Consider the following 1,153,433-nt stretch of genomic DNA (forward strand, 5'->3'; position numbering starts at 1 on the left):
AAAACTTGTAGTCATTGGATTTAGTGACTGTCAAATATATTCCATAACATTTTATAAAAATCAGGGAATAAAAGCAGGCATGCAAATAGAGCATGTCACAGCTGGCAAAGGCAGCACTAGGTCATTCCCTTGCCCAGTTGTACCTGTGTTGTGTCAAGTTTTCTAATGCAAAGAAACTCTGATGGCTTGACTGGTTAAATTGGCTTAGTTAGGCCAGTTAATGTTCAGCCACCCAGAAAAATGTAACCTTCTCCACAGGACAGTGACCCACACTGATTCTTTTCACCCTTTGTTCTTCATGGCATAAATGAGCCATAAAGAATAGAAGTGCATTAACTGGAGCCCAACAATACATAGCTGCTATTCTTGGTAAAGACGCACTGATGATAGGAATAAAGACAGTAATATGAAGATTAATCTGGTAGCTTTATTTAATATTTACCATCCAGCAGCAACCAATATGAACATCTGAGCTAAGGGAATCTCTTGAAATGTTCTGCTATATAGCTGCTTTAGAAATACACGCACATGATAAATTCAACTGTTCACTGCCAAAAATTTTTTTTTCTTAAAAAAAGTGGCTTCAAGAGCAAATAACACTGATTTATTCTGTGCCCAAGCACTAGTCAAGAAATCTATCAAATTACACAGGAAAAGGAAATCAAAGAAGCTTTGTTATCTTATGCATGTCATCTTATTTAAGTGGAAGGTTTTACTTCTTAAAGCAATAGAAATATGGAGCTTCCTACATTTATATATATGTATGTATATATATATACACACACACACACATATATATAAATATATGGATATGATTACAAACACAAAGTGTTATCATCAAAAGCGAAAGCTAGTTCAAGAAATTTCCAACTGCAAAACTTGCAAGATACAAAGCTAAAATTGTTCCTTTCCTCAATTATGAATACTTTCACTAAACATAAATATTTTAACATATATTAATTTTTCTGACATTCAAAATTGTAAAGTCAATATGGCAGAATTATTGTTAAAAGCACATATGTACAAATATTCTTTTTCCATACATAAAGTATTTGGCATAATTATAACAATCATACTGTATCCACAACTGTTTGCTTTTATTTTTACCTTTTTTTTACACATAATGGTATCTCTTATTAAAATTAACCAGTTATGTACAAAAATACTTGAACATTTATTATAGAAAACCTCTATAACCAGCCTCAACAGCATATACCTGCTGAATGGTTTCATTAAGAGAATATAAAAAAGTGGTCACTGCCTTCCAGGTAAGCTATCAACAAAAACAAATAGGGTTAAACTAAAATGAGCTTCCCAACAAAAGAGGGAAAATATTTAACAGTATGATTTAAAATACAGTTTATATCTATTGTCAATTGAGTGTTATAAACAGTCAGTAAAAGAAAAAAAACAAAGATACAAAATACATTACTACATACAAGGTGCATTTTCCACACTCCTACAACAGCGGCATCAGCTTATCTATCTAGATCTAAGATGCTATGTTGCAATATTCAAGCTAGAACATTCTATAATCATCCTCCTCTAACAAAAGGACCACAGGATCAGCTTAGAAGACAAGCTTCACTGGTATGAAGAGAGAGTTGTGAGGAATTTTTAATTTTATGCAGGACTGAAAGTTAATGCCCTTGCCTTTTGAAAGTCCTTTTGCCATTTAATCATGCTCATATATTTTCACAAAGGTGTTTTTCTTCATTTACGCTATTGATTTAATACTGTCCTATATTGATTCCTGAATTCTTGTTAATGGGACACAGTAATTTGTGCCTATTAATACTTGAACACTTGCTCTTCTGCAATGAAACATTTTAAATGGGATACTCTCAAGTAAGGAAGCACAAAATTCAAGTAAACACTTCTCTTGGGGTCTTTTGCTTAATCTAGCTGATTGGTACTCTGAAAGCAAATTGCACCTTGAAAAGAAATACAGTAGATAACATGGTGTCAGGATACTAAAGGATTTAGCAATTGATTCACAAGGTGGAGTTTTAAGAATGCAGACAGCTGTCAAACATCAAAAACAACCTTAAAGAAACATTTTGTTTCAAGAACAAAATGACTTCTAGTCCCAATCCTTGCAACCCCTTAATATATTGTCTAACTAGCTTTAACCTTTCAATTCAAGGGTGTGCACTGAACATTCTGCTCATGGAAAGAGCCAGAAACCTCACCTTATTTACAGAAGTCTTCTAAAGTAAGGACCATTGTGTGAGGATGTGCATTGACGGTAATAAGCTTTCTCGGAGTATCAAGTATTCAGTAAAAAGTATACAACATTATCACACATTGTACTGTTTGACAATATTGTATTGGTTTTAAGATTAAACTATATATATATATATATATAAAAAAAAGCGAACATAAAAAGATACAAAAAGAGTCTTTATCACTATTTACCACTAGGAGAAACGTTCCAGAGAGATTCAGCCATTACTTCATGTAACATCTGGGCTTTAGATCAGTAACTTTTAATATTGTGCAACATTATATTAATAAGCAAGTTTTAATTCCACTCATGTAAAGAAAGATCTGAGTAAGTTATTAAAGTGCCTACACTAAATGTCTTCTCATCATACGTCTTATTTTGTAAACGGCCAGGTATTCATCGCAGGTACATGGAAAAGTGACTTAGAGCTGAGAAACCTTCCGGGGCAGGGGCCTGGGCCTCGGGCCGGGCTCAGTCCTCCTGGTCCCGTTCTCCAGGTGGCTGGTGCGCGCTGTCAGCGGCTTGGGGGGCAAGGCCGGTGGCTCAGAAGTGACGGGAATGGAGAGGCTGTGAGGTAGCGGGACCGGGCGCCGCAGAGTCCGCTCGTACACGCTGTACGGGGGTGGGGTTTTGCTCTCTTTGCGCACCGGCTCCTCGGGTCCAGGCCCCGCGTAGCTGGACACCGACACTGGGGCCGCCTGTTCGTTCACCTGATTTTCAAAGCCTGAGGTTTCCGACGTGCTACACCGGCTGAGAGAGGAGATCCCGCTGCTGTAGCTGCCCGACAAGACCGGGGAGTTGGAGATCAGTCCTGGGGAGTGGTACTCCACCGGAGATGGGGTGAAAGACTGCACAGAGCCCTGCTCCCAAGGCAAGGAGAGGGGGAGATGGAAAAGAAAGAGGGGAGACGGCAGAGTCAGGGACACTGGTGGGTTGAACATCCCACCACCCACATACAAGTCCACGCTCGGAAGCCCTGGCTTCCAGAACCGCATCAGGTGGCTGTATTTGCAGCCAACTTCAAGGAAGGGACCAAGTTAAACCCACCCTGATGCAATCTGACTACTTTCTGTTATAAAAAGAGGAATTTCGGTATCAAAGAGCAATGCTGGTATTCAGAAAAAAAAAAGATTATATGAAGATGTTAAGAGCCAGCTGCCCATCTCAAGCCAGAGTTCTTAGGAGAAATCAAGACTTTTAAGACCTTAATCTTGGGCTTCTAGCTATCAGAACTGTTCTGCCGTTTAAGCCCCACACTATAGTGTTTTGTTATGAGAACCCAAGCTGACTAATGCAAATACCCAGACTCAAACATGAGCGGTGGTCAAGCACATCTGACACTTATCTGCCAGCCTCTCATGCATCCAGTTCACCTCAATGCCGGCTTGACTTCTTATCATTTTCAAACAGAGGATGAAAGATACCAGCCAGGGAATTTGTTGGCAAACCACTGTCCTATATCCAGCTTGAAAGAAAGGCAACTGGTGAAAGCAGCCTTGGGGACTCCATTTTGCTTTTCTAGCTCAGCAGGCCAGCAGTTCACAACTGCAGGACACAGGGGCAGCTTGAGGACATGTAGGTAGGGCACTTCCCACTAGTCAAGAGGCCTTGCACTTGATTCTTCTGACTTTGCTCAGACTCCTGAGATGAAGCTGTAAACTGAGCCCTCAGATTCCAGCCTAAGCTGTGAGCAGTTCCATCCGCTACTTTTTTTTTTAAAACAAATTTAATTTTTAATGTTAAATTTTTAATTTTAAATTATTAGTTTCTAATTTACTAATTTTTTAAAATAGGAAAATTTCACACAAAATCCTAGGTTTCTGATATTATATTAAAAAACTGGAAGTTCTGCAACAATGGCATGAATGCTTCAATTCACCACAATCCCCACTCCTCCACATGGCTTTCTACACAGCCTTCTTAACTCATTTATGTCAGCAGTCTGGTCAATTTGGCATCTGAATCTGTTGCTCCCCCAGGTGGTAATCTAAGGACAGCAAATCCTAAAATATATTCCAAGAAGGGTTCCACTGGGAAATGTTCCTATGTACCTTGAAATCATATTAACATGCAAAGTCTTATAATAGAGAGACCTGAATAACTCTGTTTAGCCCAGTGTTTTCTAATTTTATTTGACCATAGAACAATTTTCCACTAATAACACAGGTCCAATATTCTATGGAACATACTTTGAGAAATGCTACAGTGGCCCAACTTTACCTTGGTCTCTCTTTTTCAACAAAATAATGCTGGTAAACACCAATCATTTCCTTTGATAGACAGTAAAATAAAGCATAGCTAATTAAATCCACATTCACTGCTGTCTTTGTCAAAAATTAGATTTCAAATTCAAAAGAAGGCAGGTAAGTTAAGTCTCCTCTAAAAGCTTAACTCCATTGTTTAACTGTTGAAAAAAAAATTGAATTCTACCACTTAGGACAGCACAATGCATTCTAATCATATTAAATTTAACAACTTGGTAGCAGTGTGCCCTCTAATGTAATCCAGGTGTTACAACACAAACGTTCAATCTATTTTCTCCTCTTTCAAGCCCCATTTACAAAGGCATGGCTTCAAGATTATCCATGGCCAGTAAAAATATATGCAGGTCTGTAGAGAACATATATCAGTTTGCTAACTAGAACTGTTTGATAGCTACTTGAACATTTTCAGGCCTTGGATTCTTCTTATTTTTTAGGAATTAATTCCTTAGACTACTTATTATCTTATTACTACTCTGCAAAATCAAGTTGAAAAACACATATGATAATTTCACAGCAACATGTGGAGCTCTTTGCCAGTAAGTACATGTAAAAATGTGGAAAAGCATGTTGCTTTCCTTTCCTCACATCAGGATGACAGGCAATGGCTTCCAAAGCAAATGCTGTCTGTGTACTCTATGATAACACTGCATTGCAGAAAGACAACAAAACTAGCAAATAATTTCCACTGATAAGCAAATTTATGTGTCAGAAATTCTGGGCAACACAAATGAAATCACACTTCTTTGTGATTTTTCTCCTTTTCTTTTTGTTTTGATTTCCAGAATCTCCATTTCTATATCAGCAACTCTCCTTGGCAGCACAGATGCCTGGGATCACAACATGCCCCTATGTGTTTATAGAGGCTAATTTGTCTTTTTCACATTAGCTAGAACCATCTCATCAACAAGAAGGACATGGAGCGTGTAAATCCTAAGTCGCTCAGGTACAAAATCGTCCTTTCAACACTTACTTCAACCTTTTATTTGCTTCTGGTGCTGCAGCTCTGAACACCAACCTCTCATATGTACTAACAAGACTTGCAGCCAGTCTGATTCAATTTGGATAGAGACTAAATATTATTCTTTATCTTCATGAGGGATTTGTATGTTTAGAGATGTTCAGCAGCCTGTATCTACACACCAATTTAAAACTCTGACCTTTAAACCTTTCTCAGTTTGTTTCCAGAAATTTTTTTATCCACTTTACCATTTTGTTTTTCATGACTAAATATGTAATTCTAATGTGAATGACAATCTTGGTATAAAATATTAAAAAGAGAGTTGAACTTCACTTTGTCAAAACAGGTGAGGCTGATGATAAAGGCAAAACACCCACAGTAGAATATTTAGGAGATCTTTGTTACTGATGTTTTTCAAGCGTGGTGTGTGTGTGTGTGTGTGTGTGTGTGTGTGTGTATTGTGCAAAGTACCTTAAAGCAACAGAATAGGCTGAAAATGTTCCTAAAAATTCATTGGGACCATATTTCTTTCCTAATTCCTTATACATACTGACTATAGTTTTTAAGTTCTCATTGCTACTATTTGGGGAGTGAGGCTAATAATCCAAAAACAAATAGCTGCATTCATGGAGAAGGCTCCCCAAGGGGAAAATCCAGAGTTTTTCTTACCCATCCTTCCCCTACCTCTTATTTGTATATCCTTGTCTGGGCAAATGAAAACACCTTTCAATTGTCTGGGATGAGTCTTACAGCATAAAGGAACCTGGGCTAGTCTCTAGTCTCAGTCTAAAGAAGGGTCTGTACCTTCAATGGAGACCGCCCAGCAGGTGAGGGGGATACTGATGTTGTGTGTCTTGCTGGTGAAGCTGTGAATGGAGAGAGATAACATTTTAATTAAGAAAAATCAGACATCTGACCATATGCAAATACCCTCTGTGTTCAAGCCCTATAGATGATCCAGTGTATAAGGCCCTCCTAAGCAAGGCAGGGTAGGGACAGGGGAGAAGCGAAACGAGGCCCATCAAATTCTTCACAAAGGATAGCATTACTAAGACCTGAGCCAATTAGCGAAAAGTTGCCAGTGCACACATGATGCTTTGACCAAAGTGACAGGGCCCCAAATTGGTCCAAGGCCCTTTCTATTTCTCTAATGTCCAGATGCTTCTCCACTGTTTGATCCCTCTACCTGGTAAGGTGCTTTTAGGTGTGAGGTGCCAGGGAGCAGTCCTTGGGAGACAGCTGTGGGCTTTGGCCTGGGCTGCAATGGGAAGACCAAGGCCATCCAGGCAGCTTAGAATAGGTCCATGGGAATATATTTAATCAAACTCCTTTTACACAGCCCAACCCAATACTCCCCAAACAGACAAAAAGCCTTGGTCATTTCTTCCCCCAACACTGTTCACGGGTCTTCCCTTTGTCCCATGGGTGGTGGTATTCAATGGATTTTGTCATCATGGCCAGAAAAGTGATCTCCTTGCTCTTTAACTAGATTTTTAAGTCTTATACTTGGGACATAGCATGCATGGTGGCACTGCCCCCTCTGTGTGTGCCTGTGGATCATATCCAGTTCTCTAGATCGTGACTATGCTGGGTGAAAGCTGCATATGACACAGTCACCAGGGGGAGGGCAAGCCACACTTCCCAATTCCACACAGAGAAGTTGAAGTGAATTCAGGATATGTTGCTTTGTGATTAGCTGCCACTCTCCCAGTTGTCACAGTAAGGTTTGTAACTCCTAAGAAAACCACAGAAAAGCTGAAAGGAAGAAAGACAGACAGTTACAGAGGCCTACAACAGTGACCACGGATGATGACATCAGGACAGACCATGAGGGCAATCAGTGCAGAAGGGATGGCCGCCCTGCCAAGTTACCTGGGGAGAAGGAAGGTCACTCTCCTAAGGGAACAGGAAGAGTGATCTATTGTCACATGGTGGGTGTAGCCTTCACTTGGCTGTGGCATGCTGTCAGACATGTCACCTTCTAACACAAGGGCTACTTCTCGTGGCTCATCAACTGTGGGTACTGATTATGGAAGAAATCATGCATATACAGAGAAGCCAATCCTGATTGGGAGCTATATTTATGTCATGCCTGTGGCAGAAGTCAAGGTTTCCTGTTCTTCTTGACTCAGGCAGGTGGTGACATCTCCATGGTGGCCTTGGCACTCAGTGCAGGTTCACAGATCCTTCTCTGGAAAAGCATTTTCCCACAAAGGCTAAAAATGGTTCCATTAATATCCTTGTCTTCAGGTTGAAACTGGCCTAGGAACCTAACTACCATCAATATAATGATGATGATGATGATAATAATTATTATTAACATTATTGCTAATATTATTAACATTGTTTTTCCTTTAAAAAATGCCTTTAAAGTTCCTAACTGTAGGGACACAATCAGGTTTGAACTGGAGACAGCCTGAATCTATGTGAATCACAAATGAAATACAAAAAAAATTGGCTGATGTGTCTTAATCTCCTGTCATCACATTGACACAGTGATGCAGATGATCAATAAGCTTAAAGTAATTTCTTGTTTTGTTTAAAGGTCTCATGTGCCTTTCAAAAATTATAGGTAACTTGACTTTCAGCTTTGACAATTTTAGAACAAACTGGGTAGCATGTAGATTATTTTTAAAAGGTAAAGTCAACTTTCTTAGTAAAAAAGAAACAGAACAAGATGCTAGAATACAGCAAATGAAATATGAAAGATCAGTGAAGAAAAATCTATGGAAAAAACAGTGTCATATTTTCTCTTATTTTTAGGGCAACTATATTTGTAAAGTTCAAGTCACCTTTTGACATAGGTAAGTGCTGAGAAGACCCCCAAAGCCAGAATAAGCAGAGTCAGTAATGTAGGACAGGACACTTTTAAAAACAGCTCCAGCCCAGTGTGGTGGTGCAATGCCTATAATCCCAGAAGCTCAGGAGGCTGAAGCAGGAGGATCATGAGTTCAAAGACAGCCTCAGCAACTTAGTGAGGCCCTAAGCAACTCAGCCTCTCAATTGAAAAAAAAAATTATATATATATATATATATATATATAAAGAGCTGGGGATAGGGCTCAGTGGCTAAGCACCCCTGGGTTCAATCCCCAGTACCAAAAAACAAAAACAAAAACAAATAACAACCACCCAAACAAAAAAAACCCAAAACAACATCAAAACTCCACATTCAAGTCTCCATTCAGGAGGAAAGTGGCCTCTTATTGCTGTACACGCATGAAAGAAATTTCTTTTCTTTTCTTTTTGGTGATGAGGTTTGAATCCAGAGCCTTGCATGTACTAAACATAACACCTACCACTGAACTACCCCATCCCAGAAGTTTCTCAGAAACCACTACCAGAGGTTCTCAGAATCTAGTAAGCATGAGAATCACTTGAAAGGTGTGGTAAAAATACAGACACAAGGTTCTTTTCTCAGAAATCCTAAAATTCTAATTCAGTATGGCTGAGGTTAGGTCTCAGAATCTGCTTTGTGAGCTAGGATCCTAGGGAATGCAGTGCCTTGCATCGACCTTTGAAAAACACTCCCCTTGCATCCAGACTTAGAAAGCAGCAGGTAATTATGAATGCCAGAAGCCCATCGAAATTGCTGTTAGTTAATTCCTATTTAGGGGCAATTGAAACCTTGGCATGAGTCCTGAATGACACTGAGGAGAGTGCCTGGGTTAGCAGAGGGTGATAGGAACCAGGTGGCTCAAGCAAAGGCTGGAGGAAACGTGAGTGGCCCAGCAGGGTTAGAGGGTTGAAGATGGTGACTGGGGAGCACTGACAAAATCTGCCTAAGGGCTTCATTAGAAATGGACCATGTTGGACATGTAACAGAAGCTGGGGAAAGGGGAGAACTATGCAGCTACCAAGGCTTTCACCTCAGAAACAAACGCCCACCTTTCTTTGAGGAGTTGAGGAGAAGTTGGAGTAGTGAGTAAAAGTTAGTTTACAAAACTAATTGTTCAAATGCTTCAAATACCCACCAGTCTGTGTGGGTCTTGGAGGGACAGGGGGAGAGATAAGTTTCCCACTATCCGACATGTTCTTGGCTTCTTTCCCACTGTCCAGGCTCCAGCTGCTAGGGGTAGGATTCACAGCTGGAAGGGAATAACACAGCTAAAAACACATGGTCCAGCTTTGCTTTTCCAACACTTGAGATATTAGAATAAAGTCAGAATTATCCAGAATGCAAAAATCCAGAATTATTCAGAATGAAAAACCAAAAAAAAAAAAACAAAAACAAAAAAACAAAAAAACAAAAAACAAAGAGGAAAACCTCCTGAATACCCAAACTCTGTTTAATTGGCTACCTGACAGAGTTGACATTTAATTGTAGGCTAGCATGTCTCTTTAATTCCCTAAACTGTAAAACAGGACTACAAATCTCTATGCCAGAGTATAGAAACTTGTTGAGAATTACAAATGTGTTTAGATGCTGGGAGACAGATGGAAGATATAGTCACTGGTCTATTTTAAAACTTGTTTTTTAGTGGAAATTTATGGACATGTGGCACCCAAAAAGGGAGAAGGCAATGACATCCTAATATTTCAACAGTTTGTTTGGCAGAACTACTGGGAAAGCATGGCTGTACCACGCCACCTCATTGACCAATTCTTTGAAGAAAGAAGTCTTGTTCCCGAAATCAGTGGATTGCAGTGAAGTATGTCCTAAGGAAACCATTTGGAATACTGAGTGCCATTCTTATTTTGTGATCTATCTGCTCCATGCTTCACTGAGATGCAGGAATATAGAACAATCCTGCCAGGAACCAGGGCAGGACTGACAAGGTTGGTGACAGTCACTATGCAATGAAGTCTGCCTGGAGTTCCAGGAGCTCACTCCCTGTATAGATACTGCCATCTCCTGGACATGTTGAAAATGTCCACATTTTCCCACTGAATTACCACTTTCATTTAACGGAGTGGAATGACTCTTAAGATATTTTTTCCTCTATTCCTTTTAAATTTGCTTTGTGGTTCTCTTTTGATAGAAGAGATGAGAAAAACAGCACACCACCCAAGTTCTAGTGGCAAAGATCAATGCTTGACTCAAAACATTAAAGTTAAATTAGCATTTTAAAATTATTTTGGCTAAGGCCTCACTAATTTCCATCTTCTTTTGGAAAGTTTTAATGTTAATGTGTCAGTACCCAAATGACAATACAGTCTAGTTTTTAATGAGGGCAATTAAAGTGTACTTTACCAGGACGTTTCATTAGGGACTCTTGATTCATTGGCCTGTGGGACTACTCCTATTTTTGAGGCCTGACCCTGAAGCGGCAAATTGGTGACTTGCTGCAAACCCCCACCCCCCACAGTTGAAGAAGTGACATTTAATCTGCTCTTCATCTTCTGCCCATGTTGCAAAACTAATGCTAATTGGCTGCTTATTCAGATGCATGATTTGGTTCTCATTTGTGTGTGTCTGCACGTGTGTGTGACCTTGAGCAGGGCACACTCCGTTATGCACTGGATTGCAATTTTTAATAATATTTAATTGTACAAGACCCATATCTGAGTCACCACAAACAACAGATGAGCTGGCTGAATGGGCTTTGTAAGGGAGACAAAGGATAGGGACCGCAGAATCAATCTGCCAAGTTGCTATTTTCATTGTGCTGAACAAGTAACCTAATTGGCAACTTTGTTTCAGGAAGAACAGGCTTTACTTGGGGACTCAATGAAAGACAACAAAAGTCATTCAACAGAGGCATTTCTAAGTTGCTCAGATTCTGCCCTTAAATCTCAGTTAATGAAGAATGGATCCATTCCATGAATACTGTCTTTCATTAGTTCCCTAAAGAGTATACTAGTCCTGATCATTAAGGACCTAGAGCCCTGCCTTCCACAGGACACACGGAAGACTAGAGAAAATGAGGACAAAACAAACCCTTGTACATCCCAGGACTGAGGAGGGGGCTGGTAGATACCCACCTTTCTCAGGGGCAGAAAGATTTGGGTCACTTCGCGGCAAGGCCCCATCTCCAATGTGATTAAACAGCATTCTCTGGAAAGGGTTAAGAGTCTGTTTTTATGATGCAACATACCGACAAGTGAGACCTTTTAGAAAATGACATGAATATCTCCTTATTGAAACTTTTTGTTCAAAGTATTTTTTTATATGGTATGATGAGCCTAGGAACAAAGAATTCAATTATACTTAAGGGTAAAAGAGCCTTAGGTTTTGAGAAAAAGAACAGTGTTTTAGAAGTTTGTATTTCATTTTAAATATCAATGGTAAATAAATATTTATCAAAAAATATAGAAAAAAATATTAAATAGTGGTTGAGCTATAGTGTTCTTTATAAATACAAATGCTAGACTGGCAATATGAAATTAAGGTAAATTTAAAGGAGAAACTGTAGCTCAAAAAATTCTCTAATGAATGGACGTTTTAACCCCTTCACATTTTAAATCCAAATTAAGTTTAAAAACATATGAAATGGTTAATATTCTATATTTTTTAACCTATAAAATGCCAGTTTTACATGGTTACCTATTAAAAAAAAGTTCCAAGTCCTTAACTAGATGCACTATGGCAATATTATTATTGTAATATTGGCAATATACACACTGCTTTGAATTTTACCCAAAGTAGAAAACTCAGGAGAGTAATCAGGGAAGGCTTTCAGAGTTTCCCATGCTGCCAACATACTTTCCTAGAGCAGATGGAACACACTGTGAAATCCCCTTGCAACATCAAGTGACAAAGGGAAATAAAACTGGTTAGCTGGTTCAGCCAAACGCACTCAGATATAATTTCTGCAAGACATCAGTGCTGCGCAGAGGAGGTATCCTGGGACTTTCGGGAAGATCACACAATCAGCAAAGATAAACCAATCAAGCCAAATCCCACTCGCTCTCATCCACTTCCAGATGCAGCTACAGACTTCTGCCAGGATGGTGTAGAAAAACAGAGAAATTAGCTGGAGTAGAAATAACTATTTTTCTCCGCTTCTAAATTACTCCCAAATAGTCTATAAAAATTCAGGGCTACATACAAATCTTCAACTTTGAAATCATTCTTTGATGTTCTAGAAGCGCCCAAAGGGCTGAACCCATGACCTCAACCTGCAGATTAAGAGAATCACTTTGAAGCCAAGTTTGGGGGAGGAGGGTTCAAGCCACATTCCCTTGTCCCTGTGAGGGGTACTGGGAAAGCCAGAGGATGCAGCCACTTTGCCCTCAATGCCTTAAAGAAGAATGGCAAAGGCAAACAGATTGCTCCTGCACTCTTGGGGATTTCAGAATGGAATGGATTGCAGCTCTCATACATAGGTAAGAGAAAAAAGAAAGAGTGAGGGACAATTCACAATAGCCAAATTATGGAATCAGCCGAGATGCCCGTCAATAGATGAATGGATTAAGAAAATGTGGTATATAACACAATGGAGTTTTACTCAGCCATAAAGAAGAATGAAATTATGGCATTTAACAGTAAACAGATGGAACTAGAGAACATGCTAAGTGGAACAAGCCAGACTCAGAAAACCAAGGGTTGACGTTTTCCTCTCATTTGTCAAAATTAGAACAAAATAAGGAAAAAAAAAGCATGGGGGGGGATCTGATATCATAAAGATATAGGGAAGATCAGCGGAGTAGAAGAAGGAGATTGTGAGGGAGGAAGAAGGGGCAGAAAAAGGGAGGAAATGAGCAATGAATTTGACAAAATCATGTTATGTGCATATATAAATACACCACAGGGAATTTCAACTATATGTGTATGTGGAAAGCACCAACCCAGGATGGATAAATGGAAGAGCAAGGGGAGGGTCAGTGGAGTAAAAATAGAGGCAGGGGTCGTGGGGAGAGGGGGAGAATTGGAGACCGAAATGGAGTGGGTCAGATTCCGTGCATATATGATTTTGTCAGGATGAACCTAGCTACCAGGAATAACTATGCTCTAATAAAAAATTAAAAAAAAAAAAGAAGAGTGCCAGGTAGCAGTATACTTTTTCTTGAGAGTCATCTGCTAACCTAAAAGGCTCCCCCAGATTTCTGTTACATACACATGCAAACACACACACAGGCGATCCATTCACCCACTCCCCCTTGGAATGTTTAATAAAGAAACAAAATGTTGGTTAAAGAGGAAAAAGGATTTCCTATTTTCCTTTTCAGCTGTACTGCTTGCTATACAACCCATATAGCACTACCAGAAATACAAGGCTCATACAGAGTTCCTTACAAAGGGCATAAAACAAAGGGGGACTCTTCACCCAGCTGGCCTGTGGACTGACAATGCCCATTTGGTTGCTTTTAGAAGCTATGGTGTGCTTCTGCAGAGGTATGTAAGCAATTCCAGACTTTTCCCTATATTCTGGTTTCCTCACCCACAAAGAATACCTGAGATGGCTCCACAGGTGTTGGATAAATGGCACTGCAGGGTCTTTCTCTTGGGGACAGGCAAGAGTTTTCTCTGGAATGTTTGTGTTTGTCAGATAGCAAAGGAGAAGCTGGGAAGAGAAGGGAAGAATCATGTGTGGTGCCATGTTGGACCTGTTTAGAGGCAAGAGCTGAGCTTCGGTGGCAGTAGGCCACAGGTTTCTTTGGACACCCTAAGTCTCCCCCACATTCTGGCACTGACCTCTGGCACTCGATGGAGCAGAACTTGTCACATTAGGTGAAGCAGAGTGAGTAGAACTCAGGCTTGAGGTAGATGGACTTGGCTGGAAATACATGGGGAGCTGTTACATACTGTTTAGAGGCTTCAAATGACATGGATACATTAGAAACAAAACCATCAACATTTTTTTTTTCAAATTAGCAAAAAAAAAAAAAACCATCAAAAGGCCATTTAAAAATATACAAAAATCTTACAAACTCAGACTGATAAGTCCTGTCTGAATTAATCAAGAATCTGAGATTTTCACTGACACCAAAGGAATACCTGTGTACTCATATCTGCTACTGTCTGTGACTGCATACCTATCAGCAGCACACACCCAAAGAGTCAGTAGAGTGACTTCCAGCCCAGGGCATGTACCTGGGTGAAGGTCTCTAAAAGGCACAGGGACTGCCTTCTCATTCTTTTAAAAAATGAATTCAAAGCATGAATTTGGAAATACATGTTGTATTCCTTTTCCAAAGAAGGTGGGGGGAACAATTCAGCTCGGTCCTACTAAACTATCCTAAATGCCATATTAGTGATGTCTAAATAAAATGTTTCATTGCAAGACTTACGGTGGCTCTAAAATATTTAAAAACTATATTTTTTCTCTTATAAAAACTTTATTATAGCTGGGTGTGGTGGTACATGCCTGTAAAGGCTTGGGAGGCTGAGGCAGGAAGATGGTGAATTCAAAGCCAGCCTTAGCAAAAATGAGGCGCTAAGCAACTCAGTGAGACCTTGTCTTTAAATAAAATACAAAATAGGGCTGGAGATGTGGCTCAGTGGTCGAGTGCCACTAAGTTCAATCCCCGGTCCCCCTCCCAAAAAGAAACTTTATTATAGAAAATTTATGATAATGTATATAAGTAGAAAAAAAAATTTTAATGAACCCTGAAACCAGGTCTTTCTTAAAGAGCCACCTGGACATGCTGAGGGGCAGCTAGTGTGGCAACACACTTCAAGAAATTCAGGACGGGGGGATGGTAGGTCTCAAAGCTAACCCTGGGTGGCTTGCCTGGGCTTTTCCATTGTTGTTCATGTCTTCTTAAAGTGATGGTAGTTTGGAAACATCTTTGCAGGCTCCAAAGACCAACAAAGCAATAAGAGCGTTTAAAGGTTTGTCCTTAAGTCAAGTTCTTGCTTGAAGGTCTGTTCATGAGCACAGCAGAATGAACAGATACTCTCACGATTGAGACAGAAAAGGAATAAACACGACCAGACAAAAAGCTAATAAAGTACCTGCATGTTAAAGACTTCATCAGAGCTTTCTGATTGCCCTGTAATATTGCTTACTTCAGCAGAAGCTTGTGAGGACAGTGAGGAGGAAGAATACCGGTTGACAGCTGGGTAACTTAATGGGCTGTTTCAGGGAAAAAAAAAAAAAAATGGTCGTTAACTTGGTTTCCAAATTGCACTTTATCACATGCTGGCAAGGTATAAAACCAAAAGGGGGGGAAGAGTAGACATCCCATTTTGTTGTCTCCCGTTTGCCTCAATATAATCAAATGTTTGAGTTTGTTTATTTCTCATGCTGTTGCTGTTTTACCAGTGGCAGATGTCTGCAGCTGCCTTGCGGGTTAATTATTTCATTAAGAAAAAGCCCATTTGACAAATTATGCCATAGAGAGTGAGAGAACCATTCCAGATCATCTTGTGGGGATGCCAAATTGTAAGGTAATTCAAAATATGACTTACCTGCGCCTAGGAATTACCCTGGTACCATCTGGGCTCATGGAAGCTGGTGCTGAGTTCCTACACACCCGAGGACTTCCATTAGGAAAATGAACAGGACTGGCTTGGATACAAGCAGAGAACTCCTAAAGATGTGGTAAAGGAAATATTTTATTACAGTGATGATATGGGCAAACTAACTGTCACGATATTTTAATGTACTAGATACATGTCCTAAATGCCATGAAATCTTTACATAGGAAACCATTAAGGTAAATTCCAGAATTACTAAACCTTCCCTCACATTGTTGTTTACATGATACATAAACATGGCAAATAGCAGACAATGCATTTTAAATATTTAAAGGCTCCCCGGTTGGTGCTGCAGTTTGGCAGAAAAACCAAAAGATGTCACTGTTGGATGCTTCATTGTTTGTCTCTTCAAAAAGAAAAAGGAAAAGCAAAGTGCAGTAGTCAGATTACTCCACTATGAACACTGAGCATACATACCTGTATCCCTAAGCTTGACTTCATCACAAAGAACTGATCAACCAGCTTTTTGTGAAGGGGTCTCATATCTTGGGGTACAAACTTCTCATGCACAGCCAAACCAAATTCCAGAATCTGGGCCTTGATAATAACATAAGGAAAAACCCACATCAATGACCATCTCTCACAGTGTATGCTATGGACCAAACACTGTATGCATGCATTATTGCTAATCTTCTGGATCCCATAAGAGAGGAACAATTGTTACTTTATGAGAGAGAAAACAAGATCAGAAAAGTCTTGCACGTAGTCAAAGACAAATGGGGATTTGAACTTGGGTCTGTCTGATTCCAAAAACTTGTTTTTTCGTAATTTTTTTTCTGTGTATTTTAGATCTTGAAATATAAATCTCCTAACAGTTAGTTTGACCCTTTCCTGCCCTTCCCAGCATAAGATAAGAGCTGCTCCCTTGTTAGGAGGGTCAACCGGGTCTCCTCCAGGAATCTCTTCTCTGGATGGCAGTCTCTCTTTCCTGTTATCCTCTTTTCTTCCATTAGGTTCTTCTGTGACCACCCCCAAATCCCTCCCACATTTTCAAACCCCATCAAGAAGGAAAAAAACAAGCAGAAATTCTGCAACTGTTGATATGCTTCTTCTCCTTCTCCTTCTTTAAATTTGAACCAAGGATGCTTAACCACTGAGCCACATCCCCAGCCCTTTTTGTTTTTTTATTTTGAGACAGACTCTGCTTACAGCCTTGCTAAGTTGCTGAGGCTGGCTTTGAACCTTTGATCCTCCTACCTCAGCCTTCCAAACCACTGGGATTATAGGCATGAGCTACCAGCCCAGGGATTCTTGTTTTTAAGATATTATTCTTGTTTGCTAATTACAATGCAACAAAGGAACAGGTCGTTCTTAAAAAGTTTTCCTGCTGTGAGGACCCAAAAGGAAATGGACATAAACATGTTTATCTCCTTTGTTCAGCTAGAAAAGGGAATAGTGTATGATTCCTTTGATTTGAGTACCAGCTATCTTGGAAATTTAAAAATGCTACAGTGATCAGTACCACCAACTCCTGAGACTGGGAGGAAAACAAATGATACTATACCACAAGGTTTTGTATCTTTCCAGCTCCTGAAGATTTTAGGTTGGAAGTTCAGAGCCAAACAAAACTGACCCTAATGAATAAGAGAATCTAGCAGCTTCCCTAAGCAACAATGAATGACGACGCCTACTCTGGATGCCCACCCTATCCAACACATTTGTAAAAGGGGAAAAACACCTTGAAATAAATATGAAGGACACCTTTGAAAGAAAGAGCTAGAGTGGGATAAAGGTGCAGTTGACCTCTGTCCTGAGGGGATGGGAAGGATGAAGGAGATTAGTCTAGTTAGAGGAGCTGCCAGTCTTCTCCATTTTAAATGCTAGCTGTTGAGCCACCTCCCTTTTCGTCAGACAACATTGCAAGTTGGGTCATTCAGGAAGTAGACTCTGGCTTGGATATTAGGATGTTCGCTGGGGAGAATCTGTTGGTGGATCAGAAGCAGAACTTGTCGAAAAAAGAAATTAGGCTGCATGGCAAGCTGGCCAGCTACTGCCTAAGCCCTGTGGAGCTTTACTGTGTCCTCCCATGTTGCCCCAATTGGCCAGGCTTATATTTTCCCCTTAATCTTGGAGGTGCACCATTTGGAAGATAGTGCTGTGGGCCAGGTGGCTCTCTGAAGCTGAGGTAATCCTCAAAGGACCTGACAGCTGGATGTGTCTGTCAAGGGCCATGCTCCAGGAAGGAGCACAGGGCAGTGCCTCTATATGGCAACAGATAGCTTATCTGAGCTACCTGGGAAGGATGGCACATTCTCTAGCTCAGGCCCCTAATCAATGGTCCCATAAACAGGGGATCACATGACAAGTCATTTGTACCTCTTATCCATACAAGAGATCTTGTTTCCTAGGCTACAGTCTTCCCCAAAGGTCCTGGTACATAATTAGGCATGATGTGGTGTAAATAAATGCTCCCTGGTTATTTTTCCTGGGAAGCTTCTTGGCCCTGAGCTACTACTTTAACTCTGGGGAAACAAATTTAGTCAGGCTGAATACAGCAGACACAGCCTGAAGCAAAGCATTCACATGAGATCATGCTCAGGTAAAATGTAGATTAAAAAAAAAATCAACCAAGGTTAAAGCCATCCCATACTCCTAGGAATTAGATGACCTAACCTGTTTAATTCTAATAGCTACATCCCACCCGGGGTCACACTGAGAACTTGATTTATTCTCTATTTCACTGCAGATCAATGACAAGTAATTCCTCTTTCTTTTCCAGAAGCTGTACAAGTATCTTCATCCATGGTAAGTTTTGTGGACTGAGCCCAGTGAGCATAAAATATGGACTAAAATCAGATACAACTTCATCACTTTCTAATCTAAAAGAACACGCTTTGTTTATCACTTTGGTGTTATCAAGTGGGGAGAGATGCTTTTCCCCATTTTATCATACATGCTCCACTTTTCCTGGGAATAAAATGCCTTTATTTCCCATTTCACTTAGATTTCTAATCATGTCTCTCCTACCTCTGAGGTATTCAAACCATTTTTAGGCCAAAAGCTATAATCCTGGAAGAGCTTAATCTTGGAAGTACACAGCAGTCAACAGATTAGTCACTCCAGTTCTTTTAACTGATGGTACCAAATAAGTAAATATAAACAATGTTTTTTTTGGAGTAGAAAATGATGAGTTCTAGCTGGGTGTGGTGGTGCATCCCTATAATCCCAGATGCTTGGGAGAATCTGGAGTTCAAAGCCAGCCTCAGTAACTGTAAGGTGTTAAGCAACTCAGAGAGACCCTGTCTCTAAATAAAATACAAAAATAGGGCTGAGGATGTGGCTGTCACAGTTCATTCATTGTTAAAGTTTTTTTTTGTTTGTTTGTTTTCAGTGGTTGAGTGCCCCTGAGTTCAATCCCTGGTACCAAAAAAAAAAAAAAAGGGGGGGGGGCGGGGAGAGTTCTATTTAATTTTGAACATTCTATATCATCTATAGGCATAGTCTGTAAAGCACAATATTTGTTATAAAGAAAATTCTATTGATTGTCCACTTCCTAATTATAACATTTGCATAATAATCTCATTCATTCATGCACTCATTCATTTACTTTCAGGTAGCCTGAACTTATTTACGCACAAATTTTTGAGTGAGAAGTCAGCAATAAGCCTACAGAAAGTCTTTTGGGGAAAGAACATTCAAAGAGACTATATGAAGTGCTTGCTATTATGGGCTGCCATAGTTCATTCATTGTTAAATTTGTTTTTGAATTCAAGTGGGAAGAAAGAGTAGAAATTAGTTAGTTGGGATGCAGTACAGGTGTGCCTGTTAACTCCCGATCACCACTTTAGTAGACCACTGATTCAGAGAACAATGTAGGCGGGCCTCTGGTAAGTAAGCACGTACCAGGCAAGATGGAGAGAAGGTGATTGGCTTCTGTCTCACTTACCTGCTCAAGCATCAGCTCTCTTAATCGTGCAATTTTCTCCCCATCTTCAGGATGACTTAAAATATATTCTTTGACAAAGAATGCCTAGGAGGAGAAGGGACAGTCTACTTCAGGACAGTTACCAAGGAAGTAAAAGACACAGTTGTTGTTTTTAAAGACCTGGCATCTTAAGAGAAATGACATGATTATAAACCACTTGGGGACAGATGGAATGATTCCTAGTGTGGGTGGCTGGTCAGAAGGGAACATAAGGAAAAGATTGTTAAAAGAAGATCAGAGATTGTACAGTAAGTACCTTTGGTAAAATAAACAAAAAGCAAACCCATGTCAATAAGATATAGGGCATTCTAGCCTAAAATAAATTGTTGCATGATTCAGGATGACCAAGATGGTGGCCTCATCCTTCAGGTGACTACGTACTTCTGTTTAAAACTAAAAGGGCAGAGGAAAAGTCCATTTAAAGGATTGTCTAAACAAGATCAGACTTTTCTACACCCAGGAACCTCTTTGCTCATACAAATTATTTTAGACAAACATTCATTAAGCAATCCTGATATCTTTACTACTTTTATTCATATAAACACATCCTCAAAACATTACATGTTGGGGAAATGGAGTAAGTGGACATCACAAATGGCTATACATTTATGCTATTTCACAAAGGACTATATATGTGTCAATTGTAGCCATTTGTATGTATGGTGATATGAACACATATTTTGAAAAGATTCATGACACCCTAAGAAATCAAAACTGAAAACTTTCTCTCAAACAACAATCCCTAATTCTCACCTCTTGGTACCTTGAAACCCCACCGTTAACTGCAGCATCTATGACTCCATTCAGGCACATGGTCAGGGGGTTAATATTTTGCATCTGTCTTGTTTGACATTGACTAATCAGTGTCTTCAGCTGCTGGTTCTTATTTTCCAAAACTTCAATTGCATTTTCCAGAGGACTCATTTCAACCTGATAAGCAAATGAGCATGAAAAAAAAAAAATATATATATATATATATATATATATATATATATATATATATATATAATATTGACTTTTGAAACACTCAAGAAGTAAGGAGGAGAAAGGAAAGAAAAAGAAAGAAAAAGAAGAGAAAGAAGAAGGAGGAGGAAGAAAAAAGTAGATGATCTATGTTCTGAATTACCAATACTTCTACCAGGAGCCATGCAGTAAAATAGAAAAGGACGTGAAAGTCAAGTTAACTGTTCATCAGTAAGGTCTGAAAAGGGCAGGTAATTATATTCATTGATTAGAATGTGGTTTGGATAATCATCATTCATTCATTCTAATTAGTACTGTAACAATGAATTCACTCCTTAAAATCCAAGCATCCCATGGTTCTCTTTTCTTCTGAAGGACTAAATATTGAGAGACCCCAAATATTACTATTATCTTTCTAGATGCTTATTTGATACAAAGCACCATGGGAGACAATAAAGATCATTTGTAGATCCTCTGGTGTCAAAGGAGCTTTCAGCTCAGCTGGTGTTTTAGTCAGCTGAAACATTGCTGTGACCAAAAGACCCAACAAGAACAACTCAGAGGAGCAAGTTTGTTTTAGCTCACGGTTTCAAAGGTTCAGTCCATGATCAGCAGACTCCATAGCTCTGGGCCCAAGGTGAGGCAGAACTTCAGGGTAGAAGGGTGTGGCCAAGGAAAGCAGCTCAGGACATGAGAGCCAGGAGAAGAGTGAGCTCTTCTCAAGAGGAACAAAATATACACCCAAATGCATACCCCGAATGACCTACTTCTTCCAGCCACACCCTGCCTGCCTATAGTTGCTGCCCAGTTAATCCCTAGCAGTGGACTGATCCACAGATTAGGTTGAGGCTGTCACAACCTCATCATTTCACCTCTGAGCATTCTTGCATTCCCTCACACAGCTTTCGGGGGATACCTCATATCTAAACCACAATAGCTGAGAAGAGGGGACACAAGCCCAGACAGACTGGACTTCGTATGCACAGCACAAGACGGCATACAGTTGGGAGTTAAGAAAATGAGATGATCATCTACACTCAGCATTCATTTGTCGAGAGAGCCAAGTCGAATCAAATGACAAAGTGCTCTTCAAATGAACTACAGATTTAAAGGCATTAGTGTTTTCACAAAATCTTATAAGCTATCTGGATGTATGATTTAAAAAATAAAGATCTATAACTTCATATGAAACCTTTAATGCCACGTTTCTGAATTTATAGTTTTTCAGATTTTCTCTTTTCTTTTCAGCAGTGCAAGAGATCAAACCCAGGGTCTTGCACATTAGGCAAATGCTCTACCATTAAGTTATAGCCCCAGCTCCTTGAACTTTCAGATTTTAGAAAGGTAATATAGGGTATATAATTCAATAATCCCCATCAGGTTCTGGGCAGTTTCCTTTAATCAACTGAATAAATATTTCTGCAGTGAAGCTTATAAGCATTCACTTAGTAAGTTAATAAATGGCCTTACATTGAAGAGCTTAGATATATAAGCAAATGACTTTTAAGTCAAACCAATGTAAACATCTTTGGTTCTCAGATTTGGGCATTGCAGACAAGGAATCTCAATTCATTTTGGCATATATTTATTGCAGACCTACTTCAACATATCTGTGTTCCTGATGGCCTTATATAATAGGAATTAAACCAGCAAGTCAGTAACTTTAATAGATGGTGGAACATTCCAGGCAGCAGGAACAAGAGAACAACACAAAGGCTCCTAAGAGTGGGCTGTGCTCAGGGAACAAGTAGCCGAGTTTGATTTGTTCTGACAGAACATAAGATTACATATTCTAATAAAGTAGGCAGCTGATGTTTGAAAGGCTGTGTTTAGTAAGCTCTTTTTATCATTACCAGCATGCTGTGTGTTTGTGTATGTGTGTGTTTCAAGAGCTAGGACCACTGGTAAGACCTCACTGGATTTAATGCTCTGGGTTTGATGGATCTAACAGGGCTTTCTGAATCATTATCGCAGCATGGATGACCAAGAGCCCTTCTGTGGGTTGGTCCATGCCATTCAGTAGGAAACATAATAATAAGACTTTCTGACCACTAGGTTTGGCAGTCTCCTCTTTTCCATGGAGGACACCGGGCCGTACCAGCTTTGGGGGATCCTTGATTCACACTAAACAAGAATACAACTGCAATGATGCAATCTGCTAAATTGAGTTCAATTAGTTTAGGGAGCTGTATTAATTTTTTTGTCACTGCAAAATGAAAATCCCATTAAATCCTTAGCTTAATTGAACATAATAAGCTGAGTTTGAATGCTGAGCGATTTGGGGTAGGACTAGCCATTCTGGAAAGACAATTTGGGCAGGGGCTGCTGTTATTCATTGACAGAGTGGCCCTGTTATCTAAATAAAGTATGGGTTAAATTATACTTTCACAGTTGGCACACTTTCTTTCAGATAGAGGACCAGATCCAGCCATAACAGATACGCTAAGAGCAGGAGGGATGCTGGGAGAGTCAGGGCTGTGGCTGACTTCAGATGCTGTTAGCCTGAAGAGCAGTGGAGATGGCAGTATGCTGGGTATCATCCTCAATGTGGCTGCCTCCAGCTACTATCTCCTTGTTATTCACTTCTGGGGAGTGGAACCAAAGGTGTGTTTGACAATCAGCTTAGTGCTGTGTCTACCAGGTTCTATAATGGCATCTACTGATCTCTATCTGGTACTCCATGCAGGACAGCTCAGTTACTAATATCACACCATCCCCTCTACTGGAGACTGCCATAGTATAGACTTATGTGTGTCATACATGGTGCTGGGACTTTATATTAGCTTCATTTTGCCTATAAGGAAACCAAGGCTAGGAGAGATGAACACCACTGGCTTTGGAATCAGAAAAATCTGAGTTTGAGACTGTCCTGTTTTCAACATTTTATTATGTAACTTCTGGCAAAAGCTTTTAGTCTCTTGTTAAAAATTGTGAAACTTGGGAAAAGAATACATTACTCTGATATAAGAATGCATAGCTTGAATATGATGATCCAGTAAGACATGGTAGGCAGCCTTCTTGACACTGGTCTGCCACCTACACACTGAAGGTTACTTAGCTATCTAGAGCAATTAGGAGAGCTGAATTTCACTTCTTCTCATTCAAGGGTCCAAGTAGTTTTTTATAGGCTGCAGTCACAGCTGTTTTCAAGGAATTTGTCTGGCTGGATGGACTAGGACAAAGTTAATGTTCACCATCACAGCCTTAGTAACAGCAGTCAGTATCATAAATATTCACTAACTTACTATGAGTGAATCCAGGGACTTGGAGTCAAAAACAGAAGCAATTAATATCCAGCATGATTCCAGGTGAGCTACTGTGATGAGAAAGTACTTGAGAATAAGCTCGGGTCCTTACCACTTCACGCTTCTCCACTTCAAACCAGCGGGAGATGCCGGGTAAACTCTGCACCAAGTATAATGATGTTCTCTCCACCCAGAGGCTCTACAAAACAGAAAACAAATGAAGTCCCCCGTTGCCCTTCTTTCTAGGCACTGAGCTATGACTAATGCGATCAGGTTTTGCTTATTTGTCACCTTTTCTTTAGTCTTCGCTTGAGCACTCAAGAAACTTATCACAGTAAGATGCTGCTGAAGCTTATGCTAATAAATCCATTGTATGGTGCCTGAAACTTTTTTCTATGTAGAATAAATGAGCTCGTGCTTCAGAAAGCAAGCTTTAAAATATAAAAATAGGCCATCATGTTACATTCTTTGCTATTTCTCTAACGTGTGAATTCAAACTCTTTGTCCCTCAAGGTTTAGTCGTTTTCACTGGAAAGAAGGAACTGAAGGAGCTAGTCAACGCAAGACTACAATAACCGGTATCCTAAAGAAAAAAAAAGAGCTTTAGGGATTATGCAGCTTGATCTTTCCATTTTAAAAGTGAAGACACTTTAAACCTTAAGAGACAATGGACCTGCTGAAAAGCAGCGCACTATTCACCTGCAGAGCCGCACTGACCCCACCCCTAGAACCTGTCGCCACCTCTGCCAACTCCTCCTCCTCCGCTGGGTCCACCCAAAACATTGTAATTTAGACTGACCTTTGAGTTGGCCCAGGGCTCCCTTTGACCAGGACTAGCACCCTCAGGACACAGCTGCCTTTGGCACAAGCTGCTGTTGTGACAATTTTCTCTTTCATCAACCCATTTTCTACCTATGCCTCATTTTTCTTATTTAAACCAAGAGGATATGAAATGCCTGAAATTGTGCCATTTATTCAACAACAACAACAACAAAAAGGAAGGATTTGTTTATGCCCATTGCGAATTATCGAAAGGAACACGGCAGTGTCACTGTGACAAGATTTCACAGCATTCGGGTGGTGACAGGGAGGTGAGCAGATAAATAAGATCTTGGAAGGAAGAGAAGGAACATGCAAGTTGCAGCGAGGGATGCAGGTGTTCATGCCATGCTGAGGAGGGGGATGGCAGCCCTCAGAGGAGGTGACACGTGAGCTGAATTTTGAAGAGTGAGTAGGAGTTTGCCAGGAGGAGAGTGGGGGTAGCTGCACAGGCAGGAGGAAGCAGCCCGCACAGAGCCGAGTGGCTTGTGAAAGGGCACCGTGACAGAGAAGGAGAGAAGCTGGGTGTTGCTGGAACTGAGGGAGAGGGTGGGTGAGTGGGTTGTGGTAGATACAGGCTTGGGGGTGCTGTTTGGAGCCAATTCTGAGGGCTGAAAGCACAAAAATGAGGAGCCAGATTTACTGTCCCCCGCCCCAGAGGGTTGCTGTATCAATGATAAATATATAAAGCGAGGGCCACGAGGAAATGTGGTGCAGTGGAGATAGTGATGGAGAGGGTGTTAGAAGATGTGGGTTCCAGTGCTGTGCCCAAAGGTAATTAGCATGGGACTTGGAGCAAGTCAGCTGTTTGGCTCCAGTGCATCTCTGACTTGTTATCACTGGAAGCAACTGCAAAGAGAACTACATCATAAACTAATTAGATCTTCAGTGGATTTTAGAGGCAAAAAGAGAAACAGAAGTATCTAGAAAGGACTAGAAAACGATCATGGATCTTCTCAGTAATATCACAGTGATGTTTTCCAGTGGTCTCCCTGCTTGCTACATAACCCACCAAACCTTCCTGCACAAAGAACTGTCCTTTATTCAGCTCTAATGGAACTCTGCAAAATAATCACAGTTTTCTTTTCTGATTTCTTAAAGGTGAATAATCCCTGGAGTGACTGTTGGGAGGACTGGGAACCAACATTTAGGTAGGGCTGACAGGTGAGACAACATTAGGTAGACAGGTAAGTAGGTTTGCATGTACGTATGTACATATGTACTTAGTGGTACTGGGGATTGATCCCACTGCCTTGCATACACTAGGCAAGTGCTCTAAGTTACATCTCCAGCCATTTTTATTTTACTTTGAGGCAAGGTCTTGCTATCAGGCTGTCCTTGAACTTGTGATCCTCCTGCCTTAGCCTCTCAAGTTGCTGGGATTACAAGTATACACCTCTGTGTCTGGCTAACATTAGGTAATTCTGACTGAAAAGTATTAGGAGAATGCTTCCTAGCTCAAACAGAGAATATCTGTAATGAAAGATGCTAAGCCAATGAACTCCAATAATAAATTCACCTTGAATTTTTTGATTAAGTGCAAAAACTGACTAACTGGGGATTTATCTGGTCTCACTGTGTCTCTGTTTTCAAAGAAAGGGAAGATTTTAATTTATGTGCCAAACAATCTGGACCCTTCTCCCCATGGGGTTGCAGAACTCTTACCCTTTTTGGCTGGGAGCAAGCTGAACTAGGAAGGCATATTGGAGCTACTGAGCAGACAACACAACACATGCCTTTACTTTGGGTTCTCTCAGAAATCCTAATTACACACCGTTCTAATGAGGAAAAACAACAAAGATGGCACAGAATTCACCCACTGTACTAGCAGTTTATCCGCCTGTTCTCTGTCTCAGGATCGCCTGTTTTCTGTCTCAACATCCCCCGTTCCTGAAATATTCTTTACTAATTTCATTCTTGTATCTGAGGATATCCTGAGGTTCCCTCAATGGGTTCAACATGAATAGGCAAGAGGACTGAGTTCAACCATGAGTTTTCAAAGACAGGTCTAAGGACCACTGGCATTAGAACTCTAAGAAGAAAGTTGATTTCAGAACCTCTTCCCACAGCCAAGACAGAATTCCTGGGCTTGGGGGTCAAAATTCTTCTTGTAGGAAACAATCCCCATTAATCTGATACGTGGAAGGGTTGAAGAACCACTATACTAAGGGATTTCTAGAGCCCCTTATGGCTCTGTCACTATTCTGAGCATTTACCAGAAGAATCTTGCCCCAAGGAACTCATAGTCTAGAAGAGAGTATGAGGAGAAAAATGCAATAAGAACTGCATGGTACCTTGAATTCATTCTCCTTATCTTTCGTGCCTTTGTGAAATGGTCTATCATAGCGGAATTTCCAGATATGATTCACTTTATAGAAACTTTTGATGTTGTCCGGAACACCCTCTCTCTGCAGGACCTCCTGGCTCTCTGGAATAGGGGTTACAGCATATATCTGCAAATCTAGGATTAAAGAGTCAAGGAGAGAACCTGAACTTGGCAAACTTAAAAGAAGTCTGGCTCGAGCTGAGCTGTGTGGAGAGAAGAGGATTGTTAACAATCTGGTGTTTCCATTTAGGTTGAAGTCATTTATAAAATTGCCAAAAAGATGTTAGAAACACACTTGAAATCATATCTCAAACTATAGGCCTTGAACTAGTTCTAGGTAGGTGATTCTGACAAAGGGTCAGGTTTAAATTCCCATGGCCTATGAATTGGTCTTACCAAGCTTATTACTGATTTGTGTGTGTGTGTGTGTGTGTGTGTGTGTGTGTATGTGTGTGTAGGGGGGATAGTTTGGATATTAGTTACTCAGATCACTCCTAATCCTTGTATGTGAGACACTATTTTTTGTGTGTGAATATGTGTGGGGATCAAATCTACTTGTATATGATAGGCAAATGCTCTAAAACTGAGCTATAGCCTCAGCCTTCGTTTTTAAAAAAATTACATTTTCAGGGCTGGGGCTATAGCTCAGTGGCAGAGTGCTTGCTTAACATGTGTGAGGCATTGGGTTCAATCCTTAGCACCACATAAAAATAAATAAATAGATAGACAAATGAAATAATTATATTAAAAAAGAACTGTAAACCTTAAAAAGAAAATTGAATTTTGAGTCAGGGTCTTACCAAGCTTCCCAGGCTGGCTCACTTGAGAGCCTCCTGCTTCAGCCTCCCAAGTAGATGGGATTATAGGTGTATGCCACCAGGCCTGGTGAAGCACTTTTATCTTAGTTTGTACATGGCCCTTTAGAACTTATTGTTTGTTTATAGTATTAAGTAAACCCTTATGTTGCCATGACCAAATACAGAAACCAGAACACTGACAATGACTTACATTTCCATGTGTGATGCTGTGACCATAATTGTATTTTTCCATTCTCCTAAACCAGGTATTTAGATGTTTAGGTATAATTGACATTTAAAAAAACTCCATTAAAGGGCTCCCATATTTACTTGTATGTTTACTAACTCTTCTAATTCTAATAAAGCAAATTTTTTTTCATGTACTTTCTTCCTTCTCTTGCATTTTGGCTTCTGCTTTGAGATGGTATCCATAATTGTCACTTGGAGTTTTATATGTTCTTTAAGACCATCAGTTTCAGGCAAAGGCAGAGGAATTCAGGAAGAAGTATGGTGATGAACTGCCTTTGCCTATAACATCTGTGTGATTTAAGCTGACTTGCTTGTGTTTAGATGATGGATGTGTGAACTGCATGGTAACTACTAAAGGTGTCCCAGATGTCATAGCTAAGTCTCCAGAAGATGCTGAAGAGATCTCTTTTTCTTCCCTCCTTCATTCCAGAATAAGGAGTGAATGATTTGCATCTGCACCCCTGAACATACTGCTATCATCCTGAGCTGAAGTAGCTTCCACAAGATAAGTCAGAGGAAAATTATTCTAAGGGCAATCACTAAAAAGAGCTTTAAAAGCAAGGTTGAGATACAGAGGAGTTTTAATTAAAAGGGAAAAAGTTCTTCAGCAGAATCCGTAAGGGATTTCTTTTCATCTGACACTATGATAATAAATAGAACAATTCCTGTTCAGAAGGATCTGGGCTAAAATTAAGAAGATGAGGAAGAATAAGAACGTGGCTACTGAGAAGGGCCCAGGGGCTAAACGCCCAGTGTGCAAATGCTCTGCTGTTAGCAGCCAGTGTGACCTGACTGGAGTGAGCCTTCCAGGTGTGGATACACTGAGCTTCTGCCTGGAAGATGGTCTCATCAGGCTGGTTGGCGTGCTGCATGGCGATGGCATGGGGGAACTCGTTCAGCATTCTCTGTTGGAAGGCTTCCAGCCTCTCGTAGTCATGCCCTCGACACACAAACTCCTTATTCTAGGGGGTGAAACCAAAAACAAAATTAGGACTATATAGGTGATGGCATTTATTACAGAGATAATATTAAAAATGCAGGGCAAAGATCATGCATTTCACTCTCTATTGCTCTTATGGGGACCCAATAGAATACCTCACTCTTCCCAGTTCACTTGTAGGAAGTGCAACGATGTGTCTGATTCTCAGAGTACCAAAGAACAAAATGAAGCAATCGTGTTCCATCTAAAGGCTAATGTACACATGTGATGATTCTTATAAACCGGATGTCAAACTTATGCACATAAATTCACAATTTGGAGGGAAAAAAAAGCAAATACAACAACTAAAAATGCATTCTTTTTAAAAGGCTTCTAAGGTCAGCCTTAACACTTCCACTGAACACAGCCTTCCGGAGGAAGGAAAATTGAGCCCATCTGTATTCCAGCTTTCAAAAGGGCTGGCAAAGAAACTTCCCTGTCATAACCAGCTCAGCTCAGATGCCTGTAGCCAGGAATCGTCTTAACTGCCTGAAACTAGGATTTTGGAGTTTCAGGATCCTGCTAAATGTTAAACATATTTCTGATGGATTTTTAAAAAATATATAATATGTCTTCTGTGGGTCAGAACTCTGTCTCATTTGGGTGGGGATATTGAAGGTTATTCTTGAGGTCAGCCAGAGAGGTGGGAAGATAGGCAGGTTTTTGAAAGGTATCTTAATGGGCTGGTTAGATACGAGGGAACCCTTTCTGACTGTTTCATGATCATGAAATTAAAATGTTGAGTATAGTTATTGACCAGGCACACCACACTTATTTACTCTGTACAAGCTTGAGAGGTAGTCACCCACCCCTACTCCATTCTATAATCTGGGAACAGACTCAAAGGCTTTAAGCACTTTGTCCATGTGCATAGTACTTAGACTCAGGTCTGAGTCCAAGGACTGAGCTCTGCAAACTCCAAACATGGTCTGATATGCTCAGGAAAACCTCCCAGGAGCTACCAGTGAGAGCCCAGATCCTAAAGAAGAAAAGAGCAGTTTGAGCCTGGGAGCTAAGGTCCCAGGTTTTTAGTGCTTTTCAGCTCCCTGAAGTTCCTATTATTATATAAAATGCCCAAAGAAGACTTCCAGGTCACAGTGAGAGAGTCAGAAACTTGCTGTAGAGAGCTGTGGCACAGGTTCTGAGAACCTACCTCAGTTTCCTACAAATCTCTAAATTAATAGTGATCCTTTGAAAAAACACAAGTTAAGGCAAACCATCTAGAAATTAGGACCCTAAATGATCCTAAATTTAAAACTTTCTAGATACAAATTATACCTTTTGATGCAAATGAAAGTTGTACCTTCAGATGCTGTATTTTAACAATTTTACTAAAAGATAATACATTTTCTTGATAAAGTAGGAGATAACACAACCCCTTCCTAAAGGAGTGCCAAAATAAACATCTGAATACTTCCAAACTTAAATAGTTTAAAAACAATGCTTATATATAATAACACTTTGTAAAATCAGAGCAGTTACTCTAAGTGCATAATCTTTCAGTAGTGTTAGGAAGCTATTTTGAAAGAAAAACTTTGGCTCTGATATTTGAAATGAAATAAAAAGAAATTAAGCATTTTCCTTCAATAATATTCTGTTTTTAAAAGTCATAGCTTTATTAAGATATAATTCACATACTACTATAAAATTCAACATTTTAAAACATGCAATTCAGTGGATTTTTTAAGTTTTTCATAGAATTGCACAACCATCAGAATAATTTAATATCAGAATATTTTCCATCATCCCCCCAAAAAACCCCATGCCCAATCTCACACATGTCCTTTTAGTCACTTACTTTCCTCCAGCCCTGGAAACCCCAAACTACTTTCTGTTTCTAGGGATTTATCTATTATGGAATTACACAATGTGGCCTTTTGTGACTGGCTTCTTTCATTTCACAGAATATTTTCAAACTTCTCCATCATCATGGCATGGAATTGTACTTCATTCCTTTTTTTTTTTTTTTTTTTTTTTTGGTGGTGGTGCTGGGGATTGAACCCAGGGCTTTGTGCATGCGAGGTACTACCAACTGAGCTATGTCCCCAGCCCTTACAATTCATTGCTATTTGTTGCTGGTTTACTTTACCATTTATCAATTAAGAGACATTTGAGCTGATTCTACTTTTTTGCTATTATGAATAATACTGCCATAAACACCCAGGTACAGATCTTTGTGTTTTCAGTTTTCCTTAGTAAATACCTACAAGCAGATCTGCTGGGTCATGTTGGTCAAGAACGAACTTTGCATGAGGAGAAGAAAACCTACTTAGATCATAAAATTGTATAAAGGTATTTATGGAATTTTAAAAAATTATCTTGAAATTGATTAAATAATGAAAGAAAAAATTTAAAGCTGATGTTTATTTTTAAATAGAAAAAAAAGATTAGAATCTGAGCTCTCTCTCTTTCTCTCTCATACACACATACACACACACACACACACACAAAGTGAGGCCCTGCAGTGCCCTTTAGAAACCAATAGAGGGTAACCCTTCTCTTTCATTTTGAAGGAAATCCCAATTATGTCCAGAAAAGCTGTTTTCAGAAGACTGATGATATAGAGATTGATTTATTGTAACTGACTTTTACGCAAGATTTACTGCATCAGCCAGTGAAGTTTTCCAATTTCCTAAACTCTTTTTATAATTATGGCTTCTCAACTACTTTTAAAAGGTCTACACTTTTACAATAATTGCACAAAATATATAGCTGTATGGGTACCTCACTGTGCACTTGCTAGCAAAACTCAGAGTTTGATCAGGGCTTCATTATGACTTTAGGGGGCCTTAGGTACTTTGCCTTCACAGGCTTCTTGCTTCATAAAAAATATTCAAAATTATATTATGACTGGTTTGGTAAAGAGACACTAACATTATCTAATGCATAATATATAATATATAGTATATTACAAAATTTTCTTCAACTTAAATGTCCATTTTCCCCCTTCTGATATTTAAAAGAATTAAAAGTTGTATGGATAGCAGGGTGTAGTGGCACATGCCTCTACTCTGAGCTACTCAGGCTAAGACAGGAGGATCACAAATTCAAGGCCAGCATAGGCAATTTAGTGACACCCTGTCTCAAAATCAAGGGCTGGAGATATATTTCAGTGTCAAAGTGACTCTGGGTTCAACCCCCAGTACCACACACACATACCTCCAGAACCTTGTGGAGAGTGTATGTTTCCAGAACCTACCTTTCACAGTTGATGTAAAACTGACGTACACAGCCTGTAGCACCCAACCCCGTGTGGTGTTCCATTTCCCCACCTCCACCTGTTTTTCTCTAATGCCAACTGTAAGAAAATTACAAACTGGGAGTCTGTGAATATCACAGGAGGGAAACTAAATTACCAAAGACTCCTTGTAAGATAAACCTAGAGATAAATTGTTGATTCTTGGGAAATTATTCAAAACAAGGCATTCTAGCTTAAATATGGTGTCTGCAAACTAAAAAATTAAAAAAAAAAACTCATGATGTCATTATCAGTCATAAAAAGTCATTAACATTTTAGTTTTCCTGATTGAAGTTATCTGTATGAGTAGGATGAAAGCTAATTAAACAGTTTATTACTTACTCTCAAGAAAAATGGAAATTTTTTCCCATAAAACCCGACTCTGAAGAATTCTGGTTCCAGACGCTGCTGGTCCATAATTTTGTCATATAGAGAGGCTTCCATCATCTAGGAAGATATCAGAGAGGTTATAAGTATTCTAACCCATCTTTCAGCCCTACCAGTTAATAGAAGAGAATATTTCTTCTGTGTAAAGGAAAATTTCATTTTAATTCAGTTGAAGAAAAGAAGATTGACTCCTTTTTTTATGCTTTAAGGCAAGGATCAGCAAACAATCTAGAAGCATGCAGAGAGCAAATATTTTAGGCTTTGCAGGCCATGTGGTCTCTGTCACAACTAATCAACCCTGCTAGGCCCACAGGCTATAGTTTGGTGACCCTTGTTTAAAGGACCAGGTATATTATTACATGTTATCAACAGAGCAAATTATCTCTATGCATGTAGTCTATTGAGGGGATATTTTCTTCAAAATTAAATTACATAAAAAATTAGAAGCAAAACCCTTCTGGAGCATTCTCATGCCAGATATACTCACCTGTGGATTTGTCTCCACCTTGTACCTGGTAATGCATTTGGAAGGTGCAAACTTGCACAGGTTGGGACAGGGGTAAACCAACCAACCAAACCAAAGGAGACCCACAGTGCAAAGTGCCGTCTGGACTGAAAGCTCTTAAGTACGCGTCTTTGAAAATGTGCAAACTATGGAGCATATAAAGCTTATAGTTTCCCTTTTAAGGTATGATTATCATCTCCAGGGTTTCTGGAGAAAGACTAATACTGCACTTGAAGACTTCCCCCCACCCTCAGTAACAACACCCCAAAGAGCAGTTGGTATGAAGTGTAATGCTTTGGGTTTATAAAAATCTTAATGTCTATGGCACCCAAGGGCTCTCACGGGTAAACATTGTAACCTCGCTTCTGTTACAGGGACAGGATGCCAAGAGAAGAACAGAAACGTTTTTTATATAAAACTGCAGTGCCTGCCAGAGTCAGCACGATGAACTGATGTTAAAATAAGAATTTTTTTTTTTTCATGCTAGGAGAAATATCAATGAACTGCTGACATGAAATACTATGCCAAGAGTATGGACCTAGTTCCTTCCAGGTGAAAAAGTAACTTATGGTATAAGGAATTTTGAAAGCTATTAAAGGTATATGTTATCACCTCTTAAATGGTTACCTAAGATTAAAAGGTGATATCATGGTCTTTTTTTTAATATATAAAAGCTGATGATCCTATTTTAGAAATCCAAAAAAAAAACTTTAGCACTCATTAAATATTACAAAGTGACACAAAATGTTCATGATGCCCAAGAATAAGGACTTGGAGGACAAGAAGTACTTGTATGAACCTAAAACCAAAGGTGATACAAAACAACTGGCTCAGAACAAAGACATTAAAGTCTTTTGGGGGTACTAAAACCTGATTTAAGTTCAGTGAAACTGTATTTTCTGAAACTAAAGAGAGGTGACACACAATGTGGCCCTAAATTTATTTTAAAATGGGCTAGCTAGTCATTTCTACTATTTTGCTTTGCAGATTATGAAACTAAGAATGGCATATAGTTAGAGATATGTGTACAACTGGAAAGTTCTTCAAACAGTGTGGAGATTTTCCACAATAAACTTAAAATATTAATCCTAGATTAAATTGTGTATTTCCGATGCATTTTAGAAACAGATGAAGGAGTCACTTTTGGTATATTAACAAAAGCATTACACAGATCAATTTGCTATTTCTCTGCATTACACAGATGAGTACGCTTCAGAGAAAACACTTATAAAAGGTTCCTACAAGGTATATCAAGATGATCACAAAGCTGATTTCATAGAACTACAGTGGAAAGTTAATCAAAAAGGGTGCATCTTGATTAGGACGCACCCAGGTAGCTTACCCTCATCTTGCTCAGATTTCTGTAATCATAGTAACTCTCATACTGTTCTGCGATCTTCCGGCACAAGATGATGCCATTCTCCCAGCACTGTGGATAAATGAATGATGTAACTGTAACCCAAACGTATTATATAACTTTGCATCCAAAGGTCAGGATATGACTGCGTTCATATCATGAAGTCTTACTCCTTAATCTTTATAACATAACTTGAATAGTATCTCTGAAATTTTAAATATGAAAACACTATGTAATTAACATACAGATTACTTAAAAGCTTTAGAGAAAGTTGGAAATGATACCACACCACTACAGTCATTAACATATGGTGCAGGAACAATATTTTCTGGTGTTGTTCAGAATCATCATCTTGAAATGACTGCAGTTCCACAATGGCCAAGTAGATGGATACGCACAGGCCCTCAGTGCTGGGGAGGGAAGGATTACTGACCCTAAGGTCCAGTTATCTGGGCTGGTACCTCCATTCCTTGCTGGGCTAACTTGCATTTGCAAATTGTACGGGTCCAACCCAGCTGGGTATTCTCAATAGAAATGCAAAAAGTCATTGTTTTAACATAGGCAACATACTTTCTGCAAAGAGCCAGGCAGTCAATATTTTTGGCTTTGAGGACCATATAGTCTTTGCCACAGCCATTTATCCGTTATAGCATGAAAACCTCCATAGACATGAATGAGTATGGCTGTGTTCTAATAAGAATTAGAACACAAAAGTAAATTTCACCTATTTTTCACATGCTATGAAATATTCATTTTCAATTTCTTTCAAGAACTTAAAAATGTGAAAGCTATTTGTAACTTGTAGGCTGTATAGAAATAGGAGGTAAGCCATTTGACCTGAGGGTCACAGTTTGCAAACTCTGGTCTGGCACAAACTCCTGGAAATGGTCCAATATAGGAAGCCAAGAAATGTTATAACAGTTTATCATATAGGTAAAAAATTTATAACAGGAGGGTACAAAGCCATTTCTTTTGCTACTAACATAATGCTATGACAGCGTAGTCATATAAATAATAGAGGAGGATATGAAAGAAGCAATTTCCTTGCATCTCATTTTTAGGCATACCCAAATTTGTTCTGTACAAGAATGACAGCCACTAGTTGTGTTTTAATTTTTTCGGTTTAATTTTTGCAATTTGGAAGAGATATTTAAATCCAAGATATACCACTAAAACATCCAATGGTTCTGATCAAATAAACAGTGGTGGTCAGATTCACAATTGTTTAAAAAAGAGAACTGTGAGCCCTGGTGGTCAGATTCACAATTGTTTAAAAAAGAGAACTGTGAGCCCTTAAAGAAGGAGAGGAAGTGATGTGGGGCAAAGTACTTAATTGTAGTAAGTGTTTTCAAAACCCCAGGCATCTCTAAATATGAGGGATGCCATAAACTTCTTTAGCAAATCTAGTTTTCTATATTTTAAACAAAAAAGTGGAATGGGGCAGAATATATGCCAATATGGACAGCACATGAAGGTTGATAATGGTTTTTCAGAAAATAAAATAGCTAAGTGTTACGGTCTGAATGTTTGTGTTTCCTCCTAATTCACATGTTGAAATCTTACCTTCCAAGGTGATGATATTAGGAGGAGGGTCCTTTGGGAGGTGAATATGTCACCAAGGTGGAACTCTCATGAATGGCATCAGTGCCCTTAAAAAGGGGCTCCAGAGAGCTGGCTTGAATTTCTTCTGTTCATTAGCCATCCAGTCTATGAACTATGACTGGGTATCGAAACCTCAAGATGAGTTTATCAAAGTGTAATGCAAAGTTTGTACACATGGGAAACTTCTGGAGTCCTCCTTAAAAAAAAACACAGATTCTGCAGCCCCATGCTACTTAATCAGAAAGTCTAGGGCAGAGCCTGGGGATCTGCATTTTAACAAGTTCTAATGCACATTAAAGTGTGAGGATTCCTGATCAAGGAGGTAAGCATCCGTACACTAGAAATCAAAGGAAAAGGGACGCCAATAGTCACCTCAGGCGAGACCATGGGTCAGGCAGGGCTACTTACTTTGCCTCTGTCAAAGTTCTGAATGATGGTGAGGTGCAGGTGCTCCTTGCGCTGCCATTCTGTTTGCATGGGGTAGGTCAGGAACTCTCTGAGGGGCCGATCCGACCACTCCAGCAGCTCATCATACAACAGGAGAGTGTAGGCAGCCTCTGCAAGTCAAGTGGGGAGGCAGGAACTTAGCTGTGACCCCAAATCACCCCCCTCCAAATGGGGTCAGGAAAAACTGTTCTTTAAATTTTGTGAGATAGTAGAAAAGTGTCCAGAATATATGCAACAGCAGTTTAATGAATGGTGAGTTCCCTTGGATAACGGAATTATCAGGACTTGTTCAGTGGCTAGTGTTCTCCATTTCTCTTTTTGTCCCCCTGCCCACAACCATATGCTAGGGTCATAATACACACGCTCAAAGATTTCTTGTCATAGTTGGTTCCAAGACATAGCAGGGTGGGGGACATGCTTTTGTTTGCTAGGACAGTTCATGGGGATCATTGAGACCTTTGAAAGGGTGTGCTTAAGAAACAACAAAAACCAACAAAGAGAAAGACATCTGGAATTTTCTGGTTAACAAAGAGTTGAAAAATAGAAACTGCTTTCAGGGGAGGAGACATTCAGGGTGTAGCCAGAATTTAGAAGGGCAAAGAAGCCAGTGAGAAGCTTAGTGAAGTAAAAAGACAAAACAAAAAAACAAACCTAACAACAGAAAAGGAAGAATTGGAGAAAGTGGAAGAGTTGAATGAGGTGTGTGTGTGTGTGTGTGTGTAAGAGAGAGTGCGTGAGCAAGCATAATGTCTTGGTCTGTGTGATAAGACCCCAATAGTTGGCCCCACAAATTTCAGTAAAAGGCTACTGAAATCATTACATGCTTGGTATGGTTGAATTTCAAGTAGGGAAAACAATAACAACAACAATAACAAAAGGGGTGTTTTTTCTATACACACATAAACAGATTCTCAGCATGGTTAATGGATAGGTCATGTGTTTTATAGAATACTTGCCATATTGCAGATCTCTTCTTTTCCTGAACCACAAATAGGGTCAAAAAGATCAAGAATAGGAACCAGAATTCACTGTCATTAATGAAATATTATAATAGTTTTTCCTTTAATATTATAATAGGCAACTTATTTTTTAAATTGAATAAAATGGACAAACCCTATGTTACTAATACATTTAAACACTACTCCATCTGTCTCTCAAAAGTGTTAATATTAGCTTCTAACACAATATCAACACATGACAAACTGTTTCTTAATTTATTTATCTTAAGGCAACTATACATAAAGTTCTGAAGTAACATTTTAAGTTCTGGAGTCCTCCTTAAAAATTTTTAAAGAGGCCATCTCCATGTTAAAAAAAACAAAAAAACAGTGTAATTTGAAAGGCCTGCAGCCCTATCATTTACTCTTGTCTCTTCAGTACAGAAATCCCAGGAGATATAAGCTCTGGCCTTTTTTTTTTTTCCCCTCTTCAATTACCCTTAGGTGAGCTCAAACAATCTCCTGGCTTCATTTTATTATTATTATTATTAATTTTTTTTGGCAACAATGTTTAGAACTCTTTAGCAGTCTCCTATCTTTTCCCTTCAGTTTGTGTACTTTTAACAATACAATCTTCCTTCATTGCAAATAGTCATGTTGCTTCCCTGATTAAAAGCAGTCCATGACTCTCACTAGCTAAAATAATAAATAAATTTAGGCTTCTTAAGGGAGAAGACTGCTCAAGATCTGGCTGCAGCCAATCTCTCTGCTCCATCATTGCTCCAGAGTTTCTTCAAGCCTCTCCCCCTTAGCTGGCAGAACAACTCCTAATTTATTTTAACGTTGGACCTTAGGACTTATTTTTGCTTCTTTCAAATTTCTTTGGTGACACCCACTGCACCATAGTACTCAGAATAGCCTTCCCACAGCTGTTCACAGAGAGTGACTTAAAGGACCATGAAGGTCGAATTCATAAGACAAAATAGATTGTTGGATGCCAAGGGCAGGAAGAGTGGAGAAATAGTGTTTAATGGGTACAGAGTTTCATTTAGGAAGATGAAAAAGTTCTGGAGAGAGATGGTGGTGATGATTGCATGACATTGCTGCTGAACCACACATTTAAAAATGGTTAAGATGGCATATTTTATGTTGTACATGTTTCACCACAATTAAAAAACAAAGAAAGAGCAATAAATATCTTCAGCCCCTATAATTGCTTTCCCAATATTGCTTGTCTTTGGAAGGTCCAGGAATACTTGGAGTGTCAGGTGTGGGTGAGTTGCCCCTGGAAAAGTCTGGAAAAACAAGGAGGCATGTGCAAGTTGCCAGGAGAAGCTGACATATGACTGAACAGGGGCATGAGAAAGGTGTGAAGACAAACGACAAGTCCTTCAGAACCTGATTTGGGGAAATGATGATACATAGCTAAGAGAAATGGTGTGTGGAGAGTAAGCTGTAGAAAATTTCTTATTAAACAGAAGCATATGTACTTTGAGGTGCAAACAACATGATCAAACCATGAAGCTGTTTTTGAAGAAGCTGATAAACTGTGAATGTTTTCATGCATTGTTATATGTTTATTCTGCATACTTATTTATTTATTTAGTTGTGGGTGGACATAATGCCTTTATTTTATTTATTTACAGGTGGTGCTGAGGATTGAACCCAGGACCTCACACATGCTAGGCAAACACTCTACCGCTGAGCCACAACCCCAGCCCTATTCTGCATCTTTAGACATGTGTTGAAGAGGAATGAATTTCCAGCAGATGATCTTTTAAAAAGTGTTCACAATTTTAAACAAAATCTATCACTACACAATTAAATGTGGGTTATTCCATTATTCTGAGAAGTGTACAGTGAGGACACAAATATGCAAAAATAAGCAACACAGAAGAGTACAGATGCATAACGAACAGGAAGCAGCATCGTGAAAGTTTCGAAAAGGGCTAAACCAGAAATGCCTTTGATTTACTTAAACAGAAAGAAAAGCTTTCCCATCAATTTCACTTTTTCCAAGGACACACAAAAACGAGCACATAAGAAAGAAGAACAAAATGTTACACAGGAAAAGTACTTATTACTTATGACTTTGGGGAACATACAACTGCAAGTTCAGTAAATAAGGAAAAAAGACCTATTCTGAAATATCCGATAAATTTGGACTTTATTTCAGAGAACCAAAATATATCCATTTCATATCAAAATAGCTTGTCCTTAGTTCCCTCTCTCATTTCTTATTTTATGGATTTGAAAATAAAATTGGTTTCTATATTGTTTCCTTAGTGATTCAAGACCTATCAATACTGAAGGAAAATCTTCCTACCAGGGGTTAAAATTTAATTAATGGTTCGTTAGTGATACCCTTATTTAAATCTTACATTGCTACTATTTTAAAAAGTTAGAAGACTAAGGAGAAGAACACATCGTCTCTGTCCTCAGAGAACTCACCCCTTATCTGGGTATTACCTGTCTGTATACCCACACACATACATATATATTTTAAATGTAATATATAATTGATAAGAAAAACAATGTGACAAGGGTGCCCATGGAAATCTGAAAAAAATACAATGTGGGGAAAAAAAATAGAAATGGAAACATCAGCTTGTCCTATGGGTGAAAGCTGGCGGACTGGATTCACTGAGCGAAAGAGAAAGAAGAGAAATCCAGTGAGGATGGGAGGGGTGTGGGGGGATGGAGTTACTTCAAGGAGGGGATACAGGAGCTGGGGCCATTGGATGAAAGGAAGGTATGTACAAGGGGAAAGATGAGGCTGAACAGACAAAGGGTAGTTCCATTATGGTAGACCTTGAATGAAGGACTTGAACTTTACTTTGTAGAATAATAAACTGACAGCAGACTCACATCTAGAGAAGGGGTTAGGAATTTTTTTCTTAAAAGGCCAGACAGAAAATACTTAGGCTTGTGGGGCAGGAGGTCTTCAACTCAACCACTGGAGTCTGCCACTGTAGCACAAAAGCAGCCATAGACAATACAACAATAAGTGGGCATGGCTGAGTTCTAATTAAACTTTCTTTAAAGAAACAGGTGTTTGGTTTCCAAGTTGTAGTGTGCTGTTCCTGGCTCTCAAGCATAACATTGGTAACTGTTGAGGGGGTAGGGGCAAGAACGATGAGGTCTAATAGAGGCAGTGAAAGTGGAAACAATGAAGAAAGTGGGAGCAATGAGAAATTTTGAGGAAATAGAATCCATAGAATCTTATGAAAGACTACTTTGAGGGAGGTTAAGAAAATCAGAGTCAAGGATAACATCAAGGTTCACAGATTGAGTAAAGAGTGATGCTATCAATTGAAGCAGGGGAACCACAGCTAGAGGCAGGTTAAAATTCTGGGGACCATTACAGAAAAAAAATTCCTTTATTCATTTAAGGCTGGGTGGGGGCATGATTCAAGAGTCCTTTGGAAGAAAAGTGCAGCAAAAAGTCAAGATTCGTAGTCCTGACTCCAACAAAAAGGTCTGGTTAAGACACAGTGAGCATATTCCACTGTCTCTTTTTCAGGGATTACAATTAAATGTTCCTGACAGAATATATAATACAACCATTGGAGGATTCTGAAATCCAAACTAAGAGCAGGTAGACTGAGGAGGAAAACCAAAACTCCAAGAATGACCACGATGAGTTGAATTCAGTTTTTATCTTTAGACTCCCATGTCTGACTTACATTTCCTTCTTTCCTGGCACAGCAAATGGGAAGAAAGAGAGAGCTCCCTTCTAGTCAGAGAACTAGGAAGGGGACACCTTGTGAGCCTGCAGACTCTTCTGGTCTCCCTCTAAGAAAGACTTAGGAACAAAGCTGCAAACCGTGGTGGTGGCAGCAGCAGCAGTGGGAGCGATGGCAATGGCAGCATTATCTTCCACAGGCTTTTTAAAAATTTTAAATGTTTTTCTACTGGTTCTTTTTAGTTATACATCACAACAGAATGTAATATGGCATAATGATAAAAGCGTGGAATATTATTTGTTCTGATTCAGTCCCCAGTACTTCCAGCTTTTCCCTCCCTTCCTCCCAACCTCTTGTTTTCCCTGTACTTTATTGATCTTTCAGCTATTTAATTTTTTGTTTGTTTTTAATTAGTTCCTTGTGGATATACATGATGATGAGATTCATGGTGTATATTCATATGTGTACATAGGAAAGTGAGATTATGGCTTTTTTTTTTTTTTAAATCTCACTGCTTGGGCCCCAGCAGATGAACTGTAGGGAGGACATCAAAGTATGAAGAGGATCTAACCCTGGCTCTTATAATCACAATCTTAGGAAAGGGAGTTCCTGGGAGTTGGGAAGAATGGGAAGGATACAGAGATGGAGAACTTGAGAAAGAGATATTCTAGTTTCTGTTGGAAGTCTTGGGCTCAAGTCCAAGGTGCACATTTGTAGAATGGGTCAGATAGACATAACTAAGACTTTGAGACATGAACAATGGTGTGGATCATTGCTTAGGTTCCAGAATTCCTTGTTGGGAGGTACCCATGAAGGAAAACCCAGAATGGTAATGCAAGAATTTTGAAAACAAAACTTAACACTAGAATCACAAGTTTCAAAAGGGGGTTCAGTACTTGAGGTTTGAACCTAACTGGATTGATTGTTAAAATAAAAAAAAATGTCAGAATTCTCCAGAAGATTTTAAGAGAACCCAGAGTTTCAAAACATAATATTCAAAAGGTCCAGGATATAATCCAAAATTACTTGACATTCAAAAAACCAGGAAACTAAACAACTCTCAAAGGGAAAAGGCAATTAACAGATGCCAACCCCAAGATGACTCACATATTGGAACCATAGGCAAAGCCTATGAAGCAGCTATTATAACCACACTCCATGTAGTAAATAGGAACACTTCTGAATAACTGAAAGGAAATTGAAAGCTATGAAACACAAATAATCAAATGGAAATTTTAGAATGGAATAATACAATAACACAAACAAAAAGTTCACTGGAAAGGCTCAACCATTGAATGGAGATGACAGGAGAGAATCAGGGGACTTGAAACTGAATCAACAGAAATCATCCAATCTGAAACTAAAGTTGGGGAAAGAAATGGACAGAGACCTAAGAACTTATCAGAAAAAAGGCCTAATATTCATGCCATTGGAATCCCAAAAGAGAAATGAAGGATTGGTATAGCAATGCATTTGGGAAAATAATGCCGGAAAATTTCCCAAATTTGGTGATGGAAATAAGGTATGGATCCAAAAAGCTCAGCAAACTCAAATAAGTTCATATATAACATAATTAAGCCACTGAAAACTGCAGAGAAATGTTTAGAAGCAACCACAAAACAGGTATGCATTAGAATAGGTGAATCATTTGAATGACTACATATTTATCATCAGAAACCATGGAAGTCAGAAGACAATGGAGCAGTATTTTTAAAGTACTGGCACAAAAGAATTATTCACTTAGCATTTTACACTAGCGAACATATATTTCAGTGAAAAAGGTGTGCTATACTTTGAATGTGGAATGTCCCCCAAAGGTCTATGTGTTAAAGACGTGGTCCCCAGCTTACTGCCATTGGGAAGAGGTGGAAACTTTAAGAGGTGAGGCCTACTGGGAGGTTTTAGGTCATTGGGAGTGTGTCCTTGAAAAGGATAGTGGGAATACTTCCTTCTTCTCTCACATTCTGGCCATGAGATGCATGGTTTGTTTTGTCACATGCTTCCCACCATCATGTGCTGCCTTGCCACAGGTCTAAAAGCAATAGGGCCAACCAACCACGGCTTGAAACCTCCCTAAGTGTGAGCCCCAACCTTTCCTCTTTATAAGATGACTACTGCAGGTATGTTGTTACAGTAAGGGAAAGCTGACTAACACAAGGTACAATGAAGACATTCCCAAATGAAGGAAAATGAAGAGAATTCTTCATCATTAGATCAACCTTAAAAGAAAAATCAAACTATTCAGGTTTAATGGAAATAATAACAGGGAAACCAAGAACTTCATAAATGGGGAAAGAGTTACAGAAAAGGCCAATATCTGAGCAAATATAAAACATCATTTTAAAATTCTTTTGAGATAGGTATGAATGTTGAAGGCAACACCAATGCATTATTTGCTACAGTTTTGAATGAAGGTAGATATAATACATATGACAAGTATAACACCAAATGGGGAGAATATTGGGATCTCTATGGTTATAAAGTTCCCATATTTAGCTTGAAGTGGCAAAACACTGTTAGTAGATTGTAAAATGTTAGGTATGTATTTTGTAATCCTAAGATCAACCTCTAAAAAGTTATACAGAGAGAAATAGTCAAAAAATAGAGTACTTAGAAACATACACCTAATTAAAATATATTTTAAATTTAAAGTAGAAATACCTGAGTCCTCAGCTCTAATTACAAAAAGCAGAGGAGTTATCATGTTTAATACATTAGTATCTAGCCCACTTCCCCAAATCTGAGCCAAAGACAGAATTACCTGTAAAGTTCTGTGCTTTGAGATGCAGATCATAAAGTTTGTGGATATAGCGTATATACATCTCTTCCTTGTTCAGTTCAGTCTTATAGAAGTTCTGTAAAAAAGAGAGTACAGGCATAGATAGTTCTTCAACAGTTATACCTATAATTATTTTCCATTTTGTTCTGTAAAAAAGAGAGTACAGGCATAGATAGTTCTTCAACAGTTATACCTATAATTATTTTCCATTTTCTTTGTGAAATCAAGAGAGTTTGTCTTGTGGAAGAGAACTGATGCATTTTTCCAGGTAAATATCTTTTTAAAAATGAAATAAGGAGCTCAGTGATAGATTTTTAATTAAACATGACCCATGTTAAACATTATCAATTGCTGGATAAGCTGTCAGTAACTCTTAGGTTATAACCATTCATTCACATTTCTTTTGTTACTTGTTATTATTTTTTTTGTTAGTTTAACAGTCATCTAGACGATCATCTATTTATCTAAATATATTAAAAATATAAAATAGATTAACATGCTTATTCACTTCGCTGGTTGATATTCAAAGGACAGTTCTTTAATTTCAAAAATACATTTTTCTCTAAAAGTCTCTGAGACATATAGGTAAGGATTAGTAGAAACCGTGGAGAAGCATCCTCCTACCCCAAGAATTATGTAAAAAGAGGGTAAATAAAAATGTTCTTTGTTGTTAAGGTATTATTCTGCATTTCTTACCTGTGTTCTTACTTATTTTCAATAAGTATGCTATTATGGGGCATACTTATTGAAAATATTCTATTCATTTATATTAAAACATCTGGGTGTTACTAAACTGCTCTAAAATGTTGTAACAATTGTTACCAAAAACTCATTTTAAAAGATTTTTTTTTTTTTGCTGTTATAGATGGACAGCATGCCTTTATTTGTTTTTTATGTGGTGCTATGGATTGAACCCAGTGTCTCACACATGCTAGGCAAGCACTCTACCACTGAGCTACGGCCCCAGCTCACCAAAAACTCATTTTTTTTTTTTTTTACTTAGCTAGACACATATGCTGGTATTTTAAAGGTATATTTATAAGCATCCACATCTACTTCCTTACCACACTAGAAAATGCATTAGTCCTCAATGAACTTAGTAATCACAAGAACGAATGTATACGAATTTGGATTCTAGGAAACACATTATATTTGAGTCTCCAAATGAGGTTCTTTCCTTGAGTAGATCGGTGTATATCATGAAATTTCTTTTTAAGATGCTCAAAACTGCTGGTGTTACTTATTGTTGCTGCTTTGACTAATGCTACTTGGTACAGAGTTGAGGGAAAATAAGCAGTGACAGGAGGAGAAATCTGTCGACACTGAGTAGCAACAAGTTTTTCAGGGGGGAAAGGGCCAGGAATTCTGACCATTTCTGAAGCCGATTAGCTAGACAGGGCTTTGCTGATGGACTTTTAAACTAGCCAATGTGACTGCTTAAATTGGACTTGAAATCTGATGGCCCTCTATCGGATATACCTTCTGCCCACTATCTTACTGGTGTCCATTCTCCAAGATGAGGACTCTTCTCACTGGAGACACTGACATTAAGTTCAAGACTTCAACAAAAAGCATTGTTTTCTTTTTTCCAATTCATACCATTATCCTCCTTCTTTCCTTTTGTTTCCTGTAGACTCCTGGCATTCTTTGAAAAGCTAAGTAAATAATACTATTCAAATCTCTCTCATTATAACCAAAATCATTTTAATTAGCAAGAATTGTTGTACCATAAACACAGCCTAACAACCCCACAGCAGGTTTCTACATTATTAAAGGCTGATTTGCTCTAATAGCTTTCTGGTAAGAAGCTGTTTTCTTTGAGAACAAAAATAAGTGATAACTCTATAAATGAATAGTTCTGAAGAAAAAAAAAAAGATCTCTCCAGTCAGCAGATGAGAATATTTCACATATGTCTGGCAAAACTTGTGACACAGGAACAAAACAATAATTACATTTCCTAGAATTAGTCATGTCAAATATTATGCATTTTTGCCGATTTCACAGTAGAGTTTAACTCTTGATCTTATAAGGGAAGCCAGAGCTCTCCTGAAGGGGATTTGGATCTGATCGTTCCAAAGACTTAAGAAAAATCTCTCAAAGGAAGTAAGTGGTTGAAGAGAACCATATTGCTGCAAGAAAACATCAAGAACTTTCCATATGGAGAAGAAGCTAAAAAGATTAGCTTCAAAGTGATATATCTGGTCCTGTAATAAGCGTTCTTGTCCTGGACTGAAATTGCAATAGCTCTTAAAATGTTGACATTTTCTCTAAGGACTATTCTTGATTATGGAAAGCTATCAGTATAAACTCTTGTCTCATGTGATTAGTGATGGGGCCTCTGGTTTTATTAAATCTCTGGTTTATTCCTACTGGAAGACTAGAGTAAGCACAATTAGGACAAAGTACTAATCTCTGGCCCAAGGAAATGATCTCTTCTTTTTTATACCAGTTGAGGATGAAGAACCAAGGGACAGCATTAATTTGGCCACTTCCAACTGGAAGGCACCTGTGAAAGGGGATGAAGACAATGGAAGAGGATTCCTTTGGGAAAGGTGAAGGCTTTGTTTTGAGGTTTCTGAGGAGACTTTGTGCCTGAAGTTGCCCTATAATCAGGGTTAGGGAGACAGACTGAAGTTTACTGAGCTCTTGGCTGTTCTCCCCAAACACTGACATACAAGCAGGACATGAGAAAAACAGGCTGAGGTTTTCAACCTGATGAAAGACTGACAAAAGCTGGCAGGAAAGTAGGGAGATATGATGGTGGACTTAACAGGAATAACTGTTCAAGATTGGAAGTGACAGCAAGGGCTGACACCGTGAGTCTGGGCTGATGATCTGGAGGTCACTGTTGGGTCTGATGACAAAAATTATGGGAGAAAGTGTACAACACATGGATCAGATGTAGCCTGATAGAGGATGCTCAGGTCTCGCTATTTTTAGGAGCTGATATTGGAGGTGGAGACGTAGCAATTAAATTTAAAATGAGAAGGAAGAGGTGGATGTGGTAAAAGAGGACAAAGCCATCAACTCAGAGATGAAGAACAGTGTAGCAAAATATTAGGGAAGTATAGAAAGACAGTCACAAGAAAGTGAAGCTTCTGAGCTTTGAAGAGGGACTATGACAGAAACAAAACAAAATTTAAAAGACTGAAACCAATGAACTAAGATCCAATCAAAGAGGGGATAAAAGAAAACTTGAAGGCAAACAGAGAACAGCACAGTTTTTTTAAGGGGTCCAGAGGATTAGAGGAAGAGTGAGAATGGCTGTATAAGTACTTAGAAGAGATGTTTCATCTATTTTGCAAAATGTAAGAAAAACAATCCATGAAATTCACAAATTTGGAAGTGGAAGCAGTCATTCTTCTTATATTTCACATCAGATTGAGGGAAATTATCAAAATCATTAATTTACCCTGTATTAAAATATGAAAAATAAACATCTAAATGTGTGGTCATTTTTGTGCTCCGTGGTGAGAATCATTTGGTGGGTAACAGTTTATGTCAATTTTGGTTTGCTCAGGAAAATTGGTTTAGACAGTTATCCTTACATCATATTTAATTTCACTTTCAAAAATGTCCTGCCTGGGTGATACACTATATGGTCCTATGGTTAGGATGCAAATCTTAACAATAGTGCTATCATCAATTGAATTTGCAAAGATGCTAGTGGTTGAAAATCAGTGGGTGAAAAAGAAAATTGTCACTAGTTCACAAAAGAAGAGATCAGTAATGTTTATTAAAATATAGAATGATTATAACTCTGGTGAAAGGAAAAAGGACACAGAAGCAAAAGGACCTCAATCTGGGGATACTGTGCCTTTTCCCAGGAGGGCAGGACGAGACTGGAGGAGGGCGAACAACGCAATAGGGGCTGTGTTCTCTGAGATCTCATGAGGTCTGCACTAGGGCTGAGGGCATGCACCTGGCACATTCTGCAATGTTCAGAGCTGAAGATTTTCTGAGCTTTCATGCAATCTGCAACTTGCCATGAAGCTGAGAAACATTTCTAAACTCTTCTCAGAAACATCCAAGGGAAAAAAAAAATTTACACTGCAGATTAAGAACAAACAAACAAAAAAACCCAGTATTTCCATAAAGAAAACAAATGTTAGGATAAGAGGAGGAAAAGGAGAATGTGTTACTAACCAGAAGGCTAACTGTACAGCCGATCTTTTTGCCATCTACCTCTCCCATTTTCATGCAGTCCCTAAAAACAAAAAGCAACAGTCAGAACTTCCTTCTTAGGAGGACATACGTGAAACCTCTATCATCTGACTACTTGCTATTTTTCTATAAATCTAAAATTATGCAAACAACAACAACAAAAATCCCAACTTACTTCTTAGGGGCAAAAAATGGTTGGTTACTTTATCCCCCACCCTCAGACCCCCTCCAAAATGTACTGTCAGAAACCAGAGGCAATTGTGTGAGCTCAGAGAAAGGCTCCGGGGACTAAGGGTCTCTGGTGAAGCTGGGAAGCCAGAGACTCCTGAGCAACAGTTTCTGCTGAGAGTTCACTTCAGCATCAGGGTCTTGCTCCCTCTCCATGGAAAGGGGCTCAGGAAACAAGTGTGAAGTTACTTTGAACACCTTCTAAAGTGGGAGGAGAAGCAGCTGGCAAGCCTGGCCATGGGCAAGAGAGTGAGGGTTTTGTTCTTATTTGAAAACAAGATCACTGTGCATGTAAATGAGATGAACTCCTTTGCAAGTCTAGATAATACAAAAATCAAGGAATTCAAGCTAGGAAAGGTAACAGTGGAGTTTTACCCTTGCCAGCCCCACCACTTTAAAAAGAGAGAGCCTTATGGTACATAATACCCTCTTCCCTCTAAAAAGGAAAGAGTCCTCTTCACCCTAAAGCAAAGGAACCACAGAGGATTTTCTAGTGGTTGAGCTGAAATTTTCTACTGGTTGAGACAAAAAAAATTACTTTTTATTATTGTTATTATTATTTTGAGAACTGTCAGGGATGACTTTGAGAGCCCTTTCAACTCTCCAAGACTTTGAAAGATCAAAAACCAAAAACAAACCCCAAAGTGCCCAGATTAAATACTCTGAACTACCTGGTTACGAGTCCAAGGTGTGATTATCAGTTCCTTGAGTGATGAACTCAAGTGGAACCCTGACTGTATTCTGGCTATTTGCTATTCTGGCATGCAGCATTTCTGGAGAACGTGGGATGTGGCTTACCTGTAATCTAGCAACCTCTCCATTAGACGAGTTACAGTGGCAATTAATGAAACGCCACTTTCCCTCCATGTTTCCCGCTCTATTTTCTTTAGTAGACTGGAAAAGAAAGAACCCGGGGCATTTTCAACATTTATTTTTATCAGTCACCATGACAACCATTTTACTTTCATCAGTACCTTAAATGCCTTAGCAACCACTGCAACATTTCACAAGTAGCACAATTTGCAAACAATGTCTTACCTAGGATAGGGACCAAATAGTGGAATTCTAATCCAGGAAGCATTGACAAAGCAAATTGATTTTCAGATTATCCAAGTTATAAAATATGAACACATGCACATAATCAGATTTTCAAGAATATACAAAGCATCTCATATCTCAAAGACATTTTTTTCCTAGCTTCTCTCTTATACTAACAGAGGCTTGTGCCTCACTACATCAAATAACACTGCAAGAGGTGAAAACAGGAGTACCTCCAAGTTTACTTTTAAGTAAGAGCTTGCTTTATTCACATAAAAATGTTTTCCTACCTCTCAGTGGAATGCATCCTCATCCAAGCAATTCTACCGCAACGCAACTGCTACAGGAAAATCCTTGTACAGGCGGGATGACGTTTTGCGTTTTTTCCTTTCACTTAACATTTGCCCACTCAATACATATTGTACTATCTGTGCACTCACTCAACAGTTTCATTCATTTTGTCATTAATCACAGAGGATTTTCTAAGTGGTTGTTACAGCAGATTGATGACAAATACTGAACCACGTCTCTCCTCCTACATCTCCCCTCGTCCTAAACACCTTGGAGCACAGGCACTATGTAAACACAAAATAATAACAATCATAATAATGAGGATCTGTTTTACTTTCACTCCGCCTCTTGGCAAATTAACATTGGGCTTTGCAAGGGCGTAGTGACTGAACTTACCCCCAAAGACAAAAAAAGCAAAAAACAAAAAACAATCAAAACCCATGAGCACAGCAGTATGAGGATACCTCCCCTAGCCCTCAGAATTTAATGATCATAATTTCTTGTCTAAAATCTTGTTTCCTTTCCCTTTCATCATGGTTTTAGGAATAAGACTGAAAGAAAATATTTCTTTCAATACAATACTTTCAGTACAATCTAAGCATACCATGTATGCACTTAGTGGAAAAATAAATACTAAGGAAAAAAGCTATCTCATCAAGGCTTTCTTTGCAGCTATGTTCTCCTCAGTTTTCTTTTTCTTGCTATTTCTGTCTTAGGGCCCAGTTTTCTGTCTTGTTTCCTCATCTGTTACCTCTATACTCCCAATAATTTGCCTTCCTAATTTTTTAAAATATATTTTTTTTAGTTGTTGTTGGACACATGCCTTTATTTTATTTATTTTTATGTAGTGCTGAGGATTGAACCCAGTGCCTCGCATGTGCTAGGTGAGCGCTCTACTCCTGAGCCCCAACTCCGGCCCCTGCCTTCCTAATTTATTCTAAACTATTTTATAGATTAAAGGTGGGTGGGATAGAGATTGCATATGGAAGAGATGAAGCTCATTCTGGCAAATCTTCCAGGGGGAAGGTCCCTTAATTTGTTTAAATGCTTTTTTTTTTTAAAAAAAACCTCTGAACAGCACCTGTTTCAAACTTAAATGGCAAGCTGGTATTGAACCAAGTCCTGAAATGAAAACCTGCCTACCAAAGCAACACAGGATGATGTAAAAATTCCTCCAAGTGACAGCCTACACCTCATATACTTCAGAGGCTAAAAAACAAAGAACTCAAGTTAAGTAATAATTCTAAAAATACATGGAGACTGCTCTCATGAGTTTCATTAATTTGCACAGCCTACTGAGACAGTAAGGAGTCAGAGCCACATAATCCTCTTATAAGAAGAGGCAAAGCTGTACACAGTCTGTTTTCTTGACTGACTCAAGACCAAAATGTTAGGACTGGGTCTGGAACCCAATCCACCTGTGTTTTCACCCAGGCTTGTTCCTTTTGTTGAGAAGCTTGCCAGTTCCCAGTATACCTGACAGGAACTGATAAGGAGAAGCCATCAGCAGCAAGAGAAGAATCTTTCTAGATAACTTATGCCAGACTGGGTGTCTTCATTTGGTCTATAATCATGCTCATGTGCTCAAACTGAGTACATAGGGACCCCATCTGATCACAGAGAGAGGCAATTCTCATTGCTAATTGATAAGGCTGCTTATAATCAATGTCACTCTATGACATTGGGGATCTGGATAAAACACTGGTATTACCATATGACACTGCTCACCAGGCTCTGGGGGTAAAGAGGTGGTGGAATCTGATTCTCAATCTGCCTCCCTCTGTATCATAACAGGATCGTGCTGAGACTATCACTCTGAATTATATACTAGTATCTGTGCATACTCTTCTTAAACGACCCAAAGAGAAGAGTTAAAGATCTAAGGTATGATGTTACACAGTTAATCTTCTGTCTCCAAACAGCAATTAAATAGGTGATCATAAAATAAGGATCTTTGAAATAATTTGAAGTCTTATTGAATTAGAGCAGAAGAAAGAACTGAGATGGATGTTACTTGTTTGGGGGAAGCCCTTTAATTTTCCCCAAGTAAATTAGGCCTACTGTATGCTCTGATAGCACAGTCACTGCTGCATTCCAGCTCTACACAAATAAAGCCCAATAAGTGAATCAGGTGGATCCAGAGAAAGCAGAATTTGGTTCTGATATTCTCTTTTAGATATTTAACATTGCAGTGTCTGCTTCACAATTTCAGTGCTAACAAAAATTATAAACCCCACTAACTTCAAAAAGTTGTAGTATGAGTACATGGAGATAATGTTGAGAGGCCAGGAAAGATGAAATGAGTTCTAAGGTACTATGCAAATTTAAAGTTCTACTCTGCAGGGACTACTTTGGCAGGTATTACACTTTAGGAAATAATGAGCTACTTTCCACCTTTTCAGCTTCCGAACAAAATTTAAGATATTTTGGATATAAATTACAGAGAACTGAGAATCTGTACCATAATGGCGTGTGTTCCTAATTCATAATGTGTGCAGTGACTCACTGTGATCACGCTAACTCACTGTGATTTCTATCACCAAAACCACATTTTATTGTTTCTTGAAACATAGTTGAGATTTTCACTTTCTTATCTGAGTCCAGGCAGTAATGATATTTAATTATCACTTCAGATTTGATTTATTTTCAATATGCTGATCACAAAAGCATGAAAGAAAAATATTTATAGCAGCCTTTCTAGTAATATCCTAAAAATCAACAAAAGAATAAAAATCTCCATTGAATGAATCAGGATTCTTAAAATAGTCCTAATTACAGAGGCTTAATATTTTAATTATTGGTTTGCTTCTAATGTCAAAGTACATCTTCTATTTCAAAGTCATATTTATACACAAGCAATCCAAACTGCATGCTATCAGGTCTTTATTAAAGTAGGATAAGAGGCAATATAGAACTATGCATGTATTTATTAATCTTGTGAGCTTATTATAAATAATTAATCACAAATCTCAAGAGATTCATTTTACTGAGTGCTTTTTTATTTTAGTTCTTTGTTCAAACCAAAGACTAGTAACTGAAATGAGAGCAGTTTTCAAAAGCAATTTATTATATTGGATGAGGTTTTAATCAGAATTCTTACTAAACTCCAGCTGTCATGAAAGACAGACGCTTTGTACACAAGAATGAACAAGGGATTGGTGAATAATTATTAAAAGTTCTGGTTTAATTACAGTATCAGAAGAAAATGGTGTTCAGGGCTCAGTACAAAGAATGCATTTTATCACCCACCACCACCACATGAAATCTCTATACCCTTTCTTGGCTTTTCCATTCAATATAATTTTCCTGAAAGCTTCAAGAATGATTTTGAATCAGGCAAGCTGAAATCTACCCTATCAGTCACTTATAATATTTTTCAAACCTATATATTAGTATTTCCACCATTGTAACGTAATAATCCTAAAGTGAATTACAGAATCTTATATTTGGTCATCAATACCAAAATACTATTCTTGAATTTTAGCTGACAGTTGGCTTAAGGACAATTAAAAGTATATTTCATAACTGAAAATCTAATGCTGAACTATTTTGACACTTCTCTGAAAGGACTGAAAAATTTTTGCAAGATCAATGAGCTAATCCTTTCTTCAAAAAAGAAAGATCTTGTAAGTATACCAGGTTCGAAAATGACTAAGATCCACAGAAAGCCATACAGAGAACAGGTACCAGAAGAGAAAACCCAAAGCCCCGAATCATTCTCACGTGTCCTCTCTAGCCAGTTCAACACAGTGGATGAACACTCCATACAAGCAATTCATTCCTGTGACTGTTACCAGGTAATACTGGTAGGGACAACCACAAAGTCTCTTTATAGCACTCCATTATTTCTCTATCCTCCATACAAATCCTAAACACATAATTTATTAAAAATGATTTGCTTCTGTAATATTGTGATAAGAAACACCAAGGAAGCACTAAATAATCATGAGTGAATAATCGGTATAAATGGATTAAACGAGGTTCTAAAGAACAAATGCAAAATAGGTTATTTTTCCAACAGCAAATCAGCCAAGGATATCAGGCTTTGGAAATCACTGAACAGACGTGTTACAATCATACCCCTTTGTCCCTCTCCCACTCATAGACCCACTTAAAATCATTATCTTGAAGCAATGTTTTTTCTTCTTTTTTTTAAAATTATTAGGCATGAAAAGAGTGAGATTTGTTATGTAACACATACGACCTGTCCTAATCAGAGATTAAAATAAGGAGACATGTCTAATCATCAACATAATAAGATCCATTTTCCAGAGTTAGGCAATTATCCTTTATTTCACACTTCACAAAGACAAAGCAGTCCTATGAGACCCAAGCTGTCTTTGCAACTCTCAGCTACACCAGTGTGGAGCAGCTCAGGACTGACACCAAATCCCCCGAATAGAATCGACTTGAGATAAAACATTACTCACATACTGTTGAAGAGCTCCCGGTACGTTTCATCACCTTTGCCTTCTGACATCAGGCTATCCAGTTTGTCAATTAGCTTTGCTTCCACCTGAAACATACTCAAATATTACTCTTCTTTCTTCCTGTTCACAAGCATTTCTAGGCAAATTAAAGCATACTTATTTATCCCAGGGAAAAAGCCATACTGTATTTTGTGAAAGTGACATTATCAGCCATGGTTAATAGCAGACATCCCCTTGGAATTCTATGGGCCTAATTTGGATGGAATTAACTTCAAACTCCCTGCTGGATGGCTCTGCCTACTGCCAAAGACATCTATCTATCTGTGATTCAAACACGAATGCTTGCAGCCCAATTTAAATGTTTGAATTCTTTTTTAGGGACTGTGAAAACTGGCAGTCCTATTTCTTTTCTCTTTACATCACTATATATAAGGGCATCAGCAAACTAACATGCCCACATACATGAATTTAAATCTTTGATGTGTTTTATATCTATTTTCTTTCCTAAAACAGTTGAGGTTGCACTAAATCTTTGCTGAAGTTGAGAACTTGTCCTATCCATGTACAGATGGTAGACCCATGGAAATATTCTAAGTCAGCAATAAGCAGCAGGGGAGAGAAAGGACTGTAGTCAAAACATTTATATTTTCAAGGATGTAAATTCTTTGTAACTTGAATATCAGGAAGAAAAAAAAAAACCTTTGATCTATCTGAGGCAGGAGAAGAGATAGAAAATGAAAAACCTCTCTATGGCCAGAGAGAACTGAAACAATTAGGGATTGTGAGGGCTATTTGACTTGGTAAGTGTGCTGAGCCCAATTATTTCTTTAAACCAAATTTCAAGAAATAAATACAAGGGGGAAGGCAAGTGGTTACCCCCCCCCCCACACACACACACACCAAGCATGACTTCTTCTTCTGTGTGTGATACTGGGATTGAACCCAGGTTCATTCTACCACTGAGCTACATTCCCAGTCTTAAAAAAAAAAAAAAAAAGATAGGTTCTTGCTAAATTGCCAAGACTGGCCTTAAACTTGTGATCCTCCTTCCTCGACCTCCTGAGTAGCTGGGATTACAGGTGTGCATCATCATACCTGGCAAACACAACTTTTCAAAATCCTTTCACTTTCCAAACTTTATTGAAAATAAATGTATATAACAATACACATGAAATACCCAAGCTTTTGCTAATTGAATCACTTTTTGCAATTGCCTTTTGCAATCAGACAGCTCATACAGTTGATAATGACACCTAAGATTTGAGGAAGATTTCATTTAGAAAAGATTTCATTTAGAACAAGGGTCACATCCTATGAGCAAACAGGGTAGTGCATTGATTGTGTGAACAGACAGTAGACTCACTGTCTCCAGCTTAAGGGACTTGGCATGGCAAAAGCAGCTGATCCCTTATAAGATCTGGTGTTCAAATCAGAATGTCTGTCTTCCCCAAGCTAGAGAACACTATTAGAACCTATGTCAATGAGAAATGATAGGTTCATCCCCTTGGGATTTCCTTTGCAAGAATTCCCCCTGCTTTTTTTTTCTTTAAATTAATTCTCAATGTTTCAAGCTAAGAGCAATAAAACATACTGTGAATCCAATGCTCAAAGCTAAGCCATTCACCAAATACAATGTGCAGACCACTGAGCTCAATGACTTTAAGAATCATTAACTCTCTGATTCCTCTATTCTGTGTCCAACTGGGAGCAGATAAAGTCTCTGTAAGTTCTTAAATATAGAACTGGGAAATCAAAGACTTTTTAACTGAAAGGGCTTCCCTAGAGGCTCAGAGGAACACAAGACCAAAGAGAAGTGTCCAGGCCATGTGGTATGGGAGAGGACAGACCAGCCAAATGAAGGTGTGCTGGCCCCAGCCTTCATTTCCCAGCTCAGGGTTGAATCTGGAATCAGAGATGCTAGAGGGGAAGTGAAATTGTTTCAAGGAACACTTCTGCCTACCTGCTTAAAGTTGCCACTCCGCCTCTGCTCCCAGTCCATCATATCATGAAAAATAGGAATCATGACATTTCGGAGATCTGGCTGGGGTATCAAGGTCACTTCTAGGAAGGGGCCAATCAGGGCAGGGATGAAGTGCAGTTTGTGTTCTCCTAAATTGAATACAATATATAAGTTTTAGCATATTTAGTCTTCATAATGTATCAGAAAATTAATATTATAAAATGTGGTTTAAAACTATCGCTATAAGAATTTTCAATTATATATTATAGTTATCTCCAAGAAAAAATCCCATCATAAGATACAATTAAAATTATACAAATCATGAGGAATTGACTACATATGTTGTTATACATTCATACATTAAAATTTTGATGCAGTTATTAAAAATGAGCCTGAAGAAGGATAACCCAGGTGAAGTTTTTCAATATAATTAAGTCACGAAACAAGATACAATGTGATAGGTATGGGAACATCTTTCACTTAGAAAAATGTAAGTCTAGAAAATTATACCCTCCTATGGTTAACAATAGTCATTATCTCTGGGTTGTGAGACTCTAAGTGGGTTTAATATACAAAAAAAAGGTAATTCTTAGTATTATAAAATTTCCTTGTTTTTTTTTACATAATAAATACACAGCCTCAATAAAAGTCTAAATGGTAGCCCCCCACACACAGTATAACTATTTTCTGAAAAGAATAAAATGTAACAATAATTAACTCAAAATTGTGTATTATCAAATCTTAAAATGTGTGGTACTGATAAATCAGAGGAAAAGAAGGCAGGAGATGGCATGGACACAGATGATTTCAAAGCAAGTGGGTGTGAAATCCATGACTCTAATCTTCTATGTTAAAAGTCACAGAGAAGTTTCTAGTTTTATAATCCAAACGCTGCATACCATGATAAATACACTCTTTCTCAAGAACTAACTTTGAGCAGCATAGTCAAAAGCATACAATACTGAGTATCCTGTTAGAATCCTTAGAACAACTTAGGAGATTGAGCCTAAGATGGGTGGCTTCAAGAAAGAAGGTAATTTCTTCTTTAGGGGAAAATCAGGAAACCTTTTCTGATTAATTTTCCCTATGGCATACATTCTTTCTTTCTCTCTAACTCTGTCTTTTTTTTTGGTGGGGGGGCTATGCCAGGAATTGAACTCAGGGGTACTCAACCACTGGGCCACATCTCCAGCCCTATTTTGTATTCTATTTAGAGATAGAGTCTCACTGAGTTGCTTAGCACCTCGATGTTGCTGAGGCTGGCTTTGAACTCATGATCCTCTTGCCTCAGCCTCCTGAGAGACTGGATGACAGGTGTGTGCCACTGGCACCTGGTTATCCATTTTTTCTTATATCCTCAGACTATAGGTACTCTATCATGATGAAACTTTCCTTCAGGGACATCATTGCATAAAAGAAACACCACTGCATGTAGGTGAATATTTTAGAAGACAGGAGGAACCATGTTATAACATCACACATGCTACTGACATGAGAGATGAGATTTAGAGAAAGTTCTCTATAATCTGTGACCCAAAGAGGTCATGGAATCCCCACCCCTCCCTACATTTTAACTAACCTGGACAATGCATTAAATCAATCAAAGCCAAGATCTGAATTTTTACTGATTTAAATTATTATAAACAAAAGGGGAGAGAGAGTTGTAATGGGTTCCTCTTTCCTGTGCATTGTTTTATAAGTGAAACATTGGTTTAATAATTTGCAAAGAGTTTGAAAAGAGCTTGGAAAACTTGGGGAATGTCAAGATCTTAAACATGTACTTTCCTTAACATTATGTGTGTGTTAGGTTCTTCCATTTCATTGATCTATTCTTTCATTAATCTGTTTCATTCAGTGGCTCAAGAAATAGGAATGTCTAAGTGTAATTTGAGTACACTATTACATGCAGATATGTGAAACACAAAGAAATTTTGGGCTGTCATAGAGATAGAAATCTAATATCAAGAAAGGGGTGTAGGGCTGGGGTTGTGGCTCAGTGGTAGAGCCCTTGCCTAGCATATGTGAGGCACTGGGTTTTAACCATATGGGATTGGAAAAAAAAAAAAAAAGAAAGAAACTAGAACTCAGGTTCCAAGATGGTGGATTAGAGGCATCTAACACTTGCCTGCTTCTCAAAACAAGGGAGTATAGCCTTGTTGAGCAAACTGACGATGGGGGAGTGCTGGAATGCAACAGTAGAGAAAGAGAGAGAGACAGAGAGACTTGGATAGCAGCAGAGTGGGAGAAACAGAGCACTCCAGCACTGATGGCAGCATGTCAGGGCAGGACGAGTACCCCTTGGCAGGGATAGAGGTAAAAGAGGGAGAGCTCCAGTTAGCTCCACTGGTGCAGGATCCAGCACCCTCCTGGCATGTAATCTAAGCAGACAAGAGCTTTGGACTCTGCATTGGGAACAGGCCCTGGAAAACTGTCTGTACTTCCCAGAATATTTTCATAGTGTCGTCTTGAGAAGGGTCCTATTTTCTAAGTTTATACTGCTGTGGGAGTCAAAGGCCCCTTCATTTTTCTATTTCCTGGATCCTGAGGCAATACCACAGCACTGACTTAGCAGGCAGCCACCTCAAATGTCAGTTTGGTCCAGGGGAGAGATGGATACAAACCAGCTGAGAATTCTGTGTGGTAGGAAAATGGTCTCTGATGCAGAGGGGAATGGAAGGAACTTCCTTTTAAATTGGTAGTTTGGGAATCCAATCATCACAGCCCAGGGGAGTGAATCATGTGTCATTTCACGAGGGGGTCAAGAATGGTAGCACCAGAATCATGGGTGGTGGGCGGATTGCCCCATTTCCTCCCCTCCTAGCAGTGCGCCTTTGTGACCCCCTTGCATCTCTCTGCCCTCTGGGCCATCAAGGATCTGCAGTAGAGCTGGCGTTAGTCTCGCTCCAGAGAGGATCTTTGGGGGCGTCCACACTAGGCTAGCTTGTTGGTCAGCTGCAGTGCCAGTGTTAGTCCAGCCCTTGAAGTATATAGTTCAAATAGAATCTCTCTCAGGCGAGTTATATGCCCTATCCTAGCCCATCGACCTGATGTAGCACTGGTATTTTCTGTGCCCTTGAAATGTGCAGTCCAAAAATCTCCAGTGAGAATCTATACCTGGGAGGTCTGCTTTCAGCACTAACTCCTTACAGCCAGCAGAGGGGCTGAGAGGAATTCCAACTAGCTTCAGCTACAAACCACTCCTGCTACTTGTCAGGCAAAAATCAAAACAAAAAGACGAGGTGGGTGACTAACACACCGTTTCTGCTTTCTCTGAGGGGTGCACAGCCTAAGAAGACTCAGAGAAGCTTCTCCCCTCTTTTTATTTTTTCTCCCGCCCCCCGCCTTTACCTGTTTTCCTTGTCTCCTCTTTTTAACATTTACTTTTTAAAAAAATATTTATTATTTTTTTAACTACTTACTTATCTATTGTGGTGCTGAGGATTGTACCCAGGGCCTCACAGTAGGCAAGTACTCTACCATTGAGTTATACCCTCAGCCCTAATATTTTTAAATTTTTATTTCATTCCATATTACTTTTCCCTTATCAGTACATAGTAAATGTTGGGGTTGTTGTTAATTTAATTTAATTTTTTTGTTTGCCCCGTTTCCCCCCAACCCGTCCCTGTGCTAGGGATTGAGACCAGGACTTTAAGCATGTTGGATAGGTGCTCGCTGCTGAACAATATTTCTAAGGCTAGCTGACTGAAACTGTACCTAGCTCCAGCCATGATCTAGTCCTGCTCAGACCCTGGGGCAAAAATTCCCTAGTCAGTAATCCCTCCCAAGTGGGCATGGTAAGGAGGAATCTGACTGCACTCACTCCCACAGCAACAAAAGAAAGAAAAAAATAAAACTTGTGGCTATGATATCTATACAGTGCTCAGCATTGGTTGCTTCCACATTCTATTAGATTTCACATTGATAACAAGATTGAAGGTGTCACAAAGTGGGAGATACAACTCTCATCCCTGAATCTCACCATGAAATACCAGGATAAAAGTGTCAGGTCCTTTACCATGATGAGAATACCTAGTACCAGGAGTCTTTTCAAGCAACAGAACCAATATCAACAGTACCTGAGGAAACCTCTATCACCTAATAGGGGTTTCCACTCCTATTGTAGGAGTAACCCTAATAGATGCACCCCACTTACTCTCTTGTCTATGTCATACCTACCTGAACTACTGAGGGGACCCCCTACTCTTGTGAGACTTCTAGAGAAAGAAGTTCCTTCAGCCTCTGACACAGTAGGTATTATGTGAAAAACCACTAATCACAGCCGTAGAAATGACAAGGAGATTGTATTATTCAGTCCAATTAAAATTAAACTTGATATTGAACAACAAACTGACACCCCAAGACATAGTGTCAGAAGAAGACAGCTTATTAAGAAGGCTTCACCTAAAAAGAGAAGAAATATGGATCTCAACAGATGTACAGCTCTCAACATAAAAGCATATGAAATATGAAAAAACAAGGCAAACAATACTTCCTAAAGTTCATAACTTCATAGTAACTTGTTACAGAGATATCAAAGTAGATGAAATTACAAAGAATTCAAAAGAAAGATTTTTTAAATGCTGAATGAAATAAGGAAAACAATGCAATATATAAGTGAACAATTGAAAGAGAACCAAAGAGAAATCTTGAGAATAAAAAGCTCACAAGTTAGATAAAAACCTCATTTGAAAGCCTGAGCAACAGACTAGATAGAGCAGACAGAAAAAAAAATGACACAAAAGCTTGAAGGCTACTCTGCCAAAATATTATATTCAGACAACAATTAAAAAAGAATGAAAGGAATAAAAAAAAAGAAGAGAGGGAAAAATCTAAGATCTCTGGGATACCATTAAAAGATCAAGTATTTACATAAATGGCATATAGGAAGGAGAAGAGCTATATACTGAAGAAACAGATAAATTATTCCGTGAAATAATAGAAGAAAATTTCCCAAGTCTTGGAAAAGACATGAACATGTAGGTTTAGGAGACATTTAGAACCCTAAACAGACATGGCCTGAAAAAACCTCTCCATGTCAGATTATAGTTAAATTGCCAAAATTACAGGACAAAGAAAGAATATTAAAAGTTGCAAGAGAGAGGCACCAAATCATATTTAAAGGCAAACCCATCAGAATAAGCAGATTTGTCAGCAGAAAGTCTAAAGGATAGAAGGGCATGGAATTATGTATTTCAAGCCCTGGAAGAAAATAAATGCCAACCAAAATTACTATAGCCAGCAAGGTTATCTTTCAGAATTGAGGAAGAAATAAAGACCTCTGAAGAAAAGCACAAACTTAGGCAGTTCATGACCATCAGACCCACATTACAGAAGATACTTAGTGGAATCCTACATTCACAAGTGTATTCAGAAGAGAAAGAAAAATACAATCATGAGAGCACAGGAAAGAATAAATCTCACTTCAAGAATGGACAAACAAGTAGAAAGGAATTAAATATTATCAATATAGTAAAGTATAAGATGAATAAGAGGAAGAAATAGACATAAAATATTCAAAACAACATGAAGAAAATCAACCCAAAGAAAGGAACAACTATATACCTTTCAATAATACCCCTGAATGTAAATGGTTTCCATTCACCAAAAGAAAGATGCAGACTGGTTGAATGGATTAAAAAAGAAGAGTCAACAATATGCTGCCTACAAGAAATTAAAAAAAAAAGGATGGAAAATTATATTTCAAGCAAATGAAATCTGAAAGCAAGCAAGAGTAACTACACTTACATCTGATAAAACTGACTTTCAAAATCAGAAGAGACAAAGAAGGTTACCACAAATTTTGAACAAGGAAACAATCAAGAAGATAAAATAATTATAAACACATATGGAGCAACTGTCAGAGCGATTGAGCACTACCTCACATAAAGGAAAAGATAGCCATATTACAATATGATTATACTAGTTGACTTCAGTACCCTGCTATTACCAATAGCTACATCATCCAGACCTCCCCCACACAAAATCAACTAGTAAACATCCGAATTAAATTACACTTAGACCAAATGGACTTAATCTACATAATATTCTATCCAGCAGCTGCAGAATAAACATTTTTTCATTAACACATGGAATTTTTACCAAAATTCAAAAAAAAAAACCACCTCTGAAATAATTTCTTGGTATTACTAGATCACAATGGAATGAAACTAAAAATCAGTAAGAGACACCACTGAAATTAAAAAACACGTAGAGATTGAATGATACCCTTTTTAATGTTCTTTCAAGACAAGAGGGGATTTTTTTTAAGAAATTGGAGAAATTTAAAAATTCCTACAATCAAATCAAAATGCAAATACAACAAAGAGACCCTGAATAGGCAAGTCAATTCTGAGCAAAATTAATGAGGCTTGAAGGCCTCATGATTTCTGATTTCAAAATGTACTATGGAGCAGTATTAATAAAAACAGCATGGTATTTGGTATAAAAAGACATGAGGACCAATAGAACATAATACAGGATACAGAAACAAACTTGACACAGGTGCCAAAAACATACATTGGAGAATAAAAAACAGCCTCTTCCACAAACAGTGCTGGGAAAACCATATATTCATACATTAAAGATTGAAACTAGACCCCTATCTCTTGTCCCGTACAAAAGTAAACTTAAAATGGATCAAAGACCTTAATGTAAAATCTGAAATTTTGTAACTGCTAGAAGAAAACACAAAAGAAACACTCTAAGATATTGGGACAGGCAACAATTTCCCAATCAGGTCTCCAATAGCTCAGGAAACAAAAGTCAACAATTGAAAAATGTGATTACATCAAATCAAAAAGCTTTTGCATAACAAAGAAAATAATCAACAGAGTGAAGAGAGAACCTACAGAGTGGGAGAAAATCTGTTATCTATTCATGTGACAGAGGATTAATATCCAGAATATATGAAGAACAAAAAAACCCAAACAAAACAAAAAACATAAAAAAAGCAAGTAATCCAATCAAAAATAGTCAAATGATCTGAACTGACACTTGGAAAAAATATATGAAAATGGTCAATAAATATATGCAAAATGCTCAATATCTTTAGTCAATAGAGAAATGCAGATCAAAACTACATTGAGCTTTCATCTCACCCAAGTCAGATCAGCTATTATCAAAAACAAAAAACAAAAACATGCTGGTGAGGATGTGGAGAAAAAGGAATCCTTACATACTTTGGAGAGGATGTAAATTAGTATAACCACTATAGAAAATATGGAAGTACCTCCCAAAACAACAAAAAACAAAACTAAACTAAAAATAGCAAAAGATGGAACTACCATATGTATAGATATATTTAAAGGAAATGAAGTTAAGATGCAGAAGAGATATCTGTATACCTATGCTTATTGTGGCAGTATTCATAATAGTTAAGATGCAACCAGCTTAGGTGTCTGCCAACAGGTGAACAGATAAAGAAAAGGTGGTATCTTTCTTTCTATCTATCTTCTATCTATCTATCTATCTATCTATCTATCTATCTATCTATCATCTATCATCTATCTATCTATCTATATCTACCTACCTATGTGTGTATTATTCAGCCATAAAAAAAGAATGAAATCATGACATTTGCAGGAAAATGGATGGAACTAGAGAATATTATCTTAAGTGAAAGAAGCCACACGTAGAAAGATAACCATTGCGTATCTTCCCTTAAATGTGAAAACTTAAAAAAGAAGGAAGAAAAGGATGGTGTGAAAGTAAAATAGGCACTATTAGGCAATGGGAAAGGGCCTGGAGGGAGGAAGTAGAAGGGAGAGAGGACATGATCAAGGCATGGTATATGCATATATGGAAATATTCCAGTGAAACCTATTAAGTTGTATAATTAATATATGTTAATAATTTTTTTAAAATAATAAAGAGAGAGAGAGAGAGAGACAGACAGACAGACAGACAGACAAAGGATAGAAGAGGAGGGGAAAAGATGGCACAATTCATCTTATCTGGGAAAATTGAAGAAGGCTGCTTAGAGGAAGTTGAGCACACCAGGGCCAGGACAAGAGGAGTTGCCAACAAGAGAGACGGGGCAGAGGCAGGCAGGGGAACATGGGAAAGTGGTGATGTGGACTGCAAAAGCATTAGAGGTGGCGACTTATTTCTAATAGCTGCTGACACTGGAAAGCACTTACATGTGGCGGGCAGGGCTCGGGCTGCTTTGCATGTACAATTTCATTTATTCCCCATAACAACTCCAGGCAGTAGGAACTACCACCTCCCACTTACAGAGAAGGAAACTCTAAAATCTGGGAAGTTAAACCACTTGCCCAAAGTTCCTCAGCTAGTGATCAGGGTGGCCAGCATCTGAACCTAAGCAGGCTGGCTCTAGTTTGAATTAGTAACCACTATCTTGTGGATTCAACACAGGCCTTTAGTTTTGGCAGAAGAATAATGTGAAGGAAAATGTGACCGTGAATTAAAGAGTAAAAAGAAACAGAAAAGGTGAGCTGGTAGGAATTGCCTATTTTTCCTCATAAAGTTGTCTGAAGGCAAAGGCAAGAAAGAAACTAAGCCAGAATCTTGGTGGGAGGGAAGAGGTAGTCAGACATGCCAATTGGCCAGCATCCTGCCCTTTGGGGAAATGGTTCATCTGTCATTCTATGGGCTGGGAATATGGAGTAGGGAGTACTCACTCTGCCATCCTGGTCTCAGAAAGGCATATAACCTGGGTCTTGTCCAAAGTCACAGGTTAATTCCTGGACCTAGGGATTTGTTCATGAAGGACACATCACCCAGTAGGGCAAATTTGTGACCCTGAAAGACTTCTCTATGGGGCTTTTAGGAAATAGAAAATTGTTTTAAAAAGCCAACAAAAGCCACTTTCCCACTGAATGGAGCCAGCCTGCTTGAGAATTAACACAGTGCATGGAACAAAGGACAGTTAGGAAATGGTGAGCCCCAGTGTTCTCTCTAGAAAACTATCTTGCCTGAAGCCAGATCTACCTGTAGGCTTTCCAGATATACGGTACCATGCATTTCTTCAACACAAGTTTAACTGGGGGCATTTGGGGCTTTGTCTTTGTCAAATGCAATCAGAAGAGCTCTGACACACCAGCACAATGTCATCACCCAATCCTTTTGTCAAAACCCTTCTGAGCAGCATCTTGTCCACTTGTAGGGATCAATATGGCAACAGGAAAAAATGGGAGGCTCTATGCCTTTCTGAGTTTGAATTCCCTCTGAAAGGGTGCCCTTGACAGAGGCCACAGGTCTGAACTACCTCTTATCTTGCAGATACCTAGAGGGCTTTGTATCAGCTTCCTAATGATAGTTACTGATGCTGTCTCAGGACTCTCAGACACCTGCCTTGACTCAGGGAAGGATATCCTCACCCCTGCTCCACATCCTGAGTGTCCTATGGGCCAAGACCTTGTGATCTGTACTAGCAACTGCCCTCTTATTTAGTTATTATAGACATAGCATCCTGGGGCATCTGTTATATCCCCCATTATTGGGATTGGGTACTCCACAGAGATTTCAGGGAGTTGTTTCTCTATCACAATTGGGAAGTTTATGGATTTTACCTTGGGTTTAGTTTCAGAGTGAATTAAAGACAAGAGGCTTTGGACAGCTCACAGGCCTCTGCCCATCTGAAAGTCCCTTTACTTTTATATCACCGAAGTCACACAGTCCCTTCCTCATTCGAGGTTTCATCAAAAGTAATTTCATTGTACTTCACCCTCTATAAATTATTTATCCATACCAATTATATGTGAGGAAGAAACCTGGCTGGTTATTCCTTGTGTGTTCCTACTTTGAATTTTGACTCAGGCAATCTCTTGTCTTTCTCAAAAGACTGCTTTATTTTCCTCATCAAAGCAAGAACACCTCGAAATCAACTTCCTTATTAATGTAACTTTGTATACTTTCCTCCAAAAAAAGAAAAAAAAAGTTGAATCCTTTCAAGATCAACCTACTCAATGAAATAGCAATTCATCATTCTCCCTATTTATACCCCGCTCTTCAAACATACATTTCAAGCCGGCAACTAGCAGCTAGCATTTGCAAATTCTTTCTTCAGTTATTTTGTCACGGCAGAAAGCAGAAGTGCCCTTAACTCAATCACTCTCATTGCCATTTGCAAAAGCTTAAACTCACTGTTTATTCAAGATGTCCTATTAAGTGGAAAAGAAAAAAGAAAAAAAGAGGGAAGGATATTCCTGTCAGGGCAAAGGCTGGTAAATCCTGAAATTATAGGTCTTACCTCTGGCCCACTATTGTGCCCCAGGAAATGGCTGCAGGGTCTTGAAGTCTAGCCACAAAGAGTCATCACACTGAAGGAACCAAGTGCATCAGGACAAAGGCCACTGTTATGGCGTGGATGTGAGGTATCCCCCCAAAGCCCATGTGTAAAACAATACAGAAGCATTCAGAGGTGAAATGATTGGGTTACGAGAGCCTTCACCCAATCAGTGAATTATTCCCCTGATAGGAATTAACCAAGAGGTAACTGAAGGTGGGTGGGGTGTGGTTGGATGAGGTGGGTCATTGGGAGCGTGCCTTTGTGGTATACATTTGGTGAGCTGAGCTTAGCCTCTGTGCTTCCTGATCTTTGCTTCCCTCCTTCACATTCATCTGCCATGATATTCTGCCTCATCTTGAGCCCCGAGGAATGGAGCCAGTATGGACTGAGACCTCTGAAACCCAAATAATCTTTTCCTCCCCTAAAATTGTTCTGATTACTCGTTTAGTCACAGCAGTGACAAATCTGACTAAAACAGACATCTTAGCATTTGACCAGTTATCCCAGAAGACCTCTCTGCTGCTTTAACATTAGATAAGACACTAAAGCTCTGCATAGTTTTTGGGTGTGTGTGTGTGGAAAGGAGAATGAAAAAGAGAAGAAATACAAAATAAATTGAAATTCCTGCCAGTCCAGTTAGTTCTCCCAGGCCTGAGTGGGCAGAATGCGATTCAAAGCTACTACGTTAGTTTTAAATCTTTCTCAAGTCTGGTGTTCTTTGCCCTCTCTAATGAAGATCATAATTAGTAGGCCATGAACTTTATTTACCACTGTTTGCTTGAGTATTTTTTAATCTCTTCTTTAAAAAAACGTTCTTATGTTTATAGACATTTTACAACCCAATTTTCTTCTTTTCAAAAATATCAATGTTGGGGCTCAGTGGCAGAGCACTTGCCTAGCATATGTGAGGCACTGGGTTCAATCCTAAGTACCACATAAAAAATAAACACACAAAAAAAATAAAGCCATGCTGTCCATCTACAACTACAAAAAAATAATTAAAAACAAATATCGATGTACACTAAATTACAGAGAATAGAAAGACAAATCCCCATAAACCCATCAATTGGCTTCAATATCAAGATTTTTGTTAGTTTTATTTCATTTAACATCCCACATAATTTTTTTCCTAGAGCATTTTAAAGCAAGTCTGAGAGATCACTCTACTTGTGTTATATCAATAAATATTGTTAACTGGACATTTTAAGATTGCAGAATCACAGTGTCTCTATCATGCCTAACAAAACAAACAACATTTGTTAATTTAAAACCCAGTCTATGTTAAAATTTGCCTGATCATCATAAAAGACATCATCTATAATGATTTTATTTCAAACACAATCCAAACAAGGCCCATACAATACATTCTGTAGTCTTATATGAGAATAAGGTCATGGAACAGTCACACCTACATTTAAATTATTGTGCAGAAATGCACAAGAATAGTCTTATTTGCTGAAAACACACTTTGGGAACACAGAATCTGTGCAAACCTGAACATGCACCACAACCATTGAAAATTTAATTCCTCCTGAAACAGCAAAGCAAAAATTTGAGCTTTGTATAGCAATAGCAAACTAAATTTCCTTCAAATGATTTCTTTTTAAACTACAGATTTAGTCTATTTCCCCATCTCAAGTTGTCAGCCACATGGTCTTGTTTTGAAGTATTTAGGGCACCTGCTTCTTGGGCTGTTGGAGTTTTATATTTATGCACACAGAACAGCCTGCTAGGGAAGTATTGATTTTTCTACAGCAGTTACAAGATGCTGTGTTTGCAAATGTGGAACAAAGAGCTCACTTTATATTTAGTAGGAATATGAGTTCATTTAAAAATAGAGAAAAAACTTAACCTTGCAGTAAGATGAGGGCCAAAGGTGGGACACAGTAGTGAAGTCTAACCTCTCTGCAGACTATTCATACCAATACAAATACCAACAGATAAAATTGGGGGGGGGAAATCTGTATTTTCCCCTTCTCTTGACAGAGTATTTATAATCCTTCAAGTTAGAAAAATGAAAATGCTGAGAAACAGCATAGTCAAGAAAAGGTGTTCACTTATCACTAGTTGGTCTTTATTCTTTAAAAATAAGTTATTATACCCAAACAAATATTTTGATATCACCTCATACCCATGAGGATGTTGACTATGAACAACAACAACCTTAGAAAGCAGCCAAGTGTTGGTGAGGATGGAACCCTTATGCTCTTTTGGTGGGAATGTAAAATGCTGCAGCAGTTATGGAAAATGATATGGTAGATGGTTGAGTTAAAAATAGAATGATGATCACATGATCCAGCAATTCTACTTCTGGGCATATGCCTGAAACAATTGAAAGCAGGGTCTCAAGGAGATACCTGTAGACCCATGTTCATAGCAGCCTTATTCACTATGGCCAAAAGGTTGAAGCAATCATGTATCCAAAGATGGATGAATGAATAAAGAGAATGCAGCACATTCATACAATAGAATAGTACTCAACCTTAAAAGGGAAGGAAATTCGGACACACATTACAGCATGAAAGAAACTTGAGGGATTCTGCTAAGTGAAACAAAAGTCACAAAAAGACAAATACTGTATTATTCCACTTAAAGTACTAAGAATAGTCAAATTCAGAGCTAGAAAGTAAAATGGGCTGGGGAGGAAGGGGACCCAAGAGTCATTGTTTAATGTGTATAGAGTTTCAGTTTAGCCAAGCAAAAAGAATTCTGTAAATGGGTGGTGGTTGGAGGTGATTGTGTTATAATGGGAATGTCCTTAATACCATGGAATGAACTAGGAAATGGTTAAGATGGCAAATTTTATGTGTAATTTACTACAATTAAAAATACTTAAAAAATTATTTCAATCATGTGATAGGATGATGTTGTTGTGTCGAGTGCTCCAGATGCAATGGAGACAAGGAGCATAATTCAAAGTTTCAATGAAGAGCAAAAGCCTTTCTGTCCCCAAGAACCACTGCTGTCTCCTAAGGGGGAAAAAAAAATTCCTGCCTTGTTTACCTGTGGGGTACCACTGGTTGTCTATACACAAGAAACCTTCTGGTTTTCTTCCTATGTCCCCAACCAGGCCTCATATTCTTGGGCTGAAGTATAAAAAAACAGAACCTTTTGATTCACCCCCATAAAGTCGAAAATGGGCACTTTTGACCCTGACTGCTCAAAAGCTCCAAGACTGAGATGAAAGAGGAAGAGAAGGTGCAGCCTGTGTCGCCTGCTTTTGTTGGCTTAATAAATAATTAAAGGGTCCAAATATTCAGGAAGAAATTTAAACTTTCTGTATGTAAATAGTCATAAAAACATTTAATACTACAGATAACTTGTTATACAAGTTTAGAACTACAAAATATTTCAAGCACACCCAACTGAGTTTGTCTACTAGTTTGGTGGCTACGGTTAAAAACAACAACTGGAAATTTTAAGTAGTTCCAGGTCTCACAGGTTGAAAAGTTGCTCACAGGTTATTTTCTAGGGGATATAATGACCAGATTTGAACATCCTTCAGCTTTCTATTTATGTCTGCCAGTACTGGGGACTGATTCAAGTGGCACTTTATCACTGAGTCACATCCCCAGTCTTTTTTATTTTTAATTTTGAGAAAGGGTCTCACTAAGTTTTCCAGGTTCATCTTGAATTTGCAATCTCCTGCCTCAGTTTCCTGAGTTGCTGGGAACATAGGTGTGTGCCACCACATCTGCTCCACTTTATATTTATGAGCACTTTAGGGAAAAAGCCAAGTCATTGCCAGCATATATAAGAATTCAACACATCTGAGCTAAACCCCAAAGACAAAAATCTGATTTTAAAATATTGCTCAGTAAAATTGTATTTCCAAATTAGATCAACCAGCAAAAGCCTTTCAGGTGGTAAAAAGTGTATTTCGTCAGACCAGACATTTCCTGTGCTCAACTTATTTTCTAAAAGTAAATGTTCTTTGTATCTATTAAAAAGTACTGAGGCTGTTAATTTATTAACTCATACAAACTTACTAGCTTTTGTTTTTGTTTTTTTTAATATTCATTTTTTAGTTGTATTTGGACACAATACCTTTATTTCACTTATTTATTTTTATGTAGTGCTGAGGATCGAACCCAGGGTCTTGCACGTGGTAGGTGAGTGCTCTACTGCTGAGCCACAACCCTAGCCCCCGAACTTACTAGCTTTACTAAAAGACAGTAACTTTATCAGGATTTCTTCTGGTTCCACATATAACGGAAAAAAGTTTAAAATGCAAGTTTTTAACAGTTGTAGACCCCTCTTTCCTGTTTCCCAAATAACTTGCACATAGTCAATACTTTATGAGTTACTGGTCTGTAAAATTAAAACATGAAAATGTATAAATTCTTTCGCATTCAAATATTAAATATGACATTCTTATAGGCATATAAATTATATCTCATATATTTTTGTTATAACTAACATACCATAACTAGTTTATTTTGATATTCCTAAGTAATATAAGCCAATATGAAGCTTATAAAATTGTCTAAATAGTTCACTGAATATTTAATTTTTCTTATCATTTTGCAAAAATGTATGCTGGAGAAGGGGTTTTAATATTTTTGAACACATTCAAATTCTATCTGTTATATACTAGCAACTTTAAAATTCACTTCATGTTTTGGAAGCTTCAGAAAAGTTAGGACACAACTTGGGAAATAATACAGAAACCAAGGAATGAAATGAAAATATATACTCACCCTACTCTTGAACTATATCATGCTGGGGACTCAAAGGTGTATATAATGAACCTTCTCTAAGAGAGTTCTAGACTATGAGAGAGCTAGTCGTTAGAGCTCTAACAACAGAGAAAGGGGGTAATTGTGTATAAAGCAGGGTGGTTCTAGTCAAGTGTGTAAGAGATACTTGGAAAACTTGCTAAAACTAAGATTTCTGGGTGGTCTCCCAAAGATTCTATCTCAGTAGGTCTGTGGTGGAACCAGACAATTTGTATTTCTTATAAGCTTTCAGGTGAGACTGATGCTGCTGGTCCACTTTTGAGTAGCAATGTTCTAAAGATACTGCATGATGAACTCTATGTGCTTAAGAGACTTTCTACCATCTCTAGATTTCTCAGAAAAACAGAGAATAATTTAACATAAAAAATGGAGGCAGAAATATTTTTGTTTTGGAACAAAGACAAAACAGAGAAAAAAAATTTGTATGCCTGCTTAATTTTGCAGACCAAGGGACATAAGCCTCAGTGCATAGCTATCCTGGCCCAGACAAAAGATTTATGTGGAAATCATTACACACAGTAATGCTCAGATTTATCCAAAAGAGAAAGCCTTCCATGTTTCCTAATATTTTAGTAACAAACCAAATATGTCTTATATCTTATAATTGGCTAGGAAAAGAGCTAAATAATCATGACTCTCTTTAAACACCTCAGTGCAAAATACTTTGGAAATTAGCTTGCTTAATTAATGCTAATTGTAATATAGATTTATAAGGTCCATGATCTGCTTTTGAAAAAACAAGGACACAATCAACCAAATATGAAGACTAAGAGGAGCATTCTTCAAGTAACACAAACATTTAATGCTAATTTTGAAGTGAATCTAAAGACAGATCATGATTTATTCTGGCTGGCCTTTCATAGTTGGAGGTTATTTTGAAGATGATAACTTCCTTTTTTGTATTATTTATCTGTTCGTTCGTTCGTTCGTTCGTTCGTTTGTTCATTCATTCATTCATTCATTCATTCATTCATTCATTCATTTTACTGAAATCACCACCAAGCACTGAACACAGGGCTCAATTATATATAATGAGGCACCCTCAAACTGTTATGTGTATTTGAGGGACAAACATATTCTAGTCAAAAATCACTCTGTAATAATTCAAGCAAAATGATGATGGTTCTATTTTCACTTTCAGAAAGCAAATTCTGCCATTTCCAAATTGTTATTGGATGAGCCCAAGAAAGAAGGTATGCTCAGATCATTATATATTCAATTTAAATAGGTCAATCATTTTAATAAATCACAAGGAGGAATTAAAATGCAATAACTGTTAATGAATACTAGAAACTTATATAGTTAACATACCAAATTAAATGTTACAAATCTGTAGAATGATGTCAATGACTTTTAAATCAATTTGTTTCCAAAATATTACTCTTTTTTGTGCAACCAGATCTATGCCATCAATTTGCTGGAATAATATGCTCTATCTGCTGTGGCAGATTTAACAAAATTGGATCTAACAGTCTCTTAGCAACCACAGCTGCTTTTAAAGTCCTTTGGCTATACTCTTTATGACACAGGTCAATGGTCTGAAGGGTTTTAGAGTGATGATGTTTAAGTCAATGTTTCATGAAATTTAATCTAAATTTATGATGATTCATAGCCTCAATTTAGACTTCTAGACATTTTGAGTAGTTATAGTCTCCAATTACCCTCTAGCTCATTGCTAGAAATAATGGGTATGTAATGCTGGAGTAATGCTAGATTCTAAAATTTACCATTAATTAATAATGAAACACATAAAGGAAAGGTGATTTTTCAGACACCAATTTAAAGAATTAGTTGTAACTTTACTCACTGTCAAAATGCCAATGACTTCCCATAGATATTCTTATTGATTTCAACACTTGATTTCAAATGCTGTCATTGGTAAATTTCCTTCTTCCTTTGTATGCTTGAAAGTACAATGATAAGCTGTGCAATGGTAGAGGTTTCTCTTTTCATCACTTACCTAGGTTCTGCCACATGCTGAAAATCTCACAACCCATTGTCACCCGCATGTCACCGTACCTGAAATAGAAAAAAGCAATCCTGACACAGAACCTCCAGAACAAAGTATTTGTGTTTCTGTAGAATACAATCTCTCATTCTCAATTAAAAGGCAAGACGTTTTTAATTAAACATGTCTAATGTACATGTCTTTATGTCTCTAAATCAATTCTTTACACAAATATTTCAATAAAATGAATCTGTTTCATATTTTTTGATGCTATAATAATTTTGAATCCTGAAAGACTTGGGATAAAAATGTATAAATAAGTTCAAAATATTGAAATTTCCCTAAGAAATTGCTTATTGCCCTTTTGGTTACTGCTATCCCACTTGTGATTTCTAGTTATGGACCTTTTGGTTCGTGAGCCATTTGGAACAAGCACCTTCTAGAAGTTAACATTCCCACCTGAACACATAGTGGTACTTACTTTTCTAACACCTTTTTCTTTTTGGAAGGTGCAAACATCTCCAACTGCAGACACAACTGGTTTATAAAAATGACTGCAAGGTAAAAGTAGGAATCCCAGATCTAAAATAAGAGCAAGATATTTAAATACTATTGTTACAAAAATCTTTGTAGGTGAAGTGACACAATATCTTGGATTTACTTCAGAAGTGGCAAATGGTTGGGGGTAGAGTTGAAATAAGATTCAACTTGATAACAGTTAAGGGTGGAAATGAATACATGGAGGCTTATGATACTATTTTCTATTCTTTATAAATCTATGCTTTAAATTTTCTATAAAAAGAAGTAAACACATAAATAATGTCTACTTAGATATTGCTTCAAAGCTATATCCCAAGTTCCATAAGCTCTTGAGTAGGTGCTAAATGAAAGATGTTTTGTTTCTCTTATTTCTGTATCTCCTGTGAGGCAGAGATATAAGATGGGTTACTTTATTCCTATATGAATTCAGTCTTGGAACTACTTTTAATGTAGAACTTTAAAAAATGCATATGCTTCTTTGGATATGCTAATTGCTTTCAATTCAGGCAATACTTAAAAATTCCCTGCCCAGAAAATCTTTTGAGTCCATATTTTCTTATACCAAATACAGAATAAGAAATAGATCAGAGTATAATTTCCTGAAATAAACATTAAAAATGTGTAGAACTTCTAATGAAAAAAACTATGTCTTAATTGATGCCATGTAAAATTATAGACAATGAGCTATAAGAAATATGGGAAAGACTATCTGTAATATGTAAAGAGTTCTGACAAATAAAAAAGAATATGATAAAGCCCCAAGCTGAGCACAATAATACACATCTGCAATTCCAGATACTTTGGGAGTCTGAGGTGGGAGGATCATAAATATGATCCCAGCTTGGGAAATACAGTGAAACCCCATCTCCAAACAAACCAACGCAGGGAAAACCATAAACAAAAGTCAAGAACAGAAAATTCACAAAATATGAACTTCAATCAATAACTAGTAACTAGTGAATAACTAATAACTAGTAAGAAATTGCAAATTAAAGCAAAAAAGATGGTCCCCTTATCTAACTGTTGGAAAAAGCTGCCTCTTCTAGTGTTGGGTAGACTTAGGAAAATAGGTAATCAAATACAACTGGCTCAACCTTTAACTCAACAATTCCACTAATAAGTATTTATCCAAAGAAACAATTAAGAACATATGCCAAATTTGGAATGCATCCAAAAAGGGTAGTTGTAAGAATGAAATAGAAGATAAAAATATAGAAAACTAGAACTCTGATTTTGAAATTCTGACATACTATTATGAGAAATGATTTAAAGAAATATGCAATTATTCAAATCCCATTGGTTTTTATTGTATTTGTGCTTTTTTGATAGTTTTTAATTATCCATTAAGGGACATTTTATTAAATGCTTATTTATGAAAAATGCTATTCAAAAAGGATAAGACACAGAGATGCTTAAACAGAACCACACTGAGAAGAGAATCCACCATCGAAAATTCCTATCTTTGTTTGCCATTTGAAAAAAATAGGAATCAAGAATTTTTAGGCACCTAGGTCTATCACTTCATATTATAGTATACAGAGAGTTCTGCCTGAAAAACAGTTTTTAGAAATATTTCTTATTTTTTCATTGATTAATTCTAAAACATAGGAAGCTAGAGGAGTAAGGAAATCAAGCATTTACTTCGTAATTTTTTTCCTCATATAAACTACTTTTAAAAAAATTCTTGAAAACATTATGTTCTAATTCTTCTTTGTTATACAACTAAATCATACAGAAAAGAGCAAGAATTATTACGTATACCAACAATAAAGATCTATCTTCTTTTAAGTACTATTGATCTCCATCAAGCTGATAAGCATTATTATAGCTCTGCTTGTGTGCAAATAAAATGAAAGTGTTCTAATACTATTCACAGTTAAAATTAATATAGGGCAAGGAAATATATTAGTTAATCTACTAAAATGCAATACAAATCTTTTAGCCCAAGTGAGACAGTCATCTAAATGGATACTTACTTTATAATCAAAGTTTTCATTTAAGAAGTTCTTGCGAAGTGCATCTGAGAGGTATAGAACTGTTGTAATAATCACACTAGTGAGAAAAAGAATAAATTATAAGTTGAAAACTTCATTTTAGTAAAAATCAATTAGACGTAAGAATAAAAAGTAACTAAGATAAAAGAAAAGCTCCTTCAGTAAACATGTGGGTGTCAGATAATTCACAAAAGAGACATCAGGCAGAAGGAAAAAATCTATCACTGAAGTTAGTTTCCTTGTAAAGCAATACACAAGAAGATTCAGGAATTCCAAACAGAAACACATTAATATCACAATGTCTTATAATATTTTTGTTAATTTTTGAACAAGGCAAAATGACTTAATGGAAACCTAACATTCCTTTTGATTATCATGAAAGAAATGGAACCTAAAAATGAAATGATAAAATATATGATGAATTTATTAGATGACTTTTTTTTTTTTTTTTTTTTTTTTTTTTGCTGTGCCCCATTTAAAGTGTTAGAGGTTATACAAGAACTATAAAAGGCAGTTTCACTCTCAGGGCAATAAGACTTCCAATAATTATAAAATTGTCTGTAATCCAGGACTAAACTGTGTAAAGCTGATAATATTAGAGCTACTCAGAGAAAGGAGTATTTCTAATACAGGAGAAATCGAAGAAAGCCTAACCTAGGGGTCATATACAGCATATGTATCTTGCTGGGAGATTAATAAAGGATTTGGTGAACTGTCTTGCCTAGTTCTAAAGTTCCATAATTTGTTCAAAATCTGCACATTTTTATAGCCAAAAAAGTATTTATTCAAAATTGAATTGTGTTTTCAACAGGTTAATTAAATGTTAGATACAGCATTATACTGAAATAATATAAATTAAGGAAAAACACAGAAATGGTGGATATTTAAAACTTCTTTGGCTTCTTCTGAGATGCATACACAACACAGTATTATGATGTGATAAGGCCCAAATTCTCATTATAGCATTTAGAATCAAAGGAGATGGCTACAAGACCCTAGGTAGAATGAAACAAAATGGCACCCCATCAAGTTTACACCTTGGTACTCATATAGATTAGAAGAATATTTACTAATAACATTTATAGTCTTTGAAAGACATGAATGTTCATTATTATCTGCTAGAAAATTTATTATTTGATCTTTTTCTTTTTTGTACCTAGGATTAAACTAAAGGGCATTTAACCACTGAGTCACATCCCCAGCCCCTTTTTATGTTTTATTTAGAGACAGGGTCTTGATAAGTTGCTTAAGCCCTTGCTAAGTTGCTGAGGCTGGCTTTGAACTTACTATCTTCCTGCCTCAGCCTCCTGAGCTTCTGGGATTGCAGGTATGCCACCAAGCCTGGCTCACTATTAGATCTTTCTTGTGGGGTACGGAAACATTATAATAAGCTAAGGGGTTGGATGGTTGAATGTGGAAGTTCAATTTAAAGAAAGGGAAAGAGGAGGAAATCACCATTTCTCAGGCATATGCTCAACCATGAACAGACACTGTCTTACCTAGTTGTCATTTATACCTCTGAATGAATCTTGGTATGAGAGATAATAAAGAAAAATCTATGATAAGACTAAGAAACCATTTCTGTGGTTTCTTCAGCCCCCAAAGTGGCAGCTATCACCAGTAAATTTCATATTAAAGAGACAAATTGCCTGCAAATTTGTGAAATTTGTGAAAGTGACAATTTTCCATAGACACTGGCAACACCAATAATGAAACTGAAGAAATCACTGAGGTTCCCAAAGTATTTTACTCAAATTTTACTTTATGAAACTAAATTTTAATAACCAGAAAACAACAATGCTATCAGGTAAGGAAGTGGCTCTTTGCCTATTATGTGGCAGAAGTGTGGATTCTAAGTTTAAAGAAGAAAATTTGTGGGTACTTAGAGTATAGCTTAGTGATAAAGCATGTGCTTAGGATGCACAAGGCCCTGGGTTCCATGATTTGCATGAAAGAAAGAAACAAAGAAAGAGAAACTGAAATTTTGTATCCTTAACATGGCTATAAGTAGAAACTTTCTGCTTTGAAGTTCAGTAGAGAAATACATATAGTTCTACTACAAGAGTCTGACATAGCAAATTGTCTTCTGGTCCAAAAATTCAATCTTGGATTATTGTTCAGAAATAATATCCTCGAGTATTAGTGAAACATGACATATCTGGGATTTAGCCAATTAGGCCTAACGTCCTGGAAATAAGTTTACAAACTCAACCAAGAGATCTTATTCCATGCAAGTGTTACCAAATTGTTATGTATATGCTGGGTCCCAAATAAACAATGTCCATGGCTTCCTGAACTGTAGCACTTACTGGTAAACAACATGGAAACTCTTTGGTATTGCTATGATACAGTGTGTCTCAATCTGGACTGTGAATTGGAATCACCTGAGCTTCAAAATACAGATGTCTGGGCTGGGGTTGTGGCTCAGTGGTGGAGTGCTTGCCTCACATATGTGAGGTACTGGGGTCAATCCTCAGCATCAAATAAAATAAATAAAGGTATGGCATTTATCTACAACTGAAAAAAAAATACAGATGTCTGGATAATACCTTTAGCCAGAGATTCTAAAATGATTTGTCTGGGGTACAAAGGTTTGCCAGATAATTCCTTTGTGAATCCAGAGCTGACAACCACTGTTTTAGACTAGAGCAGCATTTCTCAAACTTTAGTGGGTGCCTGATGTCCTAGTTAAGATGCAGATTATGAGTCACCCATCCTGGAGTGGGACTTGTGATTCTGTGTCTCTAACAAGCTCCAGGTAATGCTGATGCTGTTGGTCCCTAACTCAGCCTTTGAAGAACAAGGCTCTAGAGAGGCCTGAATCAGAAAAATATTCCAAAAAATTCTGCTTCAGCATTCTCCTGACTTCTAGAATTTTAGCAGATTCTTATGGCTCTTTAATGCAGCATGCAGTCCTTATTTCTAGACTCTTATTGGGGCATCTTTATCATTGAGCACAAAGGGGCTTAGGCTTATAAGATTTTCATGAGTTTTGGAAAATATTGAGACCTGAAAAATGTTATGGAACCAAATTGTGAAATAAAAACTAAAAAAGGGGGGTTTAATTACATGTCCATAGACTATATTGATGAGTTTCATTAATTTAATATTTATGCAATTTTTACTATTTTAAAAATTACAGGTCACCTTTTAACATTTCATAAGAATCCTCAAATTTGCATAAGTGCTAAGAAATCATAGCCAATCAAAATTAAGTGATTGCCTCCTAGGCCAAAATTTAAGAGATAAATGTAAAAAGTGATTTTAATATTTTTCTTCAGCAAAAATATCTACTGTGGCATGTAGTTTAATAGGCATCCAAAAGTAAGACTTCTCAGGGCTAGAAAGATCTTAAAATGACTCTACTTCAAAAGATTCTCATTTATGCCTATAAATTTCAGCCCAAGTTCCATAGGTAGCTTCCAGAGCTTTCCATGGTAACTCAGTATGGAAATACAGCTTCCTAGCAGCCAGGTCTCTAAGCCAGTTGCAAGTATTCATACAGCTTTCCTCCTTCATTGTGCTGAGTAACTGTGGAGTCAGGTGAGGGAAGTTATTTTTTTAATTGACTTTTTCTAATAAATCTAGAACCATGTGGCTCCTCTGGTTTTATTTATTTTTTTACTCATGACTCAGTTTCTGAATATGGGATTATTTCAAATCTTGGTGGTCCAACTCAATAGCCAAGAATAGTTTGCAATCTGCTCCCACAAATGATCAAATGACTGATTTCTTCCACAGAAACACAGGCACAAGAATCACTTCTGAGAACCACAATTTGTGGATGCAGAATGATAAAATCTATACAGGAAAGAGGAATTGATACACAGGAAATAAGTTACTGCTTCAAGATTTTCCAGTTGTCATCTCATTCTGTGATTTAGGAATTATCTTCAACCACCCACTCCCACCTTCCCTAGAGAAAACTAATCTCCTATAATTTATCCTTTTGAAAGCTATTGCATCCTGGTAATCTCCTCAAGCCCAAGCCCATTGCCAAAAATCATATATGGACTTAGAGAAACACCTTATGGATGAAGTGCGTATTAGCAATGTTGATGCTTACACAGTAAAAACCTAAGAAAACCTAAATCTAGAATATGGCTTCATTACAATCTGGCACCTTAATTGAGGGCAGCAGCAATCAACACAGACACTGAGGGCAGAGGAAAATCTTGGACAGTCACCAAGGGAATTCATGGGAGACAGCAGTTCTCAAACTGCGGCATACATGAGAAAGTTGCAAAGAAACTTCAGGGTCTCACACCACCTCTGAGCAGTGGGTTTACGATGGGGCCTGGCCAGGTGATTCTGATGCCTGTGGTCATCCTTTCCCATTTAGAGGAATGCTATACAGACAGAAGATACAGAAGGATCAGAATGTAGAGAACAAAGACATCTGGGGAATTTGGCCTTGTTTCCCACTGAATTGCCATGGGCCTAGGCTAATAATTGTTGGTTGAATGACTGAAGCCTCCTCACTACATTTGAATCTATGGTTTATTATACTGATTTACCAGATTAGGTAATCTTAAAATGTGAACTCTGTAAAATGTTTGATATATCAGATATTTTAAAGGACACACTGAAATTAGGCAAAGCTCATGAGAGGAGGGCACAGCCTCAGGCAAAGCTGGGAAGGGAGAAACTAGTGACTTTGTTTCCAATCCATGAAGCCAATCCATGAAGCATGCAGTGTGGAAGAGGCAAAGAGAATTAGGAAAGACTGTAGTGATCTGCAAACTCCACTAGGATGCACTGGTAGAAAATCAGTCACGTGGCAACAGTCTTTATTTGGACATACTAGGCCAAAGCCTTAAGAAAGCCTTTCCTTTAGGTTTCCATTCTCTCTACTTCACTGGGAGATTCGATGTGCATGGAATTCATGCCAAAGTGTTTGTAATAACTATTTATGTTAGATATAATTCTCACTGTATTACATAGTTTTGATAAAGATCAATATCTTATTCTTCCCTCTCTCACTTATAAGGTTTATTACACTTAAAGAATAACTATCCTTAGGAAAAACAAAAATGAGGCAACATCCAGTGTCAGTGGATGGCCAATGAATTATCTATTCCACCGTTCAACTTTTCAGGGTCCCTATCACATCCTTTGCCTTCCACCCTATAACTATGGACAATGCTCCTTGTTTGAGCACAGCTTTCGTTGTGTGTACCAGGTAAGTTTTCTTTGTGTGCTACTCTAAGTGTGGAAAGCTTCCTTCAATGAGAAAGTCTTACTGAAGGAAGCAATGTCAGCTGAACTTGACTGCGTGCTTGCACAGTGGATTTATTTTTAGGTATGAGAACACTGTGGACAGAGACACACAGCAATACTACTGTACTCCCCTCATTAACCCAAAGGTGTTTCTGTATTAACTGGGCTATTCCTATTAGTAAATCTAAATGCTACAATATCCCCTATTTTAAAAAAGAATTCTGATCCTCATGTATCCTTCCAGATATAGCTTCATTTATTCCTTTTTATAGCAAAGTTCTTCTAAAGAGCTGCCTATAATTACTGCTATCAGCCTCTCAACTCTTGAATTCACTCTAATCAGGCTTTCATCTCCACCATGCCACTGAAATAGCACTTGTCAAGGTCACCAGTATTTATTTACATTGCCAAATCCCAAGGTTAGCTGTTGGTCCACATCACCCCCAACCTCCCAACAGCTCTAGATGTTGGTACTCTCCAGGGCTCACGCCTAAGTCATTTCCTTTTCTGTCTACACTTTCCTCCTGTGTGCTCTCATTCAGTTCCATGGCTTCAAATCCTAGCCATATGCTGATGACCCTCAAAGTACATCTTCAGCTGCAATCTCTCCCCTGAGCTCCACCCAAGCACACGTTAGCTTTCTCTTCTACATCTCTACCTGGATATCTAACAACATCTTGAACTTAGGTTCAATGTAGAATTCTTCACCTCATTCATCACCTTACCTACTCCTCTTTCATATTTTTCACCTAAGAGAATGGCACCACAATTTTTCCTTTTGCTCTGGCCAAAAAATTCCAAGGACATGTTTTCTTTCTCCCATGCACATCAATTCATCTGCAAGTTCCACCATCCTTATGGTTGAAATCAACCTTCTCACTACAGTCCTTGCTAATCACATGGCCTGCTGAGAGCCATAGCCAAGTAGGAATGACGCATGGCAATTTCTTTGTCAGCCTACCCAATGTTGCTTAGAGGGAAGACTCTCCATTGTGGAAATGGGCTTGCCTTGGACCCAGGTCATTTGCAGTGATATTGCATGAATGTTTGAGAAAGGTGACCCTGCTCAAGGACCAGGGTGGATCCGGGTTTAAGGAGGATCCTGCTGGATTAGGGCGGTTCCAGGTTTAAGGTGGATCCTGCTGGGAATAGCGCGTATCCTGCTGCCTCAAGCGCCCACTCCTTGAGTTCCCCTTGAGTTCTCGCGGGATTCAGAGGGTATTTGGGATGCAGAGCCTGGTGGAGGTGTGGATTTTCCCCAGAACGTGCATGTAGAGTGCCGGTGAGAGTTCGGGAATAAAGAATTGCTGTTTGAATCTACAAGGCTGTGAGTGGCTCATGATTTTGTGCCCAGCCAGACTGCGGCAATGGCCAAACCACCATTTTTTCTTAACTGGATGGCTGCAGCAAACTCATATCTGTTGCTTCCTGGTTTCTCCTGTGCTGACAGTTCTCTGTATCTACTAATATCTGGGCCCTGTCTTCTCCTTTCAATTGGAGTGGATACCTCCCCATACTAACAGTCTTTCAGTTCTTGGAGTGAGCCTTGTTCCCTCTGACCACGGGGTCTTTTCTACGTACAATTCCTACACATTCTTCCTTCACTGTTTGCCTGCTACCTCTTCCTTTAGCTTTCAGCTCAAGTTTCACTTCTTCATGAATGTCCCTTCCCTTCCAGTCCAGAACAAAGTTCCTTTCATAAACACACTCAGAGACATATGCTTTTTAGCTTTACAGTGTTTATTTTACACATTGGGCACTGGGGCAGGGGAACCTGCTGCATAGATAGGTCAGTGAATGAATGGATGACCTCTGCTAAGAATCCATGATTTAACAAATTATTTATTTGCTAGATACACCTGTTGGAAACCCAAATTGGTTCATGTAAGACATGTTTGAGGCCAACCTGCATATAAGACAAACAAAGTGAGGATCTGAAATTGGATGCGAAGGGTGAGAAAGTTTTTACTGTCCTTAGCAGGCAAGTGTGTTGCAAGATTTATCTCCTTGAAAATATGCATGAAGCTGTGACTTTATTTTTGTACTTCATTTCACAATGTGGACGGGAAGGGGGTGGAGAGACACAGCTCTCAAAGTGTCCTGTATTTTTGGTATTCATGTTCCTTATGTTCCTTCTTTTTCAGATTGAGTGGTTATCCTCAACCAAAACATCTACTAAGAATTTAACAGTGGGCACAAAGTAGCTTTGCAGCATGCAAGAAAGAGGAAATGTCTTGTCCTTATGGAATTTAGACTGGACACACTTCCTGTGCTACACAATTTTAGATATTTAGGTGGAAATAAACAAAAACCATAGAAATCACCAGGTGTTTGGTCTCAGGACTTCACATAAAGCAGGAAACCTATAAGATTTGGGACAACACAGCTGTGGATGAAAATTAAAGGCATTTACTTGAAAACATGGGGAAATGGGGCCAACACCTGAGGGATGAGTCATTCAGATGAGTTTAAGGAAAGGGCAACTGACTTCCCAGCTAGCTGCTATCAGTTGGCCACATTCTAAGCACACAAATGGGTTAATAAAATCGGAAGTTTGCATTTGAATGTCTCTCTCAGAAGCCCTGATCCAATGTTTGTCTAAGAAAGTTAATACTGTGGGAAAAAAGGTAGTCAGCTTCAGAGATGTAGATCTAGTTCCTGCAATTTGCTTCTACTCAGTTTAGCAAAGAGGAATTTATTTCCTTTCCAGCATATGCTCTTTAACATATTTAAAATATTTTAGCATATTTCAGAAATATGTATTTTCTATCAATATTATGTATAGGTTAATAGTTTTCACAAAAAAGACATATAATTGAGGGCTTATTTCTGCACTATATTGCATTTACAGAGCAAGGCTAAGTCTTACATAGTTTCATAATTTGAATGGGGAATGGTTTGTACAGTTAAATGAGGACAGCAGAGCCTGGTAGAAGAGTACATGGTTTGTTCTACCTTGGCAGGTGCCTAATTCATGGAGTCCTTTCATGGCCAGCAATCTGCCCTCAGCATTCACTTAATGGCAACATAATGGAACTGTTGCACTGAGCAAAGGCTTTTTGTCTTTTTTTTTTTTTTTTTTTTAGCAAAAGCAAAAGACTTTTGGGTTTTTATATGGGGAAAGTTCTTGTTTAAATATATGACAACACAGAGCTCACCTCTTAAAAAAATCATGTTCCTATGTGGTTAACACTGTAGATGAGTAATATACTTCTTAGTCTGTTAACCACCCATGTGACCATGCACATCTTTATAAACTGAGTAGGGATTTTTAGGTGGGGCAGACAGAGACAGTATTTAATATCAAAAAGTCATATTCTTGTCATGATTTTCAGCAAGCTCAAGCAAAGCCTGTGTACCTAAGGAAGAAAATGTTAAATGTACTTTCACTTTGAATTTCTGCTACTGGAAATTCTAATTTAAACCAAAACGTTATTTGGCACATGGGGTAGAACAACCAAATGCTGATTTTATGTGATGGTGACACTGGCTACCTGAATCACTTCCCATCTGCTTCCCTGGATCACTTCATAGTCCTCTACAAGTACCAGAATGTTTGATCTTTATTAGCAAGTCCAGATGTATGAGCAAAAGCTCCAACTTCAATCTGTAGCATCCAGACATTCAGAGGAACTGATATTGATTCTACTCACAGATATCAAAACTAAAATAAATGCTAAATTCTGAGGAGAGCTGTTTCACTACTCTCAATTAGTCTTCAAAATGGAAAAGCTGCTTTACTTATGTAAAATATAATATGCCATATTATACTATTTGTTACTTCACAAAGTTTTTAACACATCATGTTAACACCTCCAAGTCTATAAATGTGTACTGCAGCAGAAGCCATATGAAGCATATCTAATCAAAACTGAATCCTGTGTTCTGGGGCTCTCAGCACCATTGTACCTGGGCATCTGGGGAAGACATATGGTGACCTTGGCCTATGGATAGATGTGTTGAGAATCCAACCTTCATCCTGAGGATGAGGGAGTTGGCATTTGGAGAAGAGGGAAAAGGAGAAGCAGGCAAGCCTGGGCTTAGAAAGTAGGAATGTTAATGAAATAGAGTAAATAATGAGTTTGGAAGTGAAGACCAGGTTAGTTTCCTAAAGAACTTATGTTCATTCTTTCTCCTGAGACTAGGAAGACAGGAAGCTGAGATAGCATATGAACTCATGACACTGTGTTCTATGGAAACGGTGCCTAACATTTTCTCACTGTACCCTAATCTCCTGTTCTAGCTCCTATTCCTTCAAATAATGACCTCAGATCATTTTATTTTTTGATGGATATGTCTTGTATCAGGTAATTTTATCAACTCTTAGGGACTCAAATATTAACTTTACATTAATAATTTCCCAAATGTCTGTAACTAGTTCTGAACTTTCCTCAGAGCACTATTTTCAGTTCCTTAATGGCCACGTTGCTTGGATAAACAAAATGAATTCCAATCTTCATATGTCTAAAGCAAGGATCATGTCTCATTTCTGGAGATCAGCAGATAGTAGATGCTTAATGTATTTTGTTGGGGGTAAAAAGAACTAAGAAGGATGAGAAATGACTCAAATGTCCAGCAATAGGGAACTAGCTAAATAAACTATGGTATATCCATTCAATTGGATATTATTCAGTCAGAAATGAAAAAAAAAACATAAAAGAATGAGAGGCTTTTTTTTATCTCCTGCGATTTATAAGTGTAAGAGCAAGTCCAGAGCAATATAATGCTGTCTGCTTGACTATGTATAAAGGAACTGTGGCAAAACTGTAAGAAACAGATAAGAATGCTTGCTACAGACAGGCTGTTCTAGGGGGTAGAAAAGATCCAGTAGGTAGGGAATGGGATTTCTCAATGCATACTCTATAATATTATTTGATTTTTTAATGATATTAATACATTCAAAACAAAATAATAACTCAAGACAAATTGTAATAATAATAAAAAAGAACCCTAGGATTTAGAGAATTAAAACTGGAAATAAAATAAAAAGGCCATTCTTTACTCTCCTTTGCCTCTATACATTGAGCCACAATTATCATGAACTAAAATGTCTTACTTGTTAGCAACCAAGCGCATGACAGTCCAGTCCTTTGGAAACATCTCTGGGCGTATCAATATTCGGAACACAGTAAATATCTGCAGCAGGAAATCCTTGGATAAGGAGAAAATACAACATTTTACTGATTGAGCATAACTGTCAATACACACAAAGAGACAGACAGTACTGCTGTTATCATTTCTAAAGCAATGACAGAGAAGAAGGGCACCTTTCTTTCATAATATACTCAGGAGCAGGAATATCACTTTCCCACTTTCAGCACGCAAAGCCATGGGCCTGCCGCTCTGCCCAAACACTGTCTTCTGTTTTTCTGCTTGGGCACAGTAGAAATGACTTTTCATTTGTCTTTGCAAGCTCTAAAACTCTAGGTTCTAGAAACAACTTGGAAGATTAGCAAGCAAATATATTCTGTTTCTTCTATTATAGCATCTTAAACATCAGAACTTTTCAACCCAAGGAACAGTAAGCTGTACCGGTTCAGTTAAGTAAGCATTGAAATTTAAAGTTATGTTCATCAAAAAGCCTCTTATACAAAAACCTATTTTTTTTAGAGAGTGTTCTCAAGATGCAGTTTTAAGAGAATGTGTGCAGGTTATAGAATCTGAGTGAATTTTCCTGAGTGTGCTATGCAGATTAAATTCAAATAAAACATGTGCTAAGTTGAGCCCAGTGACTGGCTGAATTTCGACATTGTCCTCATAGAGACCCCAAGCCATAGAGTAGTGGCATTACTGGCATCTTACTCTGAAACTGATCACCTGACACTGACCCTCCCCATTTCTTCTTTCTCTTTTTATTTATTTAAAATTTTTCTGTTTTAAATTGACAGACAATATTGTATATTTTCATCATGTACATGATGCAGATGATTAAATCTAGCTAATTAAAAATGGATGACCTCAGGTAGTATCATTTTTGTGGTGAGAACATATAACACTCTTGACAAGAAGCTGTCCTTAGACGTGGACACGTCACTCCTTTAAACACTGCAAGAGGGGGCCCCAAATGCTTCAGCACATGATACTTCCAAGGGGAACAGGGAAGTAATGTGTGCGGTGTAGGGAGTGAGCTGGCTCAGCTAGCCTTGATTTAGATTTGTTAACCAGAAAACATAAAGATTTTTTTCATAACCTTAAGTGATTTTAGGAAAATATATTCCTCTAACAATCTAATTGAAGGCAACAGCATGGTGTTGCTTACCAAACAAAAAGTGACTCAAAACAGAAGATTTTTATTTATCAAACCAACAACACATTATGTTAAATATGTAAGCTGCTTAGATATAAGATTACAATTGTCACTCATATCAACAGAAGATAGAAAGAATCTAAAAACTGAGAACCATGTGTTAGCTTTTCTTTTTTTTCCTTCACATTCTAACAGCTTCGATCAAGCCCATAAATATTGTGACAAGAATTTATTTTAGCTTCTTTGGCATCTACACACATATGTTGATATGTAGTATGCGCCATGTGGAAGCATTCCCACTAGGTCATCTGCTTTTAAATGGCCACAGGGATCCTGCCCATGTCTCAAAAATGAATGGAAGCAGTGCTTTCAAAACATGTTTCACTGCAGATCAGATAATTTTGTGGGCTGGGGGTAAATGTTAGTGGGTGAGTGAGTGCTTAGCATACACAAGACCTAGGTTCCATACTTAGTGTCCCCCCCAGATTTTTTGGAGGGGAAACACTTCACATTCTAGCCCTCCCTTGAGATAGTAGATTATTAGCATAATATAATTATGAACAATCCTTCTAAAAGCATTTCTCAAAGTTGTTCTAATGGTTTTTCAGTTGCTTCTTTTTGAGTTTCTCAGACATCAATACATATAATCACTGCAAAAAGTGAGTTTGCATTTGTCTTTCAAAGGTTTCCTATTTTGTTGTTTGTTTAAACAGATATGAAAGAAGAGTGAATGCAGGGAGTCATTTGTTTTTCCTAGTCTACAATTAGGAGTTCAAATAAATTCTAAAATATGGAAGTTTCATCTCACCTCACGACTTAACAGCACTGGACTCTGGCAGCACCCTTGGTTGTGATGGTTGTATGTATGTGTGTGTGTGGTTGTGTGTGTGTGTGTGTGTGTGTGTGTGTGCATGCGCTACTGCCGTGTCAGTAGCAAAGTCGGGTATAAGGGTTGGCTAAAGGAGATAAGACACTTATCCTACGGGCTATCAACCTCAGTTGTTCTTGCGTAGGGCTGGGGACAAAGGAAAGGCTATTCCTGACATAGGAGATGGGAACAGACAACTTGTTTCCGTGCCATCCCATTTTACTATTCCCATTTATCTCTCAGAATAAAAGGCTGTGGCAGCATGTGACATCATACCCATGCCTATATATTGACATAAATCTTTATTTCTCCTAAGAAAACTTTTCAGTCTCTTGAGTAGCTTTCTAAGGTACTCACTTAAGTGTTATTTACATTTATGGAACCAAAAACAACCATTGGAAGAAGAAGGGGCGAGAAAACATTAAACTGAGAATCACAAAAATCTAGATTTGAATTCTAGCTCAACTCCTGTGGCAATTTTTTTTTTTTTTTTTATAACTGAGCTTTCATTCTTGGAAAATGTGAGGGCTTTAGGGTTAGTATGATCAGCTATCTATTCCTACCTATTCATACAGTACCGTCCAATTTTTCTTATTTCTCAACTGTAGGCTAATGTTTTATCTGACCTCACTGAGATGACACAAACACCGCCCACTGTGGTACTCACATACAATTCAGTCCAGAGAGGGTTTGTCAACTCCCAAGCAACAGATTTCATTTCATAATAAGTTCCAAAATTCTAAAGCACTGAGACCTGAATGAGACAGCACCTCCTTCTTCCTGTCCCCAGTACAGTGCTATTTCCTTTCTGTCCTCTTAAGTACTTTCCAGCTCCAGTCATTTCACTAAATATGTGGTTTTGCATAGACAGACACAATTATTTTGTTCATATGACTAAGCTACAGATTCTTTTTATAGATTAATAAAAAGAACACTCCCATGTCTATAATATTCCAATTTGGACAGCACACAGAAATGTGTCTCATATGTCACCATTTAAAAATTGGCAGATCTGGAGCAGCTTCTTTATTCCTGCTTATTTATTTTACATAGCACAACTTGGCAATTTAATTATATTATTTTCATTCTTCAAGTCAGGGTTCAAAAGGAAAAAAGAAAAACTTTGGAGAATTACTTTTTTGGTAACAGAAGAGATTCAAAGAAGACAGTTTATATTAAAATATTCCCAAACAACACAAAGGTCTGTGTTGAAACAAAAAAGAAAGCAGTAGTTGTTGCTATGATTTTAGGAATGATCACTGACATTTATTCATTTATAAATCCTGGGTGCTTTATTATGTGCCTGGCACCATGTTAGATGCTGGGGACACTTGGTTAGAGTGTGATATAGTATTTTATTTATTCATACATCAAGTATTTATGGAGTGCCTGTGACATGCCACACCACAGCAACTAAATGCTTTCTTTATTTTGTGGCGTTCACATTTGGTGGGAGAGATGAATGTTAATCTAATAAACACACAGATGTGTGCATGCTCCATGAAAGAGGGTACATCCGAGGGCCAGATATTCCATGCAATAGGAGAATGCAAGAGAAGGGATAGTAAATGGGGTTGAAGCCGGGTGCAGTAGCATATACCTGTAATCCCAGTGGCTCAGGAACCTGAGGCAGGAGGATCATGAGTTCAAAGCCAGGACAGACCTTTAGCACCGTTCCTTCACTTATGATTTGGACCATCATTAGGTATTATTTTTAAAATTCATCATAAATTTACAATGTGTAATATCCTCGATATGGGGTTTGAATTCAATTAAAGGGTGCTAATAATCCTTATCACATTAAAATTTACATCCTTAAAGTGGAATCTTTAAGTATATTATGCAAAATAACTCCCAAAATGTCTTTAATCTTTGAGAAGGACAGAACTATTTCTCTGTAATCAATATATTCAAATAAAGACAATAAGTCAAAATAATTACATGGAAAAAGATGGCTTATCAAAGCAGACAGAAATCTATTCAGAGGGCTCATTCATTCAACAAAGATTTAAAGTTCCAGACTCTGTGCTTAAGACACAAAAACATGGCCCCTTCTCTTAAGGAACCCATAGTCACTGAAAACAAAATAAATGGCAAATAATCAGGATGCTGTTAAGTGTTAAGAGAGGGGTGGACCACCGTCTTTGGAGGTTTCATCATGAAAGTAAAATCTGAACTGGATTTTGTAGCATGAGTGGAAATCAGGGAAGAGATGGATAGGATATACATTTCATAAACGGAGTAGTAGCGAAATAGGCATTTCAAATGTAAAGAACAAAAGGGATCAGAGGAATCGGGAATTATAAACATGCTTTGTTAGGAAAATATAAGTAGTTTTAAGTGGCTGGAGTAGAAGTTCTTTGAAAGGAAATAGAGGATAATATGTTGGAAGGTAGATTGAAGATAGGGACAATGTGACAAGGAGACTGGTCTTTGTTCTCTAGGTAACAGGAAATGCTCAGTTTTAAGGCTGGATCAAAGTTTGATCAGATACATTTTTTTTTTTTTAAAGCTAGTGGGCCAGCGAGCTTTAGGATGGCAAAGGAATGTTATAATAGTGCTGTACTTTTTATAATCTCATGCTTACACCAAGATTCCCATGGTTCTACATGAAAAGTCATAATCAACAAAAGAAGAGGAGTGAAACTGCTGTATATACATGAAATACCAAAAATTTGGACAAAACTTTAGTCCTCAGCATGAGGGGGGTGAATAATAAGATATTACTGACTACAGGAAGAGGAAAAAAAAATACTTAATTACTAACCCAGTCTTTGCTTTTTGTTCGTGTTAGAATTATGTAACGTACAGAAGGAAAAAAATTAAACAATTCAGAGTGCCAGCCCTCAGGTCTTCTCCCACGCACCTGCATTCTAGCTCCGTGACTCACACCACTCACGCACAGGTACCTGAGGGCCAAGAAGAAGCAGTGGCCTATGCCAAAACCCAGAAATCACGTAAATAGTAACCCTATGGGCTTCCAGGTTCCTTAAGCATGAATGGAGTTAAAGTACTATTAGTCTTAGTAGATACTAGAGAACTACACACTTTCAAAATTCATTGATTTAGAGAATCTTTGGGAAATGCTAAGACAAATCTTTCTTTGAAATGATAAGAAAAAAGTAAAAAAGCAGTGATGCTAGGAATAAAACCCAAAAATAGTCATTTGAAAATTTTAATATGTAATTTGTAAGAATCAATTAAAATTTAAAATATGTATATACTATGACCCAATAATTCTACTTCCAGGAATTAATACTATAGTAATAACGATATAGGTCCATAGAGATGTGTGTATATACGTGTGTGTGTGAGTGTGTGTGTGTGTGTGTGTGTGTGTGTGTGTGTGTATTTACTGCAAGATCCTCTCTGGTTGCAAATATCAGAAACATTTTAAATGTTCATCACAAGAATGATTAAGTTGTGGGCTGGGTTGTGTCTCAGTGGTAGAGCACTTGCCTAGGGTTCAATCCTTGGCACCACATAAAAATAAATTTAAAAAAAAGTTATTCTGTACATCTATAACTGGAAAAAATGGCTAAATTGTGTAGAATCTAAATAATGAGGTTCAGAAGAATGATATACTGGGATACATACTATGCATGAGATAATTCTGTGCCAAAAAAAAAAAGGACAGCACAAGAAGAATGAAATGATCTCACTTTTTAAAAACGTATGGACACAGCATAGAATGTAGTCTAGGAGGATACACATCATCTATGGCTAGCTCTGGAAATTAGGGAACATTTTGCAGGAAGAAAGAGGACAAGGTGTGGTTTGAGTATGTCCCCCAGAAGTTCATTTGTTGGAACCTTAATTCCTAGTGGGAGGTGTATGGGTCAGAGGCAGGGCCCTCGTGAATGGATGAATGCCTTTCTCTCATGACTGAGTTCTTGCTCATGCATGACTGGCTGAATTCTAAGAGCAAGTTGTTATAAGTCAAGTCCATCCCTTGTGTTCTTTCTTCTTTGCAAATATTCACTTGCCTGTCTACTTTCCACCATGAGTTGAGGTAGAATGAGACCCTTGAGAGAAGCCAAGCAAATGCCGGCGCCATACCCTTGGACTTTCCAGCCCTAAGAACTGTGAATGTAAGACACATGTCTTTTCTCTAAAAATTCTCCAGGGTCAGGCATTCTATTATAGCAATAGAAAATGAACTAGGACAGGACATATACTGTGATTTTCACTTTTTGAAACAGTATAGAGTTATGTGGGATTTTTAGTGTCTAATCCCAATATCAGTTACACTTTTCACTAACTAGTACTTTATTAATTCGTATCTTAACTTATTGATAGTTTCTTTATTCATTTAATTTCTAACCTATATGTAGACACAAACTTGCCTCCACCCCCCAAAAAAACCCTCCCCCTCTCATTTGGTATTTTTACTTCCACTCTATGACTAGAAATACCTTATTAATCTTAAAAAAAATTGACAAATAAAATTTTGTGCATTTTGATAGCAAAGATTTTGGTTTAGAAAAGTGCAGTAAAGCTCAGGGAAGAGCTGAGTTCAGCTGCCTAAGCAAAGAGGTTGTAAGTTACTAGAATTCCCATCTCTCTCAATAACTTGGGAATAAGAATAACTGCATCAGTCAGAGAAATGCAAATCAAAACTACCCTAAGATACCATCTCACTCCAGTAAGACTGGCAGCCATTAGGAAGTCAAACAACAATAAGTGCTGGAGAGGATGTGGGGAAAAGGGCACTCTTGTTCATTGCTGGTGGGACTGCAAATTGGTGCAGCCAATTTGGAAAGCAGTATGGAGATTTCTCGGAAAGCTGGGAATGGAACCACCATTCGACCCAGCTATTCCCCTTCTGGGTCTATTCCCTAAAGCCCTAACAAGAGCATGCTACAGGGAAACTGCTACATTGATGTTCATAGCAGCTCAATTCACGATAGCAAGACTGTGGAACCAGCCTAGATGCCCTTCAATAGATGAATGGATAAAAAAAATGTGGCATTTATATACTATGGAGTATTATTCTGCATTAAAAAATGACAAAATCATAGAATTTGGAGGGAAATGGATGGCATTAGAGCAGATTATGCTAAGTGAAGCTAGTCAATCTTTAAAAAACAAATACCAAATGACTCCTTTGATATAAGGGGAGTAAACAAGGACAGGGTAGGGACGAAGAGCTTGAGAAGAAGATTTACATTAAACAGGGATGAGAGGTGGGAGGGAAAGGGAGTGAGAAGGGAAATTGCATGGAAATGGAAGGCGATCCTCAGGGTTATACAAAATGTCATATAAGAGGAAAGGAGGGGCAAGACAAGATAATACAAATGGAAGAAATGATTTACAGTAGAAGGGGTAGAGAAAGAAAAGGGGAGGGGAGGGGAGGGGAGGGGAGGGGAGGGGAGGGGGGATAGTAGAGAATAGGACAGACAGCAGAATACATCAGACACTAGAAAGGCAATATGTCAAGCAATGGAAGGGAAACTGATATGATACAGCAATTTGTATATGGGGTAAAAGGGGGAGTTCATAATCCACGTGAATCAAACTGTGTAATATGATGTATTAAGAACTATGTAATGTTATGAATGACCAATAAAAAAAAAAAAGAATAACTGCATCAATCCATCTTCCAATGCGGGGGAACGAAATGTGATACTACAAGAGACTTGCAGACAGTGTTTAGCAGCATGTCTGGCTTATGACTGTGGGGGTGGGGTGGAGAGGTGTTCTTTAACTGTTAGTCATTATTCTTGTTGTTTAAACATAGCACGTTCGTTTGTATTGATTTAGATAACCTTTATAGCAGATTGCTTAATTAGCCTTAATATTACTTATGTGTAACCAACAATACTCAAGAAATGTTTGCTGAATCAAGTAACTGGCATCTGTAATACAGTAAGGGGGACTGGCCAGGGACGCAGTGATGCACACCTGCAATCCCAACTATTCGAGAGGCTGAGGCAGGCAGATTGAAGTTCAAGGTCAGCCTGGGCAAATTAGTGAGATCCTGTTTCAAAATAAATAAAAAGGTCTGAGGATGTAACTCAGTGGTATAGTGTTCCTGGGTTCAGTACCCAGTACCATAAAAAGAGCAACATCAACAAAGTTAGGGGCTCCCTCATGGGGTTCCTTTGAGAAGTAAATGAGTTAATATTAATCAACTGCTTAGAACAGTGCCTGGTATATATTAAATTCTATACAAAATGTTACTATTCCTTAGTTCCTCTACTGTAATATAAAAATTTAAAAAAGAGTATAAATTTTTTTGGTTTTCAGGAGACTGGGGTTGGGGTTCAGTAGTAGAGTGCTTGTTGGCATGTGTGAGTCCCTAGGTTCGATACTCAGTACCACATATAAAGAAACAGAGTAAAAAATCCATTGGCAACTAAAAAATATTTAAAATTTTTTTTTGGTTTTCTAAACCATTCAGCTATATAATCTGACCTGAACTATTTGTAATCTTTATTTATTCTTCCTCTTGAGTGAACATTTTGTTATTGAAGATCCTGATGGAGGTGTTATACTATAAAATACAATAAATGCATTATCTTATCTTTCTGAAGTTGCAAAAATTCTGGTTTCCAAAATGCATTTGGTACTAAACTTTAGGTAGGGGATTATGGATTAATGTTATTATCTTTAAAACAATGTAATATAGCTTTGAGAAATATAATAGCCAAGGCTATTCAGCTATTCAGAAAACTGAGAACAGAAAAAACTTATTAAAAGGTGGTGTCTTTTAATATGTGGATTAAAATCTGATGACTCATTAGCCTTTAGCAAAGTAAATAAATTACCTCGAGCTGGCATTTACTCCAGTTATCGCCTTTCTAGTCCCATACAGGTAAAGGGCTAATTCTTTCCCCTCCTGCTGCCTTGTCAGGGACCTCCCCTTTGTGAGAGGTGTGGCAGCCCTCTCTCCTTTAGTTTAGCTTCTCCCTCTCCATTGGCTCTAATCATTGATATTTAATCATGTTTAAGTCTCCTCCACTATACATACTGCTCTAACACCCAAATTTATACATAAAGAGTTCCTTTAACTTATTCTTCTTGGAATATTACAGCCTTCTGTTCCTTTATATCTTTTTTTTTTATTCCTCAATTGCATGGTAGCATGGCTTTCACCTTCACCACTGAAATTGCTCATCGGCTTTCCCAATAATATTAATAATGTTACTTAACCTCTTTGAAGGAACAGGTACTAGTCACCACTCCCTTCTCTTTAATGCCTAAGATTCCACGTAAGTCCTTTTGAGTCTAGTTTCCTGGGATGTCTCATGATGTCAATTACTATTCACAGGCTGACAGTTGCCCAATCTGCCTCTGCAGCCCACCTCTCTCCTGAACCTCAGACACTGTCTACTAAACACCTCCAGCTGGATGTCCCTCAGGTGACCAAACTCAGACAACTCAGAATTTACCTTTGCTCCCAAACCTCAACATCTACTCTTTCTATGTCCCCCAATCAATGAATGGACCAACATTTAGACTATTGTTAAAGAGTCTTGGAGTTATCTTCAGCTCCTTCATTTCTTTCACCTTTTAAAATATAGTTAGTTATCAAGTCCTGCCAATTCAACTTCCTAAATGTCTCCAGAATTTACTACCATGAGGTTCTCTATTTCAGGCCACAGTCTCTTCTAGCTTAAATTACTACACCAAATTACTAGCTTAGATTACTACATCTTTATAGGGTTCCGCCTCCTATTTTCATCTTAGTTAATCCACTTCTAGACAGATGTGGTTCTACTAGACAAATGTGGTCATGTATTTCCCTTCTTAAAACCCTCAAAAGCTACCAAATATCCTCAAAATAAAGTCTACATCCATTAACAAAGACTTATGTCTTAACAATTCTCTTTCTCAAACTCTGTATTCTATTGAACAATCAATAAGCCAATTTCCCTCCTTCCCTTCCTCACTGTCTCCCTCACTCCCTCCAAGGATTGAAGGAAAGGCCACATGTGTGCTAGGCAAGTGCTTTAAAACTGAGATACATCCCTGGTCCTTTTTAAACTTTATGATTTCGACACAGGTTTTCACTAAGGTGGCCAGGTTGACCTAAAATTTGAGATTCTCCTGCATCAGCCTCCTGAGTAGCTGGGATTACAGGCATATGTCACCATACCTGGCTTCAACAAATATTTCTTCAATATTTATATGTGTTAGGGATGTTCTGGAATCTGACAAGAGAGGAATGAACCAAAGCTTCAGATATAAGCTTCTTATAACCTAGTAGCTGGGTGGGTTGGAAAAATACATAAAATCATAAACAAAAATATTCAAGATTATAAGAAGTGTCAGAGCACTGAGGTGACATTTTATTTATTTATTTATTTTGCAGTGTTGGAGATCCTACTCAGGGCCTTGTGTATGCTAGGCAAACACTCTACCACTGAACTATATCTCTAGCCCAAGGTGATAATTGATAGCACACGCCTACTAATCTCTAGGTTCTCAATTGAGACATTCCTTGGGAAATTTTCCTGCTTCTTCGAGTCTATTGGCAGCAACTCCCAGATGCTCCAGAACACCATGTCCTTGCCTGATCCATCACCTGTAGGGTATCCATGTCCACTATTATCTGATTCTCCCAACTGGAAGATATCTTGTGCTGGATTACAACCCCAGTGCCTGCTCAGTGCTTGCCATACCTAGGATTCTCAGCCTGTATTTCCTGAATGACAGACTAAGTATTTAGTATCATTAAATATCTCTGTTGTCTGAAGGCCAGCTAATTTTGAAGAGGGAAATATATGTCTTTTGAAAAAGTATGCTGGCCGACTGAAATAAAGCCCACATATAACACTTCACTGATTATTTCCATTTGCTTTATTATCAGTGAGAACACTACAGCATAAAACTCAATACCTTGATTAAATTAATCATATCTTTCAATCCATGCTTCTTGGCTATTTTTAATTCCCAGGCTCTTTAAAAATATGTAGTCTTTTTATGAGAAATTTTGAAATATGAAGTCACAGGCATCTTACGTAAAATCTAATTATTCTTCAACTATATTAAATAGTCTCTGATGAAAGTTAATTTCATGATTACCTTCCTTCCGATGTACCTACAGTGGTGTAAGTTCTAAGGCCTTTTATCTATTTTTAATTCTAAACTCAAGACTGAGTGAAAAAACGAAAAACACCATGGCATATGACAATCAGGTGATGCTGTGTAGACTGTATCTGCAAAAAACAATTGTTTTGCATGACTTGGCTTATGAACTATCAATTGCTCCAAGGTAAGAGAAAGAGTCTTCTGACATCATGTAGTATCTTCCAGGCACTTAAAAGTTAATAAGTAGAAAGGGAAAGTACTAGGGAATGATATGGATTAAAGTATGTTATGTGTGTGTACAAATATGGCATGATGAATTCCACGCTTATGTATAAATATAATTCACTAATAAAAAAGTCAGTAAGTGACCCCTTTACACTATCCAAATAACTACCAATATTTCTTTAAGGCACTGTGATAGACCTCCCATCAATCAAACATTATAGTGGAATTGCATTGACCTATAATTCTCCATCAACCAGCATTTAGGCAATTCTCCCAGTATGATAACTTACATATGCAGGTATCTGGAAAACTAAAGAGATGAAAGAGAAATAAAAGCAAATAAGGGCAGATGAGAGGTCATTCCTCTGACTACAATCAACTTCTAAGCTTTTAGTGATATCATAAAGGAAGCATTATTGTTCCTCCAATACTAGATGTTTTTTGGCATACATTAGATTTTTATAACTTGGCATTGCTACTTTCTATTTAATGTCAGCCTGTCAGACTAGCATAGCATTTTGATTAGATTAAAGCTGATAAAGAATATCAAATAGAACTCTGCTTCTCTAGTCAGAAAGTTGCAACTAAAACTTCTCAATATAGTTCTACAGGGATGAAATCAGTCGCTGTGTTTATATAATCTCCCTTATTTTCTATTTATTTATTTATTCATTTATATATATATTTTATTCTAATTTGTTATATATGACAGCAGAATGCATTATAATTTATATTACACATATAGAGCACAATTTTTCATCTCTGGTTGTATACAAAGCATATTTACACCATTTGTGGCTTCATACATGTACTGAGGATAATGATGTCCATCTCATTACACAATCTTTTTTACCCCCACGTCCCCTCCCTTCCCTTCCTATCTCTTTGCCCTTTCTAGAGTTGGATAAAGAAAATGTGGTATACATACACAATGGAATATTACTCAGTTATAAAAGAGAATAAAATCATGGCATTTACAGGTAAATGGATAGAGTTGGAGAATATAATGCTAAGTGAAGTTAGCGAATCCCCAAAAAACAAATGCTGAATGTTTTCTCTGATTTAAGGAGGCTGATTCATAGTGGGATTGGAAGGGGAAGCATGGGAGGATTAGATGATATTCCCTATTTTCTACAAAGGTGATATTTTAGGTACACTTAACTAGAGTTAGTCTATTTGCTTTGTCTTCTTAGATCTGTTATTTTATTTCTAGTTTACTGAACTTGGAAGAAAGGTGTTTCAAATACTATGTCCTCCAAAAATCAGGGTTCATTACTTTGCTTGAGTAATACAAATCTTACAGTGCCAGTGTAGCCAAGTGGATTTGTGAACAAGGCCAAGAAAAAAAAATAGTTTAGAATTTAATGGAAAGAGGTAAAGCAATTGTCAAGAAGCTATCTGAAGAGTGATAAGAACATGAAAAACTAAAAATATACATAAAAGAAAAAATTTAAAATCACTTACCCTTAATTCTTCTTTTGTATTGAAACTATCAAGAAGTTGTTGATAATGTCTGTCAGTCATTTGTCGTAATAGGGACAGGAGACAGGCAACAAATTCCCCCTATTAAAAAAAAAAAGAGGTATTTTTAAGGAAGGACATAAAAGAACACCAGTGATTTACTCTGAACTTCCCTCAAGGAGAATATTTTTAAAAAATTCATTATAATCCATATTCACTATATGAACTCTTCTTAATGTAAATTTGTACATTGCCTGTAATACCACAGCCAAAATCTCCCCCTGAGGTAATTACCATTTACTTCATACTATGATTGTTTTTTTTTTTTTTTTAACCTGGGCAAAAGTTTTTCACTTCAGGACTAATTCCATACACTTGAGGGAAAGTTATAAGGCCCATGATGATTTACTGAGCACTTAAAATACCTCCATTCATTATATTATTTGAGACTTACATCAACTGGGGTATAATATTATTTAAAGAAGGCAAACTGCAGATTCAAATGGACTAAAAGACTTGCTCCAAATCACAAAGCTAGAAAGTGGCCAAGTTGGAGTTATCCGCAGATTGTTTTACTCCAAAGCTCTTTAACTAACTTCATGCTCTATTTTTGAATTCACATGACCTCCTCCAACTCATCAGAGTTGGCTTACTGACTGACAGGGTGCAGAGTAAGAAATGCATTGCATAATGATGATTTCAATCTCCATTTGAAAACAGTTCTAATAGCCATTCTTTATGCTTGGGTTCCATGTGATCTTACAAAGTCCAATTCTCAAAAATTAAAAATAAAAATGTATGCAGAGAATCCTTAGATTAGAAGACCTATATAAAGTTGCTATCACTTGCATTTTTAAATGCATTTCTAATTTAAAATTCTTTTGTTTTCAGTACAAACATTTTTGCTTAGCAAATCATTCATCTATTTTTAAATAGAGTAATACCATTTAAAACAATATGAACACAGCAGGAAAAGCAATCTGTGGCAGCTAACTGAATATTTACAGAAGTATTGTTTAGTTGGAATTTGTATCTTTGAATTTACAGGGAAAAGGACTAAAGGCTCACATGTAAAATTGGAGACTAAACGCCCTGAGAAGTAGGATTTTCCAACAGAGTCAGCTGAGCTAGCACAGTCAAATGAATCTTTACCAGCTGCCATTGGAAGCCTGAGGATACAACTTCATGGCCATGGGAAGGCAACCCAGAACTCAAGTTGGTTCTTTGCATGTGGACAGCCATTTGCAATATACAGATATGAAAAATGGTTTCGCTTGTACATTAGTTAGGGTAAATATTCAAGAAACTAATTTGTATGGCCCAATAGAAATATCCTACAAACTCAACATATTATCTTGTTAATAAACCAAGGAACCTTTGATATTTCACATGAGATGGACAAGTTGAAGAAACAACTTTTGATAATTTAGTGCTTGTGTATGAAGAAACAACCCAAGGCTAGAAAAATAACACTTAGGAAAGAACTGAGTGAACAATACCAAGAGTTCACATAGGACTCAAAATAGAACTAATGGACTGCAAATTGTGAGATGAAACTTCATTGAATGGACAGTGCAAAAGAAAAGATCATTAAACTTACACATAAGGTCACAGAAATTCTCCAAAGTAAAGCATATACAGAAAAAAAAAAAAAACAACTGAAGAAGCAAAACAAATAAAAAGAAAAAAATCCCAGTGAATTATAGAAACAACTTCAAGTAGCAGAATCTATCTATCTATCTATCTATCTATCTATCTATCTATCTATCTATCTATCTATCTATCTATGCAATTTGTGGCCCCAAAGAGGAATAGGGCAGAAAAAACAATTAAAGATGTAAGGGGAAAAAATCCTTTATATTCTTGAAAAACCAGAAACTATGTATTAAAAAATTTTCTACTAACTTCAAGCAAAAGAAATATCAAGGAAATTACACTGAAGTATATCATAATTTAATTGCTTATAGTCAGTGATAAGGAGAAAATTTTAACACTGGTCAGAGAAAAAAGATAAATTTTATACAGAGAAACAAAGATGAGAGAAGATTTCTCTTGGGAACAATACAAGCTAAAATACAGTACAGCAACATTTTTAGAGTAATCAATGAGAGAATAACAGCTATCAACCAAGATTTATTATCCATTTCAAAAATGAAGAAAAAAATACTTTTCAAACCTACCAAAGCTTATTCATGGTTTCTATTCAGGTTCTAGGTAGTATAATAAATCAAGAAAAAGAAATCAAAGAATACAGGTTTTAAAGGAATTTTTTAAAAACCTGTCTCAATTTACAGACAATATACTTGTATACATAGAAAATGCTATGGAATCTACAAAAAGCTGCTAGAATTTGTTGAGGTTGATGAGGTAGCTGAGTGGTAGAACACTTGCCTAGCATACCTGAGATCACAGGTTCAATCAATAGCAACCCTCCCCCCCAAAAAAAAGAAAAAGAAGAAGAAAGAAGTTTTTAATGTCCCAGGATATAAGTGTGAAATTATCAACTTCACTTCTATATACTAGAAATGAGGAATATAAAATTAAAATTTAAAATAACATCCTTTATAATACCTTTAAAAATATGAAATTAATTAGTGGTCTATATAACACAAGAAGTATAAGCTTTGCATACCGAAGGCTATAAAACCCTGATGCAAGAAATTAAAGAACACCTAAATAAAAAGGAGAGATATCTTATATTCATGGATTGAGAGGGATTCAGTATTGTTAAGATATTAATACTTCCCACATTGACATGGGAACAATATAAGCAATTGTATTGTTCAATGCAATTCCAATCAATATTTCAGCAGATTTTACTGAGAATAGAAATTGACAAGCTAATTTAAATAGATATATGGAAACGCAAAGGATCTAGAATAATCAAAACAGCTTTGAAATAGAAGAGCGAAGTTGTAGGGTTTATACTACCTGATTTTAAGACTTATTTTAAAGCATGGTAATCAAGAGAATATATTACAGGTGCTAAATAAATAAATAAATGGAACAATAGTCAAACCTATGAATAACCCAAATGTCTACCAACAAGCAAATAAACAAACACACTGTAGTCTATTCATACAATGGAATACTACTCATCAATAATAAGTAATGACTACTGACACACAAAGCAACAGAGATAAAACTCAAATAATGTCACTGTATGAAATAGGCTAAAACAACACCTTTACCTCCTGTCAAGAAAAAACAACCCCCTGAAACCAACAATAACTATATGTCATATGATTCTAGTTATATTAAAATTCTGGAGAATGGAAACATATGTATAGTGCCAGATAATTTAATATAAAACTCGGGCAAATAGTTGCTGGGGGATGGAACAGGATGGAGGATCGAGGCAGAACAAATAGAGAGGGCAAAAGGAAACTTGTGAGCAACGGTCCCATTCATTATCGTGACAACCGTGATGTGATGGACCATGGGTATACACATGTCAAAACACACCAAACTGTATATTTTAAACATGTGCAACTTATTATATGACAATTATTAACTCAATAAAAACTTCACTATGATTTATACGGTATAGAAGTTACTATGCTTTGATTGCATTGTTGAGTTTATTCCTTATTAATCTTGTTGGGTGGACAACTTCACTTTGAAGATACAATAAGTATTTGTTCAGGTTCTAAAGTTTACTCCAGCTTTCACAGCAAGCTGGCCTAGCCAAGATGTGAACCAACTATCTGTGGCTCTAGAAGTCAGCCCTCCGTGGCTTTCCTTCCAAATTCCCAGACTAATCTGATTTTATAGAGAAAATTTTATAGTGATTTTATAGAGAGCTTGGGGATTTAAATAGAACTAAGTACAACAATCTGTCTGTTGATAACTAATATTGACACTTTTCAATTTATTATATCTCAATTTAAAAATGCAAATCTAATTGGTAGAAACCTAGTTTTTCATCGTTTCTCTCTATCCTCAACAAACTATCCTTAATACATCTACTACATCCATATTCTTTTTTACTTTAACACAACATTCTGTGAACATTGAAATAATCCAAAGCTTGAAAAACTACATATTATTTGTAATAATATCAGTAATAATGAGGAAAAAATTCAAGAGTGAATAGACTTTCATTAGGTATTTATAGATAAACATACATAGATGTACATAGATAAACACCTCTTTGAATTCAGGTTATTAACTATGTATTTGTTATATCTGGCTGAGGCCCACTGAAAATAACTTACCATTCTGAAATATAATCCCTGGCACACTTACGGCACATTATCAACCCCAACATCTATTTATATTTATTCACTTAATCAATTTAAGAACTTGAAGCACATTCAACCCTGGTGAGAGGATTAAATGTTTAATATTTTACTGATGTATCTTTGGACTACAATGTAATTTTTTTATTTTTAAGATATTTTAAGAGTGTGTCTATATGAAAACCTTAATTCACAATTTGTTTTTAAAAATATGTAAAAAGCAAAAACAAACAAACAAACAAAAAACACGAGTCAAAATTCACTTAGTTTAGTGTGGGGAATTTCTTAACAAATTGCCTTTAAAACTCCGTCGTCTTCAGTGGCTTGTGCCAATTTTATGTACACATGGCGCATAATGGGCATTTCTATAAAAAGCTTCAAGAGTATTGAATGTGTCAAGAAACCTTCCATTAAATATATGCATACTTTTTTCCAGATATTTTAATAGAATTCTCTTGTACCCCTTTCCTTTTGTAATCATAAGCATGAAAACTTTAGATAAGCATACAGAGGACCTGTCTGAGATGTGGTCTATGCTGAGCTGAGTCACCCGCACTTGGAAGTGGTACTTAACAGAATTATGTGCAAAGAAGCATTTATAAATTGTAAGGAACTCTGGAGTCCAATTAGTTGAGGGTGTGAGGCAAATGGCCGTTATGCTGCTTTATAAAATCTGCTTCTATGTACAATTAGAGTTTTGAAAGGAACCGATTATAATGTGCTTTTTTTTCTTTCTCTAGCCAGAGAGAACATTTTAAAGTTTAAAGAACAGTTGGTAGAAGAACAAAAAGTACAATCCTTTTAAATGGTAAAAATAAGACTACTGTTATTGGGAATTATGATACAACAGAAGCCTGTCCTCATGCTGGGGTTGCTGGGAGGCAGGGTCACAACCATGGTACTTAACAGAGCATGGAGAAACTCATCATGACATGCTTTTGGGAACTGCTTTTGCCTACAGTGTATCCACCCAGCATGGGTAAAACATGCTCAAAAGACTGAAAGGTGCTCAATATGGAGCTGCCACATAAAGACTCCCAGTTTAGAAAGCCTATTCCCTTGCAGGAAAATGATAAGGAACTTAGATCTTCTGTGCCCAGAGTGAACTGACTTTGTGAATGAGCAGAGCACATATCTCACCACAGAATTAGTTATAACCACAACAGATTATAGTCTGCATCAATGATAACATTAGTGTGACTCCTAGTGTTTCCACAGTAACTAATGTTTAAAGTTTATTCTGAGACCAGATACCGCTTAAACATGTTTACAGACTTGATGAAATCCTGTCATTAACTTTGGGATGAAGAAAATTATTTTCTCTGTTTTAAAGACAAACAGAGGCTTAGAGACATTCTTCGTAACTCAACCCACTCAGTGAAACAGTAAATCAAACTGGGTCTGCCTGAGTCCTCCAAAAAAAATGTCTTAAAGCATAAAACCAGAGTCATGAATGGCAAAGTTGCCAAATAATTTGGATTGTTTCCTAGAAAATTTCATCCCACATTTCTTCAAGAGTTAAGCTTTTCACACAGCAAAGAGCACCCCAGAGTTGTGTGGGAACGACTCTCTTTATGTGATTTTCCTAAAATTGAGTACACAGGATGGTCACTCTGTCTGCTCCACCCCCTACATCACCCGCAAGGCTGACTCACTGCTCTCTTCCAGTCTGTGGCTTCTCACTGGTTACTGCACTGTGATGGTCTAAAGATCAAGAATACCCTGTAGAGATGAGGTGAGCACTGTAGCTTGTGACCACAGGAACGACTTAACCCTGTAGTGCATGTGCTATACAATTCTCTTTGCTGTGCAATGATAATTTCATGTAAGAGCTTTATTTCCAGGAAGTAGTTACATTATTACCATTAAAACCATAATGAACACTTCCCTTCTTCTGAGGTAAAAGGGTGGTAGGTATACTTCTCGCTACTGTTCCTGCTAAACACACTTAAAAACCTGGATAGTATAATATATAAAACAAACCGAAGAAGATCCACAAGCTGGAGAAAGAAGACAGTCTAGCCAGGAAACTTGGGACCCAAGGAAGGTCACGGTGCTCTATTCTTTTGGCCTTGTTCACCCCAGACTTGATTACAGAAGCAGGCCTTCCTGAAACACCAACAGTTGAGTGATGGCGGCGGGGGCGGGGGGGGGGTACCCTAAGAGAAGCCTGCTCTGTAACAAAAGGACCAGAAGAGGGGGACCCTGACAAGATAATAGTTTAAGTAATAACCACTCTATTCCAGCAGAACACCACAAAAATTGTTGGCTTTACCCACATTTACACCTTGAAGGCCAGGTGGGGGCCTAGACTCTTACTCTCACGAGTAATAAGAAGCCCCAATATTTCTCCCAGAGCTGTGGCAGAGAAAGCCCAACTGGGGGCAGGTACTTTCATCCCCAGTGGGAAGTGTCAGTGGAGGTGGGGAGTCTGGACGTCCATCACTGCCTCCCAGGAACAATCCCACTTTTCTCTCCCCATTGGGTGGTGCCAGAGGAAGCCTCCTGGAGAGTGAGGACATTCACCCCTGCCCAGGAATAACAGGGGCACTCTCACAAGGGTGTCAGTCGACGTGGGAGACCAACCTTACACGTGACTGAGTCACACTCCCCCGGTGGGGTGTGGAGGCGCTCAGTCACAGAAATGTGGCAGAGCTTTCCCCACCCTTCTTGGGTTCAAGGGTCAGTGTCTCAGTGCCTGGGTGTGTCTTCCTACAGCCCCATGGGTGGAGCTACGCTCACCTGTTCCTTTGTAATATAACCCCTTGCCCTATTTAGGATAGAATCTTCCATGGAAGTGCCCTGTGTGTGTCCCCTCCTCTTACTGTGCCCTTGGGTGTGGCCTACCCAGGTGTCAGTCAACCTGCTGACAGTGGACATCATGAAGATAGACTCAGCCCCCTGAAACCTGACCCCTTGCCTCATTTGAATAGCTTCTCCTCAATAAAAGGGGTCAGCACGTGCTCTCACTCTCTCTCTCTTTCTGCGGACCCTTAAGGTCAGAGGAGCCGTCACAGCGACCCCTAAGGAAAAGGTATTTGTGTCTCTTGTGTGGTTATTTTGCGCAGCCCAGTTAGTCAGTTCAACTGGAGTGACCCCTGAGCCTATTAGTCTCGAGAACAGAAACCCGGCAAGTAGAGATTATGGGTAGGGCCAGAACTTTCCATCGCTATCCAACAGTAACAACATCCCTCTTCCCTCAGGTGTCAGTGGAGGCCAAGTGGGAGATCTGGGCTTCTATCTCCATCTGGCCATAATAAGTTGGCATCCTCTTCTTTCCCAGCTGAGTGATACTGCATAAATCTAGCAAAAACAGAAGGCTTACATAAGATCCAGAACATTATAACACAGAAATGTTCGGATTTCAAATGAAAATCATTATACCAAGAGTCAAGAAGAATTCAAACTGAATGAAAAAAAGACTGTCAACAGATGTCAACATTGAGATGATGGTGGTGTTAAAATGGTTCAACACAATTTGCACAAAAATTAACTTAAAATGGTTCATGGCATTAGATGCTAATTATAAAATCATAAAATTTTTAGGAAAAAACTAGGTGGTAAACTTCAGGATACAGAACTAGACTTCTTAGACTTGACACCAAATGCAGGACCCATAAAAGGAAAAATTAATAAACTACACTTCACTAAAACTAAACATATTTGCTTTTGCAAACCCTGATAAGAGAATGAAAAAAAAAATAACTACAGAGTGGGAGAAAACATCTACAAATTATGTACTGAAAAATGAACTACATAATATATAGAGTATATAAAGAACTATCAAAAACTCAACAGTAAAAAGCAATTCCATAAGAAAATGGGAAAATATGAAGAAATATTTTACTGAAGTGGATATATAGATGGCAAATAAGCATATGAAAAGAATATTTGGGTTGTTATTAGAGAAATGCAAATGAAAACCACAATATCACTCTACATCTATCAGAAAGTACTCCTGCTCCTGAAAACAAAAATTAAGTGACAATACCAAATGCTAATGAGGGTGTTAAGAACCTATTCATAAATGGGAATATAAAATGGCATAGCAACTGTGGAAAAAAGTTTGGCAGTTTCTTAAAAAAAAAAAAAGAAAAAACTAAACACCCAGCTACCATATGGGTTAGCAGTTACACACCCCTGGGAATTTATACTACAGAAAATAAGACCTATGTTCACATAAAACTTATACAATGCATATAACAGCTTTATGGTAATAGCCAAAATCTGGAAACAACCCTGGTGACCTTTAGTGGGTGAATGGTTAAGCACCATGTTCTATTATACCATGGAATGACACTCAGCAATTAAAAAGCAATTAGTGAGGTTTGGGAATGTAGCTCAATGGCAGAGTGCTTATCTAGCACATGCAAGGTACTGGGTTTGATCCTCAGCACCACATAAAAATAAATAAAATAAGGGTATGCTGTCCATCTACAACTACCAAAAAAAAAAAAAACCCCACAAAACACAAAAAACAAACAAACAAAGAAACCAGCGACTAGTGATACAGCTACCTGGATGACTCTTCAGAGAATTATGTTGAGTTAAAAAAAAAAGTCACAAAGGTTAACATGCTGTATGTCTCTATTTATATAACATTCTTGAAATGACAAAATTACAGAAATAGAGAACAGAGTTGTGTTGCCAGGGGTTAAGGAAGAGGTGGAGGTGAAAAGGAAGTGGGTTTAGCTATAAAATGTCAACACAAGAAATACTCAGGGTGATGGAAATAGTCTGCATCTCAATTGTATTAATTTCAATAGTTTGGTTGTGATGTTATTCTAGATTTCTGCAAGAGGTTACCATTGAGAAAACTAAGTAAAAGCCACATGGGATAGCTTTATATTATTTCTCTTAACTGCATGTGATTGTATACTTATTTAAAAAAGTTTGATCTATAAAAGATGAAAGAAACCCCAAATTGAGAATAAAACCCCCAAACCTTTAAACTCATAATTTAAAACAAAACCCCCAAATCTTTAAACTCCATTGTCAGTAAGCAACAGTAACACGCTGTGAGCATTTATTGTGCACCAGGTAATATGGTAAGTATATGCAATAAACTCTAGAAGTCAGGCCCCATTTTACAGGTAAAATGCCTCAGGCCAATGAGAAACTGTTATTTTATTCTTCTTTTAAAGAAGCAGTGTGGTGAGTATACTAATTAGAAAGTTTTTCATACTACTTCCAACTCTACTTATTAATAGAAAGAATTTAACTTTACTTCCTCAAAATGGAATTTAGTTTATTCAGGTAAATCTTATGATGGAAGCAAGAAGAAAGCAACACAAGATAGCCATCATGAAACAGCCAACCTTTATGGGAAAACTGCTACAGAATTCTTATTATTTTAAGTAAAAATAAAAATTGTTTGCACCAGGACCTAGGCAAACATTTTTAAGACAGCAGTTCCAAAACACATTATAGGTAAAACTGATGGAAAAGGTTGACACTGTTGTAAATAATTTATACATGAAAACTACAGCATCTAATGCCATTTCTGCAAATGATACCATTTGCTTGAGAGAATATTCTTTTTTTCCCCCTGACACATCTTATTTTATTCAGATAGCAATCTGATCATATATGGTCCAAGAAAACTCAAACAATAAATCAAATATAATCAGATGTTAAAGATTGGTCTTCAAATGTTGTAGCCAACTATGCCACGCTTGCCTATGATCTCTCTTATATAAAATAGTATTCACACTTCAGTGGCCACCAAACCATTAAGCACAGCTTCCTTAACTGTGAACTGTTTGAAGCTACCAGTTTGAGCACTCTTGACTATTTTTTTCAGGCTCTGAATAGCTGTAGGGATCTCATCAGGGGTTGGAGGAACAAGCTCAACCTTGGAGGGATGCCAAAATGTGCCCAGTTGCGTCTTTGAGTAAGCCACAGCAGCATTCACCAGCTCTGGGGCCATTTTCGCGAGGTTACACACAAACTAGGCCAGGGTAGAAGGTGTGTTGCCTGGAAAGGCTGGCTGAATGTCTGAGAATATTCTTAATAAAGACTAAAGATAGTTTTTAGTAGTTGAATGTGAATTTTAAATAGAAATATGTGTGTGCAAGGGCTAAGGATAGCTTAGTGGTACAGAGCTTGTCTGGTATGCATAAGGCTCCTAGCACTGCTGAAAGAGAAAAAAAGTATGTGTATACACACATTTAAATATATGTATATGTGTGTGCGCTGGTGTGTGTGTGTGTGTGTATGTGTATATAAACTATCAGTTATATTATTTCTTAATAGTTTATATGAATTGCATTATTTACATTAGACTCATAAGATAGTGGAGCTTGAAGGCCCCTTAGAATTTACCAAGTCATATCTTATCATACCATAGCTGAGAGGAACTGAAGTCTAGCAGAGTAAAGACCCTGGCTAGACACAGTGAAAAATCCAGAATTTGAATCCAAGGACCCTGACTTTCATGGCCTTATTTCACTATTTTGGGTTCCTCAGGTAATCTGATAGATGAAAAGAGAATGAAAAGTTACCAAGTTAACTGGGGATATAAAACTGTAGATTAAATTGGGCAAAATGAAAACTAATATCAAAGTTGACTTTCTGAAATTAGAAACTGCTTGTTGTAAGATCTTTTAACCACAAGATTCATACGACAGTTTTCTTATTAAATGAAGGAGAACTCACATACATTTGAAATGCTCACACATACTCTTGCAAGGTTGGATTTTCTGGATTCTTAGAGCAACCCACCCTCAAAATGACTGAAGCTTTAAGAAGTCAAATTAGGCCCTGTTCCAAGTGCCATTTGCTTTAATCTTACAGTCACATCCTGGAACTGGAGCCGCATTGTGGAGCCGGATGGCTGGGGTCGGCTGGTGATCTCCAGGATGGTCCTCAGCAGGATGTCCAGCAGGCTGGCCACTATCACATCTATTTCCTCCAACACAGATTTTTCCTAAGGAGAAAAAAATCTTCAGGAAATTGTGGCTTAATAGGTATATTATTCTCTCTTTAATTGCAAAGGGGAAAAAGGTCCATTTCCAAATACAGAATTGGAGACTCAGAGAACTCAAGAGCATGAGAGATCCGGACCTCACATAAGTGAATGACCTTACAGAAAACCAAGGCCCAGAGAAGTTACAGCTTACTCAAGGGTACACCACCTGGCCATGCAACGGATACCTGAGATACGAATGAAAAGTTGGGGTGAGGCCATAGGAAGCACAGTAGGCTAATTGAGACTGTCAGCTATGCCCTAACAGGCATGTACCTCAAGCAAATCAGACTGCCTCTCTGGGCCTGCTTCCTCACTGAAAGTCCCCTCTGGTTCTTAGAGTCTATAATTCCGTGATTCCCAATTGTGCTTACATTTACTCTTCTCAGCACTGGAGCCATACAGGTAATTCTCCAAAACTCTGGTTGATATGCAAATGACTATTCCTATAAAACATGATTTTTAAAAATCCTACATGTAAATATTAGGAAACGGTGATCAGTCTAGACAAACATCCTTAGCTACTGTGGAGCTAGGGTCAGCTGTGGCAAGAACTGCTTTCCTGAAGCACAGTTAATACTACCCAAGCCCCCAGGATTTGAGAGACAAATTCAAATTGCTCTGCACTGACTGTACATAGCAGATTTAGGTTCTTATTATACTTGCACAAGACAGAACTCTGTGTACAAGGGCTCCTTACCAAGGAGCTCACTCTATAAAGAATACTATTAGGAAGTGTGAGTTCTAACGAGCCTTTTGGCTATGATTTTTATGATGAACTTTCCTACACCTGCAATAAAGCTACCAAGGTTTCCCTCCAGTGAGTAGGTTTCTGCTCTGAAATCCTTATCAGCTAGGTCCAAAACCTGACTTTAACTTCCAAGTCGAAATAAAGAAGGAGAAATAACCTCCACTACTGCTGATATTTATTTTTGGTTTTGTGTAGTGAAAAATCTGGCTTACTTTTTAACTGCAGGAATTATAATTTGGAAAAACATTCCAACTATGTATTATACAGAAGGAATTTTTTTCTTCTTTTTTGGGTGGTGCTGGGGATTGAACCCAGGGCCTTGTGCATGCAAGGCAAGCACTCTACCAACTAAGCTATATCCCAGCCCCAGAGGGAACTTTAAATCAGAATGTATGGCTTTTCCTTGTTGCCACTGTTCTACCCAGTTTCAGATCACCTCTGGGGCCTGGATCACTGAGGTGGGTGAAAGTGAACTGTTCCTTTCCATGCATGGCCCTCTTCTCACAGTTTTACATGCAGGGTTTCTAGCCTTTTACTCTCAAATACCAACTCTGTTCCTACATGACTGGGGCCCTCGCTCCACTGCTCCCCTAGGGACCCATCCCAGTTCTTCAGAGCTGATCATAACAGTGACAAAAATGGGAAAACTGTAGCATAGAGGTTAATAGGCAGGCAGAGAAACAGGCATCTCAGCACTGGCTGCCAAAATTCTGCTTTGTACAACCTGTTACCAATGAGAACAATGCTTAATTAACAGTTGCAGAGTGACAGAACTGGAACAGGACATCCTTCCTATGTGTATTTCACACCAGATCCCTGAGCCATTAACAGAAATACTCTGGGTTTGTCTGATTTATAAGCAAGCATGCTGTTTTTCTTATTTTGTACCACATTCTCTAACCCAATGCACTGTGTCAAGAGTCAAGCACCGTGACAAGAATCCCCAAAGCCATAACAATTTAGATTACTATTGTTGGGGGCAAAGAATTGCAAGTTACCCCTAGTCTCCTGGGGTTGTCCTTTGCTTCCACAATTTCCATGGGACCAGACCTAAGAGCCAAAGCCAAGCCCTGAGCATCACGATGTGGCCTTTCACAGAATGGACCCCAACAACTCCTTTGCAAGTAGTAATTTATTCTTGCCACAGAGTGTTCATCACATCAAGATTAAAGACACATGTGGGAGGCTTTGAACTTTCTAATTTTTCTCACTTGGTATTCAGTTCTTTCTTGAAACCCAAGTTTAAGAACCCAGGTTAGCTGGGGTTACAGCAATCCCACAAGGGTAAAAAAAATTCCTTCCGAGAAAAACCAACAACAACAACAACAACAACAACAAACCCAACAACAACCCAGTCCAGCTGCAAATGAAAGTGAGTCTCAGAGGGTTCCTCTGTAGCATGGTTTCTTTGAAGATATTTAAAATTTTATTTCCAGAAGCTCTTTGATGGGAACTACGTACTATGACCTGTATTTACTTACTGAGCTGTTTTTCTTGATGAGGCAAAATACGTTGCTAAGGATACGCGCACACATGATCAAGTCCTTCTGTTCTTGCAAGTGAATGTGGAGGTGATGTAACACGACAGGCAGGAGAATGTATCGGGAATCTGGGGAGAGCAGAATCATTAGTGTCACATCTGTTAAAGTCCCACGCAAAACGCAATGAATCCTTATCTACTTTTTAATTCCGTTTTAATTGTTAAATTATTATCACTTGTAGTTATAAGGGCACCAGCTCTACATGATTCACATTGAAAAACAGTAGCTTTATTTCCCCAATACAATTCTGGCACTCAAGAGACCTCTGCCTCTTAGTTGAGACAGGTTTTCTTTTTTTCCACATGTTCGTTTTACCCCCAAAATCTCTAAATTGAATGCTTCTCTTGCTCTTTCCTGAAATTTCAGTGAGATGGACAGTCCACTGACTTCTTACTATGGTAGATGATGATTCAGCCTTTTTACTCCCTTCCCTTCTCCACAGCCTTTCAAAATACTAGTTATATCACAATTTCTGGTTAAGTGAACATTATGGTTTTGCTCCCATTCTGATTTCCAATCCTTTATATGTGATTGGATTATTTTGTTTCTATCCATCTTTGAAAGCTTCTGGAAAAATATCTTTATTCATGAAAATACAACATTTCATAGTGTCTTACCTTGGCCCTTTCAATTTATAAACTCATATCCTTCAGTTTGGAAACTTGTCTTATATTATTTCTAGAATTATTTTCTTCACTCTATATTTTCTATACTCTGAGACTCCAAATTTATATTTTGAATCTCTATTCTATCTTCTACTTTCCTTGAATATTCTTCCATCTTTTTGTTCAATTTCTTGGGAAATTTCCTTATTTTATATTCCAACTCTTCGTTTTTCTTATTTATACTATTGTATATTTCATTTCCAAGAGCTTTCTTCTTCCCTGGTCCAGTGTAATGGGTTTGTGTGGTCACAGAGGTCCCTGGGCTGGGAAGGGTCCCATATTTGATTTCATGCTAATGCTGGGTTGCTTCCATCTTGAAATTTTTCATAATTTGAAAACCATAGGTTTTGCATTTTCATTATGCAACCATTACTGTTTACTTCCCTGACTCTTCTCTTTATCAGGTTCCTGTTCATGTTTCATGTATGTGCAGTTCTTCTGGGATATACAATTCCCTTTGGGAATGTCAGAGATAATTTTGGAGTGTTTTGGAGGTCTCCCTGAATTATCTTTTTTCTTTCAAGTTATTGTTTTCTACTTTTTAATTTGTAACCTCTGCCTTCAAATTAAGAGTTTTTTTTTTTACCAATATCTGGAAATCTTTCATTGTTCATTTATGTTTACAAGTGAAAAACTAAAAGGCTAACAAAACAAACAGCAAACAAACAAAATTATTTCTTGAGTGCCGAGTTAAGTTTATGGACTGGTGAAGTTTTACTGCTGGATTGAAGTCCTCCAGATGTTGTTCATCTGGGAAATCCCCAAAATTCAGTATCTGAATGTTAGGCCAGTCAGTTGCTTTAGAGAGAAATTGGCAGTTCCCTCTCTGGGGAGCAGGAACCTATCTTAAAGTTAATTTAAAACCCAGAAAGGAAGTAGAGGGTAGAGGTCTCTCTGTTTAAATATAAATCTCTGATTATTTCAAAATTTAGCTGTGCCTGAGGCTCCTAAATCCAGGCCATATCTCATTCACTTTATTTAGAGTGTAAATTTTCAATTTTTTAAATAAAATAATGGTAGTGATTGGTGCAGGAAAAGGTAAAATGGTACCTATTCCTTAAAAAGATTTTTAAACCAAGTTTCATATGTATAGTACTCTTAATCTTCAAAGGTTCCTAACAGTCGCAATTCTTGGTCCTTCCTAAAGCCTGCCTGAATCAGATGTTAAGTGACTTTGAGGGAGGCTACCCCCACTGATAGGTGTCTAAACCAGGATTCAAACTCTGTCAACTAGCCCCTAGCCCCAAAGCTGGAGTTTCTAGCATTGTACTGCCCTGTCTCCTCCCATCTCCATTCTCTCTTCATCTGTGTATGGGAATGGAAATGAAAACAGAGCCTTGTCCCCCCCCCCCTTTTATTTTTAACCTGCTGCTGAGATTGTGGGCATTGGTGACTCAACTTTTTTTTTCACCTGTGTTTTTCTGTGTATGATCACAAAAGTGCCATAAGTACTGATTTTGAGGTTGCAAACACATTTTATTGGGCAGGTGAATCCGTAATTATGGGTTCTCCTGCTCTGGTTTTCTAAAAGATGTCATCTGTATGACAATTCAGATGGACTGCCCTTGGTTTATAAAAATCCATGTGGGTCTTTCAAATCATTGCATAAATTATAATTTCACTGACTCACTCAAGAATGAATGGGGAGTCTAAGTGACTCCACATTTATTTATTAAACAAATTGCATATGTAGTTAAAAACCTTCCTACAAGGAAAATTCCAAGTCCAGATGGCTTCATTGGTAAATTTTATGAAACATTTATGGAAGAAGTCATACCAAATCTATGCAAATTTTCCCATAAAACAGAATGCAGACTATAATTCATTTTACTAGGCTAGCACTACCCTGATGCCCAAATCAGCCAAAACCATTAAAAAATAAGAAAACTACAGACTGACAATCTTCATGGACATGGATTTAAAAATTCTTACAAAATCTGAGCAAAACAAATATAGTAAATACACTCTACTAGAATATATTATCAAGAAAGTGCAAAGTTCTTTTAATACTTGAAAATCAATCAATGTGCTTCACCATATTGGTGATAAATAAAGAAAAAACTTTTGACAAAATTCAGTAACAGTCATGACAAAAATCTTCAGGAGGCTAGGAACAGAAGGTTATTTCCTCAAATCGATAAAGGGCACTAATGAAATGTCCACCTTTAGCTATCACAATACTTAGTAGTGAAAAATTGTATAATTTCTCCCTAACAACAAAAAACAAGGGAAGGATAACCAATTTTACCAGTTCACTTCAGCACTGTATGTCAAAGTCTGGCCAATGTCACAAGCTAATTTTAAAAATAGAAAAGAAAGGAAGAAAAATACTTACAGATTAAAAGGAAAAGTAAATTCTCTTTAATCATAAAATACATAATTATCAATATGGTAAAATGCTATGGAATCTAAAAAAAGTTACTGAATTCTTAAGCAAATTTAGTGATGACTCAAAATACAAGTTTAATGTGTATATATCAATTATATTTCCATATAATGGTAATAATAAGAAATTAAAATTAAATAGCAATATGATATATTTTTGGTACTGGGGATTGAATCCAGGGTGCTTAAACATAGAGCTATATCCCCAGTCCTTTTTATTTTATTTTTTCAATTTGAGAAAGGGTCTACCTAAGATGCTGAGGTTGGCCTGGAACTTGTAATCCTCCTGACTCAGTCTCCAAATTGCTGGGATTACAGGTGTGTACCACCATGCCCAGCTAGCAATGCAATTTTTAACAGCATATATGAACTACAAAGAAATAAATTCATCAAAATACATCAGTGTCACTGAACACTTTTTTCTTTAAGAAGTGTCAGGCAAGTCAATGGAGAAATGGTAAGTTTTCAACAAATGGTACTGGCACAACTGAATACCCAGTTAAAAAGCTGAACCTCTATCCTTCCCTCATACTGAATATAAAAATTAAATTGGGATGTATCATGGACCTAAATGTACAGCTAAAAGTATAAATCCCCTGGAACAAAACACAGGATCTATCCTAGTGTCTCTAAGCTAGACATAGATTTCTTAAACAGGTATAGAAAGCTACAAACTATCAAAAAAGGTAAATGATGACTGGAATTCAACAAAATTTAAAATTCTACTTTACTTGCACCATGGACTCTGTTCAAGGTTCCTATCTGATGCCTTCTTTCTATTCATGGACCCTAGAATCAGAATGAGATTTTAATTCTAGCTGTGACAAATATTAATTGTGTGATCTTGGGCCATTCCCTTGACTTCTCTGTGCCTCAATCTTTTCATCTGTAAAATGGGGATAACAATGGTACCTTCTCTTGGGATTGTAAAAGATGATATGAGCTAACGGTACTTGGAACATAGTGAGTACTATATAGGTGGTAATTAAGACACACGGACAAACCCACACAAAAACAGTCATCTGATCCATGTTTTTTAGCCCCCCTCAAAAAAAATTAGAGAAAAGACAGTGTCTTTAACAATAATGGTGCTGGGAAAATTGGATATCAATATGTAGGAGAACAAAACTAGATCCCTATCTCTCACCCTGCACAAAATTCAACTCTAAGTGGATCAAAGACCTACAAATCAAAGACCAGAAACTTTGCAACTGCCAGAAGAAAACACAAGGTCAATCCTTCAACATATTGGCATAGGCAACAACTTCTTCAATGAGCCCTTATGCTCAGTAAATAATACCAAGAATTAATAAATGAGATGGCATCAAATTCAAAAGCTTCTTCACAACACAGGAAACAACCAACATCTATAAGAGACTACTTATAGATAGGAGAACATCTTTGCCAGCTATTCTTCTGATAGAGGATTAATATTCAGAGTATATAAAAAACTCAAAAAACTTAGCATTAAAAATGCAATAACACAATCAATAAAGAGGCAAATGAGCTAATCAGAGATTTCTCAAAAGAAGAAACAAAAATGGTCAACAAATAAACAAAAAAATGTTCAACAACTTTAGCAATCAGGAAAAGGCAAATAAAAAATCACACTGAGATTTCTTCTCATTTAGAATGACAGTCATTAGGAATACAAATAATAACAAATGCTAGCAAGAATGCAGGGAAAAAGGAACCCTTATATACTGTTGATGTGGTTGTAAATTAGTTCAACCCCTATGGTAATCAATACTGAAGGTCCTCAAAAGACTAGGCATGGAACCACCATATGACCCAGCTATGCAACTCTTTGGTGTTTACCCAAAAGAATTAAAGTCATCATACCAGGCTTCTAGAGTGACAAATGCATACCCATGTTTATAACAGCAAAACTCACAATAGCAAAGTTATAGAACCAGCCTAAAAAATATGGTAGATATACACAATGGAGTTCTATTCGGCTTTTAAATAAGAATAAAATTATATCATTTTCAGGAAAATACATGGAACTGGTAGGCATTATGTTACGCAAAATAAATCAGATTCAGAAAGTCAAGGGCCGTACATTATTTTTCCTCACATGGAGAAGCTAGAGAAAAAAGGGGGAAAAAAGGATTTCCTGAAAATAGAAGGGAGACCAGTATAGTAGAGGAAGGGGGTCAAAGGGAAAGAGGAGGAAAGAGAAAAGAGAGGTAATGAGGAATGAAATTTACCGATTATGTTACATCCGTGGGTAAAAGAATATGCGATTCTATATACTAATTAAAATCATAAGGACTACAAATAAGGTATAAACAACTGGGAAAGTGCCTTTATCAGTTTTTGACTGATTTATTACTGATTTATTATCTTTTTTGGTTCATTTTAGGAGTTAGGTTTGGAGTCTCATATTTCTTTTTATGCTGAAAGTAGGCTATTCAAAAAAGGACATTTGGAATTAGATTTACCACAAAAACCCAGTGACATAAGGGCCAAGCATTCATACTTTTATTAAAATCCAAACTTGTAAAATCATTCATTGAAGCCTCCTTTAAACAGTGACTCTCATCAGTAACTTCACTTATTTACAAAGCAATTGCTGGACAAAAAGAACCAGAAAAAAAGAGATTGAAAGCTGCAGAGCCAGGAATTACTGTCTGGTGATGTTTAATTAGAAAGGAAGCTAACGCTTATTTGATCTGTTCCTGCAGCTAGTTGAATTTGATTTCTAAAAATTCAATTGGCAGCCAACTGTTAAGAAAATATCTTCTGCAAGAACACAAATAATTTGTATATAGTGTATTAAGAAAGAAATATGTGAATATCTAGTCTGCAGGTTTGCTTTTTCTTCATTACTAGGGTAATGTCAGTTGGCAAATAATAGAATCAGCAGGTAAATGCCAAATAAGCTGACTGGCTGAAATGCTAATTCTTACCTTTAAAAGTTAACATTTGGACCCATCAAGTAGGATCCTCTCAAATAACTAAAAAAAAAAAAAAAAAAAAAAAAAAAGAAAGAAAAATCCCCTGTAGTTGAACATACACTAATCTTCCACACATTTATCAAAACAATCTGTCATGCAGATTCTGCCCTTTAAAGTGTCACTACATTCATTCCATGTCCCAGGTAAAGATCACTATATTGTCTCCCCAGAATGGATAAGGGAATGTCTCATTTACTTTTTGCTTTGCCTGTAGTACATAAAGCCAGCTCCCCACTGTAACTCCCCAAGGGCATGGGATTAGTAGGTAGAGAAATATTGATGGGAGTTTTCCTTTAGTTTCATTGTGAGGAAGTGTACCTTTGCCTCCTCTATCAACAAGCTTTGTTGCCTGAGAGTCCCATGTGGAACAGAGAGTTACCTATCCCTTTGCACAAACTGGGCCCTAGGTAGGGGCTGGGTGTCAGCAGGACACCAAGGCAGCTGCTGCCTCAGGAGGGAGGGTAAGGGAGCATTCAATACCATACAACTTTGCAAATAGCAGAGCTGCCAACTACAGAGAAGCACTAGAGCAACAAAAGCCTGAACTCAGATCAAAGCCACTGGGACATAAACTGCCAAAGTCAGAGATAGTGCAAACCTGAGAAAAGACCTCCCTATGGCTAGAGTACAGACAGCACACACTCAGAATGTGAAGCACTGCAGATTTAGGCTATGTTGGGATAAAAAGGAAAACAATAGTGCAGCTCTAAGGATGATCTGTGTCTCTAGCTTATAGATCTCACCCACTGGCTTCAATTGAACCGTGAATGCAAAATTGATGCTATGTGCACTATTACTTATGTCAACTGTGCCCTCTACTGGCTTGGAACTCCTACCTCTACCCCCACTATTCTCAAGCTCATTCCTAGCTCAGAAGTTGCTTTTCCAATAAGATTTCCTTTTTCTTCTCCATCTAATATGCATCATTTCTTCAGTATTTTTAACTGTTGTATCCTAATCCTAACTCCATGACCCAGTACAGAGTATATACTCTGCCAAGCTGCTAGTCACCTGTCACTGTTGTGGAAGTGGGAAACACAATTGTTATCTGGGTAAATAAATCACCTGTTCTCTGGTGCTTCCCTTCTGGTGTGGGGGAGGGAGATGGACATTCAATAACTGAATATACAATTCTTCATTTAGTTAAGAGTTGTATTGGTGGGCTGGGGTTGTGGCTCAGTGGTAGAGCACTTGCCTAGCATGTGTAAGGCACTGGGTTTGATTCTCAGCACTGCATATGAATAAATGAATAAAATAAAGGTCCATCAACAACTTAAAAAATAAATAATAAAAAAGAATTGTATTGGGCAATCTAGAAGCAAAACACAGTATGCTGAGAGTGCTAATGGGGTGGACAGTGCAGAAAGGAGATCTCTTGAGAAAAGGAAAGTTTAACTGAGCCCTGAAGGGTAGTTGGAGATAAACAAGGGTCAGAAGGAGCTGGAAAAAGTGGATTCCAGATAAAGCAAGGAGACAAGGACATAAGTAGAGGTATGTGCCGGGGCCAGATCATAAGCCTAGAAATCAGTTCTGAAGCATGCCCCCCAAACGGAAAAAAACAAGTGGGTTGAGAGTGAGGAGCTGGGTCTGGTGATTTTTCCAACGGCCACATTGGCTACATAGTAGATAGGAAGAAGGAGCTATGGGAAGTGAGTGTAGAAGGATGGAGGCAGTTCAAGCCAGGGAGAGTCTGGACTAGAGATGGGCAAGCAGGGTAGGAAGAAGGGACCTGATGTGAGAGATGCTATGGAGGCACCCAGAAGCCTAGGGTTTGGGTGCAGATAAAGGGAAAATGGGACAAGGAAGTTTCATGAATGACTCTGAGGTTTCTAGGTGGATGGTGTTGCCATCTACAGAGACATAGTGACATAAGCTTAGAAAGAAAAATCCTGAGGCTTCCATTTTAGACACACCAAGTTTGAAAAGCCTATGGAGACATCCATATGGAGACATCCATATGGAGACATCCATATGGAGACGCTGAGAGGACAGCCGGATATTTAGGTTTGGAGCTCAGAGGTGAGATCTGGCCTAGAAGTACAAATCTGAGAACTCTGTCAGCCCATGGTTTTAAACAAATGGCATTTTCAGTTGCAAAAGACATCTAATCATTTGCAGCGCAATAAAGCCAACACTAAACTGCACATGAACTACAGTTCTAAGAAATGCAAGTTACTAATGGATGGGAGACCATCAATGGCAGCATATTATTTTTGAAGTTATCAAATTAAAAGATAAACCTAATCAAACATCCCTTAAACATGCTTTAAAAATAGTCTTGTACTCTACTTTATCCCCTCTCACCCTTTCCTTATCTTCTGTTGCAGCCTTGTTTCAAATCTATAAAATTGGGCATGGTGACTGGGGGGAATTTCTAGCAGAAAGCAAAACCCACACACACACACACACAAATATATTTCATCACTTTGTCAACAAAATCCCTACCATAAAACATTCGATTTTTTAGTCTCTAGACAAAAGTAAGAAGCCCCAGCATACTTCTCACCAATGGCACATGCTACATGCATTAGGTTTTTATATTTATTTCTATTTTCTGCACTGGGTTTTGCTTAACAAGTTGCTCAATAATGCCCAATCAGAAGTATATATGAGTTTTTCTTAGCAAGAAAAAGCTCAGCAGTGACTGCAGATCTCTGATAAAAAAAAATCATTATGTACCAAGTAATGGGGACAAATGCAAAGTGAATGTCAAACCCACAGCTCTAGCAGAATCTGACCTTGCAGAGCCTAGATTTTGTCCCTGACCTGTGACTACTATGCCCTAAAATACCTGTTTCTTCTCCCAGCATCCACACTTCCTTCTTCCTTCCAATCTCTATGCATCAAATATACTCATCAGACCCTTTTATTCCTGGCCTTCAAGAAACAAAAAGATTAAAATGTGGGCAAAAAAGAGGAAAATGAGTCACCAATTTTTAATGCCTGAAATAAAATTGCCTGGACCCCAGGTGATTTAGATACTGAATACCAACTACTCAGATTCCAAATGTTAGCTATGTCCTTCAGTTTGGGTCAGATGCCCTAGGGGTCTAACCTTGGTACTGCTGCTGAGGGATGATTCAGTCTTCCTGACTGCTTTGCCCAACCATGAAGTTGCTCAATGACCCTTAACTCCATCTGGCTTGTATCTTCCCATGACAATATTTCATTTTCTATTTTTGGTGTTAACTTTACTATGTGTCCTTCTTTCATCTTTCCTTTGTGTTAATTTATAATCTAAACTCAACTGGGAATATTCTCTAGTCATGCAGAAGGGATGCCCATATATTTGGTTAAACACTATTTGGGGTGTGTCTGTTAGGGTGTTTCTGGAGGAGACCTATATTGGAATTGGTAGGTTGGGTAAAGCAGAGTTGTCCTCTTCAATGGAATTGAGCCCCATCCAATCTGCTGAAGGCCTGCAGAACAAAAGGCTGAGGAAGGGAACATTAGCTTTCTCTGCCTGGCTGAATTTGAGCTGAGGCATTGATTTTCTCCTGCCTTCGGACTTGGACTCAGACTAGAACTTACACTATTGATTTTCTGGTTTCTCAGACCTTTGGTCTTGGACTGGAGCAATATCATTAGTTTCCTGTTTACCAAGATTTTGGAATTCCTCAGCTTCCATAATCATGTGAACCAGTTTATTATAATAGATCACTTTCTATTTGTACACATATCAGAGTGGTTCTGGTTCTCTGAAGAAGCATGCCTAATATTGGATTCCATACAAAATTAACTTTTAGAACTTCTTAGATCTCTCTTGGTGGGCTTGTACATCAAAGGTCATTTTCTTCAAAATGTATTAAAATTTATTTTCTTAAAACGTAGGCTAATTGTGCTCTCTACTACTTTCTCTGGATAATATAAGCCCATAAGAAAATGAGGTCACTTTCTCAGATTCTTATTTTTAGCTGTATATGGATTCAGTTGATTCCTTATAATGTCTTTATCCCTATTTTATCTTACCCCTCATTTCTGATTTATAAATTTAATCATGAAATCATCATTTGTAATGTATATCTGATCAGGATGTGTATACTCACACAACTATAGCCCTTCTGTGTTTCATTTCTTTTGTTTTCAATAAAGAAACATGATCTTATATTTCTGGTTTTTACCTTCTTATACGGAGCTTAGCCATCACACTGCTTTTTGTTTGTTTTTAGTTTGAATTCCATTTTTTCTACTTTTTAAAATATTTTTATTTGTTCTAATTAGTTATACATGACAGTAGAATGCATTTTGACACATTATACATAAATGGATTATAACTTCTCAGTCTCCTGGTTGTGATGTAGAGTTACACAGGTCATGTAACCATATACGCATATAGGGTCATAATGTCCAATTCATTCTATTATCCTTTCTCTCCCCATACCCCCTCACCTCCTTTCACTCCCTTCTGTCTAATCCAAAGTACTTCTATTCTTTCTTACTCCCCCATACCCTTATCGTGAAATAGCATCTGATTATCAGAGAAAACATTGAGCCTTTGGTTCTTTAGGATTGGCTTATTTTGCTTAGCATGATATTTTCTAGCTCCATCCATTTACCAGCAAATGCCATAATTTCATTCTTTAAGGCTGAGTAATATTCCATTGTGTATATATTCCAAATTTTCTTTATTAATTCATCTGTTGAAGGGCATCTAGTTTGGTTTCATAGTTTAGTCATTATGAATTGAGCTGCTATACATTGATGCATCACACTGCTTTTTGAATCTGTCTCTTCTACACATGTGTGGTAAGCAGAATGCAACCCCCTAAATGTGTCCATATCCCAATTTTCTGGACCCTATGAACTGTGTAATGATTGAAGAAACTTTGCAGATACAATTGAATTAAGGACATTGAGATGAGGAATTATCCTGGACATACATAAGGGCCAATGCAAACTCAGGGATCATCATACATGAAAGAGGCAAAAGAGCCAGAGTTAGAGACCTGGAGACGCTGTGCAGTTGACCTTGAAGAGGAAAGAAGTGGACCATGAGCCAAGTAATATGCAAGTGGTCCTTAAAACTATAAGAAAAGAAAATGAATGGTTCCTTAGATCCTCCCAAAAGAATTACTGTCTGGCAATCCTGAGTTTTGCCCAATGAGAACCACACTTCTATTCTACGTTAATAAGAAGATAAGAAAATTTTGTTGCTCAAAGCCACTAAGTTTGTGGTTGCTGTTATAGTGTGTTATAGCTCAAATGTGAAGTGTCCCCATAAAGCTCACGTGTGAGACAATGAAAAAGGTTTAGAGGAAAAATGACGGGGTCATGATAATCTTAACCCCACTAAAATCCAATCAATGAATTAATCCCTTGATGGGATTAATTGGATGGTGGCTGAAGGCAGGTGAGGTGTGGCTGGAGAAGGTGGGAACGGAGGTGTGGCTTTGGGTATATATTTTGTATCTGGTTAGCGAAGCCTCTCTCTCTGCCTTCTGATCAACATGAGAGCTGCTTCCCCCTGTAAACTCTTCTGCCATGTTGTTCTGCCACACCTCAAACCCCAAGGAATGGAACTAGCTGTCCATGGATTGAGACCTCTGAAACCATGAACCTGCAAATAAACGTTTCCTTCTCTACAGTTGTTCTGGCCAGGTCTTTTAGTCACAGCAGTGAAAAGGCGGACTAAAACACAGTGGCAATAGGAAACTATCTTAGCACAACTACCTCCAAAACATGAGTCTTTCTATACCTGTTTATCTCTTTAGAGTAAAAGAAAAAAAATGTACCTATTTCTCGTTATTTGGATATAGTCCCTTTGGGGAAACTAGGGCAGCTAATCCCAAATTCTTTCTAAAAATATGTTTCCTCTATACTAGGAATGTGTTGTACTCTGCTTTAGAAGTCAAAAGTGTTAGGCTTTATCTTTTACCCATTATTTGGAGTGGGCTTACCCCGGGAGTTCTTGCACTATGGTTCTTTGCATCCCCACCATGCCCTAATTACTCAGTTTTATATTGCCCCTCTTCTTCCACCTCCACTTGAATAGTCTTCTAACCACCATCCAAGACAACACATCCTTTTTCTTCACAACATTTGTAGGGTCAGCTTTTTTCAATGCACATTTTATTTTCCTTATAAAAATCTCCTCTTTCAACTGGAAAAAAGAAAAATATGCTCATCTATCCCTTAGATTCAAGGTTACTGACATAGAAACCCTTTCCAGGATAGACCCACGTGATTTAAACAAGGGAGTTTGAGCCCTGGAAGGCCTTCAGGTCACTTGCTATTTTTCTCCATGAAGACAGGCTTCCTTCTGATGTGCTGTGCCCTTCTAGTTATACATGGCAGTCTCTGTTTCTTCAGCGATGAGTTAGTGAACATCAAGTCAAGGCCTGCCCTGCAGGGGCAAATGAAAGCTTTTCCTCTCATGTTGACTGTGAGCTGCTTTTGCTTCTCCGTCATCATCCTCCAAGGGGAACATCCTATACATTCCCTGCCCCCTTGTCCTTTTTCATGCCACCATATCACAATCACTGACCTCACAACCTTGACCCAGAGCCTCTCCTTCAGGGCTCGGCTCAGACCTTGCAGAATCTACATATCCTGCATCATAAGTCCTTTTGCCCTTCACTGGGCAATAAATAAATACTCTCGTCAACTTCCACAAAGATTCAGTATTTTTATTCCTGGAAGGTAGCAGTTTCTTGTCTTAACAATCTATCTAGTCTTGCTTTCTATACTGCCTTCAGCGTATAGAAACAGGAAACAGGGCCATAAACAGAGCAAATCTCACAGAAACATAAATGAGCAAAATTCCCCCAAATAAGTTCCTTACACTTTAAAACTGTCTTGATTACCTGAATGACTCTTTATGAGAGTTTAACCTAACAAAAACTTATCTGGTCAGTTTGGGAGAAATATGGCAGAAATCAACCCAGCCCCTCACATGTGCTAGGCAAGTGCTCTATCACTGAGCCATAACCCCAGCCTCTGATAAGTTTCTTGATAAAAGTCCTAAATCAGATATCTGACGTTAAGATATTTTATGATTTATTCATATTGTGCTCTATTCTTGTTTGTCAGTTCATTACATTTTATGATAAAATAATGTAAAAAAGTTTCTTTGTTTAGTATATTGGAAATCCTATTTCAAAAGAATTATGTATGCATACATATATGTATTCATAAGGAGAAATGATTCTTAGAATCTATAAAAAGATTTTTTACTTAATGAAACTGATGAAAACTTCTTTAAGTAAAGTAACACGAAGTGGGAATTTACTCTTATTTACTTTAGGAAAAAATAAGAAGAAAACAAGAAGCAATGGGATTATGTAACAGAAATTATGACAAAACAATTTAGTAACATTAGTTGCTATTGAGATAAAATAAAAAATGACAGCACATAAAACTTCCATATAGTTTTAGTCAGGACAAAAATCAATTGAAAACTATGAAAAACAAGAGATAAAACAAGGATCACATGGGTGCTTATGAGAACCTCTGAAGGAAATGTTACATTTTTATTGACATTAAAAACAATCTAGAAAAAAAATGTTCCAAAAAAATCACGTTACATTACAAGTAGTTATGATTAGAACAAAACATTTAACCATTAGTTTTCATTCTTTCTTCCCTTTTTTTTTTTTTTTTTTTGAGACAGGATCTTGCTGTTGTTGCCAAGGCTGGTCTCAACTCTGGGGCTTAGGTGATCCTCTACTCACAACCTCCTGAGTATCTGGGACTATAGGCATACACCACTGTGTCTCGTTCATTCTTTCTAGAAATAATCTTTTATAAGTCATGCTTTTATATTTGACCACTAAATAAATTTGCCATACAAATTACAATGTTTTGAGAAAGTGATTTTTAATTTTTTAAAAAACATTTTCTGCTGACCACAAACTAGGTATATAATGGTCTTCTGGAGACATAATTTTATCTGGAACTCAGCCTACCTGGATTGGTATAAAGCTGGCTTTCCACAGTTTTGCCAATGCACTGCAGCTTAATGGCCTGCAGGGAATCATCCACGTGCATGATGGTGGGCAGGCTACCCAGGGTGTCCTGCACCAAGTTGGCCACTTCCCGAACATCGAAGAGCTTCAGCAGCTCTGAGTACACTGCCGGGAAGGAACTCAGAAACACAGCCTTGAAGAGAAGAGAAATTTAAATCAATTTCCTGATAAATCATGAGAATTGTGACAGTATTTTAAAATGGAAGAAACGTGAATACAAAATATTTCTGTTACCAAAACTAAAAAGGCAAAAATCTGAAAAGATCTGTGACAGAAGAAAGTTTTCAGGAATATGCAAAGAAACAACATAATAAAAACTAAGAGAATCTAAAAATCACATTAGCAAAATGATTGGCAACCCCCCCCGCCCCGAATCAGTAAAAGAGAATCAGAAGAGAATGAATGCATTACTAAGACCTGGATTGCAGTCACTTGGATTTCATTCTGTTTTGGCAAAGCTTTCTGAAATGGTCATTTTAATCTCATTTATCTCCAAGAGGCTGAACATATCGATTCCCTAAAACATTCAATTTATGATTTAAGAGAAAACACAGGGCAGGGCAGAAAGATCAGGTTAAAAAAGTACTAACTTGTTTTCTAATCAACACTGTGACTTTGGAAAGTCATTTTAGTTTTACCACTTTTAAAACAAAAAAGATCATTGAACAATATCTTGCATCACTTCATGATCTATTATAAACCAAAAAGTGTATGTAAAGACTAAGAACAATTATTTTTTTGGTCAATAAAGGAAGCTTATGATCATTTTATATGGGAAAAAATGGATGCCAATGTCAACTCCTGAGAGACATAACTTAAAAAATCGGGCTATAACTGAACATCAAAACAAACTCAGCTCTTATAAATTCCATAAACAGAGGGCAATGGAAGGAGCTGTCAATCAGCCTCAATTGCAGTCACTGAGGGAAGCGGGTACAGGTTTCCACTATGTTGAGCCTACAGAGCTCACTGGCTGCCCAGCCAGGGAAAGTCAACGCCATGACGCCATGGAAACTGAGTGCTGTCTACATGTGCTGATGATTCAAATTCAAAGAGCTAATGATTATGCTCTTGACTCTTAAAAATTATAATTTACTTCTTACTTAAAGTCAATAACTTGGTAATCTCTGTTAAAGACTATATTTATATAACTTTCAATGTACTCTGCAAAGAGCTGAGTCATATGAATGAAGTAAAAATACAAGTGAAATGAAATAAAATGAGCCTAGTTTTTGGATTACTAAAACGTCAAATAAGTTGATTTTCTTCATGTACCCTTTAATGTATCCCTTAATTCTTTATTTACATCTTTTTTACTTTAAAAAAGTACCTGATACATATGTAATAAGACTATTAAAAAGAATAAAGAAACAAAGATTGTATGACAAGGACAGAAAGAAGTACTAGGGCAAGCTAAGAGTTTTTACTGAAAATAAAAATAAAAGTACAATTTAGTTTTGATCTTCCTGGTGGCCAAGACAAATAGGGAAAAATAATCAGCAGGAATTTACAGCAATATCTTGGGCCTTTAAACCTTCTGTCATTCCTTTTCTTTTCCAGGGGATCCTGGAGCAGGGGTCTGTCTGTGGAATGGGAAACCAAAAACCATTGCTATTCCAGTGAACTGGCCCTTAGTACTGCCCAAGGCAGAGGTACCCAGGAAAGTGCCATTGCAGAGCTGGGCTGTGGCCATGACATTAAATGAACTTCCTTACTAGGACCATAACAGACAGATGTGGGGCTGCTGTCCACTGATCCAATCTGAGAGATTGCTGGGATGGCTCCTCTGTCTCAAAGGAGTAGGCTTTCCCCTGAGTTGTAGCCATGGAAGAAATGCAAAACTGATCAAGAAATCTGGATTTCTCCCTTCAAGGCAGCCTGATAGAAAAGCCAAGGCCACGAATATCCTTGGTTCTGGATGTAGTAGAGAGAATTCAAAGAAGACCCCCAATGACCTTTGTTCCCACTGTTCTTACAATTATATTATGCTATAAGGCAAATGGGATTTTGCAGATGTAATGAAGGTTACTAATCAGTTGGCCTTAAAATATCGATTATATACATGTACCTCTCCTAATCACAAACCTTTAAAACAGAGTTTACTCTGGCTGGTAGCAGAAGCAATCAGACAGATTCAAAGCATGAGAAGGATTCAGCATATGTTTGCTGGCTTTGAAGATGGAGAAGGCACATGCTGAAGAATGCCAGTGGTTCTAGAAGCCAAGAGTATCTCCCATGCCCCAGCTCACAGCCATCAAGGGAAGCAGACCTCAATCTTGCAAACACAAGGAAAGACTTCTGCCAAAAGCCTAAAAAAATCCTGAGAGCATATTCTTTTCCTAAGCTGCCAGATAAGACATCAAAGCCAATTCCTTGATTTTAGCTTTGGGAGACCTTCAGCAAAGAATTCAATGAACTCTGCGCAGACATCCAATCTTCAAAATTGTGACCCCATAAAAGAGCATTAATTAAAGTCATTAAGCTGTGGTCATTTGTTATTCAACAACAGAAAAGGGTCACACTGAATCAATCAGATGAGTGACACCCTGCTTTTGTGAAGAAAGGTGTGAGATCACAAGGAAACCTGATATAGAAAGAAGTATGGCCTTCCCCTTCCTCCCAAAATATAGAGGGCCATGCACTCATTAAAAAACTCACCACTCTAGGGTGTTGGGGTGGTGGCTCAGTGGTAGAGTGCTGGCCTAGCATGTGTGAGGTACTGGATTAGATTCTCAGCACCACATATGAATAAATAAAATAAAGGTCCATTGACAACTAAAAAATATTTTTAAAAAACCCCTCACCAATCTATCATTTTATATGAGCTTTTTCTTAGCATCAAACTAAAAAGAAAATTATTACATCAAAATTTAGGGGTAAAGGATACTGTACAAAACAATAAAGAATGACTTCAGAAAAATTGATAAAGATATTCAGAAGCCTTGCACATATTTTGTATATTATCTCTTGATTAGGAAAAAAATCAAATAGGATTATGTTTTGGGAGTTGGCTTTATGTCTTATCAGGCAGTTAAGGGAAAAAATCAAATATGATTATATATTTATTTATTTATTTGGTAACAGGGATTGAACCCAGGGCACTTAACTACTGAGCCACATCCTCAGCCCTTTTAAAAATATATTATTAGAGGTAGTGTCTCACTAAGCTGCTGAGGCTGGCTTTGAACTCGTGAGCCTCCTGCTTCAACCTCCTGAGTTGCTGGGATTACAGGCATGTATCATCGAGCACAGTTCAAATACGATTATTGAAAGGTGCCAAAGTTGTTTCTCAAACTTGGTCGTGGATAGAATGTCAATAACCAAGAGCAATAGAAGTCAGTGTGTTACAAAAATAAAAGCAGAACTACTCTCCCTGCAGTACCATAGTGGCCGGAGTCACCTTATGGGGATGGTTAGGGTTCAATAGAAATACAACTAAGGTAAAGAAATATTTCTATAGCTTTAAAGAGGGTTAGAAATCTCTAGAATGTCTAGGAAGTGAGAACCCATGAATTAAGGTTACTCTTAAGAGTAAGAAAATATTTTTCAGGTTCAAATTAGGCAAACTTTGTCTCTGAAACCAGTAAAGAGAAATCTTAGGATGAAAACTCAAGTTACGAATAGCTTTTGTAGAAACGGAAACATGATGGGAACATGTGGTTAGCCTGCTGGATTATGCTTCTCAAATATCGACTACTTCAAGTAGGGTTTGGCTACTGGACATTTGATATTGAGGTCTCTGGCAAGTTCCTGAAGTGCAGTGATTGTGCTGTTGACTAGAGAGGCCAAGATGACATTTAAAAAAGCCTGTGTTGTATCCTTGCCCAGATGGAAGATGAGTCCATCACTGTACAGAAGAGAATGTGACAAGAATAGCAATAAACAGTCAGAAAAAGCACAGCTCTATTATCACAGGACTGGTACACTTCTGCTGTTTTTGCTATCATATACTATGCCTTCCAAATGCCCCATGTCACCAAATTGTGTCAAAACCATTAAGGATCTAGTTTGATCTCATCTCCCTTGATATGTGCTCAAGGATTAAAAGTCTCTGGTCTCAAGAGTATGAACAGAGCCTGCTTCTTCTGACAGATTTGAAACCAAGTCATTAGAATTAGAAGTACATAAGAAGGATTGAGAAAGAATAGAGAAAGATATTCAGAATTATCTCTTGAAACACGTACAAGGCCATGCTATTTGGAAAGTAGTTGGATCCTGTTCTAAAACAAAAAACAAAAAGCAATATGTTAGGCTACACCTGGTAAGAGAACCTGGCAGCATGAACTCAGCTCTGGTCTTACACGATCAGTCCCAGGATGATTACAGTCAAGTTAAATAAAACAAAACAAAACAACATGCAGTTTAGTGAAGTCTAATGATTCTCAATAGATGAAAATGCAGTACCAGGCTTGGGGGAAAGAACTGCACTAGATTGGCTCTCTTACAATTCCTCCCCTGAGGCTGATGATGATGTGCCTGACCAGCAGGATGCATCCTGGTAACTGAAACAAGGAGCAGGCAACCAACAGCCCCTCTAAGCAGAGGGAAGGGCTGGGAAAGGCAATCTAGGGAAAGCTGGTGCTCAGAGCTGGGGATGCTTAAGTCTATTCACAATGATGATCAGACTACAAATATGAAGTGTGGAGCTGTGGATTTCTGGTGGGGAATTTCAGTTATGCTGCTGTGTAAAACAACAACAACGACAAAACAAAAAAAAAAGAAAACCCAGATCACATTCACAGTTTTCCTCCATTCAGCAGAGATGGAAACAAATTACCTGTGACTGAGATAATGCTCCAGATCCTTTGCTCTCTTGTGAAAGAAAGAAACGGACGGACATAAGGAGCTCCTGAATGCAGCAGCGGAATTCCTCTTCATTTTGCCCACCAGTGGCAAGGGAAAAGAGCCTTCGGGATTGAACTATGTATTTAAAAATGTATTCTTGTGCCTGAAAAGGAAAAGTTTAAAAAGTTAGCTTCAAAGGAGAGCAAGAGTATTTATGTAACCATGACACAGCATAAAAAGCATGGTACAGTATTAGACTTTTCAACTACTGATTTAAACACCAAGGTCCTGTGAGATTTTTAAATGTATTTACTTGAAGGGGTAAGAGCCATTTTTTCCTAATGCCTAATAAATGTACAGAAAATTTAAAATGTTTTGTAATTCTGAACGAATGCTGAATTCATGAATGCTGAATATTTTTGATCCTCAGATGGCTTTTTAGATTTGGTCCATGAAGAGATACCTGATTTTCAAAAGTGATTTTGGAACTTAGTGAGGCCCTAAGCAACTTAGACCCTGTCTCAAAATAAAAATAAAAAGGGCTGGGGATGTGGTTCAGGGGTAAAGCAGCCCTGGGTTCAATTCCTGATAACAAAAAAAAGTGATTTTGCTTTGGTAGGTACTCTTGTCACTTGGCATTTTACCTTCAAGCAGACCAAAATGAAAAATTCATAATGATTACAATGCTTGTTTCAAAAAATGAATACTTTACCTGTAATACATAAGATGATACTCAACAGAAGACTACCAGGGCGGGGCCTAGACCACTGAGAATTTGTATTGTCCTTGATCATGAATCAGATATTAGTATCTCCAAATACAAAGGAACATATAAGGCCCAGAGACAGGAACAGCATCAAACATGAGACCCAGTAAAGCCTCGGGTTCCTTATTGTGATCCTTCCTCAACAACCCTATTCTCTCTTAAAATTTAAGATGCATGATTCTCAGATGGTCTCTGTCAGGTAGATAGAAACAAGAGCCAGGAACTTCTAAGCTTAACTGCTCATGTGCAGTCTTCTTTCATAGGCCCTTTCCCCCTGACACTCAGGAATTTGACTTCAAGTTTCCAGGAGGCCAGAGAGGCAAGGATTCAATCCTGAGCAGGTTCCAGTGGACAAGCCTGGCAAAGTCCCTTTTGAATTTCATCAGCTCTGGAGCAGCATAAGCTGATTAAGATCCTTGAATTGGAATGTCAGTAGCATATCATCACCAATTACTGTCTGTGTAGAGGAGACCAATTAGTTTAAGCATCACAGTGCCACAGCTTTGTTAGAATATGTTATCTGTTTTCAACAGCATGCTATTACCTTCAGCACCTCCTGGATATGCTCTTGCCGCTCTGCTTCTGTTATCCTGTCCACATACCACTTGAGAACTTTGATGAGATCTCTAAAATACAGGGAGAAATGTGCACAAAGTAGAGTTGGTTGAACTTTCAATGAAATGCCAATAAACCTGATATGTGCATCATGAGGAATCTTCTTTCCCTGTGAGGTTCATAGTTTTCTGTCAATTTGCTATATAATATTTTACTAAGCCTGTAGATCAATGTCACTACCCCTTTTTGAAGCTAAAGAGAGAAAATGTGCTGTCGCCCCTTGAAATTCCCCTTAATCTGAACATATTCCATTGCCCACCCTATTTCTGGCAATGCTCTCTCAAAGGAGTGAACACAAATACTGGAGAAAAGGATTCTGGCCAAGCAAGTGGCTGGAAGTAGGGATCTTGTAGTCAACCCTGAACAACTGCTAGCTGGGATTTCTTCCCCACTGATCACATGAGCAGATAGATGCATTACCTTTCAGCTGCAGGCAAAAGGGAGTAAAAGCAATACCTGAAACTCTAAGCTACACCCCCATGGATTTCTCATGTCATGAAAAAAATAATAAGTCTTATTGCCAAAGTGCATCTTAGAAAACGTTTCTAGAGGAGCAAAGTAGATTTAGCTTTAAGAAACAAAAAATTTCTTATTCCCACATCCCCTGCCTTCCCCTCCTTTCACTTCCCTCTACCTAATCTAAGGTAACGCTATTTTTTTTTTTGTATTACAATTCTTTTTTTTTTTTTAAAGAGAGAGAGAGAGAATTTTTTAATATTTATTTTATTTTTTTTTTAGTTTTCGGCAGACACAACATCTTTGTTTGTATGTGGTGCTGAGGATCGAACCCGGGCCGCACGCATGCCAGGCGAACGCACTACCGCTTGAGCCACATCCCCAGCCCATATTACAATTCTTAATACACATATATAACATAATTTTTGTATCTCTGTTTGTATATAAAGTATGTTGATAAGAAAGATAGTAGAATGAAACAGACATTATTACTTTATGTATGTATGTGACTGTATGACCAAGTGATTCTACCATATGTATAATCAGAAAAATGAGAAATTATAACCCTTCTATGTATGATATATGAAAGTATATAAGTGCATTCTACTGTCATGTATAACTAATTAAAACAAATAAATTTTTTTTTAAAAAAAGAAACAAAAAATTTAAAAAGGAAATCAACAACCTAGGACACTTAAGATTACATTCTTGCCACATTCAACTTTGGTCAGTTCTTAATTTCTTGAAACAATTCACACAACCATTTTTTTATGATAAAAAAAATGTATACTAAGAGTTTGCTAGCTGGATTCGTTTAGATAATCCTAATTTTGCTGGAAATATTCAAAGCATCGTAATCAAGAGCCTCTTGAAAATATGCCTTTTTTCTGAACTCCATTAGGACTGATGGGATATTGACCTTGATCACATTAATGCCAGAGAGCCACTTCACAATCAGTTGGTGCTTTTCAGCCTTGACTTCCATAATGAACACAGGTATGTGTCTTGTATCTTCCTCATAGCCAACTCAGTGGTCAGGGAGAACTCCATGATGCCAGCATGGTCAAGCATGTTTCTTTTGGGGACACTCTTTTGAAGGTACGTGGGCTGCCTCTGGAGCTACAGTGTCTTGGGCTGTAGGAGGTGGGTAATGTGTGGGTCTTTTCTTTTATTGTGGCTGTGGATGCCTTTTAGCACTACCTTCTTGGCCTTCAAAGCCTTTCTTTTGGCTTTGTTCTGGGAGGGGCAACAGCTTCCTTTTTAACCTTTGTTGCAATTTTAGAGAAAAGATCACACAGGAATTTTTGTATTGGTCAGAAAAGAATATCCGGACATGCTAGGAGGGAGATGCTGCAGGAAGTTCTATTTTAAAGATGTCAGCAAATTCCCAACCACCTACAGCTTGAGAAGATTGCACAGGCCTTCTCTGTCTCGTTAGGACTGGTTATCTTGCTTTTCTGGCCAACTTGAAATATTAGAAATTATACTCTTGTCTTCTATCTTCCAATGACAATTTCAGTGAGAAGCACTGACCTCCTCATACTGGGATCCAAATTGTTAGGTTGAGCAGGCCAACATTTCAAAACTGTTCCTGTTGTTACATTTCACCTTAGTAGTAAATCACCCTGATAGAGGGTAAAGTCTTACAAAAATATCTTAGTTTACTAAAATTTTGGAGACCTACTTTAAGTAAAATATGTCATTGTCAGAAATACTCAAGCTGATCAAATACTTATGTGATTACTTACTACCTTTATATGTCACTTAGATTGGGAGGCAGGTAAAAATCTGCTCCCAGGATCTTTGAGCTCACCTCTGGGAACTGGTGAATTGTGTATGTACGTGCCCACAGGTGCTGAAGGTTTAAGGTAGAAATGTGGACAGCAAAGCAATGACAGCACTGGAGTGAGGAAACAGAACTTCAGGATTATATTTAAACAGGGCCCAAAACTAGAAAGGTGTTATTTATAGGATTGAAAGAGAGAAGAGTTGCCTTCTGGCAATTGTCAACTAAGCTGCCTGGGAGAAGGCACCAGCTAAGCACTATTCATTCACTCTAAGCCTTACTTGCATCATCCAAGTTGGTGGGAAATGAGGAACAGTTAAAATGGCAGCAGCCATCAAAGGGTAGATTCCAGAAACTAAATGACTTGAGGCCAGAGACCAAGTCTTCACATTATCAGAACAAAATAAAAGCTCTAGTATGAAGTAGGTGCTCAGTAGATATTAACAACTGAATGAATGAATGCTTTCAAGCAGGTACCAAGGCAAAGATTGTTTTCCTCTCCGTATCTCTTTCTTCAAGATAATCTTCAGGGGCAGTGATGCATACCTGTAATCCCAGCAACTCAGGAGGCTGAGGCAGGAAGATCACAAGTTCAATACCAACTTCACCAAACTAGCAAGGCCCTGGATTTAGGGACACCCTGTCTCTAAATAAAAAATAAAAAGGGCTGGGTATGTGTCTCAAGGGTTAAGTGACCCTGGATTCAATCCTAGTACCAAAAAAAAAAAAAAAAAGATATACATAATCATCAGGGAATACGGTAATTAAATGAAGCCTTGAAATGAAATAACCAGACATTTTTGACTAAAGAACATCAAGTTAAACAGAGACAAGAAGAAAATACTTTATATTTTAGGTCTCAGAGATAGAATTCAGGAAGTTGTTGTTGTTGTTTTTTTTTTTTCCTGTTTTCAACCAAAATCAGTCCTAGCCATGTGTGAGGAAGAAAGATATTGTCTCAAGAGGCATTTCAGATGCTGTGCTTCATTTCTTCCTGCACCCCCTTTAAATGTTCCTATACAGCTGCTTCTGCTTAGACAAGCTCAAAAGGAACTGCTTCTAAACGAATTACAAGATAAATGGCTTTACCTGTACGCAAGGGCCCCAGCAAAATGACTCTCAATGTAAGTGTCCATTACAGGCTTAAAGTGGTGAAATTTGCTATCTTGCAGCAAATTTATTATGTGAACCTAAAAAAAAAAAAAATTGAGCTTTTTAAAACCAAATGCAGATTGAGATTTTTTTTTGTTCCGTTAAAAATAAACACATTATCAACTGCATATCTCTAAAACAGCCTCATGAAAGTCAAGATTGAGAGAGATAATCATTACAACATAATTGAGTGAATCTGAACTTACCAAAGAATCAAACACTTTAGACCCATATTTCTGGGAATTTTCATCTAAAATTCCAAATAGGGTATCCAGTGTATCTTGCAGAAACTGTTGGATAAAGAAGTAGTAAATGAATGAATAAAATACTATTTGTGCTTCCCCTCCAAATGTTCTTTATTCTGTAAGTTTCCAAGATGGGTAATGAAATAACATGTACCTTTACTATCTCTGAGCCATCGATTTCTTTTAATTTGGAGAGACAGCCTGTGATCTTGTCTGGATGGGTTCTCCATTTCAAAAGATCAAGCATATCACCTTTTCAAATACAAAAGGAAGATTAATTGCCTTTATAGAGAATAGTGATAAAAGTTGAGTTCTTAAACACAAGAACTCCTGCCATTTAAGTTAAATGCCCCTCCTGGCCATTTAAATGCCCCTCCTGGCCATTTAAGTTGCAGGCATCTCCAGGATAGCATTTATTTCAGTGTATTCTAATTATTCCTCCCTGCTCCTACTTAACCCTTTAGTTTTCAGGTTGGATGCTGCTTCATCCAAGAATCCTTTTCTGGGATCCCTAGCTAATCATCTCTTCTATGTGCTCCACCTAACAGTAACTCCTGTCTTACCATCACAGTTGTTTGTTAATGCCCCAAACTGACCATAAACATCAATATAAAATAGAGCTAAGCTTGGCCCTATGGTACTCCCAATAGCAAGAAGAGAGTAGGTATCTGACTGACAAATGTTTGTTGAATAATTTGTGCCTCTTCCTAGTAAGATGAGAATTTCTTGGGGGCTGAGAACCTCCTTTATTTACCTTTGTACCTCCAAACATGAATACTCCGCTTAGCACCCAACTTTGCCTAGATCAAAGGTCTTCTTGATGGACAAAGTGACCCAAACCCTGCAGGACTTAAAGGTCACTGCACAATAATGACAAGCCCAGTGTTCTCAGACATGAGAGTGCCAGTTCCTAGATTTCAGAGGCTATCTTCTGCCCTGGATTCTGGGTAAGCACAGTGCCCTCCTCTACAACTGCCTTCCCTTCTGAAACTACCTGTGGGCCCTGAGCCCTGCAAGCCCAGCAGGGATGGCTTCCAGGCTCAGCAGGGTAGAGAGAGAAGCCTGGAGGGATTTTCCAGGTGGAACAGTGAGAAATTCACTTCAAAGCACTTGTTTCAGAAGAAACCCAAATGGGACTTGCTGAGAGACAAAAAGACTAATAACGAATCAAAACATCCTAAACCTCACAAAAATCAAGAAAGTCGTTGAGAAGGAAAATACAGATTGAACAGAAATGTGAAAAAGCACAAGAATCTTAACAGGAAAGGGAAGCAATTTCACCAAAGACAGATGAGAGATAATCTTCATAAAAGATTTTAGTAAGAAGTTTACTACAAGTGGAGCATCTCTAATCTGAAAATTCAAAATCCCAAAATACTACAAAATTCAAAACTTTTTTAGCACCAACATGATGCCATAAGTGGAAATCCACTTAAGTTGTGGGTCAGTTAAGTTGTGACTTCCTGTGATAGATCATAGCCAAAATGCTGGACCATTAAAAATATTGTCTATAATTAGCATTAGCTTATGTATATAAGGTGTATATGAAACTTAAATAAATTCTATGTTTGGACTTGGGTCTCATCCCCAAGATATCTTATGCATATGTAAATATTTTATAATATAAAAAAATCCTAATATCTGAAATAATTCTAGTCCCAAGCATATCAGACAAGGAATACTCAACCTGTACTAAATAGGAATGTGTATCTACAACTGTGAAAAGGAGAAGAATGATTTAAAATAGGAAAAAGAAGAAATATTTGAAATACCAATTTTGAAATAGATTTATGATGTCTTCTAACCAAAAAAATCATGGAAATGTTAAATATTACTTTCTAACTCAGATATCCTGAGGATATTATTGAAACCTTTTAAAAATGGATTGGCTTTATTTAGAATATCAGATAGTTCCACAGTGAGACCCACAATGAATTACAGAGACAGGGCTCTATTATTCTCCTAGTTTGCTTCTTTCTTCTTCCTCCTTTCTTCTTCTCCCATTTAATTTCAGGATGCCTCCCATTCCTAATATCTTCTTTTTAAAAACTCCTATTACATTTCCCCAGCCATTCACTCCTTACTTCCCACCCCATCCCATCCCACTCTCACTCCTTCCCCTGGCTCTCTTTCCCTTCCCCTTCAAGTGAAGCAGTTGCTGTGTAGTTCAGGGCTCTGTCCAATGCAAGGAGGTGGCTCTGCTGGTCATACAGTGGCATCCCCAGAGGCAGTAAAACTGAGGTTTATTTAATGCCTTCTAATCACTGAGGATCAGGAGCCTCATGAACAGAGCTTGACAACCAACTATAGTGGTTCAGACAATCCCATTGGGACTGCTCTTAAAGGAGCACATGAAAGCACACAGCAGTTATATCTACATGAACACAATTGTGTATTCAAGTACTCAAAGTTGAGGCAAACTGTCACCTCCTAGGTCTGTTTTAATCATATGAAGATAAGTTAGCTACACATGAGAAACAATGATCTGAAAATATGGATTTCATATATTCCATTTAAGAAGCATTTACTAAGTATACTATAAGAGCTATAAAATATGAGGATGACATGACCCCACTCCTGCTTAAAATCTCTACTTCTGGCAATCACTGATTTCCAGCACAATGTCCTGGCCTTGGCACATTATCCATGCACAATACTGGGTAATACACAGAGAGTGCAGATAGACCTTAATGAATTCTGAAATGCAAATCTGCTCTAAGAAAATGCTTCTAGGGACTGAATCACTTGTTAAATGTCCAACTGTAGTAGAAATGTGATGTGTATATTTTTTTGAGTGAAGCAAAATGAATACGTATCAATTTAATTCCAATTTGGAACTGGATTACTTCTACACAGAGATGTGTGTCCAGCATGTAAATTTTAGAAAGATCAACTGACTTCCTTCTCCCTTCTCATCTCTTAAAGCATGCTATTCATTTCCTGGCTCATTTTGAGCTGTCTTACATTGACAAGGTTAATCAAAGTCAAAATGATAATCAGCCTCCAAAAATGAGCCAGACATTGCATGGAATTCTGATCCAGCTTCTGTATAGTGAGCTGTTTAATAGAATGGTTTCATGAATAGTTTATTTTCTAAATTTACCTGGAAATGTTTTCTTCTTTTGTAAAGGAGCAACTTCTAATTTTTAGCACTTGGTTCTCCCTTTCTTATGTTCATAATTCTGCCTAACATCCTAAATCCTTGAACTAGAACAAATTCAGGATGCAAGGCCAAATATTTTGATGTCAGTGACTCTACTGTTAGGTTTATCTGTATGGAGGGCAGAATAATGCTCCCCCCCAAAGATATCCATATCCGAATTCCTAGAAATTTGACTGTTTACCTTACAGAGCAAGAGAGACTTTACAGATGTGATTAAAAGTCTTATAATAGGGAAATTATATTGGATTTTCTGGTCAAATGTAATCACCAGGGTCCTATAAACATGGAAGAGGGTAAGAGAGAAATTTGAAGATGCCACTACTGGCTTTAGAAGATGGGGGAAGGCCCAAGAGCTAATAAATGCAGGCAGCCTCTGGAAGCTAGAAAAGGTAAGAAAAAGTATTCTCCTCTATGGTGTCCAAATTTTAGCTTAGTAAAACTGATTTTAGATACCTGATCTCTAAAACTGTAGGGTGATATATTTGTGTTGTTCTAAGCCAACAGGTTTGTGGCAATTGTTATAGCAGCAATGGAAAGGTTAACTAACGTGGTCCTAAAATGTTTTACTAGGGATGTTTAGTTATATGTGAATATGAGCTCTACAACATGTAGGATAAATACAATTTTTTTTTATTCATTAGGATGAATTTTTTTATATTCATCCTAATCCATGTAGGATGAACATAAATTTTGTCTAAGAGAGAAAGCAACAGGTTGATTTTGTCATCTATATAACCTCCACAGGAGTAGATTGGTCCCATAACAAATACCTGAGGTTTACTTAATGCCTTTTAATCGCTGAGTTTTGTCAATGGATGTTTATTTATTTACTTTAATTGGGGGATATGACAGCAGGATTTGCATTTTGTATCATTGTGCACAACTGCAGCACAATTTTACATTTCTATGGTTGTACACATTGTAGCATCATACCATATGTACAGTCCTACATGTACCTAGGGTAATGATGTCCATCTCATTCCACCGTCTTTCCTGCCCCCATACCCACTTCCTGTTCTCCCTCCCCTTTTCCCAAAGTTCCTCCATTTTTCACATGCCTACCCTGTTCCTCAATGGAGGTTTTATTTAAGTAAACATCATTTACCACTAAATACTGATGAAGTCTAGGACAACTTAACTTGATGTCTTATCAAAATGCATGCTGAAATTGAGTGGCATTTTAAAAAGTGGTCAATATACTACTATATTTTGCTTCTTTCCTGATACTATGTTCTAAGAGAAGAACTATGCTTCCTTCTACAAAGGATGATCCATGACACCACAGACAGAAGTAATAACACCTAACAAATGTTCAGGCACAGTGGTGTTCTATGAGACACAATACCTTATTATGAAGTGATTCTCCTCAGTATAATGAATCTAACTTATTAATATAGCATTCAGGGTACGAGCTAAGAGCCTTATATGGCAACCATGAAAAACTGAAAAAAAAATGTTTAATTTACTTCTTTCATTATAGACGATGTTTTCATAACAATTTGCCAAGGAGAAAAGCTTGCTTTATTAATCATAACTTGCTAAACAATCACTGACATAAAAAGTAATGCCAGAGCAGAAAAGCAATATCCATCTAATTAAACAAAAAACAGGCTTTATTCTAAAGCCTACAATTAGCACTCTTCATGGAGCTATAAAACAAGACATTAAGGTGGTGGTATTTTTTTTGGTCTCTTTTAAAAATGCAGCTCGGTTTTAATGATTTGTTTGAGGAGTTGTGTACTTGATTTTCAACACCGAGATAATTTTGAAATCCTTAAATGTCACGTATTCAACAGATCATTGGGTCACCCCTGTATCCATTTTATTGGAAATTCTAAACAGATCAACAATTTTTCTAGTGCAAAGTTCTTAAATGTAACTGTAGTACATGCTGAATATTCTTACCAAAATTCATACATGCACTTAGGTACAAAGGCTTTCAAATAACACTGTATCATACATTACCATTTTGTGTGAGTTTTGTGGAACAGAGAAAAGATGTTATCCAAAAAGACTCTTTTGTTGCCTTCATGGCTTGATTATTATTCCCAAGGAAAATGCCCTTGGAAAACGGAAGCTTGAGGTAGCGGGTAGTATCCTGAAGGTTTGTGTTTTCTTCACACTGTTAAAATATTTAAACAAAAAAAAAGAGAGAGAGAGAGAGAGAGAGAGAGAGAGAGAGAGAGAGAGAGAGAGGAAAGAGACTTCATTAAGAATTATTGAGCAAAATTTCCATTCCTACCCATTTATGAACAATGAAATATTCCAAAAAACATTATAAGCAGAATTTGGCTTTTAAGTAAAATGCAACAAAAATGTGTAAAAAGAATTAAGTACAAATTATGGACTCAGATCCATCTGAATTTAAATCCTAGTGCTGTCATTTCCAATGTGAGAGACCTTATCAAGTTACTTAACTGCTCAAGAGTTTCTGTTGTCTTTCTCTAAAACCTCATTATCTTGTCAGAAGAATTAGATTACATAAAGCCTTTAACACAGTCCCTGATACACTGGAAATGCTCAAGAAATCATATTTGCAGTGACCAGAGGATTTTTAAAAAGAATGCTTAAATTTTTCCAACATCTCAGCTGAGTCAGCTGTTAAAGCTGTACTTTGAAAACCTGCAATTAAAGAAAAGGTATTTCAGATAATCTAATAGTCCCACTATGCAAAGGAAATCTCTTCTTCACAAAAAATGTTGGCTAACAAATGTAAAAGAAATTACAGATTCAGAAAATATAATATCATATCCCTACTGTAATTATTTCTTCAGTTAAGGACTGCTGTTTACTGCTAAAATCAGCAGGAGAATCGTTGATGAGGACCTGAATGCTCATGTGATGCCAACACATAGATTACTTCCTATTAGCAAGAGGACAAACACAACTGCATGTGGGGGATCAGGCTGTGATCACACCAAGGCAGGCAACACAGGGACACACATCATCTACAATGCATTGTCACCAAAGATGTTTAACCTGGCATCAGAGGAAATACAGGAATGGAGCGACATGCTGAACAACGCTATAGAAAAGCATCAAGACAAACCCCAAGAGTGGTGCCTTTTGCAATAGGCATGGCCCATCTCTTCAAGTCAGTGTTGTCAACAAAGGGATTGTTCTAGATTAATCAACACTTCAGAGACAGCCTGATATAACAGATGGTCCTGAATTTGAACAAGCATGCTGAATTGCCCAAATATTTTTGTGGGTATTTGAAAGTTAAGTTCTAAGTGAGATAAGAATTTAGTGACTGAAAAAACCATTAATTGTTTTAAAAAAGTACATTAAAATAAATATATATGCTCTGTTATCATTTAATTTAAAAGTCTATATAGCTAGAAGGATACACACTAAGGGGTTAACAGTTAACATAATCTTAATAATGAGAGTATGGTGTTTTTATCGAATTTTGGTTTATATGTATGCTGCTTTTTAAAAGACAAATTAAAATTTTGAGAAAAAAAAAATGTTGTAGCCGGGTACTGTGGTGCACGCCTGTAATACCAGTGGCTGGGGAGGCTGAGATATGCTGAGATAGTGCAAGTTTAAAGCCAGCCTCAGCAATAGCAAGGTGCTAAGCAACTCAGTGGGACCCTGTCTCTAATAAAAATACAAAATTTGGCTAGGGATATGGCTCAGTGGTTGAGTGCCCCTGAGTTCAATCCCTGGTACCCACCAAAAAAAAAAAAAAAAAAAAAAGTTTTAACAGACATATACCTGCTTAAGCTTAGTCTCTTTGGGGCATAAATTTCTCCCTCCCTCCCTCCCTCCCTCCCTCCCTCCCTCCCTCCCTCCCTCCCTTCCTTCCTTCCTTCCTTCCTTCCTTCCTTCCTTCCTTCCTTCCTTTTTCCCCCTTCCCTTCCCTTCCTTTTTTTTTTAAATATCTATTTTCCAGTTGTAGTTGGACATAATACCTTTATTTTATTTATTTATTTTTATGTGATGCTGAGGATCGAACTCAGGGCCTTGCACGTGTGGGGTATAAATTTCAAAACTCATGTGAACTCTATTTATTTAAATTGCTTCAAGTATTTTCCTGGCAACAGGCAGGAGTTTAATCACAGAAACCCTTGTGCTTGAGACTTTTGTATGATTCACAAAGTGTATTTTTAAAAAATTCTTATTTTCAATAAGTCTTTAGGAAGAATTTACAGAAACAAAATTAGAATATTATGAGATATTCTTACTAGCAGATCTGCCTCATAACAGGAGTATCAATACAAACATAATAAACAACGTCCATAATTCTCTTCTAATGTTACAACTCCAAATACTTCCTTTTATTACTGTGGGTTACTTAGCATAGACAGATAACTGCATAAAATGCACACATATATTTTAAAGGATAATTAGAAGGTGAACACTTCAAATGCTTTCTTCAGAAAAAGTGCTTGGGGCAAACCAAAGCAAAGTTCTGGAATCCTGGATCACTGCCCCCCACCACCTACTCTTGTTCCTGGTGTCAGGGCCATCATAGCAAGTCATAGCACCCTAAATTTACTCTATTCCCCAACTGGATCTGGTCTATAGAGTTAGAAGCATGCTCTTGTTTCCCATCCTCAGCCTGATTTGTCTTCCATAGATCTAATCACCACTTCTTATGGTGACTAAAGTCTAATGACAAACTGAACTCAGATAGGCTGCCCAGCAATTTCCAGGCTACCTCCCTAGGAACTGCAGCCTGCCCTAGTCTGATATGCTCCATCTGTCCACAGAAATTCTGACCCTACACGTATTTCTTATTCTCCCCACTCCCTCATCTAATCTTTTTACTTCCCTCCTCCTTCTTCCTGGGGAACTAAGCATCTGAGCTAGGACATGACATCTTGACAGCTTCTTGCAGCTAAACTCTATCACCCTCACTCAAGTACAAAACATAATAATAAGTATGGTCAACACAAAAGAAATTTTAAGACCTTCCACCAAAACCACTGGGGTGTGTGTGTATGTGTGTGTGTGTGTGTGTGTGTGTGTGTGTATGACCATGCAGAGAGATGGGGGAGGGTAAATAGAGAATTTTACCTATCAACTCAATAAAGAAAAACATATAGCCACTCTTTGGACAGGTTTTAATCAATTTCTGAAATGTTTAAGACATTATACAGAAAATTCTTTTTTTTTTTTAAAGAGAGAGAGAGAGAGAGAGAGAGAGAGAGAGAGAGAGAATTTTTTTAATATTTATTTTTTAGTTATCAGCGGACACAACATCTTTTGTTTTATATGTGGTGTTGAGGATCGAACCCGGGCCGCACGCATGCCAGGCGAGTGCGCTACCACTTGAGCCATATCCCCAGCCCCCAGAAATTTCTATAGCATATCTTATTTTTCTTTGAGGTTTACAGCATCCATGCTTAACACATAATACAAGCACTAGACTTAACAACTCAGAGAGCTACAGTTTATGAGAACACATTGTATGTCAGGCACTGCTAAGCACTTGTGTCTCTTTTATTCTCATAACAACCTTATGAAACAGGATATTACAAACCTGAGGAGCTTATGTGTTTTACCTAATGTCACAAGAGTAGTCCTTGTCAGATTCAGGTTTTGTATTCACAACTACTATAAAATATTGCCTCTTTCTAAGGTTGTTTTAAACGCATTTTGAATTCAAATATAATGCATTTAAAATTTATTGATTTGTAAATAAAATGTGAAACATTTTGTATGTTTTTTAACTTTTTTTAAGAAAGTTTAAAACACATTCACTTACCAAAAAAAGGAATATATGTGAGAGACACCTGGGAAAGAGCTCTGAGTTGTAATGTAGAAGTGAAATGATTTCAAAAGAGAAAAGGCCATGAGTCTTTCGGGGAAATGGCTGGTCTACATGCTGAAACCATTCAGAGAAAAAAAAAAGGAATCATGTGACTTGGATGGAATAGGTAAGAGGGGCAGATAGGAGATAAGACATGACACTGGTGCATGAGATTACAAAGAATGAACAAGAGGTCAGTCCTTTGAGGGCCAGGACTCTAGAAAGGAAATAGGGTTCGAGAACAGTAAAGAATAGAAACAGGGTTCCACAAGGGAGGCCTATAGGGCAGGGGCAGGTGATAGCAAGGGTTTCAGCCAAAAAGGTTACCTAGACTCCTAACAGGAAGTGCACAGTTTACTAGCAGAAGCCAGCGAATGAAAAGAGTCAGTGGTGAATGCCCCAGACATGGTTCATCTAGGTGGGAGAAGGAGGAAACAAATGGGAATGAACAATCTCCCAGTTAGGTGAAAGACTGAGTCAATAAAGCCACAGAAATGACTCTGAAAGTGTGGTTAGCACTGCTGGTTCTTTATTTGAAAATATTCAACCCTGAAAATAGGATCAGTACTGGGGAGGCTGCACCAAACTGTAGCTCTGAGATTGTTCTACGTCACACAAGTGAGAGATGATTTTGTCATCATGGTAAAATCCAGTTATACTCCCAAACTGGATGAGTGGTAAAATATGGATCATCTGTATTCTGGGGAACACCTGTATATGGACTGTTTTGGCTTTGGCAAAGGGATTTTTTCCCATCAAACCCAGGTTTCTCTTACAGGAGAAAAAACACAGCTAAAGTGTTGCTAGGTTGTGGTAGCTCTGTGATGGTAGTTGGTTGAGGGAAGAATGAATCAAGAAGTTCTTTTCAGGCAAAACAAGGCCTTCTGAGGTTGCTATCGGATTGGGTGAACAAAACTATGTCACTGTCAGAGTACTAGATAGTTCTCTCTGTTTGCTTTGATAATCTGGAATCTGTGCAGTCATCTTAAAATGGCTAGCAGTTGATTTATTACAAAGAAGAGGAAGGAGACGAGAACCAGCTATTTTACCATACATGGTTCTGAAATCAGATCTGACCAGAAGGACAGGCTCCTTCAGAATCTTACAGAAGTATCAAAATGCAGGCTCTGTAGTAGCAGAGGTAGCTTCAATCAAGGGATTACATATCTTGTTCACAGATACTTTTTTATTTTTCATAATAGAAATCAGTACAAATAGCAGTGAATGGTACATCATATGCTAGGCTACTTGGGACTCCTGTCTTAGGCACATGAGAGACACCATAGTGGTCAGTCCATGAATAGTGTTCCGGAACACGATATGTGCCATTTTGTAAGATATGTGATTTAATAAATTCCTACTATTAGCCAGTCCTTCAAGTCAGCATTACTAATGTAACAAGGAAATGGACACGGCCCCTGTCCTTGAGGGCATTATTACCTATCTAACCTTGGTGCTTGTTTGTTAGAACTGATTTCAGAACTCTGAAGACCACTGGATAGTAACTCTTCTGGGGAAGGGAAAGAAGTATTTCTAGGAAGGACCACCTGACTTCAGTCCTAGAGAATAAGAGGGTCACCCCACAGGCAAGGGAGAAAAGACAAGGGAGGAAAGAAGCAATGCAAGGAAAGGCTCTGGGGAATAAACTACATGTATGAGGTCATGGGTACATGACAGTTAAATGGAATGTAAGATCCTGGGACACAAAAATGACATTAGTGACTGGTACAATGGCGTACACCTATAATCCCAGCAGCTTGGGAGGCTGAGGCAGGAGAATCATGAGCAAACCTCAGCAAAAGCAAGGTGCCAAGCCAACCTCAGCAAAAGCAAGGTGCTAAGCAACTCAGTGAGACCCTGTCTCTAAATAAGAAAATACAAAATAGAGCTGGAATGTGGCTCAGTGGTTGAGTGCCTCTGAGTTCAATCCCTGATACCCACCCCCAAAATAAATTACATTAGTGGAAAAATTGTGAAATCCAAGTAAATCTTGTGTTAAGAGTGTCTTAGCAAGATTAATTTAGTTTTTTTTTAAAGAGAGAGAGAGATAATTTTTTAATATTTATTTTTTAGTTTTCGGTGGACACAGCATCTTTATTTTACCTTTATGTGGTGCTGAGGATCGAACCCAGTGCCCCGTGCAATGCCAGGAGAATGTGCTACTGCTTGAGCCACATCCCCAGCCCCAAGATTAATTTAGTTTTGATTGATACGTTACAGTTTATATAGGAGGTTAACATAAGGATACTTGGGTGACAGCTACATGGGAATATTTGCAACTCCTCTGTAAGCCTAAATGAATCTTAAAAATAACTGTTAAAAATGCACAGGCATAGCTGGACAAATTTATGCAGTATAGTATGGCTAGAACATAAAATTGTTCAAACATAGAAAAGCCTTGGGACTATCCAAGACCTCTTAAATAAGAAAACCCCAGGTAATTCTGATAGTCACCTCTGGTTAAAATTCCCTGAATTGAAGCAATACCATTCAACTGGCTGTTTAGTTATGGAGGATGAGCGTGACAAGATAAGAAAATTTTGCAGGTTTCTATTCATGGCAGGAGTGGATGAAGGTGAGATTAAAAGCTCAGTTTTGGACATGCTGAATTTGAGGTATCTTTGGAAAAAACCAACTAAAGATGTTCAGTAGGCTGATAAAAGTTATGGACCAGAAAATCAGATTTGGCTCTCATCAGCATAGAAATGTAGTAAGTTAATCCATGGAAGTGGATGAGGAGATCCAAGACAGAAGGCAGTGGAAGGTTAATCCATGACAACAACATTTTAGGTGTAAAGAGAGAAATCCTCAAAGAGGAAGAAGGATGGAACTCAGAAAAGCAATGCCAGACAGATGACAGAATGTGGGATTTTCAAGAAGTATAGTCAACATTGTCACATGCTACTACAGGGAAGTCAAGTAAAGGAAAAAAACATTTTTAATTCTTTTGGTATAGTGACTTTAGCTCCTGGGTGGACATTCATGACCGGGAGGTGAAAAACTTTACTTGAATGGTGGAAACACTGAATGTGATTAACTGGGACAAAGGAAGTAGAGAAAGGGAGAGAAGACTGGTTTCTAATGTAGGCTGCATGTCATGATGGAAAGGGAAGAAGGAGTGTGGTAGTTATTTTTTTTTTTTAATGTTCTTTAAAGAAAAATGCTGAAGCATGTTTCTGCTCTGAGTGAAGAGTGCCAAATAGAGGAAATAGTTTTGGATGCAGGAGGAAGAGGGAGGCCATTGGGAGGGTCAGCATCCTAGAAAATATAGGAGGGAGGAAAATACTGAGGGCAGAAAGTAGAAGAATTGGCCTTGCAGAGAAGTAGCCTTGCCTCATCCCTTGAGACAGGAAGCAGGAAGAAAAGGAAGGATGCAGATAAGTTTGCAGGTGGCACGGGGAAGAGCACAGGAAGTTAAGGAAGTTCCTGTCTGGTGGCTTCTGTTTTCTCTATTAAGTAGACAGGAAGTAGTAGGGTAGGGAAATTGTAAAATCTTGCCAGTAGTTCTGCGGGGATTGAGAGGGAGGTAATTAGTCTGCCTGAATGTTGGTGGTCCTGATCTACACTGGTCAGGCTGATGCTAACCTATAACCACTATAATTTCCTCTAATAATACCCAACTTTGCCTGGAGCAGGGTAAAGGAGGGGGCAAGGAGAAGGCAAAGTTGAAAGACTGACACAGGACAGGTCTTTATTTCCCATGTGGGCACAGCAGAACTAAGGAAGAAGAAATACCCCAAATAAGAAAAGAAAGTAAGTAAAGGCAGGAGCGATCTATTGGAGGAGACTAAGACTGGAAAATAGAAGTAGAAAAGGGGGAGTTTGAAAGGTTATGGTTAGGATATTGTGAGTTTAGAAGTTTTGATATGGGATGATTCTGGATCATTTATTTTATCCATCCCCCATCCTCCCACCTACCTACCTACTTATTTATCTATCGTCCTATAAATTACCAAGTATTTATTTAGCACTCATGTGGCATATCCTGCTGGGTGGGAATGAAGGGACCAAAGAATAACCACACTGAAGTTAAATGCAAATGAAGGTCCAGCAGGATAGGTAGAAAGTCACAGTGCTATATGGAAGGAGCCTTACAGAGGGTAGGCAAGTTCTTCACCAGAAGTGAAAAGCCAGTCAGTATTTCTGAAAGGGGTGAGGAGACAGCTGATCTCCAGGCACTGGACACAAGGCTTCAGAGACGAGCTTTTCACCCCAACAGGTACCTGGGAAGCCCTCTCAGCAGACATGAGCCAGGTTACATTAAAGGGAGATTATTTTTGGAAGAGAGAAGTAGTAGTAGTTAGCATGAAAGGAGTTTTCAGGATACGTTTCATATAATTACAGCCCTAAGTGCTAGGACCTATTAAGGTATCTTGGCCTTTCAAATTTTTTCCCCTTAGCTTCTGTGTTCAGTTAGATACACTTTTATAATAAACTTACTGGGTTATTTACTTAAAAAAATTTGCAGGTGTTTTAAAATTTATCTCACTGTGTATAGTGAAACAAGAGTTCAGTGATCAATTCTACCCTCAAGCTTAGGGTGAATACATAGCTTTCTGGCTGATCTAAGATTGACTGATCATTGTTCCAAGACAATCTCTCAGAATTGTTTGAGCAGCATGTGGAATAAGTGAGGTAACAAATCCTTCAGTCTACCTAAAATTCCAGACTCCCTTCATCTTCTAATTTTATTTATGAATGCAAATACACTGATGTTCAGGATAAATAAGGAGCACCAGTTTCCAAATGCATTAGAGAAGTTCATCTCAAAGATAATGACCAGTGGAAAGAGGTGGTGTTGGAATACTTGGACCAGCTGGGAAATACAATATGGCATAAGAAACTAAAAATGTGTAGGAACAAATATATGGACTTAAGGATTTATGGACACATTTTAGGTAGCAAAGGTGAAATAAATTAACCTGCAAAGGACTTGTATAATCTATATCATCACATTAAACTAATCCTCTCCCCACAGGAAATAGTATTATCCCCTATTTGGGACTTCTCACCTGACCCTTTTCCTATTCAGATGTCTTGGATTAGAAAGCCACAATAAATCCTGCTAGAGGAATCAGATTCTCTACTAAGCAAAACCCTAGCTTTGTTGAGTTGGGCCATGTTAACGAAGATGATGTCAGATAATCAGCAATATGAATTTATTAAACCCCAATTTCTTAAAGGCAGGTAATGTAATTAATTTTAATTATTTAGTTTTAATGGTCTTGAGGGTGTTTTAGAATTTACTTCAGTTACTAAGAACCCTCCAACAGAATCAGGCAGAATGAGGACTCCAGTGTGCAGCTTCTGTCTTCCTGTCGTCCTCCTAGATCCTCACATCATTATCCTTAAGAGACATAAGTTTTGGAAAATACAATTTCCCATCCTCATTACTTTGGTCTCTTTTCTTGTTTTCCAGCAGTAGCTGGACAGAGGAAGCCAAAAATATCCCCATAAACTTGAGGGAGACAACAATCCTGACAAAATGCAGTGAGATGAAAAAACTTATGAAGATTAAATGCTATAATTAGCAAATTAGTAACTCCAGAGGGGAGTTTTGGACCTACCCATCAACCACTGGGAATATTGCTGATGTTCTGAGGGCTGCAAAGAGAACTCTGGAAGGACTAAATCTCTCATGATGACTGATAAGAGTTATTTTTCTGATTGTTCTGGAGCTACACCATTTAAATGTTTATAGATTTTACAGTTTATTTGCACTGGAAATCATTGCAAACATGTAATCATTTAGGTTAAGATGAAAGGGAGAAAGGTGTCCCTATCATAGTCATCTCAACATCACTTATTAAGTGAGTTACTTTTCCAGCCGTTGATTTGAAATCCACTCCCCCCACCCCCTACTCCATGTCACTTTCTTTTTAAGTAATACATTTAAGGTTGCAATTATCAGCAGACTGGGAGCCTTCCTGCCATGGCAGGATAAGAATTATGCTGCTAATATGGTTTTATAATCACAAACTACAAATGGCCTTAAGCTGAAACTGAACTTGTTGGCTCAGTTATATGAGAAAGAAAACCACAGCATCAACCTGGCTGGAAACAGAAGTTGTTATACTTGGCAAGAATTTCACAAATCTTTGAATAAGCAATACTTAAATAACCCTGTTCATAAGCAAACTCTGAAACTTGGGGGTTTGATTGTAAAGCTAATGCTTCGGGATGGGTCTATACAATGAAGGTCTGCCCCAAATTGACATATCATCATCCTGAGCTTACCCTCTGGTTGAGGATAATCACTGGGAATACCTGCATGGTAAATTGTTCAAGCTCAAGTAAAATCGCCTCTATGGATCAGAATTCTGAGTACTTAGTCAAAATTTATGCAAGGGCCTGAGCTCATTCAAAGCTGTTTAGAGGAAAGTTTTAGCCCCATGGAAAAGACACCAGAGAGGCCTCTGATAAAGGAGTCGACTGGGCCTGTGGGAGTCAACGTCAGTTGGACTCATAACTGCTCACATGGAGAAGTGAGCTCTGCTACCTGTCCTCTGGCATCTTACGTACTGGGTGTCTCTAGGCAGTAACTGAGAGTCTGGGTATTTTTCACACTCATTTACAGAAATCAATTAGGACTCGAATGCAAAACTAGCATGTGTCAAAGAAGCATGCTCCAACCCACAGGTGACTGTCCATACATGATATATGATACAGAAGCGATGCACTCTTCTATTACCCCAGTTTTAATTATCTCAGTCCTGACTATTCTGAGTCAAGACTTAAGGTTAAGATAGCTTTGCTATTTACATCTTTCAGAAAAGAGTGGATGAAGACTCTGCCTGTCATACTACTATCTCTTATAAGGGAGTTTCTGGCCTACAGGTGAGATAAATAGATGGTTCCAGGTATCTAGTACATTCTTCTGTTTGCCTTACTGGTTACTCTACAATATGTTTTATTTATATTTAAACATTGTTAGCTCCTTTTCTATTTATTTATTTGTTTATTTATTGGTTCTTTTTATATATGACAGTAGAATACATTTTGATATAATGATACAAACATGGATTATATCTTATTCTAGTTAGGACCCCATTCTTGTGCATATACATGAATGGATTCACTGTGATGTCTTCATATATGTGCATAGGAAAATTATATCTGATTCATTCTACTGTCTTTCCTTTTCCTATCTCCCTCCCTTCACTCCATTTCCCACTGTCTACTCTACTGAACTCTTCCCCTCTTTTGTGCTTTAGCTTCCACATATTAGAGGAAGCATTTGACTTTTGGGATTGGCTTATTTCACTTAGCATAATAGGTTTCCATTTACTGGCAAATGTCATAAAGTCATTCTTGTTCATGTGCTAGTTTCTTTAGATAACTTTATGAAATAAAGAGAATGTAAGCACCAGAAATGGATGGATTTGATTGTCATGTTATATTCTCTGTACCTGTCTTGATTATATTCTGGCTGGAATTTTTCCTCAATGAACATGTTGAACAAATAGCAAGGAAGCGAATTATTAAAGAAACAGACACACATATTTACATGCACATAATAGGAATGACCAGATGTGCTGTTCATCACTACTTATTTTATTAGCAGTTATCTAAAGGTAAAGTAAATTTTTGTTTGTGATCATATTATTCATTCAACAAATCTTCACTGCACATCTGCTGCATGGCAGAATCCTCTGGCATAGCTGCTGCTTTAGAGAGGCTCAAAAACTTACTGATCATCAGATAAATGTGGGGCAATGTGCTGAGTAAAATGGTAAGAGATGCATGCAGAAACTTAGGGAGGTCAAGGGAGGGTGCTTGATCAGCCGGAAACATGGGGAGTACAGCCAGGAAGCTGGTAACAGTTCCTGAAGAAGAGTGTGGGTAAGGTGAGCACCTGAGGATGCACAAGAGAAAATCAGGGAGAGAGGCATGACTCCAGGAGTCCTTAAAGGAAGAGCAGACAGATCTGGCAGGGAGGGTATGAGGATATAAGGAACTAGAAAGGGCTGAATGTAGCTGCAGCATGAAGGGACAAGAAGTAGTGAGGGGTGAAGCAGTGGAGGTAGAGGCCTGGCACACCCTGAGAAGCCCAGGATTTATTCTTGTAGCAATGAGATTTTGCATGACTCCTAGATTAAGAGGCATGACTTTGCTGGATCTGTATTTTAGATAGGTCACCTTTAATATCCGGATAGAACCTGGAGTAGGGGGAGATAAAACCCAGATCAGCAGGACCAGATAGCACAGGTGAGAACTGATGAGAGCCTAGACTATCACAGGGTTATAAAAATGGAAGGATGTCAATGAGAAAATTGCCTGTATATTTTAAAAATACATTTTTATTTTATATTTCCTTATTGCAAGTATTCTTATCATTTCTTTGGGTTCCTCACTTTCTGAATTTTCTTTTGGAGGCCTACAATAGCCCACTTTGTTTGAAACATTTTTACAGTAATTCTGGATTTAAGATGAAAATTGCAACAGCTTGATAGCAAAGTGCAGACAAAAAGAAAAGAAAAAGAAGTGTAATTCTGACTATGCTAAATTCACCTCTGGCAACATACAGATACATAAAAAATGTATTTAAAATTTTAAAAAAGTATTTAAAATTTTATTTGTGAGGTTTACTTAATCTTATCAAAGCAATAAAAAGACGTTAAGATCAGCATTCAGATTTACTCAAATACCTATCTCTAAATTAAGATAAAAATAAATGATCTTTAAACTATGTTTTAGAATATGACATAGTATATAGAAAAATACCTTCAAATAATACTTTCAAAGGCATTCTCCCTGCCAGCAATCTTACACAATAACATTCTTTTCAGTGAATTTTTTTCTCTTTTTTAAACTGGCAAGAGAGTGAGTTAATAACTGCCCCATTTTCCACAGCCATGACCAATAAGTGATGAACGGTACCTTGTGCACAATGAGCTCATGGGTGCCATCCGGAAGGGTCCTGCCATCTTCCTGCATCAGGGGCACAAAGGAGAAACCAAACAACTTCTTCTCCCCTTTCTCCTTTGCTAGAAAGAAAAAAGAAAGAATCACTTGCTTATTCAAGTGCATGTTTACACATGTGTGTTTAAGAAGTAAGAACATTAAGAGATGTAACTGTCCCCACTCTTACCCCTCAACACACAGAGAACTGCATTTATGGTAGGAAATATACCTAAAGTATCCATCCTCTAACCCCATATTCCTGTTCCCAAATATCCAAGTTTCATTCCTTGTCTAAATTTCTTCATAGGACTCACTATCTGAAATCATACTTTAAATTCTGTAGATTGCTTGTTTCTTCTCACATCATCCCTAAGCACCACCGAAGGCAGGTGTTATGGTTTAGATGTGGTGTCCCCCAAAAGCTATGTGTAAGACAATGCAAGGTTTGGAGGAGAAATGATTGAGTTATAGCTTTAACCTAATCGGTGGATTAATCCCTGATGGATTAATTGAGTGGTAACTAGAGACAGGCTGGGTGTGGCTGGAGGAAGTGATTCACTGGGGGTGTGGCTACGGGGTATATATTTGTATCTGGAGAGTGGAGTCTCTCTTGGCTTTATGATCATGATATGAGCTGCTTCCCTCTGCTACATTCTTCCACCATGATGTTCTGCCTCACCTCAAGCCCCAAGGAATGGAGCCAGCCTTCTATGGACTAAGACCTCTGAAACTGTGAGCCCCCAAATAAACCTTTTCTCCTCTACAATTGTGCTGGTGGGGTCCTTTATTCACAGCAGTAAAAATGCCAACTAAAACAGGAGAATTCTTATCTGTTTTATTTTATATTCTCAGAGTGCCAAGAACATAGTAGGCTCTCAATAAATAAATGTTTAATTAAAAAATGAATGAATATGGAATTAAAGATTTTGCTTACTACCCATGGAAAGGAAACTTCCCATCTCTGCCTTGCTCCATGATAGACCTTTCTTCCCTGTATCCATACATGTGAGGATGGTGTGATGCAGGTGAAAACTACTTCCTTGGAATAGGGATGATCCACTGAAAGGCAATATGAATTGCAAGCTATAATTTAATACGGGCTTATTGTAGTATTATTCAGGAAGTTGGAAATGAGGCAATGAGATTTTCTGATACCTAATTAAGAAGTACAATGGCTAGAAATTCTGAGGCTCCTTAGCTACTATTTATAGATAAGGAAATTGAGATCCCAGATGTTAGGTAACTTGCTCTAGATCTTTTAAGTACCATTCCAGTTCTTCCATCTTGCTTTTTTCTCCAAAAAGGGAGAAACTGTTAACAGAACCTTGCTTGTTTAACTTGACTCTCCTTGTACTTAGCCAGTGCAGGGAAGAGCTCTCCAGGGCTTGTGACCTGTTTGGGGGTGGATGGTTATTGTTTCCCATACAAGTGTAGCAGCAGAGTGTTACATTTTAATAGGAAAGTTCTGCCCTGAAAGATCATAAGATCTGGACTAGAAGAGTTAGATATGGTGATCCTGAAGATTACACAAGAGGGTTGGCAACAGCTTCCCTTTCAACTGCTTCTGGCATTCAACCTCAGGGAGTGGACCTCATGCAGAGAGGCACTGGCCCTGAACATGAAGACATTCCTGAAAGTGTGGTTTCTTTTAGGTGGGTCCTTTTGAAAAAAAAAAAGAGGGGGGGAGGGTTCTTAAATCCTTAAAATTATTAATTTCAACTCTAGAGAGAAACTGGGAAAACAAAGTTAAATAAAATTTGAGCAAAGACCTTTGGGATGCAGAGGAGAAGACCTTTATGATTCAGAGGAGAAGACTTATTTAGAAAAATTTCCTAATTTATTTTTTGGTACGGTTTGTGTTAGTTAGAAGCAATTTCCTAATTTTATTTTTTTCTATAGTTTTGGTAAGGTTTATGGTATTCAACTCAGAAAAATAAAGTAACTAAAGATTCCATAATAAATAAAATTAGCAAAAATAAGAAGCAATACAATCGCTTTCCCAAATTTGCCCTCCATTATAAAATAAAATAGATATTAAACAAAGTTTAATGTACATGACAATTTTTCCTGAGCCATTAGATCAGGATTAATAACTTAATGGAATGCTACATACAGTCTGCATAGTATCACCCCCTTTTACTAATAAAATACACTAAATTTGTGCATTCTACCTCTAAACTTCCAATTTATTCTTTCTAGTACCATACTCCAATAGTTCTGCCTCCTGGAACCTTCAATTCACAAAGCTTGCTCTCAGTCCCCTCCTGTCTCAGTCTCCATTTTAATGGTCCAACATTCCAGTTACCTCCTTCCATATATCCTTGGCTTTCTTATTCCTCCACATTTCCATGGTAACGCTCAAGCTGGTTAAATCCAACCTTGAGTTTCTTCTATGCCAAACTAACCTAATTTCACTTTAATGAATGCACACTAACCACAAAGGGGTCCTTCGCTGGGTAAGCCTCCACTCACCTAATCCACTTCCTAGACAACTGTCTTACCTCCAACACCTTGGCTACCCTCCTCACTGTCACCTAATGTGGAGAGAGCTCCCATATACTACAGAACCTATTAACCCACTGCCTCTGTGCTCCCCTGTAATACTGTCAAGTATCCACACTCCTGCTCCTTGAACACTGAACCCTACTCTCCTTATCCCAAGGGCACTGTTGTACCTTCTGTCTTCAGTATCACCTTTCTTCCTTTTGACTGAATTATTTACACCAAATAAACAGGCATTAAAAACTTCATCTTAAAAAATACCCTCCCATGACCAACTATCTCATTATAGTTCCTAACCCATGTCTCTGATCTATTTTCTTTTCCCTTTCTCTTTCCTCTTCCCTTTTTTTCTATAAAATTTTTTTTTTTAGTTGTAGATGAACACAATACCTTTATTTTATTTGTTTATGTTTATGTGGTGCCAGGATTGAACCCAGTGCCTCATGCATACTAGGCAAGCCTCTACCACTGAGCCACAACCCCAAACCCCTCTTCTTTCTTTTCTCCATTTCCTTTCTTTCATAACCTTTATTTATTTATTTTTTATTTTTTTTTTTTGGGGGGGTACCAGGGTTTGAATGCAGGGGCACTTAACCACTGAGCAACATCCCAAACCCTTTTTTGTATATATATATATATATATATATATTTTTTTTTTTTTATTTTGAGACAGGTTATTGCTAAGTTGATTAGGAGCTTGCTAAACTGTTGAGGCTGGCTTTGAACTTGGAAGCCTCCAGCCTCAGCCTCTGGAGCCACTGGGATTATAGCACGTGCTACTGTACCTGGCAGCCTTTATTTTTTAAAAAGCAGTTTCAGGTTTACAGCAACACTGAGAGGAAAATATAAAGGTGTCCCACGTACCTACCCTACCCCGACTCCTGCATCGCCTTCAGTGGTACCAACATCCCCTGTCAGAGTGGTACAACTTCTTCAGCTGATGACTTGACATTGACACATCTCTATTACCCAAAGCCCAGTGTGCACATTAGGGTTCACTTGTGGTGTCATACATTCTATGGGCTTGTACAAATGTACAATGACATGCATCTGTTGTTATAATTTCATCCAGAAATTTCACCACCCCCAAATGCCCTGTGTTCTGCTTACTCATCCCTCCCTCCCCTAGCCCTTGGCAACCACTGAGCTGTATATTCTCTCCATAGCTTTGCCTTTCCCAGACTGTCATGTGGTTGAAATTATACGGTATGTAACCTTTTCAGATTGGTTTCTTTCACTTTGTAATAGGCATTTAAGTTTCCTCCATGTCTTTTCACGGCTTGATAATCTATTTCTTTCTAAGTGGACCTAGATTCCATTGTCTGTATGTACCACCGTTTATCCATTTACCTACTGAAGAACAGCTGGGCTCTTTCCAAGTTTGGGCAATTATGATAAAGCTGCTATAAATGTCTGTGTGGGTTTTTGTGCAGGCATAAGTTTTCAGCTCCTTTAGGTAAATACCAAAGGAGCATGTGATTGTTGAATTTGTATGATATGAATATGTTTAATTTAGTAAGAAACTACCAAACTGTCTTTCAAAATGACTGGTATCATTTTGTATTCCCGTCACCAGTGAATGAGAGTTTCTGTTGTTCCAGACACCTGCCAGCATTTGGTCTTGTCTGTGTTCTGGATTTTAGCTATTCTAAAGGGGTGTGATGATATATAACTGTTGTTCAAATTTGTATTTTTCTGATATATGTATGATATGTGATGTGATGCATGCTTTCATATGCTTATTTGTCATCTGTATACTTTCTCTGGTGGGGTGTTTGTTAATGTTTTTATGCCCAAATTTTAACTGGCTATATGTTTTCTTATTATTGCATTTTAGGAGTTCTTTGTATATTTTTAATATAGTCCTTTATCAAATGTCTTTTGCAAAAATTGTCTACCAATATGTGCTTGTCTTTTATTTCTATTCACAGTGTCTTTCATAGATCAGAAAAATTTTAATTTTAATGAAGTCCAGCTTATCAATTCTTTCTTTTATATATCATGACTTTGGTATTAAATGTAAAAAGTCATTGTCAAATCCAAGATCATCTAGATTTTCTGTTATCTGCCAGAAGTTTTATAGTTTTATGTTTTACATTTATATCTATGATCCATTTTGATTTAATTTTTGTAAAGGATGGAAGGTCTGTCTCTAGATTTCTTTCTTGAAATTGGACAAATATATACTTGTCCCAGAACCATTTGTTGAAAAGACTATCTTCTTATTATATTACCTCTGATTCTTCATCAAAGATCAGTTAACTTATGTGAGACTAATTCTGGGCTCTTTCTTCTGTTCCTTTGGTCTATCAATTTATTCCTTCACAATATCATACTGTCTTGATTACGTGGTTTTACAGTAATTCTTAAACTCGGGCAATGTCAATCCACTAACTTTGTTCTTCTCTAATACTGTGTTGGCTATTTAGGTCTCTTGCTTTTCCTTTTCCATATAAATTTTAGGATCTCTCTCTCTCTCTCTCTCTCTCTCTCTCTCTCTCTCTCTCGCTCTCGCTCTTGCTCTCTCTCACCATGACAACATTCAGTTAGGAAGAACTGACATCTTCACAATATTGAGTTTTCCTAACCATGAACATGTCTCTTGGATTCTTTACAGCAAAACTTTTCAAAAGACTTGTCTATATTTATAGCTTTCTCTTCCTTTTCTCTATCTCACTCTTGAACTCACATCCATCACCACAAATACACTAAAATCACCTGCCAAATTCAATGTCAAATCAAATGATAATTTCTCTGTCTTTACCTTATTTATTACTGTCTCCTGACATATCTGATCAATTCTCTCTTGAAAAACTAGCTTCATTTAGCCTTCTGGATGCTATTTATCCTTGATTATCCTTCAACCTCCTGGCTCTTCTTATTGTGACTTAATGGCTCCTTCCCTTTCTCCCAGCTATAAATGTGGGTGAGTGCTCTAGAGAGCCATCCATGGACTTCTCTCTGCTATCTAAACATATTACTCAGGAATCTCATTTGGACTCATGGCTTTTAAAAAAATGTCAAAATTAATGATGTGCTGGAGCTGGATTGTACTAAATCATAAGAGCTGAGAATAGGCATCTCTCTCCAACTCCACATTTGATGAAATCATTTTGGTAGCTTAAAATTGGCCATGGTTGGAGCACTTATGTCATGGAAATCAACAAATGTTACAAATCAAGGCTATTCATGCCCTGAGTTGTGGTCTTTAAATAGTTATAGCAGAATACTGAACTATATGTTCTCATTCCCAAGTTTCCAACCTGGATCTCATTCAATTTCCTGACATTTTGAATATTTAATAAATATCAAACGTCTAAAATGAAATGTTTGATTTTTGTTCCCCAAACAGTTTCCTCCTGTTGACTTCCCCATGTCATTAAATGAATAATTCATTCTCAGGTTAAAATCCTCAGATCATTTTTGACTTTTCTCATTCTTTCACATCTAATTCGTCAATAATCTCTAGAAAAAGAACCAAACCAGTACCATAATGTGACTAATTTAATCTCTTAGTTAAAAAACTATGAAAGCCTCCCAAATGGTCTTCCTGTTCTCAACTGGCCTGTCTACAATCTATCATCCATACAGAAGCCAAACCCTCTAATGGCTCTCCTTCTCATTCCAATAAAATCCACGGAGTCTTTGTGATGATGTAAGAGACAATAGTAGATCTGGTTTCCTTGCTTTTTCCTCCCTGTTCTCTTGCTGTTCCTTAAAAATATTAAGCATGCTAGGTGTGGTGGTACACACCTGTAATCCCAGCGGCATGGGAGGCTGAGGCAGGAGGATTGCGAGTTCAAAGCCAGCCTTAGCAAATGTGAGGTGCTAAGCAACTCAGTGAGACCCTGTTTCTAAATAAAATACAAAAAGGGCAAGGGATGGGGCTCAGTGGTTGAGTGTCCCTGAATTCAATCCCCAGTACCTGACCCTCCCCAACAAAAAAGAAAATGCCAAGTGTGTTTCAAGCTTCTGTCTTTTGTATTTACCATTCTCTCTCTCTGGAATATTCTTTCCCCAGATACTTCAATAGCTCAAGCCTTTACTACTTCTACCTTGTTGTTGACACACCTCATTATAAGAGAGGTATTCCCTTGACCACTTTATGTAAAGTAGCAACATAGTACTATCACTTTCTAGCCCCCAAACTCAATTTAGCCTTTCTTTACTACACTCACCACTCAGTATCCATATATCATGTTTATTTCTATACATATAGATCTATGATAAAGTTTAGTTTTTAAATTAGATACAGCAAGATTTAGAAAAATAACTTACCATAGATTTTAGCAAACTTAGAATATGATTTTTCCCTCCTGAGAACTTTTAACTTTTCACTTAAGGGAAGCAATTTATATCTTCTGCTTGGCATATCTAAAATGCCAGCATCAGTATTCTTGAATTCTGGGGCCATTTATGTAAACTAAAGGTGACTGAACACAAGCACTGTGACCAAAACAGTCAATATGATAATTGAGACAGCCATTAAGTGACTTAATAGGTGGGTATTATATACCATATGGATAGACTGGACAAAAGGATGATTCACAACTCAGGTGGGATAAGATGGGATGGTGCCAGGTATTATCCTGCTACTTAGAATGGCAAGCAATTTAAGACTTATGAATCATTTATGGAATTTTCGATTTCACATTTTTGAACTGAGGTTGACTCTGGATAACTGAAATCAAGAACCACTAAAACTGTGGTTATGGGGAGACTAATGTATCATGAATTTATTTCCTCATCTACCCTCTCTGGAATAAAAGCTCTATGAGAGGGAAATCTTGTATTCATAAATACATCTCCAACACCCAGTCAAGTGCTCAGGTACACTGTAGGTATTCAATAAATATTCATTTCATGAATAAATGATATTTTGAACAAGCAAAAATATTGATGTCCATGTGATAAAATAATTTCAGTGAATATGTGTAGTTTATGGGATTATGGGAATTTTTTCTTCTTTATGCTTTGCTATTTCTTTTGAATTTTAATAATGAACATTAAAACATCTCAAATGTGTGAGCAATGTTTAAAGTACAGGATGAGAGGGCAGAGATTTAACAGATTTTACTGAAAACAGCCTTTGTTCTGCTTTCCAAGTCATGAATTACAATAATTTTCTCCAAATGCTCTCCCCGCTTCCCTGCTTTTTCACCTTTATTTTCCTCTACCCTTTTCTTGCTTTAAAGCTCAAAGCTCATATTAGGTCCAAGTGAGAATTGATAACAAAGACTGGTGGAAAGAACAGTTTTCTATCACTCTAAGTCCTTTATGTTTTCCCATTTCAAGTCCAGAAAGACCAGTGAGACTCTGCTAGCCATCTTCCTGTATTCTAAAACAAAATTTAATTTATAGAGCTTTCTGCACCAATTATGAAATATGCCATAGTCATGGCCACAGATGTAGTCCTCTCCTGAAGAAGAGAACTGGTTGAATTATAGTATCCCTCAGGGGAAGTCGCCATGTATCTCTTGATGGTGCCCTGAGACTGCAGAGGCACAGAATGGAGAGGAGCCTGCCACTTTTCTAATACTGTGATTCTCCTATACTTCTCACCTGCTATATGCCTCTCAAAGCAAGATTTACCAGAATCTTCTCCTGTCACAATGTATATTCTAGGGGTGTCTACAATACATTTCAGGGACACAGGGAATATCAGAAGATTACTGGTCAGAGCTCAGTGGGGGTATGGAGGATGTTTGAGAGCGTGGTAATGAATATAAGAGAATTAAAATAGAGATACCAGGAAATGACAACTTCATGGACAGTAATGTCCACATGAATAAATCTGGTAACATTTCTGTCTTGAGTTGTTCAAATCTGTAAATAAGGCTATTACTTTGTATTATCTGAAAGACCTTTTCCGGCTGACATTATTTGATCCTCATTTCAACATCATCTGACACTGAACAGGGATGCAGATATACACAAATGAGACATCAATTCAAGTCTAACAGGCTTACCAGTGGATGAACATGCACACAAGATTCTGAGTAAGCTCTGCCATTCTGACCAGGAGCTGGATCAGTTCTTGGTGCTACCAGTCTGGTCAGGGCTGCTGAAGACCAGAACCTACCCAAGTTTTAATGCTGTCTCCCTTTCTATCTAATCTTTCTAGACCATGGTGAGCTTTTTATAAAAGCAATCAATTTAAAGAGAATCTGCAGATTTCCTGCAGTTTTTCCCCCCTCTTCTCTCATTTCTTCTCTGTTTCCATAAAGGTTTTTGGCTTTGCAAATAGTGAGCCCAATTCCCTCTCAGGGTTCCCACTCACCTTCTTTCCTCCCTCCAGAAATCTCATTTGTCAGTCTTTCTGCAGATCAGCCTCCTATCATCACTACAGCTAAATGAATATACTATACACATATCAACACAATACAGCCACAGAACCAACCCCAACAAACACTTACTGGAACAATGCCGAAACTCAAAGCGGATGTGTGCGCCCCTGAACTTATCCACAGGAATAGGCAGTTTCAGCAGTTCGGACCACCTGGGACTGTTGTTATGATAAAGCACAAAGGAGTGGTATTCACTAGCTGGAGGCTCTCCAGAGCCAAAGGAGATAAAATCCTAACAAAGGAAACATGCAGGTTAAAGACAGCTTCATCCAAAGGAGTCTCTTCAAAGTGGCACCACAATCAGTGCTCTTTCTGCCTGGGCTCCCCAAACAACACCCCATGTGAAATCACCTCCCCATTCTTTGCCACGTCATTTCTGTACTTGCTGCTGCCCAGTAAGGTTTGTCTGTTTAATTTGATGCTGGTCTTCCAGGGCATGCTGTGCCCAGGTGATGTATGGGAGATGGACAACTGCAGGACCCACTGGAAGTACAAATATGAGGCAAAGTCCCCAGACTGCTGAAGCCAAAAGCCCATTCATGGTCCCAGCAGGTATTCACTGGGCCCAGCAGCAAACACTAAAAGCAACAGGGCAATATACTTCCTCAAAAAGAAGAGCCTCAGGAAAAATGCTTCTTCCATGAAGGAGCCTATTATTATCACCCCAAATGGCAAATAGTACCCCAGTCTTCATGTCCAATTATGGTAAAAAAAAAATTGTAAGATTAAATATGACTCCCCCCAACTTTTTTTTTAGCCAATTGCCAAAGAACAAGTGTTTATACAAAACCATGGCAGATGAAAGGGGGAATAATTAAATAGCATAAATAAATATTACACTTAAGGAATAACTGTTATGAAGAAAATATTTGACACAATAAAATAAAAGCCTTTTTGCTTTTCTATTTCATTTTTGAGAGGCATCCTAATGAGTTTTTAAAAAGAAAACTTGGGCTGGGGTTGTGGCTCAACAGTAGACAGCTTGCCTAGCATGTGTGAGATCCTCAGCACCACAAAAAATGAACAAAATGAAGATATTGTGCCCACGTATAAAACACACACACACACACACACACACACACACACACACACACATATATATAAAAGAAAACTATACAGGGTAGAGAAGACAATACTGCAAATCAGAAATTAACTGATCACATTAAAGATGAAGCCAAAGCAATTATGTAGAATAATTTTACCAAAAAAATATCCAGTATTAACGTACCTTTAAGGTCTGGCCACTACTATCTACAATGAACATCGTAACTTCCACATTTCTGGCCACACTCTTCCCTCCTTTCTCAAATTCTCCCCTTTCTACGGTGATATATAAATCATTCCTCATTTCACCTATTAGGAAATGAAAAATAAAATCACGTTTTATATATATATTTGGAAGTGTAATAGTGTTTTATCAGGAAAAACTTTAGTTTATAAAATTTACTGTCATACATATAAAGGTACAAATGTACTTTAAAAGAAGGGTCCCACCCTCACTGCCAGTGCTGAAGAAGAATAAAAGCCAACTTCTGCTAGTCTGAACTCACAATACTACAAATGTGCATTTAAGAGATGAATACCAGGACTGAGAAGGAAGGTGGTGTCCAGTCTCACCATTTGTCAATATTTCCCTCATTTCATTTACGAGGTGTGATTACAAAATGACAGCCTAGCAGAGGTGGCTCACAGAAACCAGTATTATTACTTTTTAGTAACGGCACTTTAGAGTAGAAGAATTACCTAAATGGAATAAAATGATAGGACTGCAAAGAGTATAGTTACAATTTAAATCTTTTCCAAAATTCACAGACAAAATGATCTCACTGCTCGAAGAATCCAGATTAGCACTTTATGAGCACAGATGTAGAATAATTCACTCACACAAATTCAATTTAATATTTCATACCATCAAGCTATAAAACAAATGAGTAAGGCCCTAGATTCAAACCGACATTTTCTAGGCACACATGAACCATCTATATTTTCTCCATTTGTGATTTATAGAACTTGAATGCCTTTTAACCCCACTCTTTTCTTATGATTATAAGAAAAAAAAAACATTGTGCCAACTAGCAAACTTATGCAAATGGTCTAAAAGTATGCTTTTTTTTTTAACTTCTCCTGTAAGAATTAAGTGGCATGGGTGGATAGAAATAAGAAATACATAAATGAAACACTATACTTGAAAATTTTTGAAGATCAATGTTGGTGAGATGGCAAGGCCGAACTTATTTATTATAACTTTCCAATGTTTGAAAGATTAAAAGTAATACTCTTTGAGAAAAACCTTCCATTAGGAGGCAAATCACCAGAAAGAAAAATAACCACATAAATGTCTGCAACTGTGAGAGTTATAAAAGTTTCTGATCAAAGTGTGTTTAACAAAGTACCCCAGCTCTCCAATCCCAGTGTCCTAGTCACCATCTTCCACGAAAACCAGCTTTTATGATAGCATCATTCCCAAATGACCTGGGCTGACTAGGAAACAGATGGGCATAAAACAAACAAATTGAGTAAGTTCCAATAAGTATTAAATCTAAACCACCCTCTGCAAAGAGTATATAAAATGCACGCTAGTGGAAACAATTGATACAGAAATCTCTGGCTTATGAATTTCCGTATTCTTATACAGCTTATAAAACCAACTTGGGAAAGTGATAAATTTATAAGTCCAGGACAAAACCAACACATTTCATGAGTCAGACATCATTAGGTACATGTATGGCTGCACATACAGTGCAACGTACATCATGTACAACCAGAAAAATGTAAAGTTGTGCTGCAATTATGTACAGTGAAACAAAAGGCATTCTGCTATCATACATACCTATTTAAAATAAATAAATTAATAAAAAATATTATATATGCTTTGAAAGTTTTGTTTTAACTTTTTCCATGTTTTTAATGTTTTAATGAATGGTCCAGTCACTTTTGAAAGTTTCCTAGATTTTTTTTTATAACCCATTTCATTTTATTACTATTGAGATGTTCCTCGGTATTCATGAGAGATTGTTTAACGGTCCTCTGGTCCACACCAAAATTCATGGATGCTCAAGTTCCTTCTATAAAATGGTGCAGTATTTGCATATATCCTACACACATCTTTCCAGGTACTTTAAATCATGTCTATATTACTTATGAAATCTAATACAATGTAAATGCTATGTAAACAGTTGTTGTATTATTTAAGGAGTCATGATAAGAAAAATTCTATGTGTTCAATACAGACACAATTATTTTTCTGAATGTTTCTGATTCGTCGCTGGTTGAATCTGTGAATGTGGAATCTGTGGATACAAGGGCCTCTGTGTGTGTGTGTGTGTGTGTGTGTGTGTGTGTGTGTATTTAAAAAACATACACAAACACACCCTTAAGGTTATTTTTTAAAAATTCTACTAGAGAACGAAGAGCAAACTTGCAAATTTTGTCATCCAAATCAAGCTACTTAGGCCAATAAAAAAGAACTTTGGTGTGCTAACTGTCTACACACATACCAGTCAGTAAGGAGCTTGGAAGGACATTCTTGACATCAGTTTCCCATTAACAGATGTGGCAGGTAAAAAAAACCAATAAAATTATTTTGGTCCTTGAAGTAGGTGATGCATCTCACAAGCAAAGTATAAACCAGACGCTGATTAATGGGAAGCATAGCTATAGGGAATTTTACCTAAGGAATTTCTCATAATGAATAATTAGCTTGTCTAACTACACAGGGATTAGTTGTCCTGCAAAAGAAGGACTAGGGTTTTCTTGGGAGAGTGTTTTCCTCACTCCTCTGCTAGAAGGCCACATCCACTTTGACTTCAGCAAAGGCAAGAGGGATGAGGGAGGTCTGCAAGGTACCCTGTTTTCTCACGTCTGTAGGCTAGACCCAAAGGAGGGAAGGCAGGGAGATGACTGCCAGTGTCCCACAATTTTTCTTCCATGTATTCATTCAACAACTATTTCTCGAGCACCTCCTATGTGCCAGATGTACTATTCTAAGCAGTGAATAAAGCAATCATTGCAGATTCTAGTAAAGGTAGGTCTTTAATAAACTAGTAAAATATACAACACACTGAACAATGTAGCTAAATTTAAGTGAGAGAAGGGGTAGGGGATGTCGAATAGGGGCAGAGAAGGAGTTATAATTCACCATGCTAATGAGAAGGATCTTCATGGAACATCAGAGACCAAAGTAAGCCATGCCATGGTCTAACACAGGAGCAAGGTGATAAATGACACTAGAATCTCATGCCAATCCACAAAGTCTATTTAGCTTCTAACTTAGCTGAATTCTCCTGTGTCTTCATTACAAAGGAGATTCTGAACTCAAGCATGCCTAAAGGCTGTAGGGTCACAGGATAATCAGAATAAGGAGATTTAAGTTCTACTCTCTTTGCTACTACTATATTGTGACATTAGTCTACACAGGACAATACAAAGCTCTGGAAATCAGGTCTTTCCATTGTCAAAATGAGAGTGAACTAATAGCAAAGGTACAGACAAGACAGTGGAGGGACACCTGTCCTTGGAAAGGACAAGGTGACTTTCTTATGCTATTCTCTGACTTACAGAAGAGCTTCCAGAATAGAAGACATCCATAGATTAGAATACCTTGTACAGATGCTTTAATATTCTACTCCTCAAATGTCACCATTCCTGTAAGCCCTCTTATCTTCTGTAAATCCTTTAGACTGAACCAAGATTTCTTTGAAAATAAAGCACATGACAAAAAGAATATTTCTCCTGGGAGACATTCTATATATGCTTCTCTCCAGGAATTCTGCGGCTTGCTATGTTCCAATACTGCAAGGTGCCACATTCTGCCAAAATATGCAAAAGGATAAAGCTGAAACAAGTGCTAATTAAAACTGATGCACTTGAGGAGCTCTGGAGTAAACTAATAAGCCCAAGTGGTGTTAGGAAAGCATCTTGGGTAATTAGGAGAGAAACCATAAAGTGAGTATAAAATGGAGTCATGGCACCAGTGTGAAAAGCTATTTTCCCGACAATGTTTATTAACACCTCACACCTCTCAAATTTATTACTCTGTAAATTTGATGTGCATGACACTCTCCTCTCATTAGCAGGCCCACTAGTTGGGAAACCTGTATACAAGTGAAGGTTTCTCAAAATATTGCAGACAAGATAAAGATAAGGCCACAGCAATGGGAACAAAGTCGAAAGACTTCAGTGACTTCAGTCCAAAGGGTTGATTAATAGCTTGACCTAAGCAGGCACAAGGTTTCCACTAATAGAAGCAAATCCTGAGAGTTGAACATCAAGGTTCACATTTGATTTTGGATTTTTAAATTAGGGTACATGACTGGTAAAGTTTATGCAAATATTCCAAAATAAAAAACAAGAACAAGAACAAAAAACACCTCTGCAATCTGAAACACTTCTGGTACTAATCACTTCAGACGAGTTAGCAACTCATCCAGTAGTGGGAGTCCTGCTAGTAAGAGCAGCAGCAGCAGCATACTTCAGGGAGGACCAGATGTGGGTCAGGTATTTTGTGAAGCACTAGAAGTAGAACCTCTCCTTAAATGCTCACATCCACTTTATAAAAAGGCACTATTATTTCCATTTTAGAGATGAGAAAACTGAAGCAAAGACGTAAAGAAATGTGTCCAAAGTATTATTAGAACCCCACTTTATCCAGGAAAAAAAATGCAATTCACCAGAGTGAGAATAGCTATCAGGTAAGATGAAACAATCTGCCTTGTCTCTCACTACAAGTGACTTCAGCAAGGAAGGTGTAAGCCCTATATTATTGTGCATTGATCAAAAAAGTCATGAAATACTGATTTCAGTTCTAGGAACCCTCTTTATAGAACAGAAACGGCAAATGATAACATACAGGCTACAGACAATATGAAGAAAGGACTTAAAGTTCTAAGCAAAAAACCTCAAACCAGTGGATAGAAGAGGGAGGGAGAATGGTCCAATGTGAAAAAGGTCATTTTGAGAGGAGATCTGATAATGTGTTCTTTTTTATTTTTTCTTCATTTTTTTACCTTTATTTATTTTTATGTGGTGCTGAGGATCGAAACCAGTGTTTCACATATGCCAGGCAAGCACTCTGCCACTGAGATACAACCCCAGCTTCTGAGGATGTGTTCTTGGTCATCATAAATTTTCAATGAACTGGGCTGGGGACATAGCTCAAGCGGTAGCGTGCTCGCCTGGCATGCTCGGGGCACTGGGTTCGATCCTCAGCACCACATACAAATAAAGATGTTGTGTCCACCGAAAACTAAAAAAAAAAAAAAAAAAAAAAAATTAAAAAATTCTCTCTCTCTCTCTCTCAAAAAAAAAATACTAAAAAAAAAAAAATTTCAATATACCAGAAAACCACTCTCAGGAACCCTGAAGAGAAAATTCCGCATCAAATACATTGGCTGTAGGGTCCTTCACGTGTGTGGCAGGTACATAAATGTTCCAAGGATTCGGAACTTATGGACATGTTACCTTATGTAACCTAATTTAAGTAAAGTAAATCCTTGAAATCTATGAATATGTTAATTTACAAATAAGGGACTTTACATACATGATTAAATTAAGGATCTTGAGGATACGGAGATTTTCTTGGATTGCTGGGGTGGGTCCAATATAATCACAAAGGTCCTTAAAAGATGCAGGCAGAAGAATCGGTTAGAGAAAGGGTTGTGATGAGGAAACAGAAGTTGAAATGATGATGTGCAGATAGACTCCAGAAGCTGGAAATGGCAAGGAAGGAGATTCTCCCCAAAGCCATCAGAAGAAATGCAGCTAACACCTTGATTTTTCCCCCATGAGACTAGAATGAACTCTGACCTCCAGAATGGTAATAAACATTAGTGTTGTTTTAAGCCAACTCATTTGTGGTGATGGTTTCTTATAGGAAACTAATATAATGTGCCCTCTAGAGCTAAGCTTGTGTCACTTCATGACACCTTCAAGGAGGAGGAAGGAGGAGGATTCACAGGTAACTGGAGACTAAAGCAGACCACACACAAGAAAAATGTCAGGATGGGGTGGAAAATTAACTAATGTGAAGCATAGCTTAACATTTCTCACCGATTCAGTTCAGTAAAACCTATCGAAGTTATTTTTCTACTTTCTGTCTGTTGTTCTCCTTTTTGTTTTGCTATGCTTCCAGGAAAGTTGTAGGGGGTAGTGGTCTTTTTTGGAGGGGGTATCTTCAAATTTTTGCTTATGAATATCCAATATACAAGGGTAACTCACAGAACAGCACCTGTGCCAGGTGTTTTAGAACAGTTCTACAGAGAGGCAGGTGCAGGGACAGGTGATCATTCCCCCATGGCCTATCTCACTCTGGGACAATGCATGAAGAGCTTGAAGGACCATTGTGGGAAAGCTCTACATCCTTGGGTGATGAAGCTCTGGGCTTCTTAATTTGAGAGGTGCCATCCCCTCCCCTAGTCTGATCCGAAGCTGAGAGACAAACTCAGGGTGATGTGGTAGAAGCTCCATCTCTCTCTGGTCATTGTGGCATTCACTGCTTGCAAGGCCACCATTTCTTTGCATGATTAGGGGTTCATGTCTGAGCTATATGTTTATACACACACACACACACACACACACACACACATACCCTATATGATATAGAGGCTCACTGAGTTGGGCTGGGAGGGTGATGAACTTTGGTTAGATTTAGGATATACTTTTAAGGAAAATTAAATCATACCATAATAGTTCCAATCTACTTTCTCCATAGAAGGGTCACCTCTGGATTAATTCCATCTGCTGATGTGCATTTCTCTATCAGTAAGCAGTAAATAATAATATTTATATTAAAAAAAGCACAGTAGCTTGCTTTCTTAACCATGAGGCAGGCACATTTATAACACTCTTGATTGGAGCCCTGTAAATCATTATCTAGTCAAATTACTTACAAAACAAATTTAAATAAATCTTGAGATCAATATCCACTTCCCTTATCACTCCACCATTTTACTTTTTAAAAAAAAAACAATGAATTAGAAGCTTCAAAGACCAACTAAGAGCACCAGAAGGAATTTATCACAGGTTCCCTAACAATGAGTGACAGTTTAACAAACTCCTGTGTGGAGCAAGTCTCCAGGGAAATGGGGTGCAGGCAGGGAAGATGAAGTAGTGAGATCATGATGGTGAAATCATAAACTTAAGAGTAAAAATGGGTGTTTAAGGTGGAAGAAAGGCAGTTAGATCTTCCATGACCTTCCAGACACATCTGTTATATTTGCTCCAAAATGTCTGGTGAATGGAAACTCAGACCTTCCTGATACTCAGGAATGGCCCAGGCCTGATCTGCATAGTCTGTTAAGACATTTAATGGCCAGGCTGTCCAATACAATAAATGCTGCCACATGTGTGGCAACTAACACTTAAAATGTGACTTGGCTGCAAGGAGATTTTTTAACAGCAGCAAGACTGAGGTTCAAAAACATTCAAAATATTTTATATGGATTACCTATTGAGATGATAATATTTTGAGTGTAAAGGTTTAAATAACATGTACTGTTAAAATTAATTTCACCTCTTCTTTCCTGGGTTTTTAAAGTAGCTGCTAGCAAATTTTAAATTATATTTGTGGTTTGCTTTTTTATTTCTATAGGAGAGCATGATTTTAAATATTTTTGCTGCTCTCCCTCTCTTAGGCTTAGAGACCAAAGCACAAAACTCCCCTCAGAATAATCATCTGGATTATTGGTAATAGTGATAAAGCTTCTCTGAAAATACCTTCTCTTAATTGGAAATAATATCCTAAGAAATAAAGTATGGAGTAACTGACCCTTAACTCAGAGAATGATCATTGTCTTGATGGTTCCAAAAGCACAAAGGCAGGCAGTTTCTTCACACCAGATGATATCTTAGAGATCCACCTGTACAAAAGCAAGGTCAAGGGGAGAGTTTCTGTCTTCATGTTTTCTCATTTCAAAAAGAGCTGGGCACTGATTGTGTTGTGCTATCCTTCAAACAGTTCTCTGTGTGTTCCTGTCTACTTCAAGAGCACAGATCATTCTGTTCAGCAGAGAGGCAGTGGCTGTGTTGATGAAGTTGGTCCTTTTGGAATGAGCGTGTGCTTCACCTGTCTTGACCCCTATCAGACCACTACAGATGCAAATTAACTCTGAAAGCAAGTCTAGAAAATGGAAAAAGAAAATCATGCTTTCAGACTATCCATGTCACACTGTGATCAGAAATGTTGTTCACAAACAATTTCGAAGCACTCAGCTCAAGTTTTCACTAAGCCACTGGTGAGAATTAATTGACCATTCTGAAAATAACCACAGAAGACAGAACTACATGTTTCCCAATGTTAAAAAAAAAAAAAAAAAAGTCACTTTTAGAGCTCCTTTCAGCTGTTTGAATAAATAACTACATCTCTCCTTTCTTCATCTAATTTGGAAAGATTAAGAAGTCAACAATAAAAAGGAGAAAAGAAAGAGAAGGAAGTGTTTCAAATTATCTTCTAGTCCCACAGTGCAGACCTGTGTCTGGGAAGGGCTGTTCTTCTGGACAATGTGAACCTTCCACTACAAGACAGAGCCAGAAAGGGACAGAAGCATGCCTTATACCCCCAGAAAGACCATTTCCATCACTAAAGCCAGACAAAAGCTGCATGAGCATAGCACCTCCCAGACAATTCAGCCAGTGAAGTGTCATCTTGCTTCATATTTTTCCATTTCTCAATGATACTGCCCAGAGACCAAGATGAGGAATTCAGCTGGCTGTATTCTGCTCTGAAATATGTTTTTTATATTAGATTTGCCCATCAATTTGCTTCCCAGTGGGATGAATTTTTTTTTGCTTTTTTGTTGAAGAGGAAATACCAGTTATTTATAGCAACTGAAGGAAATAATGAACGGTTGCAAGAGCCACTGAATAGCATGCCACCAAGTAAACAGATCTATAAACAGTCATTTTCAACAACAGTAGGATGAGATGCTCAGGCAGAATAGGTCTCTAAGCTAGGTCAGGTCATTTCAGGAAGACTTCCAAACTGTTCTCTCAGCTCTCTCTGCATGAACGAATTTCTATCAAGAGATCACAAAATGGTGCAATGGGCAAGGCTGGTCATTTGGGGTTTTTATTCACAACAATCACAAGACATTTAAATCATAGTCCAGAGGATCTAATTTTTAAAAAGGTTGTCCACAGCTTTATATTGTTCCATTTGGTCTATATTTTTTTCCCTTTTCTTGGTTGTGGAGGGTGGGGTAGGAAGCAATGAGAAATACTAATACTCAATATGCTATCTTTCATCCCCTAACTTGCAGGTGAAAGGGCAGAAGATTTTTGTTTCTATGAAAGACCAAACACAAGGTAGAGCCTTCCCATCATAAAATTTGGAGGCTGATGAAAATTCATTTTTTGGTTTGTAAAACAAGGATGTGACATGTTAAATATTTTTTAATTAAAGTAAGCCATAGTAACCTGCATAGCTTACTCCCATTCTAAGGTAAAATTCAGAGACCTTAGAGATGGATGCTAAAGAAGAAGATGACAAAGACAAAAAGGAAAAGAGAAAGAAAGTGAGAGGGCTAGACACACGAAGGGACAGATAAACCAAAGCTCAGTGAGGATAATTCCACCTGTTCAGTCTTCTATTCCTAGGGACAATGAGAAATTTCTAGAATTTTAGCATCTTGGATTCACAACTAAATGGCATTTCAACGTTTCTGGTTTGTTCTAAGCTTTTACATTTCAAAGGATTTTAACAGGCTATTCTCTCATGAAATCCAGATCTTCACAGAACTTGAAAAATTAAAGTTTGGGCTGGGGTTGCAGCTCAGTGGTAGAGCGCTTGCTTTTCATGCTTGAGGCACTGGGTTTGATCCTCAGCACCACATGAATAATAAATAAATAAACAAACAAGTAAATAAATACAGATATTATGTCCATCTACAACTAAAAATAAATATATTAAAAAAATTAAAAAGTTTTTCGAGTTTAGGTTTTCTTTTAACATTAGAGGTGGAGCATTGCTATCCACACCTGCACAGGCTCAGTACCAGAGCTGGGTTTGCTGCTAGCACAGAGGCAAACAATGGGAGATGTGGCCTGGAGTCATTGGCTTGAAAATCCTGCTTAGATGTTACCTCTCTATGAAATCTTCCATAAGGTTCCTTCAACAGGAGGAAGGTTCTATGCCTCCTCTGTGCTCCTTCTAACCCCTTCCAGATCTCCCTGTGTCTTCTGCCTGGGCATGAGCAGGTCACCCCTGAGGGCCTGAGCAGGTCTCAAGCTCCCTAGCTATCCCTTCTCCAAGCTATGATCACACTCTCTTGGATAATCTCCAACAGCCTCCACATTGATCTCCCTGTTTCTTTCCTGCCCTCCCACTTTCCTTCCAGGTACAATCTTCACGTAGAGACTATAATAATCTGGTCAGAATGTATACCAGTTAGGCACACACCTGCTCAAAATCTTCCAGTTGTTCCATTCATCATTCTGAAAAACAGTCAAAGTGTTTAGTGTGATCTCCAAGACCCCACATGATTTTCTGTCCTTACTCTGTCTCCCATCACCATGACTCCCTTCTGGCCACGGTGGTTTTCTTGCAGTTCTTCAGATATGCCAGGCATTCTCCTGCCTCAGGGCTTTTGCGTTTGTTTCCTCTGCCTGGAATGCTTCTCTCTGCATGGCATCCTCATTTCTTTCAGTTCTTTACTCTTTGTGTCATCACATAAATTCTTACCTATCTAAAGTTTCCATCTCTCAGCCCAGCCTGACTATCATTTCAGATATTCCTAAGCCCTTTACTTACCTGAGTTTGTACCTTAGTATTTAGTATCTTTAAACACATATATTTTACTTACACATTAATTATGATTTTTTATTAGAAAATAAGTTCCATGAGAAAAGGGATTTCTTTTTATGTTTGTTCATTATTGTATTTCCAATAGCTGGAAGAATACCTCGGCCCATAGAAGGTACCCAAAACAAAACAAAACAAAAAAAACTGTAGAATGAATGAATTCATCCTTTAATTTGGGGATCCTGGCATAAAACTGATCCTCAATCAATGCTAAATACAACAGCTTTTCTCATCAGCAGGTATACTATTCTTGCCCATCTCATCAGTTTGTATGTAAAATACTCAGAGAACTGTAAGTTGCCATAAGATTACGAAGGGGCATGCTTTCCAAAACTTATTTTGGTTGAGAGATACAGACCAACTTACTGCAAAATTCCATCAGTTTCAATGAACTTTGCATTGATTTCACAATGTGAACCCTTTTAACCTCTGCCTTTTCATTTAGAAAACAAACACTTGTGGAGTCTTTTTTGGGTCCAAGAAAGACATGAATCATATACACAAACTGACCTAGAAAACGTAAAAAAGACATATGGTATTTGTACATGGATGCTTATTTACATATATAGATATGTATTTACAATGGAAAAAAATCCTGCAAGAGAGGACAACTGCTGCCCAGTAACAGTTCTTATCAAAACCTATACGGACATTAGATTGGGTAGAGAGAGGTGATGGGAGGGAAGGGGGGGGGTATAGGAAGGGCAGCAGAATAAAATAGACACTAGTATTGCTGTATGTATATACGTGGCGGTATAACCAATGTGATTCTGCAACCTGTACATTTGGAAAAATGAGAATTCATACCCCATTTGATTCACATGTATGATATGTCAAGATCATGGTATTGTCATGAGCAACTAATAAAAAAATAAAAATAAAAATAAAAAATAAAATAAAATATATCAACCGACAGAACAATTTTGGCTTTTGGAATGATACTAAGAAACATGATATACGAGTCATAGAGGTACATTTTAAGGCGTCTCAGCAGGGGGATTATGGAACAAGAAAAACAATGGAATTACAGCTTCAGATGTATGTCAGATGTTTTAAATATATAAAATCTGTGTCTTTTCCTTTTTCTCAAAAAAAAAAAAAAAAAACAACCTATACAGAGTCAGGCACTGTGGCACATGCCTGTAATCCCAGAGGCTTGGGAGGCTGAAACAAGAGGATCACACGTTCAAAGCCAGCCTCAGCAATGGCAGAGTACTAAGCAACTCAGTGAGACCTTGTGTCTAAATAAAATACAAAATAGGGCTGGGGCTGTGGCTCCAGTGGTCAAGTGCCTCTGAGTTCAATCCCTGGTATCAAAAAAAGGAAAAACAAAACAAAACAAAAAACCTATAAGGATATCCTCCCAGCATATTCACTGACATTTTCCACTAAGGGGTAAAATATTTTCTGGATACTATCCCCATTTTTATCATTATCATGGTCATAATGAAATGTAGCCATGGCCAACACTAGTTACCCACCTTAAGATAATCAGGATGTACAAATACTTTGAAAAAAAAGCTTATTATCACACACTTCATTTTATTCTTCAGCATGGCCCACATGAACGCCTCAAAATTGACAATTTGAAAAATTTCTCAAATGTCAAAAAAAGACAACATGCCCATGCGTGATCATTTTGATGTACCCTACCCACATAACCTACCAGGCATGATAATATTAGAAAAACCCAACTTCCTTGTTATGGATACTCCATGAGAAAAGACGGATGAGTACTCTCTTCTGATTTGTTCAATGTCTCCGTGCAATAGTTGGAGGGAAACGGCTAACCCTGAAACAAATGAGAGATATCAAGTTAGAACCAGAATAGAAATAGCATAAATAGAAGCCCATATACTTCAATAGGCCCATTTTATGGCAGCACAGTTTTAAACTATGGGTTAATATTCACACAGATCAACAGAAACTAGATAACACTTCTCCATCATCAAACTCTGAGTTTTCTCACCTATAAGGAGGCTCACAGGAAGCCTGGTTCCAGCCCCCACACCCTCTCCCTAGCCCCACCTAAGGAAACACATCTTTGCACCAACAATCATCCTAGCAATATGGTGGCCACCTGACCCCAGAAGACAGCATGTCAATAGTAGAGTTTTCGCTTTTTTTTGCTCAACTCTATAAGGCCTATGAATAATGACTTATCAAATATTAGAAGCATGAACAATAAATCATAAGGCATTAATTCAGGGATTTAAAGGATATTGATGACGATTTTTCTTGAAACTTAAGAAACAAAGATAATTATAACAAAACTAAGGTTACATTCTTGTCATTATTCACAGTAGAAACTCGGGATGGCACTTATTTTCTCCTGAGGAGAATTGGCAAGATGTAGGACACCTTGACAAACAAAGGAAATTTAGTCTCTAAAGTAGAAAAATTATCTGTTTTTTTTTAACCCCAATTACAGTGACATTATCACAGTAGGATATACAGAAGATGAGTGACACTTTCTTCATACATAATTTCCCCAATTCTCTGGCAAGAAGTACAAAAAAGAAATTAATGTCATGTCTTTGTGAATGTATGTATTTCAAAGACAGGTAGTGTCTTTCAGCTTTCTCAGTCCCCTTTCCTTTGTCCATAATTATTTTAAAACAAGAAAGACAGAAAGTTTCCTCACCTACATTAGTAATAGAATATGAAACTTGTCAAAGGTAACTCACTTTTAAAAACTTTGTCATGGTTAACCTGAATGTAATTTAAAAATGAAGTTGGGTGATGGATTCGAGAAAATGGTAAATTTGTTCCCTTGAGATCTTCAATCTATACTGTTATTTATCACTGCTTTTCCCCTTGATAATGCCCATACTATGTCAGGTTCCACTCTGACCCATAACTAACAGCACGAGAATGCTCTCTAGAGCCAAAGGCATAAGAAGGACCACAAGTATACCGCAATGACAAGGAAATGCTAAACTTATTTGCCATGCATCTAGATTAGGATCTTTTTTTTTTAACTCTAATAATACCAGCAAATAAGAATGGCAAAAGCGGTGTTTTGTTGGTTGATTTGCTTGCTTTTCAAGAGGGGCAAAAGAAAAAGGAAAGAGGGACTGGGGCACCACCACAATGTTGTCTTCGCCCTTTCCCACAGGCATCTAACAGAGTATTGTTTCAGGGGGGTGCTATGAGAATTAAATTAAATCTGGCAGGTATTCACAACTTTAAATCTGCACCCATTTTGACCAAACTATCCCTGTCTACCCCTCCATTCACTTGAGTTGGGCAACTAAGGCAACTGAACCCTTCAAGGAGAGTCTGTCCTTCCACAGCCAGGTGGAATGAAGTGGGTCTAGATGATCTGGTGGATGCAATTCTCTGTACAGCTTAGGGATACTTTATGTGGCCCCACTGGTTCCATTTACAACCTAGAGGCAGGAGAATGAAGACATAATAACTTGGGTTCCCGCCTAGCTGTCATAGCAGCTACTTCTTTCTGACTCACACCCTCTACTATCCTACTCGTTGAGTGGCTCCTCTGTTTTCCTCCCACTTCCATCCTTTTGCCTGCAAATACTCACCCCCACCATCACCATCATCACTATCATCATCAGAAGCTGGTATCTGATAAACACCAGTGTATGACACACATGGTAAATAATAATAGTTCTTCTTGCCAGGGAAAGAACTGTTCAAAAGTCATGGTTTACTATCTATGTGATGCTTTCAAGTGCAGAATAAGATGAATTTAACTCAATTTTTTAGATCCTGTGATTTTTTTTTTTTTGTAAGTGAAGATCATTTTACTGGGCTTTCTCATGGAAGTATTGGCTCATTAATACTTGTAACACTCTGAGGTATGTAGAAGGAAAGAAAGAAAGAAGAAGAAGAAGAAATACTCAATAGAAGTGAGAAAGCAAAGACATTACGCTCTTCAGTTCAGGAAAGCTGATAAGCATTCTTGTTTGGCTCCATAAGAGCCAGCATTCATTCAACCTGTAGTGACTTCTTTTACAAAACTCTTTTTCCGGAGGAGTTAAGACAATGACAAAAGAAAAACATTTAGGGGTTCGGGGATGTAGCTCAGTGGTACAGTGTTTGCCTCGCATGTACAAGGTCCTGGGTTTGAGGACCAGCATGAAAACACACACACACACACACACACACACACACACACACACACACACACACACACAAGCATTTAGTTAGAGACAACAGGAATTCTGAAGAAAATTAAAGAAGATACAAAAAGAGAAAACAAAAATGAATGCTTTAGGAAAAGACCTGGATGGACAGAGAGCAATAAAGGACAGAGAAATATATCAATACTCCCTAGACATCAAAAACCATAGAGAGGGGCTGGGCTTGTGGCTCAGTGGTAGAGTGCTTGGATGGCATGTGTGAAGCCCTGGGTTTGATCCTCAGCATGACAAAAAAAAATAATAATAATAAAATAAATAAATAAATATCCGTTGACAACTAAAAAATATTTTTTAAAAAAGCCATAGAGAGGGGAGAGTACAAAAAACAGTGAAGACCCACTGAGGAGGAAGTGGATAGAGGGTAGTGGATAAAGGGAAGGGAATGTCAAAGTGTTGAGAAAATATTCAAAATACTGTGGAACAAAGAAAACTAGAAACTTAAGAGTTTGATGTATCCTATAAAATGTTCAACCCGAATATTTAGAAAAATCTAGATATTGATTGTAATTATTTCTCTTGTCTACCTCAGAAATAAAAATTGTGGTGGTAGTGGTGGTGGTGGTGGTGTGTGTGTGTGGGGGTGCCATTTGGAGTTCCAGAATGAAAAACTTACAGTCAAGGATTGGAAAGGTCAACTGGATGGAGGGATTGACCACAATATACTTGCTCTGCCCAAATCATCTTCTCTTTCCATAAAGAAACTATAATACTTAACTAAAAAACGTGAAGAAAGCCTGTACTTTCAATAAGAGAAAAAAAAACAAACAAAAACAAAGCCATGGTACTGGTGGTGAGTCCACAGGATCTGCCCACAATGAGCCATTGCTTTCTATTTATTTTTCAATCAGGGAAATTCCTGATCCTATTTTTACAGTGGTCCTTAATTATCATGACCACAATCAAGAGGTTGGATAAATGAGTCACCACAACAAGAAGAAATAACATATTAAACCTAAGAAACTACTCATCCTTGCAAAGAAGGGAGCAAATATTTAGACATTCTTTCTAACAAAGTTGAACTCATATATAGAAGACAGAAATCAGGGAAAAGAATAATGGTTGCCAGGGGCTAGGCAGAGTGGGGTAGGGAGAATGAGGTAGATGGGAAGATCTGGTCACAGGGTACAAAATTTCAGTTAGAGGCAGTAAGTTCTGGGGACCTACAGCATGGTCACTAGAGTTAATAATGTATTCTGTATTTGAAAATTGCTAACGGAGATTTTAAATGTTGTCTCCACATACACACCTAGATACATGTTGATTATATTCATTTAAACATTTCACAAATGTATATGTAAGTTAAAAGATCACATTGTATATCATAAACACATAATTTTCATGTGTCAATTATACCTTAATAAAGTCAGAAGGAAAAAAAAGACCTATATTTGTATATTTCAATTCCCTGAAGATTAGTCCTATCCTTTTGGGTCTAGTTATTTATGACACAGGGCATGTTCATAAAAGAGTATCTTTCTTTCCATTTTCTTCCTCGTCATCCTACTTCACTGGCTTGGAGATTCCTGCTATCTCTGGGGGTGGTGCAACTTTCAAAATTTTATTCATACACTTTACCTCATTCCTGCCATAATTTAAAACACTATGACCAACAGTAATGTGATTTGAGAGGAAATAGAAGGTGCTATGTAAGGATATACACCATAGGGTTCTTGCTCCTAAGGAACTGACAATCTAATAATGAAAGTAAGACACACACACCACACACAAAAAAAATAGAGCATAAGGCAAAAAAGGCTTAAGTGTATAAAAGGAATATAAAAATAAGGTAAAAATTTGTTACTGAAAGAATTTGAAAGTTGAGGGCACAATTTTTATAGAGATTTTTAATAACCTGTAAAACAAGCTAAGGAACCAGGTTAATTCTTTAATTTTTAAACTATGTAAGAAATGTTTGCATCACTTTTTCTGACACTTGATTTTAGTACTCAAAATGAACTTGGTATGGGAGAAATGTTCCCCTTATTAGAAGAAATGTAATCATTAAACTGAACTTTCACACCAATCTAGATGTTTAAGTCTCAATTATAAAATTTGATAGCTAATTTTAAACAAAAGCATAGTCATTAATTTATCTGTTGTCTGCCACAAAACAGCAAATTATTCAAGATTAAGTTCAACATATAGAGCAGTTGTGAAGTATAAAAAAAAAAAAAAAAAAAGGTTTGGTACCTGTTTCACCGAATGTGGTTGATAGTTTGGTAGCTCTAGTTTTATAAGAATTAAAACTAACTCTCCAAGATGGTTCCTTTTAAATTCATAAAATTCTTTATTTTTGTATAAAAAATGGCAAACACAGCAGGATTTGTAAGTAGCAGCCAAGATTAATTTTAGACTACATCAGCCATTTTGCCACTAATGAACCAAATAACATGTAGCTCTGATGTATAGCAATGCAAAAATGGAAAGCCAGGACAAATATATGATATTATTAATTGATGCAGTTTCAAAAGTACATCACACGTGGCAAGAGCCTGTCTCGATGTTAACTTCTCTGAGCTTTAGTTCCCATGTCTGTAGAGTGAAGACAACAATAACACCAATTCCATAAAACACCTGGGCTATGCCTGGCACAAAGGAAGTACTCAAGGAAGTTAGATGCAGTTGCTGCAAGAACCCACTGCCACTGCTATTGTCAAATTGCACCAATTGTTCTCTTCTTATCCCTCCCTACCTTGATTATCAATAAATTAGCTTCTATAAAAATGGCAAAAGTTCCCTAAGTTCCATACATCAAAAAATCAACAACATTCTTTTCAATAGACTTGCTCTCTTACCACTAGATAAAGTCAACTATTACAATCTAGTTCTGTCTATCAAGATGGATGCTATGGCATGAAAGGTTTGACAAAGCTGTAACTGACCAATACAGGTAGGCAGTGTACAAAAAAATAGACAGGTATTGTGCTCAGGTATTAAAAAGTCAAAGCTCCAAAGAAGTAGTAAATTCAGAATCCTTGAGTAGGAGAGATTATCTTACTAACTTAATTTCTGTTATTCAATTCTTAGGATTTTTCTTTGTTTCATTCCCCCTGACCCCACTTCAGTTCTATCCTCTAAACGGACTGGGTTTTCTAGGTTTTAGTACAAACAGCTGACATAAAGACTCTATTTAATCAACAGCATGATTCTCTTCTTGAACAAGTCTGGAGAACTTGGATCTTTGCAACTCCAATGATGAGATATTTTTAAATGGTTTCTGTTTACCAACAATGTGTAAATAGATTGATCATCACATTTACCATTCTCTTTGCACACTCTTACTTCTTATCTTTCTGTCCTTCTAGGTTCAGTTCTTTTTCCTGATGGTCATTTCTGACCAGTCTTCTCAGTGAGTGTGGGTAGTAAATTCTCTAGGTCTTTATCCACAATTGTGTTTCATTCTGAGTTTTGTTTTTATTATTATTATTATTTTACAGTGCTGGGGATGGAACCCAATGCCTAGCACATGCTAGCCAAGTGCTCTATCACTGAGCTCCATCCCCAGTGCCCCCAGTTCCTCATTCTCAGTTTTAAATATTAGTTTGGCTTGTATACAACTCAAAGTTGGCCATTTGTCCCCGGCAATTTTAAGAGAGAATTCCAAGGCATTCTGACCTCTGTAAGTGATGCTGAGACTACGACTTCTGTGTAGGTAATCAGTATTTTCTCTCTGGGTTCTAGTTTTGATTTTGCTGTTTGATTGTTCTACAGTTTATCTAGGAATGACTTCAATTGCATTCATCCTGTTTTGTGGCTTTTTCTCCATCTCTTCCTCCTCCATTTTTTTGGGGGGGAGGGGGATCTGGGGATTGAACCCACGGGCAGTTAACCATTGAGCAACATCCCCATTTTTTACATCTTATTTAGAGACTGGGTCTTGCCAAAATATTTAGGGCCTTGCCAAATTGTTGAGGCTGGCTTTGAATTTGCGATCCTCCTGCCTCAGCCTCTGGAGTCACTGGGATTACAGGTGTGTGCTACCACACCCAGCTATGACTTTTGCTTCTTAATGAGCATGTGCATTTTCTGCAAAATCAAATTCTGCAAACTTTTCAAATATCTCAGCTTTCACGTGTACTCTGTTTGCTCTTTCTGGAATTCATATTAGATGCATTTTAATCTTTTCATTCAATTCTTCATATCTCTTACAGGTGTATTCAGGTTTTTTGATTATCCCCCCTTTGTGTAGCTCTCTGGCTAATATATTAAGCTATAATTTCAGCTTATTGATTTATTTTTCAACAGTGTTAATTTCTTACATAAGCAGTTCTTTCATTAAAAAAAAATGTAATGACAAAAGAGATGTCTGAAGCCCTCTTTAATTCTTTAGGACCAACAGAATTTAAGTGCCAAGAGGACAGGGATTATAATTTTCTTTGATACACACCTGTGCCTGGAGCGATGCCAGGCAAATATGCTCAACTGACATCTTTGGTGCACTGATTTTAAAATCAATCTCTCTCTCTCTCTCTCTCTCTCTCTCTCTCTCTCTCTCTCTCTCTGTTATGAATCTCTTTTGCTACCTTAGTCTTTACTTGAAAGCTATTACGTCAAATTCTAGGAAGTCATGATCACTCTTCTTCTCTGCCTCACAGCTGATGATTTCAGGGTTGATTATCATTACTAGTATGGTTTATTATGACTCATCTTTACTGGGTGTCATTTTTTCACTCGAATCCCATGTACCACAAGTGTGGAAGTGACAATCAATTTTCTATTTCTTATCACATTTTGTTTGTAATTTAAATAGTATTCTCATCTGTTTGTAGTAAAAGGGGAAGTTACAACAGTCAGATCCACCTGTTTTGAAAAACTGATTTATTTTGATATCCTTGAAATCCCTATTGTTTTCTAATAACACAAGGGTTCATGAAGGAAGAATAATAGTATGCCTTTAGTGGACAACTGAATGGTAATTGTAACTGGTAAATTAATTAACTAACCAAGAAATTACTCTAATTATGTAGGTATTTAAAAACCACCAAGGTTACCAAAATTTAATTGAAAAACTTTGCTCCAAAATCTTTATAAATGTACTAAATTAAGGCATAGAATAAAATTATAATAATGACTAAAATATTGAATTGAGAAATGTAAAAATGTATGTAATACTGTAAAATTGTTTTTTTCTTTTCATTTTCCTGAGTTACCACACAAGTGTGATAAATAAATCTTCAGTTAAATAAGGATTAATATTTATTATCAATCCTTTATTTCCTCAATTAGAAGTGTCAAGATGTTTGATGAGTAACTGAAATGATTCTCTTTCATTTAAAACATTTAGAAAAATATGCTATGCTAAGAAAAAGCCAAAAAAATTGCTTCATATTACTTTTTCTCAAAATAAATACAGTTAAATGAAGAGCACTGAATTAGGCTATTCATTCCAACTCAGCCAAGATACTCGAAAGCTTTAAAAAAACTCTTTTCAAAAAATAGGCCTAGCTGAACGATTTTGGTAGTGACACAGAAAAAGAGGTGGCAGAATACTTATTACAGATAATTTTAATAGTCAAGATGAAAAATAATAAGGGATTAAACTTAATATCATAAAGTATTACAGAAGACAGAACTAATCTCAGAAGGTTACCTTGAACCCACAGAGATCACAGAAATGAACCAATTTATAAAACAAGAATTGTCCCCCTCCCTTAATTCTCCCTTTCCTACTTGTAAGTCTATAATTCTGAATCTTCAGGCCCCTTATCTTCTAAATTCCTTTTGATATTCTCTGTTCTAGGTTGCGTTATTTTTCTTCAAAAATGAACATCCAAGCCTTCTTTTATTTTGGTACCTTACAGAAACAGTCATAAAAAAAGTTCATATGCTCCCTTCATAATCCTACTTCTAAGGCATTATTTTAAAGATATATTCCAAAATACAAGAGTCATTCCTCACATTATTACTTAGCAAATGCGAAAAACTTCAAAGTACTCACGAGTCTAACAATAAGGATTAGACAAGTGCATTAGGGCCTTAGACCTCAAAGCCAGGAAAATTTATTAGGATTTCAAATCCTTAGGATTTGAAAATTTATTTTCATTCTTCCATTTTACTCTTTGATTTGGCATTCATAAACAACAGAAACAAACTTGAGAAATATATCTCATATCTGAGGGTATACATATTATTGTTGTTATTTATTCACCAAACAAGATAATTATCAAGTGTCCTAGTCATTAATCATTGAACATTTAAAAATTTAACTAGATAAAATAATTTTAAAGTAGAGCAAGTATATGTTAAATAGTTCAAATTGTACAAAAAGTCCTGTTATTGAAGGAAACATACTCCAGAATTAATCAATATACACAACTTCTTGTGTACCCTGCCAGAATTTTCTTCCTTTATATGGTAACTGTTGTTAAAAAAAAAATAAGGGGGTTTATTTGGAAGATCTATCCATTGGTGAAAAAAGTGTGTTAAAGTCACCCAGAGTTATTGCGTTGTGGTCTATTTGACTCTTGAACTTGAGAAGAGTCTTATTGATGAATGTAGATGCTCCATTGTTAGGGATATATATATTTATAACTGTTATGTCTTGTTGATGTATGGTTCCCTTAAGCAGTATGAAATGTCAATCTTTACCCATTTTGATTAACTTTGGCTTAAAGTCTACTTTATTTGATATGAGGATGGAAAACCCTGCTTACTTACATAGACCATGTGAATGGTATATTTTAGCCCAACCTTTCACCTTCAGTCTGTGGATATCTTTTCCTATGAAATGGGTCTCCTGAACGCAGCATATTGTTGGGTCTTTTTTTTAAAATCCAAACTACCAGTCTGTCTTTTGATTGGTGAGTTTAGGCCATTAGCATTTAGAGTAATTATTGAGACATGATTTGTGTTACTGGTCATTTTTGTTTATTTTTTGTATTTAGCTTGACTTGGTTTCTCCTTTGGTTGGCTTTTTCTTTATTGTAGTTCTTCCCATTGCAGATTTTCATTGTTGTTTTTCATTTCCTCCTCGTGGAGTATTTTGCCAAGAATGTTCTATAATACAGGCTTTCTTGCTGTAAATTCTTTTAGCTTTTGTTTATTTTTATTTCATTGTCAAATTTGAAGCTTAATTTTGCCTGATACAGAAATCAATAATACAATCAATAACTTAGACTTAACTGACATATATAGAGTACATTATCCATCAATGAGCCAATACACTTTCTTCTCTGCAGCACATGGATACTTCTCAAAAATAGACCATATATTATGATACAAAGCAAACTGTAGCAAATATAAAAAAGCAAAATACTACCCTGCATTCTATCAGATCACAATGAAATAAAAACAGAAATCAATGATAAAATAAAGGTACTCCAACATCTGGAGACTAAATAATATGCTACTGAATGAACAATGTGTTGCAAAAGATATCAAAGAGGAGCTTAAAAAATTCTTAGAAGTGAATGAGAACACAGATACAACATATCAAAATCTCTGAGACAATATGAAGGTAGTTCTAAGTGGAAAGTTCATTTCATGGAGTTCATTCCTTCAAAGAAGAAAAAGTCAACAAATAAATGACCTAACATTACATCTCAAATCCCTAGAAAGAGAAGAATAAATCAACCCCAAAAGCAGTAGGAGACAGGAAATAAATAAAATCAGAGCTGAGATCAACGAAATTGAAACAAAATAAATAACTGAAAAAATTGACAAAACAAAAAGTTGGTTCTTTGAAATAGTAAATAAAATTGATAACCAATAACCATGCTAATGAAGAGAAAGAGAGAGGAAACTAAAATTACTGACATCCGTGATGAAAAAAGGAAATATTACTATAGACACTACAGAAATACACAAGATACTTAGAAATCATTTTGAAAATTTGTACTCTAATAAAATAAAAAATTTTGAAGGTATCAAAAAATTTCTAGAGGCATATGATATTCCCAAACTAAATCAGGATGATATACACAATTTAAACAGATAAATTTCAAGCAAGGAAATAGACGACACCATCAGAAGCCCACCAACCAAGAAAAAAGCCCAGTACCAGATGGATACACAACTGAGTTCTACAAGACCTTTAAAGAAGGTCTAACACCAATATTTCTCAAACTATTTCATGATATAGAAAAAGAGGGAACACTTCCAAACATATTCTATGAGGCCAATATCACCAAAGACACATCAAAGAAAGAAAACTTCAGACCAATATAAATGCAAAAATTCTCAAAAAATCTTGGCAAATCAAATAAAAAAAACATATCAAAAAGATAGTGCACCATGATCAAGTAGAGTTCATCCCAGGGATACAAGGTTGGTTCAACATACAGAAATCAATAAGTGAAATTCATCACATCAATAGACTCAAAGATAAAAATCATATGATCATCTCAACAGATGCTGAGAAATCATTTGATAAATTACAGCATCCCTTCATATTCAAAACGCTAGAAAAATTAGGGATAACAGGAACATACCTCAACATTGTAAGGGCCATCTATGTTAAGCCCCAGGCCAACATCATTCTAAATAGAGAAAAACTGAAAGCATTCCCTCTAAAAACTGGAATACGACAGGGATGCCCTCTTTCACCAATTCTATTTAACATAATTCTTGAAACATTGGCCAGAGCAATCAGACAGTGAAAGAAATGAAAGGAATATGGATAGAAAAAGAAGAACTCAAATTATCACGAATTGTAGACAATATGATTCTATAGCTAGGAGACTCAAAACATTCCACCAGAAATCTCCTAGAATAAATGAATTTAGCAAAGTAGCTGAATATAAAATCAACACCCATAAATCAAAGGCATTTCTGTACATTAGTGACAAATCTGCTGAAAGAGAAACTATGAAAACCACCCCATTTACAATAGTCTCAAAAAAAAATTTAACTAAAGAAGTGAAAGACCTCTACAATGAAAATTACAACATCCTAAAGAAAGAAATTAAAGAAGACCTTAGAAGATGGAAAGATCTACCTTGTTCTTGGATAGGCAGAATTAATATTGTCAAAATGACCACACTACCAAAAGCACTATACGGATTCACTGCAATCCCAATCAAAATCCCAATGACATCCCTTATAAGAAATAGAAAAAGCAACCTTTATACTCAGAAAAATGAGATATTATATCCTGTTTGATTCAAATGTATGATATGTCAAGGTCATTGTACTATCATGTGTAACTAATTAAAACAAATAAAAAAAATAAAAATAAAGCAATCATGAAACTCATCTGGAAAAATAAGAGACCAAGAATAATCAAAGTAATCCTTATCAAGAAGAGTGAAAATTGTGGCATAACTATACTATACCTTAAACTATAGTACAGAACAACAGTAACAAAAACAGCATGGTATTGGCACCAAAATAGACTGGTAGACCATTGGTACAGATTAGAGGACACAGAGTCTAAACCACATAAGTACAGTTATCTTATATTACACAAAGGTGCCAAAAACATACATTGGAGAAAAGATAGCCTCTTCAACAAATGGTGTTCGTAAAACTAGAAATCCACATGCAACAAAATGAAATTAAACCTCTATCTCTCACCATGCACAAAACTCAACACAAAGTAGATCAAGTACCTAGGAATTAAACCGGAGACCTTGCGCTTAATAGAAGAAAAAGTAGGCCCAAATCTCCATCATGTTGGGTTAGGCCCCAACTTTCTTAATAAGACTCCTATAGCACAAGAATTAAAAACAAGAATCAATAAATGGGATGGATTCAAACTAAGAAAAAAAAAAGCTTCTTCTCAGCAAAAGAAACAATCAGTGAGGTGAATAGAGAGCCTACAAAATGGGAGCAAATCTTTACCACAAGCACATCAGATGGAGCACTAATCTGTAAGATATATAAAGCACTCAAAAATCTTAACACCAAAAAAACAAATAGTCTAATCAATAAATGGGCCAAGGACCTGAACAGACACTTCTCAGAAGAGGAAATACAATCAATCAACAAACATATGAAAAAAATTTCAGCATCTCTAGCAATTAGAGAAATGCAAATCAAAACTACTTTAAGATTTCATCTCACTCCAGTCACAATGGCAGCTATCAAGAATGCAAACAACAATAAGTGCTGGTGAGGATGTGGGGGAAAAGGCACACTCATACATTGCTGGTGGACCTGAAAATTGGTATAGCCAATATGAAAAGCAGTATGGAGATTCCTTGGAAAACTTGTAATGGAACCACCATTATACCCAGCTATCCCACTCCTCAGTTTATACCCAAAGGACTTAAATACAGCATACCTCAGGGACACAGCCATATCAATGTTTATAGTGGCATAGTTCACGATAGCTAAATTGTGGAACCAACACAGATGCCCTTCAGTCAATGAATGGATAGGGAAACTTTGATACACACACACACACACACACAATGGAACATTACTCAGCATTAAAAGAGAATAAAATCATGGCATCTGCAGGTAAATGAATGGAGTTGGAGAATATAATGCTAGAGAATAAAATCATGGCATCTGCAGGTAAATGAATGGAGTTGGAGAATATAATGCTAAGTGAAGTAAGCCAATCCCCAAACAAAAGGTTGAATGTTTTCTTTGATATGAGGATGCTGACTCATAATGGTGAGGGTGGGGGAAGCATTGGAGGAAAGGAGAAACTTTAGATAGGGCAAAGGGGAAGACAGGGGAAAGGAGGGGGCAAGGGAGTAGGAATGATTTTGGAATGAGTTAGACATCATTACCCTAAGTACATGTATGAAGATACGAATGGTGTGAAAATACTTTATGTACAATCAGTGACTTGAAAAATTGTGCTCTATATGTGTAATATGAAATAAACTGCATTCTGCCATCATGTATAACAAATTAGAATAAATAAATAATTTTTAAAAAGAAAGAAAACAGGGGCTGGGGCTGTAGCTCAGTGCCAGAGTGCTTCCTAGCATGTGTGAGGCACTGGTTTGATCCTCAGCACCACATAAAAAGTAAATTAATATTGGGCTGGGGATGTGGCCCAAGTGGTAGCGTGCTCACCTGGCCTGCACGGGGCGCTGGGTTCAATCCTCAGCATCACATAAAAATGAAATAAAGATGTTGTGTCCACCGAAAACTAAAAAATAAATATTAAAAAATTCTCTCTCTCTTAAAAAATGTAAATTAATAAACATAGATATTGTGTGTCCCTCTACAACTAAAATAAAATAAAATAAAGCAGAGACAGATGTAAAAATAATAAAAGATAATTGGCTATGGAAGGCATTTCTAAAAAAATAATATTTAAGATTTGAAAGAGAAAAGAAGGTAAAGTGAAAAATGGAGAGAGAGTGCTCCTTGTAGAGGGATGATCACACATAAAAGTCCCACAATAAGAAAGAGCATAGGATTATGAAGAAACAAGAAGCCCAGTGTATCTGAAGCCAGTACAGTCAGGGATAGCCAGAGGTGAGACAGAATAGACAGGCAGCAGTTATGAAGGCTGTGATAAAGTACACTTATGCTTTAGAAACATATGTAATGAGAACCTGGTGTGGAATTCTTAATAAAGAGAACATGAAAAAATTGCCATTTTAGAAAAGTAGACTTGATCTTGCCTGAAAAATGGTACTGGGAAGAAAAAGAGCAGAACTGATGAGCCCAGCTAATGGCTACTGCAGCTGTGAAAGCAAGAAATAACAGAGGCTAATGCTAACATGGTTGCAATAGAGATGGGGAAAAGTAGGAAACAAGCAAAAAACACTATATCTTGAAGTATAAGAAGTAATAAGTTACGATATTATGTTAGATGTAGGGGGATAAGGAAAATGAGGATGATGGACAGCTTCTGATTGTCTGATCTCAGAGACTACAGAAGATGGGGCTCTGTACTGAGATCAATTAAAAAGAGAAGGGAAGAAGAAATAGCCACTGATAACTGTCTTTTATACAATCCATGAACAGCTTTAATGCTACTCTTTGTTTTTCATAAAGATTTGGCTTATTTTCTGGTAATAAATACTTGCTTTCAGTCTGGAAGAACTTCTTTTAATATTTCTTATGAGAAAGGTATGCTAGCAACAAATTCTTTTGTCTGGAAATGTCTTTACTGTGCTTTTGAATGTTAAAATAAAATTTAAGATTCTTGGTTAGCAGTTTTTACTTTTTTCTTTCAGACTTTTAATCTGTCCTCCCACTACCTTCTCACCTCTACTGTTTCATATGAGAAGTCAAGAGACAATCTTACTGTGCTTCCCTCAGACATAAGGAATTGTTTTTCTCTTGCTGCTTTCAACGAGATTTTGTTTTTTCTTTCATCATTTTCACAAAGATGTGCCTGGGTGTGTGTCTCTTTCTGTTCCTCATGTCAGAGTTGTTGAGCTTCTTGGATTTGTGATGTTTTTATCAAATCTGGAAAGTTATGTATCTATTTTTATGTATCTATATTTATGTATGTATGTTATATATCTATATTTATTCCTATATAAAAATACATATAATATATATAAATACATATTTATATAAGTAGATATAAACATATAAATATAATACACATTAAATACAAATATTAAATATTATATAAAGATATATATAAAGATAAAGATATATATAGATATATAATATATAAAATATATATTATATATATATATGTAATTGTGACTTTCTATCTCTACTCTTCCAGAACTACTATTGTGCATATGTTGTTTTTTTTTTTGCTCTATTTTTTAAATTTTATTTTTAGTTATAGATGGACATGATACCTTTATTTTATTTATTTATTTTTATGTGGTGCTTAGAATCAAACCCAGAGCCTCACACATGCCAGGTGAGTGCTCTACCACTGAGTCACAACCCCAGACCATATGTTTGTTCTTAATGGTATTCCTGAGGTTCTGTTCATTTTTCTTTGTTCTTTCTCCACAAGTCTCCATATTTTCCAAGACCTTCCTTCAGTGTGAATTTCTACATGCTGTTTCAAATTAGATTAGTTCCTTTCAGGAGAATTTCAGTTTAACTCTATAGGGACTGCCTCTCTGTGGGCAAATCTCTGAGCCACCATTCCAGAGCTGGAGCATCTATAAAAGACTACTTCTGTGGAGTGACATCACTGATTTATAAATAAGGCGCTGGGTTAGAGCAGTGTCTGAGTTCTGGTTGCTATAATGTAGTACCATACAGACTAGATAACTTACAAACAACATAAATATATTTCTCACAGTTTTGAAGAGTGGAAGTCTGAGGCCAAGTGTTGACATGGTTGGGTTCTGGGGAGGATCCAGGTAGTAGTCTACCTGTCTTCTGACAATATCCTCGTATGGTGGGAAGAGGGCAAAAGAGCTCCCTGGGATGTCTTTTACAAGGATATTAATGATAGTCATGAGAGCTCCTTACTGATGGTTTAATTACCTCCCAGAGGTTCTAACTCCTATTTCCATGATATTGGGAGTTAAAATGTTAACACATGAATTTTGAGGAGGGATGCAAACATTTAATCCACTATAGGTAGTAACCTCTGGAACTGTCGCTTGCTTCTCCCAAATAAAAGTCTCTACCCTATTAGCAAACCAGCGTAACAGCAATCAGTGCCCCAATATTCTTAGCCTTCTGCATCTGAGGCAGACCCTCTGCACTATGAGTGGGAATTGGATAGAAGAAGGGAGTCTCCAACCTCTCAGCCACACTTGCAGGAATTCAGTCTGCATCTCCAAGTTGGGGGGATGAGAGAGGGTAGTGGCCTGTCCTTTCCTGGTAAGTTATTATATTCCTTGACTGGGAGCTAAGAGAAAGGGGAACCCCATCTCTTTGGCTTGGATTGGAACTTCCATCATGCTGAGCTCAAGCAGGCAAAAAGGAGGAAGTGGGTTGTGGTATAGCTGCACTTATAGAATGTAGTCATCATTCTTGAATGCAGGTTTCTTCATTGGCTCTAAGCTCTTAGGAAAATCTCTAGATGCTAATCCCCCTTTAAATATAATTTTCATCAGTTATTGTTGTTTCAACTAGGAGCAGGTTGCTGTAGCTTCTCACATCACCATTCTGTAGCAAACTCTCCAAATACGGACAGTACTTCCACACTTTGTATGTGTTTGGACGGTAAGGACTAAGAGCAAAATTTAATTGGTAGGTTTTTAAAGCTTGTCCTACAAAATCACCAATATCCTGAGCTCAGCAAAACTTCTTAAAGATGGTGTTATTAGATTATTTCAGAAAACCACCTTCAATAAAATCTATTCATTTCCGAAATACCTACAACTTCAATATTATTAAAGCAAGAATTTTTTACGTCTATTCACGCCTAAGTACTTGACTTAGAAAATTAATCATTTAAATTTTTGCTACAGACACTGGAATGCTATAAGTTAAAACTGTAATTTAAGGTAATGGACTTTTTAAATAAATACACTAGCAGCTACATATCTTTTTTGAGTTCAACTCTGAGCCAGAGAAAACTTTCAAAGATACACCCTGCAGTAAAATTCTGGATGGATCTGGCAAGGTGTTTACAGTGGGAAGTCAGAGCCCTGGGTCTCTGGAGCATAGAAACAAAAGGAGGGCAAATGTTTAAAGGCATGATGTGAAATGAAACAATACTGTCAGAAATGAGTCAATGAGCAAACTTCAGAGCATCTGGAAGAAACTAGAGTGAAGAAATGAGCCAGGTTAGGTAATAAAATCAAGATGGCAACATGGGAACAGTGAGCAATAATATGCTGATCATGGGAAAAAGGAAGCCTACTTGCTCAGTCTTGATCCAGCAGGACCAGATGACCAAATTTACAGCTGTACCCTTTAATACTGTCATCTTGCAGATCCAGACATCTATGTTATAAATATTGCTCCTGTCCAAATACGGAGATGCAATTCCTCTTTCACATGTACTTTACAAGTCATTTTAAAACGAAAATAAAGAATAAGAGAGAAGAAAGAGAGCAACTGAAAAGTGAAGAGGAAAAGAATATTCTTCCATTCTTCTTTCTCAATAGGTCCATCTTAATTTCTGACTTTCAGCCTATATTACTAAATTTGTGAGTATGGCTATTTCTCCCTTAAAGTAAATAAACTCTTAAAAATACAATTTTGATATTATTGAGGATGATTCAAAGGGTCTGACAATAGGATCACCTTCTGATCATTACCTCCCTGACATCTTTCATCTTTGAATTGGATAACTCTGTTGGGATGCCTTACCTCTTGGTATGTAAAAAAAAAAAATAGCATGAACAAATAATCTTGTGATTATAATTACCAGTCCACAGATCTCCTAGTTCCAAATTTCACAGTTTTGGGAAGGCTTTCATGTTTTTGTCAAAGAAGTGGTTAGACCACAACTAAGAGTCATAAAGAAAATAAGACCAGAGAAATACATGAATCATTGAGTGTAAAATTAAGGGATGTTAAGAGACATATGAAATTTATTCATTTTCACTGAGTTCTACTTAGAAAAGAGTTGAGAGCTAGAGAGAAGCCCATCCACGTTTGGTGGCAGCTGTAATTTCAGGGGTACATGAGACCATTCAGAGGCTTTTTAACATTTCCCTTTTGATTAATGGAGATTTTTCACCTTATACTTTTATCTTCATTCTTATTTAGGATCTCAACATTTCAAGGGTATATAATGGGATTATGTCAAGGTTAAAAAAGTTTTGTGTATTTGTTCATTTTTACTGTAAATATTAATTATCTACATGTATTTCTTTTTTCATGACCTCAAGTACCTAGGAATCCACTGGTGGAAAGCCATTTCATAAGTATGTGTGCGCATGTGCATGCGAGAGAGTGTGTGTGTGTATATGTGTGTGTGTGTGTGTGTACAGCATAGTGATGGGACTTAGAACATGTTACCCTAAAATATGGCACACTCTTTTTAGGAACATCATATATGCAGGAAAGTTACTCTTACCTTCCCTGCTCTTCTCCCCTAAAATAGGTCATCAAAATTTTATGTTAGAGGTGCTCTCCTTATACCCATAGGAAAACAGTATCTTTGTCTCAGAAAATGAAGTCTGGCAGAGAAGAACCTGAATAAACAGGGCTTACTACATTTCCTCCAATTTATTACCATAATAAAATATTCCCATCATATATTATATGGAATTATATTATAAAATATAATTTTATCATATTTCTCCATGACTTCCCATTGTATGACAAATTAGTATTGAAAAACAGTAAAGTCTAACTGTTTCTTCTAAGGAAAGCTTCCTTGTCATGCAAAACTTACATTAAATACGTCTGTATGCTCTTCTCTTACTAATTTGTCTTTTGTGATAGGGAAGTCAGTCATGAACTCAGGATGGGTGAGGAGATGATATATTCCCTGTATTAGAAAAGCATATATGGCTCTAATCACTAATTTAAAAAGAACTTATTGGAATACTTCCATATTCACATATATATTATCTTGTTGAAATACTTCTATGTGTGTGTGTGTGTGTGTATGTATATATAATATATATATATATATAAAACCTTCTAAAGAGTATTCCTACTGATTATATAAAAATCAGAAAAATGTAATTTAAAAAATACCATTAAGCTCTAAACATTTCTTCTATTTGTTAACAATGAGGTCATTTTTTGTTTTTAAGATTACTGGTGGCTTTAAAGAATAGATAAGAGTCTAATTTAGTATCATATTTTGAACTATATTTTTTTTCAGTCAAGAGAAATGGTTTAGAAAAAAAGAATTAAACAGATATGACAACCACATGCAATATAGCCCGGGTTTTCTTTTATTATTAAAATTGTCAAAATTTTAATAAGGTCTGTACAACATTATATCAATGTTAACTTCTGGATTTTGATCATCATACTATAGCTATGTTACCATGTTCTGAAATAAAAGAGGCAATTTGTAAGAGAGGAAATTTGTTCTCAAGCAGTTCAGAAAAATAAATGCAAATATACAAGTAGAATATGTATGTGAACATGTTTATATATATATATATATATATATAAACATATATATAAACACACGGATATATATATATATATATATATATATATATATATATATATATACAAATCAGTAGTACTGATGTAATCTTTAAGAATTATACCAACTCAATAATATTAATTTAAGTGTGTTTATGGTGGGGGTATATTTGGAGATAAAGGAAAAGTAATAAAATATTAACCTTTAGGAAATTAGTAATTTTTTGCATTATTCTTGCTACTTTTATATAATTAGAATAAGTTGACTATTTTAAAAACTTGAGAAGAATTAAAAATTAATGATTAGGAAAATCCAAAAATCAGTAAAACAATAACATACTATAAATCTAACCAATAGGTGGTGCCAATAAGTACTACTTTTATTTTAATGCTATTAGAAAGCAAAATTTCTAAAGGCAATGTTAAAAAAATTAGGGGCAATGATAAAATCTTTAAGAGTAATATCATTTTTGTAACACTGAATTAAGTGATTACACTGATGTGTAGACAGGTTGCATTTGAACAACCTAACACTCCAAAAATCATCAGCCAAATAAATAATAACATGCACTTTCTGCAGAGCTAAAGTGTTCTCCCTATGTACAGTACAATTGTCAGGAAGATAAGTATGTACACCCAGTTCATGAAAGCAAAAAGAAGGTTCTGTAAGTTTATCTGATTAGCAAATATGATTTCTTTTAGTTGAAACTGCATGTATATTCAGATCCTTGGCCCATTTGTTGATTGAGTTATTTGTTTTTTTGGTGCTTAGCTTTTTGAGTTCTTTATATACCCCAGAGATTAGTGCTCTATCTGATGTGTGAGGGGTAAAGACACTTCTAAGAAGAGGATATACAATCAATCAACAAAAATATGAAAAAATGCTCATCATCTCTAGCAATAAGAGAAATGCAAATCAAAACTACTCTTAAGATTTCATCTCACTCCAGTCAGAATGGCAGCTATTATGAAAACAAACAATAAGTGTTGGCGAGGATGTGGGGAAAAAGGTACACTCATATATTGCTGGTGGGACTGCAAATTGGTACAGCCAATATGAAAAGCAGTATGGAGATTCCTTGGAAACCTGGGAATGGAACCACCATTTGACCCAGCTATCCCTCTCCTTGGACTATACCCAAAGGATTTAAAAACAGCATAGTACAGGGACACGGACACAGACACATCAATGTTTATAGCAACATAATTCACAATAGCTAAACTGTGGAGCCAACCTAGATGCCCTACAGTGGAGGAATGTATAAAAAAATGTGGCATATATACACAATGGAATTTTACTCAGCAATAAAAGATAATAAAATCATGGCATTTGCAGGTCAATGGGTGGCATTGGAGATGATAATGCTAAGTGATTAGCTAATCCCCAGAAAACAAATGCCAAATTTTTTCTCTGATATAAGGAGACTGAGTCATAAAGGGGGTAAGGAGGGGGAATATGGGACCAATAGATGAATTCTAGATGGGGAAGAGAGGAGAAAGGGAAAGGGAGGAGGCAGGGGATTAGCAAAGATTGTGAAATGTGATGGTTATTATTATCCAAAGTGCATGTATGAAGACAAGAATTGGGTGTCAACCTACTTTATAAACAGAGATATGAGAAATTGTGGTATATGTGTGTAATAAGAATTGTAATGCAAAAAGTACACGTATAAAGACATGAATTGGCATGAACATACTTTATACAAAGATATGAAAAATTGTGCTCTATATGTATAATAAGAATTGTAATACATTCTGCTGTCGTGTATTTAAAAAAATAAATAAAAATGAAACTGCATGTATAAACTCTAAAACAATAATTCATGAAGACATGATAAAAATATTTTAAAGTTTCTCTTGGGATATGAACAACTGCTAATGAGTTTTATATACTTTGTCTCAAGTCTAAGAACTGAATTTGCCCCAGTTAATTATATTGGCTTAGTCACATTCCTAGAATTTAATCACTATCAGAGGTGACACTGTAATAAACATTTGTTCTATAAACCTAAACCAGGCTCATTTTAACAAATACTTCTAGAATTTCAAATTCTCAAAATATTGCTGTTGGATTTTCAAATTCCCACATAGCAGACCTGTGAAATTTCAAATAACTCAGCCTAACTGAATCAAACTGAAGAGATATATTAATTATTTTTTACCTTTAAAAATTCCCTGGATCACTTGCAATTTCATCCCTATATCTAAACTCAACAAAAAGAGTGGTTAATGTACCTTTACAACATAAGTCTTAGGTTAGAGGGAAAAACCCCAGTTTAATCGATGAATCCTTTCATCTATTAAACAGACAAGATTACAACTCTAATAAGAGATATGGAGGATACCAATGAAGCATAAAGGGCCTGGAAATTAGCTGGCAGAATTTGTTTCAAAGTAATTTCAAAGTTCTTCTTTTCTTCTTTTTTTAGTACCAAATCAAAGAATAGCAGAGGAAAAGCAGGAAAAAAACCAGCACTTTTTGAGTGAACTCAATTCTCTTGAAAATGTTTGTACTGCTTCCATTTAATCAATTCTTTGTTCCAAGAAGAAAAAAGTGGGAAGTCAACAATATCCAGCCACTGTGATAACCAAACATTAGGCGCCCCAAGTTCCCACTTCAATTTCTTGTACTCTTGCTTCCTCTCCTATTTTAAAGGAAGTCATTAGAGTGCCTCCCTTTCGATAATGAAGCAATATGGATCCAGAACACCCACCTGGGCTTGTAACTCCCTTTCCCCAAGGAGGAAACAGATAAAGGTGACAAGAACGATGACCCACCAAGAATGAAGAACAGGAATTCTGGTAGGAAGAATACAAGCCTTTTTTAAAGGTTCATTTTGAGCTTTCTTTCTCTGGAGCAGTATTATAGAATGAGAAGGTTTAGGGCGAGGTGTGCCTAAGCTTAGGGCTTCAAAGAGTGAGAAGGGATCAGGTAGAGACCAGAGGAGTTTGTGTAGGGCTGGCTGGGACTCAGGCTTGACTGGAGAAGGATGGAGAAGGGCTGAGGTCATAAGAACAGGAGAGGAGGGCTCTGTAGCAGAAGCAAGGTAAAATGAACACATATTTGATTGCCAAGGACTCTAATTATCATGGCAGACAGCAAAAAAATCATCATCACCACACCAAAAGGAGGGGAAAGTATTCTATGAGGCCATTATATGCTACGATGATGATTTTTTTTTACTACTTTTCCCAAAGACAGCAACACAGTTTTCATTATAGTATAATGTTTAACAGAAAAATGAAGAATCAGGGAATAAAGTGGTTGGAGTCTCAGTTCCTGGTAAAGTCAATATTGCTGACAAAGCACATGGAACATGGGGAGTACTTTCCAAGGAGAAATGGCCCCAAGGAAGTAGAATATGCTGCTCATCCCTCCTGGAGTAATTTATGTAATCGGACAATAAACAATGAAAGGATCCCAGAAGGAGATATTAGCAATCAAATCTGTAGAGAGGAGATGGAAGAAACAAAGTGTAGGAGGAGTTGGTTTAATAATCAAACTTATCAAAAATCCAACTAATATTCTAAAAGCTTTCCTTAAGGAGATGAAATTGCTTCAATTTCTTATATTCCTGCATCTTCTACTATTTCCTATCCATTTTTTAAAAAACAATGAAACAAGGTAACTTAAGAGGAAAGGGTAAAATATTCCAGATGATAGCTCAAAGTGAGATAAATAATGACAGCTAGAAGTGAATACATACACTTGCTATGTATAAAGTTCTATGGTAAGTACTTTGCATACATTTTTCTTTTTTAATCCTTCTATAATCTCTAGAAGATGATATTCTTATTATTCCAGTGAAACTGATTCATACCTTCGATATCTTGCTTGCATTGGCAAAATATTAAAAAAAAAAACCACACTATACTCTCAAAGAGATGATTCCTGTCTTTAAGCAGAGAGAATCTGTAGTTTGGTTTAATTGGAACCCTGACCCCTAAGAGAAGCCTTACAGGATACAGTATCAGTGGCCTTAGGAATCTGTCTGGGATTCAATTAAAGCTCATCATCAAGATCTTCACTATGATCCAGGAGGCAACTGGGAATCACCTCAGAGTTTGGACAATGACCTATTCAGACAACCCAACAACAGATGAGTCTTGTTCTGTGTGGGGCATATTCAAAAAGGGTAACGCTTGGGGGACAAAGAAGAAGTTAAGAAAGAAATGTACTGCAGTTGTCCTGGTTAGTGAAGAGGACATCTTTTCTGGACACAGTGGTACACCCCTGTAATCCTAGTGGCTCAGGAAGCTGAGGCAGGAGGATTGTGAGTTCGAAGCCAGCCTCAGCAAAAGCAAAGCGCTAAGCAACTCAGTAAGACCCTGTCTCTGAATAAAATACAAAATAGGACTGGGGATGTGGCTCAGTGGTAGAGTGCCCCTGAGTTCAGTCACAAGTACCCCACTTCCTCACAAAAAGAGGACATCTATGATGGCAGGGAACAGGAAAGTCAGGAAACACAGGGGAAAATTCAGAAGGTGACAGTTAGTTTTGTAATTATTTATTCACATAGAAGGCAAGTGCAAGCAAATAGAGAGTAATAGGACTTATGGGGGGGGGAGAGAATTAGCTCCCCAAAAGCTACAGTCCCCCATCTACAGTCAGTAGACAGAAAGAAAGGAGCAAGAAATAATGAACTTATTTGTGAGGCATGAGATAAATTAGAGGAAAACGTTATCATGTAAACCAGGCCTGGGACAATACTGTCCCATAAAAATATCATGAGTTATGGGTGAAATTTAAAACTTTGTACTTACCACATTAAAAAATGTAAAAAGAAACATAATTTTAATAGTATGTTTCATTTAGCCCAATATATATAACATTTTAACAAGTTATCAATATAAAAACAATACTAACAGGATACTGTACATTCTATTAATAATATGAAGTCTTCAAAGTCTGACATCTAGCTTCTAATACTCCTCCTGGCACTGCATTCAGCTAGTATTAATACTGCCTGGTAGCCACATGTGAGTGGTGGCTAGTGCCCACTGAACTGGAAGCACAGGTTTGTTCAATATTTAATGATAAAATAGTGGTCAGAGGTATCAAGAAACACTGAAAGGTTCAGAGCAGAATGATTGGATTTGGTGGAAGTCCACAGATTTGGTAAGGTAAGGTTTAAAATAGTAGCACATTTCCTACCTTATGGAGGATGCACTGAAGTGAAACCATTTGGTCCACACACAGCACTCCCATAATTCTTTATTGGGGAGAAGAGAAGACAAGTGTGGGGAGCAGATTCTAAAATAAACTTATTACTCATGGAAGACACTTCTACTGTCTCCTCTTAGTCTTTTAGAGGCTTGCCCTCAGTATCCAGAAGCTCTAAGCCTCTTGTTTTTTTAGTGGTAGATATTGGGCTTGGCCAAAGCAAATGACCATCTATATCAAATATAACCCATTACCTCCCCAACTCTTGGGAGAAGGAGGCCAACTCTTCATCTGACCTCACCATTCCTTTCAGCCTGAAATGCTGCCACATGTGTGAGCTGTGGATCCTTATGGTTCTCAAGAAATTGAACCACAAAGGCTTCTGGCTGCAGTTACTTTCTCTTTGTGGGATACATTGGCCTAGAGAGATGTGCATGAGTCTGAAAAGAAAAGCTGGTCTGAATTTAAACTGGTTCTCCTAATTACTAGTAAAGTTGGACTATCACACAAATATCTATTTATATTCAAGAGCTTTAAAAATTACTTCTAAAAACAATGCATTCCATTTAAATAATGGCTTGTTTAATTTGAGGTTTCTTTATATCATCTGAAACACACAAATGCATATTATTTTGCTTCAATGTCTGACTGAAGGGTGAATAGGCACAAACAATATTCACTAATAATCACATGTAAAGGAGTCACTATATATGCTATACAATCTACTTACACCATATAATGTCACATAGTCTATGATGTATAACTACTGTAATACAAGTCTGCATGCCATATATTACATATAATTTAGAGTGGCATATAGAACATGAGTTGCTGTCTGAATAAGCATACGTACATTTTATCTATGTGACATCACAGTCATCATCACTTCCTCAGCCCACTTCAATATGTGAACCTGTATGGTGGTTACCCAGTACAATAATGCTGCTTACAGCAGATTACAGCAATGAGGCATCCTGTAATTGGAACTTCCTGTCAGACTTCTGTTTATCAAACCTACAGTCATGAACCCAGACATACTATCATTTAGGTTTTAGTAGTAAGTAAAAATTTATAGGTCTCAAGACTTGGCAGCATTGAACACATTCAGATCCGTAACTTTGTTTTGAGCCAGAATGAAATACATTTTTTTTTCTGAAAATTTATACTTATAGGACTATCACACACAGTGCAGGGAGATGTACTACAGTGCTTACTGAGCATTTTTAAAATTAGGAAGACAAAGAGAAAAAAACCAAGGGGTTGACCGTTTCCTTTTGACCTAAACAAAAGGCCTAAATAAAAAGTGTAGGACCAAGTTAGCCAGTTCCATGTACTCACCTGCATTGGAGCCAGTCAAATTATAGCGTGCATTCAGCTTCTTGATGATGTTCTCATGGATTTGGTACCACTCACTCTCTGTATTACACCTATGAAAATAATCACTTGGTTAAACTTTACTGAAACATGGATTAAGCAATGATCTTGAATGCACACCTGCTCTTGAATGCACACCTGCTCAAGGTACTTCCCTAAATCTCCTTAGAATTCCTCAAAATTTGCTGTAAACAACTGATGGTTTTAGCACGGCTATGCTAAGATGAGAAGTAATGCCCACGCCTGGTGAGGCATGGCCACCTACCTCATCAAAGCAACAGCTGGGATGAACTCACAGATTAAAAGTGGCCCCCAAAGAAAAAAAATGCTGGAGAACAATGTATACAGTGGAAGATAGAAGAAGCCATCCCACCTATCCAATTGTGAAACATCAATTGCCACTTAGTACATTGGCTTCCACTTTCCTTATTTCAACCCAGTGGAAAAGGAAGAAAGAAGGGTTACTATCCTATTAGATAGTTAAGTGACTCTAGAGCATATGCTCTTTAACAATAACACCAAAAAAAAAACTCCATATAAAATCAAAGGGCCCCTTCTAGTCTCAGACAAGGTATCTGTTACCGTTCTTAAGAGTGCCAGATAGACATGGGGCTTGGTCACCTTCACATTTAGAAATTTCTTACAAATTGTTTCTAACAAGCACTTCCTGGAGTGTTTTACTAAATTCCCGGTTCTTCTCTATTGTGCAGTGACTGTTTTGACTGGTTAGTATTCTCTTGAAATGGCCTCATGATTTGCTGAATTGTCATTTTTAAGGGATTTCTCTTCTAGGAAGAATTACCCAAAGCCTTATTTGATGCTTAAGGAAAAAAAAATCAGAAAATAAAATACCACGAAGACCAGCACAATTTATTTTCATGAGAGTGAATGTCTGCCATAGGCAGAGCCGGGATTCATGGGTCTCCTTCATCTGGCTGCATAATCAAGGGTGATGCATGTAACTGTCAGCCCCTCAGTGTTCCCTGTGGCATGATAAACATGGCCCTTGCAACCCACACCTGGAAAGACTATTCTAAGAAGAGACTGTGTTTGCAAAGAATTTCAATTTTCATAAAAAGCAACAGCACATACCACCATCATCATATTACTATATAGTAGTATGAAGTAACATTTGGAAGAACACAACCTAATACCCTGAGAGCTCTAGTCCTGGAATTGGACAATCTTGATTTCAAATCTGGTTCTCCGATGTGATTCTGCAATCTGCATTTGGGGTAAAAATTGGGAGTTCATAACCCACTTCAATATAATGTATGAAATATGATATGTAAAGAGCTTTGTAATGTTGTGAACAACCAATAAAAAAAATCTGGTTCTCATTCTTATTAGAGGCATGATATTGAGCAAGTCATTTAACTGTCCCCTTATGAGTAAAACTGAGATTACAGCATCTGCTTCACGGTTTGTTTTGAGGATAAAAGGACACAATAGGCTTAACATGCTAACCAGAGTCCCTGGTATATAGTAAGCACACAGTAAAGGTTGGCCTTTATTGATCATTTTTATTTCAAATAAATGATGTCTTAAGATTCACAGCAGAATCTGTAAGTATTACTTATGAATTTCTTCATCTTTATTTGTTATTTTTAGTTATACATGACAACAGAATTTATTTGGACATAATTATAAAAGCATGGAATATAATTTGTTCTAATTCATTCCCTAGTACTTCGCCTTTCCCTTTCTTCCTCCTATCCCCATCCCCATTCCCTGACCTCTACTCTACTAATCCTTTTTTAAAACCATCTTCTGGATGTATATGACAATGAGATTCACTGTGGTATATTCATGTATGCACATAGGAGACATAGGTCAGATTCATTTCACTGTCTTTCCCTATCCCATCCCTTCTCCCTCTCCCTTCAATCCCCTTTGTCTACTCCATTGATTTTTCTTCTAATCTTTTTTTTTCTTATTTTGGATTAGCTTCCACATATCAGAGAAAACATTGAACCTTTGACTTTTGGGGACTGGTTTATTTCACTTAAGTATGAGAATCTCCAATTCCATCCATTTACTAGCAAATGCCATAAAGTCATACTTCTTAATGGCTGAACAATACTCTATTGTGTATATATACCACTAGAGATTTAAGTCGAGCCATTAAAAATGAGGGTTGACTTGTGACAAAGAGAGTAACAAGTTATGCTACCCACTAGTTTAAAAAGTTTTCAAGTTTAAAATCAAGGTCACAGGTTTTATCCCTCTTAAGAAGGGATAAAGAGAATTTCCAGTCCCAAACCACAGGATGTAGATAAATCTTTGTCAATTACTTAACTTGCTACAGAGGTCACCACTTGGTGGAGAGTAGATAAATCCATGAAACACTGCTGTAGTGGGTAAAAAATAAGCAATTGAAGTATGTGTCTCATAGTGGGTAGGCTGGTTATGACTACCATATATGAAAAAACTGTTGGCATATGTTAGATCTAGCAACACAAACTCTGGAATAAAAGACAAAAGCAAGGTTACTTGTGGAGGTAGCCAGGATTTGGCCCTCAAAACAGGAATGCAGATACCCCAGGGGGCTGGCTCCGACCATGTTTTTCTACTTCAGCTCTCAATTCTTAGATGTGTGGGGAGGTAAACAGGGTAGGCTGACTCAAACCATGTGCATTTAAGAAATCATTTATCTTAGAATTCAGATTATGTCAAGTGATTTTCTTAGAAGAGCATTATGGGTTATACTGTGTCCCCCTCCAAAAAGATAATGTTGATATCCTAACTTCAAGTGCCTCAGAATGTGACCTTATTTGGAAAGAGGATCTTTACAGAAGTTATCAGGTGATAATGAGGTCACTGGTGTGAGCCTCAATCCAGTACAATTGTCTTTATAAAAGGAAAAAAATTAGACACAGAGACAGCCACGCACATAGGGAGAATGCTGTGTAAAGATGAAGGGAGAGCTCAGGATGACAATAACTACAAGCCATGGAACATCAAAGGTCACTAACAACCAACCAGAAGCTAGGAAAGAGGCATGGAAATGATTTTCCCTCACGGCCCCCAGAAGGAACCAACTCTGCCAACATGTTATCTCAGACTACTAGCCTCCAGGACTAGGAGACAATAAATTTTTGTTGTTTAAGACACACTTTCGTAGTACTTTACTACCGCAGGCCAGTTTAATATATGGAGTAGGAGGGTAATCACCTGAGCTTCCCTGTCTTAGTTCTCATTCATTTTTATTACAAAGTGCAGTATTTCCACTTTCCAAGAATGAATTAATGAATTATGAAAGATATACCAGGTATGCAAATTCAGTGGAAGTATGCTACACAGTACATGGCCTACCCAATCAATAAACCATCTGTATTCATTGGTTTTTGATTTCATATTTCTTCTGACTAAGAGTGACTTGTGGGCTAATTTGCAGCAAGTCAACAGATTGCTGGGAGTTTGAAAAATGACTCAAGCTTAACCCATGTGGTGTTCTGCACTTCCACACATAAAGTATTATCCAGGTAAGATCCAGATGCACCCCTGTGCCCACCCAGGCTCCACCGTGTTCAGGCTTCTTACATGTACACTTTCAGGACAAGGTCATCCTTTGTCTCTCCTGTTAGCAGATCTGCGATGCTAAGAACCGCACAACCAAAGGGTCGCCGGTACTGGACGCTGCAGGCATTCTTTTTTTCTCCTGCTCCCATTCGACCTATCCAATTAAAGAGCAAACATGACTCATGGAAATATTTGATTAGATGCATCCAAATCAGAGACACACAGAACCACCAAGCAGGTCATACAAAACATAATTGGGTGATGGAAAGGGCACAGGATGGGAGCAAAAGAAGATTTCACTTTGCTTCAGGATCGCCTGCTCCAGTCACCTTCCTCTGTGACCTTGGGCAAGCAGCATGAACTCTGAGCTTCAGCTGCCATCCATAAAACTATGAAAATTAGAGCTGATCCCATGTCTGGGAACCACTTTCCTTCTCTTATGATTCATGAAGAGATCCCAGAAGGCCCACTTTATTAAAGGCAATCATGGTGCCTATGACATTTTCCATTTTCTAAAAAATTCCTTATTCACAAAACCATTTCAAAAAATTCACATCTGAAAAAAAGCAGTTGGAGAGACTTTGAATATAACAAGTAAGCACAGGTGACCAAATGAGCATGCTTCTGCCTCACTATGCAGGCTGTAGATAACTTGGTCCATTACTGACATACCCTGGGACTGTGTTGACCATTACATGCCTGAAAATTGTCATTTATTTGAAAATATGTTATCATTATTTTAATTTATTATTCATATTTAATTCCCATGATTATTTTAAAGACCCAAAGCATAAGGTATATTGAAGCTGAAATATAAGAAGTTATTATGGGGCAAAAAAAAAAGAAAAAATGCAAATTTGTCTCTAGATGCTGGTCAGCAGATCCATAAGTAGTTTCTATCTGAGCAAAATTCTATAGCATATCAAGATGTCTCTAGCATTTCCAAAATCCAATGTTTGTTTTATATATATATATAAAACCCAAAAGGATGGTAGTATCCAATTGGGTTTTTACTCATCACTACTAAAGAAAAATGGAAAACTATATGTGCAATATGTCACTTTCAGGGAAATGCTTACAAATAAAATCCTGAAAACCTCTTATTTTATGGTTAGAATCAAAACTTAAAAAATGGACAACAGAAATCAATCACTTTTTAGATATGCAAAATGTAAGACTTTTAAATGTCATGTTTTCATGACCTTAAGCTATAATCTGAAGCTAAATTTAAATATACACAATTTTAATATAATTTCTGCCTACAAGTCAAACATCTTGTAATGTCATATTTAAATTGGTTGATTTAATTCTAAAGCATTTGTGCTTTGAAATAGTGCAATCTTGATCAATATCATGATTTAAAATACAAATTTTATTTCACTTACTCATTCCTTCGTACATGCAAGATGACAAAGTAATTAGGAGATTTCTGAGAGAAGTGCTTCAAAGTTATTTAATATTAGAAAAGAAACTCATTAATAAAAAAATAGAAACTGAACATGAATATTCCTAAGGAATCTTCTAGCTCTGGCTTCCTACAATTTATACAAGGGCATAGCACACCTACCAGTCCTTTTTAAAACATCCCCTTCCTCTAGTACTGTGCTAAAGAAAAAACTATGGAGGAGGATTGAGAAATAAGGGGGGTGGGAGAAGGTCTGTTCTCAGAACTACTTGAGAAGGTGCTCTAGGGAGGCTTGCAAGCTCTGCCACAGTGAAGTTTTGCTCCCTCCAAAGCTGCTTCTTCTCAAGTCCTTGACATGTAGTATTCTGTGTCCTTTCAGGACACTGTGGCACTACAGCTTTGCACACTGAGGCTTTGGTCTAACTATTACACCAATGAGATGATACAGTGTCAGCCCTGGGGTTCCCAACTCCAGGATTAATAAGAATTCACAAGAAGGAAGATAGGAGGAATTGGGGAAGATAAAATATTAAGAGTCCAGCCAAAAGCCAAAAGGGGAAACAGAGAGGTTCAAAGAACTTCACTTAGGATGGGCAGGGGGATATAAAACTATTAATTGCTCTTTTTTCCTTCCTCTTCTTTCCAAATCAAAGGCTGGGCATAATTTTCCAGCATTGAGGTGTTATTGTTCCAACTTTCCAATGAGGGACAGCATGTCCTTTTCCCAATAAAGCAGGTACAAGGGACATTCTATAAAAAGAAGTATCTGTCCCTGAAAGATAACAATCTTCCACTCCTCAATTTTACTAAATCGAAGGAGGATGGCAGACAAAGTCATAACCTTTCTTAGAGCATTTTACCCTAACTTCATTCCTCCTCAGTTTCAAGCAGTAAAAATTTCTTGCAAGTTTCTTTCAACAATTCCAGAGATTTATCTTTAGCAAACCTAGAGGCAGGCAGGTAGGTAATTTCTGGATCAACATTCATTTTGAATGGTGTAATGACCATAAAATCTTAGTAAAAAATGCAAGCACTAATCAAACACCAGGTATTTAAAAGGCAGCCCTATGACAGGCAACACTTTTGAGGTGGTTGCCTCAGCAATGAAGCTGTAAGAGGGGGACCATGGGCTTGAAGGGCACACACTCAGCAGCATGTTTTTATTTTTTCACCCAAATCGTGTAGATATTGTCTAGAAAGTTCCAAAAGCAAAAGTGGTTTACTTTTACTCTCAGTGCTTCAGATTATATTCAAGTTTTAGCAGTTTTACATAAAGATATCCCAAACTACATTTAACAACTGGCATTACAAATTTGAAAAAAAAAAAAAAAATATATATATATATATATATATATATATATATATAAATTATACAAGAAACTGTATCATATCATTCTCCAACAGACAGAGGTTTTAATCTCAAAAGTACATAGCAACATAGATTGCAACTTTTCCAAAATTTTAGAAGGTACTTTACAATTTTTTCTCACATACTCATTTATTAAAGGAAAAATTAAAATGCAACATAGTTTAGTTTTTTAAATCATTTCTACTATCTTTCAAATACAAAAAATAATTTAAAATGAAAACAAATATTCGGAACACATTTTTACAAGACATATAGAGAAATCTATGTTGGAATGAAAGGTTTTTTTATAGTCTCTCTCAATGCACAATGTGGTTGTTGCATGCGTAAACTAAAAGACTATAAAATTAAAGGTCATTTAGCATGTCTGTATGGCAAGCTATTACTGCACTGCAGTAGTATTTCCCTGCAAGTAACGGAGCACAGTTAGTTAAGAATCGGGAATACATTTCCAGCATCGGCTGGTCAGCCTTATTAGAAACACTGCAGAAGCTGCACCATTCCTTATTTCACCCAGCTGCTCTGACCCAAAAGGTGAAAATATGTGGGAAAATAGAATACCAATGTGTGTTCTGCAAGATATTAATAAATGCTACATTATATCCATGCTTTCACAGTCAAATCAGATTTGGGGGAAGCTGGGTCAACAAAGTTAGAGAACCATATTAATTTCTCCCTGTAGGACTTCTCAGACCCATTAATGAGCTATGACATTATAGCAGTTCAAATAATACAGTATTCAGCATCTCTTAAACCTCTTTTTGTAGAATCTTCTGTAATAATGCTTTAAAACATTCTGCATTTAGGAAAGTGATAGCTGGTATGAAGCTTTCCTCAACTTGTAGGAAACTCAGGTCCTAAAAGTTTATTTCATGCTACAAGAAATTAAAATTTTAAAGGGAAAATACAGAATATTTGAATCAGATGTGTTTAGGAGATTCAAGAAAACAAGAGGAAATACAACAAATTCCTTAACAACTTACATAGAAAAAGATTAATATCTATTCATGGTAGGTGAGAAGGTTGTAATATGAGGTTGGGGAGGCCAGAGAACAAATCCTGATTTCTGTGCTTCTGGATTTCACATTTCATTCCGGAGAGCAAAACAAACACACAAACTCACAAACACACAAGCACATGGAGACCTCTCAGCTATTTGCCTGTAAAACAGTGACAAGTGCAGTACCTACCAATTCGGATGATGTGCACGGTGATATAGATGTCCTTTCTTAGCTCGCTGCTACCCAAATCCTACCAAAAAATAAAGTTGGGTTATTTTAGAATTCATAATCTGCACCAGCACTTAAAGATTATAGTACAGTATTTTCACAGGAGCAGAAAGACAAAGATCAACATAAATATTCTTAATGGAATGTTTAGAGCAGAAGCACATGATTCAAATTCTGACATGATTCAAATTCTGTTCTAAAAATATCACTACAATCAACTTTGAGTCAACTGCTGTTAAGAGATGTTTAAAAGGAAATACCATTGTTCATTCAGGCTCTCTCTCACATTTATGAAGCACATATTAAACACCAGGTGCCATGCTCAGCCCTATTGCTACTGAACTTTGGCAATCATATCAGAGCACCAAAACACACCAACAGAAAAATTAAAGGAGTCAATAATACCCTAAGGGAAGTACAGTAATTGTGAATGACAGTATTCACAATTTTGGCCATTAATGCAAGGTATGTGTTACTTACAAAGTTTAAATCAATTCACTATGTTCTTTCACAATCTTTTATTTCTCCTAAATAATATGAAGCACAGCTGGAAGAAGATATCTCATCAACAGAAGAAGATTCACTTACCACAAAGAGAGAGCAATGTCGTTCTGGTTTATCTGGGGCTTTGGGAAGCCCATTTCTATTCAGTCTCAAGAAAAATCTCTCACTATAAGGGAAAAAAAGGAATGCTTTGAAAATTATTTAATATTTATTCCTTTTCCAATTGCTATGCATTCTAAGAGTTAAGCTCAACATTTGTTAAGTTATTCATGTAATGTCAAAATTACCTATATAAATTCGGAAAGTACTGAAGACTAAATATTTCCTTCACTTCTTATAAAATGGCAAAGTAGTAATTGCAAAAGAAAACATAAACAGGCAAAACAACTTTTAAAGCTGTAAGATAGGTTTCCCTATCAATGATACCATTGTTAGTATTCCAAAAAGTAGAAATAAATGCACAAAACCAAAAAATATAGCCTGATAGTTCATGTGTTTGTACCTATCAAGATCATCTTCATGTTTTACATCATATTACTTCACTAAAATTAAGGGCAAGTAGCTTTATATTTTATGGTCTTCTAAGTCTATATAACTCAAAACACAAACAGAACTCCCCAAAACTGAAACTTGAATTTTCTTTGATCTTTAAACAAAAGGATCTCAAACTTCATTGAACATGCATTTGAAAATACAGTTCCACCCAGATTTAATGCAAATACAAACAATGTTGTTGATCAGCCACTAATTCTAGGCAATGAACACTTGTAGACACCATTTAGATTCAAGATCATGTATGACACTATTTATTTATGTTCAAAAAATAAAATGATTATCAACCCAAGGAAAATTAATCTACCAGCTACCATAAGCTTCAAATTCTAACTGAATTTCAATATCCTGGTGCCTATGACAGAATCAAAATGCTGGCTGCCTCAGGCAGAGAACACAAAGCCAATACCCATGGAATGTGTAATTATCACATGGTGGTACAGCCTTGGGCAGTGCAGCTTCTGCCTAGGGAGCAAGCAGGGAAATGGAGTGCTGGACATCAGTTAAAGTTCCAGAACCTACCAAGTCTCTGTTATTCATCACTAGATCCTTGGCTTAAACAATGTCTGTGCCATCCAAATACACAGAAGGAGAAAAAAAATGATAACCATAAACGGATCTCTAAGGAAGCATATAGATTTTAATTTATGGCCGCTATGGAAAACTTATTCTCTTTTGTGATCTAAATTCACAGAGATATATTTAACAGATACAACTGCCTGGCTAACCTCATCTTTCTTCTTATATTATGCCTATTTCTGACCTCTCATATAAAAAAGGGCAACCAATACACACTTCTATGGGGCCATTTCCATTTCTATTACCTAAGCTTTTTTCCACAGAGCAGGTAGCTGATAAGGCATAAATGGAGAGAATACAAATTACCATGAGGAGCCTCAACTAAAGTCAAAGTTCCTATATAATATTATTTTGAAATGGACACTGGGAATGACAGATACAATTGAGGGTGTGGAGTTGAATTAGTCTTATCCAACTGTCATTTACTATAATTAAAAAAAAAAGACTTCATCCTCTCTTCATAGTAGAAGAAAATTCAGTATTATTTCAAATTTAATATAAAAGAAAATATGCAAACATGTATCTTAAGATAAAGGAATTATATTTCAAACAGTCTAAAGTCATATTATTAGGTAATACTTCTGAGAATTCACCACTTGACACGCACTCTGCTAAGGACTTCACATCAATTAACTCCTTTTATATTTACTTCATTCTTAGGAAGCAGATACTATTATGATAACCATTTTAAAGAAAGGAAAAACTAAGATAATAAATAGCTTTGCCCAAGATCACAGAGCTGGTGTGTGACTGAGTAGAGATTCTATTTCATGTGTAAAGTGAAAACCCTCACACTTCATCTGAATGTCATAGGTAAATTATATCTCTGCTCTACACAACCATTGAGCTCATATTTCCAGAATACTGAGATAAAAGCATTGTCATTTATTTACCTGGGATACCCACATGATTTAGTCAAGCCTGGTCTTAAAAGTTCAGGAAATTTCCCCATGACCTGGACTAAATGGAAAGGAAGAAGTATCGATACTGACTGAGTAGGCTTCAAAGCAGTCTTTGGTAAGTTTTTTTTATTTTTATTTTTTTTGTTGTTGTTGTTGAAAGATCCTGTTTTGATCATTTATTTATATGTGGTGCTGAGAATCTAACCCAGTACCTCACACATGTGAGGCAAGCTCTCTACCCCTGAGCCACAACTCCAGCCCAGTAGGTATTGTTTGTTTTGAGACAGGGACTCACTAAGTTGCTTAGGGCCTTAGTAAGTTGCTGAGGTTGGCCTTGAACTTGTGATCCTATCTCAGCCTCCGAAGTTATGAAGCATGTAGCAGCACACTTGACTTTGGTAGTTTTTTTTTTTTTCAATGAAAAAATGACTTGATAAATAAATTATTCTACTAAACAAAGGTCAAACTTCAAAAAGAGTTTAAGAATTTGATTTTACTTTTAGTCAAAACTGCTAAAGTTTAAAGCTGGCATTTGTATTTACTAATTATAAAACACAAGCAATGTGAGCATTTCCCCCTCTTCTGTATCATGAACAGTATGTCCTAACTATACATTTTTTTTTGAGTTGTGTTTCTGAATGATACATTTAAACACTTATTTCCATTGAAACACTGGAAACAAATACCACATTACCTTCTGATAGGTCAATCCACAATGATGAATGCCAAGAAGATTAATATATAAAAATCTATCAGGCATTTTAGACATTAAGTTTCAACTAAATATAAAATTTAATACTACTAAATGTAAAATATATACATATTCCATATACGTGAGCTTTATCAATATTATGGTAAAAATGTTTTCTAATGTATTCTATTTCAGAAAGAGATCCTTTTTGCTCTATCACAATTTTAATTTCACTTGTCTAGATAGAATCCTAATTATGAAAGTATTCTACTATATCATATCTTATTTCATAAAGAATATCAATATGTACTAATCTAATGATGTATGCCTTAGCTTAAACATGCCTTAAGAGGGAGATAAAAAATAGACTGAAGATGAGTGCAGTGGAGGTAGTTATGTGCAAACTGTTAAAAAACAGTCTTATTTATAAAGAATATCTCTGTGGTCAATTTTTTAAAAAATTTATTTGGTGACATGATGCTGTTATACAAACTCAGTTTCTTTCACCTTTATTGATATAGCAGGTAATCAATCAGCAAATGATTTTGGAGAGGGGGGGAAAGCCTACAGTAAGGAATTTTAGAATCTCTGGGTTATAATCACCTTCTATCATTCATATATTTGAGAAATACCAGGATGTCTGTCTTCAAGGCCAAGATAAAAATTGAACAAAGTTAATGATATTTTATTCAGACACATCTTCTAAAATTCTCTCAACTATGTCACATGAAGTTTTGTGGCTACACATAAATGTACTTTCAATGCTCTATCTTAAGTCTGCTTATTAAGTTGTTTTTAAAAAATTAACAAATCTACTTTTCCTAAACTTAAAAAGTGTCCTATTATAAGATAAATATACCTGAATTGCATTGTTCATGCTTCTTTCCTAACTTTTAAGAGATTTGGGTGTTTCTTTCCTAGTCATTGACCATCTTCAGTTTCTACCCAATGATTTGGTATTCCTTGATAAGACTAAACAAATATACAATTTTAGGGATAAAACATAACATCGTCAAAATAACGGAAAAGCTTTAACTCTCCCAAATGTTCCTTCTCTTTTTCATAATATCCTTTTCTTTAATGTTAAGGAAATCTCCAAAATTTCCCCCAAAGACATTTCAACCAATGCTGTCCCACCACCAGATGTGAGATTCACCATATCAGTTTCATGGCACTTCTAATGTTTAGATCATGCCATTTAATCCTGTCCCAATGTAGATTTTATATCTTCATTATATTAAACATATAATAATAAATAAATCTGCAGTGACTAAGGTTTTCTAATGCCTCCCTCTTCTTAAAGATTAAGGAAATTGAATACTTACAGAAAACCTGAGAAAAGAGAATTGATATTATCAGTACAGAAAAGATCATTATTGGCCTCATATACTGCCTCATGTTCTTCTAGAGTAAATTTCACTACAGGAAGCAATTTAGTGTCCACCTGTGTTTCATTATACATCATGATACTATAAATCAACAATAAATAATTCTTTCTCTGGAAATAAAGACTAACAAATCATAATTATTATTTATAACCTACCTTCTTCTGACAAGGTTTTGAGAAAACCAAGATAATGTAATAAGAACAGAAATAAGTGTCCCCAGCATAGCTCCTAGAGAAAAATAATAAAAGCAAATATGTACCTTCTGGTGCCAGACCCTATAACTTTGGCTTTATGTGGATCTTCTCATTTAATTCTCACAACTACCCTAATGGGGTAGAACCTATCATGCTGCTTGCCTGACAATTGAGAAAGCTGGGTTTGAGATAACAGGTAAGTTGGCCAAAGTTGTATGACCAGGCAAGGACGGAGGCAGGATACTAATATCTAGAGTCCAGCTCGAGTGTCTTGGCTCTGAACAACATGCAACCCTGTCTTTGAAAGAACAGCACTTCAGAAACAGAAAAAGAGCAATACTAACTATGTCACATAAAATATTCTCCATAAAAATTAAAAAATAATTACAAATGCATGAAGCCAAAAGAAAAAAATAAGCCACAACATGTGTGTGTTTATGAAGTTTATGCCTTCACAGCCAAACCACTGAAATTCTGATGTCCTGAAAAAGACCTCTAATAATGAAGAGTATGTTTCAAATAGCACAATTTGGTAGAAATGGTTTTAACCACGTTACATGTACTATAGGAAGCAGGGTGAGGATCTGAGGACTCCAATGGCTTCTCCTCTGTTTCTCAGCACATCTCAACCCCTCAGAAGCAGGCAACCTTCTGTTGCAAAAGTTTTACCTAGAGTCCTAAAGGACCCCAGGCCAGACAGATCTGGGAAGGTTCTTGTAACCTTCTGCATAATAACATCAAGTGGCTCCCCGATGGGGTGTCTGTTGCCTTCAGAAGGTAATGCAACTAAAAGACACTAGTGGCCAATATCAGAGATTTTGATATTTCAATCGAAATGTATTTATATATTCTAAAGGTTTTTAAATTTTATATTTCATATAAAAATTTTTGTATCTCTCTGTATGGATTCATGTTTATTTCTACAACTCACCTAAGAAACAAAACTGTCTAGTGATTTAATGCATGTAAAAGTTACACAACATGTACTTTATCCAAAATATACGACTAGGTAATAACGTGGGTTGAACCATGTGGTATGAAAGATATAAAGCTATAAAAACGACAAAGACAGTTTCTAAAATAATTTTTAAAAGTTAAATCATTGGAGGGGCTGGGGCTGTAGCTCAGTGGTAGAGCGCCCGCCTCGCAAGTGTGAGGCACTGGGTTCAATCCTCAGCACCACATAAAAATAAATAAAGATATTATGTCCAACTACAACTAAAAAAATATTTTTTAAAAAATTAAATCATTGGAATAGATTTATGATCTCCAAAAGCAATTAAAAAGGGAGAAAACATTAAAATGGTCAATTGGAGGAAAACCTAACTGTCATGGTATTTTTTACTCATACAAATCAATTTTGCAACAAAATATCCATGTAGTAACTTCGAAAAAACAAAGCCAATATCTTAAATTAATTATGCTGTATGTGAGAATAACAACCAATACCTCTTCTATACCGAGAAAGTGAGAGAGAAGACACACTAGAAACCAGGGAGGAAACAATGAGAGCAATAAGATGGACAATAAGATGGGAAGAGGTAAGAAGATGGCTGGACAGTGTGAATTCTAGAGTTTATCTAGAAGGCAACAGAGTATGCATGAACTCAATGGCTTCTATTTCCTGGCTCTCCTACATTTTCTCAGATGCTTTCTGATTGACTAACAGAGCAAGATGCTCCCAACAATCTGTTGTAAGAGACCAAAATATGCTACCCCAAAATATGTCTCCCTGGCATAAGGATTGTTGAGCAATTAAGAAGAAGCAGATTTGGGAAATCTCTCTGCTCTCCCTCTATTTGCCTAGAAGGAGACAGATGTATGCAATATCCAGCCTCCCACTTCTACCAGGAGGAACCATGTTCACCAATGAAGACAATTTTAGACCCTTACGGGCCTGGAGACGGCACAATGGGTATCTACATTAACAACTTTTGCTAACTATTCTTTGCATTTATTTGCCTTCCCACAAGCTGCTGCACTTAGAAACTTTATCTTTTCTTTTTAAATTTGTTCTAATGAGTTATACATTACAGCAGAATGTACTTTGGTTCATTGTATACAAATGGAACACAACTTTTCATTTCTCTGGTTGTACGTGATGTAGAGTCACACCATTTCTGCAGTCATACATGTACCTAAGGTAAGAGACTTTATCTTGTCCTTTCTATATCAGTATACTGATCTTTATTGAAGATGCTGTTAGCTGAAATTCACAGCCACCTATTTCAGAATTACTCATTCCCTGGGTGTCTTCCATGTATACACAAAATGCACATGCCAATAAACTCTGGTTTTCTTTGTGAATCTTTATTTTTTGTTACAGGGGTTAGTTCCAACTAAGAAGATATATAGGTTGTAAAAAAAAAAAAATTACCTTTCCTCCCCAACAGTGTGAAGAGAGCTGTAATTGTGTTCTTTCCTAGCACAAGTGGCAAAAGACAACTTGAAATAGAAAAATATAAGCTACACTATGAACTGTTGAAGTAACATCCCCAGAAACTGATGCTACTTAGATCAGGCAGGACACCATGAGAAGTGGGTGGAGGGTGGGCTGGCAGCCCTGGGTGGCCACATGGGCTTTAGTGCTCACTATGGATGAAGGATAAAAGGATGTTATATGCAAAGAGAATTATCAGTAGCAAACTGGACTGGTGTCCTTATCCAAGGACTCCTAACCCAGTTATCAGAACATTCTCCTGAGAAGCTGTACAAAGCTGAGGCACTACCAGGTGATCCTGATTTATCAGGTCCAGGTACATTAAAGGACCCTGTTCAAGCTTAAAAACTAAGGTCCTAACCAGTCAGAATCGTTGATTTTCTTTTAAGACAGTCATATATTATCAGAAAACAGGCAACAAAACCCAGGTACCTTAGGGTCAAAGACTTTTCCCCGTCTTTCTCCCAATCACATGACCAACATAAATGACAGAGTTTTTCCTTGGCAATAAATGAAAGCAACATCTCAAGCAAGTCTTTCTAGAGGCTATTAATATGCTTTCTAATTTTAAAACTAAAGCAACATTAGGGCCATGAGCTCTTTGACTAAAGGGAAATGGAAAGAGGAAGACCCTGAATGCCAATGTTTCCATAGTCGTTTATTTAAGGAGGAAAGAGATGTGCTTTCTGTTTTAAAGATCAACATCCAAGCACAGCTTCACTTTACAAATGCATGAGTGTGGAAGAACTAAGCACCTAATGATGGGATAGCTTTGTTGGAACAGCAAAGAACTTGACTTCTGCTGAGTGACACAAGAGGAGATAAATGTCTAAGCTACAGTCAAGTTCATTGCCAATTTTCAATATCAAGTCCTTTTCTTTCTTACTACTCAGGGTGATTATTAACCACTTTGTGCTATTTTTCATTTCAGATGATAAAGACATTCAAGTAATTTTGTGTTTAGGAAGGTAAGACTCAATGATACAAGGCATGCAAAACTCCATAAAATTATAAATAAATGATTTTCACATCTGCTGCTTCACGTTACAAACAGTTTCCAGACTTATTGATTGAAACATAAAACAAATAATCTTGATTAGATGTTGATTTAGGAAAGGCAACAATGAATCTAAATTCAAAAGACATGGGACCCTAGAAATCTCAAAGTTCACTTTGAGTAAAATCCTTAGAAAGAAGAATATTTTATGACTAAATGACTTAGGAAAATATTTGCTTGCATTTCTCTCCAGAAAAGTTTAACTGGAAAACAAGTTTCTCAGAGAAGGAACCAGAAGTAGGGGTGATAGTATCTAGGTCAACAGAAACAGAGACTGTGAAATAAGAAGGGGTAGGCAGAAAGTCTCATATTTATTCTTCTGGGAATTTACATAATTTGATCACTGTAAACATTGTATCTCTGACACTTTATGAGGAAGGAATCACTCTGATATATATTCAGCAATTATTCTGACTTTTCTAACAATGCCTCTTTTTTAGGAAAGCATGTGTAATAAAGAATGTTGAAAGTAAAGTAAACCCAAGCTCTTCATAATTTCTTTGGGTTGAAGTATGCAATTTTTTTAAGGCAAAGAAGCCTTCATGAAAACAGAATAGGCAATAAAAATCCATGCAATTCAAGTCCTACAAAAACAATAAGTGTAATAAATCTTCCATGCATTTATTATCTCAAAAAGATGTTCTTTTTTTAATAAAAATAAGTCAGAATCAAATTTCCCTTTCAGCAGCTTACCTGTAAGATTCTTCATTTTCACTACAATTTTTTAAAATGAAACTAAATCATCATTAAATGGCATTTATTAATTAGATGGCACATGTCATAGGCTTTTTTGAAAGTCAGAAGCTTTCTTAATCAGAAAGCTACAAAGCCTGTGTACTGATAGACAAATGTTAATATGCATAAGAACAGGTACACTAATATCTGCTGAGGTCTGCAATTTACATAAGTTTAAAAAGGAACCTTATACTGAACTTAACCTAGCCACTGAAAAGGTTAATCATTGTTTTAGACATTGGAATTACTTTTATAAAATAAAATTTGTATGTTGGATACTTTAGAAAAGAAAGTTATAGAAATTCTGGCCTTAAAAATGTTTCTCAACATTTGAACATAAGTAGAATATAAGATTTGTGAGGCAGGACTAACTTTTCTCATTTTATTCAATGATGAGCACCCCAAATGAGTGGCCTGGAAGAGGAGAGAAACAATTATTTGCTAAATAAATGAATGAATGAACTGACCTCAATAATTCCACAGGAATACTGTGAATTTATGTTTAACTGGAGAAGGAGAAGGAGAAGGAGAAGGAGAAGGAGAAGGAGAAGGAGAAGAAGAAGAACAAGAACAAGAACAAGAAGCTGTAGCCTCTGTTCAACTTGTAGTCTAAAATTTCTAAATGGAAATGAGATGGAAAAGATGCTATGCATTTATCTGACAATTTTTATGTACTTTTTAGCATGACAGTGTTTGTAAATGATGGTTCCCTAGAGACAGGTCTGAGAGCAGAGTTCTGATTAACATAGTGTAACATGAAACAACTCTATAATGTTTCTGATGCACTCAACACCTTGAATTCTCTCGCTTATTAAGAAGCACATCCCCCCTGGAGTGGAAGGATGATAGCGAAGATTAAGACGCTAATGGCATCAACTCTTAATGCTTCCACTCAACAGCAACGCAAGACTTGAAAGCTTCCTTTAACTGCATCAACCCCATGTGTCAGCCACTCTGCAAGGTGCTGAGAATACAAAGATGATGAGAAGATACAGCCGCATCATTAATAATTTCTTTGTTGATGTTGAATCATCCTGCAACATAAATGGCACGGAATACCAAAGAAGTCCTTTCCAGGTGGTTTCTTTGTGTAATGACAGTTTATCCCTCAGGGAACTTGGGAAAACTTAATATACTGAATTCCCTCTAAGCAATAATCACAGGGTAGAGGAAGAAACAGAATTCTAGCAAAAAGAACACTAATCAGGCCATATTTTAAAACACACAGATAGGAATAAAATGCCCTTCCCGTAACCTTCTAAAATACTTCCATGTTAAGGTAAAAAAGGGACAAGTCACCCAAATAATTGCCTAGAACTCAAGAGAAAGAGAAGGCCAGTTTGTAAGGCTTTTTGGTTTTCTGCAATTTTGAATTTCTAGCCACCTATTATAATAATGTGATTCACAATTTCAAAAATAATTGGAATTGTATGGCTCTTAAAACGCAACATAAAAAAATAAACGAGTTCTACCCTGAGTGTTCTCAGTACGAAAAAAAGTGTTTCTTGGCTATTTTGTTTTCATTTAGATTCACCTCCTGGCTGATTTCTTTAAAATCTCTCCCATTAAGGACATCACTAAGTCTCTAAAGCAATTACTTGTTTGTTTGTTTGTTTTTATGAGACACAGAAGTGTGACCAAAGGGGGAGTAAAGCACAAATGTGATTAACTCTGAAGTGACAACAATCCCAATTTTCATGCACCTGCCAGAACAATCAAATGATGGAGAAGAGGGAGGGTGGGGAGCAGCAGTGCCTTTCAACAAGAGGCCCAAGGGAAGGGTGCCTTGGGTCGCTGACAGGCAGACACCCCCAGTGAGATCTGTGCCAGCATGTCTAGACACAGCAGGAAACACTCTGGGCAGTATGGGTGGCTGATACTGCCAGGATTCACGGAGGTCTCTGAATGCCTTCTCCATCTATTTTTGCTCTTGGGGCTGTGCTCCTTGAATGTCTGGCCAGTTGAACTTTTCCCCTACATTGTTGCTTTGCTTTGGACAGCTTACAATTTTAGTTTTATAAAATGAAACTAGAAAAAGGGAACCATGCATACAATTTTTCAATGTTCAAAATAATATATGTTCCTAATTTATATAAAAATATAGATGCCAAACTTGTATGATCATGCCATGGTGAGCTGTAAATGATGTATGAACCAAGAAACACAAGTGCAGCGCACAGAGAATTAAAAAATCTTATCTGCTCTCTTGACCTCTTATGTACTAACATGTAAACACAAAAATATTAGCCTTTTTTTTTTTTCCTACTCTCGGCCAAATAACTAGTTTCCTTAACAGCTCCCTTCTGTATGCTCTTGAAAAATTTCCCCAGGAACTGAGTCTTTTCAAAAGTATAGTTCTTTCATTTTCTTTTAAAAATGAAAAGGCTCTTAGATGTTGTCAGCCCCCAAAGAGAACTACTAGAAGCTACAAATGTAATTTCTTAGATTCTCTTCAACATATCACGGGATTCCCAGTTTTCTCATTCTTTTGGACACGTGGTGTTTCAATCATCAGCCCTACCTCCTACTTCTGATCTGCACTGCCTGAACACTCCTAGCAAAGCTAACTTGGAAGCCAGGTTCCCTACAGATTTCAGAGATCTCTTAATGGTGCTCACTCAATGCACCCGGGGATTCTGTTACTCATCACAAACTCACTATCACATTCTTTCTTCCTTTTTTTTTTTTTTTTTTTTTACATTGGAGTATTATTTTTTAACATTTTATTTATTTATTTTGAATTGACAAAAATTGTAGCTGGGCATGGTGGTACACTCCTACTCTGGAGGAGGATTACAAATTTGAGGCTAGCCTCAGCAATTTAGCAAGATCTTATCTCAAAATTAAAAAATAAAATAAAATAAAAAGGTCTGGGAATGTAGCTCAGCGGGAAAGAACCCCTGGGTTTAATTCCTAATACAAAAGAACAAATTGTATGTATTTATATTATACAACATGATATTTTAAAATATGTACATATTATGGAATGCCTAAATCAAGCTAATTAACATATGCATTACCTCAAATACTTTCCCACCCCATGGTAAGAACACTTAAAACCTACACTCTCAGCAGTTTTCAAGAATACATTGCTATTAATTATAGTCACCTTATTATACAATAGATCTCTTGAACTTATTTCTCCTATCTAACAAGTTCTATGTCCTTTAACCAACATCTCCCCAAGCCCCCACCAATTCTATGGTAATAACTATTCTACTCTCTATATTTTATAGTTTGACTCTTTTATACTCCACATATAAGTCAGATAATTTGATATTTTTCTTTCTGTGTTTGGCTTATTTACTGATACTGTCCTTTAGGTTCATCCATATTGGGCCAAAGACATGATTTCCTTCTTAAGGCTGAATAAGCACTCCACTGTATATGTATATATCACCTTTTCTTTATTCACTTATTGGTTGACCCTTAGGTAGTTTTCACCTCTTGGTTATTTTGATAGTGTTGCAATGAACACGCCAGAGCAGAGGAGGTCTCTTTGACTGATTTCTTTTCCTTTGAGTCCACACCCGGTAGTGGGTGGATCCCTATCACACCCTTGCTCTCAGTCTGCCTACCTTCCTCCTGTAACTCACTTCCAGTCCTTTGCTGTCAGATGGCAGCCAATCTTGTTTAGAATTTTACTCACAAAAGAGTAAGGCAACAAACACAAAACACCTCTATTCCACCTCAACATTTTATGCCTATTTCACTGACCCACCTCCCACATTAATCAAAGAAGCATCCTTCATCTTTTTTAAAGTAGATTCCTGGCACTTGCTCTGAGAGTCACCTTTGGATCTCCAGCTGGGCCTTGCACTGTGAGCACAGGACAGTTACTCCTACGCACTTGTGTAATGAGTGAATAAACAAATGAACGGGAAGAGGTAACAACATTCTTCTAACTGTAATTTTCTCACCTTTGGAGGATGAACTTATACTGATTTAGAGCTCTGATTTTGCTCTCATCTGTAAGTTAAAGTTTATGCTTTAAAGGCAATACTGACCTTCCTATATCAGTAAGAAAGAGGCATTTTACCATGGAGCTACATCTCCAGCCTATTTTGTTTGTTTTTGTTTTCATTTTCTATTTTGAGACAGGGTCTTGCTAAATTGTTTAGGTGGATTTTGAACTTGCAGTCCTTTTGCCTCAGCCTCCTGAGTTACTGGGATTACAGGTGTGCGCCTCTGCGCCTAGGTAGAAAAACACTCCTTTTAAGTTCTGTCAAATATATTATCAAAGGTAATCATTGTGGGTTCACTTGGATGCAGGTATGTTTTCTAGACAGAATGGTATTGGGATCATCTATGGGACTAGACTACATCAATAAAGTAATCTTCCACCTAATATTCCATTTTACTAGTTTACTAGGAGGGCTCTCTAAATTTTACATTTTACTGTAATATCTTACATAAAAAAATCAACAATTCCTTGAAGACATGATTTCTTTAAGAATTCAAGGGCAACCATCACATATTTCTAGTTATGTTAAAGTATACCTCCTGTTCTGGTTTTTTAAAATCTTCATCATTATAGCTAAGATTTACTAACTAATTACCAGGTGTGCAAGCATCACACTCAGAGTTTAGTACTAAAGTAATTCTAGGGGGAATGCACTACTATTATCCTCACTTAGCAGATGAGTTAATAGCCACAATATACATGAGTTAACTTGCCCAAGATGATATAGTTACTAAATGGCACAGCCAGGATTTCAACCCAAGTGATATAATCAGAGGGTGGCCACGTACATACTGTAAAATGGTTTCAAGATGCAGGAAGATAAGTATCTTCCAGATGGAGAGAAATTCACATATGAGTCCATATAAAAAATCTGTATTCTCACCAAATGTATCACTGCTTATCTTTTCTTTAAATAATAGAATTGTTATGATATACTGAATAAAATATAATTGTAGGCATATAAATTTATATAGAAATGTATTTCCAGGAAAATGAGAATTTAACTGAATAATGATAGAAAATATACCTAACTGCAGGAAAGTATGTTAATAAGGTATCAACAGAAATTTAACTTCATCTATAATTAATTACAAGGATAAGGCTTTTTCCAGAAGTACTATCTTGCTCCTAATTTCTCAAATAAAAGGCCATGCCAGCAGCTCACATGCATGAGTAGCCCTATAGTAAGGTGAATGCCAATTGGTGGCACTCAGGTCCTATTAAATATGGTCTCAGATGAGAAGGAAATAAAATAATGAATTAGTTCCCAAGACAAATGTACAATTTTAATTAATGAAGCCTTAGAATACATCGATAAATAAAGTAATGAACGTTCTAGGGGAGTTAGTCAACCACTGAACTATGTCATTTTCACCGGCCCATATAATTTACAGTCAGTTGTCTATTAATTGCCATGTCAAAGAAAGATAAGCATTAATATACAGATCCATAGCTCCATAATCTATGCACAGCATAAACACTATGGCAATTTCTATTGCCATGCATTCTAAGAGCCAATTTTAAATACAACCTAAAGGAGATACTGTAAAATATAATACCAAGTTGTTCACTTTCTCTGTATAATGAAAAAATGCATGTTCCCAGTCCAAGAGCTCAGTTAAGACACAGCACACCTTTCCCTTTCTTCCTTTCTCTGGTCCATGGATAATCCTCCCATCTGCAAATTCAAGTCTGTTTCCTGAAGCCCCTCTCCTAAGGGAGCTTGACCATCCCTGATTTCACCTCTTCCGGAATGTGATCTCTTCCTCATCACTGGATTCTTTCTGTCAATTCTTAAAGAGTTCAAGTTCAACTACTCTAGTTTCTTAAAAGACAAAACAACAAACTCTCCACAAATCTCTTACTACACAATGGTGAGTAAAAATTGGCTAAGCAAAAACAAATTACAATTTTATAATTTGTAGCATATTCTAAATATTATGGATAATGAGATGAGTGAAGAGATTAAGAATACTTATTCCTGCACAGACTTCCCTGTTAAAATATCAGCTCCACCACATGCCAACTGTAGGACTTTTAGCAAGGTATTAATCTTTGTGCCTCAGTCTTCCCAGCTATAAAATTTGATATATTTGTAGTACCTGCCTACCTTATAAGGTATTTTACACCAACTAAAAAATTAATATTTTTAAAAGAGCTTAGAACAGTGCCTGGCACATAAGAAACATTATACAAAGGCTATAAAATGTCTAAAATAAAATTACAGAGAACTGGTTCCCTGCCTTTCCTGGCTATACCCTTGCAGACTGGTAAAATCAAATTTTGACCAGATAAATATTCACTAGAAACATTTCACTCATGTGAAACTTCATTCTGGAAAACTAATTTTTTTTTTTTTTTTTTTTTTTTTTTTTTTTTTTTTTGGTGGTGCTGGGGTTTGAACCCCGGGCTTTACACATGCAAGGCAAGCACTCTACCAACTGAGCTATATCCTCAGCCCCAGAAGTGTGTTATTTTTAATGATCATCGAATAGCTGGCCTACTCTGGCCCATGGCTAATCTCTGTCTCCAAACTCTATAGTCTATTTCCTAAAGCCCCTATCTTATGGGACCTTCATCCTGGGCCTTCTGAGCTGGTGATGCTACACAAACAGCTGGGGGAAGGAAAGTGGAAAAGAGGTCTGCAGCAGGCAAGCGCCAGCAGGATGCTGTGAGACTACACCTGACTTTACTCATACTTCATACAAGAGGTATCCATACCACGCAGCAGCGGCCTAACAATCTAGGCCAACTTCAGGCGGAGCCAGTAACTGTTGGAAGATAAAAAATTAGCACCAATTTTCCAAATATGGCCTGGCTTTGATGATGATTTAAGGGTTGTTATTTATTTAATTTTATCTATCTATCTATCTATTCCATTTTCCTGGTACCTGAGGAGATATTATATGCTTCACAATTTTGTGGTTTTTACACATTGCTCCTTTTGTATGTTTGATACTTGAAAGAATGGAATCTAAGATTTTGATCACAGTCGGGTAGCAAGAGCTGATGCTACTTTTCTTTCTTGTTTGTTTGTTTATTATCTGTGGTATTGAGGATCCAACCTAGGGCCTTAAGCATGCCAGACAAGTACTATATGACCGAGCTACACCTCCAGCCCTACTTTGCTTTTCTTGAAATATTTTGAGGACTCAATTTTAAGAACCAATTTCTAGAGCATGGACTATTCCTAAGGGCTTATATTGATTCCAGTATTGCCATTATCATTAGTTTATAATAATTTCTTATTAAGACTATGACTCTCATTCTGGTCAATAAAATCCTGTCCAACTATGGAAAATTTCAGACAAACACTAAAGCATTTAAGGAATAATTCTGAAGAGGCCTACAATGTACAGGTTAAGATGACAGGGCTCTGGGACCAGACTACAAGATTTGTGGCTCTGTTTTACCTCTTGCCACTTACAGAACATTAGGCACATTACCTAATCACTCTGTGCATTAGTTGCCTCACCTTTAAAACTGATGCTTATAACAGTATATTTAGAGCACTTAAAACAAAGTTGGACAGATGGCTGTTTGCTTCTTAAAGGAGGGAGGTTTAAAAAACCAAAGTCTTAACTAGTTGTCTGCCTCATAAGAGAAATAAACATCCTCCTTTCCTTCTCTCTCCTTTACAGGTCTTGCAAATGTTGGCCCCTCCATCTGTACTTAGATGAGGTAACTTCCTGTGATTAATGGTCAGGGCAATGCTATAAAGATCTCACTTAGATTGCATTTTATTTTTGTAAACTGAAACAATAATGACGCTATATAACAACAGAAGCATTCATTTAACTATACCATTTTTTTTTTGTCCACGGTTTCATTGTTTGGAATTAGATTCTGAACTATCAGAAAACAAGAAATCAAATGACTCCCATTTCTTCAAAAAATAAAATACAAGGAATTTATGAGGGAGTGGGAGAGGGAAGCAATAGGGAAAATGTGACTTATAAGATTTAATCAACCAGTTGCAATGTATGGATCTGATTTAGTTCTTGATTTGAATAATTTGTGAACAATATTTATGAGTCAACAGGGGAAATATAAATACTGACAGGAATCAGATATTTGATGATATCAAGATAAATATTGAGTTTTTAGGTGGCAATTTCTTTCAGAGTTCCCTTTTTTAGAGATATACCCTGAAATACTTATATTTAAAAATAGTTAGAGGGTTACGAATTTGACTCAAAATCATCTGGGGGCAAAGAGGAGGCTTGGACAGGGATATAATTAAGAACAGCCCTGAGCTGATAACTGTTGAAGCTGGTGGTGGGTATATCAGCATGCCTCATACTGTCCTACCTTTTTAATGTGTAATTCTAAAATAAAAAGTTGAAAAGAGAAAGACATAATGATTTAAAAATACCCACATAAGAAGAAATCTAATAGTACCCTAAAATCACATCTTACATGTATAACACTTTCTTCTGAGATGATGCAGACATTTTAGATTCATTATCTCTGCGGGGCACACTGAAGGAAGCAAGGATCCTTATCAGTTCTAGGATGGAGGGAAAGGTAGGGGTGCATAAAGAGGTCAGGACTATGGAGGTGCCATCAACTCCAGGGACAGGAATCAAGCCCTGTCTTGAGACTGTGCACCCTGTACCTCTTCACAAAGGGACTGTGCCCTGGTGTGGTTGGCAGCTGGAATCAAACTTACTCCTGACAAGATTTGGAACTCAGCCTGAGAGATAACAATCAGTGACTGTCAGAGGCCTTAGAAATGTGGATAAGCTAAACTGGAGATGGTTTCCAATACAGAGTAAGCTTATGTTTTGATTCTGATTCATTCTTTTGCCAAACACCTGTACAGTGATTGTGAGAGCCACAGGTGAACCAACTCCGTGAGCAGAGGCAAAGAGGACTTCAGGCTTCATTTCTCCTGGGTCTTCACAGGTCAGGTGGGATATTAGAGACAGGGGAAGAGAGGAAGGAGGCAGGGGAGCACCAAAGACCAAGCACATTACAGACCAGGAAAAGGGGCCCACTCCTGGTCTGAACTTGGGGACCACAAAGACAATATTTTGGGAGTTATTTTCTTACTTTCACCAAGTAAAAAGGAGAGCTCTGGAAATCAATGACTATATAGAATGTTTTAGAAAACTTGAAAATGTCTATAACCAGACAAAACTCAGGAAGAAGTTAATCGTAACCCTAAATTAATATAATCTGACATCAATGCAATTAGAACATTAGTGGCAAAAGAGAATTTATGTTTCTTAAAGACTTCAGCTTCAAGGAATGAATGAGCAAGAGTGCCATCGTTGTTCCTTTTAAGTTTGTACAGTTTGTTAAATATATTAAAGAAACCATATTACATGCAAACAATGTTACAAAGATTTTGTCAAACTCTACCCATAAACCATATATACTTCAGCAGAGATGATTTATCTTCAAATAATCTGTCACATGTTTTTTTTAAAAAGTGCTAAACTATAACTTGGATCAGTCTTTCAAACCCTTAACTTCCCTTTTTAATGTGCTGATTTGTGAAGGGAGAAAGGTCTTCTAACACTCTGATTCATTTCCTCCAGCAGTGTATAAGGTAGATTTTCAAGTGGTATTGCCATTGTTATTTCCACACCTCATAAATTCTGTCCTTATGGAACCAAAACACTACCTTCTAAATTCTACGGACACTATCCACTGTCATGAAATAAAATGTACACTTACCAGTAAAAAATGACTAACAGAAATTAACTCACCAAAGATTTTATGAGTATAAATGTATTTTAAAAACCCTGATATATACTTCCTAGAAAAAGAAATCAATTTTATGAGAAAAGAAATATTCCACAATTATTTTATGTTTATGAAACAATGTGTGGGGCTCAGAATTCTTTAAAATTGCTAGTACTATTTTCATAAGTAATTTTTAAAGCATGGTACAATGAAGATAACTCTGTGTGATTTGAGTGACTTAATTTTAATTCTTGATTTAAATGTAAAAATTTTAACTTAAAAGATGGTTTGCTATATGCTTCACTATGATTTTTTTTTTCTAAAAATTAAAAACTTGCATTGGTGATGTACCTTAGTGGTTGAAAATTTGTCTAGTATGCACAAAGCCTTGGGTTCAATCTCTAACACCGAAAAAAAAAAAAAAGTTAAAATTAACATTTTCCAAAGGACAACAGGTAAGACTCATATAACTGAGAAAAAAGTGTGAAAACTCATCATCATTTTATAATTCTGAAACTTTACAGAAAAGATTTATGAATATTTAACTATCTCTTGATATCAACTGATCCAAACAGGATAAGAATAATATAATTGTTTACAGAAAACTGAAAGAAAAAAAATGTGCTGACCTTGATAAGCAAACCAATTTCAGACTGTAAAGAAACTTCCTTCCTTGTATTTCCAATGCAAAACAAACAAAACAAATAACAGACTTGAAACCAAAGCCATGCTTCCATTTGATGTCAATTATTACAATTCTATAGGCTGTATAGAGTTCTACAGATGAGAAAATTGAGACTGACAGAGTAAAATTGTACAAAAGTCACAGAACTTAAAATGTGCTGTATCACAAATTTCTACCATCCTAACATTATTTCCATAGGTAGTATCTCCATATGTAGTTACCTGATTGGTCGATTCTCTTTACTGTCAAAGAGGGAGAAGATGACCTCCAGCTCCTCTCCCAGGTTGGAACACATAAGGCTCTTCATCTGGACAAAGAGATGGTGACTGCTGGCCTGCACTGGGGTGTCCTTCTTCCGATGTCGATGTTCCATCTGAATGACAACACCCCACAACCCCAGCAAAAAACATGATTAGAATGGACCAAAGAAAATAGTGGCACTCAACAAATTAATTAATTAATGGTAGTGATGTCTCAGGCTAAATTTTCTTTTTTTTTTAATTTTAGGATTCAGTTCTAATTTAAATTTAAAATTTCTGCCAATTTCTAAAATGAGAAACTATGAAGTGTATATTATAGCTCATGAAGGCAATTTTGCTTTAAGACTTAAAATTACCAATGTTAAAATCACATCAACTCATAGAGGAGATTCAGAAGGAAGTTCAAAGGATTCTGCAGCTCCCCTATCAACTCCCAGGGTGAGAATAAACTATCATTCATCTTTTAAAAAACATATTATATTATATTTCACTAACCATTGCACACTGATGGTAGCTGAGCAAACGTAGCTATGACTTCTCATTTCTCAAAACTAAAAGTCCTTCTGTAAATTACACTAAATTGCAAAACTGTAGTTTTGTGAGACAGTGTATGCAATGATATTCTATCACTAAAGCAAGAACATGTTTCTAACTTGCTGAGAACCTACAGGGAAACAGATTTAGGAAAGCCAGCAAGGTATCTAAAGGAAAGAATTGGTATCTTTGTCACAGCTGGAGGCAGGACCAGAACTGAGAGCTCTGGGATTAAGGGAAGAGAGGATCCAAGGGTAAGAAGAACATGGGAAGATCACTCATTCAACATATATCCGTTAAGTCTCTGATATGTGCCAAGCAACGGGAATGCAATGGTGAGTAAAAAAAGAAACGATCTATGCCTTCATAGAGATATCCAGTGGGGGAAACAGACATTAGCACAACTGTGTACCCCGACCCTCTGTAAAACTGAAATTGAATGAGTGAAGGGCAAGGCCTATATTACCAGGAAAGGTGGGGAGGTGGGGTGAACTTAGTCTGAGCAGTCAAAGAAGGCTTTCTGGAAAAGTGACACTGAGGCTGAGAGCTAAAGATGGAGCAGAAATAATAAACTCTCTAGGACAGGACTCCACATGCTGCTTATAACAAGGAACCAAGTTGCTTCTCCTCTTGATATTTTGGAGGCTGATACTTCAACTTTTATAAAATACAGTAAAAGTACCATGGCAATGTCAAAATGGTGAAAAAAAATTTCTAATTATTTGCTTGCCAGTCTTATACTTGGCCCAATTTTCAACAGTTCAGAGTCCAGCTGGCTCTCGAACGGCACTTTGAGGGACAATGATTTAGGAGAAAACCACAGGAAAAACACATGGAGGGGCATGTGTAGTAACAGAACAGGTGCTAAAAAAGTGGAGGTTTATCACTTTCATATCACACACTACTAATGAATTCATCTCTTCTGAATTGCTTGACAATGAAAAAAAAAAGCCTCAGAGATTTTTAACTCCATGGTAACTAAGCCACAGCCTTTGTTGGAGGTTAAAGAATATAACCCCATTTTTACCTTAGCCATCTTTTTAAAGCTTCTAAGTAGAGTTCAGTAATTAATGAACAACACACCAATTTTCAAGCCAAAATGCCATCTTTATAATTTCCACCTGTAAATCACATAGTGGCATAAATTACCAGATTTTTTTTTCATGTTCTGAACTTTTATTTTCAACCACTTGAAAAGCAAAGGTTAAAATAAAAATGAGATCAACTAAATGCACCTGTAATCACTTTCCACTCAAGAGATACACTGGGCACCTCTTGGTAACAATGCAGAGCGAAGAGTAAATACATTTTTTTTAAGTGGGCCTCAGCATTGTGGTATGTGTTGACCATAATTATTAGAAAAAAAAGCTATTTGGAAAAGAGTATTCTAACTTTAGAGGGGAAAAAACATAATTCTGTCTTGTTTTCTATGAATTTTCTCTACTTTGTGCTTTTAAAATTCTTTTTACTATGGCAAAAGAAGCATCATATATTCATAAAACTATATCTCTTTAACTCACAAAGACTGTTTTCCCTTAAATTGCTAACTGACTTGCTAAGTTACTTAAAAAGCTCAACATACATAGACTTCAAAGGGAAACATAGCACAGGCTGCTCTGATTAAATGTCTACGATATGGCAGAGCTAGAGAACCAGATGTAAAAAACTTGCAAGAAAAGCACTGACCTCAAGGAGGTGTCTGCTTTTGACTACAAAAAGCACAGTTTCTAGCATCCATCACAACCTTCACTAAGAACCAATGGGAAAATAAGCTCCCTTACTCATGCAAGGAATCCAATATATCTAGATCAGTGGTTCTCAACCTTGGCTGCACTTTAAAGTCACCAAGAGAGTTATTAAAAAGTACTTATACGGAGGTCCTATCCCAGAACAATTAAATTAGAATTTCTAGGGGATGGGGGTCCAGAGAGTGGTAGTTTTAAAAGCTCCCCAGGTGACTCTAATGGGCAATGAGGGTTGAGAATCACTGATCAGGATCATATGCAAAGAGATGCAAATCAGAGCAGACTGACAAATGTCACATCCTCTGAACAACAACTGCCTTGGTTTTTGCATACATGCTAGTCTGATTCCACCCTTTGCACATGTGGCACAACCCTCCAGTCTGGCACACCCTGGCATTGAAAGCTCTCCTCTCCCTCCCTTCAACCTTCAACCTGGAACTCCCTCCTAGGACTAGGATGAATTTGGGCTTAAGTAGGTTATGATTACCTGCTTATCTCTTGATAATTCACTGCTTTGGGGAAGTGCTAAAAATATCTTTGTGAAAATATTATTGCAATAACAAAATTTACAAGGCATATTCACATTTCAAAAGTAGTTACTAAAAAGTAGTAGTGATAATATAAAGAGTAGTAATTGTGTAGCTATAACACACAAAAAAAATCCATCTTGAAATAATTTATGGTTAAAATGTACGTGCCAGTTACTCTACATGTGATTACAGTTTATCTAGACCTTGGATTAAGAGAAAAATATATTCATCCCAAAGATTTACAAACTGACTGAACTTTTTAATCTTCATATAATACATTAATCATCAGATGAATTGTCCATATCAGGATTTCTTAACCTCAGTGCTAATAACAATTTTGGCTAAATATCTCTTTATTTCCATATTTTTATTGGTGCATTATAGTTGTACATAATGATGGGATCTGTTGTTACATATTTGAATATACACACAACAATATAATTTAGGCAATAGCATTCCCCATGATTTCTTATTACCCTCCCCTACTCCTTGCCCCCTTTCCTCTATTCTACTGATCTCCCTTCAATTTTCATGAGACCCCCTAGTCCCCCCTTCTTTTCTCTTTTCCTTTCTAGCTTCCATGAGTGAAAACACACAATTCTTAACCTTATGAGTTTAGTTTGGCTGAATATGTATTGTGGGGGCTATCCTAGGTTTTGTGGAATGTTTCATGATTTTTTCCTGGACTCTGGCCTCTCTTCACCTCCACTTCTGTGTGATAACCCCCAAATGCCTTCAGACAATGTCAAGTGTACTGGGAGGTGGGGTGTAAATCTCCCTCTGAGAACCATAATTTTCCATTTGTAAAGCTCTGGTCTAACCCACTAAGGATTAAGCAAGAAGATAACATGATCCTATAAAACCATAAAAGGTTCCTATGAAGATACTCTGCAGGCCAAAAGAAACAGACAATCAGCTAATTAGCTTCTCTATTTATAGCAGGATTGAGATCTGGCCTCTGGCACTAGACAAGACTTTCTGAGTGGACATATGTTAACACTGTGAGGCTTAGCACTTTTACTGCTTAGATGAGCACAATTAGGTGAGAAAGATCTGCTAACAGGCTAGCAAAAACCTAAAGCAAGACAATTTTTCCTCCTGATGCAATATGAATTTAGTGACATGAAAAAAAAAAACTGTCTTATAAATATGACCCTAAAGAAAACATCTTCTGTTGGACATTTTACCTCCATGTCGTGGTACTTGGTCCAAGTAACAGCAAGCAACAGCAACAGCAAGGACTGTGCCTCCCAATTCTCCTTGGTGAGTCAACAGACATTTTCATATTGTGCAGAAAAACGACCAGGACTGCAGAGACTGATTATTGCTAAGTCAATGTACACCTTAAAGAAGACAGCATGTTCTCCTAAAGTTTATAATCACTGGGTTTTTCTCAGGCTATAGGTCTTTGCTTTAGAAATAGTAAAATGCAATGCTACATTTTTAAAGAAACAGTAAAATGTTATGGAGGAGAAATTAAGGTTTCAAGTGAAATTATAATGTTTTATTCTCCTCATCTGTACAACAAAGACTTTGGGCTAGAATCTATGATATAAAATACTAAAATATCCCCTCTTTTCTTTCTCACCAATGGCAGATGTGGCTAATCAATCAAAGCCTAGATGAGATCTCAGAATTTTATCACCACTACACTCCAGGCAGCCACCACCAGTAAACTGCAATGTTAACAGAGGTGAAATCAATTTGTCACCCACGTATAAGGTTAAGTCAAAAGAACTGAGGCAAAATTGCATATACAGAAAATAAAACTAGGTGGAGAAAGTGTTTGTGTCAGACATTATTGTTGCTTGTCAAGTATCTGACATCCTCAGCTAAAGCTGGGGGTGTGATTATGCTCTGCCAGTGAGATGTAAAGGTCAGTGCGGAACGGAACTTTCAGGAAGGCTCATGAACATAACTGAATCAATGGAGAGGAAACTTTGTCCTCTGAATGCCTGGAGTTCAGATGTAATGGCTATGACTCTTGCAGCTCTACTGTGCTTTGAAGAGTCCTTGGGAAGCCATCTATGCTATGACATCTACTGAATCTCTTTTCATATCATGAAGCTGCAAACCAATTCAGAATTTCCTGTTTATAGATTTGCACATTTTGAGAATTAAATTTCTGTTGTGTCTAAGCTTCTATTATTTACTTCATTCCAAAGAGCCAACTCTAATCTAATATTGAGTACAGATTATATCACTTATTCTTACCATGCTGCTTCCCTAATGCAGATGAGATAAAAGAATAAAAACCAATTACCTATAGAGGTAATTTTGCAAATATAAGGAAAGCCATTTTACATGTTTTTTTTAAATTAAGTAATGAACAAGAAAAGAATTATTTTCCCACTTAGTACATGAAGAAACTAAGGCTCAGAGACGAAATAACAAGTCCAAGACCAGAGAGCTCATAAAGACTGCAAATCTAGATATTTGAAGCCACAATCCATAGTCTGTTCATCATATCATAATGATCTCCAAAACAATGACTGAGTGCTTATTAAGTACAAATCACTGGACAAAATTAACTTGAGCATAATACCAGGGACAGAAGACACTGTGTACAACCTAAAGCAACTTAAAATTGAAAGAAAGATTATTTTTAAAAGTGAGAAAATACATAGCGCAATGGCTTAACTAACTAATCAGATGTCACATCAGAAGATGTGACTGACAAGTGAAATACAGAAATTATATTTGCTATATAGGCTAAGAAGTAGTGATAACTTTAATTTGAGTTAAACTACTACTATCTTCTTGCCATGCACCATACATTCTGCTCAGCACAGATGCTGTAAAGGCCTATAGCATGCAACAGTGCTCACAAGAAGTTCACCACACAGTAAAGGGATCCTCTATAAAACCAGAATGTATTCCAACAACAACCCAAAGAATAGATAATCTAAACATATGGGTGATGAAGAAAAACACTTAAACGGATAAAACTATGTCTGACTTCACAAGTCAGATTCAAACTCTGATGGACTTACTGATGATTTTTGACACATTTTTCATATATTGATAACCATCCAGTTTTAGACTATCCCACTATTTTCAGAAAAAGACTGTAAGCTTGAAAAGCTACCTCCAAAGAAGCAGGATCTTCCTAAATGGAGGGAGGACAGGCAATCCTCCTAGAAATATTATGGTAATGATATTACAGTAAAAGGTAATGGCCCACAAAATCTCTTCCCAACCACCTCCTACTCTGATTCGGGGTTTTAAAAAGAGCTTAATTAATATCAATAAATTAGGTAAATTCTATACAAGTATTTACGAATATAAGGCTAAATTCAAGGCTGATTAGATCAGATTTGGAAAACCTAGGTTTTGGCACCTAGGCTTACGGTCTGGGGATGGGTTTAAGATCAGCAGGTGAAGACCAAGGAGGACACGCTTTCTGTAATCAATGTGTATCACAACAACAGGGACAGGAAGGCAGGTTAATATACTGATGGACAATGAATGGTTGGATACCATTAGTTGGGACACTGGAAACACAACAGGTATGAATGTGTGACTTGTTACCATTTCACTACAGTAGGCAAAAAGTATAAAGATTTGCAAAAGGATGTAAAACCTTGCATTTACTTTCTAGTGCTTGGGAGTTGGGGGCTCAGTGGAAAACATCACATCACTCTGAGAAAGGGAAAATGTCTTAGTACTATCCTCAGGGCAGGGTCACCTTAGCCCTCCATTCTTTTATTCTCTTCAAATTAAACCTGAACATCCTGTTCTTACAAAATCAAGTAGGTTTAAAAAGAGTCATGGAAACCACAAAATCAGCCCCAGTGTGGTGTGAGTCAACATTTCTTATACCTACCAATCGGTAGAGCTCAGTAATACTGATGTCCTCTGGATCCACCATTGCATACTCTTTCCGAGGCACCAGGTCCAGTCCTAGTTGTCTAGAAAAAAAAAAATTGCAAAACATTTGGAGAAAGGTCACTTCTATGCAATATATTTAATTACTTTTACTACATCACCTTAAAATTTAGATGTATCACCTACTATCCTTTTCTCACTCATAGCTATACCCTGTATGACTTATTACTACAACTGGGGTAGACAAGTTGCAAGGCGGGAAACTGAGCTTAACCTGAGAAGAAGTGGATAACAAAGATAGGCAAATCAAGGAGGCAAGGGTTGGCATTTAGTAGAATGTTCCTGCCACTCAGGGCTTTCAACACCTATAAACTATCACCAGAAAAGCCCTTCTATACTGGAGTAGGGTGGAAACTAGAGCTAGGAATAATTTGGTTCTGGAAATTGGACTTGAGGAGAGGGAAAGTTGGTGTTTAGGATTTGGCGTAGTACCAAGTATAGAGTTAACACATTTCTAAGGTGAGTCAGGTCACTTGTGCCTGGAATTAATTCAGAGCAAGTTCTGGAGTAAGACATTTTGAAGAAACTCAGTAAACGAAGGAAACAGAAATTGAGGCAGCACCGTTCTACACCTAGAGTGGTGGAATGGTTTGTTTAAACTTCAGGGTCAGGTGTCATTGTGACCGACATGTGGTTTGTGATGCTAGAAGTATTCTAAGGTTATATCCAGTCTCAGAGGGACCATGCATGGTAATTGATTTGGGCTGTCTTAGCCTGAACAGAGGAATGCGAGTACAAGCCTGTTCAAGCCAGTTTCCCTCCAGTGACCTTGTAACACCCTGCTCCCCAGAGCACCTACTGCACAACACTGATGCCAAAGTCACATTGTTCCATTCATCGCCTTAACCATCCATTACCATCCTACTGGCTTCAACATGCCTTTGCAATACCCTATAGATCAAGAACAAGAAGCCCTCTGTCCACCAGACTCCTCTCAATTACCACACTCCAGGTCTCATGCTTATTGGAAGATAATTTATTTGGCATCCCTTTTACAATATCACTCTTTCCACTACGGGAGCTTTGTAACATTGCACCTCCAATTACAGAACACAGCTTTCTTACTTTTGTATACTAAAAAAAAAAAAAAAAAAAAATCCATGCCCTTCTCAAAATTTCATTAAAGCTTCATAAGCAAAATTTATTAATTTACCACCTGCTGCAGACCAAATACTGCCCAGCTACCCAGAGAGATATTTGTCCTTAAAACTAGAACAGTATCCCTTCCTTGAGAGCAGAAAGCTACCTTTCAAACTCTAAAAACATTTTCTAAATTTCCCTTATTTGAGTTATTCCTTAAGAAACTCAAATGACACACTCATTCTTCTGGTTGAACTTTCAAATCACAAGCACAGTGATTTATTTTCAACATATCCTCCTATGCCATATCTCACCAGGGATTTTCAAAGGGTCCATTCCCCAATCCCTCCAAAGAGAGACTCACTATATATTATATATACTAAAGTAAGACAGGATTTGATATCAGGAATACATTGCTGATGAAAGATTATCCAGCAAAGAGAAGAGAGCATACAACCACATAAGAACCATGGTGAGAGAAGCTTTGCTGCCCACCTTCTCTCCAGGAAGAGGAAGGAACATAAGGCAGTTATCTGAACATTTCCCCTTCTAATACATACTTGACTGGTCTGCAGGCAGACACCTGATCTAAGAACAAAGAATCCATGGGCTGGCCAGCAGCTTCTGAGAGGCTTGTATAAAGTACCCAGTCCAAATAGAAGGATTAGCTGTCAATGGTATTCCTTCTTTGTGAATTTGAACTTGGAAATTCAGATAGAATTAGCCATTTAATGTGAGGGAGAAAAGATATGTGAAGGGCATCTGATTATCACTGCAGAATGAGTAAAGATCAGCTCCAGATGCGGGCTCCAGAACTTCCTGAACTTTCAGGCCTGGAATCATTATTCTATAAGCTCTTTTCTCCCATAAAACTTGATTTTTCAATTTTTCTTGGCTAACTGGAGTCCCAGCTGTGTGAAAAAAAAAAAAGAATCTTGTTTGTTTTTATTTGGTTTTATCAACTTCTAGGTTATCTCCTTAGGATAATCCAGGCACTGTTTGAGGTTTCTTAGCTCACAAAATAGACTCTGGGCAGTGTTCTACAAGGCACACAGAGAAATCAGGCAAGGTAGGGGGAGACAACATGGAGACAGACCCCACAGGATACAGGAAGCCAGAATCTAAGCATGGAGAAATGGTCAGACTTAATGTTAATGCAGCCACTATCCTACTCTGTGTTATATGAAGAAAGGAGGAACTAATTCTCCCTCCCATATAATCTTAGAGATATCAGATCTCAAAGGACATCAAAGCCCTCTATAGGAGACAGAAACATGTACCACTATTTTGCTGACCCCACTAGGAGCCAGATGGATTATGATCTCCTCCACCCAGGCTCCCCATTCCATAGGGCTTCGCTTCAACAGTTTGATAGGCAACTTGAGATTGGACATATTCTTTATTTATGTTCATACAGAGATTTAAGTATTGACAGATAATTTCCAGGACAATCTGATATAGTTTAATAGGCAAAAAAAATTATCCTCGTTTGCTTTCCACAATGCACTTCAATAGGAAAACAAGTTTATTCTTAAAGTAACAAGGAAAATGCATAATATGTGTGCTACAAATTATTTTTAATAAGTGGACAATGAAATTCAAAGAAAACAGAATAAGAGCTCAGAAAATTCATGAATTTAAAGATGATCTTAATAAATGTATCATTCATTTTCATGCAACAGGGTTTTACCAATTTACCATAAATTAGCCCAACAAATGTTCAAACCACCAGCTAGAACTCATGTAAGTCAAAAACTAAGTCATGATTCAGTCACTCCACGCCTGTACCTGCTTTATTTCTCAGAGAAATGAATGTTCTAGAGATAAATAGATAAGGCTATGCTAGTCACTGAGTGGCACAGCACATTCAAAAAGATGTCATACATGCTCTGGGTGAGTGGCACGATTCAAATCTGTCATTCCTGTAGTATTTAACATCTTGGTGGGAATCACACTTGGCTTCTGATAAAGTGACTTCCTAAGGGTAGGGGAAACATTCTACTTTCCAATTTTCTTTTTGTTGCTGTCGTTTGCATTTTGTCCACTGTTCAAAATGTCCTGACATTTTCTCTCTCTTTTTTTATTCTTTCTTTTTTTATTCTGTTGCCCTAAGATCCTGTGAAGGTCCAAACAGTAAATGAGAGCTTGCGGAAAGGAAATAAAGGTAGGCTATGGCCTTGTAGGATATTATGAAACCATTTTGGTGCCTTAAACCTAGGCCCTATGCAATCCTAGATTGGCTTGTTTGCATTTCTAATTCTTATACTGCCAGTCATACTTAGTGCTATATCAGTTTTGGTCAGAGCTTTTAGTGATTAGACTTACTATTTAAGTGCTTGATTGATATTTTAAGGTAGTTCCCCACATTTTTCTTTAAAGGTAAATCTCCATCAAAAACAGCTTTTTACTCTTCTCCCAAGCAGCTCCTCCCGAGTAGCTGACATGTATGCACAGGAACCATCACAACAGTAATGAAAGGTCCCCGGGGTGCACCTGGCCTAAGCCTTTCAGAAGGAGCTGCTAACATCACTGTCTCCCTTCAGATTACACTGGCAACCCACACCATGATATGGAGAGGTGCACAATAAGAACCAGTACACATGCCAAACCTAAAGCCTACTGGAAGATAAGGTCCATTTTAGTCAGAGGCAATATTTAATTAACCCATATGAACATTTCATTTTATATGAATACATGCACACTATCACACCACACAAGACACTAGAGAGCAAACAATGCCTTGGTGTGACACCAGACCTAAAGAATGTGGCTCTTGGCTCCATCAATGACAGTCCTCATAAAGCCGGTGAAAAGGTCAAAGCCGATGTGATTTCTTCCCACACCTACGTTACTTCCTTTGTGTTCACCCACTAGAGAGTACCCTCCCACAGTCAGTACTCACTCATTGCCCCAGTCAAGGCGGGCAGTAATGTGTCGCTTCACATCCTTCATCCTGTCATGGGTAAGATGGCCAACCAGCACCTGGCGCCGCAGATCCAGGATTTCATTCATGATGTGCCACAGCCGGTGGAAGAGATCACCTTCATTTCTCTAAGAAATATGCAAAGAAGAGAACTGGTAGTCAGTCCCATGCTGAGTTGTAACCAAATAGGAAGGGGCAGGGGGTGAGTCTTGGTTACACTCTATATGCTTCCTGAATCCTGAACAGATTCACCATCAACACACTCATTTCCCGCGTTGTTCTCAAGTGCAAGTATGACTCTACCTGCTTTCATCCAAGTTTCAACAATGCTGCTCTCCTGTCCAAGAATACAACATTCTCCTATTCCTCAACACAACCACAGTGCTCCTGTTTCCAGTATGCCTCCACACCTTCATGTGCTCCTGTCTTTACCTCTGTCCAAACTCACTACTATCCTTCAAGGCTCAGCACGACATCCACTTTTGTGAGGCAGTCTTTCCTGATAACTCTTGCTCACATTCTTTTCTCTCCCCTCAGTGTTATGGCTGCATACAACTAAAGTCGATGAAATAGAAAACATCGTAATCCAATTATATCTTATATAATTGTTATACCTTAACAATTCATTAGATCTTCCCCCACCCTTTTTTTTGTACTAGGGATTTAACTCAGGAGTGCTTTATCACTGATCTACATCCCCAGCACTTTTTTGTTTTAAGATAGGGTCTTACTAAATTGCTTAGGGCCTTAGTAAGTTGCTGAGGCTGGCCTTGAACTTGTGATCCTCCTGCCTCAGCCTCCCAAGTCACTGGGATTATAGGTAAGTGACATCACACCCAGCTAGATCTTACTTTAGAAATTAGGTGCACAGAGGACTCTCAAGCTCATTCATGATAATTCACTGATAAATTTTCACAGTCATTATCTGCTCAGTATTTACTACTTTTAAAAAGTGGTGCTTTTAAATTATTTATACAATCACATAGAATCATGATAACCTCCTATGAAAATCATTAAGCTCTGTGGCTTAGTGAAAAAAGATGGGTTAAACTCCTGACTTCAAATCCTGGTCTTGCCACTTACTAGTTTCATAAACTTTGAGTATGGAGTTTTGTCATCTTTAAAATAGGGAAGTACTATCTTTATACAAGATTGTTTTATAGATTACAGGTAACATACATGAAGATAGCAGCATAGCCATGTTAAAGAGCACCAATTTAGAGCCCAATGACCTTCTAATTTTAGCATTTATTGGCTTAAAAAACCCTCAGTGATTCATTAACTTCTTTGTGTTGTTTTCTCATCTATTAACAGGTATCATACTACCCACCTAAAAGGTTGTTGTCAGGATTAACGAGTTAGTATATTAAAACTCTGAAAACAATGCCTGGCCCCAAATAAATACCATTTCAGTAATTATCCATTACTAATACAGCTACTAGGCTCTCTACAAATACTGTTTCTTTAACAAAACCAAAATATAGATCTCTTGTCTCACAGATATCAGAATAAATTTTTTTTGGGGGGAGATGGAGTACTGGAGATTCAACTCAGGGCACTTGACTACTGAGCCACATTCCCAGCCCTATTTTGTATTTTATTTAGAGACAGGATTTCACTGAATTGCTTAGTGCTTCATTTTTGCTAAGGCTGGCTTTGAACTTATGATTCTCCTGCCTCAGCCTCTTGAGCTACTGGGACTACAGGTGTGCACCACTGTACCCAGCCCAGAGTAAATCTATGTAAGGATTCACTTCTTACCTTCCTTAACGAGAAGCTGTATTTTAATTTTCACAAAAATCATTAGAAGGTCACACAAAAAGTGGCGGTTATCAATTACCTGAAGTCCTCTCACGCCACAAGCTGTAGGAGATGTCAGGTTCCCGTGATGGGTAAAGACACTGAGTGATAACACATTTTTTTTAATTTTAAAAAGTAGTGAAGTGTTTTATACCTTATTGATACTTGGTGTCTTGAGGAGTTTTCATGTGCTGTGCAGGTCAGACAAATGTGCAGAGGACAGAAAACATTCTCTAGGATGCATCCCTGATCCTCTGGGAAATAAATAATCTTGCTCTCAACTCCTAAAGCACTCTATCGAGCCTGTCTTCTATTACTTTTTGCTCATGTGATACACTCCCATACAAGCAAGAGTACTATGACACAATACTCTTATAATTAGCAACCCAGGGTCTGTGTCCTCCACGTGGCTTTTAGAGCCCAACCACAGGGGCTGTGCCTGTCTTTTGTAACCCCTGCAGGAGAATGAATGGGGACTTTGATTTAAAGGTATTATTATTTTTTTTTTTTGTGGACCTCAAGAGACAGATTCTGTTTAGGTCTTACAAAAGAATAAGCTGGGAATATCAAACATTTGATGAAATCAGTAGTGGGAAGGAAAAGTCCACTGAGTAAAACAATTCCATGAGGAAGTATAAAAAGAAATCAAATCTCATGCAGCAAAGGAGAGAGCCAGCACCCTCTTGAACTGACTGTCACACTGAAAGGCCACATGCCTGCACTTGGAGATGAGATCTGCAATCGTTCTATAAGATGGACTTGTTTTTCTGTGATGTTACCTCCTGTACTTCAATTTAAGATAATGTAAAGATGAGAAGAAAGCGGTATCCTTTGTAAACATTAAAGCCAGCTGGTCAGCTTTCCCTTTAAGGGGTGGAACAGACATTGTCATGCTACAGGCTTGGCCACCTGATTTCACCACCACTGTAAAAATAAGTGTTTTTACACAGATTACGAGATTGCACATCTCGTCAAAAAAATGATAGTTCATAAAAATTGGATGTGTGAAATTGGATAATTATGAAGACTATTCAGAAATAAAAATGCTTTGATTCAGTGTTAAATGAAAAAGTATGGTAACATATCAAACATTTGGAATAAAACAGTATCTAAAAATTCCTGCAATATTTCAGAAATGTAGCAAACAGGTTTTTACAGCAGCAGACCTAGATTTAGATTCAGGCTTTACCACTCAATGTGGGACTCTGGATAAATCATCTTTGATAAGATTTGAGAATAAAAGTTACCTGGCAGAGCCCCAGGGAAGATAAATGTAAAATAGCTCAGGGCTGAACCAAAGTACTCAGTAGAGGATGAGCACTGTATTTCTCCTAAACTTTCTGTGGTTACATTACTAATATTTTGTTAAGTGTTATTTTAAAAGACATAATTCAGGCCTTTACCAATATTATTTAGAAGAGCAACAAGCACTGCTCAAACATTTACCATGTGCTTTTATTCTAAGCATTTGGCATACATTATATAATATTTACAATTTACAAAAAAATACTGCCCTCATCAAACACCTTTCAGTGAAGAAGCAGGTACTTTGAAATCACTGGAAGAGAAAATGGACAGTATCCAAAATACTCTCAAGCATAATGAAACCTGAACCAAACCCTAGGCACAGAACATTTACATCAGAAAGAGAGAACCAAAAGGTCCAAAGTGGCCAAGTTAGCCTCATTCTCAGTGCCAAAACTGATATCTCAGGATTGAAATTTACATTTGTTCCTCATATAATCCACTACCATTTTAGTAGCCAGGGAATCTGTTAGATAATTATCTCTCTTTCCCATTACTCAGGACACCAGAAGAAGAGATTACTTCCAGAGTTTACAACACATAGATTTTTCAAACCTACCAAGTCTGTCCCCAAAATAGATGCCTCCAACCTCAAAAGCAGGTAAAAATAGCTAGATAAGACAGAATCAAAAGGAAATTCAACTTTGTTCCCTACTAGAAGCTACATAAAAGGAAAAGTCTGGGTGTTGCAGCTCAACTAATGGACAACACTTACACTGTCATTATTTTTATAACTTTCTTAAGTTGGGTATTTGGGATGCAGTGGTTCAAACTTTTCAAACAATGTGTCACACAAAATGCTAATTCAAATGAAATAATGCCTGGATTTAATATTGTTCCCAGCATAAATTTTTAAAAATTAATAAAAGAAAGATTTGCATTTCATTAGCACTATCTTGGTACACAGCCCTCCCTGTGCATCAGCTATCTTGACTTCATGTTTACAAGGACCACACTCTGGCAGTTCATCTAAGATGTAAGCTTTGTCATGTGGATTTTCCCAGTGAGTTCTAAAGCCACCAGCTCCAGAATGGTGTGGCCAGAAAACTCCAGGACCAAAGGATTTTGGTTAGTGACTTTTCAAGATATTCTTCTCTCAATGAAACACCCTATTCATTTTAGATGTAATAGACAATATAAACTATCTTTCTGTGCTTATGCCCCTTACTAATTTGGATTTTTCTCTCAGGCGACTTAAAATAATTTTGTCAGAATAAGCACACCTTTGGATTTTGAACACATTCCTTCAAATGATTAAATTGTTCTAGAAATTTTTTTTTGAAAATACAAGGAGAAATCTCATTACTCTTCCTCAAAACTTCATCACCCTCTGACTTCAGCATACATAGTAGTTTGCATACATAGTACCAGGTTCACATCAAAACTCTAGCTCAGCTACTTTCCAATGAGAGTAGTTCCCTTTATCTGCAGTTTCAATTCCCAGAGTTTCATTTATCCACAAGTGACTGAGTTCTCAAAATATTAAATGCAAAATTCTACAAACAAACAATTCATAAATTTTAAAGAACTTTTATTATAGTATGTTATAGCTGTTCAATTTTATTTATTATTGTTGTTATTCTCTTACTGTGCCTAATTTGTAAAATTAAACTTTATCACCGATATTTATCATAGATAAATATTATAGATATTTATTTTGGAAAAAAATATAGCATAGTATATATTTGGGGTTCTGTATTATACAGTTTGAAGCTCCACAGGGGTCTGGGATTATATCCCTGGCAGATAAGAAAGGGACTACTGAATATGGAGTACTTCACTCTCTGGGCTTCATTTTTCCCTTTCATAAGCTAGAGATGATCACAGTTATTATTTCCTTGATTAACCATAAGGAATACATGAAATACTGTACATGGAGTAGTTCCAGAGGGATCTGTTGTATAACAAGCACTCAATAATGTAATCATATATACCTTAAAACACCGATTTTTTTTTTGTTGTTATTGTTGTTGTTGTTCAAGAAACATTCCCTTCCTTAGTATATTTAGAATATTCTCACTGACTCTGGATAAGAAGTTGTCATTTATAGTACACTTGAATTATAGAATTAAAATATGATAAACTACCGCTCCCACTAAAACTGTATTAAAAATAAACTTATTTGTCCTTGAGAATTCAAAATATTCAGGAAGTCTAATAGTAGATCCATGTAAACCATCCTATTTGGTTAGATGTCAGAAAAGTCACCTTTTTTTATCCTGCGATATTGAAAAATAACGTATGAGACCCATGCTCAGTGCACACAGAGATTACGAGGCTATGTCTTATAAGATCTATATCCTGGTTTCCTGAGAAGTCCTAGAGACTTACAGCAGGTGCTCAAATGTCAGTCAATGTTTATTTGTGTTCAGATACTGCTTAAGAAAACTCTCTGCCCGAAAAGCCGCTACACTAAAAAAAAAGAACTTACCACGTAGAGTTGTTTCCACATGGTTCCCCAGTCTCTTAATGTTGATGTCATTTCTGTGATAACGGAGTCTTCAGTAGGAATAACCATTTCAAATTGTCTGTGAAATTAGAAAAGAAAAGGCCTATATGGAAAGACCATGGGCAACAATTTGGTTTTAAGTACTCTAAAACATAAACTAGGAAGGAGAGCCATCAACTTATTTGGGGTCCTGAAGACAGTAACTGGGACTTGATTATGAGTTTGTGTGAGGACAGTCACGGGGCAATGCAATACCCAAGGGAATCAGCCAGTTCATCCAGATTAAGTGTGATCCCTGCAGTAGAGAAGGAACCACATAAGAGTTCTACTCTGGTGACAGGGTGACCAATAGACCAATAGACTCTTTTAACCTCTCCTAGCCCCAAATCCACATGAGGTCACCAGACGTTACATAGTCTGAGGTGAACTTTGCCTTCCAAGTGCTATGACTCCATGAGATACCAAGAGAGTAAAAGAAACGCTACTGAGCCATCAGGATGGGAACACTCAAATGAACATCCTTATAAACCGGACACTGGGACCCTGAGTGAACACACAATGGAGGTTATTAACCCTTCATTTTTATTATATGTGAACCAGACCACGAAAAATCATTAGCACTATTAGTAATGTTATCATGCAGCATTAAATTTAAAGGCTTTTAACACTTCCTAGATATTTAAAAATTCATCCAAAATGTTAATCTCTATAATTAGGGTAATGCAGTCTTTCCATTTCTTCTCTAAAAGTCAGAAACTATAAAAATATTCATACCAACATTTAATAGATATGTGTCTTTGTCCTGAAGTTAAGAAATGTAAGGAGATAAGAAAAAAAAAAAAGGGAAGATTTAATTTGTCTTTTTTATTCTGTCTTTGTCATGTAATGATCTCCTTTTCTGCATCTCTAGCTTCTTTTTTCCAATCCTTTCAATGCTGGTTAAAATGGTTACGTGGTTATTACCACTGCATCTCAAAGAACACCATGGGCTATGTTGATGGAGACTGTTTTCTTTATTTCATTACATTTTCTCAAGGACAACATCTAATATGTAAAAGGTAACAGCTTCTTAGACACTGAACCAGGTCATCTCCATGATCAAGGGAAAATTACTTCTTAGTATGAGGCTCATAACTGCTCTGTCGTTCCTTTTTGATGGTATGTCCAAAGTGTGTATAACTGTCTTTTATAAAATCTTCTTAATGGAAGTATAGGAACTAAAAGTTTGCCTTGATTCCTTCACCAGAGCTCCATCTCCTCATTTCATATGGCTGCTAATACCTACCCTGTGAATATTTTCCTTCATTCTAGAGCTTCACATAGCTCAAAATGCAAAACTGGAATTTAAAATTAGAATTAAAAGCAAATATTGATATATGACTTGTGACAAATATAGAACCTTTTATTAAGTCTATATATGACATTTTCCAGGGGTGGTACATCATTTATTTTGCTTTTGAAGCAGATGTTGCAATTTAAATGATGACTATTTGGAGATAGAGAGATTATAAAATGATCTTACACAAGGTCAGGGAGGGAACAACGAATTTCCAAGAAAACCTGACATCCTGCTCAACATTTTAAAAGTGACATGACCTCAGCAAGAACAAACCAGAAGTGGCCTCACACACAAACTATCACCTAAAGGTCCCCATCAGTCCTCCATTGCTCTGAAAACTCAGAAAAGACTATAAAGACAATTCAATATGTGGGAAGTTGATGAGAGAGCTGTCCAAACAAAATGCAAGTTTTTAAGCACAAAACTGCCATTTGGGCAAGGCAGTTTTTTCCTATTAAATACACAAAAACCAAAACTAAAATTCAAATAGTCTATCATAAGCAGTTGCTTTGAAATTATATATTTTTTTCATTTATTCTGAAATGTACTTTGCAGCAACTTCATCCCAGTGGAACATCAGGTTGAAAATCTGCTTCCAACAAGATAGGTACCTTCAAATTCCCACAGAGATTCTTCTCTGGGTAACTAATCATCTGGCAATACATGTTCTCAAATGTTTTCAGACCAATGTTTTTCTTCCAATAACAGTCCCAGAACCATGGGTCTGACCAACTCCAATAATTCTTTTTTAGAAAATGAAGTCTGTTCTATTCATAAGTTCTTCTGCTGCCCCATGCCTATCATGCCTGGTGTCAGGTAGATACCTCATAGGCAAGTCTTAAACTTGCACAACCAAATTTTGAGATAACTTTACCAGCATTTAAGCTTTCTTGAGGCATATGGAAGGGGGCAAGATATACAACATTGCAAAAAAAAAAAAAAAAAAAGTAAGTCCTTACTTTAAAACTATGTCCCACTCCAATGCCCTTTGAGGGGTGGATGCTGACTAAGTGGAGTAATGCCTGATATCCCTTTTATCCCCTGCTCTATTTTTCTCTTCCTTGATCAGTGTCTGATGGAGGCTGGGTGGGTCTTGGGGCCAATGCAGCAAGAAAGAACTCAGAGGAAAGAACTGCAGGGTCTTGTCCAGATAAGCACTTTAAGGGCTAGGATAGACCCCAGAGTTTCAACAATGCCCATTCCAGATAACTAGGGCAGAGAGATCAGGACAAAGAAGCAGTATGCGGCTGAAAAGCTTTCTGTCCTGAGCTCTGGTTTACTTGAACAGGGCTGGACAGTTTCAAGCCAGGGGTGGTAGACTTCAAAAGGACTGGTAACTTTGCTTGATAATTGTGGGGGGTATAGCTACACATTTCTGAAGGATATGTATTTATTAAAAGATTTCTATCAGCAGTGGTAAGTATTTGTATTAGAATTATAGTTTCAATCTACTATTTTTGAAAAGTTACTATTTCCTACTAATAATACTTGGTTAAAGTAGCTGACATATATAAGCTATATGGGGTAATAGTCTCCTAGATGAACTTTTATCCATATAGGAAATATTTATACCGTAGAATCTCTTTCACTGAACAAAAATTTAATACTGTACCTTTACAGAGGGTGAACATAAAAATCACCATTTGAATAACATACTTGGAACTTTTCTGGTAAAACTAAAATTTGAAGATATTATTTACTCTGGTTTAAGAGTTCAAATACCAGATTGCTATTATAACTATTTGAGGAAGAATGTAATTTCTATGGCTGAATCTGTACTCTGGTTATAAAATTAAAATTATACAATGACCCAATAAAGATTCCCTATGATAATGGCTCTAAATGTTTTATGTCCAAATCCATCTTACAATGAGTCTGTTCATTAACTTTATTTATTTATATATTTTAGTTGTAGTTGCACACAATACCTTTATTTTACTTACTTATTTTTATGAGGTGCTGAAGATTGAACCCACTATTTTTTATTTTGAGATAACTTTACTCTTGCTTGAGTGGTATTATTCTGACAGACGCTACCAATCATTTTAGGAACTGATTGAAAAAATGTTAAATATATAAGAAATCGTATATAATCAGTGAGCTCAATCAAACTGAGTGTCATATAAATAATATTCTCTAAAGGAGAACAATGGCTTTGTGGAATGCTAACACTAAGACTATGGTATTATGCTCATTTAGAGAAAGATAGACTTGGCTTCTTAAAATCGGTGGTAAATTGAGGAAATTCTTGGGTTTTGAGAAGACATGACTTAACATTTTGTAGATCTAACTGCCATGCTTCCTTAAATAACAGGAAACCAAAATAACCAACTCCTCTGCTTAAGATTGAGCTGGTTCCATGATATGCCAACAACGAGAGACCTCAGTCTCTTAGATCCCATCATTGTCCTGAAGGAGCAGATGGGTTCTCTAATTCCCTCCACCAATGGCCTTAGTCAGCGTCTCTTCATCAAACAGCACCAACAATATCATGACCTTGTACAGCTCATTTTTCAAGCTTGCATGAATTATAAAATTCCAAAATAGGTAATAGCTTTGTGAAAATCCTCCAACTACTAAAACAAACAAACAAACAAAACAAAAAACCCTTATTTCTTACCCTTTGTTCTTTACACAGGCATTTTTCAAGTGAACATAGCTGGAAGGAAATATACCCTGGAAGAGAAAACACGAAGGTTAGGGTGCTCACTGACTCTTACGGCAGGGTGGGCTCAGAATACAAATGTAAAAGGCACAGTCACACAGTAGGACAATATTAGGAGTTAAGAAAAAACATCTCTCCCACATGCCACAGGCTGAAATCCCTTGTGGCACAGGCCCACTCCTTTAACTCTCTATTACCAGCTCCTTAAAAACCTCAAATATTCTCTAAAATCGGAAAAAAAAATCAAATGTCACATGACAAATGTAATAATGTACTCAAATGTGAAATAGAAAGCGAAACAATTTCGGGAATACTAAAATAAAAACCATGCTATAGTGAATAGATGTTTAAAAATATTCCATGCATGAGTGATTATGTCAAAAGGAACCCCATTATTATGTTTAGCTATAATGTACTAATAAAAACATAAAAGTAAAATATAATAAATAAAATACAACATGGTTTTAATAGATGTTTGTTTGTTTTAGTTGTTCTTTTCTTTACCCCCAAACGCTCATGGTTTTATTTAACCATATACACTAAAAAGAAAAAAAAAAACACTGTGAATTTGGAGACTATCTGTACTGTGTGTTATGGAAGATCTTTGATGGCAGCACAGCAGCAATTAATCACTATGCTGCCATTCTGATGGCACAAAAATTAAACAAAAGAAGCCATGCTCACATAAAGCTTTTTATTATAGAGAAATGATAGGGCAAGGAAATTGTTCCTCTGTTCTAAATGGGAAATCGAAAGAAACAACAACAAAATGAGCATCAATTTTATTTTCTGTTAAGTGACAATGTCCTCTGAAGAATTTATCATGTATAATCAAATGACAAACTCAATTAAATATTTATGAAAACAAATGTCATTTGAATATGTTATCACTCCTGTGCACCCAAATATAAAATAAAACTTAATAAGCAAACTCTATATATTCAACTGTAGTAAATATGGATATAGATTTTTTAAATTATTTTTTTCTGCAAAACTTAAATTTACTTCAATATGATACGATTAACAAATGGAGTAAATGTAATTAATAAGGAAAAGTTAGAATTGAGGTTTGTTAGATATGACTAAAGTAACTCAGAAGTCATAATAAATTTTTCCCAAACATGCTCTAGATGAATAATTAAATACTGAGGCTATATTTTCATGTGCCTTGCAAATGTCCAAAAAGTACTTTAAATGAGGGCTAAAGTATTAAAAAATTAATTTGTATACTCTTTTGTCCTTAGGCTCTCCTTTTAGACTAATCTAAAATAATAAAATGAAGTAATTAAACACAGTTGGAAAAGCCACATTTGAGCAAAAAGACAAGAGAGTATAGTTATCTTATGCTGTGTTTTGAGAATGAGAAATGAAACACTTTCTCATTAACAACTTTAGTATAGCTAGAATTAAACCAAAAAATGAATATGACATATAAGAAATATTAGAGACTGTGGGAAGTATGAGTGAAAGCTGGGGAGATTGAAATAAGGTAGAAAAATGTAGATATTAGTAAGGCTTAGTGTCAAAATCACAAAGTATCCCAGTGAAAGATAAAACAAAAATCACATACTTCCTACTATAATTCCCGAGGATTTATATAAGTATATAAAGGATAATGAATCTTAGTTTCTTTCTGGAATAGTAAGAAAGGTGGACATTTTTATAATATGATTTTCCAGGTTTCAGTTCCCTAAGCCAAGGAGACTCTTAATGTGCCACTACAATGAATCTGTTTCTCCACACCAGTGTTTACAAATGATACCACAAAAGACTTAAAATTAAATGCCTTTATTCCATATTTCTTTTGGAACTATATCCCCCTTGCCTGAATTTTAATTTAGTTCTTTGAGAAACTAACACTTCAAAAAGATTTTGTTTATATATAATGAGCTTATTAAGGTCTGCTCAGTACAATTTTCAAGAGCTATATAGGATTATCATTTGAGTAGCATATCTTAACTGTAATCCAAGTTCAAAGGAATTTCAAGAATTATAAAAATCTGTATTACCATTTTGCATTTTAACTAAGAATACAAACTATAATTTCAATTGTATAGGAAGATAATTTAAATAGTTGTCTTTTTGTAAAATCCTATAATTACGGTTAGAAATTACAGTTTTTACCTTGATATTTGGGTTTTTTAAGGCAAATCCTCTGTACCAGCCTGTGGAGAAATAATCATAGTCATATTTTGATGGACCATTATAATATTTTAAAGATAAAAAATAATTACAAATTAATCTATTCTTTGCTGATGAAATTTTACCCTACATGTAAATACTTTATAAATAAACATGGTGGCAGTCAGAATTAGGTTAGATAATAGCTCAAGTGACCCGCACTTTAAGTGTTTTAATAACAAACTGTTAAAAATTATACCACAACTTTAAGTAACAAACAGAAACATGCATAATGGAAACAAACTCTTTGGAATCAGTACTGGGTTTAAATTCTCACTTTACAAATTACTAGCTTTTTAATCTTGGGCAAGTTACTTGATGTACCTGAGTACCAATTCTCCCCATTTTATAAAATGTCACCCTATGTATAAGGGAACTTCAAGAACATGCACATGACATAATACATTTCTAAATTTTTCTTGCCTATCTAAAAAGCACAGACTCTACCACCAAATAATAGTGCCAGACTAGCAGTCATGCAGTGAATTTGCATACCCTTAAACTCCGTGTCTTGGATTAGGATTAGTTTCATAGCAGAAGAGGAAAACCAGGTCTCACCACTCCCAGAATGAACTAGCATACTTTAGCAACACCATGTCTGTTCAATGAGCTCACTGTGATTTTTATTCTGTAGTTTGCTTATTATTTAAGCTCCAAGCAATTCTGAATCAATTTTACAGTACTACAAGAGGAACATACCTTTTTGTAATTGAAAACAAATGTAGAGTATATGTATGAATATATGTGATTAACATATAACCCAATTTAAAAGTATTATTTTCAGACTGCATCACTTTCAAGTGCAAAAATTATCTGCCCTCTTTGTAAGAAATTATTTTGCTATGCATTGGTTGATTAATTGAATTTCTAAAAGCAAATATTTGAGATTTGTATTTAAATATTTTGTTCCTCATAATGCATTTTCTAAAAGGACATGCAGTATTATAAAATATCATTTTTAAAAACAGTCTGAAGAAAGCACAATGAATTGAAATAGTAAATACCTCAGGATTTACAAGATTCTCATAAGGACAGATTAAAAAATATATATCAATCAGTAAATAATTATCCTAACAGAAACCAAAACTTTTTGAGAATTGCAAACATGTCATAGAGAGTTCTCTGTCCAATTATACCACAGAGAAATCTTTTCATGCACCAGTTCAAAATAAATTTTGTCTTCACCTGTATACAAAATAAAAATGGACAACATGCATCTAGTAATGACATAGAAAACTTTATCAATTACAGTGAACAGAACAAACACCTATGTATCATCACCATTTAATGTCAGGCTCTACCTAAATTCAGGCTCTACCTAAATTTGTTAGTGGGAATATAATTTAAACCATGAACAAAATTGATGAGATAAAATAGTATCATACTATAAATTCCTAGTAAGGAAAGCATCTACGGAAAAAAAAATGGTTATTTTTGGTTATTCTGATGATGGTCTAAAATATATAGTAATTTTGTTAACAAGGCAAAAAGAAGAGGTAGTCATTTCATCTGGGATCTCGTGAGTACTGGAGTTCAGGGATGTTTCATAGAAAAGAAATGGAAACATGTGAGAATATATTAGGTACCTTTAATATAAAGGTACATAAATTAATAATAATAATACAAGATCATATAGTCTACTAACATTTCAATGTATTGAATAATTTTACTCCCAATTTCGGAAGAGGAAAGATTGACAAATTAGAGCTGACTTGGCCTGGACAGGAGTCTTCCTGAGGGATCTGGTTAACCAGCCTCAGGTAAGCCATTTCCGGGCTGGACTTCTGTTTCTTTCTTTTGCAAAGGCAGGAGGGGATGTGCTAGACTCTTGAGATTCTGAGAAAAGCCTCCTTGTTTGGCACTGAGTCATGAACTCCCACAAACAGAGTAGCTTCAATTGCTTTCTATTTTGCCATATATTGACTACAAGGAAATAATACTAGGAAAAAACATAATCACCTTTAAAAATACCAAATGTTGCTATTCCATAAGCCAAATATTCAATGCACAAGAAACAAGTTTTGCCAAAAACAGTAGTCTGTTAACTACTGGAAAATTTCCAGAAATTAACAGAGGAAAAAACGAATTTGTAAACTTCATAGAACCCTGGGTTGAGGAGATCGCTCATGTGACCTCAAACAATCATCATCAGCCACTCACCATCACACTTCTCCAGGATCTGAACTGTGTCCCCAATTTCCAATGACAGGCCATATGGGACAGTTCCTCGAAAACTGGCAATAACTGTAAGAGATGACATAGAATATATGAAGGCAATCATGTCACTTACAGCCAGTTACACTGCTTACAATTAAATGTTATTGACTAGAAAAAATGAATGTGAACAGGAAGTCACTTTAATAACTAGAAGCTGCTGTCATTTTACTTTTATATAATTTTACAGAAAATCATTGCTTATATAGTTTGCCAACTTCTTAGTGAAATAAACATTATAAACATGCATTTCAAAGTAGAATTTACTATTAGTATACAAAACATCAAGTCTATTGCCCAATTACGTATAAGCAAAGGTATTTCTTAAAGAGGTCTGTGAGGGCTTGTGTCTCTAGGGCACTGCTATATTCCCTGGTCAATCCAGGTACCTGACATTTTAGTTGAAAATACATGTTCAGTAATAAATAAATACATTTTTTTTTACTCATCATTAAGCTTGGTTTTCCTTTCTTCTATACTTTTTGAAGCAGATGTCCTTTCCCTAGACTATAAACCCTTCAAGAGACAGGACTGCATCTATTTGCTACCATGTCCCCAAGGACCTTGTCAAGGTTGCGGCTTAAAAGCAGTCTTCCTGTGGTAGCAATCAATGGGGACATTTTATTTAATAATGACTGAGCCCTCCCCTAGGACTAAAGACACAGCCACCACAATTCCCACATGCCTTAGCTCTCATATCATTTGGAATGGGAGGTCACTATTAGTTATAGATTAATGGTTTAGATTGTTCTCAGGAAAAATATGCGGGGGGGAGGGGTGGTACTAGGATATGCTACCTACAGACAGGATATGCATGGATTAGTCATCCCCAGACAACAACTTCAGGAATTATAGAAAGAATGATGTTCAGTGATTCTCTCTTGGACAGTAAAAGCTCAAGTCATAAAGATGGATGGAGAAATAAAGAAAATATATCTCAGCACACAAATAGAGACAGGACATCTACTATGAAACACTATGGACACTGAAATCAACTTGTATAATTCACAGCAGACAAAAAGGATTTTTTTAAAGACAAAAAAAATTTAAGTAATTTTTAGAATTTTGTTTTGGGTAGTGGGGTTTAGATAAAAACCCCAGTCCTCAAAGCAAGTTTCTGTTACTGTTGGGAATGTATTTGAAAAGCCTGAAGGAACACCTGAATCTGTCAAAAATCAAAACATACCAATAAGTAATGGGCTTTTAGAGAAGTCTCAAGCCCTTTCATGATCTCAAAACAAAATTAACAGTGGAGATCAAAACACGGGACAGAAAAACGCAACCCAAAGTACCATAAGATAGATGAAAATAACCATGTAGGAACCAATTTAGAACATTTCAGACAAGCACTAATTTATGATGTCATTTTCTAACTATAACCATAAATACCACATTGCCTCATATCAGTGTGCAAGATGTTTGCTTGAAAAATAATCAAAAGAGTCTATGCATCTTACTCAATGTAACTTTCAGAAAACTTCTTATATAAGAGATCACCAACTGGACAGTAGATTGATCAGTTTAAAAGACTTCAAAATAAACTTGTACCCAGAATTGTCTTTCTAAACTCATAGAAACTTTCTATGTCTTTCTCAACCAGCTGGTTCAACATGGGGCAAGGTGAATGCTGCTCTGAGACATCTAGTGCCTGGACTTCCCAACCCAGTTTTAAATGCAGCTTTTACCACACATAGAATCCCTTGTACACCCAAGGAATACCTCTCCTCCTGCTGGTTGCCCTGCCCCTCCCCGCTCACCACCTTGAACTTGTGAATTTCATTTCTTCACCTTCCCATCATGCCTCAACCTACTGGGTCCAGACTACATTATGTTATGAAACTGCTGTGAAGTATCCAGACCCCTCACAGTGGTCACATTCACATTGCCTTTCAGTGTACTGTGTTCCATAAGTCGTCTACTGCTTGTCCCACATCCTCTAGACTTCTCTAGACCACCTTTTAAATGCTGGTGTTATCCATGGTTCTCTCCTCAAGGTGCTACAGTAGAAAGGATGGGATAGAGGAAAACAGCATTGAGAGTGGCATTATGACACGTGGGTTCAAGCCCCAATTTCACCTCTTATTAGTTATGTGACCTTGGTCAAGGTACCAACCTTTCCGAATCTCCATAGGGTTATTGGGCAAATTCAGGCAATAATGAAGGTACTGTTAAAAGGTAGTAGGGAATTACATAAGACATCTATCTGAAATAATTTACTATATTACCTTGTATAATTCAGTTTAAAAACACCTCAGTTGTTAATAGTTTTTCCCTTTATCCATATACATTCTCCCTAGATGGAAAGAGTTCCAAGACTTTCAACATTCTCTCGAGTTTGATATATTTCCAACTTTCTAGTCTGAGCTGTGCCCCAAGCTATTGACAAACTTCAATGAGTGCATCTCTATTCAGATGTTTAAATATCTAAACTTAAAACATAGTGTGCCTCCAACTGAATTCATTGTCTCCAATATTCCAGCAACCAAATCTGAGCTATTTCTCTCTCCAAGCATCCACTTTAAAATATTAATCTACAAAGCCATAAATGAGAATGACTTTATGACATTTGCTGGAAAATGGACAGATCTAGAAACTATCATGCCAAGTGAAATTAGCCAATTTCCCCAAAATCAATATTCTCTCTGATATGTGGATGTTAACACACAACAAGGGCGGGGAGGGGAAGAATACAAGTCCAATGGATTAGACAAAGGGGAATGAAGGCAAGAGAGGGGTGGAGAATAGGAAAGACAGTGGAATGAATCAGACTTAACTTCCCTACATTCAGATGCCTTCAAACCAAAGTTATCTTCCACTGTTCTCTTTTCGGTTGAATGATGGCACCAACCACTGATTACAAATCAGAAACCCATGGGCCATCCACATACACCCTGATCCACATCCCCCACCCATTACCATGTCACAATGATCTTGTCTTCTAAATATCTCTGGAAATCACCTTTGTCAAATACTTTGTCTCTACTCCCACCCACACCCAGGCCTTGTTATCACCTCCTTCCTGGTCCTCTCCAGCAATCTCCTAATGAGTCTATGCCCACTTCCTCTCCAACTCATCTATCACACAAGATTCCAGAGGTATTTTCGAAAATGTACATTGGATGATGTCATCCTCCACCTAAATTTATCAGAGCTCTAAGAATAATATAAAAATTACTACCTTAGCCTTGTAAGGCCCTGCCCTTCCCTTAGGTCTCATCCTGTACGTCTCAACCCTGATTCTATAGTCCAGTCACAGTGACCTTCTGTAAATATCTTCTTGCTATATTCACTCTGAAAGGACTTTGTGCATGACACTCCTCTTACAAGGAATATTATTCTCTTACCTCCTTACCAATGAACCCACATTCATCCTTCAGATACCAGCTCAGTGATCTCTTTCTCAGGGAATCTTTCCTTGATGCACAGCCTTTCACCCCAACTTACATGTACTCACAGCACCACATTCTATTTAATCAGACCTTTTATTTGTGCAAGTTTTGGAATGATGGCTTTTACAATAGACTGTCAGCTCCATGGATGAAGGATTGTGTTGACTTCAACTTGTAATTGTATACCCAGTTCAGCAGAGAGTATGACACATAGACTGAGCTCAGCAAATAATTGCCAAGTAAATGAAAGAGAGTGTGACCATTACTTTTAAATATTTTCTCTGAAGCAGTCAAATTCCTACGTTACAGGGAACACTATTTTAAGAGGGTGCTTCAAATTCTGAGAACCAAACCATATTACCTATGAAAACTCATTCTGTCACAAGAGCTATTTAAAGGTAGAATGAGAGTTTTTCTCAGTTATAACCATGTATTAATTCATTTTTAATCCAAGCAGTCTAAAAGAGTGAATTATGATTTTATTCATCAGTTTTTATTATTTAATTACTATTAAAGATAAGCTAATAAGTTCTTTAACCTCATTAGCCTTCAGATGCTTCCTTTATAAAATAAAGGAGCAAGACCAAAGGCACTGAAAGACCCTTTCAACCCATGAGATTCTGAGTCTGGAAGAAGCCTTAAGATATGTTTATGGCATAAGATGTATTTAAGAACTCTGTCCTAACCCAGCCTGTTTTGTCACTGTGATCAAATGGACATCTGTTCCAATCTGCAACAGCCGTCTGAGAAAGCCAAAGGAACAGACATCTCTCAGCATTTCATTGAAGAGCCTACCAAGTGCTCTCCTTCTGCCTTTCCAGGTTCACTTCTGCCCTACCCCTCTGCACACTGCCCTATGCCCCAATTCTCATCAAGCTCTTACCTGGAGCCCCAGTGCCTTTATACATATTATTCCTTCTTGGGGGCTTGCCTTCCCCAACCTTTCTATACTAGGCACTGAAAAGTAGCCTCAATTTAAGGCTTAGCTCCAATGTTAGGCCTTTAGAAGATTTCCTGAAGGAAATCTTGGATCCCATGGAATCAATTACTCTTTCAGGTATGCTCCCAAGGCACACTGACCACACCCCAAGTGTGAATGTTTGAGTACACAAATGCAGTCAAGCACCCACAAGGAAAGGAATAAACGGATGGATGACACCACAGAAAAATGGTACCCAAGTTTTAATGGATTCAGACAACCTCACAGACATCTAATATCTAAGTAGTAAATACTAAACCACAGATCATATTGGAGAACTCTTTCAGGGTATAGTTCAAGGTATGACTTTGATTTTACTTCTGAAATGGCAAGCCACTCTGAGTCTTTGAGTTAGTAACTCCAGCTTTCTATGCACTAACGAATGCTACACCAGCAAAGATATTTAGGCTTGAGATTATAAAAGGGAAAACTGAAAGAAGAAAGAAGTTCAGGGCCAAAAAAGAATAAGGATTTGAAAACATGGCTGGTTCATGTTTGTTACTGGTAGCATGTACTGTATCACAAACTAAACATAATTTAGTTTAGCAAAGACTCAAAGACAACATATGCCTTGATAGTCTCAATTGGCATTTCCATCAAATGCACTTAAAACATATGTTATTTTTAGATTTAATTTTGGAAACAACTTTCCAACCAAACCTCATTAACTTTTTCCAAATGTTTTTGTATAAAATGAAAGTCTATAGTTGAAAATTCTTTTTTGCTGCCAGCTACTCTCCTCATACTTGTCTACACATTGCACACTTCCTAGGGCAGGTTTTTCCCCAATAATATTGGGGTTACTAAACTTAACTCATCGTGTTGGTCCCTTGATTTCACTTTTTTTGTTTAATTTCTTAGAAGTGGAACAGTTTCTTATAAATTGAACTTTACAGGCTATAAGAAAAGATCACAGAAAATGAACCTTGTCAGAGCTGGAAATACAAAGACCCAGGAGTGTTGTTTTAGTCAAAAGGTCCCTGAGAGAACAATTTTAAACAACACATAAAAAACTACTGTGCAATGTTATAGTCATCTCTCCCCATTTACTACTATGTATAATTTATTTGGATTAAAATAAAGTATACATAGTAGTATACTATACTACTGTTTATATGCTTATACTATGTTCAAGCTTATGTTTAAGTCCTTAAAAAGCCTATGCACAGAGAAAGCATGAAATTATAGCATAACCGTGCTGCCTACTCTCACAATGTCATTCTTTCAATAACATTATCAGTTCAGTCCCTACTGACAGTTTATTAAAACTTTTAAAGCTTTAATACCTGTGAGAAACATTCTCAAATACAACTACTCAATATTTTCTATGAGGAGGGTACAAGGAAAGTGAAAGGCCGTTATGGAACAGGGGCTCATTTCTTAGTGTTAATGGTGTTGTTTGTTTATGTTAAGAACAGACACAAGTTTTCAAAGCCTTTGAACTTAATAGGAGGCATTTAATCACAGAGTTCCAAGACTTTTAAAAATTGAAAATTAAGAAAATTAAAGACTTTTCGAAAGTCAACCATGTAGCTCTAAATTGCAGGCAATAACACATTCTTCATCATCAGTGTCAAAATAATATTTAGAATGATTCTCCTTGACACAATTCAATTCAAGCCCAGCAAATGCTGCCCTTGGCCTTTACAGGTTGACAATCTAAGATGAATGGAACAAAGAACAGGAAAAAAAAAAAATAACGAAAAAAGCTTTGTCCCTGGTGGCCCAAAGTAAGGAAACTCATCTCACTATGACAGAATTTTGGCTTTATCTTTCTGGTAAGAGGATCTCCAACTCATGAACAAGTTGTGGCCTACAAGGTCACCTAGCAGTGCTAATACGACACAGGATGCGATGTTGCTATCCTCAAGTTCTGAGGTTACCCTACAGAACCCAATATAGGACTAAGGGAAACTACTGGTGTTGTTTACAACAAAAACAAACTATGACTGCACCAGAAATTAGATATAAAACTTTACATCAGATAACTGTAAGAACTTTAAACTCTTTAAGGCTGGTGTTCAAAATATAGTGCTGACATTGCAGACGACTCACAGGAATTCTGAAGCACTTCAGAGGACACTTCAAAATGGTTCTTTTTCTACATCCATGTTTGTTTCACATGCTCCATTTGGCTCTTGATTGTCAGGACTAGAACTATGTTTAGGTTAATTTGCTCTTGTGGGATCACTTGGGGGACTTACTAAGGAAGAAAGAGGTAGAATTCCTGAAGAAACTGGATAAGAGCTGGAGGAAATAGAGAAAAGGGAAAGGGATTAAGAGCTAAATTCTTTCCTGAAGTGGTCAACTGTGAAGACAAGGGAAAGGGGCCAACTCTTCAGCTCATGCACAAAACCCCTGTAAAGAAAGGTAAAACGATGTCGGGGAAGCCAAAGTGATGATCTATCATAGGCACTCCTGTTTTTTTTTTATAGTTGCCTGGGCCAGGGCTTGAGGGAAGATAGGTTGGAACTCATCTGGAGATGTCTACTAGTAACATCACTTTTGAAATACAGGGTAGCACTTTCTCCCTTATCCTTTCCTATCTTTCTGCTTCAAAAGATGACATTAGGTGCAAGGTCAATGCCAACCACTGGGGAATCCTAGCTGGCTAGTAGCGTGACAGCATGACTGTGGATGGGGGCTGATGGTCCGGAAAGAATGGGGAAAAAAAATCAAAGGAAATGTGGGAAGAAGAGATGGAAGAATACTGATGCTTAAAATGAACCCCAGAGGGGAGCAGGGGACAGAGAAATGCAGCCTGTACTCCATCTTTTATTCTTCAAACCTGCCATGTATTTGGATCTGCAGTGGACTGTGTCCACACAGCTCATGCAACTTGCAGGCATGTCTGAGAGGCACAGATGTATGCACACTGACAAAGAGGAGTCCATTCTTATGCCACAGTTCCCATGGTTAGCCTTTGAGACATGAGACTCAACTCCTGGCTGGTCTTTGTGACCTTGAAAAATCAGAAGCAGATTGAGAGCTTGTGTGGAGGTTCCAGCAGGGGAGCGCAGCTACTGGTATACCCTTGACCAAAGAACTGTCCTCCTCTATCGGGGAAGGTCATCCTCTTTGACCGAGGAGTTTCAGGAGGGACACACATAGAGCAGTGAGGGAGGTAGGGGATACCCACCTAGTCAGCCAGATCAGCGGAATCAATCCTGGTGATCAATGATTTCGCAGCCAGATAGCCCTCATATCCCAGAAGCATACTGAAAAAACTTATGCTAATATGTTACAAGTATCACCTAAAGACCTATTGTTATCCTAGATAATTAACAGGTTTTAATACCATGGGTTGCAGAATTCCATCTTATTGGAACCACTGCCATTTGGACTCAAGGCAAAGCATGGCTTGGGTGCTGTGATGTACCACCCAGATGCCTCTCTAGAAATGCATGGCTTAACACCATTGGGAATGCTGAGTAGGCCATTCTCACTGCCATTCCTATTCTAGAAAGGCCTCAGCTGAAGAGTGCTGCTTTGTCCAAGGTCCAGACCCCTTTCCAAGACAGCTGCATCTAATGAAGATCAAACCCTCACACTATAACTTGCTGCAACTCTGAAGAGTCCTTCTAATTTAGGTGACATGGGGATAGGTCAACTTCTTACTTTGCCTACTCCTGTTTCCTTCCTCTCTCCCTTCCATGGACTGAGCCCCAAGAACACTTCCTGAAATACCCTACATCCTACTCTCCAGGTCAGGGTTTGCTTTCTAGGGGGTTCAACCTGATACAAGCTTTAAAGCTCTTCCAACTCAGAATTTACTTTTTTTGAATTTTCAAGTCATATTTTTTTAAGAGAGAAGAAAAAGGGAATTTGTCCTAAGGATTTGCTTTTTTTTTTTTTTTTTTTCTTCTTCTGATGGTACCAGGGATTGTACCCGGGGACACTTAACTGTGGAGCCACATCACCAGCTCTTTTTATTTTTTATTATGAAACAGGGTCCTACTAAGTTGCTTAGGGCCTTGCAAAGTTGCTGAGGCTGGCTTTGAACTTGAGATTCTCCTGCCTCTGCCTCCTGAGTCACTAGGATTACAGATGTGCATCAATGTGCTCAGCTAGGTTTTGCTAAATTCACTATGTGTTAGTTACAATCTCCTATGATATAAGCATTTCAGTTCCTATTTTAGAGGCAGAGAAAAAAACAAAAACAACACAAAGAGTCAAATAAGGGAAATAATTGAACAATATCAGAAGGGAATTATACCAAATGAAGATCTCTTCCATGACATTGTCACTGTGGCAATAAATGAAGCAGTTTCATTCCCCCACAGTCATAAGCACATTCTTCACCTTGGTTTTTGTATCACAAATGCAAAGGCACTTTCCTAAGTGGTTATGAGAACTGAAGGTCAAAAAATAAAACTTTAATTATTCCATCTACCTATCAGTACTTTTAGAAACAACTTAAAATGACAGAAAAGGTCATAGTTTTGGCCAACTTCCAGCCACGTGGAGCATCTTGGAAGAGAAAGCTCAGACAATTATCTCAAAAGCATCCTAGCACATAGGAAAGGGGCACAGTGTTAAGCAGAGAGATGAAGCCCTAGCATTTAGCCCAACTATTTATGAACCCTGTGGTCCTTGGTTCCACCATTTGCTATTCCAGGATGCCACCAGCTGCCTGACCTAACTCCCAGAATGTCACGAGAATCAAATGAATGTACGAGGACATGATTTGTAAATCTATAAATGTAAGTAAATGTGGGATATTATTTTTTCATCTTTGCTAAATGAAAATTTGGAGGCTGGATCTGAATCTGCCATGTATTCAAAAGCCAAAATGAGGCCTCCAATTATAAAAGTACTTTAAAGACTTTCTCTCTTTTGTTATTATACCTTCCTGGAGATCATCATTAATGAGTTAAAGTTAGATTAAGGCTTAAGGTTCTCAAAAGAGAAAAAGCTGATATGATTGCTCTTTCTGATAAAAAAAAAGGAAAGAAAGAAAAAAAAGTGGAGAACAAAAAAGCCAAAAGTGTTCATTAATGATAAGTAATGAGTTTAGAAGGAGTTTCCCAAAATGCTAGAGTAGAGATAGGAGGGGAAGAAATTCAGTTTTTCATATCACCTTTCTGAAAAAATATGTTATTTATTTTAGGGACAACAGACAACACCAGGACGGAAAAGATCACAGTACCGTTTTCATGTCACAAAGCAGGTTGAAGTTATAGAAAACATTATTTCCTTTCCCCCAAATCCAAGTGAAAACTTATCAAATAATAAGCAAAATACCATTTCCCAATCAAATGTATCAAATCTACCACTGAATACTTGGTCATACACACACATTCCATCTAAGGAGATCATATTTTAGGTTTTTACTAAGCCAATTACCAATTTGGAATAAGCACTAAACTAATTTTCAGCCACTGACAACGAGTCACAAAAAAATTCTCAAGGAAATTGGGGAGCCAGTCAACAGTTTAATGGAGACATAGAGGAACAAAATCCAAAAATCCTTCAAAATCCAGCTCCAATACACTCTTCTAATCTCATCTTTACCAACATTTTCATTGGTCACATGGAAACCCTTCCATGTGTCTTTCTGCAAGTGATATAAAGGTTTCTCTTTCCTTTTAGGATTCAAGCCTCCTGCTGCCCCATAAAACAACTCAGTATCCTGCTTAGGGAAGGCTTACTCTGTCCCCCACTCCACCACACCTCTCCTACTTACATCCCTGAACGTTTACTACACTTACCACCTCTGGTTTTGAACTCTTTATGTCCCAGCACCTAACACAGTGCATGATACCTAGTGAATACTCAGGAAAATCAATGAAAGATACAATGAAATAAAATCACCACTGTGTGGTTTACTCATGTATTCAACTGGATTTCTGTATCTTCTGATTCCTACAAACTATAATTCAAAGTATGCAAATAGGCTACTCTTCTGCTTCTTGGATTCTGTCACTTAATCATTCAATTTAGCACTTCCTTTGCATGCATTTACTAATTTTTATCCATTGAATCCTTTCTACTATCTGTTGAAATCTTGTTATTCAATGCATCTTCAGAGTAGAGACTAGTACTCTGGCAGAGATCCTAGAAATGAGGAACTACTGATTGTTCAGCAAATACCATTAAAATGAATCAGAAGACAGGGACCCAGCTCACATAAACACTACCTTGAGATGGTATTATGCCCTTTCCCACCAAAAAGCATCCCCAAACCAGATTTCCCACATGTGCTGAAATCCATGATTTCTAAATTTCATTACTGGTGTCACCAACCTTGAATCTCCATTAAGCTGGTATTTGTTGGGTTTCTCCATGGTAAAGTGACTAGTTATTCCTTTGTAATTAATAAAAAGGGAGATACTCTGAGACTGTGAAAATATACTTAGCATACTTCATAGCATCCAGTGAGGATTTTTATATGATCCTTACCTGTAATCTTATCCATTTCTAACTTTGTTGTTTTTGCACAAAGCTCTTCAAACACAATTGCATCATTTCAATTGCATTCAAAACAATGGGGGTCCTTTGTTTTGGGTGGATCCTTTCTGAAGTAGGCATGATATACTGACTTAAGTCTGATTTCTTAAATATAAAGCATAAAATAATTAAAAATTAAAGCATAAAATATAAAGCAAGGTATTTTTGCAATAACCTACTCGATATATTATATAAAATTTCATTTGTTTCCAAAAATTAAAAAATAATATTTTTTCCCAATTCATATTCTCTCTCTCTCTCTCTCTCTCTCTCTCTCTCTCTCTCTCTCTCTCTTTGTTGTTCCTGAAAATTAAACTGGGGGCACTGTGCCACTGAACTACAAACCCCACCCTTTCTATTTAATGTTTCATTTTAAGACAGTGTCTCACTAAGTGGCTGAAGTTGGCCTCTAACTCACAATCCTTCTGCCTCAACCTCTTAAGTCACAAGATTACACGAATGCACCACCATGCCTGCCCCCAATTTTCTAACCCTTTAGATACTACTTCCTTAACTAATTAAGCTGTATATGTGTCTTTGAAAGTTAGCTTTTAAACTGCTTCAGTCAACAACATTAAGGAAAATTTATGGGTCTTGTCATTAACTATGGTTATGGTGTAGATATGAGGTGGTCCCCAAAAGCTCATGGGTGAGAGAATGCAAGAAAGTTTAGAGGTGAAATGATTGTGTTACGAGAGCCTTAACCTAATCAGTGCACAAATTCACTTACAGGGATTAACTGAGTGGTAATTGTAGGCATGTAGGGTGTGGCTGGAAGCAAGTCTCTGGGGGTGTGCCTTTGGGGCTTATCCTTTATCCTTGTGGAGAGGAGCTAGCTCTCTGCTCCCTGATTGCTATGTACTGAGCTGCTTTCCTCCACCACATCTTTCTGCCATGGTGTTCTGCCTTATCTCAGGCTAAGAGCAACAAAGTCAGCCATCCATGGACTGAGACCTCTGAAATTGTGAGCAACAAGTGAACTTTTCTTCCTTTATCATTGTTCTTGTCAGGTCTTTCAGTCATAGCGATGAAGAAGTTGACTAAAACAACTATAATCATTTACAGGTTTGAATTAAACCTTTCTATCTTCACTACAATTCATGAATTATAAGGGAATCTTGGCATAGATGTTCATTTCTTCTATTTCATGGCAGGCCTCTACCCTTCCAAATAATTCCAAACAATAGTACTTGATTTTAATGAAGATCTTACACCTTTCTGATGTTCACAGCAGCTACCAAAAATTAATTCTTTTGCATATTATATTAGAACTCGTTGTTAAAATCTTATATTGAGAACAAACTACAGTGAGTCTCAATCTTACAAAAGATTTGCATTTCAGAGATTTCATGAAGTTGGCTATTTAGAATCAATTACTGAATTCTCAAGCTACCTAAAAGATTACTTAATTGCTACAGCAGGTGAAACAAGAAGTCCACTTGCAGTGGGAATTACGGAATGGGAGGAAGGGAAGTTGTAGTACGTGGGGTACAGCACTGGAGAGTTCTTGTCAAATGTGATGAGAGAATGGGCTGAGCTAACTCCTCCCCACTACCACATTGCTCATTCTGGTCTGATCCCAGAAGAAGCCACCACACTAATTTTGACAAAAGCTGGTGATCCACCCATACTGCCCAGATTATGAAATCACTCTGTCCTATCACTCTGTCCTTCTTCCATCACTTCCCTTTCCCCATAGGTACACAGTCACACTAGGAACACCAGTCTCTTTCAACTACACTTTTTTTGTACCCCATATCCAGTGCACACACGGGAGTCATCTGAGCAAAGGGAGCTCAGTTAGGTCTCTGGGAATTTGAGGGGAGCCCAGGCCAACTATTCCTTACCTTGGCAAATTAGTGGAACTTGTAAGGCCTTACAGGAATAATTGCATCACTGTATATACGGTAACTTGTGAACCTCGTTTTCATGTGGCTTAATATTATCCAGGAAATTAATAGACCCTTGCAATTTCCACTTTATAAATTCTCTATGAAACCTTTTTGCTTCCTGTCAATGACTACTTTTAAAGTGAAAAGATATTAAGGGGAAAAAGTGCTGCTAGTTTGTTTTGGAAATTTTAATGAGAAGTTGAGGCAAAACTCATGAAACTATAATAACCAAATCAGGGAACTAGGATAAAAATGAACATTACCAACTCAGCATTTATCAATTATAAATGAACTTTTAAATCTTTCCTCAGGGCTTTTATAGGGCACCAAGTTCCCCTGAGAACCATGCCCTCTGTTCTCCTCCTCTTCCAATTTTATAAACTAATGAAGCAGTTGCTTCCCATGACTTTCTTCTCACTGTAAATTTGAACTAACTATTGATCCCAGATGTTGTCTACAATAATTGAAATGTGGATGGCCTTTGTTTGCAACAAAGCCACATTATTTAAAAGAAACTTTTACAAATTAACTCTTCTCTCCATTTTCCTCACAGAAATGAACATTTTTGTGCTTGGCTGGGGTTAAAATCTTTATAAATGCTTATCCTTTCCCCCTCTATTATGAAACTCATCAAACAAATTAGATAACTGTTCCAAAATATCTTCAAAAACAAACAACACGTCTGGTGTTAAGGCCAAAAACAGTCACTTATTTCACAATCCATCTACTGCAGTTCTCTGGTTCTGATGATAATTCGTGTTTGTTTTTATTTTTCTGACCAACAGAGTGGAGTGGCTTGCTCCATCCATTAATTAAATTTGACAATGTGATGCCCCTGGGGCTCAGGTACAAAGTGAGCACCTAAGTACTCCAACAAATGTAGAGAGAAACAAATGCCTGTCTAGACATGACAAGAGTTGTAAAAACTAAACAGAAAATTTTACTACTTGAAAGAATCTCAAACTTCCAAAAATATATTCAACATACAAAAATTAAATTGAGAGTGGGGTGTATTCTTCCATAGGTGTGTGGGAATTTACTGATAATTCCTATTAATAAAGGAAGAACTGGGACATCACCTTCTTAAGCATGCCTGGAAGGTGTATTTATATAAGAGTATAGATTAAAGTATATTTAAGATATGGCTTTTTCTCCTTTAAGTAGTGACTGTCACTAAAAGTCTCTTGTTTTATACCCTCAGGTAACAGTTATATGTTAGTTATGCCTTATAAGCATTGACAACTTACTACAAGTTTCACTATAAATAATAAAGGTTAATGCAGTGAATTCTTAAAATTGAACAGCAATCTATATAAATATTTAACCATGTCTAAATATATATTAATCAAAATACTGACTATAAGCTATCAAACCACAAAATAATATGCTTTAAAATTCTGAGTTTATCATCTACTTGTAAAATGTATAAATACCTTTGTTGTCTTTCTCAACTCTAGTCCCTACAGCTGAGTGAAATATTAGTAAATGAAAGTACTTCTTGAACATTTTTAATCACTGAGTTTTAAAATCATTTTAGTATGCTAATATTTGCTCATTTTTAATGGTTCTTATGAATCCAAAATAGCACATTTGCCTGCTAGAGTCTACAATTTTAAATAATTCTGCATTTCACTGTGAGTTCTTCCTAAAAAGTCATATGATGCAGGAAATTCCAATATATAATTGAGGCTGCAGAAAAAAAAATAACAATTATTTTTTGGGAAAAGTTTGCTGTGCTGTTTTTGAAGTTCTATGATAGTTATATAAAAGCATTAAAGTGTTTTAAGTCATCTCCCCACACCCAGCCTAGTTCTGACAAACACAGTAAGCAAACAGTACAGAGTTGCCAAGATCTCATCAGAATAGATGAGTTAAAAGCTATTACTTTCCTTTTTTTGCACAAGATTGAACCTTTCTTTACTTCCTGATGCAAGTGTAGAAATAATAGATCATTCTGTCAACTTCCCAAAGACTACCTGGGTCCTGCTACTCAGAGTGTATAAATCTTGAACCCTCAAGGTGAACAAAACCAGCTTCATATATTCTCTAGCTATGTCAGGTCCATTTGTTTCTTCAAACAGAATAATACAAACATCTCAGTAGGCACCCCTGGTACCCTTCATTCAGTCAGCAGCTCAAATCTATACTGGCCTTGTAAAAAAAATAATTTCTGAATTTACGTCTGATTTTGGAAAAATTTTAAACATCAATTATTTCTTGAAGAGCAGTCTTTGGCATATGAAGATGTCATGCCAGACCCCCAAACCTGGGAGTGGTGTAGGAGCCCATGGCACAGAACACAGGCTAAAAATAATTTTGCTTTCTATTCCAAAGAGTCACTTGTACTCCACAAGTAAAAGATTTCTAAAGAAATTTAACAAGTGAACAAAATCTGGATAATGGAGTGATGAGGCTAGAATATAACAGGGTGTGCTTGACGCTAAACCCAGTGGCCTGACTTTGAACTTTCCAGGTCCTATCACCATCAAAGCCCTGTTAAAAACATGATCTAATCCTAAATATGACTTGGGGTTTCTCAAAATAACTCCTAAAATTTCCTCTATAATTATCCAAGTATTTGTATTGTGTTGCCCAAGGAGAAATGGAAAAGTCGTAAGAATGACATGACCTCCAGAGATAAGGTCTTTACGACTTCACAATCTACAGGTATGGTTTTTAAAAGGTAGACTGGCTCACATGATCAAGAAGAAAATCACTCCCTCCAGTTTTCTCTCCATTCCACACTTGTGCTGTTCCATAGGAAACTGCTGAACTTAATCAAGTTCAACATTAGGAAATGGGGAGGGTGGTGTTAAATTTACTACTCCACATTTGATTCTGTAGCTGGACAATATGTTTCACTGTTATCATTTGTATTTTTCATTCCCAGTAATTTCTTATGCTTCTCACTGAGGCAACGGCATTGTTTCAGGGGGACAGCAAAACAAAGCAGACAATGCAGTCTTATATCCCAAACAGGCTTGCTCAGTTCCTAGTCATTAGCTGTGCAAGTCAAGGCGTCCAGTTGCCAAGGCTTTCATTAGCAAGGGTATGGCAGTGCTGGGAGGTGGTTTTCTAAATTCCTAAAGCTTCCCTTTGAATATCAAGAATTAGAAGCCATTGAGAATTTTTTTTAAAAAAATGATATCCTCATAGGAAGGAGAAAAACTCTCCCAGACTAGAAATGGAGAAGAAGAGGGAGAACGAATAAGAGGGTGAAAAGAGAACAGAAGAATAAAAAGGTGAGCATAGAGGTGTATACAAACATGGGGCTTGTTCAGTATCATACTGGGTTCAAGACCCAAGAATAGAGACGGAGGTTCAACAGACATTTCCAGATGGGTCTGGCAGTTTTAAAGAAAAGGGTTCTGTGCTCCTTGCTCTGGAGTACGTTGGAAGGGACGGCAAGGACAAGGGTGGCGAAAGTGGGGTGGAAATGGCCACCTGGTACAGTTAGTAAGTTGAGTCTGAGTTAGGTAATCTCTCTCCCCAAAGACACACTCTTCCCCTTGAGAGGACAGTAGAAGGCAGTAGAGCTGCAGAGTCTGTGGAGTCCACAGCCCGGGCTGGACAGAGACTGCAGCTGAGCTCTGAAGGGTCAGTAACCCCAGCTAGAGGTAAGATGAAGGTCAAATGAGGATGGGAGATGCCCTCCCATGTTTTATCCATGCCAGGAACCAAACACCAGAGGGCACACTGGAGGACAAAGGTTGATCCCCACAGCCATTATAATTCTTCTAAATTATTTTGGTCCAGAAATCAGCCCTTTAGATTTAAGCATAAAAAAACAATTACTAAACTGCCACTAATGAGTATCATGAGCTTTAGCACACAGATATTGCCAACTCTGTTTTGTTTGTTCGGACATTTCCTTGTAAGTTCTTGGTCATGTTCTATGTGAGTGAAGTGAATCCTAGAGATATGAAATTGTATGTGCACACGCATGTGTTTGAGGGCAGGTACCTATTCTCAAAGGGCCTATTCCTAGGTGAAGGAAAGCACAGGACCCCCCCTCCAAAAAAAAAAAAAAAAGAAAGTAAAATCAGTATCTTTTTATCCTTTGAACAGCCTGTAAAAGAAAGAAGTAGTGCATGCATCTCACACACAGCTCTCATACATGAGTGGAATAAATACTCCCAGGGCTATGTGATGTACAGGAGAAAGTATAATATCTTCCAGCAGGAAAATTAGGGCAATCCACCCTGTGAGTCCAAGTGCCAGCTTAAGCATTTTATATCATCCACAGAGGAGCCCATCATTTCTATAAATTCTCCCATGTCTACTCTGTAAGCTAATTTCTCCCATCTTTCAATAGCTTTTTTAACATCTACATCTTTTAATTTACTTACTGCATTGAAAGTTCTAGTGTAATATTTCCTCAAAAGGCTTTTAAATCATTCCCATCTATAAAACATAACTATACAAAAAAAGGATCAAGGTTCTGTCTATGAATGTCCCCCAGAACCCTGCTCCTGCTTCCCCAGATTAAATAAGCCACCTGATCCCCACCACCAACAGCAACAGCACAATATCATGTTAAAGACATACTAAATCTACTTTTTTATAAAATATATATTTGATTATTTATCCTTATAATTAATATCAAAGTTGTAAGCTGAGAAAGATCACTAGCCTTTAGCTGGCATATACACATTTCCTCCATACCTGCCCAGGTCCCCACAAGAGATGCAGTAGTCTGTACTTAGCACCATATTTAATCACTCACTCTTCTTTTCCCTTTATTTTCTTCAATATTGAGTATGAGATCCAGGCTTCATACATGCTAGGAAAGTGCTACACTGCTGAACTACATGCTCAAACCTTTGAAAAATTTTTTATGTGACAGGGTCTCATGAGGTAGCCCTGGTGTCCTTAAATTTGCAATCCTTTGCCTCAGCCTTCTGAGTAACTGGGATTATAGGCACGTGTCACCATGCCCACCTATGATCACTTAATAAATGTTTATTAAACATGTATCATAGACAGACTATTTCTTTGTGTGTGTGTGTGTGTGTGTGTGTGTGTGTGTGTGTGTATATGCTGTAGGTGGACACATATCTTTATTTTATTTTTATGTGGTGCTGAGGATCAAACCCAGTGCCTTACACATGCCAGGCACTATCACTGAGCCACAAACCCACCCCCAACAGAATATTTCTTTATGTGCTGATTCAGGAGTATTATCTACAATTATTTCTCACAGCAATCACTGCAGTAGGAATTATCTTTATTTTACTGATGAGGAAGCTGGACTCAAAGTAATTTACCTAAGGTCACAAAGATTAAAAGTGACCCACAGAGAGTTCAAACCCCAGTTAGTTGACAGATACTGCTCCTTGAGATGGGAGAAGGCACCCGAATAGACAGGAAAAGCATGGCACAGACTTGCCTGTTCTTCATTAAACACATGATCCTGGGCAAGCTAGTTGCTTTGCTGTGCTTCACCATTCACCAACTATAGAACTGGAGTAAGAGGATGTGGTAATAGAATGTGCCTTGTTGAGTTACTGGGGATAGAAGGAGACCCATGGAGGAGATGGAAGGTGTTCAATATAGTAACTGGAACATCTGGACAGCAAACATACATGAGCTGTCATCTTTGCGCCAAAATAACTAGAAAAGAGGTATTTGAAGGTTCCCAACACAAAGAAAAGTTATTGCTCTGATCTGACCATTAAACATTGTACACATATATCTAACTATCACACTGTACCAATAAATATATAGTTATTATGTGTCAATTATAAAGAAAGGTTTCCCTGATGAAATGCTTATTTCCTCAATTTTTATCCTTAATGATGGATTGGCTGTAATTTCTCACTAAGCCACAGGCTAGACAAATGCTTTGCTACTACACTATACTCACAGCCCTTTTAAAAATTATTTTGATTCAGGATCTCACTAAGTTGGCCATACTGGCCTTAAACTTGTCATCCTCCTGTCTGAGACTCCCAAGTTGCTAGTATTATATGCATGTACCACTAAGACTAAGCCTGGCTTAGTCTTTTAAATACCTGGAATTACAGGTGTACACCACCCTACCAGCAGTATATTCAATTTTTTATTTAATATCTCTACTAAACTGAACTCCTAAGACCTCCCTTTTCCATCCTACTACAATCTTCAGACCCAAATTTGTTCCACAATCAGGCAGGCTTCCACCCCAGTAAGTGGGCACTGGATCCTTTCACTCGCTCAGGCCACAAACCTAGAAAATAATCCCTTCCTCCTTTCTCTTACATCCTTTAACCAACCCACCAACAATTTCTGTCCTCTGCTTCGTAAGTATATCTAGAGTCATGTCATTTCTGACCCCTAAACCAATGCCAACATGGCCAAACCACCAGCCTCGCTAACAAAGATTACAATGCTGTCTCCTGAAGCTCTTCCTGCTTCAGAAACCTTGACCTTCAATTCTCCATGTAGCAGTCAGAGTAATTTCTTCTAAACTCAATAAAGATACAGGAATATCTTTGCTCAAAATAGCCCAATTCCTTACTCCCCTGTACATTGTCAAACATTGATTATTTTCATGTTTGAGCTCTCATTAATGTTACTTCTGAGACCTACAATTCTTAGTCATGTCTAATGTATAATTATCAAAATAATACAAAACCTTTCTGAACTAAATGCTTTACCTTTTTATTAGCAGCTACAAAACTTTGCAGGAAAAAACAACTCCTTCCTTATTACTATGCTTACTGAATATGCTCACAAAATAACTAAATTTCCAAGTTGAGAAACTTGGTTTGCATAACACAGCTGGTCACTGAGAAAGCACTAATCAACAGAGATGCTGGAGATCAACCTAAAGTATTTAGTGATGTTGATGACAGTACAGATGTCTTCTAAATGCTGACAAGCCAGATCAGCAGAATTCTCCACCATATGGGCAGCACCATACTGGGTGCTAGGTTCCAGTGATGTTCTGTTTGTTAAGTTCACCATTTCTACCTTATAGTCACCGAGTCCTCTAAGCTCACATGGAGCTTCCAGTCAAACTCCATGCATATGAAGTCACTGCAAGCTCAGAGACACCTTGGATAAGGACAAGGAATAAAATAGAACCAGTTTCTAATCTATACTGTGGAGAGTAGCTACATAATGGTCGCCTGGGCTACTTTGGCAGAGAGACCTATGAAATTTCTTTGACTTATAGTCTTAATCAAAGTGCTCAGTTATCAGAGTGGCCAAGGAGAAGCTAGGCTGCTCCATCAATACAATGCACCCCTTTGTTGGCCACCCTAAGGATGGCCTTTGACTCAACCCTTCTGATCCTCCTTCCTGCACCAGCATGATCAGGTCCAAACCAATTCAGTCACATCTTCCCATATAAAACCCTTCAATAATTTCTCAAGACTGTCAAGATGAAGTCCTCATCCTCTGTGGCCTGGCCCAGCTGCTTGCTTTGCTTTAGGCCTCCTCTCTTAACATCCTTTACTTTTTAATGGCAAAACCTCATCCTTGTAGTTTCTTTCTAATTAGGATATTGTTTCTCAACTGCTAGTTGCTCACATGGAGCTTTCAGCTAGGAACAGTCTTTGGACCCACTCACTATTTCATCCTAGATTCAACTAAGGAGGTGTCACCTCTGCCAGGAAAGCTTCCCTGCCTACTCTTACGTGGACATACTATTATCGTACTAAACTCAAGGCTCAGTTATGTGCCCTGCTTTAATACTCCCAGAATACGCAATGCAAACCCCTCCCACTGCACTCATGTCTGTATTTGTATTTGTGCACACATCAGTCTCAACACTGAACTTTAACACACAGTGTATAATCTAACACATAAGAGGTGGTAAGGGCCCACATAATAAAGACACAGTTACTGCTTCTATACTGGCATCCTTCAAACAAGGAACAAAGTTCAGCAAACAAGGACCCATCAGCTACATACAACCTGCCACCTGGTTTTGTAATGCTTTGAGCCAAGAACATTTTTTTTTGGGGGGGGGGGGTACCAGGGATTGAACACATGGGCACTTGGCCACTAAGCCACTTCCCTAGCCCTATTTTGTATTTTATTTAGAGACAGGGTCTCACTGAGTTGCTTAGGGCCTCACTAAATTTCTTAGGCTGGCTTTGAACTCATAGTCCTCCTGTCTCAGTCTCCAGAGCTGCTGGGATTACAGACGTGCGCCACTACATCTGGCTCCCAAGAATTTTTTTTTTTTTTTATATTTGTAAATGCTTAAACAAAAGTCAAAAGAAGAGAAATATTGCATAGTATATGAAAATTACAAGAAATTCAAATTTCAGTGTCCATAAACAAAGTTTTATCAAACAATAATTACATTCTTTGCTTTATATGTGGACTATGCCCACTTTAACACTATAATGACTAAATAGATGAAACAAAGATCACATGGCTCCCAAAGCCTAAAACATTTACTATCCAGTCAGTTACGAGAAAAGCTTTCCACTCCTTCTCTAGACTTTATTTGTTTGCCTACCACTATCCTAGTCATCTCCATTCCAGAGCACTTTGAATTTGTATGAGATACAACAGAAGTTCCAACTAAGTGAGTCCACAAACACACAGCGTCTGGGAACCAGACATCAGTGTTGAGCTGGAAGAGAGATACTGCTCAGAGACTACTCACTGGCACTTTATAATCTGAGGCAACTATTAACTATATTAAAAAGCAGTTTGCAACAAATTGCTAGGCAAGTGATAGAAACTGACTCAGTTCATGTGAATCTTGCTTGCTATTATGGTCAAAGAAGATGATCAAATATACTTAAAATAAGCTAGGAATTTGGGCTAGGCCAATGAGCTTGTATTGTAGGGGGCCATAAAATATATGATACTCAAGACATCAGTGGAAAAAAAATTGTCCCAATTCCTATCAACAATTATTTCGTAATCACTGATCTGAGTACCAGGCAGAGATACTGAGACAAAGTGGGCAAATCATAGTTCTTTCTCTCTGAATCCACAGCCTCCAATAGTCACAATTCAGATTGACAGAGGAAAATAAAGGTGGTTACAGAGTAGTGCAGAAAGTGGGATAACCGACAGATCTTAGAGAGGAGCGCAGAGCCTCCACAATGAAGACAACACTGGACTTGAGTTTCTAGTGACAAGAAGGATGGCAAAAGAAAAGGCAATAAAATAAAATAAATAAAATAAAATAAAATAAAATAATAAGCCATTTAGGGAGCCACAGGCAGCTGAGTATCATTAGAGCATGAATTGCAGGTCCCATAGGAATGAGAGGGCAATGCAAGTGGCAAATTGACTCTTAAAGATATACTTGAGAATAAGAACATCTTTAATAAGTTCAAAGCTTATTCCTTTGATGGCTGAGACCCCAACAGGTAACAGCAACCATAGAAAGGAGTTCCAGCCAGGCGTGGAGGTGCATGTCTATAACCCCATCGGCTCAGGAGGCTAAGGCAGGAGAATGGTGAGTTCAATGCCAGCCCCAGGGGCTGGAGTCCTGGCTCAGTGGTAGAGTGTCTACCTAGTGCATGTGAAGCACTGGGTTCGATGTATCATAATATCATAAACAAATAAATAAAATGAAGGTACTGTGGCCATCTACAACTAAAAAAAAAAAAAAAAAAAAAAAAAAGGAAAAAGAAACAGAAAAAGCCAGCCTCAGCAAAAGTGAGGTGCTAGGCAACTCAGTAAGACTATGTCTCTAAATAAAATACAAAATAGGGCTGGGGATGTGGCTCAGTGGTCAAGTGCCCCTGAGCTCAATCTGTAGTACTCCTCCCCCAGAAAAAAGGGGTTCCAATATTGTCCTAAAACTTTATGAAAACATGTTTCCTTTCCAAAAGTGGAGGCCACAGATTGTACCAAATCATATCTGTTTGAAAACCACTACACCAGTGTTCCTAACAGAACTTTGTTGTCTCCTTAGCCTGAGCTCAGCACTTAAGGTTACCTAGCACAAGTGATGGGCTGGATTGTAACTGACTGATAATACCTTAAAATGATCTGACTAATCTCTTCAAAAATCATTACAGGGCTTAAATCACGTGGGAGAAATGTCAACCCAAAGGAAATCTTTTGGGAAGAACCTGGATCAAGTGAAATGGAAACTCCAAGAAGAATGAGAACACCTCCAGAGAACAGCAGCACTCTGTTTTCTGGCACAGTCAGCTGCACTGAGCCCCACACAGGTTGCTGATGTCTCAGTTGAGCTACAAAAAACACTCTAATTGCCTCCCTGGGTTCCCTTTGTCCATTTCTTTCTCAGCACTGGATGTCACACATTTTACACTGAACCCTCCAATAGCTCAATCCTGCTTATGTGATTGTGATTTATTTTGAGAGCTCTAATTGTTTAAACATAATAATGCTGGGCTAGTATTTTCCTACTGAGTACCTGAAATGTAAATCAGATATCAAGCAAGGCTGGCCCTGCAGTATTAGGTTGCAAGGAAGGTACATTCTGCTTTTTCCCTCTTCTGTCTCAACACTAGGCTCCTTCCAGCTGCCCTTGGAGAACCTCTCACTGTGTTGGCAGCACACAGCTATGAAATGTGCCCACTCATCCCTTCATTCAGTGTCCCATCACTGGGATGCACTGAATCCAAAACATGCCTGAGAAATGAATCACTGTGAATGTATAATACAAAAAGGCCAAATGGCCACCCCCAAGTAACATAATAATTTCTACTACAACTTCTGTGTAAAGGATGCATATCTCCCCTGCACTCTAGCCCATCTGATTCTCTTGGTGACCGGAGGAAGACTCAACCTCCTGAGTAGTTGGAACTATAGGCATGGATCACTGCACCTGGCTAGGAAGAGCATTTTGAACTTCTTATATAGCATAGAATGGCTTCTTTCATGGGTAGGTCCTAGACATGAAGCTGTTTTGTAAAAATGAAAATCCTAAGTAGATTCAAGGGATAAAAAAGAATGGGAGAAAACAATTCATCAAATATCACCACTGATTTTTCATCCCAAGATGGTGGTGTTTGCAACATTTTTTTTTTCAAAGTCAAAATGACAAGAGGATGATGACGGTTATTAACCATTCAACTTCCATGCTAATTTGAATGACAGAACTTGTCACTTTAGTTAGATAATCTGAAATGTCAGCCAGCAGTCACTCTTGAACTTACATGAAAATTCATTAGTTTCACCAGACAGCTGTGTTAATGGAGATGGTAATTGCACTCACTGGGTGGTTTGCTTGTGTTAACAGAAAGAGATACTAATATGAACCAATCTGATCCCACTTAATCCTTGGGAGTATAAGAATAAACTACTGATGTATCATAAAAATTATTTGTGAGAAACATGGCTGAAATGAAACAGTATCATTATTCATTCTTTTTCTAAATATTCAGGACAATTAAACAGCTATAATACTTCAGAAAAGATATAAAGGTCTAAGTTATAGCAAACCTAATTTTCTGGTTCAGGATTTGAAGAATTTGCTTTCTTAACAGAAGCAAAACAGTTTTAGAAGTAACCATTAAATCTGCAAGAAAAACTTCACTACAGTCAATCAAGAACTGGGCTACTAGCAAGTCATATCTCTAATTCAAATGCTGACTTCAGATTTGAACTGTACAACACAAGGAACCAGATTCTTGATTTGTAGAAAGCAGAAAAAAATGACTGTTAAGCCTAATCTGGGGTTTGGGAGTACAATAGCAAGCTTTCCGAGAACCTGCTTTTTAAGAAGAACACACATCAAGAATGAGAAGAGGACCAGACAGGAATTCACGTTCAGTTTGAACAATGAATGCTCAAACCCCAGACATGATCAAATGCATAAATAAAATCACTGTCCTAGGTCTAGCACAAAGGACCCACCTATTTTTATGCTGCCTCAATTAATGAAGCTAAATAATGGATCAATATTTTCCAAGGGTACAAACATTGTCAAACAGGAACAAGGTACTGTAGCTACTGGTGCAATTTACTGTTATTTTTTCTAATCATTATACTCATTGCCAAGAGTTTGAGGGGGCACACCCCACACACATTTTATCTCCTCTGCATTTGGACGTATTAGACAACTCCAGCAGAGCTGGTGAGAAAAAGATCTTTCATCTTTGGGAACTTTGAGTTCTCAGATGCATGAAAAGCTAGAGTCACCCAGACAGAGATTGCAAGGGATAAAGAAAACTCTGAAGATACAAAGAACTCCTGAATCCAACAGCTGAGGCAGCAAGAACCAGCTCCTTGGATTTCCAACTTATGAATTTTTCTTTCTTTTACTAGTTTGAATCTGTGGGGGATTGCCATTTGTAACTAAAAGTATTGACCATATTCTATGAAAAACGGGTTGGGGTCCAAGGGAGAACAAGAGATGAAGTCTTTTAAGACAGAAGTCACTCATCTTCATTCTCCTATGACTTATAGTTCATCATGGTGAACCCACACCCATCTATCCTCTTCATTTAGTGCCATCAAACTAGAATAGAGCAGAGGGCATTTTACAACCAGTAGGAGTGATACACAGCCATGGCCTTTACCTGCCAAAGGCCAAAGGATCAGAAACACCAGCAACCAGGAAGAAAAAGCAGGGATGACACTGGACTTCAGGATGCTGGAAGAGGGAATGGTTCCAATCTCCAGCAAATAAAGGTGGCTTCCCCCGCCCCCATGATTCATTGCTGACCCACCTGAGACATCCTTCATGTAGCTGTTCCACTCCCCTTCTTATTTACAGGGCTTCTGAGCACCACTCTCTTATTAACATTTTTAAGGTAACACAACACAGGGTTGTTGTTGTGTTGTTTTGTTTTGTTTTCTTTAGGAAATTTAATTCTACCCTCTTACTCTTTTTTCTTCCCTCCCTCCCTCATTCTTTCTGTCCCGCCTCATAAAAGCTTTATATTGTTAAACATCAGTCACATCTTCCTCACAAACTTCTCAGAAAGCAAGCCAGGCCCCCCTTGCTGCAGGCAGGTTCCTAACCTTTAAACAGGTACCCCCTACCACACTCTCTCTTGAGATACAATTTATGAACTGACTTCTTTCCAAAGACAATTTGCTATGTGTTTTTCATCACTTCAAGTCTCTTCAAATTAATCTCATTGCTACAGGATGATTGCTTGCTCCACTCCAGAACACTCGTAAAACTATTAAATTAACCCCTGAAAAACAGAGAGTTCTAAGTGAAATGCTGACCAACCAAAATTAATGTGAGGTGAACATGTCATTAAAACATCTGACAAAATACCAAAAGATACACATGGTACATTACAAAGTCGAATCAGTCAAATCAAAGGAGATTGCTCTCTGAGAGTCAAATTAAAAAGCCTGTCTACCAAAAAAAGCAGCCAGTGGGTTTGCATGACAAGGCTGGCCATTATCTCCATAGGAACAAGCTGGAAAAACACAAGCACAAAATGCTGTAGCCACTGCAGTCGACTACACAAAATTCACCCAAATATTTAATCTTCTCATGAGACCCTTAAAGTAGGTCATAGCAAGCTCAGAAAATGTTGACAGCAAGAAAAGTATGATGGGTGACAAAATGAACATCATCTTGGAGGAAAAGTCAGTATTTTGGTATTCTGAGCAAACATCAGCTGCATTAAAATTATGAAGTAGTTAGGAACAGAGGGCACAGAAACACCTGCTCACACACAGCCACGAAAAGAAGTCCTGCACCATCCTCCATCAAATGCTGATGAATAATTAGGCTTAAGGTGCTGCTGCTTTTCTTAAGTTAGAAATCCCAAGAAGATCGATCTATACCCTACATATAATTAAGAAGTTACTTATGCAAATAAGCAAGGAAATTTTTTTAACAATCTTTCACACATACCACAGGGATGTCTCACGTGAACCCTGTCCTTCACTACCATTTCGAGAACTGCTTGCTTTATTTTTCAAAGGAGCCTGCGGCATTTTGGTATTCATTGGAAGGCATCAAAGAAGGACATGTCTTATTGTGCATTCCTCTCTTTACCACATCGTGCTGCAGTCAGATTCTTGGACATGATGTGAACACCATATAAACCAGAAAGCAAGGGTATTGCTGAGGGTAGACCAGATGTCATTTCCAGCCACGCCACTGTCATCCTACATTGCTCATTTTATTGTCTGCCTCCCCCAACACTCCACACAGCCTCAAAAAAAGGGGCTGAGAGAGAAATGAAAACAAGTGCATTGCCTCTTGTTCACAGCTGCAAATTAACTTTTAAGTATTAGTTGCATAATTTTCACTAATATATTTTGCTTTCCATGGAGAGAAAAAAAATATGCTCTAAGGGGGAATAAAAACATATTTTTAAAAAAATATATTCCCAAGGGAGAGGAAAATGGAGGTATAAAAGGACTCCTTTAGGTAGCTCACAAATGTGAATAAAATTATATGTTACTTCTGACTTCATTCATCAAATACATCTGGTTATTTTACCAGCAATATATCTGAGTAAGCAAACAATCCAATAAGATAAATTTTTACTTTTTCACCAATTTTTATATTGCATGTTTCTGAAAAGCTCAACATAAAGCAAATTATTCCAAATGAAATATAATATACTGTCAGACAGATACACATAATTCAAAACTAGGCCAAACCTCTTCATCATTCTAGACTAGGAAAAATGGAATAACAAGAGCAAATATAAAAATGATAATCTTTCTCTATTCCTATTAGTAACAGATGAGACATCTTTGCCAACACTTTGTTAGTCTTAATTTCAGACATAATAGAGTGTGTGTGTGTGTGTGTGTGTGTGTGTGTGTGTAGTATCTCACTGTGATTTCAATTTAAATTTGTTTAACAGCTAATTATGTTGAGGATCATCCCTTTTGCTTATTTGGAATCTATAGATTTTTAATAAGTGTCTTTCAAATAAAGAATGATTTCTGTTATTATTACCTACTTCTTTAGACATGAAGAAGAGAAAGGATGAAAAGCATAAAACTTGAACTTGTAAGGGGATTTTTGAGTACACCTAATTCTACACTGCAAAACAAAATAACCAAAAATATCCAACAAACAACAACAAAAAAACCCTGAACCTCTTCAGAAAGGATTAAAGTCCATTATTCTAATGGTACATGCTACATCTGCACTAAAGGATCCACCAATACTTTTCAACAAATGCCTTACATTTCTTTCTGAAGTCAATTTGCAATGGTTTTTCACCTTCATTCAAAGCTCAAATTAGTAAGGCTGCAGTTATCTTTTTTTTTTTTAAATCTGTACTGGGAACCAAACCCAGGGGCTTGCACATGTCAGGCAAGCACTCTATCTCTAAGCCACATCCCTAGAGCCGAGCTTATCTTCCTTGGTAAGTCAAGTTATGACTGTGTGATCAGCTTTCACAGTCACAGAACTATGAAAACGGTTCTGCTAAGGACAGGAATGGGGAAAGCCAGCAAGCCAGCACTAATTTTCCAATCTGCATACTCTTGTCCCAAGTAACACAGTCCTTGGAAATCTGAACTACCACTTCCCTGTTGAGGAATCATAATCTTCTTTATGCTTTAAAAAAATGTCTTAAGAGAACTAGGAAGCTCGATGTAAAACCTATATCAGCATCAATGTTTCCATGTTAAATATAGCGCTCAGTCTGAAGCAATACCTAGGAATAGTAAGTGTCAAATGACAGCATCTTAACTTACAAATCCTGCAAGAAAGGAGAGCATTTTCAATGGGCTCATCTATTGTACTTTTGATTGGGTTTTGGCTGTCAGCTCCCTCTCAAATCTTCATTTTAATTTAAAGGGCCAAATATTTTCACTTGCATATACATATGGGAAAGAGAGATTGTGTGTGTGTGTGTGTGTGTGTGTGTGCGCGTGCGCACATGTATCTATGTGTGTTGGGGAACAGAATAGCAGAAAATATAGAAAATAGACCACTTGACCAGCCAAGGTAAGAGAAGCTTTATAATGGACTGGGTCACAATAATGGATTCAAGCAGAATTCACTTCTTCAAATGGCTAATGAAAAATTTTAAGTGTCATTCTAAGGGAAATAAATGAGGAAAAGAAACTAAATGCCATATTTTGAAAAGTGGCAGATGGAAGAAAGGAATAAAATTGTAGCATGTCTCTGAATCCTGCCCTGAACTCTGCCTAACACGTGGAAATAAGGAAATGAGTGAGCTAATTAAACTCTGCACATTCTCATTTAAATTAACTGAGCTGGAGAGAAAGTGAACTGGAATAGAAAGTTCCAAAGAAGAAAAAAGATCTTTGAGGCTAGAATCTGTATTTACCAAGGTATCCTGGCCATATTATAAGATACTAAAGTTGGGTCAAGCAAAATCACCCATGGCTGCATGCAGTGGGCAGGGTCCTAGGGTATTTTTAAAAATTTTAGAAGAGAAAGCAGATCCAGATGGCATAACCAGCCATTCCAGTGTGCCCTGGACTAAGTAAGGGGGATTTCTACGATGTGAAGCTTTCAAGATTAAATCAGGAAAGGTCCCAGAAATACCAAGATGATATGTCACCTAGATCCAGGTCCCCCAGCAAAGACTACTCAGTTTTAGCTGAGTTATCCCATCTCACAACCTTGGATTAAGAGTACTGCACTGAAGCAACAGCTGCCCTCAATGTGCAGGTGGGGATTAGAGACAAATCAGTCCCCCCAAAGGCAGAAACAGCACCAAGTTAATTCACTTCTACTTGATCAGAGCAAAAATACAATGTGGCGCATGAGTGAGATAAAATGAGGATGATTGTAAAAACATACTAAAACAAAGCAGAAAATTTAAAACCTAGCATGCAAAAGACAAATGTGGAACTACAACTGGAAGAAACATTGCCCAGGAAATAGAATATGACTTTTAATGAGTGTGTCACAGTCTATCAAATGTCATAGGACAAAAAAACTCCCCCAAACTGAATGGCAAGATAAGACCAAAATAAAAAAGGAACTGTAGAAATCAGGAAATGCCACACACACAAAAAGCAAACATATTACACAGTTAATAAATGAACTGGAAATAGCAAGGGGCAGGGGAGATGAAAATCTCATCAATGGCACAGAGATATAATCATACTCAGTGCCAGGGGAAAAGACAAGGAAATTAAGTGAGGTAGTGAGAAGGTGGAGAAATCCTGGAAATCAAATGTTAAGATGCTTGCTGTTCCTGAACCAGCATGTGTGCACATGTGTACACACACCCACAAAAATGAGAAAAGTGTTCACTGTCAAAAAATACACCCACTTTTAAAAATCACTGACACTTATTTTAAAAGCTCTCCAAAATATAAGAAGTGAATCTGTGGATCAAAGGGCAACTCCTATGCCAGGGAAAAACTGATATACAATTAAACTGAAATAAAGCTATAGCACTGTTACGTGACTGAACATAAGAACAAAAAGTTTTTCAGGAATTAAGCATACAAAGCAAGTCATCTATTAGAAGGAGAAAGGAAAAACAATTGGGCTGACTAGAGAATTCTTCACAATACCATTCAATGCCAGAAGACAGTGGGGTCATGTTTTAAAAGAGGAAACAAGTGTGACCCAAGAATATTAAACCCAGCTAAATTACAGTTCCAGTATAAAAGCAAACAGCCAGCACTTGAAAATGTTTAAAACCTCAGGAAACAGAATCCATGAGTCTTCTCCAAGAGTAAACAAACCAAAAAAAGTACTTGACAATAAAATATGCATAAACAACAGAAGAATCAAATAACTCAGACATGGAAAAGCTGTGGCAAAATGATCCATGGTGAGCAGAGAATCTATTTAAATACAGGACTAAGACTAAACAACTGGGGGATTGTGATTGCAGATCAGAGAATGAATGTTGTGAAACCTGAAAGAAAGAAAAAAATAATACAATTAATGTAAGGGTAGATGGGCGGAAGCACAACTGTGCTAATCTTCTCTTGTTTCATAATGGGGAAAATATCTAATACCTAAATGTTTGTTTTTACATTTTTAAGTTGAAATACACAGACCATAAGTACATATAGTTTAATAGTTCTCTGACAAATATATATACACACTCATTTAAACACCCCGATTAGGATCCAGAATATTACTGCCATCATCCCAGAGAGCTCCCTTTTACCCCTTCCAGTCAGTCTTCTTCCTATTCATCTTAGAAGCAATCAATGTTCTGATATCTATTGCCACCTTGAGTTTTGCTTGTTCTTGAACATCATGTGAATGGATTGATACAATATAGACAATCATTCCTGGGTATCTGTGGTACCAAAATATGATGATGCTCAAGTTCCTTATATAAAATGGCCCAGTATTTACATATAAATTATGCATATCCTGTAGTAAACTTTAAATCATTGCTATGTTACTTATAAGATATAATGTAATATAAATGCTATGTTATATTATTTAGGAAATAACAGCAAAAAAAATGTCTGAATGCATTCAATACCAATGCAATTTTTTTTCTTTGTTTAGTATTTTCCATCCATAGGGGTTGAATTCACAGATGCCAAAGCCACAGATACAAAGAGCTAACTCTATTCTCTTGCTTTTCTTCTGCTGCTCAATATAATGATGTGAAACTCATTCATATCATTGTATATATTAAAGTTTCCTTTTTATTGCTATTTTTTTGGCTAAGATACTATTCCATTGTAGAAATATACAAATTTGTGTAAAAATTATTTATACATGTTCATGATTACAATATATCTGAAGAAAACACTACTGCACAAATATATTTTGTGGGCACAGATTTTCATTTCTTTTGGGTAAATGCCAATAGAACTATTGAGTCATGAGATAAGGGTGCATTTAATTTTGTAAGAAAGTGTTCCCATGGGGTCCATATCATTTTTACATTCTTACCAAGAATATAGAGAAGCTCCAATTGTTCCACATTCTCATATAAACTGCATATTTTTATTATTTTCAATTTCAGTCATTCTAAAGTGTGTAAAGGTAATACATAATGGCACCAATTGCCTATGAGTTCCTCTGAACTCTTCTCTTTGCATTTGAGACATTTTAGAAACTAATGGTTTCATGATGACATTTTATCAGAAGTTCAAAACTTTCTTCAGTTTCCTTTTAAATGTAATGCTTTAAATTTTAAAACAGCATGCATACCATGTTCCTGGTCTTACACAATTATTCATGCTAGCCTACCTATATATTCATTCATTCTTCTATTTTTATATATGAAGAGACTGATATTCCTCAAATAATAACATTTTATTCTTGTCAGGCAAGATTTGAAGGTGATTTGTAACTATCTTCTTTGTATTTTTCCTTGGATTTTATAAAATAAGCATGTCTCATATTTAAGAAAAATAGTAAGGTCTCTTGTAGTTCAGTAGGGGTGAGAATCCGAAGTAGCCATATGAATGTACACAGAGAAAAGAAAATGGAGATGACCTCAGGGTTCTTTTAAAAAAAAATAATTATGAGGCATATTGATGGGGTTATTTATTTATCCACCTATCTATCTATAATTTATTTATTTTTCGGTACCAGGGATTGAACTCAGTGCCACATGCATGCTAGACAAGTGCTCTACCACTGAACTAATTCAGCACTTCATAGGTCATTTCTATTCTGTGAACTTTGAGTCCAAAAAAACTTTGTAGGATTGTAAAAGGAAAGACAGTGGAATGAATCTGATATAACTTTCCTATGTACATATAAAAAACATCCAGTGAATCCCACCATTAAGTACATCCACAAGAATAGAGTCCTAAATAGAATAAGATATATCCCATGCTTGTATAATTATATCAAAATGGATTCTACTGTCATGTATAACTAAAAAGATCCAATAAAAAAAAGAAATAAGATAAAAAACTTTGTAGGAAGGAGTAATGGAAGAGGCTGAAAAGTAACAACTCTGCCACATAATTAGAAAAGAAACAAAAAACAATATAAGTCCAAATAGAAGTTAAATAATCCTCAGAGAAGTCGATCTCTGTTTGGTTCAAGCAAAAGATAACCTTTGACACCAGCTACAGCTAACTGCAATCCCTGCTCTTAGTCACCAATCCCATGTTTTGTAGTTGTTCTGAGGATGTTCACCAAAGGCTGCTCCTTTTGCTTTTGAAAGGTGTTCTAGTCCCTTCAGAGCACAAAGAGTAACAGGAAAGGGACTTTCAAGAGGCAGGCAGAGCAGAGAAACCATGTTAACATTCCTATACCATGATATATCATTTCACATTGGGTGACTTTCTAAGGTTCCCCAGAATCATCATCCATATTTAAATATACACTTCAGATGCATTCCCTGCTTGAGTATAAGTAGTGTCAACACTGTCTCCAATCTTACATTATTATTTCAATTGAAAGGTCTACTGATTACCTATACTGGAAGGAACTCTGCAAAATTACTACTATAAAGTTGAATTATCAAACACTTACTATGCAATACAGAAAATGCATAAGTCTAGTTACAAACTGTTATTCTTTCCCCTTTCCCCCGCTTAAATAATTGCCTGCTTGAATTCTTCTGGTTTTCTATCCTTGAAGTAATGCTGAAAAGTTGCATGTAGGAAAAGCCTTCTCTTTCTGAAGGATTTCCAGAATCCCCAATTGCCCTGGAGCCATGTCAATCCAGGCCTGTGGGATAGATTAGATCCACAGACATCTTTTTGGCCTGTACTGTGTTTTAAAACAATTACAATTATTGGTAACATTTGAGAATAAGGAGTTTTTCACAAATTTAATTTTCAGCTCCCTCCCCCGCCAAAAAAAAAAAAAAAAAACCAGAAAATCTTATTACTTCAGGTCCTTATTTCCCATGTTAATAGCTTGGTTGGAATTAAATAACAGCTGATCCCTTTAGATAAGGACTATAGTCTCCAGGGCTGGGAATTTTAGCTCAGCTGTAAAGAGCTTGCCTAGCATGCCCCAGGAACTGTAGGGAAGATACACACACACAGAGTTTTATGTGTGTGTGTGTGTGTGTGTGTGTGTGTGTATGGGGGTGGAGAGATGGGTGTGTTGGGAGAGATTGAGACTGACTCCAATTATCTCTGTTACTTACAGTCAGTCCTATCTACTTGTGCTTGGTCCCAGTTAGCATATGACCTTCAGCCCCTACCATATATCATATATATTCTACTGTAATTACCTTATTCATACTGATGTCTTCATTAATAAAATGTGAGTGATTTAGAGCACAGACTTATGACTTATCTTGCATGTAACCTATTATAAATATATACCAACCTAATTTTAAGTGAGATATAAAATCAATGTTAAATAACAAAAAGTAATTGAATGGAAATTCTCCAATAGGATTCTCAGGTAATATAAATTCAATCTTCCATTTTTATACTATTAAATTTTATCTTCTAATGATTAGAATTCTAAATGGAAAGGTCAAGGGATACAAACAGGAGAAATTATACAACACACACTCTGTACTTTTGTATTAAACTGTCCAGGAAGTGATAAATTAAGTAAATTTTGCTCCATACAAAGGAAATATATTAGGTGACATTAAGAAAGTGTTGTAGAAGAAAACTGAACCATATGAAAAACTAATCAAGGAGCTTCATTAAATGAAAGGAGTGCATGCAATATTACTCCTTTAAAAATATGTACACAATTATACATGCATGCATTAAATATGTACACATGTGTATCGTGTAGTCTAGAAATATGTATTTAGACATTACCTATACTTTGCTTTTTAAAGTAGTTATTTCTAAGAGGTGGACTTAGAAATGTGAAAAGAAAAGTAATAACTGCTTCTAACAATGATCAAAAAAATTTTGATAGAACAATGATAACATATCAGCTCAGGCTGAGATGCAGCCTCAAGTTGAAACTGTAACTTGAGACGTATTAACTTTATTCCTTGGGTTTAACAGGGAAATACTGATGAAAACTTCTGATAAAAATCCATCTAGAATCTCAAGTACCCATCTATTGTGACAGGAAGGTCACAGAATGCCCAATTATTATAATTCTTTTTAGGAGAGGTGAGACCCTGAGGTGTTGCTGTCAGAGTTCATAAGAATATAAAATTATAGATGTTAAAAATATATATTTCTTCTGACCTCAAGGACAAATTTTATATAAAGGCAAGGTCTTTGACAAGTTCACCATACCATGGATAAAGAAAAATTTCAAAAATGATGCAAGTTAATTATTACAAATCATGCAACTACTATGTAACAATAAACCTGGGCATAAAATCCACATCATCTACCTTATCACTTTGCTTCTTGTTCCATTTCACCATGGGGAAACACAGAACTAGAAAGACATTTTAGTTATGTTTCTATTCTGCTATTAACTTTCAGTTTGACAAAGACCCTTCCCATTTCCTGAAGTTTCCTTTCCTTAGCAACAAAATGAAGTTCCAGACCTACAGGATTTCCATGACCCTCCTAGACTTTATACTCTGATCCAAAGGCAAAGAGAAGGCATTGGCCTAGGCCCCATGCTGCCCTGTGTACACCTCACCACCCTCTTCAGGAGAACAGATCCACACCCCTATGGGCTCACAGGGAGACAGTGGCCATTGACACCCCAGTCCTCGAATGGAATGAAAAAAGCAGCCAGGTGCAAAGTGATAAAGAGTTATGATCTCTGAGGATATTTATCCACTTATTAGATCACTGGAGCCCAGAGAAATCAGTGCTCAGGAAATGAAGACGCTATGCTCCAAACCCATGTCTGATTTGTCTTGGGTCAGGAGACCATGTCAAAAGTGTAAAAGAGGATATTGGACCACAGACAGGTCAAGAACCCACCAATCAGTATTGGCCAAGTCTCACAAGATAGAGTCACAACTTGTAATATATAGTTATAAGTAACTATTGGGGAAACTGGAAAACCATTATGTGCTGAGTAGAAATTCCAAAATACCACAGGACAAAAATTAAAGCAAATACAGCAGTGGAAAAGTGGTATATAGTTGGCAAAGCACAACCCATACAAAATTAAACCCTTGCTATCTTGCTATCTGACAGCTACCTGCCTGACCATCATCTTTGGATAATAACACCCCTGTTAACTCACTCTACATACCTCAGGATTGACACTAAGCACCTTAAGCACAAAGAGGGAAATAACAGACAATGTTACCCAACAATGGTTTAGAGAGAATTTCAGTTGTCTTGACTAAAACTATGTCAATAAATGTCTACTAAATGTTTTACTAAAATAAAGTAAAATCGAGTTATCACTTGGTTTTTCCTCCGTGGAAGGAACTACCATCTACCCTTGTGAGTATGTGTCCTTCCAGAAGGAAATAAAATCATTAATATGTGTTTATGCAGAAAAATAAATAATAAAAATTAAATGTCCATTTTCTAAAAATATCAAATCAATAGTCTAATCATTTCCTCTGGAAGTTACAAACTTCATTTATAAAGCATGATATTCAATACTTCTACTCTCAAGAAACTGCCACAAATGAATTCTTACCCACACAGATGGATCCTTAAAAAGAGGAACTTACTTGTCTTTAGTATGCAATGATGCACCAATAACATAAAAACTTATCAATATTATAATGTAGATAACAAAGACATTGCCTAAAATGTTAAAGACAAGCCTAACATTTCTATTAACAAGGCACCCATGAAGCCCTGAATGGAGAGAATGAGATGTCACAAAATCATGAATGTTTAATGAAAAGGCAGATAAGGCATTCTCACAGAACTTAGTGAAGTGAAAGAAGAAAATAATCAAAAGAGCAGAGTTTATTTCCAATTATAAGAATCAGTAGATTCAAACATCAGGAATAAAAAAAGGCAACCCCCCACCTTTTTTTTTAAGAGTAGGAAAAAGGATAGAGGTGGATTTGAGAATATTTGACATCAGTTTGGCTTACCCACGGTATTCGAATGTCCCCACATATCAAGCTAATTCTGAGCTCCCAGAAGTTGTAATGAAGGCTCTTAGCTTCCATTCTAAAGTCAGAATCTTAGGGAACACTAAGGAGACAACATTATTTTGCATTTGAGTCACGGATATTCAGTTTTAAAAAAGAAAAAAGAAAAAGACTTTCTGAACATCTCTCAACTGCTTAACTAGAATAATAATGACTAATAAGAATAATACATTGTAGCTGGACCAAGTAGCATACACCTCTAATCCCAGCAATTCAGGAGGCTCAGGTAGGAAGATTGAAAGTTTGAGACCAGCCTAAGCAGTTTAGTGGGATGTTCAGAAACTTAGTAAGATCCTGTCTCATAATAAAAAATAAAAAGGACTGGATACAAAGGGCAGTGGTAAATCACCCTGAGTTCAGTTCCCAGGACCCTTCCCCTCCCCAAAATAAACTGTAGTTGCAGCTACACTTAGAAAGCACAAGTATTGTCTGAAATACCTTCCATATGTCCTGTCAGTTCATCTTCCCAATGAAGCTGTTGTACTATTATCAATCTCATTTTGCAGATAAGGAAACTAAAGCACAAAGAAGCTAGATCCTTTCACCAAGATCATACAGTAGGTAAGTGGGAAAACCAGGATTAGAATCCAGGAAGTTTGCTCCAGAGTTTGTACTCTTAAATATTGCCTTACACCCCTGCTTCCCATGCCGGTGAGGCTCCCATGGGCCTTATTTTAGTAGCATGGGTGAAGACTGAATGTTGAGCTACAAACAGCAGTAGCTGAAGAGTCAGAGGACATGAATTCCACCAAAAGTATGCATGTCCTCAAGCACCTCTTTCTACGTCCTTGTGCTTTAGAATCATCATTGCATCAAAAGTGGTCTGTACTGAACAATCTTAAATATTTTTACATAATGCTCATCAAGATGAATGAGTTTGTTTTTCTTCTTAGTTATGTCCTAATGATTTTTTATTTTTTATTTTTTATCTAGGCCAAACGTCTCCACCTACTGTAAACTCATAAATACAAGTATGTACTTATCATCTCCATTTGACATCTAACACGTACCTGAATCCGAACCCCACCACTGTCTTTCCTACCCCAATAAACAGCACTCTCGTCTACCAGCTGTTTGGATCTAAGATCTTGTTTTCTTTTATCTACCCTATATCTGATCCTTCAGCAAAACCACTGGATAAGTGCTTCAGAAGAAAAACTCCTATCCTTTCCAAACCTCCTAAGGCCCCAGGAGAGCTGGTTCCCAGTTCCTCCCCACCCTACCCTGCTGAGGTCTCTTCCAACCATTTTCCCTCCTTCATTGCATAGGCCACTCTGGCCTCTTTGTGGTTCTTGCATCACAGCAAACACATATTCACTTTTTAGTTTTCACACTTGCCTCTGTTTAGAATACTCGCTTCAGACACATGGGTGACTTGTCTTCTCAACTTCTTAAAGGTCTCGGCTCAAATGTCACCTTACATGGAAATCTTACAACTGTGCTACTCACCACACCATCATCCTTTCATTAAAATGTTAGCTCCACAGTTCCCTGCTGGGAACTCACAGCCTGCAAGTTTCTGGTACACAGAAGATCCCAATAAAGAGCTGTTAAATACGTGAATAAAGCAGCAAATAGTCATAACAATGTGTGGTTATGATAAATCATTTGCCACTAAATACTCTCTGGCTGAGAACAAGGATCAAGTTTTTTCATCCACGCAGTTAAAACTTAGCACTTGCCTTAAAAGGCAATAATTGCTCAATAATTATTTATCAAACAAATAAGGACTCCCCCCCCCACCTTGAAGAACATGAACTTCTTTCTACAATGTTAAGAACCAGTACGTTCAAATGATGTATCTCTACATCGTCTGATATGTGATAGGTTGCTGAAAACATTTTGTTCAAGAGAGAAACATTGACTGAAAAAGTCCTCACAGACAACAAAAGCAAAGCCATAGCAAATGCTACCATTTAAAAGATGAAGGAATATATATTAATTGCCATTTGCAGAAAACCAAAAAAGTATCTTAAAATTCATGCCTCATAATGTGAATTTAAAAAAAAATAAATAACAGTACTTTTTCTGTGGAGTAGAAAGAAGGCAAGTTCCCCTCTGCTATCATGTATAAATTCCATATGCCATGGAACTACTGCTTAGAGAAATCATTGTTCAACCCCCTACCATTTGAATAATATTTAAACAGAAAAACTTGTCAACTCAAAACCCACTTATCATATGTGCTCGTTTTTTTTATTGGATATACTTGGCATCTGCTGAATTTTGAGTGGAACAAACAGAATACATATAGCAAGATGATAGATTAGAATCTAAGCATATCAATGATCACATTAAATACAAATGGGTTTAAATACCATAATTAAAAGGCAGAGGTTATCATACTGGATGAGAAAAGCAAGACCTAATTATGTGATAAGTATAAGAAAAGCACTTCACATACAAAGTTAGTTTAAACATGCTAACACTCTCCAAGAGAAGGCTGAAGATGTTATGTTGATATTAGACAAAGTAGATTCCAGAGAACAGACTATAAGCATGATCAAAGAAGATCATTATATACCAGTAAAAGTGTCAATTAATCAAAAGGTCCTAACAATCCAAAACATATGTACCTAACAACAGAACTTTAAAATACATCTAATTATAGCTCTGTAATGTCAGATGTTCTGGAAAGAGTATGGTGTTTGAAGGCTTCAATCCAAAGATAAGCAGATTGGCAGTACAGCTCAGTGGTATAGTATGTGCTTAGCATAACTAAAGCCCTGGGGGTGGAGGGATGGGGGGAGAAGGCCAGAGAGAATAATTAGCCTTATCCTCACTATAACTAATTTTGTGACAAAGGCAAGAGATGAACTTCCCAGTGTTGCATTTATTCACCCACATCACATGGGTACTGAAACTAGGAAGCTATTTTAAGGGTTTAAGAGAACCTGTCTGAACATCTAGCCTGTTGTCTGAGGTCAAGCCTACACTCAGAACTGATTGTGTGCTTCTCCTTTAGTATACTCATCACAGCTTTCCTTCTAAAACAAGGGAGTCAGTCTTAAAAAATTTAGCATTTTCCCCCAGAATTTAAAGAGGCCTCTCCTAAAAGACTTTAAAATTCTTTGGATCAGCCTTGTTTTGTTTAAATTTTAAAGGAGGCGTCTAAGTGAGATAAACAGTACAAGCTATTGCCACCCAATGGTAAGGTCTCTGAGCTCATTTTCTGGTTTTAAATGAATAGTACACAAATCAAAACAACCTTAAATAGGCTATTTAATTGTCCAACAACCTGTTCAGTACTGTCTTTACTTCACCTACAGTACACTGATCCAGAAATAATTTTGGTTATTGGATTTTAATTGTTCTTCTACATTGTAAACAATTGTTTAGGTAGAAAGATTAAAGGCAGTCATTGATGTGAATGACTTTCAACAGTAGTCAGAATAGTATGTTTTAAAACAAAAGCCCTAGGTTGAAATTCACTGGAGGGCAGGAGCCTTAATAAAAGAAAGATCTCTAGTTTGCAATGTATACTTGCTCTTTCACCATTAACTTTCCCAGTAAAAAAAAACTGCCAATATCAATTATGTGTTTTGTTTTGTTTACTGATTTAAAACTATCCGTAAGTTTTCATGTTGTCCAGACAATTTTAAGTTGACAATTATTACTAAATTTAGATATTCCAAATTCTGAAGCTAAAATATCTAGGGGCTATTTTGTTTAACTTAGCATTTCAAAGTTAGTAATTTCTGATTATCACATTATATAGGTGAATTAACTGTGAAAATTCCTCATGACCTGGCAACACAGTTCTAAGAGCAAAATATGGTCATAAAACAAAACAAAACATATTAGACCCATGTGAATTAACACTATATTGCTATACTATCTAGTAACATGCTTACATATAAACGAGTGAAAAACTAAAAAAAAAAAAAAAGTGATATTTTTAAGATTTAGGAAGTAAGGGCAAATAGAAAGCAAAATCAGGGTGGGTGGGAATTGTAAAGAACGTTTCATGAATGAGCTAGGATTGATCTCAGCTTTGGGGCTGAAAGGTTATAAACCCTCAGACAGGATGAGGTAGCACATTTCAACAGAAAGATTTATTACTATGTTGGAGGGTATGTTAAATGGCACCAGACTACAAATGCCTTAACATTTCTAAATGCACTTCAGATGGAGAATTATCAAGGACATTAAATTTCGGGTTCTTTGTAAACGACTTCTTTTATAGAAGAAAAGAAAAGGAAGAAAGATTGAAGGAGTTAAGAGAATACGTAGGCTTAATACCTTATGATACTAATTTCTGAAATAAGATATCTAAAAATGATCGTAATCATTTTTAGAGAAGTCATTAATAGGTCAGGAAAAGATCAGAGAAAAGAATGACATTTTCTAATAATAGGAAAATTTAATTTGTTCTTGGCTGCAAATATTTTTTTTCAATAAAAACTTGGAAATATGAAGGTAAGAACCTTTGTAGCTGCTTAGATGATACTATATTATTATATGAAATGATTTTATACTACTATGAAACATATTCTAGCATTTTAAAAGATAAAAAAAAAATACTGTTAAATCTTCCCAAGGCATGCCAATTTTTTCTCAGAAGACTTTAATTAAAAAGGTATAGCTAAATAATAAAAAATAGATATCTTTCTAGTTATTTGTTCTAATTTGTTATACATGATGGCAGAATGCAATCCATTTCATTTTACACATATAGAGCACAATTTTTCAAGTCACTGATTGTACACAAAGTATTTTCACACCATTCGTATCTTCATACATGTACTTAGGGTAATGATGTCTAACTCACTCCACCATCATTCCTACCCCTTTGCCCCCTCCCTTCCCCTCCCACCCCTTAGCCCTATCTAAAGTTCCTCCATTCCTCCCATGCTGCCCCTCCATCGTCACTATGAGTCAGCATCCACATATCAAAGAAAACACTGGGCCTTTGGTTTTGGGGGATTGGCTTACTTCACTTAGCATTATATTCTCCAACTCCATCCATTTACCGGCACATGCTGTGATTTCATTCTCTATTGCTGAATAATGTTCCCTTGTGTATATATACCAAAGTTTCCTTACCCATTCATCTACTGAAGGGCATCTGGGTTGGTTCCACAATTTAGCTATTGTGAATTGTGCTGCTATAAACATTGATATGGCTGTGTCCCTGTAGTATGCTGTTTTTAAGTCCTTTGGATATCAACCAAGGAGTGGGATAGCTGAGTCAAATGGTGGATCCATTCCTAGATTTCAAAGGAATCTCCATACTGCTTTCCAGATTGGCTGCACCAATTTACAGTCCCACCAGCAGTGTATGAGTGTGCCTTTTCCCCCACATCCTCACCAGCACTTATTGTTGTTTGTATTCTTCATAGCTGCCATTCTGACTGGAGTGAGATGAAATCTTAGAGAACTTTTGATTTGCATTTCTCTAATTGCTACAGATGTTCAACTCTTTTTCATGTGTTTGTTGATTGATTATATATCATCTTCTGAGAAGTGTCTGTTCAGTTCATTGGCTCATTTACTGATAGGGTCATTTTTTTTCTTTTGGTGTTTAGATTTTTGATTTCTTATATATCCCAGAGATAAGTGCTCTATTTGATGTACATGTGGTAAAAATTTGCTCCCAAAATGAAGGCTCTCTATTCATCTCACTGATTGTTTCTTTTGCTGAGAAGAAGCTTTTGTTTAGTTTGAATCCATCCCATTTATTGATTCTTGGTTTTAATTCTTGCACTACAGGAGTTTTATTAAGAAAGTTGGGGCCTAATCCAACATGATGGAGATTTGAGCCTACTTTTTCTTTCATTGGGTACAAGGTCTCTGGTTTAATTCCTAGGTCCTTGATCCACTTTGAGTTGAGTTTTGTGCATGCTGAGAGAGGTTTGATTTCATTTTATTACATGTGGATTTCTAGTTTTCTTAGCACCATTTGTTGAAGAGGCTATTTTTCTCTAATGTACATTTTTGGCACCTTTGTCTAATATAAGACAATTATAGTTATGTGGGTTTGTCTCTGTACCATTGGTCTATAGGTCTGTTTTGGTGCTAATACCATGCTGTTTTTGTCATCTATTTTTTAAAAAAATTTTCTGAGATGTCGATGAATCTTTATTCATTTATTTATATGTTGTGCTGAGAATTGAACCCAGTGCCTCTCACATGCTAGGCAAGCTCTGTACCACTGAGCCACAACCCCATCCCCTAAAAAGATATCTGTTTTTTATAGATCTATATAAGGAAAAATATATATAGCTATATGTACAAATATTGCTACTTTTAATATCTAAATCCCAATGTTATTCTTATAAACACAAGTAATGTTGTATTTGGTAGAAGTTTAGACTTTCAATGAAGATTCTTTCCTATTTCCTTTACTTCTCTCCACCATGGGCATATATTGTATCATATGGATTTCTTTGAAATTCATTATCAAGTTATGTTATCTCAGTGAAGAATTCCCATGTTTTTGTTGAGTCCATTTCCAACATACCCATTTACCATCAGTATGTTTTATTGAACTGCTAAAGACCCAGCCCTGAACTACAATACAAAAAAATTTGGTGCTTCCTCCTCACTCAACTGTAATAATACCAGAAGCAGCTGGGCTTATATATACATCCACCCCCTCCCTTCGTTCTTTTTAATATAGCTCTGCATTTTTTTCACATTCCTCTCCACTATTATTACTAAGCTCTTAATTCTTCCTTTCACATTCTCATTTTAAAGTTTTTTAAACTAAGGCCCAAAGAAATTTTCAAAACTTATATTAAATATAAAGTCAGTCTGTTTTAAAACCAAGTGAGAAATCACCCATATGATTCCCATTTTTTGTTCTGCTTTCTAATTCACCAAACTCACAGGAGTTTAAAAAAAAAATAGAAAAGTAGAAAACCAGTTAAATGCTACATTTCCCCCTTCCTACTGTTTATTCATTTCAATTATTATTATTTCAAAGAGCTCATACATAATGTAACTGAATTATCTTAACCATTCAAAACCTGGAACTAATAAAAGTTCTAATTCCTACAGCCCAGCCATCATTCAAGGAAAGGTTACGACAGGCCATAAACCTTGCTAATTATAGAACAATATTTGGCCACATCCAAGACCCTAGGGTGCTGTTTATACCCTACTCCTCAGATCAGGTTCAAGGGTTTGAAGTTCAAGGGAAGGACAAGCGAGGCGCCACAATCAGACTCTACTGCTACAGACCATGCCACAAGACAAAACACAAGGCAAGAAAAGAACACCTTTGCCCCTCTCACTTTTATGACTTAGTGTATATGTGATTCTCTAAAAGAAATTTTTCTACTAGGAAAAAAAAAATCATTCCATTAATTTCCTCCCACTGTGACCTCTGTTTCTCAAAAGTTCAAGAGGTAACTGATTCGTCCAAGAAAGAAAAATGCCACTAACTTGTATATCCCCAACAAGGCATCATCTGGCTTAATTACAAAGTGTTACAAAGCATAATAATAATAAAGGGCTCTTTCCAAACACCTGACAATACTCAACTTATAAAACAGGAGGCTTTGTTTTGAGGGTTTAAAATTGCGCATATTTTTGCACTTATTTGTATGCATTCGATTACTAGATCTTACAAACCATCTATCAGAAACTTGTGAGAGAAAAGTCTATATGGTATTATGTAAAAACGTGGATGTGTAACCGATGTGATTCTGCAATCTGTATATGGGGTAAAAATGGGAGTTCATAATCAAATGTATGAAATATGATATATGATATGTCAAGAGCTTTGTAATGTTTTGAACAACCAATAAAAAAAAAAAAGAAAAGTCTAAGGGACGTTGTCAGAAACGTCACCATCTCCACACCATGGGCCATTTATTTGGGCTGAGACTTGACCCAAGCCCACAGTGGAAGAGTAGAGAAGAGCTAGCTGCCAAATGACGATGGGAGCTGCTCCAGTTGCTGCAGAGGCCAACAACAGATGTCCATGAAATCACCCTCTGAGCTCCTCCAGCTCCCACTGTGTGATGTCTCAGGACATTTCTCATGAAGCACTCTTCTGAGGAAAGCCAGACAAAATAACAGGATAATGTATTTGGAACTCACAGAAAACGAGTACCCCTACTTCAGAACTGGGTCACAAAATAATGACTTGTTCAGCACTGGGCTTGGGACTGGAAAACCATATACTGCTTGGATAAAAGTTATTTAATCCTGCTTTCCAATTTCCAAATGAGGAAACCTATCATTATATACCTTTGTGAATCTCCATATATTCCTACCACAAATGACTCCAATTTCCAAAGAAAAGAACCTCCCTTATCCATTAAAATCCTGACCATGCTGCCAAAACCAAAACAAAAATCATGACTATATTACCTGACTTCCAACTTAAAACCTGAGATCCCTGGTGTTCCCCTTTATAAAAATTAGGTTCTAAACTGGTAATTATCAAAAATATTCTACAAAATTATAAAATATAACTATGTATTTTCTAGATCATAGGGGGGAAAAGATTTTTCATCTAATGTTGAATTCATCAATCTTCGGTCTTAAATCCTTTTAATTAAGCATAAGTCATTCACTAAGTTATTTATATATGTTAAATTTATTTAGAATTTGTCTTCAAAAAAAATCTTAATTTATGAATAATGATAAAATATATTGGACTCTATTTTCAAAGCCTTCATACTTATTCCAAAAGGGGATAAAGTAATATAAGATACATTTAATACAAAAAATTAAAATAAATTTAACTTGTTAAATTTAAAAATAATATCTAAATTAAAGTATATGAAGAAAAGAAAAATAAAGGTATGACTGTAGATGATGTCAGGAGTAGGTCTGACATCCCAAATATACTCCATGCATTTCTACACACTGCCAAAGATGAGACTGAGAATTGGCTTTAACTTTGTCCTAAGGAAAGGTAAAGAGAAAAATAAAATATAAGCACTGCAAGAACCTCAGTGTCCATAACACAAATACAAAGGGCTAGCTAGCAAAGTAGCAACAATGATACGTGATACTGAGAGCAGAGAAATATTCCCTCCTATCCTGAATCAACCAGAGCTCAGCAAGCTCTGGTTGGAAGGACAGGAGGGCAGCAGGTAGGAAAGGGACAGGGCAGGTGAGATTAGGTGAGATCTCAGCTCCTTGACCCCTTTTTAAGAGAAATAGCTCTGCTTACTTTTACATAACCGGCCTCTTAGTAAGATGTTATTTGAAAAGGAAAAAGGATTCTATGCTTTTCTTCTATTCATTCATTCACTTATTTTTTTTTTTTTAAGTACTCGGACTCAACTTGGTGCTTCCCACATACTAAGCAAGTTACCTACCACAATCTACATCCTCAGCCCTCTATGGACGTGTTTTCAGTAACTGGACAACTGTTGATATAGCTGGGTCCAAAAGGTAAGGCACAAGAGAACATATTAGAATTTCTTTGTATAAATAAAGAAGTATGTTAAATATATATTACATACATACATTATGTAAATTTTTTAAATGTTAAGATTAAACACATCGAAGACAAATTAAGCTCTAATGCTTATTATTATGAATTCTCACCTATCCATTCTTCACATCACATGGTAATGGCAATGTGAGGCTTTCAAGAAGAGGGGGGAACTCTATCCCAAGGGAACAGTTCAGATCAGGTTTTCACTTTCAGTACACTGTGAAAGATTGTAGTGCACCTGGGCCTAGCTAAGTGGATTTATAAACAAGATTATCTCCGTTTAACTGAAATCATTTACAAAATGGGTAAACGGCTTAAAAAGATCCCTGCAAAGAAAACATGGATTAAGGATAGCAGCAATAATGTAAGCAGATGCAAACAAACAGGAAATGGTAAAACTGACACTTTATAGCTTTACTTGAATCAGCCATATGTTGTTGGTGAAAACTGAAAATCTGATCAAATGTAGATTGTAAAAATAGGTAATAAATAGGTACTGGAAAAATAGGTAATAAACTTACACACAACACTGAAATAATCAAGAAATCCATTTGAAATAGCCATTGTAATTCATAAATAATTAATTACTAACTGTATCTTTGCATAGATATCAGCTATTAAAAATCAAATATCAAAATAAACTACTTAAGTTAAAATTCATTAAGCTACAAACTTTAAAAAGGTTGCTATTTATTATACATAAATTACAGTAACAAATAAACTTAAGATAATAAATTACACATGGAAAACAACCTTTGAATCGCTGAATTCTCAAAGAATCAAGTTAAGCTTAAAAATAATGAGGCATATTTAATCACACTGCACTCTTAAAAATAGATGATATAATTAAGACTTCAATCACTAGTAAAAAATTAAATAATAGAAAGTTTATTGTAACTTTATCTTGTCCTATTAAAATATCTGTTTTTGTAGTACTTTGTATTTATACTATATATTCTTATTAAGAATTATAGTATAGATACAAATATAGTATGTAGAATTTGTATCTATAGCATATAGATACAAATTGTAAATAAAAACACATTGGGAGTGCAGATTCAAATTTTTCATCATTGGAATTTCAGTAATAAAAGAAATTATATGAATTGTATAAAGCAGAAATATTTGCATAGATACTTGGGGAGCGAGCATTCCTACAGCAGTGACAAGCAACATATCTCTGCTTCTCTTCTCTCCCTTTTTACAATTCCTTTATCTTTATCCCTACCATCGTAAATGTATTTTTATAAACTACACGGTCTAGGTAATTATGCATTTTAATAAATCCTTAAAGCCTCTGTTATAAGTAATAGCAAATATTGCCTCCTCTACTTCGAGAAGGTTCCAACTGCACTATGAAGCAATGGCATAATACAATATGCCTAAATTATTTTCTTAATACAAATCACCTTAGCATAATTCACATTAAATTCAATTTGTGACCTTTCATCTAAACCATGCTGCTTGATGAGACTCTCTGGTATATCTTTTCAGCCCTTTCAAATGCCTACTCTCTTGAATAGGGTTTCCATAGACTAAATTTGTCACCTGCTCCCCGTTTTATTAACCCAATCATGAACATGTTAAATATGGAGTCCCTTGAGCAAAAGTCTAGGGTAACAATTCTCAGAGCCTCATTCAAGCAAGAACCCTGATTATGGGTTTGTTTGTTATCTTCTGGGAGAGCAAGAAAATAATGAAATGAGTCAGAGAGCCAGATAGAAGACAGGGAGGGAGGGAGGGAAAAATCCTTGAGTGGGTTTTATGGATGATCATGCTGCAAAGAGCAAAGCCTCTTTCCTCTTCCTACATCTCCAAGGATCATATTGTCCTGGAAACTTGTCTTCTAGGAACTAGGAAGGGAAGGCAGGGAGCTACAGTTCAGGAGGGAAAAGCTATTGCCAAGTCATAGGTCAGAGCTCTGGAGGAAAAACTAATTTGAATGAACGATTAAATTCCACTCTAAACACATCTGGGGCTTCCTAGTCTGGCTTAGCCTAAATTTTAGAAGATTTTTAGGAGGGCAACCTTGTTTCATTCATTCAGGATATCCAGAGGAAAATGAAACAACAAAAATGCTTTTAAAATATAGCTAATAATTTTGCATTCATAGAATATACACGGCAGAATTTCAGAATATTAAAAAATGTAATGAATATAAAATCAAGGCAGAATTTAGAAATCTACTCTTTCACTTGTCAAATAAAACCATGATAATAATAATTATCCCTAATATTTCCCTTCATTTTCATTTAACAGCAGAAGTGATATACAATTATTTTACCAACACATGATACGATCAATGAAAGAGAATTCTCGATACACAGTCCCTACTATCTCCTCCGTGAAGTCTCTCCAGTAAAGCTAACAGGAATAGGTGACTGATACAATAATATTTTCATTAATATAAAAATCAATGTAAAATTTTTGATAAATACATCAAAACAAAAAATAATAAAATCCAGGGAATGTGGAAATTGATAAGCAGTTAGCACATACTTTCCAATAGTGATGTCTAAAACTTTGATAAACCTGCCTTTTTCAATAGCACATACTAACCATTCTCACTTACAAATATAACCACTTCACTACTCTCAAAGTCTATGCCAACTCAGAACAAGAAGAAAGATGATATGTTTAAAGACACTAAAAATATTTTAATACATAAGAGAAAAACACAGAAAACTTTAGGATAATGAAAATTATTAAGATTATATGTAAGTTGGTAGCTAGAGCTCCACAATCATTCACAAAGGGCACAAACTTGTCACAAGTGCCTATGAAGTACCTTACAGTTAGCAGGGAAAAAGCACCCTCCACAAAGGGCTGCCTGTTCCTACAGAAACTGGATTGATTTCACTCTCAGCACCTTGAGAGAAAAAGAATGGATATGCTTTCATTCTTGCTTGTTAAGCCTTTTTAAGATCAAAAGCAAAATCTAATGAGAATGGCTGAGTTAATCCATTTTGAGAAATGCAAATCAAAATTACAATGAGACATCATCTCACATCCATTAGGATGTCTATTATAAAAAAAAAAAAACTAAAAATAAATGTTGGTAAGGATATGGAGAAATTAGAAGCACAGTGCAGTGTTGATGGGAATGTAACATGCTATAAACCACTGTGGAAAAGAGTACGGTTGCTCCTCAAAAAACTGAAAATAATATGATCCAGCAACTCCACTTCTGGGTGTGAAACCCAAAGAATTGAAAGCAGGGTCTCAGGGAAAAAAAAAGGTATTTGTACATGCATGTTCATAGCTGCATTATTCATAATAACTAAAATATGGAAGTGACCCAGATGTCCATCAACAGATGAATGGACAGGTAAAATGTAGTATATACATACAACCAAATATTTTTCAGATTTCAAAAAGAAGAAGCTTCTGCCAGGCACGGTGGTGCATGCCTGCAATCTCAGGAACATAGAAGGCTGAGCAGGAAGATTTCAAGTTTGAGGCTAGCCTTTGTAAGACCATCAGCTACTTATGATACCCTGCCTCAAAATAAAAAATAAAAAGGACTCGGGATGTCACTCAGTGGAAAAGTGCCCCTGGGTTCATTATCCATTATTCCCTGGCCCCCAAAAAGGAAGAAAGTTCTTAGGTATGCTACAACATAGATGAAACTTGAGAGCATTCTCCTAAGTGAAATAAGTCAGTCATGAAAAGACACATACTGTATGATTCCACTTATGGAAGGTACTTCGAATAGCCAAAATCATGGAGGCAGAAAGTCTCCAAGGGTGCTTGCCAGGGACTGAGGGTAAGGGGAAATGGAGTCATTGTTGTTTAATGGGTGTAGCATTTCAATGTTACAAGATGAATGGGGTCACGGTATGGTGGTAATGTCTACATTCAATGCCACTGAGCTGGACCCTTAAAAATACTTCGTATGCTCAATTTTATATTATATGCCTTTTCCTACAACACAAACATTAGAAAAAAGAGATGTATCTGAGGTACAACTCTTAATCCCTAATGTTCTATTTGACCACCTTTTCATTTTTTACATTCCTTTATTTCAAATAAATGAAAACTTTCCCTGTACAAAATGGAGAAGATGAGATTTAAAAAACTGCTCCCTACCTCCCCCATCTGTGGGTACCTTTCCCACAAAGTGATGATTATCGCACATGGGTAAATCAGCATTTCCAGTAATTACCGCTTGGGATGGATCTGAGGCTACAGCCCAACATACAGAAGAGACTACCGTGCAGACTTTGGAAGACAGCTGCATCCTGCCCTGGCTGGACCGCTCACTGCTCCCGAACTGCAGTGGTGAGCCACAGGGCCAGGCAATCCTCATGAATTAAACCACACAGACACAAATAATCTGGAAGAGAAGATGGCCACACTCTAAAAAACCATCTCAAAGTACCAGGCTTTGGTTCTCAAGGTAGTTCAAGACAGAGGCCAGGAACAAGAAGCCAATCAGGCCTTCTTTCAAGGGGGACAAGCCTCAGGCCTTTCAGTCACCTGCTTTGTACCATTCCATCTGTTATGATTTAGATGTGAGATGTTCCCCCCAAACTCCTATGTTGATGCAGGAATGTTTGGAGGTCAAGTGACTGGATTGTGAGAGCTGTAACCTCATCAGTTCATCCTAGTCTGACAGGACTTAGTGAGTGGTAACCCTACTGGAGAGGGGAGGCTCATGACTGGGGGAGGTGGGTCACTGGGGCTGTGCCCTGGAAAGGTGGATCTTCACTCCATTTCCTGCCCCCTGCCACGAGCTAAGCATCTTTCCTCCAGTAGGCCCTTCCCCTACAATGTTTTGCCTCACCTTGGTCCCAGAGCAATGGATGGAGAGACTTCTAAAACTATGAGCCCCAAATAACTTTTCCAACTCTAAGTGTTCTTGTCCTAATTTTGGTCACATTACCACAAAAACTAATATGTCATCCAGCCATTTAATACAGAACAGCACACACAGCAAATAACTCATCAGCTTCCTCTGGCCACTTAACAAAAAAAAAAAAAAAGCATTATACAAGAAGTTACCAAATTTTTGCTTTAAAAAGAATTATAACAGTAACTGATTCATAGCAGCCTTTCCGGAATTCTATTTTGTGAAACAATATTCTGGGAAGATGTTAATAATGTTCTACACAAAAAAAGGTGTACATGATTTTTTTTTTTTTAACTGTCAACAGGTTCCTCTGCTGGAGAAGTTCCCAGTGTCTTTGTTATGGAAATCTCACTGGGAATCTCCCAAAGAAGAATAAAGTAATGGTGGTAGTGGTGATGGAAATGTTTACTGAGAGCTGAAATACCAGGTCAGTATTATCTCATTTTTCAAACAGACATTTTATGAATCCTCAAAACAGATTTATACAGTAGGTCCAACTGCACAATGTACAGATGAGGAAACTACAGGAAAGGGTGCTAAAACAGTAGGTAGTAGCACAGCAGGAAGGTGAGCCCAGATCTGACTCCAAAGTATGTTTTTTCATTCATTCATTCAATCATCCATTCATTCAGTGGGGTGGTGAATATTTACTTTGTAAAGGACATTTCTACCTAATATGTATAGTGGCCTAGTAATAACACTGATGTTTATGTCCACCATCTTTCCTCCCAACAAGTTGATAATTTAAAAACTTTCAGTCCTACATGATTTGAAAGAAAAGTGCAATGACTATCCATTCCTCTTGTCTATGAAAATCACTTTGTGTAAAGCAAAACAGGTTTCAAAAGAGGAAGAGAATATAAGGCAAGTCATGGAAGTAGGGGAAAACAACCTAAACATTCAAAAGACAATTGGAGGTGGCCATTTTATCTCAAGTACAAATAATGCTAATTTCTTAAATCTTATATCCCAAAGTAAAGACAGCGTGTTAACATATATTAGCTAGTACTTTATATAACATCTCTTGATGAATATATTGTAAATGACCATCAAGACATGGCAATGTATCTTTTGCTCTGCTGTATCTCCAGCACTAGAACACCAATACAATCAGTGAGAGATGAGACTGAACTTTTGCAAATGCATCCATGAATAGAAGATAGTCTGTGATTTTTTACTGTGTCCTTCTCCATAGCACTACAGTTTTCATTATCTTTATGTCATATGAATAGTTAGCAATGACTATGAACCAGATACAGTCCCCTTCCCAGGCCCACCCAAGGGTTAGAGAAGTTGTCAGCAGAAAACTAATTAAGATAGAGTCCATCTAAGAGAGGCAAAGCACACGGAATCCCCCAATTTGAGATAAACAACACTGGGGAAGACATCCCCAATACCTTCTACTGTATCCAACCACAAACATAAAAAATTACCCTGATATCAAAGCCATGTTTTAAGAGGAGGCTCAAGACAAAAGCCCAGGGGATCAAGAAGGCTGAGCTGCACTTGCTATACACTAGCCTTTTTTCTTTTACAGCCTTCTATCAATCTTGTGTCTTATATAAATGCAGTAATAAAAATGAAGAACATTTACTAATGAGATTCCTAAGATTTCTCCATGCTTCAAATTCTACTTTCTGCTTTTCGTGTCTTATTTGTACTCTCTCAAGGATATACTAGACAACAAGTACAGATACTGCTCATATTTTCTAATTTTGCCTGGGCAGGCTGAAGAGAGATAAAATGTGAGCATAATTTGGATAGGGTGATGGTAGAGGACATCCGTCATAGGACATTTGAGGGTCCCCAAAATATTTTTCTTTCTTTTCTTAGGAGGCAGAGGCCATCCCATACTGTGAATCCTTCCTCCCCAGGTCTCCCTGGCAGCTAGTGTGCAGTCTGATGAGCCCAGGTTCCATCCTTCAGATGTGAGTTTCGATTTGAAAATGAACAATGTGACAAAACCTGCCAAGCCCTAGGTATCTGTTTTGCTGACCCAGGTGACAGCAGAAATGTGGGGCTTGGGAGGTAGACATGGCAGCAGCTTCGTGGCTCACAGCAGAGCCAATGTGGCTGTGTAGTGGAGGTGGCAGCAGCTCTCTTGTCAGGCTAGTCCTGTGGGGGTGGTTCTAGGAAATGTTCACAGAAATTTAGCCTACAGCATGTTTCTGCATCTTTTCAAAGAGTCTATAAACCAGCTAATATCCCATAATAAATCCCACTTTAAGCTAGGGTGAAATCTATTGTCTGCATCAAATAACCCTGGCAGATAAGAACTCTCTAGAAAAGAAAGGTTTTGAAATTGCTAAAGATTCCAGCTGGTCAAGCAAAAAATTTTCTAAAGCCAGTTCCTCACTGCTCACCACCCCTCCATCTGTAAAGGAGTCTGCAGGGACCCTAAAACAATCTCTGTTTTGTTTATAGTAATTTCAGTCCAACAATGCAATACATATTTTCCTCCTGGTTCCAATAGCAAGTGGGAAACATGGGCTTTGTCATGTTAGACTAGGTCCTGACAAATGAGAGCTTTTGCTAACTACAAAAGGAGGGCTATGATGGGCTGAACTCTGCCTCCTCAAAATTCATGTTTAAATCTTAACCCCCAGAACCTCAGAATATAACTCCATTTGGAGGTAAAGCCTTTATATTAGTGATCAAGTTGAAATGAGGCCATTATGGGAAATTCTAATCCATCCTGACGAGTGGTCTTATGAGAAGAGCAAATTTGGATACATAAGAGACACAAAGGGCACGCCAGCAGGAGAATCATGTGAAGACAGAGACCAAAGCAAGTCATCTGTAAGAAAAGGCCTTTGGAACTTGCTGACACCTGAAACTTGGACTCTTGATCTCCAGAACTGTGAGAAGATGAATTTCTATTGTGTAAGCTCCAAGTCTGTGATATTTTGTTATGGCAGCCTGAGAACACTGAATGGGCAGCATTGTAGCTACTCACTGGACAGGGATGGACAAAGTGGGCTCAAAACCATTCTGCCAGTTACTGCATGGGTGCTGGGGTCACTAGATGAACTTTGAACTTATCTGTGATGTCTTTCCTGTCTAGCCACATTTCCTGAAATGTACACCATGCCTTTTCCCATACCAGGTGTCTGTGTATGCCATTCCTCAGCCTGAAATGTCTTTCCCACATTATTCATATGGTCAATTTTTTCTCAGCATACAGGTCCTAAATCTTCCTCCATTCTTCTCCCTTTCCCTGGCTAATGTTATTCTCTCTCAGTACTTCTCCTTCAAATTGCTTACCACCATTTTAATTATTATTTTTGCTTCATTGATATTTTACTTTATTACCCAGTAAAACATTAACTCCATGAGAGAGAATATAATGTCTACTTTGGTCATTAATAAATAACTAAAATCTAGAATAGTACCTGGCTCCCAATAAGTTCTCAAAAAATAACTGATGAATAAAAAATTCTAGCCCACTCAGTGTTACTTGGCTGACTGTAGAAATGCCCTAAGAAGTTTATTATTTCCAGACTTCAGCCCTGAGATTATGATTTCGTTGGCCCTGTATGATAGCAGTTTAACAAGTTCCCCCAGATGGTCTCATATATTGCTGGCATTATAGCCACTAGACAAGATGACTTCCAAGGTCCATTTCCACACAAGCTCATCTCTATGATACTTTTGTGTCATGACAGTTTTTTCCCCTCAAGTTCAGACAAGCAATTCTAAGATAAAACACTATTGGTGGAATTAAGGGACAGTCACTGATATTAATCACCATGTGATAGGTCAGGTATCCAAGCTCTGTATAAGCATCAAGGGAGAGCCGAGATAAAACATCAAGATGATAAAACATCAAGACTCCAGAATTGAGCTCCTGCCCAAAGACATATCAAACATACACACTGACACACACAACTGAGACTTAAAGCAAATGCCCCAAAATATTAACTCTGGTTGTGAGGGTTGATTTTAGGTATCAACTTTATCAACTTGTCTCATTTAAGAGGTCTTCAGCTACCCAGTAAAGCATTATTTTGGGGTATGTCTATTAGGATGTTTTTAAAAGAGACTATTTAAACCAGTGGTCTGTGTAGGGATATCCAACCTCCAGAACTGTGGGTGGGCACCATCCCACTGGCTGTGAGCCCAGATGGAACAAAAACACAGAGGGAAGGTAATTTTGTACATCATGCTCACACATGTACATTTTCTGTCTCTCTACTGAAGCTGGGACACCCGTCTTCTTCTCCCATCCTTTGGATATCAGACCTTCAGGATCTCTGGCCTTTGGATTCCTTGTACCAGTGGCCTTTCAGGTCTAGTCTTGGGGTCTAGTCTTGGACTGGAAGTTATGCTATTGGCTTCCCTGGTTCTGAGGCCTTAAAACCTGGACTAAGCCACACAAATCAACTTCCCTAGTTCCCTCAGCCTTCACAATCACATAAGCAACTCCCCTAATAAATACCCTCTCCAATCTCTCTCTTGGTCTCTCAATGGAAACGAACACACACACATACACACACACACACACACACACACACACACACACACAGTTGATTCTGCCTCTCTGGAGAACCCTGACTAATTATACTGGTTATCTCCAAGCAGTGAGTTCATAGAAATTTCATATCACTTTTTATCTTTTATACAACTGCTACACAATGAACATTATTACATTTATAATCAAAAAGAACAATCATGTTTACTTAGGGAAAAAATAAAATTTCTATTCCTACATATGAACTGGATATTAACACGATACCAAAGAAATAAATCCCCATCCCCCAACATCTGACTGAGGAGGGACTGGTCGGAAAGACCATCTGAGTGGTGCTTCTGGCCAGAGCAACTAAAGGCATCCTAGGATGGGCAAGAGACAGTAGCTAGGGAGGTGTTCTCACAGGAGTATGAAGTCAGCCAAGTCTTGAAGGGTTACAAAATATACTGAGAGGAAATAAAGTCTTTCACATTCTCACTAGTGATAACCAGAGGGCTAAAAGGGAAAAAAAAAATAGTGTAAATGACACGGTGAAGTACTGGGATTGCTGCCTGTTTTGAAACAGCATTACTTGTAGGAAATAGGCAGCAATGAGTTTCCTGCCAGCTCTTCTAGAACTGATAGCTTTGACTCACTTCCAGTACCTATGGGGAACAGGAAAACTCCCCAGAGCAGAATGACTGAACAAAACATGCCTTCAAAGGCTACCACTTAAATCCTTAGGGAACTCTTACATGCTTACCATGTTAACTGCCCTGGAAAACGGCAGCAGACACCTATCAGCATGAACTCTGGCTGTTTGTTGCCACTAGCAACAAACATTAGGATTTTCGGTGAAAGATACTGAAAAACTTAGACTGCAGTGCAACTACATCCAATCTTGGCCCATTAATCATTTCACTTAGAGTATTCGTCTCGGAGCAGGTATGTAATTATACACAAAGCCAAGAAAATTATGCATGCCCCACTCAATAAGGGAAAGGAAAAATGAACTGAAGAAAATAAATTAAGCTCCAAATGTCTTGGTTCCAACATAACTTCTTATTCATGTTAGTTTTCTTGCTACTGAGGAGTTGTGCAAAGAGGACTGGTCTGTGGTAGCTACAACTAGTGGCATCACTAGTTAACAGTTAAGAATTTGACTTTGGTCTAAGCATATCCTTCTGGGTCAGTTTCTTCAACTGTAAAATGTGAATAGTACCTTTAATCCTGGTTGGTTCCATGAAAAGATGAAACAATGTTAGAGCACCTTGTAAAGACCTTGACAGTTATATTCTTCTAGATTGCTTTGAGTCAAATAGGAAGGTAGTATGACATGGTGGGTAACTAGAAACACACTAGCTTTGGGTGTGAATTCCAGCTTCATTCCTCCCAGGTATGTGAATATGGTCAAGTTGTTTAACCTCTCTAAACACCAAACTTTCCGCACTTGTGATATAAATAATATCACTTCTTAAGTCTTTCATCAAAAGTTCAGAAGAGAATCCACATAGTATGCTTAGCAGTTCCTGACATGCTCCAAATGCATGTAAATTATTATTGGAATTATGATCTGCCTTAAGCAATGAGCAGCCTATAAGGCCACCTAAAGAGCAATACCCCTTCTCTGATCTCCTCTGTGACTAAAGGGAGATTCACCTTTCTAGAGACAGGAATGGGGTCTCATTCATCTCTGCAGCCCCCAGAACTTCTCATGTGTTCTGCACTTAGTGGACACTCACAAAGTGATTGAAGTCGTGTTTCTAAGAACTTTCTTGGGAATTCAGAGAGCCTGCAGATGGAAGCAGTATTTCAGCCTCCTTTGATTGTCACAAAGTGATTCACCAGAGAATCAGTACTTTAATGAGTTAACATGAAAGTATCCAACTGAAACATTTAAAAACAACAAAAAAGAGAAATATTAATGAATGATCTCATTAGGATGATTTTCCAACTTCTATCTCTAATTCTTCACTCCTCCACAAAATGTGCCTGCCTCAGAGCAGAGAGTGTGCCTGACATTTAAATGCACTCTTGACTACCTTCAATAACACAACTGGCTATTCTGAGCACCCACGTGATTATCTGTTGCCTGACATTAGCATTGCCACACAATGAACGAAGCAAGCAAACTTCTGTCATCTGTTATCTTTGGCCTTCATAGGCTAAATACCTTTATAACATTCACACATTTCTCACCTTATCATTTAACCATTGATTCACTAAAGATACAATTCTTGCCTTCTGGAGACTCTCAGCCTAATGAGAGAAGCAGCACGTTATCTTCATTAAAAGGTAGTTCTCTACAGCAAGAACAACTTAACTGAATCTCAGCTGTACCTCTCACTGGAAGATGCAGAGCAAGTTGCTTTATCTGTAAAAATGGGGAAAGGAGCACCCACCCTCCTCATTGGGCTGTTGTGAGGACTGAAAGGGATGATACATCATACAAGACAAAGCATCTTACTGTCACTGTTGTTCTGTTAGGTGGTGGATGTGCAGAGAGAGATGACACGGTGAAGTACTGAAAAGGAGATACCTACCCATAAACTGTTGCTTGAAGAACACAACAGCAAAGGGTGGAAACAAAGATGGCAAGGCATATATTTAGTCAAGGGCAAAGAGCCTGCAGTCACAAAGCAAAGTGAGGGTTGGGGACACAAGTGGGGGAAAGGAAGGCAGACATTTTTAAAATATTTTTTTTAGATGTTGATGGATCTTTATTTTATTCATTTATTTATATGTGGTACTGAGAATCGAACCCAGGGCCTCACACATGCTAGGCAAGTGCTCTACCACTGAGCCACACCCCCAGCCCCGAAGGTAGACATTTTTGACATGAGTTTTTATGTAGCTGTAAACTGGTCTACTAAAGAATCTGAAGCAGCTGAAGATGAGAATCACAAGAAAACAAGTTATTTTAGTGACCTTGTGGAAGATGGGTCAGAAATGGCAAGAAAGACAGTAAAATTAGATGGGAAGCAAACTCTAGTATAAAGTCAAACTAAGGTAATGGCAGGAGAGACAAAGACACCTAATTAAATAGTTATTTCAGAAGTAGACTTAAGTAGCTGGAAACCTTTCAGAAATCAGGGCAAGAGGAGGAAGGAGGGATAGGATGTTTTTACCCTGTCAGGGAGAAGCAAGCACATCAACAATGATGTCATTAGCTAATGGTACTTATAGGAAGTGATATACTTCTGGAGGTAAAGATAAGGAGTTAAGTTTTAATCACATTGAATTTTGGAACCAATACAATAAAAACTTGACAGGATTCAAGAATAGTTGAATATATAGATTCCTGAGGCAAAGATTTGAGGTCATGGGATATTGTAGTAGCAGTACTATAAAAATGAGCAACTAAAAATAATAGTAAAATTTTAAATAAAAACAAATCAAGGTCATGGGACATGTTCATAGTAGGAAGTAAACAAGAAGAAATATCTAAACATTAGAGGAAGCGGGGGAGTCTTAGGCACATTAGCCCAACCCTGATTAGACCCTCTGATTCCCTGGAGCTTCAGGAATTTGTTCAGGTGACAAGAATTGTTGGTAACAAGTAGATGGCTGTTGTTGAAGGGGCAATAGGTGAGAAGTAATTGCCACCTGATACGAAGTTCAAAAGTGTGGGCCACAGTCTAGCTATTGTGAATTGTGCTGCTATGAACATGGATGTGGCAGTATCCCTGTAGTACGCTCTTTTTAAGTCTTTAGGGAATAGTCCGAGAAGGGCAATAGCTGGGTCAAATGGTGGTTCCATTCCCAGCTTTCCCAGGAATCTCCATACTGCTTTCCAAATTGGCTGCACCAATCTGCAGTCCCACCAGCAATGTACAAGTGTACCCTTTTCCCCACATCCTCACCAGCACTTGTTGTTGTTTGACTTCCTAATGGCTGCCAATCTTACTGGAGTGAGATGGTATCTTAGGGTGGTTTTGATTTGCATTTCTCTGACTGCTAGAGATGGTGAGCATTTTTTCATGTACTTGTTGATTGATTGTATGTCCTCCTCTGAGAAGTGTCTGTTCAGGTCCTTGGCCCATTTGTTGATTGGGTTATTTGTTATCTTATTGTCTAATTTTTTGAGTTCTTTGTATACTCTGGATATTAGGGCTCAATTACATATAAGAGGTTGTAAGAGGAATGGGAAAATAAACAAGGAGAGAAATGAATTACAGTAGATAGGGTAGAGAGAGAAGATGGGAGGGGAGGGGATGGGAGGATAGTAGAGGATAGGAAAGGTAGCAGAATACAACAGTTACTAATAGGGCATTATGTAAAAATGTGGATGTGTAACTGATGTGATTCTGCAATCTGTATTTGGGGTAAAAATGGGAGTTCATAACCCACTTGAATCTAATGTATGATATGATATGTCAAGAGCTTTGTAATGTTTTGAACAACCAATAAAAAAAAAAAGTATGGGCCATTCAGTGGCAACCTCCCCCTACCTTGAAGCAAATCCAAACCCACAGCAAGGAAAAGGGGCCAGTGGAAGATGGCTCACTGTGTTGAATTGCTTGTGACCAGATTAGCACTGTTTTGAATTGCATGACAGAAGGAAAAAACAATTTGTTCTACAAAACCATTTTGTTTTTAAAATGATAGCATTGATTATAATATAATTTTACCTTTACCACAGCCCACAGCAGAGTTCTCCTCTAAAGACATCTGGCACTTTTGTTGATATCTGATGCTGCCAATGAATGTGACAACAATTATACAGCTTTTTTCTCCTGCACTTAACAACTAAGTGAGTCTGTTGTATCTTCTTCTTGATTAGCAGTTTTAAGCACACTGAAGTCAGGAACTTCTTCCCCTTGTATCTGCCACAGCATCTGCAGAGTGCACTAAATATATCAAAAGACTCAATGGTGACTGAAGGAGAGGGAAATAAAGAAGAGGAGGAATCCCTCCGAATCATTAAGATCGATGGTTCAAAATTTAACTGACCCTGATTTAACTTGTACACCTGAAACATCCCACCACTTGAATACAGAAATGTAAAAAAATCAAGACTTAAAAAATTCCTTATGTTTCCAACTGAAATTATTCTGTTGCAATAGGAATGCCATATACATTGTAAAAGTACTGTGTACTCAGAGCAGTCTTCAGTCTTCTCAAAGGAATGTTAAGCATAATCCTCTTGACTATTTTCTAACCTTTGAATTTATTTTTATCCACAATTACCTGCCAAATTCTTATCTTCCTGCTTACATGTCATTGCCTTTAGAGGAAAAAAATCAGAAGTCCAGTAGCTTCAGAAAAAAGTACCAGGAGTTAATATGTAATACTGACAGATATAAAGCTATTAGGAAGTTACATCTGACCCTTGTCAGAGGAGGGATGGAGCCTTACCTCATATTCCTCATTAAAAAGATTAGACCGATGAAAACCCAGATTACTCCTCTCTCAACACGTTTACGATTTTAGAGGAGTTTTGGGTTTTTTTGGGTTTTTTTGACCCTCACAGGTTATAGTAAAATAACATCCCTCTTGACCTTGCTGGACTCATTTTACTGTTAACTAACATGGAAATTAATTCCTAAAGCATAACCTGCTTCAACACCTTAGCTACTGGGAATTCAAAACATCTTCTTTTCTTTCTCAGAGGCTCAACAAAAGAGCTTCCGCTTCCTTTTCCAAAGCTCCAATAAACCATGATATTTCCATGTACTCATAAACTGCAAAGAGCTCATAGATTTATCACCTCTTTAGCAATTCTCATGTGTAATAAAACCTATCCATAACCAGAGTATCAGCTCATAAAATAAAATGACAATAACAAGTTAGCCAACAATATTTCCATTTCATGGAATCTTCACTAAATAACCATAAAAAAAGTTATACTAGGCCCTGGGAATCTGAGATTCCTTATCTATAACCTTATGGTCAGGTGTGCTGTATGATTTAGAATTTTTTCCAGATTTGGAAAATTAATTTGGTTAAATATAATGGAATACTAGCCTTCCCAGGCAGATGTGGGTTAGTATGCAGGCAGGGTTAATATTTTTGCAATGACATGTATGAGTATCATGTCACCACTTAAATTAGGTTTTACTGTCAAAGGAGTTACAGAAAGATAAAGATTTAAGGTATTTGGGGATTTGGGGATGACAAATAAATGAAATATCACCTATATCAAGGAACTCATAGCCAAACAGGAAGAAAATATTTCTTTATCCCTGTGTGTCAGTTGTTACATCATTATCTATAAGCTCCAAATTTACCATGATCTGTGATGCTGGGCTGACGCTCTGAAAACCTCATTTCAGCTCCACCAACTGCTGTCCTGGACATGCCACAGGGACTGTTAGTGGGAGATGGCACCACAGAGGAGGGAGAAGGGACTTCTTTCTGTCAGTGGGTTGCAGGGTTATCCAAGCAGTGCCCCTTGATCTGTACAGTAACAGTTCCCTGGAGCACTTGAATCTGTTGGTCAGTATTCCCAGCCTCACACTGCCCCAGCTGCCACACCTAGGTCTCAGCGCTGGGTGAGATGGCCACCCCTCCTTAAGGACTTGGATCTCAAGCCACAGGGACCTTCTGAATTCAGCTATACCTGCAGAGCAACATCGCCTCCTCAGAGATGTGTTTCAGTCCATAGGGCCTTCCTCTAACTTGCAACGTTTTTATAACTCAACCTTTTCCCTGCAGTTGCAAAACCCTTGATCCTTTAGGGTTCTCTTCTTGCCCTGCCAGTTTCCTAGGTATCACCTTTCAACCTAGTCAACCATTCTTAGTATTAACATATCTCTGTTCAAATAACCGGTATAGTTTCTGACCCCGATCATTATGTGTAATAGGCTAAAATAAATATAAGAACACAGATTATAGAATGAAATATTATAACAGTGGGACCAGGGAAAGATATGAAGAGCTAATAGTTGAACCAGAACCCTACAAGATAAGAACATACCCAGTAAAAATGGAAGGGAGGGACATTCTAGTAGAATATAGCAACAAGAAAATGCAGAGCCTGCCCAAGAAAGGGTATAGTTTCTGACCCCGATCATTATGTGTAATAGGCTAAAATAAATATAAGAACACAGATTATAGAATGAAATATTATAACAGTGGGACCAGGGAAAGATATGAAGAGCTAATAGTTGAACCAGAACCCTACAAGATAAGAACATACCCAGTAAAAATGGAAGGGAGGGACATTCTAGTAGAATATAGCAACAAGAAAATGCAGAGCCTGCCCAAGAAAGGGATTTTTGCAGAGAAGCGGAGATGAGACTGGAGAAGGGATGCTTTTGCAGAGCTAAGAAATGTTTTCTGTAGATAGCTATCAGAGACCCATATGCAGTGCCCTGTTCTGAACATGACAGCACTGAGGGAGGTGGAAAAGACAGCATAGAGAGGAATGCAGGTAAAGGGGAGACATGGACACCGGGTACAAAGCTTAACGACTAAGACAAAGTCTTTCCTCTGAAGATTAATATAACTTAGAAAGAAATTCAGATACAACTCACTAAATATAGTTAAAAACAACCTAGTTCCCAAATTTGAGGTCATATTTGTTTGCAATAAACAATGGAATTTTAATCCATCCCAGAAAGTGATATGACAGTTTTAATTTCTGAACCAAAAGTTTTAATTTAAAAGTACTTGCACCTAAATGCAGTCATCCTCCCCACCCCCCGTCAAATGCCATGATGAAACCCATTTATAATAGTAAAAATACAAGTAGGGCTACATTTGGTTCTGACTTTTAAAAAGGAGAAAGTTCCCTGGAGAAATGAATAGTGCAACAAGGCAGAAACTCTTCCAGCTCAAGAGAAGTGCCAAAATAACGTAGTCATTACTGATTTCTCATTTCCATTTGCTGTGGACTCTTATGGCACCAGAAATTTTAATACCATTATCATCTACTCATGTCCTTGCAATATGTGTTATTTATCTTCTCTCTTAAGTTGGAGCATAAAGAATTATTTTGACAAGGGGAAGTACTACATTTAATAATTTTCCCATATTCTCTTAGAATTTGTTACAGTGAATAAAAACTCCTGAAATATCTGTTGATTACTATGCTAAAAATAAAGTATTTTCAGCTATCCACTTAAGGCACTCTCTAATAAATACTACATACAACTACAGTATTCTGTTAGAACTGTTCCTAATAATTTCAGGGTGAACAGTACGATTGTACTTTGATATCCTCTGGAAATAACTAACTTGTTTACAATAGATACACAATAAATATCTGCTAATTTGAGTTGACTGAGGAAGAGATTTGAGGGTCTTTAAAAATCATATTATTCATTAATATGGGGACTGGACAATTAGAGTTAATAAGACAAACTGGATTTGGCAAAGATGGTTAAATTTTTTGAAATCCATTTTTTGTATTAAGTGGGTTACTTAAAAAACAGCTGAGGAAGGCTTAGGACACTTTGGCACACTTCTACAGATTATTTGATGATCAAAGACATCTGGGTTTTTGATTATTTATGGAATTCCACCCCAAGGCTCACTTGATATTTTCAAATACATTTTGTAATATCTGGACGTTCTCCAGGTGGCTGGTTTAATTCACATTTCCCCAAACACTCCTCCTATTGGCAAGTTTGATTACTATTCCTTCATAGTTACAAATGAGTACTAGAATCTATGTAAAGCATGTTCAGGGTTTTATGAAACAAAGTGGAATAGATACAAGAAAATCGTTTTTCATTTAAAATAAGCTTAGAACCATTCAGTTTCTCACAAGTCTCATTTTCAGAATATAGGTAAGAATCAAACATTGCAAAAGGCCTTATTTTTAAGCAAAGAATACATTTAATTAAGAAATGACTAAATATACTATTTCTTAAAGATTAACAAGTACAGGCATTATTTCCAAAAGCATAAAACAAAGACTATCATAAAGTTGGGAGATTCTTTTCTCCAAGAAATGTAGTAAACACAGATGGCAAGGTGTGCACAGTCATCAGGGTAGACATGTTTGATTGAATTCAATGGGAAGTTCAAATGGGAAAGAGGGAGAGAAACGCCAGGAAGCAGCAGCTGAAAGCCAATCACTATTCAATTCATAAGGTTAACATACACCAACAGTCAGAAGTTCAAATCCCTGACGCAGTACAGTGTTCTGAAGAAAGTAATTCTGGAGATAAATCCTCTCCCTCACCCTATTATACGGTGATCACATATATCAGTAAATTCAGTTAACCCAAAGAAAGAAAAGTGCTATGAAAGTCAGCCAAATATCATATTCTAGATAGTTACTGGGAAACAATCCATACAGGTGCTTTCTGAATATTAAAGAAAAACAGAGTAGAATTCACATGTACATGATATGGAAAGATAAGCCTCATAAAAGGAAACCAAATTGGAACATTGTTCATTTTATACTTTTTGTACAATAACATTATTTTATATATTTATAGAAAAGAGCATTTTTTAAAATGCATTGTTTATATAACAGAGAGTTATGAATCTGAATCGGTTCTAGTGTGTGCTTCAAGAGTGATGGAATGAGTACTAAGAAAAAGTCTTTCACTAATAAATCACTCATAAGTATTCCATAATGAGTTGCAGTACTCTGCATTATAAAGTCATGTTTTAAACCATGGTGTGTAACAAATTACTGTACCTTTAAAGATCACCTATAATTTATTTATATGGTGTGGGGGTTTTAACATGCCAATTACTTATCTGCATTATCATGACAACATTGTAGGCTGAATGTTGATACTAAAGAGCAATGAATAATACTTATAATTTACTATGCAATGCTCTCAAATTTTTGTAAAATGTTATTCATTTGAACGCCTTTGGGAAATAAAAATTATAATGAACAAATTCAAAGTATAAAAGGTAGCTAAGAAATGTCAAAGCAATCCCAGAAAGAGAACAATATGAACTGACTCCTTTGTGGTCATTTTTTATTAAAACTCCAAGCCTGAGTTAAATTGTATTATATTTATTGAACACATATGATGCACTGACTCAAGATGAATTTATCATATTTTTCTTAACGTCCCAGGATTACAAGGTATATGAATATGTTTGAAGATGCTTAATTAGTTGATATCTAAGTCTCAGCTTTCCTTAAAAACAAACACAAAGAAATCCCCTTGGTCTCACTACATCCTGTCTTCTTCAAGTGTCCTGCCCCCAGCTACATCCAATACTTGCAGCAGAACTTTAAGATTTTCTTACATGAAATACAAGCAGTCTACAATTCTCCAGATTAATACTTTTTCCTATTATTAACTCCCTACTACTTTGGTTACTAAGAGCAAAGTATTATTAAGTCACAATATTTGGGGTGAAATTTTACTAATATTACAACTAAAATGGGGCACATGAAGAGATGATGATTGGGAGATAAGAAGTATGAAGAGGCAGGATCACTACTCATTATCATGGAAAGTGATCTGAAATTATTTCCGGTAGAAGGGAGCAAAATGTGGTTTAAAAACAAAAACGCTCCAAGCATCTCTCCAAAGGACAAGATGGCTAAACAGTGTCTACCTTCAGCCACTGGGAAGGAAGCAGAGGCATCAGGAACATCCAGGGAAAGGAATGGAGGTGAGCTCATGCATGCACATAACTACCTGCTGAGCCTGGGTCTCTGTTCTAAACACTCATCATGACTGTCATTACATTACAAAGCACCATATAATGCGTTAGCAAATAGGAAGAAAGGTAAAGCAAGACAATTTCTAAAAATTATACAAATAAAATAAATTCCTAAACATACATTATAAAACTGCATATGGAGAAATTGAAAGAGACTCAACTAACTTGCTTTGGTGTATAAACAAGAACCCAGAAGTTTTATCTGGTTAAAAGTTCAATCTCAAAACAAAAAGCCCAAATAATCCATTTTTTAAAATGGGTGAATGACCACAGTAGACATGTCTCAAAAGAGTATATATAAATGGCCAACAAGTATATGAAAAAAAAATGTTCAACATCATTAATCATCAGGGAAATGCAAAGCAAAACCACAATGAGGTATCATCTCATCCCACTGAGAATGGTTCTGATCAAAGAGACAAAACCCAGCAAGTGTTGGCAAAGATTCTGAGAAAATGAAATTCTCATACCCGGTTATGGGGGGAATGTAAATTAGTACAGCCAGTTTCCTCAAGCTAGCAATAGAATTACCAGCAATTCTGCTACTACTGGGATAACCCAAAAGACATGAAATTAGTCTGCCAAAGAGACATCTACACTCATGTGTTTCTTGCAGCACTATTTATAACAATCAGGAGATGCAATCTACCTACGTACCCATCAACAGATGAATGATAAAGAAAATGTGGTATATAGACACACTGGAATATTATTCAGCCATAAATAAGAATAAAATTCTGTCATCTGTAGCAACATTGATGGAACTGGATGGTATTATATTAAGAGAAGTCACACACATAAAAACAAATACCATGTGTTCTGGCTTATATATGGAAGATCAAGTTGATCTCAAAACAGTAGAGAATATTGAGTCTACTAGAGCTGGGGATGAGTATAAGGGAGGGGGGATGTGGTGATGATGGTTAATGGGTTTAAGGATAAAGCTAGAGAGGAAGAATAACTTCTAAGGTGCTACAGCACATTAGGATAACTATAATTGGCAACCATTAATTGAATCAGAATACCTATTAGGATTTTTAATGTTCTCAATTCAAATATATAAATACTGAGGATACGCTAATTGCACTAGTCTGTAAAAATCACATTGCATACTTGTGTAGAAATGACACACTGTGTCTCATAAATATGTAGAATTACTATGTGTCAATTTTTTTAAATATTAATAAAATAGAAATTCCATCAGAATCAACTGGGTTACCTGCAAGTAAATCCCCCTACTCCACAATAAAACCAAACCAAACACTCAAGTAATCTTTGGGCCACTGGTAAAAACATAACATCTAGTATAAAAGCCACTAAAAATCCTGCTGTACCCCACTTAAAAATTATACTGCAAGTAAATTACGCTTTTAAATTTTGATCAAAATATATACCAGGGCACTGACAAACCAGTAAAAAAAAAAAAAAAAAAAAAAGACAGAAGGATCTAGAGACATTACCCTATAAGGAATACTCTTCAGAGTTGACAAAATTATGTGGCCATGGTTAAGCGCTAATCTACAGCTCTGTACTTTAGTCTCCCAACTTGAAAAACAAATTATGAAAGTACCTACCTCATATGGCTATTGTGAGGATTAAATAAATCAGAACAAAGACAGATCCATAACCATTATTGATCTTAGCAAGGGATGGCTATTATGTGTAACAGCATCTTCACTGTTTTCTATAGCCTCCAGAGGGCAGACATAGGGGCAATGGGCAGAAGTTAAACACTGTAGCTAAAAATCATCGGTAAATGCTACTTTTCCATCTCAGAGATTCCTTGTCTTCATTTTTGATCTAACATACCTGAAGTGATTTATGACAGATTAGCCTTTAAATTCTTATGCTTTCTTTGTTATCTAAATTAGCTTCTATCAGAGGAATTAATGTTAGAGCACTTTTTTTTTAAAGACTTTTTTTTAAAAAAGAATCAATACTTTAATTTACCTAATAGGTTAATATGGATTACTAGACTTTCTTAAAAGTAAAGATATAAGATAAATTACAGGATGCCTGGTTAAATATAAATTTTAAATAAGCAACCAATAAGTTTTTAGTAAAAATATGCCCTCAATATTGCCTAAAACATATTTATACTAAAACAGAAATAACTCTTTATCTGAAATTAAAATTTAGCTGAATGTCCTTTAATTTTACTTTCTAAATCTAGCAACCCTAGCAGAGTAATGTTAACAAGACTCAACATCATGAAAAGAAAAGGAAAAAAAAAAAACAACTTTTGAGCTTCTTTCTTCATTTAGAATGTTTTCTTGTATCAATAGAGAAATGTTACAGATCTGCCAATTTTTGTTTAAACAACATTTCAGAAATTTTTCCTCCCTGACACATCATTTAGTCATGTCTCAGATTTCCTGTGCCAGCTCAAGTTGCTCAAGAAGAACTGATGATCAGCTATGTATTTGTGACAAGGGGTAAGGACATCACTTCCCATTTGGCTAAAGGCAGACAGGCCTTATGGTAGACTTTCTTTTTCACCTCAGTGAGCAGTGGAAGACACAGTTCCTCTGTTCCAGAGGAGAGTTATACAACCAGTAGATCCAAAGATGTGAGAGTATCACTGTCAAGGACAACAGCCTTTGTCATTTTCCTTGGATTCTACAAATATAGCCGCCACCACCTGAGTGCTAGCGATTACATGGAGACAATAGGATATTTCAATCTTTCAACCATATTTTACATTTATGTCATTTAAAACTTGTGCTGTGTGATTTGTTGAGTGTGAGGAATGAGAAAGAAGAATGAAAAATGCTCCAGCTTTTCAACAATGTAAAAAAAAATTTTTTTAAAGGACACAAAGAACCTTATGTTAAGGTATGTTTCTGGAAGATCTGCCAGTAGCCCAGAGAGGCCAGGGACAGGAGACTGACATCTGAGGAGACAGAAGGGTAAAGCCAGTGACGAAAACACTGAGACATGAAAGTGGGGTGGTGCAAAAAAGCCCACAAAAGAAGAACCGAAACAGGAAGGAGGAACCGTCAGAGAGGAATCCAAGTCTTCTGGACAATTCAAGGAAGTGGTAAGGTTTGGAGGAGCCACACAGAATGTGGGCAAGCTGCGTTACAGGACTCTGTGTCCATATGACACTCGCTATTTCACTGTAAAACAAGGCAATCCATGTGAAACTATTCTGAACACTACAAAATCTTTAGGATAGGTGGGTTGTCATGGTCATGAATCAGGTTGGCTTGAATCCAGGGCGCAGGGTGAGAGGAGAGTCCTCTAGGGAAGTCTGAAATGGAAAATGCAGATGAACGTATTCTGTCCCACAGAAAAGATGGAGTAGAAAAAGCAAGAACACAGAAGAATCACCTTCGAGTGGGATTGTTCTAGAAGGACCCCTTTTTAAGGGAAGTCATGGTATTTTCAGGGTCTTCGCAATTTATTTTTATCCCTTTATTTTTTAATCAGTCATCCCAAATGTTTTATAGATAATAAAAATAAATAAGTATTTGTAGCTCTAGTCCCTAATGCAGCATTCCATACTCAGCTGATGAGTTAATAAATGTTAATTAAATTAAGTAATTAATTCGTAGCTGTTCTCATTAGGAGAACAAAAATAAAGATGGTAAATCAACTTGGGGCTTTAGAGTAAAAAGGGAAAAATACTAAAGTATGATAAGCCACATATCAAGACCAAAAAAAAAAAAAAAAAAGAGGATCACAGAGTAATGGGGCAGTGCAACAAGGCTCTGTCAAGGGACAGAACAGTGCTGCAGCCTGCTCTGCCTCTTTTTAGCTATGTGACAAACTGGGCAAGTGGTTAACCCTCTCCAGGTCTCAGAAACCTCGTGAGACAAATGGATATCTTGGGAACACTGACTGCAGAGCACCTGGGAATCTTGAGGTTATACACACAGAAGTCTTAGCATAGCGCCTGGCGAGGAATAAGCATTCAACCAATGGTAGGAGTAGTAGTAATAGGAGTAAAGATAAAATGAAGCACCAAGCATGAGAACCATCTTTTAAATAACCTCCATCAGGCTAATGGAACTGTGCTTAGTGAGATCTCAATTACAAGATATTTTACCCCCAAACACCCATAAATTGTGATAATGCAAGTAGAGAAAATAAAAGCCACTACCTCGCCTGTGTTTGTGGTTCTGAATGGTTGAGAACAGGCTGGGTAGGGAGTGGGTAATTCCACAGGAAAGCCACGGGAAAGGAAGAATGGCTGGACATAGGGTGGTGGTTTCTGCGGTACAAATTGACATTTTTCCTTCTAGTGGGGGATGATAGAATTGGAAACCCTGAGGCAGGCTGGGATTTCCCATCTAATCAAACAACATAATTGTTGCTTGCTACAAAATTCATTTTTCTTTCTGTAAGAAAGTACAAAGAACATGTTATTAAATAAGACCCTTGATGAATCGAGATGGGGAGGCATTGATGGATAGTAGGGACCTCACTTTCTCTTCTCACATCACATTTTCTCCACTTAAGGCTTACAGTTTCCTACCTGGGGAAAAACAAGGGAAAGGAGAGAGAAATACTAACTACCACAGCATTTGCTCAGAGATTTTATATCAAAAGCAACTGAGACTGGTAGTGTTTTTCATGCACCTGAAAAATACGTTTTTTTATAAACATGGTAAAATCCAATCCATGTGTTTTAGTTAGAAACACATTTTGAATTGATAAAATATTATTTACCGTGAAATGTGTTAAAATAAAACACTATTACTTTTAATCTGTTGTAGAGATGGGCAATTTAAGGTCCATTGGGTCTGTGTCGTGAACAAATTAAGCACACTTGAAATCAGCACTAATTATAATTAGTATTAATTATACTTCCCAAATAAATGTTCTCAAAAAATATTTTTCCACAGTGGTTCATAACACTAATCTTATTAATCAGTCCTTTCTCCCATCAATTTTACTAAGGTAAAATGAACTTACTGCAACTTAGGCAGAATTATTAGGAATTATTAATTAATAGAAGTTGATACTAATATGATTTTAACCTTGTTTGAAATGGTTTCATTCTACATGTGAACAGCACCATAATTGCCTTGGGTGTGCACATTTATTATCTCCATTTGTTTTTTATTTACAAGTACCAGAGATTGCGCAATTTCCTCCTGGCTTTTATGTAAGTTGATTATGGATGCAAGGTTAGAATCAGAAATGTATAATTAGTAACATATTGTATGACTTGGTTACTACTAACTAATGAATTAGCCATTATCTCCTACTCGTTTACATATTAAAGTTAAATCCTTACTCACAGAAATCAAATTTCTGGCAACATCACAGATTCTTTCTAGAGTAAACTTTATGGAGAAATGTAAAGGTAAAGGTGATCAAGCATCCTAACAGCTTTGGGGTGGGGGTAGGGGAGTTTCAGTCCCCAGGACAGGTCCTTAAGTCCTATATAGAACATACATTTGTGTGTACATATGTGCTTACTAGGGATTGAACCCTCTGAGCTACATCCTAGCCCTTTTGATTTTTTATTTTGAGACAGGGTCTCCCTAAGTTGCTGAGACTGGCCTCAAACTTGCCATACTCCTGCCTCAACCTCTGGAGTCACTGCAATTACAAGCTTGTGCCTTCATTCCCAGCTGTATGGAACTTATTTATCTTTACCTAAACACAGTTATTCATAGAACTGCAGCATAAAGTGAGCAAGGTGGAACACAGAACTACTGACAGGGACATTAAAGGTATGAACAATAACTATATGTAACACAGAATATTATTAGATAATCATATCAATGACCCTGGTTTCTATGGTAAATTAGATCACTCTTTCATAAGTAATTGCCTTTTCCCTCCCCACCTTTATAGAAGAAGTACATTCCCCTGTTCCACTTAATGTTAAGTTCAATAAATGTCTTACTTTAACCAAAGGACAGGAATCAGATGCGATTTAAGTTGAAACTTAAAACATGCACAGACGGACTGGCCCTATAGTACTTGAGCCATCACATAAGAAAAGTTTACCTAGTTTGGTGCCTCATCCTATTGGGACCTTGAATAAACATTTGTGGAATAGACCAAAGCCTAATCCAGAGTGAAAACCTGAACCCAGACAGACCTGCAACACAAAGGATAGCCCAGCTAATCTGCATCATGGAGAATAATAATGAACCCAAATTATTTTAAGGCACTGAATTCTGGGATCATTTGATATACAGCACTAGAAAACTAGTACAACAATAAAGAAAGGGTGAAAAGATGTTCAAATGGCCTTTGTTTAAAACAGTTACATATCTGTTAGAAGCTATTAAAATATTTTAAAGTTTAGCATCCAACCAGTGTAAGTTTCAACAGAATGAAAAATTTATTTATATGGAAAGCAAAGCCAAGCCACTATTTAACAGTGTGATACATGACTCTTTTGTGTCCAGAAAAAGAGAACAGGCGCTTTCTTTAAATAAAGTCTGCTTAGCTATGCTGAACAGTTGTACCAAACTCTGAGCTAATAAACTTTCATTTGAGGTTTCACACTGCTGACTAGCAATAAGAAAGTCACATGGTGCTGTGGGCTGAGAAAATGTTTACTATACTTCCCATAAATCAACCAATGCAGGAAATTCCAAGACCTGCATAAAGAAAATGAAAGAAAATTCCTTGTTTTCTTAGAAAACCCCTCTTCAAGTTTGCACAGAGTAAAGTAACAGACGATGAGATTTAATGTCAAATCACAAGAACATTACTTGCTACCTGATTGTTATCATCTACTAAGTTTTTCCCATTTGGTAGGCTTTGTGCTGGGGATTTTACCATTATCACTTTAAGTTAAATCACAGAACCATCAAAGAGGTAAGTAGTACCACCATGTGTACTTCACACAATGGAAAAACTAGAATTCAAAGAGTGTAAATAACTTAGCCAAGCTGTGTAGCTAGGAAGTGGTGGAGTGGGATTTGGAACCAGGGCTGTCTAACATCAAACTAGTGCCTTTACCCATAGCATATACCATGATATTCATTTTAACATCAGAAAGTCATGAAGATCCTATTGCACTGCTAATCTCTCCTCCACAAAATGAGGAACAGATCTAACAGGGTAAAGTCTGGAGTAAAACCTCATAGGTTCTCTTCTGCCCCCAAATGCTTCCTTGAATTCAACTGTCAGGACATTCAGAGAGGAATTTAAAAATTCCCTTTGGAATTTGGGAAACAAGATTAGAGACTTAAAACCCAAAGATGATAAAAAAAAAAATAAAATTGATAGTGACGAACAGTAGTTGTACCAGCTTGGAGAATAACAGTGACAAAAAATATTTTAAGCCACTAAATTATGGGATTATTTGTTATACAGCAATGGATAACAGTTACAACAAGAAGGAAAGAGTAAAGAGATGTTCAAGTACTGCCGTGTAAAAAAACACAGGGGTCAAAGTGGCCTGGATAGGGCAATTGAAGCAAAGAGAATAATGACTGCAGTGGATTCAAAGATGTTCCATAAATATAAATTCATGAGTTAATAATGATATGACAAATTTTAATTGTTCCTTACTGGAGATTGCTAGGGCACAGATTTATTACTCCCAAAAGTAATAAATAAGGAAAAAGAATCAAGATTAACTTGCCTTGCCTGCACAAACTATTTTAAAGTACTCAAGCTGTAGAAAGAGAGGTTCTCCTTTATAGAATCCCACCCAATAAATGTATGAAAAATGACAATAAGAAAATCAGTTTTCTAATTGCTATGAGAAATAGTGATCATCAATGAATCCTAAATCCATCATGGTAAAAGTCGATGGGGATCTTCATGACAGGATCAGGCTGACAGCACTGAACCTCCTGGTGTAGGTGTTTCAATAGTGTCATTGACAGAGCAACAGCCAGAGAGCATGCCCTCATTGAAGGGAGGTCAAAGTACGCAAGGCCGCCTACTTCCAAAGCAGGAAAAAAACAAGCTGGAATCTAATAAAGTCTCTAATCTAATATTCAATTTAAAGTGTAACACACACTGTAAGAAAATAATCAGCCAAATTCACAGGGTAGTCCATCCAATCTTACATAGGAGCCATTTTATCAACAAATCAATGGCAGGAAAAAAAAAAAACAGAAGCAGGGGTCAGAATAACAGTAATAGAAGATTTAAGAGGCTGAATAACTAATGTACTGTGTGTACTTTGACTAGATCCTGAATTGAGGGAGAGGGAACAGTTGCGAAACCAAATCCTAGAAACCACCGGAAACATTTTAACATGACTGGCAGTTACATGATATTAATTCCTAAAATGGTTCATTATGTTAGGTGTGATGATGGAATGTTACTTAGGTTGGAAAATAATTTTTTCCAGTTAGAAATACATACGGATCTGTTTTAAGATAAAAGGATACAATAGTTAGGATTTGCTTAAAAGTACTCCACAAAAAGAAAAACAGGTTAAGACATGACTGGGTGAGATAAACAAGGGTGGCAAAATACGAATAATTCTTGAAATTCATAAGATATAACTTTTATGTATAATTGTGTACAAATTTCCACAGTAAGGCAAAAACAGAAATCCAGAAAAACTAACCCACCATAGGTCATGCTTTTAGAGATCATTAGCAATGCTTCAGTTAGTGCCTGCCTGCCTGCCTCTCTCTTCTTTTTGTCTTTATTTTTTAGAATTATAATTTTCTATTGAACAACTAAGTTCGGGAGAAATTTCATTTTATATAACATGATAGTCAATGAAAGAGAATAATTTAAAAAACATCAGAACTGAGAACATCAAAATTCACAAATTCAATCAATATTTTCTTAGCCCCTACCTCCTCCTTGCCATCAAAACCCAGAGCTATGGGGATACATCAGTGTGTATGACACAGGTCTCTCTTGTTAAAACAGTGGTTGTTAAAATCTGGCAATGTCAGCTTCCCATCAGGGTCAGAAATAAGGATGTGGTAACAGAGGCAATTTTCCAAATTGACTCTGGCATGCAAAATGTCAATAAAACCCAACTCTGAAATCACATCTAATTGATCCTGACAGGGTTTTTGCTGAGCCAAGGCCATCCTGCCCAAGCACACTCAATGTTAACTCTGCAGCACATACAGGCGAATTAAAGAGTAGCCAAAGACTGGAAGGGATTGGTCACAATTTCCTCAGTCATCAGGGATAGGAAAGCAAAAGTACCCAGGAGAGCTGGAACATACATTCCACCAAAAACAACGAAACTCTCACTGCTCCAAAGGGGAAAAAAGAAACAATCTATAGGACTTTAATTTATAAAACTGCATGCTGAAACCTGGGCAAAGCAGAGGAAATGTCAAAAAAAAAAAAATAGACCAAAAAATAAAAAAAAAAAACCAGCACTTTGGGCTGTCCCTTCTGTGGTGCAGACAGGGCAGCTCCCTACACCACGGCTGTGGTCAACTGTTTCATCTTGTAAAGTTCCAAGATGTCAGTTTAGATGATGTTCACACAGTTGCCTAGGAAGTAGGTTATAAAGTGAAGTTTTACTGCATGGTCATTTTTCAAGTTTAAACATCCAGAAATGTTACCAATCATGGCAGATCATAGCTAGGACAAACTCCAAGATGATACACAGATTTACAAAGGCTTTTTAAACATGATTTTTCAGTTGCTGAAATATTCCTTCATTATTCTTTGAAAGATTAAATGTTTATGAATCAGAAATGTATATCCTAAATATTTAATGGGTTTTTCTCACCTCTCTTTTTTGAAAAACATATGCTTATTTGAACATATATACACAATAAGTAGAAATACCAGGATTTTAGTTAGAAATTTCTGGGGCTGGGGATGTGGCTCAAGCGGTAACACGCTCACCTGGCATGTGCAGGGCGCTGGGTTTGATCCTCAGCACCACATAAAAATAAAAAATAAAGATGTTGTGTCCACCGAAAACTGAAAAATAAATATTAAAAAATTCTCTCTCTTCTCTCTCTCTCTTTAAAAAAGAAAAAAGAAATTTCTATCCATGCATTTTGTTAGTCCATTTCAGAAAAATCTGAGACTAGGAACTTTATTAAGAAAAGGAGCTCACTTAGTTCATAGTTCTGGAGGCTTAAGGGCATAGAATCTGCATCAGTTCAGCTCTGGTGAGAACATCATGGCAGCACACAATGGTGAGAATGCATGTAAGAGGGAGAGATCACAGAGCATGACAGGAAATCAGAGAGAGACAGGTCCCACTAGAACTATATTAATCTCTTCCAATGACTCATCCCCAGTGACCTAACAACCTCTCTTTAGGTCCCACTTCTTAAAGATCCCACCACCTCTTAACATAGTCACACTTAAAACAATGTCCCAAAACAAGAACCACTGGAAGAAACACTCAAACCATAAACAAACCAGGGCATATAAGACGGTCTTCCTATTCAATAATGACAGTATTATAATTAAGAGCAGTCAGAATATCATCTTAATTTTTCTCTTCATACTTTGTGAAAGAACATGTGATTTAAATATGTGCTCAATCACTTAGTTTTAAGTCCTCTAGCAAGCTCCCACTGATTCAGTTTCCTCACAGAACTGTGTGAACTAAGGCAGGGTGGCTTGATGGTTAACACCAAATATTCTAGAGGGGGACTACCTTAGATTATATTCTAGCTCTGCCCCTTAGTTGCTTTGTGACTTAGGAAGTTTTCTTAACTTCTGTGTGCCTCGGTTCCCTTCATTATAAAACGGGCATAGCAGTATTATCCACCACATAGTGACTAAAAGGATTCAGTAAGTAATACCTTTAAAGAGCTTACAATGATACCTAGCAAGTAGTAAGTATATATACTTCCTATTATATGTTGTCAAAAATAAAGATACACTGGATTTCAAAGACTTGATTTTTAAAAAGACTACAAAATATCCTATTAATTATTTTTATGTTGAATACCTGTTAAAGAACAATATTTGGATACACTAGTTAAATAAAATATTAGAATTAACATATTTATTTAACCATAAAAAAGTTAAAAGTTATGTGAGAATCACCAGTTAATTTCTATAAAGATCCATTACATTTTCTCCGTTCCAGGGCTATAAATTAGGTTTCTTAAATGAAGGAACATTTTTGCTATATTTAATCAATACCGTAACCTTTACTCATTTATTATGCCCATGACTTGCCAATGCTGACCACCTATTCCACATCATTCATAAATAAATAAATAAATAAATAAATAAATAAATAAATCGCCAGCAAGCACCCATAAGTTTTATTTTTATAAATATTTTAGTAACAGTTTTTCACTGAATGACCTTTCAAGTGTCTGAAGCTTAAAACTAATGACTTTAACTTACAACTCTTCCCAAAGGAGGTAAGAATCAAAGACAAAGTATAGTTCTGTGTTAAATGCATTGCACTAACACAAATCTTTGAAAACTGACATTAGTTTTTGCTGCCAGAGATTTCCAGATCAGGATTTATACAATCAAATGAAAAACTAAAATGGTTTTTTTCTTTCTTTTTTTATTGGTTGTTCACAACATTACAAAGCTCTTGATATATCATATTTCATACATTAGGGTAGAAGATGGTTTTTTTCTTAAGATCCTTCTCCTACACGTTCTGAGTGAGTCTTTTAAGGATGGGTCCCTGGACCCTATATTTTAACTTCCAGTCTCAGGTTGAAGATAGTATGAATCAATCATTCAAATAAATGCATAATTATCATGGATGGTAACTGCTATAAAAGAAACTTGGTATTATTGGAGTATCCAACAAGACAAAAATCTAAAATATAGGCCATAGAAATCTGATCTTTGCCAGCTTGGTTGATCCTAATTGTATTTTAAGAGCAAGAATCTTATGTTTTTAGGCCTGGGGACACAACTAAGTGATACAACACTTACTTAACATTTGAAAAGCTCTAGGTTTGACTCCCCAGCATTATCAAAAAACAAACAACAAAAAAAGTCATATACTTTAAACAATTAAAGGAGATGGTACACATCTGTAGTCCCAGCCACTCAGGAGGGTGAAGCAGGAAGATCCCAAATCCAAGGTCAGTCTTGCAAGTTAGTTCTCTACCTCAAAATAAAAAGTAAAAAGGGCTGGGCAACTAGCTCAAGGTAAAGTACCCCAGGGTTCAATGCCCAGTACAGAGAGGAAAAAAAAAATCTATAGAAGATGCAATTTTGAATTATTTCAATCTTATAACTTTTATTTCAAACTTATAACTTTTTATTCTTTTATTTCTAAGTTAAAGCACTATGAAAGTTAAATCAAAAAATTAATTCATCTTTAACACCTCCAAAGTATCTGTTTAGACAAATCATTCTGGTCTATTTCAGAAATAATCCAGGCATCTGAATATGTAACCACATTTTATATATCTGAAAAAATAAAAGATTCTCTGACCTCTTTAAATTTGAAAACAGTTGCATTAAAGGCAAACTGGTTAAATTTAAGGAAGCTTAAATATATAAGTTCATCTGAAAGGGTGGACAGACTAGTTTTCATGCAAAAAATCGAATGACAATTTTGAGGTCATAAACTATATTCTGAGCACATTATAAATATAGTGCCTGGAGCAAAGAATCACAATAAATGTGCTTTCAAGGAATAGACAAATTGTGACAACTGAGACAGGTTTTCAGAATTAGAGCTCTTTTAAGCCCTCACTTCATAGATAAAGCAATTGAATCCAGGGTAATAATGCTATTTGACCCAAAGTGCTAGCAGTAGTAAGGTAGGTGCCAGAATTTCAGTCATCGGATTCCTAGCCAGGCCTGGATTCTCCACTTCATCAGGACCACACTCATCAAAAACCCTCACCCTCAAGCACATCCACAAAGGTCTGTTCACTAATGACCAATGGCACTGCAATTGACAGAACTTGAGAGACATCACTCAACTAAAGAAAGATAACTATTTTTTTTTTTTTAGTTAAAAAATGAAGAAAGGACCCACCAGGGATTTTGTACCCGGGTCTAAATTTTCTATTTACATTGCTTCACAGACTTAATATTGCTTGAACCCAAATTTCCAGCCAACAAATTCATAGACATTAAGATACAAAAATCCACAAGAGTCCCAGCCTCTCCTCTTAAAAAGAAAAAGAGGTAATGTGGGATTTACAGGGTATACATACCTGATATTTGAGCATCAAGCCCAAGAAGAATTAGCTTGGCTTGGGCAGGGGCAGGTAAGGCAGAAAGAAGAAAAGATATCTGAGCACACTTAGACCTTCTTGGACTTCTAGGAGATTGGCAGACCAGCCCTAAATGCATGCAGAGGATCTGTCTGATTCTAGAAACAGGTATACTACACAAATCTATATGTTCCTGAATTGGAAACAGGCTTCTAGAATCTTCAAGGCTCCCTCATAGAACAGATGCTCTTGCTGTCTGTGCATTGCCAAGAGAGACTGAATCACATTGATGAATGGTTACAACTTCCCACACGCTCAGCACTGTATCTCCATGCTGAAACAGCAAGCAAGGTTCAATCTGAAAATAATTTAAGACACCCAGCCATTCCACAATCCTGAAAAGCAGAGGAGCTCGGGTCTTTTTTCACCTGGAGCATGTTCTACCCACCAAAGCCCCCAGCTAACATGTACTCCCGAAATTCGAAGTGACTGGCAGACACAGAATCTTTCCTGTACCTTCTAAAGGTATCAAGAGCTGAAAAGCATACAACTCATAAAGCCTATTCCATTAAATTCGATATGTATTCCTGAGTTCAGAGGCCAATCTGGTCAGTCTCTTCTTTTACTGTCTTTTGACGATGTTAGCAACCCACACTGCTTTTTATACTAAATGCTATGCTCCGTATCCAAGATATCCAAATGTGTACACATAAGTTCTCTGCCAGTGAACCACCAGGCTTTGTGTTCTAGTGGGACCCCAGTGTTAACAGAGCCACTTCCAGCCCTGTTTTCAATATCTGCACCTCTACTGAGACTAGTTGTCTTAACTTTAATACGGGATACAAGGGATTGTCATGAACTATGTCTTGGCCTGATACCCAAGGTAAATATTCACATCCTGTCTACTGTTCATCCATCATGAAGTCCATTTACTACACCGGTTTGGTCATCTGCAAAAAGATAAATGAACACTTAGGGAGTTCCTCCCAAGTACTAACAGCTATCATACTGGGTGTTCACATTCAATTTTTTAATCTCCTCAACAATTTTGTGAGACAATGGTACCAATATTTTCTAGCACATGAAGATGTTAGTCAATCAGCACACTTTGCAAGTATTAGGAAACCTTAGCTAACAGAAGTGATGAGCTTTCTCTACCAAGTTGGGAAGTACCCAGGTTCCTGCTTCTCCTGGGACCTGCATGAGGGCTTTGGGCCTGCAGCATCAAGTCTCTTCAAAGCAATGTCTAAAGGAACTCAAGTGAAAAACAGTTTCTCCAAAGGCTACTGCAGTGTGAAACAGCTAAAGATGACCCTGCCTCAAAGAGATCGTGATTTGCATTAAACTTCTCTTCCTTTTCTTTTTTAACATGCCCAACAGGCAGCAGCAGATCAGAAAGCCATAATCACTATTCCAGTTTTGAAATTGCACTGTCCTCCTTTCCTAGGAAGATGGAATGAAAAGCACTGGCAGCAGGCTCTGGGCACCAGTAAATTACACCCACACACACCTCAGGATGTCAGCGAGGTTTCATTTTGCTCTCAGTGGGCACTTGGGAGAAGTGGGAACAGAATACTGAAATCTCTACTAGCCAAGAGACTAGTGTTGGGCAGAATCAAACTGCAGTTTATCAACAGAGAATTTGCCTTTCTTAGTCTCTCACAGATGGGCATCATCATGGAAGATTTGGGGGCATGCAGAGATAATTATATCAGAAGGCAGAAAAGAAAAGGAAGCCAAACATGGTTGAGCTATGTTGCTGCATTCTTAAATAGGTGGACAGTCACACTGTCACTTGAAAGGATACAGTGAGCACAATATTACCCAGGAGTTGTGCCGTGGTCACCTGAAAAACATTACATGGCTCCCATCTCTCCTGCCCTCACCTGTCACCCCCTCTACCTCCCATTTCCCACAAATCACTATAGTTGATGCTCTCTGGGCAATTAACTTTTTTGAAAGTGTCATTTAAGATGGTCTACAAATCATTAATGTAACTCTTTGTGAAGATAATCTACTCCCGATAGTGGAAATTAAATTTAAAGCTATATTATACTTAAAGGGGGAATAAACAATTATATTGATACTACCACAGTGGACCAACTTCATGTGGACCAACAATCCTAAGAAACAGAATTTATACAGGAATGTTTTAAAACACCCCTAGAATAGAGCTGACAGTCAGCAAAGATACCGTTCCTTTTAAATGAGAAATGCTGTATAAGCAAAACTACCCAGGAAACTCTTATTACTGCAATATATCACTTTGAGAGAAGTACAAAAAAAAAAAAAAAAGAAAGGAGCAAGTTTTATCCCAATTCTTAAAGAACATAATGTCCTATCCCATTTAATATAAATTTAGATTTTCAAAGCTTGCCCTTAAAAAATCCTGTTGAAATTTTGGGATAAAAATTGATCCACAAGGAATAAATTCTAATAAGAACATTAATGACTCTCTGATATATAAGGAAAAACAATAGAAAAAAATCTGAAGTAGTTATTTTTGAAACTTAAGAACAGCAAATTTAGTTCTCATCTTGGAAAATATATTGAACTTTGATATTATCATCTAAAACAATTTGAATTACCTATGAGAAGTAGAAAAAAGTATTGAAATAATAGCAACTGATGAGTAAATACTTATAATAAAATATATGTTGACAGGTTCTTTCAAAAGCACATTCTTTGTGTTATCTTTTTCTCAAAAATAAATTTATCTTTCATTTAATCCCCCTAAAATAAAATACTTCAATAACATTGCTCTGTCACAGGTTAAATTGATAGTCATCACAAGGAAAAACAAAAACCTGCAATGATAATCAGATCAGGGCTCAGGGATGAGCTGGAGTGATTTTCATTTATGACATGGTGACAAGGTATACAGTATAGCTGAAAGGGGACTAGAAGAAATAAAGCTGGATTTCAGCAAACTCATTCCTTCCCAAATAATGGTTTGATCAAATGAAGATAGTCTTAGGTCAAACATCTTCCAAAGATTTTGAGTTTACACCTGGGGAATCTCTAGTCATTATCAGTACTACAAGTTGGGAAAGGACAGACATTTTTCAAATTATAATAGCTTAGTTGTAGCTAACTTGAAAGACAGAAACATGACAACTATCTACTAAAATAGTACGTATAGCTAGAGATAAAAAATGATGGAATCAGCCCAAAGAACATGTGGAAACTGAAAGATGACCAAAGCTTAACTGTATATTTTAATTATATCTTAGTGAATATTTTTTTGTAGAGTGAAAAAATAATTTCCAATCTTAAAAAAAAAACATTCTTCTACTTTATTTCCCATTGATTAGTCCTTCAATGGTATAAGGCTAATATTAGACTTCTTTATTCTATATGGACAGGTGATGTCAACAAAAGGCACCACAACTGAATTGAAAGGGTAATGATGAAGCACTGAGGAATAAATATTTGCAGGTACTTAAAGGAAAATAAGAGGCTTACAAGAGAAGATGCAGAGAAAGGTAAAGGATTTCAATTGTTAAAAGAAATATTTAGTTTATATGCTTTTAAAAGGAGAAAGGGTAAATAGGATACAAAACGAAGTCAAAACTCAAAATTTTAATCTATTAACAGGAACGTATGTAACCAAGTAACCTGTAATATTTTTCAAGTAATTTGGCTTTATGAATCCTATGGACAGGGAGTTCAACAAAAATTTCATAGGAGTCTTCATTCCTTGAATTGTTGTAGTAATAACTCCATCAACAAATGGCTTCATGTTTCTAATCCATGCATGCCAACTTCACATGCTTTTATTAAGTTCATTAAAGCACAGTGAGACTAAATAAAAGCAGCACATTTTTTAAAACAAACCATGAAATGCAAGTGCTTCCCAAATTACTTTTAGAACACTGAATAAGCCAGTTTCACGAATGTAGATGTATCCAGTAATTTTTTAAAAAAAGAAAATAACAACAAAAAATGAGTATAATAAGGTCTCTCTAAAGTAAGTTATTAATTATAAGATTTTGTGTGTGTGTGTGAGAGAGAGGCGGGGGGCAGACAGACTTTTAGGCCATTCTTCAACTTACTGTGCATCATGCACTAATTGTGTTGTTGTTCTCTTAACAGAATGTGTATAGGAGTTAGGATCAAGTTTTACACATCTTTTTGTCACAACACAAAGTACTGCCTTATACACAGGTGGTGCTCAATAAATGTCTATTCAGCCAAAAAGAATTCTGATGCCTGTGACTTCCACCCACTAGTCAGGGCAGTGTTAAATATCTATGAGGGACTCCAAAATGAGTGAGATTTGGTGCTGGTCAGACCTAAAGACAAAAGTGTGGCTGATCAGTAAAGGCCCCAGTGAGACTATAAAGTAAGTCACAAGCCTAGACATCAAAGAGAGAGGGACCTAGAACATTCTGGCCACAGATCATGGCACTGTGGAACACAGGAACAAAAAGTCATTTAGTGGCAGAGAAGTAGGCAGTCTACATGAGGTAAGATCAGAGGCAGGGCTCAGAGGCAGAACTTCAGTCAAGGGACTGAGCAGCAGGAAGTGATCAATCTACGGATTTGATCCTAATGCAGAATACATGGATGCATAACAGACAGCACACAAAGACATGGCATGGGAATGGCATGTGAGACCTGGTTACCATCATGAAGCCAACTCATGGTTGGAAGGAAAAGAAGCTGAGTCAACAGAACCTAAGCAATCAAGTGGAAGAGGCCAAGAGATAGAAGAGCAGAGGTACAGGTACTAAGACTCAAACCATAAAATTAAAGAGGATTACATTTTCTCCATTGGGAAAAGGATTGGTTCCAGATCCCAAGGAAGGTGTGAATACAGAAGAGTTTAAAAAGCTTTAGATACAAGGATGAAAAGGGTTCAAGTTGCTCCGTGGGTCTCTGACACTGCCCTTCTGTAGGCTAAGCATGTTTTGAATGATATTTTTATAGCAATGTGCTTAATCATGCATACCTTAGCTATTCTGGTCACTAATGTTTGTAATGACCACACAGGTTTCGTATGGACAAAACTTTCCAAAAGTCATTTCTGTGCCTAAGAGAACAGCTCATTAACAACTTCCCCATCATTAGGTTGAGATGCAGGAGTTAATGTGGAACATCAGAGTAACTCCCAATTCTAACCCAGTTTAGGATGCCAGAGGTTAAACCATGGGAAACAATTCCAAGGTGGAATCCAAAGTATTCTGCTGTGCATTTCAACATCAGAAATAGTTATACAACTAGGGATTTTAAAATGTTATATACAAATAGCATACTCTTTTAGGAAACATATTCCTTCTCTTCAGCCTGGTATCTCAAATGTTTCCATACTGCACAATTATGAGAGGTAGCCTAAGTGTGAATACATACCAAAATGAAAAGCCATAAGCACCAAAGGATACAAATTTAAGACAGTACACATCGCTGCTCAAATTCTATAAAGTATCCACTTTTTAAGAAAATTATATTTTATTTATATATAATTAAATTATATATTACATTACTAGAAAATAATTTCTCTTACATGTATATGTAAAATAAAAAACAAACAGATAAATACTAGACTCAACATATACGGGATTTTAAATAATCTAAAAAATACGTTTACAACATAGAAAAAATATGGAAGAAATTTCAATTATTAAAGTGTTTTACCTCCATATATAGGCCAGAAAGGCAAATCAATGAGACTTCACAGAAATCTCAGCAGAGGTCAGCCCTGGTAACCATATAACCACAATAAGACCCACCATACACTGGCCTCTATTTTATAGTAGCCCCTTATTCTCTTCAAGAGGGGAAAATAGTTTATTGTGCTCCTTAAACTGAGAATTATTAATTTATTTATTTGTTTACTCATCTAATATCCATTCCCAGTACTTCACTTTAAGTCCCATGAGGACAGAGAAGGTGACAGTTCTGTTCTGCACCCAGCAACTATCATACCACATGACTAGCATTGAAGAAAACTGACAGTTTGGTTGGCTGGATTCATGAATAAACAATGTTTTCTTTTAGGTTCACAGACCATATACACACACATCATTCAAAACAGAATGTGCTTTCCAATTAACCCAATATATCCCCCCACCCTAAATAAAAGATAACCAAAAACAATAAAAACAAAACAAAACAAAAAATCAATCAACCAAGCATGAAGTTGGCCCAGAAATCCCATAATATGTATAAAAAAAGAAAGATAATACATGCAATTAGGTAACCAACTAGATGAACAAAACAGAGGATAAAAATATTCACTATCTCATCTTTACAAGTTTATTTGGTGGAATTTGAACCCATTAACACATTAATAATGACATAACTGCAGGTAGGCTATATCAAATTAAAAATCAATGAAAAAAATAATGAACAGGTTTTGTTTTTGTAGATTCATTGCACAAATTAAACACTGATACATATTTGCACAACAAGGACTCAAACAGTATTCTACTCTCTTAATGTTTGAGGTTATTACAATTTTATAGTCATATCTTTATTTTTAGACTCCATGAAATACTTTAACAAAAATAAATTCTGGCAATAAAAATGAGCTGTGCTTTAAACCTACATATGCCAACTATCATACCTCCTTCCAACTGCACACAAGGAATGTTATATTATGCATGAAACATTTTATATACTTTTCATATAGTTACAATTCAGATATTAATAACCATGTAAAATAATTGTTGAAATCAGATAATGCCATGGAACAATTACACACCAATCTACCCAATGATAAATCAGTTGGTTATACTTCTTCGCTTTTTCTTTTCTTTTCTTTTTTTTTTTTTTTTTGGTGGTGGTGGTGCTGGGGATTGAACCCAGAGCCTTGTGCATACAAGGCAAGCACTCTATCAGTTGGGAGATTGTTCTTTGGGGACCTCTGGCACTCCTGTGAGAGTCCAGGGGGAACAGATATGAATTTGGATGCTGAGTTAATACATTTTAGCAGCCTTTCCATTGTCTTTGGGAAGAAATCAATGAATTCTCCAGCTGATGAAGAGGGAGGGGGGAGAGCATGGATGTTCCTGGTTTTTTGTTTGTTTGTTTGTTTTAACCTATGCCTGAAAATAAACTGTATCCTTGCCATTAGGTGGGCCTGGAAACTGTTTATTTTCTCAAAATCAGCCCAAGGGCTTCACCCACATCTCCACCACTAAGGAAAAGCCTTCCCCAACTTTCCACAGAACACAGATGGCTGTGCCCTTAGCTCCCACTAAACATCCAGGACTGCATAAATCAAGGTGCACCGCCCACTGCTATCTCCTCCACCAGACTCAGCTCAGTGAATTCAGAACGATACTACATTCACTCCCATATCCCAGGACTGGGCCTTGGAAACACTCAAATGTTTACCAATGGCAAAGCTGTGGCCAGAAATTGTAAAAAAAATAAATAAATAAAAGTGGTATTTTTTTTTTTTAAAAAGGTGTGTGTGTGTGTGTAGCTATATAGTTAAATATACAGATATATGGAAGTATATATAGATATCATCCAGAAGTCATATGAACTATGGGAAAGAATTATATTTCTTCCTTTAAGAATGGTTTATAACCTCAACTCTGAGCTTTAAATTCAGACTTAAATAACCAAGTGCACAGCCAACACTGAGAAGTTTCTAGGGAACAGGAATCATCTGCTGTTAGAGTCTCCTAGGAATTGAATCTGAGGTTGTTCTGTGGAAAGATGTGGGAGGGTGACATATATAGTGAGAAGATTTTCACTTTTGGCACCACTTTTAAAAATGAGAATCATTATGGTCAACAACCCACCAAAAAAATATCATCTACCCAGAATTAACAAGCAATTTCATCACAGGCAGACACCCATCAGTATAAATTCTGCTCCATTACCCCAGTGTAAGGTCATGATGATTTACTATTTTATTTCACATGCTAGTTAAGAAACTCATCCATAATATATCACTCAAAATGTTTTCTGAATCAAGACAATGGTGACCCTGCCTATGCCACAGCTTGGGTCCCCAGAGGGGTGAAATATATGCTATAAAGAAGAAAGGCTTGATTTTTACAACGGTTGCTTAGCATCAAGTCCTTCTATGTCACAAGACAAATGAGACCAATAAAAGAGCTTATTACCAAGGCTACCAATCAGACCTAGAAAAGTCATGACCAAGTGCCAACTTCCTGAAGCAATTCTCTCAGTTTAATTTGATGTTTATTGTTGTTATGATTGTTCATATAATGAAATCCCTCAGAACCCTCCCTTCTGGTATTTTTAAACTCTAATACTTCACTTTTCAAACCTAACTGTTTTACCTTTTTACTACTGTTCTTGTGGTGGGTTTTTTTTTTCTTTTTTTTTTTTTTTTTTGCTTTAATTTTGTTGTTGTTGTTGTTTGATTTGGTTTTTCTCAACCCCTATCTTTTACCCGTCCTTTCAATGCTAATGCTTGGGGGACTTTCTTGGGATTCATTGGCCCCTTTCTCCTCTTGACATGGCCTTCTGGGTAGCATGCTCCTTGGGGTTAACCATCCGTCTCCTACTGCCAGGCTGAGATGTTTGAGGGCAGGAAACATGGCAGACCACAACACCTACTTAATATCAGGTCTCAATAAATGCATGATCAGTAAGCAAGTGACTGAGAAGTTGACAACTAAGAAGAAAGAGAAAGAAACTCTGAATGCTGAAAGAAGGCATAGCATAGTCATGAAGAGGTAAGATTCCAAAGCAAATTGCCAGAGTTCAAATTCCAGTCCTGCCATTTTCTAGTTGTGAGGCCTTGGGAAAGATACATGGATGAACTGAATTGTGTTAAAATTTGTATGTTGAAATCCTAACCCCTATTGTGATGGTATTATGAGGTGGGACTTCTCAAAGGCAATTAGGCCAGGAAAATATAGTCCTCATGCATGGGTAAGTGCTCCTACAAAAAGAAGCTTCAAAGCTGGATTTGTAGCTCAATGGTAGAGCACTTGCCTAGCATGTGCAAGGCACTGGGTTCAATTCTCAGCACCATGTGTAAATAAATAACAATAAAGGCCCATGAACAACTAAAATAAAAAATATTAAAGAAAAAGAAAAAAGAAGCTTCATCCTGTGAGGACGCAGAGAAAAGGTGCCATCTACCAACCAGGATGTGGGCCCTCATCAGACACTGAATCTACCAGTGTCTTATTCTTGGACTTCATAACCTCCAGAATGTTTGTTGTTTAAGCCAGATGTTCTATGGTATTTCTATGAGAGCTACCTGAATGGAATGGACTATGACAAGTTGGATGACTATGCTATTGAATGTCATGACGAATAACACACCTAATATATGCCAAACACTAAGAAAAGTACCTTAAATTTTCTGAACACGTAATTTCAGTGACAGAAATTAACATTTACACAATGAATTAGCCCTTTCAAAATCCTGTTTACACTAACAAAACTTTCTAACTTATTAATAAAACAAGTTTAAAATAGCTTTGAAGAGATTTTCTTATTAAAAGAAAGCAAATCCGCAAATGCCTAGGCCCGTCTCTGGTTTTGTTGATTTGTACACACATCTGAGTTTATCTGATACTACAGAGAATTCACTTAAAGCACCTGCAAAATTAACTCAAGTAATGTGAAATAGTTTCACTCTTAAATGTATGAACTATACTTATTATCTTAAGTTATAGAAAAATAGTACATTGGTTGGGGTTGTATTGTTGCTGCTGCTGTTTTGGGTTTGGTTTTAATTATTGAATCAAAATTCCCAAACTTGGGAAAGCAAATGGAAAGTTAGATCAAGGTGGAACTTTTTTAAAAATAAGGTTCAGAGGTACTTCAAAGTAAGTGGGAACTTGAGCCCAGAGAAGAAGTCATAACCACAAGTCCAACCACCTCCCTCCTCCCTTTGTAGTTCCGCCTCAGGTTCCTGAAAGCCAGGGGTAAGCCACAATGTCTGGTTTCTAGGCAAGGACCCTGATTTACTCATAGGAATCAGAGTTGCAGTCTATTTGATCCCGACCTATAAAATCAAAGGTTCACTCTTAAGGTAGGGCAGATTGATAAACAATGATCTATGTAGGAACTTTTAAAATTATAAACCAATAAGTGCCCTTTAAGAGCAGTCCTAAGCAATATTTCCTCTTCTCTGCAATCTGGTCCCTGTCCTGCTCATACAAGGACAAGACACAGGGCTACCTTGTGGGGGACCCCTCCCAGCCAGAACTACATCTCCAAAGGACCAGTAAGTTCAAATCATCCATCCCATTCTCAACTCTCTTCTCCCTGTTGAGGACCCAACGTTAGCCTACCCACAGACTCTGTAGAGAAATTCATTCAGATTTTTTTCCCTTACAATTGCAGTCATTAGTGAACAGGGGTTAGGCAGGTCAGTGCTTTCTCAATCTTATAATAGTATTTCCACAACAGATGTGTTATGGCTACTGTGTGTTCTGGAATATGAATCATAAACATGGCAATTATTACTGATTTAATTTTAAATGCACCAATGAAATAGAAAGCCTCATTAACCAGCATGCCTGCTCCATTAGCAAACTAATCATGAGAATAGGTCCCTCTAAGGGGAAACAGGGAAAATCCCAACTCAGGACCTTCACAGTCTCTGAGAGCATAATTGTAAGCATGGCTCTTGAACCTGAGCTCTCTGAGTGCAAGGGAAATGCCAAAACTCAAAATTATCCTTGGCTACTCCCATGTTCCACTCCTTTACTCCCATCCTTCTGTAGTGGACAAATAGCACAATTAGAAGTTCAAAACATCACTTTTTAGAAGAAAAATACCCAAATGATCTACTATGTTTTGAATTTGTTCTAAGGAATATAGAAAGAACATAAAAAGTATAAGGCAGAAGCTTCAAAACATTCATAATCTGAATGGAGAAAAAAGACTTAAAAATAGGTAGAAAAGGGCCAGGGTTGTGGCTTAGTGGTAGAGCACTTTCCTAGCATGCATGAGGCACAGGGTTAGATCCCTGGCACCACATAAAAATAAACAAATAAAATAAAGGTATTGTATCCATCTACAACTAAAAAAAAATTTTAAAAAAAAGAGGTAGAAAAATAAAAAGTAATGTGTAACAAACCCAAAGCTGAATGGTGATATCGTGATCTTAAGTAGTAAATGGCTCAAGCAAGGGTCAGAAGAGTGATGTGGAAGATGGTGGGTTAAAGAATAACTACTGACTCAAAGCAACAGTTTAGATTATCCCCTAAAAACTATTAGCTTAATATGCTGCTGGGACTGTTAAAAAAAAGCAGGAAAATATTAACCACTATCAGAAACCTGTCAGAGTACATTGAAAGCATTATTCTATTCTTACATCCAAGTAGCAACAACTCCTAGTCACCATTACCCCAGAAGTTGATTTGAAACATGTTTAAGTTAAATCACAGGCAATAGGATGCTAAGTTATATTCCCTTATTAATCAACTTCTATTTATTTTCACTCTTTCTCTAAATAAGTCATGGGAAATTATAATGAAGAACCAAGGAATACATTTAGGGAAACAAATTTTTTTAAAAAATGTGAAAATCCAAAATTCTTTTAAAATAAGTACATTAAAAAAAAAAGTAGACACCATGAGAGGAAACTGGGTAATGAGAAAGGAGACCTCTATCTACTCTTTTTATAACTTCTTAATAGTTTTATAACTTTTAAAATGAAAATCAAATCAATAATCACGAGAGTAAAATCAAAATGCAAGCATTATAACTATATGAGTTAAGTTGACTGTGATTAAGTTTCGAATTTGATTCTAAACTTCCTTGATGCAAGGACATAAAGCTACCAGATGCTAAAAGAAATTTCTTAGAAGCTTTACTCTCACACAAAGGGTTGGGATGGCGCAAATGCACAATGGACTGCAGCAGATTCTGTTTGGCAGTTCCTTCAGCTTTCAGCAAGGGAACAGAGTCTAGCATTCCACTACAGCTTGCTGGAGGTAACCACAGAATCTAAAAGAATCTGGTCCCCGGAGGTGTAAATGAATACAAGTCCTTTAGGCATAGTAAACTAAATGCCTCTTTCTCTTAGGCAGGTTCTCATAAAAGCTGTTTGTCAGAAAGGTTGAGGGTGCATATTCCCATCTTCCTCCAGGAACTAGGATTCTAAACTGCTAGTGAGGATAGCTCTAAACAGACCACAGGCTAGCAAGGCAGCACCTTGTTAGTAAAGGTGCAAAATTCAGCCAGGCCTTTCTGAACAAAGCATGCACACAGAGATGGTATGCAGAGGAAGGCTACACAAGGCATCTTTTTAGCATGCAGCACAGACTCCGCTCAGACACTCAGGCATGTATTTGATAGCTCATGCAGGAATCTACATCATGGTGGATGGCACAAATACTTTGACCCTCCTAAATTTTCAAAATGGGAGTTACCACTTTCCTAACCTAGTCAATGTTAACTTCATAAATATTCCCAGAAACATTCAAAACTTAGTAGCATGGTTTCCTGATGTCACTACCCAAAGAGCTCAATGAATTGGCTGATTACATCGCCATTATTTAAGGTTTGCCAAATGAATGCATAGAATGACTGCCAAAGGCAGTAAAGATTTGCATATAGATTTATAAGGTGGACAGGTTAAGTTTTGTCTTGACTTTTTTTTTCCACCTTGAGTTTGTAAGAATGAGAGAAGATATATAAATGCAAAATCACAGTGAAATTACTTAAATCTGAAAGAAAAATAAAACAGCAGAGTAGCTTAGCACTCCAGCAATGTTCTGTTTAATAAATTACTTGGCAGCATTTGACCAAATCTATGAAGTAATTTTAAGTACCATGTTTGGCCATAGATCATTTCCATAAAAGTCTAATAAGCATACTAAATTTTTGAGAGATTGATTTAATTAAACTTATATTCAACAGGTATTTAGTGACCATTTATTACATATGAAGCATTACACTCAGGTCTCCTAAGCCCATTTATATAAGGTCATACCTTCAAATAGCCAATCTAATGAGGGAAAAGGAGGAGGAACAGATATATATGATGTATACAAGTAGCCACTGTTAATTGTGCTCCCAAAAAATTCTTATATTGAAGGCCTAGGCCTAACCCAGCAGCATCTTAGAATATGACTAATTAGAGATGGGATCTTTAAAGAGGCTAAAGAGGTTAAAGCTCAGTTGGCAGAGTGCTTGCCTAGCATGCACAAGGCCCTGGGTTCAATCTCCAGCACCACCACCACCAAAAAAAAAAAAAAAAAAAAAAAAGTTATGCAGGTGGGCCCCAATCTTTCTCTTCTTAGAATCTGGTGTCCTTCTAAGAAGAGAAAGAGATACCAGGTAGGCAAGTACATGAAGAAAAGGTCATGTGAAGACACAGAGAAGGCTCCTGTGTACAAATCAAAGCAAGAGGTCTCAAGAGAAAGCCAAGACTGTGGACACCTTGAACTTGAACTTCCAGCCTCCAGAACAGAGGGAAAATAAATTCCTGTCTTGCAAGCCACCTAGTCCATGATATTTTTTTTTATGGCAAACCTAGGAGACTAATGAAGCAATTTTGGAGAACTAGTAATCCACACCATAAGAGGAATATCATGTTTTATTTAACTAGAGAAACCAGGAGACTATATGGCAGAAGATCCTGGGATGGGCCCTGGAGGATGGGTGAAATTCTGAAAAATGAGGACATAGGAGCAGGAAAAAAAAATCATTATAGGCATGAACCAAGATCTCCAGATGGCAAGCATTTGGAAAGCCCCAAGTTGCCCTAGTTGGTGATGTTCTAATTTTCTGTGATCAAGGAAGGTGGACTCTATTAAAGCCCACAGCCATGGGCACTGAATGCCAACATGAAGATTAATCCTGAATTTGATATAAGCAAGAGCTCACAGAAAAAATAAATTCTCAATTATCCAGACTTTATGCACTACAAGAATAACTATTTCAGAATATGAAAAAGTACCTTATAGAGGGCAATGAAGAGACTAAAATTTCTTAGCTTTTCTTTAAAAAAAAACACATGCATACATAGAGACACCAAAAAAATTCTAAATATAAGTTTATTATAATATGTTAAGATCAGTGTAACATAAACATTTCTGAGATTACATACTCAGATATAAATTGAAAGATCTTCACAGGAAGCTAGACCAAACTCTGAAGAGCTTGCAAAAATAGATGCCACTCTAAATAAGGATACCAACCGGAATTCTAAATTCATATTCATTACGTAATCTGTTAGGTGTCACACACAACACTGGAGTGATACAATCCTTCTAGGAACTGGATAAAATGTGACTGGTATAAACAATACCCTCACTTTAGCCCATTTTGCCTTTAAACTTGATAATACATGTCAAGGAGAAATTCATCCTGCCTCTGAATTGAAATTTCTACCCCAATTAATAGACAAGGCAGCATAATATTTTATACCATTAATTATACCATTTATTAAAAAGACTGAGGAAGCTGTTAGATCACCCTTCTGGCAACCTGACATTTATTTATATTGCCTTAATTTGCAGACCTCAGTGAAACTTAGATAATTAAAAAGGTATTTAAAACTTAAATCATTAAAAGAACACTGGCCAAACATAGTAAGTTTCCACAGACATCAAAATAAACTAAAATCCCATTTCAGGATCTGACCTTTAATTACATCCTTTTCTATTTATCGAAGACAAATGTCAAAATACCCACATGACTGCATTTCAGTGCCAGTGGAAATCCAACAATTGCTAAGGAAACCATGAAACGGATGTTGTAATCCTTCTCCTTGGGGATGTGATCTAGTAGAATGCAGGGGATTTTAATTTGCAGTAAATAAATCCAGACCCCTTTTTTCTGCACATTGTTAAGAACCAGGGATATAAAGGTGACTAATCACGTCTAGTGTCTGGCCCAGTTTTATTTGTTGGGGGAGAAGGGGAACAGCCATGAAGAAATGAGGGAAAAAAAAATGCCCCTATCCTAAGCCAATTTCAAATAATTGATATAAGAGATAAGTGCCTTGGCCCCTCTCAAAGGATTTCTCTCAAAATGAGGCACTTCATTCCCTTAGGAGAAAAGAGACTAACTCCCTGAACACATGGTGACATCCCAAGGGCAGAGCCAGGAAGACAGGATTTCGACAGTGTGGAAAAAGCACATGGACTCACCATGAGAACCTCCAAAGTGGTCTCTCTTGCCGGCCAGCCAATTCACTTCCCCAAGCAACAAACAAGGAAGCAAAAAAACAGAGGACCTTCTCCCCAGTGTCTAAAGGCCTTCACTGACTACACTTCTTATCTCCAATCTGAGGGGCAGGGAGAACACTAGCCTACTTGATTGCTCTGCAGGCCCCAAATGAGACACACAGAAGGAAAAAATATCTGGGAAGCTCAAAGTATATAGCAAGCAAGACTGGTCTTTTGAAGAAAATTCCACAGAAAGTCAGGCAAATCACCTCTCACATAAATGCAACCAGCTTCTGTAGTAGAAAGTTTGGGGCCACCTGGTCTCCCAAGGTAAAACCACTGAAGTAAAAATAAGAATGTATTGATTTTCTAAGACTATTGTGCCTCAGCAGAAAAGCAAAGGAATTCACATTTTGGGAAAGTTTGGAGGGAGATTGGCTGTTGGATAAATGGTGCATATTTGTGAGTGACCAGGCTATATTTCTATACGTGACACTACTTTTTGTTGTTGTTGTCAAACTGCAGTGAAATCATCTTTGAACACAGCATTGTATCCAAAAGCAAAGGCACAAATTCCCAGAGAAGCTAAAGGATTGCCAAATATGAACAGGAGCCTCCAAGTCTCCCAATTTTGCTTTTTTTTTTTTTCACTAAAATGTATTTTATTCAAAATTTTAAAAAAAGAAAAGAAAAAAAATCAATACTGGAAAATCTGTTCTTACAACATTGTTAACACTTGCAAAACTCAATTATGATTAAGATAAAAACCCATGGAAATAAGTACTTCATATGCACCGGCTAACCACTGACCTGTATCATTCAGTGGATTGAATCCAGTTTGATTTAGTTTTAGGTCTATACCTACCCATTCAACCTAGAGTCCTAGTCTTCAAAGACATGACTAGATATGCTAAGAAACTAAGCTTATTATAATAGAAAACACATAAGTGTTATTATTCCTGCATCAGTGCCCCAACATTGGGGAGGATCCATATGCCATATGGGATCTTTTTTTAAAATTTGCTCTTTTTAGATATATGTGACAGTAGAGTGTATTTTGACATATTATACATACACAGAGTATAACTTATTTTAATTAAGATCCCATTCTTGTGGTTGTACAAGATGTGCAGCTGCAGGTGGTTTCTTTATATACGAATACAGGAAAGTCTGAATAGGATCTTAAGGCCACATTCATCAGTAGGCTGAGGCATGGTCAAGGGCAAATCTGGCACATATCATGCACAGTGGGGATCATCCAGGAATTTCTGTGCCAGGAACATGGTGGCCCTGTTTTCAGGGGAGACCTCATCTCTGCTGGAAGTGACTTCCTGCCTGCAGGACTCTCCACCCCAATCATGGGCCATCCTGAGGACCTTCACTCTTTCAGACACTCCAGCACAAACCTAGTATCCACTTCTCAGACAGTGTTCAGCTGGAGAGGGTACCTCACCTGATTCAAAAAGAGCCTGGCCCACAGGGGCAATGCAACTGACCTCCCCAAATGTGCTGAAACTCACTTCCTGCTGGCACCTTTTCCACACAAAAGGTACCTGTATCCCAGAAAGAATTCTCAAATCTTTCTTTTTAGTCTCTAGCTACTAGTCTACCCTTCTTTTGCCTTCTCATCAGAGGCTTCTGAATCTCACTGTATTTTGTCCCTTAAGGGAACCTCTCGGGAACTTCTCCATCTCTCTTTTTCCTATGCAAAGAAAGTTATATCCTACCCAGAGAGTTTCCACCTCAAGTCTCAGGCCCCTCACTTAGTACTTCACACTGTCTTCAAAGACATGACAGATTGTCATTTTGAGAGAGCTGAACTATTGCTAAGCAAATTATAGATTTTCCCCAAGTAGAACCCTTAAAAGGTAGGGTGGATTTTTAATAGGGGAAAAAATTATACTACTGCATGATCAGTAAAAAGGAGCATGCAAATAAAAAACAACAACAAATTAGGTCAGAGGCAATAGTGAAAGGAGCCATTATTAGGGAATTCCTGAGGCAAAGTGGGGCGTTGGCCAGTTCTAGCAGTTTAAAAGCTAAAGAGATGGCTCTGTTCCTGAGTTCTTAAATACCAAGACCAGTGTCTAAGACCAAGGAAAGTCTCTAGTACCTAAGAACAATGACAGAACTGAGACCCTGGTGAAACAGCTGGACTGAGAAGGAAGAGGGGAAGTGCACAAGTCTAGGGCTGCTGACAGGTTAGCTGCCCAGAGCAGACTGTTTCAGTGTCACAAAGGACAAAAAAGAAATTATGATTATTAGAGCAAGTAAGGAAAAGAACAATCATCATCATCTTGGAAAACTGGTTTCTCTATATTTTACTCCCATAACAGATAAGCTTTAATAATACCATTAGCTTCTTTTCAAAAGCATTTATAAAGGTTTAAAAATATTCATATCAGGGTCCAGTCAAAAGCACAATATCACTTTCCTTTGCTCCTACCCCATAGCCAGCTTCCTCATTGGAGTTCCTTTTTCTTAAAACTACTGCTGGTTTCTTTCTTTCTTTTTTGAAGATTTATTTTTTTAGTTGTAGATGGACATAATACCCTTATTTTCTTTTTATGTGGTGCTGAGGATCAAACCCAGTGCCTCATGCATGCTAAGCAAGCGCTCCACCTCCGAACCACAACCCCAGCCCAAAACTACTGCTGGTTTCTAAGTCCACAGGCCCAAAAATTCTGTTACCATCACCCACGCAGAAGCCAAATCCTGAAAACTCAACCTACTTTACTCTGATAAAAACCTGAACAAAGGATCCATCCTGCCTCCTGGCCAAACTCTCCCCACACAGTCACTCCCTGTGATAGCACTGGAAAATCAAAATCATGGCTCACCTAGTAATGTAGGTAATCTGAATATTGATGTTTCATTACACAATATAAAAACATCACAAAATCTCATCAGAAAAGTTTTAAATTATTGGTATAGGTTTGCAGCAATAGATGCAGATTTTTCAAAATTTACTTTTTGTATAAAAGTTCAAATGTTATCATTGGCAATAAATGTTGTCAGTTATTTACCTTAAAGTGATACGTTCACATTGTTCACTTCCAAGAAACATCAGCCAAGTACCAGAGTCTGAAAACCATAGTGTGGTAGTCATTTTTCCAAGAAAAATGGTATTCCATGAAAAAAGTGGTAAGTTCTCTTTTTCTACTCAAACAATTATGGAAGTGTTTTGCTTCAAGAAACCAACATTCTTCAGTACACAGCAGAAGAGCTTTATATATGCTTCCCACTTTGTCACACAGATAATAAAAAGATGTGAACCTGAAAGCCGAGTATTGTACGCTTCATCAAGGACATTCTTAAGCAAAACTTTTCTTCCTACAAGTACTCAGAGGTGAAAAATATAATGACTACATTTTGGTACCATGCCCTTGATTCATGCTAATATACCAGAAGTTGCATCTGATCAACACAAATGTCAAACCCAGTGAAAAATGCAAATAACATCTTTAGAATTGTCTTGAAAATAGTTTTGTCTTTACAGACCTTCAAAAAGGCTTCAGGGACTTCTAGATTCCATTTTGAGAGCCCCTATACTAAACCATTAAAAGCCACTCCCACAAGTGCAGTGGTGCATGCCTGTAATCCCAGCAGCTTGGGAGGCTGAGGCAGGAAGATCACAAGTTCAAGGCCAATCTCAGCAACTTAGTGGGGCCCTAAGCAACTTAATGAGACCCTGTCTCAAAATTTAAAAATGAATATAAAAAGTGATAGGTATGTAGCTCAGTGGTAAAAACACCCCTATGTTTAATCCCCAATATAAAAAACAAAACAAAAAAAAAAAATCCACTCCTAACACGTCTCGTGTGTCCAGTCTATGTATACCATAGACAATTTTTATCTCAAAATGATGCCAGATTCACCTATCTAAAGCACAAGCTCAGCTTTTCAACCCACCTGGCCCCTGCAAAATCCTCCTGGTCTTCTCCACCAACAACAAAACAAGTGCAATTCCTACACTGACATGACATTAAAGTTGCCCTCAGCTTTCTCACTTCACTTCCCCACTCCTTCATTCACACTCCTGTCTAGTGAAACAGAACATGGGTTCTCCCAGCTAGGCATTTGTCCCTATAATTCCCACTGCCCAGAATGCATCTAACAATATTGGTTTGTTGCTTGTACCTGTGGTTCTCACACCTGGCTGCATATAACAAACACAAGGAAACCTTAAAAAAAAAAAAAAAAAAAAAAAAAAAAAAAAAAAACTATTCTTAAACTCCTCCCTCCAGAGATACTTTACTTAAATTGGGCCAGGCCTAGGAATAGCCATTTTTCAGATCTCTTAAGAACATTAATTTGCAACCTAACAGTTCTATCTCAAGTGCTACTGCCTATAGGAGAGCCTTTTGCATCCTTCCAGAAAGACAGATGCACTCTTTCTTTGGGCACCTGCAACCTATTGTTGTCACCTCCTCAATGGCACATTTCATTTCTGCCTTGCAGTCTAACTATTGTTCTGTTTATCTCTTTGCAACAAAGCTGCAAACTCCTTGGAGACAGCACGTTGGCCTCACTCTACACCAACATGGTGCTGAACAAAGGGCCCTGCCCAGAAACAGATCCAACATATGTCTTTTATTTATCAATTGTGTCCAAAGATGCACCACATAAAAGTTGTTATCCAAACTATCTTAAAGAGTGCCATTCACTTCATACATTTGCAATACTGTGTAACTAACAGTTACACAATATTTTTTTAGTTCCATAACTTTTTGTAAATTGCATACCTATTGGCAGCCTACAAAACTGTCTTTTGTGGATGGATTTACCTATTCCAGATATTTGATACACATGGAATTATATAACATCTGGCCTTTTGTGTCTGGCCTATTTCACTCGGGGTAATGTACTGGGTTAATTCAAAATATAGAATATACCAGTGCCTCTTTCCTTCTTATGTATGGAAAAAAATCTATTTTGTTTTTTCATTTACCTCCTGATGAACATATAAATACTTAATTTTACTCAAAATGCTCCCTTGTCATAAACACCAAAGAAAAGTATGTACCTGTCCCAACCCCTCCCTCAAAGAAAATGTGTCACAAATGAGAAAAATCTAGGAACAGCCAGTGACTGCAAACATAGCTTTGTACCTGGCAGTGAGGCTGAGCCCTGACCACAATTCTGTCTGTGACATATTCACAACTACAGCAACTAAGAGCCTCCTCTTAGACCAATTAAAGGATTTCCATGTATATTTCTAAAACAACAAAGAGAACAGAAAACTTGAAAGAATGCACGGTATAATTTTCTATAATGCTGGTTTTGAAAACAAATTTGTTCTGATGAAACTGATATTAAAGAGAACCCTGGGAGCCTAACACCAATTTTTTGTGTGTTTAGCATGGCTTTCTCCCAAAGAAACGCTAGGTAACCACATTCAACTAACCCAAGCCTTTTAGAAGTACATAAAACACACACGTGCACATACTTTAAAACACTGACCAAGGACCTCCCTTGACTGCCTCTGCCTGAAGCCACTGATACTGGGTGTTAATGGCCATTCTCAAAGTTCGCAGACCTCTTCTACTGCTTCACAACTCAAAAGGTAGCCCTCTAAACTCCACCTTCACAAGCAAATTGATTATCTTTTTAAGTTAAAATGCTAAGTTTAAATTTACTGTAGTATGTACGTATTTAATTTTTTAAGATGTGCAAAAACATGACATTGTTTTTCACTAGGTTCCTACCTTTTCTTTTTTTTTTTAAGTTTTTGAATGCTGGGTCCCTAATTCCACTTTCCTCATAAGTCCTGTGGTTTTCATTGTGTAACTCTGTACAGCATGGTGATTTTTGAGGAATGCAGAAGTCAGTCATGTTGCAGTAGAACTGATTTACAGCTTTTATTTCAAAATAGAAACTTAGGTCCAAGACCACACTTCATGACCTGCTTCTTCCTTGAGACAATCCTGGGCCTCCAAACAAAGACGTCACTGGATTTTCTAAGAGCCTCTCAACATTCAACTCTCTTTAAACCTTTTCCTCTCATGTCATTGTAAGTAAGAAGGACCTTCTCCTCCCGACCAAGAGGAATTCATGTAAAATTCTCTACACAAAATACAGAGCTATTGTGTAAGGAAACTCGTGGTGCTTATCAAACCATCCTCATTTTCCACAAAAAAACATCTTGTGAAGATCTCTGATTCATTAAAGAATAACATTATGTGACCAGAGCTTGTCACTTTGGCTCCCTGTTTCCAGAAATGAGAGAAGAAATCGTTTCTCTAAAACTCCTCAGAGCTTACTTAGGCTATTTTCAATTTTCTCTTTTTTATATTTTAGAGACTTTATAGGGATTATTGAGTAATTGACTGTCACACTTAACAAGACTTAATTGGACCCCTTCAAATGAAAATCATTCAGAGAGAGAGGCAAGCTGATGATTAGAGTGAGGAGGTGAGGTTTCAGATGAACTTGGCAAGAAGGTAAACATTTGGGCCAAATGTAGGGCCAAAATGAAATTCGCACTTCATATAAAAATGTAGTAACAAATATTCAATGGCTTATAAATAACTGTTATCTATCTTCTTTCTCTACTGAAACAACATCTATGTGAATAACAAGAGACAGGGAGGGGACCAGAGCTAGTCACTTTAGCTCCCTGTTTCTAGCCATTGTTGGCAGTAAAAACACCCTCAGACTATAGCCAAGTCGTTACGTCATTCCATCAAGGACTCGGGGCAGCAGAAGAGATATGATGTTCTTAGAGGAAGCAGAAATCACACTGCAAGACAAGAAGTAAAAAAACAAACCAGAAAAGGGGAAGGGAGGGAAAGGGAGGAAAGAAGAAAGAGAAGTCAAGGGAAGGGGAAGGGGAAAGGTAGGGAATTGGAGGAACTGCAGAATCCCAGAGGCTTTGCTAGAAACCTCCACCTCACCCTACCCAGCCCAGAGTTTTTAAGCTTCTGTCCTCACCCCTTCTGGAAGTATACCACCACTGGCCAGGCAGTAGGTGGAAGAGTTCGGGAAAGGACAGAAATGCCTGAGGATAGGACAGCCCAGAAAAGAGTAGTACCTGGCCATCCAAGAATAAATAAACCAACACTGTCTTGGGACCTCAAAATGTTTTTAGGATCTACAGTGTCTTTGGCACTTAGAGGCCTCAGGCACATGGAGGCTAGTCCAAGAAGTAACACTTACTGAAATGATGGTTCTACAGAAACATATGTAGCAAATCCAAGCAACTGCATACTACATGAAGTTTGGAAACGATGGCCCTTTCACCAAGAAGCAGTAAGGAGTGGTGGTTTAGTCTTGGTTCTGAAGTCGGACAACCTGGATTCATATCCCAGATCTTTACATCTGTGGCCTTGAGGAAATCATGATCTTTCTCAGTTTCCTCATCTACAAAATAGAGATTATAATGGTACCTGCCTCATGGAGCTGCTGAAAGGATTATATAAAGGTACTGGCACAGTGCCTGACATATAAGTGCTCATATATATGGTTAGGTTGCTCTTTGTATTAGCTATGTCTAGAGTATCACAATTAATTCCTAACGGGTCCCTTTGCCTCAAGCCCTATGCACAAATATTACCATTATTTAACAAATAACATTTGGAGTCGAATGTTAATAAAATTTAATTGTGGAAGTGTTTTGTATCTATTGGATCACATATCGTTTTTGGAATTTTTGGGTAAAACTATTTAGTAGGGATATTTAAAAAATTTTTGACAATGACACGAAAAGGAAATTTGGTCACAAATTTCACAAATTTTTGGTAAGGTTTATCTCCTGTCTGAATCAGTGATCTAGACAAAAGACAAAAAATATTTCTTAGTATTTATATACTAGACACCCCTATGTTCTAACATCCCCTATGTTCTATAAATACTATAAATATTAACATCCCCTATATTCCTATTAGCCACGTTAGAACTAAAAGGATACATCTAGAGAAGAACATATTTGGAAAGCACTTCTAGATTAAATAAATCTGCCTTGATATATCATCTTTAAAATATTCACACTCATGACATACTATATTATATATGAGTGCAGATACTCAAATGAAATACATCTATTAAATAAGATCTTGGAAGTCGGATTTCATGATCTTGAGGGTGTCTTCAAATTTTCTTTGCTAATTTTAGAAGAATTCTACATTTGGAGAGTTTTTTAGATGTCTGAAGGCTTGAAATATAGAGATATCAAAGTTATATCACTATAGCAATTTGAGTGTAGGGAGACTGAATAGTACAGTTTTTTTTTTTAACTCTTCAGTAACAGAGAATTCCAACTAGTAGCCTGACATCAAGAAAATTCACTCTCTGATCTCAGCATAAATGAGACATTAACTAGAAGCTCTCACTTATCGAGCATCTACTATGTGCCTACTACATGCTAGACCATTTATATTTTTTGATCTCAAATAAAACTGCAAGATTACATAACTCCCCAACAACATATGTGGAGAAAATGGCAGAGCTGAGATCTGAACCTAAGTCAGCCTGACCCCAAATCTCATGCCCATTTTGTCTCTTTTCCAGTTTATGTGGAGAGTCTCTGATCCACAGAAGTACTCTTCTTTCTGGGGACAATAGCAGGATTCTATCCTGTCACTGGGTCCCATAAATTCCCATGTGTTCTGTTGAACATGCTCTTAGAGCTTCTCAAGAAGATCCATAACTTCTCTCCAACAAAAAACTGTTGAACACAGCTTCAGACAAATCCACACAGGCAAAGGGTCTTTCCTGTCTGCTTCAAGTTCTCACAACCAGTGACCTCTTGGCATTATGTGCAATTCCTTTGAACTAGCAGAGCCTTTCTTTAGGCTTGCCACCTCTGCAGGCTCATCATCCTTGCCCAGGAACTTTTCACCCATTCTAATGTGCGAGAAAAGAGAAACACACTGAATGCTTTTACATTTTAAAAATCAGATTGTCAACAGAGGAAAGAACTCTAAGCAGGATGGCTCATACAGTCATAGACAGATATTTCAGGCCCCCTCTCTGGTTTCTTGACCTTCATTCCTCTATGTCACACTTGGTTTTGAGCCCAATGATGCAATGAAACTGCTCTCACCAAAGTCACTGATGACTGTCTTGGTGCAAAATTATAGTTGGATCTCTACTTAACACAGAAAACGATCCCTTCTATTTGAATAGAGCATAAAAGTTCTCTTCTACTACTACACTTTGATCAGTTTCTCCGTCCACTTCTAGTTTGGGGTTTACATTTACTCCTAAATTAAAAATTAAAAATTAAAATGATGCCAAAAATTATATTTCTCCCATTTAATTTTCCCTTGAATTGTGCTTTATGTGATATCAACACTGTCATACTTAATTCTCACTTACCAGTACTAACAGATCTTACTCTTTTTAATTTTAACTTTGAGGGATTGGTAGGTTTTAATTGTTTTTAAAAAAAAAACATTTAACACCTCAGCCATTTTTAAGTGTACTGTTTAGTACTGTTAAGTGTATTGAAACTGTTAGGAAAGAAATCTCCAGAATATTTTAATCTTGCAAAACTGAATCTCTAGGCCTGTTAAACCATGCCTATTTCCCCCTCCTCAGAGCCTCTGGCCATCACCATTCCCCTTTCTGTTTCTATGAATCTGACTACTTTAGAGGCAAGTCATTATGTTTTAAAACTCTTTCAGAAACATTATTTAGTTGGGATTTTTAAAAACCCAATCTGAGTGTTGGCTCTTTGAGATAATAAATATGCTTGTATTTATTTTTATCATTTTATCTTTTCATGTGTTTCTGGGCCATGTACTTTATTTTCCATTTTGTTATAAAGAATAGGCTTTGTCTGCTTTTATTTTAATATTTTAGAAATGGAAATGTTTTTATTTTACTTGTAGCTATACTGTAAGTCACCAAATGTTGTGAGCAGATAATAAATCATTGCTTTGAACTATGTGAAACCTGGACAGTTGAGACCTGATTTGGGGAACCCTTCGGTGCCAGGATATGAGGGGAACTCCCATTTGCATGATAACTCCCACTGACAGCAAAGTTCCAAGTTCCAAGTTCCATGCTTATGGTGGAATTCACTAGTTCAATAGCCTTGATCTCAAAACCCAGCTGTCCAGAGGTAGAAGAGATGGATATAACTTGTCAAGCCCCTGAGCCCCATTCCTGCCGCTGCTATCTCCGAGCACTGCCTGACGCACCCCTGCTGAGCGCTTCCCTGCTGGGCAGGCACAAAAACACAAGCCAGTCAAACTGAGACAAAGTTTTATTTTTTGAGAGGCCATGTGCGTCCCCTAACAAGTGGGTCCACCACGTGTGTTCTACCTGAGGGGGGGGGGGGGGACTCCACTTCCCCCGGAACACCCTCCTACCATCCTTTCCCAACCAATGGGAACTCTCCCATTATAAGAGTGACATGAGTAACCTGAGTCCTGAACGGGGCCCAGGTAAACAGCATGAGTCCAATTACCATATGAATGTGAATTGCTGGCTGGCAGTCACTAAACCCAAAGCTGCCTGTATCAATATTTTTGCTGTGGCTCCTAACACTGTCCAGAGGTAGAAGAGATGGATATAACTTGTCAAGCCCCAACCATGTTTTTTTTTTTTCTCAACTTCATCCTGTTTCCCTCAAGAAGTTTTTCCACACTAAAACCCTTTAGTGTCTATACCTATAAAAGAAACGTACAGGTTTTCATTCATTCCCTTTGTTAAATCCAGTCTCCATCAGAGCTGTATCATCCCACCAGGCCCCTGCCTTTCATTTAATTCCATGTCTTTATTTCTTAAATTTTTAATACCTGTAATATTTCTAATCCTACTCACTGCCCTATTTTGGGGAAACTGAGTAAATGTCATATGGGTCATGATAACCAAATAAACACTAAAACTACATTTCTCTAGTTATGAAGTCTAGAAAGAGATCATTTCCAAACCTCTGACTCAAAGTCAAAAACAGAAAATAATTTATTAACTACTTAAGAAAATTATTTATTTAACTAAGTAATAAATTATTTATTTATTAATTTATTATTATTTATTAACTACTTAAGAAAATTTCCACTACCTACCTATGGAACACCCATGGTAAATTTTATGTTCTAGATCCCATATGGCCTTGAACTGTCTTTCTACTATGTTTTACTATCAGAACTCAAGGCAGGCCAACTGATTCCCATTTTCCCCAAAATCAGATATAATAAGGAAGGAAACCCTGCTTTTAAACCTAAAGAATATGTTCTAAAGCCTAACAGAAGGAGTCTATCTAGTCAGAAAAAGAATCTAGCTAGAAGGAACAGAAGGGTCATGTATGGTTATATGGCACCCCAATTAGATTGTCCTGGCACTAGATGTAATCTAAAGTTTATCATGAGAACAGGGTATTCTTTTCCCGAATATGGAGAGAAGATTTTAAGTGAAATCATAAGCCAATATTCTAACTTATTCTTATACAAAAAACTAAACATAAAATGAGGGAAAAATGGTTAAGGAAAATGTATCTCTGTCACTTATGTTTGCATAAGAAATTAACTGACTAGAGTATTCCACCCACCACCTCACAGACATACTAAAGGATACCCCACCCAGACAAGGACAAAATCCCACCTCATTTCTCCATCCTCAGGTGCACCAAAGGGAAAGGTATGCCTTAGAAACAGCAATAAATGAACCCTAGCCACTAACCAGCCATGTGACACAAAATCTCACCTCTTAGTTTATACTAGGATAATATCATCAACTACTTCATAAGGCTGCTTTAAAGTAAAATAAAATCATAGGTTATCAACCATCTGGTCCAGTACTAGGTCCACAGCAGGTACTCATTAAACAGTGGTTAAAAAAACATACTTAACCAAATATCATTTTTAATTCAAAGTTTTTTTTTCATTAAAGCAATACATTTCCTGTTATATTTCATATATAACTTTCTTTTTCTTCTTCTCCATCACTTTCCTAACTATATATAACGTGCTTCACCTTTTAAATACAGGCTGTATTTGAATCTCTTAATGTGCTGAGAAGTGATAAGAAATATATAGCACTTAGATGAGGCATTCATACCAAAAATGAGTTTGCTTTCCTATGTATGAAAAACAACTTTTCTTAAGGAAGATTCACATGTGAGAGAGTACTGGGCGTGGCCCCACATCACTGAGCTGAGGCCTCACTACAAAAACAAGCCTGAGATTCTGCAGCTTTACCAAATTTGAAATTAAAAACGAAAATGAATTATATATTTTAAAAGTGATGTCCCTCATGAAGGGACAGGTCAGTTCACTCTCAGGTAATTATAATATGGACTACTTTGTATGATATCTTTATGAATTAAATTACAGTATGTATAGGAAATCATGATTTACAGACAAAGCTTCTCCCATGAGAATGATCCAAAATCTTCTCTATCATGTCATTTAAAGTCATTATCTTGCCTCTCAAAAATCCAAGCTAGTTATTTTTAAAATACCATTGTTAGTTAGACTTGCGTTCTGAAACGCAAGGTCGTCCTGTCTGTGTGGTTGTTTCCACCATCTCTAGACAAAGCTCAATTGTACTTCTTAGTAGGTTAGTTCCCAGTGAATGTAGGAAGTGTATCTGATAATGCTTAGTATGGAATCACTTCAGTTACGATTTATACCACTCAAAGAAGTGCATGCAGAAAAGCAATCAACTCTAAGAAATAGACATAGATTCATGATAAAACTGGAGCACCAGGGACAGAGTCACCAAAGTTAAAATTCCTGCTTCTCAAAATACGTCACCTTCATCAAGTTAATTTACTCTATAGGCCTTGGTTTCCCTTATGTAGAAAATGGGTAGATAAGAATGCCTAGTAACAGATTTGCTATGAAGCTCAAACGAGACAGGTGATCCATATTTACCAAACATGGCACTGCATTCTACATGTTCTCAATAAACGGCAGGCTCATCACCACAATTCTTATCAGTACAGAATTATCAATAACATTTTCTTTCTTCTGCAAAACTAATGGAAATATTAGCTATTTCTAATCAACATAAAAATTCACCAAAAAAAAAAAAAAAAAAAAAAAAAACAATGAGAAGGTAAAGGAGAGATGATCTCCAGGACCATGCAATTTATACTATTTAGTCGTCACAACAGCCCAGTATTATCACCACCACATTAGAGATGAAGCTGAAGACTAGATAAATACCCACAGCTAAAATGGGTTAGAGTTGGGAGTTCAACACTTCCCCCACACTTCCCTAGTGTCTGACACTAACAATCTCTCACTAAATGTCTGAAGATAAAAACATTTAAAAACAACAACAAAGCAAACCAATTCTACTACATCACTAATATGTATATGCATTTGTCTTTATAAAGAAAGCCTAAGGAGCTAGGGTTGTAGCTCAGTGGTAGAGCGTTTGCCTCGCATGCTGAGGTCCTGGGTTCAATCCTCAGCACCACATAAAAGTAAACAAATAAAAATAAAGATATTTTGTCCATCTACAACTAAAAAAAAAAGAAATTTAAGAAAAAAGAAAGTCTAAGCTTATGGTTCATTTATTTAAAACAATATTCAGTTAGACAAACAGCACCATAAACATATAATTTAGACAGTCCCTTGATATATCTTGACAAGGGAAGATTCTAGCACTGTCCTCCTTCAATCCTAGAAGATTCTGACTGCTGTACCCAGATGACCTTCTTAGTGTTAAATTACTATCACCTTAAAAACTGGTCTCTCTTATCAGTGCTGGCAAAAAACGTAAAATAGTCACTGTAGAAAGCAGTTTGGCAGGTTCTTATAAAACTAAACATGTGCTTATGACCTAGTCGCCATAGTCTTAGGCATTTATCCCAAAGAAATGAAAACTCGTGTGCACAAAAATCTTTATACAAATGTTCGTCACAGTTTGTTTCTAATAAAATAAATTTAACAAACAAATGTGTAAATAAAACTGCAAACAACCCAAAAGTTCTTCACTGGTTGAATGATTAAACAAACTCCAGTACAATCACACTATGCAATGCTACTGGGTAATGCAAAGGAATGAACTATTTATAACAGCTGAATGGATATCAAGGCATTATGCTTAATGGGAAAAAAAGCCAATCTAAAAAAGTTATGCACAGTGTGATTCCATTTGTGTAGTATTCTTAAAATGACAAAATTACAGAAATGGAGAATGGACAAGTATTTATCAGGAGCCAGGGAGTAGCAGAGGGAAAAGTTCACCTAAAAAGCAGAAACAAAAGGAAGGTCCACTGTAGTGGTGAAACACACCAATCTATAGATAGGATTAAACTTCATAGAATTAGACACACACACACATACACACACACACACACACACACGTATGCACAAACTGAAAACTGAACAAAGAACACAGTCTAATTTAACAGTAACATACCAACATTAACGTCCTGGTTTTGATATTGTACTACAACTGTGTAAAATATCATCACTGGGGAAGCTGGGACTCTTCATATATGAGTAATTTCCTATGAGTCTATAATTATAATTATTCCAAATGTAAAAGTGAAAAATAAAAAGGATCTCAAGCAAATTTTTACCTCACTTATAGAAACCTATAAACAGTCTAGACAATGTTCATCATTTTATGGTGGTGTGATTTCCACAAGGTTATTCAAACTACCAGCAAAAACTACCAACACACTGGAGACTAGAATCCATGTCAAATAACACAAATAAAGAAGCAAATGCCTCCCCATATCTACAGCTTTGGGTTTTCAGTAAAGTCATTCCCCCAGCATCAAGTGCTTGGAAATCTTCAGCATTAGACATGGAAACACTTAACTCTGCCTGGAAAGGTCAGGAGAGGCTTTTTCCACCAAGGGAAATTTGAGCAGAAATGAAAGTTGAGTAAGAAGTCACCTGGCAGACCTGGAAGGAAAGAGCAAACAGGCCTGGGACAGCATTCCAGGTTTAGAGTGATCCAAGGATGGGGGCAGGGAAAGTGAAGATGACACAAGTCACCTGTGGGAGAGAGGAAAGAAGAGGCTGGGCAGGAACCAAGCACCAGGTTAAAGGCCTGTAGTGCCACCCTACAGGCGGTGTGTCTCAAAGCTGCACCATACACACCCCCCGTGTTCCACCAATGACAAAGGGTCACTCAGCCCTTGTACATTGAGATACCTATATTACACTTCTCTTCCTCATATGAATGCCTTTTGGTGGTTAAAATATAAACAAGATACCATGGGCCAGGCCTGATGGGGCATGCCTGTAATGCCAGCAATTTGGGAGGTTAAGGTAGGAGGATTGAAAGTTCAAATCCAACCTCAGCAATTTAGTAAGGCCCTAAGCAACTTAGGGAGGCCTTGTCTCAAAAAAAAAAAAAAAAAAAAAGAAAAGAAAAAAAGATATCATGGAATCATGGTTATAAGCATTTTCCCAGTAAATATAAAACATGATGCTTTGTTTTCTAAGCAGATGGTGGGCAGGAGAGGGGGGTTAAAATTAAACTAGGACTGAATGCTATCACTAGTCTAAGTAATACACATACAATAAACATAGTAATAATGTGATAAAAGAATCTCATATTACATGCTCCAAACATATGTTTAGATCAATCTGCCCTTTCTCTAAGCTGATTTGTACTCACAAAATAAGCTTAAATTGGTAAATGTGGGGAAAAATTAAATGTTTAGGGGGTGAGTAAAAATAAAGCATCTTACCAAAGGAAACCAACAATTTTTTATTTAAATTTAACAACCTTGTTCACAGTGAAAGTAAAATATTAATGACAATGCAAAGCTGAATTTACATGGGCTATAATTCACAATCTTGGGAATTCAGTCTTTATTTTATGTAAAGTCATTACACCGGTAGAAGTTACCAAAAATAAATCCATTTGTCTTCCAGTATTTTAGACAATAGAGCCATTTCTCCCAGTGCCAACTTAACTTTGAAATACACAGACTTAGAATAGTGAAAACCTAAACAATATCAAGAAAATGGCAGGCCAAGCGCCATAAATATGTCCTAACACTAAAAAATGTGATTCTGCTTCTTGTAGTATTTGAGATGTCACTGACTCTCTGAAATATGTCCTAACACTAAAAAATGTGATTCTGCTTCTTGTAGTATTTGAGATGTCACTGACTCTCTGAAATAATCTAAAGCTCTCAGCATGAGATGTATGCTGTGTGGTGGATGAGATCAATTCTCTTCTCAGCACTTGCGATTGTTTTAAAATGTGCTGTGGCCCATGACCAATCAGTCACTGCAACAACTAGAGCACCCAAACCCAAGTATATACAGCCACATGATCCCCTGTCTACCTGGGGCAGGCTTGGTGGCAAGCAATTCCTACAGGAAACAGGGATGTCAATTCAACAAACATCAGGCTGAGTCATTCATCCACTTGTGGCTCTGAAGGAAAAAATCAAGTACCTTTACATATAATAGGCTAGGGGCTCCTTGAGGCTGATAACTGTCTTATTCCCTCTTGTAACCTCAGCCCCTGAGATAACAAATACTTTTTTTTTACTAAATGAATGAATGATAGAATGAATGCATGCTTCTATACAAGGTACAAGAAATAGATAAAATGTGATACATACATTATTCATTTATTCACTGATTTTTGTTGCAACATTCATTAGGTGCTTATGAGGAGTCAAGTATGACAGCAGCTGACAAGGAGACAAAAAGAGTCACACAGCATAGACCCTGCCCTTAAAGAGGCAATAGGAGAGACAGATGTGAAGCCCAATGACACAAAAAGGAGGGAGGGAAATGAACAAAGGAGGGTGTGTAACAAACTTCATGGCTTCAACTGATCTACTGGCGTAGGGACTAGGGACAAGGAGGAGACAACTTTTAAATTCTATCCCTGGAAAGAAGCCATTGGTCCTATGGGGAAAACACGCAGGGTCTGGAGGCAGAAGTCCAAATCAGACAAAAGAGGCCCTTCCTATGATCATTATCACTGTGAGCCTGAGCAGCTTTCAAAATCTCATTTCAGGCCAATTTACTGGTGTCTCTGTTGAGGGCTAAGATAAAAGGGGTGTGAGGAGGGGAGGAAAGGGTGGCCATCCTCAGACCACATGGACTACCACAGTGGCTGGTTCTCACTTTGATAAGATCTCCTAAAGCCATGTAAACTGGCCCCCTACTTTGCAGCTGAAGGTCATTTTCTCTGTGGTCTGTTAGTCTTAACTATAGGGATTCCTGAAGAGGCTTACACCACACAGTTTCAAAGGCATACTTTTGCTTGAATTAAAAAGATTCAGCACAGTTACAGAAGCACAGATTGCCATTCCAAAAGGATTTCTAGGTATCATGAACAAAAGAATGGAATATAACCAGGAAAGAACCTGGGAGAAAAACAGGACATTTGGTCATCCCTGCCTTGTGGCAGCTCACACAAAGGATGCGATGTTAAAAATAGAATCAACAAACATTCACGCAGAGCTGGTATCTGGAAACAGCATAGAGATTGATGGCATCCCTGCCCTGAAAGGACCTTACAGGAGGAAGCTATGGAGAACAGGCAGGCATACACACAGCAAGGCAGTCAGACAACCGCTTTCATGGGGGGATAAAAAGCCTTCAGTCTTGTTGGTGCACCTATGTTCCCAAATCCTTGGTTACAAAGCAGGAGGGAGCAGGGGACCCACAGAGAAAAATTCTTAAAGAATGAATAAAATATTATTTGGCTTTAGTGAAATTTACTCCAGGTTTATTCTTCCCCTGGGGCACTCAGCCCACAGCTTGACAGACCCACACTCCCTGCAGGATTCATTAAATAAGGAGGCCCCCAGAGAACTCTGCTCTCTGTCCAGAGTTTTACTCCTGAATTTCACTTGAGAGTACATGGAAGTGAAATATTAGATTCAGTGTTTTGGTTCCTTAGAATTTAGTATCATAAATTCTAGGATCACCAAATCTCTTAAATTCCAGAAGAATTATCTCCTTCTCTATTATATTACCCCCCTGGGACTTTCAAATCTTCACTGCAACCTAAATCCCAGGACAGGAATGTAAGACACACTGCTTCTCTCAGGTGTTTTAAGGGCAGGTGATAAACTACAATTAACAGTAGTAATTTGTGTACCTGTGTCACTGATTTCCTCAAATGCAGTTCTTTCTAGCCAGACTGAAACCAAAATAGAACCCAAAAATGACTGAAGCAGAATTTATCTGTCTACTTCAAAAATATTTTTGTCAGGATCTTCTTAAACATCTTCAAATAATCTAAATTTTCCTATTTAATCTTGAATTTATACTTTCAAATTTTATACCTCCTTACCTAAATGAAAAAGAATAAGTATAAAAACAACTGTTTTGATGTATTCTTAAAAAGAATAAAGACTGTATGCCAAAAAGCACTGTATACAGGCTGATAGTTATTAAATGGCCCAGTGTTTCTCAAAACTGTAAGTCATCCCTCATTAATGCTTCATGAAATCACCCACCCAATGGAGTGGAATGGAATGGAATAGCATAGGATGGGAAAGAAAAACTAGAGTGTAACTCCCGTTTTTAGGTTAACTGTTATTTTTGGTGTAACTTGTATCTTGCTGTGAGGTCAGGTTGATCAAAGAGACATTTTGAAAAACGTAAATGCACTATTCATAGTACTTTGAATTCTACTCCATTCCAAGGCTTTAGAATCATTTCTATTGTAATCAGACTAAGTCCCAGACTCTATCACTTAGACACAAAGAAGACAAATTGTGTTGGGCCTTTACTATAACAATAGCATTACTCCTCCCAGAGACACAGAAAGGCAGCAGTGACCACAGCAGCTAGAGAGGGGGTAAATGCTCCAACCAGAACCATCAAGACTCTAAATCTCTTGAAGTAATCTTCTTTACTGACACCAGACTTCAACATGAAGAGTTGACCAAATGAACTGCAGAGAGTGAAGAGAGTGTTCTTACTAATGTTTATAAATAAATTTACAAAATTTTGTTGGGCTGAGGATGTAGCTCAGTGGTAGAGCACTTGCCTAGCATGTATGTGAGGCCCTGGGTTCAAACCCCAGTATCACATACATACATACACACACACACACACACACACACACAAATAAATAAAATTATAATGATAAAATACCTAAGACCACAAAAATCAATTCTAGAATGATAGCTATATCAAGGTGAGTTTCAAAAACTCTCATGTGTGTTAACCTATTTAATAAGAAAAATACTCTCCCGTGATAAACATGTTCTATTCCTCGAAGTAGAAGTAATGATTTAAAAAAATATTTACTTCAGTAATTTTCTTAATATTCACTTTGACTGCTGTAAAATTTATCTCAATTTTAAAACACAAATGAAATAAATAAAAATCTGCTTAACCAATGTAGTCCTTCGTATATAATTTATACTCTTTTTAAATCCTTGGTCAGTTCAATTTTGCCTTAACTAAGACATAATCTGCTTTAAATAAGACATAATTATTGCAACTGGGGCTCTTTAAATTAATTCACTTAAATACTTAATTGAAAGTGGGTGTATTTTTCAAGCAAATATAATTCAAGTTTGTTTTTTGTTGTGAAAATTGAAAGTCACTTAAAAATAGCTAAATTCATGGAAATAAATAGCCTCTTACTAATATATTTATTCTTTATTTTTTTCTTTTTCATGCTTTTTGTCAAACCCAGAAAATCTATCTATAAAGATACAAAGGTAACTATAAAGTATCTTTTTATACTTTCTTGATACAGAAAGTACTACACATCTAGTAGGTACTGAAGGAAAATAATGTTTTTGGAATGGAAAGATTTCATGAGACATGTTAAATTTATTCCAATACACAATTGTAGTCTAATTTATTTATTAAATTTTATTCCCTAAAGCAAGATCTTATTAGCTATATAACCCATCTCCTTTAATCAACAGAAGGCCATCAATCCAAGCGTTCAGTATTACATCCCCTCAAATTGACATCCCGCTGCCTTGATTAAGTAGCCTGCAGATGATTATAAAGGAATTAAAGCACATCTAGACTAGAAATTCAACCATCAGAAACTTAAATTACAAAAGGAAAAAAAAACAGATCAAATAGTTTTTTCTCTTTCCCAAAGGTTACATAATATCCTAATCATTATTTCACCAAAAAAAATTTAATTACTGCAAATTACCCCAATATGTAATGATGAAAACCTAATTTTTTTCTTTCCCTATGGAATATCTGGAAGGCCAGTGGGAATAGCAAATAATAAGGAAACCATCCATCCTTCTTGATTCCCTTCCACACATATCCTAATTCCAAGACACCTGCCACAAATTAATAATCTGTCTCTAGCAAAAGGAGAAAGCCAAGCATTAGACAACCATCAAAAACTAATAAGATTTTTCTCTTCGCATCTTCTATGCCAGATTAAAAGGGGAGTTCTTTCGAGTGATTCCAAAGATGCCAGTGTAAATTAAACATACTCTCAGAAGTTTTCATCTCACTACAGTTTAGAATCCAAATCAAGAGCTTGCAAAACTTCAAAGCTCTGAAGAAATTCACAACAAAAAGAATGAAACTTGTTTCTCTTATGTCTAATAAGTATTTTAATATAAAAAGAAATATAGAAACATTATAAAATATAGCAACACATAAAAAGTCATTATCTGCTTATAGATTTTTCTCTGTGTGGCTTATTTAACAGCTGCATTCCCAGACTGGCCTGTAAATCACTCAGCTTAAAATCATGCCACAATTCCCAATTCCACTGACACATACAATGCATTTAAAAAACACAAAATAATCTTTATTAGCCTAATCCAGATATTTATGAAAAGATAAATCTGCAATGAAATGCCATAGTTCGTTCATTCGCTTATATGTCTGGAGCTCTTTTCCTGTGTCAAGCCCTTTGCTAGAGCATGAGGAGATGACTAAGAATCATCTCTGCCCTCACAGCTCATAATCAGGTGGAAGACAAAAGACTCCATAAAATAACTAGATTTCAAGGTCAAATGTTGTAAAAAAAACATCAAAATGATGTAAGTAAAATAGTAGACAAGAAGAGGCAGAAATCACCACACTGTAGGTAATCAGGCAGGTTGTTTTGATGGAGAACAAACTTAAACTGAGTCTTGAAGGATGAATAGAATTTTGAAAAACAGAGACCGATGGCTAAGTTGAAAAATGAGAAGAGCACAAGTGCTGACATTTCCCAGAAGGCTAGTATGTATGTCAGCACTGTGTTGTGAGCCTTTATTTATGGTAGCCTGCCATTTCTTCTCAATGAGGAAACACAGTGGGATTCAGCTATTGGATTTGGGAGAGAAGCAGAAGGCAGGGAAGATGGGTTGAATGAGAATGTATGGGACTTCCAATATTGAGTCACAAATTCCAGACCTTACCAAAGGGAAAATATGAAAAATGACCAACTATGTTTCTGAATGTCAAAAAAAAAAAAAAAAAGAAAGAAAGGAAAGGAAAAAGAGAGCAAGAAGGTATACTGGGTCACAATATTGCTATGGATAAATGGTATAGATAACGGCCAAGTACATTTAAAATTTTTTATGATTGCTTATGTGGTGTTGTATGCTATATTTCATTCAAAATACTAAGATATGGAAGAGTTTTAAAGGTCATTTATTTCACCTGGGATTCAAATTGAATAAATCCTTCTTATCTCCCAGCAAGATCCCCTGACCATCTCAACACCTACACAACAGGCAACTTCACACTGAGCCCCTGCTGTGTCAAGCCCTCTGACAAGTGGAGGTTATATTTCTCAGCAGCTTGAGAGCTTAGAAGAATTTCTTTGAGCTAAAATCTTCCTTATAGCTTGGTCCTTTGATCCGAGAAATGGAGGAATACCAAAGAACATTTTTCATCTATTCTAAGACATGCTCCCTTCACATACCAACAACTAGAGAATCAGAGGGGGCTTTACAAATGATTGTGTGTCTTAATTTTAATTGGCAGCAATTTTTATTAGAGGAAAATAAAATGATAATTCATTTTATAAACAGTGATATTTTAGATACAATAAAACAAAGTACGACAATAATTTTACATGGCTTGGCCAATCCCTCATCAATGCTAAATGCTAATCTCTCTTCCAGTTTGATAAACTTTCTCAAAAGTAGAGATAGCAAGCCAGAATGGTGGCACATGCCTATAATCCCAGCAATTGAGCAGGCTGAGGCCAGAAGGGTTACAAGTTCAAATCAGTATCAGCAATGTAGAGAGGCCCTAAAGAATTTAGTGAGACTGTCTTAAAATAAAAAAGGGCTAGGGATGTGGCTAAGTGTTTGAGCACCTCTGGATTCTATCCCTGGAACCAAAAAAAAAAAAAAAAGTAGGGATACAAAACAGATCCTAAGGCAGACACTCTGGTCCAGCATAGTCTTCATTTACCAATTCTGTGACCTGGAACTGTATCACATGTCTCTATATTTCAGTTTCCTAATCTACCAACAATACCTAACTCATAGAAGCTCTGTGTGTTTGTTACATGAGAATGTGTATGTGTGTGTACATGTGTGTGTATACATATATATAACATATATCCTTTTCGCAATATTAGGCACACCTTCAGCATTGTGTCAGGTGCTAACCATCTTCATCATCACCAGCTACTAGATTAAATAACTGCCTCTATAATCATCATCCTTACAACAGAATTTCTAAGGCCTTTGCCCATTTCAGGGTCCACTCCAATTTGTCAACATCTTCCTAAACAATGTGCTGTCAGAAACAAACACAATATTCTGTGTGTGGCTGGGCATGTATATGGCTGTAGAAGACAATTACTGCCCTGACTCTTGATACCAAATATAGAGCAGGGGTTACAGTCTCTTAGATAGAAATGGTTCATTATGCAACAGTTTCATCAAGAGTAAAACTTTTAAAATGCAAAGGACAACTTGTGGACTAGACACAGTTTAGGAAAGGGGTGAGATCTCAACCTAACCTTAGAAAATGTGAGAAAAGAATTTTATTTCATCTAACCTAAAATGAGAGAGGGAATAGGAAATGTATCAAATTAACAAATTCAGTGGCAGCCTGATGCTTCTGTAACCAGGTGTGACAAAATAGTAAGTGCCTTAATGTAGTAGCAGTGATAGTAAGAAGTGTTTCTGAAAGAAAAAAAAAAGTATATTCAAGGAGACACAACTAAATTCCAGGATGCACTTGAAAGACAGTAAAGCCCTTTAGTGTAGAGAAACAGGGAGATGGGAGAAGATGATTCAAAGAGAGCAAGAGAATGGAGGTCTGAGCAAGACAGCACTCGACGCCAGACCACAGGTCTCCAAAAAGACTGATGTTAGTTAAGAAATGAGTAGGCGAACCAAGGGACTGTGAGGGACTCCAACACAGCTATGAATTTGCCAAACTGGAGTTTATAAGGAAGTAAAATAATATCTCTAGAATTTTAGTTATCATCCAGCTCAATTTCCTTGCGGTTAAGATGAGGAAAAAGAGGCCCCAGTACTAAGGTAATACACCAAATGGGCCAAGGCTAGATATCACAGCTCCCAAGTCCAGATTAGTTACTCTTCTTTCCCAAAAGTTTGTGAAATGGTCCAAGAATAGAACCTAACATAGGCCAGGCATGGTGGTGCACTCCTATAATCCCAGTAGCTTGGGGGGGCCGAGTCAGGAGGATAGGGAGTTCAAAGCCAGCCTCCACAAAAGTGAGGCACTAAGCAATTCAGTGAGACCCTATCTCTAAATAAAATTCAAAAAAGGGCTGGAGATGTGGCTTAGTGGTCGAATGCCCCTGAGTTCAATCCCTGGTACCGCCCCCCCCACCCCATCCCCCCCCCAAAAAAAAACCTAACACAACTGGAATTTTCCCAAGAAAAACTAAGGGCTGAGCAATCCGGGTACTAATGAAGGACAGAAGTGAAGAAATCAATTACAATAACAAACCAATATAAGGCTCTATGTTCCCCCTAGAATAGGAAACTCTGAAGTGTACAAATGTTGATGACCCTCACCCCCACCTGTAGGACACCATCTTCACTCCATGGCAGCAACTGCAGACCACACCCGCAGCCAATAAACTTGCTGTGTTTTTCTTTAGCGGTTTCATATGATCCACCCCAAAAAAATACATTTCCAAAAAATACATTTTTTAATTTTTAATTGATATATAATAATTGCACATATTTATGGGGTGCCATGTGATATTTCAATACATGCGTACATTGTATAATGCTCAAATCAAAATAAACCTACCTCCTCGAAAATTTATCATTTCCTGATGATAAAAACATTCAAAATCTTCGAGTTTTTTTTTTTTTAAATTAAACAGTACCTTACTTACTATTATGGCTAGTCCTACTTTGCAATCGAATATCTGAAGTTCCTTCTCCTAACTGTAACTTGATATCTGTTAACCTTTCCCTATCTGTCCCTCACTCTCACTCTCCGCAGCTTCCTATAACCAATATTCCACTCTCAACTTCTATGAGAGCAAACTTTTTAGATTTCAGGTATGACCAAGATCATGTGGTACTTGTCTTTCTGTGACTGGCTTACTTAATTAACGTAATGACCTCAAGTTCCATCCATGTTGCTGCAAATGACAGGATTTCACCCTTCTGTACAACTGAAAAATATTCCATATACCACTTATTCTTTTTACATCCATCAGTTGATGGACACTTAGGTTGCTTTCATTTCTGGGCTACTGGGAACAACAATTGCATAGCATGCAGATGTCTCTTTCAGAGAGTGATTTCCTTTTATATTATATATATACACACAGTTGTGGGCTTATTGGATCATACAGGAGTTCTACTTTTCATTTTTTGAAGAACCTCCATACTATCTTCCAAAATGGCCACACTGTTTACATACCCACCAACAGTGCACAAAGGTTCCCTTTTCTCCACATCCTCAAGAGCACTTATCTTTTAAATAACAGCCATTCTAACTGGAGTGAGGTGCTGCCTTTTTGTGGTTTTAATTTGCATTTCCCTGATGATAGCGATGTTGAACCATTTTTTGTTATACCTATGGCCATTTGCATATCTTCCTTTGAAAATTGACCATTGTCTGTTTTATTTAATCATTTGTGGAGTTCTTTGGGGGGGGGCGGGGTGGTAAGGGGAGTGTGTGAATTTGTTGTTACCAAGTTGTTTGCCGAGTTCTATATACACACACACACACACACACACACACACACACACTCTCTGATTTTTAACTCCTTGTCTCAGTACAGTTTGGAAATATTTTCTCCTATTCTTTAGGTTGTCTCTTCACTTGTTAAAAGGTTCCTTTGCCATGCAAAAGCTTTTTAGTTTGAGGAAATCCCATTTATTTATTTTTACTTCTGTTTCCAGATCTTTTAGTGTCTTGTCCAAAAATATCCTTGCCCATTCCAATGTCCTTAAGTGTTTCCCCATGTAGAACATACTTTTTGAAATTAAAACTTTGAGCTTCAGCTGCTGGGTTGTTGGTATCATTTGTTACGATTAATATTCTTGGATTTTTCTGGCCAGTCTATTGTTTCATGGAAATAAAATATATTCAGTATTTTAAATGGTAGTGAATTCTCAAAAGATGTATAGAAATGGTCTTGAGGCTTTATCTAATCCCCGCTCTTCACCCCCCAAAAATATTGTTCAAAATAAACCCAAAGAAAAATTCATCTTACCTGATGCAATAAAAATAATACAGAGATAAACACACATGAAAACATTTCTTTGCCTTGTTTTCTGTCTCTCCATAGTAGCTCTGCACAAACTTCTGAGAAACAAAGAAGGCTTTGCAAGAATTCCTTTTAAGCCCTGTTGGCAACTTTCCAAGACACAGAGCCACATGAGGTGATGTATTTTCAGAACCTGCATTAATACCTGACCTTGAACAGCCATAGCACATCTGCACACCTGGTTAGCATGAGGCTCTACAGCTGGTGAAGAAATCTATTTCTTCCTAAATGCCCTGTCATCCTCCAAAACCCCTAGAGTCTACACATGACTACTCCCAACTGCCCTGAATGGCACAGCCAGAACTACCAGGCCCAGCATCTCTATTACCCTCTTCTCAGAGGAAGCATCCCACATCATCAATCACCAACATACTGGATTGCAGACCAGACACAGACACAGCAGCTTTATGTGCAAAATTCTAAGGTCTCAGAGTTCTTTATATTCAACTCTTTGAAAAATCTACAATCCCAGCATAATCCTTTTCCATCACAGATATCATTAAATATCAAAACACTGCTCAACAAATTACCATCTATGATGGTGAGTTTCATGTGTCAGCTTGGCTCAGCTATGGTACACAACTGTTCAATCAAACAGTAATCTAGATGTTGCTATGAAGGCATTTTGTACACGTGGTTAACATCTACAATTAGCAGACTCCATGTAAAGGCAACCATTCTCCATAATGCCAGTGGGCTTCATTCAAGTAGTAGAAAGGCCTTCAAGACAAACATTGAGGTTTCCCAGAAGAAATTCTGCATCAGTTCCTACATACACATACACACAAACACGTATATACATATCTATACATGCATGCATGTGTGTATATACATATATATATATATATACACAAATACATACACACACATGCAAATGATGTAATCCATACATATTGTAATCTCCTGCCAGTTCCGTTTCTCTGGAGAAACCTGACTATGGACACACAACCCAATTCCATCTCTGCCTCACTAGAGACCTCTTTAAATTGTGGTTGCAAAATCAAATGCTAAAGGAAGCCTAGGAAGTAATGTTGCCCCAGCGAGTGGCTGTTAAACAATCAATGTCATTGAACAGGCTGCCTCGGTGTCCAGGATACATAAGGGAGCACTGGGAACTGCAGTAAATTGGGGACACTTTCACCTACACAGGACAGTGGTTGTTGCTAGCTTGCAAGTGCCACTAGATGTTTCAGTGCCACTAGATTCTGTTCCATTTATTCAAGAGAAGCCAGAAAATCTTGCTTTTAAAATGTAACCCCTTCCTGCTCCCCTCATTCTTCAATGTTGGCAACTAAGTGAAATTTAAAGCATCTAGTAATCAAATTCTATGGAGATCAAAATTAATAGGATGAGAGGAGGGAGCAGGCTCTGTGGGCTACACGAGTATCCTCAGTCCTCACTCAGCCCTGTGAAATAGGCACTGTTATTATACCCCTTTTGTAGATGAAAAAAAACTGTGGCTTAGAAAGGTAAAGAACTTGGGCAAGGTCACTTAGTAATACTAACCCCGGTAGAGTACAGGGCCACAGACAACACTGTATGCCTTTGTCTAATGTCCTGATACTGAAGAGTGTGAAGGTCTTAATTCTCATGGTCATATGTTATAATAGGCTTGTAAAGGCAGTCGAGGAAAACTGTGACACAAAACTAAAGATGTGTTAAAGGCTTCACCCACACAGAAGAGCTAATAGATCAACTGAAACCTCTATCAACTCAGGTCTGCCCCTACCTGAGGAAAGCTAATCACTAATGCATTTATAATGAGTGGCCTTGCTAGGGTTTTGTTTCATATTATTTCCTATGTTTCAAGTTAAACATTATAGACATTGAAAATAATATGAAGAATCCCAGAGTGCCGTGCATTCAGTTTTAAAATTTAATGCTGGAAATACAATAGAAAGTTCATCCATATTCTTTACCACTATAGAAGTAACCAGGATCCTGAATTTGGTGTATATCCTTCACATGCATGTGCTCTTTTACTTCAAACATGCTCAGTGTGGTTTTGAAGTTAAAGTGGTAGACAGGTATATAACCTTGGACAACTTGCTTTTGTTTACTCAGTATTATGCATTTGACATTTGTTTTCACTAACTGCATATTTCTCCACTGTGTAGAAATGAAGCAGGGTGTATATCCATTTAGCCTGCGTTATGCACAAGGCAGCAGTAGCAGAGCGTGTTCGACCTGCATCTTCTTGCAGATAATGGTAAGGCTTTCTCTATGGGCAGATGGAAAGGGCTGACTAACATCATTTTATGGTGTTTATGTAAAATACTAACTAAACTTAGGGAGGTGGATAAGTTAGAGAGGTGAAGAGATTCTTTGAATAATTTTCACAACTTTTCTGTAATTGTAAAACTAGTTCAAAATAAAAAGGTTTAAAAAAAATGGAAAAAGGAAAAGAATGTCACCATTGGACCAAAGTAATTCCCACAGGATTGCAAAGCTTTGGGCTAAATCCCAGGCACAGACTAGAACTGCACAGTAGTAGAAACAGGAAAAGGCTGGCTTGGCGGTGGGGGTGGGGGGTGGGTGCCCCAAATCCCATAAATGTCACAATACCACAACACAGTCAAATGAACTTGGCTGTTTTGAATGCCTTAAATAGCTGAGCTTACATATGGTCAAGTATGATTAAGTAAAATCCAAGCAATCCAATTCTTTGAATATCTATAAACCAAGACAGGAAGAAGTTATTTAAATTGAAAAGACAACAGAGATCCATTAGAGTCCAAAGGTCTCTCAAGCTACAGCACTTCTCCACCCAGTAGATGTGATTGCTTGACTTTTTCATAAATTCAAATTGAATTTACTTCCTTAATTATATGCATTTGGGAGCACATGTAAAAGTATGAGACCTCCTAGGCTGGGCAGGGGGATGTCCTTGAATTCAAACACCTTTTCTTTGTTCTCCCTTTCCTACCAATCAGTCAGATGCCCTGTACTAGGAGAAAACCATGTTTACATAAAGCCTCCAGAGAACAGGACTGAGAAGAGCTATGAGCCAAATCCAAGCCCAGCCATCTCCTCTAGGAAGCCTGCCAGGGCTAACCTCATCTGAGCCACATCACTCATCTCCTCCTCTCTCCCTTTGGACTTTTATATACTCCCTTTGGCCTCAATCACTTAGCGCTTGTGGATTTTTGATTGGGATCATCTGTAAGCCCCTGTTATGTTTTCTCTTCGTAACAGATTGTAAGCTTCTCAAAGCATCATGTCAATCCATCAGCAAGTGCAGTTGCCAGAATACACTGGAAAGAAGCTGAAATGCAAAGGAGGGCGAGGCCTAGTTTCTAGTAATATCTCTGTAATCACAACCTAAGGACATTACATTTGTTTTGAAACTCAATTTTCTTATCTTCCTTCAATTTCTAAGATAGTTTCCTCCTATTACATTCTGTTGGTAAATTGTCCACTCATTTCACCTTCCTCTACTGACAGTTCATTACATACAAGATGGGTGGGCCCAGAGAGATATAATCCTTGCCATTAAGCAACATCTGATCCTTTTCTTTTTCGGTGCCTCTCACAACTAAGAATACCACTCTCAACAAAGCATTACTTCATAAATGATGGTTAAAGTAATAGAGCAATAAGCCCAGGACTGACAGAATAAAGAGCCAGAGCAGATCCTGTATCTGAACTGTGTTTTCTCCATCTAACTGCCTCAACTGTGGCCCACACTCAGGAACAGTTTGACATTTTAGTACCGTATGGTTCAGTGAGGATGCAAAGGCCACAATAAAGATTGCCAGGCCATTTGGCATTTCCCACATTTGCCCAGGCGGATGGCACAAGGCTCCCAGCTCCCAGCTGTAGCCTGAGTCAGGGATAAGAGGACCAGAGTTTCTCCAGGATGCCAGGTCAACAAGGAGCCAGGGCAGCAGCCACAGAGCTCTGCAGTTCAGCACCTCCACGCCAAAGCTAATAAGCTAATATTCATTTTACCCAGATTTCTGGCACAGCTGAGAAAATAGCAAAGGGTAACTTTGAAAACAACTGTCTTTCTACCAGAGGTATCACATAATCATACCCTATACCAAAATGCCATGCATCCAAAGAACAGTGAAGTAGGCTCAGTCTGTCTAGGAATGCATGGAAACATCAAGGAACCTACCAGGACTACTGGCACAAAGCAAGCAGAGAGGGGTGACAAGAGGGATCAGATCCCAAGAATGTGCCTGGATTGCATCATTAGACATTCTTTTTCCTACTGGGTTGCAAAACACCTCTAACTTGTTAAAATTTTTAAAGTACTACACTTCAGAGTTAAAACCCAGAAATTTTCTTGTGCTTCCATAGAACAGCTAGTTATTTAATGAAGCAATATCTATATAAAAAGGAGGTCAGTTAAAGGTGGTTCCAAGACAAGGGCTGTGCACCTTGGAGAGGTACAAAGGCACCAGGTGTTGGAGAAAAGAGGTAGCAAAGATTAGATGAGCCACACAGAAAGGAGTTTGGATCAAGGGCAATTTGCCTCTAGGTCTGGAATGAGGCTACTTTTTAAGCATAAGTTTTGAATTAGGCTGAGATCACTGAATTACATCCCTAAGCAATGCCTGGCTTCAACAGGCCATGTCTCATTACTCCACACTCTGAAATCACTCTTAACATATGAAAATACACACACTCATAAACTCCCCTATTAGAACGATGATTGGCTTAGCTCACATAAAACTGAGCCACATGCAAACATATGTTGTTCAGGAAGAGGGCCTCAGGGCGTGTGATACTGCAAGGTTATGTATTCAGAGATACAACAGAAGCCTTCCCAGTTTATGGCACTAAAGCTGGCTATTCAGAGGAAGAGAAATCCAGACGGGCTTACCATTCCTCACTTAATAACATTTAATCTGTATAAAAACCTAACAGGATCATTAAGCAGGATTTTTATATTTCCTTCAGGCTCACCTAATTTCATCCTTTCTCAAGTAAGCTTTGCATTCCACTAGACATACATGCACTCAGGGAATGGTTTTTGAAGCCTGATTTGCATGGAAATGCTATTTTCATCTGACTTTTCCTCTAAAGTCCAAGTCACAGCATCCATTCCTGAGAAGGAAAAAAGGTGGAGGAGAGTATAAGATCAAATGTGTAAAACTACATTTATTTTCAACTTATTATTCAGTGTCATCTAACTTCTCTTAAACTGCAAACTCTTTTAGAATTTGCTCAAATGTTTATTTGTGATGTGGGAAATGAGAGAAACAGAATGGAAAAGAATAATGTTTAGCAGGATAAAAAGCCTCCCATAACTGCAAATCCATACAATAAAACCAAGTATCCAACATCCAAAACCACAACTTGACAGTATTTGTCAACTGCTTACAGCAAAGGCTAGTTTTTGTAGCAGGAACCAAGGTGACTTGACAGACACAGCTTTGGAAAGTGGCTGGACCTTGAATGCTTTACCAGAAAGACTTCTTAAAGTCAGCGTTTTTCATTTTTTAATATATTTTTTATTTTTGACATTATAATTATACATTTTGGGAGGTACAGGGTGACATTTCAATACACGCATAAAATGTGTTGTGATTAGACCAGAGTAATGGCATATCACCTCAGACATTTATCAGTTCTTTGTGTTGGGAACGTGCCAACATCCTCCCTCCAGTAGCTATGGGGGTAGAGCCTGATGGGGGTAATAACTTCTGATGGTCTACAGCACAGTAGGAGAACTATGGCTGACAAAAATTAACTGCATATTTCAAAATAGCTAGCAGAGAGGATTTGAAATGTTTCCAAAAGAATGAAATGATAACATGTCTGAGGTGATAGATATGCCAATTACCCTGATCTAATCAGTACACATTGTATACGTGCATTGAAATGACATCTTGTATCCCAGAGATAGGTATAATTACTATGTGCCAATTAAAAATAAAATACATATTTTAAAATCCTCTTTTTAGTTATTTCAAAACATTCAATTAATTGGTGTTAACCATACTTATCCTTCTGTGCTATAGAATATTAGAAATTACTCCTATTCAACTGCACCCCTGTAACCATTAACCATATCCCCTTCCCCACCCTGAATCAGTTTTTTTCTATAGCTGGCACGGAGGAGTTTCAGTCTCCAACGCAAAGCTACACATGTCCCCACGGCCTGGGCATCTTTAGGGGTTGACTGAGACTTTCTTTAATACACTGGCAAAACTTCATTCTGTTCTTCCTGGTCACCCTGATTTCAGAATTGGAAAAAAAAATAAAAGGCACAAATTCCAGAATCACAAAAGCTGTTTTGTTGTCAGTACAACTGAAAAACTTTGGCACAGAAAGAACGTTTGACAATCAGAGTTCTGGTTCTGGGATATCCCTGATCCCATCTAATTTCCTCATTGATTTCAATTGGTTACAAATTTGTGATAATTTAGGTAAATTTAACAATACCCAAAATTTAATTCTAGTTTCTCTAAAGACACACCTATGATTGGGAAAACAAGGATACAAATAAAAATTATTTTTAAAAAATTTTCAATAGATTTCTTGAAAGCCTTTAGTACTTTATAAACATATCTAACTACAAATGACATATAATTCTGACATATATATAAATATATAAGTCTTGCTTAGTAATACATGGTAGCAACAGTTATACTGCATATAGTTGTTAAAAGTATTTGAAAGCAACATGGTACTTGTTTTAATTATGTGAATATAGATATTGATGCATGTTGTCTTATTCCTAGTTTAGACTATCCTCAATTTGAATTTGGTGTTATCATTAGAAACTTACATAGACAAGCAATAAATTCTGGTTTTCTACACACTATAATCCACATAAATCCAACAGCTTTTTTATTAAAACTCTTTTGCAAAAGGTAAGTAAAACATGTTTGGGGGGTTTTCAAAGACATATGATCCTAAGTCTCATTAGCACCAGAATAAACCATTGTTGTAATCCTCCAGAACCATATCATAAGCATAGGTGTATCAGTCCATACTTGCCACCTTAAATTTTGCCCCCAATCCATTTTTTCTATAACATTTACCTTTTGGCTTACCAAAGAGTCAACATTTTTTTTTTTTTGAGAGAGAGAGAGAGACGAGAGAGAGAGAGAGTATTTTTTAATATTTATTTTTCAGTTTTCAGTGGTCACAACATCTTTATTTTATTTTTATGTGGTGCTGAGGATCGAACCCACTGCCCCGTGCATGCCCGGCAAGCGCGTTACCGCTTGAGCCATATCCCCAGCCCGGGTCAACATTTTTATAGTTATGAGATATACTGCCTAAAAACATTTTCATTTGAAATGTTTCTTCCCTTTTGCCCAATATCTCTAGATATCCTCCAGATATACTCTCAAAAGTATTTTTGACAAGTGAAGAGTTTGCCTACTTCAGTGTAAAATCTAGTCATTGCACATCAGAAGGTTCTGGCAACAACCTTAAAAAAAAAATAAGGGCATTATTGGGGAGGCAAACCCTGAGTCTCAAAACCTCTGTACTACATTCAAATAATTGAAGACACAGGTAAAAAATCCACCCTTAACTACACAGGAACTGTTCCCAGGAGAAAAAGCAGATTTTGATAAAGAGAAGCCTCCATCAGGAGTAGGCTTGAAAGCCTCAATTTAATTACTTTTCCATCTCCTCATTATACCACCTGACTCACTATTCCCCACCTCATTTCACAGCCTCCACCAGCTCTGCCCTGGGGCCTCACATTATCCCTTTGCACACACATGCGCTTCCTCTCACTCTCATCCCCACTCCCAGGGCTTGATGTTCTCTGCTTTCTGTCTTGCTTTCACAGCATCTAGCTTTCTAGTAAACTGTTGCTGACTCGACATCTTTCACTGAAAGTTTATGTAGACAGTAATTGTACTGGAGAGAGGGAAAAGCTAAAGGAAGTTGTCTCCTTTCAGATGTGTAAACCATAGATAAAAATAACACAGTCCAGATTCTAGTAACTTCTGCTGGACCTTTCAAAGGCCACAACTTGGCTCTCTAGAGTGCAGAGGAGGAACACAGCAGTAAAGCTCTCAGAAAAATAGCTAAGAGCCAGGACTATTACAGAGCAAACGAATATGTAAGGGGTCTTAATTTTTTTGCCCTAGATCCTCTTTTAGCAATAGTCTGCTGAGGCCTCAGAATAATATTATTTTTTTAAAAAAAGTACTAAAAATGTAGTATGACCTATCATAGGACCACAAAGGAAAATAATTAAATTGAAGCATAGCTATCAAAATACTAAGACAAAATTATGAAATATAGTTGAGATTCTTCATCAACACACTAAAATTCAGAACTAGTGGCATATTTCAAAAGTACCATAATTTCAAATGCTAAATATTCCCATGATTTGCTGTCTTCACCCATAATTAAAGAATCTAGGTTTCAATCAGTGGTTAGTAAAAACGAAGATTCCCCCTCCCCCATCCACCCATAAAGACCCTAGAATTCTATCCATGGGCCTCTTGCTTAAGAACCCCTATCAAGCATAGTCGAGGCATGGTGGAACACACCTGTAATCCCAGCAACTTGGGATCACAAATTCAAAGCCAGCCTCAGCAATTTAGTGAGACCCTAAGCAACTTAGCAAGACTGTGTCTGTAAATAAAAAATAAAAAGGGCTAGGGATGTGGCTCAGTGGTTAAGTGCCCTGACTTCAATTCCCCATACAAAAACAAAAAATTTAAAAAGAGCCCCTATCAAGAGCCAGGCACAGTGGTGCATGCCTATAATCCCAGTGATCCAGGAGGGTGAGGAGGATTTCAAGTTGGAAGCCAGCCTCAGCAACTCAAAATAAAAAATTAAAAAAAAAAACTGGGTATGTAGCTCAGTGGTAAAATATCCCTGGGTTCAATCTCTAGTACCAAAAAAGATCCCCTAACATAGTTACTGTTCCCAGATCTTAAAATTATTCAGTTTCCTATAAATTCACCATCATTACAAATCCAACGTGAAATCCAATTCAGCGAAAATGGAGGACCAATTATTGAACCAAATGCACAGCATTAACTCCAATTTTTGTGGATACGGGCTTCTTCGTTCAATAGGAAGGCAAGAAACCCTCTCAAGACCAGACCCGGGTATGTCTTATACTAAAGACATATAAATCCATTCATTGGCACAGACCCATGAGTTACTATGTTTCCTTCTTTAGAGATTACATTGATTTAATAAATCCCAATCCTGATCACGTAAAAGCCTTATGGGTAGGGTGGCAGGGGACAAACATGACATTAAATATAACCACTGAATATTGTACATTTCAAAAAGATGAAAGTTTTCACCATGAAGAAATGACAAATGAGAATACAAGTATACTTAACCTGATTTAAACAATACACAACATATACATATATAAAACATACACAGTAACCCAGTAGTATTTACAGCTTTTATGATTTTAGATATCAGTTAAAAATAAATTTATGTATTGATTTTAAGACAAGTAAAATTGTCCTATTTTAAAGTGTGTGGAGAGACAGAATATCTCAGAACAGAATAAGAAATGTAAAGGATTTCATGTTATCAGTACATGAATATTGTGCTAGGGTTGAAGCTGTTTGATAAGTGAAATGTTATATAAATGTGAAATATCTACCCCTAGATGTTATGCATTTGTGGAATCCATAACTATTTATTTAAGCAATGTTGAACTGGATTTTAATCTTATACAGAAACATTCCAATCAGCCAACTCAGAAAACTCCCCGTTATTATCAGTTTTCAATATTTTATTATATAAAAACATTTAAACAGAGCCAAGCATCATTCTAAACAAGCCTATAATATATTAGTTAATACCCACATTTCAAGACAAGCCTATAATATATTAGTTAATACCCACATTTTACATATGAGGAAACTGAGGCACTAAGGTTGAATGGCTGGGTCAAGGTCTACAGCTTCTAAGCTGCAGGTTGGTTCAACCCAGGCAGTTTGGTTATAGTCTCAACTATGCTCTATTACTTTATTTTGTCTGTTCCACATCTCACTCTTTAAGGCATGTGGATTTATAGAAACTCCCCATGGAACTTATTTTCATGAGAGTCAACAGGGACTTGAGATTCATTAATGTTTATAAAGTAAAAGATGCTGCAGCTGCAAGGCCATCCCAGGCTCTAGAAGAGGATGTCACTGCCATCCCTTCGTCATTATAGTTTCTTAGCTGCCCACTTGAATATACCACCATTTCTATGCTCAAGCAAAGAGCCCGTAGGCTGATATAAGCCAGCACTATGGGGGAAAAAATGCAAGACAATCACGTTTTCAGCAACTGGGACTTTCAGAGCACAGATTCAGAGCTCACATGGTGACTTTTCTGTTACCACGCCAACATGGGTCTGATAACCCCTCTGTGTAAGAGAATACAGGATCCTTACAATGTCTCTGTAGGAAAGAAAGAAACCACTTATAAATATATTTAAAAGAAAAGAAGGAAAGAACAACATTATAAGGAACACACAATGTATCCTTATTTTGTGGGGAAAAAAAAGACTGTCAAAGAAGAGGTCAACCATTCTATCATGGACAAGAGAACACAAGTTCACATAAGCTAAGACAAGAAAATTCATTCCTTATCTGAAGACATTATCTCTACTGTGCCCACTTCCTTGACTCAGTACAAATAGAAGCATAATCTTAGAGAAATAAGTAACTTGCCTAAGATTTTACCTAGTTCTGACTCCAATATTCTTGCTTTCAAATAAAAGACCCTAAGAGTACCTAAGACCCCAAGATCACCTTCCTAACCTAGTCATCTCGCTAAGTTTCCAATGCAACTGTGGAGAATACTGTTTTGCTAAAGATGGAAAATTTATCACAATTCAAATTACCCAGTGCTTAGGTAATTCATGGGTAGTATGAGTGATTCTTCCTTCATGAATGAGTCCTTCTCTGTCCACAAACCGTTCTAGACTCCAAGTCAGTTGCTCTCAGAACTCTGCCCCTCATCCTTGGAGATGAGCTTGTCCCAACTTGCTTTATCTCCTCATAGCAACCTGCACCATGTTATTTCCTTCAGGAAGAGAAACAAAGCCCACCCATTCTACAGCATGTTCAGTCATGCTCCCCTTCACAAACATGCACCCTAGTTCCCATTCACAGAGCTTCCTCCAGGCAGCTTGTCAGCCTCTGCTCACCTCACCACTGCCACCTCTTTCTCTTAGTTTGTCAGATAGTTCATTTGTCCTCTGTTCCTAAACTACTTCCAGCTTTAAGCACCAGAGTCATTTAATAAACACCATCCTCAATCTCCCCAGGAATTTCAAAGTCCCAACGTGCATGCAATCAGAGTCTCTTCTCAGGGCTTCCATATGTTCGAACAACATGTCCTACCCATTTTGGGGGAAAACATTAGCAAGTCTGGGTTAATCAGGAAGCACTATGCAGCCTCAGTCAGACTGGCGATGCTAAAGACAGGAAGGTCTGTCCATTGGATTTTTCAGGTACGAAGCAGAGGGTGGGAATAGCATTTCCTTATCTCCCACTAAACACAACACATATAAAATAAGTGTCTTTCAATGACAGGGGAGTAACTTACTCCTGTATACTTTTATTACACCTTGGAGCCAGTTGCTTAGGAGACAGGATGCAACACACATCTGAAGCATTTTACAACAGAGAAGATTTATGTCTGCAGCTAGGACAGCTTAGGTGTTAAAGGCTGGGGCTTTGACATCTGAACCCAAGTTGGTGGCCCATCTTTAGTTGCTGCAATAGCCTCCTACAGCCTTGGTTTCCTTACAACAATAACACCACTTCACAGGAGTGTCAGGAGGAAATAAAATATTACTAATGCACATTAGGTATGTCAGACAGTACCTAACAAAAAGACAAACGTGCAAAATATAGTAGCCATTATTTAGTAGTATTAGGAAACATGAAGATAACTTAATGGCAGATGCACTGCATCACAAATGTCATGCCACTATGGTAAGAAAGGCAGTGGCAGAAGTATTTCAGAGCAATATCACTGGGTCTGGAATTCATGGCCAACATACATCAGAGTCATTGCACTGTAGCAGAGCAACCCTTCCCAAATTCCATTTTGACACTAAGATAAAATCTGGCAAACATGAAGTTCTGTAATGGTGGGTCTCTAATTACTTTTCTTATAGAAAGTACTGTTGTTTTTGTTTCTTCAAACAACAGTCTTTTTTCAGTAATGAGGAAAGTTCAGCAAGAAGTAGACATGTGGGAGGGAACTATGCTTTAGAATGATTTTTATGACACAACCACCTACAAAAAGCTGATTATCCAAAAAGAACCTGTGTATGACTTTAGAGTCAGTGTGATGAAAAGGAATAGCAGTCACATACAAATATAGAATGTAGAACCAGGACTTCAACTAGAGCACCAAACCACTGCTGATTTAAAAAAATAACTAAATAAAACCACATCATTTGATGTCTAGTTGCTTTTGAGACAGAAAAACTAAAATCCATTAAAAGGTACAAATGAATAATGAATGCTATTTTCTCAAATGCTCTATTTATAAAGCAATTTTTTTACATAAAGGCTCAACTTTAATTTTGGAAAAACTAAAGAAAAACAACTCTTCAATTTACTATGTAATAAGCTCAGAAAATGGACAATAAAACCCTTCCATGATAGAAAGTAACAGCATTTAACTCTTCTACAATATAACTGACAGTTTCAACACAGCTGTCTGCTGAGCACTTCAATATGAACCAACAGACTAATATTCCAGATTTGTTACAGATTTTCCATCAAATGAAGTAGTCACAGTGATGATAACTGGGTCCATGTGCTCTACAGCAAGATATAGCTCCCTGGTGTTATGGGATAAAAGTTACAGAGACTAAAGGAAAAGCAACCTCTACAATTCCTAGTGAGAAGGTTGTATTTGCTCAATTCAGCTAAAAACACACACATGGGGCACATAAAATTCAAATATCCCTACTGCAGATTTTAAATTGCAAAATCAGTCGCATGTACCATTCAAAATGTATCGAAGTCTGATTTTCTTTTTCTTTTTCTTTTTCTTTTTTTTTTGTACCAGGGATTGAACTCAAGGCACTTGATCACTGAGCCACATCCTCAACCCTTTTTTGTATTTTATTTTGAAACAGAGTCTCACTGAGATGCTTAGGCCTTGCTAAATTGCTGAGGCTGGCTTTGAAGTCACAGTTCTCCTGCCTTAGCCTCCCGAGCCACTGTGATTACAGGCATGTGCCACCAATTCTTAAGAGTGTACTTATAGTTTACTTATACTTAGAGTGTACTTATAGTGTACTTATAGCCAAGCTAAAGGATATATCGTTTTAAGTAGCAAAAGTCAATATTCTTGCAAACTTAAATGCTATAAGAGTAAATTATACTCTGTTACTTATAAGAATTTAAATAATTTTCATGTTTCACCATTCCAAAAACAAGTAATAAAGAAGATCAATCAGTAATCACATAGGATGTCAATATCACTTTCGGTGGTAAAGACTACAGTTTGCAATGGTAGATGGAAAATACTAAATTGCAGTCTTTATACTTCAATATTATTTTACAATAAGTTGTTTTTACCATTGTAGGATGTAGCACAATAAATTTGTAGACTTATGCTTTTGTTCCCACCATGTACTGACTTGCTGAGTTTCTAGTTATTTCTCCTAAGAAAAAAACAGTATAAATTAATCAAATGAGACCATTTAAAAACTACATTTAATTACAAAAAAAGGAAGGAAAAAGCCCTAAAAAGTGCAGAGCTAATTTTTTTAAAAGTCAGCACAACTTTTGCATAAAAACAAGTGAAATTAAATGTAGCTCAGCTTCTACCAGTCACTAAATTCTTATTTGTTCCAGACTTAAGTTTAAAGTTTCTGAGAAGGGAGGAAGTTTGTACACTGAGAAATAACTTAAAATTTAACAAATATGATAGTTACTTGGGATTTATACTACAAAATGAATAGAATGTTATCAACATATCAATTTAAGTGGTTAGCTGAATAAAACTTAGCTCTGAATCAGTTCATGACAGTATCTTTGGATTCTAGCATGTATGCTTCTTCATCCATTCAGCTATGTTATGGGTTAATCTGGTGGACCATTCTGGGAACCAACTCATTATTTATAACATTATTCCAACTAGAAAATTAATTGCCAGTTCCAATACAGAATGTGGGATGTGTGTGAAGGACACATTATCCTAGCAAAACAAAAGTATCATCCTCCAATTTCTACCAGCCATAGCTATTGAAAAAGCCAGCAATGTGTGCAAAAAATCATACTAGGTACTATGAAAGACTAAAAGCAGAAATATTTTAGTGACATCAGTATCTAGATTAAGAGCTAGCAATAATAAAAAATGGACTACTGTAATAGAGGTGGAAAAACTTTCTGTAGAAATATTTTAATCATGTAGCATATTTTTAATATTTTAATGAAAAGAATAACCTTTAAATGACACCATATGTAAAGAAAGTCTAGGATTGAGAATGATGATAATCACTAATCAAGAGGCTGCTGCTTTCAAAGCTAAGAGCAACACCTCTGCACTCCTATGTTTTTGCACCTGATTTCTGAAATACTGATTAAGGTTAAATTCTATAATGATGTTCTAATGTCCTTCTGGGTGTAAATAGTAAAAAGTATTAGACAATTTCCCCTTGTGTGAATAAAGATGGCAGTTGATACATAAAGCACTGTCTACAACATAGGAAGACTTCTGTTTTCTGCTGCACAGACTAAAACAAACACCAATACTTTATCAATGAGATAAAGAATATCCCAAGAACGAACACTGACTCAGGATGAACAAGTACATAAAGAATAGATAGCTCACATAGCCCCTGGTATCAGGACTCCTCCTAAAGTATTTCCCATAATGTCAATATCCTCTCTACTGACTTCCTAAGAACAAGATCTTTCACTACCACTTCATGCCAGGCCAGAGGCATGCAATAGCAGAAAGCGTACTTAAGGACTATTGAAGCTGGTGCAATACCTTGCTATACTTCAGATTTAAAACAGGTACAGAGAAGAGGATGGATGAGACAGTATCATGACATTTACACAGCACTGTTACATTTCCCAAACACTTTAGTGTATAGCTTGAGAGTCTCTTATCCAAAATGCTTGGAACCAGAAGATTTTCAGATTTCAGAGATTTTCAGATTTTAAAATACTGGCACACATTGTATTGGCTGAGCATCTTGAATCTGAAAATTCAAGTGCTCCGAATCTGAAACTTTCTGAGTATCTCCAATGACTTTGATAAGCAAAGCTTGTCAAATAGTAATGACTTTGACATTATTATTCCAACTTAACAATGAAGAAAGTGATAAGAAAATTGATAAAGCTCACAGAAGCTAAACTGGTAGATCAGCAATAACATTTTTAGATTTTACATGACACTGTCTCCCCATCAAAATGACCTCTCTTACCTAACTACTTTTAAATGCCATCACAAAACATATATGCAATAAGTAAAAACTCCTTTTATGTATCCCTTTCACAAATAATAATAATATTTTTAAAGTCTATACCTTGAATCCTAAAAATTTCCTGAAAACATCATTAAGGATTAACTTAATATGTCTCAGATTAACCAGAGAATACTATGAATTTGAACTCTAAGTCCTCCCCATTTTTGTCATTCCTCCTGAATAAAGGCATCATGTTGAGTAGTATTAAGCCAATGTAAAAGAATAATTTTACATGGGAGGTAACACAGTTTGCATTTATCTTGGTATCAGACAAACAGAAATCACTACTTATTCTCATAATCCATCTTAATTTAAAAAAAAATGTTTGTTGGGTAACGTTCCATTTAACCAGTATCATGATAATGCTATAATGGCCAATGAGGGGGTTTGACAAGACTTCTCCTGTCCGCATATTGTTAGACAGTGTAAATTGCATAGTTCAAAAAGATGGGTAAAAGCATGCATAGTTAAGAGTGACTCTTATATGGAACCTTATTAGTTTCAAACAAGTGCTTCTGGATTTGGGACAACTGCCCCATCAGGACTTTTCCAGAGGCAGCCTGCACTCCAGACCATCACAGTGCAATTGAACTTTCTGTGATATGGTAAGGCCCAACATCTGCACCATCTACTGTAGTAGCCATTAGGCACATATGACTTCTGAGCACTTATAATGTGTATAGGGCAATGCAGAAATTAAACTTTTAATTTTATTTAAATTTAATTAGATTTAAATGTAATTTAAACGTAAGGAGCCACATGTGGACAGCAAAGCTTTAATTTAAATAAGGACATCAGTCCACAGGGGAATCATAGCCCAGTTAGATTTCATAGGGCTCACAACCTTGAGACTACTAAATATAATAAAAAGAACATGGGCTTTGTAGGCTGACAAACTGGGGTGTCTTACCTAAGCAGTTCAACCTGGCCTCTTACTTTATTAAGCCTCACCTTCTATATCTCTGTAAAGGGAATCTCAGTGCAAACCTCAGGATGGCGGAAAGGACCTCCCCTCACTGTGGCTAACACACAAGACATGCAGTAAACAACAGTTTCTCACCCCCCATCCTCCCCTATGCTTTCCAATCCAAAAGAACTATGCATGTAGAATTTACCAGACACCTAAGGAATACAGTTTCATAAACAATCTCTAAAAATATTTGAAATTCTAGAGGTAATAAAAAGTTCACACTTGGGCTTGTATTTTAATTTGATAAAAAAAAATTTATGGCATCAAAGAATTATAAATTATATTCATTGTTTTTTAACATTTGGCTGATACAACTATATTAATGGGTTATAAAGCTAAAACATGCTTCTGTCTTAGCTCACAAAGCATGATGGACTATAATAGAGACTATAAAAACCACGGAAGATTGTTTAAATTAATACTTTATATGTCATCTCGGAAAGTAGCAGATTTGAACACTCCCTCCACTCTTGTTTAAGGGATGAGCTAGTCAGTATTGTTTTAGTCTAGTGATCAATAAATGTTTGCTTAATCACAAAATTGATGGAATTCAAGAGTAAGTACTGACCTTCTTAATTACATACCTAACTACAGAGACTATTAAAAGACTGTACACACATATAGAAATTATTAGATGTATTTATCTAACGTTATTTACAAAGAAAGTAGACATCCACCTTAATATCCTATAACATTAATATTATATATAGATATAGGTAAGCAAGCATTCCATAATACGTTTACATTATATATGTATGTAAGGAATGGTACAATAATTCAATGAATGTTATGTTTAAAGTAAGAAAAATTTATAGTAAAGAAATAAAATCTTGAAATTGTACAGTTTGGTTTTAATTCTTAAATTTTTTTAAAATTAAATTATTTATTTTGTTATACATGATGGTAGAATGCAATTCATTTCATATTACACAATTTTTCAAATCACTGATTGTATACAACTTATTTTCATTCCATTTGTGTCTTTATACATGTACTTAGGGTAATGATGTTTCATTCCACCATCATTCCTACCCCCTTTCCCTCTCTAAAGTTCCTCCATTCCTCCCATGCTTCCCACCCCACCCCGCCCTGCCATCCCCATTATGAGTCAGCATCTTCATATCCAAGAAAATATTTGGCCTTTTGTTTTTGGGGATTGCCTTATTTCACTTAGCATTATATTCTCCAACTCCATCCATGTACCTACAAATGCCATGATTTTATTCTCTATTGCTGAGTAATATTCTATTGTGTATATATACCAAAGTTTCAGGATCCATTCATCTACTGAAGCGCATCTGGGTTGGTTCCACAATTTAGCTATGCTATAAACATTGATGTGGCTGTGTCCCTGTAGTATACTGTTTTTAAGTCCTTTGGGTATAAATCGAGGAGTGGAATAGGGTAGGAACTGAACAGACACTTCTCAGAAGAGGATACACAATCAATTAACAAACATATGAAAAAATGTTCAACATCTCTAGTAATTAGAGAAATGCAAATCAAAACAACTCTGAGATTTCATCTCACTCCAGTCAGAATGGCAGATATCAAGAATACAAACAACAATAAATATTGGCAAGGATGGGGGAAAAAGCCACACTCATACATTGCTGGTGGGACTGCAAATTGGTGCAACTACTCTGGAAAGCAGTACGGAGATTCCTTGGAAAACCTGGGATGGAAAGACCATTTGATCCAGCTACCCTACTCCTCAGTTTAATTTTTAAAATTTAAAAGTACATACGGGAAAAGTTTTGAAAAAAAACGGTTATACCTTTGTTCGATTTTTCTTGTGCTTCTCTTTTATAGTATTTGCAACTCCTAAATAAAATGAATTATACAGTTTTGACCTAATTTGCAAGACTTTTAGTTTCAGAAAATGTTTGCCAAGTTACCAGTTATATTTCCATATATGGACAATACTTAGGGCATGCATTTATATTCCAAAAGAATACTTGAACAGTCAGTGAAAACATTTGGATCTCCCTTATTCATAAATAAGAAATATCCCTTTTATTAAAACTAACAGTATCAAATACTGAAAAATTTAAAGAAACTATCACTTTTAACATACTTAGAAAAATTCAAAGGGTTGCTCAATAAAAGTCTTCAGAAATCTTTTATAACAAATGGAGGAAAACTATTTTTTAAATGGCTTTTCAACTGTTCAGTTATAAACTGACATTTCTCAATCTCCTGACAACACTAAAAAGCATCTATTTTCATAAATATTTCTTATCCATTCTCATTTACTATTACTACAGTGTAAGGTTCACACTTGATAAGATTCAGCCCAGTTTTACTAAGTTACTATAACTGAAAGAAATGGCCTGCTCTGTGTTGGTTCTATGGAGGATATAAAACAAGACAAAGAGGGAGTTGGCCGAAAATTTATCCCTGTGAATCTAACCAAGTTCCTTCGGTATATTCTATCTATTGGTATATTGCCACAAGCATGCCCTGCTAGAAGTATGGTACCTTCTCTTGGAATGATGGTCCAGCAACTTTTAAGTCTACACCATACTACAAATTACACACCCCCATCACCACAGCCCCATCCCTTGACTAGGGCTGTCTTTTCTTCTTCCCCTTCCCACCCCCCATATCCCTATTTGAGTATTTAGCAGGTAGCCTTCCATACCCATCCCTTAGCCCTTCTCATTTCTAGTCAGTCAGTCTGTGTCTGTCTGTCTGTCTGTCTGTCTCTGCTGCATTTCCACCACTACCTTCATCACATCACTCACTACCTTTCTCAAACACATACATGACCCAACCAAAATCCTCAGTCTGACAACTAAGGTCCTCCATCATTTGATCCAACATAAGTTTCTGACTATTTCTTTCCTGCTTTACTAAACAATCGCATGAATTCCAGATCAATGATCCTACTTCCTCCTATTAAAACATGTCCTGTACTTCTGGATTTTTGTTCTCTTGTTTCCCTGACAATGATGTCCTGCATCTGTCAGTCTTACCCATGTACTCAGACATCTCGCTCACATAGTTGGCCCTCTGTATTTGCAGGCCCACATCCATGAATTTAACCATAGATGGGAAAGACGGGAGGGAAAAGAACCAAGTGTGAACTGTATATGTACAGAAATTTTTTACTTGTCATTGTTCCACAAACAATACAGTACAACTGCTATTTACATAGTATTTTCACTGTCTTAGGTATCAAAATTTAATTTAAAGCACTAGAGGTAATTTAAAACACTTTATCCCACTGTTCTAGATGTGGAGCACCCACTTGAGCAACAAATATGCCACTAATGGCAATTTTTAAATAATTGTTGTGTTTGTAGAGTTCTATTCTTTTGACCACAATAATAGTGAATTATTAGAGTTTGAAATATTTTTAAATTCACTGTGAAAATAGCATAAACTTTACTACAAAAGTTACTTTTACTAAATGTTTGAACAAAATTTTATGTGCATAACTGCTATGCAACATAAGAAATACATTCCTGAAATTTCTAGAACTAGGTTATTGCATGGAATGCACTATATTTGCAATTATCAGTGTTCTAAAAGAGCTGTCCTATATATAAGGCCCTGGGATAACGTAGACCGCATAGTAATGTGTAGTGCCCTGCACTGACAAACTTGAACACATTGCTACTTGTTGACAAGTTCTGACCTGTTTCCATACTCAAAAAAAAAAAAAAAAAAAAACTAGAGAAAACACATTCTGAATGCTTGAGGAAAATAAGGAATTTGTTCAAATATTCCAGCCCAGTACATATTTTTGAAGTATTGATGCCTGATATAAACAATCTATGCTATTCTGAAGAAACTAAGAATGAATTTGAAATACTTTAGTATAATTGAGTTTAAAACATTTTTACGCATTTTTATGTTCTTCAGTTATCGCATGCTATCTTCCTTAAGAAATCACTGGTCGAGCAATGAAGATTTGGGTATATTTATAGCCAAAAAATGTAATGTTAAGAAATCATTTCTAGGAGGTAAAAAGTATTATATATTCTTGCATTAATAATGAATGAGAAGACAATATTGAAGACAAAGGTTTTAAATTTTATCCTCTAGTAAATATGAATCAAAAGTTGTGTGTGAAATTTGATGTTTGAAGAATATTTGACAGTAGATAAAATGATTATCAGATATTATGGACACAATTCACTGAAATAATTTTAAGAGGTAAGCCCATAAGATTTGGTTGTAAATTCTCAACACTGTGTAGAATAGTAGGATATTGCTATAACTTTGACTTATATTGTGGAAAACATATTCAAGAAGGAAACAACTATGATCTTTTGCTTGGAATGAAACTAGTTCTACAAATGCTCAAAGTGGTAAAGAATCTAAAATTACACTCCAAAATTACACTCTTTTTTTTTTTAAATCTATTCACTGGTTATGACTTGTCAGTACACATGTGAAATATCGTATTTCAAGCCACAGGCACTGAGACTACATAAGTTCCTTTGAAACCAACAACACTATCAAAAAAAAAAAAAAAACAAGCAGGAGGGCTGTATGGTTACCAATTTGATATGAATAATGAAGTTCTCACTGTAAAGTGGTTATACGTGTCTTTGTTAGAATAAACTACATACAGTACAATGTAAGCATTTTGCAAACTTCAACAATAGAAAAAGGCTAATGTGCCTCAACTAAAGGTAGTAGGTATCTGCAACAATTTCAATGGTGGGATGAATAAACATGACTGGTTCATTTCTGAATACTCCACTTCTATGAGAACTAAAAATTGGTATTGGCCTTATTCACTTACAAAACATAATTGATATATTTAGTAAATGCGTAAATTATTCACAAATCTGTGAAGAAAGACAAGAAGGATCTCATTAATGTGTTGTATTTCAAAAGAGATCAGCTTAGCCTACCTAAAATGATGCATTGAGAACCCATGGGGAAGGAAGCGACTGTAACACTCCTGGACTTAGTACTATATAAGATGGTATCAGATTTGACATGAGAAGGCATATCATTCTCAAACAGCAAGAGCAACAATAATACCAGAACAAACCATACCATGTGAACCAAAAACATATTGTCAAAAAATGTATTATAACGCTTTATTTGAAGTGTTTTGCTTCTTTCCTCCAAAAATCAATTATTGAACAGGTCATGAAAGGCACTTCTTTACATATTGTGTAATGTATGAAAGGATATCATATTTGCTCAATATCCTACTTATAGTATATATTATATATGTAAAAGATATTATACTGTTCCCATGTCTTCCTTACAGGACAATCTGTATTTTTGTTCTTAATGATAATAAAGGATGTATACACTCTATATTATAATTTCCAAACTATTTTAATGTATCTGGGTCAATTTCATTAAAATCTTCACAGAATTGAAAATGTGGGCTTAATGGGTTAACACATATGGGAGAATATGTGTACATGATATGCAATTACTATACCATGTTTTTTAAAGTTTTTTCCATATTTTATTGGTACATTATAGTTGGACATAATGGTGGGATTTGTTGTTACATATCTGTCCACACACACAATATGACTATATATAATTTGGCCAATGTCATTCCCCAGTATTTTCCCTTTCCCTCCTAAACCATGGTTTATAAGGGACTTGAGCACCTTCAGATTTTGTTATATAAGGGGTGTCCTGGAACCAACCCCCCTTGGAAGCCAACTATACACAACATCCTCCCCCAGAAGATTTCATCTTCCCAAATCACAATTCCCTCCTTCCACTTTCTGCAAGATAAAATGTCAATTTGTTGTAATTGTGTACAAATTCTCTCCTTGGTCAGGCTGTAAACTTCTACACAATTGAGCATATCATACTTATTAGTATCCATCTGTCCACCTCAGTGCACTGCAGTCCAAGCAAATGCTCCATAAATATCCAACTCTGTGACTCAGCTCATCTGCAAACGTAGGTTCTAATTGTGCCTCTCTCAAAAAGGCTTTTGTGAATATCGAATGAGACACTAAAATGATCTCTACAAATAGAGTTGGTAGGATAATATAACCAGGAAAGCAAAAGTACTTTCACGCTGTACCAAAGAACCAAACAAGCAACAGCTATGATATTGAGCTCCAAGGGTTTCAGAAAGCCACCGGGAATATAAAAGCAGCAAAGACCACTCAGAGACACCTGTAGTCCCATCTACTTGGGGAAGTAGAGGTGGAAATATCACTTGAGCCCGGGAGTTCAAGACTAGCCTGGGCAATATAGCAAGATGACATCATCATTATCATTATCATCATCATCATCTAAAGAAAGAGAGGGAGGAAGGGAGGGGGAAAGAAAGAAGAAAGAAAGGGAAGGAAGAAAGGAAAGAAAGGAGGGAGGGAGACTGTGACCACTCCAGGTTTCCAGGGGATTAGAGGTGAAGTTTTCCCAGGAAAGTGGGGCTTGAGAAGAGCCCTAAGGGAGGAGCCAGAGGAGCAGTAGTGACAAAGAAAGTCTACAGTCTACGGAGCCTGCTCTGAAAAGTATCCTAGTATCTATAATAAATCATCAGGGATGTGCACGTGGCAATCAGAGGTTACACAGAAATCTCTGAACAGCACTGGGTGGTCTTCTTAAACAGGCATCACTGTTTCCCCAGCCAGAGGTCAGTGGCCACTGCAGGAAAGAAAACAGAATGTTCCTCCAGCAGGGAACAACAATTAATTTGCTAAACTTTAACCTTCTATACACTCATCTTTCTAAAGGACTTTACTTGTGCTTGGCTATAGCCTCTATTAAAGATTCATCAGTTTGTATCTCACCACTTTTTCCTGAGACTGCAGGCTTAGCAAATATTTTCACAAGCTAACAAGGACTCTGGGCTCTGTGAGGCAGGACTTGGGGCCTACCATCAGGATCACCCTGTGCTCCTTTACATTTTTTACTCAGGTAAATGTAGACATTTAACTAATATTTGCAGGGGGGGGCAGAAAGAATTACAAACTCCAATGAGTCTTCATATTTTCATAATTAAGCTAACCTGAAAGTCGACCTGTGCAGAAACATTTTAAAAACAACAAATCTCCTACAACTTCCTTTTCTATTAGGAGATCTAACTGGTGATAAGTAGTCTTCAACTACTCGTTAAAGAACATATTTCCTATTAACTACAGAAGTTCAGTATAAATGAACAGAAAAAAATATGAACTGGTAAACTTGTTGTGCTGGTCTTAAAAACTGAGTAAGACAGATTTCTACTGCAGAATCCAAGTAGGAAAATTTCACACTCTACCATATAACCCAGTTGTTAACAGCACCAAACAAGACCCACAGTAACAGAAAGGAAAGATAAAAAGATAAATACATCTTTCATGTCTGTCATGGAAAACCCAATAGAAGGCTATATTTCTTATAAATTCTAATTAGACCAGAAAGGATAATCAGAAGATTTTCTTTGATCCTGTGATCTATCTTTATCGTACTATCAACTTGTGAAACACAAAAGCAGCTTACTAGTTCGGCATCCCAATTTCAAACAGAAAGTCTTTTAGGGGTAATAAATAAATAAATAAGTGAAATCCTCTGCTACTGTCTAGAGTGGTTGGGCTAATTTACCTGATGAAAGGGATGCTTTATTTATGAAAGGAAGATAGGGGTAGATTACACTCTCCTGGGGATAACCTGAGCTCTGGAACAGTCTCTCTAGACCACTTAAGTAATATCAATAGTTCACTTATGACATTTACCCAACTTGGCATAACAATTACTTTGTCACAAAGGTCCTCTAAAGATTTTGTTTCCTTTTTTCCTTTCTCCCACAGTGACTCTAAGAAAACGATGACAAAAATCCAGCATCCTAAGCATCCTAACTAAAGAATATTCTAAACTCACAGCTGCTAAAGCCCATCCAGACTGGCTTCAACTTTCCAAGATTTTAGGATCCAGAGGACAGAAATGAGGGTATGTTATTAGTATTAAGGTTGTTAAAATGGCTAGTGAAAAAAGGTATCAGTCCTTATTATAGCTTACACACATATACACATTATTTTTAAAAATGTGTAGTTAGGTCATTTTCTTAAACATCACAATTTTTATTTTGTATGTTCCCAACAAGTAAGTAATTCCAAAGGGTGTGAAACCTCATTTATCTGGCATCAAGAGAGCAGAGCTCTGGAGGAGTGGTTTCCTGAATAACAAACACTCTGCCATTCATTTGCCTGGAGTGGAAATGTTGTCTCTGCCTGCCAGCACTCCTCCCCCCAGGGGCCGCCCCTCCTCCACTCTGCAGAGCTGGGGCAGGCCTGTCACTGTGGTATCCCACCTTGCCTCAGGAAATATGGACCCAGAGTGGACCAATCTTGGTCATCATCCCCCTTGGATACAGTGGTACATCTAGAAGTAGGCATGTGACCCAAGCAGGACTTAGAATTTTGTGTGTGGACATTGAAAAGAAGATGGTCTCTCTACTTTTTCCTACCTAAAAGCCCCAATCATGTGAGTTGAAGCAAAAGCAACAGAGTCATAAGAGAGTCCATTTAACCTCTTGGTTTCTGCTTTGCCCCCAAATCAGCTCTGCCCCCGCACCACTGGTTATATGAGCCAACATTTTCAAGACGGGTTTTCATCACTAGCAACTAAAAGAATACTGGTTCATAAAAATGTCCAAAGTTCATCTGAGTAATTGACCTAGTGTTCAGGGAAACCTTCCCAAAATAATTGCATGCATCTCTACCATAGTTTAAAAAGAAAGAAAAACACAGCCATAGTAAACACAATTTAACCTTTTCTTACTGATCTAGTCACCTATACCAAAACATATGATGTTCTCAAGCATTATTGAATTATCCAAGGATGCCTGACTCCATTAAAGAGGTAAACACTGCTTTGTAACATTTCTTTGTTCATTATGTTGTCAGCAACATAACACTCCCTGAGTGGGAGGGTCAGATGGCAATTTCTCCTCCCTTGTAGCTGCTGCTGTACCTACTGCCACATCCTATAACAACAGGTAGCTGTTTTCTAAATGAAAATAATCATTCGCCAAAAAGAAGTAAGTTAAGAAATCCCAAGCTAGTTATTGTAAATGACTAATCACATCATATTCTTGTCACACAAAGAAGAGAGCTTCACTCAAATGTTATAAGACAAATAAACAAAAAGAATGGGGTGGGGGTTGCCACTCCAGTGTGGCTTAACCCACCAGGCATTCTGCTCTTCTCCCACCCTCCTCATTCTTCTCCCAACATGCTCCACTCTTATCCCTGCCCTGGCAATGGAGTCCCTTGTTGCACGCATCCATTAACGGCCACCCTCTTCACTGGGCTGTGAATCCCCTTTCTCACAGCTAATTGACTTAATTTCTCACTTCCCAAATATAACTTCCTGGAAGAGAATCTGGCCCAGGGCTTCTTTTTGAGCTAGACCAAAATCGTGCCAGTGTCAGCTGATGGATGGCTGTCTCTGGGTTGTATGCCCACTCCTGGCACAATTAGTGACAGCCAAAGAGAGGACCCATTGATTTACTTATTCATTATTTATTTATCTTACTTTCAGCAAACATTTGCACAGAGCTTAGTACAGGCAAGGCAGATACTTTCTAAGTACTTTACAAATATTCATTATATAGTTCAATAAACATGATGAACCAAAGAAGTAGGTATACTTATTATCCCAATCTCATCATATTAGGATTTTCCTGCACATCTTTAGTGGTTACACAGCATATGCAATGCTCTTTAAATATACACTTTTGTTACTGTTTTAAAAATCTACATATAGCCATATTAATGAAATACATGCATAATAAAGCTTTGAAAAACCGAATAAATAAAACTAATCTTTCTTGTTATTTTCCTGTCTTGCCTGAATTATTTGCTCACTCTGTGCCAGAAATTAGTATACTAAGTGTGCACTACTTCATTTATACATGCACACATGCACAGAATCTACAATGACACTCAATAGATTGATATCCTTTCTCTCAACAATCTGAGGAGTCACCAGAAAGCCCGTCTCGTGCTCAGTGCTTACACATAGTTTTAAAACTCTTTCTGGAGCATTAAATATCCCAGCCATTGTGCTTTGCTTCATTTAATGTCCATCACCCATCCTGAGGTGGAACTGTCTCTTTTTACAGATGAGGAAGCTAAGATCCAAACATTTAGCAAGTGACAAAATATTAACCCTGGTCTGAGTTCCACTACACACTATTCAGAAACTTTCACTTAATGGTGATAAACATATTATTACAACCACATGGGATACAGAACTATCCATTAAGAAATAAAAATTCTGTTATCTTTCTAAATACTAACATCAGCAGAAACTGTTAATATTAAGCAGAATATCAACATGGGCTTCAGTCTGTGCCTAGAAACAAACAAACAAACAAAAATGTCCACTGCATGTCTACAAAGGGCACATATAGTGGGTTATAAAATCTAAGATAAGAACTATTATTCCATTTTGTTCTCTTGACATGTAAATATAAAGTCATATCAATTTCTCAAAGTGATATAAAATGGGAAAACCAAGTATGTATCTTTCTCTGAGAAAATGAATTAACCGTAAGGGTACATTCTGTTAGACGCAGATCAAGGTAAATGAGAACATCCAGGAATCACTTAATAACACAAGTTGATCAAAGAAAGCTGGTGCTTAAACATGCTTTTCACACTTCTCACCTGGTGCCTAGGCTTGGAATACCTTGAACACCCCCAGTCCTCCTTCAGGAACCATTTCCCTCTGGTATCTGCTGCACTGTCACAATCCTAGGAGCACCACTGCTGCCACTGAGGAGTAAGTAAGTGCCAAACTCCCTTACCATTTCTGTCATCTCTCTTCTGTTTTGTCAAGAGGAAAATCACATGCTGCCTTCTTTTCCTTCTACTTCTAAACACCATATCTATAAGAAGCAAAGAGAGTCAAGAGCTCTTTGTTTTGGGTAGTTATTTGATTTTAGTTATACACAACAGAATATAACTTGACGTGTCATCCACACATGGAGTATAACTGCCTATTCTTGTAGGTGAACATGATGTGGCATTGTCTTGGGAAATTAAAAGGCATGTTTTAGGGACAAGATAAATGAGTTAATGGAACTATGTCATGAAAAAAAAAACAGTGCCAGGAACAAGCATTTTGTTTTTCTTTTCATAAATCACTTTTCAAAGGCGCGATTGGCATTAAAAAGCTAGACATATTTAGTATATACAACTCAATGAGTTTAGTAAGTGTACACACATAAAATATTGACTACCCAAAATTTTCTTCTTAATCCTTTCTTTTTTTCCACATTAGATGGGTAACGTGCCAATGTCCTAACAAGGTTTACTGGAAGGCATATCACATACAACAGCATAAAAAACCAATCATCAGGTTTATGAATCAAAAAGGATCTCTTCCTAACTCTTTCCATATTACTATTTTTGTGTGTGTATGAATATGTGTGTGTGTGTGTGTGTGTGTGTGTGTGTGTGTGTGTTGATTTAAGGAATCTCTCTGGAAAACTTAAACATTTACTTGGGTCATATCTTGTTACTGGAGGTGTCTTCAGATCCTACAGTGTACTTTAAATCAAATCCTTTAAGAGTGGACTTGACTTTAAATTTAAAGTTCAGTTCCCTCAAGAGAATAAGATGTAGCAATCCAGCTAAACCCCTTAAAGTTAAAAAAAAAAAAAAAAAAAAGAAAGAAAGAAAGAAAAGAAAAATTTGACCTCGTCGGGCTGTAAGAATTTCCTTTGTTTTCAAGAATGGCAGTTTCATAGAAACATACGTTAAATGTTTAAAGTAACTTCTTTTAAAGTAATTGCTTGGAAGAAGAAATTCTGACAACTGCATCTGTTTTAAATTCTCATTACTTTATTGAAATCCAATGTATATTTGATAGGGAAGGACAGAGAAAAAGCCATGGCATGGTTTATAATTTCCAAAGTTCCCTTTGGACACGTCTCCAATAATTTTCAACTACAAAGCTTTCGTCATTAGTAGACAGAACTCCATTGGGTCAATGGCATATAGGGCTGGACCAAAGTCCCAGGATCTCAATTAAGAGATGTTATTTTTCAGGGAACAAAACTACAGCACATGGATCAACCTCTTGTCTCCCTTTTCCAAGTTCTTCCAAGGAATTTTTAAAAATTGGTGTTGATGCCAGAAGAAGAGCAAACATCCTCCATCTGCAAGTGGAACAGAAAAACAGAAGCAGGTGGTCAAGCAGCTAAGCTGGCAAAGCTTCTGGCCAGGGGCCGGACGGCCTGGATTCAGACTTGGCTGCAGTCACTCATGACTCTCCAGTGCACAGCTGTATGGAAGCCAGTCCTACCTTGATAAGAAATGTTTGTGAAAGACAAGGCATGAGAACACTCAATTTATTATAGAATCCACAAATTCCATAACAGACATTAGGAAATCAGCTCATTAACTTAAAATGTTTTCAGCAAAAGGAGAAGCAAGAAAAACATTTAACAGGAGGGGGTCACATATACTCAAGGAATTTATTTTAAGTTATCAATAACAAAAACTGCAATCTCACATTCTTATGTGAATAGCCATCTTTTCTACTTTCTTTTCAATGCCTGTGAGTCTTTGTACCGTTTCTTTAAGCACTGGTTCATGTCTGAGTAAAATTTAAGTAATTCAATTGACCACTCTTCGCCTACTATTGCCTCAGTTAAAAGCAAAATGTTCTCTTAAGATCTTATTTAGTCTTTTAATTTAAAACTTTGAATTATTGAATACCTTAACGAGTTTTATAAAATTAAGACTCCTTGACTTTCTCCTATGCCAGCAGAAAACCCACCAGTTCTTTCTCACTCTCTATCTCTAAATAACAATTATCCTATCTATTACCTTAGATAAATGTATATTTATCTGGGTAAAAATACATTTACTGTGTAAAAATGCAGTAATGATCACAATTACATCTAAATCAAAATTTGAAAAACCTATTACTTTTTAGGATCATTGAATCCACCACATATCACATTTTCCAGTATAAAAATACTATTTCCCATGAGTATTTAAAATATTTTGTCAGTTTGAACTAAAATTTATCAGGTACTGAACTAACTAGTAAAATATATTCATATGTATATGTATGTGTGTGTGTGTGTGTGTATGTGTGTGTATATATATATATATATATATATAAAATATGTATATACACATTTATACACACACACATATATAAATATAAATATGTATATGTATATAAAGTTATCAGTCAAGGTTCTTTTTGGTTTTTTTGTTTGTTTGTTTGTTTTATTTTTGTTTTTGTTTTGTTTTTTGCTGTACTAGGGTTCAAACCCAGGGCCTCACACATGCCAGGAAAGTTGCTGTAGTACTGAGCCACATGCCCAGGCCCTTGATCAACTTTTAAACTGCCTTTAAACTTTGTTGTAAAATGATCTAGAAGTGAGTTTTGAAAACTCGTTAAGGTATTCAATAATTCAAAGTGCCTTCCATTTGGCCTACACGAAAGGAGAACTAGATATTTTCTACCTTATGTCCATCACTCCCATGCATGTTCATCTAGATTTCAAAGTCCAAGTCTCAAAGTCACTCACCTCAGGTGACCTGCTATCACACTTGCAAAAAGCTCCTTTAAAAACATGGTTAAACAGTACAGGGAGATAAGGTAAACCCTGACCATCACTGAAGAACACTTTTTAATTCTATTTATAACTATATTTGTAAATCACTGAAGGGGAAAATCAGGTACATCTGTTGTCCCAGTTTGGGTCAGAAATCCATGAAAAATTGCAATTCAAGCATGGCAGACCTCAAACGGAAAACATCAGCACCCTGTGTGGTCTTTTGTAAGAAAGTACACATACACTTGTATTCTCACTTTTACTCCAAAGTTAGTTTTCTAACTGGTACCAACACAACCTGATGGATGAAATTTTAAGCACAAAATTTAAAGTGTCATTTAGAACAAGATAATTTCAATCTCTGGAAGATTCAATTAAGAATTACAAGAATTTTACAAATATTTGATTTTTTTAAAGAAAGAATTTAGTATGGGACAAGGTATTATAAAATTTTTTCTGTGGTTGACTTGCAAAATATCTGAAAAATAGCATGCCAATAGCTAAGGGAGGCAGAAGTAGGAGATGAACATCAATTATGCATTTATGGACTATCCCAGAACTTTGGTGTCAATCCCTATTCTTCTGTAGCCTTTGATGAGACTTTTAGCCTCTATTCCAAAGTTGAAACAGGTCTGAAAGAAACAAGAACTTGAATTTTTCAAATGCAAAAACTACTGATTATAACTGAAAAGAGAGGAGACAAATCACCTACAGGCTCATTCACCAGTCTAATTCAGAGAGATGACCACCACTGGGTGGGGCTCACCTACACAAGCATGCAATAGAAGCTATTAGTGTGAACAGTTGAGTAACTCAGCTATGATACCATAAATTCCATGAGCAGTTTTTCCTGAAACCAAGTTTCTTGGGCCTCTGATTTATACATGACCACTATAAATTCACTTGCTACCATCTCCATTTCCATAAGCAAAGCAAAGGCAGAAAATTATGAGGAGGAAAGAAACTGCAAAAATAGCCAAGAAAATTATAAGTGATGGTCTGAAAACAAATAGGAGAGAAGAAAAGGCAAAAAAAAAAAAAATTAAAAAGCACGCACAGACGCAAAGATGCACAGACTCAAAGAAGGAAACAAATTTAGGATTATTTATCATAGGTGCAAACTTGTACTTATCACAGTAGCTTCAGAGCCACACCATATTGCAGAACAAGCATTGTCTTCATAATGATGGCCTTGCTTAACTACACAAAAGATTAAGCTACATTCACAATAGTCCAAGAGGGAAGGATATTAAACATCTTTTACAAAAAAATTAATTAGGGTATTAAAAGACTTTCAGTATCCAGAAAACCTGATGATATGCTCAAGTAATCCAAGAAATCTTGAAGTAAAATGTCTCTCCATAAATAATTATCAAGATACACAAAATACTGTCACCCAGGGCCACAGCATACTCAGAACTAGTACATATGTGCTTTAAAGAAAAAAAAAAGCCTTTCTACCACAGTAATCCAGTCAGATATTTTACCTTATAACCACTTCTATTCATTTAAAATGTGATTTAGCAACATGAAAAATTACTAGTCATAGTAACAAAAAAAAAAAAGCTAAACTGACATGAAAATGGTTCAGAACCACTTTCACTAAACACCCACAGCTTACTTTCAAAATCCTGGTAAATATATTCTAGTCTAAATGTTAAAAAAGCTTTCACAGACAGTTCTGACCCTCCTTCAAAGCACAGACATTTCAGAATCATGCTTCAATGGCTTAAGCTCTGCATTTTCCTATCTCATTGGCAAGGCTGAATGGTTCCCTTCTGATATTAATTTTCCTCTTAAATGAAAAAAATAATTAACCTATTTCCCATAAAGAAATAACTAATGAAAAGAAAAATGATGAAAATGAATAGTAATAAGAATTTTGACCATGTCATATTTTATTTCACTAAGTATAATCCATGTAAACAAGTATTTTGCCTTGTTTTATATTTAACTTTTTTCTTTTATCTTTACTATATTTAATCCATGGAGGGGGGAATCACATAATGATACACGGATGTAAGTTATAAGGCATAATAACACAATGGAACACACCAAATGGACCACAGGATTTGGTAGCTAGAACTTGACCAAAATCCTGCATCTACCTAAGTACCATCATCCCCTAGTCCATCCCCCTGATCCTCTAAGGTGTCTTCTTCACATACACATTGAAATTTTCTCCATATTATTATAATTGGAAAAGACATTTCTAATATTTCAAGGATTCTTTTAGCAGCCTTATTATAGTTGTCTAGGACTGCCAAAACAAACTGCCACAGACTGGTCAGCTTGCACAAAAGAAATTCACTTTCTCACAGTTCTGGAAGTCTAAAAGTTCAAGAATGAGGTGCTAGCAAAACTGGTTTGCTCTGAGGCCTCTCTTTAACTAACAGACGGCCGCCCTCTTGGCTGTGTCCTCACTTGGTCATCCCTTGTATCTTGTTGTAAGTCAAATTTCATCTCAAAAGGACACCAATCAGACTGGATTAGGGCCCACCCTAAATGTCTCATTTTAACTTAGTCACCTGTTTAAAGGCCTCTATCTACATGTAGTTCTATTCTAAAGTACTGTGTTAAGACTTCCATATATGAAAGGGGGGTGGGGGACATAATTCAGCCAATAATACTGTCCAAATGAAATTTAAAGCAAATATTCCAGTAAGTTTTCTGTGCTACGCATCTTGGGATTCTTTTTTAAAAAAATTTTTATTCTAATTTGTTATAGATGACAGCAGAATGCATTACAACTCATGTTACACATATAGAGCAAAATTTTCATATCTCTGGTTATATACAAAGTATATTCATACCATTCGTGTCTTCATACATGGACTTAGGGTAATGATGTCAATCTCATTCCACCATGCATCTTGGGATTCTTCAGAGTAATTTAAGGAAATATCTTCCACCCAGAAGGCAAACATCCCACCTAGCTAGAGAAAATACCTTCAAAAATACTTCTGAAATAAGAAAAGTGAGACACCTTCTTCTTGATGGCCGAATTTAATGCACCAGCCTCTCTGTGAAGGTCTGGATTTCTCTAGGAAGGGATTTTGACCAGATCTCTCAGAGGGTGTGTCTTCTTCTCCTAACAGAAAGTGAGCCACCAGAAGCATATGACCTCGGTCAAAGGCCAGGTAACCCATCTCCCATGTAAAGAGAACCAGTGAATTTTTGAAACTCAATGCCAGTGTTAGAAACAGAGGTAAAAATCTGGGCAACTGTTCCCTTCAAAACCAGGCAACACTATTACTTAAAATTACAGAAATTCAAGTTTTCCAGGATTCATCTTCTGCAACAGAGATTAATTCTTGACCAATCTGTCATTAAATAGAAAAACCATAACCCTACATGGTATATGATCCTGTTACAATAAAAATACATCAAATACATAAGTAAAAATTTTAAAAGACAGGAAGGCAATGCCTTAAAGAATAATAATAGGTTATTTCTGGTATAAGGATTTTAGAGAGATTTTGGTACTTTTTCCCTGCTTTTTTGGTATTTCCAATTTTAAAACTATAAGGCATTAAACTTTATTTTCTGCTATATGATGCACATGTAAAAATGACACTCTGTTATAAAGAAAGATCTCATTAGTATATCAGACCCCAGAGGATAGTCTCATATCTGAACAAACTAATCAACAAGCACACATGTGACAATCAGTGTGATCACATGGACATTTATCATTTCCCTGATGTCAAACACATCTGGCATGTCAACAGCCCAAAGGCCAACCAATGAATACGCAAAATCCAATGCAATCCCTCTGACATTCTATAGGTTTGCCTGATAAGTGTCAGATTTTACAGACATTCTGTCCAAACACCAGAAAGGAAACAAAGTAGAACAAAGCAGGACTTCCTTCATGCACTGTGTGACAAAGAAATAGCAAAAGGAGATGACTCCCAGCCCCCTCCCCAATTTATAATTGCTTTTCCATGTCTGAACACAACTGTTTCAACTAGAGGGAAGGGGAAATGTCACTTCCGGACAATAGCCCTTGTTGTACCAGATTATTTTCCATTGTCTCTTTCTAAAGGCTTAGTGGCAAGTCAGCTGTTTTGTAGGCAGCAGGCCCTCTTATCCTGGTTCCCTAAGGAATCATTTCCTAAAGAGATTAATAACAGAGCCAAACAGAAGTGGCTTTGAAGCCTGCACTGCTCTTTTAAAGGCAGTCAGCAGCTAGTTTGAAAGGGTTCCACTGGGATCAAGTCTGGTTTCCAAATAGTTGTTTGTTAGGCAATATTTAGGAATCACCTGCTCCCAAAGGGTAGTGCACACTCAATGTGCCATCAAGAACTGCAGGAGACCACGGTCATGGCTATACCAGCTGAGGGAAAGCTTGGAAATGCCCAAGGCAGGAGCTGCCCCAGCAAAAACCCACAGTCAGACATTTTCACTGGCCATTCCAAGTGGAAAATAGCCTTTGAGAAAGGCTACCTAAGCAGCATTATGTCCAGTTGTGCACTGACTAAAACAGATAAGGCAAGAAAGCCAGGAGTCTGTGCAGCCTGACACCCGTGGGGTGCTGACAGGGCCAGGAGTGTGGGAGGCAGTGGGGAAGACTAGACCTCCTGCCACAGCCCTAGGCAGGTGATCCACAAAGATGCCTCAGAGAGGACCCTGCGGCCTTCCCTTGCAGGTTTTTTCCATCCTCCTCATCTCTCCCCACCATCCTCCTATGCACCAATTCTATCCAGATTCTCCACCTTCATCTTGCTCTGCAATAGCCCGCCAGGTATGATCTGCACCACAGCCTGGACCATGCCCACCCACTCCGAGCCTTGACTAGCTGATGACCTCTGAACTTCCAGTTGACTGTAAGAGTCCATGGCATCCCATCAGACAAGGCCATACAACCTGAGAAGATACTTATCACTAAAAACAGAAATTGTTCCACCAGCCCCATTTGGAAAAGACCGCCACCTTCCTCAAGACACACTCTACCTTTACTGGCTTGAGCTGTGTGTTACCAAGAGCTTTCGTGGTTCAGAAACTCATTGAACTTGCTGCTCAAATTTAAGGGTCAGCTTCTGATGACCTATGACAAAGAGAAGTGGTGTGGGGGTGTCATCTTGCATAAAACCACAAGATCCCTTCATATTACTTTTATCTAGGAAAAGGACCAAAAACTCTTTATCACCACAAGAACCGCCCCCAACACACACCAACACAAATGCACACTAATATGGGGAATAAATGCAGGCTTTTAAATAATAATAATAATATTTAAAATGACTATTTTAATTAACAGTTCTCACCACCATCATAGGATAGTGAAAGGTACAATTTCCAACACCTCTCCTTCACTCTGACCTCAAATGGTTCCAGGGAATCCACCCTGGATTTAGGTTTTAGGGCTTCCTCTCACTTACATTTTGCATTCCCAGAAGACTAGTTCCTCATCGTCACCATATGATGCTTTATCTCACTGCTTTCTAAATTATTTTTGTTTGCAAGCCTATTAAAAGATTTATGACAACTATGTTCTCCCTTGTACATTTTTAAGTTGACATCTTAATAATATTTTTCATTGCAATTTTAAACAGTGAAAAACGATCTACATTTCCAAGGCACTGAATAATAACACTTGAAAATTAAACTAACATGATTCTCTAAAATGTATCCACCTGAATCAAGACATCAACTTGCTTTTTACCATTACACATGAAAGAAAGAACCTGAAATAGTGTGGGTAAAAAGACTTTATTTTTCTTTATTCCTTATATTTATCCTTGAATTATTTCCAATGCACTATCCTCACAGATTTTTATCTTTATATAAAGTAGTTTTTATGTTTGAACATTTTATTAGTCATTCTATCATGTATCTTTGTATAATAAGTACAACGATAATTGGGCCATTAAAATTTTTTTATTTGGCATTAATGATGGAAAGACATAATAAGAAGTAAGTTTATTATAGATGCATAACAATGAAAATTGTTACATGTATATAAATATCATGGTCATAGGAAACAAAAAATTACACATAAATATAAATATTTTATGATCAAAAGAACTTTTTAAAATACAAATGTTAACTTTTAAGTTTCTTATGACCATAAGACTCAAATTACTTGTGTATCAGGGCTGATTTATATTTGTTGTCAGTTTTATATAATGGATAAAAACATAAATATTAAATATTCTATAACTATTAAGAATAAAAATAAGCTGCTTTAAAAATTCAGCTCATAATGAGACAGATGAGGTACTTTTGTAATTAAATTAGGTATGTATAGAGGAATATTTCTAAAAGAGGCATAAATTTTATTCTTATCTGACCCATCCCCTCTTTTAATCTAAAAGCTGAGAAAACTTGTTCATGCAAGTAACTACATGGAAATTTAAGTTTGCTTTAATAATTTTCCTCTATAGTTTGAATTCCTTCTGGGATGTATGCCAAAAAAATCTCAGAGTGATCTATCACCAAAATTATTTTTAATGATCAACTGACAACTCAATTAAGTCCTCTTTCAATTTTGTGGAAAATAAAGAATCAGATGCCACCTGAATTGCAAAAGTATTTGTTATCCTGTCATTAGAATCATTAATTTTCATCAACACCAACACTACCATTTCAATCATTCCTTTGTTCAGAGCACAGGTGTTTTTTCACCCCAGGGTCTCAAACAGCACCCTGATAATATTAAGAAAACAACTGAGACTGGCCTTTCTCTTGGCAAGGGGGAGGGGGAGTGTCTATTAGAACAGGAGACTACAGGGAACAAAGAGTATATGAAAGTTGAGATCTAAAAATAGGATTCCTGAAATCTACCAATACCCCTTATTATCACATCCAGGACCTATCCTTTAGAAAGTTTCTGGGTCCATGAATTCCTGTCTGAAGATCTCCATTTGATCTAAACTCTCCATTTGGTCTGAACACTGAAAAATATGTAGGGCTGACAGATTTGCTCTTCCCTCCAACAGAAATGCAATTCTGTCTGCCTTACCTCTCATAATGTCTTCCCATCATTAATGCCAAATAAAAAAATTTTAATGGCCCAATTCTTGGCATGAAAAAATGTACTGAAAAAAATACCATAAATATAATGTCATTATTTGGCTTCTCTGGAATCAAAACAGTAAAACCTGTATTTTGCACAAACCTGCCAATTAATTTATTTTAATTACAGCAAATTTTACCCTCCAGAGTCTTCTAACCACCAAGTCCTGCTTAGTAACAATATGGGAACTGACTCATTATACTAAGCTGTCTCCTGAGTAACTACTTCTCTTTCAACCAAGTGCATTTGTTCTGAGAGCACTCTATTCAGTGTTGAGATTGCACACAAGACAAAAAAATAATAATATAAAAGAAACAAGTTTGATGGTGGTTGTTTGTGTTTGTTCTTGAATGAAATCATTACACAGATGTTGGTCATCTGGGCGTGAGCAATCCCACATAACATTTTCAAGAGCTTGGCTGTGTTTGTCCTTTTCTGACCTAAATTGCCCTAGGTTACAGGGACAGTGAGTTGCAATGAGAGTAGGAAAGAAAATAACTCTCCTGCCAACCAACTTCTAATTCTAGTCATCACTGTCCAACAACCAAGCTCCAGGGCATTCAATCACTGAACAGTAGCTGAGGACAGACGTTGGAAATCTATGTGATCCTTGCAGAGCGGTGCCTGTCCCTCTGTTACAGACATCAGTCTAGGTTGAGCAATTTATTAAAAGAGTGAATGCTCAGGAATCAGAGAGTCCTAGGCTCAAAGCTCATTATCCTCCATACCTATGTGTCCATAGATAGCTCTTCTGAAATTCAGGGATGATAGTAAATGCACCTACCTGAAGAGGTCATTGTGAAGACTAGCCCAGCTAATAATGGATTTGAAAGCACTTAGCCTAATAACAAAATATTCACTGAATAGGAGCTGTTGTTAAAATACCCTTACACATTTGCAAACCAATTTCTTTGGCAATCAACTCACACAGATACTTAAATGTAAAAGGGAATGCTGATTTTTTTCACATAAATTTGAAAAAAAGCCCTTTTATAATGTTAATTTAAAAAAAAGATGCTCTTAAGAGGAACTCCAGCTTTTTATCCATATAGTATTATGTTCACCTGAAGAAAAGGACACCCACTTTGCAGAAATGCTGTTCTTCTGTTAGGCAGACACCATGGTGGTCGCTTGGGCATTAGCTGTCATTGGCTTGGCATAAGCTGCATGTGGGAGGCAAGTAACAACACACTCTCAGACTAACATCCCCCCGAGACTCATAGCAATAGTACAATGACTGTGGGACCTTGATTAATCTAATAAACAAAGTGGATTAAGTATGGAGCATCAGTATACAGAGTCTCAAATGCTTATTGACAACAGTAGCACACTCTTCTTCTCTGAGAGCTTGCTGAAAGATGACTCTGCTCTCATTTTCTTGCATCACAGTGATGGATTAAATGTAGTTCAGTGTTATAGCAGCCCATGCAACAGGAGTAGTAGTGTTCCTGCTTCTGAGATAAGAAGCAGTGGCCCTGTCACCCATTTTGTACTTCTAAAGTGAGGCTTACGGTACACCTCTCCTCTTATTTAATTTTTAGTGGTTTTCACTCATTTTATAATTTAAATGAATGGAGAGTTTCTTCAGAAGAGAATCAAGAAGGAAAGAAAAGAAGACTTTAGTAGGTTGATAGGAAGCTGTAAGACATAAAGAAAATCATCAGGACTGGAAGTACAGCTCAGTGATAGAGCACATGCTCAGCTTTTGCAAGTCCCTGGGTTAATCCACAGCACTAAAAAAGCAGAAGGAAAAGAAAAGAGAAAACAAATCAGTAACAGTGCTTCTATCGCCCAGCCATACTTGTGCAAAAGACTCACTTCATATAACTCTGCACCTTTTTCCCAGCTGCCCACCCCTACCACTTAGCTCAGAACAGAAATACCCATCAGGAAAGAAGAGCATCACAAGGAAAATAGCTCTTGAAAATAAACTGTGTCCTTAGATCCCTCCTCAAGTACCAGACACACACTAACACAATGAGTTCCAGTCCTACAAAGCAGCTGCCTAATCTATGATGACAGGACATTACTTGGTTTCTGGTAGCAGCTAGTCACATGGAAATGACTGGTTTTGCATGCCTTTTAAAAAAATGATTCCTAGCCAGGCACAATGGCACATGCCTTTAATCCCAGCTACTTGTGAGGCTGAGGCAGAAGGATTACAAATTTGAGGCCAGCCTGGACAACTGAGCAAGACCCTGTCTCAATATAAAAAATAAAAAGGACTGGGGATGTAGCTCAGTGGTAAAGCACTTGCCTACCATGCATGAGGCCCTCGGTTCACTCCCTGAAAGCAGAAAACAAAAAAATTTTTTTTCAACCCTCAGCCATCACACCTCCCTTCATCCTTCTCTTTCATAGTCTACTCAGAAGCACAGAAGAGGAGCTCAAAGACAGAATACATGTGAACAGGAAGCTGCCAAACTAGAAGATTTTGTATAGATCCCAATATGCTAAATGATCCACAGGAAAGTAGGATAATATCCATCATAAAGATGATCTTAAAGACACAGAAATTTCAGACATAAAATGCAACTATGATAGTAGAAAGAATGAAAGTTTCTAAAAACTGTGCTTGAGTCTAGCCAACTCCTCAAAAGTGATCATAAAGAGCACTCAGAACATTAGAATGTTTACTTAGGATGCTTATTTATTTAATGGGAAGAGAGATGGAAATGACCACAGGGAAAAGTCTCCTGAGTTCTCTAGAAGCACTGCCTTATAGATATCAAATAATACACTGCTAACATAGCATCCTTTGTTAGTAAGTTTCAGTGTTAGTAAGTTTCAGCTTTTATCTCCCAGCCATATCTGTGCAAAAGACTCACTTCATGTAACTCTGTACCAATACAAAGAGTTTTTTTTAGACCTAGATATTAGAACACAAAAACTGCAAGGCAAATTAAACACATTTAGCACTCCAAGAAACTCTTCAAGGAGAACACAACTACTTCAATTGAAAGTTTTTCTAGAAAATTGGTATGTGATTTTTGACATAAAAGGTCACCTCAAAACCTTTCTTCTACCCTTACAAAACTCAACTCAATTAGAAGCGCAGAAATAAAAATGGTAGTTCCATCAACAAGGTTTAGGAGATTATGATGGCTTTATTTAAAACCCCTCAAAATCAAGAACAGACCAGTGAAACAGGCACCTCAATCGCGTGATGAATATTAAACTTGGGCTCATATCATTTTATCATAAACACTTTTCAAATTAGAGTCTTCATAGTGTATGCACTCCTGACATGTTGTTAGTAAACTGTCAAGTTGTCAATCCTGTTTCGAAAGGGGACAGCCTCGGAAGGGGGTGCAGGCAACATCAGTTTCTTGTTCTTCAGTAAATCCCACAGTCTAAAATAGAACATGACTGGAAAACAAAATTCCAAAGTAAAAACTAAAATTTGATAGCTTCAAAGTCAACCACAGAGCAGTTGTCAGTACCATGTACCCTGAGTTCATTATTTAGAAAACTGACTCTAAAAGAGAAACGGCAGCCGCTAAGCACAAGGGTGGGCAGCTGCAGAACCCAGACAAGGAAGGAGCCAGCAGCACACCTCGACCCGGAACTCCCAGAAGGCTGCAAAGCTATCCTGTAAAACTCTGCCTTCCCGAGTCATGCAATAAACCTCAGAGGATCAAAGAGCTCAGGGAAACAGAGGCGCAGCACCCCTCATACACAAAAATACCCTCTTCCATCCACAACCGACCTTTTGACCCACAAGCTCACATACCACATTCTGGGATCTGTCAGGCAGATCAGACTGAAATGCTGTTCTTCCAGGTCCGAAAAAAAGTGTGCATTGAATCTGCAGCCATGGAGTTAAAGGCACTGACTTTTCCTTGGAAAATCTTCTCAAAGAAGAATGAGCCCATATGAAAGCACAAGCCCTAGAGAGTCATTCCTGGAGCTTCATCAATTCCATGATGACAGCTTGAGCTTCCCATTTGCATGAAGCACTATCCCAATGAGAGCTTCCTTGAGGTCCCCACACTGCCACCCAGCATTTCGTAGCTAGGAACTGCTCTACCACCTTAGTGGGAAGGTTGGTAAGAGGACTGCTTTATGTATTCAAGTGTAGAGAGTAGATTCCCAAATCATAACTGTCTGCCCCTGTCTTCCACAGTGACATGGTAGTCATTCTCCTGAAGTTGATAAAAATGGCTTGCTATTAATAGTCACTTTTATGTGTGTGCGTGGTGCTGAGGATTGAACCCAGGGCCTTGTGCATGCAAGGCAAGCACTGTACCAGCTGAGCTATATCCCCAGTTAATAGTTACATTTTTAAGAGTAAAGTACAGAGCTATTTCTTGGTCAAAAAGGGAAGTATCCACATGATGGTTTGCATATGACTCTTCTTCTTGGGCAAGTGAATATTAGCAAGACTGGATACACTAAATGATAACTCCAAATGCTGCTAATTTTGCTCATCTGGTATACTGACATCACTTTACAGACTAACAAAACTTTGGCGATAATATCCACTGTTGACAAGGGAGTCAGAAACAAGAACACTAGTGGGAGTACAAAATGGCACTGCCTTTTGGGAAAAAATAATATATCATCATCTACAAAAATGGTAAATGCACATCCCATTTTACTGGCCAATCTCATGTCGAAGTCTGTATCCTACAGAAATATTCACCCATGTGTTACTAGAATACAATATAAAGGTGAAAATCTTTGAGAACGTAGTTTAGAATAACATGCTATTAGAAACCAGAAGAGAAACTCTAAATGATGATATATTTCTATGTGGAATAGTATGCAACTATTTTAAAAAGGGTAATTCAAAAGCAGGATCACAGAGTTTAAATGGATAAACAATAGATGAACTTATACCTTAGGGAATAAAGAAAAATGTTTGTAATGAGCCTTCTGTACTAGGGAGTCTACAAGAGAGCCCAAGGGTTCACAATGACATGAAGAGGGCTGACTCTGGGACAAGAATTTGAAGTACTAGGGCACAGAGTCAGGAACTTCAATTGTTACCTTATCACTAACCTTTTGCGCCTTCTGAATTTTAGGCCATGTGCTGTCAATGTAACATTTAAGAGTGTGCATTCTGGAGTCAAGCACTCTGCCTTCAAAGACCAATTTTATATATTTTAGACAAGTCACTTGATCTCTGTATCTCAGTTTCTTCCTTTTTTTACAACAATTTTTATTTATTGCTTCTTCTTACTTATACATGACAGCAGAATCCATTTTGATATAATTATACAAGCATGGAACATATCTTATTGTAGTTAGAACCCCATTCTTATAGATGTACATGATGGTGGGATTCACCATGATGTTTTCATATAGGTACATACAAAAATTATGTCAGATTCATTCCACTGTCTTTCCTTTTCCTATCCTCCTTCCCTTTCCTCCATTCCCCATTGTCTAATCTTGCACCTCAGTACCTTGAGCCGAAAACTGGAATCAATACTGCCAATTCCAGAGAATTATGATATGTGTCAAGGATTCAAAACAGTGTCTGTTGCACAGTAATCCTCACATTTAAGTATTATAGTTATTATTATTTTATATGTAATTTTTCAAATTAAGAACTAAACTTCAAATGTACTTGAAAGCTCTCTCCATGTTTTTAAAAAGCAAATTATACAACATAAATAATGTGCTAACATTTTTAAAAATACATACAACACCAGAACAGAAAAGAATCTGAGTCACCCCCAAAGCATTAGCAATGATAATTTATAAGAAGGAGCATGGTGGAAAGAGATGAAGGAATACTTCAGTTTGCTACTTATATTCCTCTCTACTGTTTGAACTTCTAATCAAAAGCATGAATAAATTGGATTGTGTCAGAAAGACAAAATTTAGAGTTCGCAGAGCCCCAAAGCCTCTTTTCACTAAGGAAACTAGACAAGAAATAAATAACACGCCATTCCCCTGTTGGAGAGATAGACGAAGCAGGTCTAATTAAAATTTCAGCTTCACTACTATAAACTCTACATGCAAAGGCATAGTTAGGCCTGGGGACATTTGACTCACTTTCAAGGCACAGCATACTAGACCAAGAAGAGTAAATTCAGAATACAAGGAGAACACAATGGTGCCCTCTGGAGTTGTGCAACAGGGTGGCCATGAAACACACAATACCCTTGTTCACATGAGAATTTTCTGGGCCCTGGTACAGCTGGGTGGGCCCAGAGGAGCTCCAGCAACCATTTGCTCCATTCATACACTATACAAACTATACCACTGTACAGAGGGTACAGCTAAAAATCCCCTATGCTAAGTTTAGGTGGCAAACATGCAGGCCTCTGGCATTGCTGTTAATCTTATAAATCAGAAGGTCACCTCTCCAGAGACTCCATAGAAAGGAGGCAGCCAGCTCATCTTCCAGTCCAGTCTTTCAAAATCACCAGCCAACTGCCAATAAAATAAGGAAGGGAAGGAGAGATGAGAAAGGAAGAGACCTATTTCTTTAATGGAAGAACCTCTGCTTAGAAACAGGAGGAAGGCAACAAAGTGTTAACTCTTAACAAAGGCACCATCAACAGAAAGTATTACCTAGAATTTTATAAGGATGAATATCAATAAAACACAGAAACCAGAAAAGGTAAAGAAATTTCAGGAAAGTATACTAATGGGAAAAGCATTCCACTCTTTACTAACAACCTAAAAGTGGTGTGACCTAGGCTTTTACACTTCAGCTGAAAACAGTAGGCATGCTCTCTACCTTGTCACCTGATGGCATTGTAACTCCCAGGATTTAAACTTTGATTACTCCAAGAAAATGCCATGACCATATGGGACAAGGCAGTTGCTCCTTTTGAGGGCCAAACAGCACTCCTGGCTTTGTCCAGTAAATACCAGCACAGCTTCACAATTACTCTATCCATCCAAAACAACACATTTCCAAACACCCTTTGGAGTAGGGGTGAAGGGTGGGTAGGTGGTTCAATCATATTGAGAAGCACTGATTTCAACTGGAGTAAGGTAATTTATTATGATACTGCTGTGGGAGTGAGCCACGTGCAGTTCCCTGGCTATTCTGTTGGCACCTGTAGGCTTCTTTGCCTTTGCATATGCTGTTTCCTGATCCAGAAAGGCCATATTCCATTTCTTCTACCTAGTTATCTTCTACAATACCTTCTCAATTCTACTCAAAAATCATTCACAATCTCTAGGACACACGAGCTCACACGGGTCTGATTGGTCCTTTCTCTGTGCAGACTTTTACCATAACCAATCCCCTCTCTCAGGAACATAATCAATGACCTCTCTGTCTTCTCCACACAGGTTTGAGCTCCTTGGAATTCACTGTTCATCTCCCTGCTCAAAGCATACATATACCTACCGCACACACACACATACTGAACAAGTGAATGACTTGCTAAGCCTCATGAGACTGCAAAATCCTCCATTCACCATAGAGACCAGAGGCCAGCACAGAGCCTAGCCCCAAGAGGAGGTCCTACATCAGTGAATACTGCATGGGCGTAGCTGCGCCGTGACCATAACTTGCTAATACAGCTGGGAAGGTCTGAGTCTTCCCAAAAGCTCCTCTCTACACAATCAGTGGGCACCTCCTGTGGGTGCAGCCTTCAGAGCAGCAGTAGTCTCCTCCTAACCCGCATACAGGAGTGCCACATAGGCACATACTAGTGTAGTCCTTTGACTAACTCAACTAATTCTAGGTTTAATAACACATTCTCCAACATGTATTTCAGTTTTATTCTTTTTCCTTTTTGGACAAATAGCAAAAGTTATTATCTTTCTTTTGGCTAATTCCAAATAGCGTGGCACTGACCCTCTGCCCAGTACCCTGCAGGTCAACTGGTAACTCCTGACAGTGGGCCCCGGTTCCTATGGACACATACCTTGTACAAGAGCATTCAGATGTGTGAGCAGGTCCTCCCCAAGGAAACTGAGAAAGAAGCCTTTCTGCACCTTTACAGTCATCAGCAACAGCATCTGTGTGAACCACATAATCCCCCACAGAGCTTTAGAATGGAGCTAATAGATGATATCATGACCAGTTGTTCTAATGGATGCCAACTTCCATACTGAACTCAAGGTCTTCCATAACAATTCCTTATGCCTATAAAACACTTGATCATTTACATGGCTTCATAAATGATCTCAGCTGATCATGATAGTTCCACTGTAGATAAACTACATAAGTAGTATAGTACCTGTTTATAGAAAAGGAAACTAAAGCTAGAATCCTTCCCATGCTTAAAAAAAAACTCATATGAGCTATAAAAATGATTATAAAAATCAATAGGAAACCAGTAATATTGAATCTGAGAATATCCAGTACACACTGCACCTGTAGTGCAGAGGCCACTACTGGTGTCAGGAATGAAGCATAAAAGTATGAGATGCACACTGCTGTTCTTACTTGAAGATGTCAATGGCCAAGGATCTTGTTGGAGCCACTTCTTCTACTACTACTTCTTTTTTTTTTTTTTAGTATTTTTTAGTTGTCAATAGACTTTTATTTAATTTATTTATATGTGGTGCTGAGAATAGAACCCAGTGCCTCACACACACATGCTAGGCAAGCGCTCTACCACTGAGCCACAACCCCAGCCCCTGGAGCCACTTCTTGATGTGGACACCTATATATACAAATCATGTGGCAAGTTCTACAGATATGGAAAACAGGTACCTAGAACAAACTGAGACAGTCCTTCTGACAAACAGCAGGGCTGGGCTGTCTTAACCTGTCACATTTAACTTGAGCTCCAATAGTCACTTCATTTTCCACGCCTTAACTGTCTTGTCAAAAAAAAAAAAAAAAAGAACAAACTACTCCATCTTCCTTGTAAGAGGCTAAAAGGATCAAATAGGATAGGTGAGAAAGCATTCCAAATAGTAAAATGCCCCACAGAACAGGAGTAGAATATTATCATTCTACACACAGGAAAATGATGACTTAAGCATTCAAGTCTTATTTTCTCTATCAGGTCTGACAACTTTACAAGGTAATCAGAAGCGTGTCACCATCAAGTAAGTCATTTAGGACAAAAGTCACTTGAAATAAAAGATATATTCAGGTTAACACGAAAACTGTACAATGTTGTCATTGTCAGTTCTTCCTCGTGTTGCCACAGACCATCCCTAATGGACCAGCAGGTCTCTCCTTCCATGTGTTCTGGTTTCACAACCTGCTCCTTCTGGCATGATAATGCACAGTCCTAAACTGCCTTTCCTAAGTGACATCCAGTCTTACAGATCACCTGAAAAATAACGAGTTTTGCCACCCCTGCCTGCAATGGAGGGACCATCTCACTTTCACACTAAAGGCAGGTGGCAGGTGGCCAGAGCCAGAGTCTCTCAGTCCACATTAACTTCTGATGAACCTGCTATAGTGTAGGCTGAGATATCATTGGGGTTCTCAAACGGGAGCAAATAGTCAAGGGCCCAGTCCAGCACACAAGTTTCAAAATCACAGATGTCCAACCAATATCAGTAGCCATCTTAACCACTGCACAGCAGTGGAGTTGCCTGGTCTCAAAAGAGGATGCATCTGCTGCAAAACTCAGAGTGAATTCTGTCAGTCACTTAGCTTTACGAAAATGGATACCCACTAGTCCCACACCACCACCGCCAACCCAAAACAAAACAAACAAGTAACAAAAGCATGACTGGGTGGTTAAGGTACTTAGAACATGGTAGCAAATCACAAGTTCCACTACTCATTAGACTTGTGATCTCAGGCAGGTTCTATCACATTTCTGTACCTTAATTTCTCATTTGTAAAATGGGGATAAGAACAGTTGTCAGGAGCATCAAATAAAACAATAGATGCACAAGCTTGGCATAGTGCCTGGCACACAGTAAGCAGGAATTTTGGTTTACTACTATTACAAAAATGAGGTACTGCTCTAATAGTTTATATCATCACAAAATATGGTGGCATGAACAATTTGAAATCAAATTAACTTCAGTTCCATGTTAAAGATGTAAGTTCAAGAATCTTTCCATTGTGCTTAACGAGACACCCACAGACAAAGTACAGCATTTGGACATAATGTTCACCAAATATGCTGTGATAGTCTTCCTCTTGAAAATGTTAAAAACAAATAAATGTCATCTCTCCTTTCAGAGAACTACAGGAACTCTGTAGAAAGGCAACAAAATTTCAGGGACCTAAAGAAGAAGTTGTTTATACATTAGATAAACAAAAGTCATCCAGTAAATATGCCATGGTTATCAGAAATATATAACAGGGGAAGGAAGAGGTGATCCCTAAACAGTTTTGTACAAACCTTGTTTTGTTTTTCTCATTTTAAAAAGCAGTTAATACTGCTGCCTAGAGAAAACAACCAAACACAGAAATATTTTCAAAAGTCAGGCATGAGAAAAACTAGTATTTTCTTCCAAATCCTGCTTAAAGCATGCAATCGCCCAAACAAATTTTAAGTATGCCAAAACATACAGAAATTACAAAACTCAATACCAAAATAATTCATGTGTTACAACCATAATTACTTCAATAGATAGAAAGTTATTATCCTCATCAGAAAATTCTGACTAATAGCTTAAAACACTGTCCTTCTGAGTTAATCCAGCAGGGAAGAAATGAAGAAAATTCAGAGTTCAGTCATTTTGATGTCCACATACTAAAAAGACTATCTCCACCAATTACCCACATGCAAATAATTTTAAATGTCTTTGTGCAACAGTCACATTAGCTTGGCTTGTAAGGTCTTTCTTCTACCTCGCCTCTTTTTCATAGAGGTTTCTATGGAAGAAATCGAAGGAATGCTTTATTCCTCTGCTTCTGTCTGCCCCCCCCACACACACACACCACACTTTTTGTAAGCCTTTTTCTGATCTACTCCAAAGAACTGAAGCCAGAAAGGAAAAAGCAAGGGAAAGTAGGAAACAGAGAGTTTGACTTTGCTTTCAGAAGCCACCATTTCTCAGGTAGAAAATAAGAATGTCATGCCATGATGACATTTTGCCTTGTGTCACAATGATTAATAGTCCTAATTTTTTCCAATTAAAGGAGTAAAGGCAACCAGTCAGTGGACTCTGACCAATCTTGCACGGTGGTATGGCCAGTGAGAGCTATAATTTGGATGCAGAATGAAATCTAAAATGATTCTTTTCCTTCTGACAGCCCAGTGTAATATATTTCCATCCCTGAGCTTTTTTTATTACAATAAAAAAGAAGCCTTTCATAAAAATAAGTTATTTCCAAATCTGACCCCACTAACCAATGTTTTCTTAGAAGTCATACAATATAACCCCAAAGTAGAGTACAGCATTTAATTTGTTTGTTTGAATAAGTTAATGATACCTGCAATGCCTTACTAGGGACAGAAAGACAGGGGGAAAGAGTGGGTTTTATGTGGCATTTATCAAATATCAAAATTCACAGAATCAAACACATGGAGAACTGTCCAAGAGCTTCAAGATAACTGCAAATGTAGTAAGCTGGTAGAAGAGACCAGCACAAACAGTAAATATCTCATAAATTCAACTCAGTTACTTGAACACTAATCAAAACTTTTGTGATATAAAATATTCCAGACATTCCATGACATCTGGTCAGACGCCCAAGGAAATCTCTAACTTACAATGAATTTTAAAATTTGAAAGAAACTTGGAAATCACGTCATCCAACTTTCATTTTATGGCTGAGGCCCTAAGAAAATAAATGCTTTGCCTGAATTCATACAGTTATTATGAAAGAACCAAAATTAGAACCCTAGGCTCTTACTTTCATTCGATAAAGATAAACTCCTTTTAACTTTTTCAAATGGGCACTTTACAGAATGATGGCATCAAAAAAAAAAAAAAAAAAACCCTGTTTTCCAGACACGAACAGCTTTATTAAATCCATGGTACAAACTGTGCTACATTGAACATGTGTTATAGAAAAAGCAATAATTCCATGGCAATTCATACCTCCAAAATAGATTTCTCAACCACTACTTAAAGCAGAAAGATGTCAGCCCATCAGCAGGACACAGTCAGTAACCTCAAAGCTTCCCGTAACAGAATTTAAGATTTTACACCAGTCTCGTTGAAGGCATTCTGACAAGTCAGTGGTTTTCAAACTCTGATTTTTGTATTTTTTAAATAAATTATTATATATAATTTCAATATATAAAACCCACAAAAGTAGCACTTTATCCTAATAAATGTATTTTGTACTTTCAATTTTATATATGCTCAGCAATGAGTCACTGAGAACAATGATGAGGGTTCCAGTAAGTCCATGTCACACTATTATGTAAATCAGAAAGAAGGTAGCCCTTTTCACAGCTAAGACATCCTCAAATCTAGGCATCATGTGCTGAGTATAACCTCCAATACTATACACATGGCATAACAGATCATTTCTTTTTTTATATATTTATTTTTTAGTTGTAGTTGGACACAATATTTTTTATTTATTTATTTATTATGTGGTGCTGAGGATGGAATCCAGGGCCTCACACATGCTAGGTAAGCACTCTACTGCTGAGCCACAACCCCAGCCCATGACAGATCATTTCTAATAAAGTACTTTAATGCATAAGGCTGTTTTAATGAACACAGAAATGAAAAATGGGAAGCTATAAATAACAACTGGAGCCCATTTCTTCAGCATGCTATATACTTCTGTGTTTTGTTTTGGTTACACAGTCAAATGAAAATGCTATTTGTCACCAATGGCTAACTACATAGTTGGTAGGAGTATTGTTTCCGTCTTTTGATAATAATTTGCCTTGCAACCTCAGGATACTCTTTGTCCTGAAAAAAAGAAAAAATGGTAGGAAGTTTTTGTTGCAAAACTGAATCACTTGAAGAGGCTGGAAAAGCACCCCAAACTTGCAGGAAGCACTATACCTAAGATTTAGTATTACCCAGGGACTGTCTGCAAGTGATTAGATGATGACCAGAGCATAGGACAATAGCAGATGTGCCTCAGCATCTCCTAGCATTCAAGTGGAGTCCAACAGTCATATGTTGTTGTAGAGACTTCACTTATATTCTACTAAAAATTTAGACCTGTACACACTGACTCAAAAAAAATTGTACTTTTATTATAAAAGCATTATAAACTACAACATCTATAGCAAATATTATGCAAGAAGCAGAAGAAGATAGAGAAGTTAAAAAAAATAAGGAATTCCAGTCCTGTCTTCATTAATCTCAGTGGTTACCAGTAAATTACTGAATGAAATGGCACTGGGTAGACTTTTTGTTTTTGTTCTCTATGTGGATTTTTTTATGACAATTTTGTAGGGTCATAGAATGAATAAAACTATGATACATGTTTCAGATTTTATATAGATACTCTGATGCACTTTTAACAAATTTTATCACTTCTCTTAACAAATATGTCTTCCTCTGGTTAACATTTTGGAATGTGGGGACATGCCCTGCCCTGCTGAGCCAATCCTCATCTACTTCAACAAACCTTGGTTCTTATATTCTGGACAAGCTGGTAATAATCTTAACAAGTAAGTATGATACACTGAGTGCAGAATTTTCTCCCTCCTCTAGGAAACCCTTCATTCATTGATACAACATTTACTGAGCCTGTGTTTCTCTCTAGGGAGATCAAAGCTGAATACCACAGCATCTCTGGCCTCAAGCACTTCACTAGTCTATAGTAAAGGTAGTTTCCAAACAGTGAAACTCTCTTGTGCCCTGAGACAGACAGCTGCAGGGCACAGATGTGAAGCTAAGGAGAACAGTTTTTATTTATACCAAGGGGCCAGAAACAGAAAATCTTGACAAGACATTGCAGCTAGGTTTACCAGGTAAAGAAGGGCAAAAGGGAATGGTCATCCCAAGCAGAATTCCAGCAAATGCAAAGGCAGGTTTATGGTCCTGAAGCAGTCTGGCACCTCTGAGGAGAGGTCAGCAGGCCCCTAGGATGGAGGACAGGGATTAAAGAGGAAGAACTGGTCAACACAGGATGGGATTGCAGGCAGATGCTAGTTTAGGAAGGGCCCTGTGTGCCATGAAATGCCTCAGGACTCCAGATCCTGACTGCAAAGGAAACACTAAAGGCTGGCTGGCTGGCTTGCTGCTTGCTTTCCTCTCCAGGAGAACCACTTTAACAATTTGCTTTTTTAAAACTCACTTGTGGTTTACATGCAAAAGCACATAGTAGAGGAGACTGGAGAAAGATGACAAATTTCAACAGTAATTGAAACAAAAGAGATATTTCTCTAGCACACCAAGGAACACACAAGCTCCTTGGCCATGCAGGACAAGGCTTCCCTTGAGTTGCCATGGGGCACAGTGAGAATCCCAGGTCCATGTGGAGCAAGAACTTACAACATCAGAATACAAGCTCAGAGGTTATGATTTCCAGTTCCTCCAGTCAATGCTGGCCCTCCCCCCATCTAGCTCTCATCATGCCACTCAGCTATGTCACTGCAGACTTGATTTTCGCTTTAGGGTTCCTCTCTGCTCCTGTTCAGATTTAGCTAGGCTCATCCTCATTTATGGATCCACACTTTTATTCCCTTCTAGTCACTCAGCAGTATCTGGTCCTTGGCTCTCTCATTTCCCTGTGCACCTCACTGGCTGCATCATTTCCATTTCCTGATCCCCCGAGTGGCCCCTCTAGCTGCTCCATACTGCTACAGAGTACAGTGAATCTGACCACGACTAAAAGACCAAAGCTAGAACAAAAAGACACAGGAGGGACTTATTTCACAGAATAGTGGTATTAATACCAGCATGTTATACAAAATGTAAAATATGGTTGGCAATTTCCTTACCATTGTCCACAGAGCCCCAGAGTCTAAGACTATTTCTCCAGATTCTGTTCCTAGGTCTTGGGTATAATATAAAGGAGTATGGTGCCACGAGTAGGCCCCCAGCTTCTGCCTCCTTTGTGTGTCTAACTGTCAGCCTTCCCCAGTACATTCCCCTTGAACAAAAAAAAAAAAAAAAAATGATTTGCAGGAGGGCTTGAGAGTACATGTATGGCACCAAGCAACAGGCTTAGCTCCTGGCAAGTATTCATATTAAGTTAGTTTTTCCTCTACTGCCCACTTATAAAGCTTTCTGTCACTTAAAAATATACTATAGGTTTTATTTATAGCTAAAAAAAAATCTTAAAGAATCATCATCAATATTGAATCCCTCTTTCTTCCACTGCCCAGTCTTAGAAGGAAATCACAAAAATATGACAAACTATTGTCTAAGATACTTAGCATGGGTCAGGTGACAGGAATGAGGTGGGGGGAGGGGCAGAAATTACCCAGAAGGAAGAGGAAAAAGACTTTCCAATTATTCACTGCCAGTTCCACTCAGGTGGGGATACTGGACAATCACAGCAGCTGGTGACTCAGGCCTTTGGGGAGTATCTTAAAATGCAACTTCTATTCTTTTGTGTATATTCTGAGTTCTCCAGGATATGAGACACTCCCTTCTCAGAGCTGTTTCCTACGGCATACATGTGAATAATATCACCATCCCAAGTCCTTATCTTCGTTTTAAAGCTAGAGAGGAAAATATCTGTCTTAATCTTCACACTGATTTCCCTGTGATGCATGTATGCACTACTTTAATAAATGAATACTAAACAATTAATGAACATAACACCTACCTTGAAAAAATGTTGAACAAAGGAAATGAGATAAAACTATGAAACATTCTAGAGCTCCTCTGCTTGCCCAGGGATCCAGTCCTATACCTCTTTGGATGCCCATCATACTAGGACAATGCCTTATACACAGTAGGTATGTCTCATAAAAAAAAAAAAAAAAAAAAAACATTCAAAAAGAGTTTTCCCACTAAAGTGTCATAAAAGTTGACTGCATGTTTGTCACTAAGAGAAAAACAAATGCAATAAGTGAACACTTAGAAGGATATACTAACTACTCTCAGGGAACACACACTTAAGGATATAAAAAAATGGAAAAGAATATTTCCCTTAAATTTTCTTTATTCTCCTCAAGGAGTTGGCATTCAACAGTCAGGTCGTTCATAGAAAGTACACCTAAAGTCATGCCCCCAACTAAAGTTCCAAACAATAAAACCTCATCTACCTGATTTAAATGCAACCTAGGTGGTTAAACCTGTCATCCCAGGTTTTTGTAAATAATTGTGGCAGGGAGAAAAAAAAGCGTTTAAAGACCCAACTTCTGTTGCTTGCTTTAAAGGCACCCAAAGTGACCTGATAACTTAAAGACAATGTGGGAAACTTTGCAAAAAAAAAAAAAAAAAAAAAAAAGCTATTATTCAAGTAAGCGAAAGTCTAGAATTACTAGGAGATGACCATCTTCAAAGAGTGTCTCAGTTAAATCTATGCTTCTTGGGACAGGACAGAGAAATTAAATCTTAGACCATGGAAAGGGACTATATTGATTACATGGATTACACTGATATAAAAAGGTTTCTGCTTTTGTTTTCTTTGTTCTTCTTACTACAGTGTCTAAAATTGTGCTAACCTAGATTATTAGTCATCATGAAATGTCATAACAAAATACCACCAGCTACATGGCTTCAACAACAGAAATATATTCCCTCACAATTCTGGAGGATGGAAGGCCCAATCAAGGTCTATCAAGGGTGGTTCCTGGTGAGGGCTCTCTCTCTGACTAGCATACCATAGCCTTCTTGCTGTATGTTCAAATGATCTTTCCTGGGTGCTGCACAAGAAGAGCAATCGAGTTCTCTAGTGTCTCTTCTTGTAAGGACACTAATCCTACCTGATTGGGGCCCCACCATTATGACCTCAATTGCATCCTTTCTCCAAATATGGCCACACTTAGGCATATGTATATAAATTTGTGGGGAATATGCTTGGTCTATAATATGCATAATAAGAAATCATTCCTCAGAAGTGCCAAATAAAAACTCTTCAAGTCATTGAATCTCTATGTTGAAAGGTTTCTCTTGAATAAATTATCCCAGGGCCCACTGTCCCTCAGGATCAAGTTTACAGAAACATGCAAAATGAGCAGGGACACTAACATCAGTCTTCTAAGCAAATACTTCATGGAGAGAACAACATTTTTATCTTAGGTAAATTCATTTGAAGCTATTTTTCAAAGACGGATTAGGGCTCTTTTTCAAAGACTTATGCCCCAAGGGCACCTGAAAGCACAGCTTTACAGTGGCTACTGAGAAATGAACAGGGCAGCGACATTATAAGTAAGCAAACTGGCATAGCAAGAAAAGCCACTTAGGGGCTGGGGATGTGGCTCAAGCGGTAGCGCGCTCGCCTGGCATGCGTGCGGCCCGGGTTCGATCCTCAGCACCACATACCAACAAAGATGTTGTGTCCGCCGAGAACTAAAAAATAAATATTAAAAAAAATTCTCTCTCTCTCTCTCTCTCTCTCTCTCTCTCTCTCTCTCTCTCTCTCTCTCTCTCTCCCCTCTGTCACTCTCTCTTTAAAAAAAAAAAAAAAAAGCCACTTAAAAACTCTGGAATAGAGTTCTTCCTGGATATATAAGGTAAGTTAAATTCAGGCTGTCCAGACTCAACTTTCAACAACAGTCTAACCTCAAATACTGAGAGAAAACCCTATACAAGAAATAGTGCTTGACTTATAAAAGAGTTTAATTTTTCCCATTATAAAAGAAATTCATGTTAATTTTGGAAATTATTCAAAAAATAGAAAGGGGAAAAAAATCAACTCCTCAATTACAACCATTGGTTGTAACAACATGGCAACATGTTGTAATTTGTGCCCAATTCTTCACTTCTCATAAGTATTTTCTCATTTTTTAAATTTTAATATAATATATATATATATTTCCTCTTCTAATTGGGGACCAAAACCATAAATATTTAGTGTTTTTAATTTTGACAAATTACTGATAGGAGTATTAAAGGAAATTCTGAATACAGTTAATACACAGTTCTCTTTTAAAAAAAAAAAATGGGAGAAGGGGAATGTTGTAGTGTGCAATGTTGTAGAATTCCTCATCTTATTCTTAGTATTTTTCATGCAGACTTCTGGAGAAAACTTCAGAGATTTTTCCTATCTTCATTCTTTATAGAACTGCTTCTTCAGGTTTGGGGGATTTTCCTCTTTCTTCAAAAGCCAAGCTAAACCTGGAACCTATTATTACCCAAGCTTCACAAATTTCCTAACCAATGTTGGCTGTCTCAGGAAAACAGAGAGTAGGCCCTCTGCTCTCCCCAGGACAGAGAATAATGTTGTATCCAGGACCTCAGATGAGGCTATCTTTAGTTGCTTCACATACATGCACCCCCTTGTGCACAAACCTGTCTACCTCTGGTTGCCAATCCATTTTGGAGAAAAAAAGGATATAGAACCAAATCTCTACATTTCTGCTTAAACATTTCAAGGAGATATTTTTAGGTTAATATCCAATTAAGAATTCAATAAAACTGAAAAATAAATTGCTTAGTTAACAAAAGTGTTTCATTTCTCGGTAGAAATATTTAGCAAATTCACCTAGGAAGACTTTCAAACTTCTTATCCAGAGGATTCTCGCCAACCACCTTCTCTCTGTGGCATGCTCACAGGAGATCTAAGTCCAGGCGAAGATCAAACTCACCTCTTAGTAGTTTCCAAAAGCCTCCTATAGAAATGTCATGTTTGCTTTCTCTGCCTCACCAGCTAATAAAAAGCTAAGCCCATGTTTTAGTTCATTACTACATGACAGATACCCCTTTCCAGGTTTAGTTTCTTTCCTCCTTAGGGATGTAAATGTAATGCAATCTGGGGCTGGAGTCTCTCTGCAGTGCAAAGGATTGGGCCAAAAATAAAGGTGTGGGTTTGATCCCACTTTCAGGTCTTCATTCAAAGACTGGCAGAGGCACACAGCACCAAGTCAAAATTCCTAGTTAACATATACCATGTACCACAGTGTGGGGACACTTTTGATAAATTCATCTCTTATCCTATACCTTTTTCTCTGCCAACAACAGATAGCGAGGAAAAAAAAAAATCCAGTAAGTTTTGTTACTGCAGCACTCAAGGGCACTCATAGACTCATTTTTCTTAGGAAGACCACAGTATACTTATCAAAGATAAAATGGCATCCTCTGCAGTCTCCTTTTTATCCACTTAGCCACCTACCTTTCTGTCCCAATTGTTTTTGGAAATGGTCATCTCAATAAAAGTAAAAAGATGGGATGCAAATAGAAGGATCAAAGATGCCTCAGACAGTAAAGGACACTCTGGCAATACAAGTTGAACGTATTGATCCAACCTCTGAACTATGGATGAGGGTGATGGGTCTTCCTGCAATGTTTCCAGTCATCAAGGCCATTCTGCTTAATAAGGGAAAGCAGAGAAAAACCACCAATTGGTTTTCCTTCCTTTTTCTCACAACTTTATTGAGGTATATTTAACAAATAAAAGTTATATATATTTAAGGTGTACAACATGATGTTTTGATATATATACATTTTTAAATGATTACAAGCAAACTAATTAACACATCTAACACCTCACATAGTTACTTTTCAAACCCTGCTGTCAGAACACTTTGATTTACTCTTAGCAAATCCAAATGTATAATATGCTATTATTAAATACAGTTACCACAGTAGACCACCAGTTGATTTTCTTAATACAGTTCTACAAACCAGGGGGAAATACCTCCCAAATTTTGGCAATAGGCTTTGTACCAAACTTAATTTTTATTTACTTATTTATTATTTTATATTATTTCCTGTATGATGCTGGGGATTGAACCCAGGGTGGTATGCATGCTAAGCAAGCACTCAATCACAGGGCTACATCGCCAGTCCCAGACTTAATTTTTAATAGTATTAATGTTTGCCTCTTTCTGTGCATTTATTGGTTGTTTCAGTGTGTAGTTATGAAAGGGTACGTTAGGGAATGGAAGTTTAAAGTCACTTCACGCTGGAATCTCTTACTTCAAATCACATATTTTTCATGGTTGGAAAAGTATAATTTTTAAAAATTGTACATTTAACCCTGTGGAACCCTGTGGTTACCGCCCCCCACAAAATATATATATATATATATATATATATATATATATATATATATACAAATAAACACACACACACGTCTCACACATACAAACACATCTACTGTTTTAGATATTTAAGCATTTTTTCCATTTGTGGATTTGTGTAGGTATTTACATATTATTTGGGGGATGCATAAATCTTGTGTATTAAATTATTATTGTGCATTCTGTTTTTCAACATCCTTTTGTGGAAATCTCACAAATGTGCATGATCTGGCATGAAATATTTGGGAGAAAACTGTCACAGAAATAGAAATAACTAACGCTGCCTCAGCCAGGCAATGCACTAGTGAGACACAAGAAAACAACATAAAATTTAGTTTACTACCAACACTACACAGACAGCTAATATATCTCAGTTTTGTAGAGTTCTCTGTATCCTTATTAATACAAGGCTTGGAGATGACTGCTGTTTGGAAATTTGTAGTCTGTCACCTTAAAACTTGGAATGGACAGACAGACTACATAATCAAAAAGTCAGAACAATTAGCTAGGTCTCAAGTAGGCCCATTGTTTTAGTCATCACACACAAACCAAATGATTAATCATCATCTTCAGCCTAGAGCTTTTCTTCTTTGCTCCAGATCCAGATCCACTTCCTATCAGATGTTGCCTCCTCTAAGTTTTCAGGTGTCTCAGATTCAATGGGGTCAAACAAAACTCTTAATCTTACCCTATAACCTGTCCTGCCTAGACAAGACATCTCATTTATTGAATGAATAGCACATGCATTCACCTAGGTGCCCAAGCAGAGAACTACATGTTTTGAACCCCAAAATTCACATAGTGAAACCTTAATGATGGTAATTGGTGACGGTACCTTTGGGATGCACTCATGTCATGTGCAGAGAGCCTTCCTGATGAGATTAGTGCAGTTATAAAAAGAAATAGGAGAATGGCCAGGCACAGTGGCACATGCCTATAATCCCAGCAGCTCAGGAGGCTGAGGCAGGAGGATAAAGAGTTCAAAGCCAGCCTCAGCAAAAGCCAGATGCTAAGCTACTCTGTGAGATCTTGTCTTTAAATAAAATACAAACTGGGACTGGGGATGTGGCTCAGTGGTCAAGTGCCCCTGAGTTCAATCCCTGGTACTGCCACCCCCCACCAAAAAAAAAGAGACAGGAAAGAGTTCGCTTCCCCTCCTGCCTAACCCCTTCCTTCCACATGGGAATACAAGAAGGTGTCCATCAGCAAAGCAGGAAGTAAGTCAGCCTGCATCTTGATCTTGGACTTTCTGGGCTTCTGGCACTGTGAAAAAATAAAGTTCTGTTGTTTAAATTACCCAGTCTAAGGGCTGGGAATGTTTTTCAGCAGTAGAGCACTTGCCTACCATGTGCAAAGCCCCCCGGTTCAATCCCCAGTACTGAAAAGAAAAAGAAAAAAATATTACTGTAAATTATGCAATCTATGATATTTTTTGTGATAGTCTCCTGAGCCAATGAGAACATCATCCTAAACTTTTCTCCAATTCCTCATAACCAAGAACCAAGCCCTATTGTTTTCATTTCTTAAATCCCTCTCTCAAATCCATCCGTATTTCACCATATCAAGGACTGTTAACCTGGCTCAAGAATTTAACATTTCTTACCTCTGATTGTAATAACTCGTTACTCATTTTTATGCCATCCCTCTTCTTCATAAGAAATAATATGTATGTTTACAGTTTAATACTACTCAGATTTCCAGTATTTCCAAATATTTTAAATGAGAACTTACTGATAATGTTATAATGCAAGAATTATTCTCATTTGTTCATTGACCAAATGCTATATATATGATACATATTTTCTATGGTTTCAATCCTAGTCTGTCTGTATTTTGATTTTTTTTTTGTCACTTAACACTAGGAACCTGGAATATATTACAGAAATAGTTTTATTTATAAAATATCCTATTGTATAATACTCTGACAAGCTGGTCATAACCTAAATCCATTAAACTACTGTATGGTCCTTTATGTTATTTTACAGAAAACATGGCAAGGGACAACTTTGTGTGTAGTGTTTTCCTCCTATTTTTTTTTCCATGTAAACACTGAGGACAGGGATTAGCAGTTAAAACTTCCATAATGGCTGTTGTACAGGCAATGCAACATAGTAGCTAAGAGAGTGGGGTCTGCAAAGACTTGATGGATTCCAATTATTTTCTATATGACCTTAGATAGTTGCTTAACCCTTCCATGATTCAGTTTCCTGTGAAATATGAGTGGTAATTTAATCTACCTCATGGTGTGTCATGATGACTAAATGACAGCACAAGACAAGCTCTTAGAACTGTGCCTGGCATGCAGTAAGTGCTCCATAAATGCTATTTTGTATATTACATATAAACATATTTTATATACTTTTGTTATTTATAATATAAAAATTACAGTTTGCAAAAAGGATCACATTTATTTCCAATACAATCAGCAGTGTACTCCATATTAGTTTTATTGCAACCAAGACACCAAAAGGTATTGAAACTTTTTTGTGTGATTTTTATTTAATTAGTATATTCAGTGATATCTTAGCACACATTTTTTTTAATGCCAGAGAGGACAACAGTTGTTTCTTAAGTTTAAATTGCTTAAATGGAAATAGGCTTGGAGAACTGTACTGCTTTATTCTTTTGTCCTACCATCCTCTGGCCAAATATACTTACCAGTTCAGTTTTAAAAAAAAAAAAAAAAAAAGTTGTACTGGCCACCTTGTTGGTCTAAAAATGATCAGCAAAATAAAAAAGGCACAAAGAATGATGGGTAGTGGTCCTATAATTGGCTATATGACTCCAAAGATACTTTGCATGAATTCTTCTGTTACAGTGATCCAAGAGAATTGTCAAATGCAATAGTAAAAAACAGACCAAAATGGTCACTATGCAGTTAATTCCAATGGTGGGCAAAAAGAACTTAGTAGCAAAACACACATGAACTTAGAGAGACAACTTATACAATATATGTAATGGCTTTGAATATTCAATCCACCTTTAATGAGAAATATTATATAAAAAAGACCTTCACTGAAGAAAAAAATATAAGTAAATTCTAAATCAAAATAAATACAAATAAGTAACTGTTAAAAACAGAAGGAGAAAAAAAAAAAACTACCCATCAACACTGTGCCAACAACATGAGAGGAACTTAACAAAAATCTAAGGAGTCTGACTTCAAACCTTCCAGTTTCACACATGTAGCATTTAGAGCAGAGTTTTCAAACAACGGGTCAGGACCTTTCAATGTCACTGAGTCAGTTAATGATCAACATCTTTTTTGAATGAAAAATAATAGATCACACAGGGTATGAACAAATATGGTTTTGGTTGTATGTATGGGGTGGTATTAGATGGTGTTTATGTATAAGCTGGGCCAGGAAATTAAATGTATTCCTTTTAGAGATGATAGTCAAACAAGATTAAAAACTGCTGATCTAGAATGAACTCTCTGAAATTATTTCCTCATCTCATACAAGGAAGTTGTCCTTCTGTTTCAGAGGGTAAACTTGAAAAAAAAATTTTCACACTTTTTTAACCATGAAACACATTAATATTATATTTATCAGCATTTTGGTTGAATTTCCTTAGTGTTAATGTTTCTCTGACACATGTACTCATAGCATAAAGGTCACTATGCTAGAAACTTATATCAAAAATAATTCTAAAAGTGTTATATCCTCTTAGTAATGAGAACAGCTAACGACAGAAAAACCTAAACTTGTTGAAATTTTATAATCTCTTTTGTGGCACCTACCATAACAGATTCTGAAGGAAAAAAAAAAAAAAGACCAGAGAGGAAGGGCATCAACTTTATGTTACCATGGTGACCTTGTGAAAGAATCATCACTTAGGAGAATGACCGAAAGAGGGAAACATTTTTATAGGCTATTCCCACAGGAGGGTGGAATCATCAGCTGCCACCAGATCTGCACAGCCCTTCAATGGTACTTTACTTGGAGGTATAAATCATTCCTCTTCTCTTTCCACTGGAAGTTCAGAATCCTGTGTTAGGCTCTAAATGTCACAAACAATCCCAAGCAGCACACCACTATTTAGATCCTGTATAATCTAACTACAACATGGTACCACAAACAGGAATCCTTAGCTGAAAAACTGAAAAGTAAGACTGAAGGTGTAAGCCCATCAGACTCTCCCTATAGGAGCTACCATTAAAGCAACCTTCTGAAGGAAGATTCTGAAGATCCTGAATAGAAAAGAGGAGGTACCTATCTCCTTTTCCTAAAACAGAAGGGATTTTAAAAAGGAATGTGATTCCTACTCAGATAAGTTTAAACACACACACACACACACTCACACACACACATGCTTACAGAGAAAGACAGGACAAGAATATTTGTAAGGACTCAGTGACATTAGGACTTTTTAATACTTTATTTTTAAAAAGACTCTCATGACTGTCAGATTAGCTTGCTCTTAATTTTGTTTCCCGTAAGACTCATGGATTTATTGCTGATTTTGTTTTCCAACCTACATTCTCTTGCCAAGCTTAACCAGGCTCACATATGTAAAACATCTGGCTAGGTGTGAGAGGGTGTGGGTTGCAGCTCAGGAAGACTCACTGGCTCACCTACAAACACTGTGCAAAAAAAAATGCCTATTGGACAAATGAGCACAAACATATCTGCAATGGTTTTAACCTTCTCTGTGAAGAACCCTCACCAAATTAAGGGAGGTAGGAGCTTGACAGATGAGGACATGCAAGAGGCAGATAGTGATCGTGAGGAAATTTTTGAGTGGGAGATCAAAAATGCTTTAGTCACTGCCCATGGAACTACTACTGGAGAGAGAGAATTGAACAGATTGAGAAAGTGAACAACAGTCACCTTGGTTCTGGTAGCTTGCCAGGTAGCATTCACTTACCTCTGATCTTAGTTTAAAACCATGTGGCACATGTCACAACAAAAGTTTCTCACTCATAACAATCTCTACACAATGGACATGTTTTTCTAACCAAAGAACACATTTGGTTGGAAGTAATCCACAGAATTAGAACTGGGAAGGACCTTAGGTAGAACAGACCTAAGGGCTAGGACTCAGAAAGATTAAGCAACTTATCTAAGGTCACATAGCTGACAACAGAATCTAGACAGGAACAGAAACTAATTAGAGTTACCCAATAAAACATGCCTACCATTGTGCTTACTAATTTGCTTTTTTTTTTCCCCCAGAACTGGAGATGAACATAAGACCTCACAAATGCTAGGGAAAGTGCTCTACCAGTAAGCTATATCTCCAATCCTTGCTAATAAGTTTTTTAAAAGAGAACATTCCCTGTCTTTCAGTACTATAGTTTTATCACTATGTCTTGCCCTAGAATCATAACACTCAGGAATATGACTGACCATACACTATTTGAAGATCACTCATCATTTACGTGGAGGAAATAGTAGCCATGTATCAAATTTGAAAAAGAATTTCTGATAAATCTTACTATGATTATAAAATTAATTTTATTTATATTTTTAATATATTACTTGAAATTTAATCAAAAATTATAGACATAAGTATCCCATACATAGAAGATGGTACATAAGTATCAGTGAAAAAACAGTTTGCATAGATTTACTTCAGATATTCTAAGTTACTAAGATTGACTTATTTCAAAGAATGAAGAAACTGAATTACTACTATACCTGGTATCAGCCAAACATCTGAGCCCATAAAATATCTTTACTATTTATAAGAACTAAATGAGAGAAATGCACACACCAACCAAGGTTTAAAAAAAAAATAACTTGCAGTATAAGCAGCCACAAATAGTACTCTCCATGGTGAGAAATAAAGTCCACACATCATAAGTATCCTAGCAAAATTTTCACCACACACACACACCTAACAGATGGATTCTAAAAAACAGCTCAGCATTCCACAAGCCAAATGCTCAAAATGTAATATTAAAAGATGATTAACATTCCTGTACATATGATACTGCATAAAGGAGAACGATAGCAATAATTTTGGGTAGAAGAACCCTCTTTGCTCTTGCCCCTTATCTCAATCCTCACTCAACCTCCTTTTCCCAAATATGTATGCTCAGGCCCTTCTACCTCCCCTACTCTGCAACCAAATCACAACCAAAACCGAGTAGTCTGTGGCAGCCCAAAACAGTTGACTGATAATATCCGGTATGCAATTCCAAGAAATCCCAGAGTGGTTTTTAAGCCTCTGCCCACAGCATGTAAAGAAAGGCAAGAGATGAACTAATCGATACCAGCAGCCCAGCTGTGACCTGGCACATAAAGAAATCAAGAAAATAAATCCCGCTCATAATCTGTATAATTTAACACTTGGAAGAAAGCAACATCTGGGATCAGCTCCAAGCAGGATAGTATTGCCTGGATGGGTCTGTGCTTCCTGCACTGTGTTAAGGTCCATTATGAGGTGATATCCTCTGGTTCATCACCAGTTCACCCAAGGCAATGTCTTCTCCCTAGCAAGGGTTAACACCGCCCTCCTCCCCCCTCGCCCCAAAGAGGAGAGTAAGGAGAAGGAAAACAACCACCAACATCTACTTCTCCCCAGTAGAGAGCTTGGCAAAGGTTCCCTTTACACTTTGAAGACAGGGAAAGCTGGAAGCCTTTCTCAAAGGTGGGTCCAGGACAAACTATTGTCTTGCTAACTGGTCACAGTCCAGAAAGAAACCCAATGTAAAAAATATGGGGATGCTTAAACAGTCCTTTCAGTGAACTCCAAAGACCTATCCCCAGGTGAAGCTGGGCGGGGGGAGGGGTGATGCAGGAATCCCCGGTAACTATGACTTCCTGCAAAGGCTTTCTAGATTTTTTTTTAATTGCAGGAAACTGAATTTCAAACAAAATCAGATATCACACATATCTAAATCACTGTCCCAAATAAAAATAAGTACGTCAGTGGACAGGACGGGGCATTATAGGAAATAAAAGATTGTTAGTAAAATCCATAATGTTCTCTCTGTGTGTTAGACCTTCTGGGAGATTATAATTGCATTTGGTTGCTTCAGGCTTGCCAGGGAGTCTGGCTTAATAGTCTCAACCCTAAAAGGAGTAACTGTCAAGGGGCGACCCAGCTGATATCAAACAACAAAAACGGGAACTGTAATCCGCCTGAAAAGGGAGGAGGGAAAGGAAGGGAGACTCCTGTATTCATCAGTCAACATTAATGTCCTTTGTTGTTCACCTTTGCACAGAAAAGCGAGCACTACCCTGTTCCTTTTCTCTCAACACCAGTGTCAGCAGAGTCCTTTCCTAAAACCTGTCTCCCTGCCTCGAAGATCCAGGCGTTCTGACCCTCCTCCCCATTATCGCTCTACAGCCATCCTCCACGGCCACCCCCGCTGCGCTTGCCCTGAGTGGAGAAGGTGGTCAGAAGTGAAAACACTGCCGAAATATCGGTTCCCCTCCAAAAACCAAACAGCCGAGAGGCACAGATGTTGAAATTTGCCAATCCCCCGACCCCAAACACACACCCCAAACATCGGGGGGAACGAAGGAGCCTCGGACCGGGCTCGGTCTGTCAGAGCGGGTCTTTAGAGGACTATGCCACATTCCGCACTTCGGGAATGCTAACCCCATCCTGAGGGATTTCTGCGCTTCCCTACTGTTTAGGGACGTTCTCGCCGCGGGATTGTCGTCTCCCTCACCGCCCTGGGAAATCGTTGCGGCCCATTGCCGTCGCTCTGCCGCTTTGGGCAAGAAGGGTATGGAAGGAGAAGAACCCTGTTGGCCTCCTCTTCCAACTTGACACACAATGCGCCCCGTCGCCACTCCAAACTCTGCAGGCAGAGCCCCGAGCGGGCGGGCGGGCCGCGCGCTTCCCCAGCCGTCCCGGCGCTCGGGGTCCGGTTCAGGGCTCGCCAAGCAAGCGGTGGGAAGAGAAACCCCGGCGCGTACCCACTCCGTCCGGAGCTCCCTCCGCAAAGCCCCAAACCCACTGCACGATGCCAGGATTAGGCATTTCCAGCCCGGCGGAGCTGGAGGGGCGCGAGGGCAAGGACGAGAAATGCGCACCAGCTCCGGCCAAAGCCCAATAAAAGTTCGCCCGGCGGAGACTCACCCACGCCGTATTTCTCGTGCTCCGTAGGTATCCACATGGCTAAAGGGGGGCTCCGGGGTTTCCAGGCTTTGTAATCCCCGCGCCCCTCAACCAGCTCACAACAATGCACAGCTCGCGAGTAGCGGCTGCAAGCGCAGGAGCCCGGCAGCCCCGCGCGAGCTGCGGGCGCTGGGCAGGGTCTGTGCTAGCAGCTCTCAAGCCTGGCGTTGACACCGCGCCACCGAGGCTGCGCCGCCCGCCGCTCTCCCGGCAGCAGCTGCTCACAGTCTCCCGACGCGCTCCCGGGGACCCGGCGGCGCAGTCATTGTTCTGATTCACTGAACTAAGCGAACACGCCGGGGCACTCTCGGGCGCACCCCCGCCCGTCAGTGCCTCTACCAGCCCTCTCTTCCCAGGGCCCCCACAGCACGCCGGGAATTGTAGTTCTCTGTCTCTCCATCACGGATGGGGGCGTGGTAGTAGCTGTAAGGGGAGGGGATTAGAGTCCGCTCGCCACATCCTATTGGCCCAGGCCGTGACAGCGCGGCGTAGGCGTGGAGGAAACGGCGCGTGGAGGAGGCGTTCACCTCAAGTCACATTTCTATTGGTACCGGCCCGTCCCTGTCCGGCTCCTCCCGGTGGCCCTCCCTTTTTTGCTAAGCTGAGAAATGGCTGCCCCCAAGACCCAGGGGGCTGTTGCGGGACTGGAGGAACAAGATCTTGAGAGCTGCAGTGGAGTCGCAGGTGTAGACTGTGAAGGTGAGTATGGTGCCCTCAGGTGCAGGCGATTTGTTTTCCTCTCTTCATCCCCCGACTGCAGCTTACTGCCAATAGGACCCTGGGAGCCCTTCAGCTCTGAGACCACCTGGGCGCGAGGAGACCACTGGCAGAACCTATTGGGATGAGGGGCGGGGTCAAATACGGCTATTTGGCAGATCGATCCCGGGAGGGCGTAGAAAACGAGATGAAAAGACATTCCTCGCAATTTGGGAAGCGCTGTGGGCATTTGTCTTCCGGTTTGGAGCTCCCAGCTTTGCACTTGGTCCACTTGGGGGGGGGGAGGGTGTGGACCAGCTCCGATTCGCGCGTGTGTGATTATAATTCTGGGATTAGCAGCTCCTTTTCCTCGCGAGTACTGTTGGATTTGGCCTCCTCCGAGTTGTGTTTTATTTGGTTTGGGAAGGGTTTCCAGTTGCTGACTGGTCACTGCTCTCCACTATATATTAGTTGCCAACTGGATGCCAACTGGACCATATTAGTAATCTGTTGACTGCTCTGTGCATTCTCCCATATTGAATGTGGAGCCTAGGAAATCATCTTGGGACGTGGAAGATTTGCACCTGTGACTTCAGAGAACACTTAAAGAGGGTTATGAAAACCGTCACAGCTACTTGGTCTCTACCCCACTGCTATGTTGACCTCTGACCTACTGGTAGTGACCATGAATCAAACTCTGAAAGCTGCAGGTAGATGATGTATGGGACTCCTTTTAAGTCTTTCCCTGTCCCACCCCTTTTTTTTGCCTTTGTGTATAACTTAATGTAACAGATTGTCTTTCTCTAATGGATATGATTTGGGACTTAAATTTGGTTCTCAGTCTTTGTTGAGGTTTTCTGCCTTCTTTGTTTTTTATCTTCACAGCAAAATTAACATTTAGTATAAAGTTTTTATCTCAACAGCACAGAGATTTAAGTGCAGATTCTTCCCAACTCCCATCGGTGGAATTCTAATTTCAGTACTTATCAATTGATAGGCTTGTGAGTTAAATATAAACTTACCCCACTCCTTTTTCATTGGTTGACCATATGTTCAGCTCTTATCTAATACTAACAGACTATTAGGATTTCCATATTCTTCAAAGTTCCAGAAGGCTGCCAGTTTAAGAAGTAAAGATGGAATCTTTAATCAAATTAAATCTCTGAATTGAGCTCATGGATATGCTTTCCAAAATCATACAATTCTCAAAAATCATTGATTATCTTAAAATTATGAATGTTGCCAGGCCCAAGGGTATATGTCTGTAATCCCAGCAGCTAGAGAGGCTGAGACACAAGGATGGCAAGTTGAACACCAGCAACTTAGCTAAACCCTGTCTCAAAATAAAAAATAAAAAGGACTGGAGATATGACTCAGTGGCTAAGTGCCCCTGGGTTCAATCTCTGGTGCCAAAAAGAAATATATATATTTATAGATGTATATAATTTTTATAAAAATATGTTTCATTTTAAACATTTCAGTTCATTCAGAGGTGTGTGAGGAAAAGTTCTTCCACCATACAGTCTCATTACCAAAGTTATTAGCAGTAACAGTTTGATGCATAGATTTTTTTGACATTTTCTTGTATGACATTTATATGGTTTCAATTTTTAAATAGAAAGGAATAATTTTAGTAAATTCAAAGATCTGCAACTTGCTTCTTTCTCTTGTTATCTATCATAAAACTCTTCCATATCAGTATATTTGTTGTTTCTATTTTTTTTTTTAAGAACTGCACTCAGATTCCATAATATGGATGTTTTATACTTTAACCATTCCCATATTAACAAACATAGAGGTGGCTTTACTTTTTCAGTATTGTTGCAGTGAATATCTTTATATACATAGACCCTTGTCTAGTGGCTATTTATTTTGTCAGGAATTGTTGAATCCAAGGTTACTTTTGAATTTTTAAAATTTTGATAGATGCCAGATTTCCCTCTTAAAAGTTATTCAGCATAATATTCTTGCCAGTAATATACAAATCCTCACTAACTGTGAGGAAATCATTAATCTATGGCTGATATTTAAATGATTATTGGATTGTTGTAACTAAATAGAAAGCTTAATTTTAGGCTTCAATTCGTTCTCATCGGAAGTATTGAATACCAATGAATTTGCAGTGTTGGTAACATAAAAGAATTCCTTACCCTGGTTCAGAACTACCCAGTCTTCTCATTGACTTGTCGCAGTCAATAGGAGAGCTTATTGGTTGGTTTCTATGTCATTCTTATAAGGTAAAGTTTTTATTAAGCTTTCCCCTTAATAATGTATGTGTCATTCTGTGACTTTATCAAAATTCTTTTCAAAGCCAGCAAAGTGTGATGCAAATTTTAAGTGAAATAATTATGTTAGAAGTATATTTATTATTTTGGTTAGTCAGACACTTAGGTTATCAAGTATATCTTTCTCTGTAAAATTGAATATTTTTTTTAATTTCTTGAAAATTGCCACCTTTAAGAGGTTTCCCTCTAGCTCTAATTAAAATCTCAATCTTTATGTTTGATATCCTGGGATAGAGAGACCTAAGAACTTTTTAATAGAAATACTTGCAGTTCTACAAAATTCTTCTAGAATGAGTCGCAGAGTGATGTGTAGACAGATACAGCTGGTAACTTCACTGAGACCATTTTGTTGCCTGGCTTCCTACAGCTTCATCTGTCTCCAGGAAGGGCCCTAAATTGATTGGATCTCAGACCAAGTCTTTTACAACAATGCTTTCCATACATTTGAACAGAATTCGGATTTCATATTGTTCCCCAAATTTTCAGATAATAAATTGATGCTGGGAACTTAGCTGGGGACTTTCCTAGCATGTACAAGGCCCTGGGTTCAATCCCTAGCACCACAAAACAAAAAAATAATAATAATAAATAGGCAAAACATCTCTCACACTTGGGCATACCTTGCTGATATTTGTTCTTTTGCTGTTTCTAGTAAGAAGTCAATAAGAATATATCTATGGTTTAGTATTGACAATAGTTTTAGGAGTATTTTATGACTGGGATGATTTCTTCTGAAATTGTTAACTAGTACCTCTATTTGCAATATTCTGACAAAAATCTTTTCTCTCTCCAAATATATGCCCGATAAATGATGTTTATGGTAATATTTGGATTTATATTGTTTGTCTTTTGGAGGCTTTAATATCTCATTTGTGATGTCTCTGGAAGAAGTGGGGGAGTGTAGCACTTAGAGTCAAATCTGAGCTAAAAACATCTTTGATTTCTGTCTTGCCCTCAGATTCTGAATTCTGTTAGTTACCAAGTCTTACTTTTCTGTACTTGAGCTATATTTTGAATCTGTCCCTTTGCTTCATTTCTACAAGCACTATTCTGTTTCTCACCCTTACCATCACAGCTAACTTAACCTGTGTCCCCTCACCTCTAGGATTATGCTTTTGAGAACCAAACCTTGTTTTGGTTTGCCCAATCCTGTTCTTGGCACATTGTCAATGTTTAATAAATGTTTGATCAGAACAGTATTCTAGTCTGAACAGTAGAAAAACCTTCCCCTTTATCTAAGTCTTAATTTTATCTCCCTTAATCTGTATTCGAAAACAAGTATATTCATGAGTCTTGAAATCTTCATTAACTCAGCAACATTTATAACTAACTCCATATTCTCCGTGTGACATTTCATCTACTTTTCTAGCCTCACCTTCAGTCACCTGCTTCCTTTCCCATATGTCTGTTATCTATTTACCATATCAAAATAGTTATTTGTTGACAACTTTTTCTATTGCACTGGACTGTGAACTTCTTGAAGACAAGAGTTGTTTTATTCTACTTTTATTTATCCAGTGTTTATCATAGGTTCATGTAATAAACATTCCATAACAGCTTAATGTTTATAATCTGTTTGAAATTTATTTAAAGTATTTGGAATGGCAGCTATTTTAAGCAGAGGAATTAAAATAAAAACTAGTAGATATTTTATGCTTGTGAAACATGCATACCAATTAGAAGTACAAAGTATATCAGGAAAACGATTTTCTGTCATAACTAATCATAGTTAGCATTTCCATATAGTTCTTCATTGTTTTTTAAAAGTAAAGTCTTAGTGTTGTTTATATAATGATTGCATTTTTAAAGGATGCTTTAGATCTGGACTTTATAACCTGCAACCCATAAACAAATGACTCAACACATGAAACCTTGAAATCTGTCTTCCATCATCTGTATAGCTGTTACCCAGTTTCTACAGGTTCTCATCCTATTTCCATTTATCAGCATTGTCCATTCTCATATATTTGGCATGACAATGGAAACCAGACTAGACTCTATTTTGGAAAACATATAAATTTCAATTCTGATATTTAATAGCTGCTTAACATAGATTTATTGTATATGCTATCACATTAATGAAAATATATAGTATATATTGTGTACTACATGTTCTACCTTGCAGAATTACTGTGATTATTTTATTGAGTTATGTATTTAGTAAAGTCCAGCATATTTGCTATAATAAAGCTGGACCTCATTAAACATTTGTTGCTTTCTTCATAAAGATATGCCCAATTGAACTATAAAACTGCCTGCTCTCTGATGCTCTATTCACTTAAGGAACAATCTAAATTGTGTAACCCAGGGGAAACTTAGGAATGTGCTGGTGATAACTGCTTATGCTGCCAATGCTCTCTTGGAATTTGGGGGCTGTCAGAGGATCTTTTAGTGCTGTGTACTGGTATTCCAACTATGTGTTCTGAAAGCCCTTTATATTATCTTCTTTATCATTCTTCACCCCTACATAGTGCTGCCACCTTCCCACTCCCACACATTCACTGAGTCTTCAAGAGGGTAACCTTGTATACTGGGATGGCCTTGCAATTAATAAACCAAAGAATGTAACAGAAGAAAGAGAAATGCAGAAACCTAGTCTTCTAAGTCTTGTTTGGTATAAATTTGAAAGGGAACTTAATACAAAACATTCTTTGACTTTCCTATAATAAATGCACAGGACCCATCTTATATAGGATACTAAGAGAGGAGCCATTATAAAAAGGGATCTTATAATAATGATGCTGATGATGATAGCTAACATCTATTAAGTACTAACTCTACCAGCTACTGTTTCAAATGCTTCCACCCCTGAGGTATTATTATCCCCTTTTATTTATAAATGAGAAAACTGATTCAAAGAGTGACTTGTACAAGATCACTTACTGAGAGAGAACTTTTATCCTATGCACTAGTATAATGATTTGTAATAGTAACTACCATTCAATGAAGTCTGAAATAGACTTTCTTGAACATAAATGTGTTTTAAAACTAATGTTACTAGCACAAGGCAGTATGATACAGTGAAAAAATTCAAAGGCCAATCTGTGATGAAATCCTAGTTACTTACCAGTCACAGGTCAGCTAACATCTGAACCTTAATTTCTCTTCTAAAATAAGAGTAATATCATATCTGTGTGCTGAAATGACTCAGGAACATAGTAGATATAGTAGCTTGGTCTTCAATAAATTGTGACTATTGTTTCAGTTATAAGTATATGCACATCTTTGGCATGTATGTCAGAGGTGATACAAATGATGATTTTGATATACCTTTTGCACTTCATGATCAGATTTCATTTGAAGCATGTGTGGGTACTTTTATCAGATAATGAATTTACATATACTTCTCATTATGTTGACACAGACCTATTGTTCATACAATCAAATAGCATTGCCCTTCACAACACATGTGCATATACTTTCATCTTGAAAAAAACTGAATTGGTGATGTTTATCAGGTTCATGTAATAGAGATAATACTTTCTTCTAAACATAAATTATGGTATGTAGAATCAGGCAATGTACATTAACTGTCATTACCAACAGCTGAATCTTAAATACTCTTATTAGCTTTTCTTAGAAATTTTGACACAGAATTAGGGTTCATGTTGCTATGACTTACTAATAAATATATGGGACTGATTGAATTGCCATTTCACTGACAATACCCAAGACTTGCCACCTTTAGCTGAAACAAGTGTGTTCTACTGACCTACTTGATCCAAAGATGAGCAGGGGAGCTTTTTTCAAAAGTTGTGATGGATATGACTGATGTGTCTTCTGTTTCTGTTTACATCTCAACTTAATATTCATTGTGACCAAGAGCATTCATTTGTGAGAGAGTCAACTGGGGTTGTATTGTTGTTCTTAGCCCTAGAAACCAAGAAAAGTTTTCTAAAGCTAAGTAGGATTTAATGGGAGAAGGGGGAATCAACAATTGAAAAGTGATAGAATATTTTAAGTAATACCAAGTAGGATTCTGTGAGGCTTTCTCTGCAGGTAGTGTATTTTAAATAATAAATATATTAACTAAATAAAACATATGGAAAGAAAAACTGGAATAGGAGTCAGAAGACTTGAATCCCAAACCCTGATTTTCTATTTGTATTAGTGTAAACTTGAGAAAAATTATGTAACCTCTCTGAGCCTTAATATCATCAGGAAAATAGTGCTGGTATCATTAGACAGTTGAGTAAGGTGATATGTTAGTCAGCTTTTTGTTGATATGACAAAGTATCTGATAAAAATCAACTTAAAGGACACAAGTTTATTTTGGCTCATGGTTTCAGAGGTTTCAGTCCATGGTCAGCTGACTTCATTGCTTTCACACCTATGGTGAGGTGGAAACATGGTGGAAGAGGAAAGAAAAGTGCTGACATACATCCATAGCAGCCAGGAAAAGACAGAGGGGGGGGGCGGAGAGAGGGAGGGAGGGAGGGAGGGAGGGGGAGGAGAAGAAGAAGAAGAAGAAGATTATTATTCAACTTTTACAGTTTCCACCATCTTCCAATAGTCCATCTCCTGATAGTACATTCAGATTATGAATTCATCAGTGGAAATCCACTGATAGGATTTGAAAGCTCTATCCTTATCATTTCCTAAAAGTCTAACCTCTGAACATTGCTAAAGTGGGGACCAAGCCTTCAACATAAGATCCTTTGGGGGTTATTTCAGATCCAAACCATAACAGGTGGTGTAAGTGACAGCATTCTTGATGTGATGAAAAACAGGGATGAATAATGCTACTGATGAAGGTCTATTACAAGAGGCAATGGTGGGTAGAAGTACAGGCTTTGAAATGAGACAAACTGGAATCAAAAGGGACTATTAAAAGCTCTGTTATCTTGAGCAAATCATATGATCTGATTATTATCATAGCTGCTCCTGTTGCTACTACTACCAAAGTCTGGATATAATTTTAAAGTGATATAGACTAATCAAAGAACATAAAAAGTATTTGGGAGACCGAGGCAGAAGAATTGAGAGTTAATGAGTAACATAGTGAGACTTTTGAGACTCCGAGACTCCATCTCAAAAGACAGAAAAAAATACATTAGAGCTAGAATCAAGACAATTCCCTGGTTATGTATGCAAACCCCTTAAAGCCAAGGACTATCATATACATTTTGACTTCATCCTCAGGGATAGTGTCATATTGTGATGGCATTTAGTATTGATTGGTACCTGTGGACCAACTCTGTGTGAGGTGCTCCAAGGGACACAAATGAAAAATAATTCTGGCTTTATCAACGGGGACATTTCAATGTCGTTGACAAGGCTTGGTATTCCTGTCTTACCGGAGTTAATTGGAGAGAATCATGTTTCCTTATCATACTTGAAAGAAGTAGATCCATTAGAATCTTCCATTAGAATTATCTGAGGACCTTAGCATACCAAGGATTTTAAATGTGCTTATTTTTAAAAAAAATAAAATTCACATTCTATCTCCTGGTTTCTCTAACACTGCCCTTATTTCCTGTTTTTTCTTAACTGAAACATGAACCTTCCCCTCCCTGAAATTAATGACAGAGACCCTGCCCTTAAAAAAGAAAAAAAAAATGTTTTTATCCAAATACTTATATTTGCTGGTTTACCATTAAAGACCTCAGAATTGTAATTGTGGTTATTTATTTAACATAGCCTTCAGTTGTGTAACAACTTGCTATTCACCAGTAATAGCCAATTAGAAAAGAAAATATCTTGTACACAGTTAATCGTAATTACCATTATAAAGCAATTATTAGCAGAAACTGTTGTTGAACTGTAACATAATATAAATCAAGCTATCTTTGCTAAAGCACAACTAATTTCCTCAAATGGAGCGGGAAAGAGAAAGGAAAAGGTGAGAGAGTTGGAAAGCACCATTAGAATTTCTTACAAATTGGTTTATGAATAACTTTTGAAAGCTTTGTAAGTCTGCACCCACTCATAGTAGTAAGTAATGGTTGTAAACGGAGTAAATGGATGGCATTGGAGAAAATAATGCTAAGTGAAGTTAGCCAATCCCAAAAAAACAAATGCCAAATGTTTTCTCTGATATAAGATGACTGACCCATAATGGGATAGGGAGGGGGAGCATGGGAGGAATAGATGAACTCTAGATAGGGTAGAGAGGTGGGAGGGGAAGGGAGGGGGCAGGGAGTTAGCAATGATGGTGAAATGTGATAGACATCATTATCCAAAGTACATGTATGAAGACATGAATTGGTGTGAATATACTTTATATACAAACAAATATGAAAAATTGTGCTGTATATGTGTAATAAGAATTGCAATGCATTCCACTGTCATGTATTTAAAAAATAAAATCAATTAAATATTTTTTAAAAAGAAAATAATGCTAATAGCCAACTGGGACACAGAGTTTTTTAGCAACAGTTATCATAGAAAATATGGGTTAGTGAAAAGTTTAGTGGACAAGGAATAAGAAGGCCTGCGTTTTAATACAATTGCTGCTTCTAACTGACTAATTTTAGATAAGCCCTTTGTACTTCTGGTTAAGATTTTCTGATTGTAAATGAGAGAATTAGATTGTACTAACATCCTTTCAACTGCATCTTCCCAGTATCAATAAAAGAAAGAAAAATTGAATTTATAGTTAGGAAGCCCACATTATAGATACCCAAAGGTCTATAAAAAGGAAAAAACAAGTCTAGGTTATTTCCTTGAGAATTAGTTGCACATGTGTGGGTCATTAATCATGTATACCAAGTTAGAAAATTAGCTGAGAACCACTACCAGTTTATGACCTAGGGCCCATCACTCCAAAATCATGAGGATGCATCCCATCTCACCCCATCCCACTCCTTTCCAATTATTATAAACAGTGCAGATCTGAGAACTATTGATAGAACTGAGACTTAATGCAATCAGACCTTCTTATCCGCTGTGTGCAAGCTTATATATTCTTGATGCTATCGAATAAAAGGATAAAAATAGTTTTGGTCTTTCCATCACAGATCTTATGGCCTAAAAACCATGAGAGGTACAGAAGTAACTGTATTACAGAGTAGAAGATGCTAAGGAATGTCAGAGTTATGTAGAGTTGAACCAGGAAGAGATTATTACCCATTGGTACTGGGCTTTGAGGCTAATAAGAATGAATTTGTATAAACAATGAAAAAGCATTATAGACCTAGGCAACAACAGAAAAATGAAGGACATATACAGCAAGTATCAAGTCTATTTATTCTACTTAGAGAAAATGATATATAGATTATATATAAGTGGGGGCACTGGAAAAGTATAGAAATGAAAATTGAAGCTAAGTCATCTAGTTTCATATGTTGGAACTTGATTTCTGCAGGATATGAAGCTTACTATAATTCGTTGCATAATCAATTCACCCTGCTTTCTCAGTCCAAAAGTTGATTTATAGCCTTTCATCACCTAATCCTCACATGGTATAACACTGTTCCTCATACCGCTTAAAAGGTAAACAGAAGCGGTATATTGATCAGTGGCATTTAGATGGGTATTTGTCTTCTCACACTCCAGGAGCTGGAAACCTAGAATTCTCAGCGCACAGGTATAGTCAGTGAATTTCCAAAAGCCAACTCACAAAGTTTGTTCAGAGTGCTTCAGTACTAACAATAAACACATCTTATATGACTGGCACTGAAGACACCACATCTGATAACAAAACCAATGATAAGTGGTACGGAATCTTCAGGTGCAGAAAATTGGATTTTCTAAGTCCATACTTCGAAACACTGTAGTAAATTTTCTCAAATGTAATATTTCTAACTATAATGCACAAGTCAGTAAAAACTAATGTGTTAACTTTTTTTCCAGACTAGAAAAATATTCACTAAACCATCACAAATGATGTTCATTGACTTAAGACTGTTCTATTTTGACGAATATTTATGAGTATTTCGTGCATCCTAATCTTGCTCAAAGACAGTTTAGTACTAAATTCTTTTTAAGTAATACTAACACAGTTTTTAAAAAAGGACATAAAAATCTGCAACAACTATGAGGTAAAATAAGTAAAGCTTTGTGGGAAGGGAAATAACAATATCAAAGCTAAATTATGTACACGAACTTGGAAAGGGAAAGATGCATTAGCATTCATGAATACTAGCTGATACAAGTCATAATGAAGACCCACACTAAACTTTAATAGTATGCCCTTTGTTTGGTTTTTAGATTTTTTTTAATCAACAAAAACTATATTCATTCATCATGTTTAACATGATGTTTTGATGTACACTTTGGAATGGCTAAACCAGGCTAATTCGATATGCATTATCTCACAGACTCTTTTTTATTTTATGGTGACAATAATTTAAAATCTATTCTCTTAGCCATTTAATATAATAATGATATATTTTTATTAATAATAGTGCCAGCATTCTACAGTAGATATAAACTTATTCATCCTGTCTAAAATTTTGTATCCTTTGACCAACGTCTACACACCCCCTATCCTCTGGCCCCCAGCATTTGGTAACACCCTGTTTCCAGAGTTTGACTTTTTCAGGTTTCATACAAATGAGATCATTATACTCAAAGTTCTAGTAATCGGGGCTGGGGTTGTGGCTCAGTAGTAGAGCGCTTGCCTAGCATGTGTGAGGCTAGGCAATTCTAAGCACCGCATATAAATAAATAAAATAAAGGTCTATTGACAACTAAAAAAAAAATTAAAAGAAAATTAAAAAAAAAAAGTTCTAGTAATCAAAACAGCATTCCACTGGGGGAAAAAAACAGACATACAGATCAATGTAATGAATGGAGAATCCATACATAAATCTACTCATTTATAATCAACTTGTAACAAGAATCTAGAGGCTGCTTTTGCTAAAAACACTTACTCTTCACTTGTGACTACAAATGTAGAACACTTGGCATCTCTGCATCTGTCTCTTCTGCTCTGAGCCTCACACCTTGGATTCCAAGAATAAGTCTGATAGATAAACATCTGTGATGAGCAAAACTCTTCATCAGGCAACAACCTGACCATCTCAAGATAATGATCAGCCAAGCCACAGTTTTGCCAAGACTACTTGACTGTGAATACTTCTGGTTCTCTCTCTATATAATCTGAGGGCTCACATTACTATCCCTGAAGGCAGGGCAAGAAATTCTGGTACACTTAGTCTTCCTAGAACAAGTATACTGGTTAAAGTTCCTTTCCTGCTTCTCACCGTTACTTTTTCCACTGGTTTTGGAGCAAGTGGTTAGGCCTGATTTGTTGGGATCCCCAGAGTTGAGCCTCTGGCCTAGGACTCTGATAACAAACTGATCTTTGACAAAGGTACGAAGAAAACACAATGGGGAAAGACAGTCTCTTCAATAAATGGTCCTGAAAAAACTGGTACATGCAAAAAAAAAACCCCAGAGATTTGACACTTATCCATATAAAAACATCAACCATCAACCCAAAATGGATGAAGGACTTAAACACAAGACCTGAAAATATAAATCCTTGAGCAGGGGGTGTGGGTGGGGGGGTGGAAATAAAAAGGATAAAGGATAAAAGCATCTTCTTTTTTTCATTGAAAGTTTCTTGATACTGGTCTAGGAAAAGTTGTTTTAAAACAACAAAAGTTAAAAGTCAAAAACTATATGGAAAAATGCTGTAAGTATCACTTATCATCAGGGAAATGCAAGTTAAAACCATAAAGAAATATCCTGTTATGTCTGGTAGGGTGGCTATTATCAAAAAGACAAAAGATAACAAGTGTTGGAAAGAATGTGGAGAAAAGGGAGCACTTAGTAATGTAAATTGGCACAGTCATTATGGAAAATAGGTGGAGGATCCTCAAAAAATTAAAAATAGAACTACCATGTGACCTAATAGTTTTATTCTGGGTATAATACCAGAGTAAATAAATACCAGTGGGTAAAAGACATACCTGTACTCTTATGTTCTCAGCAATGTTATTCACAATAGTCAAGATATGGAATTAACCCAAATGCACATCAAAGAATGAATGGATTAAGAAAATGTGCTCTATCTAGGATAGAGCATTAGTCTCCAGGATATATAAAATACTCAGAAAACACCAAAAAAAAATAATAAAATAAATGGGCAAAGGAACTGAACAGATACTTCACAGAAGAAGAAATATGAATGGTCAACAAATATATGAGAAAAGGTTCAATATCTCCAATGCAAATCCAAACTAATATTTCCAGTCAGAATGGCAGTTATCAAGAATTCAAATAACAACAAATGTTGGTGAGGATGTGGGGGGAAAAGGTACACTCATACATAGTTAGTGGGACTACAGATTGGTGGAACCACTCTGGAAAGTAGTATGGACATTCCTCAGAAAACTTGAAATGGACCTGGCATTTTACTCAGCTATCCCACTCGCTCCTCCATTTATACCCGAAGGACTTAAAATCAGCATACTACAGTGACCCAGCCACATCAATGTTTATAGCAGCTTAATTCACAATAGCCAAATTATGGAACCAATCTAGATGACCTTCAAAAGATGAATGGATAAAGAAAATGTGGTACATATACACAATGGAATATTACTCAGCCTTAAGGAAGAATGAAATTATGGCATTTTCAAGTAAATGGATGGAGCTGGAGAATATCATGCTAAGTGAAATAAGCCATTCCCAAAAAAACAAAGGCCAAATGTTTTCTCTGACATGCAGATGCTAATTCACAATAAGTGGTGGTGGCCAGGTGGGGGACCTAGGAAAAAATATATACTTTGGATTAGGCAGCAGGGAATGAAGGGAAAGGAGGGGGTAAGGGGGTAGGAAGGATAGTAGAATGAATTGGACATTATTACCCTATGTGCTTATATGATTACATGACTTGTGTAATTATACATCATGTACAACCAGAAGATTAAGAAGTTATACTCCATTTTATGTATGATGTGTCAAAATGCATCCCACTACCATGTGTAACTAATTACACCATGTGTAACTAATTACACATAGAAAAAAGTATTGTTTTTTTTCTATTTCTGTGAACAATAGCTTTGGAATTTTGATATAGATTACATTGACTCTGTAGATCACTTTCTGTAGTATGGACATGTTAACAGTCTTAATTACTCCAATTCATGGATATGGAAAATATTTCCATTTATATGTGCTTTTAGTTTCTTTCATCAGTGTTTGATAGTTTTCAGTTTACAAATGATGTTCTTTCTCTTTGGTCAGATTTATTCTTAAGCATTTTTTGTACTATTTTGAATGAGATTTTTTTTTCAGACAGTAAATTCTGTATATAGAAGTGATAAGATTTTCTTGCATTGAATTGTATTCTGCTACTTTACGAAATTCATTTATCAGTTCTGAAAGTTGTTGTTAATTTGATGGCATCCTTAAGGGTTTGTTTTGTTTTGTTTTTGTTTGGGTACTGGGGATTGAACTCAGGGGCACTTGACCACTGAGCCACATCTCCAACCCTATTTTGTATTTTTTTTATTTAGAGACAGGGTCTCACTGGGTTGCTTATTGCCTTGCTTTTGCTGAGGCTGGCTTTGAACACGCAATCCTCCTCTCTCAGCCTCTGGAGCAGTTAGGATTACAGGCGTGTACCACCAAACTCAGAATCTTTAGGGGTTTTCTGTATATACACATCATGTTATCTGCAAAAAGTCTTCCTTTTCAGTTTGGATGAATTTTTTTTCTGCTTCTTGCACATTTGCCCTACTAGAACTTCCAGTACTATGTTGAACAATGATGTCTAGAATGAGCAACCTTGTCTTGTGCCTGATTTAGAGAAAAAGCTTTCAACTTTTCACCATTGAGTAACTGAAGGTCTGTCCTATATAGCATGTTACTGTGTTTCTAACATTCTTTCTATGTGTAATTTGTTGAGATTTTTATCATAAAAAGGATGTTCAATTTTGTCAAGTGCTTTTTCTGCATTTGTTAGGATGATCATATGGGTTTTATCCTTCATTCTGTTAATGTGATGTGTCACATTTATAGAATCACATGAGTTAAACCATTCTTGTATCTGTGAAATAAATTGCAGTTGGTCAAGATAAATGATTTTTTTAATGTGCTGTTGAATTTTGCTTACTAATATTTTGTTGAGAATTTTTGCATCTGTGTTTATCAGGAATATTGGCCTTTAATTTTCTTTTCTTATAGTGTCATTATTTAGTTTTGGTATCAGAATAATGCAGGTTTCATAATGTGAATTTGGAAGTGTTCCCTTCTCTTCAGTTTTTTTAGAAGAGTTTGAAAAATGTTATTATTAGTTCTTCTTTAAATATTGGCCAGATGCAGCAGTGGAATCAGGAGTTTGGGGCTTTTCTTTGAAAGAAAATTTTTTATTACTAATTCAACTTCCTCATATACTATTGGTCTATTCCAATTATATTTGTAATTCACATTGGGTAGGTTACGTGTGTCTAGAATTTTATCCATTTCTTCTAGAGTTTCCAATTTGCTGGCATATGGTTGTTTACAGGGGTCTCTTATAATCCTTTATATTTCTGTGTTATCAGTTCTAATGTTCATTTCTAATTTTATGTATTTGAGACTTTACTCTTTTTTTTTTTTTGACATGGCCTAGCTAAAAGTTGGTCAATTTGGTGTTCTCTTTTGCCCCCCAAAAGCAATTCCTAGTTAATCCTTTTCTATTGTTCTTCTAGTTGTTGCTGTGGAACTGAGTTCACCAAATTTGCCATAGGAACATGCACAAGCATGACTCCCAGCTAGTCTGTGGCTGGCCAGCACTATTCTGAGTCTCCAGCTGAGTGGGGTTAAGTCCCAGATTCAGAACCATTTCAAAATATTCTGTCGGTCTGAGGTTTGGCAAGACTGCCTATGGAATTCAGATAGATGTGTCTCCCTCTGCATCCTTGTTCAAGCAAGACTAATCTAGGATCATAGCCAAGAGGGGCTAGAACCACATCAGAGTGCTTTTTCAAGGTCCCCAGCTAACACCAAAATGGGCAAGCCTGTCTCCCTAATCACTAGTGTGTATGACTCTTCTTGGGTCCCTTGGTGTAGATGATTTTAGTAGAGTCCAAAGCCAGCTGGGGCTATAGCCAAGTCCACAGGGGATGAAGCCTTTCCAGGTCTGGAACCAAGACCACAGTTCATGAGTCAGCCATGTGGCAGCAGATCTGTTTTCTCAAAATGACCCTCCAAAGGGGATTCCTACCTGAATCCCAGGACTCTCCTCAAGGCACTTTTATTCATAGATGGCTGTGAAATTGTTTTTGCTATGGGGAGGGTATAATATTTGCAGAAGACCTCTTCTTATTCTGCCATCTTTCCAACCTGGAACTCACTGTGTAGAATTTTTAAACTAGGAATTATGGATAACCTTAGTCATTAGGAAGGCTTTCTAAAGCAATTGGGGTTAACTCTTCATTGTCACATCCAAAAGGAGAGGGGCTATGACCTTGTTAATAAAGTCAGGTGATAGATAACTAACTCAGTCCTATAAGGAAGTTCCTGAGATTAGAAAAATGTGTTGGGACAGAGCTGATTTCATATAAAGATTCTCTCTCTCTCTCTTTATTTTTTCAGTTGTTGATAAAATATCTTTCTTTATTTTTATGTGGTGCTGAGGATCAAACCCAGTGCCTCACATGTATTTTACATGAAAGACAAAGTATATCCAACCATGCAAATTGACATGTTCTTACAGCCTCAGTGAATTAAGCTAAAACCTTCAAGTAATAGACCGAAAGGAAATGCATTTTTTTGCTATCATGCTTTTAAAATGTTTTCACAGAAGTTTATGGTTTTTTTGTTCACCATGTGATTGAAGTAGGTAGGGTTAACATAATTTTAGTATGTTATTTATGTTTTTAGGGACAGTATTCCAGGAATACATAGAACTATCAGGCAGAAAAATATTAAACAGTTTTACATGAAGAGAATTTCTTGATCAAACAGTTTGCAAATACTGTAAGAGCTTTCTTACTTTAGTAATTTATTCTAATTTTTGTGACTGTCAAAAGAGAAATATTCTGTGAGTTTCCCAAATATTTGACTATCACTACCTTTTCCTTAAAGCCTATTAACATTTCACAGGATTGCTAGTGTTCCATGGAATTTAATTTGGGAAATGTTAAACAGGATCTTCTCCTTATTAAGAATTTAGACATCCCAAACAGTTACCCATCTATAAATATCTCCAAGAAAAGATCATTCACCCTGTTTCTATAATAACTATTGTTGCTTACCTTTACAGCTTTCCTGTTTTACCTCATGCCTTTGATGGGAAGAAAATAAATGTAGGAGACTAAACACAAGGTGAACACACAGGAAATAGTATATTTTTTCTGCCTCTAACAGATGCAACATCCTTTAAAGAGTATCTTTTCCCATTATATCCAGGATGCCAGAGTTGTTTGAAATACCCAAGATATTATTGAAATAAATATTTGTATAAACAAAGCTGACCACTTTAGCATAACATAAGAACATTTGGTCTTCAAATCAGTGTCCATTTTTCTTTTCTTTTTGTCTCTCCCTGTCCCCCCCCCCTTTTTCTTATGCTAGGAATTGAACCCAGGAAGCTAATAAGCATGTGCTCTATCACTTGAGTTATACCCTCAGCCCTGTTTCTTTATTTTAATGTTACTTTCTTAGTATATTTAAATTAGAATTTGACTATTATATGATAAAAAAGGAGTTTTCTAAGTAAGCAATTTTTGACCACAGTTCCATAGTACTCAAGCCTGTACTTTTTAAGTCAGGTAACCGTAGCTATTTAATACATTATTTAGCAGGATAAAATTTTAATTTGCATTCTTCTATCAGCTTTCATTGACTTCAAGAATGTAGGTTAGTTGCAATTTTTTTTGTTTGTATATGACACCAATGTCAGAGATGTCAGTTTTTCTATTATTGTTTATTAATTAAATGATGAATTCACTTTGATGTGAAATCCACAGCTAGTGTGATATAGAGGAATATTTTAGTGAAAGGTTGTTTAAAACAGCTTCAAAATGATTCATGGGACCCATTGTTATTCACTTCTAGTTGGCAATATTCAGATCCAACTGGAAAATTTCCATTTCTTCAAGATTCTTACTTACATTAAAAGTGGTTTCCTAGTAGACTGATTTAAGCAAGGCTTATAAATGAGACAACTGGATTGCTCACTTTTGTCTTATCACCTTTGCCTGAAAATGTGTTTGCACTACAGTTTGTGGCAATAAATGAATGAATCAGATTCTGAATACATCTTATTTATAGATATCAAGAATAATTACAACTTTATCAATATTAGCAGATCTTGAATCCTGCTATGAGATTCATTTAGACTTGTGGAAATCCAAACACATTTTCATATGTTTATGTGCTGTATATGATTTTTTAAATTTATGTTCTTCATAATTTATACTTCATAAACATTGTGGCTGTCATTTTAAATATATATCTCTTTTGGGTAAAGTCATACTTCATATCTTAACATGAATGTCACCTTTTATGTATAGCCATTCCTGAACTGCAGGCTGCAGTACCTACATATTTTTTTGTAAACTATGTAGTTAATATTTACCTGGAAAAATCAGTTGACCGCTTATAGAGAGACACATTTTCATATTAATAGTTCAGTTGTACATACTGTATTTGTTTCCTAGGTTTGCTTGTAACAAATTACCACAAATGCATCTTAGTATTTAGGAAATTTATTCTGACAGGTCTTAAGGCCAGAAATACAAAATCAAGACATAAACAGGGTCATATTCTGTCCAAAGGCTCTAGAGGAGACTCCTTCCTTACCTTTTCCTGGTTTTGTTGGCACCTGGTGTTCTTGCAAAAAAAAGAGCAAGTTGCCATCCAGGGACATTTCAGAATCTCTTCTAAAAGCTGCAGTCTCCATAGAGATGTAGTGGAAGATAAAATTGAACAAAATACTATGTTGTTGTTGTTGTTGTTTTTTTAAACTTTTATTGTTATTGATGGACCTTTATTTATTTATTTGTTTGTTTATATAATCCAGTGCCTCACACATGGTAGGCAAGCATTCTACCACTTAGCCACAACCCCAGCCCAGAACAAAATATTATGTTTGATAATGAACTTATAAGAAATTACGTAGTGTTCTCTGCCCTTACTTACCCGATTTTGGATTTCTAATAGACTTGGGTCTTTATTCTCTATTAGGCAAAGTGGTCTCCAAAAGCAGTAAATAGAATCTCACCAGTAAAAAATAAGAGAGCTCATAAACAATTATCCCTAAGACAAAAAGGACATCTTTGATATTCTGGAATTTGAGTTTCAGCAAGCATTTAAAAAGCATTAATTATGTGTTTGGCACTGAAGGCACAAAAAAACAGGAAGACAAAATTCTTATCTTGAAGGAACCACTTTTCTAGTATAGAAAAATAATGCAGAAATGCGATAAAAAAGTCACACTGAAGCAGCAAGATTAACTTATCTTGATTTTCCTTCCTGTTATTAATCTATCTGGGGGATTAGGGTAGACTTCATGAAGAGATGATGCATAGGTAGAAGCCTTTGCCAGGTGGCCAAAAGAAGTAGCCCTTCCTGACAGAGGAAGCTGTATGAGAAAAAGTTGGGGGATATCCTACACCTGCATTTTACCAGTGCTTAAACAAACCTATGGAGTTAGAGACAAGGCTGGAGAATAGAGTAAGGGCTGTATTACATAGCACCTTGGCCATACTGTAGAACAGGGTTTTCCTCTGCATAATAAGGAGTTTTTAGGTGAGTGAGTCAGATTTGCTGAGTAGAAACTGCCTTTGTATCAGTCCTAATATGGGAATGGATATAGAAGTAGGGCAGGCTGTTAGGAGACTAGTTAATAGAACATATTCCTTATGCAGTTCTACCTGGATGCCAAGCTGAATAAATCTTTCTAAAATGTATAAACTATCATATAAACTTCCAGCTCAATATCCAGCCATAATTTCTCTGTAGTATATGAACAAGCCCAAAATGAAAGTGGATCTCATTCAGGACACCCTAAATTGGTCCCACTAATTACTCCCTCTCAGCCACAAAAATAACTGAGGCTTTTCTTTTTCTCCCTTACTTATAACCGTACCTAAAGTGTGAGTCCCACATTAGAACAATCTAAAAGGGACAGATCAAAGAGTTAAGTCTGTTCATTGAGTGCACACTTAACTCTGTTGTGTGAAAATCTGCACTTTTAATTTTTAAGTCATGTTTTTCTTATTTCCAAGGAATGTCTCCGCTAATATCGCTTCTGTGATTATAAATGGCCATGATACTCCTGCAATTTTATATTTCTGTTTTCATTTATATTAAGTGTTTCCAGATTTTATACAAATCTAAGAGTTTTCAAACAAGACCTTATATCTTTTGGGATTTGGATAGCGGTCCAATTGTGTGTATTAAAAATTTATGTGTGTGTGTACATGTATACTCACAGTTTTTTAAAACTCTTTTAAATAGTTGATGTGTTAGTTGGAATAGTTTAGTATGATAAACCAGAAAGGGGAAATGCTGGTTTGTCATTTTAATTTTTCTGTTATTTTAAACTTGCTTGCACATCTACTGCAAATCCTTTATTCTGGTTTGTCATAATATATAAGTCAGGGTCATCCTTATCCAAATTTCAAAAGTATCTGATCTTTTTAATGATAAATTGCATGTTTTGTGATAGCTCTGAAATCTCTGATGAGCACTATCTGGCCCTGATGTTAGATAGCAATTTTTCAGATTTTTTATCTTTCTTTCTCTCTATACTTCTATTCCCCCACCCCATCTTGAGAACTTACTATAATAGATTACTTCATTGCCTATGAAAGTTTTTTATTATTTTTCTTTAACATGAATGATGTCTCCTTTCATTTATGAAAGTAAAGAAGCATACCATTGTGGTACTATTTTAAATTGATTACTGGAATCAAGAGAACTGTAGGACTTTGATAATTCAAAGAATCTCTCAGTTGATCAGTTTACAACTTAGGTATTCCTTCCTACTTGCATGTGTATTTGCTTCAAATAGGTTATTTTAAGAGGAAAAAATAATCTAGTCTGTTACTTTAAAAACTAGATAAAAGACTAGTTTCCATTTCATTAGGAAAGAAAAAATGACATCAATTTACAGTATTCTGATTTCTCCAATTAGCTCCATTGGTGAAAACAACAGTATTATTCAGGGACTTCCACAAAAAAATATTTGTTTCTTAACTAAAAGTTGCAAACCCTTTTTTCTCATAGTGAAATATTTTGGAGACTGGGAAGATTATTTTTTTAATATTCATTTTTTTAGTTGTAGTTGGACACAATACTTTATTTATTTTTATGTGGTGCTGAGGATCGAACCCAGGGCCTCACACATGCTAGGTGAATGCTCTACTGCTGAGTCACAACTCCAGCCCTGGAAAGATGATTTTAAAAGTGGTTAATAAAATCTAGGAATTAAGACAGGGATTAAAAAGGGAAATTGCATGGAAATGGAAGGAGACCCTCATGGTTATACAAAACTACATACAAGAGGAAGTGAGGGGAAAGGGAAAAAAATAAAAAACAAGTGGGAGAAATGAATTACAGTAGATGGGGTAGAGAGAGAAGATGGGAGGGGATGGAAGGGGGGGATAGTAGAGGACAGGAAAGGCAGCAGAACACAACAGACACTAGTATGGCAATATGTAAAACAGTGGATGTGTAACCGATGTGATTCTGCAATCTGTATACGGGGTAAAAATGGGAGTTCATAACCCACTTGAATCAAAGTGTGAAATATGATATGTCAAGAACTATGTAATGTTTTGAACAACCAACAATAAAAATTTTTTAAAAAAAAGATAGGGATTAGAAGTTGGTATAATTGGGATTAAACTCTCAGGAAAAGATAAACAAGGTAAATTGCAAATAAATAAATAAAGTGTCAACTAGACAGCAGAAGAAACCTTGTGAAATGAAATAAAATGTGTCTGTTTGGAGAGTTATTAAAAAAATAGTCTTATCTGCAATAATTTGTAATTTGCAGATTAATAAATTCATGTAGGATAATTCCCTGAATTTTCAAGTGTTCCTCTCCAGTAACCTAATATGAGTTGATGTATCTCTTTGAATTAATTTGAAAGCCAGATTACAAACAGGTACTAAAATTCGAGACTACTCAGATTATTGGAAGTATACATGTATATATACACAAATAGTAGCACACATTAGCATCTGATGATAATCTATTCATAGAAAGGGATGGGCAAGGTTCAAACTGCTCTCTGGGATGTCCTTTACTCAAGATACTTTTGAGCCCTAAATCTGGATAGCAGGTTAATAGCTGTTTATTTTAGAGCAATTACATAGCAAATGTTTTGTTCGGTATCTTAAGTCAAGAATCTAATGATGGAAGATTTTTAATATCACCAACATCACTGCATTTAAGTTCTTTCTGTGGTCAGTGGAGTACCTTCTACTCTTCAGACAGATGGCTGGTGATTCTAAAAACCTAAAATAATCTGAATGATTCACTCCCATTATCTCTGCATATTTTGAAAAAGTATATCACCTTCTGCTTACTCTAATCTTAATTCATATTATCTCTCTACCTGTAATATCTTTTCCTTGCCTTTGTACCTCACGAACTTGTGTTCATTTCTGTGAAACATTCTTACTAACTCCATGCCTCTATTTTAAAAGTAAGCATCTACTCAGCATTTTCTTGCCTTGCTTTCTGTTCTTAATACTTCATTTCTATTATCAGTTTCTGATTTCAGTTTCCATATTGGAATTGTGACTATGATACACTTGGCTCTTGTATTTTATATTCAGAGACCCAGAAAGTGATGGCTTGCTTTGGCACCTGGCATTTGTAGGGAATTAGACTGTATTTCCAGTGCTGAACGTCAGGCACCCCTAGTTTCATCTCTTTCTCCTTTTCTCTTAGCCACCAGAGGATACTACCCTTGCAAAGCCTATGCTACACCATCTACACCATGCTACAGTATACCTCCACAGTCTTCTCTTCATTGTTAGCTAGTCATATTTTTCAAAACATTGTCCCATGTTGGATCTCATTTTATCACCTCAGGTACATTTAGGAGATGAGAAAATTAAGAAGCAAAAAATGTAGGTCACCTAGGTTGGTTCCATAGCTTAGCTATTGTGAATTGAGCTGCTATAAACATTGATATGGCCGTGTCACTGTAGTATTCTGATTTTAAGTCCTTGGGTATAAATCGAAGAGTGGATAACTGGGTCAAATGGTGGTTCCATTCCAAATTTTCTAGGGAATCTCCATACTGCTTTCCAGACTGGTTGCACCAATTTGCAGTCCCACCAGCAACGTATGAATACCTTTTCCCCCACATCCTCGCCAACATTTATTGTTATTTGTATTCTTGACAACTGCTATTCTGACTGGAATGAGATGAAATGTTACTTTTTATTTGCATTTCTCTACTTGTTAAAGATGTTGAACATTTTTTCATATTTTTGTTAATTGATTGTATTTCTTTTTCTGTGAAGTATCTGTTCAGTTCCTTTACCCATTTATTGATTAGGTTATTTTTTATTATTTATTTATTTATATGTGTGTGTGTGTGTGTGTTAAGTTTTTTAAGTTCTTATATATCCTGGAGATTAGTGCTCTCTCTGATGTGCAAGTGGTAAAGATTTACTCCCATTCTGTAAGCTCTCTCTTCATGTTATTGTTTTATTTGCTGAGAAGAAGCTTTTTAGTTTGAATTTGTCACATTTACTGATTGTTGATTTTACATCTTGCACTTTAGGAGTCTTGTTAAGGAAGTCATGTCCAAAGCCGACATGATGAAGATTTGGGCCTACTTTTTCTTCTATTAAGCACAGGATCTTTGTTCTAATGCCTAAGTCTTTGATCCACTTTGAATTGAGTGTTTGTCCAGAGTGATAGGAATTCATTTTCATTTTACTACATATGGTGTTTTCCCAGCACCATTTGTTGAAGAGGCTATCTTTTCTCTAACATATGTTTGTGGTGCCTTTGTCTAATATGAGATATCAATATTTATGGATATGTCTCTGTGTCTTCTATTATGTTCCATTGGTCTTCATGTCTGTTTTTGTGCCAGTACCATGCCATTTTGTTACTATAGCTCTGTAGTATAATTTAGGACCTAGTATTACGATGTCTCCTAATTCACTTTTCTCACTGAGGATTATTTTGGCTCTTCTGGATCTCTTATTTTTCCAAATGAATTTTATGACTGCTTTTTCTATTTCTATAAGGAATGACATTGGGATTTTAATTGGAATCACATTGAATCTGTATAGCACTTTGCGTAGTGTGGCCATTTTGACAATATTGATTTTGCCTATCCAAGAGCATGGGAGATCTTTCCATCTTTTAAGGTCTTCTTCAATTTTCTTCTTTAGTATTCTGTAGTTTTCATTGTAGAGTTATTTCACCTCTTTTTTAGATTTATTCTCAAGTTTGTTTGTTTGTTTCTTGGCTATTGTGATTAGGATATTTAGGATAATTTTCCTGATTTTGCTTTCAGCTGAATCGTCATTCAGTTGATTTATGAGTGTTAATTTTACATCCTGCTACATTGGTGAATTCATTTATGAGCTTTCTGGTAGAGTTTTTTGGATCTTTTAAATATATTTGAACCATGTTATCAGCAAATAAGGATAGTGTGAACTCGTCTTTTCCTATTTTTATCCCTTAATTTCTTCCTTTTGTCTAATTGCTCTGGCTAGGGTTCCAAGGACTATGCTGAATTGGAGTGCTAAAAGATGTCATCCTTATCTTGTTCCAGTTTTGAGAGGGAATGCTTTCAACTTTTCTCCATTTAGAATGATATTGGTCTTGGGTTTAGTATATATAGCTTTTACAACATTGAGGTATGTTCTTTCTATTTCTAGTCTTTCTAGTGTTTTGAGCATGAATGTATGCTGAAATTTTTCAAATGCTTTTTCTGCATCTGTTGAGATAATCATGTGATTCTTGTCTTTTAAGTTTATTGATAATTAAATTTATTGATTTCCCTATGTTGAAATATCCTTGCATCCCCTAAATGAATTCCTCTTTATCATGGTGTACTATCTAATGTGATTTTGAATGTGATTTGCCATATTAAGAATTTTGTTATCTGAGTTCATCAAGGATATTGGTCTGAAGTTTTTTTTCCTTGATGTGTCTTCGTCTGGTTTTGGTATCAGGGTGATTCTAGCTCTATAGAATGAGTTTGGTAGGGTTCCCTCCTTTTCTATTTTCATGGAATAATGTGAGGAGGGTTGGTATTAGTTCTTTAAAGGTCTGGTAGAACTCACCTGAGAATCTATCTGGCCCTGGGCTTTTCATAATTAATAGGCTTTTGATAGCATCTTCAATTTCATTGCTTGAAATTTATCTGTTTAAATTTTTAATATTCTTCTGATTCAATTTGGGTAGGTCATATGCCTCTAGAAATTTGTCAATGTCTTCATGATTTTCTATTTTATTGGAGTATAGATTTTCAAAGTAGTTTCTGATTATCATTTATATGTCAGTAGTATCTGTGCAAATAAGATATTTCCTATGACTGAGTGAATTATTAAAAACCAAACTAAAATATATGGATATTTATATTTCCAAATTTTGCACTTATGTTTCCCCTTCTAGGTTCTCTACTTATATAATCTATTGAGATTTGAAGTATTTTTTTTCATTGAAATTTTTAATCATAATATACTTCTGTTCACCAAGATGGACTCATTGATATTTTGTATACCATATTTTTGCTTTTTTAAAATTAAAATAAATTAGTAGACATCAATTTAAATATACACAAAGATTGAAAAAAAATAAAAACTGCTATTTTCCCTAACCAATCTTTCTCTTTAATATCATATATATTTATGTTTATAAAAAATAGATACATATATATATAGTTGTTTTTATTGCCTCTTTCTGTTAAAATATCTGAATATTTGTGTTTAAGGTGTCATTTAATTACCTAGTTATATTAAGTATCTAGATTAAAATTTATAATCCTTTGATTAGTTGATATACTTCTTTGTTTGTTTGGTTGGGTTTTTTTTTTGGTGTTGTGGACCAAATACAGGCTTGGCACATGCTAAGCACATGCTCTACCACAAGGCTATACCCTAGCTAGTTATGTTTCTTAAACCACTAACCTATACTTTCTATTTATAATCTTGATATATGCATTAAACATAATTTTACATAACTTAGTAGTTAAAAGCTTCATAATATATAATTATTGATATGATTAGGAAAAATTTACATGGCAATTATGAACAATTTTCAAAAATGAACTATAGAGTTTTCACCTTCAATGACATAGAAAGAGTAACACAAATCCTGTTATTTTATTTCTACTTTGATTACCCACCTGCTATCACAGAAGAGCTCAAATTTTGAATTAATGTTTGTTTACAACATCCAAAACAATTTTTTTCTCGTATCTCCTCTTCTTTTTTAGCCCACTTTTCAGAAACATATTCCTCTTCCTAGCTTTTAATTTGATAGTAACTACTCTTATCCTGGTCATTTTGGCTCATGGTCCTTCAAGCGTCCTTTCCTCCCTTTGCTTATTCCTTCACCCTCACCCCCAGACAGTGACAACAATCAATACATACACTGCTTTGGGATCCATAGGCTCCAAGAGCCAGAGCAGCTGGATGAAGGTGACAAAGACCTCTCACTAAAGTTACCACCACCTGTTTCTTACTATGGCTCTCACACAGGGTGAAAGTGTAGAGGTACAAGGAGACAATAAGAGAAGGAAGAGCAGGTAGAGTGAAGGAGGTGAAAAAGAACATAGGCTTTCAATGGTTGTATCCTCTTAGATCCTCCTCTAGCATCCTCTTCTAGCCACAAGGGAAAAGCTCAGTTCCCTAGTTGAGTGTATTAATTTGTTAGTGCTGCTGTTGCAAAGTAACATAATCCAGGTGGCTAAACCAACAAGTTTATTGTCTCAAAGTTCTAGAAGCTGTCATCTGATATAGGTATGGGCAGAGTTGGTTCCTTTTGAGGGCTATGAGGGAAAAATCTGCTCCAAGCCTTTTTCCGGTCTTCTATGGTTTGCTAATGATTTTTGGCCTTCCCTGGTTTGTAGGTAATCCTCCCAATCTCTGCCACCACCTTAGCATGATATTCTCCCTTTGTATATGTCCCTGTGTCCAAATCCTCCCACCCTTTGTATAAGGTTGCTATTTATATTGGATTATGATTTTTAATGACCTCATTTTAACTTGAATTCCTTTGTAAAGACCTGATTGCCCAATAAGATCATATTTAGAGGTACAGTGGCTTGAGACTTTACACTATCTTTGTAGGGGGACACAATTCAACCCATAACACTGGATATCTTATAAAAACCAATATCAGAACTTCAAAACTGAAATACTTGCTTTCTTTCCTTGATAAATGTGCTCCCACAATTGAAGGAGGGGAAAGTGTTCTCTTGTCCCTCTTTGTTTCTTATCTTTTTATCAAATGACTTCCAAGTGGCTCTCAAATATGCACTAGTCCATGAACTTTATTGGTATCATTACAGAAATATATGGTAATGTCTGTTTCAAAGTGCTTAGTAGGAAATTTGATATTAAAATAGCATACTAAAGGGAGAAGTAAAACACTGAGAAGAGAGACGTTTGAGGACCTAAGAGATTCAACCCTGGAGGAGGAGGAAGTTGAGCCTCATTTGAATTAGATAATGCATAGAAGGCAAAGGGCATTACAAATGAGGGGAGCTGCATTCTGAAAGCAGTCTGGTATCTGCATAGAGCATTAGTGTGTATAAAAGAGACAGATACTGAAGATACTGAAGCAGACTTACATGAAGACAGGGATTTATCTATCTTGTTCCTCATGGTGTCTTTCCAAATGCTTGGCACATAGTAAGTTCTGAGCAAATATGAATTTGATGAATGGCTTAGAAAGGCACATGCCTGTAATTCCAGTGGTTTGGGATGCTGAGGCAGGAGAATCGCACGTTCATGGCAACCTAGCAAGATCCTGTCTCAAAGAAGGGTTAGGAATGTGGATCAGTGGTTAAGTGCCCCCAGGTTCAGTTCCTCACACCGAAAAAAGAGAAGGGCATGCATAACAAACTAAATTGGTTAGCTAGTATGGAGTGAGGTTAAAATAGGTGCAGAAAAGATTGAATTCAAAAGAGCAGGGTGCGTGAGCAAATTTTATCCAGAATATTAATCAGTCTGAGAGGAGTAATAGAGATAAGGTGAATTCAAGCTGGGAGAGTAAGAAGTCTAGGAAATAATCTTGGAAGTTTTGGAAATAATATTGATATGAGGCAAAGAAGACTGAAGTGGAAAGTAGAAGAGGTACAAATTCAGAGAGACACCTGTTCAGTGGGAGGATCTCATAAAAATAGAAGGGAGAGGGTAGGGTTGTAACTCAATGGTAGAGCACTTGCCTAGCACATGTGAGGCACTGGGTTCAATCCTCAGCACCACCTAAGTATAAATAAATAAAATAAAGGCATTGTGCCATCTATAACTAAAAGTATTTTAAAAAATAGGAGGGAGATCAGTACAACAAAGTAAAGAGAATAGAGGGAGAGAGGAAGGAAGGGAAAGGAGAGATATTGGGGAATTGTATTGGCCAAATTATACTGTTATATTGTATGCATGTACAAATATGTAACAACAAATTCCACCATTGCATACAACTGTTGAATAAAAAATATGGAGAAAATAGAAACACCTGTTTAATCATTGAGCACCTGTCATTTAATAGGACTCTAGGAATATTTTTTAAGTTTATTATAATTAAGAATTACAGATCCTTTGAGGCTATAAGGTGACAATACTTTGTGCAACCTGGAAGGAAAGAGCCTCAAATTGTGCTTTATACTTTTTGAGTACTCATTTGGATCATCGAACAAATAAAGATGATAAATAATGTATAGCCCAATTTCTAGCTTGAAAGACAAGGTAATGATTTATTTTTTATGAAAAGTGTGAGGTTGAGAATCTATGCCCTCTGAGGAAAATAAGACAATCCACCTGCATTAGATGTGACTATAGTACATACTATTACTCTTGAGATCTGCCTCTTGGTCATGACTATAGAAAGAGATTTGCACATCTGCTGCTGTTAAAGCCATGAGAGTGGATGTGGCTCTGAAGAGATGAGTGGATTTTGTGTTTGGTTGAATTTTTATTTTTTCATAAGGATCAAAACAAAAGCACAAAAATCTCGAGAAACTCACATAGTTAAGAGTCTGAAAAAAAAAGTTCTAAAACAAGAGTGAAAAACCTTTAGAATACAGAAACAACCAAAGTAAGAGAAATTTTGAAAATAGAAATACTTTTATTATTTTTCCTATTATACTGTATTTTATAAACAATCAATAAAGTTATATAACACCAAAGAGTATAAAGAAAAACTGAAAAAAAACTATTATAAATTTATTTTTCAGAATTTGCCCTACGAAACAATCTAAAATGACATCTTCCAAAGTTATTGGTGATCCTGTTTTTGTCACTTACTTCCCTGTGGTTGATTCTCTTGTCTGTTTTCTAGCCTGGACTATCAACCTCAAATTATACATGTTTAGTATTTTCTCACTCCTGGGTAATACTAGCTGTGATCCAAAAACTGTTGTCAAAATAATCACAGATCAAAGGTTCTGACCTGCGTGAGTCCTGGTAAAGCTTTGTTTGGAGTGCCCATGAAGTAATCTTATGATGAGAGAATGGACTGAGGCAGGGAGAACAGCTTATCTTTTAACTAATAAATACAAAGATCCAATGAACTAAGTAAGCAATAAAATATTGGCCTTCTGCTTCAAATTGAAGGTTTATACTTAAACTGTGTTTGTAGCTATGACTCACTACTATGTTAAATGAGCCGTCCTGTCCCTTTCATGGAATTAGAAGAAGTGGCCTGCTTAGTCACAAACCTACCAATAGTTGAATTCAAAGAGCCTAGAAAAGAGGAACCTGGACAATGTGTTCAAGCACATCTGTCCCAAAAGGAGAAAGAAGGTAGGGTTGTGACTATTTTGTTCTTTTTTAACCTTTAATTCTCTTTTGAGATAGATAAACAAAGAAATAGAAAGGATAAAAACGTCTCCCCAATTGTCCCAAATGGTGGAAATACTGGTGAAAAACTGTTACTGTGAGTTAGAAGGCAAATAATTCTCTCAGCAGCAAACATTGATTCTCTATCCAAAGCCTCCTGCATTTGCTACCAGCCTCCACATCTCCAACTGCTGTTATAACATCAGTTCTGAAGATTGAAAATCTGGTCCCTCACTATTTTCTTTTACAGCAGATCTTAACTTTTCTGCCTGTTTTTCTAGCTTATACTTAATTTCTATTCACTTTTATTTCTCACTGATCTTACATTGCCTATATACTTTTTTTTTTTTTTGCATTTCCTGTTTCTTCCGCTCTTTCATCCAGATAAACCCTGCTCTGCTCTAAGAACCAAATAGAGGAAGAATCCCTACTTGAAGTTTTCCTCTGCCTCTCAGACTCACAGTGGATTTTCTCGTTCTCTTCATTTGCCCCATGTACATAAGCTAAATTTAATGATTTAAACTGTAATTTTAGATGTCTCAGATCCCCAGGAGTCCCACTGAGGATTAGGGACAATCAGAACAGATGGCTCGCTTGGCCTCCCCCCGCTCTCTTTAACTCTTTTATATGTTTTACATAATAGTATTGGTTGTAAGATAATTTGGAAAAGAGTTCCATTGCTTAGAAAGTTTAGAAATGTTGCTCTCTAATAACATAGCAAATTTATGTCACTCAGTGAAATATTTTTACTTCAGTTTGTTTTATGTGTTTATGATTTGTCTCATAAATTATACTTGGAAGCTACTTGAAATTAGCTTATCTTTCTTTTCTCCATTTTGTTCAACTCAAGACTGATCAAAGGGGGTGCATTGCATTAAGTGATTCACTTTTTAACTCATTTTGCCAATGATCAGGTAGAATTTATACTGAGGTTTTAAGTGACATAGTGCCTAAGTAATATCTCTCATTTTTAAAGACAGCTAATAACCGAGGGTAGTGCAAAACAAAACAAAACAAAACAAAATGTACTAATAAAGATTTTATGTATCAGCAGGAAGTCAGTAGAATAATTTTTTGAGGGATGGAAGACTTTACAATACTCCTCAAATCATGCCACTTAAATTAGCTGTTAATTTGTGAGATTGGCCGGGTTTGTGACATACAGCTAATTCTCAATCCCATTTGTGCCTTTATGCACAGCAAAGACCCATTATTTATGTTTTTCTTATCTCATCATTTAAGAAATGTATTGCTAATGAGAGGCTCATTGATATGTCCATTTTCTCTGGATTATAGCTACATTTGAGATGCAAGAGGCTAGCTTATTGCAATTAAGGAACAGAAGGACAAAGCCAATGGTTGGAATACTGAACTGAGAATAAAGTGCCTTTGTTACCACAGTGCCCTTCTGTTTTTTAAGCATTTCCTTTAAAGAATGAATGAATAGAGCAAGATAGCATGGTAATATGTTCCTGTATACAGTACAAGCATAGAGCTGTGGTTTGCTTGAGTCACTGAGAAAGAAGAAAAACTTTTTAAAAAGTCTTTTCTGGAAAAAATTCTTTTCTGCATGTGGTCATGGTGTCTTTAGGACAAAAATAATTTAGTCCAATTCCTGAAATCTGTGAGTACAAAATGAACAAACTTAGAATCTGGGGTCCTGCAGTGTTCTTTACCAATGATACCCTTGTACCTGAGACAAGGAATTTGATACCTCCCTGCTGCTGCTTCCTTATCTGAAAGAAGTAATGAAGTGCATTCATCAAATGAAAGAGTGAGTAGGCCTTTGTATATAAATGAAATGACATAATACCGCCAAAGTCCTGGCTATGAGATCCAGTAAAAAGACACTAAGGAGGCTTAGCAGCTCAGGCTTTATGAAATCAGTGAGTGAGTGAACAAAGAAATACATGAATGAAATAGTATTTCCTAAACACCTAGAAAGGGTACCTCGGGAACTGGCTAACTACTAGAGGTAGAACAATGAATAAAATGTGATTTTTATCCTTAAGAAATCACAGAAGAAGCAGGCCTATAAGCAGAAAAATAACAAGATGGTGTCTTATAAATAGAGTTGCGGGGCAATTATGTTTGACACAGAATGGTGTTGGAAAAGGTGAATATGATTGTAAAGTTTTCAAAGAGAAGGCTCTGGCAGAAGTTTCAAAATGGGTTGTTTTAAAGGCTATATTGCTAGGCAGTTAGCATCTAATTTTCAGAGATAATAAATATTGGTTTTTTGTTGTACAGATATAATAATATAAGAATTTTGCTTCTATGTTTTTCTTCTAAAATAAAAAAAGATGGAATTTGACCAAAAAAAAAAAATGTGGGGAAACTTCCATGGAGACTAGTATTATTTGCTAAAGTTGGGTCTAAAATTTAAATATAAACTTTCTTCTAAACCATACTTAAATTATGACATATATAATTACATATATAATTTGTGTCATTTGTCATGTGCCACCTAAAACAATTTCTTCCTAATACTACTTGCTCCTCAACCCTTTTAAATCTACCTCTCAAGATACCCCTTCTTTCCTGGCTCTTCCTAGTTTTATTGAAAAATTGAGAGCAGGCAATACGCCTGTCCTCCCTTCCTCAGTCACCAGAGCTGTTGTATTTCATACCTACTTGAGCCCTTTATCCTTATATTATGCAAAGCTGAATCCAGTTGGTCAAGTAGCTCATCCTTTTCATGTAGCATCCAGTCTTGGGGTCATCGTGCTTATCTGTACTTACTGAAATCCCACAGTGTGGTTTCTGCCACTTTTCCTTCTTGTCTTTTTAAAAAGATTTTGTTTTTGTTTTCATTCATGAATTTTAAAGAGATCATTATATCTGCCAAAGATAAAGAGATCTATATGTAGCTATATCTTATTGTTAAAAGAGAATTTAAGCCTTAATTTAGATGAATACCAGCAAATATACAATACGACTTTGCTTTATTTTCTCAGAAATGTTTATGTTCTTTTATATCATCATCCTAATCATCATCATTATTCAATTCTCCTTGTTCATATACTTGTGTGAAGATGATTTCTTTCCAGTTGGTACCCATAGCAACACTGGATAATGCTAATGAAACTGTGACATCTGAAGCTGTCCCACAGAGCATCTCTGTGAAAATAACCATGAAACAGTTGCATTTCTTATTTTCTTTCCTGAAAAGAGATTGGTATTTAGAACATTTCCCATAATGAAGACATAACTTCCTAAACTGACTGAAATATAAATCACTAATTTAAAGAAGCTTTTTAGAAGTCAATAAATAATATTTGGGATACCATCTTCTTCCCAACATTCACATCCCAGACTAATGTTCAAAATATGGTTCCCAGCAACAGTAGCAGCATCTAGGAACTTGTTAGAAATGCTCATTCACATGCCACACCACAAACCAACTGAGTCAACAACTCAAGTCCTCCAGGTGATTCAGGTGCACTAAAGTTGTAGAACCCCTGGTGTACAAAATGGACAGTGCCACAATAGGCAACACTGTCATATATCATTGTGTGTATATTCTTGGGTTTTGCTAACATGATTAGAAGTCATTTTATTGTTGGCTTTTTAATACTTTAAACTGTTTTTATATCTTTATACTATGAAGTAATTAGCTGAATATGAATTTTTGTTAAGATAAAATATGGTATTGGAGAGTGTCTGATTGATTCTAACTACTAAAAATATATTTCCTCATCCTTACTTGTGTATCACTAACATGCACTAAAAAAGGCCAGATTATTGCCAGTAAGTCTAAAATAGGTAATAATTCCAACTGTAAAAGTATGTGGGTTTTCTTTTTTCCTTGATTGTTTCTTAGGTGGGAAGCCAATATATATATTTTGATTCAGAGATGCTAACAAGTATCCACTTTTTTGAAAAAAGTGTTTTAAATAGTGCTTTTTTTTTTTTTACTTGTGGTTAGTAATTCATCTTTTTTATGTTAAACACATCAGAAATGTTCAGTAAAAACAAAGATCTTTTGAAGGTCAAGACTTAGAGAACAAATATAGGAATGAGATATAATAGAGAATTTCAAAAAGGACAAGTTAACCTAGCAAAGTTTTAAGAGACAAGTAGGCCCCAGGACATGAAGATCCAGACACAAATTTGAGCTGAAGAGAGTGAGTCTATAAATTAAGGTTTTAAAAGTGCTGGTCATCCCCAAACTGAAGCACCTGTTTCAAGACATTGGAGTAGAGCAGAAGGTGGTGATCTGACTGCAGGCTCTCCGCATTGTAATAAAGAGCTAGAAAGAGCTAAACAGAATTCAGAAATCAAAGATAAGTAAGATTCATCTTACCTATCTGTGGTAAGTCCAAGAAAACATTAACAACAGAGTGAATCAGATCACCTATTTAAGCCTGGTATGTTAAGCATTGGCATTTGCTCCTTCCTGGTGATCATCAGTGCCTGTTATGGTTTGGATATAAGAAAACTTGTACTCCAGTAAAATAGAAAATCTTGAAGGCATCGATAAATTTGTAGAAGCATATAATTTTCCCAAATTGAATCAGGATGATATACACAATTTAAATAGATCAATTTCAAGTGACGAAATAGAAGACACCATCAAAAGTCTACAAACCAAGAAAAGCTCAGGACTGGATGGATACACAGCTGAGTTCTACAAGACCTTTAAAGAAGTGCTAATACCAATACTCTTCAATTTATTTCAGGAAACAGAAAAAGAGGCAGCATTTCCAAAATCATTCTGTGAGGCCAGTATCACCCTGATACCAAAACCAGGCAAAAACACATCAAAAAAAAAAAAAAAAAAAAAAAACTTCAGACCAATATAGATGCAAAAATTCTCAATAAAATTCTAGCAAATCGAATACAAAAACATATCAAAAAGATCATGCACCATGATCAACTGGGATTCATCCAAGGGATGCAAGATTGGTTCAACATATGGAAATCAATAAATGTAATTCATCACATCAATAGACTTAAAGATAAGAATTATATGATCATCTCAATAGATGCAGAAAAAGCATTTGACAAAATATAGCACCTCTTTATTTTCAAAACATTAGAAAATTAGGGATAATAGGAGCATATCTCAACATCATAAGGGCTATATGTGCTAAGCCCTAGGCCAACATCATTCTAAGTGGAGCAAAATTGAAGGCATTCCTCAAAAATTCATGTGTTGAAAGTTTGGTCCCAACTGCAAGAATGTGCAGAGGTGGAGCTTTGGGGAAGAGATTGGATCATGAAGGTACTGACCTCATCAGTGGTTTGATTCATTGGATTAATAATTCAGTGACATTAGTGGGCAGTGATGGAAAGTTTAGGAAGTGGGGTCTACTTAGAGGTCGCTGGGGTGTGCCCTAGAAGAGTACTTTTTTTCCTCTCTCTCCTCCTCCTCCTCCTCCTCCTCCTCCTCCTCCTCCTCCTCCTCCTCCTTCTCCTCCTCCTCCTCCTCCTTCTCCTTCATGCCCTTCAGCCATGATGCTCTTGCCTTGCCTCAGGCCGAAAGCAATGGAATTGGCCAACCATGAACTGAAACCGTGAACCAAAATAAATCTTTCTTTCTTTAGGTTGTTTATGTCAAATATTTTGGTTACAACAACAAAAAGCTGACTAACACACTGCTCTGATTCAGATCTCCAATATATCTCACCTAGACTTCCGTGATTGCTTTCTTTTTTTTTTTTTTTTACTGTTCCAGTTCTTTTTTTTTTTATTGTTGCTCGTTCAAAACATTACATAGTTCTTAATACATCATATTTCACAGTTTGATTCAAGTGGGTTATGAACTCCCAATTTTACCCCGCATACAGATTGCTGTATCACATCAGTTACCCTTCCATTGATTGACATATTGCCTTTCTAGTGTCTGATGTATTCTGCTGTCTGTCCTATTCTCTACTATCTCCCTCCCCTCCCCTCCCCTCCCCTTTTCTCTCTCTACCCCTTCTACTGTAAATCATTTCTTCCATTTGTATTATCTTGTCTTACCCTTCCTTTCCTCTTATATGTCATTTTGTATAACCCTGAGGATCGCCTTCCATTTCCATGCGATTTCCCTTCTCACTCCCTTTCCCTCCCACCTCTCATCCCTGTTTAATGTAAATCTTCTTCTCAAGCTCTTCGTCCCTACCCTGTCCTTGTTTACTCCCCTTATATCAAAGGAGTCATTTGGTATTTGTTTTTTAAAGATTGACTAGCTTCACTTAGCATAATCTGCTCTAATGCCATCCATTTCCCTCCAAATTCTATGATTTTGTCATTTTTTAATGCAGAGTAATACTCCATTGTGTATAAATGCCACATTTTTTTATCCATTCATCTATTGAAGGGCATCTAGGCTGATTCCACAATCTTGCTATCGTGAATTGTGCTGCTATGAACATCGATGTAGCAGTGTCCCTGTAGCATGCTCTTATTAGGTCTTTAGGGAATAGACCGAGAAGGGGAATAGCTGGGTCAAATGGTGGTTCCATTCCCAGCTTTCCGAGAAATCTCCATACTGCTTTCCAAATTGGCTGCACCAATTTGCATTCCCACCAGCAATGAACAAGAGTGCCCTTTTCCCCGCATCCTCTCCAGCACTTATTGTTGTTTGACTTCCTAATGGCTGCCAATCTTACTGGAGTGAGATGGTATCTTAGGGTAGTTTTGATTTGCATTTCTCTGACTACTAGCGATGGTGAGCATTTTTTCATGTACTTATTGATTGATTGTATGTCCTCCTCTGAGAAGTGCCTGTTCAGGTCCTTGGCCCATTTATTGATTGGGTTATTTGTTATCTTATTGTCTAATTTTTTGAGTTCTTTGTATATTCTGGTTATTAGGGCTCTATCTGAAGTGTGTGGAGTAAAGATTTGTTCCCAGGATGTAGGCTCCCTGTTTATCTCTCTTATTGTTTCTTTTGCTGAGAAAAAACTTTTTAGTTTGAGTAAGTCCCATTTGTTGATTCTAGTTGTTAACTCTTGCGCTATGGGTGTCCTATTGAGGAATTTGGAGCCCGATCCCACAGTATGTAGATCATAACCAACTTTTTCTTCTATCAGATGCCGTGTCTCTGATTTAATATCAAGCTCCTTGATCCATTTTGAGTTAACTTTTGTGCATGGCAAGAGATAGGGATTCAGATTCATTTTGATGCAAATGGATTTCCAGTTTTCCCAGCACCATTTGTTGAAGATGCTATCCTTCCTCCATTGCATGCTTTTAGCCCCTTTATCAAATATAAGATAGTTGTAGTTTTGTGGATTGGTTACTGTGTCCTCTATTCTGTACCATTGGTCCACCTGCCTGTTTTGGTACCAGTACCATGCTGTTTTTGTTACTATTGCTCTGTAGTATAGTTTGAAGTCTGGTATCGCTATACCGCCTGATTCACACTTCCTGCTTAGCATTGTTTTTGCTATTCTGGGTCTTTTATTATTCCATATGAATTTCATGATTCTTTTATCTATTTCTACAAGAAATGCTGTTGGGATTTTGATTGGCATTGCATTGAACTTATACAGAACTTTTGGTAATAACGCCATTTTGATGATGTTAGTTCTGCCTATCCATGAGCAGGGTATATTTTTCCATCTTCTAAGGTCTTCTTCTATATCTTTCTTTAGGGTTCTGTAATTTTCATTGTATAAATCTTTCACCTCTTTTGTTAGGTTGATTCCCACGTGATTGCTTTCTTATTGGGGTCAAATTCATTTCTTTCTTTCTCTCTCTCTCTCTCTTTTTTTTTTTTTTTTGAGTTGTGTATAGACAGAATGCCTTTATTTTATTTTAATGTGGTGCTAAGGATTGAACCCAGTGCTTTGCTAGGCACGCACTCTGCCACTGTGCTACAGCCCCAGCCCAGATTACTCAATATTAATAATAATCTTAGTTTCCTGCATATGCCATCCCTGTTTACCTACCATGTTGCTTCCACCCTTTTTAAATTATTTTAATTTTATTTTTTTTTTTTACTGGGGTTGAACCCAGACGCATTTTACCACTGGGCTACATCCCCATCCCTTTTATGTCTTGGTTCAGACAATTCTTATACCTCATTAGCAGATTTAGATGCTCTCCTAATCTTGAATTTCTTATGGACCTTGCACATACTTTAGTTATAACAAATACTATATATTGTAACTGGTAAACTTGTAGTAGTAGTGTCTCTATTTGTGTCCTGAGATAACAAGATTGATGTCTTCATATCTCTAGCCTTTTTCCTCACTTGATGTCTAACATATCATAGGTTTTCCATAAGTATTTTTTGAATGAATGAAAAATTTTTTATATGTGGTTGCCCTGGCAGACATCATGGATTTTCTGAAATAATTTCTTTATTTGAAATATTTTTGTCCTTTTCTCTCAGCTGTCAACAACTTTGAAATTCAACTATTGCTGTGCCCCACATGTATCTCTTAAGTGTCTTACATACAGAAATAACAAATTTTTTTTTCTGTCAGAAAGAAGACTATATCTACCTTTGAAGAAGGGTATGTTAGCCATTTAAGAAAATCTCCCAGGAAGTCTATCAATGAAGTTTAAAGCTAGAAGATGAAACAGAGAGTTTCTGTGCTTGTTTGAAAGATTTAGTACCATAATTTTTAGATTGAATTGTTCAGATCATGTAGGAAATCTGCTCTTTTCATTATTTTTACATTTCCACACCCTTCCAAAATTCAAAGTACTGGGGAAGTGTTGTTAGAATTGGGAAATACAAAACAATTCTAGGTGCAGTTTATGAAGCAATGAATGGATTAAATGACTTTTAATGTGTCTGGTAACATCTCAGAAAACACACCGTGTTTTATAAGGAGCTTACCAGATTTCTGAAGATTATTATGTTGAGTAGTTATTTTTCAAAGAGATTATATACTTCACCCACTACAAACAACATGTTTTGATGACTGTCAGCATAACACATTTTTACTTACTGACTTCATCCCAAATATTCCTAAATTGCTCTTTTTGTTGTTTTTGCTTTCAGTTATTCTTGCTTCTCCTTGTGAGGTGACCATTCATTAACCAAGCAAATATTACCCAGCATGTTCTATGTGCTGGGCATAGTGGTAGTTGTTAGAACCAGAAGAATAAATAAAACGGATAAACTCCCTGCCTTACATCAAACTTAAAAACTAATGAGAGAAATAGACTTTAAGAACATTTCAGCTTCTCTCCATATCCTAATTGTGATAGAAAGAAGTAGGTATAAAATGGATATATTTGACAATCTAAGGCATGAACTCAGCTTATTAGGATTTGCCAGGTAAAAGAAATGAGAGAAGTGGGATCCAAAATGGGATTAGTCTAATAAATACCAGGTATTAGACTGCATCTAATAATGGTCACTTTTAATTAATACTGTCTTCATATTGATGTTGGAATGATAGGGAATGGTGAGAATCCTGATAAATAGGAATATGCCACACAAAGGAAGCAACCATCCAGATCCAGATCATTAAATAGGAATGTAATCATGATTTCTAGCTCCTTTTGTAAAAACTAGAAATTTTTTAATGCCTAGTCTTTCCACTTTAATTTGATAACTAAATGAAATAAAATAATATGCACAGCAAATAAAATGTATCAGCAAAGTGGATTTGGTACAAAGTTGCCAGTTTGTGGACTCTTTGAGTCTCCCAGGAGGTGGGTGAATGAGCTTTAGCATCTAATTTGAATACAGAGAACACTTTTTTGCTTATTTTCTACTTAGGATTACCAGATTCAGCTAATGAAAATAAAGAATGAGGCCCAACTATATTTGAATTTCAGATAAAAAATATTTTTAGCATATATCTCAAGTATGGCATATGATATATTTGTACTAGGCAATGCCATGCAATATCTGGGGCATATTTATACTTTTTAAAACTATTTATTGTTTACTTAAAATTCAAATTTAACTGGACATCTGTATTTTACCTGGCTATCCTCTTCCCAGTATTATTCAGTTATTTTGAAGTTAAGTTTGCCAAATAAGTGGCTATAAGTAGATGAAGTATTCAATCACTTTTCCTATTGTTATTAGTAATTAATTTTAAATAATTAATGTACTTTTATTGAGGATTGCTATGTGCCAATTTAGGCAAACCTTCAAACGGAAGTTGAAAAAAATATATGTGGCCATCTGTGGGGAAACCTTATTTAGCCTTTATATATAAGTTTCTGAAATGTTATCATATTTCATGATTTTGGCTCAAAAAATATTGTCTGGTTCAAATGAATACTTTTATCTATATATTTATCCCCAGCATGCTAACTTAACCTTTGTATCTTTTTAAAAAAATATATCTTTATAAATGTCCTCCTTTCCATGTTAGAAAGCTTATTTGGTTTTTAATCTTTGAAAAACTAAAGTTTTTAATACTTCATTTCAAATACTCTTCTCCCTCATATCCATGTTCTTTTTGTAATTTGTATTTTTTGAGGTTCTCTTATACTTCCCTTGCTGATATTAGCCATCTGTATTAATGAGATAATAAACCAGGCGTGCTACTAAGGAATTGATTCATTAAATGCTGGATTTAATTAGAAAGACATTTAACATGCCAACAGATGTTCTGATTTTATTTCATTATCCCCAGAAATAATAAAACAAAATACAGTGAATTTTTGGCACAAATAAAACTAAGTCAAGGTTTGTTACTCTCTTATATATTACAAAAGGCTGATAGAATTTTTGTTTTCAGTATATTCCAAGTATTAGAAAGAAAATCCATTTCCTCTTTAAAACACTTATCTAACTCTAATTGGCCCAAGAGCAAAAATATAGGAATAGATTTTAGGACAGCAAAGAGTGGCATGAGCTTCAAATCTCTTGAAAGAAAACTAAGTCACAAATGCATTCCAAAGATTTTTTTTTTCCAGTACTTTGATAGGGAATAAATTTTTCATAGTATTTCACATTTTAAAAAATTCACTTAAAATTATTAATTCCAGAGACACAATCTAGTCTTTTTTTTTTAATTGTTTGCTTTTCATGGCTTTGTTTTATTGCTTTCTTTGCATTTTGTTTGCACTTTTACTTACAAGAAAGAGAAGTGGGGGGTGGAGGCTTTGTAGTTTTAGTGGAGATTTTTGATATCCAAAGCTTTATTAGAGAATTCGGGAGGGAAAGTTAGGAATGTGTTAATGCATGCACAAAAGTAACAGCTCAAACAAACTGAACTATTTTCACTTTAAAGTTTTCAACCTCCAGCACTTCCTTTCTAGAAAAGAAATGAAAGGACTCTTAACAGTCTTCTAGCTATCCAATTAATAGACAATGTGAAGTAAGCAATCTCTGAATTACAGGTACATTAGAAAAAACTATTGTGAAACAGTTTACCAAACGGATAAGTTTTCTGTTAAATAAACTTAAATATAAAAGCTGCTTGAGCACCAAAAAGACAAAAAGAAAGAAGACAAAAGTAATTCCTTCTCACTCTCCAGCTTAGCTTTCTTTGTTTTGTTTGTTAGTTCCTTTTAAAACACACACACACACACACACACACACACACACACACTTACTTGAAAAAATACAGCTCATATTATAAATATTTTTATACAACCTATTTAATTCAGCAGTATTTCTGACATACATGATTTCTGTAATTCATGTAATCTTTTTACTTTTGATTACTGGATCATTTCCATTTTTTTCTATCATTATGTTAACTCCGAGATATTCTTAAATAAACCCCTCAGTCTTGCTTTTATAGGGCAGTTATTTCTAGGAAGGGTTTAGTCTTAAATTTTCAAATTACATTTCAGAGTGTAAGGAATTTATCAGTTTCCTAAAACTAGGACAAAGGGGATAAAATCAGGAGGGGAGGCCAATCTGAGAGCATAGGTCATAGAAACAGTTGTACCTGCTGTGGCCTCTCTACCATCTTTTCTGACTTCTAAAATAAATAGTTATAACATACTGATTGCACCTTTCATCTGAGACTTATTTCTGACAAATTTGAAATATTTTTTAGTCTTAACAGTTCTTTTATGACTTGGTAAAGTTGTTCGTGTCAATCAAAGCCAATCACAAAATGTGTGCGAAAGAGAGGTTAGAATTTGTGGTGATAGGTCACATAACCTTTATTTAATTTCTATTAGATCTTGCCTCATTAGGTTCTCCTCTTTCTGGGTTTGCTCAGGTAACATGGGAAGATCTCAGTAACAAAAGCATCAGCCATCAGTAACTTCATAAATGTTAAAAAGATACCATTCTAGTATTGGGTTGGTCTTTGAGTTTCCTACTTGGCTTCCCTTATATTGTAAGTTATTTAGTGATTTTAGCCTCAACCAGTTGCTTGATATAGGATGAAGCTTCAAACTTTCATCTTTTCCTTCAAAACTAGTAATGCTGCACATGCAGATCATTTGTGCCTCCTATTTGTAAAGTCTGTCTACCTAACAGATTTGATTTTTGGTATATAAAAAAATGAAAAGATACAAAATATAAATTTGCTACATCCCACCAAGAACAAACAAATGACATTTCATTTGCCCAGCTATAATCTACTTTTGGTTGTGGGATTTTTTGTTGTTGTTGTTGTTGTTTCAGATTAAGGAAAGTGATTACTTCATTTGGGCCTTTGTTGATAACTGTTTCTTACTTTTCTAGGAGAAACAAATAATAACTCTCCTATTGATGATGGGGGTAACCTTATTTTATAGTGATAACCTTTAACCTGATTTATCTTCATGCATCTTTTCTAAATATTATCATATGTAATATTTCATCCCATAACTATACATTCTTTAACCTTCAGGGTCCCTTTAGAATTGTGTCTGAGGTTATTCATAATCTTTTCCCTGTTAAAAGACATCAGTGCTCATTTGTTTAATCCTGTTGAATATCAAAGCCTCTAGTCAAAGCTCTTATGTCATTTTGCATGCTTTCATTTGAATATCTGTAATAGAATTTTTTTTGAAAGCAAGGTGACCTGAACTACCATTTGTTACAAATAAATTCATTTGTTTGGTTTTTAAGTAATACCCTTTGATATAATAAGTATCTTGGAATTCTATTAAGTTTTTAAAGCAACTTTGCTAAAGGTTTAGAGTATTTTCCTTTGTTAAACATTTATTCTTCTGTTCAGTGTCTCTAGTATATGAGTACCAAGGGTGTACTCATTTTCTTTAGAAATCACTGTTCCCTAACTCATTACTTTGTTTCTTTACAGTGAGTTCTTTACACTGCTCCCAGCCTGCCTGCATTTAATAGCTCTTCTCCTTCCTACAGTCTGCCCTTTTAGTTTTCAGCCTCAATAGATTCCATCTCCATATTCTGTGTTCTGAAACACTGAGACATTTTTAAATTCAGGTAAACCAGAAAAAAAGATAATTGAGCCATAAGGCTGCTTGCCCAGATTTATGGATCTAAAAATGATCAAACCGGGAATTTTGTTTCAGTTAAAAATATGGTTACTTGATGATGATGAATGATACTGTCTAACTTAACAAGGACTTAGCTATTCAGTGCTTGTAATAATAATAACAATAATAGAACAGAGCAATAATAATTACTAATAATTTATTTAAAATACAGCATTCTCACTGCCAAGACAGGGAGGGAGAAGCCAAAGTTTCTCTATCATAATTGAGACGTTTGAATGTTAGCTCACGGAGAGTGAAACCTGGGTTCTAAACTAGGACTTAATGAATTCCAGTCCTCTTGACTTTTAACTGGCTATGTAACCATAATGTCAAAGAAAAGGCCACTCTACTCAATATTTGAAACAGAAAGCTGGATTTATTGTTGATGGACAGTAGAAACCTGTATTTGTAAAGGCATAGCCTTTTTGACTAAAGACAGAATGCTGATTTAAGACTGCTGATCTTACTTAGGGTTTTGAAAATTGTAGAAATAAGGGACTGACAGATTCTCAGAAGCAGGAATGCATGGGGATTGATGAACTTTTCAATGTAGTCACTGAATGAGGTTATTGCCAGTTGACCAATCTTCATAAGTGTGCTAATGGAATTGAACTGTCAGTGACCCATTTGGATGAGTTTATGACTGTTTATGATTATTACAGCCTCACAGAACAAAACTACCTTCCAGAGCTAAGAATGGGGCTCAGTGGTAGTGCTTGCCTTGCATGCATTAGGGCCTAGGTTTGATACTCAGCTACACACACACACACACACACACACACACACACATACACACACAGGAAAAAAAAAAGGAAAAAGAAACAAAACTTCTTTCTTCACTGAACATCTCTGATAATTAAATCAGAGATTATGTAAATTTCCTAGCATAATGCCTAGTAGAAACAAGCTGTTTTCTTCATGAGTCTGTCCTTGAAGAGCATAAAGCTATGAGAGAATAAAGTCCAACTCTGAAAGCCCCAGCTTTTAGAGCCTAGGTCATCAAACTGGGTAGTATGACCCCTCAGATTTGTCTCAAAACCAGTGTTTTATAATACATGCCTTTCATGTGCACTTGTGTGTCAGCATCTCATATAATATTTATCGGGCCTTTAAATAGATTTCACTGGCTTTCTAGACAGTAGACTTTTTTGTGGGTTCAGTTTGCTTTCTAAGGTTTATTACCATCACAGATCTCTTTGCGAACCTGGTGAAAATTGTGAATACTTTCCTCTGACAATGTATTCTTGCATATACACAATTTTTAAAATAAGATTTCTTGAGTTTTTAGACTTCATAAAGGTTCAGGCTCTGATCTTCAGAACTACCTCTGATCAAAAAGATATATTATCTCTCAGAATCTTCACCTCTGGAAGCATAGGTTTCAGTTGTAGGACATTGGACAATACCTATAAAAAGTCATTTATGATAGAAAATATAAAATCTGTTTTGCAACTGAGGACAAAGGTTGAAATGGATTGTGGGTCTAGAAGCCACAGTGACCCTTTCTAGGCAAAAATATGTAGACAAAGACAGTGGGTTTTGCATCACTTGGGGATCCTCCTCTGAGCCAACCCAAAATTAGATTAATTTAGATCTGGCACGGGGTAATTCTGGCCGAATCACTTGTTGAGAAAACTGAATTACTTCAGAAAGTCCAAACATTGTTGTGATATAGCAGGTTCTCCCTGACCAGTTACCTACTTTCTTCTTCAGTCTTGTTTAGGCATCTGTTCCTTTTGTGCCTCATAAATCTTGTGAAACAATTTAGAAGTTTTTCAAGATCTTATGGTGTCTCTAAGCCAGTGGTTCTTACACTGCATCAAGATTCATCTGGTGGGCTTGTTAGAATGCAGACTTCCAGGCCCATCCCAGAGCTTCTGATGCTGTCATGTGGACTGGAACCTCATAATTTGCATTTTTTATGAGTTCCCCAGGGATTCTGATGCTGCAGGTTTGGGAACCACATTTTGGAAACTACCACTAGAGGTCAAGATACATGATTGATCCTACAGACCCACTTACCAATGATAACAAACACTAGATTGTTTAGCTATATTAGCTACTCAACTCAGTAATTTAATTCATGTTTAATAATTATTTATAATCATTCTAGTTAAAAGGGAGAGTTAATCTTGATTTATGCCTAATAATTGAAGTATTGCAGAAATGTCTTTAAGCTTGAGAGAAAAGGACAAAATAAAGTTTTAAACAATTCAATTTTTAATTCAATCAGTCTTGAATAAAACTTTCCTTAGTGAAATAACAAATTGTTTCTTCTCAGTTGTAGCCTGCTTCTTGCTGAAAAGACTTTTGAGAAGAGGCTACTTCCCTACTCAGGAATAGGTCTCACTTGTAATAGATCCCTATTCAGGCTGTTTATGAGAATAGAAGCTTCAAAGGCTGAAGAGATTGTTGACCATCTTCTCTGACTCTTCGTATTAGAATGGAGGAAAGTAATCAGGTTTATCCTCAAAGTCAACTATTATGATATTTGGCTCCTCCTAATGCCCATACTTACCTTTAACCACTTCATAACTTAAGATGAAAGTGATTCACATTAAAATGTCTATACCCTTTAACCTAGAAATTCTAATATTTTCTAATATTTAATCTCAAAAAAAAATCTTTATAATAACAAGAAATGTATACAACCTAAATGTCTAATGTGGATAATTGCTAAAATAAATTAACTTCCAAAGTTATAATACTAAAAATTTTGTCAGTAATTTTATAGAAAGATATTTAATGGTGTAGAAAGTTCTTGTTGGCATATTAAGTGGAGGAAAACAGTAAGTAACCCAAAAGCATTTTTTTGTATTTTTAAAATAAAAACACATGTTGAGATACACATGAAGAAAAATCATGCTAATAATGCTTATTTGTGATTGATAGGATAGAAGATGGGTAGTTTTTTCCCTTCATTTTGCTTAAAAGTTCCACAGTGAACTGTATATTCATTTTTGTGTTCAGAATATTTTGTATTAAAATGCTATTTAGGCTCAGTCAAAACAGTTTAATAAGAATTTTAATCAAAGTATATTACATCAGTCAAACAAGAAGTACAGAGGTGCCTGGCACATTTAACACATACCTGTAATCCCAGCTACTCAGAAAGCCGAGGCAGGGGGATTGCAAGTTTGACATCAGCCCCAGCAACTTAACAAATTAAAAGGGCTGTGAATGTGGTTCAGTGTGTAGAGTGCCTGAGATTTAATCCCCGGTCCCAAAAAACAAAAAAGTGCAGAGAATAATTGAGAGCTATTTTTTTTAATTCTAAAAAAGAGGAAAATGTGAAAGTCCCACATCAGTGCTATACCTGATGCTCATACCTCTTCCCCAAGGCAGATCACAGAAACTTTATTCTTCCTCCACCTTTTTTCTTTTTTTCACAGAAATTTTATTCTTCCTCCACCTTTTTTCTTTTTAAAAAAATATTTATTTTTTAGTTGTAGTTGGACACAATACCTTTATTTCACTTATTTATTTTTATGTAGTGCTGAGGATCGAACCCAGGGTCTTGCCCATGCGAGGTGAGCTCTCTACTGCTGACCCACAACCCCAGCCCCCCACACACACACCTTTTTTCTTAGAAGTGGCTATAAAGAAATAATCTGACTTTCCCTTGCCTGATAAGAGGTCATAAGAACTCCGTCATTCCAGAGGAATGTTGCCCCAAACCCTGGAGGAGTGCTATTAGAATTACATCAGACCATTTTTTGCCCTTTCATATTTTGACATATTTCATATTCTTCAGTCATTCCTATTGATGTTTTCATAAAAACCCAAAAGCATGGTGCTGCATGTCTGTATATCCAGTTACTCCAGAGACTAAGGCAGGAGGATTACAAGTTTGAGTCCAGCCTAGGCAACTTTGTAAGACCCTGTCTAAAATAAAAAATTTAAAGGGCTGAGGACATAACGGTTGTAGAATGCCCCTGGTTCAATCCACAGTACTGCCAAAGGGGAGGGGGAAAAAGGAGCAAAGTCTAGTAGCTTCTGGATAGCTAAACATGTGGTGGTTCTTGGGGAGTGGCATGCCCTAACAAGGACATACCACATACCTTGCCCTGTGCATTTCTTCTTCCATGTCCTTTATAACATGCTTTATAATGAACTTGTAAATGTTTCCTTGAGTTTCATAAGCCACTCAAACAAGTGAAAAGAGCCCAAAGAAAAGGTTATAAGAACCACAGTTTATAACCATTCACCCAAAAGCACAAGTAAAACAACCTGAGCTTTGTGACTGGCATCTGAAGGGCATTCTTGGTACTGAGCCCTCAACCTCTGGGATCTGATACTATCTCCAGGTAGATGATGTCAGAACTGAATTGGACTAGGAAACACCAACTGGTATCCACTGCAGAACTGATTGCTTTCTTGCTGGTGATTGTGGTGTGAGAATAAAGAGAAAAACAACAATTTTTGTTGTTGTTGTTGTTTTTCTGACACACGGAGGCAGATATTGCTCTCTCTGCTTGTTTACCTTTAAGAAGGACAATAGAAGCTGTGAGTAGTCTTGTCATCTTAATGTAGAGAGGTAGCTTTGCTTCCTCTGTTTACTTTTTAAATCTTAAGATTGCTGTATAGTTGCTGCCTGGCCAGTGGGTCACTAATAATTGACAAGGATTATCATAAGATATAAAATCACAAACCCAAAATGAAGACTTTTTTTTTGCACAATGAGGTAAAAGCCATGACAGCTTTTGAAATTTCAGTTAAGCTATCTGAAGACCTTACCAGTATATCATAACAATAAACTGACATTTGAAAATAATTATAAAATTTAGCTGTGTGAAACACTGACAATGTTATTGAAAGCTCTAAAATTTTATTTTAGTCCTAAAACAAGTGCTTCACCAAAGGCTAACAGGGTTGACGTAGTATTTTCCCCTCATTTTCAAGGTATCCTTGGCTATTAATAGTTCTAGGTATTCTCTCACAGCATTATTGTCATATAAATGTTAAATTTTAAAGAAATCATTCTTTAAAATTCTGAATAATCCCTGAATGTAATATATATGTGTGTGTGTGTGTGTGTGTGTGTGTTTGTGTGTAATCTTCTTTGATAAATGTAGGAATTATTTCTTTGATATTCATAAACTTTCTGCTCTTTATTCTTTTATGAAGTGTAGTTTATTCATCTCCATGGTTTTTACTGAACAGTGCGGTCCCAAGTCATTTTAACAGTGTCTTCTCCCTGGTTGTGAATCACCGGTTTAAACACAGCTGAAAGGACAACTGGCAGTGAAATCAAGAGCAAAGCACTTTCTGCTCTGAAAAATTATTTGACTACTACTTTGCCTCTTACTAAATTTTTAAATACATTGGATATATTGAATAAAATTATTGATCCCTTATGTTATTTTGTACAACCCAAATAACTTTCTTTACATTTTGTTTTTGTTTTTGTTTTTGGTGGCTATATCCATATTCAATGTTCAGTAGAGGGCTGGGATATGGGAAACTTAATACCTGTTGATGCTACTCTCACCTTTATCAGTTGTAAGCCGTTAACATTTCCCTATAACTTTAACTTTAGGATCCCCTGAAAATAAACACATTCTGTTTGAAAGGTCTTTATGTTTTAAATGCTTTAAGCTTCATAGACTCAAGTTGAATATAAGAAGAGGCTGGGGAATAAAGAAATGAGAAAAGACAATGAACTGTGTTTTTAATAATTGTTAACATTTGATTCACTTTTGTAGACTCATTCTCTCATACACGCTCTCCATCACTGCCCCTCTCTCTCTTACTATTGTCTTCTAAAAGTTCCCTTCATTTAATTGCCTTTTTAGTTCTTTTTTTTTCAATTAACATGTCTCTCAATTTAATGGCCATGAGAGGCTTGGAAGAGGACTAGGAAGTTTGAAACATCAAACCTGAGAGGCAAGAGGCATAGAGGGAAGCAAGGTTTTCTCCACTGTTGACATTTTCTCATTCCACAAATGGGACCTGAGCCCACTGCACTCTTCAAGTGGTGGCAGGCTGCCCCAGTGGAGACATTCCCCAAGACTTCCCTGAATGTTCCTAGAATGCTTCCTGAATTTTCAAGTAACAAGGACTCATCCTTTCTTTTCATAGGACCAACTAAGCCCTGTGTAAGGCTCATTCAAATAAGTCTGAAAGATTTTGAATATTTCATAGACCAGTAGACCAGTGGTGCTTTTTTTTTAAAGTATACCAAAAAGAGATTTTTTTTTTCATTTTTATTTTTTTTAAGAATCACATTTAGATCAAACTAACACATATAATACCAAAACCATGGATAGGTTACTGTTTTGCCAATACATATAATCTTTTCTTGCATTGTTTATTTTTATTTACTCTTGATTTATTATTACTGTGTATATTTTATATTAATATTTGATTAGGTTTCATTGATTACCTCTTAATAAATTCAAATAAATAGTCACTAGAGCATTTTATTTTAATGCAGATGTATCAAGGAGTTTCTTCACTTTTAAAACTTTTCTCTTTGATATCATTGTGGTTTTCCATTAATCAACACCCCAAATCTTGCAGACTGGAAATCTCAAGTGAGAATTTTATTATCTTTCTCCATTTAGTATTTTTATCTCACTGCATGGCAGTTATATATCCGGCATGGGGAAGAATCATTAGAATCATTCCACTGAAGTCAATTATAAAGCATATTTCTGATTATTTTGCAGGAAAGAAGTAGAACTGCCTCAGAAAGGGATAAAACCTCCATGTTGACTAGGTTGTAACTTGATGCAACAATAGTTAACTAGTCATTTGGCATAGCGGGCACTGGCATATGAAGAATGCTTATTGTTAACACTTCCCTAAGGAGGATGTCTCTATAAAATAAAACTTTTGAGTTATAACTTTCTGTTTCTAACATGGGGTAATCCTCATTCCCTCCTCCCAGCTTCTCTTAAGATCAAAGCTTTGTGGAAATCTAGAATCTAAGCTGTATTATCAGAAGTGGCCAGTAGGTGCCCTCACCTGTCCCATTGTATTCTACCAAAAAAATGCTTGGCTATATACAGATGCTTCTGTTCCAATACCATATATGTATTCCTGAAAAACTTTGCATTTTACAAAATCACACAATAAAAATAACAGAGCTTGTCGGTAGAATAGGGTTAGAGACAGATTACTTGAATCCAGTGGAACTTTCTAAGCAGAACAATCATAATAAGCGTGACATGGTTAATTCAGTAATGCATTTGCATCCAGAATCATAGAAAAAATGATTCTTCTCATTTTCTTTCAAACTTGGTCTTGGGAGGCATGTGCTTTTAATGAAGATCAGTTTCATCAAAATTAACCCAGCATATATAGATCTCTATCATTTAGGTGTTTGGGAGTTTTTTGTTGGTGACGGTTGGTTGATTGGTTGGTGAGATTAAACCCAGGGGATGCTTCACCACTGAGCTACAGCCCCAGCCCAGCCCAGCCCTTTTTTATTTTTTATTTATTTTATTACTTTATTTTGAGAAAGGGTCTCACTAAGTTGCTAAGACCCTCAAACTTGTAGTCCTCCTGCCTTAGCATCGTGAGGTCTGGCATTATAGGTGTGTACCACCACACCTGGCCAATTAGATGTTTTTTTTTTAAAAAACTAGAAAAAATCCCTTTGCAGGTTTCTATGTCTGCATTCTCTGCTTCCTTAAACAGCTTACTAGTGAGGAAGATAGCAGTTCTTGAAGTCCAACTTGCTTTAAGGAAGGACTTACCTAGAATTTTCCTAAAAAATAGGAGTTTTGTTAGAGATATTTTTCATTTGTTGCTCAGGCTTTCTTTTAATAATGAGAAATTTGCCCCTGGGTACTTCAAACTATGATTGTGCTATTAAAAAATAATAATACATGTGAACCAATATAACTTTTATGTTCCACTAACATTTATTCTTTAGTTTATCAAATGAATATGAGCTAACTCACATTAAAAGAACATATATTGTATCAATAAAGACTGTAATTTTGTTATATGTTGCAGTCTATTTTTCTAGTCAATTTACTATCTACAAAATATAATTTTTTCATCATCAAATATTCTTTCTTCTAAAACCTATGGAGAATGTGATATTTTCCCCAAAAGTGGATACTGTTTTTTCACTCTTACACCACAACATGTTTTATCTTTTTATACTTATACTAATTTATGAAGTTGTAGAATTGATCATAACAGGTTTCATTAGAACAGTGGTTTGTAGATTCACATGAAACATGTCTTGGCAATCATAGAGAAAATTACATAAGAATCTTTGTTTTAAAAAAAAATCAGCATTTTTTTAAAGCTCCTGAGTTGATTATATGTACTGTCACAGTTGAGAGCCACTGCCAGAAAAATAAAAATAACTAAAGATATTTATTAGGATGTAATTTCTAGTATAGTTGCATTTAGGTATTTCAGTGAACCCAGTGCTAGTCAGGTTAAGTGTGGCAAAATTCAGTACTTATTATTTGAGTAATTTGCAGTGTGTTTCATTTAGCCTACTGAACTACTTATTCTTTTAGAGATTAGATTTACAATATTTTTAAACTTATTTTTGTAATTGTGATGTCAAACGTAAGAAATTTAATACTGTGTCTGATATGGTAGGACTAAATCTGTTGTCTTGTTTTATTATCCAGCATTATTCTACCCCCTCATCTTTCTTCTTAGAAGTCAAGTGGTTTTTCTGATATGGTCAGATAGTTGTAAAAGATTATTATCAAGACAATAGCATTTTTTATGATATCAAACTTGTAGATTAAAGATCTCCATTTATCATGGAGACAGGATTTATGGTACTAAGCTTATAGACTAGAATATCTCCATGTAAGATACTAAACTTCACCAAATACAGAGTATTGTCAATATGAATAAGTTAGAGAATTATTTTTTTAATATCTAAACATGACTAAATCTCAGGTGTTTAAGAAGCTTTTAATGACTCCTCACTATATGTTTTTATAAAGACAGTCAAAATCCTAATAGGTTCAAGTAAAACATGAAGAAAAAGGACTTGTTAAATGCCTTAACCTAAGGCCAAAACACTTGTACTAGAAGTCTGATCTGTGACTAAAACTGAGGAAATGAGTCCTGTGATTTGGCGTCTTACTTGCTGTGTTACAGGGCTCCGGACTTTCGGAAAACTGAGGTAGCACAAAGGCATCCCCTTCAAACCACAATTCTTGCAATCAAGTCAGATTTCAGACATGTCTTTTTCAGAGTAACAGGCAATGAGTTTATTGAAGGGGTAGGAAAAGGAAAAGGAGACTCTCTGAAGTGAGAAAGTGAATCCTCTCAAAGAGGAGAGGGACATCTTCCATTTCCTGCACTCCAGTTTTATTGAGAATCCCAGAGAAGTTTTCAGAGAGTCCTGCCCAAGTCCACCTCTTGACTTTTAACTGACAGCAAGATGACTTTCAAGTCCCCACTGTCAGGACAACTCTAGGTGATTTTGGTCTATACTAACCTATTTTAATTGGATTCTTAACCATAAATTCTTACAGATTTTATAGTTAGGAGAAATTATCCTTATCTCCCTGAGTTTCAGGATCTGGTCTGTTAAAAGAATCACAAAAGCCTCCCCTTTCAGGGTAACATGGGTTCCTCTTCTTGACAGTATTGGGGGCCTGCATTTCTCCTGCAGATAACATGTAGTTTACTGTGAAACATGATAGATCCTGTCCACTTAAACCAGATAGGGCTGCAGGTAAATTGTTTCTAGGAAAAGGAAGCATGTGGGGGTTAGCATACTGGGTCCATTTTATAGAATTATTCCCTTAACCTCATGTTGGTACCACTCGCATCTTTCTCCCCCTGTCATCTGAATATAGGCTGTCTGAAATTTTTACTTTTGTTCTTTACTCTCCTTTGGTGCTTCTGACATTTTTGTTGGGTAACATGTGTTGAGGAAAATGACCAGCCTCCATTGGGAAAAGATATAGATTCCTTGAAGGTAGTCCAGCTCAATCCTTAGTACCTAGCACAGCCTTTTGTCTGAAAATGGGCAGGAAGGGAGCATTTCTTTGTAGGAAAACAAAATTATGGCAATACGATAAATATCAGCTAAGACTTTACCTAACTTTAATCCTCAAATCTTTCAAAGCCATGCTATGACAAAGCTGCTTTATTGCTGAGAAGGCTTTTATAAGATCTTTTATTATTTCAGCAATTAAAATCCTTAAGATAGGGCTCTGCTGTGCCTCAGTGGTAGAGCACTTGCCTAGCATGTGTGAAGCACTGGGTTCAATTCTCAGCACCACATATAAAAAAATTAATAAAGCTCCATCAACAATTTAATTTTTTTAAATCCTGTAAGATATAATCTCAGCTAACTTATCCAGTGCTGAATATTACAATACTATCATAATCAAACTCCACTGTCTTAATTATAGTCTGTCCTCTAAAGAAATTAGACTAAATTAGTAATTGCTAACTTGAGCATCTCAACAACAGATCAAAAAAGAATTGGCACAGATTTCCTTAATTTTAGGTATTGGTATGATATTTGCTATTTAAGATGGCCAAAATGTTTGCCAAAAGAGTAGAGAATATATTTTATGATTTTTGTCTAAATTAATAATCCTTTCAACATAGATAGTGACTTGACTTGACTTTCTTCTACATTATTCATATGTTTAGGACATAAACCAAAGAAAGAAGTGTATTTGTTGAGTCGTCATCAAAACAGTACTTTTCACTGAGTAGAAAGGCAAATTATAATTTTTTCAAGGAACTTATTGATATGAGGTGTGTGTGTGTGTGTCTTGTTTGAAAAAGTTTGAGAAATTCACATGTTCCAACCTATGTAGATACACTATGAAATTTCCACTGAGTACTGATTATTTATAAAGCATGAGGCATGTCAGTTACCAATCAGATCTTTCTGAGTCAGAATTTACCTTCCCTTCCTTTCTTTTTCTCTAGAGGAATAAATGACAGCAGTTACAAGTCACCTTGTGGCCCCATTCTTCACAGAGAGCCTTTTGTTGGTCCTTGTCTTTCATTACACTGACCCTCATTAGGATCACCAGTATTGATGGCAGTAAGATATTCTGGTTAAATTTACCATTAACTAATGTTCAGATTTTGCCGCAGTCTGGCTGGGCACAATTCACAAGCCACTTGTCAAGCAGGAAAGAACTTTATTTTTAGCACCCACACTGCTCCTCAGGAGCTCTCCAGGAATTCCCCAAGAGCCCAACCGCCACCTCCAGCACTTCCAGCCAGCACCTCAACCGGCACTCTTCCCACTCTTGAGGCCGATTGGCTGGTCACGTGGGCGGAGCCAAAAGAGTCCCCCAATGAGCAGCTCCATGGTCTGAAAGGGTGGGGAAACAGCCCAATGAGCATCACCAAAGAGGAACCAATCAGCTGGAACTTTGCTGGGGCCGCTGTGAGCCAATCAGCTAGAAGTTTGCTGGGGCCGCTTTGGCTGTGGCTCTCAACATCATTTTAATGACTTTTTTATTTCAAGCTTTACAACATAAAGATCATTCTGCATTCTACTGGAGAAAGAGATAAATTGAGGATTTAGTTCCCATTTGTATCCATTACTTCTTTTTTTAATATATAATTTTTATTGTTGGTTGTTCAAAACATTACATAGTTCTTGACATATCATATTTCACACATTTGATTCAAGTGGGTTATGAACTCCCATTTTTACCCCGTATACAGATTGCAGAATCACTTAAAATGAAATATATATCCAACCTTGAATTCTATTTAAAGCCCCAGCATTCCTATTCCTGGCCTTATCGAAATAATCACTCATAGTAGTCCTAACTTAAAAGTGCTGAAGTATCTTTAAAAAATGTAGAGTAGGAGCAGTAGAGGAATATCTTTGATACAAAAGAGTATTTAATGTAATGATGTAGAGTATGGGCCTTCATCCTTCATTTTCTTTTAGAATCTAAATCTTTCATTGGCAATAAGAATCAAAGAAAATATTTCTAGAGAACCAAATATATTTAACCAGGTATGTTTTAAAGCATATTTTTAACAGAATGTTGTCTGAATTAAATCTACAAATAAATCAACAATTATCATAATTAATAAGGAAAGTTTCATTTCTATCAACTTACTTTATCTTCCTAGGACTCACTTCCTTCTAAAATGTTCTGGACTTATAACATTTCAAATAGCTACCACTTCCATAATATTGTTAACTGTTGCATTATTAAAACAGACATGACTAATTTCTCTTTATAGTATGGATTAAGGTAAGAAGGTATCATGTATAAACCAGAAACATAGGTAATCTATAACCAAGAAATAAAACCAATGTACCATTTAGTTTCCCACTTTTTTCCAAAGTTGGCTGAGAAAGGAAATTGAATATAACATTTTCACCGTTAAGTTATTTTGAAGCTAAGTAATGCTGCACTGAAGAGGAGCAGCAGCCAAAATTTGGAGTTATGCGTTGCTTTGTTAGTCTAATAAGGGAAAGGAGCTTGATCACTGTGGTCTAAGTAGTCAGCCACGCAATCCACTTGTAATGTGAATGGGAAATCAAGCCATTTCTACAAGATGGTCAGCTTCTATATTAAGTGGTTTGCTTCTGAGCCCATTTTTTCAATAGCACCTAAGTTCATTGAAAGTTTTCTAAACAAAAAGAATAAATCCATTTCCCAGCTCATTTGGGGAAAATTCAATGGATGGACAGTGCTTTGTGGATGTATAAGAACAAAATATAGGTATTTCTAGAAAGGTTGGATGTGTCAACACCTTCAGTGTTATAGTAGGATAGTTGTCACATGTTGTCATACAGCATCTGACTCATTTTTGCTATTGTTAACACTTGCATATAAACTGAATAAACCTGCTTCATTATAAACTGTCACATAATAAAAGATGGCACATAGTTTCACAACCAAAACAGTTTCCGGTATAGAAAGAGAATGTGAAAAGGAAAATCTATGGGGAGCAAAAGAGTTCTCATTCCAGCTTCTACATGGAAAAGAATATTGCCTTTTCTAAGTACATCTTTAGCACAGACAGATACAATAATCTAACCCTGTTATAGTCTTCCCGGAATATATATCACCATAGATAAGGACCTTTTCCTTTTTTTAGTAAGTTATAGAAAATCAATTATAGCAAGTTTTAGTAGTAAATTGCTATTTATATAAAGATAATGTTTTACTTCCAAAAACAATAGTTTGTTTAAAGAGTTAACTTTAATGTCAACAATTATTATATCAGGCATTGTGATAACCAGATTTTAAAAACTACTTTACAGAGTGGTTTATTTGTAGTTACTGTATCATTATACCTTATATAATTATTGCATATTTTGTCTTCAGGCTGGTCTCTTGCTCTGGATGCAAAGTGAAATATTTTAGGCCCTACTGTAGGACTGTGATTATTTTAGTAAATTATTTAGTGGCTTGAAATCCTAACATAAGGACACTGTTCACTTAACATCATAAATAAAAATGGTAGGAAAAATGATAGTATGTAATATATAGAAATAGGAAGGGCTGGAGGTGTAGTGATAGAGGGCTTGCCTGGCATGTGTGAGGCCCTGGGTTCATTCTCCGGCACTACCAAGAAAAAAGAAATAGGAGTCATCATTTTTAAACTTTTTTGATGTCCCCAGAACCCCTTAAGAATCTATTCAGTCAAAAGACTTTCTTTCCACAAAATTCCATCTACACATAATGTTTAATACAGTTTCACATTGAAATCCCCAAACTCAGAGTTTATAAATTGCCTAAATGGCCTAACATAGTTGTAGTCACATGTGACTAAATTAGTTAAAATTAAATAAAATTGAATTTCAGCTCCTCACTTTCATTGTTCACATTTTAAGGGCTTAGAAGTCACATGTGGCTAATGGTTACCATTATCAGAGCAGATACAGAACACTTTCTTCGTCACTGAAGGTTCTATTGGACAACACTAGATTAGATGCTTGTAAAGTTTCCTTTCAGGAATCTTACCATTATGTGTATTTATGTATATGTATTTTTTTGTAAAGCTGCATCATTTGAAAAATCCAGAGCATATAACATATGTTCTAAGAAAGTCCTTCTAGACACAGAATACAAATGTGTTGCTAAAACATAAGTATAATGACTGTAACTAAGACAGCTAGCTAACCTCAACTAGGCCTTCAGTGCTGTTTTTATCTTGTATGGCACTTAAATTCTCCTCAATGGTAATTCTAAAAATTTTCCACATTTATTTTAGCCCTGGTCATTAGAAAGAGTGGAGCCTCCTTACCTGATGCTGAGAAAATAGAGGCTATCATTTTAGATTCCTTCAGTTTTCCTTCTCTATCAAAAATACTGTTTATTCCTTTATGTTTCTTATGATGTGCTACAGAAATAGCAAGATGATCAAGGAGATGCAAAGTTTTTGAATTTCACCAATGTAATTAGCACTAAATGTAAATATAGTTGGAAAGTGGGCTTATTCTTTTTTAGAATCCTAGGCTCTGTCATGTGATTTTATTCTTTACATCTGTATTGGAACCCTGGAATATGTGTTTTTGATTAATCCATAGGAATTTATTGTATACCTGAGAGCACATGATAGCCAACTCTCTCCATCCTTAAATATATAGTCATACTCATTAGTAGTTATAATAGGAAGTAACCTTGTATTGAGCTTGTGTGCTTGGCACCCTGTCCTTTATGTTAATTTCTTCATTTAATCCTATGACAATTCTTCCAAGGGGGTATTACAATTAATCCATTTTATATTGTGAAAGCAGTGTAAGTAAGAGAGGTTTAAGTAACTTGGTCATGCTTAGTTAATAGGAGTCAATGGACCATGATTCCTTTCATCTTGACTTAATTCACTTGGCTCTTTCCTTTTTTTTCCCCTTAAATTGTGATTTAAAAACACATGATGTGAAATCACCCCCTTAACAAATTTTTAAATGTACAGTAGTATTAACCATATGTACATTGCTATACAGCAGATTACCAGAAATTTTCATGTTCTGTAATGGAAATTTTTTACCCACTGAACAACAACTACCTGTTTACCCCTCTTCTCTGCCTCTGGCAACCACCATTCTACTTTCTGCTTGAATGATCTTTATTACTTTAGATACCACATGTAAGTATAATCGTGTAATATTTGCTCTTCTGATACTAGCTTATTTTACTTATCATCTTGCCCTCAAATTTCATCCACATCATGGAATATGACAGGATTTCCTCCTTTTTTTAAGACTGAATGAACAATATTCATTATATTTATATGTCATATTTTATTTATTCATTCATTTGTTTTCACCTCTTAGTTTTTGTGAATAATGCTTAATTAGGAATGCAAATATGTCTTTGAGACCTCGTCTTCCCTTATTTTGGATAAATAAGCAGAAATGAGATAACTGGATCATGTGATAATTCTATTTTTAATATTTCTGCACATCTTTACTAACATTATTTTTATTCTTTTTTTCTGGGTTTATTAACAGGTGTAAGATGGTATCTTATTGTAGTTTTGATTTCTTTTTCCTTAATTAATGATGTTGAGCATCTCTTCATATTACAAATATGGGTGGGTATTTGTATATTTTCTTTGGAGAAAGTCTATTTAGTTGTTTGCCTAATTTATAATCTGCTTATTTGTTGTTTTGTAATTGAGTTGTAGGAGTTTCTTATAGATGTTGACTATTCATCCCTTGTCATTGATTCTGTTCAGTGCAAATGGGATTTCAGAGCACAGCACTTGAGTTCCTATTGTCAGTTTTGCTCAAAACAGCAGGAGATTTGAATGGTACATTTCCATGGCCACCACACCTACTGAATCAGGATCTATGTCTTAAACAAAATCACCAGGTGACTCATGGACACATTAAACTTTGAGAAGCATTGTCCTAGAGTAATAATTAGATATTTTAAGGATACTTCCCTAGAGTCAGTAAAACTGTCAATAATCAGCATAGGATCACCTCAAAAACCCAACTTCCTTGGGATGATATTTTTTTATACTTCATTTGAATAACTTACTATTCAAAGTAAGAACTAGAGTAGATTATTTTATTTGCAACACATATGTGAAGTCGTTTGGGGGCCAAAGCAGAATATCTAAGATACTTTGCTTGTTTGTTGAAAGGAGCTAGATGTAGCTTACTTCTTTCTACCTTTTATGGTTCCAGGTCCCTGAAGCAAAGTATTGTATCTTTCTGCATCCATTATTTTTTTTACCATGCAATAAAATGTAAATATAATATTCACAACAGCTGGAAATTACAATCTGTCAGGCAAATGTAAGTGAATTATATTTACTGGCCCAAAACTTAGTGTTTTAGGGACACTCTTTAGGACAGATTAGAATTTCCTCAATCTAAAGGAAGGTCTTGAATTCAGAGTTTTGTTGTTCCTGTTGTTGTTGTTGTTTTGCAGTTCTGGGGATCAAAGTATGTAGCAAGTACTTTACTACTAGGCTACATCCCCAGTGTGAATTTGGTATTTTTTAAAAAGCTCTTCAGTGTACAAAACCCAGATCCAATCCATAGCACAAAAAAATAAAGAAAGAAATTCTCTGGATGATGAAACTCAAACAGATTTGGAAACACTGCTTTATACTAAAATATATTTTCAGCTGGGCAAGGTGTTGCACACCTGTAATCCTAGCAGCTTGGGAGGCTGAGGCAGGAGAATCGTGAGTTTAAAGCCAGCCTCAGCAATAAGTGAAGCACTAAGCAACTCAGTGAAACCCTGTCTCTAAATTAAAAAAAAATAGGGCTGGGGATGTGGCTTAGTGGTCCAGTGCCCCTGAATAGTTCAATCCCCAGTACCTAAGGGGATATATATATATTTTTTCTTTTTTCCAGGATTCAATTCTATTCCATATAAACATCCTCTGATGAAGTGGGTATAACTTACTCTGTATCCCAAATGACACTTGTTCCTTTTTTACTGGAATATCTTTACATGAAGAGTAAAAAATGGAATTTAAAAATTCCTAATAAAATGTAACATACCTATTACACTCAATAATATTTTTTATTATCTTTGAATTTGATATAACTGTGCATTATTATTGTTTAATTTCTGATGGGCCTGTTCTACCAAGGCCCACAGCACTAAAGATCTAGCTATGAATATAAGAGGACTACCTTTAATGCCAAACAGAGAAAGTTCTCCTAAAGACAGGCACAGATGTTTCCCAAAATAGGACTTTCCTAGAAACTAAGTTAACATTAGAACTCTAGTTGAAAGTACTTCTGGTCCATTATTCATTCTTTCCTGTCTTCATTTAACAAACATATGTTAAATGCCAGGTTTGTTCCAGCAGCCCTTGTAGTCTACACAAGACGTGAAAATAAATAAGTCACTTACATTGAGTTCACAGACTAGCACAGTGGCAGAAATACGTGTAAGTAATTGATTCCTGCAGAGATATTTGCTTTTATTGGGCCTAGAGAGATGAAGTGGGCCAGTCCCGGAGGAGAACCTGGAAAAGCAGAACCCGGCAAACAAAGAGGATGGTACAAATACATCACATCAGACACCAGTCTCTGCTCCTGTTGTCTACCACCCATAGGGGAATATTTTACTTCTGAGCAGATCAATTCAACACATCCCAAACATACTCATTATTACCCTTCTCTCCCATAAAACCAAATCTGCTTCTCTACATTTAATCATGAATTGCTGACTGGCAGTCTCATGTGTACCAGAAACATGGGAGGCTCCCTGTTCTCCTATTCCTTCCCTCCCAGTGGGGAATTAGTAATCAAGAACTATCAGTTTAATATCTGTCCCTACTGATATGTAATACACCTATAAAATTCTATGATAGTACTTTATACTGGTAGAATATGACAACAAAAGACTTAAATAAATAGTTTAATATTATAGACTACAGGCTTCTAGATCTGTAGAGGGGACCACATGATCATTTGGGAAGTTTTAGAATCAGAATTCAGGTAGAATTCCAGCTCAGGCCCTGAGTAGCATGTAACTATAAGAAAATTACTTCATTTCTCAGTCTCAGTTTCTACATTGATAAAGGGGGATGATGATAGCATTGACCTGTCTTTTTATAAGGTTGTAGTTGTCTGGATTCAATGATACAAGGCACATACCTGCACATAGGACGAGCATAGCATGTGCAGAGTAATATTACTCAATATGTGCAACTGCTGTTATTATTGGTGTTACTGTTATCATTATAGGTGAGGGGCTCTGGCTTAGAATGAGCTTTTGCCCTTAATTGAGTTATTCCTGGTGATTAGAGAAAAGCAGAAAGAAGTTCAATCAAGGGACTAGGGCAGTTGACAGATGGAGTTCTGGGTACCCCTCACCCCTACTTCAGCTAAAGCAATTTAGGTTTTGTCTATTGACAGACTGGACTTCTGTGTTAGGTTCTTTTTAAAGAAGAATTCTTTTTTATTTTTTTGGTTGCTGAGATCAAAAACACAGGGCCTTGTGTGAGCTAAGTACACACTCTAGCACTGAGCTACGCCCTTACCCTAAAGAAGGAGGCTTTAAACCACTATTTTTTAGTCTTGCTTCAAAAATTCCAATTTTTTCCCTTCTGACCACTGCTAATATTGCTGATTCACTCTTAAACATCCACAATAGTCTCCCTACTGGTCTCTACATCTTGAAATTTACCTCTTTCCAGTTTGTTCTCCTCATATCTGTTTAAAACATAGACGTGGCTCTACTTCTTATAAGAAAAGATCTAAATTCCTTGGTGTTATCCATAGGTTAAAAGTGCAAACACTTAACACTACTTGGATTCCGATTTTTTTTTTCTCTCGCCACTTTATAGCGATCTAGCACAGATCACTGAGATTCTCAGTTCCCTCATTTGTAAAATACAGATCAAATTGAAATCTTCTTAATTAAGGTTATGGTGAGAGGTAATTAAGTTAATAGATACATGTAAATTACTTAACAATGCCAGACACAAAATAAACAATGATGGGTCATGGTGGGCATAAGACGTTCATTCAGTGTACTTGCAAGTAAATAAAGACTACGGGGGCTCATCTTACCTTCCAAGGATTATCAATCTGAGGGCAAGAAAGGGGAACAAATAGATAAACATTATATGATTAGAGCTATTATAATTTTGAGCAAGGTGCTAATGGTTAGAGAGAGGAGAAAACAAATCTGTTGTCTAAAAATGTTCTATTAAAACTTCTATTTTCAGGAAAACATAGTCACTCAAGTTCCCAAATACAACTTAATACTACCAAACCACAACTTTATCATACATGAAATCTGCATATTCGTGATTTTGTTTCTCTATGCCTTTGACAAGAAAGGTGGTTCTAGTATACATGAACATTTCAGTCCATTTTCCTAAGAATAATTTTTAAAGAGGAAAACTGGTCATTACACATTCAAAAGGGAAGAAAAATGAATCACAGAATAGTAGAGTTTGCAGTAAAGCCTTGGGAAAAAGTAAAAACAATGATAAAGATGAACTGTACTCCAGTGATTATTTTGAAAAACATGGGCTACTGGGATTTGTTCAAGAAGTGCTAGTGGAGGTGGTATCAGGGAGACTGCAGGACATTGGCAGAATGCATATAAATTCAGAGTAGTTCTAAATATATATAAAATCAAAACAGCATTGAAAGTACTTATTTAAGAAGAAAGGTAAGGAAATATTTTTGGTACTGGGAGCAGAAAAATGTAGTATTTGAGTTTAGTCTGAACTTAACTATGTTTATGCCACTTACCTACATTATTACTTTAGGAAAGTATTTATCTTTTTTACTCTCAGTTCTGGAATATGGGATTAGAGTAACACTACCAAATAAAATAGGATTAATTGAGAAAATGCCCTAAAGCACTTTGTTGGTAATTTACAAATAGCAAAAACTCAACAAACATTAGTTCCTGGGCTGGGGTTGTGGCTCAGTGGTAGAGCACTAACCTAGCACAGGTGAGGCCCTGGGTTCGATCCCCAGCACGACATTAAATAAATAAATAAAGATATTGTATCCAACTACAACTAAAATATAAATATTTAAAAAAAAAAAACATTAGTTCCTGCTTGGTGGTAACAATTATTTATCATAGTCTTGTGCTCTACAGTCAAACAAAATGACAACTATCTTAATCAAATTTGGAAAGAAGGATGTAATATAGTAGTACTTGTAATTTCCTATTTGGTAGGTAATATTTACTAATGTTGACTTTATTTAGAATGTGCTATCTTTTGTTATATTCTATTAGTATAAAATATTATCATAGAGTTTCATAGGTATATTACATATCTCTAATATTAAGATGGGGGAATTAGACATAAGTAATATACTTAATATATATGTACATAAAAGTAACATATACATAAAAATACATGAAAATTTAGCCTAAACTAAAGAGTATAGCCTATAACCAAAAAACTGCAGAATTTCATGATTCCATTACCTAATTTAATAAATGTAAATTGCTAATAATGTATTGCATTAACCGTACTTATAAAGTGCTTGTGTATTTTAAATACTTCCCCTACTGTTATATGGGAGTATTTAAGATAACAAAAATATAATAAAAAAATTTGTGAACAAAAATAAACAGTTTGGTTTAGCATACTTCTAATAGGGGAGAGTATATATGAATAATATACTAGAGGTCATCTCCTATAGAGGTCATCTCTAAAATTCTAGAAAGTTGGAATAGCTAGCATACCCACAAGGGTAATATTAACTATTCTCTAACCCTGATCTCTGTCCTCAATATCCTTCCCAACTGCCTAGCACCCATATTGAGTGTCTGCCATGTGCCTCTTGCGTATGTATTGCCCCTTATATCCATTCAGCACTGTATAAGCTTAGTTGTACTCTCCATTCTTCTGCTCCATATAGCTCTCTTTACATTTTTAATTTATTTGTACCTTCAATAAAATTATGAGCACTTTAAATTGGATAGTAAGGATCATGTGGAGCAACATTGAAACAAAGAGACTGGCATTCAGGAAATAGTTGATTTTTGTTAAGTGGATAAATTAAAGTACCCCTCTTTTATTAGTTATCTAATTCTTAGGCCATGGTCAGCAGTCTACCTTGAATGATTCAATTATTCAACTAAGAATGCTTTGAATAAAGTGCTGGGCTTGTGGCTTAGTGGTGGAGCACCGTCTAGCATGTGTGAGGCACTGGGTTCAATTCTCAGCACCACATAAAAATAAACAAAATAAAGATCCATCAACAAAAATTTTTAAAAATGCTTTGAATAATAAGAATACAGTAAGATAAAAATAAGAAATAGAATGTAATAGGAGAATTAATATTAACCTAATTCTAAAGACTATTGTCTGTCAAAGAGCTATCTTTTTTTCTTAAGAAGGTTCTCCACCCTTCTGCAAACGTCAAAGGTTTTACCCTAGTTTCCTTATACTAGTTTTCTGGTTACTAACTATTCACTAGCCTGAATAAAGTGAAGGTGTAGGCTTCCACTCAGGCAGACTAAAGAGAGGTCCTGATGCAACATAACTGCTTATAGTTTGAGATCCTGAAATTGTAGACACAAAACTTATACACTTCAATTCATAAATATACTATAAGGTGATGTTTAGGAAAAGGAATAGTACAGATAAGAGAAATATTTATCATTTATGTCTATTAATTGAGCATTCATCTCTTTATTCACAGAAGCCTCAATTCTGATACCTAAATGTATAAAAATCAAATGAAAGATATAAACAGAAAATCACCACTTGGGCCACCCACCTATATAAGAACTATCTTCTCTATATGTAACAGATAATCAGAAATAGGAAAGAGTTTGCCACTGTGACAGAGAGTAGCCTAAAAGACTGGCCTGACATCATCTGTAGTCTCAGTATATACCATTTACTTCCTTTTGTGTGATAACTCTAAGTCATAGGTGACAATTGAACCTTAGAATCTTGTAACCTTCCTGCTTGCAAGTACCCCAGAAGTTCTGCCACTGACCAGTGTCCAAGAAGAAGTCTCAAACAGCTGCCCTGACAAATGGGTTTTTCTGATTCAAGCAAGCAAATGGGGAGTTTGAGCTGCTTTTGCATTATTCCCTACCTCAGGGTTACAAAAGTATTTAAAATGATAATAAAATATCTACTCTCTATCACTATATGTTTTTCTTTTTGGAGATACATGAATATCTTTAGGATCCTTTTAATGCAGAAGGTGAGAAATCATTCACAATCATTCAAATCATCCCTTATATCCATTCAGCACTGTATGTTTTAGTACATTTTAGTGCTGCCTGGTCAGGAAGCAGGAAGCAGAGAAGGAACAGAGAAAGGGAGGAGAGTTACATGAATAAAGATCTAAAATATTGGTTTCACGTTTTTAAATTTTTTTTATTTCTTTTTTTTTTTTTAATCTCTTCCAGAAAGTAACAGTAAGGATTGTATCTTGGAGCCGCTTTCCCTGCCAGAAAGTCCAGGTGGCACCACCACTTTAGACGGTTCTGCATCTGTGCCTTGTATTTTCTGTGAAGAGCATTTTCCTGTGGCTGAACAAGACAAACTTTTGAAGCACATGATTATTGAGCATAAACTTGTCATTGCTGATGTTAAGCTGGTTGTTGATTTCCAAAGGTAAATTTGGTTTTGTTTATAAAATAATTCACTGTTCATTAGGGAAATGGTATAAACTATGAACTAATTCCCATGCAAATATGAAAGTACATATTCATTTTCAGGTTTCTCCTTAGACTCTTTTAGAAATTGTACTCTTTTTCTTGAGTGTGTGATTTGTGTTTGAGAATGTCAGATACTAGTGCATTTCCTACTAATTCTGGAAATTGGTCAGTTTTCCAAATGAGTAAATAATATTTTCTTTGCCACATTTCATGAGATTTTTGACACTGTTGATGTCTGTCAGATCAACATTCTTTTCATGTTTGAGGCCATAGGCGTTCTCTAGGTGAATGGGTCCATATAGGAAGTCAAGAAAAAAGACTTGGCAATGGGCTACCCAAAAGTTAATGTTTGAAAACAGGGATACTTGGAACCTTTCAAGTCTACAGGGTCTTGTCCAAACAAATCTCAGTTTAAACTAAGTGCTATGCTCAGGTTGTAAACCAGGAGGGAGGAAAAAAATGGAATCATTCAACAAGCCAAAGGGAAGATATAAGAGTGACAGCTATGGAAATCAGTGACAGATTCTAAGAGACAAAGGATAATGAAGATGAAAAAGTAGATAGAGAGGAGCATGCTAACATTGGGCATGTCGGAAATATTCTTTTTCTATGAAAATTGACCTACACAGCCAGGGCTCAAAGTGAGCTATGCTCCAACTGAGAAACACCTGAATTATCATACTAGCAGATAAGTGATATAGGCAATATCCCTTTTTCCCCAATTTATACTTTCTGATAGTAGTTGTTCAAGAGAAATACCTTCTCTTAAGCAACTATAGTGGAGTAGTAGTTATGCACATTTCATGATTGATTGAAATTTGGCAAACATAATTCATAGAGGCAACATCATGGTAGTTATTAACTTGTATAGTTACTGCATGTCTATAATTTAATATATCTGGTAAGGTCTCATTTTGAGATATTCTCTTCTGATTTCACTAAAAAATATTAGAGTAGCCCAGACATTGTAATATCCTTGCATCTTAACTATAAAAATTTCTCTCTCAGATAACATATATCATTACTAGAAAGCAGCTTCTTTCTTATGATGGGTATTCCAAAACCACAAACTGTATTATTAAGGTAGACTGTGATACAAGGCAGGCCTTGAGATAAATACAGGCTTCAAAACTTCCTAACCTGTGACTTCCAGTAAGTTACTTTAAGCATCATCCTGCCAGCTCTTATAAGTTGTTGAATCGTATATAAAACACAGTATGTATTCTACTTGCTAGTGCCTGTAACAATGTGTACCTGATAACTGAAAGCCAAGTTTTCATTTGTATTTTTATTACTGAAGATATATTTGAAATCTTAATTTTCTATAAATGTAGCTTGCATTTTCAATAGGCATTTATTCTGGTCTAAAAATCTGATAATTATTTGTAAAATATAACTTTTGAGATGTCATCCAGGGTTCTAAATAATCTAAAATTCTAGAAAGTTGGAATAGCTAGCGTACCCACAAGGGTAATATTAACTATTCTTTAACCCTGATCTCTGTCCTCAATATCCTTCCCAACTGCCTAGCACCCATATTGAGTGTCTGCCATGTGCCTCCTGCGTATGTATTGCCCCTTATATCCATTCAGCACTGTATGTTTTAGTACATTTTAGTGCTGCCTGGTCAGGAAGCAGAGAAGGAACAGAGAAAGGGAGGAGAGTTACATGAATAGTATACGTCAGCAACTGGTAAATAGAATAATTTCTTCTTCACTTTCAGAGGAGACACTGTGCTTCTCATTCTCATTTTTATTTTTCAATTGGTTGGGGGTAGTATGTGTGCACACTCGAATGAGTGTGTGTATTTGTTAATTCTTGGTGTAGTCTGGGAGCTTTTTCGTTTATGATACCTAATTATAGTATGTGGGCAACTCTGTTGATTTTGTTTTAGACACTTTGTAAGCTAGACATGTTCTAATTTTCTCTTATAAACCATTGATAGGACTATTAAATGAGTAAGAATTATATTACTCAGCTTTTCTTTGTTATGAAACTATTTTTTTTAATTCTTTTTCTATGTAAGCACAAAGTATCTCTAATGAATTGCAGAAAAATATGATCATTTACCAGTGATAATTGAGAGGTGTTAAGATTTTCCTTTCTCTTCTGCCTTTAAAATCTGAGTATCTGAATCAGAATTTATCTTTTCACCTTTGTGCTATGTATGATAGTTAAGTAGATGTATTTGTACTAATCAGTCTCTCATTCTTATCATTAATACTAATCTTATTATTCATCTATAAACAGAAAAACCAAATTACTTACTAAGTCTCAGGGCTTAGGAATCAGTAATTAAATGTTAGAATTAATTACTCCCTAAATTTAGTTATATAATAAAATTGATGATTTTTAATTGAAGAAAAACATGCATATCTGTTGTAAGTGCTTTCTAAACTGCATAGTTAATATGTATTTTAAACTTGGAAACCTAGATCTTTCTTATCAGCTGTCCTCCTAATTAAATAAAATTATCACAGTAAGTAAAACTGAGATCAATTCAAATGGATTGGAGTAGATTGAGTAAGCTCTGTTACTTTAAAATACATTTTAACATATCCATTCTCCTTTAAATTATAATATCTACTATTTAGTGAAACTAAAAATTTCTTTCGAAAACAAGTCTTGACTATGATCAGAGATAAGTTCAAATCTTCTCATATTATGTGTGTGGATTATTCCTAACTTTAGAAAAGAAGCTAAAGAGGTAAGGTGGGGAGGAGAGAACAGTGAGATGTTCAGTAGCATAAATGAATTTATCCAGAACTTCTAGGAAAAAGTTGCTCCTTCCAAGTACAATAAGTAATAAAGATGATATATAATAGATACAAGATGGGGATATAGCTCAGTTGGTAGAGTCCTTGCCTCACATGCACAAGGCCTTGGATTCAATCCCCAGCACCACACACACACACACACACAAAAAAAAAAAATACATATATATGTGTGTGTGTGTGTGTGTGTGTGTGTGTGTGTGTGTGTGTATAAACAAGAAGTAAACTGTCAAGTTTTCACATTAAATATATTTGACATTTTTTATTGAAACAAATTAACAGTATAAACTTTCTAGGGAAAAATAAAAGAAACATAAAAATTTTCCCTTTGAATGTATTTAACAATTATTTACTGAGCTATTTTCTAGCTTTTTCAGTAGATTAAAATCGCTCCAAACGATATATGTTAACTTCTTAATTATTGCCACCTTCTGTATTAAATTTCACTCATTTTGTCCTACTTAATTGACAACCATATCTCAAATCTTTATACCTTTATCAATAAGTATATCAGTGATGGTGGAGGGACTATTTTTTTCTGAGACAATTCTGAGACATGATTTGAAGTTCTTTTGAAAGGAGAAAAGTATTTGCTGACTTACATTCATGGCTTTTTAGTAAAGTATAAAATTCTTTTATAGCAGTCATCCCAATAAAGTGTTGATACCATGTTATTTCACAGTAGCCTTTACAGATTGAGTAGCTACAATTCTAACTCTGAATAAACCAGAGAAGTTAAAAAAAAAAAAGTACTAAATGATCCCTTAACTTTAAAAAATATCTTCTAGTGGGTGGGAAAAAAATCACAAGAAGCATGTATTTATTTAAGGCCTGCTATCACTAAGCTATATCTCAATTGAATGCAATTTATCTGAGTGCCTGTACTAACCACAAGGAAATATATATATATAGACACCTCTTAAATCTAAGCAAAAATAACCATTATTACATTTAACTAGTATTTTTCTTGCCTCAAATTTAGGCGTAGGTCAAATATATGTTGTAGTTGAGGTCTATTTATATATCATATCCCAATAAGGTTTGATTCATAATTTTATATATTTAGATTGTATAATGGTTTATATGTGGCTTTTGTAACAAACATTGTCTCCCAAGAAGAGACACTCATTGATAATTTTTTCCTATTGAACTAGCCTATTACCTATTTATCCCCTGCCTGCCTTGAGACGACAACTAACAATATTTCAGATTCTACTGACAGTACCTGAAAAACATTATTTCTAAAATTGATAACTGCCAGGCATGTGCCTGTAATCCCAGTGACTCAGGAGACTGAGGCAGAAAAATCACAAGTTCAAGGCCAGTCTTACCAATTTAGTGAGACTCTGTCTCAAAAAAGACTGGAAGTATAGTCAAGTGCCCTTGAGTTCAGTCCCAAAAATGAATAAAAACAAACAAGTAAATAAAATTGATGACTACTTGTTCATGGAGCAATAAAATAACTTTGAACCTATTTGAAGACTGCCAGACTATATCATAATAGCTTCACTCTCTTTAACCCTTTGAAAGCCCTCATTAACTTGTGGTCTGTGTGGGTGTGTACATTTCTTAAGGGTGGAACACATTACTCAAGGGTACTCCACCAATGAGCTACATCCCTAGCTCTATTTATTTATTTATTTATTTATTTATTTGTTCATTCATTCATTCATTCATTCATTCATTTTCATTTTTGAGACAGGATCTTGCTAAGTTTCCGAGGTTAGCTAGACTTGAACTCGAGATTCCAGCCTTCCAAGTCACTGGGATTACAGGTGTGAGTTACCATGCCCAGCCCCTCGCTAAATATTTCAAAGGGTTTGCTAGGCAGAATATACCCAGGATTTTAAGTCCATTGATGTTAGTCATTGCTTCCCTGTGTCTATCACCTTGAAGTAAACTCTGACACAAAATAGATGGTATATATGTGATCCTTCTCTTCAGAGATCATGGAGACAGTATCAAAACGTGGAAATCCTTAGAGACGGAGACCCATTGACTGTTGGAATTAGGTCATTGTTACCTCTGTAATAGCTTTACTTTTCACTTGTCCCTAGTCAAGTAGTTCTAAATCAACAGCCACACACAGCTGGCATCAGCTTTTTGTCCTTAGGCCTGAAGTTAGGTGCAGTTTATGCTGAACACCACTACTGTCTAGTATGCTTTTGGGAAAGAGAAGTTTCCTTTTGCCTTCAGACTTCATGTCTCTAGTTCTGTTTCTCTCTTGTCAAAAAGTATTATACAGAACTTCCTTGTCTTCTGAAGGAAAAAACTAATAATTTCATTACAACTATACGGGCTTTTTCCCACCCTGTCTTCCCTTTTCTGCAGTTCTTATGCAGATTGATCTCCATGTGCCACAAGAGGCACTGTTCTCCAGAAGACCAAGTTTGACTTTGGAGTCAAAACAAGTTCATATCCCAAAGTTCATATCCCAATTCTTACATTCTAATTGTGACCTTAGACAGACAAAGACTCAGCAAATGGTGGCTTCCATTCCAATTATCATTGTTGTCTTCACATGACATCATTATTTTACTCTTTTGTCTCCCTAGCCACTTCTGTGAGCTTTCTCACTATTTATTAAACTATATTTTTCTCAGTAGATGTTTGCTGCAATGTTCCATATATATATATATATATATATATATAGGTTCTTTCATTCTTGCCCAGGCTGGTCTCAAACTCATGAACTCAAGTGATCCTCTCACCTCAGCCTCCACCTCCCAAGTAGCTTGGACTATAGGTGCATACCACCATGCCCACTTTCTCATTTTTTTTCCTTTTGTTGAGGGTGAAATATTTTTTGTTTTAGGCACCATTATTCCCCTGAGATAAACATAAATCCTTCACTACTATATTTTTTTCTCTTAATAATAAATATCACATGTTAAACATTCAGGATTTTGGATACTGCTTAACTTGTTTTATTTAGTTGCCAACAACTGATATTGCAAATGAGTAATGTGAGCTTTGGGAAAATGAAATACCTTAAATTTAGGTTCATATCCCTGAATGCAAAGTCCCTGTTCCTTTCATACCATATTAATACATCAACTATGAAGTTTTGACCACTTTCTTCACTTAAAAAGCAAGCTGCTTCTAGATGAATATCTGTGCAGACAGAATAGAAATGGTATTGATATTTCATTAATAAATAAATCAATGATAATTCAAAGGGCAGTTTGATCTCTAGGATCCACCACATTCTTATTGGTCATCTGCCTCACACTTTCCTAGGTCTATATATTCAAGGAGTGACTGCTGCCTCCTATAATTGGCTATAGACTCAAAATGGAACTACTGTTTTATAGGGCTGACCATTATTGTCAGTTTCATTTAGAGGACGTCACACAGATAGTGACACTGGAGGCTGATGTATCTTTCTTTGGTATATTCTAATGGTGACCATAAGGGAACTCTAGAGAGAATGTTGTCCTCTATCTCAGCACCTGGTCTACCATATATGAATTTGATTGGTCATTAAAGTAGATATCTGCATATTTCAATTTGGAAGAACAATGTAACATCTCTAATATAGGTTCTACTATGTTCATTTATCCCTGTCAACCCTTTGTAATAAAAGATACGCCGAGAAGAAAATAAGTAAAGGTCAAGGAATGTCATTATTATTCTCTTAAGCCTTTTCTTTCTCCTTTTTTGCTTCTCATGGGAGAAAAGAACTAAAGTAGCTGTGTAGAATACTGAGAAATGAAAGGTGCTGAAGCTGGCATAGGAAATAATGTTAAGAGCTTCTGATAGATAAATTTGCCTTTTTGTCTGTTCTGAGACTGCTATTATGGAAGCCAATGAGAACTACAGAGCAACAGTGCATCATTTATAGTATTTGTGGTTTCAGGCTGAGCTGGAGCCTAAGATCAGCATTTTTTTTTATCTCTTAGGATGAAGCTCAGTACTGTTCCATATGGGAAGATTTCTCCTCTTACTTATCCATCAGGGTTAATAATGTGGTTTTATGTGAGAAGAAAGAAGTAAAATATGGATCTATTCTTATACATTAGTCATTCATTTCTTTCCTTTTATAATTAAATACTTATTTACATTTTATGTCAGCTTATATCTTGATTCTCTCTTTTTCTCAGACCTTTCTCCAGCATGATTTTTTTTTCTAATATAGTAATGCCTTATCTCTAGAGAACCATGGAATTGTAGAAGTAATGTTAAGAAAAAGGGAGGAAAGAATAAAAATGAGAAACAAATATGTCAAGTAGGAGGCTACTTAGAAAACTTAGCAAGAATCTTCAAATACTCTCATACTACTTTAAAACATTTGTTGTGGGCCTACTATATGAAAAACACTGGTAGGTATATATGAAGCCATTTTTAAATGTCCAAATTCCTATTGTTTCTATGTACTGTTTTTTACACCATTAAAACTATTTCAGGGGTTGGGGTTCTGGCTCACCAGTTGAGTACTCACCTAGCACATGCAAGGCCCTGGGTTCGATCCTTAGCACCACATAAAAATAAATAAATAAAGGTACTGTGTCCAACTACAACTAAAAAATAAATATTAAAAAGAAACGATTTCAAGACCACATATCTTTTACTGGTCTTTGGTTCTTTGGTTTAAGTTACTGTTTTTATCCATCATTGCATAATCTGATAAATCATCAACTATAGAGTCAACCCTTACCAACTCCTTTCTCCCCAAGAAGACCACATTCTCTTATTGGTACCATTTGGCAAATAAAATTGCAATTGCCAGTATATATATATTGTTAAGTAAATGAAAAGAAACATAGCTTGTTGAATCCTGTCATCTTATTACCTCTTTCATCAGATATATAGGTCTGTGAGTTATGAGTTGCATTTAAATTCAACCTGTATACTGCTTCTAAATCTGCTCATTAGATATAAGAATTGTAAGCTCAGCTATTTTTCCAAAGGCTAAATTTGACTTCTTTCAAACATGATGTGGACATATGGAATTTTTCTCTTGTTATATAGATTTTGAACGTAGACTGATTTTTCATTTTATTATTCTTATGACCTCTGTTCTTTTATAAGATAAACACTCAACTTTCTATTTATTGCAGAATGTGTCAGAAGCCTATTTATTTGTTGCATTTTAAATACATATAAACTCATGTATTATTTTAGAAAACTTCATTATCATGTTAAAGTAACTCAGTTTAACTGTCCTATATATCTGTTTATTGAATTTAGGGATAAAGTTTAATCATGTTTATGCTTTTACAGGGTAATTTCATTTCATTAAGTATTTATTTCATATTTCTACAATGCTTCACTGCTTTTGTGTTCACAAATTTTCTAGCAGTATTCAGTTAGAATTTTATTTGTTGCTTTGGGATAAAATGAAATGTTCTTATATAATCCTATTATTCTACGAAAGTAGCATATTGAGTCTTCTCACCAACCCTTTTTTAAATTATTATTCTAAGGTACATTTTATATTGGAAGAAAAGGTTCACTGAACAGCCCATCACAGATTTTTGTAGTGTTATAAGAATCAATTCCACAGCTCCACTTGGTAAGTATACATCTTGGTACCATATTTTCGCTGCATTCCAAAAATTTTAAAGGAATAATCTTACTATCTCAAATTACAATTGCTCTCCCTTTTATGATGACTGAAGTTAAATTGCTGTGTTTATTTTGCCTAAATTGGAATAAAGCTAAAACAGATTCTGTACTAGATCCTACTGTATGTGCACCCAGGCATGCACAGTCATACACATGTATGCAAACATTTTTAAAGAAATAAATTCTTCTAGAAAAAAAACTTGGAAATATCTATTTTCTCATTTACTTTCCTTATCTCTCAACAGAAGAACAAGACAATTATTTTTTGTTGTGTGATGTTTTGCCAGAAGATAGAATTCTTAGAGAAGAGCTTCAGAAGCAGAGACTGGTAAGAATTGTTTTAAAGGGCAAATAGTGTATTAGAAATATATACAAAATCATTTTTATTATTGTTCATTTTTTCTACTTTTTATTATGGAAACTCAAACTACTCAAAAGAGGAGACCTATACATGAAAGTCTTAACAGAGAAAAAATACATATACACCTGACTAAAAATGTAAGCATTTCATGTTAAAAATATAGAGAGAATTTTTGGCTTTGTTTGCTTCCTGGATTATCTCTAAAATAACAGATCTTGCATGTTTTAGTGTAATTTTAGCTGCCTGACACATGCTAGGGTTCAGTAGTCGTGGAAAAATGCCCTCAGCTAAAATTGAATTGAATTGATTAACCTTTTTTTCTCCTTTGCACTAGAATGTGCTCCACACTGGCATTTCTTTTATTCTTTCATATGAATTAAGCAAATGATTTAAAAATCTAACATAGTAGCTGTTCTCACTTTCATCCTTAATCATAAGCAAGCTAATTTGAAAACCTCAGTATCTTTAATCTTTAAAAAAGGTAACAATTCACTCAAGGTATGAAATTTTTCATTTTAATAAGTTAACCATAAATTAATTTTAAGTTATTAATTTTGTTTAAAAGTACTCAGTTTTCTGTTATTTTTATTTAATCTTCAGATTGACTTACTCTTCTTTATCAGTCTGTTATAAATCTTCTTGTATTCTAGACTTGGCTAGGAACATTATGAAAAGAAGTTTGATTTAAATGTTTGTGCTATAAACCCAGGAGACCTAGAAGGAAAATAAATCCCATAATATCATAGACATATAATTTGAAAAAGTCCCTTGAAGCACATTTTATTTTATAAGCAGCCCAAATGATTATTTCTCCCGGTAAAGGAGATATGATATTACGGGGCTTTGGCTTACATGCAAGAAAAATTGTGCTTTCCCTGTATGATAAATCCAGTGAAGAGAAAGGACTTGCTGAGTTTCTCTTATCACCCTATTATGATATCTTATGCGAACTACAAAACAATGGTGACTGTACTGTCACATTTTATTAATTTTGTTTGTTCTCACTTTTATGATTTTTAATACCCATGAGTTTTCTCACTTAAGCTCATTTCATGATCTTAGTAATTCCAAGGATTTCTTTGTAAGAACTCACACTCTACTACTTAAACTGTTGCTGTTCTTCAGCATGCAGAATCTTTACTATGTCTGTAAATAGTCTTGGGTCCTTAGAGATGTCTACAAAATTTGGATAATCTTGTTTACTTACTTTATAATCTGACAGCATAATAGGTTTGATGAAAGTGAGCATTATAGCAGTTGAAAGAACAAAATATGAATGAAAATGTAATCAATTCATACATTCTCATTGAATTCCTTCTTGATGATTATACAAAGAAGTAGAAGGCATAGTTTATATTGCAAGACTGTACAATCTGTTAGAGAAGAAAGCCAAATATGTATTCTTGGTAACAGAGATAATAGAATATCTTGTAGAGCTTGTGAAGATAAAGTGAAAACAATGCATGTAATAGACTTAGAATAATACCTGGCACATAGAAAGCATTCAATAAATATTAGATTATAATAAAAAATAATAATAATGTGTCTTGGAATTTGGAGAGTTGGAGAATTGAAGAAAAGTGAGAAAAAGCATACAGATTTGAATGTTCCAGGTATATTTGGGGAAAATGAATAAAGCTACTCTTACTGAACTAGAAAAAATTTTATGGGGAGGAGTATGAGACAGACTTAAAGAGGTAATCTTGAGTTTAAATTGCAGAAACTCTTTTAGTGCCAGGAAAGTTGACTTTGTAGTAATCAAGACCCACTGATGTGTCCTTATTGCCTATCAGAGTGACATGAAGAAAAGATAGTAAATGTAGCTATGTAAAAAATCCATATAAAGCTGTCAAATTTTAGGAAAAAGCATATACCAACTTGGAGACATGAAGCTAACATTTACTTAGTGCTAGTCATAGTCCATGCCTTGCATTAGGTCTTTGCTTCATAATAGTCCTCTGCAGTAGCTATTAAATGCCATTCTATTGATGATAAAACTGTGTCCAAAGATTGGCTGGCCTAGGACCACTTAGTGTATAAGAAGGAGAGCTGTCTTTAAAACAAATGTGTCTGTTCCTGCCCTTTTTTGGCCATGCCATGCCAGGCTAGTATTTATTTAGTCATCTTCTTGCATGCCTTGTAGATTCACTGTGTCCTGGGTGCTTATGGTCTGACAGGTCTGCACAGGGAAAGAGAGGATTCAGGCCTGAATTGGAGATTGGGAAAGCAAAGGAGCTAACAGTGGCCTGCCAGTGACTTGCCAAGCAGCAGGAAAATGGACTGAATTTGCAGCCAGTCTATTTTATATTATGTAGTGTAGAAGCATGAGGGTGGTTTGGGTAATCCTTCTTTTGGAGTTATCAGTGACTACAGGATCTTTCTCTTTTATGTATATAAGGAACTCTACAAATCAGTAATAAAAAGAAGTCTAAATGGTCAAATGAGACAACATTCTACGAAATCACAATTTATTTTTTTCTTCTGTCAAGTTAACAAGATTTGAAAATAATACTAAATGATTGCAAAAATGTTAAGAAATAAGCACTTCTTCAGCTGCTATTAAGAATGTAAACTGGACTGGGGTTGTGGCTCAGCAATAGAGCACTCACCTCACACATGTGAGACCCTGGGTTCTATCCTCAGAACCACATAAAAATAAATAAACAAAATAAAGGTATTGTGTCCATGTATAACTAAAAAATATTTTTAAAAAAGAATGCAAACTGGCATATCATTCCTGAAAGGTATTTTTTATCATATATTGGAATTCTTTTTTGTTTGTTTGTTTTTATTAGAAAGTGGATACTGGAAGTCCTGAAGATGTTTATGTCCATGGTCCATATTCTCTAACAATTTATCCCAGGAGAATCACACACCCAGAGATTTATAAAGCCACTTGCTTTATCATAGCTTGATTATTTTCCCTTATGTTGCTATTAATCAGAATTTTAGTTTAGCTTCTGGGATATGTAACTTAAACCAACCAGATTGTTTTATTGTTGCTATATGGACATATAATCTGGTCTATATTTGAGTAAACTCAACTCAACATCAACAGGATAATAACTCAAGTCTATGAGGGAAAATCTTCAAACTAGAGTTTATCTATGCCATTTACTCTCCTGAACTGCCTCAATGATTACTTGTACACAAATCATTTTTTAATATTTATTCTCTAAATTGAAACTCTTAAGTAAAGCATTTACTTTAAGTACTATTGCATGGTTTGCTTTTAATTAAAAAATAACCTTCTAACCTCTTTGAGAACAGGAACTAGTCTTTAAACATCCTTCCAAGGCCTTCGCTATACTCCTAAATTCTTGTTGGTATTTTTCCCAGAACCTCTTGTTTAAAAAAAAGAAAAAAAATCCCTGTTTCAGTAAGAGTGGCTAGAGATAAAGAGTCCAAATGATTCACTGAAAGTTGCAGTGGCAGATTTAAGGTCAGAATGATATTTCTTTTTCCACTTTTGTTGAGACCTCACCAACTTCTTAGCATTTGTAAGATTTGTGTATGTTCCCAGTTTTCTTTTTTGAAAAGTTTGATTTCCACTTGATGCTTTCTTAAAGTTTTTTTTAACTATATTCTGAAAGGAACCACTAAATTAGGAAAAATTTTTGAGGATTTGAATAATTTGTACACCTTCTTCCCTTAGCTTCCTTCTTAAAAACTTGTCCTTGATATTTGTGCAATAGTCTTATTTCTCATCTGTCTAGTTTAATTACATACAATGGTTCTTTTATCCATTTTTTTCTTAAATATTTAAATGCTTCCCAATGACTTATCTCCCATTCATAACAACCATTGCTATGCTGATGGCTTAAATTCTGGTGCTTGTGAAGAATAGGCAATCAGAGCATATATCTTGATTAAGTCCACATAGAGCTTTCATCTTGGCTCACTTCTGAACCCCAAGTCTAAATTTCTTTATTTTAAACTTTTCAATATGAATTTCTAGCCAGCACTTATATTTAATAAGCCTAGGCACTGAACTTTCTTTTTTCCTGTAGAAAAAATTGTTGTTTACCTGTTCTCCTTTACTTACATAGTAATACCACCATTCTCCTAGTCATTTGGTTTGGAAATTTCTAGAATCATCTTTAACTCATTCCTTTTTCTCACCTCTACACATAAGTCATATGTAAAGTCCTATCAGTTCCACCCAAGTCCCATATCCATATCCTTTGCAATCCTGGCACCTTTTATTTTCCTGTCTGTCTGTCTGTCTCTCTCTCTCTCTCTCTCTCTCTCTCTCTCTCTCTCTCTCTCTCTCTTAAGTTGTTGATAAACCTTTATTTTTTTTTATTTGCATTGCTGAGAATTGAACCCAGTGCTTCACACATGTCAGGCAAGTGCACTACCACTGAGCCACAGCCCCAGCTCCTTTGTCTCTTCACTCACTTTCTCAATTAGCTGACATGGCCTGCAGAATGTAACATTAAAAATAAATAGGAGATCAGTTTATTTCCTTCTTCAAAAACTTATAGTATTCTTTATCATTCACATATTCTTAAGCTTTCCCAGGCTCAAGCTGCATTTCCAGTGCCTTCGTCCTTCCTTCTTTCAACTGTACAGTGTTCAGTTCATTTATAATTCAACATATATTTATTTTACACCAGACATTGTTCATGCTATTGATATAACCGAGGATGAAAGAAACAATGGTCCCTGCCCTTGTGGATTTTGTACTCTAGTGAAAATAATACTTGTCTCACATTTACTCTTGTGTATTAAGTGCTTTAAGGACTTTGCCTCATCAACCAATAATGCCAGCACTCTCTCTTCCTGGGTAGATACATGTCTTAAGGCACAATGTCAAATGTCACATTTTTAAAAGAAACGTTTCCCTGATGCCACCTGTCAGAATTAATATCTTTTTCAAAGCTCTAATACCACACAATTTTATTTGGCTTTTCAATTACAGTTAGTTGTTTAAAAACTTGCCTTCTTTACTGAATTAATGTTTCTTAAGGATTAGGACTGTCATATTCACTTTTGTATCTTCTCTGAGTCTTTCTCATGAAGTATTAACTTAAATTTAATCCTGAACTATTGGCTTGGGATTTCTATGTATAGTCAGATCTCTCTGATTTTAAAGAAAGATATAAAATAGCAAAGGCAGACATCCTTAATCGCTGGGTTACATTTTTCACCTAAGAATTAAAAAAAAATAATAACTTCTTTTTCCACCTGCCTACAGAAGAAAACAGGGCATTCATAAGCTTTCAGTAGGAAGATATAACTTAACTAAATTGGGAAAAGGGAAAACATCTATGTAACTGTATAGAAGAGGAGAAATGTATTTAAATCACTATTGTAAATGTCAGCTTCAGTCAACATTCATGAAAACTATAAACATTTTATGAAAATTTTAACCTATATGGCAATTTGATCCTCTGGGGTGAAACTTTTTTGAAAATTTTTAATTCTATTTCATATGTCTCACCTCCCCCTGCCCACAATAAAGCAACAACAAAATGAAATTACCTGTCTCCCACTGAAAAGATTTTTCTTTCTCATGCCACTTTTCTTTATTGATTTTAGAGACTTTTTGTAAAGAATCAAATTATTGTGTATAGATCACCTCAAAGTAAAATATCAATTTACAATTATACCTTTTTATATAATTTCTAACTTTCTAACATAAGTTCTAATACTGCAACTAGAATAAATGTTCCCCAAACATATTTCCCATTGAATATAACATTGTCATTAGTGCTCCAACAGAGATCATTAGTTTAAATGACCATTTAGTGATTTTAAACTTAAGATTAACTGATGTTTTCATTGAGAAACAAATATAAACACAACCTGAAAAATTATTAATCTGAACCCTAAAATTTACCACTTTGCACTTTCTCAACAGTACCTTAAAATTTACATGACATTTTGTATATACATTGACTGTGAAATCAATAAGGCAGTTGGAGAAACAAAGTCAAAGATATTAAGAGAAAAGTACGCAGTCACATTTACATACTATAGACAGGAAAGCAACTCCCATTTTTCAAACCAAAGCACCGTTCTCTTTCTGATTATACCAGGATTCTTTTTCAAATTTGGTCTTCCTTCCTAAGCAAATGTGACATTTTGTAAACTGACATTTGTTAAAATTAAAAATTGCTAAATAGGACATAAATAAAAAAATAATGTTTTGTATTTTTTAAATAAAATCTGATTTCTTCTTTTCTTAGTCAATAGTAGGTAGGACTTTCTTATTCCCCTAGACCTAAGCTTCTTTTATCTTCTTTTAAAACTTGAAGATAGTATGTTTTCAGAGTTTCCTCTGTCTTTAGAGAGCCATAATACTTACTATACCTGACCCTGAGTTTATGCAGGAAAATACTTTCTCTGTCAGGTAGTAATACAATGGGACATGCCATCTTTAGTTGAAAAGATGGATATTTGTGCAGTCTTTCATAGCCACCAATTCATTTTTTTAACCTCTTCTTGCTAAGCTAGATTATATTCTATCTTTAATAAAAATTAAAAACTGGATTTTCATGTGATTCAGTTCAGTTTTCTTTTCATTCTATATTTCCACCCTTCTTTTTTCATTGTGATGATATAAATGGTTAAATTTGTGTCATTGTTTTTCTGTCTTGGAGATATATATATATATATATTTTCTGTCTGTTCTGTCTCTTCCTTACTCTTTAAAGCTACCCCAGTAAGACTCAAAGTAGAAGAAAATACTGTCTTTCCATCCTTTGTAGGAAGCAGATGGTTATTGCCTTTATCACTGCAGAAAGGGTGGGAGGTACTGATGTCTTTCAAGAAGGTGAGATATTAGTCAGATCAGATCTCATGGATTTGGAGAAGTATAATCACCCAGTTAAGATATCTCTTCGTAGCCGGTGGGCATATATCTCAGTGATAGAGCACTTGCCCAGCACGTGTGAGACCCTAGATTCATTCCCTTGCACCCCAAAGGAAGAAGAAGGGAGGGGGGAGAAATTTCTCTCTGGATATTTTGTTTTACTATCTTTAGTCATTTATTCATGAGCAGTCTTTTCTTATTAATTTATTAAGATCCTTGATACAGTGACAATGTTAACTTTCTCATAAACTGCTGAAAAAAGAGGGATTTTATCAATTGTTTTTTTAAGAAAGTATTATGCCATTGATGATCCTTATTTTGGTACAGTTATTCCTGTCTCTCTGTGTATTTTGTTTATTAAGAACATTTTGTGAGTATGTTGCTAACAAATTCAAGTTCTCAGGTTATCAAATTCAAGGAAATATATCAGTTTTTTCCTTTTAAGTATTAAAAGTGCTGTTTAGCATCTTTTAATACTTTAAAGTGAATTCTTTTGCAAGGGAATGATAAATTTTTACTTAATTCCTGGTCAGAGGGCTGAATTATTTAAGTTGCAGGTAGTTCCACTTTGAAGCCCAGGCTCGGGATGTGGCTCAAGTAGTAACGTGCTCGCCTGGCATGCGTGAGGCACTGGGTTCAATCCTCAGCGCCACATAAAAGAAAACAAAGATATTGTGTCCACCTAAAACTAAAAAATAAATATTAAAGAAAAAAAAAGAAAGTAGTTGAAGCTGGATATCAATATCTATACAAAATTTATTCTTGTTTCTATTTTACTTTGTTAACCAAACTTGTCCCTTAATCCTTAAACTAGTGGAAATTTACTGAGCTTTTTATATTTTGATTCCAGACATTGAATGTTACATCAGATAGAATAAAGGGTATGATAGGGAAAATAAGCTTTTATGGTAACACTGAGTATGATTAAAATGAAAATACCATCTTACTGTCAAAAGAAAAAAGAAATGGCAGAAAGAACAAGAGGAGATGGTATTATTAGCCTGCCTCGGTTTGAGACAATTTGAAGACTGTTTCAATAATTTATATAATGTTCTGTTATTCAAATCATAACTCTAGTAATCAAAATTTTCCAATACTTTCAAATTTATTTAGTATAGAAATCCAGACTCTCTACCAAGGTCTCAGGAACTGGTATGGTATATGACTCTGTGATCTGCTTTCTCACCTACTCTCCTCTTGAGCTTCAGCCACACTGGCATGTCTCTGTTCCTCAGACACACAGAGCTCTTGCCTTTGTACTTCCTTTTGCTCTGCTTGAATGCTGTTGTCCAGAATCTCATGGCTTTTCTCAAAGGGAAGGGAAGAGATTTTGGAGAAGGTGATATCTGAGGTGAGTCTCTAAAATGATAACTGCAGGCAAACAAATAATTTGGAAGTGGTCAAAGAAGGTGAAGACATTTAGAGTGATTCAAAAGGTTAACGGAAATGATTTAGGGGAAAGATTTGGATTCTGTGAATAATTAACTTTAGCTACAATGTTGAAGTACTTGAAAATTATATCAACTGTTGATTAGAAACATTTTTGTCAGTAGGTGAGAAAGATTTAAATCTATTTTGAATTCAAGATTATGACCAAATAGAAGTCATAAGTTGTAATGCCCTGATACTAAACTTCTCAACCTTTGGAAATTTTTTTGCTGAATAAATAGTGTTTTAGGGTATCCCAATCAGTGTTTTCACCTAAATGTTATTTTAAGTTCGCTGATTCCTTTGTGTACTGGGGGATAAAAAATGGAGAATGGACTGCAAACAGACATCTCTGGCCCCTGTTTCACCAGTGGTAGCTGAAGTGCCACTCTCCATGCAGGGAAGGCAAACTCTGAATGTCTGAGCAAAGGCTCATCTGCATTCCATGTATGAGAGGCTTTGCCATTTGGCATGAAGCCTGGGTTCTGGCATTGTAAGTCAGTCACTTCAGAAGAAAGCTAGTACTTTGTGATTCATTTGTATCAATAGTACAGATGTTTTTCTGCATCTGATTAACGAAATTTTAAATTTCTGTTACTTTCTAAATTCCCATTATGTTGAACATCCATTTTGTTTTCTATCATGAACTCTTATTGACGGCTAAATCTTGAGAAAATCCTAAACTCTAAACTGTTGCAGAATTGATCCTTCTTCAAGGCTTTTCCTCCTCTGACATTCCCCAATGCTCATGTTTTTTATCCCATTTCTTGAGAGGCTTTTTTATAATCCCAGCATGTAAACAAAATGTAAATGCACTTTGGACTTTTACTATTCCCTAGACATATTAGGGGAACACAGTGACCAAGAAGTGCTGCTGTAGGTCTCATCTGCCCTTTGTTCCAACTGTCATTCCATCAGCTTGTGGCCACATGTACCTTGCCTTTTAAAAGAGCAGGCCTTCATGGTCAGACATTTTAAATATTTAATTCTTTAATATTTGCATCCTTTAAACCAAATATTTGTTTATAGCTTTTTTGAATATTCTGAGAAAAGTACATCATAGTACATGCTTGACAAACAAGCTACAGTTTCTTCAGCCTCTTTACATCCTGTTCTTATACCACAGAATACTACTGCATATTAGATACCTTCTAGGGAAAGCACTCAAGAGTAATATATTACCTCTCAGCATTCTTGCCCCCCACCCCCAGTAGTAGCACACCTCTGCTCTGTATCAGTGCAGGTTTTTTGTCTTCTCCCAGCAACCAATAGCTTGGCTTTGTATGCTGAAATGGTCCCAGGAAGCCAGCTGGATTTTGTGCCTATTCACCATTAAAGGGTTCTTGTTCATATCTCTTTGCTGTTCCCCAAGTCTTTACCTGAAAACTTGGAGGAAACCTGTAGAAAAATTGAGCCTTGTGTTTATAACCTCCAGGAATTCAACCTTTTAGAGTTCTTTAATTTCAGATATTTTTCTTCCTCTTCTTCCCATGCTCTGCCAAACGTGAAATAGTTCATACATCCCTGTCTTTCCTCAGAGACTCTTACCACCTTTTGAAATTGTTTGTCTGGTTGCCTTGTGACTTCTGTTCTTTGGACTCAAAATAAGTTGTGATTTTTCCCCCATTATCCTGTACTTTCTTCTTTTGGGATTTTCTTCTTCCTAACCAGAAATGGGGTGCCTTCTCCCCCTGCTTTGTTTTAATTAGTATCTTAGTGATTAAGCACTACTTTGGTTAAGATGGATGTTTGCCCTCCTTTCGTAGAGTTCAAAAAGACACACACACACACACACACACACACACACACACACTCATTTGTTTAAATGAGGACTAGCTTAAGAGACAATTGACCCTACCAATTTGTTGTCTTAGGTAAATTCCAAAACGTGGTGGTAGTGGTGTTATTTAATCTTGACTTCATAACTGATTTATCTATGAAAATCTTATCAATAAATTGCTACATTTAGTTACCTCCTACATTCTGCCAGAAGTTTGACTTTAGAGTACTGTATGTGCTAGCAAAGTATGTCATTCATTGCCTCATATTCTTTGGAAAGTATTCTGACACCCACCCAATCAGGAAGGCATCTGGTAACACCTTACTTAAAATTTAATACTTTTTAAAAAATTGTGACCATGAAATGTGAAGCACAACTTTGAAAGCCAGTAGTTGCTATTGGGAGGGTGGGGTGAGGATTAGAAATTATTTTTTAATGAACTCTTTGGTCTGCTATATGGCTAGTCTCTAGACATTTTTGAGTAAGAATTAAATTATTTTCCATTCACATTCCAGTTTGCCTTTGGGAATTAGAAGAGGAAATTTCTTTACTCATCTATGTTGGTCAACTTTCCCATACTATAACAAAGCCTGAGATAATCAACTTATTAAGAGAAAGGTTTACTTTGTTTATGGTTTCTAAGGTTCTACTATATAATCAGTTAGACCCATTGCTTTTAGGCTTACAGCAAAGTAGCAGATCATGACTAGAGTGCATGGCAAAGCAAAACCACTCACATAACAGCTAGGAAGCAAAAGAGAGGAAGAAGAGACTAAGATCCCATAGTTCCCCTTCAAGGGCACACCAATAACCTAAAAATAACCTAAAAACCTCCTAGTAGGCTCTACTTCTTGAAGTTTCTACCAATAACCAATAACCTAAAAACCTCCTAGTAGGCTCTACTTCTTGAAGTTTCTACCAACCCCCAATAATGCCAAACTGTAACCAAGCCTTTAACACATGGACCTTTGAAAAATATTACAGATCCAAACTATAGCTTTGCCTTCTGTAGATTCATGCCTGAGATCCCTAAAGCAAAAGCCACATTACCAAGAGAAAAGCATATATATTTATTTGATGAAAGTTCCACTTGAAACAAGAACCTTTATAAGGAACTGGAGACCCAAATAAACAAGGAAACCTGTGTGTTTTATTATTAAATCTGAAGAAGAAATGTGTAGGTGTAGAGTAGTATTAGACAAAGGGGATATGATCTGGTGTTAAAAAGCTAGGGGGCACATAGCAAGGCCTGTTTGTTCAGAGTCTTCTCACTGTCCCTTGGTCTTCAGAGATAAGGATGTTCCTTTCCTCCAGAAATAGGAAGGACACCTCTCAAAGAAGGTTTTATGATCTGCTTCAGGAAAGGAGGGTGAGGGTGAACTTCCTACCTCTACTGTTTTCTCAGAGGCCAAGGAGCTATATGTTGATATAGCACCATCCAAACCCCATCAAAGATTGTGAAGTTTTTCCAAGACAGTCAACCCAAATACTTGCTGATGATCTTCTGACGTCTCTGACCCTGTATCCATGGGAGGGCTCAGAAATATAGCATTTTAAAGTACCTAAGTGAAGAAAAGATGAAGCCAAGATTAGGACTATAGGGATGAAGGGAAATTTCCCCACTGCCCTCTGAATTTATTCCACTGTTCACCGGAATAAACTGACTTTCAATTAACTAGAAGAAAAAGCATGTAAATTTATTAGTATGCAAAAAGGGGAAAATCTCATATTGATAACCTGTTTATCCAACATGACTCAGAAATTTAAAATACCCCTTTTTCTACAGGAGGGGAAAAATGAGGAATGTAGACAATTTTTAGGAGAGTAGTAAGTGATTTGGGGGGAACTCAAATGAAGTAGAAGAACACACAGTGGCCTGAGACAAAGTCCATTGGTACTGCAGAATATCCAATGGATTGTAAATGATTCTCTGAAGCCAAAACAGAGGACATTGGTATGTGATAAAAATTTGTCCATATGTGGATGGGCTGGGGATGTGGCTCAAGCGGTAGTGTGCTCGCCTGGCATGCGTGCGGCCCGGGTTCGATCCTCAGCACCACATACAAAAAAAAAAAAAAAAAAACCAAAGATGTTATGTCCACCAAAAACTAAAAAATAAATATTAAAAAATTCTCTCTCTCTCTCTCTCTCTCTCTCTCTCTCTCTCTCTCTCTCTCTCTCAAAAAAAAAAAAAAATTGTCCATATGTGGAAAGACTTCAGTCTTTCTTCTGTGATAGGAGCTCAGGGAAGGAGCCAGAGGTAAATGTTTCTTCTTTGGCAGTTCTGGAGTTTAGCCAAATAAATCAACTTTGCAGAAAGCCTCTCCCTGCATTTGAAATAGAGAAAATAAGATAAGGTTATAGACATCTTGATTCTGAACCTGCTTTGAAGGCATTTTAATTTTCTTTTAGATCTCATTGCTCAGCATGCAAAAAAAAAATGCCATATTTGGAGAACATTGTTTTCTGAGTCCCCAGTCATAACCAACCATTATTTACCAAAACCATGTTTAGAGAAGAAAGCTTGAGAAAGTTTGTTTTTCTAGGTATCCTGAAACTGTCAGCATCCAATCAAAAGAGAGCAAATATTTGTAATGCATCATGACAACTCTTAAACCTTTGTACTATTTTACTGTTTTGAGATGTGCTTTGGTATAAGGGTTAACTTATTTGAAGAACCAATGTGAAAAACAACCCTATGTTTGGTCTGTTTATACTAGTACATCATCCACTATATTACATAGTGTACTGTTCTCACATACTTACAGTGACTTCTAACACGAGCTACTAAGAGGTCAGACTTCATAGGTTAAGGGCACAATCCTCTATAAGACTGTCCTTACTTCAGATACCAACTATAAGGTGAGGGATCCCCTGGCCACCTTCACCTGTGACCAGCCCACTGTAAATTCATCGATTCTCATTACTCCCTCAGGTTTAATAATTTGCTATCATGCTTCCCAGAACTCAGGAGAACACTGCCTTTATGACTCTCGTGTTAATCTATGATAGGAGAAGAGGTCTCTGGAAAGGATCCGAATTTAGCTAAGGGCCAGCAAGGTCCTTGGCTTTCGAGACAGAAAAGAATTTCAGCACATATCAGACAAAGGCTTAGACACGAGTTTATTTAGGAAAGCAGATACATATTGAAGGGAGAAAGTGGGCCATCTTGAGAGTGAGAGATGCATTTTGATGGTTCCTGGCTCCTTTTATAAAGAAAACTTGATGAGGGGTGGGTATGGAAAGGTATATAAGAATGATATCACTTCTGGTGGATGGCAAGACAATTTTCTGTGGTCTGGTCATTCTCAGGGTCCTTAGGCTGATGTAGTTTCCATTATCTGATCAATAGAAAGTCCTCTAAATTACAGGTTTCTAAAATATAGAATCTCTCTTTGCCTAATCTACTTATTGAGGGTTTAATTAACAGTGCACAAGGGAGATTTTCAGATCTCCCAAGAATTTGGGAGTGTCGGGTCTGAGAGACTGACTTAGGGAATGACAGGCCTAGAAAAATACACAGAACTTCTAAAACAATATTTATTGCTTGTCTTTCCTTATGTTGCCTCTCTACCTATTTTTTTTTTAATTTCTTCTTTCCTATCTTCAGTTATAGCAGTGGAATACAAATCAAAACAAGCCAAAGAAAAACACATAGAACAAAATGTGGGAATTTCCCCAATTCAGAGTTTTCATTGTCCCTAGGCTCGTGTTATTCTGCCAGCACATTAATATGTGATAGTACTAAGACTTTTGCCAACCAAGGAATCATACAGGAGCTTTGGTATTTAGAGTTTTTACTGAGATTTCACTGAGTAAATGTGATTGATTAGATCATTAACCACAACCCAGAGGTTAGGGTGATATCTTGTGGCTCAAAACCCTAACCTGATTAGTATTTCTGGCTGGCCAGTCCCCATCCTGAGTTATTTCTTTAGCATATTCTTGCCTAGCACATGTGAGGCACTGAGTTCGATCCTCATAACCGTAAAAAATAAATGAATAAAATAAAGGTATTATGTTCATCTACAACTAAAAATATTAAAACAAAAAAGAAAGAAAAGAAAAAAAGCCTCCCATCAATAACAAAGACATTCCAATCACTCAGGAAAGTCCAAGGGTTTAGAAGTTTTCTAAGAAAAACAGGACAATGACCAGCCTAATTCTCTATTATGCAAACCCTCCACTTGGTGTATTTTCCTTTAGTTAAAAAAAAAATAAGAAGAACCAAATTTGGGGTCTACCATTAGGTTTAAATTTTTTGTGTGTTTATGTATAGATAAATATATTTTTATTTATTCTTTTCTGTTTATGAGCCCATCCTACCCTTTTTTTTCCTTTTCCTTCCTTTACTCCTATTTCCATCCTACATTGTTTTATATTAGCCAGAAACACTTACTAGAACAGGAGAAGTTCATAGGTTAAGGGCACAATCCTCTACAAGACTGAAAAAAATATCAAATACCTGGGAGATAATCCATGGCTCTAGAAGTAGAAGTAGGAGAAATAGGAAAGTCTGTGGCATTCCTGTAGAGCCTTTAGGCCACTGCCATAACTTGGAGAGAAGTGTTCTATGTTAGAGGAGTGCCCCAAGTTCCTGGACCGAGAATTCCTAACAGATTCTGCCATGCTCCTTCCCTTGGGCTAGGTTGGGAAGGAATCTTAGAATTGGCTATTTTTTCTCTTGACTAACAGGGACTTTAAGGCTGTTTTTGCTAAAAGCACTGACTCTGCTTGGGCCTGCAGATATCCAGTACGCAACTGAAAGGAGGATAAAAGCTTGGCATCTCTGCCTTCATTTACATCTGTCTTCTTTGATACTTTAAGCAGGTAATTCTTTCCCTCCAAGATGGAAGGCATCAAGGTAAAAATAACTAAGATATTTTCAAGACTCAGAGGGACACCATAATCAACTGACAGCTTTTACACTGTCCTGTTCCAGATCAACAAGTTGCACCTAAAAGTATCTAGCCATTGCTTAAAAACTCAAGGAACATGCTGTCTTGCTTTCCTGACCTGTTCTTTTCTCTGAGTCATTCTCTCCTCTGGTCACCTTGTATTCCAAAAATCACAGGTCTGATTGATAAACATGTTGTGAGGAGCTCACACAAGAGCAACTTTCTTATTGCTGCCATCAGGGCTCTGCTCAGCATCCTGAGATAATGACTGACAACAGTTTAACGAAGACTGCTCAACTGTGTAGACTTCTGAACTCACTTCCCTGTATAATCTGGAAGTTCGTGTCAGTAATCTTGACTCAGGATGGAAGACAGAGCTGAGGATGTTTGACTCCCCCTTATCTATAGCTATGTTGAATAAATTCTTCTCTTGCCTTTCACCATTACTTTTTCCATTTGGTTTTGTGGTGAGTAGCTGGATCTGATTTGTTGGGACTGCACAAAATCAGGTACACTCTGGCTCAGGACTCCAGTAACACACCACTCACATCCACTCAATCAGGAAACTGTTGTAAATCTCTTACTTGTCAGTATTCATAAAATGTTTTTTATATCTATAGTTAGTATCAGCCTTAGTTTTACTAATTTACAATGCAAGCTGTTTCCATTGGATTTGTCATTTTAAGCACCAGTTTTTGGCTTTCCTATGTACAGGTTCTTACTTAAACATTTTCTAAATTGCAATCTTCCTAATTTGATTGATTTTTATTTTTTGTAATTTCACCCAAACATTTTTCTTTCCTACCTATATGTCAATCCTCTATGACTGTGTTCAGTGCCATCTGGTTTATCTGCTGTTTCATTAGTGTTTCCTCTGTTCCCAACTTATGAATAAAGATAAAAGACTACATGCTGACCTCTTTGCTACTATACATGACATTTTATGCCAATTAGAAAAACATGCAGCTTATTATTATGACTCATTGCCTACTATATAAGCTGATCTTACATTCTAAACCCATAAAAACTATGGTTTTTATCCCAGCCTATTTTATAATGAAACTTTTATCTGATTTCATTATCTGCTTGAGAAACTCAAACATATAACATCTGTGCCATTATAAACCTACTGTATAGCCCAGCATGAAATTTTTAGAAAAATAAAACCACAAAGCTGATCAATTTGTATATCTTTGTGGTCCTTTCTGTAGATTGTCTCCTAATATTATATTTTTTGTTCATAAATGACATTAAATATATGCTACAACTCATTCTGGGAGATGCTATGGTTTCACAGGAAGGAAGGAAAAAGAAGGAAAGAAGAAGAAAAGAAATAAAGAGAAAATAAAATATAATTTTCTGATTGTTCAAGTAGCTTGTGTTCAGTTTCTTCCTTATTAATGTATAATGCCTGATCAGCTCCTTTTAGCATGTTTGCTACAGAAAAAGAAGTACAGAATGTAGAACTTAGTTTTGTTTTTTCACATCATAGCAAGTAAACTGCAAGGTGAATAATGACAATGTGGTTGTCTTCTGCCTAAACTTTTCTTAATCACTTAAAAGATTTATGGAGATAAAAGTCACAGGAAATAGTAACCCTAGTAAACAGATAGTGTGTAACCCTGTCTGTTATTTGTAGCACATTGGAGGCTACAAAGAGGAATCAAATAGTTTTGCCCTTAGCAAGCTTATCATGTAGTAGCATATATGTTGATTACATAGAGATAATAACAGTAATAAGATTTTCTTAGCAGTTACCCATGTGCTTAGGAAGACTACTATTGGTTTGAAAAATTTTCTATTTTCTACACATTAGAACCTGAGTCCCGGGCTATAGAATTATTTTGTGGTTTAAGATTTAGAGACAGGGTTCCTAACAACCAAATTAAATGTATGAACCTAAGAATAGTCTCAAGTAAGAGGTAGTGAAGAACAATATTCTTGGGACAGTGGAAGAAATTTAAGTATCAACTGGCTGCTACATGCTATTTTGAAGTTATTGTTCATTTTCTTAGGTATAATGATAATAGTTTGTGGTGTGTGTCAGAGAATGTCCTTATTCTTAGTAGAGGCATACTGAAATATTTAGGACAAAAGTGTCATGATTCTGCAACTTATTTTTAAATGGTTCAGCCAAAAAAAAAAAAGGAAATGCAAAAAAATCTGTGTGTGTGCACGTGCACACTTAAAGAGAGAAAAAAAATCTATGGCAAAATGTTACCAGTTACTAAATGTAAGCCTTAGGTGTAGGAATTTCTTTGTACTATTATTATAACTTTTCTGTATTGGTGAGAATTTTCATAGTGAAAAATCACAGAAGAAATAAAATAGTGATAAAATTAGGGAAACTACCTGTGTCGAATGGGTTCTCTGTTTACAAATTCACTTGACATGTCATAACTATGTCACCAAAACCAATTTCAGTGAAGGAGAACTTTCTTCTCCTTAATTTATTGAGTTGAGTAGAAAGGATAGTGAAAATTGTTACAGACACAGTATTTTCCAGATTAAAATATTTGTTTATTTTAATGTGTTTTATTTATGTATAAGTAAAATTTGACTAAAAGTATATATAACATTTGGTGTTCTCATTTTAAGAAATAAGGAGAATTTCCTATCAGATTAATTATATAAGACACAAATACTTCTTAGAGTTGACTTTATTAAATAAGAGAGAAAACTTGATATCATTATTTCAAGTTAATAATTTTAAAAATATAATAATTGTTATACAATAATAATCTTAGTTCCTTAATTATTGGATTTAGTAATTATCACTCTTTTGGTTCCTAATCTTAATCTTGACTTGTACCTCCTGTTTTGTTTATTAAAGTCAAGTACATGCCCGTAATCCTAGTGACTCCCAAGGCTGAGGGAGTTTGAGGTCAACCTGCCTGGGCTACTTAAAGAGGCCTTATCTCAAAATTTAAAAAATAAAAAAAAAAAAAATAAAGGACTGGAGATGTAGTTTAATGGTAGAACATCCCTGTAATTTAATTCCCAGTACCACAAAATAAAAAGATATATACTCATTAAAATTATGTATATATAATAGTAAAAGTAAAAATGAAAAAAAAACATGCATTTGTAAGCCCCCCCAAAAAAATTGGATACACATACAACTAATTCTAAAAGCAATTTTAAAAAGTAAAAATTATAGTATTTTAAAGTAAAAACCAATTTCTCCAAACCCCTCCCCTACAGCAATATAAAATTCTTGGAATATTTCTAAACATTGTCAGTTATGATGTTTAAAAAGAAAAACTTGTAAGTTTTTTTTTTTTAAATCATAACCAACAATAATTTTTTTAGAGTAGTTTATATGTGCAGTAAGCTATTATCTGGTTTTGGTTTTTGTTTGGTTTGGTTTGGTACTAGAGATTCAACCCAGGGTTTCTTTACCACTGAATTACATCTCCAGCCCTTTTTATTTTTTATTTTAAAATGGGATCTCTCTAAGCTGCTTAGGGCCTCACTAAGTTGCTGAGGCTGGCCCCAAACTTGCAATCTTCCTGCCCCAGCCTCCTGAGTCACTGGAATTACAGGCTTGTGCCACCATGCCCAGCTATTAACTGTATTTAAAAATGTCATTTTATTATAGGAAACTCTCCAATTTATGTATGAAATACAAATCATATAAGTACCAACCATATGTCAGTAAGGAATAATCAAGTGTGTATAAATACTTCTTTGAGATCATTTTGATATTCAGAAGAGCATTCAGATTTGTCGTATGTGTGTTGTTGTACTTGGGGTATAAATTTAATTGTGTGTTGAGAATCTGCTTTAAGAAATTAGCTCATTTTCTATTAGCAGAGATTGTTAGGAAACAGTTTTTCTAAAGACCAAGCAATGTAGGTGATGATAGAACACCATAAACGGGTGTTCAGAAACCAAGAAAGTGAGAAATCAGCAGAAACTGAGTCCTAGAGAAGAGTTATGGCCAAGATTACAGTTATCACTAGGTAGTCACAAAAACAGAAGAAAGCAGAGTTCCTAAATCCCAGTTGACTGATCTTTCCATTCACCACAGTTGTACATTTGGACTGAGCCTTGAAGGACAAGGATAAACTCTAATGGGCAAAAGATGAAACAGTTGCTTCAGCCCATTTAGTTTAAGAAATCATAATAAGTTATTGTGAATGCTACAGAGAATAATAAACAAATTATAGTATTTATTGTTGCTTTACTTACAACATAAGGTTACAAGGGGAATCAATGTGAGAGAAGGCTTTTTAAAACCTAGGTTAGAATCAAGTACAGAACATTGAGAATGACATATTGAAGACTGAATTCTATTCAGTAGAAAACAGGGATCCATGAATATGTTACTTAAAGCTTTGTGGAGTACCAGTTCTAGTTGTTTCACTTCCAGATGCAGTGTACTCATTACGTATTTATAGACTACTTTTTAAAAAATCCATTTACAATCGGAATTTGTCTTCCATCCCTTTGGGCGTGCATCAGATAAACATTTTTAAATGCATATTGGGGGCAGTATTTCCTTTAAATCTGTCTATCTATCTGGTAACTCGTAGCCTCAGTAGATCCAAATCATGGAGTACTCAGAAATAAGAGACAAAGCTTACCTGCTAGATGACAACACCATCTGCAACCCATTCAGGGAAGATGCTAGAGTTACTCTCTCACGTACCAAACATATTTAACAATTTTAGTCTTTAGAGTTTGATTATCTGGTTTTCTTCATGTGTTTTGGGGAGATCCTATATATAGTTGTGATCCAGGTTAACAGGAAGAACAGAAAATCTAAACAAAGAATAATAAATGGAAATGAGTGGTAGATGAAGGAGCTGGTTGCTTACAGAAATGAACCCACTAACAGTAATGAAAACTTTCAGTGAATGAAAGTAGATGAGCATAGATGGCCAAAAAAGAGAGAATAAACTCCAACTGGGGAGAGCTCAACGGTTTAGAATTATTTGTAGGGGCAAAGAGATCCTGAATGTAAAATATATTTGTACTACAATACAATATGGTAACAATTATTCCTGGCAAGGACACTATATCATACTGAACAGGTTAAATTACATCTTGAATTGGGGGCTAGGGTTGTGGCTCAGAGGTAGAGTGCTCGCCTACCAGGCACTGGGTTCAATCCTCAGCATCACATAAAAATAAAATAAAGATATTGTGTCCATCTATAACTAAAAAATAAGTATTTTTTTAAAAAGGCATTTAAATTACATCTTGAATTGGAAATGCAGTGAAAACAAGGAGATGAGGCCCAGCATCTAGGCCCTGCACGCTTGCCCATACAGCTTCCTTTCTGTGCAGACATGGCCTTGGGCACTGCTACCACAGGCATGAAGATTGAAATAATTAGTGGAACAGGCCTAGATGGTTCAGAAATTTTAGAAAGAAGAACTGAAAAATATGTGGATTCTCCATTTGGCAAGCCATCTGATGCCTTAATTTGAGAGAAGATAAAAATATGAATTGCATCCCCCTTGTAAGACATCGGAGGCAGCATACCATCATGCCTTCAAAAGTCATCTGCCAGGCAAACATCTTGACTCTAAAGGACTTCATGCATGTCAGTGATGACAGCTTGCAACTCCTTGATGGAGGAGATTCAGCCCAATGATATGGTCATTATCAGTCATCAGTTCATCAACAGGACCACCATGAAGCCTCAGACCTTCTATGATGGAAGTCATTCCTGTGCCAGAACAGTGTGTCATATTCCAATGGGCGAGCTGTTCTGACACTCTAGTGTCACTCAAAGGGGAGAGTAGTTATAAGTGAAGGACCTTGTTTTAGCTTCTCGGCAGAAAGCTTCATGTTCTGCACCAGGGATTTAGATATTGTCGATATAATCATGGTTCCAGATGTAGTTCTTGCTGAAGAGGCTGGAATTTGCTACATAGGCATCACCATGGCAACAAATTATGATTGCTGGAAGGAGCACAAGGAAGCAGTTTCAATGAAACGAGTTTTAAAGACCCTGAAAGAAAATGCCAATAAAGCCAAAGTTTACTCCTTGCTACCATCCTCAGGTAAGGGTCCATGGAATGGTCAGGAACATTCCATAACCTAAAGAATATGGCCCTCTTATTACCAACACATTAAAATAGATGGCTGCCCAGAAGAAGATTTTCTAGTCATTTTTGCATGTTTTGCTTAACTGGTGGTGGGGGCTTGATTTGAGAAAGACATGCAGCTTTCATGTGCCTTGCCTACAAAAGAAGAACATGATGGAAAGAAAGATAAGACATTGCGTGTATTGGAGACTCCACCTAAAAGACTTAGACTCTTTCAGAGCACACAAGAAAAGCAAATAAATAGTAAACATGGGGTAAGGCTTACATTTGGGAGAAAAAAAACAAAAAGATAACGTTCTCACCTCATCACCCCCAATTCAGTTTGTAACAATAAAGATTGTAGGATAATATCCACTTTCCTATGTTGCCAAGGAATATAAGAAAGAAATGGGACTCTGGGTATTTATTGTAAATTGGTATAGTCTTTTTGGAGGGAAGTTCTGGTAAAATGCATCAGAAGGCTTAAAAATACTAATGAAACTTTGTTGGTACTCCTTAGAATTTCCCCTTAAAAAATTGTGTGAGAGGAGCTGCGGTTGTAGCTCAGTGATAAAGCACTTGCCTAGCATGTGTGAAGCACTGGGTTCAATTCTCAGCACTGCATATAAATACATTTTTTTAAAAGTTCCATTGACAACTAAAAACTATTTTTTAAAAAAAATTGTGTGAGAGATACATATAAAATTATGTATGAAGGGATATGTCTAATATTTGTTATTAGTTATCATAGCAAATATTCAGAACAATCTGAATATCCAATAATTAGAAGTAAATTATGGTTTAGTTATAATTAGATCGTAAAGCAATCAGCAACAAATCATATTTTCAGGTAATATTTAATGTCCTAAAAAATGGTTGCTATATAAAATGGAAAAAAGTAAGCCTTTTACAATAGTAGTTTTGTTTTAAAATGGTATGTAAGTATAATAAGGCTAAAAGGAAACACATAATATATTATTATCATATTTTGGAGAGAAATAGTAGATAATTTTAATTTTCTTTGAATATTTCTGTATCTTCACATTTTTCTATAACTAGCATAATCAAATAATAAAATTAAAGGAATTTAAAAAGGAAAACATAGGAGTTGCTTTTGAAGCCATCTCATATAAAGCTTAACCTTTTAAATACCAATTTAAAATCTCCATAATCTAAAAAATTCACTTATGTAAAATACCTCTTTTTTTAATTAGAAATAAGGCATAATTGTACTTGCATATATTATCAATCCTATCATTTTAGTGTGTTCTAAAGACTCAAATTCTAAGCACCTCATCCATCTCTGCCTCATTTCAATGAAGTTTTAGTGTGGATATGCTGTAGAAAAATTTTAGTGCTGTCCTACCTCTCCAGATCTCTATTTCCTAGACTCTGGACTTGTTCACTAAATAGATCATTGTTTTAAGCTCTGTATATGGATATACTATAGTAGGTACCTTCTAAGAAAAAAGCTACTGTTTCATGAAAATAGCAACAACTTTAGCACCAAGTAGCTATGTAGCTTTAAACATGCTACCATAAAGTCTCTTTATAGAGTTAGTAGATAGTTTCATAAGGTCCCTTTGAGCTCACATGTTCTGAAAGCCAGTCCTGAGCAACATTGCTCAGAAAGGAAATCTTATTGGAGTAGAGAAGTTAGATGTGGTTAGGAGAAATAGAATATATTAATAGGAGAAAAGGCCTTTGTCTTCCTTCGGAAGACAAAAGAGGCAATAACTACCAGAGATGACACCAAGAATTTAAGTGGTCTCAATAAAAATAATATCCTACATTTAATTCACAATTTGATTTTTATTTTTCCTTATGATACTGGGAGTCAAACCCAGGTCCTCAGGCATGCTAGGCAAATACTGTATCGCTGAGCCACATCCCCAGCACACAATTTGAACTCTTTACATAAATTAGCTGATTTATTTCTATAATCAGTGCTGCAAGATGATATTTTATTTTTATTTTAAAAATGAGGTAACTGGGGATTAAAAAGGTAAATATTGATTATAGGTGAGAGCCAAATTTCAATTCTAAATCTCCTCTGTGTTTCAGTGATTCTTAACTGTTGCACTGAGTCAGAAATAGGAATCAAGTTTTTGATGAACAGATTAAATCTGTAAGTGAAAAGGCCAAGGGAAATAAAATGACTTCTGGGAAAGAGAAGTATACAACCATCCTGATTAAAGTCAGACTCAACCAAAGCATATTTTTAATTATTTGAGTTGGAATGTACAAGATTAATGTGCATGAAAACAACATTTTAAAAAGTATTTCTAGCTGGAAAAAATATAGGTATGAAAAAAGCGATTATAATCAGGCAATTCTATAAGAGATTTATTTCTAGTACTCCCATAACTGAATAAAAATTGGACTCAGGGTGATGGTAATGGAAATGGTGGAGAAAAATAACATGAAACAGTTCAAGTGAAAATTGAGCAGAACTTAATTACAAACTAAGATTCAGAGAAAGAAGTAGGTTAAAAAAAAAACACCGTATTTTTGTTTTAGGAAGGTGAGGATAGGAGACAGAAGGTTAAGAGCAGGGTGGAAAAACCTTGCTGATTTTTAGTTTCTTGCATAGCTGTTTAACTGGAGTGTTCTATAGATTTTTAATGGTACAGACTTGGAGTATTGATACAAAGACAATAATGGAAAAATTTGAAAAACTAGCAGTTTCTGTGTACTCCCTTTTGCTTTCATCCCCCCTTTCCTCCCATTCTAACTATGATATTTGCCAACTTTGTATTTATTAAAGATAATATAAATCGGTTTCTACTTTACAGAAAGAAATTCTGGAACAACAGCAGCAAGAACGAAATGATACCAATTTCCATGGCATTTGTATGTTTTGCAATGAGGAATTCGTAGGAAACAGGTTTGCCGTTATGCAACTTTAAATATTATCATTATTAATCTGAAAACTTGTTAATACATTTGTAATTGTCGGTTGTATTAGTTAAGTTTTATGGGTTGGCCCAGGACCCCTTCATAAATGAGTAGTACTTTTTTTCTTTAATATGCCTGACATCAAAGATGAACTGTGGTTGCTCTAAGCAGATCAGGGGAATACAATACCAAAAAATAGATATTTAATCCTGTAGGGCTTTTAAAATTGGCTGACAGGCAAGACCATATGCAACAAACTACAGATGTACCTCTCTATACTAACTTGTTAATGCTAAATGTTTGGCAGTTTTTAGTTTCGGTTGTTTTTTATTTTTTTATTTTTGTTTTTTGCCATGCTGTGGATCAAACCCAGGGCCTTACACGTGCTAGGAAGGCATTCTACCAATGTGCTAAATCCCCAACCCCTGGCTTTTCACTTTTGAATATTAAAAATGATGAAAATCAAAAAGTTGTGATATTATTAATTAAGTCACCAAGCCTTATTGATCTAAAATCAACTGGTGTACTACAATTCATTTCTGGAAACTAATCATTGATAGTTTGCATCAGATTCTACAGGTTTTCAGTTCAAACCTCAACATGATCACCCCCATTTTAGATGCCAATCATAAGTTAAGGGGTTCCCAGGGTACTTGAATTTTTGACCAACTAGCTATGAAGTCAGAGGTTCCAACTGAAATTTTTCATTTGTTTGATATTTCTCTAGAATGACTCATAGAACTCAGGAAATCATTGTGCTTATAATTATAGGTTTATTATGAAAGAATAAAGATCAGATCAGCCAAGTCAAGAGCTGGATAAGGCAAGATCTGAGGGGGTCCTAAATGCAGAGTTTTGTGCCCTTTCCTCAAGGAATAAGGACCTGTCATCCTCCTGACACACCACTGAATTCACTAACCAGCAATCTCCACTGAGCTTTGATGTTGAATTTTTATTGGAACTTCATTATGTAACTGTGACTGGTTAGATCATTGAACTCAATCTGCAGCCTCTCTCCCCTCTCTGGAGATCAGGATGGTTCAATATCCCAACTATTAATCATATTTACTATACTTTTTATCATTATTTTAGCATGTACTCCTTCTATTTATTAAAATTTATTATAAAACAGTGTGCTGTACTATGCCAGCAGCAGCCTCATGTTCTTGTTCACCATGTGCCTTAATTGTATCAGGAGGCCACATTGAGTGCTTTGTATAAGTACATTATGTGATTTTTGCACAGTGATGAAATTGCTAATAACCCATTTTTCAGAATTTATCACTGTTATTATATTAGCTATACTGCAGTCCTGTACTTGTATTTTCCCATTATAGGGACATAAAAAGAATCCAAACACAAAGAGTTAAATAATGGACAAGGAAGAGGAATGAGTACTTTCTTATTCTAGATCTATTCTTTTCTTTTGTTTATTTGTTATTTTTAGTTACACATGATAGTAGAATCTATTTTAACATATTTATATAAGCATGTAGAATATACCTAATTCTAATTAGATATAATCCATATATCTATTATAGTAGATATATCTAATACCTAATTAGATGTAATAATTCTAATTAGGATCCCAATCTTGTAGATGTGCATGATGTTGAGATTCACCGTGGTGTGGTGTATTCATATATGTACCTAGGAAAATTATGTCAGATACATTCCACTGTCTTTTCTATTTCTATCCCCCCTCCCTTCCCTTCATTCCCCTTTATCTAATCCACTGAACTTCTAATCCCTTTGCCTCCCTTTTAGCATCCACATATCAGACAGAACATTTGACCTTTGGTTTTGGGGGAATGGCTCATTTCACTTGGCTTCATAGTCTCCAGATCCATCTACTTACCAGTGAATGTCATAAAGTCATTCTTCTTTATGACTGAGTAATATTCCATTGTATACATACCACAATTTCTTTATCCATTCCTCTGTTGGTGAATATCTAAGTTGGGTCCATAGCTTAGTTATTGTGAATTGCACTGCTATAAACATAGATGCGGCTGTGTCGCTGTAGTATGCTGATTTAACTCCTGTGGCTATATACCGAGGAGCAGGATAAGTAGATCAAATGGTGGTTACCTTCCTAGATTTTTGAGAAATCACTCTGCTTTCCAGAGTGATTGCACTAATTTGCAGTTCCACCAACAATGTATGAGTGTATCTTTTTTCCCACATCCTCACCAATATTTATTGTTACTATGTTCTTGATAATTGTCATTCTGGTTGGAGTGAAGTGAAATCTCAGTGTAGTTTTGATTTGCATTTCTCTAATTGCTAGAAATGTTGAACATTTTTTCCTATATTGTTTATTATTATTTTTCTTCTTTTGAGAAGTGTCTGTTTAATTCCTATGCCCATTTATTGATTGAATTATTTGTTTTTCTGGTGTTCATCTTTTTGAGTTCTTTGTATATCCTGGAAATTAACTCCTTATATGAGGTGTAGATGGGAAAAATTTTCTCCCATTCTGTAGGCTCTCTCATTCACGCTCTTGACTGTTTCCTTTGCTGTGAATACCACTTATTTGTATTCACAACAAGAATAGTTTAATACCATACCATTTATTGATTTTTTATTTTATTTCTTGGGCTTTAGGAGCTTTGTTGAGGAAGTCAGCTCCTAAGCTGACATGTTGAAGTGTTGGGCCTGCATTTTCTGCTAGTAGGTGTAGGGTTTCTGGTATAATACCTAAGTCTTTGCTAGATCTATTCTTTATCCTCCCCAGTACACCTTTGACCATGGAATGTACTAGCTATTTCTTTTAACCTATTGGTCTGAGTCTAAAGTGTATCTCTTATAGACAGCATATAGTTGGGTCATTTTTTAAAATCCATTGTGCCTTTTGATTGCAGTGTTTCTTTCGTGTCTAATATAATTACTAATAACATGGAATTTACTTCTAATATTTTGCTATTTGTTTTCTATTTTTTAGATTGTTTTATTCCTCTCCTCCTCCATTACTGCCTTCATTTGTATTGAATAGGCATTTTCCAGAATATGGTTTTTTAATTTCCTGTTGATTTTTTTATCATATTTTTTAGCTATTTTCTTAGTGAATATTCTGGGGATTATGATTAGAATTTTAATTTTAGAAAAATCTAATTCTAATCAATACCTATAACATAATTTCAGTGGTATAAAAAAATTTACTCCAACATAGTTTTTTTTTTCCCTCCCCACCCTTTGTTCCATTGTGACCATACAAAAGACATCTTACTGAATTATGCATTTGTCTATTAGACAAGAGTTGTCACCAAACATACATGTATATTGCCTTTTATATTTACCTTTGTAATTAGCTTTGCCAGTGTTCTTTATTTCTTCATTTAGATATGAGTTATCGTCAAGTGCCTAAAGGACTCCCTTTAGTTTCTTATTGGGAAAATATGCTAGTAGGAAATTCTTTCAGTTTCTGTTTATTTGGGAGTACCTTGATTTCTCCTCCTTTCTTTTCTTCTTCTTCTTCTTCTTCTTATTATTATTATTATTTTATTTTATTTTAGTTGTAGATGGACACAATACCTTTATTTTATTTATTTATCCTTATGTGATGCTAAGGATCAAACCCAGTGCCCTCAAACTTGCCAGGCAAACTCTCTACCACTGAGCCACAACCCCAGCCCCATTCTTCTTCATTTTTTGAAGAGCAGTTTTGCTTGACATCAAATTTTTGGTTTGTAGTCTTTTTTCCCCCAGCACTTTCATCATCCCCCTGCCTTCTCATATCCATAATTTCTGTTGAGAATTCAAATGTTAGTCTTATTAAGGATCCCTCATATATTATGAGTTAATTTTTTTCTTTCCACTTTCAAGACTCACTCTTTGTCTTTGCCCTTTGACAGTTTATATCTTGATTTGCATTTCGTTGGTGTCTTCTATTTGACGTCTGTTGGCTTCTTGTATTTTTTCATCAGATATGGGAAGTTTTCAGACTATATTTCTTCAGATCTCCTTTCTACCACTTCTCCTCTACCAGCATCTTTCAGAAATCCTATTATACATATGTTGGTAGAGGATGGCTCTAAGACTCTATTGATTTTTATTCAATCATTTTTCTTCTGTACCTGCACTGGAAAATCTCAATTGATCAGTCTTCAAGCTCAGTGAAATTAATTTTTTAATTTATTTTTTAGTTTTAGGCAGACACAATATCTTTATTTTATTTTTATGTGGTGCTGAGGATAGAACCCAGTGCCTCACATGTGTTTGGCGAGCACTCTACCACTAAGCCACAAGCCCAAACTCAGTGATTCTTACTTCTGCCAGCTCAAAGCTTCTTTTGAGTACCTTAGTAAAATTTTCAGTTCAGTCATTGTACTTTTCAACTTCAAAATTCCTAATCTTTTTTATAATTCCTACTTTTTTGTTGTTGTTAAATGTTCTTTGTTTGGTAAGGTATCATTCTCAGACTTACCTTTGATTCTTTAGACATGGTTTCCTTTAGTGTTTTTGAACATATTCATCTTAGCTGACTTAAAGTCTTTGTTAGATTCTGGACTTCCTCTGGAGTAATTTTTTGTTGTTGTTGTTGTTGTTGTTTTATTTTTTTGTAGTTGGAGATGGACATAATACCTTCACTTTATTTATTTATTCTTATGGGATGCTGAGGAGTAATTTCTGTTGACTTTTTTTTCCCATGTGTATGAATTAGGGGTTTTTGTTTGGTTTGTTTGCATATTATTTTTTTTGAAAACTCAACATCTAAGTAACATAATGTGAAAATAATAAGAAAATAATAAATAATATAATGTGGCAACTCAATCAGATTCCTCCCCTGCTTCACCAGGGTTTTTATTGCTATTTGTATGTTTAATAACTTTCATAGACTAATTTTTTAAACTGTGTACTCTTGATCATGTGTGGACTCTGAAGTCTTTACCCAGTTAGCTTAGTGTTCACTAATGATCAGTTCTTTGTCTAGGATTCTGTATGTAGATTGAAAAATACCTTCAACCCTACATGAGTTTACACCTCTGCCGTAGCCTACACTTCATTGTTGGGTAGAGGCTCAGAATTAGCTACAAGTAAGAGATTAGGTCTTTTCATTTTTTTCCTGAGCTTGCACATGGCCTTCTAGATCCCCAGGAATATGCCAGAACTTTTCAGATTTTTCTATAGGCATCTCATTCCCCAGTTCTTTATAGGTGTTTTGGCTAGGCATTATTTGCCCCAATCAATATTTTCCTCAGGCAGCTGTGATGTTAAAAAAGTTGTCGCTGATTTTTTTTTTTTTTTTTTTTTTTTTTTTTTTTGCAAATAGCCTGAGTAGACTTAGGTCATATAAAGAAAAACCCTGTGAATGGGACTTTTCTCAGTACCTGACAGACAAATAGTAATGATTCTTTAGAAATGTCCCACTCTTCCTTTGGCCTCCAGTGCCTGTGAGGCTGCTGGGTTTCAAAGCTGTGGTGTAGCTTAAGAGAGAGGAATGAAATAGAGCACCACAAAGTTCATCATTCTTACTATTAAAAAAAAATTAATATATATTATTAGTTGTTGATGGACCTTTATTTTATTCATTTATTAAATACAGTGATGAGACTCAAACCCAGTGCCTCCCACATGCTAGGCAAGTACTCTATCACTGAGCCACAACCCCAACCCATTGCCATTTTTTCTTCAATAACTCATTAGATTTTTGTAAGCCTCTGGTGAATTTCCAGAGTTCTAAAAACAAAGTTGATTTTTGACAATTTTTGCCCATGTCCTAATTGCTTTTATGGAGGAACAGATTTTCAGACATCCTTATGAAAGTTCTTCTCAAAGCTGTTCCTTTAACTTAATCCAATTTGCCCAAAATACCTTTTTAAGTTTAGAGAAGGGAACTGGGGTTGTGGCTCAGCAGTAGAGCACTTGCCTAGCAGGTGTGAGGCCCTGGGTTCCATCCTCAGCACCAAATAAAAATAAATAAATAAAAGTATTGTGTCCAACTACAATTAAAAAATAAATAAATACCTTTTAAAAAAGTTTAGAGAAGACTGATAACAGCTAATATTAAGCCAGGGGAAAAAAATGAGATTGGAGAGAATTGTGTAGGGAAATTTTTATTTCTAAAGTGTAGAAGGAAGAAGTCTAGTTCATGAAGTAATACTGTAAGTAAAATTTCAATTCAACCCCAAATGTATTAATTATATATTAATAATTATTAGATGCCTTTAAGAACTAATATGAATGTGAAAAAAGATGTAAATGTGAAAAAAAATTATGAAAACTAAGTTTCTGTGAAACTTGTAATTTGAAGACAAATTGTATGATTAATGTTAAAGTTAAGTTTATAAAGAAGGTAAGGAGTTCAAATACTAGTTTAAATTGTCATATAGTTAATTTTTCAGAAATGAAATCTTAATTAGCTAGAAATTAATTTAAATTTAAAAACTGAAGTCAACAATTTAGGAGATCATCTGACTGATCATAAATTAAAGAATTTGAAAATCTAAGACAAAGCAGATCAAGTAAGGTGCCATCTTTGCTCCAAAGCCCCAAAGATTTTCCTGCCTTCACCAACCAGCTGCTAGGGTTAGTAGAGTGAACGCAAATGATAGTGACTTCTTCCCACCTTCTCAACTCACAGAAATAGGGTGAATTAACCCAGTGTTGACTTGGCTAGCAAACCAGTTAGATGGTTACATTAGTCAGGGTTCTCTGAGACATAGAATTATATAAGAGGATATTATTAGAGGAACTGGCTCACACAATTAGGAGCTACTAGAGAGAACAATACCTTCTTGAACCTGCTGCCATTCTAACTATACCTGGCCGTCCTTTAGTGCCTGGACATCAGTCTTAGAACCCAAAGGAAGTTATGGCTAAGTTTGGGCCACTGCTCCCTAAAGCCAGAAGATACCAAAGAATATCAGATTACAGCCTGGGGCCAAGCAAAGACTGGTAACTCCACCAAAACTCTTCCTTGGGCAGGCCTCCCTCTGTTTTGTCCTTTCACAGAATTTACCTCAATCCAGAAAGCAACAGGGATGGTAGCAATTGAGCACATGGGCAGGAGAACCCTCCCAACAAACCTGCTTGCTTTGAGACAACTGCCTATTTATCCTCTTCCCTGCCTTTTAAGATCTGATTACCTGGTTAGCAGGCTCAAAAACAAAAAATCTTTGGAACCAGGTTAGGCTCCCACAGGCACATTCACTGTGGGGAGGTAGCAGAGCCTAGAATCATGGAGAACATCTCAGTACCTCTGGGAGGATCTACCTTTAGCTAAGCTGGCCAAGAAGAACCCTTGTAGGCACAAAAGACTCTCTGAACTACCCCAACAAGTACTTTTAGTCATAGTTGTCAGCAATAGTTAAGCAGTTACACATTGAGCATGTTAACCACAGATTAATAAACATATCTCCACATAGTAAAAAGAAAAGGCCAACAGGCATTTTTGGAAATGTTTGTTTTATTTCACTTCCTCAAGGGAAAAAAGAAACTAAGCAATTTGGGCTGGGTGCAGTTGGTACACATGTAATTTTAGCAACTCAGGAGGCTGAGGCAAGGGGATTATAAATTCAAGGTCAGTGTCAGCAATTTACTGAGACCCTAAGCAACTTAATAAAGACCCTGCCTCAAAATAAAAAATAAGGGCTAGGGATATAATTTAGTGGTAAAATGCCCCTGAGTTCAATCCTAGTCCCCGCCTCCCCCCCCAAAAAAAATGGTGGGGGCAAGGAAAATATCTAAATAAGCTACATAAAATAAAATGTAATATGCCGATATGCATATAATATTTATGTGGGTTGTATACTGATAAGTTCCACAAAACTTTCACCTTTATTTTATGAAGTAAAGTTGTAATAACATCCTTGAAGGATATATTCTACAAATTTGCTTATTTGCTATTGTAGAAGTTACATAAATTAAAATTTGTTCACATATATACACCGTGGAAAACTATTCAGCCATATAAAACTATGAAATCCTTCATTTTTGTGAACATGGATAGAACTTGAGGATATGTCACAGAAAGACAAGTACCACATGATTTCATTGTTAGGTGGAATATAAACAAAGTTGATCTCATAGAAGTTGAGAATAGAATGGTGATTACCGGAATCTGGGGAGAACATGGGGTAAGGAAGGATGGGGAGAGGTTGATCAGTGGGCACAAAGTTATAGATAAAACAGGAGTAAGAAGTTGCTGTGTGCCATTGCACAATAGGGTGACTAGATAAAATGATAATGCACTTTGTATTTCAGAAAGCTAGAAGATAAGAGTGTGAATATTTTCACTATAAATAAATGATAAATGTTCAAGGAGACAGAAATGTTTAACCTGATTTAAACATTACATTAATGTATTTATCAAAATTTCATATGGTAGCCCATAAATATGTACATTTATGTTTTTATATGTCAGTTAAAATTAAATTTAGAAAACAATAAAATTTTCCTTTTCTGCATAGACTAATCAGTAGGCTGGTCATTTTGTTTCCAGTTCATCATAACCCTTGAAAGTAATTAGACCTGTTAACTGTGGGTTCAAGTTAGATAAATGTCTATGACCACAGTTTATCTTACTGTTAGGCAGTTGTTTCATCTCTCCCTCATTGTATTAGTTAGAGTTCTCCAGACAGAAAGAACCAATAGGATACTTGTGGGGATGGTAATACAAGAGATTTATTAGAGAAATTGATGTATGCAATCATAGAGGCTGAGAAGTCCCATGACAGGGTGTCTTAAGAGTTGGAGACCCTCAGGTGCCAGGAGCATGGCTCAGTCTGAAGGGCTAAGAACCAGGAAAACTGGTGGTGTAATTCTGTCTGAGACTGAAAGCTCAACCCTGGGGCCACCAGAGTAAAGTCTTGGAGTCCCAAAGCCAGAGAGCCTGGAATTCTGGTATCCAAGGTTGGGAGGAAGACAGTTCCCCAGCCTCAGAAGAGAGACTAAATCACCTTTCCTCTGTTTTTTCTTTTATCCACACTAACCAGATGGTGCCCACCTAAATTGAAGGCACATCTTCCCCAACTTAGTCCACTTAGGTTCAGGCCAGTTTCCTCTGGACACCCTCACAGACATGTCCAAAAATACTTCACCAGTTCTCTAGTATTTCTTAATCTAGTAAAGTTGATATCTAAAATTAACCATCGTACTTGTTATCAATTGCAAAAGTAGAGGAAGCACAATTTATTTAATAGGTTAAAGGACAGAAACCTGTTATTGCTGTGAGGATAACCCTTCCAGTGTCAGTTAATTTCAGCCTTTCAGTACTGATGTGATTATGTTTGTACTTACATACCTTATAACATATTACTCTTCAATAGCTGAAATGTTTATGCCAGTGTTTAGTGCTTGTTTAGTCCTCTTAATTATTGTTACATGATTACTATTTCTAGCCTAATTTGTTCCTAGATGATTTGTAAATAATATAAATTCTTCATAGATCTGTTCTTCTGAACCACATGGCCAGAGAGCATGCTTTCAATATTGGATTGCCAGACAACATTGTAAACTGCAGTGAATTTCTATGTATGTTACAGAAGAAGCTTGACAAGTAAGTACTATTTTATGAAACATGGCCTAGACATATTTTAATAATGGACTGTGAATTTTTTAAATTAATTTGATAAAAGTAATTGAAGAAATGGAAATCTCCTGTGCTGGAAGAATTTGCATTTTGTACAACCATCCTATCTTATGTAGAATATACTGACTTTAGTGTTTTTAAATTTTTTCAATTAAAATATGTCATTTATGCCAAAAACTGTACCTACCATAGAAAATATATCATGTAGAGTATGAAGAATGTACTTATCATGTAGTCTAAGAAATAGAACATTATTTATTCCTTTGACTCCCTGTTTGCCTTTCCCTTTTTTTATCTCCCCAGAAATCACTATTCTCAATTTGAAATTTTAATTCCTTTACTTTTCATTGTAACTTTTTTACATATTTAATGAAGAAATATATTTTCAAGGTATTAGTTAATTCAGTTTTATGTGACATATAGCCAAGTATATGTATTCTTTCACCTTTTATTTTTTATTCAAATTTGTATATAATTCTTCATTGTCCCAAGGTTATATTCTAGCAACCTTTAATATTTAAAGCTTAGCCTGTTAAAATAATGCAAGAAATTTTCTGAATCATCAAAATGGCTTTCAAAAATGTTTCTACTTTTTTTCTAGGAAAGGGCCCAAAGATTTTTTTTTCCCCCAGGACCTAGTTTTTGAAGAAAATATAATGCTCACTTGCCTGGAATCTCAACCCACTACATTAAGAACAGTAATATATTATAAATGAAGTAGACACAGATGTGTGATTTACAAAAAAAAAAAAAAAACGAAGTTCTTAACTTGAATTCTGTTATATTATTCAATTATGTTAAGATGAATAATTTCACTTGTTAAATGACCATTCAGTTTTAAAGACATGTTGTGCATTCTAATAGGATTAGCAATAATGAATATCAGTAATCACCTTATTGCCCCTAAGTTATTTGCTATAAAAGAATATGCTTATTTATGTGGTATAATAAGCAAAAGGGTGTTTAATAGAAATTTTTTAAATTCAGAACTAAAACATTGGAAGATTACAATCACTGAGAGTTCATGTAAAAGAGATTAGATTTACTCTGTGGTTCTGATGACTAATAGATAAAAATTGCAGGCAGTTTCAGCTGTCAGACTTGGTAAGAAAAAAACACTTTTGTTAGTAATCTGCTCAATACCGGTAATTACTGCTTTATTAAGTGATGAATTCCCTACTAATGGAGATATTCAAGCAGAAGGCATATGAGAATGATATAATAAAAACAGCTACCGTGTATTTTATTCATATATATGTATACATAACAGTTCATAATACCTAATAAGTGCTCAATAAATATATATGAAATTATAAAAAAAATCTAAAATGTAAATATTCAGTTTAGAAATCAGAAAGTAACAACAGAGAGGGCAAATATTTTAAAACTTCCACAGGTACTAGGGACTGGCAAACCTGCAAATTAGTTTACAGGATATACCTACCATGTGTTAATTATCATATACAATAGAGACAGTCAGTGCTAGTTGCTATTATAATTATTTACTAGTAGTTTGATTACTAAAGCAACAAGATAATTCCAACAAGGGTAGTTTGAATATTTTGTATGACTTAAAATGAATAAATACAACCTCAATAAAGGTCTCCTATAGTTACTATCCAAGAAACTTGTTTAATCTTAACAATGTTTGTGTATTTCTTTTAGTTTGCAGTGCTTATATTGTGAGAAGAACTTTAGGGACAAAAATACACTTAGAGATCACATGAGAAAAAAGCAGCATCGCAGAATCAATCCTAAGAACAGAGAATATGACAGATTTTATGTCATCAATTACTTGGTAAGCTTTCTTCTCATAATTTAAAATTTAATTGCAGTTCTACAAACAAAATCTTCCTAAAGGCCAACTAATGTTTGAATAAGAAATTAGCACAAGGGTTAAAATTTAATTGAGGAACACCTTCAAGCAGCAGTTAGCAGTGGTTTGCAAAACATGATTTGATTTGATTTGCATTTGATCTGGCAAATGCAAATCATTTATATAGTACAAATGTCATGTTCTAGAACTCACAGTGATTGTGACCAAAAAAGAAAAAAGTATATCATTTGGATGTCCACATACCATCCTCCACTTATCACCTTATCTATTAACTTGAAGCCAGAGACTACTGTATTCTCCTACAAAAACATTTGTTGAGCTCTGGTACTATGCAAGATGATTATTTAAAAGCAATTTCTTTACTCTTTCCCTTCCTCCCCACTAAAAGACTCTCCCATTTCTCTAAAAACATGTGTATCATCATTATTCTCTGTACCCGTTTTGATTTGTGTTGTTGTTTGGGGGGGGGTTTATTTTGTTTTGTTTTGTTTGTTTGTTTTATGATACTGGAAATGGAACCCACGGGTGCTGTACCACTAAACTTCATTCCTGCCACTACTTTTTCTTTTTTTGTTTTTTGTTTTTGTTTTTGTTTTTGAGATAAGGTTTTGCTAAATTGCTGAGGTTGCCCTCAAACTTGTGATCCTTCTGCCTCAGCCTTCCAAGTCACTGGGATTACAGGTATGCACCACTGCACCCAGCTGAACCAGCTTTTTTCTTTTTGTAGTACTGGGGATTGAACACAGGGCCTGGCCCAGTTTATTTCCAGAGTCATTTTTAGGGAAACCAATGCATTTGACTATGCAAGGCAACTTTTATTTGTTTGCCTGGCAGGGTGAACTAACCAGGTTACCTCTCTGAGGATTTTAAAAGCATTGAAAGCTCTCCTTGCCCAGAAACTTTGATAGCATTTGCTGGCTTCTATAGATTACAGTCTTTTGGGGTAAAAAGAGGTATTCAGTTGGAAGCATATGCCACATTGGGTACTTAGAAATATGGGAAGGGGTTTTGGATTGTCACAATGACTAGGGAATACTACTGGTCCTACCCTCCATTCCCCAACTTTTTAATTCTATTTAGCAAAGGAAGGAAACTATTCATACAAAGAAAGGAGTTAAGTAATTCTCTAGAGGGACTGAAAGAAAGATGGGGAGTTTTGTTTTTAACTGATAATTTCTTAAGCAATAAAAACTGGGTTTGGTTTGGTTTTTTTCCTCTCAGTATGAATGAATTAAAATGTAAACTCATTGGCCACAGAAGGCTAATTGAATATAATCAGCCCTTTTATCTATTGGATAGAAAGAAGCATATCCTGAATTATGGTGGAAATCTCTACTCTAAGGTTGGAATTTTTGTTTGTTCTGACATCCATATAATGTTAAACTGAAATTCCCCATGAGAAGCAAGTTTAGCATGTGTTTGAAGATTGACTCTGGGAGGTTTCCATGGTTTGCTTCAAATGTTTTACAACCAGCTAAAGGCAAAGGCACCCTTTGAGTTCTCTTGAAATCATTCAGTTGTACTTCCTAGAGCAAGTGCTGCTTCAGGGCCTAGCTTAATCCAATAGGGAGTGGACTTCAGTCTTATTTCTAAGAAGTATTGAACTACTGCAGCAAATTGTGATAGTAAGTTAGTAGTTCTTCCTTATGGGACTGTTTTAAACTAATATTCAAAAGCTTAGAATTAGTAGAACATTGTATAGCTGGAGGTATTTACCTTTTAAAGGATACTCTAAAGAATCTGCACAATAATATTCTACTGGCACTTTTTGAAAAGTATATTTCATTCCCAGGGCATCAAGTAATATAACTGTCAAAACTGAAATAATTAATAGGAGTGCCAGCTATATCTAGGTGAGTATGCTAGATTGTAATGGCCACATAGTATCCATATTTACTGTGGCAAATGATGGCTAAAGAGAAGATAAAGTTTTAATGAATATAAAATGAAATTAAATCACAGCTTTAGGGTATTATTGACACAAGTCATTTTTTTAAATCCAGTAACTATTAGAATACTTATTGTGGGCTGGCACCATCCTAGATATTTATATTAAACTTAGATATTTATATTAAATCATTTAATCCTAATCACATACCTATGACACAGGTATTTTTTTAGTTGTAGATGGACACAATATCTTTATTTTATTTGTTTTTATTTTTATGTGGTACTAAGGATCAAACCCAGTGCCTCACACATGCTAGGCAAGCACTGTACCACTGAGCCTCAACCCCGGTACAACACAGGTATTATTATTAAGCCTATATTATAGAATAGGAGACTGGAGCACAGAAGATAATTTTTCCCAAGTTCATATAACAATGAAAAGTATTTATCTTCTGAATCAGTTTTCTTCATTTTTCTTGTTCAGATAATGCATCTTATGCTTTTGGTTAAGTTTTTTGGTCAAGTAGTGGTGTTGATTTCATAATGATATTTTTACCCTCCCTTGCCTCTTTTGTAACAAACTAAAAAGTGACCCAACATCAAAGTAAGCTAACTTTAATCTGTGCATTAAGTCTCTCACCTATAAACCTATAGCCTAAGTAGCACTGTGCACCTTCCTAATAGGGTAGATAGCCAGTATCTAAGAGATTTTGGGGAGGAGCTTAAATTTGTTGTGATGCCTTAGTATTATGAGAATTCTGTAAACATCTTTGAAAATGATTGAAGAAGCCTGTAAAGTCTCTAAAGATATGTAATGCCTGAACTAGAGGAGTGCTTACAAGAGGCATCAATCTTAATAACTTTCTAGGAATATTTTAAAGAATATTGTTGTAAAAGAAAGTATTATAATACATGGAATGTGAATATAAATAGAGTAATGTGTTCCCAATAGTAGTAATGTGTAATCAGAGGGAAAAAAAGAGGGCCAACAGTTTCTCTGTTTTCTTTTAAAGTCCATTTAACATGAAAAAAGAAAAGTCATTAATATGAAGTAATATAAAATTTTACTTAAGCAATGAATAATAATAATGCTAATACTAAAAAGTTTTAGTAAATGAGACATTTATGGTTTATTCCTCTGAGGGAAAAAGCTGACATGTTTGTGCACAAAAGACAGAAGGATTGTTGTATTGGTAGTTGGCTCCTGGACATCCACTTCATTGGCTTCATATCATATGTTCTACATACATTTAAGTGCCTTCCAGGACACAGCTGCTAGAACAGAAAGTAAAACATTGCAGACAGGATGACTAATTTGATCACTGCTCTCAAAGAGTTCAGAGGTTGGCATGGGAGACAGACAAGTAAGCTTGTGTGTTTGAACACCTTGCAATGGTGTCTACATAGTCAGTATTTGACCTGTTTTATATCCTATGTGCAATAATTGTCATCCTTCCATAAAGTTCCTCCCCTCCCAAACACCTATAGAATCTCCAGTATGCAGTGATGAAAGTGTCCAGGATATCCTGGTAAGAGACTTTCCAACAGTCATCAAGGGAGGAGAGCCAAATTGACAGGTTCCTTTTTTCTTCTTAGGTTAGATTATTTCCATGTTTAATAATTCATATCCATTTTCTGAATAATAGCCAGGCTTGCAAATACATTAAAAATTCTTTGCAAAGTCTACTTCAAGTTCTCGGTTTGTTTTCTCACAAACAAAAGAGTTCAATAAGATAGGGTGGTTAAGGGACAAAGTACCAGTAAGTTTCACTAGTCATGTACTCCTGCCTCAGCAGGCAACAAATTGCTTGCCATCTTTCAGCTTTTGGCTACATATTCCCATGGTGCTCATGTATCAAGTCCTGAGTTTTCCTAAAGAGAATTAATTTTTTGCCATTGTTTTATCATTTGAAAATGTTTTACTCTTAAAATATACAAAGCCACATATAATAAATGTAGACTCTTAAACCTGTTTCTCATGGTTTTGTTATAGTTCACTCTAATTTGTTCACATTTTAAATGTTACTGTTGTGTGTGTGTGTGTGTGTGTGTGTGCAAGCATATGTAAGTGTGTGTACTGGGGTGAGTGTGCTGGTTGGGATCTTTTCTTTTTTTTTTTTTTCATGTTTTCTTCCACCCTCTCATTGTTCATAAGCCATCTGATGCTGGGGTTTGAGGGGGTGTTCTGAACATCTTTATTGATATGGCTTCCAAACTTTGTTTTTCTTGCATCCTTTGCTTTCCTAAATGATTCATTAGCAGGCACAGCATTTTAATTAAAGAGTTATGTGCTTTATTTTTTGTAATTTTTTTCTCTGTGGGTCTTGTTCCTGTAATAAACCATATATTTAACAGTACCAAAGTAGAGTGCTTTAGGGAAGCCTGGGCCATGTCACATGGTGATTGCTTATTTCCTAATATACTAATGAACATATATTTCTATTTTCCTCTCGAGTTTGATAAATGCTTGATACTATATTACCTAAGTAAATTCTTACATGTTGTACTGAACACCACAGAAATTGTAAAATTATGCTTTTCGGTTTGGAAATTTGACAGTGAAAGGTATTTTTTTTTGTTGTCCTTTTGGCTCAAAACATTTATTGATAAACATCCTTTTCCTATATCGTTTAGAATGATAATATCACAGATGGCTCATACTTGAATAATATCTTGCAGCAATAAAAGCATGACCAAAAGTCCTTATCCAGAGAGACCAAATATGGCAAGAAAGATTAATTTATTGCCAAATGTTCTAATAAAGATCCTGTTAATAGTGTAGAAGCCATTCTTGATGTCCTGTAATGATGTTTACATGCTTTATGATAACTCTGGGAAGTATACTGTAAAGTCCAAATTTACTATCTGTAATGATACCTTCAGAAAGTCTTATTAAGTTTATGGATGATAGATTTTTCTTTCTCCCCCTAAATCATAATGGTACTCACAGTTCTTTGTTTTTAGTTTATTGAATACTTTTGAGAAAAGTGAATTTGGTGTTTTTCCAAAAGAAGGATATTGAATACTGTTATCTGTGCTTATAGCAAGTCAAGCTGGAATTGACCCCCTCCAGAGGTTCCTGCTTAAAGGTGTCCATTAATACTTCTACATTCCTCTATGGTGCACCATCTGCTTTTGCCTAGCATAGTTTGAAGTTGGGTGGAGAGAGAAGACAGGACAAAAACAGGGAATAGCTCAAAAGAAATCACTGGGCCAGAAGAAATCATTCCTGCTCTTCACTCCATAAAGTTTTGCTGGAATTGGGACTAGGCTTGCCAGACATAGCCTTCACAAGGGAGAATTGTTCTACTAACTGTAAGGGATAAAAGGGATTTGAATGGGTACTTGAGCACCTACTCATGGCCAGTACTATGTGCTTTATAGACATCTTTTAGTCATCTTACAAAATACTGTCTAAGTTGTCCTCAAATTTTTAGATTTTTTCAGTTATAATCCAACTCACAAAATACTTTCTAGTACCCACTGTATGCATGAACAAAGGCCACATCCTCCTGGACAGTCTAGTGGGGGAAGTGAACAAATAAGAAAATAAACAGATACAGACAATGATTTAAGGTAGTGATCAGTACTTAGAAAAACAATAAAACATGACAGAAGGAAAAAAAAAAGTAACTTGCAAGAGGAGTATTGTTTTAGACATAGTAGTCCAAGGAGGCTCAGGTGGGATGGTTTAAGCAGAGTCCAGAGTGACTGAGCCAGTGGAGGCACATGGGAGAGCAGCATTTCAGGCAGAGGATGCAACACGTATAAAAGAGCTGGGTGGTGTAACTATGCTGTGTCCAAGGCATAGCAAAAAGACTGGTCTGGAGTAAATTGAGGAAGAAAAGAGGTATTGGGAAATAAGGATGGAGACAAGGAAGCTATGGAGGTCTCATAAGCCATCATCAGATCTGAATTTTGTTCAGAGTGATGGGACGCTGTGAGAGGGTTTGTACATACAGAGAAGTATCCTTTGAAAGACTACAGTGGCTGCTGTCTGGGAAATAGACCACAGAGGCCCTTGAGTAGAAACAGTCAATTTAGGAGGTTGTTTCAGATCTCTGTCAGGAGATATGGTGGCTTTTTTTAAAGATTCACAAGACATTCTAATACATACCCAGGGTTGAGAAAACACTGATTTAAATTTAAAAGAAAAGAACTTGATTGCAAGGATACTTCTGCTTCTACAAAAAGAGAAACATTGAAAGCTTATTAGGATATAACTATTCTTATTGCTGAAATAAAAATCTTAATATATCCTACCTGTATTGTTTCAAAACTATTTGAGTGAGTTTGGTTTGACTTTTGGTTTTTTAGTTTTGGGGGGTTTTGATTGTTTTTGTTTTGCTTTGTTTCGTTTAAGTTCTATGACTATTTTCTGTCTTCTTTCCCCTTTTCTCAATCTGTTTACTCACTATTCTTCCTACAAAGGAACTTGGAAAATCATGGGAAGAAGTTCAATTGGAAGATGATGGGGAGTTCCTAGACCATCAGGAAGAGTAAGACTTATTGCTGCTAATTAATTACTGTGTTTCAAGAGTAAGAAGATAATGCTTTGGTTTGGTCTAAAACTATCATTCCAAAGAGAAAAAATAAAAAGAAAGAAAATCCCCTCTTTGAGCCATGCATTTTTTCATGTAATATGGAAAGAATGTGAATTCAAAATAAGTCTTACAGAAAAATCTAATAGTAAAGACAGTTATTCCAACTAAATTAGCACAACAATTATATATAATTCAGAAAAAAATTTATCCCAAAATGCCTTGCTTATTCAGTTGATCTCCAGATTCTGAAATCTTAGGACCTTGGAACTCTCACTGGAGTAGAGTATATAACCTAATTATATTAGGTTATATTCTATACCTTTGGAGTATAGAATATAACCTGATTGAAGTTAATCTTTTTCTGTGTTTATCCCATTGACTACTAACTTAAAACATACATAGCTACTTTGCTTGAAATTACAAGTTTAAGAAGTATTCTTTTCAACCTGAAAGGATTCACTGTTAGTCATTCTCTTTTTAATAAAAGCTATTTGACCTTTTTTCTCTCCCAGGATTTTGGATTGAGATTATTTTTAGTGAAAAAGTCCAAAGTTGCAGAGGTACCATTTGCTAAATTTACTTGATATAGAAAGATTTAGGTAGCGAGTCCTCCAGACTATAATAAAAATATTTCCTTACCATTAGGACATACTAGTTACAATGTTTAATAGATGAATGCTGAAGTTTTAATGACATAAAATATTATAAATATTAATAGTCATGACCTTGAGCAGATGGGCTGGATGCATAGGATTAGGGAAAGTATTCACTGTTTTCTAATTGGGAAGCTTTAATGGAAATTGGGTTAGGTTGATCTTCAAAGTCAAAACAATGATGATTTCTAAACTTGCCAAGAGAAACTCTCCCATTTGAATTTGAATGGATAGTTCCTTGTCTTCACAATTCTTCCACACTGGCATTTTTACTTTTATTCACTTGACAAGAAGTATTTCAAAAATACATGCATGTAGATCAGGGAAGTACTAAAAGGGATCATGTATACTTTTTTAGTTCTCTGTTTAAAACCAGTTTTACAACTTGCCCATTTAAAAATGATCAGTATTTCCCTTGTGAAAAATACATATTTTGCTTTTTGAAAATGCATTGTTTGTCATGCAGAAGCGCTCCCAACATCACGCGCGCCTCACAGCACATACGCTTAGTGCTTGTGGTTAATGAGAGCAAGCACCACATCTCTTGATATGCTTCCTTTACAAATTAAACCTAGTTGTCTCAGGAAAACATTGCACTGATTCTATCTTGAAATAGCTGCTCAGAAGAATGGCAAATATGAGAAAATGGAGCAGCACCTGTTTTCTATTTATTTTAATTTCATGGTGCTGCTTTGAATTTCAAAAGCTATAGCAGAAAGTTATAATATGATGTGACAATCTTTACCAAAATGTCAGAGTTGAGATTGGCAGCATTTTCCAGGGATGAGAAAATAATACCAAGTCGCCATGTAATGCAGCCTCTTATTTAAAAGAATATCCATGCTTCTTGTTTGTTTCTTTCTTTTTACCCCAGTAAATGGTCTGATTGGGAAGAACATCCTGTCTCTGCTGTCTGTCTATTTTGTGAAAATCAAGCAGAAACAATTGAGAAATTATATGTTCACATGGAGGTGAGATACTTTTATACATTTTAATTTTGTTTCATTCTGACAGGAAGCTGATAATTATTGCACCTTTGTTTGCTTATATTTTGTTTTCTCAATCATTATTCCATTTGTAAAAGTGCATTAAGCAAATAATAATCAAAACAGAAGAGACAGGATAGGTCTATCAAGGAGAACCAGAGTGCAGGGCGGTTTACTTAGTATATATGACTACACCAGGGTGCCTATTAGTACTGGGATTACACAGACCACTAACACTATCCCACCTTTGAGATGCTTACAAGATAAAAAATAACAGTACCCAACTGTAACAGTAGAGATTCAGAGTCTTTTCATTGCTTCTGGAGAAAGCATGTAAGGACTATTAACTGGAAAATCAAGAACAGGTATGTTGCCATTTAACATTCCTGGAAGAATGGGGGAGAAGGTAGTAGGTTAACAGTGTCCAGGGTATGGTCTTATAGAACCTTCAGTTATCAAGATTTGGAGAGAAGAAATTCAGGTATATCCCCAGCCTGCTTTTCATTCTGGGTGCCATTTTTACATTTTAGTAAAGCTTGAAGCTAATAGTTCTAAATTTTACTCATCCAGTATACCTAAGAGAGACATACTCCCTACACCTCTGATCTTCAGTATATTCTGAGGGTAGGGAAGGGGAACATCATAATTTATATCAGCTTGAGGGCTGAAAGGTGATTATAATAGAAAAATATTTCTGAGTGATTCTGATATTCTCTCCATCTCTTGCTCTCAGCTACCTTTGTCAACAGTGGACCATGCTCTCTTCTTCATTCCTAAACTTTTTTAGTTCAGTAAAATAAGAACCTGGGTAGTCTTAGAAAGGTCTTCACCCTTATGAAAGCAGAATATGTGTGTATAGTTTTCTGTTTAAATTTAACTGCTAATAGCCTAGTGTCTTTCAGTTGAAAGGAACTGCAGTACCCTCTGCTGTGTAGGGATTCCATCCTCAATAGGTGGCTTCAACCTCTGCTTGGTCACTTTCAGTGACAATGTATCATAAATCCCTGATGATCATGCATGTGATGGCCATCACAGTTAGATGATGTCCGTCCTTCATCACCTTATATATTAAAACATTGACACAATTGCAGAAAGGAAACAGAATAAAGCAAGCCTCTGCATTGTGAAAATCAAAAGGAAGTATGATTTACAGGAATTTGGAAGTGAGGACAAACTTCCACGTTTAAGTTGTGTATTTGACAGCATAAAAAAGAAAACAGAAATGAGTGAAATTGCCTATCTGCTTGTGGAACAAAGTACCTGTATCCATAATTTTAGTTTAGATTCCCTGTGCAGTAGAACCACAACATCTTACCTGCACACTTTTACCAGACTACATATTTCAGACACAGTAAATTATGAAAACTATAGCTATACGCTACAAATAATTAAAACATTTTAACTTACTGATATGATTTCTGTGGACTGTGCTTTAAAAAGAAGTTGAATGTGAGGTGAAGTAGTTAGAAAATTTCAAAAGGGGAAGATGATGAACTCAAGCTATTTCTGGAGTACTCCAACTCCTATAAGCTATCTATATCTTTATCCTGAGAGGTTAAATAATTCATATGCTTACAAGTGTATTCATTACTTTTTTAGGATGCACATGAATTTAATCTCCTCAAAATAAAGTCAGAACTTGGTAAGTTTGATTTGGAAGTTATTTTCCATGATGCTGCATTTTTTAATAAGCCAACCTGTACATGATGACTGTGTTTTATAGCTGTGATTGGAGAGCACACAGCCAAAATGGTCTGTATAGATGGTCCTACCAGAGCTCTCTGAAGTAGTGATTCTCATCTGTTTTGAACTATAATATTCAAAAATGGTTTGTTTTCCTTCACATAAAATTTCGCTCACTTTCCTAAATGGATAAGTGCTTTCTAGGAAATATAAGTTAATGGTTCATTCTATCATAAAGTGGAGAAGACCAATAGAAAGAACACAGATTTTTGAAGTCCTATTAGAGTTCATACTCCAGTTCCAACACTTACTGGCTATATTACCTTGGAACTCAGGTCAGAAAAACATTATAATGAATAATGTATCTAAAACACCTACTGCAGTGTTTGGCAGTGTAGCTACCATTATTCATTACACATATATCCAACTGAATCATTCTCAGTATCATTATATGGAAGAATTAGGGACATTGAGTTATATAGTACCGATTTCCTCATGGATCTCAGTGAAGTTCTCACTTCTCACATTTCAGCTTATTCTGTACTTGCCTAGACTCTTGGTTGTGTTGCTCTTACAGACATGTATATACATTGTATATGTAATTAGTAGTCAGAAACATCAGCTCTAGAGCTAATAGCCAGGTGTCACATCCTAGTTCTGCCACTTACTAGCCATGAAACCTTGGAAAGTTTAATAATATGTAATATAGATATGATACTACTACCTGCTGGTGTTTTGTGAAGATAAAATATATTAATATATGGAAAGTGACTAGAATAGTCCTGAGCCCATAAGCCCTGTAAGTATTGACTCGAATTATTTGGTATGCTTTATAATTGCACTGCCTCTTCAGATTGGTTAATTAAGTGTCCTCTAAAAAATTATAACAAAGGATTTTGAATGTTTTCACCATAAATGATGTTTGAGGAAATAGATGTTTATCCTGATCTAACATTGCAGTTTAAATATGTAGCTAAGCATCACATGATAACCCATAACAATGTAGAAGTTTTATGTTTTTACATAACAGTGTAAAATATAAATTTAATTTAAACTTCAATTGAAAAGAAATTATAGCAGTGCAATATGGGTCTGACCAGTTGTCTAATGATTCTATATGCTGTCATTTTTAGGATTAAATTTCTATCAGCAAGTAAAACTGGTCAATTTCATTCGAAGACAAGTTCACCAATGTAGATGTTATGGCTGCCATGTGAAATTCAAATCCAAATCAGACCTAAGGACTCACATGGAAGAAACTAAACATATTTCACTACTTCCTGAAAGAAAGACATGGGATCAACTAGAGTAAGTAATTCCAAAATAGGTATAAACTTCTATGCTCTGATTTCTTTATTCCATCTCTTTAATTAATTTCTTTAAACTTAAAAAAAGGAATATATATGTAGTGTAAAAACAAATATTTTCATTCCTCAAAAACTTTATCTTAAAATAATCCCTTAGAAATAACAGCAACTATTTCATACTTTATGATGTGGCAATATATATAGCTGTAGACAGATACAGAAGTAGATATGGACTTTTTAAATTATATTTCACTAACAGAATATTGTAAACATCTTTCTGTTGTATCATTTTTAATGCTTTCTAAATATTCCATTATATGGCTTTAATATTCTAATTGTTTTTTGATATTTCAGTTGTTTCTTTTTGTTTTGATAAATAGTAAATAGTGATAGAATGAATATTTATATATGCCTACATTTTTGTGCACTTATTCTAATGATTTCATTTAGGTAAATTCCTAGAAATAAAATAACTCTGGATATGCATGCTGCTAGACTTTTGTATATTTGTTACATAATGGCACTTTGAAAATTAAACAGTTGGTCATCTGATATGTACCTATTGAGCTGTTGTGAGACTCCCAAGTATCTTTTAACAGTCTAACCTTTCTGGGCTAGCTCCCACATCATTCTTGATAACCTCAGCTGGGGAAACCAGCTATGGGGTTCTAGCTACCCAGGTTTCTCTATTCTCAGAGATTGTTAAGTCAGGTTCCCCCAAAACACTAGTCAAAAAACTGTAGTCTTTCTCCTTCAGAAAAATCTCAGATTTGTGAGAGTCCATATCTACTCGGATTGAAATGGTATCCCATTCTTTTAATTCTTCTTACAGAGATTAGATATGAAGGAACCAGTAATGATTAGATTAGGAAACAGAACACAAGGAGAAACCTAATATTTTCATAGGGTATTTGAAGAATTTGTGTTTGATAAAGTAACTATTTTTAACTTTGTTATATAGGGAATAACTGAGCCTTTTGAGTAGAAATTAAAGGGATGTCATTCTCATACGAAGGAGGTATTATCTAACAACTAGAGCTACCTGATATGAAGTAGGCTGCCTTTCAAGATAGTGTTTCTTATCAAATAGATATCAAGTAGAGGCTGAATGGTAGGTAGCAAGACTGGATTTTGCAAGGCTCATGTTAGACAAAAAAAAGGAAAGATAGTCAAAGTCATCTCCGGTAAAACCTTTGCAAAATTTTATGACATTGTTAGTAAGAGAATCTAGCAAAATTATAATAATGTATGTTTACGTTCAACAACTTAGAAATTTTCTAGACAGTTTATTAGTTAGGTTATTCAATATATCTGTGGTTGTTTTACAGGTATTACTTTCCAACCTATGAAAATGACACTCTCTTGTGTACACTGTCTGACAGTGAAAGTGACCTGACAGCTCAGGAACAAAATGAAAATGTTCCCATTATCAGTGAAGATACATCTAAACTAGATGCTTTGAAACAAAGTAGCATTTTGAACCAGTTGCTGCTTCAAGAGTGCTTGAAAAACTAGAAGAAACTGCTGCAGAAACAGTTTCATGTTTTTCTTCTGTGAAACTTATAGAATAGTTTAAATTTGAACACCAGCAAAATATTAATTCTTGATGAAATGATTTTTTGTAGTGAATGCTGTTTTCAAAAAATTAAGTTGAAAAATAAAAATGAGGACTTTTTATATTTTGGCTATAGTTATATTGTGTGACCCATCATCTTAAATCATCTCATTTCATTAAAGTAATAATTATCTATAATAAAAAATCCAGAAAGAAATGTTTAAATTTTTCATAAGCCTGATTTTAACGAGTTGTTTCAGCCTCCTCCCCACAGGCTTCCTTCATCCAATAAGTCACTAATTTGACAGTGTTGTTTCTCTGCTATATTTGTAAACCATAAATGTAATGATAAAAAGAAGAGCTACAGAAGAAGAAAAAATCAGAGATCTGTATAATGTACAAATTGGACACCATTTTGTAATAATCAAGCTGGGCACAGTGGTACATGCCTATAAATCCAGCAACTTGGGAGGCTGAGGCAGAAGGATTGCAAGTTCAAGCCAGCCTCAGCAACTTAGCAAGGCCCTTTCTCAAAAAGTAAAAAAGGCTAGGGATATAGCTCAGTAGTTGAGTGTCCCTGGGTTCAATTCCAGGTTTAAAAAAAAAATGAGCAAAAATTGATTATATTGTCATTATTGCCTTCTGTCTAGAGTTGTTAAAATCCCCTAAAATGGACATTAATATAATCAATTTTATTTTTCCATCCAATGTAATAGATTTATGACACTGTTTAAAAACTGCCACAAAATATAACCACAATACCAGTATAATACCTAACAAAATTAATGATAACTTCTTAATATTATCTATTTTCAGTCTTACCCAGTTATCTCAAAAATGTCCTTTTGCAGTATTATCAATCAGGGGACAAATATTGCATGCCTCTTGGTAAAATGCACTAATCAGAACAAAATATCACTTTTTTGGATTTCTACCAAAAATGTATAACCTGGATGTAATGAAGAAACATCACTCAAACCTAAGTTGAAAGACAGTCTACAAAATAATTGACCTTTACTCTTCAAAGATGTCAAGGTCATAAAAAACAAAGACTGACAAACTTTCTAGTTATTAAATCATAGTTCAACAGATGTATTGGATGCTGGACAGAAATCAGTGTTTTCCTTTTGCTATAGAAGACATTAGTGAGTCAGTTGGCAAATTTTAAATAAGGTCTATAGTAAATGTATTACTATTCTAGTATTTCATTATTGCACTATAGTTATATATTAGAATATCCTCATTTTTCAAAAGTGCACACTGAAGTGTTTAGGTGTGAAGGAACAACTATTTGCAATTTACTCTCAAAAAAACTGGGCTAGAGGGCTGGGGGTTGTGGTTCAGTGGTAGAGCACTTGCCTAGCATGTGGAAGGCACTGGGTTTGATTCTCAGCACCACATATAAATAAATAAAGTAAAGGTCCATAGGCAACTAAAAGAAAAAAATTTTAAAAAAAACTGGGCTAGAGATATAGAGAGTGATAAAGTAAACGTGGTAAGACCTTAGCATGGAGAGGGTAGGTGGAATTCTTAGTACAATGGGAGGTTTTCTCTAAATCTGAAATTAAAAGGTTTTCAAAAAGTCTTTTTTGGGGGGTTGTTTAATCACATTTCAAGGAGATCCATCCATTACATTTGGTTGACTAATTCATTATGGTTCTTGTATCTGTAGCAGTTCACATTTCTTTTATGCCATTTATTTGTCAATGAAACTGGATCATTTACTTCATTTTTTTAATTTGGATGATTGTATCCTTGTGTGACATGTTCCTGTATCACCCATTTTTCCTGCAGATTTAGAAACTTCATTAAATTTAAATTCAAAACTTTTTGCAAGACTACTTCATAAGAAGTACTGTGTAGTTCCTATAATATTACATCAGGTACATAATATCTGATGTACTATTTTTAGAGATAAAATTGCTTAGTGTTGGGCACAGTGGCATGCACCTATAGTCCCAGCTACTAGGGAGTTTGAGGCAGGAAGATCTCTTGAGCCCAAAAGTTCCAGCCCTGAGCAACTCCGCAAGACACTATCTCAGATAGATAGATAGATAGATAGATAGATAGATAGATAGATAGATAGATAGATAGATAGATAGATAGATCCATTGCCAGTTTGTTGTATCATTATAAAGTTCCCCATATCTTTCATCTAGTATAATATCCATTGGTAATTATTTTCTACATCTGTTATATTTTTTGAGGTTGTAATGGTGATTTTCTAATTCTGTCCTTTCTTTATATATAAATTCTTTACACAACATATATGTTACATAGCACTGTATAAACTGTATAATAGCACTTATATATAAATTCTTTACACAACATATATGTTACATAGCACTGTAGTCTGAGGTTCTAGTTTTGAATCATCAATGCCAGCCTGTATACACAGTGCCCCCAAATTAATCTTGGAGTCATGTGACCTGTCCAGAGTTTGAAAAGTCAGTTTCTCCCACATGTGATCCTAAATTGATTGGATTTATAAATCACAGCAGCTCTGACCATACCTTTAGATGTCCAGGCCTCCAGCTCTGCAGACACCTATGGAAAAATTTTCTTGAACACCAGGCAAAGAAATGGTGCCCTTATAATGAACAACGGCTAAGTGAAAGACAAAATTAAATTGTTTTAAAACGAAAGATTTAAAAAGTGGTCCTGTGGGCTGGGGCTGTAGCTCAGTTTCCTAGCACATGTGAGGCACTGGGTTCGATCTTTAGCACCACATAAAAATAAACAAATAAAATAAAGGCATGCTGTCTATTAAAAAAAAAAAAAAGCAGTCCTGTTCCTAGAACACTATTTCTAGGAGTCAGATCTCAGAACGTCAAGGAATGTATGGAATGTCTTCTACACCATTCTTCAGTCTTAGAACAGAAGCAATGGAAGAATTTAACAAAGTAAACCAAGAATAACAAGCTTGAGAAAGAGGTTTTTTGAAGAAAAAGTTGATAGTTTAGAGAACAAGTCAGGTAGATTTTTCTCTTTGTCTCCCTGGCTTTCTGAGGACAGACTGCCACCATGAATGTCACAGTAACTTTCTAGACCAGTAAGTTCATACCCAACGACTACTTCAGAGGAAACAAATGGTTGATGATGTTCTTTACCCTGTGAAAGCAACAGTACCTAAGAAAGAAATTTGATAAAAAAATTAGCCAAAATGTACAAGACCACATCAGATGTCATCTTTGTGTTTGGATTCAGAATCCATTTTGGAGGTGACAAGATAAGTTAATGATTCCTTGGATTATGCAAAGAAAAATGAACCCAGACATAGACTGGCAGGACATGGTCTGTATGAAAAGAAAAAGATTTCAAGAAAACAGTAAAAGGAACACAAGAACATAATGAAGAAAGTCAAGGGGACTGCAAAGGTAGATGTTAGTGCTGGCAAAAAGCCAGTCTCTGTGGTGACTGTGCAAATTGATTACAAGGATTAATAAACTGAAAACTTAAAAAGAAATGGTAACTTGGACCCAGTGAAATCCAATGGGAAAAGAAGCAAAATCTCAGGAAACTGTACTGCCTCTAACAGAAGGAACAAGAATGTGGGCCACTTCTTGGCCAAGTGCTTTTAGAGCTACATAGAGACTTCGTGGTAAGGAACTGCTCCTTCAAACCTGAGACAGTGATATCAATTATTCCCCGAAGGTCTCGACAGTCTAAGAAGAAAAATCAGTCAAAAGAAAGTAGCTACTCAAGGTATTACTTAATGAGTGTCCAAATGTCACTTGAATCAGATGGAGACACAGCATTTGCGGTGCCAGAGGAAACATGCCTGAGAAATTTGTACAGCTGAGACTCCAAATGAAGACGGCAAGGAAGGCAAAACACAGGAGAGCCAGGCCTGGATAAGTTATTAGGTCCAATCAGAAAATCCATGCCAGTTAGGATAGTCTTAACTCAGAAAGGTGAGGGTGGCCATGATATTATTGAATAATGGTTGCTTTTGTTCAAACCAGAACCCAGGGACTTAATCTTTCATAATGAAGTTTCCATTAAACAAAATATAGAACAAAATGTTAAATAGCACATGTCTGGGGCAGAAAGAAGAGAAAATTAGCTTCAAGTTTTTTTAACTTAAAAAAAAAAGGGAAAGAAGCCATCAGATTCTACAAGTAGCATAGACTTAAAGAAGAAAAGGAATCAACTTTGTAGTGACAAACTCAGTCATTCTGACTGGACTTGGAATTACCCCAGTTATCAGTTTGGCCTTCTGAGGGCAACAGCATCACTCTTCACTGTAGTCTCAAGAATATTCACAGCGTAATTGCCACTGAGGTAGGAGCGGGTAAGGAATGCACTCATGAAAATGGGGACAGCACTTCCCTGAAGGATTGTTGACTCCTATAAAGGAGATGGTCACACTCTTGCTTGGCCTTGAGCTTAATGGTTAAGCCCAAGAAGCAGAAATGAGGAGCGTTGGAAAGAATGAACCTCCTTTCCCCTAATATTTTGCTTCCATGAGAGAGAGAAACCCATTACATAACATTTTTTGGTTTCTCTGTGCCCTCTGTCACTACTACAAGGGACATGGATGAATTTTCTAACTGCAAATTAGCATAACAGGAACTTGGCATCTGTGCCTCAGCCCCTTGGTCCTTCTTGTTCTCTTAGAAGCCTGCCTATCTACAGAGAGAATATACATTCTGTTATTCCTCCAGTCTTCAAACCTTAAAATGGCAGGCAGGCTCTGTCCATGCAGGTGGAAGCCTCAAGTTGTCCAACATAACTAACTATTCAAAGGTGTCCTTAATTTAAGGGCTTAATGTTAGAAAGTTCACTCTCCCACTTCTATAAGCCATTTTTTTTTCAATATTATCTTTTTTTTTTCTTTTTGGTACCAGGGATTGAACCCAGGAGTGCTTAACAACTGAGCCACACATCCCCAGTCCTTGTTTTATATTTTATTTAGAAACAGAGTCTTGCTGAGTTGCTTAGAGCCCTTGCTTTTGCTGAGGCAGGCTTTGAACTTGCAGTCCTCCTGACTCAGCCTCTGGAGCTGCTGGGATTACAGTCACACGCCACTGCACCCAACCCAATATAATGTTAATTAGCAATAAAGGTAATATGTCATATCCCTCTGCTTGGCTATTTATCAAGTGACCCTTCTAGAAGTTTCATAGCCTATCTAGGATGGTGGATATGGCCAGGATATTAGGAAACCACTTCTTAGAGATTCACCAATAATCCAGGGAGAAGGCAAAATAGACATAGTTCTATGTAACACTAAGGTTGGGCAAAAAAGCTAGAAAAGTGATGGCTAGGATATCATTTGTGAGCCAGATGGACAAAGACATTTTGAAGACCATGAGAACTAGGCTTAGGCTGAGTTCATTCCACCAACCTTAAGACAAGAATTTGAATGCAAATCATTTATTTAAGAGGTAAAGCCAGGAGAAACCAGTTCAAAAGATGAAAAATGAAATGGATGGAACACAAAACTGTATCAATGAAGAACTGGGGCTCAACTTCAGTGAGGACCCCTGGGAGATGGCATAGACCACTTTTTATATTGCCCTCCTCACCACCACCACCGCAAAGGAGCAAAAAAACAACAACCAAAAAAAAAAAAAAAAAAAAAAAGCAACTTGATGGGTTGTGGTTTGAGGGCTGATCCTGGGAGTATTCCTTGGAATTTCCAGCCTGCCTTACACATTACTCCAACACCCTCTGGAGTCCAAAAAAGGCCCTTTTACAAAGACTCAGGAGACTAATGGAAAAAAGATGTGGGCTGGGTGCTGAAAACAACTGTTTCAACTATAGACATTGCATAACAGCAAAATAAGAGCTTAGTTGTCCTCAAGTCTTTTTTATGTATCACCTCACTTGACATTCAAAACACAATGTTGTGAAGTATCTAGGCAGCAGTTTTTCTCCTCATCAAGGGTAAAGAGAGGATGAGAAAACAGAATTGGAGAGATGAGAACTTGCCTGAAAGTAAGCACAACAGAAATATCCAAAAAATAATATATGGGAATTTAAAATGAGACAAAGCCAAGTCTTGAACTCTTTTTAATAAATGGACACAAAGCAATTCTCTTTAATAAGATGAAGTAGAACTTGAAATCTGAACAAGAATTCTTTTTTAATGTAAGTGCTTTGCTGAATTTATATACAGAATTAATACAGCCTACTTCCACCAAAGACATCAGATTGCAGCTATCTTTTGCTTATTCTGCAAAAATAGCCATCCAGTCTCCTGGAAACTTCATTCAACTTTTTCATAAGCTTTATATGATAGATAGAAGATTAAGCCAGAAGTTTCAGTTGGACTCTCATTCCTATGATTGATATTTTGAAAAGCTAAAACATGTTCAGTTCCTGGTGATGGCAATTTGCATGATTGAATGGCATTGCAAGACAGTTAATTTATACTGAAAACATTCTGCAAAATTAACAATTCCAGCATTCTAAGACTCAAGGAAAGCATTGTCCTTTTTGGATTATAAAATTAGACTATAAAAGAAAAGATATTTGAAAACATTCTCAATTAACTTGGGTGAGAAATAAATAAAACTACTATGATTTTGGTGTTTTCTTCATTCAAAAATCATTAGAAGAACAAAATAATGTGCTGTGATAAATAGTAAAAAAAAAAAAATGTAAATTCAAAGGAAAGTGAAAGACAAAACATGATCTCCTACTATCACAAAAAACCAACCCTCCCCACCACCTCCATCATTCCCTACAAAGATAAAATCTAAAGCTTAGCATTTTAGACTCCTCACAATCTGACCAAAACTGCCTCCTTTGTCATCAAATCTATCTCCAAATCTTGTCAATTCTAACAACAAAATACATCCCAGTTTCTATCACCATCACCTACCTAAACTACTGTGAAAGTTTCCTAACTGGCCTCTCTTAACCTGGGTCCATCCAGACTGTCCTCAGAACAGCTAGAGTGTTTTTTAAGGATTCCTTACCATGTGTGATGACTTTGTTGACTGCTTACCCTACATCCACTCTCACTTTCTTTCCTTATAATTTTCAAATTCTTTATGGAACCACTGCCTCCTCGTTATGTCACAATCATACCGTTGGGGAATGACCCCAGCCCCAGCTACAAGGAAGAGGGGAGTTATAACCCACCCTTACGGCAGAGTGGGTTAGCAATGAACAGTAACTAAATCTAAGCCAAAAAGTGTAGGAAGCCCCTGATCACTGTGGCCAATCCAAGTTGATCCAATCGAAAGGAAACTGGGTTATCTTAAATGACCTAAAGAAGCTACGATTTCCCTATTCTTGTGAGAAGGAAACCATGTACCCTGGTTGCTGCCAAAGCCTTCTTGCAGCATTGAGAGAAACTGGCCCAGGGACTTTCAGAGAGAATTTCAGAGAAAGGAGCCAGAATCCCACCCCCTCTGAAAGCAATGCTCCTGTTTGAAACCTTAAGTAGGGTTTCTAGTACTTGAAATAAAAGCTTCCCAACTAATAGAGATGGTTTCCCGGTGAACACAAAATCAACTCTAAACTGAAGACATGCACTGAATGTCTCTATTCATCCCCTGCGACTGCCCACTATTCTTCAGGTAACCAACCTTTCTGTCTCTTAAGCAGGAAACTTTACTTTTCCTGCCTCAATGCTTTTGAATGTTTGTCCCTATTCTTTATGTTAATATCTCCTTATCTTTCATGCCTCCCCTAAACTATCTCCTTGTAATGACCCAATCCCCTGCGTAGTCCTATACTAATGTATGGCCAGGGAGGTTCGGCCACCCCATGAGAAAAGAGGGGGTAAGGTCAGGGCAGGGTGTCAGGTGATCTCAGGTTCCACAAGTAAATGTTTCACTCTCCCCTCTGTGAGAATAAAGAGATAGAATCCCAGATGGCTGCTCCCCAGGAGAAAAAATCATGGAAGCCAGGCTGCACTTCTCTGTTGGGGGTCTAGAGGCCACAAGCTGGAAGCTGGTGCAGAGTGGTGGGTGAGGGGAGAGTGGAATGAGAACAAGACAGTGAAGAGACTATAAAGAAGGACTAGAGAGGCTCGAGGGCAGACTGGTCAGCACAGCAGAGGTGACAAGGACTTTGAGGCTATGTTGTATAACACATGGTGTCTGGGTATTTTGTATAAAAAAATAATTCCTTGGAAAACGGAAATAGATGTTACCAGGAGGCAAAGAAGAAGAAATGGTAGCTACTGCTTAATGATTCCAGAGATTTTGTTGGGGTAATGAAAAAGTTCTAGATCATGATAACAGGTGTACAACAATGTGAATTTAATACTTCCTAATTACACATTTTAAAATGGTCCAAAATGATAAATATTATGTATATTTTATCACAACTAAAAAAAAACATTTATTTGGTTTATTTGGGTTCACAGCTTCAGAGCTTCAATCTAAAGAATGCTTTTAAAAAAAAGTTGTTTTTGAATTAAATAGAACTGGGCATGGTAGTACATGCCCATAATCCTAGCTACTCAGGAGGCTGAGGCAGAAGTATCACAAGTTTCGGGCCAATCTCAGCAACTTAGCTAAACCCTGTCTTAGAAAATAAAAAGGGTTGAGGATGTAGCTCAGTAGTAGAACATCCTATCCAATTAAAAAAAAAAAAAAAAAAAAAAAAAAAAAAAAAAAAAAAAAACCCTAGCTCACTGGTGACTCTGAAGGAAGAACTAGAACAGGCCACGTCAACCTAGGAGGTTGGCACACTAAACTGGTCAGGAGGGGATGAGAACTTCAACAAGGGCAATAATAGGAATCGATTCAGAAATAGAATGGTCAGGACCACATGAATTTCATTTTGGACCTGCTGATTTGAGGCATTATGGTGGACACTGCCCAGCTCCCTTCTTCAGGATTAAGGCACACGTTTCCCCTGCTTGCCTGGCATAGCTATCAAGGCCCACAGCTGCATTCATTTGTGGACATTGTCCTTGACTAAAAGGAGCTGCAAGGGGTATTGGATACTGAGGAAGAAATGCTTGACAGGTGAACTAATGGGAAGAGATGGCAATTAGAGTTTTGTTTGGATTTAACAACAAAGAGACCATTAGTGACTTTAGCAAGAGGAATATATGAGGAGGGGCAAGTTCTGGGTTTCAAAGGGATGGAGGCCACATAAGAAGCATTGAATACTTTTCTGGATCTGACTCTTAAAGAAAGAGTAGGAATCAGTCCATGGGAAGACCGGCTAAGCAGGGAAAGTAGTGTGAACAAAAGAATCCAGAGAAGTGGGTAGTACCCAGGCTTGGCTATGATAAATGGTAGGCTTTAGAATTTGAGAGCATTCAACCAGGCTGTCACCATACTTTGAGTTCCACACAAAGTCTCACTAAGTTGCTGAGGCTGGCTTTGAACTTGCAATCCTCATACCTCAGCCTCCCAAATTGCTGGGATTACAGGCATATGCCACTGTGCCCAGATTATTAATACATTTTCTAAAATGAGTTCTATTAAGCCAAATTAATACCCTGATTAGTTTCCTAACCTGTCCAGTAAATTCATTTCAGATACTTTATATATTTTTGTTAATATCATATTCAAACTTTTAATTCTTCTTTTTATAAATATGCAGGAATAATTGAATATATCAAACTGTATCCATTAAATAAATTTTAATTTATCCATGTAATGAATTCCTTTATGACTATTATTTCTATCAAATCCAATTTTACTAGATATATACTTGTGGAATCAAACCTTATCAAGATAATTTGATCTTTGCTGTTTTTTAAAATTTATCTTTGTTGGTTTTTTTTTTAATCTCTAGCAAATTTTTGAGTGAGAAACTTTAACCATCATCAGTTTCTTGTTTTGGGAGATACTGCAGTTGAGTTTGAGTTCTTGAAGTGGCAGGCCAGAGGATGCCTTTACAATAGTCCAGTTACAGTGGATAAACACAGACTTCAGGGTAAAACTTAGTGTCTCCTTTTCTATTGAAATTCTGAAGCACTACTAAAATAGTTCTATTTCCTCCCCAAGTCCCTACCTTATGATCAGCCAGGGATTTAAACTCTGGAGGAAAATTGGCTCATTAATTTATAGGATAGCATTCATCTTGGCACATTCTTCTTTTCCTTGAAAAGTGACACCAATAGTTATTTTCAATCTCCCTTGAAAACAATGACAATGTCAACCATGTGTCTTTTTTTTTAATCTTTTAAATGCAATGATTAGTGAAATTCCTTCTTTAACTAGCCTGTTATTATCCCCGAGCAATGGAATAACCTGGGTTAAGTTATTAAAACAAGCCATCACCATGATGCACATAATAATCATGGATTTATAAGGTTGACCTCTAGAAAATTCCTTGATTTTGGAGCCAACAAAAATAGTAAACTAGTGTGGGTCAAACTAAGATGATTAATTTTAAAAGTTAAGAGGGTAAAACTTGACCTGACAATATACAACATGACACCACGAAGACTATCTTCACATTAGGCTAGAATTAGAAATCCTCACATCTGGGCAGTAGCTCTGACAGCAAAGCCCGAAGTGCCCACCATCTGGGTAATTAATACAAGAGAATAACGTGGACAAGGTCGGAACTGCAGTGTCTCAAAATGAATACCTGTGTGCCTCTTTCCAAGGGCTCACTACTCATCTTCAGCCTGTCTTCTCTAAACAGCTTCTGTTAATACACCAGAATCTCAGACCCATATAGCCGAATTTATTTTTCAAAATAAGTTGGAGGGCTGGGGCTGTGGTTCAGTGGCAGAGCTTTTGCCTAGCACATGTGTGGCACTGGGTTCAATCCTTACCACTACATGAAAATAAAAAAATAAGCCAGATACAGTGATACATGCCTGTAATCCTAGCGCCTCTGGAGCCTGAGGCAGCTTCGATGGCAAGGAGCTAAACAACTCAGTGAGACCCTGTCTCTAAATAAAATACAAAAAGGGGTTGGGGATCTGTCCCATTGGTCAAATGCCCCTGGGTTCAATCCCCGGAACCTAAATAAATAAAAAATAAATAAAAGCATTCTGTCCATCTATAACTACAAAAAATTTCATAATAAAAAAGTTGGAAATCTGAATTTTTCAGTGAAGTTTCCTGACTTTTAATTTATATCTGACTGGCCAATCTTCTTTTGACTCCTGATATTTATTACATGATAAATTAAAAATTCAAATATTACTTACCATAGACCAGTGTTCTCAAAGGTGAGATGGAATGCATATACCCAGGGAATATTTTAAGTGTTTATTTGTGCATATCCATACACAAATAGTACATTAAAATAATTTTGTCCATGAAATTGCAAAGAGTAATTTATAAAGAAGAGATATATAGTCATCCATTAGTAACCATGAGGGACTTGTCCCAGAACCCTTCCAGGATACCAAAATCCATGGACCCTTGAAATTAAATGGTGTAGAGTTTGCATATAACCTACATAATCCTCTCAGACACTTCAAACCAACTCCAGATTGCTTTTAATACATAGTACAATGTAAATGTTGTTACACTGTATTGTTTGGAGGCATAGTGACAAGAAAAGTCTGTATATATTCAAAACAGACACAATTTTTTTTTCTGAATACTCTCCAACCATATCAAGAGGGCCAACTATAATTGGAGAGAGAATGAGAAAGCACTGAGAAAACATGTTGTAAAACATTTTACAGATAAAGATGTGGCATAAAAAATTCAAAGAACTGATGGAGACTACACCTCTACAATGTTTTATGGAGCAATGATTCTCAAATTTTGATGGACTTAAAATTTTTATTCCAAACAAATGTTCCTAGACTTCACACCATAGTATTCAGAAACGGTCAAAGGTGATAATAAGAAATATGCCTTTTTAGCTGGTGCCCCAAATGATTCTGAATTTAAAAGTCCACTGAAGTAGACTTAATAAACACATATTGTTAACATGAACAGGCTCTTGAGTCTGAAGATTCTGGGTTCAAATCTTGGCTTATACACTTATTTTTCACCTGCCATAGGACTTCCAGAAAGTTAACTTGAACTTCTCAAAGCCTCAATCTTCTAATGTATAGAATAGGATAATAATAATGGCTACTTTGTAAGCTTGTAAAACAGTGTTCAGCACAGGAAAAAGTCAACAAATATTAACAATTTTTCCTATGAATAATTCTTAAATCCTGCAGGTGGTATCAGAAATGTTTCAGGGCAAGGTAAGAGGTCATCCTGGGCCCCTCTTATGAAGAACCTTTGTCTGCGCATGATCCCCTCCCTTTTATCATACCCTGCTTTGTTCTTCTAAAAATTCTTTTCCTCTTCAAAGCTACCCTTGATGTTCTTTTTAACTTGATTTCATCTATATAAAAATATTCATGGATATGAACACTCATCATAATAATCTCTCTACTTATGAAGATGTTTGAAGATTTCCTTAATAAAAAAAAATAAATTCTGAAAAGTCTATATTCACAAGAACTGCTCCAAGTACTCCTTTCCTAAGGATGGCTTGGATGGATACCACATGAAATTTACACCCAGGCAATGAATTTCAGACATCAAGTGTTCAACTCCTACCATGTGTGCGTCACTGGAAGGGTTGGTGGTAACACCTGTGTGAATAAGTCCTGCATGGCATTCTTTGTGATGCCTGTCAATCAAGCCAGATAGTATTGGTTTGTCCAAGCTTCGCATCTGGTGTTTCCAGGCTGATGGTGATCACACTGTTGAGATGATCCAGTTAGTGAGGCCCAACTTCAGTCAGGTACAAACAAAAGCAGATGATCGAAGGAATAGGTAAAAAGAAGGTAGACAGACAAGTGTTCATTATTACTATCAGGAAAGACTCAAAACACAGGCCCTGACTTCCACAACTCAGCACACCAACTACTTCATTAAAAGGTGCTAGATTTGGAAGTATCATTTAAAAATCACCAAGAAAGTTAACAACTACCAACAAGCATTGAATGTTATACACATGAGCAATAGTCTATTCTTGGATAAGTGTTAAGAATCTCATTATGCTGAGCTTATAGTGCAAAAAATCCAAATGAACTTTCCTCCAAAGCTAATTATATGAATTAAGACTTCGGTCTCACTGCTGTAACAAAAAGATCCAAGGACACATGGTTTAATCAAGAGTCTATCTGTCAAGCCCATTACAGTCTTGGTGGTCCAAACATTAGGGCTGCATGGCTACACAGCCATCACTATGTTGGACTTACAACCCAGTCAGGAGGAAGAGAAGGATGTGCCGCAGGTGTGCTCAAGTGTTTCTTTATAGGTTCATATCTTGGAAGTGTATAAATCACTTCCACTCACACCTTGTTGGACAGAACTTATTCACACAGCCACATTTAACTGCAGGGTATGCTGGGCCATTTGGTCACTAGCTGGGTGGCTATATGACCAACCTAACTATTAGAGAGAATGGATATTGATCAACAACTAGTTGAATGTGATTCATTCACCCTTCTACAGTAGAAACAAGGTTTTTTTAGGTTTCCAAAAATATCACTGGGCAGGTTATATAGGATCATGATTAAGTAGATGGTATTTACAGTCTGACTGCCTGTGTGCAAATCCTGGTTCTCTCACTATTTGTGTGGACATGGGCAAGCTGTTTAACATTTATGTACTTCATTTTTCTTAGGTGTATTTTGGAAATAAAAACATTAGTACCCAGCTGGGGATGTGGCTCAAGCGGTAGTGCGCTCGCCTGGCATGCACGGGGGCGCTGGGTTCGATTCTCAGCACCACATAAAAATAAAATAAAGATATTGTGTCCACTGAAAACTAAAAAAATAAATATTAAAAAAATTCTCTCTCTCTCTAAAACAAACAATCAAACAAAAAAAACATTAGTACCAACTCTAAAGGATAGTATATTAGGTTTCCACTGCTGTAACAAATTACCTGAGGCTGAAAAATAAAGAAAAGAGGTGTATGTAAGTCACAGCTGTAGAGCCTAAAAGTTTTAGGTGGCTCCCTTTGTGTTGCCTTTGATGTGGGCCTCCTGGTGCATGGCATCACAGTGGTAGGAGTGCCAGTTAGAGCAATCACATTGTAATCCAGGAAGCCAGGGAGCAGGAAGGGATCAGTTTTGCTCTATTATAATAATTTTCATAAGAACTAACCAGGGTACCATGAAAACTGCATTAATTCTTTCCAAGGGCCATGTCCCCTCAATGACCCAATCACCTCCCATTAGGTTCTACATCTAAAAGTTTCCACTACCTCCCAATTGGCATCACCCCACAGGGGGCCACACTACCAACATATGAACCCTTGAGGAACACACCATCTCCAGCCATAGCAGATGTCAAAAGAAATGAACAAAATGATATTTTTAAAGTGCAGAAAGTAGTTTCTAAAACACAACCTCTATCAAAATTCTAATAGCATTTTTTTTTTTTGCAGAAATACAAAATCTATCCTAAAATGAATCTGAGTGTCAAGGGACACAAATAGCCAAAGCAATCCTGGAAAAGAAAAAAGTTTGAAATCTCACATTGAGTAATTTCAAAGCATATCATAAAACTATAGTAGCCAAAGTAATGTAGTTCTGTCAATGGAATAAAATAGTCCAGAAATAACATGATTTGCAGCATGTAGGAGGTATTTAAATAAATGTGCTATTTTTGTTATTTTCCTCATTATCATCTTCATCATAACTAAACTGATATAATTACCCTGTTTCCTCCCCCACCTGCTTCTCTATATATTGTATGCTGATGTTAATCATTTAGGTCAGGTTCCTTCTTTTTAAAAAACTTTTGGGTTTGGCAAGAGTGTTGACTAAGTATATAGAGAAGTGCAGTTTAGGCAGGTATTAGGTGAGGAAAAACAGGCTTCAAACTGATTAAGCTTCAAGGACTCAGAACCTGTTCTTCCTTCCAGGGTATGGAACTCAAATGAAAAGACACGGATAGGTGTCGCTGGATAGGCAACAGCAGTCTGCACATCTACAGGCAAAGCTGAAGAGCACACAAAGCCAACTGGAGACTCCTCTATGCTATTGTTGGTAACTTTGCATGGAGTCTTTAGAGTAATAGGAGGTATTTAATAAATGTGCTATTTTTTAATAAGGGTTATACTCTTATACTCTTGAATGCACTATTGCTAGCACATTTTCAATGTCTGATTGCACAGAGAATGAAGCAGTCAGAGTCTAACGGGGAGCTGGACTTGGAAAGCAATTTTAGAGCAGGATAAAGGTCAAGAAATAAATCCTTGTGCAGACAGCACAGAGGTCAAGACCCAGGCATGCGTTTTCCACTGCCCTCAGCTATAACTGCTTCTGGAGCTTCAGAGGGGATTAGCAAGACCAAGAAAAGTTTCTGTTTATTGACAATTGTGCCAGAATTTTGGGTTGACTTTGTCTCAGAGCAACCTTATTTGATGTCCCAGGTGGAAGCTGTTTACTTCTTTCTTCCGTGACAGTATAGATATCATTTAAATATAGTAAACAATAATGACCAAATTTGAGTTTTATCTCGTGTTCCAAAAGGGTTAGTCCCAGTTTAATTCACTGATGCCATCATCAAAGTCTGCTGCTCATTTTTTAATTTAAATGTCCATGTGTGGAATAAATGGTCTGTTTTCAGTCCCACTTTGAACCAGGAGAGGATTATAAATTAATCAACCTACAAGAACGCATGAATCTTATAAACATAGTACAGGAGTTTGCCGGCCATTCTCCACTTTATGTGTTATCAATGCCATAGCAGGTGGATTCTGTAAGAGTCACTCTTTTCTATTCTCTACCATGTCCAAGAGGGTTGATGACTGCCCCTAGATTTATACACTGTCACCAGGAAATGTCACTTCACTGAGTTCATGGATGCTTGGTGTTTGCTCTTCCATTCTGGGGACCCTACTGCAACCTAAGCTTCCCAGGGAATTTATAAAATAGGGAGAGTTTTCTGTCTCCCAAGGAATTGGGTCATGATTTGGGCCATGGAAAGATGTGTGCAGCAGTGCACACTGTGATCCGAGCAACTTGGGAGGCTGGGCCAGGAGGATCACAAATTCCAGGACAGCCTAGGCAACTTAGTGAGACCCTGTCTCTAAATAAAAAAAATTAAAAGTGCTCAGGATATAGCTCAGGAGTAGAGTACCCCTGGGTTCAATCCCCAGGACCATGAAAGAAAGAAAGAAAAAGAAAGAAAGAAAGAAAGAAAGAAAGAAAGAAAGAAAGAAAGAAAGAAAGAAAGAAGGAAGGAAGGAAGGAAGGAAGGAAGGAAGGAAGGAAGGAAGGAAGGAAGGAAGGAAGGACAGACAGAAAGATACTTGGTGTGGGCCCCTCAACACCCTCCAAGGGAATCCTGGGATGATATATATGATAGGCATTTAGGTCAATAAGTAGGCATTAGTTGCTGGTATGTACAGGGAACACCAATCTCAGATGTCTTAGAGAACAACATGACAAACAAGAGCTGGGTCTATGCTCCAGTCTTTTTTCCTTTGTTTTTGGTACTGGGGATTTAACCAAGGGGTGCTTAACAACAGAGCCAAATCTTCAGCACTTTTTTTATATATTTTATTTAGAGACAGGGTCTCATTGAGTTGCTTGGGGCCTCACTAAGTTGCTGAGGCTGGCTTTGAACTTGCGATCATCCTGCCTCAGCCTCCAAAGCCACTGGGATTACAGATGTGCACCAGCATGCCTGGCTCCAGTCTTAATTACAAGTTCTTCACCTGAAATCCCTGGACTCTCTCCTCCACAGCACTCATATCTAGAGTTCAGACCATTTACAAAAGGGAATGGAAAGACAGTTACTTCTTTATTTTCACAAACAAATTTAGCTCCTTCCACTATGAATATAAGCAACAAATCATGATAGAATTAACAGTGCCTTGTATGGTGGGAACACACAGATATATTCATATCACATTCAGCTGTTGCAGATCTCTCAAAAATATCATTTACACTCATTGCTACTTCAGAATTCACTGAATGCCTCTGGATCTTGTTGAGGAATGCATTAATATAGATGCACACAAAAGTCAACTCAAATGCATCAAAGACCTAGGAATTAGACAAGAAACTTTCCAAAACTGCTAGAAGAAAACATAAGGTCAATACCACAACATACAATTAGAAACAATTTTGAAAATTTAAACTCCAATAAAATAGAAAACCTCGAAGGCACCAACAAATTTCTAGAGACATATAATCAAACCAAACTGAGTCAGGAGACCATGCACAATTTAAACAGATCAACTCCAAGCAAGGAAATAGAAGACACCATCAAAAGCCTACCAACCAAGAAAAGCACAGGATCAGATGGATTCACAGCTGAGTCCTATTAGACCTATAAAGAAGAATTAATACCAATACTCCTCAAATTATTCCATGAAATATAAAAGGAGGGAACCCTTCCAAACTCATTCTATGAGGCTAATATCATCCTGATACCAAAACCAGGCAGGGATACATCAAGGAAAGAAAATTTCAGACTAATATTCCTGATGAACATTTCAGACTAATATCTCTGATGAACACAGATGCAAAAATTCTCAATAAAATTCTGGCAAATTGCATACAAAAGCATATTTTTAAAATAGTGCACTGTGATCAAGTGGAATTCATTCTAAGTATGCAAAATTGGTTCAACATATGGAAATCAATAAATATAATTCATCGCATCAATAGACTTAAAGATAAGATATGATTATATCAATTGATTCAGAGAAAGCATTTGACAAAATACAGCACCCTTTCATGTCCAAACACTAGAAAAACTAGGGATAGTAAGAATATACCTCAGCACTGTGAAAGCTATATATGATAAACCCAATGCCAGCATCAGTCTAAATGGAGAAAAATTGGAAACATTCCCTCTAAAAACTGGAACAAGACAGGGATGCCCTCTTTCACTACTTCTATTCAATATAGTCCTTGAAATTCCAGCCAGAGCAATTAGACAGACTAAAGAAATTAAAGGAATACAAGGAAAAGAAGAACTCAAACTACCATTATTTGCCAACAACATGATTCTATACTTAAAGGATATTAAAAAAATGCAACAGAAAACTTCTAGAATTAATTAATGAATTCAACAAAGTAACAGGATATAAAATCAATACCCATAAATCAAATGTATTTCTATACATCAGTGATGAATCCTCTGAAAGAGAAATTAGAAAAATTACCTCATCCACAATAGCCTCAAAAAAAATTACTTGGGAATCAATCTAACAAAAGAGGTAAAAGACCTCTATAATGAAAACTACAGAACACTAAAGAAAGAAATGGAAGAAGACCTTAGAAGATGGAAAGATCTCCCATGCTCTTGGATAGGCAGAATTAATATTGTCAAAACGGCCATACTACCCAAAGCTCTATACAGGTTCAATGCAATTCCAATTAAAATCCCAATGTCATTCTTTATAGAAACAGAAAAAGCAATCATGAAATTGATTTGGAAAAATAAAGAGATCCAGAATAGCCAAATAAATCCTTAGCAAGAAGAGTGAAGCAGGAGATATCACAATACCAGACCTTAAATTGTACTATAGAGCTATAGTAACAAAAACGGCATGTATTGGCACCCAAATAGACATGTAGACTAATGGTAAAGAACAGAAGACACAGTGACAAACCCACATAAATACAGTTATCTCATAGTAGACAGACTCCAAAATCATACATTGGAGAAAAAATAGCTTCTTCAACAAATGGTGTTGGGAAAACTGGAAATCCATATGTAGCAAAATGAAGCTTAACCCCTATTTCTCATCATGCACAAAATTCAACTCAAAGTGGACCAAGGACCTAGGAATTAGTGCAGAGACCCTGTGCCTATTAGAGGAAAAAGCAGGCCCAAATCTTCATCATGTTGGATTAGGCCCTGACTTCCTTAACAAGACTCCTAAAGCACAAAAAATAAAATCAAGAATCAATAAATGGGATGGATCCAAACTAAAAACTTCTCAGCAAGAGAGAGCCTACATTTGGGGAGCAAATTTTTGCCACACACATGTCAGATAGAGCACTAATCTCCAGGTTATAAAAAGAACTCAAAAAATTAACACCAAACATCCCAATCAATAAATGAGCTAAGGAGCTAAATGGATATTTCTCAGAAGAAGATATACATTCAACAAATGTATGAAAAAATGTTCAACATCTCTATCAATTAGATAAATGCAAATCAAAACTACTCTAATAATTCATCTTATGCCAGTCAGAATGGTAGTTATCAAAAATATAAACAACAATAAGTGTTCGTGAGGATGTGGGGGAAAAGGTACACTCATACATTGCTGGTGGGACTGAAAATTGGTGCAATCAATCTGGAAAGCAGTATGGAGATTCCTCAGAAAACTTAGAATGGAATCACCATTTGACCTGGTTATCCCACTCTTCAGTCTATACCCAAAGAGCTTAAAATCAGCATACTATATAGTAACACAGCCACATCAATGTTTATAGCAGCTCAATTCACAATAGCTAAACTATGGAACAAACCTAGATGCCCTTCAATAGATGACTGGATAAAGAAACTGTGGCATATACACAATGGAATATTACTCAGCATTAAAAGAGAATAAAATTGTGGCATTTGCAGGTAAATGGTTGGAGATGGAGAATTTCATGCTAAGCCAAGTAAGCCAATCCCCAAAAATTAAAGGCCGAATGTTCTCTCTGATAAGTGGATGCTGATCCATAATGTCCAAAATGGCGGACAGTGTGGGGAGAATGGAGGAACTTTGATTGGGCCAAGTGGAGGCAGGAAAGGAGAGAGGGCATGGGGTTTGGAAAGATTGTCGAATGAGAAGTACATCATTACCCTAGGTACTTGTATGACTGCACATGTAATGCAACTCTACACTGTGTACAACCAGAGTATGAAGAGTGGTGCTCCATTTGTGTACAATGAATCAAAAAGCTTTCTGCTCTCATGTATAACTGATTAGAACTAATAAAAATAAATTTTAAAAATACTCCAATATATAGGCAGAGACATAGACTTCCTCAATAAGAATTCTTAAAGCTCAGTAAATAAAACCTAGAAAATAAATAGGATGGCATCAAATTAAAAAGTTTCTTCACAGCAAAGTAAATAGTTAAGAACATGAGGAAAGAACCTACAGAATGGAAGAAAATCTTGCCAACTACTCTTCTGACAAGAATATCAATATCCAGGATGTATAAATCTCAAAAAGCTCAACAGCAAAAACAAAAGCAAATATTCCACTTAGTAAATGGGCAAATGACCTGAACAGATATTTCTCAAAAGAAGAAATAAAAATGGCTAAAGCATAAATGAAAAATATTCAGCATCCTTAGCAATCAGGAAAATGCAGATCAAAACTACACTGACGGTTTTCAGGATGGCAGAATAGAACCCGGTGTGGTGATGCATGCCTGTAATTCCAGCAGCTCCAGAGGCTGAGACAGGAGGATGGTGAGTTCAAAGCCAGCCACAGCAATGGCGAGGTGCTAAGTAGCTCAGTGAGATCCTGTCTCTAAATAAAATACAAAATAGGGCTGGGGCTGTGGCTCAGTGTTTGAGTGTCCTTGAGTTCAATCCCTGTTACCAAGAAAACAAACACAAAAAGATGGTGGAGTAGAGAAGGTCACTTTCCTGGCTGCTCCATGGCATGAAACCAAGAAAGTAGACAGACAGCTTCTCAGCACTGTGGGTGAATGAATAAAGGGGGGTGCTTTACTAGAATTTAATACTGGACATTCAAAGCAGATTGAGTATTCAGGAGGTTAAATATAATGAAATAAGGAAAAATCCCCATTGCATAGCTGCTGCCACAGCCAAAGTTACCACCCAGAGCAGTCCCTCTACAAGCAAAGTAGAGAGATAAGGGAATTTAAGGAACTTGCATTTTTAGGAAGCCTGAGGTATGTTTGGATATGGAGAGAACAAAGGTCAAAGATACTATCCAACTAAACTGAAAAGTGTGCTGCACATAAAAGAAAAGAAACTGCATCTCTCCCAGCTTTGTGTGGAGGACAGAGGAAGGAACCATTTTACAGCTGTGGTGCCAGGGATGGCAGCTGGGGGAGCCTATTCCCCGCAAACCTGAGTTTGGCCTACAGGCCTGGCAAACCCATAGTGCACGACACAGAGTGTGCTAAAGTGACCAGGAGAAAATCAAACATGGAGAGAGATTTACACAGGGGACAACTGGTCATGGAAACCTACCCAGCTCTCCCCCTTCCCCTACAACCTGGCTGCTTGCAGCTGGGAGAGATGTGCTGGTCAGGAATTTGAAAGGGTGGGGATGGGAGAGATTGAGTTTGGAGACTGAACCCAAGACCAGGAAACATGGGGTCTACAGGTGATGTAGTGGACTAAGAATTGGCTCCACTATCACACAAGTGGAACCCAGGAGAAACCCCCTGGGGTGCAGTCTTCCAGCATGGACCAGCAATTGCTAGGCCCTGGAGGTGTGCTGATTTAAAATTTCCAGACCAATTTTCTCAGCAAAGAGCCTGGGGCCTACCTAAACCTAAACCTTGCCTCCTGGAGTTTGCCTATGGGATTAACTCTCTCACTGTAGCAACCCCACCCTGAGGGTGGAGCAAGCAAACATCATACTCCAGATGACCCCACCTAACACTGCTGAGAAGGGAAGCTGAGAATCTTTTGAACTCCAAAGAAAAAAATTCTTTAACTTTTCATCAAAATTTGCTTTTTCTTTTCTCTGTTTAATTGTGACCTTAATAGTTCATGGACATTTATATATTAAGGTCACAATTGACCTTAATAGTTCATATTCAAATATGAATATATATTCATATTCAAATATGAATATATATCATATTCAAATATGAATATATATTCATATTCAAATATGAATATATATTCATATTCAAATATGAATATATATATTCATATTTGGTTTTTTTTCCTCAGCTCAATTCAAAGTGAATCAAGAACCTAGGCATTAGACCAGAACTTGTGCCAAATGGAAGAAAAAGTATGCCCAAAACTCCATCATGTCGGCTCAGAAACTGACTTCCTCAAAGACTCCTAAAGCACAAGAAGTAAAATCAGGAATCAACAAATGGAGTGGTATCAAACTAAGAAGCTTATTTATTTATTTATTCTGATTTGTTATACATAATGGCAGAATGCAATTCACACTATTCGTGTCTTCATACATGTACTTAGGGTAATGATGTCTAACTAATTTCACCATCATTTCTACCCTCTTACCCCCTCTCTTTCCCTCTCTCCCCTTTGCCCTATCTAAAGTTCCTCCCATGCTCCCCCTTCATCGCCATTATGAGTCAGCATCCTTATGTCAAAGGAGACATTCGGCCTTTGGTTTTTTGGGATTGGCATACTCCACTTAGCATTGTATTTTCCAACTCCATCCATTTACCTGCAAATGCCATGATTTTATTCTCTTTTAATGCTGAGTAATGTTCTATTGTATATATATACCAAACTTTCCCTATTCATTCATCTACTGAAGGGCATCTGGGTTGGTTCCACAATTTAGCTAAAAGAAACAATCAAGAATGTGAAGAGAGAGAGGGGGCTGGGGTTGTGGCTCAGTGGTAGAGTGCTTGCCTAGTATGTGTGAGGCACTAGGTTCAATTCTTGGCACTGCATGTAAATAAATAAAATAAAGGTCCATTCACAACTAAAAAATATTTTTAAAAAAGAATGTGAAGAAAGAGCCTACAGAAAGAGAAAATCTTTGTTACCTATATCTCAGAATATTAATGTCCAGGATAAACAAACAACTCAAAAAGCTCAACACCAAAAAAACAAAACAAATAACTCAATCAATAAATGGGCAAAGGAAGAAGAAATATGATCAGTCAACAAATATATGAAAAAATGTTCAACATCTCTAGCAATTAGAGAAATACAAATTAAAACTACACTGAGATTTCATCTCACTCTAGTCAGAATGGCATTTATCAAGAATATAAGTGATAATAAATGTTGGCTAGTATGTGGGGAAAAAGATACACTCATACATTGTTGGTGGGACTACAAATTAATGGAACCATTATGGAAAGCTGTGTGGAGATTACTCAGAAAACTTGAAATGGAACCACCATTTGACCCAGTTATCTCACTCTTTGGTTTATACCCAAAGGACTTAAAATCTGTATACTTCAGTGACACAGCCACATCAATTTTAATAGCAGCTCGATTCACAATAGCTGAACTACAGAACCAACCTGGATGCCCTTCAACAGATGAATAGAGAAACTGTGGTGTATATATATATCTCCAGTGCAATATTACTCAGCCTTAAAGAAGAATGAAATTATGGCATTTGCCAGTGAATGGATGAAACTGGAGATTATCATGCTAACTGAAATAAGACAATCCCAAAAACCAAAGGCCATGTTAAATGAAATAAGTCAGATTCAAAGTCAAGGGTCATGTTTTCTCTCATATGTAAAAGATAGAAAGAAAAAGGGGGAGTGTATACCTATAATCTCAGCATCTTCAGAGGCTGAGGCAGGAAGATCACAAGTTCAAAACCAGCCTCAGCAACTAACTGAGGCCTTAAACCCTGATTCAGGGTTTGGTCATTAGCCTGTGGCACTACTGGAAGATGGTGGAGACTTTAGGAGGTGGGGCCTAGTGGAAGGCAGTTAGGCTACTGGAAAACCCTTAAATGATATGGAGACCCAGACCCTTCTCTCTCTCTTTTCATTCCAAATGCCATGAAGTTTTCACCTGACTCAGATCCAAGCTGCCAACTACTTGGAAATCAATATTTGGGAGATGAGAGTTCGAGGAAGTAATCAGGTTTCTTCAAGAGTCGGAATCTGGGGAATGTGGAGAGGATATCAATCTCAAAGCTCCATCCTGGGGAACTAAGGGGCACAAGGCTTTTGTATGGAGGTAAAAAGATGCACTGATGAATATATAGGAAGTCTAAATGCTGAGTGGAGTCTTCCTCATCCAGGGTGTGTGTCTACTATTTTCCTCTGGCAGGAACATTGCAATTGACATCAATCTACTGGGACTAGTTCCTGCATTTTCTTTAAATAGACATAGACATAGTACTTTTCTTCAAGTTAAATCTCACAGCAATTTACATGTTTGGTGTCAGTTGATGCAATTATTAAAAGAATAAGGAAGTGAGTTACACATTCTGATGTATCTCTAAAGCTCATCGGATGTCGATGATCTAGCAGTAAACATCTTAATCATTTAGGTGTGGTTTTCCTACAGAATTTAGAGTGCTGGGTAAAGTTGAGGGGACAAAACCCTTGGAGAAGGAAAAAGAGGGGGAAGTGAAAGTAACTCAGCCATGGACAATTCTCAATGACCCAAAGAAACAGCCACTGTTTCAGGATGAGCAGCTTTGATTCACCACGCACTCCCTACCAGGATATTCTGCTTCCTCCTAGAACCAAAAGCAAGAGAGTCGACTATCCATGGACCGAAACATCTGAAATATGAGCCAAAATAATTCTTTTAATTTGATTTACCTCACGTATTTTGTCACAGTGATAGAAATCTAAGTAACACAGAAAATTGGTAGCAAGAGGGCAGGTAACTGTTATGCATATACCTGACTATGTGGTTCAGAAGCTTTGGAAATTGGTTTGAAGGAGGAATTAGGAAAAATTGAGAGAGTAGGCTAGGGAAAGCCTAGAATACTATCAATGGCAATTTGGGTTAGGACCCAAAAGACTAGAATGCTGATAGAAGTGCAGAAAGTAAAGGCCAGACTCATGGAAATGAGGACGTTATTGCGAATTGGACTAGAGAATATTTGCATTTCATTCTGCCAAAAACCTTGTCCACATCTCATCCATGCCCTGGGACTTTGTGTGAGACTGAGTTTAAAGGTGATGAATTGATTAATCTGGGAGAGGAAGCTCCAAGGCAGCACAGCAGTTAGGCTTTAGCATGACTATTGTTTGCTGCTTTTATAGTCAGACTTCAGTGAGAATCAGGAGCAAAATGCAAAGGGTAAAGATTTGAAAAACTTGCAGTTTTGCCAGAAAAGTAGTGTGTTTAAAGTTGTGGCCAAGGAAGGTATGGTTGTTAAATAGATTAGCATGTATTAAAACGAAACCAAGTATTTTGCACTAGAATAATAGGAATGATGTGATGACTTGAGAGCATCTCAGGAGTCAACAAGACTCTACCCGTTGTAGGCTCAAAGACTTTTGTTTGAGAACAGAGCCCAAGGGTATGCTGCTTGCACATGGATGCACATTCATCCCCTGGGATTTGTTTCCTCCAAGTTCCCATGTTCAGCTGTCCAAACGCTCAAGGCCCACCACAAAGTCCAAATGGGACCAACTTCTGCTTAAGCCAGTGACCTTGGGGCCATCCCTGTTCATGCAGGCATTCAGAATGCTAAAGTTATATGGTCATGGAGTCTTCCACTCAGACTTTAAAGAAAAACCTGGAAAACCAAGCAGTATGTGGCAGTGTCTGAGCCCCAGCCAGCAGCTCCTGACAAAGAGATGCATCGTCAAGATGTAAGAGTGAAGCTGAAGCTACAATGGAGAGTCCAGAAAGTTAGAGATGCCAGTAACATGGAATGCCTGCCAAGGGAAGCTGCAGGCAGTGAGTAGATCCAGCCCATGAGAGTGGGTTGCAACTGGGAAGGCTGTAGAAGTGAGACTGCTCATGCCCTTTGGAGCTCACATCATGTGCCCTGTATAATGGAATTGGAGCTATAGGTTTTAATATTTGCCATGCGGGTTTTGGTCTGATTCCTCCTTGTTATTTTCCTATTGCTCCCTTCTGGAATGGGAATGTTTATCCTGTGCCACTTATCTTGGAAGTACGTTACTTTTCTTTTTTAATTTTTTTATAGGGGTTCATAGCTGAATTTGCCTTGAGTCTTGGAGGAAACTTTGAACTTGAACTTTTGAGCAATTCTAGAACTATTAAGACTTTGAGGACTCTTGGAGATGGACTAAATGCATTTTTCATTGTGAGATGGATATGCGCCTCTGGGGACCAGAGGTGGAATGTTATGGCTTAAATCTTAACTGACTCTGAAGGCCATGTGTCAATGGCTTGATCATAAGCCTGTGGTTCTATTGGAAACTTCTATAAACTTTATGAAGTGGAGCCTAGTGGAAAGAAGTTAGGTCACTGAGGTTTTGCCCTGAAGGGGAATATTAGAATCCCATTCCCTTTCTTTCTGGCTGTGTTTGCTTCCTGGTCACCATGAGTTGAGCATCTTTGCTCTACCTTATCTTCCTAGCCATGATGTTCTCCCTGGCCACAGGCCCTCAAAACAATAGTCAACTGACCATGGACTACAACATTTGAAATGTGAGTCAAAATAAACCTTCTCTCCTTTATGTTGATTTATCTCCAGTATTTTAACACACGATGGAAACCAGACTAACACAGGCATCTGTAGTCTTCACCAGATGACAAAGGAGCTCATAATACACAAAACAGCTTTTAAAAAAATAATAAAACCCTGATCTAGAGGGAGGATACCATCAGTGCTCTAATCCTGGGATTTCTTCTCTCAGACACTAGATTATAGCTTCAGAATCCTATTCAACATCAGGCAGCCACCAGCAATCAACTGGAGTTATCCTCTGAGATGACACCTATTTACTATCTCTGGCCCATCCTGAAGGAACTGACATAATGATGTGTCATCTTCTAATCCCCACAAAGTTCAGGTCCACTTTGAGGTCAAGACATAGGTATTACATCTGCTATAGGAGGCTTCTGCAAGGCTTCTGCAGTTTTGCTGAATGGTTACAGCAAGTCCCCAGGGATCCAGGAAGCTTCTGACAAAGACTGGCCCCTGGAAGAAATTATCAAAAGCTCGGAGATTTCATGGTCATGGTACTGTGCAAAGACCTTCCAGGTTTCTTCAGGAAGCCACCCTGTGTCAATGTGTCACAATCAGGACTGCTTGCCAGTACAGTCATATACATTATTCAATTATTAAGTGTTCCTTAGCAGTTGGTAAATAGGCACTGGCTGGAGCTCCCTAAGTAAGCACCCTACCTCTGTACACCCCTGCCCCGGAGAGTCTTGGTTGGCACAAAAAGGGAACAGTTCTAGAATTGGCCAAGTCTCTTGTACATCTGAAGTTGTCTTGTGTGTCTGTCCTCCTTCCTCCACCTCCCACCCTCACCTCTGTTGCCAGAGCAGCACTCCTGAATTCGACTTGGGAGGATTATCACCCCCTAGGAAAATATGCCCAGTACCCACCTGGCCACCCTAACGCTACAGCAACCTATTGCCTGTTTCTTTGGGGAACCAAAAAATCCACAGTGCACCATAATGGTTAAAATATTTTGAATATCTTCATGGTTGCAAACATCATGCTCTGCCCCTAAGTTTGCCATTTTTACAGAGGAGGTATCAAGGAAGTTCCATTTGTTGAGACAGTTGGGAACCACAATATCACTTCTCCACGTTTTCCAAAAAGGGCTACTATCAGATGAACTGGAATTCACAAATGAGGGTCATGTTGCATTAGATGTGAGACAGCTATCCATGCTTTACCTCCATCAGCTGTTATTCCTGGAAACAAACCCCTTCTCTGGGGCTGAGGCATTGTGATCCTTAGAAAGCTAAGCCCACGGCATCTTTATTTATTCCCTATGAGTGCATGTCTAATAAAGATCTACTAAAGCTTTCTACCAGTACGTGGTACCCCATTTGCAAATGCGGGTTTTGTCTAGTTCACAGCACTCACATGAATAGATGGCTTCATTATTGCTTTAAAGCTTGGGTGAGAAAATTAAGGTAAAAAAAAAATTGGAAAATTTCCTACGCATACCAGAACATTTTACCCAAACATTTTCTTCACAGTCTGCTGTATGATTTCAGACCCTAAATGGTGACAGTGCCTTTGAACATTATTCATCAATAAATGTAGGCTGATTTCTGCAGTATATTGTTGAGCTGTTGCTAATGGCAGCCTGGGTTTGTGTGCCAGCTGGTAGCAGCTTTCTTCTCTTCCAGTGGGCTGGACACTTGGAGTCAAAATAACTTGAGTGGATTTTATCACCCTACCACTTCTGAACTGTGCACCCCAGGGAGCCACTTAGGCTCTCAGAGACTCAGCTATTTATCTAAAAGGAAGTTGGTGTGAGGTTTAGAGGAATGTGACAGGCTCCAGACCCATAATTGGCATTTAACAAGGACTCAGTCATTTGTTATTTCTGTTGTTTTGGTGCTCTTCAGTACTTGAGTAAGTCAAGGGGCAACAACCATGAGAAATAATGGGGGTCTGAGTATGTATTTGGAATAATAAAAGGAAGGTTCAACTCTTTTATTATCTAATTATGCATTAAATTATGTTTTGAGGCATTCTCTAGATTAATAACTTTTTTTAAAAAAATGCAAATACCTCTGAAGTGTACTTTGTTAAAACATTAGCACTAATTTACAATAATAGGATATGTGTGATTGGGACTAAAATGTAACACATGACTATCTAAGGCTTCTTCTCTCCAGAGGATTGACAAGGAATGTGGAAGAAGAAATACAGACAGATAGAGAAGGAGAGGGAGGAGATGGGAGCAGGGCTTTGTCAAGGAGCCTGTTAGTTTTCTGCCAGGTAAGTGTGAAGTCTGGGGATTCACTATCCACAATGTGACCCAGGAACAAATAAAGAAGCCCTAAAAAGAAAGGACTGGAGCAGTTTAATTTTGGGAAGAAGATGGATGGAAGGGGAGACTCTAAAAGAGTTGTGCTGTGGGCTGAGAATCCAGCCCATTTGTAGCTCAGTGGTAGAGTCCTTGTCCAGTATATGTGAGGCTCTAGGTTCAATCCCCAGCATCACAATAATAATAACAGTGATGATGATGATGATGATGATGATGATGATGACGACGACGACGTGGTTCACATAACTCCTTGTTTCTGGTTGAGTTCTCCACAAGCAAATGCTAAGGTTTGGGTTTCAAGAGTTGGATTATTGATCTTCTCCTGAGACACAGCCCCAGGAGATCTGTGTGCTCCGGTACCCCAGCAGGCTGGCACAGCCAGGCCTTTCTCTACCTGCCCCACTAGGTCCCCAGATGTGGGCTCCAGGGGAGAGAGTGACCTTGGTCAGGGATGCTTCTTCAGAATTGAGGCAGATGCTGAACAGATGACAGCTGAGGGCTGTCTGCTGCCTGAGGTGAAGCTGGAAAAGGAGTTGGGTGGCATGTCCCCATTACGGCCCTGTTCTCCCAGCACAGCACTCGGACCCACATTTCTGAACCCATTTGCAGTGCAGTCCCTGCCTTGCTCTGTAGGCGTCCCCTCCTGAGGGGAGACTTGGACAAGGGAGGTAAATGGGCAAACCAGGCCCATGTCTGCTTAGCTGGTTTGGGGCTGCAATTAACACTTGTCTCCCCTTTTCATTGTCCATTCTAAATTCCCCTCACCCTTGGCTACCAGTTCTGCTGGCGTCAGCATCCTCCCTGGTGCTATAATCCAGGCCCTTACCTGCAAGTGGCCTAAGGTCCTGGTCCCCACACTGTTCTTAGGCCTCTTTACTTGCCTATGTACAACCACAGCTGGGCTAAGGAATACCATGTGGACTCACCCAAATTTCTTCCTGTCCCATATGGAGCAACAGGCCTGCCTCTTCCTTATGATCAGGGGCAATTAACTCTGCCAGGTAACTGTTTTCTCTCTGCCCGGATCTGGACACAAGGAGTCCATACTTCTCCAGTTAGAATATGATATGAATATCTTCATGTTTTGTGCCCAGTTGTCCAACTACATGTTCTCCCTAGATCTTTTTCTTCTTCCTTTTTTCCCTCTAGATCCTCTTGTCTCTAATCTTCCAGGTCCCTGATCATCTGGCTGGCTTATTTGATGCCACCTGTACATCCACACACATGCTAATCTTGAGCCATTTCTCTTGCCATACAAAGTGGAGAACCACATGTACCCAACTTTCTGTCCACGGGAGAATTTTCCCTTGCCACTGTCTTTCAAGACCATGCCGGAGTGAGGCTGAGGGACACCTGCTATCCATTTCCATCTTGCATTCACACACTGAACTGACCAACCAACCATAAATAAATTTGAGCTTTCTGCTACTTCTTCAGGTAGGTACAGGATCACCCATGCAGCCACAAGCATGCTGAAGAGGGGTCCTGGTGGGATGGATGCTGGGGCAACAGAGGTGCATGCCATGGGATCTGGTTTGCCTTCTAATGGGACTTCTTAGGCACTCTAGTGCTATTTGTGTTCAATTTTAGATATGTCTTTTTCATTTCATGAGGGGCCATTGCTGTACTACTCCAATATTCTGACTTGTTGAGTCTGATAGGACCCAATTTATGATGGTTAGCTTTAGAAGCTTGGTCACTTGGTGACCTATGGTCAGGCATTCTGTAACTACCAGAGCCCAGGAGCAGAGAAGAAGTTGTTTATCCAAAGGTATCACCTAGCTACTGACCCTTAAGGGCCTATTCTGTGATTCTTCCACTGAACCTTGCCACAAACTCCATGCGGTAATTTTTCCCACCATCGAAAACAATACTACCATTACATGTGTTAAATCACAGGACTCATGCAGGAAGGCTGCTCACAATGCAGGCTGAGCCTGCCTCAGAGATATGCCTGTTCTGCAGTCCAAGTTCAGCAGGCTTTCACCTCACATAGCACCGAAGCATAGAGGTATTTCTATCTGTAAAATATGGTGCCCATCAGGCATTAGGTGCCTTTCTTCGTGATCAGAGATAAACAATGCAATCATTTGTCTTTTCCTCTGGAGTGCTATCTGGCACAGCCCTGACCACTGGATACAAAATTTTAATGGAGGTATCAGGCCCTTTTATATTCAAAGAGTTCATCTATACTGTTCATCTATACTGTCAGTGCACTCAGTGCTTACCTCCTCCAGTCCTCTCTGTAGAGTTGACCTTCAATTTCTCTCTCTCTTCCTCCCTAAAAAATACTTTGTCTTATCCAGTTACCTTTAAAATATATCCCTTTAGTGAATAAACAGAATATCAAGGTCTTACTCTATATAAAGCATTTTAATAGAGTACTCTGGGGTACTTAATTTTATATCAGACCCTGGCTGCTATATTATAAACAGATGAGCACACTGTCAAGGTCACAATGACATGAATGTTCTAGAAACATTGTGGAAAGGAGAAACTCAAGCTCATTGAAATAATTGGATTACCTTCTCAGACTTAAGATTTCTCTCCCCCTAGTAAATCTTGTTAGAGAAAGTTTTATTGCCTACCCTTCTGCATCTGTCTCAGATGGCTGGTTCATATTTCTCTGGGCCCTCCAAGCAGGTCTGTGAAATTCTTTGCTGTTGCTTCTTCAGTTCTCACCAGTGTCAATTTACTTCCCAGTTCCTTTTCTTTAAAAAAAAAAAAAAGAAAACCCATTTTATAAATCTCTATAATTATGATTCATCCTTTAAGTATTTCAAATGCTTTTTCATAATTCATTTTACTTTGATTTACATGGCCACCCCATCTAATAGAAGCAAAGATATTCATACTTCAGGAGGACTTGGGCAAGCTCTGAATATTTTGAGTCCTTTGAAGTAGGACACTGAAGGAGGTATGCTGATTCTAGTTTTCTTCCTTAGAACTTAACACTGATATATTTTTAAAATTTGTACTTTTTAGCTATATATGAAAGTAGAGTATAATTTGACATATTTATACAAATAGGAGTTCATCTTATTCTAATTAGGATCCCAGTCTTATAGTTGTACATGATGTAGAGAATCACTGTGATATATTATATGTAAATATAGATAGATATGACACTGATATTTTTGAAGAGAGAACAATTTAAGAAATACTGTATAGATACAAATAATGTATTAAGAGATGAGGGGAAGGGGGATTGAGTGCTAATGATTCATGGGGTGAAATTAAAATATTTTGTTATGATTTCTACAATGAACATCCCTTTGTAATGTTTGAACATGACATGTAAATTTTATAGTTAGTTTCCAATCTAAGTGATGCTTTGAAAAGTCATTGGCAATTACAGTTATTTATGACTCCGAGCAGTTTCCTCCAATTGAAACTAATTAAGAAAAAAAACCCAAAAACTTTAATTACTCAAGAAATATTGTCTAATCTGGTATTACTGTTGATATGACTCAAACTATGTGAAAATCTTAATTATAATTATGTAATTAGTGATTTTATTGAAATTAAGGCAGGAAAAGGAAATGTATGGAACAAACACAAAATACATTATGAATTGCATGTCCTTGGGTTCCTACTCTTCCCAACATCTTTGGACTCTGAATAGACCATGCACAATAATGATCCAATTCTATCTTCTTTGATGTTTTGCCAACTTTCACATTTCATTCTGTTTTTTTTTTCTATTTTGTAGTTACCAAATTTATCAAAATAGAATATATTTTATTTAACAGTTTGTTAGCTTGATTTATAACTTAAATGTTCAGACTCAGGATATGGCTCTCCTTTTGTAATTGATTGGTATGAGTGTGGCCCCAGGTTTCACGTATCTGTGAGGAAAGTCGACCTCCCTGCCTTAGATCCTTTTTAATAGTCCTATATTCACATGATTCTAAAGTATTTTTTAAAAATGTCTAAAGAGTCAAATATGAAAAGTCTTAATGGCTACCTGTGATGGTTTGGATGTGAGGCATCCCTCCCAAATCTCCATCTTTGCAGGAATGTTCAGAGGTTCAATGATTATAGATTATGAGAGCTACGCCCAATCAGTCCTTTCCAGTTTGAATGGACTAACTATGTGGAAACTGTAGGCAGGTAGGGCGTGAGTAGAGGAGGTAGGTCACTGGGCGTGTGTCCTGGAAGGGTGCTTCTTCCCTGTGACCTCTTTCCCCTTTCCTGTCTCCTTCCTGGCTCTACCATGAGCTGAGAAGCTCTCCTCCACTGAGCCCTTCCCCCATGATGTTCTGCCTCACCTTGGGCCCAGAGCAATGGAGTTGATTGTCTATGGACTGAGACCTTTGAAACCATGTACTACATATTATTATTTAATTTGTCTTACATCAAGAAGGACATTTGGGTTATTTCCAATTAGCTAATATCACAAAAAATGGGATTGAATAAGCGTCTGAATTCTTCATTTTGTTGTATAAAAGTAAATCTGTGGGAAAGAATTACAAGAAGTAGACTGCAGCATCAGGAGGGATGGTAGTACTTCTCCACTGTGATGTTAGGTTGGGCAAATTCATTGTATAGGACTGGCCTACCTACTGCAGCCTGTTCACCGTTGCTGCTCTTTGCCCACTAATGCCAACAATACCCTGAGGTCACAGAGATCAGCTACTGTGTGTTCTTTCACCTTTCCAAGCTGCCTTTGAGCATCAGGAGGGGATGGTAGTGCCCCCGAGAATTATATTCATAATTTTATTTGTATTTATGATTTTTTCATATTTTGAATTTTGTTTCTGCTTGCTAGTTGGATAATATATTAGCTTCCTGCGGCTGATGTAATAAATGGCCATAAGCTTGGTGGCTCAAAACAACAGAAATGTGTTCTCTCACAATTCTGAATAACAGAATTCTGAAATAGGTCTGGACTCAAGGTGCCAGCACATTCCCTTCAGAGACTCTAAGGAGAATCTGTTCCTCACCTCTTTCAGCTTCTGGTGGCTGTAAGTTTTCCTTGGTGGGGCCATGTCACTCCAATATTTGTCTCTGCATTAATAAGCTCTGTATTACTGTAATGAAATACCCGACACAGGCTACTTATAAAGTAGGGACAGTTTTATTTAGGCTTAAATTCTGCAGGTTCACTTCTAAGATTGGGAGGTTCAATTGGTCTGAGCATCTGGCAAGGGCAGTATATCATACTAGAGCATTTATCAAAGCAAATGCTTACATCTTGAGCCGGGGGTGGGGGGATTGGGGGGGAGAGGACACTAACCATATCAAAAACACAGCAGCCTCGGTTTCTACATATCTTTCTCCTTTTCTCTGTGTCTTCTCTGAATGCTGCCTCAAAGCTCCCTTTGTCTTTCCTCTTGTATTATACATGTGATCTTGTTGTGGTTGTGTTCAGGGTCCACTCAAATAATCCAGGATGAACTCCTCTAAAGATCCTTGCTGTCTTTTTCCATATTGAAACATAGACATATCTTCAGAAATTAAAACATAGACATATCTTCAGGAATTAAAACATAGACATATCTTCAGGAATTAAAACATAGACATATCTTTGAGTCTACCATTTATCTCATTAACAATGTTGTAATATTGTTATCCTCCAAAAATTTTGAACCAAATTTACAACTTTCTTTCGAATTATATGAGTGCTTATTTTCTACTCTATGCTGTCAAACTTTTGGATTTTACTACTCTAACAGGGAAAATAAATTTTAGTATACTTTAAATTTGCATTTTTCTTGTTATATGCAAGTTTGAATATTTATATATATATTTTGAGCCTTGTATATTTATTTTTCTGTGACATGTCTGCTCATGTCCTTTGTTCATTTTTTCCCCTATTGAGTTTTTTGTCTAAACCAATATCTAGGGCTTTTTCTATATCAAGGAGATTAACCCCTTGTCTTTTTTTTTTGCATCATGCAGATCGATATAGTTTTCCAGTCCCCTGCCTTTATGAGGTTAAATTTTTCAGTTGTTTATGGCTTCTGTTTTCCTTTAGAAAGTGTTCCCATTTCTAAGGTTATGAAGAGATTCTCTCATGCTTACTTTTAGAACTTTTATAATTTCTTTTTTTTTTTCCAGTTTTCCTTTGAAGTCTTCGATCACTTTAGATTCTTACTTGTGTGAGATGCAGACACAACTGAACTTTTTTCCAGGGCAGAATATTTCCTGTGACATAGGCTTCAGAGATATATGAAATATTCTACACTACAAGAAGCTGAATCCTGAGCTGGGTTGTGGTTTAGTGGCAGAGCGCTTGCCTAGCATGTGTGAGGCACTGGGATCGATTCTCAGAACTGCATGTAGGTAAATAAAATAAAGGCCCATTGACAACTACATATATACATATATATTAAAAAATAAGCTAAATCCTTTGGAAGGTGCTCTTCCCAGACTGGTTATTGCCATCACTTGTTTGAAGAGAAACAGAAGAACAGGTTTGCATTTGAATTGGTGTTTCCAGGATGACCTAAAGGTATCCACTAAAATATTCTAACCAGCATTTGTAGGGCACTGGTTAGACATGTTATGATTAGTCTTTATAATTAAATAGAATTTGTCCTATAGTTAGTACTTCTTACACGCTAAGCCCTGTTCTACATACTTAAAGTGATAATGCGTTTTTGATCTTCACAGCACTCCATTATGAAAATTGGGGTAATAACAAGACAGATGAAGAAACCAAGTTATCCAGTGATTAAATAACTTGCTGATAGGCGTGGGGCTGAGATTTGAACCCAGGTAGTTTGACTCCGATGCTACAGTTTTCTTCACAGTGAAGACACTGGACAGGGGCCAGTGTCCAATTAGTCAGTTGTCTAACACTTCTTGTCAGAAATCTGCTCAGCACTGAACTTTAGGATTTCTCGGTCCCCTTCCCTTATATATTTTGTGATGTTCCAAGGACATATTATAAAACAAATGTTTAATATCTCACCAGTACCAACTAGTATGTTTACTTTGAATTAAAAGCAGATGTCAGTAAGGACACAGGTAATACAAGTGGTGAGGCATACTAGACACTGTCCCCAAAGACCTACAACTTCATTATATAATAAAGTGAAAACCATCCTTCTTTGGGTCACATCTTACCTTTCGCCATTTTTCTGGGTGATGCAGCCCCCTGGGGTCCTAAAGATGGGTAAGAGGTTTGGCCCTAAACGGATGCCATCCGACACCTGTGTCTGTCACATCGGTCTCTGTGATGGCTGCCACTCCTCTACTGTGAGCAGGTAGGGACCCCGCCTTCTTTATTCCTACTCCCATTCACAACCTCCCTCCCCACGTGTGCCCATTCCTCCTCTTCTCTCTGCTTGATTTCTCTTTCTTTGCCCTTTGTCTTCTCTGAAGCTTCACCTGCACTTCTCAGGTTGGGTACACTCAGGATAACTCTGAGCACCTCGAGGTGACTGGCCACTACAAGAGGGTTCCTCACAGGATATGAGTTAGTCCTTTTCCTCTTCTGTGCTCATAAAGTGCCACAGACCAGAGCAAAAGCTAAAGTCCTTCCAAGGTGCTATGCGGCCTCACACTATCTGACCCCATTACCTCATTCTCTCTCTCTCTCTCTCTCTCTCTCTCTCTCTCTCTCTCTCTCTCTCTCGTTTACTCTGATTCCAGAGCACTGGTCTCCTTGCTGATTTGTGCATAAGACAGGCATGTCCCCAACATCGGGCCTTTGCACTTGCTGTCCCTTATGTCCAAAACTATCTTCCCACTGGGTACTGGGTGACTCACTTTTTCACTTTTTTTTTTTAATTTAAAAAAATTTGTTTTTGGTACTGGGGATTGAACCCAGGGATGCTTAATCACTGAGTCACATCCCCAGCCCATTTTATTTTATTATTATTATTTTTTAATTTTCAAACGGGATCTCTCTCACTAAGTTGCTTGGGACCTCACTAAGTTGCTAAGGCTGTCTTTGAACTTTCAATTCTCCTGCCTTGGTTTCCTGAGCAGCTGGGATCACAGGCATGTACCATCGCAGCAGGCTTCACCTGGTTTTAGTTAGCGTTTGTATTGTTGTCATCAAAATACCCAATAAGAACAATTAGAAGGAGAGGAAGTTTGTTTGGGGTTCCTAGTTTCAGAAGTCTCAGTCCATAGCCAATTCCATTGTTCTGGGCCCAAGGTGAGGCAGAACATCATAGATGAAGGGCCCAGTGGAGGAAAGCTGTTCAGCTCATGGCAGAGTCAGGAAGCAGAGACAGAGAGGGAGGAAGGAGACATAGGAAAGAGGCACATTCAGGGCCTTCATCCAGTGGCCCACTTCTTCCAGCTGTGCTGCCCCTTGCCCACATTTGTCATCCAGTCAGTTCATTCAAACTAGTACAGATTGATTGATTTACAACTTTCATAACCTAATCATTTCACCTCTGAATATTTCTTTATTAACAGAAGCTTTTGGGGGACACCTCCTATCCAAACCACATCACACCTCTTTCAGTTCTTTGCTTAAATGTAGCATTTCCTCCACCTAAGTTTCCCTAACCACAATATTTTTAACTACAACCCACCTTACCCTCTGTGCTCTTCCTTTTTCCTACCTTATTTCTCTTCCTAACAAATATTTTTCTCTTTGAGGCACTGATGAATCCCTAGCACTTTGATCAGTATTGAACAAATAGTAGGTGAACATTAAGTAGTTCAGGAATTAATTTATTGTACTTTTTAGAATTATGGGGTCTCCAGATCATCTGAGCTGTTCCCATCATGACCTGAGCTTCGAGGTCTCTTTATTATTTTATTTTGCTATTTACTATAGAAGATTGAGACACCTGATTGTATAAGGATTGCTCCTGGCCAGGTAACTGAAGGTGCAGACTGGAAAAGGTCTCTACTATGAAAGACCACAAGGGTCGGTCACTCTGGGTTGAGCAGCAGGTGAAACATAGCAGGCCACTTCCCAAGAGACTTTGGACCATCCACATGAGAACTCCAAGAGTCTCTGTCCCACCTGCCTACTCTCACTCCAGGATGGGCACCAGACCCTATATAGGGGTGTTTCTAATAGAAAAGATCCACAGCTTCACTGGTGGGAAGAACTCACTCCATTTTTGTTATCACAAGAGGCTTTAATTTAGACAAGCAGAATTGTGCCTTCTCAACACCTTCCTGTGTCTTAGTATGACAAGCGACACAGGGAGACCTACACTAGCCACCCACTCCTTCCGTCTTCCCAGACCTGAGGTTGGGCTGCTGGCATAGCTAAATATGTCTGGGACTGTTATTTTAAAGCTCAATTTCTTGACTTCAGAAAAGGATCATATTCTAAAATTGATCAAACCTTGTACCTGAGTGATCTTTAAGACTCTGGGAAAAGCCCCTTTCCCTGTTTATTTATTTTTTTAAAACTCTGATCTCTGTAACATTATCATTCTGTGTGTGTGTTCTTAGAACATCGTCTCCATCTTTATCTATCAAGGGGCCTCTGGTACATGATACATGACTTTACTACTGTGGGTCAAAGAGCTTGGACCACTTTTGTCCTTCTAACACAGTCACCTGACTCAAGGTGACTAACCCACCTGACACAACATTCCACGGTAGGGTTTACTAACATTTCACCAGAACTGCTCAGTTTGTACATACAATAAGAGGAAAAAGGTTTAATAATTCCAATTATTAATGAAAATGAATAAAAAGCAACACGATTTACTATACATTAGAGCTGTGACTCATATAAGAACACGTTTAAGGTCGTTTTGTTCCAATATTGGATACCTGGAATTTTGTCCTTCTAATTTTCTTCTTTTTCTCTTCTTCTTTCTCTCTTCCATTTCTGTCTCTCTCTCATTAAGCTTTCTGTGATGATTTTGCTAATTGACATTGTATTGTTAATATTATCAAATAGGGGACCATTTTATTTATTTGCTAGTATTTGATTGCCTATTATTGATTCCATTAAAATACATATTGGTATGATATTTTCTAAAATAGTCTCAGATTATAGTTAAACATAGAGTTTGTGTATAACCTGGCAAGTCCACTCATGGATGTATACCCAATTGAATTGAATACATATGTCCTAGCAAAAAGTTGTGCACAAATATTCATAACATCATTATTCATATTAGCCAAAATGTAGAAATAACTCAATGTCCATCAACTGATGAATCAATAAGTAAAGTTGGGTGTATCCATAAAATAAAAAAAAATTGACAATAAAAAGGAATAAAGTACTGTCACATGCCACAACATGGATGAATCCAGAAAACATTTTACTAAGAGAAAGAAGTAAATCACAAAAGGTCTTATATGTATGGTTTCTTTTATCTGAAATGTCCAAAATAGATAAATCCTTAGAAGCATAAAGTAGATTAGTGGTTGCCAGGGGATGGATTGCAATGGAAAACAGGGTGTGGTTACTAATGGACATGGGATTTCTTTTTGGAACGATGAAAATGTTCTGGGTTTAGTGGTGGTTGCACGACTCTGTGACTATACTAAAAGGCACTGAATTAACTATACACTTAAAAACTTTTAGTCAACCAAAATGAAAACACAGCCATGCAAAGCCATGCATGTAATTGTTTTTAGCAGCATTATTTATAATAGCCAAAATCAGAAATAACCCAAATGTCCTGCAAGGAATAAATGGATAAACAAAATGTACACACAATGAAATATTATTCAACAAAATACTGATACTTTTTACAACATGGAGGAAACTCGAAAACATAAAACTAAGGGGAAAAAGCCATGTCTTGTATGATTCCAGTCATATGAAATGTCCAGGAAAGGAAAACTTATAGGGAAGGAAATAAGATCCCATGTGGCAGAGAGCAGACGGTGGGAGGGGGATTAACTGTAAATGGGTATGGGGAGCTTGCTGGGGGTGATGAAAACATCCCCAAACTGGCTTTTGGTGACTGTTGACCACTCTATAATTCATCAGAAATCATAGCTATTTAAATGAGTGAAGTATATGGTATATAAATTCTACCTCAATAAAGCTGTTAAAAATAAAAACTTCATCAACAGACTTGTTTATAAATGTCCCTCAGACATTCTCAAAATTCTTCGCTGTAAGGATGAACATTTTCCACATGCCAGAGGGTCTGAGTGGAGGAGGGGTTACAAAAATGTTATGAGCCGTGTTTTCAGCTTGGGTGTTCTCAGGAAACTGATGCGAAGGGAGCAGCCCAAGCCCTCACCCTTGCTGAAATGTCTCAGTGCCAGAGCGCTGCTGCAGTAGTGAGGCCCTGCACGGTTTGGACTGGTGTGGACTCTTCTGTAGGCACTGCGCAGCCTTTGGAAAGCTCGTGGGTGGGCAAGGACACCACCAGGGGAACCTCAAGACGGTTCCCAAGTCACAGAAATAAAGATACCCCAGCCCTTCATAATGGAAGTTTCTCTTAATTCAACAAGATTACACAAAATAAACATGGACTTCATTTATAGAGCCCATTTGACTATTTCTGGCATAGATCATGCTTGATTCAGGGAAGAACACTTTCCCCCTTCCCATTTCACACACACACAGACACACACAGACACATGTAGATACACATGCACACCTTTAGGCAAATGCACCTCTCTTGTACTTGGTACAAGACAGAAATTTATCTACCCAGGGGCAGTCATAGGGTATGAAGGGCATGGCAGTGCCTTCTTGTGCCAGACTACTTAAGTATGAATCCTGGCTCCTGCACTTATTAGTTGGGTGGCCTTGGGAAAAGTATTCTCTATTTATACCTCGGTATTTTCACTGTAAAAGATGGGTTTGTGAGATTTTTGTCAGGATTATTATTATTATTAGTAGTAGTAATAGTAGTAGTACTGAAAATTGAACTCCAGGATGCTTTACCATTGAGCTACATTCTCAGCCCTTTTGTGTATATTTTTATTTTGAGACACAGTCTCATTAGTTTGTGGAGACTGGCCCTGAACTTGTGATCCTGTTGCCTCAGCCTCCTGATGTGAATAGATTAAAGTCTCTAAAATATTACCAGGCACATGGTAGGTTCCCCACATGTATCAATCATATGCAGGCCCTGGTTCCAACAGGTCTTAATCTCGTGACCTGGGGAGTCTTTTTCTCTCTCCGATTTTAATTTGGTAACGTGAAACAGTAGTAATAACTCTGCACTGCTGGCTTCCCAGGGTTGCTGTGAATGTCTCATAAAATAATGTGTGCATGGTGCCTGGAAAGCAGCAACCCCCATGCGGATATCTAGCCTTTTTCTTATCTTAAGTGACATAAATGATTTGGGAACATGGTGGTTGTCATGCTTCTTGTCAGACTGTGTTATCCTTGTATAATTCCTTCCCCATCAAGTCTCAGTTTAGATGCGGCTTCTCTAGAACTTCCCAGAATTTCCCCCCCCCCCAATGTTTGTTAGGTGCTGCTTCTGTATCCCCTAAACATACTATATATACCTGCCTTTATCATTACAGTCATGCATGCAGTTTATCAAGATTGGTTTGCTTGTCTGATTTTGAGGTCCTCACAGACAAGGATAAGCCTGCTTTGCTCATATTTGTGTCCTCAGCACTCATCAAAGTGCCTAGCACGCAGTACCTGCTCCGTAGATGCATGTTGAATGGGTAAGAGATGAATATCTAAAACTCAGTTCGTCTTTAGGACATCATAAACCTAGTTACATTCAATACCATGAGACCAAAAAAAGGAACACATCACCAGGCCATAGTATCATACTCACGCAAAAATATCACACACACATACAGAGAGAGAGAGAGAGAGAGAGAAAGAGAGAGAGAGGGAGAGAGAACATGAACCTCTGCCCATAGGGCAAACCTGTGCTGATGAATAAAACATGAACAGCTGGTTGGGGGATTTCTATTAGTTTAAATGTATCCATGATCAAACATTTTTATGCGCTTTTCTATCATTCTTATTCCTCTTTTTTCTATTCAAAGACAGTGCTTGAAATATTTCTCTCTTATTCTCACATCACTAATGTTCCCTTTCTTTTGGATCATTCCCACTGGTATGTGAGTAGGCTGCAATATCCTTTGTCTTTATAAAAATCCCAGACTTAGATTTTAGAAACTCCTCTGACACCACAACTCCCTCTAGCAACTGTCCCATTTGTCTTGTCTCCAATATTGCAAAACCCTCAAAATAACTTCTATGCCCCCAATTTGCAGTCCTCCTCTTTCTTCTTGAACTCCTAAACTCATCTTGTCAAGGTCAACAAGCACTTCTTTGCAGCCTCATCCAGTGGCCTATTCCCAGTCCTCACCTGCTGTGACCCATTAGAAGCATTTGACAGAGTTGGTCACTCCCTCCTCCATGAAACAGTTCTTCCCTGGGCTTCGAGGACACTGCAGTCTCCTTCCTCTCTAGCTATGTTGTTGTTGATGTTTCTTTCCTGGTTCCTTCTCATTGTCATGGTTTCCAAATACTGGTGTGCTCATGACCTTGGGCCTCACGTCTCAGGCCCTCTGGATCTTGTCTTCCTGTCTTCTCTGCATGGCACTCCCTCGGTGTTTCATCCATTCTCATGACTTTACACACCATCTACATACACCATTGGTGCCCAACTCAGACCTTTCACCTGAACTACAGATTCAAAGAATCCAGTTTCCACTGGACAAAATCACACCAGTGAGGTTTCAAAAGCTTCTCTCTGTTACTATGTTCAAACCTGAAGGGGTGCAAACTCATTTAACTTACTCAACTCATTGTTTAACTTCTTTAACTGACGCCTTATTCAGCTAACTCATCTTCTATTGTTCCCCTCACCCGACTCGACTCTGTGATGTTCCCCAAATATGCCAGGCTTGCTTCTACCCCAGAACCTCATCATCTGTGCTTCCCTCTTCCTTGGAACACTATTCTATATTCGCACTGTCTGCTTCCTTGCCTCCTTCAGAGATTTGTTCAAATAATTTGTTTCTAGTGAGATTTCCCCTGACTACCTTTTAAAAAATAACAAGCATCCCTACCTCAAGCCCTACTGATCCTCCCTTCCTGTCTTATTTTTCTCCACAGCACGTATCAGCATTTCGCTATTTATTTATTTGCCTATTATTTGTTTTCCCTTGGTAGCTTATAAACTCTATGAAAGCAGGGATTTTCATCAATTTTGCTAGCTCTTTATCCCCAGTGTTTAGTGTCTGGAACATAATAGGCATTGGCAAATATTGTTTGAATGAGTGGAACTTGAACAGTGTGTGTGATAAGAAATGTAAGATTTCCCATATGACTTGGGGTCATCCATATCTAGCTAGTCTTTCCTGGACACCCCTTTCTTCTTCTTCTTTTTGATTTTGCAGGTTTTTTTTTCTTTTTAGTTTTGTTTTAATGAGTTACACGTCACAGTACAATGATCTTGACATATCATACATTTGAATCAGATGGGGTATAATTTCTCATTTTTCTGAGTGTACAGGTTGCAGAATCACAATGGTCATGCAGTCACGTGTATACACACAGTAATAATAATGTCTATTTTATCCAACCCCTTTCTTCTTTCAATCTCATCCAAGAGAGGATGTGCCCTGGTCCATGGGCACATTTCTGTATCTGGACTCATGGCAGTACATTTGAATGTGGTTATACATTGTCTGTTTTCCTTCTCATGCAGTTGGCTCCTTAGGGCAGAGACTGTACCCATCTATTTCTCAAATCCCCACTACTTTGAACAGCGTCTGGAACTAGGACACCAGCGAAATGTCAGCCAGAATGAATTGCCAGTACATAAAAGAGTAGGTGCAGAGAGGAGTGTGGGACGCAGGGATGACGGATTTAATCTGTTGTTCTACTGTGTGTGGTTAATGTTTATACCGTTCCCTCAGCTTTCTGAATCATAGGCTCAGAGGACGTCTGACGACCACATTGAGTCCTCAGGGATTAGTGAAGTACAAGTCCTTGCCCTTCTGCACCGACTATGTGGACTATGCGTGCAGGCTCCCTGCGCTCCAGCTGCAAGAGATGCAACCGCTCCTGGCTCCTCCCCTTTGCCGCCTCCGCTCTTTTGCCGCCTACCCCCAGGGTCCAGAGCAGCTGTCAGAACTGTCCCATCCCTCGCTGCACTGCTCCTCCTCTTCTCTAACTGTAGGATCCTCAAGGCTCTGCCCTAAACCCCTTTCTTTCTCACGGGCTCTTCTTTTGCTGGTCTAGGCTGTTCCTCCAGCTTACCTATGAGAATACCACCAAACCTATAATTATAGAGAGAATTTAGAACTGCTGGGTGTGAAGTACTTTCTCCATAACCTAATATTTGGTTTCCGAAACAGCATTGGAAAACTGTCTTCACAATTTCCACATCAGTCTAATGCGCGCGCGCACACACACACACACACACACACAAGTACTAGACTCATATTTTATATATATATAAAACATATATATATTAATATATATAATTTAAATTAGTATGCCTTTCCTCTTTTCGTAGTCGAAGAATTAGTATCAATGAAATCAAAGGTTTGTTTGCAACATTTCTTTTCCAAAAATACATTAAAATAAATACAAAACTGTAGAAAATGATTTTAAAGTTTCCTTTTAAACAGACCATGTTCTGGGAGCCTAGGACATAATACAGCATCTTCACTTATCAGAATAGGTTCTCTTCACTGAGAACCCAAGAGCTTAATAACACACCAGAGGCCACATTTGCAGCTGACAATGGAGCATGGACACTGTCTTGACCTTCAGCTCCATCCTGTCTCCAGAGCTGGAGACTAGCTCACTTTTCCTTAGATAACCCAGCAGCTGAACAGATTCAGACCTACAAGGAGCACCCCTTTCCACTTTCCAAAGCTGTTCCTCCTCTTGACTTCCTCTTTCTTATTTCTACCCAGACTCCAAGCACCTCTGATCCTTGGCCCCCACCCCACATCCAAGTTGCTGTGGATCTTGTCCCTTTCACTTCCTAGTTATCTGAGCTGTCAGAGAGGAGGTCACCCTGTTGAACTCAAATGGCAACCACCTCTCTCAAGTCAGAGTTCCTTTAGTGTTCTGTGTGTTTAAATTTCTGGCGTTATTATGTACTATCTCTCATAGCTGTACTTCCCTGTGATATGAGATGTGTCTTATCTGTAAACATTTGGGGAGGGTGGGATTTAATTATCTTTGAATCTCCATATTTTCTCACATGTCCACCACACTCTGCATAGGAATGTGTGAATAAATGACTGAATGAGTGAACAAATTAATAGATGGAGTGGATGAATGGCGCCTACCTACAATAAAGGCAGGGCAAATACAGCACCGGAACTTTAAAATAATCCTTTTGTTAACATTTACATTGCAGATTCGTTTAGAAAACTTAGATGAGCTCTCTGCTTCCTGGCTGTCATGTTCTGATCTGCTTTCCTCCGCAAAGCTCTCTGCCATGATGGCCTCATGATTCTACCTCACCTGAGGTCCAGAGCTATGAAGCTGGTGAACCAAGGAGTGAACCTCTGAAATCATAAGCCAAAATAAACTTTTCTTCCTCTAAGTTGTTCTTGTTGGGTATATTAGGTACAGTCAAGCTTGACTAAAACAGGCAGTTGATGAGGGAAGCCAACATTGGTAGATGCAATTCCTTGGAGTATATGTCTTGATTCTGGGCTTCTAGCTCTAAGACCACCCCCAGGTCCCATCATGGAAGATGGACTGCTCAAGATGGACTGATGAATTCGAATGCTGAGAGTATGAAGAAATGTTGAAGGAAAATAAAACATTTATGAAAAAATACCTTTTGAAAGTTTTTTTTTAAAAAAATGATTTTTGAAACCTTATGGAGACTAATAAGGACATTTTTATTTAATATAGGGTGGATATGTAACAGTCTCCAAGAATTTTGCGGATTAACATTTTATCTGGATCCTGTACAAATCAAAGCAAAATACAGGTTTTTCAAAAACAATTAAAAAAAAAATCAAGTGATCTCAACTGTGGAAAATTTCTGCTTTTCTTCTTGTGTGTTTAAATTTGTGGCATTATTATATATTGTCTCTCCTAGCTGTTCTTCCCTGTGATGTGAGATGTGTCTTATCTGTAAACATTTGGGGAGGGTGGGATTTAATTATCTTTGAACCTCCACATTTTCTCATGTCCACCACACTCTGCATAGGAACAAATCAATAGATGGAGTGGATGAATGGCGCCTATCTACAATAAAGGCAGGGCAAATGTAGCACGGGGACTTTATAAGAAAAACACATGGGATGGTGGGCATGGTGGCCCATACCTATAATCCCAATGACTTGGGAGCTGAAGCAGGAGGATGACAAGTTTAAGGCCAACCTCAGCAACTTAATGAGGCCTTAAGCAATTTAACAAGAACCTGTCTCAAATTTAAAAATAAAATAAAGTAAAATAAAAAGGGCTGGGGAGATAGCTCAGTTGGTAGAGTGCTTGTCTTGCATGTACAATGTCCTGGGTTCAATCCCCAGCACCACCACCAAAAAAAAAAAAAAAAAAAAGGTTTGGGGCTGGGGATGTAGTTCAGTGGCAAAGTACCCCTGATTCAATCCCCAGTACAAAAAAGAAAGAAGGAGAAGAAAAGAAAAAACACTGTCAAAATGATCTCTGGGTTATCAGATGTTCTATTTTTAAAATAAAAACACATAAAATCCAGCTGGACTAGTGTTGCTAATAATGAAGACTCTCAGCTTGAAGACAGCCTTTGCTAAATCAAAAATAGTAATCTGAATATACTAATCATCAAGAGATCTACAGAGTGGTCAAAAAATCATAAAATTGTTCATAAAGTTACTAATAAGTGGAATAAATAAGCATTGTACATTTAATACATTAAAACAAACTTAAATGAAGTTTTCTTGATGTTTTGTAACTCAAAAATAGTTACTGCTCTAGAGTCAGTTGAACTTGAATCCAGGCATAAAATATAAGACATTCCTAAGACAGAGATATCTGTAAAAATCCAGTTCCCTTATTATTGGCCACAGATGAATTATAATGAAAGTGTAATTTGTTTATCAACAAGTAATCTGAAGAATAAATAGGAGGATAATTAATAAATATGTTAGTTACTCTTTCAGGCTATGGATGCTGCTGGTATTCAACTTTTAATTCTAGCATGTATACTCTTATGGTGGCAAAAGTCTAAATTGTGACACATTATTCACTCACTAGTAAGTCAGTGAACTCTAGGATTATTTTCTTTAATGCTCTTGTCTTATACTAACTAGGACACCAATTCCTTGTCTCATTGTTCAATTAATTCATTATATCATTAAAAATTAAATTATTTTCAATGCGTTGTCTTCCCTGGTGCCTGGGGAAGAATCTAGAAACTGTAGCTATGGCTTGGATCTGTAATGCCCCCCAAAGGCTCATGTGTTGAAGACTTGGTCCCCAGTGTTTGGAGGTGGGGCTTTTGGAAAGTGTTTGGATCATGAGGGTTCTGACCTCATAAGTGGATCAATAAAAAATAAACAAGGAGAGAAATGAAATACAGTAGATGGGGTAGAGAAAGAAGATGGGAGGGGAGGGGAGGGGAGGGGGAATAGTTGAGGATAGGAAAGGTAGCAGAATACAACAGTCACTAATATGGCATTATGTAAAAATGTGGATGTGTAACCGATGTGATTCTGCAATCTGTATTTGGGGTAAAAATGGGAGTTCATAACCTAGCTGAATCAAATGTATGAAATATGATATGTCAAGAGCTTTCTAATGTTTTGAATTAATAATAATAAAAAAAGAAAAAATGAATAAGTGGATCAATAATTTGATGGCATTATTTAGGAGCTGGTGGAAACTGTGAGAGGTGGGTCTAGTTGAAAGAAACGGGTCACTGGGACAGTGCCCTGGAAGGGTGTATCTTGTCTCTGTCCCCTTTCACATGCTCCTTCTCTTTGTGCTTTTTGACTGCCGGGAGGTAAGAAGCCTTCCTCTCCTGTGCCCTTCTACCATGGTGTTTCTGCTTGGAGCTGGTCAACCATGAACTGAAACCTCTGAAACTGTGAGCCAAAATAAATCTTTCCTTCTAAGTTATTTTTTTCCTCAGGTATTTTGTCCCAGACATGGAAAGCTGACTAATGCTTCATTTAATAGTTATCACAGAGGACTCTGATACAGATGGTCCATAGGTCACGTTTTGTGTAATTCCACCTCGGAGAGTAAGCACTTCAAGAATGAAATCCATATTTCATTTACATACTAGACACTCAATAGACACTCCCTAAATGAATAGACACTCAATAAATGTTTATTGGATGAATGATCTCAGCTACTGTGGGAGTGTGTGTGCGTGTTGTATGTGGGTGTGTGGGTGTGGGTGGGGGTGTGGTGCGACACTCAAGCAAAAGCCAGATCTGCTTTGTTCTTTAGTTCTCTTCTGTAATATCTGCCTTCTTGCTACACATCTTGGTATGTGATATCAAATCTTTATTATTATCACTTTACTGCTACTATTTTTACTATTATAGCATCAATACATCATAATTTATTTGTTACGATAATTTACTTACTTAGGAAATGGCACCTTCAACAATTTATTTGTGCAGGAAAGGAACCTGGAAGTGATTCCTGTTCTCTCTCTTTGCCTCTCTACCCACAGTGAGTCTATAGTCAGGTTCAGCTAATTTTACGTAATCGAAATTCAGCAAAACAAAACTGGCTCTCTCTTGGCACTTGGATTCTTGAGAACAAAGGGAAGAAAGGCAGGGGGTGGGGGAGTTGTGTGCACATGCACACACACACTCCCACAGTAGCTGAGGTCATTCATTCAATAAACATTTATTGAGTGTCTATTCATTTAGGGAGTGTCTATTGAGTGTCTAGTATGTAAATGAAATATGGCTTTCATTCTTGAAGTGCTTACTCTCCTAGGTGGAATTACACCAAGCGTGACCTATGGATCACCTGTATCAGAGTCCTCTGTGATGACTGTTTACTTGGAAAACCCCAGGTACAAAAGTGATGTGGACTCACACACTTAGTTGAAAAAATGGTGACCAAAGACCCAAAGTACAAATCACCCCTGAACTCTCTTCAGAGAGATGCCCATTGCCAATACAGAGATGCAGGCTTCTGACTGCATTACCTGTAGCACTGCTTTACATTCTTACACTAACAAAATTATCTCTTATTGCTTCTTTTTGGAAAAGATATTTTAAAAATAGAGAATAGTGTCAAATGTCCTATAGGTTCTGACGTGTTTAAGGAGTAAAGTGCTTGTTCAGTTAGGTTCCTAATGAGCAATTTTATTTTATTTTTTAAGGCTCTTGTTCAAGCAGCAGAAATTCTCAGTAAATCAAAAGAGGCTTTACTGAAAGAATAATGGTGAGCTCATGGGATTAAAGAGAAGCAGAAGACTTCCAATGGCCAGTGATCTGGCAACTGGAGAAGGCATCCTCCCCCACCCCCTGCCTTTCTTCCCTTTGTTCTCAGGAATCCAAGTGCCAGGAGAGGGCCAGTTTTGTTTTGCTGAATTTCGATTACGTAAAATTAGCTGAACCTGACTATAGACTCACTGTGGGTAGAGAGGCAAAGAGAGAGAACAGGAATCACTTCCAGGTTCCTTTCCTGCACAAATAAATTGGTGATGGTGCCATTTCCTAAGACTGGCAACAGTGAAAGACAATGAGGCTGACTGAATCCAGGGAGGGGCTAGATGAATGGTTTGGTTTGGGGCATGTTGAACTGAGGTGTGCAATTCATCTAAAGGTGTCCAGTAGCCAGGTGTGGTGGCGCATGCCGGCAATCCCCACCACTAGCAGGCTGAGGCAGGAGACTGGTGAGTTTGAGGCCAGCCTGGGCAACTTAGCCAGACTCTGTCTCAACATAAAAAATAAAAGAGACCAGGACTGTAGCTCAGTGTAGGGTGCCCCTGGGTTCAATCCTCCCTCTCACCACTCCAAACAAAGTTGTTCAGCAGGCAGCTAGATGTGTGGGTTGTGTTGCAAACATCCATCCCTGCAGACCTACTCTCTACCCTCTCCACCCTGCTCTGGGCCTTGGGAGGCTGGCCTTCCTCAGTGAACTTCCTTCAACTCTGGCTTCAGATTGAGTGAGTTCAGTAGGGGACCCCAGCAGGAAGCCAGGGGGAAAGGCTTGGGTGCAGCGTGTGTCTGTTTCCTGGTCCCCATCCTGCAGGGCTTGCTGTGGGGCTGGCTGTGTCCTTGAACCAGAGACTATGGCTCTCATCAGCCGTCCTCTCCCCACCTACCCCTCTCCCCACCTACCCCTCTTCCCACCACACCCCTCTCTTTTTTCCAGGTTCTGGCTGTGCTCTTGCTAGTTCCAGAATACCACATGACCCCTTATCATCTCTCGTACCCCCTGCTATTGTCCCAATCTGAGTGTGTCACCCATTTCCACCAGAGTGCTGACCAACCCATAAGTGCAGAATTCAAAGAGGAGGCCCGGCTGGATGTGTATTTTGTGAATCATCTGTTTCTAGATGTAGCTAAAGCCGGTTCAGATGGTCAGTTCCTTTGTGAGGGAGCACGGTCAAGAAATGGAGAGCATGTAGGATTGAGCTTTAAGGAGCTCTCACTTGTCTTTCAGTGAAACAGGACATGGTGAAATGAATCTCCAGGAATCCCCTTGAGTCCACCAAGACAGAAAAGCACCTGTACTGACCATCCCACAGGGATGGTGGGAAGGATGCAATTTCCTACAAGGAAATCAGAATGATGTTACAACAAGAGAACAGAGGCTGAGTAGCCGGACCCGACACCCCCCTAACTTTTATAAGCACTTGTGCACTCACATGTAGCATGAACAGCTATATAATTTTATTAAAGTGGGATACAAATGTACCTACTTTTTCAGTGAGACTCTTCGGTGATAGAAAATCCAAAATTGTGATGATTTAAACAAGCCAGCATTTTATTTCTCTATCATGTAATAAAGTTTAGTGATAGTGCTGGGCTGCTCTAAAATTCCATGTTGTTAGGAATCAGGGATCCTCTATCATGTTGCTCTGCCAACCTCCACATATCATTTCTACTTCATGGTTCAGGATGGCTACTTGTGCTCCAGTCTTCTTATCTGCATTCCAGCCGGCAGGACACTTTCCAAATGTTGCACATAATGCCTTGTGCTTACATCTTATTGGCCAGAACTTAAACATGTGACCATATCTCTTGGCAAGCTACTAAGAAATATTGTTTCTGATGGCTATGTGCTCAGCTTAAAATCGGGAGTTCCAGTATCAAAGAAACAGAGGAGAAAGGAAGTTGAGACACCACTTGTGATCTCTGTCAAAACAAGTTGTTCTGGGGCTGGGGTTGTGGCTCAGCGGTAGAGCACTCACCTAGGACATGTGGGTCACTGATTTGATCCTAAATACCACATAAAAATAAAATAAAGGCATTGTATCCAACTACAACTAAAACAAAATATTAAAAAACAACATGTTGTTCTGTAATCTGTTTTCTTTTTCACTCAGGCATTGCCTTTTATAAAACTAGTTTTGATGACCCCTTGCTGGTCAGAGCTATACTGTAGTATTCCTCCATGTGTCTCCTCACTCAAATCACCATGAGAAATATCAGATGACACAAGGCTCCAACACAAGGCTTCTACAGTTTAAGGTGGACTCCTAATACCAACTCCAGGGGTCCAAAATCTCACAATCTTAGAGCCAAAAGAACCTGTGGAGAAGATCCAGACCAGGAAATAAGGCAGCGCCAGAGCAAGGCACGTGTTCCAGCTGAGTGCAGCCCAGCCATAAAAACTGGCCTCGCACAGCAGGTCCTGACTCTGCGACGTAAAAATACTGGAATTATGTTTGATTCATGGACACATTTTACATCCTGCTGTAGGCAGATGTGAATGTGCACATGCTACCCCTGGCTACGCATCAATTTCCAGACAGAAATAAACTACCTACGGCTCCTTTTTCTAGGAGGCTTATGATGCTGCTGAGAACGAGGCCATAAATTTCTGCAGGAGATAGAAATTCCACAGGAGGCGCTCATTACCATGTCATTGGCTGGTCTTTTCCCATAACAGATATGGTCAATTTTGTTTATGGGGCTGATAGAAAAGGTAGCCGTTGGCTCAGAGATTTTGGCTCATTAAGCTGGAATAAAGCAACTTTAAAAAAAAAAAAAGTGTCTTAATTAATGTGGAATAGAAACAATCTCGAGGTCCAGCCAGAGGTAGGCTGGGAAAACGGTAGGATAATAGGATTTTTCTCATGATGATGGAACTATTTACATTTTACTCAGGTATTTCATGACTTAGGGAATCAACAACTACTCTGTTTCTGGCAAATTTTTCTTGATTTCTAGAATGATCAAAACCCTGAATCCTGTCCTAGATAACATGACAAAACAACAACAAAAACAAACAAACAACAACAACAAAACAAAACCACAAGGTGAAAGGGGCTTATAATAAAAATAACATCTAGCACTCAAGATTTTTGGTGAGAAATATTACTGTGAATGACAGGGAATATTATAAACTTTAAACTGTTCTACTGATGTGATTTTAATCATTATCTCCCTTGGTCTCATGGCTGTACCACAAATGTTATTATTTAGCCAGCAGGAGTTATATATATTAGTTATATATTAGTTATATATATTAGTTATATATATTAGTCTGTTATAATTATTAGGTCCCAGCTCCCTAGGTTATTAGTCCCAAAGATACTGTCTTATCCAGATGGCCAAAGGGTTGTGGCAAGTCTGCTCAAGGGGACAATTAGTGGGTCATCATGTAATTCTACCCATTTGTGTGGGCAGAACGTTGTTTAACTTGAACTTAACATACACAATTAAAGATATTGCTCTGGAACACTTTTGATAAAACATGAAAATTCCATAAGATTATAAAATGGTAATGAGAGTTTAGTAATAAAGGTGTTGCTTTAGTTCCTGATAGACTCCGTATTATACTGCCCGTTGCTGAATCATACATGAGGCCGAATTTTAAATCTATGTGTCATAGTTTGTCACTTGTTGATGGATCCATAAAAATACCCTAGTGCACAAAGATGTCAGCCAGCTTCTCTTCCCCTCTATTATGTAGAAAGGGTCTTCAGCACCTTTTCATGAATGAGATTTTTAAACTGATGAATGGTTGTAATAACCATTATCTGTTGCTGTGTGACAATTTTTCCCAACCCTTAAAGGCTTAAAAAATAAATTCATATGGGTCAGAAATCTAAACATACTTTCATTGGTATCGTGATTTAGATCTGGAATGTCCCCCAAAGGCTCATGTGTTGACGGCTTGGTCCCCAGTGCAGTGATGTTCACAGGCTCTGACCTCATCTGTGGATTGACCCATGGGTTGGTTCATATTTGATGGCATTATAGGAAGATAGTGGAAAGTATAGGAGGTGGGGCCAAGTTGGAGGAAGCAGATCCCTGGGGACATGCCCTGGAAAGATACTTCTTATCCCTAACCACTTCCTCACTCTCTCTACTTCCTGGCTGCTACAGGAAGCCACACCCTTTCAGCCATGATGCTCCACCTCACCATGGGTCAATAGTAGTGGAACAACTCAATCATGGACTGAAACTTCAGACACTATGAGCCAAAATAAATAATTCCTACTTTAAGTGGGTTTTCTCAGGTATTTTGTCATAGCAACAGAAATCTGACTAGCACAGTTGGGTGGGCTCAAACTGTCTCTTAAAGTTCCAGTCAAGCTATTGACTGAGGTTGTAGTTTCATCTAACAGCTCAACCAATGGTGATACTGGGGTCTGCTCAGAAGCTCATTTGTGGTTATTTGCAGTTCTCAATTTCCTGACAATTGGGTTTTTCCACAGGGCTAACACATGGCATGGCAGCTATCTTTCCATAGGACCCATTGGGGGAAGGTAGCATGGGGAGAAAAGCCAGTTCTTTCTGTCTTTTTGATAACTTAATCTCAAAAGCAAGATATTGTCATGCCTACCATATTCTGTCATTACCTGTGAGCCAAAAAGCCCAGCCCACTCTCAAACGGAGGGATCATACAAAGTCATAAACAACAGACAATGGGCATCATCAGGGGCTATCACAGAGCTTCCTATGTCAATGGCATTGGAGTTTTCCATTTTTGAAATGATTGTCAGATGGTCTTAATTTTAATAAATTATTTGTTTCCCATAGTAAACTCATATTGGGTATTAAGGAAGTGAGATCCTATGAATTTAGGAAACTGCTTATAGTCTAGAAAGTATTTAATATCATTTAGGTTTCATGACCTACTTGCAGGTACTTAGCCTATAAAATCTACATATTGTTTTTTTCATAGGTTCAATACATTTCATCTAGCAAATTCTCTTTTGGTGAATTAAATAGTAACCTCATTCCCATTTCTCTCAATTTTTTTTTCTTTTTTACCAATGAACAAAAATATAAACTTTATTTGGCTGATTTTATATTTGACAAGATTGGGCTAAATGTTATGTACAGTTTCTAAAATGTCGGAAGTGTTTTGTGTGTGTGTGTGTGTGTGTGTGAGAAAGAGAGAGAGAGCATACTATTTCATAATTTGTATCAATGTGATTTTCTTTGTGTGTATTCCACTTGGGATTTGGGGGGTGATTCTTAGATCTGTGAGGTTTTTATCAAATTTGGAAAAATTTTTATTTTACTGTCTTCAGATATCTCTCCTTTTCTTCTGAGACTCTAATTATGCATATTTTAGATTCCTTGACATATTGCTTACAATCATTGATGCTCTGTGAGCTTTTTTTGTTTGTTTGTTTGTTTTGTCCCTGAGCTCCATGGATAGTTTTCTAGTATAGTGTAACAAATATTTTTCACTTCTGGTTCTAGAGGGTTTGTTTAAAATACTCTTTTTCTCTTGATTATGACAACATTTTCTTGCTTCTTTGCATGCCTAGTCAGCATGCAAATTTTTAGTAATTTATGATTGGATGTTGGACATTGTGAAATTTATATTTTTGAATGTTTGGTTTTATTGTATTCCTTTCAATAATGTTACAGTTAGTTTGGGCTCACAGTTTTATGAAACCAGTTAGACTTTTTCACTTTTCTCTTTAATTTTTGTTAGGGTAGGTCCAGAATTGATTTCAGGATAGGGATAATCTAGCTCTACTGCTAATGTGGCCCACTTTTGAGGATTCTACCTAATACCCCTGTATTACAAGACCTTTCCACTGAGGTTTCTGCAAGAAAAATAATTTTCCATGTCAGAATTTCAAGAGGTTGATTTGGAAAATGCCTAAAAAAGACAATCATAAGAGGGATCAGCAGTGTGCTGGAAAAACCTCAGACCAAAATGCAGATCTGACACCTGTGAATGGAGAAAGAGAAGGAAGAAGAAAAAAGGGAATTGGGGCGAACAGAGCCTTGGACTGCAATACAGCCCTGAGAAATTCTTGGCCAACCTCACAAGGATCTCAGGAGCAAATATCACCAGTACAGAAGTCTTGTGTTAAATAGAAATGGTTAGGCCCTTGTGCTCCTGCTTTGAAGCCTGTTAACAAGAGCTTAGTGGAAAGAGTGTAGCCTCAGCTTGCACATGCAGGCAAATTCTAGATTTGCCTTGTCTGGAGGCTGCAGATAACTACATACTTCATGGAGACCTTTCTCTTTGAAAGGAACTCTGGAGAGCTCATTTGCATGTCTGGGAAATATTGTAATTTTGGTTTTTATGAAAACATTGAGAGTTAATAACATTTTTAATAAGTAAGTTATAACATCAGCTTTATGTAGTTGATTTAATGTTTTGATAGTTATGCTACAACATGAAAGAATCTTCAGAAAATTATGTTAAGTGAAATAAGTCAGTCACAAAAAGCCCAATATTGGATGAGTCCTCTTTTTTTTATTTTTAGATGTTAATAAACTTTTATTTTATTCACTTATAAGAGTCGAACCTAGTGCCTCACACATGCTAGGAAAGTGCTCTACCACTGAGCCACAGCCCCAGCCCTAGTAGAGTCCTCTTATATAATGTATCTAAAGCAGTCAAACCATCAGAAATGGAAAGTAAAATGATGGTTATCACAGGCTGGGTGTACAGAAAACAAGGAGTTGCTGTTTCAGTTTTGCAAGAAGGAAAAGGTCCAGAGATCTACTGTGCATTAAGGTGCATACAGTTAACACTGCTATTTTGTACCCTTAAAAATCGTTAAGATGGTAAATTTTGTGGGACATGTTTTCATCATAATAGAAATGTTTGATAATTACTTATTATAATTAGTATTTTTCCTTTTAGTTTTAATAGAACATTATAAAACAAGAAAAAAGATAATTTTCACTTTTGTTCTGGCTATAGGCCCACCAACATTAAATTCTGCAAAACTTGTTTCTCTTAAACCTAGATTTCCCTACCCTAAGTATAGCAACCTGACCTGAATGGTTTGCCTTTTATTCCACCTTGTTGCAGAAATCTGATTTTAATAGGCCTGATTCTGCCAGGTGCGGTGGCACATGCCTGTAATCCCCACAGCTCAGAAGGTTGAGGTAAGAGGATCACAAGTTCAAAGCCAGCCTCAGCAATTTGATGAGGCCATAATCAACCTAGAGAGACCCTGTCCCTAAATAAAATATAAAAAAGTCTGGGGATGTGACACAGTAGTTAGGTGTCCCTGGGCTCAATCTCAGTACCAAAAAATAAAAGATTAAAGTGGTGCCAGTTCCCCACCCCAAGCCCAGGTTGGGTGACATGGACAGTGGGAGATTTCAGGAAAGAATGAATCCTCACATGGGCAGAGTGAGGAGACTGGCTTAGTACTTGGGGTGAATGTTGCCAGGATCCAACCAGCAGTGAAGGAAGAATGGGCCTTGTAAGGCAGGAAAAAATATATCATCTTCAGAGGAAATTCAGCAGTGAACTCAATTACAATCTGGATTGAACACATCTGGACTTTTCATTTGCTTTAAAAAGAAAAATCACAGAACTGATAACTGACCCATTCTTAAGATACAGCTTTAGTTGTCACTTGAAGAAGAGTCAAACAGGACAGTACACATTCAGAAATATGAACTGGCACCTCGAATTCACTCTCAAGATTTTCATTGACAAAATCAGACTCACCCATCTTTGTTACGCTGTTTTCAGAAGGTTAAATACTTGGCAGAAGGGGTAGGCATTTGGGGAAATTTTAGAGTTGCATATATCATAGCAAACTGGTGTGTGTGGCAAGTACCATTACTGGGAACACTGTGTTAATTAATGCAAAACAACCGTCCTGCTGGGCAGCACCAGATGGTAGCCTTGTAAGCTGTTTGGCTTTGGAATAGACACCTGACCTCTCTGAGCCTTGGGTTCCTCATTCTTGGCAAGGAGAGATATGATAGTTCTTGTCTCGTTAAGCTACTGCAATGATTAAATGCAGTTATGCATGTGAATAAAGCACTAGGCTGGCACATATCAAGAATTTAATAAATGTTATTTATAATTATTGTTCTTTATCCATGTGGATTTGTTCTCCTCCAGGGATTGATTACACTTCTAAGCTTAGCTGGCTGCTTTGCAAAATATACTCATTATGAGAGTGCTGAATGGATCAGTTTAAACTTCTCACTGCTACCAATGAAAAGTAAATCAGCTCAGAGTTCCTGTAGCAATGGTGGTGGGTCACCCTTGCACCTGAAGACAGAACATTAGTTAGGATGGATGGCCCATTTTACATTGCCGCTGTAAATCTTCCTTGTAGGTTGTGAAAGGAGTCTTCTAAAGAGCATGGAAGGAGTTTATTTTTTATGCCTACTCTTGAGATATGCTACAGATGCTATGAAAAATAAGAACAAGAAGTGGGAGGCAAAGCTCTTAGAGGAATGTGAGATTTCAGATATTTCTTCACAGAACTATCACCAAGGAGTTTGGGTCTTATGTTCTTATATTTTAAAACTGTGCCCCACAGTTTTCAATAAAGAAATCCTGAAGATGTTGAATGACTCACGAGAAAAACAAATCAGTTGTATACTCCAAAAGGTCTCTGCTTTGTTATTCTTGACCATTTGCCCTCAAAGGCCAAGAAGACATGAGACCAGAAACCCCCATATCCCTTGGGAGTTCCAAGTTGGTTATATGGAGTGTGTTAATCAGCTTTCCATTGCTGTAACAAATTCCTGAGAGAAATAAACTTTAAAAGATGAAAAGTTTACTTTGGCTCATGGTTTAGAGGTTTCAGTGCATGGTTACTTGGCCCTGTTGCTTTGGACCTGTGGCAGCATGGTACATCATGGTAGAAATGCATGGCAGAGGAGGCCTGTTCACTTATGGCAGCTAGGAAGCAGAACAGGAGAGAGAGAGAGAGAGACAGAGGAGAGAGGGAGGGTGGGGAAACAGAGACAGGAAGAAGTCAGGGTCCCCATATCTCAATATTCTCTTCTAGGGAAAACCCTCAAGGACCCCCCTTCCTTCTACTAGGCCCCACTTACTAAAGGTCCTACCCACTTCCCAATGGTGTCATGGTTGGGCATCAAGCCTTCAACACATGTGCCTTTAGGGACATTCAAAATCCCAATTAAGACCAACAGGAGATGTGGAAATTAAGGGACCTTGAAACAAACTCTTAAAATCATTAAATCAAATTCTATTTGGCCTGTTTAGATTTACTAAGCTTTTTCCCTACCTCTCTGGCCAACCTCATCATGGACTGGAAGCTATAATCCCTCTCATTCACTTTCACATGCTAATTCTGAACATTTATCTTCCTTAAAATGCAGACCAAGGAGAACAAGGCTCTAACACATGCAATTACATTTTCTACTTTCCTCTCAGCCCACCTTTGAGATCTAACTTCAAATGTAAGAAATCATTTACTCGTTGACACTGGAAATTTCAAGGAGAGGGAACTCCCCAATGGGAATGACCTAGCCCATTAAGCTTTAGGGAAACTGTCTCCCTGAAAAGACATCTAGGAGTCACTTTGATAAAAAAGGTTAATACAAAGAAAAAATACAAAGATTCCTAACAAAACCCACCTTAATGCCCACACAGCGGCTGGGTGTGCCCATCTGGAGGCACACACAATGACTTCTATTGGGATTCAGGTCATAGCTCTCAAAATGGACTTCTGAAGTCTCTTTCAAACTCAAGATGGCAGGTGTCAAATCTCCTCTTTCTCCTGTTCACAATTCTTATATTAGTTTTGGGTTACATGCCTTTGACACAGAGGCCCCTGCAATGAAATTTTGGACTCTAGGTGCAGTGTGATATGGCTGAGTAGAAAGTGATAACCCACGAGGCAGATGATTCCCACTTAAGAAGCTTCTGGAGAGAACCTACACTATATTCAACACTCTGCCATTTTAGGATGATTAGGACATCCAAGCTGTCATTTTAAATCTTTCCTGCTTTGAAGTTTCAGATAGAACTTGATGATACCCTACTCTTCTGACTTTAATTAAAAAGCTTCTCCATCTCACTCAAATTCCTGCCTAAGAATCAAGAAGCCCCAGACTGCACAGCAACTTTGTGGTGTCCAAAAGTCTTATTTTCATTGACTTTGAATAGTCAACTTATATATATGACTGTATATGGAATGAGCTCCCTCAGATTTTCCTTTCTTGCTCTGTAGATGTTTGGACACACACCATCTGTCTCTGGTCTCCCTCAGTTCTCTTACAACAGTCTTGTTTCCAGGCATTTAAAGAATCTAGCCCAGATGATGCCTTCACTTCATATTTCTACTTTCACCCTTGTACCCAGCCCTGACCTGCAGTTCTGCAGAGAAGCACTGGGGAGGGACATTTGGTCTTTCTAGGATTTGATGTGGAACAGAATGGCAGGCAAAGAACATCCTGCCTTTTAGCTTAGCTGATACTGTCTGTAGTTCTTAGATATCAAATGCCTTTTGTTTTGGAGAGTGCCTGCATGCCAGCCTGAGGCATTTCTGAGGACACCTGCTATCCAAGAGACTTCTCATTAGACGTGTTTTCTGACCCAGGTATTGTACTGTCTGATTTCTGATGACTCCCTCTCAGGTTCTATTCCAGAGACCTCACCTAGAGGTCTTCTCATCCCAGCAGGAGTCCTCTTGAGCAGGGTCCTGTGAAGATGATCATAGCCTGAAGATCCTCTGTAGTGTCAGTTTGGACCATGGGAAACAAGCACCCTTGTCCACCACTGCTAGAAGTGCTGCTTGCATCCATTGTAATTCTCTGTTCTTGTTCTGGCCAGTCCCAGGAGATAACAGGTACCAGTTTCTATGCTCTTAAATAAAATGTACAAGAAGCCATTGGTTTGGACTGAGCTGTGGCATTAGTCCCAACAAACCAAACCAAAATGGAGTTGCTCACACTGACAATCTATGCCACCAGCTGAGCTGTTTATCTGACCTTCAGAGATCAGGAGAGAGAGCAAGAGAGAGGGAGGAATAACCATATCCTCAGACAAGTCAGTTTTAGCTGGCATGCTGTCTCCTCTGCTTTAAACTTTACCATGAAAGGAACTTTAAGATGATCAACCTGCTTTTTGTTGTTTCTGCTTTCTTCAACCCTTTTCTGCCTATAACAGCCAAACTCCTCTGCTCAGCTCATCCGAACACTTTCATTCTTTGACTCCCCAGTACCATAAAACAAAAACAAAACACTCGTTCTATTTTATGGAATAATTGTTTCCTGACTCTAAAACTGCAAATAAAAGCCAATTAATATCTTTAGAAATGGTCACGGTGGCACCTGCTTATCGTCCCAGTTACTTTGGAGGCTGAGGCAGGATCACTTGAGCCCACAAGTTTGTCTAGCCCACCAGCTTGAACAAAACAGACAGACTCCATCTCATAAAAAAAAAAGTTAGTTAAAAACAAACTAAATTTGTTGTGATTTTATCTTTTGACACTTCAAACTCTAGGAGTCCTATGTCAGACCCCTCCCTGGCATCTCTTCCTCTGAGACATTTCACTGTAGGCTGACAGCTCCTTTTTTCAAAGTTTTCTTTGACCAGTCTCCTTGACAGTATTTCTTCACTCTTAATAATTTTCAAACTTTTTGTATGTATGCTAAACTTCAATAAAGAAGCTTATTTAAACATTTAACTTGATCTTGCATGGACAGCTATACCTTCTTTTCGCTTTTAGTTGCATTGACAACTTGAGGAATACACACAGGCAGGGAGGAACAGCTCCTGCCTGTGGGAGGACATAACACCCAGTGCCTGTAAAGCCAGGGAGTGCAGTTATGTGATGTGGAGGCTCATCTGAGATCCCATTAACCAGAATAAGGAAGCAGCTTCAGCAACCTGTGGAGAGTCTAGGAGGAAAGAGAGTTCCTCAAGGGGTCCAGCTCCCTGTGAAAGAACCCAGCAGTAGGAGTCTTGTGGTTTGGTAATGAGAAAAGTTGGGCGTTTGCTTCTGTTTTGTAACTTTAGACTTGTTGAGCAGGTTTTTGGAATTGGAGGCAAACACGAACTAGAGAAGAGTCAGAAGAGGAAGCAAGTGACTGAAGAGGACTTGTTCCACCTCAAATGGAAATATTCTTAAATATCTCTTAGGCTTAGGTTGGTGACAAAGGCCTTGAACTTTTTGTATCTTTCTGCTCCCCCAGAGAACTTGTCTCACCTCAAAAGAAATGACAATTTCCTTTTTCAAAGATGATTCTGTGTTTTAGGTATCCTGCTTGTGTCTTAACCATTGTTCTAGAAACTCTGTAGCCCACCTTGATTATTCTGGGTACCAAGGAGAATAGCCCATGCCTTGGTTGAATACCCCTGCCTTAACTTGGAGCAAACCTTTTTTTATTTCATTGGATGATCTTAAAAGTCAAGTCACATCCTGTTGTCTTCCCTGGATGTTCGCTTTTCATGTGGAAACGCTTGTGAGAGAAGGTGACCTTCTAGAGCAGCTCTTTGTGGTTTAACAGAAGGCATGCACAGCAGTGCTCTGTGAAACAAGCAACTTTTCCAAACAAGAACCCGTACTCATCACTGAGATTTTCACAGGGAGGTAAAAATCACTACTTCTACTTAAAAATGGGTTAACCGAATTTGCACACCACTCATTTTAGCATATTGTATTATTTTGCAATCCCAAAGGTAGAAAGGCATGGTCTAATGACTTCTAAAGGAGATTATAAGAATTGGCTCATAGGCTGAAGATTTTCTGATGGGTTACAAAATGAATTTCACTCACAGGCCAAATCTATCCCATAATCCTGGACACATAGTTAAATAAAAAAAAAATCACAGTTACTTTATGCACAATAGTTTTGACATTTTATCAGCATGCAATTAAAATCCTTTTGTCTAAAGTTCTGGCTGTAAATTCTTGAACAGATAGAAGCCGAGAATGAACCGTGTTATGCATTTCAAAAGAATCAAAAGAAGAAATTAATTGGACAACTCACAGAGAGTTCCGTCCCAGGAGGAAGTGAGCAGTGCGGTGCTGCACTCTATTGGGCTACTGCAGAAATGGACAGATACATCTTGTTTGTCTGCCAAGAAAGTCTTCCCAAGGACATATCTCCAACCACTGCCCTGGGAATAATCCGGCAGCCTGTCCAACACAGACTCTCCTTTCCACAGAAGGGCAAGAGAAACACAATGAACTAAGCAACAGAGGAGAAAAGGTGGAAATTAAGTTTGTTAAAACTCACATGGTGGGTACCATAGGCTGAATGTTTTGTCTTTCCCACAGTTATATGTTGAGACCCTACCCCTATTTGGAAGTGGGCTCTTTGGGAGATGATTAAGTCTTGGGGTCAGAGCCTCATGAACAGGATTGGTGCCCTTCTATCTCTTTGCCATGTGAGAATGCGGCAAAAGTACAGCCATTGGCAAATCCAGAAAATACTAGTCAGAACATAACTGGCCAGTACCTTGCTATTGTACCTAACAGCCTCCAGAACTGTGAGAAATAAATGTCGAGTCTAGGGATCTTATTATAATAGCTTCAACTGGTGAACATAATGGAGTTAAATCAAGTGAGAAAAGGCAGGGGTGGGGGAAAATAGGAAAAATAAGCTGGGTGCTGCTTGCATATTTAAAAACGAACCTAGATTGCTTAAGTAGAAAAATCCAGACAATCATAGACAAAACTCCTAAACTCCAGATTCGGACTTTTGTCTATGATTCTGCAGTAGCAGGAACAAAAGAAGGAAAACACATGTGTGTGTTTCCCCCATTGGTTCACTGGATATCTGGTTTCCCACAAATAGAAAGGAGTTTTAGAAGCCAGAGTCTGCTCTTCCTTATGACACATTGAAAATGAAACAAACAATGGTTTTGTTTGAGGCTCAGATGTCAGACTTCCTTTTGGAACCTGGTATTAATGTGCATTTTAATCTTTTAGAACTTCATTGAATCGGGGAGATGTGAAAAACAGGAAAGAAAACATATACACTTCAAAATACCTTCTTTAGTTCATTTAAATTTATTTGAAATGTGTACAGACAATATGATCTGCAGATATTATCATTGGTGGGTCTGGGGTTGTGGCTCAGTGGTAGAGCACTTGCCTCGCATGCATAAGGCACTGGGTTCGATCCTCAGCACCACATAAAAGTAAATAAATAAAATAAAGATGTTGTGTCCATCTATAACTAAAAAGATATTTTTAAAAAAGATGTTATCATTGGGTGTATACATTTGAATTGGATTTCCCCCCTCCATTTGGGATGTTTTGCTAATGTAGTCTTACTCTTTTTCCCAGATTCCATGTCATCAAGGGAATGATTGATGCCAATGCTGGTTGGATGAGACTGTAGCATATGCTTGGCTTTGGAACAGTGACAAAATCTAATCTAAACAAGGTCATGTCCTTGACCTTGGCCTTATTATCATATTCTCTATTCAAGCCATTACAAATTATTCTTAAATATTAATCTTCCTTCAGGTCCAAAGATTCCTAGGAATATAGAATGGTGCTGAATAAAGGGTCTTAGAAATATGCTTTTTTGTCTCCTAATATTTGTAATGCAAACCATGTGTCCCAGATCATAATCTATGTCTCCCTGCAAACCCAGCTATTTTCACATTGAGTCTTATTCTATGGTTCTCATTCACCAACATGCATTAAACACTCTCCTCCTGTATTAATAGCAGTGAGTTGGTAGTGAATCAATTACCACTTCACAAATTACTGTCACCAGGGAAATCTATAAAACCTGGTGTGCAGAGAAATCAGACTACCTCAGGTTAAGTGACTTCAATTCAATGAGACAAAAAAGAAAGAAAAAAAAAAAGAGTCATCATCTCTATCAACAGCTGTTTCTTATTTTATACCTCTCCATGCCATGGTTGGGTTTAAATCCAGCTATTATTTTGATCTAGCAGAGAAACACTGTCCCTAGTCTTATTGAAAGAAAAGATTGGCCACAAAATAAGCTTCCCTTTCACTTTTTTGGCAGCAATGTGCCCAGTGGTATTAATAAGCAATTGTGAGTATACCCCTGCAGCCCCAAGGCATGAACCAAGGCTGATTTAAACCAGGAGAAGGCGCATGACCTAGTTATGGCCCATAAAATATAAGAGCAAGTGTGTTGGGGAAAAAACTTCCCTTCCTAATAAGAACAAGAGCTGCATGAGAAGAAAGCTGTGTTTCTCACTCACGGGACCCACTTTATGGGATGCTGGGCTGCCTGGATCCAGCAGTCATTTTGAAACCATGTGATATTAATTCTCTGGACAATACCAGCCAGAGCTGACCACACCTGGAAGAGTCTAGTTCTAAGCTTTTGTTCCTGCAGGCTGAAGCTTCTGTGGTTGAACATTCTGTTAGAGCTGACATGTTCCAGCTGATACAGATGTCCAATAATCTGGTAGTAAGTAGGTAATGCTGCTTCACCCCACTGCCTGGAGGAATATTAAAATGTGGCCTTCCTTTCTTCCATTAATTCTTTGTTGTTACTGTGATTGCATAGCACCCTAGGAATACAGTTCATTAAAACCTAAGGTTGTGTAAAAGCAGGCCTCTAAAGGTGTATTTTGAAGGACATAAAATCCTCCATCTAGCATATGAAATGAAATAAAATGGACTTCCTCATTACCTGCTTTTAGGTCTGAAATGCTAATTATAGAGATTAATTTCTTAGAGTGATCTTTAAGAATTTTTTTTTTTTTTGTACTGGGGATTGAACTCAGGGGGCTTAACCACTAAGCCATATTCCCAGCATTTTTTTTTTTAATTTGGAGACAGGACCTGAGGCTGGCTTTGACCTTGAAATCCTCCTGCCTCAGCCTCCTCAGCTGGGATGATAGGTGTGCAACACAACACCCTGCTTCAAGAGTCCTATCTTAAGTCACTGAGTTCTTCAGCGAGGCTAGCATCCTATTCCTTTATCAGCTCACATATTAACTGAGATGGAAACTATTGAGCCTGGAACCAAACGAATAGTATCTTAGGGATTTTGAGTAGTAGGATTCTTTGAGATCATCTAGGCTTAAACCTTTATTTTGCTACTTGGGAGCCTGAGGCAGGAAGATTTCAAGAACAATCCAACCTGGGCAATTTAGCAAGACCCTGTCTCAAAATAAAATTTTAAAAGGAATAGGAGTAGCTCAGTGGTAGAGGAGTGCTTACTTAGAATGTTCCAGGCCTTGGGTTCAATACCCAGTATCCCCCAAACAAACAAAAACCAACCTTTATTTTTAGTTGAGACAACTGTGGAACCAGAGAGGTTTTACCCACCTAATGCAGTGTTAAAGCCAGAATCCCTGTTCTCATACCTCCAGTCCACCAGATTTTCAAATTAAGTGTGGACAGCACTTTTTTTCTTTTTCTTTTCGTGGTGCTGGGAATGAGACCCAGGGCTTCACGTGTGCCAGGCAAGTGTTCTACCACTGAGCCACACCCCCATCCACACAGCACATTATAAATGCTTGGAGAAGTCTTGTTGCAATTTCTCTATCTGGATCTGTAGGTTCAAAGTATCATTTGACTAGTGAGTACACTTTTAGCAGGGGTGAGGGTGGGGGAAGACATGACATGGAAGGAGCAAGTGATGACAGAGGAGGGAGCCGACGCATGGCCACTGGCCTCAGCATTTTGCTTAGGTCTGACATTGTTCCTGTCCTCTACCTATTGGAAAGGGCAATTCTTTCACTCACTCTTCCTACCTCCTTTCCTTCTTACTTGATTGAATCATTAGCCCACTTAATGAATGTCATTATATACTATATTTACAGTTGATTCACTTTGGGGGTGGGGGTGCCAGGGTTTGAACTCAGGGGCACTCAACCAATAGGTGACATCCCCAGTCCTATTTTGTATTTTATTTAGAGGGTCTCACTGAGTTGCTTAAGTGCCTCACTGTTGCTGAGGCTGGCTTTGAAATCTCAATCCTCCTGCCTCAGCCTCTGGAGCGGCTGGAATTATAGGTGTGTGCCACCACACCCAGCTAGATTCACATTCTCTAAAGAAGTCTATTTCTATTTCACTGCTACATGTTTATTACAGTTTCAGGACTTTATCCTTATTTCTGTGGGATCTTCAAATACAAATGTTTCTTAAAATGCTATATTGAATCATTCTGACATTCTCATATTTTTGTTAAGCATTTAAGGATCTAGAGAAATGTGTGCACTATTTAAAGAAATTATGATCTTTTTAATAGAAAGACAAGAATTTGTTGTAATGCCAATGAAAATCAGTCTCTGTTTTAGACATGTAGTTTTAAAACAAACTCTTTCAAAAGAGCACATTCATAATTGTTTTTATGGCTTCTCCGTCACCCCCCACAAAGATATACATATTTGTGGTTTTGATTCATTTCTAAGTCTATAAATCTTGGAATGGTTTTTGTGTTCTCTTGCCCTCTGCTGGCTAAATTGAGACCTTCCTGGAAACATGTCAGACACTCTTATGGGTCAAAGATGTACACCCGCATCCTGCTCATTTTTAGGTGGGTTTGGCAAATGCCTCCTGAACAGCTTTTATGCCAGAGATAAAAATCTAGCTTTACACCCCCTGACTTTTTATCAAGATATCCATGACCCAATGGCTCCAGTTCATGACATCTGTCTGTTCTGCAACATCTTTTGAATTTACCCACTGAATCCTGTGATTAGAGGCTTATTATATACTATACTATTTCTGAATTGTCTCTGCTACATAATTAGGTAAGTTATCACCATCAGGAGTAAACACCAGGTGCACCATTTTGCCGAGGTTATTAATTGCTTGGTGTTTGTCTTGTTTTCCCAGTGTGAGTGTCATCTCTTTAGGCTTATTTACATTCAACCTCATCAACTGGATACAGAAAAAGGCCTCAGCCATGGAAACTAGGCCCCACATCTCCCTTCAGCCTCATGGGTAAGAAGGCGACCCTTGTGCTTGCTGTTTCCCAGGCATTCTCAGGTGTCCTCCAGTCCATCTGCAGTGGTCAAGAGAGAATACACATCTTTACTTCAAACCCAACTTTCCCTGGCAGGGCCTGTGAAGGACAGTGGAACAGAGCAGAGCCTGAGGCCTGTCTGTGCACCCCCTGTCTTGCTGCTGTGACCCCCAGTGATGTTTGGAAGCTCTGCTGCCACTGAAACCCCACTACTCCTTCCTCTTGCCCATGAAATCCTCACAGCCTGGTGTTCTGGGGTATGCACTGGGGCAAGGTTTCTCTTGGATTTCTACTTCTCCTCTGACATCTCAATTGAAATTGGTACAGTCTTTCGTATCCACAGGTTCTGCAGACACAGGTTCAAACAACTGCAGGTGGAAAATATTCCAAAGAAAAATTGTGTCTGTACTAAACACGTACAGACTTTTTTTTTCTTGCCATTATTCCCTAAATGACATAGTGTTTACATTATATTAGGTATTATAAGTAATCTAGATATTATGGGGGGGATGTGTGCAAATACTACATTGTTTTATAGAAGGGACTTGTGCATTTGAAGATTTTGGTATTCTCCAGGGTCCTGGAACCAATCCCCCACATACACTGACCAATGACTGACTGTCTCCTAGGTATGCTAAAGCTACAGGGTATTTTTTATTTTTACTTCCCACCTCCCTCCTTGTCAATCTACTTTCTTCCAGAGGGAGAGTGTGTGGACAGATTTCAGTTTGGGTGGCTGGCTGGCAGTATTATCCTATGGGAAAACATCAGAAATTCTTTTGACTTATTTTGTTTGTTCTCTTAAGGAAAACAAGACAATTGGCTGAGTGAGAAGAAAGGAAAAAGAGAGAGGAGAAGGCATGAAAGTTGTCCAGGCAGCTGGAGATGGAAGGACCAGTGAGTGTGACTGTCTGGTGGCACTATGGCACCATTCAGGGTTTGTGGTAATGAACTTGAAAATCAATCAGCATGATTGTGGGCTTTTTCTCCAACCATGTTCAGCTGCATCCTGTTGTGGTTTTGCTAAATGAGGACAGAGAAATGTGCAAAATTTGATAGCAGGAAAATGTTAAAGCTGCCCTGTGAAGCCCAGGAATAGGAAGGCTGCCGTGTTCCTGGATCAGATGTGCGGCATCAGAGATGCTGGTTCTTCCCAATATATACATGTTTTGTGATCACTAAAAGAAGTTATTTTTTTTCTACACTGAGAAAAATTGTTTCTAAACTATGTAAAAAATAAAAGAACATAAAAGCTTATTTTGGATCTGCCCCCCACACACACAAAAAAGGCATAATACGTGAATGCCATGAATTATTTGTTCAGAAAAGAAAAACAAATTTTAATGGCCCTTGAATATCTAAAAACCTACCTAATCTTGCTTCTATTAAGATAAAAATGAATTAAAAGCATTTAATTTTAAAAGCATCTAAAAGCTTACCCATCTGATTGGCAAAACTAAAAAAATAAAATAAAATAAAATTGCTAAGAAACCCTGTTGGTGAGGTTGTGGAAAATGTGCTGTTGTCACTACCAGTGGGAGTGCAAAGTGGCACATTTGGGGATCATTTGGGTTAAATAATAAAATTACATCTGCAGGCTGAGGCTGTAGCTCAGTGACTGAGTGCTTGCCCAGTGTTATGGTTTGGATGTTTATGTCCCCTAAAAAGTTCCTGTGTTAGGCAATGAAGAGAAGTTCAGAGGTGAAAAGATTAGATTGTGAAAGCTGTAAACTCATCTGTGGATTAATCCATTTGATGGATTAGTGGACCACTGGGTGGTAACTGTAGGCAAGTGGGCCACTGGGGGTTGGGCTTGGATGATATCTTGACCCTGTCTCCTTTCTTGTTCTCTCTCTGCTTCCTAGCTGCTATGAAGTAAGCAGCCTTCTTCTACCACATCTTTCTGCCCTGAGGTTCTGCCTCATCTTGGAGAAAATAAATTCTTCCTCCTGTAAGTTGTTCTTGTCATGTATTTTAGTCACAGAGATAAAAAGCTGACTAAAACATCTAGCATGCACAGTGCCGTGGGTTTTCCATCCCCAGCAGCACCATACCATCACAAAAAAAGAAAACCATATTTGAATTTGCACTTACCTATTGATTTAGCACGTTAACTTTTAAGAATCTCTACGAACTAAAGACAATATGAACAGGGAATTACTTATTCTGAAAGTATTTATAATGGCAAAAGATTATACATAATCTAAATATCCATCAGTAGAGGACTTGTTAAATAAACCACATTGTATTCACAAAATAGAGAATGGATTAATTGTAGCTGAACAAAGAAATTATAGAAATCAATAATACAATCAATAACTTTGACCTACCTGACATGTATAGAATATTTCATCCTTCAACAAGCAAATACACTTCCTTCTCAGCAGCACATGGATCCTTCTCTAAAATAGACCACATATTATGCCACAAAGCAACTCTTAACAAATACCAAAAAAGTAGAGAATGGATTTAACTGTAAAAAGAACCCTTCCTCCCACCTGGCCCCAGCTGTGGGAAGCCTGTGATCACAGTTACTCAGGAGACTGTTGTAGAAGATTCACACTTCTGAGGCCAACCTGGACAATTTAGTGAGATCCTGATCAACATAAAATAACAGAGTCTGCAGAAGTAGCTTAGTGGTAGAGGTTCCCTGAGTTCAATTCTCAATGCCACATAGTTAAAAAGAAGGAGGAGGAGGAGGAGGAGGAGGAAGAGAACTACGGGATGTGACTTAGTGATAGAGGCCCTAAGATTGATCCTTAGCACCCAAAAAAGAAAAAAAAAAAAAAAGGAACACCTAAGATTCCAAATAAAAGATTAGATGAATAAACAGATAAAAGATATGTATAGAAATCTATCTTTTGTGTGTAAAAGGAGGGGAAATAATGTTTGCTTATTTTTGCCCAAAGCAAAAGCTCTGGAAGAATAAATTAAAAATTAGTAAAAATGGTTTCTGAGAGGGGAAAGGAAAATGGGGCTTAGGAGACAGAACTGGAGGTGACATTTCTCTAGATATATTGATTGATGTAAATGTTTTACAAATTCAAAAACTACTGCTACTAATAATGGAATGAAATGAAAAAAGGAAATACAGCAAACTGACTTTGGAAACAAATGGAAACCAAGGAATTTAAAATGAATATCAGATTGGGAGATTGCATGCCTCTTCTTGTTGACTAGGCCCTTGAAAAATTCCCCAGTAAATCTTGCTGAACCATGGAAGGCTGTGGAATTTGTACAACTTGCTTCAATTATATTTATTATCTGTTGTCTATCTTTTGCCCCTACACAGCCCACATTGCAGTGATCCTGGTTTGTTTTGTTCATTGATGTATTTATACAAACAGTCTAAACAATGTCTGCACATAGTAGGTGCTCAGTAAATTTTTTGAATGAATGAAACTCCTCTGGGCAAGGAAGCCATTCTTTGTAAGTACTTCTTTGAATGCCCAAAGCTAGTGCAAGGCTCGTACAGAGATCGCCTGATATGTATTTTATCGGAGCCCAGATGTTTTTAGCAGAGCTACAACTGCACCTTTGTCCTTAGTGACATCTATTCATGTCTGGCCAATAGCTCTGGACCCTGCCACTGTCACTATCTGCAGCTGGCAGTTCCCAGCAGCCAAGACATTGCCTAGGCTCATACTGTGCTGAAAGTGGCCCAAACTGCCAAAGATTTACTCTCTCTCACTGTACTTCCGACTGGGCTGCTTTATGAGCCTTTCAAGAGGTATCTCTCCATTCCTTTCTAGTGGGCTTACAAGAACAGGAAATGATATTTGGGACACATGGAGAAATAAATCTCTCTTTAAAAATGGCTATATATACAGATAAAGAGATTTCTTTTAGTAAGACTAGTTTAATGATAGATCTGACTGTCACTAAGAATAGCATCCTTTGCCCTACATCCTTCTCTCAGCATTTCATTTTTTTGTAAAAGACACTAAAAGGTTTCAGTTTAGAGTCCACCTTTTAAAAGTTTTGCTCTGGGAGTCAGACAAATGTGGATTTGGATTCCAGTTTGGAGAAATTGCTAACTCACCTTCACTCATCCTGGGACTCATTTTCCACAATGTTAGCAAAAATTAGCTTTCTATATTGTTGGAAATATTAGCAAATATATATGTTACACCCCCAGCACAATGCCAGTGCTTCACCAATGGGAGAATTAATAAAAATAAGCTCACTCTTCTTACTAAAAACTGTAGGTAAATAACATCAGAAGGAAATATACAAAAGTGCTCCTCTTGGGTGGTAAGATTATTGTGCTTTCACAGACTTGGTGATTAAACTTTCCCAGACTTATTAGATCATGTAAAATGACTTTATAGTAGTTTTATAGTCAGAAATGTTAGTAAGTCAATTTATATAATCTTTAATAGTTACAAATTTTCAGTTTTCTTTCCATGATTCTGTCCTGTTTCTCAATAAAAACTCATAACAAAAAGCAAAATAAATCAAAGAATTAACATGAGCACATAGACCCAGGGCCTAACAACAACAAGTCAGCCAGAAACAAATGTAACAAAAAATTGAAACTGAGGACTTGATCAACACTTTTGGGATCTGGTGGGCAGATAACAAACCTTTTAGTGTTGGCCAAGAAGAACAATCTTGAGATCAGGGGGTCGGCCAACAGTGTCCGCTGTGAGCCAGAGGGCAGCCCCAATTTCTGCTGGAGCAAGGTTGCAGGAAACATTCAACCAAGCCACATCCATTCCTGTGATTAGCCTGGGGAATGGTGTCACAGCCAAGTGGTGTGAGCCCCCACAATGGGATGGCTATTGTTTGCATTGCTTGCGGGATAGGAAATTCCCATTGGCTGGGAGAGTGGAATCTCAGAGATTGGTACCCAAGAGGGAAAGAAGTGGCCAACATGATGGCTGTTGCTCTCCTGTCACTTGCAAAGGCTGTGGTCAGAGTTGCAAGGGGAGAAGAGGGACAGAGGAAGCATTTGTGAGCACTCAGCCTCCTGCCTAAGGCTTCTAACCACTCCACATTTCACAAGTTAGAAAATAGGAAGTGAGACTTAAAAAGGAACACAGGAACATGGTGCTGAAAGTAGTATACTCAAGACTTCAGGTATTATGATTTGGATGTGAGGTGTCCCCAAAATGCTCATGTGTGAGCCAATGCAAGAGGGTTCAGAGAAGAAATGATTGGGCTATGAGAGCCTTAACCCAACCAGTGAATTAATCGCCAGATGGGATTAATTGAGTGGTAACTGAAGGCAGGTGGGATGTGGCTGGAGGAGGTGGGGCACTGAGGGCGTGGCTTTGTGGCATATATATATTTGGTGAGCTGAGCTTGGTCTCTCTGTGCTTTCTGATCATCATATGAGCTGCTTTCCTCTGCCACACTCTTCTGCCATGATGTCCTGCCTCACCTCGAGCCCTAAGGAATGGAGCCAGCTGTCTATGGACTGAGACCTCTGAAACTGTGAGCCTTCAAATAAACTTTTCCTCCTCTACAATTGCTCTGGTGGGGGCTTTTAGTCACAGCAGTGAAAAGGCTGACTAAAAACATGAGGATTGAAGTATTTTTTGCCAATCCAGGTTCCTCAGTTAGTGAGGATGCTCAAAGGAACTTCCTGTGTGGCTTCTTTTCTTCCAGTGTTAAATATCTCTGTAACTCATGACACCTGCTGTCTGCCACAGAGCTGTGCAGCCTAAACATCAGAACAAGACACTCATCTCACAGTCCAACAGTAGACCAAGGGTCAATAAGTTACCAAAAGTTTTATTTATTATAGGGCGAATCTTTATCAGAGAATAGATGGCAAGCCATCCTATAACTCTGGCAGCAGCCTTAGATGGCACAGATAAGATCAGATTAAGAAAGGAGCTACACTCCATCTTCTGGAAAACACATCTAACCCCCTCCCATAGCTTCCCTTTCTTCTATTTCTACTTTGTGCAGTTCTTTTATTTGCTTCCTCCTCCCCCTCACTTAACTCTTCTAAAAGAAGAACAAGAGAAGTGTCCTAGGAAAGAGGTTGTGCTTGTTCCTGCTCAGAGCATCCCTTGATTTGAAGATGGAAACTCCCAGGTATCTGTAAGGGCACCTGCTCATTTGAGATCAGGAGGCTGCTCAGAGAAGGAAAATAACCAGCTAGATCAATGGGCGGGGGATTGAAGGGACTGGAGACAAAGAGAAGGTCAGCTGTAAGTGGGTCAGGAGACCAGAGTGGACAGAGTAAGCCCTGGAATGCTCTGCAGTGAGGCCTGCCACGGAGGATTTCAGTCCTGTCCCCACCCAGGGGCAGGTGACTCATCACTTCCTATTATTATGAAGGCCAACCCCAAGAGGCCCAGGCAAGGCTGACTGCTGTTAAAACTGGACTGCTCTCCTTCTAGCTCCTGGTTCATTCTAGGTCTGTGTAGTAAAAGGTTGTTCTAGAAGGGCTGTGTGTTACACATCCCAGTATTCAATGTTCCTTTATCACTTTTGTTTTTTTTACTTGAGCCAGCAGTTGGCACTGTTCAGGCTTTGGGCAGATGCCAGCTGCTTTATCTGGTAGCATTGTCCCATAATTATTAAGGTTTATTGGCAATTTCTAGGTGCTAAAGTTGTGTGAAGAACTTTACACGGACACCGCACTAATTCTCAGAAGCTGACCACAAACTGACCAAATCTCCATTTGCAGAAGAGAAGACAGAGGCTTGTAGATGTTAAACTGCTCAAGGACTGAGACTCTCACTCAAGACTTTGGACAGACAGGTACTTAACCTGTAGTCGATACTGCCTGGCAGAGATTAGAAATGGTTTGTTGAGATTAAACAAAACCAGAAGGTGATCATATGCAGGAGAAAGTGAAGAAAATGAAAAGCAAACATTAGGCCAAAGGGTTACGAGGAGAGAAGGATAAAGGGAGGAAAGCAATATGCCATTGGTAGAAAATCCAGGTAACTAAGGTCATTGGTCCTGTATGAAATGTAAGCGCTAACTAGGACACTGTTCACTGAGCCAGCTATAGACCTGTGGAAAGTGTATCTTTCTGCAGTATCAGAATTTACTGAATAACAATACATTCATAAGCTACCTCAGAGTATTTTGGTTTACTTGGTAGGCATGAGCAGGGCAATTACAAATTCTTTTTATTCCACTCCAGTCTTACTTACTAATATCTAGAATATCAAGTTGCATATCACTCTTTACACAATGATTTAGAAGTTACCCAATCTAAGAAAGGGTTACCAGTGGCCACAGAGTTAAAGAAGCAGAACAAAGGAGGAGGGCTGATACAGATGGCTGCAAAAGAGTCACTGCAGATGGTCAGATGAGATAACCCAATAGTTTAGGAACTTGTTGAAGGTATGGAACTCTTGTTGAATTTGTTCAAGGTGAGAGTCAGCAACAGCAAGTGGTTTCCAAAGAGGTCATGTCAAGCAGGGACACAGAGCTGAGCTGAAGCCTCTGGGAAAGGAGTTAGGAGTTTCTTGTCGCCTGTTAACTCAACCTCCCAACGTGTTCTCTGGAGGGTCTGATAAGACCACCTCTGTAACACCATCTCAGCTTCCTTCCTTTTGTGTATTTTAGGTGAAGGGGGTGCATCATGTGGTGGCCTGGTGTGTCTAATAGGCTCATGAGCCTGGTTTCTCTGATGTGAGTCAGATATGTCCATGCATCCATGAGCTTCTGATTCAATTCAATAAGTTCACAGGTGGTCATTTTTATTAGCATGACTAATTTATTTTCCAATTTGTGCCTTATGATTGTGCTATGCAGCTGGGGGTTATTCCTTTTCAATGACTTCTGTATGTCCAACATCTGGTAGTTATCTATTTTTCCAGACATGTTAACAAGTCATTCTGCCTTAGAACTTGTACTTAAAATGGAGTAGCTCGGTGCAAACTGCTACTTTATAGAGTAACTTAGTGCTAGGCACAACCTGAAAACTGCTGTTCTATACATCATCAAGTAACTCAGAGCAGGGTACAACCTTCTCTCCACATTTGTCTTCCTAACATCTCTTCAAGATGGATATATTTCTTTTTGTTTTCCTGGCCGGTGGGGTGGGGTACCAGGGATTGAACTAAGGGGCACTCAACCACTAAACCCCATCCATAGCCCTTTTTTGTATTTTATTTAAAGACAGGGTCTCACTGAGTTGCTTAGTGCCTCTCTAAATTGCTGAGGCTGACTTTGAACACATGATCCTCTTGTCTCAGCCTCCTGAGCTGCGGAGTTTACAGGCATGTGCCACTGAGCCTGGCAAGATGGATATGTTTTATTAGTTCCATTTTTCATGTATACAATCCATGGATTTATTATCTAGTTTTGGATTTTTTTATTTGTTCTAATTAGTTATACATGATAGTAGAATGCATTTTGATACATCATACATAAATGGAGTATAACTTCTTATTCTTCTGGTTGCACATGATATAGAATCACAATGGTCTTGTAATCATATGTGCACACAGTAATATCTGATTCATTCTTCTATCATTCCTAGCCTCATATCCCCTAACTTCTCTTCACTCACCTCTGCCTAATCCAAAGTACCTCTATTCTTCACTAGCCCCCACCCCCTTATTGTGAGTTAGCATCCTCATATCAGAGGAAACATTCAGTCTTTGGTTTTTGGGGAATTGGCTCATTTCACTTAACATGATATTCTCAGCTCCATCCTTTACCTGCAAATGCTATAATTGTATTATTCTCTAAGGCCAAGTAATATTCCATTGTGTATATATATCAGATTGACTTTATCCATTCCTTAGTTGAATGGCATCTAGGTTGGTTGCATAGTTTAATTATTGTGAATTGAGCTGCTATTAACATTTATGTGGCTTTGTCACTGTAGTATTCTGATTTTAAGCCTTTTGGGTATAAACGGAGGAGTGGAATAGCTGGGTAAAATGGGGGTTTCTTTCCAAGTTTTCTAAGGAATCTCCATACTGCTTTCCATAAAGTTTGTACCAATTTGCAGTTCCACCAGCAATGTTTGAGTGTACCTTTTCCCCTCATCCTCACCAACATTTATTGTTACTTGTATTCTTGATGATTGCCATTCTGACTGGAGTGAGGTGAAATCTTAGAGTAGCTTTGATTTTTATTTCTCTAATTGCTAGAGATGTTGAACATTTTTTAATATATTTGTTGATCTATTGTGGATTTTTTTCTTTTGTGAACTGTCTGTTCAGTTCCTTAGCCCATTTATTGACTGGGTTATTTGTTTTTTTGGTGTTGAGTTTTTTGTGTTCTTTATATATCCTGGAGATTATTGCTCTGTCTGATATGCAGGTGGTAAAAATTTGCTACCATTCTGTAGGCTCTCTCTTCACCTCACTGATTATTTCTTTTGCTGAGAAGAAGCTTTTTAGTTTGAATCCACCCCATTTATTGATTCTTGATTTTAATTCTTGCACTTTAGGAGTCTTATTAAGGAAGTTGGGGCCTAATCTGACATGATGGAGAATTGGGCCTGCTTTTTATTCTATTAGGCACAGGGTCTCTGTTCTAGTGCCCAAGTCTTTGATTTACTTTGAGTTGAGTTTCATGCAGGGTGAGAGAGAGGAGTTTAATTTCATTGTGCTACATATGGATTTCCAGTTTTCCCAGCACCATTTGTTGAAGAGGCTATCTTTTCTCCAATGAATGTTTTTGGTGTCTTTGTCTAGTATGAGATAACTATATTTATGTGGGTTTGTCTTTGTGTACCATTGGTTTACATATCTGTTTTGGTGCCATTACCAGGCCGTTTTTGTTACTATGGCTCTGTAGTATAATTTAAGGTCTAGTATTGTGATGCCTCCTGCTTCATGCTAAGGATTTCTGTGGCTATTTTGGGTCTCTTATTTTTCCAAATCAATTTCATGATTGCTTTTTCTATTTCTTTGAGGAATGTCATTGGGATTTTGATTGGAATTGCATTAAATCTGTATAGTGCTTTTAGTAGTATGGCCATTTTGACAATATTAATTCTGCCTATCCAAGAACATGGGAGCTCTTTCTGTCTTCTAAGGTCTTCTTCCATTTCTTTCTTTAGTGTTCTGTAGTTTTCATTGTAGAGGTCTTTCATCTCTTTTGTTAGATGGGAATGATTCCCAAGTACTTTTTTTTTTTTTTTGAAGCAACTGTGAATACGGTAGTTTTCCTAATTTCTTTTTCAGTGGATTCATCACTGACATATAGAAGCATGTTTGATTTATGGGAATTGATTTTATATCCTGTTACTTTGCTGAATTCATTTATTAGTTCCAGAAATTTTCTGTTAGAATTTTTTGGATCTTCTAAATTTAGAATCATGTCATCAGCAAATAGTGATAGTTTGAGTTCTTTTCCTATTCTTATCCCTTTAATTTATTTTGTCTGTCTAATTGTTCTGTACAGTGTTTCAAGAACTATGTCAAATAGAAGTGGTGAAAGAGGGCATCCCTGTCTTGTCCCGGTTTTTAGAGGGAATGCCTTCAATTTTTCTCCATTTAGAATGATGTTGGCCTGGGGCTTAGCATAGATAGCCTTTATGATTTTGGGATATGTTCATGTTAACCCTAATTTTTCTAGTGTTTTGAACAAGAATGGGTGCTGTATTTTTTCAAATGCTTTTTCTGCTATTGAGATGATCATATGATTCTTTAAGTCTATTAGTGTGATGAATTACATTTATTGATTTCAATATGTTGAACCAACTTACATCCCTGGGTGAATCCCACTTAATAGTGGTGCACAATCTTTTTGATATGCTTTTGTAATCAATTTGCCAGAATTTTATAGAGAATTTTTGCATCTGTGTTCATATGGGATATTGGTCTGAAGTGTTCTTTCCTTGATGTGTCTTTGTCTGGTTTTGGTTATCAGGGTGATACTAGCCTCATAGAATAAGTTTGGAAGGGTTCCCTCTTTTCTTACATGGAATAATTTGAAGAGTATTGTTATTAATTCTTCTTCGAAGGTAGGTCTTGTAGAACTTGGCTGAGAATCCATCTGGTCCTAGACTTTACTTGATTGTTAGACTCTTGATGGCATCTTCTATTTTATTGCTTGAAACTGATCTGTCTAAATTGTTATATCCTCCAGATTCAGTTCGTGTTCATCATCTGTCTGTAGAAATTTGTCGATTTAATATCAAAATGGATTTATTATCTAGTAGTGGATTCTTTTGGCTACTGGGAGACAGGTGTATATTCAGTGTTGTTGGAGAAGCTTCTCTCATACTGAGTGCCCTAACTCCTACTTTCCCTGAAGTTTTCACATTTACAGTGATTGGTAAGGCAGCAGAGGCAGGGGATTTGTCTTCCAAAGGTTATCATTGATATGTACACATTGTCCTCAAGATCAGACTCCACAAAATTAAGGACTTTGTTTTATTTGCTTCTATATCCTTATCTGGGGGAACAAAAAAGATGAACTTTAGTTATGTACTGAATTAAGACTATATAAATAAATAAACTAAGGTGACTTTTAAATTCATTTATTTATTCAACAAATAAATGAATTGAAGACTTTTTTGATATTTTTTGGTCTGAGTCACTGTCTTTGCAAGTCAGAGGATAGGGAGAAATGGGTCATAGGGTAATGTTCTTGGGGGATGTGGTTGGATAAGATTAGGGGTGGGGAAGTTTGGAACTTAGAGTTCCATAGCAGGGGAATTTGGAGAGCTGGTGGGCTATGAAATTCCCAATCTAACTTCATGTCCACTTGACCATTGTCTCTATACTATTCTCCTATCTACCCTTCCAATTGCATGAGGAGAGGCATCCTTTTGACTTAATAAGGCTAAATCTCCAGGTTTAGGCTGCTGACATTTTTGTCTTTCTCTCCACCGACATCCTCAAATGAGCTTGGGTATTCTTCCTTCAGGAAAAAAGAAAACAAAGTAAAATCTTGGGTAACTCTGTAGTTCTTTTAACATTCTATTTATTTTCTTTAATTTACTATAAAACTTGAATAAATGTCTCATACTTTTTATTTTCATATATTTGTTGCCCACTAACTTTCAGTCCCATGAAATCTATCTTCTGCTTTTGCTACTACTTTACTAAAATGTTCTCTTGTTTGTAGAGATAAAACACTTTACACCAGACCACTAGTTGTCTGATAGTCCTCAGCCTTCTTCCTTTAATGGGTAAAACTCTTCCAAGTTTCAACTGGGCATATGGGATCAACTAGAGACTGCATTTCCCAGTTTCCCTTGCAGCCAGATATGGGCATGTGGCCAAGAGCTGGGGGCAACTTCTGGCTTCCCTAAAGCTAAGAGTTTGTCTTGTCCTTGCCCTTTTGTTCTTTCTGCTGTTTGGAAGCAGTCTTAGAAATTGGTGTCAAGATGGCAGGGCTGGTATGTTGAGGACAATAGTGCTTCTCCTTGGGCCCTGGGCTGATCACCTCTAGATCTTTACATGAGAAATAAATAACCTTACATTTTATTTTCATCATTCCATTTTGGAGGTCCTTTGTTATAGCAGCTTAGTACCCTGTAAAACTCCTTTATTTCTTGTTTAAAAAGTAATATGCATTCAATAAGAAACTTAACTTGATGGTAAGAAGGATGACAACACAGACAATTCCTGTTGATCTTCCTGCTTTGCTCATGAATTATTCTCAGTAGCCTATATTTAACTGCCTTCTTGTGTTCCTCCTATCTGCAAGCTTGGACATACCCCAGGATTAAGTTCTCTGCTCTCTTGTCACAGAGAATGACTCATGTAGCATCTAATTTAATCATTAATTTGTTCATTGATTCAAGGATACCTCATGAAGACCTACATTCTGCCATGTATTGGGGATACAAAAATGAATCATCAGATGTGGTTCCCACTCCCAATGGGCTCATTGTCTGGAGAGGAGAGGGTAAGAGAGATGCAAACAAGCACATGTAATATAGTGTGCTGAGTGCCTCAATGGAGTATTGCAGGCGAGACTACAGAGGAAGGTACCTGTCTCCATGGGGGTGGAGAGGTGGTGTCACTGAAGGACCCTAGGAGAAAATGAGCCTTGTAAAGTGAGGTGAAGGAGAATGGAGAAGGGCTAGGGGTAAAGAAAGGTGGCTCCACACCCAAGAGATTAGCCAGGAATCAAGAACCTAGATGTTAGAACATCACGGATATTTGCAAGTAATTTCAGACTGTATAGTATCGATTGTGGAAAGGGCAATGCTAGATGTCAAGAGCTGAGGGAGATGAGGTGAGGGCAGAGGGTGAAGCCGTGAAGGCTTTGCTTGTTATGCTAAGAACACTTATACTTTCTCCTGATGAGGCTTTAATGACCAGAAGCATGAAGTTGTCAGATCTACCTGCTGATACAGTTTCCGGATTGCTTGGGTGAAGGACAGAACTCTGTGAGGTCACCAAGAGTGGCAACAGGAACCAGTTTGTAGGCTATCTGCAGTGGAATAGTTAAAGAGGTGGGGATGGCTAGATCTAAGGTATTGGCCTTAGGAATGAAGAGAGAAATGAATCAGAAATATTTAAGGAACAGAACAGGCAAGGCTTGGCAAATGAAGGAGATAAGAGGAAGCATCAAAGACAACTCTTAGGGCTCCAGCTCCCTCCAACCAGGCAAGGGAAAGAGTGTTGGTGGCTTTTCCTGCCACCTGCCCATGAGGTGGCTTATTGTGATGAAGGTGAGAAAGCTTCACCTTAGGGTCTCTTGCTTGTATCCACCCATTCAAAGCTCTGGGAGGGGCCCTAGCAATGCTGTCTTCTTAAATCTATTCTTTTTCTTAAAAAGGGCCCACACCCTCTTTAAGCTGGTATCAACTCAGACACACAAAACCTAAATCCACTCCCATCCATCCCCTTTCAGTTCATCCTTCTGGTTACCACTAGATCAGTCTTCAGGGAAGAAACAGCTGACATCATGTCAATCCTCTCCTCAGAAGCTACTGTCATGTCAGTGACCTTTTTCAACTTGACAACTTTATGTTGGGTTTGCCCTTTACCTATGCTCTCTAAAATAAATTTCCCAGCAAATGTTTATGTTTTCAGAAAAATAACATTGACCTGTCTATCAATGAGCAGGAAAGTCATCTATAACTTAGTCTTTAGTCCTTTAAGACCTGACAGAACTGCTCTCATCGAGGTTAGTCTGTTTAGATTTCTTGTCTGTCACTCATTTTCTTGCTGTGTTTTATACCAACAGTGGCTCTTCTACCTTTAAAGACTTGTCAAATCTCAAACTTGGAAATTGAGTGGCAACTGCTGTTTGGGATGTTCAGACCTATGGAAACCAATTGGCACATGCGAACATCACTCTTTATGGTGGCCATGGGATACATTTAGCAGGTGTCACACTTTAAAATTCTGTTTTTCATAGTTCAAGTCAAAGGCAATTTGTATTTTAGAATATAAACCTTTGAACACTAGTTTTTCAATAGTTCCAGTGTGTGGGATATAACATGCTGTCATCTTGTAGTCACAGAGTTGTCCAGGGCCATTCTCTAATCTGAAAGAAGTGTTGTCTTCATTGTTTGCTGCATTGTCAGCTGATAAATTACTCTGAAGATTTTTCTGTTATCTTAGCAGCTGACTACCCCATGTATGAAAAATCTAATTTCATTTTTAAGCTTTTTTCCTCCCATAATGTTCTGTCTGCATCAAAAGAGTCTCACTCAGACCATAATATCAATTTATTATCTTAACAATCTCAATACAGAAGGCAGCCTCACCATGTTCTTTTTTTTAAGCATAAGGGAGGCCTAGCATCTTTCTAAAAAAGAACATGCTGTACAACCTCATATTAAAACAATTGCAGCCTAGGTAAATTTTCTACTGACAGTCCTTCAATTTTTCTAATAAGAGGATAACCCATTGTAAGAGAAGTTATTACTGAGATAAAACAAAGTTAGAATGTTACTTTTTGAGGACACTTCTGAGCCAGGGGCACCTGGTGCTAATGTTTCATACCAGATCCTTCTCAGGTCCCTTCTTTGCACTTCAGTCTCCACATCTTGTAACATGTTGAAAGATACAAAGGTGCAGTGAGGCTGGCTACACCTGCCATGCTCTAAGGACTTCTCTTGCATAAAGCACTTGGGGCTACTATCATCATTCTACATAAAAGCAAAAATCATTTCTACAAGGAAAGCAAAAAAAAAAAAAAATTAGTCCTAAGAAACATTGAGCAGATGTGGCCTGGGGCAGGTGGAGAGGCTTGGAATTCTGTTCTTTTTTGAGAAAATACTGTTTTCTTTATCTTAATTCCCTTATGTTATCCCCAACCTTGTGATGTTTGTGGTGCTTTGGAGAAATCAGGGATAGGTATGAGTTGGTGGATAGAGTAAAGTAGAAAGGGGAGCCCGGCAGCAACCTGGGGAGGTGATTATAAGATGGCAAGGGATGGCCTATTGAAGACCTGAGCCACAGCCTGGCTCCATGCTGCTACCTAAAGAGGACAAGCAGTAGCCAGGGAAGATGTGTGGAGCAGGTATGCATTCCTTGAGGATTTTCATCAGGAGGTAGGAAGGAGAACTGGGTAAAAGACTAAACTTTCAGACACCTATGGCATGAGCTCTGATCCTTGCTTCCCTTGGAAGACCAGAGAATAGAGATGTGTTTAACATTTGTTCTATTCAGAATAAACACTAAAGAGTCCATAAACACTAAGAGTCTAGTAAGGAGGCTAATTCCTTATTTTATACACACATTCACTCCTAGCTGCCTTTCATCCTTTCCCTGTCTCTCTTCCCCTTGGGGTTGGTATGTGGAAGGGGGCAGAGTAGGAGGTATTTTATATAGAAGGAGCCAGAAGAATATCAAAGATGCACTTCACCTGTTTGTAGAACAGAGATCCCCAGATACCCTGACCACTCATGTTATCCAGTGCCTGAAACAAAGGATTCTCCCAGCCTCCTGTTTCATACAGGTCAGCATCATGTACCCAGCTAATCCACACAGACCTCCCCAAAGGCCATTGAATAAGGAAGGAGCATTCCTCAGAGCCCCTTCGGTTCAATGTTTAACATAATTAATCCTTAAGGTAGATGGAACTTGTTAATTTGCTAATTCTTTCCTTTCTCCCTCTCTCTTCTCTCCATCCCCTTCTCTGGCCTCCCACCTTTCTTCCCTTGTTGTATCCTTGATCTTAGGGTATTTTCTGCTCATTATTTTCCCAGCTGTGTTGCTGATGTAACCAGTGTCTTATGTTCCCTGTTTTGGCCAGAAACCTGCTTCCATCATTAGTGGCTTACAGGTTGCAAAGGAAGCTGAGTAAGCTTAAGTCTGGACAGGAGGCTACTTTTGGCCTAGAAATTATTTTTTGAAATATTGTTTTAGTTGTAGTTGGACACAATATCTTTATTTATTGTTATGTGGTGCTGAGGATCAAACCAGTGCCTCACACGTGCGAGGCAGGCGCTCTACCAATGAACTACAGCCCCAGCCCCAGAAATTATTAAATGAAGACAGATAACTATATGTAATATTATATTTTGAATTAAGATTGATCAATATCACTATATAAATATATGCCAATAAAATTCAAATTGAGATTTTGGCAAAACAGCCCTGAACTCCTCCCCCTTTATAAATGTGGCTCCAGTACTATTCCCCTGCCTATGTTGGAACAAGGACACACATCAGTTTGGAATGTTTTAGGTGAGGTCATATAGAATCTAGGTTACAAATGTGATGCCATCATTTATTTTTAGACTCCCCAAACAGTTTACCTCCTACCACCTACCCATCCCTACCTCTGTGAAGTCCTCCTTCCTATCCTCCTCCTTTCCATCATGTTGTAATAATGTGAGGGAAGAATCCAGGGCAGTAGGAAATGCCTGTCTTGCCCTCCACAACCTATTTCTTTTTATTAATTCATTTATAGAGTGAATTAATGTACAAAAACATAAACGTTGTACATTTATGGAGTACCATATTTATGGCATACCATATAACATTTCTGTACATGTAAATCTGTGTAATGTTTGAATCGGTGTAAGCATATTTATCTCCTCACATAATCTATTTCTATGCCATTTGCATTTAAAACCAAAAGTCATAGGGATTACTCCCTTCTTAGTGAGTGGAAACAGAAAGATCACAGTTATGAAAATAGTATTTGAAATAAGGAAAGGGACTACCAAACATCCTGCTTACTCATTATTATCTTTCTGGGATCTCCTATATGTGAAAACTCCAGTCATCTGAGTCCTCGATTCCTAGAAAACAAGCGTTTCCATGTTCTGTCCCTGACATAGTTGTACTTGTTCATAAATAGTTTATCCATCCTAAGTGCTCAATAAATACTTATTATGTGAATAAATGATTCTTGCTGCCTATAGTAATATTGTGTTAGAGGTATGAGCACAATTTCATATAGAAGATATTAGTCATCAGGCCAGCCACTTAGCCATGTTCACTTATGGCCTCTCCTGTAATTACAACAGGAATGCCCATGACACTTTTTGCATTCCACTTCTTTGCATTCGATTTTTGACCATCAAAAATCAATTATTGTGTGTTAGTGGTACTTTGTGGGGGTTTTTTCTTCTTTTTTCTTTTGGTAATTCAACAGTGCTATAAGGAATGATCTTCATGTTACATTTATTCATTGGTTCCTTCAACAGCTATGTATTAGGCTCTGTGTTAGATGCTAAGGACACAACAGTGAACAAGACAGACCAAATTCTGTCTTCATGGTACTTGGGAGTTAAGGCTTAGGGAAGTAACTTGTAGTTAGGGGATATACTAAGTGACCAGGCCAGGATTTGAATCCATCGGATTCCAAAACTCATGCTGCTTCTGAAAAATGGTGACAGTATATCATAAGGAATCTACTCAGTGCCAATCCTTTAAAACTTGGCACATTTTTAAATTTTTCATACTGGGGCTGGGGATGTGGCTCAAGCGGTAGCACGCTCGCCTGGCATGCGTGCGGCCCGGGTTCGATCCTCAGCACCACATACCAACAAAGATGTTGTGTCCGCCGAGAACTAAAAAATAAATATTAAAAATTCTCTCTCTCTCAAAATAAAATAAAATAAAATTTTTCATACCAATTATTATCCCCATTTTATAAATAAGAAAATTGGACTCAGAAAGGTTAAATAACTTTCCCAAGACCACAGAGCTAGTAGACAGCAGGGCCAAGTTCTCATCATCTTGGCTCCAGAGCCCAGGCTGCTTCCAGCTGATCTCTCTGCTGCCTGGGGTAGCAGAGAGCATAAAGGTCCATAGGTCCTGTACTTTGGGGGCTTACAAACTAGCAGGGGAGAAAAGCAAATATAATACAGTACAAAGCAGAACATCACAAGGCCACAAAGAAAGCATAAACAAACTGGGGATTAAAGGGGGATTATTTTAGTCTAAGGAGTCCTTGAAAACAGAGGACAAGAGAAAGTGCTCTGTTTAATAGGTCTATAGCATCTCATCTTTGAAGTAGAAAATGATATATTATTCTCAGTGGAAAGACAATACATAGAAGTTAGCATTCTTTCACTTCCTTGATCTTTTTTTGGTTATATTCAACAATTATATTCATTATATAAAATATGTTGAATGGCATAATTGATGTAGCACCATAAGATACTTCAATTTCTGGGATGATAAATTGTTAAAATGTGTGGATCATGTGAATCTTTTGGCTCTCACCCCCATGCCCTCCACCGTCCGCCACCACTGGGGATTGAACCCAGGGCCTTGAGTGTGCTAGGCAAGACCCCTACAACAGAGCTACATCCCCTGACCAAACATGTTGTAGATTTTAGAATCAGCTAAACATGATTTCTATTTTTATAACATAAGAGCATTTCTTGCTCTCTATTCATGGTATTTTAATTAGTGAAAGTATTGAAGAGCCACAGTGTAGTCTCACTTTCATTGGGGTCCCTTGGGGCTGCTGTGTACACTGCATATTTTGTGTACTGCACAAAGGTACCCAGCTGAGTTGGTGAGGAGTTGAAATCTAGCCTGCATTCCCTGTACCAAACAGAGCCCCCCATTGCAGGACTGCCTTACACCTACTAAAAGGAAGGGCATCAAAGATTCTCTTTAAATTTTTTATCAATTAGACAGAGACTTTCTATGAATTAGCAGTGGCCTTGGCTTCCTGGGCAAGAAAGATGATTATGGTGCTGCTATACCCAGGATTGTAGTATACTTTATATTATAACATGCTTTTTATGTGCCTTTTACAGGCCTTTAAAAACTGTAGGAGTTTATTAAATTCTAAATTACTTTAAGATTAACTCAATAGTAAGTAATTATGTCATCAATGTAAATTCTTTAAGTGAAAATTTTATTGATCCCGTGTTATATTATTTAATATAGAATAAAATAATTAACTACAACTCTCAGCTAAAGAACATTTTCTCGTCTTTGTTTTGGTACTATGGATTGAACCCAGGGGTGCTTACCCACTGAGCCACATCCCAGCTCTTTTGAATTTTTATTTTTGAGACAGAGTCTCACTCAGTTGCTTAGGACATCACTAAGTTGCTGAGGCTGGCTTTGAACTTGCAATCTTCCTGCCTCAGCCTCCCAAGATGCCGGGATTACAGGTATGTGCCACTGTGCCTGACATCAACTAAACCATAGTTTTGCATGAACTTCAGGGATTTCACATACTGTGTAAATTTCATTTGGGGAGGTTTTTAGAACTCAAATTACATACCCAAACTACTGTACAGAACAATTAAAAAATAATTGAACATTTAACAATGTAAACATGTGGCTAAAACCTAACATTTTCCATATGGTTAGACAGTGAAAAGGCTATTTGCAGATTGGCTCTTGCAGGGTGGGAAAAGGCTGAGTAACCCTAATCTGAAAATCCCAAATCCTTGGATTTTGGAGCACTTCAGATTTCATATTTTCATGAAACACTTATGGTCCCAAGCATTTTAGACAAAGGATATTCAACTTGTAACACATATTGGAAGTGTTCGATTCTTTTTGAATCACCCCATATCATTTAACAACTTTTTGGGGAGAGCTTTCAAATACTACCTCAGCACTCCTAGTTTTGGATGCTATTGTGCTATAAATAAATATTTATTATGGTTCACATGGCAAGATGCCTTTTATAGGTTCAATTATTGGTGAGTAGTCATACTTAATTGAATGACAATAATTTCACTTTAGATTTCAAAGCGTGATTGCCCCTCCACCACAATGCTCCCTCAAAATCATATCCAGCATATAACCTCCTGTGAATACAGAGTGTCCCTGAAAGTTTCAGAGTTGTCATAGTGACCATCAAATTAGAGCTACTACAGGATTTATTCTCATAGAAAGTGAAGTTTCCCAGGACAACGAGTCATTATGAAAGCAGAAAGAGCCTTGAAACTGTTCCCTCATTAAATGAGCCAGTGTTCTGACAATGTGGTTATCATCACTAGCCAGAGGCTGTCTTCAATTTTACAGGCTCTGTCATGACATTGTCATGTTTAAGCATTTATTTTTCTGGATGATTGTCATTTTTAAGGAGTATTATCTCACTGGACAGTTTGCTGACAGCAGACTAAGTTGGAATTGAATAATCCAAAGCTGAACCAGAAAGGATATTTGCTGCAGATGTGTGTGTGTGCAGGCACTCGTTCATTTACAGAAAATGGCACGTGCTCTGACTGCAACCACTGATGTGAATTCCATTGGCAAGTATAAATTAACATGACCTCAGAGCAATAAATTTTATCTGGTCAGTTCAAAAAATAGCTTTTTATAAAGTTTTAATTGGCTATTAATACAAGCATGTATACTTCAGTGTTCTCATTAATATTGAAATGTTTTAAGCATTTTATTCCTTCAATAGTTTTCTTCTTGAAGCTATCAAATGTTAATTATAGCAGATCATTTTCCTTAAATTTTTTCTCTTTTAAAAATAGTAATATTTGTTCAAAGAAGACATGTCTTAATCATGAATGAAAGCTGAATGCAACAACTGCTGTATGTGTCCACCAAGACACATGTCCAAGCATTTTGCTTCTCTATCCAGAACAATAAAGATAGGAGAGCTGGTAGTGGGCAGGCTGGTATGTTAGGAATATTCACTATGGATGACTAAAATGGATGGCAAACCTGTATTTACCTGCATTTCCAGACTTGGTGGCCACCAAGAAAATGGTCATAAAGGATTTTAAAGGAAAACATATTTGATTTGGGTTTTAAATATCAAAAGATGTTCAACAGGTTTAGAGAAAAGTCTTGGAAAAACATACCTGATTGAAGGAAATGTCTGTTTGTGGAACTGCAAGTGATCATGCTTAGCTGGAGTGTAGGAGAAGATGAAGCTGAATAGATGCAAGGAAGCCATATTATGGAGGTTTTGTAAATCATACTAAAGAGTAAGAATTTTATTCTACTGGTACCAAAAATCCAATGGAAGGTTATAAGCCAAGCAGTATTTGATTCTTAAAAACATTTACTGCTCTGAAGGTCATGTTAATTTTCCAGGCCAGTGCTAGGGGATGGGTTATAGAGATGGATTAAATGCAAGGAACACAAAACCTAGTAAATAAAAACATAAATAAATTAGTGTAAGTCATAGATTTTCTGTAATAGTAATCATGTACATTTATTGAGATTGGTTTTTTGCTAGGCATTTGCTAAGTATGAATGTGTATTATCTAATTGAAGTCTCCCATTGACTATACGAAGTACTATTTATTGGTTAGTGCCACTTTATAGGAGGACAGATGGAAGCATGGAGATTTGGTAACTTGGCCCTGGTGAGTGGTGGAATCAGGGGTTAAATTCTGATTCCTGACTCCAGAAAATGTACCTTTTTACCACTAAAGGTATACTGTTTCCCCATGACAGAAATTTCTCCAGGGCACTAGGGACCATACCAGAGAGAACAATCCATTCTATAGAGACAGAGGTGGGAGTTAGAAAGTCTGTATGAAGAGGGTTATGGGATTTGCCTTCAGGAAGATCATTCTAGACAGCCTGAGGCTGGGTAAGAGGTGGGAAAATAAGCTTAGCTAAGTTTTACTTGATAATATCAGTGGGAATGAAAGAAAAGGAGAGAGTGTAGAGATTTTAGATGTGAAATGGCAGTATGTGGATGAGGTTAGGCTTCTGGGTTGATGTGAGGTGAATGCTAGAGCGATTAGACATAATTCATAATGCCAAAGGAGAACCAGGTGGGTAGGATAGGGTTAGAGTGGATGCATTTAGAATTTATTGAACTGGGGGAGTCTGTGTGACTGTAAGCAAGGAAAGTGATTGAATAGATGATTCTGCAGTTTAATATTAATACCAAAGCTATAGATTGCATTGTGTATCATCTTTAAAGAGTTTCTAAAACATCAATCAATTGCTTGTATCTCTCTAAGTTATAAGACAACTATTGAGTCTATCCTTAAAAAATAGAACCAAATATAAAAATGAATAATATCACAAGAAAGAAAAGAGTGAATCTTGCAAAGTTACTTCTTTATTTAAAACCAAACATGTGGGTAGGTATCCTATCTTATATGGTGTGAAAATACTATTGAAGCACCATGAATTCCTTTGAGGAGAAACATACGGGGGGATAGGGAGAAAGTGAATTAAGAAAAGAGGTAGCATGGAGAACAAGTAGGGAAAGAACATCCTTGAATTTTGTCTCAAACATATAAAAAGAGCATAAAAGTATTAAAGTTATAGGTTCACTTCCTATTTTTTTACAGTTTCCTGATCAGCCTAGGGCTTCTTAAAATGCACTGTAAGAAACAAAAACAGGAGACAAAGACAAATTTGTGTAAATAGATGCATGCATGGAAATAATGTGGGACTAAAAGATACCTCCTTCATGTACACATAAAAGACTAGGCTGTGGAAACCAAGCCAATAAACAACCTTCAAAGAAATAACAGTCGTGAAGTATATCAGATTAACTCTATTATCATGTGGGTGAAGTACATTTCATTCTCTGTCTTTGGAGTATAGATAAGGTATCATTGCTGACCCATCATGACAGATCTTGTTTAGAAGGAAACTAACCATTCCATGAATCATTGACCTTAGCAAAATGATAATTATCCACCTGGAATTCCACTGGCAGAAAAATAGATTCTTCCCACTGAAAGATGTTTTGGTTAAAAAAATAAATTCTGTTGCCAATCAATAGCAATAACAATGACAAATAGACCTATTAAGGACCACTAAGGGATAGGAAAACTCTAATTAGGAATGCCAAAGATGGAGAAAGAATAAGAGAGTGAAAAAAGCCCACAAAACAGTCATACACGATAATAGTGGGCGTAGAGGGAAGGAAATTCTCCAAATAGTTTTAACAGGGTGTCCTTGGACAGAATTTTGTGGAGGTGGCATAAAGTGGGTAGTGGCCCTATGTTGGTGCATTGTACATACAAAACAGCAGATGACAGAAGTGAGGATTTCAAAGACATTTTCTTTCTTGGAACATATGGAACTTTTAAGGGTGGTAAGGGAATAGTTGGGTAATTACTTTTACTGATCTCATTTCTGTAGACATATAAGAATGTTAAAAATGGCCAAATGGTACCATCATTCTAGAGACTGTTAGATATAACAGTATTGGCTGGCATGCTTTCAGCCCTAAGTCTCAGAAATCGCGGAAGACAAAATTAAAACTGCCTTAAATATTATAAGCAGTTTTGATTTGCATTTCTCTAATCGCTAGTGATGATGAACATTTTTTCATGTATTTCTTGATTGGCTGTACATCATCTTCTGAGAAGTGTCTCTTTAGGTCCTTGGCCCATTTATTGATTGGGTTATTTGTTTTTTTGGTGTTTAGCTTTTTGAGTTCTTTATGTACCCTAGTGATTAGTGCTCTATCTGATGTGTGAGGGGTAAAGATTTGATCCCTAGATGAGGCTCTCTATTCACCTCACAGATTCCTTCTTTTTCTGAGAAGAAACTTTTTAGTTTGAGTCTATCCTATTTAGTGATTCTTGATTTTAATTCTTGGCCACAGGAGTCTAATATTATTAAAGAAGTTGGGGCCTAATCCCGTATGATGGAGATTAGGGCCTACTTTTTCTTCTATTATACCTAGGGTCTCTGGCTGTATTCCTAAATCCTTGATCTATGTTGAGGTGAGTTTTGTGCATGGTAAGAGATAGGGGTTTAATTTCATTTTATTGCATATGGATTTCCAGTTTTCCCAGCACCATTTGTTGAAGATGCTGTCTTTTCTCCAATGAATGTTCTTGGCACCTTTGTCTAATATAAGATAATTGTAGTTTTGTGGGTTAGTCTCTGTGTCCTCTATTCTGTACCATTGGTCTACCACTCTGTTTTGGTGACAATACCATGCTATTTTTGTTACTATTGCTCTGTAGTATAGTTTAAAGTCTCGTATAGCGATGCTACCTGCTTCACTCTTCCTGATAAGGATTGCTTTAGCTATTCTGGGTCTCTTATTTTTCCAGATGAATTTCATGACTGCTTTTTCTATTTCTCTGAGGAATGTCATTAGAATTTTGATCAGAATTGCATTAAATCTGTATAGTGCTTTTGGAAGTATGGTCATTTTGATAATATTAATTTTGCTTACCCAAGAGCAAGGTAGATCTTTCCATCTTTAAGGTCTTGATTTTTTTCTTTAGGGTTCTGAAATTTTAATTATATAGATCTTTAGATTTCATCTTACTCTGGTCAGAATGGCAGCTGCCGCATTCTGGCTGGGCACCAAATAACCAAGCCACCACAAAGCCTTGTAGGTTCAAACAGCAACTCTTTATTCCCGAACTCTCACCGGCACTCTACACACACTTCCTGGGAACACACTCCCTCCACTGGGCTCCATGCGCCAATTCTCTCGGAACCCTGTGAGAACTTTGGTATATATATACAATGGAATATTACTCAGCAATAAAAGAGAATAAAATCATGGCATTTGCAGGTAAATGGATGGAGTTAGAGAAGATAATGCTATGTGAAGTTAGCCAATCCCAAAAAACCAAATGCCGAATGTTTTCTTTGTTATAAGGAGGCTGATTCATAGGGTATAGGGAGCAGGAGCATGGGAGGAATGGACAAACTCTAGATAGGGCAGAGGTGTGGGAGGGGAAGAGAGGGGGCATGGGGTTAGAATTGATAGTGGAGTGTGACGATCATTACTATCCAAAGTACATGTATGAAGACAGGAATTGGTGTGAATATGCTATGTATACAACCAGAAAAAAATATTATGAGCATTTATTATCTCACATAATAAGAGATCAAGAGGAAAAGGGTGATGCATGTTGGATAACTCTGACTCTAAAATCTCACCCAGAATTTTGTTTTGCCATTCCTGATGTGCTGGCTTTGCTTGCCTTTATGGTGACTGTAATAACAAAAGCCAGAGAAACAGAAGATCACCTCTCCATTTTTATTTCTCTTGGGAAAGAGAAATATGCCCCTCCTGCTTCTCAACTCATATACCTCATTGACTAGAACTGTGTGGTGTACCTAAGACTAAGCAACCATTTATAGGAAGAATCAGTTACAGGATCAATCATGATCCAACCTCTAGAACTGAAGCTAGATCGAGGCTTCCTTGAAACACATGAACCTTCAAAGGAGGTGGGCAATCTGAACAGAACTGAGGTTCTGAGAATGAGGAACTGGATTGAGGTGTGTCTTGAGTAAGCAATCTCTGCAGCAACAAATTAATTGCAAAAGTTTGTCTTGAAGAATATGAAAAATATTTATCAAATGCATTATTAATAAAGTTATCAGTGTTTTGGTAGCTTTGTTCAATGGCTGTTTTTTTTCCTCCTATTTTAAATTACAATAATTAAAATAATTGTAATTTTACAACTCTTTCAAATATTTAAAGTGATAAATCTGGTAAGGTTAGTTCAGTTCGTTTTAAGCTTTTAAAGTGTCTTTTCAGAATTCTCTTGGCAGGATTGATTCACAATAAATAGTACTAATGATGAATGAAATTTGGCAATGCATTCATTCTCCATAATTTAGAAAGATGCCAACATGCCCCCAAAGTTTTGGTGAATCTGTCTCTACTTCCTAGTACTTTTCATCTGAGAATAAAAGATAGGTCTTTTAAGTCCCACTTGCCTGGACAGTTTCCTGGGACAGCAGGACAAACTAGATCAAGAAAGTATTAAGAAACTATCAACTAACTGCTGGGCGTGGTGGTACATGCCTGTAATCCCAGCAGCTCAGGAGGCTGAGGCAGGAGGATTGAGAGTTCAAAGCCAGCCTCAGCAAAAGTTAGGTGCTCAGTAACTCAGTGAGACTCTGTCTCTAAATAAAATACAAAATGGGGCTGGGGACATGGCTCAGTGCCCGAGTTCAATCCCCGACCCCCCCCCGCCCCCCGCCCGCCAAAAAAAAAAGAGACTATCAGTCACTCTGGCTTGCAAGAAATGGAAACTTACTTTACCTAATTTAAGCATAAGATAATATTTGCTTTAAAAGTTCAAAGGTTGGGCTGGGGATGTGGCTCAAGCGGAGGCGCGCTCGCCTGGCATGCGTGCGGCCTGGGTTCGATCCTCACTACCACATACAAACAAAGATGTTGTGTCCGCCGATAACTAAAAATAAATAAATAAATATTAAAAATAAATAAATAAAAGTTCAAAGGTGTCTCCTGGAACCTTAAGACAGAATTTTAGTTGAATCTCTGGTAGTTCTACTGCCTAGAAGTGGAAGCCCATGGGGAGCTAGATAGTTTCAGCTTGTGTCTCTGCTGTTCTTTGCAGTCCTCTTTCATTTTCATTTTTTTCTCTCTGCAAACTGACTTTTTTTTTAATGGCTATAGTGGGCAGATGGTAGCTACATTTTATCCTCTGCTTAAAAGACTAGTCCTGACTTTACCTCTAGTTCTAACTGAATTCCCAGGAAAAGGAATCTGATAGAAATAAGGAAATCTAGCTTAGATTAAGGAATGTGCATAAGGCCACCAAACTTACAGACATTCTGAATCTAGATCTGTCAGGATCTAAAATCTGGTGACATTCAAGCAAAATATAGAATTATCAAGGAGACTTTCAGGGGCAATGCTGGATGCTTTGTTTTCTGTCTAATCTTGTTGGTTGTATGTCTGATCTGTTGGGTTGGTGAATTTCATTTCTCACCCTATCAACTCCCAGCCAAAAGATTTTCCTTTGCTTACTAATGTCTAAAATTCTATCATTAGGAGAATTATTGATTTCTTTGGTTTAAAATAAGGATTATCACATCATTATGGGTTACTTGGCATCTGCCAAAGTACAAAGCTACGAGATCACAATGACCCCATCACTTAATAGGGTAGGGATTACTGACTCCCTTTATTCAGATAAGGCAATGGAGGTTCACAGGGGCAAGGTGATCTGCTCCAGAAGAGAGGATTTGGGAAGACTACGGACCAGTTATTTAGGGGCAGATGAAGGGTCTCCTAATTTGATGTCTAGAAAACTGGTTAGTAGAAGCTTATCATTTATGAAAGAAGCAAAAGTAATGCCTCCAAGTGGGCTGGGAGAGGACAGCCACAGGCCTCCTGCTGTTGCATTCTTTTGCTAAACTGGAGGTTGCCTGAGGCCAGATACCCTGTTTTCATTCACCTCTGTTCTCATCGTGCTTGGTACATAGCATATATTTGATGGTTATTGAAGGAATATGAGACTTTTCTAAAAGTGAAAGTTAAACAATGTTGAAATGAGGTGCCTTGAGGAATTATGTGATTCTTAACACTGGCAAGTTTGACAAAAGATGGATAAATATCTGCTTGCTAATATTAATGGCTAGTAGCTTTTTGTGCTCAGTCCTTGACTAAGTGCTATATAAGTGTTGTTCCATGTATTCCTTGTTACAATCACATGAAGTATGTTCTATCATTATTCTCATTGGAATTACGGCATGGAGAGGTAAAGTGATTGCTTAAGAATCCATTGCAAATTGTATTTCTAGGATTTGAACCAGGAAGACTGACTTAGAGATCTGGATCTTAATCATGTTGTCAAAGGTTCTAAATGAGTTTAAAGTAGATAACCTCTCAAATCGTTTTCAACTTTAAGATTCTGTGTTTACTTGTCCAGAAGATCGATGCCATTAATAGAGAAAGCTGGGAAGGATAAATAATTAGGAAGTAGAGAGATCAGTAAAGAACAAGTTAATTTTGATTATGTTTGGTATGAAGTGTCAAAGAAGATCAAAATGAAAAAGCCCAGTGATACTTCTTTATCTTCAAATAAAAGATAATCATAAAATAAATAAATATACATAATTACCATAAAAAGCTCTTCCAATGTACTGTCAAAAACATCACTGTCTCTGTAAGTACTCTTCTTACACAGCCTTAGGTTGTATTATTGATAATACTGCAACTGTGTGAGATAAACAACATTCTCATTTTAGAAAACAAACATTGCTTTTATTGTTTTTTTTTTTGTTGTTAGAAATTTCATTAGAGAAAGTATATGCAATTTCAAAACTGAAACCCACGGAGAAGTCTTCTATGCAACAGAAAAAAAAATGTATATTTCAAGGCTTCAGGAATTCTAACTAAATTTGCCACTGTGTCCTTAAATAAACAGGGATCCCAAATGTAGCATGTTTCATTATCACCATTCTTGACAATAAAACAAAAATTGTGGTAAGACAACAATGTAACCTGAAACATAACAGGTAACAATCCACTTAAAAAATTGTTTAACTCAATAACATTACTATTTAAGAATACAATTCTGCCAGTCTTATAGATAACCAAAAAGTCAAAATTTACCAAACAATCATCAGGCAGTCCACAACTGAATGACCCCAAATATTGGCACAAGGGATCAAGGGACACTAAAAAAAAGGGGGAAGTAGGCAAGATTTTGCCCAGATAGGCCCTTTCTAGCAGTATTGCATATGTAACCCATAAATCCTGGGAGTGTGCAGTTAGGATCCTATGTGATGAAGGCTGGCCAGGAATAACCTTTGCAGATGGTCTGAGTTTTAATCACAGATGCACTGCTTATCAATGGCATGACCTTGGAGGAAGTTTCAAAACCTCTCTGAGCCCATTTCTTCATCCATAAAATGGTAATACCAATTTTTCCTTCCTAGGGCTATTGTAAAAATTACAGGAGATGTGTGAGATGTGTGAAAAGACTATCTAGAACAATGACAGTGTGGACTTCTAGTAAACATTAATCTTATGCTTTCCCTCATTAATTTCTTGCCTTTTAAGAAAAATACTCAAGTACAGATCAAGTTCACTCCCTCACTGGATTAAACACAAACAAATACTCGGTGTGGCTACATGCTTTAAAGCAGAATGGGGCTGAATTTCAGCCCATCAGCACTCCTTGAACTAGCATCCTTTTTTGTTGAGAGCCACAGTTAAGTCGGAATGATGCCTGGCATTTAGCCAGAGGGAATGATTGAAAGGTGACCCTGCTCCCGGAATAGGGCAGCTCAGGGATTACGGCAGATCCTGCTGCCTTTGGTGCCCCTACTTTGGAGTTCCCATTGAGTTCTCCCTGGGGTTCCGTGAGAATTGGCACGAAGAGCCCGGTGGAGGGAGTGTATTCCCAGGAAGTGTGAGTAGACTGCCGGTGAGAGTTCGGGAATAAAGAGTTGCTGTTTGAACCTACAAGGCTTTGTGGCAGCTCGGTTATTTTGTGCCCAGCCAGACTGCGGCACTTTTTCTAACTCGCAAAAAGATACTACATGCCTCTGTAAAGAACTGATGTGTTTTAGAAACAAACTCTGCCCATATGTATTTCGTGTGTTATGGGGAAACAGATAATCAAGAATTAAAATACGCCAAGATGTGATGGCGTATGCTTGTAATCCCAGCAACTCAGGAGGCCGAAGAAGGAGGATCACAAGTTCCAGGCCAGCTTCAGCAACTTTATGAGCCTGTCTCAAGATAAAAAGAAAAGGACTGGGGATATAGCTCAGTGGTAAAGTGCCCCTGGGTTCAATCCCCAGTTCCCACCTCCACAAAAGAATTACAAAACAATAAGTGCTATTATTAGGGAAGATATTTAGATCAGACATATTGGGGAGTTCAGGATCTACGACTATAAGGATGAGGGAGATTTTAGGGAACTGAATATCTACTAAGTGCCATGCACTGTTCCAGTACTGAAAATAAAGTAGAGAATACAACACACTAGGTCTTTTTTCTCAATTCTAACATTCTAAAAGGGGAGCAAGACATCAATTACTGAACTAGAAAAATGCTAGGCACTTTAGGAGAATACCACAGGCAGGATGGTGGTGGGGATGAAGATGCTACTTTAGAATGGAGAGTGGGTAGGCCTCTTTAGGGAGGTGTCATTCAAGACGAGATCTGAATGGCAACCGTGGGAAGCTCAAAAAAACGATCATATCAGGCAGAGACAGGAGCTGTTGCAAAAGTCTTAAGCAGGGAATGAACTTTGAGTTTTTGAGTTGGCAAAGAAGATCAGTGTGGCTGAAGTTCACTGGGTGTGAGGAGGGGCAGGAGGTGAAATGAGAAGATTAGCAAGTTAAGCCTTTATGAGACCTGGAAACTTGAGCCTGGCGATCTTGGAGAACTGCTAGGAGTTCCATATAGCAGAAGGGAAGGGATATGTCAAGTGATGAAAGGCGATTCAGGAGATATAGAAAAGAACCAGATTCTGACGAACTACATGAAAGATCTGGGACACATTTAATTTTGCTAAATGCTATGCAAAGAATCAGAAGGAGGCTATAACTAAAGTATTCAAAGAAAACCTTTCATGGTTATACCTTTCAGAAAGGTTTGAATATATGTGCTACTTGTTCTTGAATCAAAGTCCTCTACATTACAGTTTGTAATTCTTCTCAACCTAAATTTTGTTTAATGGAACACTTGTTTTTGCAATATTTGAGTATACTTACCACAAATGGTAATACCTGTTAGATGGAATGTTAAAGTAAATCATGTTTTATAGGAGGAAAATACTTTTTATTATGATTAAGTGGTAAGAGCACATAATGTCAACTTGGTAACAAATACGTTATTTATTTGTTAGAGCATGGCAGAACTTTGCCTTATATACAAGGCAGATATTACTATTTGTCTGCCTTAAATACATGATTTCTCCTTCATTATTATCAGTAGAACCTCCAATTTGAATACCAAAGAGATCAACTAAAACTATCTTGCCAGGTATGGTGGCATATGTCTGTAATTTCTGCCACTTGGGAGGCTGAATCAAGAGAATCACAAGTTTGAGGCCAGCCTCCGCAACTTAGCAAGACCCTATCTCAAAAAAAAAAAAAACAACAATAAAAAAAATATAATATATATATGGGGCAGGAGAATGTAGCTTAGTGGTAAAGAACTCCTGTACACTATTAATAACTCCTAAGTACCAAATAAAACAACACAATGAAAAACTTGTCTTCTAATTTCCCTTGCAGCTAGGGATCATCATATGACACAGCTTTGGCCAATGAGATGAGATGTAGGTAGAAATCCTTGGGGAAGGTATTATTTCCTGAATCAAAAGGAAAAGACTGACTAGGAGAAAACTCCTTTATTCTATTCCCTATTGTGCTTCCCCTTTCTTGTTGGCATTTGTAATTATTTTTGTTGACCTGCTGTTTGGAGTCTTGTAATTAATTTCTGTAAACATAATACAAAATAGGCCATGTTGAATTGAAAACGACTATCACATGAATATGGCTAAATCTTTTTGATACTTGTATTTATCCAGAGCTAAACTAGATATTTACATAATAATTACATAATAATGTAATGACATGTATGTAACAATAGGTATAGAAAACAATTTGTACCCAGTTTGACTGTTTTCTGTATTGAAGACCGTTTTCTGTATTCAAGGCCTAGAAAACAGTTTGTAAATAATTCTGTAAACATTCATTTAATGTATACTATCTATAATTATGAATAACACTTCTTTAATGTGCCACAGGGAATATGCAGGGATGATGTAAACAGGTTTTTGTTTTGAGGAAGCCAACAATTTCATGAGATGACAGATGTGTTCACAAATCAATGTAAAACAAGTATGTATATGATGTACTCTGAATAGGCTGTCCAAGAAGAGTCTCTAAGTGGGAATGAAGGAATATTGAAAAAAAGGGGTTGCCTCAAACACAGGCAAAGCACAATTTTCAAGGCCTAGAAGCCAGACCAATTATTAGGCCTGGGTGATGGGATTTACAGAGTAGCTAAATTTTTGTCTTATGTATGTTGTTTCTAGATGAAGAGCCTGGGGTTAAGCAGGTATTGAGTCTATAGTTCCATGATCATTCATCCTAGAGACATCTCACTGCATCCATGGGGACCAAAGCTCCTGGATTTCAGATGTTCCTTGTACCAGATACAAGGGAATTGATGGAAGCTTTGTCCACCAACTGGCATCCTTGTCTGGTTTACATGCTGTGTGCAATTTACTAGCTCCTTCAGGATTAAACAAAGTAAAAGCAACCCTAAAATGGTGCCCTTTGAACACTATCTTGGAGTAGACTGTGTGGCCTGTGGGGATGTAATTAGTGCCATTAGAACACTAAAAAGCAAGTTAAAGAACTGTGAAGAACAGATTCTGTGTGAAGCCTTCATGAAGGTGGCAGCATTTGATCTAGATCTTCTGAGATGACAAGACTTAATATGAAAATCAGAGGAAGGGCATTGCAAGAACATGAAACAATATAAATGATGAAATCGAAGTGAGAGAGCAGAGCTGTGTATTGGAAAGGAAGAGCAGTCCATTTTAGCTGAATAAGATGTGTATGGGGAAACTGGAAAGGGAATAAGGGTCAGGCTAAGAGGATTGGCATTTAATATGTCAGTAAGGGGAACCTTGAAATATTGTAACAACTATTAAAGTGGGAGGATAAATAAAATAGGGGATATGTGAGTAAGTTTCACAGAATCATTGGGTATGAAACACGCACATGAAGTCTGGGAGCCCAGACATGAACTGAGGCCACATGTGATTAGTGAATAAGACACGAATTTGAAAGCTTTATTTTAAAACCAATTGTTTTGCAGGAACACTAAAGAGAGAGGAACCATGTATGAATTTTTCGGAATTTGAGCATATGGGAAGATAATAATATAGTAAAGACAGGAAGAGGGAAACACAGTATTGGACAGCCAGGTGAAAATGTCCTACAGGTGGTTAAAAAATAAGCGAATGGAGCGCAGGTGAGAGGTGGAGTAGAGAATGAGTCACCTACACTGAAGTGATTCAGAGTTTGGTCTGTCATAAACATAGTATAGGAACCTAATAACAGGCCCTAAATAAAGGGCAAATGTTTAACAAGGAAGACAGAGATCTTAGAAGCACCTCTAGAAAACAAAACAAACCCCACCGAGATTATTGATATTTATAGTTCATGTTTGTTTTACCAGCTGTTAAATTCTCGGAAGCTCTTATCCCAAACTGACCTTCTAACTGGCAGGAAGGACTGTCAAGGGCAAATTCTTATATGGAGATTTGACACCAAATTGCCAGGTATTTTAAGTCTAGAATATGACATATACCCGAAATGACACAACTAAAGTGGACAAAAGCATACTGGACTGGGGTGGGGGGGCGTATGTATGGGAGGAGACGTATTCCTGAACCACAGTTCAAATGTAGGTACTGATGATTGTTAAAATTAATCCAAACACTATCACAGAAAAGTTCTCAAAGAGACAGATGGTTGTGCTTGGGCAGAGATCCCTGCGAAGCAGGGGTAAGGTTAAAGAAAAGAACTAGAGTGGCCAAGAAAGAGTAGCACAAGTGATTGCGTAGCTCCCAGTCTGAAGGCGGCTCTCATTACCAAGCATACTTGCGGGATGGATCACCGGCATGACCACATTAGTTAATACCAACGCAGGCGTGCGCCAAGCACAGGCGGGGTCACACTCAGCGAAGCAAGAAAGCAGAAAAGCCCCTTGGGGGCAGCTGGGCGGAGCCGGAGGCCCCACCCCCGGGCCTACTACATTTCCCTAAATTCCGCGCGGCCGCGAAGACTCTCAGGGCGCGGAACTAAGACTTGCCGCATGGGATTGGGAGTCAGGTTACACGCGCCGCCCAAGTGGACGCTAGTGGGGAGATCTGAAGGGATTGGCTAGTGAGAGTTCGAGTCCCGCCCACATATGGTGACGACAGGCGGTCGTCTGGCTACTTAAGGCGTCGTGGTCTCGCCCGCCCCGCCTTAGCTCCCGCGCTAGAGAGAAACATGTATCGTTTCCGATCACAGCTCTTCACGGGGATTTCTGCTGCCGCCACCGCCCATTTTTACCCCCGCCGCTTCTCGCCTCTGTTGTTAGCCGAAGACTCGCCTCTCAGCCGCCCGCCTCACAGACGTACGAGTAGAAAGTGCAGCTCCATCGGCTGATCCTCGCTAAACTCCGAGTTTAGACGGCACCGGGCGTCCCACGATGCCGAAGAATAAGAAGCGGAACACTCCCCACCGCGGTGGCAGTGGCGGCGGCGGCTCAGGGGCAGCTGCAGCAACGGCAGGTAAGGGGTATCCCCGCCACGGCGTCCTGGTGCCGGCCGGGTTGGCGAGGCTCCCAGCTCGGGGCGAGTGGGAGTTGTAGTTCCGTCTTGCCTTAGGACGTTTGCGTCTCCCAGGCGCGTGGTGTGGCTGGCAAACTACCGTTCCCAGCATTCCCTGGGCGCCGTGCCTCGCGCGATTTGGTTCCGGCGTGCGAATCACACTTCGGGAACCGGCCGCTAGGGCAGGGAGGAAAGGGCCCTTGGGCTTGAGTGTGTGTCTGGATGAAGGTGCTCTGGAGTTGTGTGGGAAAGGAGCTGTCCCCAGAGACTACTGCTAGTTAGCCCTAGATGACCAAGAGCGGGATAGAGGTGGAGTTGCGCCCGTGCTGTCACCGGCCGCCTGTGAATCCCAGCTTCAACATGGAGTTCTTAGGAGTGCCAAACGTCTGGCGGGTTTGGACCCTCTCCTGCGTCACGCGGCCTGGACCTTACGCTATGCGGCCGGGATGACGCAGAGGCGATGACGCAGAGGCGCGCGAGTGGCTTCCATTCTGCTGCGTTCCAGCGCATCCTGCGTGTTTCACCTGGCGGGGCGGAGACGTCGGAGGATGCGGCCACCGCCCCACCTTTGGTTGGGACCTTACTCAGTACTGGCACCTGCAGAAGTCACGCGCCCCTGCCCCACTGCGGCTAGTCGAGGCGACCTCCTATTCCCCCAAGCAGAAACCGCGTTCACCTTTAGTGCTGCATTCTGTGGGTTCTCTGCAGTGAATCAGGTGGCAAGGAACTCAGTTTGCAGTTGGCGAAAAGTTTAGGGTTTGGGGGCCTTTACTGCAAAGTAGAAGCTTTTCCTAATGGGTAGGTGTTAACTGTATTTACTTATAATACGGTTAAGAAAAAATTCCCATCTGAAAGTCAGTCCTACAAGACACCACACTAATCTCAGTTAAAGTAGTCTAAAACTGAACACAGTCATCTCATTTAGTAATTGTTGAAATTATGGAGTTGAATATTGGGATGTCCTCGGAGATCATCCAGCTAATATTAGCCATTGGGTATTTGTTGACACAGTTGCCACTCTTTCTGATCCTCAGAATGATATGCCTTTGATTAAATAGTAAATATACCTTATCTTGTTACAGATTATTGGAAACCTTATGGCAGCCTGAACACTTTTGATCATGTATTATACACTTAATAATTGACATTGGAAATGGATGATTACAAATTCAATCCTTCTTTATGTTGCTATCCTGATTGAAAGCTCTCCATTTTGGTGAAATTTATTCTTCATCAAGTTGCTTTGGGCCAGCTGAGGATACCTCTTATCCTCTGTTTCAGTGTTCCTTATTTGAAATACACATTTCAATTCTGCCTAGAAGACCATAATTTTATTTTTTGTGTGTATTGATGAAATGGAAGTAATGAGAAGCAGCAAGCAAACTGAAGTTTGGAAATTAGTAATAGTGGTCTTTATGAATCACAAACATTCCCTTTTGAAGCTTCCTGGCATACCTCTTTCATTCCTTGTTCAGTACTTAACTGTAGAGGTGTCTGATGGCTGTAGGGGAATTGCCTTTAATATTTTGCCTCAAGGATGACTTGTGACCTGTCGGCCTTATCACAGCCCGCCTTTTTAGCAGAAAAGGTTCATTTAAACACTATTTTAGTATATAAAATACAAACATTTAAAACTCTTAATTTTTAGCACATACTGGCAAATAGAAAGTAATTCTTTGAATAGTCTATAAAATTACATGCTTCCCAAGTTTTTGGATGTTTACATTAGAATTTATTAACTCTGGTTTTCTCTTGTGAGTAGGACTGGGGGAGGGGTGGGTATGAGATTGGCTTTTTTTAACTTGATCTCATGGAATGTTTTGCCTATTTGATAAATATTAAGCAAGTAATAGTTGAGTAGAAGAGGTGGAAATTTCACAAACTTGAAAACCACTTATTAATTTTTAAAATAATATGTAGATGAATGAGATTTAAATGATGTCTCCACTATATAGCCAAATAGATGACCAACTTCTCTTTATCAGTTTAATGAACTTTCCATTGAGACTGGAAATTTCCAAAAAGCTAAGAAAATCTAATACAAGTATGCCCACTTATGGTGATTAAAAAAATATATATATATATAAAATTTTTCTTAGTTGTAGTTAGACACAATACCTTCATTCCATTCATTTATTTTTATGTGGTGCTGAGGATTGAACCCTGGGCCCCTCACGTGCTAGGCTAGCATTCTACTGCTGAGCCACATCCCAGGCCCAACTTGTAGTGATTTAAAGGGAGCAATTTTCAGAAAGGAAAAAAAATAATAATAAATCCTGTGGAAATAAGGACTTTATGTATCTAGAGTGCCACCTCATTAATAGGTGAGTTTGTGAGTTTGTCAAACTCACAAAGTTTGACCCAGATATCAGGCATTCATGCAGGGTTTTTCCCCTTGTTTTTTGTTTGTTTGTTTGTTTTTGTTTTCTTCTCCTAATCCCTCTTTCCCTTGACTTTGGGGAAAAAGGGGAAATGGAAACTGACTATATAGTCAAGAGAAGTTATTGAACTACTCTTAAAAATGGCTGAATATGAAAAATTAAAAATGTAAATTGATTAAAAATGTAAATTGAGTTGTAAAATTAATCAGGTGATGCTCAACTGTTGCCATGATTTCTAGTCATGAAGATAATGAAGATGGATCCAGAAATAGAGTACATTATCATAGATCTTTGTTTACTTCTATTTTAAGCACAGTGATTGTGAAATTTTAGGATCTTGGTTTCATTATTCTTTATGCTTTACTACTTTGGCAATAAGCAAGAAAATTGGAAGGCTACTTGCTATGTTAATTTAAAAATCTGCTAAGTTCTCTGTTTTGATTAAAAAGAAATAATGACATGCCCTATTTAAAAGAAAAATAACTCAGTTTAACTTACAGGATTTAAAAAATAAGGTAGTAAATAATATGAACTTTTTGAATGTAGGGTCTTTGTGATATTTGGTATAGTCTTTGATTTCCCAACTAAGAGAAATAGGGCTTAGGTAAATCAGGTGATTTGAAGGCACTCTTGGGGTAGAATTTGTAGCTCATTCTAGCGCATTCAGTGTTCAGTATAATTTATAACTGAGTAGCCTTTATTCCATCAAATATTTTTAATGGTGCATTGTTACCTATAACAATGGAATTTGTTTTTACTTATGCACACACAATATAATAATATAATTTGGCCAGTAGCTAGTTTTTTTTATTAATATGAAATTCCTAAGTTATCATGAATTTGTTCCATAAGTTGATGATATTGAAAGAAATATTCTAGTTTTTAAAAAAATTTTTTTTGTATTAATAGCATGGATATTTTTAAACTTGAGTATATTGGAACCTTAATTTAACAAGCTTTTATGACATATGAAATAGTAAAGTTTCTATTTGAAGCCTTTTCTCTCCCTCCTTTTAATTCAAATTATCTTTAAAACTACCATACCTTACCTCTAATTTAACATAAAATGTTAAAACTACCTTACCTTACCTCTAATTTAACATAAAATGTAGCCTAAATGTTTGCATATATAGCAACAAAATCATCTTTTTTCTTTTATCTAATAGGTGGCCAGCATCGAAATGTTCAACCTTTTAGTGATGAGGATGCATCAATTGAAACAATGAGCCATTGCAGTGGTTACAGTGATCCTTCCAGTTTTGCTGAAGATGGTATGAATTTTAAATATAATCTTCCAATTTGAGATAAAAAGTTGTTTTAGGTGAAGGAATTCTTATAGCTAAAGTATATTATACTTGTTCCTGTATCTGCTTTTTCCTTTCTTAAAATTACATTGATGGTTTATAATTATTCCTTAGGGCCAGAAGTCCTTGATGAGGAAGGAACTCAGGAAGACTTAGAGTACAAGTTAAAGGGATTAATTGACCTGACCCTGGATAAGAGGTAGGAAATACTAAAAACTCTCCATTCTGGGTGATTCTGATCAGCCACTTATAATTTGGGCAGTTCTGTGATATAGCAATGTTTTTCTGATGCTTTTTTGTTTACTTTGGAGGAATTAATGTTTTTTGTTCCTTTAGCCTATTAATGTGGGTAGAACTTGACGCTAGGATTTAGATCAATTTGAATTGGTCATTATTCTAGCATATATGTAACTGTATTTTGTTACAGTGGAAATAGATTTATTGAATTAAAGTTAATCTTCAATTAGAGATGATAATTAAACTTTGCTTTAAGCTGCCTGTCCACTGATTTTGGTATGGACATGAAAAATATCAAAGCTGTGTTGTTTTCTTTATAGTAGTTGTAGAACTTACTAAGGGATGGAATTGTGTAAAGCCCAGAAGATGCAAACATTGTAGTGTTAAAAATGTAAACTTACTATAATACTGGAGAAATCATACATTGAGACTGAAATATTATTCACTCAGAGTTCTGCCTATCAAACTAAAAAACAGAAAAATGTTCTAATATAAGCAGCTTAAAAATCTTTTATGTATTAAGGTAAGTTATATATGAAAATTACTGAAAAATGTTTAGGACTTGAAGATAATTTAGATTTAAACATTTGTCTAGTGGCAACATTCTCAACTAGATCTTTCTTGTTTTAAATAGTGTGAAGACAAGGCAGGCAGCTCTTGAAGGTATTAAAAATGTACTGGCTTCAAAAATGTTTTATGAATTTATTCTGGAAAGAAGAATGACTTTAACTGATAGCATTGAACGCTGTCTAAAAAAAGGTAATCACCCTTATTTTTGAGTAAGTGGCGCAGAATTAATGATGAATTTGCTGTCTTCTTTGCAATGACATTTGTTAATGACATTAGCAATTCTAGTTTAGTCTTTATGATAGTCAAGGAATATTGCATGCTTGTTATAACTGAGAATGAGATTTGTTAGAAACTTTTGTTTTTATTTATGTAACAAACATGGAAGGATTGGGTTGGATTGTCATCTTTGGTTCTATCCTAAGAGGTGATTGCTACTCTCTGGTTAGATATAGAAGTCTTGAAAGTGTGTATCAGACGTAAAGATGAAGTACTATTTCAAAAGACCTCCTACTTCATTTTCTAATTTGCACAAATATTATGTCATCTAGTTCATTTTCCCTTGCACTTATTTAGAATATCCATTGTACTTGTAGAAGATATCATTTTTTAAGATATCCCTTGGAATGTTTGCCTTCTAGAACTTTATAGTTCTAGAATTCTGGAATTTATATTGTTTCAGTGATAGAGCTTGTAAGGATAAAGAGAGACCTTAAAGATTCAGCTTATTATTACCAGACTTTTAGAAACCACAAAATTAGATAGATTATTATCTGCCAATTCACATATCTTGCCAAGCACATTATAAAGATAATTACCTTCTATCATTAATTTTTTAACAAAATACTATAGCACCAAAAATGTAGAAAGCACATATTTCTTTAAAGTGAATGAACTTTATGTTCTTATTTTTCTCATTTTGCTTCAGGATGGAAGCTTTGTCGTAAATGAAACCCTTGATTGATTTTACCCTCTCATTATACAGAATAAGGAAAGGCATTGGGAAAGCCAGACAGCTCTTAAGCCCATAAATTTTTAGTGGTATAGCTGATAGCAGAGCCAACTGTATTTGAGATAACACAGTAGCTTTTTTTTTTTTTTGCATGTATGGCCCTAAGGATTGAACTGAGCATGTGTGCCACAGCATCCAGTGTACGCAGTGACTTTTAAAAATATGCTTTGCATTAAAACTGTCTCGTAATGGTAGTTGGACTAGCTGAGTTTAAAAATTCCATTGAGGCCTACACATTATAGATTTTTGATTTGCAACGTAATAGATTTCTATTGCCTTACACCCTTTTGTGCATATGGTTCTCAAAAAAAATCGTTTATATGTGAATGTGGTTTCTATTTTTAATCCCTTATTCATTCAAAAAAAATTTTGAAGGGAAATCTGAAGGATTACCTCTTGGGCTGTGTATATATGAAATGCTTGGAGATTAATTCAAGGATTGCTTGAACAAGGTTCATTATGAATATCTTATGGAGTTAGAAGGCAGAAATTGACATGAAACATGTTATTTTGTTGAACCAATGTAGTACTCCCTTAAGGGCGTTACTTATCTTCATTTTACAGATGAGGAAAATCATCTATAACTAAGTGAAGATCATTTGAATAGTTAGTGGCTGGTCTAGGATTTGAGTGAGGTCTGTTTCTTAAGATTCACCACTGTGGCCTCACTGAGTTTATACCTTATGTCAAAGCCTGAAGTGTAGGAAGGGTTTCATAAATGGTAGATGCCATTTTGTATTTGAAAAAATTTGGGAATTACTATCTTAATAAGTTAGTCTGTTGAAAATAATTAGTTATGGTTGTATTTTGGCTTCTTTTGTAGGGAAGAACGACGAGCAGCGGGCAGCTGCAGCGCTTGCTTCTGTTCTTTGTATTCAGTTAGGCCCTGGAATTGAAAGTGAAGAGATTTTAAAAACTCTTGGACCAGTCCTAAAGAAAATAATTTGTGATGGGACAGCTAGTATCCAGGCTAGGCAAGCTGTAAGTATAAGATTTTTAATAAGTTTACAGATCTATCTAGGCTTGATGCCCAGACATAAACAGTAGATTTTTGTTAATGTTTTATTCTCATTTGTCCATTTTAGTGAACACAAACTCGGTATGATAGTTGTTTTCTTTAACTTTCTGACACTTTGAAGAGCATTCGATATAAAACAAATTCCTACATCTTTGAAATTGAAGATCATAATACAGATAAATATTATATTGAGTTATTTAGGGTTACTATAGAATAATTTTGATTGGCACTTAAAGAAATGATCTGGACTCTTTAATTGAGTAGTTATTTTTTATTACTAACAATGTTATTTTTTTTCTTTCTGATTGCTATGTCCTAAGTAAGTTCTTTTGAAAAAGATGAATATGGGTAGGCATAGCAATCTCTGAAACTCTGGCCTGTGAAATATTTATCTGTTTTGAAGTTTGAGAAAGCTTTGATTTTCTAATTGTTTGGCTACTTTCTTGGGGAGGGTGGAAACGGGGATTGAACTCAGGGGCACTAGACCACTGAGTCACATCTCCAGCCCAATTTTTGTAATTTGAAGACAGGGTCTCATTGAGTTGCTTAGTGTGCTTTACTTTTGCTGAGGTTAGCTTTGAATTTGTGATCCTCCTATCTCAGCCTCCTGAGCCACTGGAATTATAGACATGTGCCAGCACGCCCAGCTTAATTGTTTGATACTTTTTAATAATTTGGAAATTATTTAAGTTTTATGAGATTTCTACTCCTGAGTGCTTATTTCTTGGAAGTAGCTTCGTTCTACAAGTTTTCATATTGGTGTCTTTATAAAAACCAATGAAGGCCTGGGGTTGTCGCTCAGAGGCAGAGCACTTGCTTGGCAAGTATGAGGCACTGGGTTCGAGCCTTAGCACTACATAAAAATAAACAAATAAATGGCATCTGTCCATCTACAACTACCAAAAAAAAAAAACAAACAAACAATGAATCTAGGTGGTTTTAAAAATGTAAAAAACCAGTAACAGTCTTAATACAAAAGGTCCTTAATAGAATGGGCTTGTTTATTGCAAATGTCCAAGTTTCAGCTCCATCTTTAAGTTAAAGTTAAAGGTTGAAATGATCTGCTAGACACCTATACTGCATACAATAAGGAAACAATGGGAATAGTTAGTTCACCCCTTCAAACGCTTCACTCGCATAAGTTAAATCATAGACTGTGGGGCTAGAGTGGATTTAGAAATTAGGGCCTGGGGTTGTGGCTCAGTGGTAGAGTGCTTGCTTAGCATGTGTGAGGCACTGGGTTTGATTCTCAGTACCGCATATAAATAAATGAATAAAATAAAGGTTCATCAACATCTAAAATTTTTTTTTAATGAATACATTCATCACCCTTCAATTTTATGAATTAATAAAAGAACCAAGAGAAACAATCACTTTCCTAAAGTTGTATGGAGTTTGGTAGCGGAGCATGAACTAAAGTGCACTTCCTTTGACTCTTGGTCTAATTCTTTTCTTCTCCCCTGCTTCGTGCATATACTGTCCTTAGGATGTCGTAGAGTCAGGTAGTTGAGAAAATTTTCATACTGAATTACAAAAGTGCATGTAGAATTAATAAGAAAGCTAAGCATTGATCTCTATATGTTTTTTTTTTTAATTTCAGTGTGCAACTTCCTTTGGTGTTTGCAGTTTTATTGCCACAGATGATATTACTGTAAGTAGAAAACTTTTGACTTCAGTTACATATGATTATTTCTAATTTATGATGGTTACTTTATGTCATATTCTTATTCAATAGGAGCTGTATTCAACTCTGGAATGTTTGGAAAATATCTTCACCAAGTCCTATCTCAAGGAGAAAGACAGTAATGTTATTTGCAGCACCCCAAACACAGTGCTTCATATCAGCTCACTTCTCGCATGGACATTATTACTGACTATATGCCCAATCAGTGAAGTAAAGAAAAAGCTGGAGATGTATGTGTTTTTAGTTTCATATTTTGTAAAAACATTTAGTCGACATAACTGTCGCATTCACATTGTAATGACTAACTATTTTTTAGGCATTTCCATAAACTTCCAAGCCTCCTTTCTTGTGATGATGTAAACATGAGAATAGCTGCTGGCGAATCTTTGGCACTTCTTTTTGAATTGGCCAGAGGAATGGAGAGTGTAAGTACATAATTGGCAGAGGAAAAAGCTTGTGCCACAAGGATTGTTATTCCAACATTACCATCACAATTAAGAACTGGATGATAAATTTACAGGATTGCTTAGTGAGAACCTTGTGATTGTGCTGCTTCTTAGCACTGATGATACTTCTGAGAGCATAAACCAATAGGAGTTTGGTAGAGCAATATTTGAGTATAGTTCATTATACTTTTTTACTATGTTGAATTGAAGTATAGGGGGATGATGTATTCACTGAGAAAGTTGTGTAATTTTAATGGAGATGTTTGGATTTCTCCAATACCTAACATATTAAGGTAACTTAATCATGTGATGCTTTATAATAAATATCAAATGAGTGAAGTATTAGGTTAACAGAGGTTTGGGATGAGATGACTTAAATCATTGTCATTTAACATCGCCTTTTTAGAGTGGTACATGTGCCTTCCCTATCCATTTTCTACTCATGGATGTTAGTTTCCATGGCTTGGCTCTCAGAGGTAACTGAGTTTGTTTTAGTTTGATAAGCTATCCCAGTTTGCTTGGAACCTTTTTGGGTTTAGCATTGAAAGTCCTGTGTTCCAGGAAACCCATTATCTCAGGCAAATTGGACTCTAGTTTGTAATTTCTAGTCTAAGGATTGCTGAAGAAAGGAATGCATCAGATCTTAACTACAGGAAGGGGAATTTTTTCTTAGATACATGGTTCAGATAACGTGCTGTTGTATGCCAGCTGGGTGCAGTGGCCAGGAGACTGAAGCAGGAGGATCACAGGTTTGAGGTCAGCCTTGGCAAGACCATGTCTTAAAAGTAATAAAAAAGAAACTGGGGATGATTCATGTCCCTGAGTTCAATCCCTAGTACCACATTAAAAAATAAATAAATAACAAAGTAAGGTAGAGGACCAGCTTTTACTGCCTGTACGTCAAGTCCATAGATTTTTTTTTTTTGTCCTTCTCATAAGGATAGTAAACATAAGGATCCAGTAAGGAAATGCATATATTTATGGGAAATTGGTAACTAAATAGAAGATACTATTTCTAACCTTCAGTTACTTTCACTAGATGCTTTTTTTAAATCTGAGGAGTAAATCGGTCATTTTCAAACTGAATTCTTTTTCCTGCTATTCTGTAATAGTGCATATTTCAAATACAATTGATACATTGTTCTGGATTGTATGCCATGTTTATTTAGTCCTTTGCATTCCATTCTAGGCCTGTATGTTAAAAATGTCTACTCATAATTTTTCTGTTGTCCCACTTTTCTTTTAAGGGTAGGAGATAGGAAGGAGAAGTAAGTTAATTAATGTTAATGATTCTCCTTATGTAAAAACTTGGCCTCAAATTTAGTCATCAATTTTATTGAGCTAGTTAATGGTTTCTTAACCTCGAAGCACAGACACCCAGATGTCCCAATTTTTAATCTTACATTCCTTTGCTGGCTAGAAATGTTTATTTTTTTATGTTCACCTTTTAAATGCATCTTAAAAGGAAAGTTGTAATGCAATTTAAATTATACATGTTCAATTTGTTTAAATTTGTGTAAATGTATACCACTGTATATCTTAATCTTTGACTTTATAAATCATAGATAGCTAGGAGAACTCATCCAAATGTGTTTATATGACTTAAATCCTTGTCCAAGGGCAAAAATGAGCTGTTATAAACAGAACCAAGTCTGCCATTATTTTTAAGTATGTAAGCTTTTTATATATGTAGAGGTAGTAGTTACAGGATGATTGAAAATGAATTAATCCAAGGGAATGTAACTCTGTGGTAAAGAGCTTGTCCTTATTCTACTTAACTTTTGAAATCATTTAATTTTGCTATGCCGTTATTTAGGTAACAAATAATAATCTTCAGCCACCTACTTTGTTGTATTTATATTATGTTAGATTGAATAGGCTATATCTTATAACATTGAAAGCCATTAGGGATTAATGTATGTTTATGTACTGTTTTATATACTTTTAATATTTTATTTAATCTTTATTAAATACCTATGAAATGTGGATAGCATTAATTCCTTGCATTTTACGTAAGAGGAACCTGAGGCACAGATGGCTAGTATGAATATGCCCAAGGTTGTAAATGGTGCATGCTTATGATTCAAACTTAATGCAAAATACATGCTTTACATATGATTAAACTGCCTCACCCAGGTGCTTCACAGGTTTTTAGAAAAATACAAGTTCCATGTACGTTCCTCTCAATGTAGAATTCTGATATAATAGTTAATGCTTCAGAATTTATTGACAATTTATTTTTATTATCTTATTTAATCCGTAACCAATGTGTGGGAGTGTGGATATTCTCTTTTGACAGATAGATGATAAAACAGATTTATAATTCTTAAAACTTAGTGTAGTGGGTAGTATATTTGAAATTCTAGTCCAGGACTTTTGACCTTGCTATGTAATAATTACTGTGTGAGTTACATATATGTATACATATATAATCACATGTATATGTATACACACACACACAGAAAGGAAGGGAAAATGTAACATTACCTACATATATACATACATACACAGATTTCCAAGCACTTTATGAAGACTTTTTTTTTTCCTAATATTGTATACATTTCTTTTCCATCTTTTAGTATTTTATTGAACTCAGTGATTCATCATCTAAAAAAGGTTTTTGTTGTTTGGTGTGTGTGTTCGATACTTTTGTGTTTGGGGCTGTCTTGTGCATTGTAAGATGTTTAGCAATGTCCCTGGCCTCTGTACTCTAGATGCCAGTAGCACTCTTCTCCCCCAGTTGTGACAATTAAAAATGTCTCCAAACAGCCAAATGTCCTTTGGGAGTCAAAAGCATATCTAGTTGAGAATCACTGGCAGTGGTTCTTAGTTCTTAGAATTAATTAAGGTGATGTATAGAATTTGCTTAGATTTTTATTCATCTTTATAGATTTTTCAAATCTTTCATACTTCTGCTCACTAAGTAGTTGAGACTAGCCTCCAACTTGTGATCCTCCTGCCTCAACATTCTCAGTTGCTGGGATTAGAGGTGTGTGCACTGGGATTGTGTGTCTTAGTTTTTAATTGCAGTTGTAAAATGGAGTTGGGAGGGCAGAGGATACAACTCAGAGTAGAGGGCTTGCCTAGTATGTGTGAGCCCTTGAGTTTGATCCTTTGTACACCCCCACCCACATAAATGGAGTTAGGGAATCGAGAAAAAAGGACCAAATAAAGAGACTTCTTAGAATGTATTAGCAGGTTTACCAGGAAATTCTTAATCAGTTTTAGGTAGTAGCAAATAATGTACTTAGTAATTTCCCCTGACTGAGATTAAAGTGTCTTCTTGCCTTAAATAATTTAATCACTTAAATTGTGTACCTAATATGAATGCTTCATTGCTTAGAAATTAAGAAGTTTAAAAAGCATTACCATTGGGCCAGGATTGTGGCTCAAGCGGTAGAGCGCTTACCTAGCATGCGTGAGTACTGGGTTTGTTCCCTGGTACCACATAAAAGTAAACAAATAAAATAAAGGTATTGTGTCCATCTATAAAAAGATATCGGGGGCAGGGAAGCATTACCAGTACCAATAGCTTGTACCTTTGGAATAAGAATAATTGTATTTCCCTGAAATGAGTGATTTGGGGTTGGGTAGCCAAAGAGTAGAAGCTCTACTAGTGTAAAAGTGTATCACTGAACATTTTAAAATCTCAGTAATGTCTTGTATTAGTGGTAGCACAATTAGTGTTTGTTGAATGCATCTGGATACATTTGGAAGGGGGACCATTAACTCTTTTGTGGTAATTAGCATTTCTGTAATTAGCATTTTTGGATTAAAATTTTGCATGATAATATGAATGTGTCTGGGCACCAAAATCTTTAAACCCCTTACATTTTTGTGTTCCGTATAACTAGATGTTTTTCAAAGGTAGGCTATTTTTTGTTAACTCTAGAAGAAACTTTGTAAAAATTAAAAAACAAAAACAAGTAAAATGAAATTGCTTTGCTTTTTCAGGACTTTTTTTATGAAGACATGGAGTCTTTGACACAGATGCTTAGAGCTTTGGCTACAGATGGAAATAAACACCGGGCCAAAGTGGACAAGAGAAAGCAGCGGTCTGTTTTCAGAGATGTCCTGAGGGCAGTAGAGGTAGGCCTCTTAAATGCTTTGTAATAGGTATTTACTTTAAAATTAAATTGTTTCAGGCTAAACTCTACAATTGAATCATTTTGTTGATTTAATTTGTTATTCATTCAAAAATTTTTGCATTTAAGACCATGAAGGTTTTTAATAAGTAGGTGAAGAATTTTTTTTTTCCTCTTATAGAGGCAAATTTAATGCTGCTGTATAAAGGTATTTTATTTTTAGATTTTAAAAAAAAATAGGGCTGGAGGTATAGCTCAGTGGTTAGAGCACTTGCCTAGGATATGGAAGACCCGGGGTTTATCTCCTAGGACCACCAAAATTGAAAGCAAAGACCTTTTGATCTCTGTAGCAAGGGTAGGTACTAAAACCTAAAATAACAAAACCCAGCATCTTACCAAGACCACTTAAAATTATATGATGCTTAATTTCTTCTGTAGTCCTAATTTGCTTCAATGTATGTTGCCAATAATTAGATGTAGAAACTTGTAGGGATTAGAGTGCATGATTAAAACAAGCTGTAGGATAAGGGCAGTCTCACTATAGAGAACAAAAGTCTGATAATATTTTTGATTGGCCAGATAAGAAATGTTTCTAGTGTTTATAGAGTAGATTTCTCAGATTATTGTTATATGGTAGGGCAGGTTTTTTTGGAGAATAAATGTATAATCAAAGAGTCATTTAACCTGATGAGCATATGAAAATTTAGAGTGAGAATTTAAACTAGAGATGCTCAGGCTGCACCCTAGATCCAGTTTTGATGTGTTACTGTGATTCTCATATGTATCCTACTTTCTTCGTTTTGATCTACCTTTTATAAAGTATAACCTAAGATATAAATTAGATCCTCTGGGATCTAAATACTTCTGCTATGGTGACTGTAACTGCTTCCTAGTAAGTTATATTTACTCTGGATTTTATAATCTAAAGACAAAAATAAAATCCTCTAAATAGAGCAGACATCAGTGCTAAGAATTGAAATTGATTTTATTATAGTGTGGCAGTGGCCCTAAATTACACAAATCATTTTAGAAATAACTATAAACTACTTCTATATTTAGATTTTTTTGGGTGTGTGATACTGTAACCTTCAAAGATAAGATGAAGATGTGTCCTAGATTTTCTGGATTTCATATTTTCTGTCTTGATACATTCACTCTAAGTAATCAATTGTAAGGGATTGACAGCCAGGCATCTTATTGATCAGCTTAGGCCACTATAGCACTCAGCACCTGTTATTCTGAAATCTCAGTTTACACACTAGCATTGTCAAGTCTCTTGTCTCTACTCCTCAGCCCTGCTAAAATTTGAAGCCATTCTTATCCTCTAGTCTGTCTACCCTTCTAGGCCTTACCTAACCTTTCTTCTTCATCTAAGAATATGAGCCCCTTTGTTCTTCCATTGAGCTTCCTGTTATTCTAGCTTCTGCTTCAAGTGTAGCTATCATTCAGTGTACCTTCAATCTACCTGTCAAACCTCCTTGCTAGGTGTTACGTCCCCATCCTGCTTCCTTGATGGATCTTTCAAATAAAGGCTGCTGAACCTGCCATAGAGGAGAATTAAGCATCTTGCAATAGTGGCCGCCACACCATTTCTTTTTATCCAAAACCTTTCTTGAAACTCGTGTATTCCTTAAATCTGTAAGCATATTAGGTTTTATTATTTTAGTTTCATTATTAGTTTCACTCTTAAGCAATACAGCTATCTCCTTTTTAGGGAAAAGGGAATTAAGAACAATAAGTAGCAAAGCCAAAATTTAAACACGCTGTGCTTTGCTTTTTCAGCAGGGCCAAATGTCAAGTGAAAGAGTGAATGTTTCAAATAGATCTGTCAATTGGCCATTGGTGACCTTTTTATAAGTACACCTTTAGTACAGTGGAAGAAAAGCCAGATTGAAGTGAACTGGAAGTGAATGGAGAGCTGGGTACAGTAGTGCATGTCTGTAATCGCAGTAATTTGGGAGGCTGAGGTGAGAGGATTGCAAGTTTGAGGCCAGCCTCAGCAAGTTAACAAGGCCCTGTCTTAAAATTTAAAAAAATAATTAAATGAAAAGGACTGGGGTGTAGTGGCTCAGTGGTAAAGCACTCCTGGGTTTAATCCCCGTTCTGGGGATTTAAAAAAAAAAAAAGTAAATGGGGAGTGGATAAATGGAGGCAATATATCTATCCCAGCTGTTCTTTTAAAATGCATAAGCAGTAGAAAAAGGAAGGGAGTTGATAGCTATAATGCTGGAATGTAGAGTTTGTTATAGAGAAAATTTGAAAATATAAGAGAAAGACTGGTATTCACCTTGAATTAAGGAGCAAAGGTGTGTGGGGTCTGATACATTTAGGATGGAGAGAGGACTAGATAAGGATGCAGCTGAATTTATAGAGGTTTGGGTGGATGGGAAATAAGAATTCTTCCCTGGTGTCTCAGTGTTTTCTGAAACAGAAGTTGAAATAGAATGTGACTTTTTTTTTTTTTTTTTTTTTAGTCATTGCTAAACCAGAGTCTTATGTGCCTTACAGACATGTTTTCTCTTGTCCCTCTAGTAATTCTCACCATGGTATAGGTATAGGTAGCCTCTTTTTGTGGGCAAAGGAGCAGACTCGAGGAGGTTAAATCAGAAATTGCAAGGCAGTGAATGGTATGTCCATGTGTAGTAGTCACATTATTTTCTACTACATTGTATTCTGTGTCTACTGAGAAAGAAGGGGGGGGCCTGGGTAGCTGTAGGGTGGGCAGTTGATCTCAAGTTTCATCACCTTCTTTTTCCTTTCCCTGTGATAGTCAGATGATCTATTTCTGGTTATTCTTATTCTTAAATATTCACAGTTCTTTAAAAAATTAAGTAGCCAGTTTTCTTCTACCAAGTTCTGTTGCCCTTCTGGGTGACATTATCCATCGGGAAAGCCCTATCTTATATTTGTTCCATTGACTTTGTTTCGTTTTCTCTTGGTCCATATCATCATGGCTCTTAGAAATGGTCTCCTGGCAAAATAGTTCCATTTCTGAAATCTTAACCTCACTCAGGTGCTACCTTTGGTTTTCTTAATAAACTTAGTTTGGGACCTATTGGAGCCTCCTGGTTGTTGGATCTTCTTTTGCTTGGTCTTTCCACCCTAATCTTTACTTCTTTCCCTAGATCCCTTCTGCTTATCAGTTCACCACTTGCCTTGTGCCATTTTTGTCTTTCAGATTACTCAACAGCCTTCTTCCCTTCTCTTGGACCCATTACAAACATTTGATCTCTTTTCTAGTTTCTTTTTTTTTTTTTTTTTTTTTTTTTCAGTACCAGGAATTGAACCCAAGGGCACTTAACCACTTAGCCACATCCCCATCCCTTTTTTATATTTTATTTAGAGACATGGTCTTACTGAGTTGTCTAGGGCTTTTTTCGTAGTTTATTGAGTGCTTTCAAAATTATTTTAAGTGTTCTCCACAGTACAGTTTTGTCATTAATATTTATTCTAACTCAGTTGTCTATCTTTAAATCTACATAGTTAAGACAAATTCTGTACCCTAACCCAGGATAGTAATTCTTAGTCTGTTCACATCTCAAATATGGAAGTATCAGTTTAAAATATTGCTCAAGTATCTCAGCTTGTCTGTTTAGAAATTGTGTTTATATAATATGTCTTTGGGCCATTTTTAGTGCTGGTGATGATTTGCCTCTTCTTTTGGCTAGGAACGGGATTTTCCAACAGAAACTGTTAAATTTGGTCCTGAACGCATGTATATTGATAGCTGGGTCAAGAAACACACCTATGACACCTTTAAGGAGGTTCTTGGATCAGGAATGCAATACCACTTGCAGGTGAGTGATACCATTCTACATATTTACTTATAAATTAGGGAGCTGCTTTGAATGTAGATCACTTTGAAGTTAATTGAGTATCCAGAAAGCTTTCACGTGTTAGAAAAAAGTAAATTTACTTTTGAAAGTAAAATGGAATACATCTTAAATAATTTTTGTATAAGTCGGGAATGTTATTGATAACTTTTTATGAAAGCAAATAGCTTCACTTAGATCTCTTGGATTCAAGGCATGGAAAATAATTTACCTTTTTATTGAGAAACAGAAAAAAAGTATAGGTCCCACATAACTTCTATTAATCAGATTTGTTTAGTAGTGAGAGTTGTGATATTTAATATTGAGCCTTATCTCTTTTTCTTATACAAGTCAAATGAATTCCTTCGCAATGTATTTGAACTTGGACCCCCAGTGCTGCTTGATGCTGCAACACTTAAAACAATGAAGATTTCTCGTTTTGAAAGGGTATGTTTTGTTTTTATTTTTAATAGAATTAAAATACACCAAAGAAAACAATCTAAAGATTTGATTCTGCCTGATGACAGGAGAACTGTGTCTACTGCTAAATGGAAATTTTAGTTTTTCATAATGTTGCACACACAATAACTGTACTAAAAGTGTGGAAGCTTTATTGCATTTAGAGTGTAGGGGGTTTTAATAAATTTTTTTTACCCATAATCCTACTACCATAACATAGAAATGAGTATTTACACATATTTCCTTTGTATAAGGTAATAGCTTACTTGGTACTAGATTGATTTTACAAGTGAGGAAAACTGCTTGGGAGTTTGTACCATCAAATAGTGTGCAATTCAGTCAAATTTAAATATTTCCATGACCTCAAAAGAAAACCTTTCACCTGTAGGTAGCCAGCCATTCTATATCTGGCTTTTCCCTTAGACACTGGCAAGCTCTAATCTGTCCTGTCTCTGCAATTACCTGTTCTGGATTTTTCATATTCATGGAAGGATACAATGTGATCTTTTGTGTCTGGCTGTTTTCACTTGACATAATGTTGTCAAAGTTCATCCATATTGTGGCATGTATCAGAATTTTATGCCTGGCGAGGTGGTGGCACACCTATCTCAATAGCTTGGGAGGCAGGAGGATCATCAGTTCAAAGCCAGCCTCAGCAATTTAGTGAGGCCCTAAGAAACTCAGCAAGACCCTGCCTCTAAATGAAATGTAAAAAAGTCTTGGGGATGTGGCTCAGTAGTTAAGCACCCCTGGGTTTAATGCTGGTACCAAAAAAAAAAAAGAATTTCACTCCCTTTTTTTGGTTGAATAATATTCTATTATGGATATGCCTTGGTTTGCTTTTCCATTTATCAGTTTATTTAGGCTTTTAACCCCTTTCAGCCTTTGTGAATAGAGCTGTTATAAATATTCACATAGAGTAGTGAATGAAGGCATGCACCACACAGATTTGACAGCTTTGGGTTTTATAATTTTAAAAATTTGTTAATTTAATAGGTATTAAAATGACACTTTCTTTCTTTGTTAGTTGACAAGTGGGTAGTAGGACTTCTTCACATTAGACATGATTCATCTTTTTCTTGATCAGACTAATTGATGCCATTGTTTACTTTTTGATTGGAATTTACTTGGTAGTTTACAAAGTGGGTTAATAATTTTCTAAATATGGAGTAGCCATGAATTGTTAATTTTCTCATTTACTCTTCTTGTTTGTAAACATTTAAAATATTAATAGGGTCAGATTAGTTCATTTCTTTCCTTTATGATTTGCCCTTTCCCCCCCATCTTTAAGAATATTTTGTTAAGTTTTATTGACTCACATGTATTTTCCTGTTCTTCATTTCAGCATTTATATAATTCTGCAGCTTTCAAAGCTCGAACAAAAGCACGAAGCAAATGTCGAGATAAGAGAACAGATGTTGGAGAATTCTTCTAGATTTCTAGCACTTGCCAAATATTTTCTAATTTTTTTTTTTTAATTTTTAGCTATTTCTAATGTACATGAACTATCTATTGGGTCAACTTAGATAATTTTTATAGTAAGGGTGGGTTATATTCCTCATAATTTAATGTATAGTATTGTAAATGATGATTTCTGATTATTTGAATATTCTGTAAATATCATCAGTAAACATGAATAAAGTGTTCGTAATGTTTGGTCACATTCTATTCATGAAAAGAACAAAAGGATGGTATTTCACTTGATTTCAAGATGCAGAAAGTTAGACAAGGTTTAATGTCTTATACTGTTGTCAAAAATACTGACTGATTATAATGGTGTGTACCTACAAGTTCTTAACTTAATCTCTTAAATATAAGTTTCTGATACAATTTTTGGGAGCTAGTTCCCCTGGAAAAGCTGCTGTGGTTTGAATTTTAAATGAATTGTAGCTTTTTAATTTTCATTTTGTCACTGGGTTCAACTAAAGGTATTATACCATGAGACTTTACAAATGCTGCACTTATAGGCCATTCATTTCAGCTGTTTAGGATTCATGGTGTATTAATTAGCCTATATCAGAAATAACCTCTGAGTGCAGTAACACTGTTTTGCTGTATGAAACCTTGTTCTTTTTACTTTGAAATAAATAAAGATGTTTGCACACTGAAAGCGCTTCTTTTTTACTAACAGAAACATTACTTACAGCTTTGAGGCAAAGTTCAAGTTACTCAAGCCAGGTAAGAAGGGAGTGAGACAAAGTTTTATTTCTGTATTTGAAAATATTACTATGAAAAAAACCTGCAGCATTGTATAATTGGGATTAAAACTACTGAGAATATTATTACTAGGTTGTCGTTATGATGAGATGTTTTATGAAAAGTTGAACACTATTGACAATGCATTAAAATTGTTAAAATCATATGGCTTAAGCAACACATGCAGTTTGGAATCCATATACCCATTCCTTTGATTTTTTTGCTGTAGAAACAGTGAGGGATGGGAATTGTGTACTTTGTAGAAAGAAATGTCAAAATCACTTCAGATTTTTTTTCCAAAAGAGTTTTTTTCATTCCCACATCCCCAACAACTCCTGGAACGTGTGATGTACCTACTAATTGAAAATCATTGGCTGGCTATGGTGTCACTTATGGAATTCCATCTCTCTGATACAGCACAGTAGGAAGCAGATTGGAATCTAAAACTTAGGTCTGTTTATTGTTACTTCTTTATATTCCAAGTAGGCTAGAATCATGGAAGAGACTTCAAATAATACGTTTTTTTTTCCCTACATTTTCTGTTTCATGTTTGTATAATATTTTTAAATATTATTGAATTTTTATTTACACACATAGTTTGATAATACCTAAAGGCTTATAGGGACACTCTCTCCCAGCCCCACTCCACCCCCCATTCCATCTTTTCTCATCCCAGAAGAGATTTAGCAGTTTAGCTTTCAGGGTTTTTTATTTTTTAATTTTTTAGCACTTTGGTTTCATGTTTCTAAGTAACATGCTTCTATAACTATTATTTTAGACATTTGTCAACTTCCTATTGTGACAGGGAAGATCATTCTTTTGTCTTCTTACTCTTCAAATGTCACCGTTTGCATTACTGTGATTATATGAACTAATTTACTGTGCTTACATTTTCATTCTAATAAACCATTTTGTCCTGGATTAATACTGTTATTTTACTTTATGTACATCATCAGTTCTTTCAAGATCTAAATAAATTTGTTAAAGTCCTTTATTTTTTACTTGATTCAGTGGAGACTTATTTTCTTTCATCTTAATGCATAATTGTTTTCCTGAAACTTCACTATCCTGGGGATTTGTTTTCTGGACTTCATGTCTTCATTTTAGTTAACTTGTTACAGTAGAGTACTTCCTTAATGAGTGTCTTGGAAAGGAATACATATGGGATTAATTGTTTTGTGGCTTAATGTTTATAAAATAATATGCTCAGTGTATGAAATTATACATCAAAAATCAAGTTCAGGATTTAAAAAAGATTGACAAATTATTGTACTCAAGAATTTTAAAAGGATTGTTTTCTAGTTAGCAAAATTTTCAGATTTGCCGTGATTTTGTTTTGTCTTTTGCTTTTAAAATTGCTTTGTGGGGTTCTAAAAAGTGCTTTGGTGGGCTTGACAATCTGGAAAATAATTCCGTGTTGCATGAGCTCCTGAGATGACTCTTTTTCTGATTTTTTTTTTTTTGGAACATTTCACTAACCACAATTTTCCAATCTTCTTACATTTTATTTTGGTTATCATTACTTGCTGGAATTTAGCACCATGCTGCATTCTTGCCTCCAGATTATAAGCCTGCCTGAATTCTGAGGGTCATTCAGCTCACTAATCAATGATAGTTCTAAGTCAGGTTCCACTCTTCTTTCTATGTTCAGAACATTTGTTGAATCCTGCCGCAGTCTGGCTGGGCACAATTCAGGAGCCACTTGTCAAAAGAAACTTTATTTTTAGAACTACAAACGCCAAGCAAAACAGCTCCAAAGGAAAAAACCCTCAGAGCCCAACTGCCACCACCGGCTTCCACAAGCCTCTCCCCACACAAACCACACCACCTCCCACAATCCTCCTGCTCTTGAGGCCGATTGGCTGGGTCGCGTGGGCAGAGCCAAAGAAGTCCCCCAATGAGCAGTTCCGTAGTCTGAAGGGCAGGGAAACAGCCCAATGAACATCACCGCAGAGGAGCCAATCAGCTAGATGTTGCTGGGGCCACTGTGAGCCAATCATCAGCCGGCAGCTGGAAGTTTGCTGGGGCCCCTTTGGCTGTGGCTCTCAACAGAATCCCTTCAGTATTGTTGCCTCCTATTTTCATTTTTGTGGTTGTGTTATTTTTCTTAATATTCTGCCTTACTTCTTGGGCTTTGGGAGGAAGAAAGATGAGTTAGCCTGAATGTTGAATTTACATATGGGTGGACTCTTTAATGTATCTGGGTAATTTGCAAGGCAAGAATTACTGGGAACTCTTATAGAATGCATGAATTTCTTGAAAGTAATAAAATGCTATTGTGGTATGCCAGTCATTCATTGCTTGAGATTTGGTTAATCTTGCTGGTTTGAAGGAATTTGATATGGTTCCTGTCCTATTTTGAGGCTCAAGAATTAATTTTGAATTAATATCTATGACTCAAGTCTGATGGCATTTACTTAATTTCCTGGGAATTTAATCTAGATACCCTGAGAATAGTATTTGAAAGAGTAAGCAAGAAGTACTTGAAAATGTCCCCAGATTAAATGACATATGAGAATTATTTTCTTCAGGTACATAACAGATAAAATATAGCATGTCTTGCTTTGTTCCTCAATTGGTTTCTGGTAATCTAGTCTAAAGCCAGTCTCATCACCCTCATCGATGTACAGTTGAATTCAGACATTAATATGATGTTTGGATTCATATTTTATCTTTGCCGTTTAACAATGTATATGTCCTTTGACTATTAAATTTCTTAGTCTTGAATTGGGTGCAATGGTGCGCACCTATAATCCCAGCTACTCAGGAAGCTGAGGCAGGAGGATCTAAAGTGTGAGGGGTCAGTCTGGGCAACTTAGTTTGAAAACCCTATCTCAAAAATAAAAAAATTAAAGGCTTGATTCAGTGGTAGAGGCCTTGCCTAGCATAGCAAGTCTGAAATCATTCTCCAGTACCCCCCCCCCCAAAAAAGTTTTTAATATCCATATTCCTTGTTTCTGACAGGGATGAATACTTGAGATTATAAGGTTATAGGAAAGAGGAAAAACAAGGCAGATACTTCTGTTTCTTCAAAAGATAGGTGATTTATGACATTAGTAGTTGGTAGGCTTTATAAATTCTAGGCATGGCAAAAAAATAGCATTTTTATTAAAGAAATTTATCAGTTTTTAAATGTGTAATTAGATTTTGGAGAAAACTGTTACTAATTCCATACTCTTCATCAATAAATTTGTTCTTGGGTAGAGATGAGGCCTGAGAAAATGATCTTTCCCCCACAGCAGAATGAAGTCCCTATGGAAATTAGGTGTAAAGGGAGCTTTGGAGAGCACACGTTTTCTAAATAATGTGCAAAAAGTTCCAAAGGTAGGTCCGTCCAGTTGGCAAGTAGGATTATAAAGGACTACAGATCTGTTTACAGTGAAACCTTTAATATACTGGAATAGTTTATACCTGTGCTCTCAAACCTTACTGTAACATCTTTTATGTACGCCAAAGGGCAAAAGCTCCTTGGCATGCTTGTGAAGTCACCATACAAGTGAAAGACTGACATTCTCGAGAAAGGAGAATATACAAAACTCAGAAGAAAGCCTTTGAAAAGGAGATGAGGTTGAGACATTTCCTTCACCTGCAGTGGGTCTACTGCAATATAGTCTTTCCACTCAATTTTGTAGCTACTTAGAAGTCCTAGAGTCATTTGCTGCTATAGTTTGGATCTTGAGTGTCTCCCATCAGCCCATGTGTTAAAGGCTTGATCTCCAGTTTATGGTAGGATTGGGAGGTGGTAGAAGGAAGTTGAGTTGTTCGGGGTGTGCACTGGAAGGGGATATTGGTATCCTGGCCCCTTCTTGTCTCCTTAACTTCCTGGCCTCCAATAGGCAAGCAGCTTCCTCTGCCATGTGATCTTTACCACAATGTTCTTCCTTGCCACAGTTCTGAAGGCAGTGGGGCCAAGTGACCATGGACTGAAATCTCTAAAACTGAGCCAAAATAAACCTTTCCTCTTTAAAAGTTTCTTTATCTCAGGTATTTTGTTGTAGTAATAGAAAGCTAACTTAACATTCCTGCCATCATCCTAGTTAGGATGACACAGTAGTACTCTCTCCCTACTTATTGCAGTTCTCTGTTTGGTCAGGAATGGTTGCAAGTTAGTCATCACAGTAGCAGCTCCTGCCTGCTGCAAGATATTTATATACAGGAGTACGCCATGACAGAAGTGCTGGAAATGTGGTGTCAGCTTACAGTTGCATCAGCCAAATAAGGACATTAATTTCAGTCTAACAAGAATCTCACCAATCACCAACTCAATTGGGGAGTGGTGTTTTGTTGTTTTAAAGCATAGTTTCAGTTATATTTTAATTGAAAACCTTAGATATTATGGGGAAAGTTAGTATTTGGAATCTTACATTGCTTGGATAAATAAACACTAAACAGGTCACCAGTTTTGTGCTAGAGTTTATGGGCCTCACGGAAACAGTTGGGCTCTGCAGGAAGGCAAAGAAAGACCTACAGAATTTGTAAAACATTTTGTGTTGTAGTTGCTCCTGAGTAATTAGTTGTTTTTTCCTGGTAACCAAGCAAAGCTCAGATTTTTGTAAGTAATTTTGCATGCTATTACTCTGAGACTAAATTATGATTCTTGAGTTTGGGAAATTGTTGTTGCATGTGCCCTGTGCTTTTAACTTTCAATAGAAATGATTTAAACTGGATTTTAAAAGTTACTTCCTGAATCTGAAGAGGCATTGACTGAAATGGAATTAAAGAACCAATTACCATGATTCAAACTGGTTATTAGCTTTGAATTAAATCCTGTTGTAACAATTCTGATTAGTAAATCAGAATTAGTAAATCAGTAGGCAAGCAATATCAGTGTGAGTTATTTTTGTGGTATGATACCAGGCACCTGCAGGGAAAAAATAAAGCACAAAGCAATTTTTCATAGACAGCTATCTTTATTTGTGAGGATATTTATTTGTAGGTAGTGAAAAAATTCTTACATTCCCCAAACTCAGCTGTTAGCAATGATCTAAACTAGAAGAAACAAATTACTTACATGTTTCAGTCAAAGGAATCAGTGTTCTTTTAGAAGGATGCCACTTTGGTCAATCTTGGTGAATAAGCAAATTTGCACCCTGGAGTCCGGAAGGAGGATTGAGTTAGTATGACCAGAATTGCTGGCCACACTGGTTCTCCAGCGTTGGTTGTTCCCAGATGCCCTCATTTGGAGATGCCAAAGATAGAAACCACTGGGTGTCAAACAGCTGTGATTCCTGCTTTTCAAGCCATGTGATCTTATATCCATTTACTAACTGAATCATTTGCAAGCCATTTGCAGGCTCCTGGTGGCCACTGGCCACACCCAACTTGGGGTTCTCTGCCAGTTCTTTGTTTCTATTTGCATGTTGTTGCTTTTCATTAAAAAATATATTGAAATAGCATCTACTTGCATTGTGTCTTCACTCCGAAGAAATTTTCTTTCAGAGCACTACTTAGCATAGGCTGTTTTAGATTTTTTGGAATCCCCTTCTAACTAGGTGGCAAGGTCAGTAGTTTGGAGATTTCATTAGCTGGACTGTTCCTCATGAGTCAGTTTTTTAGCTCTGATTTCCTAGCTAATCCTCTGCTTTGTTCAACATGGATTATGCTTCTGTATTGGATTTAAGCAAGAGCAGTCACATTCCTGAAGGGAAAGCTAAGGCTCAAGGATATTAAGTCAGAGATCCAAAGAAGCATGCGTCAGTCACCAAGCCTAAAATAGAAGCTACGTTTGTTTGGAGTGATGATCCTATGACATGACACAAACATTTTTTCCTGGTCAAATATTAGTATTTAGGATAATAAATAATAGAGATGATAAGATATTAAACACATTTAGGAGGGTTTAGAAAATCTGTGACCTTGCAGTTAATACTTTTGATCCTTGATTTTACTGCAAAGTTAAAATTTATCTCTAACGTCCTTTTACTCTGCTGCTGCTGCTGCTGCTGCTGCTGTTGGGTTTTTGTTTTTGTGTTTTTTTCATTTGATTATCATGTCATGTCTTTCCCTTAGGAATGTTACAGAAATGTATTTGGAATTAGGTATCTAATGTGGTTCAGTAGCATTTTGTTTAAAATATTCAAGAAATTATGTGTTCTTTTTAAAATTTTTTTTGGTTGTAGATGGCCACAATATGTTATTTTTTATTTTTTATGTGGTGCTGAGGATAGAACCCAGTGTCTTACACGTTTGGGGCTGGCGCTCCACCATTGAGCTCCAGACCCAGCCCCAAGAAATTATGTGTTCTTGTTAATTAAATTTTCAGGAATGGAAACACTTTTTAGTTTTAACTCTGAAAAACCTTAAGGAAAAAATGTTAAAGATTAGTCCATGACTTTTCCAGCTTACTGGATTTCTTATCTAGGGTCCTGAGAGCATATATTCCACAAGTACAGATAGGTTGTAGGTATTACTGGGGAATGGCTGGGTTTTAATATTTTATAGTGTAATTTAAGGTGTTTAGTAAATGGCTGACAAATTTTTCCAGATATTCTAAAGATTTATACTGTCCCCTCCCACTGGATTTGGTTTTCTCCTAACTCTATAATTTTCATTCTGTAGCTGGGTAATAAAGGAAAAAAAAATAAATATTATCAGGAAGTAAACAGTGTGTTGCCACCTATAGGCAGCTACAATATTTATTGCACTGACCTTACTGGAGTCCAAATAGATATCACATGAGCATTTTTCCCTTAGCCTTAATTCTGTTAGTGTACTTACTAACTGCCTCAAAAGTTTTTTCAGATAGGTTACACCCTAAATAAATATTTTAGGTGTTCCAGCTTAACTAACAGAAGTCAAGGGCTTATAAATGTGGCACTGAATAGGATTGTTCCCTACCCTAAGGAATTTTCAGTCTGTTGGGGAAATCAAAGATGTCAGCCAACAAATGCAATGAGGTGCTGTCTGTAGATGCTCTGATAGAATAAGAATGCTCAGCTGCCAGCCAGGGCACACAAAAAGTTCAGTTCTCTCATAGGAGATGGTTTGTGCTGAGTCTTTTGTTGTTGTTGTTGTTTAGAGTACTGGGGATTGAACCCAGTTGCTCTACCACTGGGCCACATCCCCAGCCCTTTTCATTTTTTATTTTGAGATAGGTTCTCATTGAGTTGCTGAGGCTGGCCTGAAACTTGCAATTCTCCTGCTTCAGCCTCCTGAGTCATTTGGATCATAGGCGTGTGTGCATCACCAAAGGCAGCTTGAAAAAGGATTAGGGAGGGTGTTGAATAGAAAATTAGCAGGAGGGAAGACCCAGTGATTTTGAACAGCAATCTGATTCTAGTTCTGCTACTAGCTAAATACATGATTTGGGGCATTTACCTGGCTGACCTCCAATGTCCTCATTTGTGGAAAGGATAAGGGCTGGACTTAAAGCAGGTCTAAAATCCTTCCCAGACCTAAAAAACCTATGTTACCATGAAAGAAGAGTAGGCTTTTCAAGTCATTGAACTAGAATCTAGCAGCGTTCTCTCTACATCATCTAAGTTTACTAAGATTGTGTCCTAGAAACCCACAGTCAGCTAGTGGCTAAAGAATAGATTTGAGGGTCAGGACTCATGCCATATTGAGGGAGAATATAAAGTTACAATGTTGTATTAAAGCCTCTTGCAACTAGAAAGTTCTCACAGTAATGTTTTCTTCTTTCAGAATGATTTTGGCCACAGCCAATCTTTATATTTATAGCTAGTCTTCCTGCACAAAGGATTTAAGGCATCTCACTGGAGCATGAACAGTGTCATAAAAGAGGAAAAATTTTAAATCGATTACAAAATAAAAAACAAGATCCAGGGGGAAATAGGTAGAACTGAGCAATCTAAGGAAGAGAAAAGAGTATAGGCAAATAAGCAGGGCATAAATAGTTGTATAATTTTAGAAACTGGTCCATACATTTGACCATGAGCTTCCTGGCAAGAAAGCAAAAAGAATTAGAAAGTTGTCCATCAAAAGGGATATTTTCCTCTGGATAAGCAAAGCCAGACCCTTACTTGAAAACAGCATTTGTGGGTGGGTCTTTGTCTGCCTGTCTAGTTTCCTGATGCCTCTGGTTCTTGTGGAGTTCCACAGTCCAGCCCCTTGTTTTTAATGTCACTTTTTTTTTTTCCCAGGGGCAATGAATCATTCTTTCCAGGACACTGGATCTCGTGACATTCACGAAGATGGAAAGCTTTATGTCGTGGATTCCATTAATGACTTAAACAAACTAAACCTCTATCCTGCTGGATCACAGCATCTGTTCCGTATGTGTGCCCCTGGTGGCTTGGTGGCCCTTCCTGGCATCCAGGCTGCCTAAAAATGGCAAAGGCAAAAGTGGACTTGTGGGTGTTGGGTAGGGGTTGGGGTGGTACGTATAGCTTGGCATTGGAAATGCTATTTATCATTAGGCAGGTTTTTCTTTTGTTCTTTGAATACCCATGGGATTATGAGCTTTCTTGGCTCCTAAGGAAGATTTGAACTCTTTAAAAATCCTGGAAAAATCTTGTGATGTTTCTGTCCCTGAGAAGGGTGAAGGCTGCTGAGCTGGACTCTCGAGGCTTGCTCATGCCTCTGTTATCTGTTGTAATAATGCTTCTTAGTGACCACAGCTAGGTCCTCGATACTGCCCACCTTCCCCCCAGGGGTTTTGTTTCATAGCGTATTACTGAGAAAATGCTCAACACATTCACCAGTTATAAAAATAGCATTAAAATTCTCTTGGGCAAAAGAATCAACTTCATTTTCTCCTTCTGAATTACAAATTGCCCAATTAAATAGTTAGAAAAATATGCGGGGTGGACAAAATCTGCTGAATACTAAATGTGTATGCTGCTCACTAAATATTATAAATGAGTTCTACCAGACCCTCTGAGCCCCTTCTTTTCTATCTTAAATGCTGATGTTTGAACCAACCCTAATGTGAATTGCTCACTTGCCTTTTGTTTTTTTTTGTGTACTCCCAACTTACTATCCCAGTTTTATATCTATCATTCCCCTTCTAAATCATTTCTCAGTTTTTGGTTTTCTCATCATTTAAATGGGTTCAGGTCTTCATCATTTTTATTGCAGTCAATCTTAATAAAAACGAGTGTGTGGGTGTCAATAAGGGGGATGATATAGGATGTACTTATAGGGCATGGGACTTAAGCCATTTGTTTATCCACAATCCAGGAGCACAATGTGTGGGACCAATTCAAAGTAGGAGAGCATACAAAAAAGTAATTCAATGATCTCCACTACCCCAGTTTTCATATTTCTTACTCAGTTTAATCTCAGAGCTGGTAGGGACCTAGGCCTTAAAAAGGTTACTGGATGCAGACAATTCAAGGTTTGGGTGAACCAAGCTATTTTATGAGCAGGTTGGATTATCAGTTCAACTCAAAATATTGGAAAGAACCCTGATTTCAGAGGATATCCATCTTAAAAACAGTTTTAAGAAACCAAAAAATATCAGGACCACTTTTATTTAAATGGGTGTAGGCATGCTTGATTATTCCTATAATAAAAGGGATTTCCTGGGAGACAGCCCAGAGTGTTCAATTTCCACCCAAGGCAGGTGGCCCACACCCAGCTCTATTTTGCTCCTGGGTTACTATGGGAGGACTATAGAGCCTCTGTCACTCTTAATCTTTCGCTTCTTTATTCCCTCCCCCAAATAACAATCCATGTCCTGCTACTTCAGTACTAACACAGTCTTAAACTTTCCAAAGAGGCTTGATTAGTAGCTTACCCTTGCTCATTCTTTGAATACCAAAAGAGAGGAAGGTAAACAATTCCAAAAATTGTACCCATCCAAAGACATTCCTATCACATAAATCACTTTCCAGGACTGTCAGAAGGAAAATGGGTGTATTCATTACTCATGTCTCTAACAATGTGCTGCTGTTCCTTTCTGCTGACAAGTTGTGTGCTGAGGAGTTTTTGTCTTCACTGTTTTTGTCTGTTTCCTATTAGCTCTTGAAGAGAAAATCCCAGATTTTGGCACACGTTCAGGAAATGGGAGGCGGAGTCTGTTCTTTATGGGGCTGCTAATTGCACTGATCGTCAGCTTGGCACTGGTTTTCTTCGTGATATTTCTAATAAGTAAGTACCACCAGCAGGGTTTTCATTACTAAGTGCACATGATGCATAGCTGGTTTTCCTAGTCAGTTGTTCAACTTTGCCCTTGGGATGAGTCAGTGCTTTCTGGAAGTCAAAGTTTCCCCTGGAAAACACAAGGGGAATGAACACCTCGAGTGAATCCCTTTGCTCAGGGATACATACGGTCCCTGGGGCACAAGCCTACTGCACAAGGGCACAGTGCTTGAAGGTCACAGACATGTATGCTAAATATTAATATAACATTTAAGTTTTTCCCTTGGGAAACCTAGCTCCCAAATTGTAGGTGACTCCATCGGGCAGCAGGGTCAGTTGGCTACCATTAAAATCAGATCTATTACATGTAGTCACACTCAGGGTTCAAACCCCATCTCAATTTCTCTCATTTGCATATCATCCAGAAATCAAATCAAAGTACCTGAGGTGATGTTGGGGCTGTGACCACAACAGCTGTTTCCAGGTTGACACTGACCAGGCTGGTGTCTGCTCCTATTATAACCTTCTCTGTTTGCTCTTGGCCTGGGATGCGCATGTTGGTTGAATGGTGACACCAGCTTTCCCACACCTCCCAGCCTAGAGACCCCCTGAGCCATCAGTGCTGTCTGGCTCTCTGCCTTGGGTAGGGGAGAGGTGCAGTTCCCTCTGCCATGCTGTCCCATCCTTCTGCATGTGGTTCCCTCCCACAGAGCTCCCCAGTTTCCCCTCTCAGCTCATCTCTGAGGAGGTGGAGTTAGAGGTGATCAGAGGAGGAAGGTGGGCAGAGTGCACCATCCTTGAGTTATATCTAACCTGTCTTCTTCCCCAACAACGCCTTCCTCTTTCCTCCTTCCTGCCTCAAGGTCTTTAGCCTCAGGGGTTGGGGTTGGGGCTGGTGGGGAGGGGTGATATTTAATTGCTTCTCTCTCACCCAGCTGGTGCCCTTGTGCACTTAGAAGCTAGCATGTAAATTATTACAGTAATTGTGAACTAGCCACCAATTGGTAGCTACCAATTGTGGGAGGGTTGGCCCCTGAGCCTGCAGGGTCAGGAAGAGCACCTGGCTTGCTATTTTGACATGTTGTTCCAACATAAATTAATGTCCTGCCTGCGACCTCTGACAGGAGTAATGACCCTGTTAAACTAGTAAGGAATTTTGGTTATGTCTCTAGACCAGTGAGCAGACCATAGGAAATTCTCTTTTCTGTGGGGTAAGAGGCAAGATTAAGGGAAATGATAGTAACAAATGCTCAAAACCTTCTAAAATCTGTATAGCTAGCATAGGATCCATTATTATGCTGGAAATGAAGCTTAATATACCCAAGGTCACATAGCTAATAAGTGCCAAATTGGGGCTTAAAAATACTTTCTGATATCAAACGCTATGCTCTTTCCTATTCTTCTTGTTTAAATAGGATTCTTTTTATTTGCCTTGAGCATTTTATATTGAGGAAAAAGTCACATTAAGTAAGAAACCAAAAGATAATGTGAATTGTGTCTCTTTATTGGACAATTACTCAGTGCTATACATATGATTATCTTAAGACTTTATCCCTCAAGGTGGGTTAATTTCCTCATGAAAGACTAAGGCTCAAAGATATCACCTCTCCATGTTCATGGGGCTTACAGAGACAGACCTGGGATTCAAACCCTGGCCTGGTGGGCTCTAGAGCTCCTGTGAGTTCCACTGCCTGAGATGCAATAAGTATAAAATCTGCTTGTGGTTTTCAGATACACCTTAATCCAGTATTACACCAGAGTTGGCAGAGGCATCTGTAAATGAACTTGATCTGTCCTTATCTTTAATAGGAAAACCATTTTTGCTGCCCTGGGATTCACTGCAAATGTGTATTCTTTAAATTTTTTTTTTTAGTTGTAGGTGGACACAATATGTTTATTTTATTCATTCATATGTGGTGCTGAGGATTGAACCCAGTGTCTCACACGTACTAGGTGGGCAATCTACTGCTGAGCCACAACCTTAATCCCACTATTTAATTGAAGTGAGATAATATATTCTTTATAACTCTGTCATTGTGACACAAGAGAATTAAGATTATTATATACTGATTACATTCTTATTAAACCATTGGGCCTTACGTTTTTGTTATAATCTCTACACTAACAAGGAATAACAGACAGCAAGAATACATTACTATGGATTCCTATCTGCCCATGGTAGCAAGAATAGCCAAGCAGCATATTACACAGAATGCTTGTTCCATGGGATAAGTGTTGCCTTTTGGGAAAAAATAAAAAAAGAGGGGGGTGTCTTTGTGGTCAAATGAGTTTGAGAACTGTTGGCTTAGGTAATGTTCAGGGTGTTTCTTTGCTTCCTGTGCATCTCCAAGGGGCAGGTGGGCATATATTTTTGCTCTAACTCTTTTATACATGGAACCCTTTCTCTTTTTATGGAATTTATTTCAGGACTGGTGCACTGTGGAACAGAGGTAGGCAAGCATGGTTGCTCCTTCCTTCTGGGTTTGGGCTATGTAGAAGGGTTGCGAGAGGAGAAATTATTTCATATGTCATGGATTTGTTCCAGTCTCACACTTTCCCCAGAAGCGAGTGGCAGCTCTGCCTAGCTGAGCAGCAAAGCTCAATTAAGACACTTCTTTCATGTCTTGGACCATGTTTCATCCAATGTAATTTTTCAGACATGAGCAAGAAGTAAGCACAGGGCAGCCAATTTGCCCCAAGGCTGGGAGGTGAACCTCTAACAGCTAGTTTATCAGCCAAGCCCAGCAGCATGTTATCAACACTATTAGGTCCCAGAAGATAGTTTTGAGGAAAAAAAAATGCCTGAAATGGAAATGTTAAGGAGTTCAAAGATAAAGCATTGATTCTGTGCAGCATTTCTTAGAAATGTTAACTCCAATTAACAGACCTCAAAGGTTTACAATTCCAGCTTACTATACTACAGGGGTTCTGTTTATTTGGAAAATATTGTGCTCTATTCTCAGGAGTGATCTGAGGGGAATGATTAAACATTCATTATGAGTTGGTAATTTAGAATCAACAGACATGTCAAAATAGGCTGGAACCCAGAGAATGTCATTTTCCAAATGACGAGCAAAAGCCCTTTCCTGAGAATGGGCCTGGAAATGCGACAATATAACAATCGCTTCTGGAGAAATAATCAGGCACATTGGCAGTTTTCTTTGATTTCTCATAGACATATCTTTCGTAGCCAAAACCTGGGGGGAGCTACCAGGGGTGGTCTAGACTGACACTAAGAGGTTGTAAAAATAATTCATTTAATGCGCACCTTCACTCTTCTCCAGTTTCTCTCCTGGGTTTCTGGAATCCATGGATAATGGAACAGGGGTTTTGCCAAGAGTGCCTCTCAGCACTCAGATGAGCCCTGGTGGAACATACTGGAAACCAGTATAACACAGTCTGTTTTCCATTTTCAAGTTCAAACTGGAAACAAGATGGATGATGTGTCCAGAAGACTAACAGCTGATGGAAGGGACATAGATGACCTAAAGAAAATCAACAACATGATCATAAAGCGACTCGACCAACTGGACTTGGAGAAGAATTAGAGAAATGATTTTCCAAGGGCATCAGCAAACACGTGGAGCTCCTCACTTTCCTGGGGTGCACTGGGTCAAGGGCTGAGAAAGGGCAATGGATTATCTGATCATTAAAACCAGCCAGGGATATGAGCAACTCCTAGGCAAGCTTTAGGACAGCAGCTAGAAAGGGTTGGTTAGGTCTCAGCCTTATTTTCTGGTAGGGTGCTCCAGCTTTAATGGGGTTAGGGTGGTTGGCTAGCATGCACGAGAATCAACAGAAACCAGGAATCCGGCTTTGTATATACAACTTATCTTACTAGAGGAGTTTGGTGTAGAATAGGTTCACTGTCGATGAAAGTTTGACGCCATATGCCTGTGCAGATTCCTGTGAAAGCCTGAGAGATTCATTCAATTACCTGAGCAGAAGGGAACTAGGTCATCAGGCTTTGACTATTTCCCCAAGGTCAGTGATGGGCAGGCTTCAGAGCTGATTGCTGTCAGTGATTGCTGGTGGAAACACTGGTAGGAGTTATGTGTGTATGGTGGGGCCAGGAATCAACAGAGAAAGCCTGATTAATAACTGGTGTTTACTGAGTTCCTTCTATGTGTGAATCAAGCTACTCTAGAGCCATTCTAGTCTCATGGGGACTAGGGAGATGTAGTTTTATGGAATTAGGTAAGATACATTTACTTTGTTTCTCATGAAAAAAGAAGCCCTTAAGTACCCTGCTCATTAATTTGGAGGAAATCTGATAAGTTTGTGGCCTTTGCTAAACTACAGTAGGAAATTAGATACTTGGAATATTTGGAAACTATCTTCTTATAGCAAAATAAGACACATGGTATCTGACATAAAAGAGGGTGTGAAATAAATGAGTCTAAAAAGCATGGGTCTTTTTATTTAGTCTAAATACATGTACAAGTCAATTGAAAATTGTATCGCAACTCTGTCATTTTAAGTTGCTGAATTTGTTTACCCATTTTTGCACTCAAAAACATTTGTACTGTGTATATTCTTTCTCTTAAAGTTCACAGGAACCATGCAGAACATTTTCAAACCTAAAATTTGTATTTGTGGAACAACTCTTATTGAGCTGTTGATAGGGTGTGGCAAAAGTCATTTGTTATCTATTGTATAGCTGTTTCAGGAATCACTGGGGATCCGATACAATGACCCTTAAAAATATTCATTTCTTAGCCAGGCCCAGTGGCACACGCCTGTAATCCCAGCCGCTAAGGAGGCTGAAACAGAAGGATTGTGAGTTCAAAACTAGCCTCAGCAAAAAGCAAGACACTAAGCATCTCAGTGAGACCCTGTCTGAAAATAAAATACAAAAAGGGCTGGGGATGTGGCTCAGTGGTCGAGTGCCCCTGAGTTCAATCCCTAGTACCCATCCCCCCAAAATACTCATTTCTATCTGTTTGCTCTTATTATGCCCTTTTCCATTTCTGCTTACCCAATGTACATATATTATGCTCAATAATAAATGATCATTAAAAAAAATTTTATGATATTAATGTAGCTCAGAAGTAGAGCTACATTCCCGGCGCTTTTTATTTTTTGAGACAGGGTCTCTGTAAATCACTGTGGTTGGCTTCAATCTTTGATTCTTCTGCCTCAGCTCCCGAGTAGCTGGGATTATAGTCATGCACCACCATTCCCAAATAAAAATGATCTTCATTTAAAAAAATGTATCATTTTAACAAAATGAAGAAGTGGATAAATCACTTTGTTCATCTTTTTGGATCTTCACTGTCCTGCCTGGATTGCATCATGACACCTTTGACCCTTAGTCTTGGAAACTTCATCACAGCTCTGTAAGGGACCGGTGAAACGTCGGAGGAAGAGACCACAAGAGACTGGCTTCATGCAATAAGCAGACGGGGATTTTTATTTAGGATCCAATTCAGCGCACTGAGGCTCTAGGTCACTCAGGAAGGGAAAACAGCCCAGAGCTCAGAGCAGGGGTTGAACAATGCTTAAGTACACTTTTTTGGGGGAGGACGGGGGCTTTGCATACATCACAGAATCCTTTAACAAATCACCTTACACCGCGGGAAAATCAAACAATAATTCTTAGACTTGATTAGTACATTCATTGGTGGGAACAGGGCTGGTGGGAGTGATAGGTCTTTCCTAAGGAGGGGGTTACATTTAAACTGATTGGTTCGGACCCTGAATGTCTACGTGACAAGCTGCACAGGGTCTTGAATGCTTACGTGAGGAGTTGCACAGGACCCCAGACCATAAATCAACTAAATGGCCAGTAGGGCCTTGTCCTAACTGCCTCAGGAATTTAACCCATGCTTTGCAGTTTAGAAGCAGGTTTACAATGCCTGGTCCTTTACATTTTAACTCAGGCTTTGCAGCTCAGAAACTTTACCCTTTCAGCTCCTGTATTTGTTTTTTTTATTGGTTGTTCAAAACATTACAAAGCTCTTGACATATCATATTTCAAACATTAGTTTCAGTGAGTTATGAACTCCCATTTTTACCCCAAATACAGATTACAGAATCACATCGGTTACACATACACATTTTTACATAATGCCATACTAGTAACTGTTGTATTCTGCTACCTTTCCTATCCTCTACTATCCTCCCTCCCCCCCATCTTCTCTTTCTATTCCATCTAGTGTAATTCGTTTCTCTCCTTGTTTTTTTTTCCAATTCCAATTCCCCTCACAACCTCTTATATGTAGTTTTTTATAACAATGAGGGTCTCTTTCCATTTCCATGCAATTCCCTTTTTCTCTCCCTTTCCCTCCCACCTCGTGTCTCTGTTTAATGTTAATATCTTCTTCCTGCTCTTCCTCCCTGCTCTATTCTTAGTAGCTCTAATTATATCAAAGAAGACATTTGGTATTTGTTTTTTAGGGATTGGCTAGCTTCACTAAGCATAATCTGTTCTAGTGCCATACATTTCCCTGCGAATTCCATGATTTTGTCATTTTTTAGTGCTGCGTAATACTCCATGGTGTATAAATGCCACATTTTTAAATCCATTCATCCATTGAAGGGCATCTGGGTTGGTTCCACAGTCTAGCTATTGTGAATTGTGCTGCTGTGAACATCGATGTGGCAGTATCCCTGTAGAACGCTCTTTTAAGGTCTTCAGGGAATAGTCCGAGAAGGGCAATAGCTGGGTCAAATGGTGGTTCCATTCCCAGGTTTCCCAGGAATCTCCATACTGCTTTCCAAATTGGCCGCACCATTTTGCAGTCCCACCAGCAATGTACAAGAGTACCCTTTTCCCCACATCCTCGCCAGCACTTGTTGTTTGACTTCATAATGGTTGCCAATCTTACTGGAGTGAGATGGTATCTTAGGGTGGTTTTGATTTGCATTTCTCTGACTGCTAGAGATGGTGAGCATTTTTTCATGTACTTGTTGATTGATTGTATGTCCTCCTCTGAGAAGTGTCTGTTCAGGTCCTTGGCCCATTTGTTGATTGGGTTATTTGTTGTCTTATTGTCTAATTTTTTGAGTTCTTTGTATACTCTGGATATTAGGGCTCTATCTGAAATGTGAGGGGTAAAAATTTGTTCCCAGGATGTAGGCTCCCTATTTACTTCTCTTATTGTTTCTCTTGCTGTGAAAAAACTTTTTAGTTTAAGTAAGTCCCATTTGTTGATTCTTGCTATTAACTCTTGTGCTATGGGTGTCCTATTAAGGAATTTGGAGCCCGACCCTATAATATGTAGATCGGAACCAACATTTTCTTCTATCAGATGCCATGTCTCTGATTTGATATCCAGGTCCTTGATCCGTTTTGAGTTAACTTTTGTGCATGGTGAGAGGAGGGGATTCAGTTTCATTTTGTTGCATATGGATTTCCAGTTTTCCAAACACCATTTGTTGAAGATGCTATCCTTCCTCCATTGCATGCTTTTAGCCCCTTTATCAAATATAAGATAGTTGTAACTTTGTAGATTAGTCTCTGTATCCTCTATTCTGTACCATTGGTCCACCCGCCTGTTTTGGTACCAGTACCATGCTATTTTTGTTACTATTGCTCTGTAATATAGTTTGAAATCTGGTATTGCTATACCACCTGATTCACACTTCTTGCTTAGAATTGCTTTTGCTATTCTGGGTCTTTTATTTTTCCATATGAATTTCATGATTGCTTTATCTATTTCTACAAGCAATGCCATTGGGATTTTGATTGGCATTGCATTAAACCTATAGAGAACTTTTGGTAATATCGCCATTTTGATGATGTTAGTTCTGCCTATCCATGAACAGGGTATATTTTTCCATCTTCTAAGATCTTCTTCTACTTCTCTCTTTAGGGTTCTGTAGTTTTCATTGTATAAATCTTTCACCTCTTTTGTTAGGTTGATTCCCAAGTATTTTATTGCTTTTGAGGATATTATGAATGGAGTGTTTTTCCTTATTTCCGTTTCAGAAGTTTTGTCGCTGATATACAGAAATGCCTTTGATTTGTGTGTGTTGATTTTATATCCTGCCACTTTGCTGAATTCATTTATTAATTCTAGTAGTTTTTTTGTAGACCCTTTTGGGTCTTCTAGGTATATAATCATGTCATCCTCAAATAGTGATAATTTAAGCTCTTCTTTTCCAATTTTTATGCCTTTAATTTCTTTCGTCTGCCTAATTGCTCTGGCCAGTGTTTCGAGGACTATGTTGAACAGAAGTGGTGAGAGAGGGCATCCCTGTCTTGTTCCAGATTTTAGAGGGAATGCCTTCAATTTTTCTCCATTCAGAATGATGCCTGTGGCTTATCATAGATTGCTTTTACAATGTCAAGGTAAGTTCCTGTTATTCCTAGTTTTTCTAATGTTTTGAACATAAAGGGATGCTGTACTTTGTCGAATGCTTTTTCTGCGTCTATCGAGATGATCATATGGTTCTTATCTTTAAGTCTATTGATGTGGTGAATAACATTTATTGGTTTCCATATATTGAACCAGCCTTGCATCCCAGGGATGAATCCTACTTGATCATGGTGTATAATTTTTTTGATATGTTTTTGTATTCGATTTGCCAGAATTTTATTGAGGATCTTTACATCTAGGTTCATTAGAGATATTGGTCTGTAGTTTTCTTTCTTTGAGGTGTCTTTGTCTGGTTTCGGAATCAGGGTGATGTTGGCCTCGTAGAATGAATTTGGAAGAGCTCCCTCTTTTTCTATTTCCTGAAATAACTTGAAAAGTATTGGTATTAATTCTTCTTTAAAGGTTTTGTAAAACTCCGCTGTATACCCATCCGGTCCTGGGTTTTTCTTGGTTGGTAGTCTTTTGACGGCTTCTTCAATTTCATCCATTGATATTGGTCTGTTTAAATTGTGTGTATCCTCCTGACTCAGTCTGGGCAAATCATAAGACTTAAGAAATTTATCGATGTCTTCACTATCTTCTATTTTATTGGAATATAGGTTTTCAAAATAATTTCTAATTGTCTTCTGTATTTCTGAAGTGTCTGTTGTGATATTGCCTTTTTCATCCCGTATGTTAGTAATTTGAGTTCTCTCTCTTCTTCTCTTTGTTAGCATGGCTAAAGGTCTGTCAATCTTATTTATTTTTTCGAAGAACCAACTTTTAGTTTTGTTAATTTTTCAGTAGTTTCTTTTGTTTCAATTTCATTGATTTCCGCTCTGATTTTAATTATTTCTTGCCTTCTGCTACATTTGCTGTTGTTTTGCTCTTCCTTTTCTAGGGCTTTGAGATGAAGTGTGAGCTCATTTATTTGTTGGTTTTTTCTTTTTTTGAGGAATGACCACCAGGCGATGAATTTTCCTCTTAAAACTGCTATCATTGTGTCCCATAGATTCTGATATGTTGTGTCTGTATTTTCATTTATCTCTAAGAATTTTTTGATTTCCTCCTTTATGTCTTCTGTAACCCATTGATCATTCAGTAACATATTGTTCATTTTCCATGTGATGTAGGATTTTTCCTTCCTTCTTTTATCATTGATTTCCAGTTTCATTCCATTATGATCAGATAAAATGCATGGTATTATCTCTACCCCTTTATATTTACTGAAGTTGCCCTATGGCATAATATATGGTCTATTTTTGAGAAGGATCCATGTGCTGCTGAGAAAAAAGTATATCCACTTGATGATGGTTGATATATTCTATATATGTCAGTTAAGTCTAGGTTATTGATTGTGGTATTGAGTTCTATAGTTTCTTTATTCAACTTTTGTTTGGAGGATCTGTCCAATGGTGAGAGAGGTGTGTTGAAGTCACCCATAATTATTGTGTTGTGGTCTATTTGATTCTTGAACTTGAGGAGAATTTGTTTTATGAACTTCACAGCACCATTATTAGGTGCATAAATATTGATAATTGTTATATCTTGTCGTTTAATGGTTCCTTTTAACAGTATATAATGTCCTTCCTTATCCCTTTGGATTAATTTAGTCTTGAAGTTGATTTTATTTGATATGAGGATCGCCACCCCTGCTTGCTTGCGAGGACCGTGTGTGTGGTATATTTTTTCCCAACCTTTCACCTTCAGCCTGTGTATGTCTTTTCCAGTCAGGTGTGTATCCTGGAGGCAGCATATTGTTGGATTTGTTTTTTTAATCCATGTTACCAGCCTATGTCGCTTTATTGGAGTGTTTAAACCATTAATGTTTAGAGTTACTATTGATATATGGTTTGTACTTCCAGCCATGTTTAATTATTTATCTCTTTTTTTTTTTCAATTTAGTTTGTTTCTCCATGATTTGCTTTCCCCCCTCCGTCTATCTTTACTGAGGTACTTCCCACTGTTGGCTTTGGTTATTGTTTTTCATTTCTTCCTCGTGGAGTGTTTTGCTCAAGATGCTTTGCAATGCTGGTTTTCTGGCTGCAAATTCTTTTAGTTTTTGTTTATCGTGAAAGATTTTTATTTCGTTGTCGTACCTGAAGCTTAATTTTGCTGGATACAGGATTCTTGGTTGGCATCCATTGTCTTTCAGTGTTTGAAATACGTTGTTCCAGGATCTTCTCGCTTTCAGCGTCTGTGTTGAAAAATCCGTTGTTAACCTTATTGGTTTACCCCTGAATGTAATCTTTCTCCTTTCTCTTGTAGCTTTTAATATTTTCTCTTTGTTCTGTATATTGGAGATCTTCATAACAATGTGTCTTGGCGTTGGTCTACTGTGATTTTGTATGCTCGGTGTCCTGTATGCATCTACAATTTGTATATCTGTTTCCTTTTTTATTTCTGGAAAGTTTTCTGTAATTATTTCATTTAGTAAATTACTCATTCCCCTGGTTTCAATTTCTATCCCTTCCTCTATCCCAATGACTCTTAAATTTGTTTTTTTTTATATTATCGCATATCTCTTGTATGTTTCTCTCGTGATTTTTAACCATCCTATCTGAGTTGGCTAGTCTCTTTTCAAGATGATATATTTTGTCTTCATTATCGGACGTTCTGGCTTCTAGTTGCTCCACTCTATTAGTGATACTCTCATTTGAGATTTTAATTTGGTTTATAATTTCCTTCATTTCTAACATTATTGTTTGATTCTTTTTTATAATCTCTATCTCCTGATAAAGATGCTTAACTTCTTCTTTTATCTGTTTATGTACTTCATTCTCAATGTGTTCTTTCGCTGCTTGAATTTGCTGTCTCGTGTCCTCTTTAAGGTTCCATTCCATTTGTCTAAGGTGTTCCCTGAGTTCTTTATATGACCATTTTTCTGATGACTCTATGTTGTCCTGAATATTTAGGCTGTCCTGTGTTGTTTGTACTCCTTTTCTTCCTTGCTTTTTCATACTGCTCATTTTGCTTCTTGTTATGTTTGACTGTTGAGTTACTGTCTACTCCTATAAATTTATTTGATGCTTGGGAGGAAAGGTATTAGCAGGGAAGGGAAGAAATCACCAAAGAGAATGAGAGTAACCAGGTAGAATTCAAGGAAGGGGGAATAAGAGAATTGAAAAGAAATGGAAAGACAGAGGAAGAGAAGAAAGAGAAAGAAAAAATAGAAAATTAAAAAGAATTAAAAAAATAACAATAGTAATAATAGAGATGAGGATTAAAATTAAAAAATAAAATAATAAAATAAAATGAATTTTAAAAACACTTTTTTTAAAAAACAACAACAACAACAAAAAAAAACCACCACCACCACCACCAACAACAACAAAAAAACAAAAAACAAAAACAAAACAAAACAAAACAAAATTTAATAAATGCAGTCTTAGAGTCCGATTCACTATTCTTCCATTAGGTGAAGCTGTGCCCACCGGGCTAAGCTTCTCTTCTCAGTAGGCAGGAGCCTGTCACTGTGCAGCAGCTTTTCCTCCCGGACTGGGCGGGTCTGCTCACCGGTGATGCTCACCACAATACTGGCTACACGCCAGGTCTGCTGCTCCTGTGTGCCCTGTTTTCATGGCCACCTGGGCACGCTCTCCCTGTTTGCCATTCCCTGGGATCCTAAGTTTGTAGGGCTTGGGGCTGAGGACCCCCAGCGAATTTGCTTGCCCTCTGGTAGTCACGCCCTGGGAAACTGGTGCAAGAGACCTCAGTTGTTATCTCTGGTGGGAGCCGTAGCCGGGAGTTCCGTGCGGTGGGTCCCGCGCCACTCCTGATTCCCCCGTGCGGGCAGGGCTGTTGGAAGTGCTGGGCGGGCGGGGCGCGTTTGTCCGTTTGCCGTGTGGGCGGGGCCCTTTGCAGAGCCCGGTGGGCGGGAGTTGTTCACAGGAGCTGGGGTGGGGGTGGGGGGGTCGTGGTTTGCAGCTCTGAACTGGCTGGGGGGGTGGGGGGGTGTTGTTTGCAGCGCCAAACTGCCAGAGGCAGTTCACAGACTCAGGCCTGCGGGGCCCAGTACGGCCTCAGCCGTTCGTATGTTTGCTGCAGTTCGGCGGCGGCTGCCAGTGGGATTGTGTCCCTGATCCGCGTTGCTGAGATTCACTCTCCTGAGACAAACTGACCCCTCAAACAGACTTACTAGTTATCGGCAGGTCTCCTTTCAGTGGAATTTTGCTAGAAGTTCCTCAGCAGGTCGCATGCAAATGTATTTATGTGTCTCTCTGATCCCGTTACTGCGGAGGTATAGAAAATGCTGCCTGCTCGCTGGCCGCCATGTTGGAGCATCCTCAGCTCCTGTATTTGAAATCACAAATTAACTCCCACTGAACATATTTATTGGCTGGCTACATGTATCTTTTTTTTTAAGACAATAGTTTTATTTTTCAAGTCTATGTGCTGTTATCAAATCATGCATACCATTTTCAAATCACACAACCAATTTCACAAGTCACAAAAAATAATTTGGCTTGACAAATTTACAGGCTCTCATTTTCTTATTGAACTAGAAATTTTCTATAAGTTCTTGCTATGGATGAAAATGTCGAGGGCTTTCTGAGATTTCCTGACAGTACTCCGATGAAATTTTATTCCATTTATTTTATCTTCTTAAGTTGCTGCCTCTTACACTGCTATTGTTTTACACAGTGCCCCAAACTGGCTGAAATAGTTTTTCTTCCACTGAATTAGTTTTGTTAAGAAGTGATTTTTAGCAATTTTAGAAGCTACGTGGACATAATCACATTATAGGTCAGTGTTAAAACATCCCAGGCATCCTAACAACTCTCATGGCGGGAACAGCTATTGCTGGTACATTTCTGGTGGGTGTGATTAGAGGGGATGTGACCCCTCTGAGCAGCCCTCCTACTACACTCTTCTTTATCATAACTTTTTATGCAATATATTTCTAACTTAAAAAATCACTGGGGCAAAGAGTTTGTTCTTAGAACAGTTGTCTTAGGATATGTGAGGCTATTGACTATAGTAAAATGAAAATAACACTAAGAATTCATAGGCTGTAGTCTAGTCCTAACTTTGCATGATGGCTATAAAATTTGAGCAAATAAAAGTTTCTTTGGGCCCTAGTTTGCCCACCTGAGAAATTAAAGGCTTGGGCCCTTTCATTTCTAATATCCCTTTCTGAATATTAGCTGTCTATCTCCCGGCTGTCTTCCTTTTCTTTTGTCTCTTCTCATGTGAAAAGATATAAAGAGATGTTAGTGAGGCAACTGGACAATAGTGACCTCACAATTGACATTCTTCTCATAGCCTGGGCAACTTCTTGTAGTACAATGGAAGAAACAGCTACCCAGAAGGAAAAGTGGTTTGGGAACAATGACAAGGAAAATATCCCCAAACACCAAAGGAACACTCTCGTTCAACAAAACAGGAACAAGTGATAATGGATAGTTTAATAAGAAAACTTGGGTGGAAATGTGCTTGTGCTTAAATGTTTGGCACTGAGGACATTGAACAAAAGGACAACAAAGGAATTGTCATGTTAGGTTTCTTTTTTTTTTTTTAAAGAGAGAGAGAGAGAGAGAGAGAGAGAGAGAGAGAGAGAGAGAGAGAATTTTTTAATATTTATTTTTTAGTTTTCGGCGGACACAACATCTTTGTTTGTATGTGGTGCTGAGGATCGAACCCGGGTCGCAAGCATGCCAAGTGAGCGTGCTACCGCTTGAGCCACATCCCCAGCCCCATGTTAGGTTTCTTAATAAATTATATTGCAATGAACACAGAGGCAAACCCTAAATGCTCCTAAAAAAGTCACCTGAATGGGAATAGATACAAGCACATAGAGAAAACATAGGGAATATGCCCTCAAGAATATCAAACTAGCTGCTATGTGCAAACATCGTCCTTTTTTTTTTCTATTTCAAAGATAGAACCTTGAGAATGAGTTTGTTCTTATATCTCATCTCAAAAAACTAATAATTTTTTCCCAAAAGATGGCATACACCAAGTTAAAGACAGGGTATTATAAATTTAGAATAATTGGTGGAACATTACAGAAATATAGAACCTTTAGGATTAGTTTATGGTAATGGCTTTGATGCCACCTTGGATCAATACTGAACACAGTTCCATCTGTAAAATATTTAAAGGTGATGGCTGATTTATTAATGGAAGCAATTTTGTCAGTTTTCATCAAACTAAAAATTGATCATGATACATTGAAGCTCTTTTTTGAAGGCATAAAAACTTTGAATTCTGTGTGTATGTGTGTTGAAACTATAAAGCTTTTATGACTCAAATATTAATTTCTCTTAAATGAAATTAAAGGCAAAACAATATGGTTTAGCTTAAATGATCATTCCTTCCTGCAATGATTAATTGGATTGTTTTACCATATATTTTAAAAAGCTAAAGAGAAAATAGTGGAAAATGGAAATAATTTGAAAGCTAAAAGACCTCGACTTAGATTTCTTTTGATAATACCAAATGAGGAATAAACCATGAAAATCAGAATTTAGTAAAGAAGTGCCGCAGTCTGGCTGGGCACAAATCACGAGCCACTGAAGCAGGAACAAACTTTGTTTTTGAACTGCAAGAAAAAACCTCACACACGCTCCTGGGGAATTCTCCCAATGCCACGCGGCTCGTCCAGGAACCCCCAGCCGGAAAAATCTCTCCCGGAAATTCCTCCTCCTGCACTTCCCCAACCAATGGGAACTCTCGGGGAATCCCCGGGAAATCCCCACGAGAACTCCAAAATAGTGCGAGAACTCAAAAGTAGCTGCAGAGGCAGATATTAATGCCTCGCCTGTCAATCAATACTGTTGGCAAAATGCCAGGGGCCATACAGACTCGGCAGTGGCACTCAGCACAGAAGTTAAAATAGTCAGAATAAACTCATCAGGTATCCTACACACCTTCAAAATTGAAATAATTGATTCTCCTTGCAAGCCCATCTTGGAATGTCCACTGCCTTTTCAACACTTCCAAGACAATTTCAACACTCATAAAGAGAATATTTATATTGTTAACAGTAACTTTGCTACCAAACTTCAAAATAAAGAGTAATAATATGTCATTGAAATAAAAAAAAAAGGATATCATTTTCAAATGTAGTTTTGGGTGTTCCCTAGTGAGATGACATCAGAGACACTGATCTTATGCTCCTTTTTGTTTTGTTTTGTTGTGTTTTTTACATATTACATTTTTATTTTATTTTATTTTTATTATTAGTTGTTCAAAACATTACAAAGCTCTTGACGTATCATATTTCATACATTTGATTCAAGTGGGTTATGAACTCCCAGTTTTCCCCCGTATATAGATTGCAGAATCACATCGTTTACCCATGCATGTTTTTACATACTGCCATACTAGTGTCTGTTGTATTCTGCTGCCTTTCCTTTTTGTTTTGTAAAAGAATCTACATATAATGTGAGTCCACCTTTACAACATGGTTGTGTGAAATACTAGGCTTGTGAAAATAAGAAATAATAAGAAAAATAACCCTGGGCTAATGTCATTTGGCCTTTTATTCATATTTGTTTGGTGAGTGTTCCTTGAGTGTATTTTTTTTTCCAGATTTTTAAACAAGTTACCTCTATTCTTGAATCATGGGATTATAGAAATTGTTCTCAAGTCTTATCATTGATAAGTCATGCCAGGTAAATTAGTTTCTGTAAGCTCCTATGCATGATTCTTTGGTCTGTGTGATTTACATATTGAGATACACCCTGCTTTGTAAATAATGTGAATTCCACATTCTTACTTGGTAACAATGAGAAATATTCCCATGTTTCTGTTTGCAGTATAGAATATGATGCATAATATCTCTGCAGTAAATGGTTCCTTTGAATGTATTCCAAGTAAAGCAGTGGATTCAGTGACTGGATATGTGGTATGGTTATTGGAGGATACTATTGTGAGCTTTTCTATCTATTTTTCTCCATTGGCACAGAATGAAGCAAAGATCAGAGCTATACTTTTATAATCATTTATTCCATGAATCCCATAATTTGGTCAATAATGTTATCCAGTATTTCCCCTTTTCCTCCCTTATTCCCTCCCCTTGGTCCCTTTACTTTACTGAGCTCCCTTTGATTTTCATGAGATCCACGCCCCACTTTCTTTTCCTGTTTCCTCTTTAGCTTCCACAGATGAAAGAAAACATGTGACCCTTCACTTTCTTTTTTTAATTTTATAAATGTTAGGCATTTTTTTATAAAAAGTTATAAATGGACACAATACCTTGATTTTATTTATTTTTATGTGGTGCTGAGGATTGAACCCTGTGCCTCACATGTGTGAGGCAAGCGCTCTGCCACTAAGCCACAATCCCAGCCCTGTGACCTTTCACCTTCTGAGTTTGACTTATTTCAAACTAGCTCTCTAGTTCCATCCATTTTCCTGCAAATGTCATATTTTCATTTTTGTTTATGTCTGAATGAAATTCCATTGTGTGTATATACAATATTTTCTTTATCCATTCATTGATTGATGGGTACCTAGGCTGGTTCCATAGTTTGGCCATTGTAAATTGTGTTGCTATAAACATGAGTGTGCATGAATCACTGTAGTATGATGACTTTAATTCTTCAGGATAAATAGGGAGGCGTGGTATAACTGGGTCATGTGGTGATTCCCATGCCTAGTCTTCTGAGGAATCTCCATACTGATTTTCATAATGGTTGTACAAATTTATAGTCCCACCAACATTCTAAAAGTGTTCCTTTTTCTTTACATCCTCTCCATAATTTATTGTTTCTATTCTTTTTTTTTTTTTTTTTTAAGAGAGAGTGAGAGAGGAGAGAGAGAGAGAGAGAGAATTTTTAACATTTATCTTTTAGTTCTCGGCGGACACAACATCCCCGTTGGTATGTGGTGCTGAGGATCGAACCCGGGTCGCACGCATGCCAGGCGAGCGCGCCACCGCCGAGCCACATCTCCAGCCCTATTGTTTCTATTCTTGATGGATGCCATTCTAACTGGAGTGAGATGAAATTTCAATGAAGTTTTGATTTGCATTTCCCAAATTGCTAAAGATTGCACTTTTTCATATGTTTGTTGGCCATTTTATTTCTGCGTTTGAGAAACATCTATTTAATTTGTTCATTTATTAATTGGATTATTTGTTTTTCTGGTGTTAAGGTTTTCTGAGTTCTTAATATATTCTAGATATTAATCTTCTGTCATAAGAGTAGCTAGCAAAGATTTTCTCCCATTCTGTAGGTTGGTTCTTCACATTCTTAGTTGTTTCATTTTCTGTGCAGAAGTTTTTTAGTTCGATATCATCCCATTCTTGGCATTATTTTCTGAGCTTTTGGTGTTCTACTGAAAAATTATTGCCAGTGAATGTGAATGAAACAAGCATAGAGAAGATTGTGATCAGGGGACATTCAAGTCAGATCTTTGGAAGGGAATGCAACTTGTTTCCCTTTGAGTCTTTCAGCTCATGTGACCAGCTGTGAAAAGAGGGTCAGGAAACTGAACAAGAAGGTGTGAATACATTCAAGGACTAACCCTGGGAAGGCCAGGAGTAGGTTCCAAAATCAACATATAAATCAATAGCTTTTTTGTACACCAATAATGAATCTTCTGAAAAGAAATTAGGGTAACAATAGCCCCCCTCCCCCCAAAAAAGAATACCTAGCCATAAATCTAAACCAAAGAGGTGAAAGGTGTCTACAATAAAAACTACAGAATACTGAAGAAAGAAATGGAAGATGACATAAGATTTTGGAAAGACCTCCCATGTTCATGGATAGGTATTAATGTTGTTTGATTAACACTCTATGTTGGAGTGTTAACCTGACATTTTCTTCAAGGAGTTTTCATAGTTTTTTGTCTAATTCCTAGGTCTTTAATCTTTTTCTTTCTTTCTTACTTTTTTTTTTTTTTTGTACCAGGGATTGAAACCAGAGGTGCTTTTCCACTAAGCCACATCCACAACTCTTTCTTTTAAAAAACATTTTAATGAGAGACAGGGTCTCACTGAGTTGCATAGCCTGTTGCTAAGTTGCTAAAGCTGATTTTTGAACTCACAAACCTCCTGTCTCAGCCTCCTGAGCTACTGGGATTAGAGGTGTGCACCACTGCCTTGGCTCTTTGATCCATTTTGAGTTGACTTTTGTGTGGGTTGAGAGGTAAGGATCTAGACTTATTATTCTACATATAGATAACCACTTTTCCCAGTACCATGTGTTAAAAAGGCTATCTTTTCTCTAAGGTGTTTTTGGCACCTTTGTCAAGGATCAGGTGACTGTACCTGTGTGAGTTTGTTTTTGCATCTTCTATTCTGTTTCACTGGACTATGTGTCTGTTTTTGTGCCATTACCAGGAAGTTTTTGTTACTATAGTTCTGTAGTATGATTTAAAGTCAGGTATTGTGATACCTCCAGCACTGTTTTTTATTTTTTCTTAGAATTCCATTGACTATTCATTTTGTTCTACCACATAAATTTTATGACATTTTTTACAGTTCTGTGAAGAATATCATTGCTATTTGATGGGATTGTATGGACTCTGCATGTTACTTTTGCTAATATGGCCATTATCAAACAACATTAATGCCTACCCATGAACATGGGAGGTCTTTCCATAATCCTGAGTCATCTTCAATTTCTTTCTTCAGTGTTCTGTAGTTTTCATTGTAGAGATCTTTCATCTCTTTGGTTTAGATTTATGCCTCGGTATTATTATTTTTGGGCTATTGTTAATGGAATTATTTCCCTAATTTCTTTTTCAGAAGATTCTTTATTGGTGTTAAAAAAAAAAACTATTGATTTTTATGTTGATTTTGGAACCTACTACTGGCTTTCCCAGGGTTAGTCCTTGAGTGTATTCACACCCACCTGTTCAGTTTCCTGACCCTCTTCAGCTGGTCACATGAGCTGAAAGACTCAAAGGGAAACAAATTGCATTCCCTTCCACAACTCTGACTCGAACTCCCATGGTCACAATCTTCTCTGTGCTTATTTCACTCACATTCTGCTAAGTACACCCTAGGCCAGACTGCAGGCATTTGCTGGGACAACATGGCAATATTTGCTATGATCTTCTGGGCTCCTGAAGCAGCGAACTTTACTGTGGCTTCCTTAACATGTCTTCCTGACTCTACTCTCTACTTGTCAGTTGAGAAACAGAGCATTTTTCAAAGACCAGTTTCCCTGTGTAACCTCTGTATCAGCTAAGCTCAGATTACTTTTCTATTCTACAGGTATTTCCATGCTTAATTTGTCCACATACGCCTCTCTGTGTTCTTCTGCTGGCACTGTTGCTGTTGCTGCAACTATCACAGCTTCAATGTTCTTTCTTGATTTTTATTCAATGCATTTGAGTTTCTTCGTCTCGAAGAGACTCTCACAGTATTATATTGAACTTCAGTGAATTCCCTCTTTCACCTACCTTGCTGAGAAGCACTACTCCCACTACTTGAATTCATAGCTGTGGAGCAACTGGAAATGCAGCCTTCCTCTAGTCCATTATCTTGGATCTAATCATATAGTTTCACAGCAGCCAAATACACTGGTTAAAAACATGGGCTTGGGAATCCAACTTCTTGGTTCAAATTCTGGGGCTACTATTTACTTGTTGTGGTGCATTTGAAATAAATAAATAAATCAATCACTGCGTCAATCTTGAAGCAGAACATGGAATTTCATTCACAGGTGGGCCAGGGGACAGCAACCAAGTCGTCTCTGCACCCCTTTGCAGAAGGTAGGGTACATATTTATAGCCCTAAACCCACAAGTGAAGTATGTTAAAACCATAGGAACATAGGAAGTGAGTCAGAATGACCCAGTTAAAAGTATAGTCAGGGTACATTGCCCAGGAAAAATGGGAACTAAAAGAGGACATCTTACAAAAGAATTTCTTAATAAGAAATAAAAGAAACAGTGTATAGCTGCTATGCATTGCCAAACAGGGTGTGCTTAGCAGGAGGTGGACTACAGAGGTGGGGCTTTCACACGGGAGAAACATTTCTTATATGAAATGGTAAATGGAGTTTGTCTGTTCAAGGTACATATAGCTTGGCCCATATATACTGTGACTTAGAAAAAATTAACTGCTTTAATTTTTTATCAGTATGGATTAGTCAGCTTTTTATTGCTGTGACCAAAATATGGACAAGAACAATTTAGAGGAGGAAGAGTTTATTTTGGACTCGGTTTTAGAAGTCTCAGGCCATGGTGGGCCAATTTCATTGCTCTGAGCCTGAGATGAGGTAGAGTATCATGGTGGAAGGGTATAGCAGAGCAACACTGCTCAGTCAGGAGGCAGAGAGAGTAAGTGAGCACAGAGCCAGAGATGAGATAAAGTGAAGTCCACACCCCAGGGATTTACTTCCTGGAGCCATGCCCCACCTGCCCACAGTTGCTGCCTAGTACTTTAAATTATTAATTTATCAAATAGATTAATCCACAGATGAAGTTATAGCTCTCAAAATTAAATCTTTTCACCTCTGAACATGCCTATGTAACTAACACATGAGCTCTTTGGGGGGATATTTCTAGATCTAAACACAGCATAATTGGATGATTATAAAATATATTTCCTAGTATTATTGTGAGTCTTAATAGACGTGATCAATATGAAGGACTAAAAACAGTGTCAGAAACAAAGTATGTACTCAATAAATGCTAATTGTTGTTGTAATTATTATTGCTAAAGGTAATGGATGTTGTATAGTGTATTGCTGTATTTAAACCCTTACTGGAAAAGACTTAAGGTCAATTTTTTTTCCCTGTTGTGCTCTTTAAGATCATATTACTCTCATGGCATTTTGCCAAGGATGGAAGAATGAGAGTATTTTAGCAAAATCACTTATTGTTTTACAAGAGGTGACTAATATAAGCAGGAATGTTTGTTGCCTTCCTAATTTCATGGTCTAAAGAACACAAGAATCCATATTTGCCTCTCTGAGATTGAGTAAGAAGCTTGTCTTTCCTGAATGAATAAATTACTTGATCACAAGGTTCATTGGGAGGAGGAAGCCAGGACATTAAAGACAATGGAGCAGAAAAGGAAGTAGAAAGACATAAAGCCTGGCCTGATGGGAAAAGAAAGGCTTGTACCATTCTTTGGACTTTGTGTGTATTCACAAAGGTTTTTATTTTTTATTTTTTTATAATGAACTGCATGTCCTTCCTGATGCCATTATGGGAGGATTGCGTGAGTACTCTGACCTTGGGTCCAATGTCATGCACTTTTTCCTTCTGCGTTGAGTACCCAGAAAAGGTTGTCTAATTTTTTTGTCTTGCCAACTAACTGTAGGGAACCTTGCTCAACCCTTACCCCACCACACTCTGATGTGACACCTGGGGTTCCTGAGTTGTGGGATTACCTGTCACCAGGAGGCCTCTGTGTCCTAGGATGGCCTAAGCTGCAACTTCAGGGGTATAAGATACTTAACCCTCAGTAATAGACCAGGCTCATCTGGCCAGTATTCTGTCAGTGGACACATCTCCAAAGCAATTTTCTTGGGCAAGAACAAAGCAAACCAGGAGGTTTAAAAGGAACACAGAACAGCTGCTTTGTTCTTGCTAACAACAGCTTATGGAAAGGGGAAGAATTTGAATTTTGGTGTGCATGTCATTTGAACTAACTGAGGTGTCTTGGAATGCACTTCACAAACTATCATAACCAAATTTTATTGCTTGAGAAAATCCTTTTTTTTTTTTTTGCTACCAGGGGTTGAACCAGGGGTGTTTTACCACCGAGCTACATCCCTAGCCCTTTTTATTTTTGAGACAAGGTCTCACTAAGTTGCTTAGTCTGTCTTCAAATTTGGGATCCTCCTACTTCAGCTTCCTGAGTTGTTGGGATTACAGGCTTGCACCACCATGCCTGGTTTGAAAGAATATTTTAATGGAAACAAACTCTCCTTGAGTGGGAGCATATAAAATAATTTTATCCCAAAAGAAAAAAAGAAAGAAATCTTAAGAAGATTCATAACCTATCCCATCCGAGAATGAGTTTGCCCAAAAGAAGCTATGAAAAGTAGAAGAAATATTTGGACTGTGAGTTATCTTTCCACAGTCAGGAAGTACTACAAAAAGAGAAAAAAAAAAAGAGGAAAAATGAAACATTTTTATTGGAATCTGTGACCATTTATTCTTAACTGGTAACGATAAATGCTTCTTTGCAAGTTTTCACCCCATAGGGGAGACATTACTAAAATATACTTTTACTTTTTATATAGATGAAAATGTGAGGCACTGGGTTCGATCCTCAGTACCACATAAAAATAAATAAAGATACTGTTTGTTCATCTACAAATATTTTTTAAAAAGATGAAAATGATCTTTAAAAAGTGATGAGAAAACAATTCAGAACAAACATTTGCCACTTAACAAGTAGGTATTAGGCATTAGACTTACGCTGTGTGGAGCAGTGTGGGCTGTGCTGTCTGCTCTGTGCTGGACCCTGCAGAGAAACTAGAGGAGGAACGGGGGTCCCAAGGGATTTCTGGTTGTGCAAAGGGGACAAATGTAAGAGACCTGATCTGGAGACACTAGTTTCTCAGGGTGTCCACTGGAGCCTCATCTGGGAGGCTTCCCCAAACCCTGATTCTTGGACTCTGCCCTCACAGCTTCTGACTTAGCTGGCATTGGGTGGGATTGGAAATTTGTGCCTTTGAAAAGCTGCTGTGACAATTCTGGTGCTTGGTTTTCTTGGGTGAACTTGCATTTAAATTCTGGTAGTGTGCATGTAGTCTTGAGCATGTTCCCTGATTTCTGACTTGTAGAATTTCCTCTGTAACGTGGGGTGGGGACGGGTGTTGCTTCTGGTGAGGCTATGGAAACTGATAGGAAGCCCTTCAGCCTCTGTGTTGTTCACATGTCAGCAAAAAATTAAATGAATTTAAATTGTATATTAAGGATGGGGGCCAATTGATCATTTATAGATATTACTTTTAGTCTCCAGGAGACACCAATAATCTCTTGTGAAAGAAATTCAGAAGACACGCCACTTCCTCCCTTGCCTATCTTACTTCTTATTTTCATCCACCCACTTACCTTCCCTGCCATATCCTGACCTCACCTGGATTTGGCTTAAGCTTAAGCTGTCAACCTTTCTGAGGGACAGTTGAAGGTTATTCTGACAGCAGAGGTGTGAGACAGCACCTGGGACTCCAGCGGCTGAGGGGGCCCAGGAGAGGCCAGACCAAGGCGATCATCCTACTTACTGCCCCCAGAAAGCCTGGGAAGGTCAAGTCAAGGAGAGTAGTGCTGAGCTAGGGCCTGCCCAGGTGGGTGGCTTCAGGTTAGCATCAGCTCTGAGCACCTCACACCCATTATTTCAGAATCCATCCAGTCTTCACTTTGAGTGGAAACCTCCTGTCTTAAATGTTTTCATCAGTAGACATTTTATGGACCCTTTGACAAAAGAAGATGTCCCTGGGGATTGAGAAGAATGAGTAGTGGTCAGGTGTCCCTCCTCTTCTGCCTGAGAGTTTTGACTGGAAACACCTCTGTTCTTCAGAGTTAGTGGTAGAAAAAGCATAAGCAATATCAAAACACTAATTAGTTAATCAGCAAAATCAACAATGAGCATGCACCATGAACTGAGGCAAATGATAAACTCAATCCTCAGGACCCAGGGAGTGAAACAAAGTGTTGAAGTGAGCAGTAGTTGAGCCATTGTGCAGCAAGGAAAACAAATAACAGTCTTACATGGAGTTCGGCTTTCTGTCTTTTCATGACTTAATTTGGACAAAACCTGTATTACCCCTAAATTTCCTTCACCAGGGAAGTCAAACGGGACCTATATGAAATCACATAATTGGTCAGGAAGAAATCCTAGGAAGATTTTGATAGAGAATCCAGGTTCTTTCCACGTTACTTATAGAAGTTACAAAGGAGCATTCATAATTCTTTCCCTCATTAACTTGATGCGTTGTGCTCTTCCTTTGAGACTAGGAACATCATCTGAACCTTTCAGATTTTGCCTTGTATTTGGGCACTTGTGTTTTGCCCTCCGTGTGACTTTCTCAGCTGGGCTTCCCCAGGGGTCAGTACATCGGTAGAGAATGTGAATTTGTTTAACTGAATGAAGCAGGGAAGAGTTTCCAGCCCGCCTGCATTCCCTCTGATTTGCAATTAGAGCAAAGTGGTGCTCACTAACAGGAAAGGAAGGACACCTGGTGGCAGTTGGTTATTTCGGGGAAACAGGTCACTCTGAAAGAAGATGGCAAGAGGTGAGATGCCAGAGGGAAAGCAGATAGGTACAGCAGGCCTGATGGTTTAGAGCTGGTCTGGGATATGGTCAACAGGCAGAAGGCCACACAGTCGGGGGAGTCTGTGGACTTTGGAGTTGAGGGACCTGTGTTTGAATCTGGCGCAGCTACTCAGAGTGACGCTGGCTCAGGCACCTGTCTTTTCTGATCCTTGATCTGTAGGAAGGAATACCTACCTCACAGGGTTGCCGTGAAGAGTAAACAAAATGCGACCTAGTACTTGGTAAGTTCTTGATTAATGGCTGTTATTTTTATTATTTATAGAAAAAAAGTGGCGTTTGAAGCCAAGGAAGGGGTTTCTGCTTATACTACTCAGTGGCTGATGATTCTTCTGGTTTTGGGGTATTTCCCTGGAAGGGGTCCTTCTGATCCCACTTTTAGGAAGGTCTGCACAAAGTAACCTTAGTTTTGAGCCTTTGCAGGGAAGAATCTTCCCAAGAAGCTATAGAAATTTATTAAATCCCAGCATCTTTTCACCACATAGAGGTGCTTCTCTTCTGCAGCTGACCTCAAGTGCAGATACAAGATTGCCACACAAAGGCCAAACAAGAAAAAAGGCTGTGTAGTGTCCAGATTTATGGCCCAGAGGATAAGAGTTGGAAAGGGTCAGAGGAGGGAGGGCTTCCCTGTGGGCAGACGATAGGCTGACCACTGTCCCAGGAAAGTACTCCGTCCAAAGCAAACTGGGGCAGTTGGTCACCCTGCCTTCAGAGAGAATATTAAAGCCACCATGAGGGTTTCTGGGGAATCCCTCTTTCTTTCTATAGACATGCCTACAATCTCACCAGAGTTTTCAGTTTCTCCTCAAAATTCAGATCAATGGGCACTGCCTAAAATCTGCCCTCTAGCCTTGATCCCAACCTCCTATTCCTGTCCTGGTGCCATGTTCTAGTTAATCCACTTGTCTTTTGCTACTAACTTCTTTTCCTGTGGATACTCATTTAAGGCTCTGCCATCCTGATAAAACTATCTCCCATTGCCCTCTCTAGCCACAACCTTTTCTCTTATTCTTTTCCCTGTCTGAACTCTTCAAAATGGTAGGTGATACTCCCTGTCTCTAATTGTCTAAACTCCCATCCATTCTTCAATCCCTGCTGCAATCTGGCACTGACACCATCTGTCAATTGGAATTGTCATTGCTAAGGTATTTTTATATCTATTTTCATAAACATAAATTAATTGCATATATTAATGGGATTCACTGTGATATTTCCATACATGCATACAGTGTTTTCTGATTTTATCTGTTTACTCTTTTTCCACTCTCATCTCCTCTTTCCAGTACTTAGTAATCACTTTTCTCCTTTCAAGTTGACTTTTTATTTCTTTCTTTTCTTTTTTTCCAAGTTTCCACATATGAGAGAACATGCCATACTTATCTTTCTATGACTGGCTGATTTTACTTAACACTATATCCTCTTGTTCTATCTGTTTTGTAGCAAATGACAAGCAGAGTGGCTTATGCCTATAATCCCAATTACTCAGGAGGCCAAGGTAGGAGGACCCCAAGTTTGAGGCCAGCCTCAGCAACTTAGCGAGAGCCTATTTAAAAATAAAAGATATAAAGGACCAGGGATGCAACTCAGAGATCAAGTATCCCTGGGTTCAATTTTAGTGCTGAAGAAAAAAGAAAAGAAAACATAGTCTTGATAAGTCCTTGAAATGTATCATTAATTAGCTTATTTATTTGACATCTTTTTTTTTTTCTTTTTTTTGAGGTAGGAACTTATTGCTATAAAATTCTTTGTTAAGGTCTGTAAACAAGTCAAAATAACACCTGGTATTTTGCCAGGGGAATGTTAGAGTTCGTAAACAAGTCTGGATGGTGCCTGGCAAAATGCCAGAGGGAGTGGTTTGAGAAGTAACAAAAGTGAGCCATTAAGTGTGGAGATTCCTTATTGGTTGACTGATGTATCTAGTTTATGCTAATTAAGATAAGCTGTGCAAAATGTATAAATAGCTCTGTTGTCCTACAATAAACGGCTCCCATTCCTGCTGTATCAACGTACACAAGTTATTCGTCACCCCCTGGTTATTCTGCTGCAGCCGGACTGCGGCAATTCTTCCCTTTTAGTACTGCTTGTGTTGCATCCCCACAGGTTTTGGTGTGTTGTGTTTCAATCATTTTTAAATCCCTCCCCCGCTTTTTTTGTGGTTTTGGGGATTGAACCCTGAGCCTTATGAATGCAAGGCAGGTACTCTACCAACTGAGCTATATCCCCAGCCTTAAGTTTCCCTTCTTACTTCCCCAATGATCTACTATTTGTTCCAAAGTGTTGTTCAGCCTCCATGTATATATGTAATTTCTTATTATTGACTTTTAGTTCATTCTATTTGCAACAGAAAAAAAGTTATAGATTGATCTAATTTCTTTTGGAATTTTTAAAGACTTGTTTTGTGGTCTAATATATGATCTGTTCTAGACAAAGTTCCATGTGCTAATGAAAGTAATATGTATTCTGCAGCTATTGGATGGAATGGTCTGTAAATGTTTGTGAAGTCTATTTCATTTAAAATGTAGTTTAACTCTGATGCTTCTTTGTTGATATATTTTTTGGTAATACATCCAATGGTGATAGTGTGGCAATAAAAGCCCCCACATTATTGTATTGGAGCCTATTTTTCCCTTTAGTTCTGAAAGTTTGTTTTATAAAATCAAGTGCTTCAACATTAGGTGCATATTAATTGGCAACTGTTATATCTTCTTGATAAATCAATCCCTTGATCATCATATAGTGATGTTCTTTGCCTCTTACTATTTTTGTTTTACTGTTTTGTTTTTGACAAATATAAATACAGCTATGTATGCCTGCTTTAGTATTGTTTGCTTGGAAAATCATTTTCTATACTTCTAGTCTTTATGTGTCTTTACTAGGGAGATGATTTAATTATAGGCAACATGTTGTTGGGTCTTATTTTAGTTCTTTAGCCAGGGAGTATGTTTTAATTGGAGAACCAAGTTCATCTATATTCAGAATTATTGAAAGGTATGGATTTATGCCTGTTGACTATTGATTTTCTTTTAGTTGTTTTGAATATTCTTTGCTTGTTTCTTCTTCTTTTATTCATCTTTGTAGTTTGATGGTTTATGTATTAATAACATTTGTTTTCCAATTATCATTTGCATATCTACTCTTCTATGGAGATTTGTATTTTCACCTACCATCATGATGGAATTTATCTTTCTTTCACTTTTGGATCTAGGACTCCTTTAAGCATCTTTTGGAAGGCTAGTATGGTGGTCATGAATTCCCTCAGATTTTGCTTATCTTGAAAGATCTTTATTTTCCCCTTCATTTCTGATAACCTTGCTGGGTAGAGTAATCTTAGTTGGCAGTTATTTTCTTTCAGTACTTGAAATAATTCCATGTGTTACTGGCCTATAGAATTTCTGCTGAGAAATCTATTAGTTTAATGGAGTTGCTCTTAAATGTGACTGTATGTTTTTCTCTTGCAAATTTTAAAATCCTTTCTCTGTTCTATACTTTTGATACTTTGACTGTAATATATTGTGGTGAAGATGTTTCTGATCATATCTATTTGGGATTCTAAAGTTCTCCGTACTTACATATCCTTGTCTTTCCCAAGATTAGGAAGTTTTCTGCTATTTCATTGAATATGTTAACCTTTACTTCCTCCCCTTTGGTTATCCAGTGATGAGAAATTTTGATCATTTAGTTGTGTGCCAAAGTTCTTGAATGTTCTCCTCATTCTTTCTTTGTTTCTGTGTGAGTATGATACTTTAAGATACCATGTTCAATCTCTAATATTTTTCTTCTGTTTGATCTAATCTATAGTTGAGGCTTTCAACTTAATTATTTGACTTATTTGAGATCTTCAATTCAAAGATTTTTGTTTCCAATTCAGAATTCTTTCTTCATTTCCAGTTATAGTAATTCATTTTTCAGCAAATATTCATGCACACACTACCTCCAAGTAAAAAGTTTGGGAGTAGTTAATTATATTAGCATTATTGTAGCAAAAACTGACTATAACAACAGGCCTATAATCTCAATACATACATTTTGTTGTCATTATTAAAACCTTTTTCCATAACATTTCTCCTCCTGTATTACTTATTTTGGCTAAGAATATGTGCATTAATATTTGACTAAAATTCCAGAGGGATTAGATTTACTAAATACCAAAGAAACTCCATATTCCTTTTCTTAGCTTTATAACTACATCTTTGTTTAGGTTTTTTATCATTTCTCACCTAGATTGTTGTAATGATTTTTGCATCTTAACTTTCATTTTTTGAAATTGTGAGTCCATTCTTCATATGGACACTACACTGATCTACCTAATATACTAATAATATGCTGATCATTTTCTTGATTAAAATTCCTCATTCATCTCCAATTGCCTCTTAGATAAACTTAAAACTCATTAGTGTGGCATTAATAAAACCCTCTTTTTGTGTACCCCAGTTGATTTTTCAAGCTTTACCTAATGTTCATTTCCACTGCCCCTAACATACATTTTTTTTTTGTTTTTAGATATACATGCCAATAGAGTTATTTTGACATATTATACATACATGAAGTACAACCCATTGCAATTAGGCCCCCTTTTTGTTGTTGTACATAATGTGGAGTTACTCTGGTCATGTGTTCATATATGAACAAAGGAAAGTTAAGCATACGTTTTTAATTTTCCTGCTACACTGTTCTTGTTTTTCTTTCAATATGGCATAGCCATGGTTTGTTTGAGTGACTCCTAAGAATGTACTATAATGGAAGCTTTGATCTGTAAAGGGTGGTGCTATTGGGAGGTACTGGAAGCTTTAGCAGTGAAGTGGGAGGTCCTTATGTCATTGTGGGGATATACCCTCAAAAGGGATTGTGGGATGCTATTCTCCCTTCTGCTCTCTCTGCTCTGGTTAGAGATGTGATTGTTTTGCTTCTACATACACTCCTCCCACCATGATGTGCCACCTTCCACTGCCCTCTCTAGAACTGAGCCAATGCAGGTGCTGTCTCTCTTTCTTTGAACCTTGAAAACCGTGGGTTAAATAAACCTATTCTCTTAAAAGTTAATTGCTTCAGGTTTTTCACTGTAATAACATGAAGGTGACTATTATAAATAGTATTTGGAAAATAATTCATCATTTTATTCTGCAAAATATTAATTATTAATTTTAAAAGTTGACATTATCAATATATCTTCCATATGGTTTTCCTTCATTCATAACTTTAACTTATTGAATATTGGCATTTAGAATATCTAAGATCCTATATTGTGATGTTATAAAACAACACAAGATGGAAATTCATGCCCAGGTCTTTATTCCCCCAAACACAGAATTGTCTGTTTCACCATATATATTCTAATTTGTAATTATTATTTTTCCCAAAGAGATTTTAAATTCATTGACGTTGTCCAGTAACATATTGACAAAGTCATTAAATCCTGGAAGTGTGCCAGCAATATTCTGGTCACTGGTTAGCTGGTTACCAAAAAGCAAATCTGATTCTTATGTACCATAGCAGTAGCTATAAGGTACTCATGGTGGTTTAAGCAGCCATAGATATCCTAGAAATAGTTTATGACATATTGTTCATACTTTTTCATGTGAAAAATTATTTGGTAAAATATTATTTCCTCTCTTTACCATCTATAATGTCTCTATTTATACTCTAAGATAATTCTGATTTACAACTTTTGACATCACTTCTATTTTCCTGATGGAGCTGGCTGCCCACTCTACTCGCTTCTCATAACACTGTAGTAATATCTACCATTTTGCAGCATTTGCTTTTGTTCATGTCTATGTCACAAGTTGTGTCTCAGCTACATGGATTTTAAGTCATTTGCCGCAGTCTGGCTGGGCAAAATAACCTGGAGGTGACAAGCAACTTGAAGGTTGAAGCGGGAACTGCCTTATTGTAGGGAAAACTCAGCAGAAACTGAGCAGGAACTCAAGGTAGCTGGAGCCGCTTTATTGCAGGACAGCAGAGGTATATATACCTAACTGATTACACACAGTTTGACTCAATTAACCTCATCTAGATACAGCAATCAGCCAATAAGGAATCCTCACCATCTTAATGGCTTGCTGGCGTTGCTTCACAAACCACTTCTCCTGGCAAACTGCCAGGCGCCATCTTGACTTGATTTGTAGTCCCCAACAATCATTGTTTTTGAATTCCTAGTTCCTAGCACAGTGTCTGCTGTGACAAAGATCCTGAATAAATACTTGGAGCAATGATGCGTCTTTCCTTCCTTTCCACACACACTCCCTGTCATTTTTGAAGTTTTTTTCTCTGCTTCATAAATTTTTTTCACAGATTGCCCTGGCTGGGAAAGAAATTGTTGTCACTATTGCTGTAGTGGCAAATATCACTGATTTCCACTCCTATTGCAGATTCCTCCATGTGAAAATGTCCTCCACGTGATGTGCCATGAGTCTCAGAGAGGCAAGGATAATTCAGAGCAGTATCCTCCACATTAAGCCCTCAACTCCAAACAGGAAAAAGAATGTTCTACAACTTCCACAATCTAAAATTCAAGTCAACATATGGGAAATAAAGCCTCCTCATATTAGATTGAAACTGTAATCTTAAAGATTTCCAGAAAAACCATCAAGGACCATTAAAGGAAGGAAAAAAAAAAAACAGTGCTTAAACTATTATCGCCTGTTTATTATAACTACACTTCCATGTCTGAATTTACATAAAGCAAAGGTAGTGAAAGCAAAGGTAGTATTTGTGGGAAGTGGAAAATATTGGAGAACTTCTTACTTCAATCCAAAACCATGTGACTTCATACAAGTACAAAGGAGTATTTGATTCTAAAAAATCTTAAAGCAAATAAGGGGAAATATATGGTCTTTGTATTCATTTCTTAATTAGGATACTTATTACATAAGCAAAAAAGTATGTGTATATCACATATATATTATGTTTATAATGTTGTACCTTTATTTCTATGGAATGATAAAGTTCAGATTCAGCAATAAATGACATAAGAGAGACGTACGATCCTGGTTGTTGTTTCTGATGGAGTTTTATATGCCAGGTGTTTGGCCACTTTCTGGCATAACTTTTCTTAGGTGTGAAAACTGTTTGGATTTAGATTTGACTAGAAAACAGATATCAGTTGCCAGGAGTTTATAATCTAATAAAATAGAATAAATTCATGAAATAAGCAGATATAAATGAAAATTGCCCCAAAAGGGACATCCCCTTGCTTTAATGTATCTTTCTGGTGATTAATAATTTAAAGAAGATAGGGACAAAATTAGACTTATAATTTAAAAGGGTGGAAGGAAATTTAGAGATGCAAATTAGGTCAAATATAATTCCATTAGAATATGAATGTTTTAGTCAGCTTTTGTGTCACTGCAACCAAAATTCCTGACAAGAACAACTTAGAGGAAGAAAAGTTTATTTGGGGCTCCTGATTTCAGAGATCTTAGTCCACAGATGGCCAATTCTATTGCTCTGGGCCCAACATGAGAGAACATACCATAGGATAGGGTCCAGCAGAGGACCTGCTCTGCTCATGGCAGGGTCAGGAAACAGAGAGAAAGAGTGGAAGTAAGGAAGGGGTTTTAGGAAGAACAACCCTTCTAGGACACACCCCTTGTGACCCTCCACCTCCAGTCACACCCCATCTGCCTCCAGTTACTGCTCAGTCAGCCTATTTCAACTAAGATGGATTGATTAGGTCACAGCTATCACAATGTGATCATTTTACCTCTGAATACTTCTGCATTAAGGGAAGATCTTGAGGGATACCTCATATCCAAACCATCGCATTCTGCCCCTGGCATTCAGCTCATCTCTGAGAATTTCGGCATTGCCCCAAAGTCCAAGTCTTATCTGAAATTCAAGGCCAACTCTTTGCTGTGAGTACTTGTAAAAATCAAAAGCAAGTTATAAATATCCTATATAACATAGCACAGAGTAGACATTCCCATTCCAAAAGGGAGGCATGGGAACATAGGAAAGAAAGATAGGGTCAAAGCAAGACTGTGACCCTGTGTACAGAATCTAGAATACATGGTGTCAAGATGTGTTCTCCCAAGGACTTAGGCAGCCTTGCACCTTTGACCTAGATGCCTGTGTCCCACATGGACTCTCTAGCCTGGCTTTTTCTGTGGCCAGTAGATTTTCTTGTCAAATAGTCAGCATTTGCTGAAATCCCTTAATTCCTGGGGTCTCCATTCCAGCTTCATCTTCACTGTCAGAATACACGGTCACTCTACAGAACATCCTGTATTGCCCTCTAAGGGGCAGCTTACAAGGCCTCCAACCCTGCTACACTTTTGCCTGGTCTCCCAGGCCCTCCTTTGAAACCTCAGTGGAAGCTTCTATGACCCCTTAACTCCAGCATCTTGAAATCCTGCAGGACCAGCACCATGTGGATGATGTCAAGGTCTGCCTCCAGCTTGTGCAAGAGCTTGTCCCCATGGAATCACAGCTACAGAGGCCTCCTGCATGGCTTGGCATAGTAAAATATTTCAGTAGTTCTAGCTGGAATTACAAGACAGGTAAGTAAAGCTCAAGGAATGAGACACATTTTAATTTTAACTGAACTCATCTGTTTCCTCTCATAAGAGGGAGTTGGAGGCACAGAGTTATAAATTGTGTTACCACTAGATGTCAGTATTGTTATAAATTGAGCCTCAACTAAGTATTGCTATGAACTTGGCCTTACTGTATTTGACTTTCAGGAGTGCAAAATCTTGTACTAGACAGTCTCCTTCTTTGGAACTTGTAATATCTTTCTGTATGCCTATGGGAGGACTGAGAGTCACTCTGTCCTCATTAAGAAGAAAGCCCTATTGAACTTCTGCTTGGTACTATTGTGTTCGACATTCTGTGCCACATCGATTCAGCTTTCGAATATATACATTTATGGTATTTTATTTAATCAGTTTCTGGACTATATGCATTCTATTTCAGTTTAATTTTTTTCCTTAAGCCATCCCCAAAACCCTTACTTTGTTTTTTACAACTTACTAAAAAGAAAAGTTACTCTATGCCAGGCTTGGCAAATTATTTAGCTCGGTTCAGTATTTTAACTATGTCCCTGAAATAGGTTCACCTCCAGAAAAAAGAACATGTAACTCTATGTGCATTTAGGATTGTCAAATTTCAAACATATTTTCTTGATTTCATACTGTTTAAGATATAATTTCTGGTCTATTCACACAAGGGTAAATGAAGTTCTCTCTGTCATAAAATCAATTGCCTAGACAGTATTTGAATTTTAGATTATCTTTCAATTTTCATATATAGGTTTTAAATGCTAACAAATCCTTGAAAATGAATTTCTCCATTGAAATAGTTAATATTGGGAAAAAAATCAAATTCCAACTGTAATAAGAAATAATATTTATTAGTAATAGTGCATTCTTTTCCTTTTGCATATCTAGCACCAATCTGATTTACCAAACCTTATGATAACTTATGAAAGGAACTTTTCTGGATTAAAATTTAAGCCATGACTCTGAAATACAAGTAAGTTGTTATGAAATTAGTTTATTTTTTTTTGCAATATCCCTATCCGTATTATATATAAATAGTAATACTTGCAACGATATGTAACTAAAAAGATGTTTTTAAAAATTCATTACCTCAAATTAAGTGATAAATTAAAAATGTCCTTTTAAAATGGGCTGGAAATGAGGCTCAATGATAAATAAAGTGCTTGCCTAACATGCGTGAGGCTCTGGATTTGATCCCCTGCATTGCAAAAAAGGAAAAAAACCCTTAAATTAACAAATGTACTTTAAAGTATAACAACAATCCATTTGTTTTTCTACTTACAAGTTAAGAACATGATACTTAAAAGGACAAACTCTGGGGGTCCGGTTTGTGGCTCAGTGGTAGAGTGCTTGCCTAGCATATGTGAGGCACTGGGTTCGATCCCTGGCACCACATTAAAATAAACAAATAAAATAAAGACATTCTGTGTGTCTACAACTACAAAAATATTTTTAAAAAATAAAAAGGTCAAACTCTGGAGCTAAGCTGTGCAGCCTTGAATCTTGTATTTATTGCTCCAAATTACCTAAGTGTTCCATCTCTTGGTTTCCCTATTCTAAATGGAGATGATAATAACCAAATCTACATCATAAAATTATTGTAAGCCACAAATCTGCTAATACCATATGTAAAGCACTTAGTTATTAATATATTATAAAGCACATATTAAATATAGACATATATATATGTACATGCTATTATTATTATTATGGTTTCATTTGAATAGTATTTATCTGGTTAATTTGTATTTTACAGCATTTATTTTAGATAAGGGTGTAGAATATATGCATGCTATGTTTATGTATTATATCTCAATTGCAACGAACAGTAAGGTGTTGCATTAATCTGTTTTCTGTTGCTGTAGCTAAGTACTTAAGACTGGATGCTTTATGATGAAAAGAGGTCTATTGAACTCATAATTTTGGAGGTTGAAAATCTAAGATCAGGTGGCCCTGTCAGTTTGACTTCTGGTAAAGGAACTCTTGGTTGCATCACAACATGGTAGATAGCATAATCGTGGGAGCCCATGTGGAAGAAAGATCACATAACAAGACAGGAAGTCATACAGTTTCAGGGGATAGGCTTGCTCTTGTGAGAATAACTGGTGCCCTGAGAGAACTACATTAATTCCTTCTGTAGGTGCATCCCAATGACCTGCTTACCTCTTATTAGGTCTCACCTCTTAAGGGTTCCACTGATTCAACACCACCACCCTGGGGACAAAACTTACATGAATCTTTGAAAGACACCCTCAAATCATATCCAAACCATAGCAGATGTTAAGAGTGGTTATCTCTGGATGGTGGGATATGGTTGAATTTTATTTTCTTCTTTTCAAAAGGAAAAGCAAACAATTTTATAAGCATACAATTATAATTTATAAATAATAGCATGGATTATTTTTATGTCTTTCTAGATGAGTAATTAAAATACAGCATATCAACTTTCCTTGTATGTACTCTGTGTAACTCACTATTATAAACAATAAATTTGCTAATAACAGAAATTGCCAAGGATACTTTATTAGCCCAGTCCTTGACCTCAGGAATCAGCTGAGTAAAACATAAGGTAGAATATGGAATAGTTATTAAAATCACAAAATCCTACTGAGCAGGAAACACCTTAGAAAGAGACTTCCAGAAAAATAAAGGGTGACAGTGTTGGGATTAGAAGTAGAACTTGAATGACAATACTAATTCCAGGAGAACTGGCATAAACGATAAGCAAAGTTTCATTTATATTTGCATATGTAAATTGTCCATCATTTTACCATGCCTGGGTTCTGATTTCCAAAATTGATACATACATGAGCGATGTCGGAACAATGATTGTCTTCAAATGTCTAGCTACATGGATGTGCATTATCAAAAGATAATAGGCAAACAACAGTACAGAGGTTTCATGAATGCACTTGAGATTCAAAATTAATTTTAACAAAAGTCCCTTGGCCCATTAAATCTGCTTTGTACCTGAAGGGTTTGACTCTTTCTTTGTGGCTGTTGGAAAATGTCTCCAACATTGTCATCCACAATGTTTTATAGAAGAGGTTTTTTTTTTTTTTTTACCTTTATGAAACTGGGGATTGAACCTAGAGGTGCTCAACTGCTGAGCTACATCCCAGCCCTTTACATTTTATATTTTGAGATAGGGTTTTACCAAGTTGCCCAGGCTGATCCTGAAATTGGGATCTTCCTGCCTCAGCTTCCAGAGTAGCTGGGATTACTGGAGTGCACCATTGCACTGGGCTAGAGAAGGCGTTTTAAATCAGTTGTTGTATATATAGTAAAAGGTATGAAGATAGGAATTTGGGGATACAGAAGAAGAAAGATATACTGAGTTTCAAAAGAAAAGTGCTCAGAGCTGGGTGTGGTGGCTCATACCTGTAATCCCAGCAATTAGGAGGCTGAGACAGGAGGATTGCAAGTTCAGGGCCATCCTCAGCAATTCAGTGAGGTCCTAAGCAACTTAGTGAGGCCCTGTCTCAAAATAAAAAATAAAAAGGGCTGATAAGTATCTCAGTGGTAAAGTACTCTGGGTTAAATCTCTACCCTCCCTCCCCCCAAAAATAGGGCTCATGAACTGTTGGAACGCAGGCAATGCCCACAAACTTTTGAAATGCAAAACAAGCAACTCAGCAGCAACACAGCTTATATGCTTGCCAAAAAAAAAAAAAAAAAAGAAAGAAAAAAACCACTGCATGAAATTGTATAACTCTACCCTGCCTCCATCTCTAGTCTAGCCCTAGCTAACTGTCCCTTTATAAATATCAACACCCCACATCAAGGGATTGTTGTTCTCTCCCTCTGGAGATGGTCTGCATTCTCCCTGGAATGTGTATCTGCCTCCTAGATAAATCTGTGTCTCTGGTGCATGTTGAAATTCTTTTTTGTCACATATGCTAAAGACCCCAATTGTTCTGAGTTGAGGTTCCCCCACTCTGAAACTCCTCTGGTAACAGTATTCCTATCTGTAAAAATATAGAATGTAGAGTTCACCTTTCTCTTGAAATGTGAACTATTGATTATCTAGAATTTGGGTTTTCTGATTACCAAGATAGGTGGCATGGTGGATTGAGGCCTGAATATTGTGAGGTATATTTTTTCCAAATGTCCTCCCCCTTCATTTGGGAGTCTGTGATCAGCTTAGTGAATTGCACTCAAATAAGAAGACCTGATAAGAAGACTCCATGGAACACTTGTTAAAAAATGCTGGGAACATACATATTTACCGTGGCTCAGAGTCCACCCTAGACAAATATGACTGGTTTGTAAGCCTTAATGTCTAGGCAAAGCAAGATATGGATTTGGCATACAGATAAGCTTTTAAAACACAGATTATTAAATAGCAATTTTAAAAAAGAAATGATAATTAGGGTTAAGGTTTGCTTTCACCAACTTCCTTTGTACCATCTTCTTTCAGAGGCACAGAAGGTGGCCTGATTGAACAGTGTTGTTTTTGGATCTGGTGGAAAAACAGTTCATGAAGATATGCAGAAGTACATGATCCTGTTTTGTGTTTTTTTTTTTTTTGTGTGTGTGTGTGGGGGTGTACCTGGGATTGAACTCAGGGTCACTCAACAACTGAGTCACACCCCCAGCCCTATTTTATATTTTATTTAGAGACAGGGTCTCACTGAATTGATTAGCACCTCACTGCTGCTGAGGCTGGCTTTGAATTCTCCATCCTCCTGCCTCAGCCTCCTGAGCCACTGGGATTACAGGCATGTGCCACTGCGCCCAGCTTCAGATACTGTTTTAAATAGAATGAACTCTGTGTTATAAAAGCTCTAATATCATAGGAACTTTAAATGAAGTATTTCCATGATGTTCAAAATATTTGAAGTGGATCTTTGATCAAAGAATTATTATTTTTCCTAGGTTTTGATGAATTCTGGAAAACTACCAGTATCAATATCACAATTCCAGTTTTCTTAGAAACCGTTGGTGCTACCCGCATACTCTCAATATTTATCACTGCAGAAAATTCCTGCCTATCTTCCAACAGCCAGAATCTACCTCTCCCTGCCTGAGGTCTTCTCTGACAGGTGATGCTGCCCAAGGCAGATCAGAAGCCTGGGATAGAAGCTCTCCCAGCAGCAGCCCTCGAGCAACAACTAAGTTATTATTTCACACAGTTCCCCAGAGTTCCCTGGGGGCTAAACTTCCGTTTCCCCAGTAGTTATTTGTACCATATTGGCTTTCTGCCTTCCTGTCTCACCTCAAAGCATTTTTACTTTGGAGAATCACCTCTGGTTTCGCTAGAATCCTTGTTTGGCACCTGCTTCTTGGAAGCTCACGTTAAGACACCAGGAGGAGACAGCACAATGCTACCCAAAGATGGAAAGCCTACCCTGACTCCCTGCCTGGCCATGTGACTACTCACAGTACCTCCCTCAGTTCTTCACCTATACAATGGTGATAACGTTTTATTCTTAGACACAGCAAGAAGCATCTGTGCATCGTGCCTTATAATTGCTCACACCTCTTTCTTCTTGTGGAAGGGTACAATAATGTAGTGGGTAAAGTTTGGACTTGGGTTTAGCCAAATGGGTTCAAATTCTTAATAAATCACCTATAATTGTGTGATCTTGGATGGTTTGCTTAAAATTTCTGAGCCTATATTCTTAGGATATTGGATAATTATAGGAGATAACATATATAAACTGCTGGCATAGTCTCTCACATCTCATAGATTAAATGCTTGATGATGATTATTAATGATAATATAATTGTGTTGCTGAACCACGAGGATACATTCTGAGAAATACATAGTTAGATGATTTCCTTGTGTGGATATCACAGAGTGTATTTGTACGAATCTACTCACTTTAGCCTACTACACACCTAGGGTACATACATAGTATATGGCCTATTGCTCCCAGGGCCATGATGAACAAAATAAGATTCAAACACAGGAGAAAATGGTTCAGAAAGAGACACAGTATACAAGAGACTCCTGCAGTGTAACAAGACATAGTGCTTAACAGTGGAGTTTCCTGACCTGGGAAATAGTAACACAGATGGAATCACTTTGTGATACTACAAAAATACTAATTTCATATTTGTGCACTGTTCTGCATATATGTAAAACTTAATTTTTTTTTGGTACTGGATATTGAAACTAGGAGTGATTTGCCACTGAGCTACATCTACCTCCCTTTTTATTTTTGAGTCAGGGTCTCATCAAGTTGCCCAAGATGGCCTTGAACTTGGAATCCTCCTGCTTCAGCCTCCCAAGTAGCTGGGATCACAGACAGGGGCCATTGTGCTTGCCAATACATTTTTTTTTTTAAATTGGAAGTTTTCTTTTAATTTCTTTAAATTTCAAAAATAAATAAAGCCTCATCACTATAAATTAACACTTTAACCTCACATTAAGTTCAGAAATTCTTCACTTTCCTCAACAAAACCATGCTCCAAAGCTCAGAGATTTATAATGGGGAAGGGGACATAGTCTCTTCTTCTCTTTCTGTGCTTTCTCTTCATCACTCTTCATTGCTTCTTGATTTGCCTTTTTATCTTCAAAGTACTGGTGAGCAGAAATGAGAGGAGAAGGGGCAAAGTCTCAGGTAAGAGAGGCTGAGGTAATTAGCCACTGACATCCTCTGTGGCGGATGTCCAGTGAGTGAGTGGCTTGTGGAGAACATTTTTGTACATTCTTCTCTGTCCTGAACTGAGGCTTCATTCTTCACAGTCTTCTGAGGAGGACAAACCTCCAGTATTTCACCTTCAGTCCCTGCTTCAGCCCACTGCTCCTACAGGTCTGACCCAAGGCCCTTGCAGGCTGCGTTCTTGGTAGGATTACCCATGACATGGCTGGAGTCCAGTTATCTCATGAATGCATGATGTTCGTGGGACACTCCATACAGCACGTCAAAGGCAAGAGCATGAATGGTCCCATATTTTCTTTCTCCTTTTCCTGATAGTCAGCCACCTCTCTTTGAATCTCCGCTTAAGAAGCAGGCAACATTCTCTTTTAAAAAAAAAATTTAATTTGTTGTTTTTAGTTATACATGACAGCAGAATGCATTTTGACACATCATCCATAAAATGGAGTATAACTTCTCAGTCTCCCTGGTTGTACATGATGTAGAGTTACAAAGGTTGAGTAATCGTATATGCACATAGGGTAATAATGTCTGATTCATTCTACTATCATTCCTACCTCCATAACCCCTCCCCTCCCTTCACTCCCCTCTGTCTAATCCAAAGTACCTCTATTCTTACCACCTCCTGCCTTATTGTGAATTAGCATCTGGATATCAGAGAAAACATTTGGCCTTTGGTTCTTTGGGATTGGCTTATTTTGCTTGGCATGATATTCTCCAATTCCATACATTTACTGGCAAATGCCATAATTTCATTCTTTTTTTTTAAGGCCGAGTAATATTTTACTGTGTATATATACCACAGTTTCTTTATCCATTCACCTGTTGAAGGGAACTAGGTTGGTTCCATTGTTTATCTATTGTGAATTGAGCTGCTATAAACATTAATGTGGCTGTGTCACTGTAGTGTGTTGGTTTTAAATCCTTTGGATATAAACTGAAGAGTGGGATAACTGGTCAATGGTGGTTCCATTCCAAGTTTTCTTTTCTTTTTTTTAAAAAAAATTTAATTGATTTTTTAAAAAAACAAATGACAGCAGAATGCATTACAATTTTTATTAAACATATACAGCACAAATTTTCATATCTCTGGTTGTATATAAATTATGTTCACACCAATACATGTACTTTGGATAATGATGTCCATCACAAGTTTTCTGAGGAATCTCCATACTGCTTTCCATAGTGGTTGCACCAATTTGCAGTCCCACCAGCATTGTATGAGTGTACTAGTGTACTTTTTTCCCCACATCCATACCAACATTTATTGTTGCTTGTATTCTTTTTTTTTGAGTTGGAAAATATGTATTTTAAACTTAAAAAAAGACATAAATTAATGGAAACACATCCCATGTTCATGGATTGGAAGATTTGATATTATTAAAATGTCACTGTTCTCCAAAATGATCTAAAAATCCAGTGCAATCCCTGTCAAAATTCCAATGATACTTTTTACACAAATAGATAAATGCATCCTAAAATTCACATGGAATTTTGAGGAACTCCAAATATCCAAGGGTGAAAAAGAAGAATGAAGTTGGAGAACTCATATTCCAAATTTTAAAACTTACTACAAAGCTTTAGTAACCGATACAGTGTTCAGCTAACATAAAGTCAGACCAGTAGAATAGACAAAAAGATCCCAGGGGTAAATCCTTAAATACATGGTCAAATGATTTTTGACAGGTGTGTTGCTTGTATTCTTTTAAAAAAAACATTTATTTTTTTAGAAGTAGTTGAACACAATACCTTTATTTTGTTTATTTTTATGTGGTGCTGAGGATCAGACCCAGGGCCTCGCACATACTAGAGGAGTGCTCTACCACTCAGCCACAACCCCAGCCCTATTGCTTGTATTCTTGATGATTGCCATTCCAAATGGAGTGAGATGAAATCTTAAGAGTAGTTTTGATTTGCATTTCTCTAATTGCTGGAGATGTTGAACACTTTTTCATATGTTTGTTGATCAATTGTATTTCATCTTTTGTGAAAGTGTCTGTTCAATTCCTTAGCTCATTTATTGATTGATTGTGTTATTATAATTTTTTTGGGGGGGTGTTGAGTTTTTTATGTTCTTTGAATACCCTGGAGATTAGTGCTCTATCTGATGTGCATGTGGCAAAAATTTGCTCCCATTCTGTAGGCTCTCTATTCACCTCACTGATTGTTTCTTTTGCTGAGAAGAAGCTTTATAGTGTGAACCTATCACATTTATTGATTCTTGATTTTACTTCTTGCACTTTAGGAATCTTGTTAAGGAAGTTAGTTCCTAAACCAATATAGTGAAGATTTAGGCCTACTTTTTCTTTTAGTAAGTGCAGGATCTCTGCTCTAGTGCCTAAGTCCTTGATCCACTTTGTTGATTTTTGTATAGGATGAGAAATAAGGTTTTAATTTAATTGTGCTACATATGGATTTCCTGTTTTCCTAACACCATTTGTTGAAGAGGCTATCTTTTCTCGAATGTATGTTTTTAGTGCTTTTGTCTAATATGAGATAACTGTATTTATCTGGGTTTGTCTCTGTGTCTTTTATTCTGTACCATTGGTCTACATATCTGTTTTGGTGCCAATGTTAGGCTTTTGTTGTTGTTACTATGGCTCTGTAGTGTAGTTTAAGGTCTGGTATTGTGATGCCTCCTGCTTCACTTTTCTTGCTAAGGATTTCTTTGGCTATTCTGGTCTTTTATTTTTCCAAATGAATTTCACGATTGCTTTTTCTATTACTATGAAGAATGTCATTGGGAGTTTAATAGGAATTGCATTAAATCTGTCCACTTTTGGTAGTATGGCCATTTTGACAATGCTAATTCTGCCTATCCAAGAGCACAGGAGATCTTTCCATCTTCTAAGGTCTTAGAAGTAGGCAACACTCTCTATGATCAAAATCTTTGGAAACATACCCACCCACTAGGAACTCTCATAACACCTTGTGCTGAGGGACACCATAAGCAGCCTCTGCATTTTCTGCAGCTCAGCAAGCATACATCTAGAGCCGATCCTGCTGCCTTCTTCTCTTACAGCTAAATATAAATCTTTATGATTGTTTATATTAAGTACTCATGAACTGGCTTTCTGGGGATCTCCATTTTTAAGGGGTCTTCCCCAAGGATAACGGTGCCTACTTAAAAAAAACAAAACAAAACAAAACAGTTTTTAAAGTTTCAATTGTTTACTTATTTAATTTGGATGAAAAAGAAGATGAGAGTAGAAGGTCCACCTTACTGTCCTTTTAGAAAGCCCTCTAGAGGCATGTCTCTATCAGCTTCTCTATGGAACACCAGTGTACCTATCTTCTAGTGTTAGCTTTGGGGCCATCTCATTTCAAGAAACAGGAAGCATTCCATTTCCACATTCTCTTGACACCTTGTATTCCTCCTAAAGTATCTCCCACCTCCCTTCACTTAGGTGAGAAGCCTCCTTGTAACACTTCTCTGCACTCTCAACCCTCTAGTACTGATGGAGAAGGAGATGTGTAACTGTGAGTCAGGATGTATTTAGGAGTTCTGGATGTTTAGCATCTTTTAATTGACTTTTACACATCAAACTCAACAGTATACAACCACTTGCACAGCCATAATAACTTCACTCAGTTCTCTGTGGACCATGCAGTGAATAGTTAGGTATCATCAACATCCTCATGATAATTTTATAAACTAGGAAACTGAAGTCCTTGTTAGAAAATTAATGTTAACAGCATCTACTCAAGATGGTATTCCAAAACACTCATAATGTACTGTAATACTCAGTTCATGCACATACTTTCTGATAAGTAACCAAGAATAAATATGACAGGCTAACAGTGTAATTCATATTCCGTGTGTCATGGTTGTAATCCTGCTCAACTATTCCTTTTTGTTAGCATGCCTTTATGAGTTTGGCTTTAGGGGTCTCTATAATGACATATGAGGATTGAGTGCGGGACATCTAGCATTTGCAGGGAAGATTCATTCCAGTCCCAGGAGTGAACTTTTGGTAAGACTCCCCCTTCACTGAAGCTGATTCAGCAAATTCTGTTCTCAAATTTCTCTTGTTCAGTTGGATGGTTGATGGGGCAAAACAACAGAGGGTGTCCTGAAATCTCCCCTGAAGGATCATCTGTGCATTTCCTAATGAGAACATTGAGGAATTATGACACTATTCTGGATTCCAGGGAAATCTGCACTCTCCCAGAAGCCCAAGAAAGTTCTAAAACAACAGATGTTTTCAGACTAGAGTTGCGAAATTTGAAATTCTCTTGTTACAACATGGATGAGAATACTGTCATCTGGGTTTTGATTTAGCTTGTGAAATTTAGATCTTGAAACTATCAAATGGAAATGCTGACAAAAGTTGTTTTCAGTTAAGACCGAAAGTTAGAGATACTCTAGTTTCAGATTCAGTGAAGAAGAGGCAGATAAACAACAAGAAAAAAATGCTTACTAGTTTTGACCACTAAGCTTCTCTAAGGCAGAAGCTTATGTTCTGTTTGCATCCATCAAAGAAACAAGAATTCTCTGCATGTAACATTTATTCTCTTAAAGGATGACTATTAAACTGTGTGCGTGTGGGGGGTAATGATTGGTTATAGGTAAAAAATATTTTAAAATTTAATTAATGTATTTTTATTGATGCTTAATAATTAAATGGAATAATGAGTTTTATTGTGTGGCATGTTCAAAACTGTTTTGCTTAAAAAATATAGAGCAGTGTGACAACCATATTAAAAGTACTTCAAATACAATTGGGTATTTTCCCAGTGGAATATTATCCAAAGACAACAAATGGAAAGGTTCATTTGTGATACAGAAAAGTTTCTGTAAGGTTTAGGTAGTTCATGGACAAATATTTTATTTCAGGAATGTAGAGTTGTTTGTAATTGGGTTTATTTATTAAAAAAAATCAAGAGTTATATATATGAGCTTTGTGTTTATGTATACAAAGTGGCAGAGACTGAAACAATTCTTTTTAATATACCTTTACTTGGTATGCTTATGGCATGAAGTCAACATCTGAATATTTATTTTTCATTTTTTTTCCTAATACAATTTTAGAAGCTTGTTTGAGACACTCCAATATATTAAAGGGAAGAAATCTCCAAGTAAGAGGCACTCACTGTCCTTGAAAAATCAGAAACTTTGAGTATTGATATTTCCCAGTGGTGTGGAAAGTTCCTCTTTTAACATATTGAAACCATTTTCTAAAAGTCGTTAAAAATTATTGAGGGAAAGAAAACAAAGGACTTCAAATTTCTTCTTTGTTTCTGATGACGATTTCATAATTATCACTTTAAATAGAAAAAAAGGGGAAGACAGAGCTGAAAGCCACTGTCAGTTTTATTGAATTGGTTGTCCTATTTCCTTTCTAATTTCATTCACTGTGAAAACTAGTTGAAATAAAGTCAAATAGGGTTTTTTCAAAAAAAAAATTTAGATGTTGATGGACCTTTATTTTATTCATTTATTTATATGTAGTGCTGAGAATCAGTGCCTCACACATTCTAGGCAAGCACTCGATTGCTAAGCCACAACCCTAGCCCCTGAAATAGGAAAAATTAAGAAAAATTACATAAGAAAAATTAAGTGGAAAGATGAGGCAAGGAATGATATCATTTCTCAAAGGATGTTCAGCACATTTCAGTTCTCTGGAATTTTAATAGGTGATCCATAAAAATAATTATATTCTTTAGAAAAACAAATGTTGCAAATTCTGGATTGGAATTTACTTGGGATGTGTGAGTATAAAGATTGGAATGCCCCCAGACTTAGTTCTTGCCCTCATCTTTTTTCTATCTCACACATTCCCTTTTAGTAGTCTCACCTATAATGCTTTAAATGTCATCTTCATGCCTCAGACTTCCTAATATATACATCTATCCCTGAACTATGAATCTCTCTTGAACTTAGACTGTTAGACTCTCATCGATGACAACCTATTCCCCACCTCCCTGTGAAGTGTACTAGTCCTCTCAAATTTACCAGATCCAAAACTTAACCCTTATATCACTCTCAGTCCTCTCATAATCTTTTTTCAGTAAATAGCAACTCTGCAGTGAATTCAGACAAAAAGTAAATAAGACAGAGCCATCCTTGTCTCTGTTCTTTATCTCATGAACCCAACTGTTTTTCATAGCCTAGTAAATACAGTGGTATAAATCCCGTCATCTCTTGCCTGAATTACTGTGGCTCACTGGAGACTGATGCCTATTTCAGTCAATTCACAACACTATAGCACAGCTGTCTGATCCTTTTAACATGCAGTTTTCTATCATGTCATTCCTCTCCCCCAGATGCTTGATTGTCCGCACATCTTCAGCCAACGTTCTTCTAGTGACCTCCATGGTCCTTTGTTACATGATCCTGGTTATTTATCTGTGCTTATCTCCAATCACTTTCCTCATTTACTCTTCTTCAATCACTGGGGTCCTGCTACTAACTGAGATACTCCATGAAGGCAGAGATTTTGTCATGTATTTGCTATTGTGTCCCAATGCCAAGTAGAGTAGCTGCTGTGTAGTAGATGCTCATTAAATAGTTCTTCAGTGAATTACTTTACTGGCATCATCTGAGGGCTGCACAAAGCATAGACATGATTATTGATTTCTTTTCTTAGGTGTCATGAAGATCAAAGTCATCCACTAGCAGTGGAAGAGAACCAACAAGGATTTCTAGATAAAAACTAACTTTGATTTCTAAATTAACATTTCTGTGGAGTAGTAGGCAGCTCCACTCATTTTGCAACTGCCACGAATGTTAAACTTTAAAGATTCTTGTTCATTGCACTTAGAATTGAAAAGCCATCCTACAAGGTATGGAATGAAACTTTTAGGGAAAATGCTTGCACTTAAATTTTTTAAGTCTAGGTCTTTTCATCAGAGCCAGATGAATAGCAGCATAACTGAAGGCTCACTGAGAACATTAATGATGAACTGCTCAAAGCAGAAATTCAATAGGGATCCACCTTAACATAAAACCCTGTGACTTCTGATTATATCCTTGCAGACAATTGATAACAGTCATGCCCAAAACATCTGGTTATAGTTCTCTTTGTGTATTGTTTGTGAACTGTGAATTGCAAAGTGACTTTCCGAACAATGGTGGCTGAATTTTAAGAAAATCACCACGAATTTATAGAAGGTAGTAAAAGCCAAGATAATTAAAAAGTGTTTACCATAGAATAAGGACTTTGCTCCATCAAAAATGTGAGTTCATAATCTGATTGAATCAAATGTATGATTTGTAATGTTTTGAACAACTAATAATAAAAAAAACAAAAAATAAATAGACAAAAAATATAATTTTCAGAAAGTTAAAAAAAGACTTCTCTTAATGTGTCTTATTAGTTGTAAATGAACTCTATTAAAGCACATCTATTAAACCACTAGAATGAACACACTGCAAAGATTGACTACCTCTCCAGTGAAGGAATCAGGAAGATGGCAAAGCTGGTTCAAAGGTCATTTTGAAATTGGCATGGCTAAACATGTTTAAAAAAAGTCTTAATAAGGTTCTTACATTACTCACAAACTGCATATTCTTCAGGATAATAAAATCATAAGCTATAGAGTTATCTTTCTTTCCAGATGGAAATCATTTGCATTCCTGACTGGAACTAAATCTACCATATAATATGAAACTTCAAAGCCTAAGCCTTAAATAATTTTAAATAGTGAGTCATACAAGGCTATGTATGTTCTTCCAAACCAGCACCATCCAACAGAAATATAATATAAGCCACATAGGTAATTTTAAGTTTTCTAGAGGCACAAGAAAAAGTAAAAATAATGTCAACAGTAAACCTCATGTAGCCAGATATATCAAGAATTTGATTTTAACGTGTAAATAACAAATTGTGAGATACTTTACATTCCTGTTTTGTGTTGTCTCCAAAATCTGCTGCTCATTTTACATTTATGTACATCTGAGGTCAACCAGCCACATTTCAAGGACAGCCATCTATGATAAGAGGCTGCCATAGTAGACAATGTAATTAAACACTCATTGAATGGGCTTCTTTTTTTCTATTAATTTATTTGATAGTAGAATGAATTTTGACATATTGTACACAAATGGAGCATAACGTCTCATTCCTCTGACTGTACGTGGTACAGAGTTACTCCAGTAGTGCAATCATACATACTACATATATCATACATTATATAGTATAATAATGTCTGTCTCATTCTACTGTCTTTCCCATTTCCACAGCCCCAGCCCTCCCTTCACTCCCCTTTACACAAACCAAAGTTCCTTCATTCTTCCCTATCCCCCCTGCCCCACTACAGATCAGCATCTTCTTATCAGAGAAAACATTCGGCCTTTGGTTTTTTTGGGGATTGGCTTATTTAACTTAGCAAGATGTTCTCTACTTCCATTTATTTACCTGCAAATACCATAATTTCACTCTTCTTTAAGGCTGAGTAATATTCCATTGTGTACATGCACCATATTTTCTTTATCCACTCATTTGTTGAAAGACATCTAGGTTAGATTCATAACCAGAACACCAGGATGATGTTGAAAGGTCATGCTGTAGTTCTTTGGCCTTATTTCAAAGTTTTCTTTCCTCCTCCTCCTCCTCCTCCTCTTCCATCTCCTCCTCCTCCTCCTCCTCTTCCATCTCCTCCTCCTCCTCTTCCATCTCCTCCTCCTCCTCCTCCTCTTCCTCCTCCTCCTCCTCCTCCTCTTCCTGCTCTTTCTCCTCCTCTTCCATCTCCTCCTCTTCCATCTCCTCCTTCTCCTCCTTCTTCTTCTTGGGCATTGAAGCCAGGGCAGTTAGCCACTAAGCCACATCCCCAGACCTTTTTATATTTTATTTAGAAGCTGGGTCTAACTAAGTTGTTTAGGGTCTTGCTAAGTTGTAAGGCTGGCTTTGAACTCTTGATGACTCTCCTGCTTCAGCCTCCCGAGCAACTGGGATTACAGGCATGTGTCACTATGCCCAGCTTCCAAGTTTTAAGTCATTTTTCTTTACTTTTCCAACCAAGAAGTTTAGTCCTTTATGGATCCCAAGTCATTAATGATATCAAATAGAATCTTTCTATACCCTTACTTCATTCAGTAAAAGTATTTTTATAAAAGTCATTTTAAAGGGATTTTTGTCCTCCATTTGTGTACAATGTGTCAAAATGTGCTCTACTGTCATGTGTAACTATTTAGAACAAATTAAAAAAAAATGGAAGGGAGACCAGTAGAATAGAAAGGAATCAGGGGGAGGGTGGAGAGGGAAAGGGGAGGAACTGGGGAATTAAATTGATCAAATTTATACTATTTTATTGTGTGCATGTATGAATATATTATAACTAATCCCACTGTTACAGATAATTATAAAGTGTAATAAAAAGGGAAAAAATAAAGGCATTTTTGTTAATCACCTATATTATATTACTTAAGTTTTTAGCTGAAGAGTCTTTAAAATTTAATTGAACTATTCTAGAAATATCCATTACAGCACAGATAATAACTAAGATACATGGAAGATTATTATTCAGGCTAGCTATTATAAACCTCATTATATTCACTGTCTAGTTCTCAAAAATTATTTTTAAGACAAAATTTCTATATTAGAGATTGAAACATGAGGAGAGTTTATATAACTTGCTAAAAGCTCCACAGCTAGTAGGAAGACCTAGAAAAAAATCCAGACTTTACGACTGCAAAGCATTAGCTCCCTTGTCTAGCACTTTTACTTAGTAATTCAATATATTTTATATCTGCTTCCTTTTGGCAGTGATTGACTTTGGCAATTTGACCATAACACTTACTTAGCATTCTCAAAGAGTGATGAAGAAAATGTAAAGGTTATGAATGGAGAAAAAATTTAAAAATTAAACCGTGAAAGGGTATATTCTTACCAAAGGGCAAGAGCACACACATTGAACTGTCACCAATCTTTCCAGGTTTTAATGTTAAATCTCACAACTTTCAACTACTGTTTTAAGTAAAAAAAGTAAACTTGAAAAAAGAAAAATCATGGGTAGTATTTATTTTGTTTAAAAATCACATGTATACATAAAGATTGGAAATTCATATTAATTTTTGGGTGTGTGTACCAACAATTGAAACCAGGAATCAGGTTTAACTACTGAGCCACATCCCCAACCTTTTTTATTTTTCATTTTGAGACAGGGTCTTGCTAAGTTGTTAGGGCCTTACTAAATTGTTGAGGCTGATTTTGAACTTGCAATCCTCCTGCCTCAACCTCCCAAACTGCTGGGATTACAGGCGTATGCCACCATGCCCAGCAAGATTAGAAATATATGTGAAAATTTTAAAGAATATAATTTTTCTGCATACTTTTATATATTTTCTAAAATTCCTTAAATTTATATGATAACTTTAGCAAGCAAAAAGAAACAAAATAAATGCTAATAAAAATTAAAAGAGTAAAAAAAAAAACCTACTCTTCTCTCAAAAAAAAATGGCCAAGCTTTAATTACACATCATACCTTTAAAATTTTTGTTCAAATATGTCAATACATATATTTCAGGATTCAAATTGCATATATTTTCCCTACTTGGGCCTGGCCTACAAAAATGAGTATTTTCATGTACAGTGGGCATTTGCCATTGCATTATTTTCAGAAGAAGATTGAGTCAAACCAGAAGTTGCAGAAACTCTTAGTCAGACTCTGAAAATAAGTAACTTAAAAAGAAAACAGATTCAATAATCAATACTCTTTATTTGTAATCATGAGATTCTCTTCTTTCACTTTTCTTTTCCTTTTTCCTCTATAGCTTCCGCATATGCTCATAAAACCTATGATTTCAGGGAATACCAAAAATACCTAGAAAGAGAAGCTAAACATGAAAAGAGTACTAGCCAAATTGCTTAATACTGGCCCACGGGGTAGGAAATGTCAAGGCAAGAAATGATCTGGTCAAATACAATTTCAGGCCCACCATCAAGCCCACACATTCAAAACAAATTACTTTCAATGCAGATATGCTTTGGATAGATCTTAGCCATGTGAATAATGAATGGGACATGGACTGAATGATTTTTTAAATTAATTTTTTTAGTTGTAGATGGACACAATTTATTTATTTATTATTTATTTATTTATATGTGGTGTAGAGGATGAACCTAGTGCCTCACATGTGCATGGCAAGCACTTTACTACTGAGCTACAGCCCCAGCCCCTGAATAATTCTTTTTTTTTTCTGTTTTTTTTTTTTAATTTATTTATTTATTTATTTTTTGGCAGACACAACGTCTTTGTATGTGGTGCTGAGGATCGAACCCGGGTCGCACGCATGCCAGGCGAGCGCGCTACCGCTTGAGCCACATCCCCAGCCCCCCTGAATAATTCTTAAGGTCCCATCCACCTCTCATTTTCCACCTCAGATTTCTTATTTAACTATGAAACTATTAATGCGGCTGAAAATAAATAAGTATATTTACCCACAATGTGCAAAGTATTTTACATGTAGATTAAATGTCTATCTAAAGAGAAAAAAAGCTATAAATATACAAATCTTCTAATAAGCAGACACTATGGAAGGATTTTTTAATCTTGGTGTGGAAAGGTCTTGTTAAAGATGAAGAAAAGTCCAGATACAACAAAAATACTTAGGAGAAAATACTTGTAAAACATATGTGAGATAAGGAGTTAATATTTGCAATATACACAATGATGAAAAAATTAAGGAAATCACACAATAGGTAAACACATAAATATTGTGAACATAAAAGTCACAAAATATGCATAAGCAGCCAAAAAATTTAAGGAAATGTGCTCAACTTCACTATTAGGAAGGGGATATGGTACAATTTGTACCCATTTGATTTAAAATAATTAAATTAAGTTCTGACTAAAGTCTGAGGCAATAATCTTATACATAAATTTTTATTGGTACATTATGATTACACATATTGGTGAGATTTGTTATTATATATTCATACATGAACACTATATTATAATATAAAATTGTCCCCCAGTTTTTCCCCTTTCCTTCCCTCCTCCACCTTCTGGTCTCTTTACTGGTCTCCCTTCAATTTTCATGAGATTCCTTCCTTTCACATTTCTCTTCTTTTTTTCTCTATAGCTTCCACATATGAAAAATTCCACATATGAAAGTTCCCTTAACTTTCTGTTTGGCTTATTTCACTTAACGTTCTTAAGTTCATCCATTTTCTGAAAATGTCATAAGTTCATCCTTCTTTGAGGTTGAATAAAACTTTATTGTGTATATACCACATTTTCTTTATCCACTCATCTATTGATGGACACTTAGACTGGTTCCATAATTTGGCTATTGTGAATTAAGCTGCCTTTACACACAATTTTTAGGAATATTAAATAGTACAATATATTTTGGAAATACTTTGGAAACATCTATTAAAAATTTTAAATATCAAGCAATCCTGAATTATCAGTTTTATTTCCAGGAATTTGTCCTTCAAAAAGAGTGGTATGCAAACTTAAGTATAGAAACCTAAAACTTGGGTTGGGGATAAAGCTCAGTTGGTAGAGTGCTTGTCTCCCATGTACAAAGCCCTGGGTTCAATCCCCAGCCCTACCAAAAACAAAAACCTGAAACTATAAAACAAAAAATCAGGAAAGAAAAACTAAAGGTATACTAATCAACATAAACATGGTACATCTGTACAATGTCCTAGAAAGAAAATTTCAAAAATAACTTATGTGTACTTACCTGAAAAAGGAATCCCTGATAAGTGAAAATTGAAAGATAAAACCAATAGGCATACTGTTTGCATGTTTATATACATGCATATTTATATGTTCCTGTGTGTAAGTGTATATATTATACACATATATATAAATAACACATGCTTTGGTTAGAGTAGCTAATATTTACTAGGTCCTTCCCTTGTGCTAGGCACTATCTTCTGCACTTCACATGAATTGACACAGAAGCAGCTAGAGATTAGTATTTGCTCTTTCAAAAAACAACATGCTTAGTTGGTAGAACACTTGCCTAGCATATATAAGGCACTGGGTTCAATTCTCAGCACCTCATTAAAAAAATAAATAAATAAAATAAAGGTTATTGTGTCCATCTACCAAAAAAAAAAAAAAAAACAAAAACAAAAAAGTGTTCATATTATGCAATAGGTGGAACTGATTTTATGCAATTGGTCTCCAGAACTCACACCTCTTAAACCTTCCTAAAGGGTCAGCCTGAAGGCAAGATTGCAGACCCTGGGCCTCTTTAGTGCTGTCAGGCTCTGCAGATCCAACAGATACTGGAATTCCTCCTCTGAGTTGTCTCTGAGCATTTTGAGGGTTCTTCTTGACTTTTTTTAAAAAAAGAGTTGCTTCTTCAATAGCAGATAGCTAATCTAGCCTCAATCTCTAAATACATATGTGATAGAGAGTCAGTGAATTGAACGCAGTAAGATCCTATTAGATAAGATATGTAGCTTATGGAGAAAATATTGGCATTTGAGTGACTGAAGAAGCTTTTAATCAGACCCACAATAATACGGATTTAATCCTGGGCTTGTGAGACTGTTAATAATTATGAATTTAAAGCAGTGAGGAAATGGTCTACGTTTGAATTAAGTTGTACAAGAACAAGAACTGATGTAGGACAGATAAGGCTGGACACCGGAGGAATCTTCAGGAAGCAGGTTTATATAAGCTGCATCAAATGAGGGGTGCTAATGCCTAAAACTCTCCGAACTCTGGGTCTGGAAATTCTTTAAGATTTATACTCAGTGGGGTGGTTATATGACAGTGGGTGAGTACATAACAGATACTCTTTGTCCCATATTTCAGGTCAGAGAATTCACAAGTTTTTACCAAGGAAAACAGAGATCATAACTTTTTGCCCAATAAGCTCTCCTGAGATAGTATGTCACATCTTTTGTCCTGCAAACCTGGCACTTACAAGAAAGAGGAAGCTTCAAACCATATTGAGCACCCTACAGAACTCCTATGAAATCCTGTTAACACTCTTTGTAAAATCTTGCTGACAAGAAGCTTAATTAGGGTGGGTCTTTTTGGTGGGAATACCTGGTGGTTGTATCAGGACATAAAGATAAAGCTGATCATATTCATATTGTTGTATAATGGCATTAGCAAGTGGTGAAGTCCAAGGTCTAACTTGATGCATTATTTCTCTTTGTGAAAGTTTTGAGGAAGTGAAGTTTTAAGCATATTTTGTTAAAGCAACTAAAACAAACAAACAAACAAACAAAAACAAATCATGTCACTGTCAATATCAAGCATTTGTTTTAGGAAAAAAAAAGATTTCCAAGGTAAATTAAAACCAGATGCAGTTTAAGACTCAAAAGCAAGTTTTCCAATGAGAAACTATTTTTTTGGTGGCTGTCAGGACAACTGTTTAAACCTTTCAACTGTATAACTATATGCTATATTTTTTCCTCTTTCTATACAATCAATATGGTTCTAAAACTTCTTTTCAAAAACAATTATTTTTCAAATTTACATATTTATTACTATATAAGTTAAATATGAATGCTATTTCAGAGCAATAGCTAATTTTTATTAACATACTCTATAAATATTCTAGTTATTAATTTTTATGCATAATGCTTTTTAAGCTTTATAACAATATGCATGTTTTTATATATGTACACATATTTGTTTGTGTGTATGTGTGCATACATATATACTCAGATTCATCATCACCATTTTATAGATGGGGAGGTTGAGGAAGCACTATACCACTGAGTCACACTCCCAACCCTCACTTAACGAAACTTTTAGACTGCTCTTGACAGATGGCAGAGAGTTTTCTAGAGGAAAGATTCAGTTTTAGTCATGTAATCCTTAAATCCAATTTAAGTTAAAGGCTACTTAAACAGAAAATCTGCTTGGGTTGCAAAGGGAAATTAAACTTCTGGAGACCTTTTGAACGATGAAATAAGTTTATTTTACATGTTATGAGACAGGAAAGAAGCCAAAGAGTTTTATTATAATTTTAGAAAACCTACAAGAGAGAGGTATCCAGAGTTATTCTTATCAACCTATCATTATTCTTTTTATGTTTTAATTAATCAATCAATCACACTTATAGTACTGAGGATTGAACCCAGGGATACTCTGCCGCTGAGCTACATCCACATTCCCACCTTTTTTTTAAATTTTGGGAAAGTATCTTTCTGAGTTGCTGAGGCTGGCCTCAAACTTGAATCCTCCTGCCTCAGCCTCCTGCGTAGCAGAGTTTACATGTGTACTTCATCACACCCAGCTGTTCCTCCCCCCCCCTTTGGTAGTGCTGGGAATTGAACCCAGGGCCTCATGTATGCTAGGCAAGCAATCTATCACTGAGCCACATCTCTAGCCCCAATATCCAGCATTCATAATTTAAAATGTTTACATTACCATGAACTAGCATAATAAATGTGGATATAGATACTACAAATTTTCAACTAATGTTTTAAGAAAATTCTCCATAAAATTAATGAGTCATTAGTTTAAGTTTATCAGTAAGATTAGCTAATTTCATGTATCTCCTTTTGGGCAGTTGTTCTCTGTGCTATCTTTGGGGAAAATGCAAAAAAGAAAAAAATCTTTCGCTTTCTGCACTAAGTTATTTGATTGAAGTAAATACTATTTGCCAATTTAGTCTTAAGTTGCTTGATGAGAGGGAAAATAGCTTCTTTGGACAAGAGCTATTCAAAAAGTTACAGGTGATATCACACACAAGAAAAAGTAGCCTATACCTGCCTCTTATTTTGGAAAATGGATACAAATGTCAGTCCAGAGCTCAGCTGGCCTCGTGGACTGATATCATGTCCTACAAATGTACTTGACCATACAGCTCTGAGAGCTTTACTCATTTCATAGTTATTTTACAAGGCGATTGTAGCTAAATAATTTTTAAAGGCATGCAATGTCCAAGTGTATCATTTTTAAAAGAAAATTTGTATGACTATTATTTTTTGGTACCAGGGATTGAACCTAGGGTGCTTAACCACTGAGGAACATACCCAGCCCTTTTATTTTATTTTTTGTTTTGAGACAGGCCCTCACTAAGTTGCTTAGGGTCTCACTAAATTGCTAGGCTGCCTTCCAACTTTAATTCTCCTGCCTCAGCATCTCAAGATGCTGGGATTACAGGTATGTGCCATCACATACCTGATTAAAAGATAATCTATTTTTAATTTTAAACACATACAAAAGTTGACCTAAGAATTTTTGAACCCCTATATGCCAGTTACTCAACATAACAATTATCATCACTTGGGCTATTCTATTTCACCTATCCCTTCCCTTCTTTGTTTCTGGAGGACTTCAAAGTAAATCCCAGACATTGTGTCTTTTTATTCATAAATATTTTACTTTAAGTGAGAACTAGGTGCTTTCATCTTTTTTACCTCTGAATTTTAAGGAATATTTATGTTGTAGTTTTTCATTGTTATTGTTTTAAATAGTTGAATATTAAAATCACATAATAAAGACTATCAGGGCAGGGATTGGGAATATAGCTCAGTAAGTAGAGTGCTTACCTCACATGCACAAGACCCAGGACCACAAAAAAAAAAAAAAAAAAAAAAAAAGACTGTCAGGGCAGCAGGGCAGGAGGAGAGCAATGAAGACCATCAGACAGAACACATTTGACTGGCGTCTTTTTAAGTACTGAACAGGCTGTTTACTTCTTTGGTGTTTACTTAATTCATTAAGTAAATATGCTTCAAAGGGTTACTAAAAACTTTGAAATTGGATATAAGAAAGGCCAAAATAGATGTGATATAAATTACATTATCCTTAAAAATCATAATCACTTTTTTATAATGCTGCAGGATTACAGGTCCATAGGAACAAGTATTTTTCTACACATTCTTACCAGACGGTAATAAAATAGTAAATGAGTAACCTAGATTTCACAGTTCATGTGAGACACTTCCTGGATCGGATTTTTCCTTTTGTCACCCAAGCTAAAGTTATACATAGGAAAAAATGGGATTGGAACCACTATGTTTATCTCCAAAAATTCTCCTTGTACTATTCTTTAGTACAAAGTACTATTCTTAGTATTATTTTTTGTACTAATCTTTAGTACAGGATTTTAGTTCAAGATTTCTCTAAATCTCTAAATAACTTTTTATTCTAACAGTTCTGAATTTTATATATTGATATATAAGCATTCAAAAAATCATTTAAATATAGAATAGCAGATTTTTAATTTTTGCTATTTTAATTTGTTTTTCACAGGGATTTTGGATCTCAGATGTGTTGAGCTGAGTTGGTGGTACTCCTTGCTTCACAACTGACTTTGATGACCCACTCGTGTTCCTTTTCCACAGTTTTTAATTGTATGGTTGTTCTCATTCATTCCTCTATCATCAATCCCCTTCTGTTCTCCACCACACGCTGACTCACAGGCATTCAGCATACACTTTTCCAGGCTGCATTCCATGTGTTTCAAGGTCATTTGAAAATATGAACACCATAAAAACAGCATGCTTTTAATTGCGTATGTGACACTGCATTTTCCTTCTGTTATTTACCTTTATAATTTTGAAATCTGCCTACCTTGCCATTCCTTCCTGGCTGTTCATTGCCTCTGACACTATGTTATTATTCTCATGCATATCCACGTATCACATTTTAGTTAGACATTATACTTTTACCAAAATTTAATCTCTGATTCCACTTCTTTCTACCACAATATACTCTGGGTGGATTCATTGTCTATGCCTCCTGTTGCATCTGAGAGTAGACACTCTGGAGTATACATATCTAAGTAGAATTTGGGAGCACAGAATATGTACCTAGAGTGTTTACTAAATGTTGCCAAATTATTTTCCAAATAGCTACACTATGTTAAAGCTGCCCCTATCAATATTATATTAGGTTTCTCATTTTTTCCACAACCTTGCTAGCTTCTGTTATATAACTATATTATAGTTATCAGTTAACTATAGAAGCAGTTGAGTTGTAGTGGTTTGGTGCCTGGGCTCAAAGCAATTTTACTTGGATTCTAATTGTTTAAATAAGTCTACCATTTGCCGCAGTCTGGCTGGGCACAATTCACGAGCCACTTGTCAAAAGAAACGAACTTTATTTTTAGAACACACACACCAAACCACACAGCTCCTCAGGAAAAACCTTCAGAGTCCAACTGCCACCACCGGCTTCCCACAAGCCTCTCCTATTGGTATACCTAGATAAGGCCTTATCTAATTTATGTCTCCTAATAACTTTTGAAAGTCATTAAGTGATTTGAGTTGATCTACTCGTATTTGAATTTTTGGTGGACGGACCATGGTTGAGGATAATAGAACTCCTAAATAATTAATTGGAAAATTCAATTGTACTTTATCTATTGCTATCTCTAGATTATAATTTTTTAATAAATTTGTAAGTGTGGCATAACATTCTAGCAATGTTTTTATCTTTGTGTGCTAATAATACATCATCCATATAGTGAAATATTTGTAGTTCAGGATTTTGATTTCTAAGTGGCTGGATTGCTTTGTTAACATAGATTTGACACATAGTTGGACTGTTAGCCATCCCTTGAGGGAGTACTTTCCATTTTCCATCTTTGATCAGGACCTTCATGATTCAGTGCAGGGATAGTAAATGCAAAATGTGGACTATCCTCAGGATGAATTGGAATTGAAAAAAAACAATCTTTAATATCTATAACTAAAACATACCAAGTTTTTGGCAAAGGAGACAATTGAGGAATCCCTGATTGAGCAGGTCCCATAATAACCATCTCATTATTAATGGCTCTTAAATCTTGCAATAATCTCCATTTACCAGATTTCTTTTTGATGACAAAAATGGGAGTATTATGGGGAGATACAGAAGGTTGTATATGTCCTTCCGCTAATTGTTGTTTGACCAGGTCATGGGCTGCTTGTATCTTTTCTTTAGTCAGGGGCCACTGAGGAACCCATACTGGTCTTTCTGATTTCCAAGTAATTTTTATTGTCTCAGTGGCCCTTTCTGAAAATCCAACCCATGTCTGTCCGTTCCTTGATCTATTTGTATTGGTGCTGCTATACCTTGTTCTTGTTTTTCTAATCTTTTTCCTTTCCTAAAACCTTATCTAGTCTTAATAGTGGGTGCATTTTGGTTGACGTTATTTGTTAATGTCAAACCTAATTGATCTAGCACAACCATTTAATACTGTTGTAGCTTTCTTTTTTTCTCCTTCCCTTCCTTCCTTCCTTTCTTTTTCTTCCTCCTCCTCCTCCTCCTCCTCCTCCTCCTCCTTTTCTTCTTCTTCTTCTTTTTTTTTTTTGGTACTAGGAATTGAACCCAGGGAGTTCAATTGAGCCACCTCCCCAGTCCTTTTTATTTTTTATTTTTATTTTTTATTTTAAGACAGAGTCTTGCTGAATTGCTGAGACCCTCACTTGCTTCCTGTGTCCTAGTTTGAAAAAGAAGATGCTGTCTAGATGACAGAGTTACTGTAAGGTTCAAAACACCTATATTTTAAAAGAAATCAGAATGATGCCTTCCCCGTAGTAATAATAATTGAATACCTATAACATACTTAGGAACCATTCAGGTTATTCTATACCTGTTAATTACCTTTCCATAGGGCTTCTTGCTGATTTCCTTTTGTTTGTATACATTTATTATGGTTAATTATTTATAAAAATTGAATATATTTTACATGTACATCTGGGAAGATGAAATTGGAGTTTCTCTGCCTCTACTGGTGGGTGGGGTCTGTGTAATCTGGAGCCCTCTGCAGCTGACAAACCCTGGTGCAGTCTTAGAAAGGGCATGCCTGTTGGCATGAGTCACAGCTGGCAACACTGATTCATCTCTACCAGCATTGAGGGGTATGTTGCAGCTCTAATGGCAGGCTGTGTCCTCCAAATGTTGCTACAGACCTCTGAAGCTCACTGCCAATTTTTTTCTATTTGATTCTTATATTGTGAATTTGAAGACTGAAATCCATAGATGAAGAAGAGTGAGTACAAAAGAGTAGGATTTATTCATGTGGGAAGAAAGGAGACAGTTCCTATAGGGCAAGAAGGGACCCAACAGGGATTGTCAATTGAGGGTGCTAGTCTAGGGGTTTGTATAGCACTTGGTCAATGCTATTGGTCCAAATTTATGTTAATTAGGATTTGGAAAAGTACCAATGCTATTTGTTCAAATTTATGCTAATCTCCAATCACGTCTCCCCACTTCCATTTTCCTACCACTTGGAGGGAAGCAGGAGGTTCACATCAGTTAACTGTGGGTGCTTGGGGTTCAGTGCTGCAGTATTTTGTGAACTTGGGGCCCAGGCCAGGCTGCTGTGGTGCTACAGGTTGATACACCCTGGCTTGCCTCAGTCCATGTTGCCACTTGCACTCCAGTTGACCTGGGCCGCTGCTCTGCTGCTCTGGGACAGGTGATTGACTTCAAAACTACTTCAAAACTACTTTAGTGTGATAAAGTCAAATCTATCAGTTTTCTCTTTGCAATTTATGCTTTTTTGGGTTTTGTTTAAGAAATCTTTCTATTCTTAGCTCCTGGTGACATTGAATTGTTTTAGATTTTTAAAAATTTTATAAGTTTTTTGGACCCTTTTGAATGTGTGTTAATTTTCCCTTACATAATTCTAATTCTATTTTATAGTCTTGTTGAACTTTCCTTTAATTTCTTTTTTTTCTTCATTTGCCAATAGGTTCTCTTATTAGATTTTTTCTCTACATGACTATCATCTACAAATAAATAATTTTGATTATTTCTAGCAAATCCTCAACTCTCTTTATTTCTTTTCCTGGTTTTTGCATTGTCTGAGACTAATGTACTTTTTTGGATAGGAATGAAGTCATGGGTTTTCTATTCTTTTTTTTTTTTTTTTTTTGAGCCAACCTTGAAAGAAATGCTGAAGTTTTCTATTTGATAAGTTTTTTTTAATGTAATTTATTATGGCATTTAATTATGAAATTGCCTTTCTAAGTAGTTTTCTAGGAATGTTGAACAATATTTTCTACTTTGCTGGTATAATCTTATTTTGTTTTCTTTTAACAAAACACATTTTTTATTTGAATAAAATTTTATGATATTGGTGTTAATATTCATAAATGAAAATAAACCCACACTTATATTTTCTTAATTTGGCTTTATTGGAATGTGTAATTATAATAGCTGATTTCTGTTTAGAAATGGTTTTAGCATCTTTTCTCTTTTTCTATGTCAACTAGTAGACAATGGAAATAAATGTGGTGAACCCATGTAAAATTTTTTGGGCCTGGTACTTTATGGAAGGAAACTTTTTGCTTTTAAAACAATGTTGTTTACTTAACATATATTGATTGCTTTCTTCAGATTTTGTATTTTTATGTCATTTTGGAACTTCACATTTTCTAGAACTATATCTATCTTGAATTTCAAATTTGCTGACATTTACTAGGTTAAAAATATATGTTATACTCGATTATAAAAGGTTTAAGAATAACAACTTTAAAAAATTCTGAAATATTATTTATTGCTATCTACTAAGACATGTTTAAATGTGAACATTATACTATGTTCTTAAAAGGGTAGATTAAATTAATGTTAAAATTTAATGTAAAATTAATTCATTATTTCATATAGAAAAATATATAAGCATTGATAAGAAATTTTTGGGAAAAAATAGTAAGGATCTGTCATAGCTCAAATTACAAGAAAAAAAAGAGTGTGATAAAAGCATGCTACAGAAAAATAAATATAATAAATGAGTAACTAAATAGAAACTTAAGAAATAAGAATATTATGTGTGAAAATATTATATTCTAAATCAATACATATACATGTGTTATTTAAGAACTCATATTGAGAAATACAATTTTAATTTGGACAAAAATTATATTACTACATTACATGATAACAAAAATGTAGATTTCAGGTAGTGTAAAAATCTAAAGAAAAATACAAAGCTCCAAAATTTTTACAATACAGCATATAGGAATGTTATTGAATATCAGAGTAGGAAGACATTCCTCTGGAGAAAACAAAAGAAAAAAGAAATGATGTATTTGCAATACTCCTGAAAGAAAAAATTAATATTCTTCACATAAAATAAAAATATGTACTTTAGTAGATAGGTACAAATAATATGATATAAAATTCCCAGAAGAAAGATGCTCAATTTCACTAATAATCAGAGAAATACAACTCTTCAAAGATGAAATACAGTTATTATGTATCCGACTGACAATGTTTTATTTTTTATTTATTTATTTATTTTTTTAGTTTTCATTTTTTTATTGATTGTTCAAAACATTACAGATCTCATGATATACCATCTTTCATACATTTGACTTAATTGGGTTTTGAACTCCCCAAATACAAATTGCAGACTCACTTCTGTTACATACTCACATTTTTACATAATGGCATATTAGTGACTGTTGTATTCTGCTACCTTTCCTATCCCCTACTATCCCCCCTCCCCTCCCCTCCCCTCCCATCTTCCCTCTCTACCTCCTCTGCTGTTGTTCAATTCTCTCCCTTTTTTCCCCTCCCCCTTGCCCCTCATAACCTCTTATAATTTTGTGTATCATTGAAGGTCTCCTACCATTTCCATGTGCTTTCCCTTCTCTCTCCCTTTCTCTCCCCCCATTCGTCTTAGTTTACTGTTAGTCTTTTCCTCATGCTCTTCCTTCCTTTTCTATTCCTAGTGGCTCTCTTTATATCAAAGAAGACATTTGACATTTGTTTTTTAGGGCTTGGCTAGCTTCACTTAGCATAATCTGCTCTAATGCCATCCATTTCCGTGCAAATTCTATGATTTTGTCATTTCTTAGTGCTGCATAATACTCCATTGTGTATAGCTGCCACAATTTTTTTATCCATTCATCTATTGAAGGGCATCTAGGTTGGTTCCACAGTCTAGCTATTGTGAATTGTGCTGCTATGATCATTGATGTGGCAATATCCCTATAGTGCGCTCTTTTAAGGTCCTCAGGGAATAGTCCGAGAAGGGCAATAGCTGGGTCAAATGGTGGTTCCATTCCCAGCTTTCCCAGGAATCTCCATACTGCTTTCCAAATTGGCCTCACTATTTTGCAGTCCCACCAGCAGTGTACAAGTGTACCCTTTTCCCCACATCCTCGCCAACACTTATTGTTGTTAGACTTCATAATGGCTGCCAATCTTACTGGAGTGAAATGGTATCTTAGGGTGGTTTTGATTTGCATTTCTCTGATTGCTAGAGATGGTGAGCATTTCCTCATGTACTTGTGGATTGATTGTATGTCCTCCTCTGAGAAGTGTCTGTTCAGGTCCTTGGCCCATTTGTTGATTGGATTATTTGCTATCTTATTGTTTAATTTTTTGAGTTCTTTGTACATTCTGGATATTAGGGCTCTATCTGAGGTGTGAGGGGTAAAAATTTGTTCCCAGGATGTAGGCTCTCTATTTACCTCTTTTACTGTTTCTCTTGCTGAGAAAAAACTTTTTAGTTTAAGTAGGTCCCATTTGTTTATTCTTGTTATTAACTCTTGGGCTACGGGCCTCCTATTAAGGAATTTGGAGCCCGACCCCACAATATGTAGGTCGTAGCCAACTTTTCCTTCTATCAGACGCAGTGTCTCTGTTTTGATATCTAGCTCCTTGATCCATTTTGAGTTAACTTTTGTGGCTGGCGAGAGAAAGGGATTCAATTTCATTTTGTTGCATATGGATTTCCAATTTTCCCAACACCATTTGTTGAAGATACTATCCTTCTTCGATTGCATGTTTTTAGCCCCTTTATCAAATATCAGATAGTTGTAACTTTGTGGATTAGTCTCTGTGTCCTCTATTCTGTACCATTGGTCCACCTGCCTGTTTTGGTACCAGTACCATGCTGTTTTTGTTACTATTGCTTTGTAGTACAGTTTGAGCTCTGGTATCGCTATACCTCCAGATACACACTTCCTGCTTAGAATTGCTTTTGCTGTTCTGGGTCTTTTGTTTTTCCATATGAATTTCATGATTGCTTTGTCTATTTCTACAAGAAATGCCTTTGGGATTCTGATTGGCATCACATTAAACCTGTAGAGAACTTTGGGTAATATCGCCATTTTGATGATGTTAGTTCTGCCTATCCATGAACAGGGTATATTTTTCCATCTTCTGAGATCTTCTTCTATCTCTCTTTTTAGGGTTCTGTAGTTTTCATTGTATAAATCTTTCACCTCTTTTGTTAGGTTGATTCCCAAGTATCTTATTTTCTTTGAGGATATTGTGAATGGAGTGGTTTTCCTTATTTCCTTTTCAGAGGTTTTGTTGCTGATATACAGGAATGCCTTTGATTTATGCGTGTTGATTTTATAACCTGCCACTTTGCTGAATTCATTTATTAACTCTAGCAGCTTCTTTGTAGATCCTTTTGGGTCTGTTAAGTATATTATCATGTCATCCGCAAATAGCGATAATTTAATTTCTTCTTTTCCTATTTTTATGCCTTTAATTTCTTTTGTCTGTCTAATTGCTCTGGCTAGTTCTTTGAGAACTAAATTGAATAGAAGTGGTGATAGAGGGCATCCCTGTCATGTTCCAGATTTTAGAGGGAATGCCTTCAGTTTTTCTCCATTTAGGATGATGCTAGCCTGAGGTTTAGCATATATAGCTTTTACAATGTTGAGGTAAGTTCCTGTTATCCCTAGTTTTTCTAGTGTTTTGAACATAAAGGGATGCTGTACTTTGTCAAATGCTTTTTCTGCATCTATCGAGATGATCATATGGTTCTTGTCTTTAAGCCTATTGATATGGTGAATAGCATTTATTGATTTCCGTATATTGAACCAGCCTTGCATCCTAGGGATGAATCCTACTTGATCATGGTGCACAAGTTTTCTGATATGTTTTTGTATTCGATTCGCCAGAATTTTATTGAGAATTTTTGCATCCAAGTTCATTAGAGATATTGGTCTGTAGTTTTCTTTCTTTGAAGTGTCTTTGTCTGGTTTTGGAATCAGAGTGATGTTGGCCTCATAGAATGAATTTGGAAGAGCTCCTTCTTTTTCTATTTCTTGAAATAGCTTGAAAAGTATTGGTATTAATTCTTCTTTGAAGGTTTTGTAGAACTCTGCTGTATACCCATTCGGTCCAGGGCTTTTCTTGGTTGGTAGTCTTTTGATGGCTTCTTCAATTTCATCCTTTGTTATTGGTCTGTTTAAATTGTGTGTGTCTTCCTGTCTCAATCTGGGCAAATCATATGCCTTAAAAAATTTATCGATATCTTCGCTGTCTTCTATTTTATTAGAATATAGGGTTTCAAAATACTTTCTAATTATCTTCTGTATTTCTGTAGTGTCTGTTGTGATATTGCCTTTTTCATCCCATATATTAGTAATTTGAGTTCTCTCTCTTCTTCTTTTTGTTAGCATGGCTAAGGGCTTTTCTATCTTATTTATTTTTTTGAAGAACCAACTTTTAGTTTTATCAATTTTTTCAATGGTTTTTTTTTGTTTCAATTTCGTTTATTTCTGCTCTAATTTTAATTATTTCTTGTCTTCTACTACATTTGCTGTTGTTTTGTTCTTCCTTTTCTAGGTTTTTGAGGTGTAGTGTGAGTTCATTTATTTGTTGGTTTTTTATTTTTTTGATGAAAGAACTCCAGGAAATGAATTTCCCTCTTAAAACTGCTTTCATTGTGTCCTATAGATTCCGGTATGTTGTGTCTGTATTATCATTTGACTCTAAGAATTTTTTTATCTCTTCCTTTATGTCTTCTGTAACCCATTGATCATTCAATAACATATTGTTCATTTTCCATGTGGTGTAGGATTTTTCCTTCCTTTTTTTATCATTGATTTCCAATTTCATTCCATTATGGTCAGATATTGTGCATGGTATTATCTCCACGCCTTTATATTTACTAAGAGTTGCCTTATGGCATAATATATGGTCTATCTTTGAGTAGGATCCATGTGCTGCTGAGAAGAACGTGTATCCACTTGATGATGGTTGGTATATTCTATATATGTCGGTTAGGTCTAGGTTATTGATTGTGCTGTTGAGTTCTATAGTTTCTTTATTCAGTTTTTGTCTAGAGGATCTGTCTAATGGCGAGAGCGGTGTGTTGAAGTCACTCGTAATTATTGTGTTATGGTCTATTTGACTCTTGAACTTGAGGAGCGTTTGTTTTATGTACGTTGCGTCTCCATTGTTTGGTGCATACAAATTGATAATTGTTATGTCTTGTTGGTGGATGGTTCCTTTTAACAGTATATAGTGTCCTTCTTTATACTTCTTAATTAACTTAGGTTTGAAGTTGATTTTATTCGATATGAGTATGGCCACTCCTGCTTGCTTCCGAGGGCCATGTGATTGGTATGATTTTTCCCAACCTTTTACCTTCAGCCTGTGTATGTCTTTTCCTATCATATGAGTCTCCTGAAGGCAGCATATTGTTGGATTTGTTTTTTTGATCCAGGTTACTAGCCTATGTCTCTTGATTGGTGAGTTTAGGCCATTAACATTTAAGGTTACAATTGAGATATGATTTGTACTTCCAGTCATGCTTCTTTATTTATTTATTTTAGTTTGGCTAGTTTTACTTTTTGGTTATTTTCCTCCTCCTTTACTGAGATACCTCTTGTTTTTAGTTTTGGGCAATATTTTTCAATTTCTCTTCTTGTAGTATTTTGCTCAGAATGCTTTGCAGTGCTGGTTTTCTTGCTGCGAATTCTTTTAGCTTTTGTTTATCGTGAAAGATTTTAATTTCGTTGTCAAATCTGAAGCTCAATTTTGCTGGATACAGTATTCTTGGTTGAAATCCATTATTTTTCAGCATTTGAAATACATTGTTCCAGGATCTTCTCGCTTTCAAAGTCTGTGCTGAGAAATCAGTCATTAACCTAATTGGTTTACCCCTGAATGTAATCTGCCTCTTTTCTCTAGTAGCTTTTCATATTCTCTCCTTGTCCTGTATGTTGGCTATCTTCATAATTATGTGTCTTGGAGTTGGTCTATTATGGTTTTGAATGTTTGGGGTCCTGTAGGCTTCCAGGATTTGGCAATCCATTCCATCTTTCATATCTGGGAAGTTTTCTACAATTATTTCATTTAATATGCTGTCCATTCCTTTGGTTTGAATCTCTGTGCCTTCTTCTATCCCGATGACTCTCAAATTTGTTTTTTTTATGACATCCCATATCTCTTGAATAGATTGCTCATGGGATTTAAGCATCTTTTCTGTGTTGACTATACTCTTTTCAAGTTGATATACCTTGTCTTCATTATCTGATGTTCTGACTTCTACTTGATCAAGTCTATTTGTAATATTCTCGTTTGAGTTTTTAATTTGGTTTATAGTTTCCTGCAATTCTAGGATTATTGTTTGATTTTTTTTTTAAGATCTCTATCTCCTGGTAGAGCTCGTTCTTTGCCATTTGAATTTGTTTGTTTAATTCATTTTCAAAATATATTTTTATTGCTTGGACTTGCTGTCTCATGTCTTCTCTAATATTCCTTTCCATTCGAGTTAGGTATGCCTTGAGTTCTTTCCCTATCCCTGCTTCTGATGTTTCTATGTCCTCTTGTAGAATTAAGTTGTCTTGCATTTTTTGTACTCCTTTTTTCCCTTGTTTTCTCATGTTGTCCCCATTGCTTTCCAGCTCTATTGGATTGTCGTGTTTCTGCTCTCTTCTATAGATTTGTTTTGGTTCTGTATTACTCTGATGTCTCTCCTTTGTGTTGTTAAACTATGCCTGCTAACGTGGATTCCGCTGTGAAGGAAGTTCCGACATCTGAGCTCCAGTGACGACACTACTTTGCTATGACCGGCCCCAGTTCCTTGCCGGGGTGTCCTGATGAGGGGGTGTGACTGGACTGTCTCTGTTTGGTTTCAGCTCCCGGTCGCGGCAGGCGGGCAGTATCACAGGCCGCGGGCTGATGACCGGTCGCCTGCGGGCGGTTTTCTCCTACCGCCCAGTTACGCGGGCAGTGGGTGAACTCTCACCGGCAGGCCTGCGGTTTCCAGCTGCCCAGTCGCGAGGGCCTTGCCTCTAGCCTCCTGGTGTCTCCTGCTAGTCTTGGTTTCTCCTGTTTTGTTGTTGCAATCTGTCGGAGAGTGGCGGTGGACACTTCAGCTTTCCAAGATGCTGGCTGCTGATTGCCTTGGTGGAGTGTCCGCTGTGGGGGATGGGACTGTACCACTTCCTTCCCCGTCTAAAATCCCGTACTCAGCCCGGGGGTCAGTGCGGGCTTGGCTGGCGGGATTCCACCAAGTTGCAGTCACTTATCTTCCTGCTTGCTAATTAATCGCTTCCCTGGGGCGCCACGCCTTCTGTAGCCGCGGGGCAGGCTGCGAGAATCAGTCTGCCTGGATCTCCAGGGTCCCACAGTTGGCAATTGGGATCCCAGGCACTCTATCCTTTTGATTTTTCCTGCTTGCCCCTCCCCCAGCGCTAGCTATACAGGTTTCGTTTTGGCTGCAAATGGGGAGGGGGTTTGCAGGTCAGGTGCCTCTAGTTCCCCCTAGTCTTTATGCAGGCTCACTCTGATACTCCCTCCCCCGGAAAGCCCAGGAGAGATTTTATGCGAGTTCCTGATGTATGGGGGATGCGCTGAGTGCCACACACCTGTTTTGTTGTTTGCGATCTGTCGGAGAGTGGCGGTGGATACTTCAGCTTTTCAAGATGCTGGCTGCTGATTGCCTTGGTGGAGTGTCCGCTGTGGGGGATGGGACTGTGCTGATTCCTTCCCTGTCTAAAATCCTGTACTCAGCCCGGGGGTCTGTGCAGGCTTGGCTTGGCTGGCGGGATTCCACCTGATCGCCGACTGACAATGTTTTAAAGGAAAGATTCTTAGAATTTAATGCTCAGAAATGGGAAAATGGTCACTCTTATATACTGACTCAGAGAATATAACTTGATAATATGTTAATATTTTAAGAAATGCATAAGTCACTTGGCCCAGTAATTCAACTTTTAGAAGTCTACTGTATAGAAATAGAATTATGCATTTAAAAGAACAGTATACATGGAAGGTTGTTGTGACATTTTATTCAAATTGATGCATTTGGAAAACACTATAAATATATTAATACAGAAGTGGTATATTAATACAATGGAATACAAAGCCATTATTTTTCATTTATTTAATATGTTTTCTCCATATTTCAACTGATGCATTGTAGTTGTACATAATGATAAGATTTGTAGATATATATTTATACATGCACACAATATAACAATATAATTTGGCCAAAACCAATCCCCAAAACTTCTCCCCTTTCTCCTCCCCTCTCACCCCTTGGTCCCTTTCCTCTATTGATCTCCCTTTGATTTTCATAAGATCTTTCCCTGTCTTTCTTTTTCTTTTCCTCTGTAGCTTCTGCATATGAGAGAAAACATACAAACCTTCACCTTCTGTGTTTGACTTATTTCATTTAATATAATGGTCTCTGTTCCATCCATTGTCCTGCAATGACATAATTTCATTTTTCTTTATGGCTGAATAAAACTCCATTATATATATATCACATTTTCTTTATGCATTCATCTGTTGGTGGACACCTAGCTGGTTCCATGGTTTGGTCATAGTGAATCATGCTGTTATAAACATGGGTATGCATGTATCCCTGTACTATGATGACTTTTAATTCTTCAGGATAAATACTGAGGAGTGGTGTAGCTGGGTTATATGGTGGTTCCATGGAGAGTCTTTTGAGGGATCTCCATACTGATTTCCATAGTTGTCTTCCTAATTTGCAATCTCTCCAAAATTGCAAATGTGTCCCTTTTTCTCTACATTCTCTTCAACATTTATGATTGTCTGTATTCTTGATGACTACCATTCTGACTTGTGTGAGATGAAATCTCAGTGTAGTTTTGATTTGCATTTTCCTAATTGCTAATGATGTTGAGCGTTTTTTCCTATTTGTTGGCCATTTGCATTTCTTCTTCTGAGATTTGTCTGCCCATTTGCCCATTTATTAATTGGGTTATTTGATTTTTTGGGTGTAATTTTTTTAGTTCTTTATATATTCCATATATTAATCCTCTGTCAAAAGAGTAGCAAGCAAATACTCCCTCTGTGGGTTCTTGCTTTACATTACTAATTATTTCCTTTGATATACAGAATCTTTTAAAGATGAGAAAATTTAGTTGCAAAGTGATTCGATAAAAGTTACACAGTTGGAATTGATAGAGCAGGGAACTGATGATAGTGCTCCTAACCCCATAGACACAGTGAGAGTTGATGAATGGAGGAAAAAAGAAAGATTGATAGTCAGATAATGTATGGCTATGTCTGTACCACCTCAAAAATTAAAAATTTTAAAATATGCATCAAATTTTAAAATATTATAGCCTTTATGGGACGGAATTTGAAGCCCATTTGATGAAGATGTGTTTTCACTTCCTAAATGATACAATGCTCATGAATATAGAGAGCAGGAATAACATGATCATGAATGAGTATAATTCATTTATAATTTCAAAATTTTAAAAAGTTAAATTATACTTTCACTCTAAAATGACATGAAATTGTTTATACCCAACAAATCAGAGTTTTTAAAAGAAAAAAATAGCTTTTTCTGGAAATTCTACATTGCTTTTAGCCTCATTAAACCAAAGAAAAGATATGTGTATTAACGATGATAAAATTGCAAATCAAAATATCATATTGTGATCTTAGTATTGTTTAAAATGGTATCAGAGAGGATCCATACATAGTATGATTAGGGAGTATTTTAATCTAGCTTATATTTAGTAATTTCAAAATTATCTTCTATAAACATGCGTAATTATTTTTATTTTTTTGTAAATGAACAAAATACCTTTATTTTATTTATTTTTATGTGGTGCCGAGGATCAAACCCGGTGCCTCACACCTGCTAGGCAAGTGCTCTACCACTGAACTACAACCCCAGCCCATGTAATTACTTTAATCAGAAAAATGCACAATAAGCAAGGTGTGGTGCCACATGCCTGTAATCCCAGCAGCCCAGGAGGCTGAGGCAGGAGGATCACAAGTTCAAAGTTTGCCTGAGAAAGTTAAGGAGACTCTATCTCAAAATGAAAAACAAAAGGGTTAAGCCCCTTGGGTTCAACCCCTGGTACCAAAACAACAACAACAACAACAAAACTATTAAAATAAAAAATAGTGGGAAAAATAAAAATAATTCTCCTTCATCTTTAAAAGCTATCTCAAGTGTCTCAGTGTCCCGGACTTCTTTGATGAAGTAAATTGCTCCCCATCTTTCTAAGTGGGCCTCAAGTGGAAATGTGACTATTAGGAATCCAGGGGAGAGTTGTTGAGCAGTTATTTTTAATCCTTGGCATTTTAGGAAAGGTAATGAGAAGACACAAAGGTGATGTTGTTCCTTTTGCCAGCTTCAAAATACAGTGTTTTCTGAAATATGTGAAATAAAATATACTAAAAAATCCTTCAGTTAATTGGAATAGTTCAGAGAAGTCTGTGATTTCAGGGAAGCCTCAAAATACCAAGATAAGGGGAAGCTAAGAGTAAAAGCAACACCAGTCAAATTGCTCAATTGAAACATGTGCCAGGGGATGTGGACTCAAATAAGGACTGACTAATAGAAATGATTCCTGAGTAGCAGAAGGAAACCATCAAGCCTCAACTTTAAAAAAAAATAAAAACCTTCCCTTTGATTTAGGTTAATTAACTAACCTTATTTTTGTAAGTATCTTCACAAAAAAAAATGATAATTTGGGAGGCTGGGGTTGTAGCTCAGTGGTAGAAGGCTTGTTTAGCATGTGTGAGGCACGGGGTTTGATTCTCTGCACTGCATATAAACAAACAACAAGTAAAGGTTCATTGACAACTAAAAAAAATTTAAAAAATGATAATTTGGTCATGTGTGACTTCTATAGGTCCATGTCACGCAGTTCTAACATTCACATGTTGCTGACATATTCCTTGAAAATTGGAGTTGTTTCTCTTTAGCTGGTAAAGCAGGGCTATAAACAAACAAAACTGAATAAAAGGTTAATTGTAATTATTAGTAAATAGATGTTAGAAATGTCAGACAAAGGGAAAAAATGCTACACTCCCAAGGTAATTTAGTCTAAATTTTATATATATTAGAGAGAGAGAATTTTTTTAATATTTTTTTTTCAGTTTTTGGTGGACACAACATCTTTATTTTATTTTATGTGGTGCTGAAGATCGAACCTAGCGCCCCGCCCATGCCAGATGAGCACGTTACCGCTTGAGCCACATCCCCAGCCCTAAATTTTATATTTTTAAACTCTGATCTCCATTTACAACTTGAGCTTAAGCTAAAGTTATAATTTTAGATTATCAATCTCCCAAGACCATGCTTTTCAATCTTTATTGTGGTTAAAAGCACTTTCCAACATCTAAACTTCTAGAGAAATGATGATGTCTTCTCAGAGTAATCTTACAGAGGTTTTCAATTGCCTGTGTAGTAACAATAATACAGGATAACATTAAAAGGGAAATGCCAGATCAACAAATACACACACACACACACACACACACACACACACACACATATATATATATATATATGCAAATTTATATGCATACATATATATGTATATATACACACACATACATATTTATCACAACAGCAAACATTAAAGAGTAATAAAACTTTCACTTTACTACTGAACCATGAACTATGCCTTTCTACTCATAGTCTTATGTATAATGTTAAAATAATTCATTTATAAAGGGGAATGTTCAAGGTCCTGATTGAAACTTTGAAAAAAAAAATAGGTGAATCAAAAAAAGAATTCTGGTCTTCCCTGGGCTGATTGGATGAAAATATACTTTCCCTAGAGTGCAATTTTGTTCTAATCACCAAGCTTTCATAGGAACTGCGGCTCAGGGCTCTTGCTGATGATTAACCATGTTTATTGATTGTGTGCCCAGGGCACTGACATACGTAATCTCTTTTATCCTCACAATGCTCAAGTCTTCTGATTCCAGGTTTTGTGCTTATGCTCACAAATCATTTTGTAAATTAAACATAAATTATTGCAATTTAGCAGGATAACCAGTAAAATAAATGTATTTTCAATTATATTTTGTATTACTTATAATCAAAGAAAGTAAATAGCACATTGGAAGGATTTCCCTTGCATGGAAAAAAAGAAAGGTATACTTCTTGTCTTTCATAAATGTTCATTTGCAATAATTCTGGGGTTATGATGCATTGGTAGAAATAAAATAAGATGGTTCTTAATTCTGAGATTATATGACTTGAGGAATGAAGATCACTTGAAGCCAATTGTTGTTTTTACCAACTCATTCTAATGAATTGCACAAATAATCAATCATATTATTTGTCATTGTTTTTTTTCAAGGATTAAACTACAAAATATTTTTCTTGAACATTAATAGTCTACAACACAGATCTTGAATTCAGCCACAGGTCCCATGCCTCAATCCTCCTGACTTTTGGGAAAAGACTTGTTCATATTGGCTATTTCTTCCTGGACTAAGAGGATTGGTAAATTGCTCAAAGAAAAAATGTAACTTAATCCCAAACTGACAATCTGATCATACATATTCAATATGTATTACTGTAGTAAGTTGTGGGCTCACTCTGTCCAGCCCAAGGAAGCCCACTGCACAGCTGAGGAGGGTGTAGTGATGGAGTCGAAAAGAGACCTCTGGAGACCAGTTTCAGAGAACCCTATCTGCCTAATTAATGCATAGGCAAGCTTTATGAATAGTTGGTTACTGGGCAGAGTCATCTGAGGGTTGTAATAACCCAGTGAGCTAGCAACACACTTATGAGTGGAGACCAATGGGCTAAAAGGTCACTGGTAGAAAAACAGAAGGAAAAGGAACATGCTGTGCACCTGAGGGTGGCCAGATTACCGTGGTGATGGGGCTGAGCGTGGCTAGTATGCTAGACCACAATATCCGGATTTAGTGTGCTGAACCCTGAGAGCCCCTCACATAGACAACGTAGGCTGCTTTCCAACTCCCAGGCCCCACAATAAGTCTCTAAGTGAATGAGCTCACAACCTCATGAGAGAAAAATATGATTTCCTAGAATGCACCAAAGCCAAGCGCTGCTGTATCCCTGCGACCTATACCTGTGTCCAGCCACTGCTGTCTGCCCAAGAGAAAAGCTGAAGGAGATGCTAAAGGAGATAAAGCCAAGGTGAAGGATGAATCACAGAGAAGATCTGCAAGGTTGTCTGCTAAACCTGCTCCTCCAGAGCTAGAGCTCAAGCCTTAAAAGATCTATTTTTTTTCCATCAATTTTATAAAAATGCAGAATTTTTCTTAAGCTATGTTGTTAGCACAGAACATGCACAGAACACTTCATTGTTGTTTTTGGAGAAAGGAACATATATCAGTAGTAGAATGTATCCAAAGCTAGATTGTTATGGGGGGAGAACACCTTTCCCTGCTAGTTTTGAGAGACTTCCCTAACTAGTTTTGAAGACTTCCTCTTGGCTCCCAAAAGGAGGGATTCCCTGATATTGGCACACATAGCCACCTTGGCACAAACACCTTGTGGTATGGAAAAACTCAAATTCATCTTTATGTTCTCCTCTCTGTCTCTGCCATTGACAGAGATTTAACTCCTCAAATTCAGACCTGTTGGGACCTGACTCCAACAATTGGTTTTACCAATGTGTCGGGCAATCTGGACATTCTAGTGACATCATTTGAAAAAGTGTCCCTCAGAAGAGCAAAAGTTCCTTTTCTAGACTGTGGATCTTCAGATTAATAATTTTGCCATTTTCGTTTCATTTCCTGAAAGTCAGGGTCAGCTTGTGAAAAGTTGTTAAACAACAGGCTAAATGTGAAATGTCAACCTTCACTCTGAACTTTCCCTATTCAGAGTATCAAATTAAGACTTCATTGGTTTTTAGAGTGGCTTTCTGATTCTGATAGTCCATTTAAGAAGGGAGTTTGAAAGTTGTTGTATACTATTAATGAGTGTTTGCTCATGTCCAGCCTAAAATACCACGATTATTTATAAAAAGTATCTTTAATAAAGTTGGATACAGTTTGACTTGAAGAAAAAAAAAGTGTTGGAAGTGCAGAGGATGATGAAATTTACTTGCTCAAAGGAGATCATGATGATTAGGTTGTAAAGAATAAGGAAAGTTTCAATAGATATGAAAGAATAGCAATAACATGAAGTGGAGAGAAGAATAAAGGCATGGAAAGAAAATTGGCATCTGGTTTGGAGAAATTTTTTGGTACCAAGAATTTAATCCAGGGGCACTCTACCACTGAGCCACATCCCCAGCCCTTTTAATTTTTTATTTTGAGACAAGGTCTTGCTAAATTGCTTAGAGCCTTGCTAAGTTGCTGAGGATAGCCTCAAAATTGCAATTCTCTTCCCTCCGACTCTTGAATTGCTAGGATTGTAGGCATACGCCACTATGTCAGGCTGGAGGAATTTTTTTTTGGAGGGGTGGGTAGTGGGTAGGAAATCTATCCAAACTAGATTCTGGAAACATTATTCTTATAGCATTAGATTAAGGGAAGTTAATTTAATCATTCTCAGTTCAGTTTATTGCTCCATACAATGTGTTAGGTACTGTTCCAAGTTTTATATATTCATCCATTGAATCCTCTTGACAACCCTACAAAATAATTCCTACCAACATTCATGTTCTACAGATGAGAAAACTGAGGTACAATGTTAAGTAATTTGCCTAAACTCAATCAGCTGAAGAATGAAAGATCAAAGATTTAATATAGATCAAAGCCATGCTGTAAACTAAACTCCACTTTTACTGCATGTTTGTTGAAGATGGGAATCTAGGGTAGAAGTAAAAGAGTGGGCAACCAGGAACGGACCTCAGAAATTGCAATCCTCAGGAGATTTTGGAGAGCCCTGTGGATCAAATGTGAAGATAAAGTCAGAGTGATGGGTCAAGATTAAATGATGCTACTAATGAAGTTTTTTAAAAAAAGAGAAGTGGTTTGGAGGAAATGATGAACTTGACTTTGGCAAGATGGATTTGGTAGTTACATCTAGCAGGAGGTTGGAAGTTTGAGTCTGGAGTTCAGGTAGCCAGGACAGGACCAGGGTCAGGAGAGTAAGGCACTTGCCTTGGGTACAGAATGTAAGGGATGGCAAAACAAAAAACAGTGATCTAGATGAATAGTACGTCAATGCTATGTTTATAAAAAAAATGCTAAGTCAAGTCAGGATCAATGTATTTTCTTTTCCTCAGACTCTAATATGGTCCTGGAAACAATACTACCTTGAATTGAAATGCCATTTTTATCATTGCTTTTTACATTAAAATTGATTTTTAAAAATAATGCTTTGAAATGGTATTTATTGATTGCCGAGGAGTATTTTGGTATGCGTGCCTTCTTAAATTTTGCCTCCCAAGCACGTGTCTCACTGGCCCTGCCCTAGTCCTAGCCCTAGCGAGAAAGAATTTTACTTTCACCTATGCCAAAGTTCCTTCTCATTTTTTTTAGAAAAAAAATTTTCACTAAAATGAAGCTGAATTTAAATGATAAATCTGATTTTTAAATTATCTTCAATCCAGAGCATCAGTTCTTATATTTTTTTCCCCTAAAGAGGAAGAGAACAAACGATTTCACTCCACAGATAAGGAAACCAAGACAGAACAGCTCAGTGACACAGATAAAACAAAATTTCTTAGTGCTGCATGGGACACACTAGAACAGAAGCTTCTCTATCTACTAGTTGGAAGAAAATGAAAGTATTAAGTTCACTTAAGTGAAGAAAGCTTGGCCAAACAACATGGGTTGAGAGAGTAAAGGTTTTTGTTTGTTTTGGGTACCAGGGATGGAACCCAGGGGCACTTTACCACTAAGCCACAACCACAGACCTCTTTAAAATTTTGTAAATTTGAGACAGGATCTTGTTAAGTTTCTTAGGGCCTTGCTAAGTTGCTGAGGCTGGCCTAGAACTTGTGATCCTCCTGCCTCAGCTTCCTGAGCCTCTGGAATTACAGGCATAAGCTACCATGCCCAGCTGAGAATAAGTTTTTGTAAAGAGCAAACACCTTGGAATTTGAGAGTGGGTTTGAATTTGTCTTTGGTTATTCAGCTGGGTAACCTGTGACAATTTGAAAGCCTCAGTTTCCTCATCTGTATAAAGAAGCTTATTATACCCACCACTCATAGTTTTGGTTAGAAGAAAAAAAATGTAGCTAATAAAGCTTATCAACCTATTAACAGACAATGTGTAAAAAATAGGAAAATTCCCTGAGTTTGTTTTGTTTTTGTTCTTTAAAGAAGCTAAATGTATACAGAGAAAAGAAAAACCAAAAGGGAGCATATGAGATAATTACTATCAGCCAAAGGAAGAGAAAAAGTCACATATAATTGTTTGTCTAGAAATAGTGAGCTGACAAGACAGTTCATATCTGTAATCCCAGTGACTTGGCAGGAGGATCACAAATTCTAGGTCAGCCTCCCACAATTTAGTGAGACCCTGTCTCAAAAGAAAAATGGCTGGGGGTATGGCTCAGTGGTAGAGAGCCCCTGGGTTCAATCCTTAGTATGAAGAAGAAGAAGAAGAAGGAGAAGGAGAAGGAGAAGGAAAGACTGGAGAAGGGATCTAGAGAAGCAATGGAAAGGTCATAACCACTTAAGAAGAGCTCCTAATTACTAAAGATTTTCTATATAACAGACACAAATGCTTTATTTGTGTCAACTCATTAAACCCAAATTATAATTTTATAAGTTGGATACAATTATAGTTCCATTTTGTAGCAGAGGAACTCAAGGCTTGCCATTGTTTAGTGATATGCAGAAAGCCTAGGAACCAAGGATGGATGCAGGAATTGAATCCAGGTAACTTGTGCCATAGCCTATCACTGCTGAAGATTAGCAAATGATGGTTATTGGTTTCGTAGTGATTATCACCATCATCAAAAGAATTTAATTCCAACCTCTTTAGCAATTACATTTCTAAGCATTTATTTCAGTTATAAAAATGCACATTGAAACATTGTATTAGCAAAATAAAGACACAATTTAAATGCTTATGAACTTACACTAAATAAATTATGGTACATTTGTTAGATGGACTATCATGTGGTCAGTAAAAATAGTTGTAAAAGTACTGTGTAACACACACACATATCCAAAACAGTGTTTATACTACCATTTCTGATTAAAATTAAAAAAACTATATTATACATATTGTTTTTGATGAAAAATATCTGAAAAATATGTGAGAAACTGGTAGCATAGTTGCCGTTGAGAAAAGTAAATGGGTGGCAGGATAAAACGCAGAAAAGTTTTTATTACACACATTTTGTACTACTGATTTTTAAAAACATAGTCATGTAATACATGTTAGGTGAAGGACAGGGTGAACTAAGTTACCTGCAGGGCAGGCTGAACAAATGTTAGCTGCAGGATAACCCACGCACTCAAACCCCCCTCTGTCTGGTCCTTTATCACCTGTTTGTGTCAAGTCTGAACACTCAACCCCACTCAAGGCTGAACACTCAACCCCCACCAGTCTGGTGCAACAGAAACCCACATCTGACCCCTGCCCCATCTGCCTGAAGGCAGAAGATGACATCCTTAGCAACTACTGTATGATCCAGTCACTTTACGCCAACAAGGCAGCTTGTAGACCCAGAGACCCCATTAGATTTGGGCTATAAAAACTCCCTCCTGCTGGGCCCCTCTCTCTTGCTCTTGTTCTCTCTGTCTCCTTCTCTTGCTTTCGCTCTCTCTTGCTCTCTCTTTCTTCTCTTGCTTTCACTCTCACTCTCTCCTCTCCTCTCTCTCTCTCTTTTTCTCCTCTTTTGCATTGCTGCAATAAAGATCTCTTGGTCACTCCAAGTGTTGTGGTCACTTTCCTTTTAATATATATTTTAAAACATAAATTGCTGATTGTTGTATGTATATAGGTGACTCTATGACCATTGTGATTCTGAAATCTGTACAATTAGAAAAAATGAGAAATTATACCCCAATGATTCAAATGCATGAATTGCCAAGATCATTGTAATGTCATGTGTAGCCAATAAAAAAATTAAATTAAAAAAACATAAATTGCTTAAGGAATAAATATAATTGTTAAGATTATTAGGGACCTCCCAGGGACAATTTGGGAAATAGCCAAAGAAAATTTACATGCATAAAAATCAGCTTTCTGATCACTTAATGCACTTGGTGATTTGCTTTACAAGTAATAGTAGAAACCTTTGCCATACCATTGTTCTGTTAAATGAATGCAAAACAGAGTAATTTTCCATCTGTACTCCACAGTGCTTTGTCATGCTTTAAAAGCAAAAAAAAAAAAAAAATAAATAAATAAATAAATAAATAAATAAAATGTAAGTAAAACAAGGAGAAAATTAGTACCTTGAAGCCAGGTAATAGGTAATTCAAAAGGCAGGCCAAGCATAAAATTATAGTCACAAACAGCCCTGCCTGGGAACATCCCAGGAGGATGGCTGCTGTTTTTTACCAGTAACTTTCTTGGCCAAGGGTGCCAGGTGGAAAGAGAACTTAACCACAGTTCCTAAACTCCAGGGGATTTGCAGAGCTCTGTCCCCTGAGTACACAGCCAGTTCTTCAGGTTTTACCCTTTCCAAGAAACCTGACATGCTGTTTTGTATGGTGTTTTCAAACTGGGAAGATCAAGACAGAGAGAAACCTGGGCCATCAGAAACGGAGAGACCAGTCAATGAAATGATGGAATGGATGCTTAGGAATTTTAACACATCAATGCATTAAGAATTGGGTAGGTGGGAATGCCAAAGTGGCCCAATACTCCCTAAAGGCAGGTGCTGCTACCGGCAGAGAAAGCCTTGTTATAAGAGTGAATACTGCTACTCCTAGGGAAACGCTGACTTGACGTTGTAAGAGCTAGTGCGCTCTTTATAATCTCACCACTTCTGCGGCTAAGGGCGATTCTGGGACGCTGAACTAACAGGAGAGAAGGAGAAAAGACTGCAGAACCCTGGTAATGGGGGTGCACGGTGTCAAGCAGCTTTAATCGTTTGTCTCTCCCATTGGCTGTCAGAGAAAATTTAGGTTTTTGAAGGAGGCGTTCTAGGAGTTTGCATAAATTTCTTCCGGATCTCAAGATTTCTGAAACTCCGATTCTTCTTGTCGCCTGGTGAAGGGCGTGGGATTGGCAGCCTGCGCTGCGCTGTCTCTGGGAAGCCACCAACATCTCCCGAGCAGCGAGCAAGGGTACTGAGCCCCGCCCGAGTCCGAGCCCCGCCTCCCTCGAGGGCGCGCCCTATAAAGCCTCAGGGAACAGGGTCCCTACCACAGGTCTCCGTTCGATCCTACTCCAGGTTAGGCCAGGTCCTGTACCTCTGGGAGCATCGCTTGCGAGAACCATGGCCCAAGAGTTGTACCATCAGGAATTTGCCCGGGCGGGCAAGCAGGAGGGTCTGCAGGTCTGGAGAATCGAGAAGCTGGAGCTGGTGCCGGTGCCCCAGAGCGCTTACGGAGACTTCTACGTCGGGGATGCCTACCTGGTGCTGCACACCTCCAAGGCGAGCCGAGGTTTCGCCTACCGCCTGCACTTCTGGCTTGGTAAGGGGCGTTCGCAGCGGGACCCCAACGCGCCCAGGTCGGGGAGGGGAGGGGCAGATGCAGAAGTCTGCGGTTTGCAGGCTAGGAGGCAAAGGGGACCGCAAATTGGGAACGCCTGGAGACTTGGAGTGCTAGCCGCGCCCTCGCGGGACCTCCCTTTTTTTAAACTGGTCACCCTCTCCTGGCTGAAGTCAACTCCTGATCGACTGCAAATCGGGGTGCAGACGAAGTCAGGAGTAGATTTACCCCGCTGGCTTTGACCTTTGTCAAGCCAGTTCCCGGGCTTTTCACCTTCCAATCTCTAAACCCCACAACACCCCAGAGGCGCTGCCTCTGTACACTCAGGCTGGCCAAGTCCCGCTCACCTTCAACAAGTCCAGTCCTGGTTTCCCTGTCAGGGTGGAGATGAAGTCAAGCAAGTTTGTGGGTATCAGCAGCAGCTGGCAAGACTTTTTTTTTTTTTTAAGTGAATTATTTTTGTATGTTGCCTTTGGGCATCAGCTTTCCATTTGTTTACTATTTGAAGGGATTAGTCTTTTGGGGCCACTTTAAATCAAGATTCTCCCTGAACAACACTGCTTCATGTTTGGGGAAAAAATAGACTGATATTATCTATATAAATACATATAGCTTTATGAAAAATAACAGCTTCTAAATGGCTGTTTATTTAGATGGACTGCTTTGTTCTTATTAATTTATTATTGGTCTTTTATAACAAGGATGTAGTGTGGAACAGAATCGCTGCTTTAGCAATAGTAATTATTTTGGGCTACATTCATGCCAAACTTTCAGGACACTGGGCCTTGTGTGTTCTACTTTTTCTACCTTCTACTTTGACTTGTAAACATCCAGCCTCTCTCCCTGTGAGGTCTTGTGCCAGTGGGCACACCCTGTCTAACAACATGCTAATTATTTGAGATTTTTTGCCCTCTAAAAAACTACCTAGTCCCCCTTGAACTTGTGTTTCTTTAGTTTTAGGTTTACTCTTGAGCTTGAGAAAATGCACAAAACCACACATGTACATGTTTGTAAGTCTCTGAAAGCCAACATTTCTATTTCTAACATCTGAATGTCTTAAGAAACAAATATAAAACATTGAGAAGTGACTTTCTGAACATTTCCCTAGTGGAGCAGGCACTAGGGAAATGAGAACTCCACTGAGGAAGAATGCACTTTCAATTACTGCACTGGGCGTTGGAGTCTTGCTTGAGGTGGTTGAGGAGGCTGAGTCTGAGTTCCAAATACATTTGGTTCCCCATTGTGATGTTGCTATTCCTGTTATAATGTTATACTGCATAGTGGTCTATCTATATTTTACACCAGAAAATGCAGAAACTTTGGTATATAATCTTTATTCATGAATGAATGATGTCCTCACCGTGGTCTTTGCATCCAGAACTTGGCTCTGGGATCTGGAATGATTCTGTGTCTGAAATGCCACATTTACATCTGGGTGAATTAAAATGCAAAAGAACTCCACATCTTGCTGTGCATGGCAGTTAAGTTTGGCTTTGTCAGAAGTTGGCAGGTGGGTTTTGAATATTCCCTTCCTTAACCACTTCCATTTTGTAGGATTTGACTCTCAGTCATGCATTTAGTTTCATAATAGAAGCCCTCTGTGATGGCACATGCCTGTAATACCGGCTACTCAGTAGGCTGAGGCAGGAGGATCCCAAATTCAAGCCTGGGGAATTTAGTGAGACCCTGTCTCTAAAATAAAATTTAAAAAAAGGGCTGAGGAAGTAGCTTTGTGGCAGAGTTCTTGCTGTGCACATGTGTGCCATTTCTCCCTTTCCCTCTCTCTTTTTGCCAAGAGAAAATTGTGGGGAGGTAGAAAAGCTTAGAGTAAAGTATGCAACAAGACCGTCAGAGGGAATTTTCCAGCACCTTTTCCCCTAATACTAAGCAAACTGCACCCACCTAACAGTCTAAGACCTAAATTAAGATAAATTCAGGTAAATTCATGAGGATTGATCAGAGAGACAAACCAAGAGAAAGCTCCAGGTGGGTGAGCTGAAAGTTCAGAGAAAGAAAAGGTGTGATTAAAGGAAATTGGGAAATCAATTGGAAGGAAAAGGAATGAAGACAAATGAGGATGGAAAAGGCACACAGGTTAGCGATGAGAAACAGGTCAAGTAGGAGGAAGAAAAGGGAAAGCAAGAAGTGAGACCTAACATGACGGAGGACAGAGGGAGGGGCATCCCTCCAGGTGTCTCTCAGTGTTTCCATAACACCATGGCATCTCAGATATTTCACGTACCACCTTGTATTACCATTATATGCTTAAAGGAAAGTAAGAAATTGTTGCATGCAACTTACAAATTTTTGTATTAGTCTTTCTTAAACATTTCAACTTTGGACCTAGCAGGTGCATCCACCTTTTGTGTCTAGTCCCTTGTGACAACAAGTCAATGAGCAAGGCTTGGTGGTAAAGCTGCCCCCTGTCACATCCTCAACCTGTGGTACTCATACTTACCCTCACCTTTTCTCCTTAGATCAGATTAGTCAGATTATGTTATGTGCATATACAATTATGGCATAATGAATCCCACTATTATGTATAATTATAATGTACCAACAAAAGTTTTTGAAATAACTTGTTCCTTTTTATTGGTATAGATATATTACAACTTGTTTAACCAATTACCTATTGAAAGTCCGGTTTTAAACTTCACTTAAATATATTTCAAAGTAACATACACTTGTCTTATAACTAGTCTGTGCTAGGCCTTGTGCAAAGCAATGGGAATGAAAAGGATTGGATCAAAATATGCAATACATAGAACTTATACAATAAAAAAGGGGCGGTAAAAGAAAAGTGGTATAGCACTCTGGAAAAGAGTTTGGCAGTTTCTCAACAAAACAAGCAACTACCACATGACCCAGCAGTTGCATTCATGAGCATTTATTCGGGGCGGGGGGGAATGAAAATTTATTTTCATGCAAAAACCTATACATGAATGCCCAGAGCAAAAAGAAAAAAAAAAGAATACCCATAGCAGCTTTATTTTATTTGAATAGCCAAAAACTGGAATCAGCCAGACCTTCAATAGGTAATTGGTTAAACAAGTTGTGATATATCTATACCAATAAAAAGGAATAAATTATTTCAAAAATTTTTGTTGGAACATTATAATTATACATAATAGTGGGATTAATTATGCCATAATTGTACATGCACTTAACATAATCTGATCAATCTGATTTCCCAGTACCTTCCCATTCTCCCTCCACCATCCACTTGCTTTAATCTACTGATCTCCCTTCTATTATTGTTATTTTAATTAGTGCATTATGATTACATATGGGTATATACGCAGAGGATTCATTGTGGTATATTCATTGGAATAGGTAGATATAGTATATCCTCAATACTTTCCCCTGTGCTCCTCTCCTCTCTCTGTCTCTGCTCTATTTGTCTCCCTTCTACTTTTGTGAGATTCTTCCCCACTTTTTGTATTTCTTTCTTTCTTTCTTTTTTTGTATCTCTCTCTCTCTCTCTCTCTCTCTCTCTCGATTCCTCATATGAAAGAAAACATTCAATCCTTGACTTTCTGAGGCTGGCTTATTTCACTTTGCATGATGTTTTCCATTTCTATTTATTTTCCTGCAAATGACATCATTTCATTCTTCTTTATGACTGAGTAAAGCTCCATGTGTGGTCTACATACCACATTTTCTTTATCCATTCATCTGTTGACAGATACCTAGGTTGGAGGAATAAACTACTGATATACACAGCAACTCTGATGAATCTCCAGGGAATTATGCTATTTTTAAAAAATGCAGAAAGGTTCTGTCTTATATGAGTCCCTGTAAAATCATTCTGAAATGAGAAAATTTTAGGTTTGCTGTTGCCAGAGGTTAGAGATAGAGTAGGGAGGGGGTGATGCAGCCAAGAGATGGATGGAGTAATTAAGGGGCAGCACAAGGTATCTTTTCATAACTGAACTCTATGGGATCCTGACTGTGAGGCAGCTATATGAATTTCATATGTGATAAAGTTATGTAGAGCTAAATGCACACAAACACATCAGTGAATGCAAGTAAAACTGGGAAAATAAAAAAATTGGTGGATTATATAAACATGAATTTCTTAGTTGTGATATTCTGTGCAGTACTGTACTCATACACTTAATACTTCAGTATACTATAGAAACTAAACCATTCTACAGTTTTACAAAATGTTACTATTAGGAGCAACCGCCTGTTTACCAATACCATACTGTATTCATTACTGCAGCTGATGGTAGACCTTAATCCTGGTAGAGTGATTCCTCATGAATAATTACTTCCTCCTGCCTTAGGCTTCTTTGTTGAGGTTATTTTAGTATGCCAGGGCCACTTCCTTTCCATATAAATGGAAATTTTTTAAAAAGCTTTTTTTTAAAAAAAAAGTGTTTTTTTTTTTTTTTTACCAGTTATTGAACCTTTATTTTATTTATTTATTTATATGTGGTGCTGAGAATTGAACCTAGTGCCTCACACACAATAGGCAAGTACTCTACCACTGAGCCACAACTCCAGCCTTCCAAAAAAACTTTTATAATGTTTATATATGTTATCATAAACATTACTGTGATTTTGGTAAAGATAGCATTAAGCCTGTAGATTAATTCTGGGAGAATGGACATCTTTATTACATTGAGTCTTCCAGTCTATGGCTTTACATTTGTTTAGGTCCTCATTGATTTTTTTTTTTTTTACCACCATTTAAAAATTTTTCACATACAGTTCCCCTACATTTTTGTCGAATAGGTTTGCATACTGTAGTTTCTTTGGAGTAATTAATTGTAAATGGCATTATGTTTATATTTCAGTTTATTAATTTTCATTGTTTCTATATAGAAATGTGACTGACTTTTGTTTTTGACTTACATTGTATTCTTCTATCTTGCTGAATGCACTTATTATTCCAGGAGGACTTCTTCAGATTCCTTAGAATTTATTGTGTAAACAGTCCTTTTGTTTCTATATAAGACATTTTTAAATTTCTTCATTTCCAATTCCTATATCTTTCGGTTCTTTTCCTTACCTTATTTTGTGGTTAGAATTTCCTGTGAATAAGAGTGGTGAGAGTGGACATCCTTGCCTTGTTCTTGATTTTGTGAGGAAGGCATTTAAGTACTGTATCAGCTTTATGTCTTTTGTAGGTATTATTTATCACGTTGAGTATGTTCTCACCTGTTCCTAATATGGCATGCATTTTTTTAAAAAACCATGAATGTTGTATTAACGTAGTTTTTAAACCTCTCTTTTATTTAGTCTGTTTTATTTATAAAATGATCACATTCAAAATGAACAAATTTTAGAGGTTTACTAAATATATAATTCAAAATGAACAAATTTTAGAGGTTTACTAAATATATAAATAATGTATCAAAATATAAAAAGTAATGTAACACAACATAACATACATAAGTAAACCAGTTTAAGGGGAAAAAATGAAGTCATAAGTAGAATTCACAAGGGAAAAATCAATTGAAGTTATAAGCAGAATTCATACACAAAATTCCTGTTTCTGAACACTTGCTAGGATTTCATGGTAATAGAATTTATGCCAGTTTTCACATTCAAAGACTGATATTGGCTTTGTTAAGACTATTCAACCTCTTTCAGGAAAGGTCTCTGGCTTATTCATACTGATTTTCCCTGGTTTAGCACACTATATAAACATCAGCAAATGAGACCATAATTTAATTAACTAATTTCCTGTTCATTCATTAACTTCATGCCTGTCCATTTACATCTACCAAAAGAGATTCAGGTTTCAACTTGTAGTCAGGTAAGAATATTTATGCTGAGTATAATCCTTAGCACCTTGGATATTTAATTTTAAGTTTCTAAAAGCATCTGTGTACAAAATCTACATGTATATCTTTACTATTATTCTCAGAGTTGGAAAACCACGTGTGTGTATGTGTGTGTGTTTTAAAAATATTTTTTAGTTGTAGATGGACACAATACCTTTATTTATGTATCTTTATGTGGTGCTGAGAATCCAATCCAGTGCCTCACATGTGCTAGGTGAGCATTCTACCACTGAGCCTCAACCCCAACCCGACATGTGTGTTTTTTTATGTGTGTCAAATACTAATGTTTGACTACAGACCATTCACAAAATTGTTAATGTCAAGTACTCTTCTAGCTGCTGAATTTTTTTCTTGAGAATATCCTACTAAAAAATAAAAAATAAAAAAATAAAAAAAAAACAAGGGAGAGAATTAAACAACAGCAGATGGGGTAGAGAGGGAAGATGAGAGGGAAGGGGAGGGGGGATAGTAGGGGATAGGAAAGGTAGCAGAATACAACAGTCATTAATATGTAAAAATGTAAACATTATGTAAAGATGTGGATGTGTAACCGATGTGATTCTGCAACTTGTATTTGGGGTAAAAAATGGGAGTTCATAACCCACTTGAATCAAATGGATGGAAGATGATATGTCATGAGCTTTGTAATGTTTTGAACAACCAATAAAAAAAAACAAAAAACAAAAACAAAGAGAATATCCTACTACACAGGTTGACTTCAAGCTTGAGAGGGGGAATTGTAAAGAAATTGTTTCTTTCTATTTTAAATAGCTGACTGATTTCCTTTTTTCAGTTTTGGTGAATACTTTCAACTGAGGTGATCAGTTGAACTATTATATTGTGGAGGCTTCTAAATTTTTATGCATTGGTTATCCATGGGAGAAATTAATATATGCTAGTCACCACAAAATTTTACTACTTAATGAGAATCAGAATGTAAAAAACATATCTTTTTCCCCCTATATTTTTTACTGGTGCATAATTGAAATGGTTGTTACATATTTGTACATGTGCACAATATAACAGTATAATTTGGCCAATGTCATTCCCCAGTGTTATCCTTTTCTCTTTTCTCATCCCTCTCTGGTCCCTTTCCTCTATTCAGCTGATCTCCCTTTGGTTTTCATGTGATCCCTCCCACCTTTCTTTTCCCTTTTCCTCTCTAGCTTCCATATATGAGAGAAAACATATGACCTTTGACCTTCTGAGTTTGACTTATTTTGCTTAGCATATTGGTCTTAAGTTCCATCTATTTTCCTGCAAATGACATAATCTTATTTTCCTTTATAAGAATAAAAACTCCATTGTATGTATGTATGTGTGTGTGTGTGTGTGTATATATATATATATATATATATATATATATATATATATATATTCCATATTTTCTTTATCCATTTGTCTGTTGATGGACACCTAGGCTGGTTTCATAGTTTGGTCATTGTGAATTGTGCTGCTATAAACATGGGTATGCATGTATCATTACAGTATGATGGCTTTAATTCTTTAGGATAAATACTGAGGAGTGGTATAGCTGGGTCACATGGTGGTTCCATTCCTAGTTTTTTGAGGAACCTCCATACTGATTTCTATTGTAGTCGTACTAGTTTACAATTCAACCAACAGTGTAGATGTGTTCCTTTTTTCTCCACGTCCTCTCCAGCATTTATTATAGTTTGTATTCTTGATGACTGCCATTTTGACTAGGGTGAGATGAAATCTCAGTGTAGTTTTGATTTACATTTCCCTAATTGCTAATGATGTTGAATTTTTTTTTCATATATTTTTTTGTGATTTGTATTTCTTCTTTTGAAAAGTATCTGTTTAGTTCATTTGCCCATTTATTTATTTATTTATTTATTTTCTTTTTGGTCATAAGTTTTTTGAGTTCTTTATATATTTTATATATTAATCCTCTGCCACAGAGGAACTAGCAAAGATTTTTCTCCCATTCTGTAAGATCTTTCTTCACATTCTTGTTTCCTTTGCTGTGAAGAAGCTTTTTAACTTGATGCCTTCCCATATATTAACTCTTGGCATTATTTCTTGAGCTTTAGTGGTCTTATTGAGAAAGTCATTACCTGTGCTATATACTGCAGTGTTGACCCTGTGAAGAAACATATCCTCTGATGTACTTCCTAATAGCCTGTGCTTTGGGTACACAAACCTCTCTGGGTCCTCTTCTGCCAAAGATCACTTTGTGACCTCACAAAAGTCACTCAACCTCTCTAAGCCTACATTTCCTCCCTTGAAACGTGGCAGACAATGGGTTGAAGATCATTTATGTTAGATGGTAATACAGTGCCTGTCCTATAGTAAGGATACTATAAATACATCAATTTAGTTATTATTTCTATAATCACTTATGATTTTCATACAACTCGTATGTAAGTGTTTTGAAGTGTTTCTTGTAAAAATAGAATTTGTATTCCTCTTGGAATTGTCTTGGCCCTGACCTGTAAATACATTGCAGGCATTGACTCTTAGAAAATTTCATTTTGATCTCAGTGAGGTTGCCTGGATGGGCTCAGTATTAGAGAAACTTATGTGTACATTTTTGCTAAATTTCTGGGACAATATCAAGTACATGAACATTTAATAAATGTTAGCATGCAACATCCTTTACTCTGTCTTTTCCTTCAGAGATTGATTACTTCATACAAACAGAAGTAACAAGATAGTGAAATGGGGTCACAGACTCAAAAATAGATGTAAGGTCCAGTTACTTTCATTTTTTTTCTTTTTTTAAAAACCACTCTATTTCCCAAAGTTATTTCATTATGTCCCATGATGTTCATATTCTTCACAATTAACATATTGACCTATTGGAAGCCTGGAGTTTGTTGCTATTAAAGGCTAAGTAAATTGCAGAATGTTTTCCTAGCAAGATCTTCTTGACTGTACCAAAAGAATGCTTTCTTAAATCTTATTGGAGTATATTGTTGTATTTTCTCAAATATACTCAGATGGCAGTGTTTCTTTTAAAACTATTCAAAGGCATTGGAAAAAAGCAGGAGCAAAATTAAGTTTGTAGTTAATATATCTACTTAAAGATCTTGCTGCAGATGACTGTTGCATTGACATACAACTGGAAGAAAGTTTGTCATAGCTACATGTGGTAGCACACACCTGCAATGCCAACAACTTGGAAGGCTGAGGATGGAAGGACAAAAGTTCAAGCCCAGCCTCAGCAACTTATGGAGCCTCTGTCTCCAAATCAAAAATAAAAAGGGCTGGGTATGTTCAGTAGTAAAGCACCCCTAGGTTCAATCAAAAAAAAAAAAAAAAAGAAAAAGAAAAAAGAAAAGAAAAGGAAAAAAGTCTGCTGTAATGCTTTTCCTTGCATGATAATTGAGATGCTGTCATTTGCTGCTTCCAGGAAAGGAGTGCTCGCAGGATGAGAGCACAGCCGCTGCCATCTTCACTGTGCAGATGGATGACTATTTGGGGGGCAAGCCAGTACAGAGCAGAGAATTGCAAGGCTACGAGTCTACTGATTTTGTTGGCTATTTCAAAGGAGGTCTGAAGTATAAGGTAAGCACCTCTCTCAGACAGTTTCAGTTTCTCCTCCTATTCAAGCATACCTCATGTCTTCATGAAATGAAAGTTCATTGAGGGCAGGTTTTTTTGTTTTTATTTTGTTTTACTCTGTTTTGTTCACTGATATAGTCCTACTACCTGACAGACACATAGTAGGTGCTCAGTAAATGCTTGTGGAATGGACTAAATTTATTTTGAGAGGTTAATTTTTAAGGAGATCTTTTGATTGCATCTTGACAAGAGAGCCCTTTAATATTTTGTAAAGTTATTTCAATAATTAAATATTGGTAACTTGCATCCTAACAGTTTTCATTTTTACTCTTCTGGAGAATCTCTGAATTTGGTGCAAGTAATCCAAGTCTTCAGAACCTGAATTGTTCTGGAACACCTTATACAGTATTTATAGCAATTACAATTTCAGTTACTGCAAAGAACAATACACATATTCCCCCAGTGTTGTGGTTCAATCTTAGATATAAAAATGAAACCACTGAGCTGAAAATATCTGAGGGTTAGCCACACAGACTCAGATACACATGCTTACACATGAACCCCAATATGGTGAAAATTTGGGCCTACTTTTTCTTCTGTTAGGTACAGGTTCTGGTACCTAAGTCTTTGATCCACTTTTAGTTGATTTTTGTGCAGGGTGAGATATAGAGGCTTAATTTCATTTTGCTACATATGGATTTCCAGTTTTGCCAGCATCATTTGTTGAATAGGCTATCTTTTCTCCAGTGAATGTTTTTGGCACCTTTATCTAGTATGACATGACCATATTTATGTGGGTTAGTCTCTGTGTCCTCTATTCTGTAGTACCATTGGTCTACAAGTCTATTTTGGTGCCAATACCATGCTATTTTTGTTACTATGGCTCTGTAGTATAGTTTAAGGTCTGATATCATGATGCCTCCTGTGTCACTTTTCTTGCTAAGGATTGCTTTGGCTATCCTGGGTCTCTTATTTTCCAAATAAATTTTATGATTGCCTTTTCTAATTCTATGAAGAATGTCATTGGGATTTTAGATTTTAATAGGAATTGCATTAAATTTGAATAGTGCTTTTGGTAGTGTGGCCATTTTGACAATATTCATTCTGCCTATCCAGGAGTATAAGAGATCTTTCCATCTTCTGAGGTTTTCTTCAATTTCTTTCTTTAGTGTTCTGTAGATTTCATTTTAGAGTTCTTTCACCTCTTTTGTTAGATGGATTTGTAGGTATTTTATTTTTGAGGCTATTGTGAATGGGGTAGTTTTCCTAATTTCTCTTTCAGTGGATTCATTGCTGATATATAGGAATGCATTTGATTTATGGGTGTTGATTTTATATCTTGATACTTTGATGAATTCATTTATTCTAGAAGTTTTCTATCGGAATTTTTGGATCTTCTAGATATAGAATCATGTCATCAGCAAATAGTGATAGTTTGAGTTCTTCTTTGCCTATTTGTAAGTTCTTTTATCTCTTTTGAAATCATTATTTCAAAATGACTCCAAAAGTGAGACTATTACATCCATTTTATTTAATTCATATGAATTCCTCTAGTTTATGTCAAATGGTTCTGAAACTTCCATCATGTTAATGAACCCAACTTTTGAAATAAGCAAGGACTTGTAGTTACTAAGAGCAGGTGCTGTAGCATTGTCTTAGTTGTGAACCCATTTCTTCCAAATGACTTGTTTGCCTTAGGGCAAACACTTAAGGTTTCTGTCTTAGATTCCCTTGAATGTACAATGGGCATAATAACAGCTTCCTCATCCAGGTGTTATAATGATTAAAGATTAAATTAAATAATAAAACATCTAAACAATACATAATCAATAAAGATTTAGGACATTATTAGTCCTATTGGCCATTGATATTGGAAAATAAAACTTCTGGATATATATTCAAAAGTAGACCTGATAAAAGTAATTTTATAGTTATAGGATACTTAGCTTCTAATAATTCAAGCCACCACAGATTAGCATTTTTTCAGAAAGAGGATGTCTGCAAATGGAGGTCAAATTTATCAGCAAGAAAAGCAGTTGACTATTTTATCAGTAGTGACATTGTACATGTGGAATATATGCAGTTGCAGCAATACTTGATAGTAAATGTGGAAGCAGAGATAACCACCTAGAAGATGGTTATGTCACACTGAATTTCATCCCATTATTAGTTGCAAGCTACAGGAATAGGTTAATCACTTTTTGTATATTATCTAATTTAATGTAAATTTTATATGGTACAGTTTCTATTATAACTTCCCTTTTAAGATAAAGCAAAGCTCAAAGAGGCTTACCAAGGTTTTGTAGCTAGTATGTGCCTGTGTGACCATGTGACTTCAGTGCTTAAAAGCTAGTAATCATTATACTAGGATGCTCTCAAAATAAGCCAATGATTCATATGCCAGGAAAAACTTTTAATTGAAGATTACCTTCTGGAAAAGTTTATTGTTTATTTGGACTGGGTAAAACTTGACAAAGTCTGCCATTACCTAGGCTACAGAAATCATATGAAGTTGCTATATGCAACGTAAATTGAGTTAGAAAATGCTAAGATCATCTTCCCGTCTCATTTTGTTGACTTGTGTCATTTCTTGCTGAGGTCTTTTGGGAGCCTGGGAACGTGTTACAGAGGCCTATTACTTACCACTGCTCCCTTTTATTAAATTTCTGATTAACATACTTTTCTCAAGCTCAGCAAGATGCCACTCTCAGCCATGGTTGTAAACAGGGACCATCAGACATCTGTCAGCTGGCAAACCTGTGTTTATGGTACCACTGATATGGAGGGTCATCCACTCTGCTTTAATTTTGACTCATGAAAGCAGAAAAGGATTAGAAGTTTCTAGCATTAATTCAAACAGTATTCATGGAATTACTATCTGACACAGATATATATATATATATATATATATATATATATATATATATATATAGAGAGAGAGAGAGAGAGAGAGAGAGAGAGAGAGAGCATGATTTTTTCCTTTGTGACTTTGTAGCATTAAATATTAGAGACAAGGTTATTTTTAAAAATAATAGCAAATTTTTAGATTACACATCACTTATGATTCACCCTGAGTTTAGCCTGAATATTATGGGTGTATCCTCAGTCTAAGTCTGCTCTATATTTTATAACATTTTTTTTCAGATCATAGTATTCTTTTCTATTTTTTAAACTCAGATCACAATGAATTTTACTTATTTAAAAACCCAAAATGGCCATAAACAATAATGTGTAGGTGAAAACTTGTATTTATTTTGTTATATAACAATTTATTCAGTCAAGAAATGTTACAATCTTGCAACATTAGGGACTAGGATATTATGATTTTTTAAAAAAATTTGAGGTTATAATTGTCCTGACTCAATATTTAACCTATTCCAATAAAACTTTTCTATTTATGAGGGCCTATTCTTGGAGAATGGTAGAAATTTAAAGTATATGTAAATTTAAAGAATGTGCCAGTGACTACATATGCAACTTAGTCCCTTATTTTGGATTTACTGTATATGTTTATATGATAAATTTGAAAATTAGACTCTTCTATAGATTACTTAATATAGCCAATTTTTTTTGACTATTGTGGAAGTCTGCAATCTATCCTTTATGATGCCTCTTAATTATGCACATTACTTCATAATTAATTATGGAAGTAAATATGGTTCCTAACATTTAATTAAAAAATAAAAAGGTAAATGAAATGATGATTGTGAATAATGCAAGAAGATGTAGTTGATACAGTATAAGTTTTTTTCTTTAGCATCTCCCAAATCCAGTGGTGTCCTGTTGTTTTGTTTTGGTTGGAGATGTGCAATCAGATAGTGTATCTCTCCTAACTTAAGGTAAAAATATTCAGTCTTAACATATTGGATAAGCTTTCTTTGCCAGAAAATGAAGAAGATCTTTGATATTTTAATATAAAAACAAGGATGCTGTCTGCATAGAAGCAGCACATCCCTGGCTGGATCCTACTCCCCTTCTCTGTCCTAACTGCAACCATGTCCTAATGTGGGTGCTTGTTCTCTGCTACTGTCATCTGTGCCTGTTCCCTCTGACTTTTCCAGCCTTCTGTTGCCTTCTTCCTTAAAGTATTATTATTATTATTCCTTTTCACTGATTAATGATTTGGGAATCACTCATTCCTGAGGGACAAGAACTACCACCCTTTCTTTTAGTTAATGCATCTGGGGTTTTCTTCCCTGAAGGTTCTCCGTAAATACTTGTGGTTTTTAAATAGAGTTTCTAAAACAGGAAGAACAAACAGAGCAAACCAACAAACAAACCTGTTGATTTACCAAGGAACTCTCTCCCTATTTAACTCTTTACATGGACTTATGTGGCTATTTTCTCCTGGTCCTTCAGGCACAGGTGGGCACAAACACCAGTGGTCTTATGCCTTGCCCTGACTAGTTAGCAGCCTCACCACTTTTCTCTGTTTTGTGTTGTGTCTTCCTCCCACTGATCAGGCTGGAGGTGTGGCATCTGGACTAAATCATGTTCTTACCAACGACCTGTCAGCGGAGAGGCTCCTGCACGTGAAGGGCCGGAGAGTGGTCAGGGCCACAGAAGTTCCCCTCAGCTGGAACAGTTTCAACAAGGGCGACTGCTTCATCATCGACCTGGGCGCAGTAAGTTTCATGTACACACACAGACATCTACAGGGAAGCAAACTGTTTTTAGATCACATTGGATGTACGTGTCATTGGAAATAATCACTTTTTTGTACATGATTGGAAAGAGGTCATGTTTACGTGAGATGCGATCATATGTGTAATGGGCAAATATTTAAATGGCACATAAAGTGAAACTTCAAAGGTTTTATGTTCTTTGGTAGGTTTACAAAAGTGATTTAGTTCTTCCTACCATAGAAGAGAAATTGAATGATTTTTAATTACATTTCCCCTTCATTCTGAACAGAGCTTCCTATAATTATTTTTGTCCTTAATTGTGTGGGAAAACGTGGTTTGTGGGGTGGGGGGTGGGGGTGGGTAGGGAGGAATGATTCCCTAAGCAATTGAAGGTTCTAGAATTTAAACTGAGCATAGGTGACTAAACAGCCTGCTGAAGAATTTTGGAGAACTATTTTAACATATATATACACAAACACATACTCGCCATACTGTTTCATGCTTTCAAATACCTTAGGGTTACTAGAAGAAAAGGAACAGGCACAAATATTAGGTATCTTCATGGCACGTTCAATGGCATCCAACATATTTTCTTCCAGGAAGAGGGGCCCGTCTAGTGTCAGGGATACTTATTAATCATTTTCATCATGGGGAAGAAGTATTATTGAATGGCTTCTATTAGACTCTAGTAGATAGGACTGAAATGTGTCTTCAAAACTTTGTAAGGTTTCTAAGGGGCATTCCTTACCACTGAAAATCAATGTTGCCAAGGAAACACAGAGAAGCTTGGAGCCTGTATATGATTCCCTCTCTTTCTCCTTGTGGTCACCATTCTCATCACCAGTCACATCAACATTCTCATAGTCCGGTCTTAAATTGTGGGACCAAACATTATATGGAGTCCTGACTCAGCCTGTATTTCTTCAGTTACTTGAGGTTTGGACTGTCTGTGGATCTTGCTCAAGGGTGCACAGCCAGTAAATGGTAAAGCAAGAATTTGACTCTAGGTATATCTGATTCTCATTTTAATTTACTGTATCTCCTTGGGAAGTATTTTGGGATAAAGCAACAGAGAGAAGCCAAAGGAGTTTATTCAGTATGCATAGAAGAGGGACCCTAAGGAGTCTCCAAATGAAGCTATCTGGTTAAGTTCTAATTAATCAGTTTGAATCTGGCAACAGTACAGACATGTGTTAATTTAATAAATAGAAAATACTCCCAAGGTATAAATGTCATCAATTTCCTTAAGTTAGAATGCATCTATAGTTTTATTACTGCTAGTAGGTAATCTGATTAGGGTCATACCAGATTTTATGTACCTTTGAGCTCTCAATAATATTTATGGCAGACTATAATTCTCAGTGTTGTATTTAGACACCTACACTGTAAAATGACAGTATTTTTGCCCTGAATCCTACATTAAATTTCAGGAGAAAGTCCTTTTCAACTTCAAAAACTAATTAATCTTCTTAGTCCTGATCTTCAGATCTAGACAAAAACAGCCTATTATCCTACTCTATTATCTCACACCAAAAATAAATAATGCAAAAAAATGGTCACAATTATCAGTAACCCACATAATTCCAAAGCAATTAATTACAGCAGTCTTTCAAAACCTATGCACAGGAATTATTTATCTTAACTTCTATTTATACTACTTACATTTTAAAGCCTTTTATAATTTATGGAATGTTTTTACATATAAAATGACATTTTAAAAAAGATGAGATCTCAGTTCTCATTGAAGTTACTGTGCTCTGATGTTCTCATCCTTTATAGGTGGATATCTGAATGGGTGATTTCTAAGGTCTCTAAAGAAATGGGACACTTTCCAATGATAATGGAATTTATCACTCTATTGATTGAAAGTAATTCTTTCCTAAAAACCTTTTTATGCCTAATGCAATTACTATACAAATGCAGTAATCTATTTAATTATCAAGAATAGTTTCCAATTCAGCTTTCCAACTCTCTATGATTTGATCTTGGGCAAATCATTAACCTCTGGAGCCTTTGTTTCCTCATTTTTTTAAACCTCTTAAATCTGGTTTCTAGTGCTACTTTTGGCCTTAACTGACTGTGATTCAGACTCATCTGATGCACAGTCACATCTGGGAAATGGCAGTTATCATTTAAGTTTTGAAAGGGAAACCGAAGCCTGTGAAGATGTGTGCAAGGCACTTGCATTCATAGCAGCTGAGGGTTGACTTGGGTAGGGACCTGGGTTGTTCTAGCCCTAGATCATATTCTCTTCACTATCCAAGTAAACTAGATATATTTTAGATGGCTTGGGATAACAGAATGTCTTGAAACAATTTCAGAATTTGCTGAATTAGGAATTGATGATACCTAATTTGGTGGAGATTCTATTGAGAGTCTCAGAATTCATTAAATCATTGATTATTTTGTACCACAAATACTGAATTTCCCCCAAAAGGTATACAAAGAAAAAGGGGGGACTTGTGAGAAACAGAAAGTTCAGTGGTCCATTTTTAAAATATACTACTTATCCTCAACTGGGAAGTAAGAGCCAATTGTAAACATTTTAGCTAGAGCCCTTCCCTTTGCCTCCCCAATTTATTTAAAAAAATATATTGAATTTCCACATGGGACAAATAGTTGGATGTTGTGGTAGGTGGCTTGTGGTTCTAGTGACACATCTCTCTTCCCATAGGTAGTTTCAACTTGTGGGAGTAATGACCCAAAATCCAGGCTCATATAAAGAGACAGTCTTTATTATAAGGTTCAAGGGCATTCACTTATTTAATAGTAAATTATCTTTATATAATTAATCATCTTTAATAACTCAGCTTTTCTCCTTGCAGACCTTGTAGAAGAGATATTTGGAATGATTTTGTTACCAAAGTTTTTGAATTTAGTTATTTCTTATGTCATGGAAGTTTCCTATATTCTAAAGGGATAGAAACCCTGATAGGAATCAAGCCCTGGATACCTATGTACGCTGGAAGAAATGCCCACATTATTAACCTTTAGCTGGCTGATAGCGTTGCCAAAAGCTTCTAAATGGTGATAAGATCTTGTGATTATCGATAATTTTATTTTTGGATTGTGCCACAGTAAACAAAGAAGTATATGGAACAACAATTTTCTGAACTATAATATTTTAACAGTCATTGAGTTGATTATTTAAAGACCACCTTCTGCATCAGGGGACACAAAATGGAGCCAATGCATATTGGTTATGATATTCTGCATGTTCTGTTTCCTTGTTAACTATTAACTTGTTTTATTACCCAGGTATGAAAAATATAGATTAATTAAATGTTCAAAGCCATCACCCAGCTCAAACCAGCTGACCCCAAACTAAGATTATAGGTATAATTTAAATCCCACAGTTTGAGAATGTTTAAGGATGTCAGCTTTTATGACAAATGGTCACAATTACTATACTTTTTTATATGCCTTACAAACATTTGCTCTCTTGTGGGGTTTTAGATTACAGTAGAGATTCCCTCTCACCCCCTCACCCTGAGGTATGAGACTGTAAAATTATCAGTTTAATCAGTGTGAAGGTTAAGAAAATCATGATTGTTTTAAAAATGATTTATGTATGTTATTTTAGTGTGTCATCTGAAAATAGTATAAGGCATGGCTGGATCTTAGCCATTCATAATTTACTGCATCTTTGGAAAAGTAATTTTGAAATATGCATTTTAATGTTGGTGAGTTTGTGAGTCCTTATTTTCCCACTAATTTAAAGAAAGATACAAGGTATTAGTAAAAAATTGAATAATAAATTAACTAACAAAGTTACAGCAAAAAATATGATAACCCAGCACCAGTAACTACAGAATATGAATGATAATGGAAAAAGCACATATTCTCAAGGTTTGAGATCTGGTGTAAACTCAGAGAAAAGTATGTCAGTAAGCCACTGATGAAGAATTAGGTCTAATAGCAGTAGGAGTTCCTGTCGTGAGTTACTGATCCTGATATTCTGCCTGTTCCGTTTCCTTGTTAACTGGTAACTGGTTTGGTCAGGCATGCAGCTTCGCCTCCTCTCCTGGCTATTTATAATCTATCACCCCTCCCCCACTGTTCAGTCATGTTGCTTTGAAAAAGCAGCGTCTACTTCCTCATTCACCAGTCTTTAACCCACATGTCTGGCTTTCACTCCCACCATTCTTTGGAAACTGTTTTTTGCCATGGGCATGAATGACCAGTGGACATCTTGATCTAATGATCCATTTGATCCTTGTGCTGCATTCGACACTAGCTGCTACCTAACTTCAGTTCTGTGCCTTTCCTGGCTTTCCTAACCTCCTCCCTTTGAGGCCCTGCTTTCTTCTTTGCATGGCTTACCCACCCCCTCCAATATATTTTAAAAGCAGTCTATGTTTAATGACTGTCCCTTCTTCATAAATTTTCCTGGAAAAACAAAACAAAACAAAACTCATCCTCACCCAAAGTGTTCACTACTATCCACTGGTAAACCTCAGTTTCATACTCCAGCTCAGACCTCTTGCCTGAGCTCAAGGTCAGTATTTCATGCTGCCTATGAGATATTCAGCTCCTGTACATCATGAGAACTTCAGACTCAACGAGTTCAGAAAAGGAAGTGCATCGTCTTTACTCTCATTTCAAACCAATTCTCCTCTTATTGTCCTTGCCTTGTTAACAGAACCTCCACTCACTTAGCCCCTCAGACTCCCATCCAGGAGTCATCCTGATAATTTCTCCTGGGAGCTCCACATTCGGTTACTGGCTGTCCTGGTTGATTCTGCCTCCTAACACCTCTGGTCCTTTCCATACCCTTTATGGCTGCTGATATGTCTCAGTGCCCCATGCACAACACATTCCCTCCAGTCACTATGCCTTTGCTCTCCGGGATGGTTTCCTTTGCCCAGAACCCTCTCCTCTCTGTGACTCCCTTCTCCAGCAAACATCCATTCTCATTTTATGCTAGGATACTCAACTCCCATGTCGTCTTGTTCACAATTTGTTCTCTGACTTCTTCCTCTTCTGCTTCTCCTGTCCTACATTCCACCCCTGTGGAGTCAGGTCTTAACTTTATTGTCACGGTACAGAGATTGGCTCTCAGCATTTTTCACACTATCATGAACCTAGTGTCTCGCTCATTTTGTTCCTCGTGTAATGCCCAGACTTAAAGCCAACAAATGCGTGTCTATCTGGAATAAAACATACTAGTCTAACATAGTGCTATGTCCAGAAATGTGATTTTCTTTTTCCTTCTATAACTCAACCTGGCCCTATTCACAAGCTCCTAGTATCATAGGAGAGTTGGAAAAAAAAGTGATGTTTGCCTTATTAAGATGAATTTTGTTAACCACTTAAAGCAATTCAGACTTATGCCACTAGTCACCTTTTCTATTCCTTAGGTACTAGGGATATTTATATAATATTATGGCCTGGGTATAGGGGTTGAGATTGAGGATGGAAGTATAAATCTAATTTATCTTCATTTACCTGTAGTCTTCATTGAAGCTCAGCCATGCCATTCATTCTTGGGCTTTGGCCTCTTTTCTCAAGACACTTTTTAGAGAATAGGCTTGGCCTAAGTTTGGTCTTCTGATGATATCATACCCTCACATCAAGGGAAAGCAAGACCCTTTCTGGTTCTTGGAGCCACGTTGTACTCTTCTCGGGAACTCTGTTTTGTTTTTCTCATGCCATACTGGAGAGATAGGACATTGTGTTCTCACTGTGGTCTGGAGAACTGTTCATAGTCATTTCTGCTCTAATTTTCAGACTCATGGATGACTCTATGAATGTATTGATCAGTTTTGTGCTACTATAACAAAATACCTGACATAATCAAATTAAAAAGAGCAAAAGTTTATTTTACCTCACAGTTTCAGAGGTTTCAGTCCATGTTTGGTTGGGTCAGTTGCTTTGGGGCCTGTTGTGAGGCAGCATATCATGGCAGAAATGTGTGGCAGAGGAAGCTACTTGCCTCACAGCAGGTGGGAAGAAAAAAAGAGAGGAAGATGAAAGACTGGACTCTGAATATCTCCTTCAAGGCACACCCCCATATAACCAGAAGACTTTTAAACTTTTAAAGACTCCACCACTTGCAATACTTGGGGACTGAGCATGGATTTTTGACAGGTACTTATTTAAACCCTGGTTATGACAAATCAAAAAGTGATTTGGGAAAAAAAAAGTGTTCTGAGCTCTTCTCAAAGATTAATTGCCTCTGGTCAGGTTTCCTAGTTTTCTTAATCTCCCTCTTTATTGTTTTTCAACCAGACAAAGGAGTCATACCTCATTTTTCTGTTCTTGCCTAATCTGTGGTTCCTACAGTTTGCTCTAGCACCTAGGGCCAAGGCTCTGCTTCTTGATATGCAAAACAAACTTTGACAGCATCCTCACTTCTCATGCCCCCCACCTCCCTGCACCAGAGAAAATGCTTTTCTCTAGCAAAATCAAGTTTCTTTTAATTTAAAACCATGTCAGTTTTCAGAGTTTTGTCTCTGCTGTGATTGAAAATGCTTGATTTAAACTGAAGACTGAGCAAACCATATATCTTCATGCTGGATAACTTTGTCCATACCCCCAAAGTAATGCCTAACACTAGATTTATAAGAGAAGAACCTTGAGGCAATAAGATAAGAAGAAAGGATAAATCTAATCTTAAATCTGTTTAAAGTGCCCTGCAATAAAAATATGGCCAAGAGGCATTTATTGTGTGCTTAGTATGTGCTGGGTGAATGGAGTGTAGGGGTGAAGAGCAGGCAGCCTTTGCCCTCTGGATACTGTTGAATGGTTTGAGGCAAGGCTACATTCACAAGTGTGACAAAGTGCAATGGGGGAGTGAGGGCACTGGAGTAGGGGTACACATGCCTTGAGGTTGGAGAATGGATGAGGGCAATAGACAGCATGCAGGGTGCTAGGATTTCTGCTTTAATTCTCAGTCATGCTTTATATTAGAATCATTGGAAAGGGCTTTTTTTTTTTTTAAAGATAAACATAAGAATACTCACTGCAACATTCTTTTAAAACTTTTTTTTAGTTGTTGTTTTTTTAGGGTTTTTTGTTGTTGTTGTTTAGTTATTTTACTTTTTTATATGTGGTGCTGAGAATCGAACCCAGTGCCTCACACATGCTAGGCAAGTGCTCTATCATTAAGTCACAGCCCCAGCCCCAAGAGGTTAAAATAATGATTCTTGTTCTTGTAATGTGATCCCTAAAAATACTGATTTTTAATGTTTGGGGATGGGACTTTGGTGTGGGTGAGTTTTAAGCCCTGCCTCCCTGGTTTATTCCAACATACAGTGAATATTGAGAACCACTTTCATACAGGGAATGTCTAAAGGTGCTGGATTATTCAGGGTCATATGCATGAAGAATATGTCATTCAGTTATATAGCTGAGTCACCAGTGTAGGTGGCAGGCAGAAATGGCTTTTGATAAAGTATGACTAAACCTTTGGTTTGTCGAACACTCTGACTAGAACAGAGGGCATAATTTTACCTACTCTCTGGTGCCAGCGAGTGGCATCACTAGCAGCAGCCATGCCAAATTTGTCTAAGTCATTTCCCTTTTCCCTGTCCTTCTGGTGCATGGCCAGATGGCATTGTTGACCAATCCTGCCGCTGTATTCTTCTACTTAGCCCCTGATTTCTCTATCTCCACTGCATTGCCCTAGTTTAGAAGCAGTTTCTTCCTTTCTGGTCTATGGTTCCTGCAGTGGCCCTGCACATCACACTGTTCATCTTCCATCCTTCATTTAGAGATAATTTAAAAAATATATACATGTGTCATCGAAGGATGTTGATTTCAGTTGCCTTTGAGGAAACTAAAAACAAGATTTACTAATCCCAAAACTAAGGAAGTCAGATTTTAAACCTTTAAAATGAAAAAGGTAGATTCTTGGAGGTATCTCACCAGTCATTAACATCTTCAAGCTTAGAGAACCTCTAGGCAAAAGGAATATCTTCATGAATTTCTGTATTTTTTTAAACTAGTGCTAATGAAAAAACTAAACACAGTACAAAGCAAGGAAGAAGCAGCAGCCCAGGCTCCATTCCCCTTTTATAAAATTCTAGAGGTATTTATAGTGAATGACTTGGAAAAGTATGAAAAGGCAGCGCAGTAGTGCCGAGTTCTGTGGGCGTGCTGTGGGTTGACATCTCATGGACTGATCTGGTGCCCCTATAAACTCAGCTTCTGAAATCTGTTTCCCTTTCAGGGCGTCATTGAACATTGTTTTATTTGGGCTCTTATTTCCTGTCCCCCAATGATGTTTGGCTGCTCTTTGATGTTTCACTTATTAATTTTGACCACATGGTTTAAAGGAAATTTTAGAAACCTCTGGTTTTCAAGGCCAATAATAGGTCTCCCCTCCTCAAATGTGGTGGTTTCTGTTAATTGTCACTTGCTTGCTTTCATGTCTTGTTACTGATAGACCAGACTAATGGCCGGTAACAGGGCGTCTTTTTGCCCTTCTTTCTTCCTTTTCCAATAATTATACGGAGTAATTTTGTTTTTCTGTAATCGTTTGTTCAGTAACAGCTAATGATAGTTCCACAAACTTCTGCAAGAGGGTATGCATGGTTAATATGTACATCAAACCACTTTCTGCCAAAATTCAAGTGGACTCCATTCCAAATGAAATGGATATTTCCATATTCACAGGGAGTTTTCATATTCCTTCCTCAAAGAAATATGACATTTAGTGTTGAGTTGTTAAGTGCCTTAGGATCTTGGAAGGTTAAAACCTTGTTTGTTTTACAATTTTCAGTGTGTAGCACACTTAAACTGATGAAAACTTATCAGCTAAATTACATGAACATATTACAAATAAAATAGCTTAGATTGTAGTGAAAACTTTTTGTTGTAGTGATATATTATCACCTATCAAATTAGTTCAGAGTTGTTTTTCTAAAGCTCTATGCAGGATTTCTCTTCTTAAGCCTACTCCCTTTAGAAAACAGGATAAGTGGAATTGTAGGAGAGTTTTTTCAAGCACGGTGCCAGGTGAATACAAAGTTTCCCTGTGCACTGACTGGTTAGGTAGTCTTGACCAACTGCCTCTGAATAGAGTAAGTGTTGGGTAGTACAGTTTATTAATAGTACCACATACTTATTTCAGCACAGTAGAGCTCTGTTAAAAGAAGTCCCAAACACATGATCCACACATAGTGGAATAGAAATTGTTTAGATTTAATGAGCTATTAAAAATTCTATTTAAAAAAAAACTTTGGGGAAGGGGTGTGTACTGAGGATTGAACTCAGGGGCACTCGACCACTGAACCACATCCCCAGCCCTATTTTGTATTTCATTTAGCAACAGGGTCTCACTGAATTTAGAGCCTTGCTAAATTACTGAGGCTGGCTTTGAACTCGTGATCCTCCTGTCTCTGCCTCCAGAGCCACTGGGATCACAAGAGTGCGCCACCATACCTGGCCTTTATTTAAACTTTTTAAAGCAAGTTTTAATGTGCTGTTGCCACCATTGAATAGCTATATTTGTATAGAAAACTAATTTAATTAAATGAAGATGATGTTTTAGTGTGACTAAGCAATTCTGACTTTTGACACTTTACAATTGAAGTCATTATTTTCTTGCATTTCTTGTCAATCAGCCACTGAAAAATAAGACTAGTAAGAAAATATGTCACTTGTATATAATGGCAACATAAAATAAGATAGAAATAATTAAATAATAAGTAGCACACAAACCATTCATTTCCATGACAAATATTTTGTAACACTTTGTTTAATGATTTAGCTATCTTTGGGTTCAAAGTAAAACTTCACTTTTAAGGTTTTGCTGTTTTTATGAGTATTTCCTACATGTTTTTTGCTATTTTAAAGGTAGAGATGGTGGTCTCTAAACAATGGTAAAGAATATTTTCTATAATGTGAATTGATGCATACTAAAATCTTCCAATCCAAAGTAATATTATGAGAAATATTTTAGACTCCATGGAATATTATAAAATTCTATGTTAAATAATAATTATGCTTATGAAATTCTCATTATCTGCAAAACATCTTAATCACATTTTATCAGGCTTCCCTGATACTTTAAAGATGCTAATAAAATTTAGTGGGATTTTATATAATCTCTTTGAAGTAGATGAGAGGTAATTTCTATAATTAAGGTATCAAGAACATAAACATTTGTAGGATGTTCATATAAAATAGTCAGTTTTGAAAGTTGCTAATAAGCCTGAGAAATCTTAGAGCTCACTTTTGATCTACTGTTCATATTTCAGTGTGATATAAAATATAATCCTTGGATGTTTGCTTTCTCAAACCTGCTGAGAAAAGAATTATTTGTAAAATACTATGAAGTAGGAGAGGGAAAGGAATCTAAGCCTAGACCCTGGGCTCTCTTTGGCAGAGTGACCTACTGGGCACCTAATTAGATGTTGTGGATTCCCTGCTATGTGTGCCCAGGGTGGCCAGCAATGGTTCTAATGTGGTTGGATACTAGAGTCTCCTGGAGAGCTTTCAGTTAAGTAGTCATCCAGAACCTGAGGATCTCTAAGGATAGTGCTCACATCTCTGTACTTTAATGCTCAGTGACTACGAAACCACTTTTTTGCTCTTTATGACTGCTAAACTTGGCAGGATATTCAGATGGTCTCCATCTGTGAGCTTCATGTTCCAATACCCAGATGTAGAAAAGGAGAGGAAATAATGCAAGTGTGCTTTTCTCTTAGAGATAGGAAAGAAGTTCACCGTGACCTTATTGAATAATTAAGTCACATTCTAGAATGAAAAGAATTACAAGGCATAGTCCTTTTATTTTTTAATAAAAGTTTGAAATCCTAAAATGTACAGTTTATTCTTAAAGAATATTAGGTCAGTCAGAAACGGGCAAAATAGGGGTTTTAAAGAGACGGTCCCAGGCCTACATTGTTTAATGCTGTGTCCCCAGTACCCACAAAAAAACCTCCCTGGTTTAGGCACACAGTAAACTGGCTTTGAATGAAAAGATGAGTCTGGACTGAGCAATCAGAGAAAATAGTCCATCTCTCTGGATGCTTGGGTTCTTGCTCATTTATTTTGCCATTACTAATTTACTATTCTTTTTAAAAATGGCAAGCATACAGTTACATACTCAGAAAGTGACAGCCTAGGTCAAGCTCCCTCACATTTAACCACTATGCTAACTACCTCTTCATGCTTTAATGAAACCGGTGGAAATTGAAAACCATGGGTTTTGCAAACATATTTTTAAGTAAAGTTGTCTGTCAGTCAATCTCTCCTTGATATTCTTTTATTCATCCCTTTATCCCCAACATCTACCTCATAATAAGCACCTAATAAATGAATGTGACATATAGGAAGCTTTCTTTTTGAATATTCATGCCCCCCATCATTTAGAACTATTTATCCTTAAATATCTTTTTTTCTGTAAATACACATTTTGGTTTCTACTTAAATATAACTGTATTATTCTGTAGCTTTATTTTATTCTTACTGATATACTAGTAATTTTCTGCATCAATATTAAAACGTTTCCTCAATTTTGATTCCCTGAAGAGGAGTCCACAAGCATCCGTGTAATGGTATTTAATAGCTCTCTCTCTGTTGATGGGCATTTGTTTCGTTTTATTTCTTTGTTGTTAGAATCAGTGTTTGAATATTTCTCCAGGATAAATTTATAGAAATCCCTGATTTTTATTAGAAATTCTCAATATAGAGAGGTAAATAGGGAGCCTACATCTGGGGAACAAATATTTACCCCTCACACTTCAAATAGAGCTCTAATCTCCAGAGTATATAAAGAACTCAAAAAATTAAACAACAAGAAAACAAATAACCCAATCAACAAATGGGCCAAGGATCTGAACAGATACTTCTCAGAGGAGGACATACAATCAATCAACAAATACACAAAAAAATGCTCACCATCTCTAGCAATCAGAGAAATGCAAATTAAAACCACCCTAAGATACCATCTCACTCCAGTAAGAAAGGCAGTCATTATGAAGTCAAACAATAACAAGTGCTGGCGAGGATGTGGAGAAAAGGGTACACTTGTACATTGCTGGTGGGACTGCAAATTGGTTCAGCCAATGTGGAAAGCAGTATGGAGATTCCTTGGAAAGCTGGGAATGGAACCACCATTTGACCCAGTTATTCCCCTTCTCAGACTATACCCAAAAGATCTAAAAAGAGCATACAACAGGGACACAGCTACATCAATGTTCATAGCAGCACAATTCACAATAGCAAGACTGTGGAACCAACCCAGATGCCCTTCGATAGATGAATGGATAAAAAAATGTGGCATTTATACACAATGGAATATTACTCAGCACACACACACACACACAAAAAAAAAACAACAAAATCATGGAATTTGCAGGGAAATGGATGGCATTAGAGCAGATTATGCTAAGTGAAGCTAGCCAATCCCTAAAAAACAAATGCAGAATGTCTTCTTTGATATAAGGGGGGAGACTCAAAATAGAGCAGGGAGGAAGAGTATGAGAAGAAGATTACCATTAAATAGGGACGAGAGGTGCGTGGGAATGGGAAAGAGAAGGGGAATTGCACAGAAGATGGTAGGAGACCCTCATTGTTATGCAAAATTACATATAAGATGGGGTGAGGAGGAAGAAAAAAGAGAGAGAGAAAAATGTGTCACAGTAGATTGGGTAGAAAGAGGGGAGGGGAGGGGAGGGGAGGGGGGGGATAGGAAGGGCAGCAGAATACAACAGACACTAGTATGGCCCTATGTATAAACGTGGCTGTAAACCAATGTGATCCTGCAATCTGTACACGTGGAAAAATAAGATTAAGATTACATACCCCATTTGAATCAAATGTATGATATGTCAAGATCATTGTAATGTTTTGAGCAACTAATAAAAAAATTAAAAAAAAACACACATTTAGGGCTGGGGTTGTGGCTCAGAAGTAGAGCGCTTGCCTAGCATGTGCAAGGCCCTGGGTTTGATCCTCAGCACCACATAAAAATAAAAAAATAAAATAAATGTATTATGTCTGACTACAACTGAAAAATATATTAAAAAACAAAACAAAACACATTTAATTGCTTGATACGATGCCAGACTGCCCTCAAAAGAAGCTTTTGAATGCTTATATCACACAAATAGTGGGTGCTAATGACCATTCCCACACCTACCAGGCTGGGGTAACTTAAACTTTTTTTTCTTTTGTTAAATGACATTTAATAGATAAATTGATGATGTATTTCTCATTTTGCATTGGGATTTGCATACATTCTGAATACTGTACTGAAATCTAAAATATATATTTCAATATAAATGGTAGCTAATATCTCTATTATATATCAAATGACTTTCTATTTTTCCATATTTTCTGTTAAAATATAATTTTAATAATTAAGCACCTAATTTTCTCCTATGTATAGTAATTTGTATAACTGATATCCTATTATTAAACATTTAATGTTTCTCTAATACCTCATTGATATATATCAATGAAAATCCTTGTACATGTGGGTTTTTTCTTCTATGAATAATTTATTACAATAAATTCTAGATGGTGATATTACTGGATAAAAGGTTTTAACTCTTTTTATGACTCCTGATAACCACTGTTAAATTGCTTTTCATATTTTAGTTATTTGGATTTAGCCATTCTATATTTTAAAACATTATGTTGTACATGACAAGTATATGCAACTTGGATTTGTCAGTTGGGGTGAATAAATTTATAAATAAGTAAATTGCTTGACAAAAGTGTTATATCATTTTTTATGACCATCAAGAGTATAATGCCTTAACAGATTCTTGACTACTTCTCTGAAATATGGTAGACTTATTATATTAAATTTGAATAATCCATATAAGTTCACTTTTATAAATTATAATTATTGTATTTTATATACAAAGAACACTGAGGCATGTTTTTATATTTTGCACTAAAAATGCTTTCTTTAGAATACTAACAGCCAACAGAATGAGAATATGATATGATTTAAATATATGTATAATTATATGTACCTCACCTGTAGCTAATTTTAATTTTCTTTTCTTATACCTTTTTGGTTTTTCCTAATTAATCACAATGAGTAGCCCATCAAGTTTGAGTCCAAAAGATCTCTCTTTCTTTTAGAAAATTTACCAGTGGTGTGGTTCCTCATGCAACAAATATGAGCGTCTGAAAGCAAGCCAGGTTGCCATCGGCATTCGAGATAATGAAAGAAAAGGAAGGTCTCAACTCATTGTGGTGGAAGAAGGAAGTGAGCCATCTGAGCTTATGAAGGTACTGTGACTAGTGTTATTTGTTACAAGATTACTACCATCCTTCGTGTGTGTGTGTGTGTGGTGTACATCAGGGTTATCTGTGTGATGATATTAAGAAAACAGAAAGCTATATTTTCTTCTTTCATCCCCTGAACAATCATCACAGGAAACGCCAGCCCCTTCTTCTGTGGCATGTGAGGACAAACACATGGGTGACACTTTTATTGGCAACTAGAATACATTTTGAAAGGAAGATAATAATTAAATGCTTCTTAAATTTTTTTAAAAAAAATTGCAATGGTTACATCCCATTTTAAAGTTGACAACTGTTTTATTGAAAGAAGGAAATGAGGGGGCTGGGGTTGTGGCTTAATGGTAGAATGCTTGCCTAGCATGTGTGAGGTACTGGGTTTGATTCTGGGCACTGCATATAAATAAATAATAAAGTAAAAGTCCATTGAAATTAAAAGAAAAAAAATTAACAACAACAAAAAAAGAAGGAAATGAAATCTTCCACAAAGGAAATAAATATACCAGTATTTTAAATATTTCAGTCAAACCAAGAAGCTGTCTTTAGACACGTTTTTACTACAGCTCCATAGACATACATTATTCACTTAATCATTATTTTATTTTCAAAAAATTTAAAATTTGTTCTAATTGGTTATATGTGACAGCAGAATGAATTTTGACACATTGTACACAAATGGAGCATAACTTCTTGTTCCTTTGTCTGTACATGGTGCAGAGTCACACAGGTAGTGGAATCATACATGTATATTGGGTAATAATATCTGTCTCATTCCACCATCCTTCCCATCCCCACAGCCCCTTGCCTCCCCTCAATCCCCTCTATACAATCCAAAGTTCCTTCATTCTTCCCTACCCTCACCCCATCCCACTGTGGATCAGCATTCCCTTATCAGAGAAAATATTGGCCTTTGGTTTTTTGGGATTGGCTTATTTCACTTATCATGGTAACAATTATTTTAATATTAGACAATAGTTGTGACCAGGCTTTCCATTTTAAGAAAACTTCAGTGAGTACCTTACTATCCATATTGTATCTGTTCTTATAAGTAAGATTATCATCACAGGGTATAATCATATTCAGATGTCTTGATATATGTTGGCAAATTTATTGCTGTTTATTCACTTAACAAGTATTTATTTGGTTCCTGTAGCCTGCAAGTCTCTAAATGTTTTTACCAAATGCTAATTGGTTGCATAAATGCTGTAGTCCATCATGACTTTCAGAACTCTGTCAGGCTGTATTTTTGCACTTTTTGAATCTTGTGCATTTAATAGTGGTAGGGGATATCTTTTTGAGTTTTCATTTGTTTAAATTCCTGGGAAATTATGTACTACCCAGTGATGAGCTTAGCTGTTTCCATTTAAATTTTTCCAAAGACTATCTTATAAATATATTTTAGTGTTTGACATAGAACAATTTAATACATTAGTTTCCTGATCAATGGTAGCCTAAAAATCCAGTGATCAAAACTTATATAAGATCATTTTATCCATTATAATGTGTTTAAAATTTACTTCTTTAATAACCCCTGAATACAGACTTTTCTGATGTTTTTAGAAATCATTTTAATTCAGTAGGGAAAAGGCTCAAGGTATAATGCTAAGAGAAAAGGCAAGGTATAGGATTTTACATACCATATTACCTTAATATATAAGTTTATGTATATAAAGCTGTCTATTTAGACAAACATAAATATATGGGAAGAAATAGGTTGAAATTTTACCAGTATTATCTTTGACTCTTTAGATATGGCTGTTATTTTCTTCTTCATTTGTCCTTGTATTTTCATAATGTCTTTATAATGGGCATTCCTTTTATAATCAGAAAAAAAGGTAATCAAAACAAAATTAAGTTAAAGATGGTTTTACCAGATTTTCAACAGCCAAAATAACACTGTTAATAAATTAGACATTGAAAACTGTTCAAAATGAATTCATGATTCTTTGGTATTCTTTCAGGGCCTCTGTTTTAGAGATATGACTAAAACCATTTAAATCTTTCAAGTTGCATATTTGGAAGCAAAAGTCTATAAGAAATATTTCTACAGGACTGTAAGCCCTTGTTTCAATGCTGTATAGCAGTCGTCCTGTATCCATGAGGATGTGTTCCAAGATCCCCAGTGGGTGTCTGAAACCACATATAATACCAACCCTTGTATATACTATATTTTTTCTGATATGTACATACCTATGATAAAGTTCGATTCATACATTATTTATACTAAAAGATTAACAAGAACTAATAACAAAGAGAACAGTTATAATAATGTTTTGTCATGAAAGTTATGTGACTGTGGTTTCCTTCAAAATATGGAATTTTCTGTGTAATATTTTGGACTACAGTTGACCTCAGGGAACTGAAAGTGAAGCCATGAATGAAAGGAGGCTGCAATGATTTGAGGACACTGGTGGAGTGGTGGAGAAGGTGTCCTGTTGGCTGTCAGACCTCATCCCTGCTTTTGCATGTTTTGCTGTGGTCCCTTGACTCCTTAGGGTCCCTGGTTCCTCATTCTCAAGTCAACATTTAGACAAAGCTGCTTCTGTGGTCCCTTTAGGTAGTAATGATCTGATATTCCACCTTATCTCTTGGACAGTAGCTGTATTTAGTTATCAATCAGGTGATACTTTCAGTCTGTTCTGGGAAGCAAAGCCTCTGTGGCTGAGGGGCTTGGCTGTGCATGCCTGCATTTGGTGCCCTTGCTTATTGGATTTTATTCAAATCTGTGAAAAAAGAAAATTTAAACAATGCATTATGTTGTATTACTAAATTGAAACAGGAAAATGCAAATGTGAAGAAAAAAAGAGGAAAATACATCCTTAATTTTGAAATATTAGAGATAGGAGTAAAAGGACCTGATCCTTAAAATGCCCTGTGTTTCACAGACTTTTTGTTTGAGGTTTTCAAAAAATCCTACAAAGCACCTACTGTGTGTCCATATGAAACACTCCGTGTCTATAGGGCATTGTATTTGACAGCTGTCACTCACAAGATGAACTGAAAGGAGAGTTCAGTGAGGGCCTTCCTTAGATAGGAGAAACAAGCACTCAGTGGGCTTTTTGTTGTAAATGTTGTTTTGTAGGCTGATTATAGGGGTAAGTGGTTATCTGATGAATTAATTGTGTACCTATGATAAACTTGTTGGACTTCTGGGCTTTCTCAGTCCTGTAACCATAAGGATAGAATTCAAAAAATTCTGAAATTGATTGTGAAAATTAGAACTTTATTTTCACAAGCCTGTTAACTAAAATGTGTCATTTCCTCCAATTGTGGATGTGATCAACAGACTAGATTAGCATGAGCAGTACTTGTGACTTTTTCAGATCACAATGTAGTTACTGTGGATAACCTCCAAATATCTTTGAGGTTTAGTCAAGCTCTGTGGCACACACCTATAATCCCAGCTGCCTGGAAACCTGAGGCAGACCCTGTCCCAAAATTAAATAAAGAAAAAAGGGCTGGAATTCTAGTGGTAGAATGCTTGCCTAGCAAGTACAACGCCCTGAGTTCAATCCCCAGTACTATTTTAAAAAAATATTTTGTCGTTACTTGGGTGATTGTCACAGATATTAGATATTAGAATTAGATCCTTGCAATATTATTATTTAATGAGGTACTAAAGAAGCTCATATTTTAATTTACATATTTCTTAAAAATGTATTTTGAGGGCTGTGACTGTAGCATAGTGGTAGAGCCCTTGCCTTGCAAGTGTGAGGTACTGGATTCGATCCTCAGCACCACATAAAAGTAAGTAAAGATATTGTATCCATCAACTACTAAAAAAAATAGACAAGATATGTATTTTGACAGTTGCATTCCAACATAATTACAACATATTCAATTGTAATATTTTGTGTTTTATTTTATGAACTTAAAAATATTTTTTAATAATGTGAGTTAAAAATTTTTTTTTAATTGTCAATGTATCTTTATTTTTTATTTATATGTGGTGCTGAGAATTGAACCCAGTGCCTCACACATGCTAGGCAAGTGCTCTACCACCGAGCTACAACCCTAGCCCTTAAAAATATTTTTCTTAGAGTGGGTCCACAGGCTTCAGAAGTGGTCCAAGGTGGTCCATAGTGTGCAGAGTCATGAAATGACATTTCTTTTTCTGAGACAGATGCAACTGATGATTTTGCTAGAGGAGTCTAAAAATAAACATCTTTCAAATTATTGGTTATATTTTACCTTTGAGGTGATTGGTTTGTAATAAGGATCTTTTAAAATTAACTTTGTCAACTTTGAAAGTCTACACATGAAAGTAATGTTTAAAAAGTAATGTTTAGAAATCAAGGACATTTCAATTAATTATGACCCAATTGTTTTTAGTGCATATTTAATGTTGAATGTTTGGAACATAGTTTTTAGCACATTAAAGTACTTGATACTGAAAAAATGAAAAATAATTTTTCTGAAAGTTTTTAAAAAATTGATCTTTGGTTCAAGGCACTTCAGGTATCTATTAATCACACTATTATTTCCATGAAAGTTTCTATAAATTTATCCTTTAAACTGGAACACTTTACAGAGTAAAGGCAGTACTCTCAAGATGAGACTTGGAAACAACAGGTATTACCAAAACTAGGAACCAGGGCGGGTTATCTCTCTTATCTGTATCTTTAGCACTTTTAAAAGCTCATGCACCTAAGAACAACAACAAAATCCTGTATGTGGAAGTAATTAAGGCTTTTAACTAAAGCCACACTTTGTTTTGTACTTATTTTTTCACTATAAACATATTTATCATGAATGTTTGACATAAATTAACAAAACTTTTTTCATGTTTTTTTCTTTTCATATTTAAAATAATCAATGAATGTGAAGGGAAAGTAAATATCTCATCAGCCCTAAGGCCCTGTTGTTGGCTGTATTCATTCTTTAAACATTGGGAGGGAAGCTAGAAGATCGCCTGAGGAAAAGATAACTTAGAATCTGTTTACGGACTTTCATTTTTTAAAAGATAACATTGGTGAATATGAATAAGGGAATGAACACGGGACAGGTTGAAACAACCCAAATGACTAGTTCTTCTACAGGTTGAAACAACCCAAATGACTAGTTCTTCTACTCCAGAAAGACTTTTTAAAATATGTGAAGTTGATAATCACTTTAAGTGCTGAGGTCGACACCAGATGGAAAGATACCACCAGGGGATAGTAAGCAGATGCTAAGTTGTTGAAACATTAGTTTTCTCAATTTTTTTTGAAATATTTTTTAGTTATAGATGAACACAGTATCTTTATTTTGTTTATTTATTTGCATGTGTGCTGAGGATCAAGCCCAGTGCCTCACATGTGTGAGGCAAGTGCTCTGCCACTGAGCCCCAGCCCCAGCTCAGGTTTCTTGACTTTATAAAAACAATAGTAAGCCTCCCTGGAAAGTTACATGTGAAATCTTTGTTTCTGGATGAAAAAGGAACGTTAGAATGTCATTATCCTGTCTGAATTAGTGTTTATTGAGTGCTGAGTTAGTTCCCAATAAAGTTTGAAGTTCCTGCTTATTCTGCTGTCTGGTTGAGGAGATAAGCATGCATTAGGAAGCAGAAAGAGTGGGTACCAGTAGGAGGGTCCTTGAGCTCCACACAGCATGGTCTGAATGCTACCTTTGGTTGGAAGCCCTCTCCAATAATATAAAATTCATATTTAGGCCACTTGATATTAGCATACAAACTAGATTAACTTCTAGAGCATCTCCCAGTATAGAAATTGTACAAATGTGTGCCTCTTGTTTTTATAAGTCATAAATGACAACATGAAAAATAAAATTTTATTCAATCATTTTCTTGGCAGGTTGATGGGCCATATACAATGTGCAGATCAGAGCATCTGGATTGGCTCGTTCAGATAGTTCTTTAATTATCTTTAAAGATGGATTATGTAAAGTCTATTTAGGCAAAGAGTAAAATTTTAGTCATAGTTCCCCAAAGTATTGTGCCAAATAAAATTTACATGTTATTAGCGCCTCTCTAGGTTCCTTGCAGGCAGATGCTGCTTTTCTGTTTGTGCAGCCCTCAGAGCTAATTAGGACAAATAATTAGACATTTAAGACAACTGTGAAGTACACGGGACCATATACTTGGTCTGCTTTTCAGTTTTCCAGTGGGTAGTTTTGCTATAGAAATTCCCCTTTGTTTTAGATAATAGTATTGATAAAGTTATGAACAAAACCATACTGTAGATTAAAATAAGTTTTAAGACCAAGTACATTTATATAAAAGCCATTTGTATTTAGAGATGGATAATTCATATGTTCTGTTAGTATTTTTTTCTTCGAGTAGATAGTTCTAACTAACTTCTTGAAAAGTAGCAACCAGAGCTGGGACTGGGGCTCAGAGGTAGAGCACCTGCCTGGCACGTGTGAGGCTCTGGGTTCCATCTTCAGTACCACATAAAAATAAATAAATAAAGATATTGTGTCCATCTTCAACAACAACAAAAAAAAAAAAAAAAAAAAAAAAAGAAAGAAAGAAAGAAAGAAAAGAAAAAAGAAAAGTAGTAACCAAATTTTGAACTCATTTATAATTACTAAAATGTTTTTCCACATATTAGTCAGCTAGCATATACTCCAGATGAAAGCACTGAGCTTTATAAGAAATACAAAGCTGGTGTCTAAAAAGTGGATTCCATAAATAAAATGCATGTTCTTAGGAGTTGTTGGATGCCTCCATCTGTAGAATCATACTTTCCAGGTCAGGCCATCTGCCCAGCAATCACAATAGTCCATCTCTCACTCTCTAGCACACAACCCTACTGTCCAGAGTCTGTGACCGCTTTGCTCAGCTGTTGCCCACAGTCCCAGGGCCGCCTCTTTGGGAACCGTCATGGCCACTGCTGCTCACTGCTTGGAATTAAACTGAATGTGTTCCATGAACTCCAAGGTACTTCACAGAGGTGTAACTTTGGTTTTGAAATCACTCATTATATTGTCTCAATCTTCCCCAAAACTTTACTTCAAAAGGTTGTGCATCAAAAGGCTGTGCACATTTCTAATGCTTATAAAGGTCTTAGGTAGTTTAAATATACAGAGATAGAAGTGAATTTTAATTCTGATAATCGAAGCCTTGGAATATTGACATATTTCAGCATGTAAAATGAATTATTATGAAAACAGATTGGAATTAGGAAACTTAGAATTTTGTCAACGATCCTTAGTTTCTCTGTGGAAGTGTTTGTTTCATAGCATAATCCTGGGTTTACTGGACTTACATTACTCGTATTTTAATCTTTTAACTAAAATATAGTTGTACATTTAAATCAGGCATGATGAGTTTAAAATGATATTGCAGAGGGGAGGGAACATTATTTTCTGGGGCATGGTCTTTGATTAGATAAGTCATTCTCCATTTATCTTTGTGGAATAGTGGCAAGTGAGCCAAAGAAATATCGATCATAAAGATGAGGAGCAGTTGTGAAAAATCTCCCTCACAAAATTTTTGGAGCAATGTGTACGATATTTTTTAAGTATCCTAAAGCTTTATAGGAAGATAACATAAATGAGAATAAGAATTACATAGCTTCTTAGCATTGGGGAATAAGTATGGATGTTTTGAGCTGCTTAAATGTTAAACCTAGGGCTGAGGTTGTGGCTCAGCTGTAGAGCGTTCATCTAGCATGTGTGAGGCACTGGGTTGGATCCTCAGAAAAACATAAAAATAAAAACAAATAAAAATAAAGATATCATGTCCAACTACAACTAAAAAAATTTAAAAAATGTTAAGCCTAAAGTTGTTTTGTGGGTTTATAATATCCATATAAAAGAATCACTCATTAAAATGCTGTTACTGTCTCATTTATTTCATAGTTAGTCAAATCTCTGCGCGTTGTAAGGATGGAAATTTGAGTTGTCTGAGGTATTTATTTGGTCAATAGATATAGTAAACACTTCAAGAGACAACAAAAAAAGTTTTGTCAGAAAAGTACACTTGTCTTTGTGGGCTTTCCAAGTACCTTCAGATTCCTTGTTTATCCTCCCTCAACTTTCCTGGGAAAGTTCTTGAGAAAGTGAACAATGACTTAAATGTTTTGTAATCTTCTATTTATGTTGCATGGTGCCTGGTACACAGGAAATACTGATCAGAATTTGTCATCTGATTGAAGTCACATGTGAAAGCCAGATGGATTAGGAAGTCTATTGACAGGTTTACCATTCAAAGATGCTTAAGTAAAAGGGATCCAAAATATTTGCCACTCTCTAGATTAGTTCTGATCTGCATTACATATATGGAATAAATGACATGTCAGGGATGCCTGTAAACAGGAATCTTTCCCTTTCTTCTTTTTGGTGCATTGCAATTAAATCATTTCTTCCATCTTCCTTTATAGCAGCAAAACTTAGTACACACTTGATAGCCAATTAATTATAGTGGCAATTAGTACCTGCTGCAAACTTGCGACCCTTTCTAGAACACTGTAGTTGCTACAGCTGTTTATATCTACCATTTATGGCCCAGCGCTGTTCAAGGCTAGCATTGAATTTAGATGCCTGTTTGTTTCCCACTGATTTGTCTGATTCGAGAAGTTTTTTCTGAACAAAGATGAAAAATGTGTAGAGTAAGCTAGTTAACCATATGCTGCAATAAAGTGATAACTATTTCAAATAACCTTCCTCTTTGTCACACCAAAGTTCAACATGAAGACTTGTGACCTTACTGATAAGGTACCACTTTGATATAATCAGTTCAAATTTATATCACTTGGTAATCATTTCTGAATGAGGAACTTTCCCCTTTAGTTTGCATTGGAAGTGAGAAAATAGCAATAGGATAATGCAATTCCAAGACTGAATGAACAGTACAGGGGAGAGGGATGGAACCTGGCCCCACAAAATACATATTTAAAAACTATGATAAACTAAAATAAATATTAAACTAGATAAGCTAACATAAATATTACACTAGGATGGCAAGCTTCTGCTCTCTCTTGTTATAATAATAATGATAATACATAATAAAGACTAATAAAACTTTTTTCAGCAATTTTAGATCATTTTTTATCCCATGTGCTAAGAATTTGTCAAATTCAGATATCAAAAGGAAAAATTACTTATCAATGATTTACAATTTCTTACATTAATTTTGTAAATTAATAGTTTTTAAGTATATAATAATAGACAATAATATTGATTTATATTGTTTTCCTCTAACATCTTATTAAAAATTAGCCAAGTACAGTTATTAAAAGGTTGAGTTTTCAAGATCCAGTAATTCTCTTATCCTTAGTTTTATTGTATAATGTGTATTCATTTAATATCATGAGGAAATAGGCTTGTATACTGGAGAGGACTCCCTGAAATGGAGACTATCTAAATTATGCTTCTAAATATATTGCCTTTTCAGAGCCAAGGATCATAGTATGTTGCAGTGGGTTATATTGACAATACTTGTGCAAATTAGGGTTATTAGCAATTAGAATTGCTATTTGGTCACAAGGGTGTTTAATGCATTGAAACTTTAAAGTCACATTGTTTTGAAAAAAATGCATTTATAAAAAAGATTTTAAAATGACTGTGAGGAAAGCATGGCTTGTTCATGTAAATATAGTATTCTGCTTAAAGGAAACTTGTAGAAATTCTTAGTTTTGGATAATCCCATATTTTTTAACTAATTCTGAAAAAAAATGTACTACCAAAAAGGAAATATGTTAGTGTCTATATACAAACAAGTAAAATCCCTACTAATATATTAGCATATGAAGTCCTATACCATGCATAACTGAGAAATTAAATATTAATGCCATAGTGAATGAATAAACTAAAAGCAAGCCCCTATTAAAAAAAAAAATGAAGTCAGATCGTGGAGGTGGATTGAAGCAAGCATCAGATGCACTGCAGTTCAATGTTGACATTCACTGTCAAGGAACCGCACTGCTAAGTGATGGCATTATTTCTCTCATCTTGTGTTTTCCCAGGGTAAAGGCAAATGGCTCACTAGTAGACTGAATTTTCTGTTCACTCTTAATCTTTTGAGATGCATTTTTCTTGATACCATGCAAATACTTGTCATTGACACAGGAATTTCATGATCCAGGAAATGGATTTTACTCACAGTAGTGGAGGTAACACCCACTGCCATGACAAATATTCAGTGTTTACCATATGACCTGCATGCACCCTTCTATGCATTTTGTAGGGTGAGTTATTTTAATTCTTACAATAATCCTGTATGTGGATACGTTTATAACACCTGTCTTGGGTTGAATCCTTCCCAAAGCTGACTCTGAGACAAGTATTTGGGCAGGTTGTTATTTGGAGTTGATTCTGGAAGCACCAGCTGGAGGTAAACTGAGAACACAGTGTGATAAGTGATTTAATGTGGCAGGACCCAGGGGCTCAGTCCCAGAGGGGCCCTCAGAAACTGTGGAGCACCCTTGAGAATTGGAAGGCTGAGGTAGCTACAGGATTTAGCCAGTAACTCCCTTCCCTCACTGCTAGAGAGTCATTCTTTGGATGTTTACTTTCCAGAAGCCCCAGCATGCCTTGTGGTGGACATGTTCGACCTCGTGGCTAGATGATGCCATCAGACAGAGAGGAGAAAGCTTACCCCTTTAAGATACAAGGTACAGATGGCCTCTAGGTAGAACAAGAGAGGTATGGGCAGAGCCCAAGAGGGTCTGCTCCATCCTTACTTTATAGATGAGAAATCTATAAAGAGAGGCTACATAATTTGTCCAGATGGGAATGAGAATTAGAGATCAGTGAATCACAGTCAGGCAGCCTTCCTTCAGAGCCTACATTCTTTTTTGTTGATGTTGTTCTTTTTAGTTATATACTACAGTAGAATGTGTTTTAATGTATTACACATACAGGGAATATAACTTCCCGTTCTTGTGATTGTACATGATATGGAGTTACATTGGTCATGTATTCACATATGAAGTTATGTCCAATTAATTCTACTGCCTTTCCAATTCCCATCCCTCTCTCTTCCTTGCATTCCCCTTTGTCTAATACAATGAACTTTTATTCTCTACACCCCCCATTGCACATTAGCATCTGCATATCAGAGAGAACATTCTGCCTTTGGTTTGGAGGGACTGGCTTATTTCACTTGGCATAATCGACTGCTTGATGAAATCAGTGGATAGATAGACTGTCACAATAGACTGCTTGATGAAATCAGTCAATCAGGATAAGAGCAAATAACAAGAAAATGTAAGTCCATCATGAAATGTATGTAAGAAGTTCAATGGTGGAATTGTAACACAAAGAAGCATATCAGGGATATGCAGGGTCATGTCAAAGAGGGAAAAAAATGCTTTGAATAGGGGAAGGTTGGACTCTACATATGTAAGAGTGAAGAAATATGGAAAACTTAGCTTTTGTTGAGTTCTGATGATATACCAGTGATTGTAGGAATCCCTTTATATACATTATTTCACTCATATCAATTGGGTGGTATTCGTTATTTCACCATTTTCAGTGTGGAAACAGGACCACGGAGCCTCACAGTTGTACACTCTCTAGCCCACTCTAGATGAAGGGTGTGTCAAAAAGACAAGGGAGTGATCCACAGTAATGAGGAAACTCAAAGGCAAATGTTGCCAGAAAGAAATGTCCAAAATGGGCTTGAGGTCTTACCAGAAAAGATCTAAAATCTTTTCCCAAGGTCTGCTCTGAAGCAGTTTCCAGACTACCAGACCCTGATAACTTATCCAGGGGACATGTGCTATGGAAACTAATGTGAACATCAGGAGTGCTTGGCTGACCTGCTGTGATGGTTGTGATGTGTGAACTAGGTTGGCAAAGCTGATGACACCAACACTTGAATCATATCTCCAAATGAGACTGAGCAGACTTCAAACGTACAGTGCTTGGTCATCACAATAAACAAACCAGAATCTCATGCAGACCTTGGCATTCTCTTTTCTTACTTCCCAGATGGTTCTAATATGCAGCCAGTGGCAACTGCTCTGGTTTCGTAAGTTAATGTTCTGGCTGAGATATTCTAATAACTTGTGAGTTAGCTTTCTATGTTAGAATGACTTATAAGTCAACTTTCTCAAATCCAGCTATTCATCTGTACTAGCCACATTTCAGGGGCTCAGTTGCAAGAACTAGCTAATGACAACTGTGCTGGAAGGTGCAGATACAGACATTGCTGCAGAAAGTTCTGTTGAGAGCAGTGCATGTGGTGATTGGATAGCTTACTCTCTTGCCAACACCTGGTCCTTGTATCCAAACTTCTGTATCAGATCACATGCTTTCCTTCCTCAAAAATACCTTCACTCTCTACCTGATTATCACATTTCTCTTCATTTGCTGTATCACTAAAGAGACAAAGTGCTTTAGAGTCAGGGAAGCCCATCACTTGAGAGAGCAGAGAGCAAAGGCTGGGATCTCATGTCCAGATGGGGTGGAGCTGGCAACAGGGGGACACAGCCCTTCCTCAGAAGTGCCTGGGTTTTCTATCAGTGTGGATCTTCCCTATTATCAAATATTTGTCTACCTAAGACACAAAATGCCTTGCAGCAGGTAAATATACCATACCAACAAGGCCTCGCTTCACATTTGCAATTTATTTCTATGCTCCATATGCTTGCAATCTACTGATTGTTTTTCAGGTAGGGAAGAAAAATAAGAGAAATTACTGAGTAGTTAAAATGTTTGCTCTTGGAATCTTAGTGTTTGCTGTGCTTATGGTGAAAATAGAAGGAAAGCCATCCACACTAAAATGATTAAGATAAGAACAGGATACCTCTTTTTGTACATAAGGAGCTCTTAAGTTGGAGTTGAGAAAACTCAGGATTTACATCCTTGCTGTAGTATTTATGAGATGATCTAAGGGCAAACTCCTAAGTTCTCTCAGGCCAGTTTTCCTAATCTATCAAGCTAGTTTCATCATGGTACTTACTGGTCTTATCAGAGTTCTCAAGAAGCACTTAAGACCCTCTGTGCTAATGGGATTCAACAGCAACTTGGAACATTTTTATGCACAGTGATCTGGAGTTTTGAATTATATATTATCCTTCTCTAGGTCACATATTATCTCTCTTTTCTTGATGCATTTCAAATACTGAGTATAATGTGGGCAAACATCTTGCTTGTTTTTATAAATTAGGAAAAGCTCATGTTGAGAACCACCAAGAGTTTTAAGTTTTGAAATTTCATGTCCAAAATAGGAGGGGTGCCTAAAAGGTTAAAAGTAAATAAATTAAAAAAAAATACAATGTGAATAAGGATTGAAAGGGTATAGCAATTTGTGCTTAACTTCCTGGTCCTTTATTTAAAAAATATTTTTTCACATAGGTATTGTGTTCTGAAAGAAAAATAACCACCCTGGGTCATATAAGAGAAAAAAAATAAATAAATAAAACCACCAAGGATACTCCTGACATAGGCAGGCCAGGAAAATCAAGAGATTTTAAGCCACAAAATTGTTTATCTGAGGCTAGAATTCTTCGTTTGCTCTAGTTATTTAATACTCATTTCTTCTGATTTACTTTGAACTGAACTCTTGTTGTAGGCAGAGTAAGTAGCAGAAAAGAAGGTTGATTTAGTCAGAAAACAAAATTATATTTCTACAACTTTCTAACTTCTTTAATGTCTTCTGTTGCTAAACATTTCCAGAGTTTAGACTAAGAAGACCAGGGAGAAGAAGGAACTAGGGGTTGCAGAAAGCCACACCATTCTGAACAGAATGTGTGCTGCATGGTGTAATTGCTGCTATTGGTCAGTCTGAATGGGAGAATGAACATCATCCCTGTACCATCTCTGCTCTGAGAGAACTTCTACTTATTTCAGATGCTAAATGATATAAATCAAGAAGGGCTTTGGCAGAGGAAGCAAGAGGTGAATTAGTTAGGAATACATATTTTGGCACAGAGTTCCAATTCTGTTTGTCACTTACTAGCTGTGTGACCTTGGGTAAAGTACTTAGCCTGTTATGCCGTGCGTGAAAGGGGATAGTAACTGTGCCAACTCAGGGGATTGCTATGAAGATGAAAGGACTTAATAAATGGAAAGCACCTGGAAAGGTGCCTTGCAATATGTAAGCATCTGTTAAATAAAACTCAAGAAATGCCTGTGGCATGGCACATATGGCACTAAAAGTTTTAATTGAATACATATAACATCCAGTGAAAGGCAACAAATATATCAATACGTTCCAATATATGTGGTTTAGACAAAAGCAATACTGTATATAAAAGGGTAGTTTTCAAAAAAGTAAATCATGTATCTCATACAAATATAGAGTGATTGTAGTCAAATATCATATGTGGGCTGGAGATGTGGCTCAAGTGGTAGCGCGTTCGCCTGGCTTGCGTGCGGCCCGGGTTCGATCCTCAGCACCACATACAAACAAAGATGTTGTGTCTGCCGAATACTAAAAAATAAATATTAAAAAAATTCTCTCAAAAAAAACCAACAAATATCATATGTAACTCATGTGTTAATAAGGGAAACAGTAAGATATTTTAACTAGTTCAAAGAAGAATTAAAAGAGCAGATACAGGACAACAGTATTGATATTAATTTTCTAGTAGATGTACAGGGCATAAATTACTTTCATCTCTACCATACAAAATCCCTGTGCATTTCTGTGAAAAAAAAAATTTGAGGACTCTGGTTGAGGCTCAGTGTAGAGCACTTGCCTAGCATGTGTGAGGCACTGGATTTGATCTTCAACATCACATTAAAAAAATAAAATAAAAGTATTGTATCCATCCATAACTAAAAATTTTTTAACTTTTTTAGATGCCATCCACCTTTTACTGAACTAGAAAATAAGTTAAGGGAAAAGTTCAGATGCCTATAGCCTTAGGTCATTGGAAGGGTCCACCAGGCACAGATCTAAGGAAATAATCTTTTGCCCATTTAAAAGGCTTGCCCAATTTTCCTTGATTTAGGGAATTACTCAGTCAGTTCTTCTGAGGGTTAGTGAAATGGCATTAGAGTAACTTGTATGAAGATGTTGACTGTAACACTTCTCGGCTCTGTGAAATTGTCATTTTACCTCTTTGAGCATCACCACCCTTTTCTGTAAAATTGGGCTAACAGTATCTAGCACATGGGAGCTCTTATAAAGATGAGATGATATGTGTCTAGAGCTCCTGATCCAGTGTGTGACTCATTCAACCAACAGTAACTATTATGGTTTTAATTATAATTACCTGAGCCAACCAAAGACTAATTGCTCAGTTTTGCTTCTGCTATACCCAGTCAACCTAAGTAGAAATTTGAATCTAGCATTAGGGAAAGCCCAGGGGAAGTAAGGGGCAAGGCTCCCACAAGGGACACTGAGAACATCAGCTCGATTAGAGAAAGGGACTAAGGAGAGAAGGCTGATAAATAACACAGGTGGATAATACCCAGCTTTTAGAGAAGCCTTGGTATCCAGACAGAGGAGTTTTAGCTCTGTATAAATAAGCACCCAGTTCAGAATCATCTGGAATACAGATTCCTGGTCCTCATCCTAAACTTACTAACTTCATAACTGGCAGTTGGGAGTCTGTATTTTATCAAGTTACCCAGAGGTTGCTTGAACAAATGGAAATTTAAGAACTACAGTTGCAGATATAAGATGTAAATTTTTTTTGATTAAAATTTTTTTCAAATTTATGGAGGTGTGATTGAAAGTAAAACTTGTATTTATTTAATGTGATATGTTTTCACGTGTACATTGTGAAATGTGTTTCACAGTCACGACACTTTTAAATGGAAACCTACAGGAAATAATTGAAAGACAAAGGGCTCCAAGCTTGAGTGACAAGCCATGACTGCATCAGTCGATGATTTTTTTTTTTTTTTATACTGGGGATTGAAGTCAGGGGCATTCAACTACTGAGTCACATCCCCAGCCCTATTTTGTATTTTATTTAGAGACAGGGTCTCACTGAGTTGCTTATCACCTCACTGCCCAGTAGTCAATGATGTTTTTATGAAACACTCTCAAATTAAAGCTTCTTTGTTTTCTTACCCCTTTATCTTGTCAATTATATGTTATTCTACACACAAGACTATATGAGAGAAATCCCAATCACATGGCAACCTTAAATAAAAATGTTTTGAATTTAGGCATGATCCTGCCTGTAAAGAAAAAGAAAAGCTGTATTGACTGTTTATTTCAAAGATCAAAATGTATGGCACGGTTTATAAAGTGAACATGTGTAGTTATTTTGTTCTTTCTAGGCAGGGTGTAAAATCCTTAAGGGTTGGGCAAGATGGTTGGGAACTCATTTATATTCCCCAGTGAGGAGTTCAGTAAATGCATGGTTGTTGAACTGAGTTTTTAAATGATCCTTAGAGATACCTGATAATATAACCATAACCCTTTGCCCTGGAATTAAGCCTGTTTTTCAGAGTCCCTTGGTTCAATTCCCTAGTACACAGTAGTCCTTTGTGAGGCTAATTAAAATACCTGAGAAATATGGGAATTATCTGAAAATTAAAAGTTAGAGTGTGCTCAAAATCCTAGCCTCAGCTGGCCCCCTGTGAGACTTCCCAGTATTAGATATGTCCTTAACCCAAATTGTTTATTCCAATCTCCTGTCTTGGTTGGAGGAAAATTACAAAGGGTACCTAAGGAGGCTTTGATGGTTCTTATAACTTATTCTACCAAACTACAAATGTAAAAAGCAAAACCAAAAAGTTTTTGGTTGCAAGTGTTTTACTTTTTGTTATGATCTTACTTTTAGGGAAAAAGAAAACCTATGTTATAATCATTTAGCATGCAAGAGAATTAAAACATTTCTTTGTTGTTATTGGGTAAAAGGATGTCATATTCCCAGAGGATAAGTTGGTGCATTTTCAAACTTGAGACTGTACCCATACTTATATAAGATTTATATACATTTATTGTTATTTGATATTCAATGGCATATATTTTAATGCAATATATTACAGGAGATATTGAGTATGAAATGCATTATGCAAAGAATTTATTTTATTAAATATTTATTGAATCTAAATAAATGACTTCTTTCCACTTCTGAACTTGAGTTTATGGCTGTATTATTAAAAATCACATTATTTCGAACAAGTTTATATTTTGTTTCTGTTCTTAGCGTTCTATGGTATTTGTTTCAGTTACTTAATGAATTAATTAAAATGCCGAGAGACATATTTTTGTGATTTTAGTATAAAATTTAAAGCAGAATCAATTGTATTTTCCTTTTTTATTGGTGCATTGTAATTAGGCATAATTAATAGGGATTCATTATGCCATATTCCTCATTCCCCAGGACTCTCCTTTTTTTTGCCCCTCCTCCCTCCCTGGATCTGCTTGCTCTACTCTACTGATCTTCCTTCTATCATTGTTATTTTAATTAGTACATTATATATATGTATGTATATATATGTGTGAGATATATATGATTTACACATATGAATCATTGTGGTTCATTCAACATACCATAGTTTAGTAGATTCCTTTGCCCAGGACTTCCCCACACCCTCCTCTCTACCCTCCCTCTCAATCCCCTTCCGCTATTTTATTGGTCTCCCTTTTATTTTCATGAAATTCCCCTCTTCCCCTTTTAAAATTCCTTGCATTTCTCCATTATGACTGAGTAAATCTCCTTTGTGTATGTATATACTGTATTTTCTTTATCTATTTATCTGTTGATAGAACACCTATCTGGTTCCAAAACTCAAATGTATTTTTTTACCCAACACATTACTTGCATTTTTTGATTGCATTATATATGCAAAGAATGGATTAAATACTGCTTTCTTGGAGATTCTCATCACTACCCAAGAAACTCAGTGTTTGTTTACTTAGTGCCATTGGCTGATTTGACCCATGGGGAAAAACTGATGCTGTGTGAATTGATGAGAAATGTGTGAGCCTGGTGATTTAAAATTCAAGTGTTTTATAATTGATGTCTTTATAAATGCAAAATGGTTGACTTTTAAACTTTGCATTCTTTAGTGATAGAACTTTATCTTTCATGCTGTTCACTTTTTCCAGGTTTTAGGGACAAAACCAGAGCTTCCGGATGGAGACAATGATGACGACACCATAGCAGATATAAGTAACAGAAGGATGGCCAAGCTCTACATGGTGAGTTCCCTGGAAGCAGATCGGTGGTTTTCACTGGGCTGGATGGGGGTGGAGCCTGTATGGAGGACTCTGCTGTAGTTCATGACTCTCCTCATTGCCCACATACATGTGGAGGTTCCATCAATTTCTTGCTTTTGCATATTTGTTAAAATTATCATTTTTATTACTTTTTGCTATTTTCATTAAAAACAGCAAATAAATGGACTTACTGCTGTGACTCACATAATTTAGATTTGTTATTCTACTAGTTTACAACAAAAATTGTGATATATTGCACTCAAAAATAAGTTTTCTTTATGGAATACAACATTTTGTAAGCTTTTTCTTGTAAATTCTTGATAAAATTATAAGATTTTAACTTATTTAAAATGCCCTCTCTAGCCAAATAAAGGCTTTCCTTGTTACAGGAGGGCGAGGCTCTCAAATCAATCAGCTGTAAGGAATCAGGGTAAAACCAGCCCTCTCCTGGGTACTGACAGTCCTGGTTCTATGTCAGCTTTCTGGCTACATGACCATGGGCAAGATATAACTATTCTGGGTCTTAATTTTTTTTTATCTGAGGAGAGGGTCAGAAACAGACAGATACACACAGATATTATATTAGAAAATTACTCAGGTACCTTCCAACTATATAATTTTTAAAATTTTATGGCTGATGAGGATAATAAAAAACCCAAAACAAACCAGTTAAGCAGGTTGCTAAAATGTTTCCTCCGCTTCCAACTTTCTAAGCAAATAATTCAGAACAGATCATAATCTCCCTGCAGAATGTAGTATTTTTTTTCTTCTTTAACAGGAAGGAACTTTTTGCTGCTCCATAAATGATTTTCTAGCTCAGAAACGCTATAGTATTTTTTTAGCTTTATTTTTTAAAAAAATTTATTTGCTTTTATGTGGTGCTGAGGAGTAAACCCAGTGCCTTGCAAGGTGAGAGCTCTCTGCTGAGCCACAACCACAGCCCCAGAAACACTATAATTTTACTTGTGTAGCATAAACTTGCTTTTTATAATGAGGAAGTGGATTTTTTCCTTCCTATATGGCAAAGGAAAATATGATCATCATTGCTGCTCAATACTGATAACTTTAACATGAGTTATACAGAAATTATTATCTAAATAGTCTGTAGTTTAATTACTTTCTCTAAAAACATTGTCAGCCTAAAAAATATCATTTACTTCACATCATCAATCAAAACTATACCCTCTTGAACAACATTATGGATTAATGTTTTTAAAAGGGCAAATGTTAATCCTGAACCATAGTTCCCTCTAGTGGAACTACAACACATTGCACACATCTGAAATATAAAATCTATTAAAAAATAATTTGGGGTTGCTAAAAAAGACAGTGAAGATGAATCACCTCAGGTGCTTTCTAAAAATGCAGAATTCAAACTCTACCTTGGTGCTGCAAAACTCCACGACTGATTTAGGGAAGGCCCTGGAATCTGCATATTTAACAAGTGTCCAGGTGGTTATAGCCAATAAGCTAACTTTTGGGAACTGGTGCGTTCTGATCCACACATGGATATTGCTTTTGATTTTGTAGGACCTGCAAATTCAAGAAAGTCCTACTTCCAAATATGATAGAAGTTGTTTGCTTTGATAATTTTCACAGACTATGCTTAAATTGCAGCACCTATGCTAAAGTCTGTACCATAAACTAGAGTCCATCAAGGCCTTTAGCACAGAACCTGCCATGTAGTAGCACTCAGTAACTGTGGTCTGAGTGAATGTTTATGTGTCACCTTTTTTAGTGTATGCAGTGCATGTAAGATCATTACCTACTTGCAAAGCTTGCTCTAAATTTGAAATGAAATGATTATGTTAAGTTCATTACAAGATGCTTAGTACATGTAAGAATCTCAATAAACCTTAGCCGTTAATTCTTTTCTAATGTTTTAACTAGTGTCAAAGCTTAACACTTCATTAGTAGTTCTTTTATTTCCAAAGACCTTAAAAAAAAAAAAACCTTTTGGGGTATTGAACTCATGAATGCTTTGTCTCTTTGTCATGGTTAGTGTATGAAGTTCATGCTCTTAAAGTAGACAGTTAAGTTTCATTACATTTACAGAGTTATGCAACCATCTCCATAATGTAATTTTAGAATATTTGTATCTGCCCAAAATAAAACCATGGAGCTCCTGGTCTTTGTATTAGGTTTCAGATGCAAGTGGATCCATGAGAGTGACTGTGGTGGCTGAAGAAAACCCCTTCTCCATGGCAATGCTGCTTTCTGAAGAATGCTTTATTTTAGACCATGGTGCTGCAAAGCAGATTTTCGTATGGAAAGGTAAAAGATGCCATTGACTTTGATGCTGCATCTCAGATGTGTAGCTATTTCCTTGGAAGGACAAATAAAACATCTTTTTTGATTTTTTTAAAACTAGTCTGCCTTTTTGAGAAATGATCTGTAAGTATCTCACCTATAAGGCTGCTATGTTCCTCCTCCTAGCATCATTTAGCAGGGATTATGGAATTAAAGCACTTGGACAGCATAAAAAGAATCTCTTCACAAGCACTGTTTATTACTATATTACTAAATATTTTTAATGTACTAAATTTAAAGTTTAAGAATTGCCATTCTGGCACTGTGATACTTAAATTAAAATTGTGTTCATTTTTTTGGTACACATGCATTTCTTCATCATATAATATTTTCCTCTCTGAAATTTTCTCTTTAATTTACCTTCTATTTTAGGTAAAGATGCCAATCCCCAGGAGAGGAAGGCTGCAATGAAGACAGCTGAAGAATTTCTAGAGCAAATGAATTATTCCACCAATACCCAAGTATGTGTGAAAATGAATTGACAGGAAAAAAAATTTTTACATGGGAGTCATGACATCTCCACAGAACTCACAGAAGAATTTACTCAAAAGTAATATATGTGTACGAGGGCTTTCTCCACCTGTGTGTGCATTCTTGTGTCTTATGCCCCTAATACTTTATCTGTGTGGTGGAGAGGATTCTGCAGTTACTGCAGGTCAGACCTTTAGGGCTGCAAGAGGAGGAAAAGCCCACTCACTTGCTTCACAGCCTTTAAGTCAGGATAATCAAACACAGTAGATTTAGCTTAAAGCACTAATCATTTGTCCCTTAGAGCAGGTTATACAGAGCTGGGCTAATACCCAAATAGTATTTGTCATCATCAAGATCAACTTAGACACTGGCTGATTATTCTTTTTCCTTTCTGAATCTCTCAGCCTCAGCTATCATCTTCATTGTTATGTTCTGACACATGTGAAACAATGTGATAATTTCTTCCAGGTCACAGCTCTCTTGTGAACCTAACGCAGACAGCCAAACTTTGGGGACTATTATAGTGATTACATATGAATGATTCTTATTTCAAACATTCAGATTCAGTGGCAATTATTTTAATTATGAGAAAAAGCAGGCTTGGATTATTTTAGCTTCACAGGCTTCTAAATTTACATCTGTAATCACAGAAACCCGGACAATAGTCTCATTTCTTTCATTCTTTCTCTATTACTAACGTTATTCCATGATCTCTTGTTTTCCTATCTAATACTGTGGTTGCTATTTTAAATTTCAGATTCAGGTTCTTCCAGAAGGAGGTGAAACACCAATCTTCAAACAGTTCTTTAAGGACTGGAAAGATAAAGACCAGAGCAATGGCTTTGGGAAAGTATATGTCACAGAGAGAGTGGCTCGGATAAAACAAGTTCCATTTGATGCCTCAAAATTGCACAGCTCTCCGCAGATGGCAGCCCAGCACAACATGGTGGATGATGGTTCTGGCAAAGTAGAGGTATTTGTGTACCTGATTTTGTTTGTTTTTATCAAGCCCATTTATGTCAGCATGTGTGAGACCATATAGCTTTATGATATAATATCTGTAATATGATGTATGTAATAGATGTAATATAATATAGGAAACTGCAAACATTTTAAGATGTGAATCTTACTTAGTAATAAAGATGGTCCAAGATGGTACTCGAAATCATGGTAATTAAAGCTGGAAAAGATAAGGTCTGATCTTCACTACCCATTTTGCATACGTATATGTTGAGATCCTGAGAAGTTAGGTGGTTTGTGCAAGTTCACCTCATGACTGTCTTAGAGATCTGAACAGAACATAGCATTTTTGTTTCCATGTCCAGAACAGTTCTTTCTCCCAGAAAGCCCATTTCTGGGGTTGTGCAGTGAGGGTTTGTTGCTTTGAGTGTAATATCTACCATTACTTTTCCCTCCCTCCTCACACTGGAGGCATTTATAGATGAGATCGGGTGTGTTCAGGGTGGTATGGCTGTAGATCGAAGGCATTTATAACAGCAAATTGAGCATGCATGTGTGCTAAAAACAGATAATTATTCGAGTATTCAAACTGAGTTTGTTGATCATTCCCTTTTAGATTTTAAAAACTGCTGAAAATCTCTTCACACTCAATCCACTCTTTAGTTGTCTAAATGAGAACTGGATGATGTCACTCCCTTCTAAAATATTTTCATAGTTTTTCTCAGTCTGTCTGAAATCATCTCTCTGGGCTGGGCCTGTGAGGCTTTCAGCAATTTGACCCTTGCTCCCCTCTCTCTTCACCCTTCAGTGCCTGGGGTTCTGACTCTTCCCCTGGCTTTCTAGCAGCGTCCCCACTCCTCCCTCTGTCTGATTAACCTCCCACTCTCCCTGGCAGCTCCAGCCTATCATTAGCTGTGGCTCTTCTGAGAAGCCTTCCCTCAGCCTTTCTCAGTGCTCAACTTATAAGTGATCTTTTCCACCGGATTTATCACTTAAGTATCACAGAGTTGTTCATTTACTTACAGATTTCTCCTAGACCTTTCAGCAGTTCCTTGAGGACAGGAGTTAAAACATTTTACCACAGTCCTAGGACCAAACTATGTAGTCAAAAACTTTAAGAATAATTTTCCTTCTTCTCAAAGACATAAAATGTGAATCGAAGCTACACAGAACCATGACAAAGGAGGTCATGTGTCAATCTTGGCCATCATCGGAGGGCTATTAACTTCGGGGTCTGGGATTATCTCCTGCTCAGACATCCTTTGTGGTGCTTAGCACAGGTGGTATGGTCACAGGGCCCTTAACCAACTGTGTCCCTGATGCAGTCTCCATCTCAGACCGCAGCACCTCTGAGATGCCCTCCTATGCTACCTCAGGACTGCTGAAATCCAGTGACTGTCTAGGCTCCTGGGTTTCGTGGGTGATGCTGCTGCTTCTCCTCCACTCTCTTCCCACCTTCCCACTTCTCTCTGAAAGCACTACTCTGTTCTTCTCCACTTGCTCATCTCCATATTTCAAATCCAGGTGCTGCCCGGCTCCTTTCCTGGACCCAGGCAGGAGGATGTGCGCATGTGCACAAGCATGTGTACATGCGGTGATCTGGCAGTCTGATTGGTAACTCATTGGTGTTTCTACAACTCTCATCTTTCCAACTTGGAGTGTCTTTAATCTGTGATGAAGATGAGGAGGTTCTGTCTACTTTTATCCCCTGTTGGATCTTTTCAGTTTTATGCCTGTGTTGTGCCTTTTAAAAATGGAAGGCATGATATTGGCATCTGTCTTCATCTGTTCAGGCTGCTATAGCAGAAATAGCATAGATTGGGGCTTAAACAGTAAACATTTATTTCTCCAGTTCTGAAGCCTGGGAAGTTGAAAGTTAAGGTTTTGATGGATTGGCTGTTTGGTTGTTGTCTGCTTCCTGGTTCATAGACTGCTGTCTTTTCACTGTGTCCTTGCATGATCGAGAAGGTGCTAGAGAGTCTCTAGGTTCCCTTTTATTAGGGCGCTGGTTCCATTCATGAGAGATTCACCCTCAGGATCTAATTACTTCCCAAAGGTCCTGTCTCCCAAAGTCATCACATTGGGAGATTAGGTTTCAACATGAATCCTGTTGGTCCCCTGAACCAACATTCACATTTGGTCCTAGTCTACCAACTCTTGCCTCAGAAAATAGCAGTCTCATATCTTAATGCATAGAGAAGAAGAAAATATTTCATAGCTGATGAAAAATACTTACTTATAAAGTTAGGAGATACATTTCTAAGCTGGATATTGTTTGGTGCTTTACTACAGTGTCATGTTATTTTAACTAATTGATGAAATAATAGATATTTATTAATCAACAGACTCAGAACTGAGCTAAATACTGTGAAGGAATTAAAAAAAATAGATATGCTTAAAAAGTCAACAAATTGCCAGTTTGATTGACCTTTTCCCCTTTGTTTGGTTTGTAAACTAGTTAGAAAAATTATTTAAAAGTTATTTAATAATAGACCTAAACTAAAAGTAATTTAAAGCCTATAAAAATCATTATTAGATCAAGAAAATTTGAATAGTGTATGTCTATTCCATTTCTTTCAGATTTGGCGTGTAGAAAACAATGGTAGGGTCCAAATTGACCCAAACGCCTATGGTGAATTCTATGGTGGTGACTGCTACATTATCCTCTACACTTATCACAGAGGACAGATTATCTACACGTGGTAAGTTTATCACTTTCACAAGAGCTCAAGTTCCACAGGGGCTAGATTTTGCTCCAAAGTATTAAATTTCATGCAGTACAGGATAGAATACTCCTGTAGTTACCCGCAGAGAGATTTGTACAACATGCATATTATATTTTCTTTTGAATGTGCTTCTGACTGGTATCTGCTGTTCACAAGCAGAAGGAGTTAGATAAAAGTCATCCTGTCTAGTCTAGGAAAAAAGTTTTGATATCCTAAATGGTACTGTCCTCTTATGGGATGTGTGGTTGAATTTTTCATCTCATATGCAGGCTAACCCTCTAGTGGCCAGCTTTGGGTACCATGTCTTACTGATAAAATTCACAGACGCCCAACCTGATTAGAGCTGCAGAAAACTGCAGTGAGGCATACTCTGGGGCAGGGAATGCAGGGAAATAATTTGTGATTCCATCACACATTCCAGAGACCTCAAAGTAATGCATCCCTATTTTTTGTCTCTATGAAATTCATAACAGTATTGGAGAAAATATGCGAGCGTGGTCCCCATCTGCAAAGTTTTGCTTAATGATTTGAGTCAACTGAAGCTTGGGTTTACTTACTTTATTCAGAAGCCCTGCTCAAGGAAGAAGGAACAAATGTCCAACCAAGTAATTTATATGCCTAACCTATGCCCGGTGATTTCAAAGCATAGGGATTCTGAAATAAATCCTATAAAATATGAAATCCTCCAACTTGTTATTAGGTAAAATATAATACTGCTGAGAAGACAGGAAGAAAACTAATTCTCCAAAAAGATCACAAAACTGAAAAGTATGGGTAGAAAGTACAAAGACCCTACCTTGGCTTTACAAGGTAGTGACAGTCTCTAAGGCATGTCGTGTCTCTACTGATAATAACCCTCACACCAGATGACAGAGTCACATCTGTTCCCAAAGTCCAAATATTCCTGCTGCTCAGTGCCTCAAGTCCCATCAAGTTCAGGAGATGGGATGATACAGACAGATAGTCTAGCAACCAGAAGCATTGCTAGAGCTTAGAAATGTGGACTTTTAGGTGTCACCTTTGACTCATTAGAACAGATTCTGCAAAAATACTCTAGAGAGTCAAGGGTGAGGCCTCGAAATCTACAAGTGATTTGTACATGATGATCACTGCCTTTATCAAGTGGTTCTAAACACCAGGCAGAATGCCGGAATAATTTGGACAATTTTTACACCTCTAAATGCCTTCACCCCACATGAAATAAATCAGAATCTCAGGTGGTGGCACTCCTGAGATTCTAATGTACACAATTATTAATGAGAACCACTGCACCCAGAGACATTCCTAACCCCACTGTCACTCCATATACTGCCCAAGATGAATTTATATGGTTAAGAGCTAAATAGGTCATCTTACTAGCAACCAGCAGCATGTTTGTACAGCAAGGTACTACTTACTTCCTTATATTGTCTGGTTTACCAAAAAAGAAAGCAAGTGGGATCAGATAGGTTTAGTAACTTCACCCAAGATCACAACTGTTGTAACTGACAAAACAATGTTCAAGCCTTGATCTGTAGGTCTCTCCCACTCTCGTTCTGAGTATAGCTGTCCCATAGAATTATGTCCTTACTTTGCAGTTTTGTCTTCTAAAATTTTAATTTAGAAATGTTTGTGCAAAGCACAATGTTTATAGGAAAAAAAAAATCAATTACTCCTAGTTAACTTTTCTTTCATTTTGTTTCATGATTTTCCTTGTGTTCCTCTTTCTTGCTCTCTCTCATTCTTTTTTTTTTTTTTTTTTTGGTCAGGGGAGTAACCAAAGGTTGAACCCAGGATGCTTTATCACTGAGCAGTACTCCCAGCCCTTTTTATTTTTATTTTGAAACAAGGCTTTCTCTAAGTTGCTTAGGGCCTTGCTAACTATCTGGGTTTGGCCTTGAACTTAGAATCCTCCTGCCTCAGCCTCCAAGTCATTGATTCTATTTTAAGTATAAAAAATATAATTCATTATGACAATAACAATTTACAATCACATAAATATCTATGTGAACATAACTAAACAGACTAAATGGGGTCACAAATTTTAAGTGGAGTAGTTATTCCTTGCATCTTTTGAAAGTGCTTATTGTATACTTCATGTGCAAGGCATTGGGCTAGTTGCTGGAGATACAGTGATGGAAAAGAACAAGCAAAAAATGACCTGTGCCCTGAAGAGCTTATGCTTTATGAGAAGCAGATGATTGACAGGCATTTTTGGGGGGTGCGGTTACTAGTGATTGAACACAGGGGCACTCAACCACTGAGCCACATCCCCAGCCCTATTTTGTATTTTATTTAGTGACAGGGTCTCATTGAGTTGCTTAGCACCTCGCTTTTGCTGAGGCTGGCTTTGCACTTGCAATCCTCCTGCCTCAGCCTCCAGAGCCGCTGGGATTACAGGTATGTGCTGCCACACCCGGCTTGACAGGCATTTTTAATGTAATGTAAAGGATTGTAAGATAAGACCAAGCTGAGTGACCTTTGGGGAACTATAGTCAGACGCCTCAGCTTACTCCAAGGTGATTGGTGAAAAGTTCCTAAAAGTGACAGCTAAGTGGGAGCAGAAATAGAGGCAGATAGAAAAGAGAAGAGGGAAATTGTCCAAGAAATACAGGGAAACGTATGATCTAATCTAAGATGTATGGCTGGAGCAAATTTAGAGAGCAAAGGCAGTAAAACTAGAGAAATTAGAAGGAGCCAATTTGTGAATGACTTTGTAAATCGTGCTATGGAGGATAAAGTTTGTTTTCAGAGAACTGGGAGCCACTCGAAGAGTTTGCACAGGGAAATGACATGATTGATTTTCCCTTTAGAGAAATTACTCTAGTTGACATCTAAGGAAAGGATTGATGGGGGAAGACTAGAGGCAAGAAGGCCAGTGGGAATTGTTGGGCTAATACAGCTGAGTGATAATGAGGACTGAATTCAGGGATGGAAAGAATGAGACAAATTTGCAAGCTGTTAAGAAGCTGGCTTCAGCAATCATCAAGAGTACAGATGATAATAAATGCTGGAGAGGATGTGGAGAAAAATGGACACTTTTACACTGTTGGTGGGATTGTAATTTAGTACAACCCCTATGGAGATCAGCATGGGAGTTTCTCAAAAGACTAGGCAAGGAACTACCATATGACCCAGCTATACCCCTTCTCCTTATTTATCCTACAAAATTAAAGTCATCATGCTTCAGTGGGACATGCATACCCATGTTTATACTATTTGTTAAGCAAAATAAGTCAAACTCAGAAGTTAGAGGTTGTGTGTTTTCTCTCATATGTGGAGACTAGAGGGGAAAAGGAAAAGAAAAATGTGGGGGTATCTCATGGAAATCAAAGGGAGATCAGTGGAGGAAGGGGACCCAGGGGTAGGAAGAGGGGAGGGAGAGGGAAAGTGCTGGGAGTGATACTGGCCAGATGACATTGTTCTATTGTGTGCATGGACCAATGTGTAACAACAAATCCCATTAGTGTGTGTTAGCACTGGGCCAGATGCAAAGTCCATGGATCATCTCAGCTTTTTATGCAGGAACAAAGTTTCATGCAGTAACAGGGTATGCAGAAACAGGGTGAGGCGCCTCTGATGGACCCACTTTCCTGGTGGAAAATGAGCCACTGGCCAAAGGAGGAGTTTGGGCTTATATAGGTTATACTGAGAGGTGAGTGAGCATGTCTGTTTGGCCACTTAGGAATTTGGGTTTGGGGGTTGCGGGGGGGGGGGTCTATGGCCAACACCTTGAGAGAATTTATTTTGAAAGAGATTAAAGCTTCCCAGAGACTATCATTCTAGGTTTGATGGGACACTTTCTCCCCACCTGCGGCCAGCATCTGAAAGGATTTATCTCGAAAGAGATTAAAGCTATCAATGTATGGTTTTCTTTTTAATTCCCTTTTCCCATGCCACACTGTCTTGGGGTTTTTCATTTTCCATATCTAGCACTATGTATATCTATAATGCACCAATTTAAAAAGTTGGGGGAGGGGGTTAAAAAAAAAAAAGAAAGAAGTTTGTCTCAGAAAGAGTGGTTATGGGGAACAGAGAAGACGGAGGCAAGGATGACCCGCAGGATTTTTGTGTGAGCATAAGTGGATAGTGGTTCTTTTAAGGTAAATGAAGTGAAGATAGATAACTCAGGAGGAGGATAGGTTGGCACATACTGCACAAGCTTCAAAGGGAAAAGAAGACAATGATAATGCACACATTATGAATAGTTTCTACCCTTGCGATAAGATGGAGGTTGTCATCTGGTTTTCTTCTTCCCCACTTGAAGGAGTGAGAAAGTCTCAAAGGAGACTTGAGATTGGAAATGGTATTACAGGTGCTCATCAGTAATGTAATGAGAATGTTTTGAGATCTAAAGTTTGAACATACTTGAGCATCTTTGCTAAATATTGAGCATCTTTGCTAAATACCTAAAACCATGGATGTTAAATATTTAAATTTGTAAAGATTGTATGGTTTGTGGATCTTCAAAGCTTCTATAAAGGTAATATGGAGGCATTTAGAAAATAAGGAGTTCTCTTGAAGACTGACTTTCAAATTAAACAACTTTCGAGCTTACATGGTAATTTTGATACAGGAAGATAATACATTAAGTCCAGGAGGCAGAGTGAAAAGGTGAAAACTGGGATTAAATGTACTTCTGAATACACAAATTTGTAGATTTCTTTCTTTCCCCCTGAACACAGAATGCAAAATAACAAACAAAGAGCAACTGAATTGTGTTGTGATTATGAAGAAATACTTGCCCTTCTGGGTGATAGGTCCATAAAGGAAGTTAGTATGAATCTGTGTGTATGGGAACATGGAGTTTTGGCAGGAACAGGAAAAGAAATTCAAGATAATTAGTGGAGGACTTGTTAAAGTGTCAGCAAAATTTTGGTGGTATTTTTCAAGTTTGCTGGTTGAAATATTCAAAAGGGGAAAAAAAGAGCAAATGAAGACAAAATTTGGATGATACTGTCTATTAGTTGGTTGGATTTTTTTTTCTCCAGAATAAAAAACAAAATGTGAAGCAGTTATTTTAACAAAAGCAGGGAGTGAAGACTTGGGAAGCTACATATGTGAACAAGAATTAGGGCATAACAGCTCCCACACTGTGGACCATCACCTCGCGTAGCTGCTACCCCTCCACTCATGCTCCTGGCTCACAGAGGTGTTTCTTAAGAAGGGCTCATGGAAAATTGATATTGCTAACAATGAAAGGCTATGTTTAATGGGTGCCTTTAAAGTGACAATAAAAGATGTCTACATATATAGTTCTAGAAAACACACAGGACAATTCAGGGCTTGGTGTTAATACTTTCAAACACAATAATTTTGACAGTTTGTGTCATTAATTCAGTTGGTTTCTTGATCTTTCATAATAACTTAAGTGTCTTCTGGGAATATCTACATGAGAATGTTGTAAAACTTAAATACAAATATAGTTTTAATGATCATGTAATGTGTATTTTGCTTTCATTCCTCTAGGCAAGGAGCAAATGCCACAAGAGATGAGCTGACGACATCTGCGTTCCTGACAGTCCAGTTGGATCGGTCTTTGGGAGGACAGGCTACGCAGGTTGGGATGATTTTGTTCCCAAAGTTCATACAGGTTCAAGTTTGGCTAGTTCAATTTCTAGGTGCACCTCCCCTCCTATGTTAGGATGGTAACTTGACATTTTCTTGATATTAACTTCCTTTTATGTTTGAATATAAATTCTCCCCTCCTACCATAGGAGTTCTCTCAGATTCTGGAACAGAGGGAGCAAACAAAAGCAAATTAAAGACAACAACAACAACAAAAAAAAACATTAACTGATTTAAGAGCCCCAAAAGCATATTAGATCATATCACATGACAGTGGCAGTCACTTGACATTGAAACTGTTCTTCCCCGATGTCACTTCCAGCTGTTGCTTAACAATTATAGACAGAAGGATACCCCCAACACATGCACATCCCAACCCTGAGAACCTGTGGATTCATTGTATTGCAAGACAAAGGACACTTGAGATTGGAAATGGTATTACAGGTGCTCATCAGTTGACTTAAAACTAGGGAGGTTGTCTGGGGCTAATGGGGGTGGGGTGGACAGAGTAGTCACCAGGGTTCTTAAGAGTAGAACAGGGAGTCTGGCAGATTTACAGGGATGGTGCAGCATGAAGAAGGCTCAACACAGTTGCTAGCTTTGACCATGGAAGGGGCTTCCTGGGCAACCTCTAGAAGCTGTGAAAAGGCAAGGAAGTGGATTCACCCTTTCAACCTGCAGAAAGTAGCAGAGCTCTGTGATAGCTTGACTGTAACCTAGTGACGAGATGCTCCCAGATTTTAGCCCAAGACTAAATTAGCCTATAACTCATTTCTGACCTCCTGAACTGTAAGATAGTAAATTTGTTAATGGCAATTGGTTATAGAAGCAATAGAAAATACATACAACAGTATAGAGCAAGCCTAGGTAACTAGTTCTAGTTAATAGGCTAAAAAGAGGGACAATATTTTACACACTCTCAAATCCAAAAAGTGCATAAGTTATGTTTTACAAAGGCAAACTGCAGTCAAACTTGAAAGACACCAGTGATCTTATTTTTTTCTATTAGATAACCAGAGTTTTGACTGAACTAAAGTCAACACATAAAAGTGAAGGGAAAGTGCAAGAAAGGGGGAAGAGATGGACAGAAATGGGAGGGGAGAGAAAGAAAAAGGATTGGGAAGAGTGAGTGAGGGAAAGAAAAAAGAGGTTAAGAGAAAAGAGAAGGGGAAGGAAAGGAGAAAGTTGGTGTGAGGGAGGAGAGAAGTTTATTCTTTTTTTAAAAAAAATGTTTTTACTTGTAGATGAACACACAGTATCTTTATTTATTTTTATGTGGTGCTAAGGATTGAACCCAGTGCCTCATACATGTGAGGCAAGTGCTTTACCACTGAGCTACAGCCCCAGCCTGAGAAGCGGATTCTTTATTTGGGCATTTCTGTCCATACAAAAAGTAATTTGTTGAAAATAACTGAACCCAAATTCAAAATGACCATGCCATATAAGTACAATTGTGTTAGTGTGTGTGGAGAGAGAGAAATTGAAATGGAAAGAAGGGGGTGGGAAGAGGTAACATTTGGCTTTTATAATGATAAAAGTTTGTCACTCATGTCTTATTCTAGATTTCCTCACCATGTCTAAGGGGCTGTTTCCAGCCTGGTTCAACCTTCTTTCCTCTTTTCTCAAGCTCTACCGATCCTCTTATGTTTGTGGTGCAGGATCTGCTATTTTTGCAGGACCCTTATTAGTAACCATGAGAAATTCTTTGGTATTTGCCTATTTAATTCCTAATTCTGAAATCTGACTTCAGAGGGTCCTGTTTCCCGCCAGAGTGTTCTAAGGTGTCTGTCTGTGTTCTTGTCAACCCTGGCAGGGGCACTTGTTTGACCCTTGACTCCAAAGCTAGCTTGAGAGCAGTCTGTCTTGCTCCTGTTCCCTCCCTCTCTTTATAGCTGCAGCTGCTCATTGCTGCTTGAGTGCTTTCTGCCTGCCCCAGTGTTTTCTCTGGCCAGTTTTTAGGAAGGTGTCTGCTTCCCATCTTCTGGGAAAAGTGTCTTCCACACTGGGCTTCAGACTGAGAGTGGGTGTCGGCTTGACTGGCATGGCATAACATCACGTTCCCTTTGCAGGGCTGTGTGTCTGTTTAACTTCCTCATGGCTCATGTCAGGTGAGCTAAGATTCTGTGTGTAGACAAGAGTTAAGTTTTGTTTTCAGCTCTTTATAACCCGTGATTACTTCTTTAAATGCAAAAGTTAGAGAGGTAAGTCCCATACTTTAGAACATAAAATCTAAGGTGGGAAGGCTGCCCTTGGTCTTTTAGTTGTTTTTTTTTTTTTTTTTTTTTTTACCCACTTGGTACTTGTTAGCAGATTTAGAAAGCAAGATGGATCTCCACTTAAAGTGCATATTAAGTGTTTTTCTAGCAAATTAACTTGCTAATTGTTATTAGCAAGATGATTGAATTCTTTTTTTAAAAAAATTTATAATTCTCTTTCCTTTTTGAGAGAGAGAGAGAGAGAGAGAGAGAGAGAGAGAGAGAGAATTTTTAATATTTATTTATTTAGTTCTCTGCGGACACAACATCTTTGTTTGTATGTGGTGCTGAGGATCGAACCCGGGCCGCACGCATGCCAGGCGAGGGCGCTACTGCTTGAGCCACATCCCCAGCCCCAATGATTGAATTCTTTATGTGCATTTAGCTCTTCCCTATGAAGTATTATTTTCATTTTTTGAATAAATTATTTCTGGCTAAGAACTGATGTCATCTATGTCATTTAGTTGATCTTTAAAGAACTCCTTGCCAAATTATTCAAAAATATATTTGTAGATATGCATTACGCCTCACATGTTGCATATTTCATACAGGAGTATGTGACCTACCTATTAATGAATTTCCCTGAATTGGGCGAATCCAAAATTGACAACCAAATGGTAATTTTTAGTTTTATCACTAGATGGCAGTAGTTTAATAATGTTTAAAAAACTGAAGTTCTGTTGCTGAATAAACATTCCTTTGTAGAGTATATTAAAACTACTGAAAAAATTTTTTTAATCTGCCTTATCTCTCTCTTATTCTCCTTTCACAGTAAAGCACAGACCTTACTCAGTGGTCCCCTTTCTTTTATGTTGGAAATTGAAGTTTTCTCACCATCACCTGAAATGCTAAGCAAATGGTTTTAAGTATGCCCTCCTCCCTGCCCCCAGCTCAGCGGCTGTGACTGATGAGATATTTTCCTAATCAACTCTCTTATTTGAATGTCTACCAGTTGAAATGTATTTATGAAGTCCATTATTTACAGTATTCCCTAGAGATACCTATTCATCTGGCTTCTAGAAAAAGACCAGGAGAAATGAGGTGGTTCTCTTTTAACACAGGGGAGAACAAATGAACAAGTAGTGGACTGAACCAGTATTTAAGCTCTTTATGTAAAAAAAGAAAAAAAAAAGCACAGATAATTTATTTAAGAAATTAAATCCATTTGAATAGGTAAAAGCAAGCAAATTATTTACCATTTATTTTCTTCAATTTTCTTATCTTGAAAAGTCCTTATATAATAAAAAAAGTTGTTGATATTGAGCATTATTTATTTTTGCCATTTCTCTAGGTAAGTAAAAAGTATATGTTCAGTTTATTTTTGCCAGTGTCATCTCACACAAATGTGAATGTAGAAATAATAAGGGTGACTTTCTGTCTTTCTCATTCTTTGAAGCATTTGAACATACATCTCAACCTTCTGAATGAGATACAAAACACATGCAAGTCTAGTACATCCATAAATAACTGTAAAATGCTGGTGCTCTTGGAAGAAGAGTAATTTTTATTTAAGGTTGCAGATGCCAGCATTTTGTTGTTTTTGCCTTCTCCCTTTTAGAGATGTAGATGAACAAACTTCATCTTCATGCTTTCTGAAAGCAGAAGGTGTTTCAGGGACATGGTGTCTGAGGTGACAGAGCATTGCCAGGTGAACCTGGAATCCCTGCTGGATTGTCACAAGCCTATAACTAGTCATCACTCCTTCTGCTCCTGCCTTTTTTTTTTTCCAAAACAGGAAAATAAGAACACATTTAGAAATGGAACCTTATTTCATTATACTTTGTATTCTGTTTCTTTTATTCCCCCTCCACCCAGGTCAGAGTCTCCCAAGGCAAAGAGCCTGCTCACCTGCTGAGTTTGTTCAAAGACAAGCCACTCATTATTTACAAGAATGGAACATCAAAGAAAGGAGGGCAGGCACCTGCCCCCCCTACACGCCTCTTTCAAGTCCGGAGAAACCTGGCATCTATCACCAGAATTGTGGAGGTAACGTCATGTGTTCAGCAAAATATGCCCTGATTATGCACTTCCCAGTGCACCTGAGCCATCTGCAAATAGTATCCTGTACATGATTGGCAAGTAAATTCTCTTCATTTCTATAATGAATCCACTGTGCACAATAAAAACCACTAAAAGCAGGAGGATTGAGTAAAAAGTTAAGCTCCAGACACCGAGCTTCTCACATTTTTCAATTACACCAAAGTCAAACAAATGGATTTTGAAAAAAATATTATACTAAATGAAGCTATCACAGGCAGGAACGACCTAAGCTCCATCTTGAAAGGGCTGAGGAAGGGTTTTGGTGATGGTTAGGTGACTGACCACACTGGGGAAATTTGAGAGGGAAGACTAATGTTTGTACAAGTGTAACAAGTGTGGGAAGTGAACTTGGCCACATTGGACCAATCCCACCACACCTCACATCCCAGTTATCTCAGTCACTGTTGAAATCCAAGTCTCGCAAACACCCCTAGACTGCCCTGCGTACCCCCAGACCCGGTGCTGTGGAAATGTCTCCCAGCCCTTCCCTCTGCCATTCAGCTGAGCCCTTAAAACCCAGTCAGTCTTGTGTCCCTCCACCTGCCACATCTCTGAGCCTCCCTTCCCTTCACCTTGCTCTGTGGTGGTCCTCTGAGGACTTCGAGTCCCATACACCTCTTTCAAGTGGAAAATGTTTTCGCCCAGTGCCCACTTACAGGGATGGGGCTGCACAGGGTCCTGTCCTTGCTCACTCTTGCCTCTTTCCTTTCTTTTTATTAGCTTCTCCTTCCTCTGCCCTCCTGTGCTGCCATCTACTGAGCTGGGCTTCAGCTGTTTTCTGTCACCTTTACTTTGGTTTCTATCTTCCAATAATCTTTTCCTTGACTCCTTTTCATTTCACACTTGCATACTCCTGTACTAAATCCTACCACAGCCAATAACTATGGCTCCTCAGAAATCTGTTTCAGTCATCTGATCTCTGACAACCATCTCCTGTCCTATGATCCTCTACCCTGAGAGGCACATTCTAGCAAATCTCCCATCCCGTAGCCAAATCCATGAACCCTGTTCATCCTTCACATCCTCCTCCTCCTCTCTCCCAGGTTTCCAGCATCCCCTGATCTCTGCTGATCACTTTGATTCAGAGTTCACAGAAACCATAAATATCATCACAAATGAATCACCTTATCGACACCCCCTCGCAATGTAACCAACCTATCTGCATCTGTACATATGCATTCTTTTTCCCTTCTGTTTATGAAATAGATTTAAATTTATATTAGTAATTTACATATAAATACGTTTTATAAATTAATATCAATGTTATCCATAAATTGGTGATCATATATTTTATAAAATGACATGCTAATAAATAAATAAATAAATAATTACTACATAGAATAAAAAATATGGCTCTTGCCTAAAACCAGGTTTCTCCCCCCCCCCCACCTCCACACCATCAGCTTCTATAAAGGATCCCCTCTTTCTTGCTTTCCTAGAAACTTTCCTGGATTTCTCTCCATGTCTTTATCACACTTCCAGTTCATCCTGAATGTAGGCCATAATTTCCTTTCTCTTCTCTATCACTAATTTATTCTTTTTTGTTGTTGCAATTTTCCATTTTATTTTTTTTATTGGTTGTTCAAAACATTACAAAGCTCATGACATATCATCTTTCATACATTTGATTCAAGTGGGTTATGAACTCCCATTTTTACCCCAAATACAAGTTGCAGAATCACATCGGTTACACATCCACAACTAATTTATTCTTATATCCTGAATTGTTTACTTAGATATTCTGAGATGCCTTAAAAAATAATTTCTTTAGAAGCTGTTTCTTGATCTGACCCTGATCTTCCCCACTGCCTCATGGTTCCTCTTTCCTTCCTGAGCGCACTGATCCTGGGAAAGTTGTTTTCACTCACTCGCTGTCTCTGCCTATTCTCTCTCAAGCCACTCCCGTCACTTCCCACCTCTCCACCCAAGTGGTTTTTCTCTAGCTTGACAGTGACCTGCCTCTGGTCACTATCAAAGGTCACTTCTCTGATCTCATTTTTCTTAACCTCCCACTGGCATTTGTCTCAGTGAATCTTTCCTGTTTTAATGATCGCTTTTTCCCCCCGTAAGTGTCTGTATCGCCACACTTGCCATGATTTTTTCCATGCCTACCAGCCTCCCTCCTAGGGCTGATTTGGCTGGGTTTCCCCCAGCTTTACCTCTAAGGACCTGAGTGTGCCAGGGCTCAGTCTTGGCCCTCTTCAGCCATATAGTTGAAATGCTGGGCTTGTATTGATCTCAGCATGTATTCCGTTATGACTAATTTTTTAAAGTCTATAATATCAACAATTTTAAAAAAAATGACAAAATTATAGAATTTGGAGGGAAATGGATGGCATTAGAGCAGATTATGCTAAGTGAAGCTAGTCAATCTTTAAAAAACAAATACCAAATGACTCCTTTGATATAAGGGGTGTAAACAAGGACAGGGTAGGGACGAAGAGCTTGAGAAGAATATTTACAGTAAACAGGGATGAGAGGTGGGAGGGAAAGGGAGTGAGAAGGGAAATTGCATGGAAATGGAAGGCGATCCTCAGGGTTATACAAAATGTCATATAAGAGGTAAGGAGGGGTAAGTCAAGAGAATACAAATGGAAGACATGATTTACAGTAGAAGGGGTAGAGAGAGAAAAGGGGAGGGGAGGGGAGGGGAGGGGAGGGGGGATAGTAGACAATAGGACAGACAGCAGAATACATCAGACACTAGAAAGGCAATATGTCAATCAATGGAAGGGTAACTGATGTGATACAGCAATTTGTATACGGGGTAAAAGCGGGAGTTCATAATCCACTTGAATCAAACCGTGTAATATGATGTATTAAGAACTATGTAATGTTATGAACGACCAATAAAAAAAAAAAAAAAAAAAACAATTTAGGCACAACCAGCATTCTCAGTTGATTCCAGGTGGAAGAGTCAACCAGAATGTTCTAGTGTTATACTCCTGGTCTCTTTCCCAGCTGGCAGGTCTTTACCATCAGTGACTCAGGATTTATCACCTTATTTCCTTGCAGACTCTCAAACCAGCCTTCCCAGCCCCTCAGTAACATCATTTTATAAGGTTTTCTGTCTTCATCTCCTTACAGGCTATTGCTCTCTGAACATAGATCTAGATCTCCTTCCCTGATCTCACACCAGTCTAGCCATGGGCCTCTTGTCACCTTATCTCTGATGTCCTGGCTTTTTCCTCTGTACCAATAAGGAGACAACTGGGGGAGAAGTTCTGAAATCCAGCCCTGTTCCTATAATTCTTCATCACCACATCTGATGGGTTCCTTTGAGCTTGGTCTAGAGGACCTCTTTCCTACTAGGAGAGGACTATCACCACTTTCTTGGGTAATACCAACCCCTGAGGCATGACTTTGAAACTCCAACAGCCGTTCCTTATATCTCTAGAGTTCTCTCTAGGCACAGGGTCCTGACAAAACTGGTGAAATCCATCTCTCCATGCAGGTCTTGACTTTGCCCTGGCAGTTCAGAGGTGGGCAAGCAGCATCCTTTGGCACAGCAGGTCATCCTTTAGCCTTCTTGAAACATGCTCTGCACTTGGCCTGGAGATCTCTACACTCTTGGCTGCTCCACCTCATTTCCCTGGAATCACTCATCACACTCAGCTCCACCATGTGCAGAAAGTCATACACAGTGACAAAGCTACACAGTATCATAGATAGCTTCTCACCGAGAGGGACACAGAGTTGCAAAACCACCAGGTCATAGGCATGCTCATTATCAAGCCTAAGACCTCTGTCCCTGCCCAGAGGTCAAACCTGGAGCTGCACCCTTAGGCCAGAGTTTGGGCCCAGTCAGGCCCCTCTGGTTGCTCTGTGATCATGTGGACCAGAACTCTGTCCCCCTGCCTGAAACCAGGCAGTGTCCATAGCTTCTTGGTTGGAATGAAGGGTAGCCAGTGTCTTTTATGATTTGAGCTGTAATTTTTCTGAGTCTGAAGAACTTTTTAGTGAGTCTGTAGTATTCTCTTTGTCCCCACGTTAGTCTTCCGTCCTTGTTCTATGGTGTTTAGGTTTTTCCTTGGTGATGTGATAAACTACTCTTTAGTTGGGGAAAGAAACATTGAATATCTTTGCTTTGTGTGTCTCATTTGAATACTGCACCCTCTTTCCAGTCATCACTTATAGCTTGTCTTTGTTCTCACAATATATTTGATTATTATCATTGTGACTTTTCCAAGCCCTTCTTTTTTTATTTGTTTTTATTAGTTATACATGACAGCAGAATGTATTTTGATATATTATACATATATGGAGTAATAACTTCCCATTCTTCTGGCTGTACATGATATACAATTACACTGGTAATGTAATTATGTCCGATTCATTCTACTATCTTTTCTATTCCCATTCCCTCCTCCCTTTCCTTTATTCCCCTGTCTAATGAAAAGTACTTCTATTTTTCCCTACCAACCCCCGCAACTTATTGAGAGTTAGCACCCACATATCAAAGAGAACGTTCAGCCTTTGCCAAACCCTTAATTCTTATCATGCAAGTGTGACTGATGTCATTCTTAGAACCTGTGCTAATGTCTGAGGACAGGTGAGCATTAAAGTGATACCGATGCCATAGGATTGTGGCACTGCTGCCCCGAATTAATCTTCCAGGGTAGGACAGAAGTCTGCAAATGGTTTGTCACAGTCACAACTTCAGGAAATGTTTGTTGGAGAATCAACAATGAATTTGAATCATGGTGGTATTTTTCTTTATGCTCTAGGTTGATGTTGATGCAAATTCATTGAATTCCAATGATGTTTTTGTCCTGAAACTTCGAAACAACAATGGCTACATCTGGATTGGAAAAGGTGCTAGCCAGGAGGAGGAGAAAGGAGCAGAGTATGTAGCAAATGTCCTCAAGTGCAAAACTGCTAGGATTCAAGAAGGCGGGGAACCAGGTATGTGTTGTGGGCCAAAGACAATAGCCAGAATTTGTATTTAGGATGCTTGCTAATCTCTTTTTTTTCATAAATAGTCATCATTTTTTTGATGATTAGAGAGGGTTTAGAATTAGTATATTTAAGTAATGTCTTTTTTATTTTTAAATTGGGGATTGAACCCAGGGGCACTTAAGCACCACTGAGCCACATTCCCAGCCCTTTAAAAAATAAACAAATAAGTAAATGTGTATATATAATTTATTTATTTAGAGATAGGGTCTTGCAGAGTTGCTTAGGCTCACTTTGAACTCATGATCCTCCTACCTCAGCCACCTGAGCCACTGGGATTACAGATGTGTGCCACTGGCACCCAGCTTCAGTAGTGTCTTAGAGTTAAAATTAAGATGAGATATTATTATTGTTAATGTGAAACAACACAAACCATATGCTCCTGGATGTGTATTGGGTAACTCAGTGTGTTTTTGACAGAGGAATTCTGGAATTCCCTTGGAGGGAAAAAAGACTACCAGACTTCACCACTGCTGGAAACGCAGGCTGAAGACCATCCACCTCGGCTTTATGGCTGCTCCAACAAAACTGGAAGATTCATTGTAAGTGTTTTAAGAAGCAGTGGGGTAGAACTAACTGCATTGAGATGCATTTGGTGTTGGCTCTGACGCTCTACAGCCATGTGAAAGCTGTGTTTCTTAGGTTCAGCTTCCCTGCAATAATCTTTGCTCTCTCCAGGGTAGTTGAAGGGTCAATGATGTGGTAGACGTGAAAGCATTAAGAATACTGTAAAGTAGTATATAAGTCAAGGTGCTCTTAAAGGCATCAGCCATTTTGCATCTGTGTCCGCATTCAATAATTGCTGTATGAATTGTAAATGGTTAGATTTGCCAGTTTCATAATTAGATACTTTCCATGGGTAGCAGTCAACTCTTATCTAATGTAAGGTTTGCATTTCAGTTTCCCAAGAGAATAAATGCTTTCTCAACGTTGGATGAATAAAAAATATTAAGGAAATACTAAGATCATCAGACAAAATCACAGAAAGCTACATATGTAGGAATGTTTTGTTGTATAACCATAAGCTTTGAATGCCAAGCAATGAAAAGTAAAATTAGAAGGATTTATGTAACAGTCTTAGCTCAGGTTGCTATAACAAAAATACCACAGATAGGGTGATTTAAATAATAAGCATTTATTTCTCACAGTGTTGGAGGTTGGGAAGTCTAAGGTAGAGGGACCTGAGGTCAAGGTACCTGCAGACCTGTTGTCTGGTGAGGGCTACTGCCTGGCCTTCTCACTTGGCCAAGAGGGTGAGCTTGAGTCTTTTTCTCTTCTTGTGGCACTATTGTCACCATGGGGTTCTGCTCCCATGACCTTAACTCAGCTGAACCACCTCCCAAAGGCCCCCCTCCTACTACCATCTCACTAGGGCTTATGGCTTCAACCTATGAGTTTTGGGAGAATGTGAATATGCCATCCATGACATATCAAGATTGATTTTATATTAAAATCTGAAATATGATCCTAGTCTATAGCCCTTCACCTCAGTTTAACTGGAAAAATTCTGTTGTCTGACACCCTGGACTTTTGTATAAACTTAAAGGGTGAATTCTTTTTTCCATATAAAATTTGATCTACAAATTCTGTTCAACATTTCTGGTAAATACAGGCTTTGTTTTCAAAACACATACACACACACACACACACACACACACACACACACATAAACACACACACAGTTTTCTGAATACTGTCCCGGGGGGCCTTTGATGCTAGATACAGAATGCTTTGCTGAAACTGTACATGTACAAACCACACTGGCAGCTTATTATGTGACTTGACTGACCTAAAAATCAAAGATTTAATAGAGGATTGTGATATATACTTAGTTGCTGAGCTCCATAGTTTATTTCCTACCTTGCAGAAAAATCCTTGTATTTTCTATATTTTATAAACTTGTTATCAGAAAAATCTGCTATTTTGTTGTTTTGACTATTAACTAGATATTGCATCCAAACAACTTCTTTTGGGCATATGTTTCTATATTTTTATTAGAATTACTTGCTAATATTGCTACAAATTTGATGGTATTTCCAAGGAAGATATATTTTACAAAAATAAGTATTTAGACTTTGTTCTCAGTCAAGTTTTTTTTTTAAATCTTACTTTAATCAGCATTTTTTTTTTTCTGACCAAAAGACCTGATAAGAACAATTAGAGGAGGAAAGTTTATTTTGGCTCTTAGTTTCAGGGATCTCAGTCCACTGTTAGCTGACTCCATAGCTCTGGACCCAAGATGTGGCAGTGTCTTGGAGGAAGGGCAAGGATAAGATAAGAAGCTCAGGACACGGCAATCTGTAAGCAGAATGAGAGAGCTATGCTCACCAAGGACAAAATATAAACCTCAAAGGCATGCCCCTAGGAACCTACTTCCTCCAGCCACACCCCCCTGCACTCCTGCCTCCACTAATTAGGTGACACCTCTCATAATATAATCATTTCAATTCTGAAAATTCTTGTATTTTCTTACACACGAGCTTTTGGGGGACACCTTATATCTAAACCATAACAGATCTATTAATTTTTCTGTTCTTTTTGATCATATGCATATGTTAGCCTCTTGAGAAATATATTTTACCTTTTTTTGACAATCTAATATATTTCTTTTCTTTTTTTTAAATTTATATATGACAGTGGAATGCATTACAATTCTTATTCCACATATAGAGCACAGTTTTTCATCTCTGGTTGTATCCAAAGTATATTCACACCAATTTGTGTCTTTATACATGTACTTTGGATAATAATGTCCATCACATTCCACCACCATTTCTAACTCCATACCCGCTCCCTTCCCCTCCAACCCCTCTGTTCTATCTAGAGCTCATCTATTCCTCCCACATTCCCCCTCCCTACCCCACTATGAATCGGCCTCCTTAAGAAATATATCTTACCTTTCTATCTGTTCATTTTCTTGTTTGATCCTTGAAATCCCTTCTGCTCCCTTCATAGTTTAAGGAAAAGAATTGTTATTAACAAGAGTTTGACCTTATAATTACCATCAGAAAGTAGGTATTAATAGATGCACATAAGGTGGTAGAGCCTATTGGTTAAAAACACAATTTTTGGAACCAATCTACCTGATTTCACTTATCTGGTGAGATTTCCTAGACTGTGTGACCCTAGGGTAGTTCCTTATCCTCTGTGTTGTGTTTTCTCATCTGTTAAATGGGAAAAGTCATAGTACCTACTTCATGTGGTTGTTGCGAATATTCTGTGAATATTAAGTTAATTATTTCATTTAAAAAATTAGAACAGTGCCTGGTACAGAGTATGTGATATGTAAGGTGGTCTCTTTCTTTTTTTTTTTTTTCTTTTTCTTCAATACTGGAGATGAACTAAGTATACTACTGAGTTATAGCCCCAGTCCAGAGTCCCAGAGGATTGCAGGCACAGCATTGTGCAGGCTAGGTTAGGTTTTGGTTTTTAAAACTTATGTGATTAGTAAATATTCTGTAAAAAGATAACATAAACAAACCCCTTGTTCTCTATAAATGATCATTGTTTGTAGGATTGTTTTTTGCTTGTTTTTTGAATAAGGACCTCAGAATATTATCAGAGTATAACAAACATGAATTATGCTGAGAAGTCTGGAGGTTGCCTGGGACTGGGTTTATCCAGGCTGAGCTTCCTGGAGGTTCTCCTATGGGCTGCAGTCTGGTTTTATGCCAGTTTTTCCTGTGACAGAGCCCAAGAAAACAAGACAACCCCTGCTGAGTCATGTTTGCTAATACAACATGGCCAAGGTGATAGTCATCTCCAACTGTTTGACTGTGCTGCAAAGTAAAATGGCAGAGCAAGAGAGTGAAGAATTAGGAACCATAGTCCAATCTACCATGCCTCCCAAAGAATCAGGGTTTGTGCAAAATTCTCCAAAGATACTGAACTAATGGTGATGGGTGGATTAAACTAATCCTACCCATTACCATTTGATGTTAACTACAGGGAATACAATTTAACCCCCTAAAAATAAAAATAATAAAAATTTGCATATGCTTTATTGAAAATGGTTGACTTAGTAAATGTCCAGATCTATTAACTTTTATTAAAAGTCTTGATCTATAAAACAAAAGGCAATTTAATACCTAGACCATAAACTCCAATGTTTTTAGAGACTCAGTAGGCAACAAAATCTGTGACATAGCTTGTCATGAAGAGCTGCTCACACAGAGATCTATGGTAAGATTGATGTCTGCATTCTTGTTCCTGGAAGCATACAAATGCACGGAGTCGCATACTGGCCAAACTGTGCCATCAGTTTGTGACACCTGTTTAAACAGATGAACAATTCTTTAATTTTTTGTTACCCAAAAAGAAGAAGAAAATATCTACTAAAGTTTTTACTGCCCTCCAACATAATATGTTGTATAATAATGATCCTACTGTTTGGTCATAAAGCTTTTCATACATTTCAGATTGAAGAAGTTCCAGGAGAGTTCACACAGGACGATTTAGCGGAAGATGATGTCATGTTGCTAGATGCTTGGGAACAGGTAACCGTAACATTTTGTTTGTAACAAGAGAATATACTTGTGGCTGGGAACTGACAGAACCTGCTTTGAGAAATGGTGATATTGAAAAGAATCGACACAGTTTGGCAAAAAAAAAAAAAACAACATTCATAGGGCAAATTGAGTTTTTACTGTGGGAATAATTTCATAGCTATCATCTTTGGCTTTATAGCTTTAGGCAAAAAACTTCTACTTTTCATTTACTGTGAAAGGTGCTTCTGATTTATTCACGTGTTCATTTTACTAATAAATATGATAATAAGTACAATACCATGGGGGAAGCCAAATACTGAGAATTTCTGTGGGAATTTGGCAAGAGGTTGTAGGGGAGCCCTCCTCTGAAGAAGAAGCAGGCACAGAATAGTTTTGAATCCAAACAATAAAATATATTACTGTTTTATATATCTTAATTTAGGAGAAAATTAATAGTGATTCAACATGCCACATCGAACAGTTTTTAGAAATCTTTATGTAAACTAACTATAATGGAAAGGAAAAATAAGTATGTTAAGAATCAAGTTTCATAAAAGAAGAAAGAAATTGTTACTGTTAGGTCTATTTCTAGTGGCTAAGCCACTCAGTTAAAATATTCTTTTACCTCTTGATCTACAATGACCATAATTGAATTGGGGGTCTAGTCCTAGATTTTCCTCTGACTATATTTCATTAAAAATCATACTTTTAATTTAAATTCCCATGCTGTTGTGATATGTTCTGTTCTCTGCACACAAATATTCCAATACTTGTGTATGAATTAGAACACAACCAAAATTTAATTTTACCAAAATTGCTCTGCTTGCAAGCGATTTTAAAGTGACTTAAGTATAAGGTAATTCAGAAGGATTTTTTTCAGCATTAAAATACTCAACCTACACATTTGGCAAAGAAAAGAATATGTATCAGATTGTATGTATTACAGATTTTACATAATAATGCAGATCTCATATATATATAAAAACTTCTTGGGGCTGGGGATGTGGCTCAAGTGGTAGCGCGCTCGCCTGGCATGCATGCTGCCCGGGTTCGATCCTTAGCACCACATACAAACAAAGATGTTGTGTCTGCCGATAACTAAAAAATAAATATTAAAAAAATTTAAAAAAAAATAAAAATAAAAATAAAAACTTCTTAATTATAACATTCATATATATACATACACACACACATATATATATATGAATGTTATATAATTAAGAAGTTTTTAATCCTTTTTTTTTTTAAGGATAAAAAGTTTATTTTGGCTTGCAGTTTCATAGGTGCAGTCCAAAGTAGGCTGCCTACCCTGCTGTGAACCCCTGGTGAAGTAAAACATCATGGCAGAAGAGCAGGTTTATAGCAGCACAATTCACAATAGCTAAACTATGGAACCAACCTAGATGCCCTTCAGTAGATGAATGGGTAGAAGTTTTTAATCCTTGATACTAAACAATAAAGTGCATTACCAAAGTTTCATAGGGCATAATACTATAGGAGAAAAACACTAGACTTAAGTCAGAGAATCCTAAACTGAGTCTGGGGAATTCCACAAATAATTTTCTCCATGTGGTCCTCTGCAGCCTGGACCTACACCTAGGAAATAGGGATGATGATTTCCTGTCTTCTACCCTTCAAGGGGTGGATACACAAACCCCAACCAATCTGTTGTTTCCGTGAAAGATCACTTTACAGACTAGAAAATGCCATGTAAACATGAAATGTGAATGTGAAGTCTAGTCAAATTAGCAGGGTACAAATTTAGGTGTCTCCTGGTGAGAGTGAACATTGGGAAGTATGGAACTTTCTCAGCCCCCACCTGCACTGCGCCTCCCTCACTTCTGGGGCTGCCACACAGATGAAATGAGCAGTGTGTGTGTGTGTGTGTGTGTGTGTGTAGGACTTGGCATAGTGCCTGGCACCCAGGCAATGCTCCAAAACTGGTCCATATTGTTATTGTTTCATTTTTCAGATATTTATTTGGGTTGGCAAAGATGCCAATGAAGTCGAGAAGTCAGAATCGCTGAAGTCTGGTAAGCTAGATTCCAGGGACAATTATGGGAATAACCTGACAAGGTTATTACCAAGCACCTGGCTGCTCTTTATTACCACATCTTCCCCAAATCCGTATTGAAGCAGAGAAGGAGCTTAGCCATCATTCTAAAACCTAAGGAGCAATGGAATTTTTTTAACTGAAAAATTCCAGCACAGGCACAAGAAAATGTTTTGTTGCCTACTTTAGAATATAATTATTTCTGAAAATGTAAAATTCACTTAAACCCTTGTTTTATTATGAAAATAGTAAAACCTCCATAATGGATAATATAGATTTTTTAAAAAACTTCCTTTTGAGTAAGACTGAACCTTAATTATACCATAAAGATAATTCCATAAAGTTTGCAATTCTTTCAGACAATAATGAGACTTTATAATGGTGCTTTCCGTGGCAGATGAAAAAAAAATCAGTAAGAAATGGTTCATATTTGATTACTTGAAGACAATGAAAATTTAATCTATTGCTTGTACTGGAAGAATTTTCATTCTATAGTTATTTTAGTTCAACCAAAACTAACTGCATTTATGTCTTTATAACTCTTTTTAGCCAAAATGTATCTTGAGACAGACCCTTCTGGAAGAGATAAGAGGACACCAATTGTCATCATAAAACAGGGCCATGAGCCACCCACCTTCACAGGCTGGTTCCTGGGCTGGGATTCTAGCAGATGGTAACTAATCTTCGTTAAAACAAACAAACATAAGTTAGGGGCACTTTGGGATCAGTTGTCCCATTGCTATTTGGTGGGGTGGAGGGAGGGGAGCTTTTTTGTTTATTTGACTATAGAAAATTAATCTCAACCAAATGGCTAATTTTAATGCCTATTATTGGCTTAAAATTCTTTTTTAAAAGGAATTTTCTTATGTCAATATATTGAAATAACCTAAAGTAAACTTTTGTTATGGTCCAATATTAGCTCTCCTGGTTTATATGACCTTTTAAATAGAAAAAGTTTTGTCCTATCTAGGAAAATTTGTCAAGTAGGAAGTTTTATAATTCAGCAACCATTAGCCAAACTTGTACCTTAAAATACCTTAGATGTTTTTTACTTTTCTATATATTGTTTTCAAAAGAATTGGATATTTGTAGTGAGGTTTATATTAGAAAGGCTTTAAATGTATGTTGTTATTTTCATTCCCTAGTCAAGGTGCCATTACTCCTAAGTGTCATTTTCTAAGCGGAACTTTCCTTTTTAAAAAAACTTTAAATTTATAGCTCTTTTATGTTAAAACAAACTGTATTCTTATCATTTTAACTATATAAATATATACATGACAGTACATGTTTAATATCACAAAAGCTATATACAGAAAAATTTTACTAATGGTATCTTTCATCATTAAAATATGAAAAGGTTTTGTGTTGTGACATTTTATTCAAATTTGATGTTTTTAATTACACAATTAATTTTGTGGTTAAATACTTTTATGCATAAATTAATGTAGAGTTAATATTTCTCAAACTGCTCTCACTAAGTTGTAAAAATCAAATAACTTTTCTATGGTTAGATAATTATGATAAACTTTAAATATCATATAGTTCATATGAAATATGTGCCACAAAAAACCAAAAGTTGGCACAGAATCTAAAGCTCCAGTGAAGTAGAGACCAATTTTGGTAGTGGGTTAGGGGTGACTGGTGGAGAGGGGACACTGCACTTCCATGAAAGGGGAAATGGAGCAGGAAAATGACATTCCTACCTTCTCTCTGGGGCAGTGAGGGGCACATGAACTTCAAATTGGCTCCTGGCCCACTTCCATTTTCACCAGATGGTAAATGTTCCTGGGACTTGTTCCATATGGTTCAAAAATTTAAATGTGAAAATGAAACCATAAAAATAATGGAATAAAAGATGGGATTATGGGAATTCCATAGTTAATTCCAAATTATTAGGGTAATGATCTCTCAGTAACTGATAAAGAAAATCACTAAGGACCTAGAAGACTTGAACAACACTCTCAACCAATTTAACCTAAGTGATATTTATTTACTGAACACTTCACCAATAATAACAGCATACACACTTTTTTTGTGTGTGCTGGGAATTGAACCCAGGGCCATGTGCATGTATGGCAAGCACTCAACCAACTGAGCTATATCTCCAGCCCCTACATACTTGTTTTTTAAAGGGATCTTAAAGTATTCACTAAGACAGAAAATATCCTTGGCCATAAAGCAAATATCAATAGATTTAAAGAATGAAATAATATAAACTATGTTCTCTAATTACAATGGAATTGAGAAATCAATAAGAGACATATCTGACAACTCCCCAGATGTCTGGTGTAAAAGGAGAAATCTTAGAAAACATTTTTATCTCAAGGCAAATTAAAACACAGTCTACCTAAGTGTGTAAGATACAGCCAACTTGGTGCTTAAAGGGAAACTTACAGCATTAAATGCTCACATTAGATAAATAGGTTTCAAATCAATGATTGAATCTTCTGTCTTAAGAAATTAAAAGATGAACAAATTAAACCCAAAGTAAGCAGAAAGAAAGGAATGATAGAGAAGACAGAACAACTTTAAAATATAATTAATGAAATCAAAAGTTGGTTTTTCAAAATCAATAAAATGATAAAATTTTAGGTATACTAATATAGAAAAATTGAGAAAACAAATTACTAATCTCAGGGACTTAAAGGGCCTATCAATGCAGTAATTTTGAAGATTAAAATGAACTGACATAGATGAAATGAAATTTCCTTAAAAGACAGAAACTACTAAAGCTAAATGAGGAAGGAACAGATAACTTAAGTAACAATATACATACACTAGAAGTTGAGTTCATAGCTAACATCTTCTGACAGAGGAAAATGTAGACCTAACTGGGTTTCATGGTACTTTTCCCAGACATCTAAGAAAGTAATAAAAAGATAGTCCTCACAACATCGATGTAAAAACCCTAAAAGTTTAATAAGTTGAATCCAGCAATACATAAAAAGAAATGGATTTTATCCCATGAATTCATATTTTAACATTTAGAAGTAATCAGTAATTCCTCATAACATAACAGACTAATGTGGGAAAACCAGATGAACTTCTGAATGGATGTAGGAAAAACATTTTGATAACATTCATCCAACATTCGTAATTTTTTAAAAAGTTTTGCAAACTAGGACTAGAATGAATGTTCCTCTAACTTAAAAGAGGTATCTGTAGAATTGTACAGCTGACAGCATGCTGAAGACCAGAAAACCAAATGTTTCCCACTAAGACCTGAAACAAGATGTGGATGTTTGCTCTCATCTATTCTATTCCACATTGTGCTAGCTGTCCTACTTAGTACAGTAAGGCAGGGTGTTCCGTCCTTGGCATTACTGATATTTTGTTAATTCTTCATCTTGGGGAGCCGTCCTGTGTATCATAGCATGTTTTAGTATTTATGGCCTCTGATTACTAAATTCCAGTGGTATCCTTGCCCTACCCCCATCCCCACTCATTGTGACAACAAAACTGTCTCCAGAAATTTCCAATCTTAGAAAAATACTTGAGATAATCAACTTGTAAAGAATGGAAAGCTTTCTTTTTTCACTCCTTGGGACCGCTGAGTCGGGACCTGTTATAACCTTTGCAAACTAACTCTGAAGGAAGAAGGAAACAAAACTGTTTTTTGTGGGAATTGAGGCTCAGGGAAAGCAAGGTTCTGGTATCCCACAGTTGAAAGAAGATGTGGTGTGCCTTGGGAATATTGGTCATCCTTTATTTGGAGGCAGCATTAACCCCTATCTAACCCCCTCTCTGCCCCTGCACCATTTCCATAGGCCCTTTTTAAATGCAGGTCAAACAAAAAAGGCAGGCTGCCAACAGGTTACATAAGAGGGCACATGCTCACAAGCAGATGTTCATGACCTTGAGTACATATTCTGTATCAGAGTGTTCCTGACCTTGACTACACACTGATTGTAACATAGCTGATTCATGGCCTTAAGTTATGTTACACAAACATAACTTAGCCCGCCAGAACCTTTGATGAGAGAGCCTAACTAGAGCCATTTTGGGCCTACCCAAACAGGAACCTACTTCAATAAAGCAAGAAAGAAGTCTTAGCGGTCTAAAGATTGGAAACAAAGACATAAATAAACTTGGTGGTATGATCTTGGCATTAATAATTTTTATTTATTTTTCCAGTACTGAGGATCAAACGTAGGGGTGCTTAATCACTGAGCCACATCCCTGACTACGTTGCTGGGGCTGGCCTTAATACTTTAATGGTCTCAGGTGATTATAATATGCAGCAAGGTTCCAGACTTGCTATAACATTTGCAAACCAAGTACAGCTCTCTCCTGTTCTATGCCCAGCTTCACAGCCAGGAAGCAGTCTTATAATTTTCATACAAGAACAGTAAAAATAAGTCTCATGTGCTGAATGCATGGTCCCCAAGTGATGGTGCTGTTGTCAGGTGGTAGAAACGTTAGTAGGTGGAGCTGAGTTGGAGGAAGTGGGCATATCCTTGAAAGGGATATTGGGACTCCAGGCTCTTCCTCTCTCTTTGCTTCCTGGATGCCATGAGGTAAGCAGCTCTGCTCCACCACATGCTTCCCACCATGATGATCTGCCTTGACAAGAGTCCAAAGTGACCGGGCTACACAACAACAGACTGAAACCTCTGAAACTGTAAGTCAAAATAAGCTTCCATTCTTTACAAGTTGATTATCTCAAGTATTTTTGTCCCAGCAACAGAAAACCCACTAACACATAATTTATCCTTTGAAACACAATACTGGACACATGTTGAAAGATCTTTTTGACTTAAAAGTACTATCTGTGTCCTACCATTGTCTCAAAATTGAAGCTATGAATATTCTTTTTAAAAAAAGTAAAAAAGGGAACCATATAAGATCACTTTCTCATTCTACAAATAGATTTTATTTTTGAAGCATTAAGGATGGAAGTTAACATTTTTATAAGTCTCTTCAAGTTCATAAAAAGAGTGGTCTGCCTGATAACCACAAAAATTAAGAAAAAAATTTTTAAAAATCCTGTAGAGATGTGCACATCCAAACAGTACAGTCGAGGACACTCTTTATCTATGTTAATAAAAACAGATTTTGCTAGGTGATGACCCATAGCAACCCCCTAGCAACCACCAATCAGCATGAGACAGGGAAAATATCTGAAATGCCAGGTGACCCTCCCAGTAGTTTTGATGATTGATAACATGATTAGGCCACCCTGCAGTTTAGCGTATACACTCTTGCAACCCCTCGCAGCCTAAACCAATCAGTTCGAATGTATTCACCACTTGAATTAACCAATCACCCTTACCCAACTTGTTCCCACCAGTGAATATGCTAATCAATGTTAAGAGTTGTTGTTTGATTTTCCTGCGGTATGCAATGACTTGCTGTGTGTTGTTGTGATACATAGAGTATCCCCCCAAAACCTATAAATCCTCACTGAACTAAGGGTCGGAACTCACTCCGCGGGACTGCTGCATTTGAAACGGTTTTGAGTCCAGGATCAAGTTTGCAATAAAGACTCTTGTGTGATTGCATTGGATTCAGCTCCTAGAGGTCTATTGGGGTCCCACGAATCTGGCATTACAGCTGTCCTGCTCCTGGGAATACAGCAAAGAGCAGATAGAAATGGATGCACTGTCCTCCATGAAGTTGAGTGGGTGGAGAAAGAAAATAAGCAAATGTTCAAATACATATACCAGAAAGCAATAAGTGTTTTGAAGAAAAATAAGACAGAAGGGGATAGGGACTGAGATGAGGGATCCTTTTAAGATAGAGTAATCCAGCAAGGACTCTCTAAGAAGGTAGCATTTGGACAGAGATCTGAAAAAAGTGAAGGAAGGAGCTATGAGCATATCTCTGGTTGGGGAGGTGCAGAGTTTTTCAAGCAGAAAAAGAAAATGTGGAAAGTCCTAAGAAAGGAAGGTTTTTGGCATTTACAAAGAATTCTGAAGAAGCCAATGTAGCTAGATTGGATTGAGAGAGACAAGAGTGTGAAGATAATATCACAATGGTAGTAGAAGCAGATCACATAGAGTTTACAAAATTTTAATTTTTTCTCTAAGTGAGATTGGCTGAGTGAAATGATTTGCCTCATGTTATGAAAGGCTCACTGTGTTTCAGCACTGAGAAGAGACTTCAGGACGCTAAGCCTGGAAGGAGAGGCCAGTTAGGAGATGTGGATTATGATCCAGGCCAGAACTGATGGTGGTGGTGTGAAGGAGGGACTGGATATGGTCTGAATATAAAGTGATGGAGGACGGATTTGATATGAGTGTGAGACAAAGAAAAATCACTTATTGGAGGAGTCACCATTGGGAAACTGCTAGAAGAAGGTTTGACTGGGGAAAACAGGAGTTGACTGTGTTAATTTTTGAGGTGCTTATTCTACTGAATACCAAGTTGAAGTTGATGTAGGCTGTTCAAGTTCAATAGAGAAGTCATGGCTAGGGACAGATGTTGGGATCACTCATTGTGATCACTGGAGTGAAATGTGGTTACCTGGGATATGAATGTACAGAGAGTAGACATATCATCCCAGGCTGAGTCCTGGGATGGTCCATCATTTAGAAGTGAGATGAGGAGGAGCTAACAAAGAGGAGGAGAAGATCCTAGTGAGGCTGCAAGAGGAGTAAGGAAGTCCATGAGAGAATGCTCTCCTTGGTTGTTGACCTCGTTTATTTATAAATGTGAATTTTAGGGAAACAGCTATGTTCTGATAATTTCCTGCTAATATAACCAAATATCCTTGTGAATGTTCCAGTAGATGGTCAGAGGGTATTTATCACCAAATTGTGGGTAAACTAAAGCAGTAATTTTTAACCAAGGCCAAATTTGCTTTCCAGGGGACAACTGGCAATGTCTAGTGACATTTTTTTTTCCACAACTGGGGAACAGCTAATGCTACTAGCATCTAATAGGTAGAACACAGGGATGCCTCTAAACATTTTGTAATGCACAGGATAATACCCTCTCACCTACAGCAAAAAATTATCTGGTTTAAAATAATAATAGTGCCAAAGGTGAGAACCCCTAACCTAATTAGATTTTAAAATAGAATTATATCAGGATGTTACTATAGTGGGATTTTGAGGAAATGAGCTAAAATTAAAGAAGACCACATGACATTACAGCTTTCTCATTTAAAAAAATGTAGTGTTTCTCATAAAGGACCAAATAAGAACTCTGAATTTGCTAAATCTACCATTTCTGTAATCATAAAGCAGAGACCCTTATCTAAGACCTAGTATGTTTCACAAATATATATGGATAAAGAATTGTATGGTAGGTAATATTTTTAAATGTTTTTAAACACTACTAATTTGATGTTCTGTACTTTAAATTAGTCCTATTGAATCCTGGGTATATTAACTTCCTATTGCTATTATAAAAATTACCACAAACTCTGGGACCTACAGGGATAAAAAGGTATTTTAGTAGTTTTGAGGCTCAGAACTGTAAAATGGTTTGGCAAGGTTGCATTCTTCTGAGTGTTCTAAGAAAGAATCTCTTCATTTTCCACCTCATGATGGCTACCTATCCTTGGCTTGTAGCCTCTGCTTCCATCTTTAAAGCTAGCAAAATAGCATCCTCAAAAATCTTCCTTTTTCTTCTCATCTGGCCTCTGGTTCCATTGGCCACGTGTCCTCTTACTCTGATTCTCCTTCCTTCACTTTTTTTTAAGTGGCAAAAATGCATAAAAATCTCTAATTATAGAAGGAAGGGCCTCTTTTTGAGATGCTATAATCTGGATCCCTCCTTTGGGTCCAATGGATAATTAGGTCATGGGATAATCCAGGATAATCTCCTCTTCTCAAGATCCATAATTTCATCACATATGGAAAGTCCCTTTTGCTACGAAGGTAACATTAACAGGATCCTATAATCTTTGTCACAAACTCTGGACCTCCTTTCGGGGAGAGGAGTGCTGACATTGCACCTGGATAGAAAGGTCTGCAGTAAAGATAGTATTCTAGATAATTGATTTATAAGATAAAAGCTGATATCTTGTAAAACTAGTAGATTTTCCTACTCCTTTCCATCAACTATACCTTTGGCCTACAACATCATTTTAAAATAGAAAATAAATTGTTGCTGGGGGAGAATATAAGTAACATTTCATTTATTTTCCAATCCTTGTAAAATTGCTGTTTCCTACCCCCCCCCCAGCCTGACAATTTTATAAATTCAGGCAAGAAAAATTCTTTCCTACTGGGCTCATAGAAGGCTGTCACTATCTGCCTAATTGCAGGAACACCATTGGAAAATAAAAAACATGTGGGACAACTGTGGAGACAAGGGAGTGGCTAGGGTTCAGTGGAGTTTAACCAAACCCAAAAGATATTCAGCAGCTATTTTTTCTAACTTAATAAGACACTTTGAAATTTTTTGTTAGAGTCTGTAAACAAGTCAAGATGGCGCCTGGCATTTTGCAAAGGGAGTGGTTTGTGAAGTAACGCCAGTGAGCCATTAAGTGTGGAGATTCCTTATTGGTTGACTGATGTGTCTAGTCTATGTTTTTTTTTTTTTTAAAGTTCTAAGAAAAGTTTAATGAAAAAAAAAATTCCCAGTTCCCTCACCTGGATTCCCTAACTTCTTTTTTTTTTTTTCTTTTTTTAATTTTTATTGGTTGTTCACAACATTACAAAGCTCTTGACATATCATATTTCCTACATTAGATTGAAGTGGGTTATGAACTCCCAATTTTACCCCAAATGCAGATTGCAGAATCACGTCGGTTACACATCCACAATTTTACATAATGCCCAATTAGTAATTGTTGTATTCTGCTACCTTTCCTATCCCCTACTATCCCCCCTCCCCTCCCCTCCCATCTTCTCTCTCTACCCCATCTACTGTAATTCATTTCTCTCCTTGTTTATTTTCCCATTCCCCTCTCAACCTCTTATATGTAATTTTGTATAGCAATGAGGATCTCCCTTCATTTCCATGCAATTTCCCTTTTCTCTCCCTTTCCCTCCCATCTCATGTCTCTGTTTAATGTTAATCTTTTCTTCCTGCTCTTCCTCCCTCTCTGTTCATAGTTGCTCTCATTATATCAAAGAAGACATTTGGTATGGTGCTGCAGCATTCATAAAACAAATACTCCTCAAGTTCAAGAATCAAATAGACCACAACACAATAATTATGGGTGACTTCAACACACCTCTCTCACCAATGGACAGATCCTCCAAACAAAAGTTGAATAAAGAAACTATAGAACTCAATACCACAATCAATAACCTAGACTTAACTGACATATATAGAATATATCAACCATCATCAAATGGATATACTTTTTTCTCGGCAGCACATGGATCCTTCTCAAAAATAGACCATATATTATGCCATAGGGCAACCCTCAGTAAATATAAAGGGGTGGAGATAATACCATGCATTTTATCTGATCATAATGGAATGAAACTGGAAATCAATGATAAAAGAAGGAAGGAAAAATCCTACGTCACATGGAAAATGAACAATATGTTACTGAATGATCAATGGGTTACAGAAGACATAAAGGAGGAAATCAAAAAATTCTTAGAGATAAATGAAACTACAGACACAACATATCGGAATCTATGGGACACAATGAAAGCAGTTTCTAGTCTATGTTAATTAAGATAAGCTGTGTGGAATGTATATATACTCCTCCTGTCCTACAATAAACGGCTCCCACTCCTGCTGTATCAATGTACACAAGTTGCTTGTCACCCCCCGGTTATTTTGCTGCAGCCAGATTGCGGCAGTTTTTGAGTGGTATTTTTCTATTCTTGGTCACAGGATATATTTGGAGTTTATGTATTTGAAGATCCAATAAGGACATTGCTAGAATGGTCATATTCTCAGCTTCTCAGTACGTCATCAGCAAGGGTCAGCCAACAGGCTTCTAATGGAACATAATATTCAACCCAGGTTGGAATGAGAAAAATCATTATGTTGAGATTTTGACTTCTGAATATAAAGGTGCTTCAAAAAAGGTCATGCATTATGAGGCCAAACATTATTTTACATGAACTTTTACTGAGGGCACTAGAGAAAACATTTATTCTTCTTCTTCTTTCTTTTTTTTTTAAAAAAAAAAAACAATTCTTGAATCAGCTTCTTAATTGAGTTTGCATTTTATTCTTTCTTTTATATTTCAGGCACTAAGAGGTCATCAGCAACTCACAGCAGAAACTTATAACAATGTCTAACTGGCCCTATAGAATCCCCATAGCTTTTTTCTTTATAATTCCATGGCAACACTCCTAAGGAGCAGAGGTTACTGCCAAACACAACTGCAAATACTTCTCAAATTAATTTCATAAATGATATAGGGATAAATCACTCCAAAGTCCATCACCAACACTGCAACAAGCTCAAAAAATGTATAGGCAAAAAAGCCATAGATTACCCCAATTTTTAATGAAAAATGTTAATAATAAAAATATATAGGAATTCAGTCTTATTTCCTAACAAGAGTTATAGTCACTCTGTAGTTTTTAAAAATTTTCTGTTGTCCTAGAATTTCTAGTTTCATGAGTTCTTAAAAAAAATGTGTTTTGGCAGGTGTGGTGGTGCACATCTGTAATCCCAGTTACTTGGGATGCTGATGAAAGAGGATCACAAGTTCTAGACTAGCCTTAGCAACTTGGTGAGATCCTGTCTCAAAATAAAAATTTAAAAGAACTGGGAATGTAGCTTGGTGGTAGAGCACCCCTGGGTTCAATCTCCAGTATCCAAATAAATAAATAAATAAATAAATAAATAAATAAGGAACTTTGTTCTTGATGGCTTTTAAGGTGATTTTAAAGTAAGACCAAAAAGAAAAGGGTGGGGTTTATTTTATTTAAGTATCCAGGCAAGATATTTTTTTTCCCTCAGAAGAATAAACTATTCAAATGAGTCTTGGTGCAACCAAATCCTTCCTGAGCATCACCTCATAACCACATACAACTGGTGGGTTATTGATGCTATTGAGCTTCTTTTGCTTTGTCTGGAAGCAGCGTGGTTGATTCCAGAAGCAATATAATACTGAAGAACATGGCATAGTATCTTGATAGGTCTTTTAGTTAAGACTTTGTGAAAAATCTTGACCCCCATCATTGTTAGTTAGGCTGGATGTACTAGGTAAATCATGTAATTGATTTTTACCCTCAGTTTATCTATGGTTAAACATGCTTTATGCTTGCCAATTCACCTCACAGTCTTTCCCTTGCTAAGACTGGGAAAAACAACCAGCCCAGCTGCTGGAAGTCAAGAGAAGGCAATTGATCTGCTACCTTGAATGAAGCCAATTGAGAGGAGAAGGAAGAAGTTAGAGCATGCCATGCTCTCAGTACAGTGAGGACAGAAAAACAAACAAAGAAACAAAAAAATAAAAACAGCCAAAACCTAAACAGACGCGTCAGAAAGTGGATATGCTGGGCTCAGGATGGAGCTTAGTGGTAGAGTACCTGCCTAGCATGTGGGAGGTCCTAGGATCCCCAGCACTGCAAACAATAAAAAACAAAACTAAATAAATTGAGAGATACTGGGGAAAGCCCAAGCCCAGTGATTGATTAGAATAAATAAAATAATAATGTTGGTGAGGTGATGGTGAAGAAAACTGAATGCCAGAAATTATTGCTAGTTTGAAAGTACTTTGTCCTTAATGAGTTTTGCTAGGAATGCATAGAGGAGGGAAGTAAAAATTAAGATGAAAAACACCTAGGTAGAAGTTAGGGAAAAACTCCTTCAAAAACAAAATAAACCTACCTCATATAAGTATATTTTAAATCATTTTACATATTTACAATTCCCACTTTTTACATTTACCATAATCTCTTATCATCAAACATACTTGTAATAAATTTAGATTTTTATTGAACACATCAGAAAGTGGAAGGTAAAAATTTAGAGTGATGTTCTCTACAGCTCTTAAAAAAATGGAGTGTAATTTGAATCATAAGGCTTCAGAATATATTGCAAATACAGAATTTTTTAAAATTGATTTTTAGCTTGGTGCACATCAACAGTTTGAATATTCATGTAAAATTTAGGTTGGAAATACATAATTTTGTATATAACTTGGAAGCTAAAAATACAATTTCTAAATATGCATGTTATTTCCCCTAAAGTGATTTGAAAACATGAAAAACAAATGATAGGAACAAAAAAATGTGGTATCTATATCTGCTGTATGGTCCCCATTTTCTACTCTCTTTTTCCTTTCAGCAATAGAATCCTTACCTGTGCATCTTAGCAGATCACAATCTCTGTATGGTCATGTGACTAGATTCTGGCCAATGTAGAAGCTAATTACTAAATGGAAGCAGTTTGCCCTCCACTTTTCTATTCCTTTTTCCACTGGCAGGAAAATAAGAGTTTGAATAACTACTGTGAACCCAGGGAGAGAAGCCACATGTAGCAGATGGCAGTGCTTCCTTCCCTTTTATGACCTGATCTGCTTATTTTAAGACTGTAAAAAGAAAAGAACACTTTATGGTATTCGAACCACTGTATTTTGAAGCCTTTTAAAAAGAAAAGTTTAGCCTTTACCTTAATTCATATGAAAATTGGTATCAGGCTGGTTGTAGTGGCGCTGGCTTGTAATCCCAGCAGCTCAGGAGGCTGAGACAGGAAGATCACAAGTTCAAAGCCAACCTTAACAACTTAGTGAGGCCGTGTCTCAAAATAAAAAAGGACTGGAGATGTTTTTCAGTGGCTAAGTACCCTTGGGTTCAATTTCAGGTACCAAAACAAAAACAAAAACCCTAATATCAGAAGTGAAGTTTTAATGTAAACATGTTTTGACCCTTCTTTACTAGTAGTCTTGCTGAGAATGTGTGAATATTGTTTAGCTGGGTAGTCAGTAATCCTTCTTAAGGTGAAAACATTATGTGAAACTTTTATCAGCAGGCACTAAGAAGGCACATTTTTTTTTGCCTATGGAGTCTAGTTCTCTTGGAAAAGGGTCAGGAAAATTCAGGATACTAGGGCATATGGGTCATTCCTTATTGCTTTTAGCATGTGCTGTAAGAGAGAACTGGAGAGAAGAACTGAAGTCAATCAGTTAAATGAAGAGATAAAAGGGGGTATAACTGTTCAATTCTCAGCAGGTGATCTGAAATCTAAATTAAGATATTCTATAAACAAAATAATAGTAAAGTTGTCATTCAGGACCTTGCTCAGGGCATATCCTTAAGTGTTCTTAACCAGGAAGCTGAGCCAATCCAGATACAAAGTCAGAGTAGGGGTGTTTTCACACTGTTACTGCTGTGAATTCAAAAAAGAGAGGGCAAGTGGCATCAACTTATAACCAAGTATAGCCTTGGGCTGTGGTTTCTTTCATATTCAACTTCCTGGAACCAAATAAACCAGGAGGCAAATGTTCTGAGCAAATCCTTTTTTTTTCTTTTATGTAGTGGGGATTGAACCCAAGAGTTCTTAACCACTAAGACACATCCCCAGCCCTTTTTATGTTGAGACAGGGTCTTGCTAAGTTGCATGGAACCTTGCTAAATTGCCGAGGCTGGCTTTGAGCTTGCCATCCTCCTGCCTCAGCTTCCCAAGATGCTGGGATTACAGGCAAGTGTCACTGCGCCTGGCTTGAGCAAATTCTTTGGCAAAGAATTTGCAAGCTTAATTGACAAAATCTTGTGATTGACCATAAAGCAATCCTGACACCCTAAGCCAGAATCATTAGAGAGTGAAAATGCGCAGTATTCAGCTCAAAATAGAATTGTTTGTCCATTGTAATTTCTAATATGGAATGCCTTCCAAAATGCACTGCAGATGTGTCCCAGGGGATTAATGACAGGGAAGAATTTCTCAAAGGACAAAACCAGGAGCTCAGGAAGACAATGGACAGGGAATTTTCCTAGGGAGCAGAACCAAGTTCGTCCACTACTACAGAGGGAGACTTTGGAATTTCTGCCCAGCAAGATTGCAGCATTGCTACAGATGAGTGGCTCCCTATTTCCATTCTTCTTTTCCAAGTAGTCATTTTTATTATAGATAGTATTATAGATAACTCCCAGAAAAGAATAAAAATGACCAATAAATAATGAAAAGTCATGTCATAATTAAGTAAGGCCGTAATAAGATGGAAGAACCTTACTTTTTCTGTCTACCAGATCACCAAATGTTAAAATATTAGTAGTCATCAACGCGTAGGAATACAGGATCACCAGCAAAGTGTTAATGGGTATGTAGAATGATCAAAGTTTTTGATTCATACATACATAAAACATACATTTGTCAAACATATGTAGTAATATAAAACCAAAGAAAGACTGGAGGAGAGAAAGAGGTAGGTACTCCTAAGCAAGTTAGTATGATGGTGTCCCTTCAAAGTGATATAATGGCATATTTGTCTAACATTTAATCAGAGGAAAGGGCAGAAAGATCCAGGAAACCTAGTTGGCAGAGGTCAGCCTTATTCTGTGATTCTGAAAGCTCATACTCTGTTCAACAGAAGGACTTAGTTACCTCTGCCTTGGAGAACCATTTAGAGATTAGCCATATTCAGTCAAGCACAATCTTCAGTGCTTTCATCTTCTGTCTCAAGTAGTTTATCAAATAGTTTTTATCACTGATACCAGAAATGGGAACTTCTGTCAATGAAAAATGAAATCCCAAGTCCAGGGAGCATGGTGTTATGGTTCACAGGTGAGACATCCCCCAAAAGCTCACGTGTGAGACAATGCAAGAAGGTTCAGAGGAGAAATGACTGGATTATAAGAGTATTAACCCAATCAGTGAATTAATCCCTGATAGGGATTAACTGAGTGGTGATTAGTGGTGGGGTGTGGTTGAAGGAGGTGGGAATTGGGGTGTGGCTTTGGAGTATATATTTGTATCTGGCAAGTAGAGACCATTTTCTCTCTGCTTCCTGATCACCATATGAGCTGCTTCTCTCTGCCACACACTCTGCCATGATGTTCTGCCTCACCTCAAGCCCTGAGGAATGGAGCTGACCTTCTGTGAACTAAGACCTCTGAAACCATGATCCCTCAAATAAACTTTTCTTCCCTCTTCTGGTCAGATCCTTTAGTCACAGCAGTGAAAAAGCTGACTAAAACAACATAAAGCTTTAATGGAGTGGGGAGAGGAAAAGGGGGAGGGGACTTCAGCTCCAGATGAAGGGGACAGCCCTGACAGAATAGGCAAAACTGCCTACTGAGTGGCTAGGGAAGGAAGGGTCTGGTATTTTTATAATTCTTTTAAGGAATTTCTTGTGGAAGAGACTTTTGCAAAGATTGGGTGAGTGGGTGTGGGAAGGATGGTGGAATGAGATGGACATTATTACCCTATGAACATATATGATTGCATGAACAGTGTGACTCTGCATTGTGTACAGCCAGAGAAATGAGAAGTTGTGCTCCATTTGTGTACAATGAGTTGAAATTCATTCTGCTGTCATGTATAACAAAGCAGAACAAATTTAAAAATTAAAAAAAAAAAGATTGAATGAGTAGGAAAAGACTTAGCAGGTAAAAATTCTGAATGAAGGCTTGAGAATGAAAGATTTTACTAGGTAATGTTACCAGAGGTTGAGAGTCACTGTGCGGTGACCCTCAGTCCTTGAGTGTGACACAGTCACCCCAGTGCAGATATAGAAGTATCTTAAGGCAGGAATGGTAGTTAGAGCAGGTTTGTGGAAAGGCCAGGGAAGAGCAAGAGAAAGTGAGGTACACCCTGGAGAGAGGAGTGGGTGGAACAGCTAGGGACCAGAGTGTGCCAAAAAATGATTAGGCTTTGGGCTTTTGTTAGGATAGGGTGTGGGAATTTGCCATGATGAGAAACTTTTAGTGACATGTAGCCACGCTTTTTGATCCAGCATGTGTGCAGCTGTGCCCCTTAGGGGGAGTCCTATACCTATGCTGTGTGGACACTGAGGCATGGGCCTCTTTTCTCTTTCAGGCTGATGGCCCCTGGTATAAGGTCATATGAGGGTCAACTGATCCTTGGAGCAGTTTGTGGGTGTGTGTGCAGTCTTGGGAACAGAATATGTGCCTGGTGAAACTAGGGAAGAGTGTGAGGGGCTCCTTTGGTGAAAAGTGAGGGGAGATGGGGTGCCCCCTGTTGGTGGCTCTGAGTAGCCTGCCCACCTTCATAGATGGGCTTCTTCCATAGCCCCAAGCACACAAGGGGTGGGGGACTTATGTCCCTGTGGTGTTGCATGATGGGTATTATATCCCCTGAGCCAATTTTGGCAAGGGCCATTCCTAATCCATGGTCTCCTCTTTTGTCCTCCTTTTCTCCCATTCTTGCTCACCCCTAGCTAACCACCTATGGTAACAGTAACAGATTTTTGAATTAAGGCCCAAGAGTGAAAGAATTTTAGTGGGTAACAAGTTTTTTTTTATTGGTTGTTCAAAACATTACAAAGCTCTTGACATATCATATTTCATACATTAGATTCAAGTGGATTATGAACTCCCATTTTTACCCCAAATACAGATTGCAGAATCACATCGGTTACACATCCACATTTTTACATACTGCCATACTAGTAACTGTTGTATTCTGCTACCTTTCCTATCCCCGACTATCCCCCCTCCCCTCCCATCTTCTCTCTCTACCCCACCTACTGTAATTCATTTCTCTCCTTGTTTTTTTCCCCATTCCCCTCACAACCTCTTATATGTAATTTTGTATAACAATGAGGGTCTCCCTTCATTTCCATGCAATTTCCCTTTTCTCTCCCTTTCCCTCCCATCTCATGTCTCTGTTTAATGTTAATCTTTTCTTCCTGCTCTTCCTCCCTGCTCTGTTCTTAGTTGCTCTCATTATATCAAAGAAGACATTTGGCATTTGTTTTTTAGGGATTGGCTAGCTTCACTTAGCATAATCTGCTCTAGTGCCATCCATTTCCCTGCAAATTCCATGATTTTGTCATTTTTTAGTGCTGCGTAATACTCCATGGTGTATAAATGCCACATTTTTTTTTATCCATTCATCTATTGAAGGGCATCTGGGTTGGTTCCACAGTCTAGCTATTGTGAATTGTGCTGCTATGAACATTGATGTGGCAGTATCCCTGCAGTATGCTCTTTTAAGGTCTTCAGGGAATAGTCCGAGAAGGGCAATAGCTGGGTCAAATGGTGGTTCCATTCCCAGCTTTCCCAGGAATCTCCATACTGCTTTCCAAAATGGCCGAACCAATTTGCAGTCCCACCAGCAATGTACAAGAGTACCCTTTTCCCCACATCCTCGCCAGCACTTGTTGTTGTTTGACTTCATAATGTCTGTCAATCTTACTGGAGTGAGATGGTATCTTAGGGTGGTTTTGATTTGCATTTCTCTTGACTGCTAGAGATGGTGAGCATTTTTTCATGTACTTGTTGATTGATTGTATGTCTGTCCTCCTCTGAGAAGTGTCTGTTCAGGTCCTTGGCCCATTTATTGATTGGGTTATTTGTTATCTTATTGTTTATTTTTTTGAGTTCTTTGTATACTCTGGATATTAGAGCTCTATCCGAAGTGTGAGGAGTAAAAATTTGTTCCCATGATGTAGTGAAAGAATTTTAGTGGGTAACAAGTTTTGATGTAAGGTCCAAGAGCTTATGATCTCCCTGTAGTCATCCAACACCTGGTGTTTGTGGTTGATTTGATTAAGAATGGGAGTGTCAGAAAAGGCACATCCCATGCCTTATAAGAGTATGGAGTAAGAGGACACTTTTAAAAACAGATTATGAATGAAGGGCCAGAGTTGATCTACCATTTTGTCCCTCTTTTTTGGTCCCTGTCTCACCACCACCTATATTTAACATTTTTGTTAAAGGGACTCGCCTCTGTGTTGCATTCTAGGTAATGTTTTGTTCTCTAGTAGTGGTTAGAAGCTCTCAATTGATTAAGCATAATATCTGCATGTATGGAAATGTCACAGTGACACCCATTACTTTGTACAATTAATATGTATAACTTTTAAAAACACGTGATACACAGGAACCACAAATAAGAAAGAATATTTTTAAAGCCACTGAGACTTCCAGATGATTTGTTACTGCCATAGTTGAGTCTAAGCCCATTAGATGCAGAATTTGTTACAAGGAGTAGATTGCAGCCACGACAGTGTCTTACAACATACAGTGCTGCAGGTGATACCAGTGTTCTCAAATCTGGGCTGAGTCATCCATCCAGTCCCTGCCCCCCATTTTGAACATTGAATATCCAAGAAAGGATAGAACAGAGAAAGAGAAACAGAGGCTCCTCTGCAGAAGAGGAGGTCCAAGGTGGTGCCTGGGGGAGTGGGGGTGTCCTACCCCTTTCCCTTTTATAGATTTTAGATTTCCTTTGTTCTCATGCCCCCTTCACCTCTTATCTTGCCTAGAGACCAAAAGGTGAGAGCAGGGAGGAATAATTCCCCAGCCCCAGGCAGGTAACTTTGGCAACAGGTTGGAGGAGGGGAAATGCTCTGGAGGTATTAGCATTTTATTTCCTCTGGAATCTGCCCCCTGTCTTCCAGATCCCATTTAATCATTCTTTGCCTACACTGACTATCCTTTTGCCTCCCCTCATCCCACAGGTAGACAGTTGAAGCCATGAGCAGGTGAGTGGGGGGAGGACAAGGAAGAGCAGCAATTTACTGGAAGGACATTAGACATTCACATCAAAGAGAGTTCCTAGGTCATAGGAGTGGCAACAATAGAAAGCTTTACCAAAGCAGACAAACATTTGGAAAATGGGAACTGCTCTGCCAAACCTCCCCTAACCTTGGTTAATTATAACCCTCTAAGGGAACCATTGTTTAAAGACCATGTCACACCCATCTCTTGTGACTGGGTCTGTATTCCCCTTCCTTTGTGACTAGGTCAGTATGACCCTCGCTTGCGCACACACATACAAAAAAATGTTGCCGAGGGCTAAACAAAGTAGTAATAAACCATCCAGGGGAAATGAGAAACCAAGTCAAGACCAAAGGCACTCAAAACACTTAAAAGCCCCAACTCTGTGAGGGTCAGACTCTAGAAGGGCCACATCCTTTTCCCTAGAGGAAACCTGTCCAGTGCCTATACTAAATGTTGGTCTTCTCACTCTTTCTAATAAACTCCTGCTTGTTCCTCTGTGTGACTCATTTAAAATTCTTCCTACAAGATCACAAAAACCAGTGGCTGTGGACCCTGGTGGCTGCTTTGGCTCTGCTGGCAGGTCTCCTCCTCTGTGACAGACCAGGTTTGGGGTTACTAGCAAAGAAACGTTTCTGGAGAAATAAGAACATGTTATGTTGTACAGTGGCACACATTTGGTAAAATTTGTCCTTGAAATAAATTGAGGTTTAGATACTATTGTGATTTCAAATGAAGAAGAGAGAAAAAGAATATCATTATAATTGATCACTTTTAGCTGTTTTGGCAAAATGCTATACGAAAGAGATGAACACAGAAAAGAATTGTCCAGTTTGTGAGAAAATTGGGGAGGGGAGTCATAAAAGAGTGTTCAGAAATTCCAGGACTTATGGAAATAAAAGAAGCAATAGAAGATGCAACTCATCTCTAACTGGTAAATAATAAACTGAACAAAGGTGGATTAAAGCTCAGCTTTATTTTAAGGGCAAAAAATTTAAATCTTTAAGTTCTATAGTCTTGTTTTAAGAAGACTTCATGTGAAAAAAATATGAATTAAGATGGTATTGAAATGCCAGATTTGTGGGATCCCCATAGACCTCCAGGAGCCAAATCCGATGCAATCATACAAGAGTCTTGGTTCAGTGAAGATTTATAGGGTTTTTTTGAGGATACTCTATGCATCACAACAAATCATTTCATACCTCGGGAAAATCAAACAATTCTTAACATTGATTAGCACATTCATTGGTGGGAACAATTTGGGTAAGGGTGACTGGTTAGTTTAAGTGGTGGATATGTTGGAACAGATTGGTTTATGCTAAACTGCAGGGTGGCCTAATCAGGGTATCAATCACCAGAAACTAGGGAGGGTCACCTGGCATTTCAGATATTTTCCCTGTCTCATGCTGATTGGTGGTTGCTAGGGGATTGCTATGGGTCCTCACCTAGCATAACTGAGTCAGGGACACCTGGCACTGCAGATCTCTCCTGTTATTTACAAACAACTCAGCAGGGTGGCTATGTGCCTAGGAGCTCTCTGTGGATTTTTCCAAGGACAAGGGTCATGCCCCCTCCCTCTGGACAGGCCTTGAAGTAGAAGCTGATTTTTCAAAAAAAATGGAGTCACATCAGTTTTTCAGTATATTAGCTAAATGGTGTTTTTGTTAGCCTTTTTTTTTTTAATCAGAGTGACTAAAATATCTAACAAGAGAAGGAAAAGTTTATTTTGGGTCACAATTTCAGAGGTTCAGTCCATGATTGGGTGATTTTCCATTGCTCTGGGATGGAGGTGATGCAGAACACCATGTGAAAGGGCGTGGCAGAGGGAAGCAGCTTAGGACGTGACAGTGAGGAAGCAGAGAGAGAAGTCTGCTTGTCAGGGATAAAATATAAACCCCAAAGTCATTTCCTCTACTTCCTACTTCCTCAGCCATACCCTACCACCCAGTTAATCCATATGCGTGGATCAATTCACCAGTTAGGTTATAACTTTCATAATCTAATTATTTCACCACTAAACATTCTTGCATTGTCTCACACATGAACTTTTGGGAGATGTTTCATATCTAAACCATAACAGATGACAAATAGTAGAATCCTTCAGATTTTCAAAATGAGTCAAGGAAATGATACTAAAGATTAAAATTTGACAACTACAGGGTACTGTTGAAGTACCTGTTGAAGAATAATGCCCTCTTCCCAAAGATGTCCACATCCTTCCTAATTCCCAACATTTAATGTCAGTGTGACCAAATTAAGTTTTTGACTGTACCTGAAATCTATGTCTTCTTCACTAAGGAGATTGGGAATAAAAGAAGCCCCATCTGGGACAAATGTTGATCTTGTGGCAGAAGGAATCATCAAAAATCCTTCATACTTCGGAATATATAAGGAAAAACATCCAAAATTCTTCATACTCAAAAGTAGCTTATGCCAATTTTATCAACATTTTATTGGCCCAAGAGAGTCACATGACCCAAGTCTATGTCAAACGAAATAGGTCTGGATTATGGTCTTATCCTTACTATCTCTATGACTCTGGGCAATTTCCTAAATTTTTCTGAGATTCTAATTTCTCATATTTAAAGTACATTTGAAGGCTGGGGTTGTAGCTCAGTAGAGCACATGCCTCTCATGCATGAGGCACTGGGTTCAATCCTCAGCCCTACATAAAAATAAATAAATAAAGATATTGTGTCCATCTACAACTAAAAAATATCTAAAAAATAAATAAAGTGCAGTTGAGGATACTTACCTTGAAATTAATATTTTATATTCTATAATAGTAATACAATCAATGTAAGGCTCAGAAATATAGGGCCCAATAAATTGAATAATACCAAGGATTAAAATAAAAAAGGGAGAAACTCAGTATAAGTTAGAATATTAAGCATATGACCATGTGGTTCATCATTTAGTCAATGCAGTGGTTCTCAGTCATTCTCCAGAATTGTAATTGTGAACATATAACCACATCCCCTATCTGAGGGGGATACATTCAAATGTCCCTAGTGTATACCTGAGATGGAGGAGAATACTTAATCCTGTGTATAATATTTTTTCCTATGTACCCTGTAGCATTGCCACATGGTACTAGAGTTCATTTGTCCTTCCAGTTTTATGCTGTGTGCCTCCTTTGAATCACTATTATTGAATCCAAGCATGGCAAAACCTCAACAGTCACTCTGATAACCCAGAAGGCTGCTAAGGGATCAATGAGCAGGTTGTATATGTGATGTGGATAAGCTGGATGATTCACATCCCCTGAATGAACGGGTCAGAGATTTCATCACGCTACTCAGAACAGTGTGCAATTTAAAACTTACAAATTGTTTACCTCTGAAACTTTCCATTTCATATTTCTGAGCTGTGGTTGACCATGCAGAATGATACTGTGCTGTGGATGGTGATGGGGTGTGCTCTATAGTATTATGTAGTGAGATAAGCCCTTCTGCTGGGGGGAAAAAAGTTAAGACTTGCTTTAGGTTCACAGGAAAAAAAAACACTGAATATTTATTTTAAACTTAATTCATGGATTTGGATTTAAAAGCCTAGCTGGCATATGTAGAATGGTCATTTTGGTTTTCTCTTGTCCCCGAGTAAGACAATCCAAGGGAAAAATATAGCTTATAAGTGCATCTCATATAGAGTCATATAAAAGTTATTATCCTTGTAAAAAGTGATTCAACTTTAATTTCCTTGGGGGAATGGCTAAAATTGAAGGATTTTACTTGGGATACCAAGTGAAAACATTGGAGAGGATATGGTACAGTTGGGGCTTTCACCATAGCTGGAAAAAGTTTAAACTGTTATAGTGACTTTGAAAACTGTCACTTTCTTCTAAAATGAACATACACATACCATATGGTCATAAACCCTCTTTCGTTGAATATAGCCAACAGAAATACATACATCTGTGTGTGCATGTACACATAATGTAACAAAATTTAAGTAATCTATCTTTTGTGTGTGTGTGTGCTGGCAAAGAAAGAAAGATACTGATTATTGATTTCCTTGTATAATGCAACCAGTGGAAGATATGTCAGAACTATTATTATTCTCCCTCCTGTTTTGCAACTTGTGTTTTACTTTTCATATTGACGTGAAAAGTAGCCAAATATTTGACCACATCAATCCCTTATTAAAATAACATTTTTGGTATATAAGTGAATATTACATTTGCATCTATCTTATCATGTTTCTCTATCTTCAGAATGATGATTTCAAAATACATTTTTCTACTAATTGAGGAACAAGAATTTAATAGTTATGTTTTCTGTTGCCTGTAAAAAAAAATGGGCCTTTTAATTTAGTTAACATAACAAAATCCATCCTAAAGAGATTTTTTAAAGGCTGTTATAATAAAAATGACACCTTACCGAAAAGGTAGATCATAAATATTTTTTCATTATTTCTTCACTAATTGCAAACAATGCTGAATTAAAATATTATTCTTTCAAATTTACTATGACTTGATCTAAAGCTTTAATAATTCATGAATTAAATCTAATGTTAATGTTATCCAAATCATTTGGATAATGCCAACTCCTAGGCAAACAATAAACTAAAATTAACTAATTTCAGTTTTCCCCATTGTCTGATATTGTCATTAGCTTGAGATTTTCAGGTAATATTCTGTCAGATCTCTACTCCCAAGGAACCAATTTGCCCAAGCTGGAATAGTAGTGAGAACGTTAGAGAATTGCCCTTAACTCCTTAGAATGGTCAGAGGAAGAGATGAATATGGACAAGATTTCATTGGAACGTTGACCCATCAATGCTGTGAACATGGAAATTCTCCTGATTCCCTTCCCAGTGTTCTGAAAATAGAAGCTCAGTATGGAATCCTTAAGAATGTATTAGCTTCTGGAAAACAATCTCAGTGTACATTGTATGGTTTTACCTTCCAAAATGGAATTTATGATGAACAGAGTTCAAGGAACAAGGGAAGGGAGGCAACTGAAGTAAATTTGATTATTTCCATTATTTTGTGAAGAGGTCAGGTGTGGAGAGGGTGATTGTACTGACAGGTGATGCCAAGACTTATATGATCTCAGTTGTAGCTTGGTACTACATCTCACTCCTTGCCTATAGGAAGGAGTCCTGTGAGTATTCACATTTATCCTATCATTTCATTTACATACTGATAGCATGGGAACAGGTAGTGAAGTTGGGGAACTCCTAGAATGTTACAAGCAGAAATTATAATTGCTGTATTTTTCAGTAGGTAATAATAAAACTACATGTACTTTTTGAAAACACATTTGTTTACCTATTTGTTTGCGAATTGAATCCATTTCTCTGTGAATGATAAATAAGACTTGACTGATTTTAAAACCATCCTCAAAAACCAGAAGCCAGCCTCTTCAACAAATGGTGCTGGGAGAACTGGAAATCCATATGCAGCAAAATGAAAATAAACTCCTATCTCTCACCATGCACAAAACTCAACTCAAAATGGATCAAGGACCTAGGAATTAGACCAGAGACCCTGCACCTAATAGAGAAAAAAGTAGGCCCAAATCTTCATCATGTCGGATTAGGCCCTGACCAAGACTCCTAAAGCATAAGAAATAAAATCAAGAATTAATAAATGGGATGGACTCAAACTAAAAAGCTTCTTCTCAGCAAAAGAAACAATCAATGAGGTGAAAAGAGAGCCTACATTTTGGGAGTAAATTTTTGCCACACGCATGTCAGATAAAGCACTAATATCCAGGTTATATAAAGAACTCAAAACACACACACACACACACACACACACACACACACAAACCACAATCCAATCAATAAATGGGCTAAGGAGCTGCACAGACCCTTCTCAGAAGAAGATATACATTCAATCAACAAATATATGAAAAAATGTTCAACATCTCTAGTAATTAGAGAAATGCAAATCAAAACTATTCTAAGATTTCATCTCACACCAGTCAGAATGGCAATTATCAAGAATATAGACAACAATAAATTTGCCAAGGATACAGGGAGCGGGGGAATGGGGTGGAGAGAAGCACATGCATACATTGGTGGTGGGACTGCAAATTGGTGCAACCAATCTAAAAATCAGTATAGAGATTCCTTAGAAAACTTGGAATGGAACCACCATTTGATCCAGCTATCCCACTCCTCCATCTATATCCAAAGGACTTAAAATCAGCATACTATAGTATAATGCAGCTATATCAATATTTATAGCAGCATAGTTCACAATAGCTAAATTATAAATCAACCTAGATGCCCTTCAATAGATGAATGGATAAAGAAACTGTGATATATATATATACACACACATATACATACACACAATGGAATATTACTCAGCATTAAAAGCAAATAAAATTATGGCATTTGTAGGTAAGTGGATGGAGTTGGAGAATATCATGCTAAGCAAAGTAAGCCAATCTCAAAAAAACCAAAGGCTGAATGTTTTCTCTGATAAGTGGATGCTGATCCATAATGGGGTGGGGCATGGGAAAAATGTACGAGCTTTGATGGGGCACAGGGGAGGGAGGAGTGGGGAGGGGGCATTGGGCCAGCAAAGATGATGGAATGAGATGGACATCATTACTCAGATACATGTATGATTGCACATATGGTGTACATCGTGTACAACCAGAGAAATGAAAAATTGTGCTGCAATTGTGTACAATGAATCAAAATACATTCTGCTATCATATATACCTAATTAAAATAAATTACAAAAAAAACAGAAGGTAGCTATCAGGTACCTAGATCTATCCATGAAAGCAGATCATCTTAAATCATGCTACCAGAATAGCCAAAGCAATCTTTAGTGAGAAAAGTAAAGCAGGAGGTATCACCATACTGGACTTCAAATTATACCACAAAGCTATAGTCCAGAAACAGCATGGTATTGGCACCAAAGCAGGCTTGAAGACCAATGGAATAGAATAGAAGACACAGAGAAAAACCCACATAAATACAGATACCTTATATTAGACAAAAGCATCAAAAACATACATTGAAGAAAAGATAACCTCTTCAACAAATCACGCTGTGAAAACTGGAAATCCATATATAGAATGAAATTTAACACCTATCTCTCACCCTGCACAACACTCAACTCAAAGTGGATCAAAAACCTAGGAATTAGACCAGGAACCCTGCACTTGCTAGAAGAAAATGTAGGCTCAACGCTCCAACATGTCCAAACAGGAACTGACTTCCTTAATTCCTAAAGCACAGAAAGTAAAATAAATAAAATCAATAAATGCAATGGAATCAAACTAAAAAGCTTCTCTATAGCAAAGGAAACAATCAAGAATGCTGGGGTTACCAGCACCCTGGTAGAGCAGATTCCTGCTTGGAGGTGTGAACCAGCTAGGAAAACAAAAAGTCTGAAAATAATCAGTGAGGAATAAAAGACAATAGACAGAAATTAGATTTACTTGTGGGGCACTTGGCGAGTCTTCCAGCCCTGATAGGAACTGAAACTGAACAAGTAAAAAAGGCCCCAATTTTTTATTTAAAGGGAAATACATCAAACATTTTTAGTGTGGCAGCTACTTAAGGAAAACAGGATAAGGATGAGAAAACAAGTTGTTTGGGGCTTGGCAGGTCACTCTCATTTCTAGGCGGCTGCATTTGAACCTAGGGCTATGAGCTAAGGCAGATTGCCAACATGACCTGGGCTTTCTTGAACCAGAGAATTTCACCTAGGAGTTCCAGAAAAGTAGCCTCCCTGCCTTATGTAGGCTCAAACAAACCCATAATTTACACACGGCTTCCAACACAAGAATATAAAGAAACAGTCTACAGAATATGAGAGAATCTTTGCCAGAAAGATTTTGCACTTCAGATAGGGCATTAATTTCCAGGACACACAAAGAACTCAAAACACACCAAAAAACAAGTAACCCACTTAATAAATGGGCACAGGAACTGAACAGGCACTTCACAGAAGAAGAAATAGGAATGGTCAGCAAATATATGAAAAAATGTTCAACATCACCAGAAATTAGAGAAATGCAAATCAAAACTACACTGAGATTTCATCTCACTCCAGTCAGAATGGCAATTATCAAGAATACAAGTAACAATAAACATTGGTAAGGATACACTCATATATTGTTGGTAGGACTGCAAATTAGTACAGCCACTCCAGAAAGCAATATGGAGATTTCTCAAAAAGCTAGGAATGGAATCATCATTTGGCCCAGCTATCCCACTCCTTGCTGTATTTCCCAAAGATTTAAATTCAGCATATTACTGTGATGCGGTGACATTGATGTTTTTAGTAGCTCAATTCATAATAGCTAAGCTTTGGAACCAAACTAGGTGCCCTTCAACAGATGAATGGATAAAGAAAATGTAACATATATTACTCAGCCATAAAGAAGGATAGCATTTTGGCATTTTTCCAGTAAATGGATGGAACTGGAGGCTATCATGTTAAGTGAAATAAGCCAATCCCCAAAAGTCAAAGTTTTCACTGATATGGAAAGCTAACCCAAAGTAAGGGGTGGGGGGGTTGGGAAGAATAGAAGTTCAGTAGATTAGACAAAGGGAATGAAGGGAAGGGAGGGGGATGGGAAAAGTAAAGATAGTGGGATGAATCTGACATAATTTTCCTATGTACATATACAAATATAGCACCGTGAATTTCACCATTGTGTAGATCCACAAGAGTGGGGTCCTAATTAGAATAAAATATATTCCATGCCTTATACATGATAGTAGAACTCATTTTGATATTATAACTAAAAAGAAATAATTAAAATGTAGAGTAAGCTAAAATGAATTTATTATTGAAGAAAGAAAGAGATATCTTTATACATTTGATGTCACCTAAATGCAAGTCATTTATGAAGTGTGCAGTAGTGTCCAGTGATATCCTTGGCCTTTACATTCACTTACCACTTACTGATTAACTCAGACCAACTTTCATTAAATGAAATTAAATAAGCCCCCCCACCCCCCAAAAAAAATTCTGATGCCTGGGATGAAGATAAGGATGAAGATAATTATATGCCGTTTTGGCATGGATATATAAAGCTGACATGACAGTTTTTTATTGATAAAGGATAACATACATGACAAAGGCATCCATTACAATCCAGGGGAAGTAAATGGTTCAAATCCATGATACTACTTAACCTGGAGCCTGTTACCAGTGGTAAACATAGCACAAGTCACTGTCCCTATTCTGAAGAATATTTATTATCTTGGTGGAGAGTCATGGTGTTTGCCTAAAATGACACAGTGGGAAATCCTAACCACAGGTACAGAATATCCAGTCCTTCACTTTATGCAGAGTGAGTGCACTATATGTTATTGGAGTTTTTAGATACACAGATTGCTGATGTTCATGATGGTCACACTCTGTTTTAGTCAGCTTTTTTGCTGCTCTGATTGAAGAATTTGACCAGCACAATTATAGAGAAGGAAGAGTTTATTTGAGGGCTCATGGTTTCAGAGGTCTTAGTCCATAGAAGGCCAGCTCCATTCCTCAGGGCTCAAGGTGAGGCTGAACATCATGGCAGAGTGTGTGGCAGAGGGAAGCAGCTGACATCATGGCAATCAAAAAGCAGAGAAAGGCTCCACTCCCTAGGCCCCAATTCCCACCTCCTCTAGTCACACCCTTCCACTTCAGTTACCACTCAGTTAATCTCTCTCAGGGGATTAAATCACTGATTGGGTTAAGACTCTCACAACCCAATCATCATTCCTCTGAACCTCCTTGCACTGTCTCACACCCAAACCATAATACACTCCTTAGTATCAAATAGGAATTAGCAAATGCAAAATCTGTAGTAGGGATATTCTCTTGTTTGATCCTCTTCTAATACTTTCTGATAAATTGACTACTAGGGTTACAGAGGGCACCACAAAGTTGTTGCTTTTGCTGCTGTTGCCTGTAATTATTGTTATTCCCGGTATAGCAGACTTGCAGTGCTAAAATTGGCAAACTACAGAGTCAGCCAAAGAGGGGTGTCTGGGTTAGTAGCAATTCCTCTAGAAAACAGTGAATTATAACTAGACTGGTGCTATAGAGCTAGTAAGCAGGTTGAACAAGTAATTTCTTGTGTTTGTGTATATGTGTGTGTGTTTGAGATGGGGTTTTTACTGTGTTGGTCATCTGGTCATCGGACCTAAAATTCCTAGGCTCAAGCCAAGCACAGGAAGGAGTGCATGCTGTAATCTGAGCTACTTGGAAACCTGAGGCAGAGATAGCAAGTAAGAGAGACACTGTCTCAAAGTAAATTAAAAAGGCAGGGATATAGCTCAGTGGTAGAGAACCCTTGGTTCATTCCCCGATGTTGTACAAAACAAAAATAAAACTAAACCAAAAACTGAACAAGAAAAACAAACAAAAATCTTCCTGCCATAGGCTCCCAAGTGAGATTAAGTTCTACCACTGTGTTCATCCACTGATCCCAGAAAGTATTACTGCCTCATCCAAAAATGATTAGGCAGTAATACTTCTGGGATCAGTGCAGGAATAGAAGTTCTCAAGACTAGGAGAAAACAGCTCTTGTTGTCAAGTTGGAAGCATAGGTTCTAACTGTGGAAGTCTGGGATGGCTCAGGGCACTCCTGGGAAAAAGTAAAGAAAATCTTTTCCTGAACATCTATCGGCAACTTAAAAATAAGATCAACAATACCCTTGTGCATATATGCAACAGAAGTAGAATATTGCAGAGATCTGGGTGGTTCTTACTTTGTGAGAGTCATTAAGCTATTCCCTCATGATTTTAACATTTTTTATTATATTGTGAATGTTATATATTGTCTTGGTCCATATTGCATAGCTATAACAAAATACCCGAGGCTATATAACTTATTTTAAAAAGAGGTTTATTTAGTACAGAGTTTGGGAGGTTCGAGATCAGGGCACTGGCATGTGTTCAGCTCTAGTGAGGGCATTATGGCAATGACATCTCAGTGGGTGAAACACATGCAGCAGGGTCAAGCCATGCAGTGGAAGAGATCACATGAAGACAGGAAACAATGGATCAAGGAGGGACCAGGATTACTCTTTCTATAATAATCCATTCCATGATACCAGAACTAATTCCTTCTGAGGACTGTACACCCCGTGACTTAATAACCTTCCACGAGGCCCCATCTTTTGAAGTTTTCACCACCTCAACACCACCATAGAGACCAAATATACAGCACATGAACCTTTGGGGGACAGACTATAACCAAACCATAATATCTAACAATACAATTTCAAAAATACCTTTGTAAATCTATATTTTGTTATGATAATTATAGTGGGAATATTTTTATATAACATAAAATGATAAAGCAAAGTACCTGTTAGCACTGTGATTCAAATTTCCCTAGAAAACTATTCATAGGGTAAATGTCTAGTGGACATATGATATTTACGTCTTTATTTTTTATTTTCCCTGCTGTGGTATAGATCATGGATTAGTAAAGACAGCAAAGCTGTGATTCAAACCAAGGTAGTCTGGCATCAGAGCCTATTCTAATTTTTATGCCCTCATCATAATTCCAGTGTTCCTGAATGTCTCATATTGACTCTGCCTGGTAATAGAAAAAGTCCCTTTTACTCAGACCTGCACTGGGATTGGGAGCAGCTTTTCCCTAGGGAAAATGGAGAACACGGTTCAGAGTAGGAGTGGAAGGATGGGAGGGTCTTCTTATATCCAGATAGCCTCAATCTGCCAGGACTGAGCAAGTGGCACAGCCCCTCCTCCTGTGCTTATCAGGAGAGGGGAATTGTCCAGGTACTTGGAGAAATCCTGAGCACATTAAGAAAAAATGAACTATCCATGTTTTCATTTCTCAGAGGTTAGGAAGATCAAGATCTTAGAACAGTTCCATCTGATGAATGCCCTCGCCAGGAAACTGGGAAGCAAAGAAAACAGGATAGCTCAGCATCCTTCCACCCTCCTTTACTTCCATCCCTCATCCTGCCCCACCTTCCCCAATCCCCCTCCACTCCTACCTCTCCTTCGCTCCTTCCTTCACTTCCACTCTGCCCTCCTATCCTCACTTCTTTCCAGCCCTCATTCCTCCCTTATGCATCCTCTTCTCTACAACCCATCAGTCCTACCCACCCACCTTCCTGCCCACACTTGCACTTTCCTCAATGCCCTCAATTCACCCCTGTCCTCCCTAACTCACTGTACTCCTTTCAGCGCTTCCATCCCTTCAGTGCCACCCTTAGGTCTCCCTGCAATCCCTTCCTCCCTACCCTCCCTCCATCACTGCCCTTCCCTGCCTCCTTGCCCTCCCTTCCTCCCTGCCCTCCCGTCCCCCCTGCCATTCCCTTCTTCCCTGCCCTCCAGTCCTCCCTGCCCTCCCTTCAGCTCTGCCCTCCCTTCCTCCTGCCCTTCCCTTCCTCCCTGCCCTCCCTTCCTCCCTGCCCTTCCCTTTCCTCCCTGCCCTTCCCTTCCTCCCTACCCTCCCTTCCCCCTGCCCTTCCCTTCCTACCTGCCCTTCCCATCCCCACTACCCTCCCTTGCTCCCTGCCCTCCCTTCCTCCCAGCCCATCCCTTCCTCCCTGCCCTCCATTCCTCCCTACCCTCCCTCTATGACTACCCTCCCTTACTCCCTGCTCTGCCATCAATCCTGCCCACCCTTCCTCCCTGCCCTTCCCTTCCTCCCTACCCTCCCTTCATCCCTACCCTCCCTTCCTCCCTACCCTCCCTTCCCCCCTGCCCTTCCCTTCCTCCCTGCCCTTCCCATCCCCACTACCCTCCCTTGCTCCCTGCCCTCCCTTCCTCCCAGCCCATCCCTTCCTCCCTGCCCTTCCCTTCCTCCCAGCCCATCCCTTCATCCCTGCCCTCCCTTCCTCCCTACCCTCCCTCTATGACTACCCTCCCTTACTCCCTGCTCTGCCATCAATCCTGCCCACCCTTCCTCCCTGCCCTTCCCTTCCTCCCTACCCTCCCTTCCTCCCTGCCCTCCCTTCTTCCCTGCCCTCCCTTACTCCCTGCCCTCCCTTCCTCCGTGCCTTCCCTTCCTCCCTGCCCTCCCTTCCTCCCTGCATTCCCTTCCTCCCTGCCCTCCCTTCCTCCCTGCCCTCCCTTCCTCCCTGCCCTTCCCTTCCTCCCTAACCTCCCTTCCCCCCTGCCCTTCACTTCCTCCCTGCCCTCCCTTCCTCCCTGCCCTCCCTTCCTCCCTGCACCCCCTTCCTCCGTGCCTTCCCTTCCTCCCTGCCCTTCCCTTCCTCCCTACCCTCCCTTCCTCCCTGCCCTCCCTTCCTCCCTGCCCTCCCTTCCTCCCAACCCTCCCTTGCTCCCTGCCCTCCCTTACTCCCTGCCCTCCTTTCCTCCCTGCCCTCCCTTCCTCCCTGCCCTCCCTTACACCCTGCCCTCCTTTACTCCCTGCCCTCCCTTCCTCCCTGCCCTTCCCTTCCTCCCTACGCTCCCTTCCTCCCTGCCCTCCCTTCCTCCCTGCCCTCACTTCCTCCCTGCCCTCCCTTCCTCCTATCAGCCCTGCCCTACCTTACTCCCTGCTCTCCGTTCAGCCCTGCCTTCCCTTCCTCCATGCCCTTCCCTTCCTCCCTACCCTCCCTTCCTCCCTGCCCTCCCTTCCTCCCTAAACTCCCTTCCTCCCTACCCTCCCTTCTTCCCGGCCCTCCCTTTCCTCCCTGCCCTTCCCTTCCTCCCTGCACTCCCTTCCTCCCTGCTCTCCCTTCAGCCCTGCCCTCCCTTCCTCCCTGCCCTCCCTTCCTCCCTAAACTCCCTTCCTCCCTACCCTCCCTTCTTCCCTGCCCTCCCTTTCCTCCCTGCCCTTCCCTTTCCTCCCTGCCCTCCCTTCCCTCCCTTCCTCCCTGCCCTTCCCTTCCTCCCTGCTCTTCCCATCCTCCCTGCCCTCCCTTCATCCCTGCCCACCCTTCCTCTCTGCCCTCCCTTCCTCCCTGCCCTCCCTTCCTCCCTGCCCTCCCATCCTCCCTGCCCTCCCTTCAGCCCTGCCCTCCCTTCCTCCCAGCCCATCCCTTCCTCCCTGCCCTCCCTTCCTCCCTGCCCTCCCATCCTCCCTGCCCTCCCTTCCTCCCTGCCCTCCCTTCCTCATTGCCCTCCCATCCTCCCTGCCCTCCCTTCAGCCCTGCCCTTCCTTCCTCCCAGCCCATCCCTTCCTCCCTGCCCTCCCATCCTCCCTGCCCTCCCTTCAGCCCTGCCCTCCCTTTCTCCCAGCCCATCCCTTCCTCCCTGCCCTCCCTTCCTCCCTGACCTCCCATTCTCCCTGCCCTCCCTTCAGCCCTGCCCTTCCTTCCTCCCAGCCCATCCCTTCCTCCCTGCCCTTCCCTCTCCTCCCTGCCCCCCCTTCCTCCCTGCCCTTCCCTTTCCTCCCTGCCCTCCCTTCCTCCCTGCCCTTCCCTTCCTCCCTGCCCTTCCCTTCCTCCCTGCCCTCCCTTCCTCACTGCCCTCCCTTCCTCCCTGCCCTCCCATCCTCCCTGCCCTCCCTTCATCCCTGCCCACCCTTCCTCCCTGCCCTCCCTTCCTCCCTGCCCTCCCATCCTCCCTACCCTCCCTTCAGCCCTGCCCTTCCTTCCTCCCAGCCCATCCCTTCCTCCCTGCCCTTCCCTTTCCTCCCTGCCCTCCCTTCCTCCCTGCCCTTCCCTTTCCTCCCTGCCCTCCCTTCCTCCCTGCCCTTCCCTTCCTCCCTGCCCTTCCCTTCCTCCCTGCCCTCCCTTCCTCCCTGCCCTCCCATCCTCCCTACCCTCCCTTTTCCCTGCCCTTCCCTTTCCTCCCTGCCCTCCCTTCCTCCCTGCCCTTCCCTTTCCTCCCTGCCCTCCCTTCCTCCCTGCCCTTCCCTTCCTCACTGCCCTCCCTTCCTCCCTGCCCTCCCATCCTCCCTGCCCTCCCTTCATCCCTGCCCACCCTTCCTCCCTGCCCTCCCTTCCTCCCTGCCCTCCCATCCTCCCTACCCTCCCTTCAGCCCTGCCCTTCCTTCCTCCCAGCCCATCCCTTCCTCCCTGCCCTTCCCTTTCCTCCCTGCCCTCCCTTCCTCCCTGCCCTTCCCTTTCCTCCCTGCCCTCCCTTCCTCCCTGCCCTTCCCTTTCCTCCCTGCCCTCCCTTCCACCCTGCCCTCCCTTCATCCCTGCCCACCCTTCCTCCCTGCCCTCCCTTCCTCCCTGCCCTCCCATCCTCCCTGCCCTCCCTTCCTCCCAGCCCATCCCTTCAGCCCTGCCCTCCCTTCCTCACTGCCCTCCCTTCCTCCCTGCCCTCCCTTCCTCACTGCCCTCCCTTCCTCCCTGCCCTCCCTTCCTCCCTGCCCTTCCCTTTCCTCCCTGCCCTCCCTTCCTCACTGCCCTCCCTTCCTCACTGCCCTTCCCTTCCTCCCTGCCCTTCCCTTCCTCACTGCCCTCCCTTCCTCCCTGCCCTCCCTTCCTCCCTGCCCTTCCCTTTCCTCCCTGCCCTCCCTTCCTCACTGCCCTCCCTTCCTCACTGCCCTCCCTTCCTCCCTGCCCTTCACTTTCCTCCCTGCCCTCCCTTCCTCCCTGCCCTTCCCTTCCTCCCTGCCCTTCCCTTCCTCACTGCCCTCCCTTCCTCCCTGCCCTCCCTTCCTCCCTGCCCTTCCCTTTCCTCCCTGCCCTCCCTTCCTCACTGCCCTCCCTTCCTCCCTGCCCTCCCATCCTCCCTGCCCTCCCTTCATCCCTGCCCACCCTTCCTCCCTGCCCTCCCTTCCTCCCTGCCCTCCCATCCTCACTGCCCTTCCCTTCCTCCCTGCCCTCCCTTCCTCCCTGCCCTTCCCTTCCTCCCTGCCCTTCCCTTCCTCCCTGCCCTTCCCTTCCTCCCTGCCCTTCCCTTCCTCACTGCCCTCCCTTCCTCACTGCCCTCCCTTCCTCCCTGCCCTTCCCTTTCCTCCCGGCCCTCCCTTCCTCACTGCCCTCCCTTCCTCCCTGCCCTCCCTTCCTCCCTGCCCTTCCCTTTCCTCCCTGCCCTCCCTTCCTCCCTGCCCTCCCTTCCTCCCTGCCCTTCCCTTTCCTCCCTGCCCTCCCTTCCTCCCTGCCCTTCCCTTCCCTCCCTGCCCTTCCCTTCCTCCCTGCCCTTCCCTTCCTCCCTGCCCTTCCCTTCCTCACTGCCCTCCCTTTCCTCCCTGCCCTCCCTTCCTCCCTGCCCTTCCCTTTCCTCCCTGCCCTCCCTTCCTCACTGCCCTCCCTTCCTCCCTGCCCTCCCTTCCTCCCTGCCCTTCCCTTTCCTCCCTGCCCTCCCTTCCTCCCTGCCCTCCCTTCCTCCCTGCCCTTCCCTTCCTCCCTGCCCTTCCCTTCCTCCCTGCCCTCCCTTCCTCCCTGCCCTTCCCTTTCCTCCCTGCCCTCCCTTCCTCACTGCCCTCCCTTCCTCCCTGCCCTTCCCTTTCCTCCCTGCCCTCCCTTCCTCACTGCCCTCCCTTCTTCCCTGCCCTCCCTTCCTCCCTGCCCTTCCCTTTCCTCCCTGCCCTCCCTTCCTCCCTGCCCTTCCCTTCCTCCCTGCCCTTCCCTTCCTCCCTGCCCTCCCTTCCTCCCTGCCCTCCCTTCCTCCCTGCCCTTCCCTTTCCTCCCTGCCCTCCCTTCCTCCCTGCCCTCCCTTCCTCCCTGCCCTCCCTTCCTCCCTGCCCTCCCTTCATCCCTGCCCACCCTTCCTCCCTGCCCTCCCTTCCTCCCTGCCCCTCCCATCCTCACTGCCCTTCCCTTCCTCCATGCCCTCCCTTCCTCCCTGCCCTTCCTCCCTGCCCTTCCCTTCCTCCCTGCCCTTCCCTTCCTCCCTGCCCTCCCTTCCTCCCTGCCCTCCCTTCCTCACTGCCCTCCCTTCCTCCCTGCCCTCCCTTCCTCCCTGCCCTTCCCTTTCCTCCCTGCCCTCCCTTCCTCCCTGCCCTCCCTTCCTCCCTGCCCTTCCCTTTCCTCCCTGCCCTCCCTTCCTCCCTGCCCTTCCCTTTCCTCCTGCCCTTCCCTTCCTCCCTGCCCTTCCCTTCCTCCCTGCCCTTCCCTTCCTCCCTGCCCTCCCTTCCTCCCTGCCCTTCCCTTCCTCCCTGCCCTTCCCTTCCTCCCTGCCCTTCCCTTCCTCCCTGCCCTTCCCTTCCTCACTGCCCTCCCTTCCTCCCTGCCCTCCCTTCCTCCCTGCCCTTCCCTTTCCTCCCTGCCCTCCCTTCCTCACTGCCCTCCCTTCCTCCCTGCCCTCCCTTCCTCCCTGCCCTCCCTTCCTCCCTGCCCTTCCCTTTCCTCCCTGCCCTCCCTTCCTCCCTGCCCTCCCTTCCTCCCTGCCCTTCCCTTTCCTCCCTGCCCTCCCTTCCTCCCTGCCCTTCCCTTCCTCCCTGCCCTTCCCTTCCTCCCTGCCCTTCCCTTCCTCCCTGCCCTTCCCTTCCTCACTGCCCTCCCTTCCTCCCTGCCCTCCCTTCCTCCCTGCCCTTCCCTTTCCTCCCTGCCCTCCCTTCCTCACTGCCCTCCCTTCCTCCCTGCCCTCCCTTCCTCCCTGCCCTTCCCTTTCCTCCCTGCCCTCCCTTCCTCCCTGCCTTCCCTTCCTCCCTGCCCTTCCCTTCCTCACTGCCCTCCCTTCCTCCCTGCCCTCCCTTCCTCCCTGCCCTTCCCTTTTCCTCCCTGCCCTCCCTTCCTCACTGCCCTCCCTTCCTCCCTGCCCTCCCATCCTCACTGCCCTTCCCTTTCCTCCCTGCCCTCCCTTCCTCACTGCCCTCCCTTCCTCCCTGCCCTCCCATCCTCCCTGCCCTCCCTTCATCCCTGCCCACCCTTCCTCCCTGCCCTCCCTTCCTCCCTGCCCTCCCATCCTCACTGCCCTTCCTTCCTCCCAGCCCATCCCTTCCTCCCAGCCCATCCCTTCCTCCCAGCCCATCCCTTCCTCCCTGCCCTCCCTTCCTCCCTGCCCTCCCATCCTCCCTGCCCTCCCTTCATCCCTGCCCACCCTTCCTCCCTGCCCTCCCTTCCTCCCTGCCCTCCCATCCTCCCTACCCTCCCTTCAGCCCTGCCCTTCCTTCCTCCCAGCCCATCCCTTCCTCCCTGCCCTTCCCTTCCTCCCTGCCCTCCCTTCCTCCCTGCCCTTCCCTTTCCTCCCTGCCCTCCCTTCCTCCCTGCCCTTCCCTTTCCTCCCTGCCCTCCCTTCCACCCTGCCCTCCCTTCATCCCTGCCCACCCTTCCTCCCTGCCCTCCCTTCCTCCCTGCCCTCCCATCCTCCCTGCCCTCCCTTCCTCCCAGCCCATCCCTTCAGCCCTGCCCTCCCTTCCTCACTGCCCTCCCCTTCCTCCCTGCCCTCCCTTCCTCACTGCCCTCCCTTCCTCCCTGCCCTCCCTTCCTCCCTGCCCTTCCCTTTCCTCCCTGCCCTCCCTTCCTCACTGCCCTCCCTTCCTCACTGCCCTTCCCTTCCTCCCTGCCCTTCCCTTCCTCACTGCCCTCCCTTCCCTCCCTGCCCTCCCTTCCTCCCTGCCCTTCCCTTTCCTCCCTGCCCTCCCTTCCTCACTGCCCTCCCTTCCTCACTGCCCTCCCTTCCTCCCTGCCCTTCACTTTCCTCCCTGCCCTCCCTTCCTCCCTGCCCTTCCCTTCCTCCCTGCCCTTCCCTTCCTCACTGCCCTCCCTTCCTCCCTGCCCTCCCTTCCTCCCTGCCCTTCCCTTTCCTCCCTGCCCTCCCTTCCTCACTGCCCTCCCTTCCTCCCTGCCCTCCATCCTCCCTGCCCTCCCTTCATCCCTGCCCACCCTTCCTCCCTGCCCTCCCTTCCTCCCTGCCCTCCCATCCTCACTGCCCTTCCCTTCCTCCCTGCCCTCCCTTCCTCCCTGCCCTTCCCTTCCTCCCTGCCCTTCCCTTCCTCCCTGCCCTTCCCTTCCTCCCTGCCCTTCCCTTCCTCACTGCCCTCCCTTCCTCACTGCCCTCCCTTCCTCCCTGCCCTTCCCTTTCCTCCCGGCCCTCCCTTCCTCACTGCCCTCCCTTCCTCCCTGCCCTCCCTTCCTCCCTGCCCTTCCCTTTCCTCCCTGCCCTCCCTTCCTCCCTGCCCTCCCTTCCTCCCTGCCCTTCCCTTTCCTCCCTGCCCTCCCTTCCTCCCTGCCCTTCCCTTCCTCCCTGCCCTTCCCTTCCTCCCTGCCCTTCCCTTCCTCCCTGCCCTTCCCTTCCTCACTGCCCTCCCTTCCTCCCTGCCCTCCCTTCCTCCCTGCCCTTCCCTTTCCTCCCTGCCCTCCCTTCCTCACTGCCCTCCCTTCCTCCCTGCCCTCCCTTCCTCCCTGCCCTCCCTTTCCTCCCTGCCCTCCCTTCCTCCCTGCCCTCCCTTCCTCCCTGCCCTTCCCTTCCTCCCTGCCCTTCCCTTCCTCCCTGCCCTCCCTTCCTCCCTGCCCTTTTCCTTTCCTCCCTGCCCTCCCTTCCTCCCTCCCTTCCCTTTCCTCCCTGCCCTCCCTTCCTCACTGCCCTCCCTTCTTCCCTGCCCTCCCTTCCTCCCTGCCCTTCCCTTTCCTCCCTGCCCTCCCTTCCTCCCTGCCCTTCCCTTCCTTCCCTGCCCTTCCCTTCCTCCCTGCCCTCCCTTCCTCCCTGCCCTCCCTTCTCCCTGCCCTCCCTTTCCTCCCTGCCCTCCCTTCCCTCCCTGCCCTCCCTTCCTCCTGCCCTCCCTTCCTCCCTGCCCTCCCTTCATCCCTGCCCCACCCTTCCTCCCTGCCCTCCCTTCCTCCCTGCCCCTCCCATCCTCACTGCCCTTCCCTTCCTCCCTGCCCTCCCTTCCTCCCTGCCCTTCCTCCCTGCCCTTCCCTTCCTCCCTGCCCTTCCCTTCCTCCTGCCCTCCCTTCCTCCCTGCCCTCCCTTCCTCACTGCCCTCCCTTCCTCCCTGCCCTCCCTTCCTCCCTGCCCTTCCCTTTCCTCCCTGCCCTCCCTTCCTCCCTGCCCTCCCTTCCTCCTGCCCTTCCCTTTCCTCCCTGCCCTCCCTTCCTCCCTGCCCTTCCCTTTCCTCCCTGCCCTTCCCTTCCTCCCTGCCCTTCCCTTCCTCCCTGCCCTTCCCTTCCTCCCTGCCCTCCCTTCCTCCCTGCCCTTCCCTTCCTCCCTGCCCTTCCCTTCCTCCCTGCCCTTCCCTTCCTCACTGCCCTCCCTTCCTCCCTGCCCTCCCTTCCTCCCTGCCCTTCCCTTTCCTCCCTGCCCTCCCTTCCTCACTGCCCTCCCCTTCCTCCCTGCCCTCCCTTCCTCCCTGCCCTCCCTTCCTCCCTGCCCTTCCCTTTCCTCCCTGCCCTCCCTTCCTCCCTGCCCTCCCTTCCTCCCTGCCCTTCCCTTTCCTCCCTGCCCTCCCTTCCTCCTGCCCTTCCCTTCCTCCCTGCCCTTCCCTTCCTCCCTGCCCTTCCCTTCCTCCCTGCCCTTCCCTTCCTCACTGCCCTCCCTTCCTCCCTGCCCTCCCTTCCTCCCTGCCCTTCCCTTTTCCTCCCTGCCCCTCCCTTCCTCACTGCCCTCCCTTCCTCCATGCCCTCCTTCCTCCCTGCCCTTCCCTTTCCTCCCTGCCCTCCCTTCCTCCCTGCCCTTCCCTTCCTCCCTGCCCTTCCCTTCCTCACTGCCCTCCCTTCCTCCCTGCCCTCCCTTCCTCCCTGCCCTTCCCTTTCCTCCCTGCCCTCCCTTCCTCACTGCCCTCCCTTCCTCCCTGCCCTCCCATCCTCACTGCCCTTCCCTTTCCTCCCTGCCCTCCCTTCCTCACTGCCCTCCCTTCCTCCCTGCCCTCCCATCCTCCCTGCCCTCCCTTCATCCCTGCCCACCCTTCCTCCCTGCCCTCCCTTCCTCCCTGCCCTCCCATCCTCACTGCCCTTCCTTCCTCCCAGCCCATCCCCTTCCTCCCAGCCCATCCCTTCCTCCAGCCCATCCCTTCCTCCCTGCCCTCCCTTCCTCCTGCCCTCCCATCCTCCCTGCCCTCCCTTCAGCCCTGCCCTTCCTTCCTTTCTACCCTCCCTTTTTCCTGCTCCCAGTCCTCTGTCCCTCCTTCCTCCCTGCCCTCCCTTCCTCCCTGCCCTCCCTTCCTCCCTACCCTCCCCTTCAGCCCTTCCCTCCCTTCTTCCTTGCCCTCCCCTCAGCCCTGCCTTTCCTTTCTCCCTGCCCTCCCCTCAACCATGCCCTCTCTTCCTCCCTGCCCTCCCTTCCTCCTGCCTTCCCCTCAGACTGCCCTTCCTTCTTCCTTGCCCTCCCTCAGCCCTGCCCCCTTAGCCCTGCCCTTTCTTCCTCCCTGCCCTCCCCTCAGCCATGCCCTCCGTTCTTACTTGCCTACCCTCAGCCCTGTCCCCTTCCTTCCTTCCCTACTCTCAGCCCTGCCTTCCCTTCCTCCCTGCCTTTGCCCTGCCCTCCCCTCAGTCCTGCCTTCCCTTCAGCCCTTTCCTCCCTTCCTCCCTGCCCTCCCCTCAGCCCTTCCCTCCCTTCCTCCTGGCCCTCCCCTCTGCCCTGCCCTCCCTTTCTCACTGCCTGCCCATCAGCCCCACCTTCTCAGCCCTGCACTTCCTTCTTCCCTGCCCTCCCCTGAGCTCTGCCCTCCCTTTCTCTCTACCCTCCCTTCCTCCCTGCCCTGCCTTCTTCCTTGCCCTCTCCTCATCCCTGCCTGCCCTTCCTCCCTTCCTTCCTTTATCCTGCCCTCTTTTCCTCCCTTCTTTCCCTTCCTCCCTGCCCTCTCTTCCTTCCTGCCGCCCTGTCTTCCCTTGGGCCCTGCCCTTTTTTCCTTTCTGCCCTACCTTCCATGCTGCCCTCACTTCCTCCCTGCCCTCCCTTCAGCCCCGCCCTTCCTTCCTTTCTCTGCTCCCTTTCTCCTTGCTCCCCTTTCAGCCCTGCGCTTCCTTCAACCCTGGTCTTCCTCCTTCCCTTCATCCCCGATCTCCCTTCCTATTTCAGCCCTGCTTTCCCTTCCTCCCTTCAGCTCTTCCCTGCCTTCTTCCCTACCCACTCTTCTTTTTTCTCCTCCTTCCAACCTTAACGTTTTTCTCTCTTTCTTCCTTCTGCCCTGCCCTCTCGTTCTTCCTGCCAGCCTGCCTTCCCACCCTCATTTTTTCTTTTTATCATCTAATTTTCCTTTTGGAATCCAGCAATTAGAAAGTGACTTTTCCAGGTACTTTTTGTACACTCATTCAGTTTCCAATAAATAAAAACAAGTCTTAAACAACATATTACCTTTGTAGAAATCAGAAAAACTTCTGTCTTCATTATTTATGGGGGAAAGTCCCTTGATGTCATGGAATACACAAAATGACTTCTTAGAAATACTGTTTTTAAATCTGGGAGCAAAGCCTCAGTGAAAGCCAGGAAAACTCCCTTTTAGTAGCATGTGATCAATGCTGGCAATAAATATGATGCTTAATAATGGCTTATTTATAATTTAACTTATAGTTTTCCTTATGTGTTGGGATTCTTTAATTATTATTTTCCATCATGTTTTCACTTCTGAGAGCTCACAGAAAATATATATGCTTTACCACAAGTGATGTGATCTCTTAGTGCTTTACATTATTCATAGTAGTGGAACTTTAAATTACACAAAAATATTTGAAGATATGACATTCTCATATTTCTGCATGGCTGTTAAACGTAGGATGAAATTGCAATTATAAACCACTTTTTGATCTTTGTTTTCAATTTATGTGTTATTTTCCCTTAACTTTCATTAAGTCATTAATTCATAAATAATTTATCTGGTTTTGACCCCCCTCTAGTCAAGAGTAAGGATTTCTGTGTTAAATCATCCATATATGTCATCAGAGAATATTGAGCAAAGAACCACAGAATTCTGGACTGAGAAGAAACTTAAGCCTAAGAAACCTCCATGATGTGTTAGGCTTCTGCAAAATACAATATGAAAGTCACTAGACAAGAATTTTTAAGCTAAGTTTCGAAGTACCCACCATTGTTTTCCCTGGTATAAGTAACAAGGATATATTCAGCCATTATTCCTGCACATATTGCATAAATCCCCAGACACAATGGATTGTGAAATATCTTTGCTTAATCTTTGTTTAGCCCCTTCTTTGATGTTTGTAGCAGTGCAATTTTTATACTATATTGGAATGAATTATTTGTGAGCTGAAAACACATTGTAGGCACAATCTTAAACTGCAGGCCTCAATTCATTCTGTACATACTAATTATTTGCTTGTCAGTATATTTCTCTTCAGACGATCAGATATTTTAATCCCAAAACTCAGTGAGATCTGTTAGAACCCGATGGTCTTTTCACTTTGAAGTAAAGAACTAATGAATTCTGTCAAAATTTTATTCTGCCACTGAGTCCCAGCCCCAGCCCAAATTATTAAACATCCTTAATGTAGTTAAACATCCCTGTAACTGGGAAAGTATGTATTTTTTGTATTTTTTTATTTATATATAACAGCGGAATGCATTACAATTCTTATTACATATATAGAGCACAATTTTTCATATCTCTGATTGTATACATAGTATATTCACACCAATTTGTGTCTTCATACATGTACTTTGGAAAATAATTATCATCACATTCAACCATCATTAATTACCCCATGCCCCCTCCCTTCCCCTCCCACCCCTCTGCCCTATCTAGAGTTCATCTATTCCTCCTATGCTCCCTCTCCCTATTACACTATGAATCAGACTCTTAATATAAAAAAAAAAACCATTCAGCATTTGGTTTTTTGGGATTGGCTAACTTCACTTAGCATTATCTTCTCTAACTCCATCCATTTACCTGCAAATGCCATGATTTTATTCTCTTTTATTGCTGAGTAATATTCCATTGTGTATATATTCCACATTTTTTTATTCATTCATCTACTGAAGGGCATCTTGGTTGGTTTCATAATTTAGCTATTGTGAATTGTGCTGCTTAAACATTGATGTGGTTGTGTCCCTGTAGTATGCTGTTTTAAAGTGCTTTGGGTATAGACCAAGGAGAGGGATAGCTGGATCAAATGGTGGTTCCATTCCCAATTTTCCAAGAACTCTTCATACTGCTTTCCATATTGGCTGCACCAATTTGCAGTCCCACCAGCAGTGTATGAGTGTACCTTTTCCCCCACAACCTCAACAATACTTATTGTTGTTTATTGGCATAATAGATGCCATTCTGACTGGAGTGAGATGAAATTTTTTTTAATTGGTTGTTCACAACACTACAAAGCTCTTGACATATCATATTTCATACATTAGATTGAAGTGGGTTATGAACTCCCAATTTTACCCCAAATGCAGATTGCAGAATCATGTCGGTTACACATTCACATTTTTACATAATGCCATATTGGTAACTGTTGTATTCTGCTACCTTTCCTATCCTCTACTATCCCCCCTCCCCTTCCCTCCCATCTTCACTCTCTACCCCATCTACTGTAATTCATTTCTCTCCTTGTTAATTTTCCCATTCCCCTCTCAACCTCTTATATGTAATTTTGTATAACAATGAGGGTCTCCCTTCATTTCCATGCAATTTCCCTTTTCTCTCCCTTTCCCTCCCATCTCATGTCTCTGTTTAAAGTTAATCTTTTCTTCCTGCTCTTCCTCCCTACTCTGTTCATAGTTGCTTTCATTATATCAAAGAAGACATTTGGTATTTGTTTATTAGGGATTGGTTAGCTTCACTAAGCATAATCTGCTCTAGTGCCATCCATTTCCCTGCAAATTCCATGATTTTGTCATTTTTTAGTGCTGCATAATATTCCATGGTGTATAAATGCCACATTTTTTTTATCCATTCATCTATTGAAGGGCATCTGGGTTGGTTCCACAGTCTAGCTATTGTGAATTGTGCTGCTATGAACATCGATGTGGCAGTGTCCCTGTAGCATGCTCTTTTAAGGTCTTCAGGGAATAGTCCGAGAAGGGCAATAGCTGGGTCAAATGGTGGTTCCATTCCCAGCTTTCCCAGGAATCTCCATACTGCTTTCCAAAATGGCCGCACCAATTTGCAGTCCCACCAGCAATGTACAAGTGTACCCTTTTCTCCACATCTTCGCCAGCACTTATTGTTGTTTGACTTCATAGTGGCTGCCAATCTTACTGGAGTGAGATGGTATCTTAGGGTGGTTTTGATTTGCATTTCTCTGACTGCTAGAGATGGTGAGCGTTTTTTCATGTACTTGTTGATTGATTGTATGTCCTCCTCTGAGAAGTGTCTGTTCAGGTCCTTGGCCCATTTGTTGATTGGGTTATTTGTTATCTTATTGTCTAATTTTTTGAGTTCTTTGTACATTCTGGATATTAGGGCTCTATCTGAAGTGTGAGGAGTAAAAATTTGTTCCCAGGATGTAGGCTCCCTATTTACCTCTCTTATTGTTTCTCTTTCTGAGAAAAAACTTTTTAGTTTAAGTAAGTCCCATTTGTTGATTCTTGTTATTAACTTTTGTGCTATGGGTGTCCTATTAAGGAATTTGGAGCCCTACCCCACAATATGTAGATTGGAGCCAACTTTTTCTTCTATCAGACGCAGAGTCTCTGATTTGATATCAAGCTCCTTGATCCATTTTGAGTTAACCTTTAGCATTTATAATTAGTTGCAGTTTATGAAGTGTGATTAAATAAAAATGCATTGCCAGCTTAAACAACGATGGTATATCCATCTAACTTGTTATCTAAAATTTTCCACTCTAACAGAAATAACTACGTTAAAAAATTGATCAGTTGATCCTAATAGCAGCTAGTTATGAAAACTACTGTGTTAGTGTTAGGGTTTGAATCTAGAATGTCTCCCCAAAGCTCATGTGTGGAAAGCATGGTTCACAATGCAGCAAGATTCAGAGGTGTGGGTTTTAGGCAATGACTAGATCATGAGGGCTCTGGCCTTGTCAGTGGATTCATCAACTGATGAATGGAACATGGAATCTAGTTGGGGCAAGTACACAACTGGGGGCATGCCCTGGAAGGGTTTATTTTGTCCTTGGCTCCTTCCTCTCCCTTTCTGAGCAGCTTTCCTCTGCCTTACCATTCCACCATCATTTTTACCTCTGGCTTAGAGCAATAGAGTCAGTCAATTGACCATGGACTAAGACCTCTGAAACCATGAGCCCAAATAAACTTTTTTTCCTCTGGTCAAGTTTTTCTTGTCAGGTATTTTAATCAAAGTGATGAAAAGCTGCCTAACACAGTTAGGTTGGTGCATGAATGTACCACTGTATCATAGCTAAGTCAAACGTACATGCTAGTCCCGAGTCAAATCTTTTCTGCCACACAGAGTCTGCCTTTGTGATTTTTATTTTTGTTAATGGTTCCAACTAGACACTTGAGAAATTTATGACTCCTCTCTTGCCTCATACGTCTAATAAATTTCTAGAACCTGTCAATGTTTCCCACAAATCATCAAATTCATTGTTTCTCTTCAATGTATTTCCTTTAGATTTTGTCATTTAGGGATTCTATTACCTCTAACCAGAAGACTTACTAACTCTCCTCACTAGTCCTCCTCCCTACATTCCTGTCCCCTCTCCGCTTTATTCCCAGAACAGTCTTCCTAAAGAACAGATCTAGACTTGGCAGTCTTCAAAGGAAAAAAAAAAAAAGGACTATTCATTCTGTTACTGGTATGAACCGCCCCCGCCCCCACAACACCCCCATCCAGCTCCTTTATGAGATATATTTTAGGAACTCTTATTTTTCAAAATAAAGCACCTCAGGGTCACATGACTAGGTTAACAGGAAGCCCAGTATTTTTCTCTTTGAGGTCTCTCATCTCTCACCAAGTGAGCCCACAACAATAAGAACTTAATTTAAGAAGCTGCACCCAAATGCTCTGTAATGATATAAGTACACAATAATATGACTAGTTTCCCAGCAGCCTGTATCACCCACTATTGTTTTAGTCTGGGCCATAGCACTGCTGCTCCAAATAGGCCTTACTGTTATAATGCACTATTGATAAAGATCTTCTACAGAGACTGTAGTAGTTGTGACACAAAAGAAGAGTGAGGCAAGAGAGAGAAATCTCTATGCTAGAAAGACAGAATGAGGAAGGACTTTTGGATTCATCTATGGAGGGTACTAACCAGAACTAGGTTTTCCGCTCATCTCTGTCCAAACTTCAACATTAAGTCAATTTCACCAGACCAGACATCTGTAACTCTTAACAGAATTTCCCATTTGGGCACTTTCCTGTTGTTGACCTTCCTAGGGACCATCACAGCCTAAAAGAAAAGATCTATTTAACACAATTCCTTCTCTACCCAAAAGATTCTTGTAGCTCTAGACCAAGTTTTTCTGTCCAATGGAGATCACAAAATTTAATGGGGGAATTAGATACGACAACAAAGAATTTCAGAAAGACCAGTTCTTATAGAAGTGATTACACAAAATAGAAGTGGTATAAGGAAGGAGTAATTTATTCTGGCTGGAAAATTTAAAGATGTCTTACCAGGTGTCTATAAGGTTTTGGAACCTTATAATTAATGAAAAACAGATCTCCAAGTGGTTACATTTCAGTACAGGACTGCAGACAGGGTGGATATGAAACATTAAGGACATTATATGAAAAAGTATAGAGATGTGAGTTAGTATGGTAAGCTATGGAATGCTTGCAGAAGAAGTTGTTCCATGTGGATGCAGTACAAGAATATAGAGGAGTGGGAAAGAAGAAATGGTGGAAATTAGATTAGAAAGAGAGTCAAGAAACAATAATCAAAGGTCTCCAGGGAGACATGGAGATATTTTAGAAGTATGCAAGTCCATGGTATAAGCATGGTACATCTTGGTGAAACTCTAATATCACTTTATGATGGAAAGAGAAGAACTAATGGTGATTAGTTTTTAAATTTTTTTTAAAAAACAAAACACCAAAAGTTAATCTGTTATTACTTTATTGAGAATTAACATTTCATCAATATTTTATTGAATAGTTTTTTTTTTCCATAAGGAGAAATCATCAGTGATGACATGGTAATTCATGGCAAATAACTACTACATCCAAAGGTTAATTCCGCCCCAATACACTATTTCTTTGCAACATCTCAACTTTTTAAAAACCCTTCTTTTAAGCATAAAAAATAAACAGAAGAGCATTCATATTCTAAGTTTGCACCTTGATGAACCATAACAAAATGAGCGTATCAATGTAAGCACAACCCAGATCAAGAAATAGAACATTACCACCTACTTTTAAGGAGTTCTTGCTCTGCGGCAGGTGTTCTGATGTTTTATGTGGACTTTGTGGTACGAGGTGTAAAATTAAAGAGACTTCAATAGAAGCGCATGTTCCTTACCAAGATATTCAAGACACTTACCCTCAGGGTCCGTTTTCCCCCACTTTATTTGCTTGGTGTTACATAAGCCTATGTTTTAGGTAATTTACAAATAGGCATTTTCTTGGAAAACACCCTGGCTCTGTCCTGTGCCTTTCCTTATGTTGTTTCTTTCTTCCTGGAATGCAGCTCCTTCTCCTGGCACTTTTCTTTGCTTTTCCTTCCTCCAGAATGCACAGGCTCAAAAACATTTTATAGGGTCCAACTTCACTAGTATCTTTTCCATGATCTGTAGTAAATCTTCCTGATTGAAAATAAACTCATTCATTTTATATGTACTCCTGCTATAGCCTTTGTATTTTTATACATTAGTTAATTGTTGTCTTAATTTTACTAGTTTGTTGAAAACAGGTTTATTTATGAATCATTTTATATCCACTTATCATTAAAATGTTATCTTAAAAATTATGGTATTTTGTCTGTGTGTCATTTTATCAACCAGCACTTATATTTTAGCTGTGAAAACCAATAGGCTTTTCCCATGGCAAATAACTTGAACACTGAGGTAAAATAGCTGCTATACAAATGGTGAGGACTGAGGTTTTCAGATGTGACAAAAGATTTCCTCAACACATTATGTCCCATCATCCTATATATAAATGTCTTATAAAGTTTTATAGGTTTTTATATGTGTCCTTTATGTAGGACAGTGAAACATTATGGGTTAATGCAAATAGAAACATAAATAACAAGTAGAAATTTAAAATGAATAAGATATACAAGACTCTTTGTATTAATGGTTTATTGGCTTACACTTAACAACTTTTGTACCATGATGGGAAGCTCATTTACACTTTGTTTTCCATAGACAACCAAAATATTATATTGAGTGATATTGAAATACATGTGACAAAAATATTTTGTTACTTTTTTCCTTAGTGAGTATTTTCTGAACAGCCATCAAGAACAAAGTTTCTTATAAAGCATGCTGCTTCTCATGGGTACCTAATGACTCACAGAATAGAAGCAAAGATTCTACCTGACTTACATTGGCTTATTCTTTTGTCTTTTTTAATTCTTTGTCAACAGCCTCACAACGTCAACTCCTCTACTGACATTAAATATACAGTCTCTCTCTTTCTCTCATACACACTCATACACATACACACACACACACACACACACACATACACACATACACAGGCGTGGATGTTCTGTTTTCCTAGCAAGAGGCAGGTCTGAGGCCAGGAAATAAGGACATAGAAATTACACTTTGTGTATGATATGGAATAATGTTTTTCTATCACTGAATCTTTTGGCAATTTGATATGTTGTCAGGTGTGTAGAAGCATATAAAGGCTCTCCTGTAAGATGGGACAGACTGTTCTGTGACTTGGAGCTAAATAGAGAGAGCCTTGAAATTGCTCATTAAAGAAGTATATAGAGATGGTTTGAGCTGTGGATCCTGAGAATTTTTATCTAGAACCATCCTAAGTGAATTTTGGCTTGTACTTCCCTTCTAGTATCCTTTTTCTAGAGTCTTGTCAAACTTTCACCCTGACTTTATACTGTGCTGGTTCATAGTAAGGTTATTCCCTAGAGTATAGTGGATAAAGAGAAAAGAATCTAGAGCTAGACAGAAGGACAAAGTCCTGCTTGGGTACTTATTAGCTGAAAAATCATTCAGGAACAAAATTAACTAAAGAGAGAAATCATGAGGACCAAATGTATAGTAGAAATTGGAATGAAAAGAAAGAAATGAACTTAAGGGAGATTGGTGGGTAATTTTAAGTGGGACTTAGGAGAAATTTCTAAATGGCTCTGAGATTCCTTCTTGGGATTACTGAACAAATTACCATCAACCAAACCAGAGATGAAAAGAGGAGATTAACAGGATAATTATGAAATTATACAATGGACTGAATGTTGCAGTGTCTATGTTGAAAGTCTGATTCCAGAGGTGATAGTAGTAGGCAGAGCCTTAATTAGGTCATGGGGTGGAGCCCTCCTGATTGGATTAGTGCACTTATAAAAGAAGCCCTCAAAAGACTCTTACCCCTCTACTATGTAAGGACACAGCAAGCAAGTGTTGTCTAAATAGAGATAGCCTTGAAATTGCTCATTAAAGAAGTATACAGAGAGGGTTTGAGCTTGTGGATCCTGAGAATTTTTATCTAGAACCATCCTAAGTAAATTTTGGCTTGTACTTACCTTCTAGTATCCTCTTCCTAGAGTCTTGTCAAACTTTCACCCTGACTTTATACTGTGGTCTTATAAGACATGAAATCTGCCCATGCTTGATTTTGGACTTCCCAGTCTCCAAAACTGAGAGAGAAAAATTTATTGTTTGTAAGCTACCCAATTTTATCATATTTTGTTATGGCAACCAGACTAATACAGATGTCAGTCACATATTTTATGTGTTGGGTATTTGGCAAAAGGGTTCAAAAGGCAGTTGGAAATAGAGCCTAGCTCAATAAAACTTTTTGAATGATATTTACACTGTTTCAGAAACAAAATGCATGCATTTTTCTTTCATCATTTGAGACTCAGAAAAACATTCCTTTTCTAGCATATCCTTTCTTCCCATGGGAAAATCAGAATCCCCTCTTTTGCTTGAACATCTCATAACTTTGTGCCTCAAACTTTGCCTACTCTTGCTTCTACCTTTAATTCTGTGCCCCACCCTTGTCTGGTGATGAGTTCTTGTAATATGCACCTTAAATATGACATTTCTCTGTTAAGCCATCCTATTTCTGTTAGGTAAAGTTTCTAAAAAATATGACTTGATAATAACTCTTGTAGAATATCATGGTAATTATGTACTTGTGTGTCTGCGTTTCTAGCAGCTCCACTGGACTAGTGCCTTCAACCATGACTATGCCTTCTAATTACCTGGTCCTTCCAACTTGAGAAATTCTAATAAATATGCACTGAAACAAGTGTGTTATCCTCAAAAAGGAATAAAAACTCACTATGGAATGACAAAGTTTAGAAAAGACATGTTAGTTCTACTGTGTACTTTTAGTAATATATCACAGAATATCAGTTTGTGGAAGAGAGGATGAATACTACAAGCATGTGTTTTGATCTGGGTTCTGCATTTAATTAAAAAATGGAAACAATGTAAACTATTTAGTCTTCAAAGGAGAAAATGTACCCATTTCTGGAGATTAGTATTTGCTCAAAAGTGTAAAAAGTGTATTTGAAATGCAGATCACTGTCTCTCCTCCTGAAGATTCTGATTTGGGAGGTCTGAAATGGAGCCCAGGAACCTATATATTTATAAGCATATCATGTGATTTTCATTATTAGCCAAGTTTGGAAAATGTAGCTAGAAGCAGAGATTCACAGTGTTTAAGTAATTTTTTCATGGTGTCACAGGCTAAAAGAAACACCCCAAAGTTCCATTTATTAAATAGATGGATGCTAATTTAATAGTTGTAGTTGTTAATATGGTTCAACAGATGTCACTGTGCTTCCCTCAAAAAATTAAACTATCCCACAGAACCCCTAGAAAGTCCCTGAGGCACCCAGGGGCACAGTAGCAGCTTCTAAGCTAGAGCCTAAAGGGAATATTTTTCTGGCATAGCATCTAAATAAAATATTTGAATGAACCTTCTGTAGGAAGACTGCAACAAAGTAGATGGTATATTCCACAAATCTCATCACTTTTTACATCAGTTGTTGCTGTCTTCATGTGGTTATTATTGCTTATAGAACAGGTGTACCGATTTTTTTATAGTGAGACAGAAAGCAAATATTTTTAAGCTTTGTGGGGACACTGATAGTGTTTTGCATATTCTAGTCTTTCTTTTCTCTTGCAGCCCTTGAACCTTGTAAAAACTATCCTTATCTTTCTGAATTTAACCAGTAGGCTGTAGTTTGCCAATCATGGTTCTGGTTAAAAGCCTAAAGTACATTAAAATGCAATTCTTCTTCAAGGTGGGAGGCTCTGTGTTTTCATATCTTTTCCTTTTTTACTCCAGGAAAGACTGTAGACACACACTTTTGAAAGGAATACTAAAAGGGCCTAATTGATTTCAAAGGTATTGTAAACAGGTGTGTTGTGGAATTTTATTGCTGTATATTCTTAATTTAAGGAGAATTTTCAAATAATTCTAGTTTAATCAAATATCACTGATCAATTCCTAAGAAAAAGAAGCTAGTTATTGCACTAAGCCTTTTATCACCTTCTTGCTAATTACTGTAAATGTCTAATGAGATTCTATAATTATAACTAATGAGACAATCCTTAGCTTATACTGGATTCAATAAATACCTTGACAGAATGTGCCATTCGAGATTTCTAGTTATTTCCAAAATTGTGTTGCTGTCTGCAAACTGTACATTGTGCTTAGTCCTTAGGTTTTATTTCCGCTATTAATCCAGTACACAAGACATAAAGGAGATAAATATTACTGGCAATAATGACCTTGAGAAAGCCAGGAAATTTTTTAGGGAAATTCAAATCTGTATTTTTAAAATTACATTTTTTAATAAGTACACCATATAGATTCATTTAAATTACAGTCTCCTGTGACTTCCACCAAAAAAATTTTGTTCACAGCTTTCCCAGGACTTTGAGTTTAGTACTCCTCTTTGTTGTCACGAGCATTCTGAAATTACTACTGGTCACATTTCTTAAATTTATTCATGAGACAATTTAGTTCATTCTTTTTCTCCAATATTCCACAAGAGCAAAGACAGTGTCTATTTTGCAATCTATTCTATCCTCAAGTACACAGTATAGTGCCTACTGTCTAGTTCAATAAATATTTGCAAATTTATGGATCAAGGACACAATTACATTCAGTCAGAACTATCCAATGGAAACTCATTACGCATTCAATGACTAGTAGACAAGTTATCAGTAGTTCCAGCACCTCCGCTTATTTTTCTTGGGTCATTAGAAACATCCATGTTAATATTCCAGAGTGCATTCCTCAACGCAAAACGGGATTTTTACCTGTCTCTAACCCACAGGGATACAGCCAAGAGCTACGCAGGAGGGAATGCTTATTTGCTTTAGAAGAGGAAAGTGCGCCAGGCAGACCAGGTCGCGGAGGGCAGCCACCGGGGTACCGCCTCACCGCCCGTTACATAAAGAGCCTGCGGGTCTGGTGTCCTCTGGAATCTCTGACGCTGCGTCACACGGCCGCCGCCCTAGGGTGACACGAGGAGAGAAGGTACAGGGCGGGGCCTGTCTGAAGCTGGCTGGAGGCGACAGCAATGTCTGGGAGAGCGAGGGCTCTGGCTAGCCGAGTCAGGAAGCCCCACCCGACCCTGCGGGCAGCCAGCTAATGGCCGGTTCGAAAAGTGACCCTGTTTCGGCGTTGCTAGGAGACCCGGCTCCCGCGCGCCCCCCAACGGCCAGCGCCTGGGCGTCGCGCGGGAAGGGGGCGGGGCCTCGGCTGGCGCGGGCAGTAGCCGGCAGAGCACCGTTGGGGCGGCCTTTCGCGAGGCGCCCACCGGCGCCTCTGGAAGCGGCGTGTGGTCCCCTGCCACCGTCCAGGCTTTGCTGACACCCTGGGACAGGTGTCAGCGTACTTCCCAAACGGCTGAGACACAGAGTTAGGACGAGGGAAGGACGGTTAGTCAGGTGAGCTGTAGCGGAGTGATTGGCCGGGTGGCCACGCCCTAGCGGGGGAAGAGCTGGCCCGTTGCCGAGGAGTGAGGTGAAGGGATGCCGCTGCAGGGAGGGAGGGCCTGCCCTTGCGGGGGCCGCAGGTCATATCGTTTGTGCCACAGGGGTTGGCGCGACCATAACGAGCACCCTCCGCCAGCCGAGAAAGAGTTAAGGCGCCGGCGGTGACTGCGGGCCCCGGATGTGAGGACCGTGGCGCAACGTCTGTGGGCCGCGCTGCAGGTGCGCCGGGGCGGGCGGAGCCAGAGGGCTGACGGCGACCTGACAGTCTGAGGCACCCCCTCCCCTGCAGGGGCCGCTCGGCTTCCTCCTAGAGCGCCTTGTTTTCTAACTTAGGGTCAACAGGTGGTGCGGGTGGACCGGGAGAGAGCCCTGCTCTGCCTCACGGGGAGCGACGGTTACCCTAACCAATTAGGGCTCGGGGGCGGGAGTGGCAGGGCTGTCCTGATACGGGTGACCAATGGGATTTGGGATCATGGGTGGGCCGTGAGGAGTGGGCGTGGTCCTTGTCTGAGTCCAAGGTTTCTAGTGCAGCAACTGCTAGAGCTGCGTGGAGATCTAAGCCGGACGGACGTGGGGTGCGTTCCCCCCGCATAGAAACGCCTGCCAATGGTTTCTCGTTTGGACCCAGACTCCGATTCCGGAGGTGAGAGGGGTTTTTATTTTGGGGGGCGGAGGGCGGGTTGAGCTTGTAACACTGATCTTGGGTATCCTGTGAATCATGTGGGATTAGATCCCTAAATTACCTTTTATGAGTTTCTGACACCAAAAAGGGCACTTTTATGGTTACGACGAGTTGGACTAGATAGTGGTAACTGAGTTGTCTTCCAGAATGAAGTCTAAGATTTGGGGAGCACGGGGCGGGGGGAGTAAAGGAAAGTACATGTTACCACAGAATTAAGTGAAACACAGAATTCCAATCTTAATTATTCCATGATTTGCGTTGGATTGTGAACGTTTCATATCACATCTGATTTGCTTACTAAAACAAGTTTAATTAAGTTCCTCGTGTTACTTATTTTACCTAAAATAGAGAAAACCCGTTTTAATGTATTATTTCACAGGAATAATTTCTTCATTTCCTCCCCAGCAGTCTTGTAGCTGCATCGCCAAAGAGATTCCAAAGCAGAAAGAAGAAAACATTACAATTTGGGACACTTATTTGCAACTGGAAATGGGGAATGGACTGTCAGATCAGACTTCTATCCTGTCCAGCCTCCCTTCATTTCAGTCCTTCCACATTGTTATACTGGGTTTGGACTGTGCTGGAAAGACAACTGTTTTATACAGGCTGCAGTTCAATGAATTTGTAAATACTGTACCTACCAAAGGATTTAACACTGAGAAAATTAAGGTAACCTTGGGAAATTCTAAAACAGTCACTTTTCACTTTTGGGATGTAGGTGGTCAGGAGAAATTAAGGCCACTGTGGAAGTCATATACCAGATGCACAGATGGCATTGTGTTTGTTGTGGACTCTGTTGATGTTGAAAGAATGGAAGAAGCCAAAACAGAACTTCATAAAATAACTAGGATATCAGAAAATCAAGGAGTCCCTGTACTTATAGTTGCTAACAAACAAGACCTGAGGAACTCACTGTCTCTCACAGAAATTGAAAAATTGTTAGCAATGGGTGAACTGAGCTCATCAACACCTTGGCATTTGCAGCCTACCTGTGCAATCATAGGAGATGGACTAAAGGAAGGACTTGAGAAACTACACGATATGATAATTAAAAGAAGAAAAATGTTGCGGCAACAGAAAAAGAAAAGATGAATAACAATACCTTTTATATCTGTGTGGAATAGGTTTTCTCTGGTCTGATTTTGACAAATGGAAGAGTGTCTACAGCCTGGTTTGCGTGTCTGCTTTCCTGGATGCAATTAAAGCTTTGTTTTGTTGAACAATCAGATGCCCAATTTATTTGCCTTTTGGAAGATGAGTAAATGCAGTGCTTCTTAAAGTGGTTTCCTCTCCCTACACCATAAATCTATCGGTACTACCATTTTGGGAAGCCAAGCAAGGATAGTAAATTGACCAGAAAATAGTTGTGGAAGTTTGACCTGAAGTTAGTAAAATAAAACTCTGAAGAGTGTCTGCCTAGTGTTTTGTGCTTATATCTTTTGAGGGGAAGCCTTTGCAAAGATATTGCATACTAGGCTTTGTAAAGATAAAATGCTAGTGAATGGATACTTAAAGTAGATTAATATATACATATATTTATGCAGTTATATGATCACACTGGGACAGGGAGGAAGAGTTTGCTTTTTAAACTTTGGCTAAATGATTTTTTTATGTTTCTGGAATCAAATAATTTAATGCTGTCTCTTAATTCTAGACAATGTTTAAGTTGGTCTGACTTTAATAAAAAAATAAGGTGTTTGAGGTATACTCAAGTGCATGGATTAGTTTTCTTGATGAAGCATGTTTTGGTGTGTAGTCTTTCTTAGAAATAACTATGCATCTTTCTATACAGGTTTAAAGCAACTTTTTTGGGATTTGGGGCTATTATAGAAGTAGGTTGTTGTCAGAAGCACTTTCACTTAAAGAACCTAGAATAATTTACTTGACTTTAATAGTAAAGTAAATATGGGAATGTGGACTAATCCTAAATGCATTTGCTTGGATATATGGATTTATGAAGAAAGCAATTAGTGAATGTAGATAATACATGGTCTCTAAAATACTCTGGTTAAAAGATATTTGTTCTATTAATATTTGCTGGCTGAAAACAGATGTGGTTTTTCACATATTTTTGTAGTGTCTTGGGAGGGGCAAAATCTTTATAAACAACACCTGATGTGTAATGGAATGAATATGTAAAATATCAATATATGTTCTGAGCTTTAATTTCTTTCTTTCTTTTTTTTTTTTTTTTTTTTTTTGCTTACCAACTGACCAGTGTTACCTGAGATATACAGTCCTGATGATAGTAAGGAATAGCAAAGTACTGCAGATAAGAATTATGATTATAGAAAATGAGAGGAAAGTAGCAAAGTGTTTTATGAAAATTCAATGGTGCTGTTTCTGTTAAAAACAAAACAAAAAAACACCAAACTCTTATATATATATATATATATAAGGAGGAAAGACCTTTGTCTAATTCTTATCTTCAGGAAAGACTTAGTTCAAGTAATCATATATTGGCAAATGAGCGTACTTCCTATGTGTAATGCCAACAGCTGTTTGTTCTGAAATCACTGAAAGAAATGCACTTTGATAGCATTTGTTTTAGTTTTTGGTTTTTATTTTTTTTTCAGCATAATTGAATTTTTGAAACCTTAATTTTTGTTTTACACAAAATGAAGTAGCCTCCTGTGGAGCTTTCATGTTAAATGTACCTGCACTCTAGTGATGGTCACTTAGAATGTTTATATTTACAGAAATGTGGATAATAACTACCAATAAACTACTTGAGGCATTAGGAGAACAGTGTTCGACTTTGAGTTTATATGTATTATCACTTCTGCTGGAGCTTATAATTAGATGGGTAAAAACAACTTGGAGCAGCTGGGCTGATTAGCTTTATAATAGTTTGATTTGTGTCTTCTCAGGTGAGACAGGCATGGAAAGATGTTTTCTGGGAGGATCCTTTTGTTTGTTTTTTACCCTTCACTGATACTCTGATTATTACTACTAGATCCAAGATGTGATAATAAAGCTTGGCTCCTGAAACCCCCAAATCTGAATCAATTTAGGATTTCAGTCTCTACTTTCTATTTACTCTATAAAATAGTACTCTGTTAATTATCTCTTGAAAGGTTAATTTGTTGACCCTAAGAATTTTGTAGCCTAATAATTTGATCAGCAAATTCTTGTTATCCAAGTTTTCATATTTAGTGAACAGCAGCAAGAAAATGTCATGAACACTGTATCACCTTTTATGTATTAAAAGACAATTTTTACAAAACTCATAATATTTTCAAGTTTGGAAGATTCAATTTCCCTATCACCTATTCTAGCAACTAATAGCATAGTCTAATAAGGAGTCTCAAATTCTGAAGAGTTAAGGCAATGCTTTTATATCTAGTGTTTTGTTTTTTTGGCATGCCTTTTGTAAAAGAACAAGTGTATGTGTGTGTGTGTGTGTGTGTGTGTGTGTGTATTTTTTCTACCCCCACTGTTGGGGATTGAACCCAGAGTGTTATGCATGCTTGGCAAGCACTCTACCACTGAGTTACACCTCTAATATCTAAAGTATATTTGTAAGATATTTCCTTATATTTGAAATTACTTTATATATAATACTAGTCAAGGATTGGACAACTCTAAATTCAAATTTTTGCAAAAGAGATTAAGTAAAAATCTTTTGATACATATAGGGATTTAAATTTCCAGAATTCTTCTAAGATATATTACAAATTGTGTACTCTAGCCAGCAGAGATTATACTAAAAATCCTAGTAAAATAAACTAGATACTTACTGGAGACCAAAAGTTATAGTTATTGCTATAAATATATGTATATATGGAGAGGACTATTAGTCTACATATGACTAGTGGCTTCTCAACAGAGAGAAAGGAATAGACTTAGAATTTTTTGTTTATTTGTACAAGTTGTTTAACTCTGCTCTTTGTTAATTATTCATAATGACCTTGAAGGAAATCTATGGTGTAGAGTTTCAAGTTTCTATTCAGTAATTAGATGATTAATATAAATAGTGATTTCATTAGCAATGACAGATGCTAAAGTTTCTTCAAACAGTAGATGATGTAAAGCTCAGCATCTAGCTAATATAACTTAGAGTTCTGAGTATTGTTTGAGGTTTCAATTTTAGTTTTCAGGTTTAAATTTAGCAGAATATTATGGAAATGGATAGCAATAATGTGGAACACTGGAATGTTTAGATGAAGTCTTCCTATGAACCAGTATAGGATGCCAAAGTAATAATCATAAAGTTAATATTAAATATTTGAAGATCAGAGATAATATTCTCAGCAAATAACAGCCAGAGTATGAATCTAATTCTGTAACTTGCAAGTTAAAAATACAGAAATACCTAAAAGGAGACTAGGAGATAATAAGTGGAATCAGATCAGTGTTCAATCCTGGCTCTCCCATTCTGTGTGATCTTTAAGCAAGTTCCTTGAAATTTGTGACGTGAATGTAATCCCAGCTACTTAGGAGGCTGAGGCAGGAGGATCACAAGTTAGAGGTAAGCCTTGGCATAGCAAGACTCTGTCTCAAAATACGAAATACAAAGGGCTGGTGAGGTAGCTCACTGGTATATTGGTTTGAATCCCCAGTACTGCAAAGAAAAAATAAGATTGAGAGAACTGAATGAAATAATGTGTATAAAGTATTTAGCACAGTGCTAAACACTTCATGAAAAATAAATAGAACCTATTATTAACCAATAGGAATCAATATGAACTAAGAGGTCTTGTGGTGTAATTGATCATTGTCATACAAGTCCATATTTGAATACTGAATCTACTGCTGACTAGTTTCATTTTGAGTAATTTAATATTTTCAGCCTTAGTTTCTTCATTTGTAAACTGAAGATTATATCAACCATTGTGGTAACAAAAGATGAAATGAAACAATATTTAGCAGAATACCTGACACATAGTAAGCATTCAATGGACAGAATATTTTCTGACAAATGTACTTAGAGAAAAAATTTTGTAGGAGGCATATGACCAAACAAACAAAAACAACCCTCTTAATTGGTTTTTCTTAGCATTTGTATTTCGTGGCACAAAATGGCAACTTGGTGGAATTTGGGAAAATCTCAACATTCAAAATTCCATTAAAACCAGGTCATTTTCTTACATTTTTTTTAAAAGCATCACTCTATTTTTGGCATGATATAATCTTTTCTTACCTAAGGAACAAAATTTAAAATTATGTGTTTTTTCTGGTCTAGAAATAAATAAAAATAAAGCAAACTCATTTCACAGAAATAAAAACAATTTAGAACTATCAGTTCTTAAAAATGCCCCAAGATTGTAATTCAAATTTTGATGATAAGTAGACATCTATATGTTGACCCTTCCATGGAAACTTGCCAATATTTGTGAACACATCTGATAGATGATGGTGTATGTTTGTGTTTGTAGTGGATATATGTGCTATGTTATTTTCCAGTAACTTTCAGTTTTGGGTCTTGTTTTTAATGTTTTCTGCTTATATTTTACTGGACTTGAGATTGCCCATATTGGAAAAGATTGAGTTATAAAGAATTAAGTAGAAAATCCTTGGTTATTAAACAATAAACCCTACTTTTTTTCTTGGGCCCCCTCTACCCTGGTTTTATAATAAGAAAGAAATTAAAGTAGTGCCAAAACAGAAGTATTACCTGGAATATTGTCCCCATATCCAATGCAGAATAGATATTATATTATCAGTCCTAGATTATTGGAACTGGTGATTCTCAAAACATCTTCCCCAGATGAGAAGCATTAGCATTACCTAGGAACTTGTAAGAAATGCAAAAATTTCAGGCTCTACTCCAGATCTAGGAACATGAAACTCTGGGAGTAGGCATAGTGATCTCTGGTCACACAAAGCATAGAGGTGATTCTAATATTCACTAAAGTTAACCAGTGGGGTAACAGAAAATCCAGTCATTTATTATGCTGCAAAAGAAGATAGGGCTAGGAGTATAGTTTAGTGGTGGAATCCATGTTTGAGGCCCCTTGATTCAATCCTTAGCAAAAAAATACATACATACATACATACATACATACATACCTCAAAGGTAAATTTTTAAATAATCCCAATACTATAAAATTCAGACCTTTTTAAAATGTGATTTTTCAGAAACACAATGTTCGCATTTAGTAAAACCTTGTTGAAAGAACTTTAGTGGATTCCAACAGAGACACTATCATTTTAGATGTCATAAACTATTTTTTTCATGCATACATATAAATAGAATTAAGAATAGAAGGGAGTCTTGCTGTTTTAGCTGTGGTAAATATCTTAGGATGTGTGTAGCATTCTAACATAGGCAATTGGAGATGTTCAAATTGATCCCTTCAAGTAAGGCCTTATTTAATCAAAATCTTTTTATCATGACAAATTTCAATTTATATAAGAGGAAAATAGCATCATTGTGTTTTCCTTCTACCCTGTGACAGTATACCTGAGATATTCAATTTAAAAGGAGGAAAGATTTATTTTGGCTCACACTTTCAGAGCTTTCAGACCATGGTTGCCCTGGACCATGTGCCTGTGGCTTTGTGCCTGTAGTGACACAGTATGTCAAGGTCATTTGAAATTATGTTATGCCACCAACTAGATCACAAAATCTTTTGATTTGTACAGATGTTGACAATGGTTTATCTGATATGGAAAGTTCTTCCAGTATATTTAAAATATTCAGTTTGGGATAAAAAATTTTACACAATATTCTAGGGGCTTCCCTTTTATAAACTGAGATGCATGAAAATAACTCTGCACCTAAGAATAACTGTTTTCTAGATAACTTTTTGCCACTTTGAGAAGAACTAGGCAGTAGAATTGTTTTGTGAAATTGAAATTCAATTAGTTTATATGGAAGATAGCTGATATAGTATATGGTTGAAAAAGAACTTTTCCTAATGCAGCTCTATGTAATGGCAACAAGATATGAATATTCATTTGTTTTGTTTGTGTATGTGTGTTTTCCTTTGTTATTTTTTATATGAAATTCATTTATTATGTACATGTTATAAATTTTATATAATTTTATTATGTGTATATAATTTTATCCTGTTATTTTTTATTAATTTTTTAAAATGTATATATGATCGCAGAATACATTACAGTTCTTATTCCACATATAGAGCACAATTTTTCTTCTCTCTGGTTGTATACAAAGTAAATTCACACCAATTCATGTCTTTATACATGTACTTTGGATAATAATGTCCATTTCATTCCACCATCATTTCTAACCCCATACCTCCTCCCTTCCTTTGTTATTTTTTAAAGCAGAAACTGAATAACTTAACAGAATGTGATTGGAAGTCTTGGGCATACAGTAGGCCCAAGTATTTCTTGGGTATTAAAATATCAAGTGATGGTTTCTCCATTATCTGCTTGGAGACTCCCTTAAATGAGACAGAATGAAGTTCCATGGAGCAACATTTTTCCAAACTGATTGTATTTCAGAGTAGCTTAAGTAGGTTTGAAAATCCTTGGACTTCAGACACTTGATGAAATCTTGAGGAGAGGGGCCAGTAATTTATATTCTAACTCTTCCTGGGATTTTTAACACAGGATCCGCCATATTTAGAAACCATTGCTATAGAATTTAAAAATTGGGGGCTGGGAATGCCAGAGGGATGATATTTTAAGAGGCAGGAATAAAGGGATTGTAACTGGAACTCACCTACTGAAACATTTCCTAGCTGTCATGTGGATGCCTTTTCTTTTACATAGTAGGATGTTTTTCATTGGCTTGACATTGTAACCAACCTGAGAACATCAATTGATCCAGGGGTGTCTCACATCAGCTATCTTAGCAGAAGTCTGGGTGAGTCCAGATAAGATAGATACTTTTCCTTTTAAGGACTTTATATGTACTTTATGCTTAAGAGATGTAAGGTGTTTTAGAAATCTACAAGTAGTCCATTTCATCTTAACAAGGGATTTAGATGAAGTACTAATGAGGGACTACACTGTTTTTCTGTAACCCTTTGGGAACTTTGAGTGTCACAGATTTCACTGATCATGGTCATAGCAAATTATTTTGGGGATTAGCAGGCATGATAAGGTAAAGTATAGAGTCTGTAACAGTAGCAATACTGAAGATAATGGGCAGAGCCAGATGGCCTATAGCCAATAGATTATACTCAAACACATTCAATTAGTCAAATAAATAAAATAGTTTAAGTCTTTTAGTTTTGTAGTGAAAGATTGCCCTTTTGTGACAACAATAAGTAAATAATTCCCCATGCCTAGAAACTGGGTGTTTGTTTTAAATTTTGCAGTAGAGATCACATCTTAACTTTGACATAAATTAGCATGTGACTGAGTAAAAATGTCTAGCTGTAGCCTTCTCACCTCAAAATGGAAATACTACCTTTCTTATGGGTAGTATTAGGTTGTGAAAGAAGCAACATAAGTGATCTGGCATGGTTTCTGGCAAACAGATTGAATACTCAATATTTGACTACATCATGCTTCCGGGTGTGTGGGGTACATTGGCAAGCAAGAGATAAATACTCTATCTTTCGTCCTTGCTTTCTTTTAGGTTTTTTACTTATTTTACCCTTCACTGTTATAAATTATTTTATTATTACTTTTGTTGTTATCATATTTATAACATACGTCCCTGACTGCCTGATAAGCTTAATGTAAATTGGCTTTTACACTTAAAACACTTTTTAATTGCATTTATACCCTCCCATCTGCCCATGTGACACATGAGTTTTTGTTGTTGTATTTTTAGTCCTACATATTTAAGATCCCCAAGATATGGCTGTTATGTTGTTGCATATTTATTCTTCATGTACTTTTTTTCTTTTTTATTCTCTTGAGGCGCAAAGTGGGATTATTTTCCTTATACCTGAAGAACTTCCTTTAATGTGTTCTCTAGTTTGGTTTGCAGGAGACAAATTATTTTTGGTTTCTAAAAAGATTTATTTTGCTTTCATTTTTAAATAAAATTTCATTGTAGAATTTTAGGTTGACAGTCATTTTCTTCTAGCATTTGAAAACTTTTCATTGTATTATCTTCTTGCTTCCATTGTTCTTGTTGGGAGATTAGCTGTTGATGTAATATTTGCTCTTGCGAAGGTAATATTTCTTATTCTCTGGTTTCTTATGTTTGTTTTTAGTTTTTTCAGTTTGCCTATGTGTCTAGGGGTGATTTTATTCATATTCTTTTTATAGGGACTTGTAGATCTTCTTGAATTATGGCTTGAAGGCACCTGTCAGAAAATATCAACATCTAGATATCTGAGAATCTTTTTGTTTCCTGTCTTTAATCAAATTTTGCCCTTTTATGGTTTATGGTTCTGCATTTTATATCTAATTGACTTCCATACATTTTAAATAAAAGTTTTAGTGATGATTTGTGGCTCTAGAAAATGTCTTCCTTCTCCAGAAGAAATTCACTTTTTGCCACTAGCTATAAGGGTTGGTTTAGATCATATCTTTGGGATTCTTTTTCATCTTTCCCCAAAATCCAAACATCTTTGTAGCTTACTGATGATTTCAAGCAGTTTTTTTTTTTAAGAGAGAGAGAGAATTTTAATATTATTTATTTTTTTAGTTTTTGGTAGACACAACATCTTTTGTTTGTATGTGGTGCTGAGGATCGAATCCGGGCTGCACGCATGCCAGGCAAGCGCGCTACCGCTTGAGCCACATCCCCAGCCCCGATTTCAAGCAGTTTTAAAAACAAAATTTGTCTAACTTTTCCTTTCTTTTACATGGAACATTGGTCTTAACCAGTAAAAAATAAATTTTATTCTAAAAGCAATAGGAATGTAGGTCAGGGGATGTGGCTTAGTGGTAGAGAGCTTGCCTAAAATGTGTGAGTCTCTGGGTTCAATTCCAAGTATTGCAATTTTTTTAAATTTAAGAATGATAGAAGCAATAGGAAGGCATTAAAGAGTTTTAAGTGAAGGATTGACACAATCTGATTCCCATTTTTAAATAATTTAAAATTTTAATTTGTTCTGTTATCTCTTCCCCTAAAATGTTTCTAAAGTTTCCTTTCATCTATGTTTTATTCTGATATTCTTGTCTAAACTCTAGTTACTAGCTTGGATTATTGTTTTTAATCTCACTTTCTAAGTTCTCTACAAGACATGTAACATATCAATGTTAGGTTCTTTTTCCTGAGATCCAGTTTCCTTTATGTCTAGATTTAGATCTTAAAAATAACTATACTATCCTTTTAGTAATATTACTAGTTACATTTAATAGAAAAGCAAATCAGTTTAAGGTGATTAAGTAATTTGATCAAGATTACACAGAAAGATACATGTTGAATCTAAGCCTCTTTAGTTTCAGAACCTAAATCAGTTATTTTATATTGTAAATTCATACAGATGTACCTTGATTTATGTTGAGGTTATATGCTGATAAGCAGATTTTAAATAAAAAATGTCAAACTGAAAAACATAATTTAGCAACATAGGACTTAGCTAAATTTAAGTAATAATAATATTAAAAATTTAAAACTTTTGTTGTTAACATTTATCAATGTCAAAGTTGTTTGACCTAACCTGATTAAAGAAAGCTTTCCAAAAAGTAACTGGGGCTGTCAAAATGGCAGAAACCATACTGAGAATGAGGCCATAGAGGAAGAAGCCTTTTTCTGTGATCATGTATTTATTTATTTATTTGTTTGTTTGTTTTCAGTTAGAGACTCACTTCATCACATATTCCAAAAGTCCTGAATTTGAGTAAGAAAGGCTATAGAGATACTTAGGTAAAATGATATGAGCAAATATATTTTCATTTTCTTACACATATATTAATTCCATGATTATTTTTTATAGGACTCTTAGGCATGAGGGGAATACAAAAAGTTAACATGTTCGTGGAGGGAAAAGAAGCCATCTTTCCAGATGTGGTTGCTAACAGATACTATACAACAAAGACGTGAGCCAAGAAAAGCCCCAGCATGGCTCAAAGCAGAGCTAAGATTTCAGAAGGTGCTTGATTTCTTCCCAAACTGAGTCATGTTACTACATTCATTTTAGTTTTGTTTTCACCTATTTTTTTAGAGATGTTTGGGACTAGTCTGTATTATAACTTATACTATTCTACATATTAATCTTTTCTAAAAGTATTAGAGCATACTAGATGATTAAAAAGAGAATATAATATATAATTTGATGTTTTGTGATTTTTTTATTTATCTATATATGTATATTTAAAAAAAATTAAATTCTTTTTGCTGCTAGGGATAGAACCCAGGGCGTCACATATGCTAAACATATGCTTTACCCCTGAGCTGCATCCCTAGTCCCAATATATTTTTTAAGGCATGAAAGAAATTTTTTTTCTCTACTACAGATTCCATGTTTGATATGGTGTTTCCTAGGTACTATGATATTCTTATTTGGGGGTGTTTTTAGAAACACTGAGTACTTCAAGCACTTATTTCTCCTGGGATACATATATCCCTGTAGGTACAGGCATGGTTTTGGAGTATGGAGAAACAGAACTGTCTTTGTTTTGTTTTAAATAAAATTGCTACTGATGTTCTACCCATTGATCTAAGCCCCAATATCTGCTGCTGACACATGAGGTTCAGTTATTAAGTTCCATTTCAAATATGTCTTAAAATTTTTATATGATTTAAACCTACCTAAAATACTTTGAACTGGTGAATTCCCTATGTATCCTAGAGTGATTTCTTTGAATTTTCTAGATTTGAAATTTTATAACTTTAGACCTGTTTGATAGAATAGAAAAAATTGACTAAAGTGGTATTGATGACTTGTAAGAGTTTATTAACAGAAAAAAATATATACCCTTATTAAGCTTAAGACTTGGGTTCTTAAACTAGACTGCCTAGATAAAAATGCTTTTTTTTTTTTTTGCCATTTCTCAGCTATATATCTTTAAAAGATTTCTTAACCTCTCGGATCACACTATTCTCATGTATAAAATGGTATGAAAATGATGATATACTGTTTTAGAGTTATTACAAGAATCACTACATGTTAAGTATTTAGTATTGCCCTGCCCTTAGTAAGTATTCATTGTATCATTATTACTTATAGTAATAAGTAGTTTATCAATGAAATTTTATCTGCAGTGCCCCAAATATAGTGGGGTTTGCAGAGATAATCGTCTGTCATTCCTGATATTCTGTCCAGTAATACCATTTTCAGAGGTTATTCAAAGTTTGAATAAGCTATTGCACTCTCTCAATATATTATTTCTATCTGTACCAACTCAATATATGGCAGTCTGTGGTCTGAATACTAATTATTAGAAACAAACACATGTTTGTTTAAAACTCACATTGGAAGAGGGAAGGGTAGATTTTGGCACAAACATGGGAGGATTAGAGACTTTTGAAGAGGTAGCACTAAAATTTGGCTTCTTAGGTGTAGAGAGGAATATCAGGGAGCTCTGGTTTGAATGGAGGAGCAGTAATGAGCCCCAGGTGTCTTCAGGTTTTGCCTTTGTTGGACTCTGACCCCGTGGAGGTTAGACAGACAGAGGGCATATACTGCATCTTGGAAGTCACTGATATTTCTAAGCAATAAGTATCATCACTTTGATTACACAGCCTTGCTGAAATGTTGATGGCCTGGGGTTTCACAGGTGTAGTGTAATACTAAATTGGCCATGACCACAAACAGGATGTCATTGTCATTCCTTTCAAATAGCAGAGCAGTAATTTGGCAATGTGTGGACACCTGGATCTCTGACTTCTTTAACCTGAAATAAAAGGGAGAGGAATAGTTTCAGTCTAGTTTTGTCTTTACAGATCTGACCCATGGCTCTCTATCTCAGAAGCATCATATTTGGGTATGTGCTTATACATATGTGTTTGTTTTTATTTTTTAGAAGAGAAGCTTCCTGAGGGAATTATTTTTCCATGTTTTACACAACAATGTGGGGGCTACATAAATGTTAAATACTAATAAAAATAATGCCAGTAATTTACAGGTAAGACATTTGGTGTGTCACCACTAACTATGTGTTCACAGTGTGTAAACTTGGTGATATAAATGGATCATCTTATTTCTTACATGAGTTTGACTATTAGGATATTTAATCACTGGAATCATTGTCAAGAAATAGCACTTTTAAAAATGTTTTCACTTTTAATTTTAGAAATTGAAGAAGAGTTAAAAGAATAGAACAAACATGTTTATATACCCTTCACTCAGAGACTGTATCTGAGGTTGCCCAATTGTCTCAGTAATGCCCTTTTTGGTGAAGGGCTTTGATTCCAGGATCAGTGTGCTACCTGGTTGTCTCATTTATTCTGGAACTGTTCCTCCTACCTTCCTTGACTTTCCTGGCTGTGTTGTTTATGAAGATTATAGGCCAGTTGTTTGGGGAACTATTTCTGAATTTGGGTTTATCGAATGTTTCCTCATATTTATATCCAGGTTAATTCAATTTTTGACAAAATTTCACAAAATAATGCTTTGCTGCTTTCCTTGCATCCTATCATATGCAAAGTGTCAATTTTAACCCCCATTAGTGTTGATGTTAATTTTATTACTTAAATAAGGTGGTATCTATGAGGTTTCCCTATTGTAAGGGTACACTATTTTCTCACATTTTGGAATTAGTAATTATTTCTTAATTATTTCTTTTTCACAGCTGACTTTTGCCCATTTATTTTAGCATTCATTGTAATTTCTTGCCTGATTAACTTATTGGTTGCAAAAATGCTTATCTTACTAATGTCTTCATTCCTTTGACATTACTTATTATTAGACTCCCATGTATGTACATATTTATGTCATTGAGGATTCATGAGTGTCTATTTTACTTAATGAACTATAGTTTAGTACTATCATTATTTACTTTGATAATAAAATTACCTTAACTTTGGCTGGTAGGCATGAATCCTTGCAAATGGCTTCTGTATCCTTTTGACATGTCCCATCATTCTTTTGAGTAGTTCCTTACTTTCTGGCTCAAATGGTACAAGTTCATTTCCTTGTCCCAGGACTAGGATCAGCCATTTGCCCGAGAAACCCCATTTATTTTAGTAGAATTATATTTATTAACCCATATCTAGATACTACACGTGCTCATTGCTACTGAGATGCTATGGCTTGTGGGCCTTTCTCAATGGAAAAATGAAATTTTTATATATGTATACATGTATGTTTATACACATGTATGTTTACACATACATATACAGAAAGAGGGCACATGCACAGTAACAGTATGTATGTGCATAATAAACACACACCCATATTTGTTTACTTATGAGTATACACCAACATCTCCAATTCCTATTTCCTCCCACCACAGGTGTCATTATAGCTTTCTTTCCTTGCCATAGTGTCTTCCTTCTCTGACCATAAGATGATAATGCTTCCAGTATCTTAATATAGTAACTACTCAGTTCTCCTATATGTAGCCAATCTCTAAAGCTTGCTAGAGTGCCTTTATACTCTCTTTTACCTGTATAATTGATTTTTTCTGTGAACAGTAAGTATGGGGTAGAGAGGAATAGAAGTAAGATGAAAGGAAGGAATAGAATAATATATTTTAATATGATCAAATGGGTTTCATCCCAGCGATGCAATGTTGTTTCAACATACAGAAGACAATAAATCTATTTCACTGCACAAATATGTGTATAGGCAAGAACTGCTTGGTTATCTCAATAGATGCAGAAAAAGCATTTGACAAAGTATAGCACCCATTCATTTTTAAAACACTAGAAAAATGGTATTGAAGGAATTTACCTCAACATTGTAAAGGTGATCTATGACAAACTCAAGGCCAACATTTTTCTGAATGGAGAAAAACTGAAGGTATTTCCTCTAAAAACAGGAACAAGACAAGGATGCTCATTTCACCACTCCTATTCAACATAGTCCTTGAAATACTATCCAGAGCAATCAGGCAAGAGAGGGAAATTAAAGGGATACAAATATGAAAAGAATATTCAAATTATCTGTTTTCAGACAAAAGGATCCTATATTTAGAAGACCCAAAAAGCTCCACCAGAAAATTTTTAGACTCACAAATGAATTAAACAAAGTAGCAGGATATAAAATTAACACCCATAAATCAATCACATTGCTATACTCCAATGATGAATACGCTAAAAAAGAAATTAGAAAAAATACCCCATTCACTATAGCCTCAAAAAACAAACAGATAGACAAACCAAAAAACAAACCAAAACACTTAGGGAATCAATCAAACAAAAGAGGTGAAGAACCTTTACAATGAAAACTATAGAACACTAAAGAAAGAAATTGAAGACCACAGAAGATGGAAAGACCTCATATGTTCTTGGATAGGCAGAAGCAATATTGTCAAAATGGTCATACTACCCAAAGCTCTATACAGATTAAATCAATTTCCATCAAAATTCCAATGATGTTTTTCACAGAACTAGAAAAAATCAGTTATGAAATTCATTTGGAAAAATAAGAGACTCAGAATAGGCAAAGTAATCATTAGCAAGAAAAGCAAAGCTGGAGATAACACAATACTGGACATCAAATTATACAACAGAGCTATAGTAACAAAAACAGAATGGTATTCACACCAAAACAGGTATGAAGACCAATGGAATAGACTAGAAGACACAGAGAAACCCCGACATGAATACAGTTATCTGATACTAACCAAAGGTGCCCAAAACATACATTGGAGAAAAGATAGCCTTTTTAACAAATGGTGCTGGGAAAACTGGAAATCTAAATGTAGTAGAATGAAATTTAACCCTTCCTTCCCTGCCCAATATTCAACTCAAAGTGGATCAAAAATCTAGGAATTAGACTAAAAATCCTTCACTTGCTAGAAGAAAATGAAGGCCCAATACTCCAAAATATTTGCTCAGGAATTGACTTCCTTAACAAGACTCCTAAAGCGCAAGAAGTTAAAAAAAACAAAACAAAACAAAAACAAAACAAAAACAATAGCCAGGAATCAAATTAAAAAGCTTCTTTTTTTTTTTTTTTAAAGAGAGAGAGAGAGGAGAGAGAGAGAGAGACAGAGAGAATTTTTTTTTTTAATGTTTATTTTTTAGTTCTCGGCGGACACAACATCTTTGTTGGTATGTGGTGCTGAGGATCAAACCCGGGCTGCATGCATGCCAGGCGAGTGCACTACCGCTTGAGCCACATCCCCAGCCCTAAAAAGCTTCTTCATAGCAAAGGAAACAATTAAGATTGTGAAGAAAGAGCTAACAGAATGGGAGAAAATATTTGCCACCTGCTCTTCAGTTAGGGCATTAATATCCAAGATATATAAAGTTTTTTTTAAAAAACACTAAAATACAAAAACAAAAAAACACAACCCAATCAATAAATGGGCAAAGGAACAAAACAGACACTTCTCAAAAGAAGAAATGCAGCCAGGCATGGTGGCACATGCCTGTCATCCAAGGGACTCAGGAGTCTGAGGCAGGAGGGTCACAAGTTCAAAGCAGCCTCAGAAACTTAGGAAGACCCTGTCTCAAAAAATAAAAATGACTGGGGATGTGGCTCAGTGGTTAAGCACCCTTTGGTTTAATCCACAGTACCAAATTTTTTTTTAAAAAAGAAGAAATGCAAATGGTCAACAAATATATGAAAAAATGTTCAATATCTCTAGCAATTAGAGAAATGCAAATTAAATGAACTACATTGAGAGTTTATTTCATTTCAGTCAGAATAACAATTATCAAGAATACAAGTAACAGTAAATGTAGGCAAGGATGTAAGGGAAAAGACACACCCATACATTATTGGTAGAACTGCAAATTAGTGCAGTCACTCTGGAAAACAGTGCAGAGATTCCTCAAAATACTAGGAATGGGGGACTGGGGTTGTAGCTCAGTGGTGGAGTGCTTGCCTAGCACGTGCGAGGTGCTGGGTTCGATCCTCAGCACCATATACAAATAAATAAAAAAAAGTAATGGTATTAGGTCCAACTACAACTAAAAAAATTTAAAAAAAAAAACTAGGAATGGACCACCATATGACCCACTCCTTGGTATACATCCAAAACACTTAAAATCAACATACTACATGAAATAGCCACATTAATGTTTATAGCAGCATCACAATAGCCAAACTATAGAGCCAGCCTTGGTGCCCTTCAAGAAATGAATGAATAAAGAAAATGTGGTATATATGCACAATGGAGTATAACTCAGCCATAAAGAAGAATGACATGGCATTTGCCAGTAAATGGATGGAACTGGAGAATATCATACTAAGTGAAAGAAACCAGTCACAAAAGTCAAAGGTTGAATGTTTTCTCTGGTATGCAGAAGGCAATCCAAAATAAAAAGGGGAGAGATTTAAAAAAAAAAAAAAAGGAGTAGAAAGAATAGACAAAGGGGAACGTTGAGAAAGGAGGAGATGGGATAGGGAAAGACAGAGGAATGAATCTGAACTAACTTTCCTATGTATATATATGAATATACCACAGTGAATCTCACTATCATGTACAGCCACAGGACAGTAATTAAAAAAAAACTATAGATAGCAGAAAGAGAGTAATCTTTAAGATTACAAAAAGGCAATCAAAACCATTATAAAATCTATAAAATCTACTTTTGTACAAAATCTGCAAAAGCTACTTTCTGTCTACATAATTCATAAAATTTTAAAGCATATACCACTTTCCCAATGGTGTATTTTACATTACAAAGATATTTCTTTGTAGTTTACTAAGCCATAGTACTACTTATCTCTAAAGTCATAGATGTTTATTTGATATAGAGCAGGCATACTGGATTATTGTCTTGACAAGGATCTCAGACCTGTTGAAAGCTGGTTGCAACTTGGGGTGGAGCCTCCCTGATAGGTGGATTGTGATTCTATCTTGGATATAGCACAGTGACACTTTCCTTGTGACTTACAAGTTCACAGGGTTCACAGGCAATTCAGGTAAACTCAAATATTTAAGTAGTCATAGGGAAAACTATTTGCATATTGGTAGGCAGTCCTCAGCTTGCTATTCATTTTTATTATCTAGAAACTCCCAGTCATCCTTTTGGATCTTTAATCAGGTACTATTACCTTTCAGTACTTACTTTGGATCCAGATGGTTTTCCCACTGCTACTTTTAAAACCAGAAAGTTATTAATTCACTTATACATTTCTTTTCAGAATCTTCATCCTATTCTCTTTGGTTTCACTTGTAATGGGTTAAAACATAAACACCATGTGAGTAGATAAGAATTTTTTAAATTTGTTTTCAAAGCTATTAAAGGAAAACACACTTCCGAGATTTCTCTTCTAAAATGCTTTGGTAAGAAGTATGCTATGATAAAATATTTTCACAATCATTTCATCAAGCACAATATTCACCAAATTGTAATACTAATCTTATTATACAGAATCTCAGGAAATATGTAATAAATATTCTTTTGTATTTAGTGATAAAATATTAAAACTAATAAAAGGGATTTTAAAATAATGATTAAATTTTAGCTAAACTGGTCATTTGACAAACATTTACTGAAAGCATCTGAAACAAGAGCAACAGTAATGATAGTGATAATAAAGCATAGCAGGTGGCCTCACTTCCTTACTACTCACAACTCTTGTGAAATACATATAATTAAACCATGAAAACCACTGGGGACCATCTTGTAAGATGGTTTAGGGAGACCTTTGTCCTCAGATTTATTAGCTAATGGTATTGTATAATGATTCGTCAAATAGTTGAGTTTTTATTTTAGATGTTTGGGAATAACTAGTTAAAACTACAGAGTCTAATAGGGAAGTCAGAAGTTGGTACTTTTTTAAAAAATTCCTTCACAATAACCTACTAGTATGGTCTTATGCTACGTAGAATGCCTGGTGTGTCTTTATCTCCACAGGTGAAATGAAATGCCAGACATAGAATTTTATTTTGAAATCCAGCAGTTGCATAAACCTATTGAAATATCATCATTGCTAAATTTTACTGGCATAAATATTACTTAGCAGGGATACTATTATGAGTTGTAGGTAATTCTGTCCATTCATTTGAACTTTGATCAAGAAACATTGGCAGATTCTGTATTTCTTACTGCCAATATCTAAAATAAACGGTTTTAAATTATAATATCTGCAATCATAATAAATGTCATTGATCTTTTAAAATTTAAATATTTTTTAAAAAGAGAGAATTTTTTAATATTTATTTTTTAGTTTTCGGTGAACACACATCTTTATTTTATTTTATGTGGTGCTGAGGATCGAACCCAGCGCCCCACACTTGCCAGGCGATCGCGCTACTGCTTGAGCCACATCCCCAGTCCTAAAATTTAAAATTTTGAGGAATAGAAGCTATATGAGATGCACCAAGTCACAATGACAATAAATATGAATGAAATGAAAACTTGGCTGAGAATCTGCTGGGAATAAGTTTGTAAGATTTCAAGAAAAAAGACAAAACAGGGATTAGGGATGTAGCTCAGTGATTGATACTTGCCTAGTATGTGTGAAGTCCTGGGTTTGATTTCTAGAACCACAGGGAAGGCAGTTGTCATTTTTAACTAATCAAATATGAAAACTAGTTTGGAGAGCTTTCTAGAGTGACCAGCTAGTCCAGGTTTGCTTGGGATTTTTCTGATTTTAGCACTGAAAATCCTGAGCACTGCCCCACCTTATCCCTAGTGCCAGAGAAACCAAGAGGTTTGTTTTCCAGATCACTAAGTTTGTATGTAATAGTTTTAATAGCTGCTTAATCACTTGTGAAACAGTAATTTTTCTTTTCAGGGGAAAAGAAAGAGGTTAAAAGTATTTCTTTTTTTAATAACTTTTTTTAGTTGTAGATGGACATAATACTTTTAATTAATTAATTTATTTATTATTATTATTGTTATTTTGTAATGTGGTACTGGATTGAACCCTGTGTCTCACACTGAGCTACAACCCCAGCCCCTGAAAGTATTTCTTTTTAATATGGTTTTGGCTTACTTAAAAAACAACCACTACCAAGAAAATTAAACCACTTCTGTTGTGCATGTATAGTCATGTTTAAGATGCTTATAGGACAAAGATTCTCAGATGTTCTTGGTTCATGGTGAAAGGCGAGTGACTCACCGGAGATGGAGATTCAACCAAGAGATTTATTGGGGGTATGCCTTAAGGGGAAGAAAAGGAGAAGCAGAGAGAGGAGAGGAGGAGGGCAGAGAGAAAGCAGAGAGCAGAGGAAGAGAGCAGAGAGAAAGAGAGTAGAGAGGGAAGAGAAAGAAGAGGAAGAGGGAAGAGGGGAAGAGGACAGAGAGGAAGAGGGCAGAGTGTGAGCTTGCAAGCTTTGGCTTAAGGAGGATTGCATAGGTGATGTGGCAGGTGCTGATTGGCAGGGTGACTAAGGAACGGGGAGCGGACACTGTGTCCAGCGGGGATTGGTCAAGAAAACTTTTGAGTTTGGCACTCTTTGTCTTGGCACCCTTCCACTTGGGGCCCTTCTTAGAGGAGGGGGAGGGGTAAGGGATTCTGTGATGTTCTTGAAAGACAGAAACTTACCTTCAACGGGGAGTCTCCCCCAACACATGGCTTCCTTAATGTCTCAGTATGTTTTTAATGATGATCCTAAAAGAAATGTCATTGTTTATTAAAGGTTAGCCCCAAATTCAACAGCAATAGTTTGTGTAGTATCTGACAGATTTTTCCTATATTTCACTAAAAGTCTGGAAATACTCCTATGTGTTCATAGTAGCATGATTTGGAACTGTATTGGTCAGGGTTCACTAGAAAAACAGAACCAATAAGATACATCTGTGTCAAACAGGGGATTTAGTTTAATGACTTACAGAGGCTGCAAAGTCCCACGGGGGGAGGCTGCAAAGTCCCACGGGGGCTGTCTGCATGGTTAGAGCCAGGAAAACTGTATCTGCTCAGTCCAAGGAGGCAGAAACCTCAGCAGGAAAGAGAGACTAGTCTACAGCCCCAGCCCAAGGTCAAAGGCACAAGAACCACCCAGAGAGGCATTGTTGGGAGTCCATACTCACAAGGCTGAAGAACCTGAAATCTGACAGAGTATAGGTAGGTAGCAGACTGGTGACTGCTATAGCTTGCCAAGCATGTGTAAGGTCCTGAGTTCTATCCCCACCAAGCAAAAACAAAACAAAACCCAAGCACACACAAATTTATTTAATTTAAGTTTTATAGACGTCTTCAGAAGGAAATGAAGACTCAAAAAGATAGTTAAATCTTGTTGTTTTTTTTTTTTTTTTAATAGTAGGTTTGATGAAGAATGGAGAGTCTTGGAGAGATGCAACAAGACACAGGGGATATGAGCTAAATATAATAATCTGGGGGAAATTTATCAAGGCTTGTCCCTTAAGACTCCTCTCTGTGTCCTATGTTTTTGGAGATAAGAATGTACCTTTCCTCTATGTATAGAGAAGGACCTCATACATGAGTATCCTATGCCCTATTTTAGGGGAGGGAAAAACTTCTTCCTAAGTCTTAAGGCCTGCTTCAGGGGAGAAGGGTGGGGAAGAGAGATATTCCTGCCTCTGATATATTCAGTATGATATATTCAGTATGCCAAAGTGCCATATTTTGGGGTATTATTTCTGAATTCTAACATCTACACACACATATACAAACACACACCCACACACACAAATTTGTGAATGCAAATAAAAAGACCTGGAAATAACTGGAAAGTTTATCTCTGTGTGATAACAAAAGATATGCTTGAAGGATATGTAAAGCTGAAGACAGTTGTCAGGAAGCCCTTAATCTTGACCTGTAATGTTTGTATATATTATACACATAGGTACTTTTTACTTTACTAACTTTATTTATCATTTACATAAACATGTATTTGAATATCATAAATATTATTTAAACATAAAAATAAATTGTATAGCTTATATAATTTATTTAAAGTTTGATATTCTTTCAGTAGCTAACATCCTAGGATAATATATATTTGAATGTCTGATTTGCCTAAAATATAAATAAAAATGAATAGAAGTAAATATTGGAAGAATCCATTCTAAAATCACTTTAAAGATATGCAAAAATAAAAGCTTTCTTTTTTTTTTCCTTCCTTCCTTGACCTATGAAAGCAAGATATGTTCCTAAAAAAAATAAAAATAACATGAGTAAGAGAGAGAGAGTCCCCACTTCGTTCCTAAGCCCAGTCATTGACTATATATATCTTCATTTAAATGTACATAGTTGTTGTTTTTAACTAATCAAATATGAAAACTAATTTGGAGAGCTTTCTAGAGTGACCAGCTAGTCCAGGTTTGCTTGGGACTTTTCTGATTTTAGCACTGAAAATCCTGAGCACTGCCCCACCCTATCCCTAGTGCCAGAGAAACCAAGAGGTTGGTTATTCAGATCACTAAGTTTGTATGTATCTATCTCTTAGTTTTAATAGCTGCTTAATCACTTGTGAAACAGTAATTATTAGTCACTTAAGTTGTTTTCCATTTTTTGCTCTTGTAAACAATTCCATTTGAATTTCTCTGCTTATAAATTGTATTAATTATAACTCAAGTATCTGAATCATTCTTTCTCTAAGAGGGAGTAAAGTAAATCCCAGTTCAAATCTTTCAATTTTTTGAGGGGGTGGTTTTAAAACATATCTTTTTGATCAGGTGAGTATGGTCATGGAGTTTTGATCAAGAGCTTAAAGCACACATTTCTGAACCCCAGCTTGCCCCCAGAAAAGTCTCTACATTTTGTGTGTTGTTAACTGCCCAGTTTGTTCCTCTCCCTGAGGCTGACTGCTCTGTCCAGAGCTTCCCACTCTGTGCTGTTGGTGGCTCTGAAGTATGTGATTGGTAGATGACATGTTTCCCTCTCAGTAATTGTCCTTTTCCTCTTTCCAGATTGCTGTCTGGCTCAGGGCATATTCCATATCCTCCTCTAAAAACTTTTATAAAGACTTAAAACAATTTTAAAAAGGAATTATATTTTAAGAGGGATAAATTTATAGTTCTACTCCATAGAAATCAATTAACATCTTAAAATCTCCCCAAAGAACCCTGGGTAGAGCAGCCTCCCTTCCCAATGTCAGCCTCCTATATACTCATTTGTCTCCAAGTACCTCCTCCTCCTTCATGACCTTTCCTGTGAGAGTCTCCAGTATATCACACAGGAAACCCAAACCCTGCCTAATAAATCATATAACTCACTACAAGATCTACCCTTCTCTGCAATCCATGTAACAGTTTTTTCTTTTGTACATTTCCCTTCCTATAGGTCTCTGGTATGGAGCAGAAAATGGTTCTCTTGGTCAGTTATGACTATCGTGATTTCTTGGTATGATTTGCACACCTGCTAATTATCTAGCAGTCACACACACATCTGTTTTAGAACTTTTGCTATAGCTGATTTCTAGCATTCTGTCAATATTACATTTTTATAGAGGACTTCCCTAACCTCCCAATTTATCAAGTCTCCCAGGTAGGGTTGCCAGATTTGAATTTCAGATAAAAAACAATTATTTTTTTGTAAAAGCATGTCCCATATATCTCATGAGCTATATTTATACTAAAAAATTATTCATTATTTATCTGAAATTCACATTTAACTTAGTTGTCTTTATTTTTATTTGCTAAGTCTGGTAACCATACTTCTAGTCATTTCCTATTATATATAATATTATGTTGTAATTTCTCCTTAAATTTACCATAGCTTGATATTTTCTTGTTTGTTTAGTTGAGGTAGAATAGAAGACATAAGGATAAGAAGAGAGGACACATATAGAACAGAACAAGTGGCCATGATTTCAATCCAGATCTAAAGTCCACTTTCATATGAATTAAAAATCCAGATTTAAATGTCACTTTCACATATCTTGATCACAAACAGCACTATTAAATCAATTATTGGACCTTATCTATGGGTACACCAATTTGTAAAACTGTGGGCACAGAGCAGAGTACATGAAAAACAAAGAAGAAATACCCACCCCCATCCAGATAATGGTGAACATGTAAGTAAAAATTATCTTCATCCTAACAGTGTTCAACACGTCAACAGATGACCCCTAACCCCCGGTACTACATGCCCAGTGACCAGCACAAATAGATCTGAAAATACCCTCTTAGATCTTAGAATACCCTGTACTTCTGATCTTACCTGTATGAATAGGCCTAGTTAAGGTGTAGCTAACATGCTCCTCTTCAAAGCCCATACTGGACCACCCTGTCTCTCAGAGTACTTTCATTCTGTCCCTCAGCAAAGTCAATCTGCATCTCACTTTGACCTGTCCTGAAATTCCTTTATGCAATAATGTCAAGGACCTTCATGGCCTGAGCCAAGGACCATGTCTTTTGGGGGACTTCTTAGGACACTCATCCCAGTGACCTTCTCTACCATATTGCTAGAACCCAGACCACTGCCTGGTGAATCCTAGATATTCAGCCACTATTCAGTGAATGAGTGCACATCATCAAAGGCAAACAGAGGTGTTCTCTTAGTGCCTTGTGTGCTGTAAGAAATCGAACCTTTCATGGAGTTCCGTTATCACATAATCATACACAGCACCACTTATCCTTTAGTGCTCCCAATTGTGCCCTTCAGAACTTGAGAATGAAAGAGGGGTCATGCAGGTGAAAAAGAAAAGTTGAAAAAGAAAAGCATTGTGATTAGCACTGTAAAAAACAAACAAAAATGAACCACTTAACTAATCTTGATGAGGGTAACTGAGGTCATACATTTTACCAATTTTATATATACATACATATACATATGTAAACTTTTTTCAAAACTTTAATAGAGATATTTAAAAATGTATCAAATTTTAATTCATGGGAAACTCAGTTTATTAGGTTGTTTTGGGTTGACTTTACTTTTTTTTTTTCCACAAAACTCTGATAATAAACTTCTTTTAATTACCCACAGGGATTTCTGAACTCTTTTGTAAGTATAGTATTATGTGTAACTCATTAATTTTTAACATTTAAATTTTTCTCTTAAGTTTAAAGAAAGGTAAATCAATACTGATGCTGGCCTGTCATCCTAGCAGCTCAGGAGGCTAAGATAGGAAGATGGCAAATTTGAGGCCAGCCTAGACAACTAAACAAGAATCTGTCTCAAAAAAATAACAAGGACTGAGGATGTACTTCAGTTGTAGGGTGCTTGCCCAATATACTCTAGTCTCTGTGTTCAATCCCCAGTACCTCAAAAACAACAGATAACACTGTTTCTGGTTCATCCTAGCAAATGATTCCCACCCCCTAAAGTTTTCTTCAAATTTGAATTCTGTAAGTCATTGATCTACAATAGAATATAAACCTCTATATTGTCTTTTTCCATAAGGAGTTTCCGTATTTTCCTTGGGTGAAGTTGGCTAAGTCATTTTTAGGCAAAATGATCCGAGTGATTACAATTGTGCAATGATGAGGAAAATCCAATCAATAAGGACTGATTATGATAAAGTCATACCTCCAGTTTTCTTAATTGTCAGAGATCAGAGGATTTTTAAATTACACAATAAGTGATATCCTTGATGATTTTTAACTCTCAATCTATACACATGCAAAACACTAGATCTCCAGTGTATACTGGCAATCAAAGCATCTCTGATTATTTCATGATACATAGAAATCAGCTGAGGGTGTTTGATTTTGTAGGCTCTTTCAAAGCAGCTGCTAAAGGTGGCTCAGAGAGCTTCCTTTCCTCAGTCTGAGGACAACTAGGTTTTGCTGAAATGAAAGGATTAAAGAGCAAGAGGCTGGTCAGGGCTTGTAAAGAGCAGGCGCAGGACTCCACTAGAGTTCCCCACAGGCAGTTCTCATCCTGTCTTCTGCTTGGTGTGTACACGTGTGAGTGTGCACACATTAGCTGATGAAACCCTTTCCTGTTACACTCGGACGGAACTAAGCGGGGCGGGTGTCCCTTTAGAGGGTTCTGAAATCTAGGAGTCAGCTTCCTTTCTCACTGCTTGCCTCTGACTCCCTCACTGCAGAGTGCTCTGGAGGATCTGGAGGCCTTTGTGTTCAGATTATTTTACTAGCTACAAAAGCCACACCCTTGTGCTACAGAAACAGAACACTTTGTCCTTCCAGGAGGTCTGTACTTTGACCACAGCCCTGGGATTTCAAAGCTGCCTCACAGTGGCTTGTCTATTGTGATGTAAAGTGTTGGGCTGAGAGAGTGTCCTGGTGTTAGAATACTGAGCTTTACAATTGGTAGCTCAAGGGCTCACAGGCTAGTAAGGCTTTGGACAGCAGACTATCATTTTAAAAAGGCTCAGAATCTATTTACTAAAATAAGAGAATCCAATGATAGTGAGAGAAACTGGAATAATGGTGTTTTGATTTAGGAAAAAAAGCCATACTTTGTGTATAACCAGTGACTTGAAAAATTGTGCTCTATATGTGTAATAAGAAATGAATTGTATTCTGCCATCATGTATAACAAATTAGAATAAATAAACAATTTTATTAAAAATAAAAGAAAAGAGAGAAATGAATTACAGTAGATGGGGTAAAAAGAGAAGATGGGAGGGGAGGGGAAGGGAGGGGAGGGGCGATAGTAGAGGATAGGAAGGGCAGTAGAATACAACAGACACTAGTATGGCAGTATGTAAAAAAGTGGATGTGTAACCGATGTGAATCTGCAATATGTATATGGGGTAAAAATGGGAATTCATAATCCGCTTGAATCAAATGTATGAAATATGATATGTCAAGAACTTTGTAATGTTTTGAACAACTAATAATAAAATAAATAAAAAGAAAAGAAAAAAGCCAAATTTTTATTTTTAAACAATGTATATTAACTCATAGCAAATACCCATTTATATATATCAGGGCAGGAAGTGGCCACTAGTCAAAGCAGGCAGCTGTTGGAGAGAAGTGGTGTCCTGGAAGGAGACTGAGTTATAGCTGGAAACCTGAGTCTCCTGCTTGCTAGCCTGGGAGCAATCACCTTCACGAGATTTTTTTTTTTTTTTTTTTTTTGGTATTTAAAAAAAATGCTATTATTTTAGAGCATTATAATTATACATGGTGTTTGGATTCATTTTGACAAAAGAATACATGCAAGGAATTTGATTCAATTTCCATTCCTCCCTCCTCCCTCCCCCTGTTCTCTTTCCTCTCTTCCATTGATCTTCCTTTCATTCCTATTTTCTACATACATATAGGTGAAATTCTTTTGGGTATACTTATATATGCATGTAACAAGCTTTTGTTTATTTCATTCCATAGTTCTACCTCTTTCCCTTATTTCCTCCCTCCTCCTTCTACTCTATTGATCTAATTTTTATCTTTCTTCTTCATGAGATTTTAATTCTATTCCTATTCTCCTAAATAGTGAACATTTGGGGAAGGAGGGCACAAGTTATTTACAGTAAACCTTGGTTGGCTATATAATATATTAGGTTATATATAACCTAAAACGGGGTGGATTTGGGATAGGTAAGCAGTTTACAGGAGAAGCAATCACTGTCATAGATCATTTGGGGCTGCAAACAGGAAGCTGTGGTGTCTAGGGGGTCACTATAGGATTTGAGCTAAGGTTTTAACATAAATAAGAATGTAATATGGTCTTAACCTCCCCCACCTCTCTCTTCCTTTTCCTGGCCCTTTGTTGTTGTTTTGGGGAGGTATCAGGGATTGAACTCCAGAGTCTTTTGCATGCTAGGCAAGTGCCCTACTACTGAGCTACATTCCCAGCCCTTTTTATTTTTGAGACAAAATTTCAATAATTCTTGTTATGCTCGAATTCGGGACCCCCAAAAGACCACCAGAGACCAAGATCGATGTAAACAGCAAAGAGGTGTTTATTGAGAGCTAGCTCGGTCCTCCACGCGCACACACAGCTACTGGTGACGCTGAGAGGACTGAGCCCAGGGTTTGCAGCAGTTTTATACATTCTTTGGAGAAGGCAGGGACCTTACTTACATCATAGCATCTCTTAGCAAATCATCACACACCACGGGAAAATCAAATAACAACTCTAAAACATGATTAGCACATTCACTGGCGGGAACAAGTTGGGTAGGGGTGATTGGTTACTACAAGAGCGGGATTCATTTGAACTAATTGGTTTAAGCCAAGAGGGATGTACGTGCTGAACTACATGGTTTCCCAACACATTATCAACCACCATAAAATACTGGGAGGGTCATCTGGCATCCCAGGTATTTCCCTGTCTCTTGCTGATTGCTGGCTGCTAGGGGGTTGCTATGAATCCCCACCTAGCCTGACTGAGTCAGGGACACCTGGCACAGCAGATCTCTCCTGTTATTTATAGATAAACAGCTTAGCAGGGTGGGAATGTGCCTAGGGGTGCTCTGTGGGTCTTTCCAAGGACAAAGGCCATGTCCCTTCCTTGGACAGGCTTTGCTCTGAGGTAGAGGCTGGTTTTTCATTCTGTCTTAGTTTGGCTTCAAATTTTTTTGTTAATATTTATTTTTTAGCAGACACACATCTTTGTTTGTATGCGGTGCTGAGGATCGAACCCGGGCCACACGCATGCCAGGCAAGCGCGCTACCGCTTGAGCCACATCCCCAGCCCATTGGCTTCAAATTTTCAATCCTGCCTCAACCTGCTGGGATTACAGCTGGGATTACATGTGTGTGCCACTGTGCCTGGCTTCCCCTGATGAAATTTTGGAGCATCTTATAATTTTTTTCCTGATCAAACAAATGTTATTTTATTAAATTATTAATTTACTTGGTAAGAGTGAGTTGATTTGATCATTTTTTCCAGAAAAACTACTCTTGATTTTTGTGTCATCACGATCATCTGATTTTTTTTTTCCCTACCACACTTTCAGTTCTTCCCTTCCCTTTGCTGGGTTTTCTTTTTCTCCTTCACAGCTACAAGTGGCAGCACCTTGCATTTGGCTTTGTTCTCTTTTTTCTATCCATTCTCTGCCTTATGTTCTCTTCCATACAGATTAAAATGTTCTCTTTCATACGGATTAAAAATCCTTCCCATGCCAATGACTCAAAAATCTTGTGTCTTCAATCTTTGTGTGTGTGTGTGTGTGTGTGTGTGTGTGTGTGTATCTTAAATCTTGACATCTCCCCTAATTCCGGATATCTGATCCACATCTTCCTTTGCATGTGCAATACAAGTGGCTGTCACGTGAACAGAAAAAGGACTTCTAATTTTCTCTCAAAACTACTTCTTTCTTAGACTTGTCTTAGTTATTTAATTCATTATCTGCCCTGTTCAAGCGATTTCATGATCACCCCTCCACGTCCCCTTCACTCTTTTCTTTCTGTACAGACCAGCTTTTCTGCTGCATTTCACTTCCCAGACTGGTGGCCAGGTCTGAGTCCCAACTCCAGCACAGGCCTGGAAAAGTCACTTTGGACCTGCCCATGTCAGCTGTTTGTCCTGAATTACTGCAGCCAGAATAGGACAAAGGTCTATAATCAGGCTCCAGGCCTGCTAATGGGTGGGGCAGTTTTCAGAGAAGGGGGTTTTGTGGTACATGAGCAGGCATCCTAATAATGTTTACTATATAGTTTTATTTACCAAGTTTTCAAAAGTTTTATATTCATGACCCTTGCTTGATTTAAGCACTCATATAAAGAAATAGAAAGGATCATTCTTTTTATCAGTCATGATTGTAGTCCAAAGACTTTTTTTGTGTGCTCTTTCCTATTGAGTAAAATAGAAATTGGACTGATTTCCTAACCTGTCTTGACATAGGCCTTTCTCTAAAATCAGCTTTAATAAGTTTTATTTCTTCCCTGAATATGCAGGCCCAGTTTAGACAGCATGTTCTTGCTAAGTAGGTCTCTGGGGGGTAACCAAATATATGTGAGGCTATGTTGACTAAGTAGCCTTGAATTTGACAAGAGTCCATTAAAAGTATAACTTTTATAACTCTGATCCTGAGAAATGAAGTGGGGTGGGCACAAGTATAGGAATTCGCCAAAGCTGGAGAAATCTACGGAGAGAAAAAAAAAAAATAGAGCAAATACTCTAAATTTTGACAATTCAGTGAAGTCTGAAGGATGACAAAGTTTCACCTTTCCTTTGGCCAAAGTCTCTACCCATGCAAAGACAGTGCATCATGGCAGAGCTGGTTTATATACTACAACTACAGCCTGTCTTTCAAAAAGATAGTGGCTCTCCTGCTAAACAAAGGGCAATAAGCCTCCTTCTTCATGAACTAGAATTACTCATCTTATTTCTTACCACTTCAGTCTCTCAATAGTAGTTTTCAAACGGAAATCTATGCTTTTTTTTTTTTTTCCTCCTGGGATGGGCCTTCCTGTCTAGCAATGTGGCCATTTCCATGTAATAATTACATAATTGTTATGGAAATTCCCTTTTAGAAGTATTACTTAAGAAAATTGGGCAACATTATTCCCCAAACCTTTTAACAATACCTATGTCAAACCGAGTATAAATGATGTTAACTGGGTTTGTGTGTGTGTGTGTGTGTGTGTGTGTGATTGTTGCTGTTAGAGAAAAATCAAAGCAATGTTTTAGAAGCTTTTGTTTTCCATGAGAAAATATCGTCCTTGTCATTCTTCATGGATTGATTATTGTTTGACAACAGAATTCTTGACAAGGTAAATTGTTTTGATCACTCAAAATAGCACAATATGAAAGATAGGACGACTCTAATTTCCTCACCTTTCCCCCTTTATCTAAATCAACACATCCAAACTGAAAAAAATATGAGCCTATGGGAGATGTTCACAAACATGAAATCTGGATGATGAAAAAATTGATGAGTCATAAAATCTTTTCTGTGTTAGATAAAATGTGCTTATCCTCAAAAATGACATCCCCATTGGTTTTCAAGCAAACTGATAAAAATCTCTGACTAGGGACAAGATTAAGATAGAAGCTTTTACTTTGCCTTCTTAGTTTTCTTTAATGACTATTACACTGTTGAAAAAAATGGGGAAAAAAAGAGTCATTGATAAAACCTCTAATTTTTCCTAGTAGAAAAGAATTATAAACTCTTCCTCAAATAATCACTGTTTTACTCATACTTTGTGATTTCAGCCATAGCCCACACCTATTTTTAAGTACCAGTTCTATATTCCCAACCACCTGGCTTCCTGGAAGTTCTGCAGGCTATCTACCCTCCAAAACCTACCCTCAGTCTTCTCCACATCTGCTTTCCTCCGGTTCCTTTTCTACCTGCTGTACCATTGCCCAAGTCAGAAAGCTGGTATTCATTCATTTACCTCTCTTTCTGTCACCACCCTCCCAGTCCTGACCCAAGCCTCTGGTTCTTTTTATTTCATGCCTTTCTGATCTCTGACATACATTCTTTTTTTTTTTTTTCTATTGTCAGCCCACCGATTCGGGTCCCAATTGATGGTCCACTATCATTCTCCTTTCCTTCCTCCAATTCATCCTTCAAATGGTTGCCATAGATTTTCTACACAATTCATGTTTAAAATATCTACATGGTTCCTCTTCAGGATAAAGTTTATATCCTATCTCCCATACCTGAATCTATACTTCAGAAGTTCCCCAGAATTGAAGTTCTCTCTTTCCATCCTTCATTGCACAGACTCTTTTGCTGGAAACACCCTTCCCATCATTATGTGATTGGCCAATTCTTTCTCATTTAAGGCTAAGCTCATCTGTGACCTTCCCGGGCACTTCCAACTCCACCTTTCTGAGTAATGTGTCCCTCTTGTGTTTCCTACACATCTAGTCCCTGCTGTGATGCAACACTACCAGGCAGAGTGACACTCTGTAGCCGAACAAGTATTGATTGGTTCTGGAGTCTGGCAGACCTGGGTAAGACTTATGGGTAAATAGGGCATTTACTAAACATAAACCCAGAAAAATGCTTTAGTCTCAGTAAGCCTCAATTTTTAATATCTGTACTTATTAATACCTGCCATATTATAAATTTAAGTAAATATATCTATATAGGTTTTAAGTAAAGTAAAATTTAAAAAAAAAATTTGCACCTGGTATGCTAGGTAGATGTAGTTGGATCTCCCCATAACTGTGGGTGTATCATGTTCCCCTTGGGATTCTAGGAGCTGGGGACAGTGTTGGGCCTCAGAAATGCTGTCAAGATGTCAGCATTAGACATTATTTTTCCTTCTAAATCATACTCTCCTCTCTTGTACTTACTGACACATTTCTTTCTTTTCCTCCTGTCATCCTGGCTGCTCATTTTCAATGTCTTATTAGGTGTTCCTTATATACTTACCCCTTTAATATTAGAGTTCATCTGACCCTGTCTTAATGCCTCTTCTCATTACATTCTCTCTCTCCCTCCCCTTCCCCGCCTCAGCATTGAGGATCAATCTAGGGTCTTATGATGCTGATCAAGTGTTCCCAGTGAGCTGTACCTCCAGCCCCATTATTCTGTCTTTATCCTAGATTTTCTCAAAGCTGATATGGACAAACTGCATTAGAACTACTTCCTTCCCTTTACTAGAAACCTATAGTGAGAACAGTTGGTACTAGAGGGAGATAGGATCTCAGATCTGCATTTATAATGCATTCTTCAAGGCAGTCTTGGACATACTAACTTTGAAAATTGTGACCTTAGGAATTTTGTCCTCTACTTTGGCTATAAATTCTATCAATTTGCTAAAGATTTTCAAATTCATGTCTCTATTCCAGACCTCACTGTTGGACTCCTGACTCATATAGCCAATTGTCTCTTTGGCATTTCTCTTAGAAGCTTCTCAGACTGTTCAAAAGTAAACTTTATACTCCTCTGCTAAATGTTTCTTAAAGGAAGCAACTTCCACCCAAATGCTCAAACCCAGAGTTAGCCTTCTGCTCTCTCTTCACTTTCTGTACTTTGCACATGTCATCTCACTTCTCTCTAGCCTCACTGCCACACCCTCTACCTCAATTATCTCTTTTATGAATTTATGTAATAGGCCTTAACTGATCTTCTGCTATCCATAATAGATCATAATAAAGTACTGGTTCTGAAGGCTGATTTCCAGGATTCCAAATCCCTGCCTGTTCTGGCTTATTCTCAGCTCCTTCTTCTCTGAGATGGGGATAAAATAGTATCTACCTCAAAAGGTTTTAAGGAGGGTTACCTGAGGTAATTCATGTAAAGCTCTTAGAATTGTGTGGGGCACTAGGAAGGAAGCTCATGAGAAGTTGCTATTGAGATATGAATTTGGGAATATAGAAAAAGATTTACTGAGTCTCAAAAGAGAAGTGCCCCATGAACCATTGAAATGCAGAACAAGGAACTCTCTTAAGCAACCCAGCCCAAGTCCTTACTGGCCAAAACATGGTAGAGGACAGCAAGCAAGTGCTGGGAAAACTGGTGCAAATTCACATTATTCCACCCTGACTCCACCTCTCCCCTACCCCTAGCTACTGACTCTCTATAAATACTTATAGCCAGACTGAGGTGTTGATGCCTTTTACTATTTTACTCTGCCTTGAATGTTCATCTGCCTTCCTAGATAATTTTTTTTTTTTTAAACTGGGGCAATCCCAGTTTGTGCTGTACCACTGAGCTATATCCCCAGAACTTTTTTTTTTTTTTTTAATTTTGAGACAGGGTCTTGCTCAATTACCCAGGCTGTTTTCAAACTTGTGATCCTCCTGCCTTAGCTTCCTGAATAGCTGGGATTACAGGCACACACCACTGCACCTGGCTCTGTTTCTCTTACTGGTGTATGCTGAAATTCTTTTCCAACATGTTCACCAAAGACCTGCCCCACTTGAGTCAAGGTCTTCCTCTCTGGGAACTCTTCCAATGACATTATAGTCCACTTATACCCTGCTTCAGCCCATGCACACAACAATAGTGTGGTCTCTAAAAAGTCCATTCGCTTTTTAAAAAACTTCATTAGGTTTTAGGGATAAACGTACCTTAAGGTAGGCTCCTTCCTTTGGATTCAGTTTTTCCTTTCTATACCACTTATCATGGCCATCATTTAATTCTTTGGTCACTGTTCTTACTCCCACCCTACTTTGATACTGGGGAGCATATTTGTCTTCACAGTTGCATTCCCAGTGCCTAGCACAGTGCAGATATCCAGTGTTCATTGAGTGTATAAATATAATGATCAAAATATTGACCATTTTTTATTTCTCCTATGTATAGTTCTTCTCTCTTTAATCTTCAATCAAAATTGTATTTCCTCTAAAATTTCATTTTGGTTATTAGTGGTGTAGTAGTATTAAGTAAAAACCACTGAACAATGTTCTAGAGATCCTGACATTTCTCTCAGAGAAATATCTACATCTGCAAAATTTTTCTTAGGAAAAAATCAGTTTCGAGAAACTATACATATCAGGATGCTTTAGCTTGTTTGAAGTTTCAGTTGTTTTTCAATCATAAAGAGGATCTTCAGCATTTTTCTCCTGCAGCAGGTCATCAGATTGTTATCTGCACTTTCATCATTTTCTCCACCCTGTCTTCATTGCCTGCTGCTTCTCCCATACAGCTGAAATAAATGGGAGAGGAACTCCTTAGAACTCATCTTCTAAATCAGTTACCTCCCTTTACCACTGGCTTAGACCGTGGGTGCCCATCCCAGCACCCAAGATTTATAGCCCAAAGCAATGGTTATAAATAGTCCACTTCTATCTACACCTAAGTTAAAAATGGAGTGTTGCTGCACCAGAGGTCAGAAGCATGGTTTGGACAGGAATATAATTCGGTGAAACTGCTAACCAGCTTCCAGTAGAAAATATGAATGAGAAAAATTAAACCCTAGGTTTCCACTGCTTTTACAGTGTTGTAAATTTTGATACCATTGGTTCTAATGTCATTTATCTCACAAAATCACTCTGTGCCTCTCTCTAACAGCTCTTCTCACAAAATGTACATAGTAAATAATGATTTTACATATTGTCATTTCTTGAGTGTCTAACATATGCCACGAGCTGTCTCTTATCCTCTGATTATATATTTTTGAATTGAGGAAACTGCATATAAGAGAGTTTAAGTAATGTGTTCAGATTCCTTGGTATGACAAATTGTGTGATCTGGTGTTCTAATGCAGATCTTTCTGTTGGGTCTGTTCTTGTCTCAGTTGACATTGCTGCTTATCTTCAATATGCAGAGCAAGAGAGCCCTGTATCCAAGTGGCTGATTTCATTAGTGACTCTTCCATAATTTGGCATATCTGTTGTAGCCCCCACCCCTCCATCAGCAGGTAGATTCAATAGACACCTCTTTGGTCAGTATTCTCTACTACTCCACACCTCCCTCCTCCTGTTTGGGAAATAGCCTTCCTAGAAGGTACTGTGTCATAAAGTTACTCTTTCAACTTAGTGATAAGTCTACTCAGAGCTAGTTTTGTTTCATAATAAAATAGTCATTTTTTTTTAAAGAGAAAGTGAGAGAGAGAGGGGGACAGAGAGAGAGAGAGAGAGAGAGAATTTTAACATTTATTTATTTTTTCTTAGTTCTCGGCGGACACAACATCTTCGTTTGTATGTGGTGCTGAGGATCGAACCCGGGCTGCACACATGCTAGGCAAGCGCGCTACCGCTTGAGCCACATCCTCAGCCCAAAATAGTCAATTTTTATACATAGTATAAAATGAGAGAAGACCTTAGCCAAAACTCCATACATAGATATCCCATCAATAGAAATTTGCTCTTTTTGGGGTGGGAGTGGGAGGTGATTGAACTCAGAGGCACTCGACCACTGAGCCACACCCCCAGCCCTATTTTATATTTTATTTATATTTTATTCAGGGTCTCACTGAGTTGCTTAGTGCCTCACTGTTGCTGAGGTTGGCTTTGAACTCTTGATCCTCCTGCCTCAGCTTCCCAAACTGCTGGGATTACAGGTGTGCACCTGTAGAAATTTGTTCTTTTGACCTTACAAATTACTTAGCTATTTAATTTGGCAGGAAGGGTTATCATTTCTCAACACTATTTAGCTTACGCTGAACCTTTTCGTCAATAGGTTTCTCTCCACCAACAAGTAGAGATCAGCTTTCCTGAGTGTATATAATGTTTCATGCTGGATAGGATAGAATAAGTGTAGAAAGGGAAGATAGTTGGAGATGGGTGTTAAGGTATTAATGAGGTTCCATTTTGAACTAAGGTCTCATGGAGGACAGTTCTAGAGCACATGTTATTTTCCTGTAATAGTTGGAACTAAAAGAGGTTGGCAAAATCTGTGTTCCTCAAGAGCAAGTAAGGAGAAACACAAAGAATAACGCTTGGTCTTGGAGGTTAGATGCCTCTCAGATTTGCTAAGGATAATCACTGAATTCTTGCATTCTTACCCTCACCCCCTACTTTTTTCATAGCATGTATGTTTCCATCTGAGATAATTTGTGTTGTTCTTTCTATGTGCTATCTCTTGTCTTTTTTTTCTTTCAGTGCTAGTGATACAACCCAGAGACTCCTACATGAGAGGAAGTGCTTTATCATCACTCTGCACCCCCTCCCCCCAGGCCATATCTTGGTGAGAAATTATTAGGTTATATACTACAAAACCCCACAGAACCTGGTTTAGGAATTTTCTTACAAGCACCTTTGTCACTTTCACTAAGAAACCTGCAGGCATGTCCTGGTCTCCTGTAAAATGGGCATTTGTCAGGGACTGACTCTTTTTCTCCCTTTCTAGGGCCACCTGGGCTCTTGTCCCAGCTTCTTTGTGGGAATCTGCTATACTTTTTGGTATCTGGAGACTAATTTCCTATAAACATTTTATAACTTCTATGTAGATAGGATTTAGGGCCAATAATCTATGGAAATTGTGGCAGGAATGTTAGGGTCTCGGATGCTATAAGCAAACATTTAAATTAGGCTGTAGATTAATACAGGATGGATTTACAGGGACGTCAGCCATGGATTTGTACAGTTTCATGCACCTCTGTGTATTTGGACTGTCTGGGAGAATCTTGGCAGATGACTCAGTGTGACCTTTCAACGTCCCAGTGCCAAATTCCTTGCCAAAGAATAGTTGCTGCAGCTTTAGTTTTCACCTTGGGAAAAGCACCAGTGCTCATCATGTTGTTAATAACACACTTTCCTCCAGCATAGTGTTTCAGCCCACATCAAGCAAGGCTGGGAGGGACTGCAAGTGAGCAGCCTTCTGTGACAAAGAAACCTGGGACTTTGTGCAGTCCAGATGTTATCTTATCACCTTGGTATTTCATTTTTGTACATGTAAAAGACAAGGCATGCATCCTGGCATTGCATGAGAAACAAAACAAAAGTGCTCACTGGTAAAAGCCTTTCTCAAATCCCCTGAACCAGACATCTCCCATTTCCTTTGCTTAAGCTCATTTCCTGACAGCCAGCCTATGCCTTTCTGAACTCTTTTATTGTAGTTTACTAAAAAACAAGTGTCTGAGTACACTGCTTCTTTGCTTGCTGACATCATCTTTTGGAGATAGTCTCTTAGACTTTTCCATCTGTGAATTCTCTGATAGTATTAAATTTTACACCCCCCCACCATATTCTATATATATGTAAAGACTAATTGTGATTCTTTGAAAAGTCTATAAATACAATTGTAAGCAAAATTTTATATATATATATATATATATATATATATATATATATTTATTTATTTATTTTGGATTTTATTTTTAAACAGCAAAAACTTTTTATACTTGCACATTTACTCCAAGGAAATAATTTTCTTTGCAACATCTAGGAAGACAGCAGATGGATTCTTTTAAAAATATAAAAATTTGTGTCTACTTATAAGATTATATATTTATTGGTGATATTTCTGACAATTTCTTAAAATAAAATTTGAGGTGGTTGGCTCCTTCTTTTTTCTCTTTATTTCTTTTAAATTTTATTTTGAGACAGGTCTTATTACTAAGTTGCCTAGTCTGGTCTCAGACTTGTGATCCTCCTGCCTCAGCCTCTCAAGTACCTAATATTACAGGCCTGTGCCACCCCACCTGGCTTTTTCTTTCTTTCTCTGCCATTCTATTCTATTTTAATTACTTAACTAAAATTTTTTCTTATAACATTAGAAAACTTCATTGAGAACTTATTTTTTTCTGAGTTTTCTCTCCTAAAAAAAATAAGGTCTTCCCCACCCCTATGCTATCTTTTATCTACATTTGAGGCCAAAACCTGTGTGTTCATGAAAAACAAAAACAAAACTAAACCACATACACACAGACTGCAGCTCTGGATGGGTTCCAGAATTCCATCGGCCAGACAATGCCCCAGCCAACATGCAGCCTGGGAGTGTTGGGGGAGGAAGCCCATCTTGCCCTCTCTGGGTGTCTGTCTGAGCAGGGTCAATAGTGGGTTGAGGCCAGGAAGGGGGTAGACCAATTGTTTTGCAAATGCAGTAGATGGTAATAAATATCTGACATGGTTTGTCCTAATACTTGCATTAAAAATCAATTAAATTTGGTAGTGCGTATTTAAAATTCCATTTTACAAGTTTATTTTTTTCTCCTTACACTAGTTCAAATAAAACTGTGACCAATTTTGGAATAACTACAGCAGCAAAGCAAGAAATGGTTTAGTGAAAAGCTAAAAATAGATGTCTTCTTTTAGAGGTTTTTCCTTGTTTATTTCCAAGAGACTTGCCAATGTACTTGGGATTATGGTCTACAGACTAAATCATATAAAACAATAAAAAAATTCAAGAATTAACATTTTATTGCATTAAAAAAGTAATTGCTGACTTGTATAGTTGGATTTCTGAGTTTTTATAGTCTTTTGGCAACTTTGTGATTATTCTTTGCAAGAAATTAACAAATATGAAGAGAACTGACATCTGATGAATTTACAAGCTTAAAGTTAAATTTTTGAGAGAACATTTTAATTTAAAAAGCAAAAAAAAAAAAAAAACATGTAAGGCACTTCAGTTTACTGAGTACTCTGACATGTTATTTTAGTTACTACTCCAAGTTTTTCCCATAATCCCTAGCATGTACAATCCATGAATTGAGGGATCTTGGGAACATATCACTGCATCCAAAGACCAGTGGAGGAAGTCTGCAGAGAAGAAGAACGGGAAGAAATTGTCCACTTATTGAAATGTAATGTTCTGACTACACTGATTGTTTACATATAGAATTTCATAAAGCATCTCTACACCCCCTGCCACCCTCTCCTCACCTCGGTTAGGAATTTTTATCACATTTTGCAGAAGAGTAAACTGAGGTTCAGATAAGACCTACCCATTCTTATCATTTTTTTTTCTTTTTGTACTCTAAGCTATAACATCACAAATATTTTATGTTTAAGGTTGTACAGCTTTTAATTGATGAGTCCAGGACGACTATCCACGTGTTATATCTCCCCATATAGTTAGTCCTCTTTCCACTAAATGTCACTGGTTATTGTAATTTTTTTTTGGGGGGGGTGTATTGTGGATTGAAGCTAGGGTCCATTAACCACTGAGCCACACCCCAGCCCTTTATAAAAAATATTTTGTTTAGAGACAGGGTCTCACTAATTGCTTAAGACCTTGCTAAATTCCTGAGGCTGTCTTTGAACTTCTGATCTTCCTGCCTCAGCCTTCTTAGCCTATAGGATTATAGGAATGTATTGTAATTTTTTTTTAACCAATCATTATGAAAACACTGAGGAATAGGGAGACATCATCAGTCTGAGCTAGAAAAGACAGCTAGGTTATGCAATGAACCTAAGTGCCCATCAATGGATAAAAAAAGTAGGATACACAGGTAGTATGTACAATGGAATACCTTTCAGTCTTAAAAAAAGGAAAATTCTGTCATTCAAAATAACATGAATAAACCCAAAGAACATTATACAAGTGAAATAAGCCAGGCCCTTTGAAAGGCAAATGCCACATATAAGGGAATCCAAACTCATAGAAGTAGAGAGCACAGTGGAGCTGTCGAGAGGCTGAGGTTTGGGGACATTGGGGAGATGTTGGTAAAAGGATAAATGTTCCAACTAAACAGAAGGAATAAATTATTAGTATTTGATATGTTAATTAGCTTGATTCGATCATTCCACATTTTATACACATAGCATCAGTTTGTACCCACAAATATATACAATCATAATTTGTCAACATTCAACTAAAAAAGAAAAAAATTTAATCTTTTCCTGGGGAGGTATGGTGAGAGTCTGGAAGTAAGACTCATATCCCCTCCACCCCCAAACTTAGATCACAGAAGGCAGGAAAACATCATGTAATTCCCTGAATCCACATGGCTAGCAGCAAGGTGGGAAAACAGGATCCAGTCTTTCAGGATCCCTGTGTTTTTATTCATGCCTCTTCCACTGTTTTTCCCATCTAGGGGAAACACTCGTTCTTTAAGATCCTCTCTTCTGTCACTCTTCCTCCTTTCTCACCAATTTTTAAAGAGTCTCTGTTGACCCCAATCTTGAGACAGGGTAGAGCCTGCTGGCTTCTTGAGGGTAGGGCAGTGTGTTTTGCATCGAGGCAGACTGATTCAGAGTCACATGCATGATGACTTGGATAACCTGGCTTCAGTTTGAGGAGGTGTCCTCTTCACTTTAGGAGAATACCCATTCCCAGGGGACTTCTTTTCTTGTGATTTATTCATTTTATTTCTCTGCAGTGCTGGGGATTGAACTGAGGGCTGGCACAAGCTTGGCAGGTCTTCTACCACAGAGCTGCATCCCCAGGGGTCTAGGTTATTTCTTTTATCTGACCTTGAATTAAGCAGCAGGAGGACAGGGCTGGCACACCAGGAGGAAAACATGCATGGCAAGGCAGACTGCTTGAAAACAGCGACTTGGGTGACCTACGTAGAGTAGGGACAAGAATGGCAAAATGTTTTAGATACATTCTTACTTAAACTCTGAGTTTACAAAAAGACAAAGCTGGGAAGACCTTTAAGAAGAACAAAAAGGCGTGCTGTCATTTTCTTCTGCATAGTTGTTTCTAAAGGAAGCATGTTGCTTGGAAAAAAAAAAAAAAAAACCTCAAAATCCTTACTATGCAATAATTTCTTCTTTTTTTCCCCCCTATTTTCTATTCTTTTATAGTTTAGCATGTTATACTCTGAATTCAAATTGGATCTAAACTGTTGGTAATTCTGATTTTCTATATTGAATTTTAACAGAAACTGTATCTAGTACTAGTTGGATTCACAGAGATTTTTTTTTAAATAAACATTTGAAACAGTGAATCAAAGAGTAATTTTTTTAACCTTCACTTAGAGCATTTTTTTTTTTTTTTTTTTTATCAAAGGTCTACAGGCTGTCCTGCCACACCCAGGAAGCCTCTTAAAAATATTGATAAGTTGCCACTGTTGACACATTCTTAGGTTAAGGTAAATCAACACATTAAAAGTGTTAGAAACTTGTATTTTTATGGAAAATATTTTTTTAATACAAGGTCTAGCAAAATATTTAAAAATGTGTGCAACTGAATACATTGGTACAAACCTTTAAAAATTATCTTAACACTAGTATCTGATTTTACTCAACTTTACTGAACTGCTTTGAGACATTTTGACCCCACAAGTAGATGAATTGTGTGAAGAAGTTTATAAGACTCATTTTGATGAGGTAAAAAAAGCTATTAAAATATGTATAATTATTCAAAGTCAAGTATTCTGAAGCATCTACTCTGACTAGAATATAAAACAAGTGCAGATTTTAAAACATTCTTTAAATTCACCTAAAGCTGCCGTTTCAAGGCAAGTTATGAAGATTTGAATTCAGTGAAAAAAAATCAGTTGGTTGCTGGTTATTAACTAAATATTATCTCTAGTTTTAAAAAAAAACGGCAGGGTGGGTGTAGGGACTGGGACGTAGCTCAGTGGTTAAGTGTGAGCAGGAGGACTTAGGTTCAATCCCCAGCACCAAAAATAGATAAAAGAGTCCATAAGTGCAGCTTGAATATTTTCCAATTGGTTTGTAGGCCTCCTCATACTTCTAAGTTTCTTTAATCAAATATTTTCCACAATTTTTTGACCCAGGTAGTAGTATATTAGTCAGGGTTCTAAAGAAAACAGAACCATTAGGGTGTATATGATTATATGTATTTTTAAATACATCTCTGTGTGTGTGTGTGTGTGTGTGTGTGTGTGTGTAATTGGGGAATTGATTATAGGACATGATTCTGGAGGCTTTATAGTCCAAATCTGCATGGCAGGCTGCTTGACTAGCTGAACACTCAGGGAAGAATTGGTGCAGCTACTGAAGTCTAAAGGCAGTGTTGAGGTAGTTGCCTCTTCCTTACAGGACCTTAGTCTATTTTCCTTTAAAATCTTCAACTAAGGGCTGGGGATATAGCTCAGTTGGTAGAGTGCTTCCCTCACATGCACAAGGCCCTGGGTTCCATCCCCAGCACCACACAGGCACACACACAAAATATCCAAAACACCTTGATAGCAACATACAGGTGGATGTTTGAGAAAATATCTGGGTACTGTGGCTTAGCTGAGTTGATACACAAAATTACCTCATAGTTGGCAATTATAAAACCAACTTTAATCTTTGAAGTTAAATGCTCAAGTTAGAGAGAAAGTGAAGCCAGAATTAGGCAGTCAGTATAGATAAGATGAATCAGGTTGGATCAGGAGGCTAATTAAGTGAGTCCCGAGAGTTGGAGACTGTCTTCTGAGGGATTGAAATGTTAATTCCTTCAGAGCCCTTCCTCCACCCTTATCAAGAACCTCCCCATGCTCCAACCTGTTGCTAAGGTAACTTGTCCCAGGAATTGCCCCTCTTTACAGGGAGCTATAAAGTTGTTAATTAATGTGTCCTGGGCAGCACCATCCTGCCCTTCCCCCTTCAGCCCACCTGTTTCCCACCTTTTGGCCATTCCACTGAGCATTCCTGGGCCTAGTCACCTACGCAGGAGGGAGAAAGATAGGGGGAAGGAGGCAGGAGAACTAAGGAAGCCTAGGACATGTAAAAAGGGCAGAACACCTTGCTTCTTGCCCCCTTTTCCCTTGCAGGAGAAGTCTATGTTACCCCTTTTTAAATAAACCCTGCTTTATATGCTTGCCTCAGTGAGCTTCTCTAATGTTCAAACTTCAACATTTGAGGGAGCAGAACTCATCACTGGTGGTATCAGAAGGATTAACATTATACAGGGGAATGGAGAAATTCTGCTTGGGGTCTATGGCAGATATTAGCTGCCTGTCCAATATTTAATTTCTCTAGAGCTGCCAGATTTAGCAAGTAAAAATATACAATTCACAGTTAAATTTGAATTTCAGATAAGCAATGAATTTTTTAGTATAAGCCTGTCCCACCTATTGTATATTGCATGGGCTTATTATATAAAATTGATTCATGTTTATCTGAAATTCAAACTTAATGGGGTATCCTGTATTTTACCTGGCAAATTTATCCCTTTGTACTTACTGCCGAATCTATTTGGAGAGTAGAGAGTGGAGAGTTTATCTTACCCAATCCAAATTAGCCCCCAGCTAGTCTGGTTGGTGAACAGATACTTGTGGATAATGAGATATAAGTAGGATTCAAATGACTGAATTTTCATTTTTCCTGTTTGATCTATGCACTTTCATCCTTCCTTCTTGTCCAAATACAAATAAACTGTCTAGAGAAGTTGAAGTCATCTTTCAGCCAGGGGTATGACTGACACATATTAAAATGGTCAAGCAGGAGAGATGGAGTCTGGCTGCTGCCTTTCCCCCCGCCCCCCCCCCCCAAGTGCTGGGGATTGAACCCAGGGTCTTGCCATGCCAGGCAAGCACTGTAATATTGAGCTACAGCCCCAGCCCTGAGCATGGCATCTTGATGAGGTCCTTGAGCTTTTGCACCATCCCTGAACTGCCTACTGTAGAATTTCCAGTTATATGAAAATCTTTATTTGCTTAAGTCACTGTCATTAAATTTCTTTGACATGAAATTGCACAGAAGCCTGAAAACTATAGATTTCTGTGGGTCCTTTGAAGTCAAATTCAGAAAGGACCTTGGTTCATTTCTGCAAGTTATAGCTTCCTTTCCCTCATCCTGACTAAGAAGACACTCCTTTTTGTTGGGTAAATTTGGAGTTAGACTGAATTGTCTCCACAGCCTGTCCAAGGAAATGACAGTGTTTTTCAACTCTGCTTTTGGTGTACTTGTCTACAGATATATATGCTGCAACAAAGTTAATTTTGTCAGCTATCAAAATAAGAGGATAGTTGACATTTTAAATAAACCATGGAAGCAAAAAGGGGTTCCCTTTGTACTACCCCAATGTCTTTAAATTCTGTTCCCAATTGTGTTCTTTTTTAGAACAAGGTAATTTAAGAAACAAGAATATAGTAAGCTACTTTTCCAAGAGAAATTGTGTAAAAGCAAGCATTGTCTAATCCAGTAAGATTTAGAAGGCTCTGAGGATGGGGTGGGGAAAAATGGGGGGAAAAGGGTTATTAATTATTTCTAATAAATTAAGTAGAAACTAACAATAATTGCTTGAATGACATGAGTAAATGTAGGTAAAATACTGGTTTTCTGTATGTTAAAAAATATGCAACTCTATCATGAGAACCTACAGAGTTTAGATTTATAGGGCACAAAGTAAACTTAACACACCTTCAAAAGTATGTTAAGAATCATAATCCCTCCCCATAATCTCTTCCCAGCCACACATCTCTTGTCCTGTTCTCTTCAAAAGGAGTTTGTGAGTTGAAAGAGCTGTTTGTGTGCATAGAGGACTATGATGGGTCCACTGGGAACACTGTAAGAGTGGAGGACATAGTGCTTGATTTTCATGTTACTGAATAAAGAAAATTAGAAGTCATTTATGCTTTTCCCAAACCAGTCAAACTTTCTGAATCTTAATTTATCAGGATAAAAAATAAAGATGGTCTCAAATATAATCAATTTCTGAGGAATTTTGAAATGATTAGCAAAAATAAAAAATACTTTGTGTGAGAAAACAGATGTTCTATCATCTAAATTGTTTTATGATATAGAAAACATTTTTTTTGGTGAAATAAGTTATATTTTATAATAGCCAGTCAGTAGGTATGTGAGTTCCATCACTGGAAGAATATGTAAAAAAAAAAAAAAAAAAAAAAAGAATGTTTAAAAGTAATTTTTGTCAGGTAATTTAGGAATTATACTGTTATTATGTATAGTTTATGAAATTTTAGAGAACCCAAAACAAAAGAACATAAAAAGCAATGTTTTCACATGCGGATAGAATAATCTTAATGTTTTAGATTATCCCTGTATTTATAACCCAGTTTTAAACTGTATAGAAAATAACTGTACTTGAGGCTGAACACAGTGAAGTATACTATTCATTACTGAAGTCATTTTAATAATAACTGATCTTGTATGCATTTTTTATATAAGAAAACCCATCTTGTTTTAAAAGTTGAATTGACCAATAGCCTAGATACTTCTATGCTATATAAATAACTACCAAATATATTAATATTACACTTTATCTCTGATTTATGGGAAATAGATTTCCTATATTTAAAAAAATTATTTATTTGCTTATTTGAGGATATAAAGAAAGGAAAAAATGACAAAACACCTCAAAGGAGGGGTGTGAGGATGTAAACCTTCCCTGTCACCTTTTTTGCCACCTCACATTTGGTCTAGCTTCTGATCCTCAAGACCTGAGGGCTGCATAGTGATTGGCACCTGTACTGTCACCAGGTCATCTGATAGAGTGGGCAGTTCCAACTAGTGCATAGGGCAGTTTGTCAGCCACTTGTTATGACCAAGGCAAGGGGGGCATGTTGAAACTTTCTTTTCTTTTCTAAGTACCAGCATTTATCCCAATTTATATATATATATATATATTTTTTTTTTTTTTGAATTTTTTCCCCTGTCTAGAGATTGTCCTAGACAGTAATTTTAAGCTGGTTTCCCTGTATCAAAATGTGAGGGTGGCCCACTAGGCAGTTACTGCCTATAATTATGCAAAATGAGAAATCGTACTCAGAAAGAGTATTAACCCATGTTTGTTCATATACACTGAAGTACACAGAATATCAAAGAAAAGATAGTTGAGAATAATTTGAAATTTGAAAGTGATAGCTATCCAGGAAATTAAATTGATCAGAAAACAACGACTTTTTAAGCATTTCACAAATTGAATTTTTTTTTTTTAACTTTTTTGTGATATTGGTCATTGAACCAAGGGCCTCACACATGCTAGGCAAGTTCTCTATCACTAAGCTAAGTCTGCAACCCCTTTTAGTTTATTTTGACACAGGGTCTTTCTGAGTTGCTGAGAAACTTGAATCCTCCTGCCACAGCCTCCCTAGTAATTGGGACAAATTAGGACTGCCCCCCCCCCCCCGCCTTTTCTTCTCCGTTTCCTTCTTCTCCTCCTTCTTCCTTCTTTTTTTGTACTGAGGATTAAACCCAGGGGTGCTTTACCATTGAACTACATCCCTAGTCCTTTTTATTTTGAGACAGGGTCTTGCTAAATTGCTGAGGCTGGCTTTAAACTTGTGATTCTCCTGCCTCAGCCTCTGTAGTTGCTGGGATTACAGGCATGCCCCACCAATCCTGGCCAAATTGGGATTTTTTTTTTAATTGTTCTTCTTAGATATTCATGACAGTGGAGTGAACTTGGACATATTATACATACATGGAATATAGCTTATTCTAATTAGGATCCCATTCTTGTGGGTGAACATGATGTGAAATTATACTGGTTGAGTATTCATATATGAACAAAAGAAAGTTATGTCTTTCCTAATTCCTTTCTCATAATTCCCCTTGTCTAATACAATGAACTTCTATTCTTCCCTTTCCCATCCCTTATTGTTTGTTAGCATCCACATATCAGAGAGAATATTAAGCCTTTTTTTTTTTTTTTTTGGAATTGGCTTATTTTACTTAGCATGATAGTTTCCAATTCCATCCATTTACTGGCAAATGCCTTAATTTCATTCTTCTTTATGGCTAATTAATATTCCATTGTGTATATATAACACGTTTTCTTTATCCATTCATCTATTGAAGGGCTTCTAGTTTGGTTCCATAGCTTGATTATTGTGAATTGAACTTCTATAAACATTGATGTGGCTGCGTCACTGTAGCATGCTGATTTTAAGTCCTTTGGGTGTACACCAAGGAGTAGGATAAACTGAGTCATACGGTTTTGGTTCCATTCCAAGTTTTCTGAGGAATCTCCATACTGCTTTCTAGAGTGGTTGCACCAATTTGCAGTCCCACCAGCAATGTATGAGTGTACTCTTTTTCCTATATCTTCGCCAACATTTTTTGTTACTTGTTTTCTTGATAATTGCCATTCTGACTGGAGTGAGACGGAATCTCAGCATAGTTTTAATTTGCATTTCCCAGATTGCTAGAGGTGTTGAACATTTTTTCATATATTTTTTGACCATTCATATTTCTTCTTCTGAGAAGTGCTTGTTTAGTGCCTTAGGGCTTATTGATTTTTTTTTTGTGTGTGTGTGTGTGTTAAACTTTTTGAGTTCTTTATATATCCTGGAGAATAATATTCTATCTGATGTGCATGTAGTAAAGATTTTTTTTCCCATTCTGTACACTCACTCTTCACATTCTTGATTGTTTCCTTTGCTGTGAAGAAGCTTTTTAGTTTGAATCCATCCAATTTATTGATTCTTGATTTTACTTCTTGTCCTTTAGGGGTCTTTTTGAGGTATTTGGTTCCTAAGCTGACATGATGGAGAGTTGGGACTACATTTTCTTCTAGTAGGTACAGAGTCTCTGGTCTAATGCGTAGGTCCTTGATCCACATTGAGTTGAATTTTGTGCAGGGTGAGAGATAGGGATTTAATTTCATTCTGCTACATATGGAATTCCAGTTTTCCTAGCACCACTTATTGAAGCAAATTGGGATTTTTTAATGATAAAAATCAATCCCTATATTCAGCATGATTCAATTTTATTTAGAAGCAGAGAATTATCTTTCTACGCCTTTAACCAATCATAATATACCTTCAACAAAAAACCAGCCTGGACTAACTTGGTTACCACCAAAAGTCCTTGCTACCCCAGTCATCAGTGTCAGGCCATTGTGATATGACCCAGCCTCCCACCCTCAACTCCTCTAATCTTCACACTGTGCTCATTGTTCCCCTCCATGAAAGGAAAATCTCTGTGCTTTCTTATATTTTCTTTATTTGCCCATGGGACATCAGATCCCCATGAATATCCTTCTAATCCAGTGTTGCTCCTTCATGATCTTTCTCTACTGTCCCTCTTGTTTTCCCCAACTTCTAAATATTGGGAGTGGTTTTTTCCTTCTTAGTTGAGTTCATACAATCTCGTGGCTGTAAATGCCATTTAATACTGATGAATCTTGTATTCTAATCTCCTTCACTAACCTTTTCCTTTAAGTCCTAAATGCTTACGTATATTTGTTTACTCCATATTTCTATTTTGGCATTTCACTGCATCTCAAAATTAACATGTAAAATATGAATCTAGAATGTCACATTCTCACTGCAAAATCCATTCTTCCCTTTTTCTTATTTATTCAGTATATAATATTTATATTCATTCATGATCTTAAGCTGAAAAGTCAGGGCTTGTCTTTAACTTTTTTTTTTCTCTCACAGTCTATCCCAACCCACCAGGTAGTGTTTTGGACCTACTTAAACTGGTTTTTGAATTGAACGAGTTTTCACACCTTCCATGATATCCAGCTCATCCTAGTAACTTCTGTTTCTAGCCTGGACTATTACAATGCTACCTAACTGGTCATTCTTCTTCCATATTTTCCTGCCTACAATCTAATCCTCATATAGCAGATTTCAATCTATTTAAAATGTAAATTCAGTCATTTTAGTCTCCTCATCAATGCTTTCTAAAGATTTCCCATGATATTTAGAGTAAGAGCCCAGGTATTTTCAGTGACCTATCAGGCCATACATGGACAAACACTTGCCTTATGCCCTGTACCTATCTTGGCCCCCATGACAGCTGCTCTCATTAGATTTCTTGCTGCCTTAAGTAGGTCAAGATTTGCCTGCACCTGAATCTTCCTTCTGTTTTCCTCACTTCCTGGAACAGTTCTTACCAAAGCCTTTTTGTGCCTAACTCTTTTATATCTTTCAGATTGCTTCTCAAAATATTGCCTCCTTGGGAAAGAAGTCTTTCCTTTACAACTTTCTGTTCCCTTACTACATTGCTAACTTTTAAAAATTTTATACTTATTATACATCACTGTGATGTATAATAAGTATATCACTGACATTCTGTGATTTATTTATTATGTAAGAGTGAAACCTAATATATCTAGTTCATAGCTTACAAACAGAGCACCTGGTACACAATTAACACTGAGTCTTTGTTGAATGAATGAACGAACCCATGAACACTGTGGTTTTGTTATTTTTAAAGTATGAAATTTGTCAGTCTCTTCTCAAAATGTTATATTACAGACGTTTTGGAATTGCTTATTTAGCTTACATAATTCTTTTTTTTTTTTTCAGAAATGTAGTGAGAATTTTCTTGGACTTTGTTCTTAAAAGGAGAGATCCATGCCACATCCTAGCATTCTTACATTGCTAAGGTTTATTTACTTATCTAGAAGTGCTTTACTTCACTTTAAATTGCTTTTTATATTTTTGAAATTTAATGTATAGAAATAATATATTTAAAGGTCTCTTGCAGAAGTCAGCACATTTTACATTCTCGACACGTGGTCATCATTTTTACTACTACTACACATCAAGCACAGTGTTCACAGTCACATATTTTAGAAACAAGAAGCAGATCTGGATGTGTGATAAAATACACTAGATCAGGAATCTGGAGAACATGTAAAATGGGGGGTTGGGGTGAACATGGAGGTTAGAAAACAACTGTATACTTTTCAGATTTCCTAGATGCTATCATATTCTTCAAGTTCTATGATTCCATTTGTATGGAAAGTTGTTCTACAACTTTGCCCCCCCAAAAAAATTTCAGTTTTTTTTTTTTTGCAAATTGCATACATTTCTAAATGAACATTTCTCAATGTAGTTTGTGTTTCTTCACCATTTATGGGGTGATTGAGATAAAATTGTGGGATTAGAGCCACTGGTAAAGGAAATTGATGTTTTAAGGATATTATTTGTCTATATTTCAGGCTTTAATTCTGATTTATCCAGTTAGTCAAATATAAACAGTTACCGAAACCAAGAGGAACCTTGAGGTAAAGCCATTTCTAGAGGTATGCCATTTCTAGATTCCCATTTCTTAGAAAATGGGTGAAGTAACAAATTTTTATTAACACATTATATTTGTTAAGATTTGGGAAGCTGAGGCAAAAGGATTGCAAGTTCGAGGCCAGCCTCAGCAACTTGGCTGAGATCCTCAACAACTTAGTGAGATCCTGATTCAAAATACAAAATAAAAGGAGTGGGGTTATAGCTCAGTGGTAAGAGCTTCCCTGGGTTCAATCCCCATTACCCCTCCCCCCACAAACAAAGATTTGGGGCAATTTGTTATGCATTAACAGAAAAAAGGACACCCTTCTTTCATGATTGTTTTCCTAAGCTAAAAAAATTTATACTATGTACATAAATAAATGGCCATAGTGTTATTAAGAATATCTATTTAAAAAAATCATTGCAAAGAATAGGAAGGATTCCAATGTGAATAATGCTTATGATTTAGAGAAGCATAAAAGTGAGGAATCCATATACTTTGAAAATTCCTCTGGAGAGAGAACCCAAAGTATTCATAGGAAAGTGACTAATGGGAGGTGAAAGGGTGAAAAAACAAAGCCTTTTTTCCTGCCCCTTTTATTCCCAGCCTGTCCCACTAATTAGCATCATTTAACTTTCACAGTTCAGAATCAGGTCATATAATTAGAGAGGAACTAAGCTCTTCCCTCTTGGAGAGATGGCTAAATTAAACTGTTTGGAAATCACTTAAAGAAACCCACTGGAAGACTTTGAGGGATGGCATCCAGAAACCATGGAAAAATGTAAACTATTACCAAAAGCCAACTTAACTCCATGCTGGTGCCAGTGCCAAACTGTCTCAAATTAAATCAAAAAACATTTGTTATTTATAAGTTTATATATATGAGCCTATAATGCTGCCTTTTATTGATGCCACTGCATGAATATTTTACCTTTCTTTGACAAGTGCATCATTCTTTCAGATAGTGTGATTAGAATTAACATGATCAAACTATTTGAGTTATTTTACGTTAGGCTCCTTCCTTTTTGTATTTATTCTAGAGTATCCAGAGGTATACTGTGTCAGAGGATCCTTTGGTGTTTCCCTCTTGGCATATGGAATGATCTGAAGTTTGTGCGTTGAAAGGCAATTCAACTCATTTAATTGTCTGTCATCAGAGTAACTGAATAACATTCTGAGTACAGGGGTCTAGCTACAGAAATAGAAAATCTCCAATCTTCTCGCTTTGTTGGATCCTAGAATAAAGAGAAACGTCTTGTAATAAAAGAGAAGTCTTTGCAATAAAAGTCTGAAGTTATGTGCCTGGCCTAGAGGTCTGATCTTAACTAGAAGGGATGTAACTAACTCATTGTCCTTATCTGGACAAAGTGATTGTTCTGGCTATGACAGGACAGGTGATGGGGATGAATACGGCTTCAGTCAAATCATGCTGAAATTCTTAACTTCTTTCCCATTCTCACTAAGTGCGAATACGTGGAATCTGAATTTCCAAAGAAAATTGGTTACCTCCTAGAGGCTGTCCAGCCCTGGCAGATTAGTAGTGCACAGTCCCATCTGCAAGTGGATCCTTGAGGAACCTTCCTTCAACCCGTAATCTATCTCTGGGCCTCTTCAGCCATTTTTGTTATATGAGGCTTCATTTGTCGTATGAAAGAAAAGGCAGACAAGGGGCCTTGTTTTGGGTCACCACTTCAGGCTGCCACAGTTGCTGCCCTCTGAAAATAGAGTGACAGGTCTGGGAGAAGGCTGAAAAGCCAGAGGAATATTCCCAGCCCAGAAAATGCATGAGAAAGAAAGAAATCTGGCTGACCATCAGAGACACCGGGAAAGCCAGGTCACACGGAATCCCTGCATCCCTTTATTAAGAGACCCCAGACTGCAGCTGTTTCCTTGAATTCATTCCCATGGTGGCTGGGGGCTTAGGTCAAAGCTCATAACCCTGTTCCCCTGGCTCACACCCACCTGATGTTCCATCTACTCTCTGAGTATATTCCGAGAATGGAAGAAAAACAAACCTCAGTTTATTGAAAGCATAGGATTCAATTCTACTTTTCAAACCTCCCCACTTTTTTCCCCCCTATGTGACTTTACTTACTTAAAGAAAAAAAAATTCACTATTTTTTCCTTGTAAATGAAATGGAAGAAAATGTGAGCATATAAATTTTTGCTGGAGTTTTTATAATGATCATATTCAAATGAAGTATTCAAAGGTAAATAAATCCGTCTTCTCAAGCTGGCATGAATTTTGCTAATGTCCTTATTTGAGAATTTTTCAGTTAATAAATTCTTTGACTTTCTCTGTCTTTTGTGAAAAGTGTTTTCCTCTTGCATTTGACCACCTGACACCACTGGTTCTTCTTATCTAGAGAACATATACTTGAATATATTTGAAGATGAAAATATAGCCTCCGAGTTGGATCAAGATGTTAGCCTGTGTAACAGCAGTAAATATTTTAATTTTAGAAAAATAACTAAAATAACAGAAATCAATGAATTCCTTTTTTTTTTAAATGGATCTGACAAATTAGTAAAAATAATTGATTTGGACTCTGTTGTGAATGTTTATATTCTAGAAACAAACAAACAACTAGTATTTTACTTTCTATAAGGATATTTCACCAACTACGAAAGTTTTATGCGGTTGTCTCAGAAAACATAACCAAATTATTAAACAACGTTTGCATCATTTCTCCTTTGTTAGTATTATATACACATAACTTGAATGTTCACTAGTAGTAACAACCCACCCAAAGCTCCCTGCTTCTGGCTGCTTTGATGTAGCCATATCTGTAAGGCAAAGAATATCTACAAAGCTGCTGGAATGGGATGATGGAAACTAGACCTGGCAGAAAAAAATGAAGGACTATTCATTGTCCCTTCAGCCTAGTTCATTTGAGATAGCACAGCTGTATAAGTTAAGGAGTAAGAAAAAAAAATGGCAACCAGCAAATCATTGTTAAGAAATGGGTGTACCCATTTTGATCAAATGCATTAGCACCCATTAGGGTAAAAAAGAGTATGGTTAAAGTGATAGTCTTGAAATTTTCATTGAAAAGTACTATATTTCATGTAAAAATATTTGCTTATTATATATTTGCCTTTTTCAGCTGATATGGCTTACAGGACTTCTCAGTCTATCAACTGATATCACAAGTTGAATTCTCTGGGTAGCAGATGTTTACTAGGGAGTGTCTTGGAATCCACATCTGTGGAAGAAAAAGGAAGGAGACAGGATTGGGCAGAGGGAGAACCACCTCAGGGAGAGCTGTGAAATTAGAATGACCTTTCAGAGTTGCTATTGTTTGGAGTGGGATAGCCTGGTCTTTTCTCCTCCACATTAATTGTTGGATGTGGTGGGCCCTAGGGATGTTGAGACCTGAAGAAAGGTATGAGGTAGCCCTCTACATCGGAGACAATCCTATAAGGGATTAATGGCTGAAGGTTTCTGATAATTGCACTTTGAGCAACTGAGCAATAAGCCTTTCTTTGAAGTGGCATCAAGGTGGTTTATGGTGCTTAGTATGCCATTTTAGTGAGTTTCACAAAATTTTAACTATGGTCCATTTTTTAGTGCTGCTATAACAAAAGAACCAAGAGTGGGTTTATAAACAACAGAAATTTATTTCTTAGTTCTGGAGGCTGGAAAGTCCAAAATCAAGGTGCTAGCAGGTTTGGTGTCTGATATAGGCCTGTTCCATTGATGGTATCGTCTCTGCATCTTCACATGGCAGAAGACAGAAGGGCAGAAGGGGATGAATGTTGTGTCAGGCCTTTTTTAAATCCAGTTCCAGAGGGTAGGGCCCTATGACCTAATCATTTGCTGAAGACCCCACCCTCTAATACTGTTGTATTGAGGATTAAGTTTCAGCATGAGTTTTGGAGAGGACACAAACATTCAAACTATAGCAGTTCCCGTAAGAAATATCTCTCATATCACTCCTCAGGAGTACACATGAACACGTGTGCACAGACACACATGCAGAACTAAATAAATTTCACAAAATAAGATTTTAAATATTGTTCTATATAATGTAATCTGATATTTGCTACATCTCACTATGTTTAATCTCATTTCTTATTATTCTATTTTTTCCTTTACTTTGAAAAATGCTGTTTATAACACACTAATCTGATTTTGAAACAGTAGCCACCATTTGCCAGTTGTTATTTGACTTCCTTCCCCTCCCTTTGCCTGATATTCTAAATTTGAAAGAAAAGTAACAACTAAATTATTAAGATGTCAGCTGCTAAACAATCTTTAAGATTTACAGAACTCAGGACATCTGGTGACATTATTCTTTGATTCTGTGCATCAACTAACACAAATCATGTAAATTGCTATGATGTTTATGTTGCAGAAAAGTATTGTGTAAAGTATTAAAGAATTGCAGGTGCTAGTCCCAGAAGGTTAAAGCCAATTGCTATGTTCTAGTGGTGGATGGGGTGGACACACACCTGAATGAGGAAGATCCTGCTCAACATGTAGACTTCACGCCTATTGCTCCCTGAACCTCTCTTTCCATCCCTGTAAAAACTCTTTCACATACCTGAGTTCTCTAAGATTGTCTTTTTATCAGGGATGATACATACCTCACCGATTTTCTTAAGGTGCCTGCACATGAATAAACCTGATTTCTTTCCCACCAACTCTCATGTACTGAGACTGTTTTTTTGAGCAGGAAGCAGATTGTCTTAGGTTCAGTAACAATTTCTGTGTCTCACTATTACATTGCAACTTGCAAATTGGAAAAAATATGAAATTAGTTTGACACTGGAAATTAACCAAATTAATGTTGGACAAATATTCCAGTGTAAGTAGGACAGGATAGGGTTCCATGATGTAGTTGGGTCACTTTCATTTCCAGGAAATCAGAAAAGAGCCACTGTCAAGTTCTGCAGGTTTACAGGTCCTCAAGAGATAGTATTGTGTTATCAAAAATCTCTAAATTTTTGAATGCCTGTTCTAGGTCAGTTGTCATTTGTTATTATTTCTTCTGACAGCATGATTTCCAGGCAAGATTTTCAAAGAAAAACGATGTTAATATCTAGGGGAGGAAATAGTAGTGTCAATAAGAACCACGATTTCCATTTACTTGTAGTGTTTATAGTGAGATCAGGTTAAGACTCCTTCATTATTCTGGACAGTGGATTACTGTGATCTGTTTCATACTGCTACTTTCCCATGAGAAGAATTACTCAAAGAAACATTTGGTGTTATGCTTCAGAATATTCAGTCTTGAAATATACTCTGGTCATAGATCACAGTTAAGAATAAAAGACTTTGCTTTTAGATAAAGATATGAAAAAGATCATGAACATAACAATACAGAATTCAGAATTCAGGAAAGTGATAAATGAACTTTTTTTTCCCTTTCTTTTTTAAATGGTGCCCACAACAACAACAAACTCCAAGTGTTACTTTTATGCTTGAAATTGGAGCAAAGAATTCAGGATCCTTAATTGTACATTTACACTCAAACAAAATCAAAATTTTCTTTGATTATTTACAATTAAGAATATATAACAATCAATATGGTCCTATGGAAAAAGTATAAAAGCAAAGACATGATAAGAAAGACAATCAAAGCTATCTATTATTTTTCATGTTCTATGGTAAGAAATCTTCAATTCGTTAACATATTTAATTCTTGTTGAAACATCTCAGCAGACTTGATGATTGTCATTTCTATAAATGAAGAACTTGAGACTAAACTTAGCCAGGTCGGTGGAGTCAGATTCAGAATTCAGATTTTTACTATTTTAAAGTCTCACGGTCGGTGGAGTCAGATTCAGAATTCAGATTTTTACTATTTTAAAGTCTCACGCGTGTGCGCACACACATGTATATGCATGAAATGTGTATATGTAATAGATTACATTTCTGCAGAATAAATATGCATTGAAACCAAACATGCATTTACTCATATGTGAAACTATAAGTTGAAAACTGGTTAATCACTACCACATTTCTGTATTTTGAATTGTTGCTCTTTATTAGATGATAATAATATATGCTTTCAAAAACCCATTCTTACTATTGTAATTATTTGAAATTTTTTTCTTACATATTTGGATCTATGTCATATGTTAATCAGCTGTTAAGAAATTTATAAGCCAGATTTCATCAACTCAAAGTAGTAAACATGCATATACACCAAAGAAGAGCTGAGTTGAAAATCTACCCACATTTGGAAACCAGTGGGAAACATTTTATAGATATATTTCACTTCAATAATAAACTGCTTCACTAGTACAGTGTATGACTCTTTTCAAGCATTATCTTTCTAAAAATGATAGAATATTATTTTAAAGGGAATATCAGACTATTTTTGATGTATCAGGATTTAGCTACTCATGAGTTTATGTTCACTTTAGATATCACTGCTGTATTGCCAATAATAGTTCTATAAAAGGGCAAAAGAAATTTATAAAGGGCAGACTTTAAAAAGTCATTATTAGCCCAATTGCCTCAAAATAGTACAAGAAATTAAGTGATTGACCTCAATAAATAGCTCATCCCACATCATTTTTTTTCCCTCTAGAAATTAGCTCTGTGAATTGTTAAAGGACAAATTCAACTCCAACATTAGAGATGAAAAATGAACCAGAAAATGCATTCAGAAGCTGATGAAGACACTAGAAACGGTAAAATCTAACCACATTCTCTGTTATCTATATTATCTTACAAATGAAATGTCAGAATTTAATGTGTTATGCTGTGGCTTTTATATCTTTGTGCAATGTTTTTTTAGTTTTCTTTGAACTTGGTCAAATTTTAAAACTTCTGGGTCTCACTTTTTCTTATTTATAAAATGTCCCTATAAAATGGAACAGTATTTAAAATTTACACTCTGTGTAACATTAGTGTGTTTCTCAAATACATTGATTTTTGTCATAGGAGTAACTACAAGATACTACATGTGTGAGAACTTTCAGGCTTTTGTACTTGAGGAACAGGAAAGAGCAGTTTTAGAGTATGGATTCTGATGGGATTTATCTATATGATCTTGAATAAGTCACTTAAACTCTTAGTGACCCAAATCCAAACAATACAATGTGCATCTTAATTTGTACTCCCTATTCCTCACTGGAATCTAGTGAAAACAGAAAACCTGAAATTACTTGAGAGGTACAACACACCATTAATAATTATCATAACAATCTGTCACTTCAGATGAAAAAGACACCCAGTTGTTCTAATAGTGAATCAGGGAATTATTATGGCTTTTATATATGAAATCCATTTTAACTCCTGATTTGCCTTAGACACAAGTTAAATAATGAGATTTGGAGTCCTTCTTGGGAGTGGGATGAGACTTGACCCCAGGGCCTCCTGTATGCTATGTAATACATCATTATCGAGCTATACCTCCTGCCTAGAGTATTTATTTTAATGGCTTTTGTGGACTGTTTAATGCTGCTAGACAGAATGAAAATCAAGACATTTTACACATTCTTGAGGAAATATGTAGTAGATATTTGATTTCCACAATAATTATAGAAAAATAAAGTATGATGTAAATTTTGATGCTTACTTACAATGATATTTGTGATTATCATCTTCTAATCTCCACGTACCTATTGGTGGACAGAAGTTGCTGAAGTGTCTAATACGCTGTGTATAAACACCTACTCAGGAAGTTCACATTTGGACTTCACAAATTTGTAGGTTTTAGCAAAGATGCAAGATAAGTCATATTTTAACACTTGATTACATTTGTTTTTCTTGTTGTAGTTGAAGTGCTGATGGTTATATGAGCTGCCAGTGAGAGAGTGCAGAGAAAAAAAAGGCCAGGGTCTGGGACTGTGCCTGAGCATAGGCTTTGTTTAAGCAACGATAGCTAAAAATAAAACCCATCAAGGAAGTGGGAAAAGAATATTCAGAGAGGAAGAAGGAAAACCAAATAGGACGGCATAATTCCAGAAATGGGAGAGAGAGAATTTCCACAAGTAGGACTTGGCTGATGTAAGATAGAGGAAATTGGAAATGGCTAGAATCGAGCAACAGACAGATTAAAGTCATGTGATAAGTCACAGAAGATCTGAAAAAATAGAAAGAAGTATAGTATGGGGGCCTTGTGACAGGTGGTGGCAGTAGGTGTCAGGGACTTAGCTCTGAGCATACTCCTAGAGACGTGGTTCCAATTGCCTTGAAGTCTTGGTGGGGACTATTAAGACTCAGATCAGGAGAACTAAATAGGAAACCTAATGAGAAACTCAGATGTGTTTGGGACAATATGGAAATCCAGTAACTGGATGCAGAGCATAATGTTGGAAGTCAGTGATAAAAATGCAACTGGAGATCAATTGATAGAACAAAGGAATATTGTGGCTTATAACAGGGCTAATCCAAAGCAGACATGGTGCTTGCTTACAGAGCTTGAGGGGATTCTTCATGTCACCTGCTTAGAGGACCTATGAATCCTATGGATGAAACTTACATTACATTAACAAGCAGGAGTTAAGTACTTAGCATATGGTAGATGCTCAATAAATACTTGTGAAAGGATGAATAATATTATCTTAGCTCTAGAGAATGAAAGTCTTTCATCCTATCCAAATATTTCTAAAAGTATCAATTTACAATTGTGTTTCCTGAAAACCTAGTTGCTCAGGATATTAATGTTTTATGATCAAAGAGTTTTTTAACCAAGTAAATTAGGAAACTACTGGTTTAAATAAAATTAACTGCATTTTTATGTTGTGAGACTTCTCAGTGACTTTACCTCTGAAAGGTAGTATGTAGACTTTTCCAAATTTATCTGATCAGAGAACTCGGTTCAGCACCACTTTTCTCATGAGTTTCGCCTGGGCTAGTGTTATGAGGAACATGCATTAAGATGTGTTGGAATACAGAGTGACATAAAAATCAATAGAAGCCCCCCCCCAAAAAAAAAGAGATCAGTGGATTTTAGCATAATCAAAAGAAGAAGTATCCTCGTTTGAAATTTCTAAGATTTTAGAGGCAAATTTTTAAAGAATTAGAGAAACATCATTGTACTTGTATTTATGTCTAGAGATGAGATACCCCAGTGTCAAGAATCCTTGTTAACTTCTGGTCTACAGTTGGATGCTGGACTGGCCAAATTTGGAGACTGTGTGATATTGTCAGAAAATATATATGGAATGAGGAAGATTATGAGTTAGGGGCAGTTGGTCCTTGTAATATCTATATATCATTAATGCTTTCTGTAATTTTTTCTACTTGAATTCCCATGGGGAAAAGAGCTGGTGTCTCTGTGGTGTGTGTGTGTGTGTGTGTGTGTGTGTGTGTGTGTGTATGTGTGTGAGTGACAGAGTATACACACAGCAACTCTTAGGGGCCTGTGAGAGGCCCAGGAAGAGAGATCTGGTTCTCAAACTAGCGGGTACTGTCCATTACTATATGTCTATCCCCACTTAAGGGCAGTGTGTGCCTTGATTCACTTTCATATAGCATTTTTTACCACATGTGGCATATCTTAGGTGCTTAGTAAATACCGAGACTGAATTAAACTAAGAGGATCTAAACACAGGAGGCAGAGCTTACATTCTTCTAAGGCTCATTTTTCCTAACGTGGCAAAGCATAGCACCCTCCACCCCCGTGGTGTGAGTAATCTGGGCTAATGGGAGCACTCCTTTCCCGAGGACGAGGTTTTGCACACGTTGCACCAGGTGTTTTGCACCATGTTTCTCCAGAGTGGATAAGGAAGCATGTTCTAAAGACCAGACCGTAGGCTGTTCATTATTGTTTACAGTGAGCCAGAGAGGGAGGCCACCTCTAAGGTTACAAAGCTTACAGTTCTGGGAAAGCAGAAAACTGGCCTAACAACTGAACTAGAAATGATGAAAGCCTTTATTTCCAGAGAGCTGGGAGAGTTAGAGATCATATCAGGGTGATTGATGTTTCATCCCTGCCCTCAGCTTCACAAGAAGGAAGTTTGACTCCTTCCAAATCAGACCTCAGAGTAACGTCATCACAACAGTAACTACAAACTTCTTCCAAAAATAAGACTCCTGGAAAGATACATTTGATATTAGTTGATAATGTGTGTGTGTGTGTGTGTAGAGAGAGAGAGTTGTGTGCATATATATGTTTATATTTGGATTTTTGTGTGTATGTGTGCTAGTGATTAAACCCAGGGCTTCCCGAATGGTAAGCATGTGTTCCATCACTGAGCTACATCCCCAGCCCATATAGGACACCTGTCATATTTGCTGTGGTCCCCACCCCCAACTTTACCCAGCAAATCCTTGAATAACATGCTCTTTTATGTGAATTTTGGATCCAGTTGAAATAATAATGTTTGATAAACGTACTTGTTATAAGTACTTGCAGGAAAGTAATTTTCGATTTTGATTTAATCTAATTTTATTTTCTCTAACTGTCAAACACCCACAGTGACAAAACTCTGTGTTTGTCACAATAGTACAAAGCTAAAGAAGAGATTTCAGGTTGAATAAATATAGTTGATAGACATGTATCCAGATACCAAAGCCAATGAGGGGAGGCAGTGGCAGGCCAGGACTGAGTGTGGAGGGAGCCCCCTTAGTTTTCTAGTCAGCCTGCCAGTGCAGTTATGTGAACACGCTAAAGTCCCAGCCCAGCCATTTGGTTGCACTTGAGAATCCTAACAAGGAATGTGCCTGTGTTTTAAGCAAATCATAAACATTTAAATGAGAGTCTTTATGATACAACTGCCAATTCCAAAGGGTTCCTAAAAGGAGAATCCCTTAGTGCTTATTAAGAAAGTGCTTCAGAAAGATCTAGGCATTACACAAATTCCAGCATCTCTTGATAAAATGTATTTTATCTCTCTCTAGTTCTTAAGCATATAATATAAAATCAAGTCATTTCACAAATCACGCGCCATAGGAAAAGACCATAAACCCTGACACACCAACACTGGCTTGAACATGGCCGCCACCGTTTAGATCCTGGGATTGACCTTGGGGGTATTTCCTACTTTCTCTATGCCTCTGCTATCTCCTGTAAAACAGAATTCGAGCACCTAACTTGAGGGATTACTGTGAGAATGAAAGGAGATAGCAAGTGTAAGGTTTGGGTCCCTCTTTACATTCTCTCATGGAATCCTGCACTTCTTTGGTGGAATACTTTGTAATTGTATTGAATTACATTCAATACATGTAAAATTAGCTCTTCTATGTTTGTCTCCTTTGTCTTCTGTAGGGAGATACACTTCCTGGGGGAAGGGACCCCACCTGTCCTATTTGCTGTGGTCCCCACCCCCAGCTATACCCAGAGCATCCTTGGATAATACTGGCCCGTGGAAACCAGAGCAGTACAAGATGGAGACTACACTATTAATAAACACTGCTTCCCTTCCTTCTCCCACCCAGAAACCTGGCAGCTTCCTTTTCCTAACTCTGTACTTTGTGAATTTGGGGAATTTCTGTGCTTCTATAATACACAGTATTTTTGGCGCAGTGTTCTTATAAAAACTTCCCACCTGGGAAGTCCTGCTTCATGAGCCCTACTTATGATATGCATCATGGACTTCCTTAGTCAATACCAAACTCTATGTGAACTGAAAGCATTATCCCTATTACTTCCATCTTCATTTAGAAGGGAATTCTCTACTCATTAACTCCTTGTAGATAACAAAGTGATTTTTGGATCTGCTTATATTATTTTGGATTTTTTTAAAAAAATTTATTTTTTACTTTCACTCAAGTTAATAGGATAAAGCAAAGATCTGGGCTGATTGTTGGTGACTCACTGCTATTCTGCTGTTCATTATTTCATGTATGCAGTAAGAAACCTATATATATCTCTGCATTGTGTTTACCCAAAGAAAGAAGGGAGATTGAACCAAACCATTGTTTCCCCATTACACTCATTTTCATGTTGACTGACTTATTTATGAATATAACAATTATTCCTTGATTTCTGCAACTCGTGGCAGCACTAAAATAGATCACAGCATCAGGTTTGTTCTGCTTATATTCAGGACGAGTGCTCTGAAGAACTGCACATTTCCAGGAGAGGAGTTTCCATGGAAACTCGGACAAAGGCAAAGCAAAATTATTCTTCAAGGCTCACAAGAAAAAAAAAAATTATTCCACCTTGCCTTTTATTTTCAGTGCTGTTTCTCCCGAGCAGTTCAGCTGGTTGGCACTGTCCTGGCTCTGTAGGAATCCCTGTTTAAAATTTATATATAGCATTATAAATCTCAGAAATCTGCAAAATAGGATTTGATGAGTATGACTAAAAAGTTATTTCTCAAGAAGGCTCAAGCCTATTTTTTTTAAATAATAAGATTTAAAAGGAAATTAAAGCATACGTTTTAGTAGCTACTGAATTTATAAGCATGAAATTGCTTTTCAAATTATAATTTTTTTGAAATAGTCCTTAAGAGAGTTTTAGAACAAATAAAGGGAATCCAGTAGAGGCAATTTGGAATTTTAAGACAATTTATTAGCTGAAAATAAAGACTAGGTCAAATAAGTTTAATACATTTTTGGGTCATGTATCTGGAGTAAAAAGAAGTCATGGGGTTCATAAGAATTCCTTTAGAAAATGATGTCTCTCCCATTGCTTTGCCAGGTCCCCAAGGCAGGCTGACCGCTTGTTTATCTGTGTAGCTCCCATGGCACCGAACACAGTACTTTGAAGCTATTTTGGGGGCTGGGTTGATGCAATGAGGAGGATCCACTGTCTCCCACAGAGAATTCTTCAGTGCCAGAGTCAGAAATTGAATGCTCTCCGATTCCTACCCACAACTATTGACACTTTAATACATTTATGGCAAAAAAAATTCATACTTCATTTTCTTTTCTTTATTGAATTTGATAGCAGTCATGTTCAGAAATATATCATTTCTTTGATACATTCTTTTTTATTTTTCCTCCATTTTTTATTTGTGCACTATAGTTGTACATACTGATGGGATTTGTTGTTACATATTTGGACATGCACAAAATACACAATATAACAATATTGATACATTCCCACAGCAAATATTATTCCAGGTACCATTAGGCACATTGCCCCGAGGGAGTCTGAAAAGGACTGCCAGATTTTAAAAAATTAAATAAAACAAACGAGAAACACAAACAACAAAACGTGACAGTCACTGTACACTCTCAAATGTCTCACAGTGTCAAGGCCTTTTCTGGATTTTTGTGGGCATCCAGAGCAGCATGTGACAGCTTAGTGGTGACTATCATGTGTGGGTTAGATCAGGTCAGGCCTTCACAAAGAGATGTTTGCTCTGAGGCTTGATGGACACCAGATATGAATAAGGCAGACAAGTGGGAAAACACATTCAGGGAGCATGAAAATTCAGGGACCCGGAAGGATGCAGTGTTTTAGACACTGAGCACAGGTCCTGAAGTGGACAGTGATGGAGGTGAACATGAGGAAGGCAGAAGCCACGTCTTCAGGTGGATTTAAGCAAAGCTAAGGAGTGCGAGTTCTGTCCAGAGGAGGAGAAGCAATGAGTGATTCCAGGAGAATCAAATGTTAAATCTGTCCGTCAGCCTGGTGGAAGGTCTAGGAGGGAGATGGTCACCCACAACAGAGAGAAGAGCTCAGAGGCAAAAGGGGACACACACACACACACACACACACACACACACATTTATCTATTAGTTTACTTCAGTTATGCATAATATTAGGGTCCATTTTGACATAATTATACAAGCATGGAATATAATTTGCTTTAATTCTGTCCCTAGTACTTCCCCTTTCCCTTCCCTCTTCTTTCCTCCTTTCTGCTCTACTGATCTTTTTTTCTATATGCTTATTATTGTTATTATTATTTTTGATTAGTGCCTTGTGATAAACATGAAGATGAGAGTCACTGTGGTATATTCATATATGTACAGAGGAAAATTCATTCAGATTCATTCCACTCTTTTTCACTCTTCCTGTCCCTCTTCTGTCTCCTACATCTCCTTCCTCTACTTCACTGATCTCTCTGTTTTCATGGAAATCCCCCCACCCCACTTTTCTTTTCTTCTTCTTTTTCCTTTTTTCCTTATTTTGGTCCACCTTCCACATATCAGAGAAAGCATTTGACCTTTGATTTTTCTGGGTCTGGCTTATTTCACTTAGCATGACGGTCTCTAGTTCTATCCCTTTACTGGCAAATGTCATAATTTCATTCTTCTTTATGGCTGAGTAATAATCCATTGTGTATATATCTACCACATTTTCTTTTATACATTCATCTGTTGAAGGGCACCTAGGCTGGCTCCATCGCTTGGCTATTGTGAATTGTGCTGCTATAAACATTGAGATGGATATATAACTATATTATGCTGATTTTACCAAGGAATAGGATAGCTGGGTTATATAGTGGTTCCATTCCTATATTTTTGAGGAATCTGCATACTGCTTTCCAGAGTGATTGCACTAAATTTTAGTTCCACCAATAATGCATGAATGTACCTTTCCTCCCACATCCTCATCAACATTTATTATTATTTGTATACTTGATGATTGCCATTCTGACTGCAATTAAATAAAATCTCAATGTAGTTTTGATTTGCATTTCCCTGATTGCTAGAGAAGTTGGATATTTTTTTTCCATATATTTATTGACCATTTACATTCTTTTGCCCACTTATTGACTGGGTTATTTGTTTTTCTGGAGTTGTGTTTCTGAGTTGTTTTTATATTCTGTATATTAATACTCTATCTGAGGGCTGGGGATGTGGCTCAAGCGGTAGCGCGCTCACCTGGCATGCGTGTGGCCCAGGTTTGATCCTCAGCACCACATACAAAGATGTTGTGTCCGCCGAAAACTAAAAAATAAATATTAAAATTAAAAAAAAATACTCTATCTGAAGAGCCGATGGCAAAGATCTTCTCCCATTCTGTAGGCTCTCACTTTACTCTCTTAATTGTTTCAAAGGGACAATATTGATGGGGGGCCAAAATGTGACTGTGTAAACAGAAATGGAGCAGAGGCTAGGTTTGGAGGATAGATAGTTTTGGGAACCAATTATTTGTGTGTATTAAAGTGAGAAAAGTCTAGAGTGGATTTCAGATTTCTAGTATAGGTGGTGGGAAAATGATAGCACCATGAAGTGAAATTAGTATGCTGTTATTTAGAAATGCCTTGCACCTCACAGCACATGTATTAAAGGCTTGGTTGCCAGACTGTGGCACTATTGGGAAGTGGTGGAACCTTCAGGAGATTGGGCCTAGTGAAAGTAAGGTCATTGGGGGTTTTTCCTTGAAGGGAATATTGGGATCCTGTTCTCTCCTCTCTCTGTCTTCTGACTTCCCAGACAACACAAGTATAGAGACCTCCTTCACCACATGCTTCCACTATTATATACTGTGTTACCACAGGCCGGAAGCAACAGGACCAAGTGACAAGAGTAGGCTGAAACTGTGAACCAAAATAAACCTCTTTTCCTTTGGCATTGTTTATGTCAGGTAATTATCACAGTAACAGAAAGATGATCAACATGGAGCCCAAGAGAAAACAAACTCCACAAAGATTAAGGGTATGGCTTTAATCCTGTGCTGCCTGCCTGCTTGTGTGACCTCAGGCAAGATTCTTAACATCTCTAAATTTCAATTCTTTGAGATGATTGTGTGAAATTGTTTAGAGGACTATGAGATATTGCTTATAGAAAATTCACACATTTTCTCACTCTATATTTTATTGTTATGTATCAGAATAAGGGATTCAGAGATGCACAAGGCAAAGTTTATGCCCTGGTGGAATTTCTATTGGATAAACAGAAAGGTAGACAAACAGTTAACAAATAAGTAAGATGCTAATTATAGATTTGGAAAAATACTTTGAAAGGAGCAAGCAGGTTGTTCTGACAATGAATAGAGAGGGTTAAGAGTTCTACTTTCATCATGTGCTAGGAAAAAGACATCTCTTCAGAGTTGGGGAAGGACATCCTGGGTCTAGAATTTTGAAGGACACACAGCTTAGCAGTTCCTCAAATATAGTAAACATATAATAAATAATAACTCATGTTTAGAAACAAGAAGGCATTTATTTTACTATGTGCCATGGAAAACTAGCTGAACAAAATACTTCCATTTGTTAATACAATCAGAATAATATTTAAAATGGCCACTTTGACAAATATATCTTTATAATTAAGAATGCAAGTAAAGCTGAAGATGGAGTTAGGGTAGGGTATGGGGAATTCTCTGGAGCAGTATTGAGATTTACAGGCCAGGACTCCTCACAGGGCACTTTATGATTAACATGTTTCTCCACAGTTCTGGAAATACATTTCCTTTCCTTATTTTCCAATTTTTTTTTTCAACCTCAACGGCAGAATGAGCTTTCAAAGCTGGAAAGATGGGAGACTGGTAAGTGCCTTTTTGAAGTCTAAATCCCTGCAATCATATACAGAAAACGAAGAAGAAGAAGGAGAAGGAGAAGGAGAAGGAGAAGCAGCAGTAGTAGGAGAAGGAGGAGGAAGAGGAGGAGGAGGAGGAGGAGGAGGAGGAGGAGGAGGAGGAGGAGGAGGAGGAGATTCCTCAGTACAGGCTATGTTAGGTATTTAAAAAATTAGAAATGGGGGCTTAGGGTGTTGCTCAGAGGTAGAGTGCCTTCTATAGGCATAAAGCCCTGGGTTCAGTCCCCAGCCTTGAAAAAAAATTCACAAATGGTATATGTAATATTGGGAAGTTGTCAAGCATCACGTCTCCACACTAGGTTAGGGTAGCTACTTAACAAAAGAGGGTTTCCCATACTGTATTCAAAGGAAAGATTATAAACAATCATCACACATCAGCAAAGGCATCTGAATTTGATGTGAATCCTAGTTAAGAGATTTATTGTCTTCTTATATTCAAATGCATAATGAAAGTAAATTGCAAATATGTGGTAGTTATAGATTTAAAATTGAAAATATAGAAGCATTGAATTTAGTGGAGGACCAATGTATTAAACACACCAAAAATATAAAATCTAAAATATCAAGGGAATAAACAAAAAAGAACTAAGCAGGCATTAGGGACATACAAAACAGGAATAGTACTACTTTAGAATTCGATGAGTGACAGTCTCCATGTTTGTTCAGAGTGAATCCTAACAAAGAGCTAATGAAGATAAACAGTGTATTTATTTAAGTGAGGCTGGAAAATTCCCCTTCAGCCAGCAGCTGGCATGACTGCTGTCATTCAAAGGGCATTAAGTAAATGTCAAATAATTGAGTCATTGAGAAACTGGAATGACAGTGACCTACATTCTCATTAAGACTTTTTGAAAAATTCTTCCCTGGGCTATTAAATAGATGATGTTTAATAGTGATATTAAGCTAAAGAAAAACTACAAGATGTCAATGTTTAAATAGAGCTTAGCTCTTTAATTGGTGATTCCTCAGGGAAATTAGCCATGGCGCTTCTTACCAGGCAGGGTGTGTTTCCACGAAGCAGCACTGATAGGATTCTGAATCACCATGTTTTATAGATAAGGGAAATACAAACTTCAGATGAGACAATGGGTGTTCCAGTCAAGTACAAAGGTTGCAAAAGCCTAGCATAGAGAGTGCTTCTAAATTTTCTTCCTGCTTCTGAGTAACAGGGGATCCTCACATTTTAAAGGAACCCTATGTTGGTAAAGTTGCTGTTTGTTAGAATAAAGGTGAATAGTCTCTTTGCACTCTCATTTCCTGCTTCCTCATTTCCCTCTGGATTTTATCCAGTTTTTATTAACTCTTGTTCATTTATTAGTTGGCGTCTTCTAGCCTGACTCTGTAATTGACCTTGGCTTTGCCCCTTGATGGTATCTTTGCCTCTTGGATCCAATTTAACTCTGTGTCTTTGGAACTAACTGCATACATTTGCCAGGCTTTGGCCTGCTACACCCTGCCCTGAAGCTAGAGAATTATAGGCACACTAGGCAATCCTCCTCCAGGAAAGAGAATATTAATAATAGAGGTCCTAATGCCAAATCCCACACATCCTTTAGTGACCAACAGAAACAGATCATTTCGACATCATTCAAGTTAAAAAGTGTTCAAAGTTGATTCTCAGAGTTTTAATGGCTACCCAGATTGGAGCTCAGTGATATAAACTGTCTAGCAACTCTTAGGAAGCAAGGCACCTTATTAAATCTGAAACTATAGCAAGACAACTAAAGGGATTATCCTGAATATAATCTGAATTCTTATGATATTCATTAAGGGAATATGTTAGTTAATAGCCAAAAAAGGTAAAATTAATTTGTAAACATCATAGTAAGTTACATCTAGGTCAACATGTTCATTCAAATCACTATAAGTTGTTTCCAAATTCACTGATAATATGTGAAATGATCTTTGTTTTAGATTAAAACATATTTAAGATTGCCTTAGATAAAAGAAATGTGGTCATAAGGGAGAAGTCTGCATTCTAGCCACCCTGAGGTTATACATCAAATATGTCCCAAAGCAGATACTATTGTTTCTCTTCCCAGATGGCCCTGGCCTCCTTTACTGGGTCTGAATACCCATTCCTGGTTTTTTTTTTTTTTTTTTTGCTAACAGTTTTGCCACAAACAGTTGTCAACTGTGGCCCTCTTCCAACACTCTCTTTGGGCTGCTAGGCTTTTCGTCCCGGCAGCTGGGAGGCAGGACTGCTGGAAGTCCCTGGAGTTCATCCTCTCCAGAGTGGACCAGGTCAATGGACCAACGTGTGTGTATTAGTACAAAAACTAAGGTTCATCCATAGTGTGACAAACTGTGCAGATTATTACTAAAGACACAATAATGAAGTGATTCTAAAAAACACACTTCTCCTATTTTTACATGTTTGAAGTAGGATGTATCTTATCATTGATTTGTCATACTCTGGTAGTGTTTCTTTATTTCTCTCTTAGCACATACAACAAGGACGTGTCTGGTGGTGAATTAGAGCTAGTGAAATTAGGAAATAAAAAAGAGAGAATAAAACACCCTTTCAAATAATCAGAAAAAGGTTGATGAAAGAACTAGCATCCAAACTGGCAATGTGTGGCGGTATCAGGCAACTCATCCTATATTGTTTAGGAGATGTATGATCTGGAAATTAAGACAAATCATTGTTTAGACATGAATTGAGCTCCTAGTGTGTTTCTAGCATTGAACCAGACCCTTTGGTTCATTCTTTCATTCTCATAATAACCTTTTGGGCCAGAAAGCGACATAGTAGGGAAAAAATTTTTCTGTAGAAGAGAGCCACCTTGACCCAAGTCACAGGCTTGGGAATTACCACATTGATTGGAATCAAGATGATTTCACAACCATCTGCTTTTGATGACTTAGTCTCCCTGAATTCTCATTCTAAGCAGGAAAGGACTAGCTTTTGGAGCAGGAAGATTTGAGTTTAAGCCCAGACTTCTCAACTTAATGGCTGTATGAGGTTGAACAAGTTATCTAACATTTAGAAATAATTAAAAAATCTTTATCCTCACCAGCGTGTAATATAATATTTGGAATAAATATTAGTTTCTATCCTTTACACTGTAATACCTTATTTTTCTTATAAAAGATGTTTTCCTAAATAAAAATGAGCAACTGTTGCTAAGAGAAGGAATGTAGGGATTTTGGTGGTCAAGCTTAGGGGCCAGGCTGTGTCCTGGGCCACCAGGACATCCTCACCTGGCCACTGGGAAACAAGTGGTCACTAAGAATTGGGCATCACAAGTTTGATTTCTTAAATGTATCCTCCCCAAGGCCAGAACTGGTGTGGAATGGGAGAGATGTTACAGTTTGGAATTGGAGTTTTAGAGAGATCATAGGGAGCCAGGCAGACCATCTTTTGGGTCTTTAACATGTTCACCACATCAAATCTATTTTTTCTATTAAATCCAGTATTTAAAGTTATTTTTTCCTATCAAATGATGTTTAACCATAATTTATGTCCCTATGTTTCATTCTTCTGTAACTCTCAAATGGAGCCACTGGGCAGTAGTTACCACTTTGAGTTGATATAATTCATCCATCCTGTCCTATTTCCATCTGGTTCCTCAAATGTCTCTTATTCCCTTCTTATGCGCAAGTCCCAGGCAGTTAAAGGAATACAGTGTGAAAACCGTTATGTCTCTTCTTGGAGGCATTTAACCTTTGGAAGCAAAAAACAACAGTGAGTGTTTTGAAATGGGACCAGGTTATTGTAGGGAAGAAAAAACATGAATGGTCAAACATATATGAAAAAATGTTCAATATCTCTAGCAATTAGAGAAATGCAAATGAAAACTATACTATTTCATTACACTACCGTCAGAATAGGAATTTTCAAGAATAGAAGTAACAATAAATGTTGGGGGCAGGGGTTGTAGCTCAGTGGTAGAGTGCTTGCCTAGCATGTGTGAGGCCCTGGGTTCCATCCTCAGCACCACATAAAAGTAAATAAATAAAATAAAGATATTTTTAAAAATGTTGGGAGGATGTGGGGCAAAAGATTCACTCATACATTGCTGGTGGGACTGCAAATTGGTGCAACCACTCTGGAAGCAGTATAGAGATTCCTCAAAAAACTGTGAGTAGAACACCATGTGCCCCAGTCATCCCACTCCTCAGTAAATAGCAAAGGATTTAAAATTAGCATACTACAGTGATGCAGGCACATCAATGTTTGTAGCAGCACAATTCACAATGGCTAAGCTATGAAGCCAACTGAGGTGCCCTTCAACAGATGAATGGATAAAGAAAATGTGGTATATATACATAATGGAGTATATTATTCAGCCATAAAGAAGAATGATTTTATGACATTTGCTGGTAAATGGATGGATCTGGAGACTATCATGATAAGTTAAATAAGCCAGTCCCCACATACCAAAGGGTGAATGTTTTCACTGATGTGTGGAAGCTAACTCACAATAAGAGGGAGAGGGGAAGAATAGATATTGAGTTGATTAGACAAAGGGGAATGAAAGGAAGAGGGGGGGATAGGAAAAGGAAGGACAGTGGAATGAATTCAAAATAATTTTCCTATGTACATATATGAATATACCATTAGTGAATCCCACCATCATGGACATGCCACAATGAATTCTATTGTCACGTACAACTAAAAAGAACCAATAAAAGAAAAGGTGGGACTCTCTAAACTTCTTTTATGACACAAGACCCTTTGGGAGACAAAAAAGTAATTAAATGCACGAAACAAAATACGTAACATTACAAAAGAAATAAAACTCTACCTATGGTGGTTTTGAGCATTTGTGGATCTTAAGAGTAGATCCCAGGCTAAAAATCCCCAGGAGAAAGTTCTTGCTAAACAGAGGGGAAAAAAAAAATCAGGAAGAAGTAACCAAAGGATGGCAGGAAGGTGGAAAAAGCACCTGATGCAAGAGAAACATTATGTGGCAAGAGTAAGAAGTAGAAGTAAGAGAACAGGCACATGGTTTGCATTTTGAGCTCAAAAATTGGGGCTGGGATAGGTCCAGCTAAAAACAAAGGGATTTGGGATTAGTCTGTACAGTTAGAATAAAGGCACACGCGTTCCTTCTAATAGGCCTTGTTATGTAAGCAGAATACATACAACCTCCTTTCTATAAATGTCTGTACAATTAGGTACTAGTGAGAAGAAATATATTGTTATTCAGTAAGTCAAGCTGCAAATAGTACTCTGCCAACTTTCCAAATGAAAAGGATTAAAATAGACTAAACATACTGATCCAAATCACTGTGTATGTACATTACTAAATTGGGAATCAAATCACAGCTGGGGACCTAGATGTATATTTATAAGAGATACTCTTCTCTGATCCTCAGAGTTTTACTCTAAAATAACTTTGGTAGAAAAAACACACAAAAGTGTGATTTTTTTTTTTTGGTAGTATATTTCTGGAGATTAAGTCACATATAAAATTTATTAATTTTTATTTTTTAATATTGGCACATAACAATTGTACATATTTATGAGGTACATTGTTATATTTTGATACATGAATACGATGTATAATAATTAATTCAAGGTGTTTTAATATTATCATCTAATACATTTATCATGTATTTGTGGTGAGAACACTCAAACCCATCTCTTCTAGCTATTTTGAAAGACACATTACTATTGTTTCCATCACTTGGGCAATCAGTAAGTATTTGATGGAACAAGAAATACTTCTCACCAACTAATTAAAAAAAAAGACAATACAATAAAAATATGTTATGTAAAGACAGTTCAATTGCCGTGCAAAGTCATAGAAAGTGTCATCTTGTTCTTAAAACTTAGAAAAAAAAAATGTCTGAATTGTGACCCTTCTGCTTAATGCCTGGTGTGGCTGAAGGTCCCTGAGACTCAGTTACCCTTGTGGGTAAACCAGGACTATTAATACTTATTCATTCAGATTAACTAAAATAACAGAGAACACTGAACACAATCCACTTGGTACAATATAGCAGTTAGAACAATATGGTTCCCTCTTCCGCTGGAATGGCCTGATCCCTCCAAACTCCTTCTACTGCACAGACAGATCAATAATTGATAGAAAGAAATAGAAGTTAGATAGAACCGAAGAGATTAGAGAGGAGAGCTTCCAAGTAACATTTCCTACACTATTGACTTGAAGAGCCTCCTTCTCCAGATATTTTACATATTTTTGAGTTACATGGGTATGCATTTTAATCATTAGGGAACCTATATTTGATGGCTATTTTTTATAAGACTACATTGAAAGGATAGTAAGATTAGAAAGAGTAAAATGTGTTCTGAGGTATATTTTCTATGATGGAACAATGTAAATTAGAAGAGGTTATGTAAACATAGGAATTTTTCTTCAGATATATTTTGAATCAAATTTGAGTCAATTTGACAAACTACATTGGGAATCCAGTAGTTATCAGGCTACATGCAGAGTACCTCACATTCCAAAACAGGCCAAAGTGCACTTCCCTGCCTCAAGTGAGTTTCAGTGGAATTGAGGATTATTGGAGGCAGAAGGTAGAGGGATGGGTGGGAGGCTAGGGATGGGCATGTGCACATAAAGACCTATGTAGCCAATGGCATGAGTGTAAATTAAATTTCAGTATAAAGACACAAATAAGTGAGATATTTATTTCTGTCTATGGCAAGAAGAAGAGCCCCTAAGGCAGTGACAGTTTCTGGGACTACACAAATAATCACTGTCAGTAGCAGTGATGCATACCTGTAATCCCAGCAATTTGGGAGGCTGAGGCACAAGGGTTATAAGTTTGAGGCCAACCTAACAATAGCGAAGCCATGAGCAATTTGGTAAGACCCTGTTTCAAAATAAAATATGAAAAAAGGGCTGGGCGTGAAGCTTAGTAGTGAAGCAGTAAAACTCTCCTGGGCTTAATCCCCAGTACTCACCCCCCGCCCCCCGCCCCGCCTCCATACACACACAAATCACTGACCAGGTAAAAAACATACCCTAGTTAGGAGCTTGGGACAAAACCCAATCTGAAGAGAAATAAAGATTTTCTACAAAAGTCAAGAAACTGTGCTGAATTATGACAGATGTTGAGAGGCCATGTTCTAGCATTAGCCTTATTTTTTTTTTCCTTTCCCAGCTTACTTTTACATACACAGAGACACACACTATTTAGTAGTTTGAAAATTCTGTTTCCTTTTATATCAGGAAAAAATGCACAGTAAATGTATCCTGATGTTCCTGATGTTCTGTCGTTCTGTTACAAAGAAAGAATTCAGTTTGTAGGAAAACAAATTGAAGCTTTATTCACCTTTACAATTAAAGTGAGTCTCTCTACACAGGCGAAGGAGTTCTGGGAGACAGTTGTTAATAGGCACCCTAATCATATTTAAAAGATGTTCTGTGGATGATGCTTCTCCCCATCATCCTTTGAAGCATTTACTTCCTAGATTTTTTTTTTTTTTTTTTGAACCAGGGATTGAACCCAGGGGCGCTCAACTACTGAGCCACATCCCCAGTCCTTTTTTATATTTTATTTAGAGACAGGGTCTCATCGAGTTGCTTAGGACCTCACTAAGTTGCTGAAGCTGGCTTTGAATTTGTGATCCTCCTGCCTCAGCCTCCCAGGCCAGTGGGATTACAGACTGGCGTCACCACACTCGGCTACTTCCTAGACTTCTTTGTGGTATCCTTGTTAATCAATCCTGAATTCAATTGGACCAGCACAAAGCACTACCCATGAAAAAAGATCCTTTTGCAAGATGCCATTGTTATTACATGAATGTTTATCGCTCAGTTTTAATTAGAGTCTCTATTCAAAAGATGCAACTCTCTATAGAGTGAGAACTGTGGACTGGTGACCATACACATAATTGTCTTGCTTATGGCTTGTAGGTTTTTTTAAAAAATCATCTACCATGCCCTTTGCCATTATCATGCCTAACATTGCTCTTGTTGGAAGGCCTCTTGCTAGTTTCATATTGACTATGACTCCATAGTAGCTTTGGTCCCCTGGATAGTCTGCTTTTCACTGTTGGATGTTGGAAGGGGAAGGAGGGTAGAGAGTGAACAGAGTGTTGTAGAATAGCTGAGCCTGCTGTGGTTTCTGCCACAGCTCCGTTCAGCCCTCTCTTCTTTTGCTGGAATCTTCTGGCTCTCATCACCCCTTTGTGAGCACATAGCTTGGCAGTGATAGGAAGGGGTAGAAAATGAAGTGGAATTAAAGGTTTGGGCAGAGAGACATCAGTTTCTATGAAATATCTCTGGGCCTTTTGATTTAAAGATCTTAGTACCCTAGATTCTTTGTAAGTTTTGGGTTAAATCAGTATGATTTTCCTTTTTAATTGCAGAAGTTAGTTAAACTTCTACATAAAACAATCATATGCTCAGGGAGTTTTGAAAAGGACATGCCATTTCTGCTCCTACTGGGTAAGTGTATACCATAACTGCATCATCAGCAGATGGCTATTTTTTTTTTTTAAAGTGAGGAGTGACTTGCTAGATTGTGACTGATTCTAGTCCATGAGACTAGGCTTCCTGTTAACTTGTGGTTTATGGTGGAAGTGTCTCTGTTTCACCTGGCAAATTAATCCTCCTAACAGTGAACAACTCTTTGAAGGAATGCTGAGCTCATAATGTTCCTTCCCATAGGAGAATTAGGTTGACATTTAAATGGAACTTCTAAAGAAATAAGTTTTTTATTTTTTCCTTTTTACTACATAGAATTAGCATTATTTTTTTAAAAATCTTTTTGATTATTCATGGACATAATTAAAAGCTGTTCTATTTGTTGACTCTGGATATTCTGTAGCTTCCAGTATCTACATTTCAACATGCAACAGAGTTATCATAATAACAGGAGCAAGGCAACAGAGCAGGAAATATTGTAATATATTTTTGCAAGGAAGCCTTTGAATGTAAAAAGTTCCCAGATCTCTTCATTATAGTGCCAGCTGATACTGTATTTCTTAACTTTCATTAAAAACAAAACAAAACAAAACCCCAAACCCATATCATGTACAACCACAAGAATGGGATCCTAGTTGGAATAAGTTATACTCCATGTATTAATATGTCCAAATACATACTGCTGTCATGTTTATCTAAAAAGAACAGCAACAACAAAAATTGTGAACCTGTGATTCTGCTGAGTAAAGCTCTATATAATGAAGGATCCACAACACAATCATAGGAAGCATATTTTTTGTTTAACCAGTACTTGCTTATATTACTCATATGAATAATATGATTGATTTTTACTTTATCTCCAACTGGCAGTGTAGTCATAAATCTATCTGTGAGGTACCTCATGCAGGATAAAATGTTATTTTTCCTCTGTGTGGTCTAATTTGATTACAATTGCAGCCTTGCCTGGCCACATTCCATCCATAATTAATCGTCACTTTGGTTTCCAGTTGCAGCCAGGCCAGTGCTGTAGTGTTCACATCTTTAGATAATGTCGACTATGCCAGCTGGCAAGTGAATGGAGACCTTTCACACTGAGTCTAATGGGCGCAAAAAACCGAGCTTTGTCAGGGCAGCTCTTTCAATGATAACCCTGCCAGAGAAGGCTCAGCTTGCTGTGGTCCACGGTCTCTTTGGCACCTCACCCTTCTGAGTAAACACCATATGTAGCGAGGTTTCGTTTTGCCAATTTATTTTAGTGCCTCTCATTCCATGATAGTGTTTTCAGTGGTGACAGGAGAAGGAATTTCTTAACGTTTTACCTTAGGGCCCAGATTGCTGTCTCTTTCCTGTGTATTTGAGCTATAATCTCATTAGTGTTGGTGACTGCTGTTTTGTCATAATATGGATACTTGTTTTCTATCATTATTTACTGCTTGGGCATATGGCTTGACATTATTCCTGGAAAAAAGAGTGGGATGTGTACTAGGCAGAAAAGTTAGGCAAACTGGCTGTCCACAGGCAACACTGATTCATTTTTGAGCAAGAGGGCATCTTACTGTTCAATTATTACTACAAAGATATGTAAGATGTAATTTTAAATAGATGGATTTATTAACTTTAATCACTCTCTATAGTGCTACCTTAAAGAAAAAACTTGTGGATTAATATCATTGAGTATGAGTTATTCCAGGATCTCATAAAGTACCAGAACTCTCATCCATTTATGATTACTCAAAAAAAATTAAACCAGATTTTGCAATTCAGTGAATTTGAGTAAAGTGGACCAAGTGTGACAATTTTGAGAGACTGTGGACAAAACACAAGGATTAGCCACAATGCTGCAGTTCCAGCAAATTTTTGGCATATGGAGAAAATGAAGAAATGAGGGAAAAGGGGTCTTTCTAAAGAAGATACTAGGAAAGATTCTTCTTTTGTCAAAGGAAGGCAGTTATCCACATATTTATCTGATACCCTGTTTTTATGTCAACAATTGCCAAAAGTTCAATAAAAGAACATTAACAGAAAACAAAAATGATGCCATTTGTGGAGAGGGATGGACCTGCAAACTGACTTGCATTTATATACATTGATGTATAAATTGACGTCTAAGTATGAAAAATGTAGCAATATTCAATTAAACAAATCAATGTGTCTTGAATATCTGTGAAACCCTCTTAATAAAAATTTCCCCTTGTTGTACTGTTATAAATCTATGCCTCTATATAACCTGCCATGCATTTTATGATGCTTAAATAATTATGATTTAAAGATCAGCAGAAAACATGCAATCGATTCAACCATGTATTCTGTAATACAATCATAATGAAACCTAGATTTGGAATCCAACAAATATACTGTTCATGCTTGATTGTAAGGAAAGTTATCTTCAAGTTTTGTGGGAGAGATAATGTAGAAAGATATGGGAAATTCAAAAGTCCTGAAACTGTAGCACTTTTGTTACTTCTTACATATTTTGGGGGCATATAAAAATAAAGACACAATTTTAGGAAAATTTTAGGAAAATAAAGACACAATTTTCTCTCCTAGAGAGAAAAGGATGGATATTTAAAATGTAGGTGTAGACAATAACTTGACAATCTTGAATGTAAATGAGATGAAACAACACTTATTTTCTTTGAATTATATTTAATTAGATGCCAACCCCTTTTGTTAAAAGCAATATGTGGTAAATGACTCATCCACAAATAGTTTGGAGTGTTAATGTGTATACATTTTACTGGGGTGTGTATGAACTCTAAGCATGCCTCCAATTTTTAATGTAAGGAAAACACTTTGTATGGGTGTACGTGGAGGAGATATTGCTTTTTCATTATTTTAAAAATTTTTTTGGTAACAGGGATTGAACCTAGGGATACTTAACCACTGAGTAACATCACCAGCCCTTTTTAAAATATTTTATTTAGAGACAGGGTATCACTGAGTTGCTTAGCGTCTTGTGTTTGCTGAGGCTGGCTTTGAATTCATGATCTTCCTGCCTCAGCCTCCCCAGCTGCTGGGATTCTAGGTAGGCTTGTGCCATGCATCCGGATTGAGAGGTAGGAGAGTGCCACAGGGAAGGAAATTCTATAGATGCAGAATAGGATAAAATTCTATTGAAGACATTTGGATGATAATTGGGAAAATGTGATAATGGTCTGGTGTTGTGGGCCAGCTATGGGCTGTGTGTGTGAACTATGAGACTTGAGCATATACGAGGACTGGCCTGATGTTGCATCCTCTTTCGGCTGTGCAACACACTGTGCACTTTCCGCTGGCTCTTCCTGTGTTCCCACACAGCACCTGAGATGGGTGTGACTTACCAAGATGTCAATCAATCTACTGACCACAAGACATCATGAAGCTAGACTCAATCCCCTGAAACCTGACCCTTTGCCTTATTTGGAAAGAACATTCCATGGAACCTCAGTGTCCCCCTCTATAAAAATAAAGAATTCAGATAGTTCACTTTATTTCCAATGAACCCCTAATGTCAAGAGCCATTACCGGACCCTGAGTAGAAGGTATTTTCTCTGTCTTTGTGTGATTATTTCGTGCCAACCCAAATTCATCTGGAGTGACCCTGAATGATTTAGCCACATGTTGAGCAGTCTGGAATGTTAGATGATGTATTTGTGTTAATGATGATATTTTAGGAGTGGAAATAATGTAGTTATTGGGTGAAAATATCTTCAGTCTGAAGGGTTTAGAGGCAAAGTGGCTAGATGTGTGTTGCCTATTTTCAAATGGTTTGGCATAACAGAAGTATTTGCTCATGTGTAGAGGGAAATGGAGGGGTTATGACAATGTGCACATCCTTGAATGCAAGTGAAGGGTGTATTTGGTGATATACCTTTCTTTCAACTTTTAATGAGTTTGAACATTTTAAAATAAATTAAAAGCAAACAAATAACACCACTTCCCACAAAACAGCAAACAACAAACAAGAAGTGCCAGAGAAGGTAGGGTACTGAGCTTCCACAGTTATACTTGCTTCATTTTGTGACCACATTATAATAAACACAGATGAATGAGAGGAAGACATCTGCATATTACTAATTTCCGTAGATTTCTAGAATCACGAAGACTACGGGCTGCAGCTTAGTAGTAGATCTCTTGCTTCACACGTGTGTTCATCTACAACTAAAAATTATTAAAAAAAATAAGAAAGGCTACAAGAAGTGGTACTTGATGAAGTGTTGAGGAGTATGTCACACTTAGAATACGCATAAAGGGGTTTCAAGTTAGAGGAGAGCCAATCTGTCTGGAGATACTCTGGACTCAAGGGCAGTTACCATGGGGAGTATGTATAGCAAGTGAGACTTTAAATAGGTACAGAAAGCAGCGCAGCAATTATTCACAAATGAGAACATCAAGGAATTTCTCTCAAAAGAAATAGAAATAACATGTGCAATTAGCCAATGATAGTACTTTAGAATGAAGCTCAAATTATCCTAGCATTTAAGGTCCTGTAGCAAGGTAGTCTCTCTTTCCTTGCTATCCCTCAGACAAATATACCAGTCAGAAATCTACTTATATGCCCAGAGCTCTCCATCAACAATTCTAGTGTTGCAGTAAGAGTAATTAGAAAATCAAGAATAACTGTATATTTGATGAATGTTTAAAAAAAGAACAAAGTAAAAAGATTTTGAGGGCTGGGGATGTGGCTCAAGCGGTAGTGCGCTCGCCTGGCATGCGGGCGGCCCGGGTTCGATCCTCAGCACCACATACAAACAAAGATGTTGTGTCCGCCGAGAACTAAAAAATAAATATTAAAAATTCTCTTTCTTTCTCTCTCTCTCTCTCTCTCTCTCTCTCACTCTCTCTTTAAAAAAAAGATTTTGAAAATTACTTTGGAAAATGAGGAAAATTCAATAAACAAGATTAAAAACAAATGAACAAAGAAAAAATGAATTTTAAATTTAAAATACTTAGATTCAAGGAGAATTGGACCTATAAAACAAGAACAAAATGCAATAAAAAGGACAAGTCAGAAGAATAAGATATCATAAATGTTAAAAACATGGTTTTTATTACTCTATCAATAGTGAAAGATAAAATAAATGAAATTATCCAGGAAAACAAATGAAGATGTTTATCAGGTTAATAATTAATATTCCAGGAAGAGAAAATGGGTGGGAGAAAATTACAAAAAGACACTAATATTACTAATGGTAATAATTTTACTAATAAAATTAAATTGCAACTTATACTATTTTACTAAACTAACTCCTCACATCTGATGAGTTATAAATCATTTCTTGTGGTCTGATGCTAGTGTGATAGTAGTAAGACACCAAACTCCATGCTTCTAAAGATTGGTGAAAAATATTTATTGGTAGGAATCACTAAGTATTTAGTTCAGTTATTAAAAAAAGTCCAACTGGAAGTCAGAGAATTTGTTAAATTTTCATAACATTAAGGAAAAATAATACACCTAAGAGTTTCTGAAGAGGGAAAAAAGTCAATAATAGATGATCATCTTAAAATGGGAAAAATAATCAGATACACATTGTATTTTTCAACACTAATTCTAATGTTAGAGGACAATATTCAAAGTTCTTAGGAAATAATAGTGCTCAACTTAGAATTCTATATGCTGTCAAGTTCATATATAACTAAGGGAAAACAAACATATGTCTACATCCAAGCACTACAGAATTTACTCTTTCTTAGGAATTATCAATAAATGTATTCCAGAAATATAAGGGAAATGAAATATCTGACAAAGGATAGCAGTATGAGGAAATACTGATCTTCAAATTTTCCAAGGAAAATTTTTTTTCAAAATAATTGGAGAATTTGTACAGCCTATTAATAAAAGATGACCAACCCAGTTAAAAATAAGCAAAAGCTGGGAGTGGTGGTGCACACATGTGATTCCAGCTACTGGGGAGGGGGAGGCAGGAGGATCATAAATTCCAGGCCAACCTGGGAAAATTAGCAAAATGCTGTCTCAACAAACAAACAAAACCAGAAAACAAAAAACAAACAAACAAAAAGGGCTGGTGATGTAGCTCAGTGTTTGTCTTGCCCTGGATTCAATCCCTAATCTCTTTCTCTCTCTTTCTTCCCCTTGCTCTTTCTCTCTCTCTCTCTCTCTCTCTCTCACACACACACACATACACACACACGCAAAGAAAGAGAATATACAAAACCAAAATTTTTTAAAATTTTTATTTTTTAGTTGTAGTTGGACACAATACCTTTATTTTATTTATTTATTTTATGTGGTGCTGAGGATTGAACCCAGGGTGTTACACATGCTAGGCGAGCGTTCTACCGCTGAACCACAACCCAAGCCCCCCAAAACATATTTGAATAAGTACTTCATAAAAAGAGATGTACAAATGACCAATGAGCACATGGAAAGGTTATAACTGTCAACATTCACTAGAGAAATGCATAGTAAAATCACAATGGTTTCCCACTATGAACCCGGTAGAATGGCTAAAATTAAAAGGCTAACAATATCAACTTATGCTAATTAAAAGGGTGACAATATCAACTTTGGCATAGTAGTAATTAGAATGCTCATATTTGCTGATCAAATTTAAAATGGTAAGCCTACTTTGGAAAAGAGTTTGGCAGCTTTATATAAAAATGCATACAGTCCCTTATAGTTTTTTAATTAAGATAAATGAAAATCTATGTCCATGCAAAGATGAGTATTTAGGTATTCATTTCAGCAATAGTCATAACAGTCCTAAAGTAGAAACGTGAATTTGTGAAATGAATGCCCAAACTGTGATAAAGGCATATAATGGACAAACTATTGGAACAATAAAATATGGTTGAATCTTAAAAACATATTAAATAAAAGAAGCCAGACACACAAGAATTACACCATTGATATGGATTTATAGAAAAAAAATGCTCTATTCTATAGTAGAAGTAAAAGAATATAGCTTTATCTGGCTAGAGGTACAAAGGACTGAATGCAAGTATACGGGAAGAAATTTTTTTGTGCAATGGAAATCTCGATGTTGATAGTTGTATATGTACATTTTCTAGTATTATTTATTTGCCTAAACTTTTTGAACTGAATCAAAATGAGTCCATTATTGTTTATAAATTATATCTCAATATAGTTCACTTTAAAGAAGGAAGAAAGCATGAGATTCAGGAAGGAGGACAGTCCCCCAAATATACAATAAAGGGAAGTTCCAGGATGGTAATTGTATAGATTTAGAAAATAATGAGTCCACATTGGAGCACAAAGATAGAAAGTTCTTGGAAAATTTGCCTGGAAAAGGAAAAATGTAATAAAAAAGAAATATAACTGAGTACTTTGGAAAATTTAATGATATGCTACATGTAATTAGTGGACTGTAAAAAAGACATCTAGCTGAATTTAATGTTAAGTGCATTCTCTACTGAATGGCTTAGCATTCAGTTCTAACACATTGTTATAATGTAAAAATGGTATGATAATGTTAACACTGCATAATCAACTTTAGAGGATAAATGTTAAAAATCTTGACAACATGTAAAACTTGTAAAGCTGCCTGAGGTTGAGAAGTGGAAATAGTTCAGTTGAAATAAAAGCAAGAGGTATGTAGCATGTGGTCGATGGGCAAGAATGCTGTTTGAAGTTGCTGAGGTAATCCTTGGAAGGAATGAGACCATCGTTCACTATATTGGGTAGAAAGGAGAGGGATGTGGGAGATGTTTAAGTGAAATAATCCCCAGCCATTATAGCAATCCATGGGAAAATGTCTAGACTTTTAAGGCCAAGAAATAGCATAGCAGGTAACTTGGGTTAAATAGTGTCTTCCAAAATTCTGAATCTCATAATGTGAATTTATTTGGAAATAAGAATCTTTGAAGATGTAATTAGTCAAGTTAAAATGAGATCATATTGCATTATGGTGGGTGGGCCCTGTGTTAGCTTTTGCATGGCTGTGACCAAAATACCCAACAAGAACAACTAGAAGATAAAATGTTTATTTTAGCTCATGGTATCCGAGCTCTCAGTCCATAGACAGCTGATACATTGGTCTGGGCCCAAGGTGAAGCAGAACCTCATGGAAGAAGGGCCTATTGGAGGAAAGCTTATGACTGGATCAGGAAGCAAAGAGAGAATGAGAGAGGGGTAAGGGACACAGGGAAGATGCAGCCTTCCAGGGCAAGCTCCCAGTGACCCATCTCCTCCAGCCATGCCCCACTTGCCTACCATTACCTGCCGGCAGTCTGTCCATTCAAACTAGAATGGGCTGATGAGGTTACGACTTCCAGAATCTAATCATTGAACCTCCAAATATTACTGCATTAACACAGGAGCTTTTGCGGGACACCTTATGTCCCATCCATAACAGGCTCTAAATCTAATGACTGCTTTCTTTGTAAGAAGAGCATGTGAAAATATACACAGAAGACACACAGAAAGAAGCCAGATGGAGGCAGACTCTGGAGTGATGGAACTAGGCCAGAAGAGGCAAAGAAGGAACTTTTCTTTAGGGCTTTAAGTGGGAGCATGACCCTGCCTACACCTGGATTTTGGACTTCTAGCCTCCAAAACTGTATGAGAATATTATTTTAAGCCACTTCATTTGTGCAAATTTGTTACAACATTTCTAGTTGTAACATGTAGTAATCATGCATTTTAAAAACAGATATGGAAGTTACCATAAGAAAAACCAAAAACAGCTAAATGTTGTTGCTGTGGGGGAGAGGATTTACAAGAAGGAATAACATAGATTTCTCTTGCTTTTCTTTGAAATTTAATGGCTGAATTACTGAGTTGGAAATTTAAAAAAAATCAAGATAGAAAGTTTCCAAGTCCAATATAAGTGAGCAGATAATTAGATTAGGAGTTTAGATGACTGAAAAGAGAGCAAATTCCATCTGAACACAAAGATCTGAACTTCTTAGAGGACTGAGGATCTCAAAGGGCATAGTAGTCCTGGTAAGGCTAGTGAAAGATTCAATAACTAAGCTGAATTGCTCTAATTTAAAGACTCTCCTTTTGTAATAATGAAGGGAACTTTGATCTTAAAGTGTGTGACTAAGTGTGTGATGTGGAAGTACCTTCTCTCTAAGGGAAAAATGAGAGGCCAAAGGTTCTGCAAAAACTCCTCCCCTTGGGTCCTGGCCCCAACATCCAGGCCTCTTGGGGAGGAAACAGAAAGAACTGGAGATAAGAACAGAGTGCCTACTGTTTGATGTTCAGGAGGCATTATTCCAGTTAGTTCTCTTGGTGCCTTTGCTAGCTTCAAGAGTCTGTAGAGCATAGAGCCTTCTTTCTGGAAGTTTCCTTAGCCTGATTTTGCTTTACCTCAGTATGTTTCCAATGGTCTCAAAGATATCACAAATTAAAATCAGTTTCAAATTGCTTTAATCAGAGAATGCACGACTCATGTTTACATATCTATCTCTATCCTTCTGTCTCTCTATATTTTTATATACTTTATGTCTTTATACTTTATATCTATCTATCTATTATCTATATAGATAGATAGATACATAAATTAGTAGTTGGTGAACTTTGGAAGAGCAATAGAACTATTCATAATTACCCCCAGAGATTCTGATTCAATGGTGTAGAATCTGTTTTTTTTTTTTTTTTTTTTTTAAATATTACTCTTTCAAAGTTCATGGAAGAGAGACTGATTCTTTGGCTCTAGTACTAAACCACACACATGTAACCACAGAACTGGCTTTGGTTCAGTCCTAGTCTATCAGTTCAGCAATTCTGTGTAACAGCTTTGATTCAGTCTCTCACTTTGGAAAATCATCCAATCCCTAAACTGCTCACTTCTTTCAAATGTGACATAAATTGGCCTTTTGTTTTGTTTAGAGAGATTGTGTCCTGAAAGTACAGTTTCCCTTAGCAAGCTGGAAAAATTCAACTTTATACTAGATCTATTGGAAGGGTGTTTTCTTCCCCTGACACTTGTCAAATGATTCTGACCTCTGCTCTCTACTCCACTTTCGCCCCCAGAGTTAAATACAGCTCAGAATCACCTTGGCAAAGCAGTCATCTGAGTCATCTAGTCTTCCTTTCTTGATTCTGATTCAGTGAACTTTATATGTCAATGTGGTAACTGCCCAGGGCTGGTCTAAACACTTGTCTTTTTACTTGACAAATTTTTTATTAGTTATGGAGAAATGGGAGAAATTCGGACAATATTAATATTTATGTTTTTATCAGGACATATTCAGTATTATTGAAGTCAATAAAAATAATCCCTGGAGTGTGTAATATATGGAGTTACCTTCTGGCATAATTCTATGAAGTCATCCCATTTATAAAGCACTGAAAGTTAAGCACTGGATGTAAAACTTAAAGAACTTGTTGAAAGAACATGTTTCACTCTTATAGCTTAAATTTTTACAATGTGTATGCTATGGTTCATATAAGTGTTCCTTAGAGGACCATGTGTTACTGGTCAGTCTGTGATGCTACTGGAATGTGGGGGAGCCTGGAAGAGGTACAGCCTAGTTGAAGGAAGGCAGTCTGTGGGCTTGCTCTGGGAGGGCACGGTAGGAACTGGTCACTTCCTCTCTCTCTTTCCTTCCTAGCTGCCATGAGGTGAACATGTCTCCTCTGCCATGGGCTCCCACCATGAAGTATAGCGTCATCATAGGCCTGAAGCAACTGGGCCAAAAAACGGAAACCTCTAAAACTGTAAGCCAAAATAAACCTTTCCTCATTTTATTACTTCAGGCATTTTTTTTCACAATGATGAAATGCTGACTAGGCCAAAAGTTCCTAAAACACATATTAAAACAATTAGATTTCATCAAATTAAAAACTTTTGCCCTGTGAAAAACCTGGTTTAAGGAAAAGGCATGCCATGGATTATGAGAAAATATATATTTGACAAAGGATTTACCTCTAGAATATACAATTTGGTGATGACTTTCAAAATTCAATAATCATTAAAAAAATCCAAAATCCATTTTGAAGAAGAGTAAAATGTGGGAATGTATATTCTACCAGAGAATATACAGATGGCAAATAAGCACCCCGAAAGACATTCATTATTAGCCATTAGAGAAATGCTTATTAAAACCAAAATGAGATATCACCACACAGCTGTCAAAATGATTTAAAAAAAGTAGCGATCATGCCAAATGCTGGTGAGATTAGAGTAACTGGATCACTCGTGCCTCACTGGTGGAAAGATACCAGTGACATAGCTACTATCAAAAACAGTTTGGCAGGTCCTTTTAAAGGAAAATTGTTTTGCCATATGTCCAATTAAATTCCTAGAGTACAAAGAAAACTAGACAAATGAAAACTTTTATATTCATACAGACATTTGTATCTGAATGTTTTAGCAGTTCTATTTGTAACAGCCAAATTCTAGAGACTTCCCAAATGTCTTTCAGTGAGTAAATGGTTAAATACTATTATATACCCAAACCATGGAATAGTAGTCAACAATATAAAAAAAATGAATTATTGATGTGTACAATAATTGGTTTGAACCTTGTAGAAATCATACTGAATGAAAAAAAGTCAATCTCAAAAGGTTATATATTGCCCAAGCCTTCTTAAATAACAATTGCTAAATAATGTTGTAGAGAGGGAAAATAGATTATTAGTTGCAGAGGGCTAGTATGTGTAGTAGAGGTGGGGTGGATATGGCTATATAGGAGTAACACAAAGGATATTTTTAGGGAAGAGACAGTGTTATATCTTGACTATGGCATAAACCTACTTGTATGTTAAAATTACATAAAACTAAGTAGACACATGCACACACACAAGTGCATATGTACTAGTTATTTTTACTAGTTAGTAAAATATAAATAAGCTTTATGTTCTACCAATGTCATGTTCTACTATAGTCATGTAAGATATTCATATTGGAGCTAGACATGGTGACTTGCACTTGTACTCCCAGTGACTCAGGAGGCTGAGGCAGGAGAATTGCAAGTTTGAGGACAGCCTGGGCAATTCAGAATCCCTCAAAACAAACAAACAAACAAACAAACAAAATCCCCTAAAAACAAATAAAACAAATAAAAAGGACTGGGGGATATAGCTGAGATGTAGAGAACCCTTGGGTTCAATCCCCATTACATCTAAAACAAACACACAAACAAAAATCACATTTGGTTAGGGCATACATACCTAAAGAGTGCACATGAGCTTGCTGAACAATTCTTTGCAAATTCCTGTGAATCAATAATGATTTTAAAGAAATTAAAATATTAGTGATGTATCTTATTTCAAAGTCTGAGCATAAATAATTGTTATTTACAATTATTGGAAATTAAAGCATGTTAAAATGTGTTTGCTTTGGGCAGTTTGATGATTCAATAGTTTAAATACTAATTCTTTACTTCTGTCAAATGATACAATTTCAAAAAAGTTTACATAGAGATTAACTGGTAGAGATATTGGGATATAGATCAATTTTAAATTTTTTATTTTTTGCTTGTTTTTTATTCAAATTTAATTCTTATAAAGATGCAGTGTTTTAAAATATACTTGTCATTAAAATACAAAACAAGAAACCACTGCTCTGGTGCATGTAAAATATAATTCTCTATTAAAATATTTGATTAACATCTCAGAAATACATCTGTTGTAATGAATAGGGTACAGCTGTGTTTAAATTTTATTTTTATACATATGGAATGCTATTGAAAGAAAGGATAATGTTGGTTCCTATCACACAGAGAGAGTGTTGAAATGGCACACATTTTCCTACTCTTCCTGATGTTTTTGGTTAGACTTTATAAATGCTTGGCTTTTCTTGGGCCAAATTAGAATTGGCTTAAAAAAGCCCATGCTGGCAGATTTTCCAGCACTGTCTTGAGTTTCAGTGTGGCAAACGTAATTGATTTCAGTCCCACAATTAAAATGTCATAGTTTAGAAATTGATTAAGAGGGGAACACAGGCACATCCAAAGGAATTTCTGAGGCCTGGTTCTTACGTTTTCTTATTGTTGTTTTCAAAAAGAGATCCCTTTAACATTTAAATATGAAATTAGTTTTTGAATTCATGAAAAATTTTCTAATTGCATCATGCAATTTGGAACTATCAACATTTTCCAGAGGAATTATTGGGTCCATGTGTTTTATAGACAACAGTAGATATGACCACGTCCTCACACCTCCTACCTGAAGGCATCAGTAACCACCTTATGTCTGTTTATAGCTTAAGCTTCCCCATAATCTACTCATAAGCACTTGTGCCTTCACTTCTGTTTTTTTAAGAGGATGCCGAATACCAAAAGCTAACAAGTCCACTGATAAATCAATGTATTTTTCTGTTCCTCTCATTTAGAGGATTTTCTTCTGGTTGTTCTTTCTATGCTAAATTTGTATAGCATTATCTCATCGCTCAACCAATGTATATAAAACATACCTCAGTCATCTTGAATACAGAATAAGAATTATTTATATAATGCATTAAAATTACTAAATTTATCTCTCAGGTTAATATTGCAGCTAACATGCAAATTGGTATATTCACACATGCCTCAGGCCTTGAAAACAAGTTCCAGCTTAAACCTTACAAAGAAATCTCATACATTTTAATTGTACTTTTTATTAACAAAATGTAATTAAGTTTCTTGATATTTTTCATTCTGGAGCTGAAAGAGCCTATGATTATGAATTTGCTATAGGGAGACTTGTGTGGTTTTACACAGATAAACCACACAACCAATGTATCTTTAGATACTGCTCACTGTATGTTAGAACCAGGTGCCATTAGTAGGTAAGCACTGCTTATCAAAAAACTCTGACAGTTTCTTTAATGGTTCACCTCTGGACCTTTGAAGATGTTTGGTTACTATGGTAAATGTATACAATGGACTCAGCAGCATCTATTCCTGGGTCAGGAGGACAGGCTGTGAGCAGAGGAACAGCAACTTTTCAATGACAAATCTAGAGAATTAATCAGTCTTGGCCAGTACTTGCTGAGTATGTGCCTGGGCCCCTGTGATATGGGAAATGAATTCAAATGTGCATGCATGCATTTTAAAAGTAGTTATATACTTTGGTTTATGTGTTTTATACCACAACTGGATGTTAAACCATGGTTTTACAATATTATTGCTTAAGATGAGCAAAATAAATAGTACAAATTTATTTAAAGAAAATGCATAAATAAAGCTATATATATTCTTATGTTAATGTTATATGAAAATAGCAAAAGGAAATTGAGGGTTTCTTGGTGTGCATGAATTTTGTGAAATAGGTATGAGGCATGGGGAACAATAGTGTTAGCAGTAGAACCTTAGAAAGCTTTTCAAGTGCAAGGTAAAGGTGGATTGCATTATTATTATTATTATTTTTAAAATTTCAGTTTAGTTCAGCGGTTCATTAGATCAAAGTATATCTACAGAAATAAAATGGGTGTTGATCAGCAGTGTCATTCTGATATTTTCCTACTTAAAGCACATAATCTTCTTTTGATCAACAATATGATTCTTTGAACTTAATTGTGAGAATAATAGCAACTAATCACAGAAAATAACATAGAAACAGATGAGGGAGAAAAACAATATCAATCTATAAAACAGCTTTTTAAAGAAAGTCTAGTTCAAAATTCAGTATTATTTCTTTCAGAAAGAGCTATACATTTCTAGTACAATTAGAACCTTGATTTTTTTAAAGATAGCTATTTTAAACAGTACATGCTGGTGAAATTGCAATGTTCTTCCTCTTCTCCCTCATCCCCAAAGGATTCCCCCAAAGGTTGGTGCATACAAACTTTAGGTCCTTAGTCATTTTCTTGAGAACCGTGATCTAAGATATTCATATACATACAATATTTTTACTTTGAAATATGAGCTATCGTTTAAATTAATAAATTTGAGCTTCTGATTTTCATCTTATCTTTGGTGGTACTGGGAGAAGAATCACTCTAACTGCTCAAACACTTTCACATGTACCACACAGATGCATAACTCACACAGATACGACACATATACATCCATAGGCGTCACATGCTTGTAGATACCAGTTCACACACTACCTGTACTTGGTTCACATATGCACTAGATGCACACCACATACACAGCTCACACACACATACACATATACCAGGTAGCACTCTTATGTACATACCACTCTGTACAGCATACATGCAAAACCCACACATGCACAAGACACTTAAGTATACATACATTACTCCACACAATCCTACACACACACTACACACCACTTGCATCACAAAAATGTACATGCTACTTCACATACAGCTGTATATTCTCGCCCATATACAAACACTCCCCCCATGTACATACATACAAACATCTCCCCTTCAAAGCTGCTGTACACATATACTCACCACTCCATACACCACAATTAGATAATTTGCACATATACCACTCACACTTCAAAAATGCACACAATACTCCCCCGTATACACACTCACACCACCACAATCTATACACATAATCCACACATTTAGGTCTTAGAAATTCAGAAATGAGGGGAATAAGTTTGTGGGTTGTGGTTTAAATTATTTAACTTATGCTTAACAAACCAAAGTTGAGATGCTCTGTTGCCTTAAAGCCTCGTTTCTCAAATGTGGGAGAACATTAAGAATCACATGAAACACTAATTAAAAATACAGTGCTGGCCTTAATCCAAATTCTGAAGGGCCAAGAAAGGCCTGAAATCTGTGTGTTTAATAAGCCTTCCAGCTAACTCCTTTGAGAGAGTATTGATTCCCTAAGATTTTTCCAACTTGAGCGAAGCAGGGCTGGATTTCCAGATGCTGATGAAGTTTCAGGAACCCATATTCTGAGTCATCTCAAGGCTCTTTGTATTCTCTGGGGTGTTGAAGGAGGCAGTAGCCTCTGCCCCAACTTTGGCATGAGGGGCTGTTATGGTTTGGATATGAAATATACCCCAGAGACTCATGTGTTGAAGGCTTGGTCCCTAGTGCATCAATGTTCAGAGGTGGGGCTTTTGGGAAGTGATTGAGTCATGAGTGTTCATTAGTGGATTAAGTCATTAGTGGATTAATCCATTGAGGGATACCAAACTTAATAGCATTATTAAAAAGTGATGGAAACTGTAAGAGGTTGGGCCTGGTTGGAGGAAGTGGGGAATGGAAGGATATATGCCATGGAAGGATATATCTTGTCTCAAGTCCCTTCCTTGCTCTCTTTCCTTGCTTCTTGGCTGCTAAGAGGTAGGAAGCTTTCATCCCAAAGCCCTTCTACCAAATTGCTCTGCTGTACCACAGGCCCACAGCAATAGACACAGTTTAACATGGGCTGAAAACTGTGAGCCAAAATAAATATTTCATACTTTATGTGGCTTTTCTCAGATATTTTGTCCTAGTGGAAAACAAAACAAAACAAAACAAAGACCCCAAAAAACAAACAAACAAAAAAACAACAAATGAAAATTAAAAACTGACTAATATGGAGGTAGGAAGGGGTCAATCCTGGAGCAGAAGGTAGGCCCTCAACTACTATCCCTATCTCCACTTGCAATGCCATCAGTGGCAACCTGGCAATTGTGATCTGTAAGTACCATGTTGGTAAATTTGATCCCTACAAAAAGATCTGGACCAGAGACTGAACCATGACTTGGAGGTTGCTATGACCTGTACTACTTCCCTGTAGGAGTGCAGGGACAGAGGTGAGTAGGTAGGTGGGACAAAGGGTGCAGCTCTTGCTGGAACAGCTGCAGTAGCTGGAGGCCTCACAGGTGACAAGAAAGGCTGGGCTTCTCCAAGGGACCCTCTGCAAAAGAATAATCACATGATCATTGCTGAATTTTGTCAAATAACTTTTTATTAAAGATGCTGCTTTACCCAGCTATTTAAATTTCCTGCTTACTTCTCAGAAATATCAATTGTGTAGATACAAGTTGTCTGTCAAGCTGAGTTGGATTCCTCCTCAGATCAAATCACATCCCTGTTCATCTAGCTGCTGTCTGGATGCTTTGAGTTTTCATGTAGTTTTCCAAAGAAGAGAGGATGTACTGGTCAGTCCAGTGGGTGTCTAGTCTCATTGGCTGACCAGCGCTGTATGCTAATAACCTAGTTTACTTATAAGTCCTTACCGATTCTTAAAGTTTATTTGTTGGATTTAATTGTTCTAGGGCTTAGAAGATAAAAGACACTTCCTGAATACTTTCTATCTAGAACTACACACAGCATTAGGAGAAAATGAACTCACAGTAGCTCATAATTAATATGCATAATGCTATTTCACAGCTGATCCTCCCAATAAAAAGGCTAAACCAGTTGTTCAGTATCTTCAGAATCTTGTTTCTGTCAAATGGCAATATGTACACAGCATTTTTTGCCCATCCACTTCCCATCCCATCCATGCCCTGCTTTGAGTGGGATCTTATATCTTATGAAATAAACTATACTCCAGAATTAGTAGAGCAAGGATTACTTTTTCATTGTTCTTAATAGGTGACTCAGATATAGCTTCCTAAGAATAATTCTATAGTTCAGAGGTCCATGGCTGTGTGGAACTTGTCATGGCATTAAAGATGCTTAGATTCTTACAAGTTACTTTCATAAGATAACGATTTACATATCAATTCTCTCTCTGAATTTTATTTCATGTCCATTTATGAGGCTAGTATTGATGTAGTTAAACTAGAGATGCTAAAATTTAAGCCATTTTATCCAAACTAAACATAAATGGCACTGTATGACCAATGAGATTCTGCAACCTGTACACTCAGAAAAATGAGAAATTACACCCCATTTGATTCAAATGTATGATATGTCAAAATCATTGTACTGTCATGTGTAACTAATAAAAAAATTAAGAAAAACAAATAAACATAAATGCCTTTTGGAACAATAATAATCTTGGTTAAAATTCCGTCTCTATAGTGGATGCTGTGTGTGCTACCCAGATGCCACCTTTATGAACAAGGCACTCTTGTACCAACCATGAAAGCCTTACATTTCAGTACCTCTCAGGGCATTGTCCTGTGTTAAAGGAACTAATCTCATTGAAATTTACAAATTCTCAACAAGGGAAAGCTTTGTTGATGATTGGTGGATAAGGGGAGGGTGGTGGAGGCTCAGTTTTCCTCATCTAATCCAAAACAACTCTGAAGGTCCATTATAGTTTCTTAACCTGCTTTGGAATCTTGTGAAGCTCCCATTCACTACATTAAAGTTCAATTTCTCCTCAATCCTCTTTCCCTTGTTCTCTTACAGGTGTTCATCCCCAGAGGATTCCCCAAAAGTTTAGTGCATACAAATTTTAGGTCCTCAGTCATTTTCTTGAGAACCCTGATCTAAGATATTCATAAACACACAATATTTTTACATCAAAATATGAGTTATCATTTAAATTAATAAATTTGAGCTTCTGATTTTCATCTTATCTTTGGTGGTAATGGAAATAAAATAATATAAGCCATTCATTACCAATAGTCATAAAACTGCTCATCTGAATTCTAGTTACAATATATAAAGGTGTAAATGCATGAATGACTAGTAGAACCATTAATGACTATTAAGATGCTAAAGTGACATATTACCAAATTTCTTTATGGTCTTATCTAAGTAGTTTCTTATATAGCCCTTTAGAAATTCTGGTTTAAACATTGAGATACTAGTGGAAATTTAATTCAGAGAATGTTTTATTTTGGTGTAACAAAATAAATAACAGAGTAATTCCTGTGAAAACATGGATGGCCTACATGGTGATGGCTTCTGGGTTGTCAGGTGTCCAGTAATTTTTGAGGCATTATATGATTAAAAAAACCCTATAATTTCTCCAACATTTAATAAAGGAAATCATGTGGCAAATAAAATTTCTGTGGTTTTGTAGATAAACATCCAGGTTGCTTCTGCCTCATAGACTAAGAAAACATGTACAAACAAAACATTAAGGCTTCTCCCTTCATGGCATAGATCATTCAGTTGCTGGCCAGTTTCCTGTTAGCTCTCTTTTGTCAAAGTGACTTATGACTTTTCCCCAAAGATTCTGTTGTTAACATAAATGAGAATATAAGCGAGACATTTCCTTTTAGGCAAATTGTGTGAATTTCTGAAAGCTATTATGGCTTACTTTAATTTATCTTTATTTTTATTTTTTGAAATTTATATATAACAGGGGAATGCATTATAATTCTTATTACATATATAGAGCACAATTTTTCATATCTCTAGTTGTATACTTAGTATATTCTCAGCAATTTGTGTCTTCATACATGTACTTTGGATAATAATGATCATCACATTCAACCATCATTAATTACCCCATGCCCCATCCCTTCCCCTCCAATCCCTCTGCCCTATCTAGAGTTCCTCTATTCCTCCCATGCTTCCTCTCCCTATCCCACTATGAATTGGTATGTGTTCCATTTGCGAAACATGGTAACTATGACCTCTTTTTTACTCATGAGAATGATTAGAGGCCAGAAACAGGATCATGTGACCCAAATTTGAGGGCAAAATTTCTCTCAAAATGCTTCATGAAAGGGTTTGGCAAAACTCATTTGTTTATTTAAATATATTTGCCAGTCAAACTGTGGTGGGAATCAAAATTTTCTTTTCTTACTTAAAAGTATATTTTAAAGGAAGTGGCATGTTTTGTTACCAATTATATATTTAATTAATTTCAAAGAAAGATGTCATTCTGCCAGTTACCAGTTAGCTCTTAGCCAAGTTAGAAAATCTACTTAGGACTCTTTAAACTGTTAAAACATAACAAAGTAGAGTGTGAAAACAAAGAAGATTATAGAAATCTATCCAAACAGAGGAGTTTACCCATTTTCAGAGAATAAAATCTCTATCTTGTTGGACACACTATTTTTAAAAAACACTTTGTTAATATGTCAGAGAAAATGATATTTGCCCTGCAAAGAGAGACACTCATGTGTCAATAGAAATAAAAATATAGTCAATATTTTTTAAGAGTTTGAAAGAAGTCTTCAACCAAAATCCTATACAAGATCTGAAGTCATGGAGCTGCTTTGGTAGTGATGATGGTGGAGGTGGGATTGAGTGGAGCCCAGTTGTCACCTCCACTAATGGCCCCCGATTCATCCCTTCAGAATGCCAGATGCTCTCCAGATTATAACTTGAAAAAATGCATTAGTTCAACTTCATTGCTTTCCAGAAAACGAATCTGAGGCAAAGGAGTTTAGTGACATTATCAGAATCTTCCAGGTAATTTGTGATGGAGACATACTTCAACTCCTATGTTCCTGACTCAGATTAGCGCTCTTTTACCAAGATGCATATTGATTATAATATAAACACTGCATAATATTTCCTGCTATGATGGCATATGAATTTTTGTGGAGATACAGCAATTTCAACCTGTTTCAAACTATTTATAAACTCTTAGTTTTTGAATTATTTGAGTAATATAAAGAGGACTACCCACTGTAGATATTTGATAAAAAAAATTTCATGAATTAGAGTATCTTTTGTTTAAGTTATTTCTGACTTAAATTATTTCATGGATGGTAAAGAAAATACAAATAGCTCAAAAGAGTTTCTACATGTATCAAAAGCCCAAGTTGGCTACTGGTTTGCAATTTTTAGTTGATAAAGAATAAAGGCCAGCCTTTTTAAAGCTCTTTATCCAGTAAGCTGTCTGAAATGATTTCACGGCTCAGGCAGGAAGGCTAGTTGGGTAAAGACAGCATTCACAAATAAGTTCTGGAGAATCCAGTGTGGAAATTGAAGAAGCTAGGAGAATGCTTGGCCTTGTGACAACTGGAATTTGAGTCAAAAATAAAAGTACTTCTGGTGATTCCCTATTGATTCAGGGAGTGCCTGCCCAACCCTGGAAGTTATTTCTTTGTGTTCTGTTTTTAGAGATTTCCAGCTCTGTTCTAAAAAAGAAAACATTGAGGGCATACAGAAGGGTATTAAGTCCATCTTAAAAAAAAAAGTACAAAGCATAGCTATATAATCTTTCTCACTAGTTATTTCCGGTTGGCCATTTTTGCCTCTGGGAAAAATGATAGGCACATGGATTTTTGTTTTTGTTTGTGAGTAAGTGCTTGTTTATAGACTCCTTAAAGCAAGGACTTACTCATTTGGGTTCCATGTTTTTATTCGCTATGCAAACTGATCCCCAGAATCTGATAACATAGCCCCTTTATGTGTCTGCCTTGAGTCACTGACTCATTTCTTGGTATCAAGATTTAAACTCTTTGAGAACAACATCCTCCTATCTGAGTGGGCATGATTTAATTTTACTGTAACAGCACACGTGTACAAAAGCACATGCAACCCGGGGAGTCATTTGCCCTCCAGGTAATCATTCATGAGGCTACAAATTGCCTGTTGTACACTGCTGCCTTATAGCAAGTAGGAGTAAGGCAAGATGGAGGACAGGTGAAATTATTATTAGGGGTGAGCTATTGCATCACTGTAGACATTGTGGAGGGTGTGAACCTAAGTGCGAAGTTCATAGACACTGAAAAGTAGCTGGGCTGGCTGAACAGGATAGGGGATGGGAAGAACACAGAAACTGTATTTAATGTCTCTTTTTATTCCTTTCTTCCTAGACATCAACCCTTTCCTAACTACTCCATTTCTTTCACATCCAGGATTCTACCAGATAGACATTAGACCCTGCTAACTTATCTTCCTTCCCCTTTTATGTCTTCAATTGACTCTCTGCCCCACTCTGTGCTGGGAAAATGTTCAACTCTTTTGGGTCAAAGCACTCAAGTGTGTAAGTTAACAACAAGGAGCGTGCTGAGGAAAAAGCTGAATGGAATTTATAAACAAATAATGCTGGGTTCAATGATTCACCTTGGATTTTCTGTGTGGCCTAGGACAAGTTGTTTGAACTTCTTGAGTCTCAAATTACCTGTAATACATGGATAAGAAATTATAACTCATAGGGTCATTTCGAAGAGTAAATGAGATAAGATACGTAAAGAAACGACTATTCAAAAATATCAGTTTCCTTTTTTCCTTTCCAATTTGCTGCCAATACTACCCAACATTTATAGGTTATTGGCAGTCTTAAATCTTTGTAATATATAACTCTCTGAAGTGTATGATAGTGGGCATTATGAGCAGGAGAACCATCAACGAAGTACAGATTTCCAGAGAAAACGCCTTCGTGAGATCTTTTCAAGTTCTATAATTCTAACTTGTGAAGACATTTGTTTGTTAAGGAGAAAGTATAGGGACAGGCAGCTAGTCATATATGTTGGTATTTTCTGATGGAGCCTCCACTTTTGCAGCCTGGTCTTTCCTCCAGGAAGCTGACTCATTTATAAGCTATCTGCTGACTCTACTGGCTTTTGGTAGTTCTGCAGATGGGGAACCCCTGCAGGAGATTTACAGGTATTAATTTCCCTGGATCTCTTCTAGGAAGTTGGAAGGTGGCACTGTTGACAGAGGTGATCAGGGTCGCTGGGCCCTTGAGCATCCTATTGGGTTGGCAAATAGGGGAAGGAAAGAGAGAGTTTTCTTTGCCAGTGCCCATAGGGGTGCTGCACTGTCCTTGGAAGATCATTCATTATTTCAAGGCAAACTTGCTTTATGACTCCCTTCAGTTCCCAAAGCTATTCCTTCCCCTTGTCCTTTTGGACCTAGGGGTGTTAACATATTAGAAGCCCAGCATTCTTGTACTACCCATTGTGATTCTCTGACACCCAGACCTCTGTAAATAGACTTTTGTAAATAAAACCTCCTCAAATTATCCTAATTTGAGTGTGCCATCTGTTTCCTGTTGGAATCTTGGTTTATAATGCATGTAAACAGTGGAACTGAGCAGAGGACTAATTCCTGCATTGCAAGTTCACAAGGTCAGTGTGTTAGGCTTCCAAACTTAAGAGTTATGTTCTGTAAGACATGTTTTGACTTGAAGTGTGCCTGAATAACAGTCATTGTTTGAACCCCTTCTAGATTTTGCTTAATGCTTAATCAATGTTACTTGGAAAATATAATTCAAAAGCCGAAGAGAAAGATGAGGAATGGCAACAGGAGGGATACAGATGTGTGTCGTGCACTTGTTTTCATGGAGACAGTCCAAGAAATTTATGGAAATAAATCTGGGTTTTCCTTTACAGTTGTGTACCTTACTTAAGATGAATTTCCTCTTCAATCTCTCTGAACTCAGTGCTGTACTCTTGTACTGGATGTTGGAAATGTTTCATTTTAGAATATTGGAAAATAGACAAACACTGTTAGACAGCATTTGCTAATTTTGTGAGCTCTTTCTTCCTCTTGTATCTGGTTATTTTTGATTTGGTTTTGGAAAGATTTGATGAGGCAATATTAGATATAAAAAGAAGAAATTAAATAAATGTTTTGGAGCCTAGAATGATGGTGGCTCCTAGGCTGCACCTAGCCCAGACATGTAGCTGGTCAGTGATTATCAGAGTAGAGGTTCTTTTTAGGCTAAAACTGAAAAACCCAGCATCCAGACAGAATTTAGTTTTTATATATAAAAAAAAAACTCTTATTGGGTCAAAGATAAGTTTTTTTTTTTTAACTTTCTAGGTGGTGTGTGTGTGTGTGTGTGTGTGTGTGTGTGTGTGTATTTTCCTTTAACAAAAGACTGATGAATGTGACAAGGCAACACTGAAGTATCAATTCATGCTCTCCCCAAAGCCCTGAAAATTTTATTCTAATTTGAACTTTGAATACCTTTTCTACCTCATATTATTCATTTGACAGCAATTGTTTCAAGAGATGGATTGCTCATTCCTGGCAATCTTCTTTTCTGTTAATATAATGTACTTAAACCATGTTCATGGTTCACAGAGAGCTGACAATGTTTTCCATGCTTGCCTTTTGATTTGTATTGCATTACCTTAGAGTATAACAAGTCTGGTGATGGATGTACAATGCCTCCACTCAATAAACTTTGTATTTGCAGAGCAAATAGGTACATTTATGGCATATATGTGAAGGTACAAGATAGGATTAACAATATTACTATATGGCAAGTAGTACAAGATAAGTCTCTATGTGGCTCCACAGAAACATTTGTCATTGTTTTGTCTACAGAATATTTATTTCCCAAAACCATTTTCTTACTTTCCTGTGGAGAAAAAAAAATCTGAATTTTATATTTAATGGGTTAGAACTATTTTGTCCCTTACCCTTTATTTTTCCTTTTTTTTTCAATCTTGTAGGCTTAGTTGTGGTTGAGATATACTATATTCAGATACCTCAACATCTTTTAACAAAGTCTTTAACAAGAACTTGCAGATTTTGGACTTGAACATTTGTTGATACAAAGACATGGTTTAAGTAGGTGCTCTTAATATGGACTGTTTTAGGACCAAAGAGATCCATGGGAACATTTGATATAGTATACGAATGCTCTGATATACACAAAATTATGTGTAAATACATTTATATATTCTCCCTACCCCGGAGAGATTTTAAATTATATATCTACTCACAGAAAAATTGTAAGCAAGTAGTAAGTAAAGTGTTGTGTGTTTTTTGATTATATTGTTTTAATGAAGATGTTTTGAGGAAATCAGGATACTAGATTTTCATTTGAGATGGTTACTTAAGTATAGACTTTAAAATTTAATAAACAGACTTTTAATAAAATTTCTAAACATTACCAAAGTGTTGTGGTATTAGTGATATGCTTTTCTTCCAGTTGTAACCAGAAAAATAAAAAAGGAAAGAAATAGTTTACTTGTAATTTACAGTGACTTTGCATTTGTGCTAATATAAAAAAAGAAACCTTCTAGAAAACATTGAATTAGGATTAATTCCAATAAAATTTCGTCGTTTACAACATGTGAAAACAACCGTAAGATCATACTTCATTTGAAAGGCTGACATTTAAATGTTAGTCACTTCAGATGAATAGCTGTTCTTTTTTGGTGTCTTTAAACCATTTTTTTAATTGTTAAAATGCAGTCTTTTTAAAAACTTTTTTCCCACATTTTTTAATTGGTACATTGTAGTTGTACATACTGATGGGATTTTTTCTCACATACACACGATATACAACATAACAATACAACTTGGACATTATCATGCTACAGTACTTTCTAAATCATTTATTTTTAATTTCAGTTTTAAAATGTCTTAATATTTAGGTCTGCCACCTTCTTGTTTCATTTGTTCTCTGTATTTTTTAAAAATTTGTTCTGATTAGTTATACATCACAGTAGAATTGCATTTTGACACATCATACATAAATGGAGTATAACATCTCATTCTTCTGGTTGTACATGATGTAGAATCACACCAGTTATGTAATTATATAGGTACACAGGGTAATAATGTCTGATTCATTCTACTATCTTTTCTACCTCCAAATCCCCTCCCCTTCCTTCACTCCCCTCTGCCTATACAGAATAGAAGACACAGAGACAAACCCACATAAATACAGTTATCTCATACTAGACAATGGTGCCAAAAACATTCTTTGAAAAAATAGCCTATTCAAAAAATGGTGCTGGGAAAACTAGAAATTCATATGTAACTAAATGAAATTAAACCCCTATCTCTCACCCTGCATAAAAAATAAACTCAGAGAGAATCAAAGACTTGGGCACTCGAACAGAGAACCTGCTCCTAATAGAAGAAAAAGTAGGCTCAAATCTCCACCATGTTGGCTTAGGAACTGACTTCCTTAACAAGACTCCTAAAACATAAGAATTATAGTCAAGAATCAATAAATGGGATGGATTCAAACTAAAAAGCTTCTTCTCAGCAAAGGAAACAATAAAGTGAAGAGAGAGCTTACAGTTTGGGAGAAAATCTTTACCACATGTACCTCAGATAGAGGTTTTATATGTGTGTGTGTGTGTGTGTGTGTGTGTGTGTGTATAAAATATCACCTTTCCACTTCTGTCTCCAGAATCCAAAGTCCTCTCATGGAAGTCAACCTATGCTATCAATCCTTACAAATTCTTTCAGAATTATTCTATGCATATACAGGAAGATCTATGTATACATTTGTTTTATTTTTCACACAAATGGTGATCTGCTATACGCAGTGTTCTGCATCTTATTTTGGGAGTAAAAATAAAGTGAATAGGGGAAATAAAGACATAAAACCAAAAATGTTCATGATTTTTTTTTTTGGTACTGGGTATGCTTAACAATGGAGCCACATCTCCAGCCTTTTTATTTATTTATTTTTTTTTTAGAGACATGGTCTCATTAGGTTAACCAGGACCTTGCTAAGTTGCTGAGGCTAGCCTTGAACCCATGATCCTCCTGCCTGCACTACCAAGCTGGGCATGATTTCCTTCTTAATGAACAGAAATGTTGTCTTCAAGTTTTTACTTATGGTCTACTCTGTCATGGACAGCAGACATAAATCTTTGGGTGCTGGAAGTGCGAGACAAAGTGACAAGGTCACAGTATACTGTGTTCCACCTGCTCACTGACTCTTGGTTATCTGGCCTGTCTGGTTTGCCTAAGGCCCTCTACCCTTGAGATTTCTTTTGTGGGCTCCTTAATTCTCTGTGGGGCCAAAGCAGTGATCCATCGGCCATGCCCAGGTATGCCTGGATCCAGTTGTGGACCTGATTATGTCAGCATGCCAACGGGCACAATCAAAATAGATGATCAAGATCTGTTTGTGAATGACTTCATGCAGACATTTCAAAAGTGCTCTTAGCTAGTTCAGCCCCAAATCTGTGCAGGATGCAACAACAAGTATTCAAAAAGACCTCTACACTTTCTTAAACTCTGATACTTCTGTTATACTAAGTTATAACTAAGTCTTCTTTTACTTCTTCTTCATCTCTGTTTTTGGCATATGATTTAAGAATAAGTATGTCTGTTATTTTTAATCCCACAGTAAAGGGGTTTAATTCTATGTGGTAGTTGAATAGTAGAATAATTTGTATATGATAGGGTAACAAAGTTTTAGGATCTCTAGATATGTAAATAAATGGAATTCTGTGTGTCCAATGTTATATAATTGAGCATATAGTATCAGAATGTAAACTTTAGAGGTAGGGCATAATGGTACATTTTTTTCTTAATTTTAATTAATTAATAATTATTATTATTTTTGTGGTGTTGGGGATTAGAACCCAGGGCCTTGTGCATGCAAAGCAAATCACTCTACCAACTGAGGTATATCCCCAGCCCCCTGAATTTTTAAAATGCATGATATTTTTAAAACAGCAAAGAGTTTATTGGAATATAATTTACATACATAAAGCTTACAATTTAAAATATACAATTCAAAGATTTTTAGTGAATTTGCAGTTGCACAACCATAACCATAATCAAATATTAGAACATTTTCATAATCCCAATAAGAAAGCTTATACATTTAGCAGTCACTTCTCATCAGCCTTCTACCACCCACCTTACACCACTGCCCAGCTCTAGACAACCACTAATCTATGTTCTGCCATTGTAAGTTTGCAAATTCTGGACATTTCATTTAAATGGAATCATAAGACTATATGTGGTCATTTGTGATTTCCTTTATTTAGCATAATGGTTTTGAGATGGAACCATGTTATACTATACATTCATACTACACTCCAATCTATTGCCAAATAATATTTCATTATATGAATATGAATACACTTCATTTTATTCATTTAACAGCTTTTGAACATACAGACTGTTTCAACTTTGTTTGTTTGTTTGTTTGGTACTGGGGATTGAACTCAGGGGCACTTGACCACTGAGCCACATCCCCAGCTCTATTTTGTATTTTACTTAGAGACAGGGTCTCACTTGGTTGCTTAGCGCTTCATTGTTGCTGAGGCTGGCACTGAACTCATGATCCTCCTGCCTCAGCCTCCTGAGCCACTGGGATTACAGGCATATGCCACCAGCGCCCAGCCTGTTTCAACTATTGTCTATTGTGAATAATGTTGCAATGAACATTTGTACACAAGTCTTGCATGGGAACATATGGTATTAACTTTCTTGAGTATATAATTTAGGGTCTGAATTGTCAGGTCTTATAATATAACTCTGTGTTCAACAATTTTAGGAATTGCCAGACTACTTTTCCAAAGTGACTGTATCATTTTACAATTCTATCAGCATGTGTGAGAGTTCTAACTTCTCTATGTCCTCATGAAAAGTTCATTGTCTGTTTATTTGGTTATAATCATTGCAGTGGTTGTGAAGTGGCATATCATTGTGGTTTTGACTTACAGATAAATGATGTTGAACATTTTATCATGTCCTTAGAATTTTGTATCTCTTTTTGTGAGAAATGTCTATTAAAATTATTTGTGTTTGTCTTTTTTTTTAAATTTTTTTATTAGTTGCTCAAAACATTACAATGATCTTGACATATCATACATTTGATTCAAATGGGGTACGTAATCTTAATCTTATTTTTCCACTTGTACAGATTGCAAGATCACATTGGTTAATCAGCCACGTTTATACATAGGGCCATACTAGTGTCTGTTGTATTCTGCTGCCCTTCTATCCCCCCTCCCCTCCCCTCTTTCTACCCAATCTATTGTGTCACGTTTCTCTCTCTCTCTCTTTTTTCTTCCCCCTCACACCATTTTATATGTAATTTTGCATAACAATGAGGGTCTCCTACCATCTTCTGTGCAATTCCCCTTCTCTCTCCCATTCCCATGCACCTCTTGTCCCTATTTAATGGTAATCTTCTTCTCATGCTCTTCCTCCCTGCTCTGTTTTGAGTCACCCCCCCTTATATCAAAGAAGACATTCTGCATTTGTTTTTTAGGGATTGGCTAGCTTCACTTAGCATACTCTGCTCTAATACCATCCATTTCCCTGCAAATGCCGTGATTTTGTTGTTTTTTAGTGCTGAGTAATATTCCATTGTGTATAAATGCCACATTTTTTTATCCATTCATCTATTGAAGGACATCTGGGATTGGTTCCACAGTCTAGCTATTGTGAATTGTGCTGCTATGAACATTGATGTATCTGTGTCCCTGTTGTATGCTCTTTTTAGGTCTTTTGGGTATAGTCTGAGAAGGGGAATAGCTGGGTCAAAGGGTGGTTCCATTTCCAGCTTTCCAAGGAATCTCCATACTGCTTTCCAAATTGGCTGAACCTTGTTTTTGTCTTTTTAATCATTATGTTTTAAGAGTCCTTCATATTTCCTGAGCACTAAACCCTTTTTAGAGATAAGATTTATAAATATTTCTTCCTATTCTCTGTAGTGTTTTTTTCAGATATTTTATGCAGCAAATTAAAAAATATTTGTTACAGTATAGTTTACCTATTTTAAAAAAAAAACACCAGGAATTGATCTCAGGGGCACTTAACCACTGAGCCACATTCCCGACCCTTTTTATTTTTCATTTTGAGAAAGGGTCTTGCTAAGTTGCTTAGGGTCCCACTAAGTTGCTGAGGCTGGGTTTGAGCTTGTGGGCCTCCTGCCTCAGCCTCCTGAGCCAGTTTATCTAGTTTTGTCTATCATATACGTTTTTGATGTTTATAGTTTTAGTTCTTACATTTAAGTCTATGTTTCACTTTGAGGAATATATATATATATTTCTGAATGATGTGAAGGTCTCCATTTTCTTTCTTTTACATATAGATCTCTGTATAATTTTAAGACATGCAAGTGAAGACTCAACAAGTAAATAACTGCCTTCTTTTAAGATCACCTGAGCCATTAATTCTCTCAGGTTGACAGTATAGATCAAATAAGGTCTACAGGAAAAATTTAGGCTTTTTGTGCCATTAAAAAATGGGTCAAAGGACAGGTTGTAACACATTTTGTTAAATTGTAGAAAGTTTAATGCTGCAGAGGGACTGAGGCACAACAGGAATAGAAAACTTTTCTTTCTGAGTCACTTCTTGATTTTAGTGCACTAAATGACTCATCTGGCTGTTCCTACGTTAAGCCCAGAATTCCAAGAGATTTCTCCACTTGAACGGCAATAAGAAAGTTTTACAGTGAGCAAGAGTAAAACAGAAACTAAGAGTAATTTTAACTACTTTGGGAAGATACATTTACTTAGTTTTTCTCATCTTTATTTTTCACTTGGATTTATGATTTAAACTCTTAAATTTAGATCAAAAGAATTAAGCCTTTTAAGTATACAGATTGAAAAAGGTCCAACTTTGTGCTCACAGAAAAAACAATGAATCTTTTTAAGGAAATACATAGCTATTAAATGAATTTTAACATTTTCCCTTAATTATTTTTCAGACCAGGGTTTGAATACTGGGTCACTTTACCACTGAGCCACATCCCAGCCCTGTTTATTTTTGTTTTGGGACAGGGCCTCACAAAGTTGCTGAAGCTGGCCTTGAACTCTTGTGATCCTTCTGCCTCAGCCTCCCAAGTCTCTGGGATTACTGGCAGGCATGTGCCACAAGTACGGCTTTCCTTCAGCTTTGAAAGAATCAATACTGGGAGTTGATGAAACTTAAGATGTCAAATTTAAAAGAAATAGGATAGTGACATTTAGATTTGAATTTAACTATTGAAAGAAATATATTAAATGTAGTATATATATATATATATATATATATATATATATATATATATGTTAAAGGTGGTCCACACAAATCATCATTGGCCAATAGATGATTTCAACAGATGTTTGCTGAAGCAATTCCCTATAGATAACTTTATATTTGAATATGTCAGATTTTACTCTCAGAGTCAATAGTATCTACTGAGTGTTATATACACAAGTTCAATTTTCTGCATGGGTTCCAGATGGCTATCCAGGACACACAAAGATATTAGACCAACAACAGCAATCCATCATCAGTCAACTTAGCCTTCACTTGCCTCACATTTGGTTTCAAGTTGATATTCTCTCAGTTACTGATAGCAACTAACCCCAAAAGTTTTGGTTCAGTACTTCAATAAACTTGAACAAACACATACAAACTTCTCCCTGTCTGTCGGTCGGTCTGTCTATCTATCTATCTATCTATCTATCATCATCATATATCTATCTCTTGTTCCTTTCTTTTTTGGAGTGTGTAATGAGGTTTTCATCCTGTTTTAACATGCACTGTAACTGCTGAGAGTGATTGTGCTATAATTTGTTTTCCTTGGCAGTTATGGAGGCAGGGCGAGGTGAAGCTGGTGATTATTCTCAGAACACTAGCGGATAGGGTGGAATTATGCCAGTTAGTGTGGACCTCGGCAAGTTTCTTTTATTTTCTTTCAACATGGGGATTACTTTTAGATATTAAGTCCTTTTGCATGATGTTAACTTTAAGTTCATTTTAGGAGAAAGAAAAAAAGAAAACTCCAGGGGTAGAATTAATCTTGATGGATCAGTACTACTTATGAGAAGTAGTGAAGCAAAAAGAAAAAAAAAATAATTTAGCAAAATGGCTTTTGAAATGATTAAAATTAATTACAATATCTGGCAACATTTTAGCCCCAAACCAAGGAGACTTGCATGTTCTCTTCAGATCAACCCACCTTGCAAATTATTTACAATTGAATTCCTCATTGTAAAAAAAACTCCCTTTCCTCCCTAGTTCTGACCCCTTTCCCTAGGTTGGCTACCTGGTGCCAGCACCCCATGTTGTTCTCTAATAGCTTAAGAATTATTTCAGCACTGCTTCATGTGCTAACTCAGCTTACTGTGGTTGCTCTCCAATTGTTCACACTCTGATTTTCTGTCATGAACTGAATCCGAACAGGCAATTTGGAGCCAGGAAAGTGTAATGCCATGACAAGTCCTTAGAGAATTATTTAAAACAGGTAAATTCTTGCCTGCAAAAAGCCAACCTTTCTCTTTGCCAGCGAGAAAAGCCGATAGACTGAGAGTTTAATAACCCACACCCTTGTTCAAAAATCCTTTCTGAGAGCTCCAGTAAAAGGTTTCTAACAAAATTTCTGAGAAACTTCTGCTTTCATGTAAATATAAGAGAAGTATTAAGGTACATATAAGTGCAATGCTACTCCTGTTGGACAATTTGTTACAGACAATGCCGACTACCCCTCATTCCTGTGTTATTTTCTAATTCTACCTGACTTTGTAACAATAGAGTTTCTCTAGCAATAAACCCTCATGTATTGTAGCAATTATCTTAGTGATTAATGTCTCAGAAGGTAGAGTTTTTGAGGGTGAGTATCAACATTGCTTTTGCAGTCTTTTCTACCAGGTGTTCAAAGAAATAATGGAGACCAGTTAACAGTGGAGTCACCAAACTCCAAAATTGAAAAGAAACTCAGATCTAGCTCCCTTATTTTTCAGAAAATAAAAAGAAGCCCCAAGTATTGGCTGAGGCACAGAATGAATCAGGGTCTAGACCCCAGGACTTGCAGATTGCAGTGCAAGTGATAGGAATAGGATTCTGTATTTCCTTTCCCCTGTGGAACTTCAGTGCAGTCCTCCATGTTCATACATTCTTAGAGAGCTCTGCTTCTCACTCTGGACTAAGGAAAATAAGCATGGTGATTGGAGGGCTCTCAAGTTCTACACAAAGGAGAGTCTTCATGTTTTTTCCCCAGGAAGATTTGGGGAATGTACAGTGGCTGCATATGCAAATAGGATTGCTCAGTACAAAAGAATCTAGAAATTATAGCCTTTATTCTTTAGGATTCAAAAATACTCTTCATTGAAAACCTGGGCCATGAACAGTTTCCCAAGAGTTTGTTTTGGTTTAAGGCTAATTCTGGTTTATCTAGTATTTATTATCCCTTTAAAGACTAGCCTTTTGTTTCTCATCTCACATCTAGTGTTAGTTTCTAAGAAATCAAGGAATACTGTCATGGTGAAAACATTTTTTCACAAACTCAGGGTAGTAAATAATATTTTATTAATTTGAGAAAATATCACCCATCAGCCTCTAAAAAGAAAAAGTGTATTTTTCATATGTTCATACGTAATAGATCAATATAGGCTCATTCAGTCATTGCAGATGAAGCTAAAGTCTAACATGACTGCATCCATAGTTCTCAGAAATGACAGCTATCATCAGTTTGATGGGGATTTTTCCAGAACTAGAGCATTTATATGCATGTTTATACTTTTGAAATAAGTGATATTGTTTGCCCTTCTTGTAAGTATAAATTGCAGCAGTACACATAGTTTTTGGCAATTTGCTTTTTTTTTCCTCCCCATACATATTCATACAGATTTTGTTTATGTTAGTAAACAAAACTAGCAATATCATAATTTATTTAATAATTCCTTTATTTATGTAGATATTTAGGCTATTTCCAATGCTTAAGCATTATAAATAAAGCTAAAGTTTACATCCCACACATGCCTCTTTGTTCTTATGTGCAAGTGTTATTCTTGCTGTATACAGAAAGTTCTCAAATCACACAGTGAGCACACTTTCTTATTTTAACAGATACTGAAGATATCCTCACCCAGGAGGCTTCAGTACAGAGAACATGTTTGAGAATGACAATTTCCATTCACTCTGGACTATTCTTTGTATTTTAAAAATTTTTAAGTGGTGACAAATTAGTGTTTCTTCTCAAATTAAGCAAAATGTTTTTACTACTCATTAATATGTATGATGTTTACTGCAGATTTTAATAGAATATGATATTCCCCATTAATACTGATTTGTCAAGAGCTTTTTTTTTGTTTTTTCATACGATGGACATTGAAGTTTATTGAGTTATTTTTATTCTACATCAACTTTGATGATTGAAATAATTTCTCCTTTTTATTTTAATGTAGAAAATCACTCAAATAATTTTATCATGCAAAACCATCCTCGTATTCTTTGAATAAACTGAAAACAGTCCTAATATATTAATTTGTTTACATGTTGCTATATAAACTTTGCTAATATATTATTCAGGATTTTAAAATCCTTGTTCATACTCTTCTTCTTCTTCTTTTTTTTTTTTTTGGCACTTGGGATTGAACCCAGGGGCACTTAACCACTGAGCCCATTTTATATTTTTATTTTTACTTTTAATTTTTTTTATTAGTTCTAATCAGTTATACATGACAGGAGAAAGCTTTTCGATTCATTGGACACAAATGGAATACAACTTTTCTAGGGATGCAAGGTTGGTTCAACATATGAAAATCAATAAACATAATTCATCACATGAATAGACTTAAAGAAAAGCCTCATGTGATTATATCAATTGATGCAGAGAAATCATTTGACAAAATACAGCACCCTGGGCTGGGGATGTGGCTCAAGCGGTAGCGCGCTTGCCTGGCATGCGTGCGGCCCGGGTTCGATCCTCAGCACCACATACCAACAAAGATGTTGTGTCCGGGCTAAATTCAAGCTCCCGTTCGCCTGCTTCCCGCAGACAAACAGCTGCGACTCAGCACTGATCCATCCGGCTGAAACAACTGGTCGGCCCTTCTGATCCTACGGAGGTAAATGCCTACCGAGCCTTCATAGGTAGCGGCCACAGGTTTGAAACGGGGCTTGGGAGAGACAGTAAGGACCCACCCGTTGCATTGGTCACCCGGCAAAGGGAAACGAACTGTCGCCATTTGCAAGAGATACCACCATGGCAGAGAACTGACGTCATCAGACTGCGGCGGAGGAGATAACTTCATTGAATCCTGCAGCTACAGCATCAAATAAATTTATAGGAGTAAACAGTAACTCATCAATCAAACAGAACAAGAAGTAACATGAGCAGCTTCAAAAAGCAAGGAAGAAAAGGAGTACAAACAATGCAGGACAACCTAAATATTCAGGAGGACCTAGAGTCATCAGAAAAATGGTCATATAAAGAAGTCAAGGAACACCTTAGACAGATGGAATGGAACCTTAAAGAGGATACGAGACAGCAAATTCAAGCAGCGAAAGAACACATTGAGAATGAGTTACATAAACAGATAAAAGAAGAAGTTAAGCATCTTTATCAGGAGATAGAGATTATAAAAAATAACCAAACAGTAATTCTAGAAATGAAGGAAACGATAAACCAAATTAAAAACTCAATTGAGAGTATCACTAACAGAGTGGATCAAGTAGAAGCCAGAACGTCAGATAATGAAGACAAAATATATCATCTTGAAAAGAGTCTAGCCAACTCAGAAAGGCTGGTAAAAAATCATGAGAAAAACATCCAAGAGTTATGGGATAACATAAAAAAAACAAACTTACGAGTCATCGGGATAGAAGAAGGTACAGAGATTCAAACCAAGGGAATGAGAAACCTGCTGAATGAAATAATTACTGAAAACTTTCCAGAAATAAAAAAAAAACAGATATACAAATTGAAGATGCATACAGGACACCGAGCACACAAAATCACAGTAGACCAACGCCAAGACACATTGTTATGAAGATATCCAATATACAGAACAAAGAGAAAATATTAAAAGCTACAAGAGAAAGGAGGCAGATTACATTCGGGGGTAAACCAATTAGGTTAACAACGGATTTTTCATCACAGACGCTGAAAGCAAGAAGGTCATGGAACAATGTTTTTCAAACACTGAAAGACAATGGATGCCAACCAAGAATTCTGTATCCAGCAAAATTAAGTTTCAGGTATGACAACAATATAAAAATCTTTCATGATAAACAAAAGTTAAAAGAATTTGCAGCCAGAAAACCAGCATTGCAAAGCATTTTGAGCAAAACACTACACGAGGAAGAAATGAAAAACAATAACCAAAACCATCAGAGGGAAGTGCCTCAGTAAAGACAGAGGGCGAGGGGAAAGATAGTCATGGAGAAACAAACTAAATTTTTTTTTAAAAAGGATAAATAATCAAGCATGGTTGGAAGTACAAACCATATATCAATAGTAACTCTGAATGTTAATGGCTTAAACTCTCCAATAAAGTGGCATAGGCTGGTATCATGGATGAAAAAAACAAATCCAACAATATGCTGCCTCCAGGAGACACATCTGATTGGAAAAGACATACAACAGGCTGAAGGTGAAAGGATGGGAAAAAATATACCACGCACACGGTCCTCGTAAGCAAGCAGGGGTGGCCATCCTCATATCGAATAAAATCGACTTCAAGACTAAGTTAATCAAAAGGGATAAAGAAGGACATTATATACTGTTAAAAGGAACCATTCACCAACAAGACATAACAATTATCAATATCTATGCACCAAATAATGGTGATGCAGCATTCATAAAACAAATACTCCTCAAGTTCAAGAATCAAATAGACCACAACACAATAATTATGGGTGACTTCAACACACCTCTCTCACCAATGGACAGATCCTCCAAACAAAAGTTGAATAAAGAAACTATAGAACTCAATACCACAATCAATAACCTAGACTTAACTGACATATATAGAATATATCAACCATCATCAAATGGATATACTTTTTTCTCGGCAGCACATGGATCCTTCTAAAAAATAGACCATATATTATGCCATAGGGCAACCCTCAGTAAATATAAAGGGGTGGAGATAATACCATGCATTTTATCTGATCATAATGGAATGAAACTGGAAATCAATGATAAAAGAAGGAAGGAAAAATCCTACTTCACATGGAAAATGAACAATATGTTACTGAATGATCAATGGGTTACAGAAGATATAAAGGAGGAAATCAAAAAATTCTTAGAGATAAATGAAACTACAGACACAACATATCGGAATCTATGGGACACAATGAAAGCAGTTTTAAGAGGAAAATTCATCGCCTGGTGGTCATTCCTCAAAAAAAGAAAAAACCAACAAATAAATGAGCTCACACTTCATCTCAAAGCCCTAGAAAAGGAAGAGCAAAACAATAGTAAATGCAGCAGAAAGCAAGAAATAATTAAAATCAGAGCAGAAATCAATGAAATTGAAACAAAAGAAACTATTGAAAAAATTAACAAAACTAAAAGTTGGTTCTTCGAAAAAATAAATAAGATCGACAGACCTTTAGCCATGCTAACAAAGAGAAGAAGACAGAGAACTCAAATTACTAACATACGGGATGAAAAAGGCAATATCACAACAGATGCTACAGAAATACAGAAGACAATTAGAAATTGTTTTGAAAACCTATATTCCAATAAAATAGAAGATAGTGAAGACATCGATAAATTTCTTAAGTCTTATGATTTGCCCAGACTGAGTCAGGAGGATACACACAATTTGAACGGACCAATATCAATGGATGAAATTGAAGAAGCCATCAAAAGACTACCAACCAAGAAAAGCCCAGGACCGGATGGGTATACAGCGGAATTTTACAAAACCTTTAAAGAAGAATTAATACCAATACTTTTCAAGTTATTTCAGGAAATAGAAAAAGAGGGAGCTCTTCCAAATTCATTCTATGAGGCCAACATCACCCTGATTCTGAAACCAGACAAAGACACCTCAAAGAAAGAAAACTACAGACCAATATCTCTAATGAACCTAGATGCAAAAATCCTCAATAAAATTCTGGCAAATCGAATACAAAAACACATCAAAAAAATTGTGCACCATGATCAAGTAGGATTCATCCCTGGGATGCAAGGATGGTTCAATATACAGAAATCAATAAATGTTATTCACCACATCAATAGACTTAAAGATAAGAACCATATGATCATCTCGATAGATGCAGAAAAAGCATTCGACAAAGTACAGCATCCCTTTATGTTCAAAACTCTAGAAAAATTAGGGATAACAGGATCATACCTCAACATTGTAAAAGCAATCTATGATAAGCCACAGGCCAGCATCATTCTGAATGGAGAAAAATTGAAGGCATTCCCTCTAAGATCTGGTACAAGACAGGGATGCCCTCTCTCACCACTTCTGTTCAACATAGTCCACGAAACACTGGCCAGAGCAATTAGGCAGACGAAAGAAATTAAAGGCATAAAAATAGGAAAAGAAGAACTTAAATTATCACTATTTGCAGATGATATGATTCTATACCTAGCAGACCCAAAAGGGTCTACAAAGAAGCTATTAGAGCTAATAAATGAATTCAGCAAAGTGGCAGGATATAAAATCAACACGCATAAATCAAAGGCATTTCTGTATATCAGCGACAAAACTTCTGAAACGGAAATGAGGAAAAACACTCCATTCACAATATCCTCCAAAAAAATAAAATACTTGGGAATCAACCTAACAAAAGAGGTGAAAGATTTATATAATGAAAACTACAGAACCCTAAAGAGAGAAGTAGAAGAAGATCTTAGAAGATGGAAAAATATACCCTGCTCATGGATAGGCAGAACTAACATTATCAAAATGGCGATATTACCAAAAGTTCTCTATAGGTTTAATGCAATGCCAATCAAAATCCCAACGGCATTTCTTGTAGAAATAGATAAAGCAATCATGAAATTCATATGGAAAAATAAAAGACCTAGAATAGCAAAAGCAATTCTAAGCAGGAAGTGTGAATCAGGCGGTATAGCGATACCAGACTTCAAACTATACTACAGAGCAATAGTAACAAAAACAGCATGGTACTGGTACCAAAACAGGAGGGTGGACCAATGGTACAGAATAGAGGACACAGAGACTAATCCACAAAGTTACAACTATCTTATATTTGATAAAGGGGCTAAAAGCATGCAATGGAGGAAGGATAGCATCTTCAACAAATGGTGTTGGGAAAACTGGAAATCCATATGCAACAAAATGAAACTGAACCCCTTTCTCTCGCCATGCACAAAAGTTAACTCAAAATGGATCAAGGAGCTTGATATCAAATCAGAGACTCTGCGTCTGATAGAAGAAAAAGTTGGCTCCGATCTACATATTGTGGGGTCAGGCTCCAAATTCCTTAATAGGACACCCATAGCACAAGAGTTAACAACAAGAATCAACAAATGGGACTTACTTAAACTAAAAAGTTTTTTCTCAGCAAGAGAAACAATAAGAGAGGTAAATAGGGAGCCTACATCCTGGGAACAAATTTTTACTCCTCACACTTCAGATAGAGCCCTAATATCCAGAGTATACAAAGAACTCAAAAAATTAGACAATAAGACAACAAATAACCCAATCAACAAATGGGCCAAGGACCTGAACAGACACTTCTCAGAGGAGGATATACAATCAATCAACAAGTACATGAAAAAATGCTCACCATCTCTAGCAGTCAGAGAAATGCAAATCAAAACCACCCTAAGATGCCATCTCACTCCAGTAAGATTGGCAACCACTATGAAGTCAAAGAACAACAAGTGCTGGCGAGGATGTGGAGAAAAGGGTACTCTTGTACATTGCTGGTGGGACTGCAAATTGGTGCTGCCAATTTGGAAAGCAGTTTGGAGATTCCTGGGAAAGCTGGGAATGGAACCTCCATTTGACCCTGCTATTGCCCTTCTGGGACTATTCCCTGAAGACCTTAAAAAAGCATGCTACAGGGATGCTGCCACATCGATGTTCATAGCAGCACAATTCACAATAGCTAGACTGTGGAACCAACCCAGATGCCCTTCAATAGATGAATGGATAAAAAAAATGTGGCATCTATACACAATGGAGTACTATGCAGCAATAAAAAATGACAAAATCATAGAATTTGCAGGGAAATGGATGGCACTAGAGCAGATTATGCTTAGTGAAGCTAGTCAATCCCTAAAAAACAAATACCAAATGTCTTCTTTGATATAATGAGAGCAACTATGAACAGAGAGGGAGGAAGAGCAGGAAGAAAAGATTAACATTAAACAGAGACATGAGATGGGAGGGAAAGGGAGAGAAAAGGGAAATTGCATGGAAATGAAGGGAGACCCTCATTGCTATACAAAATTACATATAAGAGGTTGAGAGGGGAATGGGAAAATAAACAAGGAGAGAAATGAATTACAGTAGATGGGGTAGAGAGAGAAGATGGGAGGGGAGGGGAGGGGGATAGTAGGGGATAGGAAAGGTAGCAGAATACAACAATTACTAATTGGGCATTATGTAAAATTGTGGATGTGTGACCGACGTGATTCTGCAATCTGCATTTGGGGTAAAATTGGGAGTTCATAACCCACTTCAATCTAATGTATGAAATATGATATGTCAAGAGCTTTGTAATGTTGTGAACAACCAATAAAAATTAAAAAAAGAAAAAAAAATAGATGTTGTGTCCGCCGAGAACTAAAAAATAAATATTAAAAAAATTCTCTCTCTCTCTCCCCTTTCTCACTCTCTCTTTAAAAAAAAAATACAGCACCCTTTCATGTTCAAAACACTAGAAAAACTAGGGATTGTAGGAACATACCTCAACATTGTAAAAGCTATCTGTGCTAAACCCAAGGCCAACATCATTCTAAATGGAGAAAGATTGGAAGCATTGCTTCTAAAAACTGGAACAAGACAGGGCTGCTCTCTTTCACCACTTCCATTCAACATAGTCCTTGAAACTCTAGCCAGAGCAATTAGACAGACGAAAGAAATTAAGGGGATTCGAATAGGAAAAGAAGAAGTCAAGCTATCATTATTTGCAGAGGACATGATTCTATACCTACAGAATCCCAAAAAAATCCACCAGAAAACTTCTAGAATTAATAAAAAAAATTCAGCAAAGTAGCAGGATATAAAATCAATACCCATAAATCAAATGCATTTCTATACATCAGTGATGAATCATCTGAAAGGGAAATTAGGAAAACAACCCCATTCACAATAGTCCCAAAAAACAAACAAACAAACAACAACAACAACAAAAAACTTGGGAATCAATTTAACAAAAGAGGTGAAATACTTCTATAATGAAAACTACAGAACATTAAAAAAGAAATAGAAGAATACCTCAGGAGATGGAAAGATCTCCCATGCTCTTGGATAGGCAGAATTAATATTGTCAAAATGGCCATACTACCAAAAGTGTTATACAGATTCAATGTGATTCCAATTAAAATCCCAACGTCATTCCTTATAGAAATAGATAAAGCAATCATGAAATTCATTTGGAAAAATAAGACACCCAGAATAGCCAAAGCAATTCCCAGACCTATTTACATTTTACTTAGAGACAGGGTCTCCCTCAGTTGCTAAGGGCCTCATCATGGTGCCCAGCCTATAATATTCTTATCTCATGCAGTTTTATCTGATTTTAATCCCTGTGATAAGAAAGCATTATAAAGTGAATTGGTTAGATTTCTCTCTTTCTTTTTTTGGTAATTTGGATCAGTTGTATAAGGTAAGGATTAATCTGTTTCCTGTAGGTTTGGTAAGACTTGAATAAAACTATGTGACTATGGTGCTTATATGATGAGTATATATTTGTCTATTGATTTGATTTCTGAAATGGCATAGGTCCAATCAGTTTTACTATTTCTTGAGTTCATTTTGCAAATTTTATATATACCCTAACTAATATTTCTTGAATCTAGTCTTATTGGCATGGGGTTGTTTGTATAGTTTTTTAATTATTATTTTTTTTAAAAAAATAAATGATAGCAGAATGCATCACAATTCTTATTATACATATACAGCACAATTTTTCATATCTCTGTTTGTACATAAAATATGTTCATACCAATTCATGTCTTCATACATGTACTTTGGATAATGATGTCCTTCACATTTCACCATCCTTGCTAACCCCCCACCTCCTCCCTTCCTGACCACCCCTCTGCCCTATCCCATGCTCCCCTTTCCTACCCCACTATGAAACAGCTTCTTTATATCAGAGAAAATATCCGGCATTTGTTTTTTGGGGATTGGGTAACTTCACTTAGCATTATCTTCTCCAATATCATTCATTTACCGGCAAATGCCATGATTTTATTCTCTTTTATTGCTGAGTACAGGTTTTTATAGTTTTTTATGATGTTAAGTTTTATTGTTTTCTCTGTAGAGGCTGGAAAATCTGAAAACATATACAGCAATACATGAATTACCATGATCATTATCAATGTTAATACAACATGATTATGGTGCCATTTATGGTGTTAGAAAGATGAGACATTTGGCTTTGCTGTTGTCATAGAAATTAAATTTACAAAGTAGTGATCACTTGTGCTGGTGAAGTGGATGGGACAGGGGAAGGGACATGGCAGTCTGTGAGAATCAATTTATTAATTTTTCTTGTATTTTATCTTTATGCTGATGTGGCCCCTTACATAAGGAATTACCAAATATCACTTAAAGGCAAGGCTTGAGACTAAATTGGCTAATTAATGAGGGCACAGTTAGTTAGAAAGGGAAAGAAAAGATTAACTTAAGGGATTATAATAACTGGTATTGGTCAATTTATGGGAAAATAGACTCAGTGTTATATAAATGTAAATTGATAAAATCTTTAAGGATAATAAGGTGATATGCATCAGGTCCTCAAATATACTCCAGGCCAGGCAATTATGAGTTTCAAGTTTTATTTTAAGAACATAATCAGATAAATACTCAAAGATGAGTATGTGAAAATGTTTATGCAAGAATGACTAATATTACCTAATAAAATTAAAACAGCCTAAAATCTAGTAATAAGGAGGTGATTTGATCAGAGTTTCCCCAAGAACATATTATAGAACTTAAATTATTTATAAAAATGTTAGGATTTAACTAAATAAAGAATTCAATGGCTTTTTTTGTACAAGTGCATCATAAACATACCACTTTTGAAAAGTCACAGTTTTGAATTAAATATGAACAGTCTGAGATACCTGGCAATTAAGAAACTTTTATAACTGCTTTAAATTTGTTAGATCCAGATACTCTCCTGCCCCAAATTTGGATTATCTTGAAAGGCTTTTCAGAAAATAGTTTGAAAAACAGTATTAAATAATTTGTGTTGTATCTATTCAATACAACATTATTCATCAGTTAACAAAAAGTTTAATAAGACATATTCATTAATAGAGAAAGTCATGGTAATGCGTTATATGTAATCATATTATTAACCATATGTGTATGCTTTGCATATTATATATACATTATATATGTATTATATATAATATGCATTATACATTAAATAATATCAATTATATATAGAATAATAGCATTTTATAAAATATATCTAGGTGACAACTTCATAGGAATATTGTGAAAGGATATATATTAAAAGGTTAATGTGGTGAAGAAATTATGATTCATTTTATTTCACTTATTTTTACATTTATTAGTGTTTAAGTAAATTTTACAAAAGAGTGATATTAGTTTATAGCAATAACTAAATATTTTTATTTAAAAAATGGAAGTATTGGGTATAACTTTCTCTAAGGCCCAAACTTGCCTTTTAAGAATTTAAAAATATTTTTAACAACAGCAACATTACTGGAATAATAAGTGTATGGCACTTTAAAGTAGAGAAAAGAAGTACATTAAACTGTACTTAAGGTAGACCAAATTCACTTATATATGAAATGTTGATTCATTTTTCAAAATATAAACAAGCACTACATTGATTTTTTTTGCTTCAAGCATAGTTGAATTATTAATTAATCGCACATTTAAAATTAATAGTTGAAAGAAACTCATGGTAGCAAACATATCCATCAGTGTAGTTTGGCTTTGGAGGAACAGAAAAAATATTGTCATATTTAACTAAATTATATTATTCCATTAACCCAATTAAAATGCCATCCATAGCATTACTTGCTTCTTCACTCAGTTCACCCAAGCCTGAGTGATCTGATCTAGTTGGTAGTGCACAGCCAAAAGCTCTGAGCGCTTTCTCACCATGTTATACTTTGATCATATCCTTCAGTTTTCTTGGCCAAATTCTTCTCTTTCTTTCCTATTCCACAAAACTTATTCCATACTGAAGTCTTTTGAAGTCTAAGGCAAAACAAGACTTTAGATAATGTGATTTTTCCGCATCTGAGTTTTGTTTTTAAACTATTTTTTTCCTCTGGCCAGATAAGATTTGCTCTTGACTTAATGGCTCAGGTTGATAGTATCCTGCCAAACAGCTTAAGGAGAACACTCCCAAGGTGACTCCTAGGTGATTATCTGTGTTGAAAGAATAGGGAGAAAGGATGGATATGTGCATGTATGTGTATATTGTGTACATGCACACACACTCTCTCACACATACGTCATAGTTCCCAAATATGTTCTCTGGAAAAGTAACAGAAGAAAAACTTTCCATAATATCATAAATGTGTTTGCTAAGGAAAACCTGGAGACCAAGGTCTTTCCCTAAAGACCCCTGGATTTATGAGGTCTTTCTTGATTCTTTAACTTGCTAAAAATAGAAACAGAGTTTTTTTTTTTTTTTTTTTTTTTGCTTAGCAGGTGATGGCTTTATTACATTATTTTGCCATTGTTGATCATTTATCACTTTGCCTTTCTTCCTAGGTAATTTCATTTTAATCTATAGAAAGTCAACAAATGCCTATAAGTTCTATTTTTATAAATTTGTGCATTTATAGAGAATGGTTATTAGAAGATTGAGAAGTCATAATTTCCAAATGAAAAACTGCTTGAAATTAATAAACAGTACATGATAAGTAAAGATAAATTGGTTATAATTAAGTGAAGGGAAATTTCCCCCCATTCTGGTTTAATAGTTCTTTCCTCCTATACTTTCCTTCTCTTCTTACATTAAGATAAAAAATGCTTTTTAGAACATTTTCATTCATGTCATTAAAGAGATTTCGTAATGTCTGGGCTAGTATTGTTTTCCAGAAACCTTTGGCCTACTCAGAGGCTGTGTTTTAGAATAAAAACTGCATTTTTTTTTAACATGATGCAGATGGTTTGAGTAGGCAAACATTTATCCATCAAATACCCTGCATTTCCACTAATTGTGCTAAAAGCAGCCAGCATTTTATCCAATTTCCCCCAAATTATTGCTTTGCCATAAGTGGAGTTAGAATAAAGACATTTATATAAATGTTCAAAACTTGATATTTGAAATGATTATAAAATTCTTTTTCTGAGCCTAATATAGAAGGGATAGATAGTAACTTTCTGGAAACTTGTAAATTTTCTTTTGAGTAAATTTAGATCATTTGTACTGAGTGTCATTCTTACATGGAATCCCAGTCTGTACACATATAGAAATACAATGATTCTACATGGTTGTGTTGTCAATTGATATATTAATTGCGTCACATTAACCTGATATAAATGAAGTCATTGTTTATTACGTATAAATTTTCTGGTGTTCTGCCCTGGAGAATAATTACAAGAACTTCACAGTTAAGTATTTAATATTGTCTACTAGAGGCTATCTTCAAAGGTCAACAAAGTCTTGGGTAAAACCAACTTTGGCTCACCAGTAAACAAACGACTTTCTTCCAGATACAGAGATTGATTTTAATCTAAACGTGGCATATAGAATATTTTAATGGTATTTGAAAGTAGTGTTAAGTGTTCCTGGAGTGATTGCTTTACTGAATAAATAACTAAATATAAAGAACAATAGCTAGGAAATTTTGAAAATATACCCAGTACAAAAAAATCTTTTTGTGGTTATTTCTGTAAGCAATAATTCTAAGGAAAATTTCTATCGATTTCATTTTGGAAATATACGTGAATTTTAAACTACTATTGCTAGGATATTCCAAAAGCTTAACCTCCAAATTTAGAAATCACTAGTGTTGAATCTGAGTTCACATTAATGGCAGACACTTTCACTATTGGATCAATGTGATCACTAACAGGCTCTAGGACCTAGAGTCACCTGCAGATGTGTTATTATCTGATTATCATAAAAGCTGGCATCACTGTTTTCTCATGGTGATATTCACATGGTTACACCAGTAACATGATGTGTATTCAATCAAGTGGCTTTTTTCAGCTATATTTGTGGTGAAGAAAATGCTATGTCTCTGAATCTCTCTTTGGAATATTGTCACAGTATTAAATGCAATGATGTGCTGTTTGTGATAATCAGGTAATCCATCCAAAGTTTAAAAACAAATTAGCATCTCTCAGTTAAGGGACATAACAAGTTCGGTGAAAGTGTTTTGTGTTGTATTTTTCTTTCACTGATGTTACATTTCAGAAATATTTTCATATTGGAAATCTTTTAATATGTCTTTCCTCACTTAGAGGGTACATGACAAATAGGTCACATCTTTAAATATTATAGAAATGCAAAACATGTATTTCACAGTTGAATTTACAGTTAATATAAATAATGTATTTATTTTGGTATTGATATTAAATATGATTATTCATATGCATGAATCTTATCTTTCTTTACATGGGCTTTAAATCTGAGTGGTTTCTAAAAATATTAGGGGTCAAGCAGAGTGAAAATTGAAGTTATGAATAATCTAATTAATGGAAGTAAAAGCCTGATAGTACTTAAAATGTCCAGGAATGAAGATAAATGATATTTTTTTCATTGCAGATAAAGTTAACCACAATCCCTGGATTACTCTATTTCCTGACCCCTTCCCAAGACAGCTGTTATCCTGAGCTTACTCTGTTTCTCTCCAGACCTTTTTAGGCTCTATTCAGAGCTCATATTTGGAATCCCAACAGTCCTTAAAAAGAGGTCAGCTTGTGGTAATTTTTCACTAAGATTGTTACTTGCATTTAAATTTTGCCTAGGAAATATTTTTCTATGAAACAATAAACTAAATCATTTTCAGTTTGTTGGAACTTTGGGGCATGGGATGAGTGGAGGAACTTTGGATGGGGCAAAGGTGGGGAAGGGTCATGGGGATAGGAAAGGGTGGAATGAGATAGACATCATTACCCTAGGTATATGTATGATTGCATGAATGGTGTGACTCCATGTAAAACCAGAGAAGTGAAAACTTCTGTTCTGTTTGTGTACAATGGATCGGAGAACTTTATACTGTCATGTATAACTAATTAGAATGAATAAATAAACAACAACAACAACAACAACAACAAACCTATCTTCTTCAAAGGAATAGAAGTCTGTAAGTTAAAATCACAATAATTTCCTCAATAAAATCCAAAGAGATACTTGGTAATTGTAGACTCAATTTCTAATGTAAAACCTGTATAAATACATATTTTTTAAATTGAAATGACATTTTCTTCAGACAAAGATTTTACCTACATTCTTTTCCTCATTGTTATTTGCTTCTGTAATTAGGTATACTTTTTATCAAGTAAGTCAGGAAAGAAGCTTTGAAATCAGAGCTTCTCCCAGAGCACACGTATAGACTTCCCCCATTATCTCTAATAACGAATGTCTAGGGAACAATAATTTGAATATTTGGTGTTAAACAACCTATTGGTGAGGAATTCCCATCAATATTTTCTCTCTTCCTGTACCCTGTCTTTTTCTAGTATTTTCCACATCTTCCAGAAAATGATATCGCTAGGTACTATTAATGCTAGGATCAAGACAAGTCTAATGGAGATAAACAGTATAGAGAAGTGAAATCATCCAACTGTGGGATTTTGAAAATAAGAGTATAAATAAATAAACATTTTTATAAGGATATAAAATCTTGATCTAGGTGTTGTTATTACAGAGATATAAATATAGAACACCTGTATAAAATACCAAGTAAATCTGGCTTATCTGACAGAGAAAAATGTTTTGACACAGCAGTTCATACTCAAAATGGTGGAGCTGATTGGATAATGTGCATGGCTACTGAGGAACAAACTCTGATAGCTTGTCCACAATGATAAAATCTTATGTTTGAGTAGTGCTTTTACCATTTACACAGCTCTTTCATTTATTTTTGAAATAAGATTAGGAATAGTTTTTAATGTCCCCCTTTTTAAGGGCATAAGTCTCTAGAAAGTTATAGGCATTTTGTGGGGTCATTGACCAAATAAATAGTGGAGCCATGCCTGAGCCCCAGTAATTAAGTGTCACTATTAATGATTTGGCAATTAAATTATTGGCAGGGATTCTCATTCCTGAGAGGTATATTTTCAGCATTGTTATCTTTCTCTTCCCAGTCATAGTCATGTTCAGTTTTGTCTGCTCTTGCACTATCCAATATGTGGCAGTGGGGAATTTTAGTCATGACTTGACTTGGTACTAGAATAGAAGGCATGCCATAAAGTTCTGTCAACATCAGTTTCTGGACTTATATGGAGGGGAATAAATGATCCATGCAATGTGAGGACTTCTCTAAGCTTGTACTGCATAGACTAGTAATTCAGAATTCTAGCTCACCCTCATCTCTTATTATATTTCTTGGAGGAGTTCCATCTTTTCTCTCAATATTCCATAAAAAAATTCAGCTTATTCTGCAAATGAAGAGATTACAGGTTGAAAAGATGAAGCCTGTTTATGTGAGAGGCGGTGTAGTGCAGCAGTTAGGAGTGGACTCCGAACTCTGGGTTCTATATCTGACTAATGCCTTTTAGCTCTGCGATCTTGAAGCTACTTAATGCCTTAGTAATTTTCTTCATCTGTAACATGGGGACTATCCTAATAACACCTCATAAAGCCATTGTCAAGAATAGATGAGCTATTATCTGTGACATACTTACAATGGTGCTTGACAAAGCAAGTGCTACATAAATGTTAGATCTTCAATTGACATTGAAGAACTTTTTTGGCATTAAAAGAAAAAAAACTGGCATAGCCTATCTCTATGATGCATAAAGGCAATGTCCTAAAGTATAGTGAGAAATACACTTAGGTTAAATATACTCTGATTATTATTCTTGCACAATGTAATAGGATCCTCATGTATAAATCAAAACCAAGTTTATGCATATGATCAGTAAATATACCTAGGGAATATCATTTGCAATGGCTGAAATAGCGCCAATCAAGTGTCGGGTGAATGATTTACCAATAGTTTATTAAAAGAAAGCTTCTCTAGTTCAATAAATCAGTCAATCAGCAAATATATATTGCTTCATGACTTTCATAAAGTCCTATGTTAGGAGGCTCAATTAAGGAAGTTATAGTTTGGTGATCAATAGATTACTTATTTAAAAGTCTAAATGGAATGGTACTGCCAGGAAAACAACAATAACAACAACAACAAAACAACATTTGAAAAAAGGAAGTCCTAACTGCATGTCTATGTTTACTCAGTCTTCTGAAAACTAAGTGAGAGACATCCTGCTATGATTGCTGCTGCTTGGCGTGAATCTGAGTTCAGCTTTGCCACATGGAAGATGAATGAGCTTAGACATTTTAAACTTCCCCACACTGTTTACTTATATGCAAAAGAATAATGAAGATAACACCTACTCCATAATTTTGTCTTAAGAATTCAACGAAATAATCTGTGTGAAGGGCCTATATCTGTATATGACATAGTTCAGTTCTTTTAAATGAATTACTCAATCTACCTTTTGGAGAGTAGGCTCATAGATTCTCTTAAAAGCTTATATAGTAACAGTGAACTAAACTATGTGTGTTAATTTGTCCTTAACAATAAACATTTCAAATTATTACAAAGGAAATATAAACTTATAGAAACTTGGAAAAGAGAAAAGATTAAAAAAGAAATTCCATTCCATAAAGACAATCACTGTTAATATTTTGTTGCCTTTCCCACTTATGTCAAGGGGATGAGGATTCTTGTCTGTGTCTCAGGCCCATTTATTTTATGTCTTTTATATTCCTTTATATTCCTGGACTTCTCCATCTATATGTTCCACAAACCTCTCAGCCCAGCTTATCCAGAACTGAACTCATTGCCATTCTTTTCCAAATTGCTTCTCCTTCTCCCACACATAATGTCATTTCTCTGCTGTTCTCAAGACAGAAACCTGGGCATCATCCTAGATTGATTGATCGATTCCTTCATTTATTTATTTTTGCAGTACTGGTGATTGAACCTCTAGGGGCACTTTACTACTGAACCACATCTCCATTCCTATCTTTAATTATTTTATTTTGAGATAAGATTTCACTCAGTTGCCCAGGCAGACCTTAACCTGAGATCTTCCAACCTCAGACTCTTAAGTCACTAGGATTATAGGTATACACCACTGTCAACAGCTCTAGATTTCTTTTTTCTTCTTAGGTCACCTCTATCCTGCATTCAATTGTTACACCAGATCTTATCAATGATATCTTCCTGCTATAGCTCATAGCTAGCTTTCATGTCAACTTCCAATATTTCTTTAGGGGGATTTCCAGTAGTCTCTTACTTGGTCTTTCTTGTATATTGTAACTTCTTTTTTTTTTTTGGTACTGAGGATTGAATACTGAGTTGTGTAGGGCCTGTCTACATTGCTGAGACTGGCTTTGAACTTGGGATCCTCCTGCCTCAGCCTCCCCAGCTGCTGGGATTATAGGCGTGTGCCACTGCACTCAACATATATTGTAACTTCTTAAACTGACAGTGTCTGAAAAGTCAAGGATTGGGTTTATTTATCTTCTTATAATACCATCCTAACACATAGTAGGTACTAAATGTTCATATGCTCAAACACACTCTCATAATTTTTAAATGAATAAAAGAATGAAATTCCACTCACCATAACCAGCATTACTCTTCAAAATGTAAAATTTATCTTGTTACTTTCTGGTTACAATCTTTTTGTGGTTTCCCATATGTATTAATCAGTGTTCTTCAGAGAAATGGTTACATACAATTATTGGTCACACCATTGCTCAGATGATAATATCAAATCTCTCATGATCTGGTCTCTGCCATTTCTTTTGTTGCATCCCCTACCATTTGATCTACTTGTGAGCCACGGACCTTTGCCCCACTGAGTTTTGATACCCAAGGTTCCCTCTGTACCAAAGCTCTTGTCCCATGACATATCTCTTTATCCTTTAAAACTCATTTTTTAACATTTCCCCTTCTCTGAATGATGTTTCTTATTCTGCCTCACTAGGGGAAGATTTTGTGCTTCTGCTGTTCCATGTGCACTCACCCAAGTATGGAACTGGTGGTGCCACTGTAATGATTGCTGTGTGGCTTCCTTCAGCCCTCCTTGAGAGCAGGGTTGTATTTTATTCATCTTCTATCTGTATTTCCAACAAGGAAAGAAGTTCTTAACAGGTGGCTAATTAGTGTCATTGAATTTATTCATGGGAAAATAAGTGAGTTTGTGATTTTTAAAAAATAATCATGTTTTCATGAGAAATTAAATTTCTAAATTTTAAAAAATGGCACATACTGTTTATAAAATTTTCATTTTTATGCTTTCTAAATTGCTTTCTCTTTCTTTTTAGAATCTAGAACACACTGAGTGGTTGACATTACAAGAAACCATCTATCACAAACTTTGTGGAATTTGAAATTTCCAGCACTGGAGTCTGACCTTTAAATCTCCACAATCCTCTATTGCATCACAGACTAGATTTTAAAATGATTTTCATTGTCTTATAACATCCTCATTTCCTATGGAAAAGTAAAATTGAATTGTTCCAGTTATGATGGATTTATTTGGGATATCCTTTTCACTCATTCACATCCTTCATTTTATACATAGTTTTTTTTTTTTTTTTTGTCTCCAACACCTCTACTAACTTTATCCCCCACAGGTTTTAAGTTCTACAAAACCAATTATATTAGTCAGGGTTCTCTGAGGCAACAGAATAAAAGATTTATTTATTTAAAGGAATTTTCTCACATGGTTATGAAAGTTGATAAACCACAAATCAATAGAGCCCATGTCCCATGTACCCGGTGTGGAGGCCATCAGGCGGGAGAATAATGTTTCACCTTGTGGCTCTCTCAGGTTGACATGTAAAATTAGTCATCACTTCATAATCACTCAGAAATTCACTCTGGCCTTTGGTCTTTTATTATCTTTTAATATTCTTATCATTCCCCCCCCCAGGATCTGTTTTATTTTCATTTGTAGTATTTTTTTTTCTCCTGGATCTATCATAGTGCTTTGCCTGTAGTAGAAGAGTAAATATTTAATTTGATTGAATAAAACCAAATTGGACTAAACTCTGATATTTCAGAGCCCTTTCCCTGGACCTTGGCTTGTCCCTCCTACTTTGTCAATGTTAAACTCTACCAGCCCAAGCATTGGTGGGGCTGTGGCAAGCTGGGCGGCAGTGGGGGGTAGAGGAGGTGTGAACTGCATGAGCTGCAATGGTCAAGGTGCTGAAAGTTGGCAGAGCCTCAGCATCAGTTGTCTCAGATCAGTACTTTATGCGGGAGGTTGAGCCTTGCTAAAATTGGGACTTAACTGCCCTCCCATGGTTCAGGATTTCTCTGTGCCTTTCTCAGAAATGCTCTTTTCTCTCATATGCACCACCATGTAAGTCAAGATGTCATAATAAAAGGTGTCAGCATTTGATTCTGTAACGAATCCCTGTCCCTTTCTTTACCTGATCGATGTCTTTTTTCATTCAGTTGAAAAATGTCTCATGGAAGGGATTAGTGTTTCTGCACATCCCCTTTCTCTGACATGTTATTTTAAAAGTCTACATGTTGTAGGTAGTAGGTCTTCTCTACTTTTCTTGAATTTTTCTCTTATTAACAACAGAACAGTAAATTACTTTTATCTCCAATACTTGTAGGAGAGACAGATTCTGTTAGAACAGTTCTGAATAATGAGTGTAGTGCTGGGCACCCTAGCTTAAGTTTTCAAAGGCAGTCAGTAGGCAGGAGGAACATCCTCCTCCTCTAAAAAACATGCCTCAAGGAATTAGTAGAATTCCCAAGAACAAAAGTTCAGGTCCCCGAGGACATGATACTCAGGCATATATTACGAGTCTTTTCTGAGTAACGCCCCCCCCTTTTAAAAATAAAACTCCATTTTTCCAGAGAGCATGGGGTATAAATTTTAACTAGAATTTGTTGTAGGAGTCTACAAATTGCCAGGCTACTCCTTCTCAATTAAATCTGTTTCTTGACCCAGGTCATACCTAATTTGCCTTAGTAATGAATAAAGTAACCATGACTTAAAATGTATTTAATTTTTGAAGGAGGCTTTCTTCAGTAAGAAGCCTTCCAATTCATTTTCATAAGTTTTTATATTAAATAAACAGAAGGACATTCAGAGGAACTAAATCTGCTTTCTTTTTGCCAACATACACTTACAGAACAGCATCCCTTCTGTAAACACAGTTATTAATTCAAATTAAGCTTTTGGCAGCTCTTTCTAACTGGATGAATTATATTTCAGAATATATGATTTTAAAGCTATAAGTCTCTACTGGTGGTAGTTTCTTTTGTGCACCATTCTTAAGTAAAATAAAATTTTTATAAATGCTGAAAGTTGGCAGAGCCTCAGCATCAGTTGTCTCAGATCAGTACTTTATGCGGGAGGTTGAGCCTTGCTAAAATTGTGTAACCATCATATAGACCAATATCTCCAGCACCATTCCTTTTTCTTTCTTTTTTTTTCTTTTTGGTGCTGAGGATGAAATCTATGGTATTCTGCATGCTGGTCAAGTGCTCTACTACTGGGCTACAACCTACCCCTTGTCTTTTTATCTCTCAGCACCTTGAAAGTCCCTGTCATGCTCATCTCCATACCATACCAGCTCCCAAAGGTAATCATTATTATGACCCTTAACACCACAATGATTTTTCCAATTTTGAACTTCATATAAAATATGAATAAAGAGGAATTACATATTATTTCATATGTAACATTCTATAAATACATATATAATATATATAATATATACATATATAATATGTAATGCTTTTGAAGCTTTCTTGTTTCCCACTTGAACATAAGATCTGTGAGATTCAGTTAAGTGGTTGTATGTAGAAATACATTGTTCTTTTTCACTATTGTGTAGCATAAATATTCCACAATTAATCCATTCTGCAGTTGATGGACATTTGAATCAAACTCAGGTTTGGGCTATTATAAATAAAGTTCTTTCTACATGTTTGTACATGTCTTTTGATGAAGAATAGAACTCATTATTGTTGAGTTTATTCCAAGTCCCAGGCTTGCTCAGTCACAATATTAAAAAATATATATATCCTACTTCTGCTTACTTCTCTAGAAGCCACCCATTCACTCATTGCTACATGCCACCAGGTGGCCATTCCTCCACTACTGCACCCTTGTCTCCATCATTTTTTTTGGAGGTCCAGAACTCCAAGAAGAAGCTAGGTGAACCTGCAACCCACGGGCGGGTCAGGTCCAGCAACCTGCCGAGTGAGAGAACAGCTACGCGCGCCTGCAGGGAACGCGGTCAGGACCCACAAGTAGGACAGGGCCGGTGGCTTGCTGAAGGGCAGGCCCGTCCCCTCCCCCAGTGTCTGCAAGGTAGGCGGGGCTGTGACCACTGGCAGATTGGGCCGAGCGGACTACTGAGGGGTGGAACCGACCCCTCCCCCAGTGCCTGCAAGCTAAGCGAACCTTCGACCCATCGGGAGGTTAGGCCCAGCAACCTGCTGAGTGACAGAGGTGCCCCTCGTGCCTGCTGGGTAGGCGGACCTTTGACCGACCAGCAGAGCAGACCTAGGGCCTGCCAGCGTAACAGACGGATCACACAAATTGGAGGAGGATCACAGCCACTACCTGCCCTGCAAGGTGATCTTTCAACCATACAAGAGCAATATAAATAAATAGAGGGAAAATTTCAAAAACACAACAGTTTCACAAAGCAGAAAGAAACGCCAGCAGTATGAAAAGACAAGGAAAGAAAGGACCACAGGCAATGCAGGTCAACTCAACTTTAGAAGAGGTAATAGGTGCAACAGATGGAATGTCAGATAGAGAGGTCAGGATATACATGCTTCAGATGATCTGGAGTCTCAAGGAAGACATGAGACAGCAAAATCAGATAATGAAAGACCACATTGACAAACAAATCCAGGAAGTAAAAGATCAATTTCACAGGGAGATAGAGGTAATAAAAAACAAACAAATAGAAATCCTAGAAATGCAGGAAACAATAAACCAACTTAAAAACTCAATTGAGAATACTACCAGCAGAGTAGATCACCTAGAAGAGAGAACATCAGACAATGAAGATAAAGTATTTCAACTGGAAAAGAACATAGACAGCTCAGCAAGTCTGCTAAGAAACCATGAGCAGAACATCCAAGAATTATGGGACAATATCAAAAGACCAAATTTAAGAGTCATTGGGATACAGGAAGGCACAGAGCTCCATACCAAAGGAATAAACAGTCTATTCAGTGAAATAATACGAGAAAACTTCCCAGACTTGAAGAATGAGACAGAATCCCAAATCCTAGAAGCCTACAGGACGCCGAATGTGCAAAATCATAAGAGATCCACACCTAGACACATTATAATGAAGATGTCCAACATACAGAATAAGGAGAGAATTTTAAAAGCTGCAAGAGAAAGAAAGCAGATTACATTTAGGGGTAAACCAATCAGGATAACAGCTGATCTCTCGACACAGACTCTGAAAGCTAGAAGATCCTGGAATAACATATTTCAAACACTGAAAGAAAATGTGTTCCAACCAAGAATCGTGTATCCGGCGAAATTAAGCTTCAGGATAGAAGATGAAATTAAAACCTTCCACAATAAACAAAAGTTAAAAGAATTCGCAGCTAGAAAACCATCTCTTTAAAAAATCCTTGGCAAAACATTACAGGAAGAGGAAATGGAAAATAACATTGAAAACCAACAATGGGAGGTAGGAAAGTAAAGGGGGGAAAGTAGTCAAAGAGGATAACAAATCAGGTTTAGTAACATCAATAAACAAATATGGATAGAAGAACAAACCATATCTCAATAATAACCCTAAATGTTAATGGCTTAAACTCACTAATTAAGAGACACAGGCTAGTAGAATGGATCACAAAACAAGACCCAACAATATGCTGCCTACAGGAGAAGCATCTGATAGGAAAAGATATTCATAGACTGAAGGTGAAAGGTTGGGAAAAATCATACCACTCATATGGACTGCGGAAACAAGCAGGAGTGTCCATACTCATATCCAATAAAATAGATTTCAAGCCAAAGTTAATCAAAAGGGATAAAGAAGGACACTTCATACTGCTCAAGGGAACCATACACCAACAAGACATAACAATCATAAATATATATGCCCCAAATAATGGTGCAGCTGTGTTCATCAAGCAAACTCTTCTCAAGTTCAAGAGTCTAATAGACCAACATACAATAATCATGGGAGACTTCAACTCACCTCTCTCACCACTCGACAGATCTACCAAACAAAAGTTAAATAAGGAAACTATAGAACTCAACAACACAATCAACAACCTAGACTTAATTGACATATATAGACTATACCACCCAACATCAAGTAGTTACACTTTTTTCTCAGCAGCACATGGAACCTTCTCAAAAATAGACCATATATTATGTCACAGGGCAACTCTTAGACAATATAAAGGGGTAGAGATAATACCATGCATCTTCTCTGATCATAATGGAATGAAACTGAAAATCAATGATAAAAGAAGGAAGGAAAAATCAAGCATCACTTGGAGAATGAACAATAGGTTGCTGAATGATCAATGGGTTTTAGAAGACATCAAGGAGGAAATTAAAAACTTCCTAGAGTCAAATGAAAACACAGACACAACATATCGGAATCTATGGGACACATTGAAAGCAGTTCTAAGAGGAAAATTCATTGCTTGGAGTTCATTCCTCAAAAAAAGAAAAAACCAACAAATAAATGATCTCATACTTCATCTCAAAATCCTAGAAAAAGAAGAGCAAAACAACAGCAAAAGAAGTAGAAGGCAAGAAATAATTAAAATTAGAGCTGAAATTAATGAAATTGAAACAAAAGAAACAATTGAAAAAATTGACAAAACTAAAAGTTGGTTCTTTGAAAAAATAAATAAAAATTGACAGACCCTTAGCCATGCTAACGAAGAGAAGAAGAGAGAGAACCCAAATTACTAGCATACGGGATGAAAAAGGCAATATCACAACAGACACTTCAGAAATACAGAAGATGATTAGAAATTATTTTGAATCCTTATACTCCAATAAAATAGAAGATAGTGAAGGCATAGATAAATTCCTTAAGTCTTATGATCTGCCCAGATTGAGTCAGGAGGATATAGACAACCTAAACAGACCAATAACAATAGAGGAAATAGAAGAAACCATCAAAAGATTACCAACTAAGAAAAGCCCAGGACCGGATGGGTATACAGCAGAGTTTTACAAAACCTTTAAAGAGGAACCAACACCAATACTTTTCAAGCTATTTCAGGAAATAGAAAAAGAGGGAGAACTTCCAAATTCATTCTACGAAGCCAACATCACCCTGATTCCGAAACCAGACAAAGACACTTCAAAGAAAGAAAACTACAGACCAATATCTCTAATGAACCTTGACGCAAAAATCCTCAATAAAATTCTGGCGAATTGGATTCAAATACATATCAAAAAAATTATACACCATGATCAAGTAGGATTCATCCATGGGATGCAAGGCTGGTTCAATATATGGAAATCAATTAATGTTATTCACCACATCAATAGACTTAAAAATAAGAACCATATGATCATCTCGATAGATGCAGAAAAAGCATTCCACAAAGTACAGCATCCCTTTATGTTCAAAACTCTAGAAAAATTAGGGATAACTGGATCATACCTCAACATTGTAAAAGCAATCTATGATAAGCCACAGGCCAGCATCATTCTGAATGGAGAAAAATTGAAGGCATTCCCTCTAAGATCTGGTACAAGACAGGGATGCCCTCTCTCACCACCTCTGTTTAACATAGTCCTCGAAACACTGGCCAGAGCAATTAGACAGACGAAAGAAATTAAAGGCATAAAAATAGGAAAAGAAGAACTTAAATTATCACTATTTGCAGATGATATGATTCTATACCTAGCAGACCCAAAAGGGTCTACAAAGAAGCTATTAGAGCTAATAAATGAATTCAGCAAAGTGGCAGGATATAAGATCAACATGCATAAATCAAAGGCATTCCTGTATATCAGCGACAAACCCTCTGAAATGGAAATGAGGACAACTACTCCATTCACAATATCCCCCCAAAAAATAAAATACTTGGGAATCAACCTAACAAAAGAGGTGAAAGATTTATACAATGAAAATTACAGAACCTTAAAGAAAGATATAGAAGAAGACCTTAGAAGATGGAAAAATATACCCTGCTCATGGATAGGCAGAACTAACATCATCAAAATGGCGATATTACCAAAAGTTCTCTATAAGTTCAATGCAATGCCAATCAAAATCCCAACAGCATTTCTTGTAGAAATAGATAAAAGAATCATGAAATTCATATGGAATAATAAAAGACCCAGAATAGCAAAAACAATACTAAGCAGGAAGTGTGAATCAGGCGGTATAGCGATACCAGACTTCAAACTATACTACAGAGCAATAGTAACAAAAACAGCATGGTACTGGTACCAAAACAGGCGGGTGGACCAATGGTACAGAATAGAGGACACAGTAACCAATCCACAAAACTACAACTATCTTATATTTGATAAAGGGGCTAAAAGCATGCAATGGAGGAAGGATAGCATCTTCAACAAATGGTGCTGGGAAAACTGGAAATCCATCTGCATCAAAATGAATCTGAATCCCTATCTCTCGCCATGCACAAAAGTTAACTCAAAATGGATCAAGGAGCTTGATATTAAATCAGAGACACGGCATCTGATAGAAGAAAAAGTTGGCTATGATCTACATACTGTGGGATCGGGCTCCAAATTCCTCAATAGGACACCCATAGCGCAAGAGTTAACAACTAGAATCAACAAATGGGACTTACTCAAACTAAAAAGTTTTTTCTCAGCAAAAGAAACAATAAGAGAGATAAACAGGGAGCCTACATCCTGGGAACAAATCTTTACTCCACACACTTCAGATAGAGCCCTAATAACCAGAATATATAAAGAACTCAAAAAATTAGACAATAAGATAACAAATAACCCAATCAATAAATGGGCAAAGGACCTGAACAGACACTTCTCAGAGGAGGACATACAATCAATCAACAAGTACATGAAAAAATGCTCACCATCGCTAGCAGTCAGAGAAATGCAAATCAAAACCACCCTAAGATACCATCTCACTCCAGTAAGATTGGCAGCCATTAGGAAGTCAAACACCAATAAGTGCTGGAGAGGATGCGGGGAAAAGGGCACTCTTGTTCATTGCTGGTGGGACTGCAAATTGGTGCAGCCAATTTGGAAAGCAGTATGGAGATTTCTTGGAAAGCTGGGAATGGAACCACCATTTGACCCAGCTATTCCCCTTCTCGGTCTATTCCCCAAAGACCTAATAAGAGCATGCTACAGGGACACTGCTACATCGATGTTCATAGCAGTACAATTCACGATAGCAAGATTGTGGAATCAGCCTAGATGCCCTTCAATAGATGAATGGATAAAAAAAATGTGGCATTTATACACAATGGAGTATTACTCTGCATTAAAAAATGACAAAATCATAGAATTTGCAGGGAAATGGATGGCATTAGAGCAGATTATGCTAAGTGAAGCTAGTCAATCTTTAAAAAACAAATACCAAATGACTCCTTTGATATAAGGGGAGGAAACAAGGACAGGGTAGGGACGAAGAGCTTGAGACGAAGATTTACATTAACATGGTTGAGAGGTGGGAGGGAAAGGAAGTGAGAAGGGAAATCGCATGGTAATGGAAGGCGATCCTCAGGGTTATACAAAATGACATATAAGAGGAAAGGAGGGGTAAGACAAAATAATACAAATGGAAGAAATGATTTACAGTAGAAGGGGTAAAGAGAGAAAAGGGGAGGGGAGGGGAGGGGAGTGGAGGGGGGATAGTAGAGAATAGGACAGACAGAATACATCAGACACTAGAAAGGCAATATGTCAATCAATGGAAGGGTAACTGATGTGATACAGCAATCTGTATATGGGGTAAAATTGGGAGTTCATAACCCACTTGAATCAAACTGTGAAATATGATGTATTAAGAACTATGTAATGTTTTGAATGACCAACAATAAAATATATATATATATATATTTGTTTATTTATTATAATAAATTATTTTAATATATATATTTGTTTATTTATTTTTATATGGTGCTGAGAATCGAACCCAGTGCCTCACACATGCGAGGCAAGCGCTCTACCACTAAGCCATAACCCCAGCCCACAATATTTTAAATTTTAACATATAATGTTAAACAGTTTTCCAAGGTAGTTGTGTTGGCACATCTACCAGCTATGTCTGAAAGTTTCAGTTGCTTTTCACGTTCACTATTGCTTTGAATTGTCAGTTGTTTTCTTGCTAAAGTTCTGTTCTGTGTGTCTTGATATATAATTATAATACATCTTCTTGATGATTAATGTGTTGAGTACCATTTCATATACTCATTACCCATAATCCTAATTATCTTTGATGGTCATAATCATTTAAAAATCCGTTTGGCTTTTAGACCTTTATGATCTAATATTCTCATCACTTTTTAACTATTATCAAGCTAAACCTAGATTTGATGATGTAGAATTCATTTCAGGACGGATCCTCTAATATCTCAGAATATAGGGAGTCAGAGTATCAGAACAGAAAATGTAGGTCTGACTTTTAATAGAGTTGCTTTTTTTTTTTTTTAAAGAAGTTTTGGATACAATTAGACTATCTCTTGCTAATAATGACAAACACAAACAAATTATTTTGTTTTACTTTCCAAATATCCTTGTGGTAAATTGTTGTCAATTTATAAATTATATCAGAGATGGTATATTATTTTTACTTTCATGGTTAGATGCACATTATTCATATAGGAATGTATTGCTCTCAGATATAAATAGCTCACGTCATTAAATGTATTCAAGCAGAAACTGATGACTATTTACCAGAGAATAAAAATGAATTTTGAGTTTAAGTGTATATTAGACTGGTTTGTACCATTTCCTTTAAACTATAAGGTCATTTAATGTTAAAATATGGGAATTCTTTTTTTGTGGCAAAAATATCAATCATGTACCTTTACAAATGACTTCATGTTCATTAGCTCACTTGATCTTAGCAACTCTGTACAATATGTTATAAAACTTTTATTTCTGTTTTATGGATGACAAAAATAGAGCCCTGAAGTTGTTCCATCTGGTTAGTTTATAAACTAGCAGAGCCTGAAATAGCATACAGCTTCCCTGGCATTGGACTTGGTTCTCAGTTACTGCATTGTGGAAGTTGCAACTTGTAATCCTAGGGAACAAATAGACATTCAGCATCCAGATACGATGAGAGAGCTTTCTCACATTTATATATATATTTATATATACACACACACACATACATATATATGTATACATGTACATATATATTCATTTGGGTGATAGGATGAACTGATAGTATAGATATAGGATCATATATAGGGTGATTATTAGAAAGTTGTAGCTGCAATAGGGTGGGAGTTTCCAAACTCCTGATAATTATACTGATTACTGATACTAATTATACTGATTGATTAAAAAAGACAAAGAACATACTGTTAGGAGAGAAAGAATGCAAACTGGGATAGTTAGATTAACGACATATTGTGAGCATCCCATTGGCTGTGTATTGTGCCTGAGAGTGAGAAAGAAGGAGAAGTTTGACTACATGCTTGAAAAATCCTCAGTACGCACATTCCATATGCCATTTCTATAAAGGTAGAGAGCTAAATATCCATGATGAATCCTTAATAGCATTATAAGAAATAAGAGAAAAAAGGTAAAGGAATATAGTCATTTATTATTTAGCAAAAATACTGGTCTTTATACAAATATTAACTATGAACTTGAAAACATGGGAAATGTTTAATTGGAAATCTCAGTTTTCCCTAAGACACTCTTGTGCTGTCTATATGTATTGAAAACCAGATGGAAAATCCTGTCCATTTTTTTTTTATTGTGTTCAGTGTAGCTTGTGTTTTATCACTTGCCAAGTCATGGCCACCTGTGGCTCTGTCTTGGCAGCTCTGTCTAACAGGCCAGACATTGTGTTCACAGGAAGAGCCTCCTGAAGCATAACTAAAAAGCAAATAACTCACATGACTGAGGTTTAGATAATCAGGATTTGCTGAATGCATAATTTGCCACGTTTTGCTTTGAACAGACACACTATCCAGTGCTTTTGTTGGCATCACTGCCAAAGACTTTTGCACACAAACAATTAGTTGCAAGTCATTTGATTTTCCACACAGGAAACCCAGCACAGAACAATTGGTCCCCTCAAGATATATCTTCTCTTTTCCTATTGTTTTCATTCTGCTCAGTTCTCTATGAACACATTGATGAACCTGGGACCATTAAGGGCCTGGGACCCGTCAGGGTTCAGCACTCACAGTACCAGGGCCTCCCCACATTTAGTTCCAAGGCCTTTCATAATCAAAACGAAGGTGCAAGATGTGCCCAGATGACTTAATAAATAATGTGATCAGAAAATGAAGAATCAATAAATAGATAAGATGTAAAATTGGTGAAGTCTTCTAGAAGATTCTAAATGATACCCAAGTTTCATCTATTTTTGGTACTCAAAAATGTCTTTATCTTTTAAAATGGTTTCTTCTGTATTCAGAATCCCCATGCTAACATTAACAGACTTCTAACAGCCACTTAACTATAGGTAATACTATTGAGCTATTAGGCCTCAATTATTTTCATCTGTATAAATGGATGGGTTGGAGAATTGACCATAAAGTCCTTTTCAATGGAGCCTGTGATTGTGGCTCAGCAGTAGAGCGCTAATCTAGCACATGTGATGCCCTGGGTTCAATCCTCAGCACCACATAAAAATAAATAAATAAAATAAAGGTATTGTGTTCAACTACTTCTTTTTTTTTTTAAGAGAGAGAGAGAGAGAGAGAGAGAGAGAGAGAGAGAGAGAGAGAGAGAGAGAGAGAGAGAGAAGGGAGAGAATTTTTAATATTTATTTTTCAGTTTTTGGTGGGCACAATATCTTTATTTTATGTGGTGCTGAGAATCGAACCCAGCACCACGCGCATGCCAGGCATGCACGTTACCGCTAGAGCCACATCTCCAGCCCCCAACTACTTCTTAAAAGTAAATATTAAAAAAAAAATCCCTTTCACTGGTTCTTAGTCTGGTCTGCATATGATATTCACCTGGGGTGCTTTAGGCAATTTAATGCTTGTATCCTTCCTCTGGAGAGACTGCTTAAGGGTCTGGTCTAGTGTGAAGCCTGGGTAGGCAATATAAGACCTTGGATGCACAGTGGAGTTACCTAGAGAGGTTTTTAAAATCTCTGCCTAGAAAGATTTTTCAAGTGATTTATTTAGAATTTTACTGTGTATCAATGCTCAAAACAATATAACCTGCTATTTGACAAAAAGTATTAAGGAGATATGTGGCTATGTTGGTGCACACATATCAGATCATTTGGGCTGATTGCATTTGCAGACCCATATACTTGAGCAAATGTGGCTATTAATTCATAAACTCAGAAATATTTATCAACTACTCACTATATCTACATTCTTCTAATCATGTTTATAATGTCATTTGCACTAAAAGGTTTCTTGAAATCTCAAAACTAGAAAAATTGCAATACTTCATATTTGTTATAAAACTAGAAATTCATTTTTAGACCAAGAAGTTAATAAATATGGCTTATTTAAAAATGCAATATTTATAAACAACAAATAGAAAATGTACATAATCTTTGTCCTGATAATTCTACTCCAAGCAATTTATCCTAAGGATAAGGTACACAGAGATATTTATATAGGGATATCTATCACATCTTTTAAAAGTAGACTCAAGCCTTATAAAACTTACACTACAAACTACAGTTACAGTTACATAACGGAATATTATGTAATCATCAAAATTCTAAAGTTCTAATTATTGACATAGATATTTCCATGATAATAATGGCTAGATGAATATATAGCAAAAATATAACTCTTTCCTTTGTGGTGGGGTTCAGAATAATTTTCGTTTTACAATTTTTCCTTTACTTATTTGCAATTATAATTATTCTACTAGGTAGTTCATATATTAAATGTTTTAAACATGCTTATGAGAACAAAAATCAATTAAATGCTAAAATCAGTCTCATTTCATTAGGCATCTATTTGGCATTTATATTTTTGTTTTGTTTTACCAATTAATAAATCACTTGCTTGCTAGGGTTGTAGCTCAGTGGTAGAGTGCTTGCCTAGCACATGTGAGGCACTGGGGTTCAATTCTTAGCGCCACGTAAAAATAAATAAATAAAATAAAGGTATTGTGTCCACCTACACATAAAAATATTTTTTTTAAAAATAAATAACTGGGCTGGGGCAATAGCTCTGTGGTAGAGCACTTGCCTCACAGGTGTGAGGCCCTGAGTTCGATCCTCAGCACCACATAAAAATAAATGAATAAAAATAAATGAATAAAAATAGACTCACAAAATAGCTTTTTTAAAAAAATAAAAAAAGAAGTAACTTGCTGATTATTTTATAAATTGTCTAGTAATTTCTGTCTAGAGAGAGAGAAGGAGGGAGAGAGGGAGAGGTATTGTTTTTCCTGAAATAATCCAGGAAAACAGTAAAATAATGAAGATTTTAGGACATATTAAAGGAAGGAAAAGACTTACAGCTGTAATGTTTAGTTTATACTATTTAAAAGTAACTGAAAAACAAACAAATAAACAAATAAACAAGGGCTGTGGTAAGCAGAATAATGGTCCTCTAAAGATGTCTTCATGCTGCAGGGAGACTTAAGGTTGGCAACCAGCTGACCGTCATTTGGGGATTAGCCTGGGTACCCAAGTGTGCCCAATGTAATCTCTCCCTGATGTGAAAGAGGGAGGCAGGAAATCAGAGGGAGGCTATAAAGTCAGGGGGAGGCAGGAAAGTCAGCGTAAGGCAGGGTGTGAAAGTCTTGTCCTGCAATAACTGGCTTGGAAGATGGAGGAAGCAACCAAAGAAATCTTTAGGAGCTGGAAAAGGCATGAAAACAGATTCCTCCTAGTTTCCAGAAGGAAGGAAGCCCTGCCATCACCTTGACTAGTCCAGTGAAATGGGTTTTGGACTCCCGACCTCCAGAACTGTAAGATAACATATTTATATTGTTTTAGGTTAAGTTTGCAACTACTTGTTACTGCAGCAATAGGAAACTGATCCAAGTACTTAAATGCTATATAGTGTGAAAAAATACTCCCTGAAATGTTCTAACTTTGGTTTGTGAGAAAACTTCTTCCTCATTCTTTTCTCTATTACTGCACCCTTAGAGGAACTTTTTCACTGCTTTGCTTCATGTTTGCTGCCAATAATAGTAACATTGGGGCAATGGTGGAGCACAACTCAATTTTCATGTGAACCTTGGAGAGTTCTGAAATAATATAGGGAATATTATGAAATGCTGAACTGGGAAAGGATAGAAAATAACAGGGTATTTAATTTAATTTTTTTTAAAATTAGCAGGCAAGAAGTTATTCCATTATTTTTTCCTAAGTGAAGTAAGGAAAGGGAAATTAGGTTTAAAATAAGAGTAAAAACTGAAAGTAAACTAGGATGAGGAAATTACCTTCATTACTGTTTGAGGACAGGAAAAAGTCTGCTTTATGATATTATGAACTACAGGTTTTGCTTTGTTATGATTAATTTATTTTGGTTGTTTTTTTTCCCCAATTCTTTAATGGTCAGAAGAGCAATAGAGGAAATGGCAAGAAGGTGGTGTTAAGAAAATGACAATAGTGGCTACTTCAACTCAATTTAGCAGCTGTAACTAAAATAGTGGGAATTAGGATGCAATTTCTAAGGAAGACCTGAGTGCAGAATTCAGGATATACAAAGGAAGTAGTAACTTGTGTGAATCAGAAAATAAAAGCTGAATATTAACTAGTATATTTTAAACTCATCTTTCTGAGACAGAACACTGTCCAGCCACCAAACACAGGAAAAAACCTTACATTACATAGCAATAAGGATATATGTACGTGACTGACATGTATTGTTCCATTTATTATTAGATTAATCCATTTAATTTGAGATCAATAATTCCACAAGTTTTTTTTTTTTATTTTCCTACCTGCATGGTTGAACAGATGAGGGAGGAGTGAAGGATATGGATAGGAGTCCAGAGAGGGTCAGAGTAGTGGGAAGTTGAAGCAGGGAGGCAGAAGGAGCTAGAAATAAGTTTGGTGGCTATTTTTGCATCAGCCAACCTTGAGATTAGTGCACCACTATAATAGGCTAGATTTCACATTTTATCACTGGCATTATCATATTATGCTTTAAGATATTGAACTATTCTCAAGTACACATAAAACAAATCTAAGTTTTGAAGATAAAATATTCAAGTTCTAGACAAAGTTTGAATTAATTTATACAAACACCAGGTGGGGTAATATTTGGATAAGGTAGAACTTCCAAAAGACGTCACTTGGCCCTTGAGCAAGAGTCTGATACCTGACTGCAGACATATCACAACCCGTGTCAGCTGGGTGTATAGTCCAATTCATACTATGTCCCTGTCTATTTGCTATACTTCTGAGCCTCAGCATTCTGATCTATGAAATTATGGTGACAACAGTCATAATAAGAATAATGCCAATAAAAGGAAACACCCATGAGATGCTTTATGTATGCCTCACACTTTACTTACTTATTTTAATCTCACAACATTCCTTGAGACACGCTATTATTATACTTGTTTTACAGATGAGGTATACAGAGGTTAAGTTTAATGATATATGTTTAAGTTGACAAATATCATAGATTGAGAAAGTGGAAAAGCTGGACTACAAACCCAGGATGCTGCTTATAAAACCTCTGCACTAAATTATCACTGTATGAAATCACCATCTTCTTGTTGGGTGGTCCTGTAGGTTTAATTAGATAAACATGTGCTGTGCATGTAATAATGTTTTTTTCCCTTTCATCATCCTCTCTGCATCTCTACTCTCTTCAAAAACTTTTCAAGACAAAAAGGGAAAAATACAATCTTGTATTGACCCACCCATTGAATTCTCTTCACATTTTCTGACATTAGGATCTTAATTAATCATGTTTCACAAACTTCCCCCACAGCAGGCTGTGTTAATGTTAGCACGATGACATTGAGCCAAGTGATTCTTGTGGTAGAGGACTGGCTGTGCATTGTAGGATGGTTGGGAAGCATCGTGGTGCTCATATCCTCTGCCTCCTAGAGGCCTCCCTGTTGGGCTAACAAAACCATCTCTGGGCCTTGCCAAAATTCTCCTGTGATGAAAAATCACCCTTCATTTAAGCAAGAAAAATGCCATGGATCTTATGTGGAAATTGTTAATTATAACACTAGTGGTTGAATGCAAGTTGGTTTTAATAGTTTTTAATGTGCTTACTATGCAAAATAATATCCTTGCCATATTCTTTAAATATCAACTTTTTTATTTTTCTACTCATATTTTGCTGCATTGGGGAGAAAATAAAATGAGAAAGACCTGGAAAATGTAACTTTAGCCCTTATACGTAGAAGGAGATGAGAAATAAAGTAATTAAAAGAATCCCTTTATATTATTAGGTCAGCAGCTCATTTTTCACAATTGCTCTTGGAAGATGTGACTTGTTTGCATAGGACAATGGCCAACAAAATTATTTGGGGCATCAGGAGTTACTCAGTCAGCTGCTTCATACTGTTTGGAGTTAATGAGGAGGGAGCTATGTGTGTGATCTATACAGTTGTGTGAGGTATAGCCATGGATTTATGGACAAAGTAGGGATCAATTTTTGTCAGCAGGGAATGGCTTATAGTAGAGACCCTACCTCCATTTTCTTTTTACTAGAAACAATGTGTAATTCATTTATAATTGTCATAGCTCTCTCCCTCTCACAACAGTACCTGGGTCACTAGGAAAAGAGAGCAGTCCAGACACAGGGTTCCGTTGTTCTTCTTGGCTTATGATTCAGGAGTATGTTTGTATATACACATGGTAGGATAGATGGAGTCTTTTGAGAATTGCTGGCAAAAAAAAATCTTGCTTCCTTTCAATGAAATAATAAAAACTGACATTTCACTACAAAGTTCTCTGTTAAAGATTATGTGTGCATTACAAAAATAATTTGCTCGACAGGAAAGTTGGTTCAAATTTATGTAGTAACAATGGAAACACAGAAAATATAGGTGAGAAACAGTTTTCTCAAGAACATTTACATGAGAAAGTACAGAAGTTCTATCTATATCTGTAGTCAGTCTATCCAGGTTGTCATCTCTGTGAGACCTATGTCAGCCTCCTTCCTAGCCATTCATCTAGCATAAAAGGGAATGCAAAGCACACATTAAGAACTGAGTATATATTACCATTTATTTTTATTATGTGTCACTTCCTGACTAGTTATGATAGAGATTTTGAGATGGTTAATTTGAAGCAAATGATGAGTCAGCAAAACCTGAGTGTGATAACTGGAATCTATTTTAAGAATCTACAAAGGAGTTAGATTTTAAGCCATTTTCAGAATATAGGAAACAAAAGAAAATATGCACGGAATGAGAAAAGGAAAATTATGCAGAACTGGGCACAACTGAGGTCATTTGGGATGGTGATGGGAAAAGGGTCAAGTACAGAAACTCCAGAACAAAAGTGGTAGTGGGTAAATAGAGAATGAAGAGAGGGGAGTTTTGGAAGGTAATGATAAGATCATCCTTAATAGTTCTCTTCATTGATCATACAATGAAAAACCTTAAAATTCATCCAGTTCTAAAGGAGGAGGAACTGAATGTTGTCTTAACTTTAATTTATACGAGATTTCTTTGAAACAGCGCCATTTAAAATAGTTCCGGATGACCTTGCATCAAAGCTAAATCATTACCATCAGAGGATTTCTGGGAAGTGAAATAGTTTAAGGAATTAATGGATTTGGTTTATTAGTTCTGCTTTGACTTAATAAGTTCATATTCTTTTGGTGGTGTTAGTTGGGTCAGTGGGTTTCATTCCTGAGGAAAATCTGCTGTGAGGCAACAGAGCAGTGACAATCAGGCCTAAAATACCACTTGAGCTTGCAGAGACTTTAAATGTCAGCCAGCACAATGTGATGAAACATAAACGGAAGATTCCGAAAGCTAAGGCTTTACACGAAAACTTTAATGTCAGGAAGTAATATATTATGATATGTTCTTTCATTTTACAAATGAGACAACTGCAAAGTAATTTTTAATAAAGCATTTTCTTTAAAATACCACACACGTGATTGTTGCTTATCCTTTAAAAGAGAGAATGTTTCACTCAATCTCCAAAAGGGCCTTTAAAATGAACATACACTAATTTTCTTTTTAAAATAATGTTCCTAATCTATAATATTGTCAATATAAAATAAACTTACCATAAAATAAAAATTTTGTGCCCCATGTGAATAAAAATTTCATAACTTATAAAGGCACAGAATATTTTAAAATTCTATATTTTGTGAATACATAACTGAGGGCACTGTGCTGGTAAAGAGACATTTCTGTTTATAGTTTGAGGTGTGTGTGTGTGTGTGTGTGTGTGTGTGTGTGTGTGTGTGAGAGTGCTATACATGGTTCATTAATAAGAACCTCACCATGTTATAAGACATATATGAGATTTTTCTGTGTGCATTATATTCTTTAATTTGTGAAGTTTAAAAAATATTTGCTATATTACCATGTTAATAGGTAATGAAACACTTTATATAAACACTTTGTAGAGTTATTTACTATTGCACAGGTATCATTGAGGGTGTATATACTTTAGATTTTTATAGGGCTATTTTTTTTTAACAAGTAAATGTATACAGAAATGCCTGGTGACAAGCTCCATAGCTATGATAACATTATAAAATTATGGCTGCCTTTAGAAATTATGTTAACTTCTCAATCTAGAAAGCTTTTCTAGGATTTCCTATTTCAAATCATTGCATAGAAATATCTTCCTGATAAATCAAAAAACAGTAATACCACAGATTTGGTTGGCTTTCTGAATCTTCATTGACACAGATACCAGAACCAAAGGACACTAGCCAAAACTCATTTTTTGACTCCTAAGGAGAAAGAATAGCAATTAAAACATGTTTCTGTTTACTCTGAAATGTTTTATCAAAATCTTCAGGGAGGTAGTTGGGGCATGAGGCAATCTCATCTTAAAAAGAAAACAGAAATAATAAGGTGACCCAGCAGGTTTTGTTGTCACATTTCCTTCAAGTCTGCCTCAGGGAATTCTAAGTATGAGGACCATCTTTTCAACCCTTTGAGATTTGATAGTGACATCTTGGGCAAGTTATCTCTCTATACATTCCTTTAATTCAGTGGAGATAAATATCAACCATTATCAGAAAGAAAAGTGCCTAGATAAATGAACCTTCAAACACTTATTACAAAAACTGGCTTCAGTAGACATAGGAAATGAAACAAAATTCACAGAAGCCATTTTGAAATAATTTTGAAATGATTTTCCTTAAAATCATAATTTCTTAGTGTCTTACATGGACATGGATTTTTGTCCAGAATACTCTTGTCTAATGGATGCCATACTCCATTACAATAGCTTTAAAATAAGAATGAGTCACAATATAGAGGTAACCTCTAATCTCTTTTTGTAAAAATTGCCTACTATACTAATAAACATGGCTAAGTAAATGGAATGAGCAACTTCTTGGAAAAGGAAGAATTTCATAAACATCTATTTTGGACACGTCAGCAACATCTTGTTACTAGATTAACTTGTTAGATAAAATGTCTGTTGCTTATACCATATACAAATATTTTAAAACTCCACAGAGATATTACATTTTTGTTTATATATTCAATAGAGTTGATTGTACTAAATATAATTAAATATGATACGTGCTATAATATTTAATGTAATACTAAGTATATAAAATATTAAAAATAAAATGTAACAAATTCATTAATATTAATGTGTGAAATGTATATATGCTAATTATATATTTGATATGAATATGAAGTATTTTAAATGATGAAGTCAATTTGTGTTAATGACTTATAAAAACTTACACTTGGATAAATAATTTATATCTTTAGAGAAAAAGTTATGAGAATATAAATATATCAGCTTATTAATAGTCTATATCCTTAAGAGGTGGGAGTAGGAACATAAATTGAATTTGTATCTATTATACTTGCATATTGTTCACTTATTTTATAACAAGTATTGTTATTTCTGTGATTAAGTAACATATTTATAAGGTATATATTGCAGTGCCTGTTCCTAGTGAGTACTTCCAACATTTTTGCTGGATGAATGAATGAGTATTAATATTTTGTTGTTCTGCCCCTTTCTTGGTCAAGGAGAGATGAAAAGGAAAGTGGCCAATTTCAAAGTTGCTGTATGATAGAGAGAGGAAAACAGTCAAGGTAAAATACCAGGACCTAATGCCTTATGGGGAGTCAGCACCTATCAATTTATAGGGTGAAGCATACAAAGGAGTATAAAGACAGGTAGAGGAAAGCCTGGGCTATTTCATTCTTGGAAACAGGTCTCTAGAGCTCTGAGAAGGATTTTAAAAGTGCATGCTTTTCCTTTTTCCATACTGCCTCTCATCATTATTTAAGGGAAGTGGGTGGTAAGTACATGGAATAAACTTCCCACTGTAGCATATGTTCAGGTCATGGAACATTTTTAAGCCAAACCATTTTGACTTTTCAATATCTTAAAAATTTGAATAACTCATGCTTCCTCCAATTTCTTAACTATTCACCTCCCACAAATAAGATGAGCAAACATAAAAAACCAGTATACAACAAAATTACAAGTGAAAACAAATTACTTCTTGCATACTTACAGTACTGGATATTCTAAACACATTAATTACTACCTTTCCCTCTGCCTCATCTGATGAGATAGGAAATATTCTCAGCTCCATTTTTAAGAGAAGGAAATGACCACTCATTCTACAGGAATTACCAATGGACAGATTATATTTTAGATACTTGAATTTTAAATTCTCTTGAACAGCATTAGCTATCAATGTCCGACACTGACAAATATTTACTAAAAGCTCATTCAGAGTACCAAATGGTGGTGTATGCTGTGGGCATGAGATAAGGGGTATATTAGTTTTGTATGGTTGTTAAAACAAGTTACCACAAATTTAGTGGATTAAAAATGAGTTTTAAGTAACACTGGTTTCCAGAACCAGGTTGTGACTTATCAAGTGAAATAAGATGATAAATTATTGATCTTTATATTTATATTGATCTTTATGAAAACTGTCTTTGTATTTATGAAAACTTTGCCTAAAGACTTTGCATACAGTAAATATTCAATAAATGTTAGTTGAATTCAAGTGACATATAATGATAGATGTAGTATCTGTTAGGCAAAATCCATCCCTTGAGGTTTCCATCTGTCATGCCACAGGACTTGTGAAGTAATTGCATATTATATCATGGAAAGGATTAAGGAACGGGTTTTACTAGGGAAAAGAAACTTTTACATAGAAAAGAAAAGCAGGAGTTAGCATGACTTTCCTTGATCTTCCCATCATGCTTTTGAGAGGCTTGCATGGCATAGGGTAGAGTGGGAGTCATAGGAGTGTGTGTGTGTGTGTGTGTGTGTGTGTGTGTGTGTGTATTCAGGTGGACAGACCTCATGCTGACTTCAATTGGTCTCACTTAGTGCAATGCTGGAAACTAGTTCATCTGTGGGAGGACACACAGGCAGCTTAGCACCAGGCAGTCTAGATTTGGGGGTACCAGCTGCTAACAAGTTATCTGGGAATGCCAGCTGCCCAGCTCCAGGACACTTCAAGCCTGTAGGATGTTATAGCCTCCCATGCTGAGGGCAGGGAGATACCAGTGCCTACGGAATCTGGGTTTAGTTGCAGCCTTCTATCTGAGGTATGGAATAAAGCACCTTTCTCTTCTTCGCTATCCTAAGAAGTTCCTTGTACAAGTTACCTGGTAAAGGCTCCCAGATCTCTTTCAGATAAGCCCGATTGTTGCAACATCAACTGTTTCCTGTTGTGTACTATTTGAGATATAGACTAAACTACCTTTCTCTTGGTTCCCCTTTCTATGAGTTTTTTGTTCAGAGACCATTTGAGTGTTATTACATGTCAGGTGCTGCGAGAAGTAAAGGGGAAATATAAATAAAAAGCCTAGTCTTTGCTCACAAAGTGCTTACTGTCCAATGAAGCTCTGTTCTAAAATAATTAACCCAGGAAGCAAATTTTGAAATTATATGTAGTTTTGTTTTAGGCAAAAAATTAAAAAAAATTAATGGTAATTTATTGGTCAAATTAACAAGGAGAATAAAACCAGTTATTAGAAATAAAATGGAACAAGTATTTGTGATAAACAGTGATCTCTATGAATATAATCCATTTTCCTTGAATGAAATATAATCCATTTTTAAAAAATTAAAGTCCTATTTTTATTTTTAACTTTGAAATCATTCCCTCTACCTACGGAGCCTCTTTCTATATTCATAAGAATTAAATGGCTATGTGGTCATTTTGAAACAAACACAAAAATACTGAAGCATATGTTTTCTCACAATTTATTAATATAACAGTGTCTTTGGATTTCTAAGAATTAAAGTCAGTGAGATGCCTGAGGACAAGCTATTTCCAACAGTAAAACTTGATATATTAACATAACTTCCAGAGATGAGCTTTTGCCATGACTGTGTTGATTGGACCCATGGTTGTGCAGCAGTCTCTCTGGGTGCCCATCTCTGGGGCTCAGCTGTTTTCTCCAAATCTGGGAAAGGCTGAGGTATGAGTTTCACATCTTCAGTCCCTAGAATGACAGTGAGCCTCAGAATAGCTCTAGAAGTACTCTGGACAGTTCAAATTTACCCTTTTCTCTGGGATGCATCACATAGATTATTCCTGAAGTGAATTTATTAAAGGACATGATAAAGGTCACTAGGGTACACTAAGGACAAAAAAAAAGCAATAATCAACAGAGATGAATTATGATTGTCAAGATATGGAGAATAGACTTGAAACCAACACTTACTTTACTTAGAACTTTTTATTTAAAACACTCAGCTTTTGTTACTCCATATTTTATACCTCCTCTCCCAGAAGTAAATGGATGCCCTATTTTGAGATTGTCCCTATGACTATTGCCCAATTTTTTAGTATTTTTGTTTTGACATTAAAATATATAGTCCATTGTTCCCATAATTCCCTATGGTGTATGTGAAAGAATCTGGCATAGTTGGGAATGAGGGCAGAGCTGGTATCTTTGATATATTTTAGTTCCTGTACCCAATAGGATCTCTGCAAATGCTAGAGGATGAGAAAAATATTATTTTGATAGCAGAAAAGTCTATAGTTGAACCTTTTGTCCAAAGATATTGAAGTTCTTTATAAAACTCAGCCTTATTATTTATAGATTTATTAGTACTTTTAAAGAATAGATAAATATTAAATCACAAGGCAAATCTTCATTTCTCTTCAGTTTTTTTTTCCAAGAATCACTGTTTTGTGTTTAGATTGCATCCGTATAATAAAAGATGAAGAAAAGTACACTGATCAAGTCCATTTAATCTCTTTATGTAATTTGTTTTATTTAGTTACAATGATCTTGACATATCATACATTTGAATCAGATGGGGTATAATTTCTCATTTTTCTGAGTGTACAGGTTGCAGAATCACATTGGTCATACAGTCACGTATATACATACAGCAATAATAATGTCTATTTTATTCTACTGTCCTTCTTATCCCCCCTTCCCCTCCCTTCCCTTCCCATAGAAGATTACCACTAAATAGGGAAGAGAGGTGGGAGGGAAAGGGAGGGAGAAGGGGAATTGCACGGAAGATGGAAGGAGACCCTCATTGTTATACAGAATACATGTATGACGATGTGAGGGGGAAAAAAAAAGAAGTGTGTCACATTTCATATCTTTTCACTAAGTATAATTTGGATACAGGAGGGATAATAGGTTTTATTGTATTCAGTCTAGGCATCAGCTGGTTACTCTTTGCCACATGCATCAAGAATATTGGAGAGTAGTGAAAATCTTGACGTGCATTGGTTCACATCTGAGCCCACTGAACATGTCATGGTGATCCCCCAACTTTTGCAAATTTGGGCCTACAAATACAAATGTGCTTGCCCAAAGCATAGGATTCGGAATCAGATAAATGTTAGATAATTGAGTGAATTTAGACAATTGATCTAGCTGAACTTTAGTTATTTCAGGTATAAAATGAGAGTAATGGTAACATCTATACTATATAATCTTTGTTAGGATAATTAGTTCTTAATATAGTTCCTACTTAGAACATTAAAGAAATAAAAGCTACTGTTCTACATTCTGACTGAAAGTTCTCATAGAATATGAGAGTATGGGCTAGAAGTGAGGGGAATGAAAACTACCTGAGAGTTTGGGAAAGACTTCCGGAAGTAGGAGCAACTGAGTTGATTGAACATTGTTAAGATCCAGAACTCTGCTCATAGAAAGCGACCTAGCAGACTGATAGAAAAAACATTAAAAAGCAGAAATAAAAAGCTATCATAAGATAGTTATCTGAATTTATACATGTAAATCACTAAGCCCAGGATGATACCTTTATACATTTCTTATGTGTTAACAAATATTAGTTCCACTCTCTTCTCTATCTGTGGTGTTTGTGGAAAGTGGGGCTGGGCGTAGGTCAAAGAGTACAGACTCCATATGAAAAGATTTCAGTACTCAGAGATGGAGAAAGAGCAGACCAGATGGTGAAAAGTCCTATTTAAAGGAACAGAGATGAGAGGCATGTTCAAAATATAAAGCATTCCAGTTTGACTAGATCACAAAGTACCCAAGAGTGAAGCAAACGATGTAAGGCTAAAAAACTAGGATAGAGACAGATCATGTGGACTTGTTATGCCAGGTTAGGTGTGATTATAAAATAAAAATGAAAGGATATTGGGCTGAGGTTGTGCTCAGTGGTAGAGCACTTGCTTAGCATGAGCAAGGCCCTGGGTTTGATCCTCAGCACCATACATAAATAAATAAAGATATTGTGTCCAACTAAAAAAATAAATATTAAAAAAATAAGTCATTTTGTGTAATGACTGTCACCCATTTATATTGGGCCAATGAAGACGTGGAAATTGATGACCTACATACAATTTAATAATGGGGATTATGCTAATATCATCAATTTCAGGAGAAGAATGTATGCAATTGGAGATAGCAAGCCATCTGATAGAATTGCTTCTTTAATAATCAGTCATTTTCCCCATTTTTAAAAATTATTTTTAGATAATTCACTATTTGGTAAAATATAGGAAATTCAATTAAAAATTTTTTATAATTAAAAAATCTGGATCTGAAAAGGTATGTCTGGGCTCTGACTCATCTCACCACTTCTATTGTAAATGGACACAATATCTTTATTTTATTTTATTTATTTTTATGTGGCACTGAGGATGGAACACAGTGCCACACAAGTGCTTTACCACTGAACTACACCCTCAACCTCAGAAATGCTATTTGTCATATGAAATATCATTTTAGAGACAAAAATGCTTTAAATGTTATAAATGACATGATTATTAATTACCTGAAAATTAATTTATTATATGAAAACATTAATGCAAATATTAATGCTAGCAATCTTTTAGCCTTAATCAAAAATTTTTTTTCAGAAAATTAAGTTAAAATTATGTATCCTTAAGATAGCAACCAAAATGGGTTATTTTCTACATATAATAGACTATAACAAATGAAAAATTAGTGATAATTTTCTAATCATTTATTAAAGGCAATTTTATATACTATTTAAAATATTTTATCATTACTCAAATTTTAAAACTCATCAATATATAAACATTATGAAATAAATGTACTTTAGTGATAAGGACACAATCTGAAGAACACAGACTTTTTCTAAACATCTATGATTTTAACATTTACTAATATGTATCTTAATATCAGTAATTTTGTGATATAAATAGCCTGGATCTCTTAAAGGGAGGCAAAAATTCTCATCATAACTTTCTTGAATTTAGGCTGAACTTTCCATGAGTCTGAATAGTGCCTACTCTGAGAAGGGATGGCTGGGTTCTGACTCATCTCACCACTTATCTATTCTTGTGGTTTAGGCAAATCTCTGAGCCTCCATTTTCTCTGCACTCAATAGCAGTTAATAATACCACCACTTACATGGTTTTTGTGAGGACTAAAATATAAAATAATTGCTTTTTGTGTTCTGTGAAAATGCTATTGAGTGCTAAACAGACAGAACAATTTCAAGTGCATTTGGCATACAAATGAACTGGCTGCTTCCAGAATCCAGTTTTACAATAGGCATACATGATGAGATACTCTTAAGAAAGTTTTCATGCATTTATCAATGTCAACAGATTATTATTGCGAGTCTACTATAAAAGGCCTGAGGCATAAGTGAAGAATAGAAACATGTGTCATCCTGAAATTTATGAAGTAGTGAAAAAAAATGTCTTTCAGTTTCAGAGTTCTATCCCTTTGTCCAAGAAGGTAGACCTGGATATTGACCAAACATCACAATAATGAACTAACTATCCAATGTATTTTATGAATGTATGAGCTTCCAGAATATAATACACTGAAGGCATCAGGTATTCACCTTCAAACTTCAAAAGAAATCACATTTATCCTTATCAACTTACAAAATCCTTTGCTGTAGAAATTGGGCAGACAGAATGAGATGAGCTATAAACTATTATTAACCATTGTTAATACAGGTTTTTAGCTCACAAATCAAATTACATTTTGTTCTAATGCCAGGATTGAACTTTTTTACTATTTTCTTGATGTTAAACGATTACTTATTTGCATGAGATTTAAAAACTAACAGTACTTTGCATCCTTGTGGTGAATTATGTTCTAAATTAATGATGTTTCAGACATGCAGAAAGAGACAATGTGAAAGATTCTGACCAATCAACATAAACCCTTTAGAAGATGATGAATGGCATATTTAGAATCAGGATTACCTAGCAATATTGTCTAAATTTTAAGTGTAATATGGTGGATGTCGTATCTCCCTCATGCGTTGTAACAACCACTGTCAGCATTACTTGAAATAAAGCAATTTTGCTTAGAAAAGTAATGAATATACAGTGAAGTAAATATAGAAATGATGGCATTCTAAAGGAGTTATAGGCGAGTATCAGGATTGCATAAGGAACACTTAAATGACACATTGACATAGTGATGACAATATAATCTTCAGGGATGATCTTCAGTATCTATATATTGCCACAAATTATATGCTTAATATCCCCAATCTGCCAAAAAGTAAGACTTTGAGCAGTTTTGGATTAAAATAGACCCTATAATGTGGACTATACTTTGTTGTGAGTGAACAAATTCAGCTTTAGCAACTGTCTTGACTAATATATTTGCTCTGAATTTGATTAAAAATACCTTTCTGTACAAAATCTGTATATTATCACTCGCATATCAATACCTCTCCACCACCACCTTGCCGTTCTCCTGCAGTGAACATTGTAAGCATCATTTAAAATAAATAAGTACTTTTTGATATGAAAATCATATGAGCTTTTCTCAAAGAAGTACTTAATAAAAGGCATTTCTGTGATTCTCTAAAGCCTCTTGGAAAATAAGTTATGAATATTGAAGATGAACCAATTTATTTGTAGCTCTATCCCTGTGTGCTTGAAAAGGATTAACATTATACTTTCTTTTTTCTTAAGCAAATTTTTTTGTACATATTATTAAAATTTATAGAAATATCTTTAGTTCTTTAATCTGAGGAGGTGTGTGCGTGTGTGTGCACATGCGCGTGCATGTGTGCTACTCAGTATTTCATTTTGTAGAACTACAGACACAATTAGGACAAAGAAAAACTGTTTTCTTATGTCAAATTATGAAATGAAATTGTATTCATGTAAAAACTTTTGAACTACTTTAGTAATGCAAAATTAATATATAATAAAGTATACATATTTTAAGTGTACAAATTAGTATGTTTTAACATAAATATATACACTTAAAAATATCTCAGTCAAGACAATGATCATACCCATCTTCACCCAATAGTTTCCTTGATCTGTGCTTTGATAATTCCTCCTCTGCCCTTCTTGTCCCCAGCTTCTCCTTCATAGGCAACCATTAGTCTACTGTCACTAGGCAGTATATTTTTCATCTGGATACTTATATATCAGATGTTATGTGTTTATTTTTGTCTTTGATCTTTTATTCAACATAGTTATGAGATTCATCAGTGTAGTGTGATACTGAGTAATATCCATTGTAGGCATATGCTACAGTTTATCCATTCACATTTTGATGGACATTTAGGCTGCTTCTGACTTCGGCTATTAAAAATAAAGTTTTATGAACATTCACATATATAAGTCTTTGCAAAATCAAATCCTTTAAAAATTTTCTGTAAGTTTTTCTGAGCTTTGTTCTGGGATATAGTTAATTAGAAATGAGTTCATCCTACTGGGCCTTGCTTTAAGACCTGTTAGGTAGGACAAGAGTAGTGCTCATTCTACCACTAGGACTCCCACTGTTCAGGAAAGGTCAAGGCCCTTCAGTGTTTTCTCTGTCTTGTTTTTGTTGAGATTTTCTGTTCTGACAGGTGGGAGCAGAATTGGGCCTCTAGTCTTTTGAGTGATTTATTGCCCCTGGTCTTAGGTAGTCCCCCATTTGCTATTGAATACTCAAGAAGGTAGAAGAGTGACTTCTTTTTATCTATCTGTATCCTTCCTTTTAGTGATTCTTAAAACAGGACCTATATTTCTTATCATAACTACTAGGTATCCAGAGTAATGTCTATAATTTTTTAGCAGTACTTATGCTTTTGAAAATCAATGAGACTTTAACTGCTTTTGCTTTTCCCATCAAATAAACTGAATGCTTGAAATACAACTAGAAGAGTTTGATTTTTATTTGCTGTATTATTTTAGCAGTTTTCCTCTCACCTATTTTTAGATGAAAACATTGGGAGAGGCTCAATATCAAAAAAACATAAATACCTACGAATAAGATCTATTATTTATCAAGGTGGGAAATTTATTTATTAGAAAGTCAACTAATGAGAACAAATGAGGGTACTGTGATAGGTGGACATGCAGTCTTATATGAAGCATTCAATTTATTTCTATATTGGTATCCCCCCCCTCCTCCCGCCCCCCCCCCCCCGCAGTAACCAGAAAATTCTAAATCTTGGCAGCATAATTCCTTGTAGGCAGAACCTACGTAAATGGAGATATTTTGGTAAATTTGCTTTCAGACAGAAGCTCAGTCTTCAGACCTGAGTCTTAGTTGGCTGGTGCCAATGCCCAATGCCTAAGAACAGGCTAGAACTCCTCTGCCTGAGCCAAGAAAATTTTCTGTTTGGCCCTTCAGAAGGAGGGACTCACAGGTTGGGATGTTCTTCATGAACTAGAGAGAGAAAAAGAGATTCTTGAGTGGCTAAGCACCAGGTTATTGGAAGAGATTCAATTTTCTAATGAGAATATTTAGAGTCTGTGGAAATGTGTGTTGTAAATACCACCCCCCCCCTTTATCCATTTCTCCAGTGAAGCTTTTGTGTCTCACTAATGCTTATCAGTGAGTGGATTTCCTTGGAGAGCATAAAGATTAATTATTCACATAGATAGAAAGGCCAGACAGATAGTATAGGCAAACTGACATCTGGAACGTATGAATCCTTTTTGGTTTATTTTTATTGATTTTAATACTTTGTCTCTCTATGTCCCTTTATCTTTAAATAACACTAACATAAATTTTAAGAAACTGTAAGGCATTTTGATTGCAAAGCTGATTGCTAGAATTCTTTAATTAGTAAATGTTTAAGGGAAGGAAATTGATGAATATGCTCCCCATTCATTGTAAATCTTCATTGTTTGGTTAAAAATACTTTTGAAGTTTAACTTGTAGTGTTTTGTATGTCATTTAAATCTTTTTTTTTTTTTTTTTTTTTTTTAGATATCTTAGGGCTTGTCTCTATTAGAGGCTTTCAAATGAGTGAAAATTGTTCTGTTTTGCCTACTGAGTACAGAAGTTTTTCTCATTTTCTAAAGCCAAAGTAAAAATTACCATAATGTCACATTTATTTGTGTAAGGCAAAGTATATGCATGCTATTAAAATTATTAGCATAATAATCAGGATAATAAAGCTATAATGATAAACAAATTTAGCCAATGTACTTTTATTTTTTTTTTTTGGAACTGGGGATTGAACTCAGGGGCACTCAATGACTGTGCCACATCTCCAGCCCTATTTTGTATTTTATTTAGAGACAAGGGTCTCACTGAATTGCTTAGCACCTCACCATTGCTGAGACTGGCTTTGAATTTAGAATACTCCTGCCTCAGCCTCCTCAGCTGCTGGGATTACAGACGTGAGCCATGGCGCCTGGCACCAATGCATCTTTTATCAAAAAAAAAAAAAAATGATGTATTATTTCATTTGATTTACTTGAATTATATTTTTGTCCTAAGTAACCAATGATTTTTTTGTTAAAGCAAATTCTGGAACTCATTATTCAAAACTACCTCAGAAAAGTCCATACTTTTAAAATATGGATAAATTATCTATTATCAACATTTTTATTTCTTAACTTTTTGTGGTTTGGGGGATTAAACTCGGGCCCTTTCTCATGTTAGGCAAGTGCTATACCACTGAGCTACACTTTTGAAAGCAGCTGCTCTAGAATTAGTGCTTTTTCATACAACACAATTTCTATCTAACCATAGAAACAAATAAAGCCATGGCCCATTTTTAGTGACAAGCAATATTCTTTCATTTTATTGAGGAAAACATTTTAAAAATCATAAATAAAAAAATCATTCAAATACCTTGGTCTAGTAGGTATTAAAACTATTCATAACATAATGTTATCTCAGAGGAGTTATGCACATGCTTATATTTTGTGCTGATGTTTACTCCATGAATTGAATACGGAAGGAACAGTTTTACAATAGTCATGCCTGATATCCAGTTAAACATTGTAAGAGTTCCAATGTGTTTGATTTTTTTTTTTTTTTTTTTGAGGTGTAAGTTCAGGCTTGGACTAAAAAAGCTGTTGCAGAGCAACAACCATTCCAGTTAATGATATATTTATAAAACTTTTGTATATGCATAGAGAAATAACAAATTATTTATCATAGGTTTTATTCCAAAATAAGTAGCCTGATAGTACAAGTTAACCGATGGTGCTCCCCAATGTGAGAAAGTTTTCTGGCATATATTAACTATAAATGACTATTAATTACAGATCAAAAATATAAATTTTTAAAAAGAGATGTTCAAATCAAATATTAATAGAAACCCTGAAGCACTCTTGTGGAATCCTTGGAAGAACACAATTTTAAATCTATACAAATGAAAGTTTTCTAAGGCCTCTTGTGCGGCCACCGTTTCTAAAGGTCTGTTTTTGTAGAGAGTGAGTGGAAGGGAAACATTTTGCTTAAAATCCTAGGTATTATTTTTCCTTCAGGTACCAAGTAAATATGGAAAGATTATTATCATATTTAATCATAATCTGCATCAATAAATTTAAAAGTCACAAATTTTATTGGAGCTAATACCTTTTTTCATCTTATTTTCCCAATTATGTTAATATTTCTATTTGGTGTTCATTACTATGCCTTTAAAAGTTTAACATTTTAAAAATCATTTATAAAACAGTCATTCTACTAAGAAAGCACCCACGCTGTAGTCAAATTTACTGTTACTACAGTAACCTGTGGTTACTATGAAAGTAGATGATTGTAGCCATTTGAAATCATGAGCTGGGGCAAATTCATTGGAGGGTGAATTGTATTTCTCTGTAATGTTGGTAGCTAAATGTCTCACACTTAATGGAAGATTCCATATAGCAAGAGATTCTTAATTTAACTTGTATTAATAATATATGGAGAACTATGGAGAGAATATTAATAAGTTCATGTCTGAACATTCTCTTAATGGTATTCTTTAAACAGAAAGCATGTGTAATTCTTCAAAGGTCCACCTCATCTGGTATATCAGGACATTTTTTTAGCATCCTCCGGAGGCTGCCTGTCTCAGTTGGTTCCTCTGCTACTTCAACCCCACCTGGAAGCTTCCTTGCATCCTTCCTCCTGGAACTTGGGGTTGTTTCATGTTTCACATGATGCCATTACTAACATTTTGAACTCAGAAAATGCCAGTTCTTTTTACTATCCCATTACTTAATTCTCCAAAAAAGAATAAACCTAACACAACATTCTAGCATTTTTTTTTAAAGCTTGGACTAATGAAAAATGTATGGATCCTAAACAACCATAATAATAGGAAAACTGGAACTACCAAAACCCATAAATGTCTAGGCTTCAATCTAGCAACTGCACTTTGGTTTCTTCTTTATCCTGAAGAAATATTGGCACATATGTTACTTGCACAAGGTTGTTCATTGCAGTATTATAAAAAATTGCAAAAGAGTGGGCATGAGCCATATTTCTACCCACCAAAAACTTGTTAAATATATCATCTTGCATCCATAAGGTAGAAGAATATGTAGCTGTTAAGAGTGAGAGGGAATTTATTATCTACCAATATGGAAAGTTACATAGAGCGTACTGAAGTGAAAAACAATCAAAATTCAATATAATTTTCATAATATGCTACCTTCTGGATAAAAAGAAAAAGTGGCTATGTTCAAATTTGTTTAAACTATCTTTAAAAGAAATCCTAAAAACATAGAATATGGGTTATTAATCAGGGAAGGTTGTATCTGTTGACTTCAAAAGGTGATTACCTATATTTAGATTTTCCTGGTTTTTAAGCACAGTTTCCTTTTTAAACTATAAATCAAAAATGCAGGTTACACACCAATTTAAAATTTCTTTGAGAATTTCTCCCTTCTGCCCTGTTTTTTCCTTCTTTACACCTTGTCCCTCCTTTCCTGATTGTCTAGTTTCTACATTCCTTATATCGCCTATCACCCTATTTTACAAATCCTTTACACTTTTTCTTCCTGATTACTCATATAAATTTAAAATTCCATCTTTGCTATTTCACAACTTGGTCTCCCTTTGCCTTTTCCACACATATGCAGAATGTTTCATTGGGTAAATTCTTTCTCAAAGCAAAGATTCATGGGAGTTTTGACAAACAATTCCCTCAGTTGTGCAGATAAAAGAGTTACTGCCTGCCTTTCAGAAGCAGGGAATTCAAATATTACTGTGCTATAGTAATAGAAAAACCTAGAGCAAAAGAAAGATACAGGTGAAATGGGAATGGATGAAAGAAGGAAGGAAAGCAGGCTAGAAGAGGGCCTTCTTTCTAGCAACTGCATTGAGTGAAGGCCACTTCTTTGTTCCTCATCTTGGTAAAATGGGGTCAAAGTCTCTGATTTATTTATTTACATTTTTCCTGGGCTCCCCTCTGACATTTATTAAAGGCTAATCAGGTATAAAGATATTAACATTAAATTATTTTCCAGAGTAAAATAAGTAAGAATTTATAGCTATTGAAAAGAAAATTAGTCTTGACCTTAACTTTAGGAGCTATTAATTCAGATAATGAATCTGGCAAGAAGCAAACAGCGTGAAGGAAAATCATTCGGACAAAATTGATTTTAGTTAGTTCAAGAGTCACCGGTTTGTATATATGAGACAAATTTACTAAAGATGTTCTCTAATACAAGAAGTACTTGGTATTAGATGTTTGTTCATATTGTTTGTATGGTTAATATCTACATCATAGATAGAGAATCCAAGGAGTGTAATTATAAATACATTTTAGTGGGCTGGGAGTTTGGATCATGCTAGAATGTGTGCAGGACTAATCTTAATATTTAGAGCAATGTAAAAAATTGTAGAATGACAATATTTTGGAAATATGATATTCATGTGCCACTTCATCTCTTTATTTTCATGTCTGGTATTTTAACATATTAATGGGTCAATTTTTTTAGGAGAAGTTATTTTGTGTTAACTGTCCTTTTTCCATTGTAATGACTCAATTATAGTAGACTTTTTTTAAAAATTTGTTTTTGTTGTTGTTGTACCCAGGATTAAACCTGGGCACATTCGGTCACTGAGCTACATCCCAGACCCTTTTATTTTTTATTTTGAGACAAGGTCTAAATAGCTGAGGTTGGCCTTGAACTTGATCTTCCTGCCTTAGCCTCCTGAGTATCTGGGATCACAGATGTACACCACAATGGTCAGATAGTGTATTTTTTCACACATATTTTAAAATACATTTCCTGCTTTGTTTCTTCCTCAGTAACAAGTGCAATATGCTGCAGAGACTGCTCAATACATACTTTCTCAGTTTGTCTTTATTGATGTCAGAGATGAAATGAATTGCTTCATCATTTCTGGGGCAATATATTCTTATTGTGTCTTTTGGTCCTGGTTTTGGAAGTCATATGCTTCTAAAAATGACAGTACACAGCATTTGTATTTAGGAGTAATTTGAAAGCAAATACTTCCATTTTGCACAATTGCTATGGTTTCCTTACCTTCTTTTTTGTGCTGCTGGCAAAATTTATATATATACATATATATATTTTCCAGTTTTTATATTTTAATTTTTTAGCATTATCCTCCATGCATTCTAAAGTCCACCATTAATACAAGTGTATGATAATGGATATATATGTGTGTGTGTGTGTGTGTGTGTGTGTGTGTGTATAGGTATTTGGTACAGCAATGAACAGCTGAGTAACACACCTACTTAATAAAACGAAAGAATCCACCCACATTCTCGTAATTTCTATGTATGTGTGAACTAAATTTCCAAACTAAATTATTGAAGGAAATATTCCAATACATATGTTTGGAGTAGAAGTTTCAAATGAAGAAAACTAAGATATTACCCCTCTAAAACTTAAAGCTACTCTGTAGTACCTAAATAACAGGCCATTTACCATAAAAGAAGCAACATAGTCAGTGAAGTCTCTGTTCTTATGCACATGAATATGGAAAATAATTCTCTATTTAGGATTCCTAATATTAGCTCTTTTTCCTGGGTGGTTGGGTGCCTCTATAATATTACATTGAGCATACAGCCATGCCTCTCCTTCCAAATTTGAGTGTTATGTAGAATGCTAACAACTTGCATAACTTGTGGGGTTTTTTTGGAAGTTTTTCCAAACACAGTTTTGCCCCTGTTCCTTTTCCTTGCGGTAGTACTGTGTTTCCATTCCAGGATATTCTTAAATATCTTGGACAGATGAAGAGCAAGCTGTGCTGTCTGTGAATGTGGCCCTGTTTCCTGTTTGAAGAGTGTGCAGTCACGTGCTTCTGAAATGGGAAAATTGGACACATCTGTACTTGGGAATCTTGTCAGTGAAGATGCATTTGCTTCATAAATGTTACATAGTAAACAGTTAATTCATTCTCAGGGTACAGCATCTTACTCTTAAAAACAAGTTTACCCACTGGGTATCTTTTGATCATTGTTGAATTAAGAAACCCTGCTTACATCTTTTAAGAAGAAGCATGCTGTAATTGGTCAAAAGTTTGAATCTTTTACGTTTACATAAATAACCTTCAAATAGACTATAGTTCCATTTGTAGAATTTGTGAAAGGAACGACAAGAATTTTAAAATTATATATATATATTTTATGGAAGTATGTGTATATATATATACACACACACACACACACACACACACACTTACACACTTTATGGAATGAAAGGCCATGCAGTCATTTCTTATGATGTTAAATTGAACTAAAGGACAAATTCAGCTTTATGAATGATATTACTTAGTAACATCACATCTTTTAAGGTCCGATCTTCCTAATCATCACAATGAATATTCTTCCAGTATATTTTGCATGTAAAAAATGTGCAAGAATTCTCCTTTATTTTTCAGTGTTTAGATACTTTTGATTTAAAAAATGGTCATGTCAAAATGAGATTCAAAAGGGGCTGGGGATGTGGCTCAAGCGGTAGCGCGCTCGCCTGGCATGCGTGCGGCCCGGGTTGGATCCTCAGCACCACATACCAACAAAGATGTTGTGTCCACCGAGAACTAAAAAATAAATATTAAAAAAAAAAAATCTCTCTCTCTCTCCTCTCTCACTCTCTCTTTAAAAAAAAATGAGATTCAAAATATTATAACTTTAAATCAAGTTATGTCAACCTTATCTGTAGTAGTTGGTCTTTCGGTATGGGCAGAGGTACATAGATTAGAAAAAAGAATAAAGTGAAGTTACTGAGGGCATATGGAAGGTCAGGCTGCTTATTTATTTTTTGATTCCTACAGAGGGTGTAGTCCAATGCTGTGAATATAGCAAGTGGTTAACAATTTCTTCAAAAGATTAAATGATAGTGATCTGAACCTTGTTTTTACCAAGCTGTTACTTTCTTATCTTTGCTTACTATATATCCCAAATTGGTTTCATAATATACTGTTATAACTCACAAGGGTTTTTATGAATCCAGGATGATATGATACATCAAAGTCTTTTGGAATATAATAAGCTAGTTAATTATGCCAGACAAATGAAAGTCAAGTGTTATTTTCATTACATGTCTTTTTAGATAAGAATCATTCATATATCTGACCAAAAGAGTAAAAACCTTTATTCATCGTATCTCATTATCTATTTTAAAAGATTCAAAGAGAAATGTCTTTTTAAGAGCATTAGGAATGTTATTAAACTATTTTTTCCCAAAGTCATTAATGTTAGAAATTTGCATAATTATTAATATGTTGTCAATGATTGTTTTTTAAAGCAACTCTTTGTGTCATTTCTAATTTCTGGTTTGCAATAGGCAAAACAAAGTGTCAATTTGTGATGATACAATGACTCATTAAGTCCATTTTTGCTTTTGTTGAAATTAAAAACCCATGAATCATTCAATCATTGTAAATAAAATCACATATTGGGCTAAATTATTAAAAGTCGGGGATGGCAGGGAAAAGCACTGATGACTCAGTAGACTTAAATCTTTCCTTTTTTTTTTTTTTTCGTACTGAGGATGAAACCCAGGGCCACATCCACTGGGCCAACCACTGGGCCACATCCACAGCCCTTTTTTATATTTTATTTAGAGACCTGGTCTTACTGAGTTGCTAAGTACCTTGCTAAATTGCTAAGGCTGGCTTTGAACTTGCAATCCTCCTGCCTCAGCCTCTCGAGCCACTGGATTACAGGCATGTGCCCCTGAACCTGGCTCCTTTTAATCTTAATCCCAATCAGATTAAGATTGGGATTAAGACCTTTCCATCCTTAAAACATACTGTGGTTCAATACAATTTTTATTATCTAAATCTGTTCATTTTGTTCTCTATTTGTGGAAGAAGCAAGAGGTAACAGAGAGATAAATACTTTCCTGGCTTTAACCTTTTGATTTTACTATTATTCTCTCTCATGTACTCTGAGAGAATTATAAAAATTATTTACTTATCCTGGTATATTCTGAAAAGCAGGAGTGTGAGGGGGAGGATCACTTAGTAGGCAAGAGAAAATAGTCTACTCTGGAGTTTCTAATTCTTAAGGTATTAAGCCTTGGGTGACTGCCATCATTTCCTATTAAAAGGATTATTGAAGAAGAATTCATATAGCCCTAGGTTCTGAACCAGTCCAGGAAAATATTTATATCCTCTTAAAATCTTAGGGAAGAGAAAAAATGTTTAGAACAATGAGACTGTTAAATAGAGATAATATGTAATTTCATTTCATAGACACTAAAAAGCTCTTTATAACGACAATTCTTTATGATTTTCCATCTTATAATTTTGTTGAATTAAATTTTGTAATCATGGGTATTTTATTTTTCTGGTTCTGGAAAATGAACCCAGGGCTTCATGAATTCTAGGCACATACTCTACCACTGAGCTGCACCCTCAGCTAAATTGTTTAGTTTTTATTTGCTTGCTTTAAAAAGATATTTCTCCTACTGTTAAATTATGAATGTTTGTGTCCCTCCAAAATTCATTTGTTGAAATTCTAACAGTGAAGGTGATGCTAGTAGGAGTTGAGGTCTTTGGAAAATGATTAGGTCATAAGGGCAATGGAATTAGTGCCCTTCAAACAGAATCACAGGGGAACTTGTTGACCTGTTGTCTCATGAGGACGCAGCCAGAAGATGCCATCTATGAACCAGAGGGTGGGCCCTCATCAGATACCAGATCTTCCAGCATTTTGATCTTGGACTTGCCAGTCTCCTGAGCTGTGAGAAAGAAATTTCTGTTGTTTATAAATTGCTCAATTTATAGTATTTTTAAAATATCAGATTGAATAGAGACATCTACTTACATGTTATTTTAAAATTCAGCTTGATTTAAAAAGATTATTTTATCTGCTATTTTAATTTCCTGGGTAGTTTCATAAATAATGGATTTAATTAGTAAAGCCTTACAAATTATTATAACTGTTTGGAGAGAATAGCAAAAATATATTTCTTTGACATGGAAAAAGAGCCTTAGAGCTTCCCAGTGAAGGTTAACTGCAAGTTACTGTTGCCATATTCTTATTGTAATATAAAAGTGGCTTTTTATGAGTCATTCCATTTAATATATCTATATATTTCTCTCTCTCTCTCTCTCTCTCTCTCTCTCTCTCTCTCTCTCTCTCTATATATATATATATATATATATATATATATATATAAATGTGATTTTCACTAATACCATGTCTTTTCCCAACTCTCTCTCTCTCTCTCTCTCTCTCTCTATATATATATATATATATATATATATATATACCTATTAATCTTTCAATATATATATATATATATATATATAGAGAGAGAGAGAGAGAGAGAGAGAGAGAGAGAGAGAGAAAGAAAGAGAGAGAGAGAGAGAGTTGGGAAAAGACATGGTATTAGTGAAAATCACATTTATAAGTAGTTTTTTAAAAAAACTTTTAAAGTCTTAATTGGCACAACATTATTTTGAGTGGAATTCAGTGTAAGTGAAATTCATGTTTCCCTAGGCTATAAGCTAGGAAATAAACCTCCATGATCACTAATAGCTTGCCTCTTTCTCCTTCACTGGGGACCCTGTTTGCAAGACAAGAAATGGTGTTCATTTTCTCTCTGTCTGGAGAGAATTTTACTTAAATACTTTATTAAATACTTAACTACATGTCAAGCTCAATACTAGGTGCTGGGGACAGAGCAATGAAGGTGACAGACATGTTTTCTGCTTTCATGGTTTTTGCTGGGACCCAGTTGGCCTCTAAACTCATCTATGAGGAACTGGGGGCCCCTGGCAAGAGAAGAAACTGGTTCCCACTGTCTTGCTGCCATGATGCCTGCCCAGATATACCACCACTTACAGTGGGAACACAGCTTATGCTCTTGATCTGGGTCTCTTATGATGTAATTTGTTGAGCTAATAAATAATACATTCAAAAAAGTGTACTTTAAATCTGGCTTTTGATTTAGCACAGTAATATCAAACTCAAGTTTTGCTGATGAGAAATATAACCTTTAAAATTTGTCCCTGTAGAGCAAACAATAATCTAATTATGTTGTAAACTTCCTTACAATTGGGTTATTATAGTGTGCATTGACTTTTGTTTTATAGTGCCCAATTAGGAATTCTGATTCTAAATATTGGCTTGTGTTGCCTAATTGACACCCATTCACCCAAATGCAACAAATCTCTAATTAGCTAGAGATCATGACTCACTGAGAAGCAAATGTGATAAATGAAAATAGGATTCCCTTCACTAATTACATGAAAATCTTACAGGATAGTGATCAAGAAAATGACTTTTGGATAGATAATTATAATGCTGAAGAAGCCAAGCATTTGTATATTAAGTGATAGTTGTATGAAGATAAAGAATAATCAGGTTAGGTTAATTTATGTATTATTGGTTTTATCTGAAATTTAATATGTATAGAGGTACTTGAGGCCCAAAGAAAATCAGGGTGGACCTGTTATAAGTCAAACAAAATGTCTAATACAGAGATAGGAACCTTAATGTTGTACAGTGCTTGTAAAGATCCTATTGGAGAAATGTTTTCCAAAGAAGAACCATTTGCATCAGAATCACTGATGTGTGACTTAAAAATGCAGAGTCCTAGGCCTTAATGAGGCCTGTTGAGTCAGGAACTCTGTGCACAGGGAATAGGACACGTGTGGTTTTTAACAGGTCTTCTTGAGTGAATCTTAGGTATGCCGGAATTGAGAATTATTATTCTAAACCTAGTAGAAACAATTTCCCACCTCCAACTTTAAAGATATAATTTCCAAAGCCTTTGAGTCTCTTCCCTGGAGCTAAGTAATGAATCTGTGTTGGGACTATGTTATTCTCTTGATTCTCAGCCAGTTCACACAAGCTATAGAAGTCTGGAGAAGCTGTCTCCCAACCTTAAAGCTATAAGGTATTTTTTAAAGTATATTTTGCAGTCATCTAGCACTGTGTTCACTCTGTTGGTGTACTAGAAAGCCGATTCTCAGGCCTCATTTCAGACTTGAAAGATATATAACTCTTTCTCTTAAAATACCTATTAATCTTTCAATTAATATAATTCTTATGAGTGTCATATATTTCTAACATGAGATCCACTATTCTGGAAGATGGCTTCAGGGCTGCCAAGACATGCCTAAGACCAGTCCTGAGTTTGAACTCTGTGTACACTGTCCTTTCAACTTGATACATTTACATTTTCTGTTTCTTACCTTTCTTCTTTGAATGAAATATTCTATCACATTCTAATCACATACTATATACTGTGTTCCAGTTGTGAGTTTTTCTGATATCAGCAGGCAAAAAGATTTTTTTTGCAATATTTTCCTTCCCCAATATTGTTTTAAGTTCATAATGATCGGGTTGTACTCTAATAATAATAAGTTGAATTTCTTTCTCTCTTTTCAGTCAGGAGTTTCCCTGGGACATGATTTGGAACCTATTTCTCTTTGAATGCCCTGTAGCATCCAGCACCTAACACAACATAAAATGACTCTCATTTTATGTGAACATCTATATTCCACACTGTCTAAAGGGTACAGATCCAAATCCTCTTGCTTCATCCAGGTGAAGATGGCCCGACATGTGATGTGTCATTTGAAACAATGTCTTCACTCTCCCACTAATGGTTTAGTTAATTATTTTCTTTCACTAATGGGGAATTCTTTCACCCCATCAATGAGCTCTTCAAAGTCTCTGTAGTGCGTATGAAGGGAAATCACATCTTACACATTTCTGTGACTCATGTTTTTATTTCAGGTCTTTGCTTGTAGAAGATTGACATTTGTGCTTAGAACATGTTATCCTCACAGTTTGAGGAAAGCTAGATGAGCAAAACACATTGGCTATCTTTCAAGACATTATAAATTGTATTATGAAATCCCCAAAATTTCCATGAGTGATACTTTGTCTTCATAAATGCTGAACTTAAAATAACAGGTTGATGCTGCTATTTAGAGCTGTGATCATTCAGTCAAAGCTGAGGAACAAACAAAACAAAACAAAACACACATGAAACATTGCTTATACATATTGAAAGCATGTCCAACCCTACAAAACATGAAATGACTTAGTAGTATGTAACTTTTCCTATTGAAAAAAATTTTTTTTCATCATAGATGGATACAATACTTTACTTTATTTATTTATTTTTATGTGGTGCTGAGGATCAAACCCAGTGCCTCATGCATGCTAGGTGACCACTCTACCACTGAGCCGTAACTCCAGCCCCACTATCTTTAAACTGGTATATAATGAATTATTTCAGTCTTCCTCTGAGGGACCTCATGGGAAGCTTCAAGTTCTACCATTTCTAGATTTCTGTGTCAAGGCTGTAGGACATTGATAAATTCTCAATAGCACACTGGAAACTGCACAGACTTTTCAGGTTGACACCTTTTGCTCTTATCATTTCTGCCCCTTTTGTCAGTGTCATGTTGCATGAACTTTATTTGACCCAGGTTCCATTTTCTTGTCCACCAACTTTAGACCAATTGTAAGGCCCTTCTTAAATGCATGTTGTATGGATTGAATAGTATGATATACGAGAACCTGTCAGGATCACTCAGCTACCTGGCTTTTGTGAGGCAGTCTTAAGGTTGTTGATTTCAAGTTTCTGGGAGAAGAAGCCATCTTTGGATCCATATCTAAGAAGAGGCTGGAATCCAATGGCCCTGAGCATTATGAGAAGAATTTCAGTGCTCTGCTGAATTTTCTTACAGATCTGATTCTTATTCAGCATGCCTTTACTTCTCAAGTAGAACAAATTGTTCAAAGTTAAGATGTCGAATTTATCTTAGCTGTTAGCTGAGAATCACGTGCAAGAAAGACTTCATGCCGAACTGCTGTGTATTTTCCAGAACACTGAGATTGGCAATTGGAAGAAATCTTGCATCTGATTCTAATTAAGGTTTTCTTTGTTTCATAACTGGCTTTCACAGACAGAGGAACATCAAATGCAGTCCCTAAAACAGTATAGACCTTCAAAAAGCTAGATTCACATTCAGCTGTGTCCTTTCAATAGCTGACAAATTGTTGTTACATCCCCAGTCACAGTCATTATTCTTTTTCTATGGCATAAGTTAAGGTAGACCTTGGGGAATATATACTTAGTTTAATATAATCCCCAATATACTTTTGGAAGAATGCTGAGCTAGTGCAAAAGTGCTGTTATGTGCTTCACTTAAAATCTTTATTTCTTAATCCTTCCATGAAATTTTAATGAATGCCATGAATTTTTTTAAAAGGTTGCATTTCAGAGACCCTTGTATTTTCAAGCTTCCTGACAATCTTACAAATTTCTCTACCAAAAAAGTATTTCTCTACCATAGTACCAGTTCCTTATTGCCTGCTCCTCACCCTCTCTACTGTGCTGGCTCATCTCTCAGTAGGTTTAAAGGTTTTCCTTGCCTTTATCAACACTTTTCCTCCAATAGTGGCAATTGTGTTATATATTTTTTTTTAGTTCTGTTAGGACCAGTCTTTCCTCTTTTGCCATTTTCTCTCCTTTTGAATGGTCCAATTAATAGCATTTTAAATACTTGAGCAATGCCCATAAGGAGTTAACAGCTAGATGCTAAGGGAGAAGGAGGAAAAAAGGTTTAACTGTTATTTCTACCATTCATGCTCCTGCCAGAAATATCAGCTAAAACACCAGTAGCACTAGAGAAGCACGGGAGTCTGGGAGGTGACTTTCCCAGGAAACCTAATATTTGGTGAAGGAGACTGCTACTTTTTAAAGAAAAATCTCCAATAGTTTCCCACATTTTTTCCTTTATAATAACTTGTTCAGGAAATACCAAGTTCAGACGGAAAACTGGCCCTCTTGAAGAGGGAATTAGATAAGGAGATAGCTCAATAAGTCTGAGATCATAAACGGGTTAACACCTCTCTTGGGTATACCTAACACTATAGCAAGACATTCATTGCTAGGGGAAAGAAAAACACCAATCAGGAAGTAGGGACCAATACATTTTACATTAAAAACAGCTCAAGAAGAACTGAACCTCAAGAAGAACTGAACCATCTATAGAGCACCAGGGGTATCCTTCAGTTGGCTCTAAAATTATAAACCAGATGAGCAAAGCCCTTCAGGTGTGGTTACCGAGACGTGGCTGAATGATAGTGCCCAGCTAATATTTGCAGCCTAAATTCAGGGTGGATGTCAGCCTGCCTGGAAGGTAGAGCTCATCTATGCAACATAAGAGTTAATTCGTCCCTGATGCTGACTGGTTATGCAGCATTACTTGGAGCTCTCTGGGGTATATATAAAAAAACATATATCATACCTACTCATAAGCTGCTTATGTTAAGTTATGTTAGACAAAATTAAATAAATGACACTCAGATTGATTGAAGTGTTAATGCTGAAATAATGTCTTCTAGAATCGTCCTTGAGAATTTGTCCTCATTAGGCGTTATTTCCACAATAGTTCCAAGTGACTTGATTAAAAATAACTCACAGAGCACTGTAATAGCTTTCCAACTTACAAATAGTAATCATATTGTGTTTTTATATATTGGTGTGCAATATGTTCTTTTTAGAAACACATGTTTGTGGAATAGCCATAAGTTTTGAGATACTCTGGAGGTGGATAAAAATGAATAAATTCCTATTATTGGAGTAGTGAAAAATATTTGAAAACATTATCACAAAAATAAGTTTGCTACTTTGAATAAGAGGTCTCTCTCAAGTAGATCAGAACTGTTCCTCTAGCCTAACACTATCATTGTGGTTTTGACATATTTTTTTGTATGTGAAAATGCATGGTATAATGTTTAGGATATTTAAAAAATATTTCAGGAATTCCCAGTGTGAAAATACTGTGATATAATTTATTTCATATTTGTAACTAGTTATTTCAAAATGGATGCAAGTTAATTTACTGTAAAAGGCTCTTTTTTTTTTTTTTTTTTTTTTTTTTTTTTTTTTATTGGACGTTCATAACATTACATAGTTCTTAATACATCATATTACACGGTTGATTCACGTGGATTATGAACTCCCGCTTTTACCCCGTATACAAATTGCTGTATCACATCAGTTTCCCTTCCATTGATTGACATATTGCCTTTCTAGTGTCTGATGTATTCTGCTGTCTGTCCAATTCTCTACTATCCCCCCTCCCTTCCCCTCCCCTCCCCTCCCCTTTTCTCTCTCTACCCCTTCTACTGTAAATCATTTCTTCCATTTGTATTATCTTGTCTTGCCCCTCCTTTCCTCTTATATGACATTTTTGTAAAAGGCTCTTATAGCTTCTTTTTCTTATTTTTTAACTACTATATGGGGCTGGGGTTGTGGCTCAGCGGTAGAGCACTGGCCTAGCATGTGCGAGGCCCTGGGTTCGATCCTCAGCACCACATAAAAATAAATAAACAAATAAATAAATAAAGATATTGTGTCCAACTACAACTAATATATTTATAAAAGAAGCTATAGTTTGTCCTTTGTTGAGGGTAAAATTAGTGCTTCTTATTATTGGGGGAAGGGGAATATGCCTGTGTTTCATGACATCACATCAAAAAGAGATATATGGTGGGTTTTATAATTAATTTTCAAATAAAAAGAAAATCTAAACCTTTGAAAGATAGTTTTCTCATCGTGGGTCCTAAAGAATATTACATTTTATATGAGATCTTGTAACCATATCTCCCAAAGAAATTCAATAGCAAAATTGTATATAGTCTTTTAAACATAATTATAATCAAACTCAGATAATTTTCTCCAAAGGGTTAAACTAATGATTTTCGAATGCAACATAATTCAAGAATAGAACTCAGAAACACAGGTAATTTGCCAGTACTGTGGTGCATGTCTGTAATCCCAGTGGCTCAGGAGGCTGAGGCAGGAGGATCACAAGTTCAAAGTCGGCCTCAGCAACTGAGCAAGGCCCTGTCTCTAAATAAATGCAAAAGAAGGCTGGGGATGTGGTTCAGTGGTAAGTGCCCTGGGTTCAATCACTGGTACAACAAACAAAAACAAAATAAAACAAAAACATCATAGATAACAACATGTCCTACTAGAGATTTTTTTTTTTTTTCCAGAAATGTAACTTAGTTGAAAACTGTGCATATAGTGCTAGTCCAGTGAGAAGAAGCAGCCTCCCACACATTTCCTTATTGGGGATCACTGCAAGGGCCTCTGGACTGGCCTTCTCACACTTTCTCTCATCTCCAAACCATTTGCCACGTGACTACAGGGACCTTAGCTTCAAACTGGATGATTTCAATGCCCTGCTTAACATCCTTTAATGCTCCACCCCCAGACTCCACCGTGAAAGGAGTCCTTTATGGTTTCTGCCTTCTCCAGACACCCCTCATCACTTTGCCTCTGTCCATCCTCTCAAAGTTGGAGAGTCAGCTATCAAAACACTTCTTATTTCCTAGAGAGGTACAAGTTATTTGTTGCTTCCATACATATACCTCTGTCTGGAAATTCCTTCAAAGAGCCTTTGATACCCTTCGAAGAGCCTTTCTCTTCTTACTCCTTCAATGATGTAGTCTTTAGGAAAATGTCTTGAATCTCCTTAGCTCTTCCTTCTGCAAGCCCACAACACTCTATGCCTGCTTATATCCTAATTATAGCATATTGTGACATTATCTCACAAATCCTTGCTTTACTAAGCAGTATCCAGCTGGAATATAAACTCTCAGGAGTTGGACTCTTCATCTTCCCTCTGTGTAGCTTGTGCTCTACCTGGCATATTATGTGCTCAACACAGGTTTGAAACTAACATAATCTTTTTCTTTGAATTCCTCGGATAGTCTGAGTTTCACATAATAACATTCTGAAAAAATGAAATACTTGAGGGCTGGGGTTCAAGCGGTAGTGTGTTCGCCTGGCATGCACGCGGTGCTGGGTTGGAGCCTCAGCACCACATACAAATAAAGATATGTCTGCCAAAAACTAAAAAAATAAATATTAAAAAATTCTCTCTCTCTCTAAAAAAAATGAAATACTTGAAGGAATAGATTTTTTAAGAAATGAAAGGATGGTATACAAGCAAGTCATTATAATATATATATATATTAATCTCACTTTTTTTTTTGTACCAGGGATTGAATTCAGGGGCACTTGGCCACTGAGCCACATCCCCAGCCCTATCTTATATTTTATTTAAAGACAGGGTCTTACTGAGTTACTTAGCACCTCACTTTTGCTGAGGCTGGCTTTGATCTCTTGATCCTCCTGCCTCGGCTTCCCAAGCTGCTGGGATTATAGGCGTATGCCACCATGCCTGGTGAAAGTCATTTTTGATGCTAAAGTAGAAGACTCTTTGTTTTATTATTATTATTTTTTGTTTTTTAATTTTTTTTAGATGTAGATAGACACAATATCTTTATTTTATAAATTTACTTTTATGTGGTGCTGAGGATCGAACCCAGTGCCTCATGCATGCAAAGCAAGCACTCTACCACTAAGCTACAACCCCAGCCCTTATTATTACTTTTTATGATATAATATTTGCACATTTTTATGGGGTGCGTTATGGTAACTTAATACATGTATATAATGTGTAATCACCAAGTCAGGGTAGCAAGCATTTCTAACTTTTCCAACATTAAATATATTTATATGTTGGGAATTTTGTACATATTCTTCTATAGTTACCTAGTATACTAAAGAGAACCCAAATTAATTCCTCCTCTTGTGTTTTGGTGTTTAGTGCATGTATTTAACTACTTCTCACCCCTCTCCTTCCACTATTCCCAGTTTCTAGTGACCACTACTCTTCTCTGTTCTATGGGATTGACTTTTTAATTTTCATGAGTGAATGAGAACATGCAATATTTGTATGTTTGGCTGATTTTGTTTAACATAATGACTTTCAGTCCCATCCATGTTGCTGCAAATGACAGAATTTCATTCATTTTTTTTATGTCTCAACAGTATTTTATTATATATATATATTTTTATTCACTTTTTTAAATCCATTCATCTGCTGATGGTCCTCTGGGTTGATTCCATATTTTAGCTATTGCAAATAATGCTTCTGTAATAAATATGAGGGTCCAACTATCTTTTTGGTATAATGATTTCATTTTATTTGGATGTATACCCCAGTAGTAGAATTGCTGGATCATATGATACTTCTATTTTTAGTTTTTTGAGGAATCTCCATACTATTTTCCATAATGGTTATACTAATTTATATTCCCACCAAAAGTACATGAATTCTACTTTTTCTGCATTCTGCTCTGTAAAAGCTCCTTAGTTTGATTAAATCCCATTCATCTATTTTTATTCTTAAATACATTTTTTTGGCAGTGATGATGAAAGGAATTGCTTTCTTAATTTCTTTTTTAGAAAGCTCATTATTTATATAAAAATGTGACTTTCATGTGTTGATTTTGTATTCTGCAATTTTATTGAAGTTCTTATCAGTTCTAACAGTTTTTTGAGGGAACATTTAGGTTTTTCACTGTATAAAATCACACCTGCAACCATAGGTAATTTAAATTCTTCCTTTCCAGTTTTGATGCCCTTTATTCCCTTCTCTTGCTTAATTGTTCTTGCTAAGATTCCCAGGGCTATATCAAATAAGACTGGTGAAAGCAGGCATATTTGTTTTGTTCCTGGTCTTATAGGAAACACTTTCAGTTTTTCCCTGTTTGGTATGATATTTTCTGGGTTTTTATGTAGTCTTTTAATATCTTGAGGTATGTTCCTTCTATAATTTGTAGAAAATTTTTATCATGAAGGGTTGAATCTTATTGAATGTTTTTTCTGCATGTATTGAGATGATTGTATGGTTTTTACACTTCATTTTTGTTGATGGTTGTACCACATTTTGCCACAGTCCGGCTGCAGCAAAATAACCGGGGGGTGACGAACAACTTGTGTACATTGATACAGCAGGAGTGGGAGCCGTGTATTGTAGGACAGGAGGGGTATATATACATTCCACACAGCTTATCTTAATTAGCATAAACTAGATACATCAGTCAACCAATAAGAAATCTCCACACTTAATGGCTCGCTGGCCTTACTTCACAAACCACTCCCTCTGGCATTTTGCCAGGCGCCATCCAGACTTGTTTACAGACTGTAACAACGTTTATTGATTTTTGTGTGTTGAACCATCCTTGAATTTCTAGTATAATCATAATCTCACTTGATTACAGTGTATGAACTTATGAACTTTTTAATGTGTTCTTGAGCTTGGTTTGCTAGTATTTTATTGAGAATTTTTACATATGTGTCCATCTGGGATATACATGTGTCTGTGTGTGTGTATGTGTATATATATATATATATATATATATATGTGTGTGTGTGTGTGTGTGCGCGCGCGTGTGTGTGTGTGTGCGCGTGTGTGCGTGTGCGTGCGCGTGCGTGCGTGTGCGTGCGCGTGTGCGTGTGTGTGTATGTGTGTGTATGTATACGTACACATACATACATAAATATATGTGTGTGTGTATGTGTATATACATATAATATATTTATTTATTTTTTGTTTTTGTTTTTGTTTTTTGATTGTTATATCCAGCTTTTGTTTCGTGGTATTGTTGGCCTTGTAAAAAGAGTTTTGCAGAGTTCTTTCAATTTCTTTTTTCGAATTAATTCTTCTTTAAAAGTTCTGCAGAATTCACACAAAGATATTAGGTCCTAGACTTTTTCTTTTTGTTTGTTTTTACATGGGAGATGTTTAATTACTGTTTAAATCTCACTATTCATTATTGATCTGTTTAGATTTTATCTATCTTCATTAAATTTTGGTAGATTGTGTACGTTTAGGAATTTATCCATTGCTCTAGGTTTTCCAGTTTATATATATATTTAGTTGTACATAGACATAATACTTTAATTAATTAATTAATGTGGTGCTGAGAATCAAACCCAATGCCTTACACATGCTAGGCAAGCACTCTACCACTGAGCTACAACCCAGGCCCATTTTCCAGTTTTTTAGGGTATACATGTACATAGTAATGTCTTATTGTTTCACAAGTATAATGTCTAAAGGTTTATCAACTCTCTTTTCAAAAGGCCAACTGTTTCACTGGTCTTTCATCTTTGCTTTTTAGTTTTGATTTTATTTTTGCTCTGATCTTTATTATTTCTTTCCATAAACTAAATTTGAGTTTGCTCTGTTTTCAGTTTTCTAAATCCTTTAGGTGTATTGTAACTTATTTACTTTAGACCTTTTAAATTTTCTAATATATGCATTTATTGTTATAAACTTCCATCTCAGTACTTTGGCTGTATCCCACAGATTTTGATATGTTGTCCTACAATTTTGTTTCAAAATTTTTTTGATTTCTCCATTTACTCATAGGTCATTTACAATTTCCATGTATTTGTTTTCTTTCTCTTCTTGTTGTTGATTGTTGATTTGTGATTTTATTCTGTTTGGGTCTGAGAAGACACATGCTATGATCTCAAATTTTAAATTTATCAAGACTTGATTTCTGTCCTTACATATGATCTATTCTGGATAATGTTCCATGTGCTGATAGGAGGAATATGTATTTTGCTGCTCTAGGTTGAATGTTTTCTAAATGTCTGTTAGGTCCATTTGCTCTATATCTCAGATGTTTCCTTGTTAATTTTCTGTCTCAATGATATATCCACTGAAAAAAGTGCAATGCTGAAGTACTCAATTATTGTTGTGTTCAAGACTCTTCTCTTCCTATAGTTCTAATAATGTTTGTTTTATATACATAAGTGTTTTGAGTACATAAGTGATTATGATTGTTATCTCTTCTTGGTAATCATTATTTTTATCAACATACAGTTTTCTCTTTCTCTTTTTTTAAATAATTATTGTTTAGTTTTAGTTGGACACAATACCTTTATTTCACTTATTTTTATGTGGTGCTGAAGATCGAATCCAGGGTCATGCACATGCAAGGCTAGCACTCTACCGCTGAGCCACAACCCAGCCCTCCCCACTTCTTTTTACAGTTTTTAATATAAATTAGCTTTATCTAATATGAATTTAGCTATTCCTGCTTGTTTGTGGTTTCCATTTTGATGGTATATCTTGTCCCAATCCATCACTTTCAGTCTAAATGTGTCTTTACCAGTAAGGTGAGTTTCTTTTCTCTCTCTTTAAGAAAGAAAGAAAGAGAGAGAGAGAGAGAGAATGAGTGAACATTTTTAATATTTATTTTTCAGTTTTAGGCGGACACAACATCTTTATTTTATTTTTATGTGCTGCTGAGGATTGAGCCCAGCGCCCTGCACATGCCAGGCCAGGGTGTTACCGCTTGAGCCACATCTCCAGCCGGTGAGTTTCTTATAAGCAGTATACAGTTAGGTCTTACTTTCTTTTATCCATTTGGCCAGTGTATATCTTTTAATGATGAGTTTAATCCATTTACATTCAAAGTTATTAAGGATATTTATGACCTTCCTCCATGAATTTCTTAATTGTTTTCTGTATGTTTTGTAGAAACATGTTTTGTTCTGTGCTCGCTCTTGTTCTCGTGCACTCTCTCTTTCTCTCTCTCTCTTTCTCATGATTTGGTAGTTTTCTGCCAATGTTAAGGTTTGACTTTGTTTCTCATTTGTGTATCTGTTCTTCCAGCAAGTCCTGTATATTCATATGTTTTCACAAAGGTGGTCATTCATTATCTTTCTGTTTCTAGTGTGGGGCTCATTTATGCACTTCTTGTCTGCTATTGATTGATTCCCTCAGTTTCTGCTCACCTGGGAAATACTTTATTTATTTTTCATTTCTGAAAGATAGTTTTTCTGGGTGTGGTATTCTTGGTTGGCAGTTTCTTTTCTTTCAAGATTTTCACTATATCATCACATTATCTTCTGGCCTTCAAGGTTTCTATTGAGAAATCTAATGCAAGGCTAATGCTCATTCCCTTATATCTGCATTGACACTTTCCTCTTCCTGTTTTAGAATTATTTCTTGGTATGTAACAGTCACCTCTCCTAATTTTAATGGAGTAGCTTTTGTAGGAAATTTTTTTTTCAGTTAAATGGAAAATAGATTATCGGTTGGGTAGGCACTTTGGCTTTGGCTATAGGTGAACTCAAAAGTGTAGCTTGTGTTTGACTTCTTTAGCTTTGATTAATGCTGGTGGTGTCTGATTATATCAATAGTCTAGACTGCAACAGATTATTAAATTATTTGTATTATTTGTATGACTTTGCAATAGGGATAGGTATCCAAAGGTCCCAGTGTCCTAAGGTCCCTTAGAGACAAACACTGATGGCACTGGCACTTATAGTCTCAAGTGCCACAGTCTCAGTATTGTGGTATGTGGAAAGGACTGTCCCCAGGTCCCTCAGGACAAACACAGGTGATCTCAACAGTTGTGTCACTAGCAGTCATGGTCCCTTGAGCCATATGATGGAAAAGAGAACTTTCCCAGGTCCCACAGGATGAATTCAGAAGATGCCCAAGCCTGAGGCACCAGCAGTGACACAAGTTCTGGAGCTACAAGATGGCACGGGACCTTCCTCAGGTCCCATTTGATGAGCATAAGTGATATTGGGGCCTTTGGTACCAATAACCATGAGCTTGAGATTGTGAAATGCAAATAGGGGCCTTTCCTAGGTCCCATGGTATAACTGCCTCTGGCATGCACTGGTGTAGGAGCTTTCCTGAAGATTCAGATATAATCTTCTCCAGTCCCAAGAGAAAAGCGCAAGTGATGCTAGTGCTTTTTGCACCACCAGCTATGTTTCCAAGTCAATGGATTGTGGAGATTTTCTTAGGTCTTCTGTGGCATATATAGATGATATTTAGATTTGTAGCACTTATATCTTTGTTCTTGGAGGTTTAGTATGTAGAGGAGATTTTTCCTAGCTCATATAGTTGGAGCACCAGTGCATTACAGCTTGTAGCTTTTGTATCTGCAGCCCAACAGCTGTAGGCCATGGATAGGAATGTTGCTAGGTTACTCAAGGCAAAGGCTGGTGGGGCCAAAGCTATGGCATTGGTATTCATAATCCTGGAGTTACAGGACACAGATGTGACTTTCCTCTCATCCCATGGGACAAGTTTGAGTACTATTTGGGCTCTTTTCATAAGCAGTTGTAGTCCCAAGGGTATGATCTAGGAAGGAGAACTTCCTTAGTTCTCACTGGGCAAATGTAGGTCGTATCAGGGCTTCGAGAGCTGGTAGCCACTATTGTGGAACTGCAAGATGTGGACGGAAGCTTCCCTAAGACCCGCAGGACAGGCATGGTTGTGGCTGATGAATTTTTGTACCAGCTGTTGCAGTTGCCAAATAAGAGGCTGAGGAGAAGACCTTCCTAGTTCCTGCTGAGTGCAGATGATGTGGGGTTTGTATAGCTGGTATTTTTCTGGAACTGTGGGATGTGACTAGGACCTTTCCCAGATTCCAGGAGACAATCATGGGTGAAACCAGGCTTTTGGCACCAGTGGCCATAGTCACCAGCAGGTTGGGGAGGAAATCTTCTCTAGTTCCCATGTGGTGTGAGTATAGGTGGTACAGGGGATTCGAGTATTGGTAACAGTGTTCTTGGACAGCTAGAACCTTCCTCAACTTCTTATAGAAAGTCATTGGAGAAGGACTTTGCATATGCAGCTGCCCCAGGAGATCTTCCATTTTTTATTCCCTAAAAGAACTTTACCAAGAAACCTTCCCTGGTTCCTACAAGGCAAGTACTGATGGAACTCTGGCTTGCGGCTGTTGGAGCCACTGTCTCTGAAACAGAATACTGAGGGAGCCGACCTTTGCGCAGTGAGGGGTGTACAAGTCCAAGTTTCTGGTTATGTCTGGGGCCAGCTTCTGACTCCTAAGTCATGATGTCATGTCTCAGTAGCTGTTGTAGCATATTGGATTCTGGAAGAATTCCTTCATTGGAGCAGAGCAGTTACTCTTAGACCATCCAGCTCCCTGAACTAGATTTAAATCCTGTAAGGACTGTGGAGTTTTCCTGAAGTGAAGACTGCCAGTCTGCTGCTGTGACAGGGGTTGCTGGCACTTTTTATGCTTATTTTGGATGTCTCGTACTAGTTCCCCACCAGGAAGCCAGGATGGAAGTTGTGATTTGCCTTTTTCTGTCCTCTAGTTTGCCCTTCTGTAGACAGTGCTGATTATCTACACTGTTTAGGGTTCCCATCACTTCCTCATTGATTTCCAGAGTTCTTCCTCAGTCACTCTCAAAACATAATTTTTCCTTGGTTACTCTGGTCTCTCTCTGTGGCAGAGACCCAGATGTGGCATTTCCATTGGGCCATTCCAGGTCTTTTCTGAGAATGGAAGATTCTAACCCATCTTCACAGGAGAAGAGACAGCTAATATGTGAACAGGCAAGGCCAGCAGATTCCAATAAAGCTGTCTGGAGTGCTCAGCCAAGACACCAGAGGTGATCATAATCTAGAGAAGAAAAGAGTATTAAACCCCCAAGGCACAAAGTGTCCCCAGCCTTACTCATGCAGAATGGCTCATTTTTAGCAGCATTGATACATGTGACATTAGTAAACAGACCTCTAAGCCTAATGTTGGACAATGACAAAATTCACTGGTTTTGACATTTCTTGGCATTTCTTGTCCATTTAGGAATGAACAACTGACAGGTATTTGACCCTAGAAAAAAAATAATTAAGAAGACTAAAGCTTCTCAGAAAGGAAGTTGAGTTTTGAAATATGCCTTGAAATATTATTTTTATGTTTTCACATCCTTTGGAGAAACTAGAACAATCTTGAACTTGTGTTTTACCATTATTTAAATTCCATTTATTAAATTGCACATTGATTCAACTCCCCAGATAATAAAAATCTGGTTTGCAAAATTGGCAAACAATACAACTACAGAGTATGTAAAAAACAAAACTTTAGAAACAAAATTGGCATCTGGAAATACCTATAATGTACATGTAGATAGCTACGTGGGTGTGAAATTCAGAAAATACACTTTTACCTTATTGTTTTTTGTTTTATGAAAATAAAAAATAAAAATACAAACTAGCATATATGTTACAAATTACATATATGTTACATATATTTTTACAAATTATGTAAAAATGTCAATTTAAGGTTGAATATGGGTCATTTCTACTTATAAATAAATTTTACCATGTAGTAAAATAAATATCTCAGAAAAGAATATAGAACTAGAAGATGGAATAATTTCATTAGGGAAATTAAACATGAAATAATAAAACTAAGTTTTACTGAAATACCTTTTTTGTCTTTATAGAATTATCTTCATGATTTGCATTCTTTACTTTCATAATTTGACCAAATGTAAGAAGCTTAGGGAAAGTTATTTTATTTGAAATTGTACTAATAACTTTTCATATGTTGATCATTATAGTTGTAAACCAAATTATTGAATTTAACAAGCCAACTCTTTACCAATTTCTTAAAATGATGACATAAGGAACTTGATATGTGGGGCTGGAGTTGTAGCTCAGTGGTAGAGCACTTACCTCGTACATGTAAGGCACTAGGTTTGATCCTCAGTTCCACATAAATAAAACTAAAAAAAGGTATTGTATCTGACTACAACTAAGATATTAAAAAAAAAAAAAAACTTGGGCTGAGGCTGTAGCTCAGTGGTAGAGCGCCTGCTTTGCATATGTGAGGTACTGGGTTAGATTCTCAGGACCACATAAAAATGAATAAATAAAGATATTGTGTCCATCTGCAACTAAATAAATATAAAAGAAGTACTTGATATATGTGCAGTTGTATGAAATAGTTTCACTTTTTTTTGTACTTAAGGATTAAAGTGATTTATTCATTCTTAGAGCTGAGACAGATTACATCTCATTATTTCTAACATGATTTGTAGGATAATTTTATGAAGTTTATTACTTTATTGTCCTTTTAATAGCTAGTTATGAGGTAGGGGGAAAGTTCTAATTGGCAGACAGTGTAGATGACATGTGCAAATACATACATATATTAAAATGGTGTTAACAGTGGCATGTCTTTTAACATTACAAGTTCAGATTTCACTTGAATCACATTCTGTTGACATGATATGGGGCAACCAGTGTTCACAGCATACACCATAGAGTGAGGCTCATGGATAGATGCCTAGGACGATATCATTGCCCATAATACCTTGGACAATACACTTAGCCTTTCTGAGTCTCAAACCCATCATCACATTGGGATGGTATCAGTAATTCCTAATAACCCTGATACGAGAGTACATGTGTTAATGTATTCAAAGCTGACAGAATACTGAATGGCTCCTAGTAAGTGCTCTATTGTTAGGTATTTTTATGATTAAATGCTAGGACTGACATCAGTTGTGCAAAGATCATCATGGTGCCTTCAGATAACTTGGTGAGGAGAAGAGACATCAAAATACCTCACATTGGCTGCTGAAGACTGATTACACGATTTCTAAGGAGTGTCATGACAAAACAAGCCACAAGTAAAGATTTAGTACTGGGGCATAAGAACAAGTCCACACAGACAGGAAAAGATAGAGTAAGAAGAGAAAATGCATGAGTAATAAAACAAGGAAAATATAGAGAAGATTCATGTGACCTTTAGATAGAAGTTAAATATCCATTTATTAAATTTAAAAGAGTGATAGTGAAAGATTAGAAGGCAAACTGACCCTGAGTTTTAAGTTTTTCCCTCTTTCATTGTTCCTTTGGTGAGAGGGACTTTAGGTGGGAAGACAATGACAGGCATGGAGTATCCAACTCCTTTTCTGCTTGTAAACACAGGATCATTTCTGAGAAGGCAAGAGCACAAAGAAAAGGGCTCCATGGCATTGATGGAATGAAGGGGAAGCTTTCTGATTTTTTTTTTTTTCCTGCTGGAGGATTCCTGCAGATTGTCAACAGGGAGGGGAAGTGGAGGAATGTCACAGGACAGTTTCCCAGAATCTTTTGGGTCTGCCCTAACTTGCCATTCAGAAAGCCAAACCCAAATGCTAGAACTCCCTTTAGGTAATTGCAACTTGGCTGCACTTTAGAAGAAAAATCTGACATTTCAACAGGAGGGAACCAAATAACTTCATCTAATTTTAAAAGGTGAATGAATAATAAATTAGTTGTGTTGTTTTATGGAGGCTCAGTAGAGATAGATCATCTTTATTTCTTATTGCCACCAGGAAAGATGAACAGATTTATCACACTGATAGACTTTTGATAATATTCTTGTATTATGTACATAATTATGGACTATACATACAAACCTCCTGAGAGGTATGTGCCCCAGCAGCCCTTAACCGTGATGGAAAACAACTCCTAATTATTTCTCTAGAAACATATTAAGAACCTAGTCTTCTAAAAATAAAAATGTCTTTGTAAGTGAACTATTGGGGTAAAGTCACAATGAGATGGAGAAGCAACTTAATAAGTCCAAGTGGAGATTAACCAGTATTGTAAAAGGAAAATAATTTTATTCCACTTCACTTAATAGTATTAAAGAAAGACAGCATAGTTGACAAGAGTATCAACTGCAGTGCTGCAGAGGTGGCATGGGGTTCTAGAGCTATATTTAAAAAAATACTTTAGTCATTGATATACATTAATCTATACTCATGTCTTTCTTGTTCCTGTTTCTCCAATTCATCTTTCTGTGTTGGAGAAATTTTGGCTAATTTCAAATGAAATAGGAGATTCACTAAAATGCCTGTCCTTCACTCACCTCAAGTAAATACCCATGTTTTATGCTTTTCAGGCACGAATGGTATCATTTGGTTTTCATGTTTGATATTTAGGTACATAATCCACATCAATAAAACAGTGCCTGGCAACAGATTGCATCCCATGTTGCTGCCAATTCAGGGCATCTGGAGATAAAACATCTTGATACAAAGAAAATAATTCTAACAGCATACTTTCCATTCTGTAGGAAGCTATTGGAAAGAGGGGACCTTGGCAGGCACATGTTTATGAATGATCCATTGAGTTAGAGTTCAAAGTAGTTATCAATTTATCTGGGGGAGCTGCTGTGCCTTGAAGGTTGGCTTGTGCCAGTCTTTAAGGTAACCACATAATTCTCACCCTTTTAAAGAGTAAAGGAGAAGCTGTTAATAGTTATGCTGGACAACAGATGTAAGCCAGGATGACCTAGGCAAACAAGTCAGATATAGGTTTACCTTGAGTCCAGACAGATTCAGATATTGCTCTTACTCTGTTACTGTGAATTCCATTTCCATCAGTATAACAAGGAATAAACAGTTACTGCTACATTAATGTATTATCTGTTTCTAGAATGCACACTACTAGATTTGTACAGCATTTGCACCAAATAATTTATATTTTAAATAGACCTATATTTCTAAACTGGGCCTATTTTTCCTGATTCAATATGTCTACAATTCTATTTTATTACTTATATACATAAGTGAGGTTATGCAGTTCAATAGAAAGAACTGGGCTTCTGGATTCTGGTGGACCTGTGTTTAGATCCTCATTTTCAATTTCTAGTTGGGAGGCTTTGGATAGATTACAGTGCTTAATATTTTTCAGCCTCTTTTTCTCCTTTGCTAAAATACCTCCTGTGTTAGGAAAATCATTTCAATTCTGGGAATATTTGGCCTTCCCTAGGAATTGTTAGTGTTGCCAGTATGTACACCTAATAGTTTTAATTAAAGAATTCTGCCCAAAATGTATTAGATTTAAAAAGAATTTTTGGTTTTTAATATGATAACTTTACTTTAGTGATGCCAGGACCAAAAGACATGGAAAAAGCTATGGTTTTTGAAGATGTATAAACCAAATGAAGCTCCCAGTGTGCTAAAAAAAAGAAAAAAAAACTGTAGCAAATTTGAAAAGTGTTTTTATGAATGTCACAATTGCTGGACAAGATTGCTTTGGCAATGACCATATTTAAGTTGAAGTGATCTATTTTCAATCTGGTAGAACTGAAAATATAATAACAGAGCTAGTTGAGGAAAACACGTCATCATCGTCACATCATCAAAAACAACCTCTTTCATTATAATATAGACCCTTTCTATTTCCTTTGAAAAAATGATGGAGAGAAGTAGAATGAAGAAAAATGAATTGGATTTTTGCACGTGTTCAACATTCATCGTTTCTTCCAGTGGTTTAATAAGACAATTTTGTTGGTGGGGAGTATTAAAAAACTAAGCAGGGAAGCTGGGGAGGGAACTGCTACACATATCCATACTCAAAGAGGAAAATATATCAGGCTTTGACAAAGTGTAATTTTTCTGCCTGGCTTTGAAAAAATACAGAGCTAATGGAAAATTATTTTGATTCTTTTACTGCCTTTAAATATAGTTACATATAATATTGCACTTGACTGATCTGTCTGATTTTCAAGAGGGAATTAATGGTTTTCTGTAATGGAGTCTCCTGTATACTATGCTTGAAAGGGTCTTTTTTTGTGTGATTAAAGAGAAGATTTAGTAAACAGCCATGCAGTGGTCCTCAAACTTCAGCATGTGTCAGAATTACCTTTAGGGCTTATTGAAACACCATCTGTTTGACAAATGTCACTAAAACAATTGGATATTCATGTGTAAAAGAATAAAGTTAGATCACTACCTCACATCATATATAAGATTAAGCTCAAGATCTAAATTTAAAAAAAGAAAACAGGATTAACTATAGGTATAAATCTTTGTGACCATGAATTAGGCATTAGTTTAATAGGAATCAAACCCAAAGCACAGGAACAGAAGAAATAAATTTATTTCTGATTTATTTCTATTAAAATTTAAAACATTTGTTCTTCAAAGGACACTATAAAGTGAAAAGACAACCCATAGCAGGGGACAAGTTTTTGGAAATTCTATATCAGATAATAATTTGTATAAGAGCTCAATGTTTAAAAAAAAAGTTAAAAATGTAGAATCCTAACAAATAGGTTAATACTAGTAGAAGAGAAGGGTCAAAATATACAAGGAAGAAAGGATTAGAGCCCCAGCTCATAACTATGTGCCTTGCACTTCACAATATTCTAAATAGGAGAATTATCTATAAGAGGAAATTTAATTATCAATTCAAACCCAAAGTTGATATATAAGATGAATTGACCTTTCAATTCTTACTTAGAGCATCAAAATATCTCAAATTTAAATAAAATTCAAGACATTTTAAAAATTACTCCATATTATTTTCCCTGTGTCTAAGGTATCTTTTCATAGCTATTTTTCTTTTCTTCCTTTTGGGTACCAGGTATTTAACTCAGGGACACTTGGCCACTGAGCCACATCCCCAGCCCTATGTTGTATTTTATTTAGAGACAGGGTCTTACTGAATTGCTCAGAGCCACAATTTTGCTGAGGCTGGCTTTGAACTCACTCACTATCCTCCTGCCTCAGCCTCCCAAGCTGCTGGGATTACAGGTGTGCCCCAAGCACAGGGCTTCACAGCTATCTCTTCTTTGTAATAGCTATCTTTTTCTCTTGCACCACAGCATTGTCTGAATCTGCTGTTTTCCTCTCTTTCTCTGACCATATAAACCAATATGTACCTTCTTCACACTTAAGAAAAATGCTACAAACTTGAAGCAGTTCCTATCATGGCCATTATCATAATTTCCCAGATGTGCAACACAGGTAAGTAGCACAAACAAAGGTATGGGCAGGTTATACATGCAGAGACTTACTTGGTTTGGCAGTTGCAAGATGGAAAGCCAGCTCAGGCGGCAAGAGAGTCCAAGAACATGGGGGCGAGGTAGGTTTTGGCACTAACATCTAGCATGAAGGAATAGCGAAGGCATGGAATTCACACTTGTGGACTAGGAGCAGGCAGGCAAGTTAGCACAGCAGCAACACTGGCCATGATTGCTGAACCAGAAGTTCTGCCAGCCCTCTGCTCTGTTAGGAAGCCTCTCTCTGTGGGTTAGCAGGGCCCAGCAAGATGCAGTTCTGCAGGTACAGATGGATACAAAAGGAGGTCCAGAGCTCTGGAGAATGCCCAGATTGCCCCAAACCCCTTTTCAGGCCCTCCTTTGCTGTTGCCTCTTAAAGTAGTTTTAGGATGATTGATATTTTATTGAAAAAATAAGAAAAAAGCATTGTATCTTGGCTTTGGCTAATACCTAATATTCTCCTACAAAACCTGGGCACTAATTAGATATTCAAGTTTTACTTTAATTTTTGAAATGGTTAAGTAAATCACAAGTGTCAATTACTTCATCCTAGTCCCAAGGTTCACTATATCATCAGTTCCCTGGATCTAGGGCTTAAGCATTGATTTGAAGAAAACAAATTGAAACAGATGTTGCAGTCACATGACTAAACTAGTCAGGGTCACTCCAAGTGAATTTGGGGACTAAATAAAGACACAGACACAGAAATTACCTTTTCTATGGGTTCAGTTACCACTCCTCAGCTGCACCTCCCACAAGGCGGGAAAGACGGGTAAGAAAGAGAGGAGCACATGCTGAACCCTTTCACTGGGGAGAAGCCATTCAAATGAGGCAAGGGGTCAGGTTTCAGGGGGTTAGGGAGGCCACACCCATCTCTTGTGCTGTGTGGGGATCATAGTGTGAGCCAAAAGACGCTTATGTTGCCCGCCCGACAGAGGGGCAAGGTGGGTTCAGTCCACCCTTGTGCATAGTTCATACACACACACAGAGCCCAGGGCTGGCTTGCCACATCTTCACACACTCATCGCTCAAAGCTAAGGGGCACTCGGTTCCCATGTGGCAGCTCCCCACATACAGATATTTGTTTTTATTACTACATTTTATTCATCTGTTTTTCCTGTTTATTGTAATTGCTAGAGTCATTTGTTGCCTGTATAATATTTAATTTCCAAATATTTTTCATTGCTCTTTTGTCCTCTCTGACTCCTGGGCAACCTATCCAGATTGTACTTCAATTCTTTGCACACACTTGGTTTCCTTTTCTGAAATTAAAGGCATTTCTTCGGCTCCTCTATCTACACTGACCAACCCCAGACACGTTTCCTCCAAGTCAGCTTGGCCTGGCCTGTGAACAGTTCATAGGGTTTAACATTTCTAGTGTAAATTTCAGTGTTTAAGCAGGCAGCCTTGGGGTTTTAGATGAAGTATTTTTGCTACGAAGAGGATGAACTTGACAGACTGTGGTAAGTATAAGGTAGATTTGTTACAAACAGAAAAAAAATATTCCCAAGTCTCCCTGTGACTAACACAGCCGGCGTCCTGCTAACTTCTCCAGTATCATCTCTGATCATTTCCCCTGGGAATTCCAAACTTTAGGACAACTGGACTCCTGTTTGTTCCTATACACTGCTATGTTCACTCTATTTTATGTGTTCTTTTTAGATATACATGATTCATGTCTGTCTGTACTTCTTTTGCTGCCAAACAACCCTATATACTAATTCTTCCTGGCCCTCCTCTTTCAACTTCACTCTTTATCTTTGTTGTTCAAACTTCAGATTTAGTTCTGTGTTCCTGAGACCCTTGGCTAGCCCTGTGCTCTAGAGAATATTGAATTAACTTCATGCACTCTTTCTACTTGTCATTTGAATAGCGTGCCTCTCCTGAATTGTTCTTATTGCAGTTGGTTAAAGGAAAATATTATTAAGTCATAGTAATTTTATTTATCTTATCTAGAACTTCTTTCAAACTTTGGTATATAGAAAGGAAAAACTCATAATGACATATATTATTGGTGAAAGAATTTTCATAAATTATATAAATAAACTATACATTCATTGCTAAGAACTGGGCCTTTTTTTTTACTTGTAATATTTTAAAAACTAAGACAATTAGTAAAGAATAATTACATAATGATTATCTTGACCCAGAACCTTTCTAAAAGGAAATAAGTCATATATAATGCCTCATCAGGGCACAAAATGTCAGTTGCTCTTTCCCACTGCCCAGAAAATAATGACCCCAATGTCAGGTTAAAATAATAAACTTTAAAAAGTCTGTGATACTTTTTGAGTCTTATTGATTAAGCAATGAAATTTCAGAGGCAATAGTTAATTTTTAATTTTTTGTAAGTATTTTTAAGTAAATATGTTGAATATGTCATTTATCTAACTAATGAATGATATATTCAGCATATTTATCACGACAGGCCTAAAAGTGAAATTGTGCTTCTAAAATGGGAAATGGTTATAGCTACATTACTGAAATTTGAATAAATTTAAAGGTGTTATCAGAATGAGAAGAAAAAATAATGACCATTTTCCTATACTTAAGGAGAATTGGAGTGTTTGAGCAGGCAGCCTTGGGTTTTAGGTTAAATATTTTGAATTGGAGTGGCATTTATTTAAAAAAAAAGCCTGATTAATAATTTTATATCCTTTTGTTATATTGAAAATTGAAGATCAAGTTACTATAACGAATATTATCTGGAATTCTTTTTTGTATATGTTAAAAGACATACACCACTTAGGTATCATGATTAAGAATATCTGCCTTCTCTTGAACCTGATTAATAGTTTGTTGTAAATTTATGTATCTCTTTAATTTTTTTAAAATTTGCTATAATTAGTTATATATGACAGTAGAATGCATTTTGACACGTTATTCCCAAATGGAGCATAACTTCTTCCTCTGGCTGAATATGGTGCAGAATCACACCAGGAGTATTAATCATACACATGTAATAATGTTGGTCTCATTTTACTGTCCTTCCAATCCCCACATTGCCTCCCCTCTCCTCACTCTCCTCTGTATACTCTAAAGTTTCTTCATTCTTCCCATCCTCCACCCCTCCACCAATCCCACTATAGATTATCATCCACTTATCAGAGAAAATTTTCGGCCTTTGGTTTTTTTGGGTTTGTCGTATTTTGCTTAGCATGATATTCTCCAGCTCCATCCATTTACCTGCAAATGCCATAATTTCATTCTTCTTTAAGGCTGCATGATATTCCATTGTGTGTATATTCTACATTTTCTTTATCCATTCATTTGTTGAAGGGCACCTTGTTTGGTTCCATAGCTTTGCTATTGTGAATTGAGCTGCTATAAACATTGATGTGGTTGCATCACTGTAGTACGCTGAATTTAAGTCCTTTGGGTTTAAACTGAGTAATGAGATGTCTCGGTCAAATAACCGTTCCATTCCAAGTTTTCTGAGGATCGCCATACCACTTTCCTTAGTGCTTGCACCAATTTGCAGTGCAACCAGCAATGTATGAGCGTACCCTTTTCCCCCATATCCTCACCAAAATTTATTGTTGCTTGTATTCTTGATAATTGTCATTCTCACTAGAGTGAGATGAAATCTTAGAGTAGTTTTGATTTGCATTTCTCTAATCCCTGAAGATCATGGACATTTTTTTAATATGTTTGTTGATGGATTGTATTTCTTCTGTGAAGTGACTGTTCAGTTCCTTAGCCCATTTATTGATTGTGTTATTATTATTATTTTTTGGTGTGAAGTTTTCTGAGTTCTTTGTATATCCTGAATATTAATGCTGTATCTGAGGTGCACGTAGTAAAGATTTTCTCCCATTCTATAGGCTCTGTCTTCATGTTATTGATTGTTTGCTGAGAAGAAATTTTTTAGTTTGAATTCATCCTATCTACCAGAAAACTTCTAGAACTAATAAATGAATTTAGCAAAGTAGCATGATATAAAATCAGCATCCATAAGTCAATACATTTCTATACATTAGTGATGAGTCCTCTGAAAATGAAAGTGGAAAACTACCCCATTCACGATAGCCCCAGGAAACAAAACAAAACAAAAAAAAAGCCCCTTGGGAATCAGTCTAACAAAAGAAGTGAAAGTCATCTACAATGAAAACCACAGAACACTAAAGAAAAAAAATTAAAGAAGACCTTAGGAGATAGAAAGATCCCCCATGTTCTTGGGTAGGTGAAATTAATATTGTCAAAATGGCCATCCTACAAAAAGCATTATACAGATTTAATGCAGTTTCAATTAAAGTTCCAATGATATTTCTCATTGAAATAGAAAAGGCAATCATGAAATTCATTTGGAAAAATAAGAGACCCAGAATAGCCAAAGCAATCCTTAGCAAGAAGAGTGAAGCGGGACCATTATAATACCAGACCTTAAATTATATTATAGAGCTATAGTAACAAAAAAGCATGGTATTGGCACCAAAACCTATATGTAAACCAACGGTACAGAACAGAAGACACAGAGACAAACCCACATAAATACAGTTAAATTTATGTTTCTTATTGATAAATCTTCATTATAATTCAAGTATTATGTCTTTAAGAGGAAAAGGTGGTAGTCCTTTATTTTAAGGAGCATTAAATATGTACAATGCTTTTAACAACAGTTACTGTGGAATATTTTTTAGTATGAAATTACGTTGCTAGACTACTTAGAAAAAAACTAATTCCCATTGCAATATCAACCAACTCTACTATTAGAGTTATACTATCTATAACTAGAAATGTTATTGGCCAAATCTATTGATATGTTGTGTCCATGTATGAATATGTAATAACGAATCTCACCATTATGTATAACCTTACATAGTCTTACATTAAAAAATAATTATTGAAAGGATAATGCTTAGAAGAAGAATTGTTGGAATAATCAGGACCAGAGCAAGCTTGGAGTAAGGACGTCAGCTGCTAAAGATGGCAGACTCCCAACAATGGCGCATCAGTTGGTCTGGTCAAGTAACAAATTTGCTGTGAAAACATGGATTCTTAAAGAGCAGATTAACAAATATATCATAGATTTACAATTTTATTTATTATATACCCCGAGAGTAACATATTTTTAAAAGTAACACATTTTTAAAACTATTTTCAGGAATTCATTTCTGTATGTTATATATTATTCTAAATTCTATTATATACAATGGACTTCCAATGGTTGACAAACTGAGAATTATAATTAAATAGTTGTGTTTTATTCATTAAGTATTATAGTATGTGATTTATGTTTCTGTCTACCTTTATAGTCCATATAAACACTGTTTACATGCCACTATTCAATTGCTAATTATATAGTGCTTTGTTCCCTGATTATTTCATATACACTGTATGCCTCTTTGTGTATGAGTGTGTGTAGGGGGGTGGTGTTTCTGGGATTGAATGCAGGTGTCACACATGCTAGGCAAGTGTTTTACCATTGAGCTACATCTCCAATCCTTTTTATTTATTATTTATTTAAAATTTGAGGCAGGATTTCTCCAAGTTGCTCAGATTGGCTTTGAACTTGCAATCCTCCTGTCTCAGCCTTGCGAGTAGCTGGGATTTCAAGTGTGTGTCATCATACTTGGGCTAATCTTCATGTTTTTTCATGAGTTTATAGTCTAGCCAAGGGTAGGAAATTTTTTCATATTCCTCCATAGAACTAATCACAATACTGAGCAGGTGCTCTGTCCCAAGAACTGGAAATAATACCCAGATATATCCATAAAGCAGGAATATATGTGAGGAATTGTAACATGTAAAATTGGGAGAATGGTTTAGCCATACCCACAATGAAAAAAAAAAAAAAAAGAAAAAAAGTAGCTGGGAAGGCCCATCTATAGAAAAGTAGAAAAATGATAAACTTCTAGATTTGTTTACAATCTTTCTTGAGACCCAGTTCAATTTTAGCTTTGGTTCTTGAGCTACTTCTTGTGCCAGAAGCCATCCATGACCCATATGTGAACTGTGCATGAACTGTAACAATGTGGAAACCATTAGGCAGGAAAGTCTGGTATCAAGAACTTCTAGCAGCAAACCTGCTCTGAGCAGGAACCTACCCCTTCAGGGCACTGGTCACCCGCAATAGTCTTGAAAAAGACTCTTCACTCCAGTGTCATGTATATCTAAAAACAACACCCCCCGCCCCAAAAGCTAGCTTGATTCAGAAATCTTAGGAAATTTTGCCATGGAAAATGATAAAATGAGACTTAAATTACCTGGAATGCTGTTGGGGAGCCCAGAAAACTGTAGTCTGTAGTCTTTAGATGGCCAGAAGATGTGGACCTGAGTCACTTCTGAGACAACTCTATGAATAATTTATCCCTCTTCTAGAATGAAGCTAATGGATTTTTTTTTCATAGTGAATAAATTTAAATTCCCTTTTATGGTTTCAACTGTAAGTGGAGCAGAGTGGGACTAATTGTTAGTTCAGTTCCTTAGGTGGAATAAGAACAGACTAGATCTTGGTCATAGTTTGCTTCTTTAGAACCTTTGTCTTCCTTCTAAGAATTTTTCTTTCTATATATATTTTTTTCAATAATGAAATTTGCTATGTTTTTTAGGCTTTTTGAGGTAACGTCTGAGAGAAGAAAAATGAGGCCACTTTTTGTTGATATATATTGTCACCTACAAAGAAGAGATGAGAAGGTTGATTATTTTAGGTTTGAGCTGTGGGATATTAGAAGAGAGATGAGAGATTTAAAGAATATGGAATATTCTTTGAGGATAATCAGATAGGAATTAATAGTGTGACAGTGTAAATATTTATGAAGGTCATTTAAGGTCCAGTTAAAGGTCTGAATAAGTAGATATCAGAATACTTAGGTATATTCATTTTTTTTTGTTAACAATCTAAAGACAAGATGCTGCTTCATATTCAATAATTTAGGTCATTCAGATCATTTAGCATCTTTTATTTTAGTGTTCTTAGAAAAGTGTGTATTTTCCAACATGCTATGTGAATATTCAGTAGCTCAGTTTGTACAAGATCAAAATAGTGATTTTTAACAAGGAATGCATGAGAAATTCCTCCAAACTACACTCCCATTACATTTTTAGATTCACATTTAATGAATTAAGCTGACAATTAGATATGACTTTGATTTTTACCCAAATTAAAACATACTGCACTACTGAGACATATCAAGATTTTGGAATATTCTTTAATATGTTGTTTCATATAACATAATGAAACACTGAGTGTTAAGGTCTGTAAATAAGTCAAAAATAACACCTGGTATTTTGCCAGAGAAATGTTAGAGTTCGTAAACAAGTCTGGATGGTGCCTGGCAAAATGTCAGAGGGAGTGGTTTGAGAAGTAACAAAAGTGAGCCATTAAGTGTGGAGATTCCTTATTGGTTGATTGATGTATCTAGTTTATGCTAATTAAGATAAGCTGTGCAAAATGTATAAATAGCTCTGTTGCCCTACAATAAATGGCTCCTATTCCTGCTGTATCAACGTACACAAGTTATTCGTCACCCCCTGGCAACTGAGAGAAAATACAGTCTTGAAAAATGATTTTTTTTTTCTTTTCAGTGCTAGTATTGAACCTAGGGCCTTGTTTATGGTAGGCAAGTGCTTTGCCCCTGAACTGTGTCCCCAGCCTTTTTTATTTTTTGAGACAGGGTCTAGCTTGGTTGCCCAAGTTGGCCTTGAACTTGGTCATTCTCTTCCTTCTGCCTTCAGAGTAGCTGAAATTATATGCATTAGCCACCGTGCTCCACTAAAAAAGTTATTTTATTAAAGATTAAAAATAAATAACTTGTCATTGATGGTGATATAAATAATATAATATTTGAAGTAAATACCTTTAGACAATTCCAAGATCTTTTTGAATCTTTAATGAATTTTTTAAAAAGTCATTTAATTATATGTCTAAATGTGTAAACAGACTAGATAAAATCCATTGCATAATTCATCACAAATTTTTACTATTAAGCATAGTCATAACTCATAATTACTGAGAGGTGACTTTTTTTTCTCTTTTTTTCTAATAATGCAGTCACACCCTCCCAATCAAGATGGCACATTAGAGCAAGCAAGGAATCAGTGAATACTTTAGTCCTCAAGCTCGGATAGCATCTGCTAACATGTAGAAGGCTTGCCTTTTCTTTAACTGAAATTTCATTTTGATTTCTTCTACCTCCTCCTTTTCTACAGCCTCCTTCCCCTTCTAATCTTCCTTAATTTTTCATTCTACAAAGTGGTGAGAGATTTGTAATATTTATATTGTACAATTTAAGTCAATGAGGCATTCATAAAATGTCTCACAACTGCTCATAAAAATTGCATAATGAAGGGGCCTTGTGGGTTCATAGATTTAACTTAGTTTCTTCCAACAATTCTTATCAGTGTTACTATAAATAGATGTGCTGTTGCCTTTCCAGATCCTGTAATCTGACATAAATTGATATGCTGCCCACACAAAGTTTAACTTAATACTATTGTTTAAAAAAACATATATTGTCTTGTGGTATTTGTCATAAAAAATAAAGGACAAAATACATTTTAAAATATTAATAATTTATGTTTTGATGTTGAAAGTAATAACTTCAAAGGATATAATTATTTTTCTACACTCAATGAATGTGATGCTTTTGTTTTTGTTATTATATGTGATTTTAAGAATTTTAACCTTATGTTCATTTGTCAATTATCCCAATTTGACTGGGTCTGAGGAGATTTCTGAGACATCATATTTTCAGTTTTAAAACTGGGATGGTTTCAGACAAATTGGGACCAATTAATCACCCTAGAACTGGAGTAACTGTTCTCAACCCAAGCCTTCCATTTCAAAGGCAAAGTAATTCAATGGTACCAACTCCTAAGAATCCACAATAGAAAATCCCAGGCTGACTCCAAGGTTTCTGATTCCTGCTTCACTTCCTTTTAATTTAGCATTGTTATTTTTGAGGTTAGAATCTTTGAACCTATCCTTTATAATCCCTGCCTCTGCTAAGTGCTTGTGTATCTCTTCATTACATTGATATGGAATCAGTAAAACATGAATCTTTAAATAAATGGATTAAATGCTATAGTATTAGTGTATGTATAAGTATAACTTGCATTGACTTTCAATATATGTAATTATTCCATTACATGCAATCTGCACACAAATCTTACATGTACATTTGAAGGTTAAAATCCAGATGTAGCCAACATGAAACCTGTCTGTTCTCTTGGCCTGGAAATCGAGTCTGTGGAAGAAATTTGGGGGATGTCCAAGGATTATAACACAAAATCAAATGTGAGATTAGATAACTATGGTTTACGGTACTAAGATCACAAAAGGATTAAGGATATAATACACTGCTTCAAGTATAATCCAGCTGCTTCTTTAATATTTTCATTATTCACAAATTCACAAATTTCCTATGTAAAAATTCCATTTTGAGGTAATAAATTGGGATACTTTGTTCATGAGCTGGACTGACTTACCTCCCTAAAGGCTCCATCTGCTTGCGCTTGAAGCAAAAAAGATCAAATGTCTTTTCCTTCTCAGTACAAGCATTTGAATAACTAAAGCCATGATATTTCATTTTATTCTCAATTTATTGTTCATACTAATTCATATAACATTACTTCATTTTCATTCTCAATTCTTACATTCTCTTATTGAAAACATTCTATTTTTTTTTGCATGGCATTTAAAAAATATGATCCTCAAAGTCCAGTTTATTTACTCTGATTTTTCTGGATACAATATTTCTTATAAAGCCTCAAGGCAGATAGTTTTGTTTTATAACTATGCACACTGTTGACCTGTTGAGTTTACTGCACAGTGAAAAATTTAAGGGTTTATCTGGGAGGAAAAGATAGAAATAGAAATGTTCCTTGCCTTTATTTTCCTGTAGTTCTTTAAGGAGCACAATGTTTTCTTCTTATGTTTTAAAGAATAACTTGGCTTGCTAGACAGGCTCTTCTAGTTCTGTGATGGTGAATCAGAATGTAGGCAGAGTGCCAGGGCCAGGTGGGCAGCTAGAAGATTGTAAGGCAGAAGGTGGCATTTGTCAGAACATAGAGGGGGAGCATAGAGTAAGTGTTAAGTGTCCCGTGGGAGTTGAGGGGTATGATCCAGGCAGTAAAAGTTTGAAACTGAATCAACTGTTGTAAGCACATGTGTTTGGAGGAGGAAAAACAAAGGGCTATTAAGACATTGCTGGGGAGTATTGTCAACTTTATGGCACCCAATTCTATACTAAAAGAATTAGTTTATAGTGAAATTAATATGGACTCTCTTCTTGTGACTTTGATGTTACTCTGACTGACCAAAGGAAATCAAGGTTGTGTAAGGATTGAATTTATATTTAAAAGATGCTCACCTTAGCTGGGCATGGTGGCACACACCTGGGATTCTCCGTGGCTCAGGAGGCTGAGGCAGAAGAACAGTGAGTTCAAAGCCAGCGTCAGCAACTTACAGAGTTCCTAAGAAACTTAGACCCTGTCTTAAAATAAAAAAAAAAAACATAAAAAGGGCTGGAAATGTGGTTCAGTAGTTAAACAACCTGGGTTTAATCCCCGGTACCAAAAAAAAAAAAAAAAAAAAAAAAAAAGTAAAATGCTCACTTTACAGAGCTCTAAATATATATGTGTATATGTGTATTTGAAACAATAGGTTGTTACCTGCCCAAACTATACTGCCTAACTATAATTCCATATCAATTCATGAAAATTCATATGAAAATATGAAGCCCTATTGGTGGAGGAACTGTATCCCTATTCCTGAACCCTAGAGCCAGCCAAGAAGGAAGCTGGAGGAACCTCTAAAGAAAACTTTTACACTTTCATCTCAGTTAACCCTCTTGGCTCTGTGTGAAGACAGATATTTTCAGAGTCTCACTTGTACTGATTGTAAAAATTCTAATAAACTTGTGTTGTAAATGATGCATAATGGAAGAGACCATGTTCTGGCAATTATGGTTATTTTAATAAATTATTTATGTCTAGAATAATTTATCTTTGAAGAACATGTTCTCTCTCATCTTTCTTCTGTGTTTTGAAACCCCTTGAAGTTGATGAGAATTCACAGCTATGACTTGGAATAAGCATCAAATATATTATATGGGAAGTAGATATAAAATTGGGTCAAAAGCTTGAAATACACCATACGATGTATAAATTAACATGATGATGAATACTGTGGTTTTTGTCAAGTGCTTGAAGGTATTTCCTTGAAAGGAAGGGAAACTTGGAAGGTTGGATTTTATCTTCACAAACCTTTCTAAGGAGTTTCATCTCACAGAGATGAGCAGTGATTGCAGGAGTCCACAAAATGTGTGGGACCTCCCCTTCCATTGCTGCATCAGTCACTGAGTTGGTTGACAAGAGGGTCACCATGGGAGGGTTCCAGCACTGATGCGGGTACCAGTCCTCTTGCTGCCTTTCAGCTGCATGCTGAATTCCTGACCTCGTCTCTTTACATAGAACACTGTGGGTCAGTTCAACCATCCTCCTTCAATTCTTAATTTAGACTTCACGTTTTTCAAATATCTTGTAGAATGTAATTTTGTTTGCTGTTTTCTATATTTGTTACACTGGTAATTTGTATAGCAAAAAAAAATTAGTATATGTTATTTTTAAATAAAACGAACATTTGAAAACATGGGAAAAAATAAGGTGTAGATATGTGTGGGAAGTTGACTTTTTAGATGAAGAGAACAGAGAAAAAATGTTATGAGAGGTACTATATTTATGTGTGCCATTTGTTATTAATTTTTTTTGGGGGGGGAAGGAAAGGCTCATTCTCAGATTGGGAGAAAAGTGACGGTTTTCTTTTCCTGTTCTTGACGTTGACTAAATTATAATGCAAATGAGTAATACTGATAACAGTTGGGGATTTTGAGAGAGTTACTAAAGGCTTCAGTGGTTTTTAAAAGGACTCAAGAAATAGATATTTGATTAAAACATTTTGCTGATGGTACACCACGTTAAAGAACTCTTGGCATTCATTCATTCACTCATTTACTTATGTATTGAGCCCTTATTAAAAGCCAAGAGGAGGAAACCAAGTTACTAATAAATTAAATATAGCCAGGTGTGTGTGTGTGTGTGTGTGTGTGTGTGTGTGTGTATATATATATAAATAAATTTTTATCTTTTAAATCATTTTTGTTTTAGTTACACATGACAGTACAATGATCTTGACATACATTTGAATCAGATGGGATATAATTTCTCATTTTTCTGAGTGTACAGAAATTACATTGCAGAATTACATCGGTCATGCAGTCACGTATATACCCACAGCAATAATGATGTCTATTTTATTCTGTTGTCCTTCCATTCCCCCCTTCCCCTCCTCTCCCCTCCCCTCCCCTCCCCTCCCCTCCCATCCCATCACTTCTCTCTACCCAATCTAATGTCATGGCATTAGAGCAGATAAGTGAAGTTAGCCAATCCCCCCCCCCCCAAAATGCTGAATGTCTTCTCTGATATAAGGGAGGTGACTCAAAATGGGGTAGGGAGGAAGAGCATGAGAATAAAATTACCTCTAGATAGGGAAGAGAGATGGGAGGGAAAGGGAGAGAGAATGGGAATTGCATGGAAGAGGGAAGGATACCCCCTTCGTTATACAGAATACAGGTATGACGATGTGAGGGGGAAAATATATATATATATATATTTTTCCTCCTGTTCAATCTTTTCACTTTAGCCAGAGTGACCATTAAAAAACAATTGATCCGACCAGTTCCTATTCATAACTCTTCAATAGATTCCCCTTGCTCTGAAAGAAGTCTCTCTGCAGATGAGATATCAATCCTCATCTATCTCCCTCCTCTCACTCAATATGCTTTAGTCACAAGGACTTCCTGCAGTACCTAAAATACGCTACAGTCTGTTCAACCTCAATCTAGCTCAACTAGTATATGATCTGCCAGGAAAATATTTTGATAGCTCTTGGCCCAGGAGTCTGAGATTCATCTTAGTTTTCACTGAAGTTTGTACAAAATTGACGTTATTCAGTTCATGCTATTGTGTGTCACTCCGGGGTTTTACATTCTTAAACACCATCGGCTTCCCAATGAGAAGTGAAATGTTGAGTCCTTTGATGGTGTTGAGCACCCCATCAACAGAGAAGACATTAAATGAGATTAATTTAAGAACACAAATCTAGGCTTTAACTTGCTCATTATCTTTGAGAAGTTTCAAGTTTCTTTACATGATAGGAAAATTGATTGTCATCAGTAGTATAATTGAGCAATGAAATCTTTGAAAAATAAAAATTCAATTTCCATCATCCTTAAAATAGTTTTGAAGTAACAGCAAAAAAAAATGTATTATGGTCAGTCATTTCTTTTGCTCTCTCTTTGCTTACTAATACTTCTTGCTTAGAGGTCCAGAGTTTTAGAATAAGAATATGTAAAACATTGGATCGAACTTGCCAAGAGAGAGAGAGAGAGATTATATATATATTTATATATATATATATATATATATATATATATATATATATATAAAATATAAAATCAGGGTAATACTTTGGCATTATGCCAGAATATATATCATCAACCAGCTACTCTCTTGTTATGTAATACTGGTTAGACCTTATGATTTTAAAAGATGTATAATTGAGTTATCAAAGCGAAAGCATTAAAATTGTTGACTTTAAGTGTACATACATATTTAAGGTATTTGGCAATATCATCTGATTTCTTCTAGAAAGATTGTGACAAGTCACATAACTATACTTCTTCAATAAATGGCCTCTTTAGAAATGCTAGTGTTGTCGTCTATACAGGCATAGATATCTACTTAGCTAATATAATACATATAAACTGAAATCTGGTTTTCTTTAATTAGTTTAAAATGTGTCAGTTTAAAAATTATTTTTAAATATATTTTGGCTATATTTCCTAATAGATTAGAGAAATATATTTAAACTTACATTATAAAAATATGCTACCACTAGGCCCAGTGAAACACTTTATTTCCTTTTCTTTCTTTTTGGTACTTGGGATTGAACCTGGGGTGCTCTACCACTACTGAGTCACATCCCTAGCCCTTTTAATTTTTTTAAATTTTGAGACAACATCTCACTAAATTGCTCAGGGCCTTGTTAAATTGCTGAGGTTGTCCTTAAGATTGTGAGCCTCCTGCCTCAGCTTTCTGAGTCACTGGAATTACACGTGTGAGCCACCACTTCTGGCCATAGTAAAACTTAAGTCTTAGTCTGTCATGTTCTAGAACGATTTAGAGTTAGTTTTAAAAGTTATTCATTGGCCCTTCAGTGGATGAATGGATAAAAAAATGTGGCATATATACATAATGGAATTTTACTCAGCAATAAAAGAGAATAAAATCATGGCATTTGCAGGTATATGGATGGAGTTAGAGAAGATAATGCCAAGTGAAGTTAGCCAATCCCCCCAAAACAAATGCCTAAGGTTTTCTCTGATGTAAGGAGGCTGACTCATAGTGGGGTTGGGAGGGGGAGCATAGGAGGAATAGACTAACTCTAGATAGGGCAGAGGGGTGGGAGGGAAATGGAGAGGGCAGGGGATTAGCAGGATGGTGGAATGTAATGGACATCATTATCCAAAGTACATGTATGAAGACACAAATTGGGTGTCAAAATACTTTATATACAACCAGAGATATGAAAAATTGTGGTATATATGTGTAATAAGAATTGTAATGCATTCTTCTGTAATTTTTTAAAAAAGTTATTCATTGGAATTATATGGAACTGCAAGTTATAAAAAAAACTTACTAGTTAGTAGAATAATAGCTTAGTACATATTAATAGTGCTTCTGAATCAGAAATAGGAAAATAATCTTCTATGTATTTGCTAAACTAACTTCAATTTTGGCTTCCTTAAATATTTCAGTTTAGACTAAATTGGTACATTTGGATAAATTGCTACCATGAAGTAATAGCCTTAATAACTTAGAAAGCTTTCACTGAGTTCCAAAATACTAAAATAACAAAACAAAGGACAAAGTAAATACCATTTTGTCTGACAAAAAGTGTGGTTTGGGGGAAAGAAAAATAATTTTAATTGCATATTGTGCTTTAAAATGGTAAACTGAAAGTGATATATTTAGAATAAAAGTCCTCAAAAGTAAGAAAGAAAATAAAGTATCTAATTTGCCAATATTCCCATGGAAAACTTACTTAATAATCTGAACTAGTAGTAAGAGTCCTGAAATGTGTATATTAAAACAATTTTTATTTTTTAAATTTATATATGACTGTGGAATGCATTATAATTCTTATTACACATATAGAGCACAATTTTTCATATCTCTGGTTGTATACAAAGTATATTCACACCAATTCATGTATTTATACATGTACTTTGGATAATAATGATCATCACATTCCACCATAATTTATTACCCTATCCCTCTTCCCTTCCCCTCTAACAACTCTGCCCTATTTAGAGTTCGTCTATTCCTCCCATGCTCCTGCTCCCTAAACCATTATGAATCAGCCTCCTTACATTAAAGAAAACATCTGCATTTGTTTTTTTTTTGTGATTGGCTAACTTCACTTAGCATTATCTTCTCTAACTCCATCCATTTACCTGCAAATGCCATGATTTTATTCTCTTTTATTGTTGAGTAATATTCCATTGTGTATATATGCCACATTTTTTTTATCCATTCATCTATTGAAAGGAATCTAGGTTGGTTCCACAGTTTAGCTATTGTAAATTGTGCTGCTATAAACATTGATGTGGCTGTGTTCCTGTAGTATGCTGCTTTAAAGTCCTTTGGGTATAGACTGAGGAGAGGGATAGCTGGGTCAAATGGTGGTTCCATTCCCAATTTTCCAAGAAATCTCCATACTGCTTTCCATATTGGCTGTACCAATTTGCAGTCCAACCAGCAGTGTATGAGTGTACCTTTTCCCCCACATCCTGGTCAACACTTAGTGTTGTTTGTATGCATAATAGGTGCCATTCTGACTGGAGTGAGATGAAATCTTAGAGTGGTTTTGATTTGCATTTCTCTAATTGCTAGTGATGATGAACATTTTTTCATGTATTTGTTGATTGATTGTATATCATCTTCTGAGAAGTGTCTCTTCAGGTCCTTGGCTCATTTGTTGAGTAGGTTATTTATCTATCTATTATTTATTTATTTATTTATTTTATTTTGTGTTTAGCTTTTTGAGTTCTTTATATATCCTAGAGATTAGTCTCTATCTGAGGTGTGAGGGGTAAAGATTTGCTCCCAAGATGTAGGTTCTCTATTCGCCTCACAGATTTTTTATTTTACTGAGAAGAAACTTTTTAGTTTGAGTCCATCCCATTTGATTCTTGATTTTAATTCTTGAGCTACATGAGTCTTATTAAGGAAGTGAGGGTCTAATCCCACATGATGGAAATTAGGGCCTACTTTTTCTTCTATTAGACGCAGGGTCTCTGGTTTTATTCAAGTCCTTGATCTATTTTGAGTTGAGTTTTGTGCGTGATGAGAGATAGGGATTTAATTTCATTTTGTTGCATATGGATTTCCAGCTTTTCCAGCACCATTTGTTATAAAATACTTGGGAATTAACGAAAGAGGTAAAAGATCTATATAATGAAAATTACAGAACCCTAAAGAAAGAAGTCAAAGAAAACCTTAGAAAATGGAAATATCTACCTTGTTCTTGCATAGGCAGAATTAAAATTATCAAAACGGCCATACTTGCAAAAACACTCTACAGATTTAATGCAATTCCAATCAAAATCCCAATGGCATTCCTCATAGAAATAGAAAAAGCAATCATGAAACTCATCTGGAAAAATAAGAGACTCAGAATAGCTAAAACAATCCTTAGCAGGAAGAGTGAAGCAGGTGGTATCACCATACCAGAATTTAAACTATATACCACATAGTAACAAAAACAGCATGGTATTGGCACCAAAACAGACTGGTGGACCAATGGCACAGAATAGAGGACACAGAGACTAACCCACAAAACTACAATTATCTTATATTAGACAAAGATGCCAAGAACATGCATTGGAGAAAAGAGAGCCTGAAATGTGCATTTTGATACCAGTGTTGATAATCAGGTTCCATTGCTGTTCCCCTGGTGTTGAACATTGGACACCTGAGGCAAGAGCAAACAGTTTTATTTAAAGGATAGAACAGAGAGAAAGAGAAGGACAGAGACTCCTCTGCAGGCAGAGGAGGGCATCTAAGTTGATGTCTGAGGGAGGTGGGTATTCTGCCCCTTTAATAGATTTTAGATTTCCTTTGTTCTCTTGCTCCCTTCCCCTTAAGGTGAGAAAGGAGCCACCAGGGCTACAGGCAGGAAGGGATTGGCCCAGAGGGCATTTATTAACAACTCCTTGCAGAGCAGAACAATTCCCTGGAGGCAGATAACCTTGGGAGCAGGTTAGAGGAGGAGGGGTGGTGCCTTGAAGGTATTAGCACTTTATTTTCTTTCCTTTCCAACCAGCCCTCCTGTTCCCAGTCCAACCCAATCATTCTTTACCTACACTGCCCCTTTGCCCCCCACCCCTCAATGTTTCAAGTTTTCTTCTCACCATGGACTATACTAAATACATACCCATACTCTGATTGTATATTTAATCTGCTTATTTTCAAACCAAAATTTTTTAAAAAATCTTATTTTGGCATTTTCTCCTTGAGTTTATTCATTACTTCTTTTCTCTTCCACTTCCTTTATTTTATGGGTTTCTCTTTGGCCTGGTTTCCTCACAGGATCCCTTGTTTTGCCTTCTCTTGCCACATTTAAGGTGAGATCATCGTCCTCATGAAGCAAATTGTTAAAGTATATTTAGATGAAGGATTTGGATAGGAACCCACAATGAAAAAATCTACCACAAAACAAAAACAGTGAAGAGAAATACACCACATTTTATTTTCCACAAGGAGTGCTTTGTCCTATTTTTGTCATTTTGGTACTCTGTCATGATAAATAGGCCAATTGTACCAGGATTACCACTCCCTGGAATGATCTGCTGCATAACCTCACCACCTCCCTCTTCTCCATTGCTTTTTTCCCATTGATTCATGATGGGGTTTGGTCTCTGAATTTAAAGCTGTCCCACCCTACCTACATGATATGGGAGATAATGTTTAGAATCCTGTATTCTGTTAATCAGAAAAATAAGAAATTGAGCATGAAACTTTCTGTACAATTTACTGTGATGTGATAAGGATGGAGTTTTCATGATTTCAGCCTCCAGGGATCACACAGTGAAGGTGGCATTGATAAACACGAAGATGGGGTTCCTTCCTTCTCCAATGCCTGTCTCCTGACCTTTGTGGCCACCACTGTCCCCTTACCCTGGATTTTTGGTTAGTTCTTTCTTAATCTTCAAGAGTTTCATCAAAGACACAAGACATATCTTCCCTACTATGTCCCCCTCAATTAGACTTAGACATTCCTACTGGTTGTAACTTTTATTTTATTTTTATTCAGTACTGGGGATTGAACCCAGGGCCTCACATAGGCTAGACAAGTGCTCTACCATTAAGCTACATTCCCAGGACCCTGCTGGATGTGTTTTGCATACTTTATTAGTTCTCTCATCTCATTGTTTTTCTTACCTTCCTTCTGAGTTACTTGAAGGTAGAGACAGCGTTCTTTAACTACTGTGTCCCCAGTTATGTTGGGCCTAATTTGTGCTCAAAAATACATATGTATTCCATCAACAAAATGTGTTCATTATGGTGGAAGGAGTGAACAAAAGGGGCAACACTCAAAAGCAACTTCTGAATTGTGGTTCATAGCATGATTTGGCAAATAGGTAATTTTTCATATTATGATTTTATTTTTCATAAAACATTTGAAAGTTGAGGGGTCATATGAATTATATTCTCTCTTTTTAAAAAGACACTTTAAAGATACTATAAGCAAAAGTAATAGTAACTTTAAACTTAATAACAAATTGTGAGAATTAGTAAAAGATCTAAATACAGTATTGCTGCAATGCCTTTGGCTTTTTTTTTTCTTCCAGTGTTGGGGTTTGAACTCGGGGCCTTGTACATGCAAGACAAGCATTCTACCAACTGAGCTATACCCCCAGCCCACCTTTGGCCTTTAAAACCATTTTCCAACTGTTTTATTCTGGGATACTTCGAATTCATGATCTTATACACAGCAGTGTTCTTTTCTCAGTTTTTATACACTGCTAGTTGACCTCCACTCTCTACAGGACAGAAAAACTGAGGTCAGGGATAAATAATAGCTCCAGTTCCAATGAGATGCATCCTAATTTAGTCTGGGGGCCCTGATTCAGGTGCCTTCTCATTGTTAGTGGTTGTGGGTGTTACGTGTAACTGCTTTATGATAAAAACAAGACTGTGGAATCATTGAATTAATTAGAAGAGAGTATAATTAGAAATGAAAGCTCTTCAGTTTCATAACTACTAATGGTAGAAAATGAAGTACAGTAAATACACTCCAAGCTTTGATGAGCATAACTTTTCATTAATTAGCAGATTTTAATGGTCTTCCATAATGTGACAGCAATTCTATTGATCCGCTTAATTAAGGTTCATGAAAGTAAAAGGGACTCCTCTTCACTTTGATGATTGAAACTCCTTGAATCCTCCAAGCTGCTCAAATGGCTGCTCAGAATAATATCGGCAATGGTATATCTGTTATTCAATGTGTGTGTGTGTGTGTGTGTGTGTGTGTGTGTGTGTGTGTGTGTGTTTTACCCTATTGCTGATACATGCATTCTAACAGACTCATATGAGGTATGTCTATTGCAAATTTTGTTTCACTTTTGTTTGCTTGACTTCTTTGTAGAGATAAATAGAATGGGATACTGGGAAGAGCCAATGATTTCAAACTATATAAATACCCCATCAAATGCTATGCAATAAGTAGATTTTAATTATTTATTGTTATTGACCTGAATTTATTGAGTCTTTATTCCAGCACGAGGTACTAAGAAAATGACTGACATATTGGATTAAAATTTGCAGTAGCTGAGTACATGGTATTTCTCAAGCAATTCTATGCTGCGTTAAGACTTCACATAATTTTGCATATGCCCTTCTAGACTTAATGAAATGACTTCTAGGTTTGGATATGAGAAGTCCCCTGAAAAGTTCATGTGTTTGGCAATGCTAAAGTGTTCAGAGGCAAAAAGATTGGGTTCTGAGAGCTATAACCTAATCTGTGGATTAATACACATGAAGGATTAATAATTTGAATGGACTAAAGGGTGGTAACTGTGGGCAGTTGAGGGTGTGGCTGGAGGAAGTATGTCACTGGCGATGTATTTTTGGGGATTATATCTCATCTCTGGCTCCTTGCTTATTCTTGGTCTCTCTCCCCTCTCTCTCCCTCTCTCTTTCCCTCTTCCCCTTCCCTCTCCCCCCTCCCCCTCCCTCCCTCCTTCCTGGCTGCCATGAGCTGAGCAGCTTTCCTCTGCCACCTCTCTGCCATGATGATCTGTCTCACCTTAGTCCCAGATCAATGGAACTGGTCAGTCATACACTGAACCTCTGAAATAGCCTGACCTGAAATAAGCTTTTCCTTCTCTAAATTGTTCTTGTTAGATATTTTTGATGCAGTGATGAAAAGATGACTAACCTAGTGTCATAAAGAATAAAAGAATACACACAGGAAATCTCAAGTAAGCCACCTGTGAGAGTCATGTGTCCATACCTGCCCCCCACACCAGAAAATCAGGATAGAGTGTTAGATAAAATCAGGGGAAAGTTAGGTACCCAGGAGGGATAGCAAACAAAGATCTCTTCTATATGAAAGTAATTACTCTGGGCCCACAGACTGCTGAGGTGTGCTGATAAAACAAACATGGCCAAAGAAGGAGTTTTGTATTTTTCTTACTTTGGGAAGGTGGGACAATGTGGAAAACAAAATATAGAAAAGGAGTTCAAAGTTGACGGGCATCGATGAAGGCCTATTTCCACATAACATGAAGCTCTAGATTTCCTTCCTCCTTTCTTCCCTCCCTTTCTCCTCCCTCTGTTCTTCCATTCTTCTCTCTCTCTCCCTCCTTCCATTCCCTGTTTAGTTTTTATTTTTTCTTTATCATTCTTTCTTTTTTCTTTCTTTTGCTCAATCATGTTAATTGTTACCATTGCGAAACCATAATAAAATTCTGCAATACAGGGAATGGTAATATGCCAAAAAAGAACATAAACTCAAGCATTTTAGAAGTTGTTTTATTTGGCATATTATGGCAGGAGCACTTGGCAAAGGAAGTTGCTTACCTCATGGCAACTGGGAAGAAAAAGAGAAAGGAAGAGGCTGGGGATCTGAGTAATCCCTTCAAAAGCATGCCCCTTATGACCTAACTTCCTTCCATTAGGTCCCACCTCCTAAAGGTCTTACCGCCTCTGAACAACACCACAGGCTGGCCACCAGCCCTGAACACATGGACCTTTGGGGGACATGTAGTTTCTGACCATAGCAAACAGTGACGACTTTTCAAATACAAATAATTTTCAAAGTGCTAACACTTGTTGAAGGAATATCAGTTAAAGGAAAATATAAACCCTCCATTTTAAACAGAATATTGCAAATTTACACAGACAATAGAGAATTCGATGTACTTTTCAACATTCTAGATTTTTAAAATTTTAGACAGATAGATGAATGATGAAAATATCAGAACTTTGTATTGTTTGTTTTTGTTCAAAAACAGAACCACCTTAATTGTTATTTGTATCCTACTATGATTAAACTGGACAGTTTCTACAGAAACTACATTTTAGGAATAAAACATTGCGTACTGTTCAATATGGTACTAGAATGCCATTCGTTCAGCATTCAGTTTCTTAGGATTGTACATAGCAACATTTGGTACTCTTTATATGTAAATAATGAGGGTGGAGTCAATAGCTTTATAAGCTTTATAAAATGTTCCTTTTCATTTACAAAATGTTATTTTTCATTTATAAAAATTAGCTTTCCTGCCTTCCTCTAACAATGATCTCTGTGGCTAGAATTGTCAACATTGTGAACACGGCTTTCTTGAATATTTATTTGAAACTATAACCTGAGTGAAAACCGTAAGTTATTACTGATGAGATTTTGTTCCTACTTGTGTTTTGAAAATATAATTCTATTTCCAAGTCTTCTGTGCAGCTAAGCAGAGCAAGGTTTCTGCTTGGGGCCAGCAGCCATTGCGAACACAGACCAGGGTGTCAACCTTTTTATGTTGTGGGTTTCCTTCTCCTGTGGCCACACATTTCAGACCATGCCTCCTGGAGCAGGAGTATGACCCTGGGCTCTATTTTGTCCCTATCCTGACTCTGCTTGTCAGCTCTCTCCCTCTGCCATCACTGGAGGGGTTGTGCTGATGCCTTGATACCTTTCTCATTTCTTTGCTGTGTCCTCTACTTCATCATGGTGAGGAATCCAGGTCTTGCGGGGTTTTGGTAAGGCTTTGCACCTCTCTGCCCTTCTGAACTTGGACTTCTGACAATTACTCTTATTCTTACCTCAGGCTTGCATAAGTTGGAGGGTCCACAGAGCAAAGGCAGCACTGTGGCCACTGCTTTTGTCCTGGATTCCATTTTTCTGAGGCTCCTAGTTGGGCACCAAGATCCTTTCCCACTTTGGGTCTCCCTAGTCCTGAGGGTGCCTGCTCATAAAAACGAAGAGGCATCATGGGGTCTGGATAGTTCTCCCTTCTGCCCTGAGTTATCCTTTTCCTTTTTCATCTTGCCTCTGAGGAGTGAGGAAAAGATAGCTGTTCTGATTATGACTCCAAGCTATTAACTGGCAGAGCAAACCTTTTTTTTTTTTTTTTTTGTCTTCTTATTATTGCTTTGTGTACTGGGGGTTGAACCCAGGTCCTTGCACACGCTAGCAAAGCCTCTACTACTCAGTCACATCCCCAGCCCTTTCTTGTTTTCATTCTTGCTTTTTTTGGGAGGAAACTTTATATGCACAGAAATTTGGACAGTATTTCTAAGCACCACTGCCTTTCTCTGGAACACATGGTTAATGGTCCACATCCCCCATGTTTTTATGGGGCCAATAATTAAATATGTGGTTGTCTCAGAGGGTTCTTTCTTTGATCTTTCGTCCATTAAAATTGACAACAGGCAGAACTCTAGACTTTAAAGCAATGATAAAACATAATCCTTTAGGAGATCAATGTTATTTTTCTGTACTGTGTGAATATGGGAAAGATATACCTGTTCAGGTGATGAAGATTCTTGGGAGGTTCACTGTCTGTTCCTCTTAGTGGAGGGCCAGGACATCTGAAGCAACGACCCAAGCTGAGGGTCTCACTGATTTAGCTCATTGATCTGCTTTACTTTTGTGAAGGTTTTCAATCTTTGCCAGCTAGTGCTTCACACTTATGTAACAAGTTCTGTCTAGTTGGACCCCTCCCCTATACCTGAGTTTCATGCAACAAATAACCTTCAGGTTGCTTTAGAGCTATGAATGTATGAAAGGTAAGAATTAAGTTTTCCAAGACTGATCTTCAGCAAGCTGGTCTCTTAGAAAACAGGATTGCTTCTTGTAAAGCAACATGGAAATAAGTTATGGATTCATGCTCTCGGCATTGGTCAGCCACTCATCTTGGCCTCTTACCTCCTTCAACATGCCAGGACAGGGGCCAGTGCTTTCCTGAGCAGGAATCCTGATATGATAAATCCTGTGGCAAGCTTCCCGTATCTTGCAGCTTCAATTTTAAGTGCCTGATTAAATGAAGGCCTAATACTTAGCTCTGCGTCTGCTGAATTGGCAGGGTAGGGCTGGAAGCAAGATTCTGTCATGTCATATGACTCTAAAAACCCCTTACTGCCACACAGCTGGGGGTGGGGGGTGTCTGAGCTCTAGAGTCAGATGTCTGGATCCTGTGAGGTGTCTGTGCACTGCTCCAGAATGTAAAGGGGCCAGGGGAGCAGACTTAGCTGCTACTGATCCTAAATCCATGAGCTTTCCTCCATTAACCCTGCTCTGGCAAGTCAGGTATATACCTTTTAGCTGACTCTCTTGTTGTCACAGTGGTATTCAGATTGCTTTGTATCTTTATATATTATGTTGCTGAGATAAATGCAAATGTTGCATCACTTCTTGAAAATGAGACAGTTTGTTTAATTCTCCAAATGGATGAGGGCCTTCCCACTGTGTGGTACATGGTGTGTTAGGTTTGTCTTATGGTAGTAACAGACTCTTTCAGTCTTGCAGGGGAAATACAACTGATTTCCCAATACTGACCATAAAAGATATATGTGGTAAGGAAAAGCCATAAAGGTGTTAGGAGAGTTATAAAGGGAAAAGAAATTACTTTTATTGGCAGGTTTTTGCAAGGCTTTTTGATGGCTTTAAGGATAAATGCAATTTTAAGTTCTTAAAGACCAACTAAATGGAAGAGGGAAAGCAAAGGGGAATGCAGTAGAAAATGAGTTTTGCTGGGATGGAATGCTTACGGGAGGCATAGGAGGAAATTGACTTTGTAAGATGAGTTGCATCAAGACTGTAAATGGCCTTGGATTCCAGGTTAAATAATTTGAATTTTATTGAAATTAGTCTCCACCTGGCAGTGGTGTGTGAAAGATTTTGGCATAGGAAGACATGTTTGAGGCTGACACAATACAGGTGAAAGGACTAACTTGTTAAATCCATTGGTTTGAATAGAGAAAAGTACAAAGAGGGCTTTAATCCCAATTACCTGGAGAGATGTAGAGGCTTGTTGGACATAATGAGCAAAATATATTATTAGGTTTCAGCAGGACAACATAGTACTGGCCTTTATCCAAGTTAATGTTACTAGAAAGATAAATATCCTAAAAAAGAACAGAGTTCCTTGGTGAGCTATCCTTACTTTGTGCTTATACCGTTTGAATTTGCAGTACTGAATGTTTATATAAAGAATACATCATCAAAGCTTCTTAGACTCTCCTCTCCCAGCCCTTATACATAGACACTCATGGCAAAATAACATCTTCCTTTGGCATTTTACTTATTATTGTAAGTCTGATTACTTCAAAATATTTGATATATTTATTACTAAAGACAAAAATATTAAAATCAGGGTAAAAAAAAAACAATCAAAATTACTATGATTCAGAACAAAAATACCTCTATTTTCAGGCAGTCAAGACAAATATTAATATGAGAGACTACAACTCTCATTAGTAGATTATTAGGGAATATATTTTTTTTCCTGACACTGAGTGCTAGGAGAAATGTATTACCCGTTATCAAAAAGACATTAAGCAAAAAAGGAACAGTACTGTCAATCTTAAGTTTCACAGAATGCAAGATATTCTTTGTGTTGTCAATTCACATAATAGCCTTTAAAATCAGGAAAGAATAGTGAATTGTAATTGTTTGAAACTACTTCTGGGGGAGATTAAGTATTTAGTTTATATGCAGATTCTCTGGTGAGATGATTTGGTAAATGAATGAAGCCTAAGGATAGTAGTAGCAGTGTTTCTCCGAGAATGTGATCCTCCCCAGCACTGAACATGAGGACTTCAGGCCTGCTGGATTCTCTGGACTCTGACGGATACACATTTCCACATTTTTAATAGGACCTGTAGTGGTGTGTGTGCGTGTGTGTGTGTGTGTGTGTGTGTGTATGTATGTATGTACTTTGTTCGCTAAAATTTAAGTTACTGATGTTGATAAATATTTGAGTATCTTGTCCCTTAATCTCTCTTGAATTTGTATTTTCTTAACTGAGATTTTTGACAGAGGCTGTGAAATAGTGGATCTGCCAAGAGGTAACAGTTTATACAATTCAGGTGCATTGGGTTGTTGACCAAGAGAAAATCTACATGCTTTAGCTTCAATAAATTTTAGCTTCAATTGTACAAGCTGTACCGGTGGCAGAGCTGGCTTTGTGTTATGAAGAGCCTGCTTTGTGTGCTTGCCCAGGTGGCACTGTCTTTGCACAGTGACCAGTAGCCTCTGGGGATTTCCTACTGTGAGTAACATTCCAGATTTCTCAGCTAGGGATGCCATAAAAACAAAAGAGATTTTTCTTTTCTTTTAATTATTATTAAAATTGGGGAATGTGAGAGGTATCAAAGTGAAGAAGGAAGAAAACTTAACCTCAATTATTTGAAAGAAAAAAAAGAAAAGCTTATATCTGGAATGCTTATTTTATCATAATGAATAATAGCAATTGATAACATGGGCGACCTCATATATACATTAACAACATGTAACCTAATCCCTTCCCTACGGATAAATTTGTGTGAAATTTGCATACAGTAGGTTTTCCTCTAATTTTAGCAAACTCTGCCTGGAGAATACTGCCCTATTTTACAAGCCTGAGTAGCGCCATCCAACCTGGTAGCATGATCACATGAAACCAAGGAAGCAGCCTGGCCCAGATTCCCTGCTGCCTGCATTGAAAAGTTAAGTGACCCAGAAGAGTCAAGGGCATAGAATCCCCCACTCTGGAAACCATGTTGTGGTTGAGGTCAGCTTTAACCTGTTCCTGGCTCAGAAAAAGAAAGAGGTTTTCACTACCCCATCCTGGATTTTACACACAGTAAACATTTAGAATTATTAGAGACTTATACTTTATGTTACAATTGGGGAAAATATCTGACTTTCTTTATTTTATGGCCACTTTGGGTCAACTTGGCTTTTTGTTATGTCCAGATATTGCTCAAAATCACTATTTAGTGTTTGGAGTAAATCACCATTTATTGTTTGGATAGAAATAGCTAAAATTTATGACAAATGTTAGGCTTCAATTTGGTCTGTCTACTGATTTCAATTAATGATGCTTTTTTTTTTAGGTAAGAGAATATAATTAACCAATTATAAGTCATAACTTAAATTAAGGGCTCAGGCAATTTGTATATAGTTTCTGACTTGCATATAAGACAACTACATTTTATTTAGCCAGTTTTAACAAAAAGTTAATCATTTGGTTGTCTAAAATAATCACTGGATCTCCAGTGAGCAAATAATGTTTTTAACATGAATAGTATCAGGTTTATTAAACATTATAAAATAATATTTTCTTTCATGGGTTAAACATTTATTAAATATGTCATCTTTTTACGTTTGCAATAGTAGCCTGTAGGACATTTTAAATTTCTTCTTGTATGCTGCAATGCTCCTTCTCTACTGAGAATTAAGGGAGTGTGGCTTGGATTGGAAGGGAGGAAAAAGGATGGAATCAGTAGCTCAGATAACCAACTCAAGTGGGGAGAGTGTTGAGCTGATCTTAGGACTAAAATTGAGGACCACTTAGATACCCAAACCCTGCCACACAGCCTCTCTCCATCTCTTGCCCTTGCTTTGTTCTTTGTGTGTGTCTCCATAAGATGAGGTTATAGTCATTTACATCCCTAGGCTCATATTTTTACAGCTTTGCTATTTGAGAGGCAAAAATATCCTTTCTTCTACCCAGACTGAAAATTACCAAAGGTCTTTTGCACGATCCTTTGGCCAACTTCTCTAACTTTTGTGTGTGAGGCACGATGGCAAGGGACATTAATTACCAAGCTTGGCCCAGGCTGTGGCTCAATGACCTTAACCTTTCTCCAGTGTCCTAGAGTTCTAAGACTGGCACCTTGCCACATTCTACAATTTGAGAAGCATCATTCAGAGGGAAGTCTGGGATAAAAGAAGGGGTCACCTTAAAGTTATACAGAAATTAAAAAATAAAAACCAGTAGCTCATGTGCAGGGAGAGTGCTAGGTTGTGCAAAGCACTCCATATATAATGGGCTACTTTGGCTGTTTTGCTATTATCATTAGTAGCATTGTCTTCTGTTATTTTCAGATATGATATATCTAGTGTCCTTTCTATCATAGCCCTTTGACACAAGGAAAAGTGACTGCCAACACCCAGTATACCTGCCAAGACAGTGAAGTTGGTCTTCTCCAATTTCTCTTTGTTCTCTGTCTGCCAAGGGCCACACCTTTGAGCTTGTTTTCCTTCAAATATCTTAAGGTCCCAAATGATTTTCCTATCATGGTGGCTGATAAACCCACTAACGCTTAAATATGATTGATGCTACTAGCCTTGAGAAGATTACTTTCTATGCAAAAGGGAAGTTGCTAAATCTCAATGTTTAACAGATGGTCTGCATCTAAACTGGGAAGGTCAGTCATGGGCATTATGATTCTTCATGTGTTTTGCCCCCAAGTGGCAGGTGCCAGTTCCTCACCTCACTTGGGCTTTCCTTCCTCAGTCTTCCTTGCCCCATATCCTTACAGGATCAGTGACTTAACAACTCATTTCTGGAGGTTAAATGCACACTTATAGCAAAGATACGTTTTCAAGAGCTCTACAAAGGCACTTGAAAGACCAGGAAGTTCTATAAAAACAAGTGTATGGAGTCTGAACTACCTACGTATTTGGTGGTAATAAAGGTGAAGCCCTGCACTTCATAGTAGGGAAATGGGAGCGAAAGCAAGTCCTGCCTCTCTCTATAGAGGGGTGCACAGTCTGCATAGTCAATATTGTGCATCAGGAATTACAAAGCCTTCACAGGAGTTGTCTTCAAGCAGATTATAATTTGGGGGAAAAGACAAAAACACTACATAGATGAAGCAAGGGAATAATTCTCTAGCCTTTCAAGCTGAGAGGAAAGAACTCTGGGGAGACAGGAGAATATAGCCAGGGGAATCTTTAAGAGGAATGTCAGTTGTGAACCCATGGTAAAAACTACGAAATTTGTCACAGCCAATAGAATCTAAAGCGGGCTCCTTGCCATTTGTGGGGAATTGATAATCCAACAAATGAACATTTAATTTCTCTCCTAAATGGAATTATTGCCTCTGAAACTTATCAGAGGGTATCTTCCTTCATATTAGATACTTTTCAATGTTTCTGCACTGAATTTAAAAATTTCCCTGTGCTGTATTAAATTTTACGGGGCTGAGTCACATTGATCCCATCAAGGAGATACCCACCAAGACCTGGGGAGATTAGCTGATGCCCTATCTCATAATGTACACTCATAGACTCCTAGAGGCTTCTGATAACACTATAAATACTGTCTTTTGGAATAAGCAAAAACCTGCTTGTAGGTCACAAGCTGGTCTAAACTCCTGTTACTTTGAATTAAAGATTAGATTGTTGCAGGACTTTGAACCTATAGGCTTCTACAGCTGGCTTTGGGTAGAAATAGAAACTGCAAGAGGATCAGTAAGATAAACCAACTTTCTCTGAGATCAAAATGAGCCTTTTTTAATGCATAAAAAATATAAAGTCACCTCTGTGCCAGGTCTAGAGAAAACTAGCATTTACAAGGGCAAGTTTGAGGACCCATACAATAAAATCAGCCAAGCCCCACTCCCATAAATTTTTCCATGTCTAATGTCCTTGACCTTGTCCATTGTCTATTGTAAGGGATACAGCCATTCATTCCTCATTTGTTTTCCTGTTTTTGAGTCAGGTTCTTTTTTGTTTGTTTGATTTGTATTAATTTCCAACTCTGCCTAAGCAAATACCATCTGAAACTCATTTAGGAATATAGCATCAAAATATCATTCATTATCTCAGGAGTCTTCATTTTTTTTTGAGAAAATTTAAATTAGCTCATTTGAGCTTTTTGTGGCAGTAGAGATATGATAGGAGGAAGATGAATACTGAGAAGTGGAGGCATCCTCATTCCCCTCCACATGGTAATGATCACCAGGATTATAACCTTTGATATTTATGTAGAACTCTACTTTTCGAACCACTTTCATATATTCATATATGTTCTTATTTGATCCCCATTCCTATTTGATGTCTTTCTCTTTTTTCTTTCTTTGTTCAGAAAAAGAGAAGGGAAAAATAGTAGCACACAGATTGAATAATATAAAAATGCTTTGTAGTTTCTTTGAGAGAAATTCTCCCAGACATGAGGACACTGGGTTTATTTCACAAGACTCTGCCACAGTCCAACATCAAAGACTTCAATAACTCACACCAAGAAAATTATATGACTCAGCTCCTGTGTGGTTATCAAAAATGTATCAGAGAGGGATGTGATGAATATAGTTTTCTGTGCCTTTAAGAAGGTCTTCAACAAAGTATGTTTGTTTATTTCCAATGTGCAAAATTTCTTGAAAAGAAACATGTTTATGGATAATGTATCCCAGTTCATGTTCTTGAAGATAGCATGATAATCCTTGAGTTGATGTAGTTTAGATACAGGGGTTCAAGAATTTAACATATAGCTTTGTTTTTTCCCTAATACCCTTTAAAAAGAGTCATGATCCTCGTGATAACTTTTGTGGGTAATCTGGGAATGGAATAGGATCAATAAATCAATTTTGCTGATCAGAAAATTAGTTGATCATTTGATTGTTATTAACTTTAAGTGGAAAAAAGACTACAAAAATTTCTGAGAAATTATTTGTGTGCTTTTATTAACCTTTTGAATGAAAGTGAGGTTAGGAAGACATGCTATCTTCAAAGGTACAGAGTGTGGTACAGTGAAACAAGGATTGGATACAGAGATTAGAAAAGAGAGGCTGGTTACTTAGGTAAGCCATTAAAACTCTACATTTTTCTTTCCTTGAGTGTGAAGTAAGGGAATGTAAAATCTAAATTTACTTAGCTCTCGTGTCTTACTGATAAACGACAAGGGCATGGAAGAAGAATCTCTCATGGAAATAAGGAGAAACCCTTCTGTGGCAATAAACATGGACAGAATAAAGAGAGAGGTTATGGGCAGATGAAGCAGTGGGCAGAAACTTGCAGGCAGAGTTTTCAGGAGGCATATGTTGAAGGTTCTCTGGGTAAAAGCCTGCTTTATTTTGCCGTGTTTCATCTCATAGTAAAGCTAAATGAATATAGATTTTTCTATGTCTGTGTTACACTAATCCCAACATGATGTCTTTATTCAATATTAATATTACCTTTAAGAAATGACAAACACCTACTTTGAAATAAAAAACTTTTAAAAATAGGAAGTTACTTTTAAAAAGAAACATATACATAGATTGTATATAATGGCATATATAATTGTTAATTAGGAGAGAGAGAAAGTATTATCAAAATGAACCAAATTATTCTAGATAGAAACCATGATATTTATTTATTTTATATTTTAAATAAACAGCCTCAGGTACTAAAAAACTTAGGACATAAAGTGTAGAAGTTTATGAAATATTCATAACATTTTAATCTGTAGCAAAACAATTTTTATATTGTGATGAGTGTTTTTAAAAAATATTTTGCCTTAAGATACGACATGCTAAATATCTTCATATTTTTTCTCTTCAAACAAACTCTGACTAGGGTTTTTATTACAAAGCAATGTTGCATTTAGATGTGGTCCAATCTTGGGGCTTATTTTCTTAAATTTAGAGGCACTGTTTCATGTGCAGGATGATGGTGCTATTTTTTTCCCTACATTTATAAATTTTAAATGCAAAAAATGTCTATGAGGTAAAACCATATGCTTTCAGGTACTTTGGAATTACATGCTTAAGTAAATGAATGAGTACATAGGGGTTTGCTGTTTTTTATATACACACACACATACACACACACATATTTTCATATATTTTGAATCTTGTTTAAAAATTAAATAAAAGGATTGTGTCAATTGTGCTTGTAGTCAATATGTGCAGTTAAAAATGGCTAATGTTAAAATCATTCCTTGATAGTTAATGACTATATGAAATAAATTCCTAATACTAGTTAAAAAAGTGTGGGGGAAAGAGGCCATGTTGGATAAAAGGACAACCTAAAGAGAGTCAGAATTTTATATTAGTGGAAAGTGATTTTCATGTTATATGATTCTTTTATAATAACATTTATGTAGGATGTAAATAAACAACAAAAGGATTACCCTATCTATAATACATTTGTTTTCTCAGCTTTCAGATATATATGAAAAATTAAATTAATTATACCAAGAAGAAATATTTTTTATTTTTTAAATTTAAGATCATGTGTGAAATTTAATACACACATATAAGCACATATATATGTATATATTTTCAATTAAAAACTTTTAAAAACTTTATATTTTGGTGTCACAAATAAAGCATTTTTGGAATAATCAATTAATTTTAAGGCCTCATTAAATTTCAAAGAATGTATAGCCTTGGAGTTATTTTAATTTTAAAGAAAATATTTCTTTGGTCTCTGAAATGATTAGATTGTTTCATAAGCTGCTGCTATATTGTAAGTCAATGATTATTGACCACTTCATATTGATTTTGTGTGTTTAATTTTGAACTATGCATGTAAACTGTCCAAATAATGTATGTAGAATTAAGTATAGTGTGTCATTTATTGTGGTTAAAATGTTAGGTACCTTAATAATTATTTTGACATTAGCCATTCTTTAACTGAAGAGTTTAATTGTGAAACAGAATTTAAAATTTTCACAAGTAATCATATTTTGGATTCAATAGATATTTTGCAATGGGTAATATTTTAGAATTTGGAATGCTCCTATCAATCTCCTTTTTTTGGAAATAATTTTGAGTCACATATGTTAAAGCTAGGTGGACTTGGCAGCATAAGATTCCTCATTCTTGGGGCTAGGGTTGTGGCTCTGTGGTAGAGCACTTGCCTAGCATGTGTGAGGCACTGGTTTTGATCCCTGGCACCACATAAAGATAAGCTAATAAAATAAAAGTTATAAAAATGGACTTAAAAAAAAGATTCCTCACTCTTGACCTTCAGACTCATATTTTCATAAATGCCAATCACTGCTGCTTAATGAAAAGTAATAATAAACCTAAAAGGTCAATACAGTACTTGGACACTCATGGATGGCACAGACATGTACAGACTTGGGAACCAGGAGAGCAAAGAAAGACTAATCCACACCTCCTTGCTTTCCAGAGCCTCTGGTAGGGTACAGTAGGGCTGATGGGGTAAGGTGACTAGTGTTCAAACCATACTTGATTGCTCAGCAATCCAGGTGCAGGTTAGAGAGAAGCATGCCTCCTATCTACATGACCCGAAGTGTTTGTCTCAAGCCCATTTGAGCAATTATTTAGGAATCTGGATATGTACCTCTCCAAAGATCTTGGGGCCTCTGCTCCAAAATCAAAGTATGGTGCGCCAAGATTGTAATCTTGCTTATCCAAAATTTCCTTCCCTGTGTTAAAGGAAAAAGGACAGTGTTTTTTTTTCTGGAAATGCAATAGAATTTAGTATTAAGCTTTCCCATATAAAGCCTATTTTTAATAAGTATATCATCACACTGGAAAACTTCACCTTAATGTCACAAAAACACTATAAATACAGTGTTTTCCATTGAACTCAACTTCTTCTTTAAACCAGTTTGTTACTTTTGTTACTCTTCTGGAATGGCCCAATCATTTGTCTGAGCCATTATTTTAACTAGGGTGAGTACTACCCTTACATTTTATTTATTTCTCTCTGTGTGCTATCAGGTGTAAGTTCTATTGAACTTTATTCTAGATATCTCTTAAATCTGACCAGCCCACGGCACAGCTGCAGTTCACACTGCCAACTTTCTTCATCTGGAGCAATGACACCATCTCTCCTCCCCCATTTCCCTGCCTGTGCTCTTGCTCCTGTGATCCAATCTTTTTATCACAGATCTTTTCCAAATAAATATTTGACAAGGTGACTCCTTGACTTATACCACAAAACTCTTATTTTATTACTATTTTTTTATTGGTTGTTCAAAACATTACAATGCTCTCGACATATCATATTTCATACATTTGATTCAAGTGGGTTATGAACTCCCATTTTTACCACGTATACGGATTGCAGATTCACAACCACTAAACTCTTATAATGAAAACTAAACTCTTTAATATGTTCTAGAAGACCTTCCACATTGTATTCTCCTTCTGATTCCTCATTCCTTATATCCATTATATTCCCCATTATCTGGATTAGTCAAGCTCAACATTTAAGGCTTATTTTCCAGTGTATCTGTGAGATATTTACTTACCCTTTAAACTGGATTTGGGACTTTACTGAATATTTAGGCAAAGTCATTTGCTCTTTTATTATAATATCCCACCCCACCAGATTTTCTAACTCTCATGGATTGATGATTGAAGGAACTGTGCTGCTTCTGTGTCCATCAATGTACTGTGGGTGCCTGGCACAAAGTAGATGCTCAATAAATATTTTCAGGATCAATGTAGGAATGATTTACTTTTCCAGCCACTTCTGTTCATCTCTTCCCTTAATATAAGTGTTATGACATATTTACACTATGTTTATTCAGTTTCCTAACATAATATCTTGTGTCTGGTCCTTTAATTCCTACCAGGAAGCCTTGAAGCGTCTATATGCTCCCATAATATACTTTCCTACTCTAGTACTTATCAGACTGTATAACAAGTTCTAATGCACAAGTCTCTATCTTCTACAGCATGTTCTCCATGAACATGACAACTATATCTCATCTTCAGCATTTAGTCTGTTATGTGTCTAACATAGTTTTTCATTAAATGAAATGTGTGGAAATAAATTAATATATATGGAAAATGTGTAGGGAATGCCTATGAGAAATACATATAATAAAGGAGATATCTATAATGTGTTGGAAAATAATGAAAAATGAACCTAGGAAAAAAGATTCCGAAAAGAAAAGGTTCTAAAATGTTAGCATGATTGGGTATGATTTTTTAAAAGTTTCTTTAATGAACATTATTAGTATTATAATATTTCAAGATATTTTGTAAACCTTGAAGAAAAGTACAACATAAATATGACTAGTGAATGCACCAGTATCTTTCCAATATGTTGATAACTTTATGAATATACATCTTTAAATCATCTTTATGAACCTTGTCAAAAGAATAATCTGGGCTAGGGTTGTGGCTCAGTGGTAGTGTGCTTGCCTAGCATGCACAAGGCACTGGGTTCAATCCTCAGCACCACATAAATGTAAAATAAAGATATTGTGTCCACCTTAAAAAAAAGAATAACCTGAGGTTAACTGAAAAAATGTATAGGAAATTATATTCTACATTCATATATTTCAATTTTATTTTCTGTTTCGGCTAGGTGCATGAGTTTGAGAGGATTACATTTATCCTCCACTTGTGTCAACAGTCAGAGTTAGACAACAAGCAACCCCTTTGTGAAACAGAAAGATATAAACACACTAAATTGCACAAGCAGAGCTGACTTTCCTTCAGGCTGATCCATATACTTAATGAAGGACACGTGCAAACTCAGCCAGGCGCTCGACAAGTCTGGACATTTCATCCTATGTGAACCCAACTTAAAATATCTGTGTATGATTCCAGGAGGTTTTTTTGCCTGTGGGCTTGTGTAGGGAACATTCTAGAAATAAGAATCTTCTACTAACTTACAATCCACCAAAATGGGGGCATCTGGAGCAGTTTTCTTTTATCCCTTAATAGGTATTCTAGGACATAGGAGCTAGAGTAACTTTATCTGCTTAAGAATATATATGACATCATTATCTGAGATGAGGATGGAAACCCCTGCTTGTTTATACAATCCATATGAGTGATATGTTTTTTCTCATCCTTTCACCTTCAGCCTATGGATGTCTTTTACCCATGAGGTAAGTCTCTTGAAGATAGCATATTGTTAGGTCTTTTTAATCTAATTAGCCAGTTGTGTCTCTCAATTGATGAGTTTAGGCCGTTAACATTCAAGGATATTATTGAGATATGATTTTTATTCCCTTTCATTTGGATTTATTTCTGTTTTTAATTTGACTTAGTTTCTCCTTTGGTTGAATATTCCTTTAGTGTAGATCCTCCCTTTGCTGATTTTCACTTTATCCTCATAAAATATTTTGTTGAGAATGTTCTGTAGATAGGCTTTCTGGTTGTAAATTTTTTAAACTTTTATCATGGAAAGTTTTAATTTCATCTGCAAATCTGAAAATTAGTTTTGCTGGATATAAAATTCTTGGTTGACACCCATTTTCTTTCAGAGCTTGAAGTATATTATTTCAGGACCTCCTATCTTTGAGAGTCTGGGTTGAGAAATCAGTTGAGATCCAAATTGTTTTCCCCCTATATGTAATTTGATTTTTTTTCTTTCATGGCCTTTAAGATTTTATCTTTACTCTCTGTGTTAGTCATTCTCATTATAATGTTTCTTGGTGTGGGCCTGCTGTAATTTTGTACATTTGGGGTCCTGTAAGCCTCTTGTATTTGATTTTTCCATTCCATTCTTTAAGTTTGGAAAATTTTCTGCTATTATATCACTGAAAAGATTGTGCATCCCTTTGGTTTGTATCTCTGCTCCTTTATCTATTCCGATAACGCTTAAATTTTGTATTTTCATGTTATCCTATAATTCTTGGATGTTCTGTTCATGGTTTCTTACCATCTTCTCTGAATGGTCAATTCTACTTTCAAGATTATATATTTTATCTTCATTGCCTGAGGTTCTGTCTTCCAAGTGGTCTAGATTGTTGGTGATGCTTTCCATTGAATTTATAACTTAGTTTACTGATTCCTTCATTTCAAGGATTTCTTCTTGTTTTTTTTTTCATGATGTCTAACTATTTATTGAGGTTATCTTTCACTTTCTGTATTTTTTCTTTGATTTAACTCCTTATACTGTCCTTTACTTCACAGATCAATTGAACTATGTACATTATAAACTCCTTCCTGAACATTTTTCTACTGTGTTATCAGTGGATACTGTCATTGGAGCATCTTGATTTGTTTGAAGTGCTTTATTCCCTTGTTTTTTCATGTTGTTTTCCCATCTAGCAGTATGGATCTAACATAGCCCAAATTCTACCCTGTAGACCTATAGTGTCCCTGAAGGTTTCCAGGACCTTGCCTGTAGTGGTGAGACCAATATCAACAGCACCCAGTATAAACAATATATAGCTTTAAACCTAATAGCTCTCATATGGATTGTGTAAACAAGCAGGGGTTTCCATCCTCATCTCAGATACGGTAGACTTCAAGCTAAAGTTAACCAGAAGAGACAAAGAAGGACATTTTATACTTCTTAAGGGAAGTATATATCATTAGGACATAACAATTATAAATATTTATGCTCCAAATAATGGAGCATCTATGTACATCAAACAGACCCTTCTCAATTTCAAGAATCAAATAGATCACAACACAATAATACGGGTAACTTTAACATGCCTCTCTCACTATTGAACAGATCTTCCAAGCAAAAACTAAATAAAGAAACTATAGAACTAAATAATAAAATCAATAATTTAGACTTAACAGATATATATAAAATATTTCATCCATTAATGAGCGAATATACTTTCTTCTCAGCAGCATATGGCTCCTTCTCTAAAATAGACTACTTATGCCACAAAAAACTATTGTAAAATGCAAAATAAACAAACAAAAACAGTTAATACCCTGCATTCTATCAGATCACAATGGAATGAAATTAGAAATCCCTGATAGAATAAAAAATAGAAGTTACTCTAACAAATGGAGACTAAACGATACATTGTTGAATGATAAATGGATAGTACAAGAAATAAAGGATGAAATAAAATATTTCTTAGAGGTAAATGAGAACACTGATACAGCATATCAAAATCTGTGGAACACTATGAAGATAGTTCTAAGAGGAAAGTTTATTGCATTGAGTGCATTCATTAAAATTATAAAAAGTCAAAAATGACCCAACGCTACATCTTAAAGTTCTAGAAAAAGAAGAACAAATCAACACCAAAAGCAGTAGAAGACAGTAAATAATTAAAATCAGAGCTGAAATCAATGAAATCAAAACAAAATAAACAATTGAAAAATTGACACAACAAAAAGTTTGTTCTTCGAAAAAATAAATAAAACAGATAAACCCCTGGCCATGCTAATGAAGAGAAAAAGAAAAAAAAACTCAAATTACTAAAATATAAGGTGAAGAAGGAAATATCACAATGTACATATCTGAAATACAGAAGATAATTAGAAACTAGTTTGAAAAGTTAGACTCTAATAAAACAGAAAATATCAAAGATATTGACAAATGTCTAGACATATGACCCATGCAAACTAGATGAGGAGGTCATATACAATTTAAACAGATGGATTTCAAGGAATGAAGTAGAAAATGACATCAAAAAGCCTACCAACCAAGAAAAGCTCAGGACCAGATGGATTCTCAGCTGAGTTCTACAAGACTTTCAAAGAAGAATTAACACCAATAGTCCTCAAAGTATTCCATGAAATAGAAAAGGAGGGAACCCTTCCAAACTCACTCTATGAGGCTAATATCACCCTGATATCAAAACCAGACAAAGACACATCAAGGAAAGAAAACTTCAGACTAATATCTCTGATGAACATAGATGCAAAAATTTCTCAATAAAATTCTGGAAAATTGCCTACATTCTAAGTTTTCTGAGAAATCTCCATACTGCTTTTCACAGTGGTTGCACCAATTTGCAGTCCCACCAGCAATGTGTGAGTGAACTGTTTTTCCCACATCCTCATCAACATTTATTGTTGCCTGTATTCTTGATGATTGTCATTCTGACAGGAGTGGGTTGAAATCTTAGTGTAGTTTTAATTTATATTTCTCTAATTGCTAGAGATGTTGAACATTTTTTCCATGTATCTCTTGACCATCTGTATTTCTTCTGTGAAATGTCTGTTCAGTTCCTTAGCCCATTTATTGATTGGGTTATTTGTTTTTTGGTGTTAAGTTTTTTGAGTTCTTCAAAAAATTAAACAATAAGAAAACAAATAACCCAATCAACAAATGGGCCAAGGACCTGAACAGACACTTCTCAGAGGAGGACATACAATCAATCAACAAGTACATGAAAAAATGCTCACCATCTCTAGCAGTCAGAGAAATGCAAATCAAAACCACCCTAAGATACCATCTCACTCCAGTAAGATTGGCAGCCATTGAAGTCAAACAACAACAAGTGCTGGCGAGGATGTGGGGAAAAGGGTACTCTTGTACATTGCTGGTGGGACTGCCAATTGGTGTGGCCAATATGGAAAGTAGTATGGAGATTCCTGGGAAAGCTGGGAATGGAACCACCATTTGACCCAGCTATTGCCCTTCTCGGACTATTCCCTGAAGACCTTAAAGGAGTGTACTATAGGGATACTGCTACATCGATATTCATAGCAGCACAATTCACAATAGCTAGACTGTGGAACCAACCTAGATGCTCTTCAATAGATGAATGGATTAAAAAATGTGGCATTTATACACAATGGAGTATTACTCAGCATGAAAAAATGACAAAATCATGGAATTTGCAGAGAAATGGATGGCATTAGAGCAGATTATGCTAAGTGAAGCTAGCCAATCCCTAAAAAAACAAATGCCAAATGTCTTCTTTGATATAAGGAGAGCAACTAAAAACAGAGCAGGGAGGAAGAGCATGAGAAAAAAATTAACATTAAACAGGGCTGGGAGGTGGGAGGGAAAGGGAGAGAGAAGGGAAATTGCATGGAAATGGAAGGAGACCCTCATTTTTATACAAACTTACATATTAAGAGGATGTGAGGGGAAAGGGAAAAAAAAACAAGGGAAAGAAATGAATTACAGTAGATGGGGTAGAGAGAGAAGATGGGAGGAGAGGGGAGGGGGGATAGTAGAGGATAGGAAAGGTAGCAGAATACAACAGTCACTAGTATGGCAATATGTAAAAACGTGGATGTGTAACTGATGTGATTCTGCAATCTGTATATGGGGTAAAAATGGGAGTTCATAATCCACTTGAATCAAATGTATGAAATATGTCAAGAGCTTTGTAATGTTTTGAACAACCAATAAAAAATATTACTAAAAAGTTTTTTGGGTTCTTTATAATTCTAGAGATTAATGCTTTATTGAAGGTGCATGTGGTAAAGATTTTTTCCCATTCTGTAGGCTCTCTCCCCACATTATTGTTTCCTTTGCTGAGAAGAAGCTTTTTAATTTAAATCCATCCCATTTATTCCTTTTTTTTTTTTTTTAGTTCTCGGCAGACACAACATCTTTGTTGGTATGTGGTGCTGAGGATCGAACCCGGGTTGCACGCATGCCAGGTGAGCGCGCTACCACTTGAGCCACATCCCCAGCCCCCATCCCATTTATTCTTGATTTTACTTATTGTGATTTATGGGTCTTATTAAGTCAGATCCTAGGCTGACATGGTGAAGATTTCAGCACCACAGAAAACTTAGAATGGAACCACCATTTGACCCAGCTATCCCACTCTTCAGTTTATATCTAAAGGATTTAAACTCAGCATATAACAGTAATTCAGCCATGTCAATGTTACAGCAGCTCAATTCACAATAGCTAACAAGCTAGGTGTTCTTCAATAGATGAATGGGTAAAGAAAATGTGGTATATATATTCAATGAAATATTACTAAGCTTTAAAGATGAACAAAATTATGGCATTTGCCAGTAAATGGATGGAGCTGGAGAATATCATGCTAAGCAAAATAAGCCAATTGCAAAAAGAAAAGGTTGAATGTTTTCTCTAATATGCAGATGCTAATTTACCAAAAGGAGGGGCACTAGGGAATAATAGCGTTACCTTAGATTAGATAGAGGGAAGTGAAGGGAGGGGAAGGTAAGGGAATGTGGGTATAGGAAGGATAGTAGAACGAAGCAGACATTATTACTTTATGTATATATATCACTGCATGGCCAGTGTTATTCTGCAACATATACACTCAGAAAAAAGAGAAATTATATCCTATCTATGTATGATATATCAAAGTGCATAAATGCATCCTGCTGTCATGTATAACTAATTAAAAAATAAAAATTAAAAAAGAATATATATGACATCAATGAGATACAAAGAGTCAGATATAGGTTTTATAGGATGCTGGACAGTATTCCTGTTTCCCACACTCCTTTAATATTTTAGAAAATATGGTTACAAATATGACAGCTAGGATGCAAGTTTATATCCACTTTCATCTAAGACAGATTTAAATGCAGTTTTTGGTCCCTTGCTGACTGGGTTTTTATGATATAGTACTGATTATTGGCCAGGATCCTGCCACAGTCTGGCTGGGCAAAATAACAGGGGGGTGACAAGCAACTTATGAAGGTTGAAACAGAGGGAGCCCTTTATTACAGGACAGCAGAGGTATATATACCCAACTGACTATACACAGCTTGTTTCAATTAACATCATCTTGATACAGCAGTCAGTCATTAAGGAATCTTCATCATCTTAATGGCTCACTGGCTTTGGCTCACAAACCACTCCTCCTGGCACATTGCCAGATGCCATCTTAACTTGATTGTGGCCCTCAACAGGATTCAAATCTGTCTCTTTGCCCTTTATCAGGTACTCGATGAGTTGATGCAGACTCTTCTTCTTTTTAAAAGTTAGCATCCAGAATGACATAGGAACAGGTCGTTGTTTACAAACACAATGTGTTTTTTGTCCCCCCAAAACTATTCTTAAAACTTTATTCTAAAATTAATTACTTCTCTGATAAAAGAATATAGAAGTTTAAGTGAACTTAGAAAGGAATGTGGCTTTTTAAATAGGTACATTCCTTCATTCATAATTCAAGTGGCCTTTAGATAGAATGTTGGTCATAATAGGAAAAAAAAATGAAGTTCTTTCTTTCTCTCTTCCTCTCCCCACCTCCTCTCATGTAGTGGGAATTGAACCCAGAGCAGGTATATAACTGTTACATCCCCAACCCTTTTGAGTTTTTACTTAGAGACAGGGTCTCATTAAGTTGCCCAGGCTGGCCTCAAACCCCCATCCCTGCCCTCAGATAAATTACCTTTAGATGTGAACAAATCATCATCTTTTGGGGACATAGAATGAGAAGAATACTTAACTATTTTGTTCTAGGATTCTATGTGCGTCTATATTACATGTGAAACAACCTTATAAAACTAACTTGCATCTTTATAGGTTTTTGCATGTGTATATATCTATCTATGTATACCTTGAGCCTTAAACTTCATATATACACATGCCAGATGTTACAGCCATTTCACCAGTGAGGAAACTAAGACTTAGGGTAGAAAAATTACTGCTCTAAAATCATGAATCAGCTGTTTATTATTTTTGTTATAGATGATGTTGGGTAAGAATGGAAGGAGGATTAGAATTTGAACTCCTAAATGAAAATAATATCCTGATACCAAACAATGTTAATTCCTATAATTTTGCTATATTTTCATATATATGAAATACACATACACACACACATATATATTTGCATACATGTACCTATATGTATGCACATATCTTTTTAAATTTTTACTGTAGCAATACCTTCTACCTTCCTTATCTACTCCTTTTATTATGTAATACCTACTTAACCAGCAGCACCAAAATGTTTCTCAGAGAAATATTCCCACATGTGGTTAGAGGCCCCTCCTGTATACACTCACCCTCCTAACAAAGCATCGGCCACATACCATTGTTTGTTAGTTTTCTGCTTCTCCTGTTGGTCTGTGAAGGTCTTTATTATTCATATAACAAAAGGTGGAGTGCACAAATAGAAGTTTCCATGTTGCCAGAAACAATGTGTATCTAATTGATTCTAAAGATCTATGTACAATTTCTGATAAATGGCAGAAACACCTGGTTGACTCTTCTTGGTGCTAAGATTCTGCATCATTTCCCCAACATCTGGTGATATTTATCCTCAAATTTCTACAAAGTCTTAGTTCTTTTCAGTAATTACCTTAGCAGAGGCAGTAGGAGTTTTTATTGAGTTTTAGCCTGGTTGTTTGCATTTTACCTGTACCTATGCTATTTAGACTGGCTCTCCAGTCATGATTCAGAAGAGTTTTCTGCTTTGGTTGGTTTGCCTGTTTTCTTGAAGTTCAACACCCCCCATTTTGAGTCACACCTAAATTCTCACTAATGTATCCCTGTGCCAGCATCTGGATCTTCATATGCCAAATTCTTTCCACTGCACCCTCTCTGATAAATTTATTTTCGGTATTCTATTTTCAACATTCTAACATTTTGTACACTAGTTTGTAGAATAATTTTCCTCACTCAAGCTTGGTGCTCATGGGCTTTATGTATTTAAATAAAGATATCCCTAATAATTAGCACTTAACCTTTTTTAAAAAATTTGATCTGTAGTTGAGTCCTGTCACCCACTTTTTGCTTACCTTAATGTTTTCTAATTCGAATGGAACTTTGACAATCTCCCTGGTCTAGTCCACATGCTAACTTCTTGCCTGGTCTGTGTTTGGCCATTGAACAAAAATAATTATACTAATCTTTGAAACCAGAGCTCAAGTTTCATCTTAACTGTAGTGTTTCACAATTTACCCACTGACTCTTAACTATACCCTTTATCCTCATGAACTTAATGGTTCCACTCAGACCTTTGAGCTTGTTTCTGGTAAATTCAGTCAACTTTTCTAGATTGGTCCCCACCCCGAGAATGACACATTTCTATACAATAGTTCATCCATGTACAAAGCATGCAGAAAACCAATACTCTATGTAGGGGAATGAGAGAGAAAAAACAAAAATGTCCAGAACTTGCTCCCACAGAGTCTTTTATTTATAGTAAATATAAGACGACCTAATTAATCTCATCGAACATCAAATATCAGTGTAATTAGCAAAATTCTTAATAATAAGAGTTGGTTGAATAATCTAGGTTAATGGTATGAGAATTTGTTTCTTTAGTTACTCAGAAAAGATGTAATATTACAGTGTTATCAGAGAAGAATTTAACAGTTTGGCTTACTAGACTCAAAGAAATAATATTGTTAATATGGCATTAAAACAAATCTAATATCTAAAATAATGATTTAGTATTCAAATGTAATCTGAATTTATATAAATGAGGCAAATGAGTTAACGTATACTGTTAAGAACCAAAAAGGACATGCCTCTCTTTAACATTGCTAGCCATTGCCAATTGTGTTCCCAAATCACTCTAGTGTTTGTTGTTGTTGTTGCTTCTGTATATATATTTTTAGTTTCATTGCTAAGATACAGTTTATATACCATAAAATTTGCCCTGTAAATGGACAACTCAGTGGTTTCAGTGTATTTGCAGAGTTGTACAACCCTCCCACAATCTAATTTTAGAACATTTTTGTGTGATAGTGTTATTTATAGTATAAATAAACATACAGAAATCTGTAAAAAAAAAAAAAACCAAAAAGACACAATTTTATATGTGTAAATATCTCTTTTGAGTAATCTAGAGAAATAAAATGTATTTAATTCTGGTTACCTTTATATTTCTAGTTTTAAAAATTTTTTTAATTCAATAGATTCATTCTTTTTTCTTTTTACTTACAGCTGAAACATTTTCTGGGGAGTTTAGAATTCTGACACAAAAATTGGAGGTTCATTCTAAATAATCACCATAATTTAATTTTCCCTCCCAAAGGCAGAGTAATGATTTTCTCCTAGGATAATCTGTGAGGTAATGGAGAAAAACACCACTGTGATTTTTTTGGAGTAATCCAGTTTAATAACATAACTATGTAAAGAGTTTTCCTTATGATACACTTCAAATGGACTTTGTGGTTCACCCTTTTTCACAAGAATATTTTCGCTAGCCAAGAGAAACTGAGTGGAAGTAAACATAATATTACACAAAATGATGGGTCTGTCTGCCCTCTGGATTAGTGGCCACAGCAAGTTGGTATTTACAGAGTTTTCTTGTTAATGGATGGATGAAATCTGAAGCCACATAAGTAAAATAGAAATTCTGAGTCTATTTACTCCAGGTGTGGTTCTTTAGTTTGGTGTTTACATTCTATTGGAAGGCAAGTGGCCTTGGGAAAGTTAAACCCCTAAGTAGTAGATTCTAAAAGGAAGCAATTGTATAAGTCTCCCTCTGATAATTTTATGTTTCTATAAGATTTCCACTTATTTATCAACTAGAGTTTTTTAACCATTATTTCAAATTTAAGAACTCTTAATGTGTGAACCTTTATCTTTTTAGTTGAAATATTTTTTAATCCTCTTGAAGGGCACATAGGTTTAAACTATTAACCTGTTTTAATCAGTTAATTATGTCATTGCAATTTGTTCTTAGTTATGATAAATATTCTATAAGTTTCTATAATCCTCACCTTTAAATTTTTTCTTAAACATCTTACTCTAGGTGGGGTATGTTTCTAAATTTTCTTTACAAATTTCCATTTAATTACTCTGTTTCCATTTCATTATTATTTTTAAAATAATCCATTTAGACCTCCTTATTTGGCAATCATAAGGGATCTTTTTAGGGTTGTTTCCATTCATCTTACATCAAGCTATCCCAGCAACTCCTATTCCCTGTATATTCATCTACAAGTTATATCAAAAATGTGACAGTAACAAGTTGACTAAACATGAAGTCCTCTGGGAGAAAAATTAAAGTAGAGATGCCAATGTTCAAGTACTTTCTGAGCAGCACAACTTCATAATTTTGCACAGACTACAAAGAGATTCTGTCTTGTCTTTAAACTGTTCGGCAACCAGACAAACTTGTTTTTATGTAACAGGATTAAAAGCAGGACTACAAGTACAAACCCAGTTCATTGGCCCAAACAAGTTAGAAGTTTGCAAAGGTGTAAAGACATGAGGTTGAGCTGCTGGTGATGTTCAACCCAGCAATTCACTGACAGGTGGCATTACTTAGCATTGTTAGAATCACCAAAACTCAAGATTCCAAACATCTTATTTTAATCCATAGAAGATAAGACTTTATAAAGAATATCATCAGTGAGAAACTTTTTCTTTTTAAATTAAGCCTATATGTGTTTGCTTTATTTCATGTAATTTACTCTCCTGCCTTTCCTCTGTCAAAAGAGTGTTGACAATTATGTGCACTGAATGACTTTCAGTTGGCACTTTCTGAAGGTATTATTCAATTACACAGTAAAGATTTATACTTTAATAATGATGCATTATATGATTTCACTGAGTTGGATAGAAGATGGAAAGATGTATAGGCAATAGCTTTTAATGTTACACAGAACATTATATGTTATCAAGTGTGGGTGTTGATGTGATTTAAATTGGAGGTATGATTGGCAGCAAAAATCAATTTTCATTTCAATTCAAAAAATTCAATCACTCATCAGGGTAGTCAAACATTTGTTATGAGTATGAGATATCTTCTTAATAAATAAAATGGCCCATAGGATAGTGTAGATATCAAAGGAAAAAATATTGTGCAATATGATTTATTCTTGCCATTCCTTCTACCCCCGATACAGATTATTTCTTTCATATTCTCTGTCTTCAGAAGCTTACAAGCTATTATGGCTTTGCTGAATATAATTCTACATTAAGGAATAGTATTTAGCCTCTTTGGTTTCTCTTCCCAAACAATCACATTTCTTCTGGTAATTAGTCAGACAATAGACCTGAGAAAGATGACTGAATAAGAAAGTGAGTTGGGTAAACATAGAAAGCTTCATTTTGAAGACCCAAATGTATGAATCAATAGAGAAATTTTGCCTGAGAAGATTTAAAGGATAAAAGAAAGGTAGAAGTTAGAATTCAAAGTTGTCCTGATTTTCAGATTCTTTGAGAGAGAGCCTAGGAAATGAAAATAAATTTATGATTGGCAAGTTAGCAAATAAAAGCACAGTTCTTTCCTTCCTTCCTCCCCACCCCTTTCTTTCTTTTGTACATTAGAATTCCAAGTAAAATTAGGCAAGTATAAGTAACAACTTGTATGATATGAGTTACCGGGTTGGTATGTGGGAAAACCATGTACATGCACAAATGTGGCATTCTCTGAATACTATGAAGGATGTTTCTGTTTTGAAGACATACTTGTCACCACTATTACTAAAATTTGGCTGTTAGCTTCCCAATCACAGTGGTCAGCTGCAGCTTCACTAACAGCCGGAATAGAGGTGAGCTACACAAATATTCTACTTGGCTACAAGTCACCCATCAGACCTTGTTTCTTCAGTATTGTTGCTAGATAGAAACAGGGCAGTAATTACAGGTAACATGGCAACTTTCTCACTCAAAAGAACTCTTTATTTTTTTTAGGTGATAAAAATTCAATATAGGTGTTATTACTTTAATACTTTGCTTGTTCAAGTAAGGTAGACAAAATTATTATGTAGAACTTTACCTGTGATATATAATAGTTATACTTTATATCAGATATACCCTAGTGCGAAAGGAAAAATATATGGAAAAAAATAAGATCCCCATCACTGGACACATTCAGCATGTATTCGCTGTCTGTCACATACCCTTAGAAGTCCTGACTTGTTACTGAGGATCCATAGAATTCTGGAACAGCTGACTTCAGTCTTAGATTTAAGAGGACAACATGTGATCAAAGCCAAGTCAAACAGGTGATTCCATCTCTGAGCCATAGAAATTGGCTTTTGGGTGTGACTTAGGCAGCGTATCAGAGTAAGCCTGGGATGTGGCCTGGGTTGTGAGGACAAAGTTCCTCCTGGAGATGAAGAAGGCAGCATGTAGCCCTGGGGGCCGGGCTCTTTTGTCACCAGGAGGGAGATCACCTTAGGAGGATTTGTCACAATAAGAGAACAAAAGTGAGACCTGGATAGAAGGTGGGGGGAGCATTTGCCCTTATTTTTGTCACTGTATTAAGATTTCTTTGAAATCTAGACTACAGCTAAACTTGAATATGTCAACAAATAAATTACCCTTATTATTTAAACTAATCCAAGTTTAGTTTCTATGACTCGTAACTAAAAAGCACTCTAATAGATACATTCAAATGGGTCACACCATCGATGAGATTAGAAAAATTTCAGACCACAGACTGGTAGTTGGATTGGATGGTCTTTAAAAATGCTTTCAACCCTAGAGTTTTAATATGCTATGAACCTAGGTTTCTTACTCTATCACCTCCACACGAGTCTAACAATGTTAACCAGGTCCTCAAGCCATCACAGTGTTATAAACAATGTATATTGTAGTAAATAAACATTGACACTATACAGTTCTCACCTTACTGATTGTTTTTTTCTTTTGTGGTACTATGGACAGAACCCAGGACCTTGTGCATGCTAGGCAAGTGCTAGACGACTGGGCTATACCCCATTACTTTGGTTATTACAGAATAGTTTCACTCTATTGTTCCCCTTCATCCAAAATGGTTCTGCATTGATTCTAATTAGACTCTATTGATGAGCATGATTTTTCTAACAGGGAAGTATTCAGAATGAAATAGAGATTTGATAGAAACCTGAAACAGGTTTCAGCTTTAAATATGTTGCTCCTCAGTATCCATTTAGAAAGAAGGATAGGTGTATCATTTTCAATCTCATTAAGTACTAAATATCTCATTAATACTAAGCAGGGGCACTTTTTGCCTTTGGAATAAAATTTGGAATTACAATTTGAAGTTTATTGTAATCCAGCCATCTTGGAATAGTGTTCTACATTGAAATTGACATAAAATGCAGGAAGTCTAGATGCATCCCTGAACAGATAAAAATACTGAATGAAGTGATACAAGACAACTCCCAGTATTGACTGAAAGCACATCTGTATTGTGTCAGTAGCCAAGATGAACTACTTTTTTTTCTGAACAAGGGATCCAGCAAGAGAATAGAGAATGAGGGAGGAAAGAGGATATGCCTTTGGGATCTGTTACCCCCCTATAGGAGCTTAGACCATCCCTGGCACTGAAGAGAGAGCTGCCAGTCCCAGGAGGGGGTCATCACCTGAGTTTGTCTGGACCCTTTCCAGAGCCCGGAGACTTGTCTCATAAAGAACTTCTGTTGTCGTCTTCCTGGAAGAAGTGCTTCAGGGCTTCACATTTCTAGCAAACATGTTTCCATTCCTTAGAGCCTACATGTTTTTCTTCTGTGGGTGGTGGTATTCCTCCCCTATTAATTGTATGTTTCCTTTTAATCTTCCAGACCAAAAGGAATCTTCTAAAGGGATATCCCATATTTACATGAATTTCAGAAGGCTTTTTCGTGCTGCTTAAAATATTTTAAACCTTCAGAAATTCAATGTGTTGTTTAGTTTTGTGGCTGAACAGCATCAATTATGAGCAGTAATGGATGGTTGTGGAGAGGTAAATCCCTAAGCTTCCTACTGCTGCAGATGTTAGGCCTGGCTTCTCAGGAGTAGAGTTATATGGTTCTAAAGAATACAAATTATTCTATGTTGGCAACTGTAGAAGCCATTTTAGTAGTTTTTTAATACTTTTTATTCGGTACTTTATTTGCAGTCTCTAAATGGTTTAAAAACATTAATAGGGCTTGTTGTTATGTTGTTTTAGACACATTTTGAAAGAACAGAATTTAACATATTTTAAGTTAAAATTCAGTCCATAGGCAAAGACTCAGTGAACTTCCGTATGAAATACATTGGAAGATTTACTCTGAGGAAGTTGCTTATGTCAGCAGCTGTCACCAAGCATGTGGTCTGCTTCGGAATCCAGAGCAGCTGATATACTAAAATACTACTTCTTTTTTTCCTGGGGAAATAGGAATATCAGAGGAATTTGTCTTCTTTGAAGTGCTCCAGCTTTTTATTTCTAATTTCAAATGTCAACAGCCTGTTGGGAATGACTAAAAGAGGCAGAGAATGCTCCACTGAGCCCTTAATATCTGGGGTATTCCCCAGTAGCAGGAATGTTTTCAGCAGAGCTGGGTGGGAACTTTCATTCCTTCTGCCAGATGCCATGAAGTGCACAAAGAAAATGTGCTCCAGGCCACAATGAGAGTGACAGAAGTTTTCCTACAGAATAATCTGTGTGAGGCTTCCTTGAAGGAGCAGAAGTTCCACACCATCACTGGGTACCTTCCTTATACCATTTCCCCAAGCTACACCTGTCAAGACATGGCCAGCCCCACTTAGATCTCCATATGTGTTCTCCTTCTCTCCCATCACGCAAAGCTTAGGTCCTACTGGAGGAAGGCTTTCCTGATGAATAACGGTGACCTGAGCTAGGGATGTTTTCTCATGGATTCATAATCCCAGCCTTCTAAATGTACTTGTTATTTTGTTTGATAGATTGGCTTTAATTTATATGTCTCTTCAAATTATTGACTATATATACTTCATATCATTAGATAATATCCTGTGTATTTTCTGAATCTAAAAGAACATATAGTACAATAGGATAAACCCTTGGATAGAAATTAGAGGATTAGAAATAAGAAATTAGAGGATATCTTCCTCCTCCTCCTTTAATGCTAGGGATCAAACCCTGGGTTTTGCACAACACCAGGGTTTATTGCTGAGCTCAGTTCCCAGCCCCTAACCTGGCTTCTGATGCACTTCATTCAGGTCCTAACCTCAGAGCAGAAGAGTATCCCACCAGGGGCTTTGTTTTAGTAGATTTAGAAGAATCTAACAGTGTAGTTTTTAAGAATATAGGTTCATTAATGAAATGGACTCGAATTTTAGTAACTTTAGACATGTAAGTTTTAATTCTTTCTTCAGAGAATTTTGTGGTTAATCTAGAACAATGAATAGGATGTGCTTATCATAATGCTTATTACTATGAATAAAATTACCCAGGTGCCCTCAGGTCAAAGAAAAATCCTCTTCAAACCACATAATACTCATCAATGTAAGAAGGTAAAACGTCACCAGGCTGCAGGGAAGATAAAGAGTGATGACATGAACATGAGTCACTTTTCTTAGGAAAAAAACTTTGAAAAAGTAAAGGTAGATTAGACTCATACATGTGCATCCCTGTGATGTCTGTAGTCATTATGAATCATGAAATATTGAAAAATTGTATTTTTAAAGAGTGATGATCACACTTTGTAAAATATAAAATGATATATAAATATCCAGCCTTGTTTATATTATTCTTCTCACATTCACTACTACTATTTTCAACAAAAAGAAACCCATGAAAAAAAATTGGTAAGAAATGGACATGGGGTAAGAAGATTAGGGACAAGGAAGCAGGGTTAAAAAATAGCAAGTATTCAATATTATCAGAGAGTTAATGTGAGAATAAAAACAATGATTGCATTATGAATGCATTTGTCTATTCATACAATGCTGTTGAATAGTTTCTATAAAAGATATTCATAGATACTGGAAGTAAAATTGGAAGTAGAAAATGCTTCCAAATGGTAAAGTAATGAAAAATGAGAGGGCAAGAGAAAAAGGAGGGAAACATAGAATTCAGTGGAAATTCATCTTTTAAACTTAGAGAAAACAAAGACATGCATTTTCTTTCAATAGATATTTTTAATAATTTATCATCTCCTAACAGTGTTGTGAGGAGAATGAGACCAACACAAGAATGATCAATGGTGTCCATGATACTGTCTTTAGAGCAATGAGACCAAAAAATGAGGAGAAATAAAACAGAAAATTGACATTCTCTACTTAAGCTTGAGAAGTATGTAGAGGGAGAGCCAGTGGTGTGGACTGCTGATCCCTAGACCAGGCAGTGTGGCAGCTAGATGCTCCAGCAGCACTAGCTGAAGGAAAAAAGCAATGAGGAAGAGAGTAATTCAGCCCGCCCATGAATATTTCAGGAAAGTCGCCTTATACAAATACATCCAAGTTCATTTCTTTCCCAGAACAGAATTTCAGGCAACTTGAGCTGAGATAGTTTAGCTTTAGCTCCAAACGCATTTCTTTTTTTGCCAAAAGGAGATGCTCTGATTCTAAAGCTTATGTTTTGTGCAGATGTTTCCCATCCCAATTTTTTAGCCATTGACCATTTAAGAAACATTTGCAAAGATGATCAGTCTGAGGCTAAGCAAAATTTAGATATTCATTGACACAAACTTTAGTTATGTATACTCAAATTCACTGTCTTTCATGGGTTGAGGGAGCCCTTGTCATTGCATCTATGTGAAGGTGAGTACAGAGGTTCCCCAACATTTCCAAACATAATTTTCCTATGTTCCCCCTCAATCAAAAAAGAAAAAAAGTAGAGTGACAGGTTTCACTCCATACAGAGATTGCACATCTAACTGGTTTTGTTACAGGAAAAAGGAAGTACATAAACTCTATTCTTGTTTAACTGATGTGCTTATGAGTTTGCCAGAAGTTGCCGAAGGGCAAAGGAAATCTGGTATATCTCCTTGGAAAGCCAATTTTATTTGCCTGTAAGTATTTTAGAAAATTAATGATTACATGAATACATGTCTCCCTTGCTTCATAACTTAAATCCTGAAAACCATGCAGCAAAGAAAAAAGCCATTAAATGACGAAAGCATTGTTAAGTTTTCATGGGAAAAATTATACTTCATCCCATACTAATCTGAGATACCCAAAGTTTTCACAGATAGAAGAAAAATGAGATAATGGAGAAAATTTGAATGGATTAGTTATGAATAGTAATTTGAAAGCAAATAAGTAGATTTTTGTCCAGTAAATTTGATGCTACTGGCCAGATGTGGTGGCACACACCTGTAATCCGAGTGGCTGGGGAGGCTGAGGCAGGAGGACAATGAGTTCAAAGCCAGCCTCTGCAATGTGAAGGTGCTAAGCAACTCCGTGAGACCCTGTCATTAAATAAAATATGAAAATATAGGGCTGGGGGTGTGGCTCAGTGGTTGAGTGTCCCTGAGTTCAATCCCTGGTACCTCCCCACCCCGCTCACCGCCCCCCACCCAACAAAAATTTGATGCTAGTAGCTGGAAATCATTCTTTTTATCCCACATCCATGAGTTTCAAACCTTTATAGGACTCATGGTTATCTCACACACAAATTTTATTTAAATATAAAGTTATTGAGCAGAAAATGAAGTCTAGGGCAAAATAAAGGCTAAAAAGATGAATGCTCCAAAACAAGAAATAGCCTTTGCACAAACAATTTTGTGTGCTGCAGTTTTGTGTGGTGCATGTACTCAAAGACAGACATTTTTGTTTCATTCAAAAATGGGGCATAGTTCATATGTCTTCCAAGTGATAGTCTCTGAGAAGAATCCACACTGACAAGTAAATGGAGTATGTTTGCTGCAAGCAATATTCTAGGCAGAGCACTCTTACAGTGCATTTATTTAGTGTGTTTTGAGCAAAAAGTCACTATATAAGGGAAAAGTCAAGGAAGTCATTATATGAAACAGTATAGTTTCTTAAGGGCCATTGTAATGAAAAGTTGAAAACTGAACTGTTGCAAGAGGCAAGTCTGTGTAACTCTGTGCACACTTACCTTGATATAAACTGGTACAGAATGTAGAGGATAAAATCTACATTCACTTGGAAGTTATAAAATAACAAATTTCAAGTTTTATAACAGTTTACTGCTGGAGGGACCACTTGATGCCCTGTGGTGCATTTAATCTCCTTTACAGAACTTTAGAAGACTCTACTGTGACAAAAAGCTATGACAAAATTGATGCAGTCCATCGCTTTCTCCTGCTACCATAAAGCTGTGCCTTCAAGCTTCACATTTCTTCTAACTTTCCTGACATTTCCTATGGTTAGAATGGAGGGGGATGTAGGGAGAGAAATGAATAGCGAAAATGCTGGATCCTGTCTTATATTTTGAGAATTTCAACCCATTGAAACCTAAGAACATACTTGAACAGAAAGCTAAACAGAATCAAGGAACAAACATTCAACAACAAAAACTCCTTCTATTTTACCATTGGTGAAAATCAAGTGCTTTTTCAAGGAAACTTTTTTTTTTTTTTTTGCCATTCTCAAAGAATTGGCCAAAAATTTTTTGAATTTAAGGAAAGTGGGAAAAGTAATTACCTTTCTCCATTCTAGTACGTTTCCTTAGGACCAACACTATCTTTTAAGCTACTTATTAAAAGTCTGTGCTTTTCAAATAGAAAAGAAGCTTCTGACTTTCAAATGTCATATAGCATGGCTTGCAGGAAAATAGGGAATCACGCACTGTAAGCAGAAAACAAGAGTCACCATTAAGGGACAGTAAAGCAGAAGCAATTCCTGGAGTAAGCATTTTATACATTTTTACTTCAGAGAAAAGGGCAGGGAGCCTATTAATATAATTTTGACATGTTGATAATCTTTTTGCTTACCAGCTAAAATAAAGGTTTGCAGAATCACAAAGTCTTAGTCATTCATTTTAAAAAAGAAATGGTTCCATATATGGTAATAAAATGACTAAGGAGATAAATTCATTTCCATGTTGCTTACTATACTCAGTCCCACAGAAGTAATAGGATGATGAACTTACAATGTTATTAAGCTATGAACTCCATTTACATGGCTAAAATGTGACTTTGAAACAGTGTGGTTCTCAAGATTCTAGTTGTTCATTTTGACATTATGCATTGGCTGAACTGAAAATCAAGATCAAGTTAAAAAAAACAAAGTGAAAATTATTATGTATTATTATCATGCTGAGATGTCATATGTCCCAATTAGTTTTATGTTCATTTGTTACTAGGTAAAAAAAGACTGGAACATTCAACCTAAAAATAATACTATTTTAATTGTAGTAATAGATAGGTACTTTACGAGCTTTTGATTTCAAAATGTTTTAAAATTTTCTCAGAGTGTTTTTGTTATTTGAGATTTCTGAAATAATGTCTGAATACCAAACAAAGGGTATTTTAACTTTTTGTATTACAGTCTTGCAAAGGATAATGTTTATAAAATTCCTAAATGAATGAGGGTGAAATGTAGAACAAATTTTTCAGCCCTTCTTTTGGACATAAGCAGTAAAGAAAAGGAAAAGTACTTAAAGGGGAAGTGGAGAAAACCTTTCCATAACCAACCAAGAAAGAAGATTTGCTTATCATTGTCCCACATGGATAACTTTGGTCTGTGAACTGCCTGAGGCAGTTAATCATTCTCTCTCTAGCTAGTATGGTGGCAGGCTGGAGGAAGACAAGATTGTTCCAGAGTTTCCCCTCAGAGAAACTGGATTAAGGAAAAACACATCACTTAATAATCATAAACCCAATGAATATGCCAGCCTGAATTTCTAATGCATCACCTTAGCTTGTTCCATTTATTTATTTTTGATACTGGAGATTGAACTCAGAGACACTCGACCACTGAGCTGGTCCACCCCCAGCCCTATTTTGTATTTTATTTAGAGACAGGGTCTCACTGAGTTGCTTGGTGCCTTCCCACCTCCCCATTGCTAAGGCTGACTTTAAACTCTCCATCCTTCTGATTCAGCCTCCAAAGCTGTGTGGGATTGGTGTGCACCACCGTGCCTGGCTTGTTCCCTTTATTAATTAATTTATTTGTGCAACAGAAAATAATAACAGCTACTAGTGTTAGTGGTGGATGATGAACTTTTTATATCTCAGAGGAGGAAGGTCTGAGGCTGCCAGATTACTTAGAAAGCTATTTCTGTTCCACATTTGGATTTACAGATATTGGTATAATGATTGAACTATTGTGCACTATAAGGCAGAAACTAATTCTGTTTTCTGATTTTAAGTACTGGAAAAGCATTCAGGTGGGAATGTCTGGAATCAAAGCTCAGAAGAGAGAAAGGGTAGAGATGGAAAGAGTAAAGCTTATTAAGTTATATACCATATAAATGTATGCATGGTTTTTAGGTTTATCAAGTTATATATGAGAAAATTTAATAAGCTATGTATCTTTAATATTGATTGAACTTTTACTATGTTACAGGCCTATGATAAGCACTTGACATGAATTCTCAGAGGCTTTTCAAGGGTTCTATGTGTTTGTTACTAACCTCATTATTCTTTTATAAATGGGATCTCTTAGCTAGTAAAAGGATTTCCAGTCAGGCTGGACTTTCTGATTTCAACATCTGTGAATCTCGGTTGCGATATGGTTTCTTGTCTTTGCCTCCCCTATGCCTATATCAACATCTATGCCTGCTTAGTGGATGGCTGACGATATACTAATATTTGTGCATCAGGACAAGTTGAATGTGCAAATGGTGTGTCTTTTAAAAGAAAAAAGTAGTGAGCTAAAGGGGGTAACATTGTTATTGCTGAAAACCTCTGAAATTGGAAGGATTATGAAGTTAAAAAAGACTAAGAATTTTTTTTAAAGAGATTGAATGACAAAGTTATTTCTGGGGAAATGTGACAGAGGGAGAGAGAAAGGTCACAAGTTTTAGGGAGGCTTCTATTTCTGGCCTAAATTTTGTGAATTTGTAACAGATAGAGTAATTGAATTGGTTTGCAATTCATTTCAGGTTTCTACAAGAAAATTGCTCTTATTTGAGGAAGATCAAGGTTTTTGCAGATTTTTTTTTGTATTAAAAAAATGGGAATTTCTCATCACAGCCAAAGATATTCTGCACAAGGTCCCATAGGACATTGCATAGAAAGCTTAAAGAACACACAAATCTGTTCTGTAATCAAAGCACTTCACTGGGGAGTTGGGAGGCAGAAAGCAAACATCAGAGATCCTCCAAGACCTTCTAGGGTCTTGCATCCTGCTTTCTCAATTTCCTCTCCCCTTGGCTCACCCTCCTTACCAATGCTGTCATCTTGCAGACACCATGCATACATGTTCCAGGCTTTGTTTTGCATTTACTCTCTCATTTTTTGGGTTACTACTCTCAAGATATCTCCACTCCCTTACTTCCCATTAGGGGTCTGCTCAAATATTGGAATGTAATAAGGGCTCCGTTGACTCCCCAATATAAGTTATCTCTATTTACCTTGTTCCTTTAGCTGTACTGTGTTTTTCAGTATGGTGCTTATCACCAGCTCATACATACTCGTACAACTTACACATATGGTACATTTATTTATGACTTACCAGCTGTTTCTACCCACTAGACTAAGAGTTCTTTGAGGGGAAAAACAGTCTCCATTTTCTTCATGGGTATCTTCAGTATTAGGGCAGGTCCCAAATGGCTATAGTTGGGTTTCCTCACGGAGGCTTCCAGCGGGTTGTTTTAAATATGTAGTCAAGGTCATAAATCAGTTATGGTTAGTGTGTACTCAAGGTCACAAGCACTCTGATTCAGTGTATATAATCAAGGTCACAAACATTTGCTTTCGAGCATGCACCCACACACATAACCTGTTGGCTGTGTGCCTTCTTAGTCTTGCCTGCATATAAAAAAGGCTTATGGAAATGGCTTGGGGGCCAAATGGAACTGACTGGGCTAAATGGACTTGACTGGGGCTAAATGGCTAGGGGCTCAAGCTGGAGTGGGGGCTGGCCAGAGGCTACCTTTGAATAAAGGATGACTAATATCTCAACCATGCCTGGGATCCTGAATCTGTTTCCTGGGCCTGGGCCCATGCCCGACACTCAGCAAGTAGAACAGTGCCAGGCATGTGGAAGGGATTCCATAAACATTTGTTAAATGAATGAAACAATGAACTAATTAATGAGGATATACATTCACATACAGACATATTGCACAGGAGCCAAATTGTTTATTCAGGTAAGAGTCACTAGAGAAGTTAATGCTAGAGAAGGAAATGCATAACTATATTCCCATCCCTGAATTGTACTGGTGCTTAAGGGAAAATACTCTCTTAAACATTTGTATCCAGTGCTCTCTTAGCAAAGTACCTGGTATATTGCATGTACTTGGTATATTGGAAATGTTAGACTTCTAAGGAGAGATGTATCTTTAGTAGAATTTTGATGGTGAGAATTTAGATGAATGACAAATAGAAGAGATGACATTGACCTTCCAAATAAGATGCAGATAGAGATATAGAGCCTTTGAAATGGTATCAGGATATGCTGGTCAAAACAGAAGTTTAAGGTTAAAAAGTGACATCCAGGAATTAGCAACACATAGTTGATGTGTTAATATTCCCAGAGTATTTGGAATTTGTGGTTCTTGTTAATTCATCGACACTGCAAAATTTTATTAGGTACTTATAGTTGGCCAGAAATTCTTCTAGGTTCTGAGGATGCAGCAGTCACTAAACATAACAAACCCTTGCCCCTATACACCTGATATACTAGTTGGAATGTCTGGAGGAAGTAAAATATATGGCACACAATGTCTGTGGAATATAAGAACTGTAGACAAACACAGCAGGAAAGTAGGTAGGGATTGTAAGTGTGGAGGGTGGAGGATTACAATTTCAAATACAGTGACTGGGGCACCTCTCACTGAGATTGTAAGAAACCTGAGGGAGGTGTGGATGTGAACTGTGCTAAAATCTAGGGGGGCAGAGGAAGGAAGCAGGAAATTGAAGGTCTCATTCTGCTTCCCCATGATCAGGGATGAGTGAGGAGTCCAGTTTGGTAGGAAATTAGAGCAGAAGAGGCAATAAGGGCACTGTGGTAGGGGATGAGGGAGGATCTAGCTGTACCTGTGGGCCTTTAGAAAGAACTTGGGATCATTTTGAATGAGAAGGAAAGCTGATAGATAATTTGGAGAAGAGATAGCATATGATGTGTCTTGCATTTTAAATGGATCCTTGTGATGGCTCTGCTGATTACAAAGCTGAGAATCATCTGGAGTGTGGAGATGGGCTTATTTCCTCTGGTCGAAGGCATTTTTAGTTGGATAAAATAATTTACCACTTGACTTCTTAAAAATATTCTCTGAATTCCCCAAGGAGACCTTTCTGATTTCAGTTTGCCGTGTCCCTTATTTCCACTTACATCTATCTTGTAGAATCTCACAATTTCTCTCATCCTCTGTGCTGCCCTGGGAGCTGCTTCTGCAGGAGGCCTACTGATCAGATCAAAGATAAGTGGCTAACTCGCTTCCATTTACTCTGTGTTCTCAAGTGCAGACAACATTGATCTTACTAGATCTTACTCATTTTTCTGTACCTTTCTATTTTCTTTCTAATAAAGGTTGAGGTAAAATGTATTTGGAAGAGAAATATTTCATAAATTTCCCATACATTCCTTTGGATTCAATGACAGTTTTAATGATCACTGTAGATTATATCAAGAAAATGCATGTCCTAAACTATTCGAAATTGTATTTCACTGCGGTGCATTAAAACAATAAACTCTAGAAAATTCTAAGTAAGACTTTTAACCTATCCTGGCAGTTTTGAAAATTATGAGATACCCTTTCTTTCATATTGACATTTCTCTCATAAATAGTTTAGAGTTCTGATCTAAATTTAGCTCAAATATGGCAAGTAATTTATGAAGAGAGAGTTACTTTAGAATTCAGGTTGTGGGTTTCCCTGCTTAAAATGTATTTAAGCATGTGGAAATGAAATGGGTATGACATTTATAAGCTGATGTATCTGTTCATCACTTTTTAATAAGGTTAGCGGTTTTCAGAGCACGTTGCCATGCCATTTAGGAGAGACCATGTACTAGTTCAGTGTTCATAGATCACTTTTAAAAATCGAGGAATGTTCCACTGAAGACAGAATGAATCCAGCACACCTGGGAATGAGTCATAATTTTCTTTGATCTCTGATAAACACTTATTTTAGAAATATGAAAAACATTTAAGGCTTCTAACTCAAGTAGCTTAATATAAAAAAAAACTCAAAAAATGAGTATATTATATTTGCAATATGTTTTGTCGACTCCTTAGCTCAGGTCAAGTCCAATTATCACATAATGCATGATTGTTTAATGTAATTAGTAAAATTGAAATCAGGCAGCCACTCTGTACATTCTTGAAATTATTAGTGAAGGTTTGTAATTCAATTGTGATAACCCTAAATAATTTTTTTTTTGTACCAGGCATTTAAAACAGGGGCGCTTTACCACCAAACCACATCCCCAGCCCTTTTTATATTTTATTTTTGAGATAGGGTTTTGTTAAATTGCTTAGGGCTTTGCTAAGTTGTTGAGACTGGCCTCGAATTTGAGATCCTCTTGCCTCAGTCTCCTGAATTGTTGGGATTACAAGCATGGGCCACCACTCCCAGCATCCCATAAGAAATTTAAGGGCTTAAATTAAGTAATTTAGGGATAACTTTTACTATAATCTTCTGTTTCAAACAAAGTCTAAGATTTCCTAGGCATCTGAGTTGGTGCTATGAGGTTTCTTTCTATGAAAATTTTTCCCCCCTAAAACTGTAGTCATAATAAATCTCATTGCTGTCAGATATTTCTAGCATTGCCACCTTCTTCTCCCCTTCAAATAAACTGACTTTATAACTTTGTAATGCTCTGAATTAGGTAGAAGGTCTTCTCTTTGCTGTTTACATAATTAAATAAAGGAAAATGAAGATTATCAAATTTTCACACTCGAAAATGCACACACAAAAGGCAAAAACAACTTGATTGTGTTTACTCACAATGTTATTATTCTCTTTTCCCATTGTTTAGGACTCCTTTGAGTCTTTTTAACATTCAAATCAGTAAGATCCTGCCACTCTGAGCAGGGTCATGGGATTCCAAAAATTTCCAAAATGATAAACAGAACTTAAAAGAATATGGCTTGGTGTAAAAATGGCTTAGAGATGTGGAGAAAATACTGAAATTTCAGAGACAGATGTTTTTCTAATGGGATTTTCTATGAAAGCTCTGAGGAAACTGTTCATCTTACTCTCAGGGAAATAGGATGTCGGGTCTATTTCTGGCACTCTCCCCTAATGCTGCAGAGATGGGAAATAGATTGAAACTTTTTTCTGATCTGATTTGACTATTTCTGTCAATTACAATTCCACAGTTACTCTGCTTACCTGCCAACCATTCCTGGATATCCTGTCCAGTCTTGATGCAATATCTTCCAAATGCATGTACCAGAAAATATTTATGAATATGTGTATTAAGTACTAATCTTTTAAAAATCCTTTGTTAAAGAAATAACAAAGCTAGTAAAGATAGTCTTTTGGTAAAGAGGTCGTGGATTTAAAATCTTCGATCCTGAGAAAATTCACTGATATTTTCTTACTATTTTGAGAAAATGGGCATTTAGCCCCACACAGATCATTGAAATAGTGAACCAGACTCTAAATCTCAGCTATAAAAATCACTGAGAACATGAAATGTTGTCTGGGATTTTATGGCAGTGAGTCACTGCTGCATAACAATCACTTTTGTAGAAAACAGAGGCATTCAGGTAGTCAAAGAATGCCTCTCATTTTGGAGATTCAAAAGCCTTTGTTTTTTCATTAGAAATAAACCCTGTTTAGGAGCTATAACGATGGAGCATGCAGATACTGTATCGTTAGCATAGCATATCAAGTCTACTATTCTATAAAATTTCAATTAATATTTGTTTTTTGATAAAATAATGAATAAAAATACCATTTCTTGATTTCTTTTTGGGAAGTACAAGATGGTTATTTGGAAATTAAATATTAGTTAAAACAATGCAGTGGTTTTTCATTCATTCATCAAGCCTTATTGCTGGGATGTACTAATGGTCCTTAGGGAAAGTCAATGAATCTGATGAACATCATCCATGTAGTTTGAAGTTGTCTTATACTAGTGTCTGGAATAAATTCCTGTTGGATAGATGTTTTGTAGTTGACTAGTGCCTTGTTGTACATATTATTAGTTCTGAAGTATAGTTATACATTAGTAATAGAGAACTTGTAAATACAGATTTACAGGCCCTAAATCAGACCAATTAAATCTAAATCTCTAGAGATGGGGGTCTAGAAATCTGAATTTGTAAGAAAATGTGCAGGTTTAGTTGATGAAACTGAATTGGCATTCAGAAATCACTATTCAGGTATAGAAAGAAATCTGCAATTGCTATTACTGAAGTTTTATGTTCATGCTAATGCAAATATAAATATCAATGGATTGTCTTTCAATGTCAGATCATTTCATAGAGTTGATCGATCAAAATAGCCTGAGTCATTGGTCCTACCGTACACCTTATATTATCATCTCTCCCTGAGGATTTGCCATCCTCAAATGGATATTGCATTCTTCAGCCTTCAATTATTGGATACCATTCTTTAGACTGTGAATCTCTGCACACTTTCTTGTTCTTACTTTATCCTACAGTCAAAACAAACTCAGAGTACACTTTCCCTGTGGAAACTTGCAGGACTTATTTCACTAGCTCCAATACCTTTTGTTTTAGTCAAAAGATCATGCCTCCTCAAACCATGTTAGCTCTAGTTTTATTCTTACCTGTGCAATAAGGCCCTTGGTCATGCTCATATTAAGAAAGACTTAATTGTTTCTTTGGTTATCCATGCAGAAGGAATTTTAGAAACAAGATAATGGATTAAAAATTCCCCATTATTCTCAATTCTGATGGTCTCATTGCTTTCATCTTCTGGAATTAAATTCTCAAAGGATCATCTTTATGAAATCGACATCATTTTTCACTGTGGGCCTGTCTACTTTAATAGTCTGTATGTTTCAGTCTGTTTTCTGTTGCTTTAACTGAGTACTGCAGACTGAGTAATTTATAAAGAAGGAAGGTTTATTCAGCTCATGGATCTATATCTTGAAAGTCCAAAAGCATGGCATCAACATCTGTTCAGCATCTAGCAGATGTGTTGCTGCAATATAATGTGGCAGAAGACAGTATTGCATGATGGAACAGAATAAGTTTGCTAGAGAGCTTGATTTTTATAACACAGCAACAACATCTATGATGACTACTTCATTAATTAATCCTTGAACAGATTCATGCATTCATGATAGCAGAGCCTCATAGCCTGTCACCTCCAAATCATTAACATATGGATTGAGTTTCTAATACATGAAATTTAAAATCATAGAATTATATTACTAGATTCTATCAACATGCAGAATCAAGGATCTGGGCTGGGGGAGAACCCAGACTTTACCAAATGCCAGCACTGATATTCATGAACTGGTCATTTTAGAATTCATGACCTCAGGGAAGCTGGAAACTGTTCTAAGTAGTAGCTAGTAGCCTTGATGGTGGTTCTGAAGAGAAGATAACAGATATTGAGTCAATATGCCTTCCACTGTACAGGCAAGGGGTGCCTCCGGTCATCCTTTCTGTGATCAAAAATACATCTCATTGCCTCAGAATGGCAGAGTGCATGTTGCTTACTGCATACAATGCAGGGAATTAGACTTTCAATAAAAAGACTGAAGCAGAATCTGTCCCTACAACTTCTCCTGAATACGGCAAATCTGACTTTGTGTACATTTTCCTTGTTATATAGAGGTATAGTGCAATTAGCAACTTCCTATGTCAAGAAAGAATCATTCCATTATTTTTATTTGATTTTGAAAAGTGAAGAGAGACTTAGAATTTCTGTTTTATTTAGTAAAAAATGATTAGTTATTAACTTAAGAAAAACACATGTCTTATTTCTTTAGCTCCTGCCACTGTCCTGTTGCTGCAGCATAATAGATCCCAAGGTAGGCTCTTTAGTTGAACCCATTAATCCCTGAAACCACATGAGATACTACTACTACTACTACTACTACTACTACTACTAAATAATGATTGGTTATTGTTTTATACTATAAATTCTGGCAATTTATTATGTAGCAAAATATAATTAATTTATCTTTCTCCTTTGAATTTATTTTTGCAATTTTTAAGTGTAATTATTGCTAAAGGAAGCCAGATTTTTTTTATCTTTTAGCATCACTTATAGTCTAGATATCCATAATTGTATCTCCAGTATTGTTTAACATGTTCTTCTGCTGAATGGTCATTCTAAAAAATGAAGTGCATGTGAAATTATGTTGACAATAATAAAAAACTACATAAACTTCAATAATAAGAAAATACTCTAAATCATTGACTGTTTAATTGCTGCATGATAAAAAAATCAGTCTTGTTTTGTATTGATATATACTAAAACTTCATAATTAATAATTATTAATTTTGAAATTAATACTTAATAATGAAAAATAGTAACATATCAGTAGTATTCCTGGATGATTTTAAGAAGTTTCTAGGCACTATCTTCAGACAGCCTAGGCAATAGGAATTAGTGAAAATCTACCAAATTTAGTCTTGAAAAGAACTATTTAGTGCTTTATGAAGAATGGTATATAATTTGGTCTACTTCAACCAAGAGATTTATAAAATGTTCCTAAAATTTAAGTTAATTACACAGCTGTTTTTTTGTGCATGGGTTGTGAATTCTGTTTCTCTTTAACATTTTATCAGAATTGGTCTGATCTATTTTCGAAGAGAAGTTCTTAAAAAAAAAAAAAACCTAAGAAAGAAGCAAAGGAGCAGCAAGTTTAAATTAATGACTGTGGAGTTAATGAGGGTGAGAGATGGTTTTTATTTTATTGGGCTTATTGGCATAGTTTTAAATCAACCTAAACAATTGCTTTTTTTTTCAGCAGTTTAAAATTCTGCAATATTTTCAGCATCCCCATGAAGCCTGACAATTGCCAGGCAATTAGTTTTTGATCTTTTGGCTTGAATTACCATTGTTTTCATGAGCTTAAGCTAAGCAAAGCAGCCTGTATGAGGCTCCTCCTCTAAAACTCCCTTTTATAAACATTTTAAATCTCATTTATGGGAGACACTATCAGCATGTCAAATTGCAAGTTTATTAACACATTGGAATGCTCACATTGGACAAGCAACATAGAAAATTGCAGCAGTATTTCTAGAGCAAAGCTTTGGATGACACAAATGCTTGCCTTTTATTTAATTGAGCTGAATATAAAGCTGATTTAGAAGGCCGCCTATTTTTATTATTTGAGGAGCCTATATTCCTACATTCTTAATGATCTCATTTCCATTCCACAATGAGGCAGAGCAAAGTGCTTACTCAGAGAGTAACAACCAGAGGGGCTTAGTGGAAACTACTATAACTCCTGTGACCTCCTAAGGTTTTGTCGTCTACCTGAGAGAAACCAATTGCTGCTTCATGTAGCGGTGTTCTAACCTCTTCTCACCTCTCCAGAGGTCTCTAATAAGTCTGAATGACCAGTTAAGAACAGTGCAGCATCTTTTTTTTTTTTCTTACAAAGTGGCCATTTAAATTGTAACTCTTATAAGTCATCCCTGAAACAGACACCAGTTTCTAAGACTTTCATGAAGTCTGTAATTTCAAAATCATTGCTGGACTCTGACTCAGGTAAATTCCCTTCTTCCTTCCTGTTTCTTGAAAAAATTATTTGCCTTTTTCATTTGCTTATTGTTATTACTGGTCAAATCTATCCTTGTGTCAAATACCATACTGGGTGCATTAAGTCTAATTTCCACAACCAGAAAAAACCTTCTAGGCTTTATCATCCGTTTTGCTGATGTAAAAACTGAAGCCTATGGCCCCAAAGCCACCACCACCACCACCCAAAAGAACAAAAAGTGGTTATTTCAAATTCAGCTCCTCTTGGATACTTTGTACTCTTCCATGTCATTGTAGCCAAATTCTGCTTCTTTTCTAAAACAGGCTACTGTATTAAACTACTTGGACTACCAATCAGCAGTTTTTAGAACCCAGTAGTCTTTAGCCTCTATGCTAAGTGAGTTACCCTCTTTGTATTACAATTGCATTTGAACATGAAATAATATTTACTCCTGAATAACTGTATATCTGTATTTATTCATGTGGTTTTCCCACTAGCTAGGCTGTGAGCTCTTTAACACAAAGATTACATTTTATTAATCTCGATATATGTAGTGTCTTACATGCAATAATTATTCAATAATTGGATGCCCTTCTTTGGACTAGAGAGTTTATTTGCTACTCTTGCCATTAACTCTATTGAATTTTAGATAAAAGCTTAGTTAACAGATACAATTATTTATTAGAAATGAGACATAAACTGAAAAGCTAGATATTCAATAAATACTCAAAAAACTAATAAATTTACAAATTTCATGTGCTATTGTGCTTATCTCTGCTGAGATGTGGGTTCCAAATATTACCCTAAGTTTACATTCAGAACTCTCAGCATAAAACTTCAAAAAGGACAAAGGTAGGATTCCCACTGACAACATAATTGATGGATGATTGACTATATCTTGATAAGGAAGAAAACCTTGTGTACACAGTAAGATGTGATTTAGCATGAATAATTGTAAAAGGTTATGTTTCAACAATCAAAGTCAATCACATGTGTCAAGAAGTGGGGAATCCACACTTGGCAAAAGTTCATATGCAAAATATTCTTGAATTTTAAAGTATCTCTAGGTTTGTCATATCACAAAGATACAGAAGAAATAAATTCATTGAAAAAAATGGAGTGTGCAGATCGTGATTAATAAAGAGATCTGTTTTGCCGTTTGTTGGCTTTGTCATTTGGGGCTTTTTATTTCTATTCTAAACTGAACATATTAAATATTAGTTCTTGTTTTATAATAATACAGAATATTGACGTATTCCTGCATAACATTGCATGCTGGGCAATGTGAGACAGGTTATACAATTTGACACCATTTTAGGAAGGATATCATACATTCACTAAAATATAGTGTGATTGAGGGAAAAGTCTGGAAATTGAGCCCTACAAGGAATATATGAAACAACCTGTAATGCCTAGCTTGTAGAATAGGAGACTGTTTTGAAATATAGAAGCATAGTATGTAGAAAAGGCCAGCTTTATGCAGTAGGTATATAAAAAATACGAGGGTACTTATATGGAGGAAATTATAAAAAACAAGTATTCAGTTCACTAATAAGAACAAAAGCTTAATAACTAAAGACTTGGAAAAATGATTAGGGAAATATAAAGTATAATATAATTGGAAGTTCTCAAATAACCATCAATATGTTGAAGATTCTCAAATTTTAACATACATGTGGACCTCTTGGGAATCTTGTTAAAATGCAGATTCTGTGTCAGTAGGTCTGGTATGGGGACTGAAATGCTGCATTTCTAGTTTCCAGGGGATGTCAAGGCCACTGGTCCTTCTACCACACTTCCAGTAGCAGATACAGAAGGAATTTTTGCCTTAGGGATGGACAGGGACTAGGTGATCGCTAATGTACTTCTAACTATTGAATGTTCTTTCAATTTGTGAAGCGGGGTGTTATTGTCTGAGGGCTTTTGTTTTGATTTTTACCTTTTTATTATGAAATAGAATGCAGAAAACAAGCGTGAAGCTTGTGAGATATTTTAAAAAGAACATCCTCACAAGTACTACTCAGAGCATCGCCAGCCATCCAGCATGTTTCTATATGCTCTATCCTGATGACAGCAAGATAAAAATGCCGAAGTTTTGGAGGAAAAATGATTGGGTTATAGCCTTGATCTAATCCCTGATGTGATTAACTGAGTGGTAACTGGAGGCAGGTGGGGTGTGGCTGGAAGGAATGGTTTATTGGGGGCATGGCTATGGGGTATACATGGTGCATTTGGAGAATGTTGTTTTCTTTCTCTGCTATCTTCTGATCACCAAATCAGCTGCTTCCTCTCACCATACTCTGCTATCATATTCTCTCTCGCTTCAAATCCCTAGCCTTTTATAGACTGATGAACTGTAAGCCCTCTAATAAACTTTTCCTCCCCTACAATTGTTTTGGTCAGATCTTTTAGTCACAGCAGCAAGAAAGCTGACTAAAACAAGCAGTCTTGGCCAATTTTAACTTGATCTATCTTAAGTCTCTTTTATTTGATTCACTATCATTTTTCCCATCTGACAATTTATCTATTGAGGAACCAGGGTCATTTTACTTGTGGTTTCTTTTAGTCTGGATTTTGTTGTTGGCACACTCATTGTGCAGTTCAACAGGTTTTTCTCTCCTATGCTTTTCCTGGAAATTGGCAGCCTTGTTCAGAAGCCTGATCGTATTCAACTTTGATCCCTTTGCAAACTATTGGTGGTGATGTATTCTTTCTTCGGTAGTTCCATTGTGCCTGAATCTGATTAGTTTTTGAGGTAACAGCCATCAATTTTCAATCTCTGGATCCACTGATTAATTGGGGAGGGCAAAATAATAATATTCTTATGTCCACCATTTCTCTTTCATTTCTTGACTTGGTCTTATAAGGAAACACATTCTCTCATCCACTATGATGGTATCCTTTTATACAGGAAAAGTAGAATACATTTTTAATCTTTTCTCTTTATTTGCCCCTTTTAAGACTATAATTTGAGGTACTGTCATAATGCTTATAAAGTATAGTTTTTTAAAAAATAGATTATTATGAATTTATGGAATAAGTCATTATTTAATACTCAATCCATGGCAATTCTTATTTTTAATGAAATTCAAAATCCCATTTTTGGTCAGTAGAAATCTGTTCAGGTTGGCTCCTATTCTTTTGATATAGACCTAGGGGTTTGTGAAATCTTATTAGGTATATTGTCTGTAAAATGTTCCAGGTCCATTCAGAATTTTCCTTACCCAGACCTAGAAGCAGCCATTTGTAAAATAAGCCCCAGTTTCTTTTAATGGGGAATAGTGTTTTATGATAACCAGTTAAACTCATTACTACTAAGTTTTGGTATAATTTCTAGAATGTCTTAGATAAAACTAGCATATAATATTTAGGGATAAAGTACGTTATACACAATTCTCATATTTTCAGTTTAAATGAAGGACCGTGAGATATTTCCTTAAACTCTTCTATATTACCTCTGTATGTTTTTCCTTCCACCCCAAGAATCCTAGTTCTTAAAACACAGAAACAAAAGAGTATTCTTACAATTGCTCATGTATTTAAGGTCCCCTGTTACACACATAGCTTAAGACCAATGCTAATATTACTACCACTTCTTTTTTTTTCTATTTCATTTTTTAATTTAATAAAAAGCATTATTTATTTTAAGGTGAACATTGTGATGTTTTGATATATGTATACATTGTGGAAAGGCTAAGTCAAGCTATATTTTATGTATAATATCTCACATACTTACTACTTCCTTGTGATAAAAATACTTAAAATCTACTTTCTTAGCAGTTTTCAAGTATATAATATATTGTTACTAATTCTAGTCACCATGATGCTCAATATATCTTCTGAGCTTTTTCCTCTTCTTTAAATGAAATACTTGTCCTTTAGTCAATACCTCCCTAACTCCCCATCCCCCCCTGCTAGAGTTCTAGCAGTTATTTGAAGATTAAGACATTAGGTTACTTCAGCCCCTTCTGAACATCGCACTGTGGATAGCTTGTATGCACACCTACTATGAGTGGATAAAATCCTTTCCATGCCATCTCATTGCTTTCTAGTGAGGTTGAATTCTCTCTAGTGGAAAACTCCTGGCTAATTGGAGTACTTAAGTTCTAAAATGGGACAGATTCTCCATTGTTTGCCATTACTTTCTCCTGCATGGATATTGATAACCTATGGATAATATTGCTGTATTATTTCTGTCAGGTAGAGACCTGCTATTTTTTTTCTTAAAAGTCCATAGTATTGAAGTATAATTTACGTACAATGGACTGCATTAATTCCTAGAGCAAATATTTATGAGTTTAGACAGCCAAAATGGAGAAAATATTAGAGCTCAAACTTGCCTTTACCCTTTGATATTCATGCCCTTTATCTTTGGCTCTAGATATCTACTAATCTATTTTCTATTTTTATAGTTTTATCAGTCTAAAATTTCATATAAATGATATTACACCAATAATTTTTGTCTTTCTTTTAGTATAAAGATTTTCAGATGTATTCACATTGACACACTTATGAGAAATTTCTATTACTAAATAATTTTCCTTTGTATAGATATGCTATAGTTTATCTATTTACCTATGTACATTTTGAAGGTGCCCAGTTTTTGCCTTGTATATTTTCATGTGAAGTCTATGATCATTCTTTGTTCCCTTCTACATGTGCTTTACCATCCATTTACCATTTTCTTGTTATCACTTGTTTTCAATAGTTATGACATGCCTTGATGTTTTGGTCATTTTTCTTTTTCTGTTTTGCATATGTTTTTTCTACTTGGGATTCATTGATCATCTCGAATATTAGAGTTTACAGTTTTCATCAAATTCGGAAATATTTTAGCCATAGTTTTTGAAACATTTTTATCAACTACTTCTCCTGCCTGCCCCTTTCATGGAACTCCAACTTTTAAATAAGTTAGATTATTTGATAGTTTCATAGGTCACTGAGTCTTAAATAATCCTTATTTTTCAGTCTTGTTTTTCTTTATGGGATTTAGTTTGGATAGCTTCTATTGTTTTTTTTCTTTATGCTAACTGAATTTTTCTTCATTAATATCTACTTCTTTTAAACATATGCAATAATTTTAATTCAGATATTGTCTTTTCACTTCTAGAAGTTTCATTTTGTTTTATCTAAATCCCTTATTTCTCTTTCTACTATATTCATGTTTTTATTTAAATTCTTGAGCATATTTGTACAAATCACATCATCTCTGTTATTTCTCTTCCTCAGATGATCTATGTTTTTCTTTTTGTTATTCATCTCTTGAGTGTACTGGGGATACTATAGATGGTACTTTGTTATGAGTCTTAACTTTTATTTTTTCTTTATGCTGTAGGAAATTTATTTGCTGATCAGTTTGATCTTTTTTTGGTTTGTAGTTTAGCCTTCTTAAGGTGGGTCATTAGCAGCATTTTCTTTAAGGCTGTCTACCATTAAGGTATACCCCCAGGAAGGGTCTTTCCTGAGTGCCCTGGGAACTAAGTGAGGCCTTTCCTCCACAACTGGGACAATCAGTCTCAGTTTAGAATTGGAATTGTTTGGGGGCATTGCTGAGAGTAGTTCTTTGTCTTACTCAGAGGTTTCATTGAATGCATACATGATTTAGAATTTAATAAAGATCTAGTGGATCATTATGCATGATTGTAGAGATTTTGCTCCACCAATATTTTGCCTTCCTGTTATCTTCTCCTACTCACTCCAATATTCATTCCTTAACTCAGAAAGACTATTGTATTTCCTGTATCATGGCAGAGAGTTTCCTTCCAAGGGTAATTATAGGCTTACCTTGTTCACTTCTTTTATTTCAGAGATCACAGTTCTATGCTGGACACTGGTTAAATTCTAGTATTTTAAGTATGTTGTCCAGTTTTCTAGTTTTTTTGGAGTGGAAGGGTGCTACAATATGGGTGAGAGTAGAATTTTATTAATCACTAAATTTTGTTGTTTGTAGTGCTCTTTGTATAGGAGATTTATCATCTATTTATCTATATTATGCTTTCACCATTATTGTTATCTTTTAAGATTTCTACACAAAATGTAACATTTTCAAAACTATATCCTTGTTTTTAATGGATATAGCAATATTTTTCCCCTTAAAATTGTTCAGGAAAGAATGAAACATACTTTATTCAGATATTTTGAACAAATCCTTTGTCCATAAATATTTTCTCTTTAATATCAGTCCTATTCATTATATTACACTATCAAAACTAATGGTTTTAGAAATGGTAGAATAATGGCATTCTTACCTCATTCTTCTCTGTAAAATAAAAATGGAAAATTGAAAAGCAATGCAATAAAGAGAAGAAAATGGCATTTTCCATGAATGTAGAAATCCACAATCTGAACTACTAAATACTTGTCATATCACTCTTCATTTTAACCCAATCAAAAGAAGTAAGCCTGGATAGACATAGGTTTCCAGGATCACAAAGTAATCTGGATTCTCTGTAAGTAATTGTTAGACATGGGTGGGAACCAACAATGACTTAATTTGAACTAAGATTTTCAATTAATGACATTTCACACTCTTCTGGGCTGTGTTTGGTTTGGGGGAAGGAAGCAATGATGGGTGGAATATTTTATGGATGTGCAAGACAGAATAACCACATGTATGAGTTTGAAGACTTAAACAGGAAAATTAGTCTTATATGAAAGAAGTAAATAGCATTGTTTTAGAGTAATCTAAACTGAGTCTTCCAAATATTTAATAAATAATCATACTAACTCCTGCATATTAATAATCAATGTGATATTACATACAGTATATGAGAAAAAATTTAACCTCACATACTTATTAAAGAAAAAAGAATAAAGAAAATTAAGAATTAAAATTAAGAAGATAGATGAAATGTTAAACAGAAGGAAGAAAAGAAAACATAAAGATAGCAATTACCAATAACAATATATGAAAATGGTCTATTTTTGAAGAAGAGGCAATCTAATAAAAAAAAAGAAGAAACTACAAATGTGCAAAGTGAAAAATGAGAATAGGGAAAATATTTCCATGTAGTCTCCTTGGTTAACTGAAGTGTGTTCATATTGGAACCAGGTTCTTGATTCACACAGTTCCTACATCTGTGAGTTTCCATAAACATTGTACTGTGAAAATGAGACTAACATTACAAAATGTTTACCAAATTGGTGAGGTGACATGACTCAACTCTAGATAAATTACTTTTCTAAACCTA

General features: G+C 37.0%; 8 protein-coding genes, 1 non-coding gene and 3 pseudogenes across 13 annotated transcripts; 9 read left to right on the plus strand and 3 right to left on the minus strand.

The window, feature by feature from the left end:
- Window positions 1-435: 435 nt before the first annotated feature.
- On the minus strand, window positions 436-438,430 carry Dock4 (dedicator of cytokinesis 4). Its single transcript, XM_026408408.2, has 52 exons — window positions 438,068-438,430; window positions 253,761-253,844; window positions 251,544-251,584; window positions 249,375-249,430; window positions 245,398-245,494; window positions 239,841-239,989; window positions 235,797-235,881; window positions 229,123-229,274; window positions 210,105-210,186; window positions 209,478-209,538; window positions 205,538-205,670; window positions 201,959-202,047; window positions 176,112-176,237; window positions 163,880-164,004; window positions 162,721-162,883; window positions 153,779-153,885; window positions 141,103-141,259; window positions 136,129-136,226; window positions 135,936-136,019; window positions 135,667-135,767; window positions 132,265-132,346; window positions 130,947-131,117; window positions 126,110-126,302; window positions 112,136-112,263; window positions 109,730-109,864; window positions 98,699-98,797; window positions 85,915-86,009; window positions 75,621-75,696; window positions 73,586-73,686; window positions 73,117-73,175; window positions 56,169-56,317; window positions 54,209-54,294; window positions 49,248-49,343; window positions 48,204-48,264; window positions 44,039-44,132; window positions 36,615-36,763; window positions 34,590-34,676; window positions 32,698-32,802; window positions 28,959-29,100; window positions 27,061-27,227; window positions 24,060-24,146; window positions 20,493-20,669; window positions 19,701-19,784; window positions 16,232-16,351; window positions 15,746-15,867; window positions 15,290-15,410; window positions 14,027-14,108; window positions 13,786-13,895; window positions 11,374-11,446; window positions 9,423-9,536; window positions 6,254-6,315; window positions 436-3,087 (listed from the first exon to the last, which is right to left on the minus strand). The coding sequence occupies exons 1-52, from the start codon at window positions 438,102-438,104 to the stop codon at window positions 2,650-2,652; spliced, it is 5,892 nt and encodes a 1,963-aa protein (XP_026264193.1). The 5' UTR covers window positions 438,105-438,430; the 3' UTR covers window positions 436-2,649.
- On the minus strand, window positions 108,644-108,865 carry LOC113196474 (ATP synthase F(0) complex subunit g, mitochondrial pseudogene; annotated as a pseudogene).
- On the minus strand, window positions 400,804-400,907 carry LOC113196846 (small nucleolar RNA U13). Its single transcript, XR_003302610.2, has one exon. It is a non-coding gene; the product is annotated as a small nucleolar RNA U13 (small nucleolar RNA).
- Window positions 438,431-438,669: 239 nt separating the features above from the next.
- On the plus strand, window positions 438,670-562,174 carry Znf277 (zinc finger protein 277). Its single transcript, XM_026408250.2, has 12 exons — window positions 438,670-438,805; window positions 503,550-503,757; window positions 512,002-512,090; window positions 512,389-512,471; window positions 536,267-536,358; window positions 545,758-545,868; window positions 547,567-547,699; window positions 554,060-554,127; window positions 555,700-555,796; window positions 557,411-557,453; window positions 558,628-558,802; window positions 560,130-562,174. The coding sequence occupies exons 1-12, from the start codon at window positions 438,715-438,717 to the stop codon at window positions 560,314-560,316; spliced, it is 1,377 nt and encodes a 458-aa protein (XP_026264035.1). The 5' UTR covers window positions 438,670-438,714; the 3' UTR covers window positions 560,317-562,174.
- Window positions 532,728-533,520, plus strand: LOC113196367 (S-methyl-5'-thioadenosine phosphorylase pseudogene; annotated as a pseudogene).
- A 1,206-nt stretch (window positions 562,175-563,380) lies between the features above and the next one.
- Window positions 563,381-563,973, plus strand: LOC113196702 (small ribosomal subunit protein eS24 pseudogene; annotated as a pseudogene).
- Window positions 563,974-660,795: 96,822 nt separating this feature from the next.
- LOC144253983 (uncharacterized) lies at window positions 660,796-660,987 on the plus strand. The gene has a single exon (XM_077796727.1). It carries the CDS (start codon window positions 660,829-660,831, stop codon window positions 660,985-660,987), a length of 159 nt encoding a protein of 52 aa, XP_077652853.1. The 5' UTR covers window positions 660,796-660,828.
- A 43-nt stretch (window positions 660,988-661,030) lies between these two features.
- Ifrd1 (interferon related developmental regulator 1) lies at window positions 661,031-679,614 on the plus strand. Its single transcript, XM_026408732.2, has 12 exons — window positions 661,031-661,112; window positions 664,699-664,803; window positions 664,951-665,035; window positions 665,708-665,832; window positions 667,476-667,633; window positions 669,271-669,321; window positions 669,406-669,584; window positions 669,671-669,779; window positions 673,755-673,889; window positions 677,554-677,682; window positions 678,049-678,144; window positions 679,502-679,614. Exons 1-12 carry the CDS (start codon window positions 661,031-661,033, stop codon window positions 679,589-679,591), a joined length of 1,344 nt encoding a protein of 447 aa, XP_026264517.1. The 3' UTR covers window positions 679,592-679,614.
- Window positions 679,615-684,527: 4,913 nt separating this feature from the next.
- Lsmem1 (leucine rich single-pass membrane protein 1) lies at window positions 684,528-694,803 on the plus strand. The gene is made up of 4 exons (XM_026408594.1): window positions 684,528-684,904; window positions 688,455-688,586; window positions 690,277-690,405; window positions 693,814-694,803. Exons 2-4 carry the CDS (start codon window positions 688,460-688,462, stop codon window positions 693,942-693,944), a joined length of 387 nt encoding a protein of 128 aa, XP_026264379.1. The 5' UTR covers window positions 684,528-684,904; window positions 688,455-688,459; the 3' UTR covers window positions 693,945-694,803.
- Window positions 694,804-719,957: 25,154 nt separating this feature from the next.
- C3H7orf78 (chromosome 3 C7orf78 homolog) lies at window positions 719,958-757,857 on the plus strand. The gene is given in 6 exon segments (XM_077796434.1): window positions 719,958-719,963; window positions 721,259-721,363; window positions 721,365-721,664; window positions 723,247-723,388; window positions 736,009-736,042; window positions 757,698-757,857. Coding segments are annotated over 6 exon segments (747 nt in total).
- A 12,184-nt stretch (window positions 757,858-770,041) lies between these two features.
- On the plus strand, window positions 770,042-845,623 carry Scin (scinderin). The gene is made up of 16 exons (XM_026408303.2): window positions 770,042-770,322; window positions 779,515-779,669; window positions 784,130-784,291; window positions 798,341-798,490; window positions 816,411-816,503; window positions 818,663-818,795; window positions 819,204-819,292; window positions 820,060-820,275; window positions 822,843-822,964; window positions 828,437-828,527; window positions 832,606-832,776; window positions 837,558-837,735; window positions 838,207-838,328; window positions 842,205-842,282; window positions 844,246-844,306; window positions 844,876-845,623. Exons 1-16 carry the CDS (start codon window positions 770,124-770,126, stop codon window positions 845,001-845,003), a joined length of 2,148 nt encoding a protein of 715 aa, XP_026264088.2. The 5' UTR covers window positions 770,042-770,123; the 3' UTR covers window positions 845,004-845,623.
- Window positions 845,624-896,109: 50,486 nt separating this feature from the next.
- Window positions 896,110-900,423, plus strand: Arl4a (ARF like GTPase 4A). 5 transcript variants are annotated; one of them, XM_026408778.2, is made up of 4 exons: window positions 896,110-896,475; window positions 896,625-896,742; window positions 897,050-897,166; window positions 897,611-900,423. In XM_026408778.2, the coding sequence occupies exon 4, from the start codon at window positions 897,695-897,697 to the stop codon at window positions 898,295-898,297; it is 603 nt and encodes a 200-aa protein (XP_026264563.1). In that variant the 5' UTR covers window positions 896,110-896,475; window positions 896,625-896,742; window positions 897,050-897,166; window positions 897,611-897,694; the 3' UTR covers window positions 898,298-900,423. The 5 variants fall into 5 exon arrangements, with proteins under 5 accessions (XP_026264563.1, XP_026264552.1, XP_026264575.1 ...); XM_026408767.2 differs by having other exon boundaries at window positions 897,055-897,166; XM_026408790.2 differs by having other exon boundaries at window positions 897,055-897,166; window positions 897,614-900,423.
- The last annotated feature ends 253,010 nt before the right edge of the window (window positions 900,424-1,153,433 follow it).

This window comes from Urocitellus parryii, chromosome 3, assembly GCF_045843805.1.
Source record: "Urocitellus parryii isolate mUroPar1 chromosome 3, mUroPar1.hap1, whole genome shotgun sequence".
Classification (NCBI taxonomy): Eukaryota; Metazoa; Chordata; class Mammalia; order Rodentia; family Sciuridae; genus Urocitellus; species Urocitellus parryii.

Coding starts and splice junctions, on each gene's coding strand:
- Dock4 (XM_026408408.2), bottom strand. CDS start 438,104: ATGTGGATACCTACGGAGCACGAGAAATACGGCGTGG. Junction 32,803..34,589: donor GAAATCTGAGCAAGATGAGG/GTAAGCTACCTG, acceptor ATATCTTCCTAG/ATGATGGAAGCCTCTCTATA. Junction 27,228..28,958: donor CTTCCAGGCAGAAGCTCAGT/GTATCCACACCT, acceptor CTTTAATCCTAG/ATTTGCAGATATATGCTGTA.
- Znf277 (XM_026408250.2), top strand. CDS start 438,715: ATGGCTGCCCCCAAGACCCAGGGGGCTGTTGCGGGACTGGAGGAACAA. Junction 554,128..555,699: donor TTCCTAGACCATCAGGAAGA/GTAAGACTTATT, acceptor TTTTTACCCCAG/TAAATGGTCTGATTGGGAAG. Junction 557,454..558,627: donor CAAAATAAAGTCAGAACTTG/GTAAGTTTGATT, acceptor TGTCATTTTTAG/GATTAAATTTCTATCAGCAA.
- LOC144253983 (XM_077796727.1), top strand. CDS start 660,829: ATGTATCGTTTCCGATCACAGCTCTTCACGGGGATTTCTGCTGCCGCC.
- Ifrd1 (XM_026408732.2), top strand. CDS start 661,031: ATGCCGAAGAATAAGAAGCGGAACACTCCCCACCGCGGTGGCAGTGGC. Junction 665,036..665,707: donor GACCTGACCCTGGATAAGAG/GTAGGAAATACT, acceptor TGTTTTAAATAG/TGTGAAGACAAGGCAGGCAG. Junction 677,683..678,048: donor GAATGCAATACCACTTGCAG/GTGAGTGATACC, acceptor TTCTTATACAAG/TCAAATGAATTCCTTCGCAA.
- Lsmem1 (XM_026408594.1), top strand. CDS start 688,460: ATGAATCATTCTTTCCAGGACACTGGATCTCGTGACATTCACGAAGAT. Junction 688,587..690,276: donor TGGATCACAGCATCTGTTCC/GTATGTGTGCCC, acceptor GTTTCCTATTAG/CTCTTGAAGAGAAAATCCCA. Junction 690,406..693,813: donor CTTCGTGATATTTCTAATAA/GTAAGTACCACC, acceptor TCCATTTTCAAG/TTCAAACTGGAAACAAGATG.
- Scin (XM_026408303.2), top strand. CDS start 770,124: ATGGCCCAAGAGTTGTACCATCAGGAATTTGCCCGGGCGGGCAAGCAG. Junction 837,736..838,206: donor TCAAGAAGGCGGGGAACCAG/GTATGTGTTGTG, acceptor TGTTTTTGACAG/AGGAATTCTGGAATTCCCTT. Junction 838,329..842,204: donor ACAAAACTGGAAGATTCATT/GTAAGTGTTTTA, acceptor CATACATTTCAG/ATTGAAGAAGTTCCAGGAGA.
- Arl4a (XM_026408778.2), top strand. CDS start 897,695: ATGGGGAATGGACTGTCAGATCAGACTTCTATCCTGTCCAGCCTCCCT.